This window comes from Triturus cristatus, chromosome 7, assembly GCF_964204655.1.
Source record: "Triturus cristatus chromosome 7, aTriCri1.1, whole genome shotgun sequence".
In the NCBI taxonomy this organism is placed as follows: domain Eukaryota; kingdom Metazoa; phylum Chordata; class Amphibia; order Caudata; family Salamandridae; genus Triturus; species Triturus cristatus.
In genome coordinates this window covers 398,237,720-399,391,152 of record NC_140590.1, presented here as the reverse complement: position 1 = coordinate 399,391,152, position 1,153,433 = coordinate 398,237,720, and the positions used below count along the sequence as shown (strand labels likewise).

General features: G+C 46.6%; 3 protein-coding genes across 9 annotated transcripts in view; all 3 read right to left on the bottom strand.

Moving 5' to 3' along the window:
- LOC146809784 (uncharacterized protein ZSWIM9-like) overlaps nt 1-138,255 on the bottom strand; it is a 323,831-nt gene extending 185,576 nt beyond the window's left edge. The window contains exons 1-3 of one of the 2 annotated variants that reach the window (XM_085616631.1): nt 138,120-138,255; nt 107,726-107,814; nt 1,394-1,602 (exon numbers count right to left, since the gene is read on the bottom strand). In XM_085616631.1, the coding sequence (XP_085472757.1) occupies nt 1,394-1,593 (200 nt within the window). In that variant the 5' untranslated portion in view covers nt 1,594-1,602; nt 107,726-107,814; nt 138,120-138,255. Of the gene's footprint in view, nt 1-1,393; nt 1,603-107,725; nt 107,815-137,969; nt 137,989-138,119 lie in introns of those variants that run through there. The other variant, XM_085616632.1, reaches the window with a different exon arrangement.
- Nucleotides 138,256-234,726: 96,471 nt separating this feature from the next.
- On the bottom strand, nt 234,727-962,841 carry LOC146809783 (uncharacterized). Of its 3 annotated transcripts, none has more exons than XM_085616628.1 (23): nt 962,463-962,841; nt 948,485-948,739; nt 940,843-941,905; nt 929,177-929,326; nt 928,512-928,732; nt 912,334-914,197; nt 887,680-887,894; nt 850,811-851,930; nt 840,402-840,506; nt 786,295-786,387; nt 755,831-755,923; nt 697,432-697,658; nt 640,434-641,547; nt 625,705-625,782; nt 586,249-586,475; nt 539,423-540,536; nt 379,219-379,448; nt 377,367-378,456; nt 364,381-364,467; nt 334,225-334,311; nt 331,027-331,146; nt 307,379-307,626; nt 234,727-236,367 (listed from the first exon to the last, which is right to left on the bottom strand). In XM_085616628.1, the coding sequence occupies exons 2-23, from the start codon at nt 948,682-948,684 to the stop codon at nt 235,032-235,034; spliced, it is 11,082 nt and encodes a 3,693-aa protein (XP_085472754.1). In that variant the 5' UTR covers nt 948,685-948,739; nt 962,463-962,841; the 3' UTR covers nt 234,727-235,031. The 3 variants fall into 3 exon arrangements, with proteins under 3 accessions (XP_085472754.1, XP_085472755.1, XP_085472756.1); XM_085616629.1 differs by having other exon boundaries at nt 377,367-378,453; XM_085616630.1 differs by lacking the exon at nt 334,225-334,311.
- Nucleotides 962,842-1,051,805: 88,964 nt separating this feature from the next.
- Nucleotides 1,051,806-1,088,228, bottom strand: LOC146809782 (uncharacterized). 4 transcript variants are annotated; one of them, XM_085616625.1, is made up of 3 exons: nt 1,088,048-1,088,185; nt 1,071,356-1,071,437; nt 1,051,806-1,054,081 (listed from the first exon to the last, which is right to left on the bottom strand). In XM_085616625.1, the coding sequence occupies exon 3, from the start codon at nt 1,053,870-1,053,872 to the stop codon at nt 1,052,472-1,052,474; it is 1,401 nt and encodes a 466-aa protein (XP_085472751.1). In that variant the 5' UTR covers nt 1,053,873-1,054,081; nt 1,071,356-1,071,437; nt 1,088,048-1,088,185; the 3' UTR covers nt 1,051,806-1,052,471. The 4 variants fall into 4 exon arrangements, with proteins under 4 accessions (XP_085472751.1, XP_085472750.1, XP_085472752.1 ...); XM_085616624.1 differs by lacking the exon at nt 1,071,356-1,071,437 and having other exon boundaries at nt 1,088,048-1,088,228; XM_085616626.1 differs by lacking the exon at nt 1,071,356-1,071,437 and having other exon boundaries at nt 1,087,426-1,088,185.
- Nucleotides 1,088,229-1,153,433: the final 65,205 nt, after the last annotated feature.

The following is a 1,153,433-nucleotide window of genomic DNA, read 5'->3' as shown; positions in this document are numbered from 1 at the left end:
AAAAAAGTGTATAATTTCTAACTGGACGGATTGATGTCTGACCCAGTGAAAGGTGCGTATACCTGATGAATAGATCATGCATGAGCCTGTACTAAGATCAAGTCAGTGTCTAGAAACCATAATGTAACTTGCATTATGTAAATGTGATCACTGGTAACAGAATGACCTATGAGATTCTGCTTTGCTGCCTAAAGCTAAATTGACCGTCAATTCTGTAACCTGGGTGACGGCTCCATCCCCAAAGTCTAAGACATCTACAGATAGCCCAACAAACTCTAATACAAACTATTCACCCCAAGTCACAGATATGGGTTGAACCCATTGTTTTTTTGCATGCCACGCCATTCCAGATTAGACCCAACCATAGGCAAGTCATCCTTGATCCTGCTCCCCATGGGAGCAGTCCAGCTCGAACTGCCAGTCCTCGTCCTCCCTGGACCAGAAACAAGCACCCTGGGACCGGTTTGGGTTAACACTTCTCATCAGCCAGGCTAGCTTGAATCTGGAGGCCTAGTGAGCACAGGACCCACGTTCGGGCATACCCTTCCCACTTAGGGCGACAAATGCAAAAAACAGATGATAGACGGATTGCTGAATTAATCAAACCTTCACCCCCAGTCACAGATCTGGGTTAAATCCATTGTTTTTTTTTTTGGTTTTTTTAACGCCATACTATTCCATGAGTGTCTGAAAAGTTTCAGCACTCCGGCCATCATCTTATTGTGTTTGCTATGTTCACCTTAAGTGGCCAGGGTTTGCCCAGACGTCGGTCCCTTCCTCACTTTGCCATTGGATTCAAGCTAGCCTGGCTGTTGAGGGGTGAAACCCCGAAACCAGTCCCTGGATGCTGTTTTCCGATCCAGGGAGGCCTGGCAGTTTGGGCTGGACGATTTCCATGAAGAAAAGGATCAAGACTGATTTGCAAATGGCTGGAGTGTCTTAGTGAGCAGAAGAACGATGATGGATTAAACCCAGATCTGTGACTGGGGGTGAGTGTCTGAAAAGTTTCAGCACTCCGTTCATCACCTTATTGTGTTTGCCAACTTAGGTATAGAAAGCCTTAAACAGCGAGTCAATCTCCCTAAAATGAATACATTTTCTCATAATTTCTCTTAAATGCTGCCAAGTAACCTTAGATTAGAGAACACATCCTTACATCTTCCTACAAATTCTCAGAATGCTAGAAGATCTGGTTTGTAGTTATTATTTAGGTAGCACCCACTCAGTTTGATGTCTGACTGACTGAGATCTAATCGAGAAATGAGAGCTTAGTACGTACTGTCATACAGTCAACTACCGAAATGCACACCAGTGGTCCCAGTTCAATAGAGTATGTGGCCACTGAGGCCTGATCAGCTCAGTCCCCAACCTCTACCAATAGCAGGGCACATACCAATATAACTGCAGGAGAAAGATGGCTAGGTCCTTGTCCCTGCGGAGGTTGTTCTCAGCCTTCACCTCTCTCCAGTGCCGCAAGGCAGAACCGATATAGATCCTGCCCTTTTGGTACTCTGATCCTTTCCATTGTCGGACGTTTTCTTCCTCTAACGTACAGATGGAAGCCAACTTTTTCCTTTTCGCCCTGCCGTTCATTTCTACCACCTAAATAGAAGAAACAACATTTAAAGAATGAACAATGACATCTTAGTTACCACTGATAAATGCTTTCTGGAGCCTGTACAAATTCTCTCTCAACTAAATACCACATTCCATCAAATTCGGTTTGATGTAAGCATTACATGGTCACACAACAAAAATATATGAGAAGTTCAAATGTCCCACATATTTACATTCATTTATTTTTCATCACATTTTTCAAATATAATAACAACATTACAAAAGAGTTTAAAAACTCTTAAAGTTGTTTGTCGCAGTCAGCACAAGTATGAGGCAAATAAATAGGAAAAACTATCACTCACTGCCCTAGCATCTGAATCCCATCATTCATGCAGAGTGGTAATCTCCGTGATAAACAGGGAGCAAAACGCCTGATTGATATCCTCTATTACATTGTGTCACAGGAAATAAAGAGTCTCCTCTTCAGGGATCCCAACCAGACATTCTCAAAAGATTTTAATATGGAGAGCCCCTGTTCTCAAATTATGGAAAGAAATGATGTACCTTAGCATCCACTACCTTAGGTAATATTTAAGTCTAATTATCAATCTCCACTGTCTCACAGTCTGGTTTTAAACAATTTAACATCTTATTCACCGATGAGTTACATTTCAAAGTAAATCTCTTACCTAAATTGGCTAATACTTCTTTTCCCACCAAATTATGAATACTTCCTTCCTAGCATTCTTTGGGTGAAACCAAACTTTTACAAAGAAACCTAGAGCCTTACTCAAAATCCCTACTATTACAAATTCAAGATATAGGGACACTATTAAGCAGATTTGTGAGGACTTTAATCTCCATTCACATCTTTCCCTGTATAACAGCATAATGTTTCAACTGCAAGACAGGAACACACTTCACTCTGGGTAGAACAACAAATAGGCATAAAATGCTTTTTCCAGTCTCTCTCTAAAGCCTAGTCTATACCAAGCCATACACGCCTTCCTTCCATGTAGTAGTCGGACTAAACAAATATAGATAGTTTCCAATTTCTACTTAGCAGTTGAGAAAAGACTCAATATGTCTAGTACTGAAGCAGACATACTCACTCTACTTTTATTTATTTTTAGACAACTTTCCTAAAAGTATCATCATAGCATGCAAACTATTTTGTAAGCCCTATTATAGAGGTCAGTTCCATAATAATTTTTTTCCCCCAGAGTTTTATATAGCACTAACTTGACCCGAATCGGATATCAGAGCGCTTTACATAGCACCAGTTATTTTTGCACACATTCATTTTTGTTAGGCACGGGGAGATTAAGTTATTTGCCCAGAATCACAAGATGTTCAGCGTCATTGCCGAGATTCGAACCCAGTTCCTCAGATTCAAGGTCGACCACCCTAGCCTTTGGGCCAACTACTCTCCCCAATAATTGGACTGCATATTGCAGCACTTAGATTGGTTAACCCCTAATGCTAGGAAGGTTTATTCTCGTCTCCTTCATAATCTGGGGAGAAATCAGCCAAATATAAGGAAACTAGGAAGGAGGCCATTATGCACCCCAGTCGCAGCCCATCTTCTCTTCCCACCGGCATTGATCTTGATGAAACAACTTGTATAAACTAGCCATGAGATATTTATACAAATTTTAAATCATTCTCTGGCAACCGGATTAATACCGGATGCATGGAAAACAGCTATAGTGAAGCCTCGTCTGACAAATGCACATTGGATTTGGAGGCACAAAGCAAATATTGATCACAAAATGTAGATAAATTCTGAAACCCACATGTGGCGTGCCTCAAGGTTATCACCTAGTCCATTCAACATATATATGCAAACCCTAGGAAAGATGCTTTCCACTCTTGGAATTCCTTCTGACATGTATGCAAATGACATGCAATTGTTTTTTTTTTTTTTTTCGCTCTGAATGAGTAATGCTGAAATGCCCTTTCAACATTCCCCAGAGCAGAAAATAACCCTGTGAAATTTAAGAATAGCTTAAAACACATTTTCTAAACGTCCATCTTCACGGCCAGGTAGTGTGAGCAATTTTCTGTGGTGTGTAGAGCCAGGACGCTTTGGCAAATGTGCGCTTAGCAAATGCTGCCCACAGACCATCTCCATCCATCAATAATAGGACTCTAGTAATGGTGTGAAACAAAACTACTAATGATAAAATTCCTTCTGGTACTTAGATTGTTTTTCATTTTACCTCAAAGAGGTACATACATAAGCAAACCTATCAACTGCATTTGAATAGTCAGTATCGGCCACATGTAATGCGCCCCATTTTATTATACTTCGGAAGTATTACATTTATGGTTGAACTGTTTTTGCTCTGTACTTTCATGTTACACAGTAATTCCACCTCCCCTGCAGAAAACAGGGCAGTGGTGCAGCTTGAAACTCAGAACTGAACCCCCCCCCCCCCCCCCCCCCCCTCAAAAAAAAAAAAGATCGCAGAACCAATAACCCATTTTTTAACCCCATCCAGCCCCTTTCCTTCCATCAAAGAAAACTTTAGATCGGGTACTAGCCTAGACCAGACAAGCGTTGAGTTTCGAGGTTGTATAATTAGCGCCCTCGCTCTCCATCAGAGAAGTCAGAACAGAAGCTAAGAAATTTGTCTGGAAACTGTAACCATTCACGTGAAATGATCTGTGCCATGTTTGAGTGCCTAAAGGTAAAGCAACTCTATAAACTTCAAAGCCAGAAATCTGAAAGGGGGTGCTTGGTCAAAATGCAAGATGTTCCCTTTAGCTCAAGATTAAATTCTCAGGTTCTCCATTACTAGGAGTTCCCACACCTTGGGCAAAAAGTTGGTTTCAGTGGGAAACAAGTCTGTGCCCCATTGAGAAGCTATGGCTTGAGGGGCTCCCAGTAGGGCCTGTGCCATATATCTTCCAATGAGTAAAATGAGAACACCCGGGAATGAGATTCCTAACTAAGCCACCCCTGGAGTCCTGTATTTGAATGTTTCATATCCTGCCCATTTCTGCTATTACTATTCCCATTAATGTTGCAACTTGGCATATGCCCATAGCAGATGTACCAAAGTCTCCACACCCTCTCCAATACCAATCAAGCCTATGGCTGTCCGAATGCAAGTCCAGCAAGATAGGAGATTAAATAGGAACCCTCCTTTTAGCATTCCTCCACATGTTGTGTACCCTATGCACACATGTTCCAACCTCTCGGCTGACAGCTGTCTGCCAAAAGTCTCTTTCCCAAAGCTTCTGTCCAGTCAATTTACCAATCTAAACTCTATGTAATCCGAATGTATTGATAGTGTAGATAAATGCCTCTTCTAATGGTCACTACTTTCTCTCCATTCACATCACCATATACAGTGGACACCTAGCAATGGCATTAATCGATGAAACACCACTGTTTCCTCGTGTCCTCTCTTTACCACTCAACCAAAATGCAATGCTGCACCACCTGGAAACGTGTATATAGTTGCAGAGCTGCCAAGTGAAAAGCATCTCCTCTCCATCCTAGAATTCTCCCCATCACTAAACTTAAAATCATCCATCAACCTTTGGAATGCCTTGATTTTCACTGGGGCATTTGGAACAGCTGGAAATAAATACAGGTATGGTAGTGCTTCTATGCCATGTCTAAAAGTCCTTTTGAAGGTCTTTAAGCAACACTGTAATTTTTTTTAATTTATTTATTTATAAAGTTTTATATAGCGCGAAAAATATCACGAAGGATATCCGAGTGCTTTACAAAGGAAGGTAGGACGGACATAAATCCAGTATTGACAACAAGTAAGAATACACAACAGGAATAATTGCATAGATCCCAGACAAATAATCGCATAATTTCCAGGCATCTGAATCAAGGAGAGTAGTACAATAAACAAGTATGTAACAGTCTAAGAAAGGGGGTATACGATGATGAAAAGAAGAGCATAGATCCAGTACCGGCATCAAGTATGAATACATAACAGGAATAGTCGCATGTTTCCCAGACAAGTGAAACACGGAGAGTGATATGAAAAATCTGAATATAACAGGCTACAAAGGAGGTCACAGAATGCAGTAAAGACGAGCAGCATCCCATGAGGGTACAATGGTTGTAGGAACCGTGATTTCAAGCAAAAGTTAAGGTAAAAATGTGTTCATTAGGAATCTTTTGGCTTCCAGTTTGGAAGCAGTAGTTGAAGAGATTCTGTGTACTTCCGGTGGAAGAGAGTTCCAAATCCTTGGGGAGGCGCCGGAGAAGGCTCGGAGAGCGCTTCTCTTTTTCCTAAGGATCGGTGGTTTCAGGAGGAGAGTGATAGCGCTTCTTGATTCTCTCCCACCACAGGATAATTCAAGCTTTTGCGCAAGGTACCTGGGAGTTTTGAAATGCAGGGCTTTGTGTGCTAGAACTGCAATCTTTAACTGAATTTGAGATTCATAAGGCAACCCTTTAAGAGAATTTAGGATTGGGGATATGTGCTCACTTCATTTGGTACCTGTGACCAGACTGGCCGCAGCGTTCAGTGATGCCCTTAGTAGTGCCAGGGTGTATTTGGGCAGGCCGCAGAGCATCACGTTGCCATAGTCCAGCCTTGGCAGGAGCAGAGCTTGCACCACCTGCTTGAATTCCTTTTTTGGAAGGAATGGTTTGATGTTTCCGAGTGTCCTCATCAAGTGATTAGCTTCCTTTAAACACATTGCTAATATGATTTTTCATATTCAGGTGTTTGTCCAGGGTGATTCAGAGAAATTTGGCTGAATCTATGATGAGAGCGGTGCACTTGAAGGCAGTAAGGTGATTCATCCAAGGGACTGGTTTAGGGACCTGGTTCAGAGGAGAGATGAAAAGAAATTCAGATTTGGAGATGTTGAGCAGTAGATGGTTCTCCGTTAACCAGTTTTGCATAGTGTTTAGGGTAGTGTTGAGTGAGATGATGTTGTCCTGGGATGATATTTTCAAATAAAGTTGCGTGTCATCCACGTACATATGGAAGAGAATGTTCGTGGAATTTAAAGAATTAGCTAGTGGCTCCAAGAAAAGGTTGAAGAGAATAGAAGATAGGGCGGAATCTTGGGGGCCACCCATGAGTACAGGAGAGGGCCGGGAGAGGGAGTGGTATGCCTTGATTCTTTGTGATCTATGGTGAAGGAAGGACGAGAACCATTGTAACACCCGACCTGAGAAGCCCATCCTTTTCTTCAGAATGGATAGTTTAGCTTCAAAGTTTTGGGGGTAGACCATCAATTGATGGCTATATATGTGAGACATTTGAGCCCAATAGAATGAGAGCAAATGTTTGCAACTAGAATACTTGGGCATGTGAAACAGCTACATTCAGTGGTTCAAATTACAAAAGTTTACTTTGAACATCCATACACATGGTTAGCTTTCTAGCTCACATATGATGGAAGATAACAAGTGCAATGGCTCCGAGAAGACACCAGGACATCAGCCTCATGCATGGTTAAATGAAGTTGTGCTAGCCAATCTTCACCCCTTTAATCTTTCCATTTTGTTGCACTCCATTGAAAAAGGACTGCATTGTGAAGGCCAAAAGCAGTGAGGATAGAGGATAGCCCTACTATGTTCCCTGGCCTACATGAATTGAGTGAAGGTTGCCATTATTGACTCTAATAGATGTCTTTATTGCGTTATAGTTGTCCATGACCAAGGTGTGATATTGAATGCCCAGTCCCACTGCCTCCAGCACCCGTTCCATGAAGGTTTGTTTCCAGTAAACATTTTTACATTGAGTTTGAGCAAAGAAATAGGCCTCTGAACTACCCAGGGATAGGTCCTTCACCTGCCTCGGAAGTACTGAAGTCTTTGCTTCTTGCATAGTATTGTTAACAGTCCCATTCCTAAGAAAAGAGTTATAGAGGTTGACAAGAAGATGGACCAAGAGTTCAAACAGGTGTTTATAGAACAGAGCTGTGAATATGTCTGGATCTGGGGCTTTATCTATCTGGGCCTGGGTCAATTTAGTCAACACTAGAGTCTCCGGCTAATCACTTTTGCTTCATCATCCAGAGCCTCTGCAGTGTAGAGTGCTAGAGAGTAGATAATGTTCCACCTCCGGAATAATCCAACTTCCCTTACCAGACTTTTTGCATGAATATTCTAGTACTAATGTCCTTGTCCTTCAATGTAGATGCAAGTAACCTCCCTGCCTTGCCCCTACGCACACCTTCACGCCCCAATGATATTTCTGCTTACCCGGATTAACACAAACTCAGCCTTGTCCATGTCAAAATGCCTGACTTAGTCTCTCAAAGCCAGAATGTTCTTTCACATCTGCAGCAAAAGTATCTATTTATGACCACCTACTAACTGGGCCACTTTGCCTGTAATTCTATTATCTATTTTAGTTTACTCATAATGAGGCCTCTATGAGGGGACCCTGATGAGCAAACTATGCGGTGGACCTGGCACTTCAGAAGGTTACTAGGTCAGCCCCACTACTAGGTAATTTACTTGTATTTCTTCAGGTCAGTCAGGAACCTTGGAGCCGTAAAGACATTGTTATTCAGCGTCCATGATCTCTGTTGTTACCGGGTAAGTCAAAAGGTCATCTCCATATATGGATATGGCTATAAACCCATATGGCAATATGACCGATGGATGTCCATAGGGCCCTGAGCACCAAGGCATTCTTTGTCATGAAGTGATCAAGCCTAATATAGGCCACGAACCATAGAAAAATATGCAAGCTGTACTCCTTTCAGGTTATTATGCAAGCTGTACTCCTTTCAGGTTACCTCCAGATATCCTTCATATGCGTGGACCTCAACCACTAATATCCAGAGAGACAGAAGAAGCCCACGGACCTGTCTGTCAATCATCCTGTCTCGGTCACTCATCAGCACAAAATTAAGGTCACTTTAACTGCTCATCACCGCTTCTGCCACGTAGAATTTACTTTGCTACAAAAGAGTTTTTGGTTTAAGCAGGGGCATAGACAGTTGCCAGGATGAGTTTAAAGACTTGTGATTTAAACACCATCGATAGGAAGCTTTCCAGGTTGTCGATAAGAACCCTCACAAACGGTCCTTGGAAACCCACTGACAGGAAAAGCAGTACTCCCCATTTTTAGCTGGTCCAGAGGACACATTCTTTGTCAGGTACTATTTGGCACAAAGTTTAACCCATTATCTAGAGGCAGACATCTCCCTTCAGCCTCCCAATGTCTCTGAACTGGAGAACAGCCGAATGTTTCACCAGGCTACTAAGTTCTCTAACAAAACAATTTTAACCAGCTAGGGCATCCACTTACCTAATAATTGGCGTTCCAAGAGCTTTCAACCCTTATCTCAGTGTTACCACCTTCTCAACTATTAGATGGCCATCTGGCTAAAGTTCCAACTGTCAGGTGGGCAAAAACTGGAGGCAAATTTTTCTCCTTTCTGGACCCCCAAGCCTGGAAAAACATGCCTGTCTGAATACGACAAATTGAAAGCGAAAGACCTTTCCGACAGCAACTTAAGACCTGGCTTTTCACTCTAAGTTCCACATTCTATGCTGTCTTGCATTCCACTCAGCACCGGGACACTCCTCGGAGTAGCCGGGCGCTCTAGAAATCGCTATTTATTCATTCATTGTCAGTCTAATACACTGACCTCTTTTCACTTCTACTCCACATTCATTGTTAATAATCCACTCCTCCAACCATATTAAAGAATAAACATTACTTTAAAAAAAAAAAAAAAAAAAAAAGTGTAAACCAGTGTGTCCCCGCCCTCCCTCTCCCCACTCTTAGGTCCAGTAATGATTTTCCCAGCGATCCCTAAAAAGAAACTGTGCCGTAAGCCATTTTCATGATGCACAACAAGACATTCTCCAGAAGCATCATAAGATCTAGTGTGCTTTGTTGCCATTGTTGGAACCTGATCCTGGCCCTTTCCTTGTGTTGACTTTCTTCAGGTGTTGGAGAACAGTAGCTCTGCCTGAGGCCCTGTCCTCCTTGGAAGGGGCCAGCTGCCATTTCTTGTAAGACTGTGCTCCACTGCAGCACTACTGGAGAGTTTAAGACACTTAAACTTTCAAGTAAACACAGAAGAAATTACCCCACTTGGGATATCATGTTGGGGAAGAAAATCCATGACTGGCCTTGAAAGCACACGGCTTGCAACGTGGTAAAACAGAGGTCTTCAAAGAGTTATAAACTTTCCTGCATGCACAACTTCTTTGTTTGAGCAGACAAGCCTCATAATTTCCACTTTCTTCTGATACAAAATGAACCGAAAGACTGTCTGGTGTTAAATCTTTCTGGATGTTACTCTATTAGTGCAGTCAAGACAATACCATAGGTTGCGTTTGTGATGGCCTGTTGTAGACCATACAGAAAGCCAGAGATCATGTAGCCCACGGTCCCTCGTTAGATATTGTTGCGACTTGATCTGCTCTACAAATCTTCTTGATGGGACTGGCGGTCTATGTTGCTGCTCCTCTAGTTCCTGGACCTTTTGCCATATCAGTTCTTCATCCTTAGTATTCAACCACAGTTTTGAATTCTCTCTTCTACACTCCAACACCCCCCCCCCCCCCAACCATGCCACTGGCATCAGGTTCACATCATTCACCCATTCTTTGGTCTTACATTTAGTGACAATCAACCACCTCTTTTGATGCCTCGATATCACCACCTCCTTGCTCATGCTTTGGATTGACTTGGCTACCAGGGCTTATGATGTTTAAGGGTACACCTTTCCACAGAGTGTTAAAGTCTGTTCACTCCCAGGGAAGTATTTAGGGGAGGAGCACAGGCTCACCGTACTTCACAATGTTGCCACCTCCACCTCCACAGCACCAATGTTCCTAGGCTTCAGCCCAGCTTGAGAGACATCACCATTCTATGCTCATGCTGACTTCAAGCCAGTCAGATCAGCAGCAGGGCTCCAAGCATTCACCTGTCCCCTTGTGGCTGCAGGCATTCGTCTATCTCCTGGTGCAACTCTCCAGTGTTCACACACCCTCCCTGTGAGCTGTTGCCACTTCTGCTGCTGGACCAACTACCAACCACCACTGCAGTCAATGCACACATCCTCAGGCTCTACGGACAAAATGCAAGATGGTAGGCACCAACTGAACCCAAGGACCACCAAGCCAGGTACTCCAGTTCTGTTGCAGTTCTCCTTTCCAGGGCCAACCAATGTCTGCCAATGCACCATTGTATTCCCTAGATCATCCCAGCAGATTCCTCCTGCTGGTCTCCAGAGCCAAGATACCCTTTGCCAGAGACCACCACCACACAGCCAAGATACAAGATAGTATGTGGATTCCATGTCCAAGGGTAGCTGTGTCCGTCTCTCATATGGTGAGGACACTCCTCCCAACTCAAGTGGATGGTTGTGACATTTCCCCTACTTGCCTCCTGGTGAGGGGCTACAGCTGTACTGTGATGTGGCATAAGTAGATAGATACGCCTTACTGGACCAGAGTGATAGCACACCATTGCCCACTCCATGCTAGACAGGTCCCCTTCCCCACTCCAACAACATATTTACTATCAGTAACTGAACAATTTATTTTAAGAAACCCTGTTTGTTCTACTGGAATTATTCAGTTTTCCTCTGCCAACTTACCAAATGAGATTTGAATAGGTTTGGCACATAGTACACTTGTTGAGTTGCTTTGGGATTATAGCCTACGGTTATGAGGCACCTTAATATTTCCCTTAGGAGGTAGCAGCAAGATCATGCTACCATTCCAAGAGTTACTTTCTATTTGTTTTTTGTGTAAAGGGAATTTTCACCCCTACTAGGGTATCATGGAAATTATCAGATTTTTAACAATTTTATGAATTTTAGTAAATCGGGTTCTGAGGAAAGATACAGGGAAATCAAATTCCACTGGGCCACGGCCACAGCACAAAGGGCCATAGTTTTTAAGGAAGATTTTGTTATCACACCAAGCCATACGTTTGTGGACCTCAGATAACAAGAGTGGAGGTGCTATTTAAAAATATGCTATTAAGGTAATACATCAGGAGCCTATATCACTTTACGAACCAGAGTGATTTTGGAAGGATACACTCCTTCTGTGGACAAGAAAAATTTGACTCTTACAATTCACACCACACACTGGTCTGGCTGCATAAATCTGGCTCACTAAAATGTACAATTCAGAGAGGAAGACAACCCCAGATAGTTGGTATTACAATAATCTAGGCATGAGAATACAAAAGCATTTAGGATTTGAACCTTTTGCAAAGTACAAAAAAAAGGTACTGCAAATGACAAGATTTAACCATAGTGGAGATTTGACCAGATAGACTTAGTGCTGAATCAATTTTTACTCCCAAATTCCTCACAACATTCACTGGAGGAGGGACTGGGCCGAATGAAGAGGGAAAATAGGAATGTTCTGGAACTCAGGGGATTTAGGAGAGCATAAAATCTATGTCTAGCTTTAATTATGTTTCAGATAATTTTTGCCCCATCAGCAATGAATATTAAAAAGACAATACTGCAGTTAAGCTGCAACAGTCAGAGGGTCACCTTGAGGATCAACCATGATGTGTGTAGCCCCCCCCCCCCCCCCGAGTATATACAAATAATTTAACCCAAACAATTAATTGGGCCAAAGGAATAATAGAGATTAAAAAGAACTGAGATAAAATGGAGTCTTGGAGTATCCGGAGGTCTTTCTTGAGACTCAAAAGATGCCCAAGCCACCTGCTTTAAAGCCAGAGTAAAGCCCAAGCAATGATGGCAAGTTCAGAGAACTAGGTTAAAAAACAAAACAGCATGATTGACCATATCAAAAGATGCTGTCAAATCCAAAAAGATCATTGCATTAAGTAGGAATGCATTAATCAGCAGCATGCAAATTGTCAAGAACTGGGACAATGGTTAGTCCTGTATTTTTTTTACCAATGTAAGACAGTCACAAAAAAGGGTTAATAAATTACCCCCCCCCCCCTCCCTCCAAAAAGGCTCCTCTTTAAGGGCCATTATCAGATATAATTTTGTCTTTATGCATTAAATTTTTCATGCCCTTTATGAAATGCACTACATTATCTACAGTAGATAAAATATTCTATCGACTTAAGTCTTATCCATTTACCTTTCTCTATGGCTGACCTTAACAGGATTTGCCAAGCCATTAGAAAGCAAAAGTCAGCGAAATACAGCGTTCCTAGTAAACAAAGAATGCTAGCTGTGTAAAATAGTAATGGTTTCATTTAATAATTCAGGCTGTAAGGAACTGGAGGATCTCTTTAGGATAGTGAGCTTTTGTCCTCAAAATCGAAGGTTCAATGGGAGCTCGATGGCAATGTATCAGGCTACAGAGTATCCACTGCAGTATATGCAACCTAGCCTGCCCTGCTGGACAATTTTGAAGATCATATTTAGTGCCAAAGTCTCAATATAACAAACTTTAACTGATGTTTCCCACTAGGCTTACCCAATCCCCACTCAGTCATGGTAGGCCTGAAAGTGCTCCTAGAGCCTTGTTAACTGCAACCATTCATTTGGAATGACATTTTGCCAATCTTGGTGTTTTACATTAAAACTTTAAAAATCCAAGTCTCTAGCTTCGCCAATTACGTTTTAAATCATTTAGGTCATTAATCCTACTACATTTTTCTTGCATTTTCTGAATATGTTAGGTAATGTTATTGTGTTGCATTCTTAACATTCCTATTGTTGGCAAAGCTGGACTTCTGCCTACATTTCTCTAGAGAAATGCATGCTGCTCAAGCCATACCTACCAGAGGTTCACATAGGTCTGTGTCAAGTCATCATCACTCTGTGTTTATTAACTTGATAGCAGCACTTCCTCCTAGATCCATTACCCAATTTTTGACAACTACAAAGGACAGGTTTTAAAATGTCTCCAACCATGGGTTACCTCATCTTTCTTTTAAGCACAAACCAGTCTTTATAAAAGAAGGCACCCAATGCTCAGTTACAGTATTCAAAAAGTCCAAGAAGGTAAAATTGTTCTCATTCCACAACTAATCTGTGCCCTTGTGCAGGCGCATAGTGTATCAGTGGTTTGGCTTCGGCTAAAATTAGATTTTTTCATAACTCTTAACATATCAGGTTTTCATTTTGCTTAGGTGTGACATTGTAATGTTTTCAGTGAGCCTATCTGTGCCACTTGGAAAGAAAATACCAGTTTTGTTCGCATTAGAGAAAACAGAAACAAATGATCACTTTGTGGGCAATGTAGTGGCACAGAAATTGCACTAGAACTACAATACTTCTATGTATTAGCATTTTTCTTTAGTGTGGACTATTTCCTTGTCTTGTTAGAACATTTACAGAAGTACACACAATTAATTCTGCACCATAAATCTACAAATTAACCTGAAGATAGGATATAGGCTAAATATAATAAAAATTATACTTAAGTACAAATTAGACAAATTGTGTGCTGCAAAGGAAGGACATCCGTACCGTATACAACTGGGAGAAAGAGTTGGTTTTTAACAGGACTTCAAAGAGAAGACAGCCTTGTAAATTCAGCACTTATTTTAAGGAACCATAGTTGTTTCTAGGACAGACTCCAAGCCTTCCCATCAATCAAAGAAGCTTATCCAATATTTTTCAGAATGCATGACTGGTCAACAAATCACACCAAGAATTCCAACATGTAGTCCGTTAAGCAAAACAAATTCTTGAAATTCACCAAAAATCCCGACAAAGATTTATTGTGCAGGTCCGGTGTGCCCGAAAGTTGGCTGGGTATTGTGCCATCAGAAGGATGTCACCCAGATATATTAAAATATAGATTTTCCATACAAAGGTAGTCTACCACAACCTGAAGAAGTTTTGCGATGAATTACTAGAACTTTAGCGAAGGCAACTGAATTGACACGTATTACCCCATCTAGAGAATCCGGAGAAGCAGCTGGTTTACTGGGATTGAAAAATGGATACTTAAGTCAGACCATCAAGTCCACAGGAGTGAAGCTATCCATGAAAAGGCGGATTTCCTCTGATGTTGGTATTGGACTTATTTGCTGAGCTTAGGTTTATCACTGGATAAGAAACACTTGAATTTATCACGCATCAGGGAAGGAATGAGGAGATTTGTGTTATTGGACCCAGGATTACGAATGGAAGCAAAGCTTGGGAACAGCAAATAGACTGACCTACATCCCTTTGAAGCAAAAAAAGGAGGTACAAAAAATTGTGAAGTTTTCGTTTACTTTTGTTTCTTCGTTTTTATAAATGAGAACACATTCCTAAAGTTTACACAACCAAAATTGAACATCACGGATCGACCCCACACACCAACCCCAGCTTTACATGGCTGACAAGCTTTCACTTCGGTGGCAGGAGAGAAAATATTACACCTTCCTGCAGCAGTATCTGAACTCCTACACCCCATCAGGGTTCTCCAGTTTTCTGTCCACATCCAATTCCCCATTTGTTTTCATATCTGTCCTATATTCCTCCATGCACGGATCTGCAGTTCTACCAACCCTTCATACGTGTAAAATGTCTGTTCCATCTTGTGGGCAAAAGAATACTAAAGGGGTGGACCATACTGCTGCGGGTGTATGTACCTATCCAGCATCTCCGCCCAGTGGGCATGATCCTCCATGGGGTCCTGTCTTGTCACTCTCATATGGACCTCCTCTGTCGGGACCTATTCAATGAAATCTCTCTCCCGTTCCACTATTGTTGTACCCTACCAACGTAGCCATCCCATGGCAATGCGGCACCTTGCGTAGACCACTCCCAAACTTATAAACCTGCTCCTTAGTTTCCATTTCTGAGCAATGAGCATTATGTTAAGGATGCACTTTGTGTGCGATAATGCTAACCAGTGATCCTACTGAGGCTGTCAACCACTTTCCCTCAACACTCCACTATCACTGCACATGTTCAAGTAATATGACTAAATGAGTCCCACATCTAGAACAATCCGAGGATCTCCCAGGGTATATTTTACTCTGCTTCTGTGGTGCCATGTAGGTGCGGTGTAGATAATAATAACATTGAGTTACCTTAAATCCTGCTTTGCAGATACGACTTTAAACTGCGTGCATGCCATGGCCCAATCCTTTCTCCGAGGTGGGATCACTTGTATCCTCCTGCCATCTGTACCTAACCTTGGGGAGTGTTCGCCATTTGTCTTCTTCCAACACCCTGTGCAATTGGGATTCTTTTCTTCGTCCCCTCTTCCAGGGTCAGCAATGCCTGCAGCGTCAAGGGTGGATCAGGTGCCACAGGCAACCTAGTCTAAATCTTCCTGGAAGTGTTAGCCAGCTTTACATATTGCAGGAACTGCCTGGGGCCGATCCCAAAGGCGTCCTGTGCAAATGTAATAAAGGAGCCCTCAGTGTATAGATCCTCAGGCGCCCCCCAACACCAGCCCCCATCAAGAGGTAGGTGGAGTTTGTGGAGTTGCACTATGCAGAATTCCACAGAGTTGCATAAAACCTCAGTGGAATTCCGCGGAGTTCAGTTCCGCACTACTAAGAACAACAAAAGAAGTAAAAGGTTGTAGATATTACAGTTGGAGCCCGGCAATAACCTCACCCTGGATCCTCCAAACATTCCTACAGCCACCTTTACCTGAAAAAATGTAAAATCCCAGCCATACCTGTACGTTGCAGCACCCAGCTATGTCTGCAGAGCGGTGTGATGAGGTTGCCTCTTCCTTAGCTGCAGAAGTACAGGTGGTGCACTAATCAGGTATTTTTGCAGGGATTCTGCTCATGCACAGACCTTACGCGCAGGAAACCAGGACCTCGGTGTATTGTTGTGTACCAAAAGAGCCACCTCAGTGCCCAGAAGCCCAATCCGACTAACATTAGTGTTTCATTCGTTCTCCGTACTACAGCGAAGCTACCAATGATTAGACAACCTAGAATATGCGACTTAGTAAACTCTCAGGATTAGTGGGAAACAAGAACACTCTTTCGATCACACTCATACTTGTCCACAACATGAGTAAATCAGAGACACTGTATAGTTAAAAATGTTTATTTTTAACTAAGGTGCAGTACTCTAGCCAATACGAGCAGCATAATGCATAAAAACAATATAATTAGCATTGTTACGATTCCCTAAAGCACAAAAGAGGAAATCATATTAAAATGACAGTGGAAACAGGACTATAGCTCCTTTTACCACCTTCCCCGTGCTCATGAGCTAGTTTAGAATAATTATATAAGACCTCTGGGCTTTGTCAGCGAGACCCCATACCTACGAGATGAGTTGCAGTGAATTACATCTCAGGATCAGCACAGCTCTTCATGTTGGAAAGGTTTCCTCCAAGTGCCTTCTCATGCATGTAGTGCCATATTAAAAGCCCCCGAGTTTCAGTTGGGCCGCTGTGCTTCATGTTATGTCTATGTGCGTGGGACTGACCAAAGTGAATCAACCGTATACAGTGTTATTCGACCTTGAACAGGCTGTGCAGACAGAGCGCGGTGCACCGCTGGATATGTGAAAGGTAGACAGTTTTTATGTGAAGCAGCGCCAGCAAAGTATTTCCCGAGAACAGAGCCATGTAGTGTTGTGTGCAAAAGCAGCAGAATGGCAGCCAAGCATATACTACTTATGCTAACTTAGCAATGTCTGCAGTTAACCCCATTTCCGCACTAAGGAATATGCTACTTACCAGTATGCATCTGTTCTTGGCATGTAGAGCTGCAGAGTCACACACTGAGGATGAGATCGCCATCTGGTGTTGGGCTCGGATGATTGCAGGTTGTTGTTGTCTTCGGAAGAAGCCTTTGGTCACGAGGTTGGTGACTCCTCCCCTGGACAACAGTGCGCATGGGCATCCACTCCATCGTCAGATTGTTTTTCGCCATGATGGGAAAAGATAGAGTGTATAGAAATGAAAGAAAGGATGTCCATGTGTAATGTCTAAGTAAGACGGATGCTGGAACAGATACAGGTCCCGGGGAGGCGGGCGGGCGTGTGTGACTCTGCAGCTCTACATGCCAAGAACAGATGCATACTGGTAAGTAGCATATTCCGTTCGAGGCATATGAGCTGCAGATCACACACTGAGGATAGATTATACAGCAGTGCTTCCCCTTAGCGGTGGTCGCCTGTATCCGTTGCAGCAGCTTGAAATAAAGTTTTTAGGACAGCCTGGCCCACGGAGGCCTGTTGTTTGGCCTGCACATCAACACAATAGTGTTTAGTGAAGGTATGCGTGGTAGACCACGTGGCTGCCTTGCAAATGTCTTCTAAGGGAATGTTACCTAAGAAGGCCATAGAAGCCCCTATTTTACGCGTGGAGTGCGCCCTAGGGGGAACTGTAAGTGTACGTTTAGCCTTGAGGTAGCATATTTGGATGCATTTAACTATCCACCGGGCTATACCTGATTTGGAGATTGGGTTGCCTTTATGTGGTGGTGCGAAAGCAACAAAGAGTTGTTTTGTCTTTCGAAAGGGTTTTGTCCTGTCGATGTAATAAAGCAAGGCTCTTTTGACATCTAAGGTATGTAGGGCCCTTTCAGCTACGGAGTCTGGGTTTGGGAAAAAGACCGGTAGCTCTACTGATTGGTTAAGGTGGAAAGGGGAAATCACTTTTGGAAGAAATTTAGGGTTTGTCCTAAGAACCACTTTGTTACGGTGTAGTTGTAAGAAAGGTTCCTCTAGTGTAAGGGCTTGTATTTCACTTACTCTGCGTAGGGAAGTGATTGCGATAAGGAAAGCTACCTTCCATGTTAGGAATTGTAACTCACATTTGTGCATAGGTTCAAATGGGGGACCCATGAGTCTTGTTAGAACCACATTGAGATTCCACACTGGTGCAGGTGGCAATCTTGGGGGAAGGATTCTTTTGAGACCTTCCATAAACGCTTTGATGGCTGGTACCTTAAAAAGGGACAGGTGTTGCCTATTTTGCAAGTAGGCTGCCAAGGCTGCTAAGTGTAAACGTATAGAGGAATACGCTAGATTGCATCTTTGCAAGTGTAGTAGATAGCAAATGATGTTTTGGATGGAAGCGTCCAATGGATGTATGTCATTATTAGCGCAGTAGATGGCAAATCGTTTCCATTTAGCGGCATAACACGCTCTAGTAGTAGGGTGTCTGGCTTCCTTTATGATATTCATACAGTCTGGAGGGAGATTGAGGTAACCGAACTCTAAGACCTCAGGAGCCAGATCGCTAGGTTCAGTGTTTGAGGATCTGGGTGTCTGATTTCTCCATGGTTCTGGGTTAATAGATCCGGGGAGAGGCGTAGCCTTTGATGTGGAACTAAGGATAGTTCTAGAAGCGTGGTGAACCACGGTTGACGTGCCCAAGTGGGAGCCACTAGTATTAGTGTTAGTGACTGTTGTTTCAGTTTGCGTACCACAAATGGAACTAGTGGGAGAGGCGGAAAGGCGTACGCAAATCTGCCTGACCAGTTCATCCATAGGGCATTGCCCTTGGACTGTGGGTGTGGAAACCTGGCGGCGAAGGTTGGGCATTTTGTGTTTTCGGGAGTGGCGAACAGGTCTATGTCTGGTTGTCCCCACTTTTGGAAGAAGGGGAGTAGAACCTTGGGGTGTAGTTCCCATTCGTGGATCTGCTGTGTGTGGCGACTTAGGAGGTCGGCCACTTGATTGTGGATCCCTGGGAGATGTTCTGCTAACAGATAGATGTTTTGGGGAATTGCCCATCTCCAGATTTGCTGTGCCAGTTGGGACAGTTGGAGAGAGTGTGTCCCTCCCTGTTTCTGTATGTAATACATTGTCGTCATGTTGTCTGTGCGTATGAGGACAGTTTTGTTCTTTAGGTGAACTTGAAAGGATTTTAGTGCTAGGAACACTGCTAAGAGTTCCAGGTGGTTGATGTGGAGCAGTTTTTGTTGACTGGTCCATCTGCCCTGAGTGGTATGGTGAAGGAGGTGGGCTCCCCACCCCGTGAGAGATGCGTCGGTAGTTAGCACAACTTGTGGAAGAGGCTCTAAGAACGGTCGCCCTTTGGACAGGTTGATGGTGTTCCACCATTTGAGTGAGCGAAGTGAGCGACTGTCCACCAACACCAGATCGGTAAGTTGTCCGTGAGCTTGGTTCCACTGTTGTGCTAAACATTCCTGTAAGGGACGCATTTGAAGTCGTGCGTGTGGGACTATGGAGATGCATGACGCCATCATGCCTAGGAGTTGCATGAACACTCTTGCTGGAAGAGATGGATGAGTTTGAAACTGAGAGATGAGATTTTGTATACTGGCTATCCTGGCAGTGCTGGGATAAGCAATGGCCTTGGATGTATCTATGGTTGCTCCTAGATACTGATGTAAGTGGGAGGGTTGTAGGTGGGATTTGGGGTAGTTGATAGTGAATCCCAAATCGTGGAGAGTTTGAATCGTGCGATGAGTGTGGAGAACGCATTTTTGGTATGTATTGGCTTTTATGAGCCAATCGTCCAGATAGGGGAAGACATGGATCTGTTGTCTTCTGAGATGCGCTGCCACGAATGCTAAGCACTTGGTGAACACGCTGGGTGCTGTTGTTACTCCGAATGGGAGAACTGTAAATTGATAGTGTTGCCCATCTACCACAAATCGTAGATATTTTCTGTGAGCGGGATGCATAGGGATGTGAAAGTATGCGTCCTTGAGGTCTAATGTGGCAAGGAAGTCTCCCTGTTGTAGGAGTGGGAGGACTTGTTGGAGAGTGGTCATATGAAAATGATCCGAATGTATATACTGGTTTAGTAGTCTGAGGTCCAGTATGGGCCTTAGTGTTTTGTCCTTCTTGGGAATGAGGAAGTATAGAGAATATACCCCTTTTCCCTGATGTTGAAGGGGGACTGGTTCTATCGCCTGTTTTTGTAACAGGGATTGAACTTCTTGTTTGAGGAGAGAGAGATGATGTGAGGACATTGGGCGTTGTTTGGGTGGTATGTTTGGGGGGGATTGTATGAGTTCGAGGCAGTAGCCAGACTGGATAATTTGTCTTACCCATTTGTCTGTGGTGATGGAAGTCCAGACAGGTAGGAATTGTTGGAGTCGCCCCCCGACCGGAGTGGAATGGTCCGGGGGGAGTGGTGGCAAGTCACTGTTTGGTGGCTGTGGAGGTGCGGGTGTTGTTGTTATTGCCCCGCCCTCGGCCTTTGTTATTGGTTCCCCTATAACCTCCCCGGAAATAACCTCTGTTAGGGGATGTTTGTCCAGAATTTTTAAAGGTGGACGTGGTCTCAGTTGATGTGTTTTTGGAGCCTCCTCTATAAAAGGAGCGACGAAAGGAACCCCGGTTTTGAGGAGACTGCAGTGCTCCCATAGACTTGGCAGTTTCATTATCCTTTTTCATTTTTTCTAATGCAGTATCTACTGCAGGGCCAAATAACTGCTCTTGGTTGAAAGGTTGAGCCAGAATTGCGGTTTGAACTTCCGGTTTAAAACCGGAAATACGGAGCCAGGCATGTCGTCTGAGTAAGACGCTAGTATTGACCGCCCTAGAAGCGGTGTCTGCTGCATCTAAGGCGCATTTAATGGAGGCATTAGATATTAATTTGCCTTCTTGAATGAGGTCAGTGGCCTGGGACTTAAAGGGTTCAGGCAGATGTTGCATAAGGTCCTCAAGTTGGTCATAATGTGCCCTGTCATACCGAGCTAACAGGGCCTGGGTATTGGCAATACGCCAGTGGTTCGCCGCCTGTGCGGCGACTCGTTTGCCTGAGGCCTCTAAAAGCTTAGACTCCTTGTCTGGGGGGGGCGTTTCTCCAGTTGTCTGTGAGTTAACGCGCTTCCTGGCATTTGATACGACCAAGGAGTCTAAAGGGAGCTGGGCTTTAATGTATGCAGGGTCCTGCGGGGCTGGTCGGTACTTTTTTTCGATGCGGGGGTTGAGAACCCTCGCTCGAACAGGGTCTTTAAAGACGTCAGTGGCATGCTTTATAACCCCTTTAATCATGGGAAGTATATGAACAGTTTTTTGTGACTGCTCAAAGGTATCGAGGAGAAAATCCTCCTCAAGGGGGTCCGTGTGCATAGTGACACCATGGAACGTTGCTGCCCTATTTATTAGTTGGCCAAACCCTAGGTGGTCATCAGGAGGGGAGGGCTTGGAGGGGTAGGTAGTGGGGTCAGGCATGTCAGGCATTGGATAAGACCAGTCATCTACCGGTGCTGTGTCTGGAAAGGTAAACGGGTCGGTTGGATCAACAGGATCATTAAATAAATCAGGGTCCACCCCTCCCCCTAAGTCATCATTATCATCCTGTGGAGGAGGTGAATGATAGGGAGGTGGTAAAGGTAAAGGTAAAGGAGAAGCAGGAGGAGGAGGAGGAGGGGGGGACGGGTTAGAAGGTAAAACAGGAGAAGAAGGACGAAGTGGTGAAGTGGCACAGTCCTTTTTTCGTATGGGAGCTGGGGGAGGTGTAGTGTCCAGCTTCCGTTTTTTATATGGGATGGCAGTCACATGTCCAGTGTTAGGATTGATGTAGATCCGCTTTTGAGTAGGATCTGGTCGAAAAAGTTCATCTGGCTCCGAAGGTGGTGGCGGCGACGCCCGCTTCGGGTCTTTATGAGCTGTTTTTGGTGTGGACGTAGTTTTCGGTGCCGATGATGTTTTCGGTGCCGAAGAATGTTTCAGTTCCGATGGATTTTTCGGAGTCGATGGATTTTTCGGTGCCGATGTATGTTTCGGTGCCGAGAGACTTTTAGGCATCGATGTCGAAGAACGTTTCGGCGCCGGTGGAGACTTCGGTGCCGAGGAACGTTTCAGTGCCGAAGGAGATTTCGGTCTCGAAGCCTGTTTCGGTGCCAATAGTGGGTGTTTCGGTGCCGAGGGTGTTAAAGGCACAATCACATGAGGTTTGCTCGAGCCCGAGCCACCTACAGGCTTAGATGTCTTCGGAGCCGGGCCCGAGGGCGGGGCTTCTGAAGAGGATTTCCGGTCGCGACTGGGCCCAGCTGGCGGAGTCTTGACCACTGTCTTTTTGGATGGGGCAGGGGCAGGGGGGGTGGTACTCACACGCTGCCCTGGAGTGATGAGGTCATCGGAATCGTCGGCCTCGGACACGATCTCGAGATCTTCGGTGTCGTCTTCGGGAACATCTTGAGCAAAGATGTCCTCCGGTTCTGGAGCTGGTTTGGCCATAATATGGCGTCGAGCTCTTCGGTCCCGGAGGGTCTTCTTCGAACGGAAAGCGGCACAAGCTGGACAGGTGGACTCGTTGTGTTCCGGCGACAGGCAGAGGTTACAAACCTCGTGGTGGTCACTGTGGGGGAACTTCGCTCCACACTGGGGGCATTTTTTTGATTGCTAGAAGTTTTCTGCTGGAGCGGAAAAAAGTTCATCCGAACCCAATGGCGGAAAAAAACAATCTGACGATGGAGTGGATGCCCATGCGCACTGTTGTCCAGGGGAGGAGTCACCAACCTCGTGACCAAAGGCTTCTTCCGAAGACAACAACAACCTGCAATCATCCGAGCCCAACACCAGATGGCGATCTTATCCTCAGTGTGTGATCTGCAGCTCATATGCCTCGAACATATAGTTCCCCACCAGGCTCCACTGCGGAATCTATGTCTCAGAGTCAGGAGGTGGATGGACAGATTACTGGTGTCAAACTCTCCCTCGTTGTGCGAGGGAGCGTCCTACCTAGGGGGCATCGGGTCTGGGCACTGCTGTTGCAGACAAGGTCTCCCCATCTCTGCACGATCCTCCTCAGCTTCAACATCCACTCTGCAGGAGCCCGATGGAGATGGGGGTGACTATGCATGGCGGGCCCTTTGATCTTGCTTCGAGGGAGAAAACACTGTGGATGCCCAGTCAAGACCCGTGCTTTGGGACACTGCATATTCACTCCTCGGCAAACCACCTCGGGAAAACTCAGCCACAGGTCTGTGCACAAGTCATTGAGCCCAGCTCCCCTACTCCGCATCCGTACTGCTGTCCCGCATTCCGCAGTGAAAGCGTGAAAGCGTTAACGCTCAGTGGTGGAGCAGAGGCTTGTGAGATGGTATTGCTGCGGCCGACACTCCCCCACAGTTGGAGCAGTGCTTTGTGAGAGCACAGGGGCTACATGAGGTTTAGCATGTTGAGCGGGGAGTTTGGTGAAAGCGGGAGCTGAGTTCCCTGCCCACCCAAAGCAGAGCTTCATCTAAAAACAAAACTCTTATATGACAGTGCAAAACATGTGTGAGCGCTGCCTCCTGCCCCTGGGACTCCCTCCTACCTTAAGTTACGAATATGCACATAAATATCGGACACAATAAACTGAACTGTCTTTTTGCTCCTAAATAAAAGTACAATTATTTTCAAAGCGGTAGTGTTACACCTGGCACTTCTTGGCGTGATTACCCCAGACTTTTTGCTTCTACCTCCGCTATTTTTGACTGACTTAGATGCTTTGGGCACTTTGCCACTGCTGATCAGTGTCAAAGTGCTCCCTGTATAAAGTGAAATGGTAATTGGTTGTCCATGATTGGTATGTTTGCCTTACTAAGTAAAGCCCCTAGTAAAGTGCACTATGTGTGCCAGGGCTGGTAATGCAAATGCTACTAGTGGGCCTGCAGCACTATTTGTGCCACCCACACAAGCAGCCTTAAAAAGGGAACTCAGGCCTGCTATTGCAGAGCCTGCCCACAGTTTGTTAAACTGCCATGTTGTTCTGTCAAGTGCACTCACTTGCCAGACCTCACCCTTCCCTTTCTATGCACATCAGATGCCCCTATGGTAGGTCTAGGGTACCCCCTGGATAGGGTGTAGTGCATGCGAAAGGTAGGACATGTACTAAGGTGTGTGTCATGTCCTGACAGTGAAATAATCTCCATTTCGTTTTTCACTTTTGAAAGGCCATCTTGCCCATAGGACAGAATGGGAAGGCTGTGTAATATGTTTTGCAGCCTATCTTCCCAAAGGCTTAAGATGGAAAGGTGAAGTTTAGTATGCCTGAACTCACAGTGTAGTAAGACATCTTTTATGTAGGTGGTTTTTGCATTGTGCGTTTAGAAGCCACTCTTTTAGAAGTGGCTGAGTTTTTGTGCTCTGACATTTGTGTGCGTCTTTGCCTGGCTGTGGATTGACTGTCTGGATTTGAAAGCAATAGGATCTGGGGAATGTCTTGACCCAGGGGAGGAGGTAAGACAGCCACCGGCTGACCTGCATCTGGAGTGTAGGGGGAGGAGAAGCCCCTAGAGGTGAAGAGGCCTGGGTTGCTATTATAAAACAATTGGCTCATCTGCTGAGTGATTGAGAATCCAGACCCCCACTAATCAAAGAATTAAAGGTGTCACTGGCAGGGAGTGCGTGTGCTTTGTGCAGCCTGAACCCCTTTGTGAGGATTGTCCAGTGATCGTGTGCACCGGAATCTAAGTGAGTCTCATCGACGCTGGGTGCGTTGTGCACCGTGAGACCTTCGTGAGGATTTGCCTTGTTATCATGTGCACCGAAATCCAAGTGAGTCTCATCGACGCTGTGTGCGGGTGCACCATGAGATCTTTGTGAGGGTTTGCCTTGTTATGGTGTGCCCAGGAGTAAAGTGAGTCTCAGCGACGCTGTGCACGTGATCTTCATGCAGCCTGAGACCCGTGTGTGGAGTGCCCAGTGATCGTGCACCCGAAGCGTAAGGAAGACTCAGCGACGCTGTGCGAGTGTGCTTTGTGGCAGTCTGAGATCTTCGTAAGTGAAGTGGCCTGGTCCGGCAGTCCCGGAGGAGCTGCGTTGTGGACCCGAGCTGCCGTTGCCAATTCACAAAGCTGCATTGGAGGCCCAGCCGCTGGACGAAGAGAGGAGAGTGAGTTTGCGCCCCACAGGTAACGCGTGTCGACTCCTGGGGCGGGGCACGGGCTCGGAGGGAGACGCTCTCGGCCTCTCTCTCGTGTTGGCAGCACGAGCTTCTGCTTCGGCTCGTATCACGCCCCGTATTGCCAAGAGTGGAGGTACAGGGCCCGGAGTGCGAAGTTGCACTTTTTGATTACATCATACCATGTTGGGGTCAACTGTGAGAGGCTGACTGCAAGTCAGAAGGAGAGGCGGAGAGACCGCCTAAGGCCCGGTGATCGGGGCCTGAGTGTATTACGCATTATTCCATTTCTGCAGAACAGAGTACCGGACTGTCGTATTACGCATTGCATTATTCCTGCATAACGAACTACCTGATTAGTGTATGACGTAAGGCATTTTTATCTGCGTAACAAACTACCTGATTGTCGTATGATGTATTGCCTTGTTTCTGCATAACGTACTACCTGATTAGCATATTGCGCATTGCATTATTCCTGCATAACAAATTACCTGATTAGTGTATTACGCATTGCCTTATTTTTGCATAACGACATTTCTGGTGGTTGTATTACGCATTGCATTATTTTGCCTTGCAAATTGCCCGATTGTTGTGTTGCGCATTGCATTCTTTTCACTGCAGAGCATCCGATTGCCACGTTATGCATTACAGTATTTTTACATTGCCTGATTCTAGCATTACGAGCTGTATGACATGATATTAGGAGTACAGGAGAATGTTTAGAAGTGCTGATTAATTTAGCCAGAACTTACAAGGGGTGGCTGGCCTAACAACCAGCCAGGAGAAATATTACACAACCTCATATGTAGGATTAATATCATGTGGTGTTTTCGTATATATTTTTACATAAAGTTTATGCTCATTTTTATAAAACTCGTGGGGAGTCTATTTGTGGTGTCATCATTGGATTATTGTGAGCGTGGTTGCAAATACTTCACACATTTGCCTTGAAGATAAGCCTGGCTGCTCGTGCCAAGCTACGGAGGGGGTGAGCAGGGCTATCTAGGAAGGTGACCTTCCTTTCCCGGACGTTGGAACGCGGGTCCCTACCTGGCCTAAAGTACATACCTCAGCCAACCAGGGATCCAGGGTCTAACAGGTAGCATTATATTTATGGGCTTCGGAAGAGATAAAAAGTCGAGCTGGCCCTGCCTAGTTCCTGATTTTTAGGTTTAGCCTGAGCCAGCGTGCAATCGCTGCTCTGGTGATCTGTTGTAGTAGAGTACTGTCATAGTACTCTGTAATAGAGTACTTTTTTTTATTTTATTTTTTTAATTAAATTTATTTATACTTTTTCAAAAAAAATACAAAGCAGGCAGACTAGAGCACAGACATAGCATCAGGGCAGGTATACAAACGAAACGGACACAGTAGACCAAGAATTGTGAAGAAAACACGATGAGCGAATAATCCATGCAATGGGGCATTAGAGACAACTTAATAAGAGAAACCACACACTACACATTGTAGCAGCATTCAATCATAAAGCGCTTGCAGAAAAGAGGAGGATTAAGGGGGAGCCTAGGGGGGGACGCATGTCAAAGTGTCAAGAATCTGGGGGGCACAAGCAGTTGTCACAATGTCGGGCTGTGCATCATCAGCAACAGGAACTGGATGAGTAAGTAAATATGTTGTGAGGGTTCCCCAGTCATCGCGGGGCCGGGAAGAAAGCGGGAGTAATTCAGCAAGTGTATACATTTGGTCCTGCCAGAATACCATATCTTGGATCCATTCCTTAAACTTAGGCGCCCGACCTCGACCCCAACGGCATGCAAGAAGACGTTTGGCGAGGAGAAGGCTGAAGGAGACGAACTTCCTGTGCTTCCTTTGCTATGGGTGCGGTATAGCCAAGAAGGGCGAAGAGGGGAGTGCGTGGAAGGTGTAACAACATCATTTGTTGCAAGGCTTCCAAAACCCGGAGGCAGTACCTCTGCACGGCAGCGCAGTCCCATGCCAAATGGAGAAAGTCAGCCCCTGCAGCCCCACATCGATTGCATCTATCATCGTCACGCAACCGAAAGCGATGGAGTTTAACAGGTGTATAATATGTACGATGGATGTACTTATAGTGGAGTATCCGGAGGCGGCTTGTAGTAGAGTACTTTAAAGTAGAGTACACCCATATTTTTCAATGGCCTGTGTCTTTGTCCTTCATAAATGCTGGTCTTCCCATTCCTAAATAGGCTTGTTAGTCCCTCCTTAGTACGACCATGTCTTCATTTGTAACCTCCAATGGCTACTGGCCCCTTTACTTGGTTGTTACACGGTACATGTACTATTTTCTTTATTAAGTTTCTCCTACGTTAGACACAACGACGTGCTTTGCTTACATTCGCTTTCAAAGCAGCCGGGACAATGCGGTTGTTTTGTTTGCAATGCCATGTCTAGCATTTAAATGAGAGATCGATGAAATTGCAAATATTTTCTTTTATTACCAAGGACCACCATGTGTATAAGTTTTACATGCACAGGCTCTGCCCTTTATATGTTAGCACGGCGCATGTGTATGTGCAATATGGGGGCAGCTACTTTCGCAAGTAGTTTCATTTGCGAAGCGAGTATAGCGAGTGGTTACACATTAATAACGTTAGTTTGGCTCAGCTGCTGTGGCAATGCGCTGCAGCTCACACCATGGGTGCGGTCTATTCTCTAGAAAAATTATCCCGTGCCGTGACCCGCCCCAACCCGTTACTCACCAGCTCACTGAACCCCTAACCATGTTGGCTGCCGGCCGTCTGAGTGGTTCCTCACCCAGCTGCAGCAGCCCAGAACAAACCAGAGTCCTCCACCACACTGCAGCCTAGTTGAGCCACAAAGTGATGCTCAAAAACATTCAGCTTTGACGCCGTGGGAGAATGACGATTCTCCAATTATTATGCTGAGAGAATCTTGATTTCATTAAAGACATACGGAGGTTAACATTCCTTATGCATATTAGGTAATGCAAACGCCAACCTTATTATAGAAAGACGTAAAGCCGTCTTGATGAGAATAAATCCAAAGCTGCCGACCTATTTTCAAAGGAAGATGCGCATCACACTAATGAACTATTTGGAGAGAACTTTGTTAGAACACTGGGTACATAGGTTTCAACCTTCACAGCCTTAAGTAGAGCGCAATACAATATGTGCAAGGTTTTTGGCTCACACTCACTTTTTGGATGGGCTGACAGAAGGGGACTACCTTCCACGCCGTGGATCCTTCAGGTCCCAGTTCTACCAACAGGAATACCGAAACCCACAGTACTTCGGGAGTGGTTATCGTCAATACTCAAACTTTCACCCTCAGTGAAGCAGAAGCCCAAGAAACCGCGGAGGAAGACAAAAACCCTCCACCCAAGGATATCAAGGTGAGCACCATTACTCCTTCAACCTCAAAAGTAGGGTGCAGACTAAGACTTTTTACCCAAAATTGGGAAATGATAACTCCCGACCCTTGGGGTTTAGAAACAGTTACAGGTTTCAAAATGTTTTTTTGGGAAACCCCGTATCAACTCAAGAAACCCAAGCAATTACTTTTAGAAAAAGAGAAAATGACCCTTCTAGACATAGAAGTAACACAGATGCTAAGCAAAGGAGCTTTAACAATAGTGAGCAACCACAAGATTATACAAGGTTTTATAAGTACAATATTCCTGGTAAAGAAAAAGGACAAAGGGTGGCGTCCAGTGATAAACCGGAGATACCTGAACAGATTCTTAACTTATAGGCATTTCAAAATGGAAGGTATTCACCTCTTGACAGATATTCTACAGACAGGAGAGTGGTTAGTAAAACTAGACCTCAAAGACGCCTACTTTACTATTCCCATGGACAAGGACAGCCAGAAATATCTCCGTTTTACATGGAAGGGCGTACTTCACCAATTCCTTTGGATTCCCTTTGGTATGTCCTCGGCCCCTTGGTGTTTCAAGAAAAGAACTTCGTACAGTGGTCACTTACCTCAGGGAGAGAGGCGTAAGATTAATCATATATCTAGACAACATCCTCATTATGCCTCAGGACAGAATAGAGGTGCAAAATCATTTACTTCTGACTATGAAACTCCTGGAAAGCCCGAGTTTCATTATAAACACGAAAAAGTCGGTTCTGACTCCCACTCAAAAGATAGATTTTCTGGGTTTTCAAGTAGATTCAGTCTTATCCCACCTAATTTTGTCACACAAAAAAGATGTAAAGATAAAAAGACTGCTCTCATCCTCAAACCAGGCCATATCTCCCGGTACCCTAAACTACAGAGGTTTACAGAGACTAAAGGCCTCAGGTCTAAGGAAGGGGCTATGGTACGGAGACTCGATATTCCTATCACCAGATGCACAAGAGGATCTAAATTGGTGGCTAAGCAACCTCAGTGCATGGAATGGCAGGGCCATTTTCGGGAATGTACCAGACGTTATAACAGATTCCGATGTAAGCAACACAGGATGGGGAGCCCGCTTAGGGAAGATAGAGATAGGGGGAAGATGGTCCCTAGTGGAACAGTCTCTTCATATAAATTGTTTGGAAATGCTGGCAGCCCTGGACTTAGTTATGAGCTTCAAAGACCTTCCAAAGAATTTAAACACACTGATTCACTTAGACAACTTCACGGCAGTTTCTTATATAAACAGATTGGAAGGTGCGAGATCCAAGGTACTCCCAGACTTAGCAAGATAAATATGGTATTTTTGTTGGGAACACAAAATAACCCTAAGAGCAGAATTTATTTTAGGAGTTCAGCATGTAAGAGCAGACTGGAACTTGAGATTCCTGAGGGACTCCAGCGATTGGTAGTTACATCTAGAAGTCTTCTCTCTGATTCAGGACCTATGGGGTCCAACTCGGATAGATCTCTTTGCAAGCAGATTAAGCTTTCAGGTTCCAACCTACTTCAGCTGGACACCAGACCCAGGGGCTGCGGCAACAGACTCCTTTCTTCAACCTTGGGGCAAGAACATAGCCTACGCCTTTCCCACCTTTTCCTTAATTTAGAGAGTTCTGTGGAAAGTGAGAGTAGAATCCAGAAGTATCATCCTTGTGACTTCCTTCTGGAGATCCCAGGTGTGGTTCACGGGAGTGATCGAGTTAGCTATAGATATACCTAGTCTAATTCCAGCATCCCTAGGCCTGCTTCAGGACCCAGATGTTATGTTATGTTATGTTAATAACTTTTATTAGGCGCACAGCTGCCCCAGCAAAGGGGCGTCCTGGCGCCTGATCAGGTACACAACACAACAGGTCAAGGCTAAGAAAGAGAAAGATCAAATAGCAGAGGCAAACAGATGTGTTTTAATGGCGCGTCTAAAAAGAGTCAAACTATTTAGGGCGCGAATGTGTAAAGGAAGGGAATTCCATAGATCAGCCGCCAGGACACGAAAAGAGCGACCTCCCATCCTACTCAGCCTGAACCTAGGCTTGGTCGCCAGATGGTAAGATTCAGACCTGAGAGACCGCGTGGGGACGTATGGAGAAATAAGGCCCGCCAAAGCAGGGGGGAGAGGAAAGCTTCAGGATCTTGAATGTCAGACAGAGAGCCTTAAATTTGATTCTCTGTCTGACCGGAAGCCAGTGCAGGGAGGTCAGAACAGCAGAGACAGAGCCTCGACTTGGAAGGCCAACAATGGCCCGTGCAGCAGCGTTCTGCACCCTCTGAAGCCTAGTCGCCTCAGCCTGGTTGACTCCAAGTAGCAAGGCACTCCCGTAATCCAGCCGGGAAAGAATAGAGGCCTGAACCACCAGGTGCCGAGTGGGGGGGGTCAAAGAATTTGAGGACTGGCCTCAGCCCTCGCAGAATACCAAAACAGGTAGCTGCTATCTTCTTTGTATGGCTGGTATAAGAAAGATTGGATTCCAGCCAAACCCCCAGATTTTTAACTTCGGCCGCTGGAATGGGGGACACCCCCAGATCAGAAGGCCACCACTGGTCTCCCCAAAGTTCCGCCTGCTTCCCCACAACCAGGACCTCAGTTTTCTTAGAATTAAGCTGTAGGCAGTTGCTACGCATCCAACTAGCCACAGCTAGAAGTCCTGCACGGAACCTGGGCGCAGTCACCTCAGGGTCCCCACTGAGTGTCACCGCCAGCTGCGTGTCGTCGGCATACGATGTCATAGTAAGGCCACATTGCCTGACGACAGCGGCCAACGGTTTCACATACAAGTTGAACAATGTGGGGCTTAAAGCAGAGCCCTGAGGGACTCCCAGTTCCAAAGAATGGAAAGAGGACTGGCCAGGTGGAATGGCTACTTTGAAAAACCGGTCCGAGAGGAAGGAGCGGAACCACTGAAGAGCCTTCCCCTCAATACCCACTTCCTCCAAACGCCGCATCAAAATGTCATGTGACACCGTGTCAAACGCGGCGCTCAGGTCTAATAGTAGGAGCGCCGCAGTCTGCCCCGCATCCAGCACTGACCGCAAATGCTCGGTCATGAAGAGCAAAGCAGTTTCGGTGCTGTGTTGGGCGCGGAAACCATTTTGGCTCTCGTCAAGAATGTTATTACGAGAGAGATGGGCAGACAGGATGGAATTCACGTGTGCCTCAGTGACCTTGGCGGTCCAAGGCAGGAGGGAGATGGGCCGGTAATTCTCCGGGAGCAAGGGGTCAGAGTTGGGTTTCTTCAGAATGGGGCTGACCACAGCTTGCTTCCAGGATGGCGGGACCACGCCCTCACTGAGGGAAAGATTAATCACGTCCAGAATGGGTTCACGACAGAGAGGCGGGAGACGAATAAGGAACTCCGGCTTCAGTGGGTCTAAGGGGGAGCCAGATTTAATTTTAAGGCTCAGAGTGTCAAATGCCTCGTTAGACATGGCCGGCAGGATGGACAGAGTTTCGGACACCGAGACCTTCATATCACTAAGAGCATCCCCGGAAACAGAAGGTATAAATCCTCGATAGATTGTCTGCACCTTCCCCACGAAAAAGGATGCCAGACTTTCACAGTGAGAGTCCGTGCAGATTTCTTGCGAGGTGGCCCGTTTCCCCATCAGGTGTTTGAGTACCTTGAAGATTAACTTAGAAGGGTTAGGGCTGTTGGAAAACTCAGCTGCATAATAGGCAGCCCGGGTTTGACAGATAGCTCTGTGATAGGTCTTAAGCTGGGCAAAGTACAGTGATTTTAACGTGGGATCAAAGGATTTTCGCCAGGCCCTCTCAGCTTGCATGCAAGTTCTCTTGAGTTCGGCAAGAGTCTCATTATACCAAGGGCTGCGATTTTTAACGTGACATTTAGCCCAGCGCAGAGGTATAAGAGAGTCGAGGGCAGTAAGGACCCAGTTACAATACTGTTCATATCCCTGATCCACATTCTGCAGTTTGCCCAGAGGTTGTGCCTCCAATATCCTGACAAACTCCTCCAACTTGAGTTTACGCCAGTTGCGCTTTAAGATCTGTTTATCCACAGGTTTAAATTGCGGATTTTCTAGGGGACATGACACCTTAACCAACAGATGGTCAGTCCAACCCACCACCATCGGGTCAGATGAGCTAGCCCGAACTAAGGTGGTAAAAAAGGGGTCAAGTATATGACCTCCTATATGGGTGGGGGAGGTGACTAGTTGGTTAAATTGCATCGCTTCCAGGTCCGCTAACAAGGAGCTGATGGATGGAGATGACGTCTGATCAAGATGTATATTTAAGTCACCTACTATGCTAAAGTTAGCACACCTAGGAGCCAGCGAGCCAACCACATCCACAAGGGCGGCCTTAAAAACAGTGTCGTTCCCAGGTGGACGATAGATAAGCACACCACTGAAGGTAAATTGATGACTGATCCTTACCTTAAACAAGGCGCTCTCACACATTGGAAGATCCAAAGCCTTCCACTCAGCTGGGAAGCAGGATTTAGTCGCCATAGCTATACCACCTCCCCTAGTCGAGCGGTTCAAAGTAAACACCGTGTAGGTAGAGGGGAAAGCCAGATTTATAATGGCAGTGTCAGCGTCCTGTAACCAAGTTTCAGTAAGTAAGATGATGTCAGGAAGGTCCATATCTATCACGTCCCGTAATGACTGATAGTGCTTGACCAAAGATCTAACATTCAAGCTCCATATGTTGAGTTTCTGCTCGGTGCAATCCATGTGAATGCTACGGGCAGTCCCTTCAGCAGATCGTACCCCAATGGGAGTGGCCAGGGAAAAACAACCGCAAGAGCAATCATAAGGTCCCGATAGAGGAGGTACAGGGACAGGGTTACACGCCAAAAGGCTGTCTCTTATGGAAAAGAGATCAGCACGATCGTACTTGAATGTCGCTATATTACACATGATGGTGCGATGGCAGGAGGCCAGAGTCCATAGCCCGCACCCGCTACCTCGACGCGGACGAGCGCAGACGGGCAGGACTCTGGCACGACTCCGGCTACGCGACGGCGTCCCACTGCGCGTTCCCGCTGCGCGGGAGAGGACGACTATAAATAGGCGTCTCCCAAACCAGCTCGAGCGTCGGGACGCTCCAAGATGGCGCCCGCGCAAGGACACACTCACCCAAAACCAAGATGGCCCCCACAGCTATCCAGCCCCAGGACCCGGACCCGCCAATGGCGGTGCGTTTTCAACAAATTAAATGCGGGTGAGGGGACAGAAGCCCAGCAGAACGGTGGATAAAATCAGGGGATAACAAAAGAAAAGCAAACAAGATAAGCTAAAGGTATTTAAAAATATCACAGCCCGCTGGCAGCGCGACCTGCGCTAGTGCAGCAATGAGGAACATCCTTTGGTTTTAGAGGGGAAAATGAACCTTCTTGTCTGGAGGATCTCCGGGGACCCAACAGATATTCAGACCTTTCATCAGCAGCTAAAGACTTAGTGGATGAATCCTGGGCTCCAGGAACCAGAAAAAGATATAGGTTGGGTGGAGGAAATGGTTGGTGCCTGGAGAGAAATGTGGATCCCATGGAGGTCCTTGTTCAACAAATACCAAATTATTTAGCGACCCTCTTTAACTCTGGTCTCTCTTATAGGACAATTAATTTTTATAGATCCGCAATTCCATCTGGGCATGCCTTGATAAATAATCTAGCAATAGGTAGTAACTCTCTAATCAAACAAAAAATGAAGGGTGCTAGACTTAAAAGACCCCCCCAAAGCACATTATGATTCCTTATGGAATGTTAGTTTAATTTTCAAAGTTTTCATATCTTGGCAAGATAATACTTTCTTATCTCTTAAACAGATTTCCATGAAATTGGCCACTTTACTTTGCTTAATTTCTTTCAAAAGAGTTTCAGATATAAAGGTTCTTGAGTTAACAAACAGATTTTATTCCAATGAAGGCGTACATTTTGACATTTGGAAAAGGACAAAGACTATGTCTGATTTTGTATTCTATCCCTTTTTCAATGACTGTGAAAAATGATGTCTGGTAAGATGTATGAAGGTTTATGATAACCAAATTGTAGAAGTTAGAGAGTGGAGTCAATCAACTGCTTTTATCCTATGTCAGACCCCATAAACGAGTCTCATCAGCAACTCTAGCTAGATGGATAGGTACCATAATGAGCGAGACTGGCATAGACCGGTCAAGATTTGGAGCTCACTCTTCTAGAGGGGCCATGTCTAGCAAGATTTTTGGTTAGGAGGATCCCTTGCGGAGTGTTGTATTCTACATTCTCTTATGTGTATGTCATCGATGTGCTCGTGGCAGCTGTGTCCTAGCAACTCAGGTTCCACTACGAGAAGCCAGTCTGTTGGCGTCTCGGAGACGGAGGCAGGAGTGGGCGGATGGGAGCCGTCGGGGGCTGCTGTCACCTTTCTTATTAAAGTCTCTCTTCAATTATACCCTTGTCCTCTCATCAAAAATGGCGACGAGGATGGGATATCCCTTTTGAAGGAAGACTGGACATTGTATGGCAATTTCTAATTCGCCCCGCATGTCAGAAGAGAAGTGAAGAAGATAGTGTGTGCACACTTCACCCTACTTCGAAGAAGTACCGAAGACCCTCGGCAGCAAGGAGCAATAGCAGCAATTAACCCATCGGTAGCGAGAATTTCCGATTAATATACATAGCAACTTGGAGGAATTTGGTCTACGTGCTTGGCAACAACAACGACGTAACCTGTGCCTAAGAGTCTCCTTGTTTATGAGACTGATCTTGGCAAGATATTCTGCGCCGTGCCAGTGGGTGAGGCATTTTCGTTTTATGAGACACAGTGACATATATGATTTTTAGCATCAACATACTATCGTAAGGCTTACTAGTAACTGTCGCTCTCGTGATGTTACGCGCTCGTTGGTGATTTGAGCCATCACACTGCACACGAGCGCGTCTCTGAGCGCGTCTTCAGGAAGTTCATTGTTCTGTGGTTCTACCACTTCTGTCCCGGAACTTCCTTTTGTTTCACCCTGCGTGCGTGCCGCCATCTTGACTGTTACTGTCTGCACAGTTTGACTTGCGATATACACACATTGCCCAGATTTGCATCATACGCTGTGATAAGCTGACCCACTATGTTGCTGTGCTGTGATAAAGAAGGAATCGCAATACAAGGAGGCAGCGCTTGACGTGTTAACCGACTGAATGCTCTGAAAGACCTGGTTATACAATGAGGCAGCACTTGACGAGGTAACCTACTGTTATTCAAGGGTGCTTGATATGGTACCCGACTAGGTGTTATTGACCTATTAAGTGCTATTGAAGGACAATATTTGACGAGGTGACTGACTAACTTTATTGAGAGACACCTAACTTGGTTTAGTCCTTTTGAGACCTACACGAAGGTGAGATCTAGTGCCATAATCGAATACAAGTTTTGACTGAACTTTGGAGCAAGGAGTTTAAATTCTTCGAGTTTGGATTAATCTTGAAGAGCATCATTATTCATCTCCTGTCATTTGGAACGTTGTTAGTGAACATTTCCTTGTACTGTTTATATATTAGTATTGGTTATTTCTTTTATTGTTCCTTCTCTTTGAATGGTCATGTCCAACTAAGTTATTATTCCCTCTCCTACATTCTTGCAAAATCCAGGTCCCACATGTATGAACTGGGAAGATTGGAAGGAATCTTTCACTACATATTTAAAAGCTATAAGTGGGGAAGCTTATATATCTTATAAAAAATTGGCAATTCTTAAACACCATTTAGGTGTAGAGGGAAGACATTTTTAAAAACTCTTCCTAAACCTGCACTTCCTCCTAGGAATTCTGGCAATAGTTCTGATTCAGATGAGGAAGATGTATATGAGATAGCCATGGCTATGTTAGAAGAAAACTATGGAAAGAAATTGAGTATTGTAGTTGAAAGGCATACATTTTTTTCTCGGAAACAGTTACAAGGTGAAAAAGTAGAACAATATGTTGCAGCTTTAAGGAGATTGGCCATCACATGTAAGTTTAGGGATTTAAGAGACAAAATCATTAGGGATCAAATAATTAATGCTACCAACAACAAAAAGGTCCAAGAAAAATTACTAGATTTGATTGATCCTACATTAAATAAAGCCATACGCAGTGAGAATACGTCTCAATATGTCAAAGAATTAACAAACACAGGATCTTCCAGTGAATCAGTTACTTCTAAAGTATGCGAAATAAATGTTGTTAATGAGAAAAAAGGAAGCAAAATTGAAGGCAACAAATCTGATAAAAAAAAAAACCTTACATGAGTACTAACAAAATATGTTATAGATGTGGAGGCAACAGACACTCGTCTGATGCTATACATTGTCCTGCAGCAAAAAGCAGATGTTATAAGTGCAAAAGAATTGGACACTTTTCAAGAGTATGAAAGGCGTCTTGTGTATCTCAATCTAAACCTGTTGTAAATGCAATAAGTAATGAATCCGCTACCAATTCCAATGAGAGTGATAACGAGATATTAGTAAATCTAGGAGGTCAACGATGTAGGTGCTGATGTTAGCATCCATTACAAACCTCCAAAGTGCGATATTAGCGTGAATGGCAAAACCATTTCAATGTGGGCAGATTCATGTTCTCCATTACCTTAATTGATAAACAAAATTGGGTGGATTTGGGTTCAAAAGCTTTACATATTCCAGATGTGAATCCCGTAGGGTACTATGGGCAAAAATTACCTGTTGTTGGTGGAGAAGTGTGGCTCAATGGTCAGAGCGGCAGACCCTGATGCAGAGGTCTGGCCCGGGACCAGGGTTCAATTCCCGCCTCCGCGGGTCTTGGGCTCAATTTCCTCGGACCTGTTAATTCTCGCCTCGGTGCCTATTCTAATCATGGGTCCCACTCTGCAACTCTGGGCAATAGCTTGCTTAATCTCCACAACGGCCCCAACAGCGCTGGGATGCCTGGCTTCACCTTGGGGGTGCCCAGGAGTGGACATTTCACAGGGAAAAGCCAGGAAGGGTTCCACTGCGGTATGAGTACAGCGCCAGGACACCCTAGGGTAACAGTGCACTATACAACACATTTACATTTACATTTTTATCCAATATCAGATTTCAGGACAGAGAAGCGGTAGGCAAGATACATGTTGTGGAGAAGGGTAGGTCCTTACTTGGGTGGAGGGAACAGAAATCTTTAAATATTATGCTTAATCCCAACCATCCTTCCCAAGTATTGTTAACTGATTTTCATGAAGATAATGAATGGGTGTCAAAATTCCCCAATTTGTTTAAAAAAAGAACTAGGGTGTTTAAAAACATTTAGACATCGCATGATCTTAAAAAAGGGAACAATCCCTAAGGTACACAAAGTACGTAAGGTACCATTAGCTTTGAGCAGTCCTCTTAAAGAGGAATTAAATAGATTGTGTAGGGAGGGGATTATAGAACCAATAGGGGCATCAGAGTGGTTAAGTCCCATCGTTATCACACGCAAACCTAACAGCTGTATCTGCATTTGTGTGGATTTGAGAGACCTGAACGAATTTATTTGGATTGATCGCAATCGCTTGCCCCACATCAATGAGATGTTATCTGGTGTCGACAATGTTAAAAAATCAATCAACGCTGGATCTATCAAGTGCGTACCATCAAATCCTTTTGCAGCCTGAATCAAAATATTTAACATCTTTTATCACACCAGAAGGTGCATTTCAGTTTGTCAGAATGCCCTTTGGTCTGGCTTCTGCTTCGGCAGTTTTTCAAAGGGTTATGCAGGGAGTGCTGAAAGACATCCCTAATGTGCTTGTTTTCCAGGATGACGTTTTGGTGTGGGGAAAGCATAGATCGGAGCACAACTGCTTAATGGAGAGGGATTTAAACAAATTAGAACAGGCAGGTCTAACTATAAGCCAACAAAAGTGTAAATTTTGCCGAACGGAAGTGGACTACCTAGGTCATACCTTATCACGAGAAGGTATTAAACCTAAATTTAAACTAGTAGAAGATTTAGAAAATGCACCAATTCCAGAAAATAAGGACCAGTTAAGGTCATTTCTTGGGCTGTGGCTGAATATTATTCAAGGTTTATCTATAATTTTTCCACCTGTGTGTTTCCTCTTCACGAATTGATGAAGAAAAATGTGTCCTACGTGTGGTCTGAGAGTTGTCATTTGAAGAAGTGAAGAAGGCTAGGGTTAATGCCGCCACTTTGAAACCATTCAATCCCATGGATAAGTGTATTATTGTTACCGATGCCAGTGGTTATGGTTTAGGAGCTGCGCTGATGCACATCCATGAGGGCAAGGAACGAGTGGTGGCCTTTGCATCATGCACACTCAAGGGTGCTGAGAGCACACACTCTACCATCGAGAAAGAGGCACTGGCATGTTGGTGGGGTGTTCAACACTTACGAAATGTTGTCTGGTGTACGAACTTTGAGGGGCACACAGATCACAAACCGCTCACTGACATTTTCTACTACAGGTGCAGGTAGGGTCACACCTCACATTTCTAAATGGATATACAGGTTACAAGAGTTCAATTTCACCTTGAAGTATGTGCCAGGTGTAAAGAACGTGAACGCTGATTGTCTGTCACGCCTACCTGTAACTAAATCTGACAGTGAAGAAATCAATTTGGAAGCAGATGATTGGATTGTGGCTAATTTGGTGAATGTATGTCAAGCCATAGAGGAGGTAGATTGGAAACTGGCAATTTCTAATGATGTCATTATGAAAAAAGTCAGAGTGCTTGCCTATGAATGAAGGATGGAAGCACCATGAGGACAGGTTACAATACAAGGAAGTTTGGTATGAATTGTTAATGGTATTTTGTGGGGAAATGACAGGTTAGTGGTTCCTGTTTCTATGAGGCCCAGGTTGATCGAGCTATTGCACAAGGGCCATGGCGGTATCTCTGCCATGAAGAGGAAGGCAAGGGAAGATTTTTGGTTGCCAGGGATGGACAGGCAAATAGAGAGATTTGTAAGAGATTGTGTGCCGTGTGTGTGTAGTGACAAGGCGCATGTAGTTCAGGAGACTTCTATCTGCCATACGGATTGGCCTGAACATGCTTGGGAAAAAGTGGCCATTGACATTTGTGGTCCCTTTGAGATTTTAGGTTTTGGTTGCAGGTTTGCCATTGTTTTGATGGATTACTTTTCAAAGTGGCCTGAGATAACCTTTGTGCACGAAGCAAAATTGATTATTGTGAAGAAGTTTTTCGGAGAGAAGGATGTCCTGCTGAAATGTTGACAACGGTCCTCAATTCTTGTCAAAGGAATTTGGTGATTTTCTTAAGGAATGGGGCATTAAGCATTGCAAGACACCTACATATCATCCCTGGGGAAACTGTTTAATTGAGCGCATTAACCGTGTTCTTGGGGAGTGTATACAGATGGCAGTACAAAGTCATAGTTGCTGGAAGAGTTTTGTGAGAAATATGTTGTGGAATTACAGACTAACCCCACATTCAGCAACGGGAGAAACACCTTTTTGTTTGTTGAAGGGAAGGGTTCCATGTTCAATAGCTGTACCGGCCTGGATGGGAAGGAATAGGAGAAAATGGGTGAATGAAAACGTCATAAGATCTAAGGTCGAAAGGTATTAAAGTACTTATGAGCGGAAACATAACGAGAAATTACTCAAAAGACCAAGGGTTTTTGACTTCGGTATGTATGCGAGAGTGAAATTGAGCACTCCTTTTTGCAAAGGGAGTTCCAAATTATCCGATCCCAATAAGATATTGATGATCAAGGGTAACTTTCTAAAACTTTCTGATGGAAAATGGTGGAATGCCAATCGTGTAACCAAATGCAATGAAACTGAGGTGCAGGAGTGGTTAAGGTTGAATTCAAATTCCTGTCATGATGGTGAGTCAGGTGTGATTTCCAGCAAAGACTTCAAAATGAGCTCTAATGCTGGAAAAAGGGATCATCGTGTACGTAGTGCGCGATTCAGAATTCCACCAATAAAATTGCAAGACTATGTTTGTAATTAGTTACTATTTTTTTAATTTGTTAAAGAAAGAGGATATGTTGTATTCTTACCTTCTCTTATGTGTATGCCATCGATGTGCTCGTGGCAGCTGTGTCCTAGCAACTCAGGTTCCACTACGAGAAGCCAGTCTGTTGGCGTCTCAGAGACGGAGGCAGGAGTGCGCGGATGGGAGCTATCGGGGGTTGCTGTCACCTTTCTTATTAAAGTCTCTCTTCAAGTATACCCTTGTCCTCTCTTCAAAACGGAGATTCTTAGAACAGCTATGAACATTAATAATAATGGTAGCCTCCGGTCTTAAAATGAAATCACGATTCTCCGAGAGAATCTTGATTTCATTAAAGACATATCGAGGCTAACATTATCCCATCCCCCTCGCACTATGAGGGGAGAAAATGTACTGAAATTTAAGATTTAACATTTCCCTTTACTTTACAAACTTATTTTTTCTTATTTTAGATAATTTCACCTAGGATTGAGATGTGTAACAAGATGGTTTGCCGAACTTCTGTTTTTTCGTATTACCAGAAATGGATAGCTGTCATCCTTGTATGTTTTGCAGCTTAAAGAAGAAGATAGCCCTGTGCACTGGATAGTTATACTACTTCATGAACATTCTATATGTTTATGATGTATTGTTGTTCTTTAAAGTGCTGCATGTTGGGCCAGCAAATAAAAGTATATGCATTATGGTAGCCTCCGGTCTTGTAATGAAATCAGAGTCCTTGCTTCCTTTGTTCCTCGCCTTATTTTACTGTTGGGTAGAGTGTTTGTGGGGACTAACGTTTGGGGCATTTGTAGTTACTTGCGTTGGGTTGCCATGACGCCTCCTTGCACTCGCTCTTAATTCGCAAGTAGAGCAGGAGGGTGTCTTCCACCTTTGGCCACGCCCCCCTGACACGACCGGCCGCTATTTGTACGACCGGATTCAAGCGCGCGGGCGCACCGACCGGCGCGCCAGAGGCAAGCCTGTCTGCGCCCGTCCGCGCCCCGGAGCGCCCAGCGCCTAGTTATAATGTCCTTGATGGGCGGGATAGGAGTTCACGTCGTGAATATTCTGCCAGTGATTTGTATCAGCTACGGGGTAAGGTATGCGCTTGTACACCCCTTAATAGATTCCCGGTTAAGTGCACAGGTTGCGATTTTACCTTTAGTTGCTTTAGAGGCAAGACTCAACCTGAATCCTCCGCTCAAAAAGCCTCACCTGTGTTAGTAAGTTCCATTTTTAAATTTTGGAGTATTAATTGTAGGTCCCTCCCTAAGAATAAGGAACATATATTTGATCTTTTAAGCACTGCACACCCGGATGCATTATTTCTCACAGAAACTTGGCTCCATTCTAGCTCCAGTTCGGATGTGGCCAGTGCTCTTCTGCCTGGCTATGTAATAGTGAGAAGAGATCGAAGTTCTGGGAAAGGTGGCGGGATCGCAATCATATTTAAAGACACCTATACATGCCGGTTAGAGGCTTTGCAACTCCCCGACTGTGAAGCAGAGTTGTTTAAATTAGCACTTTCACCTCACCTGACTCTATCGGGTATTCTTCTTTATCGCCCACCAGATAAACCTACCCATTGGCTCTCCTCATTCTCAGAGCGGATAGCTCCTTATGTTTTGAAGGCTGCAAATTTCATCATCGTAGGAGATCTTAATCTTCATTTAGAAGATGCTCATAACAACTTGAGCAAAATGTTTCTTGCTGACTGTGAGGCAATCAATCTAGTTTTATGTAATCAAGGACCTACCTATCAGGCTGGACACCTACTTGACCCTATTCTATCTAACATTTTGCTTGATTGTAGTATCTCGCCCCTTCCCCTTGTCTGGTCGGATCACTTTGCCATTCAATTCAGCTTAACCTCAGATAGCGTTGCCACACCAGTTCTGCCCCTTAACGCTGCTAGGTATAGAGCATGGTCTAAACTGAACTTGGATAAGTTCAATGCTGAGCTGATATCTACATGCCCTGATACCTCTCTTCCTTTGTCCTCTCTGAACTTGAAGGTGTCACAGTGGTTGTCATCTACTATCGATCATCATCTTCCTTTATGCACTAGGCGTCCCCTTGTGCACATGCCCCCAGCCCCTTGGTTCACGCAGGATCTTAAAATAATGAAGTCTAAGTGTAAACACCTGGAAAGGCGTTGGAGGAAAACCTATTCATCGGATAGTAAATTAACTTATAGGTTAGCTTTAAAGCACTATCACCTGGCCTGCAAGAAAACGAAAGGGATTTTTATTTCTGACTCTATCTCTAAGGCCAGTAATCGTCCTAAGGCTCTTTTCTCCATGATAAAGAAGCTGGCAGGGGCCGATACCTCCCCGGCCCCTCCGACATTTGGGGAATCCCTTTGTAATGAGATCGCTGACTTTTTTACCACCAAAGTCGAAACTATCCATAATTACCTGGCAGCTGGCTTGCCGTTGCCCAGGGGTGAGCCTTCTCATATTATTCATGGTGAGTGTTCTCCTCCCAAGGAAGTGATCTCTGACTGGCCTCTGTTGGATCGAGAGTCCTTCCACCATTGCCTCTCTAAGGTGAAATCTGGCTCCCCTCTAGATCCTATGCCTATTGCCATTCTTAGCCAGCTCTCATCCGCTCCCCTCTTGGTTGTCCAAGAATTGCTTAATGCCTCTCTTCGGGAATCTACAGTTCCCGTAGAATGGAAGAGGGCTATGGTGATCCCTCTTCTGAAAAAACCTGGGGCTGATCCTAAAACCTTAGCTAATTTCCGTCCTATTTCTTTGCTACCCATGTTCTCAAAAATCCTTGAGAAACATGTAAACACTCATCTGACTGCCCATGTAGAGGCAGTGGGCGATCGCCATTCTTCTCAGTCAGGCTTCTGCACTCATTTCTCCACAGAAACTGCCCTACTGGGGGTTACAGAGACTCTACGTGCTCGTTTGGATCAAGGCGAAACCACGGCGCTGATCCTGCTTGATTTGAGCGCCGCATTTGATACGGTGTCCCATTCTATTCTTCTCACCGCACTAAAAAATGCTGGGGTGGCCGGGTCCGCCCTGACCTGGTTAGCCTCGTTTCTGTGTCAGCGCTCATTTCAGGTTTGTTCATCTAGTTGCTCCTCCTCTATTCGTGCATCTGCTGATGGGGTTCCCCAGGGGTCCACGCTAAGCCCTATGCTTTTTAATCAATTTTATTTATTATGTTTTGGCACACCGAAGAGGGCCACATAAACAAAATACAAAGTACACAAATATAGATACATATTCCCAAATAAAAATAACAATTACAACGCTCTCCACTGAAAAAGACAGATTACGACACAAACCTCCATATTTCATCAATAAATAGCTAAAAAACCTTTAAAAAAGTTAAAAATATTGAAGCAAAACATTTCATTTGGAGGAGTATATAAAGCCTGCAGAAATGAGTTCATATCCAAAATACCCAATTGCAAACATATTGATCTTAACCACTTTAAGCGAAGTGGACGCAATACTGGGCATATAAACAATACATGATTACGATCCTGTACAGACATATTACATAAGTTACATAAAGGAGAGGACCCATACCATTTTGCCAAAAGAGTATTAAGTGGCAATAGGTCCTGCCTCAAGAGGAACCAAAATCTCCGAATACCATGAGGTAAATTCCAAATGACATAAGGTTGGACAAACTTCCTTAGATATGTATTAGTCAGAAGAACACCTCCCTTCTTAGCTACCATGGACTTCTTGTCCAACATAAAACAAAGAGTCCAGGAAGCCTGTTTCAGAAGAGATTTTAGCTGGAAGGGAGAAATAATAAAAATAGTGCTCTCATCTAATTCCAGAAGAGCCACAGCCTTTCTGAAGTTTTTAACAATTTGGGAGAACTCTTTAAAACTTCCCAACAATTCCCCCTTGAGAAGGGCTCTCAGAGTCCCCATTTCACCTCTAGCGAGGCTGGCGACCCATCGTATTAAGGCAGATAGGCCCTGCACCCAACTGCTACGAAGACCGAACTCAAGTCTACAGGAAGCTACAGAACAAGCAGAATTAAGAGGTTATAGACCTTAATAATTTTCCTTCGACCGTCTGTAGAAAACCCCAATGCTTTAAATCGACCACTTCTATTCCATACAGGAGAGTTGATGGAATTTTTGCCCTATAAACCTCAAGTAAACATGCAAAGTGTCTTCTCCCTGTGGCGGAATAAAGAGCACTCACGACTTTTACCTTGGGACAGGGCTTTACGAGAATTATTATCGATATGAGGTTTCTCACTCAGGTTTGAAGAAATTATTTTTCCCAAAAAGGTATATGTTTTAACCACCTCCAATTTCTGACCACCGACTGACCAGCCAAAATTATCAGATTTAGATTTTTTTCTCCCTGTAATGCACATAATTTTACTTTTTGTGGCATTTATCCTCATGAAGTGGGTCTCTGCAAAATGATGTAAAGCCTGCAGACGATTAGCTAAACCTTTAGGAGTTAAATCTAGGATAAGAATATCGTCTGCATATAAAAGGCAGGAGATAGAAGAGCCCCCCACTACCGGGGCTATGCCAACACAAGATGCAAGTGAAGCTGGAAGCTCAGCAATATACAGGGAGAACAGTAATGGTGCCAGAAGACAGCCCTGTTTTAATCCATTAATAGATGGTATAGCCCGTGATAAGCCCCTTTCTCCACCCTGTAGCACTCGACACCAAGTGTCTGTATGTAAGGATCGAACTAGGTCTAATAGAAGTGGGGGCATACCCAAAACTGCTAACTTTCTCCACAGCAAAAGACGATCTACTTTGTCGAATGCTGTGGAGAAATTAATAAAAGCCGCATACACTCCTCCTCCCCGAACTCTTACGTATTTATCCAAAATAACCTGCAGGGCTGTAAGGTTATCCAAAGTACCATGCTTTTTAACATCTACGTGCGACCCCTGGCCTCGATTGTGGAGGATGCTGGACTATCTCTCTATTCTTATGTGGATGACACGCAGATCATTTTCCCTTTATCCTCAAACAAGGAGTGTTCCTTTTCTATTTTACAGGCGGGACTTGGTCGCGTGGCAGGATGGATGCAGGCGAATCTACTAAAGCTCAACGGTGACAAAACTGAGGTAGTTATATTGGGCAAGGATAAACATCACTGGGGCCCGAAACACTGGCCCCTGGTAATGGGCCCGCTACCCCAACCGGTTACGCATCTGCGCAATCTGGGCTTCTTGTTGGATGATTCTCTATCCATGCGTCAACAAGCGGTCAGTATTGCAGCCACCTGTTTTACCATCTTAAGGTGGCTTCGGAAAATCCTCTGGCTGCTTCCCGCTTCGACTAGACGTACCGTGGTCCAGGCACTTGTCACCTCCCGCCTTGACTATGGTAATGTACTTTATCTGGGTAGTAGCCAGGAGGTACAAAAGAAGCTCCAGTTTGTTGAAAATTCTGCCGCCCGGCTCCTATGTAATGTCCCTAGGAGATCTTCCATCTCTCCTTTTCTGCGGGACTTACATTGGCTGTGTATAGAGAGCCACATTAAATTCAAGGCGCTCTGCTTTATGTTCAAAATCAAACAGGGCCTGGCACCTCTGTATCTGCGATCACTTGTTTATCCTTATGTCCCTTCCCGGTCCCTCAGATCAGCATCTCAGGGTAACTATGTGATCCCTAGATTTAGATTGGTTAGAATGGGCGGTCGCTCCTTCTCCCATCTCGCTCCTAAGCTCTGGAACTCTCTTCCTGTCTCTTTGAAATTGGAACCTACTTTCATAAAGTTCCGTAGGGACCTGAAAACCTGGCTCTTCTCTCAATGAATAGCTATCTCAGTTTTTGGCCATTACCATCCTTGGCGCCGGGAGACCCCATGGTGGGTAGCTGTGCGCCGTTATAAATTCAAATACAATACAATAAAGACCCGTACCAAATTGCCCCTCACAAAGTAAGTGCCTACCCATTAGGCTACATCGAGATTGAGCGAGAAGTGGGACATTTATGTAAACGAAAGACAGCCGAGAAATTAAAGAGGAACCATACCCATGGACGCTAAAAAGGCAAACGACAGTCAAAATCACAATACAAGAAAGGGACAGAGAGAGATTGGCAGGGGAAAGAGAGTGAGAGAAACAAAGTCAGAGCGAGGTGGGAGTAAAGAGTGGAAGTACCAGAGCAAGAAAAAAGGGACGGGAGAGAAGTGGTGAGCTCTGTAGCGTATTGTAATATTTATATAGCGCGCACTACCGACTCGGAGGCTCTTAAGTGCTTGTTCGCGCTGGTTTTAAATACAATACACGTATATATCCGAGTATAATTGCAATGTCATGTCCCGACCACATTATTGTGTGTTTTTCTCGCACCTGGCGATGAAAACAATCGGCAGAGAACTGCGCAACGCCCGTTTCTGCTGAGAAGACAGACACCTTCAGACTGGTAGAACTGCTTGAAAATGCTATGTCCTAAACTGGGGGTGAACGTGAGCGAGGTGTGCCTTTGGTAAACACGCCCAGACTGTAGCACCCCCTCTCTTCCTTCTAACCCAGCACTTGAGGCCACCACGCTCCTTATTTCCCAGCCGGGCAGCCTCCAGAGCTGTGGTGCAGTGTCACCAGGCCTCTCTGTTTTGTTCCGTCTCTGCTCTGCCTGGCTTGTTTTGGACTTCTGATTTCTGCTGTTGATGGAGCAGGGAAAAATACAAACATGTTTGTACCCTCTTCGAAGTTAATGACTTCATAACCTTCATTTTACTAATTATTTGAATGAATGTACTAATCAATCAATGCACCTTTAATTGGACACTACACGCGGGAAAACTAACTGGCATATGCAAAATCTAATTTAGTTACAGATGTGAAATTAAACTAACATAGAAGTAAAATCGCATGTATTTCATATGTAGTTAAATATATTGTGGCAAAGAATGCAGATGGTAAGTAAAATGGCTTTAAATGTCGCTTATGCTAGCTAACACCTAACACGGGTCATTCGAATGGTGGGTGGTATACAGAAGGGCTTATTTTCTATGTCTAATTTCTGCTATGTTGTTTTCACATTAGTTCCGTTCAGGCCTGCTAGGCCTCGCTGAGAAAATGGCCGCTGCCGAGAGATGTGATCAAGATGGCCCCTGCACATGAGCAGAATGGAAGTTACAGTCACAAGTGTCGCCTAAGCATGGAGTGAGAGATGTCAAGGTCACACTGGCCTAGGACAAGAGTGGATGCCAAGATTCTTTATACAAGAGCCTGGGAACGGATGGGAAAACTCGGACTACAGAAGAGGATTGCATTTATTAATAAAAGCAGTGGTTACAATTGTTGGAACTTGACAAGTCACGAGGACGTGTATGAATATGCAATTTACAGAACTGGTTAAGGCAAGGAGGACAATGAGGTGACCATCAGCACCCCTCCAATGGACCAATGGAAATTAATCACAGCCCCTAAAAAGTTTCAATTCTGGGTATAGCAAGTTAGTGAAAGGGTATACATATTTGGTGCTTATGATGACGTTGTGGCACTTGCTTATTTTCTATTCAACACGACACGCTGTCTGTTGAGACAATTTCTCTCCCTGATGCTGAAAAGACTGACAGATTCTGAACTTCGAACTCTGATGGGAGAAAGGAACGAGACCGTTGCGGGATTCAATCCTGGGAGGGAATACGTCTGAGGAGGTTAGAGGGACAGTCAGTCAGTTTGGGAACCTATCCCATGATCTACGGTTCATGCTCCGGTGAACCATTCTCGTCATCGCCCTAGGGCCAAGGGTAATGAGTATTTTCTGTTTCTTTCTGAAGCTTTACTTGAAACACTTATGAAATTAATGATTATAAATTGTCTCATAAATTTTAGTTATTCAATGAATATAGATAAAATGTCATGCTAACTCAAACAGAGTCTGTGGTTATCAGAATTAAAGTTATGATCTGTAAAAGTTAAAGGTTAAATTGTGATTGAGCTAGACTTAATCGTTTTCAACTGACTCCTACATCGACCCAAAATAACGGAGTACCTTGATTTTTTAAACCAGAAAACTCTAGAGTTAAATGTATATAGATATAATTTAGGGAAATAATAGTTAATAAAGTACCCCGTGTTGTCTTGCAGTTCGCCAGTTTGTTACTTATCCGGAAAACTGAGTCAATGTGTGTGTTACAGTGTTATGGGCCCACCGATGAATAAGTGGTGTGCGAGTTTTCCTGGGTTGGGTGACGTTTATAAAGGGTTTGTTTTAGTCGAGCTGCATCAGTTTTCTTGGTAGCAGAGTTATGGTTTCTATAGGTCAGTTAAGCGGATCATTGATTATGGATTATTAATCTCTATGTTTAACACTCCATGTTGAGTCCGTGTCACGTTATATTTAATCGGAATTTGGAGCTTCCGGGAAGTAGGAAGTGGATTTGTGTGACAAGAGAAGTCAAATAGAATTGTGCATTGTCTGATTTCAATTTGGTGAGAACACAGGATTGTGTTGTGATAGGGAAATTCATGTGTGAATAACGTTGAATGGAATAGCAACAGGTGTTCTTGTGAAACTCTGGCCTTAATTCTCAGGAGAAGTGTAGTCTCCACATGTGTTTTATCTCCAGAGAAACGGGTTTACTTCTTGCTTGAGAGAAGGGTAAGGTAGAGGGAATTGCTACTTTATCAGTGAAACGAAATTCTGTGGTAGGGTAGAGGTAAGCGCTGCCTACTGGATAAAGAGAATTCTTGAATGTTTGGGAAACTATCACTTTTGTTTAGCGAAACGGACAATGGAAAACTTGTTTATGTCGTAACTAACCGACTCTGTAAATTAAACGAGTTATAAAATTGTGCCGATAATTTGTAAAGGAGGGGTCAGCAGAAGCAGGAGTAGAGCTGATGTCAACAAGAACCGCGCTGGGATTGGTCAGTTGCGGAAATACAAAAAGCTTTCCGATTGGTACGTAGGTGTGAGTCGCGCTGAGATTGGTCAGTGTGAGGGTGATGTAAAAGCTTTCGGATTGGTGCGTTAGTGTGGTTCACGAAGGGATAGGACAGAATAGTTAAGCATATTAGAGAAGAGTTGTGTGAATTGTTTCGACAAATAATTGTAAAATATGGCTTATCATGATGTATGAGAGATAGAGAATCCTTCATGGTTTAAGAAATTCAAGAGTTTTTTTTAAGAAAGATAAAAGAATTGTGACGAGAGAAGGAGAAGTGCTTCCTCCACCAAAAACACCCGCATCTTACATGATGACGACAAAATATGGTTATCATACTTGTTTTTGGTTGGAAAATTGGGCAAAATATACTCGAAATGATGGAGTATTGGCATTTCCAGAAACTGGTTCATTTAGCACAGCTATAATACGAAATGTAAGAAATAAAATGATGAAGCTTGAACCGAGACCGACACAGTTTGAAGCCTTAGGTGAATGGGAAGATGAGATGTATGAAAGAGAGAGAGACAGAGGTACAAGGGATGATGGTTTTGTTCCTGGAAGAGTATGGGGTTGGAATCATGAGGCCAGGATGAGACGATGGCCGTACGCTAATATGATGGATGGTAGGTTTCCTGCTAGAACAGTTGAAGAGGGAACAGGGGAAAAAGTGTTCGGAGGAAAGGAAGCATACAATAACAGAAAGATGTGGATATGGAGACAGTGATACAGATGATGAGTTGCTGGAAGACATATTTAATAAAAGACCCCCTCCATATCAACAGGTTTCTGCGGTGACACCAAATGCACTGCCAATGGAAACTGGGATAAATCAAAATCTAGAACGATTTTCTGAAGTAAATAATTCAATTAATAGACAGAAAATACCACAGACTGTAGAAGCTGATAATCATAATGCATCTGAACTGGCAAAAACAACAAAAGAATTTGCTGAAAAGATAAAAGAATTGACAAAGAATGTAGAAGCTGTAACTGTGCCAGTAACTATAGGCCCAGTGATAACTGTATTTGAAAATCAGAAGATAGATGAACATTCCTGTGAGAAAGTGCCCTCTTTCTTGCATGGTATGCCCCCACTTTTTGCTGAATTGCTGATGTACTTTGACTGAGTGTTCCCTGGGCTCCTGCCAATCAAGTACCCAGTGCCTGTGTTCCTTCCCTAAAACTGCATTGAAGCCTAAACCCAATTGGCATCTCTGGCCACATGTCAGCCCCTGGTAAACGGTACCATAGGTACCCAGGGCACTGTGACAAGAGAAGGCCCCTAAGGGCAGCAGCACTTACTGTGCCACCCTTAGAGTCCCTGTACCCTGACACACACATCCTGCCTTTGCAGGCTGAGTGTCTAGGTACAGAACAGAACACAGAGACAACATGGCACACATCCCTGTGTGCCATGCCCACAAACCACTGCCCTGGCATACATCAGTCACCCCTCTAGCTGGGTGCCCTATGCCAGTGGTGAGGGTACAGGTGCATGCGCCCTGTACCCCTACAGTGTCTAAGTCCATTCTTAGACATTGTAAGTGCAGTGCTTACATTAAGAGTATATGGTGCTGGGAGGTTGTCACTACGAACTCCACAGCACCATAATGGCTGCACTGAAGACTGGGAAGTTTGGTATCAAACTTCTCAGCACATTAAACCCACACTGCCAGTGTGGGATTTAATGTAAAATGCACGACAGAGGGCATCTTAGAGATGCGCCCTGAAACTCGACCAACTCCCAGTGACCTAATTGAGTGGCTGCGCAGGCTGCCACCACCAGACATGTTTCTGGACCCCTGGGTCGAGAGCTTGCTGCTCTCAGGGGGCCTGAAACAATGCACATCCTGGGACGAGGTGCCAAGCCTCCTCCCCCAGGATGGGCAGGGTTCACAAAGGAGAAGCTTCAAAGGCATGCCGCCTTTGTGAGCTTCTCCAGACCACTTGCTGTACTCAGCAACTGGTCCCCACTGGTTCTACCCCCCACTTTGGGCGGGAGACCCGGCGGGAAAAACAAAGTGAGGAAGAGAGGTCTGCCCACCTCTGCCAACTCCACCCCTAAGGTGGGGGAGGCGAGGTGAAGCACAGCCTCGAGTCCCCATCATCTTGAGGATGTGGAGACCCAGCCAACCAGGGACCGGCTCCTGCTCCCCTCCCACTGGAGAGTGGCAGAATAGGGGGTGTACCTGCCCCAGGGAAGGGACCCATTGGTCCCTGCCCTTTACCTACCTGCAACGCCCCTAAATTTTGTATTTAGGGGCACCCTGAACCTTCCGTCCTCAGATCCAGCCACCGCAAGAAAAGAAGTACGAGAAGCCGTGCAGAGCTAACAAGACGACACCCACTGACTTGGCCCCAGCCCTCTCTACCCTTGAACCTGCTCCTGCAAAACCCCGGCATGTCCAGCGGCCATCAACCTCAAAAACCCCGGAGGAGCTGCCTGCATTCACTCTCCAAGCTGTTTCTCCCGTGAACATCGGACGTGTTTGAACTGCCGGTTCTGGTGCCAGCCAGAAACCGCAAATCCAGCACACTCTGCACCCGCCGAGCCCGGCCTGTGTTTGAGTGAACAAACACCACGAGGAGGTTCCCCCGGCGATCCTGGCCCGAGATCCGGCAACCCCTGACCTGCCTCAAGCCTCCAGACGACGCCTGCAGCCTCAATCCAGGAGACCTCCCCCTACCGCGACCAGAGCGGGTAAGAAAAATCCAACGTCTAAAGGCACCCCTGCACCCGACGCCCCACGGCCTTGTGTGCCCAACCCAGTGGTGCCTAACCATCCCTCTACATCCCAACTTACCCCTCGAAGTGGTGGTCACTCCTGGAAGATCTTCGTTCCCTAGCCTGCAGTGTTTCTTTGTCCCGGAGAATCACCGTTGAATTCAACAGGGCACCGACCTCAAAACTGCACCCTGCCCTCGCGCCGCTGAGGGTGCCCCTTTGGTGCTAACTTGGTCCCCAATGTGCCCTGAGCTTAACTCCAGGAGCTTTGCTCCCACAACACTGTGGCCTGCCTGCCAGCAGCCACCAACCGGAGCCCCCCTATCTCCCATAGGATAACATTGGGCCTCAACACTCTGCACCCAGCCGCCCGAGTGCCGCTGAAGGTGCAACAACAGTGCATCACTGACCCTGGGAGACTCCCCGAGTCTAACCCCAGAACCCTAACTCAAAAGACCGATTACTTACCTTGAAATCGATAACTAATTTTTCCTCATAGGATAACAATTAGACTTTTTCCCTCAAAAAGTTTCTAAGTGTCGACTTTTGAAAACTGCAAATATTCCTTAAAAATCAGCCGATTAACCAAAACACATTTTCTCAACTGTTTGCAGGAAATATCCCAGTGCTGAATCCAGGATCCAGCACGAGTAAGGAAAAGTAAAGATAACCTAACTTACCTGCTAAGTGAACTTCCTCCCATAGGATCACATTGATGATTCTATGGGAAAAAGTTTCAACTTTTGAAATACAATAATATTCCTTAAAAATCATACCTTTCAACAAAACGCATTTACTCAGCTGTTTTCAGGAAATGTCCCAGGGCTGAATCTAGGATCCAGTCCTGTGGTTAGAAAAGTAATCTGAAAAGTAATTAACTGCATTTTACTTTAAAAACCCATTCAATTAAATGTACTATACCTGCAAAGAGTTGCAAACTGCTTTCTTAAACCTGTAATCAAAACCAGTACCAGTTATACTGCAATTCTGAACTGTGTTAAAACAAGTCAATTACTACTGCAAAGTATTTATATGCTTACCTGTACCAGGCTTGCTTGGTTCTAGAAATTTAACAGTATATTTTTGTATACAAAACAATTGGCCTAGAGTTCAGTTCTTGAGTGTGTAAGACCATTTGCTGACTGAGTGGGTGGGTATATCAAATTCTTTACACGGTCCTCTAATACTGCCTTACTGCTCGACCAAGCTACCACTTTAGAGAGTAAGGTTCTATCTAACCTTAACCTCTGCCAAACCTCTGGAGACTCTGGGACTCTATACACACACTGTACTTCACTTTGGTGCAGTATATATAGAGCCAGTTTCTTACAATTCCTTAACAATTCCCTTAAATTCCAGTATGCAAAAAGTACGAGAAAAAATTTATCCTGAAATTAGGGAAACAAAAGATTCGGTCAGATTAACTCCACCTATGGATTTGACAATAAATCAGAGTCCGATAAATAAAATTCCTATGGGAACCTAATCAGCAACAGAAACACCAGAGAAAAGTGTGAATAGGGTAGATTTAAATACGACCCCTGTGGGTCCAACGGCAGAAGAATTAAGTGATTGGGTCAGGAATTTGCAGAGAAAGGATACAGAACCACAACCTTTGGATGTAGTGAGATTAAAAATAGACATGGAAGAACTGATTATAGGAACTACTAGTACAGATCGGTTAAAAACATACCAAGATGAAGAATTGATGTTCATGTGCAAAAGTAGAACGTGGAGAGCTAGGAATTTTCACGAAAAATTGGAAGAAACAGCAATTGGGTTGGGAGCAGATTTAGCAAAAGTTGGGGGGTTATAGAAACCTTATAGAGTAGATTTTAGTGAAAAAGATATAGAGCATTTGAACACTTCAGGACGGTTAACTCAGATAAAAGAACTAATTGTGTTACTGAGAAAAGGGGGAGATGTAGATAAAGGGAGAAGTAGATGGACAAACAAAAAAGAAGATATGACTGATAAAATGACGTTAGCTTTCCCAGTAAAGGAAAAGGAACCGATAGCGGCAGAATGTCCAATGACAGAAATTCCAGGAGGAGGTTATGTACATGGCCCATGGTCCAGACAGGATATATTGTCATTTACAAATGATTTTCCGAGATTGAGAGAAAAGCCTGCAGACTGGTACAGACAAGTGGAAAGATTTGTAAAGGTTTCGAAGGTGTTGTGGGAAGATTTGGATGGACTGTTTGAGATTGTTGAACCTGCTGATTTATGGACGAAATGAAAAATTACAATTGATTGGCCAAAGGAAGAATATCCTAGAGACGCCAAAACAGGAGCTCCAGGTCCAGAAGTAATGAGAAAATATGAGCAAGTAATCACATTTTTGAAAAATAAGATTCCTCCAAAAGAAACAGATTGGGTAAAGATAGATAGAACGACACAGGAAGCAAAAGAGTCTGTGCATGCTTACTATGAAAGGTTGCTTCTAGTTTTTAAGCAGTACAGTGGATACGAGAGCTTGAGTGAAAGACATGAGTCACTTTGTATATCGATTTGTATATGGTCTGAGACCCGAGATAAGTGAAATGATTAAACAACACGTTATGTTGGCAGTCTAGAACAATGGATGAGGTGTTAAGGTATGCAAAATATTGTAGTTATGACATAGAAGCTAGACAACGTAGAAAAAGCAATGTGGGCATAGGTGAAGGTCGCAGAACAGCAAGAAGCTCAAATACTTAACCAGGTTAATGACGCAGGGCAGACAAAGATGAAACCCAACATTGGTAAGGGAAAAGGTCAGATGAATATAGAAGAAGCTAAAAAGAAATGGCCATGTCATAACTGCGGAAAATTAGGTCATTGGAAAAACTAGTGTAAATTACCTCCAAAAGTTAATACCGAAAATAAAGAATTAAATCCACAGGTGCAGAATGAGGTGGGTTATCAACAACCGCCACAGAAACAGGTAGTTACTCTACAGAGTCAGGTGCCACAGCCACCTCTCCCAAAGAGTGTAAATCTTCAAAGATACAGTGCAGAGACAGGATTCTACGGTGGAGAGCAGGTAACGAAATTGCCGCGCACAGCTGCTGTTTCACAGTATTGCTCAGAAACAACGGGAGAGGAAGGGAACACAACACGACTACTCCCCTTGAGGAATTAATCTCAAAAACAACAAAGTCCGTGTGAATTCAACAGAACCTCTTTGGGTCAAAGGAGCACGTGTGAGCTGACTCAAAGCAACCCTATATATTGTATAGGGAGAAAGGAAAAGCAACCTACATCGGTTCTATAGGTTTGATATAAAGCCCTCACTCGCCAACCTGGTTGGTGACATGCTTCATCATCGGGCTCCACTGGGTATGGCCGAATGCCATCCCAGTGTGCTACAACGCCAGGTTACTGCGGAGCGGGGTTCGTGTGCGTTGTAGCACACTGGGATGGCATTCGGCCATACCCAGTGGAGCCCAGATTCTGAAGTCGATGCTATTCTAGCACGTCCCTCACTGTTTGCAGATCCCACAATCTCGCAGGCGGTCACGCACACCAGTGAATGGGAACAACTCTCCGAATTGAAGAAGAATCGTATACGCACGATACTCCACGGAACTATCCTTACCGAATATCTAAGGACGAACACAGCCCCCAGGGGTTTATTAGTCACCAATGCCCCTCGCATTTTTTTGGAGGATGCTACCTTCAGAAAAGAATGGGCAATGATCGCATGGCATTGCACTCGAGACTGGCTGGTCTTGATTATAAAAACTGCCGTCCGATTGTCAGAAACCATCATGATAGAAATCACCCAAACCGAGACACAATTTAAGACTACCCTAATGGGTTTTAAGAAACGGCTTGACGAGCTTAATAAAGATATCAATGAATATAAAGAAAATTTGACTCAAAATAAGATTACCCAATTTCAAAAGATTTGAAGAAATTTGAGTTCAACAAAATCTATCCCTATGCAGACCCTACCTTTGTTGCACCACGTAGATCTGACACCAATACCTATGGCACAGACGATGATTCATCCAACAGCAGTGGTTCAAGCAACAACAGCTTTAGACAAGCTAGGAGAGGGAAACAAAGGGGAAGATCACGCCCCCCTTTTAACCAACCAACATGGACAAATCTCCCTCCACAACAGGGCGGCCCTGGCACATACCCGATGCAGTTCCACTACCCATTCAATCCACAGATGGACTGGAACCCTGGCTTTGCGGCCCCAATGTACCCCCAAAATCACTTCGCACAGAACCCTTTTTTAGAGAGAGGCCAAAGGGGCAAAGGCAGGCGGAGAGGGCCCCACCAAAGGGTCCAGTGGGCACAAGACGTTCCAGTGGCCAATCACACTCGGAGCAAGCAGCAACAGGACCAACTGGTTGCAGGGACCAGTACCTCGATAGTCTGATAGTCAATCTGTCTAACAAAATATTAACCCCAAATGAGACCACTATTCTAGAAAAGGGCCTGGGTTTCGTTCCGACAGCACGTCCTGACAAATTCCGCCTTCATTGCGAACTCTGCTTTCTTTAGAAAGCTTAAGCTCAAGGCTTTCTTTGAAGAACGCACCCTGGAGCTAGCAGAATCCGATAAGGGCGATACATCTCTGCGACCAATATCCACGTTCATCCCACCCCCACATACTATCCCAGTGGAGTTCGCTACCTTTGAGCGTGCAGTTTTTGCAGAGATAGAGAATTTGGACATTCCCTCCACTTTCAAAAATCTTAGTGCAGAGGAGTTCAAAGCTATTGACTCTCTGCGCCAGAACACTAACATTACCATCAAACCAGCTGACAAGGGGGGCGCAGTAGTTCTGTTAAATACCACCGATTACGACCAAGAATGCCAACGGCTCCTTAGTGACCGTAAGAACTATACGCCGCTCCATCATGATCCCTCTCATGATTTGAGAGATCAGATCAAGAGAATAGTGGAAGAAGCTTAGACCAAAGGGGTTATCACCAGCTCAGAAGCACGGTTCCTTACAGAAAGTCAGGGAACCATTCCGTACTTCTATACCCTCCCAAAAATTCACAAGAACAGACTCCCTCCCCCTGGCCGCCCCATAGTCTCGGGGATTGGCTCTTTGTTAGAACCATTATCACGTTTTTGTGATCACTTTCTTAAACCATTGGTTCAACAATCATCGACATACCTCAAGGACACAAAGGATTTACTGAAGCTGCTGAACAACATGACATGCTCTGATGAGACCATTTTGGTGACGATGGACATCGAAAGCCTATACACAAGCATCCCCCAGGATGAGACTATCAGAGTCCTAGAGGAGTCCTTGAATTCCCATCCATGGGGATATAGAACCTCAAAGGATTTTATCATTCAATGTGCCACTCTGGCTCTAAAAGAAAACTTTTTTGAATACCAGGGACACCTGTATTTACAATCTACAGGTACTTCCATGGGGAGTACCTTCGCCCCAAGCGTGGCAGGACTGTACGTATATGATTTTGAACGGAAATACATCCTTCCAAGCACTAACCCATATATATCTTCCATAGGCTTATGGAGAAGATATATAGATGACGTGCTACTAATCTGGCAGGGGAGCCAAACTGCCCTGGTCGCCTTCTTCGAATGGGTCAATACTTTGGATCCTAACTTGAGATTCACCTACACCCATGATGACTCAGAAGTAGTATTCCTGGATGTCATAATCATGAAAAAGCAGGGAGCACTTCATACCAAGACATATTATAAACCCACCTCCAGAAACAATCTACTGGAGTTTATGAGTTTCCACCCCCGTACATTGAAGGAGAACTTACCGTACGGCCAATTCCTCCGTCTCCGGCGGAATTGTACCGCATTGGGCGATTTCAGAAACCAATCTGACGAGCTCACTTGCAAACTGGTAGCGAGAGGGTATCCTCATCCCTTACTCTCCAAAAGCTACAAACGTGCTAGGAACCAACCTAGGGAAGTATTGTTGGAGGATCACATCATTGATGAGAGACCTACACCACTAACTTGCTTAACAACTTACAGCACCTTATCCAACAAAATGAAGAAAATCATCAACAAACACTGGAGGATTATTAACATCAACAACCGCAAGTGGGAGAAACCTCTCTTCTCGTTCAAACGGACTCAGAGCTTGCGTTACAGTCTGGTACACACACGCCCGACCGTACAACCCAACACCACTCAAAGGACCATCACAGAGGCCTGGGGCCTACCTAAGATCACAGGACATTTTCCCTGTTCCGATTGCAGCATATGCCATCTGACCTCGCACACAACAACCTTGAATCTGGAACCAGGCAAGACCTGGACGCAAAGAGGTCACACTAATTGCAACACACCTAATGTGATCTATTTAATCACATGTCCGTGTGGTCTACGCTACGTAGGAATGACTACCAGAAAAGTGAAGCTCAGAATATGCGAGCACCGGAGTAACATCAGGTGCAAACGCATTACAACTAAACTGAGTGACCATTTCCTGTCTTCCAACCTTACCACCAATGATTTAACATGGACCATCATTGAGGAGGTCACCGCACGTCGGAACATTCAAAAAATTATTTTTGAAAAGGAACAGAGATGGGTCCACCGATTGGGGACAAATCACTGTGGGCTCAATGAGAACATACCCTGGACCACAGTATTATAAATCCCTAACACTCCTTATTCACCATTACTCCTATGAGGAGTCTAATTACTGGCAGCCTCATTGCCCATCTCTTTTTGCATACGGCTACTTGTAAGAACACGTACATTCTTCACTCACTCACTTCATATTATTTTACTCACTCACTTCATATTATTTCCTGTTGATGAACAACCCTTGTTGGCGGGTTTTTTTTACCTTCGTTGTGAGCAACACGATATTATACAATTACTGCCCGGCACATGCGCCATGTCCTACTGCTCTATATAGCGTTGGTTAACGTTGTGAGCTCCATTTTCACAGACAGTCCCAATTATCTACTTGGGCCCTGTCATTTACCAAACGAAGCTCCATATTAACCACTCACAACAGACAAATTAAAGCCCCTCTTACTAAATCAGTAGAGGTGGAAATTGGTCCCTTCAAAGACATGCAACGTTTTGTAGTGTGCGATTGCAGTCCCGTAAATTAACTTGGACGCGATATCCTTTGTAAAATGAACTGTGCTATCTATTGTACCCCCGATGGTATTGCATTTCAGACATCAGATGACGATGTTCTGTAGAAAGTGAATATGGCAGCACTTGAACCAGAAAATTGTGATACATTTCCTGTGTTTGATGCAGAGAAAATCCCTACTGAACTGAAAGGAACAGTGAAGATTGATGTATGGGATTTTACGGGTGAAGACATAGGTCTAATGAAAAAGGTGTTGACCCTGTAAAAATTACTGTAAAGGAAGAAGCAATTTACCTGAAAACGCCACAGTACAAATTAACACGAGAAATTATCGAAGGAATAACACCAGTGATTGATAAAATGATTGAACAAGGAATTTTGAGAGAAATTATGAGTAGCTCATGTAATTCACCTATAATAGGATTGAAAAAGCCTAATGGAACCTATAGAATAGTGCAAGACATACGAAAAATAAATAAAATTGTTGTTCCCTGTTGTCCAATTGTACCAAACCCTGCTGTAATACTGTATCATATTCCACATGATGCAGAATGGTACACAGTAATTGACTTGTGCCATTAATTATTTTCAATTCCATTGCACCCTGATAGCCAACCATTATTTGCTTCCCGGTTTGGTGAGCGTATTTTGGCATGGTGCCGAATTCCTCAAGGGTATCCTGAAAGTACTTCCATTTTTAATCAGCTTTTGAAGAAATCTTTAGAAAGTTTGAGAATGCCAGAGAAATCAGTTATGGTCCAGTATATTGATGACCTGTTGGTGGCATCAAAGACCAAAGAGGCATATATTACCGACACCATTGCACTGTTGAATCATTTGGCAGAAGGAGGACATATAGTGTCTCCATCCAAACGGCACTTCTGTCAACAAGAAGTACAATATTTAGGTCATAAGATTGAAAAAGGGATGAGAAAAGTAATAACAGAGAGAATCAGGATTATCAAAGGAATGAGAGCCCCAATGACACAGAGGTGAGAATGTTTCTTGGCATGGTTGGTTACTGTCGACAGTGGATAAATGGATTTTCATCGATTGCCAAGCCTTTACAGCGGTTAACAAAAAGTGATGTAAAAGATCCAATTGTGTTGAATGAGCAAGAGATGGAAGCTTTTGAGCAACTGAGAAACAGGTTGTGTGAAGCTCCAGCGTTGGGAATGCCTGATTATGAGAAAGAATTTGAGTTGTACTGTAGTGAAAGAGATGGATGTGCACTTTCAGTACTAGTACAAAGGCATGGAAGAATGAGACTGCCCATAGCATACTTTTCAGCTGTTTTAGACCCAGTAGCAAAGGCATTGCCTGGATGTTGTCTAAAAGCAGTAGCAGCCACTTGTGTGAGTTTGGAACAGAGTGAAGGTATAGTGATGGGATATCCGTTAAAGGTGTATGTCCCACATTCAGTAGAAATCCTTTTGACCAGAACAAAAACCCAATTCCTGACACAGTCGTTTAACCAGATATGAGAAGGTGATTTTGGGAGCAGATAATGTAACGATTGTGAGATGCATAAGTGTGAATCCTTCCACTTTATTACCTGATGCAGTAAATGCAGAGGTCAAAGATGACATTGCTCACAATTGTCTGGATGCACTTGAATTCTGTACAAAGCCTCGCCTTGACATCAAAGATGAACCACTGGAAGAATCAGATTATGTGATGTTTGTGGATGGATCATGCTTGAGAACGAAAGAGGGAATTTTGAGTGCCGCATATGCTGTATGTACGGTGGCAGACATCATGGAAGCTTCTTGTTTGAGAGGAATACGTTCAGCCCAAGCTGCCGAGCTGATTGCTCTGATTCGAGCTTATGAACTGGGAAGAAATTTCCGATTCACTGTAATCACGGATAGCCAGTATGGCTTTGGAGTGGTGCATGATTTCAGACAGATCTGGTCGCAGAGGGGATTCATGAGTTTTTCGGGATCTCCAATTAGAAATGGTGAATTTGTGAAATTGTTGCTTGAGGCAATACAGCTGCCTAAACGGATTGCAGTCGTGAAGTGTGCGGCACACAAGAATAGTGATGACTACATTACAGAAGGCAATAGGTTCGCTTACGAAATAGCTCAATATTGTGCCAGACATACATACCTCAATGAATCGGAGAAGGGGAATAGAACATGTTTCATGTCCTATAATGTTTACTAACACAGTTGAAACGTGGGAAGACGCGAGACAATTGCAGGAAGAAGCAGGTGATGAGGAGAAAGAGATATGGATAAAATCAGGCTGCAGACAAAGAGAATAAGATGGAGTTTGGGTTTACAGGGATGAAAGACCAGTTATGCCTGATAGCATGATCTCTAACATGGCAAGGATGTACCATGGACAGTCACACATAGGTAGAGATGCAACGATCAGACTCTTTAAACAGACTTGGTACAACACAAAATTTACAGTCATAGCTGAAAGCTTTTGTCAAAGATGTCTTATATGTCAACAATTGAATCCAGGAAGGAAAACAGTAGTGAGTCTGGGAACAATAGGACTAGAGGGAGGTCCTTTCACTAGAAATGCCCCAGAGTAACAGATTGAGATATGTCTTGGTAGTTGTCTGTTTGTTTTCTCGTTGGGTGGAGGCATATCAGACAAGAAGGAATGATGGAGGTACTGTAGATAAAACTCCTGCTGAGAGAATTCATCCCTAGATATGGTTTTCCAGTCACGATAGAAACAGAAGAAGTCCTTTTCAAAATGAGATCATCCAGCTAATATGTGAAGCATTAGACATTCAATAAAAGCTGCATTGTGCCTACAGACCAGAGGCTTCTGGGCTGGTTGAGCAAGTAAATAGCACAATCAAGAATAGGCTAGGAAAAATGTGCCTCGCCACAGGACTCAATGGCCAGCTACCGCTTGTGCTTATGAGCATAAGAAGCGTACCAGACAGAAAAACAGGTTTGAGTCCTCATGAAATCATAATGGGACGAGTAATGAGACAAGCATTCGTACCGGTCAACAAACTGCTGACTATAGCTGATGATCTTATTCTGGACTATTGCAAAGGATTGGCTGATGTAGTGCATTCGGTGTTTCATCGGGATGGACTGGATGCAATCACACTTGAAAGAAACCCAGCTCATGATCTGAGTCCGGGAGATTGGGTCCGCATAAAAGTCCACCGAAGAAGAAATTGCCTGGTTCCTCGCTGGGACAGACCACAACAAGTGATCCTAGTGACTAACACAGCAGTAAAGTGTGCAGGTATGAAAAATTGGATTCATGCCAGTCATACGATCAAAGTTCTAGATCCTGAAGATCGACCTGTAAGTCGACATCTGGAAATATCAGATACCAGTTCAACATCTGAAACAGAACAATCTGAAGAAAACCAAACTGAGGACATTGAAAAGCAAACTGAGGACATTGAAAAACAGACAATTGATATTGAAACCGGAGAAACCGAAATAATTCACAGTGATGTCGAACAACCAAGTCCAAGTTTTGAGGAAATCCCTTAAAAAGTGAATCGAAAGAAAGCAAAATTCAGATGGTGAATTAGAGATCATAAAGTTCAAAATTAAGGAGACCGAAGTAAGGTCTGAAACAGAATCAGAAGAAAGTGAAGGCGAACTAAGACAAAGGAGAGGACCCAGAAAGAGAGCTTGGAAAGTGGAACGAGAGGAAACAGAAGGTGGACTAAAAAGGCCACGAAAAGGAGATAATTGGCCCAACGAATATAAAGGACAGATACAAGATAATAAATCTGAACAAGGAACAGGAAGAACAAGTGAATGAAATAACAAGTCAAAGGAATCAAATAAATTTAGATAAGGACAATTGCAGAGACCGAAAAGAGTAAAAAGACCTAATTTGAAATATAAATCACCTGAATGGACTTACATAGCACTGCCTGACATTGAAGAGGTGGATAGCAGTCAAGAGAACTCAAAAGAAAATTGTAAACAGGAGGGTGAAAGTGAATTGTGTCCATCCTGAAGAGACTGAAGAAGCCAGAATAAGGACAAACTGATGACCTTGAAAAAGATTTGAAAGGACCAAACAGTGCGCCAAGGGCAATTCGTTCAAAGGCCATATACTTTCCGAGTGTGGAGAGATACATTTTTCTGTTCATATCTTAGATTATAGTTTATCATGGCAGAAATTGAAAATAGAAGATCTAGGTGTAGTTTTCTACACAGATGGTGTAGAATGTGTTTTTACTGTACAGGTTTACCAGGGCTCGACAAATCTTAAAAATCTTACTTGACCTGTAGGTCTAGTAACTAGAATTTTCTACTTTACCGAACATCAATGCACTTGACCCACAAATTGGTTGCATACAAATTTTCTTTAAAATATTTGCAGCGCCGTTGATTTATGACCATTAAGACATGATCGAATTTTTTAGCCTCATTACTATTCTCACTGAAATGTTTTTAAAGTTACGAGCACGGCCTTGGATAAACACACTCAGCAGTACTCGAGTACACTACCGTACATTAAACATACTAGAGCGTGGCCCCGGATGAATACTCTTAGCAGTACTCAGGGTTAACGCTGTACCTTAACATACTAGATTACGGCCCCGGCGGCTCAACATCCTGTCATTCTGCGCAGATCACTTAATCTCCCCGTGCCTAACAAAAATGAGTGTGTCCTTGTGTACCATAACTGGTGCTCATGTTAAGCACTCCAATACCTTCGGGTCGAGTAAGCGCTATATAAATCTGCAAAAAAAGACACTTAGTAGTACTCTGGTACAACGCTGTACCTTAAACATATTAGAGTACGGCCCGAGATAAACACATGCTCAAGGGTCCTGTGACCTCAGTGACAGAGTCACTGTCACTCTATGGTGTGCTGCTTCATAGGCCTGCCTTAAAGACTGGAGGTGAACTTCAGAATTAATTGTGGTGGACAGGCCTTCAAGGTTAACCTACACTTGACACTGCTAGGGTCCACCTGCTGGTGCTAAGACACCAGGGCTTTTAAGATCTTGTGGGGCCTTCTAAGGTTTAGCATGGGAATGTGCTCCCTCAGGGAGAGTGGTCTGGTGGACTGGTCATGAAGGCTGAACCTGGTTCCCCAGTTCCAAATTCAGCAGCTCTGACCATAGTGCCACATCCTCTCCTCCAATGAACACCATACTGCCCCATTGAGAGAAACTTGCACTGCACTGACCCGCTATAAACACCTGGATGGGACTCAATTCAAATTACGCACTAATTAGGAGCAATATGCTGCCTAAAAAAAAATTAACATCATCCTAGAAAAAGCAAACACTCATAGAGAATTGAATATTAAGTAAAGCATATGAAATATAACTAGGAACAACATGGTTACCTTTTTCTTTTTACACTCATTATTCAGAAATTAGTGAGTGCTTTTGCCTGAAAAGTTAAGTCCATGACTACAGGGTCCAGAAGGGGCCCGCTTCAATGCCCATTGTTTATATCTTTACAAAACGTAACCAGTGTGGTTTAAAAAGACCGCGTTTGTGAATACAGAGCCACAGTATGCATTTTGTTTTCCAATTCACCCATCAAGCAGGTATTTCATTACCTCCAGGAATAGTGCACTTTCCCACCGAGGAAAAACAATGTTGTTCAAAGAGCTATGAGAAAACAAAAGTAGCGCTTCACTGGCAAACACTTTAAAGTGGCGCTAATGTGTTTAGGGGTGAATAACTCAATCTGGATTATCTGGCCACCTTGCAACCACTCTGTCTTGCTTTAGTTAGTTAGTTGCTTTTTTTCATATTTTGAATGTTTTATTTCTCTCCACCCCAGGCTGCACTTGAAATTGAAAAATGTCGGAAAAAGCCGACGTATCCAGCAAGTCTTTTTCTTTTTTGGATCCATTTCACAAGGGAACAAATAAACAAAAGGAGGAAAGAGAAGGTAATACGAGTTTCTTGAAGTCTCGGTTTTACTAAATGAGCATGAGGGCGACAGTAAGAGAGGGAAGAGAGAGAGGGAACAAAATGGGTGGGGGGCAGCTGCCAGCGGCAGGGGAACTAGACAATGTCTTTGTCTTCTTTGGGCACGAAGGAAAAGGCAGAGTCCTTTTCCTTCTCTGCCCGTTTCGCCCGTACGGAGATCGCTTAGCAGGTTAATGTGTGTATGTATTCGGCCGGCTGGCTGGGAATTAAGAGCTCACTCGCCAGGCCGGTCAAGTAGGCCTGAAAACTGTCTCGCCCTGAAAGAAACTGACTCGCATTTGTGAGCGGGCGAGTACATTTTTCGAGCCCTGTTTACTGATGCTTATTTGGTTCATTTTAGCAATAGTCATCCCACTTAGATTAACTGCAGAAAATACATCTGGAATTAACAATAAAACAAATAATGATAAGGCACATAACGCAAAGGATACTGCAACACTGATAGATAATACTGAGACACATAGAGACAAGTCAATAAAAGATTTTTCTATGAATGTTTTTACAAAGCTTTTATATGAATATGTAGAAACAATGGATGTTAGGGATTGTTATGTCTGTATGCAGTTACCTGTGTCTGTGACAGAGGGTGTGACATATCACCTTCCCTTGACGTATGGAATAACTTACAGTGTGTTGGCTAGTTTATTTTATAAGACAGGCAAACTAGAGTATTACTATACTGATATGGATGCTGTTTTTGCTAAAGTTTCTGTAGCTTCTGAACTAAACAAGGTGAAGCTTGGTAAAGTATTTGGAGAATTTTTCCTAGAAACAAAAGAACTAACATCAGAATATGCATTTAGTCATAACCTCACTTGTAGATGGAGAAAAGAAAAAAATGTATTTTTAGACATGGTAGAGGATAGAAGGGTTAAGTTTCAAAGAAAAGTGGCAGGAGAAAAGATGGAAACACCACCTTGGGGTTTTGAGGAAGGAAGTTATGATAAGAGCGATACTCATGTAGCAATAGGGCTGGATTTGCCTCAAAAAGGGAAATTATGTATTAGTAGAGATAACACTATGTATGATAACTATGTCGTGGGTGCTAGTGAATGTCGAGATACATACAGAATTATAGGGGGATGGGGATTCAAAGGCGGTAAAGATCCAGCATTTCCAGGGATCTATTTTATTTGTGGCAACAAAGCTTATTATGGGTTGCCGGACCATTGGTACAGAACATGTTATCGAGATCTGGTCTTTCCAAATATATTTCATGTAAATAGGGGGAACTAGAGGAACTCATGAAATAGGTAAACCACTAACACGTAGAAGAAGGTAAAGTTTCTCGGAGATAAGAGGTGACATTTTTGGAGCATTGATACCAGCAGTGGGTGTATCTTTAAATGCATATAAGATTCGGAAATGGTCAACAATAGTAGATCGTTTATCAACGAATACTGCTGGAGGGTTCTTGATGGTAAAAACCGAGATGGTTGCCATGAGAGCTATGGTGATGCAAAAGCAACTTGCCCTTGATATTCTTTTGGCAAAAGAGGGAGGAGTCTATGGAATGCTGAAGGTACAACATTGTTGCACTTACATTCCCGATAAAAGTCAAAATATACAAAAGTATATAAAGAATATTACTGAATTGCATAAAGAAATTACCACACTGGAGGTTGATGGTGCTTGGGAGAAACTTGGTAAGAGTTTTTCCTCAGTAAAGAAATGGTTCACAGAAGTAGGTAGTTCATTAGTTGGGAAAATATTAATACCAGTGACAATAGTTATAATAACGACATTAATATTGAAATTAGCATGTGTATGTATTAGAAAAAGAAAAGGAGAAAATAGGGTAAAAAGACAAAATGAGAAAAATAAACATAGAACGAGAAATTGAACTAGAAGAATTTAAAGAGAAAATGTACAACAAATCTAAGAGACAGAATGTGAAGAAAACAATTGTTTGAACTAACAAAATAAAAAGGGCAAGAAACATGACTTATGATAAATTGATAGAGATGGTTTTTGTGGTGGTATTAAAAAAAAAAAAAAAAATCACCAAAGGGGGGAATTGATGGATCAGGGGAAAATACAAAAAATGTTGTACCCCCTTCGAAGTTAATGACTTCATAAGCTTAATTTTACTAATTGTTTTAATGAAGGTACTAATCAATCAATGCACCTTTAATTAGACACTACACGCGGGAAAACTAACAGGCATATGCAAAATCTAATTTACTTACAGATGTGAAATTAAACTAACAGTTTTGTGCTTTGTGTAGAAATTAGAAGTAAAATTGCATGTATTTCATATGTAGTTAAATATATTGTGGCAAAGAATGCAGATGGTAAGTAAAATGGCTTTAAATGTCCCTTATGCTGGTTGGCGCTAGGGGGCGCCGGACCAACATGGCCGCTTAGCGGTGCGGCTCCGGGCGCCCGGTCCCGTTCCTCCTTGACTGCTCTGTCCCGAGCTGCCCTGGCCGAATTCCAGTGAGCGCATTGGGGCACAGAGCGGACCCACGTCCCAGGGTCCAAGTGTGGAGGGATCCGGTCCTCTCCGGGCACCGCCAGACGACAGAGACGGGCCCGAGCTGAGGACGCAGCGAGCCCGGAGCAGAGAACCGGGAGGGCAGCTACTCGAGCCCGTGGCGCCCACGAGGTGCCTGGGCCCTGGGACTCCGGTGGCAGAGGAAAGGCGTTTTGCAGCTGCGATCGCGGGATCTCCCCCCCACGAGGCGAGAGCTACCCCTGCCTGGGGTGCCCGGAGGAGCTTGAGGGGGCGTGGAGCTGGTCCCGGGGGGCAACTTGGTACCAGAAGGTAGCCATGAGTGCGGCGCTGTGGAGGCAGGCAGCGGGGCCATCGGAGCTGTGCGGGGGGGTCTGGAGGTGGCCCTGGGGGGGACCGGCGTTCCTTATCTTAGCCCCCCCCCCCCCCTGCTGGTGCTGCCTCTTGTGGAGGTGCTTGTCCCGGTCCGTGGGGGGCCGTTGAGCGGCGTGAGGCTGTCTCCGACGGTCGGGCCACGGGTCGGCGGTCAGGAGATCCGGCTCCATTTCCCTCCTCCGCTCGCGCCCCTGGGGCCGCCCCGCAACGCATGGACGTCTGGGGTGAGGGGGCACGGAGGCTCTACTGAGGACGGCGGTACTGGCCACGGGCTGCGGCGTGCCACCCTGGGCTGACGGGCCGCGGATCGGCGGCGGTCCCTGGGGGCTGATCGGCTGTCGTGTCGGGCAGCGCCCCGGGAGGTGATTTGCGGGGCTTGCGGCGACAGGCTGCCCAGGCGAGTGGAGGCCCCGACTGCACGCTCTCCCTCCTGCTGTCCATTTCCCCGGCTCTGGTGGGTTCGCCGAGATCTACTGCGGGGCCCACCGGCGGGCACGGCCGTCCCCCATGGGCAAGGACAGGGCCTCCAAACCGACACCTGCGGCCACCCAAACCAGGATTGATCAGTTGACGACCTCCGAGAGGGGGACCGGCCCGACCGGGGAGGCGGCATCGGCCCCTGCTACGGATCTGGCCGCCATCTTGCAGGCCATCAACACGTCCCGCTCCTCCCTGGAGGGTATGGTAGGGGAGGTTAAGGTGGATGTGGCCCTCCGACAGGACTTGCGCAATGCCACCACCCGCATCTCTGAGGCCGAATCGAGAATAATCGACTGCCGAGGACGACATCCGCCAGCTACAGGATCAGTTACGGGAGCTCACCACCCACTCTAGGGAGCTGCATCGCAGGGCTGAGGATGCAGAAAACCGGGCGCGGCGCGGCAACCTCCGCCTGGTACGATTTCCGGAGGGAGCTGAGTCGGGTCGGGCAGATGACTTTCTGGAGCGCTGGTTTAAATCCTGGATGCCTGCGGACAGCCTGTCAGCCTGGTTTGTTGTGGAGAGGGCCCACCGCTCCCTGGCTCCTAGGCCTCCGGTGCGCCCCCCCGCCCCTTCATCCTAAAGATCCTTAACTTCAGAGACAGGGACGCGATTCTCTGTGAGGCCAGGCGCGCTGAAACTCTTACATATCAGAATCACAATATCATGATCTTCCCGGACTACACTCGGGAGGTCCAGGAGCTGCGGCGGTCATACACGGAGGTGAAGCAGAAGATGCGGGCTCTGGGCCTCCAATACCAACTTCAGTTCCCGGCCCGCCTCCGGGTCATCTTTCAGCACAAAGCCATATTTTTTGATACGCCTCGAGCAGCTTGGACTTGGCTGACGGAAGAACATCCACTGCATCGTTCTGGACAGGGCTCACCGACGATGGGTCGCAAGGGACAGGCAGTGTCCAGAACGTCAAGACCCCGTCGCCGGCGGCGCACAGTACCCCGGGGGCGCGCAGAGGGAGAGGTGGTGGCCACGCGCTCCATGGGACGGCCGCGTCGGGCGTCTGGAGCTTCACCTGCCTTTTCGGTCGCTCCTGCCAGTCCCGCTGCTGGTGGACGCCGGGCCGGGTCCCCCCTACGGGTGGGCTCTGCCTGCTGCACCAACGGACACCTCAGACCTCTCCCGCAGTCCAGTTATTTGACTCTCTGTTGCTAAGTGTGGTTTGTCGGGGGAGCTGGGAGTGGCCTACCGGGCTGCCAGGGCTAGCATTTGGACTTCCGTGCTCCTCTTTAGTTACAGCTCTCGGCCAGGGCAGGGGATTTAGTCGTGATCCGATCTACTGAGGGGTCCACTACGCGCTCAAGCCCGAGCGTTCTAGCTTGGTAGTTGTTCCACAGAGTTAGGGCGACAGATGCTTCAGTTTTTGAAGTATAGTGTGGGGGGTTGGGGTTGTTTTGGGGTGGTTTCTTCCTCCTATGGGGGATTATGTTGGTTGGGGATATCATCCTCACGGTTGCTGTCCTAAGGCATCATGACATTCCTGACCTGCCCTCTGACCCGCTTTCCCAGTGTCTCCCCCCTTGGGGAGGCCCTGCGCCTGCGTCCCCCTTGGTTTCACTGTTAGGGCTTCGCTCTATGGGTGCCCCCTTTCCCCGCACCCTGTGTGGCCCTGATTGGGGATATGGCTGACACTCCCATTCCTAAGGCCGCCATGCGTATCTTGTCTTGGAATGTCAATGGCCTTCTGGACCGTTTCAAACGCATGGCGGTCCTCAAGTATGCGCAGCGCATGGGGGTTGATGTCCTTCTCTTGCAGGAGACCCATCTTCTTGGCAAGAACTGTCCCTTTCTTGCCCGTTACGGGTATGATAGGGTGTGGCACTCAGGCTTTGCTAGGGGCTCCCGGGGAGTGGCTATCCTGCTCAGGCGGACTTTTCCCTTTGTTCTAGCCCAGGTGCATTTCGACCCCCAAGGTATGGCTGTTGCTGTGTGTGGTACTCTCGAGGGGTGGCCACTCACCCTATTATCCTTGTATGCGGCGCCGTCCCTGTTGCAAGCCGCCCTCTCCTACACCGCAGACTTACTTCCAACACTCCCGGTGGGCGCGCTCGTCTTAGGGGGGACTTTAACGCTGTTTACACGCCTTGCATGGATGCGAAGGGCCCGATCTCCCTCGCCAGAGCCGCTTGCGCGAAGCAGCTGTCGAGCTGGGCCGAGGCCCAGGGCCTGTGCGATGTGTGGAGGATCTGGCACCCGCAGGCCCGCCAGTACACCAACACCTCGGCGGCGCACCATTCGCATGCCCGGATTGACTTAATCTTCGTCCCATCTACCGAATGCGCGGGGGTTCAAGATGCCCGCATTCTTCCTAGGGGCCTCTCGGACCACTCTCCACTGCTTCTGGCCCTTGGCCCATCTCCCTTTTCCGCCCGGTGTGGCGCTTGAACGCTTGGTTCCTTCAGGACAAAGACTTTCGGAAGCCGGTAGGAGAGGAGATTTCTAGCTACTATCACCACAATGTGGGTTCTGTTTCTTCCTCGGCCGTCCTTTGGGAGGCCGGTAAGGCGACTATTCGGGCAGCTGCCAAGGGGCTTGTGCAGCAACAGCGCCGGAGACACCTCCAGCAGCTCACGGAGTGTGAAGCACAGGCCTTGGAGCTTGAGCGTGACCAGGAGGCGTTGAGTGATGCTGGGCGGGCGCGGCGGTTGTCCTTTCTGCGGGACGAGATTCGTATGCACTCCATGGAGGCGGCGAAAACTCTATGGCGCTCCTCAGTGGCTCGGGTATACGGCTGGGGGGGATAAGAACGGTACACTTCTCCACCGGCTGGCCACGTACCCCCGGGTAAACCGGATTATCCCTGCCATTGTGGGCCCTACCGGCGAGACTCACACAGTCTCCGTGGCGGTGGCTCAGTCCTTTGCCGATTATTACTCCACACTATACCGGGCTCGGGTGCCGGGGATCCCCCTTACGGAGCTGCTGGGGACGAGTGGAGCAGGCCTGAAGTGCTTGGGACGGGAGGCTGGTGAGGCCCTTGACTCACCCGTCACATTGCAAGAAATTGACTAAGCAATCAGCCACCTGGCTCCCGGGAAAACTCCGGGTCCGGACGGCTTCCCACAGGAATATTATGCCCACTACTGTGAATCCCTCACTCCGCAGCTTTTGGGCCTCTATGCAGAGGTGAGAGAAAGGTTCGTTCCCATCGGAGACCGACACGGCGACGATAGTCGTTCTCCCCAAGACACAGCCCCCATCACAGTCCTGCTCTGATTATCGGCCGATATCTCTCATCAATACTGAGATTAAGATATACGCTACCATCCTGGCGCAACGGTTGCGCCCGCATCTTACTTCATTGGTTCATCCGGACCAATGCGGATTTATGCCGAACCGAGGGACTCGGCACTGCCTGCGGCGCCTGCATCTCGCCATGGCACACTGGGGGCGCCTCTCTCCTTACCTGGCCCTGTTGCTGGTCGACTTTGAGAAGGCCTTTGACTCGGTGGGGTGGGTTTACCTTGGAGAGGTATTGGAGAGGATGGGGTTCGGTCCCCAGTTTCGCGCCATGGTCCGGGTTTTGTATGCGGCTCCACGGGCCAGAGTATTAGTGAATGGGGCTTTATCCCGCCCGTTTCCCATTGGGCGGGGGACGCGTCAGGGTTGCCCGCTCTCGCACCTCCTCTTCGCCTTGGCAATGGAACCCCTGGCTGTTCTGGTCCGGTCGGACCCTGCTCTTCGTGGGTGGGACTGGCCGGGGATGGCTCCTGATAAGATAGCTCTGTATGCGGATGATGTCCTCCTTTACCTCACAGATCCAGCTGTCTCCGGTCCTCTTGTTCGTCGGATTCTTCGCCGGTTCGGTCAGGCGTCGGGTCTCCTTCTCAACCCCAGAAAATAGGTCTTAGTTCCGCTGCACCTGTCTAGAGATTGCTTCGACTGGCAGTCCGATATTCCCCTCCGGAGACTCTCCTTTAAGTACCTGGGGATCTGGGTCACCCTTCTACCGGAGCTCTGCTGGGCCCTCAATTTGGCCCCCGTGGTCAATAAAGCCAGATCAGACCTGGTGAGGTGGCAATCGCTCCCATTGAACCCACTGGGGAGGATTGCACTCTACAAGATGATGATCCTCCCCAAGTTCCTTTACATGTTGCAGAACACGCCCTGTTCCTTTTCTCGCCCTTGGTTCCGGGAGTTGGACAAGATGGCGACCAAGTTTCTCTGGGGAGGTGGTAGAGCCCGTCTGGCCCTGGGCCGGTGCCGGATTCCGTCATATGACGTAGGTCTGCGCATGACTAATCTTTATTTGTATCATCTTGCAACTCGGCTCCTGGTGGTCCATGATTGGTTTTCGGGCGGGTGGGATGACCCAGCCTACAGGCTGGAGGTACAGCTGATGGGGTTCCCCTCCATTCAAAATATGCTCTACGGGGCGACGGTTCCTCGGTCGCTCCCAGACGTTGTACGGGCCCCTTTCTTGGCATGGCGTGCCGCTCTACGACATACCCGGTGGTCAGGGAAACTGACTCTAGTTACACCACTCTGGCATGGCACTTGGTTGCGGGAGGTTGCGGGTTTGGGAGGGTTTCAAGCGTGGGATCTCCTTGGGATCTCTTGTTTAGGCGACGTGTGGCAGGGGAGTCACATGTGCTCCTTCCAGGAGCTCCGGGATCGGTTCTCGCTGTGCCCCTCGCAGTTCTATAAATATCTCCAGCTGCGCCACGCGTTTCAGTCTCACGGCCCTCTGGATTCAAGGATCCCTGCCCATAGCCCACCCGAAGCTCAGGTGATGTTGGGGTATCTGGGGAAGGGGGGAATCTCCCATATTTATCGGACCCTGGTCAATAACACCCCGGCGGACTGGGACGACATGAAGCGGCGCTGGGAGGCCTGGGTGGGACCATTGGACGAGGCTGATTGGAGGGACGCCCTTATGGCACCCAGGACGATTACCTCATCAGCCAGGTTGCGGCTCATCCAGCTTTATTACCTGCACACCGCCTATCTGACCCCGGAACGCCTCTTCCATGCGGGCCTTTCTCTAGATGCCTCATGTGCATGTTGTGGGGCAGACCCGGCGGACTTCTGCCACATGGTGTGGACTTGCCCGCGTCTGGGCACCTTCTGGGGCGAGATTGAGCTTGAATTAACTGAGACACTGGGGTGGGAGGTTCCCCATGATCCCAAACTGGCCTTGCTGGGGTTAACGGACGGATTGGACGGATCCCGCAATGAGAAATTCTTCCTAACTACTGCTCTGGTAGTGGCTAAAAGAGATATCGCTGCCGCCTGGAAGCAGACCGACCCACCCACATGCGCTACATGGAGAAGGGGGGTGGACTGGTGCGCGGCGCAGGAGCGCATGATGTATTCGGCGCGGGGTTGCCCCAAAAAGTTTAATAGAATATGGGGAAAGTGGCTGGGGGGTCTAATCTAGGGGTGTCGGTGCGGGTGGAGGGAGTGAGGGGTTCGGGGAGGGGGCGGGAGATCTCGCTATTGAGTGTCAATGAATCCGGGAGATGTCATTTTGATGCCAGTTCATTTGGACTGTTGTATGTGTATTTATGTGTGTTCTTTTGCAAAATAAAAATTTGCTTATAAAAAAAAAATGTCACTTATGCTAGGTAACACCTAACACAGGTAATTAGAATGGTGGGTGGTAAACGGAAGGGCTTATTTTCTCTCTCCAATTTCTGCTATGTTGTTTTCACATTAGTTCCGTTCAGGCCTGCTAGGCCTCGCTGAGAAAACGGCCGCTGCCGAGAGATGTGATCACGTGCGATCAAGATGGCCCCTGTGCATCAGCAGAATGGAAGTTACAGTCAGCAGTGTAGCCTATGCCTGGAGTGATAGATGTCAAGGTCGCACTGGCCTAGGACAAGAGTGGATGCCAAGATTCTTTATACAAGAGCCTGGGAACGGATGGGAAAACTCGAACTACAGAAGAGGATTCCATTTATTAATAAAAGCAGTGGTTACAATTGTTGGAACTTGACAAGTCACAAGGACGTGTATGAATATGCAATTTACAGAACTGGTTTAGGCAAGGAGGACAATGAGGTGACCATCACCACCCCTCCAACGGACCAATGGAAATTAATCACAGCCCCTAAAAAGTTTCAATTCTAGGTATAGCAAGTTAGTGAAAGGGTATAAAAATGTGGTGCTTATGATGACGTTGTGGCACTTGCTTATTTTCTATTCAACACAACACACTGTCTGTTGAAACGATTTCGGTTTGTCGGGGGAGCTGGGAGTGGCCTACCGGGCTGCCAGGGCTAGCATTTGGACTTCCGTGCTCCTCTTTAGTTACAGCTCTCGGCCAGGGCAGGGGATTTAGTCGTGATCCGATCTACTGAGGGGTCCACTACGCGCTCAAGCCCGAGCGTTCTAGCTTGGTAGTTGTTCCACAGAGTTAGGGCGACAGATGCTTCAGTTTTTGAAGTATAGTGTGGGGGGTTGGGGTTGTTTTGGGGTGGTTTCTTCCTCCTATGGGGGATTATGTTGGTTGGGGATATCATCCTCACGGTTGCTGTCCTAAGGCATCATGACATTCCTGACCTGCCCTCTGACCCGCTTTCCCAGTGTCTCCCCCCTTGGGGAGGCCCTGCGCCTGCGTCCCCCTTGGTTTCACTGTTAGGGCTTCGCTCTATGGGTGCCCCCTTTCCCCGCACCCTGTGTGGCCCTGATTGGGGATATGGCTGACACTCCCATTCCTAAGGCCGCCATGCGTATCTTGTCTTGGAATGTCAATGGCCTTCTGGACCGTTTCAAACGCATGGCGGTCCTCAAGTATGCGCAGCGCATGGGGGTTGATGTCCTTCTCTTGCAGGAGACCCATCTTCTTGGCAAGAACTGTCCCTTTCTTGCCCGTTACGGGTATGATAGGGTGTGGCACTCAGGCTTTGCTAGGGGCTCCCGGGGAGTGGCTATCCTGCTCAGGCGGACTTTTCCCTTTGTTCTAGCCCAGGTGCATTTCGACCCCCAAGGTATGGCTGTTGCTGTGTGTGGTACTCTCGAGGGGTGGCCACTCACCCTATTATCCTTGTATGCGGCGCCGTCCCTGTTGCAAGCCGCCCTCTCCTACACCGCAGACTTACTTCCAACACTCCCGGTGGGCGCGCTCGTCTTAGGGGGGACTTTAACGCTGTTTACACGCCTTGCATGGATGCGAAGGGCCCGATCTCCCTCGCCAGAGCCGCTTGCGCGAAGCAGCTGTCGAGCTGGGCCGAGGCCCAGGGCCTGTGCGATGTGTGGAGGATCTGGCACCCGCAGGCCCGCCAGTACACCAACACCTCGGCGGCGCACCATTCGCATGCCCGGATTGACTTAATCTTCGTCCCATCTACCGAATGCGCGGGGGTTCAAGATGCCCGCATTCTTCCTAGGGGCCTCTCGGACCACTCTCCACTGCTTCTGGCCCTTGGCCCATCTCCCTTTTCCGCCCGGTGTGGCGCTTGAACGCTTGGTTCCTTCAGGACAAAGACTTTCGGAAGCCGGTAGGAGAGGAGATTTCTAGCTACTATCACCACAATGTGGGTTCTGTTTCTTCCTCGGCCGTCCTTTGGGAGGCCGGTAAGGCGACTATTCGGGCAGCTGCCAAGGGGCTTGTGCAGCAACAGCGCCGGAGACACCTCCAGCAGCTCACGGAGTGTGAAGCACAGGCCTTGGAGCTTGAGCGTGACCAGGAGGCGTTGAGTGATGCTGGGCGGGCGCGGCGGTTGTCCTTTCTGCGGGACGAGATTCGTATGCACTCCATGGAGGCGGCGAAAACTCTATGGCGCTCCTCAGTGGCTCGGGTATACGGCTGGGGGGGATAAGAACGGTACACTTCTCCACCGGCTGGCCACGTACCCCCGGGTAAACCGGATTATCCCTGCCATTGTGGGCCCTACCGGCGAGACTCACACAGTCTCCGTGGCGGTGGCTCAGTCCTTTGCCGATTATTACTCCACACTATACCGGGCTCGGGTGCCGGGGATCCCCCTTACGGAGCTGCTGGGGACGAGTGGAGCAGGCCTGAAGTGCTTGGGACGGGAGGCTGGTGAGGCCCTTGACTCACCCGTCACGTTGCAAGAAATTGACTAAGCAATCAGCCACCTGGCTCCCGGGAAAACTCCGGGTCCGGACGGCTTCCCACAGGAATATTATGCCCACTACTGTGAATCCCTCACTCCGCAGCTTTTGGGCCTCTATGCAGAGGTGAGAGAAAGGTTCGTTCCCATCGGAGACCGACACGGCGACGATAGTCGTTCTCCCCAAGACACAGCCCCCATCACAGTCCTGCTCTGATTATCGGCCGATATCTCTCATCAATACTGAGATTAAGATATACGCTACCATCCTGGCGCAACGGTTGCGCCCGCATCTTACTTCATTGGTTCATCCGGACCAATGCGGATTTATGCCGAACCGAGGGACTCGGCACTGCCTGCGGCGCCTGCATCTCGCCATGGCACACTGGGGGCGCCTCTCTCCTTACCTGGCCCTGTTGCTGGTCGACTTTGAGAAGGCCTTTGACTCGGTGGGGTGGGTTTACCTTGGAGAGGTATTGGAGAGGATGGGGTTCGGTCCCCAGTTTCGCGCCATGGTCCGGGTTTTGTATGCGGCTCCACGGGCCAGAGTATTAGTGAATGGGGCTTTATCCCGCCCGTTTCCCATTGGGCGGGGGACGCGTCAGGGTTGCCCGCTCTCGCACCTCCTCTTCGCCTTGGCAATGGAACCCCTGGCTGTTCTGGTCCGGTCGGACCCTGCTCTTCGTGGGTGGGACTGGCCGGGGATGGCTCCTGATAAGATAGCTCTGTATGCGGATGATGTCCTCCTTTACCTCACAGATCCAGCTGTCTCCGGTCCTCTTGTTCGTCGGATTCTTCGCCGGTTCGGTCAGGCGTCGGGTCTCCTTCTCAACCCCAGAAAATAGGTCTTAGTTCCGCTGCACCTGTCTAGAGATTGCTTCGACTGGCAGTCCGATATTCCCCTCCGGAGACTCTCCTTTAAGTACCTGGGGATCTGGGTCACCCTTCTACCGGAGCTCTGCTGGGCCCTCAATTTGGCCCCCGTGGTCAATAAAGCCAGATCAGACCTGGTGAGGTGGCAATCGCTCCCATTGAACCCACTGGGGAGGATTGCACTCTACAAGATGATGATCCTCCCCAAGTTCCTTTACATGTTGCAGAACACGCCCTGTTCCTTTTCTCGCCCTTGGTTCCGGGAGTTGGACAAGATGGCGACCAAGTTTCTCTGGGGAGGTGGTAGAGCCCGTCTGGCCCTGGGCCGGTGCCGGATTCCGTCATATGACGTAGGTCTGCGCATGACTAATCTTTATTTGTATCATCTTGCAACTCGGCTCCTGGTGGTCCATGATTGGTTTTCGGGCGGGTGGGATGACCCAGCCTACAGGCTGGAGGTACAGCTGATGGGGTTCCCCTCCATTCAAAATATGCTCTACGGGGCGACGGTTCCTCGGTCGCTCCCAGACGTTGTACGGGCCCCTTTCTTGGCATGGCGTGCCGCTCTACGACATACCCGGTGGTCAGGGAAACTGACTCTAGTTACACCACTCTGGCATGGCACTTGGTTGCGGGAGGTTGCGGGTTTGGGAGGGTTTCAAGCGTGGGATCTCCTTGGGATCTCTTGTTTAGGCGACGTGTGGCAGGGGAGTCACATGTGCTCCTTCCAGGAGCTCCGGGATCGGTTCTCGCTGTGCCCCTCGCAGTTCTATAAATATCTCCAGCTGCGCCACGCGTTTCAGTCTCACGGCCCTCTGGATTCAAGGATCCCTGCCCATAGCCCACCCGAAGCTCAGGTGATGTTGGGGTATCTGGGGAAGGGGGGAATCTCCCATATTTATCGGACCCTGGTCAATAACACCCCGGCGGACTGGGACGACATGAAGCGGCGCTGGGAGGCCTGGGTGGGACCATTGGACGAGGCTGATTGGAGGGACGCCCTTATGGCACCCAGGACGATTACCTCATCAGCCAGGTTGCGGCTCATCCAGCTTTATTACCTGCACACCGCCTATCTGACCCCGGAACGCCTCTTCCATGCGGGCCTTTCTCTAGATGCCTCATGTGCATGTTGTGGGGCAGACCCGGCGGACTTCTGCCACATGGTGTGGACTTGCCCGCGTCTGGGCACCTTCTGGGGCGAGATTGAGCTTGAATTAACTGAGACACTGGGGTGGGAGGTTCCCCATGATCCCAAACTGGCCTTGCTGGGGTTAACGGACGGATTGGACGGATCCCGCAATGAGAAATTCTTCCTAACTACTGCTCTGGTAGTGGCTAAAAGAGATATCGCTGCCGCCTGGAAGCAGACCGACCCACCCACATGCGCTACATGGAGAAGGGGGGTGGACTGGTGCGCGGCGCAGGAGCGCATGATGTATTCGGCGCGGGGTTGCCCCAAAAAGTTTAATAGAATATGGGGAAAGTGGCTGGGGGGTCTAATCTAGGGGTGTCGGTGCGGGTGGAGGGAGTGAGGGGTTCGGGGAGGGGGCGGGAGATCTCGCTATTGAGTGTCAATGAATCCGGGAGATGTCATTTTGATGCCAGTTCATTTGGACTGTTGTATGTGTATTTATGTGTGTTCTTTTGCAAAATAAAAATTTGCTTATAAAAAAAAAATGTCACTTATGCTAGGTAACACCTAACACAGGTAATTAGAATGGTGGGTGGTAAACGGAAGGGCTTATTTTCTCTCTCCAATTTCTGCTATGTTGTTTTCACATTAGTTCCGTTCAGGCCTGCTAGGCCTCGCTGAGAAAACGGCCGCTGCCGAGAGATGCGATCACGTGCGATCAAGATGGCCCCTGTGCATCAGCAGAATGGAAGTTACAGTCAGCAGTGTAGCCTATGCCTGGAGTGATAGATGTCAAGGTCGCACTGGCCTAGGACAAGAGTGGATGCCAAGATTCTTTATACAAGAGCCTGGGAACGGATGGGAAAACTCGAACTACAGAAGAGGATTCCATTTATTAATAAAAGCAGTGGTTACAATTGTTGGAACTTGACAAGTCACAAGGACGTGTATGAATATGCAATTTACAGAACTGGTTTAGGCAAGGAGGACAATGAGGTGACCATCACCACCCCTCCAACGGACCAATGGAAATTAATCACAGCCCCTAAAAAGTTTCAATTCTAGGTATAGCAAGTTAGTGAAAGGGTATAAAAATGTGGTGCTTATGATGACGTTGTGGCACTTGCTTATTTTCTATTCAACACAACACACTGTCTGTTGAAATGATTTATCTCCCTGATACTGAAAAGATTCTGAACTTTGAACTCTGATGGGAGAAAGGAACGAGACCGTCGCCGGATTCAATCCTGGGAGGGAATACGTCCGAGGAGGTTAGAGGGACAGTCAGTCAGTTTGGGAACCTATCCTATGATCTGCGGTTCATGCTCCGGTGAACCATTCTCGTCATCACCCTAAGGCCAAGGGTAAGGAGTATTTTCTGTTTCTTTCTGAAGCTTTACTTGAAACACTTATGAAATTAATGATTATAGATGGTCTAATACATTTTAATTATTCAATTTATTCAATGAATCTAGATAAAATGTCATGCTAACTCAAACTGAGTCTGTGGTTATTAGCGATTTAAAGTTATGATCTATAAAAGTTAAAGGTTTAATTGTGATTGAGCTGGACTTAATTGTTTTCAACTGACTCCTACTAGTTGGTCCATCGACCTTGATTTTTTAAACCAGAAAACTCTAGAGTTAAATGTATATAGATATAATTTAGGGAAATAATAGTAATAAGGTACCCCGTGTTGTCTTGCAGCTCGCCAGTTTGTCACTTATCCTGTAAACTGAGTGAATGTGTGTGTGTTTCGGTGATATGGGCCCCACCGATGAATAAGTGGTGTGTGAGTTTTCCTGGGTTGGGTGACGTTTATAAAGGGTTTGTGTTAGCCATGCTGCATCACTGTCCAAGGCCCCTCTTCCTCTGGGGAGAAGGTTGAATGGTGAAAGCGTCCTTGCCCCACCTGCTGTCAGTGTGATGGATGCCCCAGGGTCAGCTATGCCTTTCCAGAAATGTGGGCTGGGTTAAGACAAAGATCAGACAGTGCCACGCAACAAACACCTTCTGCTCGCCCTGCTTCTCTGAGGGATATATGAATGTGTGTCTAATCCTCCAGTGCTTTCAAGCATTCTGTGTCTCAGTCCGAAATCTGATAGGTGACAGTACTTGCTGTCTGCGATGTTGCAATAGGTCTCGCATTTTGAAGAGTTTCAGCCATTATAAATAACGATGCCTTTTATTTGGGTTTTTTAAAACATACAGGTTTATAACACAAATAAAAGGCATTATCATTTGCAATTCCAATAGCTCGAAGTCTCGCAAATGCTTTTTTTTTCTACTGCAACTGGGGAGATGACTTCCGATTTGATTTCTTCCAGAGTGAATTTTTTGTTTTCCAGCTTCCGGCAGTCAATAGAAACGAGATTTCCCTACAATCAGTGTTTAAAGTTGCTCAGTGCCAGAAGCTAGAAGAATCATACTCAGTGTAGCAGCATTTCGTAGGTAGCCCTGAACAAAAGACTGCCATTCCCTCAGATGTGGATATAACAATGACTACTTGGCTAAAAAAAAAAAAAAAAAGCCATCCGTGTCACAGTGCACTGAAGATGGAGTACCAGGAGATGCTGAGTTAGGGGGAAAACCAGCGGGGGCGCGAGGTGGGCAGGCAAGGAGAAGCCGGAGAAGGGGAGAAACAGGAAGAGGAGCCCAATGTAGAGAAAACAATGAGCCACAGAGCACTGCCTCCGCCAGCAGGACACAGCCACTCCACTCCACTCGGGCTACTGCTTGACAGCGGCCCAGGCCTGCGATGCCGTGCCATGCCGCAGCTCGTCACCAGAGTGGAGAGCGTGCTCTGGTCCTAGGACCAGTTCAAATCGTAAAAAAGTGCTTACCGACTACATGAAGGAGACAGGATAACGCCACAAGCAAACAATCCAGTAGGGATGGGCGGGCGCAAAAGGAGACCAGGAGGGCACAAACAAGCCTCAATTCAAATCGAAAGCAAGCGCTTAGCATAAAGTGGGACGCGCGGCAATCAAAAGAATGGGCAGAGCTTCCACTCCATTTCCGAAATCGCCTTGCCAACAATAGATCTCGCAGAGCGAGCAGGGCATGCGCTGCAACGCTAGGCGAGACCCAAAAACCAAGAGAACAATACTATCAAATTTCCGGTTTTATTTAAGATTTTAGTTTTATTTCTGAAGAAAGAGGTACATTTCCTTGGTTTAGTTTTAGCAAGAGGTTATAACCATGCTTGTCTGTTATCTTTTCTTTTGTCCTCTTCATTTCCAGTCTTCAATACTACACAAACATCCCGAAACTATAGGGTTTACTAATAGCCGCAAACTGCGGGTACGTTCCGGATTATGTTCCTGTAATTCCAACGAAGTTCACATCATGTTGTAGGTCACCCCTGAGGTTTAAGTGTACCGGACATGCAATAGATGTCACATTTGTGAGAGCTTAAGCTATTAGTATTGTAATGGACAATACTTTTTATTCAAGTTTTAAAACTCAAAACATAAATAAAAGGCATTGTCAATTACAATGCCAATAGCTCAAACTCGTGGAATGCGAGACCTATTGGATTGCAAATGCTAGTCAGGAAGTTACACGCAGACCTTTAACCCAATGAGTTATCTTAGTGTTGCATGGGGGTGCATTTAGAGAGTAATGAATATGCTACTTACCAGTATGCATCTGTTCTTGGCATGTAGGGCTGCTGACATTCATATCTGTGCATAGATCGCCGCCTAGTGTTGGGTCCGGATGTTTGCACGTTGTTGTCCTGGAAGAGTCTTCGAAGTATCCTTGGATAGGTGACTCCTCCCCTGGACTACAGTGCGCATGGGCATCCTCTCCATCCTCAGATTGTTTTTCGCCATTGTGGCAGTGATGGAGTAGATACAGAAAGTGATGACCATGCTTGCAGTAATTCTGAGAGCTGCAGCTGCGACAGGCGCCGGGGAGGAGGGAGGGCGATATGAATGTCAGCAGCCCTACATGCCAAGAACAGATGCATACTGGTAAGTAGCATATTCAGTTCGAGGCATGTGGGCTGCTGAATTCATATCTGTGCATAGAATACATAGCAGTGCCCTCTATTAGCGGCGGCTACCCGTGCCAGCTGCAGCGGTCTGAAAAAGCGTCTTGAGAACAGCCTGACCTACAGCTGCCTGCTGTTTTGACTGCACATCTACACAATAGTGTTTTGTAAATGTGTGTGTAGTGGACCATCTGGCTGCTCTGCATATATCATGCAGGGGAATATTTCCTAGGAAGGCCATGGAAGCCCCCAACTTACGTGTTGAGTGGGCTCGTGGTGGAATAGTTAATGTGCGTTTTGCCTTTTGATAACAGATTTGAATACACTTAACTATCCATCTGGCTATCCCTGCTTTGGAGATGGCGTTACCTTTGTGGTGTGGGGCAAAGGCAACGAACAGTTGTTTTGTCTTCCTGAATGGTTTAGTCCTGTCGATGTAGTACATGAGGGCCCTCCGTACATCTAGTGTATGTAGTGCCCTTTCTGCAACAGTTTGTGGGTTTTGGAAGAAAACGGGCAGTTCAATAGTCTGATTCATGTGGAACTGCGATATTACCTTGGGCATGAATTTGGGGTTGGTACGTAGTACGACCCTGTTGGCGTGAACCTGAATAAATGGCTCTTGAACGGTTAGTGCCTGGAGTTCACTAACTCTTCTGATGGAAGTGATCGCTACTAGGAAGGCCACTTTCCAGGTAAGGAATTGAATCTCGCAAGAGTGTAGAGGTTCAAAGGGTGGACCCATCAGGCGTGTGAGGACCAAGTTGAGGTTCCACATTGGGGCCGGTGGGTGACTAGGTGGAATGACTCGTTTGAGCCCTTCCAAGAATGCTTTGATGGCAGGCACTCTGAATAGAGAGAGGTGCTGCCTGGTTTGCAGATAGGCTGATATTGCGGTCAAATGGACACGTATAGAGGTGTACGCCAGATTGCATCGGTATAGGTGTAAGAGGTAACAGATGATGTTTTGGATGGATGCGTCCAGCGGGTTGATGTCATTATTACCGCAATAAATGACGAACCTTTTCCATTTGGCTGCATAGCAAGCCCTGGTAGTGGGTCTCCTGGCCTCCTTGATGATGTCCATACAGTCAGGTGGCAGGTTGAGATAGCCAAACTCTAGGACTTCAGGAGCCAGATCGCCAGGTTCAGCTGTTGCGGATCTGGGTGCTGAACCTCTCCATGGTTCTGCGTCAAATGCGCGGGTTTGATCCGCAGCCTTTGATGCGGCACCACGGAAAGTTCGAGGAAGGTGGTGTACCACGGCTGGCGTGCCCACGTGGGAGCAACTAGGACGAGTGTCAGGGAGTGTTGTCGTAGTTTGCGAGCTACCAGCGGTATCAACGGCGCTGGGGGAAAAGCGTACGCAAATCTGCCGGACCAGTTCATCCATATCGCATTGCCCTGCGACTGCGGATGTGGGAATCTGGCGGCGAAGCTTTGGCATTTTGCGTTTTCGCTTGTCGCGAACAGGTCTATCTCTGGATGACCCCACTGCTGGAAGTACGGTTGGAGTACTGATGGGTGTAACTCCCACTCGTGCATCTGTTGGCTGTGTCTGCTGAGCAGATCCGCCATCTGGTTGTCCTTGCCAGGGAGGTGTTCCGCCATGAGGAACATGTTCCTTTGAATGGCCCACTTCCACATGCTCTGAGCCAGATGAGACAACTGTGGGGAGTGTGTTCCTCCCTGCTTCTGTATGTAGTACATGGCAGTCATGTTGTCCGTCCGGATCAATACGACTTTGTTGCACAGGTGTACTTTGAATGCCTTCATGGCCAGGAAGATTGCCATCAGTTCCAGAAGGTTGATGTGCATCTTCTTTTGTTGTGTAGTCCATAGTCCCTGCACTGTGTAGTGGAGTACATGAGCTCCCCATCCCTGGAGAGACGCGTCCGCTGTCAGTACTATTTGTGGAACAGGCTCTTGGAACGGTCGGCCCTTGCAAAGGTTTTGTGGATTCCACCAATGCAGAGAGTTGTATGCCCGACCGCTCACCAACACTAGGTCTTTCAACTGTCCTTGAGCCTGATTCCACTGACGTGCTAGGCACTCCTGAAGTGGGCGCATATGTAACCTCGCGTGCGGGACTATGAAGATGCAGGAGGCCATCATGCCTATCAACTGCATAAACACTCGCGCTGGAAGCGAGTGATTGGGTTTGAACTTGGAGATCAGCAGTTGTATGCTGTTGATCCTCACTAAATTTGGCTGAGCTGTGGCCGCCAGAGTGTCTATAGTCGCACCTAGGTACTGTTGTACGTGTGCGGGCTGGAGATGGGACTTTGGGTAATTTAGTGAGAATCCCAGACTGTGAAGAAGGTGAATGGTGCGGGACATGTGGCTTGCACATTGCTGGGCTGACTTCGCTTGAACGAGCCAGTCGTCTAGGTAGGGGTAGACGTGTATATGCTGCCTCCGTAAGTGTGCTGCCACCGTAGCTAGGCACTTCGTGAAAACCCTGGGCGCTGTTGTCACGCCGAAGGGAAGGACTTTGAACTGATAGTGCTGCCCCTGAACAGTGAACCTGAGGTATTTTTTGTGTGAGGGGTGGATGGGTATGTGAAAGTACGCATCCTTGAGGTCCAGTGAGGCTAGGAAGTCTCCCTGCTTGAGAAGCGGAAGGACTTGCTGTAGGGTGAGCATGTGAAAGTGCTCTGAAAGAATGTACTGGTTCAGGGGTCTCAGGTCTAATATAGGCCTGAGCGACCCGTCCTTCTTTGGAATTAAAAAGTAGAGGGAGTAAACCCCCGTACCCTGCTCGTGGACGGGTACGACCTCTATGGCGCCTTTTAGAAGCATACTTTGCACCTCTTGCTGTAAGAGCGTTAAGTGCTCTGAGGACATAGGACGGTTTCTTGGTGGTATTGTGGGTGGAGTGGAGGTTAACTCCAGACAGTAACCGTATTTTACAATATCTTTGACCCACCTGTCCGTGGTGATGGAGTTCCACGTGGACAGGAACCTTTGTAGTCTTCCCCCGACAGGTGTTGTGTGGTCGGGAGGAAGGGAGAGGGCGTCACTGCTTGTTCTTGGGGGAGGACCTGGTGTTGCCGTAGCCACGTCCTCTGCCCTTTGTACTGGAGCCACGATATCCACCTCGGGTGTTTTTATCGTAGGTGGTCTGTGTATTGCCTTTGTTATACGTCTGTTGTGACCCCTGTCCTCTACCTGCCCCCTTGTTTCCGGGGCGACGAAAGGAGCCGCTCCGAAAGGACTGAGTTTGGAGGGCGCCCATGGACTTTGCAGTGTCCGTGTCCTTTTTTATCTTTTCGAGGGTGGTGTCAACCTCTGGGCCGAATAAATAGTCGGTGTTGACGGGCTGGTTCAGTATGTTGTTTTGTACCTCAGGCTTGAATCCTGAGATTCGTAGCCAGGCATGTCGTCGCAGCATGACGCTTGTGTTTATGGCCCTGGCAGCCGTGTCTGCAGCATCTAGTGCACATTTGATGGAAGCATTTGTGAGTAGCTGTCCCTCTCTGATAAGAATTTCTGCACCTTCTTTGAACTGGTCAGGGAGATGTTGGAGTAGTTGCTCCAAGGTGTCATAGTGCGCTCTATCGTAGCGAGCGAGGAGCGCTTGAGTGTTGGCTATGCGCCATATGTTGGCAGCCTGGGCGGCAACCCGCTTGCCGGAGGTCTCTAGCACCTTGGACTCTTTGTCCGGGGGAGGAGCGTCACCTGTCGTTTGCGAGTGTGCCCTCTTGCGAGCATTCGCTACGACGATGGAGTCGAGTGGCAATTGTCCTTTGATGTAAGTAGGATCCCCAGGTGCTGATCTGTATTTTTTATCAATCCTGGGGTTTATCACTCGTGCCCTGGTGGGTTCCTTGAAAATGTCCTTAGCTGGCTTGAGGACCCCCTTCAGCATTGGCAGAGTTTTTACATGTCTTTCTGAGGATGCAAAAGTGTCCATTAGAAAGTCATCCTCGATGGTATCTGAGTGAAGCTGTACCCCATGGTTATTTGCAGCACGTTCAATAAGAGCGTTGAACGCCGCAGTATCCTCCGTGGGAGATGTTTTTGCCCCATAGAGTTGTGGGTCCTGTGTATCGAGAGGTGCACTGGGGTCTGCAGGGTCGCCCCAAGTTTGATCAGGGTCCTGCTGATCATCAGGGTCTGTGTCTACATGGTAGGGTGCTTGGTCATCCATGTAGTCCTCCAATGCATCCGTGTCGGAGCGTGTGGGGGAGAACCGGTGTGGATCCTGGTAGGAGGAATGGAACGGTTCATAAAGGAGAGGTTCTGATTCCACAGGCAGCTTCCTTTTTAGTGGGATCCTGAAAGGGTCCAATGGCGGTTCCGAAGTTATTCTTCGGTCGTGGAGAATCATCCTGCCAGTGTCGGCGTCGATGACACGTGACGGAGACGTCTCGTCCGGTGGGACCGGAGTCTGGGTAACCCGTGTCCTGAGTTGGAACATCTTCGGGATTGTTGACGGAGGCAAGCCGAAGGTAATGTTGGCTGGCCCCGTAGAGGTTGCTGGAGCTCCGATCGGGCCGGAACCCGACGGGTCTTTGAGGGCCGCCGTGGTTTTGTTGCTTTGCGTCGCAGCAGGCCGCACTTGGGGCGTCTTTGAGGCTTTGGCCCCGGGCAGATTAGTAGAGCCGGGCGTGGATTTTTTCGGTGCCGGCGGGTCCTCGAGTCGAGGTGTGGAGATCACCGTCGACGTCCTCGATACGTGAGGCTTCGGCGTCGTCGAGGGAGCGACGCGAGGCGAAGCAGGCGGTATTGCCCTCGGTGTAGTTGGCGTCGGTAGCCGAGTAGGTTTCTCGGTGCCGATGGCCTTTTTCCGTTTGTCGACTCCGATGTCGCCCGATTCCAGTTCGGCACCGAAGTCCCTCTTGGTGCGGTCGGTGCCGACGCGTTGCGCTGGCGTCGAAGGCGTGGAAGGCCTCGATCCGACCAGCGCCACTTTCAGTTTCGGTTTCGTATGAACCGGAGCAGCTTTCGGTTTCGGTTTCGTGGTAGGGAAACCAGCTGGCTTATGCAGCAATGGCTGCCGCTGAACGTCCGAGGCCGGGCCCGAGGGCGGGGCCGAAGAACTACGGGATGGGTCTCGGGTAAGGCCCGAAGGCGATCCCTCGACCGGAGCCAAAGGCTGTGGCGCTGGTGTTTCTTCGGTTTGAACAGGTAGGCCTTGTTCATCATTGGAGCTACTCTCTTCGGCCCCTAAGGCCTCCTCGTCGTCTCCTACCTCGGTGTCGTCTTCACCTCTGTGGAAGAATGACTCGTCGCCCTCGTCCGATCCGGGGTCGTGTTCGGAAACGGGACTGGGGGGTATGACTTCTAATTCCTCGACGTCGGCCTCGTCGAAGATGTCTGTTGGGGCCGGTGCCGCGTGCTGCGCCTCGAGTCTCGCCGCTCTTCGGTTCCTTAGAGTCTTCTTGGAACGGAACCGGGCACAGGCCATGCATGTCGATTCGTCGTGGTCCGGCGAAAGGCATTTGTTGCACACCGGATGGACGTCGATGTGTGGGTACTTCGCATTGCATACCGGACACCTTTTGAATGGCGTCCTGGATTCCATCGTCGAAGTAGTCGATGGACAGGTAAATGCGAAAGAAGTCGGTGCTGAAAGTTAGTAAACTAACAAAATTCTATCGAAACCCGATCGATAAACAGTACCGACGCGAACTAAAGGCCTTTTGGCCTCGACCAAATATTTTCCTAACTTGAGCTAAGATAGCACATCCGAACCCAATGGCGGAAAAAAACAATCTGAGGATGGAGAGGATGCCCATGCGCACTGTAGTCCAGGGGAGGAGTCCCCTATCCAAGGATACTTCGAAGACTCTTCCAGGACAACAACGTGCAAACATCCGGACCCAACACTAGGCGGCGATCTATGCACAGATATGAATTCAGCATCCCACATGCCTCGAACTCGCCCAGCTAAATCGCAGACCGTGATAAGCATGAGAGAGCGAAGGGGTGGGTGGTCAAAGTGGAAACTTTGAGTTTGGATGATTGAGAGTTGCATGCTACCAGTGAGAGAAAAGTGGATGACACAAAGGGAAGAAATGACCAGACAAAGGAGTGCCAAACTGTGGTGTGTTAGCAGGGGAAGCCTTTTAGTGCTCACTGGGTAGGAAGAAGTGGAAAAGGATGTTAAACTGATCCATACAACAACGGGCATTAGGAAACAACACTTAACCATCTGACATGGTACTGGTCTATAAATGTAAAATGGCAAAAACTTAGTAAGACATGAAGTGAAACATGGATAGAACTGATAGATGGACGTTAAACAGAGTTCATCTGGAAACTCATACACTCATTTGAGATTCGCCTACCGTGATTGAGTGCAGTAAAGTGAACTATAAATATTGTGGCTGCTGCATCTCTTAGGACATGAACAGTAGTCACTCGTCCATCAAATAAGAAATGGCCACACTGATATTCTGGTCAGGGTGGCAACAGACATTATTTGATGCATAATCAAACTGTGGATTCGGCGGAACCAAATCCCACCTTGCTAGGGTGCACCGTTCTATTTGTCTTGTTAAAAGCAATAAAAACTTTACAAAAATTGACAAAGATTGGGATATTATCACTAAAGCAAACATGGCATTCAGAATGGAGGGATCAAAGTGTCTAGGTGACAGAATGTGGGTAATCACTCCAGTAAGGATACAGGCAGTTAAGAAGGCACACTAATTCTTAAGGTGGTTAATACTGAACATGTCAAACTGGAGGAGTCCGTTTTTATGTTGTTAGCAGACATTTCTAAAGGATCTCTTTCTCTCGTCTATTCAGAATTTACAATTATCAGCCTACTTGAGTATTCTTCTAAAGTTTCTGCTATAAATTTGAGCAAACTAGGAGCATGCACCCTGAAAAAACAGAATATATAAAAAATGTGTAAGTAGGGCCAGATTCTCTCACTCTTAATGCATGTTTTGGAACTCTGCTACATAACTGCTATGTCTGTAATCAAAACTTTGTGCGACGTTATTAGAAGCAGCAGGCTTTCTCAACTTTGTGATCCATAGCACATCAAGCATGGAAAGCTTTTAGTCCTAGTGTATCACAGGAGGTAAGATCAGCAACCAGGCACTAGAGAGCTTCTGATTTTACTTTTCACAGCACTCAGTCTCTCGCGACGTGGTGGGAAGGTCTCAGAAGCTGCAAACTGTGCCCCCGGGTTACATGCAACAGATGAAAAGACTGGCAATGCACAAAGCTGGATCTGGGAGAAGAAGTCTAAACTGAACACCCTGGGTTTCTTAGGTGCAAAGCGCTGTAAGGTACTTACGATCAGCCCTCCTGGCTACAAGTGCATTCACTTACCAATATAGTGCTATGAGAGAGGTCAAAAAAGTTGATCTTGGCAATACCAGAAGCCAGAGGGTGTCTGCTGCAATATCTGTGACCAATCTCCCAACTATCCGACTGGAGCTTGATGGCGAAGCAGTCTTTGGGCCCAGATAAGAAACAAATTCTTAGAAAGCACTCTTGAGTTTAGCTCATATGCATGATCAACAAGGTGTTTGCAGTGATGTGGTACATTTTTCAAAAATGCCAAACTTGACCACGTTTGCTGACTCCTGTTACCTACCTGTGTGGCCCTTTGACTCCTGGGGCTACCGGCTCTCTTGTTGTCTTCCGCGTCTCCCTCCCGCCGCCGCCCGACATCGCGACCGCTGTGTGGGGGGAGCGCTCGACTGGACTACAATACCCAGGATTCCCTGGGACCCGGAAGCGGGACCAACGCTTTTTGCGCGCCCGGAGGCGCTACTTAACTGTCCCCACCCCCGGCAGAGCGGGGGCTGTTTCCTGAAACTTTGACCACGTTTGCTGACTCCTGTTACCTACCTGTGTGGCCCTTTGACTCCTGGGGCTACCGGCTCTCTTGTTGTCTTCCGCGTCTCCCTCCCGCCGTCGCCCGACATCGCGACCGCTGTGTGGGGGGAGCGCTCGACTGGACTACAATACCCAGGATTCCCTGGGACCCGGAAGCGGGACCAACGCTTTTTGCGCGCCCGGAGGCGCTACTTAACTGTCCCCGCCCCCCGCGTCGCGGGACCGCGCGCGGGCTAAGCACGGGCAAAGGGCGGGCCGTTGTGTGGCCGTTAGGGGGCCGGGGGAGGTCGGGTCGGGCCACCCCACTAAGTACTGGCCGCCCAGGAGTGTGATTATCGAGGAGGACTGGTGTTGTAATCAGAGAGCCTACAGAAGGCTTGTCTTAATGTAGTATGTTTATTGTGTAATACCTTTTTCCACTTTTTCTTTTCATTTAAATTATTGTGAGTATTGTCTGTTTTTTATTGCAGAAGGGTGAAGTGACTTGTGAAGGTTTTATACTTTGTGTTAGGATAGCAATTATTGCTAGTTAACCCCTGAGGCGTCCCAGCTATTCCTTGAGGGTTAGCCATTTTAGACTCTAGATCTCTTCTGTAGATTATGGCAAAAAGCAAGTCCACCATGGATAACTATTTAGTTAAAATGGTGAGCAAAATTAACAACGATAGAAGGAAATCATTGGGCAAAGATATATCCCCAGAATCATTGCTCCCACCTATAGATGATAACAATAGTACTGCTATGGCTGATTTTTCTATTATTGATTCCCCACTTATGGAGACTCTAGCAAGTCCAGTTCTGGCTCCAAATGTTCTAGATCAGGATCCTTCATCTGACCTCGAAGAGTTTACTAAACAACACTCTCCTGTTAAACGTGCAGTAAGGAAATGTAGGAAAACACAGATTAAGGATAAGAATGCGCGCTCTGAGCCAATATTGGCACTAGAACAGAGAAGCACTAAGACTACTAAGGAGACCCAGTCCAATGCCATAGACATGAACTCTGCTTTCCTGGGCCATATTGCGGAGATGTTTGAAACAAAATTAAATGCTATTGCTAAGCCATTAGTGGAAAAAATAGATTTTCTAACTGCTGAAGTATCTAGGTTAGGTGGCCTTTTAGCTGACCTTAATAAAGTACAGAGCATATCCCATATAGAGACACTAGAATCTACCCATTCTGCACATTTGTGTGTACCTGGGGGAGCAAAACCCCTAGAATCTATTCCTGTGCCAGGGGAGCTACCTCAGAGGGCAAACAGTACTATTGTGGGGGAAGATAAAATACCATCCAGTGCTGTGATGCCCAATATTCCAGTGGGTTTAACTCGCTCTGTGAATCTTCCACCAGACTGCAAACCTTATGTAGTAGTTCTTTCAAATGTTCCTCCTTTAAATTCTATTGCACCTAACCCTCGGGATGAGCCCCACGACTCACTTAAACGGAAAACAGTTGCGTGGCTGAACAAAAATTGTGGTTTTCCTATACATCGGTCTCATCAAATATTGTCTACTAGGCGGGTCCCCTGGATTGGTAACTCAAAGAAAAGGGATATGGGGGATTGTGTGATTATAAACTTTAGATACCCCCAACATGTTAAGTCCGTTTTGCTAAGAGCAGCTTCCCTGGCCCCGGGGGAGAAAGATGTGACCATGCACTCGTTGGGTTTTTTCTATAGTCACCTTGATAGAATATCTAAACCCGGTATTGTTAAAAATGGACCCCAAAATATTAATAGTAGGCTAGTTTTTCAAATCCCCACTGCAAATAGATTTTTGCCATTGAGTACATTGGACCACAATGACTGACTTTCACAGGATGGGATATCCACTATAGGAAAAATTTCTGCAACCCAGGTATGGGGGCAAACTATATGTAGTGAAAATCTCGTTCTTACCCATTTATTGGAACCTACTCTTAAAGCTGTGGTGTCAAACGAGCTGTTGTACAGCAACGGTCTCCATAAAACCAACTCTGAAGAAGCAGTTAAGATGGTCGAGGTGACTGGGGAGGGTGAGGCCATTAGTGCTTATGCTATAAATCCAGAGTTAATACCAAAAGGGAACATTATGGACGACACCCAAGCTGAAGATGTAAACACCGCTACTCTTCTTGCGAGAGATACAATATCAGGTATACTCCCAGCAAGTGTAGAAGATAACCCAAGATTAAGATTGGTATCATGGAACATAGTAGGGTTAGCCAGGAATTTAAGGGATGTGGGTTGGTGCTCATACATTGAGGATTACGACATCATTTTATTACAGGAGACTTGGTCTGTAGAAACTCCCCATAGACTAGGGTATAAAGCCTATAGTGTTGACGCAACTCCATCAGTAAGAGGAAGAGCATCAGGGGGGTTGGTCATATGGGTCAAAGTCACCTTGGAAATAGTTGTTACTCAACTACCTATCCCCTCCTTGGATTTACTAGGGTTAAAAATTGTGACGAAAGGAAAAGAAGTTATACATTTGATAAATATATACAATAGACCATATCCATTAAATAAAGAATCGAAGGTGGTCGAACTTCTGGATTCCTTTTTAGATACATTGGGCCCTAGTGCACAAGTAATAGTTGGTGGGGATTTCAATTGTAAGTATGAGCCAGTCTTAGGGTTGGAAACCCTATTTGAAGAGCAAGATGCTGCTAATGATATCTTGATCCTAGAGTCCACGGGGTCGGTTAAATCTACAATAGCAGCTACACAGATTTTACAGCTGACCGTGTCTCACGATTTAAGGGCATGCAATGGTCGTTTTCGTTCTGATAGACCACCGGCTCCAACTTTCTCGAAGGGAAACTGTAGGTCACATATTGATTTTGTATTGGTCTCAATGACACTTTGGTATCTAATTACTGACTTTAAGATAGATTCTAGGTCAGAGAGTGACCATATTCCACTCCGACTATGGCTAGTGCCACAACCTTTCACTTCTAGACTAGTTGGTGAAGCTATATTATCTAGCATTGATGAGGAGCCAACGATAACAAATAATAGGCGTGCCCTAAGATGGCCTCATATCTTGGGGAACGAGGAGCTACTGACAAATATTTATAATGCATTTTCAGAGACAGTAGGTAATTCTCAGAAGCCCTTATTGGGCTCTGAGGGCGTCCTTGATCTACACATTAAATTGGTAGATGCGTTAACTCCCCTTATGAGTAAATTGTATAAAAAAGGTGAAAATCCAACAGGGACTGACTACGAACTAACGAACCCATGGTATAACAAGGATTGTCGTTCAGCCAAATCCAGTTTGATTCAGGCAGTAAAATCTAAGAACCAACTGGATATAAAAAATGGTAGACTGGCTTACAAGAAAGCTTTGGCACAAGCGAAAAAGAATTGGGATGGAACCCTATGGGATGATCTCTTAAGTGCGGCAAAGTTAAGAGATCAGAGTACATTTTGGAATTTAATTTCTAAAGGAAATAAAAGAGGTAGATCACCAAAGGATGTATATTTGGATGAGAAATCTTGGTGTGACCACTTTTCAAAGCTTTATTCTGATGACTCTGAGGGATTGACCCAAGGGCTCCAAGACATTAATCTAGATCTGAATATTGCTCCCTTGAGATTTAGCCTAGAAGAAACTACTCAGGCACTTCAGGCTGTTAAAATGGGTAAAGCTCCTGGTCCTGACAAAATCCCCGGTGATTTACTTAAGCATGACGGGGAAGTATGGGGGCCATATATAAATTTCCTGTGTAATTCAATTGTCGCAGGAACACTAATCCCTGAATCATGGAAAGGGGCGGAAATTGTAACTATCTTTAAAAAAGGTGATCGTTATGACCCGAGTAATTACCGCCCAATAAGTTTAATTGATATTTTACAAAAAAATTTCGCCAGACATATTTTAAATAGGCTTTTAAATTGGATTGAGGAGATGAAGATTTTAACCAAATACCAAGCAGGATTTAGGTCAAAAATGAGTACGATTGACCAGGTATTTAGGTTCTTGTGCATCTGTTGGAAGTAGATTAATTTAAGGAAAGGTAGCCTGTACATAGCGTTTGTTGATTTGAGAGCCGCCTTTGACCTTGTTCCTCGAAATCTGCTGTGGACTATTCTCAGGGATATGGCGGTCCCAGGCGAGCTTCTTAAAGAATTTATTAAATTACACACTGGGAATTACGCTAAAATTAGATGGGGGAAGAGTGGAGAAATTTCAAGGCCCATTTCTGTGGACCGTGGCGTACGACAAGGATGTGTGTTAGCACCTACACTCTTTTCGCTATATGTTAACGATATCCCTAGCCATCTAAGGAACTGTGACCATGATTCCCCGAAGTTAGGTGGTGAGGCGATTACGTCCTTACTTTTTGCTGATGATACAATCCTAATTTCACAGACCCCGAAGGGGTTACAAAAATTGGTGGATTCCTTTCAAAGTTATTGTGTGAGGAAGGGGTTAGAGATCAACCCATCCAAAACTAAATATATGTCCATAAAACCCCAAAAGTCCTTTAGGAAAAATTTGTTTTTAGAAAATTTAAAATTGGAACATGTGGGGAGTTTTAACTATTTAGGATTATTGCTGGATAATAATCTTACATGGAAAGGGCAGTTGGAAAAAAGCAACTTATCCCTTAAACAAAATTCATTACCTATTTTATAAAGCTAAAGCCCAATCAGCAGCACTTTATGGTGCTGAGCTTTGGGGATGTTGCTGTAAACGCAAAACAGTACGAAATCTTGGGTTCAATAAGCAAATTTGAACGGAACTTAGAAATAAGGGTAGGTGTCAACCTTACAAAGCTGAACCAAATGACTACACCTCACAGTATAGAGCTGTGGGCATATCCCTTTACAGGACGAATTCCCTCACTCACCATAGGTGACATGCTTCATCATATGGGAATCTCCTCCCTGGGGAAAACCTAGTTCCTCAGGGGGCTACAACCTCCTCTCTACGAGGAAGGAGCTCAGGGATGTTTTATTTACACACCTAGAAGGGATTTACTAAATCCACAAATGATGAGTGAATGGTATAAGTGAGGAGGGACGCAGCGCAAAAGAAAATTAGGCAAAATGTGCTGGAAAAGTGATTAAAACTAGTTAGAGTGTGTGAAACACAAATTTTATTCTAGTACACGCCCTACTAGGATTAAAAATGACAGTGCACCAGCAGTATAGATTTAAACCACTTCGGTGAGGTGGAGAATAGTGGTCGACATGTTTCAGCCTACAGCCCCATTGTGGGCAAGGCTTTCATCAGGACCATTGGTGATGCTGCTGCATAAAAATGTGGTGTGTTGTTAACAGAAAAGGATATTTGAACAGGATCTTCAATCATTCATCCGTTCTTCTAAAAACCATTACCTATAAAGAAAAACACACAACGCTATACTTAAATCTTCACATTCAATTGTTAAAGGTCCAGATATTGCAGGTAACACCCAAAAATAAAGAAAATGAAAACAATATGGCTTACCCGCAGTCTGCTGGGTAACCAATTCACCTCAACCTGGCAACAGCTCAGGATGGGGCACCGCTCTGAAAAGATGACGCAAATATCAATATTAGATCTAGAATCACAAAGGCCTTAGGAAGACATGGTTCATTTGGCAGACCTCGTGTGTATGGTAGAGTTAAAAGAGGGGAGACAAATGTAATTACAAGGGTAGGAGCACAAGTATTAAATAGTGCCTCCATGTTTAATCAGGAATAAAAGACCAACGGAAAGGCCAAAAAACTATGGCATATATTAACCATCTTTATCGTTTACAAGAACAAAATGCCCTGTTTCACCTTCCGTTTGTACAAGAAACAAATCTGCGCTATTATGTACAAGGCGTGCTAATACGAGGATCTTATCTTCTCATCTAATCTGCACGCTTCGTTACGAGTAATGGAGCAACCAAGAGAGAGCCCCATCTATAGCATTGGTATTCTAAAAACACATTGCGCGCTCGACATCGTAAATTACGAATATTTCTTCTGGGGGCACTCACCTCTCCGTCGGTACTCCGGGCCCGAATTGAGCCTGTGACCGTAGGTGAATGACCCTCCAGGATTACAGTATATATAGTAGAGGAAGGTCCGTTAGTTCAAAGCCGGTGTGTCGTGTTCAATACCGGAAGGCTTACTGCGCATGTGCGAGGCCAAGCTGTCTATCAATCGCGCATGCGTGAGGCATAGAACGATGTGTCTACCTCTGCGCATGTGTGAATAGTAACAAGGAAGCCACAGCTCCTGCCAGTAACAGAATACGGAAAGCAATGTGAAAGACCAATTTAGCCTCGAAGGAGAGCAAGAGCAGATACGACCTCATCGTTGTCAAACATACACGTGGGAAAGATGTAAGAACCCTGACATATAGAGGTTGTAGGCTCCTTAGAAAGAGAGATAAAGAGCTAATAATGAAGACTCTATACAATAAACCCTATTTAAGCCAAAAGGGGATAACAGTCATTTAAAGTGATGAACAAGGACTGCCCGTGTGTCAAAAACTCCACTGTTACTGGCAACCAATGTCTGTTTCAGGAGAAATGTGCCTAAACTCCAGGTTGAAAAATGGGGTCTATGATCATTGAAGTATTAGATGACTCATAACGAGACCCATGGGATATCATCATTTAAACCTCGCAGGTCAGTCTTAAGTTTATGTACCCACCATTGTTCCAGTCTAAAAAGAAAGGTGGATATATCGACAATGTGTCTGGGGATAAAAGGTTTTTCTAAGACTGTCCATCTCAGGTCTTGTGGGTCATGTTGGGCTGATAGAAAATGATTAGTCAGCCTTGTTGCTGTCTTTTTACATCTAATCGTGCTCTTGTGCTCCAATATGCGAGTCTTGACCTTGCGTGTGGTCATCCCCACATACCGGAGAGAACAAGGGCACGTGATTAGATAAATCAAATGTTCACTGTTGCAGTTCATGTGAGTCTGAAGCACCCAAGGGGTGGGGGTGCCTATCTCAATTTCAGAAGTATGTGACGTTTGGGGGCAAACCGAACAGGAGCCACAAGGAAAATGAGCCCGTACAGGTGGTAAGTCCCAAAGCGTGCCTTGTGTGTTATCCCTTTTATCATGTGGACGGGTATGCACTAAACGGTCCTTGATGTTTGAACTGCGCTTAAATGCAAAAAGAGGACGAGGGAGAGGTGTCGTGTCGATGTTCAGAATTTTCCAATTCGACAAAATGCTCTTCTTTATCTTGTGTGAAAAGCTGGAGAATGTGCTGACACAAGTGATCCTATCTGAAGTTTCTTTGGAGTTAAAGGACTCCAATAGTGCAGCCCTATTGTTGTTAGCTGCACGTTTCATTGAATTCTTAATGAGTCTTTTAGGATACTGCCTGATTTCAAGTTGAGCTGACAAATTCTCAGCATGTTCCTTGTATTTACTCAAAGTGGAACAGTTTCTTTTTACTCTGAGAAATTGCCCGAACGGTAAGTTCGCCTTGAGCGCTTGAGGGTGGAAACTGTCATAAGCTAGCAAGGAATTTCTTGCCATGGGTTTCCTATAAAGTTCAGTGCTCAAACCTCCCTCCAGAGGGGAAATCAAAACATCCAGGAATGGTAAACTGGTCTTGCTATATTCACAGGTAAACCTCAAGTAAGTGTTCCTCCCATTGAGCCACTCTTTAAACTCTATTATGGAGGAAAGGTCCCCTCTCCAAATCACCAGAACATCGTCAATGTAACGTCTCCACAGACGGATGTGATCTTTATAGGGATTATTCAAGTTAAGTATGTGTTCCTGCTCAAACATGTGCACATAAAGATTAGCAAAACTAGGAGCGAAAACGCTCCCCATTGAAGTTCCAGATACTTGCAAAAAGAATTGATCTTCGAACTTAAAGAAGTTCTCTTTCATAGCTAAACGGGCACAGGTAATGATAAAAGAAACAGGGGTAATAGAATTCAGTTCCTTCTCACGTAGTAAAGTTTCAATGACAGCAAGAGTCTCATCCTGAGGGATGCAAGTATAAAGAGATTCTACGTCAAAGGAGACGAGAAAATCCTTATCTGGGTCAAAATCGATATTGTCAACAAGGAGCAGCACATCTTTGGTATCTTTCAGATAAGTGGGCATTTCTGATACCAGAGGTCTAAGAAAGTGATCAACAAATGTAGAGAGTGGTTCTAACAAAGATCCCAGTCCCGAAACAATGGGACGACCCGGTGGAGGCCTCTGATTTTTATGCACTTTAGGCAAGGTGTAAAAGTAAGGTGCAACTGGAAATGACTTGATCAAAAAAGTCGATTCATGAGAGGTGATCCACCCATTGGCGTGTGCTTCCTCTACAGCCATTTTGATTTCCAATTCAAGCCTCTTAGTAGGATCTTCATTCAATTTCTTATAGAAACGGGTGTCACCCAATGGTCTCAGACATTCACTGCAATACGCTGAAGTGTCCATCAGCACAATAGCTCCCCCCTTGTCCGCGGGTTTGATTAGGATTGTGTCATCTAGAGCAAGATTGTGCATCGCTATCCTTTCGTTTTTGTTGAGGTTCTGAAATTGACTTTCGTTTTTTGCACAGATCACCTCGATCTGTGCACTTACCGCCTTTTCAAAGGTCAGTACCTGTGGAGGAACTTGACCTGAAAGAGGAAAGAAAGTGGATTTATTCCTTAAACCTGCGCTTGTGTCAGGTAGTTCCTGGATGTCTTGGATCCCCTCCCTAAAGAAAAAGTTAAGACGAACTTTCCGAAAGAACTGAGCAAGTTCCTGCTTGATTTTAAAGGTATCTCCACGATAAGAGGGTACAAACCCTAGTCCCTTGTTAAGTAGAGATCTTTCATCTGCACTTAGTACCCTATTGCTCAAGTTGATCACTAGGTCATCTGGTTGCTTGGACCTGCTTGTGCATCTGTTGTACTCCGAGTGGAGCGTGCCGGTGGATTGTCCCCCCAGTGGAGATACCTTTAAAATCAAGAAGGAACTTGCTCAGTTCTTTCGGTAAGTTCGTCTTAACTTTTTCTTTAGGGAGGGGATCCAAGACATCCAGGAACTACCTGACACAAACACAGGTTTAAGGAATAAATCCACTTTCTTTCCTCTTTCAGGTCAAGTTCCTCCACAGGTACTGACCTTTGAAAAGGCGGTAAGTGCACAGATCGAGGTGATCTGTGCAAAAAACGAAAGACAATTTCAGAACCTCAACAAAAACGAAAGGATAGCGATGCACAATCTTGCTCTAGATGACACGATCACAATCAAACCCGCGGACAAGGGGGGAGCTATTGTGCTGATGGACACTTCAGCGTATCGCAGTGAATGTCTGAGACAATTGGGTGACACCCGTTTCTATAAGAAATTGAATGAAGATCCTACTAAGAGGCTTGAATTGGAAATCAAAATGGCTGTAGAGGAAGCACACGCCAATGGGTGGATCACCTCTCATGAATAGACTTTTTTGATCAAGTCATTTCCAGTTGCACCTTACTTTTACACCTTGCCTAAAGTGCATAAAAATCAGAGGCCTCCACCGGGTCGTCCCATTGTTTCGGGACTGGGATCTTTGTTAAAACCACTCTCTACATTTGTTGATCACTTTCTTAGACCTCTGGTATCAGAAATGCCCACTTATCTGAAAGATACCAAAGATGTGCTGCTCCTTGTTGACAATATCGATTTTGACCCAGATAAGGATTTTCTCGTCTCCTTTGACGTAGAATCTCTTTATACTTGCATCCCTCAGGATGAGACTCTTGCTGTCATTGAAACTTTACTACGTGAGAAGGAACTGAATTCTATTACCCCTGTTTCTTTTATCATTACCTGTGCCCGTTTAGCTATGAAAGAGAACTTCTTTAAGTTCGAAGATCAATTCTTTTTGCAAGTATCTGGAACTTCAATGGGGAGCGTTTTCGCTCCTAGTTTAGCTAATCTTTATGTGCACATGTTTGAGCAGGAACACATACTTAACTTGAATAATCCCTATAAAGATCACATCCGTCTGTGGAGACGTTACATTGACTATGTTCTGGTGATTTGGAGAGGGGACCTTTCCTCCATAATAGAGTTTAAAGAGTGGCTCAATGGGAGGAACACTTACTTGAGGTTTACCTGTGAATATAGCAAGACCAGTTTACCATTCCTGGATGTTTTGATTTCCCCTCTGGAGGGAGGTTTGAGCACTGAACTTTATAGGAAACCCATGGCAAGAAATTCCTTGCTAGCTTATGACAGTTTCCACCCTCAAGCGCTCAAGGCGAACTTACCGTTCGGGCAATTTCTCAGAGTAAAAAGAAACTGTTCCACTTTGAGTAAATACAAGGAACATGCTGAGAATTTGTCAGCTCAACTTGAAATCAGGCAGTATCCTAAAAGACTCATTAAGAATTCAATGAAACGTGCAGCTAACAACAATAGGGCTGCACTATTGGAGTCCTTTAACTCCAAAGAAACTTCAGATAGGATCACTTGTGTCAGCACATTCTCCAGCTTTTCACACAAGATAAAGAAGAGCATTTTGTCGAATTGGAAAATTCTGAACATCGACACGACACCTCTCCCTCGTCCACTTTTTGCATTTAAGCGCAGTTCAAACATCAAGGACCGTTTAGTGCATACCCGTCCACGTGATAAAAGGGATAACACACAAGGCACGCTTTGGGACTTACCACCTGTACGGGCTCATTTTCCTTGTGGCTCCTGTTCGGTTTGCCCCCAAACGTCACATACTTCTGAAATTGAGATAGGCACCCCCACCCCTTGGGTGCTTCAGACTCACACGAACTGCAACAGTGAACATTTGATTTATCTAATCACGTGCCCTTGTTCTCTCCAGTATGTGGGGATGACCACACGCAAGGTCAAGACCCGCATATTGGAGCACAAGAGCACGATTAGATGTAAAAAGACAGCAACAAGGCTGACTAATCATTTTCTATCAGCCCAACATGACCCACAAGACCTGAGATGGACAGTCTTAGAAAAACCTTTTATCCCCAGACACATTGTCGATATATCCACCTTTCTTTTTAGACGGGAACAATGGTGGGTACATAAACTTAAGACTGACCTGCTAGGTTTAAATGATGATATCCCATGGGTCTCGTTATGAGTCATCTAATACTTCAATGATCATAGACCCCATTTTTCAACCTGGAGTTTAGGCACATTTCTCCTGAAACAGACATTGGTTGCCAGTAACAGTGGAGTTTTTGACACACGGGCAGTCCTTGTTCATCACTTTAAATGACTGTTATCCCCTTTTGGCTTAAAGAGGGCTTATTGTATAGAGTCTTCATTATTAGCTCTTTATCTCTCTTTCTAAGGAGCCTACAACCTCTATATGTCAGGGTTCTTACATCTTTCCCACGTGTATGTTTGACAACGATGAGGTCGTATCTGCTCTTGCTCTCCTTCGAGGCTAAATTGGTCTTTCACATTGCTTTCCGTATTCTGTTACTGGCAGGAGCTGTGGCTTCCTTGTTACTATTCACACATGCGCAGAGGTAGACACATCGTTCTATGCCTCACGCATGCGCGATTGATAGACAGCTTGGCCTCGCACATGCGCAGTAAGCCTTCCGGTATTGAACACGACACACCGGCTTTCAACTAACGGACCTTCCTCTACTATATATACTGTAATCCTGGAGGGTCATTCACCTCCGGTCACAGGCTCAATTCGGGCCCGGAGTACCGACGGAGAGGTGAGTGCCCCAAGAAGAAATATACGTAATTTACAATGTCGAGCGCGCAATGTGTTTTTAGAATACCAATGCTATAGATGGGGCTCTCTCTTGGTTGCTCCATTACTCGTAACGAAGCGTGCAGATTAGATGAGAAGATAAGATCCTCGTATTAGCACGCCTTGTACATAATAGCGCAGATTTGTTTCTTGTACAAACGGAAGGTGAAACAGGGCATTTTGTTCTTGTAAACGATAAAGATGGTTAATATATGCCATAGTTTTTTGGCCTTTCCGTTGGTCTTTTATTCCTGATTAAACATGGAGGCACTATTTAATACTTGTGCTCCTACCCTTGTAATTACATTTGTCTCCCCTCTTTTAACTCTACCATACACACGAGGTCTGCCAAATGAACCATGTCTTCCTAAGGCCTTTGTGATTCTAGATCTAATATTGATATTTGCGTCATCTTTTCAGAGCGGTGCCCTTATCCTGAGCTGTTGCCAGGTTGAGGTGAATTGGTTACCCAGCAGACTGCGGGTAAGCCATATTGTTTTCATTTTCTTTATTTTTGGGTGTTACCTGCAATATCTGGACCTTTAACAATTGAATGTGAAGATTTAAGTATAGCGTTGTGTGTTTTTCTTTATAGGTAATGGTTTTTAGAAGAACGGATGAATGATTGAAGATCCTGTTCAAATATCCTTTTCTGTTAACAACACACCACATTTTTATGCAGCAGCATCACCAATGGTCCTGATGAAAGCCTTGCCCACAATGGGGCTGTAGGCTGAAACATGTCGACCACTATTCTCCACCTCACCGAAGCGGTTTAAATCTATACTGCTGGTGCACTGTCATTTTTAATCCTAGTAGGGCGTGTACTAGAATAAAATTTGTGTTTCACACACTCTAACTAGTTTTAATCACTTTTCCAGCACATTTTGCCTAATTTTCTTTTGCGCTGCGTCCCTCCTCACTTATACCATTCACTCATCATTTGTGGATTTAGTAAATCCCTTTTAGGTGTGTAAATAAAACATCCCTGAGCTCCTTCCTCGTAGAGAGGAGGTTGTAGCCCCCTGAGGAACTAGGTTTTCCCTAGGGAGGAGATTCCCATATGATGAAGCATGTCACCTATGGTGAGTGAGGGAATTCGTCCTGTAAAGGGATATGCCCACAGCTCTATACTGTGAGGTGTAGTCATTTGGTTCAGCTTTGTAAGGTTGACACCCACCCTTATTTCTAAGTTCCGTTCAAATTTGCTTATTGACCCCAAGATTTCGTACTGTTTTGCGATTACTGTTATGGGGAATAAATCTTGTTGTGGTCATTAAAAGTTCCCTGAGACCCCCCCTTTCGAACTGTTTTGTAGATTAGTTTGATGTTGCTGTAAAGACAACTTCGATAAAGTAGAAAATCACTTTGTTCGTAGACTGCTCAAAATCCCAATTAGAACCCCCTTATTACCAGTGTTCCTTGATATCAATCTTAAAAGGACTAATTACCTAGCTATATTAAGACCATTATTGTATTGGGCTCGGTTGTGGACAACTTTGGAGCTGGATGACTATAAGAACGGGTTGATTGAAAAAATCCAGATCAATGGGCATATGAAAATACCTTGGCTAAAGCACATTTCTATGTGGTATGAGAGGTTAGGGCTTTCCCCATCTTTGGGAGGTTCCCCAGAATTTGACTTCATCCTCAAAAAAGCTTATAAAGGATACTTTCTGGTTTTATGTCAACCATGAACTAAAATGTAGTACATTGATTGGCACATTGACCCAGAGATTTTTTAATACAAAAGATAGCCCTTCCTTTGAACAATTTATGGACGAGATAGAGCCACCATTAGCAAAAACGTTATTCTTGCAATATAGATACGGGGTCTTACAGATTTCTGCAACTACATGCAGGTGGGGGATAAAAATGGTACGGACTTATGCACTCTTTGCTCTCAAGGAGCAAAGGAAGATGATGCCCATCTACTCTTCTTCTGCCCGGCTTATAAAAAACCGAGAGATCGTTGGATCAAACCCCTATGTAAAAACCTGGGAGTTAGATCCTACAAAGAGGCAGAGCGCATATTTAAGTCCAATACTTTGCAACTTATGGTATTTGGTATAAGTAGATTCCTATTTAGTGTGTACCTTATTAGGAAACGGTCTGGTCATAAACTGTAATGTATAGATGTGTCCTAATATTTACTTCTAAATTGTTTAGAATTACTAATGCACTGATTCTCGCAGTCCTAACTGTTTTTAGTATCTGGCTTTTAGTTAAATTAATGATTATATTTATGTTTTTAACCGCGGTAGCTCATTAATGGTCATAACCTATTGATTATTTTTTCTGTTATGCCTAAATTTTAAACTTTTTCTTGCTGATTATGGTTATGTAAGTATTTATGCCTTGTCTTATCCTTCTATAATTCTGCTTTTAAGGCTACAAAAGCCGAAATAAAGTTAAACAAACAAAAACAAACAAACTATAAAATTCTTTGGTCTTTAGAACCATAGATGTCAGCATATCAGCGCAGGCCATCAAGCATCATACTGAATAGTTTTGTTCAAAAGCATTGCTTCGTACTAAAGAATTGTTGGAAATGAGCTCTCGTACGATTTATGGTCATTCTGCAACAGTTGCAATGCAACTTTCATTTATTGGAACATAAATGATTGGTTCCCTGAATGAAACTTTACAATCCACAGAAAGCAGATTTTGCAAAGCACTGTTGCAAAAATGTATCATTAAAATCCACTATACTTAAAGATAATTAAGTGTTCCAAAAAAAAAAAAAAAAAAAAGCTGAAGGTTTGCATTAAATTCACATTACCCTGCTTTAATGTGAAAGATGTTCAAGAACTTCTAACTTACCGGCAACATCAGCAGCAGATATGTGCAGATTTAAACACTGATTTGTCAGCAGTAGCTGGGGTTAAGATCTTGTAAGAATAAAATAATTAGACCACATACAGAGAGAACTTGAGGCATGACAGCAGGCCACATGATGAGGAGGCATTGGCGAGGGGATTCACTGACAAGGAGGTCATCCTCTTTCAGCACTTACGCCAGAAGCATATTCTCCAGCTTGAGGGTGATGCTTCACTTCCGGCTGGATATTGGTATCCATCTTTGCTTACTCCATCGGATCAGTACTTTCAATATTGCGTGCAGCAATGAGGTAATGCTGCAAATAGTAGTGAAAATCTTTAGCTTTCTAAGCACTTTTGGGGGCATCTCAGCCATCACTTTGAAGGTTCAATCCTTTAGAATGTGGCTGCTGAGATGAGCAGCAAAGCAAAGAATATCAAAAACATGAGATAATGGAATGGCTTATAAAATCACTATAAGAGGACACCGGATTTCAACTTTAGTTTGTTCCCAACCTCAATGGTAAAATCAACAAAACATGCCTAGTGTCTATCCAGCAAAATAGGAACGTGAACCACTTTTAAGTCCTATGAAATGCCAAGTATAATGCTAACAACACTGTAGACTTTGGAAGTACACAAGACTAGCTGTCTCTACTAGAAGGTGTACATGTATTCTTCTTATCTAGTGGAGCATAGCGACCTAGTAGGATCTAGTGAAACCACTAAAGGTGCACTGTACTTTCAGTTTCATCATCAGGTCATGAAAAGTACACAGTAGAGTTACTTTCATCACAGGGAACGGCTACAGAAGTGTGACCCATGTACTCAAAGAGCAGAAACTTGAATATTACACTTTGTTAATGACAGACAAAAACAAAACATTTGTTAAGAGTGGACTGCAAGTGAAAAAAGAAAACGGAGATTCCCTTTGTTAATAATAACTATTTTAGAAAGCCAAAAGCAGTTACAACACTGAGGAGCACCATGAATAAAGTAGCATAAAGCAGAATATGAAGATCTATCATGTCAAGCAACGGTCAATACCTGACATGTAGCAACATTTGGTCATCAGCAACCATGCTGGGGGGCAGTGTAAGAAGAATCATATTTCGTCTCATAACAGACAGTGAAACAGTAACCGAGTGAACAGTGTTGGAAAACACCTTTCAAGCTATCACAGCTGTCCTTACCTACGAAAAGGCAAAACAGATAAGCACACAAAATAGATATTGTGAACCACTCACAATCTAACAATAGGCAGTAGAGCGGACATCAAATGGCCAGAGGACTAAAGTAACGATGGAGCCATTCCGAACCCTCAGCAAGGAACCAGAACAAGCCGATCAGAAGTGGACAAAAACAACAAAGATGTAAGAAGAAGAAAGCAAAAAATCCACCAACAATGACCACATTAGTTTTCCCCCTGCAGAAATACTTCTGGGGTAAAATGGCAGGACAATGAAGATTACAAACCTTGTGCCTGAAGTTGATATACTCCCCTAGTGACAACAGTTGCAAAAGCTAACTTCCATCAATCCAATGACAAAGAAACTAATGAACACAACAGTCATGACTAAACACAACCCAACATAGAAATAGAATGCCATGAAAACGAATTAACATTTTCACCTGACGAACTTAGAGAACAATTGTCAAGTAGGGCTATTGTGGCACTGAGTGACGTGTAGGATTGTAGGTTAAATATTTGTGATGTGGAGGCGTTGCCAGCTCCACAATGCCCCTGACGGATGGTGAGCTCCAGCCAAAAAATGTTTTTGTCCGGGTTTGACTGCATTTTCCCCAGTACCACACTGCTACCAGCACCAGTCAAAAAAATTTGGGGCAACTTTAAAGTGAGCAGCAGTGGCAGAAATTAGAGTGAACACATGTGAGTTGGAGTACAACCACCCCACCACTCTCTGATTGAAGGCAGAATCCATCACGTTATCTTACCCAGCCAGCGAAGTCACTAATTGAAGCAGCACAAACTAAAAATATAATGTTGAGCCAGCACAGGATAAGTAAGCTAGGAGGTGTGAGGGGTTCATAGGCCTGTCATTGATGTTGCAGTCCACAGATTTGTGTACCTGAAGTGGAGGCCTTCTGAAATCGACAGAGGGCAGATATGGGGCAAGGACAGCCCCAGTGTTGTGATGGAGCAGATATTGAGGATAAACGGCCAGGCAAGACAGATGGGCCATGAAACTCCCATATACTGTACCAGTGACTTCCCATATACTGACGGTGCTGATCAGCTGGGAGAATCCCATACATCACTAAAGGACTCTGGGAGAGCAGTTAGAAAGGTGTAAGAAAGGTGCAACGCAAGGGGTCTTCCAAGATCCACCGCCCTGATGGTCTCAACAGCAAGATAGACATTACAAAAGCTGGAAAGAAACAAACCTGTTACGTTGTACATGGTTCTTTGTGATGCTGTTAATGGGCCAACTGTGAGGTCTTAAAACACAGCATTGTTGACTATGTGTCTGTGATATCCAGAGTGCCACAAGCCTATCCGGACAACCCGCTACCACTGTTGGTGCCACTGTGTGATGTATACTTGACCTGACACTACCATTCCAGATGGGCATATATCTCCCAAAGTCATGTTCTGCACCATGAAGAAGCTAGACAAAGGGAGACAAGACGATGACCCCTGCTTATGCAGGGAGAAGAATGATAGCAGAAAGAACAGGGAGGAACTGACCAATAGGGCTTCTCTGAATCCTGTCATGGCTGGACGAGACCATTATTTTAAGGGCCAACTTGTAGCCAATTTTTCTTTATGGAGAGCTCCTATCCACCCTCCTCTTGCCACAAATATGCAGTAGGGAGCATTGGCAGCAGCAGTCTGTGGTTGAGCTGCTTTTACTGGTCTCAAGTGATCAGAAGAATTGAGGAACCAAAATCTCACAACGGCAGAAAAATCACAGCAGCCATTTTTTAACCGAGTGGCATAAATCACACACCAAGTCTCTATGACTATTGCTGAGCAATTTAGGGCCAGTGTAAAAAGAGCCAAGCTCCTTCCTGCTATGACAGCAAGGATGTCACAAAAGCCTACAGTCTTACCTGATACCTGCCAGCGTCTCTGCAGCTTTCCAGAGCAGATCACTCATTCCAGGCAGTTATCGTTTGTATTCTTTCTTTGAATTAAAAACCTGTAACCAGATGGAAAAAGAGTCAGTTACATGTCACCATGTTGCAGTGACCATCGCTAGACACATATAGTAACTCATTTAACCATCCCCTTAAAGAACAGCACTCATATAAGGAACACTGACATCAAGTTTGAAAGACAAAAGCTAATACAACTTATTGACGAGATGCGCAAAACTGGTAGGAATAACCGCTTACAAATGAGATAGTAAGGAGTACAAAACGAATACTTGCTTATTTCTATTTCTGAAACATTTTTTGGCGCAACTACTTCGTACTGAAGCAGGTCAACTTACATACACTACAAAAGAAAGTAAATGCACTGCGTAGTAATACAGTAAATTACGTAAGGACTATACACTGTAGAGAAAACAAATCCACTGGGCAACTCTATATAATTGTATTTAATTCTCTTGCGTTTAATACACAATAGGAGTTAGAGATTACGCAGGGGGTCCATCACTGCTTTAAAAATTAAATAATGGTAAAAGATTAAGAAGGTGCAACTAAGAGGTTTGGTCGTAGGCTAGAAGAGCTGTGGAGCGTTTTGAATGATGGCTGCTCACCTAGATTTTTATTTTATTTTGAATTTGGAAAAAAGAAAGAATATATGTCCTTAGTAGTCTTTGGGAAACATGTAGGAGAAGCACTGACATGAGCAGAAATGCGAGTCTTAAATCCTTCATTTTCAGTGTAATGCTTGGTTTCGGAGGACTAAATTGGTAATGGTTTCTTCTAAGGTTTATCAGTGAGAACCAGGGTAGAAGCATGGAGCTATACACAACCAAGGAAGAAGTAAAATAGAAATGGAGAAGAAAATAAAGTGACTAAATTAGCAAAATTAATAGCATTACTAAGCATGACAACAGAAAACACAAAGACAATGACAAGCGAAACAACCAAGAAAATAGCTTCAATATATTTCAAATCGCATAATTTGGAAAATACATTTTACACTTGTCTAGATCGCCCTTTTGTTTGTTTGGGGGCAGTTTGACTATTACTAATTCGGTATTTGACACCCAGTTTAAATTCTCCACACCAATGGCGAAAGGTTGGAGATTTTGATCTTTTCCAGTTTGACTAACCTATTATACATTTAAGGCAGACATGAAAGGGACATATGTGCATGGTCTACATTGGTTTCATCACATAATGGGAATGGGTATGTTCCCCAACAGATTTTTTAAAATTCTGTGGTGTATGATTAATATGATGATTCATTAACAGTGCCAGTCGACGATAGCAAGAGTTGAGGTCTTTATTGTTTCAACGCAAGTCATAACATCAATAGTTACAGCACCTCAACAACCCAGACTTAAGCCACATTACTGCTTTCTCTAGGCGAGTCACACAGCCCAACTAATTAACTTTTTCACCTGAAAAGGACTTCGAGAACAATCATCAAGCAGGGCGTCTGTGGCACTGAGTGTAGGGTGTATGATAGAAGATTGAATATCAGTGGTGTGGGGGCATAGCCAGCTCAACAATGCCCCTGACGGAGGGTGAGCTCCAGCCAAAAACCCTTTTTGTCCCCATTTTCGACTGCAGTTCCCCCATGTATATTATGGAATTATCTTTTGTGTAGCAGAGTGCCAATGTATCAGGAGACAATGTTATAAAGATTGACTAAAAGTATAAGAATTAGCCACTCACAAGAACAACTTTAATATAAGAATTAGCCACTCGCTCCGCATAATCATAGTCTTTATGCAAAAAAGTATAAAGTGCATTCATTACGTGTCACATCTCCAATGCTCACTATTACAAAACTGACTGCTCACAGGGTCTCTACTGAACTTTGACGGAGAAGCTACAGTAAGGAGAGTTCCTTATCTGAATCTGACATGGAGAATGGTGATTTTTCTGAGGCCTCAACCATCCTCATACTTATACGAACAATATCCTTTTGTGACTTATTTAGCAATATCAGAACCAATAGTCACAAGATTTTTCCAAAAGTGATCAAACCCTAAATGCATTATATACTTATTTTAAATATACTGCCCATTGATTATTGTAGACCTTGGCCTGGAGAAATACTTTCATTACTGCTTTCAAGGCACATTTCCCCATGGTGATTTCTATTAAAATATAAACAGTACAGCCCAGGACTTAGTGCAATAATGGCAGAAATGGGTCAAATACACATTTCCAAATACAAGGTGACTAGTGGTTTACCAGGGCCCAGCTTTATTAAAGACCTTGAAAATTTTAATTTCAATTATCTGCGATTAACTGGCCTTAGTATTATCTTATAGTTTGGCTCTGTGGACTGCTGTGCTTTCTGCCTATACACATGCATTATTATGTTCGGGGAACAAATACCAATTTTATGTTAAGGGTACAATACAGCATTAAAGGTTCGCCTTAATATGAGTTCAGCCTTTTTTTTATAGGATGTTGCCAATCTAGTTTGTAATTGAAGTTTATACCCAAGTAATCTAATGTGGATACGCTCTCAAGATCTTGGCCATTAACTAAGAGTTACTTCCTTAGGGAAGGTGAAGGCTTCATTGCGGTTATCTTAGCCTTAGTAGAATTAATCTGTAGCTCTTTACCCGTACAATATTCCTTAAAATCAGATAGCAACCTGTGCATATCCTTTTGTGTCAGATAGATCACCACTGCATCATCAGCAAAAAGGATTGTTACCTATGTGTTGCACAATTTCGGTATGTCAGTGTTAACTTTGTCTAGGTGTGTTCCAACAGCCTTAAGATAAGACTAAATAAAAGTGGTGCTAGAACACAGCCATGGCACAAACCCGTGGGACAAAAAATGTTTTACTACACTACCCAGATGCTCCATATCGAACACATGCATTAATTTGTGCAAGCCTTAGATTGCCTGTGCAAATGCGATTTCTAAAATTTTAAGGCCTTGCCACAATTTAGGTCTGTTAAATAGGTCAAACGCTGATTTCAAGTCTATAAAAGTATTTTTGTCATCCCAGCTCTGCAATCTGAAAGCGAGGGTTAGCAAAAGTGTATTTATTTGATGCCAGTGTAGGCCATATTCATCCACAGCCCTACATTTTATGTTTTCCATCAAACAGTCAAAGGAGAGTTCCATTTGGACTTGTCAGTTAACAATTCAAATAATACAGAGGTACGATTACCAAAGGGCACTCTTATGCGTAAACTGCTTTTACAAAATAAATATTTGGTTGGATGAGAGAAGCTCAAGTATGATTCCGATTTACAGCTTGTTTGAATTGCTAACATTGCAAAAAGGAGGTCTGCCATGCCGTCTTTCAAATGGTGATATGATACCCTTTGAAAAACACTGTGCAGCTATGATCTTACCAGGTTGTGGGATGAAACTGAAAAGGTGAGAAAGAATAGCCTTCTGAGGGGGAAATTTGCAATTTTCCCAAATGGTGGTAAAAACTATATTTGGATGACAGTTGAAACGTAAGCATATCAGGCCAAAAAAGGGCTGTGGCTTGTATGACCTGTCGTTTATGTTTCTTAATATTTAGGGTTGATAATTTTTTTTTTTAACCCAAAAAAATAAAACAAAAACAATCCAGTCATGTGCAACATGCACACGGTATTGCCGAGTAGATCGAACCACAACCATACACAGAATCGATGAAGGAGAGTCATAGATTGCCCGGTGGAGTATCTTAAGTGGATTCAGGCGCAAGCACGATTAATTAGTTACTCTGCAAGGGTACATTAGTACCGCCTCCCAGTCTATGGCTTAGAGGTCACCCACATCACGTACTTATCTTCCCCTTAACTTGTCCAGCGTGTCTGGCACGTTGCAATTGTTCATCCTGTATGTGGCAGAGATTGCACCTTTTCTGAACTCTTGCATCAGCACCCATCCCTCTGGTGGGACATAGTCTGGGATCTCAGCCCCCTCCAGCCCCTCTGCCTGCCATGTAAGGCGTAGTTGAGCATATTTAAAAAACTGGTAAGGTGTAGATTATATTCCTGTTGCGCCAAAGAGAAGGGCATGATATTCCAGTTCGAGGATGTTTCCCACTGTCGTGATGCCTATAGTACCAGGCCCCAAAGCCATGCAGTTTCATCAATCAGTGACACTTATAAAGCGCGCTACATACCCGTAGGGTCTCAAGGCGCTGGGGGGGGGGGGGGGGGGGGGGCGCTACTGCTCGAACAGCCAGGTCTTCAGCTTCTTCCTTAGTCGCTCTTCGGATGCGGGGGACGGCGGCGAGGGCGTGGTTGGCTGATCGGAGGTGGCGTTTGGGAGCGTAGAAGTTGACTCGGCTGTTGAGGTAGCTCGGGCCTTGGTCGTGTAGGGCTTTGTGTGCGTGGGTGAGGAGGCGGAAGGTGATTCTTTTGTTGACGGGGAGCCAGTGAAGGTCTCTCAGATGTCCGGAGATGTGGCTGGTTCGTGGGATGTCGAGGATGAGTCTGGCTGAGGCGTTCTGGATCCGCTGGAGTCTCTTCTGGAGCTTGGCGGTGGTACCGGCGTAGAGGGCGTTGCCGTAGTCCAGTCGGCTGGTGACGAGGGCCTGGGTGACGGTCTTCCTGGTCTCGGTGGGGATCCACCAGAAGATCTTCCGTAGCATGCGTAGGATGTTGAAGCACGCCGAGGAGACGTTGTTGACTTGCCTGGTCATGGAGAGGGAGGAGTCCAGGATGAAGCCCAGGTTGCGTGCATGGTCTGTCGGTTTGGGTGCGGTGCCCAGGGCGGGAGGCCACCAGGAGTCGTCCCAGGCGGAGGGTGAGGAGCCCAGGATGAGGACCTCCGTCTTGTCCGAGTTCAGTTTCAGGCGGCTGGTCGTCATCCACTCGGCTACCACTTTCATCCCTTCGTGCAGGTTGGCTCTGGCGGCGGCGGGGTCGTTGGTCAGGGAGAGGATCAGCTGGGTGTCGTCGGCGTAGGAGATTATGCTGAGGTTGTGTTTGCGTACGATGGCCGCGAGGGGGCTCATGTAGACGTTGAAGAGGGTGGGGCTCAGAGATGATCCTTGAGGGACGCCGCAGATGACTTCGGAGGCCTCTGACTTGTACGGTGGTAGGCGGACTCTCTGTGTTCTTCCGTCGAGGAAGGAGATGATCCATTCCAGCGCCTTGTCCTGGATTCCGATGTTGCTGAGGCGCCGTGCTAGGGTGCGGTGGCAGACCGTGTCGAATGCCGCGGAGAGGTCTAGGAGGATGAGGGCCGCTGTTTCTCCATTGTCCATCAGGGCTCGGTTGTCATCGGTGGCGGCGATGAGGGCGGTCTCGGTGCTGTGATTGGCTCGGAAGCCGGACTGTGAGGGGTCGAGGGATCCGTTCGTCTCGAGGAAGGCGGCCATCTGCTTGTTGACGGTCTTCTCGATGACTTTGGCTGGAAACGGGAGGAGCGAGATGGGGCGGTAGTTCTTGAGGTCGGTGGGGTCCGCTGTTGGTTTCTTGAGTAGAGCGCTGAGTTCGGCGTGTTTCCAGCTCTCAGGGAAGATGGTGGTGTCGAAGGATGTGTTGATGATGTCTCGCAAGTGGGGTGCGATGACAGCGTCGGCCTTGTTGAAGACGTGGTGAGGGCAGGGGTCGGTCGGTGATCCGGAGTGGATGGAGTTCATCGTGCGGATGGTGTCTTCGGTGCTGATCGGGGTCCAGGCGTGGAGGGTGGTGGTGGGGGGTGGTTGTTCGGTCATGGTGTGCGTTGGTTGGTTGTTGAAGCTGTTGTGTATGTCCGCGATCTTGTTGTGGAAGTATGAAGCGAGGGAGTTGCAGAGGTCTTGCGATGGGGTGATGTCGTTGTTTCCTGCGCTGGGGTTGGAAAGCTCTTTCACGATGTTGAAGAGTTCCTTGCAGTTGTGTGCGTTGTTGTCCAACCGGTCCTTGAATGCTGTTTTCTTGGCGGCGCGGATCAGCTGGTGGTGTTTCCGGGTGGCAAGTTTGAAGGAGGTCCTGTTGTCCGGTGTCGGTTCCCTTCTCCAGACTTTCTCGAGGGCTCGGCAGTTCTTCTTGGAGCTCGAGTTCGTCGGTGAACCATGGGGCCTTCTTGCTGCCGGGTCTGCTAGGCGGGGTCCTCAGTGGGGCGAGTTTGTCCGCGCAGTTGCTGATCCACTTCGTGAGGTTGTCGACGGCCTGGCTGGGGTTCGCTGAGCTGGCAGGAGGGTGCTGGCTCAGGGAGGTGGCGAGCTGGTCTGCTGTGATCTTGTTCCAGCTTCTGCGGGCGGCCTGTTGCTGGTGTTGGTGGGTCGTCGTTCTCTTGAAGGTGAAGTGGACGCAGCTGTGGTCCGTCCATTGAAGCTCTGTGGCGTGGCTGAAGTCGATGTCTGTGCTGGAAGAGAAGACTGCGTCGAGTGTGTGTCCGGCGAGGTGGGTGGGGGTGGACACCAGTTGCTTGAGTCCAAGGTTGGCGAGGTTGTCGAGCAGGGTGCTGGTGTTGCGGTCGTTGTTGTTCTCCAGATGGAAGTTGAGGTCTCCCAGGAGGATGTAGTCAGCGGAGGGGAGGGCATGCGGGCTGACGAAGTCGGCGATGTCCTCGCTGAATTGTGTGCGTGGTCCAGGGGGTCGGTAGATCAGGGTGCCTCTGAGGGTGGTGTTCGGGTTGGTGTGGATCTGGAAATGCAGGTGTTCGGCGCTGGTCAGGGTGTTGTCGGTGCTGGTCGTGAGACGGATGGTGTTCCTGTGGATGATGGCGATGCCTCCTCCCATCTGGTTGGCGTTTCGGTCCCTCCGGACGATCTTGTAGCCCTCTGGGATAGCGATGGCGATGTCGGGAGCTGAAGAGGCGTTCATCCAGGTCTCCGTGAGGAAGGCAACGTCAGGGGCTGTGGCGTCTAGAAGGTTCCAGAGTTCGATGGCGTGTCTGTGGACGGAGCAGGTGTTGAGCAGGATGCACTTGAGGTGGGTGCTGCTGGTGTTCGACTTGGCGGGTGCTGGTGCGAGGCTGGTCCGGATGCAGGAGAACTTGCAGGCGTGGCAGCTGAAAGGTCCGTGGGTACGTCGTGGAGTGGCTTGATGGCATTCTGGGAGTCGGCAGGTGTTGAGTGCGGTGAGGGTGGCGGCGGAGTACGTCAGGCGGGTCGGTTGGGGTCCTCGTGGGCCAGGGGTCCTGGCACTGGGCGCGGTCCAGGCGCGGACGGGCGCAGACGGGCTTACCTTTGGCGCACCATCGGCGCGCCCGCTGCGCGTGACCGCTGCGCGTTCGCACGGTCGCCATTTAAGGCGAAGTGCGCGGGTGGGCGGAGCAGCTGGGAGCGGGGAGGGTACAGAATAGAAAAAGGGGCGGGGAAAAGCAGCGGTGGCGGGAAGGGAGAGCGGAGGGCGGCGAGGTAGGCGGACAACAAGGAAGGAAAACCAAAACACAGGCACAACGAAATAAATAAAAACAGGCACAAATTACAGTAAAAACAAGGCAAAAACAACAACAGCGGAGGCAGCCGGCAGCCGGCAACGAGGCAGGCAGCGAGGCAGAGGGCAGGCAAGGGGCACACGCAGCAGCTGGTGGCCGTGCGGCGCGGGGGTGTCCCACAAGTGGGTCACACTCACCTGCGTCGCACGGTCGCCATTTAAGGCCAAGTGCGCGGGTGGGCGGAGCAGCTGGGAGGCGGGAGCGGGGAGGGTACACAATAGAAAAAGGGGCGGGGAAAAGCGGCGGTGGCGGGAAGGGAGAGCGGAGGGCGGCGAGGTAGGCAGACAACAAGGAAGGAAAACCAAAACACAGGCACAACGAAATAAATAAAAACAGGCACAAATTACAGTAAAAACAAGGCAAAAACAACAACAGCGGAGGCAGCCGGCAGCCGGCAACGAGGCAGGCAGCGAGGCAGAGGGCAGGCAAGGGGCACACGCAGCAGCTGGTGGCCGTGCGGCGCGGGGGTGTCCCACAAGTGGGTCACACTCACCTGCGTCGCACGGTCGCCATTTAAGGCCAAGTGCGCGGGTGGGCGGAGCAGCTGGGAGGCGGGGAGGGTACAGAATAGAAAAAGGGGCGGGGAAAAGCGGCGGTGGCGGGAAGGGAGAGCGGAGGGCGGCGAGGTAGGCGGACAACAAGGAAGGAAAACCAAAACACAGGCACAACGAAATAAATAAAAACAGGCACAAATTACAGTAAAAACAAGGCAAAAACAACAACAGCGGATCACCTCTTTCAGCCATATCTCTTTTCAGAGAGTGGTTTCTCTGGTAAACTTGTGTTCCCACTGAAGCCTCCTGGCGGCCCTATCTCAGGCTGTCAGAGCTACCTGTGTTGCAGGCGGCAGTCTTCGGGAACACTTCCTGCCGCACACACTGTGGTTGGGAACATCGCCACAGCATCGCACGCTCGAGACGAAACGTTTTGTGATCGTGTGGGACAAAAATTCAATCATTGTTGTTGATCAAGTGTGCTGCCCAGAAGTAACCTTCAATATCCGGGAGTGTGGGCCCTCTGTTGCAAGGATTACGCTGCAGTGGTCTGAGCTACACTCTAAGGTATCTGCCGTCCCATAAGAGGGTCCTCAACTCCCCATTAATTTTAGTGAACATTGTCTGGGAGACCAGGTAATATGTATTCTGAAGCACATATAGCAGTTTTGGGGGGGGAAGAGTAACCATTTTGAAAAGGGCTGCCCGTCCCATCAAGGAAAGGGAAAGCCCCCTCCGGTTCCCGACGTCAGTCTGGAAGTTAGACAGTACTCTGCCAACATTGCCACTGGAGCAGAGATCCTTCTGCGCCATTACGAAGATCACCAAATATGTGAGCCCTATGTATGTGGCGTTCTATACCCTGAATGAACTGCGTCCATATGTAGAATTTGAAAGCGCACCGGCACAGTGTTTGCAGGGTTTGTTATATAGAGGAGTCTGTTATATAGAGGATCACGTTGTCAGCGTAAAGTGATAGTTTTGTCTCTTATTCATCTGCTTTCGATATTCCGGAGTGTTGCTTCACCACATGAGCTAGAGATTCCAATGTGAGGGCAAACAGAAGCAGGCACATACCTATCTGGTACCCCTTCGATCGGGAATTGGGCAGACATCTGCCCATTTACCATGACAGCTGCGACGGGAATGCAGTTTAGCTCCACCACCCATTTACAGAATTGATGTCCAAAACCGAATTTCTGCAACGTCTGGTCCAGAATTGGCCAGTGAACCGCGTTTAATGCCTTTTCAGCAACCAGGAGGTTTGATCATTTTAGTCCAAACAGTAATGGGGGAATTGGGTGATTCAAGAAGTCTAAATCACTGAAATTATATAATGGGGCAGTGATTAGAAGCAAGCAAAGCCTGGATGACATGAATTCTTATAGCCCAATACTTTTTAAAGTGAGGTGTGAAAGGGTGGCTGCCTCCAGTATGGAAATGTATTGTTCCTGATGAAGTAGGGAAGGCTTAATTCCAATAAATTATTTAGGATGCACGTAGGGAGCTTTAAAAACAAAAACAAAGTTGCACTAAATTAGTCATTTAACCAACCAACTAAAGAAATAGAAAGGTTTTGATTTTGATGAAGCAAATCTTTGATCTCAGCCCCATTACTGTTGTAATTGTAATGAAAAAGGTCTCTGCTATCTTTATTAACAGCCACCCCCAAATATTTTTACTTTCAACCAGGTTAAAGGTGCACAAGTAATCCCCGCCTGGCACTTGCATGGTTATAATTTTAGTCTTCATTGCATCAAATTGATACCTAGAGGTAGAGGCAAAAGCCCCATTATTCGTAGAACAGCAGAAGGGCTGTAAGCCAGAAAAAAGTGATCCAAATTCAACTTACATTTTTGGATAGCAGTAACTGTCCGAACACCTTTTATTGACGACTTCATCCAAAGTGTTGCTGCCAGCAGTTGAATGAATGAAAAAGACTTGTTGCGCACAGCAGTTGCCCGAAGGCGTCAAGGCGCTAGTAGCAGTTACTCTTGGGAGGGGAGAAGAAGGAGCAACAAGATTATCTCCCTGCCTGCCCGTTAAAGAGTAAAAAGCCACGTTTTCAGGGCCTAGTGGAATGTAACGCTAGATTGGAGACTGGGAACTGAGTGAAGGAGCGAGTTCCACAGCTTGGATGCAACCACCAAGAAGGCTTTACCTCCCAATCTCGATTATCGATACTTAAAACAGTTAGGAGGTTTCTGTCAGAGGATCGAATGGGTCTAGGTGAGAGTGTGTCCTTTGAACAAGTTCCCATATTCTCCAGGGCCAGTGTTATGCAGGTCCTTGTGAACGATGCAAAAAGCCTTAAAGATAATACATGTAGCCAGTGAAGTTTCAGAATCCCCTCAGAAACTGACTGAAATTTGGGAACATCAAGAATCAATGCGGCAACAGTATTCTGAACCAGCTGCAATTTGACAAGTACAGTCTTATTATAGCCAGGTTGGATTACTGTAATGCTCTTTACCTGGATATTTAATAAGTGCCAGAGCCACTTGTTTACATACTGGAAAAGGGATGAAAGGAAACACTTTCCTAAAGGAGTTAATAATCCAAAAACAGGTCAAAACCGTTTTATCGACCAGTACTCTGAAATTCTTAGAAAAGTCCGTTGGAGTAGGTAAGGCCCCCAGCCTATCTAGCCACCACAGATTAGATCACACGGATGTTTGACTACCAAAGATCAAGACCTCCATCTTGTTCCAATTGAGTCTTATGTAGTTTTTTTTCATCCATGTGGCCACAGCCTGTATACAGTTTTTTAAGTTGGTGGCAGTCGCCTTCATGTTCCTAGAGATGGACATGAGGATTTGGGTGTCATCAGTATAGAACAGAGCTTGGAGTCCAAATGATCCAATGAGTTTCGCCAGCAGGGAAACATACAAGTTGAATAATGAAGGGCTCAGGGAGGAAGCCTGAGGTACCCCACAAGGCAACGTTATGGACTCAAGCAGCACTGATCCATCATAACCATCTGTGACCTGTCATTCAGAAGAGATCTCGTAAGTTTGAGTGCTAAGTCTGTAACCGCCAGTTCCTGGAGCCACGCAACAAGCCAGATGGGGGAGATGGTATTGGAGGCTGTAGTAATGTCCAAAAGTGCCAGTGATGCAGCCTCCCCAGCATCCAGCATGGAACGGATGCAGATACTAGCGCAGTCTCAGTCCTAGTGTTGCTCCTGAACCCAAACTGAGCACATCCAGAAGTTGAAATAGTTCTAGATAGTTCATCACCAGGACATTGAGATGTTTCTCAAGGATTTTGGTGGGTACAGGTAACAAGGAGTTGGCCGATCGTTTTTTTTAGTTCTGCAGGGTCCAAATTAGACTTTTTAAGCAGAGGTTTGACCACCACCCTTTTCCAAGATCGAAGAAACACCCAGATGTAATGTCTTTGTTCAAAGTTTCAGTGAGATGGGGAACTATAGTCTTAGCTTCTAATTGCAAAACATTGGGTGAGCAAGGTTCAAGTATGGAGCCTGATTTGACACGGAGGAGATAATGTTCCAGCTGTTTTTGTGTCAAGAGAGTAAAACACTATAGACGGGCAGTAGGGCGGTCTTTAGTGGACATAGTTTTAGCAGCCCTAACTCAGCCCAAGAATCCAATTAAAAGGAATAGAAGACTCAGTTACGATGTTCAAGATCTTTAAATAGATCAACAACTTTAGAGTAGAATAATTTGGCCATTCGGTCACAAATGTCCAGAGAGCTCTCTATATTGGAAGGTACTAAGGGGGCAGATAATAGGTTGATCAACTTAAAAAGATCTCTGGAGGATTTGGTTGAGGCAAGCTCATTACTGTAGTAAAGAGACTTTTCCTCCTTATTGGCCACTTTTTATTCAGCCAAAATAGCCTTAAAGGCAATTTTTTCAGGAGGGTGGTAACATTTCAATAAGAATGGTGAAAAGCACTAACAGGTATCCTTTGCGATACTGGACGTGAGGCTTCGAAGGCCATTAAGTATGATTGAAGCTTTGGGGTCTTGAAAAGGACTTTGAACTCCTAAGATAAAGTTTCAGAATGCCATAGTGCCTCATAAATATGCAGAGGTACTCCAACGAGACAAAAGACCCAATTTAGATTTTGGTGGACAAGTTACTCCGTCACAATGGTGTCAGCTATCCCATCCGCTGACATCTAAATGCCATTATTGCCTATGGGATTTTGATTTTGGCAGATGGGATATCCGTCAACGTTGCGACGGAGAAACCCGTCCATCAAAATCTAAATCAGGCCCGAAGTAAAAAATACAACAGTGCATGCCAAAAATTCTCAAATCTTTTTCATTATTGCCTTTCAATATCTACTCATCGTCATCAAACGATATATTTGAATAGTGCTACACCAATTATTAGACTCCCCTCCTCCCAAGCATATTTACCCAAGTGAAAAGGGAGTAAACAGCCCCCCTTCACAAACAAAGGTAAAAATACAAATACGCCCCCCCCCCCCCCCCCCTTTCACTCCAATTTGCCCAGAAGGACTGTAGTCATAAACATCAGAGTAGGGTCAAAAAAGGAATGTCTACTCATATAAAATAAATATAATAAAACATATGGAAATACAAAATATTTAATGAATCACTTATTTTTTCATTTAGATGGCAGGCGCTTCTCAGCTTCCAAACCAGAAAATATGAATTGTAAGGCTCTGTAGACCGTGACTGCAAGCATAGATGAGTGCTGTAAAAAGGCACTACTTCAAAAGAGCCAAAAAGTTACAGATGAAATGTGAAAGTTCCATTGCCTTAGATCAGTCCACTACGAGATATCTGGGTGGAGGAATATTGTGTAGCTCTTACAGGTACTGGATTTCTCACAGCTTTGCAATATTACCTCCACCAAAGAGGAAGCATGTTGATAAACATTTGACAAGTTTGTGGCGATTAATCCTATACCCTTCAAAGAAATGTTCTCTAAGAATGCGTTGAATCTCTTTACCAGGATCAATTGAATCGAAGTCCTTTTGTAAGTGGCACAATAAATGGTTTCAATGTGGAATTTATGTGCGGCTCTCAGGAACCCCAATAATTCTGATACTGTTTCTCCTGTTGTTCCAAACTAACTTTCAAACGTTCACTCTTATACTGCATAGTTGAAAGAAATGGGATGAGAGATAGTGTAGTCAGTGAACTTCAAATCGGTTTCATGGGAAATAATGTTTTCCACTAAGATTTGGATTGCAGATGCTGGAGCTTCTTGTCCTTGGAAACTTGAATGTTAGGTTTTGTCTATACGCAAGAAACGTCTAGCATCTGTGACTTATGAATTCAATCTTTGATTAGAAGTAGTTATCATAATCGGACATATTACAACCCCAGAGTTCTTATAGGCATTATACAAGCTGCACCTCCATTTATATCACTGAAGATGTTGATGTTGATGTTGTGCTGCCAGTATTTATAAGGCAAGTAGCACGGAAATTGGCATGCATAGATTGGCATGTGTTTTATTATTTTTCAGCAATGGCTGGGATAGTTTTTTATTCAAATACATTGAACGATTTTCCCTTTCAAAATAATACAGGTTAGTTGCACATTTACAGTTGTCTACCACACAGTTAAACTAATTTTGATCCATACGGAGTTTAACAATCATTGTTGTTGAAAACTACATCAAGTCCATACTGTATGCAAGGAGGGTAAGTAAAGAGGTGGGTTAGTTTGGTCTATTGCGGGACATATGCTTAGGAGTTTAACAGTTCAGCACTGGAATTTTAGATTGTCCACCTAGTTCTTGACCTTGTACATCTGCATAGATCTGTAACAGTTAATAATAATGGTTCTACAACTGGAACTGTGGCAAGTATTGTTGCTAGTATTCTAATTGTTACTGGGGTGGAGCTTGTCCCCGGTTTCCCACCTGAAGAAACTTCAACAGTGAAAGTAAATACATTAAGCTGAAAATGGTGATTCTGATCTCTCCAAGGGAGGGTGTCTCTGTAGAATGGATCACAACGAGAAGTCTGGATTTATCTGGAGATCTCATACTGGCATTATTACCAAAGATTAAGTCATTTTGAGCAATAGCTGCTGCTTCCAATTAAGGTCTGTCATTTGATATGTCTGAAGCACCAAGTAAGTTCGGCCTACTTGGAAAGAAAAATAAATTGCGCAGGACCAGATAGGTTTCCTTGGTTGCTGGTATCAAGACTGTAGAGGGATTGGGCTGTTTCCTCTTCCTCAGTATTGGTTTTGAGTAGTCAGCCTTCCATTCCACTAACAATATTCCAGTAGCCCTTCGACATTATCTTGCCAACTTTACTGTTGTGTCATGGAGCAGGAGAAATAAATGCGCTCCCAGCACCGGTTTCAGGTAGAGAATGAGCCTCTAAATAGAGGCTTTTCTGCCGTTTAGTCAGATATTTTCTCATTTCTAAAGTGCCAATATGTCCTTCAGTCCTAGCAAAGCCTTAAACAGAGTTTGTCTAATGGCTTCCTTCCTTACTGCAGTCAAGCCACAGCCTGGTGGAATGGAGTGCTCTCTCGAGTTTCTCCAGACCAGGGATGATAAAAAAAAAGTCCAGATAAAAAGCAGACAATCCTTCTCTTGGCAATGTAGATCCTCTAACTCAGAGTCAAAGGAAGCAGGGACCTATGAAAACTGAATCAGAAACGTAAATAAGTCATGGAATAATCGTGATACTCTGCCATTGACCTTTTTTAATCTGTGTCTGATCCATTAAATGTGATCCAAAATAGCAGGTGCCACAAGCAATCCAAAGCCCGAGCAACAGGCCTATTAAGCCAGTCACCATTTTCCCCTAGAAACCACCACTGGTCACTTATTCTTAACAAGCAGTTTGCACCAAAGCAAGATATTACCTTTTATTGGATGAAGGTGTTGTTACTACTCTATAACTATGATAAGTTCACAGTGATTTGGAAAGCTTTGACAAATCATTTGAAAGTTGAATCATTGCACTATATTAGCTCGGGAACCTGTGGCCCTGCACACATATTAGAACGTATGAATAAAACTGGAAGGCAATAACTCTTGATCAGCATGCAGAAAAGAAACAAAACTTGCAGGTCTCTAATACCTGTGGTATGATTCAATGACGTCCCAGATTCACCATAAATAATCAAGGATCTGTTATATGCACCTGTGAGGGAAAGATGTGCTATTCGGGGCCCACACCCCAATGCCTGAAACAACATCTAGTGCCCCCCCCCGACCTTGGAAACCCACCCACGCCCACAGACCACGCACGCAGCATCGGAATCATCCTGGACTCCGAACTCAAAATGGACCGCCAGATCAAAAACCATCACATCCACCTGCTTCCACACCCTCTGCCTCCTACGCATGACTTTCAAATGGATCCCTCCTCACCCCTCCCCCGAGCACAGAAAGACCGTCCGTCACGCACTTGTCACCGGCAGACTTGACTACGGCAATGCACTCTATGCTGGAATAAACAAAAAGCTCACACGCAAGCTACAAAACATCCAGAACGCCGCCGCAAGACTGGTCCTCAACCTGCCAAGACACTGCCACATCTCCCAGCACTTGCGCACACTCCATTGGCTCCCCATCGAGGCTAGAATCACCTTCAAGATTCTCACCCACGCACATAATGCCCTCTATACCGGACCTGCATACCTGAACAGCCGACTCAAATTCCACGCACACCAAATGACCGACGATCAGCCAAGCTCTCCTACGCTGTGGTCCCCCGCACCAGGAAGTCCAGATCGGGAGGCCGCTCCTTCTCCTTCCTCGCGGCCAGAGCCTGGAACACCCTACCGCTCCACCTCAGACAGACATCACTCCCCATCTTCATGAAAAACCTCAAAACATGGCTCTTCGACAGACCTCCTCCTTGATGGACTGGAACCTGCACCTCACCTCCCCAGCGCCATGAGTCCCTCACGGGTGAGTCGTCATGCTCAACAAACCCATGATTGATTATTCAGACTTATCAATTTCGTTCCCATCATTCTCTGACTGGGCTTGGTATTCAGTTAGCATTGGACATTATTGGTGTTTGTGAGTGCAGTGGGTCTTACAGTGAGGTTGCCTCTACACACTCCAAAACCTCAAGCAGCAGTTCCCTAGAAATTCTTGGTGTGAATATGCTGCATGTTGGAAAAATAAAGTGTCATCTTGGTGACGGGTGAGGTGAGAGAAACAAGGGTAATGCATCTATTACTGTTGTGGATATGAAAGAGCTATGCATGGCAGCCAGAATGTAGGAACCATGGAAGATGGATGCACTTTTTATGCCTGTATAACAAATAACAGCGAGGGGGGGGGGGGGGGGGGGGGAGTGTAGCGGTGTAGGATAGCGAAGGGTCTGAGAAGGATGTGGTCTTGACAGTGAGTAGGAAACCCACTGCCATGCTGTTCATCTACCCAGATTTGTGTCACCTGCATGCTTTCATTACATCTATGGGTGGGTGTTTCAGTACAGACATCTGTCTGGAGAATTCTATCTGAGGTACTCAATCCAAGATAAAGTAATCTTTTCCTGAGATTTCAGTTCCTGTTTGAATCATACATAAGGAGGTATTTAGAAGTGATGGATGTAGACCGTATCGGTGTTCAGTGCTGGACAAAAATGAAGGTTCATTAAGTAACAAGAAGGCATTCGAACCAGCACAAGCTTGGTCAGTAGTTCTGTAGCCACACAAGAAGGTGAATCAATCTGTATTCAGATTATACAAATTAATGTGAAAGTTAAGCAAATCATCCTCCATGTAGAGTATAATAATCTATGGGGGGTGACCAACATTATGTCTATTCACAATGGTCAGAGACAGTTGAGTTTTTCACAAATATGTAGAAAAACACGCACATCTTTGCTCTGTTTTTGTTATAGAAAACAAAGATTTAATTTTATAGCCCTCAAAAATTATAAGTGGGCAAAACGAATTAGCTGTTGCGCTTAAGCAAATGGAGAAAGAGCAAAAAAAATGAAACCAAGGAGGCAGTATTGCGCTCAAAACATACCACTAACATACTTCGTGCCCTCATACGTTTGCTCGTGTTGAACTGGTATACCGTTCTTCCATCTAGACATATAAAAAGGCATCAAATTACAAACCGCTGATAAAAACACATTTATTCAGCAATGGGAGAGGCATCCCACAATTGACATCCTGAAGAAGTAAAACGTGCTCACAAAAGTTGCTCCCTGAACAGGAAGATGCGGTCACTGATAAAATTAAGGAATCTGAAAACCCTGCGCGAAGCATGATCTGACAGGCCACAACCATTTAGTCAGCATGCCGCTTTTTGGCTCAGACACCCTCAACCTCATCTGCGGAATCCCTAAAAGCTAATCACTCAGCCCTACCCAGACCAAAAATGACACGATCCCTCGGACCAGCAACATCTATGCCCACGGAATCAATGACACCCAAGCTCATACTCTCCCTTCCTAATAAAACACAGAACCCCTGACCCAACTTCTCCGCCTGCATGACGGAAGTCGCCGGATAAATGAAAACCAACTGCCTCAAACTAAACACTGACAAGGCGAAAGTTGTGATCATCGGCAGACACACCTCGCAGTGGAACTCGATCTGGTAGCCTGCAGAACTCAGACCCACCCCACCCTGTTTCCCTATAACCCACGCCAATAACCTTAGGATAGATAGACAACCAGCTCACCATGACCATCTACGTAAATGCTGTCTCCATCTTATTCTTCCAAACACTAAAGATCCCACTCATCACAACTGCAAACACATCACCTCGCACCTCAAAAGAACTCCACTGACTCCTCATCCAGAAACGAGCTTTCCTCAAGCATACTTTCAAAGCCTTACACAACATAGGACCCGCATAACTCAACAGCACAGCACCAACTTGCACAAATCTACCAGACACCTCCACTCAGCCAGGCTCTTACTCACACACATCCCCACATAAATGGAACCAGTACCTGCAGTTGTGACTTCTCCTTACTTGCTCCTAAGGCATGGAACAACCTGTGCCTCGCCATCAGAGTTGAATCCTATGTGCTTGAACCTCGCAAAAAGCTTAAGACCTGGCTTCTCAACTAGGCCAGGCCTAGGGTCGGCTCACACTAATACTGCATCAGCACCAGGAAACCCTCCTGGGTCATCATGCGCTCTACAAATATACTTAACATAACCTCATGTTTGCTTCACAAACAAAGGCAAACTCATCAACACAATTTAACTTTTAGAATGTTTAGTTGTAGAACAAAACCTTAAATTCTCACTCAAATGAGCCCTTAAATATTGGCCTCTCTGAACAGGCTGAGCACAATTACCAAAGGGTGAAACAAAGGAGGTTGGACCGTATCAGTGTTAGGTGTTATGCTTCTGGAAAGAGCGATTTAGAATCAGTTAGTTTCCCAAATACTATGCAAAGTTATTAAGTTAAACTATTTATTGTCTGATTGTTGCCAAAGGTTGAAGCAAGGGGGGAGGGCAAAAACAACCACAAAAATTAAATATGAAACTCTTTCACAATGACAATTTATTATAACTCATCAACGTTTAGTTTTACGTATACATGCCAATAAGTCTGGAATCACACTGAAAAAAGCAACAGACATTATGAATACGTTCAAGATCATTATCCTCTCAGAATTCTTCATGATGAACCAAGGCAGCAGAAATAGAGCATGTAGTTACTAACCACCTTTTGGAGTACTCTACTGAAATTGAAGCATCAAATATTAAGAACTGCATAAGAGCTCAAGTACTTTGCAAAATCAAAAGGCAACACGAATTGATGAAGTAACCAACCTGGCAATCAAGATACCCTGCCCCACTCATAATGACAGAATGCTTTCCTGAGATCTTCAAAGCAGTCACGATGCATCAGTGCTTCCAAGATCTGGAAAGGTGCTAGTCATGATGCTTCTTAAACAAGATAGGAATGGGTGATTTATCAGGCAATGGCGCTCAGGGACAAGTCCACTAGAAGTATTTACCTGGTTTCTTTGTCACCGGTCTTTACAAGCAGTGCTCAAAGAGGAGGAAGTAATTCACCCTACTCCCCCAAAGCCGATTAAACTAATCGGGTAATGACCACACCTATCTCTAGCACACACTGATTCTTTCTTTTCTTTATTCCCTTCGTCTCTTGTCTTGTTTCTGTAGCCAACACGCGTTTCGTCTTATAGGGAATACCCCAAGACTTCTCTTCAGAACTACAAAACAATAACAGTTCACCCTCATCACATAGTCATCGACTGAGATATTTTTAACAACATTGTTTTCTCTTTGTTGTAGAGTTAAAATCAGGCCCGAGGAAAGTTACATAGAACGGTGAGCATGCGTCAACACTATTCATAGGTAGCAAAAAACCCACATGAGCCAGTCTTTCAATTCAGAACACCTAAAAGAGGACTACATGTGTCGATCTAATCATTATACAATTAAATAGTCACCAGTTGGTGTAACAACTGCCCAAAAGTGCATCTTTATCCCAGGTGGCGTGAGCAAAAAAGTCAGCCCCAAGTACCTGTAAGCTTTACACCAATTATCGAACCTACGCTGACAACAACTTCATAGTGTGGAGTATCAACCACATATATCGTAAACAACCTGAATGATCAGGTAAAAAGAACCTAACCTAAGGGTGTCAGAAATCAATTGGATTCCGAAGGCCACCCGACAATGAAGAAAGGGGCAAGACTTTTCCTTTCTTGAGTCCCCTCACTCACCAGGGTTTCCCCACGGTGACATGCTTCATCATTGGGGTCCTCTCAGTCCTCTACGGGCTGCAACTTGCGGATTACGTAGGAGCACTCAAAAGGTACAGATTATGTGTAGTGCAAGTGCGAGTGTAGTGGAATGGAGTGGGATAAAGTGAATTAAAATAATCAACTAGTGGGCCAAATACATTTTATTCTTGCTCCTATTGTCGTCGCATAAGTTTCTGTGATAGATCCTTTGCTTGGATGTTATAATCATGTCGTGTGGTACAATTGCGTCTCAGGCGCAAAAATTGTCCGAAAGGAAGATTGTCTTTCAAACTTCTGGGATGGAAACTGTCATACACTAAGAGGCAGTTTCTTGCCGTGGGCTTGAAATGTGTGGTGGTGATCAGATGACCTTCGTGCGCTGTTATGTTGAGGTCAAGAAAAACCAGATTTGACCTACTTAGAGAAAAGAGTGTACCAACACTGGTGTATAGTGTGATCACTATTGATTCGATAACATTGCTAATGACCTTTTGTTCTTTTAATATAAGTGTTCTTGTACCCTACAGATATTGCCTGACGTATACTTACGTATGTATTAATTATAACGCATGCCTATTAGTTGCAGCGTCTCACTTTTGCACCTTAATTAGGTCGACTAGGAGTGGTTTTTTTCACACTGGGCTGGACCCGGTGGAGTCCTGAAGAAGAGCTGGGGGAAGCTCGAAACTAGTTGACCATATGCTAGGTACACCTATCCATTATAGTTAGGGCCTTTAGCATATTACCCCTTTTTTAACCAATTAGCTAGGAGCAAGAATAAAATGTATTTGGCCCACTAGTTGATTATTTTAATTCACTTTATCCCATTCCATTCCACTACACTTGCACTACACATAATCTGTACCTTTTGAGTGCTCCTACGTAATCCGCAAGTTGCAGCACACCTCAGCCCGTAGAGGACTGAGAGGACCCCAATGATGAAGCATGTCACCGTGGGGAAACCCTGGTGAGTGAGGGGACTCAAGAAAGGAAAAGTCTTGCCCCTTTCTTCATTGTCGGGTGGCCTTCGGAATCCAATTGATTTCTGACACCCTTAGGTTAGTTTTTTTTTACCTGATCATTCAGGTTGTTTATGATATATGTACTGCTGGAGGGTGAACCTAACCTCTAATTCCCCCCTTTTTTTGACAACGAGTATCAACCACAGTCAGCTTTGAAAAAAGTCAAAACAAGATAAAATAGCAACACATTTTACGTATTTAAATGGGAATGACAGACTACACACATGCATAGGTGTTCAGATGTTGGACAAAGGTTCTCAGATCTCAATACAAACTCTACAATGAACTGCATCAGAAAGAAAACTCAATCAGCAGAAACCTTGCTAACACTTCTGCAAACTCTTTTGGCCATCAACCTGGCCTGTCACAATGTGAAGCAACTCAAATGTAAATAATTGTCAAGTCATTAATTAAGCAGAACAGCATGCGGAGCTCAATTTGAGGAGAGTAAAGAAAGAATGTCAGAATACACAAACTTATTTTTAGCAACCATGATCAGTGATTTAGCATCTTATATCAAAAGATATGAAAGATATACTAAGCAGATTGTTGGAGTTGCCATGAAAGGACTCTTACTACTTGGCCTCTAAGGATGTCAAACGTTTGTATACTGTGATCAAGCATGAGGGTGTTATTACTGCTTTAAGATTTGTTTTCATCAAAAACAGCAAGTCTTTTAAAATATGTACAAATGTTGTTGGAAATGACAAACTGTATTACAGATAACTATTTTCTCTATCAGGGAGTACTATATCATCAGGTAAGGGGGGGGACGGCTACGAGGGCCAGTTTTTGGGCTAAAACCATGTAGTAACATGGTATAGATATATTGCGGAAATCTTTTTAATATGGAATAGCACTGAAGCGGAGTTGCAAGATTATCATGCTTGTTTTTTTTTAATTGTAAAACTTTAAATGTCGAATTATATTTTGAATATGATTGATGTAGACTGACATTATAAGATTTGGAATTACATGTGAAAAATCAGGTGCTACATAGTAGATCATACAGAATACCAACATCCAGTGACAGTACCCTACACTTTGCACCTGGACATCCATATTAACAAAAAACAAATAAATATCCCATATGGTGAATTATTAAGACACAAACAGAACGTAGCGAGTCAGATAAATATCACGTACAGGAGCTGGAGACGGTCTCTGGATTTTTGAAATGTGGGTACCCTCAAACAACTCTAAATATGGTGGTTTCTAAGGTTCAGATAACAAACCGTTAACATTACTATTGGATGGAAGGAAGTAGAAGAGAAAATACACTAAAGACAATGTGGTTAGGTTTATAACCAGGTTTTGAGCAGAAAATCACTTGGAAGTGGGGCGTAACCATAGTAGTGCCCCATTCTACCTCATGAGACATTGCTGAACTTGCGTCTATGTGTGTGACCGGAGCTGCCTGGTCCGACCAATATTGACGTCTACCAGACGTGCGCCTTATTTCCTGGGAGGCACCGAATTTGCAACTCTTCATAGTGTGTGTGACTGGAGCTGCCTAGTAAGGACAAAATCAACACGCACTGGACGCTGTGCCTCATTTCAAGGGAGGTACAAAATCTGCAACTCTTTGTTGTGCGTGACCGAAACGGTCTGGTGCAACTTGAATCATCGCACACCCTGCCTGGATTGCCTGGGTGCGACTCTGATCAACGCTTACTTGACAGGGTGCCTCCTCCATCTGAGATCCTCCCACCCGCTTCATTATCCACTTACCGAATGTTCACTTACTTGGCCCTCAGCGCAGCGGACCAACTGCCCTCTCCTCTCCTCATCCGGCCTTCCCCAATGACACTGTGCTGCCCAGTAGTATTGCCTAGTTCGGGCCTGGGCGATGAAAGTGACTGACTGGGATGGAGGAGCGCTTCCGAGAATGAGCGGAAGAGGGTCAAGTGACTGCATGACCCCTTTGTGCTTCGCAGAACTGGGCTAGTGCCGAAGGTCCTTGGGGACCCCTTTGGTGTGACTGTCTATTATTGCCCTCGGCCTGTCTCTGCTCTGCATCCTGTGTGTGAACTCCTCGAGAGGCTGTCAAACCCCTTTTGCCAACTGCCTCTTAATTGACCTTGCTGGCTACCCCACCTTCTTCCTTGGGACTTTGGCAAAGAATGACTTCAGCCGCGTGAGGCCTAGTGCCTGCGGGGAGGACAGAGTGTATTCAATACTCGGGTGAAAAATAGTCAAGATAAGTTGTAGGGCAGAGGGAGGCGTGGGATCTGCTGTGTGTTACCATTTGACCAGCTGGGTATCAGCTGCACCGCATTAGGGTGCTTAGTGCATTTGTGTGCATGCGCTTCATAAGGACTTGCCTGAGAGTGTGTATGTGACAGTGGGGAACTGCACAGGATTCATGACACTGAATCCATAGCTGCTAACTTACAAATTAATGCCACCGTGTGAGGAGGGGTCAGGCCTCGTGCAGTATTGGATTGTAAGAATTGCTAGGGTTGGCCTGGAGTGGATAACATGTTGCACCGAATAAGGGTGCTTGGGGGGTAAGAATGGGATCTTTTTCCAAGTGTGCGTATTGCTGATATCATTTGAAAACGGTTGGGATTAGTACTGCTAGTAATAATTCCGAATGTGATTTATACCCAGAAATACAGGATGTTCATGTTGTATTGACTATGTGTTGAATACAAACGTTATATACATACATCACGTGTGAAGTCGCTTATGTGAATCTTACGGGATTTATTGTGAGCGAGTGCTGATCCAATGCTTTACACATTGCCTCTGTGATAAGTCTGACCACAGGTTATACAGGGCATGTAATCACCCGCCCATGACGGGAGAGGTAGGTTCTACCTGGCTGGGGTACTGCCTCAGCCAACCAGAAAGTGCCAGTTCCAACACACACATGTGGCTATATCTCAATATTGGGTAAAGGAAGTCTCTCCGCTTTTGTTTCACTCTAGTTACATTTCTGTTTAATTGTACCTGCTGCTTAAGACTATTTAGCAGTATCTGAAGAGAAAGTGAACAATAGAATTCATGCATCTTACATCCATTTACCTCTTATGGGGTAGATAGGTTTCTGCATTCTGAAAAACACCTTGCGACCTTACGTCAACTCCAGGACTTTACGCTCCAACTCTTTATTCTTCCTGGACACCCCACGATTCAAACGTACTCGAGCAGGTGGGAAAACCTTTGAGGTCTGTGCCACTCAGTGTTGGAACAAGCTTCCGCTTCGCACCTGCCATACTGAATCTGTATTCCGTAAACACCTGAAAACTCATCTCTTTTCCCCTTAAATCAGGCCTGCTATCTTCCTTTGCTCTCCGGTTTCTGAGTTTTCTAGCGCCGGGACGCCCCGTTGGGGCAGCTGTGTGCTTTATAAAATACACAAATAATAATAAAATGACAACTTACATCCCATCGTATCCCTCACTAGAAATTGGGAATCGAGTCTTACACAGTATTGATTTTGTAACAGACTGTTAGACTGAATTATACTGTAGAAATGGCAAGAACAGCAAATCATAAGTTGGCTGTTTCACTCTAAGACTAAGAAGTGTGTACAACAGATTTGTTTTGAGAAGGAAGTTGTAGTTTGTGAAAACAAGCTCAAGCACTGGAAGCATCATGGACTGCGGATTGTGAAGCCTTACCTTTGCAATACGGGAATCATCAGGTTCAATGAACACAAAAAAGTTTTGAATTGATGAGCATGTTTATTTATTGCTAAATTTTATACTGGATAATCCATTTGTGGTGCTGTGAATGGCCTAATTACTCTGTATATGGATGATGTTCTCTCCACGCTGTATTATTATTTACCTACCAATATTATGAGGCCTTGAAAAAAATCATTAAAAGGTTACTAGACCTGTAGGTCTTGTAACTTGAACAATCTACTCGACCTAACTAATGTACCTTATCCATTAACTAGTCTCATTATGTCATCCTAGGCAGAGCCACCTTTTTCTTCAATATCACATAAGAGAGCACCTTGCAAGATGCAAGTCTGCTGTACAAAAAACCTATTTAGGTTGGTTTAATAGACTAAATGTTTGCTCCATGCATAATGAGAATCCAGCCCACATACAGAGTAGAAATGACCCCTGACTTGCCTCTTAGTTTACTATTAGTATTGCCATCAGGGCAGTTCAGAAATATTTCCCTGTTTGGGTTTAGAAACTCACTTTTAGTAAATATATTTCTAAATTATGAGGTGGCAGTGCACTGTCATTTACAGACAGATTTTCCAAAAGTGTCCAAAACGTTACCAGTAACACACAGTTTTACTTATAAAACTATGTAAAGTATAAACAATCTTTGGAAATAGGGTTACAAAAAACATTTATCAAGTAAAATGTTCTGATTTTTTTATCCTATTAAAACAAGCATTGGCATAGCCAATAGGTCTCGCTTTTAAGACCGTATAAGTGGTTATTCATGCTGCACATTATCCTGGGTGCTCTGCAGAAATAGCAAGAAGAAATGCCTTTAAGCAGAACATAAAATGGTCGCCTGTGCTGGAGGAAGAAGTTTTTTTTGAGAGATTTTATTCACCTGGCCTCGTTTTCTTACAAAAAGATGCATTGTATTATGTTCTGCTGATGCTTTCATGTGAAAAATGTGCTTTAATTAAAAGGTAGAAACAATTAACAGGTTGGTGCGTTTGCACATATTTTATTTAAAGACTGGCTAAAAATGCACTTTCTAGTTTTGGTGGCGTTACCGTGATTACTACTGCACCAGCTGTAACAAGCAACACGAGGGAGGGGGAAGGAATGTTGGTGGGAATTAAAGGTGGACGGGGTGGGCTGGGAAAGCAATCGGAAACAGCTGGGATGAGGCCAGGGGAAACCAACAAACACCAGAGCAACAACGGCAGGGGTAAATTAGGGATTGCAGAGACATGCTAAAAGTAAAATAACATGAACATGTCTCTTCAACGAAGCATAATTTTAAATGGTTTTGGCCACTGCAAAACATAAACCACTGGTGTAGGTATTTACCAAATGTACTGGAAAGCCTTATTAACCGTTTCCTATGGGATGTAAATGGTCACGGAGCCCACAGTAGTGAAACGGTAGGAGGAGGGGGCGTGTTTGTGAAACTGCATCAGCTAGGATGAGGCACACGTGGGGGCTGCTAAAGCCTGCCGTGGGGACATATCATACTCCCAAAATGACATCAAGACAACAAACAGCCGGAGATGGGAGTGTGTGACAGGCACTGCACCCCCTGCATTTTCACAGCTAAAGTTTAGCGTGTCAGTACCATCATATTGTGCTGCCGGAAAACCTCTGGTAAATAATGAGACTTGTGGTTTGAGTTCGTATTTACTGAGGATTTTGGTGCTGTCACATACAATATCTGGTGTGATAAGTGTAACACACTTTCCACCACGGCCACAGCTAGGGTCTCATAATTTGTATGTTTTCCAAAGTGCATTACACACGAGTTGTGAACCTTCTATTTGGGACGATCGTCTGCCTGTGATTGTATAGCAGGACTTTAGCAAATATATGATAAACATACGTTTCATTTTCAACTAAAATAACACAGTTTAGTGTCAGAAAATCATAGCATCCGTGAACCGTTCTAAAAAGCTCTTTACTGATGCGTTAGACATCTTCAGGTGCACACTTGTGCAAAAATGGCCTGTGGTCCACAAACACCAACTTGTTAAAGGCACATATATTATTACTTTTCTGTCACTAAATTAATGGCAATCCGAGCTCTGACCCAGCCTGTAGCCCTCCGCCCCCGTCGATATTATTAATTTTGCCAAGAGCTCAGCTCTGAACAGACTTTAACGAACTAAGCACAGATTGACTTTCCACGCCGATCACATTTGCTAATGTCTCATCACCAAATATTAAGAAAATCAGCCATGGCTTACACGAAAGCTTGAAAAATGCAAAAACTATCGCTGTGAATAAGTGGGTCCATGCAACATGTTTAACATATCCGAGGCCATAGTGGGAGGAAAGTCCTTATCTCATCTTTCTTTCACTTGTTTCATTAGACATAAAGGCATCCTTTTACATACTTGGGGATTAAGCACAGACATCTGCGAGCGCTGTGAGGGGCGGTTCTAACACTACCTCTTCATGGCATGCAATAGCAATGCGTGGAGAGCGCCAAAACCTTTACCAGCATGATGAAAGACGCCTAAGTCCAGTATCACAGCAGACAGTCCAGCATCACTAGCAGGTTAAATGTTACCTCTGTAGCAGGCAGACTTCACAACCAAGGGCTCTGGTGACACTTCCCCCACAAAACTGAAACAAGCCCGGGAGTGGTGCGCATGCGCGCGCTTGTGACCGCCTCTGCACACGAAGAAACAGCTGGCACACTGCGCGTAACTGCATGCCGTAGGCCTTTTCAAACGCACGAGCATGTGAAAAGTCCAGAGCGATTCCAAGAGGTTGTTTTCCTAGTGCAGCGCATGCGCTGCACTAGGCTTGACCAAAAAAATGTATCACAAAGATTTACAAAACAAGGGTTTTCAGAACCACTGAAATGTATTTTGAAATGTTTGTACAGTTCACTCTTTAGCTATTTAAATGTGTGTTAAAATAAACATGACAATCTATACGGCCTTTAATTTCACACTATTTGTAAAGCTCGTATACCTGACAGTTCAGTTTACAAAATACTCGAACTTTGCAGTCAGAGAAAGAAAAGTAGATGTAAACGTAAACTGACTTTTGACCTCTGTCTCTGAACACAGAATAAATGTGATAAGATAAAAACAAGATTTAAAAGCATCTTTAAAGCTCCTTCACTATGTGAGTGAACTGAACACCTGTTTGTCAGCACGTCAGAAAGGACGAGTAGGCCCTAAATATAGCTCACACTAATAACATCTGACTTGCCAAAGCGAGTGGGCAAGTAGATTGGTCGAGGCCAGATTATTGTTGCAATAGTGACCACATCATACTAGATTACATTAGTGGCCACGTTACCAGCACTGAATACCTCAATGTACCAGGCACAGTTGTCAGCAGTAACATAAAAGAGGCCTTGTCAATGTGCAATTCCTCTACATTAGTAATACATAACAGCCATAGTTGCAATGTCCCTGGCACTGGAGTAATAATAGTGGCAATAAGTCTACCAAACACTGCATGATTTATTAATGAAATATAAGCTTTAAATATATTTTGGAAATTGAAACATTTTTCTCCAAACACCAGTTTAGGAGTACTGAAAACGCACACATTTAAATGTCATGAGCATGCATTTCAATTTTGGCATGCATACATTAATTCAAGCAAGTAAAAGCTTCTAAATTAGTAGGCTTGGTTGCACACAGGTGAGCTACTTAAAGATAGCCAGAGAGCTCTACTAGTAGATCACGAGCTTACTAGCCTGGGATAGGGAGTAATGAGGCTTAATCCTCTGTATTCAAAAGCATTGATGCCACATTAAAGCCGTCAGCAAAAAAGACATAGCCCCTGATTACGAACGAGTTTTGCAGATAGAGTCACTGTCACATACATGACGGATATCCTGTCCACCATATTACAATTCCATTATATCCTATGGATCTTGTAATACGGCGGACGGGATATCCGTCACGTTTGTGACAGAATCTCTCATCCACCAAACTTGTATTCAGGCCCATAGTCAAGTTCGCTGAACAGACTACGACACTGTTCTGTGACGAGTCACTCAACTAGTTAAAAAATAAAAAAAATGTAAATCACAGCTTCCTGGCTAATGCTATCAACTATCCATGGGAAAAATATAGACAAATATTACACTAACAAAGTGAACAGTATTGACACAAACATGTGGCATGAACAATGTTAAAGTATCCAGTTGTCTTTCTTTTGGGGTGGGGGTGCACTAGAAATCGCTCCAAAAGACTATTTAACTCTGACTCATGAATAAAGGTATATGAGCTGTACTACTGGTTGGTGAGTCTCAAATTAAAGTTCATGCTCAATCATAAAATTAATCTCACATGTTTTCTGCACTGCAACTGGCAAGACAATCCAATTATTGTCTTGTCAGTTGCTGTACAGTCTCTTACTGGGTATGAATCTCTCCTTTGAGCGCAACATTCTTTGCAGGATTTATTGGTCCTACTTATTTAAGTATTGCAATAAAGAATGATAATTGTTGTTTTGATAAAAAAAACTCCACATGGCACGAAGGTTAATTATTGCCTAACATTTCCAAACATAACAGTTTTTTCTTAAAATATTGGACTTAAAAAGCATTGCGTTCAGTCTCAGTTATTGGTCAGTCTTACTCAATGTCTGAGAGTTTCATAAATTGGACAGTCACACCCATTAGGCGTGAATCTCAAACCTTGGATTAGTGTCACTTTGAGACCCATGTGGAGGTCAGTCTCAAATTTTGCAGGAGTCTCACAAATAGATATCTGTCAAGTAGCTCCTATATCATGATGATTACTTTCGGTCAGTCCTAGTTTTCGGCCAGCAGCACTAAACACGCTGAAATTAGTAGTTTGATTTTAATGAACAGTTATGGAACTATAAATCCAAGCATTCTTTTTAATTATGGCTGCAAAACAATGCTAAACACACAAGATGATGGACGGAATGTTGCCCAATGGCAAAACATTCACCCCCAGTCACAGATCTGGGTTTAATCCATCGTTATTTTGCTCACCACGCCACCCCAGTTCAGACATGGCCATATGCAAATCAGTCTTAACCCTGTGCCTCATGGGAACAGTCCAGCCCAAACTGCCAAGCCATGTCTTCCTTGGATCGGAATCAAGCATCCTAGGACTGGTTTCTGGCTATCAGCCGTCATCAGCAAAACAATGCTATACAGCAACTGATGGAAACGCCATTTGCCAAGAATCTCACTCTGCAGGGCCTACCACCGTATTACCTAGGTGGTAGTATGAGGTGCGATGTGTCACACATATGTATCGCGATTTAACTGTTCCAATTGTAAATAATGTTTCACAACCTTCAAATTTCTCTAAGTAGGGGAGAGCCAAATGTGTTGTCTCTTAGGGACTACTGTTAAACTCAAATAGAGCTCAACCCAAGCAATACTCGTCTGGCTCTTTATAAGAAAAAAAACGTTAAACGTAAGACAGCCGAGCACTGTCATATTCAAAACGGTGCTTTTCATTTTGGAATGTTTCTACACAACCTAGAGATCAAAGCAGTGGCTGAACATATCCGTCTACGGCTACGCTTTGATGCACTTCGCAGGTGTTTCCTTGAAGCGTAGGTACCCACGGAGAAACTTTGTGAGGGCTCCAAAAACGTTTGGATTAGAGTCCTACGGCTATAGTGATATTACCTCCAAAACTGTTACTGTCACTCAGTGCAATGCTATAAAAGTATGTAATTAATTGCCACGCTATTGAAAAAAAAAATTCGCCTTAATTTTAAAGAATCTTCATAATATCTCTTCATGTCAATAGTTTCCCGAGTAACATGTTAACTCTTTGGCTGGTTCGACTCGTGATCTGGCTCTTTGGGCCAAGCCAGAATCCTGGCCTGACTCTGGCTCGATCCTCTTTGAAATTGCCAGATCGCCCACCTCGACTCTCACGTGAGCCCTTAAACATCGAGATCAGACACGATTACGGAAAAACGAAACAAAGCAGCTTTAACGAATGTAAGCATACAGAAAGTGTGCTACGCTACAATGTCTGACACCTACCACAGGAGCAGGTGTCGTACATAACATGTTCATTCGTAAAATATGCTGACGGTACAAATGTATTGGGAACTCCGAAATGCGCCCTGTGTGTCTCTGTAATATTTTAAGCCGCCCGAAGCGGTAGACCCTCCTGCCAGCTCCAACACTCACCCACACTATGCGCAGAGGATCCGGTGCTCACACCTCTCTGCTCCCAACATGCGCTTCGAGTTTAGAGCCAGCCCACAAGTGCAGTATAGCGCCAACGTCGCGAGTCCTTCAAACCATACACGCACTAAGACCCGACGCCGGCCCAGAATGCACTGCGTTCGAACTAGAATCCAGTACTGGACCGCCGACTTACCCAAAGAAATGGATCAGTGCTGGGCGCCATGCTGCTGAGCTGATTAACTCCAGAATCATTCAATTTCGTATCATTCAACGTTTGTGAGCGAAACTGTTTCTTGTCGGGCAGCTTCAGATGGTGAAGTTACAAGTACCTCGTTATCACGGTTAGCTCGAATCTCGGAAAACCGGAGTCAGCATATATTTAATCTTTCCGTGGTCGGTTAATTTTTTGGCAGGACCAGAGACTCCAATCCAATCTTAGTCTTTACCATGCTTAACAAACAGCAGCCAATCAACAAGCATTTGCAATGCAATAGGTCTCGCATTTATGCGAGTTTGAGCTAATCACGTTACAAATAACAATGCCTTTTATTTTTGTTTTCGTTTTTAAAACTTAAATAAAAAAGCATTGTCATTTAATGTTGTTAATGTTAATGAAATTTGTAAAAGCACACGAATACCCGGAGGTTTCTTGGCGCTAGCGACAACAGTAAGCATGCTCAGCGCCTAGTCCTGAAACAGCCAGGTCTTTAATTTTCTCCTAAAGTCTGTTAAGGAGCTGGCATTCCTAAGTTCCATTCGTAGAGAGTTCCAAAGTTTAGAGGTGCCGTAGTGAAAGCTACGGCCACCCCAGTGTGCAGTACGAATTCTGGGCACTAAAAGTAGTCTTGCCCCCGCCGATCGTAGATGTCTGGTCGGTTGGTACCATACAAAAAGGTTCTGGAGAAAAGTGGGGCCTGTGTGATTCAAGGCCTTATAGGCGAGACACAATGCCTTGAATTTAATGCGCTGAGGTACAGGGAGCCAGTGCAGATTGCCGACTTCATTAGATACCTCTTTGTGCCTGGGGATATTGAACAGTAAACGTGCCACAGAGTTTTGGACCATCTGAAGCTTCTTTAGGCACTGCTTCTGTACATTCAGATATAGCCCATTACAGTGGTCTAATTTGGACTGGACAAGAGATGTAACTAACGTTTTTCGAGTATCCGCCGGGATGTATGGAAGTATCTTCCTTATATTTTTTAATAAGAAAATATGAAGCAGAGACAATAGTATTGGTCTGTTGAAAGAGTGTTAATTTATTGTCAATCCATACACCTAAGTTCTTGACTTTGGCTGTTGGTTTGGGAGGTATGCCCATCTCTGCCGGCCACCACAGATTGCCCCAGGTTGGCTGCATGTTACCAAAAATCAGAACTTCAGTTTTTTTGGAATTAAGTTTGAGGCAATGTGCACTCATCCATATGTTAATTGTACCAATACAATTTTGAAACTGCTGGAAGGAGAGGTTTGATGTTTATATGCAGCTACCACAATCTGGGTGTCGTCAGCGTATGACGTCAGACTAAACCCAAATTCCCGGATCAGTGGGGCCAGTTCGGAAACGTAGATGTTGAACAAAGAAGGGCTTAATGAACTGCCCTGTGGGACTCCACACGGCAGAATGTAAGGAGCAGAGTCAAATCCGTCAAGTGACACCGTTGATCTCCGATCCTTTAGGAGGGAGGACAGCAGCGCCAAGGCCGTTTCACCTACTCCCAACTTCTCCAACCGCTGCCGCAAAAGAACGTGATCAACCGTGTCAAAAACGGCGGATAGATCGAGGAGCACAAGAGCGGCTGTGCCTCCTCCATCCATCGCCGCTCTGATCTCTTCGGTAGCCTTGATAAGCGCCATTTCCGTGCTATGTTCCTTGCGAAATCCGAACTGGGAGTGATACAGCAAGTTGTTCTCACTGATGAATTGTGATAATTGAATATTCATGATTTTATCTACTATTTTAGCTGGTGTTGGTAGTCTGGCTATAGGTCGATAGTTATTAGGGTTGGTGGCATCTGAGGTGGGTTTTTTTAAATAAGGGGAGAATGGACATTTCTTTCCAGCTAACGGGAAAGATACCAGAGTTAAACATCAAGTTGAAAATGTCAGCAAGCCCAAGACTCACCAGATCTACTATTTCTTTAAGAAGTACTGGTGGGCATGGGCCCAAAGGAGATCTTGACCTGGCTTCATTTATGTACTTTTCTACTACTTCCGAAGAGACAGGGGAGAATTTAAGCAGGGTGCTTTTATCAAGGTCTGGACTGTTCGTTTGGGCCGAAAGGCAGGGCCCTGTTCTATCCTTAAAAGCTTTAAAAATGTCCAGAACTTTAGATTTGAATGTTGCAGCAATATCATTGCAAAACTTTTGGTTGCCCTTTTTCCTGTCTTATTGGGTAAGGTAAGTTTATTTATTACCGAAAATAATTCCTTTGGGGAGTTATTAGCTGTCTCAATGTGTTGAGTGAAGTAGATCTTTTTTTCCAATAAAAGTACATTTTTGTAATTCATTAAGGCCATCCTATACACTTGCTTTTCTGACTCGTGATAGTTTGTTCACCAACGATGTTCCATTCGGCGACAGTTTTGCTTTTCTTTCCGAAGTGTTTCAGAAAATCAGGGGGCAGAAGGGGAAATCCTATTTCCGGACAATATTTTTGTGGGTACCGAGGCATTAACTGCATCAGAAACCCAATTGGTGTATTTGGTGACCGCTGAGTCCACGTGGCCCTGAAGTTGAGGTGGTGAAACTTCCAGATGGGTGCGAAGGATTAATTTATCCACTTTAATCCATGCTTTACAGGAAGAGGCAGGCGGATTAGTGATGCTAGCCTGTCCAGCAATAGTGCATGGAAGACTAAACTTAATAAGTGAATGGTCAGACAATGTCAGTGGAAGGATTTCTTTCACTGTAAGCCTGTGAGCTGAGGTAAAAACACCATCCAGCGTATGACCGGCCTCATGGGTGGGGAATTGTACTAGTTGGGTTAACCCTACGGCTCCTAGGGTGTCTGAAATCACCGCCGTCTCTCTATTATCTTTATCCTCCAGATAGAAATTAAAATCTCCAAGGATAGTAAAGTCCTTATTTAAAAGAGTGGGTTCGAGGAGGGTATCAAGGTTTGTTAAAAAAACATTTCTAGTGCCTGGTGGTCGATACAATAAAATGCCTCTGAAGGTCAACTTAGAATTAAGTTCAAAATGTGAAGTGGAGGGCCTCATAGGAAGGAGTGGAAACAGGATAATAGGTGACTCAAGAGTGTTCTCTAAAAATAATAGCCACTCCACCGCCTCTTTTTAGTGGTCTGTCTACTCTAATTGCTCGATATCCCGCAGGAGTAGCGGTAATAAAATCAGGATCTGAGGCAGCCATCTGCCCAGGTTTCTGTTATAAATAGGATGTCCAAACCCACATTTTCTATTGTGTATGCTACTTCATATTTGTGCTTTGCCAATGATCTAGCATTGATGAGGCCACCATAGAGCATAGATCTCTTATAAGATTTGTTAGAGTTATAGCTCTGGAAGTTTCGGGGAGATTACAAAGCAGTGATCCCTTGTGCTTGCGAAGGTGAGAATCCGCATACACAACTAGCGGTGCCATCCCCAGGACCTACCAAACAGCAGCTCTCCTCCATCATGTTAAAAGAGTGTAACTCTCTTGCGGAGTAACTAACGGTTTGGGAGGGCATTAGACCAGAGGTTCCAGCACTGGGCGCGATCCAGGCGCGGACGGGTGCAGACGGGCTTGCCTTAAGCCCGCTCACTGCGCACGTCCGCTGCGCGCCTGCACCATCAGGTGTTTAAATAATGCTTTCCGGAGGACGACTAGACCGCATCCTCCCCAGAAGTGTATGCTAGACTGAGCTGGAGTGAAGGGTCCGCCCTCCGCACAATCGGCACGTCAGCCGCGGCAGAACGGGGTCGGCCCTGATGTGCAACTAGGCAGCAGAGGAGTGCAAAAACGAAAAGCAGCAATACAGGTATTTAAAAGATCAGTGCAGTAAATTCATTAATATTAAAACATATGAGCAATAAAAACGCGGTCCTACAGACAGTATCACAATTTAAGAACAGGCATAAGCCAAGACAATAATGGTGCTGGGCGCTAGCAGGGCTTACTTGAGTCCACTGCGTGCCCGCACCATCAGGTGTTTAAATAATGCTTTCCGGAGGAAGACTAGTCCACATCCTCCCTGGAAGTGTATGCAAGACTGAGCTGGAGTCAACGGTCCGCCCTCCACACAATCGGCACGTCAGCCGCGGCGGAACGGGGTCAGCCCTGATGTGCAACTAGGCAGCAGAGGAGTGCAAAAACGAAAAGCAGCAATACAGGTATTTAAAAGATCAGTGCAGTAAATTCATTAATATTAAAACATATGAGCAATAAAAACGCGGTCCTACAGACAGTATCACAATTTAAGAACTGGCATAAGCGAAGACAATAATGGTGCTAGGCGCTAGCAGGGCTTACTTGAGTCCGCTGCGCGCCCGCACCATCAGGTGTTTAAATACTGCTTTCCGGAGGACGACTAGACCGCGTCCTCCCCGGAAGTGTATGCTAGACTGAGCTGGAGTGAAGGGTCCGCCCTCCGCAGAATCGGCACGTCAGCTGCGGCGGAACGGGGTCGGCCCTAGTGTGCAACTAGGCAACAGAAGAGTGCAAAAACGAAAAGCAGCAATACAGGTATTTAAAAGATCAGTGCAGTAAATTCATTAATATTAAAACATATGAGCAATAAAAACGCGGTCCTACAGACAGTATCACAATTTAAGAACTGGCATAAGCAAAGACAATAAGGGTGCTGGGCGCTAGCATGGCTTACTTGAGTCATTTTACAATGCCAAAAGCTTAAACTCACGTAAATGCGAGACCTATTGCATTGCAAATGCTTGTTTTGTTCTTCCTGTAGCTGTGTACAAGTGCACATGTTCAGGCAGTGCAAGGGGGTCCAAAGCATCATCAGTCATGGGCCCCCACCCGCTCCAAGGCCCTGCCCCCTTTTCAATGTACTATCACATAGTGAAAGTGAATCTAAGGCTGGTAAGTCTGATTACATGACCATAATTGTGTTACTTGCGAAGCTTGCACGAGCCCTCACGTTCGCTTTTTATTAGGTTGGTGACATCACACGAGACAAACCGAATCGCAAAAACGCAGGGGAGATTAAGCCAGATAATGACCACTACCAGCCACAGACACAAGACTCACCGTCAATTTATTAACATCCGTTAAAAACAAAAAAATACCACTTTCATAGAAAACTATGCCACAAACGCAAAGGGTGCCAGGACAGAGCTTCAATAGTGTTCCATTAAAGGCTTGGCGGAGGGGTGCGAGGGGAAACCCCTAAGAATAGACCGGTAATAGCTGACAAGAAGCAAAGAAAGATTTTTGCAGGCACATGGAGATATGAAATACGTACAGACAGGAAACAGATGTTCCAAGTGCTCTCCTGATAAACAGTAAAAAAAAACAAGTTAGGCTTACCTCTTCTTGTTTCTTCTTAACTCACGCCAAGACACCCTTGAACCCTCAGGTGAGCGCAAATACGTCACGCACGCACCCATCGCAAGACGTTACTGCTATTTGCTACTATTCCCCCCTAAATGTATATAGCACCTATTCTTTGAAATGCGGGATCCCCCATTGTCGTCCGTTTACTATGTAGTGGAACGAGTCCCTACGTATGTGCCACCCTCACTGCCAGCCATTGACCGCAAGGGTCTTTGACGTCCGTCCCAGCCTGGAGCTGTTTGGCTGGGCAGTGTCCTTTTCGCACCAGGCCCTGTACGGCAGCACCTAACTTCTAGGTTGTGTTTGATGGAGCAGGGGAAATACAAACATTTTTGTACCCCTTCAAAATTAATGACCTCATAACTTTAAAAATACTAACAGTTTGAATGTATGTATTAATCAACAAATGCACCTTTAATTAGACACTACACGCGGGAAACTAAATGGCATTGCAAAAATCTAACTTATTTACAAATGTGAAATTAAATTAACATAGGTTTGTGATTCGTGTAGAAAGTAGAAGTAAATTGCATGTATTTCGTTTGTAGCAAAATCATATTGTGGCAAAGAATGCAGATGGTAAGTAAAATGGCTTTAAATGTCGCTTATGCTAGGTAACACCTAACACGGGTCATTAGAATGGTGGGTGGGAAACAGAAGGGCTTATTTTCTATGTCTAATGTCTGCTATGTTGTTTTCATATTAGTTCCGTTCGGGCCTGCTAGGCCTCGCCTGAAAATGGCTGCTGCAGAGAGACGTGATGGCCCCCGCGCATGAGCAGAGCGGAAGTTCCAGTCACGAGTGTGTGGCCTATGCCCGGAGTGAGAGATGTCAAGGCCAGTCTGATCTAAAACAAAAGTTCTGCCAAGAGATCAGCATGAATGCATCGGAACGGATGGGAGTCTCGAACTCCAGAAGATGAACTAATTCATGACTGTCGAATAACGTTGCAAATATATTAACAAAGTTAAAGTACATTTGGACTTGATGAATCACAAGAACTATTGAATGTATTGATTGTTTGCGGAACCGGTTCGAGCAAGGACGACGATGAGGTGACCATCACCACCCCTCCAATGGACCAATCAGAATGAATGTAGCCCCTAAAAGGTTTCAATTTGGGTATAGCAAGTTAGTGTAAAGAGTATAAAAAAGGTTGTGCTTACAATGATGTGTTCGTGAGCGCTTATTCTACATCGATTTATTCAACTCGACATGCTGTCTGTTGCGACGATTTTCTTTCTGATGCTGAAAAAGACTTTGTCAATTTTGGACTTCGAACGTTGATGGGGAAAAGGAACGAGACCGTCGCGGGATTCTATCCTGGGAGGGAATACGTCCGAGGAGGTTAGAGGGAGGGTCAGTCAGAATTGGGAACCTATCCTGTGATCTTCGGTTCATGTTCTGGTGAACCATTCTCGTCATCGCCCTAAGGCCAAGGGTAATGAGTATTTTCTGTTTTTCTATTCAATCTTTACTTAAATACATATGTGATAATGTTTAGAATATTTGTCTAATAAAACTTTACTTATTCAATTTATTCACTGAATCTAGATAAAGATTTCATGCCAACTCAAAACTGAGTCTGTGGTTATTAGAATTAAAGTTATGATCAAAATTTGTTAAAAGGTTTTAATTGTGATTGAGCTGGACTTAATCGCCATCAACTGTTTCCTACTAGTTGGTCCATCGACCGAAATAGCGGTATATAATGTATATATAATTATTATTTAGGTAAAAACATTAACAAGGTACCGTGTATGTCTTGCAGCTCGACTACTTATCACTGATTCAGAAAACTGAGTGAATGTGTGTTTCGGTGTCATGGGCCCCACAGATGAACAAATGGTGTAAGGGTTTTCTGGATTATTGTCATAAGGAAAGACTTTATGATAGCCCCGCTGCATCAGTTTTCTTGGTAGCAGAGTTATGGTTTCTTTAGGTCAGTTCAGGGGATTATTGATTATTAATTTATATGTTTAACACTCCATCTTGAGTTTGTGTTACATTATATGTAGTCGGAATTTTGAAGCTTCCGGGAAGTAGGAAGTGGATATGTGTGACAAGAGAAGTCACATGGAATTGTGCATTGTCTGATTTCAAATTGGTGATAACACAGGACTGTGTTATGATAGGGAAATTCATGTATGAATTGAGTTGAGTGAAATAGCAACAGGTTTCCTATTGAAACTTTGGCCTTAATTCTCAGGAGCAGTATAGCCTCCACATGTGTTTTATCCCCAAAGAAACGGGTTTACCTCTTGCTTGAGAGAAGGGTAAGGTAGAGGGAAGTTCTACACGTATCGAATAAAACAGTATTCTTGAATGTTTGAATAAAATATCTCTTTTGTTTAGAGAAACAGACAATGGTAATGTGTTTGTGTCGTAATTAACCGATTTTGTCAAATCAACGAGTTATAAAACTGCCGATAATTTTGTAAAGGAGGGGTCAACAGAAGTAGAAGTAGGGCTGACGTTAACAAGAAATGCGCTGGGATTGGTAAGTTGCGGAAGTACGAAGAGTTTTCTGATTGGTACGTTGGTGTGAGTCGCGCTGGAATTGGACAGTCGCGGATGTACGAGGAGCTTTCTGATTGGTGCATTAGTGTGATTCGCGCTGGGATAGGACAGAATAGTCAAACAGGTTAAAGGAGAGTTGTGTGAATTCGCTATGGCAAATAATTGTGAAATCTGGCTTATTACGATGGTCGAGAGATAGAGAAACCTTCATGGTTTACGAAATTCAAGAACCTTTTTAAGAAAGATAAAAGGATTGTAACGAGAGAGGGGGAAGTGCTTCCTCCACCGAAAACACCAGCATCTTACATGATAACGAAATATGGTTATCATACTTGTATTTGGTTGGAAAATTGGGCAAAATATACTCAAAATGATGGAGTATTGACGTTTCCAGAAACTGGTTCATTTAGCACAGCTGTACTACGAAATTTGATAAACAAAATGATGAAACTTGAACCGAGACCTAGACCGACTCAGTATGAAGCCCTAGGTGAATGGGAAGATGAGATGTATGAAAGAGAGAGACACAGAGGTACAAGGGATGATAGTTATGTTCATGGAAGAGTATGGGGTTTGAGTCATGAAGACAGGATGAGACGATGGTGGTACGCTAATATGAAAGATGGTATGTTTCCCGCTAGAACAGCTGAAGAAGTAGTAGGGAAAAAGTGTACATAGAAAAAGAAGCACCAAGTACCAGAAAGGTGTGGAGACGGAGCCAGTGATACAGATGACGAGTTGCTGGAGGACATATTAAATAAAAGACCGCCTCCATATCAACAGGTTTCTGCGGTGGTGACACCAAATGCACCGCCAATGGAAACTGTGATGAATCAAAATCCAGAACGATTTTCTGAAATAAATAGTCCATTTAATAGACAGCAAAAAACCACAGACTGTAGAACCTGATATTCATAATACGTCTGAACTAGCAAGAACAACAAAAGAACTGGCAGAAAAGATAAAAGAATTGACAAAGAATGTAGAAGCGGTAACTGTACCAGTAACCAAAGGTCCAGTGATACCAGTATTTGAAAATCAAAAGATAGATGAACATTCCTTAACGATACCCTTAAATTCCAGTATGCAAAAAGTACGAGAAAAGATTTATCCTGAAGTTAGGGAGACAAAAGATTTGGTCAGATTAACTCCACCTATGGATTTGACAATAAATCAGAGTCCAATAAATACAATTCCTATGGGAGCTGAATCAGCAACTGAAACACCAGAGAAAAGTGTGAATAGAGTAGATTTAAATACGACCCCTGTTGTTCCAACTGCAGAAGAATTAAATGAGTTAGATTAAAAATAGACATGGAAGAACTGATTTTAGGGACTATTGGTACAGATCAGTTAAAAATATATCAAGATGATGAATTAATGTTTGTGTAAAAGTATTACTTGGAGAGCTATGAATTTGCATGAAAAATTGGAAGAAACAGAAAATGAATTGGGAGTAGATTTCAAAAGTTACAGGATTACAGAAACCTTATAGAGTAGATTTTAGTGGGAAAGATATAGAAAATCTGAACACTTCAGGACGGTTAACACAGATAAAAGAACTAATTGTGTTACATAGAAAATGGGGAGATGTAGACAGATGGAGAAGTAGGTGGATAAGGAGAAAAGAAGGTACGGCTGATAAAGCAACATTAGCTTTCCCAGTAAAAGAAAAAGAACCAACAGTAGTAGAATGTCCGATGAGAGAAATTCCAGGAGGAGGTTATGTACATGTCCCATGTTCCAGACAGGATATATTGTCTTTAACAAATGATTTTCCAAGATTGAGAGAACAGCCTGTAGAATGGTACAGACAAGTGGAATGGTTTGTAAAGGTTTCAAAGGTATTGTGTGAAGAATTGGATGGATTGTTTGAGATTGTTGTACCTGCTGATTTTTGGACAGAATGTAAAATCACAATTGATTGGTCAAAGGAAGAATATCCTACAGATGCAAAAACTGGTTTCCCATGATCTGCTCGACCCCTCTCAGCACGGTTTTCGCGCTCAGCATTCCACGGAGTCAGCACTCCTGGTGGCAGCGGAGAAAATTCGTGGCATTGTGGACGGGGGAGGCAGGGCAGTGCTGGTGATGTTAGATCTGTCAGCGGCCTTCGACACTGTCAATCATACGGTGTTGAAGCGGAGACTTCAGAAGATTGGTGTGCAGGGTACCGCTCTGTCCCTCCTCTCCTCTTTTCTTGAAGGTAGGGAGCAGAGTCTGCTATGGGATGGTCTGCAGTCTAGCACTTTCCATCTACCCTGTGGGGTACCGCAGGGTTCTGCCTTATCGCCAACGCTTTTTAACATCTATGTAGCCCCCCTGGCCAAGCTCATTAGGAAATATGGTTTTACCATTATCTCCTATGCCGACGATTCCCAGCTCATAGTCTCGACTGTGGAACAATCAAACAATGTGGCTTTTAAGTTCCATAGCTGCCTGTCTGAGATTATGAGCTGGATGCGGGAGAGCTTCCTGAAAATTAATACAGAGAAGACGGAGATCATAGAGTTTGGCCAGGGCAGCCCCCGTGTGGAACGGATCTTGGTGGCCTGTGGAGGCGGGGGAATGCCCTTGTCCTGTCTATAAAGTCAGGAATCTGGGTATCCTTTTTGACAATCAACTTAATTTCTCAGCACATGTTAGCAACCTTGCTTCAGCATGCTCCTTTTTAATAAGGACTCTGCGGAAGACCCTTCATTTCATCGAACCTGTCCTCCGCAAGACGGTGGTGGTGGCTCTTGTATTATCGAGACTTGACCACTGCAACGCCGTGCTGCTAGGCATAAATAAGACTCAGATGAAGAGGTTGCAGACTCTGCAAAATGCTGCTGCTAGACTCCTGATAGATGTCCCCACAGACCAATCTATCTCTGGTGGCATTAAAACATTACATTGGCTCCCGATCCAGCAACGTATAGGGCTATATGTTTAGTACATAAGGCTATATTTGGAGGAGGAGACAAGGATGTTCAGAAGCTTTTCATTCCTTATGTGCCTGGCCGGGTCTTAAGGTCTACTACACAAAGCCTCATCAAGATAAATCGGATACGCAAAGTTAGATGGGGTGGCAGAGCCTTCTCTTTCATTGCCGCTAGTCTTTGGAATAAGCTTCCTTGCTCTTTGAAATCATTAGGCAATCATCAATTTTTCAGAAAACAGTTAAAAACATGGCTCTTCAAGGAGACTCACTGATGAAGAATATGTTTCTCCCTCCCTCTCCACCAACGCCAAGACGCTCCGGCATTCGTTGCGCTATATAAATGACTATCCTATCCTATCCTACAAAAGATTTGGTCAGATTAACTCCACCTATGCATTTGACAATAAATCAGAGTCCAATAAATAAAATTCCTATGGGAGCTGAATCAGCAACTGAAACACCAGAGAAAAGTGTGAATAGAGTAGATTTAAATACGACCCCTGTTGTTCCAACTGCAGAAGCATTAAATGAGTGGGTCAAGAATATGCAGAAGAGAGATACAGAACTACAACCTTTGGGTGTGGTTAGATTAAAAATAGACATGGAAGAACGGACTCTAGGGACTATTGGTACAGATCAGTTAAAAATATATCAAGATGATGAATTAATGTTTGTGTAAAAGTATTACTTGGAGAGCTAAGAATTTGCATGAAAACAGAAAATGAATTGGGAGTAGATTTTCAAAAGTTAGAGGATTACAGAAACCTGATAGAGTAGATTTTAGTGGGAAAGATATAGAAAATCTGAACACTTCAGGACGGTTAACACAGATAAAAGAACTAATTGTGTTACATAGAAAATGGGGAGATGTAGACAGATGGAGAAGTAGGTGAATAAGGAGAAAAGAAGGTACGGCTGATAAAGCAACATTAGCTTTCACAGTAAAAGAAAAAGAACCAACAGTAGTAGAATGTCCGATGAGAGAAATTCCAGGAGGAGGTTATGTACATGCCCCATGTTCCAGACAGGATATATTGTCTTTAACAAATGATTTTCCAAGATTGAGAGAAAAGCCTGTAGAATGGTACAGACAAGTGGAACGGTTTGTAAAGGTTTCAAAGGTATTGTCGGAAGAATTGGATGGATTATTTGAGATTGTTGTACCTGCTGATTTTTGGACAGAATGTAAAATCACAATTGATTGGCCAAAGGAAGAATATCCTAGAGATGCAAAAACTGGAGCCCCAGGTCCAGAAGTAATGAAAAAACATGAGCAGGCAATCACATTTTTGAAAAATAAGATTCCTCCGAAAGAAACAGATTGGGTAAAGATTGATAGAACAACTCAGGAACTTAAAGAGTCTGTGCACGCTTATTATGAAAGGTTTCTTCTAGTTTTTAAACAGTACAGTGGATATGAGAATTTGAGTGAAAGACATGAGTCACTTTGTATATCGATTTGTGTATGGTCTGAGACCAGAGATAAGTGAAATGATTAAGCAGCATATTGTTTCGAATCTGCTTTTCACAAGAAGGACAGATCCTAACTGCAACATCCCCCTTAGGCTGAGGCAAGACCCAGCACTCACCCAAGGCGGGTTACTTTTTACCACTGCACCCTTAAATAATATCACTTTTGAGCATGTCTTACCACCCCTGGCACAGCAAGACTTCAACACAAAACAAACCACCTTTTGAAAAGGGGTTTTATTTAACAAAATGCAAAGACTCTATCACTTTTAGAATAAGGCTTGGGGTTTATTACATAATACTCTCTTAAAAAAGGCTATCTCAGATACCAAATGCATAAGATTCAAATATATGTAGCAAACGTATAATCTAAAGGCATGAATCAATAACTGAGCAAGCTATAATACTGATTAATAAAAAAGTAGTAGCTGATATAAGATAAGACATACTGGACGTCCTGCAAGAGATCAGAAAGATATTATATGTATGTATATATATATATTTATACACAGTAGAGGATCACTCTGGATGTGCACCTCCCACACCACAAAGAAAACACCTCACAATGGCAATAGCCAAAAACTCAACACATCACCTGATGCATACACTGCCCACTTGTGGCCGGGGGAAGTCTTCACACAGCTGGGAATCAGAGCTCAGCAATCAAGTTCAATCTGAGATAGATACGTCTGCCCTCGCTTGGAATCCACACTCCCACCAGACCAGTGGAGGCTCCCCTTTTTAATACAAATCCAAACATAACGAAGCTTCTAGCAAGCCTCGCCCCTCGTTCTCATGATAGCCTGTACCAGTCTGCTCCAAGGCCACGGCATCGGTTGATCAGGCATTTGCTATGGCTTCGAGACGGAACATGTACATTCCTCTGATAAGAACCGGTTTTCTCTAGTCAGTAAAGTGGGAAAAACAGGAGGAAGAGCAGAACATGCCCTCCCCACTTTGCAGCTACGTGCAAGCACAGAAAATAGCTTAAAATGGAGTTAGTTAGGCCATGCACACAGAAAGGCCCTAAGCAAGATGACAGGAAAGCATGTCAAAGCTAATAAATAGTAAGCACTGCCATAAAGCAAGGTAAAGTCAGAAAACAGAATGACATTAAACCATGTCAAAGCCAATAGTAAGAACTCATAATTCTCACAAGTGCACAATACAATACACATTCCTGCACAACTGCACGCCTTCAAATGCACATCCCACACGCTCTGCTCTTGGCAAGACTGTTCCACTCCGTAACAGCTCCCACTGAAAGACAGCAAGATTACAGGACAGAAGAGAAGCAAGCATATGCACAACCATCCTTCATTAAGGCTAGGATAAAATAACACACTAAAATCAATTAAAATGGTGGTAGTTGGAGGTCATCATGGGGTGCCAGACTACAAAAGTGACTCTTTCACTACACATATGTTGTATTGGCAGTCTAGTATAGTGGGTGAATTACTAAGATATGCAAAATATTGTGGTAATGACAATGAGGCTAGACAACGTAAGCTCAAAGAAAAGGCAATGTGGGCACAGGTGTAGGTTGCAGAACAACAAGAAGCCCAGATAATTAACCAGATTAATGAAACAGGGCAGACTAAAATGAAACCAAACATTGGTAAAGGAAAAGGTCAGATAAATATAGAAGAATCTAAAAAGAAATGGCCATGTCATAATTGCGAAAAACTAGGGCTTTTAAAAAAAAGTGTAAATTACCTCCAAAAGTTAATACAAAGAATAAATCATTAAATACACAAGTGCAGAATGAGGTGGGTTATCAACAACTGCCACAGCAACAGGTAGTTACTCAACAGAGTCAGGTGCCGCAGCAACCTCTCCCAAAGAGTGTAAATCTTCAACGATACAGTGCAGAGGCAGGATTCTACGGTGGAGAGCAGGTAGCGAAATTGCCGCATGCAGCTGCTGTTTCACAGTATTGGCTACGACCGGATGGAAATTAATTGGATGAAAGCTTATGACGGTGCCTAGGAGAGGAAGAGGAGTCCGTGCTTGGCGCAACTCTAGAGGTAGGTCAGTCAGGTCCATTTGTGGATGGAAAGGTGAATGGTGTAAATGTTACTTTCCTTGTGGACACTGGTGCTACCCGTTCTACTGTAAGATCAGTTGAGATTCCAAACCTTCCTCTCTCGGGAGAATTCATCCAAGTTGTAGGTGTCTCCAACAGACAAATTAAAACCCATCTTACAAAACCAGTAGAGGTGGAAATTGGTCCCTTTAAAGATATGCACCGTTTTGTAGTGTGCAATTGCAGGCCCGTAAATTTACTTGGACGCGATATACTTTGTAAAATGAACTGCACCATCTACTGTACCCCAGATAGTATTGCTTTTCAGTCATCAGATGATGACGTTCTGTATAAAATGACCATGTCAGCACTTGAACCAGAAAAATGTGATACATTCCCTGTGTTTGATGCAGAGAACATCCCTACTGAATTGAAAGGAATAGTGAAGACTGATGTATGGGATTTTACGGGTGGAGATATAGGTCTGATAAAAGGAATTGATCCTGTAAAAATTACTGTAAAAGAAGAAGCAATTTACCCGAATACTCCACGGTACAAATTAACGCCAGAAATTATTGAATGAATAACACCAGTGATTGATAAAATTATTGAACAAGGGATTCTGAGAGAAATAATGAGTAGCCCATGTAATTCACCTATAATGGGATTGAAAAAGCCTAATGGAATCTATAGGATAGTACAGGATCTGAGAAAGGTGAATACAATTGTTGTTCCCTGTTGTCCAATTGTACCAAAGCCTGCTGTAATATTGTATCAAATTCCTCATGATGCAGAATGGTACACAGTTATTGATTTGTGCCATGCATTTTTCTCCATTCCATTACACCCTGACAGCTAGCCATTATTTTCCTTCCGGTTTGGTGAGCGTATTTTGGCATGATGCCGAATTCCTCAAGGGTATACTGAAAGTCCTCCCATTTTTAATCAGATTCTGAAGAAACCTCTAGAGTTTGAAAATGCCTGAGAAATCTGTTATGGTCCAGTATACTGATGACCTATTGGTGGCATCAAGGACAAAAGAGGCATGTATTACAGACACGATTGCATTATTGAATCATTTGGAAGAAGGAGGACATAAGGTGTCCCCATCTAAGCTGCAGTTTTGTCAACAAGAAGTACAGTATTTAGGTCATAAGATTGAAAAAGGGATGAGAAAAGTAACAACAGAAAGAATCAGGATTATTAAAGGAATGAGAGCCCCAATGACACAGAGAGAGGTGAGAATGTTTCTCGGAATGGTTGGTTATTGCCGACAGTGGATAAATGGATTTCCATTGATTGCAAAACTTTTACAGCGATTAACAAAAAGTGATGTAAAAGATCCAATTGCATTGAATGAGGAAGAAATGGAAGCTTTTGAGCAACTGAGAAACAGGTGTGTGAAGCCACGGCATTGGGAATGCCAGATTATGAGAAATAATTTGAATTGTACTGTAGTGAAAGAGACGGGTGTGCACTTTCAGTACTAGTACAAAGGCATGGAAAAATGAGACGGCCAATAGCATATTTTTCAGCTGTTTTGGACCCAGTATCAAAATCATTGCCTGGATGTCTAAAAGCAGTAGCTGCTACTTGTGTGAGTCTGGAACAGATTGAAGGCATTGTGATGGGATATCCTTTAAAGTTATATGTGCCACATTCAGTTGAAATCCTTCTGACCAGAACAAAGACCCAATTCATGACACATTGCCGATTAACCAGATATGAGAAGGTGATTTTGGGTGCAGACAATATAACGATTGTGAGATGCATAAGTGTGAATCCTTCCACTTTATTGCCTGATGCAGTAAATGCAGAGGTCAAATATGACGTTGATCACAATTGCTTGGATGTACTTGAATTCTGCACAAAGTCCCGCCCTGATATCAAAGATGAATCTCTAAAAGAGTCAGATTATGTGATGTTTGTGGATGGATCATGCTTGAGAACGAAAGAAGGAATTTTAAGTGCTGCGTATGCTGTATGTACGGTGGCATACATAATGGAAGCATCTTGTTTGAGAGGAATACGTTCAGCCCAAGTTGCTGAGCTGATTGCTCTGATTCGAGCTTGCAAATTGGGAAGAAATTTCTGAATCACTGTGATCACGGATAGCCAGTATGGCTTCGGAGTGGTACATGATTTCGGACAGATCTGGTCCCAGAGGGGATTCATGACTTCTTCGGGATCTCCAATTAGAAATGGTGAGTTTGTGAAAATGTTGCTTGAGGCAATACAGCTGCCTAATCAGATTGCGGTAGTGAAATGTGCTGCACACAAGAATGGAGATGACTACATTACAGAGGGCAACAAATTTGCTGATGAAATAGCTCAATATTGTGCCAGACATATGACCTCAATGAATCGGAGGAGGGAAAAAGAACATGTTTCATGTCCTTTGATGTTTAATAACACAATTGAAACATGGGAAGAGGTGAGGCAATTGCAGGAAGAAGCAAGTGATGAGGAAAAAGATATATGGATAAAATCAGGCTGTAGACGAAGAGAGGAATATGAAGTTTGGGTTTACAGGGATGAAAGACCAGTTATGCCTGATAGCATGATCTTTAACATGGCACGGATGTACCATGGACAGGCACACATAGGTAGAGATACAATGATCAGACTTTTTAAACAGACTTGGTGCAACCCAAAATTTAGGGCTATAGCTGAAAGCCTTTGTCCAAGATGTCTTATATGTCAACAGTTGAATCCTGGAAGGAAAAAAGTAGTGAGTTTGGGAACAATAGGACGAGAAGGAGGTCCTTTTACCAGAATGCAACTAGATTTCATTGAAATGTCCCCAAGTAACAGACTGAGGTATGTCCTGGTGGTTGTTTGTTTGTTTTCTCGTTGGGTAGAACCATATCCGACAAGAAGGAATGATGGAGTTACTGTAGCAAAACTCCTGCTGAGAGAATTGATTCCTAGATATGGTTTTCCTGTAACAATAGAAACCGATAGAGGAAGTCATTTCCAAAATGAACTTATCCAGCTGATATGTGAAGCATTAGACATTTAGACATTCAACAAAAGCTGCATTGTGCCTATAGACTAGAGGCGTCTGGGGTGGTTGAGCAAGTAAATGGCACAATTAAGAATAGGCTAGGTAAAATGTGTCTAGCCACAGGACTCAAATGGCCAGATGCCCTACCGCTTGTGCTCATGAGCATGAGGAGCGTACCAGACAGAAAAACAGGTTTGAGTCCTTATGAAATAATAATGGGACGAGTAATGAGACAAGCATTCGTACCTGTCAACAAACTGCTGACTATAACTAATGATCTTATTCTGAACTATTGCAAAGGATTGGCTGATGTGGTGCATTCTGTGTTTCATCAGGTTGGACCGGATGCTATCACTCTTGAGAGAAACCCAGCTCATGATCTGAGTCCGGAAGACTAGGTTCGCATAAAAGTCCACAGAAAAAGAAATTGCCTGGTTCCTCGCTGGGATAAACCACGTCAGGTGATCTTGGTGACTACCACAGCAGTAAAGTGTGCAGGTGTGAAAAATTGGATTCATGCCAGCCATACAATGTGCAGGTGTGAATAATTGGATTCATGCCAGCCATACAATCAAAGTTCCAGATCCTGGAGACCGACCTGTAAGTCGACATCTGGAAATATCAGACACCAGTTCGGCATCCGAAACAGAAACTGAAGCAGTCAGAGTTTCAGATCCTGAAGATCGACCTGTAAGGCGACATCTGGAAATATCAGACACCAGTTCGACATCTGAAGCAGAACAATCTGAAACTGGGGACATTGAAAAGCAAACAGAAGACTTTGAAAGACAGACAATTGATATTGAAACAGGAGAGACAGAAGTAATTCACAGTGATGTTGAACAGCCAAGTACAAGTTTGGGGGAAATCCCTTCAGAAGTAATTGAAACAACAGAAGAAAATCTAAAATCATAAAGATCATAAAGTTCAAAGTTCAAAGTTAAAGAAGGTGAATTGAGATCGGAAACAGAATCGGAAGAAAGTGAAGAAGATATAAGACAAAGGAGAGGACCAAGAAAGAGAGCTTGGAAAGTGGAACGAAAAGAAACAGAGACCGAACTAAAAAGGCCAAGAAAGGGAGACAATAGGCCAAACAAGAGTAAAAGACTGAGATATAAAATAATACATTTGTTGGTGGTGGTATTGGTAGTGGTGGTATTGGTGGCGGTGGTATTGGTGGTGGAATACGCTGAGGACACTGAAGAACATGGTCCGTCATCGGGTCCAGTAAAGCATCAACATCCGGTGGTGCAATTATTGAAAGTGTTAGACAGAGATCCAACACGCATTCTTGTCCGCAGAACAGGCATCGAAGGACAGGCAGAACACAGTCAATCCAGACTGGTCTAAATGACAAGAACCAAGACTCGCTCAGTTCTCAAAGATGAGGTATGCCCAGATGGATTACCATGCGATCACGGTATTGACACTCCAAGAGGTTGCGTTCCATCTCCTTTGTGACTGGGACATCCATTGTGTAGCAGAAAAAGGACAATCAGGATACCTGCTATTAGAAACAGGTTCAGCGGAAATCCTCCAAAAATGCTTTAGAATATGGACTGTATAAAGTTGGGAACAACTCCAAGGATTGTCTGAAAGTTGCTTAACAGTACAGAACCTATGGTCTTAAATAGGTGGACAATACCCGTCGTATCAGACATGTTAAAGATACGTTTTACCATTACTGTAAAATGGAAAGGGTAGTTTGTTCGTACAGTGCCTGTATCTCAGCTGAGGACCTTGCAACCTGGCGATCATAAGTTTCTCGGGCAGAGGTTAAGGGCACGGTTTGTTGTAAAAGCATGGCTTTCATTCGGCTTAGAGTATCAAACCGTATAAAGGAAACATTCAACGAAGGCCATAACGGCGCCTCCCTGACTAAGCCTGGAGCTTACAGAGACAAAATATGCGATACCTGGGAGCATCCCACAACAACCTTGATCATTCAGCATCAAGTAACTCCCATTGGAAAGTAACTTGAATGCCAGATTAATCACGGCAGCTGGTGAACCTTTCAAGTGGCAGGATAGGTTAGCAAGTGAACCATTACAGGCCCCATGAAGCATGATATCCTGGCATATAAGAGATCCACTTAAGGAATTCTCGCAGTTGGTACCACTAAGGAACACTTCCATGTCCCCATTCCTACATCGAAATCTGTACGGCAATTCCCAAATTTCCTTGATGAATTCCCTACCCATTGCTTCATATCTGCCCGCCTGGTGTTTTTCTAGGCAATAATGAAACTGGAAAGTAGTGACCACTAGTGTTATATGGTCATGGATTAACCATTCCGTGGATGGTGACTCTGCCACAGTAAAAGGTCATTTGTCCAGTTTTTCAATACGCAGCTTTGTATATTTTGCCCCCTTTGTGCCATTGTTATCTGTTTTTCTGTCAGATTATATGCAGAAAAGAGTGACGTACTGTTGATAAATCACAAAGGCACATAACCAGAGCACAATGATTGCAGCGTCCAGCTTAATAACATAATAGAATGTAGTTGAGATTGTCCGTGTTGTAGTATGGACAAGTCCTGTTCTACTATATCAATAGCAGAACATATAATATTGCCCAGTGAATAAATCCTGGATGTTAATGTAGTCATACCATTGTCAACTACAGCTAACACCTTTTCTAGGTTAATTCCATCTATCTCACAGAGTCTCTCTGCGGCTTCTTGTTGAGAGATTTTCCATATTTCATTATAGACAGCATAATAGAAATGCTTCTGACGTGGCTTTCGGGGACGTAGTGAAAAAACCCTTAAAGCCACTTCATCTGAGAGTAAGGATAAGTGCTGTTTCATCTGATACAGTGTCGAGGTTTTTAGCCAATCGACTTACAACATCCCAACACTGTATGATATCACTACCGCCGGATGTTCTCTTTGTACATATCATGGGTCTGGCCTATGGATACTAAACCCTTTGGTTGTACTCCTGAATCTTGATTGACATCTGTGTGTGTCTGTGGGCCAAACTAACCATCCCTTCCTATTGGGGTCTGATGCATTGTACTGCATGATGTCATCTATTGTATCCCCTCTACGTGATGTGAAATTGTTGAGTGAAGGTGTGGGAAACCGTGGTGTGTTCAAATCTTTGTTCTTGGCTCGTCCAAGACAGGAAGTCTGTTGCACAGTTTCATTCAGAAATATCAGTTGTTAGGGAATGAAGCACGCTCTAAATAGTGCTTCTGTTCCCTGAACTTGCCATTCCTTAGAACCCCAGACCGATTTTGTGTCTGTAGTGTCCTTCCATAAGTCGAAACCCTGTTCAGACAGATAGGAAATAAAGGATGCAGAATATATCTGTTTGGTGTTAGTCTTAATATATTTCTGTGCAGGTGTGTGTGCAACCTTATAGTAAAATGAGGTTGGGTCAGAAGTGTTAAACCCTATAAAATATGAACATTTCTGTGCAGTAGTTTTCGAACTAACTTTCGGTTGGTGACGGGCAATATTCCCATTGGTGGTATGTGAAAACATTACGTGGGATACTGGATTTGTGTAAAAAGTGATGACCATAATGATGGTAACAGTACATACTATCAAAGTCAGATGTGTCTTCTAACATTTCTATGCTTGAAAATGCAGCAGACTTTGCTAAATCAGACAACATATTATTTACAGTTTCAAAATCCCATCATCAGAAAATGTACTGGAGGTAATGATGTAATTTAGAGAAATTTCTGTGGGGCCAAATACATCATAATCAACTTTGTCTCAAACGATACCATCAGGAATTGGAAAGGCTGTAATGTTCACAGAAAACAATTCTCTTTCTTCACAATGAGATGATGTATGAGGTTTCAGGACCAAGTTCACTTTAGATACTGCAGAGCGTTCTGGGAGATATTTTCCATTCACAAGTAAGCAAAAGACAGTTACCAGGCCAACCCAGAACAGAAAAATAATATTGCAGATATTATCCAGAGCTGGAGCCAGGTGAGACTAAGTAAGTCTTTGTTAGAAAAGTGTAAAATTCACACATCTGTTGCTTACGAGAAACTGGAGCTGGCGTTGTCTTGTGTTCACTGGCATCAAGAGGGAAGGTATCAAAATCAATGAAGTTGCCAGATGCAGTTCGATCAATCTTTGGTAGCTCGAAAGTTTGTGTTGAACCGGCAGGTATCTCTTGTCAAGGCATATTGATGTAGACGTTGGTGTTTGGCTGAATTGATATTTGTCTTTGATTTTTTCTTGAAGTTCTGTTTCCAGAGGAACGAGTTCTATTTCATTGTTGGAAATTTCATTATTACAAAATGGTGACTCCTCGAATCTTATGAGTCTTTCTGTCTGTATTTCCTTTATGGTAGCGAGAAGAGAGCGTTGGCTATCTGGGAGCCACCACAATCCTTTCCAGCCGCCATTATGTGACTCACAAAAGTCTTGTGTAGTTTTGTATGTCAAATCATTATTTGTAATCGGTCTAATATGCCTCAGTATATGTTTCTTTACTGGACAGATTGTACTTCCAATGAACCATTTAAGGTAAGGACATAGGATAACATATGCAACATAACCGATTTTGCACATGATTTGTTTGTTTATACCATATCTCTGTTTGTTCAGTGGCAATTCACATTCCTTAAAATTGGGAGTGAACTTGCAGGCCTAACAATGCCCACATACAAAACAGCCCTTCTATGGATTCAATCAGGCATGGGACTGGTTCGATCTTTCAATACATCACCATTTCTGATGATTTCCCAGTGTTTCTTGAGGACACATCTCAGGGAATTAGATTATGTACTACATGTAATAGAGTGGACTGGCCCGATATTATCTTTGGGTTCCTTCACCAAGACCTCGTTGTTATATAACAGGGAATCTCTGTCCAGGTCGTCAGTTCGATTGGATGACTGTTTCAGCATTTTTTCCCCTCTGTTTCAATTTCTCTCCATCATCTCATTCCGTGTTTTAAAGTTTTCCTTTGAACTGCAGTTCTGTTTAGCTCTCAAGAGTTCGCTGTAGGGGATACTCCAGCAAAATGTGGATGATGGTTGCTGAGGGCATGCAGTATCAAATTCCCCACTATGGGTATCCTAAAGATATACCTTTCTATGGCAGAATTTACTTCTGAAAAGACGCCTGTGGCCAAGCCCTGCTCCCAATGACCCCGTGGTCTTGCATGGCTGGCTATGTGATGTAAAGAGTCAGAACACCAAAATATAAAGAGGGGGCCAATTGGATCTATCAAGTGGACAGCAACACAACATATATAAACCAGACCTATTATCTCAGTCAAAAAGTCACCAATAACTATAATCAACTGCATATTTTATAAATTCACACATTGCAATGTTTAAGAAAAGTGATTGTGACATTTTTTATCCCAATAATGCCTTTTAAAAAGAACAAACATTTTTGTGAGTCTTTTTAGAACATTTTTCAAACAACAAAATGTAACCATAGTACCGACCAAAATGGGTCGCTGAACTCCAGCTGAAGAGCGCATAGCTCCAGCTCAGAGTGCTTAAGAAACATAAATGGTAAGCCTTCCTTTTTTTTTTTTTTTTTTAGAGTTTTATATAGCGCAAACTAGACCCGAAGATATCAGGTATCAGAGCGCTTTACATGAGCACCAGTTTTGTTACAGAGGGGCACATTATTTTTTTTGCTAGGCATGGGGCGATTAAGTGATTTGCCCAGAATCACAGGATGTTGAGCATCGTTGCTGACACTAGAACCTGGTTACCCAGCTTCGAGGTCGACCGCTCTAGCCCTCAGGCTACATCCACTCCCCATTGGGTCTTCCTTGGGTCATGGATTTAGTGATCCAGGAGACTTACTGTGTTTTTTTTAAATGTTGCTGTGTGCTTCCAACAGTCCTCCACAACATTAAAACATGATTGGTGGTGCCTCTGGCCCTTCAAAGGGCACCCGCCAGGTTCAAAAGAATTAAACTAAAAAGCCCCTGCGGGGCATTATGGGGCACTCGTTGCTAGAGCAGTAGATAATAAATGAGTGGCTTCTGCCTCTCAATTCTTCGTGTGTATGTGTGGGTTTTTGGGTGGCTGGACCCCTCTCAACTTTGGGGTTGTGGGGGGAAGCTCTACAGCCCCTGCAGCTCCTGATGGCTCCCCAGCTAGCACCCATAGTGGGATTCGGCAAGAGCTGGATTTTATTTTTCATCACCCACAATATAAACAATTGTTGGGGCCCACAAGGGGAGTCCCAAGGCCCCCATGGCCCTAGCCAAATCACCAACCAGCATCCCTAGCAAGGATCTAGACATTATTTTTACGTGAGTTCCCTAGTGCTGACCCGGCGCCCCTACAATATAATTGCTGGCGGCTGTGGGGGGAGCCCCAAGGACGCCACGGTTCCACTGCCATCAACCATTTTGGGTGTCGGCTGGAGCTGACTCCATTACTTAGCTCCTTCCCGGGAGGGAGCAGCTTATTTCTTTGCTCCCACCAGAATGGGAACAAAGTTGTGTTCCCTGCCCTGGAGAGTACAGACAGGAAAAGTTTGTATTTCCTGCCAGCATGATCCTGGGTTGGAAACAGCAGTGTCCCAGGGAATGGAGTACCTGGGGCACTGCTACCATATAGCCCTGTGGGGTTGGGTCCCCGGGGCCATAGTATGGCTTGGGATGGGTGTAGGAAGCTGGGTTTTTGTTGCAGTACCCCTCCACATTTTGCCAGACTACTGATGCACTTTGACTTGGTGTGCCCTGGGTCCCTGCCAATCAGGTTCCCAGGGCCTGTGTTCTTTTCCAAAACTGTACCGTGTACTCCCAATTGGCACCTGTCTAGCCACATGTCAGTCCATTGTAAAGGGTACCATGGGCACCAAGGGCACTGTGGCCTGGGAAGGGCTCTAAGGGCTGCAGCACTAATTGTGCCACCCTTAGAGGCCCTGTACCTTAACATACACATACTGCCATTGCAGACTGCTGGTTTTGATGCAATACAAAGCAAAGAATCAACATGGCACACATCCCTATGTGCCATGCCTTCAACCCACTGCCCTAGCATAGGTAAGCCACCCCTCTAGCTGGGTGCACTATACCAGTGGTAAGGGTACAGGTGCATGAGCCCTGTACCTCTACAGTGTCTAGACCAATTCTTAGACATTGTAAGTGCAGTAATGCCATTAAGAGTATATGGTGCTGGGAGTTTGCCATTACGAACTCCACAGCAGCATAGTGGCTTTACTGAAAACTGGGAAGTTTGGTATCAAACTTCTCAGACCCATTAAACCCTCACTGATGCCAGTGTGGGATCTAATGAAAACTACACTCAGAGGGCATCTTAGAGGTGCACCCTGAAAAACGACCAGCCTCTAGTGAGTTACCTGACTGGTGCACACCAGCCTGCCACCAGGAGACATGTTTCTGGACCCCTGGGGTGGGAGCCTTCACTCCCTAAGCCTAGAAACAAAGCCTTTCCTGGGCGGAGGTAGTCACACCGCCCCCAGGTCAGAAAAAGCCATCTGTGGCAGGGGAGCTTCAAAGGCCTTACTGCCTTTGTAATACAACCCTCAGTCTCTCCTGCTATCAGGAGCAGGCCCCCTTCCTGTCTCTCCTCCTTTTTGGCAGGAAGACAGGCGGGAGAATTAGCCAGCCCAGAAGGTGTGCCCACTCTTCAGTTCCCGTCATCTTGCAGATGGCAGGCACTCACGAATCAGGATTAGGGATGGTGCCCACTCCCACGTGTGGGGTGAGCACATGAAGGGTGTAATCACCCTAAGGTCAGCAGCCCATTGGCTACTAACCTAGAGACCCCTAACACACCCCCTAAATACAGTATTTAGGGGGTAGCCCTGAACCAAGAAGACAGATTCCCGCAACCTACGAAGAAGAAGGATGAAAGAAAACACCCAGCTGGAGCCAGGTGAGACTAAGTAAGTCTTTGTTAGAAAAGTGTAAAATTCACACATCTGTTGCTTACGAGAAACTGGAGCTGGCGTTGTCTTGTGTTCACTGGCATCAAGAGGGAAGGTATCAAAATCAATGAAGTTGCCAGATGCAGTTCGATCAATCTTTGGTAGCTCGAAAGTTTGTGTTGAACCGGCAGGTATCTCTTGTCAAGGCATATTGATGTAGACGTTGGTGTTTGGCTGAATTGATATTTGTCTTTGATTTTTTCTTGAAGTTCTGTTTCCAGAGGAACGAGTTCTATTTCATTGTTGGAAATTTCATTATTACAAAATGGTGACTCCTCGAATCTTATGAGTCTTTCTGTCTGTATTTCCTTTATGGTAGCGAGAAGAGAGCGTTGGCTATCTGGGAGCCACCACAATCCTTTCCAGCCGCCATTATGTGACTCACAAAAGTCTTGTGTAGTTTTGTATGTCAAATCATTATTTGTAATCGGTCTAATATGCCTCAGTATATGTTTCTTTACTGGACAGATTGTACTTCCAATGAACCATTTAAGGTAAGGACATAGGATAACATATGCAACATAACCGATTTTGCACATGATTTGTTTGTTTATACCATATCTCTGTTTGTTCAGTGGCAATTCACATTCCTTAAAATTGGGAGTGAACTTGCAGGCCTAACAATGCCCACATACAAAACAGCCCTTCTATGGATTCAATCAGGCATGGGACTGGTTCGATCTTTCAATACATCACCATTTCTGATGATTTCCCAGTGTTTCTTGAGGACACATCTCAGGGAATTAGATTATGTACTACATGTAATAGAGTGGACTGGCCCGATATTATCTTTGGGTTCCTTCACCAAGACCTCGTTGTTATATAACAGGGAATCTCTGTCCAGGTCGTCAGTTCGATTGAATGACTGTTTCAGCATTTTTTCCCCTCTGTTTCAATTTCTCTCCATCATCTCATTCCGTGTTTTAAAGTTTTCCTTTGAACTGCAGTTCTGTTTAGCTCTCAAGAGTTCGCTGTAGGGGATACTCCAGCAAAATGTGGATGATGGTTGCTGAGGGCATGCAGTATCAAATTCCCCACTATGGGTATCCTAAAGATATACCTTTCTATGGCAGAATTTACTTCTGAAAAGACGCCTGTGGCCAAGCCCTGCTCCCAATGACCCCGTGGTCTTGCATGGCTGGCTATGTGATGTAAAGAGTCAGAACACCAAAATATAAAGAGGGGGCCAATTGGATCTATCAAGTGGACAGCAACACAACATATATAAACCAGACCTATTATCTCAGTCAAAAAGTCACCAATAACTATAATCAACTGCATATTTTATAAATTCACACATTGCAATGTTTAAGAAAAGTGATTGTGACATTTTTTATCCCAATAATGCCTTTTAAAAAGAACAAACATTTTTGTGGGTCTTTTTAGAACATTTTTCAAACAACAAAATGTAACCATAGTACCGACCAAAATGGGTCGCTGAACTCCAGCTGAAGAGCGCATAGCTCCAGCTCAGAGTGCTTAAGAAACATAAATGGTAAGCCTTCCTTTTTTTTTTTTTTTTTAGAGTTTTATATAGCGCAAACTAGACCCGAAGATATCAGGTATCAGAGCGCTTTACATGAGCACCAGTTTTGTTACAGAGGGGCACATTATTTTTTTTGCTAGGCATGGGGCGATTAAGTGATTTGCCCAGAATCACAGGATGTTGAGCATCGTTGCTGACACTAGAACCTGGTTACCCAGCTTCGAGGTCGACCGCTCTAGCCCTCAGGCTACATCCACTCCCCATTGGGTCTTCCTTGGGTCATGGATTTAGTGATCCAGGAGACTTACTGTGTTTTTTTTAAATGTTGCTGTGTGCTTCCAACAGTCCTCCACAACATTAAAACATGATTGGTGGTGCCTCTGACCCTTCAAAGGGCACCCGCCAGGTTCAAAAGAATTAAACTAAAAAGCCCCTGCGGGGCATTATGGGGCACTCGTTGCTAGAGCAGTAGATAATAAATGAGTGGCTTCTGCCTCTCAATTCTTCGTGTGTATGTGTGGGTTTTTGGGTGGCTGGACCCCTCTCAACTTTGGGGTTGTGGGGGGAAGCTCTACAGCCCCTGCAGCTCCTGATGGCTCCCCAGCTAGCACCCATAGTGGGATTCGGCAAGAGCTGGATTTTATTTTTCATCACCCACAATATAAACAATTGTTGGGGCCCACAAGGGGAGTCCCAAGGCCCCCATGGCCCTAGCCAAATCACCAACCAGCATCCCTAGCAAGGATCTAGACATTATTTTTACGTGAGTTCCCTAGTGCTGACCCGGCGCCCCTACAATATAATTGCTGGCGGCTGTGGGGGGAGCCCCAAGGACGCCACGGTTCCACTGCCATCAACCATTTTGGGTGTCGGCTGGAGCTGACTCCATTACTTAGCTCCTTCCCGGGAGGGAGCAGCTTATTTCTTTGCTCCCACCAGAATGGGAACAAAGTTGTGTTCCCTGCCCTGGAGAGTACAGACAGGAAAAGTTTGTATTTCCTGCCAGCATGATCCTGGGTTGGAAACAGCAGTGTCCCAGGGAATGGAGTACCTGGGGCACTGCTACCATATAGCCCTGTGGGGTTGGGTCCCCGGGGCCATAGTATGGCTTGGGATGGGTGTAGGAAGCTGGGTTTTTGTTGCAGTACCCCTCCACATTTTGCCAGACTACTGATGCACTTTGACTTGGTGTGCCCTGGGTCCCTGCCAATCAGGTTCCCAGGGCCTGTGTTCTTTTCCAAAACTGTACCGTGTACTCCCAATTGGCACCTGTCTAGCCACATGTCAGTCCATTGTAAAGGGTACCATGGGCACCAAGGGCACTGTGGCCTGGGAAGGGCTCTAAGGGCTGCAGCACTAATTGTGCCACCCTTAGAGGCCCTGTACCTTAACATACACATACTGCCATTGCAGACTGCTGGTTTTGATGCAATACAAAGCAAAGAATCAACATGGCACACATCCCTATGTGCCATGCCTTCAACCCACTGCCCTAGCATAGGTAAGCCACCCCTCTAGCTGGGTGCACTATACCAGTGGTAAGGGTACAGGTGCATGAGCCCTGTACCTCTACAGTGTCTAGACCAATTCTTAGACATTGTAAGTGCAGTAATGCCATTAAGAGTATATGGTGCTGGGAGTTTGCCATTACGAACTCCACAGCAGCATAGTGGCTTTACTGAAAACTGGGAAGTTTGGTATCAAACTTCTCAGACCCATTAAACCCTCACTGATGCCAGTGTGGGATCTAATGAAAACTACACTCAGAGGGCATCTTAGAGGTGCACCCTGAAAAACGACCAGCCTCTAGTGAGTTACCTGACTGGTGCACACCAGCCTGCCACCAGGAGACATGTTTCTGGACCCCTGGGGTGGGAGCCTTCACTCCCTAAGCCTAGAAACAAAGCCTTTCCTGGGCGGAGGTAGTCACACCGCCCCCAGGTCAGAAAAAGCCATCTGTGGCAGGGGAGCTTCAAAGGCCTTACTGCCTTTGTAATACAACCCTCAGTCTCTCCTGCTATCAGGAGCAGGCCCCCTTCCTGTCTCTCCTCCTTTTTGGCAGGAAGACAGGCGGGAGAATTAGCCAGCCCAGAAGGTGTGCCCACTCTTCAGTTCCCGTCATCTTGCAGATGGCAGGCACTCACGAATCAGGATTAGGGATGGTGCCCACTCCCACGTGTGGGGTGAGCACATGAAGGGTGTAATCACCCTAAGGTCAGCAGCCCATTGGCTACTAACCTAGAGACCCCTAACACACCCCCTAAATACAGTATTTAGGGGGTAGCCCTGAACCAAGAAGACAGATTCCCGCAACCTACGAAGAAGAAGGATGAAAGAAAACACCCAGCAGAGGAGACTGTAGAGAAGAACTGACATGGCCCCAACCCTACCGGCCCGTCTGCAGTATTCAGAGATCCTGCACCAAAAGTCGCCTTGTCCTGCAGCCAGCGACCTCCAGAACCCCGGGAAGGACTGACTCCAAGCCTTCTGAGGACAAAGAAACCCGACGCCTGGAACCACCACTACACCGTGGGTTGACTCCTCCAGGACTCCCCGATGTCGCCTGCAGCATCTGCAAGGAGACCCCCAACCACAAGTGGCCCGGTAAGGTGAAATCCGACCTCCAAAGACATCCCTGCTGTATCCAGCCACCCTGCGTCCTGTCAGGACCCCACAGGTCTTACCTTCTGCTTGTAGAGCATTCTCGCAGGGATGACATCAACAACCTCCACCGTCTCCCACTTCCTAGTATACAGCTTGACCGGGGTGATGGTGGATGCCAGGGGAAGGAATCCTAATAAGTGGTTGTTTGTTTCTGGAGCGCAGGCCCGGTTGGATATGCGCAATGGAGATGAAGGAACCCCTCTTGGAATTACTGCCTGCACAAACCATAAGGTAATCAATACCGCCCTCACAAGCACACATACATACACACTTGTAGGAAATGCAGTCAGGGGAAACATCTCTAGTCACCTGGGATGTGGCACTCTGATAGGTTGTGGCGTATGACCTCACACACGGAACATAAACGGAGGTGCACCTGCGTCTGTGTAGGAGGTAACAGGGTTTGTGGATTCCAACTAAAAGAAATGATGTATCAAGCACTCATTCACGGAAAACAATAATAAGATGAGACGATGCACCCTTGTGCGTGTTCTTTATAAGGATAAAGAAGAGCTCCTGCGCTGTGATCAAAAAGGTGCCGTAAGGCAACGCGCTCCTGCGTGTGCCACTATACAGCGAATCCTGAAAGCACCTCTGTACATTCACTGTAGACAAGATGCTGAAAATAGCCAAAAGCCAAAGCGCTCCTGCGCTTGCCTCTGCACAACCTGGTCTGAAAGCGCTTCTGCGCATCTTCAGAACTGAGTTGCTGGTCTTATGGCCATGTGCTCCTGCGCTAGCCATGCTGACGAATACTGCACTAGTGCTCCTGCGCCGATGCGGACGTGGAAGGTCAGTGCCTTCCATGAAGGCTGACGTAGTTATTGGTAACGCACTCCTGCACATAGCGTCGTACAAACTATGCCTGAATGTACAATTGAGGAAAGTAAAGGCAACAATGCTGAAAGTGCTTCTGCGCTTTTGTTAAGCAATAGACGCTGGTCTTGCAACAACGTGCTCCGGCGCGAGTCACATAAGGAATTCTGCACCAGCACTCCTGTGCTGGTGCGAACACTGTATTACCTGTCTCTTTGGCGGAATCCAGGGGAAGATAAATATCTGCGGACTCCGACTTCCGCCGTTGTCATAATCAGGATCAAAAGCAACCCGGGTTGAGCATTGCTGGTTCTTATGTGGTCTCACCCGGAATTGCTCTAGTGGTGACCTCTGGTTTGGCTTCCTGTTCAGGAAGCTAAACTGACAACCCCACATAGAAGTGCATCACGCACACGCAGACACATGGACCAGATCCATGACACTACATTCCGAGCCCTCCAACTTACCTGCACAGCTGTTGGTACCTCCCGGACGTCTTGCTGGACCGAGCCTGCAGCTAAAAACCAAAACTGGCAATCCCCATTGAAAACAACAGGGCACCTGACACCAAAACAGCACCTTACACCCAGCTGCCGCTGTGGGTGCACCTTGTGTGCTAACTCGGATCCCCCTTTGCCCTGAGCCTAACTCCAGGAGCTTTGCTCCCACAACCTTGTGGCCTGCTCGTGAGCAGCCACCAACCAGAGGCTCCCTGTCCCCCAATGGATAACATTGGGCCTCGTCTTAGTGCCACTGAGGGTGTTTCAAGAGTGCATCCTTGACCCTGGAGGAACCCTGGTTCTAACCCCAGAATACCAACTCCCACAAAAACGTACTTACCTGCAAAACCTTAACTTCAGTTCCGTCCATAGAATTGCATTGACTGCTTTTCTTGAAAATTGTTTTAAGTGTGGAGTAGGTTTGTATGGAACATAGAAAAACTGCATATGTACTAAAAGTGAATTACTTACCTTTTGTCTAGAAGATGTCTCAGTGTGATATCCAGACATATCAGACTGATTAGCAAATGTAATCTGAAAAGTAATCTAAAAAGTAACATACATAGTAATCTGAAAAGTAACTGAAAAGTAATTTCGAACTGTTGACTTACCTGTAATTCAACCAACTACATTCGAACCTGCATTCAACTGTAAATCATTGCATACAAATTTGCAAATTATTATTTCACTTAACTGCACCAGGCTTGGCTTCGTTCTTAGAAATAAAATAACAAATAATATTTTTGATACGAACAAATTGGTCTGAGTTCAGTCTTCGAGCGTATGATATTATTTGCTGACTGAGTGTGTACAACAAATGCATAACATTGTCCTCTGATAAAGTCTTACTGCTCGCCCACACTACCACAAATGGAGAGTAAGGTGCTATCTACATTTACCTGAGTTTGTTTAGTTGGCCTTAGGAATCTGTGCACTTTACCACTGCTAACCAGTGCTAACTTGCATGTGCCTCTCCCCTAAAACATGTTGACATTGGTATATACCCGATTGGCAATTTATTTTATTTATAAGTCACTTGTAAAGTGGTATATCAGGCCTGCCATTGCCGGGCCTGTGTGTGCAGTTTACCACTGCCAGTTTGACTTGGCATTTAAAAGGACTTGCCAAGCCTTAAACATCTCTTTTATTACACATAAATCTCCACTAAGGTAGGCCCTAAGTGACCCTAAGGGAAGGGTGCTGTATAACTAAAAGGCAGGACATGCACCCATATGTCCTGGCAGTGACAAGCAGCTAAATTAGTTTTTCACTGCTATGATGCCTACTCCGGCCATAGGCTATTTGGGGATTCCTTAAAACATCCTTTTAAGCTGTACTTCATGATTGGAAAGGAGTAGCTACTTCATGTTTTAAGATCTTTGGAGTGGTGGTGATGAATCATCTTTAGTGGTAATGTTGTATTTGAGATTACTATTTTAGAAATGCCACTTTTAGAAAGTGGACATTTTGCTGCTCTTAACTTTGCTCTATGTGCCTGCAGCCTGTCTCCAATACACAACAGGGCTGGGTGACAGCTACACTTTGTGCATTCCCTCTAGATAGGAAGGGTTGGGTATGACGGAATACATATGTGTTCATCTGCATGCTGATAGCCTTCCTGGGCAGGAAGGGAGAGAGGTAGCTCACACTTACATCTGAATAGGTTGTGTCTGGCCCTCACACAGAGGGCTGTTTTACCCCCTACTGGCAGTCTGGAGCCAGGACTGGGTTAAAAGGTATGCTAATGCACTTCAGAGAACTCTTTTAAACACCTCTTCATCAAAGGCCCTTTAGACTATGGCCCAATCAAATCAGTACACTACTGGACCTGGGAAGAACTCTCTGGAATAAACACTGCTGTGCTGAAAGGATTGCCACCTTGCTGTGATTAACTGTTCTGAGGAACTGCTTCTCTGCTTAGCAGAGCTGCCCTGCTACCTGGTATTTGAGGCCCTACTGAGGACAAGGACTGGAACCATCTCTCTTGAACCCAGAGTTACTCCAAGAGCTTACTGGCTTGCCTCCTGCTCTTTTGAAGTCTCTGAGACACAAAAGATTTCCTGCAGTCCTGCTGGACTCTGTCAACTGTGAGTCCTACCGTTGCCTGAGATTCCGCCTCCAGTTCTGGGCCTTAGAAGTGGGTTCTGCAGCTGATTTCTACTAAAACCGGCACATTGCGTCGACTGCGGGAGAATTTCCAGTGTATTGGCCGCCGACGCAGAAGGTGCTTTAAGATAAAGCTTTCCATTGATTTAAATGGAGCCGACAACGACACAGAACCCTCATTGCGTGGCTCGACGACGATGTAATGAACTTTCAACATCGACGAAATCTCCATTAAAGGTATTTCTTCAGCGTGACCTGTCTGGGTCCTGTATCCGGCCTGCCCTCCATCGTGCTCGGCCCAAATTTTTACTTTGCACCAGTCCTCAAGTAACCTTTTGACCGCAAGTGACTTCTAAGCACTGTTTTCACATTTAATCTTTAAAAATTCAGATCTGGAATTCTACTTATTGGGGTTTTGCCGTTTTGGTCTTGTTTTACTCAGGTAAGTATTCTCCATTGTTCTAAACCTGCGTGGAGTCTTTTGGTGGTGACTTTCATTGAGTTACTGTATTTAAGCATTACACAAATAGTTTACACATTGCCTCTTATGTTAAGCCTTACTGCTCTGTGGGGGTGAATTCGCAGGACTGAGGGGTCCACTGAGCTTTCACAAAGCATCCATGTTCTCATCTGAAGCATGTCAAGGAATTTCAGTGGTGACACTTTCAAAGCTCTTTTAACAATTCTTTTAGTCCATATCACTTAAATATATCTAAATATATAAAAAGTATATTTGACACATTTTTAGTTCCATTTTCTGCAGATATCAGTATATGATTGTTTGTATTATACAGCAAATTGATCTTAGCTTCTATTCATCCCCTTCTTTAGCTCAAATATTCATTTGTACCTGCTATAGTTAAAAGTCACCAGAAACAGGAGATAGACGTTTCTGTTCATAGACCGAATACAGACTGTTAGATCTAGCATCCTTGGCGTAGTTTCTCCTTGCCCCTACATCCTGTATTTTTGACTGTATGTTCGACTTCTTTTTGGCTGTTATTTGTACTCTGTATTACCACTGCTGATCGGTGCTAAAGTGCAAGTGCTCCCTGTGTAAATTGTTATTATAATTGGTTAGCCAGGATTAGCATATTTGCGTTACTGGTAAGTCCCCAGTAAAGTGCACTGTGTGTGCCCAGGGACTGTATATGAAATGCTACTAGTGGGCCTGCCACACTAGTTGTGCCACCCACAGTAGTAGCCCTGTAAACTGGTCTCAGGCCTACCATTGCAGTGTCTTCAAATGCAGTTTCAAAACCGCTATGGCGACCTGGCATGCCCAACCCTTCCCCTTTTCTACATGTTAGGCACTCCTAAGGTAGGCCCAAGGTAGTTCCATGGGCAGGGTTCTGTGTATGTGAAAGGTAGGACATGTGCTGGTGAATTTTACATGTCCTTATAGTGAAAAACATCTCTTCCATGGGTTATCATTGGAGCTGCCATGTAACATCTTACAAGTGTAACTTTCAATTGGAAAGATAGAGAGATTTTGAGTTTGGTTTCCCTGAACTCAGGATTTAAAAACACCTCTTTCTGTGAAGGTGGTTTTTAAATTGTGTGTTTGAAAATGCCACTTTCAGAAAGTTTGCTTTATCATCCTGTGGCTCTGCCTGCCTGTGGAATCAATGTCTGGTTTAGACTGCCAGTTGGGCTATTTGTGCATTCTCTCTAGACAGTCACACAAAGGGAGCTGCGGTGTGCGCTGCATATCCTGATTGCCCATCACCAGGCTGATGGGCTTTTCTGAGCTAGAGTGGTGGGAGGAGTTCTGACAACTGATTAGGGCTGTGTTGGTTGTCTCACAATGTTGTTTCCACCACCCCCTGTAGAGTATCTTAAGCCAGGAAAGGGCAAGAAAAGATCTGTGCACTAGAAAGACTATCCTTTGAAGTATGCCTACTTCAGAGGCCAAAAGGGGTATACGTATTGGATCTATAACCCTACGTTTTTAGAACACTTCTGCACTAAGAGGAGATTCTGCCAAGAAGAAGAGGTGGAGAAGCTGTTGGAGGGAAACTGCCACTCTGCCTTTTGCTGTGTTGTCTTGGCCTACTGCTTGCTGCTTCTATCTTGCAGAAGTACAGGGACTGGACTTTGCTTTTTTATCCTGCTTATCAAGGTTCTACAAGGACTTGTGTGCCTTTGCCTCCTGTTGGAAGTCTTAGGGCCATCAAAGACTTCACCAGCAGCCCTGGACTTCTCTACTGGGAGTTCTGACCTGCAAGGAGGTGCCAATTTCCATCCTGGGCCCTTGGAAGTGGCTTTGCTGCAGAAAGAAGAGGAAAATCCATGCAGCAACCTTCTATACCTGTTTTTCCCTCCACAAGCTTGCTGTGCAGTGTAAAAACCAACGCATCGCCGCACTGAAACTGAAAGATCGATGCATTGCCTGCTCATGGCTAGGAGAATCAACGGTTTCAGCACCACTGCATCGACCCCAGCGCGCTCGGATTTTCCACACATCGTACCAGTGAGTAAAGTCAACATCGACGCTGTGCTTCAGAAAGGAACTGAGGCAGAGTGTCCGGAGAAACGAAGCATCACCTCTCCGCACAGTAAGAAACCAACGAATGACCTCCCTGTGCAGTAAGAAACGGATGCATCAGCTACTCTCCAAGTAAGAAACCGATGCATCACCTTCACTGTGTCGCAGTAAGGAACCGACACATGTAAGGAACCGATGCACCACCTTCCCTTTGTGTAATAAACTGATGCATCGCTTTGCCTTCCGGCACCCCACTCCCCTGGAGCCTGTTTTCGTCTTTGATTTTAATGCATCCTAGGTACTTTGTGCTAAAAGTGACACATTCATAATTTAATCTGGACAGATTTGTTTTAAACCTTTTAAAAGTGATATCTTGATTTCTGTATGTTGGATTTTGTCATTTTGGTCTTGTTTGGTTTAGATAACAATTGGATATTTTTCTAAACTGGTGTGGTCGGGGCGACAACTAATGCTCATGGGTAGAAGTGAGGATGGGCTCTGCAAGAGAAATTGCGGGAAGGAAGGCACCTTCTTACACATTCTCTGGGAGTGTCCGCTAATTCAGCATTTTGGGCGGAAAATTCTAGGGTGTATGAGTACGGTCTGGGGGGTGATCCTACGGCCTGAAGCTAAGAGATGCCTTTTGAACATCTGGGAGCCAACAGACTTAAATGTGAAGGGGCGGCTCTGGGTTACACTAGGGCAGATGATCGCCAAACGCAACATAGCGCGGTTATGGGGGGCTGCGGCACCGCCAACAGTGAGAGGATGGAGGGAAGACATGGATTGGTGTATGATGAGAGAAAAAACAGTGTACGTTGCCCGGGGATGCCCCAGGAAATGGATGACAATCTGGACTAAATGGAATATATACCGGGGAGGTATATGTGAACCTCCTATTATACCCTCCCTTGACGACCACTTGATGAACTGAAACCAATTGCATGTACTGTTGATGTAACTCTTATAGCGAAATGAAACTCACCAACGCCTGGGCAGATTCTGTTCCCTGTAAATGTGCAAACCGAATATTTGTATCGCATGACCTTTGTGTTTTTTTTTTTTTTTCATGTTTAATAAACAGAATTGATAAACTGGTGTGGTGTCTATTTGTAGTGTTTGCACTGTGTTACTGTGTGTTTGGGAACAAATACTTTACACATTGCCTCTGAGATGAGCCTGACTGCTCATGCCAAGCTACCAAGGGTGTGAGTAGGGGTTATCTTGGGTGTCTAACTCCCTTACCCTGACTAAAAGGAAGGGTCCCTACTTGGACAGGGTGCAAGCCACTGCCAACTAGAGACCCTAATTTCTAACACAGACCAACAAAGACAAGACCACAGCAGTGTTACTGTCAGGGCAGAGAGGGTACAGGTTCACCACCAGAGCAGATGCAGAGCTGGGCCACTGCATAAGTTGCCACAGGATCAATCTCTGAATGCAGAGCTGCTGCTCAACCCTACTACATCCACCAAGAGCAGGATTGCTACTGATTTATGCTAGATGCTTTACACAGTCCCACTTTTTATATCAAGTCTACGCCAAGTCCTAAGCAGACAGAGTTATACGGCCAGATGCACTAAACCCTTTTTACGGTCACAGTCCAAATCCTGCTTTGGGACCACAAACGCATCTTCTTTGTGAATGAAAAGGGGTGTGTTGGGGAATAGGCAGTAGTGTAGAGACTGCTAACAACTCTCAAACTTGAAAAAGTAAGCTTTTATTTGAAAACACAATGCCATTTCCATTATGAAAAATGGACTGCTTTGTAAAATCATGGTGGTTCATAGACGGTCAGCATAACTGTGATGACAACCAATCGGAGTTGCAAGATATGTTGAAGGCTGAGGAGATATTGAGGGTAGATATGCAAGGAACACCCTCATTGACAATGAAAAGGCATCTTCTTTGACCTAAATTGTTGCTGTCTTGGTACTATATCATGTCCATGCAGGAGATAATAATGTTCATTAAGTTGGGTCTGTAGCTGAATGGAGACAGCCTGCTTGCTTATATTTCCAGAATTTTTTTTTTAGTGCATTTGGGACTAACCCCTGAGTTGAGAAGGTTCAGAAGAAGCATAAGTGCTTCTCCAGAACAATTAAGGGCAGTAAACCATCCTCGTAAGGACCGGACTAAGAGTTGTGTGGTGCACAGGGGTCGGAATTATTGATTCCAGCTGTTAAATTTATTGGTAAACTTTCCAGTTATGGACCTGGGTAAACATCCACATGTAACTTTCCACTACATGCAAAATAAATGGGTAATTTCCCCTCACATGTACCAACTGCATTGAGTAGGGGGTTAATGGGTTTAGTCAGGAGAGAAGGATGACTAGAGACAGGGAGACTTCTCAGCTGCCACGTGGCACAGGAAAGGGGAGGTCTGTGCGTGTGCCCAAAGCCTCTGCCCAATCAGCACTTGCTGGCTAATAAAATTGTATTGATGTTACTGCAGCCGGTACATTGGGGTGCAAGAACATGCAATCTTTTGTGTAGAGGAGGACTTACAAACCGCTCCGCTTGGCCCATAATTGGGCCCCTGACTGGTAACGTTAGGAGCCCTGAGGATGTTGGAGAGTTCTGTGTTAATTGCTGAATTGAAGATAGGCCACTTGTGGTTATTTTGTGGTGGGAAAGGAGATTGAGTGCTATATTCTACAGTGAAGTCTGACTTGTTTATCTTCTCTATGAAGAACTAAGTGTTTGCATTGCGTTTATTCATCCAGTGAGGCATTCTAGCATTGTAATAGACTGCTATAATTTTTGCTGGCCTTAAAGTAGATTTTTGCATTTTCTTTCATGCTTGTGGATTGTCCTTCCATTTTCTTGGACCTATTCACCGGAACACTCACCGACTGAATATCAAAGCTTGCCCAACCCTACAGCACTTTAAAACACCACAACAAATTCAAACCTTAAATAAAGGCTGCAGAAGATAAATATCTGCAGAGTGGCCAAACATTGTTAATGTCAACCTTGTACATAGATCTAAAGCTAGGATGCATTTATCCATTTCTTGATTTGTAGTATATATTTTGCCTTGTTCTGTATTCAAATGTCTTCGTTCTTCCACTCTTTAAAGGGCATCTTTAACACAACATTTATAATCACGTTCGTTTTATGGTTTGCTTGAGAATGCCGCTGTCCGCAGGATCTATTGTTTCAAATATAGAGTGGTCAGCCCCCTTCAGGAATATACTTGTTTAGATCAGCCTCCTTCAGCCAGTTCTTTGAGACTGTCATTTTCATCTTAGATTATCCCAGGGGGGTATTCATTTATCTCTTCATGCTATTGGCTTTCTGGTGTAATCATTCCACTTCCTTTGAAGTGGCTCCATTCCAATAAATGAGAGACTATCTTAAATCTGAAAAGTATACTTAGTCATCAAATATTCAATTAGTTATGGCATACATTTATTGCATTCAAAAAGCAACATTTTATTATTTTCACAGCAGCAATTGGTTATATTGCTTTTTGTCACGACTTGACCTTATGATAGCCTTCTAAGTGTTTTTTTTTCTTTACACATGTGGATGGTCTACCTCGCACTTCTTATAGTGTCTCAGGGCGGTACCAGCTTCTATTTTTCCCATCATCTTTGCCACTGTCTCGATACAGCTCAGTGATTCCTGCTCTTGCTGCCCCTTGACCTACTTATTACCATGGCTTATGTCAGTCCTGGCAGCTGCTCTGCCCCCCGTGTAAGGCCCCCTGAGTGGTAATGTGTATTAAATGATTATGCAATACCAATGCATACCTTTTGAGATCTTCACAATGTAATGCCTCACTGTAGGAAGCTGGCTCTGTATATACTAAACCAAAATGCGGTATAGTGTGAACAGAGTCCAGTGGAACCCCAAAGGTAGGCAGAGGTAAAAGTAGATAGCAGCTTACATTCTATTTGTGGTAGTGTGGGCAAGCAGTAAGGGTTTGTCAGAGGGTAGTGTTAAGCATTTAAGGCACAGGTAAGTGTATATGATAATTTTCAAGGCAGGTTGAACAATACAAGTAAGCTGAATGAAAATGACTTTGTTACAGGTTTGTAATTGCTTTCAATACAGTGGAAATTACTGTTAGATCACTTTGGATTGCTTTACATATTACTTTCTGGATTCCTTTTTCTACTCAGAGTCGATATACCTAGATATCACACTGGGACATTTCCTAGAGAAAAGGTAAACAAGCGGTTTTTAGTTATTTGCAATTTTTCAAGGTTTCATACAAAACAAACTCAACACTTAGAACAATCTTTAGGAAAAAGCAGTCAATGCAATCCTATGGAAGGAAATTGAGTTATCGGTTTAAAGGTAAATACAAGTTTGTGGGAGTTAGTATTCTGGGGTAAGAACCAGGGTTCCTCCAGGGTCAAGGATGCACTCTCAAAGCACCCTCAGCGGCACTAGGGCGTCCGGGTGCAGAATACTGAAGCCCCATGTTATTCAATGGGGGATAGGGGGCTTCCGGTTGTTGGTAGCTCACAAGCAAGCCACAAGATTGTGGGAGCAAAGCTCCTGGTGTTACGCTTAGAACAACGGGGATCCGAGTTAGCATACAAGGTGGCGGCCGGGTGCAGGGTGCTGTTTTGGCATTGGGTGCCCTGTTGTTTTCAATGGGGATTCTTGCTTTTGGATTTTAGCTGCAGGCTCGGTCCAGGAAGACTTCCGGAAGGAACCAACAGCTGGGCAGGTAAGTTGGAGGGCTCGGGGATGTAGGTGCACCTCGGAGTCTCTTCTCCAGGGCGGCTGGATGCAGGGGTGTCTTTTGAGGTCAGATTTCACCTTACTGGGACACTGGCGGTTGGGGGGTCTCCGTGCAGAGGCTGCAGGGGTCAATCCACGGTGGGTTCGGACTCTGGAGCACTGGGGGACCTTGCTGGGACCAGTGGGCCACTTAAACTCGGGCCGTAGGCGACTGGTGAAGTAGTGGTTCCAGGCGTCGGGTTTCTTTGTCCTCAGCAGGCTCAAAGTCTGTTTCTTTTGAACAGAGCTGCTGTTCACAGGAGATTAGGTCTTTGTTGAAGGCAGTCAGTCCTCCCAGGGTTCTGGAGGTCGCTGGTTGCTGGACAAGGCAACGTTTGGCAGAGGATCTTTCGAAACTGCAGATGGGCCGGTAGGGCTGGGGCCAAGTCAGTTCTTCTCTGCAGTCTCCTCTGCTGGGCGTCTTCTTTCGTCCTTCTTCTTCATAGCTTGTGGGCCTCTGTATTCTTGGTTCAGGGCTGCCCCCTAAATACTGTATTTAGGGAGCGTTTAAGGGGTCTCGAGGTCAGTAGCCAACAGGCCAGTGACCTTAGGGCGACTACACCCTTGGTGTGCTCACCCCATGTGGGGGAGTGGGCACAATCCCTATTCTTGATTGGAGAGTGCCTGCCATCTGCAAGATGGGGAGCACTGAAGAGTGTGCTTCACCTCGCCTCGCCCACCTGAGGGGTGGGGTTAGCAGAGGTGGACACACCTACTGGGCTGTGCTAATTTTTCCTGCCTGTCTTCCCGCTAAAAAGGAGGGAAGACAGAAAGGGGGCCTGCTCCTGATAGCAGGAGAAGCGGGGGGTTAATTGCATGCACACAATCTCTTGCATCCATAGTATCTACATATTCCTAGAGCGGTTTTGTTAGAACATTTAACAAAAAGTAATTAATAGAATTATCTTCATGTAAACCATTCCCTGTTAGCTTTTTAATATTAGTCTCTGGATCTTTTTAGAATTTTCTTCTCATCAGTTAATACACTCACATAATTATTAGTAGAATTTACATTAGTAGGGTACATAAAATAAGGTACTACTAAAATGAGTATTAACCAAACAAACAACATTATAAGAACACATATATAGCAAGCGTTAAAACACCTTCACATAAATAGACCTTGGGTTTGATTACCAGTCTCAGTTTTATCCATTTTAAATTTCAGGAAAAAAAAAAAAAGTCAAAAATCACAGCAATAAGTTTAGCAAGGCAAGATCTGTGTACCACACACTTTCTGAGCCTAGTCTCTGGTCATGGCCCTGTTTTCAAATCTCCTCTCTTTTTTCTTCACCCCTTTTCTTATGCACAGTTCATTTAGGGTGGCTCATATGATAAGTTGCCTTTGAAACAAAACTCGATTAATTCTTTTTCCCAATTATTTGTTGCAGAAGCCAAATATGTCCATTCAGGTGCTGTGTGTTTCTTATTTGGGATTCTTGCTCTTTTTGTTCCCCACACTGTATTTTCGTCTTCTTCAGTTTCACTTTGTTCAGGTTGGCTAGAGATTTAAATCACAGACTCTGAAATTTTATTATTCAAGGTATATTTCACTTTCTTTACTCCTCTAGGCTATTTATCACCATTTCTTGTTCTCTTTCCTGAAACAGTGTCTTTCATTTGATTCAAGACTTCGTTTATCTGATTCCCTTCTTTCCATTTCTGGGTCTCTTTCAGGGATTGACTGTCTTTCAGCATCAGCAATGACAGCGTTACGAGACCCAGAGGCTTGTGCGCACTCTACTTGATTCTCAGTCTGTTCAGGTTCTCTTCTTTCTCTTTGCTCACCTTCAACTGACTTTGTGCTTTCAAGTTAACATGGGACTCGACGAGTGTGGCTTGCGTGGATCCAGTTAGGCAGGCCACCACATTTGACTGCTGTTGTTGTCACAAGGATGACTTGATATGGCCCACGCCAACAAGGTTCCAAACAAGACTTCCTCACATGCTTCTTGATGAGCACCCACTCGCCAGGGCTCAAATCATGTACTTGTTCTTGTTAAACTGCAGTTGCAACTTCTCCAACCTGGTGAGATACAGAATGCACCACATCAGCCAATCCTTTGCAATAATCAAGCACTAAATCATCAGTTATATTCACAAGTTGATTTGCTGAGACTGTTGGCTGTCTCATAGTCCTACCGATCACAATCCCGTGTGGGAACAGTCCAGTTCTTCTGTCTGGAATACTTCTCAGACTCATTAATACCAAAGGTAATGCATCATGCCATTTTAGTGTTGTGGATGCTCAGACCCTAGTCAGTCTTGATTTTATTGTGCCGTTGACCTGCTCAACCACTCCAAATGCTTCAGGTCGATAAGCACAGTGCAATTTCTGCTCAATTTGTAATGCTGTACAAATCATCCAAATTATTTCATTATTGAAATGAGTTCCTCTGACAGATTCTAACGAGTCTGGAAATCCAAACCTTGGTATAATTTCTGTAAGAAGCAGTTTAGCAACAGTTAGACTGTCATTACGTCTTGTTGGATATGCCTCGACCCAACGTGAAAACAGACACACAAGTACGTTTTAATTCATGGCAAGGAGGCATGTCAATAAAGTCAACCAGCATACAACTAAATGAAACTGCTGCTTTTCCAATTCGACCCAAACTGACAACTGTTTTCCTCCCTGCATTCTGTTGTTGACAAATTATACATCTTTGACAGAGACTTTCTGCAATGACTCTAAACTTGGGATTATTCCAAGTTTGTTTAAAAAGTCTAATCATAGCATCTCTATCCACATGTGTAGGACCATGATAAACTCGCGCCATTTGAGACAACAGACTATCTGGCAATATTGGTCTTCCATCAGATTAAATCCACACCTCATCATCTGCCCTTCGTGTACATCCTGCTTTAATCCATCCTTCTCTTTCTGCATCACTAGCTGCATCTTGTAATTCTCTAACCTCTTTTCATGTTTCAACAGATAAGAACATTAATTTGCATTCAGCTTGATCAGATCGTTCTTTCAAATGTTCCCCATTGATTGTATGTGAATTTAGAGCACAAAATCGTGCAATTTCATCTGCATAGCTGTTGGCCACAGTGACATAGTCACATCCAGATTTGTGTGCTGAACATTTCACCACCCCAATTTGTGCTGGCAATTGTAGTGCCATCAATAGATCTTTTACACACTCTCCGTTTCATATCGGTGAACCGGACGAGGTCAAAAATCCACGCTGAGACCACAACTGCCCAAAATCATGGACAACCCCAAAACCATATTGACTATCAGTAAAAATGGTTACTCAGATTTGCTCTGTAAGGCAACATGCAACCAATTCTGCTTCCTGAGTTGAATTCACTCCTTTCAACCATGATGCTTCAATGACACTTGCCACTGTACAAATTGCATATGCAGCTCGCAAGGTACCTTCTGTATCTCTCAAGCATGATACATCCACAAACAAAACAAGATTAGATTCAGGTAATGGTATATCTTGTATGTCAGGTCTTGGTTTTGTACACAACTCAGTAACATCCAGACAATCATGATCTGCTCCACCCACACCTACTACTTCAAAGCTTTGAATCGGCAACAGAGTAGCTGGATGTAGATTAATTCATCTTGTCACTGTCACGTTTTCAGCTCCCAATATCACTCGTTCATATTTTGTTAACCGACTGCTTGTAAGATGCTGTGTGCAAGTTCGTGTTGTTAAAATCTCAAATGAATGTGGCGCATAAACTTTTAACGGATGTCGCATTACAATCGTTTCACTCTGTTCTAAACTCATACAAGTAGCAGAAACCACATTCAAACAACCTGGTAAAGCTGCAGCCACGGGGTAAAGAGTAGCCGAAAAATATGCCACTGGACAGTGTGCTGTTCCATGCATTGCGTTAGAACTGAAAGTGCACATCCGTCATGCTCACTGCAAAATAATGCAAAGTCCTTATTGAAATCTGGCATTCCCAATGCGGGTGCTTGACACAAACTGTCTTGCAACTCAAGAAATGCTTTCATTCATTCATCGTCAAGATGTATCGGATCTGATACGTCTTTATGCGCCAGTCTTTGTAATGGCTTGGCCATCAGTGAAAAACCAATGATCCACTGCCTGCTTCACAAGGAATTTGATAAAGGTTCACAGCTGGGTTTGGCACTATTGGACAACAAGGTATTCCTATCTTGTTAACTTTGCGTAAAATTATCCTGTATTTATCGTTAGGTTTGCGAATTCCCAAAATAGGTGAATTGCATGGACTTCCTAGAACCTCTCTTAGGATACACTGTTTAATCAACATTTCAATCACAGGTGTTACTCCTGCAATTATTTCTGGACTCATTTTGTAAGCTGATGTTCTTGGAAATTCTGCATTTCGTTTTTACTGTAATCTGAATTGGAGCTACTCATTTCATCTTTCCCTGATAAATCCCACACATCAGTCAACACTGTATCTCTCAACAGGCAAATCATTCGCTATAAATAGAGTATAGAAATCATTTACCTCTGTTCCCTACCTCGTCATTTTAAGGACTAAGTCTTCATCTTTTGTATGGAATGCTATTCCATCTAGTGTACAATAAATTGAACAGTTCATCTTACACAACAAGTCCCTTCCCAATAGATTAACTGGACTTGTGTCACACACCACAAATCGGTGTAAATCTTGAAATTCCCTAATTTGCACTTTCATTGGTTTAGTCACTGGGGTCTTAATCAATTTGTTCGAAACTCCTACAACTTGGATACTTTCTCCCGAGAGGTGTAGGTTGGGAATTTCCACAGTTCTCACAGTAGAACAGGTAGCACCAGTATCTACAAGGAACCTAATTGAATTTCCGTCAACCTCGCCATCCACATAAGGACCATGCTGATCTACCTCTAAGGATGCACCAAGTACTCATTCTTCCTCCCCCTCAGGCACCGTCATTGAGATGTATCGGAATCATTTTCGTCCCACTGCATCAAATATGGTGAAGACACCTGCACATTTGAAGTCACTTGATCATTTGTATGGAAACCCACATTTGCATTGTATTTCTGTATTTGACCATTCACATTCTGATTTGGCATAGGAGCTTGAGGAATCTGCAAATTCTGTCCTCTGCCAATTGCCATTTGCTGATTCTGTTGATTCACCTGCATCCGATTCATTCCAGCTACTTCTGTCTCATCTCTGTTTACCTGCAGACTTCTACAGTCGTGCTTTCAATGCCCCAATTTTGCGCACGCATGACAAGGAAACTTCCTTTTCTATTCATCTCTATTACCTCTACGTCTCCCTTGTGGAATAGGTATCATTTGAGTCACAGTATTTCCATTTTACACTACACCTCTCATACCAGTAGTAGTCTGACCATTTCCTTGGTAAGCTTCTGTAAAATCTGTATTTAAAAATCCTCCTTTAGTGCGCGCTTTCATCAGAGCTAACATTAATTTCTCTTATAACTTTTTGTGTCTTGTTTCAATGTCATCACCACAATACTTCGCATAACTGAAGAATTTTGTTGATCGTCTTGCTTTGCCAACTAATTAAATGCTGCTGAATCATAGCACTAATTTCTGGTCTCAATCCATACACAAATCTATACGCAAAGTGTCCCATATCTTTCTCAGTTATGATTTAAATTCCACTGTACTGTTTAAACACCTATAGAAGACTATCATAATAAGCATGTACTGATTCTTTTAACTCCTGAGTATTCCTGTCTAATCTTACCCAGTCGGTTTCTTTTGGTAAAATGTTCCCTTTCAAATAGGTGATAACCTGATTATATTTTTTCATAACTTCTTCTGATGGTGCTCCTGTTTTTGGATCGCTTGGATATTCTTCTTTCGGCCAATCTACTGCAATTTTACATTCAACCTACAAGTCAGCTGGAACTCCAATATCAAACAAGCCATCCAAATACTTACAAAACCTTCACAAACCTTTCTACTTGTTTGTACCATTCAACTGGGTTTTCTCTCAATCTTGGAAAATCATTTGTAAATTATAATATATCCTGTCTTTACCAAGGAACATGAACATGCCCACCTCCTGGTACTTCTCGCATAGGATATATCATAGCGTCAGCAGTCTCTGTCTCCCTCACAGGATACAACGGTAAAGCCATCAAAGTCTCTGTTGTATCTTCCTTCTTTTTAGCCCATCTTACTTTCCTTCGATCTAACTCACCCCATCATTTCAGTGTGCCAATTAACTCTTTCATTTGCAAACGTTTTCCTGAAACATTCAAACTCTCCAAATCTTTGTCACTGAAATCTAATCTATATGTTTTTTGTAAGGCTTTAGACTTTTCTATATCAACTCCATACATTTGTGCAATTTCAGCAAACTTTTCATGTAGGTTTCTCGCTTTCCTTGTAATATCTTTACACATAAAAAGCAATTCTTCATCCTGATATTTACCTAATCTATCTGGGCAGATTGTACCAAGAATCATTTCTTCCAAATCTGCTTTCAACCTACTTACATCTAGGTCTGAATTATTAACCTGGACACTTCAAGGAGGTACTATTTCATTTATCCGCTCATCTAATTCTTCAGGAGAAGGACCTAACAAATTCCATCTCTTTTCACTTCTTGAGCCTCCTGATGTAGGTGTCACTTTTTTCTCAATCTGTAACAATCTCTTTGGATTTATGTATATACCTTGCTTTGGGGTTCCAACAAATCTTTCGGAAATGTTAATCAACTGTTCTGATTCTCCTATACTCACACTTACATTCGTTCCACTATTTTCAATCAATCCTTGATTAGTCTTGTTAATTTTCCTGTAAACTGTCTGAATTCCATTCATTGGGTATCGTTAGAGCATGCACTCGAGAAATTCCTTGTCCATCATTATATAATGGAACAAATGGACCAATAGTCACTGGAACTGACAAAACAGCTGGGTTCATTGGTGTCATCATTCTTGGCAATTCTTCTTTAACTACATTTTGATTTTGACTCACGCTTATTGAAGTTTCCTCTTGAGGCACTCCTATTTGAATTAATGGAGCACTTGATAATGTATTTGTCTCTATTCTATTCTGTTCCTCTTGATAAGGTGGAGGTTTATTCATCAATAATTCATTTAAAAATTCATCATCTATGTTATCAAATTCTTCAGTATTTCTAGATCTTTGTTCCTCAATATTCTTTTTTTTCTCCTTACATTTTTCTCCTTCTTTAGTCTATGCTATGTCCCTTCTCCATATTTTCTTTTGGGCATCCCATGTTGTTTCTGAATATCTACTCATAGTATTCTTATATCTATTCTGGTACCCATCTCTTTTTCTCTTGTATGCCTTATGCTCCCATTCTTCAAGAGCTTCATACTGCATAGGTCTAGGATTACGTCTCAAATTATTAATTTGTCTCCTTAAATTCTATAAAATGATGGTATTAGAAGTACCATTCTCTGGAAATGCTAAAGTACCATCTTGCAGTTTTCTAACCATGTACACGTCTGATAACCCCTTTCTAATGACATTTAACCAGCCGTTGTTCCTTCAGGAGCTACAGGAATTCCTTCTCTAATGGGTATCAGCTCATCTTTACAAAATAAAGTTTTCAACAATTTTAGTAACTTCATGACTATTCTACGCTAATAATAATCTATATAAGTAAATCTTCAAAAACTCTTCCTCCGTATTGTTTCTCTGGTACCAATCAAAATTTATCACGCTGTCCAATTCCAGCGTGACTCACAGCAACCAAGCTATCCAGGCGCGTCACTGTTTGTGGCGTTTCACCCAAACTAACCAATACAAGCGTGGCACTTTGTGACGTCAGTTTAATTCCTGCAACTGACCCTCCCTTTACAAATCAGAGTCTTTTTTTAAGTCTTTAACAAAACTACATAAAACAGCTTGTTGATATAGCTTAAGCAACATCACCAGCCAATGATAAGATAATCAGGATAGTCCCACTCAGAATTTGCAAGGATAATAGCCAACCAGAGTAGCATAGAGAGTACAGCAGCTTAGGCTCTCTTCTCATAGAAACAGCTTCTGCCAAGTTATTTTCTCACGGTAATAATTATACCCAAATGCAAAAAAGTTCTATCCCCCTAAAGTTGTAATTTTACAGCTCCATGCGATTCCATTGGTCCAATTTATAAGGTGGTCATCGTCTCAGTCAGTTCATCCGGATTTTGTCTGTTAAAGTTCTTTGTTAAAATGAATGTCATCATCGCTCTTATGGAAGCAGGAAGAAAATTAGATATCTTCATGTCTTCGCGCTCGCTTCCACATCAGCTTGCAACATTAGTTGACACAATTATTCATTGAAAGAAATACTCTACACATAGAGAGGAGATCCTAGTGATACACTAAGCAAACTAAACAAATACATTAGCTTTTTATAAATAGTCAAGGGCAAGATACATTCTTCTGTGACCTATGTTTGGGGAAAGGAAAATTACTCTAGCAGGGTTTTGAGGCCTTCATAGAGAAAACATAATTTGTAATTTTCTGAGGATAAAAACACACACATTAATATAATATTTTAGCAAATGAAAGAAACACAAAGAATAGGAAATAAGGATTCATTATCCTAATTAAATCCATAAGTATAATCTACTTTTTAATAATCAAACTATTAATAGGATTTGTTTTTCTTGTTATGAAAATAGGATAAATATTTCACGAAATATTTTCTATAAGCGTTTGATATTATTACTATTTCATATTTTTAAGTGCATGATTCTAAATGTATATTTACTCTAGTCTCTCTCTTATAACGTGTAAAATCACTTCATAGAATGTTCATGCTTTTAGCATGTTGAGTTGCAGATAATCAATTTATTTTTATTAAACATGTTGTGCCATTCTTGCACAACTTCACGTCGTACCTTCAAATATCTCCGTGTACGTAAATGTTAAAAAGTCACACCATTAGTCATTGTTTTGTTAATAACATAGTTATGAGCAGATTTGATCAAGCAAGATTATTTCGCAAACATCATGCTTCATCACTGCCAACGTCCTTACGCGGTGGCAGGCAGTACCTGTGGCTTCTGTGTCCTTCTGGCACCTGTACTGCCTTGATGGCAGAATTAAAAGTCCTACTGGTTTGGCCTGACCAAAGCGGTCTTCCTCACTACTACCTGTACATCGAATCGGCTTGACTTCTACTATGTGTTATTAGAGAAGCGCAGCAGGTACTGTTCATGGACACTTGAGTGCATCTTTAAATGGGTGAAAAGTACTTCGGGAGATATTCTCTTTTCTCCTTGATGAAAGGTAGGGAATCATCTCTCTGTTTACTGAGCAGCTCTAGAAGACTCAAAGGACTGCAGCTGACTCCTTGCAAAATTTGTTCACTTTGCAATCCATTATCATTTTCGGCAAGTGCCCGCAATTTCAACATCCTTTGTTTCTCTTAGATTTATGGAGCAAAATCATACCAAAATATCTTGTTCTGTTGCTTCACTGACATACACTCCCTCATGTGATTCTATGTTGCAGAGAAATATGGGTTGGATCCTCTAAGGACTGGATCACTCGTAACTTTCCACTTGCTCACCATCTCTGAGGCTTTCTCTGCTAACACCCTCTATGCGGGAAACTGCCTTTGCAACGCAGTAATTACCATGCGTTATCTTTATCACGCATCCTGAACAATGCATAAGTCCTTACCAAGCATGTCTTTACCACGTAAAAGTTTACCATGGATGCCTTTACAAAACAAATTATATATATATATACATACATATATATATTTCTATATTCACTGAAAAAAACATCCGTTTCAGGGATGTTATAGTTAGAAATTAGCATTTAAAAAAAACCTTAGAAATTCACAGAAAAAAACACATATTTCAGGTATGTTATAGTTAGTTGGACATTTTACTCGTACAAAACCGGAGAAATTCGGCCGTTATAGTTAGTTAAGCTAACTATAACTGCGCCCCTGCAATGCATTGCTGATGACGTCACATATTACATCACTCATGACAGTGTCAGTGACATCACTGATGGCATCACTGATGACATCATCCACTTAATATCTGATGCACCTCCTCATACCTTAATATAACCTTTCATACACCTACTCAAAAATAAAGGCTAGCATACTTGAAACCATAGACACACCAATACCAGTTACTACATACCCACTCACTGATTCATAGTTCTACACACATCCACTCACTCACCCATACAGTCACTCATACACGCAGTCACTGATAAATACAGCCAGATATATGCACCCATACACCTATACAGATACTCACACACCGCCACTCGCACAGAGTTACTCACACACCTAGTCAGTCACCCAAAGACTCAATCACACTGCCATTTACTCCGCTATACTGTTATACACACACCACCTCACTTATTCATACAGATACTAACACATACTTATTCTCTTATACAATCACTGACACAAGTATACATTCATCCATACAGCCACTCTCACAATAACTCACTCACACATATACTCACCTATATACTCCAACACTCACATATACTGCCTTTCACATATGTAGTTACTCATAAATGTACCATTGAGCCATCCATTCACTCACCAACACAGCTATACACACACTCACCTACCCATACATCCCCTCACAGATGTACTGATGAACCCATACACACAGTGAATTACCCTACATCTATGTAGGGAATCACCCCCCCCCACTCACACAGACACTCAGGCACCCATACAGGTACTCAGAAAACCAATCATTAACCCATATATACACTCATGTAGCTACTCACCAACCCATGCAACCACTTACATCCCAACTGACAGACTTATAGACATTCACCCATGCATTCACTAAGACACGTTTAATCATTCACTTGTACAGTCAGTCACGCACGTACTAAATCATCCATTCAGACACTTATACACCCACTCATCCCGACCCTTTTTAACGTCTACATGGCACCGCTCGCCAACGTCGTCCGATCACACGACCTCAACATCGTCTCGTACGCCGACAACACCCAGCTGTTCCTCTCCCTCACCAAGGACCCCGTCACCGTCAAAACCAACCTTCACGAAGGAATGAAGGCTGTCGCCGAATGGATGAAGAACAGTCACCTGAAACTGAACTCAGACAAGATAGAGGTCCTCATCCTCAGCCCCACCCCATCCGCCTGGGACGACTCCTAGTGGCCGGCCACGCTGGGAGCTGCACCGACACCCACCAACCACGCATGCAACCTGGGGTTCATCCTGGACTCATCACTATCAATGAACCAGCAAGTCAACGCCGTCTCCTCCTCCTACTTCAACACCCTCTGCATGCTCCACAAGATCTACAGATAGATCCCCACCGGAACCAGAAGGACAGTCACCCAGGCCCTAGTCAGCAGCAGGCTGGACTACAGCAACGCCCTCTATGCAGGAACCAGGGCCAAACTCCAGAAAAGACTTCCAACGCATACAGAACACCACCGCACGCCTCATCCTCAACATCCCCTGCCACAGCCACATCACTACCCACCTGAGAGACCTGCACTGGCTCCCCGTCGACAAGAGGATCACCTTTAAGCTCCTCATCCATACACACAAAGCACTCCACAATGGCAGACCAGCATACCTTAACAAACGACTCACCTTCTACACCCCGATCCACCAGCTTCACTCTGCCGACCTCGCCCTCGCCACCGGTCCACGCATCCACCGAACGACCACCGGCAGCAGATCATTCTCCCACCTCGCCTCCAAGACATGGAACACCCTCCCCATCCATCTGCGACAGACCCAGGACCTGCTGACCTTCTGAAGACTTCTCAAAACCTGGCTGTTCGAGCAGTAGCAGCACTCCCCCCCCTTCCCCTAGCGCCTTGAGACCCTCAGGGGTGAGTAGTGCGCTCTACAAATGCAATGATTGATTCAATACACCATGGCGTGTATATATAGATAACATTCCTAAACTTTTCAGTCACTGGATGATGTCATCAGTGATGTTATTTGAGATGTCATGAGTGATGTTATTGACCATGTCATGAGTGATGTTACTGACCATGTCATGAGTGATGTAATATGTGACATCATCAGCAGTGGGGGTGCGAGTTATAGTTAGCTCAACTAACTATAGCGGCCGAATTTCTCTCACACTGCCACTTCCATCGGTATAAGAACAAGGGGGCATTAGCCAGTCTCTGTCTCAAGGTGTCAGGGAGAGGATTGCTGGGTCTAATACTACCTGGGGAAGTAGCGAGGGGTGTTTGGGTCCATCACTGGCCCCGAGGACAGCTTAATAGATCCTGAAATTAGTATTACTGCCCAAGGGCACATGAAGAGGTGATTTTAGCCTAGGTTTGGCACTGCTCAAATAGCCAGTGAAGGAAGCCACCGTCAGTCACTGAACCAATAGATGGGTGGTCTGAACCGGTGTCAGTCATTGGCCCCCAGAACACAGAGGGAACCTGTGTGTGACACTGCACTTGGAGACAGAGGCGAAGAGGGGGTGTGTATGTAGCCTGGGTATGTCTCTGGCCCACTGCAGAAGCGTCAAGGAGCCTAACATATTTCTGTTGCCGCAGGAGGAAAAGATGTGTTTAGGTTGTCACTCTTGCACCTGCACTTGATAAGAAGAGGAGACAGGCAGCTGCTCCCAGGACAGACACTGTGTTTGGGTCTCATGTGCTGCCTCTACCGTGTAACAGAGGAAGGGAAGAGCTTGTGAAGTGTAGAGTTCAGCCCCTGCTGTGTCATGGGGTAGGAGAGAGGCATGCAGGCTCAGGTAATGCCTCTGCACTGTGATAAGAGAGAGGGAGGAGAAGTGTTCAGGGCTGATGTATGACAGGCACGGGGAGAGGGATGAGTGTGCCCCTTCTGCTGTGACAGGCGAGAGAGCGAACGAGGTGGGCCTTATTATCTTCCCTAGAAATGCGACAGGAGGGAGACATCTGTCCTGGATGACTTCTAACAGGGTGATCAGGGAGCAGGTGGTTGTTCTTTAGTCATTGGCTTGCCCCGTGATTCTCATGGTCAGTGGGATATTGACTGAGACGGCACTGTGAAAGCCTCCCTCGACTGGCAGCAGCCCGTCGAGCAGCGAATTCCGTTGTTAGGTCCACCATCATGCTTCACAGGGCGTTCAGCCTTTTGGTAAGTGGCATCTTTCTACCCTTGCGCTGCACGCTTATTGATGCAAGATTCCTTTTGTTGTAGCACCACTGATAACTTTATCTCTGCTAATAGTTGTCTTTTATTGCGGCGCTTTCAATGACTTCCTGTTTCCTCCTCTCCCTAGGGCCCTGCCTGCAGGCCTTCTTTTGGTGACCCCGTCAGGCTTGCAGAGAGGAATGTGAGGCGTGGAGCATGCTCCTCAGCCCGCAGGGCACACATGGGCTCCTTGCACGCAGCGCGAGGGGCAGGCTCTGTGCTTTCCCACATGGGTTCCTTTGTCTCTGTTGTGCTACGAACAGGCACTGATGCCACAGCAGTTCCAAGTTGTCAGAGGTTGACCTGGGACACAGCCTCGCGCAGTTTGTTTTGTTTTCTTAGCAGCTGAGAAGAGGCTTTGCGTATACTTCCATTGTCTTAGAAACAGTAGAAGGACCACTGACCAATCACAGCACATTGAATACTCCCCGGGTAGTAGACCATTGCTGAACAGAGTTAACCTGTGCTACAAATAAGATAGTATTATCAAAAGAAGCCAAAATATGGCCCGCCTCATAATTAAACATTGCCCCCGGGACTTGGCCCACCTGGGGGCTCATTAAACCGAAGCGTGGAAACCCGCGCTTCGTTTAAAAAATATATAAATTCGCCAGATTCGTACTGGCTTACAGGCTTAGGGGGACAGGGTGTTTCTAGCCTGCCCTTTTTTCTTTTCTTTTATCGTTTTCTTCACCTTTTTTCTTGGTGACTTGGTTTTACTGAGTCACAAGATGACTGCCAAAACTTCTAGATTTGAAGTGTTGGCAGCCAATCAGAACGAAGCTTGTGATCGGGAGGGTTTATAGATCCTCCTCGGCCACCGGATGTCGATATTTTTTATTTTAAAATTTCTAAGGAACTACTGAACGGATTTACACCATTTCAAGCAAAGAGTGCACTCTGGACCAAGAGCTACCTCTCTGCCAAATTTGCTGTAATTCTATTCAGCAGTTAGGGCTGTAGCCGCGACCAGAGTTTGACGAATCACCCGGAAACTCTCAAGACAGGAGCTGACCGGAGCGCCTGATAAGTTTTGAAAATTTCGCGAAGATTGTCAAACGGCGCCAAAAATATTGGCAAATCAAAAAAAAAAAATTCTTATGGAAACTAGTTTGAACTATAACTACCTACTGGCATATATATGATCAAGTCCATCTTGTGGCCGAAAACGCGTAATGGCGTGCTGTGTGGGTGCGAACGCTCATTAAAATCCTTGAAGCACGAGCTGGTGTCCGTGTGCTTTCTTCCTCGCCGTTTGGAAGTGGGAGACAGCGTTTGGATTTAATATATATATATATATTATCTACTGGCGGTCGCCAGTAGATAGTTATAGTTAGGACCGTGTTTCCATAGGAAATCCGCAACATTCTATATGGAATAACTTTGGCGCCGGTCGACGAATCCTCGCGAAATTTTCAAAACTAATGGGGCGCTACGCTACGCTCCTACCCTGAAAGTCTCGGGGGGATTCGTCAAGCGGGGGCTGAGAAAAAAGGGGGGTCCCAAAACGCGTTTTCCCCATGCATTTTTCCATAGGACCTTTAGACACAGCTACAGCACGAACGGCTGAACAGAATTACTTGAAATTTGGCAGAGAGGTCAAGGAAGTGCCTTTTGTAGGTCTGGTGTAAATCTGTTCAGTAGGTCCTGAGAAAATAGCATTTAAATCAATATATATATCTGTAAGCGCGCTCCGTGCGCTTACCGTAAGCTTACCGTACGCGTACGGTGCCGTGCACGAGCTCAATTCTGATTGGTGGTTACATGACTGTAAACATTTGAATCGGTCGAAATCAGGAAGTGTCGGCCGCCATTTTCTGTCTCTCGCACTGAGAAACAAAGGTGGGGAACGTGAAACGGGGGCAACGAAGAGAGTTGCAGACCCCCTAGTGTTTGTCAGGGGGTCCAAGAAGGACCCAAAAGTACGAAAAATAAATGTAATAATTTAAAAAAAAAATCGCGGGGTACGCGTACGGTAAGCTTACCGTACGCGCACGGCAAAAAAAAATAAAAAAAAAAATAAAGAAGTAACAATCACATTTATTAAATAAATTAAAGGACTCACAAGAGAGAAAAAAACTAATGTTACTGCGTAAAAAAAGGCGAGGCGCGCACGGCATGGACTGCACGGCCCACAGCGGCCCACAGCGCGCGCAGGGTGTGCGCATAGTGAAAAACCAGAAAAAAAAATAAAAAATAAATACATAACTTAGCATTTGAAAAACCGTACAAATTCACTGAAAAAACCATAGGTTTCACACACGTTATAGTTAGGAATTATCATTTACAAACCTTGCAAATTCACTTAAAAAACCATAGGTTTCACACATGTTATAGTTAGCTGTACATTTCACTCGTAAAAAACCAATGAAATTCCACGTTATAGTTAGATCAGGTAACTATAACTTGCGCGACCGCAATCCACAATGTGTAATTTCAGATGTCATCATTGATGTCATGAGTGATGTCACTGACCATGTCATGAGTGATGTACTATGTGACGTCATCAGCAGTTTATTGTGGGCGCGCAAGTTATAGTTACCTGATCTAACTATAACGTGGAATTTCATTGGTTTTTTACGTGAATATATATATACTTGTATCTAGACACATATATATATATACATAGCAGGACTTTCAGTTCTTTTTGCCCATCGGAGGGCTGCTCACTTCATAAAATATTACAGTTCACAGGAACCCATTTGAGGGTAATAATTGTAAGGACCACAAGTACCGCAATGCCTTGCAGTGACACACCAGAGGCTTAATTAATTACAACTGTTTGAAAGCCCTGCAAGAGCGTATTGAAGCGTGATTAAATGAGCGGGATGGCGGCGTGAAAATGACTGGGATTGCAAGTGCCTTTGAGAAAGGAAATATGAATCTTTGAAACGCGTCAGGCAGCTGCAGAGCGAACGTGAATTAAAATGCCAGTTTTATTAGAAAATAAAGGTTGATGTTCAACTTACCTGTTCTGTGATATATATATATTCGGTCAAAGGCAGGTTTAGGGTAGTTAATGGTATTTGGGTGGTTAGGGTATTTTTAGGGTTTAAGGTTGGTAAGAGTATTTGGGTGGCAGGGGTATTTTTAGGGTTTTGGGGTACTTGGGTGGCAAGGGCATTTTTAGCGTTTAGGGTGGGATAGAGTATTTGGGCAGCAAGGGTATTTTTAGGGTGGGTAAGGGTATTTTTAGGGTAGGGAAGGAGATTTGGGTGCCAATGGTATTTTTAGTGTTTAAGGTTTTTTGGCGGCAAGGGTATTTTTAGGGTGGGTAGCTATATTAGGGTGGGAAGCACATTTCTAGGGTTTATGGTGGGTAAGGGCATTTGGGTGCCAAGGGTATTTTAGGGTGTTTAAGGGTATTTGGGTGGCTAGGGTATTTTTAGGGTTTTGGGTGGGCAGTAGTATTTGGGTGGTAAAGGTATTTTTATGGTTTAGGGTGGGTAGGGTTTAAGTTGTTGGGGCTCGATAAGGTAATATATATATAGTTAAATGCATTATATATGTGTATATATGTATAAATAGGTGTATATATAAAACACATACACACACATATATATATATATATATATACAGGCAGTCTGGCACAAACGTGCTAGATTACAGACTGTGACTTCTAGTGGCTAGGCTAATTTTTTAACTATTATCTAATTTTAACAACATTTATTTTATACAAAACAAAAGGATAAAATATATGTGTCTCTATGTTTTAACTGCTTGATTTTCACTTAGCCCTGTTCGACCTTTGCACCTGCTTTGCTTGTAAGCAATGATAATAGGAAAGGACTTTTGAAAAGTATTTGTTTTTTAATGAGCTTGAGTCGTGTGATGTTTTAGAATGTACTTCGATGTATTTCTTGTATGGCTTTGTTTATACACTCTTTGATGGTACTTGGCTACTGAATAAAGTTTTTTCTACTAATATATATATATATATATATATATATATATATATATATATATATATATATACACACACACACACATGATAAAACCTATTGTGGTAAAGACTAATAACTGTGATGACTAACAATGGTGAGAAAACCAATACAAGTTAATTCTCCACAGTTTGAGTTGTTACGTTTGTGTACGTTAAGTCAACCTTGTTTGGTAACTCACTAGCATTTATTTACTGCCTTCTGTAACAAAATGGATACCCCCATGACAGTTTCGCAGTTGACAGTACAAGTTAGGCAAAACATCCATAGAATTCAGGGCTTCTACCATTATACATCAGAGCAGCAATTCCTTTCACTTAGAGCTATTTCTACGGCAATAGGAATACTCAATTAAGATGGCAATATATTACCGAATGACTTTAGAAAATAAGTAAGCTCTAGAAAGAAAAATACTAATGATGAGAAGAATTGATGTTTATAGGTCTGAATTTGGTTGACCAACAGAGGATAAATACTTTTCAGAGTTACAACGAGGGTTGATATCCTGTGATGACATCATCTTCATGATGAACTTGACAAAACCATTCACAGAACTAGACAACTTAAGGGCAAGAAGTGATGGGTGGGTGCATGAGTGGCTGTGTGGGTGAGTGTGTGTGTGTTGATCTATGAATCCGAGTGACTGCGTAAGTTCTGGTGTGGGTGTGAGAATGGGTTTGAGAATGGTAGTGTGGAAGTTGGAGTGGGTGTATGAAAGGTTATTTGGTGTATGAGTGGGTGCATCAGAGATTCTATGGATGATGTCATCAGTCATGTCATTTGAGATATTATCAGTGATGTCACTGAACATGTCATGAGTGATGTAATATGTGAGGTCATGATCAGTGCATTGCAGGGGCGCAAGTTATAGTTAGCTCACTTACAGCTGAATTTCTCTGGTTTTGTATGATAGAAATGTCTGCCTAACTAGAAGGTCCCTTTTATCTTTGTTTTTTTCAGGGAATTTCAAAGTTTTTTTAAATTCCATTTCCTAACTATAACGTCCCTGTAACCTTTGCTTTTTTCAGTGAATTTCTATGGTGTTTTTAAGTAATACTTGCGTTTACAGAGTAGTGGAGAAAGGGGGCGGGACCTCTGACTACCTCTCAGGAATCCAGCTGTGTAGGACTTACAAGAGGTACCAGGATGGATTATTTACCGTCAAGGTCCCTCAGGAGTAAAGTAGACTCCCCCCCCCAACCAGTATTGCGCCAGGATCCGCATTTGCAGTAGTTGTGGCCGCCAAGGACTTGGGCGCGGCGTACAAAGTCCTCTTAGCAATCCTGCTGTGTGGGACTTACTCGAGTTAACAGGAGGGGTAGTTGGCCCACAAGGACTCTGACAGGAGATTTTTGGTGGCCATGCCCCTTTCTCCACCACTTTGCAAACCCGCCTCCTGGCGCACTACTAGTTGGGGCATGAAGTCCCCTTGGCGGTCCTTGGGGCCCAACTAACCCACCTGTTACCTCCTGTAACACATACACAGCTGTGTTGCTGGGAACTGGGAAGTCATAAGAAGCCACAGCCCCTTTCTCCACTACTCTGCAAAGGCGCCTCTTGGCGCACTGTTGCTTGGGGTAAGTAGTCCACTTTAGTCCTGAGGCCCTCAAGAGGAAAGGGGACCTCATCCCGCCCCACCAGCAGTGCACCATGAGGTGCGCCAAAAGGGGGCATGGCCTCAGACCACCTGTCAGAAATCCCACTGTGTGGGGCTTACTGGAGGTAACAGTAAGTCTTGTTGGCCCCTAAGGATCCTCAGCAGCCAAGGGGACTTCATTCACCAACCAGCAGTGCGCTAGGATGCACATTTGCAGAGTGGTGAGCCATTTTTGGCCCCAGGGGGACTCATTCTCCCAGGGCCTGTCCACCCAAGGAACCCACATGTAAAACATTGGGGCCCGCGGGGCGAGCCTCAAGCCCCCATTGTCCCTGCCAGCTCCCCACCCCTGCGACACCTGGCATTGCTTTGAGGTCCAGGGAGCTGCTAACATACAGCCCCCTTGATCTCATAGTGATGTCTGTTTCTCTGCTCGCTTCACAGGGGCAGGGAAACAGACATATGCTCTGTTTTCAGGAAGCAAGAGCATTTTGTGCTCTCGCTTGCTGAAAGCAGAGTACTTGTTCTAGAGCCTGGCGGGAGCACTGCTCCCGCTAAGACATAGCAAACTGCAATGTCCCGGGATGGGCCCCAGAGAAGTTGTTGTCCCCAGGGCTGCAGGGGAGCCGTTGGGCCTCCCCCGCATTGTTTTTTTAATTAATGTTTGTGCCCTGGGGAGGTGGCGGTCCCCAGGGGAGGAGAGGGCCCCACTGCATTTGTAAACCACATGTTCTTACTGCCCTGGGGAGGTGGCAGTCCTCAGGGCTGCATTGGAGGCCTAGGGCCTCCCCCACAGTTTTTTAAAATTAATTAATATACGTGCCCTGGGAAGGTGGAGGCCCCGGGCAGTCCCATGCAATAATAGTATTCATTGCCCCGGGAAGGTGGTGGTCCCTGGAGCTTAACAAAAGTCTGGAGAGGCCCTGAGACCCACTCCTTCAATAACTTCATGCCCCAGGACTTGGCCCACACAGGTTATTCTAAAGCAAGGAAGTCCACGCTTGCTTTTTAAAAAAAAACAAATTATGCAGCAGATTTGCAGATCCACCTGGTAAATGCTTTTTACCCCCGGTGGAATCCCTGATGGACCCCCCCATACCTTGGGGGTTAGGGTATTCCTACCCTGGCCACTTTTCTTTTGTTTTTACTTTTTTCTGGGACTCGGCTTCAAGCCAAGTCCCAAGATGGGTGCCAACACTTCCTGGTTGAAGTGTTGGCAGCCTATCAAATTTTAGTAGGATCGGAGAGTCCGCTGCAAGGACTAGTATCCCCAGATAGATATTTTTTTAAGTTAGATATCTCAAAAACTACTGAGCGGATTTACACCACATCACAAAAAGCACACTTTCTGGCCCAACATCTAGCTTTCTGCTAAATTTCGTGTAATTCCGTTCAGCTATAGTCGTGATCAAACAATAAAAAGTCCCATAGACTTTTTTTGCCCAGCCCCCGTCTGACAGATCACCCCAAAACTTGCAATACAGCAGCTAAACCAAAAAGGGGATGTTTTGTGAAAATTTCGTAGGGATCAGTCAAGCTGGTATAGAACAGGGCCTATATGGATTCCTAGAACATCACTGCGCAGTCTGCAGGACCACCCAATCTGGCTGCTGGTGTCCTATAAGGCAGACTGGTGAACTGTCTGGGGACTTATATTTTTCTTGTATAGACATGTTCCTCATTTGTTTCAACCCCTCTGCCCATTTACAGTTCACAATCAGTATGGCCATCACTGCTTTTTGGGCCACTCTTAATTGTCCCAAGGGAAGCAGCCCGACAGCTTTATTAGTACAGGGAGGGCAAATCTCTTTGAAGTTCTCTCCATAAATAAGCATTAAATCCTTCAATGTCAGGAGAGGAGCTAGCTGCAGTAGGTGGGCAGATAATAGTGTCATATAGTCAGCCCATTCTGATCCAGCATCAGGAGGTTCGTCTTGAGTTCTCATCCTCCTCTGGTTCGGCATCATATAATCGGCATCATGAATAGTAGTGGGTGGAAGCTTTCTGTGCAGTGGCGCTTGCCCTGCATGTGAACTAGGACTTCCCAAAATGTGAACCAATAGAGTATATGATAAAACAGTATGGATGGACTGGTTCCTTTCTGCAGGGTCATCCCCACAGTTTTTGCTTTCTCCCTCCTGTTTTCTGAACCTGTTTTTGTTGGCTTTTAGGATTCTGTGCAATTACTATTGGTAATCAATGCTAAAGAGCTTGTGCTTTCGCCCTAAAACATGGTAAAATTAGGTTACACCCAATTGGCACATTTAATTTACTTGCAAGTCCCTAGTAAAGTAGTACTCCATGTACCCAGGCCCTGTAAAATAAATGCTACTAGTGGGTCTACATCACTGATTGTGACACCCACTTAAGTAGTCTTTTAAACATGTCTCAGGCCTTCCATTGCAGCAATTTTTGCCAGGCCTAAACCTTCCTTTTTTAATACATATAAACCAGCCTTAGGTAATGCTCTACATAGCCCATAGTGCAGGGTAAAGTGTATTTAAAAAATAGGACATGTACTTTCAAGTTTTACATGTACCCGGTAGTGAAAACTCTTAAATTAGTTAACATTGATAACATTGAGTTACCATTTTACATTTAATAAGTAATAACCTTCAGTTGTAAGCAGATAGAAATGTCGAGTTTGCGGTCTAAAGAATTATAATTTGAATCCCTCTTTTTTTTTTTTTGCAAATCTGTTTGTATTGCTTTTTAGGTACAGTAAAGAAAAGTACATGGTTCGGCAGGATACATTACACACAGAAGTACATGAACATACGCAGGTTGCTGATCCGTGCCCGGCCTAGCCAGCTGAATATCCCCTGCAGTTAAGTAATGTGCCAACCACCACCCGCCCGGGAGCCGGCTGGATTTACCTCATCAGTTCTGGTGTTGTCTCTTAAAGAGGGGCAGCAGCCACCATATACCAGCCACTTAGCCGTACATGCAAATGTGTGTCATCCATACAACTTAGGCGTTCAGAACAGATAAGTCACGAACAAGTCAAAAGAAAAACTCAGAACAGTGGCAGCGTGAACAGTTGTACACAGAGTGCTCCCCCCCCTGTCCTACCCACGACCCCCCCACTTCTTTGTTCATCCCCGGGATCGCCTCCCCAACCCCCATGATTGCAACCGTTCCCATGTGTTCGCAGACGCCCCTATCTGCGGGTCAGAGGCAGCAGGGACTATGCTATCCCGTCTACGGGGCAGCCGGTAGCACGCCGTCGCTAGCGCAGGCATTCCCAACCATCACCACGTGGCCCGTGTGACCCTTCCCCTCCAAGCGTCAGAGCTCAGCAAGCAACTGCTCCCAGCGATCCGCCATAGGTTCCTTCCGCAGCCCCAGGGTTTCCTCCCTGCGGATGGCCGTCCCCTCCGCCCTAGCCCATGCCTGGAATGAGGAGCTCCATGCCCGTGTGTGTGGTGAGTCATGTGCCTTCCATCTCCTGGTGATGAGGCGCTTTGCTACTACGAGCCCCAGGTCCATGAATCGGGACGTTACCTTGTCTTTGGGCGATCTTTTGAAGTGGTGTAAAATGTGTTCGGGCCAGTCAAATGGGATGTTGCGACCCACACTCCCCTGCAGCAGCCCATTGACCTCTCTCCAAAAAGCGCTCAACCCAGGGCAGCTCCACAGCATGTGTAAAAACTCCGCCCCCAGTTCTCCGCACCTGGGGCAGAGTGCATCATCGCGGTGAAAGTACCTGTTAATCAACTCAGGTGTGAGGTAGGCCCTGTGTACTATGAACAGCTGGATTCGGCGGAACCGCATTTTTCTGGGGATACGCACTGGGCCTTTAAGAACCCTCTCCCACTCTTTGTCTGCAAATGGCCTCCCTAGGTCCTGCTCCCACTTGACGCGGAGCGGGCTCAGACTAACCGCCGTGTGCTCCCGCAACGAAGCCGCGAACCAGCGGACCAGATGCCCGCCCCTCCCCATGATGTGAGGGTATTGCATGGTTAGGTGCTGGCGAGGCTCCGTAGTCATGTTCCCCCATTTGGCGGTCAATCTCGCCAGGAGTGAGCGGTGTGTAAGGAACCCGCCGGGCGGGAGCCCTTCCTCCGACACTAAGGTCTCATACGGTATAAGCTCACCGTCTCTGTATAGGTCCCCCAGCGTGTGCACATCTGCCTCCCACCAGCCCGTCAGTGCAGGGGCCGCAAGCACGCCTCCGGGGGAGACCTCCAGGGGTATTGTCGGCGCATATGGAACAACCGCGCGAGTGAGGTACAGAGCCCTCCAGAAGCACCTATGTGCCACAGCTAGGAGGTGCGGCAGCGGTCCCGTGACCGTAGCTAGGGGGTGAAAGAGTCCGGTCACACGTTCCAGCGAATAGGGTGCCTCTGCCATGGCTGTGTCGTCCCTGCCTCTATCAGCCAACCGGCGGGCTACCCATTGTAGCTGAGCGGCCAGGTAGTAGTGTTCAAAACAAGGAGCCGCCAGACCACCCCTATAATTTGAAACCCTCTTTAATGGCAAATTTGGATTTAAAGTCCCAATTCTGAAAATGGCACTTTTAGAAAGTTGCCATATTTTTGCCCCAACCAATTGGTGTCAGCAGCCTGTATCATGGGTCACATAACGAGGTGTAGCTTGCAGTTGGTCTTTGTATATTACTCCCAGACAGTGAAACACAGGGGAAATAGTTGTTAGCAGGATGGCCTATCTCTGACTTGATTAGGGGGAGGAGCAGTCACCTACCACACTTACACATCACAAGGGCTCTGCCTGAGCACACTCATAAAGGGTTTGACACTACTCTTTTGTGACCAGACAAGTTGGGGACAGGAAGGCAGGACATTACAAGCACCTCTGCAGGTGGAAGCCTCTAGAAACTTCTCAACCTTTAAAGTTAGCACCACGTAGGGGCGTGGCCGAGCAGCAAGATGGCCGCACAGTGAGGTGGCTCTGCCGGCAGAGCACACAATCCGACTAACATCCGAGGCCTGGCAAAAGATCTGAGGTATATAAGCAGTGATATCGAATGACTTACCCCCGTGCTGTCATTTGCGGGGCCCCTGGAATTGCAATCCTGCTGCGACCGCAGGTCCTGTCACTAACGGGTGCGGCCTGCCACGGGTCGGAAACAACAGCGGAGACTCGTGGCGGGAGCTGCAGGCGGTGAATAGCTTAGAGATCAAGGAGACCGTAGTGAAGTCACCGACTTGGCCGCCCACATCGGGGGTGCTGATCGGAAGAAGTGTGCACCCCGGACGATAACCAACGAGAGTCTGACTGCAGGAGACAGTGACTCAAAATGGCAGCCCGCTGATACCTGGTGCCCGTGGCGGGTCGTGGAGCTGACGTGCATAGGGGTGCATGCACTATCCGCGGTGAGCCTCATTGAAAAGTGTCCCCACCCCCCCCAGACAACGTGTAGAAGCTGTGGAGGAGGCGCGCAGAAAACAGGGAGCAGAACCGACTCAACCAGAGGGGGCGGGCGGACAGAGTACTGTAAGGCCCCGAGACTGATGCGAACAAGCCGCCGCAGAGAACTGTGATCCCTGGCGCAGGACCGTAAGGAGGCCTACAAGATTACCAGACCCGTACTTTGCCCCAACTACCCCCGCGACTCGGGCATGTTAGAGCGACAGACTGCGGCCCATTAAAGTAGATGCCCGCTGTGATATCGGGGGTTATCCTGGGGCACGCAAAGGAGACTCGGACGGGGATCCAGCACATAGCAGGTGCACCGAGGGCCAGTGGGCGACATCGAGTGGTGCGGGAGAAGTGCACGGCCCCCGAATGGTGAGAAGCAGCCGTTCAGCAGGAATAGGCCCATAAGAGATGCGCTGAGTACGGCGCCATCTGTGGACAACTCGGAGACGGGAGCCACACGCAAAGAGCTAGAGATCGCGATCCCCCCCTGTAGGGAATAATAACGGAGGCGACTGTTTGAGGACTGGCCCAAACATTCCGATACCCGCTGCTTAAGAACCCCAAGCAGAAACGAACAGGAGACTGGCAGATATGACCAATCTGGTGAGTGAAGCCATGACAGGTGGGACCAACTGTGCAGGCCTCAATGGTTGCTCATTTGGGGCAGTCTGTGGTGAACGTATAGCTGACCCCTGTGGAGAATTACAGATAACGAGCAGTGAATGAGCTGTGCGATCCGTAATCGGACGGATCTTCAAGTGACTGTATGGGGTCAATGTAGTCTGCCCGGATTCCAGAGGACAACACACCAGAAATCCCATCTAGATACGGGCCGAGGAGTACTACTTGAATACAGTTGGGAGGCTGACGCCAAGAAAACAGTGACACTCAACACGTAAGAAGGGGACTACTCGAGCTCAGTACTGAACACAGACACAATACAATCCATCCGGGCTGGTTATCCAACCTCACCACAGCAGCAGGAACAGACCACTACGCACGCTGCATGGAAGCACTGTGTGGCCAGGAGGATAAACCACTGCCATGGGGAAGGCTGACAATAAGCAAGCTAAAATCTCCTTTGAAAGAAGAACAACACGTCTCCAAGACCCCACTACCATACGGATTACCGTAGTCCCAGAGACACAAATGGAGTCTGACCACGATGATGACATCAGAGCAATGATGCGTGAGGTACGGGGCAGCCTTAGAGCAATCGATACGAAATTAGACAATATGGCGGCCCGCATGGACAACATGTCCCAAAGAATAGATAGTTTAAGAGTATGTAAAAAGGTGCACACCTATTGAATCAATTGATAGAAAGCCTATGGTAAGTTTATAATGGGTGCTGTGGTACTAAATCCGTTGTCACAACGGATACAGAAACAAAGAAAATGATGTAGTGGGAAGGCCCACTATGTACCACGCACTGTTAACTGGTTTGTAAAAAACACAACAAACCGTAGTTTAACAGGTAAATAAACACAACTGTAGACCAGGAAAGTTAAGAAAAACGTTCTACATTAATATTTAAGCATAATTTTCATAGGAGATTTCCAAGTGTACAATAGTGATGGACTCTTCGTTTTTTCTTGAAAATAATGCCCGATGCATTTCGGGATAATGAATCCCTTCGTCAGGGGCAAACCTAAGGTAAATATTACAGGAATTATCCATTTAGGCAATTATACAGTAAATACAAAGATGCTATGGTGGAAGATGTTATCACAACAACCAGTTTCATAAGAGCAGATTCATAAGAGGATAGAGTGAAAAAGGCGAAAAAAATGTGAATAAGTGAGGGGAAACAACGAAGTGGCGTGAAAAAACGCTCACCATGCCTGTAGCGGTGATTCAGTTCTAAGGGGAATAACGCTGTTGGAGACAGACAAGCAGAAAATGTAGGCTGAAAGATGCAGTAATCAGTTGGACAAATGAGGAGAAAAAATATGGATAACATCGCTCACCTCAGTGGCGTGGGAAAAAAGCTTGATGGGTGACACGGTACAAGACAGAAAAGAAGTCTTTTGGGTGACCTGTACGAATAAACGTAAAAGCTCAATACAAAGTGGCTTATTACCGGTGAACGTGCTGCGCAGATAAAAGTTAATGTGCTTACCAAATACAATAATCGAAAAGTCCCCGCTTATGCACTGGAATGGAATTGGAGACAGAGGATATCCATATTTTTTCTCCTCATTTGTCCAACTGATTACTGCATCTTTCAGCCTACATTTTCTGCTTTTGAGCTCATCATTTCCAAAGAATAGACAAGCATGAAAGCAGGATAGACACACTGGAACAGCGAGTGTCGGACTCGGAGAATCGGCAGGAAACATCACAGGGCACCATGCTACATATGGAGAGGGTGCTTGAGGTAATCAAGGCTCGCAACGAAGACCTGGAAGCGAGGTCCAGAAGGAACAACGTCCGTATCACGGGGGTACCGGAGTCGACCGACATCCCAAACATGGAACGATATGTGGAAGAAATGCTCCGAGATCTGTGTGCGGAGGAACTCACCTCGATGTTCCTGGTGGAGCGTGCACATCGTAACCTGGGCCCTAGACCGGCTCCGGGCGCCCCCCCCCCCCCCCAAGGCCGATCCTAGCTCGCCTACTCAATTACAGAGACAGATACACAGGGTTGAGAATTGCCAGGGAAAAGGGGGGACACCCAATATCAGGTGAACACAATAGCGCTGTACCCGTACTTTACCCAAGCTGTAAAGGCAGCAAGAAGAGAATTTATACTTCAGCAAGCAGGCACAAAATACGCAATGATGTATCCGGCCAAGTTACGAGTCCACACCGGAGGGAAACCCCTATTCTTCACCAATGCTAGTGCTGCCCTCAAGTATGCCACACAGACTATCAGAAAACACCGCAATCAGGATAGGGGGTCATCGCCTGCCTCCAGTAACCAGATGAGTGATAATGACTGATGATATGAATGAAGGGGGCCATGTACTCTGCATTTCCGGTGACTCCAACTGCTATTATGCTTTTGAGCCAGAGACGCCCATATACGCTCTGCCACCCTGTCCAAAAGTGACAGGGCAGTAAGCTGGCAACCCCACACCCCTCTGGGATGATTCCCTGTTCTACTGTGTTAAATGGGTTCCCTCACAAGGGGGATTGTTCAGCAAGGGATCCACAACTTAATTGGGGGTTGGAGTGGGGGAATGTTAATGTTTATTGTTGTTGGACATAAGGCAACTTAGCCATCGGATTATGTTATCTCAATCGCAGACAGTCATATCCAGCTAACGCACAGTGCACACATACGCTCAAAGAGCAGCGGTGGCTCTATCCGAAGCAGTGGTTTGGACAAAGGGGGAAGGTAAGCAGTGACACAACACATTCAGACCTGAAGCAAATGCGACAGCCAACTGTCTAAACTTACTTGTCTCACTTGGAACGTACAAGGTCTAAACGACCACTGCAAGTCCTGGCTTGTACAATCATACCTGAGCAGGCACGGGGTAGATATCTGCCTACAGGAAACGCACCTCCTGGAGATAGCCAGTGCAAGGCTGTCAGCGGCTCGCTGGAGTGAGGTCCACACTGCAGGGTACTCAAGCTACTCATGCGGCTAGCAACTCATCCGTAAAGGGATCCCCGGGCATACACACCAGTCACTAAGAGATCCAGAGGTGCGGAATCTCCTCCTAAAGGGTACACTATAGCAGAGACCACTAATTGCAGTAAATGTCTATGGTCCTAACACAGACGGTCCCACATTCTTTCGCCACCTCTGGCACTTGATCCAATCCATGGGGGACTGCAATACTTTGGGGCGGAGATTTCAACATCGTACTAGTGCCACACGTAGACAGGGAGAGTGCATCCCGTGTTCACCACCCGCAAGCGACAGCAACACTACATAGTATGATACAGGACTACAGCTTAACTGACCCCTGGCGCGTGCTCCACTCCGCGGCACGTGAAGGTACTTGTATTACACACCACCACCAAGCATGGTCCAGAATAGACTTCTGGCTCTTGACCAAAGACCTACAGGTATGGGTACGGGAAGCCACCCACCAAGCAAGGACACTATCGGAACATGCACCGGTAGCCCTGGCCCTGCAGATCCCACAACCTTATCGACAGCCATTCTCATGGCACCCCCCCCCCCCACGCCTTACTAGATACAGCTTTCTGTGAAAGCATTCGAACACATGTCCAAGAATACTTTGCACAAAACACTGGTTCGGTGTCAACTTAGGGCGCTTTGTGGGAGGCGTTTAAAGTAGTAATCCGGGGGCATTGCATAGCAGGGCAGTCCGGTGTTCTCCGTGACATACAGAACAGTTTAAGTAGATTAGAAAAAGAATTACAAGGCCTAGAGGCACAGTACTGCAGAACACCAACACCCTCCACCTTGGCTACTATACGCACCACGATCACAACATATCAGGAAGAAGCAGAGCTAGAAATCAAATTCATGCACAAACAGGCTGCGGCACGAAAGTACGGAGAGTGGGAAAGGCCGGGTAAAATGCTGGCTAATCTCCTGCGTAAGCCCAGAGGCTCCCCTTTCATTACAGAACTGACCACCACGGATGGTGAAATAGTACACTCCCCACTGGACATCTTATCCACTATGCGCAGTTTTTACGCACAACTATATGAGTCCATCTCCGAACCGGCAGAGGACTTACTGCGAGACTACTTTGATTCCATTGCACTAGTATGGTTTAACAGAGCCCATCGGGAATACATGGAGATGTCCTTCACGGTGGAGGACATCAAGCAGACCATAGGTAGCCTCCCAGCAGATAAGCCCCCTGGGCCGGACGGCCTGACAGCCAAATTCTATAAGGAGTACGCGGACATCCTAGCGCCTCGCCTCCTTCTATCAAGAAGCCATGGAGATAGGCCACCTGCCTCAATGCGCAAAGCTATTATCATCACAGTTTTAAAACCTGACAAGGACCCCCTTAATTGTGACTCTTATCGCCTACTTTCACTAATAAATATTGATGCAAAAATCTTTGCAAAACTTTTAGCTACCCGAATGCAACCACTGCTCACACGGATAATATTACCGGACCAATCTGGTTTTATACCAGGCAGCTAGAAATCAAATTCATGCACAAACAGGCTGCGGCACGAAAGTACGGAGAGTGGGAATGGCCGGGTAAAATGCTGGCTAATCTCCTGCGTAAGCCCAGAGGCTCCCCTTTCATTACAGAACTGACCACCACGGATGGTGAAATAGTACACTCCCCACTGGCCATCTTATCCACTATGCGCAGTTTTTACGCACAACTATATGAGTCCATCTCCGAACCGGCAGAGGACTTACTGCGAGACTACTTTGATTCCATTGCACTAGTATGGTTTAACAGAGCCCATCGGGAATACATGGAGATGTCCTTCACGGTGGAGGACATCAAGCAGCACAGTTTTAAAACCTGACAAGGACCCCCTTAATTGTGACTCTTATCGCCTACTTTCACTAATAAATATTGATGCAAAAATCTTTGCAAAACTTTTAGCTACCCGAATGCAACCACTGCTCACACGGATAATATTACCGGACCAATCTGGTTTTATACCAGGCAGATCCACGTCCCACAACCTCTGGACGCTGTTTGCCCTAATGCACTACTTAGCACCACACGTCCCGGCGATCGCGGCCTTGCTCAATGCTACCAAGGCATTCAACTCCTTGGAGTGGGGTTTTCTTTTCCCGTTGCTCCAACGGATAGGTCTCAGCCCCATTTTTATCCAACAGATAAAGCTGCTTTACACTATGCCCACAGGGCGCTTGAGGGTGAATGGCCTGGTCTCTGAACCCTTTGCTATCACCAGAGGAACAAGACAAGGGTGCCCCTTATCACCCCTACTTTTTGCCATTGCAACTAAGTTACTGACAGCGCGCATAAGACAGCATCACACACACCGCAGCATTGGGTTCACGACACGGGGTCTGACAATATCATTATAAGCGGACGATATCATGCTATATATGACTGACCCTAAAGATAGCCTAGCACCCATGACACGAGAATTGATTCGTTATGGGGAACTCTCAGGGGTACGAATAAACTGGAGTAAATCTGTTATCATCCCCTTGACTTCTGGTACGTGGCCCTTCGACACAGAGTACCCGATCACATGGACGGCAGGACCAACACGCTATTCGGGGATATGGATAAGCAACGACCTTAACAAACTGTAGTCCGAAAACTACGGTAGAGTGGTGGACTGGATCACAGAGAGGGTACGCCATTGGAAAACACTGCCCCAGTCTTTGGTGGCACGAGTCTCGCTGGCTAAAATGATCATCTTGCCCAAGCTGCTGTACCTCTTTGTTAATATCCCCATTCCTCTAACAACACACTTCTTCAAAACATTGCGCTCCCTCATGATTGAACTGGTGTGGGCGGGGCGACAACCCAGAATAACATGGGTGGTACTCACTCTACCCCAGTCCCAGGGAGGCCGGGCCGCACCGACTGTGCGCTATATGCCTACAGCGCACAGGCGCACTTCCTACACTACTGGGTATACCCTACCCCATTTCAACCGCACGTGCCCGTTGAAACAGACAGGGCGGCGCATATAAGAGGCCACGTGATGAAGTGAACACAGTGGAAGCGCTGAGATGGGCATGGACAGGGTTACGCAGGGGAGCAAAGCTGGATATACTCTATGCCCCCTCTATACAACTGGCGAACAACCCACAGATACCCCCACTAGGAGACCGTAGGGCATGGGAGAGGGAGGCAGAACTCAAGATACACAAGGGTAAGGACCTATTCCCAGCAGACACTTTCCTAACATTACAACAAATGTGCGGACAGGCACCCCCTTCAGCTGCAGACATGCTACTTCATTATCAGCTGCGTTCCTCCTGCAGAAGCCGATATGACACGTTTCCCAAACCCCCCCCTGCTTTACCAGCATTAGAAAATGTGCTCGCGATCGACCACGGCCGTAAGCTGATTACCCATATATACAACACTACACAGCGGGAATTCCCTATCCTCATCCCTAGAGCTAGAGAGTTATGGGTGACGGACATAGGGGTAGACATCTCGGACGACCAATGGAAGATAATCTGTGGTCAGTTGCAGCTGCTGTCCTCAAACTACCAGTTGAGATTAATCCATTTCAAATACATACACCATCTTTATAGGACGCCAATGCAACTGCACCCAATGGGATTGCGCTCTGACGATTGTTGCTGGAGATGTGGGAGAACACAGGCTGATTTCTTACACGTGGCGTGGCAGTGCTGTCCGGTGGCCAATTTCTGGGTACATACACTGCAACACATACATGACATAACAGGACATGAACTGCCCTGCAGGCCGCTGGCTGCGTTGCTGGGACACAACACTGCAGTTCCGCCCAAAAGAAAGAAATGAATCACTATGCTGTTATTTATGGCCAAACGCCAGGTGGCCCTTCACTGGAGGGCAGTCCTACCACCGACCAGCAAGAACTGGATCAACAGTGTAACATACTGTAAAATGCAACTGGAGATGTACTGGGAATTGATGCCAGCACGGGCTCGCCCACGGGATATTTGGGAGCCGTTTGTAAACTGGTTGAATACAGTCAAAGCAGACGACATTTAACGTGCCTACAGGGTAACAATAGCTAACTGATACCTAGGGACAAGGTTTTACTGCCCCTACTCACTGTCTAGGCCGGACACTGCAACAATAATGGGATGTACCGCTACTGTTCATATATGTTATATGATGTATAAGAGCTTGGAGAAAATAACACCAATGTCATGATGGCGCCGAGCGATGTCCGTTGATTATTTGTTGTTAAATTGGGATTGTTGTCTTTATAAATGCCAATAAAAACAATTTAAAAAAAGTTAGTACCACATATAAGTATTACACCCTGAGACACAACTCTTCAGTACGCCTCTGGACCTGTGGAAGACTCTGAAGTACTGCTGTGCTGCTCTGCAATGCGGACTCCTACTCTGCGTCCCTGCTGCCCGAGTGAAAGGACTCGACCTGCATCTTAAACTCGGGACCACCAGAGTGACTCCAAGGGCTAGTTGGCTGGCCTCCTGATCCGAGCCTCAGTGAAAAAAAAGGCTCCAACCACCATGAACCCAACACCTGGACTCTGTCTGCCGTGAGTCCTACCCCTCAAGTTGGGCCACTCCAGTCCTGGACCCTTGTGAGTGGGCCTGAAGGTGCTCTGCCAGTCCAGCTGCGGTCCTGTGGGCAGAACCAACACAGCGCAATGCATCTCCTCAGTGCTCCGCTTCAGAACCACCACAGCACAGTGCATCCTCCACGCTGAACCTCGCATCGCAGCCTCCAGGGAACTGCAGCAACGCAATTCATCCTCTATGCAGGCCTTCGCATCGCAAGCCCCTCATCAATGGTATCCTTCACAATGATGCAAAACTCCATACTGCAGCCCGGCAGCTTCTTCTGAACCGCTGCCACATGACGTATCATTGATGCCCGACTTTGCACTGCAAGCCCCTTATCGACAGCATCCTAAACAACCTAGGACTCTGCATCGCATCCCTGCAGCTTCCTTGGAACTGCCGCTGCGCATTCTTGATGCAGGATTGCCCAATGCTCTGCAAACCAGGATCTAAGAAATTTTGTTCACTGGGGCTAACTTCGTCCCTACATCTGGCCGGCACCCCCTCACAGTCGGCCTGAACTTGTGACTTTGTCCCAGTCCCGCACAATCAGATAACCACAGTTGGAGCTTTGTGCCTCCACGTGCTATTTTTATTATTGACCTTTTGTCATTTTGGGCTCAAATAATTTATGATTTTTTCTAAATTGATGAGGGATGTTGCTTGTGTTGTGTTTTCACTTTATTGCTGTCTGAAGTGCTGCCTAAATACTGTACACATTGCTTCTTAGTTACGCCGGACTGCTTTTGTGCCAAGCTACCAAAGGGTTAAGAACAGGTTCATTTGGAGTTTGCTTGTGTTTCACCTTGACAAAGATTGTGGTTCATGTGAGTAGGGATTTACCCCTTCAACCAGTAACCCAGTTTCTTACAAATATGTTTAGGAGTAGGAGTTGGTTGTGGAGGTACTGGAGGGTTGCCAAACTCTGGGAAAAGTTTAGAAAAAAGCCATTACCAGAGCAGTGGGCACTTGCATCTTTTGCTCCTGGGATTGATATTGGTCACTGTATATTTTGTAAGCATTCTGCTCTGCAAAAGCCTCTATTAAGCTGGATTTTTCAGGAAGGTTCTTTTAAGAGAATTCACCCTGCAAATATAAGTCTTCATTATCAACAACTCGGCATTTGACAAGGAGTTGAGTGGAACTATATGCAAGTCCAGAAGGGCTGTTATTATCAGATTCCTCAACATTCAGTAAGTGTGCGGATGGTGGAGGAGAGACTTTACTGAGTGGGGTTCGCTCTGGAATAAAAGGGACTGGTATACGCATTTCAGTGAAGAAAATGACATCTACGAAGCTGCAGAGGACTCTGCCGGTGATGTGGTTTTTGTCATCATCTCTACCCCTTCACTAGACTCAATGTTCATCAACAGTGTCACTACTGCCACAGTCATCATCAATGTCTTTGACAACAATACTGTTGCCGATGTAGATACTGGGGTTGTCGTCAGCGGTCCTGGCTATGGGTTCGTCAACAATGTCTGCATCCCCGATGAAGGGTCCTTTGAATGCCCTTTTTAATTCAGACATTAATAGTACCTTAAGTGTAGAAGGCTCTGACCTGGTCTTTTCTGGACTTACAGATGTAGAACAGCCTTTCTTTCCCTGTTTTCCCACTCCTGAGGCAGGGCTCTTATCTGATCTGATGTTGGCAAATCTTTTTCAGGGGCTCCTAAATGATTCTCTTTCTATGGATCGCTCCTTTTGACTAGAAATCCCTGGCCTTTATAATCGGATGCAGAATATGTAATTACAAAAAGGAGTCTCTGCTACATTTATTCTGCTGGTGCCCCGGCTTTCAACAACAATGTCAGAAGCTCCTAAAACCGATGTGTCTATCTGAAGAGGTGTGGACATGCAAAGAAGTGGTAACAGTCCTGTTCACCTGCACAGCGCCAACAGACCTGGCTAAATTTGGGAAATATATGGCTGAGTTGCGTGTTCAGTTATCTGAGAAATGAGGTTTGGTCGACACCTGAAGAGCTTGTATAGCAGCAAAGTAAATTAACAGGAAACAGACTTGCTTTTCAATATCAAACTTTCACATGACATTAGGCACTCAGTCTTCTCAAATCTAGCGGTGCCTAGACACACAGTTGTTGACACAGATGTCACTTCTGTTTCACACTTCTGCCTCCCAATGGCTTAAGAAATTGAAATGTACATTCATTCTACAATTGCTGCTAAAACAATTCTTTTTGCTTTTTAAAATGAACACTTATTTTAAAATAGTTTTTTATTATGGCATTCGGCTGAATATTACTCATGTTTCCCATCTACAAATGTAAGAAATACTGCAAATGGTTTTAATTATTGGTGCAATAAAAAAAGTTTTCATTCATTCCTTCTTTTGAGCCTTCCTTTGTGGAGATGAAGTTCCCCCACCTTTGTCTCCTGAAGCTGGATATCATCTAGAAACTCTCTTTTGGAACCTGCATTCCTTATATTTAAGAGTCTTTACAGAGAAGGTACAACAGTATTTTCTGTCCTTAGGAACATGGCGAGGATGAAGGCAATAAAGACATTCCTTGCGTTGGCCCTCAGAATACATTTAGCCTACCACAAGATCCGAAAATACCTTTTTTTAGAGGTGTCGGACATGTTTTCCTGTCAGAATTTGCACCCGCTAGAACAGGTCAAAAGCTGACAAATAATTGGTGCAAAGCAGAAAAACAGAGCACAGCTCAGGGAGACTCGTTTCACACAATGAGTAGTTAGAAATCTGAGGCACGGTGGCGCTTGAGGGGTAAAGAGTGCTTCAGGAATGGTTTCCTGATCGGCTGGAGTTTGGTTCTTATTTAAATGATGTGAATTGGTTAACAATAATAGTTGTTAAGCTATGCTGTACCATGCTTTTCTTTATACTGCGTGTTATTACTGTGGGACTCTCACCTCAATGATGGGGAAGATTCAAACATGTATATCTATGAAAGATTCAATATTGGAAAAATGATGTTTCTTCCTCTGCGGCAACTGGAACAACAGAACTGTTCCAGAGTAGCTCTATGATCTTGAAGCAAGTGTTGCGATGATTTGGATTCTCTAGCACGAGAGCCTCCACAAATGTTTCCTGCTGACTTGTATGAACTAGACTTAGTACTTGTGAGGTATTCTCTGAAGTCCTGGTGCAGTCATTGTTTTTTGGCCATATGTCTAATGTGCCAAGCATCATGTATTATTTGTTGAGAACTCTTTTTATTGATTTTTCACTTTAATAAACATAATTAACTAGAGACACTTAGTTATTGTCAGTTGTTATACATCTTAGGCAGATTCCAGAATACAAAATCATGAAATCAATTATGCGCATTCATTCTTACAACCAACACATATTTCAGTGCTTCAGTTCTGAAGTCCTTTCTCCTATTCCCCCAGCGTCCGATTTCACCCTATAACTTTCCTCCTCCCCTTCCCTGTATGAGACCCACACTCCTATAACATCTTTTGTGTTTGTGATGGTTCCTCTGGCCTCATACACTGGGATGTCAAGAGTTCGACATGAGTTCAATCCCCTTTTCCACCTAGTGATTGAGGGACTCTGATTTAGGGCTGTATCCCTCTTATCCAGGACAAATCCCAGTCCAAAGAGGGGTTTTTCAGATTGTGTGAAACCCTCATATTCCAGGATTTTCAGCACTGCTATCTTAGGGTTAAGAGGAATTGGGCGCCCAAGGACTGACTGGAATGCAAGAGAGAGATCCCCTGGCAGAATGGTTTATTGTGGAGAGGTGTGGCTCACTGGTTAGAGGCGGCAGACCCGTAAGCAGAGAATCGGCCAGGGACCAGGGTTCAATTCCCGACGCGGCAGGGTCATGGACCAGGTCAAAAACGGTACCTACTCTAACCAGGAACACACTCGGCAACTCTGGGCATTAAGCTTGCCTCATCTCTACAACGGCCCCCCACAGACACAGGGGATGCCTGGTTTCACCTTGGAGATACCCAGAAAGGGACCTTCTCACAGGGAAAACTAGGACGGGTTCCCCAGCGGTCTTCAGCGCCAGGATACTCCATGGAGTCACAGTGCGCTTTACAAGTACACCCACATTTACATTTAATGTCCTCACAGGACCATGCTGTGCGAAATACATCTCCAATCTCAGTTTGGCACAAATACATTTGAGATTGGAGCTCCGCTGCATATGCCAAAGTGTTTCATAGGTACGGTATATTAAATGGAGATACTTAAATTGGATGAGACAGTATCTGCTAGAAATTGCTAACTGTTGGTGGGCTGGCAGAGGGAATATCCATTCATCAGTCTCCAATAACATGATGTCTTTTTCACAGGTTTCTCTAAATTGGGCAAACATCTGGTGTATTGATTATGAGAAATTTGTGAATTCAGGCGATTTGGCCCTTTTTAGCATTACGTGACATTAGAATTTTAGTCTTCAGTGGGTTGAAGTCTGGGATCTCGTCGTCCACCAAATTACTCCTGTAGATCTGTGAAGGACTTCACAGTTCCAGAGGAAACTACATATCCCAGTAGAGAAGTAATCCCATCTTTCATCGTCCTCATGGGAAGCTACATCTGGCAGGCCCGCACCGATTCATAGAGGCGTCTGACCCCTTCTCTTCCAAACCGTAAAATCTGTTTAAGTGCAGCCCTCTAGGTTTGCAAAACAATTATAGTTGCTGGTGACATTTCAACTGGGATTTTGCCACAATAAAGGAAATGAGCAAGGGGGAGGGTGGATGAGGTTCACGATTGTCCAGAGTTAATCAGTATATGAAGAATCTGCCTGAGCTCCAATGTGTCCCATATATCTACTCACTGTTATCAGTAAGTTGGCTGCTTTGTAATAAGAAGCTGGATTTGTCATGCCTAAACCGCCATCATAAGTGGATTTACAACATTTGGTGAATGATATTCGAGGGTGTTCATTATTCCATAAAAATCATCTCCTTTAGGAAGTTAAGTTTTGGAAGAACTTTCTGGAGAAACTTGAGGCATATTTTTGTAGGGCAATGATAATTTTGGAACGGGATTTCATCTTTATTGGAGCGAATCTGCCCAACATGGATATGAGTAGGGGCTACCATGGGTCTCTCTCTGGAGTCATTCTAGCAATGGTATAATGTTCTTCTTCCAGGCCGTACTCCTAAATAGTAAATACTGTTTGTATTAACACATAGCTCAATAAGGTCTGTTCATCCACTGAATATAGAAAGAAGAGTCAGGAATTACTTCCAGTTAATGTTGAACTCAGAATACCTTCCAAATTCATTAAAAAGTTAATCAAACAACCTATGGGTCCCTTACGTCAGGGGGTTACTCAGGTATAGGAGCACAATTTTTCCATATATTGAGATTTTGTCTTCAGATAGGTACTCAAGGCATGAAGAGAAGTTCTTATAATGTTGGACACATCTAATTTTGGTACTAAAATACGATCGATACATGAAAATGATTTGTGTGCCCATGAAAAAAAGTGTATCCTCCAATCTACAGATGGTAATGTTTCCATATGTCGCTTAAACATAGAGAATGAGTAAATTAGGCCAATATGGATGTTTTAGGTTGTAATGTAATGGTGGACCACATCGGTCTACTGAGTATTCCAGGAGCCCATTGACATGCTCCCAATAATTGGGAGACCACTGGGCACTTCCAGCAAAACGCAGCAAACTAGATCTGAAAAGAACTTAGACATAAAGAGCACAGCATACACTGTCATCAGTTATTTGCATACCATAGTTTGTGCCTTTCACCATGGCATATCTCTCATATCAGTCTAACATTGTATGGCCTATCTGCGAGGAAAGCCATATACGTATTAGAATCACCCAATCTACCCACTGGAGTGTGGGCCACCGTCACAAATCTGTCAGGAATCAGGTCGGGTAGCGCCTTCCTAGTGGTTTAGCACAGAATCTACATCTCCCAGGAGGCCGTTGTCAATGGGAGGAGCGGGTATTTAATGGCCTAACACACGATGGCTAGCGTGCGTAATTCTTGCATCAAACTCCTTCCCTCGGCTGTGAGGGTTTCAGGTATCGAGGAAGCACCCTGGCGTTGCTTCACTTTTGGAATTTGTACGGTTCTTCTGGATTCCGACAATGGCGGTTAGGTTACTGCTTGGCTGATCTCGTCGATATGGTAGGACTGGATTCTGGAATCCTCCGGTCTGCTAATCTTGATGCTGTCCTTTGAGTGTCCAGCGGCTAAGCATTTTCCCGCTGTGACATCGTGTTTTGAAGTCCAGTGCTGCCTTTATCACTTTGAGGTGAAGAGCGAGTCGAGGGCAGTTATGGGGTGTAGGGATGAACTGTAACCATGCATTTGACGGTCCGGTGAGGTAGGAATTATTTGCCTCAAATTTTCATTACAACATTGTTCTTGCACGGGGGGGGCGTGGCTTGGCGCTCACAGAGTATGGCAGCGTCCGGGTGAGGCTCTCCGGCGCGACTCGGGGATTTCGCGCTGCCCAGCTTTCTTCCATGGAACGAAGGTCAGCAGAAGATGTCTGAAGGTGCGCTGATGGATTTGTGACCCTTGCCGGCCCTGCACACAACTGGAATGTAATGTTTTTGTTCAAGTAAGCCCCTTTTGGCAGAGACACGATATCGCGGCTGCCATTTTGTAATTCACCCAACTGGCGGTGCTCTTCATTTGTGGGGAGTTGCCGGTCTGCAGCGACTCAAAGATTTCCTGAAGAACATTTCGGCCGTACTCAGACCAATGCATTTTCTCTGCTACCTGCTTGGTTTCTTGGGTAAAGGTATGTTGCTCTGACTTCTATTATCCTGCTCTTCTGACTGGGAAGAAACTACGATAGCAGCTATTTTGTGATTCTTCTTTCTCCTTGCGGCGTAGATTACATTTCACCTCACTGGAAATGCCAATGTTCTCTATAATAGTGGCTAGTCTGTTTTCTCTGTTTGAGAGAGGCAATTTGTTACAATTAAATGAAGGATACGTAGTTCAGAGATGTATATTAGGATCACAGCTTTATTCTTCAGATAGGATCCAAGTTATGTCTCATGCTATGCCTCATACTATGCCCCAACAGGAGCAGCCTCCTTGCCACACCAACTGATTCCTTCTTCCACTCAAACATTCTCAACATTTTGATGACATCACATAGACTGAGCAGAATGGCAAAGGGCAGCAACAGAGAGGATGCATTAATCACTTACTAGATTATAACACATCCCCCCTCATCAGAATTGTAAAAATACAAGCATGCAAGATCAATGTACATACATGCAATAAGACTAATTATAAATAAAATGTGCGGTGATGGACATACACACATACAAAAAGTCAATGAGCTTCAAGAATAACACAAAGCTTGAAGACGTAAAACACTAAAGGGTAATTTTGCAACCCCTAACAACAGGATGATACAAATACTTCAACTAAAACAAGAGTAAAGAAACTAAAAAGCATTCTCTTCTTCCACAACAAGGGCAAATCCAGAGAAACTAAAGAGCATTCTCATCTTTCCAAAACAAAGGTAAATCCAGAGAAGCTGAAAAGGAAATAGTCTTCTCTTGTGCTAACCCGTAACGCACAGTCCAACACCTCACACGAGGTAACAAGCAATTCAGAGGGTAAAACCAAACAGGGAAATCAGAGAAGCTATTCAAAAGGTAGACCTCTCATGTGCGCACCCGTAACGCACAATCCAACATCTCACACGAGGTAACAACCAATTAAGAGGGTAAAACCAAACAGGCAAGTCAGAGAAGCTTCAAAAGAAGGAGTCTTTTCATGTGCGCACCCACATGCACAGTCCAAACACCACACAATAGACAAAATTTACTCAAAGGCATAGACTAACATGACCAAAGACACTACACCCTCTCTCACTCTGTTCATACAGATACAAAACAAGGACACTACACTCTCTCACCTCCTCTCATACAAATACAGGATCCAGGTACCAGCGAATGGTACAGTCATTACATAAGAAACACACATGACAACAATATTTTGAAAAATGCAGTGTCCCAAAAAAAAAAAGCTAACCAGCTAAAATAAAGAAGATAGTCACCTTTGTCAGTAAGCAGCCAAAGTCTGGAACATGTGAGCCACAAACCAAGAAAACAGTACCTTTGTTCCTTTAAGATGTTGTAAGCAGCATTGCACCAGAGTCTCACCAGAAGATAAGAGAGAACTGCATAAAGTATTCCAGTGAAAAAAAATGAGCAGATAAACAGGTCGACATTGCTGCAGACGAGGAACACTTGATATGACTTCATAAACAAACATGGAGGCAGAAACAACATGCGGGAGGCACAGGAACCAGACGACCAAAAGAGTAACACCACGGAGGCAGATGCGGGAAGGGCTGGTGAACGACGAGGCTGTAATATACTTTGTTGTTCGCCGAAGTGAGAAGAAAAAAAAAACATGTGGTTGGCAAAACGGGAGTGCAGGCAATAACCAAAGGAAAAGATGGGTGCCAGCCACAAGATGGCGGCACGTTTTCAGCGTCGTGCCGGGTGGCTTCGGAATCCACAACGCACAGTCCAGAATTTCGGAGAGGATCCATGGAGACATCACAGCTCTCCGAGAAGCGCGCCTCATTTTTAAACTGCCACACCACGGTTAAACTGTCACAACCATGATGTGACAGGTATTGTCTGTATATAAGACCAATGATAAGACAACAAAGTACAGTCTGCAATTTTCAGTAAGTATGGGGGGGAAAACTCTGCAGCGCACACGATGCCCTTCATCCAGGGAGTAAAGGAAATCCATCCTTTTTGACCAAATTGTCCCAAAAGGTGTAGAATGAAGTAGCTCAACGCAAACACCGCTCTCAAAGGCAGGCACCGGTCACTCAAAGCCAGGGTGTTCTTTTACCAGCTGCAGCACAGAAAAGTACAAAATGTCGCAAAACTCTCAACAGGCAAGAGAGTGGTAGTCAGCAACACAGCAGAGTGGTACAGAGTTCACACCAGGGAAACTCCTCTTCAGCCAAGGGTAACAGACTCTCCCTAAACAACAGAGCAGGAAGAGATAAAGTCCAACAGGGAGCAGTGCAGACAGGTAGATAAGGAACAGCTCTCCAAAGACAGGCATGTAGGAAATGGCACCTTTGTTCAGTGGTAAAACGGCAGTAGGAACAAACACTAATCCAAATGTACAGTACACTCTAGTACAGGCAAATCCCAGTTTTTTTGCTAATTTGGTGTCTTCAACACTTCCATTTCCTCTTGTATTCTCATGTTTATTTCTTTACTCATCATTGTGCATTCACGTTTTTCTACCTTTCCATTTCTCCACTACTTACCTATTACATTTATACTCCTTTGTATTACTATGTTCGGCTCACATTTCTGGATCCAAGCATCTGTTTTTTCTATCCTTTTTTGCTTAACCACTTATCTTTTTATCTTCTCTCCTTTCACACTTTAGTTTACCTTTAAAGAATTGGACTTTTGCTTCATATTCCTATTTCATTCTTTTTCTGATGCCTTATGCCTTTATAATTGATCTCTTGGAACGTTAGGGGATTACATTCTATCAAAAGACAGAGTCGTAACCCACCTAGCTAAATTAGATGCTGATATAGTATTTTTGCAGGAAACACATCTCACGGAAGTAGAATCCCTAAAATTAAAAAGGGGCTGGGTGGCAGAGGTTTTCTTTTCTCAAGGAGATGGTAAACGCAATGGAGTTATGATACTTTGTTGTACATCATTTCCAGTTAAACTCATATCGCAAGAATCAGATGATGATGATGATCGATGGCTGAATGCTAAATTGCGGTTAAATGATGTCTCAGTTTCTCTCCTTAATGTATATGCTCCTACTGGAGGTGACGCATCGTTCTGGCATGCATTGGCCAAGCAAATTACTCATTGCATTGAGGACAATTTTATACTAGCTGGTGACTAATCAGATCTTTGATCCATTCTTGGACAGAAACTCCAAAGTCACTTTTATTCCAAATAAGCCCCAAAAATCTGTTGTCCATACTATTACTCAACAGAAACTTCTTGATGCATGGCGTTTATGCAATCCGACTATTAGAGAGTACACTTTTTATTCTCCAACTCATCAAACTAAATCTAGAATAGACTATATTTTTGTTTCTCACAACTTTTCGCAAACTCTCACAAACGCAGAAATTGGGCCCATTCTATTAGCCCACCATGCCACTGTTTCAATTGGCCTTGACTTATTGCCTAAAGTTAATGCCCCTAGAAGATGGCATTTTAATAACTTTCTTCTTCTGGATCCATTGTTCACAGCTTCCTTCACCACCTTCTGCAATGAGTATTTTGCCATGATCCAATGTAAATCCATGTCATTTTCAACTATATGGGATGCTTTCAAAGCTTCAACTAGAGACTTCACTATTGGCTTTACTGCTAAAAAACGAAACAATGCACGCAAGATTGCCAATGATCTCCTCCATGACATTAAAAGATTAGAAACCTCATATTATACTTCCCATTCAAAAGAATGCTTAACTGCTCTTATTGATGCCAAAATGAAATTTAATAAAATAATCCACAGAAAATGCTTCCTTATACCTATTGAGAGCCAGCACAAAATTCTATGGAGGCAAAAATAAAGCAGGGAAAATTTTGGCTAATTAGACACAACAGGTTAAATATTGAATCCATCTACGATGAACATGCTGATTTAAAATTTAAAGATGTAGACATATTGAAAGAGTTTTCCCTATTTTATAAATCATTGTATGCATCCGAAACACATTCCACAGAACATTCACTGTCACAATTCTTTTCCACAAATCAGAAACCCCAACAAACCCCTCTTGATCTATCTTCTCTGGAATTAGATTTAACACAGCAAGAACTTCTGAAAGATCTCCAATGCCGTAAAAGGACAAAGCTCCAGGTCCTGACAGTTTTACAGTTGAATTTTAGCTCCACTTTTCTAAACTCTTATTACCCAAATTGCACGCCTTGATAAATTCTTTTTGCTCCATCAACAGTTCTAATGGCTCTTTTTCAGAAGCTCACATATGTCTCACTCCTAAGGAGGGCAAAGACTCTAAATATTGTAAAAATTACAGGCCTATATCTTTGGTAGTTATAGAAAAGTATAAACCCAAAATCACTGGGACCTGGGTGTATAACAGTATAGAACGAGGTGGTCCCAGTACTAATACATCAAATAGTGCAAAAGAACACGATGAAATTAAATCAAAACTCTAAATCAAAAGAGAATTAAATAGGTGCTAGAATGTTATTTAATCACACTCTTGCACCTATTTAATTCTCTTCTGATTTATTGTTTTGATTTAATTTCATCGTGTTCTTTTGCACTATTTGATGTATTAGTACTGGGACCACCTAGTTCTATACTATATCTTTGGTAAACATCGACTACAAATGTTTTTCCAAAGCGTTAGCCCTTCGCTTAGATTTCTACTTACTGAACTTATTGGGTAAAGAACAATCTGGTTTTGTTAAAGGGAGACTTATAACTGACAACACACAATTTTTTTTCAACGTTTTGTCAAAATCTTCGCACCTAAAACAACCCTTTGCAGCTATAGCATTAGACGCGGAAAAAGCATTTGATAGAGTTGAGTGGAATTATTTGTTTTATACTCTTAAGTGGTTTGGATTTGGCCCCAATTTTATATCTTTAATATCCCTCCTTTACTCTAATCCACGAGCTGCACTAACGGCCTGATTTCCCCATTCTTTGATTTAGGTAGAGGAGTACGACATGGATGCCCTCTCTCTCCCTTCCTTTTCAATTTGGCTTTGTAACCATTTCTTTCTAAATTACGTCAAAACCCAAATCTACATGGTTTCCAAACATCAAATTTTCACATCAAACTCGCAGCATATACTGACGATATTTTACTTTTCATGTCACAACCAGATAACTCAATTCCTGCTTTCTTAGAAGAGGTAAGATTATTCTCCCTTGTCTCTGGTTACAAACTGAATAAGTGTGAGATTCTGCCCTTAACTAAATATACTTTTAAATCGGATTTTAGTACTTCTAATTTCACAGGGAGTCCTAAATCCATTAAATATTTGGGCTTACACTTCACTTCTTCAATTACGGACACAGTAGCTTTATGTATGAATAAATGCATTCATAAAATCTCAGATTTAACCACTAAATGGCATCCTCTCTATTTATCATGGTGGGGGCGCTTAGACACTATAAACATAATGTTATCTTCTATAGTTTTATATACTATGTCCAATATTCCAGTTCCTATCCCTGCTAAATTGTTTAAGACAGTTAATTCTATCCTCTCCTCCTTTGTATGGAATAACAAGAAATCCCGAATGTCTCTATTAAAATTGACTCGCCCTAAAACAGAGGGTGGAGTTAATTTTCCCGATTTTCCGACATACCAGAAGGCATTCCTTTCAAGTCAAGCTTCTTTTTGGTTGCCTGAGTCTACAGAATACTGTCCTCTCTGGACCTTAATAGAACGTCAATTTTTATCTCCCTTCTCCTTTCATGAATATCTTTCCTTCTCACGTAAACCAAAGTCCCTTTCCACCCCATAATAAAACTCACCTCCAAACTTCTAGAATCAATCTCTTCCCCCTATGATACAACAACTATAGCCTCCTTCCTCAACTCACCAATTTGGCACAACAAAAATTTGCTAATTCGAAATAAACCCTTCTATTGGAAATCCTGGATGCAAAAAGGATTATTATGGATACATCAATTATTTTCAGGTTCAGATTTCCTACCTTTTTCCTCACTCAGTTATTCATTCAATTTGCCTGCCTCCTTTTGTCATAAATATAGCTTACTTAAGGACGCTGTGATGAACACATACACCACACTTATCAATACACCTGATATCTCTAATACTCCAGACACCTCTCCACAACTTCATACCTTGCTACCCACCAAGTCTAGCACCTCTAATATATATAGTTACTTACAAGGTAAACATATCGCTAGACAGAAGACCAAAACAGAGGAGGCATGGGAGGCTGACTTCAAGACATCTTGGCCATTATCACTCTGGCAAAACATATGGACTAAAATACGCAAGTCTTCCAGGGCAGCAAGCACAACGCAAACCTTGCTTTTTGTATATAACAGGCTTTTACTAGCACCGATTACATCACCTAAAAGGTTTCCGACTTTGTCAGACACTTGCTGGACTTGTTCTTCCCCAAATGCAGATTTATTTCATATGTTATTCTCTTGTCCAAGGGTACATTCTTTCTGGAAACAAGCATGGAACCAAATTCATTTAATTTTTTGTATTAAATTTTCTTTTGCCTTTATACATATATTCTTAGGAAGTCTCTCCTCTATTTGGGAAAGTACTATGATTAATGTCAAGATTATTGATTTGTTGTTAGCAGTCCCTTTTCAGCAAATCACCATAAACTGGAAAGATTCTACAAAATTATTTTACATGGCCTGGTGGTACGCTGTTTGTCATAATCATAGGTTGAACACCTCCTTTTTCTACCCTTTACAATTGGCATCTAAACGGCTAAACTTATGGTCACCTGTTACAACTTACATTGACGCAAGTGCTAAAAGAAATTCCCAGCTACAACCATCTCATCAAGAAGTTCTTAAACCACCTTGATTCCCCCAATTGTTCCTAAACAATTTTATATTCTAATGATGTTAAGATTGCACCTATATTGTTTTGCTTCCTCTAATTTTATTTATCAGTCCAATTCATGTAATTTTGATTGTAATGATTTTATTTTGTATTGTTATGAGTTGTTATTATGTATTGCATGCGGACACCTCTATTCTTCTTAATAAATTTTTTCTAAAACTTAAAACATTGTTCTTGCACCATTTTTCTTTGTCCTTTATACGATTCCAGGCTGGAGGCAAATCATGTACTGGACGTAGACCAAGAAGTCAGAATACTTTGGAACAGCATTCAGCCGAGCTATGAGACAATAGCTACAGTAGAGTTCCTTTTCTGATAGTGTCTAAGAAGATTGAAGTCACTATTCTTTTACTCAATAGTTTTCTACATGGGAATATTGCTTTTGAGCAAAACCAAAGGGAATGATGAAAGGAGTGTTGAACAATGCAAGCACTCACCCCCAGTCAACTGATCTGGGTTTAATCCATCATCATTCTTTCGCTCACTCCGCCACCCCAGTTCAGACATGGCCAAATCCAAATCAGTCTGACCCTGTGCCTCATGGGAACAGTCCAGCCCGAACTGCCAAGCCATGTCTTCCCTGGACCGGAAACAAGCATCCTGGGACCAGTTTCTGGCTAATCAGCCGTCATCAGCCAGGCTAGCTTGAATACAGTGGCAAAGTGAGCAAGGGACCCACGTCTGGGCATACCCTGCCAACTTAGGGCGAACAAAGCAAAACCAAAGGGGATGATGGACGGAGTGTTGAACAATGCAAGCACTCACCCCCAGTCAACTGATCTGGGTTTAATCCATCATTCTTTAGCTCACTCCCCCACCCCAGTGCAGACATGGCCATATGCAAATCAGTCTGACCCTGTGCCTCATGGGAACAGTCCAGCCCAACTGCCAAGCCACGTCTTCCCTGGACCGGAAACAAGCATCCTTGACAGCAACCTTGGATTGAGTCTTTGATTCATTTTTGGCCATTATATTTTCATTGGACGTCTTCTCTTCTTAATATTATTTTTTTATAGGAACCAGTATGTATTTGGTTCGCATGATGAGTTGAAGTGTTAATCGTATGGCAATAGGTTTCTGTTTAACCATGTGTTTTGTGCCTTATAGAATTATGAATCATGACTTCCAGTTGAATGAAGATTGATTGTGTCTTTGGTCATTTTGCTCAAGGTATAGTGGGAATATCTAGTGAGACCGTATGAGAGGAGTCATTGTGTTTGCATTTAATTCATGCTATTGTTCTTTGTTTTTTAGGTTATTTTCCCCGCTTTTCCTTACCTACCCTTCCCTCACTTAACCACCCTAACACTCTGTAAACTAGAAATTCGGAGTTGGGGATGACAAGCGGTGGAGCACTTGTTGCATCATCTGGATTCTGAGGAGTATCATCTCATGTGTATGAGATCCTGGCAAAATCCATATCTACAAAGGCATCTACCATTGTCGCCCATGAGGTGGTTATCCTGCAACAAGTCTGTAGTTTAGAAGCTTTTACCAGTGCTCCACTCAATCTTATTGAGATCACTGACATTCCATGAGATGCACCTCACATGTGTCTGGGAAATGGACATTTCGATATCACATTTCATAGCAAGTCTCTAAGGTGGGGTAATCAGCCCCCAGGAACCAGTGTGTGCGCTTCAGATGCATTGTACTTTGGATCTGAAGAACAGTTAAAACATCCATCTATTCCTTCTCTACATTTCCAACCTTGAAGCATCTGTCGATCATCGCTGATCTAAACAATAGCTAGGAACGAGCCTTGCGCATAGCTAGGGTTCAGTCCTGTAGTTCCCTAGAAGTCAATAACTAGTAACTAACTAGGAAATCAAACATATAGACAAACCTTAGGGAGCAGTGTATGTCCCTCCAAGCAGGTCTTTTCTCTTTGGGTCTGGCAGCACTACCAGCAATTGTTCCATTCCCATTCTCTGCAGCAGGTCACTTTACATTCGGAGGATTATCTAAAAAGACCATGGGGTTCTGGAAGATGACTAAGTCTGACAGTGCACATAAGCATGTACTGAATGTTCATTGCTTCAATTTTCATTTTCTCAAAGGATTTATACTTGTGCTGAACATTTGTGGTGTTATCTGGGAAAATCAATATCTATACAACTTCATATTGCAAGGAATCTTTTTCTCGGGCTGCAATCATGATCTCATCCTATCCCTATAATTAAAGAATCACAGCCAGATGATCCTGCTCAATGACTAAGCAGAATGGCTTCTCAGGTACCCAATTTATTATCCACCGCTTTAACAAATGGATGAGGCCTACATTATCAATGGATTCAGGAGATCCTATGAAGCAGACGTTATTACATCTCGCACTTCCCTGAGTACTGTAGATGCAATGGAAAGTGTGACACCTTCTCGTGAAGCAACTTGACTGTGTTCTCAACATCCCAGAGCCACCCCTGTTTTGGTAACGGTTTCAACTGCATTTCATAACTATTGCATTAGCAGTTACACATTAAATCTTAACTCCTCTATTTTGGCTTCATGCACCTCTTTCAAATAATGTATTGTCTCCAACATTATGTCCATGACATGCAGCGTTTTGGAGAGCTCTTCTGGAGTGGCTGATGAGCCAGCTGAGGCACCCAGTTACGACTATGTATGGGATTTGATTGAGCAAATTTATCCAAAGTATTCTGCTGTGAGGTATTGGTATTCTTTTCTTTAACCATGGAAGGACCAGGTGGTGGCTGAGTTCACCTCGAGGCCATACACTAAAGTCCGACTTGTGTGAAACTTATTCTTTCTGGAAAATGAGGACTTGCAGTCTCTAGATTGGACGGTGGACCTGCATACACTATGGCTCTTAAGTCTAAATCCCCAGTCCAGAAGTTGTCCACCTCTACACTACCCTGTTGCCTGGAGGACTTCTCATTTTGTTTTGCCCCCAGGCCATGCTCCAGATAGGCTACATACAGTCACTTCTTAAAGATATTATAAATTCCCATTGTCCAGTTATATCAGCTATTTGGGGGCATCAATGCTCAGTCCATGCGGGACGAACTTCACATTTTCTCATTATTCCCTACACATGGGTATTTCTCCAGTCCCAGCCTCCCAATTCCCACTGAGAGCCCTAGTCCCAGGGCCCATGGGGCATCCTATTTTTTTAATGTGAAGATGGGGAAATGCAGGTGGGGGAGGGCATTCAAGGCTAAACCCAGAAGACAGCAGTTTGAAACACAGATACAGCACTATCACTTAAACTTACATTACTGTAATATTGTTTATAAGAAGTTTTCAATGTAAGAAGTATAACACAGAACAATTTAGAAGGTTCTAGCACCTTCTCCGTTTTAGGTAGGACCATTCCATTATTTCGTAGTGCTTACTTAGGAAGGCACTATAATTCAAATTGAACTGCCTTCTGTAGGTATTGTTGACCTTAGCAATAGCAATTCGTCACTACTCGGGTCCTTGGTATTTATTGTATATTGTTTTTAAGTCATGCTCAATTAAACTAAAGATGCAAGTTAACTAGGTTATGTCTGCCCTTTGTATAGTTTCCAAGTACATTTGGTGGAACAGGGGGAGGCGGCAACTAATCTGGGTCGACATTAGCTGAAAATTAGCTAAAGGCCAAAAATATTCTAAACATTCAAAACTACAGAACCCAGCGGTGAAGTGCGATTCTCAATCCCCCACATAATGACAGTTTCTGGATGGTCCAAAAGACTTGGGAGAAGAGTCCTCACTCCGTTTCAAAATGCTTAGCCATATGCGTACACATAATAGTTGATCAAGTCTGCAAGAATAAGAGTGACCCCTGAGAGATGAGCCCCATTCAGAGACAACCATATTTAGTTAATCTGCCATCGTCAAGGGCACTTTTTTAGGCCAACATCATACGTGGTTAAAAAATATCTTCTAAGGTACAAAGCTCTTCTTGCTTAAATGCGTTTGGGGATACTTTTCCTTCTGAAAACCTAATGTATGAATTTGATCACTGACAGCGGGAAGCAATTCTAATGCTTTTATTTTAGGTTGTTAGCAACTACCCTCACATAGAACACATTCACCCCAACTATTCTCTCTCCTCAACAACATACTTTGCATCAAACACTTACATAATCACCACTTTACACCTCCGCCAACTGCAGTTCTATCTGTCCCAGGTGTCAGTGTTGAGAATTACTTCAAATTTGATGATTTCCAGTGTGGAGCAGGATCCATAGAGCAATCAGGGCCCTACAACTCCACTATGGAGAGTACCTTGACCTAACTTTACTACAGAACATGTGTTATCATGTACTAGAAAAGTAATCATTGCAATTATAAATCGTCTATTTCTGTACTATTTTTGCATTTTGTAATCATGTTCCCAGAAGAAAAAAAAAAACACTCGCACCACATTAAGAGTTTGGAACAAGAGACTGTCTATTTCACTAGAAAAAAAGGGCAGGGGTGAGTAAACACACAACGGAAAGAGGACCATCATACCTAGGGTATACAAGTGGATACTACATTTGGCCCAATCCAAAAAGAGCTTTGTAGATAAATGCAGAGGGGTCCTCAGGGTCATTCAGCTAGATCCTTTTGCACAGCACATTCTTCATCATTGCAGTAGTACTTATCTAATATGAGGGCATAGCTTATTTATAGCAGAAGTCCAGACCCTGTACAGTACAAAAGGAATATGCTACTTACCAGTATGCATCTGTTCTTGGCATGTAGAGCTGCAGAGTTGTACACTTTGCATAGATCGCCATCTGGTGTTGGGCCCGGATGTTTGCAGTTTGTTTTTCTTCTTGGACAGTCTTTGGAAGTCACGAGTTCGGTGACTCCTCCTTCGGTCCGTACTGCGCATGGGCTTCGGCTCCATCCTCAGATTGTTTTTCGCCAGCAGGGAAATGATGGAGCGTAGTGATAACAGTAAGAAACCCATGTGTGTTGTATCTATATAAGATGGACTGGAACGGATACAGGTAGCCGGGGAGGCGGGTGGGCGTGTACAACTCTGCAGCTCTACATGCCAAGAACAGATGCATACTGGTAAGTAGCATATTCCGTTCGAGGCATATGAGCTGCAGATTGTACACTTTGCATAGATTATATGGCATGACCCAGCCCTAGCGGCGACCACCGGTATCCGTTGCAGCGGTTTGAAATAGTGTCTTTAGTACAGCCAGGCCCACACTAGCTTGTTGCTTGGAATGCACGTCAACACAGTAATATTTTGTGAAGGTGTGCGGAGTTGACCATGTGGCTGCTTTGCAGATGTCATCTAAGGGTATGTTCCCTAGAAAAGCCATAGAAGCCCCTATCTTTCTTGTAGAGTGGGCTTTAGGTGGAACAGATAGTGTTCTTTTTGCTTTGTGATAGCAAATTTGTATGCACTTTACAATCCACCTAGCTATCCCTGATTTAGAGATGGGGTTGCCTTTATGCGGTGGAGAGAAGGAGACAAAATTGTTTGGTCTTCCTGAAAGGTTGCGTTCTTTGTATGTAGTACAGTAAAGCCCTCTTAACATCAAGTGTATGTTGAGCCCTTTCCGCAACAGATTGAGGTTGCGAGAAAAAGACAGGTAATTCCACCGATTGATTAAGATGGAAGGGGGAAATGACCTTGGGCAGAAATTTTGGATTTGTACGAAGTATCACCTTGCAGTGATGTATCTGTAAAAAGGGTTCCTGTATAGTGAACGCTTGTATTTCACTAACCCTTCTAAGGGAAGTGATAGCTACGAGGAAAGCTGTTTTCCAGGTGAGGAACTGTAGCTCACATTTATGCATTGGTTCGAAGGGCGGACCCATTAGCCTTGTAAGAACTACATTTAGATTCCATACAGGGGAAGGTGGTGCCCTGGGCGGAATTACTCGTTTAAGGCCTTCCATAAAGGCTTTAATAGCGGGCACTCTGAACAGTGATAAATGCTGCCTGTTTTGCAGGTAAGCAGCAATCGCTGCTAGGTGTAGGCGTATGGAGGAATATGCCAGGTTACTCCTTTGAAGATGGAGTAGATAGCATATAATGTGTTGTATGGATGCATCTAAAGGGTTGATTGTATTGTTACGGCAGTAAACAACAAATCTCTTCCACTTTGCGGCATAGCATGCTCGAGTGGTAGGACGTCTGTCTGGCTTCCTTGATAATGTTCATGCAATCAGGGGGAAGGTTAAGGTACCCGAATTCTAAGATTTCAGGAGCCAGATCGCAAGGTTGAGCTGAGCTGGGTCCGGGTGCCTGATTTCTCCATGGTTCTGAGTTAGGAGGCATGGGGACAGGTGCAGTTTTTGATGTGGTACCACTGATAGCTGTAATAGTGTGGTGTACCACGGCTGCCTGGCCCATGTTGGGGCTACCAGAATGAGTGTGAGGGAGTGCTGTTGTAGCTTCCTGACCACTAATGGAATTAGTGGGAGAGGTGGAAAGGCGTATGCAAATTTGCCTGACCAGTTCATCCATATCGCATTGCCTTTGGACAATGGGTGTGGGTATCTGGCGGTGAAGCTTGGGCATTTTTTGTTTTCGTGGGTGGCGAAGAGGTCTATCTGAGGATGCCCCACTTGCGGAAGAATGGGCGAAGAACTCGTGGATGCAGTTCCCATTCGTGTATTTGTTGCGTTTGTCTGCTGAGCAGATCTGCCATGGTGTTTTGTATGCCTGGGACGTGTTGTGCCAGGAGAAAGATTTTTTGTGGAATTGCCCATCTCCATATGCTCTGTGCTAAGCGGGAGAGCTGGGGAGAGTGTATCCCCCCCTGTTTTTGAATATAATACATTGCAGTCATATTGTCTGTGCGAATGAGGACTGCTTTGGCTGAAATCTGTTTCTGAAAGGATTTTAGGGCTAGAAAGATCGCCAATAGCTCCAGATGGTTGATGTGGAGCGACTTTTGCTGTGGTGTCCATAGACCTTGCATTGTGAGGTGTAGGAGGTGCGCTCCCCAGCCGGAGAGCGATGCGTCCGCTGTTAGAATCACCTGAGGAACTGGGTCCAGGAACGGCCGCCCTTTGGAAAGGTTTGTGGTGTTCCACCACTGCAGAGAGTGATGGGTGTGGCCGTCCACCAACACCAGATCCGTCAGCTGTCCCTGGGCCTGGTTCCACTGCCGTGCTAGGCACTCTTGGAGTGGACGCATGTGGAGTCTTGCATGGGGCACTATGAAGATGCAAGATGCCATCATCCCTATTAGCTTCATGAACACTCTTGCTGGGAGAGAGTGTTGAGCAATGAATGTTTGGCGCAAGGCTTGTATACTTGCGATTCTGGCTGAATTGGGATAGGCTATACCCTTGGAGGTGTCTATAGTGGCCCCGAGATATTGCTTTGTGTGAGACGGTATGAGGTGGGACTTTTGGTAGTTCACCGTGAAGCCTAGCTGGTGGAGCAGTTGGATGGTGCTGTTTGTATGTTGCACACATTGGTCGTAGGACGCGGCTTTTATCAGCCAGTCGTCTAAGTAAGGGAAGACGTGAATGTGTTGGCGTCTGAGGTGTGCTGCTACTACCGCTAGGCATTTGGTAAACACCCGTGGTGCGGTTGTGACCCCGAAGGGGAGAACCGTGAATTGGTAATGTTGACCGTCCACCACAAACCTGAGGTACTTCCTGTGAGAAGGGTGTATTGGAATATGAAAGTATGCGTCTTTCAAGTCCAAGGTAGTGAGAAAGTCTCCCTGACAGAGGAGTGGGAGGACTTGTTGGAGAGTGACCATGTGGAAATGGTCCGAATGTATGTGTGCATTTAGAGGCCGGAGGTCCAGAATGGGCCGCAGGGTCCCGTCTTTTTTTGGTATTAGAAAATACAGAGAGTAGACCCCTAAATTTTGCTGATTGACGGGGACTTGCTCTATAGCGTGTTTTTGTAGGAGGGAGAGCACCTCCTGTTTGAGCAGTGTGGAATGTTCCTGTGACATTGTACGGTGCCTTGGTGGAATATTGGGTGGGGTAGATGTTAGTTCGAGACAGTACGCTGACCGAATAATTTGGGTCACCCATTTGTCCGATGTTATGGACTCCCAGGTGTGAATAAAGTTTTGTAGTCTGCCCCCGACCGGAGTGGGATGGTCTGGGGGGAGCGAGGGGAAGTCATTGTGAGGGCGGTGTGGCAGAACGGGTGGTGTTGGTTTTGCCCCTACCCTTATTGTTGTTGCCCCTGTATCCACCTCTTTGGTAGCCCTTTGAGAAGTTAGTTTGAGGAGGTGACTTGTAGGAGGTAGAGGCACTATCGGTGGAGTAACCTCTGCCTGTGCTACGAAAGGACGAACGCCGAAAGGAGCGTCTAGGGGTTTGGGATTGTAATGCCCCCATAGACTTTGCTGTGTCCGTGTCCTTTTTCATTTTTTCGAATGCTTCGTCCACCTTTGGCTCAAATAGGTGTTGTTGGTCAAAGGGGTGATTTAGTATGGATGCCTGGACTTCTGGCTTAAACCCGGAGATCCTGAGCCAGGCATGACGGCGAAGCAGGACACTAGTATTTATAGCTCTAGAAGCAGTGTCCGCTGCGTCGAGGGCACATTTAATGGAGGTGTTAGTAATGAGCTTACCCTCCTGTATTAGGTCATGAGCTTTACGTTTGTGTTTCTCTGGGAGGTGTTGCATAAGAGCCTCAAGCTCATCGTAGTGTGCTCTGTCATAACGCGCAAGCAGCGCCTGTGTATTCGCAATGCGCCAAATGTTTGCCGCTTGCGAGGCAGTGCGTTTACCAGACGCATCTAAGAGTTTTGATTCCTTATCTGGCGGTGGAGCCTCACCTGAGGACTGGGAGTTGGACCGCTTTCTAGCTGTGGACACAACCAGTGAATCTAAAGGAGCAGGTCCTTTAATGTATGCAGGATCTGTGGGGGCTGCTTTATACTTTTTTTCTATTCTGGGGTTTAAGACCCTGGCCCTGACTGGGTCCTTGAACACCTCTGCTGCATGTTTGGTAACACCCTTAAGCATGGGCAAGATGGCTGTAGATTTATCCTGAATATCAAACGTATGCAGTAGGAAATCTTCCACAACTGGTTCGCTATGTAGTTCTACCCCATGATAGTGTGCTGCTTGCTGCACTAAGTGGTGAAACCCTAGTGAGTCCTCCGGGGGAGATGGCCTGGATGGGTAGAGGTCATTCTGAGGCACATCTGGTATGTCAGGGTTTTGGTAATCCTCCCATGGGTCTGGGGTCCCTGGGGGTGTGGGGTCCATCGGGGCGTCCGCTGGATCATAATCTGGATCCCCGTAATCTGGTTCTGGAGACGGGGTTGGGGAGTGATGAGGCAAGGGTGGTGGAGACCTGGGAGGGAGAGGAGGTGGAAGAGGTGGAGGAGGTGTAGGAGGTGGTGGGGAGGGCACTCTGAGAGGAGATGTGGCAGAGTCCTTCCGTTTTGGCGGTGGAGGAGGAGCTGGTGTGTCAAGACGTCTTTTCTTGATAGACAAAATCAAGAGCCCAGTCTTTGGATCCTTTGTTAAGGTTTTTTGAGAAGGATCAGGTGTAAATAGTTCCGTTGGCACCGAATCGTCTGCTGACGCCGATGTTTTCGGAGCCGAGGACTTGGGTGGTTTCTCTGCGCCATGCTTTTTTGGAACCTCCGGTTTTTTCGGTGTCGAGGTAGGCTTCGGCGCGGGAGCGGCGGTGCCGAGGGATTTATGCTTGTGTTTTGTCGGCACCGAGAGTCCAGGCTTCGGCACCGGTGGCTTCGGAGCCGAGCCGGGTGTCACTTTCTTTGGTGCCGAACGGTGTTTGTCGGCACCAGGAGTGGGCTGGCTCGAGCCCGAGCTGCCGTGAGACTTGTGATGCTTCGACACCGGGCCCGAAGGCGGGGTGATAGAAGCTGCATGTTTGGTTTTCCCTAGGCCCGGAGGCGAAGGTGTAACCGGAGTCTCTTTGGATATGGGCGCGGGGGTGGGATGGGGTAGAGTACTCACGACCGTCTGCGCCAGTGTGATGTCCTCCAGGTCGGAGTCGTCGGCCTCGGAAGCGCTGACGATATCTTCCTCCTGCTCGGTGTGTTGTTGCCCCGAAGCTCCGGTGTCATCTCCGAAGATGTCCGGTGGAGCCGAGGTCGATGAGTGCGCCATGGTGCGTCGAGCTCTTCGATCCCGGATGGTCTTTTCCGATCGAAAAGACTTGCAGGCGGGGCAGTCTCGGGCCTCGTGTTCGGGAGAGAGGCAAAGGTTACACACCTGATGGAGGTCGGTGTGGGGAAATTTAGACCCACATTTTGGGCACTTTTTGAACGGAGTCCTTTCCATCGGCCGGGACCGGAGTCGAGGAGGGCCCGAAGGCCGGTGCCGATGTGTGGAATCGAGAAAGTGCCTCTAAGAGAGATGAAGAAGATGATTGATGAAGAATCTCGAAGGATTTTCCGTCGAGGCTGGAACTGGAAAAGTTCGAAGCCGGAGCACGAAGTATCACATCCGAGCCCGATGTTGGAAAAAAACAATCTGAGGATGGAGCCGAAGCCCATGCGCAGTATGGACCGAAGGAGGAGTCACCGAACTCGTGACTTCCAAAGACTGTCCAAGAAGAAAAACAAACTGCAAACATCCGGGCCCAACACCAGATGGCGATCTATGCAAAGTGTACAATCTGCAGCTCATATGCCTCGAACATCAATTTACCAAATTAATGGCCACTGCAATCCTGTACAACAGTGATCAGCCACTAATGTTTTATCATACTTCCACTCTTGCCACAGAACCAGATATCTCTCCAGCTTGCCCATAAGCTTACCAACTGAGAATCTAAAAACATTGCCAAGAGATCAGGACGACACTGCGTTTTACATAATTTAGAAGATTTTTTATAAAATGCATTATCTGAGTAACCTTTTCACAGCAGCCATTGCCGATTTCACAAGAATGTGAGGGGGATCCACCTAACCACATTGTTTTTTCCGGGGAATGGATATTAAAGTGATACCATAACTTAGGAATTCCATACACAATTGAGTTTCGGTCTCAGAAAGACAAATTTGTCAAGTTTGCTGCGGTAATGAAGACTGGCTCCGATAGCCAGTAGCGATTTTTTCCTGCTCCCCATAAAAGTCAAAACGTTAACGATCAGAATGATGTTCTCTGACCCCTTACTTCTGCCCCTGGATCAGTTTGAGGTCAAAGACAGGTTCACCAGCCCAAAGTCTGGCAGCAAATAGGTGCCGACAGGGAAGGTGACTATGCGTGTATATGGAGCAGCTGCAGCTGGTTAGTTCCTCGTCTATGTGGAAGTCTGATGTGCCATCATTCAACACAAAACCTTGCTCCAGCTCAGTCACTTCATAGCAACCCTGTTTGGTTAGGCTGATTTCCTCTTGCACTAACTTGAGTCCAAAGGGTGGGCAGGCTGATTGATAGAGGGCATAAAGTTTTTCTTCATTCAGTGTTGCAGTTAACACAGAGAGGCTCTGTTGTCGCATTATCCCTCTCACACATTCAGCTGGTGTCATGGGGGGACTCAGGGCTGACCTTAGCATTACCTGATGATGAAGCAGCAGCTCAGAGAACCGTGCACGCTCAGATTTCTTGAGTCCCCAGCAGGCCACCCACATCTCCTTGCGATGGTGCCAGTTCTCCAGGAAATATGTAAAAAATCCAGAAAGAGAGACAGCTGCCAGCTCTTTCAAATGAAACTCATAATCCTCAGGTGTATGGGAGAATATTAGCTTTTGGATGATGTTCTTCAAGGTCTGGCGGACAGATGGGTCTTCTTGATCCACCTGGCTGTAAAGGGCCTCCAGAGCATAGGCTTGGCTCATTACAACCGTGCTATTTGGAAGCAGTGGACTGATAAGATCCAGCTCCGCCAAATCTGTGTGAAGGACAACACTCTTTATATGAGGCTTTAATGTACCGGGAATGCTCTGCATCAAGGACACCACCATGAACCTCACAGGTGTTTGACTGTCCTTGTGAGTAAGGAAATAGGCACATTCACGGCCCCTACCATCTGCATCCTCACACAGTACTGTGTACAGGTTGAAGTTCTTATTCACACACAAGGACTGTTCCAAGAAGAGGACTGAGGGGAAACGTTGGAGCAAGCTCCTCATGCGAGAGGTCATCAGGAAGACACATTCCAGTGCCACTTCATCAGGGCAGAAAACCAGCTTCACTTTTGCCTTACTGTCTACCTCAAATAAGGATAACAGTTCTGCCACGAGATGTTGAAGATCTGCTTGTTCATCACAACTTCGCTCCATCAGCTTTTGGAGGTCACTGGCCATCACAAACTGTTTAGAGATGCTGTTGGTCAACTCCAGTAAAAAGTGGGGGTTGGCCTTCAGCCTGCACTGTGGGTAATGAATGGCAAACTCCTCTTCACTGACATCATGGTTATGCTCCAACATCGCCTGCTTGATAGATAGACAGTCAAAGTTCGGTCCCACTCTTAAAATGATGTTTGATGGGCAGGCGAAGGTATCCCTGGAGAAGAAGGAAAGATATTTCTGAATAAACATGGAAAAAGTTCCACAATGATTCGTGTTCATACAGAATGTTAGCCACGCTACCTCATACCCAAGCCAGAAGCACCCAACGGGATACAAAGAAGAAAATGGGTACTTACTTGTAACTTTGGTGCCCACATACCAAGAAATCTAACATTAGCAGCTCATGTAGGCGCAGAAAGCATGATGTGACTCTGTTCTTCCCAGTCCATAATCCTAATCCATAAATCTATTCCAAGCCTCCAGATAATCCGCCACTTAAAGGAGTGTTGGAAATTGCCCCTTAAATCTGTTCGGGCCAGCTAAAAAAAGAGTAATTTTAAAGACTGAAGTCTGCAGTAAAGGTAGAACTGCTGTGAGTTTGGTAATGTGCTCTTTGTTAACAGCTACTATATCATAGGGAACTAAGACACCAGTGGGACTTACCCAGAAAAATGTTCCATACGTCTCAATAATTGAGGCTTTTAGGGTGCACTCATTAATTGCAATTCATGAGTCTGCCCTTTTTAATCCTTTAACAGCATGTTTTTTTCATACTCTCGCTCTTTTCTTTTTTTTAACAAAAAAGCTGTTTACAGAGGTCTTGCCATTAATTCTATTTTTATTGGATGAGCCCATACATTCATTTCATTACGTGCACATGTACAGATTAAAGTAAAAGTCAGACACACTTTGTTTTGTCCTACAGCAATTATATCCATGAGCTACACGAAGGCAACAATAATACAAGTAAAATATAAAGCATAGTATACACTGCTTAAATTACTGTACAGTATTGAAGGATTCAATGTTGTTTATATGAACACAATAAAATCCAGTGTTTTCTTTGATTAAAAGAGATGTTTTGTTCCAGATAAATCCTGATGTGTTCACACAAGTGGAAACTGTTGCCCATCTGGAATTGGCGTCACTTTATAGATGACAACTTTACAAGACCTAATTGTATTTTTATTTGTGCAAATAAATGTGAATTGGAGTTATAAAAAACAGAAAGTGTGATCCAAAAAGGAAGGGAGAAACAAATTAATTTATATAAATACTTAGTTGTTAGGCCTGCCATTCTTGACATAGTTCTCCCCTAACCTTTTGCCTTCAATCCTCCTGTTTTGCTGACTTCGTTTTAACTGGCTTTAGGACTCTGTACTATCTACCACTGCTAACCAGTAATAAAGCGCTTAGGCGCTCTCCTTAAAAATTGGTAGATTTGGCTTACACCCAATTGGCACATATAATTTACCTGGAAGTCCCAGGGCCTGTAAATTAAATGCTACTAGTGGGCCGGCAGCATTGATTATGCCACCAATTTAGGTAGACCTTTAAAATGTTCTCAGGCCTGCTATTGAAGCCTGTGTGTGCAGTTTTATATACATATAGTTGGCATTTGTATTATGTGAACTTTGCCACTGGATTCACTCTAGCCAGGCAGATGACGCGTGTTACCCCGAAACCGGTCCCAGGATGCTTGTTTCCGCTTCAGGGAATACCTGGCTTGGCAGTTAGAGCTGGACTGCTCCCATGAGGCACAGGGTCAAGACTGATTTGCATATAGCTGGGTCTGAACTGAGGTGGCGAAGTGAGCTAAAGAACAATGGTGAATTCAACCCAGATCTGTGATGGGGGTGAGTGTCTGAAAAGTTGCAACGCTCCGTCCATCATCTCCTTGTGTTTGCTTATGTGAACCTAGCCAAAAGGCAGCAGAGTAGGCAACAGGGTCAAAGGCAACTATAAAGTCAATGAATGATTTTAGGGATGGCAGGGTTCTCAAAGGGAAAAAGAACTGTGACTGCATCATGAACTATGGCAGCCATTTCTACTTATTACGTACAGCCTGGATGATATTTTTTGAGATATTGGAAATCCATCAACTCTGAATAGAGATATAAGCACTGTTTTGGTGATCCACGGGTTGGGACCGTAGACGTTAGCAAGAATTATCATCATGTTTTGTACAATATTAATCAATAGAAAATTACTACCATTAGTTTTTCCACATGTATCTAGTACAGACAAAATTATATTGTATGTTAATTTTGCATTGTGTGCAATGGGTTAGAAAGGAAAATGCTACTTACCGGTATGCATCTGTTCTTGGCATGTAGAGCTGCAGAGATTCACACTCTGTGCATAGATCACCATCTGGTGTTGGGCTCGGATGATTGCACCTTGTTGTTGTCCTGGAAGAAGTCTTTTGTAGTCACGAGATAGGTGACTCCTCCCTTGGACGATAGTGCGCATGGGCAACGACTCCATCCTCAGATTGTTTTGCGCCATGATGGGAAATGATGGAGTTTGTAGAAACAGAAAAGATGTCCATGTGAATGTATCTAAGTAAGATAACATTGGAACAGATACAGGTTCCGGGGAGGTGGGTGGGCGTGTGAATCTCTGCAGTTCTACATGCCAATAACAGATGCATACTGATAAGTTGCATTTTCCGTTCGAGGCATATGAACTGCAGAAGTCACACTCTGTGCATAGACTGTACAGCAGTGTCTCCCCTAGCGGTGGTCACCTGTATTAGTTGCAGTGGTTTGAAAAAGTGTCTTAAGAACAGCCTGGCCTACACAAGCTTGTTGCTTTGCCTGCACATCTGCACAATAGTGTTTGGTGAAGGTGTGTGTGGTCGACCATGTCGCTGCCTTACAAATGTCTTTTAGGGGAATGTTCCCTAAAAATGCCATGGAAGCCCCTAGTTTGCGTGTTGAATGCTCTCTTGGGGGAATTGTTACTTTGCTTTTTGCTTTCTGGTAGCATATCTGAATGCATTGGACTATCCACCTGACAATTCCAGCTTTGGAGATAGGGTTGCCTTTATGAGGTGGAGAGAAAGCTACAAACAGTTGTTTTGTCTTTCTAAAGGCTTTCGTCCTGTCTATGTAATAAAGTAATGCTCTTTTGACGTCGAGCGTGTGAAGAGCTCTTTCCGCTACCGAATCAGGGTTTTGGAAAAACACTGGTAAATACTGGTTGATTAAGATGAAAAGCAGAGATTACTTTAGGAAGAAATTTTGGATTTACCCTAAGAACCACTTTGTTACGATGTATTTGTAAGAATGGTTCTTGTATGGTTAAAGCCTGGATCTCACTTACTCTTCTGAGAGAGGTGATTGCGACAAGAAAAGCTACTTTCCATGTAAGGAATTGTAATTCACATTTGTGTAAAGACTCAAATGGGAGACCCATGAGTCTAGTAAGAACAATGTTTAGGTTCCACACTGGAGAGGGTGGCAGTCTGGGTGGAATCATCCTTTTAAGGCCTTCCATAAAAGCTTTGATAGCGGGTACTCTTAACAATGACAAATGCGGTCTGTTTTTTAGGTAGGCGGTAAGGACAGCCAGATGTAATCTTATAGATGAATATGCCAGATTGCATCTTTGTAGATGTAGCAAGTAACAAATAATGTTTTGAATTGAAGCATCTAATGGGTCAATTTTGTTGTTATTGTAGTAAATGGCGAATCATTTCCATTTAGCTGCATAGCACGCTCTAGTAGTAGGGCGTCTGGCTTCTTTAATAATGTTCATACAGTCGGGTGGGAGGTTGAGGTAACTGAACTCTAGGATTTCAGGAGCCAGATCAATAGATTCAGTTGTGCTGGATCTGGGTGCCTTATCTCTCCATGGTTCTGCGTGAGCAGCTTTGAGGAGAGCCGTAATTTTTGATGTGGAACTACTGAGAGTTCGAGTAGTGTTGTGAACCATGGTTGCTGTGCTCATGTGGGATCAACCAGGATCATCTTGAGAGACTGTTGTTTGAGCTTGCTTACTACTAGCAGAATGAGCAGGAGTCGCGGAAAAGCGCACGCAAATCTGCCTGACCAGTACATCCATATCGCATTGACCTTGGACAACGGCTGTGGGAACCTGGAGTCGTAGGTTGGGCATTTTGCGTTTGCGGCGAACAGATCTGTGTCTGGTTATCCCCACATTTGGAAAAAGGGTTGAAGAACTTCCGGATTAAGTTCCCATTTGTGATTCTGTTGAGTTTGATGACTTAACAGATCCGCAATCTGATTGTTCACGCCTGGCAGATGTTCCGCCAGAAGATATATGTTTTGTGGAATGGCCAATCTCCATATGCTTTGCGTTAGGTGAGATAACTGCAAAGAGCGAGTCCCTCCTTGTTTTTGTATGTAATACATGGCTGTCATATTGTCCGTGCGGACTAGGACAGTCTTGTTGAGGACATGTGTTTGGAATGACTTTAACGCTAGAAATATTGCCAGTAGTTCTAGTTGAGGAGTGCGCTTTGTTGGGTGGTCCACCTGCCCTGAATTGTGTGGTTTAGGAGATGGGCTCCCCAGCCGGTGAGTGTTGTGTCTGCTGTTAGCACTATCTGTGGAACTGGCTCTAGGAACGGCCGCCCTCTGGAAAGATGTTGTGTATTCCACCACTGCAGAGAGCGATAGGTGCGGCTGTCCACCAACACCAGGTCTGTAAGTTGACCTTGAGCCTGGTTCCACTGACGTGCTAAGCATTCTTGTAAAGGGCGCATCTGAAGTCTTGCGTGAGGTACAATGAAAATGCAAGAGGCCATCATCCCTATGAGCTGCATAAACACTTGTGCTGGAAGAGAGTGTTGGGGTTGAAACTTGGTGATGAGAGTTTGCATATTGGCTATCCTGGCTGGATTGGGGTATGCTAGGGCTTTGGAAGTGTCTATTGTGGCTCCTAGATACTGATGTAGGTAGGAGGGCTGAAGGTGTGACTTGGTATGGTTTACTGTAAACCCCAAGTTGTGTAGCAGTTGAATGGTTTAATAAGCATGGCGAACACATTGGTTGTGTGACTCGGCTTTTATCAGCCAGTCGTCCAGGTATAGAAATACATGGATTTGCTGCCTTCGCAAGTGCGCCGCTACTACCGCAAGGCACTTTGTGAATACCCTGGGTGGTGTGGTCACCCCGAATGGGAGAACTTTGAATTGATAGTGTTGGCCGTCCACTGTGAACCTTAGATATTTCCTGTGAGCAGGGTGTATGGGAATATGGAAGTAGGCGTCCTTGAGATCTAGTGTAGCAAGGAAGTCGCCTTGTTGAGGCAGTGGAAGGACTTGTTGAAGAGTGATCATGTAAAAATGATCTGATTGTATGCAGAGATTGAGAGGTCTGAGGTCCAGTATTGGCCATAGAGTACCGTCCTATTTGGGGATTAGGGAATACATGGAGTCTACTCCGGTCCCTTGATTCTGTATGTGGACTGGTTCTATGGCATGCTTTTGAAGCAGTGAGAGAACTTCCTGTTTTAGGAGTGTCAGATGTTCTGTGGACATCGGACGCTGCTTGGGTGGTATGGTGGGGGGATTTGCAGTAAGTTCCAGGCAGTAACCATACTGGATAATATGTCTTACCCACTTGTCTGTAGTGATGGAATTCCAGACAGGTAGGAACTGTGAGAGTCTCCCTTCGACCGGAGTGGAATGGTCTGGAGGGAGTGGAGGGAAGTCACTGTTTATTAGTGGGAGAGGCGCGAGTGTGGTTGTTACCTCGGCCTTTACCCTTGTTGTTATTTCCTCTGGACCCACCTCTAAAATATCCCTTATGTTTGTTTGTGTGGTGTTTTTATATGAGGAAGCAACCGTGTCTGTACTGATGTTTTTCAATGCTCCTCTATAGAAGGAGCGTCGAAAGGAACCTCGTGTGGATGGAGACTGTAATGCTCCCATGGATTTAGCAGTCTCTGTGTCCTTTTTCATTTTTTCTAAAGCTGTATCTACAGCTGGACCAAAAAGCTGTTCCTGATTGAACGGCTGATTGAGGATAGTCGTTTGTACCTCCTGTTTGAAACCAGAAATGTGCAGCCAGGCATGTCTTCTTAGTAACACACTAGTGTTGACGGATCTAGATGTGGTATCTGCTGCATCGAGGGCACATTTAGTTGAGGCATTTGTTATTATTTTGCCTTCTTGAATCAAAACATTGGCATTGGTTTTGTACTGATCAGGCAAATGCTGCATTAGGGATTCAGGCTCGTCGTAATGAGCCCTATTGTACCTGGCAAGTAATGCCTGCGCATTGGCTAACCTCCAGTGATTAGCTGCCTGGGCAGCAACTCGCTTGCCCGAAACGTCTAATAATTTAGACTCCTTATCTGGAGGTGGAGTATCACCGGGGGTCTGAGAGTTGGCACACTTTCTAGCGTTGGTCACTACTAGGAAATCTAAGGGAAGTTGACCTTTGATGTAGGTGGGATCATTTGGGGCGGGTTTATATTTTTGATCAATTCTAGGATTCAGAATTCTAGCCCTTACAGGGTCTCTGAGTATGTCTAGGGCATGTTTAATGACACCTTTTAACATGGCTAAAGTTTGTACTGTCGTTTGTGACTGTGCAAACGTGTCTAGTAGGAAGTCTTCCTCTGTGGGGTCCGAATGCATTTGAACACCAAGGTACTGGGCAGCCCTATAAATGAGCTGACTAAAGCCAATATTGTCATCTGGGGTGATGGCTTTGTCGGGTATGCATTGGGATCAGGAAGGTCTCGAAGACCTACTGGGTCATCATAGTCATCCCATGGGTCCTGTGGCACGTCTGTGTCATCAGGGTCAGTGAAAGGGTCATTATTTCCTCCACCACCCCCTAAATCATCATCATCCTGTGGTGGTGGTGAGTAGGGAGGAAGTATGGGAGACTTTGGAGGAGAGAAAGGCTTAGTAGGAAGAACAGGAGAAGAGGGTCTTAAAGGTGAAGTGGCACAGTCTCTTTTTTTTACAGGCACATCAGGGATGTGTGGGGTGTCCAATTTCCTCTTCGTGTGTGGAACGTTGACAATACGGCCTGTCTTGGGGTCCACTTGGAGAGTTTTCTGTTTCGGATCGATGGGATCCGGCCGAAAAAGTTCTTCCTCTTCGGTAACCGCGTTCGGTGCCGATTTTTACCGGTCCCGAGCGAGGTTTGGATTTCTGCTCTGGAGTCTTTGATGGGGTTTTTGGATCCTTCGGCTTCGGTGTTGAGTCGGAAATCTTCTTCGGTTCCGAATGTTTTGGTTTTGGATCCGAGGCCTTTTGCGCCTTCGCTACCGAGGTGTTCGGAGCCGATGTCTTTTTGGAAATTGCGGGAGTAGGATGAGCTCCCGGCTTCGGTGCCGCGGGGTCTGTGGTGCACTGATATGCGGCTTCCTTGGTCTTGAGCTGCCGGAAGGCTTTTCTTTTGTCTTCGGAGCCGAGCTCGAGGGCGGGCTTATAAAGCTTTGTTTCGGTTGCGACTGGGGCCTGCAGGCGAAGTTTTGACCGGTGCCTTCTTTTTCTCGGGTAGGGTCAGGGCAGGGGCACTTGTACTCAATCGTTGACCTGGAGTGATGTGGTCATCAGAGTCGGAGTCGTCTGCCTCGGAACCGATGACCAGATCCTCTGAATCTTCTGCCACCGGAACATCATGGGCCTTCATCGAAGATGTCTTCTGGCACCGGTGCAGCTTGTTGCGCCCGGTGATCACGGATAGTCTTCTTGGAGCAGAAGGAGGCGCAGGCTTGGCAGTTTTCCTCCTTGTGCCCGGGCGAGAGACAGAGGTTGCAGACCTTGTGTTGGTCGCTGTGTGGAAATTTAGCTCCACACTGGGGGCATTTTTTGAGTGGAGTCCTTTTCATTAGCCGTAGGCCCGAATGTCACCGATAGGCCCAGCGGCCCGCGTGGACGACCGGAATAGAGTATTTGAGTAGCGCGTCTAAAAGTACGCCATCAAAGACAATACCGTCAAATTTGATATGCTTTGCGCGTCGAAAAGGTTTGGATAACACGGTACCGAACCGGAGCGCTGACATCTGAACCCGATGGCAGAAAAAATTATCTGAGAATGGAGTCGATGCCCATGCACACTATTGTCAAGGGAGGAGTCACCTATCTTGTGACTACAAAATACTTCTTCCTAGACAACAAGGTGCAAGCATCCAAGCCCAACACCAGATGGCGATCTATGCACAGTGTGTGAATTCTGCAGCTCATATGCCTCGAACATATGTTTACACATTAGTTTATGAAATCACCATTTTTAACCTCAAGAACTATTTATGTGTGAACATATGATATGTAATGCCCCGCTTCGTTGCTTCACCTAAGGACGCTGTTTTTTTGCCTGCAGCTTGTCGCCCCAGGAGGGGCCCATATCCCCGCCATTGGAGAGCGAGTAGAGAGGGGAAAGGAAAGGAAAGCCTTACGGGACACAGTCACCCACCAGCCCCTGCGGCGCAACACCTGTGCTTCCCCGCCCATCTACTGCTTATAACAGCTCGCGGAACCCGCTGCCGCGGGTCGCGCTTCGTTGCTTCACCTAAGGACGCTGTTTTTTTGCCTGCAGCTTGTCGCCCCAGGAGGGGCCCATATCGCCGCCATTGGAGAGCGAGTAGAGAGGGGAAAGGAAAGGAAAGCCTTACGGGACTCAGTCACCCACCAGCCCCTGCGGCGCAACACCTGTGCTTCCCCGCCCATCTACTGCTTATAACAGCTCGCGGAACCCGCTGCCGCGGGTCCCGATTCGTTGCATCACCTAAGGACGCTGTTTTTTTGCCTGCAGCTTGTCGCCCCAGGAGGGGCCCATATCGCCGCCATTGGAGAGCGAGTAGAGAGGGGAAAGGAAAGGAAAGCCTTACGGGACTCAGTCACCCACCAGCCCCTGCAGCGCAACACCTGTGCTTCCCCGCCCATCTACTGCTTATAACAGCTCGCGGAACCCGCTGCCGCGGGTCCCGCTTCGTTGCTTCACCTAAGGACGCTGTTTTTTTGCCTGCAGCTTGTCGCCCCAGGAGGGGCCCATATCGCCGCCATTGGAGAGCGAGTAGAGAGGGGAAAGGAAAGGAAAGCCTTACGGGACTCAGTCACCCACCAGCCCCTGCGGCGTAACACCTGTGCTTCCACGCCCACTCATCTTATTTAAGTCTCACCGATAACCGCTACGCGGTACGCGTGCGGGACGCGCCGGACGAAGCCCGGACAAAGGGCGGACAGTCTGAGACAGTCCGGGACAGGAGGGGGAAGGAGGGGGCAGCATACTGGTCTATTGTAAGTTAATATTTCGTTTAGTTAGCTGTTGGACCCGATCAGACAGTTCTGTTTTCAGGATCGGTCAATAAGGTGCTTGGCAGTCCCATGTGATTAATTAATTGGGATAGGCAGCTACATTTAGAGTAAGTCAATATTTTCCCGCTTCCTGCGGTATCAGTCTGCTGTGAGGATTTGTTATAGGCCAGGCCCAGTCACAATGTCTAAAGCTAAACCTGCTGCTGTGTCCACCACCCTGGATAATTATTTGGTCAAGATGGTTGACAAAATCAACCATGAACGTAGGAAGTCCCTAGGACGCTCAGGGCCACCATGCACGAGTCCCCCCCCGCTCAACCAACTGGTCCTCCAGTCTAGTACCAACCAAGATGTTATTATTTCTCCAGATCTTATAGATTGTTCGATACTGGGTGTTCCAAAGGATATCACAAGCGTGGTTAGTGATACCCCTGGCCCTTCTAATGATACGGATTCTGGCCAAGCTGTCTCACCTACTCCTTGCTTGACGGCCCCAAGGCCACAAAGATTATTACGCTCATGCAGGAACTATAGTAAAATTACACAGCCTAAACGAGGGGGGAACCGCTCCACTAAGAGAACTGACCCCATAATATCCAATATTCAACGAGATCAATCAGCATCATTGGATGGTACTAAGATCACTCTAGATAATGAGCAACTTGACTTTCTGATTAACGCCATAGATGTCAAGCTTGACTTATTGGTTAGACCCATTTTGACTAAACTCGCTACACTTACAGATGAAGTAGTCAGACTGGGAGGTTTATTGGACTCACTTATTAAGGCTGGTACTGAGGCAAAAACAAATGAACAAGGACTGGCAGAGGTAATTCCTATTACTTCTAACTCAATTCCTTTAACGGCAGGTAGCAGAAATTCTAATTTTTGTACTGGGAATGTTTGTGAAGTACCATCCGCTGTCCCCAATACTCCCCCTCAGCGGCCGGGTCCCTTTAATCCACCCTTTGATCCAGTAATAGGGAAGCAGTTGGGCCCCAATGTAAACGCTAACAGTCTTAGTAGCCCTCAACCGGATTTGCCACCGACTTGTGCACCTTTCATGGCAGTCTTGACAAACGTTCCCCCAGTTAGAGAGTCCGGTAGTAACTATGGCTTTGGTGAATCCCACTCGTCATTAAAGAATAAGACTGTGGACTGGCTTCATCGACGGTGTGGCTTCCCTGTAGCCCTATCAAAGGATATCCTAAGCACTAGAAGAACCAATTGGGTTGGCAAATCCCGTAAGACTTGTGAGGGAGACTGTATTGTCATTAATTTCCGGAACCCACAACTTACCTCCACTGTATTGATTAAAGCCGCATCTCTCCCTACAAGTGACCAAGGTATCTCTCTACGCCCTTTTGGGTATTTTTATAGAGATCTTGTTACTCAATCTGATGCTGAGTGTCACCGGTGGAGGCCAAGCGACCGGAACTTGTGTGCCGGCCCTACTTTCCCTATGTTCAATAGATTCGAGCCCCTGAGCGGGCTTGATTGTAACGACTGACTGGTACCCCTTTTAGCTGATATTGGATTCGAGGACGCTTCCCTGGGAAAGGGGAGGCGTAGTCTGGTCCCTGGGGTTCCTGATCCTGTCGACCCTATTAATATTATTGGTGCTTGTGGTAGTCCTATTGATTCCCCAGTGGATTGTGAGTCCGAAAGTCAGGTCTCCGATGATAGGGATTGGACAGTACTGAATAAGCTCACCCCTCCAGCCAACTGTGGCCCGTGCTCAATTGCCTGCTGGAATGTTGCGGGACTCTTACATAAGGACGCTTGTTTAGGTTGGTTTGATTTTATCAATCTTTTTAACATTATATGTTTTCAGGAAACCTGGAGTGTGGACCCCATCAATTATAATGGTTTTGTTTCTTACCAACTGCCGGCCGTGGCTTCCAACTCGGGAAGAGCCAAGGGGGGGCTCTTGACACTGATCTCAGTGGAAGTACCACTTACTGTAAAGAAATATGTTTTGATTGGGGCCCATTCCCAGATCCTATGGCTTTGTCAGGAGCCGGATAGAAATATCCTTTTAATCAATTTTTATAATAATGTATTTGATAATACTAGGCAACAGGTAGTGTTCGCCTTAGAGTCTGCTCTGGCAAACATTGTCTCGGGAAATGATATTGTCTTTGATTTTATCTGGCTAGGGGATTTTAATACTCCTGCTTGTCCATTTTCTGCAAATAGGGTCTGTGGTTTTGTAAACTGTTGGGGGGAGGGCGTCCCTCATTTTCCCCATAATCCCTATGGTGAATCATTAAATAAAATTCTGATGACCTATGACATGGAGATGTTGGGTAATAAGAAAGGCGCTATTGGCGAAACCCTCCCTACCTTCACGGGCCGAAATGCTAACACTGTTATTGACTTCATTTGTATTTCTTCTAGCCTTAACCCATGGTGTACAGTCCCCCTGGTAGTTGATAATCTAATTAGTGATCACAACTGCCTGACTATGGAGGCCGTCCTCTGGAAGGCAAAATATGGCCCTAAACCTAATATAGTAGCTAATATCGAACCACATCGACCCAATGGACCCAGAATCAGGTGGAAGGGGGATAAGGCGGATATCCTGTCCAACTCCATTATTACCAATTGTGTTAACGAAATTGTTTTTATTATAGAGAGCAGAGATTTAACTGATGCAATCATGCACAAGTTTATTAACATTAATCTCAGTATAGAAGCTAAACTTACCAAGCCTCTTAAGGGTAAGTCATGTCGGCAAAGGGGGTGGTTCGATCATGCTAGCACCATCGCCCTCAAGGGCCTAAAAGAGGCTCTGGCAGCCAAACCAAGGGACAAAATCCTGATCAGGGAGCTTAGAGCCACCTACCAGGCTGCAGTTACCAACAGATAGGTTGAACTACGACAAGAGGCATGGGACAAGCTAGATCAGGCTGCTGAAACATCAGATTCCTCTCTATTTTGGGCGACAGTCAATTGTCCCTTCTTAAAGAACGAGGAGATACCTGTATTGACGGCAAACGTCAGCGCGGAAAGTTGGGTCTCTCACTTTTCTCTGATTTTTGATTCAGCTACATCTTTGGAGGCAGGGGGAGGTGTCTGGCCAATCATTCCCTTAGATATATCTTTATCTGAAGTTCAGGATTGCATCTCTGCTAGTAAAGGAGGGAAGGCCCAGGGACCTGATGGGGTGCCCATAGATGTCTATAAAAAAGAACCTGAGATATGGGGCCCGCTACTAACCAAAGTATTTAATGCAGCTGTCTGTTACGGTGTCCCGCATACCTGGGAGAAATCTATTATTATTCCTATTTATAAGAAGGGGGAGAGAAGGGATGCTAAGAATTACCGTCCGATCTCCCTCCTAGATTCCTCCGTGAAAATTATGAGCCGGGTGCTTCTTGTCAGATTAGAAGAATGGGCCGAATCGAACAACATTTTGGCAAATTCCCAATACGGTTTCAGGAAGGGACGAGGGACAGTAGAACAGTGCCTCAACCTAGAACTTCTCATAGGGAAATATACGAAGGCCAAGAAAGGCTCCCTTTTTCTCTGCTTTGCAGATTTAAGCAGTGCCTTCGATATGGTAAACCACAAGATCCTATGGGAGAAATTACTTGAAATGGGGGCACCGGAGGGCATTGTTTATTTTCTGGCAAGGTTATATGCTAACCTTAGCTCAAGTGTTCGATACGGCCCTGGAGGGGAGCGCACCCCAAAGTTTCTCATTAGGCGTGGTATCAGACAGGGGTGTGTGCTCGCCCCCCTACTTTTTACACTTTTTATTAATGAGGTTGACTCTGTTTTAAAGACTGTTGTGGCAGACGCACCAAAAATTCTTGATTTTCATGCTCCAGTTTTACTTTATGCGGACGATGCCGTTCTTCTTTCTAGGACCCCCATCGGCCTACAACGCCTAATGGACAGGTTTTCTCTGTTCATTAAGGAAAGGAAGCTGATGATTAACAAATCAAAAACCTTCGTTATGGAATGTGGGAAGGGCCGCAAAAAAACGCATTCTTATTTTATCGAAGGGCATAAGGTCCAAACGGTCGACACTTTTAACTACCTAGGTATAACCTTTTCCAAGACAGGTAGTTGGTCCAGTGAAATCACCCATGTTAGGGCTAGAATGGCGAAATGTGCCCACGGGGTGTTTACGTTCGCTTCAAAAATTGGGGATAAGCGGCTTAGAGATATGTTGAAAATCTACCAGATGAGGTGTCTTTCAATTGCCCTTTATGGAGCGGGTGTTTGGGGGCACGTTTTGACCGGGAGTCTACAGGTGGAGGAAAATCTCTTCCTAAAAAGATTATTATGTTTACCCATTTCAGTTTCTACGGATTTGGTGCACCGGGAGTTCGGAATCCAACATCTCTCAGATTCTGCTGCCCTTAGACAACTTCTGTTGTGGCGTGCAATTTGGATAAAGGAAGAGACCTCCTTAAACAGAGATATTATTAAGGATTGTTTTACGATTGATAACCATCTAAAGATTCCATGGGTTAATTTTGTCACGAGTAGTTTCATGGAGATTTATGGTTTTAAACTATCTGAGGATAGTCATGCCGCCTCTAGTTTGACCAAAAGCGAGATGTAATCTGTTTTTATGACCCAAAAGTCTGAGCGACGTGAGAGGGCCAGTAGTAACCTTACTACTTGTATGCTCTACGGAAGTTGTTGCGATTCAATAGGTTACAAACCGTATTTGAGCTTTGTAACCAGACCCTCCCATCGGTTCGTTCTGACCAGATTACGTTTTGGGATCGTCCACCATTTGGTGGCGTTCCCAAGTATCAAAAAGCACCCGATTGGCCCTTGCCCTTGTGATTATACTACTGCACAAAGCACTTTGCACCTTCTATTGTTCTGCTCATTCTATGGCAACTTTCGTATAGCCTTTTTAAAACCAGTTTTTAAGAAATATGGAGTTAGGACAGTTAAAGACACCATGAAATTGTTATTTAACCCCTCACCTGATGTCTGCTTTTTTACTGCTACATTTCTTCTCCAAGCCATTAAGGCAAGGCCTAGTATTATTTTTTAATTGTTATTCAACTGTATTTTAATTGCTTGTTTGACCATTTGCATAGAGGATGTTTTTTAGGGTCTATCTTTTTTGTTTGTATTTAAAAGATGTTTTTTTTTAAATGTAATGTATGTGCTTTTATGGACTTTGTGTTAAGCTCCGAATAAAGCCTTATGAACTGAACTGAATGCATATGTTTTGAAATGTAGCTCTCAGACTAGAGCTACTATTTTTTTTTTTTAAACTTATTTTTATTGCCATTTTCATATTTCAGACATTATCCATCATACACAACCATCAGATAGTCATAGCAGATTATACATCCAGTAGTGGGACAGAGCAGCTGTGTATATCGCTGGTACATAAACAGGGAGCATAAACAATGTAAAAAGGGAGCATGATGTTTACATCCTGTTGTCTCGGGCTCCAGATATGGCATAGAAACTGGGGCACAAACTAAGGAATGGGTATGGAAGAATATATCCAGTTACATTAGTGGTGGTATACAGCGTTGTGTGGGCAGGACACCTCTGCGACGTATGTGTGCTTATCCTAGTGGGTGCGACCAAGGGCTGCGACCGCATACCAGACGCCAGGGCTTGTGATGAGCTTGCGTGGGTGGGGTTCCGAGAGATCAGTTGGGTGGGGCCTGTGACTGTGTGCGCGGGACTGACGACGCAGGGGGGCTGCCACTCGGGTCAGCGCCCGGGGAAAGCTGCCGAAATTGAAACAATAGCATGGCTCATTCCATCGATATAGGGTGTTTGCGGGTCCCCTTTACCTCCTCCTCCCGCAATGTCTCCTCCTCAGCCGTCGCCCATTTGTGTGTAGCTCCCACCCACGCCGCCAACGGTGGACCGGTGGGAGAACGCCAATGCATGGCGATGCTGCGCTTAGCTAAGAGTACCGCTAGGGAGAGGAAACGAGTCTGCACCTTGTGTTGTTTACCTGCGCGAAAGATGCCTATGGCGCTGGCCTCCCAAGTGTTCATACAGGTTAGCCCAGTGAGAGTACCCAGAGCAGTGTGAATGTGGTGCCAGAAAATTTGTATGACGGAGCAGCTCCAGAACATGTGTTGGAAGTCTGCATTCCGCGCTTGACATCTGGAGCACAGGAACTGAGTGTCAGGATAGAATCGTTGGAGGCGTGCGGGGGTTAGATAGGCCCTGTGGAGGATGTGATATTGAATGTTTTTAAAGCGTGCGTTCCTAGAGACCTTCTTAGGGTATTTCAGAGCTTTCCCCCATTCCCCTTCATGAAGTGCCCGCCCGATTTCAGCTTCCCAGGCGGCTCGCAGGGTGTCTAGTGGCTTGCTAGTCAGTTCCCGTATGGCTTTATAAAGCCATGTAGTGAGATGGCGTCCTGCTCCCATGTGTAGAATCGTGTGGATAACTGGGTGCGTGCGTGGTTCCCCTTTACTTAGGTCTTGATATGGTCGGTAGCTATCTAGGAGTTGGCGGTGCAGCAGAAATTGTCCCGGGGGGAGATCGTACTCCTCTACCAGGCTATGGAATGGTCTTAGTTGCCCATCCTCGAAAAAGGACTCCACCTCCGTTAAGCCGCACGACGTCCATATGCGGAGCGCATTATTTGTAAAGTAGCGTTCCTGTTTGGGCCACCCCACTAGGGTGAGCAGGGGAGAATACAACGGGGTCCCCGGGGACATGCGGTGTATCCGTAGCATGCACTTACGTGCCACTGACACCTGTAGAGGGTATGTGCGTTTTGGCTGAGTGCCAGGGAGGAGCAGGCGACGGATCTCCAGAATCGATATCCGTCCTGCAGCAGTACAAGTTTCCACATTGTACCTGTCTGCCGTCCAATGGGACAGCCATTGCAGCTGTGCTGCCAGGAAGTAGGCTTCAAATGAGGGGGCTCCCAAGCCACCCTGCGTAGTGGGCAGTCGCAGTTTTGTCAGGGCTATTCTGTGCCTGGCAGACCCCCAAATGAGCACACTGAGGAGGGAGTCGAGGTCCCGGAAGAAAGCCCTGGGCGGGATTACTGGCAGATTGGTAAAGAAATACAGCAGTCTTGGAACCATGATCATCTTGGCCAATGCCACTCTCCCAATGGGAGCCAGTGGGAGGCTCTTCCAGAATCCGACCGAGGCCCTAAGATTCTCTAACGCCCTGCCGTGGTTGCCCTCGAACAAACTTCCTGTGGGGGTAGTTCCGGATGCAGCGGATATATCGTGGATTTATCCCAGTTCACCCGTAGCCCCGAGGCCACGGCAAATTCCGTCAAAGTTTCCCAGAGGGGGGTCAGATCGTCTGTAATGTCTCGTACATAGATCAGCAGGTCATCAGCGTACAAGGATACACTATGCACTGTGCCCGCTATCGGGATACCCCAGCTCTCCCCCTCCCGTTGGAGTCGGATGGCGAGGAGCTCCACCGCCAGAGCAAAAAGCAGAGGGGATAACGGGCAGCCCTGTCGCGTGCCCCTCTGAACCGCAAACTCCGTCGAGATGTACCGGCCCAGGCGCACCCGCGAGGTCTGCCCGGTGTACAGTAGGCGCGTATAAGCTAGGAGGGTGGGCCCAACGCCAGCTCGCTGCAGCACCGAAAACAAGAACTGCCATGTGAGGGAGTCAAAGGCCTTTTCAAGGTCTAGGATGAGACAGGCCGCTCGAGGGTATATCCCCCGTACCTGATCCTGGATGTGGAAGACCCGACGTATGTTCTGGGAGGTGCATCTGCCAGGTATAAAACCGCATTGATCCGGGTGGATCAGGGAGCGTATGATTTGTACGTATCTATCCGCAAGGGTCTTCCCGAGGAGTTTGCAATCGGCGGACAGCAGCGATATGGGACGATAGGAGGCCATTTGTTGTGGGTCCCTGTGCGGTTTCAGGAACGTCACAATTACGGATTCTCGCATGGATCTCGGCAGCTCTTGTGCTTCATTTCCCTGTATCCTCATAGGCATCACATACTGTGTATTCTTTTGAGTAGCACCATGGTGATGGAACCTGGTGCTCTCAGATCTGAGTGTGAATAAGTTCAGTTGAGCTGACCCAGCCTGCTGGATGGATGGGACCCCTTTACCTCTGGAATAAACGTTTTTCTTCTTCAACCCTGGATCTTCCATTACTCCTCATTACTTGAATTTACAATGGGGCATGGAGGTCAGGTGTCCAAAGGCTACCGAGGATCCGGTCAGTGCCTGGAGGCCCCAGCTCTTTCCACAGAATCACCGTGCGCGGTTGTCGCAAGACGATCACTACCCCTCTAAACCACTCATTGCCATCCTACAAAACCGGTGGTGTGGAGCAGAGGTAAAGCAACATTGTGTAATGTAACTGGTGCTCATGTAAAGCGCTCCAATATCTTTGGGTCGAGTTTGCGCTATATAAATCTGCAATAAAAAAAACAAAAAAAAACATTACAGGAGGGTAGTCAGGGAACCCTCGGGCACTTCTCTGCTGTTGAATTAATAGCCTTCTGTCCTAGCCTGTGGCAACTCAGCAAGCCTTTTCTGCAGCGAGCTGCTCACGCGATGCCTTTATCGCGAGATGGGGGTTCAAATCTTGAAAGCGAGACTCCGCAGTTACTTCTCTTGGCAGAAACTATGCACTAGACATTGAGAGCAGTTGCCTGTATGCTCTCTCCCGGAGCTTGACTTGCTTTGAATAAAGCAATTTCTCCACTCTACCTGCTTTGTATGGGTCTTTGACGCAGCACTTTCCTCTATGTTCTTGGCTTGGTCCCACCCATGAGCATTTCAGCCTTTCTTTCAGCACTTCATGGGTTTGTGTGCGTTTTCTTGTATGCTACTTCCAAGGCACATTCCCCCATCCCTTCCACAATCTTGTACGTTGCTTCCTCCTTATTTATTTAAAAATATATAGTTCCTCCATTCCCTCCTCTCCACTCTCAGTAGTGTATATTTTTCCCACCCGTTCAATTATTCCTTCCTTACACAATGCCCATCTCTGTCCTAATTTCTTTAAAGGTTTCTTTTTTTTAGGGTCCAGCAGCTGCAATTTACTCCAGTGCTGCTTCTTTCTCAAAAGGCACTTTTGTACACATTTAATTATTTATTTTTGAATCTACCACTCCAAGATCGACGTCCACCAACTTGAGACAGTTAATATATAAAAAAGAAATATAAGGAAAAATGGCGGCCTTTTCATAAGGCAGGTGCAAGCGTGCATCGTGATAAGCACATGCCTATGACAGACACCTTGGAATTGGTGGGACTATGTCTTAACCGATATGTTTGTATACCAGCGCAAGGAAGCATTGATAAAGCCAGAAACGCGGCTATTTAAAGCCAACACATATTGGCTATCCTAATGCTTGTTTAAGACAGTTGTCCATATAGCATTTACACTTTAGAATCATTAGATTTTCTGATTTGCATGATCTGAGCTTCACCAGTGTCTTAGAGGTTGAGGGGACTATATTATGTTTTAGTTTTATAAATAAATCCATTTGTTAAATCTCAGTCATTGACTGGTCTGCTGGACACCATTAAATAACTTAAAGGCAACTTGTAACCTGGCTACGGTGCGGAATAGTTCAATATTCACTATGAAATGGTCCAATGTGTTTTTTAAAAATAATTATTTTGTAGATGCCAAATACATACAGATATCAAAATCGTAATTTCAGTCGCGTACAACAGAGCCACCAATGATAGCACCCCAACATTCCCGTTGTACCTTGTTGAAGTTAATAAATAATGTTGATATTCCATAAAAACCTATCTTCACTTCCGTGCCCTGAAGCAAAGACATCACATTATGCTCCCGACTAAGGCGGACCCGTCAACATCACTGGTGGTCATTGGTGTTGATTCATGTGCAGTGTCCCAGAGATCCAACCCATAGTAACGCCTCCATGGACCCAGACTTTATAGAATTTTCTGGGGCAGCCCCTGCTTACATATGTAGCACGTTCAGCAGCCATATAGAGGTCCATCCCCCTTGTCCATTTCTGTATCGTGGGATTTTCCCCTCCACTCCCCATCTTCTAGCTACGTCTCACTTGGACACAGCCAGACCCAGAGTGGTGAATAGTAATTGGGCCCTATTAATGTCAGCCTCGCTCTGGATACCCATGAGGACAAAACCAGAGTCCACCGGTAGCGATACCCCCAGAATTGCCCTTAACACTCTATAGCCTACCAATAGACTTGTATAACGGGGCAAGCCCATATTGTGTGCTAGAAATCGCCCTTAACGTCAGTTAAGACAGTATGGTGTCTCTGACCTGCCTATCTTGTGTAATTTCTCCCTGTCATAGTATATTCTGTGTAGAATTTTATATTGAAAAAGGCGCAGCCTAGGTTTGATGGCTATCTCCCTGGGTTGCATACCCAGGTTGTTGGGCATGTTGTTACTTATGGTTTTGTATGTAAAAGAGACAGCCTTCTCTACAGGCTCCTCCTGCAGCCGTCGCCCCTCTAGTGGAGCATATTCAGGTAAGTCCATGCACGGTACGCCCTCTGCCTGCCATGCATGACGCAGCTGTGCATACTTAATAAATTGGGATCTATGTAGCCCGTATTCCTGACTAATTATGGGCCAAGGTTCAAGTGTGTCCAGTTCCAGAATGTCACCTTTCGTAGAAATGCCCAAGAGGTCCCAGACTTCGAATCCCTTTAATTTGTGTAGTTCCTTAAATCACCCACTGTCTCAAAGCGGTATAGCCTTTGTAACCCGGTGTGTCCACCCTATTGCTTTTATTACTCTATCCCATGCTTCCAGGGTAACTTGTGTTGCAGTCAATAATTGAGAAGTTCCCTTACCACCATAGAGGAAGCGTATAGGGCACTATCGATTCCCTTTCCAGTCAGTACGTAGCGTTGTCCCTTGCCCGGTGCAATCATTCATTTATGGGAACAAGATAATCAGCCCAATAGTAGGCCTCTACATCCGGTAAGGCGATCTCGCCATTGCAGGGGTTTGGCTACAACGTTTTTTGTGTAATTCTGGAGTGACCTCTCTGCCACGGTAGGGACCGGATGTCGTTCTCCAGTCTGGTGAGCACCTTCTGAGCGAGTGGGTGGCACATGTTTTGAAAGTGTATAGCAGTTTGGGCAGGGTAATCATTTTGAAAATAGCTGCTCTCCCAAGCAAAGAGAGAGGAAGGTCCCTCCATCTCTCTGTGTCTTGTTTAAAATTTTGTAGGTCCTTCCTGAGATTATGGAGCCTACACATCTCTGTGTGGGATGATAAAAATTGCGAGATATTGAAAGCCTTCAGGAACCACCTTTAAGTCACCAGGTAGTGGCAACTGTGTGAGGGTTTCGCCAGGGCAGTAAAGCGTTGCCTTGGTCCAATTTATCCTGTACCCGGAGTGACTTCCATACTCCTCTATAGTGTTGAATAGGAGAGAAATAGTGGCACTGGGGTAGTTGACATAGAGGAGAACATCATTGGCATAGAGGGAGATCTTGATCTTTTCTTCCTCTTCGTAAGTTAGAGCTATCCTGAAACCCCGGATTTGCGGATAGCACTGGATGCCAAAGTGTGAATGCAAAGAGAAGTGGCGAAAGGGGGCATCCCTGTCTCATCCCCTGGCCGATAGGGAAGGCTGCAGATACCACCCCATTTACTCTAACCGTGGCAGTGGGCATATTATATAGTAGTGCTATCCAGCTCTGGAATGTAGGGCCTATACTGAATTTGCCCAGCGTAGATTCTAGAAATGGCCAATGCACAGCGTCGACTTTTACCACATCTAGCGATAAAAATACGTGTGGTGAGTCTTGGTCCTTCACCTTTATCAACCAATAATGAGTCCTGGCACGGTCTAGTCTGGTGGCGTGTCCAAGCATAGAGTCTGATTGGTCTCCATGAACAAGATATGTAATATGTTTAAGGCGGCAGGTCGTTAAAATCGTTGCTAATATCTTTACCTCCATGTACAGTAGGGAGATAGGATGGTATGAGTCGCATCTATTGTGTGGTTTACCGTCTTTATGTATTACCACTATCATTGCTGACCGTAGATCAGGGGGTAAGATGCCTTCTGTATGTGCATCTTGGAAAAGACGCAGCAGGTAAGGGCCCAGGAGATCTATACCTCGTTTATACTCTGCCGGTAGCCTATTGGGGCCAGGGGTCTTCCTGCTTCCCAGTCTTGTCATTTCCTCTTGTATTTCTATCAGAGTCAGGTCAGCCTCTAGCTCTCACGTTTCTTCATCTCCCACCACCAGGGTCTGGACTGCTGCTAGATAATTCTCTATCTCAGTATTTGAGCATAGGGGGCGGGCTGTATAGAATTCCCGGTAGTAATAGCGAATGCCCTGGCGATATGGGTGTCTGTAGTGTGGGTGACATCATGACTATCTATAATGTCCTGCACCCATCTGGCCTGTTGTTTCTTCTTACTTATCCAGGCCAGCAATTTCTCCGCCTCATTTCCAATCTCAAAGGCAATGGAGCATCGCCAGGCTCTGCTTCCTTGCGTTATCCATGGCCACATCCCTATATTCCTGTGTCAGGGTATCGAGTTGCCGGGCTAGCCTTGAATCATTTTCGAGGCTTGCCTTTCTTTCGAGGCGCAATATCTGTTGTTCTAATTCTTCTAGTGAGTTGGCCCTTTCTTTCTTTTCCCATGCGATGCAGTTTAGGGCCCTATCTCGCAGCACTGTCTTCGAGGCCTCCCACACAGTCAACCCAGAAGGGACCGAATTCTCATTCTCAAGAAAGTATGTTTCTGTGTCCACCCGTATTTCCCTCAGCACCTTACCATCTCGCAAGTCACAAACATTGAGGCGCCACCCCGTGTTACAGTCATGACCCTGGGTTCCTATTCTCACCAGGAAAAAAGAGTGGTCAGAGAGACCCATTGCCAGATAATCAGCATGTCCAATCGCACTTATTTCATCCCCGTGGACAAAGACGTCTAACTTGGAGTACACGTTGTGCGCTACAGAAGAGTAGGAGAATTGCCTATCTTGGGGCTGTTTGCGTCACCACAAGCCAGCCAGCCCGAGGGTAGTAGCGAATCGTGACAAAGGGGTGATAGCTAATGAACCTCCATCACCCCTGGAACAGTCCAGCAAATTGATTCATTACGTCATTGAAGTCACCCTCTATCACATGAAAAGTTGAAGGCGTTTCAAGCAGAACATCTAAAATCTTACTCAGGATGGGCGCCTGGAGTCTGGGCTGCACATATCAGGGTCATATCTTTCCTACCCCCTTACTCCCACATATCTTCCCATGGGATCTTGCCAAAGACGTGACGTCCTAGAAAGGGGGGAGGGGTCTCTTAATCAGTATAGCCACTCCCATTGACCCAACAGAGTAACCTGCACGTGCCAACAACATGTAGGGGCCCCGGCCCAGAAATCTACACTGTGTACCCTCCAAATGAGAGTCTTGAAGCATCACTATGTCTGGGTGTAGCCTCCTAATAATTTGCATCTCCAGTCCCCTTTGAATTTTGTCAGCCAGCCCATTGACGATCCACGTCAACCCAGAGTCTAAGCTAGGGTAGATGCGGCCATGGGATATGATCGTTCCCCACCCCATTAAGGTGGGATATGCTCTTAGCACCTCCGTGTTTCCTGTGGGGACTCCATCCCCTAGAGACCCATGCGACTGGCAAACAATGAATACAAAAACTCAACCGTAACCCATCTACTCCCCAACCAAACCCCCTTCCTATGCCACCCAACTCCTCCCCAGCATCAAGCCCAGTCATCCAAGAGAAACATCAATTCGCCAGAGAAGATGGAGAGGTCTGTCGTCTACCCCGGTGAAATTACACAATGTTCAACCCTGAAGCGCTTCGAACATTTAAACCAGTCAACAATTTAATAAAAAAAAGAATCCCCAGCCACTGGCTAGGTGCGCTTGGGGCATGTGTTATGCATGCAGAGCCCCAGCGTACAAGTTACTTACCTTCGGTAACGATGTGTCTGTTAGAGACGATTCTAGCCGCAGAATCCTTAACGTAGAATTATCCCCAGGCGTGAGACTGGACCCGGAAAACTTTCTTGCCCAGCATCTCTGCATGGCGGGGGGCAGTACCACGCGACTCCGCCCGACGTCCTCCCCGGACGTGACGTCAGCGAGGTCACATAAGCCCCACCCCGGCGTGCTGACGTCAGTTTGATTCGGACAACTTTTCCGCGCCACAAAGCGGAGCCATCACAACAAAACTGAGGAGAGCATGGGAACAGTGTGCGAAAAAACGAGAGAAACAAAATAGAGAGAAACAAAAGGTGAGAAACAGCACCAGGTGGCACTAAGGCACCAGACGGCGACAACAGTAGGCTAGAGCAGGAAAAGAGCAGGAACAACTGTGCAAGCCAAGGCGAAAGCACTAGGTGGCAGTAAAGTACCAGAAGGCCAGAGCAGCGAAGCCATAGCAAGAAAAGCGCAAGCACCACTCCGTGGAACCACCTTGCAAGCCAAGGCACGAGCCCTCCTGGAGGCACGAGCATGTGAAAGCACCGTGACAGAAAGAGAAAGAGAGAGAGCCTGCAACCACAACCACAACCACAAGGGGAAGGGACACAAGCCCGGAACAGAGGAGCAACAGCAATCCATCCCCAGACCACACCGCCAAGGATGGCCATACCTCCTGAAAGGAGTAGGAGGTCAAAGAACAGGTAAGCCATCCGCAGACTACAGTGCCAAGGAGGGCCATAACCTCTGAAAGGAGTAGGAAGTCAAAGGCCAGGTAAAAGAACTCCTAACAAAGAAGACCGGTGGAAATCAGAGACTCCGACAACAGAGGGAAAGAGCAAAAGGAGGCCCTCACGCTGGAGAGAAACCAGCTGGAGGGATGCGTGACCGGAAAAAAACGAAGAGGACACCCACAGAGGACAAGTCACCCAGAGGGAGGCGACTGCAGAAACCCAAGTAGAGGGTCCTCGCAGAACGGGAGGGAAGGGTGAGTCGTGAATTAATCTGCGGCTAGAATCGTCTCTACCAGATACATAGTTACCGAAGGTAAGTAACTTGTACATCTGATAAGAGACTACTAGCCGCAGATTCCTTAATGTAGAATAGATACCCTCGCCATACCCAGAAGGGAGGAGGGCCTGCGAGAGAGCCTCCCCACCAGGAGAGACACAGGGCCCCCACAGGGGACATGTCACAGGGACAAGAAGGGAAAGGCCAGGAAAACCGAAGCCCAACCAACGGAGAACTGCCCAACACCACGCAGGGGCAGCCAGTGCCCTAAAAGCCTCAAGGAACACAAGGACCACCTCAACCCTTAGGGAGAAGAGGTAGACCCGGAGACAGGGCCCACTTGAAGAAACACATACACAGTGACAGAAAGAGCTGTACACACACCGGCCGCAAGCAGCGGACAAGGCAGGGACGGTTTCACCGCCAAAAGTGCAGACGGAAGAAGAACAGCACAAGAGAATGCATCAAAGGCTCCAACGGTGTAGCAGAACAAGCGGCCAGCACTGGTATGCACAGCCAGCAGCAAACACCATGGAACGGTGCACCCAGGACAAGCTAGGCGCCAGCCGAAGGCAGAGGCCAGGAAGGGCCAAGAAGGGCCAGGACACGCCCCAAGGGAGGGGCCGGCACACACTGACCCACGAATGAAGTAGAACCAGGAATATAGAAAGAGAGAGGAGCGACAGACCAAGCCGCCCACCAGAACACAAAAACCAGGGAAACCAGTCCCCCCCGGAACACCAGTGCAAAACCGCTACAACCCAATGCCGCAGACAGCAACGCAAGCCACTCCGTAACCATCAGCAAGAAGATCGCACCTGCGACATACCGAGACGCCACGGAGAGCAGAAGCCCGAAGGACGACCACACCTCCCCAGCACATGAGACAGCTATATAATAGCTACCATTACCCCACATAGGGCATGTTACGTCCCAGAACATGGGAACCCTCTTAGGAAAAAGTGTCCACAGCAGAGGACAATCAGAAAGACCTGCGGAGAAAAACCGCAGACAGCTTGCCAATCAGCCAATAAAGAATACACAGAAGGCCTAATCTCAGGGCCTACACGGCTTACCAACAGCCAAAACCACAAGGCAAAAAAGGGCGGGGCAGACCAGCAGCCATCAGCACCAACGTTCCAACCAAAGGACCTGAAGGCACATCAACCACACAGAACACACAACCGGGGCTACTCGCTACAAGGCCCCAGGAAAACAACGGAAGAACACCTCCCAAAACACAGACCAACTCCCAGGTCACTGAGGGGGAGGAGGAAGAGGAGGAGGAAGAGGAGGAGGAAGCCCCGCAAGAAACCTCTGAATGGCCGAATCCGCAGGGACGTGAAACAAAAGAGTGCCATCAAAGGGAAGGTCCCCCAGCCGTTCCCTAACGTTCTCCGGGAACACAATATACCGTAGCCAGGTATGTCGACGAAGGGCCACTGAAGAAGCCATGGTACGGCCAAGCACCTCCGAAATGTCCAGAGCTGAGTGAAGAATAAAACCCGCCAGCTCCAGACCATCCAACACATGGTGCCTCAGAGCAACACAGTTACCCTCCTGAGAAGAGGCAGACATAAGGGACTCCGCTGAATCCCACAAGCAAGGAGTGGCACTAGTCAATACACAAAGAGTTTTAAGGGCCTGCAAAGCCGCACTGGTGGAGGTGAAGCTATTGCGCCCCCAGGAATCTAACCAGCAGGCCTCCCGTGATGGGGGAGACAACACCGATGGCAGGGAGGGAAAGGCACTCTTTAAAGAAAAAAGGGCCCCTGGTACAAGGGTTGAGGGAAAGACAGACAGGATCATGTGGCGCAGGACGGTGGTGGTGCAGAAGTTGCTGGGGCACCGGGTCCCCCGTGGCGGGCCGCCCCAAGCCCCCAGAAGAGAAGTGTGGAGCGAAGCCTCTAAGGGAAGAAGCAGCTCCCGACCACCAGACCCCTGATGGAGGACTTCCAGAAGATGATCCGTGGGAAAATGGGCAGCTGGATCGCCCATGCACAATATTCCCGCAGCACTCGCCTCCGTAGGGCCCCGTGGCGGGGAAAGCAGTTCCTCTGTGGGCGACAGCTGCAAGCTAAGGCGGCCGTCCCCCAGGCCAACCGGAGGAAGGAAAAGCCAAGCCCGGAAAGGGGGACCGAGGAATGGGGAACCTGAGGTGCCTCGGGCGAAGACTGCGGGCGCGGCGACGGCAAAGAGCCGTACTTAGAAGACGCCGGGGAAAAAGCCACTATGCGGCGACCCGTCTCCGGAGAAGATGAAACCAACAACCGCCGAACCTTTGTTTTGCTCTTGGTGTCTCTCCGTTGTGGATTCTTTTGAGGGTTGGAGGACCAGTATCTCCTGTACCCAGGACCATGCATCCTCAGGGGTTTGAAAGAAGTGTGATTTCCCCAATAGATTGCCTTTAACTTTGCAGGAAAGAGGACCATGTATTGGATGCGGAGGACTCCAAGTGTAGCTTTGACAGAATCAAAGGTCAGACGCTAACACTGGACATCACGGCTGTGGTCCGGGAACACCATGATTTTAGAATTTTCATGTCTGACCTCTCCTTTGTGAAGCATTTCTCGCAGGATCACATCTCTGTCTAAAAAGTTAAGAAACTTTGCAATGATCCGTCTGGGAGAGGCCCCCCGGTGGTGGGCGTGCACTCAGTGTGCAATGTGCCTGCTCTATGACGAAGTATGAGGAGAACTGGTCTGATGGGATTATACCCTGGAACCAGGTTGCAAAGACCGCAGGCACATTAGACCCTTCTGCTCCGTCAAGAAGCTCACAAAGTGGAAATTGTTTCACCGGGCCTTGTTTTCTGTGTCCTCCAGCTGCAATAGTAAATCTGAGATGGTGCTGCGGAGGTCTGTCACCCCTTGCTGGAGGTCCTTCACCACATCCTCCACCTCCGAGACTCAAGTCTTTGCTTCTTTCACCCGTTCCAACACCTTGCGCAGGTCTTGACGTGTTAGTGCAACTTCAGAGCAGACCTCCCGTATTTTACCTTCAAGTGCCTCTCTATAGCTTTGTATTATGACCTGGAGCAACACAGGAGTGTCTGGCAGGGTCTGGGTGGCCTCCGCGATCTCAGTCTGGGGGCGTTAGTACTTTCGTAAAGTGGTCCATCTTCCCCTATCTAGGGTACTTGGGATCCTTGTCTTTAACCATTATCGTGGTCAGGTATTGTTTTCGCCGGTCGCCGGGCATGATCACTTGCAAGGCTATTCTGTCAGGCAGCCGAGAAACAGGTGGGGGATAAAGTAACCCAACAGTTCAAAGGGAAAAAGCAAGCAAGGGCCAGAAGGTCAGGCCCTTCTGTTTCGGGCGCCCGGCGCCAGTATCCACTGCCGGGGGCGGATTCGTGCAGACTGTCGCTTTGGTATTGCCTTTGGTACTCTGCCTGTTCCTGGCTGTCCTCCTGGTTCCCCCCCACGGCTCCGTTCAAGCTGGCCGCACAAGGGAAATGAATGGGAAATCATCTTGGGGGATCTCAATAGATCCAGTCTAGTCTCCACACCAGACCCTGGCCCAAAGGTCTTCCCTGCCTGTAGGCTAGGACAGCCCGCCTTGGCCACTTGAGTAGAGATCATTTACTTATATCTGCAGTATCATCGGCTCGGGCTGTGGTCAACAGCAAGCAGATATCCTCACACTTTGTGTACTGGGGGCCCGGGGCAGTCCTATAAAGCCCCCACAGCAACACAGCAGTTCAGCTTTATTGTTGGGATTGACCCCTCTCCTTGCCGCCTCCAATTGCCTCCACTCCACCACACTCCACAGTACCTGGGCCCTTACCTCAGGATGCCAAAGAGTGTAAAGGTTGAACGTGGGGGGGGTGTCACCCATTGCAGTTGCAGGGTTGATCCCCTCACCAATCGCAGGGCTCTTCACCGATATCAAAGCAATTTTCTTGTCGGCCTTCCTGGGGCTGCAGCTAGCACCTCAGGCCACCAGCCACCACCTCGGATTGGCGCCACACCTCCATCATCGAGTCCGTATCAGTAGCGCTCACGGCACATCAACTTTTTCATCGCTCTTCATACGGGGCTGGTCCCGGTCCTGCGTAGCACTTCGCAGCTCACCCGTCTGTGCTTGGTCACTGTTTTGGAGCCCCTCCTACATGCACGGCCTTGTAGACTCTCTTCAATGGTAAGAGAGAGAGACTGCACCAAGGGTCTTTCGAGCCCAGCTTCCTCCGGCGGGACACAAAGCGGGTGATCCCGATCCCGTGCAGACCACTCTCCTCCCAGACGGGAAGCTGTCCACGGAGCTCCAGAGAAGGCCAGGCGGGGTGCCATCTTGGAAAGCGTCCGTTGGTTCGGCTCTGTGACGTTTGCTAGTGCCTCAGCGGGTTCGAAAGCTCCGGAGCATTCGGTTCTTGGCCAGTGACACACAGCCGTCCAGGCTGCACCGCCACACTTTCTGGGTGGTAGGATTTCTGACAGATTTAGTGCTCCGGCGGGAGCTCAATGGAAACGTGGCTTACACGGCCATGCTTCAGGCCACATACCGGCCAAAATAGTCCAGTGTTGAGCGAGAAGCCCCTGCAAACCAGACAGACATCCCTGTAATAGCTCTCTCAACTGATCTATTATAAATTTGCAATAAATCTCCTGCAGCAAATTAGGGAAATATGACCTCTCTTCTTGGCTTTTTTCATTAGCATCCTGCGTTCTGTGTATTTTACCCCAAAAATCCTCAGCATTATCATTATGTTGGCATATCCAAGCTTCTATCACCTTTACACTGAAATCTTCGACTATTACAATATTAATCTTCTCTTCTTTGTAGAAATCCTTCTATCTGCTGTAGTGTCAGTTGTAGAGACTTATGAGCAGCACCTAACTGTATAAACAGATTAAAGAGAAATCTGAAATAGGTACAGTCTTCTAAAGGCACCCTCAACTTGACACCAAGTGAATGGAGGTTATCTATAATTCAAGCCAAATAGTTCCACCACTTACTGTTTTCAACAAGATTGCTAGACCTTTTGCATGTCCAGGAGAGAACTGTATGATGTAGCATAAGGGACTACTCCAGAACAAAGAGGGACTCTCGCCTGGTTTCTGTGGTCAAATAATGCTCTTTGATGTGAATAAATCTTTAGCATGTTAATTACAGGTGATCGAGTATCAATATATAGATAGTTCCTTGGACTGTCTTACTGTCTTTCATAGATTATGCTGGTTAGAAGCAATTATCTGTAGTGCTTTTGTCAGCGGGTTAGGTACTTTGTCCAAACTAGTCTCTGCTCTTTCTAACAAACAACGTACATAGCCCTCACCATCTCTGAAATACACCATAGCCTCTTTGTAATACGTTGTAAAGCTGGGTTATTAGAAAGGAGTGATTTTCTGGTGTCTTACAGGGAATGATTCTGCCTTTTTCTAGTGCAGTTCTAACCTGATTAGTTATATTAGTGGGAAATAATTCCTAAATTCGAATCTTTCCAGATTAAAATATCCCCTCCTTACTTGAACTGCAACCGATCAGCAAATAGCTGGTTTCAGTGGTTCCTGTGATGTTACGTCCAGCAGAATGCGCTCATTAATTCACACCGGGTTAACTACTGGGTTAAAATACCAAGCAATCTTTTAGTGGACGGTTTCTAAAATGTTTTTCAGCATATGAAATGATGATAGCTATGTGTTTTTACTGATAAATAGACAAAGGCCTAGAAGTGCACTGAAAAGTAATGATTTACTATACTTACAACACATTTGATTAAGATTAAAATAAGTATGATATGAACTCAGAACGAAACTACTTCTGCATTAAAAAGGAAACCTCTAGGAGATAATTATGGGGCATTAACCAGTCGGATAGACAACTAGCTATTTTAGAAACAAAAGTATGCAAATCACTTTGCAATAAGCTTCTAACTAGTGACACTGGCCTGCAGTGCCACAAAAGGAAATGATCATTAACCAAACAACTTAACATTTTGTGGACAAAGCACGAACTGAGCCCAAAGCAGGGGGAAATATGCAAGACTTTCCAACGGAGTTAGAAATACTTAAATCGATCTTCCACTCCTCCACTTCCCAGTTTCTTCACAAATTCCCCAAAAGAATACAGTTTCCCTGGATAGCACAGGTTGTCTCTGGTTTGGCGAGAAGCAAACCAGAAGGACACATTGATTTGTTAAGTCTGCTCTCACTGTTGGACGACAGAGGAAATCTGAAGCGGGCTGTGCTCGATTGTCAGACCCACTGAACTGCAAAAGGAACAAACACAAGAACCTTAAGGGAGCGAGCATCTGTGGTTAGGACGTACTTGTATTTCTCATGGAAGATGACAACCCTCATCCATTACAGGCACAGCTCACAGGTGACCAGCACAGCGGCAGGACACTATAGCCCTTAGGCACACTCCAAACATTTTTCAGAGACTTGGAAATAGCTATCTCGGTTCCTGCACCAGCTTGAGCTCAAAATGGAGCAAAAGCTTCGACGGGTGAACTGAAACAGCCACCAAAGCATAGACGCTCTCATTCCGAGTTAGAGTTGAATTGACAGTGTATGAAGTACTATTGTTAAGACTGAAAAAAATGTTTTTATTAGTATGTATTTCCTTTGCCTCCATGGTACCAGCGCCACATGAGTCTCTGCCCAGTTACCTCGGCGTCTTGAGGGGAGTTCCATTAACAGGCAGCTCAGGTGGGATCGAGTTGGCTCCCAGGTTATAAACATCTACTGGAGCGATCACACTGAATTAGGGAGCAAAATGTGATTCAGTGCCATGAGCACTGGTACCAGGACAGGACCCGCTGGCATCAGAATAATTTCTGTACATACTGACATCACGAAGGTGATGCGACATCTTGAAGAGGAAATATTGCATCTCCATGTAGCAAACATGGGGTTGATGCTAATGCAGGTTTGGAAGCGGTGGTCAGGGGAGAGAGAGGGTGGAAGTAAGATGTCCTCTGGGTGACACCATTGTGGAGTACCTGGGAGGCTGCAGAATAAGGTTTATAAAAGCAACAGCCCTTTCGGTATACAAGTAATATAGAAAACAAGGGTGCCACAATATGTGAACCTGGGGTGGTAAGCTGTTTAGGAAAACAATGGTTCTGGTGTGGCCTAAAGGTCCATTCAGAAGTGACCCAGTGGGACGCACTATGATTTAGAGTAGGAAGTAAAATCTTAAAAGGGAGCGGTAAGTAATATGCAGCGGGACATGTAGGCCAATTTATGACAGGTGTTTATTCCAAAACAATTGTATTCAGGTGCTCACACAATAAGTGACAATAAGCGTGACGTGAGAAGTGAGGGTGATATTAAAATAAAGACATCGCATTGACAACAGTAATAGGAACTCCTTAGAAACTTTTAACAGAGTGAAAGGACTTTATGTTGTAGGTGGTCGACAGCGTTTCGAACTCAATTGTTTGAGTTAATCATCAGGACATACATAGGTAAGCAAGCTGAATTGGGTTAGAATGCTGTTAATTAAACATCCGTGGTGGCCAGTGCCTGTGAAACATTGCGTGAGCGGGGGAGACTGTAGTGCGGAATTTAATTTGCCCGATTCTAGATGGGAAGCTGGGCACTGCAAGGCATCGTTCAGGGCCAAATATTTATTTTGAAGAGGCCAGGGCACTTAATGAAAGCCTGGAGACGAAGACCGGGACGTGTCCTTCTGCTGCGGTTGCCTGCGCTGAGTGCGAGCTACGTTCGAAACGCCATCGACCCCCTACAACATCAACTCCTTTCAATGTGATGTCTTTATTTAATATCACCCTCACTTCACGCATATTGTCACTTATTGTGTGAGCATCTGAATACTATTGTTTTGGAATAAACACCTGTCATAAATTGCCCTACATGTCCCTCTATATATTACTTACCACTCCCTTTTAAGATTTAACAACCTTTCGGTATACAGGATCATATGTAGTAGAAGGGTGTGTATATGCAGATCTCCTGGGCAAAGGGAGTGGAGGGGCAGAAGAGAATTTGGCAGGCTAATAGCAAGAGGGGCAAGAAGGGAATAGTACAGGGGATAGATGTGAAGGCAGTATGAGATAGTACAGGGCTGAGAGTATGTATGCTGTAACAACAAAGTGATGCCATTTCATTTAAGTCACTACGGGGAAGTTTAAATAGGAGCCCCAAATGTGGTCGAAGAATGGTAATTAGTCGAGTAGTTTATATTGCTGGACCACCAATGTCTGGGAATACATATACTGGCAGTAGACTGGTAGTTGGTTATCCTTCGCTACCAATGTGAGGTCGTAAACTCCACTTTCCTTTTTTTTTCCTTCTTTTTTTTAACACCACCATATTGGCTTTATGCAAGGCACAGAGCAACACACAATGCTGATCCACACAGGGGATCACTTATACATCCTCAGACAGAGCCCACATTTAGCTACCTCATCCCCTGGAATAAATACAGACCCAATGCCTAACGCATAGTACAACCACCATTTCCCCCATATCTTTGAATGATTCCAAGGGCATCCTCGGGCCCAGTATATCGGTTCCTCCAACTTTGCAGAACGGTCCATGCCAGCCCTCCACTCCTTCAGCATCTGGGCCACTGGTGACCTCCAATATGTGGCAATGTCTCTTTTAGCCAGCAGTGTGCCTATCCCTACTAACTAGCAAGTCCCCCTAGAGCCCCCCAGGTCGTCCACGATACCCTCCGGTGTCTCTGGTGATGTCTTCAGGGAGGTTCCACTCTCTCCTTTGGCTTCCATGGGTTACTACATCTTCCCAATGGCCCCTGGCCTCTCCCGTCCATTGTATACATCCATCAGAGTCTGTATTCATTACCGGTATTTGTGGATAATGGAGCATTCCGAAAATACATGTGATAGAAATCCCCCAAGTCCACTCCTCTAATGGGTCCAGCCACCGCTCCGAACACTCCCTCCAAGGGACAGTGTACACAAGTGATTGACCAAGGTTTTGTAGATGTGGAAGATACCCCCCTTAGCTAAGAGCCCTTAAAGAGCCTGACCTCTAAGCTGTGGTATTCATGGGGTCCTGCCAGTGTCTCCCAGAATCCAGAGAGTGCATGACGGAGTTGGAGGTAACAAAAGATTTGTGCAGGGAGAACTCAGTTTGGAGGTCTTGAAAGGACTTCATGTGGTTTCCCTCCCAGATGTTCTACAGTCCGGAGATGCCAATTTTGTCCCATACCTTAAACCCTTTCAGTCGCATTACCCGTTCCAGCTATTGGGCCGTCTATAGTGGAGTCTCCAGGGTCACCCGCCTGGTACCCTTCACTTTCATGTTGTTGGGCAATATACCTTAGCTGACCGAAGACTTGAATGTACATGACATGGTAATCCATAGGAAACAGCATGTTTAAGCAATACTGATCCAATGCATAGAATGTGTAATAGGTTACAGTTCAAATTCCTGCATCTCCAGTATTTATTCAAGGACCTGAAATATACCAGTACGAGTCTGACTTCATGTAATTCCCGGTTGTAAGAATATGTGAACAATTAGGTTGTTGGTTGACTGGGGTGTCATCCCTGGCCAAGCAACAACAATCACTGGCAGGGTGAACCAAAAAAAGTTACCAAATTAACCTGTGCTTAACACTGGGTAGTTTGGCACAAAAAACAGTCAAGCTTCAAATAGAGGCAATTTGTAAAGTGTTTATGCAACACACAGAGGAAAAAAGTAAAAACACAAGAAAAACCCTTCACCAATTTAGAAAAACAGAGTACATTTTAATAGATTGACACCATAACGACATACATCCAATCAGTAGAGTTATGGATTTTCAAAGTTTTTAGCAAAGACTAGCAATGAAAAGGTAGGTTGGCAGTTTGGGCTGGACTGTTCCCAATGGAGCAGGGTCAAGACTGATTTGCATATAGCTGGGTCCAACTGTGTGCAAAATAATGATAGATTGGGATGCCGCTAGAGTGATACTAATGGCTCAGGTTAATTCAAGCATTCCATCCATCACTGTTTTGAAGACTTATTGTGTTGTCCTATGTGCCTTTGATGCAACTTCAAAGAGACTCGTATGTTAGTATTATATAGCGCAAATATGTCCTGGTAACTGGTGCTCATGTAAAGCGCTCCAAGTTTATGCTATACACAACTGAAAAACGAGTCTCTTTGAAGTTACATCCAAGGCAGTGGTAGGTGTACTGTACAAGCCGTCATCACGCAAACTTGAAGCGCTTTACATGAGCACCAGTTACCAGAACATATAATATGTCGTGGTAACTGGTGCTCATGTAAGGCGCTCCAAGTTCACGCTATATAAAACTGAAAACAGAGTCTCTCTACACATTAGTCGGTCTGATCCGTCTGAATCCTGATGAGGCCTAACATCGGCTCCGGGAAGGGGCCACCACGACACGAGGTCAGGCCAGGAGCTCTCTTCTCGACTTTCTCTCTCCACGCTCCCTGTTGTGTAATGGCGTATACCTTCGCATGAAGAGGGAAGGCGGAGAGGGAGAGAGAGAGAGAGCGAGAGCGAGAGCGAGAGCGAGAGCGAGAGCGAGAGCGAGAGAGAGAGCGAGAGAGAGAGAGACTAAGGGCTAGGACAGATTGACCAATCACTGCACGGCTTCACAATAAAGCTGTGCAGTGATTGGTGAATATGCTCCCTAGACATGCCCAGTCACAGGCTCTGCGTTCTCTGCCTAGAGAAGATAAAGCAGGCAAAGGATTGGCCAGGTTAGGACAACTCGCTGCTCATCAGGAGACTGGGGGCTGCAGCTTCGACCCCCACAGCTCTTTCATTCTAGAGGCGAGAGTGCTGAAAACTGTGCATGTCGGGCTGGCCAGGGAATGGCACTGACCAACCCAACATGCGCAGTTGTTGTTGAAGCAGACGTGCATCATCATCACACACGTGACATAGAAAGGAACCGGCCCGCGACAGACTACTGACTGCCCCAGGTGGGCTGAGTTAAGTGTAAGAAAACACTACACTTAATAAAGTTATGTATTAATATATTACATACATTTACAGTTTTATAAAACACTGCTCACAGCTGCCTGCGGCAAAATAATGAGGGGGGCAACGCCCAAACGCCCTCACGGAGGAACCGCCTGCGAAGGAATGAGGTTTGGATTCTAGAAGTGGATTAGGTCTGTTCGGTTCTTACCTTTTGACTTAGAAGAATTTTCACGAAAAATGTTCTGAGAATGTGAAGCTCAGTGGGGCAAGGCTGCAGGCAGTGTCCCAGTAGGGAGTGTCGCCATCTGAGAGCCTAGGGTCGAAACCGTGGTGAAGATTTCTGCGTTCGGCTTTATCTCTTTTCTATAAGTCACAAATCTCCTGTGGTATGAAGCAGGAGGTTGTAGCAGAAGACGTTTCCGATTACTCGGATACCCCTTTGGTGAAGAACTGCTGAACAGGAGTTTCTGCTGCAGGGAAGAAAGTAGCAGAAGCAGCAGCAAAGTCAGGCCGACCGGCAATGCACCTTAGGTGGATTGACGAGAAGGTTGGCCCTGGTCTTCCCTTGGTTCGCAGAGAAGTTAGTAGCCAAAAACCTTTATGTTCCAAGTTTTGGATTTTAGCTATTAGGTCAACTTCAGCACCACAACCAAGAGTCCAGGACTGGTGGGGCACCACTTGGGGGTTCAGGATTCCACAAGGCTAGGTGCAGGTGTGGGTTCAAGATGGTGGGAGCCTTTTATGTCCTGTGGCTCTGAACAGGAGGCCAGCAAACTAGTCCTTGGAGTCATTTTGGTAGTCCTAGGTTCAAGTGAAGATTCAGGGCTCAAACAGCAGAGCTGGCCTCTGAGGGTTTAAGGCAGGCTCCAGACAGCAAAGCAGTCCTTCCAGGTACAGCAAAGCAGTAATGGAGCATGCACAGCAAGTAGAAGGTAGTCGTCTGAGAGTCCTCCTGCAGGTCCAGGAGAAAACTGAAGAGCATGACAAAGGTTCCTACATTTGTCCCTAATGCCTCCTTCGAAGTTGAGAGAAGTTTCTAGAGGATTCTCTTTGACGTGCTTAGAATTTGGAGACTCCCCTGCCCTGGCTCCAAGCTGGCTGCAGTGACAATGTGGAGGTGATGAGCCCTTTGTGTGAAGGCAGAGCACAGCTTATTCAGTTGCAAGTGGGGCTGTTCCCAGCTCTGCCCTCCATCCTGCCAGCATATAGCCCATTTAGGCATTACTCATCCCTCTATTCTGTGACTGTCTGGAAGAGATTCACAAAATGTAACTGCTAGTTACACTTAGCCATGTGATCTAAGAAAGGCTGCAGGCACCACAAGGCTATGGGCAGAAAAATGCCCATCTAACGTAGCAAATCCTGACTCATAGAAGAACAGGATTGGAAGCATTCTTAACAGATAATTATATTGTGGTGCCAGAACCATTTTGATTAGCTGTACTGGTCCCTACAATGACTTAGTGAGCAATGTCTATCATGCAAAGGTGTCTGTTTATGCAATTAACAGTTGTTGCTGACCTTGTCTACCAGGTCTCTTTTGCTAGTAACTCCCAAGTATTTTAGATTGGAGGGCTCCATGTACAACTAGTACCTGTTGCCATGCTTCTGGCAGATATGTTAACGGTAGCAAAATATAATCGGCATAAAGTATAATTTTGTAGATTCCAAACATTATATCTGTTCATCTGAGGTTCTGCCTGACGTATAGCTGTTGCCAACAGCTCAAATGTAAACAATATTAGTAGCAGGGAATAGTGGCAACCCTGCCTTCTGCTCCTACTGATACTGAAGATGCTACAAAGAACACCTCTGCAATAAAGTTGGGTCGGTGTACAGCCATTTCACTTTGGAGAGAGCAGGATTAGAACCAGACTTTATTTCCAATGTTCTGAAAAGTAAGCCCTGCATGAGGCGGCCAAATGCCTTCTCTGTGTTGAGGGAGTCCATCAGTTTCTGCCACGTCAACTTTCACTTGCCAGAGTAAAATGGTCAGAGAGTGAAGGTGGTTTCTTGATGTCCTACTCTGTACAAATCCCACCTATGAGTCGTGTGAGACTAGGCATGACTTGCTGCAGATGGTTACTCCATATCTTAGCTAGTATTTTACATCAGTATTGATGAAAGAAACAGGCCTGTAACTGGACCAAATTAGGGATAGTTGATCGGGTTTTGGAAGGAGGCTTATTGTAGCTTTATTCAATTCTAGTTGAGGCTTGTAGCCTCTGCTTCTTTGTAAACAGCACACAAGACAGGGACAAGCAGAGATTTACTGATCGTGTATAGTCCTCAAGTAAACCATCGTCCCCTGGGGCTTTGGTCTGCACAAATTCTGTTAGGCCTGCTGACATCTCTTCTACAGAGATTTTTCCTGCTAGGAGTCGTCTACCATCATAAGATAGAGTTGGTAGGTTGTGCGCCTATGAGAAATATTTATCAAAGCATTATTGAGTTAGTGGCATCAGAATGGTAAAGTGGCACCAGAATGGTAAAGTTGGTGGAAAAAGGAGGCAAAAGCCTTTGCTATGTCAGTCAGATGTTTGACAAGGTGTCAGTCATCCATGACAGCAGAATAGCAGACATAGATTCTTATTGTGGAAGTTGTGCTGCTTATAAGTGAACAGCATCCTCCTCTTTTTCATGATGGCATCACTGAAGGCAGGAAAATTGTATTCCACTTTGGAGATGAAGACTACATTGAGGTCAAACTTGTTGCGTTCTAGCACCCTATCAGTTGTTGGTCATGCATTGTACCAAGCAGGTTATGAATTCCCCTTTTGGAAGAGCTTCTTCAGTATGAATTTACTAAGGGCAGAGATTTCTCAATCATTGGTCCCATAACGTTGCCAGTAACCCTAAGGGTTTCAGCTGTAGACAGATGTTTTGTTTTGTTCTAAGTAAAGACAAACATGATCACTTAGAGTCTACTTCACATCGGGGGTGGAGGCAGGGGCTGTATTTAAATACATTTCTTCTCCGCCTCTTGGATATGGAGATTACAATGCCTATATCTAGACATAGCAGTATTGAGGAAAGATCAGTTTATCCCCCCTCTAATACTGAACTGTAAATCAATTATTAAGACAGGAAACAATATGAGAAATATATTCTTGAGCATCATTTGTGAACACATGTGGCCAGAGAAGGCCTCTAAGGACTGCAGCACTTATTGTGCCACCCTTGGAGTCCACCAACAGCTACTTGCAGAGCTCAGTGTTGTCAGAGGCATTGCTGTCTCTGCTCCAGTTACGATGGTAGGCTTATGATGCTTCTGAATCCAGCATCTCCTCCTCGCCACACATCACATTGGTGCACCGGAGCAAACACCAGTACACAGTACCATTATGGTAGCTCTGACAGATGTAAAAGCTGCTGGTATATCTTCAAGGTAACGAGGAATGGGCAGGGTGCGGTTAAACACTAGCAAGTGGGACATCTTAGCTCAGATCCAGCCCGCCCCCATGCCAGGTGCATTAAGTGCAACCATGTCCAGAGTGATACAGATGTAAACAGAAACACTGGTTCAATTCCATGATGTAACGAATAACAGAAAGCGCCACACAGAAAGAAGAAAGTCTCAATCCAAAAGTGCAAAAGAGTCTACGGAGCAAATGAAGCTGTCCTTCAGCCACTGGGTGATGAACTCTCCTTTCCCTAAACCTTGATTGTTGGATCTGGCTAGAACAAATTGGCTGGTACCATGAAAATGATGGCCTTGCAGCTAATGATTTCAACCTTCCCTCACATGTTGCATTTGGCAAAGTGCAAGTGGGTGCACTGCTTCTACTCTGACTGAAGAGGTACCTGGTGCCAACACTCAGTTTGCAAGCCAGCAAAGTTAAAGAATCGTGTGGTAGGGGGTATCTCTTATGTTGCTTGCAAACCAGGTAGTTCTTCTAACAATCTTGCCTTTCGTGCAACAACAGTACAAACACAGGCATGCACTTAATGATTGTTCCTGTATCAAAACACAAAGAAAAACAGTTACATATCATGTACTGGAGTAATTTCTGGCTCTTTCCAGGGAACAATCCTAACTTTTCTGCTGCATTTAACACATATATTCAAGTTACTAAATTTAAATCTGTACACACTGTTGGGAGACTTTTGGAAGTTTGAAGCAAACTGAACACATTCGTCAGATTGCAGCTAGTCAGTAGTCAATGCCTGCACTTCTTTAGAAAATACAAGACCTACAAAAGCTGATCTCTGAAATTGACTCGATCTATAATGAACTTGTTTTCATAGTTAAAAATCATGATCTCAATGCGTTAAACACACCCCTTGGGCTACGAGTGGCTAACTGAGGTTGCAGATTATACGACATAATTTCTACTGCTGACAGAAGGTCTAGCATTATAAGTGGATTTAAGGAGACTTCAGAGAATGAATGGTTCTAGGCAATATAAAGAAAATTGTAAGTGATGTAAAAGGTTTCTGAACTCCGCAGCATGACTGGAGCCTGCATAAGATGGTGGCAGGGAGTCACAAGAATGGAGAGGTTTTCAGAGCTAACAGTGAGTAACCTCCTTGCACCACAACCCTGAAACTACTCCGGAAGGCTCAGAAATTGGTCTTGACTCAGTGTCCTGCAGTTTATTCAAATTAGTGCCTACTCACATGTGCTGCCAACCCTAATGCAGGCACCTGCCTCACTCAGACCTACATGCTGAGTGATGGCTAGCGAAGCATTCTACACAACAGTAAGAGGGCAGGTTGCCAGCTGTCCCTTTGCTTACAGTGACTTGGCAACTTTATTAAGTCCTGGTACCACAACGGCATGAGATGCTTACGCACTTCATCTATCTCCCTCAGCTACCTGCGCTGTTAAGTCCAGTGCTGTCACCTGCCTAGCTTGAACTGAGACAGAAAGGCTAAGTAAATAATAGTTACTAACAGTAGACCCCTCCAGTCAATGAGACTCAGCAACGTACATTTCCTCTTTGTCTGTAGCAACACCCTCCTCTCAACCAGCGCATACACATTCAGTAATCAGCCACCTGGCACATCTCTAAGCAAAAAATTTAAACACCACCGAAACAATTGTGTTTGCCAAGTTACCAGAAGCTACCACATATAAAGTGCCACTGGAATGATTTACAAGGAAAATGGTTAGCTAACTTCATTGGTCTGCTACAGCCAACTGACTTCTGGGTGCGACCACCACTTCGAAAGGTACGTTGGGAAGTTAAGGGTTGGTTAGGCTTCGTTGGTTTGGGCACACAAGGCCGTGGGGCGTCGGGTGCAGGGGTGCCTTTTGAGGTCAGATCATCTTATCAGCTCCTGGTCACGGTTAGGGGGGCCTTCTGGATTTAGGCTGCAGGCGTCGGCTGGAGGCTTGATGCAGGTCAGGGGTCGCAGGATCTTGGGACAGGATCGCTGGGGTGACCTCCTTGTGGTGTTTTTCCACTCCAGATCGGGCCGGATTCGGCAGGTGCAGAGTGGGCTGGATTCGCGGTCCATGGCTACTGCCGGAGGTTGCTGTTTGCATAAATCCGGTGTACACGGGAGAAGCATTCTTTGGAAGTGAAAGCAGGCAGGTCCTCCGGGGTTTTAGAGGTTGTGTAACGCCCTGATCGTCTCAGGATCGTTTAACAGACACGATAATGAGAACGCAACCACTTGTGAAGGTTTAGTTATTTTAATGAAGGCAAAAATAATACAAGGAATAAACAAAGGTTATAGTCACTGGAATCCTCCAGGCTACGTACGTTACCAGCCCACAGCACGGATGGTCCTAACCGTCCTCTGCATATACACCGATCCCGGCGTATGCCAACAGAGGGCAGAAATGAAATGGCCGACAATGCCAATCGGTAGGCTGTGAGGGGCACGAAGAGTGTTGGGGAGAATCGAGGAGTCAGGGAAACACCCAGCCGGGGTCTCTACCTGAAGGGAGCAGCCGCTCAACCTCTTCCTCAGACTGCACCGGGACGCGGAGTCACCTCCTGGTGATGCGTCACCGATACACCAATCACAAGCAAAGAAGACTGAACCGAGAGCAGCCGCTCGATCGATCCTGTGGACTTCCGAGTCTGTAACGCGGCAAACACCTCCTGGTGTGCGTTACAGCTGGCAGTCCCTGTATCTCTGGTCGGGCTGGGAGTTACGACTCCAACCAGCAAAAGCGCCACTGCGCTTTGACTCAGCCGAGTCAAAAAGCGAAGCTCAATGGTTATCCGGTAGAGCTTCCGGGTCCTTCACAGGTGACGATGGGGCAAGACACGGCCCAGGGAGTAACGACTCGACCTACCTCCGTTCTTGCCTTACTGGAGCACCACTCCGGAACACTGCTTCTTCACTAAGCAGGTACGTCGGTGTAAACACAATATCCGACAGCGTTGTACCTCCCGGTTCCTCCCTTTATAGGGCGTGTTTTCCTTGAGTTATGTAACAGCTCTCCTGTTTACATAAGGGCGTGTTTTCCTTGAGTTATGTAACAGCTCTCCTGTTTACATAAGGGCGTGTTTTCCTTGAGTTATGTAACAGCTCTCCTGTTTACATAAGGGCGTGTTTTCCTTGAGTTATGTAACAGCTCTCCTGTTTACATAACCTCTCAACCGCTAAGCATCCTGGGAGATGTAGTCCGTTTTCGCTGGTTACCGTTTTCCTCCCCTCGCATGACAGGAATTCTTGACAGTACATCCTCCCTCTCAGCGGCTCCCCACGGGTCCAGCGCTGGCAGGAAAACGCCGATGGAACAAGGAGACCAAGCGCGGAGCATGAACCCCTTCAGCCGGTTCCCATGACTGCTCCTCCGGGCCATAGCCTTTCCACGCAACCAGGTACCACAGCTTCCCCCTGCGCCATTTGGACGCCCGTATGCCCGACACTTCATACTCCACCTCCGACTCCACGCATACCGGCCTAGGTGTCCCAGACGGCTTGGAGGGTGCTGGTTTGAGCAATGATACATGAAAGACAGGGTGTATCCGCAATGACTGGGGCAAGCACACCTTCACGTTCACGGGACCCATACACTTGGTAATTCGATAGGGGCCCATGTACTTGGGATGGAACACACTGTTCTTTCGAAACCTCATGTTTCTTGTGGATATCCAGACGTAGTCTCCAGTGCGGTACAGTGGCCCGGGCCTTCTCTTCCTGTCTGCCGCAGCCTTGTATCTTCTCTTGGCCTCTATTAGGACAGCCCTTGAGCGCATCAACGTGTCTTTTATGTGTGCCACCCTGTCCGCTGTGGCGGGAATCCTGTCCTCTCTGAACGGATGTAGAAATGGCAAGAACCTGGGATGTTGGCCATAGTTGCTATAGAACGGAGATGACTGTGTGGAGCTGTGAGTGGCGTTGTTATAGGCTATCTCTGCAACCCATAGCAAGTCGACCCATTCTTCCCTGCCCTGGTCCACAAAACATCGCAGATACTGTTTGAGCGTTTGGTTCAGGCGCTCGGTTTGGCCGTCCGTTTGAGGGTGGTAGCTGGTGGACAGGGCGGTCTTAACATGCAGCGCAGTGCACCAAGTCTTCCAGAATTGCGCAGTAAACTGCGACCCCCGGTCCGACACGATCACCCCAGGTAATCCATGCAGTCGTACCACATTCTTTAGGAGTAGTGACGCCAATTCCCCGGCCGTAGGGACTCTCTTGCAGGGGATGAAGTGCCCCATTTTCGTCAAGTAATCCACCACCACCAGAATTGCCGTCATCCCCTGGTCTACCGGTAGGCCCACCACGAAGTCCAGTGATATGCTATCCCATGGTCTATCCGGGGTCGGAAGTGGATGTAAGAGCCCTTGGGTTCGGCCATGGTCGGCCTTCATGGTAGCACACGTAGGACACTCCTGTCCCCACCTCCTGACATCCACTCTCATGGTTGGCCACCAGAAATGCCGTCCCATGCTAGCCACCGTTTTTTCAAAGCCCAAATGACCTGCGCATGGAGAGTCATGGCACCAGATGAATGCTTGTTTCCTTAGCCTAGGCGTGGGTATCAATAGGCACCTGCCCTTCAGGGGTATCCCTTCCTTCAGCTGCCATTCTCTGTGACTGAGGAGCCACCTCCGCCATGCGAATGACCTGATCCCTCTCTTTATTCCCCTCAGGAAAGTATCCGGTTGGATAACCCCCAATACCATCCTCGGGGAAATGATGGAATGCTCGGTCGCAGGCAATGGTTCCTTAACTGCAGATTGACGGGACAGGGCGTCCGCCTTCCGGTTTTCCGTCCCCGGCCGATATGTGATGCGGAAGTTGAACCCCGCAAAGAAGATCATCCACCGCAGCTGTCTGGGAGAAAGGTGTCTTGTGGCCGTCATGAACTGTAGGTTCCGATGGTCCGTGTACACCGATACCACATGTCTTGCCCCCATCAACCAATGCCTCCATTCGGTGAAGGCGTCCTTGATTGCGAGAAGCTCCTTCTCCGCAATATGGTAGTTGCGTTCGGCGTCGTTGAGTTTGCGGGACATGTACGCAACGGGATGAAGCACCCCTGTGTCGTGGTTGCGTTGGGACAAGATAGCCCCCAGCGCCACATCCGATGCGTCCGCTTCCACCACGTAGGGGAGATCCGGATCGGGGTGAGCCAACACCGGCACCTTACCAAAGGCGCTTTTCAGGGCCTCAAAGGCTTTGTTCGCTTCAGGGGACCAGACAAACTCCTTGGACTTCCTCAGTAGCTGTGTGATTGGGGCCACCAATCCTGAAAATCCATCTATAAACCGCCTGTAAAAGTTGGCGAAGCCAATGAAACTTTGGACGTCCTTCACGCTTTGGGGCACCGGCCATTCTTTCACCGCCTTGATCTTTCGTTCTGCCATCTCCTGTCCCTCTGGACTCAGCATCACTCCGAGGAATTCCACGGATGTGACGTGGAAGTCACACTTGCTGAGTTTACAAAACAGCATGTTTTCCCTCAGCTTTAGGAGCACAGCTTTGACGTGGTGTACGTGCTCCTCCACACTGGACGAATAGATGAGGATGTCGTCGATATATACGACCACGTAGATATCCAACTCCTCTCTGAACACCTCATTCAAAAAGTACTGAAAGGCTGCCGGGGCGTTGCACAGACCGAACGGCATGACGAGGTACTCAAAAAGGCCGAACCTGGTCTTAAAGGCGGTCTTCCACTCGTCTCCGTCCCTCATGCGCACCAGATGGTATGCCCCTTTCAAATCCAACTTGGTGTAGATACGAGCTTTCTTGACCTGTTCCAGAAGTACACTGATGAGAGGCAAGGGGTACCGATTCTTTACGGTTATCGCATTCAATGCCCTAAAGTCCACACAGGCTCTCAGCTCCCCATTAGCCTTCGGGATGAAGAAGAGTGGCGAGGCGGCCGGAGACTTGGACGGGCGGATGAATCCTAGCTTGAGGAGTTTATCCAGGTACCCCCGGAGATGCACGTTTTCAGGCTCCGTCAGGGCATACAGCCTGCCGCTGGGAACGCTGGCCCCTGGCACCAGGTCGATCTGGCAGTCAAACTGTCTATGTGGTGGTAGCACTTCCGCCTTCACCTCATCAAATACATCCTCAAAACTGTGATAAGCCTGGGGGAGAGCCACATCTTTTTCTGCCGCTGTAGCCACCGTCTGACTCCCGCTCTCATCTGCTTCAAGGGATTCCGTTCTTATTCCACAATGCAGGATGCAATACGGTGACGTCAGTTCGATGCGATGTGTTGGCCAATCCACAGAGGGGTTGTGTTTCTGTAGCCACGGCAATCCCAATATGACGCCATATTGGGGCGCTCGGATGATGTTAAAATCGATTTGTTCCAAATGGTTCCTCCCACATCTCATCGGAAGGACCCCCGTGTGCTGCCCGATGGGCCCCGTCACCAATCGCCTTCCGTCTACAGCATAGACGTCTTCGGGTACAGCTTTGGGAAGAAGCACTAGCCCTAGACTGCATGCCTCGTTGTGGTCCATAAACATGCCAGTGGCCCCTGAATCCACCATGGCCACAACGGGTATCCACTGGTCATGCACTCCCACGTGCACCGTGAGAAACAGGTGTCGTTGTCCCTTAGTGACCGAGTCGGAAAGTGAAGGGATGGATGAGTGACTCCGAGATGCCCCTTCTTTGGTCTGGGAGTCCTCTAGTTTTCCGCCGGTACGTCCACCACGGCTGTTACCGACCGGTTGGCCCGATAACGTGACGTCTTCGGTTTGGCAGGGCATTCACGTACGTAGTGGCCTTTTTTGCCACAATATAGGCACAATCCTTGTTTACGGCGTGACTCTTTCTCCGTGGCTGTGAGGCTCGCTCGTATTGCGCCGATGTCCATGGGTTCTCCCTTGGATGCGGTGGAAGTTTCAGGACTTCCCACTGTCACCTAGGATGGAAGGGATTTTCCTTTTCTCCCATGATCCCCCTTTCTTTCACTTAGCCTATGTTCCAGCCGTAATACCAGGTTGATAAGGCCCTCACATGTCTTGGGTTGTGGGTCAATATGAGCCACGGCGTCCTTGAGCTCATCGCACAGCCCGTGATGGAAGAGCGCCGTCTGTTTAGCAACAGGCCACTTGGTTTCCGCAACCAGCCTTCGGAACGCGTTGAGATACTGCACCAGGTCGTTGGATCCCTGTCTCAACTCAAGCATTTCACGGTCCGCCGTGTACGAGTCAGCCCTTCTGTCGAAGACTTTCAGGAATTCCTCGCGAAAAGCACCCCAATCACATAAGATGGGGTCGTCCCTGCTCACCAGAGGTACGGCCCATTGTGCCGCGTTTCCAGCCAAATAGGATATAAGGAAAGCCACACGAGCCTGACTCGTGGGGAACGCCCTTGGTTTGCACGATAAATGTAGCGCCACTTGTGTGAGGAATACCTGCACTGTGTTAGGATCCCCACTGTACCTCTCTGGTGTTGCCAAGGGGACGGCTACCGGCATTTCCACTACTACCGCAGGGGTCTGGTTCGTGAGGGAGGTGCTGGGCGTGAGCGGGTCCAATTGGATAGCATCCAGTCTGGCTTTTACATCGGCTGTTTCTTGCCTGGAGGCAGCCAATTCAATTTGCACGGTCGCTAAAGCAGCCAGCACATCATCAAGTGTTGCCATGTCTGTTATTGACCGGGAGACAGTTAGTGTTATTAAGGTCGGATATTTTGTAACGCCCTGAACGTCTCAGGATCATTTAACAGACACGATAATGAGAACGCAACCACTTGTGAAGGTTTAGTTATTTTAATGAAGGCAAAAATAATACAAGGAATAAACAAAGGTTATAGTCACTGGAATCCTCCAGGCTACGTACGTTACCAGCCCACAGCACGGATGGTCCTAACCGTCCTCTGCATATACGCCGATCCCGGCGTATGCCAACAGAGGGCAGAAATGAAATGGCCGACAATGCCAATCGGTAGGCTGTGAGGGGCACGAAGAGTGTTGGGGAGAATCGAGGAGTCAGGGAAACACCCAGCCGGGGTCTCTACCTGAAGGGAGCAGCCGCTCAACCTCTTCCTCAGACTGCACCGGGACGCGGAGTCACCTCCTGGTGATGCGTCACCGATACCCCAATCACAAGCAAAGAAGACTGAACCGAGAGCAGCCGCTCGATCGGTCCTGTGGACTTCCGAGTCTGTAACGCGGCAAACACCTCCTGGTGTGCGTTACAGCTGGCAGTCCCTGTATCTCTGGTCGGGCTGGGAGTTACGACTCCAACCAGCAAAAGCGCCACTGCGCTTTGACTCAGCCGAGTCAAAAAGCGAAGCTCAATGGTTATCCGGTAGAGCTTCCGGGTCCTTCACAGGTGACGATGGGGCAAGACACGGCCCAGGGAGTAACGACTCGACCTACCTCCGTTCTTGTCTTACTGGAGCACCACTCCGGAACACTGCTTCTTCACTAAGCAGGTACGTCGGTGTAAACACAATATCCAACAGCGTTGTACCTCCCGGTTCCTCCCTTTATAGGGCGTGTTTTCCTTGAGTTATGTAACAGCTCTCCTGTTTACATAAGGGCGTGTTTTCCTTGAGTTATGTAACAGCTCTCCTGTTTACATAAGGGCGTGTTTTCCTTGAGTTATGTAACAGCTCTCCTGTTTACATAAGGGCGTGTTTTCCTTGAGTTATGTAACAGCTCTCCTGTTTACATAACCTCTCAACCGCTAAGCATCCTGGGAGATGTAGTCCGTTTTCGCTGGTTACCGTTTTCCTCCCCTCGCATGACAGGAATTCTTGACAGGTTGCTGGCTGCAGGACACACCGGGATTTCGCAGGAGCAGGTTCGAGGGGAGATAGGGCTGGGGTCAAGTCAGTGGGCGTCGTCCTCTTGTTAGCTGGCTGCACAGCTGTTCGGCCCTTCTTCTTCTTTTCTATTTGTCGTTTCTGGATCTGAAGAAGCAAGGTTCAGGGTGCCCCCTAAATACTAGATTTAATGGTGTTACAGGTAGGGAAAATGTACACCCCCAATCGTGCCACCCTCCAGTGGGAGGGGGGCAGGAGCCTGTCCCTGGTTGGTTGGGTCCCCCCACCTCAAGATGGCGGGGACTTAGAGTTGTGCTTCACCTCGCCTCCCCCACCTGAGGGGAGGAGTTGGCAGAGGTGGGCACACCTCTTTCCCTCACTTGTTTTTCCCGCCGGCTCTCCCGCCCAAAGTGGGGAGTAGAACCAGTGGGGACCAGTTGCTGGAAGCAGCAAATGGTCTGGGGAGGCTCAGAAAGGCGGCAGGCCTTCGAGGTTTGCCCTTCGTGAACCCTGCCCATCCTGGGGGAGGAGGCTTGGCACCTCGTCCCAGGATGTGCATTGTTTCAGGCCCCCAAGAGCAGCAAGCTCTCAACCCAGGGGCCCAGAAACATGTCTGTTGGCGGCAGCCTAAGCAGGCACTCAGTCTGGTCACTAGAAGTTGGTCGAGTTTTAGGGAGCATCTCTAAGATGCCCTCTGTTGTTCATTTTACATTTAATCCCACACTGGCATCAGTGTGGGTTTAATGTACTGAGAAGTTTGATACCAAACTTCCCAGTTTTCAGTGTAGCCATTATAGTGTTGTGGAGTTCGTAATGACAAACTCACAGCACATATACTCTTAATGGCAGTACTGCACTTACAGTGCCCAGGAATGGACTTGGGCACTGTAGGGGTACAGGTCTTATGCACCTGTACCCTCACCACTGGCATACGGCACCCAGTTAGAGGGGAGACTGATCTATGCCAGGGCAGTGGTTTGTGGGCATGGCACACAGGATGTGTTCCATGTCGACTCTTCACTTTGTTCTGTAATTGTAATTTTAATAGTTCTTATATAGCGCTGCTGTCACCCTACGGGTATCCTGGCGCTCAGATAGAGGAACACACAGCCATCATGGTGAGGAATCAGAAAGAGAGAGCATGGAGGATCAAGCTTTCGGGAAGAGCCAAGTTTTTAGGCTCTTTCTGAATTCAGTTAGAGAGTCAATCTGTCTAATCCTCTGTGGTAACTCATTCCACAGCTGAGCACCGACCACACTGAAGGCCCTCCCCCCCCAGCCTGGAGCGTCTAAATCTCGGAATTACCAGCAGACTGACGCCAGAGGCACGAAGCTGTCTCTGAGGGAGATACCAGGCAAACCTTTCCTGTAATGGGACTGGACCCAACTCGTGTATTGCTCTGTACACCAAACAGAGGGATTTAAAAAGGACCCTTTCCTTGATAGGTAACCAGTGGAGCTCTCTCAGGGCATGAGTAGAAGACGAATTATGCCGCAGGTTCAGCACCAAGACACGCAGCCTGCAAAGGCAGTGTGTGTGTGTCAGGGTACAAGACCTCCAAGGGTGGCACAAAAGTGCTGCAGCCCTTAGAGGCCTTCTCTGGCCACAGTGCCCTGGGTACCATTTACCAGGGGTTGAGATGTGGCCAGAGATGCCAATTGGGTTTAGGCTTCAATGCAATTTTAGGGACTCAGTCAAAGAACATAACCAATTCAGCAAAAAGTGGGGGCATGCCATGCAGAAAGAGGGCACTTTCTCACACAGACCACTTCTCAAAAAACCCTCCGCCGAACCCAACAAACAAACAAAAAACTACCGCCCAACCTCCCTGCTCCAATTCCCAGCCAAGGTACTGAAAAAGATCATCAACAACCAACAAACCTGGAGCAGAACCAGTAACTCGACGCCTCCCAATCTGGCTTCCGCAGCAATCATAGCACCGAAACCACCCTGATCGTGTAGTAAGGAATCCCTTAATACGTACATACATTGTTAAGTTAGCATAACCACGTTAGATGTTAGAAAGCCATCTTGCTGCTTTTGCGCACGACACTGCATCTACATGTTATTGTTTAAACAAACTGCTGGCTCGCGCTTTTGCCTCACACGAGAGCAATCTGTTGTTACCATCCTGAGCTCTGCGCAGCGACCTTGGTCTGTACATGGTGTAACAAGAACAGTCTGGGTCGTTAGACAATGCATGTTTTCCACTCTAGGTTGATCGACCCACTATTTAGCCATAACACACAGGCAGCTGCGAATACCTGAAAGTTGGTGCTTTTAATATTGCAGACATCATGTTTAATATTCAGACCGAAGACAAGCCTTCCTGCGAGAAGACTTCTGATGCTCCTGTGATGTGATTTCACTAAGCTGATCTTTGAGGTATGGGGTCCCCTGTTCAAGCCTAAGAGACCTTTTATTAGCATAATAATATTATTAGCTTCTTAGTTAAAGGAAGGTGGTAGTATCCACTGTCATTTATAACATGATCTCTCCCTTTATATTCTATGGTATTGTAACGATGCTGATGGTTTTGATTATAATCATTTGTCTGCTTGTATTAGCCAAAGTACTGCATCTTAGGACACGTGGTCTATAAAAATAAACTCTTTTTATTTTCACCGTGTCTCTGTTTATTCTTGTTGTGGACTGATGTGAGAATAATATACGAACAGGTATTTCCGATTCCCACCATTCCTGAGAGTACACTGTGTCGCTTGTTCTGGGTTGTCTTTTCATTGGGAACGCCGAGCTAAATCTCGGATAACGAATGGGACACTTATGCTAGCCGGATACTGGGTTCTGGGTTCTGAGGTGAGTTTCTGGTACACCACAATTCACTGAGGTCCTGGGGTTCTACGCATAGTTCTGTGTATAAGCAGAATCCCTGCAACATGGCGCACCTAACGTTTGGTCTATGAGTTGAAACGCCTTAGTAGTGCTTATATTAGTCCACAACACCCTCATTCTTGTTTCCGGATAACAAGTCTGACGGATTTAAACCTACCTATTTCTGTTGATATAGGTTTCTTCAAGCTTGATCATTAAAAAGGTTATTGAACCCTTGTGCTACTGATTACTTCGAGTGTAGCTTGTCCTTATGGCGGTCGATATAGCAGCGCACAGCCGTGCAGCTCTGAAACGTCATTTGACGCAGTATGGGGTGCCGGACACTGGTATGAACGTAATCTTTGTGGTAGGAGCCGATGCGGCTCATCCTTATGAGTTGTTCTACTCTTGGGTAACGCTTCCGGCAGTGAGTGAGGACGATAACTCTTTTCATACTTACACTGCCACAGCCGTGCCAGCGAACTATACGCCGTATAGGACACAAGAAATACCAATATCTGCTTGGCAGCATCTTATTTGGTTTAATGGCGCCCTTCCCCATGCGGTTAAACCGCCGAGAATGGGCCCTTTGTCAATTGCAGGGGCCACTTGGCCGGTACTAGCCGGATATACGCCTCATCCCCGTTACCTAACGGTGCCGGTGGCTGATTTGCGTGTACTGCACACTGCCCTTATTACAGTACATAGGGCTTTGGTACAGTACGTGTCACGCAATGTGCAGGCGGGGGCACCTGCTGTTGCGGGGCAGCCTACTGACCACCACGCGGTGGTCATTAGTCCTGTTATGGTTAATTCTGTTATGGGCAAGCGCCCCCAAAATAGGGATGATTTCCCTTTTTGGCTTGCTGAAAAATTCGACCAAATAGAAGCGGTTTACCCGAATACAACTCCTGTGGAGAAACACAGGATCCTTACCATTAGTTTGCCTAAAGACTTGGTCCCCGACATTGATGATTGTGTAAACTGGGGCAAGGTCTTTGCGGCGACGTACTCGCAGTGCTTTGGCACTCCGTCTATGTCGGTGCTGCCCTCCGTTATTAAACGTGTTCAAGATAACCACGGTGTGGAGTCTGCGATAGAATTAGGCATGCGGCTCCTCGGACAGTTTGACCTGGTGGCTACCATGGTAATGTGTAACCTTAAGGGTGATGCTATGCAGTTCCAAGTTCGTAATGAACTGAAGAAAGTTGCTGATGAGGATAAGCCGCGGGAGTTTGCGAAAATAATCTCGACGGCATACAGAGATTTGGGTCGTAGCTCTTTAGGAGTTAAACCTGTGATCAAAACTCCCGAAATTAAGCAGCAGGGTAAGGCGGAAACCTCTGGTAAGGATGACCGTCCAAACTTTCCGAAACAGAGTTGGCGGTCAAAACAACAGGGAAAGCAGCAGCAGAAACAGGGGTCTCGGCCTGCCTCTACCGTTCAGTCAGGTAGTGAGCGCACTTATGATCTGCGTGATCGTGCTACTATTAAGTCTCCTGATAGGTTTCAGGTTTCTGAACAACGTTCTCCTCGTTCTTCACAGGAAACATCGGCTTCACAGTCCGGTAGCGGAGGCGGTGGCAAAGGTCGGGGTGCACCACAAACACGTGACCAACCCCGACAGACTGAGCGTAAAGGCAAGCAGGACGAATTCGCACGACAAAGACCCCCGTTTCAGAAGAAGAAAGTGGCTGCTCTGACGGCAAGGTATGCCTCAGATAGTGCGGACACAGCTTCGGAACCGGACATGGGCGCTGACGCTACTGGACAGCGCAGCGGAAATTACCATAGTCCGTCAAGCTCTGCGTCCATTTCTGGCGGCGACGGCAACTGATATATTGGTTACTGTTGAAACAGCTGACACCAGACTCCCCCTGACAGACTTTACGAAATAGTCTTACTAATTGAGGGTGACATACAACGTACAATAAAGGGGATTTTTTGGGATAATCTGACTACCACCTATGATATCCTCCTAGCGGAGGCAGATTGGCCCCCAGCTTTCATTTTAGAAGCTCCTAGAGGGGAGGAGGTAATCCTCCCGTCCTTTGCGCACACAGTGCCTAAGGACCAGGCTGAAGTGTACGCTGAGGAGTGGGCACTGGCGCTTGCGCCGGCGGTGTATCATACTCAGGTGGGATGGGACCGGCTGTCCCCCTGCCATGAGATTCCATTGCGGTCTATGCCCCAGCCTCAGCCCCAATATCCCATGCGTCGTGAAGCTAGACCGCACGTCGCTGCAATCCTTGAACAATTGGAATATCAGGGTGTTATTGAAACTTGTGTGTCCCCTATGAATAACCCTTTATTCACTGTGACGAAGCCTGACGGGTCGTACCGTTTAGTTTTGGATTACCGGCACTTAAATTCGCATTGCCGGACCTGCGCGGTACAAAATATTCACAGCTCAACTCTTGTCGACAGTCTCGTGCGTAAGAGATTTAAAACGACACTTGACATCTCTAATGGCTTTTTTAGCCATAACCTGTCCACACTGAGTAGCCAGTGGACGGCGTTTACCTCGGGCGGCAAACAAAAACAGTTCACAAGATTGGCCATGGGCTATAAAAACAGCCCTGGCGTCTTTGCCGCTCGCGTGGTCTCTCTCTTAGAAAGAATAGACCCCGACGCATACTCCTATGTTGACGATATCTACCTCACGGATGATGAGCTGATGCCACATCTGTCTCGAGTCGACAATATTATTGTGAGTTTTGCAGATTATGGCTACAAATTTAATTTTGCGAAGTCTCACATCGCGGAATATACAGTGTTGTTTTTGGGCTACGAGCTCAACAATGAAGGTAAGGGATTGGCTCCTCACTTTCTGGAGAAGTGCGCATGCCTGCGTGCTCCTACAACACTGAAAAAATTACAGTCTTTGCTGGGCTTTCTGAATTTCGGACGTACGTATATTCCTGATTATGCCCAGCGTATCAAGCCGCTTTACGCCTTGGTACAACCTTCTTTTTCGAAGTCTAGCTGGCAGCTAGAACATACTGCTATTCTCCAGTCTTTACAGGCTGATCTTCTTGCTTCACAATACTTATTGACGCGTGATAATCGCACTAACCTGGTAATAAGAATTGTCCCAGGCGCAGTGGGTTTCACGTACTTGACGTTCAATGAGGGCGATACAGTCCCCATTGCGTATAAATCACACTTGTACACCTCTGCTGAGTTGCGTTTTTCCACTGTCGAGAAAGTTCTGACAGCAGTACAGATGGCGATCCTTAAAGAACGCGCACTGTCACATGGAAAACAGATACTGGTTGTAACACCGTATCCTGCCCTAGAGGCAGTGACAAAAGCAAGTGTACCAAATTCTAAAGCTTTGCATCCACAGTGGATACAATGGGCCACGACTCTGACATCACCAGATGTCACATATCTTTGACGCTTCTTTACAGACTCAGGAGTACTTACAGTATGAATTTGTTCATCCAGCTCCTCTGTCTTTGCGCCCGCTCGAAGAATACCATTGTGTCATATACACTGACGGCTCGGCGCAGCCGGCGATTGGATCGAAGCATGCTTATTCTGCGGCTTGCGCAATTGTCGTAGGTACATTCGTAAATGGTGAATTCCAATCTGATGCAGTGCATACGCAGTCATTGGGTGATTGTACCGCGCAATTGGCGGAGCTCCGGGATCTGGTGCTTGCACTGGAGTTTGCTGATCCCCGAGTCACTACTCTTATAGTGAGTGACTCCTTTTATTGTGTCCAGTCCTACAATGACAATTTACACTTCTGGTCTCAAAACGAATATCGTGATACCAAAGGTAGCACAATTAAGCATAAATTGCTTTGGGTTCGAGTGGCAGACTTTAAAGAACGTCTCCCTCTTGTGAATGTTATTCACACTCTTGGTCACCAACGACTTGGTGTCCATGCTGTCGGTAACAGCTTGGCTGACGAGGCAGCAAAAACCGCAGTGGCTACATACTTAGTGGCAGCAGTTACACGATCTAAAAGTAAGATTGATGATGACATCTTGGCAGCTATTGCTGCTAAAGAGAAGGGAAGTGATTACCCGAAGGGTTTTCCTTCTCGTTATTTTTATCACTTAAGTCCTGATAACGTCCCGTTAGTGAGGATTAACGACGTTGGTGACAGAATTATTCCCAACGCGGACTGCAGACCATCTCTGATACTAGCAGCGCACGAGGGGTTGGCATCAGCCCACGCCGGCGTGTCCGCTACTATATCTCTGTTACAACAACGTTATTGGTGGTTTGGTTTATACAAACAGGCGCGCGCTTATGTTCTTGATTGTGACGTTTGCCAACAGATTAAACCTTCCACTGTTGCGCGCCCACCACAAACACAGTTGTACATATCTAATAAACCATTTGGTTGAGTTTATCTAGATCACTGCGGTCCTTTTTCTTCTGATACTGCGTACAAGTATATCTTGGTTGCAGTAGATTCGTGCACACGTTTTCTTTGGGTATGGCCACAAAGGAGTGCTGATTCACGGACTGTCATCAGGGATTTGCGTGTCTTTGTGGGAACTTTTGCGTGTGGTACCTTCCATTCTGATCAGGGCCCTGCGTTCGCCTCTAAGGCTTACAAGGAGGCTTTGAGAAATTTGGGGGTCCAAGTCAAATTTTCGTCCCCCTACCGACCTGAGGGTAAAGGTGTGGTGGAGCGAATGAACCGTGACTTAAAGCAATCTTTGACAGCATGGGTTTTAAGCACAGGCCGGAATTGGCTAGCCCACTTGTATAACGTCCAACGTGCACTTAATAATCTCCCTAGAAGGTCTCTGGGTGGGCGGACCCCATACATGATGCTCTTCAGAATCAGAATGTTTGTCCCAGACCTTGATGGTCTAGACATGGCGGCGTCGACCGCACCCTTTGACGTAGATGATCACTGTGCTGTTTTGCAGACCCTACAAGAAGCCAGAGACACTCTATTGAAGGAACACTTGCCCTCCACGTCTGATGCTGAGCTTCAGATTCCGGTAGTCGGCTGGCTACCCCGAGTTGGAGACATGGTCCGTGAGAAGGTGGAGAACAAGAAGGAGTTCGGGCCCTCTTATCGTGCACCAGTTCCAGTGCTTGGAGTGCAGGGTACAAGAACAGTCATTTTACCTCCACTTCCTGGTCGCAAAGAAAACAGGTACATCTCTATTGACAATGTCAAACTTCAGCGAGTGGCCGATACTTCTTAGTCTGACTCCAGCAGTTTCATGCCAGACGATGCAAAGAAATTCAGTGTTGGTTCCTGTTTCTACCACCGTGTCTGATGTTGCCATCGAGATGCAGTCAGTTACTGATCCCTTGTTAATACCGCCGGCTGGTGGTCTGCCCGAAGAGACTGAGTATGCTTATCCTACAAATGGTCACTCGCCTGTTTTACAATCTACGGCGGTTAACCAGTCACGTTTCTCCTTTGACACTAACTCATTGCCTTCTACTTCCCCTTCGAACTTTGCTATTTTTGTTAGTTGGTTCAAAAGACATTTTTTGATTCCCCCTTGGACATACATCTGGCTGGTGCTTATCAGTATTTTTTTGTTTATGTCCATTGGATTTATAATAGTGTTTTTCCGTCTGGTGAATGGCCACTATCTCAAAGAGAGATCTACAATTAGACTTATCAATGGAACTTTGGCCCCCCCACTCCTCGTCCCACATCATGAAAAGGGACCAGACTTTTGTGAATATTACTGCCTGGCCCGTTTTGGATGGAATTGCGTGGGATGCTGTTAAATTCCAAATTCATGGTCCTACAGAGGTCATCAATGTACCTAATGTATTTCGTGTTTCTATGGGTGATGTGGTTAAGCAGAACATACGTTCTGATGATTGGGATGTTCATGCCATTGAATCACTGTTTTCTGATTTGAAATATTATGCCGCTTTTGATGCAGAAGATTTATATGAAAATGCGGCTAACTATGCAGAACAGTATTGTTTTCAGCATTATGGCAATCACTTCCTGCATAAAGCAAATACATTTCGAAATTTTGTAAATTTTACCCAATGGGAACACTGTCCCACCCCATCTTTAGGCAGTTCACCTACATTAGTTGATAAATATACTTATTTTACGGATTTCAGTGTTTCCAGCCCAGCATCTTTTTATTTTAAAGTGATGTCTGAGTCTGCCTCGAAGGTTAGACTGACACACACCAAATTGCTATATTCTAAGTCCTTTATGGATGAGTTGTCAATCAAAGGTTATGATCTGTGGAAGGCTACTATTGATCTTAAATCGGTTTGGGGTTCCAAACCATGGCAGGTTCAGGGAACTGAAGCTTTACATTGTGCCTGTCTTGTACCAAATCATATGTTGTTTTTAAATTCAACCATCTTCCAGACCACCTGTTTGGGATTGGCCACTTCTAAAAAAAACTAAATTTCCCTTCTGTTCCAGATCTGGGCGCTTACCCAAATTGGGATAATCACACAGATCTGTCCCTTCCTGCTTTGCAGTCATTAGTCTCTAATGCATCTTTCAATATTTCGAAATTTAGTAGTGAGGGATGGTTAATTTGGCAAAGCAGTTCGGATGCCTGTCAACGTCGTTTTCTAGGTCTGACACCGGGGTTTACGCGGCAGCGCGTGGACCCTCGGTTTGAGTCCTCTCATACAGTAACTACATACTCTGTAGGGAAATTATGTCAATCCTGGCTGCGACATTCCACCTTGGCATCTGTCAAAGTTCATTTATCAAAATTACATGACAAAATAGATTTGAATGATTTTGTTAAGGGTCCTGTGGGTGGCAGATCTAAGAGGTGGGCGTATGCTATTTACAACGAAGTATGGAAATTGTCGCAAATTGAGGCGGCTTCAAGATTGAGGGCCATTGATCAAGCAAATATGGAAAAGGTCTTGGCCGTTATAGATAACAGCATTAACACACTTTCTTCCAGAATTTATACATTAGACAATATTGTTTCTTCAATTGTTGATATTGTACATGATGATATGTCTGTATTGTATCATGGTCAAAACCAGTTGCGTTCTGTTATGCAGTTTGCATGGACATTACAAACGTTAAAGGCAGGAAAGGTACCCTGGGACTATCTGAATACGACATCATTATTCCTTCCCTTTAACCTTACTGTAAAGCAGCAGTTCATGTCCATGAAAGATGCAACATATTCATTGTTACACATTGAAAAATTGGAGCCGTTACCTTTCTCTGTGGCGGAATTGAATTCAGCCGTGTGGTTAGTACATGGGTTGATCACGCTCCCTTTCGCGCTTTTTAAGTTTACGTCATGCATGAAACACTATGCTCTGGGTAGATATGAACAGCTGGGTACCGCGTTCCTACATGAGGTTTGGTCTCTCCCTTTTACGTATAGATGTACAAGAGACGGTACAGAGGTTTACCTAAAAGGTGAGGAGTGTACCTCGACACCTGATCATTCTGTAGTATGTAGGCACATTCAGTTACACGGTGCATGCAATGTACACGCCCCGAATTTGGCCTGCGTCCTCAAAGGTGTCCCAGTGCCAGTGATTACACCATCATTCCTGCTGCTTGCAAACGGTAGTTATTCAATTTTAAATAATGAAGCTTGCTGCGGGATGTTAGTGGGAATCTCATATATAGTAACTGTATCGCAGAGAGTAGTCTGCTGCAATAATGTTCTATTTCCTCCCCCGCATGGGCGGCTGGATGTTTCCATCTGGCCTTCGATTCCGACCTTGAAAGCAGAGTTCAACAAGATGAGCAGAATAAGAGCTCTATTGTCCCAAAAGGAGGTGCCATTGACTTCCTCCCGAGAAACATTTGTCCTTCACGTGGCAAATACGCGCACTGAGGTACAGGCGCTTTTGAATACTGACCTCCCCCTGCATTTTGGAGCTTTGATCCAAACCATCTTCAATGCAACTGGCCTGGCTCATTTTTTTAAACTTGTAGGCTCAGGCCTCGTGACCTCCTTCCAAACTATTTTTGGTGTGATTCCGGCATTTTTTCATTCTATTTTTTCGAGCGTCTTTGGCGGTGTCCCGCTGATTCTGGCGCTGGTGGCAGGTGTGCTACTTTTACTTTTCATACTACGAAATGGCTGCAATTTCTGTGCCTCACGACAACCTGCCCCGTCTGCATCTTCTTCGTGACAGGATGCTTGAATATTATGGTATCCTGCCATTGGCGACTTTGAGCCTGGCATATGGATTATCCTTCCGGTATTCCTACTTTACCTGCGTGCAACCTGTCTTTCACTGCCTAGATTGTCCCTTTGAATGGCCTCTGGATTTGTGCTTAACCAACACGGTGTCTCCGGTGCCGGATTATGATCGACTGATGAGGCCCTTAGTGTCTCACGAGTTTGCCTGTTCTGGTGTTCGGATTATGGCCTGTGGTGCGGCGCATGGTATCCTGGGTAATTGGGACATCGCAAGGGCTGCCTATGACTTCTTGGATATGAGTTATCTGGAGGAACACGTCGGTTGCCCTCTGATGGTGCTAGAGGCTCCGCTTATTGAAGAACATGTATGTTCCTTTTCTTTGATCAACTGGATGGCTGAAACTTTTAGTGGCTGTGCCAACGATTTCCTGTTGGAAGCAGTTGCTACGTATGCTGCATACACGTTCATGGATTGAGTGAACTGTCGTCCACTATGTTTTTTCTCCCATGTCTTGAACATTACCTGTGACTTTGGATTGCTGGCCAAAGCAGTATTTTTCATTTTTTTCCTTTCCCTTTTTGAGGTTTTTTTTCTCTCTCCCTTTTCTTTTTTCATTATCGAACTTTTTCTGAACTGATATTTGGTTTCCAATTGAATACGCCTTGTTCTTCTCTGTCGAATTTGAACTCTGCGTTCTCTCATTTCTTCCCTACTGGTTAGTGCTTCGATCAAGGGGGCATGTAGTAAGGAATCCCTTAATACGTACATACATTGTTAAGTTAGCATAACCACGTTAGATGTTAGAAAGCCATCTTGCTGCTTTTGCGCACGACACTGCATCTACATGTTATTGTTTAAACAAACTGCTGGCTCGCGCTTTTGCCTCACACGAGAGCAATCTGTTACCATCCCGAGCTCTGCGCAGCGACCTTGGTCTGTACATGGTGTAACAAGAACAGTCTGGGTCATTAGACAATGCATGTTTTCCACTCTAGGTTGATCGACCCACTATTTAGCCATAACACACAGGCAGCTGCGAATACCTGAAAGTTGGTGCTTTTAATATTGCAGACATCATGATTAATATTCAGACCGAAGACGAGCCTTCCTGCGAGAAGACTTCTGATGCTCCTGTGATGTGATTTCACTAAGCTGATCTTTGAGGTATGGGGTCCCCTGTTCAAGCCTAAGAGACCTTTTATTAGCATAATAATAATATTAGCTTCTTAGTTAAAGGAAGGTGGTAGTATCCACTGTCATTTATAACATGATCACTCCCTTTATATTCTATGGTATTGTAACGATGCTGATGGTTTTGATTATAATCATTTGTCTGCTTGTATTAGCCAAAGTACTGCATCTTAGGACACGTGGTCTATAAAAATAAACTCTTTTTATTTTCACCGTGTCTCTGTTTATTCTTGTTGTGGACTGATGTGAGAATAATATACGAACAGGTATTTCCGATTCCCACCATTCCTGAGAGTACACTGAGTCGCTTGTTCTGGGTTGTCTTTTCATTGGGAACGCCGAGCTAAATCTCGGATAACGAATGGGACACTTATGCTAGCCGGATACTGGGTTCTGGGTTCTGAGGTGAGTTTCTGGTACACCACAATTCACTGAGGTCCTGGGGTTCTACGCATAGTTCTGTGTATAAGCAGAATCCCTGCAACAATCGGAGCCACCAATGACATCCACACCCACCTGGATTGAGGAGAAATAGCTGTGATCTCCTTGGCTGCAGCTTTCACCCTTGCTCAGACTCTCTTGTCCAAACTGTTGAGGTTCATCAACCTTTTGTCTGGAGGCTTCTGTGGGAAAGAAATCACACAGAACCCTTTCTACTACATGGCAGATGAAACTACTACTAACGGATGACTGAACACAGACCATCTTATCTACAGGAATTCTGAACTTTGTTTCAATAGTATTATATATCACATGGACTATATCACGGGTATGAATCCTTTTCTGTAGCAAAAGCCACTTGTGTACAATTTATTTTATCCCAAGCTACTAATATCATTAGTGTTGTAACGGTGATTATGTCAAACATAGTTACAGACATTGCCTCCCCATGCAAGGCTGTCAGCAGTACTGACCTCAGTGCACCATACAGGGTTGCTAACAACAGTGTACAAATCAATTAGGAATGCCTCTAAAGGGGTAAATTAAAAAAGAGTCACAGCTACAGTGCACCTGGGACCAAGGTAATATGACTGATAAGCCTCCCTGACACCACATGATTTATGAATTATATCACCTTTCTATATATATATTTTGACAAAAAGCATCAATTTGTCTCCAAAAACCAGGTTCTGATTTTTTTTCTCTCGGAAAATTCACACATTTATATCTTGAATACATGCTTTTCAACTTTTGCATAGATATATTAATTAGACGAAGCAAACGCTTTTACTTTAATTGGCTTGGCTGCACACATGAGAGCTAGTTACAGGAAGCTAGAGAGATACCAGCAGCTCATAAGCTACTAGATGGAGGAGCACGGTTTATCTTGTGTTTCTTTCCCATCATTTGTGGAAGTCAGTGTGAATTTTTAAACTCTCTCATTCATTTACTCAACTTACTAACCAACCATGTTGGGATGATGTGGTCTATTCCAGGTTACAGGGCTAACCTCTGAAAGGTAATAGATCTGAATAAGTCTTTACAACTAATGTGTAATTTTTTGTATTGTGGAGATAATCTTTTTAAAGAATTCAGACTCCGTATTCTTGGCAAAGAGTCCCCTATCAATTAAATAGACTGCGAGAAAGAAGACCATTCCATTGGCATCATTCATCACAGGACATTTACAGAGCAGACTAAAGTTGCAGACACAGATTTGAGAAGCCACCAGCTGCAGTGTTCAGACTGGCGAATAGGCTTGAAGGTTTATCGAGAAGAATGCAGCAGCATTTACTTGTTGACACATTTGGCTATTTATATTTTCTACTTTGAGCCCCAAGCACAACTGAGAAAATATCCCAAGGTTAACCCCCTGTAAACTAGACAGACAACTGCAGATGTGTTTCAAATTATCAAAAATATATTACAAAATTCATCAATATGATGTAGTATTTAGAAATGAAAAATACAGCTATACAATGTGTGCTGTTGAGCCCAATTTGCTCAACTTAGTACCCATCTTTGACTTTACTAATTCAGTCACAGACGAGTTACAAACATATAATGCTAAACTAAACCTACTGACCACGAGCATAACCAAGGAAAGAGCAGTAAAACAATTGCTGGTTGGCTGGATGGCTGGATGAAGAAACTTATTTTTAGTATCTAGTATCTAGTATTTAGTCGAACACCAGCAGCACCCACCTCAAGTGCATCCTGCTCAACACCCGCTCCGTCCACAGACACGCCATCGAACTCTGGAACCTTCTAGACGCCACAGCCCCTGACGTCGCCTTCCTCACGGAGACCTGGATGAACGCCTCTTCAGCTCCCGACATCGCCATCGCTATCCCAGAGGGCTACAAGGTCGTCCGGAGGGACCGAAACGCCAACCAGATGGGAGGAGGCATCGCCATCATCCACAGGAACACCATCCGTCTCACGACCAGCACCGACAACACCCTGACCAGCGCCGAACACCTGCATTTCCAGATCCACACCAACCCGAACACCACCCTCAGAGGCACCCTGATCTACCGACCCCCTGGACCACGCACACAATTCAGCGAGGACATCGCCGACTTCGTCAGCCCGCATGCCCTCCCCTCCGCCGACTACATCCTCCTGGGAGACCTCAACTTCCATCTGGAGAACAACAACGACCGCAACACCAGCACCCTGCTCGACAACCTCGCCAACCTGGGACTCAAGCAACTGGTGTCCACCCCCACCCACCTCGCCGGACACACACTCGACGCAGTCTTCTCATCCAGCACAGACATAGACTTCAGCCACGCCACAGAGCTTCAATGGACGGACCACAGCTGCGTCCACTTCACCTTCAAGAGAACGACGACCCACCAACACCAGCAACAGGCAGCCCGCAGAAGCTGGAACAAGATCACAGCAGACCAGCTCGCCACCTCCCTGAACCAGCACCCTCCTGCCAGCTCAGCGAACCCCAGCCAAGCCGCCGACAACCTCACGAAGTGGATCAGCAACTGCGCGGACGAACTCGCCCCACTGAGGACCCCGCCTAGCAGACCCGGCAGCAAGAAGGCCCCATGGTTCACCGACGAACTCAAGAGCTCCAAGAAGAACTGCCGAGCCCTCGAGAAAGTCTGGAGAAGGGAACCGACACCAGACAACAGGACCTCCTTCAAACTTGCCACCCGGAAACACCACCAGCTGATCCGCGCCGCCAAGAAAACAGCATTCAAAGACCGGTTGGACAACAACGCACACAACTGCAAGGAACTCTTCAACATCGTGAAAGAGCTTTCCAACCCCAGCGCAGGAAACAACGACATCACCCCATCGCAAGACCTCTGCAACTCCCTCGCTTCATACTTCCACAACAAGATCGCGGACATACATAACAGCTTCAACAACCAACCAACGCACACCATGACCGAACAACCACCCCCCACCACCACCCTCCACGCCTGGACCCCGATCAGCACCGAAGACACCATCCGCACGATGAACTCCATCCACTCCGGATCACCGACCGACCCCTGCCCTCACCACGTCTTCAACAAGGCCGACTCTGTCATCGCACCCCACCTGCGAGACATCATCAACACTTCCTTCGACACCACCATCTTCCCTGAGAGCTGGAAGCACGCCGAACTCAGCGCCCTACTAAAGAAACCTACAGCGGACCCCACCGACCTCAAGAATTACCGCCCCATCTCGCTCCTCCCGTTTCCAGCCAAAGTCATCGAGAAGACCGTCAACAAGCAGATGGCCGCCTTCCTCGAGACAAACGGATCCCTCGACCCCTCACAGTCCGGCTTCCGAGCCAATCACAGCACCGAGACCGCCCTCATCGCCGCCACCGATGACATCCGAGCCCTGATGGACAATGGAGAAACAGCGGTCCTCATCCTCCTAGACCTCTCTGCGGCATTCGACACGGTCTGCCACCGCACCCTAGTACGGCGCCTCAGCAACATCGGAATCCAGGACAAGACGCTGGACTGGATCATCTCCTTCCTCGACGGAAGAACACAGAGAGTCCGCCTACCACCGTACAAGTCAGAGGCCTCCGAAGTCACCTGCGGCGTCCCTCAAGGATCATCTCTGAGCCCCACCCTCTTCAACGTCTACATGAGCCCCCTCGCGGCCATCGTACGCAAACACAACCTCAGCATAATCTCCTACGCCGACGACACCCAACTGATCCTCTCCCTGACCAACGACCCCGCCGCCGCCAGATCCAACCTGCACGAAGGGATGAAAGAGGTAGCCGAGTGGATGACGACCAGCCGCCTGAAACTGAACTCGGACAAGACGGAGGTCCTCATCCTGGGCTCCTCACCCTCCGCCTGGGACGACTCCTGGTGGCCTCCCGCCCTGGGCACCGCACCCAAACCGACAGACCATGCACGCAACCTGGGCTTCCTCCTGGACTCCTCCCTCTCCATGACCAGGCAAGTCAACAACGTCTCCTCGGCGTGCTTCAACATCCTACGCATGCTACGGAAGATCTTCTGGTGGATCCCCACCGAGACCAGGAAGACCGTCACCCAGGCCCTCGTCACCAGCCGACTGGACTACGGCAACGCCCTCTACGCCGGTACCACCGCCAAGCTCCAGAAGAGACTCCAGCGGATCCAGAACGCCTCAGCCAGACTCATCCTCGACATCCCACGAACCAGCCACATCTCCGGACATCTGAGAGACCTTCACTGGCTCCCCGTCAACAAAAGAATCACCTTCCGCCTCCTCACCCACGCACACAAAGCCCTACACGACCAAGGCCCGAGCTACCTCAACAGCCGAGTCAACTTCCACGCTCCCAAACGCCACCTCCGATCAGCCAACCACGCCCTCGCCGCCGTCCCCCGCATCCGAAGAGCGACTACAGGAGGAAGGTCCTTCTCCTACCTGGCCGCCAAGACCTGGAACTCCCTCCCGACCGACCTGCGCCTGACCCAAGACCACCTCTCCTTCAGGAAGAAGCTGAAGACCTGGCTGTTCGAGCAGTAGCGGCACCCCCCCCTCCCCCCCCCCCCAGCGCCTTGAGACCCTACAGGTATGTAGCGCGCTTTACAAGTGTCACTGATTGATTGATTGATCCAAAGACTGACTGGTTAGCCATTTTTGGCATCATACAAAAGGTAAAAAAACAAGCATTTACAATGCAGTAGGTCTCGCAATGACATTATTTTGAGCTATTGACATTGTAAATGGCAATGCCTTTAAAAAAACATAAAATGGATTGTTATTTACAATACCAAAAGCAACACTTATTGCATTGCATAGCGCGGTGTCTGTGAAGTGTGTTGGGGGGGGGGGGGCAGAGAGAGAAGAAGACCTATAAAGAGTGCCACAGATCGGCATATAAAAGGCATTTTTCTCGTGGCTTGGAACACACAATGTAAAAGTGCCTAACTTAAACAGTTCAGTGGAGATATCACATAATATAGACACACTCACGACAACAAACGCTATATTTGTGTACCAGAGTGTGTGTAGTTTAGAAATACAATCAAGATTTACATTTGGGTACACAAGTGGCAATTCACATGCATACACAAAAATTACTTACTGCTCTCACACACTAAACGTATACACACGTACACAATCCTGGCAACACATCGTACCCTGGCCTCAATCAACATACTTTATGGCTCTTGGCACTATCCTGGGTAGTTCAATTATAGCTTAATTCCTGAATATGTATAAGGCTATATCAAGCCCAAATTGTATCCACTTATAGAAAAAGAAAATAAACTGCACACAAAATAAAAAGTGCATGCCAAATTGCCGGCAAATGACATGTGAAGCAAAGAAAACAAGTGACATTTGTTTGCTAAGAAGAGCGAAACCACAATCTACCTTAACACAATGCAGTTACTCATGCGGCAATCCTGTCTATCTACGCACATGCATCCTCCATTCAGCTGACGGTCGAAGTTTACGCTGCTCCTAAAAGCCTGAAAAGGTTGTAGTACTGGCTCCAGAAAGCACTAAACACAACTGGACGTCTGCGCTGTGTACTTGTGTATGAGTGTTTTTAGTTACATTGTTGGTACGTGTATTTAAATGTATATTATCTACCAAATATAGTGCATGCATGTTACTTCTCTTTAATACCCATTAGGTACATATCTATATTTGCATATAATACACCTGCATGGGAAATAGATGGACTGAGGGAGGTGGGTGTTGGAAAGATAGTGGGTGGGTAAATGGATGGATGAATGTAGATGGTTGTTGGAAGGAGATTGCGTGGGTGAACTAATGTAGGGAGTTAGGTGTTTGAAGGACAGTGGGAGGGTGCATGAACAGACGGATGGAGGTATTTGTTGGAAGCGCGAGTGGGCAGACGGACGGGCAGAGGTGGCTGTTGGAAGGACAGAGGGTGGGTGGATGGATGGATGGATAAGTGGGCGAAAGTGTGTGCACTATATACATAAGATGCTGGGAGAAGGCACTTATGACGTATTGATCCAATCAGTACCACTTGCTCCTCTAACATCTGAGGGATCCACCACCGGTGTGCTGGCTCTGTGGGCTCCTTGCTGCAGGGAGTGGAGATGTATGCTGTGTGTGCACATTTGCACATTGAAATGCCGGTCAGTCTTTAGGCCCCTCGGACCCATGACGTGAGCCTTGTCAACCACTGCAGAATCCTGTCTGCTGTATTGTTCCTTGCTAAGCATCTATGTGCATTGTACCAAAGTGCTCAAGGACAAGACAGCATAACTTCACAAATGTATAGAAAAAGGTACGGGGGTGTGAGGAGGCTGACAGTTGGAGTGTCAGAAAAAAGTCAAGTAAAGTTGAAAAGAAAGAAGGCTTGCACATAGAAAATGGGAAAAGATGGGCAGAGGGGTAGAACGGTAAAAGGGGCAGAGTGCTCAAGTGCCACAAAAGGCGGGCAGAAAAGATTTAGTCATATAATAAATGAGAAAAGACTGACAGAAAGCACCGGTAACAAGGAAGACACACACATAAAACTAAAAACAAATTAAATACAGAAAAAACTCTGTCACAAAATACGCTGCACGTTTTACTGCAACTGACTGGCAGGAAAAAATATGTTTGTACGTGGGAAGAATGAAAATATGTAAACTAGAGAAACAACACAGAAAAGTTAGCTGCAGGCTGAAATGTTTATGGAGTGGCCGTCCTAGCAAGCATGAGCGCCGACAATTAGGATACGTGCATGGGGTGAAGGAGGGAAACCGTTTGCAGCCTCAGGCCCTTGTTGGAGTTCACTCGCAGGGAGTTCGTACGTTTGCAGCAGGCAAGCGTGTAGCTGACACGGCCGGTCCTCACGAACTGCTTCCATAAGGCTTCTTTATTGCAGGGTTACAGGCTTCAGTGCGCGCTCGGCTTATGAAGAACGGGGAGGGGAGAGAAGGGTTGGCTCAAAAGCACCAAAACGGCACTTTAAAACGGCCAATTCGCAAAGCCCAAACAGTTTTTTTCCCGAGTCAGCTGAGTGATCAGATGGCGCTTAGCTCACTGCATGGACTTCAAAAATCAAGATTTTACTTCAAAGGGTGAACGCACTCAAAGGCAGTGGTATATGTGCGTACGTTCACATGCGCCGGCTGCTAGAATCAAGTCCTACAAGCGGGGGATTAATAAAAGCACAGGAGGGAATGAAATACGTTTTGTCAAACCCATAATCAGGAGGGCCCTAATCGATAGGCTCGCAACGAGAGGGAGAGTGGGAAGGAGGGAGAGAGAGAGAGAGTGGGAAGGAGGGAGAGAGAGATCAAGAGGCCCCTAACCGAACCGTGCGTGTTGGGTGGGTGGGGAGGGGGGGGTTCTCTAGCATATACAGTATATTGGGAAAAAAGACATGGGCATTATGGAGCATCGTGCGAGAAGTTTACTCTTGCATGACGTCATAAATTAATAAATACCGCTAAGAAAACATTCTTTGCACAATAGAGTGGATCATGAAGTTGTATTTTTTAGGCGGGTCATGCATAGGAGGAGACTGCCATCCGCGCAGCGCCGAACACCAGACATGTTTAAGGAGAGACCGAGACTCCGATCAGGGCACTCCGACTTCACTCCATACAAAGGAAGCGTATTCAGAACAATTGCTGCCTTTCGCTAGGAAACAACAAGCGCTCGCCATTGCGGGAAGGCAGACGCTTGTTTATCTTTGCATCACACTTTCACTTTAAGTGAAAGCGCGATGCAAAAATAAACAAGCAGCTGAAGTAACCCGATACTGCTAATTCAAAACAGATGGCACCCCCTAAAGATAAGGAATTGCTTCGCAACAGCCGCAAAGCAGACGAGACAATCCAGATGGGCCGGATAAAAAGGCGAAAGGGCGGCAACAAAAAAACCTCACCTCCAATGGCAGGCCACCATTTAGCATAAACGGTGACGCCAGCCAGTGAAAATGAGGGGCGGGGCTTCAAGTCCCCTTCTGAAATGTCCTCATCCACAATATATCTCGCCGAGCGAGCAGCACCTGTGTGCTGCAATGCTAGGCGAGACTTAATGACTAATACCTGCCGCCAATCCATTTTTTTAGCTTTGGATGCCTAGTCTGACTTGTCACACTAGTAGGATGTGATGGTTAGTCGGTGTATTGGTACCGTCACTGGCAGTGATGGCAGGGGCAATGGATGGTGCAAACTGCAGTGGCCTCCTGATGAGGGCCCTGGCACTTTTAAAAAAATATAAATTAAGCACTAGGTACAAGCAGCATGTGTAAGCACCTGTGTGCGGTGCACCCCGACCAGATGGCTCGGGCCGTGATTGAAAAAGACATCAGGACGCAGAAGAAGCTTTAAACTGCAGCACCCGAAGTACGACAGCAAAACAAGAAGAGGAAGAGAATGAAAACATCCAGTGCTTTGCAAAATACTGCAAACAATATCTGCAGGGCGGGCAGTACATGTGCCAGTAATGCTCCACATACCATACCCCTTCAATTCATACCCAGTAAACATGGAGCTAACCTATGCTGTCTTCTGAACTAGGGCTGACAAAATAAACTTCTTGAAAGGTTTGTTGTTACGCCCCTGCGGCCGCTGGTTTTGCTGGTTTATTCCCAACCACTGCACATTGCACACCTTCGGTCAATTCCTGTCTAATGATAACTATGAATATGTAGGGTCTCAGGCCTGATATACAGATATAGCCCACTCTAGCCAAGAAGATGTCAGTGAGTTAGACTCTCATCACTAACATATGTGGTTATCTGTAAATTCCAACAGATTCACACAGCCTTCCATCCTTCTGAGGTCAGTAAATTAATAAGCATTTTATTTGTTATTGTGTTTTTTTTTTACTTTAAACTGAAGGTTTTGTTATTATCATGCCCCTTATTGCACAACTAGCAGCAATAGGTGGCCCCTGCTGCTGAGGGCCTATAGCGTGATCCCTTACAGGCTCTCCCTGGCTCCAGCAGTACAGTACTCACAGAGGACCAGTAGCCCAGGATATGTGACCCTGACTGCTGAGGAGGCTCTCCTCACCTCAACATCCTTCTTATATGTGCCCTCTGCTGCTGCTGAGGGCTGTAGAATGTAACCCCGTGGCTCCCTTTAACCCCACAATCAGGGTAGTATGTGCCCTCTCCTACTGCTGAGGGCTGTAGACAGCACCCCTCTCTCAGATGCACCCCTCACCTCCACATTCAGGGTAATAATACGTGTCCCCTGCTGCTGAGGGCTGTAGACAGCACCCCTATCTCAGATGCACCCCCACCTCCACATTCAGGGTAATACGTGCCCCCTGCTGCTGAGGGCTGCAGACTGCATCCTATCAGACTCCCCGGCATACACCGCAGCCCAGTAGTTCGTGGGGCCAAGATCTCGGGGCCATGTGTACATGCTTTGGGAGGAGGGAGTGGGGGGCTGCAGTTCAATCCGCCCTCGTCCAGCAGACTGCTTGTTAATTAAGCGCCGCTGCTTGTTTACCGCCCTCCTCCCGGGGAGGTCTTGACATCCACATTTTCGCTGGTGAAGACGTGTCCCTCGGCTGAAGAGTTGTCATAAGAAGAGATAAGGCCGTGGAATAGCCGCCAGCGCGCGCTCTGCTTAGTGTCACCCACAGACCCCCCTCCTGGTGTTTTGAGCTGGCCCCCCTGGCATGGCAGTAATGTGTGATCAACCAATCCAAGCATGTATCTTGACATGTGACTGATGACCCATCCTGTCAGTCACTGGACTGTTCCCAGTCCCACCAGCCTCCTAAAGGCACCATCTTGACAGGCGACTGACTCCGTTCAAGCCCCACCGGCCTCTCGTGTCACTTAGACTGGCGTGTCTGTCCTCACCTTGCTTTCACATCGCTATCCCGACGGGTTCTGCTGTCATTTCAGGGGACTCCGCTGTATATTTGACTGACTCTTCCCCAGCCCTTCTGGGCTGCCACGGTACCGCCCTGGCGTGACTGGTTGTGGACGAACACAACAGGGCGCCGCTGTACATGCTCAACTATTATGGACTCTGCAGGAATCCACCGGCACCGACCAGACACTTGACTGACCCCACGGCGCCGCCACCATCCTTTAGTTTAAAGGGAGCTGTCCTAGGGTCTGACTGACTCCTCCCCAGCCTAACCCGTCTTTTAATGTACCGTCCTGTCCATAAACTGCCCATTCCCTCGCCTCACTAATACTTTTCACTTCATGCTGACTGGCATAACTTGCGAAACTGCTTCTGCTGCACTTTGTGGCGTCCTCAAACACGTCACTTGATAGCTTCAGCCTTTAAATGCGAAAATCAGAATTTCCAGAGCCCTTGCGGTTTTCAGAGAGGCCTCACTGGGGATGGGCAGGAAACAGCAGAGGCTCAGTGTCTGAGGAGGCACTTGCTTGTGGGCGGTGCCCGTCCTGCTGCTTGCAATGCTGAACAGTCGTATGGGAGGGTGTGAGGGGGGGGGCTGTAGTTGAGGTAACAGCGACGGACAGAACCACGGACCGCCATCACCAGGCGGGACCATGTCGTTAAGACACCCTACATTGCCTGCCCTTTTCTCTGCAATGACTGACTGTGGTTACTCAAATGCTGGGGCTCCAGGCAGGCAGATCCCAGGAGACTCCGTCTGCAGAGCCGCCCTGCACGCTCCAGGGCCGTGCGAGCCAACATATCAACAGGGAGAGCCGAGCCGAGGGTCGGTCCTCGGAGCCCGTGCAGGATCCGAGCTGTGGAAATAGCTCACATGTCAATCACGTCGCAGGGCATTGGGTTAGAGTGTGAACAGGTGCCTCCAAATAAAAAAAAGCATTTGCAATGCAACAGGTCTCGCATTTACGTGAATTTGAGCTATTGACGTAAATGACAATGCCTTCCTAAATAAAACGCAGTCATTTACAATGCCAATAGCTCCAACTCGCATAAATGCGAGACCTATTGCATTGCAAATGCTTGTTAGCCTTTTGGAAGGTGAGGGAGGTTCTCGTCCGCAGTCCCGTCCCATCTCTCTTTAGCTCCGCGCGCTCCCGCACAACAGACGCTGCAGAGCACAGGCCGCACGTGCAGCTCCACCAGCACACTGACCCCACGACACCCGGGAACCCGCGGCTACCCAACGCCATCATGGTGAAGTTAGTGTAAAGCAAAGGTGAGCGGTGGCGGCTTTCGCCGAAAGCAGGGTTAATTTGTGTTTACTCCTGAGAAAAGTCTTACTTCACACCGGCGGCCTGTTTGTTATCCAGGCCCCTGGCGGGGGTGTTTGGGTGTGTCCGGTTTAAGGTTGGCTAGTCTCTGGCTGTCCTACTATAATAGGTATATTTGTCCTAATCGGTGAGGGGGTTTCCGTTAAAGGGCTCAGTTCGAGCTGACCTGGGAAGGTGAGGAGAGGTTCTTTATTTACTGTAAGACAGGAAGCTGCGGGGTGTGTGCGCGCGCGTGTGTCTGCGTGTGCGTCTACGCAAGCGCGACGCAGACGCGCGTCCACAGACCCCGATCGCTGCGAGCAAATTGAATACAGTCTAGTCAAACCAACTTAGCAGTTATATTTGGCTGCTTTAAATGATTTAAGCCATACATACCCGTAAGACTTTTTCCTAGACCAATTGGCACAGATGGAACTCTTGCAGATGAGTCGTACATAGCTATATCTCAGCTGTACTATGGTGCTTGCATTGATTTGGTTTGATTTTTTAACTTTGTCGAGAGTGGTATAACTCTTGATTTTATATAGCACACGTTTTTGTTCACACCATCCATCAAAGAAGTCGCAGAATTCTGTCCAGCTAAGAAACTCACGACCCTTCAGGTCCTTGGACCGGTGTGAAACCTGAGAACAAGAAAGAACAGACAGAATGTGCTTTTACTAGGTGAATTCAAGGTACACAAAATAAAACAACCAATTGCTCAAGTCCCTGTGTAATCTAAAAATACTTTTATAATTATTTTGTATATTGGTTTTTAAGAAAAAACAACTGCTATATACATTATATTATATTAGCCTTGTCACAGAAAGTGATACACTATGTGGCATTCAGACTACAACAATACTGAGCATATGTACAGCATTATGAAAAAGATTAACAGTGAGTTCACTATATACTCAACACAATGTAAATCTGTCAGCTGAAGGTGGCGAAAAAGCCTCTAGCATCACATGTTTCTTGATCCAATCCCACTTTTTAGGTAGTTTACTTCAGTGATTCAGCGCAAGGATGAATGTGAGAGCTATATGTTTGGTCTACTCTATGTTAAATGTTTATGGGGGGATTATCATATGACTTGTGGTCTACTTTTAGTAAGATGATCAACAGGTCTGACATTTTACTTGGTGATGCACAAATATTATATATTGACAAACTCGATTTCCACACGTTAACAATTGTGTGCAATATAGTTTAATCAGTAAAACTGAAAGTCTGTGAAAATGTAATGACCATTTCAAAGGAAAATGTGCTGTCTGTAAATAACTATTGGTTGCGAAAGTTTGTCGAACCAAAAATTGGGTTGTGGTACTAAAAAACGTCTAGGAAGCACTGACCTAGATATTACACATATCTTAAAAAGATTCCAACATTTCCGCTGGTAACCATTGCACTACTATTACAGCATCAGTTGACTTCACCATATCAACTGATCAACAAATACAATGGCGATCAGGAATGTGACTCTTTTCAGATGCTTTGCGGGATCTATGGGTCTGGTTTCAAGGCATCTCTGGTCATGCACAATGTCCCTGTAGGGTGAACATGGGCTGGTGATCGTGGTAATACCAGAGACCATGATGATGCCTGGGTGGAGCTTTATATTTTCTTTGAAGACAGGTTATCTGCACCTATTCGAGTGAGACACGTTTCAAGGTGGAGACCGGGTTTTTGTTTTATTGCACACCTCCAAAGCTGTATATGCGCGGGTGCAAGGATAAATCAATTCTATTGTGTGGTTTTGCCAAAATGTACGACACCTAGAAACATTGTCAGATTCAGTCACCTCTTGCACTGCAGGATTCCAGAGGTAAAGCGTCCTCCACACATTCTGTCACGCTGAAATTTCTGTTACTGACTAATGTTCATTCAAGCATGCCCTAGATGCAAATGTGAATCATGTATATATTGCTTTCTTGCTTGTTTTGGGGTATAATTGCTCATATTTTGACAGGGCACTCTGAAGAACTGCTGATCATCTTACTAAGCATACCGGATCCGATACGCCATTCATTTCTCCTAAGCACCCATATTTTTCATTTTTTCAAGATATGCTAGCTACTGATCAGTCAATAATGTAAATGTATGGGTGAGGCAGTCTGCCTGGGTTGTAACCACTTTCCTCAGATTCTGGCAGAAACCTGAGATGGCGAAGAATGCACCTTCAGCAGTGGGTATACGTTCCGTGAGCAGGTGAACGTGTTACAACAGACCAATCACTGCAGACAGTGATGTTACATGCACGTTTTTCCAATACACCAGCACAGCTTGCTCCTGCTATACCAACATTGTGCTACTCAGAAAGACAGCCCTAGACATAGAAAAGGGGTTCAATGGAAAGATTGTACAGTTTCTAATAAATGATCACCTTTCAGAAATGGCAAAGCCTTCATCGGCATAAAAAAGGATCGCTCAGCCTTTATGCTAACCTCGGCGTACACATTGCCATGCATGAACAGCAATGGAACAGCTATCCCGCCTGGTGCCAATGCACCACTAAGCCAAAGTGTAAACAGGGCCCAAATGGGCGGGACAGCATGGACCAACCATCAGTTCGCCTTGTTCCCAACATGCATTTCAACTTGTACTTACCCATCTCAATTATAATAGCTTGAGGGAGACTTCTTGCTTTTAATATGATCATCATTAAGCTCTTCCTCTACTAAGAGCCCAGGCCGTGGAGGTAATAACACAAAAGGTGCTGTTTTTGTTGTGGCAAACTGCATCTACTACATACAGTAGTGTTAGTGGTTTGTCACACTCGAACCTTGCTGCACCACTCACAGTCTCGGAAGCTTCAGGCCCTTGTGCTCATGGTCTGTGAGGAATAAACGGAATCAGGAAAGGAAAATGTTACTTTCCCACTAAGCATCTGTTTGTAGCGTATAGTGCTCTAGCTTCTCATGCTTTGAACACTCTTCCCATCTAGTTTTGGGTTCAGAAATTACACACTGTTTTTCTTCAAAGAAGCTTTGAGTCACTGGATGCTGTAGGATGCCTCCCTTAATCCACAATGCGCATGGGCATCTTAGATTATTTCTCGCTCAGTGGATAAAAGGTGAAAGAGTTTAGAGTAAGACAGAATATGAGGACATGATTTAAAAGAAGAGAATATGGTGTAACATGTGCATTGGAAGTTGTCAAAAAATGCGTAATTAAGAAAACATTTGCTATCACTGCTGGCTTCCAGGGAGGAATGATGTGAATCTACAGCACTACACGCTAGGAACATATAATTACACAGTACCGTTTTCTGTCTGTAGTATGTGTGGCTGTAGATACAGATGCTTTGCAATGACTGTAATGCAGTTTCCTCCCAGCGTTGGCTAGTAGGCAGATGCAAATGTTTGAAACATGGGCCTTAACACAGTGCAGTATTGCATTATCTCATCCTGTTGTAATGACTTCCTCATGCCAGGCCATGCTTATTGCTTGTTGTGGAATTTCATTAGTTGTTGTGGAATTTCACTATGTCACACACCTTGGCATCTCATTTAGAATGTTATATTTTGAAATCAGCTGTTGATTGTCAACCTGCTATAAATCTTATGTGCGCCTACGGTTGGCTCGCCAGCTCTATGGAGATAAGCATACTTAAACTGAACTTACCGGTCTTCATTATTGGACGCTACCACAAACTGGTGACAAGTTTGTGAGCCCACCACCATCTACAGGTAGTATCTCAAGTGGGTACAATCTTGCTGGCTCCCATCCACAGTGCCGAGTAATGCTTGCCATCAGAGGGATCAGTCCATAGCGCTATCTCTGGTGGCTTAACTTTAGCGCCTTCATAATGTGCATGCCAGAGATATGCGCATCGGAGTTTCAACCCTACTCGAGTGTCTAGGCAACACCCTACCTTGTCTACAGTCCTGTGGAATGCAAGGTGCATCACAACACTTCCCTTGGAATGCAACAAGAACCTTGACACAGAGGGCTTATCTGACCCTCGTTTAAGCACCTGCTGGAACACAACACTCACAAATATGCAGAGGCCAGAACGACTCACGTTCTGATTTTTGAGGAGCGGATCTGTGCAAAACGAAATGCCCACAAAGTGACTATGTTCAAGCTTCACTTGGGTATCTGTGTGTTTCTGGCTGGAGTGGACTTCTTCAATTTCGGACAACACATTAAAGAAAGTATTTACAATTTTTGTTTGACTCGAGCGGTGCACCCTGGCATTTTGACTGGCATCACATATTGTGTGCACACAGGTACATTCGTATTCTTTGAAAGTGTTCAATCACACTTTGATGCATACTGGTGATACACACCAAAAGGTTTCTACAAGACAAATTCAAGAAGTGTTAAATGGTTTTACGAACACCATATAAGGTGTTCGTCAATCTTCTCTTCTACCAGCTTACAATGCTGATACACACCACATTATTGCTTAATACTGCGCATGTTACCATTTATTCTAATCAGACAATTTGGTTAAAATTAGTTTTTTTGCCCTCTATTATACTATTTCTCCTCAGTCTGATTAACACATCTAGGTTTTTAATGCTATAAGTTTAACAGTTCTTTACATCATAACTGTTGATATTTAATCTACCCTTATTTGCACTGACTTGTCAAACTATTTGTTTCTCATACGTACTAGCTTAAATGTAATTAATACATTTGCCTACACCATTTTTAGATTCATCTCAAGAACCACCAATTCCATGGAGGAATTGGTTTGGATTTCCAAAAGAATTAACACAGCTCAATTTTCCATATTTTTCTATCAAATACAAATTGTGTAGCGTTCCTTTCTGTACAAGGGAAGACCTTGAAAACAAATTGCTGTATTTCTGTGAAAACAGGATCATTGAGCAGACTGAATCCTCTCTATGGCTTTCACCCATGGTTGTGATGTGCAAGCGCAGTTGGGATTTCAATGTGCCCGTTGACCTATGCAGCCTTAAAAAGGCGATATGGATCAACTCACATCCTCTGCCCAAGACCACATAATTGCTAGCCACGGCAGGAGTTCAAAATGGTTTATAAAATTGGATTTGGCGGCTGTAGTGTCATGAGTCTATGTGCGCTAGGACCACTGCGGTTCTGGGCAGATTCCACAGAGGAATTGCGTAACTTGCTGGGAGGTGTTAAGGTGTGGTTATTAATGGTTATGATGTAATGAGAATGTAGTGTGTTATCGTATGCTGTAGAATAAAGACATTGTTATAGAGCTCCATATGTGGTGTGCTCATTTGCATGCTTCTGGGCTGAGGAGGATGCAGCAACTGGCTACGAGTAGGGCATTTGTGCCCCGGTGAAAAGAGACTGCTCTGCCTGAGAGTTTGCAAAGATACAGAAAACGGCTCAAACCGATGAGAAGCAGTTCGAAGTTGGAATGTGTGGAGCTGAAGCCCAGCCCAGACATGGCTGTTGCTGAAATTGAAGGCCCAATGAAGGAGCATATATCCGAAAGCACGCCAGAAACCCACAGGTAAGGCCAAAAAATGAGGTACTGTGCCACTTCATAAAACAGAGCCATCATCGATACAAAGCGAAATGCTAAAGGCAGTGACAACCAGGTATGATGCAAAAAGCTAAATGCAACAATGACCAAGTGCGAGAAACTGAACCATTCCTCACAGTCAAGAAGGAAGACTACCTCAGATCGGACGTGATGACCCTAGTGCAAACACACAGCCAGTGATTGCAGAAGTTACAGGTCTCTGTAAACAGCGGCAATCGTCTGAACAACATATGCTCGAAACGGTAGCAGAAAAGAATGCAAAGTAGTATGCAGCTGTGTACTGACATTCGACATCACCAAGAAGCAGAATACTGATGCCAGGTGAACTGCGTAGATCGAGACGTTCGATGAGTTCACAGATGCCCTAGAATAAGTAGATAAGAAAATCAATAAATATTTACAGAAACTTGCCGTTGACAGAGTAAAAGAGGGGCTGAAGTAAATCTCTCAGAATGTTGCAATATTGTGCTTTCAGATCAAAGAAATATTGGGAACAAAATTCAATCCGATGTCGACTATGAAAGGTACATTTTCAATCAAGCAAGACAGCAAGCTGGTGAAATGATGGATGAGTTTGTTCAGAGACTTGATGTGCTTAGCAAACACTAAGTTTAGTGAAATTAATGATGAATAAGCCATACACCTCAGAGGCATTGATGGCTGTCTTTCAGAAGATGCATGTTGAGAGAGACACTCAGTTTAGAGAAAGTGCTAATGGCTGCAAGGTCCGATGAAAGAGCAGATCGACAAGCTGCAGATATGACAGAACAGCGAAAAATGAATTAGAGTTAGTCATGCAAAGCAATTACAAGGTAGATGCACGCAAGAAGATGGTTCTAAAGAAGAAATAGTTGTGTTTCCAATGTGGGTTTTCATTTCCCCATGGAGGTAAATGTCCAGCCATTGGACAGACGTGCAAAGGTTGCAGGAAAGAAAAACTGTTGCAAAGTCATCCTGTCCCCTGGGCACCCCCCAACATTTTGCTGACTGGTACTGGTGGTAACTGACTGACCCTGGGCTCTGCCTAACCAGGTCCAGGGTAAGTGCTATGCTGAAAAAACTTAGAATACAGTGAAAACACCTACATACACTCAGGTACACTAAGGGTTGGTGTACCCCTGTGATTGGCATGACCTACCCCATAGGGCTCTAGTACATATTAGGGCAGGGGGATTGAAACTACCTATCAGTCCCTGGTATATAATAGGACATGGCAGTTTAGAGGCCAGCAGACCTTTCTGTACTGACATGTGTGCACTGCTGAAGCCTGAGGTCATTTTAAAAGTGGCTCAGTGTGGCAGGAATGCTTTTAAAAACTAAATTGTGCCCAAACTCGACTTTTGTATTTGGGCACTTAAAAATGATTAACCTACAATGTTTGGGTATATTAGGTTCCTCCTAGGTGTCCCAGGGGTAGGGAGTCTGGTATCTATAGGGTGGACCCTTATAAAATGAGTTTTATATGACCTGGGTAAAGTGAAATTGCGCATTTCACTCCCCACATTATGATAAAGTGCTGCCCAAAATCGACTTTGGTGGTAGGAGCACTGTGGCGGGAGGATCTGCTGCTTGAAACTTAAGAAAGCAAGATGGGCCATGATGGAAGTTTGATGTGCATTTCCAAAGGACTGCATCATCTGCAATTACCGCATGTGGATTACTTTGCTGTAAAAGGACTAAAGAGTGGACTCCCTGCAAGCTACAAGTTACCAGAGCTCACCTGGACATGTTAATGTTATGTTAAGATAGCTTGTAAAGCGCCCAGCTACCCCAGCAACGGGGCGTCCCGGCGCTAAGCAAAATAGGACCTAAACAGCGAGTATCCCTCCTGAAAAGAGACAGGAAGGGCCAGAAAACACAGATGGATCAAAGGCGGAAAACTTAGTGCGGAAACAAACGGGTCTTTAACACTTTTCGGAAAGTCAAATAGTTGTCCATGCTCCGGATAGGAAACGGAAGATCGTTCCAGAGCTTGGCAGCCAGAACACAGAACCAGCGACCACCAGCACAGGCCCTCTTTACACGTGGTATAGAAATCAAATAATTGCCCGCAGAGCGCAAATGGCGCAGGGGAGTGTAAAACGAAAGCAGGCCAGATATATCAGAGGTGGGAGATTTCAGGATCTTAAACGCAAAACAAAGATTTAAACTCCACCCGCCTCTCCACTGGCAGCCAGTGTAACCGCCGAATGGTACTAGAGGTGGGGCAGTGACTAGGCATGGCAAGAAGCGTTCTGGCGGCGACATTCTGGAGTCTTGAGATCTCAGTCTTATTAACCCCAAGATAAAGCACACTGGCGTAGTCCAGTCTAGATAGAACAGAAGCCTGCACAATGGTCTGCCTGATAGAAGGGACAAAGAAAGCCAGCATGGGTCTGAGACTACGCAGAATGCCAAGACATGTCGCCACCACCCTCTTAGTTTGAGTGTGGAAGCTCAACGCTGAGTCAACCAAACACCCACATTTTTCACCACCTTTTTTGAAGTAGGGAGGGGTCCCAGGGAGGAGGGCCACCAATGCCCGCTCCACAGCTCATGATCCTTCCCAACCAACAGGACCTCGGTCTTGCTGACGTTGAGCTGTAGGCAATTGGCAGTCAGCCACTCTGCTACATCCGCCAAACCACTTTGAAACTTGGCCGCAACATATTGGCAGTCGTTGGAGAGGGTGACTACAAGTTGAGTGTCATCTGCGTTTGACACAATCGTCAACCCTCTCCTTTTAGCTAGTAAGGCCAGCGGCTGAACTTACAAGTTAAAAAGTGTAGGGCTTAGCGCAGAGCCCTGTGGTACCACCTGTTTGATGGAATACATCCTAGATGAAAAGGGGGGAACCAACACTTGGAAAAACCTATCTGAGAGGAAAGAGGTAAACCAGGTCAGGGCAGTGCCCGTAATGCCGGCCTCCTGCAGTCTATAGATCAGGATCTGATGCAAAACCGTATCAAAGGTGGCACTGAGATCCAATAGGATCAGTGCCGAGGACCGCCCCTCATCCAGGGCTGCTCTCAGATATTCAGATGCGGCTAGGAGGGCTGATTCAGTACTCCGGCCGCGACGGAAGCCACACTGAAAGGAATCCAAGATGTGATTTTCCTCCAGGTAGTCGGATAGGATCGAGTTGACATGAGCTTCGGTAATTTTAGCAATCCAAGGCAACAAGGAGATGGGGCGAAAATTCTCCAATTTAGTAGGATCTAGCGTGGGCTTTTTTAGGAGTGGCATGACAACAGCCTGCTTCCATGACCTAGGGACAACAGCCTTGGCAGGTTGTTGATCTGGCCCAACGGTGTAAGTAAGACCGATGATAATTGCTTCAGATGTTCCGACTTCAGGGGGTCAGTAGGGGAACCAGATTTGACCTTCCTGCAAAGTGTAATAAGTACCTCTTCAGTGATGGGTGGGAAGGTGGCTAAAATATGGGCAGAGGGGGAAGGGTCCTCGGAATCACTACCCACAGCCGTCGAGGGGAAGGTTTTGTAGATGTTTTCCACCTTATTTATGAAAAAGATGGCTAGGTCCTCGCAATGCACGCTAGACCTAACTGTGGGAACCTTAGGTGCCCCCGCATTTTTCAGATTAGTGATGATGGAGAAAACCTTCTTGATGGGATTCTGACTATTTCTGATCTCCTCCGAGAAGTAAGAGGCCCGTGCTTTTTGAACAGCCCTGTGGTATTTTTTTAATAGCGGATTGGTAGTGACCTTTCCGGATGATATCAAACTCTCGCCTCCACTCCCTTTCCAGTCATTTACACGCTTTGCGCATGGTAGAAAGGATACCATTGTACCAAGGGTTAGACTTGGTACTACGTCCCTTCGACCATTTGGCCGGGACCATAGCATCCACCATCACCATAAAGAATCCCCAGCCTGGAGTACTACAAGTGAATTTGTAAGAGTTTTGTTCAAGTGGATTGTGGGAATTGAAGTCTCACACTTTCAAGGACCCTCTTGGAGATTCCAGAACCTTGGATTGTGTGCTGGATACATTGGGACCCGCAAGACGAACTTCAGAAAGGAGTTCCAACTGGACCCAGCCTGCTGGAGGGGGCTGCAGAAGAGTGGTGAGAGATCCTCCATAACAATTGCTAAAGGTGAATGTGTCCCTGCCACAAAATGACTAAAAGGGGCACTGTTGGTTTCTAAGCACTAAAAAGTGACAAATCTTTAAACATTCATATCTCTGGTTCCCTACGGTGGATTTCATACGTTTTGGTGTCACTTAGAAGATAAAAATATTTCCTATTTTCATAAATTGGTGTTGGATTTTTATTTTGTGTTGTGTCTTAATTATTTACTGAATTGGTGTTTTTGAATGCTTTACATACCCGTCTTTAAAGTAAAATCTGCCTGCTCACAGCTACGTTACCAAGGGTTGAGCAAAGGAATCATTTTCTAAGACCTATTTTTCAGCCCTATAGTGGCCTTATTGCCAGTGGCAGACCTACATTTGCCCCTACCAATAATCCACATTCCAACAAAACCACTTCATAACGATTTGCAAAGCTAAAGTGAAACCAAAAACGTAACTACGAGAAGAGCAAATGGACGCCAGAGGGTTCCATAAGCATTCTCACCACGCCCACAAGGCCAAAAAGCAACACAAGTTACGACAATTAGAAAACAGGCAAAGTCAATCAATGTTATATTCATACTACAAAGGCTCTTCCAGATCATTATCAAGTGAAGAAGATGGATTTGCGATGATGGTATCGACCAAGGATCAACATGCACATGTAGGTTTGGCTGCCTGCAACGAAGAACGAAAGACAAAGGCAAACCACCAAATGAAACAAAGAAATGTATTTGGACACTGCCCCAAGATTACAATAAATGTCAACAGTTGCCCCATAACCTTTAAATAGACAGTGGACCGTCGAGTAACATCATGGCAGTTGAAAAGTTCAATAGGCTGTCTCTTGTGCCATGCCTCAACCCATTAAACACAAAGGTACACATGTGAGCTGCTTCTAAACTGTTCCAGAATAAAGGGTCATTCATAGCAACAATGCGACATAAACCAGTATCAGTGCAAGTCACAATTCACATTCTTCAAGGAATTTTGTCCAGTGCATGCCTACTCAATTTTGCCACTACTGCTAAAATGGGACTGACATCTCTCAATTACAACCTCCACACTTAATTATAAATTATGCGTCAGTTTCCATCTTTGTTTCATGGCCTAGAAAGGCTCAAGGCAATGAAAGTGCAACTTTATATTAATGAAGACATTCACCCTGTTGCCCAGAGGCACTGCAGAGTCACAATTCACTTGCAAGAAGCAGTTGAGAAAGAACTAGAAACACTGTTGAAGCATGACATCATTGAGCGTTCCATCAGTCCTACACCATGGGTTTCGCCCATAGTGGTGGTGCCAAAAAAGGACAGAGGAGGTGCATACACATCTGTGTTGATATGCGCCTGGTCAACAAGGCAATCGAGAGAGAAATGCAAAAACAACAGAGAAAGACATCCTGGTCTACACATAGTGGACGTGATAATGCAACTGAACGGTGCCAAAGTCTTCTCCCGTCTTGACCTGAACAAGGGATACCGTCAACTTGAGTTGAAAGAGAACTGTAGGTACATCACTACTTTTTCTACTCATGTTGGTCTGTTCAGCTACAAAAGGTTGAGTTTTGGAGTGTTGTCAGCTGCAGCAATATTTCAGGATGTTATGCGTCTAATAATTCAACCTGTCACGCAAACTTTTAATTACAGTGATGACATACTGGGCAACGCAAAAGGAGAGTGACAAGGATCTTACACAAGTGTGCCAGTTACTTGCTGATGCAGGTCTCACTCTGAATGCAGCAAAGTGTGAGTTTCACAAGACCAAACTTAAATTCTTTGGGCACATATTCTCTGATAGGGAATGACTCCTGACCCAGATAAAGTGCAGGCACTGTCAGCTACTTTGCCCCCACAAGATGTGACCATGCAGCAATCCTTCTTAGGCATGGCCAGTTATTGCTCAAGGTCTATTTGTGACTTTCCTACTGTGAGTGCCCCATTAAGAGACTTGACAAAACGAAATGTCATTTTCCAATGGTCTACTGAAGTGATCAAAGCTTAAAAAAATGTAAAACATGCGATTAAGAATGCAACCGTGATGGCCTATTTTGATACCAAATTACATACTGAGATCACATTAGATGCAAAGCCGGTGGGGAAGGGCGCATTCCTTGCTCAACTTAATGGTCATCCGAATGCTCAGACACACATTGTGGCCTTTGCCAGTAGAAGCCTGTCTGACACAAAATGTGCCTATTCTCAGCCAGAGAAGGAGAGTCTGGCTGAAGTGTGGGCCTGCAAACATGCTCATGTGTTTATATACAGAAAACATCTCACTATCATTACAGACCACAGAGCGCTGCTCACTATTTTTGGAAACCCGAAAGCCAAGATGCCCCCTTGCATCGAGAGGGGGAGGTTACGACTGCAAGAGGACGACTATGCAATTGTACACAAGCTGGGTAAAGATCAGAACCCTGCAGATTACTTTTCACAAAGTACCGCTATATCGTCACAGCTCATTAAAAACAGGTGAGGAGTACCCCGATCCTACCACTGCTGGGGACACCACGAGGGAGGCTGGGTACCACAGGGGCGGCTCTCACGGCTTGGCAAGCGGCAGGGCTCGAGACACTGGGCGACTTATATAGAGACGGAGCACTACTAACATTCGAGACGCTAGTCGCAGACAATGAACTCCCAGCGGGTCAATTCCTGATGCACAACTCCCTCCTGAAAGCTCTGTCAACTGCCTGGGGGGAAATAGTTAGTGAGCCATCGACGCACCTGCTGGTGCAATATTTACATGTAATGGGTGCATGGTCACATGTGGTACACTGGCTGGTAGAAGCGCTTCTCACACACACACTGAAGCTGATGACATGGCCTAAAGTCAGATGGGAGGCTGACAGAGGCCGGCCTTGGACAGACAAGGAATGGGATGCTATATTGGAGAGTGCTAGGAACATACCCAGAAATTCGAGGTTCAAGCTCATTCAAACATACGTTATACAAAGGGCGTATCTCTCGCCTGACATGATTAATAGATACTTCCACATCACCACCTCCGCCGCATGTCCCCGTTGTCAGCATGTGGATGCAGATTTGCTTCACATGCTGTGGACTTGTGCATCTCTTCAGCATTATTGGCGTGTGGTAGTTACAACCCTAGCTTCATGCACAAACACAGATATGCCACTATCATGGGAGGTATGCCTTTTGGGGCTGTATGTCAGATCTAAGAAAAATAGTTACTTCGAAATTTCGAGACCTAGGTCTCATCACTGCAAAGCGTCTCATAACCAAGAAATGGAAAGATGCAGTCCCCCTGGAGGTAATTAGATGGAGGTGTTCATTCACAGTGTGGGCTCAGGCTGAAAGCGCAGCCCTGCATAGAGAGGAGATAGCTGGGCTTCGTAAATTTCGCATTGCACAAGACTGGGACGAATTGGTAGTCGCCTTCCAGACTGATAATTTGACAGCACCAGGTGCCACCCTGTTAGCCAATCCTTGACTGCCTTACCTAGCCCCTCACTACTCAGAATGGGGAGTTGCATGCCTCTGAGCCTATAAAGTAGATTTATGCCGCTTACCCTAGTCTGTCACGGATGACTCCTCATATGCCCCCCCTCAGTTCCCAGACACACAGACCCTCCTCATCAATGACGGCTCTGTCCTGCTATAAGTATTGTGTCTACTATTCATTGGGTGTACGGATGCGTGGAAGTGCACTGATAATGCGCATTAATGTACGGTCCTGTGTGGTTAAAGCTAACTGAGATTAGTGGGCGGCATAGGTTTCTTTAGATGTTTTAAGTTTTAGTTATGTTTAGAATATTTGGGGGGAAATATGCTTTTTTGGAATTCACTAGTGATCGATATGTGCGTTTTACAATCATTTAAGGTCTTTATCCTATTAAAAAGTGACTTGCCGGTACGATCTAACCGGTTACGTACTGGATGTACCTGGTGCATTCACGTAAGATCCTGTTAAGACTGTATCGCTATGATGTGCTTTTGGAGTATGCAGTAGATAGCAATGACATTAATTGGTATTCTATGATGTAGCTCGATCGTGGGCAATAGCACACAGAGGTACTCCTGGATATGCTCAAATATGATCTACATGTCAGCATTCATGAATAGCATAAATGTGTTGTTTCTAAACTGTTATGACAGTCAATGCTATTCGGCATCTGAGATTCGCAATTATATTTTTCATAGCAGAAAATAACCAAATGTTTTTCCCTGTATAGATTTGAACCGTCAGTCATGATAAATATGTAAAATACCAATAAAAATATTTAAACAAAAAAAACAGGTGAGGAGTACATTAACTTAATTGCGAGATCCAGCACCCCTAACCATTGAATAGATTACTGTTGCTGCTAATGCCGATAATAACATGCTGATTCTCAAAGACATCATTTCACCTCAGTCTGTAGAAGAAGAATGCTCGACCTTTTGCGGACGATGTTGAATTTCAAAAATTAAAAATGGACAGGATGAACAGTCTGTTACCATGGAAGGTGTTGTATTGAGAGGCTCTATAATCATCAGACCTGAAATCCTAAGACAGCAAATCATTGAACTAGCACATGAAGGACATGTTGTGGCCCTGTAGCCATCAAAAGAGCCCTAAGAGCCGGAGTGTGGCTGCCATGCCTAAATGAGCGAGTTAAGCGGGAACTAAAACAGTTCCATCTTTGCAATTGTATTTCCTCCAAACAGACCATGTCTGACCTTTTGGCACATGCTTGGGAAAGAGTTGCAGTTGATTTCTTTGGGCGATTAGATAATGGACATCAGCTCATGGTAGTCATTGATGAGTATTCTCGCTTTCCTTTCAACAACCCATGACAAGATCCTCGAGCGGCTGCATGACATCTTTGCAGTGCAGGGTATCCCCGTCATTCTCAAATCTGACAGTGGTCTTCTGCTCAATACCAAAGAATTCAAGGAGTTTCTAGTCAGATTGAATGCCAAGCATCAAGAGAACACCTCTGTGGCCCCAAGCCAATGGTGTTGTGGAATGCTTCATGGGAACCCTCAAAAGGGAAATTCAACAAGCATCAATAAAGGAAATAGAGTTAAACAAGGTCCTGTGTCAACCCCTCCATGCTTATCTTTCAAGGTCCCACTCCACAATGGGTGAGAGTCCTGCCACCTTGCTATTTGTTAGAGCCATCGGAACCAAACTGATAAGGTTCCCGTCACAGACACTTCGCGAAAGTGCAAAATGAAAACATATGCCAATCGGCATCTGTTGAGCTCAGGAAACAGTTTTCAAAGAAAGTGACTGGATCCTGGTCAAGTAGAAACAAAACTGGAAAACAGGCACTCCATTTGCTGTCGATCCTCTGAGGGTTGTGAAGTGCAAAGGAAACAGTGACTGTAAATCGTCCCAGAAAATCCATCATAGGGGACTCGCCACACTTTAAGCACCAACCTTGACGTTTGTCAGCTCCTGCAATTATGAATGAAGCGATCCTGCCTAACAGTCCAGGGCACCAGAACCTGTGCCATCAGTGCTCAATCAAAGTGTAACTCCACCACCTCATACCACTTATTCTGGACGACTAGGGTGAGCTCCTTGAGGATTTATTGAAGAATTATAATGTGACTGCAGTTTAGACTTTTTATTTAACAAAGTGGGAGATGTAGTGTTGTGAGACTGTGTGCTAGGACCCTTGCGGTTCTGGAAGGACTCCACAAAGGAATTACATATCTTACTGTGAGGTGGTAAAGTATGGTTATTGGTTATGAAGTAATGAAAGTGAAGTGTGTGATAGCATGCTGAGGGATAAAGCCGCCTGTTACAGAGCTCAGTGTGTGGCAGGTTAATTAGCATGGTCCTGGGCTAGGGAGGATGCTACACACACCACCAGGTCGTATTCGAACTGAAGTCAAAACTGCATCATATCTTCGATTGGTATATGCCCATACTGCCGTATGCCACTTGGACTGGCCACAGTCGCCTCTGTTTTTCTACGAATTATGTTTCAGATGCTCAAAGACATGAATGGTGTAGCAGTTTTCCAAGACTCTGTCCTTGTGCATGCCACAACAAGAGTGGAATATACTCCAGAAGGCCTTTTTGACCATGCGTTGAAGTGATTCTGAAGGCTGAAAATGTGACATTTGTCGAGGACATGTTGGCTCTGGTGATGGAGTGAAGCCCAGAGTTTAGTCTCCTAGACCTTTTTAAAAATTCCCTATCCCTGCCCTTTGCCATCAAACCGGTCCAAGGCACCCACCTGACCCCCAGCTCTTATTAAAAATACCTATTCCCTGCCATGAACACTAAAGCCATACACCTGTGTGAAATACCAATGGACCTCAAGACCCTTAAAAAAAACTATTCCTTGTCTAAAGCCCTGAAACTATAACCCCCCCCACCCCCGCCCCAGGCCCAATCTCCCTTACCTGACCACGACGACGAGGCAGATCTTCTGAGGTGGTAAAGAGGAAGCGGAAGGGTTTCTCCGTTTCCACTAACGATGCTGATAGCCTTTACCATGCTGGTGCCTTTACCACCATGCATATGCCCTTACCACCAGTCCCACGCATATGCCCTTACCATTCAGACCTTTACAACGTTAATTCGTTGTAAATGCATGTGTGGTAAAGGCATATGTGTTGTAAAAATAAATGTGTGGTAAAGGCTAAGCGTGGTAACAGTACATGCATTGTAATGCATCCATGGGAAATGCACTGCGTGGTAACAGTTGCATTGTAATGGCTGTTTTCCAATACAAGGACCTCAGTTAACATCACAGCACTTTCCTTTACTGAATGACTGCTAAGACAAACAACTACCCGGTTCACTAAGGCTTTATAGATTATAAGTCAGCATTTGACAGGGTCGACCAAGGGAGGCTCTGGAGAAAAGTCGCCAAACGGAATATTCCAGACGGCGTGTTACGGGCCCTGGAATTACTGCATATGGATACAGTGGTCAGAATTAAACTTGGGGATGGTTCCCACTTATCTAGGCCAAACAAAACAACACAAGGCCTGAAGCAGTGCGCAGTGTCCTTGCTCCAACTCTGCTTAATCAGCTTTTATCAGATCATACTCCCATATTAAATGCAGTCAACTCCAACCCTCCCAACTTTCAAACCTTCTGTATGCAGATGATCTAGTCCTCATTAGCAAAACCAAGGTTGGCCTGCAGCGCCTTTTTGATGCAACCTTGGCCTACTCTGTAAGGAATGGAATATCAATAGAAAAAATACAAAAATACTAATAGTTCAAGGCAAAAGGTAACAGAAGCACACCTGGTCCTTGGTAAGTGAAAAAATTGGATTCGTAAAAAACTTCAAGTAGCTCAGAGTTTACTTCAATGAGAATGAAAGGTATGGTTATCAACTTGAAGAAATAAGACAGAGAGGCAACGCCTTGGTCTTTATATAACAATTTGAAGGCCCAACTCTTATACCGATCTTGCAGGAGGCCCAACCAAAGGTCCCACCAACCTTGACCTATGGAAGTGAGGCTCTCCAGGGACGCGATAGTGCCATCCTGGATAAACTGATACTCAAAGTATATAGGTCAATCTTCCAATTACCTTCTTATACATCTCAGGCCCAAATTAGGCTGGAGTTTGGCATTGCCAAACAATCACTGGTTCAGAAGGCGGCCTCCATGACAGTTGTGACATACTAAAACTGCCAACTGAGAGTTCCCTGGGTTATCATCTTTGGTCTGAACTGAAAGAAAGGCCGAGCTCCCCAGCACTGATTTAGCTGCATCAGACCCTGTGCACCCTTGGTCTAACCAGTGCTTGGGGCTCATCCCTAAGGTACATGGAGTTTAGAAAACGTACTAAATGTATTACACAGCTGCTTTCAGTGCTTGAGGATAAAGACAGCCTGTCCAAACATAGACATGAACAGCTGACACTTCGTCGTTACACCAGACTGAAATTACAGTGTTACTTAAGTGAATCCTACAGGAATCAGGTTAAGGAACAGTGTACTGTTGACCATATACTCTGGTTGTGCAGATCTGTTATGGGAGATCGGCGGGTGCTCCTGTGCAGAAAATGGAAACATCTAGGAATAAGGTCCTGTAGGGAGGCCGTAATGGCCTGCTTTGAACCAACAGATAACGGGCTAACTGTGCAACAGTGACATTCCTTCAGAGGTTTGGGAAGAAGGCTGTGGCCAAGGCTTCCGTGAAAGTAGGGGAGGAGGGAACAGCTTAAAAAATTTACTTGGCACTTCAGAGTGACCTGCAGCATCATTGAGGTTGTACCTTCTCTAACGCAAACGAGTCCCTCCAGCCTAATTTCAGTCAGCACAAGGGGAGCTGAAGAGGCATAAATAACACTAAAGCCACTTGCTTTTGACCCTTGAAGACCCACTAAAAGCTGCCCAGTACCTGCCCTATATTTTACAATGAGCGTTTTCCCTTTAACCCTCATAAAGCACTGTGCGTTTTAACTTCTTCATCAGCATTTTAATACCTATAATGTTCAACACCCACACGGACTAAAAAGGACTATAAAATATATATTTTTTAAAAACCCTAGGCGAGATTGGTGCGTGTCTTCTTGGGGAAGGTTGGGTGTCTTCAGGCAAGCCTGCACTAGCTTTTAGGAATTTTAAATTGTTTGTATCCGTCGCCAAGCCTTAAGTCAAATTTACTCAGGGGGGCCAACAATCTTTTTTTTGTTTTTTTTTGTAATGTCCTCATTTGCCATTAGATAAACCCAGAGCAATTCAGATATCTCCCCCCCACGCCCCCACTTAATTGGCACCGACTGGAGAGCTCTGTATCTAAACGGATGCACTCTACACAGAACCTCCCTTTTGGTCTGTTCTGTTTCTCTCTGGGCACCTCGCACAACAACCAGAGGGGTGAAGTAGCTCAGTGTAGAGGCATAATCATTTGACTGATTCCCCCTGATAAGAAGTACCCAGCCTTTCCTCACATGGCGCCCAAAAATCTTTTTTCTTGTTCTTCTTTTCTAATAAGGCTCTATCAAGCTTCATCGTGTATTTAATAGAGAGTAACCGCTCTAGAAGAGTCAGAGATGTACATTTAACCCAAAAGTTACAAATTTTTCTCAGTGCAAGTAAAATTAAATTAAAAAATAACTTGTTTTCCTCCAGGGACATTGACTCATAATATGGAGATAACCCAAAAAATACCTAAATTGTGCTCACCTGGATACCAGGCCCAAACATAGCTTCCATACCTCTACTTACAGTGACCCAAAACTGGTGTAGCATTGGACACGTTATAACCATATATGGTCATCATCTGCTTTAGCCTGGAAACATTTCGGACATTTTGGAGTAGGACCCTTCGTGAATTTGGGAGAAGTGGAAGGGCTAGAGTATAAAATCCAAAAGGCAGAGCAAAACCTTATTACTCATGGGAGTAATCTGTCGGACAAAGACATTTCAGCAAATCTCCAGTCTCTTAAATTAGATCTGACTCGGGTGATCGATTCTAGGCTGAAAAAGAGGTGGTAAACTAGCTCACTTCGAGTATGGGGAGGGCTGCGGGAAGCTTCTGGCGTGGAAGACCAAACAAAATATTGCCAGAGGAACTATCAAAGAAGTAAACTCTGATATCTCAGGGATTTTACTTAAGAGCCCTGTAGAAATTGAAGAGGCTTTTCAAAAACATTTTGAAGAGGTATATCAAGAGGATCTGATTGTCCAGGAGGAAGCAATTAGGGTCTGGCTGGGCCAAGATCTCCCGAATAAAATCAGAGAGGATGAATCTCATAACATGAATAGCCCGATAACATGAAATGAGATCAAGAAAGAATTAGCAGCTGGAAAATCTGGTAAAGCTGCAGGACAAGATGGCCTGCCTGTGGAACTATATAAAGCGTTATTGGAAGTCCTTATTCCAGTTATGGTGAAGCTATTTTCCCATATTTTTGAAAATGGCGGGAATATGCTGCTATCTTGGAATGAAGCTGCGCTTTGATTCTTAAACCTTCAAATTTGACTCGCTCATGTGATTCATACTGACCCATCTCTCTGCTAAATCTTGATTATGAGATCTTTGCCACGATTTTGGCAGAGAGGTTGAATGAAGTAATAGAGGGTCTACTGCATAGGGATGAAAAAGGCTTTGTTCGGGGGAGAGGAATTCGAGATCTTACTTATAATTTGATTGGGGCAATTGATTTAGCAACACTTTATAAAACACCACTGGCCATTACTACGTGGGATGCCACAAAGGCTTTTGACAGAGTTAACTGAGCCTACTTGAAGTATATACTGAGATTACGTAATCTGGGGGAAAACTTTTGTAGGACAGTTACTCCGATCTATCAAACTCCTATAGCCACAATCCTAGTGAACGGGAACCTGTCTGCTCCAGTTAGAATTCGAAGGGGCACAAGGCAGGGTTGCCCGTTATCTCAGTTGCTTTTTAAACTATATATATTGAGCCCTTAGCTGAAAAGATTAGAAGACATCCTGGAATACTTCCATTTAAATATAAGACCTGGGAAAGGAAGGTGGCTCTATACGCCGATGATCTGATGGCATTTAAATCAGATTTAAACTCTGCAATACCAATAATTTATAAGGAGGCACAACAGTTTGGTCAGGTTTCTGGTTATGAAACCAATGCGTCAAAGACTAAGTGTATTGCCTGGAACCTAGACAGAAACTTCCTTCCAATGAAAAAAGTGATAAGGTATCTGGGCATAATGATTACACACAACATTGAAGATATTACTGATACAAATTTCTACAAAATTAGCAATGAAGTACATAATTCCTTAACAAGCTGGGCTTACCTACCTTTAACATTAATAGATAGAGTTAATTTAGTAAAAATGATGGCTCTACCTAAACTTATTTTTTATTAAAAAACACCCCCCTGGCATTTAAAGAAGAGGGACTGAAAAAACTCCAGGAAAAAATAAAAAGTTTTATATGGGCCTCGAAAGGTATTTTCTTTTGGTAGAATTGGCAGAGGGCGTATTTAAACTTCCATCGGAGCTGTGGGGAGAGTGCTTGCTTGGCGCCTATACAGAAGACTTATGGCAAGTATCATATAACACCTTATATACCTAAGGAGAAACCACATCTTTTGTCTCCACAGGGTGTACTGGTCTCCCTTAAAGCTATCCAAATTCATGAAGGGGGGCCAACAATCTTGAGACGTAGGGTAAGTAGAGGGCCCTCTCCCTCAAATGTCCTTAATTAAGGCTTGGTCAAGAGGGTTTTAAGATTTTTAAGTGCTGATTTAAATGGACTTACAGATGACAAACTCCTTTATATACTTTTTATGCAGACGGTTTGATGTGTGCGTTTTATGTGTTTTTTATAATGTGTTTTATTGTGCACTATATTGCAACAGTTTTTATTCATCAAGCAATAAAGATTAACTACTACTTTGAGTACTTGGAGAAAAGGTCTTGAATAGTAAGAGTTTATAATTCGCTGATGCCCATGAGCGAAGTTAAAGCTACAAAAAGGCAACCTTCAAGTAAGGGAACTATAGATTACATGAGGGGAGGGGTTCAAAGTCAGCCCCAGAAGCGTTGTGAGAACCACATTAAGATTCGAAACTGGTGCTGGAGTTATTCCTGGGGATATCACTCTTTTGAGTCCCTCCAGAAATGCCCTGACCACAGGAATCCTAAAGGGGTATGAGGGCTATTTGTACATAATGTATGCAGCTACAGCAGTTAAATGGAGGCATAGAGAAGTGTATGCTAGACTTGCTTTCTGAACACATACAAGGCAGTAAATTATCAACTTTTGCTTTGAAGGGGTCAAATTGCTTGGAGATGCAGAATGGACAAATATTTTCTGCTTAGCAGCATAGCATAGCATAGCATGCAGATGTAGTGGGCCAACTAATACTATACACAAAAGGTGCGAAATCCTCTGGGAATGGGTCCAGACCAAATTTCCATAAAAGTTCTGAAAAAGGATCCTGCGATAAGTGGAAAATATCTGCTACCACTTTTTGAATATTGCTATCAAATAGGTCAAATCTCCTCCCCTTAGAAGGGAGTATCATAATACCTCTCCATAAGAAAGGCTCTGGTACGGCTACAGACAGTTATTGTCAGTTGGCTGTGCTCTGTGCATTAGAAATTATTTTTGCTGCTAGTATATTAGAACACTTGCAGGATTGCACTTTCTAAAGGAATTATTCCACAAGAACAGGCTGGCTTTAAACCCAACCACTCTGTGAAGGCCAGCAGTGCAATTGTTTCTACCTTAATAGATAAATATATGGTAATGAAATGGCAAATCCTTTACAGTACCTTTATTGACTTTTCAACAGCATTCGATGAAGTGGACAGGCCAATCTTTTGGAGAAAACTACTTGTACAGGAGATTCATCCGAACTTATGAAGACTACTTATAGCATTACATTTTTCTACATGATGTAGAGTTTTAATGGACAGAAACAAGGTCCTAGCACCCACAAATACAAACAAAGAACAGTCTACGACTGGGCTGACTGTTGGCCCCTCTTCCTTACTTTATATGCCTTTATGGTCTTTCTGCTCAATTCGTAAATACTTTCTTGAACGTGTTGCATCTTATGATTTACATGTTTTAATGTATTCAGACACTGTGGTTTTATTTGATCTTACTCCATTTTATTTACAAAGTAATTTGAAAGCCTTGAATTTGTATGCAGAATAAAAAAAAGCAACACCTATTGGACAAAAATAATGGTTTTTAAAGTAAGAAAACACTGTTGTCCCTTTAGTTGGTATCTAGGTGGAACACCAATGGAAATGATAAAACCTTATACATATTTTTGAAAAGTGTTCTCATAATCTCAATAACAAACCTCACAAGATGCATCTAAGAAATAATGCCTCAAGGCATGTGGGTGTCTTAAATCAGTTTTACAAATCTTCGGGAGGTGACACTTTAAATATGTATTAGAAAATTACAGAGTAAAAATATCACCGACTTTCACATACGCACTTGAGTATTACACCTTTCAGCAATTATCATTTTTTAATCAATATGAAGGAAAGATCCTATGAAAACTGGCCACAGTAAGAATTATTCTCTGTGCAGTCACTGCAGTTAGAATTTTCACTTATAAGCTCATTTGCCACTTCAATGACAAATATAGTGGACTGAACTTATTGCTTATTTAATGCAAAAGAGGGTACACTTAGAGATATTTTGAAGCAGGACTCACTTGTTATATTAAAGAAAGACTATACTTTTTTTGAAATTCTAAAATTGGTTCTAAATAAATTGGAATGCAAGATGGAATTCTTATACGCTTGGACTTCTGCACAAAGAAAGCTTTTTTTTAAAACAATTTTATTTCAAGATTAGATCACATATGTGACATTAATCATTGTATGAATTTAACGTTATATAAATCATTGCCAGCTATTTTAGATGATACAGACATAAATCCCTCAATTTAGATCATGGCAGTAGGTGGGTAATATTGTTACTTAGGTTGTGGGTGTTACTACTTAATGCTAACAAAAGTGATTGGTGTAATTCTACACGCTTGTGTGAACTGTGTAATGAAGATATTCAAGTTTTAAGACATGCACTTTTCATCTGCCCGGCAGTCTCAGAAGTACATCGTTGAAATTTACTACCCTTATATTTACATTTTAGCAAAACAAGAACAGTTGAATTGATTAAATATTGTTCCCGTCGAATGAATATGTATGCTATATTGTTTTTAAATTTTAAGTCATTTTTGATACTGTTTCAAATATTTCATGTATGTGCAGTAATGGATTTATGTTATGATTGTGGTAATATTGTTGATCCCTGTCAGGGTCATCATCAATAAAACATTTAGACTTTATTTACTTTAGTGGGCCTATGTGACTCCCACAAGATTGCCATATACTCCTCAGGGAGGTTTCGGTACCCGCAGACCTCATGCACCAAATCGTTTGCTTGAGTTGTTTGGTGTGAGGGTGCTTAACCTGGCCACGCTGCTGTGTAAAACGGCCCTGCCTTGTTTGAAGTTTCTCGTTGGGCACTGATCAACTTTATGGAGCACTGAGTACCAGGGTGCCTGGTCCTAAATGGAGTATTGAGTACCAGGGATGTCTGGTACAAAATGGGGCAACCATTGCACACTTTTCCTGTGTAGCTAGTGGTGCTTTAAAGCATGTTAGAACATTGGAATCTTGGGAGCTCCATTGTAGACAATGGAGTGCTCCATGTTTCTACGCGCCGGTAAGGCCCCGCAGAGCAACATTCCATTGTCTTACAAAGGCCTCTCGGAACTCGATGGGATTTAAATCCCCTCGAGCTGCGAGAGGCCTTTGTTTTATTTGTTAAAACATTCTGCCCTCTAGTGGCAGAATGTTCTAATAGCCTTATAGCACTTCGTAGCGGGACTATACCGGCTATTAAAGTCCTGCTACCTTGATAAAGGCCCACGCCTTCGGCACGGGCCTTTAACCCGGTAGCGGACCTTTAATAGACGGTATAGCCTGCTACAGCGGGCTATAAGCCGATAATAACGTTGCTTCAGCTATGCAGTGTCTGTATTAGGAATGGAGAGAGAGAGGCACGCACATAGGTATTTACCTGGCGTACAGTTGTTTCTGGTGTCACAGAAGCAGCAAGAGATCCTGGAGAAGCCGAATTATCAATGTTAGCAGTCCTCCTTGTGTCAGCAAGCTCTTCAGTATGGCTGCATTCTTGACCCTGAACAGATGGGAATAAGTTCAATGACAAAGAAGAGAACATTACTAGTTCACTGTTTAGGATATCTTCAATAAATTCATAAACATTTAATGGTCTCGCCCACGCCTGGGATTCCAGAAAACCTTTAAAAGCACAAAGAAAAAAACATCCAACACAATAAAATAATAACATGCCTACCAACAGGCAACATTTGTTGTACATTTTGTGAACCTTTTAAAAAAAAACTAAGGAGAAAAATCATCAAAAACACAATATGAACCTAAAATTGGATTACTAAAACACATATTAGATATATTGCTCATAATAATGTCATCCTTCCCCCTTATAAAAAGCAAGGAAAATGAAAAGTATTGTATTAGACATACAGCCTAGCACAGAGAAAAATCTGTGGGGGGCACCTAAAGTCTGCTATTGCACCACCATAATTCCAATACAGTGGGTTAGTCCCCCAGATCATGTTGACAGTCTGATGATAAAACCATAAGGTCTTATGACCAAACTCCTGCTCCTATTCCTGTGAAATCTCTAGGTTAAGAGCGTAGGTAGTTTATGAATTTAAAATATAAATGTAATGAAGATACCTTTCACAGAAAACTAGTGCTACAGGCAAGTAATATTTTCGTTTCGGTCAAGTGATCTTCATTAATATTCATAAACACTGAATAACAAGGTGATCCCTTCCTAAAGGTAATAAAAAAGCCACAAGGAATGGGCGCTAACAACTTACATCCTCATGGCAATGAGGCCTACTGGTGTGCATACATTCAGAACGTTAAACAGTTCTGAGGAAATTCACAGAATACAATAGGTTATAGAATACCTTGCCTCCCTATGTTTCTAATATTAAGTCTTTTATGGGTTCACAAGATGCTTCAGTTCACTAACTGTATGACTACAACAACACAACAGAAAATGTGCAAAAATAGTCTTTCTTCAAGATGTCATTTGGGAATGTCTGTAGTCTTTTTGCTATAACAACTTCCAATCTCCACTTTCTCCCTGCCAAAAGATGTGAGAAGACTTCTAACACACAGAATAAAAATAAAATAGTGCAAGCTCCCTACCACGTTCTTTTTTTTTTTTTTTTTTTAACAGGACACAAATTAAACAAGGAGGTTTTGATTGGAAAAAAACAGCTACATTAAACTCATGGAGTAACAACAATCTAATATTGGTAATGTCCCGAAATTCAATAGATGTGAGCATTAACCAGCAATCTACTATAAAAAAAACTGTTACTTCATAAAATTCATTTAGCTTGCACATTTAAGTCCGAGTGGTAAAAGAAAATAAGCCCTTCAGCAGTTCTGGCTGCTATGAAATTGCAGACAAAACTGGGCTTTCAGATCAGTTGACCAGTCAACCTTGAAAAACGTTGCAAGAAATTAAAGAAGGTACAGATAATTTCCCATTTTGAGATTTTAAACATGGCAGTGGATTCACTGCATTTTTTTATGTATAGTTTTTCGTTTCCAGTGATCAGTTAATGAAATAGTCTCCCAATTTGGACAAGCCAGAAGCAATAGTTATGTAGATAATTATACAGGACTAATTAGTGCCGTTTTGAATCCTACAAAGAGCAAAAGAGATATGACTTTGTAAGAATTCAGTTGTTCGGAAACAAAGGCAGCATGATCTTTTAAATCTAATTAGATGTTGAAGGCAAAGCTTACACATGCTCAATAAAAATATTTTGCTTCAATTGTCGTGACTCCTGTATAATGAATATACTAGGACCTAAATATACTAGGACCTACAAACATAATACATACTTCTTTAAATGGCTGTAGCGACTAAGAAGTATGAATGACATATCTACTGGAGAAAACAATTCCAGTACAGTCTTTATGTATCAAATAGTCTATAGTTATATTATTTAAAAAGTAACCTCTTAGAAAATAGTTTCAAAACACTGAGAAGAGGCCAAAAAAGAGAAAAGAAAACTTTAAACTCTGAATTAGTTCCAGTTGCTCATAAGACAGTCAAAACATATCAGCCAAAACATTCTCAATTAACACAAGAAAAGAAAATGACTTATTTGTGTTGAAAGGATACCACCACTAAAATAATGTCATAAAAGAACATACATAGGACACTGCATTAGTAAACTGCCATGTGCAAGGGTCATGCTTAATTTGACTTTATCATTATTCATTAAGATCATTGTTGCTGAAGGAGGGACCTCAGAGATTTGCCAATAAAACCTGTGTGAATATAAACATATATTATGAAAGCCCCAACTTGGACATTAATGTTGTTTGAAACAAAAAAGGATGATTTCATCTGATAACTTTGATCTCCATGTGTTAACTAAAAAGTTAGGCAACTGTCCTAAAATCTATGAATAAAGATAATGGGATAACCTAGGAAGCAAAATTAAACTGCTAAGGGTTTAGAGACCGAAAAAACCCTTTAGAGTGGAAAATAGAGTGATGCCAGAGGCTATCTAGGAATATCTCATAGTTGTCCACTGTATACCCTGAAGCTGAAAAACTAAGGAAGCAGGCGTTACATTTTCAAGGCATCAAGGCCCATTCATCTTTGATGGATTACCCCACTTAATGAGAAGGAATGTGTTGCCATTTTTGGTAACAGCCAGGACTATCCCATGCCCTGAATAAATACAAACATGAATCTTTAATAGTATGCAGAACGACTAAACAGTTAAGTTTAATTCTTAAACAACTTATGAATTATGTGCAATAAGATTTTTACAAAGCCCTTTAAAAAGAAAAAGTGACAAATGAGGAATGTACTTCTAGATTTGACTTATGGTGAGGAAGCAGAAATTGATTTACTCCTGGCAGGTGAAAGATGGATATTAAATGTATAGCATTGACATGACTGAGGAAGATACTAGGAAACCATGGGACGATATCAGTTTAAAGAGTAGTACAGCCAAGTGGAGTATGCAGAAGGAGTAATACAGAAAGGAGGAAAGAATTTTGGTGCATAATAAGATCTTGTCTGAACAATTATATTAAGGTATTATCACACTAATAGAAAATGAAATGTTACCTAGCTGTCTGATGTAGGTGTGCTTTTGTTTTGTAAGTGATGAAGGGAAAGTGTACATACCTCCTCTTTGATGAGTTCACAAGTTAACAAATTGGTCGGTAGCAGGCTGTCAAAATCGTTTGTTGCTGCTGTACACTGAACTGCTTCCTAGACAAGTCACATTACACCAGTTATTTTTAAGGCTAAATAATTACAATAATGTTACAGCATAATCCTTTTACTTTTGAAACTATGGTGACCTATCATGATGGACCCCACACACCCAAGTAAGGATTGTGCCTCTCCGTTTCTGACTTGTTCGGTCTAAAGAGCATACAGCAACAGGGAGAAATTCAGAGTGATATGTTTGAGCTTAAGAAACCGAGGATGCAAAAATACAGCTGCATCATGATTATGGCCTAGGTCTTTTAATTTCTATGAAAGTAACCAGCACTATATATTTATTAACACATAACAAGCATTATCAGCACGGAGACAGAGGCAGCCACCGTGTGGTTCTTAGCATAGGGACTGCAGGCATATCCTATTTACATGAGCTGACATAAATATTGTTTTAAAGTAAGGATTTCAAGTGACAACATACACATATACATTAGGCTAGAAATTATTATTTCAAACACTGATATGTATAAATATTTACAAAAATGTAGATGAAGTAAAATAAAGGAAACAAATTGTACCAACACAACTCACATGACTCACAGAAAAGGAAAATGCTACTTACCAGTATGCATCTGTTCTTGGCATGTAGAGCTGTAGATCCGTATACTTGTGTACAGATCGCGATCTGGTGTTGGGCTTGGATTTTAGCACTTTGTTTTCGTCTTGGAAGAAGTTCTTTGGAGTCATGAGATAGGTGACTCCTCCTTAAGACCATAGTGTGCATGGGCATCGTCTTAACCCTCAGATTGTTTTTCGCCATTAGCGGGTGATGGTGGAGTGTGTGAGAAACAGAAAGATGTCCATGTGTAATGTATGTAAGTAAGATGGTACTGGAACAGTTAGAGGTATCCGGGAAGGCTGGTGGGCCTTTAAGGATCTACAGCTCTACATGCCAAGAACAGATGCATACTGGTAAGTAGCATTTTCCGTTCGAGGTATATGAGCTGTAGATCGTGTACTTGTGCATAGACTTTACAGAAGTTAACTCCCTAGCGGTGGCTACCTGTATCTGTTGCAGTGGTTTGAAAAATTGTTCTTAATATAGCCTGGCCCACCTAGCTTGTTGTTTCGCTTGCACATCTACACAGTAGTGTTTTGTGAAAGTGTGTGGTGTAGCCCAAGTTGCTGCTTTGCAGATGTCATCTAGGGGAATGATTCCTAAAAATGCCATAGAGGCTCATAGTTTGCGAGTAGAATGCGCTATAGGGGGAATTGTTAATGTGCACTTTGCTTTTTGGTAGCATATCTGAATGCATTTAACGATCCACCTGGCAATTCCAGCTTTTTATATAGGATTGCCTTTATGTAGTGCTGAGAAAGATACAAAAAGTTGTTTAGTTTTTCTAAAAGTTTTGGCCTTGCAATGTAGTAAAGGATAGCTCTTTTGACGTCAAGTGTATGAAGAGCCCGTTCTGCTACTAAGTCTGGTTGAGGGAAAAAGACTGGCAGCTTAACAGATTGGTTAAGGTGGAAAGTAGAAACTACTTTTGGTAAGAATTTGGGGTTTGTCCTAAGAACCACTTAATTGTGATGTATTTGCAAAAATGGTTCTTGTATGGTTAATGCCTGGAGCTCACTAACTCTCCTGAGAGATGTGATTGCAATGAGATAGGCTACTTTCCATGTGAGAAATTGTAACTCAAATTTATGCACAGGTTCAAAAGGGGGACCCATGAGCTTGGTAAGGACAATGTTGAGGTTCCACTGAGGAGAAGGTGGAATTCTAGGAGGAATTATCCTTTTAAGACCTTCCATGAATGCTTTGATGGCAGGTACCCTAAAAAGTGACAAGTTGTCTGTTTCGTAGGTAAGCGGCTATGGCGGCAAGATGTAATCATATAGATGTTTAGGCCAGATTACATTTTTGTAGATGCAGGAGGTAACAAATGTTTTGGATTGAGGCATCTAGTGGATTGATTATGTTATTATTACAGTAAATAACAAACCTTTTCCATTTATCCGCATAGCACGCTCTAGTGGTAGGGCGCCTAGCTTCTTTAATGATATTCAAGCAGTCTGGTGGGAGGTTGAGGTAACTGAACTCTAAGATTTCAGGAGCCAGATCGCTAGGTTCAGTTGAGCTGAATCTGGATGTCTTATTTCTCCATGGTTCTGTGTGAGGAGCTTTGGTTTAACTTTGTTTTATAAAATTTTGGCGTCAAAACAAATACATTACAAGGCTCATCTGTTCCTCTGCTGATACATTGCGGATGAACACCAGATACCCTCCACCCTTCCACAACCACTAGTTATAGCAGTAATTCATTAAAGTCTCGAATGTCCATGGGTGTAAGCGGGGTCGAGGTTCCCACTGCCCATGCGCTCATCCCCCCCCAAAACATCAACCATAACAGCAACCCCACCCCACGTGGGAGCCCCCCCTCACCCAACCGGTGTGCCATGTCATGCCGCTTGAGGTCTTCACATGAGAGCACCGCCCTCTATCGATTGTCATAAGTGTCTCTGGAGGCTAGTGTGTCGGTAAGGCGTAAAAGACAGAGATATTTGGGACAAGCGACTTCATTAAATTCCGTTGATAGGAGGGATAGGATAGGTTGCCAGACTGCGTGAAAGGATGCCGTGGACTGTGCGAGGGTTGCTTGTGTGCGTTCCATACCCACTGTATACCATAATCTATGCAACCAGCCAATGTGGGTAGGCCGGGTTCGTGTTCCCCAGAGTGAAATAATGTGCTGGACAGCCGCTCCCATGGGCGCCCATCTGATGCTCCCATCTGACGCCCCTGGAGAGACTTCAAAGGGAAAGTGAGTGCGTTGGGCAGCCCTATAAGCAGGGCAACAAGGAATTTCAGTTTCAAAGTGCTTATCAATGTCATTAAGAACTGCTGACCAGTAACCCGTCACCTCACTACATTCCCATAGTAAATGGGTTAAGGTGCCCTCCTCATCGCATCCCCTCCAGCATGTGGAACTCCGGCTAGGGTTGCCCTTATGTAACCTAAGTCAGATACCAGAAAGTAACAACCTTCACAGCGGTTTCTTTGCTGGCAGTGTTCCTGGCTGTATGGTTGGCCCTGTAATATATAGCCTGCCAATCCTTTAATATGAAGCTTCTCCCCAACTCCCGTTCCCAGCGCTTTTGACCGGCCGATGGGCATGAAGTGACCATCGGGCAGATCATCTTGTATAAGTCAGTGATCAGCTTGCGGTCCGAATCTCTAGTAAGAAGCCATTTTTCAAAAGTGGTCAGCCTTCTACCGACTAGAGGGCGTATTTTGGGCTGAGTCAACCAATGGCGAATTTGAAAATATTGATATCGGTGTGGAGCTGTGATGCCGTGATACCTTGAAAGATCACTAAACTGAATGAAGCCCTCAAGGTCGAACAGATGGGCCGCGGATCTTTATGGGGACGACCGCCACCACTGAAAGGAATATGCTACTTACCAGTATGCATCTGTTCTTGGCATGTAGAGCTGCAGATCTACACACTTTTGCAAGGATCGCCATCTGGTGTTGGGCCCGGATGTTTGCAGTTTGTTTTTCCTCTTGGAAAGTCTTTGGAAGTCACGAGGTCGGTGACTCCTCCTTTGGATGGTATTGCGCACGGGCTTCGGCTCCATCCTCAGATTGTTTTTCGCCAGCAGGGAAAGATGGAGCGTAGTAATAACAGTGAAGAAACCCATGTGTGTATCTAAATAAGATAAACTGGAACAGATACAGGTAGCCAGGGAGGCGGGTGGGCGTGTGTAGATCTGCAGCTCTACATGCCAACAACAGAAGCATACTGGTAAGTAGCATATTCCGTTTGAGGCATATGAGCTGCAGATTACACACTTTTGCATAGACTATATAGCAGTTCCCAACCTTAGCGGCGACCACCGGTATCTGTTGCAGTGGTTTGAAATAACGTTTTGAGTACAGCCTGGCCCACACTAGCTTGTTGCTTAGTTTGCACATCTACACAATATTGTTTAGTGAAAGTGTGCGGTGTAGACCATGTAGCTGCTTTGCATATATCATCTAATGGGATGTTCCCTAAAAATGCCATGGAAGCCCCTATCTTTCGTGTAGAATGGGCTTTAGGGGGAATGGATAGCGTTTGTTTTGCTTTGTGGTAGCAAATCTGAATGCATTTTACAATCCACCTAGCTATCCCTGATTTTGAGATGGGGTTGCCCTTGTGTGGTGGAGAGAAAGAGACAAACAGTTGTTTGGTCTTGCGGAAAGGTTGTGTTCTCTCGATGTAGTAGAGTAAGGCTCGTTTGACATCTAACGTGTGCAGAGCCCTTTCTGCAACAGTCTGTGGTTGCGAGAAAAATACTGTGTAGTTCTACAGATTGGTTTAGGTGAAAAGGGGAAATGACTTTAGGTAGAAATTTTGGGTTGGTACGGAGAACAACCTTGTTATGGTGCATTTGAAGAAAAGGTTCTTGTATGGTAAGTGCTTGTATCTCACTGGCCCTTCTAAGGGAAGTCATGGCTACAAGGAAAGCTGTTTTCCATGTTAGGAATTGTATTTCGCATTTGTGTAAAGGTTCGAAGGGAGGCCCCATTAGCCTTGCGAGAACAATATTTAAGTTCCACACAGGTGAGGGTGGTACTCTGGGGGGAATTATTCTTTTTAGGCCTTCCATGAAGGCTTTAATGGCAGGTACTCTAAAGAGTGAAAGATGTTGCCTGTTTGGTAAGTAAGCTGAAATTGCTGCGAGGTGTAGTCAAATGGACGCATAGTCTAGATTACACCTTTGTAGGTGGAGTAAGTAACCTATGATGTGTTGAATGGACACGTCCAGGGGATTGATGGTGTTGTTATGGCAATAAACAACAAATCGTTTCCACTTGGCAGCATTGCACGCTCTAGTGGTAGGTCGTCTAGCTTCTCTGATGACGTTCATACAGTCAGGGGGAAGATTTAGGTACCCAAATTCTAGGATTTCAGGAGCCAGATCGCAAGGTTGAGCTGAGCTGGGTCCGGGTGTCTGCTCTCTCCATGGTTCTGGGTTAGGAGGCATGGTGAGAGGTGTAGTTTTTGGTGTGGTACTACAGAGAGTTCCAGCAGCGTGGTGTACCACGGTTGTCTGGCCCACGTTGGAGCTACTAGGATTAGTGTGAGGGAGTGTTGTTGTAGTTTGCGCACCACTAATGGAATGAGTGGGAGAGGCGGAAAAGCATACGTAAATTTGCCTGACCAGTTCATCCATATCGCATTTCCTTTGGACAATGGGTGTAGTAATCTGGCGGCGAAGCTTGGGCATTTTGTGTTTTCGTGGGTGGCAAAGAGGTCTATCTGTGGATGCCCCCACATTTGAAAGAACGGATGAAGAACCTGTGGGTGAAGTTCCCACTCGTGGATTTGTTGTGTCTGTCTGCTGAGCAGATCTGCCACGGTGTTTTGGACTCCTGGGACATGTTGAGCTAGGAGAAAGATTTTGTGGGGAATTGCCCATCTCCATATGCTCTGTGCTAATTGAGAGAGCTGTGGAGAGTGTGTGCCGCCTTGTTTTTGTATATAATACATGGCCGTCATGTTGTCTGTGCGAATGAGGACTGCCTTGCCTGAAATCTGTGTTTGAGAAGATTTTAGGGCTAAAAAGATTGCTAGTAACTCCAGATGGTTGATAAGGAGTAACTTTTGTTGAGGCGTCCATGTGCCCTGCACGGTGAGATGTAATAGGTGAGCTCCCCAGCCGGAGAGCGATGCGTCCGTTGTTAGAATTATCTGGGGAACCGAGTCCAGGAACGGTCGACCTTTGGAAAGGTTTGTGGTGTTCCACCACTGCAGAGAGCGATGGGTGCGACCGTCTACCAACACCAGATCTGTCAGTTGACCTTGGGCTGGTTCCACTGGTGCGCTAAGCACTCTTGGAGGGGACGCATCTGGAGTCTTGCGTGGGGCGCTATGAAAATGCAAGAGGCCATCATCCCTATTAGTTGCATGAACACTCGTGCTGGAAGGGAGTGTTGAGGTATGAATTTTTGTCGCAAAGCCTGAATGCTTGCAATCCTGGCCGGATTGGGGTAGGCTATCGCTTTTGAGGTGTCTATGGTGGCACTGAGGTATTGTTTTATGTGGGATGGTTGTAGCTGGGACTTTTGGTGGTTCACCGTGAAGCCTAGTTGGTGAAGTAGTTCGATTGTGGTGGAGGTGTGTTGTACACACTGATTGTATGAAGTGGCTTTTATCAGCCAATCGTCTAGGTATGGGAAGACGTGAATGTGCTGTCTTCTCAAGTGTGCCGCCACCACTGCCAGGCACTTGGTGAATTCCCGTGGTGCTGTTGTGACTCCGAACGGGAGCACTTTGAATTGGTAGTGTTGTCCGTCCACTACCAATCTGAGGTACTTTCTGTGAGCATGGTGCACTGGAATGTGGAAGTATGCGTCTTTCAAGTCCAGAGTGGTGAGGAAGTCGTTTTGGGAGAGGAGCGGAAGTACCTGCTGAAGCGTTACCATATGAAAATGGTCTGAGTGTATGTATGTGTTTAGGGGCCGGAGATCTAGGTCGTAGCGTCTCGTCCCTTTTTGGTATGAGAAAATATAGGGAGTAGACCCCCATAATTTGTTGATTGACAGGAACGTGTTCTATTGCCTGTTTTTGTAGGAGGGAGATTACCTCCTGCTTTAGTAATTTTGAATATTCTTGTGACATTGGGCGTTGCCTGGGTGGAATGTTTGGGGGCGTAGGTATTAGTTCTAGGCAGTAGCCTGACCGAATTATTTGGGTCACCCATTTGTCTGAGGTGATGGTCGCCCAGACATGAAGGAAATTTTGGAGTCTGCCCCCGACCGGAGTGGAATGGTCTGGGGGGAGCGGGGGGGGAAGTCATTTGGCAGGAGGTGTGGCAGAACGGGCGTTGTTTGTTTTGCCTCTGCCCTTGTTGTTGTTACCCCTGTAGCCGCCTCTTTGGTAACCTTTAGTAAAGGTGGTCTGAGTAGGGGATTTGTATGATGTGGACGCTGTGTCTGAGGAGTAGCCTCTGGATGTACTCCGAAAGGAGGAGCGGCGAAAGGAGCGTCTGGGCGGGTGAGACTGTAAGGCCCCCATGGATTTTGCGGTATCCGTGTCTTTTTTCATTTTTTCTAAGGCCTCATCCACCTTTGGCCCAAATAGATGTTCCTGGTCAAAGGGATGGTTAAGGATGGAGGCTTTTACTTCTGTTTTAAAACCAGATACCCTTAACCAAGCATGGCGACGGAGAAGGACGCTGGTGTTGATGGCCCTGGAGGCTGTGTCTGCTGTATCTAGGGCACAACGTATGGAGGTATTCGTGATTGTTTTACCCTCTTGAATTAACTCGTTGGCCCTAGCTTTATATTTTTCAGGGAGATGGTGCATTATGCTTTCTAATTCGTCATAATGAGCCCTGTCATATCTGGCCAGTAGTGCCTGAGTATTTGCTATATGCCATATGTTGGCCGCCTGGGATGCTGTGCGTTTGCCTGTTGCATCTAGTAGTTTTGATTCCTTGTCAGGTGGTGGTGCATCACCTGACACTTGCGAATTTGCCCTTTTACGTGCCGTAGATACTACTAAAGAATCTAGTGGCGCTGGTCCGCTGATGAGGGAGGGATCTGAGGGAGCAGGTTTGTATTGTTTTTCAATACGTGGGTTAATGACCCTGGCTCTAACTGGGCAGGAGGTGTGGCAGAACGGGCGTTGTTTGTTTTGCCTCTGCCCTTGTTGTTGTTACCCCTGTAGCCGCCTCTTTGGTAACCTTTAGTAAAGGTGGTCTGAGTAGGGGATTTGTATGATGTGGACGCTGTGTCTGAGGAGTAGCCTCTGGATGTACTCCGAAAGGAGGAGCGGCGAAAGGAGCGTCTGGGCGGGTGAGACTGTAAGGCCCCCATGGATTTTGCGGTATCCGTGTCTTTTTTCATTTTTTCTAAGGCCTCATCCACCTTTGGCCCAAATAGATGTTCCTGGTCAAAGGGATGGTTAAGGATGGAGGCTTTTACTTCTGTTTTAAAACCAGATACCCTTAACCAAGCATGGCGACGGAGAAGGACGCTGGTGTTGATGGCCCTGGAGGCTGTGTCTGCTGTATCTAGGGCACAACGTATGGAGGTATTCGTGATTGTTTTACCCTCTTGAATTAACTCGTTGGCCCTAGCTTTATATTTTTCAGGGAGATGGTGCATTATGCTTTCTAATTCGTCATAATGAGCCCTGTCATATCTGGCCAGTAGTGCCTGAGTATTTGCTATATGCCATATGTTGGCCGCCTGGGATGCTGTGCGTTTGCCTGTTGCATCTAGTAGTTTTGATTCCTTGTCAGGTGGTGGTGCATCACCTGACACTTGCGAATTTGCCCTTTTACGTGCCGTAGATACTACTAAAGAATCTAGTGGCGCTGGTCCGCTGATGAGGGAGGGATCTGAGGGAGCAGGTTTGTATTGTTTTTCAATACGTGGGTTAACGACCCTGGCTCTAACTGGGTCCTTAAAAACTTCTGCTGCATGCTTTACCACCCCTTTGAGCATGGGCAGTATGGAGGTGGACCTGTGTGAGGTATCAAATGTGTCTAGGAGGAAATCTTCCTCCACGGGGTCGGTATGCAAGTCCACCCCGTGATAATGTGCCGCCCTTTGCAGAAGATGGTTGAACCCTAATGAATCTTCTGGTGGAGATGGTTTAGAAGGGTAAAGATCGTCTTGTGGGACGTTGGGGATATTTGGAATATTGTAATCGTCCCATGGATCTGGGGATCCTGTAGGGGTGGGGTCCTGTGGCACATCCCCTACATCATGATATGGGTCCCCCTGATCATCATCGTCTGGAGACGGGGTTGGAGAACGATGAGGTGGGGGTGGAGAGGGGAGAGGTGGGGAAGGAGGAGGAGGTGGAGGGGGAGGGGAAGGTATTCTGAACTGAGAGGTAGCAGAGTCCTTCTTCTTTGGAGGTGGAGGCGGAGCAGGCTTCTCCAAATGTCTCTTTTTGGTAGAGAGTGTCAAATGTCCAGTTTTTGGATCCTTGGTGAGAGTTTTTTGCCCGGGATCCGGTGTAAATAGCTCTGGTGAGGTTATTTGGTCCGTCGGGGCCGATGTCTTTTTAGGTTTTTCTGTGCCGGTTTGTTGCTTAGAACCCGGCTTGGGACCCTCCGGTCTCTTGGTCGGCGCCGAGATGGGCTTCGTCTTGGAAGTGTCGGTGGCCTTGTGTGGTTTGGTCGGTACCGAAGAGCTGGGTTTCGACCATGAGGGCTTCGGTGCAGAGCTCGGTGTCGAGGTGGAGGCCGGTTTCTTTTTCGGTGGCGAAGTGTGTTTCTCGGCACCGCTGGTAGGCTGGCTCGAGCCCAAGCCGCCGGAAGACTTACTTGGCTTCCTCACCGGGTGGGGTGTGTGAAGCAGTGTCTCTGGTCTTGCTTAGGCCCGGAGGCGAAGGCGTGACCGAAGCCTTTTTGGGTGACGGCGCAGGTGTGGGGGGGAGGTGGGGTGGGGGGGGTAGATTGGTACTCACGACCCTCTGCGCCGGAGTGATGTCTTCCACATCTGACTCGTCGGCCTCGGAAGCGCTGACGAGGTCCTCTTCGGTGCGATGATGTTGCGGATCGTCGATGTCGTCTCCGAAGATGTCGACTGGAATGGACGTCAAGGAGTGTGCCATGTTCCTTCTGGCTATTCGGTCCCGAATAGTCTTTTTGGATCGGAAAGACAGGCCGGACAGTCTTGAGCCTCGTGTTCAGGGGAGACGCAGAGGTTGCATACCTCATGAAGATCGGTGTGGGGAAATTTGGACCCACATCGAGGGCACTTTTTAAATGGAGTTCTTTCCATGAGCCGGGACCGGAGCTTGGGTAGGCCCGAAGGCCGCCGTCGATGACTGGAACCGAAGGTTTGTGCCGATGAGAAGGCGCGTTGATTGAAGAGATCGCGATCGAAACAATACCGCAAATTGGGGTGAGGATTGCGCGTCGATCGTCGAACTGGAAGCTGTTCGGAACCGAAGCGCGAAGATTACATCCGAGCCCGATGGTGGAAAAAAACAATCTGAGGATGGAGCCGAAGCCCATGCGCAATACCATCTAAAGGAGGAGTCACCGACCTCGTGACTTCCAAAGACTTTCCAAGAGGAAAAACAAACTGCAAACATCCGGGCCCAACACCGGATGGCGATCTATGCAAAAGTGTTTAATCTGCAGCTCATATGCCTCAAACAGCCCCCTTCTCTAATCCCGGGGTAAACTCAGGGTTATCGAATAGAGGTGTAAGTGGTGAAGGAAAAGTGGTGATCCCCCTCCGAATCGCTGTGTCCAACACTCGCAATACTGTACGAGTTATGTGGGACTTCTGGAGGTAGGTCGGCCTATCGGGATGCTTAGGAAGGGTAACTTCCAAAGCGATGTTTGCACCATTGCCCTGTCCAGAAATAGCCATCTCTTCTCCGACTCTGGTCGGCTCCACTCTACCAGGTATTGCGCTGCCTTAAAGTAGTACAGTAGGTTCGGGATCCCCAGGCCTCCCTCATCCGGAGGTCGGTAGGAGAGGTCTCTGCGCATACGCGGCCGTTTCCTTGCCCATATGAAGTGCTGCACTGGGTCTTGTAACTATTGTATGGTGCCCAGGGGCGGAAGCACCGGGATGGTCTGAAAAATATAGAGAAGTTTGGGTAATATAGACATCTTCACTGCAGCGACACGACCAAGCAAGGATAGGGGTTGCTTCTGCCATCGCCTGAGGTCACCCTGAATGTGGGAGGTAATATTCATGTAGTTTAGACTGACTATCCGCTCGGTGGATGGGGTAAGAACTATCCCCAAGTACGGGATGGAGTCCTGGAGTTGCAGACCCCCATAATCCGAAGATGCCTCACGGACTGCGTGCATGTTACTGCCCAAAGGGAGGAGCATTGACTTCGCTCTGTTCATTTTAAACCCAGATACCCTCCCAAAGGTCTCCAGCTCCCTCAAGAAGGCAGGCACTGACTTTTTCAGATCTTCTAGCGCAGCCAGGATATCATCTGCGTATAAACTAAGGGTATGCTGTTCCCCCCTAAAAGCGACACCGGTAATGTCAGGGTTGTCGCGGATCCTCTGTGCCAAGGGTTCGACATAGGGCGTAAAGAGGAGGGGAGAAAGCGGACACCCCTGTCGGGTGCCTCTCCTGATGTCGAAGGGCTTAGAGCCGATACCATTGACACGGATCGTCGCTCTCGGTTTGTCATAACAGCTAGCAACCCATGCCCGGAAGAGGTCCCCGATTCCAAAGTGGGCCATTGTTTTATCCAAAAAACCCCAGTCCACTCTGTCGGACGCCTTCTCGGAGTCTATAGACAGGAGCATGGCATCCAACCCCTGAAAATGAGCTTTATCTATTAGGTGCAGAAGGCGTTAGGTGTTGTCGCTGCATTGTCTGCTGGGGATGAAGCAAGATAAGTCTGGCTCAATGATGCCAGGTAGCCGTGGGCCAAGTCTGGAAGCTAGTAACCCCGTAAATTTTTTAAGGTCCAGGTTAAGTAGGGAAATAGGCCTATAAGCGGCGCATTGGGTAGTGTCTTTTCCTGGTTTGGGTAATACAATGACATCGGCTGCCAACCTATCAGGAGGGATCGAGCCAGGCCCCTGGAATTAGTTAAAAAGTCTCGTCAGAAGAGGTGCGAGCACAGGGCAAAACGTTTTATAGAAGCCCGCGGAGAAGTCATCCGTCCCAGGTGACTTTAAGGGCTTGAGGCGTGAAATCGCCCCCACCACCTCCTCTAATCTAATAGGCGCATCCAACGCGGCGGCCCGAGTGTATGGAGCGCCGTCGTTGCCGCCACCTTCAGGTACGCCTCTCCGTCAATGTCAAGGGACCGATCAGCACTATACAACGAGGCATAAAATTCTCTAAAGGCTTCAGCAATCTGGTCATCGCTGTCCACTTTCTCTCCTTGGGTGTTACAAAGAGTTGTGATTTTCGACCGCTGTACCCGAGCTCTCAGCGCGCTGGCAAGGAGACGTCCTGTTTTATCGCCCCCCACATAGTAGGCATGACGCAGCCGCAAGGTGGCATACTCTGCGCGATCAAGATCGAGGCCAGCGAGTTGCGCCCTGGCAGTCTTCAGTTGCCGCCACACCCTGGGAGCCCCGATACGACTGTGCTACCGCTAGAGTTCGACCACTTGAGCCGTCAAGGATTCTTGCTTCTCCCTACGCTCTTTGGCTTCTGACGCTGAAATGGCTATCAGTTCCCCCCTTATGACCGCCTTTAGCGCCCCCCAAACTGCTGTCAAGGGTGTGTCCTGCGTATCGTTAAGTGCGAGGTAGTCTGCGATGCGTTTGTGCAGCTGTTGGGCCACCCCCTTCCGCTGTAGAAGGGCCTCCCGCAGGCGCCATCTATCCCCCGCTGTCTTAGACCGGGGGACAGCAATAGTCACTACCACTGCGTCATGGTCCAATACGGCGGCAGGGATAATATCTATGTCCCTTACGAGCGGTTGTACCTCCAAGGAACCTATAAGGTGGTCTAGCCGAGCATAAGTGTGGTGCACATGTGAATAGAATGTGTAGTGCGTGCTGTAAGGGTGCGCCTCCCTCCACAAATCTACCAGTTCCCTTTGGGCCATCCACTCCTTCCCCTTCGGGGAAAGCGCTCCCGTTGAACTGAAGCCGCGGCGTGATCTATCGGACTCCCCATCCATGACTAGATTGACATCGCCTCCCACCAGACGTAGAAGACTTTGCCCTGGTGGAGTGAGCCCTTATACCCTATGGAGGTTCCTTACCGGCCAAAGAGTAACAGATCTTGATGCACAAGATAATCCATCTGGAAAGGGTGCGCTTGTGAACCGCTCCGCCTTTCCTGCAGCCAATAAAGCCCACGAAGAGCTGGTCATCCACTCAAAAATCTTTAGTTCTATTGAGGTAAAAACTCACCGCCCTTTTAGGGTCCAAGCGGTGAAGCTGCTCCTCCTCCTTGGAAGGGTGAGGAGGAAGATAGAAGGATGGAAAGGAGTTACCACCTTAGGCAGAAATGCAGCCCTGGTCCTGAGTACCATTCTTTCAGCATGAATGGTCAAGAACGGGGGTTTCGAACTCAGAGCTTGAAGCTCACTTACCCTTATTGCCGAGGTAATGGCAATGAGAAAAACTGTTTTAAAAGACAATAGCCTTAAGGGACACTTGTGCAAGGGTTCAAAGGGAGAACCCATCAAATAAGTTAAGACAAAATTTAAGTCCCATTGAGGCACAAAAAATGGAGTGGGCGGAAATTTGTTGGTAAGGCCCTTAATGAACCGTAACACAATAGGTGATTTAAACAAGGACGGCTGATCCAGCAAGCAAAGCAATGCTGACAAAGCCGATAAATAACCATTCACAGTAGCTACAGCAAAACCTTGCTGAGCTAGAGGGAGAGCAAACTGAAATATGTTGGATAAACGAGCCCTCAAAGGGTCAATAGACTTCTCTCCACACCAATGGACAAATTTGGACTACCTATAGGAATAGATAGACTTGGTGGAGAGACGCCTGGCAGACAAAATCACGTCCACCACATCAGGCGGGAGAGAAAAAGAATTCAGGTTGTCCCGTGCAATCTCCAGGCATGAAGGTGTAAGCTCTGGAGGTGGGGGTGTAGAACCTGCGACTGCGAGAGGAGGTCTGCCCTGAGAGGGAGACGGAGCGGAGGACACGAGGAGAGGTGGAGAAGATCTGTGTACCACACCCTTCTTGGCCAATCTGGGGTGATCAATATTACTTGGGCCCATTCTTGGCGAATCTTCCTCAGAACCCGAGGAATCAAGGGTATGGGAGGAAAAGCATAAAGGAGATGCGAGTCCCATCTCAACTGAAACGCGTCCCCCAAAGCTCCCTGCATCGGATACTGAAGACTGCAGAATGACGGGCAGTGAGCGTTCTCGTGAGTGGCAAACAGGTCCACCCGAGGAGTTCCCCACGTCTGAAAGACGTGACGAACCACCTCCGGATGGAGCCTCCACTCGTGGTCGGCAGAGAACTGCCGACTGAGACTGTCTGCACGCACGTTGAGAACTCCGGCCAGATGATTTGCCATCAGACAAATCTGATGATCCTGAACCCAGGACCAGAGACGCAGAGCCTCTCTGCAGAGACAATGCCACCCCACTCCTGCTTGTTGACATACCACATCGCGGTAGTGTTGTCCGTCAGGAGTTGAACCGAGTGACCGCGAAGGTAAGGGAAGAAGGCCTTGAGTGCCAAACGTATCGCCCGCAACTCCAAAAGGTTGATGTGAAGCAACCTTTCCTCTGGAGACCAAAGACCCTTGATCTCCAGATCCCCCAGATGCGCAGCATCCGTTATCACCGTGGCCACCGATGGAGGTAGATGGAATGGCTTTCCTTGAGACAGATTGCCCTCCACGCTCCACCAAGACAGATCCGCTGCAGCTTCTCTGGAGATCCTCACAGACTCTGAGATCTCCGTTGTGCTGATACCACTGCCTGCGGAGGCACCACTGGAGCGCCCTCATGTGCCAGCGTTCATGGTTGACCAACACAATGCAGGAAGCAAAGAGACCGAGCAGACGAAGGACCTTCAGGACTGGAACGACCGCTCCATTGTAAAACAAGGGAATCATTTCCTGTATGTCGAGAATCCTTTGTGGAGGAGGGAATGCTCGACACACGGTAGTGTCCAGTACCGCCCCTATGAACAGGTTGCGCTGAGAGGGCACCAGGTGAGATTTGGGCACATTTATCGAGAAACCCAATTTGTACAATAGGTGAGTTGTAACCTGCAGATGATGAAGCACCTTGTCTGGCGACTCCGCTTTGATCAGCCAGTCGACCAGATAGGGGAAAACTGCAATCCCCAACTTTCTGAGATGGGCTGCCATCACCTTGGTGAAGACTCGAGGTGCAGTAGTAAGACCAAACGGGAGAACCGCAAACTGATAATGTTGCGACCCTGCCGTAAAACGGAGATACTTCCTGTGCAACTTCAGGATCGGAATATGAAAATATGCATCCTGCAAGTCGATCGACACCATCCAGTCCTCCTGTTACAGCGCTTGAAGAACCTGCGCAAGGGTGAGCATCTTGAACTTCTCCTGCTTCAAAAAAAGGTTCAAGATCCTGAGACCCTGGATTGGACGTAACCTGCCATCCTTCTTGGGTATCAGGAAATACCGGGAGTAGCATCCCTGACCCCTTTCCCGCTCTGGAACCACCTCTATTGCACCTTTTTTCAGTAATGTCCTGCAGGAGAAGGTGGTTCTCCGAGCAAGCACCTTGGCAAGGAGGGTAATTTGGAGGGAATTCCTCAAAGGGAAGAGTATACCCATTTTCCACAAGATTTAGAACCCAAAGGTCTGTAGTGACCGATTCCCAATCTTGCAGAAAATGGGTAAGCCGACCCCCCACAGGACCAACATGATCCAGAATGGTGGATGTAGGGCTGCTTTGCTGTGGGAAGAGGGAGGGAGGAAGAGGAGGAGAAGGAGAAGGAGGAGGAGGAGGACGACCTCGTGGACGAACTCTGTTCTTGCCCCTGTAGGTCTTATACAGGGTATTTTGCTGCTGCTGCGGCTGCCTGTAAGTCCGAAAGGACGACCTCCCAAAACCTCTGTACCTTCTGTAAGAGGAACCTCTAGGCTGCGCCTGCAGACCCAGAGAATTAGCTGTGGCTTTGCTGTCCTTGAACCTTTCCAAGGCTGCATCTGCTTTCTTCCCAAACAGTTCAGAACCATCAAAGGGCAGGTCTAGAAGTGTTGCCTGTACATCTGGAGAGAACTCCGACGACTTAAGCCAAGCACTTCTTCTTATGGCAACCGAGGAGCCCATGATCCTGTCAACAGAGTCCGCAGTGTCAAAACCACTCTGAATAACTTGACGTGCAGCTGCTTGAGTATCCGACAAGACCTCATTAAAATTCTGCCTGTCCTCCTCAGACAATTTAGGAGCCAGCTGTTTTGCAGAATCCATTAGGGCGTGGATGTAACGGCCCAAAAGACAGGTGGCATTTGTGGACTTCAAGGCCATACTTGCCGAGGAGAACACCTTCTTGGCTGACTGGTCAAGCCTTTTTGACTTTCTATCACCAGGAACTTGAGGAAAAGCTCCAGAAGACTTCTTTGAACATGCAGCTTGAACCACCAGACTCTCAGGAGAAGGATGGGATGTTAGGAAGTCCAGATCTCCTGGAGCCGCCCTGTACCTCCTAGCAACAGATTTTGACACCGCCGGAGCCGAAAAGGGCTTACGCCAAACCTCCATAACTGGCTCAGTGATGGCATCATTGAAAGGAAGCACAGGTTCTACTACAGTGGAGGGAGAATGAAGAACCTCCGTCAGGATATTAGACTTAAATTCAGCCTTTGGGAGCTGCAAGTCTAAGAGATCCACTGCCTTCCTTATGACTGTGTGGTAAGGAACCACATCCTTAGAGGGCGCATCTGAAGGAGGAGAAAGCTCCCATTCTGGGGACATGTCAAGGCCACTTGCCTCCCTTAAGTCTTCAAACAAGGCATCTGACTCTTGAAGCTCACCTTCCTCCCATTCTTCTGCCCGATACCTCTGCTCTACCAAAATCCTCTGAGCCTCCCGCCTGGATCTTATCCTCAGAACCGATACCGGCACACACGACTCCGACTGAGCCGGCATCGAACACGGATCCGGAGGCACAGCCTGAGTCGAACGAGGTCGAGCTGGCGGAGCCGGAGATGAAGGGAACGGCGTCGACGTCTTCGGCGTCGGGAAATGCCAGGACAGCGCCGCAGGAAGGAATGGAATAAAGGGAGCCTGAGCATAGGCCTGAGGGACCCCCAAATTAAAGGCCATTGGACCCAAGGGACCCGAAGGTGCTCCAGAGGGGTACATTGCTCTCGTAAAGACACCATACATGGCATTCAAGTAATGCGATGGGTCTTGGCCCGGGACAGGGAAAGATGGGTAAGGGCCCAATGCAGGCTCAGGCTGAGGCATTACTGGACTCGGGCCAATCGGCGCAGACGGTGGAGCCAATGGAGTCGACGACTCATCAGGAACCGGAGCCTCTTCCACCGGAGCCGGAGAATGCGTCGGAGATGGAGCTGGAGCGCGCTCCGGAGAGGCTGCAGGCGAAGCCGGACGAACAGGTGAAGCCGGATTCGAAGGAGAAGGAGAAACATAGTCCTTATGACGCCGAGGAACTGGAGAAGTCGATTTCGGAGATGTCTCCTTATCTGAACGGTGCCAAGAGCCGTGCCTCCTCTTCTTTTTTTGCTTCTTTGATCTTGAAGCATGACCCGACGTCGACTTCGAACCCGACCTCGACCGCCTTCGACCTCTCTTCTCCTTCCTCATCTTCGCGATGAACAGCTTGGCCTCTCTCTCCTTTAAAGCCTTCGGGTTCATCTTACGGCAAGAGCACCCCTCGACGTCGTGATCCGACGACAGGCACCAGACACAATCTTCGTGCGGATCCGTGATGGACATACGTCCTCTGCACTCTCTACAGGGCTTGAACCCTGACTTCCTCGACAACATCTTCAGGAAAGAAGCAAGAGAAGACCAGAAACACAATCCAAAAATACAAAGCAACTACAGAGAGTCCCAGAAAACCGTTAGCATCGACAGCGCGGAAAAAAGGGAACTGACGTCATCACGCCGACGAGGCTCTCTTATGGCTCCAGTGACGTCAGCGGAGCCGCGTGCGGAGCCACGCTATTGTGACGTCCGTCCTCGTCGGCGTGGAGAGCTACAAAAAATTTCCGAATGTTGCTGGCGCAGGGGATATTCACAAGGTGAGGAATCCACTGGGAGATGTATCCATCAGAAAAATGCTTTACACTGTCCTCTGATACTGCCTTACTGCTCGACCAAGCTACCTCTTTAAAGATTAAGGTTGTATCTAACTTTAGCCTCTGCCAAACCTCTGGGGACTGTGGACTCTGTACACACTGTACCTATTTGAGAACAGTATAAACTTGCATTTGTTGGACTACTTTGTTACCATCTGATCACACGACAGAACTCTTAAAATTGCCTTTAGAATTCTGATTGGTCTTTTCCAAAATACTAAAAGTCTTGTCAGGGCCTTGCTTAAGTCCCATTAGAATTTTAGAAAAATAAAAGTCACTATAGTCAAGGGTAGAGGGTTAGAACTGTTTGGTTAGAATGTCTCAAAGAAACCCAGCTATTAGTGAAAATAATACCATGCAGGACCTGGTGGAGGAGCTCGACCTCACACCTTACTTACACTTGTCTTTCACGGAATTGAGGTCCCTATGCAAACATAAAAATCTACCAATGGGCCTGCATCCAACCAAACTAGGGCTCCCGGAGCTCTTGGCTGAGTATGCTGAGGACCACCCATCGGAACATGGTGATGACCAGTCAGATGAGGGAGGAGGATAATGACCCCCCCTCCAGTAATCCCTAGGGAGGAAAGGGCCCTCATACCCTTGAATCCAAGAATCAGCAACTGGGAACCTAGAGATCACACAGGTGAACCAGGTACCAGAGAGTTCACTGGGGGACCCACCAGTGAAGAGGACAGCTTTTTAGCAAAGCTGGCCAAAAGGTTGGATCTAGAGTCCAGGCTCCTGGCTCTAGAGAAAGAAATGAGAGAGATGGGTTTAGCACCCATCAATGGTGGAAGCAATAATAAAAATAAGGATAGGGAGGAAACTTCTGATCCTAAAATCCCCAAAGGGATTGTCCCTAAATTTGAGGAAGGTGATGACATCACCAAATGGTTCACAGTCTTTGAGAGGTCTTGTGAAATAAGAGTAAAGTACCCACCCCAGGGCAGGGACCCATTGGTCCCTGCCCTTTACCTACCTGTAACGCCCCTAAATCTAGTATTTAGGGGCACTCTGAACCTTCCTTCCTTAGATCCAGATTCCGAAACAGCAAAGAAGATCAAGAAGCCCCGCCGTGCAGCTGCTAACAAGAGGAAGACACCAACTGCTTTGGCCCCAGCCCTACCGACCTGTCGACCCTCGAACCTGCTCCTGCTAAACCCCGGCATCTCCAGTGGCCAGCAACCTCACAAACCCCAGAGGACCTGGCTACCTTGTGACTCTGAGCAACTGGCACTCCCACGAGCATTGGTACTGCTCAAAGCAAGTAACTGACCCCTGGCATCAGACAGGAACTGCAAACCCTGCACACTCTGCACCCGCCAAGCCTGGCCTGTGCCAGAGTGGACCAAGACCATGAGGACGTCCCCCCGGCGACTGTGACCCCGAATTCAGCACCCAAGGACCCACCTCGACACTTCTGATGACGCCTGAAGCCTCAGAACCAGGGACCCCTCCAACCGTGACCAGCAGAGGGTAAGATTTTCCGACGCCAAATGGCACCCCTGCACCCGGCCCCCTGCGGCCACCTGTGCCCAACTCTTGGGTGCCTACCTAACCTCCAACTACCCAACTTACCTCTCGAAGTGGTGCTCGCACCTGAAGAATCTTCGTCCCCGAGCTTGCAGCCTTTGTTCGTTCTTGAGCTTCTCCATTGCAATCCATTGAGCGCCCGACAGCTCAAAAGCACCCTGCACCCAGCCGCCCAAGTGGCCCTGGCAGTGCAACTTCTACTCTAGCCTACTTCCCCATTTGCCCTGAGCAAGTGACCAGGAGCCCAGCTCCCACAGCCGCGTGGCCTGCTAGCCAGCAGCCACCAACCACAGGCCCCCTACCTCCCATAGGATAACATTGGGCCTACCTCACTCTGCACCCGGCTGCCCCTGTGCCGCTGAGGGTGTAACAACTGTACTTACCTGACCCTGGGAGACCCCTGAGTCTATGCCTAGAACCTTAACTCTGCCAGTCGAGTACTTACATTGACTGGTTTCACTTGAAAATTCTTCTAAGTGTGGAGTTTCTAAACTTTAAAATATTCACCTAAAATCAACCGAGTAACGAAAATGAAAATACTCACCTGCTATCAGGAGAGATCTCAGTGCTGGATCTTGGTGCCCAGCCCTGACCCTGAAAAGTAATTACAACCATACTTACAGCTAACTCAATTTTCTTCCATAGGAAACCATTGACTGTTTTTCTGTGAAATTTCGATTTTTGCAAACTACAAATATTCTTTAAAAATCGCACCAACTGTGAAAACGTAATTACTTACCTGTTTTAGATAGATGTTCCAGTGCTGAACCGAGGAGCCCAGCACTGGATTACAAAAGTAACGAGAACATACTTTACCTGTAACTTGAATTTTCTTCCATAGGAAACCATCGACTGTTTTTCTGTGAAATTTCTTCTAAGTGTCGATTTTGCAAACTTACAAATATTCGTTATAAATCGCCTGTATAACCTAAACGCATTCTCTCAACTGCTTACAGGTGGTTCACTAGTGCTGGATCCAGGATCCAACACTGAACTAGAAAAAGTAACAATAACCCCACTTACCTGCTAAATGAATTCCCTCCCATAGGATAACATTGGTGATTTTATTAGAAAAAGTTTTCAAGTGTCAACTTTTAAAATACCAAAATATTGCTTAAAAATCACAACAGTAACTAAATCATAATTACTCACCTGTTTCGAAGAACTGTCCCAGGACTGAATCTAGGATCCAGTCCTGGAGTTAGAAAAGTAATCCTTAAAGTAACTAATTTGAAATTCCCATTGAGCTCAATGTATTATTGTGTTTGAAATTGTGTTGCCTATTGCAACCACTGTAATTATTATATTCAAGTCTACTGCCTATTGAAAAGTATTTATCTAAAGTATCAAAATCTGAGAAAGTATATTTTGATACCTATTGTTGGTTCTAAAATAAAACAACTACCTATTGTTATACAAAAACCATTGGCCTAGAGTTCAGTTCTTGAGTGTGTGAGACCATTTGCTGACTGAGTGTGTACAACAAATGCTTTAAACTGTCCTCTGATACTGCCTTATTGCTCGACCAAGCTACCTCTTTCCTACAATACCTAGCTAGTTAAGCTTGGGCGTTAGCAATACGCCAGTAATTTGCTGCCTGTGACGCAACTCGTTTACCAAATGCGTCCAGTAATTTAGATTCTTTATCTAGCGGAGGGGCATCACCTGTTGTCGGGGAGTTGGCATTTGAAACCACTAGAGAGTCTAGAGGGAGCTGCCCCTTGATATAAGCTGGATCGTTTTGAGCTACTTTATATTTTTTATCAAGCCTGGGGTTGAGAACCATAGCCCCGACAGGGTCTTTAAATATATCAGGGGCATATTTAATCATGCCCTTGAGCATGGGTAAAGTACTTGCTGCCCTTTGTGTCTGTGTAAAAGTCTCTATCAGAAAATCTTTGTCGGAAGGGGGTGAGTGTAATTCTACCCCATGGTATTTGGCTGATCTGTCTATGAGTTGCGCAAAACCTATGTTGTCGTCTGGAGGGGATGGCTTAGATGGGTATAAGTCTGGCTCAGGTATATCTGGAGCCTCATCATAATACACCCAGCGGTCAGGTGGTGGAATACTGTGGGTGTCATCATGGTCGTCATCCCTTTGTGGGTCTCCCTCCCACTCTCCATCCCCGAAGTCATCCTCATCATCCTGTGGTGGTGGTGAAGCAGGAGGTAGTGGAGAGTGAGCTGGATAAAGTGGCACCATTGGAAGTGGTGGAGGGGGAAAGGAGGGTCTAAGAGGTGAAGTTTGTCATGTCGTTTCTTTTTAAAGGCAGCTCAGGTGCTTCTGAAGTGTCCAGTTTTCTTTTCCTAGGTGGCAATGCTGTCACCTGACCTGTAACAGGGTCAATGTGGAGAGTTTTTTGTTTTGGACCCGGCGGATCTGGGTGAAACAGTTCTTCGGAGCCCTTATCTTTTTTCGGCATCGAGGATTTTATTTCCGAGTGGCGCTTTGACTTAGTCTCTGTAGCTTTAAGAGGAGTCTTGGTCTCCTTATGCTTCGGTGGAGTTTACGAGTCCGAACTTTTCTTCGGTTCTGAAGTTTTATGGCATTTCTTGGGGTCCGGGGCTTGTTCTCGGTGAGTTTCGGTGCCGAACGGCTCGGCTTCGAAGTGGTCTTTGGTGCAGACGTGCCAGAGCGTGGCAATGTATCTATTTTGGACCTTTATTTAGGTGCCGGGGCTTGTTTATCACTACCGGTAAGCGTCGGAAGGCTTTACTTTGGGCTTCGGAGCCGAGGGCGGGGCATCGGAAGCATTATACCGGTGTGAACCTGAACCCAAAGGTGAAGATGTTACCGGAGCCTTATGTTGAGTTTTAGTGGGGGCAGGGGCGTCGAGGTCAGTACTCACGGTCCGTTGCCCTGGAGTAATGGTTTGATCCTCGGCATCTGAGTCGTCTTCTTTGGAGACACTGATGTCCTCATCTTCCGGTTGCTGCTGTTGTGGAGCCTCAGGACCTGCATCAAAGATGTCATCCGGCGCCAAAGCTGTTGGTCGAGACATTACGTGGCTTCGAGCCCGGCGATCCCGTATAGTCTTTTTCGATTGGAAGGAGGCACATGCCTCGCAGTCTTTGTCCTCGTGTTCTAGGGAGAGGCAAAGGTGAGACCTCGTGGAGATCAGTGTGTGGGGATTTGGCACCACACAGGGGGAATTTTTTAAATGGAGTTCTTTCCAAAGACTGCAGGGCCTGATGGCATCGATGGGCCCAACAGCCCCCGTATACGTCTGCAATCGAAGTTGATGAATACTTTGGATGTGCGTCGAAAGGTAACGCGATCGAATCAATACCGTCGAGCGGTGAGGGAATGCGCGTCGAAAGGGAATAGAGTACGACACGGACCCAAGCGCAGCAGTGTACATCCGAACCCGATGGCGGAAAAAACAATGTGAGGGTGGAGTCGATGCCCATGCGCAATATGGTCCTATGGAGGAGTCACCTATCTCGTGACTACAAAGAACTTCTTCCAAGACAAAAACAAAGTGCTAACATCCGAGCCCAACACCAGATGGCGATCTATGCACAAGTATACGATCTACAGCTCATATGCCTCGAACACACAGTTACAAAGTCTCTTACAAGTCTAACAGCTCCCAACTCTGGCCATAGTAAAACCTGGCAAACCAGCAATATTTAAAAGGCCAGCTACCTCCTGAGGCTCTGTAGCATCAACTGGTTCTAATTTATCCATGGAATTTATCCAAGTCTCAAAAGAGCATCCATCTCTTCAAAAGTCTTTGTACAGTTCCCCAGGTTCCAAAATTACACCCTGTGCTTGTACAGCCTTTAGGTTTACACTTGTAAACCTTTACACCTAAACTACAAGGCTAGAACTCACAACTGTACACGTGGCTTTTTGAACATATGGTGAACGTTGAAAGGGCATAGGAGTCAGGGTTCCAGAGGACAAATGTTCCCCCTTCCTACTTCATTTTTTGTGCCCTTGTTTCCTGAGGTGGCTCACAGTAACATTTCCCTGCTAAGAACAGGTCACTTAAAGATATCACTGGCTCTACAGTGCTCTGCCCATTTATTCAAGGATACTACATCTTTAGTCTTACGTTGCTACTAGTGCATCTTCATCTGCATCAAAAGCAATGCTGTGGCTGTATTGTCTTCTGTAGCTAATCTATGATCCCATAATACATTGAGCTGGTTTGATTTGGTCTCATTTCCCCACATCTTTCTTTATTCCCCTATCACAGTTTGCCCTTCGTTGTCCCAAAAGAGGTTGTTCAGTTTTCTGAACTGTAATATAAAAGATCCAGATTTAGTTGCTCTTCAGATAATAAGTGGTCCTCCAAATTTCATTTTTATATGTTTTACTCCCCTCTTGATTTAGCAGCCCATGAGATGGCATTTCAGTCTGCACAGAGGGCACTTTCTTCAATTTTTATTTATGAAGTGGGTATCTAGATTAAAAGACATTTTAAATCAAAATCAAAATGTCCAAGTAATAAACAGAAGATAGTCCGCCCTCTTGAGTGTCACAGTATGAGCAACATTTACGAGTTCTCCAATGTCATGTATGGTAATTATCACACAAGATAACATCAAATATCAAGGTGTTGAGAAGTTACTGGGGATGATAATTAGATTTTGAGTTTTCCCCTCAAAATAAGTAAAGCATGTTTTATCATTGTGGTTATGTGTCAGCAGTGAATAGTTAGAACATTTGGATAATATAGAACGTGTTACAACAGATAATGAAGTAGGATGAGCCATAAATTTCTGTTTTTGTATGCTTACATCATTAAGAACTAGGCTTTATATCTCTTCTTAAGTGTGCAAATTAAGTGCTGGAAGAAAAGAAGAGGTGCAGATCAACAAAAGAAAACTGACTGACAGAATGCTAAAGGCTCTGATGGGACATCCAGAGACCGATTAAATGTTAGTTTTCTGAAACCTCTATTTCAGCTGCAGAAAGCAATACAACTCTAGTGAGAAACAGGTTATAAGTTAGAGGTTTTGCCTAGTTACCTGTAAAGAATATATTAGGCAGACTGCCTTGAAGATGGGATCCTCCTTCAAGTTGGAGAGTTGGAGTCAAAAACAAATCTTTGTGGCCAAGCAGGCTATTAGAGAGTCCCTGTAGTTGATCTTGGTCAGTGTGGAGGACATTTAATTAAACCATTTGGCAACATATCGGGTAAAGGAACCGGAATTGGGTCACCTTTACTGGTGCAGACAAGAATGTCCAGGCAACCCGTGGTGTCTAACAAGAAGCACTCGAACTAAGATGGCGGGTTTAGCAAGGTGGTGAGAAACGTCTGTATTTTTTTTTTTTACTTTTAATTATCATTTTGCAATATTAAGTATACATTACAATACCGGCAGTTCATGAGTGTATGCACGTTAGCAAGGTCAAAAGTACAGTGCGCGTTTATATATCTTTACATTGTTTATCAATCTTGAGCTCTACATCCAGTCTTTGACAGATTAACATCATTGATATCATGTCCCCAACCCAAATCCCTTAGTCACTAACATCTGACACTGAATCGACTTGTGGAGGTTCACAGATGTTTCCCCGATATGCGTTCCATTTTCCCCACACCCGTACCCATTTCTGGGGGCACCCGCTGTGGACATAGACCGCTTTTTCAGCTATCATTGCGCAGTCCATATCACAGCACCATTGATGATAGGTGGGAATCAGCCTCGTTCCCCAGTATTGGGCAGTGTTTCGCTTCACAATCATCATACATAGTGTCGCCCAGTCCTGTTCTCTATGGTTCAGATCTGTAGGCTCCCAGATATTTAGGAGACATCTCCTAGGCTCCGGCTGCACACTGGCTCCACCAACCGGCGAAATTACTCGCATGATCGACCTCCAACATGTTGTGATCCCTGGGCACTCCCATAGTATGTGATAAAATGTACCTAGCTGTCCACACTGTCTCAAACAAAGCGGTGTGTCTGCCCGGCCCAGTCTGTGCATTAATGTACGTGTGTAATATATTTGATGGAGGATTTCAATTGCACTCATTTTAGTTTAGAGGATATCGCTACCTCTCGTGGGGATGCTAGGGCGTCTTGTCAGTCTGTTTCGTCGAGTTCCCCAATATCAATCTGCCAACGTTCCCTGAGGGCTCCAATGGGGTCTGGTTGGTTATTTATAATGCTTTTTTAGTCATGTGATCTGTTAAAAGCCTATTCTCTAACGGTGAGGCCTCTGGTAAAGTCGTTCCAGGTGAGAGTACCCCCAGAAGTGCATGTTTGAGAAACAAAACTGAAATATATAGTGTTTTCCTGATTAATATGCCCACTCTGCCAACCTAGACTTCCACAGGCTTCATTTACAACAATATGAAGAGCACTGTGAAGAGAGCTTTATATTCAGCATTGTGCTTGGTAATGATACAGAACTGAACTTCCCAATTTTTACCACGTGGTGGAGGCATGGCAGGCAAGAGAGAGAACCAAGCATGCTTTGTGAATCTTCAGCTGTAAAAACCAGTGTACAGGCATCAATATTATGAGTGGAACATATTAGAATTAAAGAGAATGACTGAGGGCAATATATAGGGTTTGGGTGCGCTATGCAGGGTGATGCTGGGATCAAAGTGTAAAATCAAAATGATATACACAAGATGCATGCAGGCGGAAAGTCAGAGAGGTGTCAAATATATTATCTATTTAACAGTGGTGGCTGGTCCATAGGGGCGCCGGAGCGGCGCCCCACTAGTTACGCATCAACACAAAAGAAACTGCTCACTGCAGTTTGGGCAACAGGAATATAAGCAGACGAATTGACAGCTTTCACAATTTGTCTGTTTACATTTCCGGCCTGTGCTTCACACAAGTGAAAGTGCGCATGTCAACACACAGCGCACACAGGCGACAGCAGGAGTCCAGAAGATGGACTGCGCATGTGAGAGAGGAGCGCTCTTCATTTCAGCTCACGACTCACATTCACAAATCATTAGCTATGCTGTGCATGCCTAGTGTAGTGCAGCATGTCTGAAGATAGCATCCTGCTCGGGCGGTGACGTGTTTTTGACACAGTCGCCCCATGCCCAGTCAAATGCCAGGATACAGCTGAGTAAACAAGGGTCAGCCGCCCCCAGGCGCATCCAGTCTTATGATTTGGCAGTCAAAGTAGGTCTGATGCGTCATGCGTGCTACCTTCAATGGAATACGTCGGGCTACTGACAGAGAATGACACTGTTTCAGAATATTAATAACACCATCAAATTTACTTAATCACAGAAGAGAAGGAATTACTGGTCATTCTGTCAGGAATGAGGATAACATGCAGGCCTGATTTCACCAGGTAAAACTCTGCACGTAGATCCTAATTCTGTGTTGAATCGAAAGCTCTTTTACGCAACCATTAGCAGGTGGTAAATGGGGGCGGTGGGCTGTTGTGCATTGGGATTATGTGGGTGTCTGGTATTGCAGCGGGGGCAGGAGAGGCTGATGCAGACGGGTGTGGGGTTTGGGGTCTGCCTCCATGCCCTCTCACACCATACGTCGGGGTTGGATGGTGTCTGGGCTGCACTTCAGCCCCTCCCGACTTTACCCCTTGTCTTGTCTCAAATCTGTCTCGTGATTTGGACATGTAGGGGAACTGAGCCCCTCCCGAGGACACCACTACACCGACTCATAATCAAGTGACACTAATGAGGGTTTTGGGGTTCTCTTTCAAGTGACGGCTCTTCGCTTCTCTTCTTCATTTGCGGTTTCCAGCACGGGTTGCATTTTTATACTCAATTTCCCATTCATTTCTACCAGATGCGGAGAAACCACTCCATCCAAGCTCCATCGAGGAGGCACCTGGGTCAGCTCGAGGGCCTCTTGTGCCATCGACCAACACACAAAGTAAACCATCATGTGGCTTCTGCCCCACCCTCTTACCGCAGCTCCTAGCAGCTCCCCACCCTGTTACCACAGCGCCCCACCCTCTTACCACAGTGCCTAGCAATGCCTTCCACACAGAAAAAAATTACACAGGGCGGAGTAGTGTGTACAATGGGAAAGGATGTGGCGCAAGGAGAGAGGATGCAGTGTAACGGCCGGAGCGTCTGACCTTGCAGCTGGTGCACCGTGTTCCAATCTCGGCGTCGGCTCAACATCCTGTGATTCTGGGCAAATCGCTTAATGTTTCCCTTCATTACAAGCACATTATATGAGAAACGGGATAAGAGAGGGGGCTTAAGGGGAAGATTGTTAGGGGTACATAAAAACATTATTTTTCAAACGAATCAACATTTTTTAAGGCTTTCAAAAGAGAGAGATGGAGTGTGTGTATTTTTCTCAAGGTGGGTATGTAAAAATCCCAGTGTAATCCAGACACTTCACCTTACCCACCTGAAAGCACTTGTATCCAACTATTACTACAGAATGCCTGATTAGGCGGTGTAACACGGCACCCCAAGCCACCCACCCCCGAGCTACGCCCCTGCACACACAGTAGATATCCCACTCACTGCTTCCTTTCCAAGGCTCTTATCTAACATGAATAATTATAGCTATTACAGCACAACCATAAATAGTATAAATGAAGTAAAACTGAATAACCAATAATATACTCATGCGTTACTCAGAAGTTGAAACAGATATACATATATATCTCAGAAAGTTCATATGTGGAAATCATCTGTTGAGAAAAATTAGGATGAAAGGTCCAAGTTCTTTATGATGCAAAACTTGCTTTTATTTGATAGTAGTGTTAGAATAAAAACTCCAAAGGCGAAACAGTTTTCGCCTTTGGAGTTTTTATTCTAACACTACTATCAAATAAAAGCAAGTTTTGCATCATAAAGAACTTGGACCTTTCATCCTAATTTTTCTCAACAGATGATTTCCACATATGAACTTTCTGAGATATATATGTATATCTGTTTCAACTTCTGAGTAACGCATGAGTATATTATTGGTTATTCAGTTTTACTTCATTTATACTATTTATGGTTGTGCTGTAATAGCTATAAAGAACTTGGACCTTTCATCCTAATTTTTCTCAACAGATGATTTCCACATATGAACTTTCTGAGATATATATGTATATCTGTTTCAACTTCTGAGTAACGCATGAGTATATTATTGGTTATTCAGTTTTACTTCATTTATACTATTTATGGTTGTGCTGTAATAGCTATAATTATTCATATTATATAGGTTGATTTTCTATCCACCTTACTGGCACTTTTGGGTAGTGAGTGCCCATAGCTAGCCAAGCACCCAAATCTATTTTTCATATTATCAAACGTTATACGCCTTTTTGACTGATTTATATATATTTGTGTGTTCTTTGATGTGCAGGTTTTTTCCTTTTAGGAACACCACTACCCTCCTAGTTTGTTCTCTTATCTAACATGACAAGTATATGGTAGACCATCCAGGAACAGACGCGTGAGATTAGCCCATCACATCCATTAGGTAGAGGTAACTGAAATAAATGTATTGCAGTGTTAATCAGGTAGCACCATTTGATAGGAACAAAACAGGTCTTTAATTCCTTTATGTATTTCAGATGGTTTTAAATGCTCTTCTTTGCTAGGAGTTCCATAGTTTTGCCATTTGCAAAGTGAATGTGGTTCCATCAATGCTCTTCTAGGATAAGGTGAATTGATGAGGTGATAGTCTACAGCAGAGGGCTCTGTTCGGGGAGTATCTTTATTACTACAATTTAACTTGGATAACCAATGGTCTCTTGATGATGCAGAGTGTATTCTAATCCTAAAAATGCATCTCGTCCAGCCTGCCTTTGCGCCAGGTCAAACTTTCATTAGACCACCACAATCTCACATCCTGCTTCCTGGCTTTTTTTTTAGTCTGCTGGCTTTTGTCAAAACTCCGTGTAATGAACTATTGCAGGATAGCTTTGTATATCTATGACTCTGAACTTAAGTATTTGGCATGCAATCACTTGGACTATTCCTAGATTAGCTTCAGGCTGTACCAGTTTTATGTTTGTCTTCTATAGGGATTGCCTTCCCCCTGCCGCTCTGACTGCGTGGTTTTTGTTCAGTGCAGCACCTGGCACAATCATTAAATAAATTACGGAAAAGAATTTGCAGCGGAACACAAAGCACACAATCAAAGTGGTATAAGTATTAGTAAGAATGTGCATTAAGCCACTCGATGTGTGAGTGGGCAACAGGAGCCCATTCTTTTAAGTCTGTATTGAAGATCTGTGGTTATATTGATAAGCAGCAACCTACGTTATATTATCATACAAAATCTATATATTGATGTAATTACTACACTTTCCCAATTTCTTTATTAACATTCTTGCTTTCTGAAATGTCCTTGAAAATGCACCATTTGGCCGCTCTTTTTTCAAATGTTTCTCGGGGGGAGAATCACCCCAAAACCCCCTTCATACGTTCGGGCTCGCTTGCTATGCTTGGTCGCCACTGGGCGCTGCCCGCAACTTTTACACCTTTCAAATGTCACCAGCCGCCACTGCTATTTAACTACATCTAGCTTTTCTGTAAACAAACAGGAATAGTGTATGGCATCCGGACCCATTCAACCTTGCAAACCCTTTTCTTATGGGTGTGTCTTTAATGAGAATAGCATTATTATGGCTACTATGATGTAATAGAAAATCTTTTCCTTCTTTCATGTCACAAAAGGTCATCCTAATGACGCATGTGTTCTGGCAATCATTGTGAATAAAGACTCTCCCAACTCGCTGACATCACAGGGATCCATTTGTTTGGATATCGATATAGGCATAGTTTCAATTTAAATCTTCTTTGCCTTTCAATTTATATGGCAGTATACAGGGTCCACTGAAATGACAGACACACACAAACACACACACGAATACACACACACACACACACACGATTGCTTTTAAATGAACTTACCTCGTGCTGGCTGGTCTTGTATGGAATGAACTTGTCTGGCGTAAGGCATGGGACTGATTTCTCTGGCTCAGTAGACAAGTCCATACCCTATAGAGAAAGGCAAACACAAGTGTGTCACAAATGAGATTAGTGCTGCTGACATGAGGTACCAGGACCTGAATGAACATTGAGGACCTGCAGAAATATCCACCTATCTTTGTTTTATCAACCCTCTCAAAGACGGGCCTGAGCATCTTTAAAGTGATCAAGAGTGAACCAATCGAACAACCTGAACCTTATTTTGAACACTGTAGAGTGCGAGGCTCTTCCATGTGGAATTTGTCACAGCATGCAGGAAAAATAAAGAAAAATTACTTGTTCACTAATGGCATTTCTACCATGAATCACTGCACATTTCTCCCATTTTGGCCAAGACTTTGCTTGTTCGTCCACCAGCACTATGCCAATAATGGCCATTTTGACTTAGATGATAAAATAACCACATCTCAGCAAGATAAATGTCCAACTATGCAACAGTTTTCTGACATTCTCTTGTTTGTCATAGAAGATACATCCGTGGAAGGGTTTTGTTTGCTGTCAAATCATAGAATAATCACTGGTGTGCCAGTAATTGCAAAACTAATCAAACAAATGGTAGTAGGACATCTTCGATAACGCGTCACAAAAACCATCAATCCCTCAGTTTCAACAAGGATTGCAACTAAAATAATCAGAGAAGGTAGAACTCACAAAAACCATCACTCCCTCAGTTTCAACAAGGATTGCAACTGAAATCATCAGTAAAGGTACACCTTACAAAAACCATCACTCCCTCAGTTCCAACAAAGATTGCAACTAAAATCCTCAGAGAAGGTATCATTAAAACAGTGGATAATACTGTGCCTTCCTAGCAAACGGGTCACGGTTTCACTTGTCCAATACACAGCAAACCCTATTCTACTCTATGCTGCATGACTCGCCTACGTTCATCCATTTTATTTAACAATGATCTCATACTGCCATCAGCTATTATCACATTTTCAGGACTCCATTGGCAAATGGTAAACTGATGATATCCTAGTATATTTCACTTTGGACGGATTTGTGATGATTTCACGATGCAGCGAGATACCCATTCTAAACTGATGAAAATTAGGATAGCTTCAGCTGAACTTCTAAAAAAAATTGCGTTAATCCTGTTAAACTCTCTAAGATTAAGACCAGGAAGCCAATGTGTCCTAAATCCGCCTTTATCTAACGTGATATTAAAAGGATTTAATTTTTTGCTTGTTAGACCATCGGCCATAATTCCAGAGTGGGAGTCACAGCTGTATCTTGTAAGTTAGAAGTAAAAATACGGCCCAGATATACATACTCTTTAACTGTCTCGATCGGTTCACCTCCTAAAGACCATGTATAAGGTAAAGCCTTCCTTCTGCCACAGAAAGGGAGTGCTTTAGTTTTAGTAATGTTTGGCACAAGAAATTGCGTAATGATTTAATTCATTCAGGGTTCTTTGCAAGCCTATCGGGGTATGGTCAAGTATAACGATATCATCGGCATACATTAAACACAGTATGTCACCTTGTGCTAATTTAGGAGGGTAATTTTCAATTAGAGAAAGACGCCCTGGTAGATCGCTAATATAGATGGAGAATAATAGGGGAGCTAATAAGCATCCCTGTGTTAGCCCGTTCCGTGAAGGGATAGGTTTGGTTAGACTTTTTTCTACCCCCATTTGGATTCTGCACCATGTTGATGTGTGAAGGGAGATTATTATTGTTAAGAGCTCTTTAGGAATCCCCATATTCGCCAATTTTCTCCATAGAGTCAGTCAGTCTACGCTATTGAAGGCAGTCGAAAAGTCAATAAAAGCACAATATAGAATTTGAGCATTTAACGTAACAAACTTATCAAGCACTGTTTGGAACACAGCAATGTTGTCCAATGTAGAATGCTGTGGGCGAAACCCAGCCTGATACATATTGATCACTTTTCATGAAAAAGCCCAGTCTTAAGTATTCCAAAACGCAAGCAGCGAAGATCTTACCGGTGGCGTCGAGGAGGGATATTTGACTATAGTTTGCAGGATTCGTTCTTGCGCCTTTTTTTAGAAGAGCAACCACCACACTCCCCCGCCAAGATTTTGGTATTTTCCCACTTTTCAGGCAATATTGAAAGAGTGGGGCTAAGAATTTACCCCAGTCGTCAGCGTTTTTTTGTAGAACTTTATTCGGGTTCTTATCTGGTCCCATCGCTGCTGATGACCTGGCAGAGGATATCAGAATAGAAATGTGTGCGGCAGAAATTTTCATTGGTTCCTGTTAATTTTGGTTCTTCAATGCTTGATCTAGTCTGGGGAAGATGGGATGCTGATGATTAGATTTATAAAGCCTTAAAATATACTTTTCCCAGTCAGATGATGATACTGGAGTCGCTTGAGCAGTTTTTCGTATCCCCATCTGTGCAGAGATTATGATCCAGAAAGATTTATTATTTTTGTGTTTTACTGCTAATTGGATGTCGACCCAGACACGAGCTCTTAGAGCTTGTCTTTCTTTTTCCTTTTTCCGTTGGTGCAGTTTTTTCAGTTTCCTTATTTCTCCTTGTATTATCGCACAGAAAGAGCAAAATTTAATTCCAGTCAATTTATCTAGCTGTCCAAAATTATTATCCTCATGTTTTCCCATTTTGCATGTTTTAACATTTTCGCATCTCGCAGTGTTTCCTTGGAGAGAGGCAACTACCGACTGTATAGTAGCTTCAAATCTGTTTATAGGATTGCCTACTTTACTCAGAGATGTTAACAGATCTTGGGAGATTGCATGATTTATTTTACTTATTGTTCTGGAATTCCAATGAATCCTTCCAGTTTTGTGATCTACGACTTCCCGCCCTTCATAAGAACGGAGTGACCATGGAGAAGTATGCTGAGTATAGACGTCAATTTCTACGGAAAGTGATGCGTGATCCCTTTCGTGGGTATATTGAGTAGAAAGCGATTGGACCTTCGGCAATAGGCCTAAACTACAGATAAAATAATCTTTGATTGAGGACTTAGTTGGACCCAGTCTGGTGTATGCTGCCGGAATATCACCCTCTATTCTCCCGTTTATTATAACTCCATTAATTGCTTCAATAGATGACAAAAGCTTTTATTTTATCGGGGAAGACGGGAGTTGGTATTGAACAGGCTACTTCATGTGGAGGTATCCCCCTATTATTAATTAGTGTATTAGAAATCTTTCCATTGAAGTCCCCAGCCATTATCATCATAGGATATCCCCTTACATCTAGAATTGATTCGATTTTCTTGAATGCTTTGGTCAAGTTAATATCTTTTGTGGTTCCTGGTGGGAAATATATATTAAGAAGTAAGAGATTAGATGAAGGCTCCATTCTTTCTTTCCGGCACTTAATGCTAATACATTGGACATTTGGCAGAGAAAGCTCAATTTCTTCCGGGTCCCAATCCATCTCTTCTCTCAGTAGGATTGCTAGGCCTCCTTTTGCATGGCCTCTTCTAGTGGCCTCTGCTGCTTTAACAAACACAAAGTATTCTTTTTGAGAGAAAGTCGTCAAGGACCATGTTTCTTGCAGTAGCACAATAGAGGGTGAATATTCCAGAATAGAAAGCATTTTGTCAGTAGTCTTTACCGCGATGTTCCATGATAATATTGAATGTCTATCGCTAAAACGGCAATTTCAAATCCTTGCCCAGCTTATTCCTGTTCAGAGATCCCACTATCCAGGCCCAGGAATTTTCATCCGGTAGCTGCTTTTGCCTTGAGTTGGATCCATTCCAGAATCGCCATACTCCATCTTTTATAGAGATCTGCAGAAGGATGTCTTGCGCATTCTTCTTTTCTTTACTTTCCGTGCTCTGCTGGTTAAGATTATTGTTAGTGATATCCATTATTTCTTTAGCATCCCTCATCTGGTCACATGCGGAGCTGGCCTTTTTAACCATGGCGATATCAAAACCGTTTTTATGAAGAATGTCTTGTTCTTTAATTATAATAGCTGGAACTACATTTGACCAGAACTCTACGCAAGCCACTGAGCAGATCATTTTGTCAGGGAATGAGCCTAATTTTATTTCTCCTGTAGTTAAAGATTGGAGTAGTCTAATCTTACGTAACAGTTAGACTATTCTCCCTCGGTTTAATGGGCAATTGCCGCTAGGAAATATATCTGTAAATTCTAAAAGGTTTGAGATTGGGCTTTCGGAGTCATCCTGGAGGTCCTGATAGATGCATTTATCTTCTGTAAAATGTTCATTTGATTTAAAAAAAAAAAAAAAATATGAGTAATTTGGTGCTAGCAGATCTAAGACTTTTCTGTCTTTTTTTTCAAATAGAGGAATTTTTGGCGGTGACTGCTGACCGATATTAAGGGTTCCGTTACTCCCGTCCTTGACTTGGTTGATTTCTTCCCCTAGTTGTTCAGTTGGGCTCGCTTGGAGAAATTTTACTTTTCGAGGAGCTCTTTTCGATATTCTCCGTTTAGCTCTTTTCTTTGTTGGCTTCTTATTATTATTTTGCCCGATCTTATATTTCTCCTTTTTATGAGGCGTTCTTGCGGGTTCCGATTGAGACGATTGGTTGCAGATTGGGGCTTCCCCTGAGCCTCACCCGTCAATTATCGAGAAGGGAGAGACCAGTTTTTTGTTCTTTTACATGAAAAATTGGAAATAAGGATTTGGGGTTTTGAATGGCTTTCCCCTTAACACTTCCTGGGCAAGGATCTTTGAATGATTTGAGTTTCCTTATGCTTTGCTCTGTTTTCTTGCAGTGGGGAAATGCTGGGGACTGAGGATTTTAAGAGACACTTCTCTTTTCTGCCTGCATCATACTGTAGAATATAAGATTGCAAGTGTGTCGATTGAACAGGTTGATTAGGTTGAGTCAATTGTTTTTTCCCTTTTTTAGTCTACAAGATATTGAAGGATTCCAGTTTGAGTTTCCAGAATCTGATCTGAATTATCCAAGTTCTTTTCCAATAGTGTTAATATAGAGTCCATGATTCTCTGCAGTGACTGAATAGTGCTTGATACAGGGTCTTGTCTGTTTGCTGATTGCGGCATAATAAACTACGGGAACTCTGAAGATTGTGAGAAGTTATGTTCTGGCTCTAGCAAGTTGCTCGGTGTGCCAGATAATATAAGGACTGGCTGTTTTGAGCATCTTTTATATCAAGATGAGTAGGTGAACTAAAATTAAAGTCTGGAAGAGTGAAATCTGTTGCTGCAATTTGTCCCAGGCCTTCCTGGATTTCTGTTTTAGCAAATATCCCTGGGAGTTCTTTCATAGGCGGAAGATTCACAGTCTGTTTAGACTCTTGGGACGTTGTTAAATCATGGATTTTTAAGGGGTGCAACAGTTTAGCATTTTGGAGCGCTACCTCCTTGAGAAGAAGGGAGTTGGAGACTAAGCCCTCTATTCTTGCACCAACTTTTTCTTTAACTGTGGTTACGAGTTGCTCTAGCTGATCCTCTTGAGGAGACTTTTTAGGGGTATCTGTGGTTATTGTAGTTATAGGTGTTGTTGTAGGCAAGAAGAAATTTGTTATGAAAGATTTCTCTGTTTGTACCGGTGCTCCGTGTTGAGACATTATACAGGTGCTCTAATAGTTAACTGGTGCTTGTGCTGTGCCCACTTTTTTCATATGTATAGTGTAGGACCATAATCTTTTATAGACCATACTGCTTTGCCATTGAGTGGAGACCGAAGATTAGAATCAACTAAGAATTTCGCCCCCCCTGTTGGAGCTTGACAGAGGATAGATAAATAAAAAGAAGAAAGCAAGTCTAGCCTTCTCCTATTATATTTCAATGGTGTTGATGTAGTTTTTACTAGTGCAATGATCCGGCGGTCCGCTGGACTGGAGATTCAGATGGGTGAAAGGAAATCTTGGCGGGAGCACTAAGAAGGCCACACGACATTGCACCCGACGTTTGTTAGGTGCTTATTTTAATGGATCACCTGAGTAGTTCAATAGTGCCTTCTCAGAGATCCCTACTTGCCTCCTAACCTAAGATATCCGTGGTAGAGGGGAACATTCTCCTCAGCTGAGTAGGTCACCCCTATGTTTTAGCTGTAGGCTGTTCAAGCTTTAACTCTAAAAGGATCTACTTTCCACTGTGCATACTCACTCTATAATTCATTTCATATTAAGACTGAGGACGAAGGTCCTCGGGCATTAAACTACATGATACTGTGCTCACCCTCTGGTAGATTGGCATTGAGCAGGCAGGCCAAACTTAAGAGGCAATGTTTAAAACTATTTGTGCAATATAACACACAGTAACACAATGTAAACACCACAAAAAGACTCCACACCTGGTTAGAAAAATAGACAAATAATTTTGGAAATAAATCAAGATCAGAAGGGCAAAAAATCCAATAAGTAGAAGTTGAGATATGAATTTTTCAAGAATAAAAATGCCTGTAGCACTTAGAAGCAATAAAAGATAATGGGGGCGGTGACAGCCATTGCATCGCAGCTGTTACCCCGCATGCCATTACAACGCAAGAGTTACTACGCATGTTCATCACAACACAATTTGTTACAATGCATAGGCCTTTTGTTGTAAATGCATGAATGGTAAAGGGATATGCTTTTCAAATGTAAGTATTAGGTAAGTATGGGTTTTGGGGTGTTATGGGTAAATTAAGGGTTTAGGGTGGGTATGGATTTTGGGGTGGCATGGGCAATTTTAGGGTTTAGGGTGGGTATGGGTTTTGAGGTGGCATGGTAGCTTTAGGGTGGGTAGGGCTTTTAGAGTGGCATTGGTAGTTTTAAGTTTTAGGGTGGGTATGGGTTTTGGAGGGACATGGGTAATTTTAGGTTTTAGGGTGAATAGGTGTTTTGGGGTGGCATGGGTAAATTTTAGGGTTTAAGGTGGGTATGGGTTTTGGGGTGGCACGGGTAATTTTAGGGTTTAGGATGGGTATGGGTTTTGGGGAGGTATTGTTAATTTTACGGTTTAGTGAGGGAATGGGTTTTGGGCTGGCATGGATAATTTTAGGGTGGGTATGGGTTTTGGGTTGTCGTGTAATTTTAGGGGTTAGAGTGGGTATGGGTTTTGGAGTGGCATGGGTCATTTTAGGGTTTAGGGTGGGTATGGGTTTTGGGGTGGCAAGGGTAGTTTAAGGGTTTTAGGGTGGGAAGGGGCTTTGGGGTGGCATGGGTAAGTTTAGGGTGGGTAGGGGTTGAGGGGTTGTTGGATTTATATATATGGTTTTATATATCTCAACAGACATCATTGTGTGACATATATAAATACATACATAAAAGTAAGTACATTATTTTTGTTTTACTGTATTTTTCATGCATTACAATGCATGCCATTACTAAGAAATTATAAGTATTATACAGGGAAATATAAAGCTATAATGTATACATAAATAGCGTTTACATTTACCTGTAAAATATTTATATTTTCAAGCACAACTTTAACCACAAATATGCTTTTACAAAACATTCTTTTACAACGAAATTCGCTATAATGGCATGCGTTGTAAAGGTATATGCAAGATTGAAGTTTGCATTGCAATGGTACCGCGTTGTAACACTTGCGCTGTTACAACCACATTGTAAAGTCATGAAATGTAAAGGCATACGCTGTGGAGTCATACAACCAATGGGGGTTATCTGGTCACGCTGAGCTTGGACAAAGTCAAGAGTTCAGGCCAACCGTGATGTAGCGCATGCTGGATACAGGAGTCATGGAGGCCCACTGAACACAGTACCTTGATACTGGTTGCAACAGCAGAATGCAGACAAGCGAAGTCGCGGTGTCGATCCGGTCATCGAGGTGATGTTGCAATTTTTTTCACGCAGTAGTGCCGATCCTTCAGTTCCGATGAGGGTGCGCCGAGCCAAGGGGGTGCTGGTTCCGTAGCAGATGTGCCTGGCTTCTCAAAGCAGTCAAGGGAACGCATCGATAAACAGCAGCGATGAGTCAGTTCTTCGAGGCGGTGCACTGGTTCCGAGTACGATGGCAAGATTACGCTCCCGAAACAGGGTCAATGAGCTGGTTGTGCAACACGCACACTGGATATGCGTCAATTTCTCTGGAGCACTTATCTGGGTCCACTTCTAATGGACCAAGCACAGAAGCAGGTGTAGAGACTTTGATATCCCTGAGTCTCAAGGAAAATGAGGTGAGCCAACAAGCCCTTGGAGATCACTTTCGGTTCAAAGTCCAGCTCTCCCTCAGTCAGAGAGCAGCAGGTAGCAGGGTACACAGCAAAATAGCAGGTCTTCAAGATAAGCAATCAAGCAGAGAAACAGTCCTTGAGCAGCACAGTACTTCTTCTGACAGGGGTTCTTTGCAGATCCAGCAGTATCTGACTTGGTGTGGGTAGAGACCCAGTAACTTCTAACCAGATGTGCCTTTGAAGAGGGGTGACTTCAATGAAGAGTTTTGAAGTGCAGAGAGGTCCTTTCTTTCCAGTCCTGGCACTGCTTATTAAGGTGTACGTGTCGGCTCTCCCTTCTCATCCTGCTCAGGATAAGCTATCAGAATGCAGATGGTCACTCAGACACATCTAATCTTACTTTGTGTGGGGCTGTCTAGAGGGAATGCACATAGTCAAGCTGTCACCCACCCCAGAAATGTACTGGAGACAGGCTGCAGGCACACAGAGCTGTAAGAGCAGAGAACTGTCCACTTTCTAAAAGTGGCATTTCTAAAATAGTAATGTTAAATCCAACTTTACCAGAGTAAAGACCATTTATTATTACCATTCCAAAGATATAAAACATGACAGAGCTACTCCTTTCCAATCAGAAATTACAGCTTAAAAGTGTAATAAGGAATTCCCAATGTTAACCTACGAGAGGAGTAGACCTCACAGCAGTGAAAAACAAACGTGGGTATTTTTCACTACCAGGACATGCAAAACTTAAAAGTACATGTCCTACATTTTACTTACACAGCACCCTGCCCAATGGGATTGTTTTGAGTTACCTTTAGGGCCCACTTAGTTCTCGTTGCACTCAGCACATTTATTTTTGTGCCACAATTTTATTTTTCACAAAACATTAAATGCTTTTGTTATTGGTTCTCCTCTTTGGGACTATGTCTGAACGTCTCGTACAAGATCAAACAAAACTGTGCCCTGTCGTCTGTGCTCGTTTAGCAATGTAGCTTGGCATTTAGACACAGCATACATTCACATCTGCTTTTTTCAAAAAGACATTTCATATTGTATACACCGAGACGAAAACAGAGAGGGGAGTTCCTGCAGAGGAGAGTTCCTGAGACGAATGCGCCAGCCTTGCCCAACCTGAGATGCAGATTACCTAACAATAATACAAGGTATGGGGTTTGGTATGAATCCCAAAGATCTATGATACATCACTGTGCCCATGTAGTGAGGCGAGGCTGAGGCAGATATATCTTTAAACATTGTAGGGCTTCTCATTGTATAATGTTGAGGAAGAGGTGTGGTGCCGCGGCCAGGGTGACTGCCTCCGGAATCTGGGGATCACGGTTCGATCCCCGGCGCCAGATTAGCCCAGCACCATGTGACTCTGGGCAATAGCTTGCTTAATCTTCCCGACGGCCCCCAGCGCCTAGAGACCCTCACGGGTAATTGTTCGCGCTTTACAAATGTTGGTTATAAGGTTTACTTGTGATTTTACTTGTTTTGCTAGCATGCATATGTTTTATAGTTGCACTGCAGTTGTTTTGTAATATAGCACAGTAGTTTAAAAAAAATACATTGTTTTCATGTCTTTGTTTTGTTTTTATGGACATGCATGAGTGAGAAAACAAAAGGTGACAATCTGTTTCAGCGGTTCCCTGAGAGGACTAGAGTGTTGTGTTCTGGGGTGCTAATTTACCTGTCACTCTGGGTTGGTTACAGGGGCAGGTAAGGCACTATGTGCTGGTCAGGATTGGGTTTCATAGGAAATGATGTGTTATGGAGACTCGTTTCCTACGTAATGACGTTCTGTAATCCCAGGCATAGTTTTGCTTACACAGAATCACTGCAACAGGATACCTAGAGCTTACCTTAGGGGTGACTCATAGTAGTAAAAGGGGGATTTAAGGCCTAGCAAAGGTTTTAAATGCAAAGTCGATGTGGCAGCAAAACTGCACACACAAGGTCTGCAGTGGCAGGCCTGAACGTTTAAAGGGTTACTTATGGGCACAATCAGTGCTGCAGACCCACTATTAGCATTTAGTTTACAGGCCCTGGACACAGGCAGTGCATTCTACTAGGGACTTACAGATAAATTAAATATCCCAGTTGTGGATATATCCATGTAACCATGTTTAGGAGAGAAGCACATGCACTGTAGCAGTGGAAAGGGCTAGGGCCACCAACCAGCAAAAAGAGGAGGTAAGCAGACAAAATATTTGGGGGAAGTCCACCCTAAGGTTGACAGAACTAAGAAGGACTCACACAACTCTTCAAAATAATAATTTTCTTTCTTGAACCCAGTGGTTAGAAGTGACGCAGCAGCAGTGATGTGTTGCAACAAAACAGAGCTACATTGATAATGAGATCTGAATACTGAGCGAGTAAAGACATTACTGCCTCTAACCACTACTACAATGCTTCCCTTTGAAAACTTCACTCTATTAAGGGAAGTTTGTGTCTTGGCGGACAGATGTCTTAATGGTCAATCTTACAGAATATTCCCCTAAATTTTTTTTTTTTTTTTAAACCTCTAAACTGTACACGTCACTCTCACAACTTTAATGTTAAGTTTCCAAACTGTTCCCTAAGCTTTCATACATACTCTGTGAGTTTGTGTCGCCTGTGTTGGTTATGTTCCATACACATAAACTTACATTGTTTGCAAAGATCAAGTAGGTCCAGTTCTCTGATGTTCATTCTACTGGTGTCTTAAGGGTTCAAGACGTGCCGGTTCAGGTACATCTTAAAAAACACTAAATCTTGGTTGCTCAATTTAACCAGTTTTGTGTCAGTTATGTGAATCCCCAATTGAAGCCAATGCTGCAGTCACCTTACCATACTTTCTGCTAAGTAATGAGATTTCTCTACAGGGGAATTCTCTACAGCTTAACACCTGCTGTGGGTTTATGGATGGCCAGTGCTAAATTAGAGATAGCATAGGGAGTAGCATCCTCACTGTGAGGAGGCATATTAGGTAGACTAATGGGTGCACTTAGGGTCTCTTGCCAAGGGGATGAATATATAAAACAGTTACAATTTTGCGACAAGGTAAATACAGTTCCCTTTATTTAATGATGGGAGTTCCTGGGCTAGGAGCACAGAGGTTTTATTGCACATAACATTTCCTAGATGAGATGAGGTCTCTCTCTCTGCTATCTCACTCATTTAAGAATTGCCCTGACCTTGGAACCTTTCACAATCACAGTAGCCCTAGAAGGACGGAGGAGCTAACTATATGCAACTAGACTGTGCAGTTTCCCTCCATAGAGAGACTCAGTTAGCCAGAATCAGAGTGTACCTTCAGGTATGGGGATTTTTTTTTATATCAGAACAAGAGTGGATTCTAGTTGAAATGATGCTGTAATTGTTCTTTATCTGTCCGAACACTGCCGGTCGCACAGGAGCTGTCCTACCACATGTATAATACCATAGTAACAAGTAAAAAGCAGCTGTGCTGTAAGGAACAGTAGTACAGGGAGCACCACATCACACAGACCCGTGTAAGCTGGACAGGTCAGAGCCAAGAAACCAACATTGTAGAGAGATCTAGATTTTATTTGTGAGCGAGACCTAGATACAGCACAGTTGTTGGTTTTCCTCCTGTAGCAGTCCCAAAAGGCTCATCTTTTTTCATCTTCTTGACTATACTACACAAAAATGTATTTACTAATATTGTAATTCAAGACCAAAAGAGACTACATATTGGTGATTAGGACCTGCTTATCAAGTAAACAAAACTCCACTTTGAGCCAGAGATACTTCCAATATGCCAATATTTACGCAATAAAGATGTAAAGAACATGCAGAACAGACAGACTGAACTCATAGGCAATAATAAACAGAAAAAAGAATCCCACGCTCTTTGAAGAGCATCAAAGAGCAAACAGACTTCTCATTACTGCTACATAAGAGAAAAATAAGAAAACCAAGATGGACCAGTGCCCTGCACGATGATATACTGGGAAGTGCTACCACTACAAAAACACTTTATAAATCCACTGTTCTTTTACACATAGTTTAAGGGAACATGCACTGGAAGTGAGAAGGTTGAACAGTGGAGATAATAGGGGAAAACTGGCAGGGAGTCAGTGGCAATGGTGGGGGAAGATTTCCAACCTCTCCTCTAAAGATCTTAAGAACAGACATCAGTTTTGTTGACCTAAAATCTTCTGCTTTAAGCAGGCATCAAATCACAGCCACTCACAAAAAAGCACTGCTCGTCACCACATGTTGATATAGTCCATCTAAGCCCAAACTACAAGCTTCTTTTAGTATATCAAAATCGTTGTTTAAGTGGAAATTACTTCCCAAGCTATAACAATACAAGGAATATGCTGAAGTGAACATGTACCCTGGGTTAGCTTTACTTGTTGGATCCAACTCTAAGCCCCCACTTGCAGTATGGTAGCCTTAGAATGACTGGCTGAATCCCATATTTCTAAAGCACACTAGTTGCTGCCCAGCGGCGTCCTGGTGTCTAATGATATTATAGGTCAAACAACACATGCCACTCACAAGCAGGCCACAGGAGCTACAAAGACGAAACAGACAGCTGTTCTACCCCTGAATGTGGATGGCCTTTTCCAGCTTAACTAGTTACACCAGAACTATTCAGCCTTCCCAAATCCTAGTGCATTGGGTTGTACACCTCCATGAAGAGAAAGTCATACTGTCTCTGACACTGTTTTCTTGATCCTCCAGAGGGGCCACGCTTCTAATATTACAATATGTTATTCTATGGCTCTTCCTGAATTATAACTCAAATGCATGAACGTGGACTAACTAGCAAGTGTGAAATTATGCAACTATCCAACATAAATGTTACTACTCTCGGATTCAAGTATTTACCTCTTGAAGGCAGAATTGGTGATTAGTGACAGCCTGCTTTGCAGTTGTCAACCAGCTGTTGTCCTCTGCGCTCTGGAGTGCCGTTACAGTCACAAGTGTACTGATGCATGAAGAAAGCGGGCAGGGAAAGCTCCCCGTTGAGCGCAGCTCACAAGGCTCCCAAGCTGCAAACTCAAGGAAGTGTCCATCACGCATCTTATGACCCCAGCTCTCTACCCAGTCCTCCCTGCGGCCATGCCAGGCCTGGATGAAGTAGCGTAAGAAGGCAGGGGGAGAAGTGGCCTCTAGCTGTCTGAAGCAGGAGCGGTATATGGCTGGTGTGCGGGCATGAACCACACTGTAGACTAGCTTTTTAAGTTTTTCCTGTATGGTGGGCTCCTCCAAGCTTGCCCTGCGGTACAAGGCGCCAAGGGCATGAGTCTGGCTCATACGTACACAGCAGGAGGGCATCAAGTCCCGGATTAGATCCAACTCTTTTAAATTTACCTGCAGGATGAGCCCCTCTATCTGTGCCTGAATCTCAGGCACACCCCGTAGCAGCCACACCAACATGAACCGGATAGGGGTCCGACTCTTGACCCGGGTAAGGAAGTACGCACACTCTCGTCCTCTGCCAACAGCATCTTCACACAGCACAGTGTAAAGGTCAAACGTCTCATTAATGGCCAGAGAGTGCCCCAGGAAAAGGACGGTAGGGAAGCTCTTCAGCAAGTTCATGGTGTGTGATGTCATGAGAAAGATGCTCCCCAACGTTAAGTCTGGCAGGAAGGTCATTTTCACTTTGGCTCCAGGATCCAAGGAAAAGAGAGACCCCAGTTCCACCAAACACTCACACAGAGCTGGATTCAGGACTCGGTTGCTAGCAAGCAGTTCTTGGACATTGTTTGGTGTAAGGAACGTGCAACAGAGTCTACTTATCTGGGTTGAGAGGCCAGGATTAGTGGCTAAGTGAAGCTGGTTAAATTGCTGGTCAAATTCCACAGTATTTGTGTTGTGGTCATGGTCTGTTCGAGACTGGATGACAACCAGGCACTTTTTTTCCTTTGATGCCCTTAAAGTGATGGCTGCTGGACAGGATGACGAGGTACTGCTTCAGAGGATATATATAAAGACAAAAAGAAAACATTCAGGGAAAGATAAACAAACAGCAAAATTTACTGAAACACACAACAAGGATTTACACTGCTGCGTCATTATGCCCAAGGCAGCAGTCGGAATAGTTATATCTGGGTTTGCACAGCAGAATAGAAAGGATTGGAGATCCTGGAGGTAGGAGGATTGGAAGCACTTGTGACCTGTGTAAAGGCCGGGATGTGGGTGTCCCGCATAAATATCATAATGGCAATTGCAAAACAAAGGAAAGGAATGCTATTCAGTGGAATAACCAGTGGTTAATTATGAAATTGCTTTTCTTTTTATCGGCATAACATGATATTGTATATTTCAATCCTTAAAATGTACTACATATTCATATATAATATATATATATATATATACACACACATAATAACATATATGTTATATATATATATATATATATATATATATATACACATCAGTTTTAGAAGTGCAAACTCAACCTAAAGGTAATGGATTGTTCTACATGATATATCTCTGGCTGTGTGTGTATTTATACCCCCCCCCCCAAACCCCCTTCCCCAGCAATATCATGTAAAGCGCTCCAATACCTTTAGGTTGATTTTGCACTTATAAATCTGAGAAAACAAATAGAGCTATGAATCAAGTAGGACAATCAAATACTCAAAAAACATCGATAAACGATGACAGCAGGGGTAGCGCAATGCACCCTAGGGCTGTACATATTTGTCTACAGGCGCAGCAATGCTCTTACCCCGGTGAAGATCTCCCAAGGTGGGAGCCAGAAGATGGCTTGCACACTAGCTGCACATATCTGTATTTTAAGTTTGATGCTAGGTCATTCACTGCCCCTTTCTTTAAAAGCTGTGCTGTGTTAATGCAGTACAGTTCTTTCCTTTCCTCACACCAGTGATCAAAGAACTCGCAGAAATTATTCCAACTTGGAAACTCCATTCTGTCAAGAAGAACTGTGCCGATGTTTGCCTAAAGAAGAATAAAGAGGATAACAGGTATCAGACAAATCCCAACTTGGCAAGGCACTCTACATAGTCAACTATTCCAAAAGATGCTCTAATGCAACAGCTCTTAACTTTTTGCCTTTTGTAGAATCCTACTGAATCACTACTATAAGCTGTGGACCCCACGTAAGTAATTCCTATCTTTTGTATCTCAAAACATTATATAAACCAATGGAAATCAAACAAATAACACACATAATGAAATACGTTACTTAGTTCACAAACAAAAAATCTAAATTTTTATGGAAAGATTGGAGCTTTTCAAAATGTATTTTTATTTCTAAAAGATGAAGCAATATGTTAGACTATCATACTACTTTTTGCTCCTAACGCATGGTCTCTTTTTGAGGTAAAACATCAGTGCTTTTAATGGAGGCCACCAATTGTCCATGCTGATTTCTGTTGGCTGTTCTTACGCTGCTTCCTCAAATCAAGATAAGAATGCCAACTTACTTGTTAGCCTTCAATTTTGCATTCCTGCAAATTTACAAAGCACTTTAAAATGTTCCAATTTAGCATTTTTAAGAATATACATTTTATTAATCTGCTAATAATAATTGCATTTCTGCAGAACCTAAACCAAGAACCGATGCTCTACAATAAGTTCTTGAGCGAGATTCAGATTGCTGATGTCGTTCAATGCAGAGGAATCCAATCTGTAACTTCAAATCAAAGGTATCATACTATCTCTGTATTCTGGCAAAATATTGAGCAAAAAATATCGAGAGGCAGAAATATCGAGTTTTTAATATCGTGATCCACAAACATCATGATACAGGAATATTGTTGACAATATAGATTTTATTAGGTAAGATCGATGTCAAAAATATCTGTTAATTTTGTTTACGAAAATATCTGTTAATATCGATATTAAAAATATCTAAGGAGTAAATATAGTTTACAAAAATACTGTTAATATTTTTTAATTATCTTTATGTATTTTAGTATATGTTTTAAATGTATGTTATAAAGTGTTTGTATAATTATTGTTAATGTTTAATATATTTTGTAAATTTGTAGATTTAAAATTTGTTTATTGGAATTTTTAGTGTTACAGCACGGTGTGGGGTATGTAAGGGTACAGGGAGGGAAGTAAATGAATTATAATAAATTAATCATTTTTAATTATAATTTAATTGACAATTATGTAAATTGTGGAATTAATGTATTTTTTAAGTTGTGTCTTAGGTGCGGGATGTGGGATTTGTAGGGGTACATGATGGGAAGAAAATGTATTATAATTAATCTTGACTATTATTTAATTGATAATTACATAAATTGTGTAATTAATTATTTTTTTTAATTATGTTTAAGGTACGGGTTGTAGGGCTTATAGGTGTTCAGGGTGGGAAGCAAATGAATTATAATTACTTAATTCGCTATTCCTCCCACCTGCCTGCCCCAGTGATCCAGCCCGCAGCTTTGTGACGACCGCGAGCCGACTGCGAGCCACCGCTGACTGTGTGCTGACTGTGTGCGCGAGGAGGACATGAGGACGCGAGGAGGACGCTGAGCCCGGCGCTTCCTGTTGTCCTGTTGTCCGTTGCCGCGCAGGATACCAGCGGACGCTCCATGCCTCTCTTCTGTGGTAAACAAGCTACCCGGGAGTAGTCCGGTGTTATGGCGGCGGCAAGAAGCTGCAGGCAGCCGCGGGAGCAACCCGGCAGCTGCATGAGCCGTGACGGACCCCCGCAGATTCCATCCATGAAAAGCCTCCCCGCAAACTGTAGGAGCCGCCACTTTCACTTTGCAGCGGTGAGAGGCCGGCAGCATTGGTAAGGGTCTTTTCATTCTCCGCAGTAGCTGTGAGCCTCAGCGTGGGGGCGACAGAGACGCTGTGAGAGGCTTTCTGAGGGCCTCTGTGTAGTAGCTAGTAAGGTTTATCCAACAGAAGTCAAAACCGCTACCCCAGTAGCAGCCAGAGCTGCGGGAGCAGCCCAAAGCAGCCCAATTGCGGCAGGAGCCGTGATTACTAGCCCCTTGAAAGAATGACACTGACAGTAATAACTCCTGGCAGCCTCTAGACCCAGATCCAGCACGTCGGGTCTGTTTGGGGGTCCCGGGACCTGATCAAATTTAGAAATGCAGGAGCTGCTCCATTGGGCGTGAACACACACCTCTGTATCATCGCATTCATTGCAACCATTTGCAACCCTCTTCGACAGCGGGAGCACAGGAGGACTGGTGAGACTCGTAAAGGCAGACAGCAAGTAGCATATTGCAAGCAGCAAAAGTAGTGACTGTGGTAAAAGTGATTTTGCGTATGCTGAGTGCCTCGTGAGCTCTGCCCACCTTACTTGCTCCCCATTTTTCATGTTACTTGACTGGAAATAACCCTGGAATAACATTCCCTGAGAGCCCTGCGAACCTCCCTCCGTCCGTGCACAAAGGTCCGCTGGGAAAGGTGAGCGTGGCTGCCATTAGAGGCAGCTGCTAAGTGCGTGCCCAGTGATCCCATGGAAGCGGCCCAACTAGGTTGGGTGCGGCCAACGGGTCACCAGTGTGCCCTGCTCACAGCCTACACACGTCTGTCTATGCTTATCTAGCAATTATTCCAACTTTCCAGTTTACTATCTTATTTCGTCCCAGGATTAATCAACACATCACGCTGCACATTCATTTTGTCCTAAGATGTCAAAAAGGATTCCTGTTACCAGGTCAATGTCACCAGTCGACGCCAATGGAGGTGCAGCCCTAGCAGGGACACCGACTAATGATTCTAGCACAATATGCATAAATGCACAGAACCCAGGGGCCCCCAAGATACAGAATAGCCAAAAAACCACCAATACTGGTTTGATAACTAAATATTTGCTTCCAAAGCCCTCAATTGGAGTTTGACCTAACCACAGGACAGACCATCTAAGAAACAACTCAAGCGTTAAGGAAGATTTATTTTATTCCGCAACAAACTCCCAGGGCCCCTGCCCTATGAAAACAAAACGCCGCTCTCTTTCTTGCTCAAACATGGATACTGTCAATAGTCTCACACAATTGTCCTTGGGGCCAGACTCCGTCCCCAATTTTAACATAAGCTTTGCTTCAATGGATCTTCACTCATTGTCTCCCATTGGCAGTTCTAAATTAGCCTCACGCACGCCAAGAAGACCCATAACAACTGAGGCACAAATACATCAATCTCACTCATCCATTAGGCAAGATCCTCCTTTGATCACTGCCCCAGGCTCACCTGTTGTCTTAAAAAAACAAGACTTAGGAGAACTTTCAGCATTATTTTTACAGCAACTTGAAACCAAAACCGTGCAAACCTTGGAGTCTACTCCACAGCTGCACAGACTATCTAGTGGAACAAATCATCACCACTGCACTTCTCAAAACATAGAAAATCCATGCTTCATGGTTGCTTCCGAATCGCCAAAACTCACTAATCCACAATGTATAACAGCCAAAGCCTTACTTTGGCAATCTTCCAAGATGGATTTGCAAATGGATCTCTTGCAGACAATAGCTACATGTCTGGCAGACTTGAAAGGAAGAATGGATCAAATTACAAACTTGATATCCACCTCACAAACAACCTGTTCATGTTCATGTGCGGCCATTGTGGACCAGTGGGCAAATCTTCCTGCAGTTTTGACCACCTTAGCAGACTCAGTTCGGGTTTCAAGATCCCCTCTCGGTCCATCCTAACAACTGACTCCAATTAAACTAAACACAGAACCTTTCAATAACCCAGCCAACTCACTTAAAGACCCGCTTGCAAGTTCAATTAAAACATCACACTTGCCTTCACCCACTGCCTTAAGTTTACCTCCCTCAATGAGGCCTACAACCGTTGTGCCCTGCCTTTCAACTAGCTACCAAACAATTGAAGAACTAGATGGTGCCCCAGAGATCAAACAGAAGGAAGGTTTGCTTTCTAGAAAAGCAAAGAAAAAATTGAGGAAAGCCCAAAAAAGGGAAAAATCTAAAAATCGAGCAGCGTCCCTTCTTACTCGTACACATACAATCAAGCCAAATATTGCCCCTGTTAAGCTCTATCCAATTTTTTCAGTAAAGTTATCAGGAAAGAAAGACAAAGAAGCGCTACCAAATCACCTACAATCCATCAATCAACCACTCACTAAGAGTTTAGCTGACTATTCCGCTCGAGGGGCAATTATCTCCAACGTCCCCTCCACTTCTTTTCCTGATAATATGAAAGGGAAGGCTCTTATAACATCAACTCACCCTAAGTCCACGGAAGGACCAGATGCGAGGATTAGCCTCGCTCCCGGACCGACACTTCCACGTACAACTTCAGGGCCACAGGTGGAGGTTTGCATACAACCACTGTTTAGTGCCGTACACAGCACTAACATGCTGCATCAACAGGCGGTAAAATCCTCTCCAGCACCAATGGTATACAGCACCCCCCCAATACATCAACCAACACTTGTACCTGACAATCAAGTCATTCCGGGAACCTCAATGAGCAGTAGTCATTTAAAACCAGGAGTGGTGGAGATCGCACTTACACCAAGATACCATGCCAAAGGCAACTATGATGTTTTGAACAGAGGCAACATCCTGCGCTTATTTACTCATATATCATCACTGGAGCATATAGGCTCGGCAGATGTTGCCTGGGTTAAATTTCAAAGCCTTCCAGGCGACTCTCACGATGAATCCACAGTGATCGGGCTATACCAACAGTGACACCTAACGGCAATGCTGTGTGAAACCAACCAATTGGCTGACTGGGGTATTGAGATTAGGCATTCACCTCAAGATAGATACCCTCACGTTTTAGCCAATAAATCTCTAAATACCTATTCTATCCTAAAATGCGCTACCGATATCCGTCACGGTTATAATCCTACCAGTATCTTTTCCTAACATGAACCACTGAGGATTACTTGCTCCACCAATCAGAGAAGAGTCTTTACTAGCATACAGGACACAAATAATCAATTTGGACATCGCGCCGAATGTGGTCCTCACTCGCCCCGACGGCACCTTTAAGTCCCATAAAGGCAAAACAGATAATATATTGAAAGAGCTAAATAACCGCTTAACAATCATTTCTTGGAATGTGGCTGGTCTTCAGAAATTGCAAAAAAATTATTCAGTCCTAGACTACTTTCAAAGCAGTGATATAATTTGTCTCCAGGAGACATGGGCAACATCCACTACAGCTCTCTCCGGGTATTTTGAAATCCATGTCCCGGCTTTAAGACGCAATATTTTTGGGCGGCCAATGGGCGGTCTCCCTGTTTACATCAAGCATTCCCGAAGGCTGGGTGTAATTTCACTTGCACCTCCCTCACCTGGAATTCAAGTATTACTTATCAATGGAGTAAAAAATCATTATAATCCGCTCAGATTGCTAATATTCAACTATTATGTTAATTCAGCTTTGCATCAGAGAAACCAAGCACTCGATGACCAGGCAGCCATCATTGGAGATTTTCTCATCAAATATCCCCATCATAATCCACTTATAGTCGGGGACTTCAACAACAGATCTCTCGACAAAACAGGAAATGGAATTAAATACCCTAAAGAGGTTGCGCCACTTCAAGCCTTATTTGATGCCTGTTCTGTATTATACGCTCACAATCTCAAGAAAGCAAAGGATCAAACATGGGCCCCGCTCCTAACATACAGGAATATTTCTACAATTGATTACCTATTCATTGGTAGCACATTAGCTTTGTACCTGAATGATTTTGACATCGACAACCGAGTAGAGAGTGACCACAGGCCTCTTAGTGCATCTTTTAGTCTTTCCACTGCTGTATCTTGCAAATCTACGTCTGCAGGCGAATCTACGGACGAGGAACGAGATAAAATCCCATGTAGGATAAAGTTGACCACCAATCTCGGTACAAAACTGTCTACATGGATAATTAAAAATGAATTAAATACTGCTCTCGGCTCGCAAGCCCTCTTAGATTAATGGCCTATTCTCCTTACAGACCTGCATCGGGCGCTGGGGGGGAACATTGGATACTCAAAAAAACACATGCGCCAAATGATCTAAACCAGCACCCAAATGAGGAAATATCGGAAAGCAAATGGAAGCATCAAAATCCCCCCAAATGCAGGACAAAAAGGGAAAAAAGCACCGTGGTGTGCCATAAATGGATCACTTTGTGCTGCCAAAAAGAAACGCGCATGGGAGCAACGCACTAAACGAATAGAGGAAGCCTGGCTTAAAATCTTCTCTCTTCTTAAAGAAAAAAATCCAGCCCCATTTTGGAGATATATCAACCAAGTCAGTAATAGCGGCCTGTCTAAAGAGAACGGAGTACCTGAGAATGTCTGGGTGAACCACATCATTCAGCTCTACGGCAGTGGGATAGGGGAGTCGTCAGTTCTCTCTCCGCCTCAAGCACCAAATAATAAAAATACCCAGGGCTTAGGCATCTCGGTAGCCGAAGTAACAAAGATCATTAGTCGTATGAGGAATGATGGTGCACCACGGCCAAATGGAATACCCGCTACAGTTTTTAAATCAAACCGTTCATTGTGGGCAGACATCCTTACACCTCTCTTTAAACAAGCTTTTCTCATAGCTACAATTCCATCCACCTGGCAGGGCTCAATATTACACCCACTTCATAAAAAGGGTAACCGCTCAGATCCGGCAAATTATAGGCTAATAGCTCTCCTGGATATCGAAGCTAAGGCCTATGCTCGGGTCCTTCTGGTAGAACTTGAGAACTGGGTCACAGAAAATAGCATTCTTCTTCATACTCAGTCCGGCTTTAGATCAGGCTGCTCCACGACGGATAATATAATAGCGCTGTCCTATTTATCGTGGAGAGCCACTCTGGCCAATCATCTACCAATATTTTGCTATTTTGTGGACTTCAGCGCAGCTTTCGACAGAGTCAACCGAGGGACGCTATGGAACAAACTAAACTCCTGGGGACACCATCTGCACTTCTATCTGCCTTGATATCTCTGCACCAGAAAACCTGGGTGAGGATTAAAACAAGTGCCACAACAGTATCTGCAAAAATCGCAACTAAAAATGGTCTAAAGCAAGGCTGCATATTAGCCCCATTACTATTTAATCTTTACACTGCTGATCTGCCTAAAGAACTGGCAAGCGCAACTTTGGTCGCCCAAAATTGGGTGGCACACGACTACAGATTATGCAATACGCTGATGACATTATCATCATGAACCATACAAAAATAGGTCTACAAAGAGCGCTCACTGCCCTTAACACATATAAAATAAAAAAACAATCTTCTGATGAACGAATCAAAAACCAAAGTCATGATCTTTGGGAAATACAAAAAAAAGAAAAATCTGTCCTGGCGAGCAGGTGGTCTACATATAGCAACCTGTACCAGCTATAATTACCTAGGAGTCTGGTTCAACGAAAAGGCTAATCAAGTATCCCATCTTAAACATCTTCGGCCTAATGGAGCAGGGGTTATATACAGTTTGAGGCGCTTGAACCGGCACTTGCACAGCCCCACAATTTTAAGGGTTCTACGCACCAAACTGCTCCCGGCAGTGTCCTATGGCCACCTGGCTTTCCCTGGCAAAATGGATATATTTTTAGCAAAATATCAAATAATGGCTTACAAACAAATATTTTCGGCTCCCCAGCATGCTAGGAGGATGAGACTGAGACTCGAGCTGGGTCTGGAAAGCGCAGATCTTCACTGCCTGGGAGATTTAATTAAATTCTACATCCACACTCTACGTGCACCTGCTCAATCCATGAAAGAACAATTGCAATCAGTATTCACTGACAAACTCTCTCCTTGGTACAGACAGCTGCACGTGGCCATCTCCACATTAAAGATTGAAATCATCAACTTTACTAATCCAATAATTTCCCTGTCAGTGTGAAAAAAAACGATAAAAAACCAAATCACTTTAGTGTCATTTGAGAGGGATGTGAATGACTCGTATATTAAGGGGAAACCTCAACCATATTTTAGCTACTCTCTTCAATCACTGACTCGCAATAAAATCATTTATATGAGGCTGTTAGCACTTCCAATTCATGACTTCAACCCGCTGTGGGCTCGGAAGAATGGCCAGCTAACATGTAGGCACTGCAACTATCCACATGAGTCCTGGTTACATCTGTTATGTTGTTGCCCTCACCTTGCCAATGATCGTCGACGCCTACTGGTCCCATTTTATCGGGAAAAGTTACTGAGACATTGCAGGGAAGCATCCGATTTATGCTTCAGTAATAACTCAGCCCAAGTCTTAGCAAGAGCTGGTAAGTTTGTTAATATTATCTTAACTGCACAATGCTCAACATTAAGAAACTGATAAAACTCTATTCTTATTTGCACATATGAACGTCGATGAAAGCTAATCCCTTTATGATAAGCACTGTGACATTTATTTTTGCATTCACCTGATTTACAAATGTATATATAATTTTTTTGCTTTTATTAATTCTTATATTTTAATCCTTGAATTTTGTTACGGTTTTAATTAACTGTATAATAAAGTAAGAAAGTAATTACATAATTTTAAATTAATCATTTAATTGATAGTTATGTAAATTTCGTATTTAATTTTTTTAATCATGTTTTAGGTACGGTTTGTAGGGGTACATGGTGGGAAGTAAACTAATTATAAGTAATTCATTTTGAATATCAATTATTTAATTGATAATTCAGTATGTAAATTGTGTAATTAAGATACATTTTAAATTATATTTCTGGTGTGGTTTGTAGGGGTAAAAGATGGGAAGTTGAATAATTATAATCAATTAGTTTTCTATTATTATTTAATCCATAAATAATTGTATAATTATAATTTTTAATATATATTTTAGGTGTCGGTTGTGGCGTTTTTTAGGGTCACAGGATGGAAAGGTAATCGAGAATTAATTTATTAATACTTATTACTTTATTATTAATTATTTAATTGATAATTGTGATAATTGAGAAATTAGCATATTTGATAAGCTTTATTTTTTATGTTTTATTTTAACTGCCTTTCATTGTACCAACTGACTCAATCAGCTGCAGCCTTCTCCTGTCTTCTGCTTCATTTCAAAATGCGTAGAGTATGGATTGTGGGACACCGCTATGTCTATTGGGCTGGTGAGTCTGCAAGAAAGAGAAGCATTGACAGGGACTTGGGTTGGGCTAATGAGGACATTACTTGGATTTGGCAGAGAGGATTAAAGTCTCATCAATTGATGCCTTTGGTTAAAAGCATTGAGGATTTACCAGCCCCTGACCTCATGATTGTGTATAATGTGGTGGCAATGACCTAGGCACATTGACTTAGGTAGGACTGGAAATCCTAATCGAGGATACCTTTACGGAATTGATGTTTTCCCCTCACACTGTCTTGGTGTACTCTAACATACGCCAAAAGTAAACATGGAAGTGGTCTAATCACTTCTGTTCACAGATTGGCAAAGCCAGGGAACATGGTAATAAAACGGTTTCTGAATTCCTCAGAGACCATATCAGTGGCTCAATCTATAACAAACTACATTTTGACATGCATGGAATTTATAGAAATGGAGTGCACTTTACAGATGAAGGCACCAGGGTGTTTCTAAATAACCTGAAACTCTGCATCCAGTCTTATGTGTATCTGTCATATACACACAATCAGCACAAAGGATCTTGTCAGAGCTACCTTAGTACCCCAAATATTGTTAATTTTCTTTGTAAAAATACTTTTTCTTTTAGTTTTTTGGGAATCTTCGCGATGCCGAGAAATCAGAAAACAACAGCAGAAAATCAAGGACCACAAGCACATTCAAAAATTATATTACACACACTACTATCTAAATGTCTATAAAACGTATGTTTAAAATCATGTTTTTGTAGTAAGTTTCTTTAAAAACCATCTTTTAAGGATTATGTTACTTACCCAGTAAGCATCTGTTCATGGTATGCAGCGCTGTAGATTCACATGCTTTGCATACTCCTGCCATCTAGAATTGGGTCCGGATGTTTGCAAGTTGTTTTTCTTCGAAGAAGTCTTTCCTAGTCACGGGGTAAGGTAACTCCTCCTTTTGGTGATAGTGCGCATGAGCACCGACTCCAATGTTAGATTGTTTTCCCCCACGAGGGTGAGAATAGAGTAAGTAAGTATAGTATAGAGATGTCCATGGTTATGAATTTATAATCAAGAACTTCAAAAACTATAGGTGCCTGGGATGGTGGGTGGGTGCATGTGAATCTACAGCTCTGTATGCCAAGAATAGATGCTTACTGGGTAAGTAACAATCGTTTGAGGCATGTGTGCTGTAGCTACACATGCTTTGCATAGACCACAGAGCAGTATACTCCCAAAGTGGTGGCTAACCTGTATATGTTGCAGTTGTTTGAAACAGCGTTTTAAGTACTGCTTGGCCTACATTAGCTTGTTGGCATGCTAACACATCTACATAATAGTGTTTGGTAAATGTGTGTGGTGTAGACCATGTAGCTGTTTTACATATGTCAGCTAGACGAATGTTACTAAAAAAAGGCCATAGTAGCTCCTTTTTTGTGGAATGCGCTCTAGGGGGTATGGATAACGCTTTTAGCTTTTGCATAGCATGTTTGAATGCATTTAACAATCCATCTTGGAATACCAGATTTAGAGTTGGAATTGCCTTTGTAAGGTGGAGCAAATGCAACAAACAGTTGTTCTGTTTTGCAAAAATCCTTGGTCCTTTGTATGTAGTACAATAAAGCTCTTTTGACATCAAGCGAGTGAAGAGCCTGTTCTGCTACAGAATCAGGTTGACAAAAAAACACTGGTAACTCAACTGATTGGTTTATTTGAAAAGCAGAAACCACTCCGGGAAGGAATTTAGGGTTGGTGCAAAGAACTAACCTGACTTTGTGGAGCTGAAAGAAGGTTTCTTCCATGGCTGATGCCTGTAGCTCACCAACTCGCCTTAATTAAGTGATTGCAATGAGGAAAACAATTTTCCATGAAAGAAACTGCAAAGGGCAATTGTGTAATGGTTCAAAAGGTGGACCCATAAACCTTGTAAGGACAATGTTAAGATTCCATACTGGTGCAGGGGGAATTATTGGTGGTATTGCCCTTTTCAAGCCTTCCATGAAGGTTTTGATCACTGGAACTTTAAATAGTGATAAATGCTGCCTGTTCTGCAGCTTACGCTGCAAGGTGCAAACGTATAGATGTATAAGCCAGTCCAGTTTGCTACAAGTGCAACAGGCAACAGATAATATTTTGTATAGAAGCATCTAATGGATTGATTTTGTTGTTATTACAATAGACAACAAGTCTGGTGGTAGATTTAAATAACCAAACTCTATGACTTCAGGAGCAAAATCGCTATTTTTAGTTCTTTGGGATTCGGATGTCTGATTTCTCCATGTTTTCTGCGTAAGGAGCCTGGAGGTGAGATGCAGCTTTTGATGTGTAACTACTGACAGCTCCAACAAGGTGGTATACCATGGTTGAAGGGCCCATGTGGGAGCTACTAGAATTAGTGTGAAGCCTGAGCTTCCGAACCAGACACGGAATGAGTGGGAGAGGCGGAAAAGCGTAGCCAAATATCCCTGACCAGTTCATCCATAGGGCATTGCCCTTTGTGAGCGGATGTGGGAACCTGGAGCCGAAGTTGGGGCATTTTGCGCTGACGACTGTGGCGAACAAGTCTATTTGTGGAAATCCCCATTGTTGGAAGTATGGAAGGAGAACTCGGGGATGAAGTTCCCACCCGTGAGTTTGCTGCCCCTTTCTGCTGAGGAGGTCGGCAATCTGATTGTTTATCCCTGGAAGGTGTTCTGCCAGAATATAAACCCTGTGATGGAGTGCCCAATTCCAAACGGCTTGAGAGAGGAGTGACAGTTGGAGAGTGTGTCTCTCCTCCTCCCCCGTTTTTGTACATAGTACATTGCTGTCATGTTGTCTATCCGGACTAGGACAGCTTTGCCTATCAGGTGAGTTTAAAAAGCTCTGAGCGCTCGAAACATTGCTAGAAGCTCTAGCTAGTTGTTGTGGAGGCTTTTGTGTTTGTTGCTCCACAGTACTTGTATTGTGTTATTTTGGAGATGGGCACCCCAACCTGAAAGAGATGCGTCTGCTGTGAGCACGATCTGTGGAATAGGGGCGATGAAAGGCTGTCCGGCACTGCAGCAAGCGATGGGTCTGGCCTTCTACCAACACTAGATTGCTTAATTGACCCTGCGACTGAGCACTCTTGTAAAAGATGCATGTGGAGTCTTGCACAGAGTAGAATTGCGATGCAAGACGCCATCATTCCTAGCAGTTGCACGAACACTCTAGCTGGTAATGTTTGGTTGGATAGAAACTGTAGTATGATAGACTGAACATTGTGAATTCTGACTACATTGAGAGAGGCTAGAGTTTTGATAGTGTCAGGAGTGGCCCCCAGGTAAGATTATATCTGTGAAGGATGCAGGTGAGATTTCTGTGCATTGACCATAAAGCCCAGTTGATGAAGTAGGTCTTTTGTGGTCCGATTGTGTTTTGGTAAGTGCTGGCTTTGATGAGTTTGTCGTCTAGGTAGGGGAAGATGTGAATATGTTGTCTTCTGAGATGAGCTGCAACTACTGACAGGCATTTGGTAAATACTCTGTGAGCAGTAGTCACTACAAACGGGAGTACTTTGAATTGGTAATGTTTGCCTGCTATCACAAATCTGAGGTATCTGCGATGAGCTGGATGAATTGGAACATGAAAATATGTGTTTTTAAGTCAAGAATTTACATAAAATATCCCTTCTGTAAAAGATCCAGAATAGGTCTTAAGGAACCCTCTTTTGGGGGACTCAGAAACTTGAGTGTAAACCCCTGAACCTTGGTACTTTACTGGAACTGGTTCAATGGCTTCTTATAATAAGAGAGATTGCGCTTTTGTCGTGTAGTTCCTATAAACCTATATAGGATCTGCGCATTTAGACAACCTAGACTGTGGGATTGGTGTCCAGACTGATTCCAGACACCCCAACCGGGTATATTCGACTGTATACCAGCTAGCTCACAGTGCTACTGTAAACTCCTCTTACCAAGGAGAGAATAGTTCATGACAACTTTCAAACATGAAAACTATGTCCCATCAGGGATCGTAGAAACAGTACAGTTCTTTTCGCTCAGTCACTCGTGCTCACTTTGTCTCAGAGGGATACACAGAATAAACAGTGGGGACGTTTTCAATAAGCATTTATTGAACCAGCGTCATTCTAGTGTAAAATAGGTGTGCTGTAACAACTATAAGACAAAAACAGATAGAAATGAGTATAAGCACCAACTGAGTAAATGGATCGTAGATATCTACCATAGTGCTAAAAACAATGAATATATGCAAGCATATAAATGCATAACAGTAACAATGCGTACTCCTATGATGCAACCCTAACTAGATGTACCCAAGTGTAACCAGAATGTATGTAGGTGTAGATCCAAGAATCCCCCAGACTGAAGTCAACCCCATTCCCTGAAGTGAGAGACTGTGGGACCTCGTCTTAGTCTTGAGATGGACGCCCCGTGAGGGGTGTCAGACCACTGCAAGCTGGAGTGTCTGCGTGCAAGAACCTCAGCATCTCGCGTCAGCGTGTCAGCATGGAAGTCTTTCTCCTCTGGCTGCCTTGGCAAAGATATGGTGCATATATACCCAAAAGGTACCCATTGGGGATTATACCTTGCTGTGTCTTGTCGGTCGAGGATGACGGTAGGGATGACCCTTATACATAGTTATTATGCAGAAGATGGTAATCCTGCTGTGATTCTGAGAATCTTCATGCATAATTAATGAGGCTAGTTTTCGGGGGGAAACACACAACAGTTTATGCAGTGCTTAACTAGGTAAAAGGTCAATACCAAAACCTGTTATGTAGTGTAATGGTGCGGTAAATGTAGGTGAAGGGTCAGGAGACTACTCAGGCCTATATTGGGGTACCCTATGAAACATAACACTTCCTGTTTGAGCAACTGCTAGTAGTCTGGAGACAAAATATGAGAGGAAGGTGGAATGTTTGGAGGACTGGTGGTAAGCTCCAGGCAATAACCATGTTGGATAATTCTGATCAACCATTTGTCGGTTGTTATAGATTGCCAAATGGGGAGACACTGTTGAAGCCTTCCTCAGACAGGTGTGGTATGGTCGGAGGGAAGTCACTGCTTATTAGGGGAAGGGGTGGTACAGAGTGGGGTGCCCTTAGCGTTACTTCCTCTATATCCTCCTAAAAAAAAGCCTCTTGAGAAAGAGGACTGGTTATTACCTTTGTAAGAGGAAGTGTTCTGGTCTGAGGGTGTGGTTTTGGACCCTGCTCGGTAAGATAAGCGACAAAAGGGGCCTCTGTTTGAAGGAGACTGGAGCGCTCCTATGGACTTAGCGACTCCAGTGTCCTTTTTCATTTTCTCCAGCACCTGATCGACCTCAGGACCAAAGAGATGTTTTTAATCAAATGGCGTATTTAAAATACATTTTTGGACTTCAGGCTTAAACCCAGAAATCCTTACCCAAGCATGTCTTCTGAATAAGATGCTAGTGTTGACCTCTCTAGCTGCGGTATCAGCAGCATCTAGAGCACATCTTATTGACGAATTGTAAATTATATTTCCTTCATTTACCAAATCTTGCGCTTTTGCTTTGTGCTGATCTGGGAGATATTGGAGCAATTGCTCCATTTCATCTCAGTGTGCCCTGTCATGTCTGGCCAAAAGACCCTGCGTGTTTGCAATGCACCAGTGATTGGCAGCTATGCATTTGCCAGAAGCGTCTATTAGCTTGAATTCTTTGTCTGGGGAGGAGCGTCCCCTGAGGTTTGGGAATTAGCAGCTCGTTTGCAAGCATTGGACACAAACCAGTGAGTCTAGTGGCAACTGGCCATTAATAAATATTGGATCTGCTGGGGAGGCATTATTTTTTTTGTCGACTCTAGGAGTCAAGATGGGTGCACGCACAGGATCTTTAAACATTTCGTCAGCGTGTACCTTTAAGCATAGGGATTGTTTGTGATCCTAATGTCTCAAACAAAAATCCTCTTTGAAGGATTCTTTGTGTAGTGCCATCCCATGGTATTCTGCAGCCCTGGCAAGGAGTTCCTGATAAGATACATTGTCATCAGGTGGAGATGGCTTGGCCGGGTAAAGGTCTAGATCGGTGTCTAATGGAGGGTCAATTGTGTAATCCTTCCACGGATCTACTGGTGAATGCGAGTCCGTCATCTATATCGACCCTGTCATGCTGTGATTGTGGAGACTCCTGAGGTGTGATGTGCGAAGGATGTAAAGTCGACGAAGAGGGTGGTGGAGGGGATGCTGGTGGTGGATGAAGTGGGCTGGTACCAATCAATCAATCGGGGAATTGTGAAGCGCGCTACTCACCCGTGAGGTTCTTAATGCGCGGGAGCGAGAGATTTGCAGCTCCGAGTCAGCTGAAGAGCCAGGTCTTGAGGCTCTTCCTGAAGGTGTGCAGGGTGGGGAGCGTCTGTTGTTGACCGGGAGCTCATTCCAGGCCTTTGTCACGACGTAGGAGAAGGCTCTTTCACCAGCTCTGGTTCTGCAGAAGCGTGGGGTTTCTGCTAGGGCGAGGTCGACGGAGTGGAGGTTTCTCTTGGGCACGTGGAAGTAGACTTTCGTTGAGGTATTTGGGTCCAGTGTTGTGGAGGGATTTGTAGGTGTGGGTGAGTAGCTTGAAAGTTACTTTCTTCTCAACGGGGAGCCAGTGGAGGTCCCGTAGGTGTTGGGTGATGAGATCATGTCGTGGGATGCCGAGGACGAGTCTGGCCGTGGTGTTCTGGATGGTCTGGAGTTTGTGTAGCAGGGATTTGTCAATTCCAGGGTAGAGGGCATTTCCGTAGTCCAGTCTGCTTGTTATGAGTGCGTGGGTGACGTTTTTTCTGGATTTGGGGGGGGAGCCATTTGAAGGTCTTGCGAAGTATGCGCAGGGTGTTGAAGCAGGTGGAGGCGACGCCGTTGATCAGCAGGTCATGGTGAGGGAGGAGTGGAGTATGATGCTGAGGTTGTGGTGGGGTTGCCGACGGCAGTGGGCCACCAGGTGTTGTCCCAAGCTGAGGGGTGGGACCGAGGACGAGGACTTCTGTCTTCTCAGAGCTGAGCTTCAGACAGCTGCTGCTCATCCAGAATGCAACATCTTTCATTCCTTCCTGGAAGCTGAGTCTGGTGGCGACGGGTTCCTTTGTGAGGGAGAGGATGAGCTGGGTGTGGTCAGCGTAGGATACTATGCTGAGTCCATACTGTCTGATGAGGGCGGTGAGGGGGGCCATATAGATGTTGGAGCGTGGGACTGAGCGAAGATCCTTGGGGTACTCTGTAGTTGATCTCTGTGGGTTTGGAGAGGAAGGGTGAGAGTCTGATCCTTTGGGTTCTGCTGGCGAAGAAGAAGCGGAGCCAATCAAGGGTGTTTTTTGTATGCCGGCGTTGTGAAGTCTGGCTGTGAGAGTGCGGTGGGAGATGATGTCGAAGGCTACAGAGAGGGGTCTAGTAGGATGAGGGCCGAGGTGTGGCCTTGGTCAAGGAGCGTGCGGTTGTCTGTGGCGGCGAGGAGGGCAGTCTTGGTGATGTGGTTGCTGCGGAATCCAGATTGTGAAGGGTCGAGGATGGCGTTCTCTTAGATGAAGTTAGGTAACTGGGCGTTGACTATCTTCTCGGTGACTTTGGCCCCGAAGGGGAGGCGAGAGATGGGCTAATCGTTTTTCAGGTCCGTTGGGTCTGCAGAGTGTTTCTTGAGGAGGGGCTTGACTTCTGCGTGTTTCCAGTCATCTAGGAATGTGCCGGATTCGAAAGTGGGCTTGATGGTGCGTCGTAGCTCGGGTGGTATGGCGGCGGCGGCTCTGTGGAAGATGTGCGGCAGGCAGGGGTCTGTGGGGGTTCCTGAGAGTGCACTTCGTGGCTGTGGCGGTATCTTCAGGGGTGACAGGAGTGCAGGCAGCCATGGTAGGCTGGCTGTCGTCGCTGGAAGAAAGAATGTTTTCTGGTTTTCAGATGGAAGTAGGAGCCGAGTTTGTTGCAACGTTCCTGGGAGGGTGTGATGTCCGTGGATTCACTAGGGGGTTTGGTGAATTGTTGGATGATGCTGAAGAGTTCCTTGAGAAGCTGGAGTTGGCAATTATTTTGTTCCGGATGAAGGTCCTTTTGGAGGAGTAGGTGGTTCATGGCGTTCTTGTGTTTTACGAGACGTCTGCAGGAGCGCCTGGATTCTTGGAGGTCAGAGGTGAACCAGGTGGCCTTCATGGAGCGCTGTCTGTCGGAGTTGCAGAGGGGGACGAGCTTGTCTGCGCAGTTGGTGATCCATCTGTGAAGGTCATTGGCTGCTGAGTTGGCGTCGGTGGAGGGGCTTCGCGGTTGAGGGTGGAGATGAGGGGCTCCTCCGTGACCTTGCTCCAGTTCCTTCGGGGAGGGCAGGGTGCAGGTTTGGCTGCGGTGGGTTTGTCGACATGGAAGTGTACGCAGTGGTGGTCGGTCCAGGTGGGTTGCGTGGTGTGGCTGAAGTGGATGTTGTTATCTCCGGCAAAGATAGGGTCGAGGGTGTGTCCTGCCTTGTGGGTGGGGGTGGTGACGAGTTGTTTCAGACCGAGGTTGGCGAGGTTGTCCAGGAGGGTGGCGGAGTTGGGGTCGCCGAGGTTGTCGAGGGGGAAGTTGAGGTCTTTGATGAGTAAGTTGTCCATGGAGGCGATGGCGTGGGGCGCAATGAGGTCGTGATGGTAGTGGTGAACGCGGTTCGGGAGGTCTGTAGGCAGGGATGCGTCGTAGGGTTGTTCTGGGGCTGGTCTGGATCTGGAAAAGGAGGTGTTTAGTGGTGGACGGGGAGTCGCTTGTGCTGGAGGGAGCTCTTGTGCGTGATGGCTAGTCCTCCTCCTGGGTTGTTGGGGCGGTCCTTCCTCTTGTATCCATCGGGGATCGCTGTGTCGGGGGCAGATGTGGGGTAGGCCGACGTGTCCGTGAAGAAGGCGACGTCTGGCGTGAAGGTGTCGAGGAGGTCCCAGATCTCCATAGCATGTCTGTGCAGTGAGCGCACGTTGAGGAGGATGCACCTCAGACCGTCGGTGGTGCTGGCATCCAGCCTGGGTGCAGCGGGTGCGGAGAATAGTGAAGGATTGTTGTCAGCATCGGCAGGAGAACTGGCCGTGGGGGGTGTTCGGAGTAGACAGCTGTCAGTAGTTGTTCCTTCTGGGGTTGAGTGCGAGGAGGGTAGCTGAGCCGTATCGGTGGGTGGTTTAAGAGCCAAGGTCCCTGGCGCTGGGCGTGGACAGGCGCAGACGAGCTTGCCTTTGGCGCGCACGCCATTAAACAGGGAAGCGGCAGGGGGGAGTGGCCGTGGGGGCAGCAGCGGCAGGAAAGGGCGATGAAACGGGCACGGAGGACACAACAATGGCACAGGTACAGTAATACAAAACAACAAGCAACAAGACAGCAAATAACACTTACAATGCACAAAAACAATTACAAGGCACAAAAACAAGTACACAAGACGTAGGACAGAAAACCAAGAAATTACAAGGCACGGAAACAAGTAGGCATGACGAAGGACAGAAAAACAGGCACAGACACAAAGAAGACAACAGCAGACCAGCAGAAGAGCAAGGATCTCCCATTGGACCACCAGGGATGAGGCCCAGCAGAAGTCTGCGGGTGGTGGACGACCTCTAAAACCTACCTACTTGGAGAGGTGTAGGGGGCACAACAGCGGAGCTGCTGGGGCGGTGGGAAGAGTCGCTGACCAGGAGGTCAGAGGTCTTGCTCCAACAGTCTTCTTTTTTAAAGGGATCTTGTAATGACTGTCCTCATCAGCAAGCTTGTGTTTACGAGGCAGCTTGGTATGAATATGACCCGTTTTCCGGGATAATATAAAGTCTCTTCTGTTTGGGATCCATTTTCGGTGGAACAATGTCTATATTTGGATCCAAAGGGACAACTTTCAGTTTTGGCGCCGGCATTTTCGGTGCAGATATCGCCTGGCCTTTGGGTGCAGAAAGTTTTTAATCTCCGAAGCTGGCTGATTTTTTGGCATGGACGATTTTGGCTCAGAGCTGGATTTCGACTTGGAACCGGAGGGTTTTGGTTCCGAATAGGGTTTGTGTCGATTTGGTCCCAAGCTGGATGGCTTGACTGGGTGTTTCTGAGCCGAGCCGGAGGGTGGGGCATTAGAAACTTTGTTTCGGTGCTGACCTTGTCCAGAAGGGAGAGGTGGTGCAGAAGCCTGAGGTTTATTGTGAGTGAGTTGATGGGGCACGGGGTCTTCTGTACTCACGTCACCGTGTCCCTGTGGAAGTTCTTCGGCGTTGAGGTCTATTTGGAGCTCCAAATCGGACACGGAGAAGGCCCCTTCTTTCTCCGCTGATACCAATATCTTCTTGACCAGACTCTTAACTGCAGATATCCGGCGTGTCTTCAATGCTCTGACATGCATCTCTCGATGTCGAGCCCAACGATTGCGAAGGGTTTTCTTTGACCAAAATAATCTGCAAGCCTCGCAGTCTTCTTCTTTGTGCTCCGGAGACAAGCACAAGTTACACACCTGGTGTGAGTCAGTGTGTGGATACTTTGCATGGCACTGAGGACAGAATTTGAACGGTGTCTGTTCCAACGACAGAGAACTGGACCAACGCGGTTAGGCCAAAGGCTGTCCACAAAGCTTTTCAATCGAAAAATAGATTTTGTTGACCGAAATGATACGAGGAGAGGTTGGAAATGCATACGGAACAATACCGTCGAGGGTAGAGAGTATTGTGCACCGGGAGGAACCCGAAGAACGGTTTTGAACCGGAAAAAAACAATCTAGCAATGGAGTCGATGCCCATGCACACTATCACCTTACCTCCTGACTAGTAAATACTTCTTTGAAGAAAAACAACTTGCAAACATCCGGACCCAACACTAGATGGCAGGGGTATGTAAAGCATGTGTATCTACAGCACACAAATGCCTCGAACACCTATTTTCCGTGTTTGGGATTATTCAGGGCATTGTGACGACGACGTTATCTATCTGTAACGATCGCACTTTTTTTTTATAAAGTGTAAAACACATATATGCACACATATTACAGTATTTTACACACTAGGGCTTTATTACTATACTGTTTGTTAAAATGCATGTGTGGTGGTGATTTAAAAAATGTTTTTGATGGTTTCAGGGGATATGCAGGTGAATAAAAGTAGGTGACGTTTGGAAATGATTAGTATATAGATGATTTAAGCTTTACGGTATGTGCAGTAAACTACACCTACTGTAGCTCACTTTGTAAGTATTATGACTTTTCTTTCAATTTATTTATTAGGGTTTTGCATGCATTTCATTACAGTAAACTTTCGCTTATATATGCTCCAATCATTACGTTACATCATCAGCAACCGTTGCATGAGCTATAGTGAGTGGGTGCTGTAGTTCGTTAGTTGCCGAAGGTATCTATTATAAGCGGTAAGGCTGGTCGCCCCCTAGTGCGCTCTGCTCAGTCCCCGTGTATGTCTGCACAGTAATGTCGCCAGCGTCCGTCTCTATCGGGGTCAGCACTACCTCCCCAATGTAGTGTATGCAGCATTCCCTTCTTTCCCAGGTTCACTGTCGGGTCGTGTATCTAGGACCACGGCGTGTAAGCCATCAACCGGGGCAACTACCGCCTACGGGGCGGTTTGGAACGGGCCCTAGGGAGGGGGGGGGGATCCTTAAACTTGGAAAAAGAAGGGGTGGGGAAGGAAGGGAGTAGGAGGTGGAAAATGGAAGGGGGGGTGGGAGTGCGGGACTGGCGGGGGCGAGGTTCACGTGCCAGATTGTGGGAGGACTGATAGCTAGTGCGAGCGATCCATCCTGAGATCTACTTAGGGGAGGGGGGGGGTCGAGTCTGTCGGTCATCGCTTATCGCGACACAGGGGGCCGGGTCCGCGCTCGCTCTCGCACCTAGGTGCTCTGTCTACCTGCGGAGTCGTCTGCGCCCTCCGCCAGGTTGGGGCGGCCAGGGGATGTCGGAGAGGCGTGAGGGGTGAGCTGTGACACGGCCGGGGCGTCCCTCGGCTCGTAGTTTTGCTTAAAAAGGATGAGGAGGAGCGCCCATTCCATAGATATCGGGTGTTTACGGGCGCCCTTCGCCTCCTCCTCCCTTAACAGTTCCTCCTCGGCTGCTCCCCATTTGAGCACTGCGCCTGCCCACGCCGGTATGGACGGTCCTTCTGGGGCCCTCCAATGCATCGCGATGTTCCTCTTCGCGAGGAGCACGGCTAGGGACATAAACTTCCACTGTACCTTCGCGGTTTTCTTCTTCGGGGACAACCCCAGTGCACACTCCTCCCAGGTGGCAGCAGCCGGGATTTCAGTTGTAGCGCTGACGGTTTGGTACACCTCCTCCCAAAAACGGTGTATGGAGGGGCAGGCCCAGAACATATGCTTGAAATCGGCGTCTGTCAGGTGACATCGGGGACAGTCAAATCGCGTCTCAGGGTAAAACCGGTGGAGTTTGTCTGGAGTAAGATACGCCCGGTGGAGAATGTTGAATTGGATATTTTTAAATTGCGCGTTCCTGGACACCTTTTTGGGGGACTCCAGGGCTTTGCGCCACTCCGCGTCGTTGAATACGCGGCCTGCATCGTCCTCCCACGTTTCCCGGAGTTTGTCCAGGGAAACGTCCGCCAACTCCCTAATCGCTTTATAATGCCAGGTGACCAGGTGACTGCCCGCTCCCATGCGCAGCACTGTATGCAACACCGGATGCGTCGGGGGTTCCCCATCGCGTGGGTTCCAAAAGCGGCCACTACTTTCCAGCAGCTGCCTGTGTCTCAGGAATTGTCCCTGGGGGAGGTCATACCACTCCACCATCTGTGCGTACGTCCTCAACTGCCCCTCCTGAAACAGCGCCTCCATCTCTGTGACGCCGTGGTCCGTCCACACCTGGAGGGCCCTCGCGGTGTAGTGTCCGTTCCGTCGCGGGAACCCCACCAGAGGGAGCAGGGGGGAGTACAGCGGCCGTCCCCTGGACATGCGGTGTATCCGCATCATGCATCGGCGGGCTACGACGACCTGAAGCGGATGTGTGCGTATCGGCTTTGAGCCCGGTAACAGCATACGTCGGATCGCGGGCTGTGGTAGTCTACCCGCATCCGTGACTGTCTCCTCCATATGTCGCTCCGCCGTCCACTGGGATAACCACTGGAGCTGTGCAGCGAGGAAGTATGATTCGAAGGATGGGGCCCCCAGGCCTCCGGCCGTCGTAGGTAGATACAATGTACGCAGCGCTACTCGGTGCCGACCGCCCCCCCAGATCAAGGTTGCTAGCAGTGTGTCTAGTTCCCGGAAAAAAGCACGGGGTGGGATTATTGGAAGGTTTGCGAAGTAGTAGAGCATTCGCGGCACCATGATCATCTTCGCGATTGCGACGCGTCCTATAGGTGCTAATGGAAGAGTCTTCCAGAACTCCACAGCCGAGCGCAGGCTGATCAGTGCCCTCCGATGGTTTCCCTCGAAGAGGTCTCTGGGGGAGTGGTATAGGCGCACCCCCAGGTATCTGGGGGGAGTCCCTTCCCATTTCAACGTCTGCGCACCTAGCGTTATCGTCAGAGATTCTGCGCGCGCGCCCAAAGGGAAAACGGACGATTTTTCCCAGTTGACCCGGAGTCCCGAAGTGTCCCCGTACTCCTGTAGTGTCGTCCAAATGGATGTAAGGTCAGCCGATATGTCACGGACGTAGATCAGTAGATCGTCCGCGTATAGAGACACGCAGTGGGTGACACCCGCTATGGGGATCCCCCAAGTCTCCCCCTCCCGTCGCAGCCTAATGGCCAGGGGCTCCATCGCCAGAGCGAAGAGGAGAGGAGAGAGGGGGCAACCCTGCCTGGTCCCGCTGGTCACCGGGAACGGAACCGACACTAGTCTGCCGATTCTCACCCTGGAGGAGAAGCTCCCGTACAGCAGCTGTGTGTAGGCCAGCAGCACAGGCCCGACGCCCATACGACTCAAGACCTCGAACAGGTAAGGCCACGACAGGGTATCGAACGCCTTTTCTAGGTCCAGGACCAAGCACGCCGCCCGGGGATACCGTCCCTTCGTCTGGTCCTGGACATGAAAGAAGCGGCGCAGATTGTGTGAGGTGTTACGTCGGGGAACGAACCCACACTGGTCTGGATGCACCAGCGTTGGGAGAATTCGACTGTATCGCTCTGCTAAAATTTTCCCGAGGATCTTGCAGTCCGTGTTCAGGAGCGTTATTGGTCGGTAGGAGGCCGGGAGTACGGGGTCTCTATGCTGCTTCAGGAAGGTCACCACGACCGACGTCCGCATCGAGTCTGGGAGCAGTTTACGAGTTACCGCCTCCTCGTATATGGAGACCAGGCGTGGCGCCAGCAGCGTCACGAATGCGTGGTAGAACTCGATCGGGAGTCCGTCCGTACCCGGCGTCTTCCCGCGGGCAAGTGCCTTAATCGCCTGTTTCACATCAACCGCAAGAATCCGTTTGTCTAAGTCCTTGCCGATGTCGGGGGGGATCCCAGGCAGGGGCGACTCGCCTAGGAAGCCGGCGCGATCTCTCGAGGGTCCGGCCCGTGGGGCGCGGTATAGGGTCGCGTAGTACCCGTGAAAGATGCGCAAGATATCTGTCTGTGAGTATTTCAGTTGCCCGTCTGGGGCCATGAGTTCTGTGATAGGACGCGGTGTTGTGTCTTGTTTGGCCAACCAGGCCAGGAGCGATCCCGTCTTATTCCCCTCTCGGTGCGCTCGAGCCGCGTATGCGCGAAAGTTGTATTTACGCAGATCGCGCAACGTAACCGCGTGGGAGGTTTTGGCCTCTGAGAGTTGTGTCACTGTGGCGGCCCCCTGATCCGCCCTTTTCGAGAGTTCCATGAGCTGGGACTCCGCCCTTTGCAAGGCCTTGTCCAGCACTCTCCTTACCCCGACTACTTGCTGGATGCAGTGGCCTCTGGCGCACACCTTAAATGCGTCCCACTCCACCGAACGTGTGGACGCCGTATTGTCATTCTGGCGGAAGTGGCCCTGCATAAACTCCTCAAGTGTGTGACGGAACACCGGGTCTGTGAGGCATTCTCGAGGCATCCTCCAAGTCGGAATCGGGGGGTGAGGCGGTTTCCAACGGAGGACCATAGTGTGCGCGTCGTGGTCCGACACTATCCTGCCGAGATAGTCAGAGTCCTGTACCAAGGGCACGAGTGACATGGAGCCGAGGAACCTGTCTAAACGGACCCTCAGATTATGTGGGATCGAATGGAAGGAGTAGAGTTTCGCAGTGGGGTAGCGGGTCCTCCAGATGTCTGCCAACCCCCATTTGGCCACCCATCTGCGGAGGTCCGCGGCTTGCTTGTGTGCAGGGGAGTGGGCCTGTGGGGGATGTGAGCGATCCAGGCGTGGGTCCAGAGTGCAGTTGTAATCCCCTCCTAGGAGCCATGGGACTGAAGTGTGTTGTGCCAATGTGCGTGTGAGTGTGCCCCAGAATCCCTCCTGTTCCGAGTTGGGGGCATATATACTCCCTATCAGTAGTTGTTGACCCTCTAATAAACCCGTCAGCACCGCGTATCGACCTTCTCTGTCTACGAGTCTGTGTTGCTCTTTAAATGGCACCCCCGGCCTGATCCATACTAGGGCGCCTCTGGCGAACGCGGAGTAGGTCGTGGCGCATATTATGCCTCGCCACTTTTTTTGTAGCCGGTCCACTTCCCCTACCGTCAGGTGCGTCTCTTGTAAGAGTGCAACTTGGGCCTGTTGTCGCTTAATGTAGGCATAGATAGAGTATCGTTTTCGTGCGGTGTGCATGCCTCGGACATTCAGTGTCAGGAACTTTATGTCTGTGTTAGGGGAGTTGTGAGGTGTGATGTGGGAAGGCATCTGTATGTGTGCTCATCGTGTGGCGAACCCCACGGTCGTCGCTTCCAGCCCCACGCCCGCCGCCTATCGTCCGTCCATGCACTGTGTCGTCTATGGCGGTCACCTCGCCCGCTGCAGGAATGGTAGGGAAAAGGTATGCAGGGAGGGGGGTGAACAATAACAACGGTGGGAAACAGTCCCAATACTGGGGGCGCACCGCACAAGGCGGTGTGCCCAAACTAGTGATCATAGTGAAACTTTAGTTCGTAGTTGTGGGGGTGGTGGTTCTAGGTGGCTGCCGACTCTCGCTCTGGCGGTAGTCCGTATATTGTCAATGTCCATAGGTGTCCTGCCCTCTGTCGGGCTCTGTGGCGTAGTTCGTTCCCATCGATTAGCCGGGTTGTGCGTGCTCGTGTCCCGCCTGTTCTGGTCTGGGGGCTGCTTGTTAGATGAGAGTGTCTGCGGTCTGAGGGGTCACCACCGGGGGTGTCACCGAGCCCTCTCGTGACCTCGGCGTGGCACTCCTTTCGTCGTCAGAGCTGAAGATGTGGGGGCCCCGCTCGGAATCTGTGTCTCTGTCCTGTGGGCTCATAGTGGCCACCGCCTGGAGTGCCTTCCGGCGTTCCGCCATGATCTGCGCGAGGTCCGGAGAGCTGGTGGAGGTAGTGTCGGTCCGTGCACTGATCTGCGTGGAAGAAGCCCCTCGGTGTCGGCGGTCCGGGCGCCCGGATGTCCTCCTCGGGCGCGGGCTGGAGCTGTCCCCGGGGTGTCGTGCGTGTTGTTCCGCCCATGTCGCCGCCTCTCCTGGGTCTGTGAAGAAGTGTGTCTCGCCTCCATAAATGATCTTGAGGCGGGCCGGGAAAAGGAGCACGTACTGCATGCCTCGCAGGCGCAGGGTGCGTTTCACTGCTTGGAAGGTGGCGCGTTGCTGTTGGACCGCACGGGAGTAGTCCGGGAACAACATGACCTGTTTGTTCTCTATCTGCAGTTGTCCCTGTTGCCTGGCCGCTCTGAGGATAGTGTCTCGGTCCCTATAATGAAGGAGCTTGAGTAAGAACGGGCGAGGAGGCATGCCCGGTTGCGGCCTGCGTGCCGGCACTCTGTGGGCCCTCTCCACGGAGAAGAACGCTGTAAGGGCGTCCGCAGGAGTGAAGGAGGCTATCCACTCAGTGATGTATTTGACCGGGTTAGGCTCTTCGATTCCTTCCGGCAAATTGACGATGCGAATATTACTCCGTCTGGAACGCCCCTCCAAGTCGTCCGTCTTGTTCTCCAGTGTCTTTATACGGGTTTGGAGGTCCCGGAGTGCATTCCCATGTTGTTGCACCTGCGGTTCCAGCGTCTGGATCGTGCTGGCGTTGTGCGCGACTTTGTCCGCCAGTTTCCTGTGGTCGTCTCGGAGGAGGCCCAGGTCCGACGCCAACTCACCGAACTTCCCCTCCATCGCCACTCTAGAGTGTTCTATGGCCGCCAGGGCCTGATCTAGTTTCCTGGACGTATGGTCGTCGGTGACGGGTTCAGTGGTATGCGGGGGTCCCCTGGACGTGGATGCGGCCACTCGAGACGGGTGCGAGGTTGACGGCGCCCCCGCCGTCTTTTGACGACCCATGGTTGGGGATGGGCCCTCCCCACGGTGGCGGGTGCGCCCGTCCGCTGGGGTCCGCACTCGGGTTGGCTCAGCAGGGCCGTTCTCGTGGCAGATAGGTCACCCAGGGAGGAGTCCGCTTCTGGGCCCTGTCTCGTCGCTCCGGGCGCGAGTGCTCCGCCTGCGCTCCTTCTGGTCGCCGGCCTGCCAATACAGGATGTCTGCGGGCCCCCTGCGGTCACGAGCCCGGACCGTACTCCGTATGGGGATGCGCACTCCTCCGTCTCCGATCTGCAGGGGGGGGGGGTAAGGACGATCCCGTCTCCCTGGCTTAGGAAGAGTCCCCCCACGAAGCCTCACCGACCAGTCCCCTGCAACTTGGCCGATCCCACTGCATCCGCTGTGCGGGCTCTGCCTTCTCCTCGTGTTCCACGTCCAACCCGGCTCTCAGGCACGACGCGGCGCCAGTCAGAGTTCCCTGCCTCCTCGCTGTTCCCTCCCCAGAGCGAGGTCAGCGACCGCACGCAGCCCGGGTCCTTCCGTGTGACCTCTTCGATGGCCTGGCTCTGTGCTGGTCTATGTCCCCAGGTGTCCGCCCAGGCGGCGATCAGGGTTCTCCGTTCCGGGGGCAGCGGCCGCGCTCCCCCCCCCCCGCCGGGCGATCCGCCCCACAGCGCCTCCGGACAGTGCACCGGGTCTGGGGCCCCTCGGTGTCGCCCAGGTCGGGTCTCACCTGTGTGATGAGGCTGGCCGCCGGGTCGTCAGCAGCTTCTGGAGGGTGCAGTACAGTGTTCGCCGCCGTCACCCAGCCACTCGGTCTCACTCAGCCATGGGGGGGGGGGGAGGGGAGCAGCGCCCCCCCGTCACTTCGCCGCCGCAGCCGCCACCATTCGGGGCTGCGCTCCAGGTCCGGATCTGCTCTCCAGTGATGTGGCGCCAAGGTGGGCGATCGCGACCGCCGACCAGGTCAGTCCCGCCGCGGGAGCCCCCGCGGCGCCTCAGGCTCGCCGCTTCTCTACCAGGCTAGGCGTCCGTCCGCCATCTTGTCCGCAGGGCGGCCAGCGGCCGCGCGATGTCTCCGGCTGCGCCACAGCCGTCCCCGCTGAGATCCGACGCCTGTCGGAGGTGCCGCTATTGTCACCGGGCACGGTCCGATACTTTCCCGGGAAGATGGAAGCCCGGGGCAGGTATATCTGTCCGTTACACGGGCCGCCGAGCGGGAGCCTCAAGGAGAGGAGTCCGCCATCTTGGCTGGCTCGGCCACGCCCCCGTAAGTATTATGACTTCACTCTAGAATGCAATATATACTTCTGACCTATTGGTTCTAGTGGGTTTCTATGGAGAATGTGCAGAGGGTACATTGGGGAAGGGTGTTAAAGAGACAGCTATCAGTTTTTACAAATTGGAGAGTGTAGGAGGCTGGCTTAGTAGATGGTGCACACTTATGTAAGTAGGCACCCTGCCCTAATCCAGACAACCCTAATGGTGATTTTAGTGGTCTTAGACAAACTTAGAAAGCTCTCTAAGTGGTAGCTGTGGAGAGCCGCCTTCAGGCTTAGTCCCGAAGGAGTGTAAAGCAGCTTGTTTTACCAGTGCTTAATCTTATGGTATGCTTAAGCGAGAAAGAACCAGACAGTGTAGTTATAAAAAATATGTATTTATTATTAACACTCACTAACACAATTAAATATCTCCTACCCAGAGATATAACCATAATACTTTGTCAATAGAATACGTAAGTATCACAAATACACAGTGGTCTCCAGGGGGAGGCCAAACCAAATACTAAAATAGTGGCATGCAAACCACGACCAAAGTTGAGAATGGCCCCAAAAGATGTATAAGAGCCAGAGACCCAAGGAACCACCCACGGTGAGTATCTAGGATCCCTGTGGAGTTCGTTTGCAGAGTGGGAACACAACTGCATGCTCAATTCAAGTCAATGGGTAAGTTGCGGTTGCAATTTTAAAGAATGACCCTTCCAGGTGTACCCTGAATAAACCCCATGAAAGACAGAAGGTTGGAGAGCCACCCCAACTGTGGATACCCCTGGAACCAGGATACCTACACCAGGGAAGCCGAGGGCATAGCTGTGAAGTGGTGTCAGAAACCGCTGTCGAACTCAACGGAGACCTTCAGGAAGATGCAGTTGCTGGTGAGTGTGTCTAGTGGGACCCACATGTGGATTCAAGATGAGAAGCACCTGCAAGCAGAGGGGACAGAGTCTATGTTACTCAGGAGTGACCAGGAAGCATGGAAGACGAATGCCCACCCATGTCGGGTGTTGCAGGAGAGTTGAAGGTAACCTTGTAGCTGCAGCTGTGTGGACCCAGCGACGCTGTGGAAGACCAGGAGCTGTTTACAAGCTGTCCCACGTCAGATGTTGAGAGTTGAGGGGTCAGTGTCTGTCGGGAGCACCAACAACCGCAACCAACGTGGATGGCAAAAAGGGTATGGTGTCGGAAGAAGCAAGGTCCAAGTGGCTCACCACAAACAGGGGAGTCAGAGTAGGCCCCGAGCAATCAGGGAAGCCCACTGAAATCAAAGAACGACCCTCACAAGGAGTCACAGCTCGGATGAACTGGAGACGCAAGAGGACCTCGAGCAGCTCACCAAAGATGCATGCCCACGGTGCAAGCAATGAGGTGAGGACGAAGATCTTGGTCACAGGAGATGCTTGAAGTTGGGGCTACTTAAAGCCCGAAGATCTTGGCGGAAGGAAGCCAACAAGCCTTTGCAACGGCAAGTCGACTAGGTGTACAGGGGTTCTGTTCCAGCAGTTCCAACTAGGGATACTGGCCTCAAACTCGGTGAGAGGACAGGGCAGGTCTCGAGGGAGTTGCAGAACCACCACCTGTATTGCTGAGCCTTTCAGAGTCCGTGGGAGCCCAGGATCAGCAGACAGGTCAGCTGCATTGCGGTGCCTGCAGATGCATGGAAGTGACTCCTTCACTTCAAGGGAGATTCCTTCAGATGTCTTGGATCGTGCACAGGCCTTGGAAGGATCCTGTATGGAGCACGGGAACAGATGTTCCAGAGACTTGCAGGATCATGAGACAAGGAGCAGCAAGAGTCTTCCCAGTTGCAGTCTCGGAGCCCAGAGCAAAGTCCAGCAAAGTCCAGAGTGCCCAGATGGTCAAACATAAAGTGGTGTCTAATATGAATCTTGTCCCACGACGAATCTAGGGACCCACCAACAGGTAATCCCTTAAGTACCCTAAAGAAAGCATTGGGATGGTTCAGGGTTCCCTTCCAGGGGAAAGGTCGGACAGTGGGAGCATACTCCCATGTCCCTTGTCGAGTTTTACGCCAGAGCGGGAGCCAATGGCTCCCTGAACTGGTTTGAACTGGACTATGTAAGGAGGGCACCAAATGTGCCCTGCAAGAAGTCTCAGTAGCACTGGAAAGAGCCCCCACCCTGCCCCAATACAAGAGAAACATGTCTCTGGTTGGCAGCAGCCCTAGTGTTGTGTAGTCCCTATAAATCTATATAGGATCTGCGCTTTTAGACAACAACCTGTGGGATCGGTGTCCAGACTGATTCCAGACACCCTCCCAGGATATGTTCACCTGTATACCAGCCAGCTCAAAGTGCCACTATGAACTCCTCTTACCAAGGAGCAAATAGTTTCTGGCAACTATCGAACAGGATAACCCTGATCCCTCAGGGATTGTGGAAACAGTACAGTACTTTTCGCTCAGTCACTCATGCTTACTTTGTCTCAGAGAAATACACAGAATGAACGAGGGGGACGTTTTCAAAAAGCATTTATTGAACCAGCGTCATTCTAGTGTAAAATACGTGTGCTGCAACAACCATATGACAGAAACGGATGTATACTGGTATAAGCACCAACAGAGTAAATAGATGGTAGAATTCTACCATAATGCTAAAGCAAAGGATATCTGCTGGCATATACATGACAGTAATAATGGGTACTCCAACGATGCTAACCCTAACTAGATTTACCCAAGAATACTTAGCATGTATGTCGGTGTATATCCAAGAATCCCCCTATGATAGAGCCAACCCCATTACCTGATGTGAGAGAGCGAAGGACCCTGTCTTGGTCTCGAGATGGACACCCTGCAAGGGATGGCAGACCACTGCGTGCTGGAGTGTCTGCGTGCAGGGACTTCAGCATTTCATGTCAGCATGGAAGTCTTTTCTCCTCTGCCAGCCCCACCAAATATATAGTGCTTATATACCCAAAAAGGTACCTTCAGGGGTTCTACCTTGCTGTGACATGTCTGCCGAGGACGACGATGGGGATGAACCTTATACACAGTTATTATCCAGAGATAGTAGTCCTGCTGTGATTCTGAGAATCCTCATGCATAATAAATGATCACAGTTTTCGCGGAAAACCACACAACATTTATGCAGAACATAAGTAGGTAAAAGGTTAGCACTAAAAACTGTTATGTAGTACAATGGCAGGGTACATTTAGGTAAAAGGTTAGGAGACTATCCAACTTTATATTGGGGTACATTGCGATTCATCTGACTTAACGATATACTACAAAAAACATTGTTAAAAAGTTCAAAATAAAAATTTCTAAAAATATTAAAAATGCTTAAAAAACGTTAGAAGACCGTTCTATATGTAAAAAAGCTCTATAAGTCTTGTAAAATATGTGCATATATAGATTGAGCAACTGAGCATTCCTGAAAGCCATAGTGCTCAGTAAGAGCGAGAAAAGAAAAATATTTTTTTCAAATTCTAATTTTCTGTTGTTCTGGAAAGAGGCTGAACTGTGCCCAGCACACGGAGAGCCAAATGTTTATGTATCCTGTGTGAGAGACGCAACATCACTGCTGCTTGCCTTTGCAAACAACGGTCCCTGTAACACCTCACAGATCAGGTCAATCGAGCAAAGGTGATCTTCAGTTCCCAGAGCCGATGCTGAGGAAGCATTTGAAACATCCAAAGCCTGTGTACCTGCAATGGAGCCACTAAACAATACAACAGGAGCTGAAGCCTCCCATGGTGGCTCTAAGAATGTCGACATCAACATGGCAATACGCTGAGGATACTGCACTACGTGGGCCTTTAACAGGTCTAGTAATACATCCACGCCCTGAGGCACAACCGATGGAAGTGTTAGACAGAGGTCTAACACGCATTCTTGTCCGCAGAACAAGCAGTGGAGGACAGGCAGAACACAGTCAATCCAGACTGGTTGGAATGATAGGAACCAAGACTTGCTTAGCTCCCGATGTTGAGGTGTGCCTAGAATGAGTACAATGCTGTCATAGTAACGTCACTCCAAGAGCGTTTTTAACATTTCCTTGGTGACTGGGACAGCCATTGCGTAGCAAATAAGTTTTAATCAGGATACCCAGTAGCAGGATTAGCGGAAGCCCTCCAAAAACGCTTCCCAATACGGAATGTATAAAGGCTGGAATCACTCCGAAGACTGTCTGAAAGGTGCTTAATAGTCCTGAACCTATGGTCTTAAATAGGTGTACTATACCCTTTGTATCAGACATGTTAAAGATACACTGTACCATTTCTCCGAACTAGAAAGGACAATTTGTTCGTACCAGTGCCTGTATCACAGCTGAGGACCATGCAAACTGAAGATTAAAAGTCTCTCGGCCTGAGGTTAAGGGCACATTCTTCTGTAAGAGCATGGCTTTTCAGTCGGCTCAGAGAATCAAACCGTATAAAGGAAACATTCAACGAAGGTCATAACGGCATCTCCCCGACTGTGTGGGTCAGTGGAAACAATACTTGCATACAACAATTAACCCTGGAACTTACTGTGACTATATATACGAAGCCTGGAAGCATCCGACAACAACCTTGATCATTCAGCATTAAGTAACTGCCGTTCGAGAGCAGCCTGAACGCTGGATTAACCACGGCAGCTAAGATACCTTTATTGACAGGATAAGTTCGCAACTGAACCATTACATGCCCCGTGAAGCATAATATTCTGGCAAATTAGAGACCCGCTTAATGAAGTCTCGCAGTCTGTACCACTGATAAACACTTCCGTGTCCCCATTCCTGCATCTAAATCTATACTGTAATTCCCAAGATTCAAGGATGAGGTCCTTACCCATTGATTCATAACAGCCGACCTGGTGTTTTTCAAGGCTATACTGGAATTGGAAAATTTTTACAGGCAATGTTAAATGTCCATGAATTAACCATTCAGTGGATGGTGATCCTGCAAGGGTGAAAGGTAATTGGTCCAATTTTTCAGTGTGCAGCATTGTATATTTTGCATCTCTTTGTGCCATTGTTGTCTGCCTTCTGTTAGATTATAAGCAGAAAACAGAGACAAACTGTTAATATATCTCCAGAGGGCGTGACCTAAGTGCAAGGATTGTAGTGTCCAGCTTAATAACAGAATTGATCATAACTGTGATTGCCCATGTTGTAGTATGGGCAGATCCTGTTCCATTATATCTATAGTAAAAGACACAATGTTGCCCAGTGAATAAATCTTGGATGTTAGTGTGGTCATTCCATTGTCAACCACTGCTAAAGCCTTTTCTAGGTTAACACTATCAATTTCACGCATCCTCTTCTACTCCGGCATACATGACCTTCATGTGCGATTGGATGCCTTCCTATGCTCTCCGTCGGTTTTGCCCGCGGCAGCCAAGACGGAATACTTGACGCGCACCATTTCCGACCATAACCCCCTGCTCCTAACGCTGAGTTGGATGAACGTAATCTCTCAGAACCCGACGTGGCGACTGCGGCCGGACACGCTAGATGACCCGCCCTTTCGTGCGGCGCTCAATGAACGGATTGGGCACTACTTTGCAGAGAATGACGGTACCGCAACCTCTAGGGCGACGGAATGGGATGCCTTTAAGATCGTGGTGAGGGGTCATTGTATAGGGAAATACGCGGGGGTACGAAAGACCCTGCTGGACGACTTAGACAGTGCCGAACGCGCGTTGCGGGAGACCGAGGTGGCGCGCCCTGACCGACCCGAGCTGCAGGATAGATTATGCGAAGAGCGGGAGGCGGTTGCGGTGGCGGTAGAGCGCCTACGTAGCTTTGACTACAGAACGTACTTAACTAAAACGCACGCCGAAGGGGATAAGGCCGGGACGCTACTGGCCTGGTTGGATAAGGCCGGGACGCTACTGGCCTGGTTGGCAAACCCCACTAGAAACAGTCAGCCCGTCCTGGCCTTACGGGACGAGGGGGGCCGCTTAGCCATTACGCAGCCGGCCATTTTGGACGGTTTTCGAACTTATTATGTGCGCTTGTACAAGAGTGCACTGCTGGCACAGGGTGACGAAGTGGAGACCTACCTTGACGAGCTGCAGCTACCGCGGCTGGAACAAGAGCATGCGGATGCCCTGGGTGGTCTAATAGACCTGGCGGAAATTAAGGGGGCCGTGAAGCGGATGGCCCGCAACAAAACCCCGGGTATGGACGGCCTGCCCATAGAATTTTATGGGCAATACTTGGAGCGGTTGGCCCCCCGGCTCCAAATTGTGTATAATGAGGCCAGGACCAGAGGACGGCTCCCGCGCTCCATGCGTGAGGCCATAATGATCCCATTGCTAAAGCCACGCAGAGACAGCACTGACCCTGCGTCCTACCGGCCCCTATCAATGCTAACTACCGATTACAAAATCCTAAGCACCATATTGGCGACCAGGCTACTGCGTCATATGCAGGAGCTGATCCACACGGATCAGTCTGGGTTTATTCCCACCCGCAACATTCGGCGGTTGATCAGGCTCGTGAATGACCCGCCTCCCGAGGCGCGGGCCCCCCTGGTGTTATCGGTCAACATCGAAAAAGCGTTCGAGCCACGCATTCTGCGGGATTGGGTGAGGTGTGTTCCATGCTTTGTTTTCCCGCTGCCCCCCGCTTCCACTTCCTGTCAAGAACTGCTTTTGACACTGTCCGTTGTCCCCCGTCCTGGGAAGCGCACGCTGCTATTTTGGACTCTCATTGCCTTGAGTGTGTTTTGTATTTAATTAAAAATGAAACTGTTTTTGATTGCTCTTGGCCTATGGCCACGGCCTGTTGCATCTACCTACGGACTGCCGGGAGCCTCGCCTCTGGTTCATTTGACTGTGTGGCGTTGCATTGCGGGCCCTCGGGCTCTGTAGCGGCCGGCCTTGGTGGTTGTAGGCCCTTGTATGTATCTTATTGTATAATAAAGGTTTCTTTAAAAAGAAAAAAAAAAAAAGAAGAAAAAGCGTTCGATAGCCTGGAGTGGGACTACCTGTTCAGGGTGATGCGGAGATTCGGCCTGGGTGACAACTATATCCACTGGACAAAAGTGCTATATTCTTCGGCGACGGCTCGAGTGAAAGTGGGCACGTTGGTGTCATGGCAATTCGAGGTGTGTCGCGGCACCAGGCAGGGGTGTGCACTCTCCCCCCTGCTATTTGCGTTGGCGATAGAACCGCTGGCGGCCATGGCCAGAATGGGCAATCACTGCGACGGGCTGGACTTCCGAGGGCACCGCCACTTTATATCACTATATGCGGACGACCTCCTCCTCTTTTTAGAGAATTCCGACAGTGCGGTAGAGGGGGCGGAGGGACTCCTGGAGCGATTCGGCAGGGTGTCGGGCCTCAGGGTTAATTGGACTAAGACGTGTCTGTTTCCCCTGCGGAAAGAGGAGGTGCAGCCCCCCGCCTGCCACTCGATTAGGTGGGAGCCTCGCTGCCTAGACTACCTGGGGGTGCACATATATCACGACGCCTCGGACCTGCTGGAGGGCAACATAGGGCGTTGCGTCTGCGCCCTACAGGGAAGCATGTCTTTCTGGGCCACCCTGCCACTATCAGTAACGGGCCGCATATCGCTACTGAAGATGATCGCCTTGCCCCGACTCTTATACTTCTTCCGCGCACTCCCAGTGTGGGTCCCCGGAACGATCTTTAAGCACCTCAAGTCGTTAATAACATCATTCCTGTGGGGCTCGGGCAGACGCAGAATAGCGCTAACGACACTGACTTGCCCGAAGGACGAGGGGGGACTGGCGGTCCCGAGCTTCGAGCTCTATTACCTCGCTGCACAACTGCAGTCATTCACGCAGGAAATAGCGAGAGTCTACCGAGGCCCGGAGGGGGAGCGGGACGCTGGTACCCCCCGCCATGTTTTGGCTTACATCACCCTCCAGCAGAGGTTAACATTAGGGGACCTGACCCAGGAGGAGCGCACGTTCCGCCTATGTTGGAACAGCTCGCAGAGACGAGCAGGAGTCAGACACCCGTTTGCACCTGAAATCCCACTGGGCATGGTGACAGCACTCCCTCATGGGGGAGACTGGTCGAGGCTGCAGTTGTGGGAGGAGGCAGGCCTGCAGGTGTTGGGGGACCTGTACGAGGACGGCGCCCTGTCCCCGTTTCAATCGCTGCGTGATCGATACGACCTCCCAAGAGGGGACTACCTCTTACATGCGGCGGTGGTGCGCGCCGTGCAGGCACACTAGGGTGAGGGTTTAGTTGAGCCCGCGACAACACAGGTGTGCCAATACACAATGATGTCAGCCGGCACCTTTAAAGCAGTGACGTGCCTTTACTCACGGATGGTGAGGGAGACCATTCAGCCCCTGACTGCGCTAAAAAACAAGTGGAAGCTGGACCTACAGGTGGACATCCCTGACACCCCCTGGGCGCAATTGGTGCGTAGAGCCAGAAAAAGTACGAGAAATGCGAGATTTCAATTGATTCACTTCTACGTGCTCCATAGAGCATACCTCACCCCAGACAAAATCAGGAAATACTTCGGGGCAGCGGAAGCTGCATGCCCTAGATGTAACAGGGTGGGAGCAGACCTGATTCATATGTTGCGGACCTGCCCAAACCTGCAGGAGTACTGGGAGGGGGTCGGCAGCACGTTGACTGACGTAGCGGACAGAGCATTACAATACGACGCGGCCGTTTGCATACTCCACTGGTTTCCGCACACGCCCAAGAATAAAATATCCAGTAAGTTTATAGACATGGGCCTAGTCCTTGGAAAGAGGGGAGGTGACGAAGGGGTGGAAATCGAGGGTGGGCCCCACACACCGACGCTGGCTGAATGAGTTCCTCAAGTGGGCGGCTAGCGAGAGCACACTCAGGTACCAGCTGGTTCACCGCAGACCGAGTGACAGGGCACAGGCGGCGGCAATGGAGTGGGAACTATTAGTGCAGGCCCTGCGGGATAGCCTGATCAGCGGGGAGGAGGACGAGACCCCTGACGCGACAGACGGAGTGGTGTCACCGGCCCCCCTGCCGAGCACACACGAGTAGGGGTTACTGAATTTCTCCTGCTGCCTACTGCACACGTGGATTGTTCCTAACTGGGCGCAATGGGGGGGGGCACTGGGGAGGGTGGGGGATAGACTGGCAAGGTTTAGGCTTAATGGAAGTAGGATACCAGCCCACACATACCTGGGGGCGCGTGAGTGCAACATTTAAAAGCGGGCAGCGGGTTTCCCCGCCGGCAGTTCGTCCTTTCTAGTAATTGTTTCACTGTACCATACGAATGAGTGATGCCGCCCGGCCTCCGGGATGTGGGCAGTACGGCTGTGTGCGTTGCACTACATACTGGTCAAAGGGAAGGCGGGAAACCCGCTTTACAAATATGTGCCCTGATGGTTGAATTATACATTTGGTCCTGCAATAAAAACGGTTTGACAAAAAAAAAAAAAATCAATTTCACGCATCCTCTCTACAGCGTCCTGTTGAGAGATTTTCGAAACTTCGTTGTAAATGGTGAATAAGAAGTGTTTATGATGTGGCTTTCGGGGACCTAGCAAAAAATCCCTAAGATCCATGTGAAATGAGAGTAAGGACAAGTGTTGTTTCACCAGGGACAGTGTTGAGGTTCTCAGCCAATCTAGGCATAACTTCCCAACAATGTAGGATGTCACTACCCCCGGATGTTCTCGTTGTACATAGCGTAAGTCGGGCCTAAAGCCTATTATACGGCTATTGCACAGGCTAAAAGTCATTACTATGGGAATAGAATTGACGCAGCCAAGAATAACTCTAAGGAAATCTTTTCTAAAGTTCAAAGCTTCCTGGCCCCAAAAGCTCAAGCTAGTACGATCCCATCCTCTGACGTTTGGTGTGAAGTTCTCTACATTTTCTTTATGGAGAAAGTCCATACTATACAGGCGTCCTTTTCCACCAGTAATAAAGTCCGAGATGCCCCATGGCCAGAGGCACCCCATTGGCCCCTCCCTCTCATTCGCTGGCCGTGTTCTCCCCCACAGACCTTCCCAGTTCCCTTAAAATTTTAAAGGGCCTGAAATCAGGATAGGCTTCGGACCAGTGCGCAGCTAGACTTCTGGCTGACGTGGCGGAGACGGTTAATCCTGATGTGAACAGACTTATTACTGAAGCTCTTGTCCCGGCCACGTGGAAGCAGGCCAAGATCCTCCCTCTTTTGAAAAAACCCTCACTTGATACCCGATGCCTGTCGAATTACAGACCGATCTCCCTTTTGCCCAGTTTGGCCAAGGTTTGTGGGGAAGTGGTCACTAGACAGCTGACTGACAACGTTGACATCTCACCCGGCTGCACCCGGCTCAGTCAGGCTTTAGGGCTCCATTTAGCACTGAATCGGCCCTGGTGGAAATCTCCGAAGCCATCAGAGATTGCCTGGATGCCGGCGGGAGGGCCGCTTTGGTGTTGCTAGACCCCATGGCGGCATTTGACACGGTTTCCCACGCTCTGCTGCTCTCCCGACTGTCGGAGATAGGTGTATCAGGCAGCGCCTGGGGCTGGCTCCAATCCTTTTTGGAGGATCAGACACAGGAGGTATGGCTCCCACCGTTTTTCTGATCACCGAAGAAAGTTACCACAGGGGTTCCACAAGGCTCTTCTCTGAGTCCTCTTTTTAATATTTACGTCATCCCTCTGGTTCAGTTGGCAGAGGACTTGGGACGAAGATAATTGCTTATGCCGACGACACACAGCTCCTGTTCACTTGGAGGAAAAACAAAGTCTCTACTTCGGCCGCCAAACACTGCCTCTCCACAGTTTTTCGTTGGCTGGCGGAGGCTGAATTGAAATGCAATAAGGAATAATCGGAAATTCTCTTATCCTGCAACCTTCCCGCCCGGTTTAGGGAATCATTCTGGCCCTCCGACTCTGCATTGCCTTCCTCCTCAGGGAACCCAGTTAAGAGCTTAGGGGTCTTGTTCAAGGAGAATCTCCGATTCTCAACCCAGGTCAAGAAGCTAGCAGGGACTTGCTTCGGTCTCCTAAAGTCCCTCAGGAAGTTTCTTCCCCCTTCTTCCCTAGGCGGCTAAGGAGTCAGTGATTCGAGCCCTTATTCTTTCTCAGCTAGATTATGCCAATTCTCTATATGCTGGCATTCCAAGCTACCTATTAAATAAATTGCAAAAGGTGCAGAACGCGGCGGCCAGGCTGCTCGTGAACGTTTCCACCAGATGTAGCGTGAGACAACACCTTTGCGCTTTACACTAGTTGCCCATGGCAGAGAGGGTCAGATTTAAGATCCTTGTTACCGCCCACCGTGCTCTTATTGCCCCTGGGCCTGGCTATCTTCAGAAACGGTTTTTCTTTTACACCTCTGCAAGAGAACTGCGTTCCTCTACTCAACTCCTGGTCCAAATCCCACGTTTCCGCTTGCAAAGGTCAGGCGGCAGCACGCTAGCTGTGACGGCCGCTTTGGCCTGGAACAATCTGCCCTTGGCGCTTCGGGGCATTCATGACCCGATTTACTTCAAGAAGAAGCTGAAAACTCATCTATTGCGCTAATCTTGGCTCTTGGCGCTTATTCACTCTCTCAAGGTTCACGCAGGGACACTCTTGCAGTATCTGTGCGCGTTAGAAATACTAAATACCATAACTATGAGTACTAAACCTTTCGGCGATACCTTTGAATCTTGACTGACACATATTTGTGTCGATAGGCCAAACTAACCATCCCTTCCAATTTGGGTCTTTTGAATTGTATTAAAGGCCTTGCAATATGTCATTTAGTGCACCTTTACTATTTTCTGTATAGTTTTACCTGCCTTCAAAGTGTGAAAGCGAGGGAATACGAGGTGAGTTCAAGTCCTTAATCTTGGGTAACCCGCGACAGGAAATCTGTTGCAGTGTTGTTCAGGAAGATAATCTGCTGTGGTATGAGGCATGCTCTAAATAATACCTCAGTTCCCGGAACCTGCCATTACTTAGTCCCCTAGTCTGATTTTATGTCCATAGTGTCTTTCCATAAATCGAAACCCTGTTCAGACAGTTGGGAAATAAAGGATGCACAGTATATCTATTTTGTGTTAGTAAACATATTTTTCTTTGCCGATATAGGTGCAAGCTTATAATATGAGCGTGGATCTGATCTGTTAAACCCAGAAAAATAAGCAAACTTTTGTGAACTACCTTTCGGTGGTGTTGGGCAATGTTCCCATTGGTGTTATGTGAAAACATTACGTGGTGTACTTTTGTTGTGTGTAGATTTAGATTCCGTATGTAGGTTTCCCGATTTATGCCCTTATATAGGTACAATTCATATTGTCCTTATTTAGGCGTAGAAAATCCACCCCTTTACATAGGCATTGTCCATGCTAACCAAATACGGGCATGGTCGCCTACATCCGTCAATCCACGTCACAACGAGTTCTTGGAAAACCAGACTCTTAAGCATTTAGGAATTTCCCTTGCTTGGATATTGATTTCTCCAAGAACTAATTTAGTATGCATTAACATCTATTCCTTAGGGGTTCATTCATGACTTTCCGATGCCCGACTTCTAGGTCAATACAGGCATTCCTAAACAGCTTCAAGGTATAAATATACCTGCACTTGCCTTGGCAAACAACGGTTCCGGTACGGTCCAGTTGGACTGCCTACTTGCAGTTCGCCACAGCAAGTTCGGAAGGAGATTGAGTTCCTGCCTGATGCACTGACCAGATGCTGTCATCTTCCACGCAGAGAATCCAGCTCCAGTGTTTCTGACTCCCCTTGCGGGCAGACTAGAACTTAGAGAAACTTTTGGCAACTCTTGGCAAAACTAAACTATAGCTAGCTATACTTTAGAAAACAGCACCTACTTCTTACCTCGTACTACACTTAGGTTAGATACACTGGGATAGAACTATTTAGAAGCATCAAATGAGTATTCACATTTCAGCCTGTGTTATTTATGTATGTATTTTATGAATTTATGTCATAGCTACAAACCATGCAATTGCAGTATTATTTTATCTTACTGCTAACTCTGTACGTATTGTACTTCACATCCTGTCTTACGATTGTAGCAGTTCATATCTCTTGCATGAGAAATATGACTGTTCAATAAACCCCTTTTTATTGTAACGCCCGTCTCTCTATTTCTGTGCAACTCAGTAGAAACGAAGCATGCACAATTGACTGAGTGAAACTGTTATCTATTGTTTCCACGGTTCTGAGATTGTTCCGACTAAGGTAAACAAAGTTGTCATGTTTAAGCGGTTGTCAGAAACTAATCCCTTCTTGTATATTCGAGAAGTTTCTAGTGACCTCTGAGTTAGCTGGCACACACAAGTAATTAAGTTTAATGTGCTCGATAGAGACATACTGACCTCAGTCCTATGTCAAAACTATAGTGTATATTATTCCAATGTGCAGAGCCTATCACGGATATAGGAACTACACTACATGGTGCCCAACGGTTTGGTAAGGCACTAATTTAACGCTAGATACTGAAGTAACTCCGTCATGATTTTCTCAGAGACCCCTACTCATAATACTTCATAAGACGCCTGGAGTGGGTAGGGATAATATCTGCCATAGTGGAGTAGGACAAAAATCCCATGTATTAGCTGTTTGGTTTGTTCAACGTTGAAGAATACAGTGTTCCAAAATAGTGTGCACCTGATCTTTGTTCCCTTGAAACTTGCTCTGAAACTTTCATTAAACAATGACCGAAAACGGCACAAACACCGATAGTGGTGGAGCTGTACCTAACGAAGTCGCAATAGCTTTTGATAATACAGGTTTTGATGAAACCGATGAAAATACGAATATCATCGCTCCAAATTTAAGAAGAGCCATCACTCTAAAACTTATAAAACATGGCCTAACACCAAGAGGTGGTAGAGCAGTTTTTGTGATAGAGGCACATGAATCTCACTAGACAGAGGTATTCTAATCATGAATAGTATTCCCAGAATCAAATCCAGTAACTAAAACGTTTCACTTCTAAAAAGAAGATGAACCACCTGAGGAATATATTCCTTTCGAGGATATTGAAATTCCACTCAAATACCAGGAGCATGATCTCTGGTATAAAGGCGCCCTAAAACATTACAATCACATTACCAGGCTCGGTCCACTAGGTAGATCAGGAGCAACATGGCCGATTTTAGCCGGCTACACACCTCATCCGGACATTGAAGAAATGCAGACTGCACCACTTGTGGCACAGTCTTTGCTGCAATCTACACAAAAATACAATCAATCAATCAGTCTTTATTCGATTTAAAAATACAATCATAAAAGACACAAACATAGTACCTAAAACATACATTTCAATAAATACATTAAAATACCTTATTAAAAGAGCCTTGTTAAAAAAATATTAAACACTTCAACAGACTGAGATTTAGTAATAAAAGGTTTTTTGTTTTTTTTTTTTTTTTTTTTAAATTGTCCCTGGTACAGCTTAAAAGTGGGGAAGACCCGAACACTGAATTCATTAGGGACCATCAAGGGAGCGCTTAATTGATTTTCTCCGCAATGCCCATGCCCAGCCCAGGTATTTTGCCAATGCAACAGAGACAAATGTCAAAGAGCTAGTGCGCAGAATGCGTAAAGCTACAGTGCTGCTCCTTGTGCCGAGCAATCTACACATTGGTGTGAGCCAAACACGCCTTGGAATGGTAAATGCCGGGCAGGCAAACAGAAAGTGGGGAGATGTTTCAATCGCAGCCCCACATGCAGGGCACTGCAGTTCCGAGTTCGTGGCCCACCTTCCAGTCAAAGATCTAAGGGGCAAAGAACCAGCTCTAAACTGGAAATAAAGTTTCCTGTCACCCACATTAGTCACCACATCCCAGTATTGTTCCAAATAGGGGGAATCTTTGAACTCCAAAAATTTCCCAGACATCCCAGTTGCTTTATTCAGTACCTGGGAATCTATTCTTTCCCAGTATGCTATTTTAAGAGAACTTTTTGATGGAAACTGGGCAGAAGCTGGGTCGGTCCACAACCCTTCCATACCCATGTCCTTTAAAGACGCATGCAAGTTCTTCAGCCACTCAATTATGTGAAAAACATCAGATTTTATAATGTCATTCAGGCCCTTGGCATAGTGGGAAAGTTCAGGAGTAGTCCAAAGCCTCCGCCAGTATAGAACCGGACGGAGTCTTGCAATATCCTTAATGGACCTCCTGCCCAGATCATACCTAAGTGGGATCAGAGGGGTGCTCTGAGGAAGACCAGTTATTTTACGCAGGAATTTATGCTCCACATTTACCAAAGTCGCTAGCTGTTCAAAGCCCCAAAGTTCCGCCCCATAAAGGACAGAGTTTAGGGCCTTTGCTTCGTATACTTGCAAAACCGGGCTTATTGGTTTCGTAAATGACCTACTAAATTCCCTGGTCAAAGCACCAGTTATCTGCTTAAATCTTAGGGAGGCCATTTCCAGATGTCTGCGCCAATTATTATTATTTGAGATTTGCAATCCAAGATATGTAAAATTGGTCACTAATTCTAAGGGTTGCCCATTCATAAACACTCTTTTCCCTTGAAAGCTGCTATGAGGGTTAAAGGCCATAAACTTCGTTTTTGCCACATTAACCTCTAAACCATGATCAAGGCAAAACTCATCAAACAGGCGAAGGGCTTTTTGCAGACCATTAGATGTTCTGGATACGATAAGCGTATCATCTGCAAACAATAATATGGGGATGGAAACACCAGCCAACCTTGGAGCGTCGGTATTAGCAGAGAGCATGAGTTCGACTATCCCGTTGATATAAAGTGAGAAGAGCGTGGGTGCCATAGTACAACCTTGTCTCACACCACGCTCAACCGGGAACTCAGATGTATCCTCTCCCGCCCCTCCCCACTGAATCCTAGCATAGTTAGACTCATGCAGACGCATCACCATAGTCAGAATTTCTTTGGGAAGACCTAGCCTCTCTAGAACTGCCCACAGCCGGTGTCGTGGTACAAGATCGAAGGCAGCCCTTAAGTCAACAAAAGCTACATAAAGACTGCCGTTCCCCAATGTCACCACCTTCCAGAGGAGCTGGACAAAGTAAAAGACTTGGTCCACCGTGCTGGTTAGTTTCCGAAAACCAGCTTGGAAGGGTGACAAAATGTTATTATCATCCATCCATTCTTGTATTTGGTTCAAGACCATCCTCCCTACCACCTTCTGAATGGAATCGATGAGGCTAATTGGCCTATAGTTTCCCGGGAGCGTCCTGTCGCCTTTCTTGAATACAGGTATAATAACTGCCCCCCTCCAGGATTTTGGGACTGGCGTGCCTACAGCCACAGCGTTAGCCAATAGGGTTATATACTTGCTCCAGTTACCCTTATTGTGGAGAAAGACGTCCGAAGGAACCCTGTCCTGGCCGGGGGCACGTCCACTGGTAACTGAGCACTAAGCCCTACTGGCGTCTTGGATACAAAAGGGACCCTGGGAATAGAAAACATGATTTGGCACCCATGCAAAGTTAAACAAAATGTTACAAGCATATTGAGGTTTGAAATATTGTACCCACTCTGCCTGTGAAACATAGTTGGAGGGGCTATCAGGGCGCCCACCATGGCCCCACTTGAGAATGTTCCAAAATAGCCGGGAATCTCGGGTATGGCATGCGCTTTTTAAATCCAGCCAGTGTTGCTCGTCCCAGTTTTTTTTGGCCATCCTTACAGCTTTTTTATATGCTAGTCTGGCGGAGCGGATACCCTCCAGTCCACCATTAGACAGGGCTTTCACTAGGGTGGACCTGGATTCCCTACAAACACCGTCGTACCATCTATTTTTCTTAGTTGGAGCCTTATTCGTGTTCCTCAAGGGCTTCGTAAAATAGGAACCTATTTCAGCAAACAACTTCTCATGGCATGCAGTGACTTTATTATTGCCTGGATCTTGGAATAGCAAACCCTCAAGCTCAACAATAGAATCAACTAATTTGTTATCTATATCGGCAATGGCCAAGGTGTTATGCTCGAGCTCCCCCCACTTAAGTCTACGCATGTTATTTGTTAGAGTTACCTCAGGCAGGCACGGAACCATTCCACCAGCTATTAAGCGATTACTAGACCACCATCTATGCGCAACACAGATAGGGTTATGGTCACTCTCAACTCTAACCTCAACAACCATATCTAAAGCTGGTTGCCATAATTGCAAGCTACATAGGACGTAATCAATCCTACTAGAATGTCGACCATTGTCAAAAGTCTTCGCCCCTTGTTTATCACCTGGCGTCCTCCCATTCAGGGCCCTCAGACCATGCTCAAAACAGAGAGCGTTGGTCTGAACAATAATCTCAGTCCACCTTTTAATTGGGCTGAGGTCAAGCGCAGGTACCCCCCACAATTGGTCTTCCACAGCTTCATTGCCCCACCCAGAATCAGGGTCTAGGAGCGGTTCAAAGGTGATATTAAAATCCCCAGCTACCACTATTCGCCTCCCACCTGAGTGCTGGTCGATAATGGAGACCAAGAGAGCCAAAACCTGGGAGCCTGTCCTATTAATACATGGTGTTCCCTCTATGGCGGTAATACCTGATGTCCTGAAACTGATTCAAAACGAATACGGGGCAGAGCCTGCTCTGAATTTAGGTATGAAGTTACTTAAAAATTTCGACCAGGTCTCAACAATAATATTATCTAATATTAAAGGAGAAGCAGCATCAGTGGCAATCCGACAGAAATTAAGGGAATTTGATGTAACAGAAAAACGACAAGAACTAGCCAGAATAATTGAAATATCCTATGAAGAATTAGGCTGAGACAGTTTGGGAGGGAAACCAGTTAAACCACAACTGTCTGAAAGTCCTGAAAAGGCCTTTACTAAAAACAATCCTACCTCTTCTAAAAAGAAGTGGGAAAATAACCAACATTCAAAAGAAAAAGATTCTCAATACCGAGGTAGGTCTCCTCAAAAGGAGCCCTCTGAAAAGAGGTATAACCTTAGGAATAGCAATAATTTGAGAAAACCTGACAGGTATCAAGATACTGATACACGTTCCTCTTGTACCTTTCAGATATCGTCACAGACATCCGAAAGAAGAGGACGGTTAGTTAGAGAACAAAGAAGAACGCATGAAGTCCAAAGACTATCAACACGTTCAGAAAAACAAACTAAAGCCTCAATTCTCCAAAAAGAAGGTAGCAGGTCTGAAGATCAGACATGCCGAGGACTCTGAGAACACAACTAAAGAACGGAGAATGGGCTCAGACAATGTTGGACAGCGCAGCAGAAGTTACAGTAGCTCGCCAGAACCTGAAGGGGCTTCTGGTGACAGTGGACTTGAATGAGGACATTCAAGTTGAAATTGCAGATACCAGGGTTAGTTCTCCGCATAGGTTATTTGAAATAACGCTCCGGATGGATGGAGACATACCAAGAAAAGTGAAAGCACTCTTTTGGGAGGGACTTTCAAAGGGTTATGATATACTTCTAGCAGAACAAGACTGGTCACCAGAATTTGTCAGGGAGTGCCCGCATGGTGAAGACATCATTATGCCAGCTTTCTCTAACCATGTTCCAATACACTTAAAATATACTTATGCCAGGAAATGGGCAGTGGCCCAAGCCCCAGCATTATATAAGAATCATGTAGGATGGGATGAGGAATCACCTCACCACAAAATCCAGTTAAAAAAATCAACCAACTGCACAAAGGCAGTACACGGTTAAGCAAGAAGCTAAAAAAACAAGTCCGGGAGATCTTAGATCAACTTGAATATCAGGGGGTGATTGAAACATGCACCTCATCAATGAACAATCCTTTGTTTCCTGTCTCTAAACCAGACAATACATATCGTCTAGTTTTGGATTACAGACACCTAAACTCTTGTTGTAAAAGATTTGCAGTGCAAAATGCACACAGTACAGCATTAATGAACAACATTGTGTGTAAAAAGTACAAAACCACATTAGACATTTCAAATGGGTTCTTTTGTCAAAATATTGCACCTGAAAGTAGATATTTGACCGCTTTCTCAATAATGGGAACACAAATTCAATTTTGTCGACTCCCACAGGGGTTCAAAAACAGCCCGGGGTTATTCTCAGCAAGGGTATCAGAGTTACTACAAATTTATGATGACGAGGCATTGTCATATGTCGATGATATATATCTGACAGACGATGAACTGGACAGAAACTTGAACAGGGTGAATACCATTATATTGGGCTTCGCCTCCAAGGGTGACAAATTCAACTTTAAAAAGTCCAGAATTGCCCATCTCAACGTCCTTTTCCTTGGATATGAACTATCAAGTGAAGGAAAAAGCCTGGCAGCCAACTTTTTAGAAAAGTGTGCGCTGCTCCAACCTCAAAAAACGCTGAAAAACTTAGTCGATTCTAGGTTTCCTGAATTTTGGAAGAACATACATTCTAAACTACGCAGAGAGGGTTAAACCTCTCTACGAATTAATCAAACCTGACTTCAAAGTCACAACTTGGACACACAGAAATTCTGCGTTCACTTCAAACAGACATGTTAGCAACAAAATACTTACAAACACGCGTAAACGTACGCAACTTAGTGATCCGAATCATTACGGGTCAATGTGGATTCACCTACTTAACTTTTAACGAAGGTGAAAAAGTACCAATTGCATACAAATCACACTTGTATACACAAGTAGAAATGAAATTCACTTCTACAGAAAAGATTCTGACAGCAGTTCAAACCGCTGCAGCAAAAGAAAGAGCCCTAGCACAGGGGAAACGCATTATGGTCGTGACTCCTGTACCAGCCTTAGAAGCAGTTACTAAAGCTAGCATTCCGAATGCAAAAGCTTTACATCCAAGATGGATACAATGGGTTAATTCTCTTGCTGCAACTGATGTTGAATATGTTTTTGATCCTTATTTGAAAACACAAGCATTCCTGCAATACGAACACGAGTGTCCTCTGCCTACTGAAATTCTCCCTCTTGATCAGTACAAATTTATAATTTATACTGACGGATCTGCACAACCCGCGACGGGGAGTAAACAAGCTCACAGTGCAGCATGCGCGATCGTTAAAGGTCGTATGCGGATGGCAAACTCAGACAAATGGTCACAAAAACGCAGTCTCTTGGAGATTGTACAGCTCAGCGAGCTGAACTACAAACATTCAAGATGGCACTTGAAAACACGGATCGCGAATTCCCCACACTCATAGTGTGCGATTCTTTTTACTGTGTTCAATCCTACAATGAATATTTACAGAATTGGCTTCAAAATGGTTTCAAAGATGCAAAAGGTGGGACAATCAAGCATAAAACGCTTTGGGAACAAGTAGTTCTGTTGCGAAACGGACTACAAAACACTCACGTGATACACATGCTGAGTCATCAACGTGATGGCGTTCCCGTTGAAGGGAATTCATTGGCTGATGAAGCAGCGAAAGGGGCTGTGCAAATGGCTTCCGTAGCTGCAATCACTCGTTCAAAAACGAAAATAGACAGTGAAATAATGCTGGCTGTCAATGCTTCAAGCAAAGGCAGCGGTGCAGCGTTACCTAAAAAATTTGCAATCAAATACTCATATATAATTGATGTGAACAATGTTCCGTTTGCTCGAATCCCTGGAGTGGGGGATAGGGCAATACCAAACATGGAACAAAGAGCAGCTTTGATTTACGAAGCACATCTGAGAGAGGGTCTGACATCAGGGGATCTCTAAAACAATTTTAGAACTAAAAGGGATGTACTGGTGGCCAGGAATGAATACACTGATTCATATCTTCATCAATAACTGCATAGACTGCAATAGAGAGTGCAGTACAGAACGCCACCAGATACCTGACTACTACATAGCCAGCCCAGTTCAGACGCCATTATTACACAGCATTAGACTATCTACGTGCAGGTGTCCTCTTGGACAAATGCAGTCCCACAAACACTAAATCAAGGTTCCTATGGATGTGGCCTCAGCGCTCGGCTGACGCTTGAACTGTTATAAAAGATTTGCGAGTCTTTATCGGCACATACGCAACTGGCACACTACATTCTGACCAGGGTCCTGCGTTTAGCTCTCGAGCTTATAAAGAAGCCATGGCCAGTTTGGGTGTAGCATTGCGGTATTCTTCTCCATTCCATCCTGAGGGAAATTCTGTTGTGGAAAGAAATAACCGGGACATGAAGCAGGTATTAGTTTTGGGTGATGGGTGGGTCCAACACCTTTATGGGGTCCAGCGCATACATAACTTGCCAAGAAGTTCTCTAGGGGGGTCACTCCATTTGAAGTTCTATTTGGAACTAGAATGTTGGTACCGGACCTTGATATGCAAGGAACAGTGATGGAAAACAAAACGTTTGATATCAAAGGTCGTTTGGCTGTTTTACAGGACTTAAAGGAACTAAGAACGAAACAAAGCAACGTGCTCTTGAAGCCAACCATCACTGGGGAAAAACCGTCCGTCCCTGCAAGGCCTGTCTGGATCCCAAAGCTTGGTGATCTAGTCAGAGAAAAGATCGCGGAGAAGAAGGAATTTGGGCCTTCTTACAGACAACCAGTACCTGTCCTAGCAATCCACGGATCAGGAACAGTACTTTTGCAGCCCCTTGCTTGTAAAAAGGAGAAAAGATTTGTGCTCATCGACCTGATCAAACCACACTATGTGGCCGATACTAAGCAGTAGGCCAAGTGGACTCCGCCAATGTAGCAGACGCACTCCTCTAGCTACAATCCAAGAGGTTCAAACTGAAAGACTCACCTTTGAAGATTCTACAGTGAGAAATGAAGGACTAAGCAACAAAGCTATGGAACTCGTCCCCTCTTGAAACCCAAATAACAGCTCTTCCTGATACACCTGTCTACAACGAAGTAACAAGTGATCAACTGGTTCCAGCAAATTCAACAAATACTGATGCAATTCCAACCATTGACAGAACTGCCTCTGGCTATTTCATTAACTTTGATACGTTTTCTGAGGATCTCAGCGAACCTGAAACAACGCCAGCACAAAGAACTTTTAAAGAACAAGCAAAAGACTTATCTGGTTTCACCATGGATTGAACTATGGATTGTTTTGGGAATATTCTTCTTTCTACTTTGGTTAGCTCTGGTAATAACTCTGGGTATGCTGATAAATGGAAGATATATTCAAATGGACACAGCAAGTAAAAGAGTGAACTTACTTCTCCAGCCACACAAATCATCCCATCGTGAAGCAAGAGAATTGTCAGCAGTGAACATCACAGCCGTTCCTATACCAGAGGGTATAGTTTGGGACAGAACTGAATATGACATTTTTGGCCCGTCTGAGCTTTTGAAGATTCCACATTTATTTAAGGTTTCATTAAGTGACTTTATTACCTCTAGTACCTTTTCTGATGATTGGGACTTCGAGACTGTTAATAACATGATGTCTGAACTAGAGATGTCTGCAGTATTCATAAATCATGAATATTTAGAAGGTTCATCAGACTATGAGCAAATGTATTGTTATAACCACTATGGTCATCATTTATTGCATAAATCTGCAACACCTAGAAATGTATTTATGTATAACCAACTGGGAACATTGTCTTACACCTCCAAAGGGTAGTTCGAAAACTTTTGCAATTAAATTTCCATATTTTTCAGGCTACAATTTGTCTAATCCAGAATCATTTTACTTTAAAAATGTGAACAAGACAGGAACGAAAAATATGTTAACCAATACGAAACAGATTTATTCTGCAGCCTTTATTGCCCAACTGTCTAGACAGGGTTTCGACTTTTGGAAAGACAACATTGAGACAAAATCGATCTGGGGTACAAAAGATTGGCAAGTGCAGGGGGTAGAAGCTTTGTTTAGAGCCTGTATCATCCCTGAGAAAATTATGTTTTTGAATGACACTGTCCAACAAACCTCTTGCCTTGGATTAGCCAAGATCAGAGACATGAACACACTGACCATACCTGTACCTGCAAGTAATAGCACTACACGGGGGTAGGTCGACGTACATAATATTTTGCATCACAACAGATCAGATCCAGAATGGAAACAATGGTTGCTCTGGCCCACAGACACGAATAACTGTCACGATCGATTGCTGAACAAAACACAGGGTTTCACTATCAATAGGCCAGACCCACGCTATGTTCAAAGACAGCATCCAGGGGTAGTAACAACATACAGTGTAGGGAAACTTTGCCTTGATTGGCTACAGAAAGCTACACTTAAGGATGTAAAACAACACTTAACTTTACTTCAAGAAGGCGCAGACCTTAGGGAATTCTTGCTAGGACCAAGAAAACCGCGTCAAAAACGTTTCATATATGCCGGTATCTACGCTGCTTATAATGAAGCATGGAAGGTTACCCCAGCAGAGACTGCAGAACGAATACGAGAAACTGATCGTATTCATTTAGAGAAAACTCTCTCTGTAGTAGACAATGGGTTAACGACCCTGTCGTCCAGAATATATTCATTGGACAGAATTGTGTCTTCTGTCATAGACATCATGGAACAGGACTTGGTCATGTTGCAACATGGTCAGTCTCAGCTACGCTCTATCATGCTATTGGGCTGGAAGCTACAAAACTTGTGTGCAGGCTATGTGCCTTGGCGTTTAATCAACACTACGTCACTGTTTTCAGAATTCAATCTCACTGATAAACAGATCAGACTGGCAAAAAGGGGAGCAGACTACACTATGCTGAGCATTGAAAGACTGGAAATATTACCATTCACAGTGGCAGAAAAACCAGCTACTGAGTGGATCATACATGGTAAAATTACTCTGCCTGTTATAACTTTCCATTTTCAGTATTGCCTAAAACATATACCAGTGGGCAAATATGAAAGGTTGGGTAAAGAATACATCAAGACATCCTGGGATTTACCTTACACACATAGATGTTGGAGAGGGGAACGTGAAGTGTTTCTTAGCGGTGAAAACTGTGAACACGCACCAAGCGGTTCTCTCCTCTGTCAAGGTATTAACTTACACGGGGCCTGTGATGGTTCCACTACAAACGTATCCTGTAACCGGCAAGGTTCACCGGCTGCAGTGATCAATCCAATTTTTGGCCAACTTTCTAACGGGAGTTACACTATGTTGAATGATCACAGCTGCTGTGGCATCTTGCCAGGTATTCCATATCTAGTTACGGTTACATCCAGGGTCACTTGCTGTATGCAAGTCTTGTTTCCACAAATAGACACAGTCAGGGAGTCGCCTTTATGGCCTTCACTGAACATCTCTTCTATACGAATTGATACTCTAAGCAGAATGAAAGCCATTCTTTTACAGAAAACAGTGCCACTGACCTCGGCCAGAGAAACCCATGATCTCCAAGTTGCAAGGACTTCTGCCGAGATACATACCCTTTTGTATACAAACTGCCTCGTACATTTCTTAAAAATGTTAGGTCGTATCTTAAACATGTTTGATACGAGCGGTATTATACATGTATTTAAGAACGTATGTGCAGGACTGTTAGCACCTTTTCAAGCAGTCCTCAGCATATCTCCAAAATTCGTGCACTCTGTGTTTGGCGGACTGCCGCTCCTTTTAGCACTCGTTGCAGGGATCCTATTTTTGCTTTTACTGCTACAATATGGCAAGCCAAATCACCAGCGTCACTCCAGGCACCATAGAGAGAGCTCTATTTATTAGAGAGGAAGTGTCGTGAGTGCATCGTCCAAATTTTGGGTTTACCTCGTCTAAGAGAATTAAACACCACATGGTTTCTGTCATTCGGACCAATCTGGCAAGATTGCATCTTACCTGTTCTACGCTGCCTGCTCTGCGGTGAAGAATGCATGCTAGACATCTGTCTAACACTCCCATCAGTCATGCCTATGGATATCGATAACCTGCTGGACCTGGTGACGGCCGATGCTCTGTGTTGTCCCCAGCGGCTACCAATCCTGATGACGGCATTCATTGAGATCTCACTGACGCAAATTGCTACTGCTGAGGTACGAGAAGAAACATCGGGCACGCAGGTAACATCCGATTCGAACATTGCTGATGCAACCAATGCCTAAGGTGATAGTTCACATCTATGTGCAGATAATCTTCTAAACGAGGTATTCCAACTTTCACCTTCAACGGTAGATGACTTTTTGTCTACAGGATTAGAAGATTTCATGTTTTCTCTAGGCCCACACACTGACTTTTGATTCAGGCACACACTGTTCCGATGAGACTCTGAATTTGGCCTTCATTCTTTTCAGACAAGGGACTAACTTTGAAACTTTTTTCCAATGATTAATTTTTTTTTCTCCAAATTTGTATTTTTTTCATTTTTTGGCACAGTAATCTGCTTATAGTAGAAATATTCATAGAGAACAGAATTCTTTGAAAATCTTCCAGGGACATTATGCCACCTTGTCACATCAACAATTGATTTGTGTTAACCTGATATGAAATGGTTTCGGCCCTTTTTTTCTGTATTAACGAGCCATTTCATCATGTGTATATATTTCTGGTTCATTCTTTTTAGCATTTCCAATGCGCACACATGCTTAGAATGAAATATTGCTTTTAATATGTACAACACCTTATGTATAGCAATGGTTTTGTAATGCTTTTTTAGGACATATGTTTTTAGATATGTTTTAGCATGTTTCAGCTAATCATCTGTTTGGGATTTAGTAATGTCGAAACTGGAGTGGGTGTTGTGTGCAGATTTAGATTCCGTATATAGGTTTCCTGATTTATGCCCTTATATAGGTACAATTCATATTGCCCTTATTTAGGCATAGAAACTCCAGCCCTTATTTAGGCATTGTCCATGCTAACCAAATACAGGCATGGTCTCCTACATCCGTCAATCCACGTCACAACAAGTTCTTGGAAAACCAGACTCTTAAGCATTTAGGAATTTCCCTTGTTTGGATATTGATTTCTCCAAGAACTCATTTAGTATGCATGAACATGTATTCCTTAGGGGTTCATTCATGACTTTCCGATGCCCGAATTTTACGTCAATACAGGCATTTCTAAACACCTTCAAGGTATAAATTTACCTGCACTTGCCCTGGCAAACCACGGTTCCGGTACGGTCCAGTTCGACTGCCTACTTACGGTTCGCCACAGCAAGTTCGGAAGGAGATCGAGTTCCCGCCTGATGCACTGACCAGATGCTGTCATCCTCCTCGCAGAGAATCCAGCTCCAGTGTTTCTGACTCCCCTTGCAGGGTATTAGATATCGAGTCCCGGAAAGAGATTCCAACCTCACACATTCTAAGGTATGGAGCATACTAGAACTTAGAGAAACTTTTGGCAACTCTTGGCAAAACTAAAACTATAGCCAGCTATACTTTAGAAAAAGCACCTAGATAGATAGATAATGACTTTATTTCGGATATTTTTCAATCCATAAAAGTACACAACAATAGACAATTCATATTAAAAACATCACATTAATTACAAAATCAATCACAATAACATACAACACATAAGTTCCTTAAAAGAGTGCAAAGGCAAAACAGTGCAAAAAAAGTGCTTTAGTGCAATGGGCTACTGATAATTCATAGTAAATTACAGTTACTCATCTAAACATTTTCTAAATCTCAAGGTCAATTTTAAGAATTCTAGCACCTGGAGGACACTATCCGAGTGCAGCAGCTGTAGATACATAAAGGCAGGTCTAATTTGTTTAAAATTTAATTTCTTTAAAAGAGTAACAAGATATCGCCTACGGGGATATTCATAAAATGTACATAAAAACATAAAATGCAGCATATCCTGTGGAGACTTCCCGTCGCAACCACAGGGAGCTGCAGGTTTCTTAAAAATATCCGACGTGGGTCTAATTAAAAGATGATGAAAGATGTTAAACCTAAATCGGGTCAGCAAAAAATTCTCGTGGGAGGTAAAGGAGCATGTTAGATACTTTTCCATGGAATCACAAGTACTCAACATGATATACTTTCTAACATTAGGTTTCAAAAGCTCAACTTCATCTCTTAGAGCAGTACAGTTCAAGGAAAAAACTTTCTTAATTGCTGCAACATCACCTTTAACTATATCCCTCGGTTTATCAAACAGATTCAGGCGGCCAAGCTTCAAAAATTGGGACTTCAAATATTTAAGCCAAGGTACACACATGGCATGATCAAGTGATATAAGATCTTCCACTATCAAATGTGTTAAAGGAATTTCATCACTTAACCATAGTTTTACCCAGCATAGCAGTGGTTTTAAACCAACAATGTCGGATAAATACAGGCAACCAAGTTCTTCATGTACAATTAAATTCGAGGTGCTACCTGGGACACATAACAGACGCTTTAAGAAATTATTTTCAACTATTTGTAGTTGTTCGCCATTTATGTAGCCCCATATCTCGCTACCATATACTACAGTGGCTATGGATTTAGAGTTATATAATTTCATCATAGCCACATTTGGCTTATTCCCCAATTTAGAGGCAATATTGAAGATGGAGGCATTGACTCTGGTCATTTCCCCCTTTTTCTTGGCCAAATGTGGGGCCCAACTGAGTTTCGTATCAAATAAGACACCCAGATATGAGAATGTCTGGGTGATGGGGATCAAAACATCATTCAATTTAAAATTGAACTTCTTTTTTGGTTGGCGGCCAACATGCATTATATAAGATTTCGAATTGTTGACCATAAGGTCCCTATCAGACATAAAATTATTAAAAGCATTCAAAAGTGCCTGAAGACCTAATTCTGTTCGGGAAATTAAAACCGCATCGTCGGCATATAAAAGTAAAGGAATACCCCTCGCACCAGCTCTAGGACAGTCTGATTTTACCTCTTGTAGAACAGCCTCTAGATCATTTATATAAAAATTAAAAAGAAAAGGGGCCAGGATACACCCCTGACGTACTCCTTTATTAATACTAAAACTTCCTGTAGTTTCCCCGGTCGATGAAAACCTCACATTAGCTCTTGTGTCATTATGCAGATCCGCTAGGAACTCCACAATCCCCTTATCAATACCTTTATCCATCATGGTCTGCCACAGCCTCCCTCTGTTGACACAGTCGAAGGCTGAAGACAGATCCATGAAGGCAAGGTGAATTGTTCCTTTATGCACAACAGTATATTTATTCAGTATAAGAAACAGGTTAAGATATTGAGTTATAGTAGAACGCCCCTCACAAAATCCATATTGAGAGGTCGACAAGATGTTATTTTCATTCGTCCAGCTTGTTAGGCGTTGGAGTATAACTCTCCCCATGATCTTCACCATCGAGTCGATTAGGGATATTGGTCGATAGCAAAGAGCACTTCCCCTGTCTCCCTTCTTAAAGACAGGAACTATTGTTGAGAGACCCCATGTCCCCGGACAACCCAATATGGCCGCAGCATTAAAAACACCAGCCAGAATGGGAGCCCAGAAATCTGGATCAGATTTATAAAGATCCGGCGGTATTCCGTCAGGGCCTGGCGCTTTGTTGGCAGTAAGACCCATTATAGCGACCGAGACTTCATTTTTATCAAAAATAATAGCAGTACTGTCCCTATCAAAGGGGACAGTGACCATGGTTCCATCGGCCTCTGAATAGTACAGACTTTTGAAATGAATCTCCCATTCCTCTTTGGTTATACAACAAACCAGTCCATCTCCCGGGTCCTCAGTCAGAAAAGGTTTCTTTACCAGGGCCCAAAATTTGGTGCTGCTATTCAAGGTGGAGGGATCAAGCAGTTCCTCCCAGGCCTCTTTCCTCAGAAACTCCTTGCGGGCAACAGTAATAGCCTTATATTCCTTTCTACAGAGTTTTACAACCTCCCTGTTCCTCGGGGATGCTGACAAGGCGACCCTCAAATTACGGGCAGCTAGAGTGCAGTCATGACTGAACCATCTCGGACCTATATTGGGTCGGGGTTTATTAGGGACCGATAAAAACGCTGAAACCTTCTCCGAAATATTTTGGTAAGCTTCTAGAACCAGCCTAGGTTCACCCCCCCCCCATTCGTACAGACTTTAATATCCTCTGCACACCCTGCAGAGATATTCTTGTAGAGGACATCCGCAGAAACCATAGACCATTTTAACCGCCTCTTCCCATCTGTTGTACCCAATCTGCCTTGCTTAATGATCGTATTTCCTTTTTTAAATCAAGGACATTTTAAACAGATTATAAGAGGGTTATGGTCACTAAATTCACTAAAAACAATGCAAAAGGAATCCACAAAAATTTGCATCGTCCGCGAAACAAGTATATGGTCTATAAAGGTACCCCTTCCATGCCCTTTAAAAGTAGGGGTATCAAAACGAAATAGCGGGTCTTTTAATGACATAGCCAAAGAGAGGTCATAGTCATTCAAAAAGTCATTACACAATTCCCCCTCCTTTGTATGCTCTATATGGAGACAATCTGCACGATCACACACCATTTCTGGTAAACACTTGTGCAATGGGTCTATACAAGGATGCAGATTAAAGTCCCCCATAATCAAGAGGTTATGGCCCACATTTTCCATAAAATTAGAAACAAAGGAATTTAAAAAATAAATATGATTCCTGCCTACACTATCATAAACAGCATTATAGAAATTCACAAGCCCTACACTGACATTACCTCCAGTTAGAGTTAAGCCCATTACACCTGTATGGTGTGCTCCAATTCTTCGAACTTCACAGGGTATTAATATAGATACAAAAATTACAAGACCCCCCTTGGGCCTACCCCGCACAGATGGCAAGGCTGGCACAAAGAAGGCCTTATACCCTTCTAAGAAGAGGTTACAGCCCAATTCCCAGGTCTCTTGTAAACAGATAATCGAAAATTGCTTAATGTAGGTCACCCAGTTTACATCAGACATTTTAGCAGCAAGACCCGCAATATTCCAGGAGACAGCAAGACATCCTGGCATTTTGCCTACCTGGTTATCTGGATTAATAGGTTCACCTGATGCCCTGATATCCTGAGCTGCAGGTGCCCTCCCGTCAATCGCACAGCTCAAGACCGGATAACACTTCATACCTATTCTGTGTGTATAGGTTCGACCCATATTGATAGTGTCCAGCACTGACGCTCCTATTAAACGCACCAATGGGTCCACCTACACCACAGAGATTAGTAATATTATGAAGAGGTTGAGTCTCTTGCACAGGAGTATAAGGTTCAAGCCCCCACCTGGTTAAACTCTGTTGCGGTCGTGATTTGCACAAATGTGCATAAAAGTAACCCAAGGGGCGTACACAGATACTATTCGTATTATATACCAGTGCAGAAGCTCTCAAAAGTACAGTTGCTACATGCTGGGGGTGTTTAAAATTTACGACTATACAATCCCCAGACCCAGACTTTTTGGACGGCCCCACCCAATTTACACGCCTTACTGTCAATATCTGGTCAAAATATGAAATCGGAAAACCGCAGTTTTTGTTAAGCCAAGACACTGTCTTATTTTTCAGAGAGATAGGAGATTCATCATAAGGAGATGCAGGGTGGGTACCACAAGGGGGCACATTAGTCAGTACTACCACAAACGGAGCACAGTCTGGTGGTAAATTAAGATGGCAGTTGTGCCTCGCAGATCTGGGAGCTCTACTGCTATGGGGGTTTATAGATAATTGTTGCTGCGAAACAGTTTCCACAGGAATATCCGAATGAATAGATGTTACAAATCCTGGGACAACTGCAACAGCAGAATCCCCCCTCCCCTTGTTCTGTATATCATTAAGTTGAGCAATATCTCTCCTTTTCCCGCCAGAGTGTACAATGCCACTAGGCAGAGCAATCTCCCGAGATAATAACAGACCACCCAGCCTTGTCACTTCCTTGGCTAGATTATCAATCTTAATGGTTAATGGTTTAATGAGCTCCTCCATTTTTACTTGATAGTGCCCAGAGCAGAGCCCTGCTGGGCCAAAGAAAGAAGGAACAAAAGGACTTCTGAAAAAGGGGCTGAAAGGGGATCCACAGCCTTTGCTGTGCACCATGCCACAAATTAGTTCAACCTGCAGGCGTATACCACGTTAGTGGAGGACCGCCTGGCCGCCAGAATGACATTAAAAACTTCAGGAGGCAAGTCAAAAGGAATCAACTGCCGCCGCTCAATCTCCACGCAAGGAGGTGGAGACTGGACAGGTTTGGGTGGAGGACCGTCCCCTGCTGCTGTGACAGAAGATCCTCCCGAAGAGGCAGTCGGATCGGGGGATCGATGGTCATACTGAGTAGCACGGGATACCATACTCTTCGAGCCCAGTCCGGAGCCACAAGAATGACTTGGACCCGGTCGCGCCTGATCTTCTTCAGCACTCTGGGAAGAAGTGGTACAGGCAGAAAGGCGTACAACAGACTGCAACTCCACTCGCGACGAAAAGCGTCGCCGAGCGAATGCTGCCTTGGAAATTCCAACGCGCTGAACTGCTGACATTGCGCGTTCTCTTCGGTGGCCAATATATCTAACCAAGGCTCTCCCCACTGTTGAAAGAGACCTTGTGCCACGTCCAAGTGAAGACGCCATTCGTGATCCATCATGCACCTGCGTCGGAGTTCGTCCGCCCTGGCGTTCAGTGAAGCTGCCTCGTGTTGAACCACCAGGGAAATGCCATGATGTTCCAGCCATGTCCAGAGGCGCAGAGCCTTCTGACATAGGGTCCACGACCCCATCCCGCCCTCTCTGTTGCAGTACCACACATGGCGGTGGTGTTGTCTGTGAACACCTGCACTACTCTCCCCTCGACAGAGGGAAGGAATGTCTTCAGTGCAAGTTGGATCGCCCAAAGCGCCAGAAGGTTGGTATGGAGCCGGGACTCCGCCAGAGACCAGAGGCCTCTGATCTCCGCTTCTCTCATGTGACTATCCCATCCCAGGAGGGACGCATCCGTCACCACTGTGTGCTCCGGTTGGGGAAGGGAGAGGGATCTGCCATTGACCCAATGCCAGTGTGTGAGCCACCACTGCAACTGTCTAGCAGTGCCCTCCGAGATCTGGACGGACTCGGACAGGTTCCCCCGATGCTGCGCCCACTGGAACTTCAGGTCCCACTGCAGAGCCCACATATGCCATCTGGCATGATCAGCCAGCAGGATGCAGGAGGCCATGAGGCCCAGCAGCCTCAGGGTCAGCCTGACTGTTACCCAGGATAGAGACCGAAAGATCGGAATCAGTGCCTGAATATCCTGGACTCACCGTTCGGGAGGATAGACCCGAAAGAGCATCGTATCCAGAACTGCTCTGATGAAGAGGAGCTTCTGAGAGGGAATCAGGTGCGACTTCGGCACATTGATGGAGAATCCCAGCAAATGCAGGAGGTCGTCCGTAGTCTGGAGGTGGGAGACGACTGTCTGGGGCGATCCCGCCTTCAACAGCCAGTCGTCGAGATAGGGGAAGACTGGAACCCCTCATCTGAGCAGATGAACTACGACCACTGCCCTCACTTTCGTGAACACCCGAGGGGGGTGGTAAGGCCAAAGGGCAGCACAGTAAACTGAAAGTGCTCGTGGCCTACCGTAAACCACAGGTAACGCCGGTGAGCCGGCAGAACGGGAATATGGAAATATGCGTCCTGCAGATCTAATGCTACCATCCAGTCTCCAGGGTCGAGGGCAGACAAGACCTGAGCCAGAGTTAACATCTTGAACATCTCCTTCCGGAGGAAGCGATTGATGTTCCGGAGGTCTAAGAAAGGACGCAGGCCCTTGTCCTTCTTGGGCACCAGAAAGTATTGGGAACAACAACCACAACCTACTTCTGGCGCAGGAACACACTCAATGGCCCCCTTGGCCAAGAGGGCCACAACTTCCTGTTGAAGAAGTGCCAAGTGATCCCCCGACATGCAGTGGTACTGGGGTGGCATGGCTGGAGGGGTAGTCTTGAAGGGAAGGGAGTAGCCCCTTCAGACTATTTGTAAAACCCACCTAGCCGTAGTGTTGGTGCGCCAGTAGGGGAGGTGATGGCAAATCCTGCCGCCCACTGGCGTTTGATGGGCCTGACAAACCAGACTAGGAAGGTTTGGAGGCATTGGTGGCCGGGTGGAGGTGGACTGACCCGCTCGCTGGCCCGCCTCGGCTAGTCCCACATCCGCAGCTGCACTGGGACTGTTGCTGCGCAGGCCTGTGGCTCTGAAGCGAACATGTCGGGGCGCCCCTTCCGTGGCCACGAAATGAGCGAAAGGCAGAAGGCGGAGGAGGGCGAGTGGCCGAAAGGCCCAAGGACTTGGCTGTAGCCCGTGAGTCCTTAAAACGCTCCAATGCATCATTCGCCTTGTTGCCAAAAAGGCGGATGCCATCAAAGGACATGTCCATGAGAGTGTTCTGGACATCCCCCGAGAAGCCAGTAGGCATCAGCCAGGTGTGGCGACGGAGCGCCACTGTCGTGGAAATCGCTCTGCCCAGCGAGTCAGTGGTGTCAAGGCCACATCAAATTGTGAACTTGGCTGCATCTCTCCCTTCAGCAATAGCCTGAGAGAGCACTGTCTGGGCCTCATCCGTACACTGAGGCAGCACTTTCGCCACCGTATCCCACACAGAGTGGGAATAACGGCCCAAGAGGCATGCGGTGTGCACAGACCGCAGCCCTGAACTGGCGGAAGAAAAATATTATTCCCAAACTGTTCCAGTCTCTTGGATTCCCTATCCGGGAGTGCGGTAGGGAAGGTGCCTTGGGACGTGGAGGTTTGGACAACCAAGCTCTCAGGGTTGGGGTGTTGGGAGATGAAAAGGGGGTCGCCTGGGGCCGGGCCATGGTATCGGCCATGTTCCTATCCAAAGGAGCCCCTGTGTTGGGCCTATAACAGGTGCCCAAAAGAGCGTCAGAAAGTGACTCATTAAAAGGCAGCAGTGGCTCCACAGAGGTAGCCGCCGGCTGAAGCACTTATGTGAGGAGGTTAGTCCTGACGGCCACTGTAGGGAGCTGGAGGTGGAGAGCCTCGGCCGCCCTACGCAACACCACTGAGTAACTAGCACCCTCCTCAATAGCCACAGTAGGAGTTAGCATGCCAAGGTCATGAGAGGTGTCAAGACCACTGGCATCCCCCAGCTCCTCTGTCCAGTCCGGGTCATACTCGCACTGAGCTGCGAGAGGGTCCTCAGACCCCTCCTAGTCCTCCCCTTCCTCCGAAGGCTGATGAACAGTAGCCTAAAATAAAGAGGCTGGACATAGGGATAAAAATCCCCCATCGGCGTCGAGCGACGCCGTACTGGCTCTGTGTCCACATCGGGGCTGAGACAGGGGCGGACGACGTCCGGTGCAATGGGCGATGTCTGAGGTGGTGCCAGTGAGGTCGACATCGGTTGAGGTGTCACGAGGTCAACAGACATCGACCATGATCCAGGCCTGGATCCCTGGGGGCCCTGCGGTGCCGGGGCCGAAGCCGACAGCGATGCTGGAGGTGCCGACAGTAAAGGGCGAGGAGCCCCAGTCGGGCCTGTGGGGCCCAAAAGCGCGCCGGTGGGGCCCAAAGGCGCGCCGGCCGTGCCCGACGGCCCGAAAATGTGGCCCATGGCTGCCAGAAATTCCTGCAGCTGTGCCGGAGTCGCCGACTGCCCCGGGAAGGGCGAGCAGGCCGACGGCGACATCGTAGGCTCCGCCGGAGTTGCGGGGGAGACTCCACCTGCACCCTCAGCCGCGACGGGCGAGGGAAGTCGGTGAGCGTTGATGCTTCTTCGACTTGTGATGCTTCGTCTTACCTGACCCCGAGTGCGAAGACTTCGATCCTGACGAACGATGGTGATGGCTCCGCGACTAGTCCCTCGACCTCCCACGGGACCGGGACCTTGAGCAGCGCGGAGCCAACTACCAGACTTCAAGCTACTTTCGGGACTGCTCCCGCAAAGTCTTCGGCGCCATGGCCCGGCAGTCGGGGCACGACTTGGGGTCGCACTCCAGGCAGTAGAGACACACGTGGGGGAGGGTCCGTCACCGACATCTTACAAGGACAGTCCCTGCAAGACTTGAAGCCAGGCCTCCCTATGGCACCAGGAGTTGATCGACTCGAAAAGAAGAGACAAAAAGGCCTCGAAAACTTAGTCAAAAAGTGACTGGGGTACCGCTCTCTCCGGATCTGCGCTTGCTGGCGCGGAAAAAGAAAGAACTGACGTCAGCGCACGAGGGCGGTGTCTAAGTAGCTGTTGCGACGTTATCTCAGCGACCACAACATCAATGACGGACGCGGAGTCGCACGACGCCCCCTTCCGACGCGCAGGGGTACTGCGGACGAAAACTTTCCGGATCCAGTCTGACGCCTGGGGGTAATTCTAAGGTAAGGAATCTATCACTATGTGTATCATTCAGATTTGTTTTTTCGCGTCATGTTTTATTGGGTTCTGTCTTTGTGGAGTTAGAGTAGTTTTTACTGGGATTACATGGTGATATGACTCACCATCCCACCCTAAATGATTGCGGTACAATGCAGGAGCAAGTGCTACTGCTCACTCCTGCAAATATGAAGGTTTCAGTGATTCTGGAACAAGGCCGAGAAGGCTGGTAAAATTAATGTTTCTCCTTTTGGGCAATCCATAACAAACTCAGGTGGCCAATCGTTTTTCTGCTAAAAGAATCATGTATCCAAAAGTCAGGTTCTCTCAAAAGAGACCTTTTACTTTCATAGGTATGTCCCCCTCCATGTGGAGTGTTATTTCATATAACTGGTGTGGAACACTTACACTAGTATCAGGTGTTTCCACCGTGATATGTTCATCCAACACCACTGTCACCAGAAATTCCATCAGGTTCTGGCAAGCTATTGTTACTTCTGCTGCGCGGTCTAGCATCGTCAGAGCTCATTCCCCGTTCATAGTCCTCAGTAGCCTGGGCATTTCTTATTTTAAGTCCTGCTACTTTCTTCTTCTTAAGTTGAGGTTTTGATTTTGGTTTATCTTCTTTTTTGATATTAAAGTCTGAACTGCGATAAGTGTCTCTTTACTTTGTTCGCTCTTCTGAGCTGTATTCTGACCGTCCTTCCCCCTCTGAGTTTTTTGATGAACACTGAAAGGAACAAGAGGAACATGTATCAGTATCCTGATAAATGTCAGGTTTTTAATATCACGATTTCTGAGGTTATACCTCCTTCCGGAAGGCTCCTGCTGAGGAGACCCACCCCTTGATTGTGATCTATTCTATCTACTTTTTTGTTTTTATTTTCCCCATTTCTTCTTTTAAGAATCAGGTGCTTGCTTCGTATTATCCTTTTCAGGACTACCAATTACTTGTGGTTTTGTAGCTCTAGCTCCCAAATTATCTCTACCTAATTCGGCGTATGTATCCTTGATACTTTTTGGTAATTCTGGTTTCTGCTGTGCAGGAGTGCATTCCCTCAAGCGTTGGCTTATAGCCACCGCTGCTGCCTCCCCTTTTATGTTTGCTAACATAATCATCGATACCTGGAAAAAGTGCCTAGTAATTTCATCCCCATGTTCAGAGCAGGTTCTTCTCCATGCTCATTTTGTATTGGTCTTAATACTTTTGGTATCACTGCTATTAAAGGGATACCACGAGTTCTGGTATAGATGGCAGCAAAGACTACTCCAAGAGGTACAATCATCTATCGGGGGAGCTATCCTCGTTGGCAAGCATATTATCAATATTCTGTGTTTTTCTTGTGGGCCTGTGTGTGGAAATACTGCCTCTAATTGCGTATTTTTCAGTGCTATCCAGAATGGCATTTGGTCACGTTTAGAGGGCATTTTTCCCATAACTTCGTTCAGTGTTTGTGAAGTAATTTTAGTTGCAGTTCCTTGTAGTTGACCTGCTGGTGTAACCCTTGTAGGTTAAAGTGTTTGTGTTCTCATAACGAACTGTGTAAGATTTCTGTAAAGTTTTATAATTTCTTTGTGAAGTGAACGCAGGGCTGCTATTGGCAATGTGTCAATTCCTGGATGCGGTGTATAAGCCGCTAGGACCGGCCAAGTCACTTTATCTCTGTTGAGCAGACCGAGTGTCACTTTTTATGTGGTGTGTGGGAGGGCACCTTTAAACCAGTTTATATACTCCTTATAACTGAGCGGAACTTCAATGTCCTCATATGGGCAGTAAGGGTCTCTGAGAAAGCATGACTGAACTACTCAGATGTGACCATTAAATAAGAACCAAACCGACGTTGGTGGCGACATGTCGCGTAGTTCCTATAAATCTATATAGGATCTGCACATTTAGACAACAAACTGTGGGATTGGTGTCCACACTGATTCCAGACACCCCCCACAGGATATGTTCGCCTGTATACCAGCTAGCCCAAACTGCCACTATGAACTCCTCTTACCAAGGAGTGAATAATTTCTGGCAACTATCGAACATAACAACCCTAACCCCTGAGGGATAGTGGAAACAGTACAGTACTTTTCGCTCAGTCACTCATGCTCACTTTGTCACAGAGAAATACATAGCATAAACGATGGGGAGGTTTTCAATAAGCATTTATTGAACCAGCGTCATTCTAATGTAAAATACTTGTGCTGCAACAACCATATGACAGACACAGATGTATACTGGTATAAGCAGAAACGGAGTAAATAGATGGTAAAATTCTACCATAATACTAAAACAATGGATATATACTGGCATATGAATACATGACAGTAATAATGTGTACTCCTACGATGCTAACCCTAACTAGATGTACCTAAGTGTACCTAGCATGCATGCAGGTGTATAGCCAAGAATCCCCTTAGGATAGAGCCAACCCCATTACCTGATGTGAGAGAGCGAAGGACCCCATCTTGGTCTTGAGAGGGACACCCCGCACGGGATGTCAGACCACTGCGTGCTGGAGTGTCTGCCTGCAGGGACTTCAGCGTCTTGTTTCAGCATGTAAGTCTTTTCTCCTCTGCCTGCTCCAGCAAAGATATGGTGCTTATATACCCAAAAAGGTACCCTCAGGTGTTCTAACTTGCGTGTCATGTCGACCGAGGATGACAATGGTGATGAACCTTATACACAGATGGCAGTCCTGCTGTAATTCTGAGAATCCTCATGCATAATAAATCAAGCTAGTTTTCGGGTAAAGCCACACAATATTTATGCAGACCCTAACTAGGTAAAAGATCAGCATTAAAAACCGCTATGTAGTACAATGGCAAGGTAAATGAAAAGGTTAGAAGAATACCCAAGCCTATATTGGGGTACATTGCGATTCACAACACTAGCTTGCTGTCTGGTTCTAGAAGACTGAACCAGGAGCACTGAGGGTATCCTGAAGGAGCTTTACACCATTTCCGGTGTGGTGGGTATGATTCCAACATGTTTTATACCAAACATGACAGGGTTTGTTACAGCCAGTTTAAAGATGGTCATCGCATAATGATGCATGGCCACTATATATATGGCTGATGGACTTGCAATCAGGCAGAATGGACTTCGAAGGTTGTAGGGTGGTTCCGCTCATGCAGGGGCACCCTCACACTTGGAACCGAGCATGCCTTCAGGATTGAAAAGGCCTGCTTTAGGGGTGACTTTTAGTTTTTAAGTGCTGAGGTTCTGAAATTTGTCGTTTCTCGATCGCACCCAGACTCCATCTTGTGTTTTCTGCCATCTTAGGTTGCCCTCACTCAGGCAGCTGGTAAACGAGATGTTTTTGTCATTTCTGCCCTTGCGTGTCAGGTAGCCTTTCGTCCCGTGTTTATTAACTAGTGTCAGGGTCTGGTCGAATACACTAATTCATGTCTGAGCTGGATAACCCCCGCCCGAACTATTTGTTAGCTCACACCATTCTTTCCTCTCGCTTATCTTATCTACTGCCCTTCGCTACACATCTCATGCATTCTCTGGACTCACGACTATCCTTCTAGAACATACAACCATGTTTTCTCTCCTTGTAAACTGTATCATGTGGATTCTCTTTGCAATTTGCTTAAAGGGGCCAGCAACAAACATCACCTGGAACTCGAGTCAGTTTTTAGCTTAAACCATTGTTGGTGACATTTGTCGATGTCTCAAATTCTATATGTTTTTGGTTATCCATTGTATCCATTGTATTTCACTGTATACAAGCTTGTGCGCCACGGAGGTCGAGGAGCAGTCTCTTGTGAACCCATCCCTGTGTGACTTCACGGACAACTGTCCTAGCTGCAGCTAATAAAACTCGATCTTTTACGCCAGACGGAGTGTCCAGTGTCTCTGTATTGCAAGGCAGGAGAACTAGAGGATTTCAGGCGCACTCTGCGCCGCTTGGCCCTTAATGGTCAGGTTCCTCAAATGGCGACCACGAAGGGAAGGCTCCAGTGGTAGCGGTGCAGCCAGAGGATCGTGAGGGGCCCCTCAAGGAAAATCCGGAGGAGGCGCCCCACGTGATTGACCCCTGTATGTCGGAAGTGGACCGAAGGATTTTGCGGCGTGGCTTCTCCTTTCAGACGGCTGCTGCGACTGCTGCCCTGACTGCCGTCCTGCCTTGGCCTCGGTTTTTGTGACGATTTGGTAGAGCGAGACGATAGACGGACCTCCGGTTGGCGTAAGAAGATACTTAGTTAAGTATTTGATTGGTGGGTTGCTCCCACAAATTTTGTTTTTTGGGTCTTTGAGTTTCCTTTTTGTATTTCAATTGTTGCAATAATTGAAGCCAAGGGGTGAGTACGTTTGTGCTGTTTTTGTTAAGAATTGACACACCCCCCCTTTTTGAAGTTTGTAGAATAGTCCAGAGAAATAACGATTCCTGGTCTAAGTAAGTTTCGTCGATTTTGTTGCTTAGGTTGTACTAGGGACTCCCAGCTCGAGGACTCTTGTCCGATTCCTCCGGTTGGAACTCCCACTTATGAGCTCTATTCAAAACATGGTATTGGCCCCATTACTTTTAACAAAACATGGGTCCGATATACCAGAAGAGACGGTGTTTTACAGTGGCCGTAAAATGGCAGTTTTGAGCCCAATATATTAGACAATTTAGAAACCACTTTGTTTAGAAGAAAAGCCCGGCCGGCAATGTTTGACTCGTTCCGCCTTAGGCAAAAGGAAGCCAAACAGAAAGAAATGAAACAAGCAAGAAGAGATCAAAAGGATAAAAATATGTCGATTTTACAGGCTGCCCAGCAGTTCAGAAATAACAAAGTAGACTCTGCTAGGGAGGTATCAGAAAGACAACATCGCATGGCAGTAGATAGATGCTATCCGGTGTTGCCTACTTCCACTTCAGAGAAGAGTAAAGATATAGAGGAAGACCCTTTAATGTCTTGTTTGTTGAATTCTCCTCCACCCTATGTGCAAACTCCTAATGCACCTCCTATGGCTCAGCCAGCAGCTGCTCAGCGACCTGCTCAGCCAAATAATACTTCACTTCTTCCTCAGCCTTTGTTTTCTCCTCCTCCTGTTATTCCATCTCCTTTAAATTCCTCTCTATCCCCTGCTCTGGTGAGAAACTCTCCACGTACACCGTAACAAATGCTGTCACAAGTTTCTTTTCTCCCTTAATTGGAGCCCTGAATCTGTCTCCGTCTTTTTCTAGACGACAATCTCGTTGTCAGCTTCCTATTACGGAAGAAAAAGCAGTATTAGGTTCCCTCGCCCGTAAATGGATTGAGAAAGGTCCAATATATAGTGCACGGGATATTTTGAGCACCTTCTATCAATGGACAGAGCCCATTCCAAGATATGTTTTTGACGTAATGTGCGACACTCTCATTAAGGGTTTGGACGATATGGAATTTGACACGGCTCCTATGGAACTGATGAAGCTCCAAGCCGATTTTGATAAAGGTTTTATAGTAGAAGCAGATGTTGAGAAAGCGGTGATTATGCTGATTGAATTTAGGACTTCATTTCTCTCTCTAAAACTCCCCGAAACTGATCTTATTGACAAAACTAAACACTATCCAATGCGTGAAGTCCCCCCAGTATGGAGAGAGGCGGTAGGTGGTGCTCAGCCGGTGGCTGCTCATTTCCAGCGTATATGGGTACATGAACCTTGGAAAAGAGCCGAAGTTTTAGCCCTTAAACAAAGACTTCCAGACCCACGTAAAAATCCTGCTGGCTATTATAAGGAGCTATCCCAGACAGTTGAGGCTTGCGTTATGAACTTAGCTGACATTGATATGTTATTTGGGAATGTTGTTCCACCAGCAATATGGGCGAAAATTCGTAGGGAAGATCATGCTGCTGAACTAGGTGGTGTTTGGGCAGCATTTAGAGCTGCTGACACAGCACAAGTTGGCGGCGCAAAGCCTGACGATCTGATTACAGCACTTCCTGGTAGAATCATTGATTTAATGAAGACTCTTATGCCTGCAGTACGAGTAAATTGGGATAAGTTAACCGCCTGTAAGCAAAAGAAGGACGAGAGCGTCTCCGATTTCTTCACTCGTTTTGAGGAGACCTTTCTGGATCATAGTGGCCAGGATATGAGCACGGAAGGTGGACAACGCTCATTTGTGGACAAGTTTGTATTTAACTTGCTTCCCGAATTATCGAATACATTAAAAAGCTCCGAGAGTGCATGGGTTGTTTCTTCTTTTTTTAATTTTTTATTTATTGAAGTTCCACATGTACATTATACATATCCGAAGAAGACATACAATACAATTAGCTTTTTCAGCAACAGAGGTCCGAGAGAAAACAAAGAAAAAAAAAAAAAAAAAATTTACTCAGAGAGATAATCTGATAACGGTTGCCAAATAGCCATGCCCAGTTTCTTTTTACGCGTCTTTTTCAACAAATACATGCTAATTTCTAAATTATAGATATTAAATAATTTAGCTCGCCATAAATCAAAGCTCGGTGCCTCTGGTTGAAGCCAGGCAGTGGCAATAGAGAGTCGCGTAATAGCCGCAATAATGAACAAAAAGTAACGAGATTTACAAAAAGGCTGACTAATAGATGAAGCGCCATCAATTCCTAATAAAATCATACTTGAAGAAACTATGATTGATTTCCCTAGAATATGAGACAAAAAACTTTCAATTTGATTAAAAAAAGAGCGTAAGGAAGGGCAGGAAAAGAAGATATGGACTATATCAGCATTACAAGCTTGACACCGAAAGCATTCCCCAGACTTTGAAACTTGCGAAGAGTTACCCCATTTCATAATAACCGCAGGTGTGTAATATAAGTTAAATAAAGTTTTAAAGTGCTGAGTTTTTAATGAAGCAGAATAAAAAATCTTATGAGCCAGATCGATGGAATCTTCGATGTGAATAGAGGGCGAAGAAAGCCAAGTCCTCCACTTCTCATTAGTTTTATCGAGTTCATCTGACCTAGAATCCAGTAATATCTGATAGATAGAACCTATTCGTAGTTGCACTCTCACAGCATCAATAATACGGATAGGAACAAGATGAGAAGTATATTTCTGAAGAAAATCCCGAATCTGTAGAAATTTAAAAAATTGAGTGTTGGCTAGATCATATTTGTTTTTAAGTTCATCAAAAGAACAATAGTCGCCATCTAAGGAAACAAAAGCCCCTAATCGAGAGATCCCTTTAGAATGCCATTGGCGCGCTATAGAGTAAAAAAAAATTGGAGGTAACAGATGAGGTGCAACAAGAGGAGTATAAACTGTGTACTTAGAAATATGGAACATCTTTATAAGACTTTTCCAAACAGAAAAAGCAGAAGCAATAATTTTAAAGCGAGTACGTTTATAATAGCTACCATCGACCTCAGTTAGCAAGCAATTCTTAGCACAACAGCCTAGAGCCATCTGATATATAGTAGGGGCTTCTGAGGGATTACCAGCTTCTTCACCTATTATAAGAATACGCATCTTCAAAAGTAAGCATGAGATTTGGTATAGCCCGAAGTCAGGGATAGCCCAACCACCACGAGCAAGAGGTAACATCATCAGGCGGGAGGCTCTACGGATCTTGCCAGGAGCCCACAAATATTTTTCACAAAGTGACTGAAGCTGCCGAATCTGTGGCTTTTGGACTAACAAAGGAACAGCGCGAAAAAAATAAAGTACTCTTGGTAAGATAACCATTTTTAGCAAATTAGATCGGCCTACAAGAGTAAGGTGGAGACTCTGCCAAGAATCCAGAGTGGACTTAGTTTTATCCAAAATATCATTCCAATTAGATGAGATCATATCATTTAAATTGGATCTAATCTTGATACCAAGGTACACCACTTCCTCCACTACCCTGGGATTGCTTGCTGTAGCCGGATTTGTACAAAGACATTGAGTTTTGGTAGCGTTTAACTTATAGCCTGAATATCTACCAAAGGAATTAGCAAGCTGTTCAATGACCGGCAGGGCAGTGTCGAGGTTAGAGGTGACCACAGTAATATCATCCGCATACGCGAAAACAATATAGGGCTGATTCTGAACAATAAAAGGGGGAATCTGCATGTTTAATTCCAACATCTTCACAAAAGGATTGATATAAAAAGCAAAAAGAAGGGGAGAACAGGGACAGCCCTGACGGGTCCCCCTACAGATCTGGACCACTTCCGATTTAATTCCCATTGCGCAAATCTTCGCAGTAGGAGCCTGATAAAAAACCCGAAGTGCACGGATAAAACCATTCCCAAACCCCATGCGCGCCATTATCTTCCAAAGAAAGTTCCATGAAACCCGGTCAAAAGCCTTCTCGGCGTCGAGCAGGACGAGGCCCAGAGATCTGGACTCCACCTGCGCAACGTCGAGAAGAGCAACAACCCGGCTAACATGGTCAACCGTACCGCGACCAGGAACAAACCCATGTTGCTGTGATGAAAATAGACCTGCAACAAATGGGGCCATACGATTAGCAAGGAGTTTAGCATACAGCTTGCCATCACAATTAACCAAGGAGATGGGGCGGTAGGATCCGGGCTGATCAGGGGCCTTCCCCTTTTTAGGGAATATGACAATATGCGCATCATCCCAGGATTGAGGTGGGGATCCCTGCCTAGCCTCCTCAAAGGTCTTCAACATATCCTCTCGGAGTTTGTGAAAGAATACCTTATAAACCTCCATAGGGAGAGTGTCTGGGCCAGCAGCCTTGCCTGAAGGCATTTTAAATTCTGCCAGACCGATTTCCTCAGAGGTAAAAGGCATGTCCATTTCCTCTGCTGCAGACTGGTCTAATTGTTCCCAAGTTAATGCAGGAACCCCAAGATCCATAGGGAGATCCCCAACATTCGGTTGACTATATAATTCAGAGTAAAACAGGTGAAACACCTTCATAATAGACTGAGGATCATAAACCAATGAACCCTGAGCGTCATGCATAGCTTTAATCTTTGAGACCTGACTCTTGGTGCGTATTCTTTGAGCCAAGAATCTGCCTGAGGATTCACCGAACTCATAAAGCTGTCTCCGATAGAGATGATGTTTGAGAGCTATCTCCTGGGCCCATATGAGATTAATATTGGTTTTGCACTGGGCAAGCTTAATTAGAGTTTCTTTGGTATCTACTGCTGCGCGAAGCTGGGCAGCAAGGTCCAGTTCAGCATTCCGAAGAAGAGAAAGAAGCTCTGACATTTTGTGTTTGAGTGATTTTTGAGCAAATAATCCATAGCGGAGGACTTCACCACGGAAACAGGCCTTAAAAGTATCCCACACACAGGCTGGAGAAGCAGAGCCACGATTGGACAAAAAGAAATTGTGAGTCCACTTTTTCATATGATCTACGAAAAGAGGATCATATAACAATTTTCTATCAAACGAAAAAGTCTTAATACCTCTAAAGATAGCAATATTATAAACGGAAATAACTAAAGGAGCATGGTCGGATATTAATCTAGGATAAATCTGAGTTTGAGTGTTATGAGCCCAGATCCTGGACACAAAAAAGTAATCTAAACGAAATAATTTGCTATGAGGTGAAGAAAAAAAAGTATACCCAGGATCCTGTGGGTATATTATATTCCAAACATCTGCCAGCCCGTGGTCATTTATTAAGTTATATAGGGCTCGGAAAACTTTAGGTTTACGACCCGTATAATCAAACAAAGGGGAACAAGCCCAGTCACCAGGTAGGTGAATGTTCAAGTCACCACACAAAATTAATGGGGTAGGCCACAGAGCAAGTTCCCCATTTAGATAATTAAAAATATCAGGTTCATCTGCATTGGAACCATAAACCGTACAGAGAGTAAATTTAGTCTCCCCCACTAAACATTTGAGGATAGCCCACCGACCATGGTTATCCACCAAAGATCGCCCTGGAAGGACTAAAGAGGGTCTAGCTAAAATAGCCACCCCTCGCGTCGTATCAGCTTGTTTACAGAAAGTAAGAATAGTATATCCCAAGTTCGCTAATCTCTGGCAATGGGACAAGGAAATATGAGTCTCCTGCAAGCAGATGATATCTGGATTAATAATTTTAAATTCCGCCTGAATCTTCTTGCGCTTGTCATAATTATTAAGGCCACAAACATTGTATGTGACTATTCTTATCCCCTTATTAGCCATAGGCTAGAATATAATGAGTTATCTCTGAGTACAGACCTTTCCATAAGAAGAAGCTGAAACAAGGCAATAAAGAAAGCTGAAAATCTAAAAAAAAGTACAGTGGAACAATTTTTATTAAAGACCCCCCCCACCTACCCCCACCCCACACAACCTTCCCTCGAACACCCACCCCCCCGCCGCACCCTCCCTTACCGGAGGCAATGAGACCTAAGCCTCTGTAATGGGAAGCTGGAAACGCTCCCTGTGGTGCCCCCCCTAACCCGCCCACATCTTAGCAAAAAAGAAAGAAAGGAAAAGAAAGAAGCTTACTGAAAGGACCTATTTATATACCCAGCTGGTGCAGCTCCTAACTCAGGGGCCAGACTTAAGAGAGTGTAAATACTCTTTAGCCTGAATTTCAGAAAGAAAAAACGTACTCTGGCCCTGATACACAATTTTGAGCTTTGCAGGGTTAAGAAGGAATGCTTGACACCCCTTAGCTTGGAAGAGAGGGATCAGTTGACGGAGCTGCCACCTCCGAACAACTGTCTCATGACAAAAATCAGGCCTAACAAAGAAATGAAACCCCTTGGCAGATCTCTTCTGGTTAGGTATAGCGAGGTCGTAAACAGCTTCCCGTGCCAGAAAATTATTTATAGAGATTAAAATAGCACGGGAGTGAGGAGTCTCTAGTCCAGGACGGACAGCTTGTGGTTTACTGTGGAAAGGAAAGCGATGGGCTATCTGAATCTCGACCGCCCAATCCCAGTGAGTGAGTTCAGGAAAAGCTTCACCAAACAGTTGAATAACAAATTGTCTCGTATCGGCCCCTTCCACACCTTCCGGAATGCCCAAGACCCGTAGGTTATTCCGTCTTAGGCGGTTTTCCAACTCAGTTAACTTCCAAGAGACATCCTCTTTTTGACTCTTTAAATCATTGACCACTCCTTTCTGAGTAGCCACTTCGTCCTCAAGAACCGAAATACGAGATTCTGTCTCCCCTACTCTAGCGCTGATCTCAGAGCATGACTTATTTATGTGCCTGATTGAGTTTTGAAGTTTGCGGCAGGCCCCCTGCATTCTAGCATTCTCAAGTCTGGACTCAGCCCTGTGGGAAAGGATTGTATCATAGATTATTTCAAGAGTAATCGGCTTATCAAGATCAGCAGCGCTAGCCATGGCTGAGGGCTCTTCACAACCGACATGGCCAACTGTAGGTGGATGCGTAGTTGAAAACGAGTAGTCCCAGGCCAGATTCTCCAGCGGAGGGTCAGAGATGGTATCAGTTAACGTGGAAGTTTCGGACAGGACCTGTGTGCAGGAAGGCTTAGCTTTCCGAACTGTGCCTTCAAGTGGAGGCATGTCCCTATAGCCATCCGTCAAACAGTCATCAATCTCTCCCTGGCTGATAGATCCAGCATCAAACTCTGCCCAGTCTCCGCCAGTAACATCATCGTCCTCTGAAGTAGATGACCCATCGGAGAGAGAAAAGAATTTGTCCAGCACATCGTTGTCGTGGGTAAGCTCAGCCCCTCCTATAGCCTTAATCTTGACCACTGAGTCCCTCCCACTGGCAAGCAGAGGCTCGATCTCATGAGTATCACATATAACAGTCTTACCGGTAGGAGGAGAATTAACAGGAATAGTAGGGACTATAAGTCCCATAATGCACCCTGCCGGTTGGCTATCGATCTTATGTTCAGAAGCTGTGGTGTCCCGGGGATTTTGGACTCCCCCACACTCTTGGCCCAAGGAGTCACTCGGCTGAGAGCTGAGGGGGGGCTCATTACTAACGCCTTTTAATATATTTTGTTTCTGGGAGCGTTTAGTGAACAAGGGGGCAGTAGCCTTGACAGGAGCAGGTACAGTAGCAGAGGCAGGAGGCATCTTACTGGCAAAAGTCTTTACTGAGTCCTGCTGCCCATTTACGGTAGGAGGATTCTGGATCTTCAACAAACCACCGGAGTTTCCTGGAGTTACCGTGCCGGTAACAGGCTGTATGCCGCGGGGCTTGTTGCATCTAGCAGAGGACTTGTTGATTGATTTAGGTGGCATCTCTTCACGAGCCCTCTTGGAGCCGCCAAACGCCGCAATAGCAGGAGCGGTAGAAGAATTGTGCTCAAAAAAGCGAAAAACGCTGAAAGCTCCGAAAAATCGGCTGCCTCTGTGCAGAGCCCGCCAGGAAGCAGCTGCCAGCCAGATCATTATCGGGAAGCCGCAGAGATCACCATTTTTAAGCGTAGGTACACAGGCACACAAGCCTCTCGCACCGGGGTTTTCAAAATTGCGATCCTTTCGGTGGCGGCATCAGCGGGGGAGCACCAGCGGGAGGGAGAGTTTAGTCCAGCTTACTCGGCCGGTGAACGGCCGCCATCTTGCCCCGGGTTGTTTCTTCTACTGCTAAAATATTGGCTACAGCACAATATTATGAAAACAGGGACAAGGAAGAGAAAGATAAGCAGGAGAAGAAAAATAAAGATTTAAAAACAAAGGTTCTTTTACAGCAGGCTTATCCTCCACGTCCTGCTCAGCACCAGTCTTCTCAGCCCCCACAGTTTCAGAAAGTGTTTCAGAAGCCCGAACATTATGTACCCCGATCTATGCTAGGTCCAAACCAATGCGCTTACTGTAAGGAAGAGGGACACTTTAAGAGTAATTGTCCAGTTTTGCTCCAACGTAATAATGGAGTGTTTGTCCCACGAGGCCGTGGTAATTTCCAGTCAGTCTCCAGGGGTAGAGGTAGAGGTTCGTCCCTCCAAGAGAAGCGTTCCATTCCCTCCCCTAACGCTGTGAATTCTTTTGACCAACAGAGAGTCCAGTCTACACAATATTATAATGACTATTATGTTGAAGGTGGCGACGAAAGTTTCCAAAATGAATAGGCCAGCCATGGACAAAGTAAGGGAGTAGTATCAATTCTAGTAGATCAGAATGGTCCTTATGTCATTGTCAATGCAATGGGTATTTCAGATCCATTCCTTTTAGATACTGGTGCAATGAGAAGTTCTATTATTCATTCTAAACTCCCTGGGGCACCTTTGTCTGGCTTAATAAACACGTCTGTAGGATTTTCCGGCGCCCCAGTTCGTAACCCAGTCTCTTGCCCTTTACCTGCTTCGATTGGTCCATATGACCTGGAAGCATCACTTATCCTTACAACTGGTTGTGGTGAGAATCTATTGGGTTTGGATCTGTTAAAAAAGTTACATGCCACGTTACACTGCTTCCCTTCTGGTGTGTATCTTACACTAGGTAAGAAACTAACATCGTCAATGCATCTAGAGATAAGTTTCCACCTGAATTACTATCTCTTCCTGAAAGTCTATGGGCTACGGGTCCGAATGATGTGGGTCGTCTTGCGATTCCACCATATGTTGTCACTCTCAAGCCTAATGTTAAACTGCCACGTATAGCTCAGTATAAGATTTCCAATGAAGGTGAAAAAGCATTATTGGCTATTGTTCAAGATTTGGTCCAGAAATGTGTGGTGGAAGAATCGAGAGGAAATGTGTGTAACAGCCCTATTCTTCCGATTCTTAAGCGAACTGATCCTTCTCAACCACCAGTCTATAGATTTGTGATTGATCTTCGAGAGGTGAACAAAATTGTTTCACCACAGTTCCCTGTTGTCCCAGACATTACAGCCTTACTGACGATGATACCAGCTTCAGCAGCCTGGTTCACCGTGATTGACTTAAAGAACGCTTTCTTCAGCTTTCCTATTGCTAAAGAGAGCAGAGATATTTTTGGATTTTGTTTAGGAGGCCGAAGCTTCCGATTCAAGAGAGCACCACAAGGCTATTGTGAAAGTCCATCCATTTATAGTCAAGCTCTTAAATCACAGCTTGATACATTTCCTTTGCCTCCAGGAGCCACTCTTATTCAGTATGTGGATGATTTGTTGATCGAGACTGATTCAAAGGATGTGTGTAAAGATGTGACTGTGGCATTGTTGCGGCATTTGTCTGATCTCAATCATAAGGTATCACCTTCTACATTACAGTATGTGTGCCAAGAAGTTACACACTTAGGTCATCTCTTATCAAAGGAGGGAAGGCGACTAACCCCCGAACGCATTGAAGCAATCACGCACATGTCGGTACCATCGACGCAGAGAGAAGTACGTGCTTTCTTGGGCATTACTTCCTACTGCAGACAATGGATACCTAATTTCTCTTTATTGGCCAAACCTTTATTAGCACTTACACAGAAAGACACGCCCCATCCACTCCCATGGACTGATGAATGTCAGAAGAGTTTTTCTGACTTACAATCAGCCCTGTGTTCTGCTCCTGTGTTAGGTACCCCTGATTACAGTAAATGTTTCACGCTCTATGTCCATGAGAGAGAAGGTTGTGCATTATCAGTTTTGACACAACAATTTGGAGACAAACAGAGGCCATGTGCCTACTTTTCTGCTACGTTAGACCCGGTAGCTAAAGCGTTACCTAGCTGTCTCAGAGCTACGGCGGCAACAGCAATCTCTATTCGTCAATCAGCTGGAGTAGTATTGGACCACACTCACTGTCATGGTACCACATGCTGTGGACACTTTATTGAATAGAACTAAAACACAACATCTCACGAGTGCTCGGTTGTCTGGTTACGAGTTGACTCTCTTAGCAAGCCACATACGTATAAAGCGATGTAACACCTTGAATCCAGCTACTTTGTTACCACTCCCAGATGAAAGAGATCCTCAGGATCATCATGACTGCTTTCTTCGCACAGAAGAAGAAACAAAAGGAAGAATAGATTTAAAGGATACTGCGCTCGAGGATCCGGATGGAACCTTGTGGGTTGACGGTTCCTGTTTCAAATTACCCAATGGCGAGACTACCTCAGCTTATGCAGTCACCACATTACATACAGTAGTGGAGACAGCATGTATCCAATACAATTCAGTCCAGGCTGCAGAATTGATAGCTTTGACTAGAGCATGTGTGCTGTCGAAAGGGAAAAGAGTGAATGTCTACACAGACAGCCAATATGCTTTTGGCGTGACACACAGTTTTGGTCGTTTATGGAAGGAAAGAGGATTCTTTACTTCCCATGGAACGAAGATTCAGCATGGCCAGTTGGTCACCGATCTTCTTGACTCTCTCACATTACCTACCCAAATTGCCATCATCAAGTGTAGTGCACATAAAAGAGTCACAGATGACATTGGTCGCGGGAATGCTTTCGCAGACGAGGTAGCGAAAAACACAGCTAGGGACATCACAAGTCACATGTATGTTGCAGGCCCTGCAAATCAGATCCCAGAAAGAGGAATGTGTGAGGACACAATTGAGAGCGTAAGAACGATTCAGGAAGAGGCTACAGAGAAAGAATTGAGTAAGTGGAAAGAAAGTACGGGAATGTTGGATTCGAATGGATGTTGGACAGAATTGTCAGAGCATCAGCGATGGATGTTGCCAGATGCATCTGTATTACCTGTAGTGACTATGGCTCATGGACCAGCTCCCATTAGTGCTAAAGGCATATGCAAACTCCTGGCTCCAGTTTGGCAAAATGAAGGTATTCCGAAATGTGCAGACAATGTGGTAAAACATTGCATCATATGCTTAATGCATAACCCAGGGAAGGGTACTCCAACTCCTGCAGGCCATTTCTCTCCCCCTACGTACCCCTTTGAAGTATTACAGATTGATTATATACACATGGATTGATGCAACAATCTCAAGTATGTTCTGGTGGTAGTATGTGCATTCTCTAGGTGGATAGAGACTTACCCCTTAAAAGATAACACAGCTGTATCAACTGCTAAAGTATTACTGAAAGAGTTTTTTCCTAGATTCGGTTTGCCGCGAATTGTCTGGAATGACAATGGAAGTGAATTTGTAGGCAAAATCATGCAGAAAGTATGTACGGGTCTTGGTATTAGGCAGAAATTCCACGCGGCAAACCATCCACAGTCAGCGGGTTTGGTAGAGTGCTACAATGGCACTCTCAAACTAAAATTGGCAAAGATTCAGGCCAGCACAGGTCTTGCCTGGCCTGACGCTTTACCATTGGCCTTACTATCCACCAGAACTACTGTACACTCTCGTATGGGACTTAGCCCATATGAAGTGATATTCGGACGCCCCGCCAATATTTGGGGAGTTCCTCGTCCTAGGAAGTACTCAGACATACCGTACCCTATGCTTATTGATTACCTTCATGACTTGACTGCTAAATTAAGTGTTCTTCGCCAACAGGATCAAAGTGCTCTGCCAGAGGCCTCAACAGACCCAGGTCACTCTATCAAACCGGGAGATTGGGTCTGCACCAAGAACTTTCAACGAAGGAAAAATCTTGATCCTCGGTGGTCGCCTCCTCGCCAGGTTCTACTGGCTACGCGGACACGCTGGGTCCACACCGTGCATTGCAAAAAGGTACCCTTGCCCTTGCCTTTTGAACAGTGGGTCCGCGGGGGCATAGGTGAATCTGAAGGAGATAAGACTCCCCGGTTCGTACCATTTAGTAACGCACGGCTGGAAGACACCCAGACTGAGGAAGAAAGTGATGACACTCTTCGAAGAACCATCCCAATACATCTACAAGTGAACACAACTAATCCGGAAATAATCTTTCAGGACCAAACGACTCCAACAAAGAAACGATACAACCTGAGGATCAGACCTGAAGCAAAGACTTGAACATTTGTTACTTTTGCCACCAATGAACTATTTTTTCCTTTTTAGATAGTATTTGTGCCATCTGTCCCCGTCGCAGGGTCTCGGTAGGAGTCTTGGACTGAACCTGGTTTATGGTCAAGATCCGCTAGGTTTAGGATTATCAAATAGCCAAGTGATTGAGGAAGATTGCCGCGAGCGACAAATTTTTCTAGCCAGGAGGGATGGTACATCACGTCAGGTAGATAGGAGACAGAATATGCCAACCAAATATCTTAAATCATTACGTAGTCGTTTTGGCGTAACCTTGTGTGTGTTGCTGAGTCTATGTGTTTTGCTAGCATGTATAGGTTAGATTGTCCATGTGTTACAACTAAAAACTGTTCCTTTATCTACTTCTGTACCTTCTCGTCCCACTAAAATTCAACACAAGATAAGTGCCCTTTCCTCACATGAACAAATAAGAAGGATGGAGTATTATAATAATTCGTTTATCCAGCTGTTACACCAACACCAGTTAATTGTCAACATATCTGACTGTTGGGTATGTGGAATCATGCCTCACACTGCCCATAAAGGGATGCCCTATTTAGTATTGCCTTTCTCATATAAAGGTTCAGCATGGGCTTACCTGGCCATGTTTTCGGCTGCCTACCACAACAGACTTCGATATCCGATAGGTACATTTGAGAAAGGAATGGATTTTAGCCACGGTACTTTGATAAAGGGTATAGTGGCCATGGCTAAAATTCTAGGGAAGAGTAAGATTCCTTTGGATGAAAAGAAAGCCTACGAAGGTTGGAATGTAACTCATTACAAACAAGAGAAGTCTTCCCCAGCATGGACTGTACCCCACCAAGGCAACTTTTGCCTCCGAATCAATAGCAAGGAGAATGGCACTGAACAAAACTGTTCCCAGATATATGTATTCATGTCTCAAAATAACCCTCCATTGATCCCATCACAAGGAACCTATTTTGTCTGCTATGACAAAGCATATACATGGCTCCCCTCGGGAACATGTTACATAGCATTCTTGCTTCCCCCAACGTATACTGCACCCTCAGACCATCGCAGACACAGATATGGTAGAGGCGTATTTGATGCCAAAGACACAGCTGGCCAGGAGGGAGGAGATTTCTTCAAAGGATTCATTCCCTTCTGGGGACCAATGATTAACAGTGGAAACATTAGGCGATTAGTTCGTGTGGTTGAGACAACCATCGATGTTACTGCAGGTGCCTTAAGTAACATCACTGCAGAACTCCGAGCGGACCGTCTCATGACGTTACAAAACAGAATTGTGCTAGATGTGATCCTAGCAGACCGAGGAGGAGTCTGTAAATTAATTGGATCAAGCTGCTGTATATACATTCCTGATGACGCCCCGACTGTATATCAGGCCATTTCAAAATTACATACCATCTCCGCATCGATCCATCAGGACGAAGGAGATTGGTCCCTCATGGGATGGTTATGGGGATTGTTATCTACCTGGGCATGGAAGATACTATTCCGGCCATCATATTCTCTTGTTGCTTGTGCATACACTGTGGTCCTGCTATCTGTGGTCTGTTCGCTACCTTATGTGTATCAAAGCCTGTAACCCAACAAACAGAGAATAGTAAGATGATGGTCCAGCAACAGTTAAACAACCTTATGGCAATTGATATCGACTCTGACTCAGACTAACATGAGCCCAGTCATTGTGTTATTGCCTGAGTAATGGCAAAAGGAGGGTCTGAGGTTCTGAAATTTGTCGTTTCTCGATCACACCCAGACTCCATCTTGTGTTTTCCGCCATCTTAGGTTGCCCTCACTCAGGCAGCTGGTAAACTAGATGTTTTTGTCATTTCTGCCCTTGCGTGTCAGGTAGCCTTTCGTCCCGTGTTTATTAACTAGTGTCAGGGTCTGGCCGAATACACTAATTCATGTCTGAGTTGGATAACCCCCGCCCGAACTATCTGTTAGCTCACACCATTCTTTCCTCTCGCTTATCTTATCTACTGCCCTTCGCTACACATCTCATGCATTCTCTGGCCTCACGACTATCCTTCTAGAACATACAACCATGTTTTCTCTCCTTGTAAACTGTATCATGTGGATTCTCTTTGCAATTTGCTTAAAGGGGCCAGCAACAAACATCACCTGGAACCCGAGTCAGTTTTTAGCTTAAACCATTGTTGGTGACATTTGTCGATGTCTCAAATTCTATATGTTTTTGGTTATCCATTGTATCCATTGTATTTCACTGTATAAAAGCTTGTGCGCCACGGAGGTCGAGGAGCAGTCTCTTGTGAACCCATCCCTGTGTGACTTCACGGACAACTGTCCTAGCTGCAGCTAATAAAACTCGATCTTTTACGCCAGACGGAGTGTCCAGTGTCTCTGTATTGCAAGGCAGGAGAACTAGAGGATTTCAGGCGTACTCTGCGCCGCTTGGCCCTTAATGGTCAGGTTCCTCAGTGCAGTGACCTCAGATATAGGGAAACTTATATCTGTCGTAAGTGGTGTTAGCACCAGCTTACATAGGCTGCAATGGCAGGCCTGTTGTGACAGTTTGAGTGGTCTCCCATGGGTGGCGTAATACATGTTTCAGCCCATGGGGGACCCATGGTATACCTGTGCCCTGGGTACCTTGGTACCATATACTAGGGATCAATATTCCCTCTAATTATTTTCCTCTGTGTGCGGCAGTGTAAGGTCTATGTGCGCTGCAACCAAGCTATATGCGCCATTAACCAGACCGCGCTTGTGGGTGCAGCACCAACTATCACTCCAAACTTTTGCTTAAAAAAGTAAAAAGACTGTGCATTTTCACACATACCGCACAACGTGAACAGTGTTAAGGCAGGTTTGAAACAGTCCCACATAGCAATTTGAAACCTTGGCAGCTATGTTGCTGCATTGATTTTCTGGGCTGCGGGGTGATTGTGTACATTTGTTAAAACTTCATGTTAATTGCAGCTCATGACGGGCTCTGCGATTAACATGAAAACTTTAACAAATGCTCTCTTTGAGTAGGAAAAATTAAATTATAATAACTTTATTATAATTTTATTTTTTGCAGGTTCAGGGCTGGGTTAGGGTAAGGCCGCATCAGGCGTTAAACTAACGCATTTTAATGCTGGTGTCCGTATCACCGCATTAAAATGCATTAGTCACGCATTCTAGCGCCCCTCTGACAATACTGCAATTGAGGCGCCCTGCCAATGAGGCAGCACCAGGACGCTAAAATTGTCTATCATATATGAGCATGCAACTGCGCCTTCAAATTTAAAATGCTATGTGTCACTCCACACATAAAAAAACAATGTTTTTTCCTCCAAACTCAGAATGTTACTCAAAGACTTCTGTTGTAGCACAAGTGCAACGCCATCCAACATGGGTCCCAGACCACTTCCTTCATGAAACCCAACACAAAACATTGTGAGCCCATCAGAAGAACCTTTGTCATGATCCCCTATTTTAACATCGATGACACTAGATGCTTTATTACGAGCAATAGATGCATTAATTGCACACCTGCTGCTGACAAAAAGTTAAAATTTGACACTCATCAGTAAAACATATCCTATATCTTCAAGTGCGCCACCAAACTCTTCATTATGCTCACAGCTTTTCAGTGTCTGCATGTTACCCCTGGAACACCTAATTGTGCAGTATGTAGTGCAATTCAAATGTATGAGGACTAAACTACAAATCGGAAAACACAAATGATCAAAGCAAGATCAAGGGGTGTCTCAGAAACAACTTGTGGCTAAGTGAGAGCTGCTTAGGTCTCAACAGATCCTAAGTTACTGATCAGGACAGCTTCAGCTTAACCCTAGCCTTTGATGGCTGTAGGAGCTTGGACAAACTGCAGTTCCTATTCTAGAATAATGGAACACAGACACCTGCTTTGACACAACTTTTCTTGCTACATTTCAATGATCATATAAATCAGCAAACAGCAACTCGTGATGCTTATAAAGTATCTCCTTTACTACAAGAAAAGCAAGATAGGCAGTTAAAAAGAATTTTCATTCTATCAAAAACTTGACTACTGCAATGTAGTCTATGCCGGAGCCCACACAAAATTAGACACAAACTCTAGAGAATCCAGAAGCAGGACAATCAGATTTGCCTCAATTGGATTAAATCTGCTCACATCACAGACTTCTAAAGATCACCACTGGCTCCCAGTAGAACAAAATAAAATTAAGTAAAAAAAATATATCTGCACTTCACTCCAACCATACTATCCAATTAGGAAGCTCAAATCTTATCGCACCGCTCATGCTTCAAAATGAAGAAAGATGGAGGGAAAACGGTTTGAGGGCAAAGATCCAACTGCTGGCCTATTCAAGGAAGCCTTGCTTTAGCTCTCTAGAAGCTCTGTAATGACCTTTGTCCGCCTAGGGTTAATAGAGGATAGAGCCACGATGCACGGAATATTAATACGCCACTGAATCTTCAAGTCCCAACCACCCCTCGAAGGTGGTGGTAGAATCTCACAAATGTACAATCTCAGTGCTGCCAAGTGGCTTGCGAGTGCTGCACAAAAACACATAGGGGCTTATTTACAAGCCCCTTGTGCCCCTTTTGCGTCATTTTTAACACGGGAAAGTGACGTACAGGTGGCGCAAGGGGCATGTAAATAAGCTCCACAGATGGCACAAGACTAGCCCCCATGGCAATGATGCGCAACACTTCTTTTAGCAAACCTGGCAGTTCAACTTTACTACAGCTGAAGTGCCAATTTTTCTGGCATCAGAGTGCTTGTTAAGAATGTTAAACATTAAGGAAAAAGTCTGTATAAACGGTAGCAGCACAGCAGAATTGTATTTTGCAGGTTTTACGTGTCATACAGTGGAAATTTATAAAAATGCACAGGTTAGCTATAAAGCTCACACAGTTCAAAACAATTCTCATTGGCTCTTTACTCTGAGTTAAGGTGCATTGCAAGGAATGTGCTGAAAACGTCCCTTCAAAACTGGTGCAAATTAATTGGAAACAACTGCAAATCTCGGCCACTAGGCCCATCTAGTCATGTTGTTCCCGAGCATGCCCAGAAGTATATGTACGCTGCTTGGTCTCCAGTCTTGCCTTGGTGTTTGCTCTCCATTGGCCTCACCAGTTATGAACTGGACTTTACTCCAGCAATCACCGCTGGAAGGAGGTGCTTCTTTCTTCACACCTGTCCTGTTGCAAACTCTAGTGACAGCGATGAGTAACAACAAAAGAAGCCGTTCGACTGCAGAAACAACCTGGACACAAATGGGACAGAGCAAACGTGACTGTGGCCTATATTCGGTGAGTATTTCACCGTGAAGTGAATATCAATATGTAGACCCCGAGACAGAGTGAGGAAAGACATCACAAACGGGAAAGGAGACACATAAAACACACAAAAAAAACACATACACAAATACCTCACTGGTGGCACTTTAAAACAGAAACTAAAACGCATGGTAAAATTGAATTGCAAACGATGTGTCAATAGACAAATGTACATCGAGTTGCAACGAAAAAAAAGAGTTAGCTTCGGAGCTGGCCTGCTGTAAGAACACAACACTCCCAAACAAGTCCAACAACAGAGCCAGAAATGAACATTAAGCAAAAGGGTAACGCATCGTTTCCAACCACGTGAGATACTCTCACGAGTGCAGCACCTCATGGTCACCCTACATTAGGCACATTAATTGCCTTATTCTGAGCCTTGACAGTGGGTATTCGTTTATTAATTACGGATTTTTAATACAGCACAGGCCGCATGACATCGAGTTTCGATACCACAGCGCTGAATAACTAACTGGTGGTCGACTTGTCCGCGAGGCATCTCTCGACGCATGCTGAGGCAATGAGATGTCTATATGACGTCCTGCGCACCCCGGGTTTCTTCAAGTGCTAACCAGGACACCCTCTAACGAAAGCTTGGAATGAACGCACGCAGGAGCAAGGTGATAAGCAGGAAATCAACAGGAAGAGGGCCTCATCAATTGACCGGAAGCCACAAGCACATAACTGAAATACTACTGTATCCCAATTCTTTACCCGAAAGCAATGTTTTTGTATACGAGTGCCCCCTATATCGCTAGCATGCAACTTCAGAGCACTTCGAAACACTAAGCAGAAACTAGTTCCACAAAAAAGTTATGCTTTGTGAACTTTGGAGAGGCGCAGCCAGCGGGGCCTGGCCTGTGCACAGCAGGCAGCAGACTTTAGCCGTGTTTGTAGACTTGCTGCATTTCTTTTGTTTTGTAGAGTGCGGCTGTGGGGAACATTGTGTGCTTTTGTGAAAGTATTCATGTTAATCGCAGCTCTGACGGCTCTGCAACTAACATGAAAACTTAAAAACAAAAGCACACAATGTGCCCCACAGCCTCACTCTACAAAACAAAAGAAATAAAGCAAGTGCTCCCTTCTTGATCCCACAAGCTGCCTCTCCGCAACCAGGAAATGCCCATTTTTCGTGCCGCTCGCCTTTTAGAGGCGGTGGCGTGAACGTCCTGGGGATCTGTGTGCGCACCACACACACAGCACTGTGCGCTCAGGGGCACATAGGTGCGCACACCTTAAAGGGAACAGTGCTAGGTGCTTATAAAGGTACACCAGTTCCAATCTGGGATGTACCCAAGTACTCACCATAACCAATTTAGGGGAGAAAGCATAGAGACTGATGTCCTGATTAGCAGGATCCCAGTCAGACTAGTCAGAAACAGCATAACACTAGGCACAAAGTGGCGGTAAACATGAAAGCAGATCCTACTTTCCTACAGAGAGGTTTAGGTTGATTGTTTTACAAGCTAGGTAAGATTCCCTAGTTAAGATTTTGCAATAAAGTTTAGTATAGTGATCAAAATATCAAAGTATAAAGGAAAGTAGGTTTTGCCACCCCCTTTTTTTCGCGAATTCATCGCGAGTATTGACACAAACGCATGCATTTTGTACTACCTGTAAAAAGGAGTGAAAGGGTTAACAGACAGTAACTATTCCGAAATGCAGTTACAACAATGAAATGTTAAAGGGATATTTTTAATCGCTGACTTTTACAGTATCAGGCAATGCAAAGTTCAGATGGTTGACATTTAAGGTTGCTTTGCATGAGAGTGGTGTGCCATTCTTGTGCTAAGTTTTTACAAAACTTGAGAGTATTGCATCTATCTAATAAGAGAAAAAAAGTGATTTTACCAACTAACTCAATCTTCTGGTACATAAATTACTTTTTTTTCTAAATAAGAAAAATTGATTAAGAAGGTATATTTCTATAAAATATGAAAAAGCAATTTGCATAATTATGTATAAGATTACCCATTAGTGTATACTAATGGGTAATCTTATAAATAATTATGTAGTATAAGAAGTGATAGTTTAACATGTGTATACATGATGTACTGCTTACAAGCAATGTTTTCATTTGAGTTGTGGGAGTTGTAGTCCTATTTGGTCCATTATAAAAGAGGACTAGAACAGTTACAATTGAATATGGAAATCATGCACTGTGGGTATATGAATTATGAATCTGTCAAAGGTGACCGCTATCTTCACATACTCTTTAGTGTAGGTGTTGAATAATTTCAGGGCAGATCTGTATGTGCGGGGGAGGAGCCTAGCGCGCAACCAAGATGGCCGCGTAGGTGCGAGGCTCCCGAGGACCTCCGCGACCTCCTATGACTATCCTGAACATATCCTGTCCCAGATGAGGGGACTGTGTTGGTGAGCCCGAGCTGAGGTGGCGCCCGTTTTCCGCTTCCAAATCGGACCTCGGACACCGACTTTAGCACGGATTGAGGTTTGCGGCCTTCTCCTAGCCGAACCCCGGATTTGCGTTGTGGGGCGATCCAGTGACGAAGTGAATAACAGCGGCGGACAGGGCTTGGTGGCTCGCGTAACCCGCACTTTCGCTTTCGCACCCTCCTTGCTGTCTATGCGAGGTTGGGTCGCGGGGCTTTGTGTGTTGGTGTGGCCTCGCTGGGGGACCCTGCCTGCCCGCCGGCTGTGATCCGCCCCGCAGATCTGGGGTGGCACCCCCCCGGAGCCCGTGGACCGGCTTGCCCGCCCTTCACGACGTGGCTGGTGCGATCGGGAGACTGGGACCATGGCCACGAAACAAGATGGCGATCGGGCAAAGGTAAAATCGACCCGGCGTGGCGCAGCCCATCAGTCCAACAGCATGGATCGCTATACCCTCCAGAAGGGATCTCCTGAGGTGCCACACAGGTCCCCTGAGGGTCCTACTGATGCCCCCGATCTGCCCACGGATCTGACTCTGCGGGATGTCATGGGCGCCATCGCCGAGATGAAGGCCTCTGTGGGCCAGCGTTTTGACACACTGGCGCAGAAGATCGACTCAGTCCTCGTAGATGTTGGCCTGATAAGGGCTGATCTCTCCAAGACCAACGACCGAGTCGATTCTTTGGCCCACACCGCATCGGGCCTTACGACAGATGTGGCGGCCCTGCAAACGGAGGTGCGCCGGCTTGCTCGGGCGAGTGCGCTGATGGATCGTCGCCTGGAGGACTCCGAGAGTCGGGCCCGGAGGAACAACATCCGTATCATCGGGGTGCCTGAGGGACGTGAGGAAGCGGCGGCGGACCTTTTCGTGGAAGACCTGATTGTTACCCATCTCCAGCCACGGGGGCTGAGTAAATTCTTTGCTGTGGAGAGGGCCCACAGGGTTCCCGGGGGAAGGCCTAAGGTCGGAGCCGCTCCGAGACCTCTCATCGCCCGGATTTTTAATTTTCGGGACAGAGACGCTATCCTGCAATCCTCCAGACTACAGGGACCGATTAGACTTGACAATATGGACATTAATTTCTATCCTGATTTCACCCCTGCGGTCCAGAAGCAGAGACTGAGCTTCCTTGGTGTCAAGCGCCGTCTTCGGGACCTAAATCTCAAATACGCCATGCTTTTCCCAGCTAAGCTGCGAGTGGAGGTGGAAGGTCGCACACACTTTTTTGATCGTCCCGAAGCGGCCGGGGACTGGCTGGATACTCTGTCTGGAAATCGGGATCGGGGTGGCGGGGGGGGGGAGCGGCCGGGGGAGAGGGCTCGCCGGATCAAGACTGAGGGACTAATATTAGGCCTCGCTCGGGACAAAAATGATACCACTTTTGACTATACGTCGGATTGCTCAAGTTCCCCTCCTATGGAGGTTGTGTGGGGTCTCTTGGGGGTTCTCCCTCCTCCTCTGGGGGTCTAGTTAGTTTAACTATCTATGGGGCGACAGGCACACTGCACGTTGGGGGGGCTGTCTGGGCTCATGCAGGGGTGCAGGGAGGGGGGAGTTTTGTTGGGGTGGGTGGGCAGGGGTGGGGTGTTGTTCGTTATTATCACAAGGCAACCCTTTTTTTGTGTTGGTTCTACTGTGCTCTCGGGGGGACGAATGATGGTTTCTGTGTATGATGGGGGGTAGGGAATTAACTTTGTTGTCCTGGAACGTCAATGGACTGGGGGACAGGATCAAACGAGGTGTGGTCCTACAGTATCTGAAGCGACTCTCGCCTGATGTGGTCTTCCTGCAGGAGACACACCTTATTGGCAATTCCTTCTGCGCCATGAATCGGCGTGGCTACCGCCTCGTGGCCCACTCGGGCTTCACGTCAGGCTCGAGGGGTGAGGGTATCATGGTAAAGAACTCGCTCCCGTTAGAAATTGATGAGGTGCTCCACGATGACAGGGGACGTTACACTGTCTTGGTGGGGAGAATGGAGGGCAAAGTGGTTGTCTTTGTGTCAGTGTACGTCCCACCAGGGTTGCAGTCGACCACCTTTGCAGATCTGGGGCGCCTCCTCCTTGGCCTTCCGGGGGGGCTTCTGGTGGTGGGGGGGGATTTCAACGTGGTGGTTTCCGGGACTGTGGATCGTCACCCCCCTAGGGACCTCCCCCGGGCACAGGCGTGGCTATCCGGCCTCTTGGATACACTGGGATTGGTGGACTGCTGGCGCTTAAAACATCCCACGCAGCTGCAATACACTTTCCACTCGGGGGCCCATGGTAGTCTCTCACGGCTTGATTATGTCCTTGTCCCGGCGGCCCATGTCGGGAGGGTGGGGGAGGTGCGCCATTTGGCACGGGGTATCTCGGACCACTCCCCGCTATTGTTGCATTTTGATGTCTTTCCGAGGGCTGAGAGCAGGGTGGTCCCAATCAATTCCTGGTACCTGCGCGACCCCACTATTCGCGCTGACTTGATTAAATCCCTCCAGCGCTATTTTGAGGAGAATGTGGGGTCAGTGCCTTCAGCTATCTCCCTGTGGGAGGCCTTCAAAACAGTACTTAGAGGGGAGGCCCTATCCCTTATTTCCCACGCCCGGAGGCGCGAGCGGGAGGAGGTGACCCGGGTGGAGGCTGAAATAGCTGAGCTGGAGGGTAATCTAGAAGATGGGGTGACGGATGCTGCACTACATGTCCTCCAGCTCAAACAGGCGGCTTATAGGGCCCTCGTTACGGAGGCGGCCAGGGGCCTTAGTAGAGAGCAACAGGGGCGACTGTATGATGTGGGTGATAAGGCTGGTAAACTGATAGCGTGGTTGGATAAAAAGGAGAGAGCGAATCGTGTGGTCCCGCTGATTGAGAAAACGAATGGTGTGTGTGTAACTGAGCCAGAAGAAATTGTCTCCTGTTTCGCGGAGTATTTCCGCGAGGTGTATTCCCCGGTCTCTTCTTGCTCGGAAGAGGATTCCCGTGCCCTGCTCAGGGATATCGCGTTGCCTTCCCTGTCCGGGGAGGACAGGGTGTCGCTGGACGCCGCTCCCACCTCCGACGAAATCGCCCTCGCCATACGCTCGGTCGCTTCTGGCAAGGCCATGGGCCCGAACGGTATCCCTATCGAGCTGTATAAGCTGCGACCGGATACATTGGCGCCTCACCTTCGCGCAATGTTCCTCGCGGCCCACTCGCTGGGCTCCCTCCCGCTTGACCAGCGTCTGGCTACAATCGTGGTGATCCACAAGGAGGGGAGACCCCGGGATCGGGTTACTTCTTATCGGCCTATCTCATTACTGAATGCGGAGCCCAAAATTCTCGCTAAGGTACTCGCCAATCGGCTGGTCGGTGTGGTGGGAGATCTGGTTCATCAGGACCAGTCTGGCTTTATTCCCCATCGCAATACAGCCCTTAATCTGCGGCGTTTGCATGGGGTGCTTGCGCGTGTCCCATTTATACGGGAACCGGCCATTTTGGCGTCCTTAGACGCCACCATGGCGTTTGACACGCTTGAGTGGCCATACATCTGGGCGATGCTTGCGAAGTTCGGATTTGGCCCAGGATTCATCAGTTGGGTCAAATTGTTGTATGCGGGCCCATTGGCGCAGGTGGTCGTGAACGGAAGAGTATCGGCCCCGTTTGAGCTGGGCCGGGGCACGCGACAGGGCTGTCCCTTGTCGCCGCTTCTTTTTGCGCTTGCCTTGGAGCCCCTGGCGGAGTGGCTGCGGTGGGAGCCTTCCATCCGTGGTCTCCGTTGGACCCCCGAGTATGAGGACCGCGTATCCCTATACGCTGATGACATCCTTCTGTACCTAGCCTCCCCACGTAAATCACTTATAGTGCTAGTTGATGTTTTACACTCGTTTGGTCGTAACTCCGGTCTCGTCATCAACTGGGCTAAATCGTGTGTGTATGTTCTCTCTGGGGAGGCTCCTATTCTCCCGCGGGGCTGTCCGATCCAGATCGCCCCGCAGGGATTTCGGTACCTGGGTGTCTTCATTACTCTGGACCCGGAGGCCCGGTATGAACGGAATCTGCTTCCCCCCCTCCAGCGTCTGCGGGTAGATGTCGCACGCTGGCGGCGCCTGCCGCTTTCGCCGCTCGGCCGGGCGGCATTGTTCAAGATGATGTCTCTGCCGCGTTTTTTGTACGCTTTGCAGAGCACTATGGACTTGGTCCCGGCGCGCTACTTCCGTGAGGTGGAGAGTCTGCAACGCCGCCTGTTCTGGGACGGGAGGCCGCGCATTGCTCTGGCCAAGCTGACGCTCCCATGGTTTGACGGGGGATTGCCCTCCCGGATATTAAACGGTACTATTGGGCCTCCCAGCTCGCTGCCATTAACCATGGCCTCTACGGGCCCGCCTTAAACCCGGCATTTGAAATGGACAAGATGCTCCTGCCAGGTGGCGACTACAATCGAGCGCTCTACTCTAGCGCGCCCAACGCTCGTCTGACGGGCCCCACGCGTGTCATGGTGCAAGTCTGGCATGCGGCCAATGCAGCTATGGGGTGGAAGGACCGTTTGACCCGGGCATCACCACTATACGCGTCTGAGCGGTTAGGTTCCCTGTGGACCTCTAAGGGCTTCGAGAAGTGGGACATAATAGGTATCAGTAAAGTGGGGGATCTTTGGACGAGGGGAGGATTTAAAACGTTCGATATGCTGCAGACGGAATTTCAGTTGCAGGGCAGTGAATACTTTCGGTATTTGCAGGTCCGTCATGCGCTGGGCTCCGTCTTCTCGGACGTTGCCTCCATCCCGGAATATTCCCCCCTGGAGGATAGAATGCTGGATGGGCATGTCCCGGACAGCACGATCTCACTTATATACAAAAAGCTCATAAACGACCGCTCGGGCCTGTTGACCGCCTTTCGTGCGGCTTGGGTTGCCGACGGGCTGGAGTTGGACGACGAGGATTGGACCTCCGCGGTGGCCTCCCCGAAGGAGGTGGCCATACCGGCTCCCCTTCGCTTCGTCCAGCTCAAGATACTCCACCGGGTCTACATGACGGGGCCAAAGCTTCTGCGTATGGGCTATGCTGGAGATGGGTTGTGTAAGCGTGGGTGTGGTGCTTTGGGGACCTTTATGCATATTTTGTGGGAGTGCCCGGAGGTAGAGGGGTTCTGGCGTGGTGTACATGAGGTGCTGCGACTGGTTACGCACGTGGCGCTGTTGCCTGAAGCGAGGAGATGCCTGTTGAATGTGTGGGAACCGACTGATTACTCGGCGCCGCAGACGTGGTGGGTGACTCTGGGATATATGATAGCCAAGCGTGATATTGCTCAACTGTGGGGATCCCAGAGGCCCCCGACGGTCTCGGCCTGGAAAGAACACATGGACTGGTGCATGTTTCGCGAAAAGGTGGTGTATGTGGCGAGGGGTAAGCCTGGGACATGGGTGAAAGTATGGGGCCCCTGGAACGCCTACCGAGGGGGTATCTGCGCACCACCGCTGCTGCCTGATGCCTCGCCAGCCCCATCCCCTTAGCCGACTCATCCCCCCGCAGCCGGGCATTGGGTTCCCCCAGTCCTCGCTTTGTTCTCTTCCCCCTCCTCACACTTCTGTGTATAGTTGGGATCCCCCCTCTTGGGGAGCACGTGCTGCTATTTTTGATTGTGGGTTGCCTTGTGGGTGTGGTTTTAATTTTTGTTGTTCTTAATTTAAAATGAAACCGCATAATGGGGCCTGGATGATGTGGCTTTTGACACTGTTACCTACTGAGAAATGCTCCTCCTGTAATACCACGTGTTCCATAAATGTATGTCGTATGTTCCTACCATTGCTAGCGGCCGGCCGGAAGGTTGTGGGCCCATACTTGTATACTTTTAAGACTTGTAATAAACGGTTTCAAAAAAAAAAAAAAAAAAGATCTGTATGTGCATAGATGGTGAGATATATTCTTTAATTATTATTCCAAGTGAGTTGAGCCAGGCACTACCCTTGCAGTCATACAATCACCCAGGCACTATCCATGCACTCATCTAATCGCCCTGGCATAACCCATATGCTCATCCAAGCACCCAGGCACTACCCATGCACGTATGCAACCCACCATGCACTCATCCAGTCACCTAGCACTACCCATACACTCATCCAATCACCCAGGCATTACCCATGCAATGACCCAGATACTACCCATGCACACGTGCAATCACCCAGGCACTACCCTTGCACTTATCCAATCACTAAGGCACTAGCCATACATTCATCCACTCACCCAGGCACTCCCCATGCACTCATGAAATCACCCAGGAACTACATATGCACTCATCCAATCAGCCAAGCACTACCCATGGACTCATCGAATTACACAGGCACTACCCATTCACTCATCCAATCACCCATGCACTCATCCAAACACCCATGTACTCATCCAATCACCCAGGCACTACCCATCTACTCATCCAGGCACTACCATGCACTCATGCAATCACGCAGGCACTACACACACACTCATGCAATCGCCCAGGAACTCCCCATGCACTCATCCATTTACCCAGGCACTACACATCTAATCCCCCAGGCACTACACAGGCACTCATCCAATCACTACCCATGCACTCATACAATTATCCAGGCACTACCCATACACTCATCCAATCACTCAGGCACTGCCCATGCACTCATCCAATCACCCTCGCACTACTCATACACTTATCCAAGCACTACTCATACACTCATTCAAGCACTACCCATGCACTCATGCAATCACACATGCATTCATGCAATCATGCAGGAACTTCCCATGCACTCATGCAATCACCCAAGCACTACCCATGCACTCATCCAATCACCCAGCCTCTACCCACACTATCATCCAATCACACAGGCACTACCCATGCACTCACAGAATCGCCCATGCACCACTCATGCACTCATTCTAACATCCATGTACCACTTATGAACTCATTAATTCAGTAATCCTTTTCTTTTTAACCAGAAAAGGTGGTTCTGAAAAGAACCATTTTTTTTCTTTTTTCGGAACAGACTTCATTGTTGCGGTTTGGAAACCGCCCGACCGTAGGTCAGCTATTCCGACCGCAGGATTAAGATGCAAGCGCCCATAGGGTGCTTGCAAACATCCATTTTTCAATGGAAGATTGTGCGGTGGGTGGAAAACGCCCGCAGCACAAGCTTCCACAGAAAAATAGATATTTGTAAACATCTCTGCACCGTTAGGCAAGCACCAGCAGGCAACCTGCGGTGCCTGCCACATGGTGCCGGGATGTTTTAGTGGGGCACAATAGGTGCCCCCCCAGTACCCCTAGTGGAGGGCCAGGGGGGATTGGGGCTCTGTTGGGGCCCTCAAAGTCACTTTCCGACAGCCTTTCCATGTCAGAAAGGCTGACATGGAAAGGCTGTCGAAATCTGGCATTGAAATCCCGACGGCGGAGCCGAGGCTGCCTCCGCCATCATTCATTATAATTGTAACCTTAAATGACATCACTGATGACATCACCAACAGAAACACCGACACACCCACTTACACCCACATAAAAAATATCATAAACCGACTCCCACAAAATCGCTAACAAACTCATTCACAGAACCCATACAAACACAAATCTTGCCACTCATCCATACAGCCAGTAACGAACGAGTTACTTACCTTCGGTAACGATGTATCTGGTAGAGACAGTCTAGCCGCAGATACCTTAACTTAGAATATCCTCAGGCGTCAGGCTGGATCCAGAGAATTATTCTCAACAGCACCCCTGCGCGCCAGGGGATGGAGCCGCATGGCTCCGCCCTGACGTCGTCCACGGACGAGCCATGTAAGTCCCTCCCCGTGCGCTGACGTCCGTTATCTTCGGTGAAACATTTCTGCACCACAACGTGGAGCTACTACTGAAACTGTGAGAGTGTGGGAACAGTGTGCCAAAAAAGATGAAACAACATTGAAACAATGACAGAAAGAATAGAATGGTGAGAAAATCCCCATAATTGACAGTGAAAGAGCACTTTATACTGAAAGGAAATGAAGGAAAAGAGCAGAGTACCCGCTCTTAGAAAAGCGAAAACTATGCCCTCTTATGGGGCAAAAAGGCATTCGAAATTAATGTCATGGCAAACGACAGGAAGTCTGCAACCAAAGGATGCAACTGTGAAGGGCAACAAGATCGGAACAACATGACTCACGATAATCGATCACAGGTCAGCAACAACAGGGAATGCGCCACTATACCCGCTATAAGATGCCTATGGACTGAGGCACAGTCAAATAGACCCCAAACCAATAGACTGTAGCAGAGTCAAGAGACCCCATGCAATGGAGAAAAGACAGGGGATGGTGGGAGGGAGGTAAGGAGGACATGAGTAAGCCCCAAACTGGAAGGACCAGGGTGTAGGAGCGTAGAAAGACATGAACCTACCACCCAATCACGATAATGGATGGAGAAATAACAGATAAAACAGAATGAGCCATCCTGCCCAGGAGGGAGGTGAAAGAGGCCACCACACAAAGCCCCCAGAATGGAGACGAGTGAGTAAAACCCAACCTGAAAAGGACCTCGCAGAGCGGAGAGGGTGGGTGGGCGTTAAGGAATCTGCGGCTAGACTGTGTCTCTACCAGATACATTGTTACCGAAGGTAAGTAACTTGTTCGCTAGAGACATCTAGCCGCAGATTCCTTAACTTAGAATACCCACCAAGTTCCAAAGAGACCTTAGTCATCAACAAGTTGACCAAAACACGGTGGGGACAGCAATGCCAGCGTGGCCGACACCAGACCAGTAAGCTCTGTAAGGAGCAGAAAACCAAGGGGAGGCAAAGGCACCACAATCCGTCAAGGGACAGTATGAAACCTCTATCGTCCAAACCGGGATGAAAGGAAGCACAGAACCAGAATGGTAGTGCTGAACGTGAGTCCAGAAACAAACTGATCACAGGATACGCAAGAGATAAAGAACCAGAGAAGGGACAAGACGGTATGATAGTCTGAGCATACAGGCTGAGCATGCACAACAGTGGATACACAAAAAATGACATGTGAGTGGACAGATTTCACCATGCAGATGAAGGGACAGATGTCACCATGCAGAGTATATATCGAAGCATGTCTACCAGGAGATACCTGTATGTGGAGGACAGGAGTACACAGGAGCAGACAGTGTGTACTGTGAAAACCGCACCACATATATGTAATGCCCAATGTAATGAAGCGTTAACAGCAAGGATGCGTCAGCAGAGATAGAGCGAGAGAGGCGCATCACCAGGTAGTTAACCAGCCAACCGGCGAAGGGGACCTGGCAAGCCGGACACACACAGAAGGCTTGTTCCCATGAGAAAGCGATAGAGAGAGAAAGTGGTTGGGGCAATATACCTCAGATACAGCAGCAAGGAAAACCCTTGTATGCATGACCTCTCATTGTGTATAGATTGCAATACAAATATACAGATAGACATGTACACAGCTATGAACAAATTGAAAAGGGCTCAAAGAGCATGCCCGAGAGAAAGAAGGCCACACGATAGGTACCAACAGTACCGGTAAGAAGCACAGCAGGACAGGACAATGTCCAGACCCTTAAGGCAACATCAGCTACCTGTCGGAGAGGAACCCTGGTTCCCCGAGTGACAGAGAATGAGTTAGTACTACACATACATAGAGTAACAGGAAATTGTATACAGATCCATATACAAAGATCGTACAATGACAGTGAGTATCCTGAAGAGAGCACTTTCCCTGCCAACAGTAGCAGAAGCCCGGAGCAGAAAGTATCTGAACTCCTGCGCGGCAATGAGCAGAGGAACTTGAACACCTGCCTGGGAAGTGCACAGGAAAGTAGGGCACAAGGCAACGTACAGCATTGACATGTCTGGCGGGGACTCCACCGCCCATAGACAAAGACCAGACAGGGTCTGGGCCACGAGAAAAGACCAAGCACTTCCCCACCCCAAAGGGTGGAGAGTAGAAACAGCAAATTCAGAGGCGCAAGGGATATCGCAGGCACCCCCTGACAGTGAACATACTTAGGTGTACCCACATGACGCGTCCGTATAGAACACGGAAGAACTGTGCCGGAACGGAACAGAACAACATGCCCTCAAGGGACACTTGCTGACGGCAATGGCAGCCAACGTAGACAAAAAGAGCACAACGAAGCTGAAAGAACATGTCGGGGTGAGCCAGTCATGGCAGAAACCAATCATCACCTCAAAGAAGTCAGCATCCACAGATGCAGTGTAGTGCTAAGGACCAATGCATAAGCACTAGAAGAGAGCGACACCAACCTGGGGGCTGCACCAGGGGGAGGGAAGAAAGAGGGGGAGGGTCCCACAATAGCACAAAAACACCACAGTCTGATCCGTAGGGCAACCCCGCCGAAGAAGACTCCGCAGGAGCCTACAAAACTTCCCGGCAAGGAAGGACAGCTATACAATAGCCAACGGATACCCCACATAGGTTAAGTCTCATCCCCGTAAGCAAGGGGGGCACCTCTTGAGACAAACTCATAGGCAGAGGACGCGAAAGGAAAAGCAGAACCAGCTGCACCAAATAAGGGCAAAAACAGCGGAATAGCCGCACAGATGGCATGGAAATTAACATCATGAACCCATGGACGGATACCAGAACAAACAGAGACAACCCTACATATGAAAGTAAAATTCCGCAGATGGAATAGAAAATACAAAGTTATGGAAGCTCAGACGTGAGACGGGGGACCGCTGAGTCAGCATGACTGTCAAAAAGGGCAACCCCATCAAAGGGCAGATACCCAAGACACTCCTGAACATTTTCAGGAAAACTGCCATCACACAGCCGAGCAACTGACCTGGCCATCGCCCGACCCACAGAGTCAGTGGTGTCTATGGCTGATCTAATGGAAAACTGTGCCATTTCCCGGCCATCATGCAACAGACGATCCAGGTCAGCACAGGGACCCTCTGGAAGAGATGGAAGAAGACGCTCAACTGAGTCCCAAAGAGCAAAAGTAGCCCGTGCAAACACGCAAGACGTATTTAGAGCATGGAGGCCCAAACTGGTGGACGCAAAGACATGACGGCCACACGACTCCAACCAGCGAGACTCCCTAGTGGGAGGAAGCAGCGGGGGAGGAAAGGAAGATAGTGAGGCTGAAGCCGCCTGGACTAGTAGTCCTTGAGCCCTAGGATGGAGGAACAAACAGACAGGGTCATCTGGAGCCGGGCAATGACTATGTGCTATAGCCCCATCCACTGGGTTCCTGGATGAGGGCCGCGCCCAAGTCCACGTCCCAAGAAGGGTGTCAAATAACGACCCACCAAAAGGCAGCAAGGGCTCCACCTTAACGGCATCCTGGTGGAGTAGATTCAAGAAAGGATCAGAGGGCAGAGACTGAGGGAGGATGCATGTGTAAAATATCTGCAGCCCTGCAAACAGCCCTCGCAAACACCACACTAGCCTCTAGGTGGCGACAATAAACCATCTGTAGGGGATGGTTGGAGGCTGACCCGTCCACCAGAAGGTAGAGGCGCAGTAGCCCGAGGTCGATCAAAGGACCATTGTCCTATGGGCACTCGCTCCGAAGAGCACCGCAACAACCCTGGGTGCGGAAACCCACAGGGGCTCATCATCTCCTAACAGAGGAACAGCAGGGGCCGGCACTGGCGGCGACCGACATCAAGACGGCGTCATATTGACGTCTATGACCACCGAAGGTGACTCGTCTACACGGCATCGACTCGACCTCCACCGAGATGGGGAACTGCAGAGAAGAACACTGTCGACTTGGAGTCAAGCACCGTGCTGCAGCTGCATCCGGTGTCTGCGCAGGGAGCCTCACAGGGCTATGCGGAGACGTCACAGGAGGGCTCGACGTCACACCTGAATGGCCCTCCGGGCCATGTCCCAATGTCGCAGAGACTTTGGAACCAGAGTCAGGGCACTCGATCGGTGCTGAGGGCGAACCCACCGGCGAAGAACCAACCTGAGTCCCTACCCCCTCTGTGGGGCCTGAAGGCACGCTAGGGAGAGGGGGTGACCCAAAGATGGACTGAAGAGCCTCAGAATAGGCTTCCATCTGGGCTCGAGTCGTCCCAACACCAGGAAATGGTGGGTAGGAGGGGGCCGAATCCTGGGCGCCCGTGTCCGGTAAAGACCGGGAGCAGCGGGCCACGCCGTCACGTTTATGCGAGGTCAACGACCTCCGTGAATTGTGCTTACCTGCGTCAGGTGAATGACGTCCGCGGAAACGACATCGTGACCGGACCCGAACAGGAGCCCCAGTTCGAGATAGAGACCGGCGACGTGCAGACTCATCCGACGCTCCCACAGACTTCGGCTTCAGCTGCAGCAGGCATCGCACTCCTCAGAGTCGTGGTGCTCTCCCAGGCACCACATACAGATCGCATGCGGATCCGTTGCTGACATCTGCCGCGTACAGGTCTCACACCACTTGAAGCCCGAAGGCATTGCACACTGTTCCCGGATGCTGAAGGCGTCGAGAAGGCATGAAAAGAAAAAAGGCCAGAGGAACCGCTACTCCTGGATTCGCGTTGGGACGTGGAAAATAAGGAACCCGGCGTCAGCGCGCCGGGAGGGACTTATATGGCTCCATTGACATCACGTCCGTGGACGACGTCAGGGCGGAGCAGGGGTGCTGCTGAGAAAAATTCTCCGGATCCAGCCTAACACCTGAGGATATTCTAAGTTGAGGAATCTGCGGCTACATGTCTATCAGATATATCAACTCACCCATAGAGCCACTAAAGAAACCACTAACTCACATACAGTCACTCATGCACCTACTAACTTACCAATAAGGAGGTAGAGCATTCTCGACCTTAATTCCCCAACTGTGGAACAAGCTGCCGGCGAATGTTCGTAAGGAACCCGCCCTCCTCCCATTTAGGAAGAAGCTAAAAACACTCCTCTTTGTAGAAGCCTGGGGCACAACTTAATCATAACCATACCATGTGCTACGGTAGGGCTCTCTCTCATAGAGCTTAGAGACCTGGTGGTGATTATGCACTCTAGAAGTCACAATTACAATAAAGCTACTCACAGATCCAGTCAGACACAGACAAACTTACATACCCACTCACACCCGTACAGCTACTGACACAGTAAATTAGTTATCCATACAGTCACCCACACACCAACTCACTCACGCACAGTCACTCGCACAGCCACTCAGTTACTTAAACATATACTAATGCATGTACTCATTCATCTATACAGAGACTGAAAGAACCACATACACTCCCATACAACCTCTGACACTCACTTAGCCCTTCAACTACTCAAACACCCATTCAGTCAACCATACAGCAAAGTATACACCCACTCACTCACCCATACACCCACTTACATACCCATTGATATATCGAGACAGCCACTCATGTGTCTGGTCACTCGCCCATACATACACTTATGTACCTGCTCAAACACCCATTCAACAACTCATGAAACTCGTTGGCGGCATCACATGGCGTCGTCAGTGAGACCAGGGTCGCAGTGCGAAGTGAATGCGGTGCTCGTCGCGGTGCTGGCGGGTTACGGTGCAAGCAGCAACATCGTCATTGCCGAAGTGCTGTCGTCAGCTGACGAACTGGGGGCGATGGCGCTGGCGTTGGTAGGCCAAGGCTGCGGTGCGGGATTAGGGCGGTGCGTCCGGTAACTTTACGAGCGGTGCCCTCGAACCACGGTGGAAGCAGCGGCGTAGATTTCGGCGTTGACCGTCGTCGTCAGGGATACCAAGGCGTCGTCGTGAAGCGAGGCGGTGCGGAGCCCACAGGTCGTGGTTTGAGCAGCGGCTCGGTGGCGGCGTCAGCAGGCGTCGTCGGTGAGACCAGGGTCGTGGAGCGGCATTGTGGCGGTGTCGTCTGCGGTGACTTCAGGACACGGAGTCGGCAGCTGCATCGTAGACTAAGTTGGGTTGCTTTTCTTCTGTTGCAGCACAAAACACACAGTCCCCAGTCCTGAGGGCAGAAGAGCTTGAAGCCTTTGCTGTTCCTGAGACTTCTTGAACAGGGGGCAAGCTCTACCTCGAGCCCTTGGAGAAACTCACAAAGTAGATTGCAGAAAGTTCAGTCCAGTCCTTTCACTGCCCAAGACAGAAGCAGCCACTGCAGGCCAACACAGCAAAGAACACAGCAAAGTGGTAGTTCCTCCTCACAGCTTCTCCGGCTCTTCTTCTTGGCAGTCTTCTTGGTCCAAAATAGTTCTAAAGTTCAAAGGTCTGGGCCCCAATACTTATATCCCCAAATCCTCTGACCTCTTAGGCAGAGTGTGTCTGTGCCCAGACAGAACCAGTTATGCCTTCTCTGGTGTGACTTCCTAGCAGGAGGTGAAGTCGGCATGGTCAGAGGCAGACCAGGCCCTTTGAGGTGCAAGAAAATCTCTTTGCCCTTCCCCACTCCTGCTCCCCAGCCTTCTGTCATCTAAATCCCAGACAGGCAATCCACATTCCAGCAGAGGCACACGGGATGACTGAGCAAGAAAATTCCTACTTTCTAAAAGTTCAGGCATACTAAACTTTATTTTCCTACCTAATTTCCCGGGCCAGTTATGTTTATAAGATGTTATAAACAAACTCCCCATTCTGTCCCATGGGGAACAGGTAGCCTTGCAATAGCGAAAAACGAAATGTGCCGTAATTCGCTACCAGGACATGCAACACATACACCAGGACATGTCCTACTTTTCACATGCACCCGGCCCACAGGGGTACCTTGGGCCTACCTTAGAGGTGGCGGACACGTAAGAAAAGAGAAGGTGAGGGACTAGCAAGTGTGGAAACTTGCCAGTCTACATGGCGGTACCAGACCGCACGCGGTCTCGACGATGGCAGGCCCGAGTTACCATTTACGGCCCGTTCGTGTGGATGGCACAATCCAGTGCTGCTGCCCACCAACGGCATTTGATTTACAGGCCCTGGCTCACGCAGTGTACTTTACTAGGGACTGACACATAAATCAAACGGGCCAATCATGGAAACACCAATCCATAACACAATTTACCACAGGAGCACTTGCACTTTACCACTGATCAGTATTGAGAAAAGTGTGCACAAACACCACACCACCAAAAACAGAGTCAAAACCGGGAGGTCAGAAAGCAAAAACTCAGGGGAAACTAGCCAAAAGATCCCAAGTCTAACACATGTCACCTCCAGTTGGAAGTAGGGAGAACTACCCACCCTCCTGGGAGTTCTCTTCACTAAGGCGGAAGAACCTGGACAGACCATTTGCATTGGTGTGTTCTCTGGCAGGACGTCTTCCACCGTAAAGTCCTTTCCCTGTAGGGATATGGGCCACCTCAGCAAATTTGGATTCTCACCCCTCATTTGCATCAACCATCTGAGGGGCCTGTGGTCTGTCTTAAGTGAGTCCCAAACATGTATGGTCTCAGCTTCTTCAGTGCCCAGACCACAGTGAAAGCTTCCCTTTCTATGGCACTCCACCTCTGTTCCCTGGGGAGTAGTCTCCGGCTAAGTTAGACTACAGGCTGGTCTAGGCCCTCTTCGTTCTGTTATGAGAGTACCGCTCCCACTCCATGCTCTGAAGCGTCAGTCTGCATGACAAATTCCTTGGAGAAGTCTGGTGCCTTGAGCACGGGCCTTCAGGGCATCAAAAGCCTTCTGGCAGGAAAGTCCATATCACCTTCTTGGGCTGCTTCCTGGAAGTCAGCTCTATTAAGGGGGCAACAATGATGCCATACCCCTAAACAAACCTCCTGTAGTACCCGGTGAGTCCTAAGAAGGCTCTCACCTCTGTCTGGGTCTTGGGGGGCTCCCAAGCCAGAATGGTGTCAATCTTGAGTTGTAGGGGTGCCACCTGGCCGCTTCCTACCTGATGTCCCAAGTACACCACCGAACCCTGCCCGCGAACCCTGCCCGATCTGACACTTACTGGCCTTGATCGGGAGTCCTGCCCTCTGCAGCGCCTTCAACACTTCACCAAGGTGCTGCAAGTGTTCTTCTCAACTGGAACTGTACACTGCGATGTCATCCAGGTAGGTGGCACTGAAATCCTCCAGCCCAGCCAACACCTGGTTGACCAACCTCTGGAAGGTGGCAGGGGCATTCTTCAACCCAAAGGGCATCACCAGGAACTGGTAATGTCCTTCTGGGGTTGAAAATGCGGACCTCTCCTTGGCCCCATTGGTTAAGGCAATCTGCCAGTACCCAGACGTTAAATCAAAATTGCTGAGGAACATGGTAGCTCCCAACCGATCAATGAGCTCATCAGCTCTGGGGATGGGGTGTGCGTCAGTCCTGGTGACGGTATTGAGCCCACGGTAGTCCACACAAAACCGCAGATCTGGAGTGGCACTGGGTGCAGCAGCCTTTGGGACCAAGACCACGGGGCTGGCCCAGGGGCTGTTGGAAGGCTCAATCACCCTAACGCCAACATCTTAGAGTCCTCCTCTTTAATGCTGGCCTTGACCCGGTCAGTCGACCTGTAAATCTTGTTCTTCACAGGAGGGCTGTCACCAGTGTCCACGTCATGGGTACACCAGTGAGTAACACCTGGGGTCAGAGAGAACAGTGGGGAAAAACGTCCAAACAACTGTTGACAATCGCTCTGCTGTTCTGGGCTCAGTATAGGGGAGAGGATCACACCTTCCACTGACCCATCGTGCTCCTTGGTAGACAGGAGGTCAGGGAGAGGTTCACTCTCCTCTTCCGTCCCGTCATCTGTTGCCAAGAGCATGCTCATTTTGGACCTCTTGAAGTGGGGTTTAAGGCGGTTCACGTGGAGGACTCTCAAAGGGTTCCTGGGAGCCCGCAAATCCACCAGGTAGGTGACATCACTTTTGCGCTCCACCACCTCAAACGGCCTAGTCCACATGTCCTGCAAGGGACAAGGTTCCACTGGGGCCATGACCCACACTTTTTGTCCAGGTTGGAATTCGACCAGCGTGGCATTCTGGTCATACCACTTCTTCATTTCTTCCTGGCTTACTTCCAGGTTTCCCTGAGAGAGTTTCCTGAAGCGGGCAGTTTGGTTTCTGAAGGCCAGCATGTAACTTAACACGTCCTGGGGAGTTTTCCTGGGAGCTGCCTCTCAGCCTTCCTTCACCAAACTCAGAGGTCCTCTCACAGGGTGACCATACAGAAGCTCAAAGGGACTGAACCCAAGAGGCTTCTGTGGTACCTCCCTGTACTCAAAGAAAAGGCACGGCAAGAGGACGTCCCACTTAGCCTCATGGGTTCTGTTAGACCCTTAATCCTGCCCTTCAAGGTCTGGTTGAATCTCTCCACCAGACCGTTACCGTGTGGGTGGTAAGGGGTGGTGAACTTGTGGGTTACGCCACTCTCCTTCCACAGGGATGTCATATAGTTGGATATGAAATTGGTCCCCCCTGTCAGAAACCACCTCTCTGGAGAACCCCACTCAGGAAAATATCCCCATTAACATCCGGCCCACCACTGGCACTGTCACCCTGAGAGGGATGGCCTCTAGGTACCGGGTGGCATTGTCCACCAAGACCAGGATGTACCAGTTGCCCCCGGCTGTCTTGGGATCCAGTGGCCCCACAATGTCCATCCCTACTCTTTCAAAGGGCGTTCCAACCACTGGAAAAGGTTGGAGAGGAGCTTTGACCTTCCTCCGACTCTTACCACTTCCCTGGCAAGTTGGGCAAGTCTTGCAATGTCCATCTGACTGCCTTTGCATTTGGGGCCAGCAGAAGTGGGTGACAAGCCTGTCAAAGGTCTTGTTCTGCTCCAAATGTCCTGCCAAAGGCACGTCATGAGCCAGACCCAGTAGGAAGGTCCTGAAGCGCTGGGGTACGACCAGCACACAGGCTGACCCAGGCTCAGCGACCTTAGGCTCACTGTACAGGAGATCATTCTCCTAGTAGATCCAATGTGATCCGGACTGATCACCAGCTGCCTGGGCTGCAGCCTGGTGCCGCAGACCCTCCAGAGAAGGGCATTCCTATTCCTTGCAGAATTCCTCCCTGGTGGGACCCCCTTCTTGCTGCCAATGGGTCAGCTCAGAGATGTCCCCCAGTTCAGCTACCTGCTCCCCTGTAGGCACCGGGGCATCCCCCTTGAGGTCAGCTTCCTCCTGGTCCGTGGGAACTTCAGGGTCCGGTTTCCAGCGCCCGTTGCCCTGTCTCTTGGCAGGGACTGGGGCCACTGTTTCAGGCTCCAAGTCCCGTTGATCACCCTCTCTGGCTGCCATTGACCGAGTGGACATGTATTCCCACTCAGGCAACCAAAACATCTCCAAGTGAGACCTGAGCTCAACATCCTTCCATAAGGACTGCTCCAGGTCGTTACCAAGCAGACAATCTACAGGCATGGAAGGGCTCACAACCACCCTCAAAGGACCTGAGACCCCCCCACTCGGAGGGAACCTTCACCACCTGACACTGGCGCTCTGAATTGTCCAGCGCAATTACTTGGTGGAATGCCCTTTGGACTACCTGCTTCTCAGAGACCAGGTGACACTGGACTGAGGTCACACTGGCTCCAATATCTCTGAGAGCCTCTCCCCTTTTCGACTGTGTTAGGGGGCACCTGGTTCCCTGGGACCATCTCACTGTCCCCTAGTGAGACGTAGGTTATTTCTGCAGATCCCCACCCTCCTGTGGGTACTCCTCCTCCCCAAGCGCTACAATAGCCAACACCTTGGACTGCCCATCGGTGGGTGGCTGTGCCCTCTTAGGGCACCCGGGGTCCCCCTTCATGTTACCCACCTGGTCACATGAAAAACACTTGCAGGGGCCGGTCTCAGCAGGCTTTCCTGACGAGACCCCTTGTTTCTTATCTCGGGGGGGATGGGAACCTTTACTCTGGGTGTTAGTTTGGGGACCTTTAGAGAACTCTTGTGCTTCACCCTTGTCCCCCCCACTTTTCTGCTGGAGACCTCACCTACCTTTGGCTGAGTCTTCCCCAAACGCTTTCTTGTGGACCCTGGTACTCACCCAGCGGTCCGCCTCCATAGTAAGCTTACCGGGGACAGTCGGCTTACTATCAACTAGGTGCTGGCGCAGATCTGCGAAACATACACTAGACAAGTGCTACCATGTAATCAAATTGTAGAGCCCCTCAAAATCTGTCACATTACTGCCCTTCACCCAGCCATACAGTGACCGGTAAAACACATCCACACATTCCAACCAAATGTTAGAATCAGACTTCTTACTGGACCTGAACTGATACCTGTACTTTTCAGGAGTAAGACCATACTTAGTGAGAAGGGCGTCCTTCATGTCATGATAGGTGAGGTGATCCCCCTTACCCAAAGCTATTAAAGTATCCCGGGCTTCTTCCGGAAAGAGAGGCCACAATGCTGCTCCCCAATTCTCCTCAGAGACCCCATTCATGTGTATCGCTGCCTCGTAACCCTGAAACCACCTTTGTATGTCGTCCCCCTTCTTGAATTCCTTGCCTACATTCTCATGGATGTGTACATTTCTGTCTGCCCTTTCTTGACGAGTTGCTGCCACCATCTGAGCTGGCTCTATCCCTTAGATCCAGCTCCTTAAAACTTTCCTCATGATGTAAGATCATCTTCCTTTCCTCCATGGCTTTTCATTTTTCTTCCCTTTCACTTTCTATCCTGAGTTTCTCCAACTAGAACTTCCTTGCTTCCTGCCTGTCTTCCAGCTCCTCTGGGGACAGGCCACTGCTGCCTGGCCTGGAGGGTTCCCCCTCACAAAGGGAAATCTACCCTAGGAGTAGGCTCCTCCGCCTCTCCACAGAGATCACCAGACTGCTCGCTGACATGTCTGGCTGCTACCCAGGCCCTCAGCGCCTTTTGCAGCTCCTCCTTCCTAGTGAGGCCTCTGACTTGGACTTTTAGGTTTTTGCAAATCGCTTTTAATTCCTTCACTTTTTAGGATTCCAACCTATCCTCCTCAAAGGCAACTTCCAAGGATGCAACAGATGATGCTCTTGATTCCGGCATGATGAAGTAGCAAGTTCAACTGGCAAGATTAAAAATAGGCCAAAAAAGAGAAAAGAACCAGTATGTGGCACATATTGGTCTGCGATATGGTAGCAGTGCACACCAATCACTGTAAGTCAAGTGCAAACACAAGTCCTATCCTCACCGCTGACAACCAATGTTAGAAATTGAATTTTTGGTCAGCTAGGGCATGTGCCAAAGTCGGGCAGAAACCACCACTCTAGTCAGGATAAGGGAGTTACACTCCTAAAATAACCCCTGCTCACCCCCTTGGTAGCTTGGCACGAGCAGTCAGGCTTATCTTAGAGGCAGTGTGTCAAGCATTCGCAAGCAACAGTAATACAGTGTAAGCACTACAAAAGGACACCACACCAGTTTAGAAAAATATCCAATATTTTTATATACTTAAGAAAAGACCAAAAACGATAAAAATCCACAATACTGTCATTAAAAATCTTCGTTTATCAAAATATGCTTGAAAAATAGTTCCTTGATATCAATAGCTCCATCCGGGGCTATCACGGTGTCGTGAGCAAACAAATCCAAACAGTTCTGGCTGACCGCGGCGTCGCGGGCCAGCTATGGTGTCAGGAGGACCCGCAAACAGTACCTTTTAGAAGTGCAGGGCGTCGGCGAGCTCTCGTTGAGCTTCCAAAAGCACAGCATCCGTAGGCGGCGGTTCCGGAAAGGTGCAGAAGTCGTCAGGGCCCTCGAAGTCGCGCGTTGCTGATTGATCTCCTCTCTGTTGGAGTCAGGAGCGCTGGCGTCGGCAGGCATCGGGTGCTGCGGTGCGAAGTGCAGTGGTGTGGTGCCCTCTGGTCACGGTGCGAGCAGCGGCTCAGTGGTGGCGTCATCGGTGAGACCAGGGTAGCGGTGCGAAGTGAATGCGGTGCTCGCAGGTCGCGGTGCAAGCAGCAGCATCGTCATTGCTGGAGCGCTGTCGTCAGCTGATGAACTGAAGTCGATGGCGGCGGCGGCAGGCCAAGGCTTCGAGACGAGGGCGGTGCATCGTGTAACTTTACGAGCGGTGCCTCAAACCACGGTGCAAGCAGCGGCGTAGATTTCGGCGTGGAGCGGTATCGTCGAGGTTACTAAGGCGTCGTTGTGAAGCGAGGCAGTGCGGTGCCCACAGGTCTGGGTGCGAGCAGCAGATCGGTGGCGGCGGTGAGACTAGGGTAGGGTCGCGGTGCGGTGTTGTGGCGGTGCCTTCATGAAACGGAGTCAGCAGCGGCGTCGTCGATTTCGTCAGGTTGTTTTTCTTCTGGTGCAGCACAAAACCCACAGTCCCCAGTGCAGAAGAGCTTCTAGTCTTTGCTGTTCCTGAGACTTCTTAAACAGGGGGCAAGCTCTACCTCGAGCCCTTGGAGAAACTCACAAAGTAGATTGCAGAAGTTCAGTCTAGTCCTTTCACTGCCCACGACAGAAGCAACCACTGCAGGCCAACACAGTAAAGCACACAGCAAAGTGGTAGTTCCTCCTCACAGCTTCTCCGGCTCTTCTTCTTGGTCCAAAAGAGTTCTAAAGTTCAGGGGTCTGGGCCCCAATATTTATATCCCAAAAACCTTTGATCTTTCAGGCAGAGTGTCTGTGCCCAGCCAGAACCAGTTCTGCCTTTTCTGGTGTGACTTCCTGGCAGGAGGTAGAGACGGCATGGTCAGAGGCAGACCAGGCCCTTTGAGGTGCAGGAAATCTCCTCCCCTTCCCCGATAGCAGCCCAGGTCTATTCAGCCCTATCCTGACCCACCTAGACTATCTGAGCCACTCCAGCTCCCCAGCCTTCTGCCATCCAAAAAGCAGCCATCTGTCCATTTGATTCCGGGATCCCCACAGGGGCCTATAAATGCATTGGTTAATTGCTGTTAGCTGTGCAGCCCAGTAGTATCGCTTAATATCGGGGAGCGCAATCCCTCCATCGTACCACCCATAAGTGAGTTTTCTAATAGATATCCTGGGTGGCTTCCCCACCCCACAGGAGCTTTCTACGAGCACTTTTTATGGATATATATAGTCTGCCCCAACCAGGCAAGGCAAATTTTGTAGTACATATAAAAAACGCAGCAGGGCCATCATCTTGAACAAAGCTGCGCGCCCCAACAGGGACAACGAAAGAGATGCCCAATGTTTAACATCAGATCTTAGTCTTTGTAACGGGGACAGGAGATTTTGTTCATAGAAGAGGGTTAGATCCTACGAAACATGGATCCCCAGGTACTTAAAACCTAATTCGGCTTCACTGATATTGATCACCGGCGGCAGTGTAGGTATTTTGCCACACAGAACATAGATGACCGATTAGGACCAATTTATGCTATAGCCACAGCACTTCCCAAAAGCTATAAAGATATGCATTGCTCTATTCAGGGAGGCAGTGGGTGACGCCAGGTATAACAGTATATCATCAGCGTATAACGAAATACGATCCTCCCACTACTCAGCCTATTTTAGTCTTTTGATAACAGGATCCTTCCTTATCCACTTTGCTAACAGCTCCAACATAATGGCAAAAAGCAGAGGAAGAAAGGGGACAACCCTGCCTGGTTCCTCTCGAGTGCGAACATTGGGGACCTTCGGGTTATTGACCACCACTTGAGCCAGCGGGTTTTCATACAGTAGGTGTACCCAGCTGAGAAAACTCGGGCCAAATCCCAATTTCTTCAAAACTGAAAACATATAGGGCCATTCAACCGTGTCGAACGCCAGGGCAGCGCCCAAAGACACCACCACCGCGTCTTCACGTATTGTATTCACTCGATCTATCACCCCATAAAGCCGCCGTAAATTAAGAGAAGTGTTTCTGGCTGGCATAAAGCCTGACTGGTCCAGATACACTAATTTAGTGATAACTGGTAGCAAGCAGGTGGCCAGTACTTTAGCAAGGATGTGGCTTCTGCATTAAACAGTGATATTGGTCTAAATGAGGAGCTTTTGTTTTTAGGTTTTCAGTTTTTGTGAATAACCACTATGGTTGCTGATCTCCGATCTAGTGGGAGTGTTCCCACCTCTCGGCTCTCATGAAACATAGCTGTCAGGTAAGGCGCGAGTCTGCTGGGGGCGTGTTTGTACAGTTTAATAGGCAAGCCATTTGGGCCCATTGCCTTGCCTGAACTCAAATCTTGTATTGCTTTTTCGACCTCTGTTGCGGCCAGCTCCTGTTCTAGTTTGTTTAATCTTCATCAGAGAGCACAGGTAGGGAGATATCTTGGCGGTCGTACTCTAAGAGTGCTCCTGGACCCCTCCGTCATCCACCCAAGATCCACCTGTTTCTGCAGTCATCTACCCTTCTATCCCGCTGCCAGCACATCACTATAATTGCGAGCACACATTTGCAGCCGCAGGGCTTCTAGTGACCCCGCATTTCTGGACCAGCCGCGCCAGCAGGGCACCCACGCTTCTAAAGATGGCAGCCCCCGTGCCTTGACTCGGGGCATAATAACTCACCGGAGTGCAGCCTGCATCCATACAGCTGTGGCTGTGACTTCAGAGGAGGCTTGTGGAGGCACAGTGAGGCATCAGAAGGTGGTGGATCGCCGGCCTCCCCTGGACAACCCGATGGACTGGCCGTCGCATGGCACCCGGCCGAGGCTTGGCCGGCTGGCCGGGACTGAAGATCCCACGGCCTGCCGCCAGTGCTTCCCTGCCCCACTCCTTGCTCGAGACCCAGCCTCCCTGGGGCGAGGTACGTGCTGACGCTGCCGGCCTGAGGCGGCCTGGGGTAGCAGGGGCTGGGCCGTTGGCTCTGTCACAGCGGAACTGTGGTGCCGGCCGCCATTTCGGGCGGTACAGATGTAGACTGTGTTCAACCGGGGGGCTGCTGACGTCCTCTCCCATGGGTGTTGCCGGACCTGGATGGGACTGAGGACCTGCGGTGCCCATACCTTCCAGCGGGGCCACCTGTGATCCACCACGCTTTGGGCTGCTTGCTGAGAGGGTGGAACCGGCTGCTTGTTCGGGCAGCGCGGGGTCTGAGGCCCCCTCCACCACTCCCCCTCATCTGACCTGATCCTGCGGTGCCCGGTTTGGGCCCCGCTGGGCCCAATAGTCCGAGTCCACACTGTTGACCTTGTGGCCCTGGCTGGTGCTGTGCGTCCGACGTGGGAGGTCGCCTGCTGGGGGTGGAACCGGCCGCGTCCATCGAGCGGCACAGGGTCCTGGGAGAGGGCCCCCTCCACCACTCCCTCACCTTTGACTTATCCTCTGCTATGCCCTGATAACTCGCTGTCAGCTTTGGTTGCCGGGGCCATCGACGACGGCTGCATCCACTGAGCGGCGTAGGGTCCTTGGTGCCGGGTTCCCACGCCTCTTTCTTGTACCTGCTCTGCTCCTTGGGTGCCCGGCCCACACACCGTCCCCACTACTGCAGTCCACCTATGGGGGGCTGCATACACTACCTGAACATCGTGGTGGCCTGCTGACGGGACGAGACACGCGGAGGGGTGGAGCGGTTGTCTGGCTGGGCAATGGGAGTCTTGGTGCACCTGGGAGACTACGTCTGGACCACACACTGGTGCGTAGTCCTCCCTCCCCCCACTCGGACCTGCTGCAGCCCTCTCCGGGGCCCACCGCAGACTGCGCTTCCGGGCACGAACTCCCGACTACACCCAACACTGGGGTTTTGTCGCTCGGCGTCAACAGAGTTCAGGTTTCACGCCTGGGGCGCTCTTCTGGTCCATACCTGCTGGACCCCTGCCAGCCCTGCTCTGACCTTGAACTTACGCGGTCCTGCTGTTCCTCAGCCGCCATGGGGAAGGACCGCCACCCCAAGTCCGCGGCTTCCCATACCCAAACTAAGATGGACCAGTTCACCACAGCAGATCTCAAGCCTGCAGGGCAGAGTGAGGGCGGCCTCCCTCTCCAGGGTAAAGAATTAGCGGCTATCCTGCAGGCGATCAGCACATCACAGGCCTCGGTGGAGGGTAAGATCGGGGAAGTCAAGGTGGATGTGTCCCTCATCCGGCAGGACCTCCGCAACACCACTGACCGCCTCACGGAGCTGAATCTTGCCTCTCTACGGCGGAGCATGACATCTGCTGACTAAAAGACCAGGTGTCCAGCCTACAGTCTCACACCAAGGAGCTTCACCGGCGTGCGAAGGATGCCGAAAATCGCTCACGCTGCAACAACTTCCGCCTGGTGGGTTTTCCTGAAGGGGCGAGACAGCACAGATGTGCAACTTCATCGTAACCTGGCTTACCTTTTGGATGCCTAAAGAAGCCCTCTCCACATGGTTCGCGGTGGAGACAGCCGATTGTTCTCTGGCACCCGAGCCTCTGCCCGGGCCCCACATCACCCATCATAGCCCGAATCCTCAACTTTAAAGATCGAGATGCCATCCTGCGTGAAGCTCGCTCCCTCGGACCTCTCAAATTCCAAAACCACACCGTCCTGATCTTACTTGATTATACCAGGGAGGTCGAAGATCAACGCCGCTCTTACACCGAAGTCAAGAAAAAGCTGCGGACCCTTGGCCTTCAATACCGCCTCCTATTCCCGGCCCACCTCCGTGTCATCTTTCAAGGCAAAACGCTGTTCTTCAAATCACCTCAGGCCGCCTGGACATGGCTGACGGAGGAGCGCCCCCTTGGAACCCAACGGAACCTGTCCCCCACACACCCGGGCCTCCGGTCCGCACAGCCGCCGTCACCTAAGCAGTAGGGCTGGTGGCGCCCACAGTCTCACAGGTGGCGCCAGTCCCACAAGGACGTCCCTAGATCCTCCAGTCTGGCGGCTGGCGGTGCTGGTGGCTCTCTCAGCCCATCGGGCTCCCCATCTCGCTGCACACACCAATCGGCCGGCGGCTCAGCCGTATAATCACCTCCACAGGGTCAACAGGAATCGATGGCTGAGGAATCGGACTTATCCAGTAGTCCAGACCTGTGAATGCCCGTGGAGAAGGGATCATGAGATGGGGGGCTGGTGTCGGCTCCCAGTTTGATGCAAATCGGTGAGACACATACAGCGGAGGGGAGTACAGTTAGGTGTCTTCAATGGTTGCGGCGGGCGAGGCCACACCTGGGTTGCAATACACTGCGACCAGGGATGGCGCACACTCCCCACGACGACACGTTCCCACAAACCATATGATGCTGATGCAGAGATTCCCTGAGACCCGTCTGGTGGGCCCCTGCAGAACCTTCGACTTCAGTGCCCCACCTGGGGGGTGTGCCCTCACCGGCATATAGACAAGACACAACAGCAGAATTCTTGCTCTACTACATTTGTCTGTCTGCCGAGACACTGTTTTATCCGCATATAAGGAGGGGTCTCCACGTCACCGAACCGGAGCGTTTTAGTTTGGTTCTTATTGTTGATGCATTTGGGATGACAGATGCTTCTGTTTTCAAAGTATAGGGTGGGGGGAGGGACTAGGGGAAGAGGATGGGACCGTTGTCCAATTGCTGTAATTACTATTTTGACGTTTCATTCACCAGCCTTACTGATGCACACTCTGAACATACCACTGCGCACTACGATGCTCCTTCGCACCACTCGCATATCACAGTTACAGCCACTGGCCCGTGCTAGGCCCGCCTGCACCCACTGCTGACCGTGGTGTGGGTGGCCCCCTTTCACACCTACGACCACTGTGACCACTACTACCACCTTTAATACTCCGTACAGTGTCCTGGAACGTTAAAGGGCTATTAGACCGGGTTAAACGAGCCGCTGTCATGCGCTATGCCCAACGCCTAGTCGTTGATATACTCCTATTGCAAGAGACCCACCTGGTGGGGAACCACTGCCCCTTCCTGGCACGGTATGGGTACGATAGAGTGTGGCACTCGGGGTTTTCCCGGGGGGGGGGGGGGGGGGGGGGGGTGGCCATTCTTTTAAAACGTAACCTCCCATTTGTCCTCACCCAGGCTACTTCCGATCCCCAGGGCAAGTACGTGGCTCTCTGCGGGACTCTGGGTGGGCAACCCATCAACCTCATGTCCATTTACTCACCCCGTCCATGCTCACACCGATGCTGGCGCATACCTCCGACCTCCTCCTTTCCCTACCTTTGGGCACCACGATAGTTGGAGGCGACTTTAATGTGGTCCCCAGTCCTCACAATGATACCACCAGCACTCCCACCTCTTCCAGAATTACCCGGGCCAAACAACTAACGAATTGGGCTGGTTCCCTGAGCCTGTGCAACAAATGGCGAATCTAGCACCCTCGTGACAGACAATTCACTCACACGTCGGCGGCGCACCACACTCAAGCACGAATAGATGCCATATTTGTTCCTTCCACTGACTGCCAAATGATTAAGGACATATGTATACTTCCCTGGGGTATCTCCGATCACTAACCGGTTCTTCTCAGCACTGGGGATCCTTCCTCATCGGCTCCTGCAAGACAAGGACTTTAAAAAAGCGATTGGAACGGAACTAAAACAGTACTTCCTCACCAATACAGGCTCCGTACCCTCTCCCGGCACCCTTTGGGAATCTGGCAAAGCCATCATCCGAGGCTTTGCCCAGGTCAGCTCAAACTCCATCGACAAGCTCAAACCCACCAGATCACTGCGGGAAGCTCAAGCGTTGCTTCTCGAGCAATCTCCCACCGAGGACCGTGACACCACCCATGAGAGGCAACTGACGTGTCTTCAGACCGAAATCAAACAACTATCCATGGAAGCCGCCAAGCTCCTCTGGAGGTCCTCCATAGCCAGGGTATATGGATGGGGCACAAATTAACACAAAAGATTCTGCTGTACCTATATGTTTTGACACCACGCAATTAAGTCGATAGTTGAAAAAGACCACTCTTGCTAGACCATGCAATAAAATTATAACACAAATCTGGTTATCACCTTATATACCAAATAAATAACAAATAAAAATTCAGAGAGATAAGAGAAATATATACTATAAAGACAACTTATAGGAGTCTGAGAGTTCTCACACATCTTTAAAGAGCTGATGGTTTCTAAGATTCCTAATGATAATGTTCAACAGTTGCCGTGTGTATAACTAATAAGTCAAAAATGTGAAAATCATTATAAACCAAGAATCAAAATAACTTCAATCAGTTTTCAAGAGGAACAGTTAGAACAAATATTCAGGCTAACAGAGGGTATCTATTCACACTTGAAACATATGGAATATCGTATTCCGCCCCTGGGGCGTAAGAATAGAAATTTAGCTAAGTTAATAGTTCATTATGAAGCTCATCGTAAGGAGAAGGATGTTGATGGGCCGTGTTAACAAACTGTTACAGGCTAGATGAATAAGGCAGGCAATGATAATACTTCTGTACACTAGAGGGGGATGTTGGTCGGAATCTAAGGACAAAAGCGATAGTAACTCTGACTTGCTGCCTAACAAATATATATGGGCCTGAGTAGCACCGAAAGGCAAAAAAAAAAGAATTCCCCAATGCAAGAGTTGATATCTACCTTTGGTGCAATGATTAGACGATCTCTTTGGAGAGGATTTTCCAAACAGTAATAATAGAGAAAAAGAATCTGCAAGGAACACGTGAAAATCAGTGAGTCTTAAGTCACAAGTTTTTCTAGGACAAACAGTTTACGCTACTTAGACAGTGATCAAAAAAAGGAGGCAGAATCGAAAAGACACCTACTTCATAGATCGATGTTTATAGAAATCAGCTCTAATCCAATGAAGGATGGGCTCCAGGTATTGCGCAGATCTAATAATCGGTCATTCGATCCTAAAGGTCTAAGATGAAAATAAAAATAAATATAAAATCAGCGATTGCAGAACACGCATCAAGCCAGATTGGCTCAAATTTCAGAGGTTTCGAACGCTGCTAGAACTCACCGTTGGAGTAGCCTGACGCCAAAGTGGAGAACCACCTCTTCTTCCGACTTGACTTTCCCGAATGCAAGGAAGCTTAGGAACAAACAGCCAGAGTGCATTCCGCTGTTTAAATACTGCTTGTATGACGAGCTACGGACGTCACGGTGGTGAGTTAAAAAAGGCGGTAATGGATCGGGTAGGATAGACTGAAGCTATTTGGATTAGAAAATGGTTCACAATGTTTAACAGCGAAAACGGCTCAGATATATAAATCTACACGTTATGTGCTGTAGAAACAAGAACAAATCAGAGAGGTTTCCCATAAGACCTGCTTGGAATAGGCATAAGAATGTTAAAAAAAGGGGGGGGGAAGAAAAGAAGGGATGATCATGGTCAAGTCGAGCATTAGAAGTCCGAATGCTAAGGGACACTGGTAAAACACAAAATATATTTGTTAAATGATCGCGTTGGCCCATGGTAAATCCTCATTTAAACCCTTCGTCTTAGAGTTCAAAAAGAAAATCCAAAAAACTTCCAGTTTTTTACGGATAATGTTACTGTCAGTCCCTTTACGTGTCCGGATTTTTTCTAGTATGGTCCAGCGCAAGTCCTTCTCAGTGTGTTTAGCCTCCATCCAGTGTGTCACCAATGGGGCTGACAGGTTATTGCGCCTAATGTTGGATTTGTGTTCCCCTATGCGGATCTTACATTCCCTAGCAGTCTCTCCCACATAGGGGATATTGCAGGGACATAAAATTACATACGCGCAATTGGATGTTTTACAATTTGTCATTTCAACCAGATTGATAGTCCGGTTGTTGATTGTGATGATATCGTCTTCAATGGTATTGGGGCATGCCTGGCATCCCCCACATTTATGATGTCCCCGGACAGGAACATTTCCTGTGATGGATCTCTGTACAGCGATGTTGTGTTCTGACAATTTGGTCCTGCCCAGCAGATTTTTCAAGTTCTTGTTTCTCCGAAACGCAAAAAGGGGTTTAGGAATTCTGGGTATCTGATTATCTGGATTGAGTAAATGCCATTGTGAATTGACAATTTGTCGAATTTTATGATTAATGGATGAATGTTTGATGACACATACCAATTTTTCAGTCTTTTCCTTTGGGGTGAATAATGCATCACGATTGTAATATCGTGCTCTTTTGAGAGCATCCCTAACAAGCCTGTTCGGGTACCCTCTCTGGATGAATTTTTGTTTCATCACCTCAGAGTGGAAGAGGTAATCTTTAACAGATGTACAGTTCCTGCGCAAGCGCAGAAACTGACTGAATGGTATGCTGCTTTTCTGGCTATTCGGATGAAAGCTCTCAAAATGGAGCAACGTGTTTCTGGAAGTGGGTTTCGTAAAGAGTGATACCTTCCATATATGGATGGGGCGACAAGATGGGAAGATCCTCCACAGGCTGGCCACCTATCCAAGGGTCAACCTCATCATTACCGAAATCATGGACCTGGATGGCCTAGCACACCGATCTTCCCTGGCAATGGCCCGAGCATTTGCCTCATACTATCACACATTATACTCGGCCCGACTGTCTGAAATTTCCCTAGCTGACTTGCTCGACATGGGCCCCGTCAACATCCCTCGCCTCAGCGCTACCGAAACAGCCGCCCTGGACCTTCCTATCACCCACGAGTAAATTAACGACGCAATCAGGCAAGACTCCAGGTCCAGACGGGCTTCCACAGGAATTCTACACAGCGTACCGTGACACTCTTGTCCCCCACCTCGCCGACCTCTTCGAAGAGGCTCTCGAAAAAGTCTCCTTCCCACCGGAGACAGACCTGGCCACGATGGTCGTTCCCCCTAAAGCGCAAACCGATGTGCGGATTACCGCCCAATTTCTCTTTATCACCACCGAGATTAAATTGTTTGCTACTATCCTTGTCCAACGGATGAAGCCTCACCTTCCTAAGCTCGCCCACCCTGACCAATGCGGGTTTATGCCTATGCGGGGGACTAGACATTGCCTACGTCGTCTACATCAGGGCTTGGCACATCGTCATTTGCTCACCCCTTATTTGGCACCACTTCTTGTCGATTTCGAGAAGGCGTTCGATTCGGTGGACTGGCACTAAATGGAAGACGTGTTGGTGGAGATGGAGTTTGGCCCACAGTTTCGTAACATGGTGAGGGTTCTATATACCCGGCCCCAAATGCGGGTACTGGTTAATGGGGTGTTATCGGAGGTATTCCTCGTTTGCAGAGGTACGAGGCAGGGATGCCCCCTCTCACCCCTTCTCTTCGCCTTAGCGATGGAGCCCCTGGCGACTCTGATTCACTCAAAGAACCGCATCCAAGGCTGGAAATGGCCCAACTCGGACACAGATAAAATAGTACTGTAGGCAGACTACGTCTTAATTTTCCTTGCGGAGAAGGCTCTGTCTGGCCCTCGCTGTCTCCGGGTCCTACAGTCCTTCGGGCAGGCCTCCGGTCTTCAGCTCAATCCCAGCAAATCCATCCTGGTCCTCCTGCATTTAGCAAGGGACTGCTATGATTGGCAATCCACAATACCCCTAAGGAGCCAATCATTCCAATACTTGGGGATTTGGGTTGCCCTGCTCCCTTATTATTTCTAAATTTCTAAAGCGCGAACAAATACCATAAATGGTGTCTCGGCGCTGGGCAGACAAGGAGGCACGTCCTGTGCATTATTGAGTGAATAGCCATGTCTTCACTTGCCTTCTGAAGAGCAATAGTGAGGGGCTGGTTTTTATGTGATGGGGCAAGGAGTTCCAGAGCCTCGAGGCGGCCACCATGAAGCGTCTGTCTCCCCAGGTGACTGTTCTCACTCGTTGAATGCATAGTGAAGCGGATGAGGCTGATCTTAGCGCTCTTTTGGGAACGTACAGCTGCAGTGATTCCCTAAAGAAGTCGGGTCCTTGGCTGTTCAGTGCTCTGTATATAATGCACAGAGCCTTGAATTTGGTTCTCTTTTTTATTGGGAGCCAGTGAAGTTGGTAAATGACTGATGAAATCGGTGCAAACTTGGGTGTTCTGGTCAGGATTCGCGCCGCGGCGTTCTGCACCATTTGTAGCTCCCTGACCTCACCTGGTCCCTCAACATCACTCCCTTAGAGAAGAAAGCAAAAGAGGACCTTGGCCGATGGCAGACGCTACCACTCAACCCCCTGGGGAGGGTCGCCTTATTTAAAATGATGATTCTCCCCAGATTCTTTCTGTTCTTCAAAATACCCCCTTTTGCTTCCCGTGGTCCTGGTTCCGGGTGCTAGATGGCATGGCCACCAAGTTCCTCTGGGGGGATGGAGGCCCCGTATAGCTCTGACCCACTGCCGGATCCCGCGTTTGATGGAGGCATGGGAATGACCGACCTCTATTCGTACTACTTGGCGACCCGCCTTCTTACTCTACATGATTGGTTTAATGGGGGATGGTCCGACCCGGACTACAGGCTGGAACTGAGTGAATTAGGCCTACCTCGTATCCAAGCCATGATGTACGGAGGCCCCATACCAGCGGTCACTTACGCTCCTTCAAAGATTTACAATCCAGATACTCCCTGCATCCTTCACAATTCTACAAGTACCTACAATTGCGTCATGCCCTTCACTCGCACATATCAGATGGCACAATGATCCTGGAATACAAGCCACCCGAGGCCCAGATTATGCTAGGGAACCTAGGGAAAGGGGGCATCTCCCGTATTTACTGCACACTAACCAACAATATCCCAACTGCACTCGACCGGCTCAGAAGCCAATGGGAAGAATGGGTGGGCCCACTAGAGGATGAGCATTGGAGGGATGCGCTGATGGCGCCTCAGACGGTCACCGCTTAGGCCAGACTCCGCCTGATCCAGCTATATTATTTACATGCCGCCTACTTAACCCCAATAAAAAACGAAATGCCAATACCGATTGCTTACTAGACTTTAAATTTAAGTATAAGTCATATTGAACCAAACAAAATGATCACTCACCTTTTTCATCTCAGTTTTTGAATCTATCAAAATGTATTAAACCACAAAATCATTTAAATGGATATATTCAAAATCATTCCAATAATTTTACATACAAAATGAATCTCAAACATATTAATATTCTCAGGAAGCAGCTGCCCGGTTTCGGTATTGTGTTATGGGGCTCTGCCTTACCGATTGAGAGCCCAAACCCTGTGCGCCTACTTAACCCCAGCGCACCTTCATAGAGCAGGCCTCTGCCCGTCCCCCACCTGCACGCACTGCGGTCACGAGCCAGCGGATTACTTTCACATGGTATGGGCATGTCCACACTTGGCCCGCTTCTGGAAGCGCCTTGAAGAGGAACTCACCAACATCTTGGGGTGTGAGGTCCCTCATGACCCACGACATACACTTCTGGGGATCACAGACGGGTTGGATGGGTCCCGCAATGAGAAACTATTTCAACACGGCAATGGTGGTGGCCAAACGGGACATAGCGACCGCCTGGTAACGGCCCACTCCGCCCAACATCAGGTCTTGGCGGAAGGGGGTGGACTGGTGTGCAACGCAATAGAAACGCATGTATGAGGCGCGGGGATGCCCAAAGAAATATCAAAGGGTTTGGGGCAAATGGCTGGGTACCGCGGTTTAACTTATGTGTCCCGCCTAATGTCCTTATTGTTTGTACTTTCAACGATCGCGCACAGTGTGATGAATCAAACAAATGATTGTAAAGTTATCATCCTCCTGTAGTGTGCTCTATCACTGGCTTTGTTCTCATGTTTGAAAATCAATAAAATGGTTTATCAAAAAAAATATGGTCATAGTAAATACCAAATGTGTTCGCAATTTCTTGGGGCTCCGTGTATATATTGTTAAGTTCATCACTGAGTTCCACCACCACTGTATTAGCTTTCTCTCTGAGGTCCAATCATGCTAATAATTTCCTGGCCTTATCCCTCACCTCATAAATTCTACTAAGAGTTGCCCTGTGTTGTGCTTTGGCAGCATCTGAGGCTTGGGACACATTCGTTTGTCTTTAATTTCAGGGAGTGTCTGACTTCATCTGCGTTAGTTTCTCTTAATTGACTTTCCAATACTGGTATCTCTGCTTCAAGACTTGCCATTACTATCGGCTTTTCTTTTATGGTACCTGCAATCAGGGAGACAGCATAGCCTCTGATAACAGTTTTAAAGGCCTCCCATAGTGTCTGAGAAGACTCTACAGAATCTTCATTTTCGCTGAAATAAAGATAGATTTTTCTCACTAGCTTTTCTTTTATCAAGGGAACCTTAAGATACCATGGTTTTATTGGGGCCACCCTTCCAATCTGTGGCTCCCCCACTTCTATCAGGGCCCAGATAGGAGAGTGATCTGATATTCCCCAAGCTAGATGTCTTACTTCAGCGAACTGTTCTAGCTGATATGCTGGTGTGATAATATAGTCTATTCTAGACATACTGCGATGGGCACCTGAGTAAAATGCATATTGCTGCTCTATGAGGTGACGCGCCCTCCAAGTATCGATGCGTCCCATTGCTTCCATGAAATTATGAATCTGTGTACAGGAAGGCGGCAAGTTTTTAGGGGGCCAACGATCGAGACTATCGGAGACAATTGAATTTGAATTGAAATCTCCCCCCACAAGGAGTCTCCCCTCCTGCAGAGCAAGCAGAAGATCTCCCAGGTCTCTAAAGGCTGAGGCATGGAGGCCGGGTGGAATATACACTGACACAAAGTTCAATATGCGGCCTTCCCATCTCTCAGAGATCGCGACAAATCTACCCAGGTTATCCGTCCAAGTGTGGTGAATCGCCAACTGGAAGCTTTTACGCACCATTATGCCCACTCCCCGAGATCCAGTTCCGAACGCAGAATGTGCCACAAGTCGAAAGCCCCATCTGGTCAATGCCTTGCAGGCGTTCCCCAACAAGTGTCTCCTGGAGTAGAACTACATCGGGCGAATGTCACTTGACATATTGCAACACTATACCTCTCTTTAATTTATCACCCAAGCCGTTTACATTCCAAGATAACAATTTAAGTCCCTGCTTTAAAAGTGGTCCAATTGCCAACTACAATAATAGTGTGTTTTATCCATTGAGTCTATTCAGGCCTCTTGCAATCCAAATAGAATGCATCCAAACAACGAGCACTCCATTTCTCTTGTCTCTCAGTGTAAAGTGTGTGAGCCCTATTGGTCCGGGTCTGTCGTACCAAGTCATCAGTATTCACACTAAACAAAAAACACAACAAACTTCCCTTATCTCCCTTACTGTCAGAACTTATATCTGAATGCATCTTATTATGTTTTTTATCGACAGTGTCAAGAGTTGCTTGCTGACAGAAATCCCACCCCCCAACATCTTCCCGTACCCCCACCCCCTCCCTGCATGGCAGTATTAGAACCTCCCGCCTCCCCAAATCTGCGGAGCGCCTATCGCCCACCCTTGAAACTAGTGGTGCGTGGACCAGCCGCCTACCCGTTCCGCATCAACTGTCCGAGAGAAAACCTTGTCAAAGTAGAACTCCTTTGGAGATCCGATCTGTCCTTTATTATTTCCACTCCCCATTCTCTGCTAGGAAATAAACCATGCATTATTCAACACCTTACTGTCCATTAGAGGAGGTGAGGTCCACTTAGGCCAGAAAGGGGCAGGTGAGATTGCATCTCATTTTTAAATAACAACCCAAAGTATTGAGCAGCTATTTTGGAGTGTCCTCAGCCAGAGGATTCAGTCCCTGCATCATGCTCAGTGCGGGATTCCCCCAGTTTGTCCCGTTGACTTTGATGATTCCTCTTTCCCATAGTTCGCCGTCCTTGGAACCAGTCCCAAGCTTCATCAGGGGTAGCAAAGAACCAAACTTTCTCTTCTGCTTCCAGATGCAGTTTGGCTGGGAAGAGCATTGCGTATTTGACTCCCCTTTCTCGCATGGCCTTCTTTATCTAGAAGAAACTGCAACGTTGGTGCTGGACTTTGAGCATAAAATCCGGAAAAAAGGTCACATTGCTATTCTCAAATGCAACAGGTGGCGCAATCTGAGCCGTCTATAGTTGAAAATCCTCACCACAATTGGTCTTGGAGGTGCTCTGGGTTTGGGTCTGCCTCCTGGCACTCTAGTGTGCCCGTTGGACCGTGAAGAACTGTGATAGCCTGGTAGACTGCAAGCGAGTAGTAACCAGCTCCTCGATAAACAGGTCCGTCGCTTGCCCCTCTGCACATTCCGGCACTCCGAGAGTTCGTATGTTATTATGTCTAGCCCTTCCTTCCTAATCATCCAATTGTTCAGCCAGCTTTTCGTTACAAGCCTGCAAGTCAGCCATTCGCTTTTCGAGCGTGGATGTGTCCTTGGCTAGGGAGCTGGTAGTAGATTCCACTTATTTAATTCTAGTGTTCATGTTTCGCATATCAGCCTGTATTAGAGAAGTCTCAGTGGAAACAGCGTCAATTCTAGTTTCAAGCGATGTTCTTACTGTTGTGATGTCGGTCATTATGTCTTGCAGGGTCAGTTCTGGTGAGCCATCTGTCACCTGTAGTTTTTCTTATAGGTCCTCCCCTTTCTCTTTCAGGTCCAATCCCTTTTGCCAGGCATATTTATCTAGCTTCGCCTGCATGGCTGTTTTACCGCTTCTCCTACCAGCCATATCGGGCCCTGATAGGCTTTGGCATCTTTAATAGGGGAACACACAGCACACTACCCCTCGCTGTTTATCCAAAATATATAAATTGTCTCTGCCACTGAGATGCTTCTGACTTTTTCCATTAACACACGGAAAGGCCGTTCTCACATCTCCTCTGTAACGCTGCGTTTAACATGGTTAATTTACAGTGTTTGCAGTCCCCCGTTATCCTACCAATGTTACTGGGCCACCGTCAACTCTCCGGTATATAGGCCGCTTATCTCAAAATATTTCACAGCACAAAGTGCGCTTTCGCAGCATTGGAACCTTCACCTCCTGGATCTCTTGTGGTTACATGCAAAAATAGGGGGTTGGGGGAACCAGCAATTACGTCTAGTAATCGCCCCGCAGTGACTTGAGAAGTAAAGTTATGCCCCACCTACCAAAACATCACATTAGAGAGTTGGATGGAGGCCACTTAGAAAATCTGGGTGGTATCTGAGATGCGCTGGATCACTGCTCCCCCAGCCCTCGTCTCTGCACCGCTGCCATAACGTGGAGAGACCGTCGATGCACACTCGTGGCGCAAGGTCTCTCCAGGGGCAGCAGCGTCCAACGATGGCTGTGGATGACGCGGTCACACAGGGTTCGATCTGCTCAGACAGGTCAGGGAGGCGGAAATCGAACTATATTTCCCTGGCGCAGCCGCACCCTGGTGTCTCCGCACGTCACTGCGGTTACCTTTGGGCCACTTGCACCCCCGCTGAATCTGTGCGTGGGTGCCAGGTCAGTTCATAGACATTCTGGATCACTACGAAGCAGATCGCAGCTGGGGCCGCCGCCAGGATGTACGCTTCGACGGTCACAACTGTACAGCACTCCCTGCTGCCGCGATCACCACGACACCCCTCCTCCTCTCGCAGACTGCGCAGTGAGGCCTATGCTGTATGGAGTCGAGCCGATCTCGGCTCCCCCTCACTCGATTCCTTTGATTTCGGACACAGGTTACTCCATGCAGGTTCCGGTGCGAATATTTACCAATTATGACGGTTCTCCTTGCGACTAACTGTTTGTGAGGATTTTGGCTCGAACGGGCGCGTTTGGCCTGAGCTGGTCTGCTACACGGCCATCTTGTTCGTCGGCTAGCCACGCCCCCCAAATATCCCACTCTTAAATATGCCATTGACATTAGAAAAGTTATTGAGGGATCAGAGTAGTGTATGAAAGAATTGGGAAAAGGAGATAGAGAGCACGAGGAGTAAAGTAACTGTTGAAGAAGCGTGGAGTTATAAAGAGAATACTGATCTGGAGGCTGTATTGAAATCTAGCAACAAAGTGGTCAGATCTTAGATTCCCAAAACCTTTTGGGACAAACAAGTGAAGAATGAACAGAATGGCACTTAATGCATGCATCACAATTCTAATACATCCAAATGGCATACTTGTTCCTCAATGGCCCTCAATTAAGTCCTTTCTACAGTCAGTTCATATTGCACACAGACAATGACTACATTCTTTTTTTTGTAAATTTATTTTTTGTTCATTATACACTCAACCAAATGTATAGAGCAGGTGGACAAAATGATGCATATGTGAGTACATAAGAGACGTTACCTCCAGGTTAGCCCGAAGGGCCGCAGGAGGGCCGGTGAGGGGAAAGGGGCAAGGAGTGGGGGAGGGAGAAAGGCCAATGCTAGTGTCCAATCTCTGGCCCTGGGTGTGTCGGATCCAAGTCCAGGGCTTCAGCCTGGGTCGCCAGAGGATCTTCTGATCTAAGACCATAATGCAACCTTCATTGACCCCAAATCTTTTAAAATTTCTAAGGACAGCCTCTGACAGCACACATCTCCGTTTCTGCCTCTATGTACGTGTCCATCCCAGTTATCCACTGAGCTAAAGTAGGCAGTGTAAGTACCCCTTCACCCTCCCCCCCAAACCTGCACTATCTCTCTCTTAGCAACCACTAGGCCCAGAGTTTCAGTTTCCTGCAAGGTAAGTCAATATTCCCAGGGACCCACTGGAGATAAAGTGCCCATTTAGTGGGATCTCTTCCTCTAATATGCTTCCTAGTTGCCCATGAATTCCTGCGCGGATGACCGGGCACTCCCGGAGCGTATGGAAAAAGATCCCAATGTCTGAGTTGGGATGGGTATATTGGTAATGTGTGTCTGCTAGTTCATAGTGCTCCCATAGATGCATGAAGGATTTCACTGTCCCTCCCTCAAATCATATCTCCAAGGGTGAGATGCCTGTCAGATCCCAGCAGGCGAAGTCCTGGAACCTTCAGACTTTTTGTAACATGCCACCCTCACATAGAGGTGTGGTCTTTGTCTCTCGAGCCTTCCATCCCACATGTGCCTTAATCCAGTCCAAGGCCATCAGCACCACGCACGCCAAACCCCATAAATCAGACCTGCCATGGTAGAAGAGGTATCAGCAAGAAGGCCTCTCCATGAAGGATCTGCCAAGTTGCACCATAGGGGCATCCCTCAAGGCATGAGCCCAATCATTGATTACTTGGAACTGAGAGGCACAATTGTATGCCAAAAAAGGGGGAGGGCGATCTCACCATTGTACACTGAGTGGCATAGAGTCCCCATCGTGACCCTGGGGGTCTCCCCATTCCAAAGTAGCCAGCGCAGCTCCCTGTCTAGCCGAACAAAGGATTCCGGTGTCAGGGAGGGAGTATTTTGCATCACATACAGCATCTTGGAGATGGTTATCATTTTACGGATAGCCGCCTTGCCTAAAATCGTCAGGTCCTACTTCCTATACCTGGCCACGTCTCCCTGAAAGGCCATCATCTGAGGGTTTCGTTTTCGCTCCCGGAAGAGTTCAGGGTCTAACATCACAAAGATACCTAGGTACTTGAAGCCTGCCATAGAGACTTGTATTGATTCAGGGACACAGATCCTCTGGTACTATCATCCACTAGTACACAGTAGGGATTTTCCCCAGTTCACCCTGTAGCTACAGTAGTTCCCAAATGCCACCACCATTTCGAGTAGGGGCCCCAGGGTCACAGTGGTATCAGTGGTGTAGAGTAGGACATCAACCACATATAAGGAGATTTTGATTTTGTTCTTTCGCCACTACTGTGATCCCGCTTCATCTTCTGTTGCCCTAATCCAACTCACCAGGGGCTCCACAGACAGAAATAGTAGGGGGGGAAAGTGGGCACCCCTGAGTGGTTCACAAGCGCAGAGGGACCGGACTGAAAATGCCCCTTTCAAGCACACCGAAGTAGTAGGTTCAGTGTAGAGAAGGGTTACCCTGCTGCAGAAGAACGGGCCAAAGATGCACCACCTCAAGATGACAAATAAATGGGGCCACTAGATTAAGCTGAAAGCCTTCTCTGCATCAGTTGAGAGAAGCCCCAGTGGTTGAAGGGCGTTTCTTACTGCATCTAGCCAGTTTTGTAGGCACCGGAGATTTAGTTGTGCCGATGAGCCATGCATAAAGGCTCTCTAATCCCGGTGGATCAATAAGGTTATCCATTCTGTGAACCAGCGGGCTAGAATTGTGGCCAGCACTTTAGTCTAAACGTTCAGCAGGGGGAATGGGCGGTATGACACAGTCGTCCTTCAGCTTGCCCTTTTTATGAATTACTGCAATCAATGCATGTCGAAGGTTGGGGAAAGGGATCCCCTTTCATAAAAGGTGTGACTCTACTAGGTTCCAGTCTATTAGGTTTACATTTGTTTACTGGAACCAAGGGTCAGGCATTACATACAGATTAAAGCACATCTTTATGCATATATATCAGACCACTTGATCAATTTTTAAATATAACTCCCCTTCCCCCACCCACTTTCCCTCCCACCTTCGGTGCCTAAACAAAAATCTATTAGTCATAACGAAAAGGAAAAGGTCTGGGGTAGTAATTTAACTCACTGTGCCCCCTCATCAGGGTCACGTCTGAGCCGTAAAGTGGAGCAGCCGCAGATACCTAGGAGAGGTGAAATCTGTGAATTCCCATAACAGGAGTCAGAGGAACGTCTTCCATAGCTCCAGATTTGCATGCCGCTTTGTGTCAAAGTCGATGAAAGTCTCTCCATCCCCAAAATATGCCACAACCTATGCACCCCATTTAATTGTGTCGGAGCTCTCTCCGTCCTGTATGTAGCCAATATGGATTGATGTGCCGCACCCAGTGCCAGAGCTATGTAGCTACCTCGTCTAGAACGCAGCGGGAACGTTAGCGGGTTAGGGAGGCCGAGCACTATATAAGAGGGAGACCTAGGCAACTGGGTATTGAAGTGTGTCTCAATATCAAGCAATACCTCCTCCCAAAATTGTTTCAACTTTGGGCACTCCCAAAATATGTGTAGCAGTGTTCCCCGTGAATCACATCCCCTCCAGCACCTATCGCTTCGTTCTGGGTTCATTCGGTGCCATCTAGCAGGAGTCAGGTACCAGTTTGAAACGATTTTCGTCTTTGTCTCTATACTAGCAGTGTTATATGCAGTGTGTTGTGCTCGGTACAAGTTATCTAACCATTCTTTTGTGGATAACTGTCTACCCACCTCTCGCTCCCACCGAAGCTGTGAGGGTGATCTCAGGTCAGCCTCCCCTTCTCGTCATTGCCCATATAATTTTTTGATTAGGCCCCTGTCTGTATCCTTGCGTAGCAGCCATTTCTCAAAATGCATTAGTGGGCGTTGTGCCACCTCACTCACCATGGGTTGCATTAGCCATTGCCTTATCTGGGTGTACTGATATCTCCCCCCTTCAGGAATTGCTAATTCTACCCGCATGTAATCATGTAGGGGGCTTTCCTCATCAAAGAAGTGACCCACTGAACGACAATCCGACCTCTGCCAGACTTTCAACAAACTGACGTCCAGGCCTGGGGTAAAATCCCCATTCACCACCACAGGGGGAGGGGGGAAGGGAAGGATGTCAGACCTTTTCGACTTGCTACTGTATCCCAAGCCTGCAGAGTGGGTGATGTTACCTGTGATAGATAAAGATTTGTTGGGTGATGGGAGCGTGCTAGGAAGGGAACCTTCCACAGGTCTATTCCTGCTAGAGCCTTGTCCATAAATACCCACCATTTTTTGGAATCCGGTCACAACCACTCCACCAAGTACCGAAGCTGAGCAGCCTGGTAACAATGGAGCAAACACGGAACCCCCACACCACCCCTCAAAGGTGAACACCAGCTACGGTCAAGGCTCATCCTAGGGCACTTATTGGCCCATACGAATTGTTGCAGTTTCCCTTGCAACCGACGGAGCATCCCCCTTGGGGGCTGCAGTGGGAGGGTCTGGAACAGATACAGAATTTTGGGTACTATTGTAATTTTTAAGGAAGCTATCCATCACTACCAGGACAACAGTTATAGCCTCCAACGTGCTATATCCGCCTTCACTCTCTGCAACAGCTCATAATAGTTCAATGCGGACACCTCCTCTATTGTCAGGGCGATCTCCAGGCCCAAATATGAGATGGATCGCAAAGCCCATTTAATGGAGAACGTTCCTGAGAGACCTTCACGAGTCCCAGGGGCCACTGTGAAGTCTAGAGCCTGGGATTTAGAAATGATAATGTGAAACCTGAGACCTCCCCAAACTGCTGTGCCTCCTGCAAGAAGCCCGGAAGTGTCCTCTTCGGATCTTCGAACATGACCAACACGTCATCAGCGTATAGGGTGATAAGGTGTTCCTCTCCCCCAAAGCTCACTTCCGTCACTCATGAGCGGTCTCTCACACTCTGCACGAATGGCTCCATGTAGAGGGCTAAGAGGAGGGGAGACATGGGGAATTCCTGCCGGGTACCTCGTTGAAACGGGAAGCATTTTGAACTGTGCCCATTAACAACAAGTGTCCACGGAATGTGGGATGGGCCCAAAGTTCCAACCCCAGTCCAGTGGAAAGGTGTAGCAGGGGAACGTGGCCATCCTCCACTCTTCCCAGCCCCCTCCCAAGCTGCCCGACCTCCCCCCCAATAAAGGATTCATGCCTTTATGCGGGGTCTTGGAAACCTGAGTCTTCAGATCGCTTTTCCAACAAGTCTCTCCTCTCCAATGATCTTGGAGTCTGGCCTGGAGCCTCCCCGCCTGGGAGCCACCAGTCCACACCTCAGATGTCCACCTGCTCGACTCCTTCATCTCTCCACTTCTGTGTTCTCTAGGACTTGGGTGTCGATCTGTAGTAGGGCCCATGCCTTCTTCAAGGATAGTAGGTGATGGCATTGGTCTTGCCCGCGAAATGTCAGCCAAAAGGGGTGGCCCCAAGAGTAGGGACTCTTATGGTCCCGAAGGAAAGACGTGACCAGACAAAACTCCCTCAGTTTCTGGAGTGTGGAAGCAGCAAGGTCCCGGAACAGCATTATAGGATGACCTCGGAAGGTTATTTGCGGCGATGCTCTGGCTACTCGTAGAATCCGTTTCTTCAAAGGAAAGCTATGTACACAGGTTACAATGTCCACTGGCTGCGTTTGCCCTGGCCACGACCCACTCTATGTGTTCTATCCAGGTGGATCTCAGTTGGTGTCCCCCAAGACCTGAGCGAAAAGTTCAGATACGTAAGCTTCCACATCTCCATTTTCCGCATCACGAGGGACCTCCCTGATCCGGATATTATTTCTTCTTGAGCGATTCTCAAGATCATCCGCATGGGCGTGCAAGTCCAATAGCTGGTCTGTGAGTCGAATTATCTCTTGTTGTGCCTGTTCGAGCTCCTCGTCGCGAGTGCTTTCATGTCCTTCCAGGACATCCACCACTGGGGTGCCATATCCGCTTAACACCCAGGCCCGGAACCTTTTATGCAAGCCAAAGTGCAGAGTGTCTCTGCCAAGTAGGGCCTGTGCACTCGGTTGAAGGCCTTCTATGCATCAAAAGAGAATAGCATAGCCTACATACGCGTGCGGGTGACCTTATCTATCAGGTGCAAGACCCTCTTCGTGTTATCCGCACACTGTCTAATTGGAATAAACCCCGCCTGATCGGGTTCGACTAGCTCCAGCATGAATGTAGCCAGGCGAGCTGCCAAGATGCCCGTCAGTAGCTTCAAATACACTTTCAATAGGGAGATGGGTCGATAAGACCCACAAGGATGTTTATCCTTCCCCACCTTGCAAAGACTAATTGAAAAAGGGGTGGTGTTTGGGACCGCAATGGAGTTAAGGACCCTAGTAAGTAGCTGAGCCAGTTTCCTGCAAAAGGTCTTGTCGAAAGCTGCTGGGAAGCCGTCCGTACCCAGTGACTTGCGCGTTTTTAACCCGGAAATGGCTGAGATCACCTCCTCGACCCTGATCGGTGCATGAAGGCTAGAGGGCTGGTCAGTCGTGAGACGTGTAACTTTTGCCCCGTCAGGTAGCTCTTAATGTCTGAAACAGGTCACTCTTGTGAGTCGTATAGAGCTGCAAGCTTTAAACCTCCCCGCTACCTGCTCATCTCCTGATACCAGAGTATCATCCTCCTCCCGCAGGGATTCTACCACTGTGGATTTCCTCTGTCCCTTAAGCTTGTTCGCCAGTAACCTGGTGCACTTCTTACTCAGACACAGAAAGAGTGTTTTAGACGTAGGAGATCATATTCAGCATAATCCAAGTCTAGTCCCGCTAGTTGTTTCCTGACTGCCTCTAATTGCTGCCATACTCTAGGCGCGTCTGTGCGGTGAGGGATACATTCCAGCTCTCTCACCAGTTGTTGAGCCGAGAGCGCTCTTCCCGTCTTATCTTATCCTCTGCCAAAATGGCGATAAACTCCCCTTACCACCACTTTCATTGCCTCCCAAACCATTTAGGTTTTTACCTCTGGCGTATCATTTGTTTAAAAGTAATTCTCTATTGCTACTTTTATCTGTTCGACCACTTCCTGTCTGGCAAGAAGAGTCTTGTAGTCTCCATGTATGCGTCCGGGGTCCCACCTTTGGTAGAGATAGCTCCATGCAACCCGCAGAGTGGTCCGATAAGGCACGCGGATCAATCTCTATCGACTACAGGGCTTCTTGTACTTCCGGGGACCCTAAAAAGTAGTCTGGTCTAGCATGGGATTTGTGCGCATGGGAGTAAAAGGTGTAGTCTTGCGTGTATCCCTCCAGAGATCTCTAAATCCCAACCCCAGTCCAGTGGAAAGGTGTAGCAGGGGAACGTGACCATCCTCCACTCTTCCCAGCCCCCTCCCAAGCTGCCCGACCTCCCCCCCAATAAAGGATTCATGCCTTTATGCGGGGTCTTGGAAACCTGAGTCTTCAGATCGCTTTCCCAACAAGTCTCTCCTCTCCGATGATCTTGGAGTCTGGCCTGGAGCCTCCCCGCCTGGGAGCCACTAGTCCCCACCTCAGATGTCCACCTGCTCGACCCCTTCATCTCTCCACTTCTGTGTTCTCTAGGACTTGGGTGTCGATCTGCAATAGGGCCTATGCCTTATTCAAGGATAGTAGGTGATGGCATTGGTCTTGCCCGCGAAATGTCAGCCAAAAGGGGTGGCCCCAAGAGTAGGGACTCTTATGGTCCCGAAGGAAAGACGTGACCAGACAAAACTCCCTCAGTTTCTGGAGTGTGGAAGCAGCAAGGTCCCGGAACAGCACTATAGGATGACCTCGGAAGGTTATTTGCGGCGATGCTCTGGCTACTCGTAGAATCCGTTTCTTCAAAGGAAAGCTATGTACACAGGTTAAAATGTCCACTGGCTGCGTTTGCCCTGGACTGCCACGACCCACTCTGTGTTCTATCCAGGTGGATCTCAGTTGGAGTGTCCCCCAAGACCTGAGCAAAAAGTTCAGATACGTAAGCTTCCACATCTCCATTTTCCGCATCACGAGGGACTCCCCTGATCCGGATATTATTTCTTCTTGAGTGATTCTCAAGATCATCCGCATGGGCGTGCAAGTCCAATAGCTGGTCTGTGAGTCGAATTATCTCTTGTTGTGCCTGTTCGAGCTCCTCGTCGCGAGTGCTTTCATGTACTTCCAGGACATCCACCAATCCCCAATGTCTGTCACCTCCCTCCTGATAGACTGCAGATAGGGTTGCAGGTCATCTCTCAAAGAGGAGAACAAAGACTTCAAGTAGGAGCGAGTTACCAGAGCTTCCGTGTCTTCCCCAGAGGGTGAGGCTGCCCTGCCTGCCGTTTTCTGCACCTCCCTGACCTGCAAGGCCGCTTGTTTTGTGACCATATCCTTAAGTGTGCCCCTTTTTTTGCTCGGACACTGCCATTAGGGCTATGTCTCCACTCCTGCTAAAAACCTGATTCTCCAAGTTCACTCATTTCCTGCAGATCTTGGTGGGGATTCCCTCTATATAGGAGATATTCTTCGATCTCCTGCGGTGGCATTGCCTTCTGCTTTCTCTTATGCTCAGGCCTCCCCGGCTCACCGACCTCGATGAGGTCGCAGTACCCCAGTGTCTACCTCTTTGATCTGGGCCATGGCTAGCTCCGGTGTGCTGCTTCTCTACTCTTCCCAAATCCTTCTCCAATCGGAAGTGTGGCCTCAGGTCTTCCTGCTGCCAGTCCTCCCGTATGGGAGGTTTGCCAAAGTCACCTATGGGTGGTTCCCTTGCACTCACCGTCTGTGCTCAGGAGGCTGGGACTTTTCCTCACTTCAGCCTCTGCTCCTCTCAGATCGCTTGGCACTCTTGTGCTTGGGCCTCCCCGGTTCACCGACCTTGCTGAGGTCGCAGCGCCCCGGTATCCACTTCTTCGTTCTGGGCCATGGCTAGCTCTGATACACACCTTCCTTCCTCTTCCCAAGTCCTACTCCAATCGGGAGAGTGGCCCCAGGCCTTCCTGTTGACGGCCAGCCATAGGTGGGATTTACCACAGTCACATAGGTCCAGGGGGTCCCTCGCACTTACTGTATGTCACCTGGAGGCTGACAATTTTCTCTTGTGGGCCTCTGTTCCTCTCGACCAGCTCCGCTCCCATCAGGGTCACCAGAGTGGGCCAGGCACACCGCTCCAGTCTGAGCCTAACTTCCCAGTCCGTGGCCGCTCAATGGGCGTGGCCACTCTCCGCGCCCCCTGCTTAGGTCGTCTCAGCCCCTGGGTCCCTCCAAGCTTAAGGACGGCCTCCAGGGACGAGGCGCCACCTTGCCCAGACTCTGTGCTTCTCGGCCGCCTCCTCACATCCCAAGGACCGAAACAGGCCCTTTGCATCCCTCCAGCCCAGCCTTCACTGCTGCCTCCCCCACTGCGGTCCGAGGATCGGCTGCTCATCGCGTCTCCTCCAGATCGAGTCACCGGGTCGCTTCCTCCACCTGCCGTCTCTGTCAGCACCCAGCAGGCAGGGGCCAGCGCTACGCCTCTCCTGGCATCTCCCGTGGCCCGTCACAGGAGAGAATCAATCTCTCACCCTCCACGCGGGCCGCTTGTGCCATACTGCAATTCACAGGGCCTACCCCCGCAGGGCACCACCGTTGTCTTTTTGTTGGGGAGGAAAATGCCTCCCCAAGTCAGCACTTAACTGTCTCTCGACCGCTCCGGGTACTCCGCTCTATGTCCCCGCCATCGCTAGACAGGCTGGTGGGGATGCCGGGCAGCACCGAGGATGGAGAGACCGCGTTCCACGTACTACTCGCCCGCCATCTTGGCCACACCCCCCCCTCCACAGTCTTTTAAAGAATTTGGCCAGCAATCTGTTAGGGCCTGGGCTCTTCCCACTGCGCATGGATTACAATGCCTCCGAGAGCTTGTGGAAGGTAAGTTCACCCTCCAGCTCTTCAACTGTCATTTGCTCTTGGCTGGGGAGATTTAGAGAGGGTAGTTAGCACTATATATCCACCTCTGTTCTCTGTGGTCTGGGGTTTTACAAAGTGTTTTAATAGCGGGCAAATGCCTGTGCAATGTCAGGACCCTGAGCTAAATTTTCCCTTGTGTCAGCAGGTACTTACCCTACCCATCTTGCCTCCTCCTCGGTTCGACTCAGCCATTCTAGCAGGTGCCTGGCCTTGTCCCCCACATCATATAGTTTCCACTGTGTTGCAAGGTAGTTTTGTTGGGCAATCCCCTCTGCTCTATCTCTCAAGTGGCGCAAAGTCTCCTATCCTTGCTGTTGGATCAGTTCGTGCCCCAGGTCCAGAACCTGGCGTTCCAAGGCCTGAAGTTGCGTAGCTATGGTTTGTTTTTCCTTTTCTAACGAGCTATCAGAGACTATAGTCTATCACGCATGACTGCCTTGTATGCTCACCCACACCACCCTTGGGGAGACCACCGTTTGTTTGTTATCTTCAATATAGACCGTAGAGTCTGCCCTCACCTGCATCACAGTATCAGAGTCCTGCAGTGCCCAGACATTGAGGCGCCATTAGAGTTACCTTGCCTCCTTCCTTCCCCCAAGACCAAAGTTAGCGAGTAGTGGAGAGTGAGCAAGAGATTCTATTTGCCTTATACTCTGCTTCCTCTATTGTCAGTGCTTACTCAGTAGGCGAAAAGAAATAAGCTGCGAAAATTATCTTTGGGAGCCTGAGTAAAAAAATAGTATGCCACTTCCGTCAGGTGTTTCAGTCTACAAATGTCCACCAGTCACAATGCTGTGGTACATTGTGGTAGCCAAGTAGGGTGGTCAATCCACTCCCCTCTCAGTCCCAGGACATTGTTTCAGTCTCTCCACAGCAGGGAGACTGAATCCCCAGCTTCCAGCAGTATTGGACCCACTTTTTACAGTGCCTCCTTTTGTAGGCAGGGAGAGACAAAGACATTAATTAGCACGAAAGCCTGGGTTCCCCGAGACGCCAGTATCCTGATCACCATGCTTTCTGGGTCCAGCCATTTCCTTGTGACCCTGAAAGGAGGTTCATTTTCAATAGTATCATCACTCCCTGGAACCCTTTGGAAAACCCGGCATGGCCCAACGATTCATACTGCCTAGAAATGTACAGTCTGGGGGCAGAGCTTAGCTCGCGAGGAGAATGGCTGCCTGAGCCTAGAGCTCCGCTGCGCAGCGACAATATCCGATAATAATCCTGCCCTTCTACCGCCGGGAACCTGAAATAAACGCTGGGGCCTGAGAGAGGATGACAGTACGTGTCCCGATTCCAAAAAACGGGACTCCGGAGGACGCCGGGACTGCGACTTGCCGGACAGCGGAGCGGTGGGCGGAAGCAGGTCGCTGATCCCCGGGCTTGGGTGAAAGAAGCTGCCGGGCGACGTGACTGTGCGTGCAGCGGAGCGGGGTGCGGAGTCCCGGCCCCCCGCATCGCCCTCGCCGTAACGAGCGGAGGGTTGTGCAGCAGCAGAGACGCGGCGGAGGCATTGAGGAGGCTGCGGTGACGCTACCGTAAGTAGCGTATGAGGAGCGATTTGGCGGCGAGCTGGGCAGCTGAAGTTCCGAGTGAAGGCCCACCACTGTGGTGCTCTGATTGAGAGGCGCTGCGGATTTCGACGCGGTGGCGGAATGAATGATGGTGTCCGCCGCCAGAGGTGATTGGGGACCTCGTAGTGGAGCCAACGAACCGACCAGTTGAAGACCCTCCCCCCCTCCCCCCGCACGACGCGGATGGTTGGTGGAGACTAGGCGAGCCCGAGCGACGCCATTCGAAACACGGGGGGACGCCTTGAAGCTGGCGGGGGATGCGCTGCGGTTGGCGCGGGGGGGGGGCCCTGGGGGCGGTGACCCTGCGGATGTCATCTTAGTTCTTGCCAGGGTGCAGTCGACTGTTGGCCAGCGGAGGAGAGATCGGAGTGGCTATGCGGACTGCCATTGGTGCACGGCTGGGTCACAACTGAGAGGCTCTGGCCAGTAAGTGGTGGAAGCCTGCCAACGGCTGCAATTTTGTGGCGACGCATACTTCCTAGGATATAACGCGGCAGCTGCGAGTAGGAGTGCCGTGGTGTGGCGAGGCGCAAGATGGGCAAAACTGACAAGACACAGCCGAAACTAACTTTTGACCAGAAGCGCCCCAAGACCCAGACTGCTATAGAGGGGGCGACCAGCAACGCGCCGGAGGAAGAACAGGATATAAGGAGCCTGTTGCTATCCATGGAAAAGGGGCTGCAGTCTGGCATAAACTCCTTGGGGTCCAAGATAGATGCCCTTTCTAACCGCATGGATCGCATGGCGGAGCGTTTAGACAAACACGCGGAGCGACTGGACCAAACGGAGCAGCGGCTGGTCGACGTGGAGGAGGTGCAGACTGCGTCGGAAGCGGATCGCGTTAAGATGGGGCGACTCATGCAGGTTCCAAGACCCCGGTCGGATGAAGTGCTACGTGGAGAAGTTGCTGGTCGAGCTGTTGGGTCAGGGGATATTCTCCAACATGTTTGTGGTGGAACGAGCGCACAGGTCTTTGAGGCCTAGACCTCCACCGGGCGCACCACCGTGCCCGATTATAGCGAAACTGCTGAACTATCACGACAGGGATGCAGCCCTGCGCGCGGCCAGGGAAAAGAAGACGCTGTCCTACGAGGGGTCGACCATTGCACTCTATCCGGATTTCACGGCACGTGTCCAGGAATCTAGGCGGCAGTTCATCCCGGCCAAAAAGCAAATGCGGGATATTGGACTGGACTATGCGATGCTTTACCCTGCCAAGCTGAGAGTTAATCGGCAGGGGAAGACCCATATTTTCCTTGATCCCAGGACACTGCAAAAGGCGCTAAATGAATGGAGCAAGGAGAGGCGAAAAAGTCCAGATAAGCAGCCGCAGGGAGACGAGGCGGAGAGCACGCTTGATCACCAGGACTAATGTTGGTCACGGAAAGCATTCTGAGGTTGGGTTTCGGGGAGGCTGGGCTCCATTGAAGGGGTGATGACAGTAGGAAATTATGTGATTCTTTGGGATGCGCAGTGAGGTGTGCGTTGGGCTCCGTGATAGTTGTGACATGGAACGTCAGAGGCCTTAACGATCACCGGAAGCTGCGCAAGGTGCTGCACTACCTTAATAGGCATAGTATAGATGTGGCCTTCCTGCAGGAGACGCATCTCCCTAACCAGAGTCCCATGCTGCGCGCGAAGGGGGTCCTGGGGAACGCATTGGCGGCTGGCTTCACAACACATGCTAGGGGTGTAATGATTTGGACAAACCCTAAATCGGCTTATAAGCTGCAGTTGGTGTCGGCGGATGGGGGGGGGCAGGTTTGTAATAACGCGCTGTCAGGGCAGAGGCCTCGATCTATTGCTAGTTAATGTCTATGGACCAAACTATGACTGTCCGGAATTTAATGAATCCCTAGTCAACGTCATAAGGGGCGGTGGGGTACCTCATATCTTGTGGGGCGGAAACTTTAACATGGTCCGGCAGCCGGGTCTGGATAGATCGGGGGGCCGGAGCAGAGGCCTGGCAGCTGCAGTCAAGGTCGTTGATAGAGCTCTGATGAGTTTGGCATTGGCAGATGTCTGGAGAACGCTTAACCCGGCTGAGGGGGGCTATACGCACTATTCGGCATATCATGACCTACACACGCGGATTGACTACTGGCTGGTATCAGTGTCTCTTTTGCCGCAGATACATGCCTGCCAGGTACTGCCGTGTACTCTATCCGACCACTCCCCCATACTGCTGACCATCTCTCTACCGAAGAAGACTATTCCGCCCTTTACGTGGCGGTTCCCCCCGTACTCGCTGCTTGACCCCCGCTTTAGGGAGGAAATAGCGGAGGCGATAACAGAATATTTTGACATCAACACTGGTACAGTGGATAGTTTCCAAACGGTCTGGGAAGCCTTCAAGGTTTGCATCAGAGGGGTGGCCATGGCAAAGCACACTGGGGTGGTTCGTGATATCCGGCGATGGCTGACGACCCTAGAGAGTAGACTGGGGGACTTGGAGGTTATCAAAAAGAAGGGGGAAAGAGAGGTTTTTAACGGTTAGGTTCACCCTCCCATTGTATGTATAATTAAATAAATAATCTGAGTCGTCAGATTATGAGAACCTAACCAAAGGGTGTGAGGAAAGCACTTGTTTCCTGAAAAACCCAGGCAAAAGAAAGAAAGGGCAATTCCTTTCTTTAGTCCCCTCACTCACCAGGGTTTCCCCACGGTGACATGCTTCATCATTGGGGTCCTCTCAGTCCTCTACGGGCTGAGGCGTGCTGCGACTTGCGGATTTACGTAGGAGCACTGAACAAGACTATGTGTTGTGCAAGTGTTGTGGTGTGGAGTGGTTTAAAGTGAGTTAAAATAATTAACTAGTGGGCCAATCTAATTTTATTGTTGCTCCTAGCTAATTAATTAAAAAAGTGGGTAATGTGCTAGAGATAACTACTATAATGGGTAAGTGTACCTAGCATCCGTTGTCGACTAGTTTCAAGCTTCCCAAGCTCTTCATCAGGACTACACTGGGACCAGCCCAGTGTGAATACCACTCCTAGAAGACCTAAATTGGTGCATGAAATAAGTGAAAAAAAACGAAAAACGCTGTGCAAATTTAGCATGCGTTACTCAAAATACATACGTAATGTACGTCTCATGGAATTATTTTAAAAGGCAAAACTGTGCCTCATGGTCGACTGAGGGGGGGTTGGACACTCGTACACTTGTACTCGTCAGGCCACCCGCCGGAAACACCTACTAGTGCACTGCCTCGCCGACCGCATACTATGCGGTCGGCGAGGCAGTGCACTAGTAGGTGTTTCCGGCGGGTGGCCTGACGAGTACAAGTGTACGAGTGTCCAACCCCCCCTCAGTCGACCATGAGGCACAGTTTTGCCTTTTAAAATAATTCCATGAGACGTACATTACGTATGTATTTTGAGTAACGCATGCTAAATTTGCACAGCGTTTTTCGTTTTTTTTCACTTATTTCATGCACCAATTTAGGTCTTCTAGGAGTGGTATTCACACTGGGCTGGTCCCAGTGTAGTCCTGATGAAGAGCTTGGGAAGCTTGAAACTAGTCGACAACGGATGCTAGGTACACTTACCCATTATAGTAGTTATCTCTAGCACATTACCCACTTTTTTAATTAATTAGCTAGGAGCAACAATAAAATTAGATTGGCCCACTAGTTAATTATTTTAACTCACTTTAAACCACTCCACACCACAACACTTGCACAACACATAGTCTTGTTCAGTGCTCCTACGTAAATCCGCAAGTCGCAGCACGCCTCAGCCCGTAGAGGACTGAGAGGACCCCAATGATGAAGCATGTCACCGTGGGGAAACCCTGGTGAGTGAGGGGACTAAAGAAAGGAATTGCCCTTTCTTTCTTTTGCCTGGGTTTTTCAGGAAACAAGTGCTTTCCTCACACCCTTTGGTTAGGACTTGGAGGTTAGGCAGCAAAGAGAGGTGAGGGGTGATGCTGCAGAGGAGTTGAAGGCAGCTTTGGCAGATTATCATGAGGCGGCAGATGCGGAGGTGAAGCATTTGGGGAAGTATGCTTCTGCCAGGGTGTTTGGAGAGGGGGAGAGACCCAGTTCTGTTCTTGCTAACATGTTGAAGGTTCGTAGAAGTAAGGCCAACGTCACTAAGATTAGATCGGAAAGAGGGGAATTGCTCACTGACGAAATGGAAATAGTTGAGCGCTTTAAGACGTACTACGCGGCGCTCTATGCCTCGAGACAGACGGACATGGACGATAGTATACGAGACTACTTGGATCATATAAAGCTGCCCTTCCTGACCGACTCGCACAGGGCATTCCTGGCCCTTCCAATAGACAAGGACGAGATACTAGAAGCTCTAGCGGGCATGAAGGCGAACGGCGCGCCGGGAGCGGATGGCCTCACGGTCACGTTCTACAAAACCTTTATAGACTTGCTGCTACCGCATATTTCGACTCTGTTCGATGACATCTGTGTCAAGGGCCAGATGCCGCGCTCTATGTGTGAGGCTATCCTTGTGGCTATCCCCAAACCGGGGAAGCCTCCAGAAGAGTGCAGCTCATACCGGCCGCTCTCCCTGCTTAATGTAGATGCCAAGCTGTTTGCAAAGGTATTGGCCACACGTCTGGCGCTGCTCACCCCGGAGCTGGTAGCCCCGGAGCAGGTGGGGTTTGTACCGGGTAGGAACCTTACTTACAATCTGCGCACAGTGTTTGGCACTATTCAACATGTTCGGCCGGATTCTAAGGCGCTCGCGGTCTTCCTAGACATGGAGAAGGCATTCGACTCTGTTGAGTGGGCCTTCATGAGCCAGGTATTGACCAGAATGGGACTGGGGCCGGTCTTTTTGCAGATGATTGGGGCGCTCTACAGGAGCCCTACCGCAAGAATACGACTTGGCAACAGGATCTCCGAAGCGATCCCGATTACTAGAGGGACGCGACAGGGGTGTCCATTGTCGCCCATCTTATACGCTATAGTTGCGGATCCACTGGTATGCGCATTACGTGAGTATCACACGTTGCGGGGGGTGAGCTTCCCTACCTATAAGATTGTGGTCTCGACGTACGCAGACGATACACTGCTGTATGTTCGCGATCCGGAGAATAATTTGTCATCGGTGCTGCGTGAGGTGGTGCACTATGGAGCGCTGTCTGGTTTACGTTTTAATTGGTCCAAGTCTCTAGCTTTCCCATTGACTCCGTCTACCACAATCTTTGAAATGGATTATCCGCTCCAGTGGTCTGACGGCCCAGTCAGATACCTGGGTATACAGTTGCATGTAGACTCTGAAATAGTACTGCGGGAAAGTTATGGTAGGGCAATTGATAAGCTGGAAGATGATGTGGAGAATTGGATCGGGCTGCCCTTGTCGTTGGTAGGCAGGATATCAATCATGAAGATGGTGATATTATCCCGATTCCTATTTCTGTTTGCTAATATCCCTATTGTGCTGCCACGATCCTTCTTCGCTAGGCTTAATAAGTCCTTGTTGCGGTTGGCGTGGGCGTGCAAACAGGCGCGGGCTAGCTGGCGCGTGCTGACATTGCCTTATTGTATGAGCGGGCTGGGAGTGCCAGACATGGAGCTGTACTATAGGGTGGCGCAGGGAGCACAGGCGCATAGCTGGATACACGGGGAGGAGTCGGTCCCATAACTAAAGCTGGAGAGACTGTTTGCTGACCCGCTACCCCTCCCAGCGATAATATGTGAGCCGATGGACCGCAGGGTGGGCTTCCTGGACTCCCTCAACTCCACTAGACATGCTTGGCATTGTATACTGCAACAAACGGCAGGGGCTTTACTATATTCACCATCAATGCCCCTGGAATGGGTGGGTTGGCTTCCTCCTTGCAGGGAAACAGGAGTGACGTGAGCCCTTCAGGAGCTTGGAGTCAAAACGACGGGAGAGTTGTTTGTAGATGGCACGGCTAAGACTTGGGACGATGTGGCTGCGGCGGTGGAGGCCCCTTCTCAGCTACAACGCTTCCAGTTCCGTAGAGTGAGGGGGGCATTGAGACAGCAATTGGGAGATGACATGGCTGAACCCCCTGAGGTCCCGGAGCTAACTTACCTCATTAAGCACAAAAGCCTTCGTAAGTTGATATCTCATCTATACAACATTGCGTTGTCCCAGAGGGCCCAGCAATACACCAAGGCTAGATTGGCGTGGCAAAGGGACTTAGACACTGTCATAGATGACGCCATGTGGTCGTACTGCTGCGTTGGCACTCGTAGGATCTCGCTACATGGCAAGCATAAATTGGTACACTTCAAATACATAAATAGAACATATTACACGCCGGAGAGGATGCATCGGTATAGCCTGAGAGAGGAGGCGTCATGCGATAGATGTAGCCATTCAGTAGCAGACTTCTACCACTTAGCATGGGATTGCCAGGGCATCTACAAATTTTGGGAAGCTATTTTTCAGGAGATAGGTAGAATAGCCACGTTGGAGCTCACCCCTGACCCTGCTGTTGCACTTTTGGGCTACTCTAAGGGACTGCCTAAGGCGGCGCAGAGGCTTGTGGACATGGGATTGCTAGTAGCAAAGCGCAGGGTGGCGATGTGTTGGATGCGGGGGCCCCTCCCAACAGTTAATCAGTGGGAGCGAGATGTACTTTATTGTTGCACGCAATCAGATACTTATAGTGAACTACTCTCGCCAAGAAGCAGGCCGAAAATTGTTTGGGGCCTGTACGCGGAATACTTGGGAAGGGACCGCACGGCAGTGGACGCCGAGCTCGGGGCTGAAGGCGAGGGGGATGCAGGGGAAGCTGTAGTCTAGTTAATTTTTGCGATACAAGTCATACACAGGAAATGGCACTGGTGTTGGGGTGCGGTTGTACCGTCTTCACAGAGGGGGCGTAGAGTCTTGAGATCTTAACACGGTCATTGTGGGCATACAGACGAGTGTAAGGTGTTCTGTAGCGGGGTAGCGGCTTTCTGTGGGGAGCCATAACTCTGGATGGTGTATGGAAGTGGGCAGCACGGGTGGGGTACGGTTCGGATGATACTACAGGCTCGGGTTAGGGTGGGGAGGGAGTTGGGTGTTTTGTATAAGGTAAGCTAACTGAGAAAACTGTGGACTTTAGTGGAGAATACCACTACGGCAATGATGTACTGTGCTGAACTATCGGACGCTCATGGCACATTGCAGATTAGACAACTGTACTGTCAGGATGCAGGGAGGCGGGATGAGTGGTGCCGCGATATTTCTCATGAAATTTTTGTCAGCAGGCCTCAGGGTTGTAGGCATGAAGCAATGTACATCACTGTGAGCTTATCATTTAATAAAAATAAATATAAAAAAGAAAGAAATGTACAGTCTGTACCCAAGAGATGAGTCTTCTGGAAGACGAAATCAGGGATGATGCGCTGGATGTATTGTGAGACCACCCTGCTTAATTTTATTGCCTAAGCCATTGACATTCCAAGACAGAAATTTGAGGTGGTCTGTCCTACTTACTCCTGTTGCGATAGTGTATCTGAAACATTCCCCAACAACTCCCCCCATTCACTCCCCATCTCTGGACCGGATAGTGCTACGTCTCCTCATGCGTTTGCTATACAAACCAAATACCCAAATTCACTTTCAATTCCCTCACCCCACATTTCCTAATACATAACACAAACATGCTTTTCCCCAACAGAGCAAAGGTCTGCCACCCACCCAAAATATGTCCGGACCCCGTGCCCACTCCAGTTTGTTCAAGTATGAGGTAATTCTGCATCCCCGATCATAGTCCATGTATGTTCTGGTGTTAATCCCCTGCCGCCTGCACTCTACATGCTTCAACAGTAGGCAGAGCGACTCAATCCATCAAATCCGCCCCTCCGAAGTCATAGAAGTCACTTTCGGCCCAAAGGGATCCAGTGTAGAGTCTGCCTCAGACTTTGAAGCGATGCGGGAGGACCGCTCGTCTTTCCCCCAATCTTGGGTTGCACAAATTCACCATCCCCACCACCTTGACCCTCTCTGATCTTACCTGTGATGATGTTGGGTGGCTACCCATTAGCAAGGCCACCCGTCGTCGCTGATGTCTCCTCCCGACAGCCTGTTGCCAGGTGTTGTCACCATCTACAGCCACCATAACTCTCAGAACTAACCCCCCACAACTATTACATTTCAGTACAGGCTAAGGACCGGGGGAAAAAGAATAATGAACAATCAAGAAATAGGCCCTCCAAGCCCAAGAATAATGTCACACATGATTGAATCTTACTAGAACAGACCCAGATCACACTCTATCCTTTATTTGACATACTTCCAATGTAATTTATTTTTGTTATGTGCACCATACATTCTTCTAAACTCGACACAGAGCGGTCAGTACCTGGCACAGTACCTCTTAAGTTGGAGGCAATGTGTAAGTATTACAATAATAAAGTGAAAAACACCACATAAAAAGAACCCCCCCCCCCTCCCCCCAAGAGCTGCGATTTTAGTCTTTTGCGACAGGTCCAATCCACGCAGAAGCAGAGATGCATCAGTTCTGCCTTGGTTTATCCAGCAGAGGTTATGCGTTGGTTCCGCTGGCAGAGCATCTTCAGCTCACTTACTGGGGTCCCAAACTGGGGTGACACCACTTGGCAGGGTAGACTCACAAATGGCAGAGTCCTGGTGCAGATTAAAAGGTTGTTAGAAGCCTGTTGTGGCCCTGAGGCTTCAGATCAGAAGGCCAGTCAACTAGCACTCGGAGTCACTCTGGGTTCTGGATTCAAGTGATGCAGTCCCAGTTCTTCTCACTCAAGCAAGAGGGCAGCAGTCCAGCAGAGTGCCTTTATTCTTGGGTGGCATTGGGCTGAAAGCCCTTGACATCTGTTTAGGAAGTCGTGATGCCCTACCATTGGAGGAGATTACCCTCTGGATTTTTTCTGGTGCGCGCATGTCAGCCCACTGGAGGTGCTTCTTCTATTTTTTGGTTCCTGATGATGTACAAGCAGTGCTGTCATATCAAAAGGATACCCAACACAAAACTACTTGAAGTTCGAAAGGTATAAATTGATGTGTCACAGTTCTAACTTTGTATGAGAGGGGATCATCAGAAGATTTTTGAGAGGTCGTTTCACTCTTAACATATTATGGCATGCTTCATCATTTGATGACCTTTCTCAATGGGGTGGAAGCAATGCCACTCCAGCGGACTCAACTGAGGGCAGCTAATCTGAACCCTAGGAGTTCTTAGAAATCTGTTGTCAGGACAATGTCTTGGGTCCTGATATTTAGACAAAAAGGGAAATCAAAATTAAAATTCCTAGCGGTATATTCCAACATTAGTTTATTCGAGAGGACCTCTGGTATAGTTAAAATACTCAAATATCGACCACAATGTGTAATTAATTAAAAACTTGACCTTGGGGAACATAATTACCAACATGTTTCGACCCTTCAAGTAGCCTAGAACAGGTCTTGGGTCTTCTTCAGGGTAATACATAGATCAACTGTGGTTTATTAAGGCAGCATGTGAAAAAAAATTGTAAAAGGGAGGCACTCTACCATTCCCTTGTATTCATTCTACCACCCGAGTTAAAATGTAGTACAGGCGTCACCTTCATTGTCACATGTTCATCAGAAGGATGACGCTATGGTAGCACCTAGTCATGCCCCCTCCACTCCTGTATGTTGGGAACATAGGTCTTTTTACCTGAAGTGCTGTGGAGTGACTACATATTGGTTCTTCCCAGTAAAGATCTTTCTAGTTCCCTTACCTGGGGTCTACCGCATTTATTCCGCCTTGGGCACATATGAAAAGATTGCCTGGATAGGTGTTGAATGCACATGTGTCTCTTCTTTACTTTTAAGCTGTTGATATCCATCAGGGCTGAGGGAGGGTTTGGTGCCCAAGGGGGCAAAAGATTCCCAGTGGCACCAGTCCAAATTATTTAATTAGCTTGTGAAATTAAGCAAATATATGTATATACAGGTTAAAGTGGAATTTTAAATGAGGAAGGTAGTAAGATGTTAACTTTAAATTCACTGAAAAAGCACTACTGTTTAAAAACAAAAAAAACAGGGAAATTCACCAGTTATACGTGACTGACATACGTATAACTTGCATGGAATTAATATTTGAACGGAATGTGTGAAAAATTAATTAATTCCTTAACTCTAGTCAAAGAATGACAGAAAACGTGGTGCTCTAAGGTATTTTGAAACAGCAGCCCAGTGGACTCTAATACAGGAGTGTTTGAGACCTGATTCTGCTAAGTGAGTAAGGTAAGGTAAGGTTTCGTGAGGATGCATAGTAAACGGGTAAATGTATATTACAACTTCCCAGATGCAGAATCATTTCCTGTTCAGACAGTAGGCTTTGATGGTTTTTTTTTATTTATTTTTTTTTTATTAGCATTTTCAAAAACATACAATGCCAGACATGTAATTAACAAACCGGCCGCAGTACAACAACATCCGTCTTCCAGTTCTGTAGCGCTGCAATGTTACCTGAAAACACATTGTCGATAGTGCAGCTGTTACACTCAATCAGTCTACTTGATACACTTGTAAATATTGAGTCAAGTATTTCCAATAGTCTCTAGGCTTTGACCCAGTTGGTAATTCTTCCTCATACGTTTGCAGGGTATCCTTACAATACGTTAAATCGTGGATCCAATGCTTAACTTTGGGAGCCTGTCTGCTGCTCCAGCACAATGATATTCTCCTTTTGGCCAGAAGTAATGCAATTACACAAAACTTACGCTTCTGGGCGCGTACCTCAGGTATCAGGCCCAACAGACATGTGCGAACAGTGCATTCGATGTTAATGCCCACCATAGTACCCAACATCTGCGTTACTTTTAACCAATACTCTGCAACTGCACCACAAGACCATGCCAGATGTACGAAATCTGCCATTTCTGCATTACAGCGACAACATCTAGAGTCAGTTCGCAGACCATATCTATTAAGCCGGGCCGGCGTATAGTAAGTCTGGTGAAGGTACTTGTAGAGCAGCATACGCATATTTCCATTAGGCGTTAACAAACCAGTTAGTGAGCAGGTCATAGCCCATTCTTCCATCGTCAATGGATCGTCTAGGCTACTGTTCCATTTCCCCAGTGCTTTATGTGTAGTGTCCTCTATATCTTCTTGCAGTTTAACAAAGTTACGACACCATATGTTTAGCAGTAGGAAAGGTGATCAGCAGCTGTAAAGTGGACAATGTCGGGTAAGATGGATACAACTTCTTCAGGGCACCTTGTAATCTGTGATAAGTAAATCTAAATATTAACGTTTGATTGCTAATGAATGAAAGCTCATCCAGTGTTCTAAAAAACCCATTACTGTATAAATCCCCCATAGTATCAAGGCCCACTTGCCTTCTTGGGTGACAGAAAGCTCCGGATGCCAATGCAGCAGTAGTGCAGGAGCATATAATGGCAGTTTATGTGCCTTTCTACCCATGGTTCGCCACGCCCTATTTGTCGTGCCTATAGTGTTTATATCGCGGTTATGAAGTGGATACGCATCGCCTTCTTCAATTATAACATGTGTGAGGTAAGGGACCTTGTGATTCCAGAAATGCACATATTGTGCTTGCACACATAGATAATAAAGCAAAAAATCCGGGACCTTGAACCCTCCCTGAGAATAAGGCAGCGTGAGAGCTCGTAGTTCAATCCTAGCTTGTTTACCCGCCCATATTAGCTGAAGGACCATGGAGGAAATCCGACGAAACACCTCGGCTGGGGGTTGGATCGGTATGTTATTAAAAAGATACAGTAATTTAGGTAAGATGACCATCTTTACAATGGCTAGGCGATCCGCCAATGATAGTGGTAACTGAATCCAGCGCCTTATTTTCCCTTCCAGCTCATCAATTGTCCTACCATAATTAGTACGGATTACAATTTCTGGGTCACGATGGTACCAAATACCTAGATATTTTACTGGCTTGGATTGCCATTCTAGTGGATTGTCCATGAAGTGCAGGTGAGTAGTGTCCGTTAAGGGTATAATTAAGGATTTAGACCAGTTTATTTTGATGCCTGAATGTTGTTCAAACTTAATATATTCCCTCAGTAAAGGATTCAAATATTTCTCAGGGTCTCGAACATACAGCATCATATCATCTGCATATAACGATATATGTAACGGTCTCTGTGGAAATTGAAGCGCCGAATAGTGATGTCCCTGCCGAATTTTACATGCCAACGGCTCAAGTGCTATCGCAAACAACAATGGGGACATTGGGCAGCCTTGCCTTGTCCCCCTCTCAATAGCTATGGGTTCAGATATGTATTTGTTAACTCGTATACGCGCCGTTGGCGCAGTATACAGTATTTGTATCCATTGGAGAAAAATAGGAGGAAATCCCATTCTCCGCAACACCGTGTGGAGATATGACCATTCAATAGAGTCAAATGCTTTACAGTACTGCAGCCGCTTTAGTCGTAGGAGTCAAATAATACGATAACGCAAAGAGCGTCCTTGTGTTATGAGCCGTTGACCTTGAGGGGATAAAACCTGATTGGTCAGGTAACCTTAAATTGGTCATTAATGGTTGTAATCGAGTGGCAAGAAGTTTGGCTAAAATCTTAGAATCCACATTGATTAGGGACAAAGGCCGGTATGAATCACAATATTCTGGATCTTTGTTTGGCTTTAGTAGAGCAATTAACCCCTCCCCTGCTCATGACGGAGCCATTCCGTCATGAGCCACGGTTGCCGTGTGCTCATGACGGAGTGGTTCCGTCATGCCGCGGCCGTTGGCGGCCGCTCCGCCCACGCGGCGCTAATTCCCCGCCTGTGCGGGCGATTAGCGCCGTGGGCGGAGTCATGACGGAACCACTCCGTCATGAGCACAGCTCAACCGTGGCTCATGACGGAGTGGCTCCGTCATGAGCACAGCGCCACCGCGCTGCCCCCCCACCCCACCCCAGCGCTGCGGCGGAATTCCCGCCGCAGCGAAGGGGTTAATAGAGCTTCTCTCAATGTTGGCGGCAACATCTGTTTTTCATGGGCACTCCCATACATCTCAACCAGATGAGGCGCCAATTGGTCAACAAAAGCTTTATAAAATGTGCACGTGAACCCATCTGGGCCTGGTGCTTTCCCATTGGGCAGGGATTTAACAACTTCTGTTACCTCTTCCACTGTAATGGGCAAGGACAGGTATTCCCGTTGCGTGTCAGACAGCCATCTCGCTATCTGTCGCTTTGCTATATATTTGAGTTCGTCTTCAGCATATGTTTGATATTTGGATAGAACAGCCCTAATGTCCCCCAATATTTTGGTATTTTGTGTACGCTCATATTCACGCTTCAGAGTACGTAGCTTGTCTTCACGCATAACCAGTTGCTGCCGTATATCCCTAAGCATGCCAGCATTAGTACTTATGCAGATTCCTCGAATTGTAGCTTTAAAAGCTTCACACAGCAGTCCAGGATCTTCCGTTGTGGGTTTATTTTGATCAAAGTACTCCTTGACAGCCTGACCTATGACAGTTACATACACTGGATCCAGTAAAGCTTTCACATTGAACCTCCAACTGAAAGGGGGGGGCACATAGAGTGGCAGATATAAGGAAAGTAACACTGGGTTGTGGTCAGACAATGTCCTGGGCAGATGACTCACAGACCGTGACCATAGTACTATGTCATCAGAGACTAACCAATAGTCTATTCGGGACCAACTACTGTGTGCAGCTGATGCATGCATGGCCTCCCTACTCTCCGTGTTTCGGAGTCTCCAAATATCATTAAGACCCTTGTCAATCATAATATCTCTCAATTTACCCAAAGCCCTTTTGTGAGGTTCAACCGTTTTACCCAACCTATCAAGGTCATCACGTAGTGCGATATTAAAATCACCTCCCCAAATCAAAGGGATGTCTGTCAGATCCCTAAGTTTACACCATAAAGTATGATAGAATTCAGGATCATCAACATTCAGGCCATATGTATTAAGGATAGCGAGTCTCTGTCCCCGTAACGTACCTGATATAAGAACAAAGCGCCCCATATCATCCGTGGCAGAAGTATCCATATCAAACTGCAAACCCTTTTTAATCAGGATAATGACCCCTCTGGAATATGAGGAGTATGACGAGTGGTGTATTGCCTCCGCCCATCTGCGCCCAATATGACTATGAGATGTCGGCGCAAAATGTGTTTTCTGCAGAAGGGCAATGTCTATGTGCAGCCTATCCAGATACGCAAGTGTTTGCCTAATTTTTTTAGGGTTATTAAGCCCCCAAACATTCCACGTTAACAAGTTTAAGTGCTTAGAACGCAACTTTACATCCGCCATCCCCAGCTAGTGACACCCATGCCAGCATAATATAATGTGCACAGTCTGCACCACTTCCAGGTTTTAGGAACGGATTAACGGTAGTATGCATCTTAACATAACACTGGATTTCAGCGTTGTTTCTCATGTACTTTGGCCAACAAAACAATTCCCAACCCCAACCCTTCCACCCACCTCAGCATCCCAACCTTGCCAAAGACAGATCCCAGAATACGAAAACAACATAATTTAACTTAGTTTGGGGTGTACCCGCGCAGGGGGTCCACCAAGAACATACAACTCCATCCAACCAAATGGATGTGGTCAGGTATACATTAGTGCTTCGAACTGGTCATTGCCTGCAACATGAAGGTTAGCATATTGGCTGCCGGTCAGCCCCACCTTATCCGCACAGCACACTATCACAAACAGCCCAGCTTTTCCACGTGTATCCCCTTCAGTGCACAGCGGTTCCCAATTTAGTGAGTCTGACAGCTAATAGAACTAGAGTTTCTGCATCAGCGTGCATGCCACAATCTGAATGCCACCCCCCACCATAGTCACCCCCGATGCTCCACTTACAATTGTCATTTTGGCTGTCAAATATAGCTCAGTAGGGGCAGCCAACGAGGCCATGCACGCACAACCTCATCATCCAGTCACACTGCCCAAGGCGGAACCATGCTATAGTGCACCAATGCCCCCATCTGGAAGCAGCAGTATCCCCAGCCGCAGCCTTCCTGCCATCAGTAGGGAATGAGACGCATCATCAGTTCTGAGCTCAGAAATAAAGCAGGCCTGGTTATTTATAATTTCAGTCTCCTCTGCTCATTATAGCCCCCGGCCCGCTCTAGCTACTTGAGTCTGCCTACTCACCCAATATAGCTGTGAGTCAATCTTTACCTCAGCACAGACATCAGCCATATCAGTCCATGATGCCCGTGGTCCAAGTCCGAGCCCACCCCATGACTTCACTCAATCCGAATCCCGGCTCTGCTCCGCTCGTTTTTGTTCTTTGCGTTTAGTGCTGATTTTCTTAATGAAGTCTTGCGTTGCTTTCGGCATCTGGAGAAGCATAACGCGACCTTCATAGGTCACCCGCAGTCGCGCGGGATAGAGCATAGCATATTCTATTCCAAGTTCACGCAACTTCTTTTTTGCCGGGTTGAATTCTTTCCGCGCCAGTTGGACTGACACAGGGAAATCTGGGTAAAACTCCAATGCATTGCCCTGGTGGCTTATCTGCCGGTTTTCTCGGGCCAGTCTCAATATGACATCCTGGTCCCTGTAATTGAGGACCCTGGCAACTATAGGTCTGGGAGGCGTGCCAGGCTTCGGCCGCGGGGCCAGAGATCTGTGCGCGCGTTCAATCAAAAATATCGATGAAAGATGTTCGGCTCCAAAACGCTACGAATCAGCTCCTCCACATAAGTTTCCATCCGCCCAGTATTGGTAGATTCCGGAACTCCCATAATTCTGACGTTATTGCGTCTAGACCTCGCTTCTAAGTGGTCCGCATTATTTTTGATAACTTCCAGTAGCTTTTCCATTTCCGTACATTTTTGGGCCGTGACTTGCGATTCATCCTCCACCGCAGTGATACGAGTCTCAGCCTCCACCAATCGCTCTCCATGCCTATCCAGCTTAGCTGCCATATTGTCGACACGCAACGTGATAGTATCCAATTTCCCGTTTATGTCCTGCAGACTTTGTTGTATGTCCTGCAGAACACCTTCCATTCCAGTAGATCCCGCAGTTGCAGTGTCAGACTCGGTGTCCGAAAACGCTGTTGCGCCTTCTGTTTGCCGTTTTGCCTCAAAGGGGAGTTTTGACTGGTGCTTATCTGGTTTCCCCATTATCACTCACCCAGACACTGCGAGGCCAATACAGAAGGAGTCCGTGAATGACTTGGTACAGAGGAACCAACTTGCAGCCAACAGCCCCAACAGCGATGGGCGTCCTAATGCATGAGCTTTCCCACCATCAGTCAATCACTCCTCCTCCACATATTGCATAACCCCTCCCGGGGCAGAGCAATGCGCCCCAGGAACAGATGTACCTCTCTATGACCGGTTCACCGCGTCTGATCGATGGGTCAGGTGGTCAGCTGAGCTCGGCACACAGCCACTTCGCAGCATTAAAATACACCTTCCAAGCCCATGGTGTAATCAGCATCGGTCGTCACTCCCAGCATCCACAGGTCGCCGTCCTCATAACACATGGGAAAGCGGACTATAGAAACACTAGCCGACCCAATTCATCCTCCACAACATTTCCACACCTGATGTCACCAAGACAAGATGGGGGCCGTCTGCAACTGAGTCAATCGCATCAAGCGCTGCTGGGGGTCGCACTCAGAAGTACAGCCGTCATATAAGCCGCTTCTCCATTCACCACCCCGGGTCGCATGTTATGTTGTACAAACCAGGCAGACGCTGCCCTCTCAGGAGCTGGTAGCATCACTTCGCGCCCGCAGGGAGTATGTATGTCCTCTCATCACAGCTGGGCAATGCGCATGATGATCTAACTTAGGGGCTCCGCATAATCGAGACTACGCCATGCCGATCACCAGTTCGCGCTTACCCCATCGAGGGCCACCGCCGTTAGTGGCAGCTGCCATTTTGCGCCATCACTCGGGACCCAGCAGTCTCCCGTGTTCAATTCAACGTGAATTGCGCGCAGCTATAGCGCGGAGGAGTCCCGGTCCTCACCTCCACAGCGTGCGCAGGACACCTTCTTACTCCGACCAGGAACTCCTCCGCTCGTCGCTCCGTACCCTCTCCAATACTGTGAGTCTTCAGGGCGCCGCCATCTTGTCCCCGGCAGGCCGCGCCGCGCACCCAGCCTTCTGGCACGATTTAACGATAGTGTAGGCTCGTTACCTGCCCCACACTCCAATCGCTGCATGGACAATTTATTCCAACCTCATGTTCAGCCGTTTACAGCCAGTTTCCAGCCCGCATTTCATTCTTGTCACCACATTTTGAGCCTGTCCGGCAGAGCTGTCTTAGATGGCAGCCATTCCGCTATGCGCCCTCTAGCGCCCCCATAGAGATTGTACTTTAGGTCTATAGATGCCAGATAGTTAGGTGCGCAGAAGCTGGATTGCAATGAGGAAATTGCCCCTAGTTCTTGGACAGGAGAGGGAGGTCTGCATTGAATCTGACTGGAGTCTTTACGGACAAGTCCCAAAGCTTCGTGTCCCAAAACTGCCTGGCCCATGCTGCAATGATGGGTATGTTTTTGCATTTTTCTATCGTCATCTTCTAAAGGCACCTTGCGAACCAGAGGAAAGGTGCAATCAAATATTTTTGACCGAGGAAAGAAAGGGCTTCTCCAAACACTTCCAACCCCAAAAAACTACAACCTGTTTGCATACATATAGCATTTTGCATTTTCTGGTGCTGCCCATAAATCAATCGGGGTGTGGCCCACTTTGAGATGCCACTTGTATTTGCCAGCTCCCATTCAGGGCAGTGTTTGTATTTTTCTGTTTAAGGCGCCTGCCATGCAGTTCTGAAAGCCTGATTAATGCTGTATTTATAGAGCAAATCTGTGTTTCAACACCCACTTCCAAAGACGTAGAGAATCCTGCCATATCGGTTATGATTGTGTTCCTTATTGTTTTCTCATGTAGTCAATGGCGCAATGAAACTTGGGGGGGGGGGGGGGCGCTCTGGATTTAATCAGGAGCTCTCAGACCAGAGTACTGTGCTGAGGGGGCCCCTGCAGCTCGGGCATCCTCGCACCGCGGGGGCCCGTGCTACGCCACTGTGCGTAATAGAGTAGTCACGATGTCTGCCCTTATTAAGCTGTGTTGATGAACAATCCGCTGTAAGAATCTAGCCTGACTGCCCTGAGCTCCAGCATGGTTATGTGAAGTTTTTGCTTCTGAGGATATAAAACACCACCCCTAAAGCGCTCTAAGTGATCACCGGCACTCTTAATGAAGCATCTGTTAAATACTGCCAGTCCACTGTGTACTGGTTGTCACCTTGTAAATATCGTTTTCACTTTCCCACCATCTGAAAGCACTTTTGGTTTTTGCTATCATCTGTATCTAATCATTCCATTGTCCTGAAATGTGCTTACACTGCAAATCTAACTGTTACTGTAGAGGTCTCTACAGTGTTTAGACAAAGCAGTGGAATGTTATAGAGGGGTTTATACTGACCCTAACGTGCATGAAGCCATGTTTGCTGATGCTAATAGTTGGAGAGCTATAAACTCTGATGAAGGCTTGACAAATTATTCTAACTCCCAAATCAGATAGAGTGGGATAAAGCGACATCTACACTTCATTCTAGTAATGTACCATAGAAACTGGTCCCAATCTGTAATTTAGTAGCCTGATATGAAGCTGAATTCTATATCCTGAAATATTGCAGGCCTTCATAAGTGGTGGTGCTAATATCTGTTTCCAGAAAACTTTTCCAAACTATGTTAACATTTCAATAGATTTTAATATTTATAATAATCATCCTGCAAAGTCTCGGATCATGCCAGGAGCTGGACTGTGGGAGGGAGCCTGGTGATATCGCTTGGCAAAAGTACCAACTGGAATTGTGTGCAAATTGATTATAATGCAAACACTCAGCTTGCTTTCAAAGATGTCTTTAGCTTGTTCCCCTGATTCCATGCCGCTACTCAATATGCATATCTCCAATGTCTCCCACCTAACACAAATTGCCAGCCTATATCAAATGTGGGAAAGCCTATTTATTACCTTATGGCGGTCGCCAGTTGGTAGTTATAGTTAGGTCTGCTTTTCCATAGACGGAGCGTTTTTTGGTTTGCTACTAACTTTAGTCCCGTTTTATGCATCTTCATGAAACATTCCCAAAAAAAAGTTCATCCACCTCAGCTCCTTCCCGGAATGTTTCGGAGTGACCTGTCAAGCGGGGGCCGGGCAAAAAGGGGGGGTCCCAAAACGTAAAATCTATGTATTTGTCATAGACTTTTTCAGCTACAGCAAAAACGGCTAAACGGAATTGCACCAAATTCATCAGGAAGCTAAATCCTGGTCTGCAGATTGTGCTTCTTGTGATTTGGTGTCAATCGTTTAAGTAGTATTTGAGAAATTAAGGGGGAAAACTAATTGTATATTTTGGCAGTTGGGCTCACGGGGGTCCAGCGAGAGTGCAGTATCACAAATGGAGCCCTGTGATTGGTTGGGGCTCGTTTTTACCATGGCAAGAGGCTCGCACAAGTCTTGCGTGAGTGAAAACTCTGATAGGCTAGCTATTGCAATACTAGAAATTAAATGGCCGCCAATACTGTTTACTGTGAAAAATTGGAAGTGTAGAAAGAAGTAAGGCATGGTGTCCCCCTAGATTTAGAGAGGAGGTGTCTGAAGGAATAAATACTGTGGAGAAAATAAATGTATATTGTTTTAAACTAATTGTTATGATCTTGCAGGACTCTCATGGGATCACGAACAGTAACAAGCATTGAAAATGCAATAGGTCTCGCCTTTGATTAAGTTAAAGCCATTTGCTTTGCTAATGGTATTCTATTCTAGCTTTGCATTATTTAGTATATATTTGTGATATGTGCATATATTTGCATATATTTGATCTCCCCTTGTCCCTTTCGTCTGCCTCATGCTATTGTAATCCTCACTATACGAAATTAACACACATACTATTCTTCTATTCATTCACCTCCCAAATCTGAAACACTGCTCTTTTCCTACTAACGCTATGCTTTAAACTACTACACAGCTTACAAAACAATTCTAACTACATACAAGTACAACATATCACAAATAGCGAGCGTGTTTAGATTTAGCCAAAATAGAAAAGGAGGAGTCAGTCTGTCGGGACACTCATTCATTTGCCACAAGTTCGAAGGAGCCAGGGTAATAAATCAGCCCCAGGATTGCAGACATGGGCGAGGAACAAAGCACACATCTGGTCAGTGGCTCAAATATACCCCCAAAACCACGAGCTGGGTGAGCGGGGAGGGGCTCATAGGGAGGCGGAGACCTTTCATCTTTCTGTTTTCTTTAATATAAACAGCACCTTTCTGCAGGAGTCGGGGTCTGGGGTGTTTACAAATGTGAGCATTCACTATCTATAACACTGAAAAATAATAATACTTTATTTTTTCAGGCTGTAAAACAAGCCTCAGCCACGTGTTATAAATTAGTGAAAGACTTTTTAAAGTTAATATTATCTCACTCATTCCAGGCAAGTGTGAAAATACATCCGCATTAATTTTAAGGAGAGTGGGGCCTTTCATGTGATTACAATTTCTGTCGCCCCTCTGTTCTAGGGAAATCACTGTAGATAGGGCGGCAGGGAGCTGCGCACTGAATAGACATTTTACAAATGGTTAAACGGCACAGTATTAATAAAAGCACACTGGAGGAAGAGGAAAGGGTATAGTGGCGGGGGAGAAAAGCACTCAACGGAGACGATGGAAACACATGCACTCTCATGCAGTGTCTCACAAAAATGAGAGTGCACTAAAGTCCTGAAGTGCTTGTTTTCATTGTTGACCAAGGCTCGGGCCACCGCGCATCATGTTTGACATAAATCTCATCTCCCCGTGGCATCCCCCACCACCTCCCACAAGTCGCTGTTGCTCCGACAGAACAAATACAATTGTATGTTTTAGCGCGCTTTCATTTTTAAAGCATCCGTGACAATGGCTGCACGTTTTGGAACCTAACGCACAGCCCACACGGAAATAATAAGAAAAAAGTGCCGACAGTCATTATCAAACCCACGTGGGCGGGGCCAAAAGTGGACAGGGTGGTAACCAGGGGGGACTAAAAAGCCTCCTGGACAATCATTACACCCTGTTTAGCATAATTGGTGAAAGCAAATGAAGCACACCAATGGAAAATACGGGCGGAGCCGAAAGTGAACTTCTCAAACTGGATTGATTTCAAGAAGCCCTCGCAGAACAAGCAGCGCATGCGCGCTGCAACGCCAGGCGAGACCTAAAAAGAACAGATAAGTTCTCCATACACTCCATTTGTAGGAAGACATATTGGGGTGGTTGTTTTTTAAAGGAAGTGTGTAAGATAATTACTGTAATATTAGATGTTTAATTCTTATTTTTTTTTTTAAGTTATGATCTTACGGATCGTGAACAGTAGAAAGGAGTAGGTGATCCTCGAATATGCTCTGCTATGCACACTTGTTACTGTATGAAGGAATCTTACTGGAGTAATGGTGTTTATCAGACTACTACTTATGCTCATTGCTTTGAGAATAGTTGCGAGAAGAGTAAAGGCTCATCCAAACACCCTACTAGGCACCCCCATCATCTGAGATAGAGGTCCGAAAGGAGAGCCCAGTACCTCCCACACCCTACTATACACACTAGTTATATGAGAAAAAGGTCTGAAAGGAGAGGAACGTCCATCCGCACACCCTCCATTGCACACCCATCATTACAGAGAGAGGTCTCAGCAGAGAGGCCAGTCCTTAAACACACACCCTTCTACGCACACCTGCCATCTAAGGGAGAGGTCTAAAAGGAGAGGGCAATCCCTCCCCACACCTTACTATGCATACCCACCATCTGAAAGAGAGGTCTAAAAGGAGAGGCCACTCCATATCCACACCCTACCATGTACACCCATCATTACAGAGAGAGGTCACAGCAGAGAGGCAAGCCCCTCTACACACCCTACTTCGCACACCCGTCATCTGAGAGAGTAATGACACCTCAAAAAAAGATTGCTGGTGATATGTCTTGATATTAGAGTAACAATAACTGAGCAAATTAAAAATTTCTGTTGAATATTTATCTGTTTAATACACACATTTTATAAAGACGTTCCAGAGAATTCAAACAGCAGTGGGTGGGGCATAAGGCAGGTGGTCCAGGTAAAACTAAATTAACGAATGCTTCATGGCCCAGAGAAAAGATTAAGCTGTCTTGCCATCCTTCTGCCTCCAAACAATTCATCATAAAAATATATCGGATATATGTATTTATATGTAGGACTTTATGGTTACAAAAGAAAACCTACAAACCACTGTTCAGTTACAGCCACAATCCATAACTTGCACAACAGCCATGTGAAGCCTAACAGCAAATGCAATGCTCGTGACCTCAACCTTCAAGGGACAGCCACAATTACCAATGTTATAAATAATCCTAAATGTCAGATTACATGTAACATCGCCATTGATAACTATAGTTTGCACTGCTGCTGTACATTAACATGTGTTAAGGTGTTATGCCCAAAGATAATCATAACTTCACTTTATTCTTGTTTTTCCAATGAATTTCTGTTTTATTTTTTTAAATCATACACTCCATCCACCTTCTGAGAAAGTATATCTATTGCTAAATGCAGTCCGCAGTGGGTGATGGCTACAGGGTCTGGTCTAGGCCGGGCCAAGCTTTGTATCCGAACTGCTGTAGGCAGCCAACCCCCATTGCACACAGGTTTCAGCCATATAATAATAATAATTTCTAATTGCTAAGCGTGAACATATCACCCCCTTAAGGGTTTTAAGGCGCTGGGGGCCATCAGGGAGATTAAGTGAGCTACTCCCCAGAGTCACAGGATGCTGAGCTGGCGCCGGGGATCGAACCGCTAACCCCGTGCTACGGAGTCAACCGCTCTGCCCGCTACACCACACCTCTCCGCTGCAGGCCCCATCCTGAAGTGGGCAGTCAGCACCTGTTGCACACCTGCAAACGGCCCTATTCTGCTACAGTAACAACACTCACTGTACATGGGTTTGGCCGTGCACAGCAAGCAGAAGACGCCACGCATGTGGGTTGTCCCATGCCCAAGCACTGCAGCAAACCTGGCACGGCCTTAGGCAGTGTGTAGTAGGGGTTGGCCTCATGGTCCACACCAGCCATTGGAAGTCAAGACCCCCCCCTGTACATGGGCAAAGGGCAACATTCTGATTCAGGCAGCCTTCCCTTAATAGGCATGGCATTCGGCAGTGCACAGCGGGAGTTGAGAGAAGATCCTGGTCTGCCACCAGACCATGAAACTAACACGGCAGGGAATGAAGGGTGGAGGGCAAGCCCCCCTACGCATGACTGACTGGCCAACCCCGATGCAGATGGACTTTGTCAAGCAGAGGCTTTACTCATTTTATAAATGCTTGAAGACCACAGTTTGTGTTTATGAAACCACACAGACTCATGGGCACTTGTTTAACCTCCCACAGACCTGCATCTGGTTTGCAAATCCTCCAGAACCCAAGGAACCACAAAAGACCATGTCGTTCACAGGCCACAAGGGTTCTCAAGCCCCACGTCCTGTAATGGCTGCCGCAACAGATTTTACTCTGTTACAGCCAGCCAATAAAACACTTAAGATCTTCCAGACCCAAAAGTGATGACACGAAAAAAAAGTTTCCTCATCCAATAGGATTCAGTTTTTTTTTAGTCCATGGATGGTCTGCAAACCTGAGTTCCTACACCAGAAGCGGAATAACGGTCCAGATATCTATAACCCCTTCAAGCTCACCCTTAAACATTTTTAAACGCTAATTTTGCAAAAGTAACTGAACACATTTACTCGCAATCAAGCAGAGGAAATGCCCTCATGTCAAGTTTGATTCAATTCCATTCAGTCATTTTTGAATAGCAGAGAGTCATATGTAAGCAAAAATATGGGTGCTAAAATTCACTTTTTTGATGTCCTCTTTCCCCTGCTCCATCCCAACAGATCTTCATGAAGCTTGCCTTACTGGTCCCACATCAGTTGATTTGTTGGGGGGAAATGTTCTGCGGATTGTTGAAAGGGTGTCAAAGTCCTTACAAACAAAAAAAACGTCTTTCCAATAGAAACATTCAAGGCAGTCAGCACTATTCATAAATCTCATGGGTATGGAGATTGAGATTATGGGGCAGCGTCTAGGACCTCTAATGGGAGTCTTAGGGCTTGCTCGGGTGCATAAAACACTTGTATCTGGCTTGAGAGAGATATCTAGAAACACCTTGTGCTACTGCAGCTTTGTGCAATGTAAGACATAGTGGGTTTGCCATCGCTTGTTTAATTGCTAGATTTGCTTTGAAATTGCAACCCTGAGTCTACAGCTCACACTGCAGCATATGTAGGAACATGTTGTGTCAACGTGCTATGCCCACTTTACCTTAGAAGAACATTCACCAGCTGTGGTGACGTCACCTCAAGATCCGACTACATTGAATAAACCACTAACTTAAAGCACTCGACGATGCTAGGGTGCTCCTGTTTTCAGGAAAACATTTTAAACTGACAGCTCAAATAGCAGCAGAATGCGGAAAAGTGTGTTAGCAATATGCTCCTCTCAAAATTGCTAGACCATGTTTTGTGTGTCCTCGTGAAATAAAATTAAGAGAGCAAATAATTGGCAGACATGCACCATTAAAACACGTAACATAATAAAACAATTATGACTACTTTGTTTATTCTATGACATTTTTCGTATGAATACCACTGATAAGGAGCATTCCAACATACCTCTGATATGATCTCAGATGCTGGGCTTTCTGATGCATGTGTGTGTGCAACATGTGTCCCTTCAGGGGTCTCCAGGAGCTGCACAGATTCTCCATATTCCAGATCCTTGAATTCCTTGCTGAGAATGAGATGAAGGCAGTGCTGAAGAGAGGATATGGGGCCTGCTTTGTTCACCAGCTTTCGCTGTAGGTCCCTCAGAGTATTACAGATGCGGTCCTCTGTATTGCACTTACTGCTTCCCTCTTGCACCCAGTGTTTCCTCCGTGAATGCCAGACATCGTAGTAATACTGAAAAATGTCCACAGGGCAGACGGCCACCAGGTCGTTCAAACACTGACTGGAAAGGGATGTAGGCTGGGTATGAGCTAGGGTTAACAGAGAGTCCTTAATCTGATCTTGCACACTGGAGTCAAGGTGAGATACCTTCTGGTAAAGCATGTTCAAGACGGACTTGGTGCAGTAGCTAACGTTGGCATGGGGCACCAGTTTGCCCAAGTCAAGACCATCCTGGATGTCAGGGCTCACAGTTATCTGCTTCACCTGCATGTTTATCTTAGGGATGCTTTGCATGATTGAGACCAAAGTGAAGCGCAAGGCATCGGACACGCCCTTCTTTGAGATACAAAAAGCACACACTTTCCACTGTGAGCAGTCATCACACAGAACTGTGTACAAATCAAAACCGGACATGAAATTGGATAAAACCTCTACATAGAGGTGACCAGGCACCTTTTGTGCGATGTCTTGCATGGGAGAGGTCATTATAAAGATATCCTTCACTGTCCCTTCGTCTTCCACAAACACCAACTTGATTTTCACCAAAGGGTCAGCCTCTAGGAGTGACCTCAGCTCTAATACAATTTTTGAGATATCGTCAAATGCTTCCAACCTGTAACGCAAGAGTTTCTTGACATCATTTAGTTCCAGAAACTTCCGGGAGATGTCATTGGCGACTCTGATGGAAAGTTCTACAGGGCGCACCCCCTTACTCTTCTTCACTTTCCATTGGAGGGGCACACACTTAGACTCATGGTTATGCTGAAGAACTGTTTTGATGACTATTAGTCTGTCTTGCTGGGGACCAAGACTCAGCCTTATGAATGCTGGGCAATTCCTTCAGAAAAAGAAAAACAATATCAGTCTGTATCCTCATGGAGTGATGCTAAACGGAGCTGTTAAGAAATAAATGAATCAAAATTCAAAACTCTAAACAGTATGTTCAGCATGTTCTCCCAAAAGTTCAGGAGAGTATTTTCTCGTTAACTATGTATGAAAAATATAAGAACAGTGTATTCCAAATTGACCACACACAAAACACAGACTGGAATAAGGTCATTGTCTTGCAGAAAGAAAACGTCAAGCATGTTGTGCGGTTCAACCCAAGTCATTAAAAGACCTCCACATCATAAAGATCTCAGTAATGCAAGGTGTCACTAAAGTGACTGTGATACTTCCGGCACAGAGCTTCTACTGTATCCCATGTTCCCTCTGTAGTTCTTAGGTCTTCAGATGCAGTCGAACATTTTAACTTCTAACCCCTCCCTAATCATTTGTTATATTTTATCACTGTGAAGAAAGCATTGCCCACCTTCAAGCTTAGTAAATTCCCTCCACACATAAACATTCCGAGCGAGCTTTAGAATGGTATCACAGCTACCCACTGTTTCATTGATATTTATTTCTTCTCATCTTTTAATTTTTTTGAAGATAATGCAAGACCGATTCCTTTTTATTGGGATGTGGAGTGGGGCACACCTCTGCGCACTGATCCCATGATCCTTCAAATCTATTGATCACGCATGTCTCCAAGACAAGAAGAGGATGAAGAATTGCACAGACTGTGAGTATCGGTTGGACAGAAGTTTTGCGTTTCAGAGGGACTCGCTGTTCTAGACACCCGAGTTAAGCTGAGAAGGACTACATGTCCCAATGTAGACAGAAGCCTCTCGCAATACTTGCAGATCGTGGCAGCCATCTTTAACACTTAGAGTATAATTTCCTCGTGGGCCATAGCATTCTTGCTATAAAATCATGATACATAATTGCTGCAGCCAGGAATTGCTATGTAGAGGTTGGGAGTCCTCCTAAGCAGTATTTCTCATAGGATGATAAATATCATCTTACAATCAGAGACCCCATTCGTATATGGATATAGACTTACATTTTTTAGGTCTCACTCTTCTTTTCTGCCATCTAATTGGGCAGTGCTTGCTGTACATCACTTCCTTTTCTATCAGTGGTGCATGGACCAAGCACAGATTATTTACATTCAATTAATGTCCCTCTGCAGCTTGCACTGATTCAGGTACTATTTTTTTGTTTAAAAAAACAAAAAAAACATGCTATGATGCAGTCAACGCTGGCTGTGGCACAGCGCCTTTTTAGGTCTCGCCTGTGTTGCAGCGCATGCGCTGCTTGCTGGCGAGAAATGTTGTGTGAGGGGAATTTCAGAAAAGGGCTTTAAGCCCCGCCCCTCATTTCCATTGGCTGGCATCACCGTTTATGCTAAACGGTGGACTGCCATTGGAAATGCGGGTTTTTTGTGGACGCCCTTTCGCCTCCGATCCGACTGGGTCGCTTGCTTTGCTGCTGTCGCAAAGCACTTTCTTATCTTTATGGGGCCATGTGTTTCTAATTAGAAACACATGCCCCATGAAGACAAGAGATCGATGCTTGTTTTATATTATCGCGTATTTCTGTGCATCACAGTGTTCTCATCACTGCACAAAATAAATGGTATAAGTAACGGTATTTCGTCACCTACTGGCTTGTTTAAACTCATTTCACTTTTCTCTGCGATTTCTTTTTTTTTTTATCAAGCTAATAAATTTCTCTGTGATTCTTAAAGCGCGATGCAAAAATATACAAGCGTCTGCCGAGTGCTTGTTGTTGTATCTAACAAGGGTTTCAACAAAAGAAACAAGTCTTTTGAGCTGCTTTGAGGTTCATCATGGGCCAGGAAGCTGGTGCTGAGGACTGAATGTTGGATTTTACAGAAGCAAACATTGCAGCATGGAAACGCTTCCCAGCCAAAGGAAGGTTATTTACCCAAGTTCTGCACTTGTGTTTTTACAGTTATTTGATCGCATTTGTAGCACTCAGGTTTATTAAAAGCGGGCTGCCGTTGCTGCTACTTTTCTGGGCATCCATGCGGCATGCAGAGTAACAAAAGAACCGCAATCCGCGAGCTTTAAAAGAGCATTCACAAGGGGTAGGAAATGAGATTACCGATAGAAAACGTGATCAAAGTCTTACACAAATTTGCTTTGCATGCATTTTTTCAAGGCGGGCTCCGCAGACACCTGTACAGAAATGCACACAATTCTTTTTCCTCAATAAATACACCTCAAGTCCTCCTCTAAATTATTAGATGTAGCTTGTCATCCTGTTGAAGAAGAGAAAACACTGCAGTAGATCTCGGGCGATCCTAATGTTTTACACGGCGATAACGTCCGCGTATGTATTTTAAACTACAAGGACAAGCACTGGCATGGAGAGTAGTTCGTGAGCTCAAGGGTTTGCAAGAACCGTGCACATTGTGAACCGGACTCGCTCATTTCCAGTCTTGACTTCCAACTGTAGACCATGGGAGCAGGCGTGGAGGTGTGGTATGGTAAGGATTCACAGTTACCTTCATGATGCCGAGGCATTAGGATTCTAGTCCGGCATTGTTTTTTTACAAAACAATGCATTCTGGAAACCGTAGTCTCTATCAGCCGCAATTTATAACTGCAGTAACGCCTAATAATAACTGAGCTCCTACGTTTCCTAGGTCCGTACGCATGTAGCGCATTGGACTTAATGAGCTACTCCTACCTGGGATTTATGTACTAATACATTTTAAAAGGTAAGGCCTGCACAATACAAGTTGTTCCCTGATGATATGAAGCTTCTCTGTTTTTTATTAATCAATTTTGTGATTTCACACAACAGGAGCGCTGGTGAAAGGGAGCACATGCAACATTTTAGTGGCGGAATGCAAGCCCAATCGATCCTCTGCAAAAAACAGAATGTGTATTTAACGTGGCCAAAGGTGCGTTGGGACACAGGGAGAGATCACAAAAGGTTTGGATTTTCCCAGCCAGTCCAGCATGTGTAGACTCCCTGCACTTATCAGACGAAGCCTTCTGGTTGCACTAACATTGGAGCTCAGGCGTAGTTTGCTGAAGGGTCTATCTGAGATTTTCCAACATAGAAAGCTGTACCTATGCACCAGCCAGAGCCTAGGAACTTCTTGGGGGTTTACAGATCACAAGATCGCCTCAAGCTGCAGGCATATCAACAGTGTTTTGTTTGTAAACGGCAGAGTCTCAGCTGCAGGAATGATTATTCAGCAAGGAGAGGCGAGCGTGAGACTGCAATCCAGCGCCTACAGGTCGGGAAGTCTGCTTCAAAGTGGGTAGATGTGAGGGAGGAAGGAACACTCCGACCTTACATTTACTGAAGGGCGAACCCCCTTTGTGCTCACGCATCTTGCTCTGGAGTTACTCATTAAATAAGAGCATTGCTTAAATGCACATCTTAATCAGGCGTGCAACGCCAATTAGGCTCAAAGGGCTTCAGCCCCCCCTCCTCCCACTCCTTGTGTGTGGCAGCCCGGGCTGAGACAGCTTCCTGGGCGCACACACACAGCCGCACCCGAGGACTTCACAGGTCTTTAAAAGACCATTTGCGTGTTAATGAGGCTTTGTCGTTTTTTCATCCCTTCTCAGAGCCCCTGCAACTCCACACTTCCTACTGCTGGAAGAAATAACCCCCCCCCGCAATGTTTTCTTCTCCTCCCCCGAAATTTGGCTCTATTTGCGCCTCTGATCTTAATTCATCCATAGCAGGGAGCTGGGGGAAGGGTCACTATTGTGAGGGGGCGGGGCAAGGGGGTGCAACTGGTGTCTTTTTTGACATGTTGCTACTTTGCCTTTCAGTAAGGCTATTCCCTATACTACATACAGTGAGAGGCTACAATGTCCCTGAAATTGCAAGCTGCGTGCCTCCCACCCCTGCAGTGCTGCGGTCAGCACCCTTTCAAATAATAGGTTAAAGCAGACCCGCATGCCGCAGCCCTTTACCTCATACGGACCAGCCTCAGTGAGCTGATCTCGCTAATGGGTTGCTGAACTGCACAGTCTGCCATTGTGTTTTTTTAAAGTCACCCAGTGAGCTGATCTCGCTAATGGGTTGCTGAACTGCACAGTCTGCCATTGTGTTTTTTTAAAGTCACCCAAACTCTTTCTGTCCCCTTAATATCCATTTCCTGCCTCTGACCACACTACCCTTTGATTCTGAGACCCAGTGACTCACAGCGAGAGCGGATTTGCAACCCTGCCCGTCCCCCTCCTTGCTCCCCGGCCAAGGAGAAACGTGCAACTAAAACAGAACAAGCATTTGCAATGCAATAGGTCTCGCATTTACGCAAGTTTGAGCTATTGACATTGCAAATTACAATGCCTTTTATATTTGTTTTCGTTTTAAAAACATAAATAAAAGGCATTGTCATTTACAATGCCAATAGCTTCAACTTGTGTAACTGCGAATGCAGTGGAAATGCATGTTTTTTTTTACCTTCCTCACCTGCCCCATCCTTTTTCTTCTACCCCTCCCCCGCCTGATTGCCAAGGCCATTAGCTCGCCCAGAGGCGCAACTAATTGGCTTCGCCAATACTTTTTGCATATGCTCACCTGCTCTCAGAGCTGTGCTTCCCCCCCACCCCAAAAAATGAGGTTAGAGAGTGTTTTAATAGGTAGCTGAATGACAACGCTAATGCGAATCAGCGCGGGTCTGGCAGAATCTCAGACCGCATTTGAAAACGGTCATTTGAGTCGCATTGTTCACTGTAGCATTCACAAAGTATTTTTTGCATTATCTGTACCATCTGTTGATGTATAACAACAACTGCCCTGGAACGTTCCTTTGTGTACACATATTTGTTTGTATAGCTCTTGCTTGCTGCTTTTGAGACACTTCACTACCCTTCATAGTTGTAAGTTGTGTGGCCGGATGGGACCCCGTTGTCCGTGGTTGAAAACTTCGATCGTCAGCAACAGGGATATATCACACTTGATTTACGAATTGCAGCGTCCAAAATGCAAAACTTTCACCCCAGATCCTAACATTTTTCATACGAAAAATCTAGCTGCCCCACTGGTTGGGCTGAGGAATGATGTTAAACCCTGGAGAACTCTGCCCCTCTCCCTATTGTGCCAGGCTGCCCTTTTCAAAATGCTTGCGCTTCCCCGGTCCCTATATATACTTCAGAACTGTCCGATTGAAATACCAGAGTCCTATTTTAGGAGCGTTGAGAGCGAAGTGAGAGCCTGCTGTGGGATGGGAGGGCGCCCCGCATAGCTCTGCATAAACGGACTAGGCGTCAGTACAATGGGCATCGCTCTCCCAGATGTACGCCTCTACTACTGGGCTTCACAGTTGGTGGTCGTGAACCACTGGATGTATTGCCCCCCCGACAGACCTGGCTGATCTTCTGGACAAATAGAGAGGGATATCTAGGGGCTCTCTATTCTAAGGCTCAAACTATAGCTATCTGGAGGCAAGCCAACAGGAATCTTGGTTGGCTGGATACCCTAACTCAGGCCACCCCGATGTGGTCGACCCAAAAACTTGGGACACTATGTCATCAACCGGAGTTTGACAGATGGGACACTATCGGTATTTCTACCATCGGTCACCTCTGGAAAAAAGGGAAAATTGTGTCATTTGCACAACTGGAAAAAGACTATGACCTGGCTGGAGGGGAGGCTTTCCGTTACCTGCAAATCCGCCATGCACTTACATCTGCACTCTCCGAGATTGGGGAGATACTGGAGTCCTCCCCCCTGGAGGATAGGTTACTCTATGAACCCCTGCCGAAAAAAGCGATATCACTGATCTATCGTAAGTTAGGCAATAATCTTCCAGACCCACTTCGGAGCCTTCGCGAAAAATGGCAGGCTGACATATGCCCATTAGAGGACGAGGATTGGCAATCTGCACTTTAGTCTCCGAGAGAGGCAGCCATTCCTCTTCAGTTCCGACTTATCCAATTGAAGGTACTGCACGGATTGTATTTCACCGGGGCCACACTTATGAAGATTGGGAGCAGGGAAGATGCACTTTGCCTGTGCCTTGAGGAGGACACCCTGTACCACACACTATGGGATTGCTCACCCATTAAGTTTCTGTGGGATGGAGCCATATGACACATGCACAGGGCTACAGGAAGGATATCCAACTTGACACCGAGATTGGGGCTTCTGAACATCTGGGAGGCAACAGACCTCAATGTTGTGGAACAGCAATGGGTCACTCTGGGTTATACAATGGTGAAACGTGCAATTGCTATGCATTGGGGTGCAGCTGAGGTGCCGACTGCGGGGGATGGGCTAAGGAGCTGGATAAATGCATGACTGCTGAAAAAGAAGTATTTAAATCCAGAGGATGCCCCAAGAAGAGGGACAAAAAATGGGCCAAATGGACCACTTACCGGGGGGAGATAGATGCGAGAACAACGACGGAAAGGACATTTATGAGCAAGTGTATGGGGATGTACCAATATAAGAAAATTGTAATTGCTCCATTTGTAAAGGCGTTTTATATGATATGGATACTGTAGCAACGGTGATCGCTCAGTTCTATCAAATAAAAAAAATCTTTAAAACAAAAAATGCTAAATTTTGAGGGTTGCATGTACAGCAGCAGGCAAAGATTTCTCTTGACACACACAATAAAACAAATGCCTATTTCTATCTATGCAGCCAAAAGCCTGGACTCGCTTTCCCTTCTCTTAAAGGGTCAGGGGTCACAACGCCAGCATACTGCAGAATTGTACTTCCTAATAGAAGGGTGTAGGTCAGAATAAGAGCACAAATGTTGCTTTATTGTACATCATGTGGCAGGGGGCTACCTCTGGGAAATTCTGTGGCAAAAACGAAAATGTAGGATCATCAATTTAGCACGCTCCGACATAACTAGGACAAACTGCAAATATTGTAAACAAAAGGAGAACATGTAGGGATTATGAAGCTTCTAGCCCTCCTAAGGAGTAGACGGCGATGCCTTTAGGCATCGTAATTGTTTAAAATCCTTTGAAAAATTATACAGAGACTTTGCTTTAGGAGAAAAAGAACAGCATAAACATACTCAGATTAGACATTGGGTTCTGCAGAACTAGATCAATGAGGCAGCTGCCCATCCACAAACAGGCTTTGAAAAGCTACTAACGAGAGTAACTGAAGATACTCATGTGATGTCACGGATATGGAAACTACTTGTAAAGGGCCTGTGGGAGAAGGAAACGGGTAGAGTTTTCAATTGGATACCATCTTCAGCAATGCTTATAGAGAAATCACATGTTCGGATCAGGGAAGCGACTAGTAAGTTAATGATTTATTGCAATCTTACCCACATCTGCTTTATTTGATCAATGTAATCACTTCAAATGTTTACTGGGGGCCCAGGCCAGGAGGATATTTGAAATTCTAAACATCTCCCAGTGACACCTTAGAGTACAAACACCAGCAGGCACTGACTGCAGGCTGCAACTGCCTGATCGCACACTGCCATTCATAGTGTTAAACACAGAGGCTGGTACTTACATGGGCCACAGCTGTTGAGTCTGGAGGAGATTGGCGGTGGCGCTTCAATAACTGCTGAGACAGCGACTCAGCAAGGCAGTGATTGCAGGCTCACTCAGGCCCCGAACCACAGCGGAACGTGATAATTCGGGTTTACCTGCTCGACTCAGTGATAGTCACCCTACAGGCCGTCCAGTGACATGCAGACTCTGTCCTGGCAGCTACTGCAACCAGGTAACTCACTCCTCTCCGACTCCCTCGGCTGCGCTCCGGTATTATTGAATTGGGGGTAAACGGCTGACAGCACACGGCGGCCCGGGCAGGACTAGTGCGAGCTTCCTGCAGCAGGCAGCGCAACACTGCATGTGCCATATTTAAATACAGTTGAGGTGTCACCCGCAAACCACTAGCCAGCTTCCGCTTTCCTCCACAAACTTCCCGCTTTAGCAGCAGGATGTAACGTTCCCCCGCGGCACTGGCCTACAGCAATACTTGACTGAGCTGTCAGTCAGTGAGAGCTACACCACAGGGAATCCCGATAATACATTGTAGCAGTGTGAGTGTAAACCTGCCAGCACCATATGCCTGCAAGAGCAGCGCGTGCCAGCTGCCACACTTAACATATTTTACAGCCAGGCAGCTCTTTGGGGACTATGCGTTATGCATGACAATGCATTTCGGTGCGGTAATGCGGAGTACCACACTGAAATGCGTTAGTTTAACGTCTGATGCGTGGTACTTTGCAGGAATGCTGCAAATGTTGATGCAAAAAACGAGGTCTGACTTCCGTCCCAACATTTATTGCTCATAATGAGATGCTAAGCAGATTCCGACTAAACTAAAATGAAGGAGTCTGGAGACTGTGATGGTGCTACCCAGCATAGCAGGGGTACCCAGCAGAGTGCGGCCTAGTCGCTGTTGCCAAATAACACATACACTCAGAAAGGTGCGGGCAGAAGACCACATGTGGTCTTCGCCCCTTTATTACATAGCCTGGTTACGGATTCATATGGTACGTGGCTCACTACAACCTCCCCAACTTGGCGTTGAACTTTGCCATTGGACTAAACATGCAAAGTCTTTGAGCCGCTGGCTCAGCGGCGGGTTGGGTTTGAGGTTATACAGCTGGTGGCGTGAGCGACCTGTCCTTACATCAGTGCTCAGGCTGTTGCAATGGTCAGAGTCACTGCTTAATCCCGCACCATTCTGTTCGTGGGTCTTGCTACCGGAGGAGACGCCTCGTGGATTCACATGTCCAGGTGAGCTTTCCATCAAGATGTCACTATCCTGTACTTCAGGGTCTGGTCAACTGGGGAGATCTATCTTCCGAAACTACGAGATGTTCCTGGTGACTGTCTTACTGTTTTTGCAGGCTGTGACCATGCTACCATCTACACAGATCACTGTCCATACCGCTGGTTCAAACAGTGTCCTGAACTTCCACCTGGCCCTTTGGTATCACTTTGTCACCCGGAGATATCATTCGAGGTGCAGCTTGTCGTTTCACACTTGCCCGCACATTGTTCTGTGTGATCGGCCTTGGGTGCCTCCAGGGTCATAAATAGATGCAGTCCATTCTGTGTTAACAGGGGTGGTGTCTCGACTGGGTCCTTTGAGAATCCGAGACAAAGGAAGGCTCTGTGTGGTGTTTCTCTGTATTCTCTCAGGAACCTTTGGGTTGACTTGTTCCACCGTGGCGATTCTGAGGGCTTTGCTGAGTGTATGCAGGAAGTGTTCAGTCTCTCCATGGGCCAGCGGCCACTGTGGCGTGATGCAGTGGAGTAGTATCCCCAAGTGCTCAAGCAGTTCTTTGAACTCCGACCCCTTGAAGGATAGCCCATTGTCTGTTTTAATTTTCTCAGGTAGGGCGAACAGTGCAAAGACTTTCTCTAGCACTGTTGCAACATTGATGAAGGCTGTTGAGTCGACCACATCAATGAAAGGGTATTTCGAATAAATATCCAGGGTTCCCCAGTAATTACAGTTGCAGGTGCTTTTTGGGAGCTGGTGAGTTGACACGAGGGGCATTGCCTTTCCATCTAGTCTACAGGGGCCTGGAGATCTGGAGACCATACCTTCTTTCTCATGTGCGATTTCATCCCGACTATTCCTTGGTGTCCCCCATGGTCCAGTGTTGTTAGCCGGTGTTGTAGGCTCTCGTTTATAAATAACCGTCGGCCTCTCAATATAAGGCTTTCCTGGGTGGCGCTGAGCTCATTGTACATCCTCCACATCTTTGTGAGACTCTCTCCGGGCCTTGTCAGTTGTTTGCATTACATAGGAAGTTCTGCCTTGAGCCGCTTTGTAAGGCATCCATTACCTTCATGAGCACTGTGTCTTTCTTCGTGGCCACTTTGATCTTGCATAGGCTGGGATCCTGTGGTCAGGCTCTTTGGGACACCATGATGACATACTCCTCTGTAGCCTCTAAATTATCATCACTTTTGTCTGCAGGGTGGGGTGGATGAAGCGCAAGGAGTCAGCTAGGTTCTTCAACCCCTGCCAGTAGACCACTTCCATGTGGTAGTTTTGTAGCTGTATAGCCTAGCGCTCTATACCCAGTGGTGGGTGGGTTGCTGTACCCAAGAACAATGAGAAGAGTGGCTGACGGTCAGTAACCACAATGAACGGTCTCCCACAGAGTTACAAGTGGAAGTGTCCGCAAGCCCATTTGATGGCTAATACCTCCCTTTCTATTTGCAAAAAGAACAATTGATGGACAGAATGCTGAACAATGTTATACATTCACCCCAGTACAGAGATCTGGGCCTAAATCCATCGTTTTTCTGCTCACCATGCCATTCCAGGTTGAACCCAGCCATATGCAAATCAGTCTTGACCCTGTGCCCAATGGAAACAGTTCAGCCAAAACTGCCAGGCCAGGTCCTCCCTGGACTGGAACCAAGCATCCTAGGACCGGTTTCGGGGTTTCACTCCTCATCAGCAAGGATAGCTTGACTCCAGAAGCATGGAGTCTATTTGAGCATATCATGCTTCATTCTGCGCGAGTGCTTTCCTGATGAACGCCAGTGGTGGCCATCTTTCTGATCCCACTTCCTGAGTGCACGGCGCCAAAGCCTATGGGCTTGCATCAACGAGTAGCTCAGTTTGCTTCTTCGGGTCGAAGTAGATCATCATCGTCTTGCTCAGTAGGGCCTCCTTTATTTTATAGAACACCTTCTGATGGATGGGGTCCAATGTCCAGGCAGCATCGACCTTGGTCAGGGCTCGCAGATGGTTGCAAGGTTAGTAATAAATCTGCCACAGTAAGTAGCCTTGCCGAGGAAACTGCGTACCCTGGAGACTGTGGTTGGAGCTAGAGCTGGCTTAATGGCCTGCGACTTTCGGAGGTTGACCTGCACGCTATCCTGATTGAACACGTATCCGAAAAACTCTATGGAGGTGTCAAAAGCAGAAAACATTTCTCTGTGCAGGGTGAAACCGTGATCCCACAGATGTTTCAGTGTGGCTCAGAGGTGTTTATGGTGTTCCACGGTGGATGTGGAGTGGATTAGGATGTCGTCACACATTCATGATGCCGTGGAGTCAAGACAATGTCTCTCTTATTGCACCCTGAAATAACTATGCTGCTGAGTAGATGCCGCGGTTCAGCCGTTTGTAACGGCTTAGACCAAGGTGCGTTGAGAACGTCATTATGTATCTGATCTCTTCCAAGAGTAGCAGCTGGTGGTTTCCGGGGTTCAAGTCTAGCTTAGAGAACCACCTTGATCCATTTAGATCAAGGATAATACCGTCCATTGTGGGTGTGATAGGTCTCTCCCACCTGATGGCCTGATTATCCTGCTTGCTTATCTCTTTTGGCTGTGCATGTGCTAGCTAGCTCACACAGGCGTGCATAAAAGGCATATATGGACTCCACTTCACGTTGGCGGGCTTGGCGGAGCTTGAAACGCTCAAAGTCGGGTTTAATTGAGGATCAAAGTGCGCATTGAGGGCTCTCATCGCTGCATCGTAGTGGGTCGCCACACCAGTGTTGAGGAGGTGCTCGAACAGCTTTTACATCTCTTCCCCTGCGTAACGGAGGAGGGAATGCTTCATGGCACCATCATTTTCATGGTGGCAATGAAATAGTTGTCCAGCCTCCCTACCCTGTTTTCCAGTGGGGCAAGGATGTCGCTGCATCAGTGAGCTCACTAAATTGTTGCAGCACTCCTACAGGTGCATGTTATGGTGGAAAGTCTCTCAGTGGGGACCTTTGCAGGGGCGCAGCATTGTCATAATCAGCGATGGATGTGTACTCGCTTTCTCTCAATTGTATGGTTTACTGCTGGGCGCCAAGACTGCTGGAGTGCAGTCACTTGTGGTGCCACATGCTTGACCTCTCTGCTTCACAGTTTGATTGTGGGTTCGGGTGTAAGCACGACTCCTCGTGGCTGCTGAGTAGCCTTGTTCACTCCTAGGTTCTTTATTGAGGTGTCAGATTGCCTGTGGTGCCTCCTTGCATGTGTATTGTTGCTCTGTATTCCTTTGTCTTCTCATTTAGGTCTTCTTTCTTTCCACTCTCAAAATGTTTTTGCAGATGGCCGGCACAATGTTCTCTTCAAACTGTCACCTATCGTACTTTGCTATTTTTCTTGTATCTTGTTTTTCTCTTTCAATTCCACTTCCTCAGTTTGATGTTCATGGAAAAACACCACTGTCCGCACTGACATTGTGGTTTGCTCTTGAAAATCCTCAGGGGCTGTCGACTGCACTCTCGCAGTGGCACTGCGTGGGCTGGGAGCTCCGAGATCGCTCAAGTGGGCAGAGGGGGGGCGGCGAGAGGAGGCAGGAATGGTGGATGCGCAGAACTCGACTGCCGCAATGCAGTGCAGAGACACGCCATAGGCAAGACGGGGCATGTGGCAGTGCCGTAACAAAACTTGAGGGGGCCCCCCTGCAAAGCACACGGAGGGGCCCCACCTCCCCCGGCGGCGCGGCCCACCATCTACCACTTTGCTCTAGCGTATTTTGATTTGCAACCTCCAACATTTAAATGAAATGCCTCTATATTGTCTTTCTCTAAGTTCTAATGAGAAAGTGGGAAACACTCTTAACATACAAGCTATGCCATTTGTAACAATACTGTCAAAAGAAGATTATTTAACTGAGGCAGCAATCAGAACAATGCCAAGGAGCGATCCTATTGTCTCAGGAACTGCCTATGGCTGAAGAACAAAGAACAACTATGAAGGGTCTGGAATAGAATTGACAATACCTTGAAACTTTGAAAGGTCAACCCAAACCTGCAATTCCATAAAAACTCGACTGACAATATACATGAGAAGTACACGCGCTATAACTCAGTATCCTGTGAAAGTCAAGAGAAATAGACTGGTGAATTATATGCATGCCACACAGTAGCGACTGCCAAGGGTTGTGCATGATAATAACGTGAACTGAGGAAGCTTCAATTTCTACCATCAATGTCTTTATTAGTAAGCACTGCAAAACAGGCAGGCAAACAAGGCTGAGGAAGAAAACTGTTTGGATGCTTCAGAACATTGATGCAGATGTTTGTCTGTTTTAATTTATCATTTCTGTAGTGTAAACAATGCTAAATACAAGATTTAAGGTACACGTATTACAGACAAGTGCAAGCAACACCATAAATAACACTGCATGTAGAATAAACACAAACCATATCAGCAAGTACCTAATGACAATTTTACAATTTACAATTTACTAAGAGTATAGACACGCCTGCTAAATTACAGATTCACCATTGCCTCCAAATGGCTCTATCGTCACGTGTGACACCGCCAGCCAGGCCTGGATTTTAAGCCAACAGCGCCTTGCATTCGGGGAGTTGTGCTGTGACCATCTAAGTAAGGGGTTAAACATTCCAGCATGCAAAGTGTTGTTGGATAAAAGCTACGAATGGATACGACATGGTGCCAATGTCACTTGGCAGCTATGTTTTATACAAGCACAAGGGTATGTTTAATTTCCTCAACACAAGCTGCAGGAGTCTGGTATCAAATAGCAAACACGTTGTGCTGAGAACCCAGAAACGTGCTTTGTTTAGCCCATGTGTATGGACCTGAGGTGTCATTCTCTAAGAGACCCAGTGGTAAAAGCCCACAGTTGTGTCTAATGCATGTTAGTGCCAGGCAGTGGTCGAAGTGGGGGAAAAAAAGTAGGGGAACTGTGGGAGGAGAATCAGAGGGCGGGAATAACCAATGGATTGGGTCAGTGGGCGGAGTGAGAGGTGTGGCAGAAAGAGCAAAATATCCCAATTTTTAGTATTCCTTTCCATTTCACTAACCAGTTACAGCTTATTACTTTATTTAATTTAACCAATAGATACACATGTTTATTTAAGGTTAAATATGTGTTATTGACATTAAAATACATTCACAAAGTGGGATACGTTTCCAATCACAGAATGTCCCAAATATCCTTAAAAGTGGAATCGCAAGCCATTTGTCTCCCAGCCATGGAGTTTCTATCATCAGCCTTTCTCCTCCCTTTTTCCACAAGAGCAGTTCAAACATGAATGGCAAAATATCCTGGTTTGCAAATGTTTTTCACATAACTATGGCTTTGCCATATTTGCCACATAATACATCATCTGCTGCATAATCTGACGATTTTAACTAATAAATTGTTTATAGCTCAAACACATCAAAAGTTACTAAAAAATGTGACTTGTGCTGCTGTGAAGTGGAGGGCCCTTTGCAAAGGTTGACTGGTCACTTTTCTCATTGCTGCAGTTGTATGTTCAACTAGTACTAATAAGGAAAAATCTTTGCAGAGACTGTTAGCATGTGTAAAAATTTAAAAATAATAAAGTATCAGAAAATTTACAGCACCACTAATACCAGTGTAGGGTGTCAGAGCACTTTACATCACACATATTACACAGTGTCAATCATTCATATGTGTGTAAATCACTGTGTAGGAAATGTTACATAAGACAAAGGACTACAAGGTGTAGGAGTCACATGACAACCATACTAGTAGGCAGCATAGTTTAATAGTGATTGGTCTGCAGAAACACAAACTCAGAATTAAAAACATAATACCATGGTTGGGGGTTCTCTTTAATAATCAGAATTGATTTCTACCCAAATGAACCTTTTTTTGCAACATTAGGATAATCGAAGACTGGGGGAAAAAATATAAAGCTCTTATTTATACCATGGAGTTTGCATGCAGCTCTTATACGACAGTTAATATCTCACGGTTCTATGTCAGGATTTTAACTTATTAACTGCAAGTAACAAAAGGGTCTCTCTGACAAAAGCAGTAACCAACTGACCTATTTACATTATGTGCACTTTGTGATCTGCATGGCACATGTTCTTAGCAGCATGCACATTACACCTCTGCCATTCCTTTTCGTGAGTCAAACCTTCCACTAGACAAACCACCACCTCTCTCTACTAAGAACATTAATCACTGGAATTATCATGACATTTTTATTTTTGCCCCAAAATGTTGGAGGCCAGGAAGGAGGCAGCAAGTGCTTTTAAAACCATATTATACTTACAAACACGACGTCCCCACCTGTAGTTAGCACCCGGTGCGGTCGCGCTGCCCAGGAGCCACCCAGTTCAAGGGTCCTGTGACCTCAGTGACAGAGTTACTGCCACTCTATGGTGTGCTGCTTCATAGGTCTGTCCCCAAGACTGGAGGTGAACTTCATGGATAGTGGTGGACAGGCCTTCAAGGTTAATCAACACTTGCCACCCCTAGGGTCCACCTGCTGGTGCTAAGACACCAGGGCTTTTAAGATTTTGCGGCACCTTGTAAGGTCTAGCACGGGAATGTGCTCCCTCAGGAGAGTGGTCTGGGAGCCTGGTCATTAAGGCTGAACCTGGTTCACCAGTTCCACTTCAGCAGCTCTGGCCACATCCTCTCCCCCACTGAACACCATACTGCCCCACTGAGAGAAACTTGCACTGCACTGATCCGCTGTAAACACCTGGATGTGACTCAATTCTAATTACGCACTTGACAAGAGCAATATGCTGCCTAAAAAAAATTAACATCCTAGAAAAAGCAAACACTCATAGGGAATGCAAGATAAAGTAAAGCATGTGAAATGTAAGCAGTGAGTGCTTTCGCATGAAAAGGTAAGGCCATGAATACAAGGCCCGGAAAGGACCCATTTCAGTGCCCATTGCTTATATCCTTTCAAAACATAGGCAGTATGGTTTAAAAAGACCACATTCGTAAAAACACATTTTGTTTTCCAATTCACCCATCCGGCAGGTATTTCAGTATCTCCAGGCAAGGTGCACTTTCCCACACAGGGAAAACAATGTTGTTCAAAGAGGGGAGAAAACAAAAGTATCACTTCACTGGCAAACATTGTAAAGTGGCGGTAATGTGTTTAGGTGTAAATAAATCAATATGCACACCTTGCAACCACTCTGTCTTGCTTTAATTAGTTATTTATTTTTTACATTTGGATGTTTTATTTCTCTCCACCCGAGGCTGCACAGGTGTCAGAAACAGACAACGTTTCCAACAAACATGTTTTTTTTTGGATCCATTTCACAGGGGAGCAAATAAACGAAAGGAGGAATTAGAAGGTAATACCTGTTTCCTGAAGTCCTGGTTTTCACTAACTGAGGAGCGAGACAGAAAGAGAGGGAAGACTCAGAGGCTGTCACCGGGGCATGCGCTCACAGTTTAATTTATGGGGACTTGGGGAGGCCGTGCGCGCAGGCGCACCATTTTATAAGAGGTTTGCTTGCAGGCGCAGCCGCCCTCCGCTGAGAGTGAGGGGTGCCCAGTGTCTCTATTCATCTCTCCTGTTCAATTCTCCTTTCTCTAGGTCTCCTTTCAACCTTCATGTTGTTATTGTGAGGGTGACTATAGGTTTGGAGAAGTGTGGAAGACCACATTGTTCCTCTGGATTTGGATGGCAAGATTAGTGAATCGGGATATCTTCCCTCCTACCCCATACATTGGAGAGATACGATTATGTGCACCAGAAACATTAGACTTCTTAAGCCACCCAAACCTTTCATTGAATAATAAGCATTGGCAGACCAATAGGACGGGCTTTAATGTGTTTAAGCATACAAAGCCCGTTTGTACGTTCCTGCGTTTGTATGTTAACGCAGTATAGCTAGATATGCTGGCTCCGAGAATACTTGTTTGCATGACTTGCACTTACATCTTATTCCAAAATAATTTGTTCCATCGAAGAGGGTGATTAGTTTGTTTCAAAAAGAAGTATGTTCTACAATTAAATGGTGCGCAAAGTTTATTTCAAAAGTGTGTTCTCGAACAGTGGATGTTCAACCTTCACTCTAAAGCATGTCTAGGGATCTCCGATGGCTTCATGTCGCAAGAACACAGGTTTTACAGTCCTGGACATTCAATTTACAAATAACTGTTTTCAGGTTTGTCAATCTAAGCAGTTCAGTTGATGACACCCAAGGCACCAACTCCTAGAATTCATTGATTAAATAAAAAGACTGAAACAAGGTGTCTCTAGGAAACAGCCCTTTTTGAATGCCACTCCAACAGAGACACACACTCACACTCTTTGCCCCAATGCTGATGGTTATGACTAAGCGCACTATAGCTTGCTGACCAGGCCCCAGAGCCAGTGTTCTCTTCAAAAAACGGATACATTTGAACTGGTAAATCCAATTGACAAGGACTTTAACCCCCCCCCCCCCCCTCTTATAATCCCCTGGCAAATGGTACCAGTGGTACACAGCGCATTGGATTGAAAGGGGTCACCCAGGGCCTGAAGCTCTGTTGGTGCCACCCTGAGTGACCCAAGTAAGCAGATGACAGCAGTCCTGCCATTGCAGACTGCAAGAGCAGTGCAAACTGTTCGAACTCTACTTTGCCCTCACCATGTATGGCAAGCTCAAAGCACTACGTTTAATATACGCCAGCCACCCCTAAGGAAAGCCTTCTTAGCCCAGGAGACAGGGTGCATTATACTAAAAGTGTGGATATTTACGTGCAAGCCTATATATCCCTATTGTAGCCTCTTTCCATTAAGGCTACTATAAGTGATCAGCAGTCCATAGGATACCATGGGCTGGCACCCGGGCACCCCAAGGTTGCCAGCACCATTATGGTACCACCGAAATATGTCATCTTTGGTATCAAATAACTTGCCTTATGACCCTTGGCATGATTCCCATGTCAGAGTCGAAGTGGCATGCACCCAGGTGGCAACCTTAGAGGTTGCTTCAGCCTTTCATGTGAGGTGGCTGTCAGCCCGCAGCTGCTGCCACCAAGACAGGAATCTGACCCCCTGCCAGGAGGTGTGAACTCTATCAGGAGTCAGAAACAATGGCCTAGATGGGAAGGAGGTGACACCTCTCTTCCCGACAGGATGGATAATAAAGCGGCACTTCAGGGTGGTGAGCTTCAAAGCTTACACCGCCCCTAATATACAACTAGGCTGACTCCTAAAGGAGTAAACAGTCATTTCCCTGCTCCCCGTCAGATTTGCACCTAAGCGGGTACTCCCTCATTAGGCTAGCCACACCGCTAGGGTGGGCTACCTGGTCTGTAAAGCTAAGGTCGTTTTCTGCCATTTTCTAAAGTGGCAGAATAGAGGGTACAGGGTAGAAAAGGTGACCCTCTCCATCCCCCCGGCCTGGATGTGGTCTCTTCAGGGGCAGATTAGCCGCTGGATCTAGTAGCTCATTGGGCACATGTTCCCACACTCCTAACACCCCTAAATCGAGGATTTATGGGGTACCCTTGGCACCAGAACTTCACTTCTGATTCGAATTGCAACAGAGAAATCAGAGACCTGCACAAAACAAAGGCGAGATACTCTGCAGCTGTGGCAACCATCATGATACAGCACGACTGTGACTTGTCCAGGACCAAAACCAGTTCCCCTAGACAGAGGGACCTGTTTGAGCGCCAAAGGCAACTCCAGACTCACTTGTAATAGTGGCACTAGTCACCTGCTGTCCGCAGGTAAAACATCCAGGAACCAAAGGATCACCCAAAAGTAGATGGTCCAGTGCATTGCGGGAAAAGTAGTCCTGACCTCCAGCAAGTTTCAGACAGCTACCATTTTCCATCAGACCTACGGAAGTTGAAACAACTTCTTGCTGACCTTACCGCTGCCAAGGCTTGTTGGTGACCAGTCCGGCTACCACTACCTTTACTCGATGCTGAAACCCAAGGGAACTCCACAGCACCTTCAACTGACCACAACAGTGGCTTCCATTGTCAACGTTTTGCACTCGTTTCCTCACCAGCACCGTGTAAGTTGTAAAACCAGTTCCCCTGAGGGTCCCGCTTCAAAACCAAAGACAGCCAGGACAACTCTGTACCTGGGCTTAGGAAGTAAAATCGAACTGACTTTTGTGGCTTGGTCCTGGGACTCATCACCTTAACCCCCAGTGGGTTCCACGCAGCTCGGTCTGCAAGTGACTGATTGTCACTAGTGCTTTTTACCATTGACCGCAAAGCTAACCTTCTGCAATATTGAATTGCACTGATTAATTTTTCATTCTAAAATCAATAACTCCGGTTATACTTATCTGATTATGTTCGTTTTGGTGACAACATTTATATCATTTTGTTTTTTTAATTGGTCTCAGATTTCTTTTGAGTCATGCCAAATACTTATCATCCATGTTGGTATTCTGAAATGCTTAATATGTTCCTCTAGAAAAGGCTGACTGCTCTTTGCCACAAAACCAGGACTGAGCTAAGAATTTATTATTGTGAATCCAAGGACCATCTTTTGGGTAGTGTGAGAGTATTTCATAGTGAAGCCAAACCAGCATCACCACATAAAACTCCACCTTCCTACAGTGTCCAAGTGGCATGCAGTCACCTGATAACCATAATCAAATGCCACAAACAAAGAGTATCTGTTTTTCATTACAACTTAATCTATCCTTTCGATACTTAGTAAACATAAAAAAGGCATTCCCTAAACCAGACAAATTATAAACAGAAAACTAAATACGACAATCAAAATAATACATCAAAGGTCACCATTCTATTTGTATAGAACCGTTTTATTTAGCGTGGCGTACTTGCCCAAAATAAAATGACTTGTTATTTATTGCAAGACTATCTCTAAAGGTTTACAAATTAGAATTTAAGATAAGGGCCTGAAATGAGAGAAGATATATCTTAAACACTGCAAAAACAGGTAACTTTGGGTGATACAGCTAAAGAGTACTGTGTTTTAAAGGAGGTGGATGTGGCTTTAATAAGAGCTATGCACCACTGATTTAAAAATAGTGCTACAGTGTAAGTGATTGGGCTTCAAAATCACACCTGCACAAGAAACCAAAATGGAGGTAAGGAGTTAAGGTATGCCTAGGAACCAGTAAAGCGATGTAAAAGCCTCCCACCCTTCAGCTGCTCTGAGCCCGCTGCTGTACTGATGCAATATCCTGGACCTGGTACCCGATGTCATCTTTAAGGGATATGCCCCATGCCAGAAAAGGCTCTTTAGCATGGGCGCACAGTTCAGACTAGCTGCCTTCTGAGTAACTTAAAATAAATAGTCATGTATACGAGGTGGGGGGTGTTCCATGCTGGGGAGCGCAGTGTGCCAGTGGCCTGCAACTCAGGTGGAGCTGCGATCTAGGAAAGGAACTACCTTTTTTCCTAGTCACCCGTGGAGAATGTATATGCAAAATTAAACCACCCGTGAATTACTGTGTTCTGACACCCACTGAACAAAAGGCTAAAGGGGGCTCATGAAGATAAGCTGAACAAAGCTGATCTGAAGCCCCCTCAGTAGTTTGACGATGCCAACCTTTCTGGCCAGCTAATCGCCCTTATCAGCAGCACAGGCTTTTCACCTTTGCAGCCATTGACATTCTATCCCACGTGTTAACCCTGTGGAAGGTCACTTTAATTTTAAGTGTTCAAAATAAACATTTCACATAATAGTAAGACGGAAGGGTCAATATGACAAAAGGAGTTTAAAAAAAACTTAGATGACTAAAAAATGTGATGCAGAATTATTTATTGTAATTAAATTCACATGGAAAGAAGAAAGGGGAGAAGATTCAGGATTGCAATAAGGACTATGCAAAGACAGCCAGGATAAAAGGGGGACCTATTAAAAGAAGTAGATTTACAGCAACTCAGCGGCGGAGCACATACACGAGGCTGTAGTTGGCCTTTTCAGCTTGCAAGGGACCTTAATACTGGCTTCATAGCTTCTCCTTATTGAAGATGGGGGATTTCTTTCTAATTTGTTTAAAAAGTCCATCAGTGTTGACCACACAAAATTCAGGCTAGATCGTGATGGCACATTGCCTGATATTTGGGTTTAAATCCTACTGGTGTGGCACGCCCAATTCCACTAATGAGTAAAGATGGTTGTTCAGAGTTTTTACGGCTAACTGTAATTAAAAAATGAGCCAATACTGTTACAAAATCAAGCCTTTTAAATTTGGATCTGGTATGCGAAAATCAGCGTACAGGAGGGGTTCTTCTAGAGAATGAATATATATCCACAGTCAAAGAAATTGATAATCGCTGATAAGCTGTAGAGGATGGATGACCACATGGCAGTATAGTGATTTGTGTCAGGTTGTAGCTGGAGTTATTGGCAAAGGTTAAGGTGATTAATTTAGAGCCTATAACTAGGAAATATTAAATAAGTCCACTCTTTTCACAATCGAAACTAGTGAAAAAGCTGCCAATGTTATGTGACCAAGGACGTTTTTTGACACTGTCAAACCAGCATCTGCGCTTAGTTGCAACACCACCCATGTTGGAGAATTTCTGTAATCACCTGTGAGACTTATTTGTAACTAAAACTGGTAATATACCAGCCTCCTCTGATCATTTTACTCAGGCGACCGAGGGGAACGCTGTGTGGTAGGACATTTGTGCAGGCACAGTGATCTAACACAAAAATGTGTGGAAAAAGTGATTTTTATCAACTAAATTTGAGGATTGCAGGGGATTCTGGGTAGGGAAAACGTTGGGGATCCACGCAAGCCATATCTCCCTGGACTCCCCAGGGTGTCTAATTTTCAGAAATGTGTGGGTTTGGTTGGGCTCCCTAAATGGCTGCCGAGCCCTGGGCCAAAAACAAAGGTTTCCCCCTCCTTGCAAATCCAGGCCGTTTTGTGATAGGTAATTTTGATCTCACCACAATACGTTTTGGGCCCTTGATTGTCGCGGGTACTTGGCTCACCCACACAAGTGAGATACTGTTGGAGATGGCCCTTTTTGCAGGGTTATCCCTAAACATTTTGCTTCTTCCCCCTATTTTGTCCTTACCTGTTTGTGTTGGTTTTAGGACTCTGGGCAATTTCCCACTGCCGATCAGTGCTAAAGTGCATATGCTCTCCCTTTGGTAAAATGTGTTATAGATCGGTGTTTCCATGATTGGCCTTTTTGATTTATGTGTCAGTCCCTAGTAAAGTGCACTGCGAGTGCCAGGGCCCATAAATCAAATGCTGTTGGTGGGCTGCAACACTGGATTGTGCCACCCACGCAAACAGCCCGTAAAGTGTAACTCTGGCCTGCCATTGCAGAGCCTGTGTGCAGCCTGGGGCTGCCATGTTGACTTGGCAAGTGCACACACTTTCCAGTCCCTAAACCTTCCCTTTTCTACATGTTAGTCACCCCTAAGGTAGGCCCAAGGTACCCCTGTGGACAGGGTGCATTGTATGTGAAAGGTAGGACATGCCCTGGTGTGTGTGTGGCACTATTGCAAGGCTACCTGTTCCCCATAAGCCAGAATGGGCAGTTTGATTATAACATCCTATAATCCTAACTGACCCAGGGAACATGGTAGAAATTCGAGTTTAGTATGCCAGAACTCAGAATGATAAAATACATATTTTAGTGAAGATGGTTTTAACATTCTGTGTTTGAAAATACTACTTTTAGAAAGTAGATATTTTCTTACCTAACCATCCATTCTGCCTCTGCTAGCTTGTGTATTGTCTGTCAGGTTTGTGAGTGACAGGGGCTGGTGGAGACTCCAGGAGACAGGGTGAGTCAGCACAGGGCTGAATAGACCTATCTGCATGTAGATGGGTGGGAGGAGTAGCACCTGGGTCTGAATAGGGCTGTGCCTGCCTTCCACAATGCTGGCTCCACCTCCTGTGGTGCATCTGAGGACCCTGGCCCCCAATGACAAAGGAAGAAGGTGCACACTGGCAGAATGCACCCAGAACTGGTTTGAACTAGGTACAGGACCCTCTGCCTGCAGAGGACAAAGGATTTGCTAGTATAAATAATGGTACCCAGACCCCAAGATTTCATAAATCTTTTGGATCAAGAAGACTGCCAAGAAGAAGAGCTGGAGAAACTGTGAGGAGAAACTACCACTTTTCTGTCTGCTTTGCTGTGTTGGCCTGCAGTGGCTGCTTCTGTCTTAGGCAGTGAAAGGACTGGACTGAACTTTCTGCAATCTACTTTTGTGAGTTTCTCCAAAGGGCTTGAGGTAGAACTTGCCCCCTGTTCAAGAAGTCTCAGGAACAGCAAAGACTTCAAGCTCGACGCCGTCTACGACGCCACTGCCGACGCCGTGTCCTTAATGCACCGCCGCAATGCGACCCTGGTCTCACCGATGCCGCCTGATGACGCCACCACCGAGCCGCTGCTCGCACCGTGACCTGTGGGCACCGCACTCTGCACTGCCTCGCTTCAAGACGACGCCTTGGTATCCACGCCGCTGCTTGCACTTTGGTTCGAGGGCACTGCTCGTAAAGTTATACGACGCACCGCCCTCATCCCGCACTGCAGCCTTGGCCTACCGACGCCGGTGCCATCGACTCCAGTACGTCAGCCCACGACAGCGCTTCAGCAACACCGCCGCCGCTGCTTGCACCGTGACCTGCCAGCACCGTGACGAGCACCACCTTCATCTCACACCGCGACCCTGGTCTCACCGACGCCATCTGACGCCGCCACTGAGCCGCTGCTTGCACCGTGACCTGAGGGCACCGCACGCCGCTGCACTTCGCACCGCAGCACCTGACGCCGGCCGACGCCACCGCTCCTGACTTCAACAAAGAGGAGTTCGATCTGCAACGCGTGGGACTTCGAGGGCCCCCCCAACGACTCCTGCACCGACCTCCAGAACCGACGCCTGCGGACGCCGTGTGTTCGGAAGCTCAACGAGAGGTCATCGACGCCCTGCATTTCTGAAAGGTACTGTTTAAGGGTCTTCCCGATGCCGAAGCTGGCCCGCGATGCCGCAGTCAGCCAGAACTGTTTGGATTTGTTTGCGCACGACGCCGTGATAGCCCCGGACGGAGCTATCGACATCAAGGAACTGTTTTACAAGGTTATTTTGATAACTGAAGATTTTTTAAGTACTGTATTGTGGATTTTTATCGTTTTGGTCTTGTCTTAAGTATATAAAAATATTGGATATTTTTCTAAACTGGTGTGGTGTCCTTTTGTAGTGCTTACACTGTATTACTGTTGGTTATGTGCAAATGCTTTACACACTGCATCTAAGATAAGCCTGACTGCTCGTGCCAAGCTACCAAGGCGGTGAGCAGGGGTTATTTTAGGAGTGTTACTCCCTTACCCTGACTAGGAAGAAGGGTCCCTATTTGGACTAAGGTGCAAGCCCTTGCCAACTAGATACCCCCATTTCTAACAGATACCATTTTTATCAGGAGACCAGGGGAAATGCTGGGTGGTAGGAAATTTGTGTAAGCCCAGTGATCCCACAACTTTCCCACACAGAAATATGAGAAAAATTTGATTTCTTTCGGCTAAATTTGAGGTTTGCAGTGGATTCTGGGTAGGAAAACGTTGGTAGGTCCACACAAGCCATACCTCCCTGGACTCCCCTGTGTGTCTAGTATTCAGAAATGTGTGGGTTTGGTAGGTTTCCTTACATGGCCGCAGAGCCCGGCACCAAAAACGCAGGTGACCCACTTGAAAAACCAGGCAGTTTTGTGATAGATAGGTGGGCATCTGTGTTTTTGTTCCCAAGTTTACAGACATCTAGGGGAACCTAAAAAACCCAGACATTTCTGAAAACTAGACACCCGTAGGAGTCCAGGGAGTTGTGGCTGGCGTTGATCCCCCAACATTTTCCTTCCCAAGATTTGCTGGAAACCTCAAATTTAGCTAAAAAGTCACATTTTCCTATAATATCTGTGTGGGAAGGTTGTGGGATCACCGCACGGCACACATTTTCTACTATCCAGCATTTCCCTCAGTCTCCCAATAACAATGATACCCTACTTGTGTGGATGGATCAAGTGCCTATGACATGGAAGGGCCAAAAAGGTGTAGAAATTGAAGGGGGCCCAAAGCGGGTCTAAATGGGCAGTTAGTTTATACGTTTTTCGGCTGCGCTACTTTGGGCATCCACACAAGTGAGGTATCATTTTTCTAAGGAAACTAAGGGGGAATGCTGGGTAGTAGGAAATGTGTGCCTGCACGGTGATCCTACAACGTACCCACACAGAAATGTAAGGAAAATGTGACTTTGTAAGTAAATTTGAAGTTTGTGGGGGATTCTGGGTAAGAAAACGCTGGGGGATCCTTGCAAATCACATCACCAGTAAGTAAACGCACACAACCACCCACACACACCACCAGCCAAGCGCCATCCACGTACACCGCCAGCCAAGCGCCATCCACACACACTGCCAGCCAAGAACCCCTACCTTTAAAAAAAATTAATAAATCCCTGGCTCCTTAGTGGAATTGCAGATTCGGGAAAAGTTTTTGGGGGGGGGTGTGGATGCATTGGCATGCCTATTTTGGGCAGCCCCCACCTCTATGTATAAAAAAAACCAATCCCTGGGGCCTAGTGGGCTTTCTGCCCCCCAGGGGGCAAATCAGGGTTTATTGCCCCATCTGCCTCCGGGGGGTGGGGGGATGAGTAGGACTGTGAGATTCCGGGGGGCAGAAATGGGGAAGTAAAGGCCTTAGCCAAGGGGCCGCTCCCAACTCCCTGGTGCCTAATGGGTGGAACCCTGCTTGGGAATTGCCCTCCTGGGAGACTCTCCCCTTTCCAAGGATACCTCTCCTGACTTTCTACATGCTCAGGGGGCTCAGATAGCCCTCTGAGCACGTAGAATGCGAAACTAAAATGACGCCAGCGCAATGTGTGCCCTGATCGTCATTTCAGGGAAACCAAACAAACAGCCTCAGGAGCTGGGGAAGCTCTTCCCCAGCTTCCGAGGCTGTGGGGGAGGGAGGGGTCAGAAATCCCTCTGGTGCACGCAGCAGAGGGATTAGAAATGCCATGTGCGAGGACGGCCGGGAGCCGTCCTGCGCACACGAGCACCATGGCACTGGACGGCTCCCGGCCTACCTGCGCATGGAAAGGGTTAAACAATGGATGTGACCACAGTAATCGTCACACCACCACCATTTCTGATGTTGCTGGGTGAACCCCCAATTGAATTGGAAGATTGAGAGGATTGCTTTGAAAATTATATTTTGGCTCTGGATTGTGCCTGGTTTCCGGCTGTTAGAAAAAAAGCTCCATTACTGGGATCTCTGGGAAATGAGGGTCAGCATGTGTTTAAGTACTTACCCCCTGTTTGGGATGCTCAGGGTGAAGCTATTGGTGATGTCTACAATGGAGGCCATGCTATGCTTGCAAACAAGATTTGCGAAACGAGTAAATGTAGTAATGCAACGCCACCAATTTTACACACAATCTCAGTGGTCTACGGAGACTATTGACAATTTTGTAGCAAGATTAAGAGAGTTGTCTGCTAAGTGCCAATTTGGACAGATGACGGAAGAGATGATTAGGGACCAATTGATCGTCCAGTGCAACAGTACAAATATTCAGGAGAGACTGGGCAGCCAGTAATTCCACTTTGAAGGCTATTGCAAAGGTGGTGGAGGAATCCAAAATATGCATGCGGGAAATGAGATTTTCCAATTCAGACAATAAAGAGACTGAACTTGCAGCTTTGGTGGAAGATGGTGATCAAGGTAATGCAGTAAGCAAATCCCAACTAGCCAGTGGAAGTACCAGTAAGAGTGGGAGTTGGAAAAACTCTTCACCCGTGAATGTGCAAGAAAAATCATCTCGAGTCTGTTTTAGATGTGGCAGCAATTATCATTTGGCAGACTCGAAACAATGCTTTACAGTGGGAAAGGATTGTCGCAAATGGAAAAAGTGGACACTTAGCACACATGTGCAAGTTGGCAGAGAAAAGGGTTGCTATGGTGGAGGATGAGCATTCGGATTACAAAGTACTCATGGTACAAGTTGGCTAGGTGTTGGGAAGCCCTGACCAGGAGAGGACACTGTTTCGTCCGATTGCCGATTTTGAAGTCAATGGCACAATTGTACCTTTAGTAGTGGACACTGGTTCTCTTTACACCATAGTTCCTAAAAAATTATTTGATGTTACTTGGCCTGGGAAACTTTAGTCACTTTGGATGTCGTTCTCAAAGGTTATCAGGAGGCAGACATTGGAGTCTTAGGGTTCATGGGTGCGAACATCAAATTTGCAGATCTCGAGAAAAAAGGGATAGTTATGTGGCTCCTGAGGGTCCCCCAAGTTGAGGATGAATACACCAGTATGCCCTTGGCATCAGTCAACCCCAGGCCCAATAATCAAGTCATGGTGGTGGATGCATATGACTTCAATTACCTGCTGTCTCGCCATGGTGAGGTTTTTGAGAACAGGTTGGGGGAGTTCAAGAACTATGTGCACAAGATCAAAATGAAGGATAATGTTGTTGCCATCAAACATCCAGCTAGACAGATACCTATGGCTGCGAGGGCGAAAACAAGGAAGATTATCTAGCAGCTCTTGGAGGATGGGTAATAGAAATGGTAGAGGCAACCGAGTGGTTGTCTCCAGTGGCTATTACAAAAACCCCGATGGGTCCCTTAGGTTTTGTGTGGACCTCCGCAACCTCAACCAAAATGTGGTCATGGATAATTTTCCATTGCCCAATATTAATGAACTAATTTTTATGTTGCCTGGGCGGATGTTTTTTTCAAAGATAGATTTGCAGAGTGCATATCATCAGGTCAGTCCACACTCTAAACATCTTATATCATTCATTACTCCGGAGGGCACCTTCCAATTCCACAGACTTCCATTTGGGCTATGTTCAGCTGTGAGCATGTTCGAGCGGTTGATGTCAGGAATTTTGCCTGGTTTGGGTAAAATCACTGTATTTCAGGATGGCATCCTGGTGTTTAGAAAGGATGAGGTGGAACACAACTGTATATTGAATGAAGTGTTAACTCGCACTAGAGAAGCGGGCTTAACCCTATGCACGGAGAAGTGTGTTGTCCAGGTGGAAGAAGTGGAGTATTTGGGCTACATGATTACTAGAAATAGAGTATAGCCCAAGGTGAAATTGGCGAGTAAGATTGTTCATGTGGAAGTTCTGGGTGACAGGGATGCCCTCTGATCTTTCATGGGATTAGTGGAGTTCTACTCCAAGTTCATGCAAGATTTCATACTGAAAACTGAACTCCTCAGGGAGTTACTGAGGAAGGGTAGGACGTTTTTTTTTGGGGGGGGGGGGGGCACAACTAAAGGCCTACCTGGCTATAAAAAACTAAATTGAACAGGCTGGTGTTCTTGCACCGTATCAAAGTACTTTGAAGACCATTGTCACGGTGGATGCCAGTGCAGTAGGGATAAGGGCAGCAGAGGAATGAAAATGTTGTGCCTCCTAGGTCACGCTTAATCATCATGCCTCATGAGGTGCACTTGCACAGATCTTGACCACCAAGAGGGTCAGAGAAAGATTTTGGTGGCCGCTCATGGACAGTGAGATTAAGGAATGGATCGTGAGTTGCGGTGGGTGCAAGGTTTCTGGGATTGAGTATTGGAAAATTGCAAGTGCATGAAGCTAAGGAAGTGTGGGAGAAAGTATGTTTGGACTTCATTGGGCTGTTCTCCTTTCTACTTGAGCAGGATAGGTTTGCAGCTGTTCTGGTGGATGCCAAGTCAAAGTGGGTAGAGGTTGCATTCATGAGGAATATTACCACAAATTCTACGGTTGATTTTCTTAGTGATGTTTTTAGGAGGGAGGGAATACCTTCTGTAATTCACTCGGATAATGCCACACAGTTGAGGTCAGAGGAGACTAGAATGTTTTTGAACACTTTGGGTGTGAGACATGCTTATTCATCTTTGTACAATCCTCAGGGTAATGGTCTCTTGGAGAGTCAGCAGGCAGGTGAAAGGGACCATGCAATTAGCATGCAGTGCTGTTTTGTCTGTTGAGAGGGCTATCAAGGACATGCTACGGGCATATTGCACTGCTGTCAATTTGGCTTCAGGGAAAAGCTCCTTTGAGATGATGCGCGGCAGGTGCCCTGGGACTAAACTGGTACCATCATGGATGCAGGAGTGTGTAACAAGGGGTCAAGTGAGGTTGAATAAAACTGTGGAAAAAAGCTTTATTTCAGCTGGAGATAAGGTCAAGGTCAAGTAGGGTGGTTCTAGTGTACAGGACTTAACTAAATTCTGTGGTCCTTAAAAAGTTCAAGAGGTGGGTGGAACTTGGGTCAAATCGGAAAACGTCCAAACCTGGAACCTCAGATGGGTGGCTTTGTACCAGAGACAGGGAGAGGTGTTGAGGAGTTCCGTTAGTGCTGAAGATGCATTGGGTCGTGTTCTCCTTGGTTGTTCATCAAAGATGGTTAATACAAAAGTGATTTAGGAGTTGGTGGGTCACAAGATGCTGCTCCCAATGTATCGGGAGAAGATGGGGCTGTTCTCAAAGACAGTGTGACAGTCTTACCACAAAAACAAGTGGTTCCATTTGGTAGTGGGATTATGAGCATTCACAAGGTCAGGAACGAGACAAGAGTGAGAAAGCCTCCCGGCTATTAGGGGGAATATGCTTGCAATTGATTGGTGCATAACCTCGTGGTGTATGTTTCCATGTGGTGTGTGAGGGTCGTGCCATGTGCTCAAACCTTCCATGTTACTTTTTGTGGGTATTTGTTTATTTGCGTGTTTTGTTCTTTGTCTACCTGGCATCTGTTGGGGGTTGTGTTTGTTTGGTGTGATGGTTCTCTTTGTTTCCCAAGATAGGGAGATGTGTTGTAATATGCTTAAGCAGCCTCAGCCAGGCTGACTCTGCACTCCCACCTGTTACAAGGTAACATTCCACCTCTGTGTCACGAGTAGAATGTGGGGGATTAGCACATTATGAGTCTGTTGCTAAGCTGTGCCTGACAGGACTGTGGTGTTGTGTCTTTAATTATTCAATAAAAAAAACCTGCTTCATTGGACTTGTGAGTTGATTCTTTAAGCATTAGTTCTCTTATTAAAAAAGGCAATTTACACCGCCGCACTCACACCAGGGAGCTCCACAGACGGGCCGAGGATGCGGAAAACCGGGCTAGTCGAAGCAATCTCCGCTTGGTGGGGTTTCCCGAGGGGGCGGAGGCGGGTCAAGCCGCCACCTTCGTTGAAACTGGGTTCAAGGCATGGATGCCGGGAGGAACCCGGTCGCCTTGGTTCGTGGTTGAAAGGGCACATAGGGGCTTGTTTTCCAGACCCCCTCCCGGGGCCGCACCCCATCCTATAATTCTTAAAGTTCTCAACTTTCGGGACAGGGGCGCCATCTTGCGGGAGGCTCGTGTGGCTGGGCCACTCAAGTACCAAAATCACGTCATCATGATTTTCCCGGATTACACCAGGGAAGTTCAGGATCTCCGGCGTTCGTATGTGGATGTCAAGAAGAAGTTGCGATCCCTGGGCCTCCAATACCAACTTCAGTTCCCGGCGCGCCTTCGAGTTGTCTTCCAGGGCGCGACCCACTTCTTTGACTCACCACAGGCGGCCTGGACATGGTTGACTGAAGAGCGCTCGCTACGTCAGCAGCGCGCCTCCTCCCCGGAGAGCCGGGAGCCGCGGCTCGAGAGCAAGAGCACCAGGACACCAATGCAGGCGTCGGACAATGTCCCGGAGGGGGCGCCAATCGGGATCTTCGGTGCTCCAGGTCCTCGGGCGCGGTGGTTGCGGGCCCTAGGGGGTCCTCCAGCCGGTCGGGCTCTCCGCCCTGCAGCAGACATCGTTCCTCTGAGCCCTCACCGGGCGGGTCCCCATTGAGGGCCCAGGCAGACTCCGACCTTTCCCGCACGCCTACTCTTTAATGGCACCACTGTTCGCACTTAGCATATCTCCACCGGGAGGGGGGTAGCGGTTACTAGATCCCTGGGGTGTCCCGGTGGGTGTCCGCAATGTTCACGAGGATGTACTGCTTATCCGTCTTCAGGAGGGGTCCACCACGCAACCTATACGAGCGTTCAAGTTTGGTTTTTGTTCCAGAGGGGTCGACAGATGCTTCAGTTTCCGAAGTGTAGGGTGGGGGATGGGTTGGGTTGGGGGCTGTTTCTTTGTTGTTGACGGGAGTCAGTAATCTACACTCCCACGGTTTTATGTTGCTTTCTGCTGTTTTTATGCGCCACCGCTCACTCGACATTTGGTCTCCTTGGCACGTGAGTTCACTGCTCAGGGTCCGTCCAACCAGTGCACCCTCACGTTTGCTCCAGGTCTCGCCCAGGCCACTGGCATTCCCCGGCCCCCAGAGTTTCTGTAGCAGTCTTTGGCCCCATGAGTGATATACCCTCCCCGAAAGCAGCCCTTCATATTTTATCCTGGAACGTTAATGGCCTGTTAGACCGTCATAAGCGGGCGGCCGTATTACGTTACGCTCAGCGTAGATGCGCTTCTGCTCCAAGAACCTCACCTTCTGGGGAATCATTGTCCATTCCTGGCGCGTTACGGTTATGATAGGGTGTGGCACTCGGGATTTACTCGCGGCTCGAGAGGCGTGGCTATAATACTGAAGCGTACCCTTCCCTTCGTGCTGACGCAAGTCCTTCACGACCCACAAGGCACGTATGTGATAGTATGCGGTACCTATGGGGGCACCCCCCTTAATCTTGTGTCTCTGTACTCACCCCCATCGATGCTTGCAGCGACTCTCCGACAATCATCCACCCTGCTACCCACCCTCCCCCTGGAGCCCACAGTCATTGGGGGGATTTTAATGCGGTTTCTGCCCCGCTTGTTGACACGACGGGGACCCCGTCCATTTCCAGGATGGCCCAGGCGAGACAACTCATGAGCTGGGCTGAAGCCCATGGACTCTGTGACGCGTGGCGGATCTGGCATCCGCGCGCTACGCATTTCACGCACACGTCCGCGGCACATCACACGCAAGCACGCATAGACTCCATTTTTATCCCATCCACAGATTGCTCCAAGATCCAAGACATCCGTATACTTCCGAGAGGTATTTCCGACCACTCCCCGGTGATCCTCCTGACGGGGACTCCTCCCCCCCACTCCCGCCCCATGTGGCGGTTGAACGCCTGGTTTCTTCAAGATAAGGACTTCCAAAAGGCGGTGGGAGTGGAGGTGCGGGGCTACACCGTTACTAACGAGGGTTCTGTTTCATCTCCGGGTACATTGTGGGAAGCGGGCAAGGCCACTATTCGGGGCTTCGCCAAGGGTCATGTCCAGCGGCAGCGTCGGGAGAAATTGTCAACGATTACTTCATTGGAGGCACAGGCCTTGCGCCTTGAATGCTCCCCCTCCACGGTGGGTGACGCGACTCTGGAGAGGCGCCTCGCGGGTGTTCGGAGCAAAATCAAACACGTCTCGTTGGAAGCGGCCAAGCTCCTGTGGAGGTCGTCCGTGGCCAGGGTATATGGCTGGGGCGATAAAAATGGCACAATCCTGCACAGGCTTGCCACTTATCCCAGAGCGAGCCGTATCATTCCTGAGATATTGGACCAAAGGGGGTCGACGCAGCAGTCCCCGATGGCTATGGCCAATGTGTTCGCCGCCTTTTACCGCCAGCTCTACGCCAAAAGGATCCCGAGTCTGAAGCTGCGCGACGTGATGGGCCAGACACTTGCCACTCTCCCTCACCTTGACCAGTGATGATCTTGACCGCTCTATCTCCCAAGAAGAGATTAGCAAAGCCATCGCGTCCACATCACCGAGCAAGACCCCCGGTCCTGACTGTCTTCCCCAGGAATACTATGCAGCCTACCGTGAGCTCCTTGTGCCCCGCCTCGCAGACTTATATGCCGAGGCCCTGGAGAGAGGATCTTCTACACCCGAAACCGATATGGCCACTATTGTGGTCCTCCCAAAATCCCGACCACCATCTCCACACTGCTCTGACTACCGTCCTATCTCCCTTATCAACACGGATGTCAAAGTGTTTGCTGCGATCCTCGCACAACGGCTGAAGCCCTACCTCACCACGTTGGTTCATTCGGACCAATGTGGTTTCATGCCCCAACGCGGCACCAGACACTGTCTTCGACGCCTGCACTTGGCCCTGGCCAACCGACATGTCCTTTCTCCGTATCTGGCACTCCTTTTCATTGACTTCGAGAAGGCGTTCGATTCGGTGGACTGGACGTACCTTATTGATGTGTTGGAGGCGATGGGCTTCGGCCCGCGCTTCTGTCAGCTGGTTAGGGTTTTGTACACCCGGCCTCGGGCGCGTGTCCTGGTCAACGGGGTTCTCTCAGACGCCTTCCCCATCCAACGGGGGACGCGGCAGGGTTGCCCTCTTTCACCCCTTCTCTTCGCTCTGGCGATGGAGCCCCTAGCAGCTCTGATTCGGTATGAAAGGCTTGTTCGGGGGTGGGAGTGGCCTGACTCTACAGTGGACAAGATCGCTCTTTATGCAGACGACGTCTTGCTTTTCTTAACCGACCCTGCACAGTCGGGTCCCCGTTGTCTCCAGATTCTGCAGTCCTTTGGGCAAACCTCTGGCCTCCGTATGAATGCCAATAAGTCGCTTCTTGTCCCGCTCCATCTCTCTACAGAATGCTTCGACTGGCAATCTACGATACCACTTCGGCGTCAGTCCTTCAAATATCTCGGGATATGGGTCACGCTCCTTCCAGAATTGGGACGGTCCCTCAACGTCACCCCGCTTGTGAAGAAGGCTAAGGCGGACCTCCACAAATGGCAGACGTTGCCGCTGAACCCTCTGGGGAGGGTCGCTTTGTTTAAAATGCTGATTCTCCCCAGATTTCTTTATGTGCTGCAGAACACCCCCTTTTGCTTCCCGAGGGTGTGGTTTCAGGAGATTGACACTTTGGCTGTTAAATTCCTGTTGGGGGGGGGGGTGGGAGGGCTCGGATGGCGTTGCGTACCTGTCAGATTCCAACCTTCGAAGGGGGCATGGGGATGACGCACCTGTATCTCTAATACTTGGCTACTCGGCTGTTGTGTCTTCACGACTGGTTCAATGGGGGGTGGTCAGACCCCGCGTATAGGCGTGAGCTGAGTGAACTCGGCCTGCCTCGAATTCAATCCCTTATGTACAGGGATTCCCTCCCGGCCTCCCTGCCCGACGTCACACGTTCCGTGCTTTTGGCCTGGCGGGCTGCTTTAAGGCACACCAAGTGGACGCGCAAACTCACTCAGCACACGCCTATATGGCGTGGCACCTGGCTCCGGGAGGTCAGTGGTCTGCAGGGGTTCTGCCAGTGGGATCTTATCGGGATCTCCAAGCTCGGTGATGTGTGGGCAAGCAGTCACGTGAAATCCTTCAAAGACCTCCAATCCACGTATTCTCTCCACCCCTCACAATTTTAGTACTTACAGTTGCGGCACGCCCTCCATGTGCACTTGCCAATAGGCACTCGGATTCCCGAGTTCAGTCCCCTTGAAGCGCAGACGATGTTGGGCGATCTGGGGAGGGGGGGTGTAATCCGTATCTACAAGACATTGGTCTACAACACCCCGACCACGCTCAACCGACTTCGGGTCCAATGGGAGGAATGGGTGGGCCCCTTGGATGAAGTGGACTGGCGGGACGTTCTTATGTCACCCAGGACAGTAACTGCCTCCGCCAAGCTCCATCTGATCCAATTATATTACATACACGCGGCCTACCTAACTCCACAGCGCCTGTATCGCGTCGGCCTCTCTCTATCCGCTTCATGCGCACGCTGCGGCCGAGATCCGGCCGATTTTTTCCACATGGTATGGGCTTGCCCCCGATTGGCGCAGTTCTGGGGCGAGATTGAAACGGAGCTGTCCGAGTTCCTGGGGTGGGAGGTTCCGCACGATCCACGACACTCCATCTTAGGTATTACGGACGGCCTTGATGGGTCCAGGAATGAGAAGGTTTTTTATAACACAGCCATGGTAGTGGCAAAGCGGGACATAGCCGCCTCATGGAACTGTCCTTCACCTCCCAGCTGATGTTGATGCTTTGGTGGTTGCCTTTTCTCAAAACAATAAAATTTGCTTATCAAAAAAAAAAAAAGGCAATTTACAAGCTCTTACTTTTGCCAGTAGTAGTACTCTCAGTTCCTTGAAGACCATGTCATTTTAGATCCTGCCAAACCAGGTCCTGGTATTCACACAAAACAGAGTCAGTTCTGGGGTCTGCCTAGGGTGCGCTCACTATCACATGTCATCACATGCAGCAGAAGACGGATTCTCTTTCTCTTAGACCTTCTGCCTCGGTCAACACTGTATCAGATACCATTCCCCTGGAGATAGGTGATGGGAGGCATAGTTTTCAAATGGTTTACATATTTCCTTAAATCACGTCCAGTGAGTGTAGATCTTACCTTTCTGTTACAGTGTATATACCGTTGACGCTGGGTGCGCCTTGGGTATCTTCACTAACAATAATATTTTTAATGTTCATGCTACCCCCTTGGCAAACCTGGTTTGATTCTTTGGGTTCCCTTCTATTCATTCACGGAGAATATCCACTAGAAGTGGAAACCTCTGAAAAGCCAGGCACAGCTTCAGGTTTCCTCAAATTGAAAGGGAGCACGAGAAAGGTGATTGTTGGTGGAGGGTTCCATGATCTTTGCTCCGGTGGCTGGTGGCTGTCCAGTATAGGTCTGATGGCCACAACATCTAACCTTTTATATAGCCATCTCCTTGAAACCATGTCAGCAAATTCACATCTTTTTATTCTGGCTAAACAAATGTCATGTCCTTTATGCTAGTCCTGTCATGTATAACCCTTTTTACGTACATTTGTCCCATACAAACGACAATAACGATTCTAAGCAGGTGACTTTTAACCGAGTAGCTTGCTCCTGTCTCTTCGACACCAGTCTCTCGGCATGCTATCATAATCCTATACCTGACGTACATAAACATGTCCTCAGGCACAGTATAATTATTCTGTATAAGAGTCACCACTTTTTTCATTCTTGGCCAACAGCCAGCTTTGCATGATTGCATTTGTTTGGGAAAACATTTACGATTGTTTTCAAAACATTTATGATTGTTTTCAAAACATATCGATTCTACAAGAAACCCTGGAGTGACCACTCTAGTATACAAGACCCTTATTCCTCCCTGCAAATCAGAGGAGAATTCCTTCCAAGCTGACACGGGGTCCTGCATGCTGAATCGTTGACACGCAACAGTCTGACATCCCTTGCGCGGTGACATCCTCGAAGCAGAGACGGGGTCCTACATTCTCTACCATCAGGTGAAGGGGATGGTTCTTCCCTAGAGGTTTCTTTGCTACATACATATACATGCTACACATACAGATCAAGGCTAGGTACATTTAGACAAATTACTTAGGGTGCACATTTTAGGAATATGCAAGTGCTACTGTTTTTATCTGAACCGCTTATGTTCATCTTATTAGCACTATGGTAGAAATGTATCTAATATTTACTATATTGGTATTAGCAATCTCTTTTGTATGCTTCTGTCTCCTGATTGCCGCAACAAATATGTTCTAAACAAGACTGACGCTGGACCAATAAATACTTATTGAAACGTCCAAATCGCCATCCTTTGTATTTTCAGAGAGAAGGTGAGCACGAGTGACTGTGCGAAAAGTACTGTACAGTTTTCCAAGATCCCGGAGGAATCAGGGTTGTCATGTTCAGTGGTTGCCAGAGACTACCTATACCACTGTAAGATACAGGGGGTGGTAGAGGCACTGTAGAGCTATTTTGTCTAACGGCTGACATATCCTGTGGTCGTGTCCGGAAGCGGTTGGGACACCAAGCCCTTAGTTTAGCTCATCCAAAACGCACAGGTCTTGGGGATTCCTAGGAACTACACAACACAAAGACTATTGAAAACATTTATGCTTAGACATCAAGTGCACTAACCTTGTAAAGCTTCACTGGCTTTACGTTTCCAAAGTAATGCTTAACACCTTAATATATGGAAGGATGACAACTGGCCCGGTAGAGGAACATCTACTTAGATGCAATTCTCATTCCAGACTGTTTCCAGTGATGAGAATACATCAGTAGAACTTAAAGCTTGCCCTGGAAAGGAAGGAAGATCTATCAGCTCGCATAAGAACTGTACCTGACAGAAATAATGACAAGCTGCGAACAAAGATAGCATGAAGCCCATCAAGTGGAGGGACCACCATGAGAAAATCTTAAGGACCAAAGTCAGCCATAAGGTTGCCCAGACTTGCGAGCCAGGAGAAGCAACAGAAACATCTGCATCAATAATCTGCTCCATTGCCTTCAAGAGCTGAAAAGAGAAACTTCCTGTAGTGAGTCGGACAGAAAAATGGTGAGCTTTTGCGCTCTGGTGCTTTAGATCTGTCTTCTCAGTGACCTCTGTTTCACAAAGTTCTAACACAACTGCAAAAGTAGATAGTAAGGTGGTGCAGACCTTTCACTCTAGCTGCTTATCTGGGGCTGGCATGATGCAGATGCTTTGCACTGAGCAGCTTACAGCAGACCACCAGTGCTCACCATGTGCCCCCGAAGACATGGGGCTCCATGGGCGGCACTGTGGCTGATCCTGGGACATGGATCTCTAGGACCAAGAAAGCTTACAAGACAAGATTACACATATGGATGAACCACCAATGCACTGACTGTACCAAGTTATCCACTGCAACAGGTGTGAGCTCCCTACACATAATAGGAATATTGACCTCTCCTGTGTAAACACACTCCAGGGATCCACAGTGCAGTCCCCTATGTCTTGTGTTTACTCAAATAGAAATGTTCTCATATTTATGGGTCTAGGTAGCCTGGTGACCACTCAGCCCCAAGGCATTCTAAGGCACCATAAGCACACAGAGCCCTGTGGGCCAGCATTCTTATTTATGCACTGCCTGAGCGACAGACACGCTGCAGGGAGATCAGGGGCACATTTGTTAAAGGAATAGACTTTTTTTGTTGTCATACCTACTGCCATGAAAGTGATCTCGAGGAGGACTGCATATATTTTGGCTTCCCTGCTGCCACAATACAGGCTTCTCTTACCCACTGTCCTGACTGCCAGAGAATAGCAGTGGAGAACATGGAGTGAGTGGCTTTTACTTGTACATTCTGTTACAGCTGTTTCAACCGGGTGTGCCATGGAAAAAGTAAACAGCGTATAATGCAATGCCTGTGCACAATGAATGGTAGCTGTATTTTCTGGTGCTGAAGCTACACCTTGTTGCCGCGTGACTGCCCTGATTTATGCCTGTCTTGCATAAATTGATTTAATATAATTGTTTTTGGAATGATGCTGTAGTTCATGTTTCATTTTTAGGTTGTGCAAGAGCAGCGCATGCGCTGCTCTGCGAGCCATGCTGTATTGGAGTATGTACTTGAATTCCCGCCCATATTTGTCATTGGCTTGTGTCATTGTCCTTTGTAAATGCTGGCTTCTGATTCGTTATTAGGCTTGTAAGTCCCTCCTAGTCTTCATTTGTAACCTCCCATAAAGACTGGCCCTTTTACTTCGCTGTTACACAATACTTCTTCTTTAGTCTGTAAGCACTTTTTTCTTTAATGAGTTTCTCTTACTGCAGGAGGGTCTTTCATGCACAGTTGCGACCACTGGCTTGTTTATTTAACTCGGGGAGCTCTTCAGGGGCCATGGGAGACAGAAGGGGCAACTCAGCGATGCCTTTAGGGAGGTCAAAGGTGCGTGATGTAAATTCCGCTAGATCTGGCGAGTTTATTTTCTGAATGAACATCCATGTTAAAGATGAATATGCTTTAGGCCTGATCCCTCCCCCCTAGCTAAAAACCATGACTTCAACTCTTATCCTCTTTTCTCAATTTGTTCCCCTGTTAAATGGATCCAAAAAAGAAAAGCTCTTTGGCTGCAAATGCCTTTTATTTATGTTTTAAAAAACAAAACAAAAAAAGTGCATTTTCATTTACAATGCCAATAGCTCAAACTCGTGTAAATGCGAGACCTATTGCATTGCAGATGCTAGTTGTGTCATAGTCCCTGGGAGCTGTCCTTATTACACATGCACTGCAGCTAACGTGGCGGATTTATGTACAAAAAGTAGTACAGGTGCACATGGTAGTGTTACGCGCAGGGTATAGGTAGCTGAAGGGCTATGCACAGCGGTTCTGTCCTGAGACGCGCCTCCATTGTTTACGAATTGCTTTGTGTGAATCTGTTCCTTCACTCAGGCTTTTGGAGCTCCTCTGCCACTTCAAAACCAAACCTGAATCATACTGACAAGCTGAACTGCTAACCTTCAGTTACCTCTGTCTTCTGACCTAAACCTTTTTTAGCACTATTATCAACAACCACTGATTATTTTGACTTTTCGTCTCTTAAAATTGTTTTTGTTGGCTCTTGGAATCTTTGATATTGAATTTTCATCTCTGGATTTGGATGAAATCTTCTTTCTGATTAACGGGCCTTTCTTTATTGACTTGGAAACGGCTCTACCCCAGACAATAACATTCTTAGCCAGTGTGTAATCATTAACTTAGTGTTCTACAAAGTTTTAGGCTTGAACAATTTGCAGCAGTGAAAGCATAACATACACGAGGGGAAACGGCCTTTACAACGCGGGATGAGCCACATGCCCTTTATGCTGAAAGCGGAACCACGCTTACCTTAACCACGCATATGAGCGGTTAGGGCAGTGCACTGTCTAGATGGGCGGGCACAGGAAGAGGAAGGATAGGAGAGGACGTCGTCAGGTAAGTGGGGCTGGGGCCTGGTTTGGGGGGTAGTTAATAGGGGTGGGGTAGTTTTTAGGGCTTGGGGTTGGGGTTGTTGTTAAAGGGGAGGGGGCCAGGTTTTAGGGCTAAGGGTGAAAGGCCTGGGGTCTGGATAGTTTTTAGGACATGGGGATCACTTTTTAGAGCACGGGCCAGGGAAGTGACAGTTTTCAGGGCATGGGGCAATTTTAGGCCTCAAGGAGGGGGGGGGGGGGGGGGGGGCAGGGCCGGTACATTTTAAGGATTGGTGGGGAGGGGGGACAAGTTTTAGTGCTCGGGGAAGGGCAGTTTTAGGGCTTAAGGACTGTTCTGGGGTCAGGGTAGTTTTCAGTATGTGTGGTTAAGGCAGTGCGTGGTCTAGATGCGCGGATGGGCAGGCACAGGAAGGATCGAAAGAGGATGAGGTCTGGTAAGTGGGGCTGGGGCTTATAGGGGTGGGGGGATAGTTTATAGGGCTCAGGGTGGGGGGGAAGGATAGTTGTCAGGGCTGGGGCAGTTTCAGGGCTCGTCGGGGAAGTTTTTAGGACATGGAGGTGAGTTTTAGGGCTCACGGCAGGAAGAGGGAAAGGGCAGTTTTCAGGTCTGTGGGCAATTTTAGGGCTCAAGGATGTGTCTAGGGTCAGATTAGTATTAAGTACGTGGGGCAGGTTTCAGGGCTCAGGGCGAAGGGGCTGGGATGTGATCTTTACCACACATATCCCTTTACCAATCATGATTTTACCACAAAATTGTGTGGTAAAGGCATGCGTGGTAAAAGAATGATTTGTCAAGACGGATCCGTTGTTCGTACAGCGTTGTAGAGGCACGTGTGGTTTAGCCATGTCTGCCTCCGTCACACAACCCACAAAGGGTTTTCGCCCAAGGAAGTCATTTTCCTGTTCAATCAGGACAGAATTTTAATTCTACCCCATCTGAATTATGTGGAACAGAATCAAAGTAAAGAAATCCCAAAATAAATATTCTCTGTCCTGGCCGAAGACCAACCAAACAAATCTGTTCTCTTTGTCCCTGGGATGCCATCGGTTGTGGTTTATCTGTAACTCCAACTCATCTGCAACTCTTGCACAAAAAATTGTACTCCCTTGGCAGCTCTTTAAAAACATTCCCTACCTCACCAATCGCAACACATTATCTAGAATTGAAGTCACCAACAGGGAAATTGAGGGTTTAAGGTCACTGGCAAAATGAGCCATATGGTCAGCGCACAAATGTAAAATGTTACTGATATACATACATCTCTGGATTCAACCACTTGATGGTAGAATAATGCACCATATATGAACCAAAACTAGAGCCATGCTGCAAATAAGCAGGTTTTAGAGACAGTTTTCAGTAAGAGTTCATACAGTTATACAACACTCAAGCACATTACCAGCCAACAACTGCTGGTTATTCCTCATCAGCAGAAAGGAAATTCATTACTCACTCATAAGGATTATTAATGTAGTATAACACACGTTTGGTGGAGTAGATGCGCAGTTGTTCACATTTTCCTGACAGGAACATTATGCACATCCGAATAGGAACGTGGAATCGAGAGGGATGTAGCTCGCATGACGGAGATGGTTCCTCTCTGTTTACTGAAGCAGCAACTATGTCATGTGACCACCTCAGAGTAGGCGTAGTCCACTTCTGAGAATATTCAGGAATGAAGGTGATGCCACTGATCATGATACGATAGAGAGAAGGTTGTTACCATTTTGGCATCATTATGAGCCACAAGGACTTAAGAGGGTGATGTACAGGATACACGCTTGTATGTGCCATGTGTGAATGTATTGCACACTGTTGTCTGGAAAGCCATGGCTGTTCTCAGTTAAATTCATCCTGCTGTGATAGAGACTTGTAAATAAACTTTCCAAAGTTTGGTACCCAGCTTGTTTTGTATGTGTGACTGTGTTTAAAGCAGGGGTCTCAAACCTTTTCATTAATGAGAGCTACTTTTGTTTCACAAAAATCATCCTGAGCTTCCAAAATTATTACTGTTGTACACTTAAGATAAGAGTATATTAGTGGCCACCCTATGTAAGATTACCCGCCATGATCACCTCCGTAAAGGATTGCCAGCAGTAATGTAAAAAAAAGGCTTATTCCATTTGAATACTTCTACAAAGCTAATACATAACAGCCACAGCTGCAATGCCCCTTAGAACAAAGGTAATACTGTTAGTAATTAGTCTCCCAGTGCAGCATGATTTATGATTCAAACATCTTTACATACATTTTTGAAATTATGGGTTCTCAAAATCCACACATTTTCATCTCATGTACACACTTCTCGAATTTGGCATACGCATATTAATTCAACGAAGCAAATGTTTCTTTTTGGCATGCTGGGCTACACACAGGAGAGCTACTCACAGGTAGTTGGAGAGCTACCAGTAGCCCATGAGCTACTAGCTAGAGAAGCCTGGTTAAAAGGAATACATTAATGCGTCTTTTCTGAACCAGCAACCAGGATGGAGGTACCATAATTGATTACACAATTATTATTTATTATTTAGCATTTATAAAGCGCACTATCACCTATCAGGCATCCTGGCGCTAGCATATAAGTGCACAGAGAGACTAATGTTTCGGAGAGATGTCAGAATAACCATATTATGCACTAGGGAAGAGCCAGGTTTTTAGTCTCGTCCTAAATGGAAGGAGATCCACCAGTTGTCTCACTTCCAACGGGAGTTTATTCCATAATCGGGCGGCAGAGATACTAAAGGCTCTGCCTCCCGATTTTATTTTTTTAAATCTTGGCACCTTCACCAATCTGGCTGACGAGGAGTGGAGACTTCTCAGGTACTTACCAAGCACATTTCCTCTGCATAAGTTCTGGTCCAGATCCATGCAAGGCCTTAAAAACTATACAGAGGGACTTAAACTGGATTCTCTGCAATATCGGGAGCCAATGCAGCTCTGCCAAGGCCGAGGAGGTAGAGAACCGTCTTGACTTCTCCCACGGCCAGTTTAGCTGCAATTGCTTGGATCCTTTGGAGCCTATCTATTAGATATCTCGGGGAGTCCAACAGCAAAGCATTACAATAATCTAATCGACTTAAGATGGTGCTTTGAACTACCAATGCTCGAGCATGAATTGGCAAGAGCGGGAGAATTTTGCGGGGGACTCTAATAATAGCAAAACAGCTCCCCGCGGTTTTATTAACCTGTGATTCGAGGGTCAGCTTATTATTAAACATGATACCCAAATTCCGAACCTTGTCGACAGGCATCGGTGGACGTGCTGTAGATAATGGCCAAAAGTTCGAGGGCAGCGTGGGAGGTACCTTCCCTACTAGGCAATAGAGAACTTCAGTTTTGTCAGCATTAAATTGCAATGCATTTTCCTTTAGCTAATAAACTGTATCTCGCATGCACTCATGAAACACTTCAAGGGATGTAGACTGTTCTCCCTCTAAAGAGAGGATCAATTGAGTGTCGTCCGCATAATTAACAATGTTAATATTATGCACCCTTATGACGGCGATCAGAGGTTTCATATATATGATAAATAAGATCGGGCTGATCGCAGAGCCCTGAGGAACACCATGCGAAGTGTTAATAAATTCAGATTGATAGAGAGGAATCGCCACTGCCTGACTCCTACCAGAGAAGAAAGATTGAAGCCACTTCAAGGCGATGGCTGCAATTCCCACCTCCCTCAATCTCGTCAGAAGAATGGCATGGTTGACCGTGTTGAACGCGGCAGAGAGGTTAAGCAGGATAAGAACCACCGCTTGACCTCTATCTGCCCGCATACGAAGCTCATCCATTACTGTCACCAGGGCAGTCTCTGTGCCATGGGCAGGATGAAACCCGAATTGCACATCTTCTAAGATCCTATTAGTTTCCAAATAGTTTGATAATGATCTACTAGCTATCCGTTCTACGATTTTTGCTGGATAGGGCAGCAGGGAGATCGGCCTATAGGTTTTAGGACAGGCAGGGTCCAGAGTTGCCTTTTTTAAAAGAGGTGTCACCAGTGCCTGTTTCCAGCTAGTCGGTACTACTCCACTACGAAGAGATTGATTGCATATAAGGTGGAGTATAGGGAACAATTCTGTTCCCAACTCCTTCCAAATTTTATGTGGCAAAGGGTCCAGCGGTGAACCCGAGGAAATACCTAAAGCCACATTACCGAATTCCTCCGCAGTAGGCATCTCAAAATCCACTAGTGTATTCATGCTCTCTATCTCTTCTCCTCCAGCCTTTTGATCTTTTCTTATGCGGATAGAATCCCTCCTCGTCTGATGATGTAACTCTGGGCCTTCTCCTTCCTCTTGCAAAGTATCCCTACCAAGGCCATCAATGATGGTTTTAATTTTATCATTGAAAAACCTAGCAAGGTTATCGCAGAGGTCTTGGGTAGGAGTTATCTGATTCTTGGCACAGTCAGGGCTGATCAAATTATTCACTATTTTGAAAATGCTTCTGGTATTATTAGGAGCATTTAAAATAGAATTGGAGAAGTACTCCGCTTTTGCAATATTTATTTATTTTTTATAGCTAATAATTAATGTTTTCCATGCAAACTTATCCTTATCTTCATACATGCTTCTCCACTTCGTCTCTGCCTGTTTACATTCAAGTTTCAAATCTTTTAATCTATCATTAAACAATGGGGCAGAAGGTCTACCCACTCTCCTATGATTTTTTAGTGGAGCAACCTGGTCCAATGTGGATGTGATCTGTGTACACAGAGTCGCATAGTTCTTCTCCACATGTCTGTCCGTCAAAACACAACCATCCAGATCAAACACCGGAGGAATACAACCCTTTCTTAGAAAGGACTTACAATCTCTACTAACATAGTTTTTTGTTTCTCTGGTTACGCGACTGTTACACTTCAGGTTGTATGCCTGGAATTAAATCAAATAATGGTCGGACCAGACCACACGCGAGATATCCAAAATTCCTAGTACGTGTTCCTCTGAGAAAATTAGATCAAGGGTGTGTCCTCCATTATGTGTTGGTTCAGAGACCCGCTGATGTAGGTTGAAACCTTCACACGACTAAAGTAAATTGCTATAACCAGAGTCTAGTGATCCATTTAACCAAAGATTGAAATCACCCAAAATCACCAACCTGGCGTGTGTAGCCGCCATATTGCTGATAGTCTCAATCAGTGACTGCCGTTGCTACACACTAATAACCCCAGGAGGTCTATAACAAACAATCACAGTCACTACATGACCACTATAATCCTTTATAGCAAATCCAAGCATTTCAAGCACCTCTATCACATCAATATCTATAGTAACCAAATTCCATGATTCTTTAAAGATCACACCTACTCCTCCTCCCCTCCCACTCGTTCTGGGTTTATGACAAACTTTATACCCCGGTGGACATGCCAGTCCTAGTTCTAAATCACTTTCTAAATGTGTCCATGTTTCTGTCATGAATAGGATATCCAATTCGTGGAATTCCATCATCAGCTGAATCTCCACACAATGCTTTTAACATTTAAACATTTAATAGCAACACATAAGCCCACATAAGAGATGATCTTGTTTTACGAAATCTGAAATAGGGCCCGCAGTCTCCTCAATTTTAAATTTCCCCCTCCCCTTTCCAACGCACCTATCTTACACAGTTCAATACCTGTATAACTAATACAGCAGACTGCATCATTAACCTGCTGCGGTCTCAAATGGGCAGCCTGGCTGGCGCTGTGCACGTTCGGTGTGTGGACGGGCACAGACGGGCTTGCGCACCCACGCCAGCTTGTCCCTTTATAGTTGTGGGCCCAAAAAGACTAGACCGCACACCTCCCAAAATGGCGGGTCCGCTCTGACAGACGGACACCGCTAGCTAAATTCAGGGCACACTCTAAGTCTGGTGATAAGTGGCACACTGATGACAATAAAAATAACAATTTTAAAAAGCTCTGATTTTAAAAATGATTTTCAATTAAATGTGCAAAAACGTAATTCGTTAGCAGCTCCCCGTGCAACATACATCTAACAATGCAGCATATATTATCTCTTTCACGCTGCGCGCCTACGCCAGCGTGTCCCTTTATAGTTGTGGGCCCAAAAAGACTAGACCGCACACCTGCCATAATGGCGGGTCCGCTCTGACAGACGGACACCGCTAGCTAAATTCAGGGCACACTCGAAGTCTGGTGATAAGTGGCACACGGATAACAATAAAAATAACAATTTTAAAAAACTCAGATTTTAAAAATGATTTTCAATTAAATGTGCAAAAACGCAATTCGTTAGAAGCTCCCCGTGCAACATACATCTAACAATGCAGCATATATTATCTCTTTCACAATGTACAGTACATCCCTATTGCTTACTTTCCATGATTATTATCAAACTGACTACTCTGTAAGGGTTAGCACCAACCAGTTCCACTCTATAGTAGTGCTACATGAGGGATGTATAAAGTACATGAAAAGGGAAATGGACAACTCGAACAATATAAACAAGTTTACCTGGTACCGGTCATGCATCCTAAACGCACACTTTTGTATTGTAGGGACCTGGCGATCTCAGGCCCAAGAGGGTACTGGTTGATTTCATGTTCACTGAAGGCAGTGGAACAGCGAATGACAAAAACCACATTCCGCTCCTTGGACCAGTTGTCCAGGAAGGACATGAAGTCCTGCCAGCTATGGAACTCACTCCTGTCAAGACGTTCCTCGTCAGCTCCCGTGAATACCTGAAAAGGAATCACATATATGGTGAAAGGCCAGTGGAAATGGGAACGCATCAAGTCCCATATGTCACAGCACCAAGCACAGAGCGAAGGTGGCAAGACAAATAAGATCTCTAACATACAAAGAAAGGGTATGAATATTCCATTAGACCATAAAGTAGCAGGGTTGAATTCAGAAGAAACATGAAGTACTGTTATTGACTTGGTAAGTGTATTTGTAAGGCTCAGTCCAAGGCGCATGTGTGAAAGAGCAACATACACAATAAGGGGAAAGCGAAACAGTTGAAAGAAGCGGATATTGACGAGTAATCAATTTAACAGAGACAGCATGCATGCAAATCTTTGAGTAGGTTACATAAACACTAGATCAGTTATTAATTTTAAAAAACGTAAGTGCCGGGTCCCTCGTCAGGAGGCAGCTAGCAGCAGCCCATTTCTCCTTTTAGCGCAGCCTAAAACAGAACCAACTACTAACCATGAAAGCTGGGAGAGTATGTGGCATAACGCCCAGAGCTGCAGACTTCGGAACTGGGGAACCAGGTGCGAGTCTGGTGTTGGCTCAACATCTTGTGATTTTGGGCAAATCACTTAATCTCCCGTAAATGAATGTGTCCTTAACTGGTGCTCATGACAAGCGCCGTGCTGAGCACCAGAAACGACCAGCTCAAATTATGCACTGCACCAAAGGCATATTTCTAATGAAACAAATAGCTAATCACTCAAAAGTAAAATGCCAACTGTTTCCAGGAAAGTTCCTTGATAGGCAGAGTATTTGGCAGTAGCTAAGATTCATTCAATTATTCAACGCAACACTTTTGTTAGAGTTCTGCAGTCAAATAGTGAAGAAGGATGTTCCTGTACAAACTACCTGTATAAATACGCCTTGAGTGTTGATTACGTGTAAATCATCTTGTTTAATTAGTTTAGAGAGATTAAAAAGATGATTGGATAGCAAATATCATACATAATATGGAAAATGTTACCTAAAGCTGTAAGCATCTATTTGTGGCATGTAGTGATGTAGATTCACATGCTGTGCATACTTGCGCCATCTAGTGGTGGGTTCAGACTTGTACAACTTGTTTTCCTTTTTAGGAAGTCTTTTTGAGTCACAGGACCTAGTGGCTTCACCTGTTAGTGGTAATACACATGGGCATCAGCTCCATCCTTAGATTGTTTTTTCCTGCACAGAGGTAGAAGTATTAAAGATATGAAAGAAAAGAATATCTACAAAACTACAGGTGACAGGGAAAGAGGGAGGGCGCATGTGAATCTATAGCACTACATGCCACGAACAGATGCTTACAGGGTATGTAACATTTTCAGTTTGTGGCATGTATATCTGTAGATGTACATGCTGTGCATAGACTGTAAAGCAGTCCTCCAAAGGTGGTGGCCTAGCCTGAGGATGTTGCAGCAGACTGGAAAAGAGTACGTAGGACAGCCTGGGCATAACACACATTAGTGTCTTGTAAAGGTATGAGGGGAGGACCAAATAGCTGATCTACAGATGTCAGCTAATGGTATATGTTACCTATAAAAGCCATAGATGCCCATTTCTTTCGAGTGGAATGAGGTCTGGTAGGGACAGGCAGGGTTATTTTAGCTCTAGTATAACAAGTCTGTATGCAATTGACCAGCCAACGTGCAACACCTGTCTTGGAAATGGCATGCCCATGTGTTGCCTTGGAGTGGTACAAAAATAGCTGTTGTGACTTATAGAAAGGTTTTGTCCGGTCAATATAGTACATTAGCGCTCTTTTGACATCTAGAGTGTGCAGAGTGCATTTCGCTACAGTCTCTAGGTCCGGAATGAAGAATGGGAGCTTGACTGTCTGATTAAGGTGAAAACTAAAGACTACCTTAGGGAGGAGTTTTGGATTGCCTCTGATAACCACCCTCTCATGATCGACTTTGAAGTAAGGCTCTTCCAAATTAAGACCGTGTTTCTCACCGACTCACCTTAGGGAAATGATAACTACAAGAAAGGCCACCTTCCAGAAAAGGAACTGCAGTGGACAAGTGTGTAGTGGTTCAAAAGAAGGGCCCATGAGTCTTGTGAGAACTATATTAAGATTCCACAAAGGAGCAGGTGGTGTCCGGGTGGGATAATCTGTTTGAGGCCTTCCATGAAAGCTGGTATTCTGAACAATGAAGTACGTTGTCTATTCTGTAAGTTGGCGGCTACCGCAGTCAGATGTAATGGGACAGAAGTGTGGCAAGGCCTCAACTTTGCAGGTAAAGGAAGTAACAGACAATGCCCTGTACAGATGCTGTGAGTGGATTAATAGGTTTAGAAATATAGTAGTGTACACACCGTTAACATTTGGCTGCATAGCAGGCTCTGGTAGTGGGCCTGCGGGCCTCCTTGAGAATAGACATGCATTCTTGAGGTAACCAAAAGACCTCTGGAACCAAATCTCAAGGCTAAGCTGGTGAGGGTTAGGGTGCCTGAGAGTAATGTGGAGTTATGTGAGAAGATCCGGTCTGTTATGGAGCGTCTTGTGGAGAGCAAGGTGGTGATGTGCCCACGTTGGTGTCACTAAGATAAGAGTGTGGGATGTTCACCTCAGCCTCCCGACCACAAACAGGAGTAGGAGAGGCGGAAAAGCGTAGGCAAATATCTGACCAGTTCAATTATAGTGCATTGCCCATGGATTATGGGTGTGGTAGGCTGGCGCTTAAGTTTAGTCACTTTTCATTTTCCGGGGTGATGAACAGGTCCATTTGCGGAAACCCCCAATACTGGAAGTACCGGAGTAGGACTTTGGGGTGGAGTTCCCATTTGTGGACTTGTTGATGCATCCTGCTTAGCAGTTTTACCAGATTGTTGTCCACCCTGGGAATGTGTTGGATGAGCAGATGTACTGTGTGATGTATCCCCCACTGCCAGATGCTCTTGGCTACAGTTGACAATTGGTTAGTGTCCCCCCCCCCCTTATTTTTGGAAGTAAAACATGGCAGTTGTTTTGTATGTCTGGAAAATTATTGTCCTGTGAAAGGACGGAAGGCCAGGAGAGTGAGCATGGTTGCCAGCAACTCCTGTTGATCAATGTGAAGTGATTGCTGGGCAGATGACTACTTCCCGGAGCGGTAAGGTGACTGAGATGCAAGCTCCAGCTCGTGAGTGAGGCGTCCGTGGTGATGGTCTCTTAGGGGGATCAGGTCTAGGAAGGGCCGCCTCTGCAACTGGTTGGGTTTCTACCACTGTAGAGAGCGATGTGTGTGGCCCCAAACCAACACTACATCCTCTAGATGACACCCGCTTGAGACCATTGTGTCGCTAGCCACTCTTGCAATGGCCGTATGTCCAGTTTGCGTGAGGACTATGGCTATGCAAGATGCCAGGATTCCTAGCAAGAGCATCACAGTTCTGACTGTTACTTAGTGATCAGGCTGAAAAAAGAGGCAGCAGGTTTTGAAATTCCTTCACTCTTGCTGGACTGGAGTAAGCCTTCCCCACTAGTGAGTCTAGGATGGCCCCAAGGAAGGGCTGTACTTGATGAGGCTGGAGGTGGGATTTGGTCAAACTGATCGTAAAGCCTAGACTGTGAAAGGTCTGAATGGTGGTATGCGTGTGCGCTAGATCAGCCAGTCATCCAGGTAAAGAAAGATGTGGATGCTGATCCTCTGGAAGTGAGTTGCCACCACAGCCAGACATTTGGTAAAGGCCCTTGGGGATGGCAACCCCAAACTGAACCACTTTGAACTATGTAATGTTGGCTACTCACCACAAACCACAGATATCTTCGATGAACAAAGTTGATGGGTATGTGGAAGTAGGCTTCCTTTAGATCGAGGGCAGTCGCTAAGTCACCTTGGTGCAGTAGTGTATGACGCCTTGTAGAGCCACCATATGTAAGTGCTCAGACAGAATATAATTGTAGCGATGCAGGATGCCACGGATGGTTCTGAGAGAACCGTTCTTTTTTGGAATAATGAAGTACAGAGAATACACACCCTGTCCACGGTGTTTTGTGGTGGAAGCAGCTCGATGGCCCCCTTGGCCTATATCTCCTCCTGAAGGAAGCACAAATGTTCTGAGGACAGTTTGAGTTGGTGGACATGCTTGGTGGAGTATCTATGAGTTCTAGACCGTACCCCTCCTGTATGATATCCAGTACCCATCGGTCTGAGGTGCTTTCTGTCCAACTGGGCAGAAATGCCTGCAACCTTCCCCAGACAGGTATTGTGGGGCCGGGGTTAAGGAGAACAGAGTCAGTGTTTTGGAGGGAAATCTCTTTTGGGGACTGTGCCCGTTCCTCTGTCATTGTTCTCCCTGTATCCACCCCTTCAGTAGACCCTTGAATGTGACTGCAGCGTGGACCTTGAAAAGGTGGAAGAGGTTTCGAGGTGGGAGTTTTGGCTGCACTGTGATATTGGGAGCGGTGAAAGGAAAAGCGAGGAATGGGTGTCTGTAGGGGGCCCAGAGCTTTGGCAGTGTAGGTATCTTTCTTTACCTTTTCTAGCAACTTATTGGCCGTAGGGCAGAAGAGATGTTGGCAATAAAAGGAAAGGTTAAGAAAGCGCAACTGGACCTCTGGCTTTAAGCCAGACTTCCGCAGCCACTCATGGTGGCACAAAAGGGAGCTTGTGTCTATGCTGTGAGCAGCTGAGTCTGTGGCATCCGGTGTGCAACGGATGTTGGAGATGATCTTGCCCTCTGTCACCAAGTCCTGTCCCTTTTTATGGTATTGTTCTGGGAGATGCTGGACAAGGTCCGCCATCTGATTCCAGTGGGTGCAGTCATACCTGGAGAGTAGGTCTACAGAGTTAGCAACAGGCCATAGAGTAGCAGACTGTGCCACTACCCACCCTTTTATCCCAGGCATTGATTTCCGTACATTCCTGGTTCGGACGGGTGGTTCCCCTGGGAGTTAGTTCGCTTTATGGACGACTAAGAAGTCAGGGGTTAACTGACCCAGTAAGTGTGGTGGATCAGTGGGAGAAACCTTGAATTTCTTGTTGACCTTAGGTGCAACAACCCTCATTTTGAATGGCTCTCTAAATATTTCAGCGGCTAGTCTAAGGACTCTTGAGCATAGGGAGGCACGGTACGGAGCGTTGAGTGGAGGAGAGGGTCTCCAATAGGAAATAATCCTGCTTGTGTTGCACATGCATCTCTACCTTGTGAAAGGTGACTGCCCTATGCAGGACTTCAGGGTGAGAGGTGAAATTGTGAGGGGGTGAGGGCTTTGTGCGATACAGGTCTGGGTCGGTTTCCACTTGAGACTCTGAATCATACTCATCCTAGGGGCCTGGGGCCTGTGGGCGATGTGGAGGGTGCCCACCCCCCCCTTCTTCCCCACAGGTATGAGGATCCCTGTAGTGAGTGTTGAGGAGAATCAAGCAGAAAGGAGTTTGGGAGAAGGGTGAGTAGGAGACAGTGGAGAGGAGGTCATGTTTATCTTATGCTCCTTTGGAGTGGGTGCCACAGGGGGGTTGAGGACTTTCTCAAAAGGCAACTTCCTCTTGTGAGGAACAGAGTTTATTGGCACCCGCAGAGCCTTTGACAGGATCCGACCAGTGCCCAGCTGGATATGGATCCGTTGCTACTTAGCATCAAGGTGTTCTCGTAGCCGCTGAAGGATCGGTTGTTGAAACTCCTTAGAAGCGGTCGAGGACGGAGCTGCAGATGGCAGTCTAGATGGAGCCGAAGAGGTACGACGTACAGATGGTACCGAGGTCGATCTCTACTCTAAATGCCTCGGCTCTGAATGCTTCGGGTCCACCCTTATCAGGTTCATGGATGGCTGAGCCTACGTCTTCAGATCCGGCACCGAAGCGACAGTCAACATCAATGCTTGAAGGAGGACTTCGGCACAGAGTGCAGTATGGGCATTGGGTCCAGTTTGAAATAGCGGTGTCGACCATGGCAATTGTGCACAGGAGGCTTCAGATGTAGCCCAGTAGGTCGAGGCTGGTGCCCCTCTTTGGTGAGTAGGAGAGGTTATGGTACTCACCGTGGTCTTCGGCTGACGCTGGGCCAGACAGTGGCTCTTCTGAATCAGCATTTGTAGTGAAGACAGGCTTCTGCCTGCGCACATTGCTATGTTAGCATAAGCGTTTTAGAAGTTAAACGCCATCTTGCCACTTTGCCGCTTTTGCACACGATTCTAAAGGTAACTGTTATTGTAAGTAAAACTGCTTGCTTGCTTTTTCTTCACATGAGAACGGTCTGTTTTTCATATCCCTAGACTTACACCGCGACCTTAGTCTGAACACTGTGTGCAGGAGCCTTCAAGGTCAAATAACAATGTATGCTGTTGAATTCAGGTTGATCAGCCCACGCTCTAGACACAAGCACACAGCTGCAAATATCTGAAACTCGGGTGCCTTTAATATTGCATACATGATGCTGGCACTTGGAGAAAAACCTTTCCAGACACGGAGAGCAGTGCGGATCCTGTGATGTGATTCACCTAAGTTGATCTTGGATGTATGGGGTTCCCCATTCAAACCTAGAGACCTTCTATTATTATAAAACTAGCTTATATCCAGGGGAGGGTGGTACACAAGGCGTTATAAGACCTGTTTCCGCTATCATTATAATATGATTTCTCCCTTTGTGTTTTATGGAATTGTAACAATGCTGATGGTTTTATTTCTAATCATTTGTCTGCTTATGTTAGCCAAAATACTGCATCTTAGAGCACGTAGTTAAAATTAAACATTTTAAACTTTTCCGTGTCTCTGATTACTCACGTTGAGGACTGATATGAGAATAAAGACGAAAGAGTGTTCTTGATTCCCACCATTCCTGAGAGTATCCTAAGTCGCTTGTTCTGGGTTGTCTAATCATTGGTAGCATCGCTGAAGTACGGAGAACGAATGAGACACTGATGCTAGTCAGATAAGGGTTCTGGGTACTGAGGTGAGTTTCTGGTCCACCACAATTCACTGAGGTCCTGGTTTCCTGCGCATAGTTCTGTGCATGAGCAGAATCCCCGCAAAACGTTCACCTCTGAGTCCATGCTTTCTAGTGAAAAATGCTGCCTCAACTTCGGCGGATGGAACTTTCAATACCATTCAACATCCGACTCCTCACTCCCTTAAGAGGTCCAGGGTGTGGTCCACCTCCCTTCTATGCACCATGGAAGCCGAAGTGATGCACCAAGCTCTTCAGATCTGAAGGGACGTTTCGTTCCAGGACTCAAGACACGCCAAACAGTAGCCTTCATGGTGTTTGGGGGATAAAAACCTATTGTAGACTTTGGGGAGATCTGTCCTCAGATGTCTTACATGTGCAAGTAGGGCAGAATCAAAATGGAATCTCTTCAACCACTGGGATATCCTCAACCCCAAAGTAATGGTATTCCAAGAGACCATCAACCAGAACAGAATCGAAGAGTGAGTAATGGTGGAGATTGAGGAATAAGCATGAATGTTTCCACGACAGCTGAGGAACGGATCCGAAGGCCTGGCGAGAACACCACACAGTGCTGAACCGAAGCTTACATCAATACATCTGAACCAGATGGCAGAGGAAAAACAATCTGATAATGGAACTGATACCCATGCGCATTACCAGTAATAGTGTAGTCACTAGGTCCTGTGACTCAAAAAGACTTCCTTCGAAGAAAGACAAATTGTACACATCCGAGCGCAACACTAGATGGTGGAAGTATGCACAGCATGTGTATCTACAGCAAACCATGCCATGAATATTTACCTCTCTAACTCAGCAGAAATAGAAAACAAGCATTTGCAATGCAATAGGTCTCGCATTTGTGGAAGCTAGAGCTATTGACGTTGTAAATGTCATTGTTTTTTACTTATTTATTTTTGGTAGCAGAGTGCGATATAAAGTAAATCGGCTAATTTTTTTGTTTATAAATATACATATATATATGTATCACAAGAGGAGTTCCCAGACTCCAGTACATAGCTGGAACAGGTACAGACCACCACACGCTGAAGATTGTAATCCGAAAAGGTTTATTCGTTAGAGTCAGTAGGCATGACGCGTTTCGGCCGTGTTGCCACGGCCTTGATCACATGACATCATAAAAACCATACACAACAATTATAGTAAAATGTAGACTCCTCCCTTATATATGAGCCAATAGGATTGCGACATACAGAACAGCAAACTTCCACATTACATCAAGGGTAGACTACAAGAGATAGAAGAAATACTAGAACTGTGCAAAATTCTGCAACATGTTGGATAGCCATATCAGTGTAAATCAAACCATAGTGGTTACACAGTAAAAAAGTACCCTGAAGTAAAACAATGTGCTCACATATCCTTAAAATTTGCCATATATGAGACAGCCAGAAGGAGTCAGAGTCTCAAAATTATAAATATTCTGTAGAAAAAAGATCGCTACATGCGGATGAACCTCTTCAGTATAACCTTATACAGCCCCATAAAGTACACGATATAAAGTTGATGTAGATCAATATTAGATAAGTCCCCTCTGGATAAATACTGTATTAATAGATTGTTCCTTTATACAAAATTAGCAGCGAACTACAAAATGACATAAATCTACACATGAACATCCCTGCATATATAAATATTGCTTGATCATTGCACACAACTTATAAAACCAGTTAAGAATTACAACATGCAAATAAACTGTAATGGATAATGCATTAATACTGCTGCGTCCTAGATAAAGTGCTCGTGCATTAGCGCTAGTAAAAACATGTATGACACAAATCGTTGAATGTGCAAATACACAGAATAAACATTGCGCGTACCGGACCGATATAAGGGATAAATCCTAGAATGGACAAATGGCCCTGCTAAAAACATTGTCTCCTAGAAACAACAGTACTGGAAATAAAGTGCAAGTGCATCAGTGCAAAATAGGCAACAGATGTGCAATTAGCAGAGTAGTGTAGCAGCACAAAAAAGTTATTAAGAACCAGAGAATGGAACTAAACTAGACAGGTCAAATTAACACAGAGTAAAATCTACAAGTATATAGGGGCTGCAGAACTAGAAAACCTACGAAGTTGCCTTTCATTTCTTATACATATCCATTCAAAACATTAGCAAGCCCAAGGCGAAAAATTAAACTGTACCCCAAAAGGTACCCCAAGGGTAAATGTGATAACAGGAGTGCTCTTCATACAGCAGTTACTAATGTAGACTGAATAGACTATACTCATCTAAAAGCTGATGTGATTATTTCAGTATAGTGGAGTTTGCAATAGAGTATTTACAGTAGATTAATTTGTTAGTTAGTACACACAGGGAATGTAATATCCTAGATTAGATTTCACAGAAAAGTATGCATATCTTCCCCTGTGTTAAGGCCATTAGGCATCTTAGTGTCTAATAAAAGAATATATTGGGTTTCCAATTGCCTAAGGCGCTTCTCTCTATTGCCACCTCTGATCTGTTTAGGTACTGCATCGATCACAAAATATTTTAAGTCATTCAGGTTGTTCATGTGAACTAATTTAAAATGTCGGGCAACAGGGTAGCTTGAATCAGAATTAACAATGGCCCTTAAATGTGGTAAAATTCTGACTGATGCCTGTAATTTCGTACTCCCAACATACTTTAAATTACACGAACATTCAAGAACATAAACTGCATGGTCAGTTTTGCACGTGAAAAAACCTTTAAGAGCAGTAGGGGGTTAAATCAAAAGCGCCCATAAATTCATGAGTGTTGGTGCCAAACTTACACGCTCGGCACGAGCTACATTTGAAAAAACCTTTACGGTTAGAGAGCCAAGTGCTCGTGTTGGTAGTCTCTGGGCTCGTCCTAACTAGGGCATCCCTCATAGAGGGTGCTCTCCTAAACGTGATTTGCGGTAGATCAGGTACTAATTGGGACATAGTCCGGTCGGTTTTCACTATGGACCAGTTTTCTCACCTCCTTGTCCTGATTACTGAAAGTAGTGATAAATCGAACACAGCCCGTTCGCTACACTCACTCTCATTTTTAGGGGTGGATTTAGTAGTGGTAGTCCTGATTACCGATTTCAGATATTCATCACGATTAGTGCTGTTGGCTTTCTCAAGTGCTGTCTCCAAATCAACTCTAGCATAGCCGCGGGCTAAAAACCTCTGAAATGAGTCTTTTTGGCAATTAATGCAATCTGAATCAGTACTACAAATGCGTTTAATGCGTAGAAACTCACCATATGGTATACTTTTAAGTAGATGATATGGATGGGAGCTCTGCGCATGAAGTACTGAATTGCCCGCTGTACTTTTACGGTGTATTCTAGTCTGAATATTACTGTCATGAATATAGAGTTCAACATCAAGGAATTCAACACGCTCAGCACTAATATGGGCAGTGAACTCAAGATTCAAGTTGTTAATATTGATCAGCTTTATGAATTCATTAGCCGATTCAATTGACCCTTTCCAAATTATACAGATGTCGTCGATGAATCTCCACCAACGAACGACATGAACCTGATACAATTCGTCATGCATGCTTCTGAGGACATGTTCCTCCACCAGCCCACGTGTAAACACGCGTAACTAGGGGAGAAACATGCCCCCATCGCTACACCTTGCATTTGCTGAAACACTTCTTGGTTGAACAAAAAATAGCTATTGCATAAGCATAATTCAATCATGCGTAACAACATACTGTTGTGTTGATGGAAAATGATGTCTCTCTTCTCTAGATAATATATATATGTATGTATGTATATTAATGTTCAGTTTGAGGTGAACCTTTTTTGACAGAATAAATGGAGTTGTGAACTTCTTCAATGCAATTCGATAAAATTACTTTATTGGCATTGAGAAGTGTAGGCAAACATAAAACAAATACAATTACACAAAAATAAAACATAGGCGAACAGGGTAGTTTATGTTTTGCATAAAGGTTAAATATGAAATCATTGTTTCGGTACAAATAATAGTTGCACCAACGGCCACACTTCCTCAAAATACACAAAAGGAATGTTTGCAACTATATGAGAAAGCTTGTGTATAAAAATAGTTTTAATGAACTCCGTAATGTGTTTATGAACGTATGACTTGTTCTGGGTTGTCTAATCATTGATAGCTTCGCTGAAGTACGGAGAATGAATGAGACACTGATGCTAGAAGGATAGGGGTTCTGGGTACTGAGGTGAGTTTCTGGTCCCGGGGAGGAGTGCGGTACACTGCTAGGTGATCCCGTGGAGAACGCACCTTGATGAAAGGTTGACTACAGGGGTTCTCCTTTACTCCCCCTCCCATGGAGTATTTGGAGTTTAGGCTGTAGGGTACTTTTCTGACCCATACATATACAGCAGAGAGTGACCACGGTCCCTCCACCGCTGTTTCCATTTAACCATAATTTTGGTAAGAGTGGAGCCCGTTTCTTGGTAACAAACTAAGGTCCTGATGAATGCCGAGTTCCTCTGTTGACATTAGGCAGAAACATGTCGACCCATTTTTAGACCAATGATTATACGGCGTGGGGATAATAATTTTCCCAATTGCGCCGTACACTTGTTTTTATAAACCATATAGTCTCCTAAATCATTAACTATAGAATGAGGTTACTATAATGGCTTTTAATCTCACTTATCCACTTTGGGCCCCACTTAGTTAGAAGTGCATCCCTGTCGTCAGGTGCATGCCCGCCCTCTATCAAACCAAGTTTTTAGAGGGCGAGGACTGGCCGATGATGAAGCATGACACCAGGTGGTGTGTGAGGCCAGTCCGTAATTTTTAGTGAGATGTCTACACTCACAGTCACTTAACACTACTCAGTTGTTTCCTGGTCATTCTAATAGGAGCGGCCCCATTTGTGTGTATAGAGTTTCTGGTCCACCACAATTCACTGAGGTCCTGGTTTCATGCGCATAGTTCTGTGCATGAGCAGAATCCCAGCAACATGGCGCACCTAACGTGTGGTCTTTTATTCGAGACGCTTTAGTAGTGCTTTATTTGTCCACGACACCCTCACTCCTGTTTCCGGTTGACAGAAGTGACGGATTAACCTACCTATATGAATGTATTATAGGTTCATTCAACCTTGATAATTTAAAAGATTTCATTTTGAATTACAGCCCCTTTTGGTGCTACAGTTTAATATAGATTGTTTTTCTTCTTAACGTCCATATGCCTGAAGTTGCAATTGCAGCGCATAGCCGTGCACCGCTCCAACGTCATCTGACGCAGTTTGGGGTGCCCGACGATGGGAATAGCAGTGATCTTTGTAGTGAGTACCGATGCTTCGTTCCCCTTTGAGCTTTTCTACTCTTGGGTTACGTTTCCTGAAGTGGATGCGGATGATAACACGTTCCACTCTTACACTACTACGGCGGTTCCAGCGAATTACACACCATACAGGACACAGGAAATTCCGATTTCCGCATGACAGCATCGTATTTGGTTCAATGGCGCCGGCCCCCACACCGTACCTCCGGTTCGGTTAGGTTCCTTGTCCATTCCTGGGGCCACTTGGGCAGTCTTGGCCGGGTTCCCAACTCATCGGCATTATTTGCTAGCCCCTGTGGATGACTTACGTCAGCTACATACTGCCTTGATAGCAGTGTATAGGGCTTTGGTGCAATACGTCTCTCGCAATCTCCAGGTGGGAGCACCTCGGGTTACGATGCAGCCAGTTGGACCAGCCGGGATTACTATTAGTCCCATCATGGTTAATTTGGTAATGGGCAAGCGCCCCCAGAATAAGGACGATATGCCTTATTGGCTTGCTGAGAAATTTGACCAACTGGAAGCGGTATTTCCTAATACAACTCCTGTGGAGAAACACAGGATTCTTACAATTAGTTTGCAGAAAACTTAGTCCCAGAGGTGAAAGATTGTGAGAACTGGGGTAAAGTATTTGCAGGAGTCTACGCAAAGTGCTTCGGCACACCGTCTATGACTGTGCTGCCCTCCATGATTAAGCGTGTTCAGGATGAGCACGGTCCGGAGGCGGCGGTCGAGCTGGGAATGAGGCTTGTCGGCGTGTTGGACGTAGTTGCTGATCTCATCCTTGCTAACGTCAAGGGAGATGTGGTTAACTTTCAAGTGTCGAATGACCTGCGCCTCGTCGCCGACGCCGATAAACTCCGGCAGTTACCGAGAATTATTACGGAGGCTGATAAGACCATTGGCTGCAATAGTTTGGGTGTTAAGCCTTTTGCCAAAATAACAGCACAAGCGCAAGCTCAGACGGTTAAGTCTACTAAAGACGACGTCCTGTTTTTCCTAAACAAAATTGGAAGAGTAAAAAACAGGGGAAGCAGCAACAGAAACACGGGTCACGTCCCACGTCACCAATACCAGTGGCTACTGAACGCACATATGAATTACGCGATCGTACAAGAATTAGGTCTCCTGATAGATTTCAGGTTCCTGATCAATGTTCTCCTCGTTCTTCACAGGAAACATCGGTCTCACAAGCCAGTGGAGGTGAACGTGGCAGAGGTCGGGGTGCCCCTCAAGGTCGTGAGCAGCCCTGCCCGGCTGATAGTAAAGGCAAGCAGGACGACTTTACACGTCAACGGCCTGAATGCGACAGCAACTGAAACGTTTATTACTGTAGAAACTGCTGAAACTAGAGTGGCTCCCCCTAACAGACTATATGATATAGTACTTTTAATTGAAGGTGACATACAACGTACAATAAAAGGTATTTTTTGGGAAAATCTGACCTATGACATTTTGTTAGCGGAGGCGGACTGGCCCCCTTCTTTCGTTTTGACGGCTCAGAGAGGGGGGAAGGTAATCCTCTCATCGTTCGCGCACACTGTGTCGAAGGAGCCGGCGCAGAACTTTCCAGAGGAATGGGCACAGGTGCTTGCACCGGCGTTGTACTGTACTCCGGTTGGGTGGGATAAATTATCGCCGTGCCATGAGATTCCATTGCGGTCGCTGCCACAGCCACAACCCCAATATCCCATGCGCCAAGTAGGCTAGAGCTCACATCGCAGAAATCCTTGACCAACTGGAATATCAAGGCGTAATTGAAATGTGTGTCACCCATGAATAATCCTATTTTCACTGTAACCAAACCTGATGGGTCGTACCGCCTAGTTTTGGATTCTAGGCATTTGAACTCTCATTGTCGGACGTGCGCGGTACAGAATACCCACAGTTCAGCCCTGGTTGATAGTCTCGTGAGAAAACGGTTTAAGACCACACTTGACATTTCGAATGGATTTTATAGTCATAACCTGTCCTCTATTAGTAGTCAATGGACAGCCTTTACTTCTGGCGGCAAACAAAAGCAATTTAAAAGATTAGCCATGGGCTACAAAAACAGTCCAGGCGTCTTTGCCGCACGTGTTGTCTCTCTGTTGGAAAGCATTGACCTTGATGCGTACTCGTATGTTGATGATATTTATCTCACAGACAACAAATTATGGCCGCATCTGTGTCACATTGACCGCATCATTGATATGTTTGCGGACTTTGGTTACAAATTTAACTTTGCAAAATCGCTCATTGCAGAGTACACTGTTGTTTTTGGGCTATGAACTCAACAACGAAGGACAAGGTTTAGCACCTCACTTCCTGGAGAAATGCGCATGTTTGCACGCTCTGACGACTCTGAAAAAACTACAACCCTTGCTGGGTTTTTTTAACTTCGGACATACTTACATTACCGATTATGCCCAGCGTATCAGGCCGCTATATGCCTTGGTACAATCTACTTTTACCAAATCTTGCTGGCTGCCAGAACATACAGCTATCCTTCCTTTGGACTCGGAATGAATATTGAGATTCCAAAGGTAGCACAATCAAACATAAAATGCTTTGGGTCCGAGTCGCAGAACTTAAAGAACGTCTGCCTCTCGTGAATGTAATTCATACTCTTGGTCACCAGCGCATAGGGGTACACGCTGTTGGCAACAGTTTAGCTGATGAGGCAGCAAAAACAGCAGTGGCAACATATCTAGTACCAGCAGTTACAAGATCCAAAAGTAAGATTGATGATGACATCTTGGCAGCAATTGCTGCGACAGAGAAGGGAGATGATTACCCTAGAGGTTTCGCTTCTAAATACTCTTATCTTTTAAGTCCTGATAAAGTTCCCTATGTGAGAATTACCGACGCTGGTGACAGGTTGATTCCCAACGCGGACCGCAGACTTTACTTGATACCATCCGCTCACGAAGGCATGGCCTCAGCCCATGCAGACGTCTCAGCGACTGTCACTATCTTGCAACAACGTTACTGGTGGCGCGAATTGTATAAACAGACTCGTGATTATGTCCTTACTTGTGACATTTGGCAGCAGATTAAACCTTTGACTGCTGTGCGTCTGCCTCAAACACAGTTGTACATATCTAATAAACCACTTAGGTGTGTTTATTTAGATCACTGCAGTCCTTTCTCTTCTGATACTGCGTATAAGTTCATCTTAGTTGCAGTGGATTCGTGCACACGTTTTCTATGGGTTTGGCCACAAAGGAGTGCTGATGCTCGAACTGTCATCAGAGATTTGCGTGTCTTTTTGGGAATTTTTCCCATGTGGTACCCTCCATTCGGACCGGGGTCCAGCGTTCGCCTATAAGGCGAACAAGGATGCCATGAGGTCTTTGGGGGTCCAAGTAAAATTTTCGTCTCCATACCGGCCTGAGAGCAATTCTGTTGTGGAATGAATGAACCGTGACTTAAAGCAATCCTTGACAGCTAGGGTTTTAGGTACTGGCAGAAACTGGTCGGCCCATTTGTATTGCGTACAACGTGCACTTAATCTCCCAAGAAGGTCTCTGGTTGGGCAGACCGCATACGAAATGCTTTTTGGCATAAAAATGTTTGTCCCGGACCTTGATGGTCTAGACATGGCGGCGTCGGCCGCACCCTTTGACGTAGATGATCATTCTGCTGTGTTACAGAATCTACAAGAGGCTCGAGACAGTCTTGCAAAGGAACACTTGCCTTCCACAACTGATGCTGCACTTCAGATTCCGGTAGTTGGCTGGCTACCTCGAGTCGGTGACCTGGTCCGTGAGAAGATGGAGAACAAGAAGGAGTTCGGCCCCTCTTATCGTGCACCTGTTCCAGTGCTTGGCGTGCAGGGTACAAGAACAGTCATTTTACCTCCACTTCCTGGTCGCAAGGATAACAGGTACATCTCCATTGACAATATCAAACTACAACGAGTGGCCGATTCTTCTTAGTATGACTCCAGCGGTCTCTTGTCCAGCAATGCTGAGAAATTCTGTTTTGGCTCCGGCAAATACGAACAGGCCTGGCATTGCCATCGAGATGCATACAGTTACTAATCCTTTATTGACTCCAGCAACTGGTGGTCCCCATGAAGATACTGAGTATACCTATCCCACAGATGTGTCGTTGCCTGGTGTGCAATCAAGTGCAGTTACCAGTCACGTTTTTCATTTGACACTAACTCTACAACATCAAATGACCTTATCAAAAATTTCTATTTTTGCTGTTTGGTTTAAAAGAAATTTTTTAATTCCCCCTTGGACTTACATTTGGCTGGTGCTCATAGCTATTTTATGTCGATTGGATTTGTGGTTGTCTTTTTTGTCTAGTGAATGGACATTATCTTACCGAAAGATCTGCAATTAGATTAATTGATGGAACTTTGGCACCCCACTCCTCATCACAAATCATGAAGAGGGACCAGACTTTTGTTATTACTGCCTGGCCTGTGTTAGATGCGATTGTATGGGATGCTGTAAAATTTCAAATTCATGGCCCTACAGAGGTGATTAATGTCCCCAATGTACTTCGTGTTTCTATGGGGGATGTTGTGAAACAAAACATACGCTCTGATGATTGGTATGTCCAAGCCGTTCAGGCTTTTTTTCTGATTTGAAATATTATGCTGCTTTTGATGCTGAAGATTTGTACTTAGACCCAGCAAATTATGGAAAGTTATTTTGCTACCAACATTATGGCAATCATTTCCTGCATAAAGCAAATACATTTAGAAATGGCGTTAATAATACACAATGGGAACATTGCCCAGCTCCCATTGAAGGTAGTTCGAAAACTCTATTGAAAAGATTTACAGATTTTAGTGAATCCAAGCCTGAAGCCTTTTATTTCACTTCCAAAGTTAGACTTACATATACTAAATTACTGTATTCAAAGTCCTTTATGTATGAATTGGCTATAGGGGCCAATGAGCTGTGGAAAGATACCATTGATCTTAAATCTGTTTGGGGTTCTAAAGCCTGGCAAGTCCAAGGCACAGAAGCGCTGGATCGTGCATGCCTTATCCCCAACCACATGTTGTTTTTGAATGCTACTATTTTTCAAACCACCTGCTTTGGATTGGCTACTTCTAAAAAGATGAATGCCCCAACTATTCCAGACCTGGATGCTTATCCAACCAGGGATAATCACACAGATATGTCCCTTGATGAATTGCAGCCACTGATTACTAATACATCCTTTAATATTTCCAACCTGAATCCTCAAGGATGGTTATTGTGACGCAAAGGTTCAGATTCATGTCAACATCGTTTTCTGGGTCTGATCCCCGGATATACACAGGTTAGAGTAGACCCCCGATGTGAATCTTCCCATTCTGTTACTACCTATTCAGTAGGCAAATTATATCATAACTGGCTTAAACATTCCACCTTAGCGTCAGTCAAACTTAATTTGTCCCAATTGACTGACGATGTTGATCTGAACGATTTTGTTAAAGGCCCTTTGGGAGGCAGGTCCAAAAGATGGGTATATGCTATTTAAAATGAAGTTTGGAAATTATCTCAAATTGAAGCTGCTTCTAGATTGAGAGCTATTGATCAAGCTAATTTGTATAAAGTGCTTGCTGTCATTGATAATAGCATTAACACTCTTTCTTCCAGAATTTACACATTAGAACATATTGTTTCATCTGTTGTGGATATTGTACAGGATGGCATGCCTGTTTTATACCATGGTCAAAATCAATTGCGTTCTATAATGCAGTTTGCATGGACATTACAAACATTGAAGGCTGGGAAAGTTCCCTGGGACTACATGAATATGTCATCTTTGTTTTTACCGTTTATTCTGACTGATAAACAACAATTCATGTCCATGAAGGATGCTACATTTTCGCTTTTGCATATTGAAAAGTTGGAACATTAACCATTTTCTGTGGCCGAATCAAACTTAGCTGTGTGGCTTATTCATGGGTTAATCACACTACCTTTTCCGTTATTTAAATTCAGTTCATGTATGAAACACTATGCCTTAGGCAGATATGAACCATTGGGTAGCGCTTTCTCCATGAAGTTTGGTCACTCCCATTCACATACAGGTGCCTGAGAGAGGGTAAAGAGGTTTATATAAAAGGAGAGGAGTGTATTTCTGCACCTGATCACTCGTTGGTTTGCAAGAATTTACAATTGTATGGCGCTTGCAACGTTCAAGCACCGAATTTAGCTTGCATTTTAAAGGGAAGTCCTGTGCCAGCTATTACACCTACTTTCACATTATAAGCTAACGGTAGTTATTTGCTTTTAAATAATGAAGCGTTTTGCAGGATGCTAGCAGGGATTCCGTACATTGTAACTGTCTCCCAACGTGTAGTTTGTTGTAAAAACATGCTTTTCCCGCCCCCGCATGGGAGACCTGACATATCCATCTGGCCTTCCATACCATCCTTGAAAGCAGAGTTCAACAAGATGAGCAGAATAAGAGCTCTATTGTCTCAAAAAGAAGTCGCCCTAACTTCCTCCCATGAAATATTTGTCCTTCACGTGGCTAACACCCGCACTGAGGTGCATGCCCTTTTAAATACTGATCTCCCACTTCATTTCGGCGCTCTGATTCACACAATATTCAATGCCTCGTCAACAACTGGCTTGGCGCATTTTTTTAAAGTAGTGGGCTCCGGCCTTGTGACCTTGTTCCAAACTATATTTGGTGTGATACCGGCATTTTTTCATTCTATTTTTTCCAGCGTCTTTGGCGGGCTTCCATTAATCCTCGCCTTGGCTGCTGGTGTGCAGCTGTTGGTGGGGTTTGCTCCGCAATGGCTGCACAATCGTTGTCACACGTCTGCCTGTCCCGGCTGCTCCGACTTCGCACCCGGATGCTTCAATACTATGGAACACTACCTTTGGCCACCTTAAGTGTAGCCTATGGATTGTCCTTCCGGTTCTCATACTTTACTTGCGTGCAACCTGTTTTACATTGCCTAGAATGTTAATTTGAATGGACTCTGGATTTGTGCCTCTCAAACACTGCGTCTCCTGCCCCGGATTATGATCGACTAATGAGTCCCTTAGTGGCTCATGAGTTGGACTGTTCTGGCATCGGGATTATGGCCTGTGCGGCTGCTCATGGAGTCCTGGGAAATTGGGATATATGTGCAGCAGCCCATGACTTCCTGGCACGAAGTTATCTCGAAGAACACGCAAGTTGTCCTCTGATGGTGCTAGAGACTCCGGCTATCGAAGAACATGTATGTTCATTTACTTTAATAAATTGGATGGCTGACTCCTTTACTGATGATTACAATGACTTCCTCTTAGAGGCTGTTGCAACATACTGTGCCAAAACGTTGATGGACTATATTGGACATCGTCCATCTTCGCCGCGTACTGACTCAAATTTTTATTTTTATTTTTACTCCAGAATGGCCTGTATACCGCCCCTACTTGATTTCGCTTTTTTTGCTTTTTTACGTGTTTCGCCAACCAATTGTCCGGTTTGGCTTAATATGAACTTGATTCGGTCTCGTTCGAACTTGAATTCTGCGTTCCTACTTTGCTAACCTGTTTTGTTTATGATCAGATCAAGGGAGGGTGTAGTGAAGACAGGGTTCTGCCTGCACACATTGCTATGTTAGCATAAGCATTTTAGAAGTTGAACGCCATCTTGCCACTTTGCCACTTTTGCACCCGATACTAAAGGTAACTGTTATTATAAGTAAAACTGCTTGCTTGCTTTTTCTTCACATGAGAACGGTCTGTTTTTCACGTCCCTAGACTTACACCGTGTCCTTAGTCTGAACACTGTGTGCAGGAGCCTTCAAGGTCAAACAACAATGTATGCTGTTGAATTCAGGTTGATCGGCCCACGCTCTAGACACAACAAGCACACAGCTGTAAATATCTGAAACTAGGGTGCCTTTAAAATAGCATTGAATGCATGATGCTGGCACTTGGAGAAAAACCTTTCCAGACACGGAGAGCAGTGCGGATCCTGTGATGTGATGTGATTCACCTAAGCTGATCTTGGAGGTATGGGCTTCCCCATTCCAACCTAGAGACCTTCTATTATTATAAAACTAGCTTATAGCCAAGGGAGGGTGGTACACAAGGCACTATAAGACCTGTTTCCGCTATAATTATGATATGATTTTTACCTTTGTGTTTTATGGAATTGTAACAATGCTGATAGTTTTATTTCTAATCATTTGTCTTCTTATGATTGCCAAAATACTGCATCTTAGAGCACGTAGTTAAAAATAAACATTTTTTACTTTTCTGTGTCTCTGATTACTCACGTTGTGGACTGATATGAGAATAAAGACAAAAGAGTGTTCTTGATTCCCACCATTCCTGAAAGTATCCTAAGTCGCTTGTTCTGGGTTTTCTAATCATTGGTAGCTTCGCTGAAGTACGGAGAACGAATGAGACACTGATGCTAGTCGGATAGGGGTTCTGGGTACTGAGGTGAGTTTCTGGTCCACCACAAGTCACTGAGGTCCTGGTTTCCTGCGCACAGTTCTGGGCTTCAGCAGAATCCCCGCAACACGTTCACCTCTGAATCCATGCTTTCCAGTGAAAAAGCTGCCTCAACTTCGGCGGATGGAGCTTTCAACACCGTTAAACATCCGACTCCTCACTCCCTTAAGAGGTCCAGGGTGTCTTCCACCTCCCTTCTATGCACCATGAAAGCCGAAGAGATGCACCAAGCTCTTCAGTTCTAAAGGGACGTTTCGTTCCAGGACTCAAGACATGCCAAACAGTAGTCTTCATGGTGTTTGGGGGATAAACACCTATTGCAGACTTCGTGGAGATCTGTCCTCAGATGCCTTGCATGTGCAAGTAGGGCAGAATCAAAATGGAATCTGTTCCACCACTGGAATATCCTCAACCCCAAAGTAATGTTATTCCAAGAGACCATCAACCAGAACAGAATCGAAGAGTGACCAATGGTGGAGACCGAGGAATAAGCATGATTGTTTCCACGACAGCTGAGGAACGGATCCGAAGGCCTGGCGAGAACACCACACGGTGCTGAACCGAAGCTTACATCAGTACATCTGAACCAGATGGCGGAGGAAAAACAATCTGATAATGGAACTGATACCCATTCGCATTACCACTAATAGTGTAGTCACTAGGTCCCGTGACTCAAAAAGCCTTCCTTCGAAGACAAATTGTACACATCCGAGTGCAACACTAGATGGTGGAAGTATGCACAGCATGTTTATCTACAGCTAACCATGCCATGAATATTTACTTCTATAACTCAGCAGAAATAGAAAACAAGCATTTGCAATGCAATAGGTATCGCATTTGTGGAAGCTAGAGCTATTGGCGTTGTAAATGTCATTGTTTTTTACTTATTTATTTTTGGTAGCAGAGTGCGATATAAAGTAAATTGGCTGATTTTTATATATATATATATATATATATATATATATATATATATATATATATATAATCTACTGGCCGTCGCCAGTAGATAGTTATAGTTAGGACCGTGTTTCCATAGGAAATCTCAAAATTCTATTTTTGAATAACTTTGGCGCCGGTTGACGAATCTTCGCGAAATTTTCAAAACTAATGGGGCGCTCCGCTCAGCTCCTCCCCTGAAAGTCTCGGGGGGATTCGTCAAGCGGGGGCCGAGAAAAAAAGGGGGTCCCAAAACGCGTTTTTCCCATGCATTTTCCCATAGGACCTTTAGTCGAAGGTACAGCCCGAACGGCTGAACAGAATTACTTGAAATTTGGCAGAGAGGTAGTCCTCAGGGCAGGGATGTGCCTTTTGCATATATGGAGTCAATCTGTTCAGTAGTTCCTGAGAAAATTGCAGTTAAAAGCACATGCATATCTATAGCCACGCACCGTGCGCGCACTGTGCGTGCACCGTGCGCGCACCTTAACGTGCGCGAGCGTAATTCTGATTGGTTGTTACATGTCAGTCAACGTTCGAATCGGTCGAAATCAGGAAGTGTCGGCCGCCATTTTGTTTGTTTTCAGTGCGAGAGTGGAAAAGGAAGGTGGCGAACGTGAAAAGGGGGCAGGGTAGAGAGTTCCTGACCCACTAGCCTTTGTCAGGGGGTCCCTGAAGGACCCCGAAGGCAGAAAAAAACATTTAAATTTTTTTTTTTAAAATCACGGGGGTGCGCGCATGTTGAAAAACCATAAAAAAAAATTTTTTTTAAATTTAATACGTCGTTTATTGTAAAATAAATATATTAAGAAAAAATACAAACATAACTTAGCATTTAAAAAAACGTAGAAATTCACTGAAAAAACCATAGGTTTCACACACGTTATAGTTAGGAATTAGCATTTAAAAATCCTTGCAAATTCACTTAAAAAACCATAGGTTTCACACATGTTATAGTTAGGTGGATATTTCACTCGTAAAAAACCAATGAAATTCCCCCGTTATAGTTACTTCAGATAACTATAACTCGCGCGACCGCCACTCTATCACAAGGATGATGTCAAGAGTGATGCCACTGACCATGTCATGAGTGATGTAATATGTGACGTCATGAGCAGAGGATTGCGGGCGCGCGAGATATAGTTATCTGAAGTAACTATAACGGGGGAATTCCATTGGTTTTTTACGAGTGAAATATCCACCTAACTATAACATGTGTGAAACCTATGGTTTTTTAAGTGAATATATATATACATATATATATGTATGTATGTATGTATGTATATTAATGTTCAGTTCGAGGTGAACCTTGTTTGACAGAATAAATGGAGTTGTGAACTTCTTCAATGCAATTCGATAAAATTACTTTATTGGCATTGAGAAGTGTAGCCAATCATAAAACAATTCAAAATACAGAAGGAAAACCCCTATTAGAAGGATAACCTCTCCAATGCCACAGAAATAATCAAAATTTTATGACTTTTTTTCATTTTTTATTATAAAAATATAAAGTTATTAATCAATTTTTCTGTTTTCAAATACATGATTCAAAATATTTCGTTCAAAAATATTCATGTGTAGCCAGCTATTCATCAGGCTACAGTCAACGAGGCAATACAAATTACAAACAGACAACAAGGCATATAAGCAGTGACAATCAGTGCAATATATCAAACAAAGTACCATACAAATGTGTAGACAATACAATAAATAAACAAAAAAGAAACAAACAGGCAGATTCGCCAATCAACAGGTACGCCGACGCGCGTTTCGGAGCCTTCCTTCCTCAGGGCGTTGATGGCATTTCAAAAGACAGAGAAAAATTCAACTTATAATAACAGATAGAAGATAATTCAATGGTGACTAGAAAGAATAAACTTTCAATACCTCGTGAGTCTTATCTGTGGGAGAAGAGATAACTATGTTATCCTTTTAAACAATAAAATATAAAATATACAATACCAAAATATATATATAGGAAGCCAGTATACAACGGAGAGTTAGAAAACAGATCAATTAGAAAGATGAAAGGAGAATGAGGAGATATCATTTTATAAACAAATAATCAAGGAAAAGAAGTGAAGCAGTCTGGAGCCATGAGAGGGTGACAAAAGAGGATGTAGAAACACCTGAACGTGTGACCCTAGTGAAGACGAATGATGTAAACACAATACACACTTGTTAATCTCAGGAGACATGTCGCAATCAGAATGACCAAGAAATGGAGTAGGCGAGGAGTAAATCGGAATCACGATAAACTCGAGGGCTAATAGATCCCAGAGTAGTTTCCAGTTTGACAGTATATGTCCAAAGGCTAAGGAGAAAAAATATCTAGATGAATCTGAGAAAACCTTCGTAGCTATTTGGCCTGTGAAGGATGTAACAGATTGAGACTAGCCAATTTATGCGGGCCATATAATAAAAGTTCGAAACAAATCCCTGGAACTTACATAGAACAATATAATGGTTCAAAAGATGGTAAGGCCACTGGTCATCAAGTCCAGATCTAACTGACATCAATTGAAGCCGTCTAGCTCTAGTTGGAATCGAGGGTCAACCTTAATTCGAAGTAATCTATAGAAAAAAACACGATAATAATCATGAGAAAGATAACTAGAGGCAAGGTAGTAAAGTACTAGGTAGATTATATACGCGCAATGGCTAATAGCAATCTGGCTAATAGTAGTTAGTGAAATAGCACATGATCAAGTAAGGCAGATTAAAAAGGTAGGCCCTAAGGTGCTACGGGAATATAAAACATCTCTATGGCCAATAGTCAATATACCGCTATATAAACAAACCAAGTTAAAGCCCAACCCTTTTACCTCAACACAAACTAAAGGAAGGTACTCTGTCGTATAATTAGTATAATGGAGGGCGAGACTAGTGCTGTGGAGGGTACTACGTAGAAAAGCCAAGATAAATAAGCACTACGATAACAGAGGGGAAAGGGGGTAGAGTTAACCCGTTACAGGGCATCACGAATACTGAAGCAAACTTACATATTAAAAATGGATCGCGTATGACGGGTTCCAGGGCAACGGCCTCTCGATATCCACAACGGTTGATCTAGCGAGTCTCAAATGAAGATACCTCTTAAATACTAAAGGTAAGGCTTAAATGTGGGAGGGAGGAGCAGGATAGTTCTCACCTGATAGTAATTAGCGAGCTCTGTGGTAACGGGGTTGAAGAGTTTTCTCCCTCGAAAAACGAGCTTACTGCGGCCGCCATCATGGAGCAGGAAATATAACTATGAACCACCAAGACTAAATGAATAATTCAAAATGTCGAAGGACCTAGTCACACTAAAACTAATAATCAAAGAGCGGTATTAAACTAATAATAATTAGAAAATTACGTGATTTCGATATTGTAAAAATTTTTGCTTGAAAAGGCGAGCTGGAGGCAGCCGCCATCTTGGAACGGGCCAGTGGCCACAGAAACTAGATAGATAAACGCCGGTAGCGAAAGACAAAGAGACAATAAACAACAAAGTCAAAGTAGGGCGACATGTAATATAGAACAAAAGAATGGTACCACGGTACCAGCAATAGATAGATAAGGCCTAAAAATAGACCCGATAATGAGTTCATCAAAGGCAAAAATAAATATAATCAACAATGGATCATCAGAGAAAAAAACTCTATTGGAATGATAGAGTCTATAAAGAAAAAAAGATTAATTATGTAATGGAAAAGTACTGCATGTGCTAAGATTAATAGCACCCCACTGTCAAAGTGGAAATAAGAGGTCTACCGCAAGAATACAGATAGAAGCTGAGTAGATATAATACTGGATGTCAAGGGATATCTAAATATCAATAGATCGCCTTTTCCCAAGGAAGACATTCATTAAGACCATTGTCAAACGTCTGAAGAGTGAAAATCCACAAGACTTCTCGTTTTTTTCTGTGTGCTTCAGTGTTATGGTCATTGGGTATTTTTACGCGTTCCAAAATAAGCCATTGGAGATCTTTAATCAGATGCTGTTTCTCAAGCCAGTGTTTGACAAGGGGAGCTCCAGAACGTTTGGTATTAATGGAAGATTTATGTTCGCAAAAGCGAACACGCATCTCTCTACTGGTCTCCCCCACATAGCCTTTACCACAGGGACACATGATCAAATAAATAACGTTGGTCGTCCTGCAGTTAGTCATTTCAGTGAAAGAGAAGGTCTTTTTGCCCCATTTAAGAAGCGAAGTAGTTTTAAAAAAAAGGGCATGCCTGGCATCCACCACACTTGTGAGTGCCCAGGACAGCTCGAGAACCCGTGATGGAACGTTGGACCATAGGATTTTCACTGGGCATAATGAATTTGACCAAGATGTTTCTCAAATTCCTGTTCCTTCGGAAGGCAAAAATCGGTTTGGGAAGATCTTTCTGTTGGTTGCCAGAGTTAAGAATGTGCCATGACGAGTTGATTGCATGGCGCAGTTTGTTGTTGAAAGTCGAGTGCTTGGTGACACAAACCAGTTTCTCTTGTGAATTTTTACTTTTAGGAGTAAAAAGGGTGTCACGATTATAGTATTTCGCCCTTTTGTAGGAATCCTTGATTATCCTGTGAGGATATCCTCTGTTCTTCAATTTCGTTTTGAGGGTCTCCGCATGGTCTTCAAAGGATCGCATACAGGTACAGTTCCTGCGAAGACGCAGGAACTGACTAAAAGGGATATTATCTTTTTGGCTGCGCGGATGGAAGCTATGGTATTGTAAAAGGGTATTACAGGCCGTTGGTTGGTTTAGTGTATAAAGATACTTCAATATGATTATTGATGGCCTCTATCCAAATATCCAAGAACTCAATTTTTTCATGGCTAGTTTTGGATGTAAACTTCAAGTGCGGATCACAGAGGTTAATCCAAAGAATTAATTCAGTGAGTTGCTCCTCCATCCCTCTCCAGATAAAAAAGATGTCATCTATAAATCTACAGTAATGAGTTGGTTGGCCAATCATGAAACAAAACAGTTACACAAAAATAAAACATAGGCGAACAGGGTAGTTTATGTTTTGCATAAAGGTTAAATATGAAATCATTGTGTCGGTACAAATAATAGTTGCACCAACGGTCACACTTCCTCAAAATACACAAAAGGAATGTTTACAACTCTATGAATAAGCTTGTGTTGTAAAAATAGTTTTAATGAACTCCGCAACCTGTTTATGAACGTATGACTGTTCCCTATATAGTGAAAGCAAAAAAAAATCCACCAGAATTATTAATTTGCACGTTGGTTTTTGATGGGTGTTTTCTGCGTGCTGTTTTGTTGCTACGTTTGAACTTTTGTTCCTCTTCTGTTTCTTTCCACGATCCGAATGCAAGGCGTAACTGGGGACTCGGAGGACAACTGATCTCTTGCATGTCAACAGTGCCGAGTACACAGTAGGCGCGGTCCATTTGTTTTCTTTTCACAGTTCCAAATGTGCATGTAATCGTATTGTGTACGCCGTCTAGATGTGTCAACTGGCGCCATGTCACAAGGGTGGCTTCCAGTCCTGATTTTTCAGTCAACTGCGCTAAGTATTCTGGGAAATGTAGGCCTTCAGACCAATAATTGGGAAACAGGGCAGGGCTGGAAATCATAAGCAGCCCTGTCAAAAAATTGTAAGCAAGCCCGGCTACCTTTATTTATTTTTCTCCCTCTCTACCCCAACAAACCGCCCCGCCCCAATGTCCCTACAGTGCCTGTTGCAATAAACCCCCTTGGAGGTTGAGAGTGATATTGAACGCCCAGGCGCAGGCTTGGGCCTTCCAAAACATGCCTCGAATGACTCCAGCCCCCGGGGGAAATGCCCGATGGTTAAATAGGCAATCAAGCAACTGTTGTGACATAAAGCTGCAAGTCCCAGCATGCCTAAAGCTAAGATTAATGAAAAAACACACGACTGGCTAAACTTCACTTGTGGCGTGAAGTTGACAGCAATGCAAACATCGTAACCCCTCCCGCTCCCACCATTCAACCTGGCTGATACATTCAAGGCAAATGTTAAACTGGGCGACAGTTACTTCCTCACAGCTTCACGCAGTTGACCGCTTCAAATTACCTCAAATAACGGAACACCAAGGCTTTAAGTGAGCCGGGTCTCAGCAGTGATGAGCACCGACAGTTTTTTAAAAGGGGGAATCGAAACGGGTCCCTATCGGGCTCTGTTTTGTGCCATGACACAGGAGGTCAGTTTATTCCGGACTGCAGTGACAGCAGGCACATCGATTTGCGCTGCTCACACTTCTCAGTAGTGGAGAAGTTACGGCACAAGGTCATATCAGGTGAGCGTTGTAGGGGAAGGGAAATCCTTTAAAGAGAGTCAATTTCTCTCTGGATTTCCCTTCTCTTTTTGAAACTCAGGAGCAGCGAAATTGTTGTGGTGTCACCAGGGCTTTAAGTAGAAGCTTTTTCAATATTATATACAAGCCATAGTTGCTGCTTATTTATCTTATGCAACTAACAACCATTGACAAAGCCAATAGTCCTGACTTGTAGGTGTGATGCTACTTGTATCATATCTGGATGCAATGACAAAAGCAGCAAAATACAAGTCGGGCGGTGCACTATGCTAAGCACAGATTTTTAGCTCACATGGTTTTAAGCCACACCCTTAATTACATTGTCCATGCCCTTTTGAGAGACCCCCCCAGATTTTTCATCCTATTTAAAGCCCTGTGGAATACCATGCCTGTTGCAGTGTCAGAGCATATAAACTTTCAAATAAGTAATATTTTAAGATGCCACATTGGTGATAAACAAGTAATCCAATGTTTTCTGGGCTGTTTCTTGTACAGAGGAGAAATGTGCGAGTACAGGAAATAGACCAAGTGAGAAATTGCATGATATTACCAAGCAACTAACTTCAGCCCTTGTTCACCATTAACAACAAGCTGCGTTATGTCTCGGAAGCCCTACACACCAAAGACAAACTCACTACAGCAATCATGACAGCGCTACACACCATGCGATTCCCAGCCCACTGTCTGCCGGTTACGTCCCGCCCACGCCCCCTGGACACTTGGCATGTAAACACGGCCCGGTGAGTGTCACTGGCTGCTGCGGGTCCAAACACAGTCGAACGACAGCTGGTGAGAATATCAACACTGCTCCTCTCAAACTCTGTAGTGCCAAGCACATGGCATCTCGCTTCACCCACCATATGGGTACAGAGATTCCGTACGTCCTCATGAGTGACTGCGCCGTGTCAGATGCAAGATCGTCACCCCGCGTGAATAAAAATAAACACGCGATTTCGCTAAGTTGGAATTGCCAGATAGCCATTTTCTTCTTCAGGAATTTGAAATATACAGTGACATAATTTGTTGTGCTGTAAAATGTGCCTACGTAACATAAGCCTCTGGGTTGCCATGAATGCTTAAATCAAATATTCGCCAACAGTTCCAATTTGTCGTTGCAAAGTCAAATGTAATTGCGTTGTTATGCTGTAATTCCCACAAGGCATCGAAAACCACTGGGAGGAAGCAGTTTAAAACCAGTTGCGTGGCGACAGGGTGCTTCACGGGCAAGGTACATGTCCATAAAAATGTCTTCGGCAAAAGAGAGAAATACACTTTTGTTGCTTCTGAGGAACAAGCATTGATCTTTTGTCTTTATGGGGCCATGTGTTTCTAACTAGAAACACATGGTCCCATAAAGATAAGAAAGTGCTTTGCGACAGCAGCAAAGCAGGCGACCCAGTCCGGATCGGAGGCAAAAGGGCGTCAACATAAAACCCTAATTTACAATGGCAGGTCACTGTTTAGCATAAACGGTGCCACCAGCCAATGAAAATGAGGGGCGAGGCTTCAAGTCCCCTTCTCAAATCTACTCTCCTACAATATCTCTCGCCCAGCGAGCAACGCTTTGCGCTGCAATGCCAGGCGAGACCTAAAAATAACACATGGGTAAGAGGAACTAGAAAAAGTATCGCATGGCAGAGGTTTCTCTTCTTTCTTTGGTTGCACTTGGACAGATACATTGTGTTTCCTCTCATCTCTCTGTTTTTTTTCTCAGGTTTCTGTTTTTCTATATCACTGTTTTGTGACCCGTCTAACAAGTCTCCCAGCAGACCAGCTAGTGTTTTTGTTCCTGTCTGGAAGCATTTTTTTGTTTTGAGCCCTTCTGTTTGTTCCACACACATTTGTCATATTTTTTAATACCTGGCTTTTGCAACTTTAGCCATTTGTTGATGGGAGCATCAGCCATTACAAATCACAACTGAAAGATGATGCTGCTGTATCCAATTTAGTGAGTGTCTGAGAAAGTAGATTTTTAGTTGGGTTGGATGGCCGTTCAGTGCTCCTGTTAGGCCCAATAAATCTTTCAGTAGTTTTAACCAGAGCTCAACCCCTGGTAGCTATGGCACCGAACAGGCAGGCTTAACTTAAGAATGTGTGTAAAGCATTTAGAAGTACCAAACATTTAAAAAGTTAACGCTGTAGCCGAGAAGGGTTCAACGTCGTCGGGTCCTGGTTCGCATCGGTCCCATCGAAACAAATCTGCTGCTGCTGAGAAGAACGTAGCAGGAGCTGCAGCAAAGTCAGGTTCACAGGCGCTGCACCATAAGCAGATCTAGTGGCCGATTGACCCCTGTCCCTCAACAATCCTGCATTCAAAAAGTGAACACAAATGTTTTAAGTCCAAGGTTTGTAGGAGGCAGGAGGCATCCAACCTGAAACCAGCCAAGTGTTCCAGAACCTCAGGAAGAGCACTTGGTGGTCAGAATTTTCTTCAACCGAAGTCATCAGCAGGGTCCAGAGGAGATCTGTTTGAAACTGTTCAGCTGGGCTCTTGCAGGAAAGTAGGCTTCTTGCTTTGTGTGTCCCTGTAGCTGAAAAGAAGGTCAGCCAATGGAAACTATAAATCCACTGCTTTGTCCTGGGTACAAGTGGGAGCAGGTTCAGACTTTCAGTTCTTCTCACAGGTCTCAAGAGCAGGTGCAATCCTTCTGTTTTCCACCACATTTATGCCTGGTGCTAGCTTATGTGTGCGGTGACTCCTGCCCCCTCCCTATCCAATAGCAAAACAAATCCCTAGGGACACTGACTTTTGCAGCAGTTCCTCTTTGCCCTACTGCAAACAATCCCACAGTGCCCTGCTTTACCTAAATCCAACATGGTAGAACATTTCTTCCCCTATGCAGAGATCACGTGCCCACGCTAGAGGTGTGGCCAAGGAAATGAGCAACCCTCCTCTTTGATCATTCAAAACCAATTCTGTGGCAGCTAATCTCCCACTGGGATTGGTGCTTGGCAGACCACAGAAAGGAATAGAAGCCAAACCCAGATGTTACATCTGCCTTTGACAGGGCAGGCCCCTTTGAAGGCATCCTGTCAGAGAAACAGAATACCTCCCTGCACCCCAGTCCTTTGGCTCAGCTCTGGAAGCAAGTTCACACCTCATCAAAGGGGTTATTCAGCTCCTGGGTGAGATTTGGAAGCTCATTCAAATGGGCTTCTAGAGGCTTTAGGCAAGCACACAGTGACTTTTTAAAGGTGCCTTTTGTAAGGTATCTAGTACAAATCTGACTTTACCAGTGAGTTGAACTTGTAATAAATAGTTTAAAAAGTTTAAAAATGATCTTTGTATTTGTTTCCTAAAAGGAGAACATTTAATTTGAATGATGTTTTCTAATGCTTTTCTATGGAACAGCTAACCCTGCTACAGTGAAAACCAGTTTTTTGGGGCCTTGTCATTGTAAATACATGTTTTACATTAAACATTAACATGTCCTACTTTTTAATACAATGCAACCAGGCTTATTGGGCATTAAGGTTTACTTAAGGGGGGCATAATATTTGTAAGGAAGGATTAGGCCTGTCAAAAGATATTTAGTTTAGGTTGAATTTGCAATTTTAAAAATGCACAGGCAAGCTACAGTAGTATGCCTACAGTTATATGTTGAATTGTCACTCTAGGGGTAAAACAATGTGCACTGCATTCTGCTAGTGACATTTAACTTGCATGCCCTGGATAAACTTTTTTCATATATTAGGGCTTACAGAGGAGTTTAATATGCCACTTAGGAGCACAGACAATGTCAACATATTTTAGGGGTCAGAGAACACACACTGGGGTTGGTTAGCAGAGTCCTAGTCAAAACAGCAGCAGCATCGGTCCAAAAAATGAGGGTGATCATGCAAAAACATTTTCCTACAGGGTGTGAGGCTGAAGTAGGGCTTGTTGGTCAACAGGATAACATTCTGCAGGGAAGTTGATCAGGGTGAGAAAGAAGGTAAAAACAGCATCATTAACCACTTGCCAGGTAGTGCTCTCCATACTAAACTTTGGCCTGAACCTGGCCTGGTAATGGGGTGGTGAATAGCTACCATGCTGTGGGCAGCTTTGTAGTCGTACAGAGGCTGTGGAGCTTGCCTGTGCTGTGCCTGTGTCGGGTAGAGATCGCACAATCGACCGCAGCACCCTTGGTGATGCTCCCAGCAGGGAGGATTCTCCCTCACCTTTGCATCTCGGTGATTGGCCTGGTGGTAGGGGCCCTGATTGCTCCTTGGTTTTTACAGTGTGGGACTGGAGTAGATTACAGACGTCTACAGTCATCTAAAAGGTGCAGTGTAAGTCATGGAGGAGGTTCTTAACTGTGGTGCAGGGGACAAGGACATTGAGTTCTTGAGGAGTGATTTCAATGGGAACTTATTGGTAGTTCTGGCTGCTGTCTTTACAATTTCTGGTTTATATAGTTTGTGGGAGAATAGAATGCATGGATGAGGTTTTTGCATCACACATTACCATATTTAGAATAATTTGTACTGGTTACATATGTGTATTGGACTTGGTGGAAGTAGCATGCAATAAAAGTATGTGTATTGCTCAGGGTGGGGGTAATATATGTCCTAATGCTTATGAATAGGTAGAGGGGTGATTATGCTTTATACATCTTTATTTTATGTAAGGAATATGCTACTTACCAGTATGCATCTGTTCTTGGCATGTAGAGCTGCAGATCTATACACTGTGCATAGATGGCCATCTGGTGTTGGGCCCGGATGTTTGCAGTTTGTTTTTCCTCTTGGAAAGTCTTTGGAAGTCATGAGGTCGGTGACTCCTCCCTTTTTCGTATTGCGCATGGGCTTCGGCTCCATCCTCAGATTGTTTTTCGCCAGCAGGGAAAGATGGAGCGTAGTAGTAACAGTAAAGAAACCCATGTGTGTTGTATCTAAATAAGATAAGACTGGAACGGATACAGGTAGCCAGGGAGGCGGGTGGGCGTGTATAGATCTGCAGCTCTACATGCCAAGAACAGATGCATACTGGTAAGTAGCATATTCCGTTCGAGGCATATGAGCTGCAGATTATACACTGTGCATAGATTATATAGCAGTACCCAACCCTAGCGGCGACCACCGGCATCCGTTGCAGTTGTTTCGAACAGTGTTTTTAGTACAGCCTGGCCCACACTAGCTTGTTGCTTGGTTTGCACATCTACACAGTAATGTTTTGTGAAAGTGTGCCATGTCGCTGCTTTGCAGATGTCATCTAGTGGTATGTTTCCTAGAAAATCCATAGAAGCCCCTATCTTCCTTGTAGAGTGGGCTTTAGGGGGAACAGATAGCGTTCGTTTTGCTTTGTGGTAGCAAATCTGTATGCATTTTACAATCCACCTAGCTATCCCTGATTTAGAAATAGGGTTGCCTTTATGTGGTGGAGAGAAGGAGACAAATAGCTGTTTGGTTTTCCTGAAAGGTTGTGTCTGTTGGATGTAGTAAAGTAAAGCCCTTTTAATATCCAGTGTGTGTAAAGCCCTTTCAGCAATGGTTTGAGGTTGTGAGAAAAGACTGGTAATTCTACCGACTGGTTTAGATGGAATGGAGAAATGACTTTGGGTAGAAATTTTGGGTTGGTGCGGAGTACAACCTTGTTCTGATGCATTTGGAGAAAAGGTTCCTGTATAGTGGTGCTTGTATTTCACTAACCCTTCTGAGGGAAGTGATGGCCACTAGAAAAGCTGTTTTCCATGTGAGAAATTGGAGCTCACATTTATGTAATGGTTCGAAAGGGGGTCCCATTAACCGTGTGAGAACTATATTCAAGTTCCAGACAGGTGAGGGTGGTACTCTGGGTGGAATTACTCTTTTGAGGCCTTCCATGAAGGCCTTGATGGCAGGCACTCTGAAAAGTGATAGGTGCTGCCTGTTCTGTAAGTAAGCAGCAATTGCAGCTAGGTGTAACCTAATGGAAGTATATGCTAGCTTACACCTTTGTAGATGGAGTAAGTAACATATGATGTGCTGTATGGACACATTTAGAGGATTGATTGGTTGTTGTGGCAGTAAACAACAAATCTTTTCCACTTTGCAGCCTAGCATACCCTAGTAGTAGGGCGTCTAGCTTCCCTGATAATGTTCATGCAATCAGGGGGAAGGTTAAGGTATCCGAATTCTAGGACCTCAGGAGCCAGATCGCAAGGTTGAGCTGAGCTGGGTCCGGGTGCCTGATCTCTCTATGGTTCTGGGTTAGGAGGCATGGTGAGAGGTGTAGCTTTTGGTGTGGTACTACTGAGAGTTCCAGCAGTGTGGTGTACCACGGTTGTCTGGCCCATGTTGGAGCTACTAGGATCAGTGTTAGGGAATGCTATTGTAGCTTTCGCACCACTAATGGAATTAGTGGGAGAGGTGGAAAAGCGTATGCAAATTTGTTTGACCAGTTCATCCATATCGCATTGCCTTTGGACACTGGGTGTGGATATCTGGCAGCGAAGCTTGGGCATTTTTTGTTTTCGTGGGTGGCGAATAGGTCTATGTGTGGATGCCCCCACTTCTGAAAGAACGGGTGAAGAACTTGTGGGTGAAGTTCCCACTTGTGGATCTGCTGCGTCTGTCTGCTGAGCAGATCTGCCACGGTGTTTTGGACTCCTGAGACGTGTTGGGCCAGGAGAATGATTTTTTGTGGAATTGCCCATCTCCATATGCTCTGTGCTAATTGAGAGAGCTGTGGAGAGTGTGTGCCCCCTGCTTTTGAATGTAGTACATGGCAGTCATGTTGTCTGTGCGAATGAGGACTGCCTTGCCTGAAATCTGCGTCTGGAAGGATTTTAGGGCGAGGAAGATTGCCAGTAACTCCAGATGGTTGATGTGGAGTAACTTCTGTTGTGGCGTCCATGTGCCCTGTGCTGTGAGATGTAACAGATGAGCTCCCCAGCCGGAGAGCGATGTGTCTGTTGTTAGGATTATTTGTGGGACCGGGTCCAGGAACGGTCAACCTCTGGAAAGGTTTGTGGTGTTCCACCACTGCAGAGAGCGATGGGTGCGACCGTCTACCAACACCAGATCTGTCAGTTGTCCCTGGGCCTGGTTCCACTGGCGCGCTAAGCACTCTTGGAGTGGACGCATCTGGAGTCTTGCATGGGGCACTATGAAGATGCAAGAGGCCATCATCCCTATCAGTTGCATAAACACTCTTGCTGGGAGAGAGTGTTGACATATGAATTCTTGACGCAGAGCCTGTATTTTTGCAATCCTGACAGGATTGGGATAGGCTATGGCTTTTGAGGTGTCTATGGTGGCACCGAGGTATTGTTTTGTGTGTGATGGTACCAGGTGGGATTTTTGATGGTTCACCGTGAAACCTAGCTGGTGGAGTAGTTGGACTGTAGCGGCGGTATGTTGCACACATTGTTCGTAGGACGTGGCTTTTATTATCCAGTCGTCCAGATACGGGAAGACGTGAATGTGCTGTCTTCTGAGGTGTGCAGCCACTACTGCTAGGCACTTGGTGAATACCCTTGGTGCTGTTGTTACCCCGAACGGGAGCACCTTGAATTGGTAGTGTTGCCCGTCCACCACAAATCTGAGGTACTTTCTGTGAGACTGGTGTACTGGGATGTGAAAGTATGCGTCTTTCAAGTCCAGAGTGGTGAGAAAATCGTTCTGGGAGAGGAGTGGAAGAACCTGTTGAAGGGTTACCATGTGAAAATGGTCTGTATGTATGTAAGTTTAGAGGTCTGAGATCTAGGATAGGTCGTAGAGTCTCGTCTGTCTATGGAATCAGAAAGAACAGGGAGTAGACCCCTAAATTTTGTTGATTTATGGGGACCTGCTCCATGGCTCCTTTTTGCAGGAGGGAGAACACCTCCTGTTTTAGTAGCGCAGTATGTTCTTGAGACATAAGGCGGTGCCTGGGTAGAATGTTTGGGGGGGTAGATGTTAGTTCTAGGCAATACCCTGACTGAATAATTTGTGTCACCCATCTGCCTGAGGTGATTGTCTCCCAGACGTGAAGGAAATGTTGTATTCTGCCCCCGACCGGAGTGGAATGGTCTGGAGGGAGCGGGGGAAAGTCATTGGGTAGTAGGTGTGGCAGAGCGGCCGGTATTTGTTTTGCCTCTGCCCTTATTATTATTGCCTCTGTATCCGCCTCTTTGATAACCCTTTGTGAAGGTAGATTGAGGAGGGGATTTGTAGGACGTGGATGCACTATCCGAGGAGTAGCCTCTGCCCGTGCTTCGAAAGGAAGAGCGGCGAAAGGAGCGCCTAGGAGTGTGTGACTGTAGGGCTCCCATGGATTTCGCCGTTTCAGTATCTTTTTTTATCTTTTCGAGGGCTACATCAACTTTTGGGCCAAATAGATGATCTTGGTCGAATGGGTGGTTCAATATAGAGGCTTGTACCTCAGGTTTAAAACCTGAAACTCTGAGCCAGGCATGGCGACGGAGAAGGACACTGGTGTTTATGGCCCTGGAGGCTGTATCTGCTGCATCTAGGGCACAGCGAATAGAGGTATTAGTTATTATTTTTCCCTCTTGGATCAATTAGTTGGCCCTGTTCTTGTATTTTTCAGGGAGATGGTGCATGATGGCCTCTAACTCATCATAATGCGCCCTGTCGTATCTGGCCAATAGCGCTTGCGTGTTGGCGATACGCCATATGTTGGCGGCTTGTGACGCAGTGCGCTTCCCTGACGCGTCTAGGAGCTTGGACTCTTTGTCAGGTGGTGGTGCTTCGCCTGACGCCTGAGAATTTGAGCACATCCTAGCTGTAGATACCACTAGGGAATCCAATGGTGCAGGGCCTTTAATGTATGAAGAGTCTGTGGGGGCGGCTTTGTATTTTTTCTCTATACGGGGGTTTAGGACCCTGGCCCTGACTGGGTCTTTAAAGACCTCCGGTGCATGTTTAATCACTCCCTTTAACATGGGTAGGATGGCAGTAGACCTATGTGCGTTGTCAAAGGTGTCTAGGAGAAAATCTTCCTCCACTGGGTCAGTATGTAACTCCAACCCGTGGTAGTGTGCCGCCCTTTGTAATAGGTGGTGAAAACCTAAGGAATTTTCCGGCGGGGATGGCCTAGATGGGTAAAGGTCATCCTGTGGGACATCTGGGATGTCCGGATTATTATAGTCGTCCCATGGGTCTGGAGATCCAGTAGGGGTGGGGTCTTGTGGCACATCTGCTGGATCATAATATGGGTGTCCTAAATCGTCTGGGACAGGAGACAAGGTTGGGGAACGATGAGGCGGGGGTGGAGAGGGTGGAGGTGGGGAGGGTGGAGGAGGTGGAGGAGGAGGGGAAGGCACTCTGAAAGGGGAGGTAGCAGTGTCTTTCCTCTTTGGAGGTGGAGGTGGAGCTGGTTTGTCCAAGTGTCTCTTTTTTGTAGACAATGTCAAATGTCCAGTTTTTGGATCCTTGGTGAGTGTCTTTTGGAGAGGATCTGGTGTGAAAAGTTCTTGCGACACTGGTTGTTCGGTCGGCGCCGAAGTTTTCGGGGCCGATGGCTTTTTAGGCTTGTCTAAGCCGTGCTTCTTTGGGACCTCCGATTTTTTGGTCGGTGCCGAAGAAGGCTTCGGCACGGGAGTGTCGGTGCCGAGGGCCTTGTGATGTTTGGTCGGCACAGGAAGGGCAGGTTTCGACACCGAAGGCTTTGGTACTGGGTTCAGTGTGGAGATGGAGGCTGATCTTTCTTCGGAGCTGAAGAGTGTTTTTCGGTACCGGTGGTAGGCTGGCTCGAGCCCGAGCTGCCGGAAGGCTTAATAGGCCTCTTCACCGGGCCAGAAGGTGGGGTGTGAGAAGCAGTATCCTTGGTCTTGCCTGGGCCCGAAGGCGAAGGTGTGCCCGAAGCCTTTTTGGGTATCGGCGTGGGTGTGGGAGGGGGTATTGTACTCACGACCCTCTGCGCCGGGGTGATGTCCTCCACATCGGAGTCGTCGGCCTCGGAAGCACTGACGAGGTCGTCGTCCTCTTCTTCGATGTTCTGCTGTCCCGGAGCTTCGCCGTCGTCCCCGAAGATGTCGACTGGAGCGGAGGTCGAGGAGTGCGCCATGTTGCGTCTAGCCCGTCGATCTCGAATAGTCTTTTTAGAGCGAAAAGACTTGCAGGCGGGACAGTCTCGAGCCTCGTGTTCAGGGGAGAGGCAGAGGTTGCACACCTCTTGGAGATCGGTGTGGGGAAACTTGGACCCACATCGATGGCACTTCTTGAAAGGAGTTCTTTCCATCAGCCGAGACCGGAGCCGGAATAGGCCCGAAGGCCGCCGTTGACGACCGGAATCGAAGAAGTGCCGAAGAGAAGGTGATTAAGATGATTTATTATCTGAAGGAGCTCGATAAGCGAGGATTTTTGCGTCGATCGTTGAACTGGGAAAGTTCGGAACCGGAGCGCGAAGTATCACATCCGAGCCCGATGGCGGAAAAAAACAATCTGAGGATGGAGCCGAAGCCCATGCGCAATACGAACCAAGGGAGGAGTCACCGAACTCGTGACTTCCAAAGACTTTCCAAGAGGAAAAACAAACTGCAAACATCCGGGCCCAACACCAGATGGCGATCTATGCACAGTGTATAATCTGCAGCTCATATGCCTCAAATATTATCTTTTTGTTTATTTCATGTGCATTTCCTTGGGAAGTGCAATATGCTCATATCATGCATAGCATCTAAAGAAGGCATTACAAGCGCTGGATGAGTATGTGCATTTGCTTGTGAAAAAAAAATGCCCTGGGCATATAAGGTTCCCTGGAGATTGTCATAAACCCTGGATGGGCAGAACTCTTAGACTGATGAATAAAATGGAAATAAGCAAGCACTTGTTGGTGGGACTAGATAGAATATACTGCTGTGGTTTAATCTATTATGCGTACTATGGAGGGTGCATACAACTTTATATGAAACTAAAGTGTGTCCCACGTCCAATGGTGTAGACTATTGTCACTAAATGCTGCACAATACGGAGATCTGTCAGCAAAATCTTGGTGGACACTTTAGGGGAATTATGGTATTGTCCAAGTAGAGCATATGTCACAAGATACAGCCTAACCTTATTAAGGAGACTTTATTTGGTCACTCCTATTAAGTAGATAAGAAAAGGAGGCAGGGTATCTATTAGGTCTACACCCCAGGGACATTATGAGGCAACGCTCTAGCATTACTTAAAAACATTTTCGATGCATTGTATAAAAGGTGATGGAGAACATCTGTACTACCTTTGCAGCAGAGAAGTGTGAGAGGTGGCAGGTATGGCTGTTCAGTCAAATTCCCAAGTACAATACATGGTCCCTAATAGAGAGCATTCATGAGTGACGGGGCTCCGTGGATCCTCACCAGTGTCTGGATGATATTTTTAAAAAACATGTATAGCATCTATAAAGAAAAGTAGTACTTTGGAGAGTAACAATGAATAAGCAGAATTACAAACGCTGTTTCCTATAGTTGTGTGTACCTATGCACCATTCTCTACGAACAAACATTTCCATGCATGATACTGAAATTTGGAACATGCTCACTGAATGGCAGGAAGTGGCTGGGTATTCTATTGTCCGCTTTACCTCATTTACAAAGATGCCAGACTCAATCGAGGTCTCATAGGAATCATCATCGGTGTCCTCTTCATCGGTGTCTTCTGTCTGATGAATAAAACAATTAATCTGAGAAAGCGGAGATCGCATGATCAAAACAAGCACATTAATTGATCGTTGGTTATTATGAATTATATGTCTTTTTGAATCTACAATGAAACACTTCTGACGGCCATAAAAGCAGTTTGATACCTACAGCTCGCCATGCAAAGGTGCATAGTTTTTTTCAAGTACAACTAATTCAGTACTCTAATGGGAGCTCTAGGTACATTGTATTGACCAATAATCCAGAATATAAAAAAAGGTTAAAGTGGATAACTAAGAACATCTCTCCAAGCAGAAGAGTCTCTGTGATTCAAGTTACTGAATTTATATACGAGGATACATTAAACTTTGCACCAACTTTAGTACAAAAGCCACTGCAGAAACAACCAGTCTAGAGTTCAGTAGACAGCTCACTATATCGGCAAAACTCTACCTTCTTTCATATTCTGCTTTCTTTCGGGAGCCCATGGGCCTCTCTAGTTGTAGACAATTTGTTGAAGATTGCTCACACCTTCTCAGGCATCTATATAGCAGTTAGCACAATTGAATACCCTTTAACTGGCTTGTATAATTCCAGACAATCCAACAAAGAAGGTAAACAATTTCTTATGCTACCTGGATTTTGCACTGGGGAACACAGAAGGGACAAAGCGCCTCAACACATTCACTGCCTATCTATGAACAATATGGTTTCACCGGGCTTTATGAATCTCATTCGCTAGATTCCTGTGTAAGAGCCCTGTCTAGCACATTTCATAGGACTAGTTTAACAGTGGAATTATAGTCATGTCTAGACTAGCTGTTTTCTAAAATGTGAGAATTTATAGGCTTGTTATTTTCTAAAATGTTGAATTTTGAAGAGAATTACTTTAGGTACTCATTCCATCAAAATGACCACTCACTAGAAGATACTTTTGAATTCGGTGTAACCAGGCAGAGAGAACTTACTAAGCCGATTTACTATAGAAGAGATCTGTAATTCCATACATCTCAGATAAACGTACAAGTTACTTACCTTCGGTAACGATGTATCTGGTAGAGACGATTCTAGCAGCATATTCCTTAATGTAGAATTATCCCCAGGCGTGAGACTGGACCCGGAAAACTTTCTTTGCCCCAGCATCCCTGAGCGCCGGGGGGGGGGGGGGGCGGTACCACGCGACTCCACCCTGACGTCATCCGCGGATGTGACATCAGCGAGGTCACATAAGCCCCACCCCGGCGCGCTGACACCAGTTTTCTTCTGAGAACTTTTCTGCGCCACAACGCGGAGCCATCACAAACAAAATTGTGGAGAGTATGGGAACAGTGTGCGAAAAAGCAGTGAAACAGAAAAGAGAAAAAACGAAAGGTGAAGAACAGAACCAGTTGGAAAAGTGCCAAGCACTTAAGGTACAAAAAGCCGTAGCGGTGAAAGCCATAGCAGTGAAAGAGCAGAGCACCGCTCCGAGGAACACCCTTGCAAGCTAAGGCGGCAACCTCCCTGGAGGCAGAAAGCATGTGAAAAACACCATAGCAGAAGAGAGAGAGAGACTGCAATCACAATCCACAACTGTGAAGGGCAACAAGCCCGGGACAGAGGAGTAACAGCAATTCACCCCTAGACGACACCATCAAGGAGGGCCGTATCCCCTGAAAGGAGCAAAAAGGCCGAGGTACAGGCAAAAAAAAAAAAACAACGTAGAGGACTGCAAAGGAGTCAGAAACCCCAAGAAAGTAAAAGGGAGAAGAGTAAAGTAGGCCCCCACACTGGAGAAAAAACCAGGGTGGAGGGATGCAGAAGCACACATGAACCAACCGACCATGTATCATAAGGGAAGGGGTGGAACAATCAAGCAGAACGAAGCATCCTGTCCGGGAGGAAGCAAATTGAACACCCACAGAAGAGAAGCCACCCGAAGTGAGGCAAGGGTAGAAAAACCAAACTGAAGGACCTCGCAGGACGGGGAGGAAGGGCAGGCCGTGAAGGAATCTGCGGCTAGATTCGTCTCTACCAGATACATCGTTACCGAAGTACATCTGATAGAGACTACTAGCTGCAGATTCCTTAACGTAGAATAGATACCCTGGCCACACCCAGAGGGGAGGAGGGCCTGCAAGAGAACTTCCCCAGTAGGAAGAAACACAGGGCCCCAGAAGGGGACGTGTCACGGGGATAAGAAGGGTGGCCCAGCACCTACCAAGCAGAAGTAAGCAAGAACAAGGCGAAGGGAAGACTAGGAGACCCCAAGCCCATCCAAGGTACAACTGCCACAAACCCTCGTAGAGACAGACAGCTGCAGAGGAGCACCCAGGAGGAAAAGAACCACCTCAACTCCAGGGAGAAGAGGTAGAACCGGAGGCAGAGCCCGTTGTAGAAAAACACACAGCGATAAAGGACAGCTGAACAGGCATCAACCGCAAGGAAGCAGACAAGGCAGGAACGGCCCCACAGCCAAGAAGCGCAGGCATAAGAAGAAAGGCACAGGTGCGCAAAGCCCCAGCATCCCTGAGCGCTGGGGGGGCGGTACCACGCGACTCCACCCTGACATAATCCGCGGATGTGACATCAACGAGGTCACATAAGCCCCACCCCGGCGCGCTGACACCAGTTTTCTTCTGAGAACTTTTCCGCGCCACAACGCGGAGCCATCACAAACAAAATTGTGGAGAGTATGGGAACAGTGTGCGAAAAAGCAGTGAAACAGAAAAGAGAAAAAACGGAAGGTGAAGAACAGAACCAGTTGGAAAAGTGCCAAGCAGTTAAGGTACAAAAAGCCATAGCGGTGAAAGCCATAGCAGTGAAAGAGCAGAGCACCGCTCCGAGGAACACCCTTGCAAGCTAAGGCGACAACCTCCCTGGAGGCAGAAAGCATGTGAAAAACACCATAGCAGAAGAGAGAGAGAGACTGTAATCACAATCCACAACTGTGAAGGGCAACAAGCCCGGGACAGAGGAGTAACAGCAATACACCCCTAGACGACACCATCAAGGAGGGCCGTATCCCCTGAAAGGAGCGAAAAGGCCGAGGTACAGGCAAAAAAAAAAAAAAACAACGTAGAGGACTGCAAAGGAGTCAGAAACCCCAAGAAAGTAAAAGGGAGAAGAGTAAAGTAGGCCCCCACACTGGAGAAAAAACCAGGGTGGAGGGATGCAGAAGCACACATGAACCAACCGACCATGTATCATAAGGGAAAGGGTGGAACAATCAAGCAGAACGAAGCATCCTGTCCGGGAGGAAGCAAATTGAACACCCACAGAAGAGAAGCCACCCGAAGGGAGGCAAGGGTAGAAAAACCAAACTGAAGGACCTCGCAGAACGGGGAGGAAGGGCAGGCCGTGAAGGAATCTGCGGCTAGATTCGTCTCTACCAGATACATCGTTACCGAAGTACATCTGATAGAGACTACTAGCCGCAGATTCCTTAACGTAGAATAGATACCCTGGCCATACCCAGAGGGGAGGAGGGCCTGCAAGAGAACTTCCCCAGTAGGAAGAAACACAGGGCCCCAGAAGGGGACGTGTCACGGGGATAAGAAGGGTGGCCCAGCACCTACCAAGCAGAAGTAAGCAAGAACAAGGCGAAGGGAAGACTAGGAGACCCCAAGCCCATCCAAGGTACAACTGCCACAAACCCTCGTAGAGACAGACAGCCGCAGAGGAGCACCCAGGAGGAAAAGAACCACCTCAACTCCAGGGAGAAGAGGTAGAACCGGAGGCAGAGCCCGTTGTAGAAAAACACACAGCGATAGAGGACAGCTGAACAGGCATCAACCGCAAGGAAGCAGACAAGGCAGGAACGGCCCCACAGCCAAGAAGCGCAGGCATAAGAAGAAAGGCACAGGTGCACAAAGCCCCAGCAGAACAAGAGGCAGGGGCACAAGGAAACACACTAAGGGCCACGGCGGTGGACCAGAATGAGCAGGCAGGCGCAGCTGACAGTACCATAGAGCAGTGCACCCAGAACAAGCCAGGCGCAAGACGAGGGCAGAGGCCAGGGCAATTCAGAACAATCCCAAAAGGAGGATCGTTCAATACACACACACACAAACCCACGAAGAGAAGTGGGACCAGCCAGAAGAGAAAGAGGAGAGACACGGAGGACGGACCCAAGCCGTCAACCAGAACACAGGAAAGCCAGGAGAAACCTAGCCCCCCTGGAACACAGAGGACCAGGCCGAAACACCGGACAGGAAGGCGGAAACACCACAACACAACACCTTAGACAGCATGCCAGACTGGTCAAGCGATGTAGCGAACACTGAGAATGACAGAACCTGGAGCAGCACAAGCTGCGCCCGGACAAGACAGAAGAGACCGCACCAGCAGTATACAGTGATGCCAGGAAAGGCAGGTAAACCAAAAGAAAGGGCGACCATACCTTCCCAGCGCAGTACAGAGCTATGCAATAGTTACAAGTACCCCACATAGGGTATGATACGTCGCAAGAAAACATGGGAACACCTCTTAGGGAAAAATCCCGCAGCAGAGGACAAGAACATAAAGGACCTGCAGATAGAACCACAGACGGCTTGCCAATCAGCCTAACAGAAAACATTCGGAAGGCCCAACCTGAGGACACATACGGGTGTACGAACAACCAAAGAACCACAAAAGTCAAAGGGGCTGTACCAGAAGCCAACAGTACAAAGGGGTCGACCTAAGGACCCAGAAGGCACGCCAACTCACACAGAATACAGTTGGTCCAACCGAATCACTAGACCCCCGAAAAAAGGTGGGATAACGCCTCCCATAAAACAGCAGAGGACCGACAAGCCAAGTTTATGGAAGGGGAGGAGGACGGAGCCCCGCAAGGAGCCGCTGAATGGCAACAACCGCATGGGTGTTAAACAAAAGCACCCCATCAAAGGGCAGGTCAACCAGACGCTCCCTAACATTCTCAGGGAAAACGCTATCCCTCAACCAAGCATGGCGACGGAGAGCTACTGAACTTGCCATAGTGCGGCCGAGAGCATCAGAAACATCCAGGGCCAAACGAAGAATAAACGTGGCCAACTCCCGGCCCTCCATCACATGGCGCTGCAGATCAGTGCAGACACCTTCTTGAGAGGCACAAGACAGAAGGGACTCCATGGAATCCCACAAGCTGGAAGAAGCCCTGGCCAACACACAAAGCGTGTTGAGCGCTCGCAAAGCAGCATTAGAGGAAGCGAAGATGTTACGCCCCCATGAATCCAACCACCGGGCCTCCTTTGACGGAGGAAACAACACCAAGGGTAAGGAAGGAAAAGCAGTCTGCAGAAGAGGGCCCTGGGTAGAAGAGTGGAAAGAAAGGATCGTGCAGAGCAGGACGGTGGCAGAGCAACTGCGGCACCGGATCCCCCGTGGCAGGATGCCCCCAGAAGAGAATTATGGAGCGAAGCTTCGAATGGAAGAAGCAGCTCCCGTCCACCAGAGCCCTGATGGAGAACCTCAAGCAAATGCTCCGTAGGGAATGGGGTGGTGGGGTCGCCCATGTGCAAAATGCCAGCGGCCGTGGAAATGGCCTGGGCAAAGGCTGCACTCGCCTCTGTAGGGCGGCGCGGGGGGGGGAGAGCAATTCCTCCATGGGTGACGGCTATCCAGCTGGGGGAAGAAATAGCCAGCCCCAGAATGGTGGAAGATTCACGGACGAGTGGGGGACCTGAGGTGCCTCTGGGGAAGGCTGTGGCCGCTGGGGAAAAAGCCACAACGCGGCGTCCCGTCTCCGGGGAAGAAGAGACAAAAAGTTGACGAACCACCGGAGAGGAGGGGGCCTCTGGAGGCAAGTCGACGACCCGATGCCGGCACGGCGCCATGGAGTCTGCCACAGGAGCCTGCGTGACGTCGACCTGCGCCGGAGGGGACGCCGAGACGACCTCCACCACCACTTGCGCCCTAGGAGAAGGGGGCGTGGCCGGCGACCTCCGATGATGCAGCAGCCTGCATGGAGAGGCGAGAGGGACCTGGGGATGCGCCCCGGCCCCTAGCCAGCACCCGCGGCGCTGCCAGCCATCGGAGCGTGAGCGGCATCAGCTCGGCCTCTGGCAAGGCCTCCGCCTGCCCAGAAGACCGAGAAGGACTCGGGGACGAGCCGCGAGTCCCGGCGACCTCCCGCGACACCACAGGGACCCCCTCAGGGGTTTTCGGCAAGGCAGAGGCGCCGTGGGCCGAAGAGGGGAACCCCGTAGGGCCGCACCCCGACGACACCACACCTCCAAAACCTGAAGCCGAACCCGTCGGCGCCGGAGCCACCGGCGACTTCGCGGAAGGCCCCTCACGTGGCAAGGGAACCGTGGACGTCCCAGGAAGAGGAGGAAGGGCCAAGGAAGCTTGCAGAGCCGCAGCATAGGCCTCCATTTGGGCCTTGGTCGGGCAATGCCGGGAAACGGCGGGTAGGGTGGCGACGAATGAGGCCGCATGTCCAGCGGAGAACCCGCGCCCTCCGCAGAGCGGGGACCAGGCCCCGGGGACAAGCTATAAGACTTACTGATGGGCGAGCGATGCCCTTAGGGCTTCGGTGACAGGCGATGTCGGAGTCTGAATCGGCGATTCTTGGACCCTTCCGCGGGAGACGGTCGCAAAGACGACACCGATCTGGACAAGCGGGCCAAAAGGAGTTTCATCCAGCGCGCCCGCCGGGACTTAGGCTTTAGCTGCTGGCAAGCGTCGCAGTCCGCGGAATCATGGTGCTCGCTCAAACACCACATGCAAATAGGATAAGGGTCTGTCGCCAACATCTGACGCGCGCAGGACGAGCACGTCTTAAAGCCCAAAGGCATTCGCACACTGTCCCACAATGCAATGAGTGAAAAGAAGGCATGAAAACAGGTCAGGGACACGATCCAGATCCGCGTTGCATGCGGAAAAGAAGGAAACTGATGTCAGCGCGCCGGGGTGGGGTTTATGTGACCTCGCTGACGTCACGCCCGCGGACGTCAGGGCGGAGTTGTGTGGTACCGCCCCCCGGCGCGCAGGGATGCTGGGGCAAAGAAAGTTTTCCGAGTCCAGTCTCACGCCTGGGGATAAATCTACGTTAAGGAATCTGCGGCTAGTAGCCTCAATCAGATACTGTAGGCAAGGGCCCCTTTTTGACATGGAGACTCCCACTGTTAGCCTTCTACATGATGAGATTTCAACCGGATGTGCACTGGGTTACTGCTAACCAGGTCCCCAGTGCCAGATCTCTTTCTCCAAAACTAACTGTACAATTGCTCCCCAATTAGCAATACTTGTAGCACCTTCTGTATGTCCCTAGTATATGGTACCCCTGGTACTTAGGGCCTGGGGTACTAAAGAGGGTCCCTCAAGGGTTGCAGCACAAATTGTGCCACCCTAAGAGACACCTCACCAAACAAATGCAAGACTGCCACTGCAGGATGCATGTTTTGGTGCAGACAAAAGTGAAAATAGAACATCAAACGCATCCCTGTGTGCCATGTCCCCTACAGCAGGTCTGACAGCCTTAAAGGCAGGGTGGTTAGTACTGCATGTGAGGACGTACCTGCATGAGCAGATATGTCCTTGTGCTGGTCAGTGTCCTTACTGCCAGTGCAAGTGAACAGGGAAACCATTTTGAACATGTGGTGGACACTGATGAAAACGAGTTTCCCAGCTACATGTTATTAAACATCTTGTCTTAATATACCCACACTGATTCTAGTGTTGGATTTATTAATACATGCACCCAGAGGGCAACTTAGAGGTGCCCCCTGAAAACCGACCAGCTTCTTGGGTGGTGCCTGACTGGTCTCTGCTAGCCTTGTTCCAGAGACAGATTTCTGAGCTCCTAGGGTGAGGGCCTTTGCTCTCAGAAGGTCAGAAACCAAGCCTGCACAGGAAGAGGGTGTCCACAACCCCTCCCTCAGGATGACCTGTTTATTAGAACTCCTAGACCAGCAAGCTTCAAAGAAAATGCCTCCTTTGAAATGCGAGTCTGGCTCCCCTTACAGGGAAGGAGGCTGCTCCCACTTTGTCCAGAGCCCTTTGGCACCCGGACAGACAGGAAATTAGCTAGTCAGGTGGCCACCCCACCCCCAGGCTAGACCCACCCCAAGGTGACCTAATCTGATGTGGTTAGGACTTTCGAGAAGTGGCTATTTGTTTGGTCGGCACACTTAGGAACGCCAGGGGCTCACCCTACAATCCCCTAAAATCTCTAAATTCAGAAGTTAGGGGAGCCACTGACACCAGAAAAGCAGATCCTGCTGACCTGAAAGAAGAAGGATGTGAAGAGTCGCATCTTGAAAGAACAGAGGATCCAGCAAATGACTTGGCGCCAACACTGCTGGCCTGCCTGCTGCCTTCATCAATTGCACCAAACCTTGACTTGTTCTGCAGTTGCTGAGTCTCCAAAGCCCAGGAGACCTGCTAGCACTTCACCCAGTAACCAAGACCTCCAGAGAAGTAGCAGACCTGCTTCACTGCATCCTGCAGGCATCCAAAGACTCCTGGAAGGACCGCTGAAACCAGATGCCAAAAGCTACCACTTCACCCGTCGCTCAAAGTCCAAGTTGAAGTGGGTCAACGGTGTCAGCATGGTCCCTCTGCCCTACAGAGACGGAGTCCAGTGTGGTGACACCTCTCTTGGAGTTCTCAACGTCACCTGCAGCCTCTGCAGGCATGCCCCTTCTACCGCAACTATTTCGGGTAAGGAAAACCCGACGCCTGAGGATACCTCCGCACCCGTAGCCCCTTGCCCGTGGAAAAGAGGACCAACTGTGTCCCTACATCCCTGAGCACCATGAGGAATGAGCTTCCCTGGTGGTTCAGCCCGCTTGGCCTCCAAGTCCGATCCTGCACGAAGACCGATTCGCACAGAGTAACATTGAGCACACAACACTGTTTGGCACCTCTGCACCTGGCCGTCCTAGTGCCGCCAGTGGTGTTCTGCTGGTGCCGCCTTGGACCTTGCCCACCACTCACCTTAACTCCTGGAGAATGGTCCTGTCAGTCGCTGTACGGTTATCAAATGCCGCATTGACTTTTCCGGCTTTCCTCAGTTTCCAATACATTTTATAGCCAGATCTTGTATTATGTGCCAAGGAATAGGGGGAATGCAGTTTGGCCTGTCTCCCCACTCATATCTTCGGGGACCTTACTCTGTGTTTCACGCTCTCTTTCTCATGATGTCGACCTAACTCTCTCCTGAATTCTTGATGGTACTCCAAATACAACCTCCCTTTCGGAATGTGATTGAGGATCTTAGTTTACCTTGATGTATCTATCACGAAATTCCCCAATCAAACTGAGGCATCCAGAAGAACTCTACCTTATATTCTGGTGAGAGAAGGAGGACTTTGGCCAGAGGATCAAGCAGGTTTTACATGAGAGACATGTACAAATTTGCCACTTCTCTAGTTATTTCAGTCTCACAGCCACAGACACAAACTCCAGAACCTAAAAGTAATCTTGGGTCAATGCATGGTATTAACAGGAGTTTAGTGGAGAGCCAAACCATGTCCCACGGTTTATATTAAAGATTAGGGGGCCTATGGATATTTGCTGACCGCCACTATTTGATGTGCAATTGGACCTATTTCTCAATATCTTTTTGTGTAATCACTTGTACAGTATTGGTTCACCTTGTTACATAACATACAAATCCTGTCACTTTGTCACTTCACTCACCATGTTACTACAATCTCGCCCACATGCACCGCCTTTTGAATTGAGTTATCCGACTACCCCTATGTCTTGATAATTCTTGACTTTATTCAAACATTTGAAAATTTGAAGTAAAATACCTTTTTCTTTATGCATGGGATGAATTGCTTTATTCTCTTTTGTGTTCAAGTTTTTCGCTTTTATTCAATCACTTTGTTTTCATTGAATATTGAATATTTCAAAGAAATTGTTTGACCGGACAGAACCGATTGTTACTTGTATCATTTCACATTCCCAGGCACATTCTTACACGTTGATTCTAGGACGCATGCCGGCGCCCAATTAACATTTTGTCTCCCCGCCGTGGCTCTATTAATTAGTACCACGGTTCTAGATTACGAGGTGAGGTACTTGAGATCTTCACGCATTCTCATTGGCAAGTTTTCTGCTGCCTTACACTTGAATTGTTTTCCCTTAGTTGTAGGGTGACCAGAATGTCAAAATAAAAAAACCCTGTCTGTTTGGCAAGGTACTCGAGTGGCCTAAACACACGGCGCAGTAAATCACAGACACTCAATTCTCATAGGTATGGGCAGAAAGACCCCGAGCTGTCTTCCCCCCTTTATTATATATCCTTTGGCCATGCATGGCCAGAGGTTGGTACAATGTGTGGGGACCCTTCCGGGTCAGGCTCATGGTCCCACTCTCGCGGTATTAGGATCATTACATAACATACCACAGCATGGGTGAGCAAGTCTTTCTTTTTCATGCTTTAAGGTGTACACACACACACACACACCTCTGTAGCATGAAAATTAAAAACTTCCTTGGCAAAGCTGGGGCATGTTGCAAGGGGAGCTTTGTAATCCTGGCCCCGGGTGCTCTGCAGGGGCTGATTCACCCCTCATTAAATCCTGCTGTGCTGTCTGAGTTAAGTCAGGCAGTATAGTAGGGGACTCTTTCAAACACTCTCTCCCTGCTGATGTGAGAGGGACGGTGTCAACGTGAGACTTCACAGCTCAGTGGTATACATGTGTGTGTTCACCTGACCCTCTCTCAAAACCGGGACATTTATTTGTTTTTGTAAAAAGTGTCAGGATGCCAGGACAGTCATGGAAAAACCGGGACTGTCCAGGCAAATCCGGGACACCTGGTCACCCTACCTAGTTATATACTGAAATTTCAGAGTTTATACTCCGGCGCACACGCACAACACTCCTAACTAGTTGCTACATTCCTGGCTGCTCTCATACCTGTGGATGCAAGGACTCACTCGGACTCCCAGTCCATTTTTGTCTCACTCCTGCGGCTCATTTTAATTGTTATCTTGATACCAAGGGGAGTTATTTAACCAGTTCATGCATACTCATTGAACAGTGTTCAACTGCCTTACATTTATTTTGTTTTACCCCAGCCATACACCAAGATCTATGGGGTTTCAATCTGGTGCAAGCGCATATTAACCAATCAGGTTTTAGACGGTTCCTCCATCACTTGGTCAGTATCACTGACCCAGGCACTCATGGCCTTTTTATTCAGTCTAAGTACTGCAATTACATCGTTACATTAAGTCTGCTGGTCTCCTTTTCACAGGGACCCTTAGACTGGCAACACGTTAGGACCAGTTAGTGGCTGCTACAGTCTTTCTCCACTAGCCGGCTGCCCGCGTGGAACATGCACAGATTTGTTCTGCATTTTATTTAACCGGGTGGCAATTATCGTTCCCCCACTGGTGATTATTCACTCATACGCTGGAAAAGTATGATTCATGCTTACTTTCTTGCATTGTCACTGTGTTTTTTCTGCCTATGGCTGTATTGCTCATCCTGTTTCCTCATTCATTGGTGGATCCCCACACCTGATTTACTCCCACTACTACCAGGCAAGTTCTGATTACGCACAGTATCCAAACAAGCTAGATTGTGTTCTGGGCACGTTTTTTATATAGACATTTCCTATTTAAATTCAAGGACAGGTGCTCTCGCTTCCGTCCTGATGACCTCACAGTTATAGAGGTCGAAACGCCGTCGACACCAGACTTATATAGACTCCAATAACAGTGGAATATTTTTATAAATAAGTCATATGTCTTTTTAGTAGTGACGCACGTTGTTTTATTTCATCAAGCACCTTTTCACTTATAGCATGAGCACCAGATCTTTCTTTGATAAGTACATTGTTTATAAAATGCAAAGAGAATTGTACTCTTTTCGCCTGTTGATTATGTGCCTTGGTAAAATTAAGTTGTTTATGTTTGTTGTCTTTAAACTACGGAAGACTCTTTTACTTTGTTATGGAGATTTATATTCCAGTGAACCATTGTTTCTTTAAAAGGGTGACATTTGGAGCATCACTATTACAGAACTGAATCTTATCAAAATGCCCTGTCTGTATGATAATAACCAATGGTGCAGATTCTCATTTGACTAAGCCAGGAATTAATTGTGCACCATCAATACCCTTTATTTCTTTGGGTTTCTCTTTTCTCATCACAACAAATGCATGCTTCTTTAGAAAAATCTGATTCATAAAGCATCTGAAAGCACCTGAATCAACGATGTCCAACATATTCACAAGGCTTTGTATTAGAGGCATGGTTAGATATAAACAAATGTGAGCTTTACAGGTAAAAGATGTAGAGAGGTTAGACTGGCTCATACTAGGTCTTTCAGCTATGAAGGAGCCTCTGTATTTCCTGACTTCTTTTATCTATCCCATACAGTAGCGGTTGCTACCTGTTAGAGGTGATGGGATGGGATCAGGGATGCATTAAAAAAACATAAGGCCTTACGTTCAACGGCCGTCCCGCCACCTCTCCTCCGTCCTAATCCTTTTAAGCTTCCTGTCCCGGCTTGCGGCAGGAAGCACCCGGACAGACAGGCTCCCCAGAGCCGATCACAACGCTGCAATGCAGCGATGTGTGGTCTGAGCACCATGGATTGGAGCTTAGACTGGAACAGGGAGCCTGTGCATTTTCTTGACCAGGTTGTGTAATGTACCCTGGTAGGAACATGCAAAGTGCACATGAAATGTTTGGTCGGCCCAAGAGCGCCGCCAAACAGTTCATACCGACTTAGGGAGTGCACACCACTCCTCCCCTGCTCTGGCCACTCCCACCCTCCGCTGACTGCAACAGGGAAAAAACATGATAATAACAATAGGTTATTATCATTTTTTCCCCCTTTTGAGCAGTGGGGTGACGCTGCTCCACCTTAGCAGGGGAGCCACAGCTTATCCCATAAAAAACATCCGGCTTGCACATAAGAAACTTCACCCATCATTCATTGTGACTATAGATAACAGTCCTTTAAATTCTCCTATCAACAAGGGTTCTTCCTGATGAGGAAGATTCGGTTTCTCTTGAGATTGTAGAACTGCACCCGCCTTATAAGTGGGGGTCCTTTTGCCCTTTTGAAGACCTTCAATTGGTAAAGTGAGCTCAATTAGAGAACTTACAGAAGTAGGTCTATTAAAAACCAGAGCTTCAACTCTGCTCCTAGGCAGTGACAGAAGGCAACAGCAGCTGATTCATACTCAGGCTGCTTCAGCCGCTTGGGTCTTGTTGCAAGTACATCTGAACGAGTTGTTTGTGTGTTTTGCCTGTTGCCAAAAATGGCCTTGAATTGAGTGATAAACTGCAAGTAGTTATATAGACAGAGTCTTAGAATCATATACATGGCTGTAGCCCAAACTAAAGCTATCTTTGCTGAATAAATGGGAAAGTGCTGTGGTTGATGTTTGAAATGCAACTGGGACTGTGACAAAAAGGTCTGAAACAATAGGGTTCCCATGCATTCTCATCAGCCGGGCTGACAGGAATGACTCCATAAACATTGAAAACTCCTCACAGATACTGAGCAACTAATCGAAAAGGAAGTTGTAGTAGATGAGGAAAGGCATATGGTTACTTTGGTATTAATTGGTTAAGAGGCGATAATAAATTAACCCTTTCTTTTCTAGCTGTGTCAAGGCCTTCTTAAATCTTGGTTATAGTTTGAGCAATAACCTTAAATGGATTCTCGGCAATTTGCAGAGCCCTATAATATTGGCCTGTCAAATTGTCAATCAAGGATATAAGAGATAGGATGCTGGAGAAAATCCCAAACTTCTAGCACAGACCTTGTCAATGAGACGCCATGCAAAACAATGTGAGACAATGAGGGGAAAAATGGGAGGGAAGGAAGATACAGGTACCACTCTTATGCTTCTTTGGCTCATCACGAGGATAGACTGGTTCAGCAGGTATTGGGGTTTTGATGGCGAAAGAAAAGCGAGTAAAATATATGGCAGAAAGTATTCAATCACAGTCAACCAATAATTCTCATTGTTTAATGAACTCATTAGTGGGTGAGCTGTTATGAACCCTATGTCAACCTACAATCGTAAAGCCCCTATACTCCAAGGAGAAACAACACTGTGAAAGGAGGAGGAAATACAGACAAGCATGAAGAATAGAACCTGCTTAGTCCCACTAACCCGTGAGAATAGGAAAAGAAGGACAAAGTTGAGGGAAAGGAGAATACCGTACCAAACTAGCTGGAAAATAAAGCCATACAACAAAAGTAAAGTTGTCAGGAAGTGGCAGCATAATTTTATCAGGATCAGATTGACCTGTAGTTTAGGCTGCACCAGACATGAACTTCCTAACGCCAAAGTCAGTATAGAGGGGAGTTAGTAGTCTAACTCTGATCAATTTCCACAACCCATTCTTCTAAAGTTTCCAATACATCTTATAACCAGATCTTCTATTACATGGGAAGGAATGTAGGAAAAGTAGCCCGACCTGTCTCCTCTCCCTTGACTTTAATGACAGTACCGAGCGTTTAACACTTCCTACGCTTTGACCCAACACTCTCCTGAACTCCAGACAGTAAGCAGCTGAACTCTATCTCATCCTGAAATTCAGTTGTCTCCTTATAAGTTATAATATTATATCACACAGCTAAAAGGCGAAAGCAAATTGCAGCAGAAAGGGTCTCTATCCAGGCATAAAACAGCCAAGGTCCCCCAATATCTCTATTTCTCTCATTGTTCTGAGATTTTAGTGACAGTCATTCTACACACACATATGCAGATTCACACAATGTACCTTTTTTTTCAAAGCTTGGGGGTTATCAATTGTGTCCACTTTCTGAAGGTGCGAACAATCTGCTGCTTGTGAAACCTGGAGGGGGGATGATCTGGGATTGTTAATTTCTGAAGTTGTGTGCCATTCGTTAAGGATCACGTGCAGAGCGCGATGCAAGCTGGGTGAAGGACCAACTTGGGCCACAAGTGCTGAGTGCTCGGAGTGTACAAAGTCCCGCAAGCTGTGCTCTTCATCCTCATTCCTGCCATCCTGTTTAACCCACAACTTCCATCTTGGGTGCCAAACATCCATATAGTAATGGAAAATCTCATCTGGGCAAATATCTATAAGGCTATCCAGGTATTTGTAATATAGTTTGGTTGTGCAGGTATTAGCAAGTCTATACAGAACGCTCATAATTTGTGCTACTGTTTTCTCATCCAGATGAGCTATTTTCTGGTACAAGAGATCCAACACCAATGGCAAACAGTACCGTGTGACAACACGGGGCACAATAGACTTCAGATCAAGTGGGTCCTGAATCTCAGGACTTATTGTTAAGTACTTGACCATGATTTTCAGCTTGGGTATACTCTGCATGACAGAGAGGATGACGAACCGTAGTGTATTAGGTGTGCATGTCCTTGCAATGCAGCAAGCACATACCCTCCAAGGCATGGCAGTGTTTTTACAGAGGACCCTATATAAGTCAAAGCCTGGGCTGAAGAGAGGTAGAATGTCTACATAGAGATGTTCAGGGCAATGCTGAACAATGTCTTGCATGTGTGATGTCATTATGAAAATATTCTTCACTAGAGCTTTGCCTTCTGCATACACTAGCTTCACTTTAGCTGACGGATCTGAAATGAAGAGGGAGTCCAGCTCTCCCAGAACTTCCAAACAGTCTTTGAATGTGCTGGAGTCAAGGCGCAGGAGTCTCTTGAGGTCCATTGGTTCCAAGAACTTCATGGAGATATCATCTGCAAGCCTAACTTTCTCTGCACAGCTCCTTGTGATTCTTCTTGTTGCAGGTAGGCAGGCAACATTTGGCAGTTCATGGTTGTGTTGGAGGGTTTTGGTGACAACAAGTTTGTCCTTGAAGGTACTCAGTCTCAGTTCAATGGCCGCTGGGCAGCTGTAGGTGGACAACAATTTACATTATATGTAATTATTCTGAAGTACAGGGCCACGATGATTAACAAAGTGCGATACAATCATAAAAAGATTCTTAAAGTGCCAACATAACCAAACTCAATGGACCTCTTGCTCTCAACTATCATTTGTTGCTTACAAAATTTTAGTAGCAGTAATAGCTCACTTCCAGTTCTTGTCATTACTAACCCCTTCAAATCAAATACAGAGCACATGAAACAGTTTAAAAGAACTGTCACATAAAAACGACAGGAGCAGCACATTTAGCGCCATTATTAATCTGTTTTCTCTGTAAAGCTGTCAATTAAATCCCCGTCAGCATTATAAACAGTCCCGCTCAGATGCAGCAAAGTGGCCGAAGTTTGATATGTATCCCTGAATCTATGCTAAATTAAAAGAAAAATGGTCTCCCAATTCCTATATTCACTCTCCGGTGTAATATTTCTTGTCCTATAATTTTTTTTACACAAGTCTTCACAGCATCCATACATATATTTCCTATTGGTGCAGTATTCTAGTCCCTTTCAAATGCACAGGGTCATAGAGCAACAATTTTTGTTTTGCATATTTATCCTCACTTAAATATGCCTACACTTGTACATAACAGTCATAATCTATACATCAGGCATTTCGAAATTAATCCCTCTGTGGTAAAAGTAATTCGGGCAGTCAATATTAAGGTATACCATAATTAGTGTAAAACATTTAGAGATACATGGAGGAAGAAGATTGTAAGGACGTATCTCAGTGGGAAAGAAGTGGACCACCAGCACCTCACCGTATAATACATTCTTGCTCTTTCTCCCCAACACCCCTCCCCAAACTTCTTCACCACAACCCTCGAGACCTAGAACCCCCCAAATCTTCCCCCTTTAAAGAAATGAAAACATTATTTCCATCCACTTGTACAACAATCAAAACTATATACAGCAATAAAAATAAAGTTAAAGATACATATAATGAATAAGCAAAGACAAATGTGATGACATACACAAAATAAAGAAAATATATAGGAAAAATCAAAGCATGACATAATTCAAATATGCAGGAACACCGTTTCCTTGGACAATGGCCACGTGTCGCACTCCTGACAGGAGAATTATCTTAAACACCACATTGCATTTGCTGTCCCACAAAATCCAATTGTCCCTCCGGTACAACCACCAATCTCTCCTTATTCCAGACTCTACCATTGCTCATGTGCACATCAATCAGCCAGAACCTGAACAGGGAAAGTAAACTTAGACCCCCTAGAAATTACATGACCAGGTTTTTGCACACACACCCAAAACGCTTTCTGGAATTTGTCCTGCACTGCTATCCCATCTTCAGCAACGCCCTGCATCTTGGTCTGAATGCCCCTCCTCACATCCTCAACGCCATGCTATAACTTGGGGTGTATAGGGCGAGAACCCATCCATTCTCTCCTGAGTTTGGTGCCAGGCAAATGCCCTCTCAACAAAACAAATGGGGAAACACCTGTGATGTCATTGGGAGTGGTTCTCATGGCCCAAATCATGTCGCCAATTCAGTTTTTTCACCAAAGCCAACTGCAAACGTCCTTTCAAAGTACATAAAGCAAGAGGTGCACCACAGATCGTTCGACTAATCCTTTGCTCCTGGGATGATACAGAGCAGTCTATGTGCTTAATGCCTACCTCTTATAAATTCTATAATTTCAATAGAGAGTAACTGTGTTCTATTATCGGTCACCAATTCACTCAGGTAGCCTTCCCTTCCAAATACCTCCTGCATAAATCGTATAATAACCAGTGTACTAATTATGCTCACAAATTTAACCTCAGGCCACTTAGTCAAATAATCAATTAAAACTAAAATCTACTTAAATGTTTCTCCTAAAACATTATATGGACCTGAAATGTCCAATGCCAATTTATACCATGATGACATGGGTTTAACTAAAAACGGATGCACCACTTGTGCTTTATAACTTATTGCACATGCGTTACAATTCCTCACATAATTCTCTACTGTCTTATCCACACCTGGCCTCCAAAACTCCTCCCTGACTCTCCGCTTCATGGCTCGGATACCAACATGTCCTTCATGGCCCAATTCTAATACACGCCCTGGCGACTACCATGGCACAACCAAATGTTGCACATGTCGTAGCAAATTATCATCCAAGGGCAATTTCTCTGCTACTTGGATAAATGATTAAAACTCCGTCCAAACCATCTTAGCATCTGCCCACCTGGACATAATCCAAGCCCTCACCGGAGTCAAAGCCTTGTCCTTTTCCAAAGCGTTTCTCCACTCTTCCTCACGTTAAAAACTCCTGCCACGCACTCCATAGTACACACCATATCAATGTCCTCCCCCAGTTCTTATCCCTCTTTTTATCTGCAACAGGCAGACGAGACAAGCAATCATCCACAACATGTTCCTTGCCTGGGAAATACTCAAAATCAAATTCTTGCAAACTGCACAGCCAACATTCTTTGTAGTGAATTGATTCACCAATGGTTTGTGGTTTGTACAGATGGTGAAATGTCTCCCCCACACATAGGTTTGGAAATGCGGTGCGCCCACCAAAATGTCAACGCTTCTTTCTAAATGGTAGAGTAGGAAGCCTCTGTTCCTCGAAGTGCTCCTTTGACAAAAGCTATCACCTACTCCCTTCCATCCACCCTTTACTGCATGAGAACAGCGCCTAAACCTTCATTACTAGCATCCATTATCACACTCCTGTCCTGCGTTTCAAAAGGTTTAGGAGGGTTTCCATTGATGTGCGCTCAAACACCAGCAGCAGCCGCCATAAACGAAGGGTGGGGCAGGTGTGGTTACGTATTGGGTAGGTGGTGGGGAGATACAATAGAATATTTTTTGTAACTTACCTTTTGCAGACGGCCGCTCCAGTATCTCGTTTCGTTAGCGCCACCTCTCCTCTTCCTGCCTGCTGGTCCCAGCAGCCCCTGGGACAGACTCCCTGTCCAATCCACACGCTGCAGAGCAGCGCAGGAATTGGTCTGAGCAGGCAGGAACAACCTCCTGCTCAGACCAGGGAGTCTGTGGAGTTTCTCCAGCCCGGCTGCTACATGCAGCTGGGCTGGAGAAAACCTAAGGGCGCATGTGTGTTTTGGTCAGCCTGAGAAGGCCGGCCTAAACACATGCGCACTTAGGGAGTGGAGTCCACGTAGCACTCCTCCTCCCCCTCCCATGCCTCGGCCACGCCCCGCCCAACACCGCTGGCTGAAAGCAGCAAATGTTAATTAAAACGATGCAAGAACATTGTTTTAATTTACAATTGCTGGCTCTGAGCTAGGCAGTGGGGTGATACTCCTCCGCCATTGCGGAGGAGCGGCCACTGCCAAACACACTTTAAAGCAGACGGACACTACCAAGCCCATACTGTTGCAGGAGTTCTGCTTGGAAACAGAACTGTGGCCTTGGGAGAACAGGACATCGGAATGTAGAGACAGAGTCTCACTACCACATCAGTACCTGTAGTCCCAAATCAGACTAGCTCGAAGGTCCTCACATGAACTCCTAACCTTTCCAGAGTAGCAAGTAATTTCAGCAAACCTAGAACATGAACCTCTTGTCCCCAAGGGAACCATTGAAACAGATCATCACCTTTAGTTTTCACTCATGCATGTCCATTGTAAACAAAGATTGACACAAAGGAAGTTTACAATATATTTATGGAAACTACCGCAGTCTATTTTCAAACAAGTGTGCTTCGATTAATAAACAAATACAACTGAGCAACGTAATCAACATTACTAACAGGATGTAAACAATGACCAACCCAACAATGGCAACCAATACATCTATCTAGGCTGACCATCACTATGTGAGCACAGGGATACATATTAGTGATCTCTGGGATACGCACTAGACTGCAAACCTGGTGTGTGCAGTTAGGTGGTCCGCGTCAAAGGCATAAACTCAGTTTATGCCAGGCTGCTGCCTCCATTCCAAGACCGGTTTCTCTGCTGGCATTCTCCTCTCTTCCGTGAAAGGGGGTGAGACACATTTATATCAGAACTATTGTATTATAAAATTGCAGCTGTGCTACTGTGTTGTGTCTAAAAACGTTAGGAGATGTTGCTGACAGGGCACAAGAAAACAGTACATCATGCCGTTCGACCTTGTATGAAATGTTCAGACTGAAACCCAAGAAGAGTCACTGAATATTAAATAATCTATACAGTGTACTTCTAAAATAATTACATGTTGCAAAAACAAATGTATTACGTGTGGCTGTACAAAGCATAGACAGCTTAAAGCAGCTAATAAGTGCAACCAAGGGAGAACCAAAGTGGGCCCAGAAGGGAAAATACTACAACACATACTTTTCCCGTTTCTTCATCAACTTCCTTAAAGAGAATATCTTCTTGGCCAAGTGTGGCACAAACTTAGAATAGTATTCAACTAAACCCAGAAACGATATCAGTTGGTCTGGGTCACTGGGTGCAGGAATTTTCTCAATTGCCTCCAAAATGGTCATTTTAGGTTGCACCTCTTGCTGAGAAATATGATGGCCTAAATAGTCCACACAATCTTTGCATTTGTCAACACGCAATGTGAGACCATGGTCCCTAAGCTTGATCAAAACTCGCCTCAACCAATCATGCCTCTTGACATTATCTCCATACACCAACATGTTGTTTTGAAAACACAAAACGCCTTCTTCCTCCATAAACATGAGCCTCATCACCCTCTGGAATACTGAAGATGCAAAGGCTAAGCCAAATGGCATACGTTTGTATCTATATGCACCATCTGGCATTACAAAAGAAGTAAGGTGTCTGCAATCCTCAGTCAACTGCACCTGATGGTAAGCGGCAGACATATCAAGATCCACTCCATCCTTCAATGTGCTCAACGTTTCTGATATGTTAGGTAATGACTCACGATCCACCTTTATACTACTGTTAAGATCGCGGAGATCAACACAAACGTAATGAGTTATCACTTTCGAGTACCAAGACCACTGGGAAAAGCCATTCAGAACTCTCGATTGGTTCAATGATATCCAATTTACATAGCTTATCCAGTTCTCCGGCTAACTCCTGCCTCAGACATGGCATATGGCAAACCTTATGCACCACTGCAAAAGCTCTGCCACACAAAACTATCTTGTGAAGGAAACCCTTTGGTTTTCCTAAAGATTTGTAAAATACCTACAAGAATTCTTCAACTGATGAACTTATTTAATCCATACTTACATCATAAACTGATCCACTTTCAATCATTTCTTTCCGAGAAATAACCTGATCTGGGTGGTTGGGATCAAGAATAATATCTAACTCTCCTTGATCGCTCCAACCTAGCAAGTTTGACCCTTCCTTAGGCCCAAAAACTTTGCATAACACACACTTGTCTTCAAATTTCAAAGGGGACTGGAACTCCCCAAACAATTAAATGTGTTTACCTTCCTTACTGACGGTTTACCTAGGGTCAATGGCTGCAAACCCTTAAATGTATCAGGGCCAATTAGGGTAAAAGGTGAACCTGAATCAGCCATTCTGCTCCATGAATTAGAGCTTTACACTTTGGTAGCTTCTTCTTCTTAACTTTGTATAATGAATATGCTTTTTGAGCATCACAGTCATTCATACATTATTCAATGCGCAAAATTACATCACCACCCCCATCCTGGTCATACTGTTCAGAGGTTGGCTACAGCTGTACTTCTGTATAGCCACACCACGGCAGACCTTGGCAAAAGGACCTTTGTGATTGAATATGAAACACGTAAAATTAATAGCTGCATAACTCTTTGCTGAACCAATGTGGCTGTGACTGACGTGCCAAAAACAGACTACACTATTAAGATCTTTCCTAATGTCTTGACAGTTTTCGATTTTGGGCTGATATGTTCTAATAATGATCTTGTGGGAATCCTTCCCACGTTTAACTTTTACCTCCTTGCACTGCAAGGTGTCCAACGATCCTGACAATTCTTTAAAATACTTGTCAGTGTTTTCAATGCTCAGTGCAATGGTCAATGCATATTCTAAATCTGGATTGTCAGTTGACAACAATTTATCCTGGATTTTGCACATCCTAGTTCGCTCAATTAATTGCTCACAAAATATCTCAACTCGAAGATCATGATAGTTACATGTGACCACCAACTTTCTCAAAGAAGACACAAAATCATCAATTGACTCTCCAGGCAATAGTGGTCTTTGTAGGAATTTATGTCTCTAAGACATGACGTTTTTTCCTTGGGGAAACCTATTAGCCAATGTTTTTAAAATGGTGGCATATTAATCCATGGCTTCCACGTCTATTGTTTCTCCTGCAGCGCTCTCATGGGTAACCTGTACTTTTACTTCTTATATTAGAAGTGTTTTAAGAATTGACCATTCCTCAGGACCGAAAGCGTAAACTAACAGCCCTTCTCTTTCTTTTTATTCATAAAATATTCTCCATTTTCTACCTCAAGATATGCTAAAAAGGTTTCTTTCCACCTTTGCCATTCTGAAAGGGGAATCCCAGGCCCTGGCAAGAATGGAGTTGGAGCCACTATACCTTACATTATTTTAGGAAAAATGAAGCAGTCGCTCACCCCCAATGAGTCAACAACGCAATATCCAGGAAATAAGTAGGTATATTCCAATTCGATTCTTGGGGCGCAGAAAGAAGCAAAAGCATAACAAAGTCAGGCAAAATGGCCATTAAACATTGGGACAATTGTCTGGACTGAACAGTGATCACACAGCGTTGGGTGAGAGGCGCGCGCACAGTCTATTGACAGTTTTAATGAAGAGGTGTGGTCACATGCCTTGCATGGGCTGGAAATGCCAGGCGAGCAATAGATCGGCCCCCAAAGTCCACCCAAATGACACTTGCGAGCTCAGAAGGAACTCACTAACCAGTCCCGTGCTGATTCGGCATCATTAATCCACTAGAAAGCTGAGGGACATGCTGCTGTTGCATTGCGCCCAACGAGCCACTCCGCTCAGCTGACAGCCTCAATGGGACATCACTGGAAGGTGGAAAGCTGGCGGTCGCGTTCATGATAGTCGCCAATTGATGAGGACAGATCTCAAAAGACAAGGAATATTTATTCAGTTCCGTTATTCAGTGGGAATGAAACGGAGCACGATATGTTCTTACTCTTTTTCCCCAACCGTCACTCCACAACTTTTCTCCCCACAATGTTCCACCGAAAACCCTTGGACCTAGAACCCCACAGAGATCTAATGGAAATACTAAAGTACTTAGTGCGATGGGAAATATTACAGCCATCCAACTGCATTTAATCATATGTAATGCATTGAGTGCCTGTAGCGTCTATATTATCAATATAATTCCTACGAGGACATATAGGTGGTGAAATTAGGCAGTGGAGTTTTACAGTCAAATTTCATGTCTGGGAAGATACTGATGAAGTGTGAGAGCAGCCGCAGCAGATTTAGATAGCTTCAGCTTTACAATGTATACAGATATACTTCACTTTGAAGTGTAACTGCAGGAGCTTTTCATGTAAAAATATTTTGCCAGCTAATAAAGATTGAAAGATGTGGGGCCTAAAAATCTGCTCATAAATCCAGTGAGTGAGCAAGCAATGTAAGTGAGTCCGACTTCCTCCAAAGTGGTTAATGATGAAATAGTGCTTTGATTGTGCTTTTTTCAATAATGGCACTAGAGGAACAACATTTGTTTTTAGCACTGAAACCAGCCAAAGCCCCATAATGAGAAGGTTTTAAAGAAATTCCAGCTTTAGGAAAACATCTTCTGTCCACAGACTGACTCACTTCCAGAGACTATTTATACTCAAAAAGACTAGTTCATTTACTTAATTGCTTTTGTTCTATTTCCTGGCCAGTCTATTTTGCAAACACACTAGATCGGGCAGATATGACAAATTAGCTACTTGGAAAAGAACTCCAGCAAAGAGCTCCCTTGTGGGACCCATCACGAATTGCAGATGAACAGACCAATGATGAAGGACCATTTGGTGGGTGAGGGCTTCTGCTCCGCAACTGAGTGGTCTCTGATGACCTTATTAGTTTTACCAAAATAATAATTATATAGTTTGGAAGACTCTCTTGGAACTGTACACACATTATTGGTTTCATCCCAGACTACCTCCATGAAGTTGTCCTTTGGTGTACCTGGTTAGCAGGCATGTGGCATTCATGGATGGTATTAGGAAATGGCTATTTACAGGTTCACCCCAACTTTCTTGTACTATTAGGAACTGGTGTAGAGACCCTGTAGTGCACTGGGTCCTGCTGTTTGGAACTCAGTGCATGTGCTCTAACCCTTAAAACTGTAGGTTTATATGCTTTACTACTAGTTTGTAAAAGTGACCTTACTTATAAGGCCCTAGTAAATGGTACCAGAGTTACACATGGCCTGTAAGTTACGTGTCCCTCATAGACTGCAGCTCTGATTGTGACACCACGAGTGTGACAAAATAAAGCATGACTCCCCCACCTGCAATTGCTGATTGGCAGAACAGTTTTTACTGTGCACTTGAATTTGCCATTTAAGTAATGGCAAAGCCCAAGCCTTCCATTTTAATATATATTATATATATATATATACACGTCACCCCTAAGGCAGGGTGCTGTATATTAAAAAGTATGACGTGCTTTTAAATGTCCTGACAGACAAAAATTCCATGTTGTTTTTATTGTAGAAAGATTAGTAGCCAATGGACAAATATAGGCTATCACGCTGACAACTCAGCAGGGCTAATTTCTCAATAAGACAACCATACTTGTTGCTCCAGTAACACTTAATAAAACCTTTACACAAATGGCAACTTGAAAAAGTTGCCACTTTGTTGCCCAAAGTTTTCCAGTGACCATTTATGGTTTCACACAAACTGCTGTCCTTCTGCCCTCCTGGGGGAAGGTGAAAACGGCTCGCAGGAAGGAACACAAAGAGTATGTCAAGGGAAGAGATGTATCCTACGCCAGGCAGGAGGGGCTAACAGTGTGAGCCCAAAAGACAGGCTTCAAAGGGGAGCCGCCTTCGAAGGGCAAATGATAGTCACACACATGAAGGGCTGCTCTTTTGTTTTAGCATACAGGCTGGTATCTTAAAGAAGAAAAAGCTGTTGCCAAACTATTTTTTCAAGAAATGTGTCTAGCACCCAGGTAGCCACATTTTTGGTATGGGTTAAGTAGCTCCACACACCAAGAGAAGAGTTCTGCCATGTTGAGAGTGGGCAGAATGGTGTATTCTGGGCTAGCTTGATACGACTCTTCACGGGAAGTAGTCACTAGGCGGGAGGGGACCTGGTAGCCCAATGGCTAGTAGTCACCACAACCCCTGAGAGCAAGAAACAGGCATAAAAGTAGCACCCCTTGCCCACAGACCTAAGATCACATCTGTACTGTAGAGAGGATCGATGAAGGGCTGCCCTGCTGATCACTGGATCCAGCAAAGAGGGGCTGTACCATAGACTGGACTGCACTTTGGGCTAGCAAAGAAAAAACTGTGCCTGTGGTGTCCTGCTTGATGAAAAGTTGGCCCTGTCCCTCACACAGAAAAATCTACTCCAGGAGTCAATTGGCTGACTTCCTGTTACAGTCACAGGCCCAGAAGAGCAAAAGACTGCCGTGGTGAGTTGCTAGCCAAGAATGCCTGACCACGGAGGGAGGAGCCTAGCGCGCAACCAAGATGGCCGCGTAGGTGCGAGGCTCCCGAGGACCTCCGCAACCTCCTACGTTTATCCTGTCTTCATCCTGCATCGGTTGAGGGGACTGTGTCGGTGAGCCTGAGCCGAGGTGGTACCCGTTTCCCGTTTTCAAATCGGACCTCGGGTGCCGGAGTGAGCACCGATTGAAGTTTGCGGCCTACTTCTCTCCTGACCCCGGATTCGCGTTTGGGGGTGACCCGGAGGCAAAGTGAACAACAACGGCGGGCTGGGCCTGGCGAGTCGCGTACCCCGCACTTTCACTTTCGCGCCCCCTTGCTGTCTTTGCAAGTGGGATCGCGGCGCTCTTTGTGTTGGGGTGGCCTCGCTGGGAGACCCTGCCTGCCTGCCTGCTGTGGCCCGCTCCGCCATCCTGGGGTGGCCCCCCGGAGCTCGTGCCCTTGATTGCTTGCTTTTTACTGCGTGGCTGGTGAGGGTGTGAGACCCACGACGATGGCCACGAAACAAGATGGAGATCGGTTGAAGGCCAAGTCGACCCGGCGTGGCGCCGCACATCAGGCCAACATCATGGACCGCTACACCCTCCCGAAGGGATCTCCCGGTGGACCGCACAAGTCCTCTGAGTGCCCCCCGGATGCCAGGATTTGCACACAGATCTGACTCTGCAAGACGTCATGGGCGCCATTGCTGAGATGAAGGCCTCGGTGGGCCAGCGGTTTGACACTTTAGCGCATAAAATCGACGCGGTCCTCGTTGATGTCAACCTGGTGAGAGCTGATCTCTCGAAAACTAACGACCGGGTCGATTCTTTGGCCCACACCGCGTCGGGCCTCACGACTGAGGTGGCGGCCCTTCAAGCGGAGGTACACCGGCTTCGTCAGGCGAGTGCGCTCATGGATCGGCGCCTGGAGGATTCCGAGAGCCGGGCCCGGAGGAATAATATCCGCATCATCGGAGTACCTGAGGGACGGGAGGAGTCGGCGGCGGATCTTTTTGTGGAGGACCTGATCACTACCCATCTCCAGCCTCGGGGACTGAGTAAATTCTTTGCCGTGGAGAGGGCTCATAGAGTTCCTGGGGGAAGGCCGAAGGTCGGAGCCCCTCCGCGGCCTCTTATTGCCCGTATTTTTAATTTTCGGGACAGGGATGCGATTCTGCAAGCCTCCAGACTGCAAGGGCCGATTAGGCTGGAGAACATGGAGGTGAACTTTTATCCTGACTTCACCCAAGCGGTCCAGAAGCAGAGACTGAGCTTCTTGGGCGTCAAGCGGCGGCTTCGGGACATGAACTTAAAATACGCCATGCTCTTCCCGGCCAGGCTGCGGGTGGAGGTGGATGGTCGCACTCACTTTTTTGACCGTCCTGAAACGGCCGGGGACTGGCTGGACACTTTGTCTGGGGGTCGGGATCGGGATGGCGGGGGGGGGGGGGTGGCTGCGGGAGGAGAAGGCCCACTGGACCGGGACTGAGGTGCTGATACTGGGACTCACTCTGGACGAAGATGCTGCCGCTTTCGGCCAAGCTTAGGGTCTCTCGTTTTTTGTACTCGCTCTCCCTCCTTTGTAGGTGGTGCGGGGTCTCGAAGGGGTACTCTTTCCTCCTCTAGGGGGTTTACCTAGTTTCAACTATATAGGGGCGACAGGCACACTGCAAGTAGGGGGGGCTGTTTGGGCTCATGCAGGGGTGCAGGGAGGGGGGAGTTTTGTTGGGGCGGTTGGGTTGGGGTGGGGTGTTGTTCATTTGTACCACAAGGCAAAAGTATCGTCGTGCTATTCCCATAGTGCTCTCGGGGGGACGAGTGATTGCTTTCGTTTATGATGGGGGGTAGGGGACTGAGTCTTTTGTCCTGGAACGTTAATGGACTGGGGGACAGGATAAAACGAGGTGTGGTCCTGCAGTTCCTGAAACGAATTTCACCTGACATAGTTTTTCTGCAGGAGACGCACCTCATTGGCAACTCCTTTCGTGCTATGAACCGACGGGGCTACCGCCTTCTGGCCCATTCGGGCTTCACGTCTGGTTCAAGGGGTGTGGGCATCATGGCCAAGACCTCGCTCCCGTTGGAAGTTGATGAGGTGCTCCATGATGACAGGGGACGTTACACGGTTCTGGTGGGTAGAATGGAGGGCAGAGTGGTTATTTTTGTTTCTGTCTATGTCCCGCCAGGGTTGCAGACGACCACCTTTGCGGATCTGGGGCGCCTCCTCCTTGGCCTTCCGGAGGGGATTCTGGTGGTTGGGGGGGATTTTAACGCTGTGGTTTCCGGAACTGAGGGCCGTCACCCCCTAGGGATCTCCCCCGTGCCCAAGCGTGGTTGTCTGGCCTCTTGGATACCTTGGGGCTGGTGGATTGTTGGCGTTTGAAACATCCTACGCAGAAACAGTACACCTTTCATTCCGGGGCCCATGGCAGTCTCTCAAGGCTAGACTATGTCCTGGTGCCGGCGGCGCATGCGGGGAGGATCGGGGAGGTGCGCCATTTGGCGCGGGGTATTTCAGACCACTCCCCGCTCTTATTGCACTTCGATATTCTCCCGAGGGGAGAGGGTAGGGTGGTCCCGATTAATCCCTGGTACCTGCGTGACCCCACCATTCGCGCAGAGTTGGTTAAGTCCCTTAAGCGATATTTTGACGATAATGTGGGGTCGGTGTCATCGGCGGTCTCGCTATGGGAGGCATTTAAGACGGTGATTCGGGGGGATGCCCTGTCCCTTATTTCCCATTCCCGGAGGCGCGAGCGGGAGGAGGTGACCCGTGTTGAAACTGAAATAACTGAGTTGGAGGGCGACCTCGAATGTGGGGTGACGGATGACAAATTACATGTTCTCCGACTCAAGCAGGCGGCCTATAAGGCCCTCGTCACGGAGGCGGCCATGGGCCTCAGTAGAGAGCAACAGGGGAGACTGTATGATGTGGGTGATAAGGCTGGGAAATTGATTGCGTGGCTGGATAAAAAGGAGAAAGCGAGTCGAGTTGTCCCGTCGATTGAGAAACTGGATGGTGTGTGTGTCACTGAACCGGAAGAAATTGTCGATTGCTTTGCAGAATATTTCCGTGGGGTGTATTCCCCGGTGTCCTCCCGCTCGGAAGAGGATTCCCATGCCCTGCTTAGGGATATCGCGCTGCCTTCCCTTTCGGAGGAGGACAGAGTGTTGTTGGACGCCGCCCCAACCTCTGAGGAAATTGCCCTCGCCATACGCTCGGTCGCTTCCGGCAAGGCCATGGGTCCTAATGGTCTTCCCATCGAATTGTACAAGCTGCGACCGGATACGCTGGCGCCGCATCTCCGTGCGATGTTCCTCGCGGCCCGTTCGGCGGGTTCCCTCCCGCTAGACCAGCGTCTGGCTACTATCGTGGTTATTCACAAGGAGGGGAGGCCGCGGGACCGGGTCACGTCCTACCGGCCTATTTCGCTGCTGAATGCGGAGCCCAAAATTCTCGCCAAGGTGTTGGCTAATCGGCTGGTTGGCGTGGTGTGCGATTTGATTCACCAGGATCAGTCCGGCTTTATCCCTCATCGCAACACTGCGCTTAACCTGCGGCGCTTGCATGGGGTGCTCGCGCGTGTCCCGTTTATACGGGAACCGGCCATTTTGGCATCCCTGGACGCCACTATGGCGTTTGACACACTTGAGTGGCCATATATTTGGGCGACACTGGCGAAGTTTGGGTTTGGCCCGGGATTCATCGGTTGGGTGAAATTGTTGTACTCTGGACCGCTGGCGCAGGTGGTTGTGAACGGTAGAGTGTCGGCTCCGTTTGAGCTGGGCAGGGGCACGCGGCAGGGCTGCCCATTATCACCGCTCCTCTTCGCGCTTGCCTTGGAGCCCCTGGCGGAGTGGCTGCGGTGGCATCCTTCTATTCGTGGTCTCCGATGGACCCCCGAGTATGAGGACCGCGTATCTCTTTACGCTGATGATATTCTTCTGTACCTGGCTTCCCCACGTAAATCACGGATAGTACTGGTTGATGTATTGCACTCATTTGGCCTCAACTCCGGCCTGGTCATCAACTGGGCTAAATCGTGTGTGTATGTCCTCTCTGGGGAGGATCCTATCCTTCCGCGGGGTTGTCCTATCCAGATCGCCCCGCGGGGATTTAGGTACCTGGGTGTCTTCATTACCCTGGACGCGGAGGCCCGATATAAACAGAACTTGCTTCCCCCCCTCCAGCGCCTGAAGGAGGACGTCGCGCGTTGGAGGCGCTTGCCGCTCTCGCCGCTCGGCCGGGCGGCATTGTTTAAGATGATGTCGCTGCCACGTTTCCTGTACGCTTTGCAGAATACAATGGACGTTGTCCCGGCGCGCTACTTTCGCGAGGTGGAGAGTTTGCAGCGCCGACTGTTCTGGGAGGGTAGGCCGCGTATCGCCCTGGCGAAGCTGACGCTCCCGTGGTACGACGGGGGGTTGCCCTCCCAGATATCAAGCGATATTACTGGGCCTCCCAGCTGGCTGCGATCAATCACGGCCTTTACGGGCCCGCCCTAAACCCGGCCTTTGAGATGGATAAAATGTTACTGCCGGGTGGTGACTATAATCGGGCGCTTTATTCTAGCTCGCATGACGCGCGGCTGACGGGCCCCACGGAGGTCATGGTACGGGTGTGGCACACGGCTAACGTGGCGATTGGGGGGGAAGGATCGCTTGACCCGGGCGACGCCACTATACGCATCTGAGCGGCTGGGCTCCCTGTGGACCTCGAAGGGCTTTGAGAAGTGGGACATGATAGGCATCAGCAGGGTGGGCGATCTCTGGACGAGGGGGGGATTCAAAACGTTCGATGTGCTGCAGACAGAATTCCAGCTGCAGGACAGGGAGTACTTTCGATATATGCAGATCCGTCATGCGTTGTGCTCCGTATTTCCGGACGTTACCTCCATCCCGGAGTACTCCCCTCTGGAGGATAGAGTGCTAGATGGGCATGTCCCGGACGGCACGATTTCATTAATTTACAAAAAGCTCATCAATGACCGTTCGGGACTGCTGACCGGCCTTCGTGAGGCGTGGGGGGCTGATGGATTGGAGCTGGATGACGAGGACTGGGTGTCTGCGGTGGCCTCCCCGAAAGAGGTGGCCATACCGGCCCGCCTTCGCTTCGTCCAGCTCAAGATACTCCATAGGGTCTATGTTACGGGGCCGAGGCTGATGCGTATGGGCTATGCTGTGGACGGGTTGTGTAAGCGTGGGTGTGGTTCTTTGGGGACCTTTCTCCATATTTTGTGGGAATGCCCGGAGGTGGTGCGATTCTGGCGTGGTGTGCATGAGGTTTTGCAGGTAGTTACGCATGTGCCGCTGTTGCCTGAGGCGAGGAGATGTCTTTTGAATGTATGGGAGCCAACCGACTACTCAGTGCCGCAGACGTGGTGGGCGACTCTGGGATATATGGTGGCCAAACGTGACATTGCGCAACTGTGGGGTTCCCAGAGGTCGCCGACTGTCTCGGCGTGGAAGGACAACATGGATTGGTGTATGTTTCGGGAAAAGGTGGTGTATGTTGCGAGAGGTAAGCCTGGGACATGGGTGAAAGTATGGGGCCCCTGGAACGCCTACCGTGGGGGAATCTGTACCCCGCCGCTACTGCCTGATCCGTCACCGGCCCCGTCTCCTTAGCCTGTTTGTCTTCCCGGTTCTGGGCAATGAGTCTACTTAGTCCCCGTCCTGACCTATTCTCCCCCTCGATATTCCTATGGATCGGTGGGGTCCCCCCCCTAGGGGAGCACATGCTGTTGTTTCCAACTGTGGGTTGCCTTGTGGACTTGTTTTTTGTTGTTATTTATATAAAAATGAAACCGTTGTGTGGAGTCCGGATGGTGTGGCTGCCAACGCCTCTTTCAACTCCTGTGAATTCTCTTCTGCCGCAGCGTGCGTTCTACTGTCTGTATTATATGCTCCTTCTGTTTGCTAGCGGCCGGCCTGAAGGTTGTAGGCCCATCTTTGTATATTTTTTGGATTCTGTAATAAACGGTTTCAAAAAAAAAAAAAAAAAAAAGAATGCCTGACCACCGAAGTGCAGCCTGTAAGACCGAGTCCCGAACCTCAAAAGTTGCATCTGAGTCTGCTGGACTGGACAGAGTTGTTGAAGTGCAGTTTGGTCGCCTTGCAAGGGAGTTACTGCTAGTTAAATAGAACCTCTGTTTCGCTGAAACCGGAATCCAGTAGACCGTGGCGACTAGTTTTGGGCTGAACCTCATCCAGATTTTGAGAGACATCAATCACTGAGGCCAAAGTCTCTCCACTACGTTCATGGACCGGGAAAGTTGCACCGTTTAACCCCCCCTCTCCCATCGCCACCCCCTCCCCCCCCCGATACTGGCTCCGCACCATCAGCATCTGAGCATCTTCAGCATCCTGCATACTCAGCATCAGGACCACTTCATTAATTCTAATGGTATTTCACTCATAGACCCTGGAATTGGACTATAGACTGGTTTAACTGTGAGGTAACTGTTCCACAGGTCCTTATTGGTCCATGTGAATGGATATCTGCCAAAATTGGCTGCCGAAGTGTGCAGAGTACAGTGAACTGGTGCAGTGTACAGTGAAGTTATTCCAATGTACCCTGTAATCCCTGATGGGTGTAGTCAGTAGCCTAACTGATAGAATGTTCTTTAATGCACACTTTCCAATTGCCACTCTCAAGTATGGTTGGCATAGAGAGGCTTCATGGGATGTTACAAGCTCCTCCGCGCTTCTAATGCTTCTTGCCTTGTTTAAGTCCAGATCCCTTGAGGCCTTCTTAGCTTGTGCCTTTACTGTGCTTTTTAGTTGTACTTTGCTGATTTGCATGGCTGGCAAAGGTGCTAGATTCAAATTTAATGTTGAAGCAGCTAGTTCCAGGTACTTTGGCCAGGCGCTTTTCTTTTCCAAGAACATTGCCATAAAGGCACCCCGCAGGGATTCAGGGTCAGCCCAGCTCACATGAAGATAGTAATTGATTATGTATTTTTTGCATGCTACGTTCATGCTTACAAGGTTGAATTCCATAAGTATTAAAGTGCGCTGAGTGTACCTTGGCTTGCCAAATATCTTCTTGTACAACAATGTGTGGTTCCGCTCTAGTGCCTCAGTTACCCTTCCAGCATAGACAAGGTGGCCGTAACTTAGTGTTGGTACAAGTTTAGCCAAGATGACTCTTCAAATTGCCCCAGTTTGTGGTGGAGGGAAGATAGAGCGTACGTGGTCTTTGCTGTTTTGGCTCCTATTGCCTTTCTCTGCAGTGTTTGTTTCCCTGTGTCCATCAGCCAAACCCCAAGATAGTTGTACTTGGAGTCCATGTCAACCTTTAGTGGACCGAGATGCCACTTGAGTTGACGATTTAGAGGGCATCAGCCAAAAATCAGGGGTTTTGTTTTACCGGTATTTGCATGGAGAGAGTTACATTTGTTGTACTTGTGTAATAGTGCAGGGCCCCCCTCATTCCAATACAGGTCTGGTCCATCAAGACCAAGTCGTCCATGTACTGTATTATTGGTAATTTTTTCCGTCCTAGCAATGGTGGAAAGAATCTGCCTTTCGATAACTCTTCCCCAAGATCCGCTGTATATAGTTTAAATAAAGTTGGGGCGAGTACGCACCCCTGCTTTAAATCTCTGTTGGTGAGGATCCGTCCGGTGGCGTGTGATTGTGTTAGCTTGATCCTCACCCATGTGTCCGTATATAAGGCTGCGAGCAGTTGTTTTGGGATGCCCCATCCAAACAGTTTTTTCCACAGGATGTTGTGGTCAATGTCGTCAAAGGCCCCACTATAGTCAACAAAGCAGGCATGTAGTGGTGGAGTATTTGTTTCACGCGCCTTTGAGTCCAGATAGGTGAGGGCGACAATGTTGTCTAGAGTCAATGCGTTAGATCTGAACCATGTCTGGTAGGGCAGTATGATTTTGTTGCCTGTTATCCATTGCTTTCGTTTTTTTAGGAGGACTTTGGCAAAAATGTTGCCATCTATGGCAAGGAGGGCATTTAACCCATAATTTTACGGCTGAGTTGGAGCTCCTTTTTTATGAATTGGGTAGAGGACTGAGCCCTTCCATGCTTTCGGGATGGCAGATGTGGCAAGGCATTCGTTGAACAGATTGACCATCACGGGAGCCCAGAAAGTTCGGTCAACATTAAAAAAATCACCGGTATGCCATTTGGTGCTGAAGCGGTCACTCCGGCAATTTGTTTGTATCTTTAATACCTCTACCCTGGTTACTGTTAAAGTGCTGTCCTCCAAGTCTCCTAAGAGATTCTTCCGCTGATCTTTATGTAAGGTCTACGGTTTGTCCGAGTCTACATATAGGTTCTCCGTGTGCTGCTCCCACTTGGTTGCCGGTTTGACGTTCTCCCTGCTAGAAGACGTAGTTGCTAAGCTGTTTACGTATTAAAAAAATTCTTTGGATTTGCTGGGCGTAAGCAAGGAGTATATGTGTTTCCACTGTTCCTGACTATCTTGATGTTTTTGGCCCACGCAATTTTTTGTTTTGATTTCTGGCCTCTTTCAGATTGCTTTCTGTGGCTATGGTGCTTTCCTTTTCTTGTTGTTGAGCAGAGCATCAGTAATTTTTGTGCTCTCTGGAATATTTCGAGTTCCGGGAAATCGGGCCACGACCTACTTTCGGCATAGTTTGGCATTTTTTTTTTAAGTTAATGATGCATGGAGCTTATCTAACAGTGAGGACCACTGCCCTGTCTTTGTTACCTCGTGGTTCCATTGGCCAGTTATAATTGTGTGTTTCCAGCCTTCTTAGTTGTTCATTGTGACTGGCCCCCATTTAATTCTTTTTGTGAGTGGGCCCGCTTTGTTTCGGACTCATGGCCGGCTGGATTAAAAGATTTATGGACCTTTACACTCATACTAATATCTATGGTAATTGAATTGTGGTCACTTTCGTTCCTCCGGTGTACTTGGTAGACTGTGCACCTCTTTAGTAGCTCCATGCTTAGAAGGATGTAATCCAAGGTCGAGATGTCTCTCTAAGTATAGGTCATAATCCCCCCTGTGGACACCACTAGCACTGCCGAACCGAGATCGAATTCACAGATGTATGCTACGAAGATTGTTCTTTCTCGACCTCCTTGAGATATTTCAAGTTGGTCTAAATTGCGGATATTGAAGTCGCCAGCCATGATAAACTGATCTCTTGGATGTTCATATATGAATGCCTTTATATGTTTGGTTATGTTAACTATGGCCAGTTGTGTCTCTTTGTGGATTTTTGTACAAGTTTATCAAAGATATTGACTTAGGCATTTTGTGTAGTGCTATGCCATTTATCTAGGCTTGGCAGTTCGGGCTGGACTGGTTCCCTTAGGCACAGGGTCAAGACTGATTTGCATATGGCTGGGTCTGAACCTAGGTGGCGAAGTGAGCTAAAGAACGATGATGGATTCAACCCAGATCTGTGACTGGGGTGTGTCTGAAAAGTTGCAGTGCTCCGTCCATCATCTCCTTGTGTTTGCTTTATCTGCCCTAAGTTCGAAGGGTATGCCCAGATGCGAGTCCCTTGCTCACTTTGCCACTGGATTACCTGAAACTGGTCCCAGGATGCTTGTTTCCGGTTCAGGGAAGCCTGACGAGGCAGTTCGGGCTGGAATGTTCCCATGAGGCACAGGGTCAAGACTGATTTGCATTAAGCTGGGTCTGAACTGAAGTGGCGAAACGAGCTAAAGAATGATGATGGATTCAACCAAGATCTGTGACTGGGGGTGGTTGTCTAAAAAGTTGCAGCGCTCCGTCCATCATCCCCTTTGGGTTTGCATTTATTTACCCTGCCTGTAAATTCCAGACGTTGTTTGGCCATTCTCTAATTTTCACTTGTAGGTCTAATTTCCCATAGATTGCGAGGTCGCCCATTGGTCTTTTGAACAGTTTTTTTGTTTGCTGGTATGTAGCGGATTTGAAACCTTGGAATAGAAATGGGGGAAGTCGACCACATTTCTTGCATGAATATTAGGTCTCCCGTGTTTAGAAAAAACAATGTTTTTTCGTCTGTCGTAAGGGAGTATAGGCCTGCCACGTTCCAGTTAATTATCCATAGTGCACTTCTTTTGGGGATTATTTGATTGTTTTTCATTTTCATTCCTAGGAATTTGACCGCCCTCTAGTTGTAAGGACTGTGGGGAGCCAGACCCAGTCAAGTTGTTCCAGATGTGTGTATTATTTGTTCCTCTGTGTTAAGGTTTTTGCTCCTGCTATTTCACAGGTGAATTTTGATCGTGCCCCACTACCCCAAAAGAGCAGAGCAACGGATTTTTTTGGGTTCCCCCTAGGATTCTATTTGGTCCTTCGGGGGTATTGGTGTGTGCTTGCCTCCCTGACAGCACGTGTGGGTATTTTTCTATGGCTGGTTTATTGATAAATATGCCTCTATCCTTGAAGGGTTCGCTCTCAAGTAGAATGTTCTGGACATCGGAGTCACTTTGCTATTCGGTTAGTGTAGATTATTTTCGGCTGTTGAAGTTGCATTGGCATTTGACTGAGATTAGGTGCACTGTAGTGAGGTAGAATAGAGAGGGTATATATTATGTGTTAGATGTAAAATGTTAGATCTGTTTAATATATCTCATGCCCCTTTCGTGTTGAATTCAGGAGTGAATATTAAGGTTGAGAAAGCCAATGTCATATGATGTTCCACGTTTGCGCCCTTCCCTGATGGGGTGTCTAACTGAGTGACAGGCCTTTCGTTTATTTCAGGACTTGGGAGTTCAGGGCAATCGGCTTTTGATGCGGATGGGATTGCCCTGTTCCTTTGTGTGTAGGTTTTGTTGGCCAGGACTTGCTTGTTCTCTTCATTCGTATACTGTGTAAGTATTTGGAGTATCCCTGTTTCTGGCAGTTGCCTGGTTGATGATTTTGGCCATCCCTTGGTTTGCACGTTTGGCCAATACGAGATGTTCGGCTGGTTTGTTTGCGTTATTTTCCTTCTTGTATGCATCCCTCTCTCGAGCTCTGCAGCTTGTTGTATGTTTGAATGTTTCTGTGTGCAAGAGCTTGTTTGTATAGTGGCTTCACTGTTAAGCCTATCTATGGCTGTTTGTGTCAGTGGAATGGTCTGCTGAAAACTCTGAGGTGCTGTCTGGGTATAGTTCTCTCTTTTTCCCGATGGTCCTGGCTGCATTTGTGGTTCAAGGATGTTGGTGGTTTGGATGTTTCTGTTCTTGCCCAGGCGTGTCAGTGTTGTGCAACTTCATCAAATGCTTGTACAGTCTGTGACCTTGGGAGGAAAATGGAGTAAGGCTTTGGAGCGTCTAAGTTGGTTGCTTCTATGGTGTCCTCTTGGTTTACCAGTGTGCTCTATTCTTCCATTTGTAGACCTTTTTGCGCAGTTCTGTGAGCTTTGATTGTTCTTTTGTTGGATTTGAAATAAACGCAGCCCAAGCCAACTTTTTTGAGGAAAAGATTGTGTCAGCCGATAATTCCGCCAGAGAAACCTTCATCATTGCCAAAAAGCTACTCAAAGTCCCGGGCCCTCATGTGGTATCTGACCCCTCAGGTTCTCGCTGCAATGAACTCACGGAATACTTTGCCAATAAAGTTCAAAACATCCTTAAGCATCTCCCCCAAAAAGGCAGCGATATTTCATCTGAGGAAATTAATGAGGGCGAGCATATAACTAATCATCAAATGGATAACTTTATCCCAATGACACAGGAATCATTCCTAGCCATCTTGTCATCAGTAAAAAGTGGATGGCCATTAGACCCGGCGCCTCCAAGTATTCTGAAACTGGCTGCACCCATAATTGCCCCCATCGCCACTTGCCTGATTAATGCTTCGTTGTCTACAGATTCAGTCCCTCCTGATTGGAAAAGGGCTATGATTAAGGCGCTGCTAAAAAGAAAACTTGGACCCAGCTGATCTGGGCAATTATAGCCCCATCTCGCTCCTTCCGGGAATCCGCACGATGGCGGAGAAGCAAGTCAACCATACGCTCTCCGTGTTCCTAGAATCCAATGACTGGCTCCACCCCTCTCAAATGGGTTTTCGCCCCCGTCAAGGTACCGAAACCACTATACTAGCAGTGGTGGAAGAATCTAGGAAGATTCTGGATTCAGAAGGGTCAGCAGCTATAATCCTACTTGATTTGAGCACGGCCTTCGATACGGTGAACCATCGTATCTTGGTTCACCGCCTCAGGAGGGCAGGAGTGAATGGCACAGCCCTACTATGGCTACAATCCATTTATCAGGAAAGATGCCCGTTTCCAGAGAGGAGTTCCATATATGAAGTAGCCCGCCCATCAAGGAAAGGGATAACATTTTCCACAGTTTGGGAGGGCATGGATCATCTGGAGCGCCTGAGCGGCATTTATGAATTTCAGCTAGAGCATCCTGAGGCGATATTGGTGTGAAGTTGGTAAGCATAGGTGCCTCCGCCGCAACCGGGGATATATCCACTTCCACAGTTGCCTCAGATGTCACAAAGGAGTCATAGACCTGTAGAATTTTATTATCAAAATGGCTAGCAATTTTTTCGCACAAGGCTAGGGATGGTGTCACTTCAGTCTCTATCGCCTTGGGTTAAAAAAAGGTTTGGACTACTTTAAAAACCTCACTACTGGAATGGTCTGCGTTTTGGATGCGTGAAACAATATAGTCCCGCCTGGCTGCTTTTATAGCCTTATGAAAATCTTTTAATGCTTTTTTGTAAGTTACCTTGGCTATATCACAGTAGCACAGCCTCCACTGGCGTTCCAATTTTTTTGCACCTGCTTTTTGTTTCTTTGAGGGTATTAGAAAACCAGGGAGCAGTAGGGGACAGTCTAGTAGATTTCACTACTCTGACCGGGGCAACTGACTCCACAGCAGTAGCAATCCATTGGTGTATAGAGGCTGCATCTGCATTGGGGTCAGAGGATAGGCAAGGATAATTGTCCTGCAGATTAGAACTTAATACTGCTTCGGTCAGCTTATTCCAATTTCTCTTTTGAATAAAACGAGATCCCTTAGCTTGCCCCCGGTTGGGCAGAGTAATTAAAAAAGGGATCAGGTAATGATCTGACCAGATCCGAGGGGACGGAGTCTCCATTTCGATGGCAGAGAAGTTGGAGAAAACTAAATCCAAGGTATGCCCCGCTATGTGCGTTGGGGAGGACACCCGTTGTATGAGATTGGCACCTGCTAAGGACGAAACCAGTTGCACTGCTTGTGAGCAGTTCGAATCGTTTACATGCAGATTAAAATCTCCCAGGGCCATAAAATCTGTCTCGTATTGGGAGTCTTAACCTGATTCAGAAACTGGCCGCATGCTCAGCAGCTATGTTGTAGTGGGTAAACAGCTAAATCAATCTGGTGTGGCCTAGCACAGATTGAACCTTGAAGGCACATTAAATCGTCCCGCGACCAGCATATGGGCTCGCCGCTCCTACTGCCGGTAGCATTGCCGGCGCCGGCCGCAATCCAGCCGTGGACAGATGCAGACGGGCTTGCCTTTGGTGCGCCTTAGGCGCGCCGGCGGTACATCCGCTGCGCGCGGCCAGCAAGCCATCCGCTTCATATACCCAGGGGCAGGAAGTGAGGCTCAAAGTGGGCGGAGTCACGTCTGTCCCTCCGTTCAATCGGCACTGTTTGCCGTGACGGACCGGGGACCGCGATGAGCAAGGACAATATCCCACAAGTGAACAACAGATTTATTAAAATACAAAATTTTACAAGTTTTAAAAACAAAGGTGCAAAATGCAATCAATGTGCAAACAGAGCAAAGCAGCTTAATTGTAAATCGTGGCTTAGCCTCACAGCACGTAATTACCTAATACAGAGGAAAGGCATACGATGGAGGAACATTGTAGAGTACAGTGGAATAGAGTGGAGTGGTGTATTCTGCATTGGAGTTGTGTAGAGTACAATAGTGTTCAAGTTTAGTGTTGTGGAGTGGTGCCTGGTTAACTGGCATACAGAGGAGTGGCGTGGCATAGACTGGAGTGGCATAGAGTGAAATTGCGTACAGTAGAATAGTGTAGAGTGGAAGGGAATATAGTGGAGTGTTGTAGAATTGATTGGCGCAGAATGAAGTGGCATAGAGTTTAAAGGGGTACAATAGAATGGAGTATAGTGGTGTTTACTGGATTGGCGTAGAGAGGAATGGCGTAGAGAGGAATGGCGTATAGTGGAGTGATAGAGTAGAGTTGAGTGATGTTGAGTAATGTAGAGTGGAGTGCCGTGGAGTGTGGTAGCTTAAAAAGATGTAGCATGAAAGTGGGTGAACAGATTTAGGTGTAATGTGGCAGGAATATAAATTATGGGTTGTAAATGGTAATTTTTGGTAGTATTTGTAAGCAGTACAAGTAGTGTTAAAGTTATAATTCTCAAAATACATATTGTACCACAGTGTACCATGGTAACTTTGCCATATAGTGCAGTAATGCTGACCACAAGGCAGTATCTGATTGGCTAATGGCTGTCTTTATAAAACGTAAAAGGCAGCTATGTCGTTTTTAGCACACTTTGGCTGAGTTCTGGATTAGGGCCATAGCTATAGGTAAGTACTAGGTTTTATTGTTATCTACCAATAACCACTTTATCAAAGTGGTGATAGAAAGTGAAATTAATTGATATATTTCTATATATTTTTTTTAAAAAAGGCTTACGGCGATTTGCGCTAGTACCTACAAGGTACTGTGTTAGTTGCAGAAAAAAATGCATCTAAAAAACAAAAATACACTGTATCAGGGAAATATTGTTTAGTACAGTGTATTTATAATTTCTCAACACTTATTTATTTATTGTTTTAAGTAGCAAAGTAATTTGTGGGTATTACTACGGTACTTCATAGACTTTTTGTAAAGAAATATGTAAAAAATTGAAAATACACTGTAGTTACTATATTTCCAAGGAAGTACTGTGGTACATTGTACCTTTTTTTTATACATAGCAAATTGTAAATAATTTTACCTACCTATTACCACTTTTGTAGGGAAAAATCTAAAACCTATTTCTAAGGCTTTAAACCAGAACCTAGCCAGAGTGTACCTAAAACAACATGGCTGATTTTAACTTTTGTAAGAAGTCATTAGCCAATCATATAATGCATAGTCATTGGCATGCACTGTGGTAGTTTTGCGAAACTATGGTGGCCTCAGGTATCACTAAGTTGAAATGCCTTTTAACTTTAAAAATACTTATCATATTTGCCTGTACTATCAAAAAGGATCATCAGCACACCATAATCTATAATCCTGACAAATTTAATGGAGAACCCCTTTTTAGGTCTCGCCTGACCCAGCGCATGCGCTGGTCTGGCGAGACATTTTGTGAGGGCTCCAAAAAGTGCTACCAGGCCAGCCTAGAGCTACAGTGCGCGGGCGCGCGCGGCGCGCTTTACCGCGATTACTTCCACTTTTGCGTCCGCTTTGATGTTTGATTGCTATCACTTTCGCGGCCGTACGGCCGCTTTGATGTTCTCCGTGAGGCTTCAATAGATTGCAGCAGTTAAAACAAGCATTGGCATAGCCAATAGGTCTCGCTTTTGAGACCTTATAAGTGTTTAGTTATGCAACTGTTGCATGGCTAAACACTTATACGGTCCTTAAGGCGAGACCTATTGGCTATGCCAATGCTTGTTTTGTTTGTACCCTCTTGACCAAACACTGCAAAACTTGCATCATCCTGGTCTGTAAAGTTTTGGGTAGATTTGTCAAACGGGCACTAAGCTAACAGTGAAAAATTCGAGGAATTCCTATCTCTGGGATATAAATAACCAAATATATATATTGTTGCAGGGATTCTGCTTATGCACAGAACTATGCACAGGAAACCAGGACCTCAGTGAATTGTGGTGTACCAAAAACTCACCTCAGAACCCAGAACCCAGAACCCCTTATCCGACCAGCATCAGTGTCCCATTCGTTATCAGAGTTTTATCTCGGCGGTCCCAATGTATAGACAACCCAGAACAAGCGACTTAGTGTATTCTCAGGAATGGTGGGAATCAGAAATACCTGTTCGTAATTATTCTCATATCAGTCCACAACAAGAGTACACAGAGACGCGGCAAAGTTTAAAGAGTTTATTTTATAAACCTCGTGTCCTAAGATGCAGTACTTTGGCTAACATAAGCAGACAAATGATTAAGATCAAAACCATCAGCATAGTTACAATACCATAGAAAATGAAAGGAGAAATCATATTAAAATGACAGTGGATTACAGCCACCTTCCTTTCGCTAGTAAACTAATATTATTATTATTAGACTAATAGAGGGTCTCTAGGCTTGAATGGGGAACCCCATACTGTAAAGATCAGCTTAGTGGAATCACATCACAGGGTCAGGTACACTCTGCTCCTGGGAAAGCTCTTCTTCCGAATGTGTATAAAGCAGGGAGGTGGAATTCCTATAGCCCAACGCCCGGGACACATTGTTTGGGGTCAAGGGCAACAAGTTTTAATGTCTATTTTGTCCTTGGAACAAGTAGGCCCAACCCCCTACAGCACAAACCCCTTAGCTGCCAGTTTACAATACCACATTATGGATCAAAGCAGGGCATTGTCTACAGTTAAGGTAATTTGTGTGTCTATGTGTTAACACTGTTCAAACTTGTATTTATGGTTCATTAATGCAAAGCCTTTATTATTAGGGTGAGCACTAAAAGTAAATGTTGTCAACTCTCCCTGCACTACTGACGGTGGTTCCAGTATAAACGTGTACAGACGTTTTCAAAGTTTAGTAATATGAGGCTTTGTATAATGCTCCCAGAATGCTGATTATATGCAAATATTTGGATATGCTTGAAAGCAACAGTGATGATTCTTTGCTTTCAAAATAAAATGTTCACAAAAAAATGCAAGTAGTAAAAAAATATTTTGCTAAACTACTGTAAGATTTTAGGTACCATATCTTTGAAGCATCATTTAGTAACATGCTTGTATTTCCCAAAAATATTCATAATGGAAAATCAGTGTAACCAGTTAAAATATGATTGTGGGAAACAAAAATAGACAAGCATTGGCAAAGCCAGTAGGTCTGAAATTGGTGGTCAGGCTTTTGGTTTTTGTCAATGCGTGACTTGTTTAGGCATGGTTTTTGTAAAACCTTATCTGAGTGGGAGCTGCAGGGCCATCGGCATTCTAACAAGTATTGGCAAAAGCAAAAAACAGTTTTTGGTCTCAACAAGCACACATTGCCACAGCAGTTCCAGGCACTGAACAAAACTACTTTGTGTGCCAACATGCTCCTTGTAATAGAGCAGAATACTGTCACTCACAGTGAAGCCAGCTGATAGACCGAGAGAAGGAGAGAGAGAGAGACATAATTTTACTAAACACAAAAGGTCATGGTTTACCACAGGCCTAATTAGAGGCCCAATTATTAAGGAAAGTCTCAAAAGTGCATCCATGGTATATATTCATGCATTAAAGTGCTTATATACAGTCTCCGTGAATTCACAAGAATTTACAGAAGTAGGCCAAGAAATAGTACTCCGAGAAAATATTTGTGGACTGCATTTTTGCATGAGCAAATGTGCTTATGTAGATTTGTTCATGTGAAAATCTGAATGTTTCAAGTTCACTTTTCCTCCAACCACTTTTTCCCCCCAACCCTGAAGAAGTTTTACGTCCACCACTGCCAGGAGTAAATTTCCAACCTTTTTCAGTATGGGAAAAGATTAGAAAAGAGTTGGTGAAAACCCTTAAAACATGCAAGTTAGTAGGTTTGCACAGACTCAAAAGGGCATTCCAACCCTTGAACTATTGCTTACCACTACCTTCAGCCCCAGTATGTAGACCTGCAGAAGCGTAGCAACATAAAGGAATTGCTAGTATTCAAACCCTACTATGGTACAAGCCCTGGCATAATTAGAGAGGCTTTATCAGAACTCTTGCATAGTGAGATTGCTGCTGTAATTTGTCGCCACATTACAGGGCACAAATGGGACAAGTGGAGTTTTTTACGGGACAAGTGGATTTTTTTTACGGGACAAGTAGATTTAAGACGCAAACTGCCCCACGGACAAGTAGATATTTTATTAAATTCCACACCCCTGTCTTGTGCGTCACGTATGAAAGGTGTGTGAATGGCCTATAAAGAGGTTGGTGCCTTGTCGTGGCTTCACAGCTCACGAGCTGTGAATCATTGGTTCAGGTTGTTAACCTTTTAATTAACAGTGCATTTCCTTTTTGTGAAATCTCGTTAATATACATTTTGAACTTTTCAATCACCCTTGTGCCAAATCTTACCAGTATATGTGTGTATTTGAGGAACAGATGGATAGGCAGTCATATTGGTCTCATCTGTTTTTCTGTACTGAGGAAAGTCTGTCTCTAGCGAAAATGTATCAACTTTAGATATTTTTGTAAACCAAAAATAATAGGGAGCTCTAGGTGGTGTGCCTCTCATGGATCCCAACAACTTTGTGTACTCACAATGTCATGCAAACCTCAAAATGTGACTATAGTCACACATTTTTCTTGCATTACTGTGTCAAATATTCTGATATCAGAAAACCAAAATGTTCCAACTATCCAGCACTCCCCCAGGTCTCCTGATATAAATGGTACCTCACTCGTGTGGGTGGGCTAAATACCCACGACAGACAAGGGCCCAAAACGTATTGTGGAGACATCAAAATTACCCATCACAAAACCACCTGTTTTTGCAATGGGGGGTCACCTGGGTTTTTGGCCCCGGGCTCGGTGGCCATCTAGGGGAACCTACCAAACCCACATATTTTGGAAAAATGAAGACCCAGGGGAGTCTAGGGAGGTATGGCTTGCATGGATCCCCCAAAGTTTTCCTACCCAGAATCCCCTGCAAACCTCAAATTCAGCTGGAAAACAAAATTCACATTTTCCTCACTTTTCTGTGTGGGAAAGTTGTGGGATCACCGGGCAGACAACTTTTTTTTTTTCTTTTTCCCAACTAGACCTTTATTGTCTGTTTCCCAAGTTGACACAGCAAAATGCCTACATCCAGCGGGCCGGCATTGCGTTTCGTATGAATTCAGATCAGAGGGAGTAGGGGAGGAATCACAGCAAGCCGCCTACAACCCATCGGGCCGGCTGCGTAAGGAGGACAGGCAATACAGTCAGTTGACGCCTCAGGTCTCTAGTAAACATCAATTATGCAATGCTAAAGTAAACCCCAAAGAAGAAAAAAGGAAAAAACCCCCATGAAACAAACCAAGGCCACAGATCCCACGCCACTAGTCATCATCTGAAATCGCTATCTCTGCCACAGACCTCTCCATGTACCCCCGTCTCCTCCCCCCGCCGCTCCTAAGTCCACAATTGGCACAGCATCCACCAAACCATCCCCTCCCACCCATCAGATGCCAGCTTCTACTCTGAGTTCCTCCCCTCCCGGTCTCCCCCCCTCAACAGCGGTTGGGCCAGGTTGGGGTCGTCCATAGCAGTATACTTCAGGAGATAAGTTTGCAGAGGGGCCCAGATGTCTTGCGGTCGAGTTGTGGGTGGCATAAGTTCCGCATAAGTATGAAGTTGATCTTGGAAAAGTATGAGATCATTTATCCACTCCTTAAATTTTGGAGCCCGCCCTCGCCCCCATCGGCAAGCAATCCGTCTTTTTGCTAATAGAAGGGCCAATGATGGATTTGCGGATCTTAACTGGCAATTTCTCAGTGTACCCTAAGAGTGCCACCAGGGGGGTATCCGGAACGTGCGCCCCAGTCATCTCGCCCAATGCGCTAAATACCTCCCCCAGTACCGCTGGATCAGTGGGCAATCCCAGGTCAAGTGTCCAAGTCCTGCCCAGTCTGCTCCGCATCGGTCACAGCGGTCATTATCACGCAGTCGAAAACGATACAATCGGGCAGGTGTGTAGTAGAGTTGGTGTAAATATCTATAATGTATGAGTCGCAGTCTGCTGTCAGCCAAAATGTCGCCAGTCTGCCGACAGCAGAAGGACCACTCTTCTTCCGTGAGGGGGTGTCCCAAGTCTGCCTCCCATCTGGCCTTGGCCTGGACTGGGTCCCAGTCCCTTTCCTTCTGAGTGGTGGTATACAGCTTTGAAACTACATGCTCTGGGGGGTCTTGCTGCATTAAGACATGCAGGGGGGCCATGATAGGCAGTTTGAGGGGAAAGCAGGACACAAGAGCCCAGACATCTTGGTGTAACCTCACATAGTAGAACCGCTCTAGCGGACTGGGGGAAGAGGTTCCAAAAAACTCGTCTCAAGTGCAAAAGGTCCCGCGAGTATATAGCTGACCCCAAGTGAGCCGCGACAACTTGCGCAACATCCGACATTATCCTCCCTCCAGTGTAACTGGTATATCCTGTCTTCCTCGCAAGGGTGTTAGAGGTGAATATAAAAGGGTGGTTTGCATTCTCTGCGCCAAGTCCCACCAAGCCCGAACAGTGCATTGGATGGTAGTCGAGGCCAGATGTCTGGGTACAGTGGGGGCACTTAAATAGGCCGAATCAGGAGTGGGAGCCATATATCCATCCTCCACTGCTAAATGAGGCATGTATGGGGGGGATGGAGCCAGTAGGCTGCAAAATGGGCCTGTGCGCATATGTAATATAATTCGATGTCAGGGACCTCAAGTCCTCCGTCGACAAAGGGACGCGTGAGAATCTCCCAAGCCAGTCTGGGCTTCTTCCCATCCCATGTCAGTCTGATCAGCTGTGATTTAATGCTGCTAAAGAAGTGGCGGCTCGGAGCGTAGGGTATATTAGTGAACAGGTAGAGAACTTTAGGTAAAATCACCATCTTAACCAAAGACACCCGGGCGGCCATGGATAGGGGCATCGCAATCCATCTAGTTATTTTATCCGTCAATTGATCCAATGCCTGGCCATAATTATCTCTCATCAGCTCTTCCCGGCAGCGGGAGACCTGGATGCCCAGATACGTGACAGATTCAGCGCACCAAGTCAAGGGATAGTCAGGCTCAAATCTCGGGGGTGGAGGCAGTCAAGGGGAATATCTGGGATTTACCCCAATTCACTTTTACTCCCGAAAGGCTACCAAACAGTATCAACACACGGAGGATCGGACTGAGACTAACGACGGGATCCCGCAGATATAGTGTCAAGTCATCCGCATAAAGGGATATTAAGATTTGTCGGTTCGGATATACGAGGGCATGTACCCGATGATGTTGGCGAATTTTGGCTGCCAGTGGTTCAATGGCGATAGCAAAGAGAAGAGGCGACAGGGGGAAACCCTGTCGAGTGCCTCTGGTTATCGTGAAGGGAGTCGAACGTGCCCCATTAATAAGGATCCGGGCCTGTAAACCTGAATACAGCAGATTAATTCAGGCCAAAAAAGGGGGGGGGGGGGAAATCCTATTCTCTGCAGCACGAAGGCGAGGTAATCCTACTCCAGGGAATCAAACGCCTTTGTGGCGTCTAGAAAAATTGCTGCGGCGTTGGCCGCCGGTTCCACGTCCTGCAATAGCGCAAACAGCGTGCGCAAGTTGTGGGAGGTTCCCCTAGTAGGGACAAAGCCGGACTGGTCCGGGAGGACCAGGGCGGTCATCAGGGGGCTGATGCGCTTGGCAATTAATTTAGCGAGGATTTTCGCATCTACGTTTATTAAAGATAGGGGCCTGTACGAATCGCAATATTTGGCGTCTTTCCCTGGTTTGGGTATGGAGATAATATGAGCTTCTCTCATAGAAGGGGGAGAACCCCAGACTCCCTGGCCTCCTCATATACATGTCGCAGAACCGGGATGAGCAGGTGATGGAAGGTTTTATAGAACTCCACCGGAAGGCCATACGGCCTCGGCGCCTTTCCAGAGGAGAGCTGCATAATTGCGGTTATTATCTCCTCATCCTCTTGATGACGTAGCAAGAATTCTTGTTGGCCATCCCCCAACCACGCAATCGCAGAATCATCAAAAAAGGAGTCAAATTCAGTTGAATGATCCCTTCGAGTCTTATACAGACACCTGTAAAAGTTTCGGAAGGTAGCCACTATATCCGCTGTATCTTTATGGATCAGGCCATCTGAGTCCTCAATCTCAAGGACCGTATTTGAGAACCGCGGGGGTCGGACAAGGGATGCCAGGCCCCTGCCCGGCCTGTCGCCCTCTCCATACTGACGTGCCCTAAAATACTTCCCCCTGAATCTGCACTCTTGTTCTGCTGTGTCTTGATTATCATTTAGCAGACTCCTAAACTGCGCCCGTAATTCAGGCGTCGGCTCTGTTTGAAGTTGCAGGTCAACATGGCAGAGCTCACCCTCGAGTCTCCGCAGTCTTGTTTTGATATCTTTCAGAATTCCCCCGCTCTTGGCGATACACAGGCCTCGTATAGTTACTTTAAATGCCTCCCAAACAGTGGAGTAAGTCTCCACCGGACTTTCATTGCACGGGAAAAAGTCTGTGATCTCCTGCTCAACCTCTTGCTTAAAAACTGGGTCCAGCAAGGAGCGTGGATTCACGTGCCAATTCAAGAAAGGGGAGCTTTCATGTGGAGGGGTAAGACCAATTAGCACCGGGGAATGATCAGAGTAGGTGCGAGGGAGATGGAGGGCGTGTGACAGCCATGGAAGAAGCCCCTTAGTAATCAGCCACACATCAATTCTGGACCAGGAAGCCCGTGCCGTGGTAAAGCAAGTCCCTTCCCTCTCCTCTATGACGGGTGCATATGCCGCCATGCATCGACCAATTCGTGATCAGCTACGATCATTTTTAAAGTGGATTGGGATGTGGACCAATGGCGGGGTTGAGTGTGTGACCGGTCTAACTCAGGCTCAAAAGTGACGTTTAGCTCCCCTCCCCATAGCAAGTGCGTGGATCCTCTCTCCAGTATTTTACCCCAGAGTACTCTAAAGAATTCAGGGTTATCCAAATTAGGCTCATAACATGAGACAAATGTAAAGGTCTGCGCAGCTAATCTTCCCCAGATCATGGAATACCGTCCCAGCTTGTCCGTCAGAGACCCAATAGGAGTGTATGGAAGAGTTTTCTTCATGAGGATACACGTGCCTCGAGCATACGAGGAGTAGGAAGAAAAGCTGGTATAACTGGCCCACCGAAAAGCAAATGTAGGCGTCGTACTAGGACTAAAGTGGGTTTCTTGCAGCATTGCGCATTGGATATTGTGCCGGTCCAAATACGCCAATATATGGCGGCGCTTACGCGGGTCCCCTAGGCCCCGTATGTTCCATGTGAGGAAACGGTATGTAGGGTGAGCCGGAGGGTCCGTTACATCGGCTGACATGAGATCACAGAAGCGTCCTGTGTGTGTGGCGAGTGGCATGCGTCGAGGGGTCTCCTTCTAGGGTTTGCGGACCAGTGTCTCGTGGCAAATCACAACTCCATACGATTCTATGGCCATAAGGAAACTCCCCCCCCTCAGCAGCCCAATTCTGCTGTGGTCCCCTTCCCTCCCCCTTCCCCACATCCCCGTGCCCCAAGAGACCCCCTCCCTTCCATCGGAACAACAAAACTGAGGGAGAAGATCCCACAACCTCATCCAAAATGTACAAACAATAAGTAGGGTTCACCTAATAGGTGGGTTCCAGAGGGCTTCCAATTCCTCCTCGCATTAGCGAGGGTGTTCGGGCAACATGTGAAATACATCTCGAGCCAGTACATATAGTAATTCTATAGCTTAATGGGTGACCAATGCGGAAATCTCGGTTTCCAGCAGCTTAAAGTCATTCCTAGTGTGCGGGTCACAATACTGGGACAAAAGACTTCCCAAACCCATTCCAACCAATACAGCACCCTCTCAGGTACGGTGAGCAGGGGGGGGGGGCACCCCCCCCTCAGGTTGGCATGCATTCCATCCCGTTCAGTGTCCGTGCCGCAGTTCTGCCCCTCCGCACCCAGCTGCAATGTCATAAGGGGTGAGTCCAGGATAGAGCACATCTTGATGGTAGGCTTCTGTCCACTGTGTAAAGGTAAATGTAGGGCCGGTGCAGCAGTACATCATTCTATGTCGGAGGCCCCGCCATGCTCCTCCAGGGGGCGGGAGGGGGAGGCGCAGGCTGGCGGCTCTTTAGGCAAGCTTTTAAGAAAGTCCTGTGCCTGCTGGGGGGTATTGAAAAACAGCTGTTTCCCCAAATGCGTTGTTTTAAGCCATGCCGGGAAAAGCATAGCATATGGTAAGTTGAGCTGCTGCAGTTTCTTTTTGATTGGGATACATTTTCGCCGTTGCTCTTGCACCGCCATGGTAAAATCGGGGTAGAGTGAGATTTCCATGCCTTCAAATCGGAGCTGCCCACGCTCCCTGGACAGGCGGAGGGCGGCGTCGCGATCCCGATAGGTTAGTATCCGGGCTATTATCGGATGGGGGTGGCCCCGGGGACCGGTCGCACAGACAGGGCACGGTGCGCCCGCTCAATCACCAAAACCGGTGAGAAGGCCTCCCTCCCAAACAGCGTAACCAGGAGACGCTCCACGAAGTCCTCCATGCGCCCCGCGGCCGTCGTCTCGGACACCCTAAGGATTCAGAGGTTATTACGGCGAGAGCGGGATTCCAAATCCTCATTCTTGGCCGCCAGGGCCTTGAGGGCCCTCTCCATGTCCGAAGTCCGGGAAGTGGTGGCAGTGGCAGTGTCCTCGAGATCCGGCGTTCCGCCTCCGTCAGCCGGTCATCATGCCTGTCTACCCTCTGCGTGACTCCGTCCAACCGAGCATTCATGGAGTCCATCTTAGATTCGATGGAGGTCAAACTGGACTGCATGACGAGCAGGAGCTCCTTAAGGTCTGCAGTGGAAGGAGGCTGAGGTTCCATGCATTCATCCTCCCGCTCCGCCTGTGAGCGCGCGGCCTTCCGCGCTTCAAAATTCAGCTTTGGTTGGCGGTCGTCCGGCTTCCCCATCCCCAAAGACCAGGAGGCGATAGAGGGACCTTCTGCGAACGTCACAATCCCAGGCGCAGGCCGCTCGTCCACTGACCGCCCGGATCCTCAGCAGATTTCCCAGGGCACCAGAAAAGGAGCGCACCACCGGATCTCCCCGCCGAAGAAGAGTGTCTCCGTAATCAGTTCAATAACAAGCTGCAGTCGATATCGGCGCACTCCCTCCCGCAGTGCCGCCTCAATCAGCTTCCAGTGTACTTGCAGCGCTAGATAAGAGCCAAGCAGATGGGGGGAGGTGGGGGAATCTGCGTACCCCCCTGCAGCAACACTGCAACTCTGGTCCCCCCCCCCCCCCCCCCCCCCTCCCCACTGCAGCAGGGAGAAATCAGACGCCACCCGATGGGGGTCGGTCGGAGCCCGTATTCACTTCACCAAGTGCAGCTCAGGCAGGTTCGTCGTATTTCCAGGCCCCCGAGTATGAGAACTACATTGCACAAGGCCCTGACGGTGCGCACCATCAATTCCCAGCGCTCGTCGCGCCACCTTCCCAGATAGGCAGCAGCGAATCGTTCCAGGTCCCGGAGGGTGGGGGTGGGGGGATGGGTAGAGGCGCCGTGGCCGTCACCACAGTATTCGGCCTCCGCGTCCAACCCTCGCTCTGCACCCCCCAAAGGCAATCGCGGTCCCGCACACCTCCCACCGGGGGCTCCTTCCTCCCCGGTATCGCGCACGTCGGCACCGCGCGATGTATCGGGCAGTGCTCTCTGCAGGATCCGATGTCAGCGCAGACGTCGCTCAGAGCCCGACATCGGGCCGAGAATCCAAACGACTCCAGCTTCCGCCTGACACCACCAACCTCCCGCCCGTCGGAACGGCCTGACTATGCTCGTCCTCTCCGGAGCTCAGCTGCTCTCCACGGTGGCCGCCATCTTGTGGATTATACCCCCGGGTCCAGGTAGGGAATCTCCAGCCTACCGCTGCACATATTTTCTCATTTATCGATGTCTGACCGCTGCCGCCGTACCCTTCCAGCCTTCGCTATGCTCAGATGTGTGTTTCCGCAGGAGATGCCACGGATACCTGACGGATAGCAGCCCGAACAGCAAGAGCCTCACGCGAGTGCGGCCATCTTGCTCGGCGCCCTCTAGCGCCCCCCACCGGGCTGACAACTTTCCTACCACCCAGCGCCCAAAAAAAGACAGGTATCCCCCCCATGCAAGACCAGGTTGTCTTGCCCTTGCGTGTCACATGTACTTAACCCACGCATATGAGTGAGGTACCACTTTTATAGGAAGACTTTGGGGAATGCAGGGTGGGTGGATTTTTGTGAATCCATGCAAATTCGGAACTTTTCCATCACAGAAATGTGCGGAAAATGTGGGTTTTTTTGGACGAAGTTTGAGGTTCGCAAGGGATTCTGGGTAACAGAACCTGGTGAGAGCCACACAAGACACCCCATCCTGTATTCCCCTGGGTGTCTAGTTTTAAAAAATGTATAGGTTTGCTATGTTTTGATAGGTGCCGGCAGAGCTAGGGTTCAAAATCCACAGCTAGGCACTTTGAAAAAAAGGGTCCGTTTACACTGTAAAAATGTGGTGCGTCCACGTTTCCGTTTGCGGGCACTAGTCCGTCCCACACAAGTGAGGTACCATTTTTGTCGGGAGACTTAGGGGGAACACAGAATTGTACAGCAGCTGTTATTACCTATTGGCTTTTCAAATTTTAGACAATGTGTAAAAAAGAAGTCACTATGAAAAATGTCCTATAATTCACATGCTAGTATTGGTACCCACAATTTCAGAGATGTGAAAATGGCTACTGTTTCTAAACTCTCTATTTTGTTCCTATTTCGGAAATACATAGGTGTCTTTGATACTGATTTTTCAATCTTTATATTTTACAAAATGAATTGCTATATACCTGGTACACAATGAAAAACCATTGCAAGACGCTGCTCCGTTATTGGCTCTGGACTGCGCAAGATCCTTGCCGAACACCACTCATGGGCAATTCTCGTGCAGACACTGCCTCAGGGCATTCACCATCGACATATCTCCCACAACCGCCGAAGGCTTGCCTGATACACGCACCACCGAAACCCTGACTTGCATCTTTCTCAACGTGCACTCCCTGCACACCCAATAAATCTGGGACCTGATCGACACCCTCTCGCCTGATGTCGCTTTCTTCATAGAAACCTGGTCCAACGCCACCTCTGGCCCCGACATCACCACGGCCATCCCGACGGCTACAAGATCCAGATAAAGGACCGCCCGCACCGCCCTGGAGGAGGACTCGCCATCGCACACAAGACCCCCCCTCCGACTCTCCACATTCAGCACAAGTGACCCCCACTCCAACACAAAACACCTCCACTTGCAGATCCAGACCAGCCCCAGGACCAAGTTACACGGCACCCTCATCTACAGACCACCAAGACCTTGCACCCAGCCCGCAACTACCATCGCCGTGCTCGCCGCACCCCACACCATCTCCTCCATGGTCATTCTACTCGGGGACCTGAACTTCCACCTCGACAACAGCAACGACCCCGACTCCACCACGGTCCTCGCCTACCTAGGACTAAAGCAGCTCGTGAACACGCCCACCCACAGAGCGGGTCACACCCTCGACTCCATCTTCGCGGGAGGAACAAACATCCGTTTCAGCCACATCACCCAGCCTCTGGACGGACCACTCCTGCGTCCACTTCACCTTCATCACCACCACTGCACATGCGCCCGTCCCGTGCCCGCCATGACTGAACTGGAGCAAGCTCACAGAGGAACACCTCAACACCACCCTCCGTCAAAACCCTCCCAGCGCCACAACCGACAGCAACTCCGCAGCCAGGGAATTTCACCGCAGGGTCTCCTGCTGCGCCGACAAGCTAGCACCCCTCCACCACCCCGCCAAACAACGCCCCCTGAAGCCACCCGGTTCACCACAGAACTTCAAGAAGCCAGACGCTCCTGCAGACGCCTAGAAAAAACCTGGCGAAACCAGAAAACCATGGAAGCAAGGAACAACCACAAGAGCACCCTGAAGGAATACCTCCAGCGCATAAGAGACACCAAACGGACCTTCATAAGAGACAAAGTCCAGACCAACGCAACCAACATCAAGGAACTGTTCAACATCATACAGCAGTTTGCAAAACCCACCTGCGAAGCCACGGACGTCACACCTTCCCAGGAACTCTGCGACAAGCTCAGTGAACCAGCAACAGACCCCCTACCCACCGCCGCTGACAAGCCAACCATCACGTCCTGGGATCCCACGACCGTCTAACTCATCACCGCGACCATGAAGAAAACTCACTCAGGAGCCCTACGGACCCCTGCCCACCGCACATCTTCCACAGGGCCGCCGCTGACATCGCACCCGAACTAGGACAGACAATCAACGCCTCCAAATCCGGCATATGCCCAGACGACTGGAAACGGGCGGCGGTGAAACCCTTCCTCAATAAACCAACGGCCGACCCAACGGACCTGAAAAACTACCGGCCCATCTCTCTCATCCCCTTTGCGGCCAAAGTCACTGAGAGACTCGTGAACGCCCAGCTGACCGCTTTCTTCGAAGAGAACTCCATCCTAGACACCTCCCAGTCTGGATTCCACAGCAACCACAGCACCGAGACCGCCCTCCTCGCCGCAACTGACGACATCCGCATGCTACTAGACCAGGGACACACTGTGGCCCTCATCCTTCTAGACCTCTCCGCAGCCTTCGACGCCATCTCATATTGCACGCTCGCAACCAGACTGCGGACGCGGGGATACAAGGAGCTGCCCTCGACTGGATCCAATCCTTCCTCTCCAGCAGAACCCAGAGGATTTGACTCCCTCCCTTCCTCTCCGAACCCACGTAAATCAACTGTGGAGTACCCCAGGGATCATCACTCTGCCCCACGCTCTTCAACATCTACATGACCCCCTCTCCCCCATCGCCAGACAGCATGGGCTCAGCATTGTATCCTACGCCGACGACACCCAGCTCATCCTCTACCTCACGAAGAATCCCGAAGACACCAGACTTTGCTTCCAGGAAGGAATGAAGAACGTGGCAGCCTGGATGAAAGACAAGTGCTAGAAGCTCAACTCAGAGAAAACAGAGGTCCTCATCCTCGGACCCTGCACCTCCACCTGGGACAACACCTGGTGGCCCTCCGCCCTCGGGAACCCACCCATCCCTACAGACCACGCTCGGAACCTCGGCATCATCCTGGACTCCTCCCTCTCCATGAACCGCCAGATCAACGCCGTCGCTTCCACTAGTTTCAACTGCCTTCGCATCCTCCGTAAGACCTTCAACTGGATCCCCCCTGACTACAGAAGGACGGTCACCCACGCACTCATAAATAACCAGAAGACTGGACTACAGCAACGCCCTCTACGCCGGAATCAAAAGAACTCTTCCACACAAACTCCAAACCATCCAGGACACCGCAGCCAGACTGGTTGTCCGGACAACGTGTCACGAGCACATGACCCAACACCTACGAGGCCTCCACTGGCTCCCCGTCGAAAAGAGGGTCACCTTCAAACTCCTCACCCACGCCTACAAATCCCTTAATATCGGACCCAAATACATCAACGAGAGGGTATCATTCCACGTACCGAAGAGGAACCTCTGCTCCGCCAACCTCGCCCTGGCAGAGGTCTCCCGCATCCGCAGAAACAGAACCGGCGGGAGAGCTTTCTCCTACATCACAGTCAAGACCTGGAACGAGCTCCCTGTGAACATCAGATGCTCCCCAACCCTGCACATGTTCAGGAAGGATCTCAAGACCTGGCTCATCGACTAATCCGGAGCCCCCCCCCAGCACTTTAAGACACTCACGGGTGAGTAGCGCGCTATACAAACTCCTGATTGATTGATTGATTGATTGATTGATTGATTGGGTTCCTCTGGTTCTTGGTGAACCTACAAGTCCTATATATCCCCACAACCTGAAGGGTGCAGCAGATGTAACGGTATATTGTTTTAGAAAATCTGTTATACTTAGAGGAAGTTACAGATGAAAACGTTAGCACAAATGGTTGGTTTTTTTCCAACTCATTTTCAATTTTTCTTATTTTCAACTGTGGTAGTGTGGGCGAGCAGTAAGGCTTTATCGGAGGGTAGTAGTAAGCATTTGTTGTGCACACTCAATCAGCAAATAACATCACACACTCAAAGACTGAACTCAGAACAATTTTGCTTGTATTAAAAATAGTATGAATGTATTTTATTTTTAGAACCAAGCCCAGCCTGGCACAGGTAAGCAAAATAAATGCTTTTCAAAATATTATGCAGTTTTTACAAGTGAATGCAAGTACAAATGCAGTTGTTTGAAATACAGATAAGTTAAGGTACTGAATTTACTGTACAGATTACCTTTTAGTTACTTTTCAGATTACTTCTTAGAATACTTTTCTACTCAGTGCGATATGCCTAGATATCACACTGGGACATGTCCTAGAGAAGAGCTAAGTAGAAACAGTTTTGCACAATTGTACTTTTTTAGGTTTCCATACAAATCAACTCCACACTTAAAACATTTTTCCAGAGAAATACAGTCAATAGGTTCCTATGGAGAGAAATTAAGTTAACGAATTACCAGGTAAGTAATCGATCTTTCAGGTTGAGCTTCTGGGATTAGAACAAGGGTTGAGCTTCTGGGATTAGAATGAACATGCTACTTACCAGTATGCATCTGTTCTTGGCATGTAGGGCTGCTGACATTCATATCTGTGCATAGATCGCCGCCTAGTGTTGGGTCCGGATGTTTGCACGTTGTTGTCCTGGAAGAGTCTTCGAAGTATCCTGGGATAGGTGACTCCTCCCCTGGACTACAGTGCGCATGGGCATCCTCTCCATCCTCAGATTGTTTTTCGCCATTGTGGCAGTGATGGAGTAGATACAGAAAGTGATGACCATGCTTACAGTAATTCTGAGAGCTGCAGCTGCTACAGGCGCCGGGAGGGCGATATGAAGGTCAGCAGCCCTACATGCCAAGAACAGATGCTTACTGGTAAGTAGCATATTCAGTTCGAGGCATGTGGGCTGCTGAATTCATATCTGTGCATAGAATACATAGCAGTGCCCTCTATTAGCGGCGGCTACCAGTGCCAGCTGCAGCGGTCTGAAAAAGAGTTTTGAGAACAGCCTGTCCTACAGCTGCCTGCTGTTTTGATTGCACATCTACACAATAGTGTTTGGTAAATGTATGTGTAGTGGACCAGGTGGCTGCTCTACATATATCATGCAAAGTAATGTTTCCTAGGAAACCCATGGAGGCCCCTAACTTACGTGTTGAGTGGGCTCGTGGGGGAATCGTTAATGTGCGTTTAGCCTTTTGATAGCAAATTTGAATACATTTAACGATCCATCTGGCTATACCTGCTTTGGAGATAGCGTTACCTTTGTGGTGTGGGGCAAAGGCAACGAAAAGTTGTTTTGTTTTCCTAAAGACTTTAGTCCTGTCCATATAGTACATGAGGGCCCTCTTTACATCTAGTGTATGGAGTGCTCTTTCTGTGACAGTTTGTGGGTTTTGAAAGAAAACAGGCAGTTCAATAGTTTGGTTCATGTGGAACTGCGATATCACCTTGGGCATGAATTTCGGGTTGGTACGTAGTAAGACCCTGTTTGTGTGAACCTGTATGAATGGTTCTTGAACGGTTAGTGCCTGGAGTTCACTAACTCTTCTTAAAGAAGTGATTGCTACTAGGAAAGCTACTTTCCAGGTGAGGAATTGAATCTCGCATGAGTGCAGAGGTTCGAAGGGTGGACCCATCAGGCGCGTGAGGACCAAGTTGAGGTTCCACATTGGAGCCGGTGGGTGGCTTGGAGGAATTACTCGTTTGAGTCCTTTCAAGAATGCTTTTATGGCCGGCACTCTGAATAAAGAGAGGTGCTGCCTGTTCTGGAGATAGGCTGATATTGCGGTCAAATGGACACGAATAGAGGTGTATGCCAGATTGCATCGGTATAGGTGTAAGAGGTAACAGATTATGTTTTGGATGGATGCGTCTAGCGGGTTAATGTCATTATTGTTGCAATAAATCACAAATCTTTTCCATTTGGCTGCATAGCAAGCTCTGGTAGTGGGTCTCCTGGCCTCCTTAATGATGTCCATACAGTCAGGTGGCAGGTTAAGGTAGCCAAATTCTAGGACTTCAGGAGCCAGATTGCCAGGTTCAGCTGTTGCGGATCTGGGTGCTGAATCTCTCCATGGTTCTGCGTCAAATGCGCGGGTTTGATCCGCAGCCTTTGATGCGGCACCACGGAAAGTTCGAGAAAGGTGGTGTACCATGGCTGGCGTGCCCACGTTGGAGCAACCAGGACGAGTGTCAGTGAGTGTTGTCTGAGTTTGCGTGCCACCAGCGGTATCAATGGTGCTGGGGGAAAAGCGTACGCAAATCTGCCGGACCAGTTCATCCATATCGCATTGCCCTGCGACTGCGGATGTGGGAACCTGGCGGCAAAGCTTTGGCATTTTGCGTTTTTGCTTGTGGCGAAGAGGTCTATCTCTGGATGACCCCACCGCTGGAAGTACGGTTGGAGTACTGATGGGTGCAACTCCCACTCGTGCATCTGGTGGCTGTGTCTGCTGAGCAGATCCGCCATCTGGTTGTCCTTGCCGGGGAGGTGTTCCGCCATGAGGAACATGTTCCTCTGAATGGCCCACTTCCACATGCTCTGAGCCAGATGAGACAACTGTGGAGAGTGTGTTCCTCCCTGTTTCTGTATGTAGTACATGGCGGTCATGTTGTCCGTCCGGATCAACACGACTTTGTTGCACAAGTGTACTTTGAATGCTTTCATAGCCAGGAAGATTGCCATCAGTTCTAGAAGGTTGATGTGCATCTTCTTTTGTTGTATTGTCCATAGTCCCTGCACTGTGTAGTTGAGTACATGAGCTCCCCATCCCTGGAGAGACGCGTCCGCTGTCAGTATTATTTGTGGAACTGGCTCTTGGAACGGTCGGCCCTTGCAAAGGTTTTGTGGATTCCACCAATGCAGAGAGTTGTATGCCCGACCGCTCACCAACACTAGGTCTTTTAGTTGCCCTTGAGCCTGATTCCATTGACGTGCTAAGCACTCCTGAAGCGGGCGCATATGTAGTCTCGCGTGTGGGACTATGAAAATGCAGGAGGCCATCATGCCTATCAACTGCATAAACACTCGCGCGGGAAGGGAGTGTTGGGGTTTGAACTTGGAAATCAGCATTTGCATGCTGTTGATTCTCACTAAATTTGGCTGAGCTGTGGCCGCCAGAGTGTCTATGGTCGCACCTAGGTACTGTTGTACGTGTGCGGGTTGGAGATGTGATTTTGGGTAATTTAGTGAGAACCCCAGACTGTGAAGAAGGTGAATGGTGCGGGACATGTGGTTGGCACATTGCTGGGCTGACTTTGCCTGAACAAGCCAGTCGTCCAGGTAGGGGTAGACATTAATGTGTTGCCTCCGTAGATGTGCAGCCACAGTAGCTAGGCACTTTGTGAAAACCTGGGCGCCGTCGTCACGCCGAAGGGAAGAACCTTGAATTGGTAGTGCTGACCTTGAATAGTGAACCTGAGATATTTCCTGTGTGATGGGTGAATGGGTATGTGGAAATACGCATCTTTGAGGTCTAGTGTGGCCAGGAAGTCTCCCTGTTTGAGCAGTGGGAGGACTTGTTGCAGGGTGAGCATGTGGAAATGATCCGAAAGAATATAGCGGTTGAGGGGTCTCAGGTCTAGTATAGGTCTGAGTGACCCGTCCTTTTTTGGTATTAAAAAGTACAGGGAGTACACCCCTATACCTTGCTCGTGGACGGGTACGACCTCTATTGCGCCTTTTTGCAGCATACTTAGCACTTCCTGCTGTAATAGCGCTAAGTGCTCTGAGGACATAGGATGGTGTTTTGGGGGTATTGTGGGTGGAGTCGAGGTTAATTCTAGGCAGTAACCGTGTTTGATAATATCTTTGACCCACCTGTCCGTGGTGATGGAGTTCCACGTGGACAGGAACCTGTGCAACCTTCCCCCGACAGGTGTTGTGTGGTCGGGAGGAAGGGAGAGGGCGTCACTGTTTGTTCTTGGGAGAGGATCTGGTATTGCTGTATCCGCGTCCTCTGCCCTTTGTGCTTGAACCACGATATCCACCCCTGGTGTTTTTATCGTAGGTACTTTGGGTGTTGCCCTTGTTGTAGGTTTGCTGTGACCCCTATCCTCTACCTGCTCCTCTATTGCCGGGGCGACGAAAGGAGCCACTCCGAAAGGTCTGCGTTTGGAGAGCCCCCATGGACTTTGCAGTGTGTGTGTCCTTTTTTATTTTTTCTAGTGTGGTGTCAACCTCTGGCCCGAATAAGTAGTCTGGGTTGACCGGCTAGTTGAGGATGTTATTTTGCACCTTAGGTTTGAATTCGGAGATTCGTAACCAGGCGTGTCGTCGTAACATGACGCTAGTGTTTATGGCTCTGGCAGCTGTATCTGCGGCATCTAGTGCACACTTGATGGATGCGTTTGTGAGGAGTTGTCCCTCTCTGATGAGGATCTCTGCTCCCTCTTTGTATTGGTCAGGGAGATGTTGTACTAAGGTTTCTAGTGTGTCATAATGCGCTCGGTCGTAGCGAGCCAGGAGCGCCTGAGTATTGGCAATACGCCATATGTTAGCTGCTTGTGCTGCAACCCGTTTGCCGGAGGTCTCTAACACCTTGGACTCTTTGTCCGGGGGAGGAGCATCCCCAGTCGTCTGCGAGTGCGCCCGTTTACGAGCATTCGCGACTACTATAGAATCCAGAGGCAACTGTCCTGTAATATAGGTAGGATCCCCAGGCGCTGACCTATATTTTTTGTCGATTCTGGGGTTTATTACTCTTGCCCTGGTGGGTTCTTTGAAAATGTCCTTTGCTGGTTTGAGGACACCTTTCAACATGGGTAGAGTTTTAATATGTCTTTCTGAGGATGCAAAAGTATCCATGAGAAAATCGTCCTCGATGGTGTCAGAGTGGAGTTGAACACCATGATTGGCCGCAGCACGTTCAATGAGGGCGTTGAATGCGGCAGTGTCCTCTGTGGGAGACGTTTTTGCACCATATAGCTGCGTGTCCTGCGTATCCATAGGTGCGTTTGAGTCTACAGGGTCATCCCAAGCTTGGTCAGGGTCCTGTTGGCCTTCAGGGTCCATTTCTCCGGGGTAGGGGACGTGGTCACCTATGTAGTCCTCCAAAATGTCGGTTTCGGAGTGTGTCGGAGAGAAGGACTGTGGATCTTGGTGAGAGGTATGGAGAGGCTCGTAAAGAATTGGTCCCGAATCCACTGGCAGCTTTTTCTTTAGTGGGATCCGGTAGGAGTCCAAAGCTGGCTCGGAAGTTATCTTCCTCTTGTGAAGCATCATTCTGCCTGCTGCGGCATCGATGATGTGTGATGGCGACGTCTCCGTAGGAGAGTGTTCTGCAGGTGTGATCCTGGTGTGGGTGACACGTGTTCTGATTTTGAACAGTTTTGGCGCCGTGGATGGTGGCAGGCCAAAAGTGATGTTGGCCGGTGCCGGAGAAGCTTTTTGAGCCTTTTTCGGCTCGGAGCTTGATGTGTCCTGGAGGGCCGCCTTATCTTTGATGCGTTGCAAGGATGCTGAAACTTGCCGCACCTGGAACGCCGATGGTTCTTTGGCGCCGACCGGTTCCGTTGAGGCAGGCGTGGACTTCTTCGGTGCCACGGGGTCATCGAGTCGAGGAGAGGTAGTAGCTGTCGACGGCGTCGATGATTGTGCCTTAGGTGCTGCTTTCGAAGTGGTGTGAGATCCAGCAGCCATTTTGACCTTTGTGGTCGGAGCCGATTGTTTCGGTGCCGGGAGCCGAGGCGGTTTGGCGGTACCGATGGTCTTTTTCCGTGCGTCGGCGCCGACGTCGGCTGCTGCAAGCTCGGCACCGAAGTCCCGTTTGGTGCGGTCGGTGCCGACGGGTTTGGCTGGCGTCGAAGGTGTGGTGGGCTTCGATCCGACCAGTGTGACTTTCAGTTTCGGTTTCTGCTGAACCGATACGGCTTTCGGTTTCGGTTTCGATGAAGGGAAACCAACCGTTTTGGGTAGAAAAGGCTGCCGCTGAATGTCCGAGGCCGGGCCAGAGGGCGGGGCCGAATGGATGCGGGATAGGTCTTGGGTAAGGCCCGAAGGCGATCCCTGGACCGGAGCCATAGACTGACGCACTGGGATATCCACAGTCTGTACGGGTAGGCCTTGCTCGTCACCGGAGCTACTCTCTTCGGCCCCTAAGGCCTCATTGTAGTCTCCTACCTCGGTGTCGGCTTCGTCTCTGTGAAAAAGTTGTTCTTCGACGTCTTCCGATCCGGAGTCGTGTTCGGAAGTGGGGCTGGAGGGTAGGTTCTCCACGTCTTCCACATCTTCGTCCTCGGCGTTGAAGATGTCGGTCGGGGCCGGTGCCGCTTGCTGCGCTTCGAGCCTCGCTGCTCGACGATTCCGAGAGTCTTCTTGGATCGGAATCGGGCACAGGCCATACATGTGGACTCGTCGTGATCCGGTGAAAAGCATTTGTTGCACACCGGGTGCACGTCGACATGGGGATATTTCGCATTGCATACAGGGCACCGCTTGAATGGCGTCCTCGATTCCATCGTCGATGTCGGGTCGATGGTCGGGTATGATGCGAAAAAGTTGGTCTGGAAGTTAGTAAACTAACAAATAACTATCGATACCGATCGAAAACAGTACCGACGCGAACTAAAGGCCTTTTGGCCTGTAAAAAGTTTTTCCTAACTTGAGTCAAGATAAGCACATCCGAACCCAATGGCGGAAAAAAACAATCTGAGGATGGAGAGGATGCCCATGCGCACTGTAGTCCAGGGGAGGAGTCACCTATCCCAGGATACTTCGAAGACTCTTCCAGGACAACAACGTGCAAACATCTGGACCCAACACTAGGCGGCGATCTATGCACAGATATGAATTCAGCAGCCCACATGCCTCGAACCAAGGGTTCCCCCAGGCTCATGGAAGCACTCTTGTAACACCCTTAGCGGCACTAGAGCAGCAGGGTGCAGATTGCTGAAGCCCAATGTTATCCAATGGGGAATAGGGGGCCTACGGTTGGCGGCCACTGGGTTCTCGGAGCAAAGCTCCTGGTGTTAGGCTCAGGGCAAAGGGGGATTCTGTTTAGCACAAAAAATGCACCGCAGCGGCGGCTTGGATCAGCATGCTGTTTTAGCGTTGGGTGCCCTATTGGTTTCAACGGGGATTCCCCGGTTTCAACATAGACTGCAGGTTCGGGGACGAAGGTCTTCTGGAGGTGGCCACTGGTTGGAGAGGTAAGTTGGGATACCTGGGGATGCTGGGACACCGTCAGTCGGACCACCCAAGGCCGTGGGACTTTGGGTGCAGTGGTGTCTTTAAGCGTCGGGTTTCTCTTACCAGCTCCGGTCGCGGTGAGCCTCCAGAAAGAGGCTGCAGGCTTCGCTGGGAGAATCTAGGCAGGTCGGAGATGACCGGATCTCGGGTCAGAATCACCGGGGAGACCTCCTTGGGGTGTTGGGCTACTCAAACTCGGGCCGTGGGCGAAGGGTACAGGCTCACGGATTTTGCCAGAGCTGGAATCTGGTTGAACAACTCCGGTGTTCACGGGAGACAAAGTCTTTTCTTTGGAAGGCAGGGCAGGTACTCGGGGTTCTTGAGGTTGCTGGCTGCAGGACACACCAGAGTTTTGCTTCTGCAGGTTCAAGGTGGGGACAGGCCAGTAGGGCTGGGGCCAAGTCATTGGGCGTCGTCGTCTTCTTGCCTTCGGCACGGCTGTTCGGGCCTTTGTTTCTTCTCGGTTGTTGCTTGTCTGAGGAAGCAAGGTTCAGGAGTTCCCCTAATTACTAGATTTAGGTGTGTTACAGGTTAATAAAAGGTTGGGACCAATGTGTCCCTTCCTTGGGGTGGGTACATCCCCTATTATACCACCTTCCCGTGGGAGGGGGGCATATACCTCACTCTGGTTGGCTGGGTCCCCCTCATCTGCATCATGACGGGGCCTGAGAGGTGTGCTTCACCTCGCCTCCTCCACCAACTCAGGGGTGGGGTTGTCAAAGGTGGGCACACTTCCCTTCCTCACTTGTTTTTCCTGCCGGTTCTCCCGCCCAAAGTGGAGGTCAGACCCGGGAATGGTTGCTAGAAGCAACAAAAGGTCTGGGAAAGCTCACAAAGGCGGCAAGCCTTTGAAGCGTCCCCTTCGTGGACCCTGCCTATCCTGGGGGAGGAGGCTTGGCACCTCTTCCCAGGATGTGCATTGTTTCAGGCCTACGAGAGCAGAAGGGTCTCGACCCAGGGGTCCGCAAACATGTCTGGTGGTGGCAGCTGGGGAGCAGCCAATCAGCCTGGACACTAGTGGTAGGTCATTTTTCATTAAATCCCACCCTGGCATCAGTGTGGGTTTAATGTGCTGAGAAGTTTGATACCAAACATCTCAGTTTTCAGTAAAGCCATTATGGTACTGTGGAGTTCACAATGACAAACTCCCAGCACCATGTACTCTTAATAGCATTACTGCACTTACAATTTCTAAGAATTGGCTTAAACACTGTAGGGGTACTGGGCTTGTGCACCCGTACCCTCACCACTGGTATAGTGCACCCAGCTAGAGGGGTGGCTGATCTATGCCAGGGCAGTGGGTTGTAGGCATGGCACACAGGGATGTTCTGAACCAAAACACACAGCCTGCAAAGGCAGTGTGAAAGTGTAAAGGTACAGGGCGTCTAAGGTTAGCACAATAAGTGCTGCAGCCCATAGAGGCCTACCCTGATCACAGTGCCCTGGGTACCTGTGTTACCAATTACCAGGGACTGACTTGTGGCCAGAGTGCCAATTGGGTTTTGTCTTCAATGCAGTTTAGGGAAACAATATAGGCCTGGGTACCTGATTGGCAGGAGCCCAGGGCACACTCAGTCAAAGTACATCAGCAGTTCAGCAGAAAGTGGGGGCAACCATGCAGAAAGAGGGCACTTTCTCACAAGGTTGAAAGCACAAAAAATGGCAAAGATAGACTATGTCCCAATAAAATAGCAAAAATGTGTAAAAAATGTTTGGTTTTCTGACAAACGTCTGTCAGTCCCTGAAAGCTGGGAAGATGGTGATTTCAGCACCACAAACCCTTTGTTGATACCTTTGCAAAGAAAAAAACGGACACATTTAAAAAAAAAATGTAGCTGTATTTAGGATAATTTCTGGGTCTCCTGCAGGGGAATCAAAAGGATGCAAATTTGGCGTGGATACCTTATGTGGTCAAAATGTTACAGGGGCCTAAGCGTGAACGATCCCAAAACACCAAAAAAAGACTTTGAACAGGTAGGGGGCGCTAACAGCGAAGGGGTTAAAACAAAATGATCCCAAATAGAGCTGGCAGGTTAGACTATTTATTTCCCCAAACTGAGTTCTGTTTAATTGGTTTCTCCTTTCTCAGCTGGACTATGGAACTTTGGACAGTTTGAAAGGATTCTGTGTAGTGGCTCTTCTGATTCATGGAGATGCTATTAATCAACTGCTTGAATGTTCACAACCCTTGGTCAAAAGGAATCAAATGACAAAATAATACCACAAACGTTTCATTACAATCTAATAAGTGTAGAATATAAGATTCAGCCCATAGAAGACAACAGACTCAATCCTTGCCATGTCTATTGTTATGTTAGATAGTTTTATATAGCGCGCAGCTGCCTCAGTGAAGAAGTGTCCCGGCGCTTGTGGCAGTGTCAGTAGGAAGCTAGGGCTAGACCGTAGGGAAAAGGTAGGTTTTAATAGCCTTACGGAATGAACGCAGGCAGTCTAGCCGCCGGATCTGGACAGGGAGTTAGTTCCATAGTTTAGCGGCAAGAAACCGGAATGACCGGCCCCCGCTCTGAGGCGCTTCACTCGGGGAATCGTAGCTAGGAATTGCTCAGCAGAGCGTAACTGGCGTGTAGGTATGTATGGGACTAGCAGATTAGATAGATGTGAGTAAGTGCCATCTTTCTTGCATGGTATGCCCCCACTTTTTGCTGAATGTACTTTGACTGAGTGTGCCCTGGACTCCTGCCAATCAGGTGCCCAGGGCCTATGTTCCTTCCCTAAAACACAAAACACAAATTGGCAAACCCTGGCCACGTCAGCCCCTGGTAAATGGTACCCTATGTACCCAGGGCCTTGTGACCAGGGAAGGCCTCTAAGGGCTGCAGCACCCATTGTGCCACCCTTGGAGGCCCTGTACCCTTACACACACACACTGCCCTTGCAGGCTGAGTGTCTGGGTACAAGCCAAAACAAAGAGTCGACATGGCACACATCCCTGTGTGCCATGCCCACCGCCTACACTGTCATGGCATACATCAGCCACCCCTCTAGCTGGGTGCCCTATGCCAATGGTGTGGGCACAGGAGCAGGAGCCCTGTGCCCACAGGTATCAAACTTCTCAGCACATTAAACCCACACTGATGCCAGTGTGGGATTTAATGTACCAACACTCCAGAGGGCATCTTAGAGAAGCCCCCTGAAACCTAACCTACAATCCACGTCTGTTCTGAGGCTGCCACACAGCAGACATGTTGCTGGACCCCTGGGTAGAAGAGCCCCGGCTCTCCTGGGCCTGCAACAATGCACATCCTGAGCGAGGTGCTAAATTTCCTCCCCCAGGATGGGTAGGGGGGAAGCTTCAAAGGCATGCCGCCTCTGTGAGCTTCCCCAGGTCACTGCAACCCCCTACTCTGGTGGGAAGCTTGGCCGGAAACCCCAAATAAGGTGGGGGAGGCGAGGTGAAGCACATCTCCGGGCTCTCGCCATCTCGAAGATGGGAAGCCCGGCCCAATCAGGACTAGGCTACTGCCCCCCTCCCACAGGAGAGAGGCAGGATAGGGGGTGTACCCACCCCAGGACAGGGACACATTGGTCCCTGCCCTTCACCTACCTGTAATGCCCCTAAATCTAGTATTTAGGGGCACCCTGAACCTTCTTTCCCCAGATTCCAATATCCGAAGAAGAGCTAGAAGAAAGAAGACCTGCACTGCAGCTGCTAAGAAGAGGAAGACGCCAACTGCTTTGGCCCCAGCCGTACCGGCCTGTCGACCCTCGAACCTGCTCCTCCTCCAACCCGGCATCTCTTGTGGCCAGCAACCTCACAAACCCCGGAGGACCTGGCTACCTTTGGACTCTAAACCCCTGGGACTACCATGAGTAGAGGCTCTACTCAAAATCTACTTCTAATCCCTGGCAGCAGCCTGGAACCGCGAACCCAGCACACTCTGCACCAGCCAAGCCTGGCCTGGCCTGTGCCGGAGTGAACCAAGACCACGAGGACGACCCCACGGCGACTGTGACCCCGAGTCCAGCACCCAAGGACCTCCCTCGACACTACTGAAGAAGCCTGCAGCGTCAGAACCAGGTGCCACCCCAACCGCGATCAACAGAGGGTAAGATTTCCCGACACCAAAAGGCACCCCTGCTGCCGGCGCCCTGCGGCCCCATGTGCCCAATCCCGGGGTACCTACCTATCCTCCAACTACCCAACTTACCTCTCGAAGTGGTGGTGGCACCTGCAGAATCTTCGTCCCCGAGCTTGCAGTCTTTTTCTAAACCGGAGTTTCCCATTGAAATCAATTGAGCGCCCGAAGGCTCAAAAGTACCCTGCACCCAGCCGCCCGAGTGGCCCTGGCAGTGTAACCTCTACACCTATCCACTTCCCCTGAGTAAGTGACCAGGAGCCCAGCTCCCACAGCCGCGTGGCCTGCTAGTCAGCAGCCACCAACCAAGGCCCCCCTACCTCTCATAGGATAACATTGGGCCTAACTCTCTCTGCACCCGGCCGCCCTTGTGCCGCTGAGGGTGAACCAACTGTACCTACCTGACCCTGGGAGACCCCTGAGTCTATGCCCAGAACCTTAACTTTGCTAGTCGAGTACTTACCTTTAAACCGATAACTCAATTTTCTCCATAGGGTAACATTGACTGGCTTTTCCTGAAATTTCTTCTAAGTGTGGACTTTTCAAAACTTAAAATATTCACCAAAAATCAGCCGAGTAACGAAAACAAAAATACTCACCTGCTCTTGGGTGAGCTCCCAGTGCTGGATCTTGGTGCCCAGCACTGACTCTGAAAAATACTTACAACTGTACTTACCAGTAACCCAATTTTCTCCCATAGGAAATCATTGACTGTTTTTTTGTGAAATTTCTTCTGTCAATTTCTGCAAACTTTAAATATTCTTTAAAAATCGTATAATTTCTGAAAACGTTATTACTTACCTGTTTTGGATAAAGGTCCCAGTACTGAGTCTAGGTACCCAGTACTGGATTACAAAAGTAACGAGAACATACTATACCTGCAACTTGAATTTTCTGCCATAGGGAATCATTGACTGTTTTCTATGAAATATTTTCTAAGTGTCAACTTTTAAAATAGTAAAATATTGTCTAAAAATCAACACAGTAATTAAGTTGACTTTTCTCACTTGATTCCAAGTACTGACCCAGGGCTGAATCTAGGATCCAGTCCTGGAATTCCAAAAGTAATCCTAAAAGTAATCTGTTGCAAATAACTTGAACTTCCATTGAACTCAATGCATTATTGTGTTTAAAATGGTGTTGCCTATTGCAACCACTTGTAACTTTCTACAAAAGTCAATTGCATATTGCAAAAGTATTTTTTATAAAGCCTCTCATTATGAGAAAGTATATTTGAATACCTATTGTTGGTTCTAAAATAAAACAAGCATATATTTTTTAAATATAAACCATTGGCCTAGAGTTCAGTTATTGAGTGTGTGAGACCATTTGCTGGCTGAGTGTGTACAAAAAATGCTTTACACTGTCCTCTGATACTGACTTACTGCTCGACCAAGCTACCACTTTAGAGAGTAAGGTTATATCTAGCTTTAACCTCTGCCAAACCTCTGGGGACTGTGGACTCTGTACACCCTGTACCTATTGGGGAACAGTATATACAGAGCCACTTTCTCACAATAGAATCTCGGGGGAGGAGAGTTTTAATGTTTTAAAGGTCAGGCATAATGCTTTGAATTGGATCCTTTGAGGAATGGGTAGCCATGTAGGCGTCGCAAGGCTCCTGACGCTGGTTTTGGGGAGCCTCAATAATACTCAGGCGGCAGCGTTCTGTACTCGCAGAAGGCGAGTGACATCGGCATTGTTGGCGCCTAGCATGAGAGAATTAGCATAATCTAATCTAGATAGGATAGTCGCCTGGACTATCAACTTTCGGGTTAGAGGATCAAAGAAGCCCAGCATGGGCCTCAAGCCCCGAAGGAGTCCAAAGCACATACCAATGGTCTTCTTGGTATGTTCCTGAAACCCAAGGGTGGAATCAAACTAGATCCCTAGGTTTTTTACTGCCGATTTAGGAGTAGGTGCAGTGCCCAGGGACTCCGGCCACCAGTGTTTGCTCCAGAGCCCCTTGTCCTTCCCCACCAGTAGCACTTCTGATTTGCTGGCATTAAGTTGTAGGCAGTTAGCGGTCATCCAGTGCGCGACTGCCGCTAGGCCCCTCTGAAATCGCATGGCGCCCTGGGAATGATCATCGGAGAGGGGATGTATGACGTTACAACGCATGCTTTTACAACGCATGCCGTTACAACGCATTTTTTACAACGCAAAATCTGTTACAACGCAAGTCTTTACAACGCAAGTCTTTACATCGACTTGCAGTAGATGGCGTGCTAACATTAAAAAAGGGTAATTTACTATTCTAACTCCAGTCCACGTTGCAGTAGGGAAGGTGTTTGGATAGTAAACTACACTATTTTTAATGTTAGCATGCCATCTAGTGCAAGTCGATGTAAAGACTTGCGTTGTAATGGCATGCGTTGTAACAGATTTTGCGTTGTAATAGTTTCGTTGTAATGGTAGTGCGTTGTAAAAGTTGCGTTGTAAAGGTTGTTCCCCTCGGAGAGGGCCACGACTAACTGCGTAGCATCGGCGTACGAGACCGTGGTCAAGCCATGATCCCTTGCCACCGCCGCCAGACATAAAGATTGAACAGCACGGGGCTTAAAGCCGACCCCTGGGGAACCCCCTGTTTGATGGCATGGGCGTGTGAGAGGAAGGGGGGGGCTGACACCTGGAATGATCTGTCAGAAAGAAAGGAACAGAACCACTCCAAGGCCAGACCTACCACCCCCGCCTCTTCAAGCCGACGCAGGAGGATCTGATGGGATACCGTGTCAAACGCGGCACTAAGATCGAGCAATATGAGCGCCGCAGTTTGGCCCTCATCCAGGATGGTACGTAGATGTTCACTCACTGCTAGAAGCGCGGTCTTGGTACTATGACCCGGGCGGAAGCCATTCTGGGAGCGATCCAGGGCACCAATGTTGTTCAGATAGCCTGAAAGAATGGTATTGGTGTGGGCCTCCTAAATTTTAGCGACCCAGGGCAGGATATGGGTCGAAAATGTTCAGGTTTAGTGGGATCAAGTGTCGGTTTTTTCAGGAAGGGGACCACCCCAGCTTGTTTCCATGACAGAGGTACCACCAATGTGGAAAAGGAGGCATTGATAATCTGACGCAGAGGCGTCATAGGAGCAGGTAGTGTATCCATGAATTGGGTCGGCCTCATGGGATCTATAGGGCAGCCTGATTTGACTTTTTTGCTCAGAGTGAGGAACTCATCCTGGGAGATAGGGGGAATTGGTGAACTTAGGATCTGATGGAACCATGGGGTCCAGAGGGCAGGTAGAGAAGGATTTATAAATGGCTTCAACTTTCTGGACGAAGAAAGTGGCCAGATCAATGCATTGCTGCTCAGACGTAATCCACGGAGTGGAGGGGTCCTTCCTAGTTTTAAAATTGTTGAGGATTTTAAAAATGCTTTTTACCGGATTTTTACTTGTCTTAATCTCATTAGTGAGATAAGCTGATCGGGCCCGATGTATGGCCTTGTGGTAGCGTTTAATTGCATCCTGGTACGTCTTTTTGGCCCGAAGGTCATATGCCCTTCTCCAGACCCGTTCTAGCTTCTTACAAATGCTGCGCAGGGCTGCCAAAGAGTCATCATACCAGGGGTTGGAGTTTGAGCAGCGACCCTTAGACCATTTGGCAGGGATCAAAATGTCCAAGGCCTGTAATATCCAATCACAGAATGATTTATAAGCATGCTCAGGATCTGTGTCTAAGTTGGGGGAGAGGAAGCCAGAGTGGAGAGCAAATCCTCTATTTCAAGTTTGTGCCAGCAACGTCTAAGAGTGGCTTTGGGGTAGGTTCTAGGAATAGGCTCAGAGAGCAGAAAGAAGATAGTAACTAAAAAGCGGTCTGACCAACACACTGGGCTAGGTGTCTTGACCAGGAGAGAAGGGATGTTAGAGAAGACCGGGTCAAGCAAATGCCCTGCAGAGTGGGTGGGGCCCACTACCAACTGGCTCAACTGACAGGCATCTAAGTCAGCAAGCAAGCTGCTGACTTCGGGGTCATTAGGGCAGTCAAAGTGCAGAAATTCGTAGCTGTCAGGGCCAAGGAACTCACGGCCTCAATGATGGCTGACTTGAATTCCAAGGAGGAGTGGGCATTGAAAGAAATCGAAAAACGGGTGCATTCGCACCCTGCTAGATTCTCCTTGACAAGGAGCAGCGGTAACAGGTTTTAAAAATAACAGCTATGCCCCCGCCTCTAGTTTCTCTATTAGGTGTCAGGATACTCAACCCTGGAGGAAGAGCAAGGCCAGGTTCAGCCACCGTGGCATCAGTCAACCAGGATTCAGTTATGAAAAACACATCTGGTGATTCATCCTCAATGAGGTCATGGATCTCCATATAGTGTTTAACCAAGGACCGGACATTGAGATGGAGGATTTTCATAGTGGGTCTGGAGGGAGTCGGGGGCAATACGGGGCAGGATTTATAGCCACAATTGGAACTGCAAAAAGGTCCTTTCATCGTGTCCCCCTGATACTGTCCACAAGGGCTGACCTGCTGGCCAATAGACATCAGCTGATCCCTGGTGTATATTAGCACCCCAGATTTCAAATAGCCAGCATGTCTGGCGTCGTCCAGGCGCGGACGGGCTTGCCTTTGGCACGCCCGCTGCGCTCCCGCGCCATGGGCCTCCTAAATAGTGTGTCCAGGTGCAGGGTGAGGCAAAAGACTATACAGCCTTCCTAGCAAGATGGCAGCCGTGGGATGGCAACCGGAAGTGGGTAAAAGATCACACCGGCCGGACGTGAGCAGTGCTCCCTCCACATCAATCAGCCCTCTAATGGCTGCGGTGGACCGGGGAGGTGCAGAGGCCACACAACACACCATGGTACCAGGTAAATGCAAGAACAAAGAGCGCTATTTAGTAAGTTCGCGCAGTATTTAAAAGCTTTCCTTAATTTTTTTTCAAATGCGCAACAGAGACTCAGCAATAGCAATAGTTTCAAACACAATTAAAATACAAGGGTAGCATTCAGGCAGCACGCGAAGCCTATGAACCTCAGTTCGCTTCTACCAGCAACTGCCGATTAATTAAGTGTGCCAATTATAGGCCAATGAAAACAGCAGTAAAGACAATAAAAAATACATTCAAGCCAAATTACAGATGTTACTGAATTTAGTCACACTTGCCGCATGCCCTTTGTTGCTGAAATTAAGATGTCTCATTCTGAACGTACCTGGGGTAGTAGCTGCAGCCCAACTGCACTTCTTTGTATCTCAAGGATTGTGCAATCTCAGATCCAAGCATATACTGGTTGATTTCTTTTTCAGTGAAGGCCACAGAGTGAATATTGGCAAATTCCACTTTCCTGTCCTCACACCAAGCATCAAGGAAGGAACGGAACTCATTCCAGCTGTGGAACTCACTTCCTTCCAGCTCATCTTTGTCTGCTTGTCTGGGGGCCTGTCAAAACCCAAAAGATCATGCATGGATTGTGTTAAGTCAATTATCGTGCAGACAGTTTTAATAATAGACAGCACCAAATGCACATTATTTATTAACCTGCATACAAATCTTAATTTCAGAGGTCAAATTTCATTCCTCTCCATAGGATCAATGGCCAATCATTCAGCATTTTGAAAACAAATACATTCTCAGATACCAGGCTTGAGACAATTGTTCTTGGTCAACATATTTCCTGATTGTTATTGGGACCATTTCTGCTTTGTTCTTTTGGGGTAGACTCAGCAGGTAGGTCTTTGTAGTCACCCTTGAACGGAACCCTTCCAAAACTCACTTCGGTGGAGTGAGGGTCCAGCCACTAGTCCCTTTAAGGTGCAGTAGCAGTGCTCTCTCACTTGAGGAACTAGCAGAGGATCTCTTCTATGCAGTACCACCAGGCCCACACTCTGGTCAACGTACCTCAAGCTCCCTAAATCTCTGTGCCAGGTTGGTTTTTGAGGATAATCCTTGCAGCACCTGAATTTCACAGGGAAATCTGAAGTTTATCATCTAGGTTTCCTACTTCTTGAAACAAGACTTCTCCAGTATGAGTAACACCCCAAACAAGGGCGCAGTAAATTCAGCATAGGAGAGCACTAGCAGAACAAGACAGGAGTTGGTTCAGCAAAGCTCCAGGCTGTACGCTCCATGAACAACATTGATCTTAGGGCTTTGTGCTGCTTTATCTTTTTCCATACTTCTCTTTATTCATCCAGCAAACTCCTTCCTTCAAGACTCCTCCCAAGCAGCCCTTATGGTGGGCTTACTGAATGTCTTTAGGTCTGTTCGTGACCTGAGAATGTGGCTAGCTGCTAAAGGAACCAGCCCTGGAACACAGGCACTCATCATCTTGAGGCTGAGCATCACATGAACACCAGCCAATGAAGTCCATTGAACACTGATCTATTAAGGCATAAAAATGAGGGAGATTCCCTAGAAGCCTAAACCTAGAAAACAGAGTTCTGTTCTGGAGTGTCTCTGATGCCGCAGGGATGATATTCCTTACCAGTAACTGGTTATCCATAAAACGTTTGATGTGGGGGTCTGGCAGGAATAAACAAAATATACCGGTATGAGCTCTCACTTGAATATAAAGATAAAATGCCCATACGAGACCCTTCACTACCTGGTACTACCAATTTCTAGGTACATCCCACTTCTGAAAGAAAAGGGAAGCCGACGTGGCAGGAGCTATCTTGCACATGAAAAAACTAGTTGATCCCTTCCTATATTTCAGTGGAGCCTAGTCCACTTCAAAGTTACCTGAGGATCATTCTGGGTGGTTCCATTTAGTTCACACACATGCCAGGCAAGGGTCAGCTATGACCTACATCTTGTTGTCCACTTGCAGAGAGTAGTTCCGAAATAGATTCCGGTCTCCATAAAGTCGACCACACATACAAACTCAATGTTCATCTTACTGCATACATGAAGACTGCACACACACACATACACCATCCAGTTCCAGATGTTCAGCACAAAGCTGTTATGAAAAGCCACCAGCAGATCAATTTAAACAGGCGGGTCAGTACATGCTCTCCCAATGAATGTAACAGGAAAAAGGCCTGCCCTTTCCATAATGATCAAAGCTGCTGCCACCAATGCGAGCCCTTCCCAGCCAGGGGAGCTTACAAGTGATCACTATCCAGAAAGGAAGGGAGCACTTTGAGTGGCTCTATGGAACACATGGCTCCACTCTGCGTCTCAAGCCAGGTTGCACACAATGACCAAAGGAAGCATGCATGATTGCTGCGGGCGTGGCAGTGAACCTATATATTTGTTCTGTTAGAAATTCTTCTCTGATCTGAAATTCTTGGCATGATCTACAGGCATCACTGAACATCTTTCTTCTACTTTTACTACCCACAATGGGAGAACGTTTTTCACAGTCAAAGTAAAAGAAAGATCAGAGAAAGAGAACGGCCTAATAGTGACATTAAATTTCTTGTGGGCCCGCTAGAAGATCATCACCCTAATAAGACCACCAATTGTCCAAAAAAAGCCTGGTATTCACTTGGTATTGAGATGCAATCGGTGATCTAAACTGATTGCTCCGCTGTGCCATGAGCTCCGTCACAAACCTGCTAGAACCGGGCAATTTCAACAATGCTGGGGAGATTTTTGCTGCTTCTGTATTTTAGCTGGCCTTATCGGCAGGTAGCAGAGACCAGGTGGTGAAGTATTCTCTTATTTTTGTTTTTATTTTGGAGCAGTAAGGCTCCCTAGAAGTGTTCCTTTTACTTTCCTCACGCAGCGATCCGCCTTTTATGAGGAGGGAGGTTTGCAGCCTACCTCTTCTATCTGCCTACTCCTCCTTAAAGGGATTGCTTCATATGAACATTGCTATTCATATCCATTGAAAACCGGAATTGTTGAACTTGGGCACATACAAATGTTTTCTCCTAAGATGGACTGCTGCCTTCACTCTCATACAGCCTCATTAGAAGAGTGAATAACTGATTTACCACCAATCCCAGCTTGTTAAACCTGTTCACTATCCACCTAATTAATTTTATTTTCCCTTTGTACACCGCAACACTTGCTGTTTGCCTCAATTGTCCAGCTTCCTCTAACTGGTGTTGCATACACACACTAGCTTGCATCACCAATGCTAAATACTATATTAATAATTTTTCTTTTATAAGCACCACAATGGAAACAAAAGTTATCAGCGCCCAGCAGCGGAGGGGTTGAAACAAAATGATTCCAATTAGAGCTGGCAAGTTGGAAAAAAAATTTAAACTGAGTTCTGTTTAATTAGTTTCTTCTTTCTCAGATGGACTATGGATCTTTGGACAGTTTGAAAGGATTCTGTGTAGTGGCTCTTCTGATTCATGGAGGTACTATTAATCAACTGCTTGAATGTTCACAACCCTCGGTCAATGGGAATCAAATGACAAAATGATTTTCTTTCCATGAAATCCCGGATAATGAGATCGAGAGCAATAGCAGCTATAACAATTGTTAAATCACAACAAATACTCAGGTAGCAGATTTGTGTATGCACAAATTATAGTCGATACATATGTTCTTAACTAACATTTATGCTCCCACCCTAGATGACCCTTCGTTCAATAAAACTCTTACTACAGACATTGTTAAACTAGATGGTACCCCTCTGATTCTGGGAGGAGACTTTAACCGGATTTGTGATCCTTTACTGGACCGTTCATCTACTTTCAATTTAGACCCAATAAATCTTTTCGCATTTTGATGTCCTTTTTCTCTACTACTAAATTGGTTAATTGTTTGGAGACTAGCACACTCCACCACTAAGGATGTTACCTCTTAGTCAAACACACATTCCACTTTTTCCAGGATTGACTACCTTTTGGCTTCTAGACACAGTTCAACCATTAACCCTATTACGATTTCAGACCATGCATTAATCTCCTTTTCCCTCGTATTGAGTGAGACCAAACGCCAGACATTACTCTAAATCCAACAAATTACACTAAATTATCACCGGCCATCAAGGGCAATTTTATTTACACAATTGTCCAGATGAAACCTTTAAAATAATTTATTGGGATGCATTCAAAGCATATGCAAGTGGAGTCACAATATTCTTTATGGCTCCTAAAAATAAATATTTTTATGCTACCATCTCTATGTTAGACAAACAATTAGCTGATTTAAGAACGTTTTATCTCTTCACGTGATATCAATGTAATACTCTACAAACTAAAAATACTGGGTTGCTTGCATCTAAAGAGAAATCAATTTACCATTTTAACACTAATAAATCTGAAAGGCTCTTAGCCAATTCCTTACTTTAAAAAAAGATAAGAATCAAATACAATGTATTGAAAAACCTGATGGTAATTGGCTCTTTACAACAGAATAGCATTAGACCCTGCTACACAAGCTCCAAACTATCCAGAACGCAGCGGCAAGGCACCCCATGACACGAGCGCATGACGCAACACCTTCGAGACCTACACTGGCTCCTGGTCGAGAAGAGAATAACCTACAAGCTTCTCACCCACACCTACAAATCCCTCCACAACATCGGACCCAAAAACCTCAACGATAGAGTCGGTTTCCACGCACCCAAAAGATCTCTCCGATCCGCCGACCTCGCACTAGCGTAGACACCCCGCATCCGCAGAACAGGAGGAAGGGCCTTCTCCTACCTCGCAGCCAAAACCCGGAACGAACTCCCGGTCAGCATCAGACGATCCCCTAACCTGCACATCTTCAGGAAGGACCTCAAGACCTTGCTCTTCGACTGATCCGGAGCTGCCTACCACCCCTCCCCCACCCCCAGCGCCTTGAGACCCTCACGGGTGAGTAGCGCGCTTTATAATCCCCTGATTGATTGATTGAGAATTCTATCCTTTCACTCTTAGCTTTATAATAAGCCTACAGACAGCCCCAGTTATATCATTGATAATTCTCCACAAAAATGCAATTTACCCCAAATTTCTGCTGGTGATGGAATCAAACTTGACAAACCCATTGATATTCAAGAAATGTATTTAGCAATAAAGGAATTGAATTCTAACAAAACTCCTGGACCAAATGGCAACCCTGCAAAACTTTATAAATGTTTTCACTTACAACGTTCTCCCATTCTGCTTTCATTAGTTACGGACTTTCAGGTAACTTATAAAAATGAAAGGCTCTTTTAAAGAAGCCATTATTGTTGTTCACCTAAAACCTAACAAAGATCCCACTTTAGTTTCCAATTATCGGTCCATTTCCCTTATTAACGAAGACTAAGATTTACGTCAAAATTAGAGCAAACAAGTTAACACCTTTTTAGGTCGAGCCTTCAAGACCTCTTGTATATACTTTAGCATATATTTATATGTGTATGTACTTTGTGGGCTCTGAAGATCACCTATAGGACTTGTCTGCTACTGCTTAGGGACTTTTTTTCAGTTCAACTGCCCCTATTTAACGGTCTTGATAGAAAACGACCAGTAGAGGTCAGTAAAATATAAGAATTGCTTTCTACTGAGGGACTTTCTTTAATTTTTTGGGCAACTGCTTCTATTTAACTTTCTTGATAGTAAACAACCAGCAGAGATCAGTAAAATACCAGAATCAGTTTAGCATTCTCTAGATTCCAGTCCATAGAAATAGTCTTCCACGAGCACCCGTAGACAATATTTTTTTTAAATCTTGTATTTTCAGTGATATGACCAACGAAGGCCCTGATTTTATATTAAAAACAGAGCTTTGGACTTTACCATTTACTACTGAAAGGCAATATTTCTCACCATGTGTCCCCATACGTGGCGTGTCACGCAGTTTTGTGCTTACTTTCCCTTCATGCTAAACAGTAGTTGTTTCAGCACCAAGGCTAATGTGTAGGCCTGGGCGGTGAACTTCGCTCCGTTCGCTGAGTTTTTTGCACTCTGCGGAGCTTGCGGAGTGGTCAACCTTTTTTTGTTAAAGTCTTCTAAAAAAATATTGCTGGGCTCCCCCACATAGTCCTGGGGGACAGGGTGTTCTCACCCTGCCGTCTTACATACCTGTTGGCTCAGTGGACTAAAGCAGCCACTGCAGGGGCCTGTGTTCGACCTCATGGTCACAGGTTCAAATCCGGTGGGTCCATTTAGCCTTTCATCCATCTGAGGTCGATAAAATGAGTACCATTGAGTTGGGTAACAATAAACATCTGTTATTCAGCGCTAGGACACCTACGGGTAATCGTCTGCTTTACAAATACACCTGTTATGTTATGTTATTTCTCTCTAATTCAGATTGAGTTTGTGAGTCCTGCAATGGCAGCTGCAACATTTTCTTCAATGTTGATACCAGTCAACAGATAATTTCTGTTCCACGGTACCAAAATGGCTGACAGGAGAAAAGGCTCCCTCAACTAATCACGTTCCAGTATTCATGTGTTATTTTTTTATTTAAGTTCACGCTTTCTGACTAAATTCCTAACTTTGGGGCAAATTTAGTGTGAATCTGTTTGGCCGTTTTTTTCTGCATCAGAGAGCAAACTTTCTTATGAGAATTAAAATGGAAAATTGTACTTCTGAGGCCCCTCCCCCTTTTCTTCACTCACATTTGACGGATCAGTGCACAACTTTCAATAAAGGAGCCAAAGTGGATGTGCTGTTTTTTTGGAAAACGTTGTGCAAATATGTCATACAACGCCAAAGTTATTAAGAAAACACAAATGCCATTTCTACTGCCTAACTATAAATACTTAGCGGTGTACGGGTCCAAGCACGCCATTGAGTCCCCAGGGTAGAGAGGATTTAGCTCAACGTTCTCCTTCAGCAGGAAGGCATTTAGAGGCTGAAGGTCCAGAATAGGCCTTAAGACTCAATCCTACAGAACAAGAAAGTAGGTAGAGTAACCGTATCCTTCTCTTTCCGGGTATGGACCCCTCTCAATAGCACCATTGGAGAGCAACAACTGCACTGCCTGTAACAGAACAGACAGGTGCTCATCTGAAATTGCTGATGTGTGGGAGGATGGGGGCTGGGCCGAAAGAAAAGGCAAGAGATAGTCATTATGAACAATCTGTAACCAACATCTGTTGGACATGGTGGAAAGTCAACCTGGGAGGAAATGGTGAAACCGAGCTGGAATAACTAAAGTTGCTTGGTGGCCACTGTAGAAATGAAAGGATTTGGAGGACTGATGTCCCTGCTGGCCTGCATATTGCCCGTCAGACCAACATTCAGGTCCATGAAAGGACTGAGGTGTCTGCTGCATCACTGGTTTGGAAGGCTGTTTTTGTCCATACACCAGTTCTCTGGAAAAGTGAGTAAACTTTCTAAAATCATACAGGAATTGTTTTGCAGTCGGTAACAACCCAAGGGAGCATGCTGTAGCTCTACTGTCCTTAAAGTGCTCCACTGCAGACTCTACATTCTCAGCAAAAAGACAAGAACCATCAAAAGGCCTATTAATGAGGTAGGCCTGGACATCATCAGAGACCCCCGCCCCCTATACTTGGTAACAAAGGACAACACCAATACCTAATACCCTCCCAGGTAGTCAGTAGTAACATGATCTGCTTGGATAACAAATTTGGCCATTTCCTGTCCATCAATGGGTATCTCAGCCAATGAGGCTTTAATGTCTTCCAGAACCAAGGGTAAGGTTGGTAGTTTCCTAAAGGGCATACGTGTAGTGGCCAAGCAAACAAACAGCATTTATAGAGTGCAGTAATGAACAAACAGAAGAAAAATGGTGCTTGCCCAAAGCATCAGTCTTCCTGGATTCCCTATGAAGAGTGGTAGTAAATGAGTTCACCTTACAATCGAGGTCTGTGTAATAAGACTAGGCACTAGTCTATGATCACTGGCCACCTGTATCTTCACAGGTGGACAATAACAAGGCTTCAACCAAGGGCTAACAAAGTATCAGTTAAGACATTGTTAATAGGAAGAAAGGGCTAAGTCGTCGCTGGCATTGGCTGCAATATCTTGGTTCGAACATTTGTTTTGGCCTCAACTGAGGGTAGCTGCAATTCTAGTGCCTCAGCTGCCCTCTGGGCCACCAGTAAATGAGGCACTTTCTTCCAATTGTGGCCCCAGTAGTGAGTCAAGCTCGGTCTCAATTGAGGTGTAATACCCACCAGCATTTTGAAAATCAATTCTAAATGAATCATAGTATAGTGAAATGGGAGCAAAGCATCCTTATTACCATCGTAGACATCCATATCTTTTGGTGTCCCTTGCTCTGGTACAGGATCAGAGTCAGAACCAATGGATATAATTGAGCCTCTGTGGCAGAGGCACTGGGTTAGAGTCAGGTCACATGACAACCGGTTGCGATATTATTTTGTGGTGCATCATTGGTCGGGCACAAGCTGAAGGTGGTTTGGAGTGCATGTTAGGGCCAGTTGAGGAATCATCCATGGGCAGAAACCATGAAGGGGTGCTACTGACATTGCAACACACTTGAGCCTTCTCTTTGGAGTCAGACTGCAAGATGAGGCAGAGTCTGATTCACTTACTTATGCTTGCACTTAGACATGGACTTCGAGCACAAATTTCAGTGGTGTCGGGACGTCTCTAGGGCCAGGACTGAGACTGCACCCAAGACTTATGACCTATACACAGGCAGCCACTTGTGTTCGGCGACATACAGCTTTGCCTCCCAGTTTCTGATAGCCTTCGGATGCATGAGGATGCACTTATCACATGACACAGCCGCTTCCCGAGCCCAGACATCGGAAACACACATTTTGTAGGTTTGTGACAGATATCAGCTTTCTGGAGAAGCAGCATAGTTTGAAAACGGTCATTTTGGGCGGGGACATTGTTCCCTAGCACACTAATGAAATCATTTAGGACGTCGTTGGAAAACTGACTAAGTTGGGTCTGGGTCACATCCACGTCAGAAGGCGTTTAAAGAAGGGAACTGCGGTCACCATGCAGGTGTGGCACTTATAGGCGACTGCTTCGCCACTTTCAGTATAGTGTGAAGTCACCTCGAAGCCACATGGCGCCACCTAGCTAAGTGCAGGAGCATTGGTATGGAAAGGTTTCCTTGATCAAGTATTCTATGATGATCAGTCTGAGTTTAGAAGTATCCATCAGAAATAAAAAACAAACTGCAACATTGAAGAATAGTGAAGCCCATTATACTGGTGTTACCTATATATCGAATGACAACATGTTCCAACCATCCCTTCACATGGAGTAGAAGGTCAAGGGAATCCTCCAAATGAGTCTCTTCTTTGTTGCTGTTAGGGCAAGCTAGGGCCTTTTAACAGAACCCTTAAACGTCCACCCTTCTAGCCCTCTTCACTCGATTCTGGGTGAACACCAGTCAATACACCTTTTCCGGTTTAATGCCTTCAATGGGTTGCTGTTCTGCTGCTTTTTTGTCTTTCCTGGGGGAAAATCATATAATACTCTTTAGTGGTTTAACAAGGACTCCAATGGGTTGCTTCTGGGCAGAACTCTAATTTAATACTGCATGCCGATTTATACAGTGCTTTCAGTGGCTTATCATGATATGGCTGTTGTGTGCAATACGGGTGGAAAACAAAGAAATTTTGACCATAGTTTTTGAGGTACATGTTTCTTTAAAAGTTTCTTTATTCGCTACCAGTGTTGCACATGACAGGCCCATCTTGAAGTTTCTGTTGTGTGCCGATTCCTCATCTTGTATTTCAGTGTTTATTATTCAGTCTGCATACTTCCAGTCCTGCCCTTGATTATGCGTAGATTTCTTGTCTTGCTTTTTCAGTTTTCCTTGATCTACACAGTAGAGTCCATTCCTGTTCATGTTTCTTAGACTCAGGCCCTGCATCTTCTTGAGTTTCTCTTATTCCATCCCCTTTGCTCTTGCTATGCTTAGGCTAAAAGCTTATTTAAAAATATAGATTTATTATCTTTTTCCAACATTTTTAGAAAATTGTAGTTTGAGTCAAAGGAGTAGCCATATATCTCCTTCTCTACAAATGCACAATTATACCTCCATATGTTCAGTAAGCATTGCCTATTCCATATCAGCATACCCTTTCCCTGGAAGACTAGGAACAGTTTGCCCCATTTCTTATCAATCAGATGTAGTGCTACGAGTGTCCTCAGTCAAATCTCTAGGCATAGCGGGTATCCTATCAATTATCGACTCCCAGCTCAGCAGGTCCAACGCAGATTTTTCATCACTAAGGATATGATTTATATGTTCTTCGTGGGCATACGCCCATTCTGGCATGTCCGTAGCATAATAGGGTTCCGGGGCTCTACTCGCCACCCAATGTATCGATATCGCCAATACCAGTCCCAGGGCTACCATTCTCATCTGCATTTTGAGAGTGTCCAATGCGGTGTCAGCACTAGTACGTATAGGTTGACTGAGCTAACCAGCCCCAGTCTCATTATAGTTGATCCGGTCCATCACCTCCTTTCAGAAATCTGGCAACTTAGGGCACTCCCAGGTAATGTGTAATGCCCATTTAAAATACCTGGTGCTGCCACATTTTCTGAAATTAAGCGCATAATTTTTTTTTCCTTTTGACACTCAGCAACTCTCTCTCTGACGTATCGCTTCATGATTCTCAGTCATAACAATTTTGTCCCAAATGGATCTAACTAATTAGGTGGGATACAGCACTTACATGGGTCGACGACCCCCAAGTAACATAAATGGAGTGTTACAGATGTGTTAAAACCCCAACATGGATTTTATGGCTTGCTCAACGTTGTAATAGTTGTTGCTTTCCCACTTGATGCAGTCCACTGCCACTCTTCTCATTCAGTCTACCAGGTCATTTGTTTGGGGGTGATAGAACTTTTGAGATGCTTGACCCCTGCTACCTTAAACATTTGCCACAGTAACATATTGCACCCCATTGCCAGAAGAAAACAAGTTACTTACCTGTAACTTTATTTCTCCAGTATTGGAAACTTTCATAGATTCACATGCTTGAATCATTCCCCGTCGTCGAGATGAGAGTCCCCGGGACTCTATGAACGTAAATCTATGAACGTTCCAATACTGGAGTAAATGAGATGTTCTGGGAACCCATCTCAAGAGAAAATGTCTCCCAAAAATAACACAGCATTAAATGCTGTGGGCATGAAAAGAAACATACCTCTGGCCACTTACTATAGTAGTCCATCAGAACAAATGCACAGTGTTGAATTGTCCACACATATCAATTCCTATTTTGATCCAAGGGTTGTCTGGGTATTGAATGGGCTGAACCCATGGAGCCTCTACCTTAAAACCACTCTGCCTTGCAGCTCACTATACATTCCTTCACAATAGCATCAATGTCTTTGACCACTGTAGGGCAACAATAATGGGACCCAGCTCTCCTTTATGTCATGGTGGACCACAAATGCCCCTCATGGGCCATATGTGTATCAGCTTAGAACGAATCACCCTAGGGGGAACTCACTTATCAGCCCTTACAATGACTCCAACTTACATGGAAAGCTCATCTGCAATCTTGCAAAAGGGTTTCAATTCCAGACACACAAACCTTTCTTTAGGCCGCCCATTCACTATGTACTCCCGTATTTGCTTCATTACGGCATCCTCTCCACAACAAATTTTCCAATATGTTTCAGAACAAGCTTAATTAGCAGACACATCCACCAAAGCAATTTTCATTTTAGTCTTCATCATCTGCCTCTTCTTGGTCACATACCAGCAGCCTGGAGAACAAGTCTACAGTTACACTATCCCTATGGAATGTGTGTAATATCAAACTCGTTCTGTAACAATTTTGGGTGAGAAGAGCTATTTGTGGCGGGGTATAGTTGTCTCTTTTACCTCTCAGGATGTACAAAAGAGGCTTGTGGTCTGTCTCAACTTAAAACTTATAACCCCATATATATGAACTGAACTTTTCAATGGCCTAGTAACAGGCTAATAACATTTTTTTTTTTTTTTAAATTACTGAATAGTTTAGTTCCAGCTCAGGTAGTTCTCTGGTTGCATAGCTTATGGTAACTAAGCCATGCATCGTATTCTGAGCTAACACTGCCCCTAGCACATATTCGCTAGAATCCACAGTAATGGTACAAGAGAATTCTGGATCATATGGATGCAAAGCTCTAGCACTCTTCATCTCTGATTTAACCACTTCAAAAGTCTCTTGACCCTTCTAATCCCACACAAACTGTAAGGAATATGCTACTTACCTGTATGCATCTGTTCTTGGCATGTAGAGCTGCAGATCTACACACTTGTGCATAGATCGCCATCTGGTGTTGGGCCCGGATGTTTGCAGTTTGTTTTTCCTCTTGGAAAGTCTTTGGAAGTCATGAGTTCGGTGACTCCTCCCTTGGATTGTATTGCGCATGGGCTTCGGCTCCATCCTCAGATTGTTTTTCGCCAGCAGGGAAAGATGGAGCGTAGTAATAACAGTGAAGATGCCCGTGTGTGTGCGTTATCTAAATAAGATAAGCTGGAACAGATACAGGTAGCCGGGGAGGCGGGTGGGCGTGTGTAGATCTGCAGCTCTACATGCCAAGAACAGATGCATACTGGTAAGTAGCATATTCCGTTCGAGGCATTTGAGCTGCAGATTACACACTTGTACATAGATTATATAGCAGTACCCACCGTTAGCAGCGACCACCCGTATCTGTTGCAGTGGTTTGAAATAATGTTTTGAGTACAGCCTGGCCCACACTAGCTTGTTGCTTGGTTTGCACATCTACACAATAGTGTTTGGTGAAAGTGTACGGTGTTGACCATGTAGCTGCTTTACAGATATCATCTAATGGGATGTTCCCCAGAAAAGCCATTGAAGCCCCTATTTTACGTGTAGAATGGGCTTTAGGGGGAACTGATAGCGTTCGTTTTGCTCTGTTGTAGCAAATTTGAATACATTTGACAATCCACCTAGCTATCCCTGATTTGGAGATGGGGTTGCCTTTGTGTGGTGGGGAGAAAGAGACAAATTGTTTGGTCTTACGGAAAGGTTGTGTTCTCTCGATGTAGTAGAGTAAAGCTCGTTTGACATCTAGTGTGTGAAGAGCTCTTTCTGCAACAGTTTGTGGTTGCGAGAAGAATACTGGTAGTTCTACCGATTGGTTTAGGTGGAAAGGAGAAATGACTTTGGGAAAGAATGTTGGGTTGGTACGAAGAACCACCTTATTATGGTGCATTTGTAGAAAAGGTTCTTGAATAGTAAATGCTTGTATCTCACTGACCCTTCTGAGGGAAGTGATGGCTACAAGAAAAGCGGTTTTCCATGTTAAGAATTGAAGTTCACATTTGTGTAGGGGTTCAAAAGGAGGTCCCATTAGTCTGGTAAGAACGATATTTAGGTTCCACACAGGTGAGGGTGGTACTCTGGGGGGAATTATTCTTTTAAGGCCTTCCATGAAGGCTTTAATGGCAGGTACTCTAAAGAGTGAGAGATGTTGCCTGTTTTGTAGGTAAGCTGCTATGGCTGCTAGGTGTAGTCGAATGGACGTATAGGCCAGATTGCACCTTTGTAGGTGGAGCAAGTAGCCTATGATGTGTTGAATGGACACATCTAGTGGATTGATGGTGTTTTTATGACAATAGATAACAAAACGTTTCCACTTGACGGCGTAGCACGCTCTAGTGGTAGGTCGCCTAGCTTCTTTGATGATGTTCATACAGTCAGGGGGAAGATTTAGGTACCCAAATTCTAGGATTTCAGGAGCCAGATCGCAAGGTTGAGCTGTGCTGGGTCCGGGTGCCTGATCGCTCCATGGTTCTGGGTTAAGAGGTGTGGAGAGAGGCTTAATTTTTGATGTGGTACTACCGATAGTTCCAGTAGTGTGGTGTACTACGGTTGTCTGGCCCAAGTTGGCACTACTAATATTAGTGTGAGGGAGTGCTGTTGTAGTTTGCGCACTACTAATGGAATTAGTGGGAGAGGCGGAAAAGCGTACGCAAATCTGCCTGACCAGTTCATCCATATCGCAATGACTTTGGACAATGGGTGTGGGTATCTGGCGGCGAAGCTTGGGCATTTTTTGTTTTCGTGGGTGGCGAAGAGGTCTATCTGTGGATGCCCCCACATTTGAAAGTACGGGTGAAGAACTTGCGGGTGAAGTTCCCACTCGTGGAGTTGTTGTGTTTGTCTGCTGAGTAGATCTGCTATAGTGTTTTGTACTCCTGGGACATGCTGGGCTAGGAGAAAGATTTTCCGGGGTATGGCCCATCTCCATATGCTCTGTGCTAATTGAGAGAGCTGTGGAGAGTGTGTCCCGCCTTGTTTTTGAATATAATACATGGCTGTCATGTTGTCTGTGCGGATTAGGACTGCTTTGCCCAAAATTTGTGTCTGAAAGGATTTTAGGGCTAGGAAGATCGCTAGTAACTCCAGATGACTGATATGGAGTACCTTCTGTTGAGGTGACCACTTACCTTGCATGCTGAGATGTAATAGATGAGCTCCCCAGCCGGAGAGCGATGTGTCTGTTGTTAGTACTATCTGTGGAACCGGGTCCAGGAACGGTCGACCTTTGGAAAGGTTTGTGGTAGTCCACCACTGCAGAGAGCGATGGGTACGACCGTCTACCAACACCAGATCTGTTAATTGACCCTGGGCCTGGTTCCATTGGTGCGCTAAGCACTCTTGGAGAGGACGAATCTGGAGTCTTGCGTTTGGTACTATGAACGGGAGCACTTTGAATTGGTAGTGTTGGCCGTCCACTACAAATCTGAGGTACTTCCTGTGAGCCTTGTGCACTCGAATGTGGAAGTAAGCATCTTTTAGGTCCAAAGTGGTGAGGAATTCGTTTTGGGAAAGTAGCGGAAGTACCTGCTGAAGCGTCACCATATGAGAGTGTCTTTATGTGTTTAGGGGCCGAAGGTCTAGGATGGGCCGTAGAGTTTCGTCCCTTTTTGGTATGAGAAAATACAGGGAGTAGACCCCCATATTTTGTTGGTTGGTTGGAACATGTTCTATTGCCTCCTTGTCCAGGAGGGAGATTACCTCCTGCTTGAGTAGCATTAGATGTTCTGATGACATTGGGCGTTGTCTGGGTGGAATGTTTGGGGGGGGGGGTGTAGATGTTAGTTCTAGGCAGTATCCTGACCAAATTATTTGTGTTACCCATTTGTCTGAGGTGATGGCAGTCTGCCCCCGACCGGAGTGTGATGGTCTGGGGGAAGTCACTGGGGAGGCACGGTGGCAGAGCAGGCGGTATGTGTTTTGCCTCTGCCTTTGTTATTGTTGCCCCTGTAGCCGCCTCTTTGGTAACCCCTTGTAAACGTGGACCGAGTAGGGGATTTGTATGCAGTGGAAGCGGAGTCTGAGGAGTAGCCTCTGGATGTGCTCCGAAAGGAAGAGCGCGAACGGAGCGTCTGGGAGGGTTAGATTGAAAGGCTCCCATGGATTTTGCCGTGTCCGTGTCCTTTTTCATTTTCTCCAGGGCGTCATCCACTTTGGGGCCAAACAGATGTTCCTGGTCAAAGGGATGGTTGAGGATGGAGGCTTGTACCTCCGGTTTAAAACCGGATATCCTTAGCCAGGCATGGCGACGAAGGACACTAGTATTGATAGCCCTAGTGGCTGTGTCTGCTGCGTCTAAGGCACAACATATGGAGGTATTAGTAATCGTTTTGCCCTCCTGAATTAGCTCATTGGCCCTAGCTTTGTATTTATCAGGGAGATGGTGCATTATGGCTTCTAGCTCGTCATAATGGGCCCTGTCATACCTCGCTAGTAGCGCTTGTGTATTGGCAATTCGCTATATATTGGCCGCTTGAGCTGCAGTGCGTTTGCCGGATGCGTCCAGGAGTTTAGACTCTTTGTCAGGTGGTGGTGCATCACCTGACGCCTGAGAGTTGGCCCTCTTTCGTGCTGTGGATACCACCAAAGAATCTAGTGGAGCAGGCCCTCTGATGTAGGAGGGGTCTGTTGGGGCGGCTTTGTATTTTTTCTCAATGCGCGGGTTAATGACCCTGGCCCTGACTGGGTCCTTAAAGACCTCCGGCGCATGTTTTATAACACCTTTTAGCATAGGCAATATGGAGGTGGTCCTATGTGTGGTGTCAAACGTGTCTAGGAGGAAATCCTCCTCCACTGGGTCGGTATGTAAATCTACCCCGTGGTAGTGTGCCGCCCTTTGCAATAGGTGATTGAACCCCAAGGAGTCTTCTGGTGGAGAAGGCCTGGAAGGGTAAAGGTCGTCTTGTGGGACGTTAGGGACATCAGGGATGTTATAATCGTCCCATGGGTCTGGGGATCCTGTGGGAGTGGGGTCCCCTGTAGGTATATCTTGGGGTACATCCCCTATATCGTCGTATGGATCCTCTTGATCATCATCATCCAGGAATGGAGTGGGGGAATGATGAGGTGGGGGTGGCGAAGGAGGAGGAGGTGGAGGAGGGGAAGGAGGTGGGGAAGGTAATCTGAAAGGGGAGGTAGCAGAGTCCTTCCTTTTTGGAGGTGGTGGCGGAGCAGGCTTGTCTAATTGTCTCTTTTTGATAGAGAGCATTAAATGTCCAGTTTTGGGATCCTTAGTTAATGTTTTTTGTAAGGGATCCGGTGTAAACAGTCCTGGAGAGGTTGGTCGGTCCGTTGGCGCCGAAGGCGTTGGGCCGTTGATCTTTTAGGCTTATCGGTACTGGTTCGTTGTTTGGAACCATGCTTGGGAAGCTCCGGTTGTTTCGTCGGCGCCGAGATGGATTTCGGCTTCGAAATGTCGGTGGCCTTGTGGACTTTTGTCGGTACAGAGGATAGGGTCAGTGCCGAGGAGCTGGGTCTCGACCCCGGTGTGGGACTCGGTGTCGAGATGGAGGCCGGGTTCTTTTTCGGTGCCGAAGGGTGTTTATCGGCTCCGTCGGTGGGCTGGCTCGAGCCCGAGCCGCCTGAAGGCTTAATTGGCTTCTTTACCAGCCCGAAGGTGCGGTGTGGAAAGTAGTGTCTTTGGTCTTGCTTAGGCGCGAAGGCGTGACCGAAGCCTTTTTCGGTGCCGGCGAGGGTGTGGGGGGGAGGGGATAGTAGTACTCACGACCCTCTGTGCCACATCTGAATCGTCGGCTTCGGAGGCGCTAACGAGTCCCTGGTCGGTGTGGTGTTCTTCCGGAGCGTCAACGCCTTCCCCGAAGATGTCGTCTGGGATCGCCGAAGTGTGTGCCATGGTTCTTCTGGCACTTCGGTCCTGAATCGTTTTCTTGGACCGGAAGGATTTACACGCCGGACAATGTCTCGAGCCTCGTGTTCAGGGGAGAGGCAGAGGTTGCACACCTCGTGGAGATCGGTGTGGGGGAATTTTGACCCACATCGAGGACACTTCTTAAATGGAGTCCTTTCCATTAGCCAGGACCGGAGCTTAGGTAGGACCGAAGGCCGCCGTCGATGACTGGAACCGAAGGTCTTGCCGATGAGAGGCGCGTCGAGTGGGGAGATCGCGATCGAAAACAATACCGCGAATTGGGGTGAGGATTGCGCGTCGACCATCGAACTGGAAGCTGTTCGGAACCGGAGCGCGAAGATTACTTCTGAGCCCGATGGCGGAAAGAAACTATCTGAGGATGGAGCCAAAGCCCATGCGCAATACGATCCAAGGGAGAAGTCACCGAACTCGTGACTTCCAAAGACTTTCCAAGACGAAAAACAAACTGCAAACATCCGGGCCCAACACCAGATGGCGATCTATGCACAAGTGTGTAATCTGCAGCTCATATGCCTCGAACACTCATTTTAAGCATATTCGTACGATTTTACATTTTAGATGCATATACAGAGATGAGTCTTGAGTACAACTCGCATAGCCCAATAAAACAGCATAACTCATCTCTGTTCTTGGGTAATGCAAATATCTGAAAAACCCATCAAATCATCATCTGATCATTTGGCATGTATCAGATCATCATCCTGAAACACTACGACCCCACCAATGCTTCCTAACAACTGATGCATTGAAATACAGAGGCCACCAAAGACAGTTCAAACGGCATGCAACAGAACTGGTATGTGCCAAATTGTAAATTGAATGCTGTGTAATGCCTGTAAGATTCCTCCAAAACCACCTGATCGGCTGAGGCTAAATAGATTTTAATAAACTATTCAGCCTGACTCAAGACTCCTAATTGATCGTTGACCTTAGGTAACTTATGGGAGATCACCCATATTTTCTTGTTAAGTCTACACAAACAAGCATGTCCCCATTACATTTTCTAGCCACCACTAAAGGAGATAACCCCAAACTGGATTCAGCAGGTCTTATTACCCCTTTACTTTGTAAATTGGCCAACTCCTTTTCTAAATCAGACTTCATCATGGGAGCCAATCCGGTTATGTGGCACCTCTGCTCTAGCGGGGGAAGTCAAAAAAGTTATAGGGGTTATGGAGCCTTGGGCCTGCTTGTCCAACAGACCTTAATCTATCAAATTAATGCCACCAAACGCCACAAGAAACCATCTTGCATGTCCTGGCACATTTAAGCCAATCAATCCAGGCCATGTCCCTGGTAGGTCACTCCTGGGGTGGACTGTCCATCGTTGGGCGGGACAAGTACCTTGGCCATACTTTCTGGCTGGTCTGCTGATTTACCTAGCTCATCGGATGAGGAGTCCTCCTTGGGCAATGTGCCATCCCCCTGGAACAGGCTTCTCCCACCCTCCCAGTCTACGGCGCTGCAGTCAGCAAACCTCGGTCCTGCCCTGGCTTTGCTGTTGAGAACGAGCAGCTTCCAGCACTCTATAGCTCGCTTTGTTCCATATTTCCAGTCAAGCGCACATCTCCTCAGGATGGTCAAATACGACAGTCTTTCCCTGGGCAGTCACTTTTAGGTTTGCCAGGAATAACCGCATGTAACGAAGATCTAGCACCCGCAGTTTGTTTCACCTCCATATATGATTCATGTTGAGATTGGACTTTCCTGATGCAGTCAGGGTAGATTGCTATATTATGATTTTCAAAGGAGCACTGTGGGACTGCCCTGGTGTAGGAAACTGGCTCTATATATACTACACCAAAATGAGGTATAGTGTGTGTGTAGGGTCCAGGTGACCCCAGAGGTAGGCAGAGGATAAAGTTAGATAGAACCTTACTCTCTACTTGTGGTAGAGTGGTCGAGCAGTAAGACAGTATCAGAGGACAGTGTTAAGCATTTGATGTACACACTCAGATACCAAATGATTTCACACACTCAATAACTGGACTCTAGGCCAATTGTTTTTGTATAAAGAAATTTACTGTTTTATTTTTAGAACCAAGCAAGCCTGGCACAGGTAAGCATTAAATAATTTACAGTAATAAGTTGCTGAATATAGAACAGTTTGAATATGCAATAGAACTTGTACTTTGTTTGATTTACAGGGTATGCAGTAGGTTGCAACACTTAGCAACTACAGTACATTGAAATGAATAGGCTTTTTCAGTAAATTACTTTTTACGTTACTTTTCTAACTCAGTGCTGGATACCTAGATTCAGCACTGGGACATTTCCTGCACACAGGTAAGTAAATACGTTTTGGTTATTCGTGCGATTTTTAAAGAATATTTTTACATTTCAAAACTCCACACTTTTTGGAAGAAAATAGTCAATGTTATCCTATGGAGGAATAACAGGTTATCGGTTCACAGGTAAGTTATCGACTGTGGGAGTTAAGGTTCTGGAGTTGGACTCAGGGGTTCCCCAGGGTCAGTGATGCACTCTTGTTACACCCTCAACAGCACTAGGGCAGCCGGTTGCAGTGTTGAGGCCCAATGTTATCCAATGGGGGATAGGGGGCCACTGGTCGGTGGCTGCTGGCAAGCAGGCAACTGGGTTGTGGGAGCAAAGCTCCTAGGGTTTAGGTCAGGGCAAATGGAGAAACAAAGTAGCACAAAAGGTGCACCCTCAGCGGCACTGGGGCAGCCGGGTGCAGGGTGCTATTTTGAGGTCAGGTGCCCCGTTTACAATAGAGAACCTCCGGTTTGCAAAAGCACTGCAGGCAGGGAGACAAGGGACTTCTGGGTGCGACCACCACTTCAAGAGGTAAGTTGGGAAGTTAAGGGTTGGTTAGGCACCGTTGGTTTGTGCACACAAGGCCATGGGACGTCGGGTGCAGGGGTGCCTTTTTGGGCTCGGATCTTCTTACCAACTCCGGGTCGTGGTCAGGGGGGCCTTCTGGATTTAGGCTGCAGGCGTCGGCTGGAGGCTTGAGGCAGGTCAGGGGGTCGCTGGATCTCGGGTCTGGAGAGGCTCACAAAGGCGGCAGGCCTTTGAAGCTTCCCCCTTCGTGAACCCTGTCCATCCTGGGGGAGGAGGCTTGGCACCTCGTCCCAGGATGTGCATTGTTTCAGGCCCCCTGTGCGTGCGTGTGCGTGTGTGTGTGTGTGTGTCAGCGTGTGTGTGTGTCAGAGTACAGGACCTCTAAGGGTCGCACAATAAGTGCTGCAGCCCTTCTCTAGTCACAGTGCCCTGGGTACCATTTACCAGGGGCTGATATGTGGCCAGAGATGGGTTTAGGCTTCAATGCAATTTTAGGGAAGGAACATCGTCCATGGGTACCTGATTAGCAGGAGTCCAGGGCACACTCTGTCAAAGAACATCAGCAATTCAGCACAAAGTGGAGGCATACCATGCAAGGAAGAGGGCACTTTGTCACACCTGGCGGGCGCAAGTATACAGATTACAGTCCCCATCTCTGTAATGTAGAATTTGATCTATCAACGCTCTCGGAGGTGCTCCTGGCAGAGGAAGAGCTGCAAGGGCTCTGTGAGCTCGCTTCACCGCGAATATCAAGGTTAAGCCCTCTCAACACAACTGTGCCCATATCCAGTTCTCCAGGAAAGACCACGCATTGGAGCCGTCAGCCCTCCCCAGGAAGCCCAGAAACCGCAGGTTGTTGCGGAATAAGCAGTTCTCTGTGTCCTCTGCTCTGTCTTTCAGGCTTTTTGCCTGCATGGTGACTTTTGCCATTTGGGTTTTTATACTCCGACTGCTCTCTCCACTGCCTGGACTTTAGCTCCCATCTTGTGTAGGTCCATAAACAACAAGTGGACGTCTATAGAGACAGGCTAAATTTTACTTTCAATGACAGTGCGTGACCCATGAATTGCTACCAGGAGCTCCACTCTGGAGGGCTCCTCATTGCACACCTCTGGCCCAGGTGCACTCTGGGTGACTCGGAGAGCGGATGTATATTGAGAAATGGTGTTACTATGGGCAGGTTTGGGCGCTTTGTCCTTGCCAATCTTGCAGATCAGATGCTCCCCTCCAGGCCCGCAGCTGTGCTGATCAAAGGGGCAACAAAATCAAAAAGAATGGAGGGGGCCTCAGAGCCCAGAGAGGCTCTGTCACCGACAGTCAGTCAATTCCGTGTAACAGGTTCGTCTTTGTACTTCTTGTGTCCTCCGGTGCAGCTAGACCCCTAAACTGCTAGCACCAGTAAGGAAAGTGGGGGCTTACTGCTCCTGGCTAAGCTTAAAGGGCTGCAACCACAGGCTAGGCCATGGGACTCTCCTGCAGGCTGTCCCTGCTTGGGCCCTCCAATCCACAAGGAGAGGGTAGCAGCTGCAGTCCAGCTAGAGGCCGCATATCATGTGCCGCCACCTTCACCTCTCAAGGCCAGCATTACATCTGCTACTTTACTCGTGGGCGACCTCATTGCTGTGGGAAGCAGCAGGTGTTCAAAACTGTTAGGCTGCCCCCACCATGGCCTCTCGCAATCCGATGTCTGTCCCTTGACTGACCTTACCGTAATCACCGCGGAGCGCCACCCATGCAACAATAGCTCTCTCCTCACGTGGGGCAGGTGTGGCAGTCCCGTAGTCATTGCCGCCACGGCCATCTGAAGTCTTTTTCTCCAGGCCGTACTTAATACTGTCGGACCCCATCTAGCACCCGCGCTAACTCTGCAGACACCGTTCCAGCAAGTTGGGGGCAGTGCAGTCAAATGGGTGCCGCCTCAACAGCCACCAGAAGGGCCTGCACTCTGAAGCTCATACGAACGGCTGCTCCACCAATATGGATACCGGAGAAGCCCTTGTCAAAACCTCTCATCTGCGGCTCCGATGTCAGGCCACAGGCACTACTAAATAAGTCTTGAGAGAAAGCACCACCAATATCATTGCAATAGGCACTTGCGCGTGTCAAGGATCAGGTAGAATGACTCCCGGGCAAACTTACTGTTGAAATGGCCAAACTGTATACAGCCAACACAGGGAATAACTGGGCCAGGTTCAACTAAAGAGATTGGGAAACTTTGCTAGAAAGCTCTCATCCCAAATTGACGGGACATCTGGAATACAGGAAGTCACCTCGACCAGGAGGTAAATGTCCCTGGTTCCTCCCAGAACTCCTGGAATTAAAGAAGGAAACCAAGAGACTAGAAAGAGACTGGAGAAAAAAATATGAATGGTCCAAGAAACTGACTTTTAAAGCCCCAGTCAGAAAATATCATTATGCCATTAGGGCTGCGAGAATCAATTATTTTAGAATAAAGAGAGAGACTGCTTCTAATTCCTCCAAAGAACTATATCAAATAGTAAACACTCTAATGACTATCCCCATGAACAGAAACAAGCCTATAACCTCAGAAGAACGCTGCAATGACTTAGCATGTTTTTTCAGGGAAAAGGTAGAAAACATCATACACACTGTTTGTGGAGTCATAGAAAACCCGTTCACAGATAATTTAACACAGGGCAAATCGAATACTTTTGCAGAAATTACGATTGAGAAAATCACTGAGATTCTCTCCTCCCTTTCTCTCCTCCCTTAAGTTAGGGTCTCCTTCTGATCCAGCCATCCCCTGACATACTAGCAAAGGGAGGCAATATACTCCTAAGGACAGTAATCAACATCTTTAACTACAACCTCAACTCGGCAATTTACAGCAGCATGGGAAGACACTATAGTGAAACCACTCTTGAAAAAGGCCCAGGTCAACCCTTTGATAAATGAAAACTATTGCACTATTTCTTTGCTGCCAGGACTAAGTCCTGGAAAAATATGCTAATTCCATTCTTACCTCTTTTCTTGAGGAAAATATTTTACACCTATAACAAACCGGCTTCAGAAAAGGTAGTAGCACTGAAACCGCATTCCTTGAAGCTACAGAAGAGCTTAAGGCCACCCTAGATAATGGAGGAACAGCTGCCCTTATCTTCCTTGACCTGAGTGCCGCTTTTGACACGGTCTCTCACCCAATCCTTATTAACAGACTAGGACAAATAGGGCTATCCAGAACCGTGCTGAAGTGGTTTGAGGCCTTCCTTAATAATAGAACATTCCAAGTAAAGGACGAGAATAAATACTCCAACACTCTTTCCTTGAAACGCAGAGTTCCACAGGGATCCTCCCTCTGTACTGCACTTTTCAATGTATATATTAGTCCATTAGCCGAGGGTATAAAGGAACATGGCCTCACAGCCTTTCCTATGCAGATGATACACAAATCATCTTAAGTCATCTGAAACCATGCAGAACTCTCTTTTGCACTTCTAGGCAATTGCCTAAATCAAGTTGTCACCTCGATGGCAGCGATAAGTCTTGAGTTTAACGGAAATAAAACCGAAGTACAGGTACAAGACAAAATCTCTTCGCTTTGGGGAGAACTGAATTGGCATCTATCTATGGAAACCAAACCCTAGCCCCAAGGAAGTGGTAATAAGCCTTGGTGTTAGCCTTGACCAGTAACTCACCATGGATGTTCAAAGAAAAAAACTGGCGGACACTTATTTTAGCCTCCTTCGCTCCCTTAGGAGAGTAATGCGGTGGCTGCCTAGATCCACTCGCTGAACCATAGTTCAGGGTCTAATATTGTCCTTTCTTGACTGTGATAACTCTCTTTATCTAGGCAGCCCCAAATGTGTCATAGACAGGCTACAGAGGATACAAAATGCTGCAGTCCGCATGGTGCATAATATCCTGAAGTTCCAGTCAGTCAATGCAGCAAGAATATCATTACATTGGCTCCCAGTACATACGAGGATACAATTTAAAGTGCTCTTCCTAGCATACAAGTAATACATAACAAAAAGTTCAAAACATATTCAAATGGGGAAGGGACATGGATATGGCTATGCTGGCCGAGCGATCAGTGTTCATCAAGCAGGGGTATCCTCAAAAATGGACTAAAGTGTGGGGGGCATGGAATAAATACAGAGGGGACATATGTGAACCACCACCAACGCTTGATGATGAAACTCCTGATGTGGACTGAGGGGAGGGACTTTATGGCGAACGTGTGGGGTGTGGATGTCGGAGCTGGAAAACTGTGCAGAAATGTTATTGGAGGGTTGGAGGTTGGGTCACGTGCGATACGGTTATATGCTGGAAAACAAATATGTAATCAACAACTAATGCAAAGTACTGTTTTGAAAGAAAACAATAAAAATCTTTTTTTTTTTAAAAACATTCAAAACCTTTCAAAAATCCATCAGCCTACAAGACATCTGTGATCCGACTCCCAGCAAAGTCTAAGTATCCCCAGGTTTAAAAAAGCGAGAGCTGGAGGAAGACCCTGTGCTGTTCTAGTACCCAGGCTATGGAATACCCTTCCTCTTCAAGTTAGGAAAGCAGACACTGACCTTTCTTTTAGGAAACATTTAAAGACCTTTAATTACCTTTAAAGACCTCTTTGAATAGGTAGGCTCTCTCTCTCCTCCTCTGCCTGGCGCTGGGAAGCCTTATGTGGGTAGCCATGCACTTTACAAATCAATGAGTATAGAACTCAATCAATAAGAATAGAATCTTGCCAAGTCATGCCCCCAAGGCTGAAAAAGTACTAATTGTTATTGATGGTGCCAGTGAGGCTAGAGACTTGGTGACTCTTGCACAGAGACTCAGTTAGCATTCTTCTTCCGTAAGAGCTGTGGAGTGTCTTCCAAGACTCTGTTAACTGCTCCTTGCCTTATTAGCAGAATGTTTCTGTTATAGACATAATACTTTTCCCAAATCACAGAAACTATAATTTATGGTAATCTGCCTATTGTTTTTCGGACTTGTACTTTCCAATTGCCTTCCTAATGTTTATTGCATTGTGTTTGTATTGTCTTTTAATCTTTTGAGCATTACAACAAACACATGATGGACGGAATGCTGACAATGCAGACATTCTCCCCCAGTCAAGAGATCTGGGTTAAATCCATCGTTTTTTTGCCCACTACACCACCCCAGTTTAGACATGGCCATATGCAAATCAGTCTTGACCCTGTGCCTCATGGGAACAGTCCAGCCCGAACTGCCAAGCCATGTCTTCCCTGGACCGGAATCAAGCATCCTAGGACCGGTTTCTGGCTATCAGCCAGGATAGCTTGACTCCAGTGGCGTAGTGAGCACGGGTCCCACGTCTGGGAATACCCATCCCACTTAGGGCGAAAAGCATTACAACAAACAAATGATGGACGGAATGCTGACAATGCAGACATTCTCCCCCAGTCAAGAGATCTGGGTTAAATCCATCGTTTTTTTGCCCACTACACCACCCCAGTTTAGACATGGCCATATGCAAATCAGTCTTGACCCTGTGCCTCATGGGAACAGTCCAGCCCGAACTGCCAAGCCATGTCTTCCCTGGACCGGAATCAAGCATCCTAGGACCGGTTTCTGGCTATCAGCCGTCATCAGCCAGGATAGCTTGACTCCAGTGGCGTAGTGAGCACGGGTCCCACGTCTGGGAATACCCATCCCACTTAGGGCGAAAAGCATTACAACAAACAAATGATGGACGGAATGCTGACAATGCAGACATTCTCCCCCAGTCAAGAGATCTGGGTTAAATCCATCGTTTTTTTGCCCACTACACCACCCCAGTTTAGACATGGCCATATGCAAATCAGTCTTGACCCTGTGCCTCATAGGAACAGTCCAGCCCGAACTGCCAAGCCATGTCTTCCCTGGACCGGAATCAAGCATCCTAGGACCGGTTTCTGGCTATCAGCCGTCATCAGCCAGGATAGCTTGACTCCAGTGGCGTAGTGAGCACGGGTCCCACGATGGATTTAACCCAGATCTCTTGACTGGGGGAGAATGTCTGCATTGTCAGCATTCCGTCCATCATTTGTTTGTTGTAACGCTTTTCGCCCTAAGTGGGATGGGTATTCCCATGCTGCATATTCTAACACGGTCTGTCGCGACGTACATCCCCTAATACACACTTCAATGATGGTGGTTTCCCTTCCACAGTTCTTTCTCAGTTATATAATGGTTTTAAAAAGGAAAAAAATAAAAAAATAAAAAAACGAGATCTAAGTCACCTTGAGTTGTCACCGCTGCCCCCCCCCTGACGCGGCCGGCCCCTCATGGGGTTGTAGGCGGCTTGCTGTGTATTCTACCTCCTCCCACATACCACCCAGCACTGGTACTTTAGCCCTGCCGGCCCGACGGGATGTAGGCAGTGGATGAGTTGTATGGCCCGCGATACTAATAAAGATCTTGTTTGTTTAAAAAAAAAAAAAAAAAAAAGTGGGATGGGTATTCCCAGACGTGGGACCCGTGCTCACTACGCCACTGGAGTCAAGCTATCCTGGCTGATGACAGCTGATAGCCAGAAACCGGTCCTAGGATGCTTGATTCCGGTCCAGGGAAGACATGGCTTGGCAGTTCGGGCTGGACTGTTCCCATGAGGCACAGGGTCAAGACTGATTTGCATATGGCCATGTCTAAACTGGGGTGGTGTAGTGGGCAAAAGAACAATGGATTTAACCCAGATCTCTTGACTGGGGGAGAATGTCTGCATTGTCAGCATTCCGTCCATCATTTGTTTGTTGTAACGCTTTTAATCTTTTGAGGCCAATACCCACTTTCAGCCCAGTGTCCAATCCCAGTCAAGCTAGTCTTCAACTTCAATCCTGTCCTTCTCGGTTGATGATACTCCTTTGTATATGCTAAACCGCCTGCTTTTCAATTTTCTTGGCCCTGCAGAGAGCCAGCTTTCCTAATTAGTAAGTCTAGTGCTGTTCTCAGCAGGGATGTACACCACAAACCGTGATATTTTTAAATGAAAGTACACAATATTAGAAGAGGGGAATTGTGCAGTCCCCTAAATGCAAAATATTTACCCCCTCATTCAGATGCAAAATTATTGAGACACATGCAGGTCAATTATCAAATTGCCTGGATATATTTATTTCATATGTGGTGAACACTATTATGCTTTATTGTTTGGACATCCTTTACACCCCAGTGAACACTTACCCCACCTCATGGCTAAGCTCTGTGGATTGCTGGCAAACAATCATGCGCCTCAGTGTATGTGAAAGCAAAATAAAAACGTACTTCTTGGAGTGCCGCACACACTAGTAAAGTTGTTTGTCGTTTTACAGTAAGTTGGTTACAGAACTAGTGCCTTATATTGTCTTATGGAAGTGTTAGCCATGACGTAAGGTGCCCCGGAGAGGCACTGAGGATTATTAACCGCAACAACAACACAAAGAGTGTACTGTTGCAAGTTGAACATGTTCCAGGGCACACTATCAATGTTCAAAATGATGCATACGTATCTACAAAATATCATTAATAATGCAAGTGTGTCCTTTTGCTGTGTCTTTACACAGTTAATTTGCCCAGGTTTACAACTTTCAAATATTTATCAAGGAAGTCACTGTCTCCAGCTGTGTCATTTGTTGAGTGCACCTACACTTAATACAGTTTCTAATTTCAATTGTTTGTATTGTCATAAATATACCTTTCAAATCAATGCTGGTTATTTGAAAAATAGTTACATTTTTCCAGCTTCCCAATAAAGTTTGTGTAAGTCAGTGGAGTCTGCTTACATTGAAATCCCCAAGATGCCCAACGTTTGGGATCATAAAGTGAGGATACATAGTCCCCCACCGAACGTAAATAGGTGCAAGTCTTTCAGCAGGCCAGATCCCATCCTTAGACTTACTATGTCTCTGAGCTTGACCAGGAGAACGTTCCCTCTGCCACCTCTGTGTCAGTAAAGTATTAGTTTTTTTTTTTACCGAAACCTTACAAGAGGTGACATTGAGGATATAGTCTCAACATCCACTTGAAGATTTTGAAGTCCGCCAGAAAACTGAGTTTGGGGTTATGAGGATAGCAATGGGATTCCTACTAGAACCTCCACTGCCCGCTCTGTAGAGGGAGAGCGGCACAGTTGATAAACCTTCCTATTAGTTCTGTCACAGATTGACTTCGGTATGTTAAATATGGATTAGTTACTTACCTGTAATCCTAGTTCTCTTCCAGGGGTATCCTCATCAAAGTCATAAGCATTAGAATATTCCCGCCCATGCGCGGGATCCCGGAAACAGTATATTATATGTGCCCCACATATATATATCCATACATATATACCTATATGTATACACAAGCAACTGCAGCCAATAAACCCTAGAGCTGAACCATGCTGTAAGGAATTTCCACTATACATAAAAAAAAAAGCATTATAAACACGAGAAACAACATTATAACTTGTTTAGAAACTGTTTTAATGCTCAGAAAACAGCAGAAATTCTTATAAAACACTGAAAGCATAGGAAGCTCCCAGGCTGCATTGCAAATACCCAGTCTAAAAAGACTGAAAAGCTAACTAATAGCTGCATAGCAAAAAACTGACACCGTGCCTTTAAGGCACACCTGACCCCCACCTTTCCATCATGCCTCAGGGGTGGCAGTTAGGTCAGTTGTTCTTTGCGGAGACTGAAAAGTCATGGCACAAAGAAATAATAACCTCTGAAAAAGATAGCACACCTTTGCCCGGGGAGGCGGGAGGGTTGCTTATGACTTTGATGAGGATACCCCTGGAAGAGAACTAGGATTACAGGTAAGTAACTAATCCTTCTCTTCCAGGGGATCCTCATCAATAGTCGTAAGCATTAGAATAGAATAGCGAGCCTCACCTCATCCCCCTGCGGGCAAACGAAAGAAACAGAGAAGGAACAGTATGCTTAGATAGACCCAGCTACCCAAAAAGGTTCCTCAAGGAGGCTTGGCCTACTTGGGCATCCGCCCTGGAATCGGATTCTAGGCAGTAGTGCCTGGTAAAGGTGTGAACCGATTTCCAGGTGGCCGCCTTGTAAATCTCTGCCATTGGAACGTCATGCAAGAAAGCTACTGTGGCCGCTTTCCCCCTAGTAGAATGAGCCTTAGGGGCCAAAGGTAAGGGCCTTTTCGCCAGCTGGTAGGCTAGGGTAATGCAGGAAACGATCCATCTGGAAATGGATCTCTTAGCTGCTGGGAAGCCTGTTCTCATGGCGGCATAGTTGACAAATAGTTGATCCGTCTTCCTAATACCTTTGGTACTTTCCAGGTAGAATTTAAGTACCCTCTTGAGGTCTAAGGAGTGAAGCGACCGCTCAGCCGGGGTCGCTGGATTCGGGAAGAAGGATGGAAGAGAAATGGACTGATTAATATGAAAATCAGCCACCACCTTAGGGAGAAAAGATGGATGTGCCCTCAAGACCACTTTGTGCTGGTGAAAAACTGTGTACGGCTCTTTAGTACACAGCGCCTGGATTTCGCTTACTCTGCGTGCCGATGTAATGGCTACCAGAAAAGCGGCCTTCCAAGACAGATGCTGCAAGGAAGCTCTGTGGATTGGCTCAAAAGGTGGGCCCATCAATTTGGACAACACTAAGTTCAACTCCCACGGAGGAGAAGGGTTTCGAACAGGGGGGTAAACTTTCTTCAACCCCTGTAAGAAGTCCTTGACCACCTGCATCTGGAAAAAGGAAGGTTGATTGGGAGACCTCCTGTACGCTGTAATGGCAGACAAGTGGACCCTGATTGATGCATACTTTAAGCCTGATCTCGCTAAGTGCAGAAGGTAATGGAGAATGACATCCTCCTGCCCCTTCGTAGGATCAAGGTGATTCTCTCTACACCAAATGAAGAACCTCTTCCACTTAAACGCATAAGAAGCTGTGGAAATATGGATTTTTCTGATCAGTTATGTCCCCTATCTTGGACCCCAACGGTTCCATGTATGAATCACAAGTACATGTATGTTCCCTCCAGTTCCAGTTATGAAGACGCAAACACATGTGCGTCCACCGTCAACATGTCCTCTGTCAGATCCGCCATGAATAGGCCGGATATTCTATTCCTAAGTATGAAAGGCCACCGGCTTTATATGGTTCACTTATGCCATTTTACAGTCCAGGCAAGTAGGCCCTGATTCTGTCATCGAACTCTTCTTGCCTTCTGCCTCTGAAAGCTCCAGTCTGAGCCTGCATCTGTAACCATGAACTTTGTCTCATTTCCCTGCGCGGCTCACGAAAGCCTGACATCAGCCTGCTGCCTGCCAAAAACTGTATTTCACCTTCGAAATTATCTGCTCCGTTCCCTGCCCGATGCATTCCTGTCTAGCAGTTTAAGTAAACATTCTTCCAGCTACCGAGCAAAGGCCCGGCTTCTCTGTCTTTATGAAAAGTAATTCATAGCCCTATTGCTATGGAAGATTTCCGCCCTCGCATCTAGTATAGACACTTAGACGCTTGTACACGCACTAGCAGTCAGTATAGTCAGTATAGAATAAGATTCTACTCTAAGAAGACCTCTCTTTTGGATAACTTAGTTCTTTAAACATAGGATGTTAGATATGATTTGGGATTAGGTTGACTTGACCCTCCAGACTTCTGTCGCCACATGTAGAGCTAAATGTCAAGTCCCCTTCACCCCCTAGTTGCACGTCAATTACACGTCATGCTGCTGCGCGCGCATTTCTGCCAAGTATTTCTGCTGACATTGTGAAATTCTTTCATAGAACCACCCTAATATGACATCACATCTAATGACGTTCTTTCATCACTCCCAGTTACGCCTATTTTTGCTACGCACGAATATATTATCCATACTATCAATTGTTACGCCTCTTGTATTTGCTTCACTGTAATGCCTATTGTATAAAAGTAATTGATTGTCAATAATGTAGGTACTTCACTTCCTGAACCTTCGTGGTGATGGAACTTGGAGCAACCGATTATAATCGACCATTGGAATAAAGCCCATTCCGAACCTCTAATACCACGGATTCTGCCTCTTATTTACTGAGCTATTTTATTATGTTTCTGTATCAAATTAAGTCCCGGTAATTAAATTATTTACCACATGAATGGCGCCCGAACAGGGACACTTTCTCATCTCACGCGCCGGCGGTGCGTTGCAGGCCCGGTCTCCTGCCACAGCTGGACGGACAACAACGCGTACCAGCAGGATTTCCTGTATCTCCCTCCGGTCAAGCGGGGGCGACTGAGGCTGCGATCAACACCCAGACGAGGCGGTGAGAAGTGCGAAGTATCCCGACCAGAGCCTAGCTGAGAGAGCAAGATCCGAGGTATACAGAGGCCCACCAGTTCCCGAAGTCCTGAGTCGAGTCCAGTTTCCGAAGTGTTCGAGTCGAGTCCAGTCCAGTCCGGTTCAAGTTCAGTTCAGTTTCCGAGGCCTTCCGTTTCCGAGCTACCCGGTGAGTACCATTACTGGGGAGGCGTTCTGACGTGCACATAGGTTGTGCCGGTCAAGACGGGTTTGGGTACACAAATCCGGTCTGCACTGTTTCAGCAGTGTATCTGTACTGTTTAGCAGTATATCTAGTATATCAAGTATATAAATTCAGAATAATTCAGTTAAAGTCGAGTATTATGTTTTAGTGATTATGTTTCCCTTAGATCGTCATCATCATCGTTGCTCAGTTAAATGTTAAATGTTAAATGTTTTAAGTACGTTCTGCATATTGTGGTATGAATGACTGTTCATTATCGTGTTTACTGTATTAAGTTTGTTCAAAATCAAGTATCAGATCAGTTTTCAATATGCCGCTCTTTTCGAAATTAAGACAGATCACAACAAGAAAAGGGGTACTCGAAGAAGCCGTTCCTATTCCTCCTAGGGACACTCCAGGGTACTTCATGTATCATAAACATGGCTTAGACGCTATATTATTTCTTGATTTATGGGTAGACTACACCAAGGAATTACCAGAAGGTCAGAGGTGGCCCACAGCGGGAACCTGGGATGCAGAGTGCATCATGAAAGTAGAGGAAGAGTTATGGAAAAGGAAAGTCAGACAGTCACAGAAAGACGCCGTTGAGTTATGGCGTAAAGAATCTCATAGACGTACAGAAAAAGCCCTCCGACAGGAAGAGAGAAATAGAGAGAATTCAAATAAAGTCCAAGAAAACCTATTAATTGAAGAAGGTACAAGAGTGAAATCAGAACAAATAGACAGACAAAGAAATGCCCTTATGAATGGTATGTATCCCCTCCTGGCCGAAGGATTACCTAAGGCTACTCCAGAGATACCAAAAGACTTGCCACCCCCATTATTTCCAATAAAGGTACATCCTAAGGGGCATCCTAGAACCGCAGAAGATGTTTTTCTTTCCTCATATTTAGATGGCGCAGCTCCCGAGTATGCTAATTCCGTCCCACATAGACCGCCTGCCAGGGAGGTTCAACGCCAAGATCCAGCACCCGTATCTCTACAGCAACAAGTCCTGACACAAGTTCCGGCAAGCACATCTGTTTCTACCTCTGCTCCTACAGCTACTCCTATAGCTGTGTCCACACCTATAGTTGCTGTATCGCGTTCAACGAATCCTTTCACGCCCGATACCCCAGACGGGGCTACGGGAGGTGCTACCAACATTTTTTCTACGCCACCCAGAATAAATAAACTTACCTTTCAAGAGTCAGCACATTCACGTACCCCCAAACTCATAAATGCCCGTACGCTTAAGGAACTTCTTGTAGATTGTAGATATGACCCTGTGCCCGGCAAAGAGGACGAAATGATCCTGGCATCATTACGTATCAGACGAGCCGCAGTGTATTTAGGGAAGTTACCAGGAATGACTACGCATCTCGACAATATATATCATTTTGTTCAAACAGGGCGAGATTCAGAATGTATTAACAGAGCTATGGAATACCAGAAAGTGGAGATACAGGGGGAACTGTTACGTTTCCTCATAAATTGTGTGATCAGAAATCAAGACCGACCGGGGGTAGACCCGGAAGCAATGCAAATTCTTACCAGATGGAGCCAGAATATATCAGAAGGAAGACATGATAAGCAAAATTGTATAATAGCCATGTGCCGAAAGATCCGTAAAGAAATAGAACGTTTACATGAAGAGAGATTAGCGGTAGACGAGTTCGAACAAGGCGAGGAAGAAGGATCAGGACTGCCCACGGGACAGTCAGACACCATAGCCTATGTAGGTAGAGGAAGATCTTGTAATAGTAATAGATGTTTTATTGACCCGATACGTCCGATATGTCCAGATAATAACAGAAATTTCCAAACACCTATAGTTCATATAAGGTCTAACGAGCATTCGTTCCAAGCCGCTGACAAATTACTCCGAGAACGAAGGGGTTATCATTTTCTCGATTCTATGGATGAACAAGAATTAGCCAGGTCAGCTGTTCATTGGGTTGACAGTCCCGGAAAGTACAGTGATGATACAGTAGCACACACGTTTTTGAATCTCACCCCAGATGAACAGCGTTTAGCTGGGATTTATATGATTCAACAACTCCTTATACTATATCAGAGTCAGCATTCGGACCCTGGTCCCTTACCTGACATATTGACTGAATTACTCATGAATAGATGGAGAGGTTCAGGTACTAAATTAATTAAACAAATACTAGAATCAAGAAAGCAGTATATTCTTTTTGTATGTTCAGAACATGTCTCACTGCCCATCAAGGAAAGAACCACGTATTACATGGACAGACAGAATCCCTTACGAGAAGTACACCCAATAAAGGGCGAGGACAATGAGTTTAAACGCGTATTTGTATATACGCCCATATCGAAAATAGAATTGTTAGAAATGAAGAAAGTGGTACCCAGTCATGACAAAGACCCAGCGGGTTTTCACCGAGAAATTAAAGACATGTTACTCATGGGAGAGTATACCTATCCCGACATTACGACAATATTAAAGGTATTGATGCCTGCTGGCATTTATGAAAAACTCAGGGAAAAAGAGTGGGAGGTAGGAGACCAAAAGATAGAATGGTCAGCATTAGAAGCAGAAGAAAAGGCCCGAACTGCAGGAGCAGGACTTGGGGATAAAACTAAAGCACTACCAGGTTTACTAGTACAGGTACTGCCACGTTTATTAACTACGAAAAAGGAAGATTGGTGTACAATTTCAGCCTGTAAACAGAAGCAAGATGAAGACACTAGTGATTACTATGCCCGATTTGAAAAATGTTTTGGTATAAATAGTGGCATAAAAGCAAGTAGCGAATCATACCCACACCTGTTTGTGACAAAATTAGTAGAAAATGCCTTGCCTCAAGTGAAGAATAGAGTATTAAAATTCGAGAGTACATGGCAAGGTAACACTCCATCACAAATGTTACAAATGTTACAGTACCATCACAATAGAATTAGAGAGGAACAAGAACATGAACACAGACGTATGAAAGACACGAAAATGAAAATGCTAGTCTCCCAGACAGTTCCAGCTGAAGGACATAAAAAGGGTATGACACATTCCGGTGATTCAACAGGACCTGTAAAAGGGACATGCAATTATTGTAAAAAGCCAGGTCATTACGTACACGATTGTCCAGTTTTGAAACATAATATCGCCATAGGTAATACAAAAGAAAGACCACGGCCACTTAGACAGGATCAGAATGAACAAGGAGCCACGCAGCATGCACAGTCCATGCCAGCTCCACCACAGTCTATACAGTTTGTGCCGGCTGCACCAGCGCTGCCTGTTGCTGCCACACAAACCACGACACGACAGCTGTACCAGACCGCACAGTACGACTATCCTGATTATCAACGATACGCATGAACCAGCCTAGAGAGGGAAGTTGACTTACCCCTTATCGAGATCCCTGTAGATCAAGAAGGACCTTATATACATAGTGAATTATTAGGCCAAGATAGAAAATTTTTACTCGATACAGGGGCAAGTCGAACAACCATAAAACGTAGTGAAGTTCCAGGGGCACCCCTCTCAGGCTCACAGAATATTTCCCTTGGTTTTTCAGGAAAACCTATTGTTAATGAAGTGTCACAACCTCTTCCACTTACGATAGGACCTTTGACCCGAACTACAGATTTATTGCTTACTAAATCATGTCCAGAAAATTTGTTAGGAATAAAAACACTGAAAGCTCTAGGAGCTATAATATGTTGTTCTCCGGAAGGAGTAAGATTGTTTTTACGTGATTTTAAAGGTCACTATGTGTCTAGAGACATGGATCCCCGACTGCAGACTTTACCTACACATCTATGGGCACAAGGCCCTACTGATGTTGGTTGCATGAATATTACACCATATCGAGTAACACTAAAGGCAGGAGTGGTACTACCACGAATGCGACAATACAAGTTACCACCAGATGCTGTAGTGGCTTTACTGCAAATCATTGACGAGCTTATTGCCCAAGGAGTGGTTGTGGAAACAGACTCCAATGTATGTAATTCACCGATAATTCCGATTCTTAAACGAACAGATCCGAAGGCCCCGCCAGTATATCGATTGGTTATTGACCTGCGCGAATTAAACAAATGCATTGTGCCACAATTCCCTGTGGTCCCAGATATCTCGTCATTACTGACAGCTATTGATTCCGAAGCAACATTCTTTACTGTAATTGATCTCAAGAATGCCTTTTTCAGCGTCCCAATAGATCCGGAAAGCCAATATTTGTTCGGATTTAGTTTAAATGGACGTAGCTTTAAATTCTCCCGCGCACCTCAAGGATTTACAGAAAGCCCCAGCATCTATAGCCAAGCACTGAAACGAGAACTCGACAGTATCCACATGCCAGTTAACACTGCTCTGCTTCAATATGTCGATGATCTGCTGATCACCGCGAGAAGCGAACCGGAATGTGAGAAAGCATCATTGACAGTTTTACAATTTCTAGCCGAAAAGGGGCACAAGGTGTCCCCTTCTAAGCTGCAATTCTGTGTCCAGCGAGTTGTTTATCTTGGACACTCGCTGTCCAAGGAGGGAAGGCAGCTTACACCCGACCGCATTCAGTTAATAGCTAACATGCCAATACCCAAGACACAAAAGGAGGTACGGGCTTTCATAGGCCTCACTTCATATTGTAGGCAGTGGATCCCTCAGTATGCATTTCTAGCAAAACCACTCATTCAGTTGACAACACAGGAGGCAGCCACATCGACTGTTCTCCCTTGGACTCAGGAACATACACAAGCTTTTGAAAGCCTAAAGAAAGCTTTATGTCAAGCACCTGTTTTAGCAACGCCATGTTACAGTAAACAGTTTACTCTTTGTTACAGAACGCGAAGGTACTGCCTTGTCAGTACTCACACAGGAACAAGCAGGAGCACACAAACCATGTGCTTATTTTTCTAGTACATTAGATCCCGTAGCTCAGGCTTTACCTGCATGCCTAAAATCAGTGGCAGCGACAGCTTTAGCAATCAGACAAAGCGATGCCATAGTGTTAGGACATCCATTGACAGTTCAAGTACCACATGCAGTAGAGGTTCTTGTGAATATTACACAAACACAACACTTGACTATAGCGCGACTTACAGGGTACGAGTTAACATTGTTTCAACCACATATAGAAATCAGACGTTGTAACACATTGAATCCTGCCACACTTTTACCTGTAATCGGAACAGACCCACTAGCCCATGACTGTATTGAGGTTATTACAATAACGACGAAACCCAGACAAGACTTAACCGATGTCCCATTGTCAGACCCAGACCGGACGTTGTATGTAGATGGTTCATGTATGAGAATAAGTACAGGAGACTTAGTGGCTGCTTACGCAGTCACAACAGATACTGAAGTCATTGAAACAAATCGCATAAATACCTTGTCAGCTCAAGCCGCAGAGCTCATCGCTCTGACCCAAGCCTGTATTCAAGCCACAAATAAAAAAGTCAACATATACACTGATTCACGTTATGCATTCGGAGTTGTACATGACTTCGGCGTGCTGTGGCGAGAGAGAGGTTATTTAACTTCTCACGGTGCCCACATTCAGCACGGACCCCTCATCCATGCCTTATTAGATGCAATACATCTACCCACTGCAATATCAATTATGAAATGTAAAGCTCATACGAAAGTTACTGATATCATTTCTCAAGGCAATGATCTAGCCGACAGAACAGCTAAACAGACTGCTCAAACTCAAACATCCGACATGACAAAGACAATAGTCCCGATGCCGACACATTGTATGACGGTTAAAGATCCTACTCTTGATGTAATTGACATACAGACACATGCTACACCAGACGAAATAAAGAAATGGACCGAATTAGGAGGGATTCAAACGGATCAAGGATGGATGATGAAGGAAAAATCTGTGTGGTTCCTTCCTGATTCAATGGTCCAAGTTATAATTAACACTATACATAGTCCAGCACATCTAGGAGAAAAAGCTATGCTAGATAGCATTCAACACATTTGGTTCAATAAACATTTACGAGCAGCAGCTAAACAAAAAGTTCGTACCTGTATGATCTGTTGCCAGTTCAACCCAGGAAAAAGCGTTCCCGTAGAACAGGGTGGATTTCAGCCTCCTGATCACCCTTTTGAAGTCCTCCAGATGGATTATATCCAGATGGAACGATGTCGAGGATTCAAATATGTTCTCGTAGTTTGTGCTCTTTCCCGTTGGACGGAGGCATACCCGGTTTCAGATTACACTGCCCCGACTACTGCCAAACAGTTGGTTCGAGAATTCTTCCCACGATACGGTTTACCACGTGTTGTTCACTCAGATAACGGCCAGCCGTTCTCATCCGAATTAATGAAACACGTTTCACTTTTGTTAGGCTATCAGTGGAAATTCCACTGTGTCCGACACCCCGAGGCAGCAGGTCTCGTAGAAAGACATAATCAGACCCTGAAAATTAGATTGTCCAAAATATGCCGAGAGAAAAGTGTCGACTGGGTAGTAGCATTACCAGTTGCACTCTTTTACACAAGAATGGTAGCACACTCTCGAACAGGGCTATCCCCGTATGAAGTGATCTTCGGCAGACCACCAAATATGTGGGGGACGCCCATACCACGCAAAATAACTGATATTGACTGTAATATGCTGACAGATTACTTGGCTTCCTTGATGTCTGCACTACAATCTTGTCGTTCACAGGTAGCTGCAGCTTTTCCTGACAACACTGAGGTGAAACCCCATGACGTAGTCCCGGGGGACTTGGTCCTGGTGAGGAACTTTGATCGAAAGACTCAGCTGGAACCTAGGTGGAAGTCGCCTCAGCTGGTCTTGCTCACCACGAGGACAGCCGTGAAGATCGAAGGCAGAAAAGGTTGGATTCATTCAAGTCATATCAAGAAATTCCATGGACTACAATCAGATGTGAATACCACCCCTTGTGTGTCTTCACCCATTGACTCAAAACTTCCTTTTGTTGAAAAGAGTAAATCCGAACTGTATAAACTAAAACTCAGGCCCAATCAGTCAAGCAATTTGATTGTTTAAGTCCTCTCCAAGGTGAAGCGGTTGAATTGTCTCTGACATGTATCCCTTGGACCTGAATAGAGAAAACACCCGAAAAATGTTGAAACGACAGGCGTACTGTAAATCACTGCGTAGTCATTGCATAGTGACGTTATTAATTTTGTTTTTTTTAAGTCTTTTAATAATTACTGCAAGTATATTGTTGCACATATATTATCCTATTTCTAGACATGTTTACAATGTTACTGCTGAACATTCTTTTAGTGAATTACCTCCGCTTGAGTTGTCTTATAGATTTGCGCTGCGCAATAACACGTTTATTAGTATGTTACATCATTCCCATCAGGTTAGCAATGCTACAAATTGTTGGATATGTGGCCGACTCCCTCCCTATCAGAATTATAAAGGAATTTTACCTCTCTTTCCATACCCGTTCACACACAACGGCTCCTGTGGAGCATGGTTTAGTTTAATTAATTCTCTAGATTCGAATTCTGCAGTTTATCAAGATAACTGGGTATGGGGAAATTTGAACTTAGTTTTGCTTAAGGTCTGCTACCCTAACAAGGAGGGACTTCCCCAGAGAACAGGAACTGATCTAGAAAATGAAGTGTATGGATTAGGTAATTTTACACTTAATCTTATGATCCTAAATGTCGAATCCGAAGCTACTCCAATTTTGCCCGCCATGTCAATATTTCCAGTAAAGGGTGAACTATGTGTAAGAAAGAATGGTTCCATACATATGGGCCACAGTAGATGCACCACTGTAGTAGAATTTAGTGATCAAGGCAAGTCTACATTTAGAGCTTCCCGCCATTCCTATTTCATATGTGGTCAGACGGCATATGTACGTTTGCCTCTAGATTGGGATGGTACTTGCTACATTGGATTCCTTTTGCCACCTGTTTTCCTAGCTCCTCCTGATTATCACAGAAACACTCATTTAGTAAATAATAGAGTAAGGAGAGATCTCCCAATAGTCGATTACACTGAAACAGCATGGGAAAAATACACAGATTTCAATAAAGGTCTCTTTCCCTATATAGGTACTGTTACTAATAGTAAGCTGATACGTAGATTAACTAGAACCCTTGAAGCAGTAGTGAACGAAACTATTTCCGCCTTAGGCAATTTAACAGAAGAGCAGTCTGCTATGCGGATTGTTGTGCTTCAAAATCGTCTTGTCCTTGACGTCATCCTGGCCGATAGGGGCGGAGCTTGTAGGGTCATCGGATCAAGCTGTTGCATTTTCATACCAGAAAATTCGCCATCTGTATATAAAGCCATAACTCGCCTTCATAAGATTGTAAGCCAGATACACCAGAACCCAGGCACCTGGACTTGGTCCGGTTGGTTTTGGAGTGTATTATCTACCTTTGGATGGAAGGTCCTATCCTTCCTAGGTATTGGCCTCCTCATACTATTCAGTTGCTGTCTATGTCTACAATGTGGACCAGCGATCTGTGGTCTGTGTGCCACATCGTGTATTCCACCACCAGGATTTCATTCATCACGGAAGAAGAAAGAAGAACAAATGATGCTATATGAACAGATCAATGGATTGATGAAGATTGATATCTCTTAACGGGCAAGTAGGGGACAAGGAGGGAATGTGGAAATATGGATTTTTCTGATCAGTTATGTCCCCTATCTTGGACCCCAACGGTTCCATGTATGAATCACAAGTACATGTATGTTCCCTCCAGTTCCAGTTATGAAGACGCAAACACATGTGCGTCCACCGTCAACATGTCCTCTGTCAGATCCGCCATGAATAGGCCGGATATTCTATTCCTAAGTATGAAAGGCCACCGGCTTTATATGGTTCACTTATGCCATTTTACAGTCCAGGCAAGTAGGCCCTGATTCTGTCATCGAACTCTTCTTGCCTTCTGCCTCTGAAAGCTCCAGTCTGAGCCTGCATCTGTAACCATGAACTTTGTCTCATTTCCCTGCGCGGCTCACGAAAGCCTGACATCAGCCTGCTGCCTGCCAAAAACTGTATTTCACCTTCGAAATTATCTGCTCCGTTCCCTGCCCGATGCATTCCTGTCTAGCAGTTTAAGTAAACATTCTTCCAGCTACCGAGCAAAGGCCCGGCTTCTCTGTCTTTATGAAAAGTAATTCATAGCCCTATTGCTATGGAAGATTTCCGCCCTCGCATCTAGTATAGACACTTAGACGCTTGTACACGCACTAGCAGTCAGTATAGTCAGTATAGAATAAGATTCTACTCTAAGAAGACCTCTCTTTTGGATAACTTAGTTCTTTAAACATAGGATGTTAGATATGATTTGGGATTAGGTTGACTTGACCCTCCAGACTTCTGTCGCCACATGTAGAGCTAAATGTCAAGTCCCCTTCACCCCCTAGTTGCACGTCAATTACACGTCATGCTGCTGCGCGCGCATTTCTGCCAAGTATTTCTGCTGACATTGTGAAATTCTTTCATAGAACCACCCTAATATGACATCACATCTAATGACGTTCTTTCATCACTCCCAGTTACGCCTATTTTTGCTACGCACGAATATATTATCCATACTATCAATTGTTACGCCTCTTGTATTTGCTTCACTGTAATGCCTATTGTATAAAAGTAATTGATTGTCAATAATGTAGGTACTTCACTTCCTGAACCTTCGTGGTGATGGAACTTGGAGCAACCGATTATAATCGACCATTGGAATAAAGCCCATTCCGAACCTCTAATACCACGGATTCTGCCTCTTATTTACTGAGCTATTTTATTATGTTTCTGTATCAAATTAAGTCCCGGTAATTAAATTATTTACCACAAAGCTCTCGTGAAGGGTCGCTTCGCTTCTTTCAGAATATGCATGCAATCAGGCGGCAGACCTAAATGTCCGTATTGCAGGACCTCAGGAGCCATGCTGTTAAGTTCAGTGAGGGAAGGTTGGGATGCAGAATCCTCCCGCCCATCTTGGACAGCAGGTCCGGCCTGCAAGGCAGTCGCCTGTGAGGCCGCACTGAGAGATGGAGAAGGTCCGGGTACCACCACTGGCGCGGCCAGTCCGGAGCTATGAGGATCATTTTCATGTCGGATCTGAGCAGCTTGGATACCACCTTCGGAATCAGAGGCAGGGGCGGAAAGGCGTAGGCAAATGTCCCTGACCAGTCCCTCAAAAGAGCATTCCCCCTGGTCCCTGGACGGTGGAATCTGGACGCGAAGGCGTGGCATTTTGAATTTTCGTCGTCTGCAAACAGATCTATTTCTGGACGACCCCAACAATGGAACAGGTCTGCCACCACTTCGTCGTGTAGCACCCAGTCTGGCTGATCTTCGAAGTGCCTGCTGAGTGCGTCTGCCTTGAGATTCAACTCCCCCGGAAGGTGCACTGCCACTACCGAGAGGTTCCGGGCGAGCAGCCAGTGCCAGATCGCCTGTGCCTCCAGGGAAAGGGGGCGTGACCGAGTCCCGCCCTGTTTGTTCAGGTAGAACATGGTCGTGGTGTTGTCGGTCTGCACCAGGACTGAATCGGCCTTGATTGCAGGGAGGAACGCCTTTAGAGCAAGGTGGACTGCCCGGAGTTCCAGCATATTTATGTGGTAGCCCTGCTCTTTTGTAGACCACCGACCCTGTATTTGGAGGCACCCCATGTGGGCCCCCCAACCTTGCAGCGACGCATCTGTCACCACCGATTGCACCGGAAGTGGCTGGTGAAACGGGACTCCCACCATCAGATTGTCCTGACGAGTCCACCATGCAAGGGAAGATTTCGCCACCTGGGAGAGAGAGATTTGATCTCCCCAACGGCCTGTGGACTGATCCCATTGGTCCTCTAGAGCTTGCTGCAAAGGTCTCATTCGCAGTCTGGCGTTGGGAATGAGAAAAATGCAGGACGCCATGGATCCCAGCAGAGATGCTACCTGCCGGGCTGACGGCCTCTGCATCTGCTGCATAAGCCTGCATTTCCGCTTCATTGAAGACCGTCTCTCCCCCGAAGGATACGCTTTTCCCACGCTTGTGTCCAGAACGGATCCAAGGTAGTGGATGGACTGAGTGGGCTGCTGCACGGACTTTGCCATGTTGACGTGAAGGCAGAGAGCGTGAAATTGTCTCAGACAGGTCTGGAAGTCTTTCTTCACCTGCTGCTGGGATGGAGCCTTCAGCAACCAGTCGTCTAAGTAAGGGTAGACGAATAGACTCTGCTTGTGGAGGCAAGCCGCCACCACTGCCATACATTTGGTGAAGACTCGCGGAGCCGACTTGAGCCCGAATGGAAGGACTTTGTACTGATAATGCTTGCTTCCGACCACAAACCGCAGGTACCTGCGGTGATGTTTCGCAATTGAAATGTGGAAGTACGCATCTTGGAGGTCCACCGAACACATCCAATCCCCTACTTGCAGATGTGGACATATTTGATGAAGCGCCAACATACGGAACTTCTCCTTGACGATGACTTTGTTTAGGAGACGAAGGTCCAGAATCGGCCGAAACTTGTGCTCTTGATCTTTTTTGGGCACAAGGAAGTACCGGGAGTACACTCCTTTTCCGACTTGCGAAGGAGGAACTTTTTCTATGGCCTGTTTTAGCAGAAGGGCCCTCACCTCCTTTTGGAGCAGCTTTAAGTGGTGAGGACGGGACTTTTTTGGCGGGATGTCTTTTGGATGCGCTCGAAAACGTAGCGCATATCCATTTCGCAGTATATTCAGCACCCAGCGATCTTTTGTGATGCTGTCCCACTCTGCCAGATGTTGTGACGCACTTCCCCCCACTGGAGTGGGCAACGGTCGTAGAGGAAGGCACAGCTCATGACTTTCCTCCTCTTGTGGTGGTGGAGGACTGTTGCTGGTGTCCACCTCTGCCCCTGCCGGATTTTCCGCCTCGAAACTGCGATTTTCCTTGGGTTTTACTCTGAGACCACTGAGGGGTTTGAACCCTCTGTTGAGGCCCCTTGCGTTGGGAGGGTCTAAAACGGCGCTTGAATTCCTTTTTCTTCTCCAACCCCACAGCTTTGAGGGTGTCCAGTTCAGTTTTCATGCGCCCCATCTCCTCATCCATGTGAACGCTGAAGAGGGAGGTGCCAGAGAACGGGAGGTTTAAAATCCGTTGCTGCGCATCCGGCTTGAGCCCTGTCAGCCGCAACCAGGACGACCTCTTGGCGCACACGCCGTGTGTGTAAGAATGGGCTGAGAGGAGCGCACCATCCGCCGCCGTGCTAATCGACTGATTAGCCACCAGAGACCCTTCAGTGACTATTTCTTCGAAGTCCTTTTGGTCCTCCTTCGGGAGCTTGGACTTGAACCGCTCCATAGAGTCCCAGAGAGCCCTATTGTATCTGCCCACCAGCGCCGCCGCGCTGGAGATCTTGAGGGAAGCCGCTACGGACTCGCAGGCCCTGCGCCCCCAGGAGTCCTGGGTTCTGCTCTCCTTATCCAGAGGAACGGAAGAGGACGCCGATACCGTCTGACCCTTTCTTGCAGCTGCCACTATTACTGAGTCTGCAGGAGGGTCCATCTTCACAAAGACAGGATCAGAGGTAGCCGGCTTATATTTTTTGAGGATACGAGCCGGAACCGCTTTGACGGTCGCCGGGGTGAGGAAGGTGTCCATGACGGGTTCCATGATCCCTGGGACCAAAGGCAGCAGTGGACGAGAGGCAGACTTCTGGTGAAGTGTTTCGAAAATCACCAACGTGGTGACTTGGGGGACTGACATCTCAATACCCAACTTCTGCGCCCCCCTCTGCAGCACCTCCTGGTAGGTGTTGATGTCGTCTATGGGCGAGACCCTGGACACTGGGCTGCCCGATAGCGTGGGTGAATAGTCCCTTATTGAGGACCTGGTGGACGAGGAAGATGACGTTGATGGTGACCTCCGCTCCCGGCAACGATCACGAGCCCGTGATCCGGCTGAACGCCCCTCCCGCCTGGGGGAGCGCGATCTGCATCGCCGGCTCATAGGCGACTTCTCACGTGCTGGTTTGGGAGGACTTGCTCTGTCCACAGCCTCCACCAGCCGTTGCAGCGGAGAGTCATGCACTTGACTGACATAGTCCCGCAGTCTCCTTGTAGCCCCTGTGTCCTGCCAATGATGTGCTGGCAGCAGCCATCTGGGCGACAGTCGTACCGCAGAAATGGTCCCTTGAGTCTGAGGGGAAGACCTACGTGGTTGTCTGGCAGGCTCTCGTGGAATTGCCGGTCGTGGAGATGCCCCTGAGCGTGAGGAGGAATGGCGCGAAGCCGACTCCGTCACCAGGACCACCGACCTGTCCGAGGCCTGTCTCGATGTCGAGCGTGGTCTGGATGTCGAACCGTGGCTTCGCCTTCTTTCTCGCCGGGACTCTCCCCTTCTCGACGTCGAACGACGCCTCGATGTGGACCATGGCCATGTTCAGCGGGCGAAGAATGCCGCCTCGACGTCGAACGGCGGTGTGAAGCCGACGACGGAGGCCCTCTCTCCCTCGACGCCGAACGCCGTCTTGACGCCGGCGGAGATGCTGGTACCCTCGACGCCGAACGCCGCCTGTATGACGACGGCGGAGGACTCTGCCCTCTCGACGTCGATCGCTGATGGAGTTGCGACGACGGAGGGGATCGTGCCCTCGACGACGAAGGGGTGACACTCCTCGACGCCGATCATCGCCTGGTTGACGACGGCGGAGGGTCCCTGCTCCTCGACGCAGATCGTCGAGATGACGACGGCGGAGGTTCCCTGCTCCTCGACGCCGATCGCCGTCGGGTTGACGACGGCGGAGGTTCTCTGCTCCTCGACGCCGATAGTCGCCTGGTTGACGACGACGGAGGTTCCCTGCTCCTCGACGCCGATCGTCGCCGGGTTGACGACGGCGGAGGGGTGGTGTCTCTCGACGCCGATCGTCGCCGGGTTGACGACGGCGGAGAGGCTCTGGTTCTTGACGCCGATCGCCGCCGAGTTGACGATGGCGGTCTGGACTTCGACGTCGACGACGTACCTGCTCTCGACGGCGAGCCCGCTGTCGAAGGTCTCTTCTTTGAAACATGACCTACCGGAAGATCTTTCCTCAGAGCCGGTCCCGACGCTGAGGCGGAAGGACGAGAGGACTTGCTTCTAGATGTATCTCTAGGCCTCTTGAAGCCCTTCCTCACCGGAGATCGCTCTCTGGATGGTTGTGCCAGGCCATAAATGCGAATTCGCTCTCTGTCCTTCAAAGTTCTCTTGGACAGGCTCTGGCAGTGAGGACATGTCTTGGAATCATGATCCTCCGGTAGACACAGGATACAGACCCTATTAGAGTCAGTCCTGGCCTCCTTCTTGCCACAAGCAGGTCAAGGATCGAAAAGAGATGGCATTTTAAGGTAGAAAAAATGCCCAAAACTGCCTAAAAAAAGACAGCCTCTTACTTCCTTAGATGTAAAACGTCGAAGTAAGGGAAAAAACAGTTGAAAAACAGACAATATTTTCTGACAAACTCAGAAAAAAGTGGAGCTCTGTTGCCAGGATCCTTCCAGAAGGAGCCGGAAAGAACAACTGACCTAACTGCCACCCCTGAGGCATGATGGGAAGGTGGGGGTCAGGTGTGCCTTAAAGGCACGGTGTCAGTTTTTTGCTATGCAGCTATTAGTTAGCTTTTCAGTCTTTTTAGACTGGGTATTTGCAATGCAGCCTGGGAGCTTCCTATGCTTTCAGTGTTTTATAAGAATTTCTGCTGTTTTCTGAGCATTAAAACAGTTTCTAAACAAGTTATAATGTTGTTTCTCGTGTTTATAATGCTATTTTTTTATGTATAGTGGAAATTCCTTACAGCATGGTTCAGCTCTAGGGTTTATTGGCTGCAGTTGCTTGTGTATACATATAGGTATATATGTATGGATATTTATATGTGGGGCACATATAATATACTGTTTCCGGGATCCCGCGCATGGGCGGGAATATTCTAATGCTTATGACTATTGATGAGGATCCCCTGGAAGAGAACCTTTTCTTATTTCACTTACCTGCTTTAATGGAACATCCGAATGCATTTCTGAAAAGTCTTGAGACATTTCTGCATCACTCTCCTCCTCCTTCTTGACCACTGGAATTTTATTATCAATGCACTGAAGGAAATTTAAATGGATTTAAAATCATATCTCGACCTCACTGGGTAATGCTATACCTAGTGGTTTTTCTAAGCCTGGCTTAAAACAAGAGAATATTCACAGCTAGGTACTTTATAATTACATTCACACAGTCGAAAACCCTTCTCGCAATGGAACACATACAATAAAATGATAGGCACCATCACCAGTGGCTTATACTGCTTCCAGAGGCTGGGATTTCTGTACCTAGGAAGCCGCAATACCTATGAGCATGGACTATATTGTTAGACATCAATTATGTTTTTTATAAAGCGCGACTACTCACCCTTAAGGGTCTCAAGGTGCCTAGTTTGGTGGGGATGGGTGGTCATTCTACGGTTCAGTCGAAGAGCCAGGTCTCGAGGTCCTTTCTGAACTGCGGCAGTGATGGTTATTGCCTGAGGTGCACTGGCAAACATTTCCAGGTTTTTGCAGCAAGGTAGGAGAAGGATGACTTCATACCCCGTTGTCGAAGTAGGCGTTGGCAGCTGTGGCCTGGTCTGAGAAGGAGGGAATTAGCTGCTGAGTGTCGTAGAAGGCTATGTTGAGTCCATGGCTTCTGACAATGGCTGCAAGTGGGGCCATGTGTGAGAACGTGCCCTCTTTCTTGCATGGTATGCCCCCACTTTTTGCTGATGGTCTTTGACTAAGTGTCCCCTGGGCTCCTGCGAATCAGGTACTCAGGGCCTATGTTCTTTCCCTAAAACTACATTGAAGCCTAAACCCAATTGGCATCTCTGGCCACGTCAGCCCCTGGTAAATGGTACCACGGTACCCAGGGCAGTGTGACCAGAGAAGGCCTCTAAGGGCTGCAGCACTTATTGCGCCACCCTTAGAGGCCCTGTAACCTGACACTCACACACTGCCTTTGCAGGCTGCGTAACTTGGTGCAGAACAAAGAGAAGAGTCAACATGGCACACATCCCTGTGTGCCATGCCCACAAACCACTTCCCTGGCATACATCAGTCACCCATTTAGTTGGGTGCCCTTTGCCAATGTGGGGTACAGGTGCATGAGACCTGTACCCCTACAGTGCCCAAGTCCATCACTGGGCACTGTAAGTGCAGTGCTGCCATTAAGAGTATATGGTGCTGGGAGTTTGTCATTACGAACTCCACAACACCATGATGGCTACACTGAAGACTGGGAAGCTTGGTATCAAACTTCTCAGCACATTAAACCCACACTGATGCCAGTGTGGGATTTAATGTAAAATGCACAAAAAAGGGCATCTTAGAGATGCCCCTTGAAACTCGACCAACTTCTAGTGACCTGATTGAGTGGCTGCCTAGGCTGCCACCACCAGACATGTTTCTGGACCCCTGGGTCGAGAGCTGCGGCTCTCGGGGGCCTGAAACAATGAACATCCTGGGACGAGGTGCCAAGCCTCCTCCCCCAGGATGGGCAGTGTAGGAAAGTAGGATCTGCTTCTTATGGTTATCCCCACTTTTTGCTGATGTGTCACTGTTTTTTTTACTTTAGTCTGGATGGGGCCCTGCTATTCAGGACCCCAGCCTAGCTGCTTCCTCTCTAAATTGATTCCATGTACCTTAGGTACACCACAGATAGGATTCTGGGGTGCCCTTATAAGTCCCTAGTATATGCTATAAAATGTACCCAGGGCATAGGTACCCCAGAGGCCTACCAGGGGCTGCAGCATGTATTATGCCACCCCTGGGAAGCCCTCCAAAATGACACCACAGGTCTGCTACTGCAGCCTGGGTAAGGTGGTGCATGCACCACTTACTGAGATATAGGTTCACTATATCTCACCTATCACTGCAAATATAAACCTATCAGTCACCGCTATGGCAGGCCTTATCAATCCTGAAGGCAGGGTGCTTGGTTTTATGTGAGAGGTTGCCCACGCATGAGCAGAGCCCCTCTGCAGCCTTCGGAATCTATTCTCCGGGGTTGTCTGTGATGCAGCCTGACCATATACTCAAGTGCATTATAACCTCGCGGTAAATGCTAACTTTGGGATGGCTGCACGGAAACATGTCGTGTTTGGTGTTAAACACCTTGGAAACATAACCCCACACCAGCAACTGGTGTGGGAGTATGATCCCACCCTTCTAGAGGGAGAGACATGACAGCACCGGTATACCCGGTACCAGCTAACCCTGGCATCACACAATGGATGCTGCCAATCACAGACACGGGTCGGGCCTCCTACTGCTGACCGAAACTCCGGCAGGGGAGGTCGTGACAATAGGTTTCCTGTCACAGGGAGGTGTTATCACCTCCCAGACAGGCCTTAGTGGATTAGGGCTGGGTGGGTGCACTCCAGGAGTGCTTTGAAGTCTGCACTGGGGGCACATTTGGTGTCCCTGTGCATAGTCCAGCTCAAACCAGTTGCAGGGGCTACCAGCCCATGGTCTGGCGCGAACCTGGACAAAGGAAATGGGTGTAGCCACCCCTCTTTCCTGACCCTCCCATAGGTGGGTCCCCAGAGTATGTCCAACCCCTTCCTTGGGTATAAGAAAGGAACCCCTGGCTACAGGACTTTAGATTACACCTGGACGAAACTCTGCTACAGAAATCCCGGAACTTCGACGATCTACACGACTAGATGACTGAAAAATCACCCTTGGAGTAAAGGAGTTACTCCCCTGCTTGGCAGGTACCAAAGACGCATCTGCCCAGTTTGCATCACCGAAGCTCCCGCCGGACTCCGAAGTATTTGCAACACAAGAGGTGGGTTTCCAGACTTCACAGAGGCTGACCCGAGTCCCCAGCAAAGCTGAGACCCGTAGCCCTCGTGGGTACCTTGGTACTGGAACCCCTGGACACCGTGCACATTTGCAAGTGCATCAGCTTCTCGACGTCCTTTCAGGCTGTGCATTGGGTTACCTGTAGCCCAGACCCCAAGCACCTTTTACACTGAAGATTGCTGGCCTACACTCCACGAGTGTTCCGTGAGCCCGCCCTTTGTGTTTTCGCTCGAGGCTCCTTCGCGATCCCTGATCCGTTGACTGGTAGGTCCCTGTGAAGGCAACTCTTACTTTAATTGGGATTCCCTGGTTGCTCCAGACGTGCCCTGACTCTCCATCGCTTGGGGAGTCCCCAGGAACTTGCTGGTCCGCACCAAAGCATCTTTTCTCTTCTTGCGTGGGTTGCTGTTGCCAAGGCTTGTTGTGTCCAATCCGGGCACCGACGCTGCAGCACTCGACATCCTTCGTGGGACAGCTCGAATCCAGCTCCTGGTCGTCCTCGACGCCTCCTGGTCGTCGTGGCTGAAGAGTCAAGCTTCCCCTCTTGGCACCTGAAGCACCCGACATCGGTGGGCATTCGCCTATCGTTCCCCTGGTCACTGGCAAGTGACCCAGACTCTGTCCCCTCTGCTTTCAGGTTCTTCACATCTTCGATCCAGGCCTAGATCTCTTCGGACGCTTCTCTTCCCGGCATCAGCACTTTTCAGTTTCCTGCCATTGAAAACGCCAACGCGACCCGACACCATTCGACACCTATGCACCCGGCTTCCCTGGGTGTGGTAACACGAGTACTCCGGTGCTCCCGTGGGTGTTGGCCCTAGAACCATCTAAGTCCTAAAGGGTTTGTTCCTAGTCCACTCCTAAGTGTCCTTAAACTTTAAAAATCTAACCGCGACTTACCCCATAGAAGCGAACGGGAGCTCGCGGCTGTGTTCTCACACTGCACACAGCCCCCGTGGGTCCCCTGTTTCCCTACCTTGGGTGGTTCCTTGGGGTCCCAGCGATTCTACAGGCTCTAGGCCTTGTTTTTAGTCAAGTTGTGGTTCTTATACCACTTTCTTAGTATATGGTTTGGTTCGCCCCTAAGGCCTATCTTATATTGTGCTAATTTACTGTGATATTTGAAGTGTAACATATGTGCTTTGACCTTTAGCCTCATAAAGAGCCTAGTAAGGTGTGTTTAGAATTAAATACATATATTTTATATAAATACCTGGTGTGGTTCTCTTTCATTTACCCATATAAGAGATTATAGACTGGTAAAACAAGCTGATTTACATTCCTTCAAGACGTAGCCCGAAGGCTGCTCTCCATAGCTACCACTAGGATAGCCTTCAAATAAGGTTGTCTTTAACCTATCACCTCTAAGGCGTTGTTTGGACTGGTGCAAGGTGCCCACTATAACTAATGGACAGCATATACCAGGCCAACTTCTCAAGGCAGGGCTCACGAAGGAGAAGCTTCAAAGGCATGCCGCCTTTGTGAGCCTCTCCAGACCAGTCGCTGCTTTCAGCAACTGGTCCCCACTGGTTCTACCGCCCAATATGGGCGCAAGAACCGGTGGGAAAAACTAGTGAGGAAGAGAGGTGTACCCACCTCTGCCAACTCCTCAGGTGGGGGAGGCGAGGTGAAGCACAACCTCGAGTCCCTGCCATCTTGAGGATGGGGGGACTCAGCCAACCAGGGACAGGCTCCTGGCCCCCTCCCACTGGAGAGTGGCAGAATAGGGGGTGTACCCACCCCAGGGAAGGGACCCATTGGTCCCTGCCCTTTATCCACCTGCAACACCCCAAAATTTAGTATTTAGGGGCACCCTGAACCATGCTTCCTCAGATCCAGAAACAACAAGAAAAGAAGATAAGAAGAAGGACAGAAGAGCCGTGCAGAGCTAACAAGAGGACGACGCCCACAGACTTGGCCCTAGCCGGACAGGCCTGTCTCCCCTCGAACCTGCTCCTGCGAAATCCCGGTGTGTCTGGCAGCCAGCAACCTCAAGAAACCTGGAGGACCTGCCTGCCTTTACTTCTAAAGACTGCATCTCCCGTGAATACCGGATTTGTTCAAACTGCAGCTTCGGGTGCCAGCCAGAGACCGCGAATCCAGCCCACTCAGCACCCGCCGAACCCGGCCCGAGCGGAAAAACACCACGAGGAGGTCCCCCCAGCGATCCTGACCCTAGATCCGGCAACCCCAGACCTGCCTCCAGCCCACACCTGCAGCCTAAATCCAGAAGGTTCCCCTAACCGCGATCAGGAGCTGGTAAGAAGATCCGACTCCAAAAGGCACCCCTGCACCCGACGTCGCAAGGCCTTGTTTGCCCAAACCGACGGTACCTAGCCAACCCTTAACTTCCCAACTTACCTCTCCAAGCGCTGGCCTGCCTGCAGTGCTTTTGCAAACCGGAGATTCTCCATAGAAAACAGGGCGCCCGACGTCAAAACAGCACTCTGCACCCGGCCGCCCCAGTGCCGCTGAGGGTGCACCTTTTGTGCTTCTTTGTTTCTCCATTTGCCCTGACCTTAACCCTAGGAGCTTTACTCCCACAACCCAGTGGCCTACTTGCCAGCAGCCACCAACCGGAGGCCCCCTGTTAGAAATGGGATTTCTGGTTAGGCTAGGGCTTGCGCCAAAGCCAGACAGAAACCACCACTCTAGTCAGGGCTGGGGAGTTACACGCCAAAGATAACCCCTGCTCACCCCCTTGGTAGCTTGGCACGAGCAGACAGGCTTATCCCTGGGGCGATGTGTAAAGCGTTTGCGCGCGCACCCAGCAACAACACCCAAGGCCCACCACAAAGGAAACTCCACACAAGGTATTCTATAAAAATAGCCTTTGTATTATACACAACACATTAGATAAAAACACACACTCTACAATGTGCCAACAGGCACGGGCAGAATTTACAAGGGATTATATCTACAGGGGACAGGGCCACATGGACCACTGTCAGGAATTAGCACTTAGAACATAGCACAAATCACCAATAGTAAACGTAGAACATAACACAAAGTAACTGTAGAGCACAACCAGTCTCTACTGGCGCACTAATGACCTCAGCGTCATCACACTAGCATCAGGTATAAAACCTATCCTGCATCTATCACAGGGGCATAAATCACATTATGCAATTCTCATTGGTCTAACGCATTAGACCTAACCACCTAAGTATAACTATACTAGGGGCGCACATCTCACAGGGAAGTACATTCTCCCTACCATCAACCTACGCAGGTAAAACAACCTCCTAGGCAGAAAAGACCACATTTAGAGGTATAAGACACAGGGTGCGCAAGACATGCTATATACAGTACATTTCCTAGCACCCAAATCACATCAGAGTCCAGGTTGCGCCAGAACCTAAACGTAGCAGCTGCCCACTACTTGCTGGGCAGCTGGGGACAGGGCAGGGCCTAAACGCTGCAGCTGGCACTAAGTGCTGCGCAGCTGGGGAAGGCAAATAGGAGGCATGGGCTCTCACTAGCCCCTGAATCATTATCCACAACGTTGGAGCCACCTAGGCTCGGAAATAACATGTCCCCAAGTCCCCCTTCGTTGGAGCCTCAGGGCTCTGGAACAATAATGCCCCCTTCGTTGGAGCCTGTGGGGCTCTAAAACAAATATGCCCCCAAAGCGAGGGAGCGCACTCGCGCTCGGAACCACCTGTGCCCCGCAACATTGGAGCCTTACAGACTCGAGAAACAATCGTGCCCTCAGGGGGGCGGGGGGGGGGCGCCTAAACACAACATGCCCATGTGGGAGCCTCTCTGGCTCTAGAGATAACAGGCGCCACGAACTAATGGCCCGCTTTGGCGGCGCCACTGGCAAAACTGGCCCCCTCTGGGGCTCTAGGCATAATGATGCCCAGGTCGTTGGAGCGGCCCGCTGCACACACGGGGCCGCTCTGACTCGGTGCCTCACACCAACACCAAGCCTGCTCCCTTGGGGGAGCGCGAGCACTGTGCCGCCCTGTCCCCTGCCCAGCCCTTACTCACCGGGCTCCGGCGCAGGGGACTCCACTTCTTGCAGGCGGCAGCACTTCTCCGGCGGCGCGGGGCTTCCCTTGCAGATGGGAGCCTCGCGCTGTTCTCCGATTTCACCCGGGCCCGCAACTCTCGCGCTGCTTCCGCTCCAGCCGCTGGCCCCGCCCCCGTCACAGGCAGTCTTGCCTGACTTCCGGGCGGCCGCGGTTGGCAGCGGCGGCGATTTCCTCGCTTCGAATGAGGGGTAGGCTCCCTCGAGCGTGACAATAACTGCAGCAGCGGGGTGGACACCCGTAGTATGTAGAACATGAGACGAAGACGCAGGGTGGGCACCTGCGCACTAAAGCAACAAAATAAGCGGGGTGGGCTCCCGCCAGGCACACGTCATGGGGGAATCCCTAGTCTGGGGATTCCTTCTCCATCGCAGCGTGATGCTGCACCGCCCCCAGCGCCTTTCTCTGGGGAAATAAAAGCGCTCTCCAGGCGCTATGTTCAGGACCAGTAGAAAGTCCTTGAGAGATCCAGGAAACAGAAGCAAACGGTCCCACACAGTCCATTAGGCATCCAGGGGCTGGGCAGGGCCCAGGGAGGCAAACCTTCCCCTGGGCCCCAGCAGCAGCACGCCCCTGGCAGATTCAGGTACAGAACGAGAACATTTTGTAAGGGGACACAGCCCCTTTTTATACACCAAATCCCTTTGTTCTGGGTTCAGGGTTTAGGGGAAAACCAGTCGCAGCTGGTTGGGGAGCACCCTTGATGTGCTCAGCCCCTCACTCTATTCATTGGCAGGGCTAGGGTCGTCAGTCGCACCGCAGGGGGCGGGGCCAGCATTGTGTGTGGAAAACCCTGTCCTATTCAGGACCCAGGTGTACTCCTCCCACCCATCTAGCTGCTGATCTCCCCATTCACCACTGGGTGACTCATCCTGACTCTGGGGAATCCCTAGCCCGTCACATGACATGACCAGCCAATCACGCGACAGACACACTGCACACAGAAGTGCCCACTTCTAGAAGTGGCACTTCCACACTAGGTACATGCACGCCGCACACATCATCGCGCAGCATTCACTCCCACGAGTCCGCACATACCAAACTCGGGCCTGCACACCCCACGCATCAGGAACTACTAGGGACACATACATTCCCCATGCATTCCTATGGGAGGGCAGGCCTATCTCACCATACACTCAGAGCGCGCACGCACTTTACCCTGGGACACAGGGAAAGTGCGCAGAAACCAAAAATCACCACACCAAGTCACCAATAAAAAGCAAAAAGTTCAGGGGTGAACCTGCCAGAAGGGCCAAGTCCAACACCCCCTATCCCCCATTGGATAACATTGGGCCTCAGCACTCTGCACCCGGCCGCCCTAGTGCTTCTGAGGGTGTAACAACAGAGCATCACTGACCCTGAGTATAACCCCAGAACCTTAACTCCCACAGTCGATAACTTACCTGTGAACCGATAACCTATTATTCCTCCATAGGAAAACATTGACAATTTTCTTACAAAAAGTTTCCAAGTGTGGAGTTTAGAAATCTAAAAATATTTTTAAAAATCACACGAATAACCAAAACATATTTACTTACCTGTTTGCAGGAAATGTCCCAGTGCTGAATCTAGGTAACCAGCACCGAGTTAGAAAAGTAACGTAAAAAGTAACTTACCTGTAATTTACTGGTAAAGCCTATTCATTTCAATGTACTGCTTTTGCTAAGTGCTGCATACTACTGCTCCCCTGTAAATCAAACAAAGTAAACGTTTTATTGCATTTTCAAACTGTTCTACATTCAGCAACTTATTACTGTAAAGTATTTAATGCTTACCGTTGCCAGGCTTGCTTTTTTCTAAAAATAAAACAGTACATTTCTTTATACAAAAACAATTGGCCTAGAGTCCAGTTCTTGAGTGTGTGAATTCATTTGATGACTGAGTGGGTACATCGAATGCTTAACACTGTCCTCTGATACTGCCTTACTGCTCGACCAAGCTACAACTATTAGAGAGTAAGGTTCTATCTAACTTTAACCTCTGCCTACCTTTGGGGACACTTGGACTCTATACACACTATACCTCATTTTGGTGTAATATATATAGAGCCAGTTTCTTACACCATGTAGATGTTGAAGAGGGTGAGGCTCGGGAAGGATCCCTGAGGCACTCTGCAGCTGATCTCTGCCAGTTGAAAGGTGGAAGTCCGATTCTCGTTATCTTTGTTCGGCTGGTGAGGAAGGAGTGGATCCATTCTAAGGCTTTGTCACTGATACTGGCGTCGTGGAGTCTTGCGCAGAGGGTGTGGTGTGAGACTGTCTAAGGTGGCTGAGAGGTCCAGGAGGATGAGGGCAGCACTTTTGCCTTGGTAAATGAGGGTGCGGATGTCGTCTGCAGCCGTGAGGAAAGCTGTCTTGGTGCATGGTTGCTTCTGAAGCCCGACTGAGAAAGGTCCAGGATGTGGTTCATGTCAATGAACTCAGAGTTGGGCGTTGATGGCTTTCTCAATGACTTTGGCAGGAAGTGGAGCAGAAAGATGGGTTTGTAGTTCTTGAGGTCCGTCGGGTTGGCAGAGGGTTTCTTCAGTGAACTTGGCCGACTCAACGGAACAGTTGATGGTGCAGCAGATTTAGGGTACAATAGAGGAGTGAGCTCTGTTGAAGATGTGGTGAAGGGGCTCCGGAATGGATGCTTTTCATGTTCCTGAGGGTGTCGTCAGAGGTGAGGGTGGTCCAGTTGGGCATGGTCTGATGGGGTCTGGAGTCATTGAGCACGGTGGTTGCTGGTGGGGTGGGTGAGTCTTTGGTTGCAAAGCTGTTGTAGATCTCCTTGATCTTGCAGTGGAAGAAGGTGACTAGGTTGTCACAGAGGTCTTGAGAGGGGTGGAATGTCTGCTGTCTCTGTGCTGGGTTTGACAAATGATTTGGCCATGGCTAAGAGTTCTTTGCTGTTGTGTGTGCTGGCGTTGATTCGTTCCCGAATGGCTGCTTTCTTTGCTGCTCTGATGAGGTGGTGGTGTGCGGTTTTTAAGGCTGTGTGGTCTGCCACGATCTTTCCACTACTCCATCTTTTCTCGTACCGTCTGCAGGTGTGCCTGGAGTGAGGGGAAATCAGCTGGCTTTCTTGGCGGGCTGCTTGCCTGAGGGTTTCCTGAGGGGAGCCAGTGTGTTGGTGCAGTCTGAGATCCAACGGTGGAGCTTGCGTGCTGAGGTGTTGGCGTCTGTGGATGTCAGTGGGGGAGTTTTCCTGAGGGAGGTGCTGAACTTGTCCTCGGTGACCTTGTTCCAGCTTCTGCAAGGATCGCGGTGGGCATGGTGGCGTATGGCGGGTTTTGTGAAGGAGAAGTGGATGCAGTGATGGTTGGTCCATTGTGGCTCGGAGGAGTGGCTGACAGATGTCGTTGCTTGCGGAGAAGATGGGGTTGAGCGTGTGTCCTGTTGAGTGGGTTGGCGATGTGACCAGTTGTTTGGCTATGATGGTGGCAAGGTTCTCCAGCAGGGATGAGGTGTTGTGGTCGTCGAGGTAGTCCAGGAAGAAATTGAGGTCGCCAAGGAGGATATAATCCATTGAGGCGAGAGCACGGTGAGCGATGAAGTCGGCTATGGCTTCATTGAAGAGGGGTGGGGTCCTGGAGGTCTGTAGACGAGGATGCCACGGAGGATGGCGTTTGGGCTGGTCTGGATGTGGAGGTCTTCCATGACGGGTGAGTGGTAGTCAGAGCTGGTTGTGAGACGGCGGGTGTTACTATGTAGATGTCTCCTTCCAGATGGTTGACGCGGTCCTTGCGGAGATTGCAATGTCTGGGGCTGAGATGGGGCTCATCCAGGTTCCTGTGAAGGCAACGTGGGATAGATGGAGTTGAGCAGGTCCCAGATCTAAACAGCGTGTTTTTGAGGGAGCGGGTGTTGAGTAGGATACATCTGAAATGATCGGTACAGTTCTTGAGGGTCATGCGGTCAGTGGGTCCGGTGTGCAGAGGCAGGAGAAGGCACAGTTGCGGGAGGTGAACGAACCTTGGGTGCTCTTCGGTGATGCGAGGTGACAGGCAGTAGACCATCCGGAGTGGAGTGCAGGGAAGGTGCTGGAGTTGTAGCGGTGGATGGTCAAAGGATCAGGGTCTGCAGCGCAGGGCACGGTCTAAGCACAGATGGGCGCAGATGGGCTTGCCTTTGGTGCACCAGCGGCATGCCCGCTGCACGCAGCAGTCGCCACTAAGTAGTGTTTGGGGAGGGCTGGACAGCTGGGAGGCGGGAAGCAGGAAAACTGCACTGGAGGGGTGAGGGCCACGGGGGATGAGTAGTGACAACGGCACAGAAAGTGAAAAAAGGCGCAAAAAAAGGAGACATACGAACTAGTGAAAAAAAGAAAAAAAAAGAGCCGAGGAGCAAAAAGGTAGAATGCAGAAAAACAGAGGGCAGAGAGAAGCAGCAGAGCAGAGTTGCTCACCACTGGACCACCAGGAATGAGGCGCAGGTGGGTGGAGGAGGGCCTCGAACTAGGGTGCTGAAAGGGTCAGAGAGCAACAGTTACAAGGCGGAGCTGTGCGGCGAGGGAAGCAATTTACTGATATCACCATGACGACATGCCAGAAGGATGACAAAACATGACTTGGCAGTGATGAGACTTTTGCCTTCATATGTGTATGGTATGTATTGCTTAGTGCTACTTTGTAAAGAACCACAAGAGGGAGTCTTTTTTGGCAGTAGCCAATCAAATTCGGAAACCATGAATGTGAAGCACCTTTTAAGATTGTGAGAAGAGAGATGCCTTCAAAAAAGGTTCTGAAGGAACAGCTCTCCAAAAACTTGGAGCATATCGGAAAGATGTTCCCTGCTCCCACAGGCACAAACCACAAATGGGGTAGATTAAGTAGGTGGTGAGACAAGAGTAGGGGATTTAATGAGGGCCCCAAAGGCGTGGGCCAGACCTCAAGAGAGTTTGTGACGAGTATCCCATCAATGTGACAAGTGCCATGACTGAGTGCCCTTTTCAGATGTAAAATAGGCCCTGACAGGAGAAGTGATACAACAATTATCCATTAGCATGAGATGCAAAAAAAAAAAGCTCTGTGTGTGTAGCTAAGGCCCTCTCTGCGTATTTTCATAACATGCCTAACTGCTACCAAGTCAGCCTGACCTAACTAACTCTTGAACACAGTGGAGCATGCAGAGACCCTGTATGACGTGGTAAACAACCATAGCAAGAACATTTTGAAACGTTACCTCATACGGAATAGTAAAACACAGAGAACACATTCCAGACATAAATTGGTGCACCGAGCAGACACCTTTTTCTAGCAGCTTGCAATTGTCCTACCAGTCTTCAGCTACAAGCATCCCAAGAGAGAAAACTTCTGCATACACCTTAAATGTTAGTGCCATGACCTGCGCAAACTACCCACACACCACCATCTCCTCCGCCCTTCTCATTCATTAGCCTTGATCATACATCTAACCAACATAAATATTGGATTGGAAATTTCAGAGGATGCATTCTACTGCAAGGAGTAAAAAACCTCCGCCTGAGGTGTGTGGAAGTAAACAGGACACATCCTTTGACAGAAGCAGCAGGAACTAACCCTACGGCTTTTGAACAATTCCATGATTGATCCAGGAGGATCTTTTAATTGTCTCAATACCTGCTGTATCCAGTGATCCGAAACGCTAGTTGAAGCATCTACAGAGGTCCGCACATCATGTTCCTCCTTCACTAGTGGAATTCTCTCACCAGTCTGTTGGAAGATTAAAAAGAGGACTCATTTAAATCTGTGCCGGGCAGCATAATACTACACTTAAAATAGATGCATACCAAGTGTATCGTTGCCAAAGTAGCCTCCGTGTTCAAATGCGTAGTGCATCATTTGCAAATCCATACTTGTAAATCCCTGACAACAATGAGCATCATGTATAATTAGTCGATAAGCAGCTCTACTCAACAGACCAGCCTGCATTTTCCACATCACGAAGGCGTCAGAGTTCTGCCCAGATGGAGCATCTATTTAGTGACTGCTGAATGCTGCAAACTGTGGGCTCTCACTTCGAAACAGCCAACGTGCTCTCCCAAATTATAGGTCCATCCAGCCCTTAATTGGGGAACCCTGCGATCAAAATGCGTGGGGCATGTCAAAAGGGAGTGTGTGTGTGTGTGTGTGTGTGGTTTACAGATGACATGATGGGGTACTTATGGTGTACAAAATTACGAAAATTGTTTTGGGTAGGCTGATTATCTCAACAAAGGAAATACAATCCATTTCACCACTCCAAAAACATGTTGTACCTGGTGGAGAGGAGGAGACAAGCACATTGTGCTGGAGGTACCCCCCTTGCCTGAGTAAACCTGCTTGACCCCAGTTCCTGTGGGGTTGTGGGCTCTGCAGGTAACATGAACATTCGTAGGGCTTTGTCCGATACTAGATTTGGGGCTGTATCCTAGCGGGAGAAAAACACATACAGAGTACTAGAATCCTGAGTATCTGGAAGTTCCCTGAGATGATGCTTTCACAGTCAGATAGGATAAAATTGGTCACCAGGCCAATGTTTTGGAAATGTGCCACAAATGGCCTCAAGAAGGTGAAAGCTTTCTGTTTTTTTATCTGTATCATATGTTTAGCTTCTCTGTCTACTTACCCGTGAATAAAATCCCTTTGGCATTAAAACATAAAGCAATAACTGGACATTTAGGTTATAGAATGTTACTAGCTGAATCGAGCGCTATCTGAGTTTCAAACACCTTGCCTCGTAGACGAAGCCTTTTGCGTTTGTCTTGGTAGGAATGTGTTCACAAAAGCAGACAAACTGCTGTTTCCAAAAATTAAAGTCAGGGTGTTATGGGATATTTGGTTATAATATAGTGTGGGATGGGAGAGGAAGTAAAGCATGTCTATAGTAAGTAAACTAGTGCAAAACTAGCAAATGATACCTCAACGGTATCCTGTCTTGGATAAAAGATGGAGCCAAAACCTGAAATTGGTGTGGCTATCGTAACAGCAATACACCACAAATTTACATATCAATACAAGTTATCTTTATATACTGTAGAAAAGTGCCGCTTTTTCCATGGTTCCCCCGAACATTTCGCTTGATGTTGATGCTCTTTGACCAAGTATGCCCCGGGTTCCTGCCAACCAGGTACCATGTTCTTTACCTAAAATTGTACTGTTGCAAACCCAATTGGCAACTCTCTGGCCACGTGCAAGTCCTTTGTGAAAGGTACCATGGGTACCAAGGGCACTGTGACTAGGGAAGGTCTCTAAGGACTGCAGCACATATTGTGCCACCCCTAGAAGCCCTGTACCTCAACACACGCACATACACACAACCACCCAAATTGCACGCTATGTGTTTTGGTGTGGAGCAAAGTGAAGCGTCGACATGGCACATATCGTATAGTTTCTTACCTGTCGATGTAGTTTTGCAGCTTGAAGAATTTTCTGGATTTACATGCTGTGCATTATTCCGCCATCTAGTGGTTGGTTCCGAAATTGTTGTATTTGTCTTTTTTTTCTGTCTGTGGGCTTCGACATACCACCATTTGGTTTCCTTCTGTGACGTCGAAGTGCTTCCTCTGGAAACTCCCATGCCTACAATCCACTGCCATGGCATAGGAAAGCCACCCCTCGAAGCTGGGTGCACTATACCACTGGTTAGTGTACAGGTGCATGAGCACTGTACCCCTACAGTGCCAAAGTCCATTCTTAGACATCGTAATGGCAGTAAAGTCATAAAAGAGTATATGGTCAGGGGGTTTGCCATTACGAACTCCACAGCACAGTAATGGCTTTACTGAAATCTGGGAAGTTTGATATCAAACTTATTAGCACATTAAACTCACACTGACACCAGTGTGAAATTTAATGCCAAATGCACTCAGGGGGCATCTTAGAGATGCCGCCTAAAAAACGACCTAACTAGTGTCCTGGCTGACTGGCTGCTCGCCAGCTGCGACCCCCAGACATGTTTCTGGACCCATGGGTCGAGAGACTCCCACTCTCGGGGTCCTGAAACAAAGCACATCCTGGGCAGAGGTACCCAGACTCCATCCCCAGGATGGGCAAGGTCCACGAAGGGGAGGCTTCTAAAGCTTGTCGCCTTTGTGAGCTGACCCAGCCATTTGCTGTTCCCAACAACTGGCCCCCACCGATTCCGACTCAGACTTTGGGAGGGAGAATCAGCGTGAAAACTAAGACAGGAGGAGATGTATTTCCACCCTTGGCAACCCCACCCCTCAAGTGGGGGAGGCGAGGCACAACTCTCAGTACCCGCCATCTTGAAGATGGGGGGACGCATCCAACCAGAGTGAAGCTTATGCCCCCCTCCCAATGTAGAGTGGCATAATAGGGGATGTACCCACCTCAAGGAAGGGACCCATTGGTCTCGACCTGTAATCACCTACAGCGCCCCTAAATTTAATATATAGGGGCAACCCTGAACAGTGCTTCCTCAGACAAGCAAGAAGAAGAGAAGAAGTACCGAAGAGCCGTGCTGAAAGAAAGAGGACACAAACTGACTTGGCCCCAGCCCTACCGGTCTGTCCGGACCTCTACGTGCTCCAGCAAAAACCCAGAGTGTCCAGCAGTCAGCAGCCCCCCAGAGGACCTGCCCTGCCTTCACTAAAAAGACCTCGTCTCTTGTGAGCAACAGATTTGCTCACCAACAAACACAGTCTCTGGCCAAATCAATGAGTCTGCACCAGATGCCCATGGCCTGAGTTCGAGTGGACTCAACACCACGACGAGGTCGCCTCAGCGATCCTGACCTGTGATCCCTGACCTGCCTCAAGCCTCCAGAGGATCCAGCCAGACGACGACAGGAGTCGGGAAGGAAAACCAGATGCCTCAAAACACCCCTGCACCAGACTCCCACGGCCTTGGGTGGCCCTACTGACTGTGTCCAGGCAACCCGCAGTCTCCCAATTTACCTCTCCAACCAGTGGTCGCCTCCATGAGATCTTCGTGCCCCAGCCTGCTAAGATTGTTGTGACTGGAGAATCTCCCCTGAAACCAACAGGACACCCAATGCCAATCTAGCACCGTGCACCCAGCCGTCCTTCTGCCGCTGGGGGTGCCCCTTGTGCGCTAACTCGGATCCCCTTTTGCCCTAAGCTAAACTCTAGGAGCTTTGCTCCCACATCCATGTGGCGTGCCCGTGAACAGCCACCAACCAGAGGCTCCCTATCCCCCACTGGATAACACTGGGACTCAGCACTCTGCATTCACCCACCCTATTGAGCTGAGGGTGCTCTTTGAGTGAATCCTTGACCCTGGGGGAAACCTGGTTCTAACCCCAGAAACTCCACTCCCACGACCGACTACTTACCTGCAAACTGATAACCTAATTTTTCTCCCATAGGACTGCATTAACTATTTATCTGTGGAAAAAGTTCTGTGTGGAGTTGAAAATTGTATGAAAATCTAAACAAGGGTGTTTTGATAACACATTGAATTACTTACCTCCGTCTAGAAAATCTCCCAGTGTGGTATTTAGGCATACACACGGAGTAGAAAAAGTAATCTGAAAAGTAATCTAAGCAAAGTAATCACAAAGTAACTGCATAGTAATTTAATCTGCTTCTGAACGTTTGACCTACCAGTAACAAGGTTAACTGCATTCAACTGCAGTATTCTTGAAAAGGAAAATGCTACTTACCAGTATGCATCTGTTCTTGGCATGTAGAGCTGCAGAATATTATACTTTTACATAGATCGCCATCTGGTGTTGGGCTCGGATGATTGCAGTTTGCTGTTGTCTTGGAGGAAGTCTTTGTAGTCACGAGATAGGCGACTCCTCCCTTGGATGATAGTGCGCATGGGCATCGACTCCATCCTCAGATTGTTTTTCGCCATGATGGGAAATTATGGAGTTTGTATGAAACAGAAAAGATGTCCATGTGGTGTATCTAAGTAAGATAGAGGTTCCGTGGAGGCGGGTGAGCGTATGATATTCTGCAGCTCTACATGCAAAGAACAGATGCATACTGGTAAGTAGCATTTTCCATTCCAGGCATATGAGCTGCAGAATTCATACTTTTGCATAGACTGTATAGCAGTGGTCTCCCTTAGCGGTGGTCAGTTATATCCGTTGCAGTGGTCTGAAAAAGTGTTTTAAGAACAACCTGGCCTACAGAAGCCTGTTGTTTTGCCTGCACGTCTACACAATAGTGTTTGGTAAAGGTGTGTGGCGTAGACCATGTTGCTGCCTTACAAATGTCATCTAAGGGAATGTTCCCTAAGAATGCCATGGAAGCCCCTAGTTTGCGTGTTGAGTGCGCTCTAGGGGGAATTGGTAATGTGCGTTTTGTCTTCTGGTAGCATATTTGAATGCATTTGACTATCCACCTGGCAATTCCAACTTTGGAGATGGGGTTTCCTTTATGGGGTGGAGAGAAAGCTACAAACAGTTGGTTTGTCTTTCTAAAAGGTTTAGTTCTGTCAATGTAATAAAGTATAGCTCTTTTAACAAAGTGTGTGAAGAGCTCTCTCTGCTACTGAATCTGGGTTTGGGAAAAACACAGATAACTCTACAGATTAATCTCTGCTTTTCATCTTAATCACTTTGGGAAGGAATTTTGGATTTGTTCTAAGAACCACCTTGTTACGATGTATTTGTAAGAAATGGTTCTTCTATGGTTAAAGCCTGGATCTCACTTACTATCCTAAGAGGTGATTGCGACAAGGAAAGCTACTTTCCATGTAAGGAACTGCAGTTCGCATTTGTGTAGAGGTTCAAATGGAGGACCCATGAGCCTAGTAAGGACAATGTTTAAATTCCACACCGGAGAGGGTGGTATTGTGGGAAGAATTATTCTTTTGAGACCTTCCATGAACGCTTTGATAGCGGGTACCCTAAACAATGACAAATGTCTATTTTGCAGGTAAGTGGCAAGGGCAGCAAGATGTAATCATATGAATGTGTATGCTAGATTACATCTTTGTAGATGCAGCAAATAGCAAATAATGTTCTGAATTGAAGCATCTAGCGGGGCAATTTTGTTGTTATTGCAGTAAATGACAAATCTTTTCCATTTGGCTGCATAGCAAGCTCTAGTAGTAGGGCGTCTGGCTTCTTTATCATGTTCATACAGTCCGGTGGGAGGTTGAGGTAACCGAACTCTAGGACTTTAGGAGCCAGATTGCTAGATTCAGTTGAGTTGGATCTGGATGTTGTATCTCTCCATGGTTCTGCGTAAGCAGCTTTAGGGAGAGCCGTAGTTTTTGGTGTGGTACTACTGAGAGTCCCAGGAGTGTTGTGGACCATGGTTGCCGGGTCCATGTTGGAGCAACTAGGATCATCTTAATAGACTGTTTGAGCTTGCGTACTACTAGCAGAATGAGTGGGAGTGGCGGAAAAGCGTACGCAAATTCGCCGGACCAGTTCATCCATATTGCATTGCCCTTGGACAACGGAAGTGGAAACCTGGCGGCGAAGGTTGGGCATTTTGCATTTGCGTATGTGGCAAACAGATCTATGTGTGGGTGGCCCCACATTTAGAAAAATGGTTGAAGAACTTGAGGATGAAGTTCCCATTTGTGTATCTGCTGTGTCTGACGATTTGGCAGATTCGCAATTTGATTGTGTACTCCTGGGAGATGTTCTGCCAGAAGATATATGTTTTGCGGAATGGCCCATCTCCATATGCTTTGCGCTAGTTGATAAAGTTGCAAAGAATGAGTTCCTCCTTGTTTCTGTATATAATACATTGCTGTCATATTGTCCGTGCGGACAAGGACAGTCTTGTTGATGAGATGTAGTTGAAATGATTTTAATGCTAGAAAAATTGCCGGTGATTGATGTGGAGCATTTTTTGTTGAGTGGTCCACCTGCCCTGAATTGTGTGGTTTAGGAGATGGGCTCCCCAGCCGGTGAGTGATGCGTCGCACTATCTTTGGAACTGGGTCTAGGAACGGTCACCCTCTGGAAAGGTTTTGTGTGTTCCGCCACTGCAAAGAGCGATGTGTGCGGTTGTCCTCCAACAACAGATCTGAAAGCTGACCTTGAGCCTGGTACAACTGACGTGCTAAGCAATCCTGTAAAGGGCGCATCTGAAGTCTTGCATGAGGTACTATGAAAATGCAAGAGGCCATCATTCCTATGAGCTGCATAAACACTCGAGCTGGTAGGGAGTGTTGGGGTTGGAATTTTGTGATAAGGGTCTTCATACTGGCTATCCTGTCTGGATTGGGGTATGCAAGAGCTTTGGAAGTGTCTATTGTGGCCCCTAGATACTGATGTAGGTAGGAGGGCTAGAGATGTGACTTGGTGAGGTTTATTCTGAACCCCAAGTCATGGAGCAGCTGAATTGTTTGGTAAGCGCGGTGAACACACTGGCCGTGTGACTTGGCTTTTATCAGCCAGTCGTCCAGGTATGGAAACACATGAATGTGTTGTCTCCGCAAGTGTGCGGCTAATACCACAAGACACTTTGGGAAGACCCTGGGTGCTATGGTTACTCCGAATGGGAGAACCTTGAACTGATAGTGTTGGCTGTCCACTGTAAACGAATAGCTTCTTACCGGTCGGTGTAGTTTTGCAGCTTGAAGATCTTTCTGGATTCACTATGCTGTGCATTATTCCGCGGTCTGGTGGTTGGGTCCGGAATCGTAGTCTTTCTTTTGTCTCTTTTTTTTTTTGTAGCCCAGGTGGGCGTCGACGTCCCACCATTTGGTGCACTTCTCATGACGTCGTCCTGCTTCCTGAGGAAGTCCCACCTCGGGGCGCCATCTTCGGATTCTTTTTTTTTTTTTTTTTTTTTAACCCTAGGCAATTTTCAGTATTTCTTCTGAATCATATCCTCTCTCACATTTCTTTTCAAGTCTCTTTTTGTTCTCCATTCTCTGTCTTTCCCCCCCTCGTCTCCAGCCTCATCTTTCTGGCGGAGGTGGGTGGGTTCGCTAGTGAATCCAGAAAGATCTTCAAGCTGCAAAACTACACCGACAGGTAAGAAACTGTTCGTTTTGCACCGTGAATCTTTCTGGATTCACTATGCTGTGCATCGATTTTGTAGCGGTTTGTCATCTTTGTGGCGGCTGGGTGGAAGATGAGCATTGGTCGTTGAATACATGTTGAAGCACCTTCTGTCCTACTTGTGCTTCCTTGTTCATTTGTACATCCACGCAGTAGTGCTTCGAGAACGTGTGCACCGAAGCCCATGTTGCCGCTTGGCATATGTCTTGAATGGGTGTGTTTGCCAGAAAGGCAATTGTTGCTCCTTTCTTCCTTGTGGAGTGGGCCCGTGCCCCTTCCGATAGTTCTTGCCCTGCCTGTTTGTGGCAGAATTGTATTGTTAGCGCGATCCATCGCGCGATGGTGCCTTTCGTTACTGGTCTACCCAGGAAGCTGGTTGTGAAGGACACAAAAACTGCTTAGTTTTCCTGTGCTCCTTGGTTTTATCGATGTAGTGCATCACCGCCCTTCTAGCGTCTAGAGTGTGCAGTGCCCTTTCTGCGCATGTGGTAGGGTTCTGAAAGAAGCTTGGTATTTGTATTGTCTGGTTCATATGGAATGCCGACACCACCTTCGGCATGAAGTGTGGGTCAGTTCTCATTACGACTCGGTCCTTGTGTATCTGGATGTAAGGCTCTTGCAGCGTTAGCGCTTGCAGCTCGCTTACTCTGCGCAGTGAGGTTATTGCCACCAGAAAGGCTGTCTTCATTGTTAGCATTTGAAGGGAGGCCTTGTGGATGGGCTCAAAGGGCGCCTTCATGAGTTCCGTTAGGACTAAGTTGAGGTGCCACGCCGGCGGCGGCATCCTCTTTGGTGGCGCTATCCTTTTTGCCCCCTCCAGGAACCTCTTTACAACTCTTGATGCAAAGAAACTTTTACCCGTCTCACCTCGTGTGTAGGCAACAATCGCTGCGAGGTGTACCCTTAGTGAGGATGAACATAGTTTAGCCTTTAGTAGGTGCGTGAGGTATCTCAGCACCGTCGATTCCTTTGTCAACTTATTTTGCAGTTTATTTTTCCTGCACCAATGTGTGTACCTCTTCCATTTTTACCCATAGCATTTTCGTGTCGTCGGTCTCCTTGCCTCCCGGAGCACTCACATAGTGCTTTGAGGTAGCTTAAGGTGTGCAAACTCTATGTCTTCAGGAGCCATGCCGCTAGGCCGAGGCTCTCTGGCTCTGGGTGTAGAACCTCTCCGTCCTGCATGGAGAGTAAGTCCTTTCTTTTGGTGAACTTGTGTGGTGGTCCCTGTGCCCTCTCCACTATTTGTGAGTACCAGGTCTGTTTTGCCCACTGTGGTGCCACTAGGATCAGCGTCATGTTGCTGGTCCTGCACTTGTTGAGTACCCTGTGTATCAGTGGTATTGGTGGAAAAGCGTAGGCAAATGTTTTTGACCAGCTTATCCATAGGGCATTCCCCTTGGATTGTTTTTCTGGTTGTCTGGATGCGAAGTTTTGGCATTTTGCATTCTGGAGTGTTGCAAACAGGTCTATTGTGGGTGTACCCCACCTTCTGAATAGCCTTTGCGTTACCTGTCCATTGAGCTCCCACTCGTGGGATGCTGAAGTCTGCCTGCTGAGCCAGTCTGCTTCCACATTGTCCTTCCCTGGTAGGTGAATGGCCAGCAGGTCTATTTTGAGTGTGATGGCCCATCTCCAAATCTCCTGCGCCAGGTTGGATAGGGGGAATGATTGTGTTCCTCCCTGCTTGTTGATGTAGAACATCGTTGTTGTATTGTCTGTTTGTATCAACACCTTCTGGCTGTACAGTTTTATCTGGAAGGCTTTCAGGGCTAGGAATACGGTCTTCAATTCCAGGTAGTTGATGTGTCTGACCGCATCTGCTGGAGTCCACAGACCCCTCACTCTGAGCTTGTCCATATGTGCTCCCCATCTTATCTGGGATGCGTCTGTGGTGATGGTCACCTTTGGGCTTGGTGGTGTCAAGGGCTTCTCTATAGTTATCTTCTCCCTGTTCCACCATGCTATCTCTTCTTGCACAGCGTGCGTTACAACCACTAGATCCTCCCAACTTCCGCTTGCTTGTGACCATTGCTGTTGCAGCCATTCCTGCAAAGGCCTCATGTGTAGGCGTACATTGGGAACTAGGAGAATGCATGACGCCATCATCCCCATGAATTTGCTCGCTGTTCTCACTGTCAGAGCTTGCCCCTTCTGGTAGAGGTGCGTCTCCTTCAGCAGGGTCAGTGTTCTCTTGTCGCTGGGCATCACTGTTTTCTGTAAGGTGTTGATCTGTGCCCCCAGGAAGATCTTCACCTGTTCTGGTTCCATTGAGGATTTCCCCCAGTGTATTGAGAATCCCAGCTTCGTTAGTGACCTCGTGACCCGCTGTGCGTGTTCCTCGCATCTTTCGCGTGAACTTGCCTTTATTAGCCAGTTGTCGAGATAAGGGTACACATGAATCCCTTCCCTCCGCAAGTACGCTGCCACTGCCACCAGGCATTTTGTGAAAACCCTTGGTGCGGACTTTAGCCCGTATGCCAAGGTTGTGAATTGGTAGTGTTCCTTGTCGATGGTGAACCTTAACAGATTTTTGTGCTGCCTCTTCATTGGGATGTGCAGGTAGGCATCTTTGAGATCCATGGTGGACATGAAGTCTTCGTCTCTCATTTGCGGGAGTACCTCTTGTAGGGATGTCATTTTGAATTTCTGCGTCCTTACGTACTTGTTTAGGAACCGTAGATCCAGGATGGGTCCTAAGTGTTCCGTCCACCTTTGGTACCAGGAAGTAGTTTGAGTACACTCCCTTGTTCCTTTCTTTGAATGGTACTGGCTCTATGGCATCCTTTAGGAGTAGCTCTTGTGCTTCTTCTACGAGTTGCACTAGCTCCTGTCCTGAGTGTTCCCTCCTCTTTGGTTTTCTGTTTGGTGATGTTGAGTATCCATTTGTCTGTTGTTATGTTTTGCCATTCCTGAAGGAAATGTCTCAGTCTGCCACCTACTGGTGTTGCATGCTCGTTGGCGTTTGGTCTGTGTAACCCTCTCGTCTTGGATCTTTTGTGCTCTACCCTCGGAGGGATCTTGTGGGTGAGCACTCTTTCCCGTGTGAAGTCACTTCGAGGAGGGTTGGTCTCCCCCTCTTCGTCTTTGGTCTCGTCTGTTCCCCCTACTTCGAAAGGACTGGCCCCGAGGCTGGTACTGCCAGTTTTGTTTCTGCTGGCCCTGCTGCCCGTGATTGTCGCATTGATCGCCCTGCTGGGATGTTTGGGGTGACGTTCCCGCTGGTTTCCTCCCCTTCCGTAAGGTCTCCGTGTCGGGGTACCTCTTCTCATCCCTCCGAATTGCAGGGCCCCCATGAACCTTGATGTTTCGTTCTCCTTTTTGAGCTGGGTGAGTTTTTCATCCACTGGTGCCCCAAACAGCGTTTCTCCGTTGAAAGGGGTGTTCAGGATGTTGTTCTGGACTTCTTGCTTGAAGCCCGAAATCCTGAGCCAGGCTTGCCTTGTTTCTGTTATTCCTATTGCCATCAGCCTGCTTGATGTTTCTGCTCCATCCAACGCCGTTTTAAGGCAAGAGTTTGCTATATTCGTTCCTTCCTCCACTAGATGCGCAGCTCTTTGTTGGTATTGCTCGGGGAGGTGCTTGATTAGTTCCCCCATTTCGTCCCAATGTGGGTATCGGTGCCTGTTCAGTAGGGCATTGGAGTTCACCATGCGCCAGTGCATTGCCGCGTTTCTCTCAATTTTTCTCCCAGTCAAGTCCATCCTCCTGCTTTCCTTGTGTGGAGGTGGTCCAGAGGTTGCTGGGACATTTGCCCTTTTTCTGGCAGTAGATGCAATCTGCTGTGACGGATCCTTTGATGTATGGAGGGTCCTGGGAGGAGTGTTTATATTTTTTGTCCGTCCTAGGTGTGATGGACCTGCATGTTGCTGGGTCCTTGAACGCCTCCTTCCCCTGGTTCATGACACTCTGGAGCATGGGGAGGAACTGGCTCCTAGTTTGGATGGGGAGCAGTGTCTCCAGTAAAAAGTCTGCTTTCGGCTTTTCTTCCTCCAGCTTAACACCAAAAGCTGCAGCCGCGCTTTTGACTACCATATTGTAAGCCCCAATGTCATCTGGCGGCGAAGGCCTCGAAGGGTAAGTCTCCACAGGCTCTTCTGGATTTTCGGCGTCGAGGTCCTGCCACTCCATTTCCTTTGTCGTCGACGGCGCCGAGCCGTAGTTCGATTGTTGTTCCTCATATTCTTCTCCCTCATAGTAAAGGTCCTCTTCTTCCTCTCCGGGAGCCTTCGACAGTTCTTCTGCGTCGAAACCCTCCTGTTCCCCGACTTCTACGATGATCGACGGAGGTTTCGTTGGAATAGTGAATTTTTTCATCTTCTCGTCGAACTCCCTTTTCCTTTGAAGGATGCTCTCTATTTCTGCCTCGAGCCTCCTCTTTTTCTTCTCCATTTCGGAGGCGTGTTCGGCATCGAGCGCTGGCCTTTTCGACAGAGCCTGCGTCGACGCGACCTTATCTTTCGAAGTCGAACGCCCACTTTCTTGGCCTTGCTTTGACGACCTTTGCTTTTTGGCGGTCTTCGGCACCTGGGAGTCCTCCTCGAAGGATCCGCCGGGCCTTTCGTCCTTGGATCCACTCGCGGTCGTCGAAATGTTCGGCACCGGTGTTCCTTTTGTGGACTTTGACTCTGTTTTTCGAGAGTCTGACTCTGTTTTTCGGGGCCCTGTCGAGGGTTTAGTGCTCGACGTCTCTCCTACCTTGTCAGACGTTTTCTTATCGGTCTCTGCGGCCGTGAAGTCATCAGGTCCCTCTGCGACGTTGTCTTCATAGTCGGTGGAGAGGCCCAGTTCGTACAGTGACAGGGCCTTTCCCTTGCCCTCCATGTTGTAGTTGGCTCTCCTCTGTCTCTCTCTCACCCAGAGCGTCTTCGGTGTGAAGGCCGAACAGGCGTTGCAGTCCTTGCTCTCGTGGTCAACTGGCAGGCAAAGGTTGCAGACCGGATGTTGGTCCTTCTGCGCGTATTTATGGTGGCAGTTACGGCAGAATTTAAAAGGTGTCTTGTCCATTCCTGCGCTCAGTGTCCCTGAGTGCGCATTCTCCGTTGGACATCGAAGATCTCGAGGTTCTCCTCCTTCTTCGTCGTCCCGGCTTGTTGGTCTTCCTTTCTGTAGTCTTCCTCAACTTCTTCTTCGATGAAACTCGTGCTTTTTCTTCTTTTCTTCGCAAAAAACTCTAGAGCTTCACGGTGACGATCCAGACCCAACGGCGGAAAAATGAATCTGAAGATAGTGCCCCGAGGTGGGACTTCCCCAGGAAGCAGGACGACGTCACGAGAAGTGCACCAAATGGTGGGACGTCGACGCCCACCTGGGCTACCAAAAAAAAAGACAAAAGAAAGACTACGATTCCGGACCCAACCACGAGACTGCGGAATAATGCACAGCATAGTGAATTCAGAAAGATTCACGCTGCAAACCCATAGATATTTCCTGTGAGCAGGGTGTATAGGAATATGGAAGTAGGCATCCTTGAGTGATCATGTGAAAGTGAGCTGACTGTTTGTAGAAATTGTTGATCGAGAGTGTAATGCTCCCATAGATTTTGCAGGGTCAGAGTCTTTTTTCATTTTTTCTAAAGCTTTGTCTACAGCTGGGCCAAACAGGTGTTCTTAGTCGAACGGCTGATTCAAGATAGTAGTTTGCACTTCTTGTTTAAAACCAGAAATGCGCAACCATGCATGTCTGCGTAGTAAGACACTGGTGTTGACAGATCTAGATGCGGTGTCTGCTGCATCGAGGGCACATTTAATGGATGCATTTGTAATTAACTTGCCCGCCTGGACCAGATCATGGGCTTTGGCCTTGTATTAGTCAGGCAAATGCTGAATTAGGTCCTAAAGCTCATCTAGTGAGCCCGATCATACCTGGCAAGCAGTGCTTGTGCATTAGCTATCCTCCAGTGATTAGCAGCTTGGGAGGCAACTCGTTTGCCCGAAGCGTCTATAGTTTAGACTCTCTGGCAGTGGAGCATCACCGGAAGTTTGAGAATTGGCACGTTTCCTTGCACTGGACACTACCAAAGAATCTAGAGGGAGTTGTCCCTTAATGTACGTGGGATCATTGGGGGCAGGTTTATATTTTTTATCAATGCGAGGTTGAGAATTCTGGTCCTGACAGGGTCTTTGAAGATGTCTGGTGCGTGTTTAATGACACCTTTGAGCATGGGCAGTGTTTGTATTGTCCTTTGTGACTGGGCAAAAGTATCTACCAGGAAGTCTTCCTCCATGGGGTCTGAATGCATTTGTACGCCACGATATTGAGCAGTCCAATCAATAAGCTGTCTAAACCCTATGTTGTCATCTGTGGGAGATGGCCGTGTTGGGTATGCCTCTGGATCAGGAGGATCTGCAGGATCATTGTAATCTGCCCATGTGTCCTGTGGTATAGCAGTGTTATCACCAGGGTCTTCTCCAGGGTCATTATGTCCACCCCCATCCCCTAGGTCATCATCATCCTGTGGTGGTGCTGAGTGTGGAGAGAGTCTAGGAGAGTGTATGGGAGACTTTGCAGGAGACAAAGGATTAGTCGGAAGAACAGGAGAAGAGTTTTGTAGGGGTGAAGTTGCAAAGTCTCTTTTCTTCACAGGCACCTCAGGAGAGTATGAGGTGTCTAATTTCCTCTTCTTTGCTGGGAGACTGACAATATGGCCTGTTTCAGTATCCACATGCAATGTCTTGTTTCGGATAGATAGGATCTGGTTGAAACAGTTCTTCCTGGTTGGCGTCTCCTTTCGGTGCCGATTTTTTCAGTTCCGAACGTGAACGTGGTTTTGATTTCTGCTCTGGAGCCTTAGAAGGTTTTATTTGCTCCTTCGGGTTCGATGTCGAGTCGGTAATCTTTTTCAGATCCAAAGGTTTTCGAGGTTTGTTTGGATCCGAGGCCTTTTGGTCTTTCGATTCCGAAGAGCTCGATGCCGAGGCCTTTTTGGAGGTAATGGGAGTAAGCTGTATTCCCGATTTCGGTACCAACTGTTTTTTGGGCACCGATATGCGGCTTGCTTGGTCCCGAACCGCCAGAAGGCTTTTCCTTTGTCTTCGGAGCCGGGCCTGGAGGTAGGGTTTCTGAAGTTTTTTCGGTCGCGACTAAGGCCTTCAGGTGAAGTTTTGACCGGAGTCGTCTTTTTCTTGGGTGGGTATGGGCAGTCGCAGTTGTACTCACTTGTTGACCTGGAGTGATGTGGTCATTGGAGTCGTAGTCATCATCTTCGGATAAGATGTCAAGCTCCTACGAATCCTCTTCCTCTGGAACATCAGGGGCCTTCATCGAAGATGTCTTCTGGCACCGGTGCACCATACCGTGTCGTCGAGCCCGGCGATCACGGAGTCTTTTTGGATCGAAAGGAGGCGCAGGCTTGGCCATCTTTTTCTTCGTGTTCTGGTGAGAAACAAAGGTTGCAGACCTTGTGGTGGTCGCTGTGTGGAAATATAGCTCCACACTGGGGGAATTTTTTAAATGAAGTCTTTTCCATTAGCCGTAGGCCCGAATGGCGTTGATAAGCCCAGCAGCCCGCGTCGACGACCGGAATCGAGTATTTTTGAGTTAGCTCGTCGAAGGGCACGCAAACTAAAACAATACTGTCTAGTTGTGATGGTTTGTGCGTCAAAAAGGTTTGGAAACACGGTACCGAACCAGGGCCGAAGTTACATCCGAACCAGATGGCGGAAAAAGCAATCTGAGGATGGAGTCGATGCCCATGCGCACTATCGTCCAAGGAAGGAGTCACCTATCTCGTGACTACAAAGACTTCTTCCGAGACAACAACAAACTGCAATAATACGAGCCCAACACCAGATCGCGATCTATGCAAAAGCATGAATTCTGCAGCTCATATGCCTTGAACATACTATTTCACTTGCCTGTACTAAGTTCTGTTTGGCTCTAAAATGAAATACAACCAAGAAATAGTTTTTTAGACAAACAATTGGTCTGAGTTCAGTCTTTGAGTGTGCAACATCATTTGTTGCCCGAGTGTGAAAATAAATGTGTAACACTACCCTCTGATAAAGCCTTACTGCTCACCCACACTACCACAAATAGAGAGTAAGGTATTGTCTACTTTTACCTCTGTAAGCCTTTGGGGAGCCACTGACTCTGCACACTATACCTTACTGTGGAATAGTATACACAGAGCCAGCTTCCTATATACACAATAAAACTATGCAAGCAAATAAAGAACGATTCATTATTGGACATTGCCAGCATTTGCAAGGGTAATCTCTAAACATATTGAGTGTAACCTCCAATAAATGTTACGGAGTTCCTTCTGACTATCTCAATCCCGTACAGGATTTTGAATAAAAACCAATGAATTCCGTTTAACACCTTTCTTAAATCAAGTTCTTAATTGTTCACTCATTTATCCTTCTTTGGGTTGGATTTGAGATTAAGTGCCTTATTACCATGGCAGTCGGACGAGAGTCAGACCGCCATCGTTTTGGGCATGGGACCGTCCGACAGGGAATCAGTGGTCCCGACAGCCCAAATACAATGCGACCGCTGTGGAGATGGTTGTAAAATGCTTTTTATCATTGTAGCTGGAGCAGCGGCCGAGGAAAAGAGCCGCTGCACAAGCCGCAATAGTAAGGAGCATTTTTTAACATCCATAAACCGTGTGCTAGGCACCATGTTGTGCCTGGCACACGGATATTTGTGGTGGCACCACAGGTACGCCCAGGGCAACATAGCTGAGGCCCACAGGGGACAGGGCCCCTGCTAGGGCACCTCAAAGTTCCTTTCCATGGCGGTCAGACCGTGTCGAAAAAGGACATCATAATCCCTACAGCGATGCCTGCGCAGGCATCGACTCCATTATAGTGATTTTGATCCGACCCACTCCCCAACGGGCTCCTTGAGACTGTCAGAAGAGTTGGTCGGTCTTTCCGACCGCTGCAGTCGGACCAACCGCATCGTAAAGCGGTGGTCAGACCGCTAAGCTGGATGTTGGTTGGACCGTAACAATCAGGCCCCAAGTGAAAATAAGTCTCACATGTTTAAACATTTTCCGGCATGCAAGCCTAAGGCTTTTTCAAGGCTAAAAATACAAATAAGAGCAATATATCCATCTATAAGAGTAATTCTAAAAACCTATATATCAAATTCTTTAGGTGAATGGGACCCATTTTACGTTGGCACCGTTTCACATGATTTTGTGGTGAATTGAAAAGAAGTACAAGCGCTTTGAATTTTCTTTTATAAAGAAGACAAGAAGAAAGAACCCCTGTGATTATAAGTATAATAGAGGATTGAAGAACACATTGGGAGATATATAACAGTGCAGGCCTTCTTAATGAAGAAGTCACATCAATGATAGAAAGCTCTAAAAGCACTGGTAGAGACTGAACTAGTCTACGTTACCTGTGTGTAACCCAGAACAGAATGTTCCAAATTAATCTATATTTCTTCCATCACTGTAAAGAATGATCCATAATAGGGATTCTGAAAGAAATATATAAAATCCCAAGGCGGAAAGAGGTGGCTGGCAAAAAAAAAAACGATATCCGTATTTACAAAATGGAACCCTTGATACTGTTGTACCTGAGTCCACAGATTCGGCCTATGTATTCTACTAGTAATCAAGGTACCTTGACAGGTAATTCGTACCATATTCATAAACCGGAATCTGCACAACTGTTTACTGCTCAAGCACAGTTCAGGAACAAGAGCTTGCGCAAGGTCAAAAATTAGGTGGACACAATGTTCAATATGGATATACGTTGTGGCAATGAAGTCAGAATGACGCAAGGACTGAAACATTTATAAGAAATGTGGCCATCGTAAAAGTCGTTGAAAACTATAAACAGTCGTAACCTGCTCATAAATCATGCTCATTATCAAAACAGAGTCAGGGTTTTGGGTTCAGTCTTATCAGCCGAGCTCCTCATGGGCAAATGTATGTATTAAACTAGACAAGGCTTTGGTCAGCATCTACTATGTTAAACACAAAGCACAATAAAAACCTTCCGTAAGTGTTGGTGGTTCCATTCTTACAGACACAGTCAAAGCCGCTTGCTGGAGTAGCAAGCCTTGTGCTCCTGTGAGGTAAATATTTACATTAGGGTAAAAAAGGAATGAGGCAGTGTCTACATAATTCACCACCTGATAAATTGGAACAGAAAAACGTTCAGTATGGGCGTACGACTACATTAAACAGACAATGTCACAATCGATTACCGGAGTTGCGAGTTTTATGCTTTAAGTCACTGCGGTCCACCTCACTCATTATACGGCAATTTAGATACGGGTAACATTTTGAAAAGAGAGGCTAAGGTGTTAGTCCTTCTTCGGTTTAGTGTGTCGGGCAGGTGATAGCCTTAGCATCAAGGGGTCTCATTCAAGATACCCGGGAATTCTTTTTTGGCCTTTCCAAACCTGTAAAGGTTTGTTTCTTTTGATGTTTGGTTAAAAATGATCTACCAGAGGGAATTAAGTATCAAACTTTTGGCTAATTCTGTAATGTTCCTGGATCCTCTGTTTTTCGCAGACACAGATAATCGCATATATGACGCAAGTACTCTCACCGTTAAACAATTCTTTCGTCTTATGTTTATTAATGATTTATTTTGTGTTTTGTTCTTTGCTAATTTACAAATCTAGCAATTATGACGTGAAAAAAACTTTTTGGTTTGTCCAGGACGGTTGTTTTTTTGGTCCTGTCATCTTCAAAAAGGGATCTGCAGATGTTATGCTGTAGATTTGGTGTTCTTTTGAAACTCACTTGTGGATACGATTAATTATTTTACAATTTGTGGATTGTTTAAGTAAAGGGCTAGGATTTACGTAGAATTTTTCTCATTATATGTTGATGTAGGAAGCTGGCTCTGTATATAAGTGAGGTATAGTGTGCACAGAGTCCAGTGGATCCCCAAAGGTAGGCAGAGATAAAGTTAGATAGCACCTCACTCTCTATTTGTGGTAGTGTGGGCGAGCAGGAAGGCAGTATCAGAGGACAGTGTTAAGCATTTGTTGTAGCCACTCAATCAGCAAGTGATTTCACACACTGAAAAGACTGAACCTCAGACCAATTGGTTTTGTATAAAAATATTCTTTGCTATTTTATTTTCTAGAACCAAGCAAGCCTGGCACAGGTAAGTTGATAAATACTTTGCAGTAAATATAGTTTGAAATGCAATTGTAAATGTACTTTAAAATGGTTACAGTTTGAATTACTGGTAATGCGATACTGCAAAATGCTGTACATATATTTTGTATCGACTTTGCAATGAAAATTACAGGCATGTTACTTTTACGTTACTTTTGAGATTACTTTTTCTACTCAGTGTGATATGCCTAGATATCACACTGGCACATTTCCCAGAGAAAAGGTAAGTAAAATCAGTTTTGCACAATTCTTATTTTTCAGGTTTCCATACAAATCAACTCAACTCCACACTTAGAGCATTTTTCAGAGAAAAAACAGTCAATGGGTTCCTATGGAGAGAAAGGAAGGTAACGGTTACCAGGTAAGTAATCGGTCTTTGGAGTTGAGCTACTGGGGTTGGAACAAGGGTTCCTCCAGGGTCAACAATGCACTCTAGTTACACCCTCAGCGGCACTGGGGCGGCTGGGTGCAGAGTGCTGAGGCCCAATTTTATCCAATGAGAGATTAGGGGCCTCCGCTTGGTGGCAGCTGGTGAGCAGGCCACAAGGTTGTGGGAGCCAAGCTCCTGGTGTTAGGCTCAGGGTAAAGGGGGATCTGGTTTAGCATACAAAGTGCACCCACAGCGGCAGCTGGGTGCAGGGTGCTGTTTTGGCGTCGGGTGCCCTGTTTTCAAGGGAGATTTTCGGTTTTGGTTTTTAGCTGCAGGTTCAGTCCAGGAACAGCTGGGCAGCTAAGTTGGAGGGCTCTGGGACGTAGGTTCACCTCGGGTTCCTTTCTTCAGGGCGGCTGTATGCAAGGGTGTCTTGAGATCGAATTTCACCTTACCGGGCCACTCGCGGTTGGGGGGTCTGTGCATAGGCAGCAGGCAACGTTGGGGAGTCCTGGAGGGGTCAACCCACAGTGGACTCTGGAGCGCTGGGGACCTCGCTGGGACCAGTGGGCCACTTGAACTCTGGTTATACGCGACGGGTGCAGTGGTGGTTCCAGGCGTCAGGTTTCTTTTTCCTCAGCAGGCTCAGAGTCTGTTTTCCAAGTTTCTTTTGAACAGGGCTGCTGTTCACAGGAGATCGGGTCTTTGTTGAAGGCAGTCAGTCCTCCTAGGGGTTCTGGAGGTCGCCGGCTGCAGGACAAGACAATTTTTGGAGCAGGATCTCCAGAAACTGCAGACGGTAGTGCTGGGGCCAAGTCAGTTCTCTGCAGTCTCCTCTGCTGGGTGTCTTCTTTCGTCCTTTTCCTTCTTAGGTTGCCGGAATCCGCTTTCTTGGTTCAGGGCTGTCCCTAAAAACTGTATTTAGGGGTCTTTTTAGGGATCTTGAGGTCAGTAGCCAATGGGCTACTGACCTTAGGGTGACTACACCCTTGGTGTGCTCACCCCACGTGGGGGAGTGAGCACAATCCCTAATCCCGATTGGGGAGTGCCTGCCATCTGCAAGATGGCGAGCACTGAAGCGAGGGCTTCACCTCACCTCCCCCATCTGAGAGGTGGAGTTGGCAGAGGTGGGCACACTGTAAGAAAGTGGCTCTGTATATACTGTTCCCAAATAGGTACAGTGTGTAAAGAGTCAACAGTCCCCAGGGGTTTGGCAGAGGCTACAGTTAGATATAACCTTACTCTCTAAAGTGGTAGCTTTTTCGAGCAGCAAGGCAGTATCAGAGGAGAGTGTAAAGCATTTATTGTACACACTCAGTCAGCAAATGGTCTCACACACTCAAGAACTGAACTCTAGGCCAATGGTTTGTATAAAAAATATATAGTTTTATTTTAGAACCAACAATAGGTATCAAGATATACTTTCTCAGAATGAGATGCTTTTAATACTTTGCAATAGGCAATTGACTTTTACAGGTAATAGTTACAGTTTGTTGCAAGGCAACACAATTTCAAACACAATAATACATTGAGCTCAATGGGAATTTTTTAGTTATATGCAATTGATTACTTTCAGGATTACTTTTCTAACTCCAGGACTGGATCCTAGATTCAATCCTGGGACAGTTCTTGAAAACAAGTGAGTAAATTCGTTTTAGTTACTGCTGTGATTTTTATGCAATATTTTGCTATTTTAAAAGTTGACATTTAGAAACTTTTTCTAATCAAATTACCAATGTTATCCTACGGAAGGAAATTCACTTAGCAGGTAAGTGGGGTTATAGTTACTTTTTCTAGGTAAGTGTTGGATCCTAGATCCAGCACTAGTGTACCACCTGTAAGCAGTTGAGAAACTGCGTTTAAGTTATACAGGCGATTTTTAAGGAATATTTATAAGTTCGCAAAATCGACACTTAGAAGAAAAGTCACAGAAAAACAGTCAATGTTTCCTATGGGAGAAAATTCAAGTTACGGGTAAAGTATGTTCTTGTTGCTTTTGTAATCCAGTGCTGGGCTCCTGGGCTCAGTATTGGGACATCTATCTAAAACAGGTAAGTAATTACGTTTTCATAGTTGGTACGATTTTTAAAGAATATTTGTAGTTTGCAAAAATCGACACTTAGAAGAAATTTCACAGAAAAACAGTCAATGATTTCCTATGGGAGAAAATTGGGTTAGTGGGGAGTACGGCTGTGAGTACTTTTCAGGGTCAGTGCTGGGCACCAAGATCCAGCACTGGGATCTCTCCTAATAGCAGGTGAGTATTTCCGTTTTCGTTACTCGGTTGATTTTAGGTGAATATTTTAAGTTTTAGAAACTCCACACTTAGAATAAATTTCAGAAGAAACCAGTCAACGTTACCCTATGGAAGAAAAGTGAGTTATCGGCTTTTGGGTAAGTACTTGACTGGCAGAGTTAAGGTTCTGGGTACAGACTCAGGGTCTCCCAGGGTCAGGTAAGTACAGTTGTTACACCCTCAGAGGCAGTGGGGCGTCTGGGTGCAGAGTGAGTTAGGCCCAATGTTATCCTATGGGAGGCAGGGGGCCCTTGGTTGGTGGCTGCTGACTAGCAGGCAACACGGCTGTTGGAGCTGGGCTCCTGGTCACTTGCTCAGGGCAAATGGGGAAGTAGGTAGGAGTAGAAGTTACACTGCCAGGGCCACTCGGGCGGCTGGGTGCAGGGTGCTTTTGAGCTTTCGGGCGCTCAATGGATTTCAATGGGAAAGCTCAAGGACGAACAAAGGCTGCAAGCTCGGGGAAGAAGATTCTTCAGGTGCCACCACAACTTCGAGAGGTAAGTTGGGTAGTTGGAGGATAGGTAGGAGTCGGGCACATGGGGCCGCAGGGCACCTGTTGCAGGGGTGCCTTTTGGTGTCGGGAAATCTTACCCTCTGTTGATCGCAGTTGAGGGGGGGGTCCCTGGTTCTGAGGCTGCAGGCGTCGTCAGGAGCGTCGAGGTGGGTCCTTCAGTGCCGGATTTGGGGTCACAGTTGCCGGAGGGACGTCCTCGTTGTCTTTGTCCACTCCAGCACGGGCCAGGCTTGGCGGGTGCAGAGTGTGCAGGGTTCGCAGTTCCGGGGTGATGCCAGGGGTTGGATGCTTGCTTTAAGCAGAGCCACTGCTTGTGGGAATCCCAGATGCTCAGAGTCACAAGCTAGCCAGGTCCTTCGGGGTTTGTGAGGTTGCTGGCCACAGGAGGTGCCGGGATTTAGCAGGAGCAGGTTCGAGGGTCGACAGGCCGGTAGGGCTGGGACCAAAGCAGTTGGTGTCTTCCTCTTCTTAGCAGCTGCACGGCAGGTCTTCTTTCTTTTTGATCTTCTTTGCTGTGTTAGAATCTGGAATCTAAGGAGGGAAGGCTCAGGGTGGCCCAAAATAGTAAATTTAGGGGCGTTACAGGTAGGTATAGGGCAGGGACCACTGGGTCCCTGTCCTGGGGTGGGTACCCCCCCTATCCTGCCACTCTCCTGTGGGAGGGGGGCAGTGGCCTAGTCCTGATTGGGTAGGGCTCCCCATCTTCAAGATGGCAAGGGCCCGGAGATGTGCTTGACCTCGCCTCCCCCACCTGAGGGGTGGGGTTGGTAGGGCTGGCACATCCCCCGTCCTTACTTGGAGTTTCCGGAGAGCCTTCCCACCAGAGTGGGGGTCAGAACCGGTGGGGGCCAGTTGCTAAGTACAGCAAGTGGCCTGGAGAAGCTCACAAAGGTGGCATGCCTTTGAAGCTTCCCCCTGCCCATCCTGGGGAGGAGACCTAGCCCAGGATGTGCATTGTTGCAGGCCCAGGAGAGCGAGGGCCCAGCAACATGACTGCTGTGTGGCAGCCTAGACAAGACGTGGAATGTAGATTAGGTTTCAGGGGGCATCTCGAAGATGCCCTCTGTAGTGCTTTGTACATTAAATCCCACACTGGCATCAGTGCGGGTTTAATGTGCTGATAAGTTTGATACCAAACTTCTCAGTCTTCAGTGTTACCATCATGGTGCTGTGGAGTTCGTGTTTGATGAGCTCCCAGCACCATATACTCTTAAATGGCAGCACTGCACTTAGAGTGCCCAGGAATGGACCTGGGTACTGTAGGGGCACAGGGCTCATGCTCCTGCGCCCACACCACTGGCATGGGGCACCCAGCTAGAGGGGGGCCTGATGTATGCCAGGGCAGTGTAGGTTGTGGGCATGGCAAACAGGGATGTGTGCCATGTCGACTCTCTGTTTTGTCTTGTACCCAGACACTCAGCCTGCAAGAGCAGTGTGTTTGTGTTAGGGTACAGGGCCCCTAAGTGTGGCACAATAAGTGCTGCAGCCCTTAGAGGCTTTCGCTGGTCACAAGGCCCTGGGTACCTAGGGTACCATTTACCAGGGGCTGACATGTGGCCAGGGTTTGCCAATTTGGGTTTTAGGTTTTAGGGAAGCAACATAGGCCCTGGGCCCCCGATTGGCAGGAGTCCAGGGCACACTCAGTCAAAGTACATTCAGCAATTCAACAAAAAGTGGGGGCATACCATGCAAGAAAGATGGCACTTTCTCACGCACACCTTCTCGGCTGGCTAGTTTTTACCACCTGTCTTCCTGCCGAAAAGGAGAGGAGACAGGAAGGGGGCCTGCTCCTGCTAAGGAATCTATCACTAATTAATGTCTCTTACAGACATATCTTGTAACTTGTGAATCTGAAAGAGACACGTTAGTGATAGATTCCTTACTTTAGAATAGATACCCCAGAAATACCAACCCCGGTGGTGGGTCTGCGAACCAAGATCACACCAGAAAGTCACGGAGAACAGAACGGCCAAAGAAGCCGTCTCTCCGGACTTGACTGTCAAGGCAATAATAGTTACTAAAATTGTGCAGCGAGGCCCACGTGGCTGCCTGACAGATGTCTTGCAGGGGGATGCCCCGTCTCAATGCAGTAGTAGCTGCTGTCGCCCTGGTAGAATGGGCGCGCAACCCTGCCGTGGGGTCCTTTTTAGCCAGAGAATAACAGGCTTTGATACACAAGACGACCCAGCGGGAGATAGTCCTCTTGTGTACAGTCCGGCCTTTCTTGGCGCCTACATAGCCAACAAAGAGCTGGTCATCCACCCGGAACTGTTGTGTGCGATTCAAATAAAATGAAAGCGCACGTTTTAGGTCCAGACGTGGAGCCTCTCTTCCTCTCTGGAAGGGTGCGGAGAAAGAAAGAAAGTGGGCAAGGTGAAAGGTTGCCCAGTGTGGAAGGCAGTGACAACCTTTGGCAAGAAGGAAGGACGAGTGCAAAGCACAACCTTGTCTGGATGAATCGATAGAAAAGGAGGCTTACAGGAAAGAGCCTGGAGCTCACTCACGCGCCTAGTGGAGGTGATGGCACCCAGGAAAGCAGTCTTCAAAGTTAATAAACAAAGAGGACAATTGTGAAGCGGCTCAAAAGGAGCGCACATCAGAAAAGTAAGAACCAGATTTAAGTCCCTCTGAGGCATCACAAACGGAATGGGAGGGAACAGGTGAGTAATGCCTTTGAGGAATCTATTTACAACAGGGGACTTGAAGAGAGAGGGATAATCAGGGAGCCTGAGAAAGGCCGAAATAGCAGAAAGGTAGCCCTTGATAGTGCCCAGAGCTGAGCCCTGCTGGGCCAGAGAAAGAAGGAACAAAAGGACCTCCGAAAGAGGGAGAGAAAGGGGATCCACAGCCTTTGCTGTGCACCATGCCACAAATTTGTTCCACCTGCAGGCATATACCGATTTAGTGGAGGGACGCCTGGCTGCCAGAATGACATTACAGACTTCAGGAGGCAAGTTAAACGTAATAAACTGCCACCGCTCCATCTCCACGCATGTAGGTGGAGGCTGGACAGGTCCGGGTGGAGGACCGTGCCCTGTTGTTGATACAGAAGATCCTCCCGAAGAGGCAGCCGGATCGGGGGATCCATGCTCATACTGAGAAGCTCAGGATACCCAACTCTTCGAGCCCTGTCTGGGGCCACAAGAATGACTTGGGCCCGGTCGTGTCTGATCTTCTTCAGCACTCTGGGTAGAAGTGGTATAGGCGGAAAGGCGTACAATAGACCGCAGCTCCACTCGTGACGAAAAGCGTCTCCGAGCGAGTGCGCCTTGGAAACGCCAACGCGCAGAATTGATGACAATGCGCGTTTTCTTCGGTGGCGAATAGATCTAACCAAGGCTCTCCCCACTGTTGAAACAGAGCTTGCGCCACCTCAGGGTGAAGACGCCATTCGTAATTCATCAGGCACCGGCGGCTGAGTTTGTCCGCCCTGGCGTTCATAGAACCTGCAGGTGTTGAACCGTCAAGGAAGTGCCTTGACGTTCCAGCCATGTCCAGAGGTGCAGAGCCTTCTGACATATGGTGCACGACCCCACCCCGCCTTGTTTGTTGCAATACCATATGGCGGCGGTGTTGTCTGTGAACACCTGCACCACCCTCCCCTTGACAGAGGGAAAGAATGCCTTCAGTGCAAAAAGGATTGCTCGAAGCTCCAGAAGGTTGCAATGGAGCCGGGACGCCGCCAGAGACCAGAGGCCTCTGATCACCGCCTCGCCCATGTGGCCACCCCATCCCAGGAGGGACGCATCCGTCACCACTGTGTGGTCCGGCTGGGAAAGAGAGAGGGATCTGCCACTGACCCAATGCTGATTCGTGAGCCACCACTGCAATTGTTGTGCGGTGCCCTCCGAGATCTGGACGTAGCCGGACAGGTTCCCCTGATGCTGCGCCCACTGGAACTTCAAGTCCCACTGCAGAGCCCGCATATGCCATCTGGCATGGTTGGTGAGCAGGATGCAGGAAGCCATGATGCCCAGCAGCCTCAAGGTCATCCTGACCGAAACCCATGACAAGGGCTGAAAGATAACCCGAATGTCCCGGACTCGATGTTCGGGAGGATAAACCCGAAACTGCGCCATGTCCAGAACCGCACCGATTAAGAGGAGATTCCGAGAGGGAATCAGGTGTGACTTCGGCACGTTGATGAAGAACCCCAGCAAATGCAGAAGGTCGGAGAGGACTGTTTGGGGTGAGCCCACCTTCAACAACCAGTCGTCGAGATAGGGGAAGACTGAAAACACTGATCTGCGCAGATGAGCTGCGACCACCACCATCACTTTGGTCAACAGCCGAAGGGCGCTGGTAAGGCCAAAGGGCAGCACGGTGAACTGAAGATGCTCCTGCCCTACCGTGAATCGGAGGTATCGCCGGTGGGCCGGCAGGACGGAGATATGAAAATACGCGTCCTCCAGGTCCAACGCTACCATCCAGTCTTGCAAGTCGAGGGCAGACAAGACCTGAGCAAGTGTGAGCATCTTAAACTTCTCCTTCCGGAAGAAGCGATTGACGGTCCGAAGGTCTAAGATGGGACGCAGGCCTTTGTCCTTCTTTGGAACCAATAAGTAGTGGGAGTAACAACCACAACCTACTTCTGGCATCGGAACACGCTCGATGGCCCCCTTGGCCAAGAGGGCCGTAACTTCCTGCTGGAGAAGAGCTAAGTGATCCCCCGACATGCGGTGATACTGTGGTGGCATGGCTAGGGGGGGTTGTCTCAAAGGGGAGGGAGTAACCCCTTCGGACAATTTGCAAAACCCACCTGTCCGATGTGATGGTGTGATGGTGCGACAGTGGTGGAGGTGATGGCGAATCCTGACACCCACTGGTGCCTGGTGGGCCTGAAACACCGGACTAGGAAGGTTTGGAGGCATGGGCAGCGGGGGGGAGGGGGGGGGAGGGGGGGGAAATGTACTGATCTGCACGCTGGCCCCGTGACCTGCCTTTGCGGGTCCCATGTCCGCGGCCGCGCTGAGACTGTTGCTGCGCAGGCCTGTGGCTCTGAAACGAACATGCTTGGGCGCCCCTTCCTTGACCACGAAAGGAGCGAAGGAGTGTGTGTGGCCAAAAGGCCTAAAGACTTGGCTGTAGCCCGCGAGACCTTAAAAGCTCCAACGCGCATTCCGCCTTAACGCCAAACAGGCGAGTGCCATCAACGGGAATGTCCATCAATGTGTTCTGGACATCCCCAGAAAAAAAAGTAGTTTGCAGCCAGGTGTGACGACGTAGCGCCACTGTTGTGGAATTCGCCCTGCCCAGCGAATCAGCAGTGTCAAGACCACAACGGATCGTGAACTTGGCTGCGTCTCTCCCCTCAGCAATAGTTTGGGAGAGTACTGTCCGAGCCTCCACCGGACACTGAGGCAGCACTTGCGCAACCGTATCCCACACAGTATGGGAATAATAGCCCAATAGACATGCGGTATTCAGGACTGCGGTCTGTGAACTGGCGGAAGAAAAAATCTTCTTCCCGAACTGCTCCAGTTTCTTGGATTCCCTGTCCGGTGGTGCAGAAGGGAACGCGCTCGGGCACCCAGAGGCCTGGACAACCAATCTCTCAGGGGTAGTGTGTTGGGAGAGGAAAACGGGGTCGCCTGGGGCCGGGCGATGGCGTCGAGCTACGTTCTTATCCACAGGAGCCCCTGTGTTGGGCCTGGACCAGGTGCCCAAAAGAACGTCCGAGAGTGCATAATTAAAGGGCAGCAGCGGCTCGGTAGAAGAAGACGCCGGCCGAAGCACCTCTGTCAGGAGATTAGTCCTGACTGCCACAGTAGGAAGCTCGAGGTGGAGAGCCTCGGCCGCCTTACCCAACACCATAGAGTAGGAAACACCCTCCTCCGTAGCCACGGTAGAAGGAGACAGTGAGCCAGGTTCAGGAGTATAATCCTGGTAACCTGTATCCCCCAGATCATCATCCCAGTCCAGGTCTAACTCGCATTGTGCTGCGAGAGGGTCCTCAGATCCCTCCCAGTGCTCCCCGTCCTCCACAGCCTGCCGAACAGGTGGAACATAAGGAGTTTGGTGAAGAAAGGGACAGAAATTCCCAAACAGCATCGAAATCTGCGTCGGTCGACACCCCTCCGGCACCGTCTCCACGTTGGGGAGGCAGCCACGGACAGCGTCGGCCGATGCCAGTGGCGGCACCTTCGACCTCTAGGTCGGTGGAGGTCGTACTGGCCCAACCAACATGGACGGGGATCCATGCGTGGATCCATGGGGTCTCTCGGTGCCGAGACAGAAGTCGTCCGGGCCAGAGCCGGCGACGTCAAAGAACGAGGACCCCGAGTTGGGCCCGCGGGCCCAACGGTCCGAAGACACGTGCCATGGCTGACAGGAACCCCTGCAGCTGTGCTGGAGTGGCCGATGGACCCGGAAAGGGCGGGTAGGCCATTGGCAACTGCGGAGGCTCTGCCAGAGCCGCAGGGGCGGCGCCACTTGCACCCTCAGCCGCATCGCGCGACCGGCTAGGTGAAGAGCGATGGCGCTTCTTCGACCTCTTGTGCTTGTTGACTCCGGGTGCGAAGACTTCGAATGGTGGTGATGGCTCCGGGGCCGGTCCCTTGACCTCCCACGGGAACGGCACGGAGCAGACTCCTGGGCCTCTAGCCACTTTCGGGACCGCTCCCGCAAAGTTTTCGGAGCCATGGCCAGGCAGTGGGAGCATGACTCGGAGTCGTGGGCGCGCCCCAGGCAGTAGAAACACTCACGGTGCGGATCCATCACCGACATCGTGCGGGGACAGGTCGCGCAAGACTTGAAACCAGGCATCCCTATGCACCTGAAGTGTAAGTATTAAAAAAACAGAGACAAGTCCCCAAAAACTCAGTCAAAAAATGACTGGGGGTACCGCTCTCTCCGGATCTGCGCTTGCTAGCCTGGAAAAAGAAAGAACTGATGTCCGCACATGTGGGCACGTCTAAGTAGCTCCAGCGACGTTATCTCGGCGACTACGATGCCAACGACGTACGCGGAGCCGTACGACGACACCTACCGACGCGCAGGGGTACTGCTGACGAAAAATTTCCGGATCCAGTCTGACACCTGGGGATATTCTAAGATAAGGAATCTATCACGAACGTGTCTCTTTCAGATCTTAATTTTAGCTTTGAAAAAGCGCTAGACTTGCATGTCAGAAGAGGGTGAACCAAGTGGTTCAAATTCGTTCAGATGCAATTTCAGAAGCAAAAATTATTAGAAATTAAGCATCAACCCCGAATGTGTATGGGCTGTAAATTTGTGAACGTATTTGCAAGGGTAATGGCTGGAATTGAGCAAAAGACGATATAGAGGCATTGGTGCAAGCAAGCAAGGGCCAACATTATGGCCCTGTATCGGTCTTTACAACACCTGTTTTCTGACAATCCAACTTGTGATCAGTCAAAAAGCTCATTAAAGTGAGACAGTGCATGTTTCCTATCCTTACTATCAAATTATCAATGTATGTCATCCTAGACATGTGAGCAGATGCATAATGTATTTACGATGGGACCAGGAAGGAGCACTACTGACAGGATCAAGTAACTATTGCCATTAGTTCGATCTACTAACCACCTCTTAAACAGAGGGGGTAGACACAGACATCCCATCTGTTGATATTTGATAAAGAGCCAAGCAATGACCCCCCTGGGTGAAACAATCCGTACACAAAATATTTAAAAAAAAATGTGTGCCAGTGGTCATTAGGGGCTGAACAGGAAATGGGAGCACTACAAAACCTCATCAGTGGTAGCAAGCGCTATATAAATGCAAACCTTTTTCCCTCTTCTATCCCTCCACTATCCTTCTCAATCTAAATAACTGATTAACATATCCACCACTCCATTCAGGTGTGGAGTGGTTGTACCTCCCGCCTCCCCTGTGCCATCTTGGTTTCTCATTTATCTAATACTCCCCTAATGCGGCGCTGTTCCGACGTCTTCCTTCCCCTGCCGTGTGCGTGGGATGTGTTTTCCTTCCCCTCTTCTCTTCCCACCCCTCCCTTGATTGGGGAGGGGGGGGGGGGGGGTTCCCCCCCTTTCCCAAGGGGGAGTGCCTAGCGACACTCAGACTGAATTTTTATTTGCGGCATGGTTTGGTATGGTGGGTGGGTTTCGGGTGGGATTGGGAGTTTCGGAAGTTGTGGGAATTTTGGGCGGGCACTGCCCCCCATGAGTACGATATCTTGAAGGATGGGTACGTAATACAAAGCAATGTACATGATTGGTGGACCTCAGGTTATCCTGAGGCGTAGTATGAATGCAATCTCGCACTTTCTACATTTGTTTACAGGTTGGCACTTGTCACCTGCATTGTCTCCTCTACCATATATATGTTAAATGCGATTCATGCAATTTGTAACCCATTGCATCCTTCTCATGAAAAACTTAATAAAGTGTTTTAAAAAAAAAAAAACATATCCATCACTCAAATTACTTTCATATTTCAGTACACTAATTCACCACTAATTCTTCACGGGTTCCGCAGTAGTGTGCTCCTCGACGAAAAAGCGCTTTGACGCCTCGTCAGGGGTAGTAAGCACTATAGATTTGCAATTGAGCCCCTTTTGGTGTGTTTACCAACACAGATCCTATACAGTTCTCAAGAAGCACGACCTCATCCAATCACTCTACTTACTGTTGGGTAAACCGTCAGAGAGAGAACACACACACAACACACCCTTATCCCTATCTCCACCTCCTCCCAAAACCCAAATGTTCATCAAGGTAAGCGTGAGAAACACAGGGTAAGTCTTCTGCAGAAACACTGGAGGCAACCCCAAAATCTTCAAAAGCAATATTAAGAGAGGCCCTGGCGCACCATTTTTAGGAAAAGTAGCTTTATTTTACTGTATTTTCTTCCACTAAATTAAAAAAAAAAAAATCTTCTTACCTGTGGTATTGGAACATTGTCAATTGTTGAAATGTCCATAAACATCCCCAGGTCATTCTCGTGCTTCAAGGGCAGAAACTTTGTCCATTTTGTCTAGTGGAAAATTGAAAAGAGTTAGCGATATCTCCATCGCAAACTGCGAAACAGTAGATAATTAGTGTCTCTTTAGGAATGGAGCGAGGACAATGTAGTAACAAGCATTGGTAAAGCCAATAGCTCTGTGTAAGAAAGTGCTCTCTTTTTTGCATGGTTGTTCCCACTTTTTGCTGAACTGCTGATGTACTTTGACTGAGTGTGCCCTGGGCTCCTGCCAAACGGGTAGCTAGGGCCTATATCCTTTCCCTAAAACTGCATTAATAACAATCTCAGTTGACACTTTCTGGCCACTGGTAAATGGTACCCAGGGAACTGTGACCAGGCAAGGCTTCTAAGGGCTGCAGAACCTATTGTACCACCCTCAGAGGCCATGTAACCACAACCCCCCCCCCCCACACACACACACACACACACACACACACACACACACACACACACACACACACACACACAACCACACACACACACACAACCACACACCCACACACACACCCACACCCACACACACACAACCACACACACACAACCACACACACACACCCACCCCCTTTGCAGGCTACATTTTTTGCTGCAGAACAAAGTGAAGTGTCGACATGGCACACATCCCTCTGTGCCATGCCTACAACCCACTGCCCTGGCCTGGATCAGCCACACATCTAGCTGGGTGCACTATACCAGTGGTGAGGGTACAGGTGCAGGAGCCCTGTACCCCTACAGTGTCTAAGCTACTTCTTAGAGATTGTAAGTGCAGTAATGCTATTAAGAATGTATGGTGCTGGCAGTTTGTCGTTACGAACTCCACAGTACCATAATGGCTTTACTGAAAACTGGGAAGTTTGGTATCAAACTTCTCAGCACTTTAAACCCACACTGATGCCAGTGTGGTACTTAATGAAAAATGCGCACAGAGGGCATCTTAAAGATGCCTCAGGGCATCTTAAAGATGCCTCCTGAATAATTACCCAACGCTAGTGTCCAGGCTGAGTGGCTACTCAAGCCAGCTGCCACCACCAGACATGTTTCTAGACCCCTGGGTCGAGAGCCTGCTGCTCTTGGGGGTCTGAAACAATGCACATCCTGGGACGAGGTGCCAAGCCTCCTCCCCCAGGATGGGCAGGGTCCATGAAGGGAAAGCTTCAAAGGCTTGCCGCCTTTGTGAGCTTCCCCAGGACTTTTGCTGCTTCCAGCAACTGGTCCCCACAGGTTCGGACCCCCACTTTGGGTGGGAGAACTGGGGGGAAAACCAAGTGAGAAAGGGAGGTGTGCCCGCCTTTGCCAACCCCACCCCTCCGGTGGGTGAGGCAAGGTGAATCACAACTCTCAGTCCCTGCCATCTTGCAGATGGGGGGACACAGCCAACAAGAGTGAGGCATATGTGCACCTATAGGGGGTGTACCCACACCAAGGAAGGGACCCATTGGTCGTAAACTTTACTTACCTGTAACGCCCCTAAATCTAGTATTTAGGGGAACCCCTAAACTTTGCCCCCTCAGACAAGAAACGACCAAGAAGAAAAGGAGAAGGACCAAACAGCTGTGCTGAAGCTATGAAAAAGAAGACACCCACCAACTTTTCCCCAGCCCTACCGGCCTGTCCCCACATCTAACCTGCAGAAGTGAAACTCCGGTGTGTCCTGCAGCCAGCAACCTCAAGAACCCCAAAGACCTGCCCTGCCTTCAAAAGAAAAGACTTTGTCTCCCGTGAACACCGGATTTGTTCACCCACAGACTCTGGCTCCGGCAAAATCCACGAGTCTGCACCACTCTGCATCAGTCACCCACAGCCAGAGTTTGAGTGGCCCAACACCACAAGGAGGTCTCCCCGGTGATCCTGACCCGAGATCTGGTGATCTCTGAGCTGCCTTGAATCTCCCAGTGAAGCCTGCAGCCTCTTTCTAGAGGATCCCCCGACCGAAGCTGGTAAGAGAAACCATACACCTAAAGACACCCCTGCACCCGAAGCCCCACGGCCTTGAGTGGCCCACCGACTGTGTCCCAGCATCTCCAGGCATCCCAACTTACCTCTCCAACAGGTGGTCACCTCCAGAAGATCGGACCGAGCCTGCAGTCATTGTTGAAACCAGAGACTACCCATTGAAACCAACAGGGCACCCGACACCAAAACAGGACCCTGCACCCAACCACCACTGCAAGTGTACTTTGGGTGCTAACTCCTATCCCCTTCTGCCCTGAGCCTAAAACCAGGAGCTTTGCTCCCACAACCCAGTGGCCTGCCCGCAAGCAGCCACCAACCGGAACCCCCTACCCCACATTGGATAACATTGGGCCTCAGCCTTCTGCCCCCAGCCAACCCTAGTAACACTGAGGGTGTTTTGAGAGTTCATCCTCATCCCTGGGGAAACCCTTGTTCTCCCCCGAGAAACTCAACCCCAAAGACCGAGTACTTACCTGGCAACCGATAACTTAGTCTCCATAGGAAATCTATTGAGTGTTTCTCTGAAAAATGTTTTACGTGTGGAGTTGATTTGTATGGACACCTGAAAATGTACAATTGTGCAAAACTGATTTTACTTGCCTTTACTATAGAAAATGTCCCAGTGTGATATCTAGGCATATCACACTAAGCAGAAAAAGTAATTTAAAAAATAATCTAAAAAGTAATCTGTACAGTAATTTCAATACCTTGATTTACCTGTATTTCAAACAACTGCATTTGAACTTGCATTCACTTGTAAACAGTGCCTAATATTTTGCAAAGTATTTATTTCACTTACCTGTACCAGGCTTGGCTTGGCTTGATTCTAGAAATAAAATAACTTTTTTTATACAAACAAAATTGGTCGGAGTTCAGTCTTTGAGTGTATGACATAATTTGCTTATAGAGTGGGTACAACAAATGCTTAACATTACCCTCGGATAAAGCCTTACTGCTTACCCACACTACTACAAATAGAGAGTAAGGCACTATCTACATACCTCTGCCTACCATTGTACTCTGCGCAAACTATACCTCATTTTGCTATAGTATATACAGAACCAGCTTCCTACAGTCTGACGTTGGCGGCCAGCCTTCTTGCAATTCTTTTTTTAATCATGGTTTTTGCAACAATTTATTGTTTGGGTATGTGCTGGGGCCTCCTCAATCTAAAAAAGAAAGCATTTTCTACAGGTATAAGTTTTTTGAGCCTTCAAAAACCCTCACAACCATAGTACTCCTCGGCACTGAAGGGAGTGCGAGCAAGACTTCTGATCTCCTGGTCAGAGACCTGCTCTCTCCCACAGCAGCTCCGCTGTTGTGCCACTGACCCTGCTCACCTGGTTGCTGGTAGGTGTTCGAGGCCTGCCCTGTGTTGTGCCCGTCTTTTAGCTGTCTTTGTTAAATTGTTTTAAATTGTGCCCGTCATTTGTCTCTTCTGTCTTTTTTGTATTCTGGTGTTTTTTACTGTTGGTACGGTCTCTTCGCACCTGTGCCGTTGTTGTGCCTGTGTTCGCCGCCTTTCACGCCTCTGCTGCCCCGGCGGCCCCTCCGCATGCCGGTTCCCACCTCCGCTTTCCTCCCCACTTCCCTATTTAATGGCAGCCGCTGCGAGGGGGCACAAGTAAGACCTCGGACCTCCTGGTCAGAGACCTGCTCTCTCCCCCTAGCAGCTCCGCTGTTGTGCCGCTGACCCCGCTTACCTGGTTGCTGGTAGGTGTTCGAGGCCTAACCTGTGTTGTGCAAATTTTTTAGCTGTCTTTGTTTATATGTTTAAAATTGTTTCAATTGTGCCTGTAAGTTGTCTCCTCTGTCTTTTTTTGTATTCTGATGTATTTTGCCTGTGTTTTTACTGTTGGTACTGTCTCTTCGTATCTGTGCCGCTGTGCCCCTTTTCGGCGCCCTTTCTGCCGCTTCTTCTCCCGCTCCTGGTTCCCAGTTCCCGCTCCCCCCTCCCAGCTGCGCTTCGCTCCCCCCTTCCCGATTTAATGGCAGCCGCAGAGTTGCCACTGGCGTGCCAAAGGCAAGCCCGTTTGCATCCCGTCCGCGACGCGACCAGCGCCAGGGACCTACGACCACCGACCGCTACGACAGAGCTGCCCTCCTCGCACTCAACCCTGGAAGGAATAACTGCCAGCTGTCCACACCGAAAGCTCCCATGGCCATTTCCCCTGCCATCACTGCCGCCCGACCTTCACCACCATCTGCAATCCAATGGCCAGCGCCCCCACGCCAACACCACTGAAGCCCTGAGGTGCATCCTCCTCAACATGCGCTCCATGTACAGACACGCCGTAGAGATCTGGCACCTCCTCGACACCCTCTCACCAGATGTCGCCTTCTTCACATAAACTTGGACCAACTCCACCACCGCACCCGACATCGCCACCCCCGATGGATACAAGATCCAGAGGAAGGACTGACCCAACCGCCCAGGAAGAGAACTTGCCATTGCACACAAGAGCTCGCTCCGACTCACGACCTCTAGCTCGAGCCACCACCGAGCACCTCCATTTCCAGATCCAGACCAGCCCCAGAACGACCCTGAGAGGCACCCCGGCCTACAGACCTCCCGGACCTTGAACTACGTTCACCACCACCATCGCCGACCTCATTGGAGACCCCAACTTCCACCTCAACAACATCATCGACCCCAACTCTGCCACCCTCCTGGACAGCCTCAGATTTAAACAAAAAAATTCCCACCCACAAGGGAAGATACACCCTCGATCCCATCTTAGCAGGAGGTAACATCCACTTCAGCCACACCACGCAACCCCCATGGACGGACCGCCACTGCGTACACTTCCACTTCAACAACAAACCCACGGCACCCAAACCTGCTCCCCGCCCTCCACGAAGAAACTGGACCAGGGTGTGCAAAACTGGCTCTATATATACTAACTATGCCAAAATGACGTATAGTGTGTATAGAGTCCAGGCGAACCCAGAGGTAGGCAGAGGTTAAAGTTAGATTGAACCTTACTCTCCATTTGTGGTAGAGTGGTCGGGCACTGAACTCTAGGCCAATTGTTTTTGTATAAAAAATATACTGTTTTAGTTTTAGAACCAAGCAAGCCTGGCTCAGGTAAGCATTAAATACTTTACAGTAATAAGTTGCTGATTGTAGAACAGTTTGAAAATGCAATATGAATTGTACTTTGTTTGATTAACAGGGAATGCAGTAGGTTGCAATATTTAGCAAACACAGTATATTGAAATGAATAGGCTTTTCCAGTAAATTACAGGTAAGTTACTTTTTAGGTTACTTTTCTAACTCAGTTTATATTTCAATACTCCACACTTCGAAACTTTTTGGAAGAAAACTGTCAATGTTATCCTATGGAGGAAAAATATTGTCAATATTGTGTCTTTGTGTCAAGCATAGATGACAGAGAATGTTTATCTGCATCTATTTATGAATGTCATGACCTGCCATATGTGCATCTGCCAGATATTTGGCTGGAAAGGTTAAAATTATTCATAACATACACTACCTTTCCATCCCACATCACTATCACAAATCCTTTGTATGCACTTGTCACCTCACCCTTCATGCACCAAATTTTGAAAAATGCATTATATCTCCTGACTTGATTTATTCATGCATTTGTGATTAAATAAAATCACATTCATTTTTTAAAATCTACATGGTGATGTTCTATTGTGATCAAATAATTAAGATTAAGTCTATGTCTTTATGTTTATGTTGTGCAACTATTTACCACTAAGCAGCCACTCAGTCAGGTCACTAGAAGTTGTTCGAGTCTCAGGGGGCATGTCTAAGATGCCCTCTGGGGTGCATTTTAGTGTGGGTTTAATGTGGTGAGAAGTTTGATACCAAACTTCCTAGTCTTCAGTGTAGCCATTATGGTGTTGTGGAGTTCGTAATGAAAAACTCCCAGCACCAAATACTCTTAACGGCAGCACTGCACTTACAATTCCCAAGAATGGACTTGGGCACTGTAGGGGTACAGGGTTCATACACCTGTACCCTCACCACTAGTATAGTGCACCCTGCCAGAGGGGTCACTGGTCTATGCCAGGGCAATGGTTTGTGGGCATGGCACACAGATGTGTGCCATGACAACTCCTAACTTTGTTCTGCACCAAGACATGCAGCCTGCAAAGGCAGTGCGTGTGTCAGGGTACAGGCCATCTAAGGGTGGCACAATAAGTGCTGCAGCCCTTAGAGGCCTTCTCTGGTCACAGTGCCCTGGGTACTTGTGGTACCATTTACTAGGGGCTGACATGTGGCCAGAGATGCCAATTGGGTTTAGGCTTCAATGCCATTTTAGGGAAGGGACATAGGCCCTGGGTACCTGATTAGCAGGAAGCCAGGCAACACTCAGGCAAAGAACATCAGCAATTCAGCAAAAAGTGGGGGCATACCATGCAAGAAAGAGGGCACTTTCTCACACAGGGTCACTGAGGAGCAGCTCAACTCAACCCTCAACCACGGTGCCCCCGCCACCTCGACCGATGCCAACCTCACAGCCAAAGAACTCCACACATGGATCTCCAACTGCGCAGACGAGCTCGCACCCCTACGTAACCCCGACAGACATCGCCCCAGGAAGGCCATCTGGTTTACCACCTACCTCCAAGAATCTAGACGCGCCTGCAGACCTTGAGAAGAACTGGAGAAACAGCAGCTCCTTGGAAGACCGCACCACCTACAAAAAACACCATGACAGAATACTACCAACAGGACCTTCATCCAGAACAAGATACTCGCCAACTCCAGCAACTCCAAGGAACACTCCAGCATCATGCAGGAATTCACAAAACCCCCCAGCGAAACCATGGACATAACCCCTTCCTAGGACCTCTGCAACAAGCTCGGCTTCTACTTCCATCTGAAAATCAAGGGCATCGACGACGACTTCAACGACCAGACACCTGACTCCAAAGCCAATCCCTCCTCCAGCAATGCCAGCCAGCCCACCATCTCCTCCTGGAACCAAGTCACCACCAAAACACAGCATCGACCATAAAAGGCATCCACTCAGGAGCCTCCATGGACCCCCGCACATTTTCCACAAAGCCGCCATCTCTCCGGAACTATGATGCACAATCAACACCACCTTCGAAACCGGTATCTTTCCCGACGACTGGAAACGCGCAGAAGTCAGACCCCTACTCAAGAAGCCCTCAGCAGATCCCACGGACCTCAAAACCTACCGACTCATCTCCCTCCTCCCCTTTATGGCAAAAGTCACTGAGAAGACAGTCAACATCCAACTAACGAAATTCATCGAAGAAAACTCCATCCTTGACCCCTCCCAATCCGGATTCCGCAACAACCACAGTACTGAGACCGCTCTACTCGCCGCTACAGACTACATCTGCACCCTCCTCGACCAAGGACATAACGCATCCATGATCCTACACGACCTCTACACAACCTTCGACACCGTCTCCCAGCGCACACTCACCGCCAGACTCCGCGAAGCCGGAATACAGGCAACCGCCCTCGACTGGCTCCCCTCCTTCCTCACCGGCAGAACCCAAAGAATCAGACTTCCACCCTTCCTCTCCGACACCCAACTCCTCCTTTCCCTCACCAAGGACCCAGTCACCGCCAGACTCAACTTCCAGGAAGGAATGAAGGATGTCGCATCCTGGATAAGCAGCAGCTGCCTCAAGCTCAACTCGGAGAAAACACAGGTCCTCATCCTTGGCCCCCTTCCACTCTGCATTGGACAACGCCTGGTGGCTCGCCACCCTCGGCAGCCCCCCCTCACTCCTACGGACCATGTCCAAAACCTCGGCATCGCACTAGACTCTCCCTCTCAAAAGACCCAACAGGTCAATGCCATCGCCTCGACCTTCTTCAACACCCTCCCATCCTCCAAAAGACCTTCAAATGGATCCCCCCCCCCCCCAATCAAGGAAGACCGTCACCCACGCACTCCTAACCAGCAGACTGGACTACGGAAACGTCCTCCACGGCGGGATCAACAAGTCTCTGCTCTGCAAACTCCAGACCATACAGAACACTGCACCAGACTCGTCCTCGGCATCCCTCAACATGAACACATCACCCAACACCTGCGTAACCGCCACTGGCTCCCGGTCGAGGAAAGAGTAGCTTTCAAGATACTCACCCACATCTACAAATGCCTCCACAAGACCGGACCCCAATATCTCAACGACAGAATCTCCTTCCACATACCCAAGAGGTACCTCCGATCCGCTGCCCTCGCCCTCGTCAAACCCCCGCACATCAGCAGAGCAAGAACAGGGGGTGGAGGAGGGGGGAGAGAATCTTCTCCTACATCGCAGCCACGACCTGGAATAAGCTGCAAATCAACATCGGACGTGCATCTACCCTGCACATCTTCAGGAAGACTCATGACCTGGCTCTGCGACTGACCGGAGTTGCTCCCCTCTCCCCCCTAGCGTCTTGAGACCCTCACAGGTGAGTAGCGCGCTTTAAACTTCCCTGATTGATTGACTGAATATGTTCCTTGTGAAAGGGCAACATTCCATAACTCTTCGTGAAGTCACACAATGGCTGTAGTAGGCTGATACATCGCCACTTAATGCGTTCTGGAGTGTGTGGAAGAAAAATTTGAATAACACTAACCACAGACTAATGGAGAACGTCTGGCTTAAACCCCTGTAAGTAACTATCTTGTACACATAATTTTAGTAAAATCAAAAGTTCATGGCTAACACAAATCAAAAAAAGTAAATCAGTCTGGTATGGACTGCAAGCCTCTAGCCTCTGAGAAGAAAGCATTTGCAATGCAATAGGTCTCGCATTTACGAGAGTTTGAGCTATTGGCATTGTAAGTGACAATGCCAATAGTTTAAACTCTAGCAAATGCGAGACTTATTGCATTCCAAATACAATTTTTGGAAAAACGCCCCATGCCGCGCTTTAACGTTAATGTTGGCCATGCCCCTTTCTTTAGGCGAGCCGGGTCTAAAGCGAGGTCCGCGGCTGTCAAGAAAGCATAGGTTTGTCAACTTGACACACAAATGCTTTTTTTTTTGTATAAGTACCCCATGCAGCACTTTCACTGTAATAGCGGACACACACCTTTCTTTAGCTGTACCTCATCTAAAGAAAGGGGCATGGCAGACATCAACTTTAAAGCATGGCATGGGGCGCTTGTACACAAAAGAAAAGTGCAAAAAGAATAAAAAACATGCAGCCGTGTTTGGGCCACAAACAACAAACTGAAGGCACGGCCACCACTGCATCAGTGTGGCGTGTCGTGCTATGAAATATGGGAAGGGAAGAGCATGTCCAGTAAAACATTTAAGCAAATAGTGCTCGGAGACTGAAATTAAAGCCTATAGAGTAACAACACATGCAGCAGGGGGTGTCCTGACGTGAGGTTACAAAATGAGAAAAGGCGGCACTAAGGAGGGACTACTAAGCATATTGACCAATGAAAAGCCATAGTTTCCACTGGACAATGACACAAACCAATGAAAAATATGGGCAGAGAGTGGGCGGAACTTAATGTCCATACTTGAATACAGCATGCATCGCAGAGCAGCGCATGCCGAGGCTCGACCTAAAAGGGAGGAAGAAAGGCAGGGAAAAAAAGAAAAGGAAAGAGAAAGAAAGAAGGAATGAGATGAAAAAAGGAAAGAAGAAAAGAGAAGAAAAGGAGGGATGAAAGCCTGCAATAATGGAAGAAAGTGAATGAAAGAGGATAAGAAAAGAAAAAAGAAAAAGAAAGAAGGCAAGAATGAAAGATGTCAAGAATGAAAGGATGCAAGAAACAAAAAATCCAAAGAAAGGAAGAAACAGAACAAAGGAAAGAAACTAGGACAGAGAACAGAAACAAAGTAGAAAGAGGCTAAAAAAGCAGAACAGTTTTAAATGGACATAATCTATTCTGTAACACTGTGAAATATCAGCAGTCAGAAAAGCTTAACGCTCCGAAAGGAATTTACAGTAGCATTGGCAGGAGATCAAGTACAGGGAGTACACGCCTTTCCCTTGATATTGTAACGGCACAGGTTCAATGGCTCCTTTGGACAGGAGAGACTGGACCTCTTGCTGAGGTAGATGTAAATGTTCTGGTGAAATTTTGTGAGAGCGTGGTGGAATATTCGGAGGATTGTTGGTAAGCTCCAGGCAATAACCATGTTGGATAATTCCTAACACCCATTTGTCTGTGGTGATAGATTGCTAAATGGGGAGGAATTGTAGAAGACGTCCCCCAACAGGTGTTAAATGATCGGGGGAAGTGTAGGCAAGTCACTGCTTGTTGGGGGAGGGGGAATTATTTTGTGTGGAAACCCTGTCTCGACCTCGGTTGTTGCCTCTGTATCCTCCTCTAAAGAAGCCCCTTGTAGCGGAAGATTGACTGTTGCCTTTGTAGGAGGCTGCATCATTGTGTGAGAACATGCTTTTTGACCCACCAGGGTAGAAGGGGCGATTAGAGGGATACTGCAGAGCTCCCATAGACTTGGCTATTTATGTGCCTTTTTTCCGAACGACTTATCAACTTCGGGCCCAAAGAGATGTTCCTTGTCAAATGCAGTATTTAAAATAGACTGTTGTACTTCCAGTTTCAAACCTTAAATCGTAAACCATGAATGTCTCCTTAACCCTCAAGTGTTATCTCTCACTGCGGTGTCTGCAGCATCTAAAACGCATCTAATTGAGGAATGAAATATGAGCTTCCCTTCTTGGACTAAATCCTGGGCTTTTGCTTTGTGCTCATCTGGGAGGTGTTGTAGCAACTGCTAATTTTCATCCCAGTGTGCCCTATAAGATCTGGCTAGCAGGGCCTGGGCGTTCGCAATGTACCAATGATTTGCTGCTTTGGCAGCTACTCGTTTACCTGAGGCATCTAATATCTTTGACTCTTTGTCTGGAGGGGGAGAATCCCCTGTAGTCTGTGAATTGGCCCGTTTACGGGCATTAGAGACCACCAAGGAGTCTAGTGGTAACTGTCCTTTAATAAAGACTGAATCTGAGGGAGCAGGCTTATTTTATCATCAATTCTGGGGGTGTGAGTGCAAGCACGCACTGGATCTTTCAAGATATCATCGGCATGTCTCATCATACCTTTAAGCATAGGTAGAGTGTGGATAGCCCTTTGTGTGCATCCGAGCGTTTCAAATAGTAAATCTTCCTCTAGAGATTCCTTGTGTAACTGTACCCCATGAAATTCTGCAGCACTAGTAAGTAATTCTAGATATCCTACATTGTCGTCAGGAGGAGAAGGCTTTACAGTGTAAAGATCTGGGTCGTAATATGTAGGTGAATCCGTGTTGTAATCCTTCCAGGAGTCTATCAGTAAAATATTGTCCCCCCCCATCCCCATCATCATCAGGTGGTGGTGGGTTAGTTGGTATGATCAGTGAATGATGCAAAAGTTGAGAAGTCGGTGTAGGGGAACATGGTGGAGGAGGGGAGGGGTTAGTACCTACATCCTTCCTATTCACAGGAATATAGTAAAGGGTGTCCTCTGACTCAGGTTTGCGTTTCTGAGGTGATCTAGTTAGAACACGTCCTGTATCTGGATTTATGTAACGTTCCTTTTGTTTTGGTTCCCATTTGGGTGTTGGGACTTCGAAAATCGGATCCCGCAGCTTCGGAGGAACAGTTTTAGGTTTCGGCATAGAAGATTTCGGTGCCAGGGTAGAATGACTTTTTGGCACAGAAGGTTTCGGCGCGGAAGGATGCTTCGTTCTCGGTGTCAATGAAGAGGTTTTCGGCTTCGAGCCTGAGGGTTTCGGCTCAGTGCCAGACATTGTACGACTGTATCCCGACCCGGAAGGCTTAGTGACGTGTTTCGGTGCTGAGCCTGAGGGCGGGGCATCAAACATCTTGTTGGTGCCAACCGTGGCAGGAAGGCTGGGGTGGGACTGAACCCTTTTGTTTCGGGTGAGTTGTGGGTTAAGGGGCGTTCGGCACTCATGGGACACTGACCTTGTGGCAAGTCTTCTTCCATCTCAGTCAGATTCTAAAACGGAGACAAGTTCTTGTTCTTCCTTATCCCCTTGTGCATCAAATTCATGCTCTGCTCCTTCGCCGACGATGTCCGGCGTGTATTCGACCTTTTGACTCTGCATCTCGCGTCATCGTGCCTGACGATCACATAGTGTTTTCTTCGATCTGAACAATCTGCACACATAGCAGTCCTGTTTGTTGCGCTCAGGAGACTAGCACAAGTTGCACACTTCGTGCGAGTCAGTGCGCAGATACTTGGCATGGCACCGAAGCCAGAATTTGAATTGAGTCCATTCCATCGACTGCAAAGTGGACCGACGCAGTTAGGCCAGATGGCCTTCCCTAAGATCTTCAAGCAAAACAGAGGTTTTCCTCGACTGATACGATACGCGGAGAAGTGAGATACGATGGCAAAAAAAATAAAATATATACAACAATGGATGTGGTGCCCATGCGCACTATCACCGAAAGGAGGAGTCAGCTACCGCATGACTGGCAAGAATTCTTCGGAGGAAAACAACTTGAAAACATCCAGACCCAACACTAGATGGCAGGAGTATGCAAAGCATGTGATCTACAGCTCACATGCCTTGAACATACAGTTAGGATTATGGTCGCTGTCTGGAGTACACTATTTTAACCTCTGATATTTGAGAGTGGCAAAACAAAGATGAAGTCTGTAAATGAGGCACAACCTCTACCAGAAAAGGTCAGCATCAATTCACCCCAAACAGAGTGGGCACATTTATCTAAAGCGAAGACTAAATCATACTTGTCAAGTATATAATTTAAAATGTTTCCTTGAGGAGAGTGATCCAAATGCAGACCTTCAGCTGATAAACAACTGAGAGGCTTAAGCTGGAGGGAGATAGGGTCCTCATATAGGTGGCAGTTAAAATCATCCGCTTGCTTGATGTCTGTGGCTTCCCATTTGGACCCCTCCTGTTGACCAAGAAAGGAATGCAAAATGTGTACATTTTTAGGATCCTGGGAGACGTTTTAGCTTTATAAACATTTAACAAGGTTTTGGGTGCCCTTACAATAGAAAGTAGGAGAGCTTGTAGGTTGGAGGAGCCAGTATCTAAGATCTTAACAACCCCTTGGACACCAAGTGACATAAGAACCTTAACTCGCATGATATGAGTTGCGGGACTGGGACGAATCCCGTGTGGCTTTTTTATGCTGCTTCTTACCGGAAGACTTGTACCACAGTGAGGAACCTGTAGCTGGAACAGCATTGAGATCGGGAATGGGTCCGTGTATCTATTTCAAGTGGGACTTCTGAGACTTCTTCTAGTATTAGGCATTCGAGAATGGGCCGGCTTGGTAAAGAAACAAAGTGGAAGTTTATGTTCCAAGGTTCAAAATAAAGCAAAGTATTGATTTGGAAGACCCATTGAAGAATTTGGGAATCGAAGAAGTTGTGATCCAGGATCACCATTGGGTTGAAAAGGATGCACTTTTTTGCAGGACTCAGAGTCACGCCCTGAATACATACTTCCTGCTGATCTCTCACAGACATTTGTTTGAGACAGTCCCTACAAGCCTTAACCCCAGTAATTTAAGGAGGGGGTACAGTTGCCTTGCACAGAGGAAAAAAATATCAACTGGTGAGGAAAAGTAAGGAACTATCTATGGATCAATATATCAAGGTGTTGAAAGAAAGGAAGGAAGGAATTGATGCCGACATGTAGGGTGATGCTTATAATTAGCTCTACAGAACTTCTGGGGTGGAACAAAGCCTTCGCGGAACTGCCACAGAAACACACTGGCACACAGTAGCAATCCGGTTGAAATCTTCTGTATCAATGGTGGAGCATGGGGATATTCTAAAGGCAAGGAATATGAAATTAGAAGTACCCATCAGAAAAAGGAACTTCGAAATTGAGGTTTATATGACATGTCTGTGTCTCTAGACCCTCCAGGTCCAGCAGTTCGACACTTAGTGTCTTGAGTCGTTGGGACTGCGTACCAGCAAACCTAGTCCCAAAAGTACAGCAAACCCCCCCCCTCCAATATCTATCAACCAAACTGGAACAGGAATGCCTAAGAAGTGCTTGAGGTGCTCAAAGGCAAGTTCAAATCTCTGCTCTGGTTAATGGATAGAATTTATCTGGGTGAATTAGTCCATGTCCAGCACAATACAGTTAATGTCTAATTCAGGTTAGGACTTAACTGATCTCACAGACATTTTCAAGCAGTGGAGCAGCTGGAATGGGTTAGGCCTCAACAAGAAGGCATAAAGGAGACCCAAATTCGAAGGCCATATCTTACAAGATTCGGATCTCTGAAATGGGGCGACATCTGAAAGCACAGCCTGGACTTTGCTCACAGTGTTAGGTGAAAGGTCGCTACTGCCTCCACATACAATACTCTGAGGCTGCTGAGGTGTCTGAGTTCCCTCACAGGAGTGAGGCAGACTCCTTGAGTTACTCTTCCTCCATAACAGATGAAACTCACAGGTAGTCATTTTTTAATCCTCACCGCCGAGTCTTGCCTAGCTTATGGAAAGTTGTTATTTGCAAAGTCTCTCAGAATCTCAGAGCCTTATTCTAAGCCTCTGAAGTAGTTTCAAAAGACATGGAGGCAATTTCACAGGGACTCAGCATAGTTAATCCACTAAAAAACTAACAGGATTACTACTGGGATCCTTCTCTTAGGATGGGAGATTATTCTGATGCGTCAAGATGGAACCTGTATAGCTCAAAGTTTTTCGCAACAGGGACCTACTTTGAACACTCTTATAAAGGTTCTACACCGTATTGTATGCAAGGGTGTATGTAGACTACCCATTAGACAATTTTGGCTTAGCTGCTTATCTACAGCCTGTGCACAAGTGCTAAAGTTGTTTGGGCCATATTTGAATAAATAATTGACACAAGATCATTTGTAAGCTATCTGCAAAACATGGTGATCGCTAATCATTAGGAAAGGAAGGAAGTCTTCTATTGATCAGTTATAGAAGAGACACAAAAGTGGCTTGCAAGCCCTGAAGATATTGACTGAGTATTGTGAACGAACTAATATGATGGATTCAAAACATGAGCCTCAGTAAGGCTATAAGGGAAATGGTAGTTGGTGTACAGTCAGGACACAGTTCCGATGAAGACCATTTAAGAACCAGACAGTGATCTTGAAGTTTTGGACATTACTTGATGTAGCAATGGGTCAGCACCTACTGTGACTTCTCAAGTGCCATCTACGTACGGTCCCCACAGTGTCAAAAGGGCTGGTTGTAAAAGTTATTTTTTGGTGGCACGAAAAACAGTAGATGGCCAGTCCATATAGGAATTTGGGATTGAAAATAGGGTTAATCTCTAAAAGTGTGACAGCTACACAACAAAGATAGAAGTATGGCTCAAATTGTTCCAGAATAAGGACGAACAGCCCGATCCAACGGAGCACAGCCCCAATGCACGGCTGATGAAGAAATATTGTTTTTTATTTCAGGGTAAAATAGAACAGATATGTGCACTCAAAAGGGTATAAGTAGGCAATGCATGACACAGATTAAACACAGAAAGGCAGAAAAATATGGATACAGCTCAAAGAGGGAAGCAATGCCCTCTAATTGCGTTGGTCACTCCTGCCAACTCACCTGTAGCTCCAGGATTGCTCAGCCAGTTTGAGATGGCTTCCTGGCAGATCTTCAGGTGGCTGGGCCCTGTGGCAAGTCTGTTTGACAGTCAGACAAAAGCATCTACCTATGCTGGACAGTTGACCTGCCATTCTCTATCATAGTAGACAGAATTCTTAACGTTCTAAGGTTTATGACCAGCCTTACAGGTAAACATCCTGCAGCACACGTTCCGTGCCTGTAAAATGTCTCTTCTAACAATGCTGATCCTCAAAGCGCAGACAAAGAAGGAGTTACTGACCCAAGGCGGCGAGAACTGGTCTTACTTTGGTGGCACACACAAGAACCCTGAGCCATCCAAGGTCTATTTAAAGGTTTGAAACAACATTCAATGGTGGTAACATCCATCCTTTAATTATTGTGCCATGTCATGGAAGGCTTTATGAAGCAGGGATCACAAGACAGACACTTTAGAACTTGTGAGTGTTAGGATGGCCACCTAAACCAGAAAGCTTGGGTTTCTAAGTGACTGCTAGCCAAATAGGCAAAGGGAGTGACATGTTTTACTGATCTAAAGGGAACCTTATGATCAAAATAGAAAGATGGATATTTCCTCCCACCTACATAACTCTAATGTGAGGAATGGAGATGAGCAGTACACAAGGTTAAAATGGTGTAGGAAGCTGGCTCTGTATATACTATACCAAAGTAAGGTACAGTGTACATAGAATCCAGAGAATCCCCAAAGGCGCACAGAAGTAAAGTGGATAATACCTTACTATTTGTGGTAGTGTGGGCGAGCAGTGAGGCTTTATCAGAAGGTAGTGTTAAGCATTTATTGTACACACTCAGGCAAGAAATGATTTCACACAAAGACTGAACTCAGACCAAGTGTTTTGGACAAAAATATGTTAGTTGTATTTTATTTTTAGAATCAATCAGGACTTGATGCAGGTAAGAAAAGTAGTACTTTTCAACAATAATGCAGTTGAATGTAGTTGGCTTTATTACAGGTAGGTCAAATGTTCAGAAACAGTTGAAGTTACTTTGTAATTACTTTTCAGATTACTTTTTCTACTCAGTGTGATATGTCTAGATATCATACTAGGACATTTCCTAGACAAAAGGTAGGTAAAACAGTTTTCACAAAAGCAGTTTCCTATGTATCCATACAAACACCCTCAACACCTTTTCAGAGGAAAACAGTAAATGCAATCCTATGGAAGAAAATTAGGTTATTGGTTTGCAGGTAAGTAAACAGTCTGTGCGGTTGAGTTTCTGGGTTAGAACAAGGGTTCTCCCAGAGTCAAAGATGCACTCAAAAAGCACCCTTAGTTGGCACTATGTGGCCGGGTGCAGATTGCTGAGGCCCAATGTTATCCAAAGGGGACAGGAGACCTCCGGTTGGTGGCTGCTCATGGGCACGTCATTTGGATGTGGGCACAAAGCTTCTAGGGTTTAGCTCATGGCAAAGGGGAATCCAAGATAGCACACAAAGTGCACCCACATGGCACTGGGGCAGCCAGGTGCAGGATTGATGTCAGGAGCCCTGTGGATCTCAATGGGGAAGCTCCAGCCAGAACAAACACTATAGGCTCAGGCACGAAGATCTTCTGGAGGCGACAACGGGTTGGAGAGGTAAGTAGGGATGTCGTGGGATGCTGGGACTCCATTGGTTCCGCCCCCCAAGGCAGTGGGGTGTCAGGTGCATTGGGTTTTCCTTACCAGCTCGGGTTGTGGTCGGAGGATCCTCCAAATAGGGACTACAGGCATCGTCAGAAGACTTGAGGTAGGTCAAGGATCACCAGATCCCAGGTCAGGATCGCCAGGGAGACCTCCTCGTGGTGTTGGGCCACTCTAACTCAGTCAGTGTGTGTCTGGTCCAGAGTGGTGCAGACTCGCGGATTTGGCCAGGGCCATAGTCTGTTGGTGAGCAAATCCGGTGCTCATGAAGACAAGGTCTTTTTAGTGAAGGCAGGGCAGGTCCTTCGGGTTCTGGGGGGCTGCTGGCTGCAGCAGGATTCCGCTGGAGGAGCTCTCGAGGTCGGGACAGGCTGGTAGGGCTTTGGCCAAGTCAGTTGGCGTCCTCCTTTTCTTCCTTTAGCAAGGCTCTTCAGTCCTTCTTGTGTGAAGAGGAAAGGTTTGGGTTGCCCTTAAATACTAAATTTAGGGGCATTTCAGGTAGATACAGGTTGGGACCAATGGGTCTGTTCCTTAGGGTGGCTACAACCCCAGTGGGAGGGGGGCATAAGCCTCAGTCTGGGTGGCTGGGTCCCCCTCATCTTCAAGATGGCAGGGATAGAGTTGTTCTTCGCCCCGCCTCCCCTACCTGAGGGGTGGGGTTGGGTTGGCAAAGGTGGGCACACCTCTCCTATCTTGGTTTTCCTGCTGATTCTCCCGCCCAAAGTGAAGGTTAGAACTGGTGGGGGAAGATTTGCTGGGAGCAGCAAATGACTGGGTCAGCTCACAAAGGCGGCAAACCTTTGAAGCTTCCCCTTTGTGGTCCATGTCCATCCAGGGGGAGGAGGCCTGGCACCTGTGCACATCATGTGCTTCGTTTCAGGACACAGAGAGTGGGAGGCTCTCGACCGAGGGGTTCAGAAACATGTCTGGGGGTGGAAGCTGACAAGCAGCCAGGACACTAGGCTTAGGTCGTTTTTCAGGGGGAATCTCCAAGATGCCCTCTGAGTGCATTTTGCATTAAATCTCACACTGGCATCAGTGTGGATTTAATGTGCTGAGGAGTTTGATATAAAACTTCCCAGATTTCAGTAAAGCCATTATGGTGCTGTGGAGCTCGTAATGATAAATCCCCAGATCATATACTCTTTATGGCTTTACTGCACTTACAATGTCTAAGAATGGACTTAGACACTGTTGGGGGACAGGGCTCATGTACCCGGACCCTCCCCAGTGGTATAGTGCACCCAGCTAAAGGGGTAGCTTACATATGCCACAGGCAGCGGATTGTAGGCATGGCACATAGGGATGTGTGCCATGTCGACTCTTCACTTAGATCTGCACCAACACATGCAGCATGCAATGGCAGGGTGTGTGTGTGTGTTAGGGTACAGGGCCTATAAGGGTGGCACAATATGTACTGCAGTCCTTAGATGCCTTCCCTGGTCAAAGGGCCCTTGGTAGCCATGGTACCTTTCACATGGGACTTACATGTGGCCAGAGAGTTGCCAATTGGGTGTGCAACAGTATAGTTTTAGGAAAAGAACATAGGTCCTGGGTACCTGGTTGCTAGGTACCCAGGACACACAGTCAAACAGCTAAAAATGAGGGCCAACCATGCAAAAAGGGGCCCTTTTCTACAACTGGTAAAGGCCCTGAGAAGTAAACAATGTTGTTCTCTTCTGGAGCTTTGGGGCTGTATGGATTGGCAGTGATCATTGATCAAATCAAAATTAGGAAGGTACTTTGATGCACTCAACATGTGCCTTAGCTCACCAGTTTGAGGGAAATGGACACCAATCTGTGTAATAGCATTTAGAGAGCATTAGTCTATGCAGAAGCACAAATCCATTGATTATTGCTTGGGTGCCAGCACCACTAGGCTGACCCATGGACTACAGTAGTGTTTAATACTCCAAGGCCCAGAATCGTGACCACTTCTGCTCCAATGTACTGTTGGAAATTATCAAGCCTTATAAGAGTATTGCATATGTAAATCAGACTCAATGGGCAAGGCAACCCAATATCACACTGCATTGTCTATTGTTTATGTGTTCATGGAGCAATGTTTTGCTGCTCCATGCAGTAGGTCAAGTAAAGGCACTTATTCCTCCTCAGTTGAGTCTGTGGTTAACAGAAGAGATGCCACTTCCTCTTGAGTTAGGGCTACAAGGCTGAAATGTTAGACCGCTCTGGTACATACAAGTGGTTCCAAAGTCAAAAAATTAGTTAATAATTATGCTTCTTTAAGACAGTGTAGGGCCACACCACCTGTCATCCATTGAGAACAGATTAGCTATAGTATCAGGGTGTTCTGGACACTCCTCATTACAAGTAAGGTTTAGGTTCTATGCAAATTATTCATTTGTGGGTGTAGTTTATGGTCACGGCTCACAAGCAGGTTGTCAACAGCCATGTTAATAAAGATATGCCATCTTTCTCCTGAGGTACTGAACAAAGTCCAACACATTATGAGAGCGGGCCTCGCTTCCCATCCTTGCACTCTAGCCAAAGCAATTGGATATTGAAGAGGTGTCCATAAAGAAGAGCAAAGAGGCTGAACCCTAACTCATGTGTGAGGAGACACCACAAGAGGGTAGTCTATGTTTTCCAAAGGCACAATGTCCATCATGCTCTTCAAGGTTTTATCAAACTTCATCTCCATCCAATTGAATTGGGGATGTGAAGGTGTGGAAAGTAGTAGTTCACATCACACTCATCTTACATGATTACTCCCTCTGCTGGAAGCAACAGTACTGGGAAAGCGGGCGTGTGTGAAGCAGCCAGTAACTCCTGCAGCTCTGGAAAGGACTCACACTAAAATATCTTAAATATCTCAAATATCTTTTTACCCGTGGGGTGTGTAAACCTTTGCCACTCTAGAGCAAGTAAATTAAGAATTCTGCCCAGAGCACCAATGAAGTTTCAATTAGGTGGTGATCAAGACACTCATACTCATATCTGAGAGAACTGCACATAAGGAATCTCTTTCAATTTGGTGTGCTGGAAGGAGACAGTCAAAAATGGTACCAGGATGACTCCCACAATTTAATTTCACATGATCCTTATCTCTTAGGCAATACAAGCCAAAAACGACCATCACTCCCATCACCAGCTTTTCCATTTGGCATCTTACCTGCATCAAAACCAGTATCATTTAGGTAGCGACTTCGTTGGTATCCATCCTTGATTGATCTCTGCGTTACATAAGGTCTTTCTAGGGGTTACCTACCTTCTTTGACAACTGTCATAGTGTCCCTGGAACTCCATAGGCAAGTAATTTTATGCCCCTTCCACATAGCTATTGTTAAGGTTCAGTGAGTGTTTAGAGGCAATGTTTAGATAATCTCGTAGTCCACCCTCCCAACATATCTAGACCGCATTCCTCTTTCACAAGTGCTTACTCCTCAGAATAAAAACACTGGAAAGCTATGGACTGGAAATGGGGCCTTAAGCTGCAATTCGTCCATCACAGACAAACTGGTAACGCTGGCAATGGCAAAGCATTCCTTCCATTCCCTGAAAGAGAATTTAGTGCCACTGCAAATGTTATGCCTAGTGGCACTGCTGAAAGGATCCATAACTTTTTGGCTACTGTCCCAGCAAACAACCTTGAAAGATCTCCTTGTAATTCTTCTCGGGCTTCTGCCTTTGCTGCTGGTGTGGTATCGCAGAGTCTAGCTTTGTCAACTGTTACTCTTGATATTTCTGGCCTACAACATTAGTTGTCCACTTTGAAGCTAATGCTAGCTGCTTGCGATTAAACATGAGTGTCTGTGCTATACCGCCAGAACTCTAGTGAACACACCTCTGTGACTCTTTCAGCCAAGAAGACATTATACAATTACTTGGTCTGTTGCTTTCCTCACTTTCAACTGGCCAACATAGTTTCTGAACCATGCGAACCAGGTTTCAAATCTGACCTCATTTTACCCTGCTGTATTTTTTATTTCTTTGTGATATCAGTCATTAGACAACCCAAAAGGTCTCAAGGAAGCATTCCCGGGGGGGCGTGGCCTAGCTTCGAGGCATGATGGACGTGTAGTGCATCGGCTCCGCCGACAACCTCCTCCCTAATCATTATACTGCCATTTATCCTGCATCTAGAGCTGAAATTGGACTCACCACGGCTAGCGGTCCCTGTCCCTGCATCGTGGAGCCCTGGTGCTGCCCTCCAGCCCGAGAAACGGGTCCCGTCATTTTTGGCCCGGAGGTGTCCTCACAGCCTGGGGCTAAAGTGCGCCTGGGCGTGGGCGCGGCGCGGCTGGGAAGGCAGCCGCGCTCCACCGGAAGTCGCCGGTCTGTGGGGCAGAACCTCAACGCGGACGGCGCTGTGACGTCTGCCCTGGGATCTCCTGCTGAGGGTGCGAGACGCCACCTACATCGCTCCTGGTCTCCGTTTCCACCCCCCCCCCGCGGCGGGGTGCTTCGACGGCGAACTATCCTGTGAGAGAGCCCCCCCCCCTTCTGGAGCTGCCTCTTCGTCTTGTGGTGGGGTGCCTCCTTAGATTCCCATTTCTGCCGCCGGAGGATCGGCGACGCGCCACTGGAGCAGAGAGCTCCCCCCTCCCGCATGCTGGCGGAGGGCGCCGACCTGGAGTGGACTAGATATTGCTGGGGCGGAGTGTACACCTACGTGAAGAAAGTGGTGCGCCGAACGTTAAGGTACGGCGGTGAAACGCGCCGCGGCGAAAAAGTGACTTTGGACGCTCCCTTCCCTGCTGCCCGGATGGCTATGGCGCTGTGCATGGGCACTATAAACTGACAATATTGCGACGAACCTTTATTGGCTGCGCCGCAGGTGTCCTCGGCTGTGGGCTTTGGGCGGTGCCGCACTCTGGGGGAATCGCCGCTGCGACGCTCTTCGGCTCCCCTGCAGGCCCCGGGGCTCACGCAGCGAAGGAGAGGCGGCTGGGCGGTGGGCACGCTCTCAGGGGCTGGCCGTTGTCTATCGGACTCCTGGTGTCGCAGTTGGTGTGCCTGGGGCCTCCTTTGCCGGAGGTGGCCCGAAGAGGACCCGCCTGTCCCTCGAGACGTGTAGATTGTGGAAGGACGCCAATTTGCGGAGACATACCTGTGCGCGTTGTGTCCAAGGCAACCTATCTGGACTACTCCTTGCCGCGATCGCTCTGCCCTAGTGCCTTGCCTGTTTACAAACTGGTTCGGTACCTCCACTGGCTTGATTCAGGGCCCCGCCATGTCCAACGTTAAAGGAACCAGGGCTTCCCAGCAAAGTAAACTTGACCACTACACCTGCGCGAAGTCGGACCTACCTGATAGAAGGGCACTGGGAGACGTCTCCCAGCATGGCGCAGAGCAGGAGCCTCCTGAGCCCACTATGAAGGACCTAATGGCAGCCATTACGGGGGTCCGAACCTCCATCGACACCCTCTCCTCTGAAATGACGCTAATCAGGGCCGACCTCGCCAACTACCGTGAAAAAGTGCAACAGCTCGAGACCACCGCGGCAGGCCTAGTGGGCGATATATCGCAAGTTCAAACTGATGTTGCGGAACTGCAGACCTTCCGCAAAACTGCTGAGGACAAGCTTGATGATTATGAAGGACGACTGCGGCGTAACAACATACGCGTCCTGGGGGTGCCAGAAAAAATGGAAGGTCCTACTGTGGACCTATTCATCGAGAACTTAATCATAACCAAACTGCAGCCGAAGGGTCTCTCCAAACTCTTTGTCGTTGAGAGGGCACATAGAGTGCCTGGGGGTCGCCCTAGGCCGGGAGCTCCACCTCGCCCAATCCTGGCCCGTCTGTTAAACTACAGAGATAGAGAGACGATCCTCCAGACCGCCAGGGTCGCCCCCCCGCTGCAGCTAGATAACGCAACCATTACCTTTTTCCCTGACTTTACCCGTGGGGTACAGATGCGTAGGCGCACATTCCAAGAAGTCAAGAAACTGCTGCGTGCCAGAGAACTAAAGTACGCCATGCTCTTCCCTGCGAGGTTGCGTGTTGAGGCAGATGGGAAAACTTATTTTTTCGATCATCCGGAGGCCGCGTCGGACTGGCTGGACAGTCGGAGAGACCTCCACGGGGGGGCCTATCGGACAGTTGAGCTGCTGGGGGTAGTTGCATTGTAAACCACTGGATGACACCGAGGCCAATGTCTCCCATCATGGGCACTTGCTACGATGTGACAGGCTGTTGCTCAATCTGACCTTTTCATATGCAGTTTTAGATGTCCTAACCATAGGGAGTGAGGCTCGGGGGAATGCTACAGCCTCCCCCCACGTTCTTCCTTTAGCTGGTTTTTCTTTTTTCTTTTCTTCTTTCTTTGATGGGCGACAGGCACTCTGCATTTTTTGTTCAGATGGGCAGTTTGAGGCCCAGAGTGCAGGGAAGCAGGGAGGGGGGGAGTTGGGAGGCTATGTTGTTTTTGTTGAATTTTTCTTAGGATTGTTTATTCGACGGCATAGTCTCTAACTGTAAACCACAATTTCACTCCTTACTGATACACATATGGGTACGCAGCGCAACAGGGAGCTTAAAATCTTGAGTTGGAATGTTAACAGGTTAGGAGACAAAATCAAACGTAGTGTGGTGACCCAGCACATAAAAAGACTTTCACCAGACATAGTCCTGCTCCAGGAAACGCATCTAATAGGTAACAAGTGTGGGGCAATGTGCAGGTGGGGATACTCGATGGTGGCACATGCGGGATTCACATCTAACTCAAGAGGAGTGGGTATCATTGTTAAAAAAATAATTCCCGCTGTCGGTTGTATCCACTTTCATAGACGACCGTGGGCGATATGTGGGTATAGCTGGCACATGGGAGGACCATAACATAACCTTTTTATCAGTTTACGCACCCCCTGGATTGCAATCAACCACATTTGCCGACCTTAGTGCTTTGTTACTTAAACTGCCAACGGGGCACCTCATCATTGGTGGGGACTTTAACTCCGTCGTATCGGGTGAATTGGACAGGCACCCGCCGCGTCTCCTACCTCCAACGGCACACTCCTTCTCAAATTTTTTGGATGCAATGGGTTTAGTAGATATATGGTGAAACTATAACCCAGACAAAGTACAACACACTTTCTATTCTAACGCACGCCACAGTCTCTCCCGCTTAGGCTACATGCTCGCCCCCGCCTCCCAAGTCGCCAACTTTCACGAGATCAGGCACCTTCCCAGGGGTATATCTGACCACTCCCCCCTATGGGCCCATATAGTATTAGATTACAGGCAAGTAGGGCGCATTGCCCCCATAAATCCCTGGCACTTTAAAAACCCCAAAATACGTGGGGATCTGATAAAGTCCATTGATGACTACTTTACTGACAATGAACACACGGTTGAGTCCCCACAAACACTTTGGGAAGCCTTTAAAACGGTGGTCCGAGGCCAGGCCCTGTCCCTCATAGCGGGAGCCAAAAAGGAGAGACTGAAAGACATCTCAGACGCTGAACACAAGCTTCACCAACTCGAGCATACTGTTAACTCCAATCCCACACCCGAAGCACTGCACGAACTCCGACTCTGCCAGGACGAATATAGGGCTCTTGTAACTGATCGCGCCAAAATAATGGGACAAGAAAAACTGGGCCGTATCTATGATTGGGGAGATAAGGCAGGGAAACTGATCGCCTGGCTTGATAGGCGGGAGCGCGCTAGCCGCCTAGTCCCTGTCCCCCAAGATATTGCTACTCAATTTGCAGCCCACTATCACACAGTGTACAAATCCGGTGGCCTCCTCTACAGTTGAGGACTCCCTTGACCTACTAAAGGACACTTCTCTTCCTACCCTCTCAGAAGCCGATCGCCTATTCATGGATAGTTCCCTCTCCACTGAAGAAATCGCATTAGCAATACAAGCGCTACGTCCCGGTAAAGCTCTTGGCCCCAATAGTATCCCTATCGAGCTGTACAAGCTTCGCCCTGACAAATTAGGCCACTATCTAAAATCCATGTTCATCTGCAGCCTAAATATGGGGATGCTGCCCCTAGACCAGCGTCTGGCCACTATCGTTACAATACATAAAGACGGTAAGCCCAAAACTGATTGTTCCTCCTATCGACCCATCTCCCTGCTCAACGCTGAGCCTAAAATCCTTGCTAAAGTAATTGCTAACAGGCTGATTAAGGTTATAGGGGACCTAGTACATCCCAATCAATCAGGTTTCATGCCTCGGATGAATACTGCCCTTAACCTGCGTAGGGTGCACGGGGTGCTGGGCAGGGCCCCGACCATACGTGAGGACGCAATTATAGCATCCCTAGATGCCACCATGGCATTCGACTTGAATGGCCCTATCTATTCGCAGTTCTAGCGAAACTTGGATTTGGCCCGGTCTTTATCAGTTGGGTGAAGCTTCTATATGCCGCGCCCCCGGCGCAGGTGGTCGTGAACAATAAAAAATCCGACCCCTTTACACTTAGTCGTGGCACCCGCCAGGGCTGCCCCCTCTCTCCCCTGCTGTTCGCTCTGGCCCTCGAGCCCCTTGCAGCGTGGATCCGTAACGATGTGGCCATTCGTGGGCTGCAGTGGGCACCAGGCTGGGAGGACCGTATCTCCCTCTACGCAGACTATGTTCTCCTCTACCTCGCCTCCCCTAAGGGATCCCTTGTTGTACTATTTGACATCCTAGACATCTTTGGGAGATACTCTGGATTCCGAGTAAATTGGCAGAAGTCACTCATCTACGTTCTTAGTGGTAACTCCCCACAGCTGCCCCGACATTGCCCAATATCTATTGTCACCGACGGCTTCAAATATCTGGGCATATTTATCTCTCTCACTTCGATATGCCCGTAACTTGGCAGCACAAAAGAGAGGGTAGAGGCTGTTCGATTCCGCACCCAACAAATTACCTGTGTCTGTGGTCTACAAGATAGCGCAAAGAACCAAGGAGTACTCCCCTCTATACTCCTTATTTAGGAACAAGTCTTACATAAACATTTGATGCACAATGGTTCAGCACTATTATAGAATATATATATAAAGTAAGAAATCACAATGATTTTGCAAATGAATAAAGCATCCAAGATATGTTATTCTTGAGGTAGTTCTTCTTTAATTTCCTTTAAAATGTTTTCTTTATTTTCCAGAGATCAAGAGATCCTAGCCATAGCCAATGCGTTTCGTCTCTTGGAGAGACTTCTTCAGGGCTATTTAAAAATACAATACAAGACTTTTGTCGCCTAAAGAAGAGTGTGTTTTGAGTAAAGGTCTCAATTATTGTCCAACAAGCAAATGTGACTTTGTAAATGTACACACAGATTTATTCAAATTTATCCGCAAACTAAAAATAAAAACATATTTTGAAGATCATCCTGTTGTTCAACGTGTTCCTTTATCTGTCACCAATTCCAATTCAAATATCATCAATTGCAGATATACATAATACACACTTGCTTGCCTCCCTGTATGACGAGGATGAAATAGGAGATGCTATGCAGTTGGCAACTAATTTAGGTATATCTCAAGACCACACAATTGATAGTGGTTTGCGCTGTACCTCAATATTTATGCCACCATCAATACAGGAATCTGCCATAGATGCCTTTTACAAAAAAGTCACAACTGATATACATGACTTAGAGGATCAACATTATAAAAGACGTGGCTGTATGCACAATAAGAATCTTAGTGAAGAAGACTGCAATTTATTGCAAATGTTAAAAGAGGATGCAAATTTGGTTATTAAGGAGGCCGACAAAGGCGGAAACATCGTTCTTATGAATTTAAATGATTATCTGCAAGAGATTGATAGGCAATTAAATGATACTCAATGTTATGAGAAATTGGTATACAATCCCACTCCCAAGATAGAGGAAAACATCAATTCTAAACTTTGGGACTGGCATGAGTCCGGTCTATTGTCAGATCATGAGCACAACTTTTTACAGGCCCACCATTCCCGATCACCATGTATCTATATCTTACCGAAAATTCATAAAGGGGGCCTTTTTCCACCAGGGCGCCCCATTTTTCTGGGAATGGTGGGCCCACAGAACATATTGCTCAATATGTGGACAACTTTCGCCAGCCCATTGTGAAGAACCTGCCATCATATCTCAGGGACAGCTCTGATCTGTTATGCAAACTGGAGGACTTTACTTGGGATCATGAAAATGTACTTTTTGTGTCAATGGATGTGGAAAGCTTATATACTTGTATCCACATTCAAGATGGAATAAGAGCTCTTAAATATTTTCTCTTTAAACGGGGAGCACAACACCTGGAACACACTGATATGCTAATTTCCATGGCTGAGATGATCTTGATACAAAACGCATTCTTGCATAACACCACATGGTTCTTACAGAAACAGGGCACTGCCATGGGCTCCAGATTTGCTCCATCATATGCAAACCTCTTCATGGGGCTGTATGAGGTGGAGCATGTCTGGGGCCCGGGAGCACATTCTTGGAGTGATAATGTAATTTTCTACAGACGTTACATTGATGATATTATTATGATTTGGCATGGAACAGTCGAACTACTAAATTCTTATCATCAATATCTAAACAGGAATAGCTTCAATGTGAAATTGACAATTCAACACTCTGAGAAGAGTATAGAATTCCTTGATTTGAAATTATTTATAAGAGACCATAGTATACATAGTGACATATACAGAAAAAAGACTTCATGTAATAGCTACTTACATGCCACCAGTGCACACCCACAATCGACCATTGCTGCCATTTCATATGGCGAAATGGTCCATGCAAGACGTAATTGCAACCTAGATGAAGATTTTATTAAAAATATCAAAAAGATCAAAACTAATTTCTCTAGGAGGGAACACAATCAGACCTGCTTGAATAGTGCTGAAAAGAGAGCTTGGTCCCTCAAGAGGAAGGAGATATTGATATCAAAATCCGAAAGCAAGCTAAACGTTAAGAAACAGGACTCTATGGTTCTGTTTATTACAGAATATAATGTATTCAGTAATCACATCTATAATATTCTAAGAAAAAACTGGCATTATCTAGAGAAGAAAGATTCCCTGTGTAATGTAACATCTAAAAAACCTAAAGTAGTATACCGGAAAAGTAAGACGCTAAAAGATATACTAAGTCCCAGTTATGTTAAAAGTGCCTTAATCCCTTCCACAACTTGGCTACCCAATAAGCCTTTGGGTTTTCACATATGTGGGAGCTGCTGTATTTGCAAATTTGGTGTGAACAAGGCTAAGACGTTTAGCGGTAGTCAATCAAGAGAGTTTTCAGTAAATTGCTTCATAAATTGCAATACGACATTTACGGTATATATGGTTATATGTGCCTGTAAAAGCAAATATATTGGCAGCAGTATCCGCAGTCTTAAACTGCGGATACAGTAACATGCTCGAGCCATAAAAAATGGCGATACAAAATATCCGATTGCCATGCATATATACAGTGAACATCCAAATGATAAGAACTTCACCTTTCTTGGCATTGATCATGTCAAGATATCTGAAAGAGGAGGAGATAGGGAGTTAACTCTCCGGCAACGAGAGGCATCATGGATATGCCGTCTCAAAACTGTAAAGTTTGGGCTCAATGTTAATGACGAGCTACATTATTTTCTATGAGATAACCAGTTTTCCTCCTGTTTACTACTGGTAACTTATTTTCTTGCTTGGACTGCATGTCTTTGAGATATCTGTTCACTTTGCCTGAGTCATGAACATATATGAGTGCCATATAAAGTAATGATTTCTCTAGTAAATGAAATATGATTCACAATATAAGAAAGAGTAAACTGTATACTCACTGACAGGGATTAATATCATAAAATGTCACCTGCACAATGAGACATCTAATGTGAGAATATAATATAGTTACATATGTATCTTGATGTTTGGGGAGGGTTGTTGTGTTCAGAAACACTTTTTGATGTTTAAATCTTTATTGCCTAACATACAACATTTCGCATGATTATGAGCCATTATTGCAGTTATTCCCGACATATCATTTGCAAGTTTACACTGTTTTGATATAATGGATGTTGTGTCGCTGTATGATGACTGCTGTGTCTAATGTGGTAAACATTATTGAAAAGACTCACTCATCTATATATCTGTATACTTTTAAGATGGCCGCCACTTGTGAACAATCTCGGGGCTTTGTCCTGGAGTCTTTTGATTACATCCAACATTTGAGGTGTGTTTTGCAACATTATCTCCGATGAGTTGCTATGTTACATTGACGAGTTAAATGACAATGAGCAAGAAATTATATCTATTGCACTAAATAATATGAAATATATCGCGAGAGCACAAAATATAATATATCTTTTCAATACATATAAACCTAAAACAAAAATATAGATACCGCTCCTCACTAATGGATGGTCCGTTAGATAAAGATAACTTGCCCCAAGATATGTAAAATCGTGTATATGTACACTTAGAGACGGTTGCCGCTCCATTTAATTGTGGTTACGGTTCAAATAATGTGTTCTCAGGCACGTGGAATTCTGTATTTGTCAAGCGATATACACGTCACCTTTTGGCACGTTAATAATTAAAACATAAATTTTCTCATTTACAAAACGCTGGTCCTCTTTGGGACGAACAGATAATGTATATAATCAAATGGACAAATCCAAATCACAATACATTTGCCTATACATGCTCATGGCTTAAAGATGGCCGGCACGTTCGTGCAAGTATGACGTTGCCTTGACGATTCTAACTTGCCATCAAATATATGTCACTTCCGGGCGGGGAGTTTAAATAAACCCGTTCTGTGAGTGTTCGGTTTCAACTCGGAATGAAGGGAGCAGAAACGCTACGGGTTATCATGCCACCACGCGAATTAACAACGCGGAAGAAAACACACGTTTTACGAGTAAGAATGTTTGCGCATGTTTCGGGTCTCTCCTTTTAGAATTGTATTCTTTCTCCTCTAGAATAAAGATTTGGAATTTTTTTAATGGAACCAATGTTAAATAAATGGAGCTATGAAGCTTGTGATATAATATGCTTTAAAACTATAGAAACGTTTAGGTTTATAGCAATGAGTATGTATCGTGGCATGCCCAAGATGACCGCCGCATTTGTCCAGCACTGTCATAGAATGACGCTTGCTCTGTTTGTTTGCGCTATAAATTTGATACGGACTGTACTTTTACCGTCATACGTGTGCACTATAAAGTCTATGACACAACATGCCCTGAAAAATCGTAGCAGTGCCTAGGCTCTTATTAATGAGCGTTAGAGACGAAGAACCGCGATACGCCTAAGAGGCTGCCGTAGTTGTCTAGAATTCTCACAGAATTATGTTCTTTCCTTCTGTTTGGGCTATAAACCCAATTTTGTTTGCATTTTAAAACGTTGAACGTGCATAATATAACCATTACTAGACTGCATGATTTGTGGATTCTTCCATCATGCACAGTGATCAAGTTATATTGCGATGTGTTGATTGCGGCTCTAATATATAACCGCTCGTGATATGAACATGCATCTTGCATAATTTTACTCAGTTTGCATCGTCTTGAGTGTCCCTGAGAAAAAGAGAAAAGCGCTTTGAGGAGTTGTGCTTTCTTCTATGTTATCATTTAACTGGCGATATTAGGGGACACCAGTATAAAATATGGAACTAGCAATTTTAGAAATGGTCTCTTGGGTTATCTGCTTTTTCCCATAAGAGATCGTGATTCTAAACGAGAATATATGATAATAACTGTGAAAAAATGATTTCCTTGATCTGTGTTGGCTATAAGAATTTGACATGAAACTTAATTAAGAATAGCACTTGTTGAAGCTATACAATAATGGATATAGATAGGAATGAAGCTTGTTTTTAATGTATGCACAATAATATGATAAGAATTTTTTCATATTGTAAATATCTGTTATTCTAGAAACTGTACACTGCATAGAAGCTTTGGAACTTTGAAAATTCTTGAAACCTGAACTGTAAAAACAATATATGAAATCACGTTTTGTCGTACTGTGAAGGTATGAAGTAAACTATATATATACTTTTTAGTTCCCTGTCAATAATTGGATGATGTTTTATTATAATCTCTGATCTATAAGAAAAAAATGCTCATAAGGATATGGTTTTCCATATTAACTTTGTCTTTAAACACATGGATACTTAAGATACGTATGTTCAAATATAATAACTATATCAGAATGAATAACAAATGTATTCCTCATACGTTATAGACCCTCATGTTAAAAAATATATGTTTTTTTTGTTTAATGTATTGTATTTGTTATTGTATTTTGAAACACAAAGAAATGTCTGAATTTTCTTTTAAAACAATTTATTTGTATTGTATTTTTAAATAGCCCTGAAGAAGTCTCTCCAAGAGACGAAACGCGTTGGCTATGGCTAGGATCTCTTGATCTCTGGAAAATAAAGAAAACATTTTAAAGGAAAATAAAGAAGAACTACCTCAAGAATAACATATCTTGGATGCTTTATTCATTTGCAAAATCATTGTGATTTCTTACTTTATATATATTCTATAATAGTGCTGAACCATTGTGCATCAAATGCCCGTAACTTGGTCCCACCCCTGCAGCGCCTCAAAAGCGACATCATACACTGGAAATCGCTCCCTCTCTCATTACTGGGCAAGGCTGCATTATTTAAAATGATGTCCCTGCCACGTTTCCTCTATGCACTGCAAAATGCCGCAGACCCCGTCCCCAATTCATAATTTGGGGAAATAGAGGGCCTTCAAAGAGACCTCCTTTGGGGCGGAAGGCCACGCATAGCCCTATCCAAACTCACGCTTGGTTGGTACGATGGTGGCATTGGACTGCCAGACATCAAAAAATACTATTGGGCCGCTCATCTTATCGCAATAAACCATGGCACTTATGGCCGCCCGACGCCCCGGGATTCCGTATGGACCGCTGGCTTCTTCCTATTGGGGCGTACGGCCGGGCACTGTACTCCGCACCTGGCAAATTCCAACTAACAGGGCCCACCAAACACACAATTAAGATATGGCACGCTGCGACGCAGTCCTTGGGCTGGGCCAACAGACTGACACTCGCCACCCCGCTTTGGGACTCACAAAAGCTAGGATACCTGGGCAATTCAAAGGGGTTTGATAAGTGGGACCTGATTGGGATCTCCACTATTGGTGATCTTTGGGAGGCGGAGGGAGTAAAACCATTCAGCACACTGAAGACTCAGTACTCACTTGCTGACTCTGAGCTATTCAGATATCTCCAAGTCCGACACGCACTACAGACCGCACTACCAAGGGATGCCCCCTTACCACGGGCACTTGCCTGAGCAGGCTATATCCCGGACGTATAGGAAACTAATTAACAACATGCGTGATCCCCTGACCCTACTGCGGGAGAAATGGACCGCAGACTGTATAGAATTGGATGACGAAGGGTGGCAGACGGCGATTTCATCCCCTAAAACAGTCACAATATCTGCACGGCTCCGACTGGTCCAACTCAAAATCCTGCACAGAATATATATAATGGGGCCTCAACTGGTGCACATGGGGGGTCGTGCGGATGGGTCTTGCAGGCGGGGGTGCTCCCAACCAGGTATTTTCATACACATCATATGGCATTGGAGATTAATTCAGGAGTACTGGCATAAGATACATTCAATTATGAGTCAAACTTTAGAGGCTGAAATCCGGCCTGAAACTCCCAGGTGCCTCCTCAATATCTGGGAACCTACGGACCTCAACCCTTACGCCATACACTGTGTCACACTTGGTTGCATGATAGCCAAAAGGAATATTGCACAGCACTGGGGGGCCTCACATGCACCCAAAGTCGCGGACTGGAAAAAGGACCTTGATTGGTGCATGCAACGAGAAAAATCTGTGTATATTGCGAGGGGATGCCCCCGGAAATGGTCCAAGATATGGACCCCCTGGAATGTATACCGAGGTGGAATATGTACCCCCCCCCTCCCCCGAGTAAATGATGTAGATGTCTCCCCTTCCCCGTAACTCCAACTGCAAAAATATACTGTGTAATGATGAGCCCTTGTTTCCGCCACTACCTATGTCATTATATTGTACTGCTATGCCTTGTTGTCGAAGTATTTCTAATTAGAAGAGTTTAAAAAAAAAAAAAAAGGAAGCATTCCCATTTTCATACTCATTCTCACCTAATTTGAAAATGGATGTGTTCACATAGTGGGGATTGTGTGTCATCTGAGCAGTCCCATTCTCCTTAGAATTCAACCTCTACATAAGGCAAGTTAACTAAAGTTTTGTCAGGCATGCAAACAAATCTGCAACAATGTGGTAGCTCTATGCCATTCCTTTGGGAACTGCAAGACTAGAGGGGGGTGGGTGGTTGAGTAGCAATAAAGGAAGTGGCGGGGTTGCTCTGTGTGTTTTCTTTTTCATGCACCCAGTCCTTTTGAATTCACTCTTCTCTCTGTCGTCATTCTCTCTCCATAATGTGTTGCTGACTGCTGTACTTCCACAGATCAGTTCCCTGGCCTATGATTACGTTTGAATTTGGGAAGATGTTCATCAAAGGATGGTATACACGGATATATGATCCTGCACACGCGCAGACGTGTGGAGAATTGTTAAGAGTAGAGGCGTGTGACACACTTGGGTTATTACTGCTCCCTATCTCCGAATAGTCAAGGTTACCAAAGTTCAGCTACATAACAGGTGTCTTCTCCAGGATGGCGACACTCAACAAATTCTTATTTGCACGAGTCAAGTTAACTCCCTTCAATGCTGCTACCTTCAGGCTGTCCAGGATGGATTCCTCCAATGTTTGTATCAAGCATTTAACTGCACTCTTCAGGAAAGCGTCCAGGGGTTTGCTGAAAGTGATTTTTTTTTAGCGTTTTATGAAATCCAGAACATATTTCTGCTACTGCTTGTCCAAAAAGGTGAGGCCTATTATTGGGGCTCCAGTGAAAGGCGGGGTTAAGTATCCTGTAGGGGACTGCCTCAAGACCTCTGCGAAATGGCCTCAAATTCAACAAAAGTGAGTTAAGCCTAGAGTTTCCTTTCTACCTCTACTACACATGACTTCTTAACGCTTGGTTTCTGTTCTTTCAAATAAAACAAATTAATTCAGGTATCAATCCCTTTTAAGACATATCTTATTAAGCAATCAATATTCTTACTAGTAATTTTATCTTTAGTGAAAACAAATATGATCCAGAATAACATTGTATTTTTGTATGTTGCTGTGCAAGACAAATATCGGTGTGAAGAACAAAACATATAAATTATGCATTTGCACAATAAATGTGTGATCACTATTTAAAGACAGTTAAAATATTGTTGGCACTAAGGCCTCAGTTATTTACTTAATCTAACTATTCAGATATAAACTGATTCGGTCATGGAAAATGAGGATGATGGAAAGGAAAATGCTACTTACCCAGTAGGCATCTAGTCTTCTTGGCATGTAGAGCTGTAGAGTCACATGTGCATAGCCCTAGTGTTGGGTTGGGAGGTTTGCACTTTGTTTTTGTTAGAAAAAGTATTTTCCAGTCACGAGGTCGGTGACTCCTCCTTTCGGTGATAGTGCGCATGGGCATCGACTCCATTGTTATATTGTTTGCCGCAGAGGGTGATGATGGCGTTAGTAAGAGTAGTAAGAGATGTCCATGTATGTATGTATCTAAGATGTAACTGCAACAGGTATAGGTACCCAGGGAGGAGGGTGGGCGCATGCGCCTCTACAGATCTACATGCCAAGAACAGATGCCTACTGAGTAAGGAATATGCTACTTACCAGTATGCATCTGTTCTTGGCATGTAGAGCTGCAGATCTATACACTGTGCATAGATCGCCATCTGGTGTTGGGCCCGGATGTTTGCAGTTTGTTTTTCCTCTTTGAAAGTCTTTGGGTGTCACGAGGTTGGTGACTCCTCCTCTGGTTAGCATTGCGCATGGGCTTCGGCTCCATCCTCAGATTGTTTTTCGCCAGCAGGGAAAGATGGAGCGTAGTAGTAACAGTAAAGAAACCCATGTGTATTGTATCTAAATAAGATAAGACTGGAATGGATACAGGTAGCCGGGGAGGCGGGTGGGCGTGTATAGATCTGCAGCTCTACATGCCAAGAACAGATGCATACTGGTAAGTAACATATTCCGTTCGAGGCATATGAGCTGCAGATTATACACTGTGCATAGATTATATAGCAGTACCCAACCCTAGCGGCGACCACCGGCATGCGCTGCAGTCGTTTGAAACAGTGTTTTTAGTACAGCTTGGCCCACACTAGCTTGTTGCTTGGTTTGCACATCTACACAGTAATGTTTTGTGAAGGTGTGCGGTGTTGACCATGTCGCTGCCTTGCCGATGTCATCTAGTGGTATGTTCCCTAGGAAAGCCATAGAAGCCCCTATCTGTGGAAATATGGATTTTTATGATCAGTTATGTCCCCTATCTTGGACCCCAACGGTTTCATGTATAGATCATAAGTACATGTATGTTTCCTCCAGTTCCAGTTATGAAGACGCAAACACATGTGCGTCCACCGTCAACATGTCCTCTTTCAGACCCGCCATGAATGGGCCGGATACTCTATTCCTAAGTATGAAAGGCCACCGGCTTTATATGGTTCACTTCCCACATTTCTTACAGTCCAGGCGAGTAGGCCCTGATTCTGCCATCAAGCCTTTTCTGCCTTCTGCCTCTGAAAGCTCCAGTCTGAGCTCGCATCTGTATCCATGAACTTTGTCCTACTCCCTGTGCGGCTAACGGTGCCTGACTCGACCTGTCTGCTTGCCAAAAACTGTATTTCACCTTCAAGATTATCTGCGCTGCTCCGCTCTTCACCCAATGCATTCCTGTCTAGTAGTTTAAGTAAACATTCTTCCAGCTACCGAGCAAAAGGCCCGGCTTCTCTGTCTTTATGCAAGTAATTCATAGCCCTGTTACCATGGAATATTCCTACCCCCTCGCATCTAGTGTAGACACTTAGACGCTTGTACACGCACTAACAGTCAGTATAGTCAGTATAGTCAGTATAGAATAAGATTCTATCCTAAGAGACCTTTCTTTTTTGGATAACACAGTTCTTTAAACATAGGATGTTAGATATGATTTGGGATTAGGTTGACATAACCCCAGACTTCTGTCTCCACATGTAGAGCTAAATGTCAAGTCCCCTTCACCCCCTAGTTGCACGTCAATCACACGTCATGCTGCTGCGCGCGCATCTCTGCCGGGTATTTCTGCTGACATTGCGAAATTCTTCCGTGGAACCACCCATTTATGACATCATATCCAATGACGTTCTTTAAGTTACGCCCAGTTACACCCATTTTAGTTACGCATGTATGTTCTTATCTTTGTGATCAACTGTTACGCCTCCTGCACCTGTTTCACTGTAATGCCTATTGTATAAAAATGATTACTTGTCAATAAAGTTGGTTCTTCACTTCCTGAACCTTCGTGGTGATGGAATATGGAGTCCATCAATTCGAATTGATTTTGGAATAAAGCCCGTTCCGAACCTCTAATACCACGGATTCTGCCTCTTATTTTACTGAGCTATTATTATTATAGATTTTCCGCATCAAATTAAGTTCCGGTAATTAAATTATTTACCACATATCTTCCTTGTAGAGTGGGCTTTAGGGGGAACCGATAGCGTTAGTTTTGCTTTGTGGTAGCTAATCTGGATGCATTTTACAATCTACCTAGCCATCCCTGATTTGGAAATAGGGTTGCCTTTGTGTGGTGGGGAGAAGGAAACAAATAGCTGTATGGTTTTTCTGAAAGGTTGTGTTCTCTGGATGTAGTAAAGTAAAGCCCTTTTAACATCCAGTGTGTGTAAGGCTCTTTCCGCAACTGTTTGGGGTTGCGAGAAAAAGACTGGTAATTCTACTGACTGGTTTAGATGGAATGGAGAAATGACTTTGGGTAGAAATTTGGGATTGGTGCGGAGTACAACCTTGTTGTAATGCATCTGAAGAAAAGGTTCCTGTATAGTGAGTGCCTGTATTTCACTAACTCTTCTGAGGGAAGTGATGGCCACTAGAAAAGCTGTTTTCCATGTGAGAAATTGCAGCTCGCACTTATGTAATGGTTCGAAAGGGGGTCCCATTAAGCGTGTGAGGACTATATTCAAGTTCCAAACAGGTGAGGGTGGCACTCTGGGTGGAATTACTCCTTTGAGGCCTTCCATAAAGGCCTTGATGGCAGGCACTTTGAAAAGTGAAAGGTGCTGCCTATTTTGTAAATAGGCAGCAATTGCAGCGAGGTGTAACCAAATGGAAGTATATGCTAGGTTACACCTTTGTAAATGGAGTAAATAACATATAATGTGCTGTATGGATACATTTAAAGGATTGATTGCCTTGTTGTGGCAGTAAACAACAAATCTTTTCCACTTTGCTGCATAGCACGCCCTAGTAGTAGGGCGTCTAGCTTCCCTGATAGTGTTTATGCAATCAGGGGGAAGGTTAAGGTATCCAAATTCTAGGACCTCAGGAGCCAGATCGCAAGGTTGAGTTGAGCTGGGTCCGGGTGCCTGATCTCTCCATGTTTCTGGGTTAGGAGGCATGGCGAGAGGCATAGCTTTTGGTGTGGTACTACTGAGAGTTCCAGCAGTGTGGTGTACCACGGTTGTCTGGCCCATGTTGGAGCTACTAGGATCAGAGTTAGGGAATGCTGCTGTAGCTTTCGCACCACTAATGGAATTAGTGGGAGAGGTGGTAAAGCGTATGCAAATTTGTTTGACCAGTTCATCCATATCGCATTGCCTTCGGACAATGGGTGTGGTTAACTGGCGGCGAAGCTTGGGCATTTTTTGTTTTCGTGGGTGGCGAATAGGTCTATGTGTGGATGCCCCCACTTCTGAAAGAACGGGTGAAGAACCTGTGGGTGAAGTTCCCACTCGTGGATCTGCTGCGTCTGTCTGCTTAGCAGATCTGCCACGGTGTTTGGTGCTCCTGGGACGTGTTGGGCTAGGAGAAAAATCTTTTGTGGAATTGCCCATCTCCATATGCTCTGTGCTAACAGAGAGCTGTGGAGAGTGTGTGCCCCCTTGTTTTTGAATGTAGTACATGGCAGTCATGTTGTCTGTGCAAATGAGGACTGCCTTGCCTGAAATCTGCGCCTGGAAGGATTTTAGGGCGAGGAAGATCGCCAGTAACTCCAGATGGTTTATGTGGAGTAACTTCTGTTGCGGCGTCCATGTGCCCTGTGCTGTGAGATGTAACAGATGAGCTCCCCAGCCGGAGAGCGATGCATCTGCCGTTAGGATTATTTGTGGGACCGGGTCCAGGAACGGTCGACCTCTGGAAAGGTTTGTGGTGTTCCACCACTGCAGAGAGCGATGGGTGCGACCGTCTACCAACACCAGATCTGTCAGTTGTCCCTGGGCCTGGTTCCACTGGCGCGCCAAGCACTCTTGGACTGGACGCATTTGGAGTCTTGCATGGGGCACTATAAAGATGCAAGAGGCCATCATCCCTATGAGCTGCATAAACACTCTTGCTGGGAGAGACTGTTGACATAGGAATTTTTGACGCAGCGCCTGTATTTTTGCAATCCTGGCAGTATTGGGATAGGCTATGGCTTTTGAGGTGTCTATGGTGGCACCGAGATATTGTTTTGTGTGTGATGGTACCAGGTGGGATTTTTGATGGTTCACCGGGAAACCTAGCTGGTGAAGTAGTTGGACCGTAGCAGCGGTATGTTTCACACATTGTTGGTAGGACGTGGCTTTTATCAGCCAATCATCCAGATAGGGGAAGACGTGAATGTGCTGTCTTCTGAGGTGTGCAGCCACTACTGCCAGGCACTTGGTGAAAACCCTTGGTGCTGTTACCCCGAACGGGAGCACTTTGAACTGGTAGTGTTGTCTGTCTACCACAAACCTGAGGTATTTTCTGTGAGACTGGTGTAATGGGATGTGAAAGTACGCGTCTTTCAAGTCCAGAGTGGTGAGAAAATCGTTCTGGGAGAGGAGTGGAAGAACCTGTTGTAGGGTTACCATGTGAAAATGGTCTGAATGAATGTAGGTTTTTAGAGGTCTGAGATCTAAGATAGGTCGTAGGGTCCCGTCCGTCTTTGGAATTAGAAAGTACAGGGAGTAAACCCCTAAATTTTGTTGATTTATGGGGACCTGCTCTATTGCTCCTTTTTGCAGGAGGGAGATCACCTCTTGTGTTAGTAGCGCAGTATGTTCTTGCGACATAGGGCGGTGCCTGGGTGGAATGTTGGGGGGTGTAGATGTTAATTCTAGGCAATACCCTGACTGAATAATTTGTGTCACCCATCTGTCTGAGGTGATTGTCTCCCAGACGTGAAGGAAATGTTGTAGTCTGCCTCCGACCGGAGTGGAATGGTCTGGAGGGAGCGGGGGAAAGTCATTGGGCAGGAGGTGTGGCAGAGCGGGCGGTATTTGTTTTGCCTCTGCCCTTATTATTATTGCCTCTGTATCCGCCTCTTTGATAACCCTTTGTGAAGGTAGATTGAGGAGGGGATTTGTAGGACGTGGATGCACTATCCGAGGAGTAGCCTCTGCCCGTGCTTCGAAAGGAAGAGCGGCGAAAGGAGCGCCTAGGAGTGTGTGACTGTAGGGCTCCCATGGATTTCGCCGTTTCAGTATCTTTTTTTATCTTTTCGAGGGCTACATCAACTTTTGGGCCAAATAGATGATCTTCGTCGAATGGGCGATTTAATATAGAGGCTTGAACCTCTGGTTTAAACCCTGAAACCCTGAGCCAGGCATGGCGACGGAGAAGGACACTGGTGTTTATGGCCCTGGAGGCTGTATCTGCTGCATCTAGGGCACATCGTATCGAGGTATTGGTTATTGCCTTTCCCTCTTGAATAAGTTCATTAGCCCTAGTCTTGTACTTTTCAGGGAGATGGTGTATGATGGTCTCTAACTCATCATAATGCGCCCTGTCGTATCGGGCCAACAGTGATTGCGTATTGGCAATACGCCATATATTGGCCGCTTGTGTCGCAGTGCGCTTCCCTGACGCATCTAGGAGCTTGGACTCTTTGTCAGGTGGAGGCGCCTCGCCTGACGCCTGAGAATTTGAGCGCTTCCTAGCTGTAGATACCACTAGGGAATCTAATGGTGCAGGGCCTTTAATGCAAGAAGGGTCTGTGGGGGCCGCTTTGTATTTCTTCTCTATCCGAGGGTTTAGGACCCTGGCCCTGACTGGGTCTTTAAAAACCTCAGGGGCATGTTTAATTACGCCTTTTAACATAGGTAGAATGGCAGTGGACCTATGTGTATCGTCAAAGGTGTCTAGGAGAAAATACTCCTCCACTGGGTCGGTATGTAACTCCACCCCGTGGTAGTGTGCCGCCCGTTGTAACAAATGGTGAAAACTCAAGGAATATTCAGGAGGGGATGGCCTAGATGGATAAAGGTCATCCTGTGGGAAATCTGGGATGTCCGGATTGTTATAATCATCCCATGGGTCTGGAGATCCAGTAGGGGTGGGATCTTGTGGCACATCTGCTGGATCATAGTAAGGGTCCCCCAAATCGTCTGGGACAGGAGACAAGGTGTGGGAACGATGAGGTGGAGGGGGTGGAGGTGGAGAGGGTGGAGGAGGTGGGGAAGGCACCCTGAAAGGAGAGGTAGCAATGTCCTTTCTCTTTGGAGGTGGAGGTGGAGCTGGCTTGTCCAAGTGCCTCTTTTTTTAATACAATGTCAAGTGTCCAGTCTTTGGATCCTTTGTGAGGGTTTTTTGCAAAGGATCCGGTGTGAAAAGCTCTTGTGACACTGGTTGTTCGGTCGGCGCCGAAGGTTTCGGGGCCGACGGCTTTTTAGGTTTGTCGAAGCCGTGCTTCCTTGGAACCTCCGTTTTTTTGGTCGGCGCCGAAGAAGGTCTCGGCACGGGAGTGTCGGTGCCGAGGGTCTTGTGATGTTTGGTCGGCGCCGGAGGAGCAGGTTTCAACACCGAAGACTTCGGTGCCGGGTTCGGTGTGGAGGTGGAGGCCGATTTTTTCTTCGGTGCCGAAGGGTGTTTCTCGGCACCGGTGGTCGGCTGGCTCGAGCCCGAGCTGCCGGAAGGCTTAATAAGCTTCTTTACCGGGCTCGAAGGTGGGGTGTGAGAAGCAGTGTCCTTGGTCTTGCCTAGGCCCGGAGGCGAAGGTGTGACCGAAGCCTTTTTTGGTATCGGCGTGGGCAGGGGAATTGTACTCACGACCCGCTGCGCCGGGGTGATGTCCTCCACATCTGAGTCGTCGGCCTCGGAAGCGCTGACGAATAGTCGTCCTCCTGTTCGATGTCCTGCTGTCGCAGAGCTTCGACGTCGTCGCCCCCGAAGATGTCGACTGGAGCAGAGGTCGAGGAGTGCGCCATGTTGCGTCTAGCCCGTCGATCTCGAATGCTCTTTTTTTGAGCGGAAAGACTTGCAGGCGGGACAGTCTAGGGCCTCGTGTTCTGGGGAGAGGCAGAGGTTGCACACCTCATGGAGATCGGTGTGGGGAAACTTGGACCCACATCGAGGGCACTTCTTGAAGGGAGTTCTTTCCATCAGTCGAGACCGGAGCCGGGATAGGCCCGAAGGCTGCCGTCGACCACCGGAATCGAAGAAGTGCCGAAGAGAAGATGAGTAAGATGATTTATATCTTTGAAGAAGCTCGATGAGCGAGGATTTGTGCGTCGATCGGTGAACTGGGAAATTCGGAACCGGAGCGCGAAGTATTACATCCGAGCCCGATGGCGGAATAAAACAATCTGAGGATGGAGCCGAAGCCCATGCGCAATGCTAACCAGAGGAGGAGTCACCAACCTCGTGACTCCCAAAGACTTTCCAAGAGGAAAAACAAACTGCAAACATCCGGGCCCAACACCAGATGGCACAGTGTATAATCTGCAGCTCATATGCCTCGAACGTAGCATTTTCCGTTTGATGCATGTGAACTGTAGATCACATGCTGTGCACAGACTACAAAGCAGCTCTCCCCCAAAGCAGTGGCTAACTTGTAGCTGTTGTAGTGGTTTGAAATAGTGTACGTAAAACTGTTTTGTCCATACTAGCTTGCCAACACATCTACACAATAGTGTTTTGTGAATGTGTGAGGTGTATACCATGTTGCAGCGTTGCAGATATCATCTATGGGTATGTTTCCTAAAGAATGCCATTGAAATCCCTAGTTTGCGAGTGGAGTGTGCTTTAGGGGCAATTGTTAAAGTTATTTTTGCTTTTGAATAGCACATCTGAATGCATTTGACTATCCACCTTGCAATTTCGGACTTTGATATTGGATTGCTTTTATGTGGTGGAGCAAAAGCGAAAAATAGTTTTGTTTTGCGGAAAGGTTTTGTTCTTTCTATATAGTAAAGAATAGCTAATTTCACATCTAAGATGTGTAAAGCACAGCACAGCCACAGAATCTGGTTGAGGGAAGAATACAGGCAACTCAATAGATTGGTTGATATGAAAGGCAGTAATGGCTTTTGGTAGAAATTTAGGGTTGGTCCGCAGAACCACTTTGTTTTGATGTATTTGTAAGAAGAGATGTGAGGAGCAGGTGGAAGTCTTGGAGGAATTATTCTTTTAAGTCCCTCCATGCTTTGATGACAGGCACTCTAAAAAAAAACAAAAAGACAGATGTTGTCTGTTCTGTAGTTATGCAGCTATTGCAGCAAGATGTAAGCATATGAAGAGTACGCTAAATTGGAACGCTGCAGATATAGTAAATAGCAAAGGATGTTTTGAACTGAAGCGGTGGATCCATTAGATTGTTATTGCAGTATATCACAAATTGCTTCCACTTTGCTGTATAGCATGCGCTTGTGGTAGGACGTCTAGCCTCTTTGATAATATTCATGCAGTCTGGCGGAAGATTAAGGTAGCCAAATTTCAGGTGCCAGATCGCAAGGTTGAGATGGCTGGGATCTGGATGTCTCATCTCACCATGGTTCTGAGTGAGAAGTTTGGGAGTGAGGTGTAGTTTTTGGTGAGAAACTACTGAGAGATCCAACAGGGTTGTCCAGCCCATGTGGGAGCAACTAGGATTAATGTCAGGGACGCCTGTCTGAGCTTCCGAACCACTAGTGGAATGAGTGGGAGAGGCGTAAAAGCATAGGCAAATATCCCTGATCAATTCATCTACAGTGCATTGCCCTTGGGCAATGGGTGTGGATGTCTAGATGCGAAGCTTGGGCATTTTGTGTTTAGGTTTGTGGCAAACAGAATCTATGTCCGGAAAACCCCACATTTGGAAGAATGGGAGGAGAACTTGAGGATGGAGTTCCCATTCGTGGATCTGTTGTCTTTGACGACTTAGCAGATCTGCAATCTGATTGTTTACTCCTGAAAGGTGTTCTGCAAGGAGAAACATTTTGTGACGTATGGCCCATCTCCAGATGGTCTGTGCTAGTTGTGACAGCTGGAGAGAGTGTGTCCTTCCCTGATTTTGTATGTAGTCCATTGTTGTCATGTTGTCTGTACGGATCAGGACAGCTTTACCTACTAGATAACTTGAAACGCTTTGAGCGCTAGAAAAATCGCTAGCAGCTCTAGATGGTTTATGTGAAGCTGCTTTTGCTGCCTCCTCCACATGCCCTGAAATATATGCGCCTGGAGATGAGCTGCCCAACCAGGGAGCGATGCGTCTGCTATTAGTACTATCTGTGGAACTGGGTCTATGAAGGGCCACCCTTCTGAAAGGTTTTGTGTATTCCACCACTGCAGAGAGCGCTGGGTGCGGCGGTCCACCAAAACTAGATCTGATAACAGACCCTGAGCCTGGTTCCACTAACGTGCTAAGCACTCCTGAAGGGGACGCATGTGAAGTCTTGTGTAAGGAACTATCAGTATGCAAGATGCCATCATCCCTAGTAACTGCATGAACCCTTAAGCTGGCAAGGAGTGTTGAGGCTGAAACGGGCAGAGTAGAGTCTGCATGTTGCGGATTCTTGTCGGACTGGGGTAGGCCAAAGCTTTTTGTGTATCTATTGTGCCTCCCAAATATGCCTGTGTGTTGGATGGCTGCAGATGGGACTTGGACAGGTTTACTGTAAATCCAAGATCGTGGAGCAACTGCACTGTTTTGTGAGTGAGACAGACAGATTTCTTGAGAGCTGGATTTTATGAGCCAGTCGTCCACATATGGGAAGATGTGAAAGTGTTGTCTTCGAAGGTAAGCTGTGACTACTGCCAAGCACTTGGTGAAAACTCTGGGGGCGGTAGTTACTCCGAATGGGAGTACCTTGAACTCATAGTGCTGGCCTGCTACCACGAACCTGAGGTATTTGCGGTGAGCAGGATGTATTGGGATATGGAAATAGGTGTCCTTTAAGTCCAGAGTGGACAGGAAGTCGCGGGAGCACTTGCTGGAGAGTCACCATGTGAAAGTGGTCCGACAAAGTATAGATTTAGTTCTCTGAGGCCTAGTAGAGGCCCGAGAGAGACGTCCTTTTTGGGAATTAGGAAGTAAAGGGAGTATACCCCGGTCTCTTGATGTTTTAATGGGACTGGTTCTATCACTCCTTTCTCCAACAGAGAGAATTTTTTTTTTTTTTTTAGAAGGGTAAGATGTTCCTGTGACATTGCATGTGATGTTGGAAGAATATTTGGGGGAGTGTCTAAGTTCCAGGCAGTAACCATATTAGAAAACTTGTAAAATCCCATTTGTCTGAGGTGATGGTGTTCCAGACAGGGAGAAATTCAGAGAGAAGTCCCACTACAGGAGTGGAATGATCGGGGGTAGAAGAAGTCACGGTTTGTTATTTGCGGGGGATGTGCGTGTTGAGTTGCCTCTGCCTCTTCCCTTACCATGGTTTCCTCTAAAACCTCCTCTAAAATATCCTCATGATGAGGGCGATTGGTTGTTGCTCTTGTAAGAGCAGGAGGGATTTTCTGGAGCCACCCCTGTAAAAGGAGCGCCGAAAGGAACCCCTAATCGCAGGTAACTGTGAAGCTCCCATGGACTTTGCAACCTCAGTATCTTTCTTCATTTTTTCCAGCGAGATCTTAACTGCTGGACCAAAGAGGTGTTCCTTATCAAAAGGCTGATTGAGAATGGAGGCCTGTATCTCAGGTTTGAAATGTAAAATTCTCAACCATGCGTGTCTAAGTAGCAGTACGCTGGTGTTTACTGCACGCGCTACTGTGTATGCTGCATCTAATGCGCACTTGGAGGTATGGGTAATAAATTTGCCCTCCTGGATGAGATCATTTGCCTTAGATTTGCGCTGATCAGGCAGAAATTGCATACGTTTTTCTAGCTCATCGTAATGAGCCCTATCATATCTGGCTAGGAAAGCCTGAGCATTAGCAATGCGTCAGTGATTAGCTGCTTGTGAGACTACCCTTCTGCCAGAGGCATCAATTAACTTGGACTCCTTATCAAGAGGAGGGACCTCACCTGTGGTCTGCGAGTTAGCTCTCTTGCGAGCATTAGACACTACAAGAGAGTCTAAGGGCAACTGACCCTTGATGTAGGCAGGGTCAGTAGGTGCTGGCTTATATTTCTTCTCAACCCTGGGCGTGATGATTCTTGCCCTTACAGGTTTTTTAAAAAAACTCATCTGTATGCTTAAGCATTCCCTTAAGCATTGGTAGTGCATGTGTAGTTTTCTGAGTGGAGCTTAAGGTCTCAAAAAAAAGTCTTCCTCTAAAGCCTCCTTATGTAGTTCCACTCTATGGTAATGAGCAGCCCTATTAAGAAGCTCACTGTAGCCTATTTTGTCGTCAAATAGTGATGGCCCGGACAGGTATAAGTCAGGGTCAGTATTTGTGTGTTGATCAGTATCATAATCCTCCCATGTGTCAACATGTTGTGGCCTATCCTCATATCAATCCCTTCATCCGGTGGGTAAGGTGAAAGTGTTGGTGGTGAATTAGTGGGTGTGATGAGTAACTGAGGATTAATAGGTGAAGGAGGTGGCACATAAGGTCGTGAAGGGTTTGTACCCACATTCCTTTTCTTCAGGGGCATGTGGTGCTCATCCTGTTGGTTCAATTTCTTTTTTTAAGGCAATTTGGCATGAATATGTCTAGTATCTGGGTTAATACCCAGTTATTTTTGTTTCAGATTCGAAGGCGGAACATCAGAGCAAGGCTCTTTTGTCGGAGTCTGTTTATCTTTACTTGCAGTTTTTGGCGTTGAAAGTTTCAGGTCTGAACTCCCTTTGTACCGAAGATTAAGGCTTCGACAAAGATGGAACATGGACCAGTACGTGCTTGGATTTCGTCGCTGAAGATTGACTCTGCGCCGGCATTGGGCCTACTCGAGCCCGAGCCGAAAGGCTTTTATTTGCGTTTCAGCACCGGACCCGCGGGCGGGGTGCTCAAAACGTTTTCTCGGTGCCGGCCTTAGCCCGCAGGCAGAGGAAGGACAAGAGCATTTTTTTCCTCTTTGGTTGTTAGGGCAAGGGGGTTTCGGTACACTCAGTACGCTGACCCGGTGTAACTTTCTCCTCTTCTTCCATGTCCTAATCGGCTTTGGACACGGAGACAAGTTCTTCTCCCTCGGCTCCTTGAGCGTGTTCTTGTTCGGAATCTTCTCCAAAGGTGTCCGGTATGGAGCCACCTTGTTGTTGCATTTTGTGACATCGAGCCCAATGGTTAGGGAGCGATCGTCATGCGTCGCAGTCTCTTGTCGGGTTCTGGGGACAAACAGATATTGCACTTTGTGCAGGTCGGCGTGCAAAAACTTGGCGTGACACCCGGGACTTAAATGTAGTCCATTCCATCGAATGCTAGCGAGCCCGGCGCCGGTAGGCCCAACGGCCCGCCACGATTTTCCGATCGAAGATTTTTGGTTTGAAACGATACACAGAGAATAAGAAATGCGAACGAGAAACAATACGGTTGAGCGTAGTGGATTGAGCGTCAAAGAGAACCAGAGAAATGGTGCCAAAGCAGAGCACAGCAATTCACATCCAAACCCGATGGAGGAAAAAAACTATCTAAGAATGGAGTCGATGCCCATGCCCATGCCCATGATCACCCAGAGGAGAAGTCGCCTATCTCGTGACTGGAAAAGACTTCTTCGAACAAAAACCAAATGCAAACATCCAGACCAAACACTAGATGGCGGGCTATGCACAGCATGTGATCTACAGCTCACATGCCTCGCACATTCTGTTATCAAAATTTGTGAGATCAGTATGATTTATACAAGCAACCACTCTACACTGAGAGAAAGCATTAACTCAGTTGAGAATGGATAAATGTGTAGATCTACACTTAACAACATTCTACTTTATACTGTTAAGAATAAAGAGTCGTTCCCGATGTGAATTGCCAGTTATCACGTTGGCAATGATTAGATGTGCAAAAAACCTATTCTACAGGCATCACTGCTAGCATAATAAACCTTTCTCGCAATAATGAGATCCTAATTGAAAAATACGAATAAATAATATTTAGGGCAAAATATTACAGGTTCTTGTGATCCCTCTTAAAAAGTAGTTTTTAGAAATAACTAAAAAACATATGTGCCATTTTTAGATCTACGAATCATAACACATGAAAGAAGCAAAAGGATAATGTTACTTACCCAGTAAGCATCTGTTCTTGGCATGTAGAGCTGTAGATTCACATGCTTTGCATACTCCTGACATTCAGTGTTGGGTAAAGATTTTGCAAGTTGTTTTTCTTCAAAGAAGTCTTTCCAGTCACAAGGTAGGTGACTCCTCTTTTCTGTGATAGTGCGCATGGGCATCGACTCCATTGTTAGATTGTTTTTCCGCAGAGGGTGAGAATGGAGTTACTGAGAGTAGAATAGAGATGTTCATGGGGATGTATATAAAGTAAGAGAGAAACTGAAACAGGTATAGGTACCCGGGGAAGCAGGTGGGTGCATGTGAATCAACAACTCTACATGCCAAGAACAGATGCTTGCTTGGTAAGTAACATTATCCGTTTGAGGCATGTGAGCTGTAGATCACATGCTTTGCATAGACTATACAGCAGTATTCTCCCGAAGCGATGGCTAACCTGTAGCTGTTGCAGTTGTCTAAAAGAGTGTTCTAAGTATTGCCTGGCCTACATTAGTTTGTTGTCTTGTTAACACATACACAATAGTGCTTGGTGAATGTGTGTTATCTAGACCATGTTGCAGCCTTACAAATGTCAACTATGCGAATGTTTCCTAAGAGAGCCATAGTAGCCCCTATTTTGCGAGTGAAATGCGTTCTAGGGGGTATTGTTAAAGTTCTCTTTGCTTTTGCATAACAAGTCTGAATACATTTAACAATCCACCAGGCAATACCCGATTTGGAAATAGGATTGCTATTGTGAGGTGGAGCAAAGGCAACAAAAAGTTGTTTAGTCTTACAGAATGACTTTGTTCTTCATATGTAGTATAAGGGGGCTCTTCTGACATCTAAAGTGTGTAGAGCTCGTTCTTCTAATGAATCCAGTTAAGGAAAGAACACGGGTAACTCAGATTGCTTGATATGAAAGCCAAAAAGTACTTTAGGTAGAAATTTAGGGTTGTTACGCAGAACCACTTTGTCTTTGTGAAGCTGGAAAAAAGGTTCTTGTATGGTTAGTGCCTATAGCTCACCAACTCGACTCAGTGAAGTAATTGCAATGGGGAACAAGACTTTCCAGGAAAGAAATTGCAGTTCACATTTATGCATGGGTTCAAACGGTGGGCCCATTAATCGTCTGAGGACCATGTTAAGATTCCACACTGGTGCAGGTTGAAGTTTTGGTGGTATAAGTCTTTTTAGTCACTACATAAAAGCTTTAATAACAGGTACTATAAAGAAAGATAAGTGGTGCCTATTTTGTAAATACGCAGCTATTGCAGCAAGATGTAAGCAGATAGAAGTAAAAGATAATTCTGACCGCTGCCAGTGTAACAAATCACAAATTATATTTTTATAGAAGCATCAAGAAGATTGATGTGGTTATTATTACAACAGATAGCAAAACGCTTCCATTTAGCTGCATAACAAGCTCTTGTAGTAGGCCTTCTGGCCTCTCTAATAATGTTCATACAGTCTGGTGGAAGATGAAGATAACCAAACTCTATGACTTCAGGAGCCAGATCACAAGGTTGAATTCTTTGGGGTCTAGGTGTCTGATTTCTCTATAGGCTCTGTGTGAGGAGACTGGATGTGAGATGCAGTTTTTAATGCGAAACTACTGATAGCTCCAACAGGGTCGTGAACCAAGGTTGATGGGCCCATGTGGGAGCTACTAGAATCACTGTGAGGGATGTTTGCCTGAGTTTACGAACCACTAATGGAATGAGTGGGATAGGCAGAAAAGCGTAGGCAAATATACCTGACCAGTTCATCCATAGTGCATTGCCTTGGGAGAGGGTGTGTGGATATCTGGAGGCAAAGTTTGGGCATTTTGATGTGTGGCGAAAAGATCTATTTGAGGAAACCCCCAACTTTAAAAATGTGGGAGGAGAACTTGAGGTTGAAGTTCCCACTTGTGAATGTGCTGCCTCTGTCTGCTGGGAAGGTCGGCAATCTGTTACTCCTGGGAGGTGTTCTGCTAGGAGATAGATTTTGTGGTGAATGGCCCACTTCCAAATGTCTTGAGCCAGGTGTGACAGTTGGGGAGAGTGTGCCCCCCTTGTTTTTGTATATAATACATAGCTGTCATGTTGGTGTGAACTAGGACAGCCTTGCCATACAAGGTGAACTTGAAAGGCTTTGAGCGCTAGAAACACTGCTAGCAGCTCCAGATGATTTATGTGGAGAGCTCTTTGCTTTGAACTCCACAAGCGTTGAATTGTGTGATTTTAGAGATGAGCCTGCCCCCAACCAGTGAGCGACACGTCTGCTGTTAGCATTGTCTGTGGAACCGGGTTTATGAAATACCGTCTTTTGACAAATTTTGTGTGCTCCACCACTGAAGAGAGCAATGAGTACAGCCGTTTACCAACACTAGAATCAGTTAAGAGACCCTGTGACTGGTTCCACTGATTTGCTAAGCAATTCTGAAGGGGACACATGTGAAGCCTGGCATGGGGAACAATCATGATACAAGAGGCCATCATTTCCGAGTAGCTGCATAAACACTCGAGCTGGTAGTGAGTGAGAGGGCTGAAACTGAAGTTAGTGCCTGAATATTGCGAAATCTGGCTGCATTGTGGAAGGCTAGAGTTCTTTGAGTATGTAAAGTGGCTCCTAGATAGTTTTGAGTGTTGGAAGGCTGAGGATGCGATTTCAACACATTGACTGTGAACCCCAGTTGGTGCAGTAACTGCAGTGTTATGCAAGTGTGCTGGAGACACTTTGTGGAGAAGTGTGGCTCAATGATTAGAGCGGCAGACCCTGATGCAGAGGTCTAGCCCGGGACCAGGGTTCAATTCCCCGCCTCGGCGGGTCTTGGGCTCAAAAATTCCACGGACCTGATAATTCTCGCCTCGGTGCCATTCCAATCATGGAGTCCCACTCTGCAACTCTGGGCAATAGCTTGCTTAATCTCCACAACGGCCCCCACAACGCTAAGGACGCCTGGCCTCCACCTTGGGGGTGCCCAGGAGTGGACGCCTCACAGGGAAAGCCAGGATGGGTTCCACAGCGGTATTCGTACAAGTGCCTTGAGACCCTTGCGGGTGAGTAGTGCGCTATACAAGTATCAATTTACATTACACTTTGGGTACGTAGTGGCTTTGATAAGTCAGTCGTCCAAGTACAGGAAGACATGAATAGTTGGTCTTCGTAGGTGAGCAGCGACTACTGCCAGACATTTCATAGAGACTCTGGGAGCAGTGGGTACTCCGAATAGGAGTACCCTGAACTGGCAATGCTGCCCCGCTACTACAAATCTGAGAAAATTGCGATGAGCGGGATGTATTGGAATGTGGAAATAAGCGTCCTTTAAGTCTATAGTAGACAAAGTCGCCCTGATGTAGCAGTGGGAACACTTGTTGAAGCGTTACCATGTGAAAGTGATTTGATTGTATGTAAAGGTTTAATTCTCTGAGGCCCAAAATAGGTCTGAAGAGAACCGTCCTTTTTGGGTATGAGAAAGTACAGGGAGTATACACCCGACCCAATATTGTAGTCATACGGGCTCTAAGGCTCCTTTCAAAAGGAGAGATCGAACCTCTTGTTTGAGGAGGTGTACATGGTCTGCTGACATTGTGTGTCAACATGGAGGAATGTTTGGAGGATTGCTGGTAAGCTCCAGGCAATAACCAGAACGGATAATTCGTAGTACCCATTTGTCTGTGGTTATCGATTGCCAGACGGGTAGGAATTGTGAAAGACGCTCCCCACACCCTCTTGACAGGTGTTAAATGATCGGAGGGAGGGGGTTTGGGAAAGTCACTGCTTGGTATTGGAGGGGGAGGTGCGTATGTAGGTACCTCTACCTTTGCCATCGTTGCCTCTGTAGACCCCTCCTCTGAAAAATCCCTTGAAAGCAGAGGGCCAATTGTTGCTTTTGTACGGTGTAGAGGCGGTGTCTGAAGAGGTATTCTTGAACCCCCCACGATAGGAGCACCGAAAGGAACCACGGCCAGAAGGGGACTGTAGGGCTCCCATAGATTCTGCCACATCTGTCCTTTTTCATCTTTTCCAAGGAAGTGTCTACAACAGGACCAAAGAGGTGTTGTTTGTCAAACGGCGTGTTGAGAATAGAAGTTTGAACTTCTGGTTTAAACCCACAAATTCTTAACCATGCACGCCTTCTTAGTAGCACGCTGGTGTTAACTGCTCTAGCCACAGTGTCAGCCGCATCTAACCCGCACCTATTGGAAAGCTCATCTCTAACAATTCCTTCTTGCACTATGGCTTGAGCTTTGGACTTGTGCTCATCAGGCAGGACTTGGAGCAATTGCTTCATTTCGTCCCAATGCACCCAATCGTACCTGGCTAAAACGGCTTGGGTGTTAGAAATGCACCAGATATTTGCAGCTTGGGACGCTACTCTTTGCCCAGAGGAGTCTATCACCTTGAACTATTTGTCCGGAAGTGGAGCATCTCCTGACGTTTGAGAATTAGCCCGTTTACGGGCATTAGAAACTACTAGTAAATCTAAGGGTTACTGGCCCTTGAAGTAAACTGGGTCTGATGGTGCAGATTTATACTTTTGGTCTATCCTGGGAGTGAGAATATGGGCCCAAATAGGATCCTTAAAATGTCATCCACATGTCTTAGCATACCTTTGAGCATGGGGAGTGTGTGAGTGGATCTTTGGGAACCGCTAAGTGTTTCAAAAAGGAAATCCTCCTCTAGAGATTCTTTATGTAATTAAAATTGTGATAATCAGAAGCTCTGCTTAATAGTTCTATGTGGCCTACGTTGTCATATGGTGGAGAAGGCTTGGTAGGGTAGAGATGATCGTTACACGTGGGAGAATCTGTATTGTAATCCTTCCAGGGGTCTACAGGTGCAGGATCATTGTCCCCATCCCAGTCATCCTGATCATCAGGTGTGTATGGTGGTGATGAATTAGAAGGGTAATTAACAAGTGTTGTGTTTATGGGGAAGGAGGTGATGGAGGAGGAGATGGGTTAGTGCCCACGTGTTTCCTCTTTAAAGGAATGTGATGGGCTATCTCTGAGTCAGATTTGCATGAGTGGCAATTTAGTCGGGGGTGGGATTGGGGAGCAGTAGAAACATGTTCTCGGATCCGACCATGGCCCGAAGGCAGAGGTGAGACTGGAGCCTTTTTTTTGGCTAAGTTGGACTTTGGGGCAAAGGAGGATCAGTACTCACGATACGCTGACCTTGCGGGATGACTTCATCTACATTGGAGCCGGACTCTGAGACGGAGATATGCTCTTCTTGTTCTTCCTTGGCTCGTAATCTTCTTTGAAGAGGTCCAGAATGTAGCCGTTTTATTTGAGCGGAAACATATTCACGCGTCGCAGTCTTGTTCATTGGGCTCTGAAGTTAAGCTCAGGTTGCACACTTGGTGCTAGACGGTACGCGGGAACTTCACGTGGCACAGAGGGCAGAATTTGAATGGAGTCCATTCCATCGACTGTGAGGCAGACAAACGCAGGTAGGCCAGACAGCCTTCAACGAATTTCCCTGATCGGAAATAGTTTTTGTATTAAATACGATACGCAGAGTTGGCGCCTCGCGGTTGCCTGAACGGACTAATCAGAGTACTGTATCATTTGGTAAACAGAGTATTACAATCCAACCTACTGTATCCAAATGTACTTTGTCACTGTAACCTTTAAATGCCAATAAAAATATGTTTAAAAAAAAATTAAAATACGATACGCAGAGAAGGGAAATACGCGATCGAAAAACAATACTGTCGAGGGTAAGTGGATTGCACACCAAGGGGTACCGGAGAGCAGCAATTCACGTCCAAACCCGATGGCATAAAAAAACAATCTAACAATGGAGCCCATGCCCACTACCACCGAAAGGAGGAGTTACCTACCTCATGACTGGAAAGACTTCTGCGAAGAAAAACAACTTGCAAACATCCGGACACAACACTAGATGGCAGAAGTATGCAAAGCATGTGATTTACAGCTCACATGCCTCGAACCTGCCAGCACCTCAATAAACAAGGATGTAATAAAGCCAGCAATCATTTAATTCAAAACACCCATCTTAAAGACAACGGGTGGCATGGAGATCCCATCTGAGATTTGCACAAGAACCCAAGCCAAAAATACCTAAAAGCAACAGTTTGCATGTAACATGTTTGCATCAATAGTCCTTTGGTGTTTAATGGGGGGAAAAAAAGAGGTAAATCACAATGCCAGTCTTCATATGCATGTTTCATTTAGCCAGTGCTGTTGTGGCAATGGTAAACAAAACACTGATTTTATTAAAATGATGTGCACCGTTCAAACAATTCTCTAGCAACTTGACATCACTCTACCTCTTTACTTCTGAGATGGACAGATAATATCAATCTCTCTCGTCACTTTTTTGTCATTAAGAAAAGACATGTTAGACCAATGTAACGTTGTGAATAAGTTAAACTAGGATACAGGATTTGGAAGGAACAGTATGTGAAACCTTGAAAAAACATTACACAATAACACCAGTGGGCCAAGAAGACAACCTGCAGTAAGAGAGGCTTTCGTTTTTGAAGTCTTTTCGTTTTCTTCTTACCTGTGTTATCAGAACACCAGAATCATTTGCTGAAAAGGCAAGAGACATCTCCACATCCCTCTCCATTTGTTCCTCCTTCACAAGCGGAATCTTAGTACCACCGGTCTGATGGAAAATTGAAAGGAGGTCAAATTATACTTGCACAGCAAAGGGTGATATTAATTGATTCTTTCTGGTCCTGCTTAGGAGTCAATCGATGACATGGTTGGTCAAGTAAAAACTTGCAATTTTCACCTTTTGTAAATCCCTTTATTCCAAGACTCCCTCCCGCAGTAGGCAAAGGCAAATTCAACAAACAGATCTAGACAACAGATTGAATGACATTTTCTACAACTTTGACGAGAAGTTAAAGAGTTCTGAACAGAACTGTACCTAAAATGGTACACTGCTGACTACTGAGAGACTATGAACTTTAAAAACCTATAGGCCCTAGTTTTGCTTATGGCAAGTGATGTTTACCGAAACTGAGGTGACTGTGCGTAAGGAGATGATGTGGCTATGACAGTGGCCCTTGCTCAGCCACATCTATTACGGGGTATTTCAGAAAGGATATTAATCACCCAGTACAACACTCATACTTTCACATCTGGGTATCAGAAAGGCTAGCCATGTAGCATTCCACTCCTGGGGTCTTGGTTGGGAGTACAAACAAGTTCAGCATGCACATAAAAGCAACATACACACTCACATGCAAAAGCAAACATCAATACAAACAGCTCCTTAATTCCCATGTTCTACTTTGCGATGCATTTGATCAAAGGGACCCTGGAGCACTCAATCCAAAAGAGTCAATATTGCTTAGAAATCTGTGCTTGGAACTGGTTGATGTTGAAAATCCAGCTTTGTTGGACACTCGCTACTTTCAACAGGACTTGATCATTTTATTTTGTGAAAGAAGGGAATTTACATGCAAAAAAAGATTACATTGCTTACTAAAACAGTTTGCCACAATTAACCATATATAGGAAACTAACAGCCTATTAATCATTATGTCAAAACAGCTTTTCATGTACTCACAATGTGTAAAATTGGAAGGTGTGTGATACTTCTGCCTGACTTGATCTAAGTGAGGTTGCTAAAGCTTTAAGTGATGGGCAGGTGATGAGCAGCAGAGAGCAACAAGTCTGGGCTTCAACCTTACCTATATTCTTCAGAGACGCAAAAGTCATTTCACAGCCGACCCCTAAATAGTTCATTTTTTTATTCTGAAGCATTTCACCACTACAGGGCCCAGTGGCGTTGATGTAAAGCAACACAATCAAGCCAATGTCAATACACCAGACAATTATAACAAAACAAGGCTTTCAAATTTTAGCCATGAACCCAAAAAACCTGGCTTATACCACCGAGCTGATCGTTTGCCTAATTAGTATAAGAAAGGTATGCCATTATAGTAAAGCCAGGTAATCATGTGATTAAGGTTATGCTTTGACCCTTTCCACCAACTCCTCCTGGATTTCAGAAGTCTTGGAAGTGAGTAAATTTATACAGTTGATTTTATTTAGAAGACATTTTTCCAGGTCATTTCATTGTGCAGCATTATGTGTATATGTAACTAAAAAGTAAGTGCCTTGAGGGCCGAAGGCTTCAGTTCCCTTACAATGGAGTCATGTTTGTGCTAATAAGTATTTGCATTTGTCAACTGAGCTTTCAAATGTCTTAGATAACAGGAATACCTTTTTTGCAGTGCGGTTGATGAACTGTTTATAAATGTTAATAGGCTCTAATGTTCATTATGCCTTGGAAACATAGGTGCTTATTTGCTTCAAGGTTTAATTTGCCACCTGTATTCTGCAATAGTTGTAATTTTATATAATTTTTTAAACCTACATTATAGCTTAGTCAGTCTTAGGTTCTTTACTAGCCGACTCAGAAGAAACCAGAGTAAATAACTAAACAGATGCATTTCCCCGGAAATCACACTTAGAAAAATGACAGTCCCATATTGAACACATCCTATATTAGTTTACTATTGATCGAGAATCTTGAATTATCTTTAATGGCGACTCATTAAAAAGACACCTTGGGAAAGTACTGGAAAGCAGAAAAAGAATGCCTTTTGCCAAATAATCAAGTTATTCTATTTTTTATGTTTGAGGGGGCAAAGATAGATTTTGTGCCAGTTATGCCTGCAGCTTTGATGATTCATCACCTTTATTCAGTTCGGATTGCAAAATTCTATAAATACATGTAAGGCTATAAGGTACAAATGCAGCGATCTTGCATTTTAATTGCAGCTACCACTTCGCTTCTCGCGTGGCACACAAGAGGGCTTTCTTACAACAGATAACTGTTTTCAAGTGCAAGCTATGTACTAAAAAAGCGATTCCAGGAGCATCTTAATGCTTGTATTTTCGGTGAATTTATCAACATCCATGGGTTGTGGGTCAATATTTAGGGAGTTGGATGGGTGTGATCTTACCAGAATTATAATGCTAAGTCACCCCTCAACTTCAAATAGGTACGGCTCCACTGACCTTCTAAAGGTCTCGCCTGGGGATGGTACTTTGGAAAATTGGCCTGTGTGTTGATTAGCATACCGCTACTGACAATTAAGCTCCAGCGTCCCCGGTTTCAGCAATACTTTTGCAAAGAAGTCACCATTCAGCTGGGGTAGTGCCTCAAGCACACCGGTTTCTTATATATTGCCCACATTGGTCCGCTTTAGGACTTTATAAGAGCCATGTATAAGGATTCTAATGGCAACAAATTATGTTGGGTAGGTCAGCTGCCTCTAAAAATAATTTTGGGTGCTGCATCAGTCTCAGGGTCTAAGGCTTCTCACAGGGCTGTGGTAGACTGCTCGAGGGCTTCTCTTCCATCTTGTATGACCCGACCTGATGACAGGACGTAGACGTTTTCCTTGTCACATCTATAGGCTATGATAAATAGGGAAAGCCAAAGTCTGTTTTGTTGCTTTAGCTGTTAAATGTCTATGGTAAGCTTCCAGCTAAAATCATCCAGAAGCATCTATTAAGGCATCTTCACTAAATAGAGAACACAACGACAAACAACTATCCTTAGGGTTTCTGTGGCTGCAGTTTTCAGCCAGAGTGCTCAACTGAGATGGTCACTTGGATAACAAAAGTGGTTAAAGCTGAAACTAAACCTAACCTACAAGAGGATCACCAGATCTGAGAACTTACTGAAGATAGGGAATGACCATCAGTTAAGTGGGTTTACCATCTTTCTTGCCCTTCGATTACAGCTACTGCATGACAACAGTCAAACATGAGTTCTGCAAGCCAAGGGTTCTTTCTAACAGTCCAGGGCTTGAAATGGTCATCATAAAGGCAGGATTTGTACAATAAAAGAACAGTGCTACATGCCCAGTTATAGAATTGGAAGGCACACATCTGCTTAACACTGCGTGAGTAAGAAATTAACACATGTATATGAGTATTTTCACACTATTTTCACAGCTCTATGTAAACAAGCATTTGCAATGCAATAGGTCTCGCATTTGCAAGAGTTTAAGCAATTGGCATTGTAAATGACAATGCCTTTTATTTATCTGTTTTGATAATTAAAACATAAATAAAAGGCATTGTCATTTATAATGCCAATAGCTCAAACTCTGGTAAATGCTAGACCTCGATCGCCACGGACAGGCTGCTTGGAACGTGAAAACACGCTTAGCGCGCTGAATGTTGCAGGAAAGCATGTTGTGCCTGCAGTAGGGGAAAAAGCATTGAAGAAAATAGTGTTTAAAGACCTAAAAAGAGGCTGCATTCCGCTCTTTTATTTTTTGCTCAGTGTCATTACAGACCAGGAGCAACCGTGCACAAATCAGTCTTGAGGCTACCACCAAAGGGAGAGGGGGACAATCCAGTGCACACAACTCGGTAAAACTGCTATGACGCTGTTGTGGTGGCTGAGTGGTGCATAGAAGATAAAGGCCTTTAACCTGCATACCAGATTTGAGGATTTCTTCTTAGTGTATCTGAACAATTTGTCTTGACTGAGGCCACGCTTCCTGCATATCAAGAAATGTGTGCAGCGTGTTACTAGGAACAGGTGGTAAAAAAGACGGGCTGCCATGTTGAACAGTACAGACATTTGTGTACTTGTCTCACTTTGTCCCCACACATTTATTTGCTCTGTTCCTTCTCCCTACACACGTTGGTTCCTTCAGCACCAACAAAATGACGCAGAGCACCACGCTGTGGGCTTATTTCTTCCTATTTAGCCATCTGCAAGCATCGGAGATGCTGCACAACAGAGTTTAAAATCCCGTGACCAAACTAACAGATCCAAAAGTGGAGACCCACTGGCTTTGTCAGTGCTTGTTATGATTCTCGCTGCACCATCTCTGGATGCTCACTGCACTATACCCCTGCTAAGGCCCTGCGAGAGACGCACTCTCACGTTATGTATGTTAAACTCACCCAACCACGTAAACTGCACTCTTTTTACAGGTGCATAAAATACTTCTGCAGTTGGCAATCACAGGAGTCTGGGAGAGAAACCGTGAGAGACCTTCAACTGAACGAGGGCAGCAAGCAGGAGTTCACAGGATAGCCGCACCGCCACTGAGTCACTAAATGTACGGTCCATTTCTGTCCTTCGGGTCTCATCAGTGTAGCCTTTAGTGCAAGATTGTCTCATACACCGGTGCTTTCAGGGTCCGTTTCTGGTACACATGCTTGTACTGTCTCTAGTGCAGTACTGAGTGTCTCTTGCTAAGGCTGCATCATGTGGCTGTCACTAACGCACACTTCTACATAGATTTTTCTTTGGGACGGCTGCTCAGATGCCTCTACGTGGCACGGATTTGGTGCGGTCTGTGTGTGGGTGTCTTCACTGCGGTCTATGGTTTTCTCAGCTCCACGGTCATGCCACTGGTGTTTCTGATGCGTTGCACTAGTGCTGCCCAAGGACAAGTGTAGCATAGGTGGCTCCTCTAACTAGTGATGTTTGGAGATCAGCGTACTTTGGGATTTCCAAACAGTAAGGACCCCCCTCCGCCCCCTTCAGCGCGCCGATCTACAGGCGCACTGCAACAATCTCCCCACGAATTCGGCCATAAGAAAAGTGCGCTTAAGCACTTATTCTGAAGGCTGTTTGAGCCCATGTCGGCCCTTTGTGTGTGCCTTTCCTTTAATGTTGCTTCCATATTTTTCCCCCTTCACCTACTCCCTGCTTGTCGAAACTTTCAATGCATAGACAATTAAAGAGGGCGATTGGGAGGGGGCCAAATATGGTTTTGTTCAGGGCTCTCCAAGCAAAGGCCAGCTCTTGATATGAGAAAAAGAACTAGACACCTGCGCAGTGAAAGCGATCGCTATTTTGAGGGGAAAAAACATGCGAGTGGTGCGCGCGCGCGCCACAGCGAAATATGTGTTTTCAATTATCACGCCCGTGGCTGGGCACGATAATTGAAACCACATGGGCTTTGGTGCGCGTAACAGACACCACTAGGCCATGGGCGGAGCAATGCGCCTGCCTTTGGCCTATTGCGTGCTCGGTTTAAAAAAATTTAAAAAACATGCAATCAAAGCCCAATAGCGGAAGCCAAAAGGAAAAGCACACGCACAAGCGTGTGCGATTCCAGGCTCCGTTTTGAAACCCCGGTCAAAAGGACTCTCGCTGCGCACAGCATCGCTAGGCGCGAGACATAAAAAGAACAATTTCCTCTATGGACACCATTCTGGTCACCACCTCCTGATACATGCAGGCAGACAGAGAAACGAAAAGAGGGAAAGAGGGAGAGAGCGAGAGGGAGAGAGAAAGGGAGGGAGGGAGAGGGAGGGAGAGGGAGGGAGAACACAAAAAAAGAGTAAATGCAATAAACAAAAATAAAAGAAACTAGAAAATAAGAGAGACAGATGTTTAACAAAGAGGGAGAAGATAAGAGCACAAATAAGAAAAGTACCGGAATAGAGATGTGTGAAATGTGACATGATTGAGAAAGAAGGAAGAGTAAGGAAAATGATGAGGTAAAGGAGGACAGTAGGTAGCGAAAAAAACTTATACAGACTTCAAAGGAATACAATGCAACCCAATAAGTAATCAGTCAACATTTTGAAGTTTAAAAATCAAAATGATGTGAAAGTAAAACAATAACATTGAAAAGGATTACATTTATTTATATCAAGGTCCTGAATTCGGGGTGTAACCCTTAACAAAACCTCAAAAATGTAAAATAAGTCAAACTATATTACAATTGACAGTAGATGTCGCACATCACTTTAAAAAATAGATTTTTTAATGTTGGAACAATGTTTTTCAGTGTTTCAAAGAGGTGATTGTGACTACCCCTTACTTATGGTTGTTTTAACAGCAAAGGTGTTTTGCTACCTGCTTTCAGGGTGCTGGGTGTGAAAACAGATACCAGAGGATTATAGACAATACAAAAAATGCTTAGTCTTGTGGAAGATTCAGGATATGGAAGACAGTCAATCTTTCATTAACATTTTGTGAGTAGTGAATTGCATCCTGAGGCAAGTATTTTTCATGGTGTTGGAAGAAGTGAATCAGCAAGGAAGATAAACAATGGATATCAGGTAGAATGGGATGGCTGGAGATAGAGAGGTATAAGGGTGAGATTTCCCCTTTGTAAAAAGAGATGGGAAAACCTGAATTCAATTTCTTCCTTGTTTCAGTATCAATGATTTTAGTAGGTTGCCAGATGTGTCATCGATTTGCTCTCATTATGGAACCATTACATACCCCTAAAGGAGGATAATAGGATAACATGGCTGCTATTAAGATTAGGCGTGTTAAAGGTTCAGCTTCATCCCGATCACCTACTAACTGTGAAAGATTCAGTAGAATCTTACCCACGTTTTACACAACTGCACAGCTTTTGGGCCTTTTAGATACAAGATTCATAATACTGAAACTCACTGGAACATACAGAAACCAGAACAAGGGTGAAGTTCGTATTTTATAAAATGAAAACACAAAGTTGGAGGTAACTAACTGTGAAAAAAATAGATATCTTTATATTAAATTACGTAACAAGGTGACTAGGGATAACTAAGCTAAGCGTCTAGTATCCCACCTCCCCAAAAAGTAAGCTGGCTGGTGTTTGCAGAACTTTCCGGTCAGGGAATTTAGCCATTATTTTGGGCTGCCAGGTACTCAACTGTACTCAGAGGTGTCAATTCCACACCTTGTATGGTGGAGGCCTTAATCATGCCTAATGAACCTAATAACTAGCTCACTGACTTTATTTTTACTAGAAGTCACTCTGAAATAGATGCCATGCTAGCTGGGTTAATCAGAGGCACATTCTCAATCCAAGACAAGGCCATCGTATGGCAATATGGGCAAATACGGATTTCTGTGCTCTTAAAATCCATTAAAGTTCACCAGTTTTTAAAACAATTTAAAAAGATTTCACAGGGTAAGCAATGTTAAGCCCAAATACGATAGCCATCTTCGTTTTTACTGTGTTACAAGCAACTTTTCCTCCCGATACAATACACTAAAACGAAAGAAAGCTTTTTTTTGCCAATATACGCTGAAGTACATATAAAAGCCCCTGCATCATTTCTTTGATCCCTTAAATAATACGGAATTTGCCTCCTCGGTCTGGTCTAAGTTGCACTCTAATGAGAAGGATTGGCATTCAGAACTGATAAATAGTATAGATGTCACTACTGGGTCAGAACTATATTCTGATTCTCTTCCCCTTATTCTTCTTAGTCATGCTACTTTTGTAAGTGTGAAATATCATAATACATGTTTTCTCATATTACACATTAAATATCATATCCCTGTTTCCCCAGAATTTCAAGGTGTATTATACACCACTGTTCGAGGTACAGCACAATTAAGGCAGACCATATCCATATATGCACATGTGTACCAGATCAGTAAGATTTGGCATGAAAAACTAGGGTTAAGCAATTGCAACTGTTAAATCTTGATGCTAATGTAGTTGTGTGCGACTTTAGCCAACTAGCTGCTACTCTGTCTCTCATAATTCAGCATCTGTGTCATGAAGGCTACAGGTGCATTAAATTTAATGGTAGAGAGCCAAGGGAAACTGCTGAACACCCTTGCAGGCAAGTGCTCACAATTAATCTAATAACAGCTAATTCCTTGAATCCTAAAAATGATGTGGGAAAACATATGGGATAGTTTAGTTATTTCATCATTCATCCATTTCCTTTCTGTATTTATTGTACTATGCTCATTTGATTAGGGACAGCTAGTGATTCAAATCAGTGTTCGTGTTTAATACTATACCTAGCTTACTGGGCTGGTGTTGGTGTTATTCATAATTTGGGTTTTTTAAGACAATTCATTCTGTATGCACGGAAGGGTGCCTTGTTAGGTTTATTTTTTTTTTGCTTGGAGCCAAGGATTATGATTAGTGCTCCCGGTTTTATAGGTGTTTTTTTTTTTTTTTTTACATTTCTGTCTGTATTTATCCATATTTATTTTTGGGCCATCTTAGTATTTAACTATATTTATTTTGTGGTTTACAAATAAGTGGAGTCAAAAATGTTACATTTCAACATGTATTTAACTGATAAACATTCACTCACACTTTGATGCCTATCGCGTTTTAGCAAATTCAGTGGCCAAATACATCAAAACACTACGCCCACAGGGAAATATTAGCAATTTATTACAAATATAGTTTAACATGTGCCATATTTAAAGATATCTTTACCTATTTTCTAACTCGCCATGCTATCTATATGCTCATCTGTTCACTTGGAATTCACAAAAGACAACATGGCAAGTCACTCATCAGGATCACAATTTTCATTATTTTTCCACTTTTAAAAATAAATACAGACAGGAAACACATTGCTTTCAGTCTGTATTTATTTGTAAAAATCAGTAAAAACAGAAAACTGAGAGCCTTAATTATGATAAAACTACTGGGTTAAGAACTATGGCTGATAGCTGGGCTACTCATCCCAGACACAATTTGCTGATGCCAATATGAGTATTCCAGGAAAACTAATTGAAAAAAGGAGAAAGGACCCAGTCAGCATAATCCTTCACCACTCATATCAACTCAGGGCCAGAGAAGTGCTAAACAGAGACTAGGAATTTCTCCTTTAAAATAGACCATGATGATTCGCAGTCCATGGAATTCAAATACAACCTCTAATCGAGAATTAGTAGCCCTTACCTTTCGAATTAGTTTATGTCCTCTATACCCTTGTAAATCATATCAGAATTATCCTTCATGTTGCTTAATTGTGCTCTACAAATATCCAAATTATAATGACAGTAAAATAAGCACTATATACTTCTAAAAAAGGTTTCAGCTGGGCAGAACAGCTGTTTCTCTGTTCGGATCTGAAAGAAAAGTACATCAGTGAAATGTCATAAATACTGCCAGCATGGGAGAATTGGGGTTAAGTAAAAGATAACTTTGACTATTTCTGAAGCACGGTCAGGATTAGGCAGTTAACTGCTAAACTAATTCACAAACTGGTCCAGAGTTCATTTTCCCTGGACCGTAGAAATGTCCCCAATACCACCCTTATTAACTTCCCATTCAAAAGTGATGTCACGAATTTTCCATATTTGATAACAAATCTCTTCAACCAAACCCTACGGTAACAGTCTTGATATCGACCACCTAAGAAGCAGCAAATGTGATCGGAAAGCAATTTTAGTTTAAAACATTACTGACTGTATACTTCATTCGAGTCCTCACTCGCTACACCCCTTTCCAGTTTCTAGCCATTTTGACAAAAAATGCCAATCCTGACCTACCTGAACTTCAGCACACTATTTCAACAGTTAAAACATCCACAAAGATTGGGCAAAGCACTTAAATCGTGATGTTCTTTTCAAATATTTATTCAAATTACTAAAACCACCATATAGTGCATATGCTGCGCATCTAATCAGATCATGATCTGAGTTTGAGTAATCAAATCTTGATGAAATGGCAACATTTTGTCTTTGCTCGTGTCTCTGCTCATTAAGCATATGGACAATGAAATACAATCTAGTTTTAGCAACAGATGGAATTGGAATTTAGGAGCAATACTTTGTGGACTAATTGCTGCATCTAGACTTATGGGTCACAGTATGGACTCCCAGTAGAAACAACTTAAGCATCCACTGAACAGAGAACAATGATAGAAGTACTAATAGGAAATGTAATTAAGACAGTTATAAGTGAAGCTCCTGAAAATGATCAGTTTGTGGTACATATCACGCAAGGTCACTATTATTAAAATAGTCAACGGTTTCACAATATTCCCACATTCTTGAATCGTAGGACACAACATGAAAACAACCTCAACATTACAAAATTAAAAGTCCAATTCAGCTCAAAATTCACTGTTGTAGCAAGACAGGTCATCTGCTACCATTGTACTGTATCCAATAAACGAGGAATGGCATTGATATAAGGTAACCTGGGAAAAATGACTCAACAGTTTCTTGGGAGAAAGAAGCTAAGGAGGACCATGCATGTTCACCTTTTGATGTTTAACATGCTCAGCTGTATCCATCTCTTTTCTGTAGTAAGAATCCACAGTATCCGTCTTCTCTGGTTGAAGAGGGTCATTCATGCTCTTTTGCATTTTATGTTCATAGTTCAGGACAACGTGAAGGCACTGGTGTAGTGAGGGCGCAGGGCCCATCTGTGCTATGAATGCTTGGTGCTTGAACTTCACAAAGGCACAGATGTATTTCTCTGCCTCCTCAGTAATCTCACCTCGCTGGAGCCACTGGTTTCTGAGTGGGTGCCATGTCTCTGTGTAATACTGGATCACCTCTGCTGGACAAAGGACCTTTAGGTCACTCAAGCATTTCTCATAGACATCTGCCAATTTTGTATGCGTGAGAACAGTAAGGCAGCTTTTAACCTGGGCTTCTAGGGCGACATCGCAAGCGGTGATTTTGAGTTGAAGAAATTCCAAGAGGGAAGGCACGCAGTAATGGATTACAGCACGGGGCAGAAGAGCCTCCAGACACCCTGGCACCTGAATCCCTGGATGCACAGTTACACGTTCCACCATGCTACTCATGCACGGTATTGTCTGAAAAATGGACACCATAATAAATCTTAAAATATCCAACAGGTTTTTCTTTGCAATGCAGTGGCCACATACATGCCACCCAGAACTTTCTCCATCACAAAAGACAGTGTACAGATCAAAGCCAGGGCTAAAATCAGGGAAAAAGTCTACATAGAGGTGACCAGAAAAGATACGGGCAATGTCCTGCATGCCAGATGTCATTACGAAGATGCTCTTCACCAGAAACTTGTCTTCCACGAACACTAGCTTGATCCTTGCCTTCGGGTCTGAAATGAAGAGCGATTGTAATTCAGAGAGGACTTGTGTGCGGTCTTCAAAAGCGCTGGAACGAAAACGTAAAAGACGCTCTAAATCTGCAGGCTCCAAAAACTTCCTGGAGATGTTGTTTGCAATATATGCGGGCAGGCCAACATGAGCAGATAGCCTGCTCCTCTTCGGGGCGGGAGAATCATCTGTATTTAAAGAATCATGGCTGTGCTGGAAGCTGCTTTCGGCAACCACAAGCCTGTCTTTCTGTCGACCCAATTTCAACTTGATGAAAGCCGGACAATTCTTCCTGGATGAAAATCAAAAAACAAATCAGTTACTAAGTTATCTTTCTTGCTGACAAAAACGCATTATGACCAGGAACGTCTTTAACCAATTACAGCTCAATAACATAAGCCACAGTAAGACCATTAAAAACCTCATCAAGAGTGTTAGCTTAATCATTAGTGACCGAGTCAGCTTGAAACTTTTAAATGAATGCAATGATCGGGCTACATATAAATCTCACATTCCTTGCAATATAAGAATACTCAACTAGTTCCATATTTAAATGGGATTTATTTTTTAAACACAGACAACACCTCAGTGTTTGCAATTACAGAACATAAGGTTAATTATAATGCTCCACAAAAAAAAAAATGTACAATATTTATATATTAGATATTAGAGTGAATTTATCACTTGTTTATTGTGGAGTTTCACAATGTTATGTTGTGAGAAGCTGGGTTTCTGTTGCAGTACCCCCCCACCACACTGTTTGCCAGACTACATTTTTTTTTTTAAAACAGATTTTTATTGATTTGCACAAAAACAGTCAGAGGTCCGGGGACACCTCTCAGTGGAAGACAAAGCTACAGGCATGACATTGAAATCAGATGGCAAACTTAAGTGTCCAAGCCATCCCATCAGTCAAATTATGCAAACTGCTCAGTGAATAAGGAATATGCTACTTACCGGTATGCATCTGTTCTTGGCATGTAGAGCTGCAGAGCCACACACTTAGGATAGTAGATCGCCATCTGGTGTTGGGCTCGGATGCTTGCAGGTTGTTGTAGTCTTCGGGAGAAGTCTTTGGTCACGAGATAGGTGACTCCTCCCTTGGACTACAGTGTGCATGGGCATCCACTCCATCCTCAGATAGTTTTTCGCCATGATGGGAAATGATGGAGTTTGTAAAAAGAGAGAGATGTCCATGTGTAATGTCTAAGTAAGACGATGCTGGAACAGATACAGGTCCCAGGGAGGTGGGCGGGCGTGTGTGGCTCTGCAGCTCTACATGCCAAGAACAGATGCATACTGGTAAGTAGCATATTCCGTTCGAGGCATATGAGCTGCAGATCACACACTTAGGATAGACTATATAGCAGTGTCTCCCCTAGCGGTGGTCACCTGTATCGGTTGCAGCAGTTTGGAATAAGGTTTTAAGGACAGCCTGACCTACAGAAGCATGTTGTTTTGCTTGCACGTCAACACAGTAGTGTTTAGTGAAGGTGTGTGTTGTAGACCATGTGGCTGCCTTACAAATATCTTCTAAGGGAATGTTTCCTAAGAATGCCATGACAGCCCCTATTTTGCGTGTGGAATGCGCTCTAGGGGGAACTGATAGTGTGCATTTAGCCTTGTGGTAGCATATTTGGATACATTTAACTATCCACCTGGCTATCCCGGATTTGGAAATGGGGTTGCCTTTATGTGGTGGAGAGAAAGCAACAAACAATTGTTTGGTTTTGCGGAATGATTTGGTTTGGTCAATGTAGTAAAGCAGGGCTCCTTTAACGTCGAAGGTATGAAGAGCTCTTTCAGCTACTGAGTCCGGATTTGGGAAGAACACTGGTAGCTCAACTAATTGGTTAAAATGGAACGGAGATATAACTTTTGGCAGGAATTTCGGATTTGTTGTAAGAACCACTTTGTTGCGGTGTAATTGTAGGAATGGTTCTTGTATGGTTAAAGTCTGGATTTCACTTACCCTTTTAAGGGATGTGATAGCAATAAGGAAAGCCACTTTCCATGTGAGGAACTGCAGTTCGCATTTATGCATAGGTTCAAATGGGGGTCCCATGAGCCTTGTAAGAACAATGTTTAGATTCCACACTGGAGAGGGTGGTAATCTGGGCGGAATAATTCTCTTAAGGTGTTCCATGAAGGCTTTAATCGCAGGTACTCTAAATAGTGAAAAGTGTTGTCAATTTTGTAAGTAGGCTGCTAATGCTGCTAGGTGGAGACGTATGGATGAGTACGCTAAATTACATCTTTGCAAGTGTAGTAAGTAGCAAATGATGTTCTGGATGGATGCATCCAGTGGGCGTATATCATTGTTAGTGCAGTAAATGGCAAATCTTTTCCATTTTGCAGTGTAGCAGGCTCTAGTGGTAGGTCGTCTGGCATCTTTTATAATATTTATGCAGTCTGGTGGTAGGTTGAGGTAACCGAACTCTAGGACTTCAGGAGCCAGATCGCTAGATTCAGTTGTCCTGGATCTGGGTGTCTGATTTCTCCATGGTTCTGGGTTAATAAGGACGGGGAGAGGCGAGGTTTTTGGTGTGGAACTAGAGAGAGTTCTAGCAGTGTTGTGAACCAGGGCTGGCGTGTCCATGTGGGAGCTACTAGGATCAGTTTGAGAGACTGTTGCTGGAGCTTGCGTACCACGAATGGAATGAGTGAGAGAGGCGGAAAAGCATACGCAAATCTGCCTGACCAGTTCATCCATATCGCATTGCCCTTCGACTGTGGGTGGGGAAACCTGGCGGCGAAGGTTGGGCATTTTGCGTTTTTGCGTGTGGCGAACAGATCTATGTCTGGTTGGCCCCATTGTTGGAAGAAGGGGGGTAGGACTTGTGGATGTAATTCCCATTCGTGGATCTGTTTAGTCTGACGACTTAACAGGTCGGCAATCTGATTGTGAACCCCTGGAAGGTGTTCTGCCAGTAGGTATATGTTCTGGGGAACGGCCCATCTCCAAATGTTCTGTGCGAGCTGGGACAGCTGGAGAGAATGTGTGCCTCCTTGTTTTTGTATATAATACATGGCTGTCATGTTGTCCGTACGGATGAGGACAGTTTTGTTCTGGAGATGTATTTGGAATGATTTTAGTGCTAGGAATATTGCCAGTATTTCCTGGTAATTGATATGGAGCACTTTCTGTTGAGTGGTCCATTTGCCCTGAGTGGTGTGTCCTAGGAGATGGGCTCCCCATCCTGTGAGTGATGCGTCCGTTGTTAGCACTATTTGTGGAAGAGGCTCGAGGAACGGCCGCCCTTTAGACAGGTTTATGGAGTTCCACCATTTTAGAGAGCGATGTGAGCGGCTGTCCACCAACACCAGATCAGTTAGTTGTCCGTGAGCCTGATTCTACTGACGTGCTAGACACTCTTGCAAGGGACGCATTTGTAGTCTTGCATAAGGCACAATGAAGATGCATGACGCCATCATGCCTATGAGTTGCATGAACACTCTTGCTGGAAGAGAGTGTTGGGTTTGAAATTTTGCGAACAGAGCTTGTATATTGGCTGGGCTGGGATATGCTAGGGCTTTGGAGGTATTTATGGTGGCTCCCAGATATTGATGTATGTGGGAGGGTTGGAGATGAGATTTGGGGTAGTTTATTGTGAATCCCAAGCTGTGTAAGAGTTGAATAGTTTGGTGAGTGTGTAGAACGCATTTGTTGAATGAGTTGGCTTTTATTAGCCAGTCGTCTAGATACGGGAAGACATGAATTTGTTGTCTTCTGAGATGCGCTGCTACAACTGCTAGACATTTGGTGAATACTCTGGGCGCAGTTGTCACCCCGAATGGAAGGACTGTAAACTGATAGTGTTGTCCGTCCACCATAAACCTTAGGTACTTCCTGTGAGCAGGATGTATGGGAATGTGAAAATAAGCGTCCTTGAGATCTAGTGTGGCAAGGAAATCGCCTTGTTGCAGTAGTGGGAGCACTTGTGGAAGAGTGATCATATGGAAATGATCTGAGTTTATATACAGATTTAGGGGTCTGAGGTCGAGTATTGGTCTTAGAGTCCCGTCCTTTTTGGGGATTAGGAAGTACAGTGAGTATACCCCTGTACCCTGATGTTGTAAGGGAAATGGTTCTATTACGTGTTTTTGAAGCAATGAGAGACCCTCTTGTTTGAGGAGCGTAAGATGGTCTGGTGACATGGAACGCTGCTTGGGTGGTATGTGTGTGTGTGTGGGGGGGGGGGGGGGGGGGGGGGGGAAGGGGGGGGGTAGTGGTGAGTTCCAGGCAGTAACCATACTGGATAATTTGTCTTATCCACTTGTCTGTTGTGATGGAGTTCCAGACAGGTAGGAACTGTTTGAGTCTTCCCCCGACTGGAGTGGAATGGTCTGGGGAGAGTGGAGGAAAGTCACTGTTTTGTGGCGGGGGAGGTACGAGTGTTGGTATTGCCTCGACCTCGTCCCTTGATGTTGTTTCCTCTATATCCTCCTCTAAAATATCCTCTGCTGGGGGATGTTTGTTGAGAGGTTTTGAAGGTAGAGGAGGTGACTGCTCCCATAGTCTTGGAGGCTCCTCTGTAGAAGGAGCGCTGAAAGGAGCCGCGTGGTTGTGGAGACTGCAATGCTCCCATGGACTTAGCAGTCTCGGTGTCTTTTTTCATTTTTTCGAGTGCAGTGTCTACTGCTTGCCCAAATAACTGTTCTTGGTTAAATGGTTGGCTGAGTATTGGAAATGACCAAAGAATCTAGAGGGAGATTTGATGCAACAAGGATCTTCTGGGGCAGGTCTATATTTTTTCTCAATTCTTGGGTTAAGCACCCTGGCACGGACGGGGTCTTTAAATACTTCTGTGGTGTGTTTTGTGACCCCTTTAATCATAGGTAGAATTTGTACTGTTTTCTGAGACTGTTCAAATGTGTCTAAGAGAAAATCTTCCCCGGGTGCATCGGAGTGCATGGTGACGCCATGGTAAAGTGCTGCCCTGTTTACTAGTTGTCCAAACCCCAGGTGGTCATCTGGAGGTGATGGTTTGGAGGGATATGGTGTAGGGTCAGGCATATCTGGTAGAGGGTATGCCCAATCATCCAATGGTGCGGTATCTGGATCCGTGAACGGATCATTAGGATCACCAGGATCACCCCCTCCCCCTAGGTCATCATCATCAGCCTGTGGAGGTGATGTATGTGATGGAGATGGTAGGGGTAAGGGTGGTATAGGCGGAGGGGGTGGGGTAGAAGGTCGTATGGGAGAGGAAGGAGGAATAGGTGATGTTGCCGAGTCTTTTCTTATAGGAACTGGGGCAGGTGTTGTGTCCAGTTTCCGTTTCTTATATGGCACTGCAGTGACATATCCAGTCTTTGGATTAATATAGGTCCTTTATTGTGTTGGATCTGGATGGAAAAGTTCTCGTTCTTCAGGAACAGATTTTGGCGCCGATTATTTCGGTGCCGATCGAGGTTTCGGTTGATCGGTCGAGTCTTTGGCTTTAGGAGGTGTATTATAGTCCTTAGCCGGTGGTTTTGGTGCCGATGAAGGTTTCGGTGCAGATGAAGGTTTCGGTGCCGAAGTTAAGTCTTTCGGCTTGAGAAGTTTCGGTGCCGGTTTATCTATGGGCCTCGATGTTTTCGGTGCAGAGGGTGTCGGATCTGATTTCAGTGCCGAGGGGTCTTTTGTCTTCGATGCTGAAGGTGCCGGGGGTACCATTACATGCGGCTTGCTCGGGCCCGAGCCACCGGAAGGCTTATGTTACTTCGGAGCCGAGCCCGGAGGTGGGGCTTCTGAAGGGTGTTTTCAGTCTCGACTGAGGCCAGCTGGCGAAGTCTTGACCAATGCCTTTGGTTTTGGAGGGGTTGGGGCAGGGGCAGTGGTACTCACGCGTTGCCCAGGAGTAATGGGGTCGTCTGCTTCTGAGAAGATTTGAAGTTCCTCGGAATCTTCTTCCGGGACATCGGGACTCTCATCAAAGATGTTTTCTGGTTCCGGGGCTGGTTTGTGTGCCATGATATGGCGTTGAGCTCTTCGATCCCGAATGGTCTTTTTGGATCGAAACGCTGCGCAGGCTGGACAGCTGGCTTCGTCGTGTTCCGGTGATAGGCACAGGTTGCAGACTTTGTGATGGTCACTGTGCGGAAATTTTGCTTCACACTGGAGCCATTTTTTAAACGCCGTCCTTTCCATGAGCCGTAGGCCTCACGGCGTGGATAGGCCCAACCGCCCGCGTCGACGTCCGGAATCGAGCCGATGAATTCGATGTCAAGTGAAGGTGCTTCGATGTAGTTGCTAGAAGTTTTTTCGCTTCGCTAAGCTTGTATTTGAGATTTTCAACCGGAGTGGAAAAGTTTCATCCGAACCAAATGGCGGAAAAAAACAATCTGAGGATGGAGTGGATGCCCATGAGCACTGTAGTCCAAGGGAGGAGTCACCTATCTCGTGACTAAAGACTTCTTCCGAAGACAACAACAACCTGCAAGCATCCGAGCCCAACACCAGATGGCGATCTACTATCCCAAGTGTGTGATCTGCAGCTCATATGCCTCGAACATGCATTTATTACAAAACCTTATCCCAAACTAAACCCCGCCCTCCCCAATCTTCCCACCCCCCAGGCGTGTCACTAAGTTGAGGTAGCAAAAGGGGCCAATGGGTCGAAGCCCATGTCAATTGGACGTGTCGGAATGGGGGCATGGCTTCGGGTGTGGTGATCCAACGACGTTGTCTAGGACCATACCCGTATCCAAGGTGGCAGGTCGTGGGGATCAGAGGACAATTCGCATGTTATACTGCATCCTCGCCAGGGGCGTCTATGGGGTCACTATCATCTATCTCTTCAGGAGCTATGAGTGCAGCAACCAGCGCTTCCCATACTCTCGCCCCTTCCAGAGCCTTATCACTCCCGGCCTGATGCGCTAACTGCAGCCGGATCACTCCCTCACATTCAGCCCAATTTATGAATTCTGCTTTCCACCTTCCTATAGTGGGACCTTGTGTAGCTTTCCAGTGTGGTGACGTTTTGCTTGGCTAGTAATAGGCCCAAGTCGATGAATTTGCTAGTAATTTTGTTCTTGGATATGTGTGGAAACCAGTGCAAGATGCATTGTGCCATGGTCGGGTTGATTCCCCTGTCAGTGAGGTTTGAAAGAATTGACGCAATCTCCTCCCAGTAACTATCAAGTAACGAGCAGTCCCGTAACATATGCTTGAAGTCTGCATTATCTGCGTTGCATCTCGGGCAGGTCGCTGTCTGGGTCAGGAAATATTTGTGGAACTTTTCCGGGGTGAGATACGCCCTGTGCAATATATGGAAGTGTACTAGTTGGAACTGTGCATTTCTAGTGCTCTTCCAGGCTCTCTCCACTTTCATCCCCCATGCCTTGTCTGGGATGTCTTTCCCAATGACAGTCTCCCACTTGGTCTTGAGGTCAGTAAGGGGGAGCAAAGTTTCTAGCGTCATGCGCCAACGCCTTAAATGTGCCAGCCGCCATCACCACATACTGACATCCCAGGGAAGTCTGCGGCTCAGTCAGCCCTTCACCCCAGTGTTTTCTAATAGCTGCAGTGAGGGCCGTATATTGTAGAAAATCCCCTCCAGATATACCATACAGGGCTTGTAGCTCATGAAACGGGATCATGGCACCCTCCTCATAAACGTATCCCATGCAAGTGAGCCCCTGCTCTGCCCACAACCCCAATCGTCACCAGTTACCTCCATGTGGCAAAGTTCTACACAGAACAATACGGAACAGCAATGATGGGGATCCTAATGTCCTCTCTGTGCTTGTCATCCCCCCTCCTGGTGGCGTCTGCCACCCACTGCTGTGTGAACCACTGGAATTGCGCTGCCAGGTAGTAGGTCTCAAAATCTGGGACCGCCAGCCCACTCTCCGTTGTCAGTCGCATGAGCGTACTGAGCGCCACCTGTCTTCTGCCTGTTCCTCAGATGTAGGCCGAAATCATGGAACAGAGTTGTTTGAAGAATTTTGTCGGGATCCAGATCAGCAAGGTTTCAAAATAATATGGGGGGGGGGTGGGGGAAGAGCCTTGAGCTTCGTACCATCGTTGCACTCTTCATCAGGAATCTGACAGTTTCCCAGTGCCCTATACTGCCAAAGCAGAGTTCTGAACGTCGGATCGGGCGGGATGACTGGACTCCGGCTCTGATCGCTACAAGCGGAGATAGCCGATCCGCACGTCACAGGCCTCGTTAGGCCAGGATCCCCGAGCTGTGGTGCGTTGCAGCGGCTGTGGCGGGTACACGACGAGCGACTTGAGTGGTGCGCAGGATCGCGGTCTCGCCCTCCAGGGCAGTGTCCGTGAATTGAGCCCCCCCCCCAACCCGTCTTCAACGCGTCGACGCCGAGGTGCGTCTTGTCGCTTGAAAAGAGTAAGGAGTGCGGCGGGGGAGGAACGAGATGCCGGGACTGGCTGTCCGATCCCTGGCGGGAAGCAGAAGGCGACATGCGCACTTCAACTGGGAATCCACGCTTCCTCCTCCCTCGGAGCCCAGGAGGTTGCCCCAGAGCCAACGGGGTGTGCTGCCTTCGACTGGAGCCCTGAGCAGTTTAAGGTGCGGACTTAGGGGGTCGGGAGACTTGTCCCCCCCTGTCCCCCAGTAACTGCTAGCCTGCTGTCCGTGTGTGTTTCGTGCGCAGCGCTCCGGCAGAGCGCTGCTGCAGGCGGCGGACAGGACCCATGAACACTGGCCCAGAGCGTGGATGCCTGCGTGGACCCCCCTCTAGGGAAAGTCAGACGGGGTGAGACCAGCGGGGCTTGCCACGGAGGCTCGGCATAGATCTGACTGCCCAGGAGCGGCTGCGCTGGAGCATGGACCCTGCGCTGGTGTGCTGGGGCTGAGAAAGTGCAGAGTGCCTCACGGAACTTAGTGGTGGCGGTTGTACTCCGCTTCTGCCCCTGGGTGTGGTCCATCGTGGTCCCTTGTGACCTTCTGCAGTGTTGAGGCCTACAGTGGAGTGAAGTTCAGCTGGGCTTCCTGTAATACCGCAGCGCCGAACTGGATGGTTGCTAAAGGCTGGGACACTTTCAGATAGTTCTTCATCTGCTGCCTGGATCGAGGAGCAACTTTGTGCCCTGTTATACTGACGTGCAGGCTGACAGCCGCAGGGGGGCGCAAGAAACCAGTATCACTCTGTAGGGGGCACCGCCTTGGACTGCGCCCGCCTGTGATACGGCTCGGTGGATTTGGGGGGGGTGTTAGGGGGAGGAGGGGAGGGGGGAAGAGTCCTTCAGCAGCACCTGGATTGAGAGATCTTGGGCCTGCTGTGTTGTGGTACCCTGCTTGGTAAGTCCCACTGAAAGGCAGCATGGGTAAGGTGGACAGGGCACAGTCCAAGCACTTTCGAACAGAAACAGTTGAAATCGCAGGACGCCTCTACGGAGGGTGCGGAGCAGATGCAGAGTAGCACCACGCCAGAAGACCTCAGTCCAGATATACGCAAGATGCTGGCAGCAATGGAGAAAAGCTTGCAAAGTGGAATCAACTCTTTGGGCACTAAGATAAATGCCCTAGCCTACCACATGGACAGAAGGGCGGAGCCCTTAGACAAACATGTGGAACGATTGGACATGTCCGAGCGGAGACTAACGGAGGTGGAGGAAGCGCATACCAAATTAGACACAGAGCAAAAGCAACTGGGGAGAGTCCTGCGAATTCTCCAAGACAAAACACAGGACTTGGAAGCACGTTCCCGTCGCTGTAACCTCAGAATCATTGGTCTGCCTGAGACCACACCCACTGGAAACATGGAACACTTTGTTGAAAAACTGCTTTTCAAGCTGCTGGGTGAAGGGGTTTTTTCTACCATGTTCGTGGTAGAGAGAGCGCACCACTTTCTAGGGCCACGCCCATCTCCGGGAGCACCGCCTCGTCCGATCAGCGCATAACTACTCAACTACCAGGACAGGGATACAGCACTGAGATTGGCGAGGGAGAAACGCTCTTTGCAGTACGAAGGCTCTGAAATATTTTTGTTCCCAGATTTCACTATTCGGGTGCAAGAAGCTCGTCACCAGTTTGTTCCCATGAAAAAGCAACTTTGCGACTTGGGCATTGACTACGCTATGCTGTACCCTGCGAAACTCCGGGTCAATAGACAGGGTCGTTCCCATATCTTCACAGATCCTAAAGCCTTACAAAAGGCCCTAAAAGGCTGGACCAAGGAGCGGCGCCATAGTCCGGAGCGACAACTGGTAACTGAGGCGTCTGGGGGTTCACTTGACGATCAGGACTGCTGGAGCTCACTGCAAATAGATGATAAGTATGGACTTCCGGCATGCAGGATGTGGTTATGCGGGTGGACAAGTGACTGATCAGGATGATGTCGGTAAGGGGGTATGGCTCCTTGAATTGTCTGGTGGGGAAGAGGGGGGGGGGGGGGGGGGAATTCTGGAGCACTAAACCAAGCGCCTCATGACGCGGAAGAGGGTCCACCGGGTTGGTTGCTGCTCAATGTTAGGGGAAGCCGGGGGGAGGCGGGTGGGGGGGGAGTGCGCAGGCTTGGTAACGAGCATGATGGAATTTCTATCAGTCGTAGACATGGTTTTGCAAACTTATGTGACTTGAGCGAAGGGGATCTATGGCCTGGCTTGTGGAGTTTGAAAGTTAAGGTCTACATTTATTTGGTCTGTGAGACTGTACATTCCTTCAGAGAGGATGCGAGGGGGTGAACTATTTACAGTGCTTTTACAGTTGTATATTGAAGAGCGAGCAACATCCGCTCTCGGGTGCAGCACACAAGGGAGTGAACATTTGGTTTTTGGGTGGGTGGAGGGTGGTGGGTTCGATTGTTTAAAGGGATGAACCACGACCATGTTGGGGAGGTCTGTTGTGGGTGGGGGGTGGACTGCTGAAGGGGAAATTGTTAAAGTTATATGTAGCTTTGCGTCTAAATGTGCAAGATGTGAGTTCCAGTTTTTTGTGGTGTGGGTCGGGATACATAATGCGCTACATTCCACATGGTGGCGGGACACGGTGAGGAACACACATTAGAGACCCTAGGTACATTGCAAGCTCTTACATGTAATGAACGGGGGCTTAACGACCACCGGAAGTTACCCAAGGTGCTGAATTATCTACACGGGCATAATATTGATGTAGCCCTGCTACAGGAAACGCATCTGCCCCTGTCCAGTTCATTGCTGCGTAGCAGAGGTCTGCTAGGCAACATTAACGCATCAGGATTCACTACGCATGCTAGAGGGGTGCTGACATGGGTAAACCCCAGGTAGGCTATTACAATGGTACAAATAGAATCAGACGGCGATGGTCGTTTTGTACTCTCCAGGTGTCAAGGGAAAGGAGCGGATTTAATTGTTGTAAATAACTATGGCCCTAATTATGATTGCCCGGAGCTTTATAATAAGCTTGCTAGCACTCTCTATAGGTACCCGGATTCGCGCTTCCTGGGGGGTGAGGGGAGGGGGCGGGGGGTGGAATTTAACCTGGTTAGAAACCCGGATTTAGACAGATCGGGGGGGACTGTCGAGGCGCCCTTCGGCGGCAGCCAAGGCACTGGAGTGTGTTGTTGGGCATGGATCTGTGTGATGTTTGGAGAACAAGGTACCCGGACAAACGGGGTTTCACGCATTTCTCAGCTTATCATAATTTGCACACTCGTATAGATTATTGGTTGATTTCTTCCCCTCTTTTGTGTTACACTCGGGAATGCAAGATACTCCCTCGTACACTATCAGATCATTCTCCCTGACTGCTGGTACTGAACGTACCAAGGAAGACTGTTCCGCCGTTCACCTGGCGGTTTCCACCCTATTCCCTATTGGACCCTGTCTTTAAAGAAGGCATAGCTGAAGCCATTGACACTTTCTTTATGGTAAATGTGGGCTCCGTGGATAGCTTTCAGGTGGTCTGGGAGACCATTAAGGTCTACATCCGTGGGGTGGCCATGGCAAAACTCGGGTGTACTGCGCTTTATCCAACAGAGAATGGTGGATCTTGAGCGTAAACTGGTCACCCTAGAACTGCGCCAGTTGGAGAGTAATGATGAGGCTATCATGTGTGAAATAAGAGAGCTACTGGGCGAATATCAGGACGCAGCGGACAGTGAAGTTAAACATTTAGGTAAATACGCCACGGCCCGAGTGTACGGTGAAGGGGATTGGCTGGGTTCTGTCTTAGCACGAATATTGAAGACCAAACGTGGTAGAACGCAGGTCTCAGAACTTAAGTCGGCCGAAGGTGAGATTTTAACGGAAGAGGTGGAAATGGCAGACAGGTTCAGGCAATTCTAGTCGGAATTGTACTCGGCACGATCATCCGGATCGGAGGCAGAAATACTTCACCATCTAGAGCATATTCAATGACCATTTCTCACTATTTCTCACCATGAATTTCTTATGCGACCCATTGAACACTTTTTGATGATGTGTGTGTCGGGCACCGTGCCACCGACGATGAGAGAGCCGATAATCGTAGCTATTCCTAAGCCGGGTAAGCCATTGGACGAGTGTGGCTCATATCGTCCTCTATCCCTGCTAAAGGGGATACTAAGTTGTTTGCTAAGATTCTTGCTAACCGGCTCGTACCTCTGGCGCCAGTATGGATAGCCCCTGAACAGGCGGGATTTATTCCGGATAGGAACCTTACCTACAATCTCCGCACGGTGTTTGGTGCCATTCAACATACCAATCCAGACTCTAGGGCGATCGCGGTTTTCCTCGACATGGAGAAGGCCTTCGATTCTGTAAAATGGCCCTTCATGCGACATGTCTTAACCAGGATGGGACTGGGCTCCGTCTTCCTTCAATTGATTGGGGTATTATATAACTCTCCTGCGGCTCGTATCAAAATAGGCGACTTAGTAACCGAATCTATCACGATCAATAGAGGGACGAGGCAGGGCTGTCCGCTGTCCCCAATCTTATACGCCTTGGTGGCTGAACCCCTTGCGTGCACTTTAAGGGAATACCACAGCCACAAAGGTGTCTGCGACCCAACTTATAAGATCATTGTTTCTACCTACGCTGATCACACTTTATTATATGTCCGCGAGCCAGAAAACAACCTCTTCTCAGTACTACGGGAAGTTGTACAATTACGGTGCACTTTCGGGCCTGCGTGTCAATTGGTCCAAATCAATAATTTTCCCGCTTACCCCAGTTGTAGTGTGGGTTAACCGCGCCCTATGTACAACGCTAAGTTAGCATAACCTCGATGGCTGTTAGAAAGCCAGCTTGCTGCTTCTGCTGCTTTTGCACGCAACACTGTTGTTACATGTTATTCATTCGAGAACTGCTGACTCGACTTTGCTTCACATGAGAACCGTCTGTTGTTTAACATCTTTAACAGCGAGCAGTGACCTTGGTCTGTACACCGTGTAAGGAACGAGTCTGGGTCACTAGACGGGGCAGGTTGTTGTGTTCAGGTTGATCGTTCCACTTTTTAGACATAACATACATACAGCTGCCAATACCTGAAAGACGAGCCCTTTAATATTACAGAGTAGCATGTTTTCTGTTACATTCGAAACGAAGAGCTGAAGCAGGAAGAGCCTAGCTGATCCTGTGATGTGATTCCATTAAGCTGATCTATAAGGTATGGGGTTCCCCATGCAAGCCTAAGAGACCTTCTATTAGTCTAATAATACCTTATTAAATGCTAGAGAAAGGAGGGTGGTTGTGTTCCACGGTCATTATTATTATGATTGCTCCTTTCATTTTCTATGGTATTGTAACAATGCTGATGGTGCTGATCCTAACCATTTGTCTGCTTGTGTTAGCCAAAGTACTGCATCTTAGGACGCGAGGTTTATAAAATAAACTCTAAACTTTTACCGTGTCTTTGTTATTCTGTTGTGGACTGATATATAGCTACCAACGGGTATTTTGGGTTCCCACCACTCCTGAGAGTATCTAAGTCGCTTGTTCTGGGTTGTCTATACATTGGGACCGCCGAGCCAAATCTCGGATAACGAATGTGACACTAAGCTAGTCGGATAGGGGTTCTTAGTTCTGAGGGGAGTTTCTGGTACACCACAATTCTCCGAGGTCCTGGTTTCCTGCGCATAGTTCTGTGCATAAGCAGAATCCCTGCAACACAGTCACACACCCCTTTGAGCCAGATTACCCTCTGCAATGGTTCACTGAAGCGATTAGATATCTTGGTATCCGTATTCACACGTACCCGGAGACTGTGTTCAGAAAAAACTATGGCACCACAGTCAGCAGACTAGAGGATGACGTTGAAACTTGGATCAGATTGCCACTGTCCTTACTTGGTAGAATATCAATCATGAAGATGGTAGTTCTGCCGCGTTTTTTGTTTCTTTTTACCAACATACCCTTGGTTTTACCCTGCTCTTTCTTTCAGAGAGTCAACACATTACTAATCAAATTGGCCTGGGCCAGCAAGCAGGAGAGGGTGAGTTGGCAGACCCTTACACAACCATATCATTTGGGGGGGTTAGGTGCATCAGATTTAAATTTGTATTATAGAGTGGCGCAGGGGGTTCTAGCAAACTATTGGATGCATGGCTCACCTGAAATTCCATTTATTCGTATGGAGAAACTTTTTGCGGAACCCCTCCCTCTCCCAGCCACACTTTTTGAACCTGTGGATCGTAGGACGGGGATATTGGACTGTCAACTCAACCCGACATGCATGGCATACCATGTTGCAATTACAGGCTGGGGCGTTGCTATATTCCCCGGCCATGCCCATTGAATGGACTCTCTGGCTGGCCCCGTGTAGAGATAAAAGGGGTAGTTCGCGGGTTACAATCATTGAACATACTGAGAGCAGGAGATTTATTTATAGATGGCACAGCTAGGTCTTGGGAGGAGGTAGAGGACCCAGCGGTTTCTAGCAATATGTTACAATGGTTTCAATTCCATAGAGTGCAGAGGGCGATGGGGGGCATCCTAGGAGACGAACTTCAAGAACCTCCTGATGTATTGGAATTGTTGTATATAATTAGAGCTAAATTGCCCCGCAAAATGGTTACTAATATATATAAATTAGCAATGTCCCATAGAGCGCACCAGTTCACTAGTGCTCAGTTAGCCTGGCAACGGGATTTGCAACAAACTATTGATGACGCCACGTGGACTTACTGTTGCACCAGAACTCAACATATTTGCCTGCACAGCAGACACAGATTAATACACTTCAAGTTTGTTAATAGAGTGTATTACACCCCAGAGAGATTACAAAGATATGGGTTAAGGGATACCTCAGCTTGTGAGAGATGTAGAGCGCAACCAGCGGATTTTATCCATCTTGCGTGGCAATGCCCAGGGGTGTGCAAATTCTGGGAGTCTATTTTTCGGGAATTGGGGAAATTGTAGAGACAGTGCTAACTCCAGACCCACTCTTGGCTCTGTTAGGCTATTCTAAACAACTGCCTAAGCCAATACGTAGATAAGTGGATATGGGACTACTCATAGCTAAGCGGCGTGTTGCAATGTGTTGGTCGAGAGGACTCTTGCCCACAATGGCACAACGGTCGCACGATATGCTTTATTGTAGCACACAAACAGACTTTTAGCGTACTCCTTCCCCCCCAGGAATAGACCAAAGAATTTCTGGGAGCTTAACATGTCATTTCTGCTTGCCAGAGCGGAGGACACCAATACTGAGTCGTCTGTGGACTTGGAAGGCACTGTGAATACGGGTGGTAATTAAGGGTGGGCGCAGTGCTCCCCTCCGCCCGCGGAGTGTGCGTAGTGCTGCCTACTTCGCGCTTCGCAAAGTAGGCGTAGCAGGCAGACTACGTACACGCCACGGCGGAGCAGAGTTGCCCGCCACCTGCCTCCCTCCCGCCCTCATTTTAAAATTACTTAGAAAGTTAAAAATAAAGAAAATTACTTACCTTAGCTGCCGCGTCCCTGGGCTCCATCTTCCCGATTCCTCGCTAGCTTCTTCCTCACAAATGCGCATGCACGGTATTCGCTGCACTGAATCCCCTCATGAACAGCAGGCAAACTTAAAATGGCGTCTAGTCTGACATGCAACTCGTGAAGGGCAGAAAAGTATGAGTAATCGCGGGTGTCAGGGTGTTGCGCCCGCCAAGTGTATATTAAGCTCCATTTCTGTTGCCAACTACGGCGGGCCTCTGCCAATTTGTGTGTGGGTGCATTAGGAAGGGCGGGGGGGTGTGAGTGGTCCAATGTGATGTCGGAAGTGCAGTTGAAGTCGCCCCCCAGTATATTCGAGCCTGTGAGGACGGTCACCAATTTCCCAGATAAATGAGCAAAGAAGGCTGGCTGGTCTGTGTTTGGTGCTTAAATACTTCCTAGGGTAAGGTCTTGACCGTCTAGCCTCCCCGACACCACCACATATCTACCGTCCGGGTCAGTCAGCTGTGATGTACACTGGAATGGAACACCGGCACTAACCCATATCAGAACTCCTCTCGCAAAAGCGGAGTAGGTAGTGTAATATGCCTGACCCCTCCATCGACCTTGTTATGCCTTCCCTTCTTGTGCCAGCAAGTGTTTCCTGAAGGAATGCAATTTAGATGCCTCTGCGTACTAAGTAGGAGTGTATTTTATGACGTCGGGTCATGGAGTGCATTCCCCTCACATTCCAGCATAGACAAGCAAATCCTAATGGGGGTCCCATTGGCGAAACCAACATGTGTGACCTCTAAAACACCTCCCCCCCCCATGGCATCTGTTAAAAAATTGTCGACCCGTGACATGCCTGGATCCCCTTAAAAACCCCCAACTGTAGTAACAATCCCAACTCCCCCTCCCCGGGGCAGGTATCCAAACGAGAATCCCCGTCCAAATTTAATGAGAGCAAACCATCATTAAGTGACAGTTGTACAGGTGGTCACCTGACTAGTGCCTTGAGGACGGTCCCATTGCGCCGCCACCTCAGTATCTGATCTAGGCAACTAGCCCCAGGTCAAATAAATGTTCCTCAGAGTTCGTAGTGGGGGAGCCATAAGGTCTCAGAAACTAGGCAGAGGTGATGGCAACCAGGAAAGCAGTCTTCAAGGTCAGCAGACAAAGAGGACATTTGTGCAGAGGCACAAAGGGAGAACACATTAGATATGTAAGAACTAGATTCAAGTTCCACTGAGGTATTACGTAAGGAATAGGAGGGAAAAGATGAGTAATGCCTTTGAGAAATCTATTAACAATAGGGGACTTGAAAAGAGAGGGCTGATCGGGGAGCCTGAGAACGGCTGTAAATGCAGTAAGGTAGCCCCTGATGGTGCCCAGAGCTGAGCCCTGCTGGGCCTAAGAAAGAAGAAACAGAAGAACTTCTGAAAGAGGGTCAGAAAAAGGATCTACAGCCTTTGCTGTTCACCATGCTACAAATTTGTTCCACCTGCAGGTATATACCAACATAGTGGAGGGACGCCTGGCTGCAAAAGGACATCACAGATTTCAGGAGGCAAGTCAAAAGGAATCAAGTGCCGCCACGCAAAGAGGTGGAGGCTGGACAGGTTCGGGGAGGACCGTTCCCTGCTGCTGAGTAGCTCGGGATATCATACTCTTCGAGCCCAGTCCAGGGCCACAAGAATGTCTTGGGCCCGGTCCCACCTGATCTTCAGCACTAGGTAGAAGTGGTATAGGCAGAAAGGCGTACAACAGACCGCAACTCCACTAGCGACAAAAAGCGTTGCCTATCGAGTGCCACCTTGGAAATTCCAACACGCAGAACTGCTGACATTGTGGGTTCTCTTCGGTGGCGAACAGATCTGACCAAGGCTCTCCCCACTGTTGAAAGAGACCTTGCGCCACATCCAAGTGAAGACGCCATCCGTGATCCATCATGCACCTGCGGCTGAGTTTGTCCACCCTGGCGTTCAGTGAACCTGCCAGGTGTCGAACCACCAGGGAAATGCCCTGCTGTTTCAGCCATGTCCAGAGGCGCAGAGCCTCCTGACATAGGGTCCACGACCCCACCCCGCCCTGTTTGTTGCAGTACCACATGGCGGTGGTCTTGTCCGTGAACACCTGCACCATTTTCCCTTTGACAGAGGGAAGGAATGCCTTCAGTGTAAGTCGGATCGCCCAAAGCTCCAGAAGGTGGATATGGAGCCTCTGATCTTCACCTCTCCCATGTGGCCCCCGCATCCCAGGAGGTACGCATCCGTCACCACTGAGTGCTCCGGTTGGGGAAGGGAGAGGGATTTGCCCTGGACCCATAGTCGGTTCATGTGCCACCACTGCAACTGCTGTGCAGTGCCCTCCAAGATCTGGACGTAATCGGACAGGTTCCCCTGATGCTGCGCCCACTGGAACTTCAGGTCCCACTGCAGAGCCCGCATATGCCATCTGGCATGAGTGACCAGCAGGAGGCCATGAGACCCAGAAGCCTCAGGGTCATCCTGACCGAAACACAGAATAAGGCCGAAAGATCGGAATCATAGCCTGAACATCCTGGACTCGCTGTTCAGGAGGATAGGTCAGAAACTGCGTCATGTCCAGAACCGCTCCGATGAAGAGGAGCTTCTGAGAGGGAATCAGGTGCGACTTCAGCACATTGATGGGCGAACCCCAGTAAATGCAGGTCGGCGGCCGTAGTCTGGAGGTGGGAAACGACTGCCTGGGGCGAGCCTGCCTTCTACAACCAGTCGTCGAGATAGGGAAAGACTCGAATCCCTGATCTGCGCAGATGAGCTGCAACACCAGAGGGGCGGTGGTAAGGTCAAAGGGGAGCAAGATAAACTGAAAGTGCTCATGGCCTACCGTGAACCGCAGGTAACGCCGGCAGGAAGGGAATGTGGAAATATGCGTCCTTCTAAGTCCAACGCCACCATCCAGTCTCCAGGGTCGAGAGCAGACAAGACCTGAGCCAGAGTTAGCATCTTAAACTTCTCCTTCCGGAGGAAGCGACTGACGTCCCTGAGGTCCATGATAGGACGCAGGCCCTTGTCCTTCTTGGGCACCAGAAAGTAGTGGGAATAACAACCACGTCCTACTTCTGGCGCAGGAACGCGCTCTATGTCCCCCTTGGCCAAGAAGGCCGCGACTTCCTGTTGAAGTGCCAAGTGATCCCCCGACATGCTGGAGTGGCATGGCTGGAGGGGTAGTCTCTAAGGGGAGGGGGTAGCCCCTCTGGACTATGCCTAATACCCACCTGTTCGAAGTGATGGTTCGCCAATGGGGGAGGTAATGGCGAATCCTGCCACCCACTGGCATTTGATGGGCCTGAAAGACCGAACTAGGAAGGTTTTGGGGCAGTAGTGGCCGGCGTGGAAGTGGACTGTCCCGCCCGCTGGCCCCCTGAACCGCCTCTGCGGTTCCCGCGTCCGCGGCCATGCTGAGACTGTTGTTGCTGTAGCCTGTGGCTCTGAAGCTAACGTGCTGGGGCGCCCCTTCCGTGGCCACGAAAGGAGCGAAAAGCAGAGGTCGAGTGGCCGACAGACCCAAGGACTTGGCTGTAGTCCGTGAGTTCTTAAAACACTCCAACGCGCTATCTGCCTTGTTGCCAAAAAGGCGAACGCCATCAGAGGGCATGTCTATCAGGGTGGACATCCCCCGAGAAGCCAGTAGTCCTCAGCCAGGTGTGGTGGCGGAGTGCCACCGTCGTGAAAATCGCTCTGCCCAGCGAGTCGGCGGTGTCAAGGCCACATCGTATTGTGAACTTGGCTGCATCTCTCCCCTCAGCAATACCCTTCGAGAACACTGTCCGCGCCTCCTTCGGACACTGAGGCAGCACTTGCGCCACCGTATCCCACACAGAGTGGGAGTAACGGCCCAAGAGGCATGCAGTGTTCACAGACCGCAGCCCTGAACTGGCAGAAGAAAAAATCTTCTTCCCAAATTGTTCCAGTCTCTTGGATTCCCTATCCGGGAGTGCGGTAGAGAATACACTCTGGGTCGTTGAGGCTTGGACAACCAAGTTCTATGGGGTGGGGTGTTGGGAGAGGAAAATGGGGTCGCCTGGGGCCGGGCGATGGCGTCGGGCCATGTTCTTATCCACAGGAGCTCCTGTGTTGGGCTTGGACCAAGTGCCCAAAAGAACACCAGAAAGTGCCTCACTGAAAGGCAGCAGTGGATAACTTGCACCCTCCTCCGTAGCCACGGTAGGAGGGGTGAGCATGCCAAGGTCAGGAGAGGTGTCAAAACCGCTGGCATCCCCCAGATCCTCTACCCAGTCTGGGTCATGCTCACACTTAGCTGTGAGGGGGTCTGAGGACCCCTCCCAGTCCTCCCCTTCCTCCTCAGGCTGATGTACAGGCTGAAAATAAGGAGGCTGGACAAAGGGGTAGAAAGGCCACACCGGCGTCGGAATCTGCGTCGAGCAACGCTGTTCGGGCTTAGTGTCCATGTTGGGGCTGAAACCGGGGGTGACGTCATACGGTGCCACAGGCGACGTCGGAGGTGGTGCCGGTGGGGTCGGTGGAGGTGTAACGAGGTCAACCGGGATCCAGACCTGGATCCTTGGGGGCTCTGTGGGGCCGGAGCCAACAGTGATGCCACAGCCACCGACAGTGAAGATCGAGGACCCCCAGTCGGGCCCGCGGGGCCCGACGGCCCAAAGAGGCGGCCATGGCTGACAGAAAGTCCTGCAGCTGGGCCGGAGTCGCCGACAGACCCGGGAAGGGCGGGTAGGCCGACGGCGACACAGTAGGATCTCCCGGTGCTGTAAGGGAGGCACCACCCGCACCATCAGCCGCGATGATGGTCGAGGGGAAGTCATCGAGCAATGACGCTTCTTAGACCTCTTGTGCTTTGCCTTACCTGACCCAGAGTGCGAAGACTGCGATCCAGAAGAATGAGGATGATAACTCCACGACCGGTCCCTCGACCTCCCACAGGACTAGGACGCTGAGCGGCGTGGAGCTGACTGCCAGACTTCCAGCAACTTTCGGGATCGCTTCCGCAAAGTCTTCGGCGCCATGGCCCGGCAGTCGGGGCACGACTTGGGGTCGTGGTCGTGCCCCAGGCAGTAGAGACACACGCAGTGCGGGTCCGTCACCATCATTCGATGACAGTCCCTGCAAGACTTGAAATCGGACATCCCTACGACACCAGGAGTCGGTCGACTCGAAAAAACCGAGACAAAAAGCCTCAAAAAGACAGTCAAAAAATGACTTGGGGTACTACTCTCTCCAGAACTGCGCTTGCTGGCGTGGAAAAAGAAAGAACTGATGTCAGCACGCGAGGGCGGCGTCAAAGTAGCTGCCGAGATGTCATCTCGGCAACCACGATGCCAACGAAGGACTCGGAGCAGCACGACACCACCTTATAATGGGTACTGCTGACGAAAACTTTCCAGATCCAGTCTGACGCCTGGGAGTAATTCTAAGGTAAGGAATCTATCACTATGTGTTTCTTTCAGATTGTGTGAGCACTGTATTCAGACTCCATGTGGGTACTGGAGCTGCTCTAGGTGGGGCAATTCTTTTTTATCCTTCTAAAAACCTTTTAACAAGTCTTATAAAAAAGCTTTTGCATACTTTCCCTCTTGTGTATGCTATGATGGCAGTGAGGTGCACCTTTATGCTTCAGTAGTTGATGTTGTCCAGGAGGTAAGTTAGATATGTGATTACTGTCTCCTGTGTGTTGATTGAACTCATTTGATTGTTAGCAGGGCACCAGTTGGTATATCACTTCCCCTTTGCTGCATAGCATTTTCTTTTTGACCGTTTACTCGCCTCCTTTAGAATTTCCATTGTTCGTAGAGGCAGATTGAGGTGACCAAACACGAAGTATTCAGGTGCCATGCTGCTAGATGTACCGTTGATGGTTCCGGGTGAAAGATCTGGCCTTGTTGCATTTTTAACAGATCCTTGTCTGCTTCGAGTTTGACCATTTCGCCTCTGGATAGTTCCAGTAGGGTTGAGTACAATGTTTGCTTTGGCCATTGAGGGGCAATGAGAATCAGGTTTGTCCCTGGTTGTTTTGCCTTTTTTAATACCTTTTGTATTAGGGGTATTGGTGGAAAGGCGTAAGCAAAGGTCTCTGACCAGTTGAATGAAAGTGCATTCCCCCTTAACAGATGGTGTGAAAACCTCGAGGAAAAGACTTGGCATTTTTTGTTCTGAACTGTTGCAAACAGATCTATCACTGGTGTTCCCCGTAGATTGTCAAAGTACTTAACTGTTCTCTATTTCAATTCCCATTCTTGGGAGCAGTTCTGTCTGCTCAGCTGATCCGCTGTAACGTTATCTACTCCTGGTAGATGCACTGCTTTTGATTCTTTGAGGTACTGCCCAATGCCTGATATTCTGCGCAAGTTTGCTCAGTGGGAAAGACTTCTTATCTCCTTGTTTGTTGAGGTAGAACATGGTTGTGGTATTGTCCGTGTGGATCAGGACGGTCCTACCCTGAATGTGTTTCTGGAATGCTTTCAGTGCAAGGACTGTTTTCATCTCCAGGTAGTTGATGTGCTTTTTGGAATTCTGTTCATTCCATTGACCACGCACTTTCAGCTGGTTGAAGTATGCTCCCCAAACTTTGAGGGCTACGTCTGTGGTGACTGTCACAGATGGAGTTGGGTTCCTGAAAGGTCTGCCCTGTGTTATGTTGTTGGATGCCCACCATTGTATCTCTGCTTGCAACCTTTGTGTAACAACCACTAGATCCTCCCAACTTCCTGAGCTGTTGGCAAGCTATTTCTAGAATGGGCGCATATGTAGGCGGGCGTGAGGGATGAGTGCGATGCATGATGCCATCATGCCCATTAGTTTCATGACTCTCCACACTGTCAGAGATTGTCTCCTCTGGTAGAGAGTCACTTCTTGATGGATAGCTGGTATCCTCTCGCATTCCTTGAGTTTAATCTTTCTTCTAAGGTTCTCTCTTTTTCTGGCTTTTTGGAAGTTTTTTGCGGTTTACTGATAAACCCAGTTCTTGTAACGTGGGGATAGCTGCTTGAACATGATCGTGGGATTTTTGCTTGGAGCCTGCCCTTATGAGCCAGTCGTCTAGATAGGGATAGACGTGGATTCCTTCCCTTCTTAAGTATGCCACCACTGCGGCTAGGCACTTTGTGAAGACACGTGGTGCTGATTTTATCCCGAAGGGAAGTACCTTGAATTGATAATGTGTTCCATTGTGTAGGAACCGTAGGCATTTTCTGTGTTTTTTGTTCATAGGGATGTGCAAGTAGGCGTCTTTGAGGTCTATTGTTGCCATGTAATCTACCTTTTGAATTTGGGGAATTATTTCCTGACTAGTACCATTTTGAACCATTGTGTCAGTATGAACTTGTTTATGAACCTTAGGTCCAGGATTGGCCTTAGTGACAGATCCTGTTTGGGTACTAGGAAGTATGGGAGTAGTTTCCTTTGAACCATTCCTGTTTTGGTACCAATTCTATTGCGTGTTTTTGGAGTAGTTCCTTGATCTCCGAATTTAACTGTTTGTTACGATTTCTGGAATTTTCTTGTTTTTGGTGGATTCGCAGGTGGTGTTTGTCAGCTCTATGCAATACCCGTACTTTATTAAATTTAATATCCATGTGTCTGTTGTGATATTTTGTCACTGTTTGAGGAAGTGGGATATTCTTCCCCCCACTGGTGTCTTGTGTGGGTCCTTTCCTGTGTGCTTGTAAATTTGAGGGGTTTCCTCTTCCTCTAGGTGTTTCGCCTCTGCCACTCCCTTGAAAGGGCTGCTTCTGTTGTTGTTGCCAACCTTGGTAACTTGTTTGCTGACTTTTTTGTTGTTCACTGCCTTGGCCTTGTGGTTGCTGTGACATTTGCTGCCCTTGGCCAAATGTCCCTCTTTCTGTGGGCTGTTGTCGAAACCACCTCTTTTGAAAGAACCCCTTTGCTGTAGGGCTCCCATTGCTCTAGCAGTTTTGTTGTCTTTTTTAATTTGCTGAAGGTATTCACCTACTTCTTTTCCAAAAAGTGTGACCCCAGTAATCAACCTTGCCCCACAGTATACCATCAGGTATAGGAACTGCTCTAATGTTCACAAGTCTTTGTTCACAATGTGATAATAGGTAAGGTTTCGGAATCAGATTCACTTTTTGTGCTGCAGAGCATTGTCGAAGGTAAGTTCCATTTATAAGCATGCTAAAAACAATTTGCCTATTCAGCAAAAAAATGAAAAGATCCCGATAGTTACACAGAGTTCTACCCAGGGTGATACCAGGTAAGTCTTTTTAAGAAAGTACAGAAAGTCTTTAATTTGCTGATTGCGTGTTTTTTGGGCTGGCATTGTTTCAGGTTCACTTGGATAAAATGAAAAGGTATCAAAGTCGATGAAATAGCCAGATGCAGTTCGATCAAGTCGGTATTTCCGTAGGTCTTGTGGAAACTGTAGCTGGCTCTTGCTGAGGCATGTTGATGTAGATATCTGTGTTTGGTCGAGATGAAATGTGTCTTACTTTGATTCTGATTATGAACTTCAGTTTTGAGAGGAATGAGTTCCATGGCATTATTGCATAGTACATCATTCCGTACAGGGAACTCTTCAAACGTGATGAGTCTTTCTGTTTGAACTTCTTGTATGGTATCGAAGGAGGGCGTCGTTTACTCTGGAGTCCACGAGGCCTACTATTCAGTATCGGCCACATTGTGTGGTTTGATTAAGTCGATTGAGACAAATCTTTCCCCTTTTCCCGGCAAGACGCGGTATAAGTACAGTTCTTGTTCCTTTAACGGCAAGGACTGATACAGGTTTTCTGTATGATGGCCCAAATTTTTCCTTGTCCACAATTTTCTCTCGGACCAGATCCTCAACTTAAGGGACCCAGACAGGTCTTGCCGAAACAGACTGGACTTCCCCAGTGGCTGTCCGCTTTATCTGGACATTGCTTTGTAGTGCCCTGGATACATCCAGATCCTAAAAAACAGCCAAACGTTTAAGGATGTCAAAATGTTTATCATCCACCACTGTGCCTTCATAATCAAGATCAGGTACCCACATTCTCCTTCCAAATAGGACCTCATAAGGAGGGACACCCCCAAGAGAACTTCTTGGCATGTTATTCAATGCTTGTTGAACTCCATTCAAATGCTTCACCCAACTCTAAACTGAGCGTAATACTCTAGCTGTTAACGACTGCTTTAAGTCTTGGTTTTTCCTTTCCCCTACCGAATTCCCCTCAGGATGGTACAGAGAGGAGTTCCACAATGATACACCCAAATCTCCCATGGCTTCCTAGTAAGCCCTAGAGCTTAACGTGGGGCCATGGTTAGAAGCTAATGTGCCAATTGCGTATGTCCCTATAAAGACTCGCAAATCTTTTATAACAGCACTGGAGCCACACCCAAAAGAATTTAGAGCAGCAATCCACTGCAGCCGTGATATACCTGCAAGCCCCATCTGTTTGTAAGGGGCAGCAGTGAGCCAAATAAACACACGTGAGTGGTTTGTCGGATATTTGTAATGGTGTCTGCGCTGGACGTGTTACGGTGGAGATTTCATCTGCTGACAGATGTCGCATTTTAAGACACAGTCCTTAGTCTTTGTTAATCCTGGCCACCGATAGCGTTGTTTCAGTAAGGAAACAGTCCCCGTAACTCCTGCGTGTGCAGAACCTATACCCTTGTGTGCTGCTAGAATTAAACCTAATTTGCGATCCATATTTGGTATCACTAGCTCCCACTACAGGAATCTGAGCAAATGGAACGTTATTTGCATCTAACTTGAAGGAGTACTTGAGTGGAAATCTTTTCGGTGGTGCTGTTTTATTGCATGTAGCAATAATTGCAACCATAATCTAAGTCTATTCTCGTTTTTGAACGAGTGATTGCAGCTACGGAAGCCGTGCGTACAGCCCCCTTTTCGGCTTCATCAGCCAATGAGTTCCCTTCAAGGTGAACGCCATCATGTTGATGACTCAGTGTGTGTATCAGGTGAGCCCTTGGTAGTTGTTTTCCAACTTCACTGCCTGTTCCCATAGTGTGTTGTGCTTAATTGTGCCACCTTTTGCATCTTTGAACCCATCTTGTCCCCAGTGGTGTAAGTATTCATTGTATGACTGTACACAGTAAAAGGAATCACACACGATTAGTGTGGGGAATTCTCGATCCATATTTGCCAGTGCCAGTAACAGAGCTCTTAATTCTGCTAGCTGCGCCGAGCACTCTCCTAGAGACTGGGTTTTTGTACAACTCGGACGAAACTTTCCATCCTGCATGCAAGCTTTAACGATTGCGCATGCGGCGTATTGCTGTTTACTCCCAATGGCAGGCTGAGCAGATCCGTCAGTGTAAATTATATATTCATACTTATCTAGAGGCAAGATTTCATTAGGGAGAGGATATTCAGGTTTGTATTGCAGGAATGCTTGTGTTTTTAGACCTTTGTTCGTACCTGTAGTCTACTTCTGTTGCAGTAAGCAAATTAGCCCATTGTATCCATCTCGGATGTAAGCCTTTAGCGCTCGGAACGCTAGCCTTTGTAGCCGCTTCTAAGGGCAATACTGGGGAAGCGACTATTATTCGCATTCCCTGAGCCAGTGTTCTCTCTCTTACTACAGCAGTCTGTACTGCTGTAAGAATCTTTTCTGTTGATGCAAAGCACATCTCAGCATTCGTGTACAAATGTGATTTGTATGCTGTTGATACTTTCACCTTCATTATATGTTAGATAGGTGTATCCTGATTGACCTGCAACTATATGGATCACTAAGTTGCAAACATTTACGCGTGTCTGTAAGGAGTCCTTTCCATTGACAGCAGGCACGGTCGGCGCGGATAGGCCCAACGGCCCGCGTCGAAAATCAAGGTCGAGGAGTCTGTTTTTAAAGATGTGCGTCGAAAGGGAAACGCGATCAAGACAATACAGTAGAGTGTAGAAGGATTGTGCGTCGAAGGGGGGTTCGAAAAAGACACTGACCCAGAGCGCAGCAAATCACATCCGAACCCGATGGCAGAAAAAAACAATCTGGAGATGGAGTCGATGTCCATGAGCAATATCGTCCTAAGGAGGCGTCACCTACCTCGTGACTCCAAAAGACTTCTTCCAAGACAAAAACAAAGTGCAAACATCCGAGCCCAACACCAGATGGCGATCGATGCACAAGTATACGATCTATAGCTCATATGCCTCGAACTGAATATGCTACTTACCAGTATGCATCTGTTCTTGGCATGTAGGGCTGCTGACATTCATATCTGTGCATAGATCGCCGCCTAGTGTTGGGTCAGGATGATTGCACATTGTTGTCCTGGAAGAGTCTTCGAAGTATCACGAGCTAGGTGGCTCCTCCCCTGGACTACAGTGCGCATGGGCATCCTCTCCATCCTTAGATTGTTTTTCGCCATTGTGGCAGTGATGGAGTAGATACAGTAAGTGATGACCATGCTATACAGTAATTCTGAGTGCTGCAGCCGCTACAGGCGCCGTGGAGGAGGGTGGGCGATATGAATGTCAGCAGCCCTACATACCAACAACAGATGCATACTGGTAAGTAGCATATTCAGTTCGAGGCATGTGGGCTGCTGAATTCATATCTGTGCATAGATTATATAGCAGTCCCTCCATTAGCGGCGGCTACCCGTGCCAGCTGCAGCAGTCTGAAAAATAGTTTTGAGAACAGCCTGTCATACAGCTGCCTGCTGTTTTGAGTGTACATCTACACAGTAGTGTTTGGTAAATGTATGTATAGTGGACCATGTGGCTGCTCTACATATTTCCTGTAAAGGAATGTTTCCTAGGAAAGCCATGGACGCCCCTAACTTTCGTGTTGAGTGGGCTCGTGGGGGAATCGTTAATGTGCGTTTAGCTTTTTGATAGCAAATTTGAATACATTCAACGATCCATCTGGCTATCCCTGCTTTGGAAATGGTGTTGCCCTTGTGTTGTGGAGAAAAGGCAACGAAAAGTGGTTTTGTTTTCCTAAAATCCTTTGTTCTGTCTATATAGTACATGAGGGCCCTCTTTAAATCTAGTGTATGGAGCATTCTCTCTGCGACATTTTGTGGACTTGGAAAGAAAACAGGCAGTTCAATAGTCTGATTCATGTGGAACTGCGATATCACTTTAGGCATGAATTTGGGGTTGGTACGTAGTACAACTCTGTTTGCGTGAACCTGTATGAATGGCTCTTGAATGGTTAGTGCCTGGAGTTCACTAACTCTTCTTAACGAAGTGATTGCCACTAAGAAAGCTACTTTCCAGGTGAGGAATTGAATCTCACATGAATGGAGAGGTTCAAAAGGTGGACCCATTAATCTGGTGAGGACCACATTGAGGTTCCATACTGGTGCCGGTGGGTGTCTTGGGGGAATTACTTGTTTGAGTCCCTCTAAGAAGGCTTTGATGGCAGGCACTCTGAATAAAGAGAGGTGCTGCCTGTTTTGAAGATAGGCTGCTATCGCGGTTAAATGTATACGTATGGAGTTGTATGCCAGATTGCATCGGTATAAGTGTAAGAGGTAACAGATGAGGTTTTGAATGGATGCGTCCAGCGGGTTAATGTCATTGTTGTTGCAGTAAATGACAAACCTTTTCCATTTAGCCGCATAGCAAGCTCTGGTTGTGGGTCTTCTGGCCTCCTTGATGATATCCATACAGTCAGGTGGCAGGTTTGGTTTAGGTAGCCAAACTCTAAGACTTCAGGAGCCAGATTGCCAGGTTCAGCTGTTGCGGATCTGGGTGCTGAATTTCACCATGGTTCTGCGTTAAAAGTGCGGGTTTGATCCGCAGCCTTTGATGCGGCACCACGGAAAGTTCTAGAAAGGTGGTGTACTATGGTTGGCGTGCCCATGTGGGAGCAACTAGGATGAGGGGCAGTGAGTGTTGTCGCAGTTTGCGTGCAACTAGCGGTATTAATGGCGCTGGGGGAAAAGCGTACGCAAATCTGCCGGACCAGTTCATCCATATCGCATTGCCCTGTGACTGCGGATGTGGGAACCTTGCGGCAAAGCTTTGGCATTTTGCGTTTTCGTTTGTGGCGAATAGGTCTATCTCTGGATGACCCCACTGTTGGAAGTACGGTTGGAGTACTGACGGATGTAGCTCCCACTCGTGCATCTGGTGGCTGTGTCTGCTGAGCAGATCCGCCATCTGGTTGTCCTTGCCCGGGAGGTGTTCCGCCATGAGGAATATGTTCCTCTGAATGGCCCACTTCCACATGCTCGGAGCCAGATGAGACAACTGTGGAGAGTGTGTTCCTCCCTGCTTCTGTATGTAGTACATGGCAGTCATGTTGTCCGTCAGGATCAACACGACTTTGTTGCACAAGTGTACTTTGAATGCCTTCATGGCTAGGAAGATTGCCATCAGTTCCAGAAGGTTGATGTGCATCTTCTTTTGCTGTGTCGTCCATAGTCCCTGCACTGTGTAATTGAGTACATGAGCTCCCCATCCCTGGAGAGAGGCGTCCGCTGTCAGTATTATTTGCGGGACAGGCTCTTGGAACGGTCGGCCCTTGCAAAGGTTTTGTGGATTCCACCAATGCAGAGTTGTATGCCCGACCGCTCACCAACACTAGGTCTTTTAATTGTCCGTGAGCCTGATTCCATTGACGTGCTAAGCACTCCTGAAGCGGGCGCATATGTAGTCTCGCGTGCAGGACTATGAAAATGCAGGAGGCCATCATGCCTATCAACTGCATGAACACTCGCGCAGGAAGGGAGTGTTGAGGTTTGAACTTTGAGATCAGCAGTTGCATGCTGTTGATCCTCACTAAATTTGGCTGAGCTGTGGCTGCCAGAGTGTTTATGGTCGCGCCCAGGTACTGTCGTACGCGTGCGGGTTGAAGATGTGATTTTGGGTAATTTAGTGAGAATCCCAGACTGTGAAGAAGGTGAATGGTGAGGGACATGTGGCTGGCACATTGCTGGGCTGACTTTGCCTGAACAAGCCAGTCGTCCAGGTAAGGGAAGACGTGAATGTGCGGTCTCCGTAGATGTGCAGCCACTGTTGCTAGGCACTTGGTAAAGACCCTGGGTGCCGTCGTTACTCCGAAGGGGAGAACTTTGAACTGATAGTGATGCCCCTGAATAGTGAACCTGAGATATTTTCTGTGCGATGGGTGTATGGGTATGTGGAAATACGCATCGTTCAAGTCCAGTGTGGCTAGGAAGTCTCCCTGACTGAGTAGCGGTAGAACCTGCTGTAGGGTGAGCATATGGAAATGCTCTGACAGAATGTAGTGGTTGAGGGGTCTCAGGTCTAGTATAGGTCTGAGAGATCCGTCCTTTTTTGGGATTAAGTAGTACAGAGAGTACACCCCTGTTGGTTGACGGGCACGACCTCTATTGCACCTTTTTGCAGCATACTTAGTACCTCCTGCTGCAATAATGCCAAGTGCTCTACGGACATAGGACGGTGCTTTGGCGGTATGTTGGGTGGAGTGGACGTTAATTCTAGACAGTAACCGTACTGGATAATGTCCCTGACCCACCTGTCTGTGGTGATGGTTTTCCAGACTGACAGGAACTGCTGGAGTCTCCCCCCGACAGGTGTTATGTGGTCGGGGGGCAGGGAGAAGGCGTCACTGTTTGTTTTTGGGGGAGGACCTGGTGTTGCCGTACCCACGTCCTCTGCCTTTGGTGCTGGATCCACGATATCCACCTCTGGTGGTTTTATCATGGTTACTTTGTGTGCCCCCTTTATTGTACTGCTGCTGGGACCCCTGACCTCTAGCTGCTCCTCTATTCCCAGGGCGACAAAAGGAGCCACTACGAAACTGCTGCGACTGCAGAGCCCCCATTGATTTTGCAGTTTCAGTGTCTTTCTTAATTTTTTCGAGGGTAGTGTCAACTTCAGGGCCAAATAAATAGTCTGGGTTGACCGGTTGATTTAAGATATTGTTCTGAATCTCAGGCTTGAAGCCTGAGATTCTCAACCATGCGTGCCTCCTCAACAGGACGCTTGTGTTGATCGCCCTTGCTGCAGTGTCGGCTGCATCCAGTGCGCATTTGATGGACGGATTGGTAAGGAGTTGTCCCTCTCTGATAAGGAGCTCCGCTGCCTCTTTGTATTCATCTGGCAAATGTTGTAGCAGTGATTCTAGTGTGTCGTAGTGGGACCTATCATAACGGGCCAGGAGTGCCTGTGTGTTGGCAATGCGCCAGATGTTTGCCGCTTGCGCTGCTATCCTTTTGCCTGATGTCTCCAGCACTTTGGACTCCTTGTCGGGGGGAGGAGCATCACCCGTTGTTTGTGAATGGGCTCGTTTGCGAGCATTAGCAACAACCATGGAGTCTAAAGGTAACTGACCCCTAATGTACATAGGGCCTCCGGGTGCAGGCTTGTATTTTTTTTTCGATTCTGGGGTTCAGCACCCGTGCCCTGGTTGTTTCTTTAAAAATGTCCTTTGCAGGTTGTAGAACTCCCTTCAACATTGGCAGAGTTTTGACGGTTTTCTCAGAGGAGGCGAAAGTGTCCACTAAGAAGTCTTCTTCTACAGTGTCAGAATGGAGTTCCACTCCATGATTGGCAGCAGCCCGTTCTATGAGGGCATTAAAGGCAGCAGTGTCCTCTGTGGGAGATGTCTTTATATTGTAGAGCTGCATGTCAGGAGTATCTGGTGCGTTACCCTGGTCGGTGGGGTCATCCCATGCCTTATCTGGGTCTTGCAAGTGATCATCAGGATCGATATCCCCAGGGTAGGTGGTATCATCCCCTATATAGTCCTCTCCTGCGTCTGCCTCTGAATGCGTAGGAGAAAAGGACGGCGGATCCTGATGGAAGGGTTGAAAGTGTTCATGAAGCACTGGTGCGGAACCTGCCGGCAATTTGTGTTTCAGAGGAATTTTGTATGAGTCCAAGCCCTTCTCTGGCGTGATTTTCCGCTTGCGGAGCATCAACCTACCAGTATCGGCGTCGATAAAGTGGGCCTGTGAAGGCTCGATATCGGTTTGTCCAGTGGATAGGGGCTGTGTTTGGCGGACACGTGTCTGAATTTCTAACATTTTCGGTGCCGTGGGTGGCGGCAATCCAAATGTGATGTGCGCCGGCGCCGAGTGTGATTTTGCGGCCTTGTGCGTTTCGGGACCCGACGTAGAGTGGAGGGTTGCCCGGTCTCTGATGCGTTGCAACGATGCTGAGACCTGTTGCAAGGTGAACGCAGATGGCGCCTTGGAACCGATCGGCACCTTGGAGGTAGGCGTCGAAGCGGCATCCGACTTATTTCCAGTCTTTGGGTCGTCGATCCGAAGGGAGGTATCGACGCTCGTCGGAGTCGATGATTTGGCAGGCGCCGCCGTCTTCGACGTCGACGCAGACGGGTCGACCACCTTGACCTTGGTGGGTTGGGCCGTAATCTTCGGTGCCATAGGCCGAGGCGCCTTGTGGAGACCGAGGGCCTTCTTCTTTGGCTCGGCGCCCGGACCCGTCGCGGTGAGCTCGGCACCGAAATCTCTTTTGGCGCGTTCGGTGCCGATGACCTGTGCCGGCGTCGAAGGAGTGGAGGGCTTCGAGGCCTTCGATCCGATCGCAACCTGTTTCACTTTCCGTTTCGATGTAACCGGTGCGACGGACGGTTTCGGTTTCACTGAAGGGAATCCAGTCGTCTTCGATAATAATGGCTCCTGCGAAACGTTCGAGGCCGGGCCTTGAGGCGGGGCCGAAGAACCGTGTGACTGATCTTGGGTAAGGCCCGCAGGCGATCCCTCGACCTGAGCCTTATGACGACTTAGTCTCTCGGCCTCCGTATCGACGGGTTGGCCTAGCTCTTCGCTGGAGCTATCTTCCTCGGCCCCAAGGTCCTCATTGTAGTCTCCTACCTCTTCGACGACGTCTTCGCCCTCAAAGATCACCTCATCGTCGTCTTCCGATCGGGAGTCGTGTTCGGAAGCGTGGCTGGAGTCTACGTCTTCTATGCTCTCGGCGTCTTCGTCCTCGGTGCTAAAGATGTTGGCCGGGGCAGGCGCCGATTGCTGTGCCTCCAATCTCGCTGCCCGTCGATTCCGGAGAGTCTTCTTCGAGCGGAACCGGGCGCAGGCCATACATTTCGACTCATCGTGATCCGGTGAGAGACATTTGTTGCATACCGGATGGACGTCGATGTGTGGGTATTTCGCGTGGCATAAAGGACATCTTTTGAAGGGAGTCCTCGATTCCATCGTCGATCGAAGTTCGATGTTCGGACCAAAGCGGATCCGAAAAGCGTGAAGAAGGTGCTAAAACACAAAAGAAACTGGTCGATACCGAACGGGAACAGTACCGACGAGATCTAAAGGCCTTTTGGCCTTAAACTAAAGTTTCCTAACTTGAGCTAAGATAAGCACATCCGAACCCAATGGCGGAAAAAAACAATTTAAGGATGGAGAGGATGCCCATGCGCACTGTAGTCCAGGGGAGGAGCCACCTATCTCGTGATACTTCGAAGACTCTTCCAGGACAACAATGTGCAATCATCCGGACCCAAAACTAGGCGGCGATCTATGCACAGATATGAATTCAGCAGCCCACATGCCTCGAACATAGTGTTATTGGTTCAAAGGTAGTACTTTGTTGTGCAAGTTGGTATTCTGGGGTTAGGCTCGGGGGTCCACCAGGGTCAAGAATTGGCTCTTGTTACATCCTCAGCAGCACTAGGGCAGCCGGGTGCAGAGTGCTGAGGCCCAATGTTAACCGTTGGGGGAAAGGGGGCCTCCGTTTGGTGGCTGCTGCCGAGCAGGCCACTGGGTTCTGGGAGCAAAGCTCCTGGACTTAAGCTCAGGGCAAATGGAGGTTTAGGCCAGCACAAAAGGTGCAGTCTCAGCGGCACTGGGGCAGCCAGATGCAGAGTGCTGTTTTGACGTTGGGTGCCCTGTAGCTTTCAATGGGGAGTCTCCAGTTTGCAAACACACTGCAGGGTCGGGACAAAGGTCTTCTGGGTGCGACCACCACTTGGAGAGGTAAGTTGGGGTGCTGAGGGCTGGTTAGGCACTGTCGGTTGTGCCACCCAAGGCTGTGGGGCATCAGGTGCAGGGGTGCCTTTTAGGGTCGGATCTACTTACCAGCTCCTGGTTGCGGATGGGGGGATCCTTCTGGTTTGAAGCTGCAGGCGTCAGCTGGAGGCAGGTCAGGGATCACCGGTCAGGATTGCCAGGGAGACCTCCTCGTGGTGGTAGGCCACTCGAACTTGAGCCGTGGGCATCGGGTGCGGACCCGCAGATCCTTGCGGAGCTGGAGTCTGTTGATGAACAAATCCGGTGTTCACGGGAGACAAGAGTCTTTGGAATGGAAGGCAGGCAGGTCCTTCATGTTTCTCGAGGTTGCTGGCTGCAGGACACACCGGGATTTCGCTGGAGCCGGATCACGGTAGGGACAGGCCCGTAGGGTTGGGGCCAAGTCAGTGGGTGTCCTCCTCTTGTTAGCTTTGGCACAGCTGTTCAGTCCTTTCCTCCTTCTGGTTTCTTGTCTAAGGAAGCAAGATTCAGGGGTGCCCCTAAATACTAGATTTAGGGGCGTTAAAGGTATGCAAAATTGTGAGACCAATTGATCCCTTACCTGGAGGTACACCCCCTATTATGCCACCCTCCAGTGGGAGGGGGGCAGAAGCCTTTCCCTGGTTGGCTGGGTCCCCCATCTGCAAGATGGCGGGGACTGAGTTGTGCTTCACTTCGCCTTCCCCACCGGAGGGGTGGAGTTGACAGAGGTGGGCACACCTCTCTTCACTTGTTTTCCCCGCTGATTCTCCCACACAAAGTCAGGGTCAGAACCAGCGGGGACCAGTTGCTGAAAGCAGCAAGTGGCCTGGGGAAGCTCACAAAGGCGGCAAGCCTTCTAAGCTTCCCCTTCGTGGACCCTGCCCGTCCTGAGGGAGGAGGCTTGGAACCTCGTCCCAGGATGTGCATTGTTTCAGGCACCCGAGAGCAGCAGGCACTCGACCCAGGGGTCCAGAAACATGTCCTGTGTTGGCAGCTGAAAGCAGCCACTCAGCCTGGACACTCGTGGTAGGTCGTTTTTCAGGACACTAGTGGTAGGTCGTTTTTCAGGGGGCATCTCTAAGATACCCTCTGTGTGCATTTTTCATTAAATCCCACACTGGCATCAGTGTGGGTTTAATGCGCTGAGATGTTTGATACCAAACTGCTCAGTTTTCAGTGTAGCCAGTTTGGTGCTCTGGAGTTCGCAATGACAACCTCCCAGCATATACTCTTAATGGCAGCACTGTACTTACAATGTTTAAGAATGGACTTAGACACTGTAGGGGTACAAGGCTCATGCAACTATGCCCTCACCACTGGTATAGTGCACCCAGCTAGAGGGGTGACTGATCTAATCCAGGGCAGTGGGTTGTAGGCATGGCACACAGGGATGTGTGCCATGTCGACTCTTCACTTTGCTCTGCACCAACACACGCAGCCTGCAAGGGTAACACAATAAGTGCTGCAGTCCTTAGAGGACTTCCCTGGTCACAGTACCCTAGGTACCTGTGGTACCATTTACCAGGGATTGACCTGTCGTCAGTGTGTGCCAATTGGGTTTGGTCTTCAATGCAGTTTAGGGAAAGAACATAGGCCCTGGGTACCTGATCAAAGTACATCAGCAGTTCAGCAAAACGTGGGGGCAACCATGCAGAAAGAGGGCTCTTTCTCGCAGCCTGTTAGACAAAATTCCTGAAATTATGCCACAGGGCATTGTTATGCTGCATTCACACCAACATTTTAAAACAAGAGCAAGGGGACAATGAGAACATAAGCAGCTGCTCCCCGCCCCCTTTTTAAGCACAAAACGAGTCACTGCATCCATAATGGCCATGAGGATGCACTGAGTGCTAAAATATAGCACTGAATACAGGTTCTGCCGTTTGCCTAATTTTCACATGATTTGGCAGAGTTACACAAAAGCTAAGTGCACAAACTTCACACACACCTTATCAGAGCGGTGCCTGCAATCAGGAATTTAAGTCTGGTGCTTCCATAAGACATCAAGATAGGAAGAGGAGAACGGTGCTGTGAAACAACTGCAGGCAGAAATGAAGTGTATACTTCCTCTTAACATTAACATTGTCACTATTTATTTCAAAACAAAGCTTGCAATGCAGCATATCTTGACACAGTACATCAAGCATTTGTTTTCAGAAGTGACTGAAGCGGAGGACAGCAAAACTCTACTTTGGCAGACATCCCAAATAAAGCATTTGCCAAAGGACTTCCGTCTGTCAAGGCAGCTCACCATTTTTTTAAAATACATTTTTCTAATTATCCAACTAAAACACAAGAAAACTTTTTAATTGAGAGAATTTTGTTCCCTTCTCGTTGAAATTAATTGGAAAAGATTACTTGGGTAGTAAAAAGGTACAAACCTGCAGCAGGAGAGCTCCGCACTGCTGTACTTCAGAGATTGTGCCAACTCTGAATTATGTTGCATCTGGTTAAGGTCTTCTTCACTGAGGTCCTCAGACAGTCGAACAATGAACTTTTCCTCACAGCAGTTGTCGAGAAAGGAGCAGAAAACATCCCAGCTGTGGAACTCCCTCCCATTTAAACGTGTCTCAGATGTTACAGCATAAACATGACACTGAAAAATGTAAAAGATTTTTTTTATTACAATTTTTTTATTTTTATTTTATTACTAAAAGTACTTATAGAATGTGAACAAGCCAACTAGGGAACATATATGTACGTCAAATACTAGAAGTAATTTACACTGAGCAGCCGTTCAACATTAAATATAGTGCTAGGTTTACAGTATGAAGTGAGGGCAGGAGGAAAGTGGAGTCGACAGAAAAAATGAAAGTAATCAGTATTTACACAATAGTTATTCCCTTCGCATGTAGATTGAAAGAACAAGTAATTTACCTTCCGTAACCGTCTTTCTGGTGGCTAGTCAATCTAACCGCAAATTCCTAATTATGAATGCCGCCAGGCTCCACTCTGAATCCAGAGATTTTTCTCAGCATTGCTCCTGTGTGCGAGCAGGTGGCGTCGTGTGGCTCTGTGTCCAGTTCGTACCTCCCTGAAGTGGCACCGGAGCCATATACATGTACCGCATATGCATGCTGAAAGTCCGTTTCTTTCATGATTCTGTGCGCTTGGACACAAAGCTCACCAGCTGATTAGACGTGACGGGGTGCAGATCTCTGAATTGGGATCATTTCATAAAAGGTGAAAAGAGTGCATTGGACAAAAAGGGGTACGGAAAAGAAAAGTAAGAACCAAATTAAGGTCCCACTGTAGCATTGCAAAAGGTTTCGATGTAAACATATGGGCCTGGCCTTTAAGAAAACTCATTACAAGAGGTGATTTAATTAAGGACGGTTGGTGTGGTAAATTCAAATGGGCTGTCAAATAACCTTTAAAAGTGCCCACCGCACTTTAGTTGCTGCCGTACTAAATGGTAGCGGTGGTGTTCATGAGAACCTGGACCAGCCTCCCTTTGATTGACGGTAGGAAGGCCAACAAAGCCAAGTGAATGGCACACAACTCTGCATCAGTCACGACTGTCTGCTCTGGGTGATGGGTGTGGGGAAGCGGGTAGGGGTCTTCTACTGAACCAAGTAGGGGAACAGTCACCATTGCAGGTCTTTAGCAATCTCCTCCGAAACCTGGATGGAATTGGACAGATGCCTTAGGTGCTTAGCCCACTGAGACTTCAGATCCCACTAAAGAGCCTATATTTGCCATCTGGCATATTAGACCAGAAGGACGCAGGAGGCCAAGAAGTTTCAGAAGCACTCTTACTGAGACCCATGACAAAAGCTGAAACATCAGGACATACCTGAATTTTCTGGACTTGTTCAGCTGGAGGAAACTCAAAACTGCACCAATGAATGGGAGCTTCTGCAAAGGAGTCAAGTGTGAATCTGACAAGTTAACCAAGAACCCCAAAGATGTTAAGAGGTCTGCTATTGTCTGAATGTGGTCTACGACTGGATGTGGTGAGCACCCTTTCAACAGCCAGCTGTCGAGGAAGACTGGTATATCCTCAGTCTTCAAAATGTGTACTGCAAGCACCGCCATCACTTTCTTGAACACCTGAGGGGCACTGGTGAAGCGGAAGGGGAGCACGTAGAACTCAACATGTCTAGCCCAATCTCGAACCACAGGGTATTAATTTGGGACTGCAGGTAAGGAAATTGAAAATAGGTGCCCTGCAGGTGCAATGCTACCATCCAGTCTTAATGATCCAGAACATATAGACCTTGGGTCAATGTCCGCATCTTCAATTTGTTCTCTAAGGAAGAAATTGTGAGGGTGAAGATCGATAATTGGACAAAAGGCCTCTGCCCTTATTTGGCACCAGGAAATAAGTAACATCCTGTCCCTAGTTCCGATGCCAGCATCCCCTCTATGGCTCCTTTGTTCGAAATAGGCTTGGCCTTCTCCCACAAAATGCACAAACAGTCCTCCTACACCAACTCTGATGTGGGTAGAATATGCAGATCTGAGAGGAATGGTAGGGCAGATTGTTGCTGGACTATTTGAAATAACCATCTTCCCTCTGTTGCATCTGATGCCCTGCTACCTATGGAAGGCCCTCTTCCAATACAGTGACCATGTGCTACTGAGAGCAAGTTAAAGTGGCTTGCTGGCGGTTGATAGTGGGGCAGATGATCGAGCAGTACATTGCCACTGGGGGCCAGACCAATGTGTGGATCCCGGACCATGGCCTTGAAAGAGCTGGCGAAGGTGTGAGAAAGTGCCATCTTTCTTGCATGGTATGCCCCCACTTTTTGCTGAATTGCTGAATGTACTTTGACTGAGTGTGCCCTGGACTCCTGCCGATCGGGTGCCCAGTGCCGATGTTCCTTCCCTAAAACCTAAAACCCAAATTGGCAAACCCTGGCCACGTCAGCCCCTGGTAAATGGTACCCTAGGTACCCAGGGCCTTGTGACCAGGGAAGGCCTCTAAGGGCTGCAGCACTTATTGTACCACCCTTAGAGGCCCTGTACCCTAACACAAACACACTGCCCTTGCAGGCTGAGTGTCTGGGTACAAGACAAAACAGAGTCTCGACATGGCACACATCCCTGTGTGCCATGCCCACAACCTGCAAAGCCCTGGCATACATCAGCCACCCCTCTAGCTGGCTGCCCCCTATGCCAGTGGTGTGGGCACAGGAGCATGAGCCCTGTGCCCCTACAGTACCCAGGTCCATTCCTGAGCACTGTAAGTGCAGTGCTGCCATTTAAGAGTATATGGTGCTGGGAGCTTGTCAAACACAAACGCCACAGCACCATGATGGCAACACTGAAGACAGTGAAGTTTGGTATCAAACTTCTCAGCACATTAAACCCGCACTGATGCCAGTGTGGGATTTAATGTACAATGCACGACAGAGAGCATCTTAGAGATGCCCCCTGAACCTAACCTACAATCCACGTCTTGTCTGAGGGGCTGCCTAGGCTGCCACACAGCAGACATGTTGCTGGACCCCTGGGTAGGAGAGCCCCTGCTCTCCTGGGCCTGCAACAATGCACATCCTGGGCGAGGTGCTAGGTCTCCTCCCCCCGGATGGGCAAGGGCAGCTTCAAAGGCATGCCGCCTTTGTGAACTTCTCCTGGCCACTTGCTGTACTCAGCAACTGGCCCCTACCGGTTCTAAACCCCCACTCTGGTGGGAAGACTGGCCGGAAACTACAAGTAAGGACAGGGGATGTGCCAGCCCTGCCAATCCCACCCCTCAGGTGGGGGAGGCGAGGTGAAGCACATCTCCGGTCCCTCGCCATCTTGAAGATGGGGAGTCCTACCCAATCAGGACTAGGCCACTGCCCCCCTCCCACTGGAGAGTGGCAGGATAGGGGGTGTACCCACTCCAGGACAGGGACCCAGTGGTCCCTGTCCTTTACCTACCTGTCATGCCCCTAAATTTAGTATTTAGGGGCACCCTGAACCTTCCTTCCTTAGATTTCAGATTCCGAAACAGCAAACAAGATCAAGAAGAAAGAAGACCTGCCGTGCAGCTGCTAAGAAGAGGAAGACACCAACTGCTTTGGCCCCAGCCCAACCGGCCTGTCGACCCTCGGACCTGCTCCAGCTAAATCCCGGCACCTCCTGTGGCCAGCAACCTCACAAACCTGCTAAGTGAATTTCCTTTCATAGGATAACATTGGTAATTTGATCAGAAGAGGTTTTTAACCCGTTCCGTGCTCATGACGGAACCACTCCGTCATGAGCCACGGGCGCCGTGTGCTCATGACCGAGTGGTTCCGTCATGCTGCGGCCGTTGGCGGCCGCTCCGCCCACGCGGCGCTAATTCCCCGCCTGTGCAGGCGATTAGCGCCGTGGGCGGAGTCATGACGGAACCACTCCGTCATGAGCACAGCTCGCCCGTGACTCATGACGGAGTGGTTCCGTCATGAGCACGGCGCTGCCGCTGTGCCCCCAAACCCCCCCCCAGCGCCGCGGCGGAATTCCTGCCGCAGCGAAGGGGTTAAGTGTCAACTTTTAAAATACAAAATATTGCTTAAAAATCACAACAGTAACTAAAATGTTTCCAAGAACTGTCCCACGACTAAATCTAGGATCCAGTCCTGGAGTTAGAAAAGTAATCCTGAAAGTAATCAATTGCATACAACTTAAAATTCCCATTGAGCTCAATCTATTATTGTGTTTGAAATTGTGTTGCCTATTGCAACCAACTGTAACTATTGCATTCCAAGCCAATTGTCTTTTGCAAAGTATTTAACTAAAGCATCTCCTTCTGAGAAAGTATATTTTGATACCTCTTGTTGGTTCTAAAATAAAACAACCATTTATTTTTATATATAAACCATTGGCCTAGAGTTCAGTTATTGAGTGTGTGAGACCATTTGCTGACTGAGTGTGTACAACAAATGCTTTACACTGTCCTCTGATATTGTCTTACTGCTCGACCAAGCTACCACTTTAGAGAGTACGGTTATATCCAACTTTAGCCTTTGCCAAACCTCTGGGGACTGTGGACTTTATACACACTGCTCCTATTTAGGAACAGTATATATAGAGCCACTTTCCTACATTTATATACAAAGGAATATGCTGTAAATTTATTTTTTGCATATGGTGCTTATGTGGGAAACAGCCAATTCTTGAGTAGTTTTCTGAAGATAAGGTGGTTGTCGGTGGATCATATGTTGGGGGTAAAGAGTTCCATAGTTTGGCTGCTTGAACAGAGAAGGATGTGCCACCCATGGTTTTTTCTTGTATCTTGGGATTTTGAGGCGAGATCCCCCTTTAGAGCGTAGGTTCCTTTGTTGAATGTGTTTGGTGATTTTATTCCTGATGAAGAGCGGTCCCATTCCATGTATTGCTTTGTGGGTGATACAAAGTAGCTTGAACGTGGATCTTCTGGCAACCGGTAACCAATGCAGGGCTTTCAAGGCAGGTGAGATGTGGTCTTGCGGTTTGATATGCAAGAGTAGTCTGGCATCCGAGTTCTAAATCCGTTGTAGTCTTTTCATGGTTGTTAAAGGTGATCCGTGGTAGGGGCTATTGGTGTAATAGAGTTTGGACAGAACAAGGGAGACGGTGGCTTGGACCTTGTGTGGAAATCCCAAATGAGGGAAAATGTGTCCAGCGTTTTATAGTGAAAGCTTGATCTTGCTAGTTTGTCCACTTGGGCATTCATCGACAACTTGGAGTCCATGGTCATTCCGAGGTTTCTTACTTTCTTCGATACTTTAGGTGGTGATCCCAGTTCATCAGGCCAGGCGGCAAGCGGGTTGTAATGTTACCAATCGCCACACGTGAGTATTTCCTTTTTTGAAGCATTCAATTTGAGATGACTCCAAGTCATCCACTGATCCACGGCTCTGAGAACTGAAAATTGGGGATTTTCCAATGTCTTTGTGGCATTCCAGTTGAAGGAGTATTTGCGTGTCATCTGCATTGTTATAGCAAGTGAGGTGAAACTGATTGATCAGTACCGGTAATGACTTCATGTAGATGTTGAAAAGCATGGGCGAGATGATATAACCTTGAGGGACCCCTGTTTTTGTGGAGTATGGTTTGGACGAGAAAGGTGGGGGATGGATGACATTAGTTCTGTTTTGAAGGTAGGGCGCGATCCAGTCTAGAGCAGTTCCCTCTATGCCGGCTTCCTAGAGTCTTTGTTTCAGAGTGTCATGGTCGACCGTGTCAACGGCAACTGAGAGGTCCAAGAGGAGTAGCGCAGCAACCCCGCTGCAGTCAACTGTATTCTTCAGGTCATCCCAGATGGCAAGGAGGGCAGATTCAGTGCCTCTTCCCGGACGGAATCCTGTTTTGAAGTCTGAGACTATGTCATTCTTTTCAATGAATTGTGACATCTGGGTGAACGCTGCTCTTTCAATCAGTTTGCCCAGGAAAGGTCCATTTGTAATGGGTCTGTGGTTGTCAGGGTTCAGCGGGTTCAAGTTTGTTTTCTTCAGTAAAGGGCGTATTTGTGATTTTTTTATTTCTTCTGGAAATATTCCAGAAGTTAAGGAATCATTGATGATTCTTCTTACTGGAGTGGCAGCAGAGGTTGTTAAAAGAATTGTCTTGAAAGTTTGTGGTGGACAAGGGTCAGAAGGGCTGCCGGCAGGCCTGGTTGCTTTGACCAGGTCCATAAATTCATCATGCGAGATGTGTTAGAAAAAACGGAGAGGCTGGGTTAGAGTAATCTTGGATTGTTGTTTTGAACAGGGGTTAGTGCTGGTGCTTTGTTTCTGTTTTAAGTACGAGTCCAATGTGTCTGCTTTGTCTGTGTGAGGAATTGCCAGTTTGTCTGTGAAAATCTTGAGTGACAGGATGAGTGCCTTCTAGGCAATTTGGTTTGCGAAATTCATTGAGTAATATATATTATCTACTGGCGGTCGCCAGTAGATAGTTATAGTTACAACCTAGTTTCCATAGGAAATCTCAAAATTCTATTTTGAATAACTTTGGCGCCGGTTGACGAATCCTCGCGAAATTTTCAAAACTAATGGGGCGCTCCGCTCAGCTCCTACCCTGAAAGTCTCGGGGTGATTCGTCAAGCGGGGGCAGAGAAAAAAGGGGGGTCCCAAAACGCGTTTTCCCCATGCATTTTTCCATAGGACCTTTAGACACAGCTACAGCCCGAACGGCTGAACAGAATTACTTGAAATTTGGCAGAGAGGTAGCCATAAGGTCAAGGAAGTGCCTTTTGCAGGTCTGGTGTAAATCTGTTCAGTATTTCCTGAGAAAACAGCATTTAAAAGCATATCAATACCTATACGCGCGCACCGTGCGCGCACGGTGCGCGCACCCTGCCATGCGCGAGCGCAATTCTGATTGATTGTTAGATGTTGGTAAACATTCGAATCGGTCGAAACCAGGAAGTGTTGGCCGCCATTTTGTCTCTCGCAGTCTGAGGGGGTGAAAAAAAAAAAGGTGGAGAACGTGAAAAGGGGGCAAAGTGGACAGTTCCTGACCCCCTAGCCTTGGTCAGGGGGTCACAGAAGGACCCCCAAGGGAGAAAAAAACAAATTTTTTTTTTTCTTTTAAATCGAGAGGTGCGCGAACCCTGCGCGCACGGCACGCACTGCGAACCGTGGGTGCTCGGAGCACGAAGCGCACCGAGCGCCCACAGCGCGCGCACCTCGCGATTTTTACTCTGCTGATGACGTCAGATATTACATCACTGATGACATATGTGTCTTTATGAAAAATAAATATTTGTAATATATGTATAGCTAAAGATTAATGGAAAAAGACATGGGTGAATAAGTGTCTAAATACAGTGATGTAATATCTGACGTCATCAGCAGAGGATTGCGGTCGCGTGAGTTATAGTTGCCTGCAGTAACTATAACGGGGGAATTTCATTGGTTTTTTACGAGAGAAATGTCCAGCTAACTATAACGTGTGAAACCTATGGTTTTTTAAGTGAATATATATATATATATATATATATATATATATATATATATATATATATATATATATATATATATATATATATATATATATATATATATATATATATCATTAATTTTTTGTTTATTTGCACATTTAGCATTTTGAATTCTGTCTGAATAGTACCTTCTTAGCTTTTTTGATAGCTGACTTGTATAATCTGTTTTTTTGTAGGTGAAGTTTGTCTTGTTTGGCTAGAGCCAGGTACGTTGCAGTTTTCTAATTTGTTGTTTTATGTCTTTTATTCCTATGTTTCTCCAAGGCGCTTTTTTTTCTTTTGTGCTGTTGTGTGGTTTTGAGTGGTATCAGGATGTCAAAAGCTTCCTGTAGCCACTCGTATAGATTTTGAACAGAAGTTATTGTTTCCAGATTTGTACTTGATGTTAGTTGTGTTTCTAAGTGTTCCAAAATGAGTTTGTTCCACGACTGATAGGTGGATGGATGTATGGTAGTTTTAGGTGAGTCCCTTAGTGGTGTTTTATGTTGGAAAGCAAGCAAGTGGTGGTCTGACCATGTGACTGGAGTTCTAGTTTGAAAGGTAACTAGTTCAGTATTACCAAAAATGACATCTAGGATATGTCCTGCGATGTGTGTGGGTTTGTGGACAATCTGATGCAGGTTCAGTGCGTCTAGGCCAGTGATTGTTTTTGGATGGGTCATATTGGGTTTGTCAAACCAAATGTTGAGGTCACCCAGAATGCATAAGTTGTAGTGTATTGTTATCAGGTTTGAAACTGTGTCTAGAAGTGCGTCTGGGAATGTTGCCTTGCTAGGTGGAGGTCTGTAAAGGAGCAGAAATTTACAGGATGAAGACGGTGTAATATTGCATCTTGTTAGAAGAGCCTCACAATTCTTTATGGAGATGTCGTCAACTTTAGTGATATGTAATGCTTGCCTGAACACAACAGCTAGACCACCTCCTTTTTTGCCTATACGATTTTGGGTGATCGTTTGATAGCCTAGAGGAATGGCTTTGTGCAGGACTGGGGCCATATCATCTCCCAATCATGATTCAGTCATGAATAGTATGTCTGGTTGTGCATCGGTGAGAAGATCGTAGATGCAATGTTTGTCTTTAGATTAAATTATGGAATTGTAACTTGCATGTAACTAACTGTTTGTAGTTTGAGTTGTTGATCACATGATGCACACAATCCCGTTATCTAGTGTTGGGTTTGGCATATTACACGTGGTCTAATTCTAAAATGTTACCTTTGATTTTATGAATGACTTGTGAACTTAAGCCAAAACACCAAAGCATCAGCGCGCAAGCACTACCTTTGGGTATTGTTTTTTTTTCACCCATCAGAAGAGGTATGTTAACGTGTGTGCTAAGTGTGAAATGCTTAGTAACGCCAACTATCAACTTATGTACTTTCCATCCAGGGGATGGTGGGCAATGATGCAAGAAAGAACCCTCTTTTTGCATAGTTGCCTCCACTTATTTCTAAACTGCTGATATACTTTGACTCAGTTGGCCCTGGGCTCCTGCCAAACAGGTACCCAGGGCCTATGTTCTTTCCCTGAACTGTATTGAAGACAAAACCCAAGTAGCACTCTTTGGCCACAGGGCTGTCCCTTGTAAATGGTACCACAGGTACCAAGGGCACTGTGGCCTTGAAAGGCCCCTAAGGGCTGCAGCACGTATTGTGCCACCTTTTGAGGCCCTGTACCTACATACCTACACACAGTGACACATACATACGCACACCCACCCCTTTGCAGGGTCCATCTTTTGGTGCAGAACATAGTAAAGAGTCGACATTGCACACATCCCTATACCGAGTTGTTCCCAGTACACTCCGAGGTAAACATGGTACTTCTTTCAACAAGATAGAGTAATTAAACGCCATTGCACCACAATACAGCGTTTTTTCCACATGACATTGTAATTCTTTGTACATAGGCGATTGCAAGGATCCGAAGTAAACCTCAGCATTGCTACGCATTTTTTCCTTCTGATTGCATTTGGAGAAGCTTGAATCCATTCATTTCGAAATGCTTAATTCGACAGTTTTCACGTAAGGGTTCTCCTATATGTATTTTTCATTGGGCTTCAGGTGGTCTTCATGTTTCACTGGTATTATGACCATTAACAGTGACGTGTAGTGGTCAATTTTTGGCATACGTTATGTTGTAGGGGTTTATTTTAGGAATCCATTACGTTGCTTTATATTTGGCTTCAAGCTAACACACCCACGCATAGGTTTATCTCTCCACCTTAACTTCACTTTCGGTGTATGTGTAGGACAAGTACAGGCACGATCAGACCTCTCTGGATTGTCAGACGATGTTATCATAATATTTTTTTGCAATAGAAATGAAAATGCAAGAAGATATTTGTTTAAATCATTACATGTTGCAAAACATATCCAATTTTTTCTTTTATATACAGGCCCCTGAAGAAGGGATTGCTGTAAATCCCGAAATGCATTGGGCTATTTTCAACATCTACTGTTATGATGCATAACATTATGGAACTTTGTATCATCATTGTTTAATGTGTATTTACAAGGAATTTACAATCATTGTTTATTTACAATGTTTATTTAGCATATTATTGACAAAGACTTTTTTTGTATTCTGTGGGTTTGGAGGCTCATGAATTAAATGAGCTGAAACCAATATAATAATTGTTTACATTCATGGTGTACTTTATTTATTAACAACAAGCACAGGTTCAGTGGAGTACATACAGAGGTACTTTCTAGCAGTGCAATCGGTATACAGTTGCTCCGGCACCTGTTACTTTCACACATCCCTGTGTGCCATGCCTACAACCCACAGCCCTGGCATAGGTCGGCCACCCCTCTAGCTGGGTGTACTATACCAGTGGTGAGGGTACAGGTGCAGGAGCCCTGTACCCCTACAGTGTCTAAGCCAATTCTTAGCCACTGTAAGTGCAGTAATGCCAAGAGTATATGGTGCTGGGAGTTTGTCATAACTCAACAGTCCCAGAATGGCTTTACTGAAAACTGGGAAGTTTGGTATCAAACTAATCAGCACATTAAACCCACACTGATGCCAGTGTGAGATTTAATGAAAAATGCACACAGAGGGCATCTTAGAGATGGCCCCTGAAAAACGACCTAACACTAGTGTCCAGGCTGAGTGGCTGCTCACCAGCTGCCACCACCAGACATGTTTCTGGACCCCTAGGTCGAAAGCCTGCTGTTCTAGGGGGGTTTCAAACAATGCACATCCCAGGACGAGGTGCCAAGCCACCTCCCCCTGGATGGGCAGGGTCCACCAAGGGAAAGCTTCAAAGGCTTGCCACCTTTGTGAGCTTCCCCAGGCCTTTTGCTGCTTCCAGCAACTGGCCCCCACCAGTTCTGACTCCCACTTTGGGCGGAAGAACTAGCGGGACAACCAAGCGAGGTGTGTCCACCTTTGCCAACCCCACCCCTCAGGTGGGGGACGAGAGGTGAAGCACAACTCTCAGACCCCTTCATCTTGCAGATTGGGGGACCCAGCCAACCAGAGTGAGTCATATGCCCCACTCCCACTAGAGGGTGGCATAATAGGGGGTGTACCCACCCCAAGGAAGGAACCCATTGGTCACAACTTTTACTTACCTGTAACCCCCTAAATTTAGTACTTGAGGGCAACCCTGAACCTTGCCTCCTCAGGCAAACTACCACGAAGAAAAGAAGAAGGACCGAACAGCCGTGCTGGAGCTAAGAACCTTGGCCCCAGCCCTACCAGCCGGTCCCAACCTCGAACCTGCAGAATCGAAACTTCGTTGAGTCCTGTAGCCAGCAACATCAAGAACCCCGAGGACCTGCCCTGCCTTCCACAGAAAAGACTGTCTCCCGTGAATACCGGAGAGTCTCTGGCACTGGCCAAATCCGCGAGTCTGCACCACCCCTCGCCCGCCGGCCATGGCCCGAGTTAGAGTGGTCCAACACCACGAGGAGGTCTCCCTGGCGATCCAGGAACTGAGATCTGGTGATCTCTGACCTGCCTCTTATCTCCCAGCGAAGCCTGAAAGCCTTTTTCTGAAGGATCCCCACCCGACCGGAGCTGGTAAGGAAAACCAAACACCTAAAGACACTTCTGCACCCTAAGTACCACGGCCTTGGGTGGCCCAAATAACAGTGTCCCAGCATTCCCAAGCATCCCAAGTTACCTCTCCAAACGGTGGTCACCTCCAGAAGTTTTTCATCCCGACCCTGCAGTCTTTGTTGAAACCAGAGAATCCCCATTGAAATAAACAGGGCACCCGACCCCCAAACAAGCATCCTGCACCCAGCCGCCGCTGCAGGTGCACTTTGTGTGCTAAACAGGATCCCCCCTTTGCCCTGAGCCTAACACCAGGAGCTTTGCTCCCACAACCCAGTGGCCTGCTCGCAAGCAGCTAACAACCGGAGGCCCTCTATCCCCCATTGGATAACATTGGGCCTCAGCACTCTGCACCCGGCTGCCCTAGTGCAGCTAAGGGTGTTTTGAGAGTGCATCCTTGACCCGGGGGGGGGGGGGGGGGGGGGGGGACCCTTGTTCTAACCCCAGAAACTCAACCCCAAATACCAAGTACTTACCTGGTAACCAATAACTTCATTTCTCTCCATAGGAATATATTGACTGTTTCCCTGAAAAAGTGTGGGGTTGATTTGTATGGAAACCTGAACAAGCATTAGCATAGCCAATGGGTCTCGCCTTTGGAACCTTATAAGTAAAAAAACAAAACTGAAGTATAAGACTTCACGTTTACATTTACTTCGTATTTAGGATGCAGTAAATGTAAAGGTCCCACAGGCGAGACCTATTGGCTATGCCAATATTTTTGTAGTTTTTTTTAGGGTTCCATGCAAACCTAGTTAATTTTCTTTGTGAGAAAAGGGAGGTAAACTGATCAATGTGGAAAGAAACCTCTAAAAGAGGTACAGACAGTGTGCAGTGCAACTGAAGTGATTAAAGGCTGCAAGTGAAGCGAGATGGAAATAGAGTTGAAAGATGTATACTTTTTCTTTCTAGTATGCCAAGTGATGTGTAGGTTGTATTTTTTTCCTGTGGAGGGGTGTGCATTTTGTCGGTAGTAGAGGCGTGTATTTTGTATAAGGTCTAATGAAATAGCTTATTTTCTTTCTAGTAGTGTAAGAGCTGTTTATTTTGTCTCTGCATGGGGGAGGTAGGTCTATCTGATATGAGTTATATTTTGTCTAAGCTGTGGGCAGATTTGTGCATTTGGCTTCTGTGCATGGTGTCATGTGTATTCCGTCTCTGCATGGAGTGAGAGATGTGCATTTCGTGTGGGGTTGGGGGTTGTTTCTAGCCTGTGGTGTGTGTTCTTTGCAAAGAAAGGGAGGCGGGCGCGTAATTGTCCATAGGCTCTTTACTATGCATGGACAGTCTCGCAGCTTGTGACCTTTGGCATCTGGCAGTAACCTTTGGCCCTTTGCTATGGAGCAGGGATTTATGTATTCTTAGGCCATAACTTCAGAGGCTCAGAGTCTGTTTAAAATCTTCGCTTAGGGCAGGTTTCAGTCATTGTTCCCCAGTAAGGTGAGAGGTTACATTGGGGCAGACGTCTCCAGCGTTCCCAGTACACGTACGTCTGTCAGTCTGCACTAGCACTTTTTTTTACCCCATGACATCTGTCGTGCATCTAGGTTCCTTGTGGAAAAGCGCCTCTGAGCATTATTAATGACACTGGTTTCATAATTTCTGCCCAAGATCTTTGGGCACCACAGTTGGCAAACCTTGTGACCCCAATCTGTTTCTCTTTTCCCCATCCCATGTTCTACCGCCTGCCCATGTGGCTGCGAGCAAGGACAGGAATCCGAATCTATATTAAGGGCCAATAGCAGAGACAGATATGTGCCGTAAAAGTAGCATCTCGAAGACTCAAAACAGCGACTGTCAGACCAGCGACACTGGTGTAACGAAAGTTGAGGGGGGCCCCCTAAAAGGTACATGCAGGGGCCCCTTCTCCGGATTGAATCCGGAGCTCTCAGACCAGACTTCTGTGCTGAGGGGGCCCCCTAAAGCTCGGGGGCCCCCCCGCACTGCGGGAGATGCGGGGGCCTGTGTTACGCCACTGACCAGCGACCCTGATAAAGGATCGGGAGAACGTATGGAGTGCCCTTGAGATGGGTACAACTCATTCCACTTACTGAGGGTGGAACCAGATGCGAATAGGAGTCATGCTGCATAAACATGTTTTTCCTGCAGTGCCCAGCAGATGGCGAAAATATATTTTTTTAAAAATAATCTGAAACGTATTCTTTTCAAACGCAAATGTTATTGTTTTCTTTGGAAATCGGTGTTTCGCCGATGGAAACACTGGCGTTTTTTGGCACTAAGTGACCCAACCCCACCATGGCGTCTTCACAATATTGAATTAAATCACGTACACCCCTACACAGCGCATGCTTATGGCATGACTTAACAAGGAATGCAGAGTCCCACGAGTGGTGCTTGAGCGAGCACTAGGCCATATGTTTTGAATTATCGCGCCAGTGTCTGGGCACGATAATTCATAACATATGGCGCCTGTGCGGGTAACCGCAAGCAATAGCCCACACACGCACGAGAGTGTGGTCAGCTTTTTGAAGCCCCCTTACAATAAGTCTCGCAGAGCAGCGCATGCGCGCTGCTCAGGCGAGACCTAAAAACTACAACTGTGCAAAACTAATTTTACTTACCTTTTCTCTAGGAAATGTCCCAGTGTGATATCTAGGCACAGACAGGGTCAGACTGATTTGCATATGGCCATGTCTGAACTGGGGTGGCAGAGTGGGCTAAAGAACGGTGATGGATTAAACCCAGATCAGTTGACTGAGTGCTTGCAATGTTCAACACTCCATCCATCATTTCCTTTGGTTTTTGCCATATCTAGGCATATCACACAGAAAAGTAACTAAAAAAGTAATCCGAACAGTAATTTAGATATTTTGACTTGCGTGTATTTAAATCAAACTACATTTAACCTGCATTCAATTGTAAACACTGCATAAGATTTTGCAAAGCATTTATTTCACTTATCTGTGCCAGGCTTGAATTGGTTCTAGAAATAAAATAAATTAATATTTTTATACAAACAAAATTGGTCTGAGTTCAGTCTTTGAGTGTGTGACATCATTTGCTGATTGAGTGGGTACAACAAAAGCGTAACACTACCCTCTGATAAAGACTTACTGCTCGCCCACACTACCTCTGCCTACCTTAGGGGTTCCACTGGACTCTGTGCACACTACACCTCTATTTGGTATAGTATTCACAGAGCTAGCTTTCTACAAATGATCCCTCTAATAATTTTTTCTATGCGCAGCAACAGTCTGCACATGTGCACACTTTTCTTCAACTGTGTGTGAAACTGTGAGCAGTGTAAGTCACTATTCTAATGAGTGTAGTGACCGTCTAAATCGGATGGGTATTGGCAGAGGATGGAGCTCGATGACGGGAGGCTGCTGGGAGAAATATAAATTATGCTAGCGTAATCTGCATAATTGAAGGAATTTCATGTTACGCTTCTTTTGCATAATTCCCAAACGTATTCTATTATGTGTACTTGCATGCCATTTCTGGTTAAAACTGTGAGTGTGCAAATTGCAGCAAAAATGTATTCTGAATGCATAGGAACAGACCGTAAGTTGATGTTTGTGGTGCTTTTGATTAAATGCATCCTCACGCCAAAAATTGCCAAATTTGCAATGTGTTTAATTTTGCCTACATTTTAATTAATACGTGAAAGCAGCCCGCTTTTCCTAATAAAAAAAAGCGAGAAAAAAGTGGTCCCTGGAAAGTGGGGTCCCCCGAGCCAGGCCCTGAGGCCCAGTGGCCCACCCCCATGGACATGCGCAGCTACAGGGTCTGGGATTGGATTTTACATATCATAATTAAATATTACTTTCCGTTAAAAGAAAAAAACCTATAAGTTCACTGAAAACAGCAAAGGTTAAAAGAACGTTATAGTTGCCTGTGGAAAAAAAATCCCTTTTTGTTAAAAAAATAAATAAATAAGGCCGATTTCAGTTGTGCTTTTTGAATTGGTTTGAAAGATGATCTCATTAGCTAAGTGTGCACTACATTCAGATTCCAGGTGGGCATGGGCGTGCTCCTTGGGGACGATATCTTTTTTGCATCCTCTTGAAACCATTGTATTCACTTATTTAACAAGCATGTCAGGTATCTTGTGACAGTGGCATCCTGTGGTCAGCCACTGTTGCCTCCTCCTTTGCTGTGCCAATTTATAAATCTCCTCCACTTTTTGCTGTAACATTTTTTAATTGTTGGTCGCCTAGCTTTCTTTAGGATTTCTATGGCTGTCCTTGGTAAGTTCTGGTGGCCTAACTATGCCTTCAGTGGGAAGTGTTCTTGTGTGCACTTGTGGCTCACCTGCATTATCACTGGGATGGGGGGGAAAGCATAAGCAAATCTTCCCTGACCACTTTATTGACAGGGCATTGCCCAGTGAGATTGGATGGAAGAACCTGGATGCAACATTGTGGCATTTCACATTTTTGTTAATGGCAAATAGGTCCATTTGTGGTGTTACTCATCAATGGAAGATTTGCATCAGTACTTCTTGCTTTAGTTCCTACTTGAGTGTGGTGTTTGCTTGTCTACTTAGTCCTTTCACTTCTCTCAAGTTCTCCAGGTAAATGTATTGCTACCAACGATATCCTGTTCTCTATCACCCATCTCCATCTCACCTGGGTCGATGTTGATAGTGGGTGAGACCGTATCCCTCCCGGTTTGTTCATGTCTAACATTGTTGTTGCGCTGTCCGGCCGAAATAGAATTATCCTTCCCGCTAGATGTTTCTGAAATGTGTTCAGTGCTAGGAAGATGGTCTTTAGCTCCAGCACATTTATGTGTTGTGCAATTTCTTCGGTGTTCCATTAGCCCCTGATGTTTAGTTTGTTCATGTGAGCACCCCATCCTGAGTGGGATGAGTCTGCTGTAATGGTCACCGAGCGAGTTGGTGGTTTGAATGATTTCCCCCACTGCAACGTTTTGTAGGTTCCACCATCACATTTTCTTCACAACCTTGTCTGTCACAACCACTAGATCATCCCAAACCCTGGCAGTCTGACCATTGTTGTTGAAGACATTTTTGTATTGGTCACATGTACTATTGCGTGCAGTATCGGGGGAATACAGGAGGCCCTCATGACTATTATTTTCCCTACCACCCTCACTGCAAGATGTTGCCCCTTGTGGTAGAGTTGACTCTGCTCTACAATTGCCTTAACCGTCTTGTCCACGGATACCGCAGTTGTAGTCTGCAAGTCTGGGATAGTTACCAGAAATGTTTTTCTCCTTTCCAGATTTCGTGATAGTGATGTAGAATCCAGTTTGTGTAGTGTCTGCATGACCCTGTTGATGCTGTGTTTGTACTGGGTGAATGTACTTACTTTTAGTAGCCAGTCATCCAGGTATGGACAGATGTGCATTCCCCTTCATCCGAGAAGTGGTGCTACCATGGATAGACATTGAACACCCATGGAGCGGATTTTATTTCAAAGGGTAGAAATGGTAGTGTCTATTGCCCACTACATACCTAAGAAATTGTTTGTATTGCTTGCTCATTGGTATGTGGACGCGTGCTGATGGGTAAAGGATACACTAAAGGGGCCAGAGAGTGGAGACTGGTAGGCTGTGGAGCAGAGAACTCTCACTGTCTAGATGCAAGAGCATAAGGGCTTGAATAGCAGTTCTGAAGGTAATTTCTGGGAGGAACAGAATCACTTTCTTTAGTAGAGACAACTGGTACCACGCCATATTAGGTTTTTCTGGTGAGCATTGTACAGGGTAAATCCAAGAGCCTTGGCACTGTGTATAAGATTTTGGGAGGGGTGGGGGGGAGGGGATTGGCAAATCCATCCAGGTCTAGGTCGTTGAGCCAGATTAGTACTAGTTACTATTTGTTGAACAGCAGGAATTCGGTTTTGGTGAAGTTAAGCTTAAGGACGACGCTGGGCATTCAGGTCTAAGTGGGGTGCAAGAGGTGTTTGAGGCATTGGATGTCTGGAGCAGAGAAGACCGTAACCCACAGTTGTGTGTCATGAGAGTATTTGAGACTTTTGGTGATGTTATCAATCAGTAGAGTCCCAATGGAGACCTATATAGATGTTAAAGATAATGGAGACAAGACAGCACCCTGGGGTGCAAGTGATTGTGATCTTCGTGACCTGGATGTGCCAATCTGAATGAACTGGAAACAGTGGCCCTCACCCTGCTCGCCTATCCGCTGCCTCACTGGCTCCCATAACACCCTCATCAGAAGAATCCACGAGAATAGCATATTAGGATCTGCTCAAAAATTGATTTATTAGTTCCTCATGGGCAGAACCCAAAGGGATGGATATGCGGAGTCCCACAGGGATCGTTACTCAGCCCCACCCTTTTCAACATATACATGAAACCGCTTTCCAACATCATTTATCACAAGACAACACGGTCATCTTCTACGCCGATGACACCCAGCTCATCCTCTTCCTGAGAGACAAGATAACCACCACTAGAACCAAATTCACCACCAGCATGACCACGGTAGCAGACTGGATGCAAACCAACTGTCTGCAGCTCAACCCTGACGAGGCGGAAGTACTGCTCTTTGGCAACAAGATCGCCCCATAAGACACCACCTGGTGGCCGTCGGAGATAGAACCAACACCCACAGACCACACAGGAAATCAAGGGATCATCCTAGTCGACAAGCTCAACATGATGGCAATGCGGTGTGCACCTACTGCTTCCACTTCCTATGCATGCTACAAAACATCTTCAAATGGTTGCCTCAGAACACCACGCGGACCATCAAGCGAGCATTCATCAACAGCAGGCTGGACAATGGCAACACTCTACACCGGAATATCCAGACAACTCCAACACAGACTCCAGACCATCCAGGAATACTGCTGCAAGGCTCATAATCGACCTCACAAGCTGCACCTACACAACACCGTACCTCAAGAAGCTTCACTGGCTCCCCATTCACAAGCACAGCCAATTCAAACCTCTCACACACATATACAAAGCCCTACACAACACAGGTTCAGAATACCTGAACAGCTGCATACACTTTCACCAACCCACCAGACATCTACACTCTGCCTCACTCTCACATTCCCCACATCATCAAAATCAAAACTGGAGATCGCTCATTCTCCTACATAGCACCAAAGACATGGAACGACCTTCCGCAACACATCAGAGATTCCTCCTCACTCCTTGTGTAGTGCAAGAAGCTGAAACCCTGGCTCTTCATATAAGCAGCTTGCAGACCACACACCTACACACCTGCCCAAGCACCTGAATACCCTCTCGGGTAATTAGTGACATATACAAATAAATATAACATAACACTCAGTCATAGTTAGTTCTCCCACAGTGACTGAGCGTTCAGTACTATTACAAACTACTGAAAGTGAACACAGCTGCAACCAACACCTTTGTTTGATTTCTGCATCATACAGCAAGTCATTGAGATCAGTTGGTTTGCCTCTTGTATCCTACACTGAAAGCAATATAAAATGTTTGTGCAACATCCGTTAAAATATCTGTTTGGTTCGATATACATGGTAGGATTTACATGTTTCATAACGGATCATGAGACAGCCTCTATAATTCAGGAATTGGTAACCTGGGACCCCATTTACTCCTGCAGCATCACTGTATTTAACGAAACAAAGAAATTGGGCTACATCATTTTTAATTGTTTGCTAGACTCTCTCCATTGTGGCCCCCAGTTTTCCACTCCTATGCATACTGGAAGAACTACCACCCACGGCCTAACGGTATTGATCCATCAACTGCACAATCCACTTACAAGCCACACTGGCGTTTAAGACACATGAGATCTCGACCAGCAGTGCTCTCCTTACAGGTAAACTGGAAGTCTGAAACACCCGATATGAGCATTTTCACTTGGGACACCTCAAAATCACATAAGAAACCCCTCAGACAGATTAGCTAACCTAGATTCATTAGCTGATACAGGGTTTCTGGCCTTTGTGCCTGGTGTCAGCGTGTTTTGACTAATTCACTGGTATCCTGCTAAACAGGACCCCGGTGACAGTGCCCTCTCCTCTTAATCCATCGATTCCTGCAGACTCCTGCGTGCTGAGGGCTAGCCCTGACCTACCCCAGCTGGGTTAGTCCCACAGATCTTGCTGGTCTGCAACACAGCACATTCTCCTGCAAAAGGTATTTTGTGTTTGCCAAGGCTTGTTGGTGGTCCTGCCAGCCACAGACCTTCCTGCATTCGTCAACCAGAATTGGGCTACTTGTAGACAGCTTCTGTGCTCCTGCATTGTCGCCTGGGCTCCACAGCTGCTGCTACAACCTCACAGTGCTACAGCAAGATCCTCCAACCAGGACTGGTACTGTGCTTCTGTGCCTTCTGGTCACCTGAGTGGTTAGGACTCTGTCCCCTCTGCTGTTAGGTTCTGCATGCCTGGATTCTATGTCCTTGTTCCAGTGTACCTGGCCTACAAGATGCTGTTGCTGCTGAACATCCACAAACCCCCATTGGGGTCTACTGGCGGTTCCGACACCACTTAATCTCTATGAACCTGGGCTCCCTAGGCTAGGTATCCTGGTTCCTTAGGTATCCACGGGTGAGGTGGGTCTCCAAACTTCTTTGATCCAAGTGGTTCCTTTCGGGGTCCTTTTGGAAGGGTCCTAGAACGCTAAAATTCCAATCGACGTACCCTGTGTCATCATATTGAGGTTTGACCCGGTGCAAGCACACTGCACCCGGGCGCCTTAGGGTTCCCTGGGTACTTACCTTGGGTGGTTCCGCGTTTCACATGGGGTCTTTCATCCTTGGGTACTAGTCCCGTTTTGGTACTTACTTTCCATCCCACTATTTCCGGTTGGGCCCTATGCTTTTTTCTATGCTACTTACCTCTTTCTAAAGTACTTCTGAGTGCGATTGAGATCTGCAGGTATGGGATATACCAAGTTAGTGTCTTCAGTGCAGTAATAAAGACAAAGCATTTCACCTGGTGTGGTTCCTTCGTGTGAAAGGCTTACTGACTGACTAAAGTGGTAAATGCAATTGCTTTACACCCTCCTGGATAAACCTTAGATGCTCTCCACAGCTACCTATTGAGAGCTCTGCTTTTCAGGGACACTATATACTGAGTAAGCCTCCTAAATTTGTGGTGCAGCGTTTGGGATAAAGACTTTCATTTGATTTACCACTGTGATAAGTAACGTTTCCATAGGAGACCACTACTACCTTTGGTTATTAACCAATACTTGTTAGGTAAGACTTTTTTGAAATTTTAAGTTAGGTGTCAAGGGTCTAGCATAGCCCTTTCTCCTACCTGGTTATGAAGTTTAGATTGCTAGAGTAGGGTACACTATACTACACTAGCACCATGTCCACTGCTGGGGAATCTAGTCAGACTCAGGAGTCTAGGTACAGTGCCCTTAGGTTCCAGGAACGTAGGACTCTGTGCAAAGCTAGAGGACTAAAAACAGGTAGTAGCCCCACTAGGTATTTTTCTGTTAGAATTACTCCAAGATGACATCCAAAACCATGGAAGGTCACTGGAGGAGGAAGGCCTTGGTGAGGGGGGATGACCTTGATGAGCAGGAGATATGCAGCACCACTAGCTCTGTCAATGGACATGCCCTTGAGGAATATAACAAGGTTCCCCTGGAGGACCTTATACCTGTAAAGCGAAGTACTGATGGTATTGGAGGGAGTCATATCAGTAGGCCCATTTTCATTCGCCCTTGGTTGGTTCACAGGGTTCATAGGTGGTGGTGGTGGTCTTAGTCTTCCTTTTCCTTATCCTCCCTTTCCTCAGCATCAGTTGCTGGGTCAAGTCACTAATTTAGACTGAGGCCATCCTAGATAGAGGGTAGAATCTGCTCAAGCTTGAGAAGGCGAAACTCCAGCTGAAGAGGGAGCAGCTGGGCCTTGTAAGGGAAGTACTGAAAGTGAATAAGAAGAGGAAGAATTTGAGGTTAGACCCCAATGGTGGCAGCAATAAAGAGACTAGTCAGGGTGTAACACTGATTCTAGGAATCTTTCCAGGAGAATACCCCTTTTTAGGTCTCGCCTGACCCAGCGCATGCGCTGGTCTGGCGAGACTTATTGAGAGGGCTCCAAAAAGTGCTACCAGGCCAGCCTAGAGCTACAGTGCATGTGCGCGGGTGCGCGCACCGCGCTTTACCGCGATTACTTTCACGGCCGCATGGCCGCTTTGATGTTTGATTGCGATAGCGATCACTTTCACTTTCGCGGCCGCACGGCCGCTTGGCATAGCCAATAGGTCTTGCTTTTGGGGCCTTAGAAGTATTTAGTTATGCAACTGTTGCATGGCTAAACACTTATAAGGTCCCAAATGCGAGACCTATTGGCTATGCCAATGCTTGTTAAAACTGGGGATGATACTCACAAGTGGATCACTCCTATGGAGAGGGCCTGTAAAGTCCTGTATGTCCCCCTGAAGCAATGGGCAGATATCATGTGGCTCTCTTTTGCAGGCAAAGGTAGAGAAACTCCTGGCAGTAAAAGACGAGGATGTAAACAACTATTAGGTTTTGAAAGAGACACTTGTTGAGGGGTTAGGACTTACTTGTGAAGAATACAGAAGTTAAGGGATACCCAGAAAGCCTCATTACAAGATTAGGTTGATTTCATAGACTGCGGTTAAGGCTCTGGAAGGCTGGTTGCAGGGTAATTATGAACATGACTATAATGGCCTGCATTATTCGATCATGAGAGAGCACATCCTTAACTATGTGTTTGAGAAACTGCACCAATACCTGGTGGACTCGGATCTGACCTCTGCCCAAGAAAAGTTGATCAATTGTATTGCATATCACTTCATTCATTGGAAACAATACAAATGTGTGCTCCTCTTGTGAAGAATGGATAAACAATCCAATAAACAAAGGCCTTAAAAACTGCAGACAAACATTTCGTAACACAGGACACAAACATTAAATGTGGTTAATATCTTGAAAATATAACTGGTACAGCTCACATAATCTTTTTCGCATAAGGGGGGCAAATCCAGTCTCAGCAATAAAAGCAACCTTCTGATTCCATGGGGCAGAATCCAATTTAAACCAGGCTTGTTCTCCAGATTGCTCTCCTGTTCCACCAAATTATGCAACTTTGACTGGCTTAGGGCAATATCTTTAGCCAGACGTATGAACAGTGAGCCCTTTATTAGGCTCTTCAATGCGGACTTTGAGAAAACAAAAAAAAGGAAGAGAGTCTAAATTCAGATTGAGCCTAAAACTTTGCATAAGCTTGCTCAAACGTCCTGAAAATGGGCTCAATTCTTTATGAAGAGAGAAAATCTGACACTTTAGGGCTGCCCGCAATGTTCCCTCATCACCACATAGGAGTACATTTACCCACCTCAACACCGCTGCCAGGGAAAAAGAATAAAATATAACAAGCCAAACTCCAGGTGCAGGACATGTGGGGCTGCAAGTGTATTCAAGTTACATAACTGACAAAAGATTCGGCATTCAGTCTCCTCAAAAGAGTGCTAGTAACTAATATCTTAACACTTCACATGTATAACACAAAGGTGGGTGGTGGGGATTTTGGCCTAAAGACTGAAAGTACATGCCCAAAATGACGTCTCCCACAAGATTTTGAGGCAGGTGTTAGCCTTAGAAAGGGCCCTGCTCTAACACAGCTTCATGTGGTCAGTATCCAACCCAGTCTTGGAAAAAACCTTCCCAGGATAAAGATAAGAGGTCACTATTTCCAATCTGTCAGTACCCAAATACCAATTAAAATTCCTTTTTTTTTTTATCTTGTTCTATTCTTATGAAAGATCAAGACTTTACTTTTGGAGCCGTTGATCTTCAGAAAATGGGCTTCGGCGTACTTGGATGATGCTTTAAGACTGCGCTGCAAGTTAATAAGAAGGCCACATAAGAGTGATTAACACAAATAGAGAAAGGAAACGTAAGTCTGTAAAAGTATGTTCTGTTGCTTTTTGCCACATTTCACATGAACTTAAAGCAGACGTCTCAAACGTTTTCTATAACAAGAGCTACTTAGGTTCAACGAACATTATTCCAAACTACTATTATAGGGACCACCGTCGGACAAGACAGCAGTGATCACCTCAGTGCATCAGGCAGGGTGCCATCAATAACGTCAAAAAGGCTTTTTCAATTCGGAAGCCTTAAGATAGGCAACAAAAGCCACAGATGCAAAGCTCACGACACTAAGGTAATAATATCAGCAGTAAGTCTTTACCACTCAAATATCAGATTAAAATAGGTTTTGGAAATTGAGCCATTTTCCACCTATCACCACCATACGAGTTCCGAAAATACACATTTTTATCTCAAATACACAATCTTGGTATAAATATGTTAATTTAACCAAGCAAAAGCTTCTAATGTGGTAGGCTAGGGTCCATACAGGAGAGCTACTCAAAGGCAGCTGAGAGCTACCAGTAGCCCAGGAGCTACTTGTTGGATAAGCCAGAGGTAGAGAAAGAGTTCCTAGAACAATGCATTAGAATCAGGACCTGCAATATTTTCCTTTTCGGTATGACAACACTCCTAGCTCTGCAAATGTCCCCCTAAATCCTGAAATAAAATAAATCACTCTGTTATTCCACTAATACAATTCCCATCCTGCTCTGCCAATAAAATTAGTTTATTGCCCTTCAGTACTACCTGAGGCAGAGAGCCCCCAGACTAACTAGTCAATAAAGTACAGTTTCAAACCTATAGCAATCTTACTATTCCAGCCTCAACTACCCTTCACAGATTGAGGTTCCACCTAACTGAACTGAGGTGCGATAGCAGATGCACCATACTAAGGCACATGCCAAAGTGCAATAAGATTCTAGAAACAGTAATATGGTTTATTTATGATGGCAGAAATGGGATGGCCTAGAGGCTTTCACATTTCAGTCCCTTTAGCTCTTTAAGGTAACATCGTCGACACAGAGAAAGGAGACAAGATTAATATTATGCTTGGTAGTTTTAAGTGGCTTTATATCAGAATTCGAGTAAAAATATAAGGTACCAGAAATATAGGGAAAAGAAGAACTACAATAACTTTAAGGGATACTGAAAGGAGCATCCCTTTAAAGGACAACGTTTATTCCTGTTAAAGCAGTCAAATGGTTAGTCTTTCCACTTAAGCTTTATAATAATCAATTGAAAATAGGAAAAAGTAAGAGTACCTGATTTGCATTTGTTGGGGCCATGCTGGGCACAGAAGGAGGTTCCTCCTGAGGAGTATGTTGAGAAGAAGGGGAATGAGTTTCCAGGAGAGACCTAGGTTCCTGTTCATAGCTTCCACGTGTCTTTTGTTCCTGTAGAAGAAGCGGATGAGGCTCTTGGCAAGGTAAAACCTGAGAATTCTGGCAAAGAGGTGACTCGTCAAGAGGAACGAGTGGCGACTTCTCTTGTGGCAGAAACATGTGTTCTTTATTGGGAAAGTTTTGAGACACCTCATGAGAAAGTAGCAAATGATCATTATCAGACCGAAGCACCTGTTCAGGATCAATAGAGGGCTCATGGTTAGGAGGAGGCAATGTAGCAGTGTTAGAAGGTGGCAATGGAGCAATGTCTTGAGGAGGTAAAGGTTCAATACCAGAAGGGGGTAAGGGTTCATGGTCAGAAGGAGGCAAGGACTCGTGGCATGGTTGAGGCAATGGCTGATGAAATGAAAGTGACAAACTCCCGTGATCAGGAAGAGGCAATGGTTGACGTGTAGGATGAGGCAAGGGTTCAATGTCAATGTGAGGCAAGGACTCAAGGGCTGGATGAGGCAAGGTTTCTTGACAAGGTATAAACGGAGAGTCTATAGAAGCAAGAGGCAGAAACTGTTGCTGAGACTCCAGATTACGAAGCTCATAGGATTCCTCCAGAAGAGGTTGACAACCATCATTATTGGATTCTTTAGAGGCAATCGATTCTTGCAAGTGGTCTTTATCCATCACATTTAAATGTGCAGGTTCAACAGAACTGTCCATGTCCGACTTTATATGTGAAGCATTAATCAAGTTTGTTTCTGGAAGGTACAAAAAACTAAGTGCACCACAGTCATGAAGTATCATTTGAAGGCAATAATGCAGAGAAGGGTTTGAGTGAGCAGTTAATCGTTCATGCATAGCCTTAACAAATTCGCATATCCTACTTTCGGACTCTTGGCTACCGTTGTCTGCTCTGGACCACATCTTCCAACAAGGGTGCCATGTGGAATAGTAATAATTGAAAATGTCAACAGGGCAAACAGCTTTTAGGTCATTAAGGTATCGGTTATAAATACTGAGTGTGCGGGTTTGGGATAAATTGATGACACACTTCTTGATCTTGACACCAGTTATGGAATCCACATGGGCAATGCTCTGGTACAGCCGATCCAGAACCAGTGGTATGCAATACTTAACCGAGGCATTAGGAACAAGTGTCTCCAATACCTGAGGATCCCTAACTTCAGGACCCACAGTGACATATTTCACCTGGGTGCTCATCTTGGGGATGCTTTGCATGATGGATACCATGCTGAATCGCAAACTGTCTGATGTTTCCTTCCTTGAAATGCAGTATGCGCACACTACCCAATGAGAGTTCTCTTCTTCACCGAGGACAGTGTACAGATCAAAGTTTGGGTGAAGATTTGGCAGAAAATCCACATAAAGGTGTTCAGGAAATGCCCGTGCCACTTCCTGCATTTTGGAAGTCATAATGAAGATGTTCTTCACCAGTAGTTGTTCCTCAAGGAAAACTAACTTTACCTTGATTCCTGGGTCCGACACAAAAAGGGAGTCCAACTCCTTCAAAATTTGGGAATGCTCTTCAAAGGGAATCGAGTGAAATCGCAAGAGTCTGCTCAAATCGCTCCACTCCAGGAATTTCCTAGAGATGTCGAGAGCCAGCCTTGTTGTATGTCTGGCATGGGTCATCAACTTCTGTGCTGCTCCCAGCGTAGAAATGTTTGTTTCCTTCAAGTCATGGTTGTGCCAGAGATATGTTTTGCTAACGATGAGTTTGTCACTCTGGGGGCCCAGTTCCAGGTGAATAGTAGCTGGACATTTCTTCCTAGACAAAAATTAAGACTGTATTAATTGAAGTTCTCCTCTAAGCAATTGTAAATACAGCAGAGAACCTAAATAGTTACAACAGATGTCCTCAAACATGTGGAATGAGTACAGTCCAGAATTCCAACAAGTCAAATGACAAACATCCTGTTACTAGTGTACAAACAAAATTGAAAAGAATCACATTTGGCAAAGTACAGCCTAAACCTAGACTGCCCTTTATGCATAAAAGAAGAGAAACGTGCAACAGTATTGCAACAAGTTTAGACAATAGCTGTACAAGCCATACATCAAACGCTGTATACTCATTTAAATAAAAGTAAAATTATGAAGAGCGACACAAACAGTAGACATACACTGAGCAGTACAAAATATGGAAGTTGGCCTTGTTACGGCATAGTATTCACACAAAAACATTGTAAGGTATCAACCCAAATACCATTTCCATCTTCTTTAAATACCCCATTTGTAAGTAATTACAGGTGATACACTTTCTTCTAAGAAATTATATAAAGTACTGTAGGGTTGTTGCTGGAAGTGCTATGCAACCTCATAATGCTATGAGGTCAGGGAACCCAATATAAAGAAGGTTGCTGTAATTTGTATTTGAATGAGCAGTTGCTGGAAACCTAGAAAAGAGTGAAGACGCATCACAGGCTTGCTCATAAACCTTAACTTTTCTTAAGAAGCTTTGTGAAATCCTTTATTTACCACCACGAAGAGACCAGGGGCGGAAGTGATGCCTGGAATTAGCACTGCCCTCCACACAAACAGCACTGTAACCACAGCGGAACAGGGCGAGCAGCAATCACAGAGATGAATGCACAAAAGTAGGCATTGATTAAGAACACTAAGAATTCATTTTTAAAAGGACTCCCCACCAGAGAAAAGTTTGGCTTAGCAGAGCAGTGAAACTCTTGCCACCCCACCTAGCCCTGCTAACACTAGGAACAATTATGTTTCCATGTTCAGCAAATCTAAGGCATCTTGCCGGAATATATGGCTTAAACAATTTTGCCAGTTGCATTGACCCTAGGTTTCTAAGTGATTTAAAGGCAATGCATAGTGATTTAAACTGGATCCTTTTGGCTCCCGGCAGCCAGTGACGATGGAGTAAAGCTGTGGAGACTAATTTAGAAATACCTATGAGTAATCTTGCTGCTGCATTCGGAGTAGTCCGTAGCTTTTGAATGCTGCGCTTGGTAGCACTGGTAACACGCATTGGCATAGCCAATAGGTCTCGCCTTTGGAACATTATAAGTGGTCAGCCAGAGATATTGACTTTGCCTATGTTTTAAAGCTGTGCTGTACATCAGTTTGCAGGATGCTGAAAAGTTATAATGAAGTGTTCAAAGCATTTTTGTTACCTTATATATGACCAAGAAAGCAAGACGTACAAGTGAAAGACCATATTAAAAAAGTATTACCCATAAATAATGTCTCGATTTAATTTTGTCCTTTGAATGCTGGCAACTTGTTTCTGCATGTGCTTATGCTTGCTTGTTATGTTTTTTTTGTTATGGGGGTATAAATAACAAGAGGCTAAATCTTGGGAAATAGTACTTGTGTAACAGTTTGTGAGCTAGTTAGTGAGTTAGTTAATCAGTTAGTTAATGAGAGAGTTAGTCAGATAGTGAGTGAGTGAGAGAGAGAGTTATTTAGTGATAGAGAGAGATAGTTCGAGTTAGTTATTGAGAGAGAGAGAGTCCATGAGAGAGAGAGAGAGAGAGAGAGAGAGAGAGAGAGTCCATGAGAGAGAGAGAGAGAGAGAGAGAGAGAGAGAGAGAGAGAGAGAGAGAGAGAGAGTTAGAACTATTTACTCCTTGGAAGAAAAACAGAAGGAAAAAGTCAATGTGCAAATGTACTTTTGCTATACATAGGCAAACTATCCACCTAATGAAAAAGAAAAAACCAGAGTACGGACAAGGAAGACAACTACTAGATTGCACTGTACTCTTTCAACAGCAGATTCAACACATGCATGAAACTACTGCATGACCCTCTCTACGGACTATAGAGACATGCTTCCAAGCAAATACCTTAATGCTCAGATCTTTTTCAATGTCAGAAAAAGATCTGAGCGTTTAGGTATCTGCTTGAGACTGAGAGACTCAACAACCACATCGAGATAACCACACTGACTGGTCAGGATCATCAAGCACTGGACAGAAACCAAAACCAATAAAATTGAATTACTTACAGTAGGCTCTACACAAAGCACTGCTAAATGATTCCCAGTCTCCTCCTGTGATACTAGATGGCACATAACTCTCACCTAGGGTTGCCACGTTTTCAAAAGAAAAATACTGGCCATATGTTGTTGTTTTGAGAGCCTGCAAAGGCCCAAACTTGACATTAAGTACAACTTTAAACAAAATAATATGCATTCATTTCTAACATGTATTTGTTTACTTTAATAATTAGTCAGGGATCATTAACGCAGCTCTTGAACACAGTTTAAAAGTGTTTTCTGTTTATATTTGCCGTTTAAAGTATGTACAGATAAGAGCTGAAAAAATACCTGCATAAGGCGATATAGCCTATTTTCGGGCAGGCCCAGACATTAAAATACTACTAGTGCCAGCAGAAAACTGGTCAGGTGACAACCCTAATATGACCACAGTCGTATGCCAAAAAACTGCCATGCAATTCAAGTCCAAACTGACAAACAAACCAAGTCACTCTAAGCAGCCACTGCCAAAATAAAATAGACAAGAATCCGGAAAACATATTAGAACTCCCACTCTCAGGATGAAATTCAAAGTAGCAAAGATCAGCAACATCGGGTCTCTGAGGCAGCCAAACAACTGCATCACGGGACTACAGAAAGCACAAAGTGCTGTGGCAATAGTGGTAAACACCTCCAAATAATTAATCATAGGCCCCAGAATGTGGAATCCTATCCACTTCACAGTGATGTTAAAACCAGCCTTCCGGACTTTAAAGAAAGGGCGTTTTTTAACAAGCAAAGTCATGACTGTCACAGAAATTACAGCACAGCAGCATCAGACAAAAAAACAATTGAGCGTCAGATGCCCAAATGCACTCCTCACCAGTTCCTTCCAGGCTCCACTTTATTTCGAATGAACTATGTGACCTTTTCAATCATCATAAATAGGCCAATTAAAATTCTGGCCTTGTGACTGTGCATTACTTTGGCTTTCTCCAGTGACTGATAAGTGTAATTTAGCAGTCTTAGAGTGGTGCTTTTTTAGGTCTCGCTGAGTCAGCGCGCATGCGCTGCTCGGAGAGACTTTAGTAAGTGAAGGCTTCAAAAAATGCTACCGCCGGCTACAGCTTGCGGTGCATGTGCGCGGGCAAGCTGTGTCTGGCGGTAGCATTTTCCCCCCCAGCTTTTTAGCCAGCTTGCTAGAACGCGCAACAAGCACGCGCGCTTGCGTGCGCATCCCTTGCGTGTTTTTTCGCGCGTCATCGCGATCCCTTTCGCTTTCACAGCGATCGCGATGACTTTCATGGCCAATGCTTGTTCATGTATGCAACCAGGATCTGGAACAACATCAACGTATATATTAGGACCGTCCCAACCCTGCTTCGATTCTGTAAAGAGTTGAAAATGCACATTCTTAAAGATTACTACATCACAATATAATAAAAGTCCACAAACTAACTAATCCTAAAACCGCTTTTGTTATTTTATCTTTTACAGAGCCCCGGTAGTGCTCAGCTGCCTCTAGCAAGATTTACAGTGCATAAATACCACATGCATGAACCCAGATGAAATTACCTCTCTCTACCCAAGTGTGATCTTGTAGTAGCATTAGCACCTGAAGTTCCCCTGATAACAGATGTCATTTAAAACATTGCCTCGCTTTAAAAAAAAAAAAAAAAATGTATTGTATATCAATCGGTACGGTTTAAATAAACAATATGTTAGTCTCCATAACAGCAAAGCTATTACCCACATACGCATTCTAAAGGAAGTTTATCGTCCCTGAATATTTTGTACAAACGGCTCCAAATGAAAATTGAGGTTACATATCTACCGCTTAGACATGGGCTGACATGTCTAACACACACTTAACGTTATAAAAAACACTTAACACGACAAGCAGTCCACACAAACTGCAGAGAAGCTCGGATTAGCTATATGAAGGTCATTAAAGAGATCATTGATGCAAAAATTGCATTATGAAATACAGTTATTATTCCTCTGTTGCTGCAATAGTCAGTGTAGTTTGTTGCTCCCGAATTACACCTCTGCAACTGCCCCCTCCCAAGTGCTCCCTTCCACGTTTTTTAAAATCAGTCCCATAGTCTAGGGCTAAGGTTACCAAACTGTGGGTCACCAGCCGATTTCTGGTGGGTCGCAAAAGAGTTATAAAGATGCCTTTACATTTTGGACTTCTCTTGTCATTGTGCTTTAGAGACAGGTCAACTGTCAGACTTTGTATTCTGCAAATTGCTGCTTATGTTAACATGGGAATGGTGTTTACTTTTCTTTCTCTGCAAAAAAAAAAAGAGGGGTTTTTAAAGTGAGCTATGTGACAATCCTGCTGATGTGAAAGGAAAGGTTAGAAGAAGATGTTTTTGTATCACAACAAAATATAACAAGCATTGGCATAGCCAATAGGTCTCGCCTTTGGGACCTTATAAGTGTTTAGCCATGCAACAGTTGATGTTGTTGCACCAAGGATATTGTGCTGCATAACCAAATACTTACAAGGTCCCAAAAGCGAGACCTATTGGCTATGCCAATGCTTGTTTAGTCTGTCTTGAATGAAATGGCCCAAGATATCAGGTATCAGAGCGCTTTACATAGCACCAGTTGCGTTACATGAGGACACACATGTTCAGTGTCATTGCCGTGACTCGAACCCTGTTCCCCAGATTCGAGGTTGGCCGCCCTAGCCATTAGCCAACTCCTCTCCCCATGGACAGTGATGGAGCACATGGGGTCTAGGCCAACTTTCCTTGCATGATTGTTATACGCACATGGGTGATTGGGTGTCGAGCTAATGGCGCCGAGGGTGGCATGCTAGGGATGCCCTTTATCACAGTTATGATTTGCCACCGCAATTGATTTCCTGGCATGTATACTGCACATGTTTATGGCATGATCCAGCATGTGTGTTGGATTAACTACCCATGTTGTTTCTCTCTATGCAGGTAATGCACTGCTCTATTTACAAAATCTTTTACAATCTACATTAATCCTACTTGCTGACCCGGAAAAGTTCAGCAAAATTGCTGGACAAATTTAATTAGAAGCAGCAACGACTTTTCAAATTCAAAAATAGCAGGCTTTTGTAGCCAGTCAGTCAAGAAGGCTTTATTTCGATATAAATATATCTTAAAAAGCAGGAATGCAATAATACACAATAAGATATTAAAAAGGAACCAGTGCATGGAGAGGTAAACAAACATTTCAGGGATGCTACTGGTGCCAATAAATTAAGTTAAAACCAATGTGTTTTTGAATAAAAACAAATTAAACAAGATACAAAAGCCTAGCTGATCTGATACGCCAAGCCCAGCCTAGGAACTTGGCTAAACCACAAGCAAAGAGGGGACGTGGATCATTTTTTAGTATTCGCAGGGCCTCTGCGTGGAGTCTAGTTTCAAGTTCTCTACAAAGAGGCTTGAGCCATCTACTCCGGGGGGCTGCATAGGCCGGGCATTCAAACAGAAAATGGGGGACAGACTCGGGCCTTTTTTCACAAAAAGGGCAAGAAGAAATTGTCTGGATTGGAGCCTTCCACCTGGAGGTCAATTCTCCAACGGGGAGTAAGCCTATTCTGAATTGGAAGTATAGTGCCCTGTCCTTACGGTTTGAGATGACATCCAGGTAAGGTTCACAGAAATGCACTTCCTTAATCAGGAGAAAATCCATAGAGGACCTACACAGATTGGCATTGCTACTTCTAGTGCCAGCTACCCAGCTCCAATAAATCTTTTTCAGCTCTGGCTTAGGAGGTGCAGTTCTGTTATTCCAGTCTTCGCCAAGGCCAAGGCTGAAGAGAAGACGCTTGACTTCCCTCAACCAAGGAATCTTGGCCCAGTCTGATGACCCCAACACATCGATTAGGCCATCCGCATAACTGGATAATTCTGGTGTTCTCCATATTCTCGCCCATAAAAGAAGAGGGCGGAGCCTAGCCTGGTCGCTAAATGGCCGAGTGCCTGTATCTAGAAGCAGTGGGAGGGTTGGGGTGCTATAGGGGAGCCCCATTAGATCTTTGAGGAATTTGCTTTCCGAGCGGGATAGATGATCCACCTTATGGACCCCCCAGAGTTCAGCCCCATATAGAGCAGCGCCAACACCCCTTGCCCTGTAGATGTCTAAAACAGCAGCGATGGGTTTCAGGGATGAAGCACGATGTTCCTTGAGCAGGGCACCCACCACCCTCTTGTGAGTCAGCAGCATCTTTTGGAGGTGGCAATTCCAGCTCATGGAGTCGCAGAGCCGAATACCGAGGTAGTCGAACTCTGAGACTCTCTCGAGGGCAACAAAATCTAGAGTCGGTGGTTTAGCCAACCTTTTCGGGGGGTTAAGGACCAAATACTTGGTCTTCGCAGTGTTGATGACTAACCCTCTCGCATCACAGAAGGACTTAAAGTTGGCTAAAAGACTCTGCAAACCTGCCGGGGTTTTAGAGATCAGGAGGGTATCATCTGCAAATAGGAGGGTAGGTATTCTTCTGCCTGCCTGGGATGGTGCATCTGCAGGGTGATGAAGCAGGTGCTCCACCACTCCATTGACATACAGGGAGAACAAGGTGGGAGGGAGGACACATCCCTGGCGTACCCCTCTATTTACAGGTATGCATGCTGTTTTTTGCCCCTGATTACCCCACCTGATCTGTGCAAAATTGTCGGCATGGAGATTTATCAACAGGTTTAACAAATAGGGTGGAATACCCTGTTCGTCAAGTACTCTCCAAAGTTGGCTACGGGGAACTAGGTCAAAGGCAGTCCGTAAATCTATAAAAGCAAGATACAGACTGCCCTTGGCCAATAGAACAACCTTCCAGTAAAGCATCATAAGTCGAAAGGATTGCTCTATTGTCCCCGTGCCTGATCTGAAGCCAGCCTGAAAGTCTGAGAGAATGCCCTTTTCCTCTACCCACTGCAATATCCTGGTCAAAACCACCTTTCCAGCCACCTTTTGTGAAGTATCTAGGAGACTTATTGGGCGGTAGTTGGCTGGGTCGTTCCAACAGCCTTTCTTAAAAATTGGGACGACCTCAGCACCCTTCCATGAAGTCGGGAAGATTGCCCCTTCAAAACTGGAATTCAATAGGGCAGAGATAAGTTTTCCCCAGTCTTCCGGATTGGTGCGTAGCAAGTCTCCGGGAAAGCCATCCGGACCTGCTGCTTTGTTGGGCACAAGACTATTAATCGCCCCCAACACACCCTTAGATGTAAACAGAAGCACGTCCTTAGACTGGGAAGATACAAGAGGGTGTTGTGCACTCAAACTATTCCCCTCTTCCCGAGCCATTGAATAAAGTTGGGAGAAGTGGTCAACCCACGCACTCTCAGGAACGTTACATGTAATCATTGTGTCCACAGGTTTCTCCCTAGATCTCAATAGGTGCCAAAAACCCTTTGCATCCTTCCTTAAGCTTGCTTCCTGCCATCTCTCATATTGGCCCCCTTTCCCGCGTTCTTGACTATAAATAACTCACCTATAGCCTTTGTGGTTTGAACAAAAACTGCGGATACCTCCGGCGCACTGATAGAGGGGGAAACTAAGCGAGGTAGAATGTTAGCCATTATAGATTGTGCCTCCCACATCTTGGCCTCATTGCCGATAAAATTCTTCCATTTCAGGCGCCTGCCACAGTTAGAGGGACATACTTCGTGTGTTGATTTCCACACATGGGGGAATGAGAGAGGGGAGCTACCCTTCCACAAAGGGGACAAAGATAGAGATAGAGGGTTATGGTCACTGTCGATGGATGGACGGACCTCCATATCCACCAGGAAAGACCACAAACGAAAGTTCAGCATAATGTAGTCAATCCTGGAGGAATGTCCTATTCTATTGAATGTATGTGCCCCCATTTGGTCTGACTTTGATCTGCCATTGGTAGCTCTAAGCCCATGCTCCAGACAAAGGGCATTGAGGTCAATTGCGTTTTGGGTCCATCTTTTTATTGGAGCGATTGACAACGGCGGGATGCCTCTCCTTGCATCGTCGTCGCTGAAGCCCAGCACATCGTCCACTGCAAGAGGTTCAAATGTGCAGTTAAAATCCCCAGCTAATAAAACAAGGGAGTCTGGACCACAGCTCTTAAGTTCCTCATCAATGCCCGACGGGGAGAGGATAGGTAAACCACCCCTAGTGCCTCTAACATAAATATTGAGTATTTCGAGTGCCCCTCCTCCGCACGGGCCTCTTACTGAGAGTCTCTGTAAGTCCGGAGAAGTAGTGGCAATACATTTAATAGAATACCGCAGGGAAATGCTTACCCAAATTAACAAACCTCCGGAAGGGCGCCCCTTACCTTCCTTCGGTCGAACAGCTGGAACAAAGTAGGTGGTAAAACCCAGCTTGTGCTGTGGTTCCAGGCACCAGGTTTCCTGGAACAAGCAGATCCCAAAAGGTTTCAATAAATGTGTTCCAATCTGGGATACTTATGTTTCAAGCTAGACCAGCAATGTTCCAGCTAGCTACCTTCAGGGGCGTAATGGGGTCCCCTCCCTGCCCTAAAGCTTGTGCTCTTGTAGTGGGAATAGTGTTGATGGTAGTGTCCATTTCACCAACAAGTGGTGCCACGTCATAAGGGGTTTGGAGGCCTTCAACGGGCGAATTCCTACTGGACTGGGGCTCAGCCTGTGGGTGTCCCCTAGGGGTAGGTAAGAAAGAGAGTGTAGAGGTGGAAAGGCTCACCAATTGCTCTCCAGGAGGAGAGCTGTCGGTGTGTGATTCCCCAGAAGCTTCAATATGCCGCTCCTGTCTAAGGCAGATTGCCTGTCAATAACCTTGCCAAGGTCGACCCTGCGACTGGGTGAGGTTATTATTAAATAAGCTGAATTTAGAAATGTAACCACGAGAATAACAGCTGTCCCAACCCTCCCGCATGTGGAGTCCAGCTTGTCTCACGGGCAGGATTGGGGGATTGAAATAACTGAGGTCGCAAGTACCAATTGGGCCCGTACTGCCTACTGAGCTATGTTCCTTCCAAGGTCCCCTGCATATGTAGCTGACAATCCTTGGGTCTTCAAAATTCACTATGATACAATCCCCATTGATGGATTTTTTCCTGTTGCCAATCCATCCAACTCTACGTACATGGATTATCCGGCCCTCCCAAGACTCGGGCAAGGGTCTATTCTCTTTAAGCCAGAATAGAGTCTTGTTAAACAGATCAATATAAGGCTCGCTCTTGCCCGAACTAAGCGCCGGTACCCCGGTCAACACAACTACATAAGGCTGGCAATCAGGGGGAAGATGTATATTAAGATCCCGCCTACAAGTAGGGCCCTCATCTGGCTGCACCACGTTGGCCTTTACAGTTTCAACTGAGTTGGGATCTCAAGTATGCTATGTGCTACTGGCGAGGTAGGTATGGTGGTAGAATTTACGTCGCCTGAACAAACCGGGGCTAAGGAGCATATCGTCTTTTTGCCTGGAAAATGATTGGGAACCTTAGGGGTCTTAATTTTCTCCACGGGCTTGGGGAAGGGGTGGCCTGGATTACTGGAAGTGTCCGCCGCCAACACAGTGGGGTACAAGTTATGGTTTGTTACTTCTAACCCGACTGGTGAGTTGTCAACGGTGGTAACTGATCTATGTTGAGCGGTAGACAGTACCTTTCCATCCAGTCCCCCCCCCCCCCAGTCCATCATCCCTTGTCCTTAACTGCAATTTTATAAATGATTTTAATGAGAAAAAGTTGTCTAAGGTTGTCTGCTCCATTTTGTCCACTCGCTCCATTAACCCTCTAATTTTATCTACTACTGGAAGGAGTAAAGATTTCATTATATCCTCCATTTTTTTAGTGAGGGAAGAATCTAGGGAAAGAGACACTGCGCTACATGCAGTCTGATTATTGGGCACAGAATTTGCAGACCCCTCAGTAGTGCCCTCTTCTTCCTCTTCCTGAAATGGACCAATAACCCCCCCCACTACTTTATTGGAATCACCCCTCCTGATACCCGCCCGCCTCTTGTTCTTGCAATTTTTGGACAGTCTGGTTTTCCGGGAGGTGACAGATCTGGTCTTCTTCGGGGAGGCAGGATGGATTTCTGCCTGTACCCCGATAGCCGCCGTGGGGGGTGATGTTAGGAGGGTAGTGGGGTCGGCCGAATATGGCAAAGAAATGGCTGACTTGGTTACTGCTAAGATGGGGGCCACATGATTTTGGGTGTTAAATGCCGTAGCCGTCAAGTTTTCGAGCCCTACTATATTAGCTCTCAAGGCCGCCACTCGAGGGTGGTCCAAGGAATGGGGGACATAAGGCAGCGAGTCCGAAGTTCGGTCCGGGGAGGGTGTCTGGGCTAACTGGCCAATCGAAGATCGTCTATCGCCAAACGGGCTTTGAGATAGCTGCCGTTCGGCTATATTAATTTCTTTGTCGATAACGTTGGCCACACGGGTGATAAACTGGTCCATGGTGCCCGCCATACCCCCCATGCTCCCCCTCAAACTTTTCCCAGAACGAGTTGACATTGCTGCTACTAAGCCGAGCTTTACATAAAATCACAACAAAGCCCTGGCACAAAATTAGGCAATGAGTTGCAACGGGGAGTAAGTGGTGACAACAGACAAATATCGAGGCAGGGGGTCCCGAACTCTGTCAAGCCTACAACGAGTAGGGAGGTTACCATAGATGAAGTCCAGTAGACACAACCCTAGTCCACATCCACAGCATTGGGCGAATGACCACACAAATCGGTAACAGTACCTGGATGGGGACAGATGCGGTAATACCAACGTTTAGAGGGAGGGCCCAGCCGGCCTCTTCCGGCCCCGGACGGCCACAGACGGTCTGCCCTTTGTCCGGGCTTCGTCCGGCGCGTCCCGCTCGCGTACCGCGATGATGCTGCGACTTTAATAGGGCGTCCTGAAGAAAAGGCTGATGGGCGGGGAAAAGCACAGGTGCTACTCCACACGGGCTCCTGGGATACGGAGTCCCGTGTAGTGCCTTTACCCCGCAGTGACTCCTCCAGACGCGGTAATTAAGGCAGATGGCCCCTCCTGGGGCGACGACAAAAGGAATCAACAGCTCGGCTCCAGGCAAGGTGAGCAGCGAAGCGGGCTTTTGTAGCAACACTCTGAGATGAAGGGATAAAATGGGCTGCAGAACATTGTTATTTGGGAATATGGATGCCCACAGATAAAGTAAAATACACTCAGCATGGGTATGGTATTTACAGGCCTTAGTAAATCAGTTGAGTTCAGGAAGACATTACCACTGTTAATTATGGGTCGAGCAGCAAGGTAAAAATGTTTTGCTGCCATGTCGTTAGTATATACTGCAAATCACAAAGTTCACACTGCCGTCTAAACTCTGTCGCACACTTGCTAGACTACGGAGGTCCCAGATTTGGATAGTTGTAGACTCCCAGACCTTGTTCTTTATTATGCTGCTGCACAGCTCCAACATGTGGTGAATTAATTTGACCGAAATGAAGCGAATGTGACCGGGAAATATACCTCTAACTTTCCCGTAGTTTTTTGGGAGCGGGTGATCAAGGTAACTTGCATAAAACCACTGTATGAAGCAGACAGACCGCTATAGATACTGAAACCATACAAAGATTTTGGACAATAAACGTCTATGATAAAGTGGGAAGAAGAAAGTTGGCACACTGTGGGAGACCTCTACTTGTATAAAGCGTTCCTTACATATGCTCAAGCTCAGAACACTTTATCTAACAATGGGATAATTTCTACCATGCACGGTTAGAAGAGGTAACGAGAGGATTTTGGACCATGTTTTCAGAACAGCCTCCTGTAACTGAAATAAAGACTGCTCATCTTGGCATGGTGTAAATGTAAATGTCCAGTATTTGTAAAGCGCGAACAGTAACCCGAGGGAAAGATTAAGCAAGCTATTGCCCAGAGACACATGGTGCTGGGCTGATCTGCCGCCGGCACCGGGGATTGAATTTGAGCCCCCAGGTTCCGGAGTCAGTCCCCCTGGCCGCTGCGCCACACCTCTTCCTTGGTGGGATGCAGAAGATCAATTACTAATTCATACAGTGCCTCAGTAAATGACAGGGGTGGTGACACAGAGCTAGCAAGCACAAGCGAAGGTCTTGGGAATACTTAGGGCCCCTAACTGACAAAGACCGGGATAAAGACAGTTCACAGGTTAAAGGTATCTCGCCAAATGCAAGATTTAAGTCAATCCAATTTCAGTATCTGCATAAAACATATCTTACAACTCACAAACTGGCACAGGTTTATTTCAGCAGGTCATCAGCTTGTCAACGATGTGGCTTAATGGATGCAGACTTTCTTCATATGGTCAGGGTACATTCCTGGATAGACAGACACTGGACAAAGATAGTGTTGACTTACCAAATATATATGTATTATATATACACACACACACACACACACACACAATCAATCAATCAATCAATGCATTTATAAAGCGCAATGCATACCGGTGAGGTTCTCAAGGCGCTGCAGGGGTGTGGGGGGGAGGAGGGGGGAGAACACTGCTATTGTTCGAAGAGCCAGGTCTTGAGAAGTCTCCTGAAGGTTAGGAGGTCTTCGGTCTGCCGCAGGCGGATGGGGAGGGTGTTCCATGTCTTGGCGGCGAGGTGGGAGAATGATCTGCCGCCGGCGGTCACTCTTCGGATGCGGGGAATGGTGGCAAGGGTGTGGTCTGCGGAGCTGGCGGGTGGGGGTGTAGAGGCTGAGTCGGCTGTTGAGGTACGCTGGTCTGGTGTCGCGGAGTGCCTTGTGTGCGTGGGTGAGGAGCTTGAAGGTTATCCTCTTGTTGATGGGGAGCCAGTGCAGGTCTCTCAGGTGGGGTGTGATGTGGCTGCGGTGAGGGATGTCAAGGATCAGGCATGCGGAGGCGTTCTGGATGCGTTGGAGCTGTTTCAGGAGTTTGGCCGGGGCTCCTGCGTAGAGTGCGTTGCCGTAGTCCAGTTTACTGCTGACGAGGGCCTGGGTGACCGTCCTTCTAGTTTCGTTGGGGATATACTTGTAGATCCTGCGAAGCATGCAGAGGGTGTTGAAGCAGGTGGAGGAGACGGCGTTGACCTCCTTCGTCATGGAGAGGGTGGAGTCGAGGATGACCCCTAGGTTGTGTGCGGGGTCGGTGGGTGTAGGGGGTGCTCCTAGTGCAGTCGGCCACCAGGAGTCGTCCCAGGCCGAGGGGGTGGATCCGAGGATGAAGACCTCCGTCTTGTCCGAGTTTAGCTTCAGTCGGCTGTTTCTCATCCATTCGGCGACTTCCTTGATTCCTTCGTGGAGGTTGGTTTTGGCAGTGTGGGGGTCTTTGGTGAGGGAGAGGATTAGCTGGGTGTCATCGGCGTTGGAGATGATGTTGAGGTTGTGCCGTCGTGCGACGTGGGCGAGCGGTGCCATGTAGACGTTGAACAACGTTGGGATGAGCCTTGGGGTACGCCGCAGATATTGGTGGCTTTGGAGCGGAAGGTGGGGTAGGCGGACGCTCGGAGTTCTGCCGGAGAGGAAGGAGGTGGTCCAGTCCAGGGCCTTCTCTTGGATTCCAGCGTCGTGGAGGCGTGTTCGTAGTGTGCGGTGGCAGACCGTGTCGAAGGCGGCTGACAGGTCCAGGAGGATGAGGGCCGCGGTTTCTCCGTTGTCAAGCAGGGTCCTGATGTCGTCGGTGGCGGCGATGAGGGCAGTTTCGGTGCTGTGGTTGCTGCGGAACCTGGACTGGGACGGGTCCAGGATGCTGTTCTCCTCGAGGAAACTGGTCAGTTGTTTGTTGACGGCATTTTCGATTACCTTCGCCGGGAACGGGAGCAGGGAGATGGGTCAGAAGTTCTTGAGGTCCTTGGGGTCCGCCCAAGGACACACATACATATGCATACACGTTACCAACTAAATCGACTGAAGTGCATATTGGATATTTCTCCTAGAGGAAGAACTACAAGATGAAATAGTCTACCATAAATACAAAAAATAGATATTGCCCTATCATAATTTAATGCTGTTGAAAAATTAACAACTGAATGTACCGAAATGTGGAAAACCTTGTATATGACTGAATAAGTTGCAATAAAGTTCCTTTCCAAAAACATTGTTGGCCTTTTCTGCACGTTTGAACCAACTTCCTAACCAAGCGAGGTCGACGAGAAAAAATACAGAAATGGTAACATTAAAGATAAATGGTAACATTAAAGGTTTTTTAATGTACCTGGTGTTCAAGTTGCTTCCTTGGCAGCCCATGCTCACAGTCTCATACTTTAGGGAATGGGCCACCACTGCTCCAGCCTTCTCCACACTGAGGGGTACAGATTGCCGGATAGCAAATCTTGTGCTCCTCTCAAGGCACCAGGCATCCAAGAAAGAGCAGAAGTCAACCCAGCTGTAGAATTCGCTCTGCTCCAACTGTTCCTCTGAAGCGCCTGTACTAGCCTGTTGAGAAAGTCCCAGAAAGGAAATCACTGCAGAGTCGGTGCACTAAAGAGACACAGAAGCATGACAATAGAGCCCCAATGACATATTTATAAGGCACAAAGAATATCTAGCTTCCTGGGCTCCGATTTCAAGGGGTTAGAGAGGGGAATCACAGCTTAATAAAAGAAAGAATAATTACTAGAGGAATATGATACATTCAGGGCTACAAACTAGCAAAACATGAGAACAAATGGGCTAAATTCATGATGCCAGACAAAATCTTGCTGAACAAGCCAATGGAGACTGAATGCGACGATATGAACATCTATTAAGTAAAATTTCCCATCATACTAGCAATAGCCACCAGAAATATAAAATGCTTTGGGAGATCGATATTGCGAATTTATACTAATGGAAAGTGCCCAATATCAAAATCAAATAACCTAGGTTTCTCCAGAATACCTGTCCTACATCTACATTCATCTCTTCATTCATCAGTGTTAAAGCCTCCTCTTTTTGCTCTTCAACCTTCTCATTCTCCGCTTTATCCATCTCCTTCTTCAGGTCTCCATTTTGGTCATCTTTATGTTCAACAATTTCTGCCAAACCATCCTAAAAGGTAAATCATGCTGTAATGAGACAGTACAATGACGAAGCTTACGTGCTCATATGCAATTTCAGTAAACATCAGCAAAACATGTCTAGTGACGACTACTCAACGTAAGAAACTGCAGCTGTAACAGTATATGTGAATTGTCAGAAGGTAAAGACATTGTTATGCTTTATGGCTAAAATTGTATTCCACCAGTCGTTAAGAAAACAAAAGTTTGTCCGACAAAACTTGAAGGTATGACACATGGACGCCAGAGATTGAAGTGCCATACAAATGGAGCAGCCAAGCAGATTACGGCAGTCTTCTGGAAGAAGAAAGATCCCCCTGTCCCTGCACTATGGTTTAATCATCTCTGGCACACATTAACAATGGAAAATATTTCACACAGACTAGCACACACTGCCAAAAACATCTAGCTGCCTTGCAGCCACTCATTGGTTACAGATTAAGGATGGAAATTCTCTAATTCTCGCCCACTAGACTAAGATTATTTTTTTTAAACACATTCTATTGTGTCAAGCAACAAATACTCTGCAGAGCCCTGAAACCCACAGAACTTCTGCCACATATGATACAATAAAAGCATTGACGTTTATGACTTACAAATTATAAGACAACATGTAATAACAAAAGAAAAGTAATAACCCCCACACCCCCTGAAGCACTGTCAATATGCCCCCCCCCCCCCGCATCAGTTGATGCTCAGCCCTCACATTAAGAAACAAAAGCACAAGGAAGAAGAGAAGAAGGCCCCGACCAAGCAGAGGCACTCCCAAACTACACTGTAACATACCATCTTCAGTGCACTTCCATACCAAATGAGGCGGGTTCTAACAAAAGTCCTCTATATTCGGCCCACCGCCTCCAGATATTTGTGTACTTACGCAGACATCCCCTGGCCTTGAAAATCGGAAGCTCCAGGCCCATATTGAAGTCTAAGCCATTCTTCCATGTTGCTAAGGGGGGTGAGGCGGCTGCCTTCCAATGGCGTGTAATGTCGCGTTTAGCTAGCGTAAAACCCAAAGACATTAGGTGGCGTTTGTATATGTTGCCTCCAATCCCTTCCATAACATGCAGGAGTGCAAGCTTAGGTGAGTAGGGAAGGTCCCATCCCAGTACCTCCGACAGGCATGCCAACACTCTTTGCCAGAATCGCTCAATCACCCCACACTGCCATACCGTATGAAAAAAGGTACCATCCTCGCGCCCACAGCGTGGGCAAAGCAGAGAGGCTATCAGGCCGGCCCTATATAGACGAACACGGGTATAGTACAGCCGGTGTAGATAGCTAAATTGAATTAAGCGAAGCCGCATAGCGATAGTAGCCTCTCTAGGGGAATAAAGAGCCTCTGTCCAGTCTTCACATTCCAATGGGCCTAAATCCTCCTCCCAGGACTACCGGAGTCTCCCCACGGTGGTGAACCTATTAGTCACCAAGGACTGGTATATTTTGGAGATTTTGTGATCCTGGAGATACCCCATGAACAGTTTGGCTTCAATAGAACTGAAGTCGGGAAGGGACTCCAGTTTAGAGACACTAGGGAGAAGAGCATGGCGGAGCTGCAAATATTTGTAGAATAGGGTCTTGGACATAATAAAGTCCTGTTGAAGTTGCGCAAAAGATTTAAGGGTCGTACCCTGCTTCACTTCTCCAAGGACATCCCAGTCTCGGAAGCCTGCCAGACCCGACAGTTGGGGCAGCAATCCATTTGACCACAATGGGGTCTCCTTAGTAAGTCTACCCCACCATCCAATTTTACGCAAGGATTGCCTCCAAACCCGAAACACCACAATAGTATTAGAGGGGAGGACCCGACGCATCGGCGTCGAGTAGAGTATGGTATGTAAGGAGTGGGTTCCCATGAGTGTCCGCTCCAACAAGTAGGCCGGGTCAGTGCGATCCCCATACCACCAATCGTTCAGGACAAGCAGGTGGGGGGCCATATAATAGGACAAGATATCGGATGTGGCCTAGCCACCGCAATAGGTAGATTGGAAACACGTGCGTAGAGCCACCCTAGAGGACTTCCCGGCCCATAGGAATAGCCCCAGCACCGAGTTAACCTGGCGAAACCATGACGGAGGGATACAAAAAGGATAATTTTGTAGTTGATATAATAAGCGTGGCAGGGAGACCATCTTGAAAATAGCCGAGTGGCCCGGTAAAGAGAGGGGCATACGGGACCATGTTTTCAATTCATCCCACAACCATATCGATTGGATGTTGCGTTCCCATGAAGTTTCAGCAGAAGATGACAAAAAGACCCCCAGATATTTCATGCCAAGCGTGGTTGTCTGTCTCATAGAGGCCCAGTGACCAAGAGCTGGCTGAGGGCCAAGAACCCAAAGGGTGGACTTATAAGGGTTCATATATAGCCCAGAGGTCTCTCCAAAGATCTCCAGGATCCGGAGCAATCTAGGACCGGTCCTATTAACATTGGTCAGGAAGAGAAGGACATCATCCACGTATAAGGCAATCTGATCAGACACCCCATATACCCACTCAAAGCCTGCCACCTGCGCATCAATGCGTACCCATGCCGCCAGGGGCTCCATGGCCAGGGCAAAGAGGAACGGCGACAGCGGGCATCCCTGTCTGGTTTCCCTGCCCATCGATAACGTTGACGAGACGGATCCTGCAATACGGACTGAGGCTGTAATATTCGTATACAAGAGTCTTAAATAGGATAGAAACCGTGGGCCTAAGTTCAGTCGGTCAAGTAGGGCAAACAGATACGTCCAGCTGAGTGAATCGAATGCCCGGTCCATGTCCGCGAGGAAGAGGGCCCCTGAGAGATCTAGTCGTTGGATAGTATCGACTGCGACCTGGGCGCGATGTATATTATGCCGTGACGCCCGATGGGGCATAAACCCGGCATGATCTGGATGAACAACCGAGGTAATATAAGGTACGAGCCTATTGGCCAAGGCCTTGGCCAATATCTTGGCTTCGATGTTGAGTTACGAGATAGGCCGATATGAGGCATGGCAATCAGGGGGTCGACCTGGTTTATGGAAGACCACTATTTCGGCATGTCGCCAATCTAGTGGCAGACAACCAATCTCCCTCGTCTCCTCAGTAGTGTTTAAAAGATGGGGTCCTAATTTAGTAGAGTATCGTTTATAGAATTCACAGGGATACCCATTAGGGCCCGGTGCCTTACCTGAGTTTAGGCCGGCCAATGCTACCCCCAATTCATCCACCGCAAGCGGACAATCCAGGCTATTGCGAGCCACATCAGAGAAGTGCTGGGGCGGGATGGCATCCAGGAACTGATGAATCTGCATCTCGGATACCTTCTCCCGAGGGGTATATAACGTTGCATAATATTGCGCAAAGTTTTCGGCAAATTGCATGGGGATTGTCCAGGGGTCCACCACCCGGCCCCACTATAGCGGGGAGGGTTAGGGGACAAACCGCTCCCTGACAGACGGTGTAATAATTTACTCGATTTGTCTCCCCATTGATATATTCGCCAACGGGTAGCCAGCCACACCAACCTGGCCTCCTGCATCAGTAAATCTGCATGGGTTTGGCGCGCACGGACCAGCTGACGGCGGGCCAGCGCACTGCTTTCCTCTGTGCTCGATCGCTCCAAAGTAAGCAAGCGAGCCACCGATTTCAGCAACTCCTCCTTTCGGGTCCGGCGGGCTGCAGCACAATAAGAGATCTACCCCGCGTATCGTGGACTTCATGGCCTCCCAAAGGGGTTCTGCCGCCTCCACAGATCCGATATTTATCTCCAAGTATTGATCTATGGCCTTATCCACATGTGCACAATATTGCTCGTCCTGTAGGCTCCATGTAGAAGGACGTCATTGGAAAGGTGGTCATGCCGGGCCGAGTTGCAATGCTAAGGCTACCGGGGAGTGATCAGAAAGGCCCCACGGGAGAATGTCTACCCCCTGTACCCAATGGATAGCACCACTTGGGACAAATAAATAATCTAGGCGGGAGAAGGACTCATGAACAGCGGAAAAATAAGTGTAGCCCCGGTCCAGGCCGTGTAATGCACGCCAGGTATCTTTCCACCCCATACCAGTCGCAAGGGAGCACAATTTAGTTGGGAGGCAAGCCATGGGCAAGCCGACCAGTCTCCAGCGGTGTCTGGACACATCCATCACATCATTCCAGTCGCAACCAATAACAGCCATACCGGGGGGGATTTCCTCCCAGAGTGTCAAAGGGCGCTCTACTAGGGTCCAAGACAGGGGGAGAGGGGCGTAGACAGAACCTAGTGTTACTTGTTCCCCCTAGATGGAGCCCTGTAGTATAATGTACCTGCCCTGTGGATTCACCCATGCTCTGGAGTGTAGATATGGAACCAGTTGGTGGATAAGAATGGCCACCCCCCTGGACAAGCCAGAGTGGAAAACCTTTGCAAAACCATAGCGTAGAAGACAGGGGGCTTTGGTACCCAGCAGGTGTGTTTCCTGGAGCATCAGGACATTAGCATTATCGCATTTGGCCTGTCGGAGGATCGCGCCCCTTTTGATTTTGTCAAGAGCCCCCCGCACATTCCAGCTAATTACATGGAGACCTACAGTATTAGACTGCCGAACCATAATAGGAGAAGACATTTACAGTTATCATTGCGGAGGTAATTGAACTATGGACCAGGACTCTTGGAGACAGCACATTAAGAATACAATAACATATACAGTGTATAATAGATGAATGCAATCACTTGGTGGATGAGCAGTATCAATCGAGGTACATATATCAATGACAGAAGAGAAGAGACAGTGCATAAGGAACCCCCCCAATGACCCCCCCATACCTCATAACCATTGAAGCATCTGTCGCGGTCAAGACGGCCTGAGGGCCCAACCGGGAGCGCTCCAGTCATCCTGCCAATGGATCCCAAAGAGCCCATTTGATATTTGAGCCCTGTCCCCTGGACCTCGGACGGTCAAACAGGGGAGAGGCCCTATGGAGCCCCATCGGTCAGGTGATGCAATTGTTGAGCAACCGCCCCAAAAGAATTATACGAATGCCACGTTGGCGATGTAGGCCAGAAATCACTTGTAACCCTGATACAGCAACACAGGCCCAGGCCCCGACCCAGGGGAGGCCCACGGACCCACCAACAGACACCAGAAGGTGGCCACCATAGTTAGACAGCGAACAGCAGGCACAGTGTCATTCCTCCATTAGGAGCATTCGAAAGTACTCACGAAGCAGAGTGTCCCAGCCCAGATGACGAAACTGATCTGCTGACAACACTGTGGGACTATGAGCGGCAACGAGAGCGGGATCTCCTAGTTAGCTTGTCCTTAGGCTTGGGATGTTGACGAGCAGGACCTCCAGTCGACGAGTCTGAATCCAGAGGAGGCGGCGTGTGGGGGTGCACCTTTACTGTCTCATCAGTCCAGGTGAACACTTCTTCGGGTGATTCGAAAAACCATGTGCGGGACTGGTATACATCCCGTAAGCGAGCCGGGAAGAGCAGAGCAGATATCTGTAGACTGCGGAGGTGGGCCTTGGCCGCCAGGAATGATTGCCGCCGCTGCTGCTGGACCAGTCTGGTGTAATCCTGGAAGATCAATATCCGAGAATTATTATAATGGAGAGTCTCCTTGAGGCGGGCTTGCTTCAGGAAAGTGTCTGTCATTGTAATTTAGGAGCTTTGCAATGGTTGGGCATGGTTTAACCCCCGGGGGTGGCTTCTGCAGGAGAGCTCTCTGGGCGCGTTCAATGATAAAACAGAGAGACATAACGTCCGGTGGGAGCCAGCTGGTCAGCCATGTGGTCAGGAACTGTTCCGTTGCACTGGATTCGCAGCACTCCGGGAAGACCACTAAACGAAGATTGCACCTCCAAGCCCTTACTTCTCCGTCCTCAACTCGTGAGGCCAATGATTTAGAGATTGTTTCCAGGGACGCAACTTTTTTTCTGGAAAGCCGCTACGGTGTATTCCACCTCGGAGACTCTGATCTCAAACACTGTGATCCATTCAGACGCATTTCTTGGCGGAGAAGCATAACCTCAGAGCCCACCTCTCCTATCTTGGTCTCAAGAGTTGTCCTGCTCTGTGTGATAGCGGCCATGAGAGCTGCGTTATCTGGAACCCCACCCTGGGCACCCCCGGGGTCAGGCGCGGAGGGTTCGGGTGCAGTGTAGCGATCAATCATGTTGTGCTTTGCCAACCCTCCCTGGAGTTTGCCTCTGGTCATGGTGTCGGTAGGGGCCACCAAGCAGATAGATGGAGAGGATCGGGGTAAGGTTGAATATGTGGCCAACAAAGTCAATGGATGACCACCCGGACACCCAAAGCAGATGAGAGTTGGTGCGGTAATACCTCTGTGACACTGGACCCGGGTGGAATCCTCACTGGGCACACACCCGTCTGCCGCAGGCAGTCCGCACCCTCCTATCTCTAGGAAGCGCCCAAGAGCACACCGGCAGGACCAAACCAGCGCAGTCAGAAAGAAGAAAGAAAGTCAGGCGTACCTCCTGGAAGGACCGCTGTCGTCGCACGCCGCTTCTCCAGGGCAGGGGCACCCCTCTGGACTCAGCAGGCCGCAGATCGCCAAATCACCCAGCTTGCAGCCCAGGCACAGTCAGGAATGAGAGCAAATGAATGTGAGGAAGATCAGGGCATACCCCACGCAGCCCAGATCAGGGCATACCCCACGCAGCCCACTGCTGCGGCCACGCTGTCGGCCATGTAGAAGTCGGCGGGTCCCCCAGTTTCTGCCACAGGACCCCTCTCCGCGGCCAGAAATGACCGCCGACAGAGGCTCGGGGGGGGGGGGGGGGGAGAGACTGGTGTCGTGTGGATCAGCAATCCCACCGAGGACACTTTAGCACCAGGAAGTCTGCTATGGCTGTGAGGCAGGGGGGACCAGATACCTTCACAGCAGGCCCTTCAATCGGGCCCTCCGCATGTGGTAGGCGAGATCATGCAACAGGTGCGCCGAGCCCAGCCGGCGCGATCCACCGCACGCGACGGCCGCCATTGTAGCAGACCCAGGCGCCCCCACTGCCAAAGATGCAGGGCCCAGGAGGAGGCGAACTGCGGCAATGGAGGTCGCCGAGCCATGCAGACCCAGGCGCCCCAGCGCCAACAATGCAGGGGTCAGAAGGAGGCAAATTAAGTTACCGACGATCCGTGTGGGCTCCGACCCCGATGAGCTCAGCCACTCCGCTCTGCAGAAGAGAGTGGCAAAGGCAATGTGTGAGTTACTGGCTCCCAGTCGCCGGCGTCAGCGTACCAAGGGCCGCAATAAACAGGCCCACCCTGGCAAGATAAGCTGAGGCCTGGCGTAGAAGCTGGCCGGACGCCAGCCCAGTGGACGTCACCAGAGCCCAGTCCCCTCAGGCACAGCCAGGCCCGTCGGCCGCGCGTCTGCCCGATGCGAGTGCCGCGTAGGTGGTGGCCAGTCGCCGGCGATGTCGTCGCGTCCCCCAGATGTTCGGGGGGCTCCGCAGGCGTCGCGTTGGAGAGTGTAGACCGATGAGGCAGGATAAGTGTAGGATAATGCAGACTGGCTCAGCGGAGCTCGCCTAAGCTGCAGCCGCCATGTTGGCACGCTAGGCCACGCCCCCCCACTAGACTAAGATTTTTGATTAACATCTGTGATGGGGTCCCCTGTGACCCCACAGCACTACATATATGTTTCATGATGACATTAACCCCCTTGGTGACACCAATTTCCACTGAAGTATAAGCTGTCCTCATTAGATAGCATTTGATGTCGACTAACAACACTATCAGCTCTCCTAGGTCCATTTTATAAGCCCTACTCTCTCCTTTAGAACTTCAATTGGCTTTTTTTAACTTCTTAGGTTTTTATGTTGATTTGTATATGGCGGCGGGGTGATAATTCCACTCCACGGAACGAGGTGGTGGCTTTGACTAATCTGTGGGTATACAGAGTATCCATCAGAGTGTTACTAAAGGTACATTACTCACTCTTCTGAGGGATACTTCAACATGCAGATTCCGCAACTTTTGAAGCACTACCAGAGCTTTCCCCTCTAAAGAGGAAGTTTCAGGAGTGGACATACACCAGAAAGTCATGAAGGACTGAACAAGCAAAACGGCTCTTGCTGGGTAGCTTACTGGAGATACAACAGTGCCTGATGAAAGTGTAGTAATATCAATCTGAAGGTGGTCTGAGACTAGCAGAGGACAAGCCAGCCTTCTATACACAAACCTAAGAAAATGAGCAACGACCACCAACATGACCTTCATAATGGTCCGACACACTAACGTATGGCCAAGAGGAGGAGACCAAGAATTCAATTGAGTGGAACCCAGCACAAAATCCAGTCCTCATAGTCCACGGTCAGCATAACTTGCACAGGATTCTTAGTTTTGAATCTTTCCTTCTGCAGGAATGCATTCAATGCTAAGAACTAGAATCAGCCGTAGGCTTCTTTTGGGGAGCATGAAATATTAAGAGTACCACATAAGCCCTTGATCCGCTTTGGGCATTATCTTGATTGTGCCATTTGTGAGCAACATCAACACTCCCGTGGATAGCAACTGTGCATGATCCATCGAAACTAGTATTAAAGTTGGGAATATGTGGGAGAGTACCCAGAAAAAGCAAGGCATAGTCAACTTGGACAATATGCAGAACCCACTAGTCCGAAATTAGACTTAAATGGTAAATTGGGTCCCCTATTGGTGCCCACAATTTGCCACACTGCAAACTAAAAGGCTTCTGTTATGGTGCTGGGTGAGGAGGAAGACTACTGCTGCTCACATTAGCACCACGCCTGAAGAGTCGAAAAATCAGCTGTTGAATAGGCTACAAAGGAAGGAGCAGACAATGGAGTAACGTTGAAATTTCGGTATTGCTGGTGGAGCGGACACTGAAGAGGAGCTGACACTGAGGAGGCCAGATCCAGAAAGCAAAATGCTGCTCTGCTGTTAAATTTCTTCAGAGCAGAGTCAGTTTTCTCACCACAGTTAGGTGCTATTAAAGGGCAAATCCATTCAGGAAGTCTGGACATCTCCTGAAAATCTCTGAGAGCACATACCGTCATGTTTGTGGATCAGAACACTGGTTCTCCAAGAACGGGCAACATATTTAGGGTAAGCCAGGCCAGAATACAAGACTTGCTTGCCAGTGGCATACCCATCCTGCACAAAGAACATGCTGAACTCCTCTGAATAAAGGAGAACTTCACATGTTATCTTTCTGAGGTGTGGTAATAGACGGTTAGAAGACAATGGAGATTTACAGAATGCAGGACCAAACTGCCCAAAGAAGTACTTTTTACCCACAGCATTAATGAACTCCAACTCCCTGTCCATAGGAGAATTAAGGGAAGGAATTAGGATTAACCATCCAAGTAGAAGCCTCCACTACTAAATTTTCAGGAGTAAGATCTTGCCTTAGAAGTCCTATTGCAAAGTGTCACAGCCTGGCAACTCGGGCCCAAAGATTCTAACAGCTGAGGCAGCAAAGTACTCAGACCAAGCTGCCAAGTGAGATCTACTGATGCTTCAATGAAGGGTAACTGACTCAGAAACAGGACACATACGGAATGATTTCAAAAACTAAAATAGTTGTTGCCTCCTCTGATAGGAGAGGTAGCTCCAACAATTCTGCAGTTCAACAAATGACCACTGCAAATGATGCACTATCCTCAGTAAGAGGACCATATGGAGAAACAAGAGCAGTCTCAGGGAAGATGCTATGACCACCGACATTCCACACATCCAGGCAAAGGCCAGCATTACTTTAATGAAGCTAAAGTAGGTTGGCTGCTTCCCAATCATCATCTCCACTATGAAGGACTACTTCAAGCATCTGAACTGCATCAGAATAAGCAAAGAAGAGGTCCTTTTGTCTGGCAAAATGCAGAGATTGGAAACATTTCGTCACTTTGGATCAATCTTCAACAGGGGGTCGAACTTTAGTAAAGGAACCAAATGCAAAGCTGCTAGATTTAGGTATGGACATCGCTAGAGCAGATGGCAGTGCTGGTCAGACGACAATTGAAGAGGCTTTCTTCTTCTTGATAAGCAAGAAATGAGTTTCTTAACTAACTAAAATATGACCCCCTAGAATCATTGCAGAAACCGGTGCATGTGCTGCTAACTCTTGAGATGGTGTTGACCCATCTCCCCTCCAAGGATCCGTTCTGCTCCTCTACCTCCCAAGATCAGAAAGTAAGGTGAGAAAAAAAGTGCCCAGAAAGGGACCCAGTCCTCAACAAAAATAAGAAAACTAATGGGGATTCAGAAAATTGTTAACGGGTGAGACTAACTCTTAATTGCATACCGCCACAGATGTCAAACCCCTTCAGATTCAACAAAAGCAGAAAGGAGATGAGACAACTCCAGGGATGACTTAAGAAGACAACCCAGGAGAGGACAGTAGGAAATCCTGGTTTAAACTTAAACATTCCAGCAAGCAACAGATTGGTGGGCAAATGGATCAATGATTAACTGAAGAAAGAAAACTAGTAACTTTATGAAGGACTCAAGTCTTGTGGCAATTCATCACATTTCAAGCCCAACATCCCAGTGGATGCAAGTCCAGCCAGTAAAAACACAAAATGATATTAACGAGTGGCCCAAAAAAACAAAAAAAAAACAGTTAAGAGATTACAATCAAAGGTTTCAGCAGAAGCCATGGTCACAGCTCCATTAGAGAACTAAATCTCCACCAAACGTCCACATAGAATTATAATTGTGAATTATGACATTCTTTGCTATCTGATGCTAGAATGGGCATACTAAAATGTGTGCTTGTTTTTCTTAAGGACACATCAGGCACCTCTTCAGGAATACACAGTGACTATAGTTAGTATACAAGCAGAAACACTATGTATTGATACTTATCACTGCTATTGAGTTTGGGATGCTGCCATGAATCACAAGAGGTGAAACCTCAAGTAAGTTGTGCTGCTCGTCCCGCCTTCCTTGCAAAAAACAGAAAGTAAACAGCATGTAAAATTCGCATATGCAGTCAATGCCATGCCCTTCTCTCAAACGTACTAGTTTTAAAACACGTATTTAAAGAGCCCCAGACTTTCTGAATAGGAACAAAGAATGAAGCAGTAACGATCGACAACCATGATTCAGAAGGCTCTCCGGTGCACTGTGGTAATAACATGGGATGTGACCTTTACACTGTAGTGATAAATGTCCAAATATGCTTTCACACTTGCTCCAGATACCATTATTCAGTACCTCCTTGGGTACAGCTGCTTGAAGAAACCCCACACACAAAAAGTGAAAAAAACTTTTTCCCCCCCAACTGGCATTTCTTTTTGGGAGAAAGCAACAAATAGCCACAGTGAACTGTGACCACTCAAATTCACAATAACATGAGGGTACTGCCTCTCAAAGGGGCAAGACTGCAGCCCTACCCATTCAGATTAATTGGTCAATGGAGACAGACAGGGGGAAGTAGGGGGATGAGAGGGCTTTCAAGTAAGAAGCACAGAGAGGCTGGACCTCATGCCTTGGCACCAATGTGCATAGTTGATGCCAGTGCTGGTACCAGAAACCCCAAACATTGAGATATTCATTGGAAGGAGAAATACCTGCTGGGTTAGCATCTCTTCAGACTGTGGAACTTGGCAAAACTCAACCAAATAAAACATGGTGTCACCATCACGGAGAACCACTTGGAGGCACTGATCCAAAGTGGGAGAATCACACAGCTGGGACTTCACTGCTTGGTGCTTCCATCTTGCAAGGGCATGAATGTTAGCCTCCTTGACCTGAGTCCTAACATCTTCTTTAACCCACATTTGTCTGCGGGGATGCCAGGTGTCATAGTAGAACTGGTACAACTCTGGTGGACAGATGGTCTTTAGGTCATTCAAGTATTGATAGTAGACTTCAAGTGAGTCCGTGTTCAACAAGACATGCAAAATCGCCTTAGTTTCATCTTCTGTTGTGGTGTCTGGGTGAGCCATTTTCTGGTGCAGCACATCTATAACCAGAGGCATACAGTACCTGATGGAAGCATGAGGCAATAGTGCTGCAAGATCAAGAGGATCCAAGATCTCAGGACTCAATGTTATGTGCTTGACTTGGGTGTTCATTTTAGGAATGCTCTGCATGATGGAGACCAGAATGAACCGCAGGATTCCCGGTGTTCCTTTCCTTGCAATGCAGTAAGCACATATTTTCCAGCTCGAGAGATCTTCTTCACAGAATGCAGTGTACAAATCAAATTCTTTGCAGAAGTTTGGCAGGAGGTCTACATAGAGAGACGCAGGAAAATGTTGAGCAACTTCTTGCATGTATGACACCATAACAAATATGCTTTTCACTAGTAATTTGTCCTCTATAAAAACAAGTTTGACTTTGGCCTTTGGGTCGGATGCAAAGAGAGAATTTAAGTCTTTCAAGACCTGTATTCCATCCCCAAATGCCTCCGGGGGCGAACGAAGAAGTCTTTTCAGGTCATGGGTATCAAGGAACTTTTTGGAGATATCATTTGCAAGCGATGCAGGATGCAGAAGCCTGTTTCTCTTCATCTCTTGTTCAGGAACAGCTTCTGCTGTTCTGTGGTTATGCTGGAGGTTGGCAGCGATAACAATTAGTCGATCCTTTCGAAGGCCCAGTCTTAGCTTAATGACTGCAGGACAACTTTTCCTAAAGAAAGAAGAATCAATTAGCTGCAAGCTTCTTGCACCATTTTAAAAAAACTACCTACTCATCAAACATTCAGATCTTGAAGTAACAGTTCAGTGAACAAAAACAGCAAATTCAAGCCTTCTTTCAAGGTCTCTCAAAGTAAATTAACTATTGATTTTGTTTCGGATTCAAAATTGCTGTTTATCAAACCTACACATCCTGTATGTTCAAATGCATCTTCTGGAGTTGCAGCACACAATTAGCCCTTGAAAACAGGCACATGGTTATGGAAAGGACTGGAAAGAGTGATGTGGGTAAAGGAGAAGGGGATATGGATCCAAAGATACAATTCCACCCAGGACGGTGGGGACTAAGAAGGGATGCTGGCGAAAGCAGTAGGAGCTGCCATGTTCTAGATGAGAAAATCGACACAAAAAACAGAGGGTATTACAAGTGGGCAGTGCATCCTGCTTCAGCCAGATACAACTGAACCAGACATGGCCATGGTACTGGAGGTCCAATCCTGCAACCCAGACGGCGAAGGAATGGTCACTGGTAGGTAAGATGTCTCAGATTAAGAGATGTTTCTAGCTGCTGCGGTGGTTGAAGGTGCTGGCCAAGGTTAGTGACTGGATGTAGGAAAATGCCCCTTTTTGACATGGTCAACCCCACTTTTTGCCTGGTATCTGAAGCAATTTTGATAGAAGCGCATTGGGTTCCTGCTTTCCAAGCCCCCAGTGCCAGATCTCTTTCCCTAAAACTGTAAATTGTTCCCTCTAACGGCAAAACCTTTAGCATCCTCTGTAAGTCCCTAGTAAATGGTACCCTTGGTACCTAGGGTACGGAGCCTAAAGGTGGTCCCCAAGAGATGCAGCATGTATAGTGCCACCCTAAGGGACCCCTCAGTAACCAGCCCGCGTACCATGGTGCAGAGAAAATTAAAGACATGATATGGCACACCTCCTGTATGACATGCCTGCAGACACTGTATTCAGTATACATAAGACACCCCTACAGCAGGCCTTACAGCTCTAAAGCAGGGTGCACTATACTACATGTGCAGAAATATCTGCATAAGCAGATATGCCCCCGTGATGTCCAAGTTGATTCTTAGATATTACACGTAAACAGGGAAGCCATGATGGCTTCACTGAAACTAGAGATGTTTGGTATCTAACATATCGTATTGATGAACCCACACTGATTCCAGTGATGGATTTATTAATACATGCACCCAGAGAGCACCTTAGAGGTGGCCCCTAAAAACCTATGGACTACTAACGTGCTGGCTGACTGGTGTAGACCAACCTGCCACCTGAGAACAGTTTCTGACTCCCTGCAGACAGGGGCCCATGCTCGATAAGGGCAGAGACAATGTCTGCTCTGGCCAGAGGTGTCGTCACTTCTTCCAAGCAGGCTGGGTAAGTGATAAGCATATCAAGGTAGGTGGCTTCAAAGGCCTTTGCCGCGTTTGACAATACGGCCCAAAGCTTTACCTAAACAGAGGAAATACCACCCCCTTCCCAGAGCCCATTTGGCACCAGGACGGGCAGGAAAATTAGTTGGACAGGAGGAGTGTTCCCCTCTCAGGCTAGTTACACCCTTAAGATGAGCTGCCCGAGGTGGACACAACTTTTAGTTTTGGCAAAATTAGGCTCTCTGGGCCAGGGTTATGCCCACTTCCCACAGGAAGTGATCATATAGATGGTGAAGACACTCTAAAGGCAAGTAGCATATTGGCTACTACCTTTCACTCCCCTTAACACTCCTAAACAGAGTATTTAGATGGCAGTCCTGATACCAGGAACTTAGATTTGATGGAGTCAGAGGAAGAGGACAAAGAACCGCAAGAAAAGTGAGAACTGAAGACTGATGAAGATTTTTTAGCACCAAACCCTCCCTGCACCAATCTCAACAATAGTGACTAGCGACTTGTCTTGCAGCTGAACCCAGAGAGCCTGTCAGCCCTTCGCAAATTGCCAGCAATCTCCCCTGTAGCAGAGAAGCTACTCCCCTGTAGTCCACAAGCACAGAAAACAGAAAGTTCAGTTCACTGAGTAGCTGCTACCCTGCCAGCCCAAAGCAGCTGCCCTCCAGGGAGAGGTACACGTGCTCCTGAAGGTCAGAACTGTCCCCCCACCATGTGAGAGGACACCTTGCAGTAAACAGAGCCCATGAGAGTCCAATCTGGACTCCAACAAGACTGAGCAGCTGTTGAAGGATGTCAGCATCGCAGAGACCCACCTACAGAGTGGTCCAGCTGTCCTGATCTTGCACGCTTAACCGGTGAGACTGACAACCGCAAGGTCCTAAGATGCAGAGCCCAGCCTGCCTTTCCACTCTCCACCCGAGTGTCCCAGCCCAGGTACTGATGAACCAGCTGTGCCCCCTTGTTCCCAGGACCCTTGCGACTCTAGCCCCCGGTGAGAGCTCCCGGACTTGTCCCCAAGACCCAGATTAAGAGATGTTTCTAGCTGCTGCGGTGGTTGAAGGTGCTGGCCAAGGTTAGTGACTGGATGTAGGAAAATGCCCCTTTTTGACATGGTCAACCCCACTTTTTGCCTGGTATCTGAAGCAATTTTGATAGAAGCGCATTGGGTTCCTGCTTTCCAAGCCCCCAGTGCCAGATCTCTTTCCCTAAAACTGTAAATTGTTCCCTCTAACGGCAAAACCTTTAGCATCCTCTGTAAGTCCCTAGTAAATGGTACCCTTGGTACCTAGGGTACGGAGCCTAAAGGTGGTCCCCAAGAGATGCAGCATGTATAGTGCCACCCTAAGGGACCCCTCAGTAACCAGCCCGCGTACCATGGTGCAGAGAAAATTAAAGACATGATATGGCACACCTCCTGTATGACATGCCTGCAGACACTGTATTCAGTATACATAAGACACCCCTACAGCAGGCCTTACAGCTCTAAAGCAGGGTGCACTATACTACATGTGCAGAAATATCTGCATAAGCAGATATGCCCCCGTGATGTCCAAGTTGATTCTTAGATATTACACGTAAACAGGGAAGCCATGATGGCTTCACTGAAACTAGAGATGTTTGGTATCTAACATATCGTATTGATGAACCCACACTGATTCCAGTGATGGATTTATTAATACATGCACCCAGAGAGCACCTTAGAGGTGGCCCCTAAAAACCTATGGACTACTAACGTGCTGGCTGACTGGTGTAGACCAACCTGCCACCTGAGAACAGTTTCTGACTCCCTGCAGACAGGGGCCCATGCTCGATAAGGGCAGAGACAATGTCTGCTCTGGCCAGAGGTGTCGTCACTTCTTCCAAGCAGGCTGGGTAAGTGATAAGCATATCAAGGTAGGTGGCTTCAAAGGCCTTTGCCGCGTTTGACAATACGGCCCAAAGCTTTACCTAAACAGAGGAAATACCACCCCCTTCCCAGAGCCCATTTGGCACCAGGACGGGCAGGAAAATTAGTTGGACAGGAGGAGTGTTCCCCTCTCAGGCTAGTTACACCCTTAAGATGAGCTGCCCGAGGTGGACACAACTTTTAGTTTTGGCAAAATTAGGCTCTCTGGGCCAGGGTTATGCCCACTTCCCACAGGAAGTGATCATATAGATGGTGAAGACACTCTAAAGGCAAGTAGCATATTGGCTACTACCTTTCACTCCCCTTAACACTCCTAAACAGAGTATTTAGATGGCAGTCCTGATACCAGGAACTTAGATTTGATGGAGTCAGAGGAAGAGGACAAAGAACCGCAAGAAAAGTGAGAACTGAAGACTGATGAAGATTTTTTAGCACCAAACCCTCCCTGCACCAATCTCAACAATAGTGACTAGCGACTTGTCTTGCAGCTGAACCCAGAGAGCCTGTCAGCCCTTCGCAAATTGCCAGCAATCTCCCCTGTAGCAGAGAAGCTACTCCCCTGTAGTCCACAAGCACAGAAAACAGAAAGTTCAGTTCACTGAGTAGCTGCTACCCTGCCAGCCCAAAGCATCTGCCCTCCAGGGAGAGGTACACGTGCTCCTGAAGGTCAGAACTGTCCCCCCACCATGTGAGAGGACACCTTGCAGTAAACAGAGCCCATGAGAGTCCAATCTGGACTCCAACAAGACTGAGCAGCTGTTGAAGGATGTCAGCATCGCAGAGACCCACCTACAGAGTGGTCCAGCTGTCCTGATCTTGCACGCTTAACCGGTGAGACTGACAACCGCAAGGTCCTAAGATGCAGAGCCCAGCCTGCCTTTCCACTCTCCACCCGAGTGTCCCAGCCCAGGTACTGATGAACCAGCTGTGCCCCCTTGTTCCCAGGACCCTTGCGACTCTAGCCCCCGGTGAGAGCTCCCGGACTTGTCCCCAAGACCCCCTCTGCAGCCTGTTTCTAGGTGGCCCTCCTTTCCACTGGCATAGTGCGCCTAGCTATCAACTCGACCAGCACCTCTCCACCTGGATGCCCCAGGGCAGGTAACAAGCAACTGCTGGTGCTACTTTGGAACTTGGCCCCCTATGGCCCTATGTCCCGAAGGAGACCCCCCCCCCCCCCCCCCAACCCCAGAAGCCAACCATACAGTACATACGTTAAGTTGTGAGAAGAATCAGGAATTGTTATCCACAGAAGTTAAACCTGGTGAACAAGATCAATTTAAGTGGTATGCTGTGCATTAGTATGATTCAGAAATAAAAATGCAGTAGGTAATGGTAAAAACCAGTTTGCGTGAAGACACAAGAGAGACGTGGACATGTGGACCGTGATGCAAGACCCATTGAGGACAGAACTGGATAGGTAACTGAAGAATGGAAGTCATTAAAAAGGGTCTACTGAATGGGTGTCCCCAGTGGTCTTTGCAGAAGCGTAGAGTGCAGGGATTTAAATGAGAACATATAGGTGTGCCTCCATCCCCTTCAAAACATCGCTGAAGAGTTCTCCTTTAAGTGTTTAGTGTTATGTAGCTCACGTCTAACTATTAAGTTAAAAAAAGTATTTTAACCCATGTATAACAACCCTGGGAGTTTTCCGATTTGCTTGCATGCAGTTTGTGCTAACCTCACAGGCAGTAGTGTTTCAGAGAATATTATGCTTTTGTAGCATGCCATATTAGTTTACAGATGTGACATAGAAGCCATGACTGGCCCATGGAAAATGCTTAGCTGGTTAAAGAAAAATGGGTCATGTGCTAGATGGAGACGAGATCAAGCCTATATTTGAACTGGTAGAAGAGATTGTAAAGGCACAAGAACCAAAGGAAAAGTAGGATGTTTAATAATTTATGGGCCTAGCAGAATATGGTTTAGTCAAAAGTTTTTACAGGGTTGTTTTTCCTTTGATGTAGAAAGAGGAGGTGATTGCATCAACCCAGAAAAGTGGGGAGACTTTTGAGACGATCAAACATAAAATTGCAATAGCTACGTTAGAGTAATTTTAATCCCAAGAGGAAGAAGTTTGTTAGCGGACGATGGAGGTAACAGGTTTTTTGAGGCAAAGTTATCCTAAATGGGTAACGCACAAATGGTTTTAGCAATTTCTTTCAGGGTGATAAAATTAACAGAAGTACTCTAACTGAAAATAAAGCTGTGTGTCAGGCGGGAACACATTTCAAATTATTTTTGTGGAGAGATCATAAACCTTTGAGGTTTGTCTGTTTATAGGCTTAGGAAGGGCAACACTGACTCTCCGTGGGTGGCTGGTTTGCTAAAGTTTAACTTACTGATTATTTGCCTGAGCTGAGAAACAGGGCAACTATTTATTGTACCAACTCATTGTTAGGGATTGCGATGCCTTGAAGGTTCCTGAATCATTGGGGATATGGATTTGGGAGGAGGCTATTTGTCAAGGTTAGTGGAATTCGGTCACAAATAATAATGAATACTTAAAGAGGTTAGCAAGTATGTTGTAGATGGTGGCCCACTAAAACATGTGTACAGGTGGTATCGGTATTTAGGGAGATGAGTTGAATGGAAGACGATGAGCAGGATGAAAGGGATACCCCCAAAGGGGTTAAGAGACAAATTGACATGGCGCACGGAGGTAGACTGGCCAGGAATTTGAAGAAGGGGGGAGAGCTAGAGAGATGTACTGGTGTCCTGGTATGGACCATCGTGTAGAAGAAGTGGTGCGGAAATTATTCCATTGTACAGCCAGTGATAAATCCAGACCATTAATAAAGCACCTTTATTGTCTGCTAGTGTTTTGGAGAGCCGATGGTCAGAGCTCATACTTGACATAATAGCTCCTTCTGAGATGCTGTCTGTGGGTGAAAATCACTTTATAGGTGATGGATTACTTATCTCAGTAGGTGTTGTTCAAATGTGTCAGTGCTAGGAACACAAGGTTAGTGACTGAATTTAACCCTGTCACATGTACATCACCTTTTCAATGGTTGAGAGGAAGGAATTATCCACAAAGAGTGCATAATCATTAGAAGTGCACTCTACAAATAAACAAAATTATAAGTATATATGATATTGACACAATCTTAAAGAGAGGTGGTGCTAACAAGTCACATAATTCTAACGTCAAGCTGCTCTAATTGAGATCACAACATACAGTTGAAGTTAATGACCACTTACAACAAAACAACCTGGATATCACCACGCCATCTGCAAACAGTTGGGAAGGATAGCTTACCTCAAAGGACAATTGCCACATTCCAAGTCCACACTGCTGTACTTCAAGGCTTGAGCCACCTCCCTGCAGACTCCATCATCATTAAGCAGAACGCAGCGTCGGACGGTGAACACTACCTTTCGCACCTCACACCATGCATCAAGGAAGGTGCGGAAATCTTGCCAGCTGAAGAACTCATTCTTTCCGAGCCGGTCCTCCATTTGCCAGCCTGCAGTCTTGGATGATAACTTTCTCCTTTGCACACAAAAAAGTGCGCTATCATAAAAGAGAATATAAGTGCCAAAAGAAAGGTATGGTTTAAAAAACTGCATAAATACATCACTAATACAGTCAACAAGGCTGGGGCTCAGGCTTGATTGTAAAGATTGGTGCAGGCTGTTTAATCTTTTTTATTCCAAAGCTTGTTATCGTGGGTTTTTTTGCACTTCAACAGATATGGCTTATACACAGTGTGTACATCATATACAAAGAAAGACACTGGAAGTAACAAAAGATGCATTTACCCCAAAGGCATGGTAGAACAGAACTCACTACAGTAGATGTCAACTTGGCTATATAGGTATCAAGAAAGCTTGAAGCCAACATCTAGGATGCACAGACATACAGCTTTAATAATTGGCTAACATGTGGATTACATTGAGCCCGTCCATGGCCCCCAATCTATTTTGTTCAGTTGGACATCCTGGTGCCCTATAGAACGTCCTTCCTAGGGTGCAACAGTGATCCACACCAGTTCGCCATTCCCTCAAAGTGAGGTGGTGTTGAGCCCTCAATGTTTTGCTGTGTCAGCGTGCAGTAAATTTGTGCAATGTGTTTCTTAGCCAGGGTTTCCATGGGTAATCTGAGTACTAATGAGCTATATTCTGGCAGGCATAGTAAGCGGTAGAGTAGGGAGTCCAGTGTGTACCGAAGTAGGAGGGGAAGAAAACAGATTTGTGCAACTGAAAGTCCATTTGCAGTTCCTTGAAGGATTCCATATGTCTCCTAGCCGGACGTCTCCTAGTTTGGAGACCTCAATGTTGTCCCATTGCCTATGGTCTGGAGCCATACTGCTTGCTACAAGGGAGCCAGTCTCCCAACCAAAAGGGGATTTCCCGTCTCAGATTGTCAACATTGTAACAGCCACCGTGGGATAAGTGTAGAGGAGTTTAGTATGACGGAGATGGTTTACTGGATTTGGGTTGTAAAAAATGTCAAATTCTAGTCTATTGCCGGGGCATTTCTGTCCCTAAATTTCCACTTGTTGACGGATACAAATTGGGTCGCCCAATAGCAAACCTGTGCATCAGACATGCAAAGATCACCTTCATATGTGAGTTGTGTACACTTAGCCATGGAAATCCATGGCTGCCTAACATCCCCCCCCCTAACCCCCCAGAAAAAAAGAGCAGCTTACATGTAAAATTAACTGGATTGCAAACTAAGCTGTAGCTCCGTATTATAATCACAGTTCACTTGACACATTAAGGCAATGGAGCTTAAAGATAGATATGGTAACAACCCTGTATCTAACAATATTGTCTCTCTCCTGCTCTGTACCAGATATTCTCTCTCTTTCATGTTCCAGCCTTCTCACTTCAATCAACCATTACTCCAACACATCACCATAAAAAAGGTAGAGTAGTTACAATATTTCTGAGGGGGAGCAGGTCGGACGTCTTGTTGTATCTGGTTTATGGTATGATGCATCTTTCCTTCTTCTCTGACCTTGCTGCTCAGCCAGTGTGCATGTGCTGTGGAATGTTGGTGTGCATGGTGATGTAATGGAAACGTGTGGATGCCTGGATGTGGAGTGTCAGTGGAGTATGGGCTGAGCAGCAAGGAGGTTGCTCCTGGTGGGGCTGAATATTTATCTACTACAAGACCATCTAAGAACTATTATCAATAAATCTTTATTCTACACCTCGCCTACTGGCCTTATTACAACATAAGTTGGCGACAATTTGGGATTAATTTACAGAAACTACATGTGAGGATTTACTTCAAGCAAAGGTAAAAGTAACTGAAGAAACTTTTGTTGAACTTCTGATAAGAGCCTGCTTAAGAATTTTACACCCTACTGCCCCACCAGTGTTCAGCTACATTCGGACAGCCCATAAGCCTGATTTTAAATTTTCAAGCTTCAAAATACATCCACTTCAAGTGAGGAGGCAGCTCTTACTTTAAGCAGCATTGTTTACTTTTTATTTACAAATGAGGAGAGATCTGTCACTTCTAGCAGTATTTATTCAGTAGAGAAGACTTTGGCAGTCTGTGCGGTGATGCACTTATTTCTACAACTTTGTTTTATTGTTATTCCTTTAAAAATGAGGAGCTCAAGACTTATGCTTCACCATCAGGTCAAGGCCGAAAGACTTTACATTACTTCATGCCACGATCCTGTTTCGGCATTGTTCTTCGGACAGAGCTGTTTGATCGTTGCGGTCATGCTGATTTTGAATCAGACGCGTGACAAAGACAGCTCACGCACCCTTACCTTGCCCTTTGGGTTTGCGTAAAGCGCCGTGGAGAGCTGGATGTGTGGTTCCTTTCAACATTCAAGGAATTTCAGTGTGTGATGTCTTCTGTATGCTGCACATGTTGGTTTTCGTCTTTGTGTGCACGTTTGTGCCCGGAGCCACTCGGCACTCATTTCAGTACGTGCCGCCATTTTGCAAGTGTGAATCTTTACTTGCGGTCTGGTCTGTATGGCTGGTTCCCAGTGAGCCTTTGGACAATGTTATTTTCTGGCACAGCTTCTCTAAAGACACGACACACCCTGTAAGAAGGGCCCTGGCGATATGGCACACAGTCACAGTAGCATGTAATATCTTTCTGCTTGAATACTTTGCTGCTTCTAAAAGAGGAGTCAAGTTTACCAGCGTTGTGTACTCTGTCTTGTTTCTGGACTTTCAGATTCTTTTGGGTACTATTTTTTTTTTCTTGAGCATACTCTGCAAAACATCATAAAGTACCTGGGAGTTGAGAGGGCCTTCGAATGAGTCGCTCACCAAAGTGAAGTACCAGTTTCTTTAAAATCATTATGTTTTCTAATGTCCAATGCTTTACTGTTTCTTTTGCCATGATTTTCTTCAGGCATGTTTCACAGAGTGCTTCTCCTCAAGGAGATGATGGCCGGAGCGCTGAAACTTTTCTGACACTCACCCACAGTCACAGATCTGGGTTGAATCCATCATCATTCTTTAGCTCACTTCGCCACCCCAGTTCAGACACAGCTATATGCAAATCAGTCTTGACCCTGTGCCTCATGGGAACAGTCCAACCCGAACTGCCAAGCCATGTCTTCCCTGGACCAGAAACAAGCATCATGGGACCGGTTTCGGGCTAACAGCCATCATCATCTAGGTTAGCTTGAATCCAGTGGCAAAGTGAGCAAGGGACCCACATCTGGGCGTACCCTGCCAACTTAGGGCAAACAAAGCAAACACAAGGAGATGATGGACGGAGCACTGAAACTTTTCAGACACTCACCCCCAGTCCTTTTCATTAGTACTTATTTTATTTGTATGTCATTAGCGCATGTCTATTTTAAAAAGGTTCTTTGTGATTGTGTATTTCTACCTGTGCACAAATTCTTGTGCATGGAGTTTTCTCTTTTACTACTGTCAAGTGAGTTTGCTTTGTAGTTAGTGCACTTGTTTCCTGTGCGACGGAATTGGAATGTTTTATTTTCTTTCATAGGTCTTCTCAATTTAGTGTGATGTTCCACCTGTGCGCAAATCCTTGTGCGTGGACTTGTTTATCTAGGTTTTTCCTTCAGTTTTATTTACTTTATAGTACTTTGTATGCATGTTCCCATATGTGGGAATTATTACTGATAGTGGTTTGTATTGAGATTGCTTTTTGCAGTGTGATTTTCCACCTGTGCACAAATTTCTTGTGCGTGGATTGGTCACCTATATTTTTCCTTCATGATATTTCAGTTCGGTACTTAGTTTGCAAGTTTCCTGTGTGTGGGATTTATTGCTGTGATTTTGCTACGTTAAGGTTTTTCTGTTAGGGTATATTCTTACCTGTGCGCAAAGGTCTTGTGCGTGGAATAGTCATTCATATTTCTGGCATGTGGATTTGATTTTATTCCTATTACTGGTGCACAAGTTTTCTGTTGACGATTTCTACTACTTTCTTTTTCTTCATACGAAAGTGTGCGTGTCCACCTGTGCGCCTGGTTTCTCTGCGTGGATTCCGCACTTATTGTCATGTTAGTTCTACCTTTTCATTTAGTTTATACTCTAGTGGGGTGCAGTTCCTTCACTCTTCTTTTGCTCTTCCCCACCTATCCTTCAAGGACTGTGTGTGGGTTTTTGCCTACCTTTTCCTTCTTTTCAGGTTACATGTCCTTTGCTCTGTTTGTAAGGTTGGGAGTACCTTCTCTTGTCTTTCTGGTTGTTGCTCTTACTTTTCATTGGTTGGCATTCTCTGTTTTCTCTTCTCCACGCTAGTCTGGCGAGCTGGTGTGTTTTGGTGGTAACTCGGAACGTCAGGTTTTATATGTGTCTGTTTGGTTTGCGTTAGTATTGAGACGCATGTGGAGGGAAATATTTTTTCCTTATTTGGATGTATTTCTTTGCTCCATCTTTGCTTCTTTTTTAGCCCTTTAGCATGCAAGATTTTCCTTCTTTAGAGATCATTGTTGTCATCCTGCATTTTCTTGTTATTCATTTGTTATGTATAAAGGGGAAGATGTGTTTATTTGTTAATTAATGCAATGTCCTCATCTGACATATTGTAGTGTTTCATTTGAATCTTATTTATTTAAATGCACGTCTTCTCATGAAATGCTTTGTGTTCCATCTTGTGCAAGTTTCCATTATGTGATTACAGCATTTTCACATGCAAGTTACTTTATGCTATTGCTATGCTTCCTGCTTGCTTTATCCAATTTCTTGTGTGTTATATAAAGGGGAAGCTGTGTTGTATCTGGTTTATGGTATGATGCATCTTTCCTGCTTCTCTGCCCTTGCTGCTCAGCCAGTGTGCATGTGCTGTGGAATGTTGGTGTGCATAGTGATGTAATGGAATGTGAGGATGCCTGGATATGGAGTGTCAGTCGGAGTATGGGCTGAGCAGCAAGGAGGTTGCTCCTGGTGGGGCTGAATACTTATATACTACAAGTCCATCAAAGAACTATTATCAATAAGCCTTTATCTTTATTCTACACCCCGGCTACTGGACTTATCAAATAACACGTCTGTATTATGTAAATGATGTGGAAAAGTACCGGACAAATTTGCAGAAGATCCCAACCGATATCGCTGCAACTGACAGATCTAGATAGGGAGAACAACTAGACTCAAGGCAGGAAACATTAGAAAGAATGCCTGGCATGCATCCAGCGCAGTGCAGATACATTAGATAGGTGAACACTGATGTGCTCACAAAAGCACTCACATCTGGCAACACTCAACACAACACATTAGACAGCACCCTGCACAACAATTAATCACAGCGGATATATTCCACATGATTGGATAACAAACAACATACTGGCAAGCTTATTTAATACCACAACACGGTACAAGTACTGGAGTGCAGAACCAAGCAGAAATACCTAGTACTTTGAAGTAACTGTGCACACAATAGTAAATTCAAGAAAGCTACTGCATCAAACAGAACAAATCAGACACACTACTGTGCACAAACCACTGAGCACACTTACAACACAGCTCAGATATTTCCTGTAGTTGGGTGTCAAAAAGATCACAACAGTATCAATCATAACCACAAACATGTTAATATTAAAAAATACGATGTTGATATCCAACTTGATATCTGTACGTATAACGTAATTGCATCTCCGTTGCTGGATCCACCTGATATGACCTCCCCCTCAACCCTGAGTCAGAACTAAGTGGTCAGGCAGGCCCTGTAACCTAGGCCTGACACACGTTCCCAAAAACACCATTAAGTCACATGCCACACTAAGTTAGGAACACATTGCCAATCAGAACACAGCATGCACACTACACGCTGGGATCACGGACTCCCAAAGCCAGACATCTGGATACATACCCACTGCTCTGCATTGTGCCCTCGCAAGACTGAATGACCAAACTTATGTCATCTTGACTAGGGCCACATTTCGGTCTCCAAAGGAAGTATAAGCACTTTGTGATGCTTCATATAATGTATATGATGACAGCCGAAAATAATGTGCTTTGAGACAGTCTTCAGACCCTCTGTTGCCTGCCCTACCGGCCGCTGGGTTTAATCAAACCAACTGTTCCGGATTTATTATTAAAACACTAACAATGGAGAAAAATCAAAGCGGAAATGGATGATTTAATCCTGCAGTGCCACTGTGGCAGTAAGAAGCTATGAGGTGGCACTTTAGTGAATGTGTGGAAGGATGAGTATTTCCTAGCAGCCCTGCCAAGTGTCACGCATAAGGCGTGATACTAACGCATTTCAGTGTGGTGATACGCGTCACGCATTTGCCTCAGCTGTCTGCAGTGGCACTATTTGGCACCTCCAGTCTCCACTGACTGCCAAAGGTCTTAGCTTGGGGGCTGACTCAGCTCATAGCTGGCTACAATGTGATGCTTCACCGCATACCGCGCATCCACGGAGGTAACGTCATGAGTCTGTCCCATGATTACATTAGCACAATCATCATACGCGCCATGGGCGGCTTGGCTTCGCGAATGTCCCATAATTAAATTTGCCCAATCACCATAGGTGCCATGGGCGAGCGCGGCTGCGCGGTATAGTTTCACTTCTTTCACAGCCATGCCTGCTGTTGCAGCTCTTAAAATGTGGCTGCCGGCCCGGGTAATGATTCGACCGCGCTGGTGCATGAGCATGATGACTACTGCCTCAGCTGCTGCCTTAAGTCCACTCGGTCGGAGACTCAGGAGTCAGTGCCTGATCCAGACTGCTGCCGCAATACTGTCCGGGACTAGTCTGTGGTGCCAGGGCAATCGTCGCACTTGTACCATCAATGGGGTCGGCGCTGACAGAGTAAGTTAAGTGTTTCCTTTTGTCTTCTGGACCGGCAGGCATTTTGGCAACTTGCACCCTGCACGCGGCGCCCCCTTTAAACTATGAATCCTTCTTCACCCCAACCCGCCTTCCTTCTCTTTTGAAATCGCTGGCACGGCACTTTGAAATTGCAGTGCAAAGTTGTTATGATGTGCATCAGTCAGTGCGGCATTGTTGACAGAAGAGTAAACCTTCCTAACTCTGGGAGGGAGTAAATAAAGTATGCTTCCGACCCGACTGCCCCCACACAACAGAAGCAGCACGGACAGCAGCAGTGCAAAACTGTGTGTGGGAAACGCATTTACCTTTCCTACCACCCACACGCTGTCCCTTGTTTATTAAGTCGATTTTATACTCACTAGCCTGTCAAAATGATTGGCGCCACCCTCTCTTGTTCTAATACCGGCATCATGATCCCACAGCGTAGCACAGCAAAAACACGGTCTTAAATCAGGAATGGATGCAATTTAATAATGAAGTGATGTGATATAGTCCAAAAGACACAATCACATACTGTTATGCAAGCATGCTTATTGTTGACGTTTTCTTGAGTCCACGGAGCATGGTTTTCGGCTGCTGGATGTACTGTTTTGTGCAGGCCACGTCTGCCCTTTCTCCTCTGTGTACCCGCGCGGATTCATTGTCGATTCTTGCAGTAATTGCTGCTTGCCCCACTTTTGTTTTCATTTCTGATCTTTACTGTAGTATACTGTTTGTAGTGCTCACTGTCACTTTAAGTTGGTGCATTCTCTCTTCAGAATGGTAGTATGTCATGTTAGGTTCTGGCCACTTTGTCAGTTACTGCCTAGCTTTTGCTATCGTTGACAGCTGTGTCCGTGGGCTCTTCGTTTGTTACTTATTTACTGCTTTGTTCAAGCATAATTAAAATACCAGGATTATTTCCAGGAGTTCCTGTTTCATGTCCTACCCACTACAATTTGGTACCAGGAGTGGGGTTGTTGATTTCATCAGCGAACATTTCTACATGAAGGAGCCCACCGGAGCGATTTTCGTCAACCTGATATCAAGCTTGATGCTTTCATCGGTCATATTTTCAAGGGACTAATCCACTCAGGTCAGTGGTATCAAGTTTCAACTTTATTTATTAACGGATCGACTTTTGAGGCGCGAGGCTAGCGAATTCAAAAAACGCTTACTTGTCAGCCAGTCGTCTCGTTCCACAACCAAACCTGCAGCTGCCATTGTCTTTTCTCTGATGCCGATCGCGCACTCGGGAGAACGTCATCGCGTCACACGTTTTGGCGGCCATCTTCGTTTGGGAAGATATTTCGAGTAGGAGATTCCTTCATCGGTGACTCGCACACCGTGTTCACTATACGCGAGGTGGGTCATTTCTTCAGAATCTCTTCGTCGGTGACTCGCACACTGTAATTTCTCCAAAGCGAGTCATTTCATCGTACTTCAGCAGCGGATTGTGTGGGTAATACATCGGAGTTGCACACCCTCGTTCCAGGTTTTATACATTTGCTTGGGCTATTACGTATTTAGTTTTGCATTTTGTTGTGGCATTTTATTGGGAAAAAAAGGAGGAAATTTACTACAGCGTTTGACATTCCGACATACGAATTTTGACATCTCAAGCTTCCATGGCATCTGTTCAAGGGGTAATCCAGCCAGCACCTTTTCTCACCAAACCTGGCATGCCGGATTTAAAATGGTCCGAATGGCTAAGGGAATTTGAGAATTATCTAACTGCCATTGATGCTGACAAATATGCACCCGTGAGGAAATTAGCGCTATTAGTAAATCACCTTGGTACAGCTGGTCGCAGGGTTTTCGACAATATTCCACACATTCCTGCTCCCACTTCAGAAGACACCGTATGGAATGTCTTCATTGAAGCCAAGTTGCGTATGGGCAAGCAATATACTGATACCACGAGCGTTCTATTAGAAAGGTTTAATTTTGCTATGTACAAGCAGTCCCCTGAGGAGTCGGTTGAAGATTTTGTCGCAACCTTGAGAGTGTTGGCAGAGAAATGTGATTTTGGACCTAACGTAGATATATACATATGGGATCAATTTGTATTTTGGTGCTATTCTAAGAAGGTCCAACAGCGTCTTCTCACATTCCTAAACCCTACTTTGGGAGAAACAATTGATGTGGCAAAGTCCATTGAGAGATCAATTGTTACATCCAAAGCTTTATCTACTCACACCACTCAGAGCTTGTGTCACTTCCCCAATCTACAGAGACTTCAAATGTAAATGTAATTTCTGACGATAACTTAGTTTGTGCAATGAATTCGAAACAAGTATCGCAAGAAACAATTGGGGAATCAACCACCTAGGACTCAATTAATATGTTTTCGTTGTGGTTCTAGGAGCCATATTGGTAATAGTCCTGCCTGTCCTGCTTTGGGGGAAAAAATGTACCAGATGCCAAATGTTTGGGCACTTCCAGGGTGTATTATGCAGGAGCACTATGTACAATTCTCAAGCTAACAAAATGAAAATTTAAAGTGTTTCGTTAGATGCAACAGAGACACAAGATTATAATTCACAATATACTAATGTAGTTGTGACTATTGAGATTCCTGAATCGTTTAATAAGCCTATTAAACGGTCCACTAGTTGACATTTGCATTGATAAAAAGACCATTTTAGCAATGGCCGATTCGGGTGCACCTGTCACCATATTAGCTGACACTACATTTTACAAGTTTTGGCCTAACCAAACTACTACACTAATCAATCCGGATATAAATCCCAAAGCATTTGGTCACGACATCGATCTTGTAGGTTTCTTTTGGGACATCTTAGAATGTCTTGGTAGATCAATCAAAACCAAGATTTACGTTGCCATAAAAGGTAGGGATATCATTGGCTGGAAAGATCTTGCACTATTGTGCATTATTTTACGCCCTGGCCAAGATCCTCCCATTGTCCTAGGAGATTTACCGACAAATCTCTCTCTAATTAGCCATCCGAATACAATAGTTGAGGAGTTACAAAGTAAATTCCCAGAAGTTTTTAAAAATTCAGTAGGTACAGTCAAGGGATATGAACATAACATAATTCTTTAAAAAAAAAATGCTATACCTATCATACATAAAGTGAGGCCTGTACCTCTAAGCATAAGAGATGGTCCTAAATCTCTACTTGATAGTCTACAAGCCGAAGGTATTATATTCCCCATTGATTCTTCAGAATGGATTTCTCCGATTGTTATTCGGAAGAAAAGGACCGGTGATTTGAGGCTATGTGTGGACCTGAGATCTCTAAATCGGAACATATTAGTTGACTGCCACCCACTACCACTTATACATGAGATGTTGGCTAATATTGGTAAGTCAAAAATATTTTCAACTATTGATTTACACTCGGCTTACCACCAAATTGAATTAACACCTACTTGCCAAGATCTTACTGCATTCGTGACACCTTTTGGGGTTTTTAAATATCTGAGATTACCTTTTGGGCTTGCTTCTGCTGCAAACGTATTTCAAAAACTAATGGACAATTTATTCAGCAACATCCCTCAGGTACAAGCATTCCAGGATGATATTCTAATACACACAGAAACAGAGGAAGAACACTTAAAGACACTCAATGAAGTTAGCATTTTACGAGATAAAGGCATGACCATTAAAGCTAGTAAGTGTAAACTGCTTGTAAATGAGGTAGAATATTTAGGTCATACCGTTTCATGCGATGGTATTAAACCGAAATTTTGTAACAGAGGCAATACGCAATGCACCTTCTCCATATGAAAAAGATTCACTACGCTCATTTCTAGGCCTATGTGAATATTATGCCAGATTTGTGCCTGGATATGCACAAATAGTACAACCACTAAGAAACCTCCTAAAGAAAGGGACAAAGTTTGAATGGTCTGACATCCTTAAGGAAACATTCGAAAACACAAAAATGTTAGTTATGAATGCCCCGGCTTTACAACCTTTTGTTTCGAATTCTAAATCATTCATTTCTGTAGATGCCAGTCAGAGAGGACTGGGTGCAGTATTCGGACAGTGGGTTGATGGCAGAGAGAACACTTGCTTTCGCTTCACGTGCATTGACATCGACTGAGTGCAATTATAGCACCATCGAACGCGAAGCTTTAGCTATTGTATGGGCAGTTCAGAAATTTAAAACTTATGTTTGGGGTTCTGAAACTGAAATTTTCACAGATCACAAACCGTTGGTTTCATTACTTTCTGGCAATGGGTTAGGGAAATCTTCAGCGAGATCGGTCAGGTTACTGTCCAAATTACAAGAATACAATCTAAAAATAAAATACACTCAAGGAGGGAAAAACATCAGGGCAGATTGCCTCTCTCGCATTCCTTTGTCGAACTGCAGTGAAGGTGAAAATGATGACCATAAAGATTGTGTTGTGGGTCTTATTGATGCCATTTCTTCATGCAACGGTAGCAGAACACAAACTGAATGGTCATCTGCCATGGCATCTGATGAGACATTCAAAAAAGTAGAAATATTCATTAAAAGCAAATGGCCTTGTAGCAAGGATCTAAGTAATGACCTAAGACACTTTGCACAGATCAGTGTAGAGTTGTCTTTTGAGAATGGTATCTGTACTAGAAATGGGTTATTTGTTCCACCTGCATCCCTCAGAGAGAAGATCATATCTATTGCTCATGAAGGTCATCTAGGAGTTTCTGCTACTTGCAAAAAATTAAGGGATATTTATTGGTGGCCAGGTTTAGATAAACAAGTTTCTATTTTCATTGATAATTGCCCAAACTGCATTGTACCCGACAAACACTGGAAAACTTTGCAAAAAAACGTTGATTACAGTTCCATTCCCAGATTCTCCATGGGAAAAGATTGCCTTGGACTTCTCAGGTCCCTTCAATGTTTTACCACCTGAGAATAGGTACTGTGTGGTTGCTATAGACTATCATTCTAAGTGGATCTACTACTCATTCACACATACCCCTAACTCAGCAACCGTCATCTCTTTTCTTCAAAGACTGTTTAAAGTTGAGAGTGCCCCTAATTGTGTGGTCACTGATAATGGACAACCTTTTCTCACATCAAGTTGCTGAGTTTTTAAAACAAACAATTTGAAGTCAAACATTGTCAAGTGGCATTATACAGCCCTTCTTCTAATGGCCTAGTTGAGAGAGCTAATAGGTTCTTAAAGGAAGGGGTACAGACAGCTATTGCATCCAATATTGATGTAAAGGATTTCTTGCAAGAAAAAATTTTGAGTTACCTCACAACACCCCATACCACTACTGGGGTTACACCTTTCAAAGCATTAAGAGGTAGGGAGGCTAAATCTAAATTAATGCCAAACTGGTTCACCAATTTGGATGCAGGTTTAGCATTAAAGATTAAAAGGAACACTTTACCTAATCCTCAAACTGTTAGAAATAGAGTGTTTGACAAGCAATTACAACAAAGGGAACATTATAATAGCACTTCTACGGTATGTGGCCCTGAGTTCAAGAACAATGATTGGGTGTTGATTAAAAAAAACGCATAAAGTTAGCAAAGGCCAATCTAAATTCTCTGTTCCTGTCCGTGTCATTAGGGTTACCAAATCTTCTGTTCTCCTGGAAGACAAAGGTTGGTGGAACAGAAACAATGTTGTGAAACTCACTGAAAATCAGGATAACATTTTTGACAAGGTTTATGAGAACAGGTTGGATGCTGATGATGCACAATTTTCTTTTGGGACAGATTTTGAGGTTCCTAAAATATCAGCCAATGGAAATGTTGATTCTCGCTTGAATTGTGCTGCCCGTTCTTCCAATTTTGTTCCTACTGTTAACACTTGTGATTCATCTATATTGTCATCACGTGATCAACGAGTATGTAGAGTACCTGCTAAATTTCATGATTATGTTTTATATTAGTGTATGATTTTGTGATTTATTTTATTGTATGGGGGTATGTAGTATACTGTTTGTAGTGTTCACTGTCACTTTAAGTTGGTGCATTCTCTCTTCAGAATGGTAGTATGTCATGTTAGGTTCTGGCCACTTTGTCAGTTACTGCCTAGCTTTTGCTATCGTTGACATCTGTGTCCGTGGGCTCTTCGTTTGTTACTTATTTACTGCTTTGTTCAAGCGTAATTAAAATACCAGGATTATTTCCAGGAGTTCCTGTTTCATGTCTTTCCTACCCACTACATTTACCGTGAGCTATATTGTATCCTGCTACTTATTGAAACGCGGTCTGTAGTGGCATTGCTGCCAAGGTTTCAGATTGATGTGTGTGACAGCATTACTGCCAAGGTTTCAGATTGATGTGTGTCACAGTTTTGTAATTTCATTTTAATTATTGAGTCAGCAACCACATTCGTTTGCACCAGTTTGAAGGTCTTTTAGAGTTTTTTCGTTGCTCAAATGGGCCTTGTTTCTGATATTTTGATGTTTCCCTCATCTTCATTGCTTGATTTTTTTTCCTCGCAAGAAAGTGTCACTCATAGTCGTCCATATGTCACTCATAATTACATTGAAATTATGAAAATGTCACACATAGCAATCTGAAACCTTGGCAGCTATGTCCTAGAGAAGAATTTTCATTTACCTTGCGGATTTTCCAAATGCCCCAAGACAACTCAAGTTCTAGGCTAGGACAACGAGGACACCAAGGGGAAGGGATGTGCAGTTGTGCAGCCGAAAATCCACGCACCTGACCCGCTGAGGGTTGGGTTTATAGGCAGGCACTTTAAAGGTTCGGTTTGAGGCGGAAGTACATTTTGGAAAGAAGTTAACTATTACTACCATAGGTAAATGCTCGACAGCCAGAAGTTCGCCACAGGGAAAATCTCCTCCTAGTTGTTTTAGGACGTGGCAATGCATGAGGCTTGCACAATGGATGCAAGACACTCGGCGCGTACATAACTACATCTCGACCTTAAACGGCAAAACACTGGAGTCGTCGGTATAAAGTGTATGAATAACTTGTGAACAATTAACTTAGTGAATGGAATTGGGCAACTGAGCTGAAATGAATGCAGTCTATGCAAGTAGCCTGAAAATGTAAACTTAATACATTACCATATCTAGGTCTAAGGCAGATGCAGTAACGGCTGTTGTCGCTCCTGGACTGTCTTCGAATCGTGTTGCGGTTCGTTTGAAACAAAAGCAGAAAGTTTGGGGGCGGAGAGAGCTGCTGCGTGTGTGATAAATCTAACAGGAAGCTGGCGTCCTTTTACGGGCAGGTAATCAAGTTCCGCCTTAACAATTTGAGATAACGCCCGAGACTCCTGCAAACAAGTAGCCACCATTGCTGGCGTTCCGCAAGTGCTGTGTGGGTGGGGGGGTAGCCACAGTGAAGGGGCACATGGCGCGCTGCTAATACATAGAAGCTGACGCCATAGCCGGCCGTCGGTTGCAGCTCTCCATCTGTATGTGCTCCCTCCTCGCGTGTGCGCATGCGTGTCATCATACGCATGCGCACTATGCACTAGCTCCCGTCCATGGTTCACTCTTCGCGTGTGCGCATGCGTGTTATCGTGTGCATGCGCACTATCCACTTCGTCATAAAACGTATTTTTAAGCTCCCCGGTGTTCTGCAGTTTTAGTGCGCAGGCGTGCCATTGTACGCATCCACAGTATGTAATTTGTCATTTATTTTGAAGTTCTCTCCGGCAGTGATACCTGTGGTCGTGAAGTGCGTTAAATAGGTAATGGAACGCTAGCCCCGTGAGAAGAGTGTGGCAGGACGGAGGTGAGGATTATGCATATCTTCCTTCACTTTATTTTGCATAGCAGGTTAAAAGAACATCGTATAAAACAACACAATCACACAGAAAACTACACATCCCATGAACCAAGTGGAATAGTCTCTATGGTAATAACAGTCCAATCCTGTGACAGTCCACCATATATATATCTTCCAACGACCTCCCTTCCGCTTCCTCTTTCTTCACTGCTCGTCAGTTTAAGTGACATTCTTTTCAATCAATCAATCAATCAATAGTCTTTATTCGGTAATTTACAACCATAAAAGACACAGTACAAACATAAAAGTGTCATAAAATATTATTAAAGAAAAACACTAACACATTAAAAACTTTGAATCCATAAAAAAGAATTAAATAACAACTATATCAAATTCCTGACATTATAGACGAGGTAAAAAAAAATACAAATGCATCCATGGTACTAATTCCTACACTTTTTAACCGGAGGATGCCTACATGCCAATAAGATAATCAAATAGCTTGCACAGATAGTACACCGACCTCCAGATTTTTCCTTCTCAGTGCCCAAAACCAGCTAAGAAACTTCGCCGTCGCGATCACAATATCTGGTCTTGTATTTGTTTCCAGGATACGCAGGGGTGCCATACACGATCTGGTACCTAAATTGGAGCATAGTGGCTTAAGCCACCTTCAACGTGGGCCATCATAGGCCGGGCACACAAACAACACGTGGATTATCGACTCAGCCTGGGATGGGCACGAGGGGCAATTGGTAACATAAGCCTTATTCCATTTTGCAGTGAATGATCTTATAGGAAGAGTGCCCACTCTGAATTGGTGATATAGTTTCCTATCACCGCGTTTTGTAAGCAGATTCCAGTAAGCTTCTACCTCCATCACAGGCTTATGCTCCAAAAAAATACCTATGAGCGAGCTGCTGCTCCCCCCTGACAGTGTCTTTTTAGTAGTCATAACCCAGTAGAGTTCTTTGTACTCATTTTTATTGGGAAATGAATTCCCTATTGGATCTTCCCACAAATGGCAGAGCCCCATGTCGAACAAGTTACCCTTAAGTTTTTTGAGCCATTTGATTTTAGAGGACAGATCGGTGTGGTACTGTAAAAATCGGAACCGTGTAGGTGGCATGGTCCCACCATGCCAAGTTTGGTATCAGCGAACCGCACATGAGCAACGCGGTATGTATGAGTGTTTTCGTCATGTTTCACTGATGAATTCACCGTGTATACGATACTACATATTGTATCCATGGGTTCCATTTTACAGTAGTAGCCATTTTGTGGTTGCCCTCACATGCCTAGGCTTAAAGGACACGTACACCCTCTGTGACTTCTCTCTGACCTGTGCAAGCCGACTCCGCTGCCCGAGGTCAATCCTGTCCGGCCGGTTCCTTTCTCGCGGCCTAACGTGATTAGCATCAGGGCTCGACCCATCATAAAGCCCCTGTTCGCACACGATCCCTGACTATGCTGTTTTCACACCTGACTCTGTTTCCTACTTTATGGCTTGTTTTACGAGCAGGAGGTGCCCGTTTTATTGGGGTCTGCTGTTATCTGATGAGGGTTCTGAGCCTTGCTGGGTACAATAACTGCATGCTTAATGAACTGAAATGTGGGATTGTCATTATGGCTCTGCTGTTCCTTTGAAACCAAAATATGTGAATAACCACTTGTAAAACAGGGGCAGTGTTGCCCCCAAAGCGTAATTTTGTGTATATAAGTAAAGACTGGTTTTTGGTTCGGGAGCAGTCTCCTGAGAACATACATCGTGTTGTACTTCTCGGATATCTGTGATTGGTCTGCAGCCAATAAAGAAGTTCTTTGAATTCACCTAGAAGACTCTGTGTTTCTGTGGGTCTGAAACAGGAAGAATCCAAAGTCTTAGGGTGTGTTCCCCTGCACCGCTGGGTTCTAAAAACCCGGTACTTCAGTTGGCGCCCAACTCGGGGCGATTTCATTGGTACCGGTCCAAGCCAGAGGTTCGTGAGGAGCTTCGTGTGGAAATTATGGAGGAAGGCCGCCACTTCATCGACCCCTGCATGTCGACGTGGTCCGAAAGTCTTTTCTGCGAGGTTCTCCGCGTCCCGACGGCTACTAAGGACTGCTGCCCTGATTTATTGCCCTGTTTTGGACCCTTGACGATTTGGTAGAGCGAAACAATTGAGAGAGTCTTCTGGTGAAGTCATCGATACCTCAGTTAAGTATAAGTGGAGCGTCTCCCAGTTTGTTTGGTATCCTTCGGGATTTTGGTATCCTTCGGGATCGCTTTGATTTGGGTCTTGCAAGTGCCAAAGCCAGAGGACTCGTGTATTCACGAGACTATCGTATTCGATAATCCTTTGAAGTTTGAAACTAGACTAGTGAGCAAAGATGCCTGGTTCTAGTATATTTGGAAATTTGTTTTGTTTTGGTTGTAAACGGGACTCCCGATTGGAGGATTCGTGTCCGGTTCCTCCAATTGGAACTCCAACTTATGAGCTTTATGTGAAACATGGCGTGGGCCCCATTACGTATAATGAAGTATGAGTCCGATACACCAGAAAGGATGGTGTTTTAAAATGGCCACAAAATGGTAGTTTTGACACAGAGATCCTAGATAATTTAGAAGTTAAATTGTTCAAGAAGAAAGCCCGGCCGGCGATGTTTGATTCCTTCCGCCTATGGCGAAAGGAAGCCAAACAAAAAGAAATTAAATTAGCAAAGAAACATAAAAGAGAGAGAGGTATGTCGATCATGCAAGCAGCTTTGCAGTTCAAGGATAATGAAGAGGACCGAATGGATGAGCAGTTGCATAGGCAACGCAAACTAGTCATTGATAAATGTTACCCAGTTTTGCCACCCCTTCAACAAGATGAGTCAAAAGAGAAAGAGAAAGATTCCCTAATGTCCCATTTACTAAGTTCGCCACCCCCTTATGCGCAAAATGCTACAGCGCCTCCACAGCCCGTCAATGTGCAGCCTCCAGCTAATGCGCAGCAAGCTTTCCCGCAGCCGCCAGCTCCTCCTCAGCCGGCTCCTGTCCCGGTAGCACAGCCTTCCCAAGGGCCGCCGATTTTGCTACCTACCACTTCTGCGCCCCTTGCGACTTTTCCTAGTACATCAGCTGCCTCTCTTGGTGCTCTACCTACTGCTACCGCTGTATCTGTATCTGCACCCGTTTTCCTTCTCTCTGTTTTTCCCCCGGTTCTTGCCTCGACTTCTCCTTCTGCACGACAGCGAATAGCTAGTGCAGTTACTAGTCTTATATCACCTCCCTTTGGGTCGTCTACTACGACCCCTGGTCCACAGCGTAAGCAGTTACGTAGTCAAATACCTGGTTCTAGAGAGAAAGAAGAACTGGACCGCATGGCACGTAGATGGATTGTTTATCCTTCTAGATATGATGTAGAATCTGTTGTTAATGTTTTTCATCAGTGGGAAGCGCCACAACAGCGGTACGTTTTTGAGAAAATGTGTGAAATTCTATGTGAGGAATTGGAAGATAATGATGTAGACTCCAGTCCGCAAGAGTTGTGTCAAGTGCGATTTGAATTTGGAAAAGGTACGATTGTGGGTTCTGATGTTGAGAAGGCAGTTGCGACACTGCTGTCTTTCAGGAATGGGGATTGTCAGCAATCGTTGTTTGGACAGGAATTCCCTGAAGGGAAACAAGTATAAGCGCGACAATATCCGATGCGTGAGGTTCCTCCACTTTGGAGACCTGGTGATGCGAATGCTAATCCACCTGTTCTGGCACATTTTCAGCGTGTTTGGGTACATGTTCCCTGGAAACGATCTGAAGTTTTAGCCCTTAAGCAGACATTGCCTGACCCCCGTAAGAATCCTGCAGGATATTATAAGGAGTTATCGCAGACTGCAGAATCATGTGTCATGAACCTGGCAGACATAGATATGTTGTTCGGGAATGTTGTTCCACAGCCTTTGTGGGGATTGATTCGCAATGCAGATCATGCTGCAGACCTAGGTGACACATGGGCTAATATCATTAATGCAGACAATAGACAGGTTGGTGGTGCCAAGCCTGATCCCGTGGTAGCCGAACTCCCTGGTAGAATAATTAATTACATGAAAACTTTAATGCCCGCAATACGTGTAAATTGGGATAAATTATCCGCGTGCAAACAGAAGAAAGATGAAACAGTGTCCGATTTCTTCACTAGGTTTGAAGAAACATTTATCGACCACAGTGGTCAGGACATGAGTACAGAAGGTGGCCAACGGTTATTTGTTGATAAATTTGTGCATAATTTGCTTCCAGAGTTGTGTAAGAAATTAAAAGATTCGGAGAGTTCTTGGGCCGTTTCCTCTTCAGCACAAATACTGGCTACTGCACAGTATTATGAAAATAGGGATAAAGATGAGAAGGATAGAACAGACAAGAAAACGAAAGAGTTGAAAACGAAGGTTCTTTTACAGCAGGCTTATCCGCCACGTGCAGGTCAGAATAATTATAGGCAAACCCAGGGTATCTATCAGCAACCCCAACAGTTTCAGAATAATCAGCAAATGTATGGGTATTATCAACCACGTGTCCCTATCGGTCCCAATCAATGTTCGTATTGCAAGGAGGAGGGTCACTTTAAAAACAATTGTCTCAGATTGTTGCAACGCACAAATAATGCTTATGGCGCAAGAGGTAGAGGTGGCCAGCAAGCCCCAAGAGGTAGAGGGCGTGGGAATGTTCCCCAGAACGCGCGTCCTCTTCCGCCTCAAAATACGATGAATAGTTTTGATCAGCAAGCCAATGCGACTGGCAAGACAGCGCAGTACTATAATAATGACTACTATGCAGAAGATGATGATACGGAAGGGAATGATTGCTAGGACAGCCGTAGACAGAGAAAGGGAGTTGTTTCAGTGCCAGTGGACCAGAGCGGGCCGTATGTTAAGGTGACTACAGCGGGTATAACAGAGCCCTTTCTGCTGGACACTGGTGCTGCAAAGAGTTCTATTATGCGCTCCAAACTCCCTGGCGCGCCTTTGTCTGGCGAAGTGAATGTTTCCGTAGGTTTTTCTGGCGCCCCGGTTAGGAACCCGATCTCAAGTCCTATGGCCCTTTCTGTTGGACCTTGTGAGCTGAAAGCACCCCTCATCCTAACGACAGGATGTAATGAAAACTTGTTAGGATTGGACCTGTTGAAGAGATTACATGCAACATTATATTGTTCTCCCTCAGGAGTACAACTTACGCTGGGTAAGGAAGTGATTTCTCCCATGTATTTGTCAAAGACTGAACTACCAGCTGAATTGTCGTCTCTTCCTGATGCCCTTTGGGCCACTGGCCCTAATGATGTGGGCCTTTTGGAAATACCGCCTTATGTTGTCACTTTAAAAGCCAATGTTAAATTGCCCCACATTCCCCAGTATAAAATCTCTAAGGAAGGTGAAAAAGCGTTGTTAGCAATTATCTATGATTTAATTGAGAAGGATGTCATTGAAGAGACAAGAGGCAACGTTTGCAATAGTCCGGTTCTGCCTGTTTTGAAACGTACTGACCCTTCGCAGCCACCTGTTTACAGATTTGTGATCGATCTTAGAGAGGTCAATAAGGTTGTTGTGCCACAGTTTCCAGTGGTCCCTGATATAACCGCCTTGTTGACCATGATCCCAGCTTCCGCTGCTTGGTTCTCAGTAATTGATTTGAAGAATGCTTTCTTTAGTATCCCGATTGCAGAGGAGAGCAGAGATATTTTTGGCTTTTGTTTAGGAGGTCGAAGCTTCCGTTTTAAACGTGCTCCAGAGGGCTACTGTGAAACCCCATCAATATACAGTCAGGCTTTAAAAGCACAGCTTGATGCCCTTGTTGTACCTAAAGGTGCTACCCTTATCCAGTATGTTGACGATTTACTAATCGCCGCAGATACTGAGGAGATTTGTAAACAAGCTACATCATCATTGTTGCGTCATTTGTCTACCTTCCACCACAAGGTGTCTCTCTCTAAGCTGCAATATTGTCGACAAGAGGTGACCTATTTAGGTCATCTCTTCTCGAAGGAGGGAAGGAAGCTGACCCCAGAAAGAATCCAAGCCATTGCACAATTAAGCGTGCCAAAGACAAAGAGAGAAGTGCGTGCTTTCCTGGGCATCACTTCATATTGTAGGCACTGGATCCAGAGTTTTTCTTTATTGGCAAAACCATTGCTAGCATTAACATATAAAGATATACCAAATCCTGTCCCATGGTCTGAAGAGTGTCAGAAAAGTTTTGTGGAATTACGAGAGGCATTATGTTCAGCTCCTGTGTTGGGTACTCCCGACTATAGTAAGCCTTTTACCCTGTATGTTTATGAAAGGGACGGTTGTGCATTGTCAGTACTGACACAGCCTTTTGGAAACAGACCGCGCCCATGCGCGTATTTTTCGTCGACTTTGGACCCTGTAGCGAGGGCATTGCCAAGTTGTTTAAGAGCTACAGCGGCAGCAGCTGCGTCTATTCGACAGTCTGCTGGATTAGTGATGAATAACACATTGATCGTAATGGTTCCTCATGCAGTGGACACATTGTTGAATAGGACCAAGACACAGCATTTAACTAATGCTCGATTGTCAAGTTACGAGTTGACACTGCTAGCAAGTCATGTACACATAAAGAGGTGCAATACGCTGAATCCAGCCACATTACTGCCAATTTCAGCAGACACAGATGAGGTTGAACAGCATGATTGTCTGTTCAGAACAGAAGAAGAAACAAAAGGGAGAGTGGATCTTAAAGATACTCCCCTGGTTGAATGTGATGGTACCTTGTGGGTGGATGGTTCATGCTTTAAGCTTCCGAATGGTGATACGACTGCTGCATATGCTGTCACGACTCTGCACACGATTGTTGAAACTGCACGCATACCACATAATTCGGCTCAAGCAGCAGAATTAATTGCACTCACAAGAGCATGCGTGTTGTCGAAAGGAATGAAAGTGAACATATATACTGACAGTCAGTACGCTTTTGGTGTGGCCCATAGTTTTGGGCGTTTGTGGAAAGAACGTGGGTTCCTGACTTCGCATGGAGCTAAGATTCAGAATGGTCAGTTAGTGAATGATCTCCTTGAGTCGCTGACCTTGCCATTACAAGTTGCGATTGTGAAATGCAGTGCACACAAGAAGGTTACCGATGATGTTGGGCGTGGTAATGCATTTGCTGACGAAACTGCGAAAGAAACAGCAAAAGATGTGACAACCCGAATGTATGTTGCAGGCCCTGCAAGATGGGTTGGTGATGTTGGAATGTGTGAAGACACGATAGAGAGTGTGAAGTCCCTTCAAGCTGAAGCCACAGAAAAAAAGAATAAAGTATGTGGAAAGAGAGTAAGGGTAAATTAGATGAAAACGGTTGTTGGATTGATTTGTCAGAACACCGGCGTTGGTTGTTACCTGATGCGTATGTGCTTCCAGTGGTTACGATGGCGCATGGAATGGCACATATCAGTGTGAAAGGGATTTGTAAGTTGTTGGCTCCAGTATGGCAGAATGCTGGAATCCCTAAATGTGCAGAGAATGTAGTCAAAAATTGCATGGTATGTCTGAAATACAATCCTGGTAGGGGAACCCCAACTCCACCTGGTCATTTTGCGCCTCCATCATATCCTTTTGAAGTTCTACAACTAGACTTCATCCACATGGAAAGATGCAACAATTTGAAATATGTACTGGTTGTTGTTTGTGCCTTTTCAAAATGGATAGAAGCATATCCCCTAAAAGACAATACTGCCTTATCCACAGCTAAAGCCCTAGTTAAAGAATTTTTTCCTAGGTTCGGAATGCCAAGGATGGTATGGAGTGATAATGGGAGTGAATTTGTAGGCCGAGTGATGAAGAATGTGTGTGAGGGACTCGGCATTAAGCAAAAGTTTCACGCTGCAAATCACCCCCAATCAGCTGGATTAGTAGAGTGCTACAATGGCACCTTGAAGCTTAAGTTGGCCAAAATTCAGGCGAGCTCCGGTCTTAAATGGCCTGACGCTCTGCCCTTAGCACTCCTGTCAACAAGAATGACTGTGCATTCGCGAGTGGGACTTAGTCCATATGAGATAGTGTTTGGCCGTCCGGCCAATGTGTGGGGAGTGCCAAGGCCGACAAAGTTCAGTGAAATCGAATATCCAGTACTGCTTGATTACTTGTATGAATTGACGGCTAAATTGCGTGTCTTACACCAACAGGTTCACGATACTTTGCCCCAGGCCTCTGAAGCTCCAGGACACCCTATTAATCCTGGAACGTGGGTGCTAGTTAAAAATTTTCAACGTGCAAAGAATGATGAGCCACGTTGGATCGGCCCCTACCTAGTACTGCTATCGACACGATCAGCAGTTCGAGTGAAAGGGAAAAATAATTGGATTCACGGCATACACTGTAAGAGGATCCCTTTACCCCTACCGTATGACCGGTGGGTCAAGGAGGGGATCGCTGACTCCGAGGCTGAGACTGTGCCTCGCTTTGTGCCTTTTAGCAATGCACGTGTAAAGGGGACAAATACAGAGCGAGAAAGTGACGACATTCTGCAGGAAGCTATATCGCCATCAATTCGATTGGATACCACAGAGCCTGAACTCTTGTTTCAAGACCAGACAGTGCCTGGCAGAAATAGGTATAATTTGAGGCCAAGAACTATGGACAAAAAAAATTATTTTCCTTTGATATTTTCAAAAGTGCAGCTCTCTCATCTGAGAAACTTTTTGACTTTTTGTTTTTCGAACCACCATCCGGGTTCAGCTGCAGGGTCGCGGTGCCAAGACTTTGGGGTACAAGCCGAAGACGTTAGGTCAACGGTTCTGGTTGGTCTAGGGCGTTCCCTGAACTGACAGGTGTACTCCTTAGCAGAAGATACTCATCCGCCGCGAGCAGCACGATTAGAGGATGGAGTTTTTCAGGATGAAGAAGCCCACCGAGGAAATTAATTTCAAGAGCAGAATATGTAAAATAATGAATAGCAAATGTTTTGTAGTATTATGTCTGTTTGTACTCTCTAGCATAATGATGTTTTCTGTAGGTTGCGTATTATTGTCTTTCCAAGTGTCATTTGCACCCACTGTACAGCCCACACCTCTTCCTACTGTTTCCCAACACTCTTTCCACCCTCTGCCAGAACACGAACAAGCTAGACATGCTGAATTTGTAAACAATTCGTTCATTCAACTCCTGCACCATCACCAACTAGTTATGAATACAACAAACTGCTGGGTGTGTGGTTTGATGCCGCACACCATTAATAAGGGCATCCCATATCTAGTACTGCCATTCAGCTATAATGGTTCATCATGGGCATTTCAGACCATGTTTCTTTTTGCGCTTGAAACCTACTCCCAGCGACCACCGCTCTCCATTAGACCTAACTCGAATAATAAAGCCTTGATGAAAGGAGTTGCAGATATGAGTAGAGATATCGATGCATATACATCTATTCCCAAGGATGAATTGCGAGCTTATGTAGGTTGGAACGCGACTGGGTATAGCATCAGTTTGGGTGAAAAACAGCGCAAAAGTTCATCTCCGATTTGGGTCGTACCCCACATAGGTCGGTTCTGTCTACAAGGTAATGGTCAGAATCCAAGAGCTCAACTAGGGAAGAGTAACTGTACTGAAACATACACTTTTCCATCACAGTTTTCCCCTGCGTTTTTGGCTGCCAAGGGCACATACTTTGTCTGCAATGATCGAGCATATACATGGTTGCCCCCTGATTTCTCGGGCACATGCTATGTTGCGAATTTGCTACCGCCAACATTTACTGCCGCCTCTGATTATCACAAGACCAGAGTTGTGAGAGGCGTCATTAGTAAGGAAGATACTGCCGGTCAGGAAGCGGGAGACTTTTTCCTGGGTTTCCTGCCGTTTTGGGGACCAATGGTCAATAGTCGGAACCTGAGACAACTGACCCGTGTAGTTGAATCCACTGTTAATGTAACGGCCGGTGCCCTTGGTAACTTGACAGCTGAGCTTCAAGCAGATCGCCTGATGACGTTGCAGAACCGTATGGTTCTAGACGTCATACTTGCAGACCGTGGTGGGGTATGCAAGGTCATCCAATCAAGCTGTTGTATTTTCATACTGGATAACGCTCCGACAGTCTACCAGGCCATTTCCAAACTGCATACGATTTCCGAATCCATTCACGTAGAATCGTAGATAAAGGAGATTGGTCGCTGATGGGGTGGTTCTGGGGACTGATATCAGCTTGGGGATGGAAGATTTTAATAGTCATTGGAATGATCTTAGCCATTCTTTTCCTGTTCTGTTTATGTATACAATGTGCCCCTGTAATGTGTAGCCTCTGTGTTACATCATGTGTAAGGAAACCTATATCGAAGGATGAGCTAAGCAATAGGATGATGCTACAGCAACATCTCCATGACTTTATGAATATAGACTTGGACTCAGATTAGTATAGTTCTTGCCTATGTAAGGGCAAAAGGAGGGTCTGTGGTACTGTAAAAATCGGAACCGTGTAGGTGGCATGGTCCCACCATGCCAAGTTTGGTATCAGCGAACCGCACATGAGCAACGCGGTATGTATGAGTGTTTTCGTCATGTTTCACTGATGAATTCACCGTGTATACGATACTACATATTATATCCATGGGTTCCATTTTACAGTAGTAGCCATTTTGTGGTTGCCCTCACATAGGCTGCGCACTAAGGCCATGCCTAGGCTTAAAGGACACGTACACCCTCTGTGACTTCTCTCTGACCTGTGCAAGCCGACTCCGCTGCCCGAGGTCAATCCTGTCCGGCCGGTTCCTTTCTCGCGGCCTAACGTGATTAGCATCAGGGCTCGACCCATCATAAAGCCCCTGTTCGCACACGATCCCTGGCTAAGCTGTTTTCACACCTGACTTGGTTTCCTACTTTATGGCTTGTTTTACGAGCAGGAGGTGCCCGTTTTATTGGGGTCTGCTGTTATCTGATGAGGGTTCTGAGCCTTGCTGGGTACAATAACTGCATGCTTAATGAACTGAAATGTGGGATTGTCATAATGGCTCTGCTGTTCCTTTGAAACCAAAATATGTGAATGACCACTTGTAAAACAGGGGCGGTGTTGCCCCCAAAGCTTAATTTTGTGTATATAAGTAAAGACTGGTTTTTGGTTCAAGAGCAGTCTCCTGAGAACATACATCGTGTTGTACTTCTCGGATATCTGTGATTGGTCTGCAGCCAATAAAGACGTTCTTTGAATTCACCTAGAAGACTCAGTGTTTCTGTGGGTCTGAAACAGGAAGAATCCGAAGTCTTAGGGTGTGTTCCCCTGCACCGCTGGGTTCTAAAAACCCGGTACTTCAGTGGCGTTCCTGATATGCATTAGTGCGTTGGCATAGGACGACAATTCAGGAGTAGTCCACAGCCTCCTCCAGTATGCTAGGGGTCTAAAACCTGCAACCTCATCAAAGGAGGAACATCCCAGATCAGACAGCAGGGGCTTGATGGGAGTTGATTGGGGAAGGGCAGTCAATGTTCTCAAGAACTTATTTTGTGCAAGAACTAGGGGTGATAAGTTTTCAAAACCCCATAGTTCTGCTCCATATATTATAGAAGCTCTAATTTTTCCATTGTAAATCGATAGAGCGGGCCCCACCAGTTTAGTGTTTGAAAGTCGGTGTTCTTTAAGTAGGGCGCCTGCTAGCTGATTATGCCTCAGGACTAGAACATCTAGCTGGGGGGGGGGGGGGGGGGGGTCCAGCTCATCTTCCTGCCCATAGTCACTCCTAAATAGGTGAACGTATTGGTTTGTTCCAATGGTGCTTGATTCATTTCAACTCGCCCTTTAATATGTTTATATTTATGCAGCACCATGAACTTGGTTTTGTCAACATTTACTACAAGATCGTGGTCGTTGCAAAACTCTGTAAATCTGTCAAGGGCTCGTTGCAGACCACATTGAGTTTTTGATAAAATTAGAGTGTCATCTGCGAACATTAAAAGCGGGACCCTTGAGCCGGCAAGAGTTGGAGTATCAGTTGGAAAATTAGTATAGTACTTAATATCCTTGTTTATAAACAGGGAGAATAGGGTGGGAGCAAGGACACACCCTTGTTGCACTCCCTTATTGACTGGGAAGCCGTCAGTTAGTTCCCCCTGCTGTCCCCACCTAACCTGTGCATAATTGGCCTCATGCAGTTTAATGATAAAACTTCAAATTTCTATGGGCATCCGGCTTCCTTTAGTGTATCCCATAGCTTGTAGCAGGGGACTAGTTCAAACGCTGATTTTAAATCAACAAATGCTGCATATAATGTTCCTCCTGCTAAAATCACTGTACTCCAATATGTCATCATAAATCTGAAAACCTGGTACTGACGTGGAGTCAAAAACCCACTTGGTAGGTAGATAGTACAGTCTGATCTAATATCCAATCATTATCTCTGCCTAACACAAGTCTGGCAACTATTTTCTGTAGGGTATCAATTAGGCTTATCGGCCTATAATTCCCTGGTCTAGCACAGTCACCCTTTTTATATATGGGAATGATTTCGGCCCCACGCCAAGTTTCTGAAATCGGCGCACCTCTAGCAATGGCATTTATGATGATGAAAATATATTCAATCCAGTCTTTTTTATCTTTTTTATAGATATCTGCCGGGATACAGTCCGGTCCTGGTGCCCTCCCAGCTGGGACCCCATCCAGGACCCTTTCTATCTCCCCTTTATCAAAGGTTAAGACAACATTAGAGTTCACCACAGGGTAGTCAGTACCAATACTCGATGGGAGGGCAAATTGTGCTTGGTAATGTTCCACCCACAATTCAGGAGGCACGTTATTCGTCGGAGTGGGTCCTGTCGCACCACTGCCCCATTTGACTAGTTGCCAGAATTTTGTCCAATTTTTCATATTGCAAGCATTAGTTAGGCTCGCCCATCTGTCCTCATCATAGTCTTTCTTTGCCTTAATTTGTGCCTTTTTGTATTTTGGTCTAGCTAGTTTGACCTCCTGAGGAGCCCCTTTCTTAATGGTTTTTGAGAGGTGCTTAAATGCAGCTCCGCAAGCCTCATTGTACCAGTTGGCCGATTTTACTAAATGGTGCCTAATAGGTTTCTTATGTATTGTAAGCAGGGTTTTCAGTTTAGCAAATAGATCCTCATGAGCCTCCTTAAAGTCTAGGAAGGGTTTTCCGGGAGAATCTAGTGAGCGGAGCCTTGATAGGGTTCCTTCCACCGCTGCCTTAATCTGCATCAGGATACCTTCATCTTCTATAACCATGGCCCATTTCAGCCGACGGCAGTCTAAAGTCATGATTACTTCACCTGTTACAGTTTCCATGCCTGCCAGTGTAGGCTCCACCCCCATCCTAGCTAAAGTTAATACTAGTGGATCGTGGTCACTCTCTGGTCTATGGTGTACCAACATATCCACAAGTCTAGGCCAAAGCTCTAGACTAATGAGGATATAATCTATTCTGCTTCTTCTGGACCCAGTAGAAAACGTATAGGCACCAGCTATGTCCGAGGGGGATCTCCCATTGACAGTCCTTAATCCCCTCCCGAGGGAAAGACTTTTTAATTGTAACACCGCCTCTGTCCACTTGGTGATTGGTGGCAATGATAGTGACGGTATTCCCCAGTTCTGGTCTTCCTCTATGCTGAGGCTATGGTCATCTAGGCCCAAGGGCTCAAATGTACAGTTAAAGTCACCTACAATCACCAAGGGATTGAGGCCAGCTAAATCATTAATGGTTTCTTCCAAGAGGGCAATTGTTGGTGACACTTTCCCACCCGCAATCCCTCTTGCATATACATTAAATAAAATGAAATCTGGCTCACCCTCAGCACAGATCTTAATAACAAGGATATCTGGGCAATCTGCTGTTACTTTCACTATTTGAAACGATGTCTGTTGCTTTACCCATATAATCAATCCCCCGCTTGATCTTCCCTTGCTATTTCGGACGGCCGCTTTACCAAAAGCTAGATAACCCGGACGGTAGATCTTGTCAACTGACCAAGTCTCTTGAAAAGCAATAATATCATATCCCTGGTTAAATCCTGCGCAAGGTATGCTAGGAATAGGTAGATGAGATAGAGGTAGGACCAGCTAGACAAGATTGGGATCCAACAGAAGATAAGAGCTGTAGTCTGTGGCACTACTGTGAGAGATGACTGTGACAGGGCAGTGTCATTGAGCGTGGATAGGTGTTAATGTGCAGAAGTCAATGGAGCATGGAACTGACCTGTGGCTGTAACAAGGACACAGTGAGACAAGGTTAAACGTGTCATTTGTAACAAAGTGGATAAGTGTATGTCAAGGGTATACACCAGTTATGTATTTTAGGGTGCTGTATGGGGAAATGTGAGGTGTTGTTCAGTTGATGTTGGTTGTTTTTGAATCTGTAGATGCATTTGTTTTTTAAATGACTATCTGTAGATCTTAAGCAGAGTAGGGTGGGTGAATGGTGAGATGTGAATGACTGAGGACATATTCATTGAGCACTGCAAGTGTCTTGTTAAGAGATGTAGTGAGGTGTTAAGTGTGATTGTCAGAGTTGGCTGTGATGCTGCACATTGTGATATGAGTTCAGGCCAAGACATTACTGAGGGTAAAACTGGTGGTGAGAGTTGTCCATGCGACATGTTACGTTTAACGTCTGCTGAGGAGGTCATGAATACAGTTCATTGTGTACATGTCAAGTATGTGAGTGGTATTGTGTACATAGTGATGAAGAGTGGTGCTGTGAATGTGGGTGTGGATGTAAGAAGGGCAGCGCCAGTATGAGATTGTCAGATTCGGGTTGGAAGAGTTCAAGTACAAGGGTGGAGCTTGTGGGGCAGACATGCTTTTCCAGATAGCTCCACCAGAGGGGGGGTTATGATGTGCTTATGTATGTATGATAGTTCTGAGAGATGAGCATGTACTTTGAGGTGGATGTGAGAGGGGTCATACCCGCACAAGTAGAGATTATGCAGGCTAAGAGGTAATATTGAAATGTACATATGCATAGATTAGGTGAATGTAAGTAGGCAAAATCAGTTACCAGATGAAAATGAGGATGTAGTATGTGTTTGCTGCAGCTTGCCACTGAATGTTCATGACTGATTGTTGGAATGGCCTCTTTGAGTACACTGGCATATACAAAACCTATTGCCATCACAGGACAAATAGCCTCTACCTTATATTGCCTTGTCTGAGTTGTGTGTGGGCATACGTGGCAAGTTACCCTTTGTAGGTAGATGTTGTCACTGATTGATCATTCTTCCCCTTGATTGCTGCCCTGGGATGGAGTTGTTGATTGCTTATATCGAACTGTCATGATGCAGAAACATTGGATGGCAGTCCATTGCTTAGAGGGCTATAGACCCAAGTGAAAAGTCACGGATGTGTGTTGTTGGGCTACCTGGGGTTAGACTACTCCAGAAATGCATCCCCACACTTCCCAGTAGACTACACACACATGGGTACTAATGGCATTATGACTTTGAATGTCAGAGGTATGGAGACACCAAGGGAGATGGACTCATTGTAAAGATATCTCTGGTTATGCTGATAAAGAAACATTGCACTGTTACAAAACACACATATGACACCAGGAACATTACACCCAGTTCTAAGTATTTGCATTGTCAAAATTTGCTCCCTCTCTAATCTGGTTTGCCACGGTTAGCCCTTGTGAGGGTCCATATGAGGTTACATTTGCGGCATTGAAAAGTGCCACAGATCCTGGGGGCAATATGTCTTTGTTAAGGGTCTCCTTGAGGTTGTCAAAGATTAGGGTGTAGTGTTTTATTACCAAATGTGGACAAAGCAAGCTTCATTCTGCACATATCCTTCATCCTCACAAGGTGTACCCATATCCCCTGGCTTGAGGATGGCCATGCCAATAATGTTCGAGAGCCACAGGTTAAGCCCCCCGCACCCTCCCCAGCATCCTCTCCAGTGGTGGCAGCTTAGCTTACACAATGTGCTGCACACTGGTCACTCCAACACTGTCAGTGGATTATACGTAGGCTGTCCGGTTTTAGGTTTAAACCTATAATAACTGATTAAACCCCACTGAAAGAGAAATAGCCATCACCAGTGAAAACATATAAACACTGAAAAAACACCTGCACAACCACTAACTAAATGCCATTCAAAGAGAGAAAAAAGAGAGCGAAAGAGTAATTTTTTTCATCGGCCAATACAATGAACCATTGTTATACAAGCTAGCGGCAAGAAAGACTGGACTAACATTATTCTGCTTGAGTTTTTTTGTTTAGGGATGCTGAAGAACCAGAACCTTTTGGACCTGGCGGCGCAGGGTACGCCCTCCATCTTCTGGGTTCACCTGCTTCGTTACACAGAGACACGGGACACTCTGTCGGCGTTAGAAGATTGGATTTATTTAGCTGCAGCTAGTAGAGTTATCCTAGAAGTACACAAAGTAGGTTCTCAGGAGACTGCCACTTCACTCTGTGGCGCATCAGATTAAATACTATACAATACAGAATTATTAACGAAACACACGCCCCAAGCAAAGAAGAAAAGAGCCAATAGGGTAAGTGGAAATCAAAGCGGAACCAGTAAGAAGGGTTCGAAAACAAAAAGATCAGATGACTCGAAGAGACCTCTCCTCCAACTGTGTTTGTCATCCCACCCCCGAACTAATTCATTAACAGATTACAACTGACTTGCAGGTGGTGAGATACGTTTGTGTGTATTGGAGGACAGGCATGATACAAGAGAATGCTAGCAGGAGACAGTGAAGGCCAGTCGATAAGATATGATCAGGATAGAATGGTGTGAGCCTACAGATAGTTGGAACAGGGATTAGGAAAGCCAGACACGGATTAGCGTACTCGGCTAGTCCAAACATCAGCTTCACAAACAAGGCCGAGGACGTATTTTGACACCAAGCTACGGGAAAAGCAGAATAGACTTCGTTCGCCGTGCCGCCTGAGTGATGGCAACACAAAATGGCGGCGGGTTACAAAATGGCGGGTCGATTCGATTGTGATCGAAAATCGAAGTTCCTCAGACCATCCTTTTGCCAGAACTCAGGCAAGATAGACTCACGTTAATCTGAGTCCACATCAATAGCCATGAGATCATCGAGCTTTGTTGTAGCATCATCCTTATGTTTTCTGTCACTTGAGGTTTGGGTTTTGGGATGCATATAGTAGCACAAAGATCACAGATAGCGGGACCACAGTGCATACAAAGGCAACAGGAAAATATGATTGTCAAGATTACTCCAAGGAATGTCAATACTTTCCAACCCCATTTGGACAGTAGTCCCCAAAACCATTCCGTTAAGGACCAATCTCCTTCGTCCTGATGAATAGACTCGGAGATTATATGCAACTTGGAAATAGCTTGGTATACTGTCGGAGGGTCATTAGGAATGAAAATACAACAGCTTGACCCGATCAATTTACATACTCCGCCACGATCGGCAAGAATAAAGTCTAAGGCAACTCGATTTTGCAAGGTCATAAGACGATCCGCCTGTAGTTCCGCCGTGATATTATTTAAGGCTCCTACAGTGATGTCTATTGTAGTCTCTACGACACGGACCAGTTGCCTTATATTTCTGCTGTTGGCCATTGGACCCCAGAAGGGAAGAAAACCTTTAAGGAAATCTCCTCCTTCTTGTCCCGTGGTGTCTTTGGAGTCAATAATTCCTCGGCTGAGACGGGTTCGGTGATAATTGGCAGAAGCAGTGTAAGAAGGAGGAAGAAGGAAGGCTATGTAGCAGGTACCATAGAAACCCGTAGGCAACCAGGTATAAGCTCTATTATAACAAATGAAATAGGTGCCTTGAGACGGTACTAGAGGAGGTGAGTTCAGAGAGGAATAAATGTATGTGTGGGAACAGTTACTCTTTGGTGCAGTGTCAGAAGAGCGATCGTTTATTTTTAAACAGAAGTTACCTTGATGCGGTATAGTCCAGATTGGTGAGGAGTTCTCCTTTCCCATTTTATTATTAAGACTCGACATGTATTGGGTGACGTTCCAATTGGTGTATGCTTTTCTTTCATCGATAGAAATCTTGCTATTCTCCATGATTTTAGCCATAACCACCATACCCTTAATCAAAGAACTATGACTAAAATCCGGATAATTAATTTGTGAAGCAACAGACCGTCTGAATTTACTTTGATATGCATTTGAAAAAATAACAAAGAACGCCCAAGCAGAACCCTCATAGGAGAAAGGGAGAACTAAATATGGTATTCCTTTCTCAGTAGTATGCGGCATAAGACCACATACCCAACAATCAGTTGTGTTAACCACTAATTGATGCTGGTGTAATAGCTGGACAAAGGAATTGTTGTAATACTCGGTTCTTCTGACAAGTTCATGTGAAGGGAAAGTATGAAAGAGGTGTGGAGAGATAGTAGAAGAAGGCAGAGAGGAGGAAGGGGAGGTGTTTCTTGGCTGCAAAACATAAACTATCCAACCGATTATTGCCAAAGCAATACATAAGGATATCAAAACACATAGAGTTACACTGTAACGACTGTACATTATTTTACAAGATGCTTTCTTCATTTTATTTCTTCTCTCTTTATTACTGGGTGTAGTTTCCATTTTCACTAGTGGATGCTCACAGCAATCTTCCTCAATCACTGAAGTCACGATGCTCAACCGTCCTATGACACTGAAAATCCTGCAGACCTATTGTCACTACTCAGGTCGTGACCTAGACTCCTACCGTGACCCTGCAACCTAAACAGAACACTACACAAGGGAGAAGAAAGTTCAATTGTTCTTTGGTCTGGGCCTGAGGTTGTGGCACTCCTTCCCCAGAACACTCTGATCTCGAAACAATGTTCGTGGTTCAGTCGTATTCAAGCGACGATGCAATGGAATCGCTTCTTGCAAAATGTCGTTGTCCTCTTTTTCAGACAATGTCCCATTCAGGTGTGCATCGCTAAAGGGAACAAATCGTGGAACTGTTTCGCTTTCACAGTCAGCAACCCCTCTAAGGACCCACTGATCAAAAGGCAAGGGCAAAGGTACTTTCTTGCAGTGCACACCGTGAATCCAATTTTTCTTTCCTTCAACTTTAACTGCTGTCCTTGTCGTTAGTAGGACCATTCGGGGCTCCCGCCATCTGGGCTCCAAATTCTTCTTCTTCTGAAAATTTCGGGTGCAGACCCAGTCACCTGGACGGATGGAGTGACCTAGATCTGTGGAAGCCTCCGGCAAAGCACTCTGAACCTGTCGATGAAGGACATGCAATTTAGTTGTAAGGTCATGCAGATAGTCAATCAACATTGGGTAGGGCAAATCTGAGAACTTTTTAGGACGAGGTATTCCCCATACGTTGGCCGGACGGCCAAACACCACTTCGTAAGGGCTAAGTCCCAGACAAGAGTGTACTGCAGTTCTGGTGGATAGCAGAGCTAACGGCAAAGCATCAGGCCAATTAAGTCCCGTACTTGCTTGAATCTTCGCTAACTTCAATTTCAAGGTCCCATTATAACATTCTACTAAACCCGCTGACTGTGGATGATTTGCCGCATGGAATTTTTGCTTGAATCCAAGACCTGCACAAACTTTCTGCATGACTTGGCCAACAAATTCGCTCCCATTGTCACTCCAGACAATGCGCGGCAAACCGAACCTGGGAAAGAACGCTTTTAGTAGGATTAAAGCTGTGTTGTCTTTTAAAAGGTATGCTTCTATCCATCTCGAAAAGGCACATACTACCACCAGAACATATTTGAGGTTGTTGCATCGATCCATGTGAATGTAATCGATTTGCAACACTTCAAATGGGTATGTCGGAGGAGCAAAGTGACCTGCTGGAGTGGGGGGTCCCTTTCCTGGATTATACATCAGGCAAACAATACAATGCTTTACTACGTTGTCTGCACATTTCGGGATATTTTCATTCTGCCAAACTGGAGCTAGAAGTTTACAAATGCCTTTTGCACTAAGGTGAGCTGGACCATGAGCCATAGTAACCACTGGGAGTACATAAGCATCCGGTAACAACCAACGTTGATGTTCGGATAATTCTACCCAACAACTCATTTCATCTAACATTCCCGTACTTTCTCTCCACTTGCTTAACTCTCTATCTGTAGCCTCTTTCTGAATCGTTTTCACGCTTTCCACTGTATTCTCACACATTCCTCTCTCTCTGACCGAATTCGCAGGACCTGCTATATACATTCGACTCATTAAATCTTTCGCTGTCTTCTTTGCTGTTTCATCAGCAAATGCATTCCCTCGTCCAACATCATCCGTAATCTTCTTGTGTGCACTACACTTCACTATCGCTATTTGAACAGGTAAAGCAAGTGACTCAAGGAGATCAGTCACTAACTGACCATGCTGTATCTTAGTGCCATGTGAAGTTAGGAAACCCCTCTCTCTCCAGAGACGCCCAAAATTGAACGCGACACCAAAGGCATACTGACTGTCAGTGTACACGTTCACTCTCTTCCCTTTTGATAATACACAGGCTCTCGTCAGTGCTATCAACTCTGCTGCTTGCGCTGAATTGTGTCTAACACGTGCAGTTTCCACAACCGTATGTAAGGTAGTTACAGCATAGGCTGAAACCGTATCTCCATTAGGCATCTTAAAACAAGAACCATCTACCCATAGAATCCCATCTGGATTCTCTAACGGCGTGTCTCTCAAATCAATTCTTCCTTTTGTCTCTTCCTCAGTACGGAAAAAACAATCATGCTGATCCTCAACACTCTCCTCATTTGGAAGGGGCAACAAAGTAGCTGGATTCAGAGTGTTGCATCGTTTGATGTGTACGTGAATAGCCAATAGCGTCCGCTCGTAACCAGTTAAACGTGCACTCGTGAGATGCTGTGTCTTCGTTCTGTTTAGCAAAGTATCTACTGCATGCGGCACCATGACAATGAGAGTGTTATCTAACACCATCCCAGCAGACTGTCGGATAGAGATTGCTGCGGCTGCTGTGGCTTTGAGACAACTAGGCAATGCTTTAGCTACGGGATCTAACGTAGCCGAAAAATAAGCACATGGCCGCTGTCTATCTCCAAATTGCAGTGTCAAGACTGATAATGCACAACCTTCTTTCTCGTGAACATACAGCGTAAAAGGCTTAGTGTAATCTGGGGTACCCAGTACAGGAGCAGAGCACAGAGCAGTGCGTAAATCAGTGAAACTCTTTTGGCACTCTTCAGTCCAAGGAAGGGGCTGAGGCGTATCTTTTAAAGTGAGTGCCAACAAAGGTTTGGCGATCAAAGAGAAGTTAGGGATCCACTGTCTACAATAAGAAGTGATACCAGAAAAGCACGTACTTCCCTTTGTGACCGCTCAGCCCTCCACAGGGCTTGGTCGCCCCACTCACTGCTGCCGCTCCTGCCTGCCTTTGCCGCCTCCTGCCTGCAGATTCCTTCGCTCGCTGCCCGCTGCTCCTGGGAATTTCCCGCTGCTCCTGGGAATTTCCCGCTGCTTCTTGGAATTTCCCGCCGCTGCCTCCCTGCAGCCCCGCCCCCCTGTGATTCCATTCGCCGCCCCGCTCCCGCCACCCAGCTGCTCCTCCCTCCCGGCTCCTTACTTATGACGCCCCCAGAGCGACCGCGCAGCGGACGCGCGCAGCGGGAGCGCCGAAGGTGTGCCAAAGGTAAGCCCGTCTGCGCCCGTCCGCGCCTGGACCGCGCCCAGCGCCAGACCCCCTGGTCCTCGCCCTCGCCAGCACACCCTGCACATCTACGACGCCAAAACCCTCCACGCATTCAACGCCGGCCGAAACACCGCCTGCTAACGAGCTACCCCGAGACGCACCCACGGACCCTTCACCTGCCTGACCTGCCGCTTCACCGGCCTCCGACCCAACACCGCACCTGCTAAACCGAGCCCCAGCAACAAACACCTGATGTGCATCCTGCTCAACACCCGCTCCGTTCACAGGCATGCCGTCGAACTCTGGAACCTCCTCGAATCGACAGCACCAGACATTGCCTTCCTGACGGAAACCTGGATGAACGCCTCCTCAGCGCCCGACGTCGCAATCGCCGTCCCAGAAGGCTACAAAATCACCAGGAAGGACCGCGTCAACCAGACAGGAGGAGGCATCGCCATCATCCACAAGAACACCATCCGCATCACGACCAACTCCGATGACACCTTCACTTCCGCCGAACACCTCCACTTCCAGATACACACCGACCCCAAGACCACGCTCAGAGGCACCCTCGTCTACAGACCACCGGGACCACGCACACAGTTCAGCGAAGACATCACAGACTTCGTCAGCCCGCACGCCATCAATTCCACCGACTACATCCTCCTGGGGGACCTCAACTTCCACCTGGAGGACAACAAGGACCGCAACACCACTGCTCTGCTGGACAACCTGGCCAACCTCGGACTCAAGCAACTGGTAACCAACCCTACCCACTACGCCGGCCACACGCTTGACCCAGTCTTCTCATCCAGCAAATACGTCACCTTCAGCCACTCCACCAATCTCCAGTGGACTGACCACAGCTGCGTCCACTTCAGCTTCAGTAAAACGACGACCCACCACCACCCTCAACAAGCCCCCCGCAGGAGCTGGAACAAGATCACCGGCGACCAGCTCACCACCTTCCTCAGCCAGAACCCCCCCACCAGCTCAACGGATCCCAACGAAGCCGCCAACAACCTCACACTGTGGATCACCAACCGCGCAGACGCCCTCGCACCACTGAAGAAGAACCCCCCCAGCAGACACGGCAGCAAGAAAGCCTCCTGGTTCACCGACGAGCTCATCACCTCCAAGAAGAACTGCCGCTCCCTGGAGAACACCTGGCGCACCAACCAGACCACAGACAACATGACGGCCCTCAAACACGCCACCCGCAAACACCACCAACTGATCCGCGCCACAAAGAAGACAGCCTTCAAGGAACGACTGGACAACAACACCCACAACAGCAGGGAACTCTTCAGCATCGTCAAAGAGCTCTCCAACCCCGACGCCGGAAACAATGACATCACTCCCTCGCAAGACCTCTGCGACTCCCTCGCAGCCTTCTTCCACGACAAGATCGCCAACATTCACAACAGCTTCGGCCCACCAACCACGAACCCCACCACCGAACCGATGCCCCCCACCGCCACCCTCCGCACCTGGACCCCAGTCAGCACCGAAGACACAACACGCACAATGAACACCATCCACTCCGGATCCCCTACGGACGCCTGCCCACACCACATCTTCAACACGGCCGACCACATCATCGCACCCCACCTCCGCGACATCATCAATGCCTCCTTCAACACCGCCACCTTCCCGGAGTGCTGGAAACACGCCGAGATCAGTGCCCTGCTGAAGAAACCAACTGCAGACCCCTCCCACCTCAAGAACTACCGCCCCATCTCGCTCCTCCCGTTTCCTGCCAAAGTCATCGAGAAGACCGTCAACAGACAGCTAGCCGCCTTCCTCGAGACCAACGGATCCCTCGACCACTCGCAATCCGGCTTCCGAGCCAACCACAGCACGGAGACCACCCTCATCGCAGCCACAGACGACATCAGATTCCTAATGGACAACTGTGAAACTGCGGCCCTCATCCTCCTGGACCTCTCCGCAGCGTTTGACACTGTCTGCCACTGCACCCTGGTACAGCGCCTGAACAACACCGGCATCCAGGAGAAGGCCCTGGAGTGGCTCACCTCATTCCCCGCCGGAAGAACCCAGAGAGTCCGCCTCCCCCCGTTCCGGTCAGCGGCCACCAAAGTTATCTGCGGCGTTCCACAAGGGTCATCGCTCAGCCCCACCCTCTTCAACGTCTACATGAGCACCCTCGCAACCATTGCACGTCAACACAACCTCAAGATCATCACCTACGCCGACGACACCCAGCTGATCCTCTCCCTCACCAGCGACCCGGACGCCGCCAGAGCCAGCCTACACGAAGGGATGAAAGACGTCGCCGAATGGATGAAGAACAGCTGCCTGAAACTGAACTCAGACAAGACGGAGGTCCTCATCCTGGGATCATCACCCTCCGCCTGGGACGACTCCTGGTGGCCCCCCGCCCTGGGAGCCACCCCCAAGCCAACGGACCACACACGCAACCTAGGCTTCATCCTGGACTCCTCCCTCTCGATGACCAGACAAGTCAACACCGTCTCGTCTTCATGCTTCAACACCCTGCGCATGCTTCGAAAGATCTTCCGGTGGATCCCCACCGAGACCAGGAAGACGGTCACCCAGGCGCTCGTCACCAGTCGGCTGGACTACGGGAACGCCCTCTACGCCGGCACCGCCGCCAAACTCCAGAAGAAACTCCAACGGATCCAGAACGCCTCAGCACGACTCATCCTGGACATCCCCCGACACAGCCACATCTCCGGACACCTGAGAGACCTGCACTGGCTCCCCGTCAACAAAAGAATCACGTTCCGACTCCTCACCCACGCACACAAGGCCCTCCACGACCTGGGCCCCAAGTTCCTCAACAGCCGCCTGACCTTCCACAAGCCCACCCGCCAGCTCCGCTCCACCAGCCTCGCTCTCGCCACCGTCCCCCGCATCCGCAGAGCCACCGCCGGAGGAAGATCCTTCTCCTACCTGGCAGCCAAGACATGGAACTCCCTCCCCATCCACCTCCGGACAACGCAAGACCATCTCGCCTTCAGGAAGCAACTCAAGACCTGGCTGTTCGAGCAGTAGCGTTCCCCCCCCCCAGCGCCTTGAGACCCTCCGGGTGAGCAGTGCGCTATAAAAATGCCTATGATTGATTGATTGATTGATGGCACAGACATTCGCGCAATCGCCTGAACTCGTTCTGGTGTCAATCGTCGTCCCTCCTTTGATAGGAGATGACCCAAGTAGGTAACCTCTCGACAAACATATTGTAGTTTGGAAGGTGAAACCTTGTGATTCAGCTTAAACAAGTGATGCAACAGTGCAACAGTGACATCCTTGCAGATATCTTCTGAATCAGCGGCGACTAACAAGTTGTCCATTTATTGGATAAGGGCGGCACCAGACGGCAAATGAAAAGTGTCAAGATGACATTTCAAAGCTTGGCTGTACATGGGGGGACTTTCACAGTACCCTTGGGGTGAGCGCTTAAATCGGAAGCTTCGGCCTCCAAGAGAAAAACCAAAAATGTCCCTACTCTCTTCTGCAATGGGAATACTGAAGAAGGCATTATTTAGATCAATAACAGAAAACCAAGTCGCTGTGGAAGGTATCATGGTCAACAAGGCAGTGATGTCTGGAACAACGGGAAATTGTGGAATCACAATTTTGTTTACTTCTCGCAGATCAATTACAAACCGGTACACAGGAGGCTGAGAAGGATCAGTACGTTTAAGAACAGGAAGAATAGGACTGTTGCATGTGTTACCTCTCGTTTCTTCGACCACACCCTTCCGAATAAGATCATGAATGATTTCCAAAAGCGCCTTTTCACCTTCAGCAGAAAGTCTATATTGTGGGATACGTGGTAATTCAACATTGGGCTTGAGAGTAACAACATAAGGCGGTATCTCAAGACAACCCACATCATTCGGACCCGTGGCCCAAAGTGCTGTCGGAAGAGTAAGCAACTCGGGAGGAAACTGATCTCTGGACAGATACATTGGGGAGATCAACTTCTGACCTAGAGTGAGATGTACGCCTGAAGGAGAACAATATATTGTAGCATGCATTCTTTATAATATGTCTAGACCCAACAGATTCTCGCCACAACCATTCGTCAACACAAGTGGAGCTTCCAAATCATAAGGACCAACTGAAATAGGCAAAGGACAAGACACCGGATTGCGAACAGGGGCGCCAGAGAATCCTACAGAAACATTCGTTAAGCCAGACAAAGGTGCCCCAGGGAGTTTAGTATGAATAATAGAACTTCTCATTGCTCCAGTATCTAGAAGAAATGGCTCTGATACACCCATTGTAGTAACGTTAACATAAGGGCCATTTTGATCTACTGGGATTGGCACAACTCCTCTACTTTGTCCATGGCTGTCCTAGTTGGCATGAAGACTCTCATTTTCGCCTTCAACATAATGGTCCTCATTATAATATTGAGTGGATCTCACATTCTGCTGATCAAAGTAGTTCATGGAATTAGGAGAAGGAAGGGCACGCTGTTCTTGAGTCAGCACACCTCGACCTCTACCTCTGTTTGCTGACTGGAGGCCAGCACGACCTCGTGGAGCAGATAACGCTCCATTGCGCTGCAATAAAATTGGACAACTGCTCTTAAAATGACCTTCCTCTCTACAATAAGCACATTGATTAGGACCTAACAAAGGTCGCGGAATGTATGGCTCAGGTTTCTGATACAATCTCTGAAACTGCGGTGGCTGTTGAGTTTGAGGCTGAACATAACGTGGCGGATAAGCTTGCTGCAAGAGAACCTTCGTTTTTAAATCTTTCGTCTTTTTCTCTTGCTTTTCTTTTTCTTCTTTGTCTCTATTCTCGTAATATTGTGCAGTAGCCAATATCTGGGCAGAAGAAGAAACAGCCCAAGAACTTTCTGAATCCTTTAATTTGTGTGACAGCTCGGGAAGCAAATTGAATACAAATTTGTCCACGAATAGTCGCTGTCCACCTTCGGTAGCCATGTCCTGACCACTATGATCGATGATCGAGAAATCAGAGACACTTTCATCTTTCTTTTGTTTACATGCTGCTAGCTTATCCCAATTCACTCTCAATGCAGGCATCATAGTTTTCATTAACGTAATGATTCTACCAGGATGCTCCGAGATCAAAGCGTCAGGTTTTGCACCACCCACTTGGTCACTATCTGTATCAGCTATGACATTCCAAGTGGCACCCAGTTCCTGTGCGTGATCCTCTCTACGAATCTTAGCCCATATTGTCTGTGGGACTACATTACCCATTAGCATATCAATATCTACCAGATTCATAATACAAGCGTCGATTGTCTGCGATAATTCTTTGTAATAACCTGCAGGGTTCTTACGAGATCTGGTAGAGTCTGCTTAAGGGCCAAAACTTCAGATCTCTTCCATGGTACATGTACCCATATACGCTGAAAGTGAGCTGGAATAGCTGGATTAGCACCTACTCCCGCGACCTCTTCCTTCCATACTGGAGGAACCTCTCTCATAGGGTAATCTTTCGACGTCAGTTTAACCATCGGATCGGAATCAAGAAAAATCTGAGAGAACAATAAGGTTCTAAAAGAGATGAGTGTCCTTACAGCTTCCTCGATTTTGGAACCTACAATAAGTCCTTTTTCAAAATCGGCTTGGACATCTAACAAATCTTGTGAGATCGGACTCGAACTCACATCTTCCCATTCTTTAATGAGAATATTGCACATTACATTAAAAACATACCTTTGCGTAGGTGCATTCCATTGCAAAAAGGTAGGCATAATATCAGACACACTATATTGTGGACCCTTCTTGATCCATCTTCGTGCAAGAGAATCTAGCTTCTCTCGTTCCTCGAAGTCTGGAAACTGACTACGAGATTGTCTTCGAGCAAAAGCCGGAGACGCATTAAGAGCTTTAAAAGAAAGGAGATAGAATAGTAGTGACAGAATCTGTGAGACGCTTACGCATAGACGGTGAATTAGACATCAGAACTGGAGACAGAATATTAGGAGAATTATCTAGAGAAGGAGAACTAGAAATTACAGGCGGAGCAGAAGGCAAAGGAGAGCTAGGATCAGGCAGTGAAGGCGTAGAAGTTGAGACTAATGGTAAAACCGGCAAGGGTGGTAATACTGGAGGAGGCACATGCTGAAGAGCCGGAACCGGCGGAGGTACTACTAACGGCTGAGCAGGCTGTAACGGCTGAGGCACATTGGCATTTTGCACATAGGGCGGAGGTAACCTCAATAAATGGGACATTAGGGGATCTTCTTCTATATCTTTCTTATTATCAGAAGGAGAAACAGGCAACACCGGATAGCATTTATCTATTGCCATACGATGTTGTCTTTCTGAAATTTCAGTCGCATTGTCAATTTCATCATTCTTGAACTGTTGGGCAGCCTGTATAATCGTCATACCCTGTGCTTTCCTAGCTCGTTTTGCTTGTTTAATTTCTTTCTGTTTGGCTTCCTTACGCCAAAGGGGGAGAGAGTCAAACATTGCCGGCCGGGCTTTTCTTTTGAACCATACTGTTTCTAAATTATCTAGTACATCAGGATCAAAACTACCGTTTTCTGGCCATTTAAGAACACCATCTTTCTTCGTGTATCGAGTCCATGTCTCGTTAAAGGCAATTGGGCCGATACCATGTTTCGAGTAGAGCTCATATGTGGGAGTTCCAACCGAAGGAATCGGACAAGAGTCCTCAAGTCGGGAGTCCTTATTACAACCAAGACAACAAATTCTTCCAAACTTAGTCAGACCAGGCATTTCGCAATGTCTCTGGACTGTTCACAAACTTCAAGGGAGTAAAACTCAGTTTACGCAGCACAAATGCACTTACCCTCGGCTTTAGTCTTTGCAATGACTAAATCTAAGTAACCTAAGGACATCAAACAAAGAACCAAAGTTGTGGGCGCGACCCACGAAAATACTTAACTTAACTAAGGACGTCTTCTTCCACCAACAGAGGCCCGTCTATCGTCTCGCTTTACCATACATCACCAAAGGAATGGGCCAAAGCAGGGCAGCAGTCAGGGCAGCGGTCACCAGTAGCCGTCAGGAAGGAGTAACCGCGCTGCAAAAGACCTTCGGACCACTTTCGACATACAGGGGTCGCTTAGTGTGGCTCGCGAACCCTCCGGAATTTTCTTGCGAGGTTCCTCACGACCTTCGAGCAGAACCGGTACCACTGAAGCTGCCCAACGTTGGGCGCCAATTGAAGAACCAGAACCTTTTGGACCTGGCGGCGTAGGGTACGCCCTCCGTCTTCTGGGTTCACCTGCTTCGTTACACAGAGACACGGGACATTCTGTCGGCGTTAGAAGATTGGATTTATTTAGCTGCAGCTAGTACAGTTATCCTAGAAGTACACAAAGTAGGTTCTCAGGAGACTGCCACTTCACTCTGTGGCGCATCAGATTATATACTATACAATACATAATTATTAACAAAACACACGCCCCAAGCAAAGAAGAAAAGAGCCAATAGGGTAAGTGGAAAACAAAGCGGAACCAGTAAGAAGGGTTCGAAAACAAAAAGATCAGATGACTCGAAGAGACCTCTCCTCCAACTGTGTTTGTCATCCCACCCCCGAACTAATTCATTAACCGATTACAACTGACTTGCAGGTGGTGAGATACGTTTGTGTGTATTGGAGGACAGGCATGATACAAGAGAATGCTAGCAGGAGACAGTGAAGGCCAGTCGATAAGATATGATCAGGAAAGAATGGTGTGAGCCTACAGATAGTTGGAACAGGGATTAGGAAAGCCAGACACGGATTAGCGTACTCGGCTAGTCCAAACATCAGCTTCACAAACAAGGCCGAGGACGTATTTTGACACCAAGCTACGGGAAAAGCAGAATAGACTTCGTTCGCCGTGCCGCCTGAGTGATGGCAACACAAAATGGCGGCGGGTTACAAAATGGCGGGTCGATTCGATCGTGATCGAAAATCGAAGTTCCTCAATGCCACTAAAATACTGTTTCTTCTTCCTTTCGTTTTTTCAGTTTTGTGGTCTTTGGTCTAAAGATGCAGGGTTTAGAAGCATGTTTTAGGTCTTGTTGAATTATTTTATAAACTGTAGAGAATCAGGAAATATCAAAATCATATTTGATATTTTGGCTCCGTTTGATTCTTTCACTGATTGGTATAATGGCTTGGAATCTTTCCCAATATGTGTCATCACATTTACCCACAGAGAATGCGTAAAAATCATTGATGCATCAGCCCCCAGTTACTAGTGAGTTAGTATTGATAGTAGGTAAATTGCCAACACCTCAGGCTTTAAACATTCAATGCAAGGTATAGTGACAAGTTTATGTGAAAAGAGTGTTATCACTAAGCATCTGGGATAGGAGTGAAAACATGGCACTAGACTTTTGGAAAACATGGAATACAGTGTCACTTGGAATGCTCTGCAAAAAGGTTCTTTCCAAGTTCAACAAAGACTGGAGTGATATTGTTTGTATTTGCAGTGATTCAGCTACATATATGAAAAAGTTGTGTGATGACCTGTCAAAATCGAAACCTGAGCTGAAGATCTTCCCTGTAAGAGATCCTTGCCACTTGTTAGATGGTATACTGAAAACATATTCACAATCTTCAGAGTTGATGAAGAAAGCTATTACCTTTTTAGTCTATTCTTGTGCACTGTTTTGTTATGCACAGGAATTAAAACACAAATATTTCACATTTTGTGCTTTGTGTGGCATCAATGAAAGTCATCCCAACTGTGTCACTTAGATGATGGTTCTCGGTCCAATGCTTTATTATCCATTTGGCAACCGTTTGCAGAATTTCTTTGAGTGATGATGCCAAAGGCAAGAAATGTGAGGATCTTTGGTCACATACTGATAGTGATGTGAAAAAAGTACACTTTACTGCATTCTTAGATTTTTACACGAAAACATAACTGCTGTAGCGGACATAACAAAAACATTTGAGTCTGAAAACACCCTTGTCTGCCAAGTGTTCAGCATAATTGGTGTAGATGTGAAACATCTCCTTGAGAATAGGCTGGGTGACACCTTTAGTGATTTTGGCACTGCAACATGTTCCATGTTAGAGTGCTTGCCACTTGGTAAGCACAGCAATGTTGAAGAGCAATTCAAGAACTTTTATTTAACAATGTATGAGAAATGGCTTGCAATGATGCATAGAAATGTCCCTTCACCAACCGTGGCATTTGAAGTCAATGAAACCTCACTGTGTTACTCTGTACAAGTTCTAGATCCCTTCCAGAGAGGGGAATTTCCTCCGTAGTTTCAAAAGTGCTGCCACATTTTTGAGCTCTTCAATAACTCTGAGGGCATGAGCGCCCAGTACAACGCAAATGTTGTAGAACCTACCCTGAGAATCGCAATCTTCAAGTGCACCAGTATTGGCATGGAAAGCTATGTAAATAGCCAGAGTTAAAAAAAATTGTGTACTGGTTGTTTTGGTATTGCCCATCTCAAGTGCCAATGTTGAGAGGGCCTTTTCACAGAAAAAAAGTTGACATGGGAATGACCAAAGACTCACTGAAGAAGTATTCTATGGTTTACTTTTATAATTAAATTGCAAACATTTATTTGGACCTCATATACACTATATGTACACTGTCTATATACCATGCGCTATCAGTGCAGCAAGCAAGCAATACTAAAAGCAAAATGTTCCATAAACACCGGAAAAACACTATTTATGTTGTTTTTAATGGCGTGAAAATGTGTAAGTACTGATAACCACTGTTTTTTTGAGGTATTGAAATCACTTGAAAACACTGAAAAAACCCCACCAGAATTTACCAAAAATAGAAACTGAAAACAGGAAAGCCTATATACGTCCTGAAACTCATGAGTACTCCTACTACTCTTCAGTACACAATCTGCACATTCAGAATGGAATTATTTGTTAGCAGCACATACTACAGCCTGAGGAGCTAGATGCTGTGAATTACATTCTCAGAATATGACACTATACATATACAGATTGGGAGTCAAGTGCAGCGCACCCAGTCCACACATGGTGACTGTATTCTACATTGTTGTTGGCCCTTGCATTTATCTCATTCCTGAGGGATTTTGTCTCCAAATATTTCACTGACGACTGGGACACAACATCTTCATGGTTGTTGGAGTGGGAAGCACTGAAATCAGTACAGAGTGGCTGGGCCTGGGGACTTTGATGTTGTCTGGGCCAATATCCTCCGGGCTTTGCTGTACACAGAGGTATCACTATGTCATCAATTGACTGCAGTTCAGTTGCAGGCTGTGATGTTAGCCATGCTGACAGATACTCAAACACACCTCAACCATCTGATCGAACAACTGTGTTGCTTTTACTTTGCAACATGACAAGCTGAGAAGCACACAGAGTGGGATAAGTCAGGGCAACTCTTGTCCTGCCTCCTCTGTTGCTTAACAACAACCCAGCAAATGTTGCTGATTATGGATCATCTGCCACAGATGCACACTAGTCAGGCAACCATCAATGAATCCTTCACAGTGTATTGTTGTGGCCTATTCATTCCCCCCTATTCTGAACGCAAGGGAGATGTTTCCAGATTCCTGACTCGATTGAATCTACCTGAACTTGATCTGGTAGCACGTGCAGTAATCAACACTCTGTTGGCTGTCAAGTGATTCTGTGCACCTCAATGTTGACCACTCATGCATCGGACAGCCTCCTGCCCAGTCTTGACGATGCCTATGAGCTTGTACTTGAACACAAGTGACTGTATCTCTCTTGGGCCACCTTGCGAGATTGTAGACACCCACAATCCATGTGGCAATTTCAGCAGTGTAAATTGTTAAAACACAACAGTGACCTAGTTGAGCCTATGACCGCACACTCCTTTAACCATGCTTTCCAAGAACTGTTAATCCTCAGTACAGTAGTGGCGCCTCACCTGCTGGTATACCAACTGCATCTAGTGCATTGTTTCCAAAAGGATTCTATCCATGAGAGATCTACAATGCTTAACATTCTTATGCAAAATAGTGTGCTGTAGCTGGTCCATGTGAGGTGTCCCTATGTAGCCTGGTTGGTGCTAGAATTGGTAAAAGCATACAATACTGTTGATTGTGTTCACCTGTTTGCCTCTCTGTCAAACGTGGATACGGCAGGGCGGCTGCAACAACGCATATATGTTTTCGATGGCAAGCCAACTGCCAAAGTCAAGTGTCAACCTCTTTTAGATTGTGCAGGGTAACTCGTGGGGCTGTCCCCTTTCCCTACTTCTCTTTGCCCTGACAATGTAGCCGGTAGCACAGCAACTTTTTCAGGGGTGTTAATCATGATGAGTTCCACTGGGCGATGAGGTACATGTAGTATCCTTTGATGCAGACGACATGCTGCTCTATATTCAGTCTATCTGCAGGGACATTCCAGATATTTGTGTGAGACAATCAGATTTGATGGCTGTGTCAAGTTTGTGTTAACTGGTCCAAGTATTTAGTTTTTGCCCTCTGTGTGGATTATCCTCCACAAGAGCTGAGGGTGGATGAGCAGAGTGTGATGCGTGACCTTGATCTTTTTTGGTACTTATGTATCTGTAACTGTGATGACGCAAAGTATCTCATTGTGTGAATCTTAGCAGGGCCATATCCTCTTTACATCAACAGATGGTTTTTATGATCAATCTTCCAGTTACAGGCATGGCTGTATTTCACTTCCTGAGGAGATAATGCTCTCCTGCATCTTATGTTTTTGCCATCACCATACAATGGCTGTGCCTGGTGCCACCTCCAGGGAGTTTGACACCATGCTGTGAGTGTTGATCTGCAATAGTTGCATGATAAGTGTGGCTCTGTGTAGGCTGCATCTGCCAAAGCAAAGGCTGTCATGGCTGTGCATTTTAATAGGAATGTTATGTAGCAGGACCACTGCAATGGCCAGTGTTAAGTTGGTATGGTAGGCAGTTGTACAAAGTGAGCATGTTCTCAAAATGCTGGGCACATGAGATTGCGGGATCAATGTTGCTTCCCGAAGCACAGCTTCCCTGTGGAGCTGAAAGCCTGGTGGAAGTATGTGTTTGGGGTTGAGGGCCAGTGGCTACTGAGGGACATGATCACGTACTCTCCATCTCTTATTCTGCATGTCTTGGCTCATTTACATAGAAGAATTGTTGGGAAGGACTGACCGCATGGAGAGATACAGGATTGAGTTCATTGGGAAACCTAATCAGGGTCCGGGAGCACATTACCTTTGTTCAGTTGCAGGAAGATCCTGACATTGCAGAGGTCCCTTTCTTGGCACATGGTACACTGATGGTTGAGATGGGACACGTGGAGAGTGACAAACACTGATTCGGCGCATCGGCCCCTAACCCACAGCCTGCATGTCATGGGTGGAGTTTGGAGACTGGTGATCTTATTTATTGATGTGTTTGGACACATGAAGAATGTCCCATTGTCACCTGCTCGCTAGCTATGGGGCACAGATATATTAGGAGTCCTCCAAAGGTGAGGAGTGAGAACAGACCAGGCACTACCGATGTACAGGATGTCATGATGCTAAACTCGTTTCCATTAAATTTGACATGTGACACAGGGCATGTCTTACCTCAGATGTCAAGCACGAACATTTGTGTCCTGCCATCTGTGGACACAACATAATGCACACATTTTGTAATTGATACATAGTTTCTGGACATGACTGTATGCTGCAAACCTGTGTTGCTGTGTTACAGATGTATTTGGACCAGTGAGGGGTTGGTTCAACCTCCTTGCATTGGAGTGGATGGAGAGAGGGATATTCCTGGTGATGATGTTTTTTAAGTTATCCAATGAAGGATGGATTTGTAAATACTAATCAGACGCCAGGCCATTTGCATGCATTGTTAGGCAACTTGTTAATGGTGTAGGGCTGAGGCTTCTGCACAGAGCAGGGAGTGAGTTGTGTGCATCCAAAGGATTGCAGTAGCTAAGCTGTGGGTCAATTTGTTACATGAAGAGCCACTGGATGGGTAGGGTTAGGTTCAAAGACACATGTCAATGGCACTATGAGAGGTGTTCCGGGCATGGCTAGATGAGGCAGCTGCTCTGTCATGTGAGGCAGACTGTGCATGATATTTCTTCCTTTGTTCATGTGTAGGGGTGTCTTTTGGAGTGCACATATGCTACAATGTCAACTGTTGTCAATTGCTATTTTCCTAGAGGCCTCAGTCTCACCCCCCATGTGTGGCCTGTGAGTTATGTGTGTTGCTGACCTTCTAAATGCACATGATCCTTCTGTGCTGTTCTAGCTTGTTATGTTTATCGTGTTGTTTGATTTAGTTCTACATGCTCCTGTTGTGGTATGCTTGATTCCATGCTGAATGTTTGTTCTGCCCATCTGACCAGATCTGCATTTCCTGATTAATAAAGATGATTTACTATACATCCTACATTATGTCCAGGACATGATAATGAGCTGATAATGAGGTTTTGGTGTTGATGTGGAGATGTCTTGTGACTTGTGTGCAGGGACATTCATTGTACCATATGCCAGCAAACTCATTTCCCTGTCTCTGTCTTTTGTATGTGAGAAATTGTCTTAGTTTGGAGATGTGAGTCTTCTTTCATCCAAGGTTTTGGATGATGAACCATCCTTTGTGTACTTGCAGATCTGTGGGCTGCTCCGTGTGGACTGTTATCACTTTATTATTTGAGTGCTGTGACTCCAAGTGGGACATTTTGATACCTTGTCCTCCCTGTATAGGTAGGTATCCTATCCCATGCTGTGTCCCTATGTATTTGCGTGCAGTGTGCATGCTATCTGACCTGTGTGCATGGTAGGGATTGTATGTAAGGGATTCATCTGAGTCCTGCTCTGGATCTGTGCTGGGTCCTTCCCATGGTGTTATTCCTGACACATCCAACATCCCATTCTGGTTGTTTCTCCCTATTATGACCTGCTCTGATACTGCTGTACTCATCAGGACACATTATGTGGGACTGTGTGTGATTGGTCTGATGGGGGAGTGGAGGTCTAGGTTGGACTGTAGTAGTCAATCTTTTGTTTATAGACATGTATTGCTCTGTCAACAAATTGTAAGGGAAAAGCTCTTTCAGGACCTATATAATTTTATTTGAGACTACAAAGAGTTCTCACCTGCCATCATCAAAAAGGTAAAATTAAACAAAAAGAAACATGTATTTATTAACAGTTTTTATTTATATTTTTTTGAATTTTATGAATATTCATTAAAAAAAATTTCCTATTATTATCATTGCTTAATCACATATATATTTTCATTTAACGATATCCAAAACACCCTAACACATGATCTCGTGACTAATCATATAAAAATACAAATCATACTCTCACATATACATCAGTCATACTCATATTAAAATATAGCACTAATCATTTGGTTGTTTGACATAGTCTCCAGGACAATATAACAGCAAAACAGTTATATCAGATATTATCGGGTCTCTGGGGACCTCTCCTCTGGATGAAAAGGGGCCTACGCGCGTTTCGGTGACAAGACACCTTCTTCAGGGCCACCAACAGGAGGGGCAACAAGCCCTAAATGATGTAGGGAAATCTGTAAGGGGTTAGATATAATAATTATAATTTTAATTAAGGCAGGTAATATATTTTGAAACAATATTTCTTAAGACTTCATACTATAATTTAAAGTCAAGGATAACTCAACGATTTTAACAAAAACCAGCAAATAATAGTTCTGTATATATATAGCTTACATCTTTAGAGTGGGTAAAAGAATAGCCCCTTCACCAAAAACATGACTAGAATTCAATAGTAATCAGAAAAAGGAAAAAGAAAAAGATTTGTAGACAACAAAGTACCTTAATAATTTGATTTCAGAAAAATGTACTTTGACAAAGCCAATCTTGCTCGGTTACTATTTTTCAGGAACTTCTGTGTCTGTACTGAAAAAATGTTTGTAGTTGATGTTCTGACTTACTCTGGGTAATTGCAATGTTATACATACTCTACGTAAAAGGAAAATGCTCACCTTTACATATATACTCTTTGTTTCATTATTGTAGAAACCATGTGGAAATGCAAATAAATTGCTACCACTTCTATCTTAGCGCAGCATCCAAATGGATCCGAGATGTAGATATGATTTGATGCGTTCTATGGAGAATGTCAGAAAGTAGAATGAAATCGATTGCACCATATAGATGGTCAGTCTAAGGTCTAGCTTAGTTGTACAGCATTTACACAAACGTGTCTGGTCTCTTACCCTTAAAGGGGCTTCAAGCGTCCCAGAATGGAAATTTATGGTGGGTCCTTAAGGTGTGAGTTGCAGTGCTCTTAGTTCTGTACGATCGGTTTACTCTTACTGGTAATCTCGATGTCTCTAGAAAGAAGACATGCATGTTTGTACCCTTTTAAGTTCTATAGTTTACTGCTTGCGGAAATCATTTGGTAGGCTATACTTCTATATCGAGAACACACATCTGTTTTTTACTACCCAAGTCCTTTCTTTTCTGATTGTAAAAGAAATGAGTCCTTTATTTGATTTGTGCTGCTAGCGGTTAGCTTCTACGCACATTCCAAAACTCACAACCACTATAGGGACAGATCTTGCGGTGGCTGATATTGGAGAAGATCACTCCAAAAGCGGGACGAGACACAGAGAAGATAAGGAAAGAACGAGAATCCTTTTGGATTTTCTATTTTGACACAGTACGACATGGGCTTAATGAGGAAATTATATGGCTAGTTACTTAATATGCCTTTTAGACATATGGCTGAGCCACTAGCCTAATCTTCATTTACGTCTTTGTATTTAACCTAACCTTATCGCATTTATATACTCTCTGAACAGTCCCTTGGTCCATGCTATACTAGCGGATGATCAATACAGTATAATGATCACACCTGTGTGTGGCCGTCTATATATAATGCCTATGTGGTGAGCAAAAATATCGATACTGAGACACTTACCCTCTTTCTAACAAGCCTGAGGCTCGTGTTGCTTTAGCACCTATATCTAAACTTAGTAAATATGAAATGTCTTACCAACCAATATCATCTGCTTGGCTGGCACACATATGTCTACAAAAACGGGATTCTCGTTACTTGACATCTGTGAGGACTATATAATGACCATACTCGCTAATAGTAATCCATGATGCAGCCAATCTATAGCTATTAACACACTACAAAATGGCTGCGCTGATAGATTAGATTGTGTATCAGATTGCCAGTATCTATGTTGTGATCGCGTAGCATACCGCGTGACCACTCAATAGACCAATCACCCTTAGCTCCAATCGTAAAGCCCACGTGACTCATTGTCTGGCCAATCATCCGCCGAGTATTCCGTTTAAAACTGGTGTTAACACCTATATTTAAAACTTAGTAAATACGAAATATCTTACCAACCAATATCATCTGCTTGGTTGGCACACATATGTCTATAAAAACGGGACTCCCGTTACTCGACATCTGTGAGGACTATATAATGACTATACTCGCTAATAGTAGTCCATGATGCAGCCAATCTATAGCTATTTACACACTACAAAATGGCTGCGCTGATAGATTAGATTGTTTATCAGATTGCCAGTATATATGTTGTGATCGCGTAACATACCACGTGACCACTCAATAGACCAATCACCCTTAGCTCCAATCGTAAAGTCCACGTGACTCATTGTCTGGCCAATCATCCGCTGAGTATTCCGTTTAAAACTGGTGTCAACACCATACACGCTGATTGCTCTTCGGAAATAGACGTACCAGTGAGGTCCACACTCTGCGGAAGTCAGGTAAGCCTTAGGATATATTCCGTCACTAAGACTGAATAGTTTGTAGGTTTGTTACCTTGTAATTATCGAACAAGTGCTGGTAATTACTGCTATGGTTTGACGCTGGGTGTTCGCCGACGCCAGATCGCATTTATCTGTTAAAATCCGGGTACTTTAAATAGGAACGAGTGTTGTCGCTTGTAAAGATCTGTCCCTATAGTGGTTGTGAGTTTTGGAATGTGCGTAGAAGCTAACCGCTAGCAGCACAAATCAAATAAAGGACTCATTTCTTTTACAATCAGAAAAGAAAGGACTTGGGTAGTAAAAAACAGATGTGTGTTCTCGATATAGAAGTATAGCCTACCAAATGATTTCCGCAAGCAGTAAACTATAGAACTTAAAAGGGTACAAACATGCATGTCTTCTTTCTAGAGACATCGAGATTACCAGTAAGAGTAAACCGATCGTACAGAACTAAGAGCACTGCAACTCACACCTTAAGGACCCACCATAAATTTCCATTCTGGGACGCTTGAAGCCCCTTTAAGGGTAAGAGACCAGACACGTTTGTGTAAATGCTGTACAACTAAGCTAGACCTTAGACTGACCATCTATATGGTGCAATCGATTTCATTCTACTTTCTGACATTCTCCATAGAACGCATCAAATCATATCTACATCTCGGATCCATTTGGATGCTGCGCTAAGATAGAAGTGGTAGCAATTTATTTGCATTTCCACATGGTTTCTACAATAATGAAACAAAGAGTATATATGTAAAGGTGAGCATTTTCCTTTTACGTAGAGTATGTATAACATTGCAATTACCCAGAGTAAGTCAGAACATCAACTACAAACATTTTTTCAGTACAGACACAGAAGTTCCTGAAAAATAGTAACCGAGCAAGATTGGCTTTGTCAAAGTACATTTTTCTGAAATCAAATTATTAAGGTACTTTGTTGTCTACAAATCTTTTTCTTTTTCCTTTTTCTGATTACTATTGAATTCTAGTCATGTTTTTGGTGAAGGGGCTATTCTTTTACCCACTCTAAAGATGTAAGCTATATATATACAGAACTATTATTTGCTGGTTTTTGTTAAAATCGTTGAGTTATCCTTGACTTTAAATTATAGTATGAAGTCTTAAGAAATATTGTTTCAAAATATATTACCTGCCTTAATTAAAATTATAATTATTATATCTAACCCCTTACAGATTTCCCTACATCATTTAGGGCTTGTTGCCCCTCCTGTTGGTGGCCCTGAAGAAGGTGTCTTGTCACCGAAACGCGCGTAGGCCCCTTTTCATCCAGAGGAGAGGTCCCCAGAGACCCGATAATATCTGATATAACTGTTTTGCTGTTATATTGTCCTGGAGACTATGTCAAACAACCAAATGATTAGTGCTATATTTTAATATGAGTATGACTGATGTATGTGTGAGAGTATGATTTGTATTTTTATATGATTAGTCACGAGATCATGTGTTAGGGTGTTTTGGATATCGTTAAATGAAAATATATATGTGATTAAGCAATGATAATAATAGGAAATTTTTTTTTAATGAATATTCATAAAATTCAAAAAAATATAAATAAAAACTGTTAATAAATACATGTTTCTTTTTGTTTAATTTTACCTTTTTGATGATGGCAGGTGAGAACTCTTTGTAGTCTCAAATAAAATTATATAGGTCCTGAAAGAGCTTTTCCCTTACTGTCTAGTTCTTCCCCCTTTCTCTTGGACCTCAAAGTATGTGCTAAGGGGGGCCTTGTGCTTAGATTTATTTCTGTCAACAAATTGTGCATCAGGTAAAGTGAGGTGTGAGATAGTAAAGAAGCTAGGCCTAGGTTATCCATCTCATTAGGTGGATGTATTGTCTTGCTACTTGGTAGATCAGCTATAGATTTTGACTTCACTTTCCTGTGTGATTTATACATGTTGTATTTTCTTTGGAAGCTATCCAGAGTAGACAATGTACGTCTCCTATGGTGTTTGAAAAATGGCAAGGTAATTAAGATAAATGATGTTACTTCCTGCAATGTGACTTCCTATGACATAAGACGTTGTGGTCTTTGTATGCGTTTCAGATATTAGGATTTGGCCTGTGGAACAGACGCATGTAAGTGCTCATTGGTGCCAGTGAATATGTCTATGTGGACATACTTTTGTGAGTACATTGGAGTTCTGTTGCCCTGCGATTTCTCTTTGTGTCTGTTGGTGGACTCATGCATTCACTTTGTGATACATACCTTTATGTGGCTGTGGACAATGTGTGTTTCTCCTTGTATTTAGCAGTTGGACTGTACCTACCTGAGGATGATATTCCCTCATTTGACATACACAACATGCTACAGAACCTAGGTCGGATTGGGATCACAATGAGGCACTCTAAAAGTAAGTGGACCACATTCCGTGATCATCCCTTTCATTATAGCCTCCGGGCATTTTGCCTGGCAAGGGAGGGGTCAAAAAGCACACTGCTGCTGATCAAGTGGGTGGGGGGTAGGTTAGAATGGCCAAATGAAACTTGCCTTCCTGCGAGGCCCCTACATACAATGCAACCTCCCTGCACCTGCTATGACCTAAAAGTGATAGGCTGGTGGGGAATATAACACTGCTTCTGGCAGGGTACGTGAGGCAGGGCGCCAAGGTGAGTATGCCCTAAAGGCTGGCCCCCAGCCTCAATTTGCAGCACAGTTGGGGATTGGACAAGATACTTGCGCCACATTGCAGTGGCCTGGTGGGGACTGGGGAAGTAAGTTAATCTCTTGAGGTTGTTTACAGAGGCCCCAAAAAACAGGCCCACAGATGACCCTGGGGCACTGGCCCATCGACCAATGCCTGATTGCCCACCTTCCCAATCAGAGCCTGTACAGAGCACTTCTGGTAGAACGCTACGCCCATAGGGCTCAATGGGCTTCAGCCCCCTCCCCATTGTGTGTGACAGCCCGGGCTGAGAAGGCTTCCCCACACACACAGACAGTTCTTGAGCTGCTGTGGGTGGCTGGTCTGTCGTCTTATCACAACAGCACCCGAGTATTTCGCAGGTCTTTAAGGGACCATTTACTTGATGACAGGGCTTTGTTGGTTTTTTAACAGTCCCTAGAGCATCTGCATCTCCACTCTACCCATTCCTTCAAGTTGCCAATTACTTTTGCTGCCACAGTGTGAGAATGCATTAACTGACAAGTAACCTTAGGCTTCGTCTTTTTTGCAGTTTTCTGCAGCTTGTACTCCACCCGAAAGTATTGAGGCACTTTGCATGAGCACCAATTACATTATTCAAGGACACATTACTGGGGGTATTAGCCCCCACCCATATAATGTGGCTCTATATTGCTGGAAGTAGCATCCCTGCCTCATTTGGCTCTACATTGCTGGAAGCAGTAGCCCCCCAATTTGACTCTACATTGCTGGAAGTATTAGCGACCCAATATGGCTTTTCATTGCTGGAAGTATTAGCCACCCACCAAATTTGACTCTACATTGCTGGAAGCAGTAGCCCCCCCAATTTAGCTCTACATTGCTGGAAGTATTAGCCCTCCCCACCAATTTGGTTCTACATTGCTGGAAGTATTACACCCCCCCAATTTGGCTCTACATTGCTGGCAGTTTTTGCCCCCCATTTGGCTCTACATTGCTGGAAGTATTAGCCCCCCCCAATTTTGCTTCCCCCCCAAAAATGTGGCTCTACATTCCTGGAAGTATTACCCCCACCCCCAAAATGTGTCTCTAGTTGCAGCCCTGGTTTCTACTGTATTGTCTTTCGTTGGGTAGTTATGTTATTCTGTAGGTGTAGGTATCTAACTTACTGTCTGCGACGACCGCATCGGTTGGGGTTGTAATAATAATTGTAGCTGTACAGTAGAGCGATGACATGCGTGATGGAATGCATAGCTGCACAGACTCAGTCACAGGAATCGTGTTGTGATGAGATTCGGAATAGAAATACTCCTCTTCCGACTGCTCTAACGAGGTGGTTGTTTCGATCGATTTGGCGCATTGGAAGTATGCCTTGTAATAGGGTGGGCGGATTTGGGCTTGGAAGTGGCTTCGAACTGCTCCATTCGGCGTTCCGAAGACTTCTCGGTTGTAATATCCAGTCGGATTTGGAGTTACTGAGTTGGTCAGTAAGTAATGGGTTTCGTGCATCGTAATGTGTCAAGCTAGAAAACCGATTCTGAGCACGAGATGGTCGGAAAGTCCGACTCCGAAAGGCTCTCCGATGCCCTTCCGACCGACATCGTAATCGGCCCCTTAATGTTTATTGGTGGATTACTATTATTTGTGCAACTCTGATATATGATGATATATCATCCTCCACTTACGAAATACTGGGTCTGATGCAGGTGGTTGTGGAGAATCTTTGCAAAATTAAAGCACTGCTGATTTGTTGTTGCTCACAGTGGGAACTGGCAAAATGACCTTGTACAGCTTGTGACTGGCTTTGAGTGCACCCTTTGTTAAATGATTTCCGGATTAATCAGGAAATTGATGCTTACCACGAAAAAGAATTTAATGTTTGAAACCAAGTATTCACCTGGAGGACATACTTTTGTGAGTACATTGGAGTTCTGTTGCCCTGCGATTTTTCGTAGTCTGTGTTGGTGGACTCATGTATTCACTTTGTGATACATACCTTTATGTGGCTGTGGAAATTCCTGTCCTTGGAAACAGAAGGAAGAAGGTATGTTTTATGAAGTAGTGGACCAAGTTACCTAGTAGTTCAAAAATGCATAATGGCTTGAGTAGTTTGACTTTCAATGAAAAGTCTTTCAAACAATTATGACTACTTAAAATGCAGTGGCACATAATTGCATATAAGTTCTATATAGATACTATTGACAAAGTAACACACCTCCAAATTATAAAACATGTAAGATTACAGATTGCAATATAAGAGAAAGTTATCAAAAGCTCAGCCTAATTTTTTAGATCTGGCTTGAATTTGCTGTGCTTGAAATATTATTTAAGAACTCTACATACAGTAGGCTTCTGAGACATGAATATCTCTCACCTTATGGTATTGGCTGGCTGTAGTACAATTTCACCCCCTACAAAGCATTTCAACTGCAATGCATAAAGTACAATGTTTTCTGCATGAGGCAGAGACTGAATGGTATACACAGAAACTGCCTTGAAAATAATGCTTTCTCTCTAAAAGCAACTTGTTATGCGTAATAAGAAAACGATACTCTAAATATGATCTAAGAACAAAGTATGTAAATGATCTACATTAATTGTCATGATATTTTTGAAAAACATAATTTCTTGGTGTCGGAAAAGTATTTTTCTTTAAAAGTAACACCTGACAAATATTTTCCAGTAGTTGCATACTTTTGTTGATGAGCTTTAATCAGTGTTCCTTTGGTCAGATTAACCAGTTTTTGTAGCGAATGCCCTTCTCACAAACATTGTATGTGGTACTGTGGTCATATCTGAGGCAGTGCCGTTATAGTCTTTCTTCAAAGATGTTGACTGAATGTGCCTATATAATCCTTCTTCTATGTCATAAATTATATCTACATTGTGGTCATTTATCAATGCCACTCATGCCACTCTGGTCCTTCTATATCTTTGGCAATATGTGGTATTGCAGACAGGCTGCTATGTCACTTGTATGTGCCACTGTAATCCTTCTTCTAGGCTATTGTGGTCCTTCTTAAATCTAGTCCTTTTATAAAAACAATCAATCCAGTCCCACTAATTTAAATACTGCCTGATTTATTAAATATTTTCAAAATTATACAGCAGTTCGTTTTCAGCGCCATTTGACACCTAATAAAAGTGATGCAGTCTCACTCTCTAGACCGTAGTAACTGCCTCTAGTAATGAAGGTTCGTACTTTTCACCTCCAGACATCTAGTAACAGCTCCTGGTATTGCAGTCTTGTGCTGCTCATTCTCAGACACGTAGTAACACCTGTGCTAGCGCAGGCTTGTGCTGTTCACTCTTGGGACATATAGCAGTAGCCTCTTGTATTGCTGTTTTGTGCTGCTCACTCCTGATTTACCTAGGATTAGCGGATCATCAAAGGCTTGATCCAGGGTAAGCGGTATAAATATTTTTTGATTTAACTATTAAATCCTACTTACTCATCATTTCCTCTAACTGTACTGGACCACCTACAGCTAGACAGATTTCAATATTACAAAACTATGATTGGGTAGTGATGGTATCATTCGGTCACACCACTTATAAGTATGTGCCGCTATATTTAGAAAGAATTTATACACAGATTTGTTGTTTGATTGTGGTGCTACGGTGTACAGATGCATCAAACTAACCAACATGCATCATCTACGTTGGTGAAACACCTCCGTTCATATGGCAAATTCATCTACCAGAGCACTCAACATTAAGTAGATCAATGGTATTATAACCAATTGCAGTAATATCCAAACATATCAAATTAGACAACAGGAATCTTAAATTTGCTGTAAAAGCTTGTATTGTAGTCCAAAGTACAGCCGACACGTGTTTTGTCACACAAGTGACTTCTTCAAGGCTGTAATAACATATAAACCATTGCATAAATTAAACATATGGTGCACATACATATTCATAATAATCCACATGTAGTTGTTTTAAACATAACAACATGATGTGAGTCTGTTATAAATAATTGATTGTGGGGAATCAAAAGCAACGCCACCGCTTGTGGAGTCGAGTAATCTTAATGCAAATGTGTGCCAAAAGAGCCACCGAGCTAGAGCAGTTTTTTGGTGAAAGTGATATACGAAAAAGGATGAAGCAATGTGATTTAGCCTCAGAGATTCAAAAAGAGTGATACAAAAAAATATTGTTCGTGAGGAAATGATGAGTTGTGTTCCTGGCCACCAAAAGTAAGAGAGTGATAAGGATAGTAAAAAAATTATTTAATATAAGGAGAACTGACCTAAACGAATTGAGACTGTTGCCGTAATTCAACAAGCGTAGACGTAGTTCCTTGACTAATCAGGAGTGAAATATGGAGGTTAAGAGTTGTATTATCCCCGATGCTGTTAATCTCAGTATTTAGATACAAAAGATTTGTGAGGTTCCAGTTTTAAACTTACAGATAAGGTCTAGAATGGAAAGGACATCCCAGGTCCTTCGAATAGTGTTCCGTTGTTCCTTAGCATATAAATTGTCTTTTGGACGATCTATATAGTATTGGCATTATATAAAACAATCGTAAATTAATAAAATTTGCAATTCAAGCCCATGTTCCAGAACGACCCCTTACACAGTGTAATCTTGTCCTACAGGTGTTATGAATTTACGAGAGAAGTGAAGAAAATTTCAATTAGTCCGAGTAGATTCACTAGATAGGTCCTTCAAAAACAAAGAAGTGTCCACTGGTATTCAAAGCTTGGTGAAGCAGTATTTTGTGATTCCGTAGGATGCTCAGTTTTATCCGTGAATTTTTTTTTACCATGAGTCAAAGAGGACGTTTAAACCCAAGCAGACATTATGTTCAATAATATATGCTATAAAAGTTTTCCCACCTGATAGCGCTAGTTAAGTATCTATTTGATTAGTATATGGTAATAGATCCCATCAAGGAGCACCATGATAAGCCTCCTATATTGGAAAAAAATATAAACACAGATAAATAAGCAAATGAGTGGAAATAAGGGAAACTGATATCCTATATCTATCCTGTGATTCCGCAAAACCTCGCAAATATATAACCCATAGTTTGTTAGACTAAGCTTAATGAGTCCCTTTAAAAGTTGAGTTCACCTGTCCCACGTACAAAAATAAATAAAAAAGCTGGATAAGATAACACAATGTGTTGTCCTATGTCTTTTCATGTGTGGGTAGCGTATGCCATAGGTATCTTATGGCAAAAACGTTCTGCGTCAGTGTCCCAAAGAGGAGAGATTATGTCCTCAGATATATGGACTAATGTCATGACATTCATTCCTGTACTGCAACGTTCACCTGTATTCACTGTGCTGTGTCCCAATGCTCCTCACCTAGGACAAGGAGGAAGTAGAGGTTGTTTCGGCCAACGGGACCACGTTAAAAAAAAACTGCATGGTGTGTGAAAAAATAGTAAAGGGACTAAATAAGGAAACACCGTATTGTATGTGTCAACAGTCGCCATCTTATCTGTTTCTGTGATCCGGGTAATGTATCATGTTAGATCACTCAGGCAATTCAAAATTCCACACTTAAGTTCTTGTGAAATTTACTTCCAGACAGAGCTTTCATAATTATTGGAAAGAGAGAGGCATAGGAGAGTGGAAAACAGATTTCTTGTTAAATGGGTAAGAAGAGTTGTATGCAAGAGAGGTCGCCACCTTATAATGTTTCACATGGTTTCTAGATTGGTGAATAAAACAGGTTTTGGGCATCCCTAATGTACATTATCCTTGGCATATAACAGTAATTGGTCCAATTTTGTTTTTAAAAGTGCATCTCCATAGACACAGAAACCATAAATTTAGTGCCGCACAGTTTATGCTTAATTTAAGTGAAGCATGTATATTAAGGCGATCCAGTATATAGCGCCAACAGAGATAGTTTGATGATTTTGTCATCTTCATCAATAATAGCATTTTCTTGTATTTGAAACCATGCGTAATTCTTTTAACATATACGTGATACCTATATTATTACAATGATTTTGTCATCTATGTCAGTAATAGAATTTCCTTGTACTACAAACCGTTTATAATTCTTTTGTCATATTAGTAATACATATGTTATTACACATAAAAAACTACCTGTTACAATCTGGCTCCCACGGGGGAGTGACATGTGTAGTAGTCTAATCAAGCTGGTGATTTCCTTTTCTGTGATTATATATATTGCAAATGCTACAGGTTAACCCCTTGTTGTTTTCAGACCAACACCAGTTTAAACGTTTTTTAATCGATAATCTAATTTCGTACTGGCCTCTTATCAGAGTCATCCCTCAGGAATACATGTAGTTTCTTATCAATATTGAGCCCCATTTCCACTGCCCTTAGCTTGGTTATCCACTTTATCTCTTTCTTCCTAAGGGACAGGGTCCCATCCCTGCCCCTTGGGTGATTTGCTATGTGGGCTTGTCCATGAAATTTGATCCTCAGTCTCTCTGATCCTGCATGCATCATGTTGTAATTTGTTGCCAGAGGATAATTAGAGTTATTGTTTTTGATGGCCCTGATGTGTTCCTGTATGCGTTCCTTCAATGGGCTAATAGTACTACCTACATATATTTGTTGGCATATGCATTCAATACAGTATACTACAAATTTTGTGTTGCAGTTGATGAATTGATCTATTTAGTGCTTGGATTTGGTATTGTACTGAAACCATGTCGTTTTGTCAGTTGCATATTGGTACACATTGCATCTTGTGCATTTAAAAAAAAAAACACATTTGTGTTTTTTTGGCAGACTAAAACCTGTCACATCATGAGGAGTGCATGTGATGGAGCTGGGGCAGAGTAGATTCCTGAGTGTCACACCTCTACTATAGGTTAACATGGGTTTCCTGGATATGTACTTATTAATACTTGGATCTAGTTTCAAGATGTGCCAGTGCTTGTTAAGTATCCTGTATATGTTTTGACTTTGAGCACAGTATTTGGTTAGTCCTCTGTTTTTTATGTTTTGATTTTAGTAATGAGTCTTGTTTGGTGTTTGCAATCTTGTTACTTGCCTTGGCTAGAGTTTTGTCTGTGTAGCCTCTGTTTCTAAACCTAGACTCGAGAAGTTTCTGCGTATGCGTGTCATTTCACCCAATGGGATACATTTGTTTTGGGCAGATGGATGTGCGCTACCTGCATGTAAAATGGAGTTGCATGCCGTGAACTTCCTAAATAGTTTGGAAGCAATTCGAGAGCCTTCCTCATATAAGGTGACGTCCAAAAATTCAATGTGCCTTGGATGGACATTATGTGTGAATGTGAGTTTGTAGGTGTTGGTATTTAGGTATTCAAAAAAATCAGCTACAAGTTTTAAGTCTCCTGTCCAGATCAAAAATATATAATCTTTGTATCTTTCATACTATAGTATACATTCTTGCAAGGTAGAAGGGCAGATGGTCCAAATGTGTACTTTTATCAAAGTGTCCTATATTGAGGTTTGCGTACGTGGGGGAAAATATCGACCCCATGACTACTCCTTGTGTTTGTCTATACTAATCACTGTCATGTAAGAATACATTGTTTTCTAGAATTAGTCTAGTTAGATCCATGATCATCTCTGTGTGCTCATCTAGAGCTGCATCTCTTGCCGAGAGGGTAGAGGCAAGTGCCATTAGGCCCTTTTTCTAGTGGAATGCTTGTATACAGAGATTTAACGTCCAATGTCACCAAGTGAAAGGTGTCATCCCATCGGAGATCTTCCAATTTGCTGAGAAGATCTCCGGTGTCACATACGTATAAAGGGAGTCTGTGTACAAAGGGTTGCAAAAACACTTCCATGTATTCTGAAATTCTCTCTGTAGGCGACCCAATGCCTGATATTATTGATCTGCCTAGTGGAAAGGCTCCACTTTTGTGGATTTTGAGCCGAATATATATACATGGAGGCCGTGGTTGCGTGTTATAAATGTATTTATACTCTAAGTAATTGATCAGACACTGACCCCGCCAATGTTGAGTCTCTCCTCAATTTTGTTAATTACCTCCCTTAGTGGGATGTGAAGCAGTTTAACATATGCTTCTGTGTCCGAAGCTGTTTGTTAATCTCCTCATGTAGTCCGTATTGTTCATGACCACTACATTTCCCCCTTTGTCAGCTTCTCTAATGACAACAGTTGTTATTTTTTTCAGAGTTTCTAATGCTTCATATTCCTGTCTGTTGAGATTTTTTTCATGAAATCCTGATTTCATGTGTGTCTTATCATAGATATCATTAATGATCGCTTTATGGAAAGTGCCAATTAAATTGTCGCATTTTAGGTTGGGCATAAAGATTGATTTTGGCTTTAGCCCGCTGTCTACATTAAGATTGGAGGATAAATCCAAGTCAGTCAAAATATCTTTTGATAGATTACAGCATTACCCTCACTCCCGAGGTGAATTGTCCTCTGATGGATCTTTCTCCACCGATAGGAGGTGGGAATTAGGATGTGCAAAACACAATGTTAGCCACCCAATGGGGACCATTAAGTAGTGACTAACTCATATGTTTGAAATAAGGTTCAAACACACTACTGTCAGGACCATACTGTAAAAATAAAGTATCGCAATGGGGAAACCCAGTCTCCTAAAGAACTTAAGTCTAACTAAAATGATGCACACCAGAAGCTCTGCTATTGCAACACGGAATAAAAGAAGCAGAACTTGATATTCTGAAAACATTAGCTGATTCTTCCTGCAATGCATATAGATCAAAAGAGTAATTTTTTTAGCTCAGTTTCTAATAAAGAACATCATGACACAATAATAAATTCAGACAATTTAGATAGTTATTGTATTAATGTTCCAAAATGGGATACAAATAAGCAATTTCTTAAGCATTTCAGTCAAGAATATTAAAGAATGTAATGCAAGACTGCACATTTAGTCAGAGGTTCAAATTCAAAGAGGATGGTTTAAAACAAGCATCAGATACAAGATTACAGATTCCTACCACCATTAAAGGCAGAAGCATAGGTCAATTCTCTTTAACAGCATCTAAAGATTTAAAGCAAAGGTGTAAAAGGAATCAAATTTAAAATCCTCTAAGGGCGAGTCCATGAACATGGGCAAACAGAAATATGAAGCAAAGAAGGATTCCAAGTTAACTGCATAAAAGCTGCAGCCTCAGCAAAAAGGCAGTCCTAGATAGAAATTTGAAGGATGATTATAAAATCATAGGAAAAGAGTTCTGTTCACTCCCAAGGAAAGGAATAATAAAGCGGTGTGTTACATCAAAGAGGGAAAAAAGGATATCGTTGAGTGGATGTGTGTCCCAAAGAAGAATAACAGCGTTGCCCCTCCTTTGGGGTTTCATCTTTTATAGTCCTTATGACACCTTAATGGCGTGGTGTCACTCCGCTAGTCAGTCCATCGGATGATTACTTTAAGTATGTAGTCACCAAATGCATTTAGTTACTCCTGCATTCCTACCCAAGCTCTTCATATGAACGACTTGGCTTTCCGGACCTCACAAGTTTGTCAACGCTAAGAAATATACAATGTAACAGACTATGGCATTGGGTTAAAGTTGATTTTCCCACCAAGCCATCTCACAGTGAACTTCAAAAGAATGTCCTTTGTATGTAATGAAACATGTACAGAACAAATAATGCAGCATTTACCAATTCGTTATTTGGCTTGCTAAAAGGGAAATTGCAGCTCAAGAATGAACATGTCTAATGCTTAAAGTGCAAACAACAGCTTTAAATTAATTAAACTTAATTAGAATCAAATATATTGCATCAAATCATAATTTCATAATAAGTGAAGAATAATAAATGTTTCACCAATGAATTATTACACAAAATTGATTAGCATTATCTATGTCCTACTGCCACAAGTGTAAAATTCCATACATGAAAATTATTCTTAAAAGCCATTTTACTAAAATTGTTTCCTAATTTTTATAATAATTAGAGTCTCTAATATCACATCTGTAAGTTTCAATTCCCTAACTAATTTAGTCATAATACATTTGCAATGAAAAACAATAGCACTATTAGGCCTCTTCATTAGTTTTCATCAGTACGTGAATAGTAAAACATAATTTCATGTGTAATCTTGGTATTAAAATCTATTAATTAGTGTTATAACTGTTTAGCAATGTATTTTCTCCTTTTCTACTACTTTGAAGCACGCTTTTACAGTGCTGTCACTTCACTTGTCTCTATTGCTCTATCACTTCGTTCATATTGTGCAATGTGCACATTCAGGTTTTTGTGTCTAAATTGGCAAAAGTGTCATGTAAAGTGTTTTTGAAAATTTTGCTCTATCAGGCTTCAATGTGCTAACACAAACAAATAGCATTTGTGCATGTCTCTGTTTATATGAATTAGCACATCAAAGCGAGATCTACTGGCTTTGCAGATGCTTGTTTGCTTTTTTAGATTGGGGAACCTAATTTCCTTAAAACTGCTCTAAAGCTGATATACAAATTATCTCCAAAGCTTTGAAGGAAGCTACGATTTTTAATAAAGCTGGACAGCAAGAGGCAGGTACATATTGTTTAACTTAATTTCTCTATGAAAACATACGTCTTGGCTTAATTACTTTGCTGGTCCTAAGTAAGATGTTGCAGCTTTTAGGTCACTGTCTGTCTCTTCTTTATTGGTGGGAAAGACCTATGGAAACTCAGAAGTAATATGCTAAACACATGGTCTAGAGTTCTACTTATCTCTGCTTGGGTACAACAATTTCTATGCAATTGTGTACATTTATAAAAAGCACTGCTAAAGCTATTAGGTCTGACCTGTAACAGGTGTAACCACGTTAGCTCACTTCATCCCAGAGAGACATTGCACACAATGATAAATCCAACTGCACTGACAGGATCATGTTGAAGGTTGGGGAGATGCCATTAGTTTGAAGGTGGTGGAGTACCATACAAGACTGGAGGTGGTGAGTGAAGTAATGTATTGCTGAGATATGATGGTCGTGGCAGTGGTAGGGTGGTAGTGGTGAATAGGCGAAGCAATGTAACAGAGGATGAGGGACAGACAACAACAATATCAGAGAACAACAAGATAGAACCAGAGCGGAGGGTAAGAGATGGAGGCAATGCTTGAGATTACTGTGGCCTCTTGGGGATACTCAGGATGATTGCCTGAGGTCTGACACCTGTAGCTCTAAGGCAGTGGTGTTGGTGGTGTTGGGGAACATAGTTGCCGGTTGGTATGCAAGGCAGGCTCAGTGACTTCTGAACTATGCGGGGGTAGATAGCAGGAGCAGTTAGTGAAAAAACAGTGCCATGAAGAAGGGTCGTCAGGACCGGCTTCCTAGTTGACCGTGCATGCATCACTGGTGCTCACAACCTGTTCCTGCAAAGCATTCGGTACAGTAAGTGCTGTATTGAAGAACAGCAGGAAGAGGAGGTCTATAGCATCGTAAAGTCACACATGCCTTTGATAAGTGAATAGAAGGAAAGACTAAAAAAGTGACGTACCATGTTTACTTTGAAGAAAATAGAAAGTAGTGGCCATCTAAGAACTGAACTGTGAGCATTAAAATTATTCACAGTGAGAGTGGTGGGAGGATGAGGTTGCCAGCCCGTGGGAATAGGGGAAGTACTGGTAGAAAATACGCTGGGCAGTGAGGGAAAAGAAGTGGATTCTGCAAGTGAAGACAAAGAATAGGGTGACCAGATTTTGAAAAGCAAAAACCAGGACAGGTCAGGCATAAAAGTAGGACTAATGCCTTTAGTCTTACTTCTATATCTGGCCTGTCAAGGTTTTTACGCAACCTTTTAAATGTGTGTATATATGTGTTATTTGAGTTCAATATCCTTTAAAAAGTAAATATGTGTGTGTATATGTGTTATTTCAGTTCGAAATCCTTTAAAAACAGGAGACAAGAGGCATTTGACAAAACAGGAACAGTTGGTTCAATTAAACATTACGGCCGGGAGAATAGTTCAAGGCCCGACATCTGAGGACTGTCTCAATGTACAATCAGTATGTGTCCTTCTTTTAAACAAAACATGATGGGTTATAAAAGTTTATGGTGTATCATATATGATGATGAATGTTGGTTGCTGCCTTTGAAGTCATAAATTGTATGATGGTTACAACAGGTGGGTCGCGTGGACATTTAGGGGCCTATTTCGATGTCGGAGGCTTTCCGACCGACATCGACGGGTTCAATTACGGCTGCCCAATCTCAATCTCAGAATTGAAACCGGCCGGTCATTCCGCCTGGCTTCTGATGGGCTCATGGAGCCAGTTGGCCAGTCAGAGATCGGCATGTAATCCCAAAGGATGGTGTTTATGACATTGGGATTACGATGCTCAGTTTCTGGCAGGCTTTCCATGCCAGGCTTTATGACATAGAATGCCTGTCGGAAAGCAGATTTGGGACCCCCTAGCAGGGCTCCCTTTGCCCTGTGGCCTCCGGTTAGGGGTAAATGGAGCACCTGGGGTGCCCCCATGTTAATCCCTGCACCGCATGGCAAGCACATGTGAGGTGCCTGCCACGCGTTGCAGGGATTAACAGAATCTCCCATTTCTCTATTGGAGCTTGTGCTAAGGGCCATTTTATGGCCTGATTAGCTATATATTCCTAACTCATGTGGCATCCATGCCATTCCCTGGGATGAACATGCAGCAGGCTGATCCGATCTGGGCACAACCCCTCCCTCCATTGCGGTCATTAAGTCCAGTACATATCTGTGCTGCATTACCATGAGGCGGATTGCTCACATTTCTTCTTTGATAGAATTGAGGCTGAGCTCAGTGCTGTTCATCATTTTGAGCATCTCCCACCGGGGTATTTGTATCCAAAGGGCCTTAGCTTTTGTTTGCAGGATGAAGAAGGGTATTGACCCCCTACCACCCCCAAATGTGCTTCTGTGAACAGTCTAAATTATTCGGGATTGTCTTTGAATAGTGCCCAGCCAAAATAGTCTGCAGCTCTCCTTTCACAAGCTTGGTGAAGCAAGGTTGTCTTAAAGGGTGCTGGTACAAGCCTGATAGTTCTTCTCCAGGAACGACCAGGGTAGGGTGTGCATGGTTACCAGGAAACACAGTTCCCTAAATTCGGGAACAAGCTGAGTGTAGGCGTGTTCGCCGCATTGCCAGTAGTAATTCATCAGCATGGTTGTGCCCAATTGCATATACAGGATATATAATATCACTCCGCAGTTAGCATTTGTGCCCATCGGAAGCGTTCCTTTTCCTCTGAAACATAAGGAATACAATATAAGTGACCGTACAATCAGGGGTTGTCCTTTCCCTTCTAACCAAGTGTATCCACTCACCTCGGTGTCCCAAATTTCCTGACATGGCAAAGTCATACTCTAATTCAACCCTCCCCATGCAGCCCATTCCCCTTTTTATCCCCGCGTTGGATGGCCCAATGTAAGAATTTCATGTCGGGAGACCATTTATTGTTTAAGAAGACTGCCCCAATTACAGTAAGAGCCTCTCTTGGTCCACAGATGGATGCTAGATCAGACGTTTTTGTGCACTGAATTAAGGTTTTTGCCACATGTGATATCTTCCCCAATGTGGCCCTTCCTATGTATCCTGTCCAGCTTGGCTTGGATATCTGTGGGTTCAATTAGGATGTATAGTGCTGTTGGGTTGGTGTCATATTAGAATATGTTTACAACTACTCTGTGTGATTATATCTTGTTGAGTTGGATCTTGGCGCTTATTCTACATAGGTAGCGGCGCATAAGGAATTTTACTTTTTGGAGGGCTATTTCTTGGGCCTGTCTGCGCCTACCACATGTGGGAATAACGAAGAAATAACATGCCCTGGCTGATGCTTGGGAGCCGACTGTGGTCATGTGCTGGTACCATATGTTATGCAAAAGGGCGCTGTGCAGGGCATGTGGTATTGTGTTTGGTGTAATTGTAGGTAATGTATGAGAGGTCCCTACGCAGGCACTGTAGTTCCCTTTAAGTGAACTTCTTTTGACTCAGCAGTTACTCTGTAGTACTCAAGTGTGGGACTATCCATAGTAGGCAGATTGTACATAACTATATAAAAATACATAACTTGTGTCGCAACACTGACGTCCTAGGTATGGGCCTCCTGGCAGTCATCTTTTTTATTCTCTGGTGGCTGTGTTCTTTCTGACCAGTTTATGAATGTTCGCCATTTTTAGTTCTAGGGTGATATCGCCATGAAAGGGCTCCTTCCATTTGTGCAAGTTCAATAATGTTATATTTACCTTTGGGTCATGGGGATTGATGACAAGTCAGCATTGGTGCACTTCATGTTTTTAGGAGCACGCATACTCCCTCTGGCTATGTGTGCTTTATTGGGGCAATCTTCCTTGGCCATCGTAATGTTGCTACACCTATCCGTGGAATTGATCAAGAGTTTCCTGCCCGAGTGTTTGAATCGAAGCTACGCACCCTCCCACCTGTGACCTATCAATCAGCAATTTCGGGCCCAGGTCTCCGGGCCTGTTTGACTACATATTAGCAAGTCGAGGTTGATGTGGAGTTCTCAATGGGCAATTCTGTTAATAAGGATGAGATTTCATTTTCATCGATGACTCATTGATTTCCATATTAACATACACACACACATTTATATGGCTATATTTACATTACCTTAGCACTGGAAGAACCTCCATTCTGCGCCCCCGCCTCATCCTCCCCACTCTCTGCTGAGAGCAGACAGCACCCTCCTCCTGTGCAGCCAGGCAAAAACCAATAAATTATTATAGACTTCAGAGGGGTCCGAGAAAGATGAGCATACCTTTCAAATCTGCTTCACAGGATGATCTGACCTTTGCCCCAAAAACTGGGACATGTATTTAAAATTAACAAAAGTGCCAGGACACCGGGCCACAGTCCTCTGAGAACCGGGACTGTCTGGAGATATCTGAGAGGTCTGATCACCCTACAAAGAAGTGAATGATGTGTAAACCACTGCCAGGTCGATATTTGTTCATGCTACTCCTGGATATATGAAAATCATAAAGACAAAACATAGGAAGGGTGAAGACCGGTACAAGGCCTTCACCTCTAGAAGCTGTTCTTTTGTATCCATTCAAATTTTCAACTGACTAGGCGACAACAGATTGGGAAGCACAGAAAATGTGATTAAATATAAAGCTGTGAAACCATACTGGTTTACAGTACACCAGACATAAAAAATGGTGGCTCTACTTACATTGAGTATTTTTTTTTTATACAAGTAAAACAAGGCGGTAGGGCACCACATTATTCAGGGGAGGGGACTTGACATATTTTGTACAAATAGTGTAATTAAAGCAGTCCTCTGTGCTAAAGAACTCGGAGAAATGTTCTGTTGCTCAATGTAGGATTGTTAGTTGCCCTTGTACATATATTTACCTTCATCCAGCATTGTTAATTAATTTAAGATAGCCTGAGGGGTCCTTCATTTAAGACAACATGGGAGAATCATGTCAATAAAATCATCCTTTTATCAGGCAGCTATTTACGGAAATACCAACATTCTGTGGGATCTCTAATTCATATACAGATCTGGGAGTCTGATACTCCGAATAACTCATGTGCAAGTAAATTGTGAGAATGTTTCCTATAGGAAAACCCGATGACACTGACTGGGTATTTCGCAGGGTATAACACCCTACCCTCCCACCCCCACAACGGAAATGTTTGTTTCTATGTTGGGTCATCATAAATACATTTTACCTTTGTGGATTTACCATTATGGGGATGGTGATGAGATACAAAACGATATTGACAGTTCACAGGGAAATCTGTTGTTGACTGAACTACTCGTTGAGGTCCAAGCCTACTTTCCTATAATGTTATTGCCTATGCCTGGTTTAGGTGATTTTTAGGAGTGAATTAATCTAAATATAATTGATAAAATAAAATCAGTTGACCAAAGGAAAGTAATATTTATTACGAATGCCCTTGAGAGCATAACCGTTAAAGGGTTTATTTTCGTTCAAGGCAATTTATATTGTTTTTTCACAATTATTATTATTATTGACTATGTCTGAGAGAAAGATAATCAACTGTTTAAAGATAATTTAAAGTCCTTTATCAAGGATTCTGTCCAGCAGGCTGTCTCTATGCTCGATGTCTCAAAAATATAGAAGCGTCTATGTCTCAATTTACCATAGAGAGCATATGCACTTTAGCACTGATCAGCAGTGGTAAAGTGCCCAGAGTCAGAAAACAGCCAACAACAGGTCAGAACAAAATACAGGAGGCAGGCGAAAAGTTCAGGGATGACCCTGAAAAAGGGCCAAGTCCAACACAACCCCCTTCCAGCCAAAACACAGGGTAGACCATGCACTACCTTGATGGGCTTCCCTGCTTTGGGTGATAGAACCTGGACCCAGGCCCGCAACAGCAGGGGCATATTCCAGTTCTACGCCAATCTGAACCCATTTGGATCCCTCTGTCCATACTCTCAGGGCCCACCAAGCTAATCCATGGGGAACCCTTACACCACCTGTGCAGCACCTAACCTTAGCTTGCTCACAGGTGTGTCCCAACAGACAGACAGCAAGCCACAGTGGCCACTGACAGTAGTCAGTGATGAGACCCAGGCCTTATGCCTCTCAGGGCTCTCAAACCTCTGTGGCACAGGAGAGCATGGGGCAGGAGCCCCAGGTGCTTGGCACCCTTTGTCCACTCTCCCTCCTGTCAGGTCAGGTATGACATCCTGACACTGACCCACCAGCCCCTGGCCTGTACCCGGTGGCTGGACAGGAGACTGGAGTGGGCTTTCCCACACCCGGTCCTCCTCCTCCTTGGGGCTCTGTACCCTCCCACTTGGAGTGGTACCCCTTCCAGAATTGTCAGGGTGCCTGTAGCATATGTGTTAGACTTGGGGGTCTCTAGTTGGCACAGTAATGCACTTGTGACAAATAGGGACCCTCTCCTCTAGTCAGGGTAAGGGGGTGCACTCCTAAAATAACCCCTGCTCACCCCCTTGGCAGCTTGGCACGAGCAGACAGGCGTATCTCAGAGGCAGTGTGTAAAGCATTTGTGACAACACTACAGATGGACACCACACAGGTTTTATATTAAAAATAAGTATTCTTTATATAGATTTACCACAAGACCATTAAACGACAAAAACACACAATACTGTTACTTTAGATGGTAGAAGTTTGCTTAGTTCTCTTAAGTTGTTAAATGCGACACTTTAAGTCAATGTACCTTTTAGATGCGACACGCAGGGCAACGAAAGTGTTGCAACGATGTTGATGCGATGAAGTTTTGGGTGCAAACAAATAAAGACGTGAAGATCTTCCAGATGTGTTACGCTTCTCCGATGTTGCGAGAAGACTCGACTCGATGCGTCAGCTGCAGCGGCGACACCCTTTACGCGATGCAACGACAGCGGCCTTGGCAGCGGCACTCTTCTGCGACGTTTGCGAGACGCTTCTGCTCGATGCGATGTTGCAGCGGCGACATCCCTTTACGCGATGCGACGACAGCAGCTCCGACGGCGACACGCTTTTCCGTGGATGCGAGGCGCTTTTCTTTATGCGGTGCAATGCGACAACTACGATGGCTGCGATGGCGACACGCTTCCTCGGCGTTGTGAGACACTTCCTGGATGATGCGAGACGCTTTTGCTCGATGCGAGGCTGCAGCGGCGACACACTTTACGAGATGCGACGACAACAGCTCCGATGGCGGCACGCTTCTCCTTCTTGAGTCGCGCTTCCAGCTGCTTGCGACACGCAGTCCCTCAGAAGGCCCAACAACAGCAGCAGGCACTTCCAAAGAACTCTGGGGAGCTGGGGGGTGAAGTCTGTTGTTCCTGAGACTTCAGCAGGAGGCAAGCTCTTTTCCAAGCCCTTGGAGATCCTTCACAAGTTGAGCAAAAGTACACACAAAGTTCCTTTCTCCTCTCTTTGGCAGTAAGGCAACCACTGCAGGCCAATCCCCCAGGTTCAGGGATAGTTTCCTCCTCAGCTTATTCTGGTTCCTCCCTCAGCAGAGGTTCTTCTTGTTTTCCCAAAGTGATCTAAATTCTTGGGATCAGGGTCCCAATATTTATACCCAGAAATCCTTTGTCCTCTGAAGGCAGAGGGGCCTTTGCCCAGTCCAAACCAGTTCCTGAGCACTCTGTTTACCAGACTTCTCCTTTCCTTTCACAGTGCAGGGCAGAGACATCAGACGCCCCACAGGGGTGGAGCCAGCATTGTGGAAGGCAAGTACAGCACTGGAGCAGTTTGTTGACAGGATTCCTTCTCTTCATTTACTGTGCAGGGCAGAGACATCAGCCTCTCCCCAGGAGGTGGAGCCAGCATTGTGGAAGGCAGGCACAGCCCTATTCAGATCCCAGGTGCAACTCCTCCCACCCATCTGGATGCAGATCTCTCTATTCACCACTGGGACACCTCACCCTGTCTCCTGGAATTCCCCAGCCCTGTCACTCAAACTCCAGACAAAGGAATACCCACAGCCTAGCAGAGGCAGGTTTGAATGGTTAGACAAGAAAATGCCTACTTTCTAAAAGTGGCATTTTCAAACACAGAATGTTAAAACCATCTTCACTAAAATATGTATTTTCTCATCCTGAGTTCAGGCATACTAAATTCGAATTTCTACCATGTTCCCTGAGTCAGTTAGGATTATAAAATGTAATAACCAAACTGCCCATTCTGGCCTATGGAGAACAGATAGCCTTGCAATAGTGAAAAACGAAAATGGCTGTAATTCACTATTAGAACATGCCACACACACCAGGGCATGTCCTACCTTATCTTTACAATGCACCCTGCCCTTGGGCCTACCATAGGGGTGTCTGATATGAAGAAAAGGGAAGGTGTAGGGACTGGCAAGTGGGTGCATTTGCCCAGTCAGCATGACAGTACCAGACTGCACGCAGGCTCTGCATTGGCAGACCTTAGACACATGCTTACAGGCTGCTTCTGTGGGTGGCACAACCAGTGCTGCAAGCCCACCAGCAGTATTTGGATTACAAGCCCTGGGCACTCCTGGTGCACTGTGCTAGGGTCTGACAGGTAAACCAAACCAACCAATCATGGAATCACAAATCATACATTAATTTACAAAAGGGAGCACTTGCACTGTGGCACTGGACAGCAGTGGCACAGTGCCCTGAGCAAATAACACCAGCAAAAAATACATGAGGCACAGCGAAATATGGAAGGGAGACTCACGCCAATGTGCCAGATCTAACAAGGTGTCTTGCACAATTCGCCCACCAGTTATGGGGTTGTATCCTGCAACTGGGCTTCCAGGTCAGAGGGGACACCCTGAACCTGGTCCTCCAAACTAGGGTCTAAACCCTCTAGTTGAACCGGGGTCAGAGGCGAGGACTCCCTTGCTCTGCACCATCTTCCAGAGTACTTCACCCTCCCATCAGGAGCGGTACCCCCAGAAGACAACCTGGTCAGGACACTCAGTGGCGTCACTAGGGGACTGCGGGGGGTGCGGACCGCACCGGGTGACACCATCACAAGGGGTGACACCACACCATCGGGGGACTGGGGGCGTACTTTCGAAATGGAGCCATTGACTTCCTATTGGCCATTATGTGTCCCTGCTTACTTCCCTGCGAGCGGCGGGGTCCGTGGCTGCGTCACTGACTCCCTCCCTCGCGAAAAAATAACTCTCAGATGTCCGGGCGCGCCAAGAGCTCGAGGTGAGCCCAGCTCTCGCTATGCCTGCGTAAAATGTTCTCTGCATTAGGGGCCACGTGGAGAGTCTGCTCATCGGGGCAGTTTTCCAGCATCCCCTGCAACTCGTCCACCGAGTCACTGGCAAGAAGTTTCCTCCAGGAGCCAGCAGCCTCCGCCCGCCTGTCTCTGCGCCACCTCCCCTGAACGACGGCCGAAATGCAGGACGTCAAGGTAGGGGGAACGTGCTCGTATGCTTTTAGATTTAATATTCTATAGGAAATGGCAAGGCGGTGTGTGGTGGAACAGGTGTTTACAGTAAGGTGGTAGGATAGAGAATGCTGCAACAGTCCTAACAATGCTACCAATATACCTTTTCTTCAGGATTTGAACAACGCTGCACACACGCGGGCGGTCCCTCTAACCCCCAGGGTATCATATGAAATAGACACGAACGTTAAAACAGAACCACACTTGTGTCGACTTAAACAATAACATTACTAAGAGGATTGCTCACAGAGCACGAGCGCAGCATGAGATATGCCGCGCATGTGCATATAACAGGTTGAATGGAAGCAGCATGACAACAAAATCCAGAATCCATTGGGCTGTCGCAAAACTCTCAAGTATTAGAAACAGTTTCTTTAATGACCCGTCCTAGATGAAGGCAGTCACTGCTGCGTGAAAAACCCGCCTACTGTTGGTGGGCTTTGGGGCGTCACTGTAGGTAGGGCGTTGCCTTTAGGCAAGTTACCGGAACACGCAATTCAAGTGACGTCACATATTCTCTTTCAGTCTGATGGAGCCAATCCAGGCTGGAGTGCGCTGACAATGAAAGTTCCATAATCTCCGATTCGATCTCCCACCTCCCCTGGGATAACCTTTCCCTTCCTTCTCAGTACAAATGTTTTGCTTTGTCTCGAAGGGCCGATGCCGAGCGCTCACACCAACTGTCCACCTCTCTGCTCTTTTCCCAGAGCAATTTCAATAAAATGTGCAAAGGTTAATTGTGGTTCGGTGCAGACGAAATCGTCATTATGAGCGGTAGAAACACTGTGAATACAGAATAAAGACTGGCTGATGAGGAGGCTGTGTGGCCCAACAAAAAATGGGACAGTTTCAAAACCTAATCAGATACAACAAAGACAGTGTTCTGTTGTAGGGCAAATTAGTAGACATGCTAATTCCTATTGAATTTCACTAGTAACTGAAAAAAAGCGATGGCTGTAGTGTGTATATTTTCTGGTAGAATTGGGTACATAATGATTACAGTATATGTAGAGTGGACAATGTTTCTCTAAACATAAGTATTAAACATATGTGTAAGTCTACAACAAGAAGTTGTTCACACACCTTACATGGACTGTATTATTTAGATATTAGCTATTTCTATATCATTGTAACTATAAATAGGTGCCATATTTGCATATTTTTTTCATATTTTAATCTTACTTTGACACTATTGGAGTTAATGTGCCCAATATTTTTCTCTCCCATCCCGATTTCCTTCCCCTTATCCAGGATAAAAAAAATATTTTTATAGTTATGTGTAGCGTGGCAGTGGTGTCACCAGAGGGGTGCGGGGGGGGTGGCGGACCGCACGGGTGACACCATAAGTTACCGCACTGGGTGACACCAACCCTAGTGACGCCACTGAGGACACTGTTTACAGTTGTCCCACCCTCCAGGTCAGACAACACCTGAACCTGGCTTCCCAACCCAGGGACCAACCCCTGCAGTTGAACACTCGCCCAGCGCACCAGGACTTCCTTGGGAGAACATATGCCTCTCCCGAAGGTGACACATAACTCATGTGTCGTGTGACAGTCTGCCTGGTGCAGATCTCCCGACCTCTGTCCCTCTGACAGTGCGTGAAGATCCCACAGGACAGAAGGGGTGTCACCATGGTCATTCACCGGTGACTCAGCCCTTCTGGCTGGCCCCTGACCCACTGGTTCTTCCACTGGGGACTCTTTCCCCCTCTCACCCCTCAATCAGGACCTCTGCATCCTCCACTTAGGAGTGGCACTGAGAGACACCAGAACTGATGGAGGCCTGCTTAGAGACACTCCCAGTTCACCAGACACTAGGGGATCCCCCACAACGGGCAGCCCCTTAGGACAGACTAGGCTCCCCACCTGGTGTTCCCTTAAAGAACCATCCAAGCTCTGAGACTGGGTTTCGGGCACCTTGGCACACGCAGCCCCACACTCATTCCTTCTCAACTGAGACAGGACGTTAGTCCCTACACCCCTCCCACTACACTGGGACCTAGCTGGGTTACTCTGAACCTCTTCCCCCACCTCACTTGGTTGGGAGAAGCCTGAGCCACCTTCTTTAGGATCACCCCCAGATACCTCTTCAGATCCGCTAACATACAGCCAGAGGTCTGTCTCCTTGGTGAGCTCCCTGGGGTCAGAGAACTCACTTTCCAACAGGTGTTGGCATAGCTCTGGAAAACAGGGACTTACAATATGCTCTTCCACAATTGGATCACACAGACCCCACAGGGGTTAACCAAACTATCCTTCACCTCCCCATCCAGTGCCTCGCACACGTACTCCACACCACTCTCCTGAGATTGGCAAGACAGTATCTGACTGTCTCTGTCACACAACCCACACTCTTCTGGGCGGTCTTCACACTCACACACCAGGACTTCAACCCTTGGGGAACCCCTCTCCCTGCACTTCTCACCTAGAGTCAGTAGTGTGTCCCTCCCACCACTAGGACCATGAACCCCTGGGCCAGTTCCCCAATCTATCTCAGGGACACTGTGCACCACTGGAGCTACCTCACGTCCTTGAACCTCCTGGCATTAGTCAACCCCCTCCAAGTCAGGCGCCACATCTCTGGGTGTGTGAACTACTCCCTCAGCACTAGATAACTCAATATTGCTGCCACCATCTGTGCTGGATTCCACCTCCAACTCAGCAAAGCTCACTTCCTGAGCTACACAACTTTCCTTTTCAGCTAAGGCTCGCTCCATCTCCTGAACTCCCGGTCTAGCTGCCTCAGCCTCCGGTCACGAGCACGAATCCGATTCCTCTCTTCACGAGCCAATCGTTCTCAAAATGTTTCCTCCTCAGGGCCACTGCCCTCTTGGTATTCTGGCTGGGGATCCTCCCCCTCAGATTCCTCCTCAGAGTCATCTGCTAGTGTTGCTTCCCAGCCTAGCACCTCATAGCTATGCAGGGCTGCTTCAAGATCCCACCTTGTGGATCTTCTCTTCATAGGTAGCCCCCTCTCCTTGCAAAATGCTTTTAGCTCCCTTATCTTGTGGATGTACAGGTGAGAAAAGTTGACTTCCATTTTGACAATGTCCAACAGGTGCAACAACTAACCAGAGTTCCAACAACAAAATTCCAAAGGAAAACAGGGAAGGGAAAAATAGTATGTGGTTGTGTTTGGTCTGCACTCACTAGTATTGTAAACCAATTACTGTATATGAGTCATAAATGCAAGTCCAAATCCCACCGCTGACCACCAATGTTAGATTTGGGTGTCTCTAGTTGGCAAAGGTAGGTACCTTTGACCACATAGGGACCCTTGTGTCTAGTCAGGGTAAGGGGGTACACTCCTAAAATAACCCCTGCTCACCCCCTTGGTAGCTTGGCACAAGCAGACAGGCTTATCTCAGAGGCAGTGTGTAAAACATTTGTGAACACATACAGTAATATAGTGACAACACTACAAAGGGCCACCACACAGGTTGTATTATAAAAATAGGTATCTTTTATATAGATTTAACACAAGACCATAAACACCTTGCATCTAGTCAGGGTAAGGGGTACACTCCTAAAATAACCCCTGCTCACCCCCTTGGTATCTTGGCACCAACAGTAATATAGTGACAACACTACAAAGGGACGCCACACAGGTTGTATTATAAAAATAGGTGTCTTTTATATAGACACAAGACCATAAACCGCAAAAATCCACCATACTGTACTTTAAAAATGGTAGAAATAGCTTAGTTCTCTTAAGATGGTAAATGTGACACTTTATGTTCAATGTACCTTTGGATGCATAATGCTATACAACCAAAGAGTTGCAGGGAAGGTGATGCGTCGGTCCCTTACACGCAAGAACAGGGATGCGTTGGTTCCTTACTCCGGGGGAGGTGATGCGTCTGTTCCCTACTGCTGCGTAGGGGACGGTGATGCGTCGGTTTCTTACTGCGCTTCTGTGGCGATGCGGCTAGCAACGCTGTGATGCGTTGAAGATCCGGTGCAATGTAACAAAGATGGCATATTCTTGATGTTGCGACAACGAAGGGGTGATGCGTGCACGCCCGACGGCCGTGCGGCAATCGGTTAATCTTCTTGAGCCGTGACAGGCCCTGCGACACGCTTCTCTGGCGATGCGGCGGCGTCTGCTGAGACACTCTTCTCCAGGGATGCAGAGCACCTCGGTGATGCGATGCGACAGTGGCGGCATGCTTCCTCAGCGATGCGACAACAGCGGCGCGACACGCTTCTTCATCTTGAGTCACGCATCCAGCGCCCAGCGACACGCAGTCTCTCAGAAGGCCCAGCTCAACAGCATGCACTTCAATTCCCAGCAAGGGAAGGCAGGGAAAAGCTTGTGGGTGAAGTCTGTTGTCCCTGAGACTTCAGCAGGAGGCAAGCTCTAGTTCAAGCCCTTGGAGATCTTCTTACAAGTTGATGAAAGTAGCACAAAGTCATTTCTCCTTTCTTTGGCAATCAGGTAACCACTGCAGGCCAATCCTCAAACAGCACACGGCATAGGGATAGTCTCCTCCTGCAGTCTTTCTCTCTGGTTCCTTTCCTCAGCAAAGGTTCTTCTTATTTTTCCAGAAGTGATCTAAAAGTCTTGGGGTCTGGGCCCCAGTATTTATACTCATATTTCCTTTGTTCTCTTAAGGCAGAGAGGCCTTTGCCTAGTCCAAACCAGTTCTGCTCAGTCTTGGAGCACTTTGTTTACAGGACTCCTTCTTTCCTTTGACAGAGTGGGCCAGGGACATCGGATGCACCACAGGAGGTGGAGCCATCATTGTGGAAGGCAGGCACAGCCCTATTCAGGTCCCAGGTGCAGCTCCTCCCACCACTCCATGCAGATCTCACTATTCAGCCTTGTGCTGACTCACCTTGTCTCCGGGAATCCCCCAGCCCCTGTCACTCAAACTCCAGACAAGGAATACACAACCTAGCTGAGGCAGGCTTGGATAGTTAGGCAAAAAAATACCTACTTTCTAAAAGTGGTATTTTCAAACGCAGAATGTTAAAACCAACTTCACTAAAAGATGTATTTTATCATTCTGAGTTCAGGGAAACTAAACTCGAATTTCTACCATGTTCCCTGGGTCAGTTAGGATTATAAGGTGTTAAAATCAAACTGCCCATTCTGGCCATTGGGAAACCAGAAGCCTTGCAATAGTGAAAAACTAAAATGGCTGTAATTCACTATTAGGACATGCCACACACATCAGGGCATCTCCTACCTTTTACTTACAATGCACCCTGCCCTTGGGCCTACCATAAGGGTGTCTGATATGAAGAAAAGGGAAGGTTTAGGTACTGGCAAGGGGGTGCACTTGCCCAGTCAACATGGCAGTCACAGACTGCACACAGGCTCTGCAATGGCAGGCCAGAGACACACTTTACAAGCTGCTTCTGTGGGTGGCACAACCAGTGCTGCAACCCCACCAGCAGCATTTGATTAACAAGCCCTGGGCACACGCAGTGCACTGTACTAGGGTCTGACAAGTAAAACAAATAACCATGGAGTCACTAATCCATACATCAATTTACCATAGAGAGCATATGTACTTAAGCACTGATCAGCAGTGGTAAAGTGCCCAGAGTCATAAAACAGCCAACAACAGGTCAGAAAAATATACAGAAGGCAAAACGTTCAGGGATGACCCTGAAAAAAGGGCCAAGTCCAACATTCCTACACTCACATATCCTATTTAAGAAACCCTGGTGATGATGGTGTATTGTATGACAGATAATTTGGATGGATCTGCGGATCCTAATTATTATGGGCCTCCGGAGAAAAGGCAAAAAATTCTCTTCCTGATGGTGGTGTTTTTCCCCCAGTTTCTAAGGAACTAGTGGCTCAACTTGGTTAACCTATGTTTGAACCCTCTTTCATGCGCCATCCCAGTTCTACAGAATTGCTCCCAATAGATTATACAGCGGAATAGGTTTCCTTTTATTTGTGCAATGCTCTAGACAAGACCACTAGGAACAAATTAAAATCTGAGCGTCCCTGTCCTTCCCTACCCGATAATATCACCTCTACCCCTGTAATTGACACCAATATGCTTATGTTCTTCATTAAATTTGGCAAAGACCCTAAGAAAGGAGTGGACAGGGCCTAGTCCAACAGTCAGGACCGGCTGTTGTATCTGGTGGGTCCTCTCATCAGAATTTTGGATTTGGAAGAGGCCAAAATGGAAGGCACTCTGATAGACCCTGAAACGCTCTCCAATTGGGCCCAACGGGCTGTTTGTAATTTGGGCAATGCAAATGCTCACATTTCTTAGGACACTTTTGCTAAAAATTGACCCTAAACGTGGCTCTCTTGCTTCAAAAGATGAATGTCCCTTGGCTAAGCGATTATCGTTTGAAGGCTCTTTCATCATAGAGTTAGAGAAATATGCGTCTACTTTCACTACAGCAATTATTCCCAATCTCAGCGAGGAGGTCTGGCTCGCCCATTTCCAACCCCTCTTCTCGGTCACTAACCCCCCGGGTGGCACCGATGCAGGCTTGCCACGGACTGATATTGCCACGGACCTGTTGTGTCAGGAAGAAATTGAGACTAGTCTCTTTTCTATACCAGAAATAGAATTGGCCCTCAATTCCCTATCAGTAGGGAAAGCTCCGGGGCTTGACAAGATCCCCGGTGATCTCTACAGAAGTGATGTAAAAATCTGGGCCCCTTATATATGTGTATATTTTAATGCTATTCTGCAGGGCCTTAGAATTCCGGACACTTGGCTGGGTGCAGAAATTATACCCATCCACAAAAAATCTTCCCCACTGGATCCAGCCAACTACCGCCCCATATGCCTGATTGATGTTTTACAGAAGCTGTTCGCCCGAGTCCTCTTATCCAGACTGCAGTTCTGGATGGAGGATCAACAAATCCTAACCTCCCTCCAGGCGGGGTTCCGAGCCAAGGTTTCTACTATTGATCAATTATTTAGATTACTTTTGATTTATTGGAAAACAGTCAGCATGGGTGCTGGTAATTTGTTTCTGATCTTTGTGGACCTCCGGTCCGCTTTTGATATGGTGCAAAGGGAAAAACTCTGGGCCCTCTTGCTAGAGATGGGTGCCCCTCCCTACCTTTGCCATTTATTCAAACGCCTCCACCTAGGCACCTACGCAAGGGTGAGATTCGGGAGATGCGGGGAAATCTCTGGGCCATTTCCGGTAGAGAAGGGTGTGAGGCAGGGCTGTGTCCTGGCCCCCACCCTTTTCTCCCTTTTCATCAATGGGCTGATCGAGTATCTACTGCGCTCCGCTAACTTGGACTCCCCTGTACTGGCAGGGCGTAAGGTCCCGGCCCTAATGTTCGCTGATGATACGCTCCTGCTATCCCAATCCTATATGGGCATCCAGCGTACATTAGAGGCCTTTTGCTCCTTTTGTAAAATCAGGGACCTGGAATTGAACCTTTCGAAGACCAAGTTTATGGTTTTCGGTTCTAATTCATCTAATTGCCCCCATCCTAAACTGGGAGAGGTTGAGTTGGATAGGGTTGCCACGTTTGAGTATTTGGGGGTGACCCTTAATGATAAAATGAATTGGGGGTCCCATTTGGCGAAGGTAAATTTGAGATTAGCCCAATCAGTGGGGGGAATCCTGAAGGTGTTTAATAACTCCTCTTTTAAACCTTTGGCCCCCCCCATGGAAATCTATAAATCCCAAGCGAGAGGAGGAGCACTTTACGGTGCTGAATTATGGGGATACTCCCCCCCCGCTTCCCTCTCATCTATTGAGAATTCTTTCATCAGGAGATTGTTGAAACTACCTGTCAGCACCCCATTAATTCCTCTAAGATGGGATCTGGGTCTGGTTCCCATAGAGGAGATTGCCCGGAACCGTCCTCTTCAGTTCTGGAGGCGTCTTTGGTCAACGCCCGAGTTGGTAAGCTACAGGTATGATCTTGGTGACATTATGGCAAGGGGAAAATCGGATAAGATCCCTTGGCTTGCTTACATAAAGAACCTTCGTAACCTAATTGGGATGAGGAATTTATGGTCCGCCCCGGAAGCGACCTGCCGTTCACTCTCGAAGAATTCATTGCGGGAGGTTTTAAAATCTTATAGGAAGGGTATCCTACTCCATTCCTCCCTGGGTAGGCTTACTGACACCTTTCTGGATATTAAGTGTAGTCCCCAGTTTGAAGTTTTCCTGGACGTCATCCAACCACCTTTGGCAAAGAAACTTTACACCCAGTTCAGACACGGTTCGCTACCGTTGAGAGATCTCACTCACAGATGGTGCAATGTCGTAGATCCCATTAGCTCGTGTCCCTTATGCTCTGCTATCTGTGAAACAGAGCTACATGTTGTTCTCTTTTGCCCTTTATATACTATTGCAAGGAAAAAGTGGATTATCCAGTTATGTAAGTCTAGGGGTCTCAGGGACTACAAGGAGGTGTTCAGAATTCTGAAATATGATACCACCCCTTTGATAGTGTTTGTAATGGCTAAATTCCTTCTCTCAATGTGGTTTGCAAGGTCCAAATTTTTGTCTTCTGTCGCTCATCTTTCTGATTCAGTATTATCTTTACCATCATCATAGTACTTTAAGGTATAATGTGTATATCTTTGGCCCTGGATTAATTTTAACATTTTTCTCTTCGTGGAAAAGTTCACGTTTTTACTGTGTATGTTTTATGGAAATTGTCTTAATGTCTTAATGGATTACACTACGCAATGCTATTTAATCATGTTTTAAATGTATATATGTATTTATGTCTTTTTATGGTATTTTTACCGAAATAAAAGCTTTGACTGACTGACTTTCACTACCATAGACAAAGCCCAGCTTTCCCTAAAGTTGAGGTCTATTCCGGATAGAAGTCTCAATTCTATCCCTGTCACTCCAGAGGTTACTGGTCCAGGGGATATAGAAACAAAGGACAACAATACTCAGGTAACAGTTTTCAGTACTGGCCTTCCTCCCGTCAGAGGCAGATTAGCTTTGTTTCTAAATAAATGGTTTTATCTCACCACAGATCCCTGGGCAATCCAGTCGATCTAAGGGTATCTCATAGAGCTTTACCAACCTCCAGTTCAATTTCAACTTCCTCATCCTCTTCTTTTTTCTCAAGATCAACATCATCTCATCTACAACGAGATTCAATCTCATTTCTCCAAACAAGTTATAGAATCAATCCATTTCGATCCCTAAGGGTTCATCAGCACCATTTTTCTAGTTAAAAAAACAAAACATGTTGTGCTGTTTTGAACCTCAAAAATTTCAACAATTTTGTGGAATATTACCATTTCAAAATGGAGACTACTCTCCATTTTAGGGATATTCTGCTTCAAAATTAGTGGTTGGTCAGATTAGACCATCAGGATGCTTAACTTATGATTCTAATTCATCTCACAGGAAATTTCTCCAGTTTCAATGGGGGGATTTTCTTATCATTACAAAACTCTTTCCTTCAGTCTGTCTTCAGCTCCTTGATGTTTCACCAAGATTCTCATACTGTTTGTGGCCTTTCTCAGAGTGGCCCAAGACAAGAATCTTTTTCTTTCTTATTTGGCACTTTGCCAAGAACAGTTGGAATTTCTGGGTTTTCTGATAGACACTTCTTGTTCTATCCTTCAACTTCCTCACCACAAGGACGCACTCATAAAAAAGGAGATCCATCACTCTTTAACTTAGAGGAGTGCGAGTTACAAAAGATCTGGAGCACATGGCATTGGCCAATTACACTCTACTTATGCAAGAGACTAAAAAACGTTTTCAAAGCTGGGATTCTGGTAAAACATGCTGGGGGAAGAATACCATATCTCTGCTGTTTACTTTAATGGCTATTGCGCACAGGGAAATTTGTGTAAAATGGGTCTCTGAGCTCTCCCCTACATGTGCGAGTTGGTTAAAGTTTTCAAGGCATATAGCTAGGGTAGACTGTCAGATGGGTTCACTCGGCTCTTGATATCTTCATGCACAATATACTTTTCCAGCAGGGTCAGAAGCTACATTTTGGTGGGTTGCTCTGTCGGCCTAGTCTAAGGATTAAGACAAGCTCAATGAGTTGACAAGATTAGTGGTGGTTACCATTAGACCTCTCATCTACTGCGAGTTGGAAAAGCCTTGCTTTCGTTGGCTCAGATCTTGGAAGGTGTGTGGTGCTCAGATCCTCCAGATAGATCTTGCTCTTTGAGGTCTAGAAAAATGTTAAGAATATATTAAAAAGGGAACTTTTTAAATAAAAAATAAAAGCATAAACATACACACTGCCTGACTCTTCCCCTGCACTGTATAGTGCCTGAACCTTTGCTATTCTGTGTCCATTTTATACTGTGCTACTTCGTCCAGTAACCACCTTCCACCCAAACCTATATTATCTCACGCTATAAATTGCTTGCCAGTATCCATCCCCCCCAACCATGCCTCCCTCATAGACTGGCTTCAGCACACCTGCTACCACAATCAGTACCTTGAGACCCTCACAGGTGAGTAGCCGCGCTATACAAGACACTGATTGATTGAGGATGCTTTACTGTCACTTTTATATGAATTTTCAAACAAGAGATGTAAAATAAACATGAAACATTTTATTTCTTTTTAGGTGTATCTTTGAACGTTGATTATAAAGAAAAAGTACTTTTCACTGAATACTAAATGTACAATTTTGGGAGCCCTTGGTTTTTTCTCCTGAATATAGCAGTACAGTTCCCTTTAAATGTGTTTCAGATTGTTGTTTAGGTATTGACTGTGCCCACAATAGAAATACAACACACTTCTGTTGTAGACATTTATGGCCTTGAATTCTTAAAGCCAGCACTCCACAATTTGTAATGATCTGTAAAATATATATTTTTTATAGTTAATTTTATTGGTTTTGCGAACAAGAAAAAACCCCAGCATTAAACAATACAGCATAGTATAGCAGTTAAAAGGCGCCTTCATGCCACAAATACAAAGGAGGGTGGATGTGTAACATGATTCTGCAGAATCCCACACAGCCCCCAATGCAAAATGTTCTTATTCCATCTGTCCCAACCATTTGCCCCAGACCTTGCGGTGTTTAGCCGGGCACCCTCTGGCCTCAAACATCGGTCTCTCCTGTGCCGGGCACCAGTCCACCCCTCTGCGCCATTTCGTTATGCTAGGTGGGACAGGACTTATCCAGTTAGCAGCAATGTTTCTCTTGGCCACCACCATGGCTGTGGTGAGGAATTGTTTGTCGGATCTTGATCCATCTAGGCCATCTGTGATCTCCAGGAGCATATTTAATGGAGCTTTTGGAACCTCCCAGCCCAGGATCTCTATAAGCTCCTTTTCTATGGAATCCTAATATCACGCAATGACGGGGCAGGCCCATACCATGTGAAAAAAATCTGCTTGGTCGTGTGCGCAGCGTGTACATGATGCCGTTGGTTTCAGACTTGCGCCATAAAGGCTCTTTGGTGTTAGGTAGGCAGTGTGTAGATAGTACAGCTGAACCAGATGGAGTCTGGTTGATGTGGTGGCTGTTTTGGATATCATCAGTTCGTCCCTCCAGTCTTCCTCTTCAAGAGGCCCAATCCAACCCTCCCATTGGTCTCTAAGCTGGTCTAGCGTGTTCGGAGTGTTGTTGGTTAGGGAGTGGTATATAAGAGATTCCTGCCTCGCCCAGGTTGCCAGTCATAGTTTGCGCCTCAGGGGGACTATAGTCCGGTAGTGAGGTGCTATTTGGTATGTGTATGTGGAGGGCATGGCATAGATGCAGGTACTTATAAAACTGTGGAGTGTAGGGAGTATTGGGTCTGGAGAGCCTGAAAAGTGCGTATGTGGTCTCCTGTCCACACATCGCCGAGTTGTGAAATACCCATAAGGTCCCAGGCTCGGAAGCCCCTCAGGTTGCTGACCTCTTGGAGCTAGGCACCCTGCCAAAGTGGTGAATGTTGGACCAGTTTGCTCATCCATTGGGTATGGCGCAGTGAAGCTCGCCCAGACAAAAGGACTACCTGTGTCACCGTTGGTAGAGTTTTGGGGATACATCATCACTTGAATCATGGATAGGCCCAGGCTGCTCAACTCTGCTCTGTACGCTGGGTCAGACAAGCCTCGTTAAACCAGTCGTACAATGTGAGTAGGTGAGTTGCCAGGTAGTACAAGTACAGATTGGTCATGCCCATGCCCCCATCGAAGGATGGAATCCGGCATTGGGACAGGGCCACATGATTCCTCCGCCCACCCAAAAGAAATTTAGTTGTCAGACTATTGAGTTCTCTAAACCATGTCCCTGGGGTGTTTTGGATCACATAAAGGAACCTGGGGAGTATCATCATTTTGAAGAGAGCGACTCTTCCTAGGGGGTTAAGGGGTAGTGTTTGCCACTTGTGAAGATCGTCTCGGGCTCTTTTCACCAGCAGGGTAACATTAAGTGACCAGGCGAGATCAGGAAGCAGGGCCACCCCTATTCCTCGATATTTGAAAGATTGTCTTCTGATAGGTATCATGGATTGCCAATCAAAGCAGTCTCTTGACATATGGAGAGGGACCAAGACGGACTTACTGGGGTTTAGTTGTAGACCAGAGACTTGTCCGAAGAGGTGCTATGCTTAAAGGCAGTGGGGGCAGGACTGGGACGGTTCAGCTAAAAAGAGCAAGACATCGTCTGCATAGAGGGCGATTTTGTCTTCATCAGAGCCCAACCATCTCCAGCCGTGAATACAGTTATTAGATTGTATAATGCATGCAAATGATTCCATTGCCAAGGTGAACCGGAGTGGTGAGAGTGGGCAACCCTGTCTCGTTCCCTGTTTAATGGTGACTAGCTCCGAAAGTGCCATGTTGATCAGTACCCGCACTTGCGGTCGGTAATATAATATTTTTGCCAGGTTGCGGAAGTGTTGGCCTATGCCCATCTCCACCAGTACGTCTTCCAGGTAGCACCAGTCTACGGAATCAAAGGCCTTCTCGAAATCGATGAGGAGAAGCGCTAGGTAGGGAGTTAGTGATTGGCAGTTTGCTAAGGCCAGGTGGACACGTCTGAGGCAGTGTCTGGTTCCCCTAGATGGCATAAATCCACATTGGTCGGGATGGACCAATTTCATAAGATAGGGCCTCAATCACTTCGCGAGAATCGAGGCAAATATTTTAACCTCTGTGTTTATGAGGGAGATTGGGCGGTAATCGGAGCAGTTTGGTGTTGGAAGCTGTGTTTTGGGGATCACCACAATGGTGGCAACAGCTTTCTCTGATGGAAAAGAGCCGTTCTCGACCGCTTCTGAGTATACATCCGAGAGAAGCAGAACTAGTATGTCAAGGTATGCAGCGTAGTATTCCTGCGGGAGTCCATCGGGGCCCGGGGTTTGCCAGCTGTGGTGCACGATAGTACGGTCAAGGTCAAGGTTAGCTGTTTTTGCTTGGTTGAGGCGGGGGAGATGAAGGTGTTCCTGGCTGATCAGCTGTGAGAGGGAGATTTTGAGGCGTCGTTCTGAGTAGAGTCTAGAATAAGAAGTGGCAAAGATCTGAGCCATCGCAGGGGGTGAGCGATTAATTGTACCCTCTAAGTCCTTGATCTCCAGGATTATGCGATTAGCCATCGGGTAAGTGGCTAGTCTGTGTAGGACTTTCCCATTTTTGTTCCCCATCCATACAACCTAGCTTCAGAGGATCTCCATAGGAGTGCAGCAGCCTCCCTGGAGATCTGCTTGATTTAGTCTGTTAAGTGCCCGAGTTGTCCGTCCTGTGTGCTTCCCTGTTGTTCAGGCATTCGGCTCTCGAGAAGGGCTGCCCGGGCTTCCAAAAGAGTGATTGGAGCATCCTGGGCTAGGCGTTTGATTTTGAGCTGGCCTTTAGCAAAGTCGCAAATAGTGGCCTTGCCTGCCTCCCATAAGGTACCTGAGGAGGAGATAGAGTCCTGGTTGGTGAGGAAATATTGTCCTAGCTCTGTTCCCACAGCTTTTTTGAAATCTTTGTGTTGGAGGAACCATGCATTTATCCTCCACTTCGGGCAAAGAACGCCTGGGGATTCTCCCATCCTCAAAAAGATGTGCGAGTGATCAGACAAGCCTCTGGGAAGGATAGCAATACTTACGATTCTTTGACAGTCTATTGCAGGCATAAAAATGTGGTCAATCATGGGTATGGTGGGCTGCAGAGATAGGAGTGTATTGTTTACTTTGGGGATGCCATGTTTTCCAGGTGTCGCAGATGCCTAGGGTGCTTGCCCAGTTTGTGAGGAGCTTAGCGTGGGTGGATCTTGAAGTGGATGGGGTGCTGGTGGTGTCAAGGTCCGGGTGCAAAACCACATTAAATTCGCACCCAACTACTATCAAACCTGGAGGTAAAAAGGAGATACGGTCTGTGGTGCGTTTTAGGGTTGAGGCAACCAGTGATGGGGGGGAAAAGGGGGAGTATATGGAGATTAAACTACGAGCGTTTCCTGCTATCGATCCTCTTAGGGCCAAAAAGCATCCCTGGGGGGTCATTTGTGGCCAGTGTGAGTACAAATGGAAGGTTGCGCCACATAAGGATTGCTACACCTCTTGATCCCCAGGTGAACCCTGAGTGCCAAACCCTGTCATAGCCATGCCTTGCCAGGAAGGGACAGTTGTTACCCATAAGATGGGATTCTTGAAGCAATAGAATGTCAGCTACCTGGAGTTGGGCATATCAGAGAACTGCGGACCTTTTAATTCGATCTAGTAGTCCATCGACATTCCAACAGAGTATGCGGTGCGAGTACCCATCGTTACCTATGTTTGTCATGGTGAATAGGGGTGTAGACGGAAATTAGTAAAAATGAGCGGGGTGCGAGGGCCACTACGCTGTGCGCAAGCCACAGGGCCACGGGTACAATCCCGAGTGGCGGGTAATGTGTAAGATTGTCTTGCTGTTTAGTGATGTCGCTGATATGGTGAACAAAACTCGGCAACTGAAACTCGGGACAACCCCCTGCCGTCCCCATTCCCCCCACACAATACTTCAAGAACAGAAGCATCTGTCGGCTTGAAGAAACCAAACTAGAACACTTGGGTAAGGAATTGCGTTGAGGACCCCTCCTATACAAGGATACTTCAATGCGATGGAACCATCAATTGCTTTGAGAATTGTCAATTTGAAGATAGCCCCTGGGGTGCGTCTCTGGGCGATCTGCAGTAAGCCGAAGAGTTCATTTCAAAAGTGCTGGACTTCGAGAAAGGTCTGAGTCCACTGAGTCTGCGTGGGGAGTTTTGGGCGAGGTGTTTCCCAACTCCAAGTGGGTCATGGAGCCAGATCGCTGGAGAGGGTCGGAGCAGGTCAGCTGTGCTTGATCTGGAGGACGCAGTCCCAGGCTTGCAGGCAAATACGATCTGGTGCGACGCATTCCCCGTCCCTTGCGGGAGCGTGTGCGCCTTCCACCTGGTCTGGGCGATCACTCCTGAGCTCCCCCTGCCCGAGCCCCGGTGGATGGAGCCTGGGCCTTTGCTCGTTCTTCAGCTATGTCCAGGCTGTCTCCGGGGAATCAAAGAAAAGAGTTTTGTTTTGGAACACCACAAAGAGGGGAGCCGGGAAAAGCAATCTGTTTTGGAGACCCAGATCACAAAGCTTTTGCTTGACTTCAATTAACGACAGTCTTTGGGTCTGGACCTCTCATGTGTAGTCGGGGAAGATCAGTATTGGTTGTCCTTCGTATGAAAGACTTTTGGTTGCTGGCTTTGTTTAGTATGGAGTCTCTATCTTTAAAATTAAGGATCTTGGCGATGATGGGTCTATGTGGCGCTCCAGGCGGGGGTCTTGGGGCCAGGTAGGGGTGGGCCCGCTCAATCTCAAACCATGCGGAGAGAGAGTCTTTAGTCATCCAGGATTTTATCCACTGTTCAATAAAGTTGCTTATGCTGCCTTGCTCTGAACCCTCCGGGAATCCCACTAGGCGGAGGTTATTATGCCTCGATCTGTTTTTGGCATCCTCTGGCCTCTTGTGCAACTCTTTGATGTGGGTTTGCAGACGAGGAACCTGCTCCTTTAGTTGGTGAACGTCTTCGACTGTAGAAATGCGGGATTCTGCCTCCGTAATCCAGGACTTCGCGTTCCGTAGGTCTTGGCCATATCGACCCGGACCTCACCAATTTTGTTTTCCACAGAGGCCTGTGAGGGTCTGATTGCTTGCAGAATTGTGTTGAGGTCTGCTCCAGAGGAGTAGGATTTTTCTGTGGGTCCACCCATAGCCTCTGCGTCGTTTGTCGTATATTGGTTAATTTTTGTCTGTGTTGGGGAGGCTTGGGTCCTCTATCTTTCCCCATGGTAGCGGCGGATTACCCATTCCAACTGTGTCAGTATCTGATACCTCAAGGTGTGGCTTGGGTCGGCTAGATAGGAGAGGAAAGGCACATTCATACTTTGAGCAGAAAAGGGTAGTGGCAGGCCCGCCGATCAGAGGTCTGCCCCGCTGGGCCCATCAGGTGGTGGCACCGAGGCACGGTGGTTAATGATTATCCAGGCTCGGTTCAATTCGGGGTCCAGCCCACCTAGGGCCTCCGGGGGTTCTTCCTCCCTCAGTTTGGTCAGTGGATCGAGTACCAGGCATCACAGAGGCACGGTGTCAAAGGCGGGCTGGGCCTGATGCGGGATCCAATGCCGGTATGCTATGAGGCTTCCAGCTGGTTGTATGCTTTCTCGAGTCAAATCAGCCCTGCTGCACAGACCTGGATTGGGGGGGAAGAAGGATCACGGCTCCTCAGCACCAACCCCGTTCAACCACTTACTGGGTGTCTGAGATGACGATGGAAACTCAGGCGTCCAGCACCAGAACACTGCGGCGGTCTCCTCCCTTCCTCAGATTGGGCATCCGGTCTCCGTCCGCTAGGACGCAATCAACTCCTCAGCTGCATCCGATACCTGGGGCCCACTCTTTAAAGTTTACCCTCCAGCCCCTCGTCCTGCCCCAGCACAGCAGGCACGGCGGAGGAGCCGTAGGGCCATTCAGTTAATAACAGTGCCGTCGGCGCTCGGATTGTACGGGCTAGGCTCTAGGCCTCTGGGGTCACTTCGGATCTTTATTTCCGTCAGGTCTTCCGACTGCAGGGCGCCCCCGGGTCTCCAGCAGATTTCGGGCTTGTGTCACTCACCACCAGGTCTGCTCAGGAGGCGGAGGTCGGGCTGTATCGGGCCACCCACGCAGCTCTCGACCCACGCCAACGTAGACCGCAGCCAGGATTCCAAGTCGGCCTTGGGCTCTCGCCAGTGCCGTGCTACAGGGACGCCGTGGAGCGCCTCGGGTCGCTCCTCAGCTACCGCAGTGCATACCTCCGGCTTCGATCACGTCGGAGCAGGTCTCATCTCTGCGCCCAAAGCACAGGTCCCGCGCGGGTCAGGAGGCTACAGTCCCAGTGGGTCCGGCATCTGTGCACCTCAGGCAGCCACCTCACACGCCACCAGTCAGGCTCTGGGATCCCAGCCAGTGGGCCCCGCCGCCATCTTAAACAGGCAGCTGGGTCTGGACTTCAGCAGAAAGGATCCCCGTCTCCTCAGCGGCCTCACGTTCAGCTGGAATGTCAGGCACCGGCTCTGCAGGGTATTCCCAGTATTAGGGTCACAGTAGGTGCAGCGATGGTTAAGGATAGCTGAGCGGATGATGGAGGGCTCCAGAGCACTGTCGGTGTGACTGCCATCTTGACGCTACAAACCACGCCCCTTTTTTTTATAATGCGTGGCTTGATAAAGTGAGTTAAGAAGTGGAACATAGGAGCATGACCTAAATAAAACACTATGAACCCATATGAAGAAGAGCAACATGAGTACCTTTGGACCCTTACAAGTACCTTATACAGTGAAATTCCATCAATGGTGTTTAATGTCAACACTTTTTTTTTGTAGCCCAGTTTTGTAAATAGCATGAGATTTTGCAGGGCTGTCTGGGTCACATACCTCCACACCTTGGAATCTGAAATTATATCAGGTTGGAGTTTGTTTTCTGCTTAAGTAGGATCATCAGCATGTGGGTAAAGATGATGATATGTGGTTATATTTAGTTTTAAGAGTGTTTGGGTATGTGCAGTGACAAATCTTTACCATTTCCATTTTGTGAAGAATTGGTATGTGCATTTCACACCTGATGCATGTCTATGAGGTGTTGTTAGGCTACTTAATATCCTTTTAAATTCGGCAGGCTATTTGTTTGGTGTTGTTCTATTGCATTATTAATTGCCTTAGAGAGGTAGATTGTTTAGTATTAACAGCGGAATGCTGTTTTGAGCTCAATAACAAAATCCAACAAGATGGTGTCTATGAGGTGTCGTGAGCATGTGTTTTGTTGTAGGTTGGGAATGTTTGTTGCTTGAATATGAATGTACCTTGAAAGAGGAACAGTTGGTTTAATTAAATGCCATTTTATACATTGCATGAAGCATCATAAAAAGATGTATGCATGCCTTCGAACATAAAAAATTGTGCCTTGTCACAGGGCCATAAATCTGGTTGTTGATGAGAAGCACAGGTGTTCCTCGACCTTGCAGCGACACAATGCAGGTCCAGTGGGTACATGGCCATATGTTCGGTTTGGGGAGTGCAGGATCACTGTGTGTAGCGTGCATGTTGCAGCATCTGACTTTATGGTGTTTTTGGAAAAGCACGGCCCTCCAGCCTAACATGTTTTATAGTGGGCAGTCTCCTGAAACCATTGTGGTATCGCTGCCTATCTGTGGGATCAATCTGGAGTTTCCTGTTCACGCGTTTGTCTAAGGATTATGTGTCGTGTCCCCTCTGTCAATCAGTTGCTTCAGGCTTAGTCAGCCTGCCGGACCACGTATTCCTGACTCAGGGTAGAGGGGAAGGTCATATCAAGGGAATTCAACACAGAGATGCGAGTTTGTTATTATACGTACAGATATCATGGTGTACATCGACATTGTATTGTTCAATATTAACATTCCCCCTCTAGTTGAACTCACAACTACATCCTTTACACCATACTTCATGACAGTCACATTAGTTGAGGTTTGGTGTGTATCTGTTGAGTCAATTACTAATTCCCTAGTTACTTTCATTCTATTTAACTTGAGGACTGCATTTTTACAGCAGGAAACACCCACTTGTACGAAACCACACAAAAACAACACAACGAGAATCTAGAGCAACAACAGGCACATTCTGGTCACCCATCGGGGAACCAGGAAAACAAATCAAAAAGCCAGTCCTGCACAGGGGCACCTCACTCCTCCTTCATGCCAGCTTGTAGATGATGCAGTGCTTGGATGGCAAGAGCTAGCGTCTCATTATCAATGTTGTTTCTAGGGATAAATGCACAGCAGGACACACCGATCTTGGCGCGCACACACCTCAACCTTTATCAGTGTCATTAAGTCCAACTCATACCGATGTTACATCACCACCCTTCTAGACTCATTTCGACCTTGTATCATCAACGTGAATAGTCCTGTACAGGATCTCTATGTCTGGGGTCAACTGGTTATTAAACAAATACTGCCTCAGATGCGCCCAGGGCCAAAATGGGACCACATATAGAGGCGGGAGTGGACATGTTGGTACACTGGTGCGACTTCCAAGAACATCTCTGCTACAAACAATGTCCTCCCTTTTGGCACCCTGCCTGCGCATCCTGTATAGTTCAGTTTGAATGTCGCAAAGCTCTGTGAAAAGGTGTAACGCTGTGGGGTTGGTTTCATACCGGGTGATGTTTAACACTACTCTCTGTCGTAGTACTTTACTGGGTTGCATCTTGGCCCTAATCTTTCATAGGTACAGGTGGATGAGACATTTTTCTTTTTAGGGTGCTATTTCTTCCAATAGGTAAAGTCTGTATCATGGGGTAGCAGACATAGCATGACCTAGCCAACGTCTGGGCACCCACAGCGGTCATGTGTTGGTACCATGTGTTGTGCAGGAGTGCGTTGTGCAGTACGTACGGAGTACAAGTGTTTGGTTCAGTATAAGTGAGGTGGGAGAGGTCCCTACACAAGGGCTGTAGAAATGTTGAGGTAGGCTCCATGTGACTATGCACATTTCTTGCTGAGGACACACCCATGCCAAGCAGATGTTTATACAAAGGTGCAATAATACATAACTATTAGAACATTGCAGGTCTTAGAATGGTGTCTGGAGGAGTCTTCTGCAGCTTTCTGGTGTCCGGGAGTGTCTTTGATTGGCACAGTGTAAAGTCTGTTAAAAAATAGTCCGTAAATAAATTAGATAGTGGTCTTTTTGGCTTGAACCCTCAGTACTTGTTGGAATTTCAGATGTTGCTACTGAAGAGATGGCGGACCTCAGAAGAACCCTCCCCTGCTGCTGCAACAGAAGATCCTCCCGAAGAGGTAGTCTGATCAGAGAATCGATGCTAATTCTCAGAAGCTCTGGATACCAGACTCTACTCGCCCAATCCTGAGCCACAAGGATGACTTGGGCCCGGTTGCTTCTGATCTTCTTCAGAACCCTGGTCAGGAGTGGTATGGGTTGAAAGGCATACAGCAGGCCTGAGCCCCATTCGTGACCAAAGGCGTCACCAAGCTATAGCCGCATTGGAAACTCCAGCACACTGTACTGCTGACACTGCGTGTTCTCTTCGGAAGCGATCAAATCTAACCAAGGTTCTACCCACTGCTGAAAGAGACCTTGCACCACCTTCGACCAGAGACGCCATTCCTGATCTGCTAGCCATCAACCAGGGTTCCAGCCATGTCCAGAGACGCAGGGCCTCTCGACAAAGGGTCCGTGATCCCACCACACCCTGTTGCAGTACTACCTGGCAGTGGTGTTGTCCGCGAATACTTGCACCAGCTTTCCCTTGAGAGAGGGAAGAAATGTCTTCAATGCCAATCAAATCGCTCAGAGTTGCAACCAATTTATGTGGAGCCCCGTCTCTGCCAGAGACCAGTGTACCCTGATCTCCACCTCTCCCAGATGGCCTCCTTATCCAAGAAGTGACACATCAGTCACATCTGTTTAATCTGGATGGGGAGGGGAGAGGGGTCTTCCATTTTCCCTATCGTGGTTCGTCAACCACCACTGCAGCTCTCTCGCAGTTCCTTCCAAGATCTGGACCAAGTCGGTGAGATTTTCTTGATGCTGTGCCCATTGGAACTTCAGGCCCCACTGCAGAGCCCACATATGCCACCTGGCATGCTTTAGCAACAGGATGCAGGCGACCACGAGACCCAACAGCGCCAGAGTCAATCTCACCAAAATCAAGGATAGAGGCTGAAAACTTTGGAATCATAACCCAAATATCCTGGACTCGCTGCTCGGGAGGATAGGCCTGAAACTGCACTGTGTCCAGAACAGCTCCAATGAAAGGAAGCGTCTGAGGAGGAGACAGGGTGTGGCTTCAGCACGTTTATAGAGAGAGGTCCACCGTAGACTGAAGGTGGGAGATGACTGCCTGGGGTGAGGACGCCTTAAACAGCCAGTCATTGTGGTAAGGGGAAGACTGACAGCCTTAACCTGCGCAGATGAGCTGCGACCACTGCCATCATCTTGGTGAACACCCAAGAGATACTGGTAAGGCCGAAGGGGAGCATGGTAAACTGAAAGTGTTTGCGGCCTACCTTAAACCACAGGTAACTTTTGCGGTCCGGCAGGATGGGGATATGAAAATCCACATCCTGCAAGTCCAACGCTACCATCCAGTCTTCTTGGTAGGGGACAGACAAGACTTGAGCCAGAGTGAGCATCTTGAACATCTTCTTCTTGAGGAAGAGATTGACAATTCAAAGGTCCAAAATGGGCTGCAAACCTTTGTTCTTCTTCGCAATCAGAAAGTTGCGGGAAGAAGAGCCACTGTCTACTTCTGAAACTGGGACCCTTTCTATAGCTCCCTTGGCAAATAGAGCTGTAACATCCTCTTGGAGCAACCTTAAATGATTCTCCGTCAGCCGTTCCTGATTTGGCAGAATGAGCGGAAAAGAAAGGAAAGGCAGAGAACAGCCCTCCTGGACGGTCTGCAAGGCCCACTTGTCCAATGTTATGAATCTCCAGTGGGGGAGATGATGACAAATTCTCCCACCAACTGGAGTAGTGTGGTCCTGCAGAGTCAGCCTATGAGTGCTAAGAGGCTGCGGCTGCTGGAGGCAGTGTGGCCGACGACTTCTGGCCTCCATTACTGGATCAGAATGCTGCGTGTCTTCGCACAGCTTGGGCAGTCTGTGCAGGAAGGTGGATGGGATAGGGCTGACACGGCTGGAAATCCCTTCCGTTGTCACGAAAGTAAGATTGGTCAAGAGGAGTGGAGGAGAGGTCTAAAGATCTGTCCGCATCTCGAGTGTCTGTGAACCTGACCAGGGCCGAGTCTGCCTTTTCTCCAAAAAGACGGGTCCCATCAAAGGGTTTGTCCATCGGATTAGCTTGGAAAGCTAGTTGTTCTAAGCCAGGCCACCGTCGTTGAAATCTGCCCAGTGAATCCGTCGTATCGGGCCACACTGTATGGTGAATTTTGCTGCATCTCTCCCATCCTTGACTGCTTGGGAGAGCACAGCCCGGGCCTTCTTTGGGACCTGTGGCAGCAATTGAGCAACTGTCTCCCAAAGGGAATGGTAGAAACCGCACAATAAGCATGCGGTATTCACCAACGGCAATGCCAGGCTGTAGGAAGAAAGCAACTTCTTTCCAAATGAGTCCAGCCTCTTGGATTCCCTATCCGGAGGGGTGGAAGGGAACACGCCCTGGGACATAGAGGCCTGCACCACCAAACTTTCTTGGGTGGGGTGTTGGCTGAGAAACTTTGGGTCGCCCGGAGCTGGGCGATGGCTGCGTGCAATTGTCCTATTCACAGGTGCCCCTGTGCTAGGCTTGGACCATGTGCCTCATTAAAGGGCAAAAGGGGTTCGGAAGAGGAAGCCCCTGGTTAAAGCACCTCGGTCAGGAGGTTAGTCCTGACCTGCACGGAGGGTACTTTAGTCCAAGGACCTCAGTTGCCCTTTTTACCACCACCATGGCATAGGCTGTCCCCTTCTCCGCAGCCACTGTTGGGCGAAGAAAGCATGCCAGTATCTGGGGAAGTATCCAGTCCATGGGCCTCCCCTAGTTCCCCATACCAGTCTAAGTTCTCCACAGAGAGATCCTGTTTTCCAGAGGGTCTATAGACCCCTTCCCATTCCTCTCCTTCAAAGTGCTCAGGCGACAACATAGAACTCCTGGGTTCAATCAACGTTGAAATCAGCATCGAGCAACGACTTCGGGTCTGTCGCCGGGGGAGTTTGCGACGGCACAACCGGCGTCGGCCTGGATCCGGGATCAGATACTTGAGGCCCCAACGGCGTCATGGTCAGAGCGAACCACGTCAAACCCGATGGGGCTTTTCCAACTCCACGGGGACGGAGGGCTTACCATCAGGGTTGCTCTGGCTCCCGGAAAGGGAGGGAGGCGCGTAGTCTGCTCTGGCTACGCAGAATCGTGCCGAGAATGTAGGTGCTCATTACCTCTCTCTACGACAGATGTCAGCCGAGATGAAGTCCTCTTGGACTTCTTCTTCATATGCCTCTTTCCAGAGTGTCCCAAGGACCTCTAGTGGGAAAAAGAGGACTGGGGGCTCCGGAAGCGGTCCCGCAACCGTCTCGTCTTCGACATGGACCGGGACCTAAGGGGAGTCTCTCTGGATGGTGTAAACTGCCGGACCGCGAGGAGCTTCCTCGCTCGCTCCCGCAAGGCCTTCGGAGCCATGGCCCTGCAGTCAGAGCGCGACTGACTTGTGGTCACGCTCGAGACTCCAGAGACAGTTGAGGTGGGGGATCGGTGACAGTCATCATGCGGTGGCAGGTACCGCACACCTTGAAACCTGTCTTCCTTGAAGGCATCCCTCACAGCCGAATGAAGCCACCGGACGCCATGTGCAAGAGGTATTGCTCAGCAAACGTTTCCGGATACAGGCGGATGCCTGGGAAATTCAAAGGTAAGGAATCTGCAGCTAGAAGTCTCTATCAGATTACCTGGCTTACGGCACCGGAACGTTACCTCGTTGGAACTGAAAGAAGGCCTCCACTAACTGGAGGACTAAAATGTTTGAGGAATGGGGTCCTTCCTACCTAGTCATAGGAACCCGTCCAAATTGGACTTTGGTGAAGAGACCTTGGTGCCTGTTTTTATGCGCTGGTCGGGGGCCACCCTGCCCCCTCATCAGACTGCCCTCCTGCTGTTTTTTCTGTAGCACAGTCAAAAGCTTCCTGTGGAATTTAAAAATATCAGTTCTTTTGCCCCACACACTGCCAGCTTGACAAACTGGCATCAACTAAAAAGGTGCTATAGTTGCCTCTGTAAAACAGAGGAGCAGAGAATGAGAGAGTTAAGATTGTTTGATGTACTTAAAACTGAATTCCTGACAGTATGGAGCAGTGCTACTTAAAGACAGTGTGCTTGTGTTTTATATATTTGCATTACACAGTTGTTGACCACTTGAAACCCTTATTTACATACTTTCACATGATGCTTCAAATCACTAAAGTGCCTTTGCTTCTTTTGTTTAGCAGGTGTAATGTTAAAAATATTGAGAGGACTAAGAAGTCCATGCTGCTATGTGACCGTGCCTTCTCCAAAGCTCGTTATTTGATCAACCCTACTCATATTTATCATGATGTGGTGTGTATGAGAAAATGCATGTACATGCTCCATTGACAGTGCAAGTGTAAAGAGTAGAAGGAGAACAATTCAGATAGTTGTAAATAAAATACATACACTTTCACGTAAAGGGTTTTTTCCTCCTATAGGTTAGTTCTCCTGGCTACTATAATCTCAAGTGTCATGAAACCCCTAATGTTGGGGGTATGAACAACAGCCATCCTCTGGCCATCATTTAGTGGCCTTCAGTAAGACCAGAGATGACGCAGAACAAATACATAAAGTCAAAGAAGATAACAATGCATTATTCTGCAGCAGACGCAAAGAGCCCCGAAGGACAAGCTAATCATGAGAGCAAGCAAACATCAGCATTCTACAGGTGTCCACATTTTCTGGCTTTTCATAAGCTAGCAACAAATAGCAGAGAGAGACAGTGATATGACCACAATAGCTCTGATGGTCAAGAGCCAGGCAAAGATTCTCCCTATGCTTTTAACCAGGGATGTATTCTTTGTTACTTAAGGAATGGGGAGGTTTGTAGTACATTGATTTTCATAGAAAGTGCGTTTACAGTCAGAGGTGTCTCACCCTTAACACTTGCATTTTTCTAGCTACTAAACTGGAGAGTGAACAGCCATGTATTTAAGTTCCAACAGAGGGATGGGGACAGATTTGTCAAATGTCATTGGGAAAACTATACCATAGTTAGAAAGCTGAAGGGAGCAGAGGTATCGAAACAAACTGGGTTCTCACCAACACAGCAGTGGTCAGTCTGAGCTGTGCAAATGGTACATATGTTTATATTTTTATGCCACAAGAAGGAAGGTCCTGAATTATGGAAGTCTCTCCAAAGAAGAGATCACAAGATATGTGTAATGTGTGAGCTTCTAAAGGCACCTGCAACTACCCTGGCTGCAACATTCTTTAGTATTGTTGGCTTGTCTGGAAAACAGCTGTCAGTCATTGGCACAATCAAAGCTAGATATTACTTGGACCCTAATGACCAAGATATACTGAAGCTCATTGACACATGGAAATATTGCAGTCTTTGTAGAAAAAGATTTTGACCATGAGAGTGGCTTTTCCAGCATAATAACTGTGTGTCAGTTGGGGACACCCAAGGGCCTGATTTAGATTTTTGGCAGATGAGGGCTCGCTCCATCACAAATGTGACAAATTTGCCGTTCACCTTGTTACAAGTTAGTTATGTCCTAATGCACTTTGTAAAAAGAAGGGTGGGAAATCTGTCACATTTGTGAAGAGTCCCCTTTGCCTAACTCTAAATCAGGACCCAAGTTCTTCATCACCATACTGTGGTGCTGGAAAACCTAGAGGAAATGGCCAAGTATGTTGTACACTCACTAACAGACTTTCAATCACTGGGATTTCAGTTATGTTGCAGCTGAATTCAAACTATGTCCCATTCATTTTTCAAGGACCATAATGCACTTTTCACAGGAAATGGTGTTGCTATCCCTTTTTAACCTTAATTATAGAACTGTCTGAGCCAAAACCAGCCGCATATACTTGTGCAGGTACCTTATCAGGGACTAAGCAGCGCCAGGGGTACAGAAGTAAAAGAAAATCTTTTGTAAGTTGAAACTAAACTTAAATTATCAATTAGCTGCTGCAAATGTTCATCTGCATTGGTCAATGCTGTTGTATCGAATAGCTCTGAAAGCCTGAAGATTCTACACTAGTAATCTTTCTGGGCAGTTCCAACCTTTGAATAGTACAGCGTAAGAAGTTCAATATAAAAGTTCAATGTTTCCAGATTATAGCTTGAGTGACACTGTGAATGTCTATGTATATCAACCTCCTATTATATAGCGCTAAAGCAAGATCAGCTGTTTTTAGGTTGACAATGTTTACTGACACACCAATAGCTAGCCAGTTGGTTACCTGTAATAGAAGCTAGAACACTATCAGTGTCTAATGTATGCATCCTTCGACACTGGAGAGCAGTCAAAGTGCCGACTAATGCGACTCTCCAGACTAACTTCATACAAATACATTCCGTATATAAAAAGGGCCAGGAATCTATATTTAAAAAGCTATGGGGACCTAGCTTGGGAGTTGCTGAGTATTTTGTTGGGGGATCATAGTCGTAGTATCCTTTTTGAAACATGTGTTACATGTTGACCTCTTCTTTACATACTTATTGTCCCTCACCCGACCCTAATTCCCACAAAAACAACCAACCCCTCCACACACTTCATCACACTCCCCCCCCCCCCCCCACTTGCTTCCTATTCAAAGCCCTGTCTGAATGACTATGAGAGATTGAAATTCATGTTTACTGTAAAGACCGATAGGAGGTGTAGTCCTTATCATTTTTAAGTGGTCATTTGCTTCCATTCATTAGTTTAGATTTCTTTTTTTTCTCAGCTATCTCAGGTGTGTATTCTTTGATTGCAAGTGCTGGGTTTAACATCAACCCTCAACAGACCCCTGGTTCAGCTGTTCTTTGGAATAATACATACCTGCTAGGTCTGAAAATCAAATGAAGAAATAATATTAAATAGCATCTGCATTAGAAGAAATACTCAGTGAACATCGACAAGTGGGCTAATTCACACTGTAAATATAAGAGGCATGAAAACAATGATTCCCGGGCTACAATAAATATGTGATGTAATTCTATAGAGAGTAAAGACTAATCCATTGAGGTGGCCTTTGGTGCTAGCAACAGAATATAAACCTAACTCTGAGGTGAGTCTGAACCGTTATGATGTGCTAAGCCTTTCCTAACTAACCCGCAGAAATGAAAGTGTTCATCAGTTTCTGTGCTGGACTGGTATAGTGTCCCACTTTGGCAGAGCATATTTTACAATGAACTGATCTGAGGATTTGAATGGGCATACAATGTTAACTTCATTTAAGAAAAGGAAGGGGGACTATACTAGAGCCTGGTCAATACACAGTAAGAGACATTTTATAGTGATATCAAGCTATGAATGTTTTCTTTCAAATTATTCATTATTACACACAGACAACGGGGACAAAAGTAGAATATGGTGGCATTTCAACTGCTTTGAGCAGGAAAGATCAGAAATTAGGATATACACTCACAATTATGAGGTGGTCATAAATGGTACTAGAAACCATCAAAGCCAGGGACTAGAGAGCAATGTGTCTATAATGGGACATTAATTCTATATGGTGACGACACTCATCGAGTTGGCAACATGGCTTTTGAACCTGATTTTTAATTTGACAGAAGGATGCAAAGCCGAGATGGTAAGTGGGAAAAGTTGAACTGAAGTTCTGCTGCTTTTGGACTACAGAGGAGTTAGAGGGAGGAAGCGTTAGTGTATTCCTGGTGAATCATATTGCTTTTAAGGTCATCTTGTGATAGTGACTTTCGACTTAGTCTATTTCCTAAAGGCGTTCTATCAGTTAAAGATACGAGAAGAATCAAGAAACAAGATTATAAAGAGTACCAGCCAGTTATCCTTTATCCCCGAGTAACTTATGGAAAAAAAATAAAAAGAAAAAAAATGAATTTTCTAAAATCAAATTTAAAAATATTAAAACAATCAAATAAGCCCAGGCAATGACATATTTATCAACTTATAACCTCCTGATACAATCATGCATCTGTCTGGATTCTGTGCTTTGCTCTCTAACAAAATTCAACTTCTTCATGAACTAATAATAATATTTATTGACTATGATGCATTGATAAAACTGGAAAAGATGAAGAGGAAAAGACAGAAAGATTGAAACAGTATTTCAGAGTCAACATGTTGATTATGTTTTGTTTGAATGTCCTAGAGTGATAACTGACATCTCTTCTAAATACAAGTCAATGTGTGCCTACATAGTATCTTTTCCATTCCAAGTACTCACAAAGAACTTCAAATAGGTCTCCTAAAGTGAAGGAGCCCAAATCACTGGGGCAACATGTTGACTAAGACTTTGAAGAGATATCAGGTGGCCAGCCTAAGTAAAATTTCAGGTGCCCTTTGGCGAACTATCAGGGAGCACTGGAATTAAACAACTGTTGCTCGTTCACATTTTTGCTTTGTTGCTCAAACTGGTAGATCCAGTGTCCTAGTGTTAACAACTTTAGGAGGTCCATCAACTGTGTCTCAGGGACATAAAGTGGCAAGCCCAAGGAAACAATCTGTGGCAATGGAGAGCAGAGGTTGGAAACAATTCCCGTCTGGTTCTAAACCAAGAGCCATATGCACCGGGCACCACTTTATTCCCACCCCCATTTTAAAAAGGTACAAAGAGTCCAACTCTGATCAAAGTCTTTGGATCCCTTCAACCAGCAAATGATAGCAGTAACCATCCCCCATCAGTCACTTACATACTCTGTAAAACTCTCTAACAGAGGCTGTTTCTGGTGCTTGCGCTGCACATGGCGGAGAAGAGTGTTCCGTTCACCAAAGCGCATATGGCACATCTCACACTGAAAGGGCCTTTCACCGGTGTGCACCCGGTGGTGGTGAGCCAGCTCACCTGTATCGCGGAAGCTACGCTGACAGATCTGGCACTCATATGGTTTCCCAACAGTGTGAGTGTACTTGTGGCGCTCTAGGTGGGAGGTGCGCTTAAAAGCTTTGCCACATGCGTCACAGACATAAGGCTTCTGTTGCGAATGAGTTATGCTGTGCCGCTGCAAGTAGGAGAGATATTCAAACACCCTTGAGCAGATGGGGCATCTGTACATCTTGCGGGGTGCTGAGGAAACGTCTGTGCTGCCGCTGGAACTGCTGGTGCCAACGGCACCTGGCAAGGCACCCAGATCCTTTTCGCTGCCTGGCTTGGGCTCCTCAACTAACACAGTGTAGGGCATACCTTTGTTATCAATAAGTAGGAACCTACGGTACTTTGAGGGTTCCATAATCTCAACCTTTGTAGCGCATTGGGCAGCAGATTTTCCTGGTTCTGTGACTTCCATGCCAGTTCCTTTCCCATGATACTGAGAATCCTTTGGATCTCTTGTCCTACATAAATTTATAGGCTTCAGATCTCCCACTGTACTACTGTTGAAGCTGTGCTGCTCCCCCCTACCAAAATTAACAGTTTCAGAGGACGTCCTTTGTGACTCAAGGGAATTGATAGAAAGTGTATGACGTTCATCTAAGACAGACCTGTGAAGAATATTGTCTTTTTTCACTGAAGGTGTAATCCTGTTGACCAGGTGGCTCTGGAAAGTCTCACTGGAAAAACAGGGTTTCTCCAAAATATTAACATGACATCCATAGTCTGAAATTAGGTTTGGAGAACTAGAATCACGCCCATTAAGGTTTTTCGGCGAAGCAGTATGGCGTAGGAGGGGTGGAGGGCTTTTGGTAGTGATGCTGCAGTTTCGCAGTTTCTGAGCACTGGATGTCAATGTTGAACCTGGCATTGAGGTGGGGGTGGGAAGTCGATGCACTGGTGTTTTCATCTGAGCTGGCCACTTCAGACCTAAATGCTGGGCTCTTTCAAAGATTTCGGAGCCAGGGTCATATCTGTTATGCTCCATCTTCCTTCTAGGCTTCTGGTGTTCTGATCTCACGGACGGCCACACCCTCAAACCAGTTGTATCTCTTCCCCTTGAAATTTCAGTTGTAGATGGGCGTATCCCATTTTGAGCCAGCCCTTGCTTCTGAGAAGTCAGCCACTTAGTGACTGAGCGATGATGAATCATTGTTCCACATGTTCTGGCTTGTACAAGGGAGCCATTTTGATTCCCTGTTGACTCTTCCATACTCCAACTCCTTCTTAATTATTCTACAGTTGTTCATTTCTCAACATGAATATCTGCTGCAGTTTCAATTCTAGTCTCAGTTGTCCAACTGGCTTGTAAGGTATGTATTTATCCCTCCTGCACTGGGTGGCTCTCTGGTTTCTAGAAGCGAGGGCATTGTTATTAGCATCCATTGAAAGGGTCTGGAAAATACTGTTGATGTATGACACCTAGTAAGAAAAAAAGATCAGTATTAGGCCAAGTGACAAGCTATCACAAACGTGGGTGTTTAGTAACTAGTGAGCCAATGTTTCTTCAGAAGTAGTTACCAATAAAATTGTGGCCAACAGTTATCTACAAACATGGATAAAAGCAACAATCATATATATATGCCTGAGCTTTAGTGATGTATGATCATCTCTAGCCAGAAACTGTAAGTTATGTGAGAAGTAGCCTTGTGTTCCAATAAAATTTGCGTTTGTTCATTCATCTGCATATTACCAATCAACACTGTTTGGCCTTTGTATACAAAAAAACAAAACTTTAAATCCGAAATAAAAAAGGGAAAATAAAAGTGACATGCCTATGAGATAGACGCATTATACTTGGTCAATCAGGGGGGGCTTCTTTCGGTTAGGTTAATCAGTAATATATACAACTTAACAAGAATTTACTAAAGTTGATAGGGGTACTGTAGATTGATAATTCATGTGTTATGTGCGGAAATCAAGGGTTTACTTACTCAAAGGAATATAACAGAGTTCTTAAAAAGTAGACAATCAAATATACAGCAGACCATTCATATCAATCATACAAAAAACCCATAAACCTATATTTGCAATGCTGCAAGACAACCACTGACTAATAATGGAATGCCACCTATATTTTATTAAAGAAATATTGAAGCCATTAAAAAATGTTCATTATACAGAATTCATAAAGCGAATGCAGACAGTGGCAGGGTCTGCAATAACCTGTGCACGCGGTATCGCTAGAGGCACAAGAATAGGTGCATCTTAAGTTACCAAATCATGATGGGAGACTAGCTGCAGCACGGGGACATACCTGGTATTATAACCAGGCGCTTTAGAAACTCATTTATTATTATTATTAAGTCTTCATATCACCGTGCTCTGCACTGAGGAACAACCACAAGGGCAAACAGGCAAATTCTTTAAAAAAGAAAATGTGCATTGTTCAACATCAACCTTATCAATAAAAGTCTATGGTTCTTGTTAGTAACGCAAATAAGGTATGGTTTAATACCAGGAGATGTACATATCATAATTTGAGAATGTGGATTTCCCAGATAGACAGACTCACAGCAGTACACTTAGACAATGACAATATCAATCAATCAATCAATCAATATTTGTCTACTGCATTCAGAGCTTTAGAATAACTAGGAGAAAGTCTCTGGTTTGGTGGCAAAAAAATTTAAAATTCCGGAAAGTTCAAAGTACGGCTAATTTTAGTAATATGAATGGAATTTCTAAGACTTAGTCAGATTTTAGACAGTCAGTTGAAACTAAGAGGTTTAAAAAAGTTTCCTTTTTACTCCATACCTTTAAACATAATAGCAATAGCTGGAATTTGATCAAATTGCTGATGTAGTCAAGCCCCACTTCAGTATGACAGATATAAGTAACAGTTGTAGTCGGAACAACCAACACTCTTTTTATGAAGCCATTCTCAGCCCTCTGTATATGTGGATAGTCCTTAATGTCCCACAGGCTGGCCCAATAACTAGTAATTTAATGGCATTTTACGTTATTTACCGTCAGAAGCGCACTAGCTGGTTTTCTACTGAGTGTGGAAGCAAAACTGAAAACAGACTCAGCATTGCTTGCTAAGGCCCCAGCTTTGGCAATACTCAATGTACTCCAACTGAAACGGTCATCAAATAAAGCTCCCAAATATGGGAATGAAGAGATAGCACTGATTTTCTTATTGTTTACATTTGAAGAAAAAGCGACTTTCTGCTTGTTGGAGCCATCAATCATGATGTGCGTCTTATCCTGATTAACATTCAGGTCTAAATTAGCCATAAATGAACAGAATTGGTTTAGTAGTCGCCGAAGTCCAATTGCGGTCCTGGCAAGAAAGACTGTGTATTTGGTGTATAACAATGCCAGAACAGGACACACTCTTACCTGTGGAAAATTGTAATGATAACTAAGCAAATATTGCTCCTAAAATGTATATACAGACTAAAAAGAAAAGGTGCCAGTACACAGCATTGGCACACACTTCTTTGTAATATACCGCTGGTGTGGTCTCCCCGCCTGGCCCATATCTGACACTGCCGGATACCTCAGAATAAAGTTCCCTCAAAAACCTGACTATATTTGATTCCACCCATACTTCGGTCATAATATTCCAAAGTTTAGATCGATTTACAGAATCGAACACTGAACAGAGATCCATAAAGGTGAAGTATAGCATCCCCATTATTTTTGCTGTGCAATTAATTAAAGATATTGGCCGATAACATTGGGATACTCTCAACATACCTTCTTAAAGATGCTACAATGATTGTATGTGACCACACTTTGGGAGGGCCGGAACTCTCAATGGCCTTCAGTACATTAGTAAGATGATGGGCCCACAAAGGCATATTTCTTCAAAAGGTTCCACAAGGGCACCATCTGTCCCTGGGGCCTTACCACCAAGGCATCTGTAAATTGATCCTACAATATCTTCTATCACTATTTTAAGGCCAGGGGAAGAAGAGACACCTAAGGGAGAAGGGTCGCCATAGCACGACTTACTATCGTCAATCTCCTCTTGTTGGACTGTGTCAGAATAACCCTGGTAAAATGTCTAATACAATCGTCAGGACTGATCATGTTGTCTAGGCTTATGTCGAGAGAGACATTAAATATCACTGATTAACAATCTGCCAAAGCATTGTGTTCTTTTTTAGACTACTTGCCATAACTAGAGCTTGATAAGCAGCATCATGCCTCCCTTCTCTAGCCATTAAAGCTCCCTTGTACTCCTACCTACACCCTCGAACAATATCAGGGTCTCTAGGAACAGTTTTCAATGCTCTAAATAAATTGCTATGTGCCTTTGAACAGTTTGTATCATACCATCTGGCATAGTTCTTCTTGTATAGCCTAAACAGGATGGTGTACAGACTTCTAGCTCTATCACAAATTGTACCAAAGCTAGCAACTATATCTCCAGGGTCCCCGTTCTGAAATAGACACATTAAGAAGTCAGTGTAGCCGGCACCGACAAGGTCACAGAGATATGTATCCTTGTCAGTTTTGTCCCAACTCACTACTACATCCCTATTTCAGGTACAGACCAACTGTACGGGATTCTTCTCAACTTGCATCTTAAACAGAGAGCTATCAACAGTAATTGCTAAGGAATTGTTGTCGCTATGAGCATTTTCTGTGACTATGTAGTAATTTATCCAGCTCTGGAGATCATATGACAACAATATAAAATGAATTGGACTCGAGCAGCCTCTGCCGATATAAGTGGGGCTTAACATTGGGCCACAGACCAAGAATCAAAAGAAAAATGGCTGTGAGATTTCTGTGACAAAAATGTGTGAGGGCATCCCCTTCAGGGCCTATTAACCCACCTGATCCAGTGGCAGACAACTGGCAGTGACGTAAATTGAATTTACCCATCCAAATAAGAGAAAGAATTTCCATTGTGGCTATTAAAACAGCGTTCAAGATCCTCATATAGAGTACTGACAATGTCAATATTGTTTGAATTAAAATTATTATAAAAATGTATTAATAATAATTTACACGGACAACAATATAAAACTTCCTAGCTATCGTGAAGGAAAGTTTCACATCTATTAAGGACGCGGAAGTGGGGATTATGCTTAACTCTCATTTTATTACTCAGCAGCCTTAAACTAACATTATACTCAAAGACTACGATCCCATGAGTCTTTGCAACAATCAACAGAACTACCATGAAAAATATCCCATATAAGCTGCATCAAGAAACAGCACTTCCTCTTTCTTTGTGCGAAACATCCTGATCCAGGCATTTCTTTTAGAAGTCTTGCTTTTGCTCTGATCCAATGAAAAAGAAAACAGAAAAATAAGCTCTACTAATATGATAACATAATCTAAAACATGGCATAGATATAATACTAATGCACAAGACGTTTATCAGGTCAAGCAAACATCAATAGGCAAACCGTGACATCAATTATTCAACAATATTTCATCCATAGGGATCAAATTATACTCATCCCAAAGTCCGTAATCTTCATCTGACAAAGGGAGGGTCATAGTACAACTCTGTTTGGGTGGGATAGGCAAGGATTATACCACCCTTAATAGAATTTGAATTTTCCTTCACGTAGCTAGGAAATGTTATATTTTATGTCAGGACCAGAGGCTCAGATTATGCTACTTTAAAGCTGGTTGACAACCAGTGCAGCCATGCCTGGAATGGGCTTAAAAGTAGAAAGTCTTAAATGTGGAGTCCGATGACCAATCCGCCGCTTGGAGAATGTGTTCCAGATGCCCCCCGCCCCCAGGAAGAAGGACTCCAAAGCCATTGCCCCCCCTGGTGGAGTGTACCCCAAACGTTGACGTATCCACTCCATCTTCCTGTAAAACCTATCTCACTCAACGGGCAATAGTGATTGCTGAAACCACTTTGAAAGGCTTCTTGAGCGATATAAAAAGTTGGCCTGTTCCCTTAGGACTCTTATACGCTATCAAGCAGCGCACAATATACAATTTGGGGTGATCCGGAAAAGCAGAGTAGTAAACCACTCTGGTATTGGACTTAGTGCATCTAGAGATGGTGAAAGAGGCCCCATCCAGAGTAAACATACATGTTGTAATATCTAGTACGCAGGCATTTGATACCCTCTTACAAGAGATGAGGCCTAACAATATTGCTAACTTACCTGTTTATTCCTTACATGACGGGTATTGATTATTCTGCCAAGACTGAAGCATTCTTAGTACTATGTTAACGTCCCATAGGGAAGAGGATTTCAGAACCGGAGGAAAGGACAGACTAATGCCCCCCAAAAGACAGCAGACCAGGGGATGTTCCACCTCTGGAATGTCATGTGGCTGGAATTGTTGGCGTCTTCAGCCAGGTCCAAAAGTTTTTTTAAGTGGACCCATGACGCCCAATACCTTATCCTGATAGGATCGGAAGGATTGGTCAAGGCCCTTCTTCGGGTCCTTGATGAACTGCGTGATAAATCTCACCATCTTTGGGTTGATGTCGGAGGTGCAGGCCACCTTACTGGCCAAGAAGGGTCTTGGGCATTCTGTTTGTAGACGTCCCCTCACTTCTTGGTCCAAGGGCTTCTTTATGCGGATGGCCACATAGTGTGCTACCTTATTGGCCAGGACCCAATCCGCAGACCTGGGGTGGTAAATGTCTTCCAGGCTCGGCATACCCTGTACCCCCTGGGAGTCTTGGTCACCCTATCCTCCAACCTGGGTCTTTTGGTGGTGCCTTCTGGTCACCAGGGTCTGCTCTGGACTGGTGTGTCACCCAAATCCCCATCAGGGGTGTCTGAATCATCTCCCTCATTCTCATCTGTTCCTGGATGGGAACTGGAATCGTCTTCCCAGGCTGGGAATCTTGTTGCGCACCCAGGGTGTTTAGACTCCTCTTCACAAAGGCTTGGTGAAGCCTTTTAAAGGTGTCTGAGGGGGGAGAGGCTGCTCTAGTCCTGGCGGCATGGCTGGTCTGGTCTTTGTTCCTGGGCGCTTCCGGAGCGTTGCTAGGAGGCTCAAGCCTAAGTCATTCCCCATAAGGGGTTAACAGACTACATTGGACAGTCAACTCTATGATTCTCTGAATCAGGGGAGGTAGAGCTGATGAAACTGCCCTCTCCAAAGATGCATCAATGGCATTTACCAACTCCTCATGGATGAGGAGAAGCATCTGCTCCTCCTCCAGCAACTCCCACATATCCGCAAACGTACCTGCCATGGATGCTCGGGAGATAAGGAGGACAATTATAAGGAACAACACTTCGTTTTCATAGGGCTTATATATCAGCAATGTATTGCTGGGGCCAATGCTTGTTGGGAAATATATATATAACAGCAAAGTGCTGCTAGGGCAAATGCTCATTGGGAAATATGTGTGTGACAGGCAGCTTATTCGCCCTTCAGTATATACGCTATTTAGACTCTCTGCAATAAGCTACGAACATAGGGATGGTGGCCTGCAATGAACAGCAGATCTCTATTCCGGAGTTCTGGTTCTCAAATTGGAACCATCCCTCTGACACCCCGTAAACCCTCTAATCCTGAAATTACACTTGTCTAAGAAAGGTAGCTTCCACATTATGAATCCGATGCCATTTAATTAGGGTGGTGGCATCGGATCAATGCAGCGACCGCTACTGCCATTTATACATGACGTTGCAAATCGTAATTAGGAGGGGACACCCATTTCATGACTCAATCCTAATTCCAATTTGAAATGAGTCACAGAACCCTTTTTGCAGAAACACTTCTTCAACTTTCAAAAGGGGTCTTGTACTTCATAAAAAGGAATTTTAGAGTGATAAATCTGGTATTACTGCAAGTTGCAGGCCAACAGGCAGCAGCCTCCTTTTGTACAGGAAACCCATATTATTGTGTTGGTTATGGTTGCTGCTGTTCCTATTCACACCTGGCTATTGCGCCTCCCCAACGTTATTATTTCCTTCCACCCTAGTTCCACTGTAGTTTTGTTTCATTCTATCCCTTGAAGCATTCTGAAGTTCTTTTATTTTGTTCTTTTCTTCTTTTGCAGTTGGCTACAGTTTTCTCCTTAATACCCTCGATTCAGAGGATGTGTTTTGGGAATATTGCTGCACTCATCAAGGAGTCATCTGTAAGGGAGTCTGTAAGCTACACATTACTCACTCTATAGTACCACATAGGAATTTGGGTATCTTTGCCTTAAATTAAATATCTTGTTGTACTACCCCAAACTCTAGTTGCATCTGTGACCTGCCTGTGCACTGAGGAAGATGAAAAATTATTCTTAATAGTTTACATTGAGGAAAATAAAAAATAAGTGCCATTCTACCCCTGAAAACAAACTGACTACACGTGATTGCTGTTAAAAGCTTTATCCTGATAACCCTTCTGTACATCTTCTGCTGAGGGGCTAACCATTTTGTGTTCAGTCAGCACAAAGCAAAAGTTCATATCGTAGAATTATTTTTTAAAGTACATAAGTTGTAGCTGTGAGCAAGCATATCCATCAACTAGCCTCCTAGGTAATTGTATGTGGCTGTTAAAGATAAAAACGATGTGCCTAAAAACCATTTTTTTCCAAATTTTGTTTTTACTGTCAGGGATGTGGAATTCCTATAGCCCGACGCCCAGGACATATTGTTTGGGGTCAAGGACAACAAGGTTTCAAGTGTATTTTAACCTTGGGGTCAAGTAGGTCCAACCTCCTGCAGCACAAATCCTTTGGCTGCCAGTTTGCAGTAAACATTATGGATCAGAGAAGGGCACAGTCTGCAGTTAAGGTAATATTTTTGTCCATATGTAAATGCTATTCAAACTTGTATTTATGGTTCATTAATTTAAAGGCTTTAGTATTAGGGTGAGCGATCTAAGTAAATGTTCTAAGCTCTGACTTTACTGACAGTGGTTCCGGTATAAAAATGTGTACACACGTTTTCAAAGTTTAGCAATATGAGGCTATGTATAATGCTCCCAAAATGCACTCTGATTTGATGCAAATATTTGCAGAAGCTTGAAAGTAAAGTTGATGATTCTTTGCTTTCAAAATAAAATGTTCCTTAAAAAAAATGAAAGCAGGAAAAATACATTTTGCTAAACTACTGAAAATTTCCAGGTACCATTTCTTTGCAGCATCATTTAGTAACATGTGTTGATGCATGCTAGTATTTCCCAAAAATATTCATGGAAAATCAGTGTAACCAGTTTCAATAAAAATAAACAAGCACTGGCAAAGCCAATAGGTCTGAAATTGGTGGTCAGCTTTTTAGTTTTGTTAATGTGTGAATTGTTTTGGCATGGTTTGTTAAAAATCTTATTGGTGTGGGAGATGCTGAGCCCTCATCGCTATAACAAACATTGGCAAAAGCAAAAATTGTTTTTGGTCTCAAAAGCACACACTGCCGCAGTAGTTACTGGCACTGAACAAAACGACTTTGTGTGCCGATATGCTCCTAGAGAAAGAGCAGAATGCTATCACTCACAGTGAAGCCAGCCAATACAGAGAGAGAGAGAGAGAGAGAGAGAGAGAGAGAATTTTAATAAACGCAAAAGGTCATGGTCAATGCAAGACCAAATTTAGGGCCCAATTATTAAAGAAAGTCTAAAAAATGCACCAATGGTATGTGCCCTTGCATTAAGTGCAGCTAGCTATACGGCTTTCGAGAATTCCCAAGAATTTACAGAAGTAGGACAAGAAATAGTACTCCTAGAAAATATTTGTGAACTGCATTTTAGCATGAGCAAATATGCATGTGTAGATTTGCTCATGTGAAAATCTGAGTGTTTGCAAGTTCACTTTCCCTCCAACCACTTTTTTCCCAATTCTGGAAGAAGGTTTACGTCTGCCATTGTCAGGAGTAAATTTCCAACATTTCTCAGTATGGGAAAAGATTGGAGAAGAATAGTTGAAAACCCTTAAAACATGCAAGTTAGTAGGTTTGCACAGACTCAAAAGGGCATTCGAACCCTGGAACTATTGCCTACCACTACCTTCAGCCCCAGTATGTAGATCTGCGGAAACGTGGCAACATAAGGGGATTGCAAGTATTCAAACACTGCTATGTTATGAGCCATGGCATAATCAGAGAGGCTTACATAACGAGAATGCTGCCAGAATTTGTCGCCACACTACATGGCACCAAAGGGACAAGTGGATTTTGTTACAGGATAAGTAGATTTATAAAGCAACCTGCCCCATGGACAAGTAGATATTTTATTAAATTCCACACCCCTGGGGTATAGAAGAGGATCGCGGACTGCGCTGCTTCAGGTCCAGCCCCGGATCCCAGGAGCCCGTCTGGTGAAGAGGTCAGACCAACCTGCAGAGAACTAGTAGGGGCCTCTTCCACACTTGTGGGGCCCAAAGGCACACCAGAGGGGTTGGGTCACCCAAGTACGAGGTGCACGGCCTAATAAAACTCAAGTTGGACAGGGCTCGCTCTAGCTCCAGGAAGCGGATCCTGGAACAGGCTCCACTGCGGAACGAAGCACAGAGTGACAATGCTACTGTGCCTGGTCTGATGACTTTGACCAATGCAGGGAAGTCGAAGACAGATTTGACTTACGCTTTTGAGATTTACGACAACAGAGATGTGGAATTCCTATGGCCCGACCCCCGGGACATATTGTTTGGAGTCAAGGGCAGCAAGTTTTCATGTGTATTTTGCCCTTGGGACAAGTAGGCCCAACCCCCTAGAGCACAAACCCTTTGGCTGCCAGTTTACAGTACCACATTATGGATCCGGGAAAGGCATTGCCTGCAGTTAAGGTAATATTTGTGTCCATGTGTTAATGCTGTTCAAACTTGTATTCATGGTTCACTAATGCAAAGCCTTTACTATTAAGGTGAGAGCGCTCTAAGTAATGTTGTAAACTCAGACTGCACTACTGACAGTTGTTCCAGAACAAAAATGTGTACATGCGTTTTCAATGTTTAGCAATATGTAGAAGGCTCCCAGAACGCTCTCTGAGTTGATGCAAATATTTGAAATATTTATGATGCTTTGCTTTCAAAATAAAATGTTCACAAAAAAAATGCAAAAACATTTCGCTAAACTACTTTAAAAAATGTAGGTGCCATATCTTTGCAGCATCATTTAGTAAAATGTGTTGGTGTATGCTAGTATTTCCCCAAAATATTCATAATGGAAAATCAACCAGTTTTAATGAGATTATGGGAAAGATAAAAATAAGCAAGGATTGGTAAAATCAGTGGGTCTGAAATTGTTGGTCAGCCTTTTTGTTTTGTCAACGAGTCACTTGTTTTGGCATGATTTTAGTAAAACCTTATCGTGTGGGAGCTGCTGGGCCCTCACCATTATAACAAACGTTGGCAAAAGCAAAAATTGTTTTGGTCTCAAAAAGCACACACTGCCACAGTAGTTCCTAGCACTGAACTAAACGACTGTGTTGATACGCTCCTTGTGAAAGAACAGAATGCTGTCACTCACAGTGAAGTTAGCCCATAGACACAGAGAGAGAGAATTTTAATAAAAACAAAAGTCCATAATTAACGCCAGACATAAGTAGAGGCCCAATTATTAATTAAAGTCTCAAAAGTGCATCCATGTGCTTGCATTAAGTGCAGATATATGGCTTTCATGAATTCACAAGACTTTCCAGAAGTAGGCCAAAAAAATAGTACTCCTAGAAAATATTTGTGAACTGCATTTTAGCATGAGCAAATCTGCAGGTGTAGATTTGCTCATGTGAAAATCTGAATATTTGCAAGTTCATTTTGTCTCCAACCACTTTTTCCCCCCAACCCTGGAAGAAGCTTTATGTCTGCCATTGTCATGAGTAAATTTCCAATCTTTCTCAGTATAGGAAAAGATTAGAGAAGAGTTGATGAAAACCATTAAAACATGCAAGTTAGTAGGTTTGCACAGACTCGAAAGGGCATTCCAACCATAGAACTGTTGCTTACCACTACCTTCAGCCCAGTTTGCAGATCTGCGAAAACGTGGCAACATAAGGGAATTACTAATATTCAAATCCATCTGTGGAAGGAGCCCTGGCATAATCAGAGAAACTATTTCAGAGCTCTTACATAATGATATTGCTGCCATAATTTGTCACCACATTACATGGCACAAAAAGGACAAGTGGATTTTGTTACAGGACAAGTACATTTATGAAGCTACCTGCCCCATGGACAAGTAGATATATTATTAAATTCCACACCCCTGTACTGTTATCAAATATCATGGTTTTGGTTTTAACTTGATTGGCTATTAATTTGCTATTCAAATTATAGTTGTGCAATTAATATTTTTGTAGACCTGGCGAACTTTGATCCAGGACAAAGTCGTCCGCATACTCCAGAATCTGTATTTTATGTGTGCTGATTCTCGATGGAAATGCTCCTGCAAACAGAAAGCAGACACAGGAAAGCCACAACTCTGCCTAATCAGGAGGCTCAACAAACTAAACATGCAGATCAGAAAGGAAAGGGGGAGCTTAGCCCCCAACAGGACCGCACCCCTGAGCCTGGACCAACCCAAGGTGAAAATGGCGCCAGATCACATACCATGGAAGACATGCAAATATATGGTGGTTCTAAACTGATCTGTAGTATATGTGGGGAGGACCTAGAACTGAGGACAGTACATCATGTGGTGACATCAAATACTCAAAGGGGGGCAGGATGGGGCACACAAGATCAGGACACAAGCTTACCCAGTAATATCTCTGAGAGTATTACGTCCTCTGCTGCTTATACAGGGCCAAAGGCAAGCATACTGTGGATTCCTGAACACAGATCTAGAGGATACCACAATATTCTAAATCCCTCTAACATATTAAAACTGATAAAGGGCTTGCCGGATCTGGCCAAACTCGAATCCCAAAACATCTTCTCCATTACGTTCTTGGCACCCCGCAGAAAGCAAGTATCTGTAACTGCGCAGGACATGATCAACTGCCCGCAGATCCAAGCCAAAGTCATGGCCTGTAAAGGATTGGAGCATACAATTAGTGCATTTTCAGGAGGGGTGCTACCCTCATTTGCCCCAGCCTTCAAACCAACTATCAAGAGACACCGAAAGTCATATGTCACCCCTCATGAGGCTATACAAGGGTTGGAATGAACAGGTACCCTCAGTTTTGAAAGGTGCAGCAGGAGGGTCCCTAGCTACCAGAATTTTGGAGCAAAAGATTCAAGCAGCAGATTTGCAACAGGGGAACGCTTTGACTCTAGACGAGTCTCCAAAAAGGGTGATTCGGACAACTGGAGCTGGCTACCACTTGTTATAACGAGGGGCGGTGGGGGGGCAGCTTGGAGATTGAAGCCAGAATCCTTCGAGACATTGCACAAAAAAATATGATAAGTTTCACATCTGTGCCTGGAACCTGGGTGGTCTTGCCACAAGAATTGAAGATGCGATAATGGTGGAATACCTCAAGAAGTTTGACATAATTGCAGTACAGAAGAGCTGGGACACACACAATACGTGCAATATGTAAATGTCAAATCTGCATTACTGTTTTAATGGTCCTATTAGACACTTAAGCCTACGTGGCACATAGGTGCAGTTTATTCTTTGTTGCACAAATGACGTTAATGCACTGGTAAGTTTTAATAAGCGCCAAGCTTGCACTAAGCCTTATGTGGGAGCTACTGTTCAGTTCCATAATGTTTACACTGCCTATGCTTCTTTGCACAGTAACTTGTGATTTCGTTGCACGTTCCACAGGTTGTACAATTTTGTAATGTACTCTTAGTGATTTGCCCTTTTTGAACAACTAGCGTCAATGTACTGTTTGCCCTTTGCAGTTACCTGCATATCTTTGCTTACTTCACAGACTGCATGATCCTGGTTAGTTTAGGATCATATATAATGTACTGTTAAGCCTCGATAATACCTCTTTTGCACCGTAGCATCATGTTTGCATTAAGCATCAGAAACAAATGTGGTCATGTATTGATTTGATTTGGAATTTGTTTAGCGCTCGAATACCTGGAGGAGTCTTGGTGCTGGTGCAGACTGGTGTGGTGCTGCATGGAAAGATAGTTGCTACTAATTAACGGCGTTTGAACCGCCAAGTTTTGACATGCTTCCGAAAACTCAGCAAGTCGGAACAATTCTTAATAGGCAGGGGTAGGGCATTCCAGAGCATAGCTGCCTTCAGTAAAAAAAACTCCTACATCCACACGCAGTCAGCTTTGCTCTAGGGGTGGAAAGTAACATTGCATCAGAAGATCTGAGCTTTCTGCCTGGGGAGTACCAGGCCAACTTCACGAAAATAGCTTGGTCCAAAGTTATGCAATGCTTTAAATATTTTGCATAATGTCTTAAACTCTAGATGTTTTGCTAGGGGTAGCCAGTGCAGATTGACCAGTGTTTGGACTGCTGACTTAGGTTTGGTATTCTGGCAAGAAGTCAGGCTTCCGAGTTTTGTAGTTTTTGTAATTACTTCTTTGGGATACCGATACAGAGAGCATTTCCTTAGTCCAGCTTGGTCGGAATAAGGGAGGTAACAACTGTTTTTTGGAGTTCATGTGGGATGAAAGGACCGATTTTCTTTATTAGTTTTAGTGTATAAAATACAGAAAAAATTGTGTTTTTACTTGGTGGTCAAAGTGGAGCTTATCATCAAATAGAACTCCCAGGTTCCTTCCTTACTGAACAGGTGCCGGTAAGAGTCCCATGTTCTGGGGCCACCAGGTTGGCGACCAAACAGACCGGTTGTTCCCAAACAGCAGCACCTCTGTTTTGCCAGAATTTTATTTTAGCCTATTTGTTTTTGTGCCAGTGATCGGTTTGAGCCATACGGGAGCTGAATCTATGGCCCACTTCTTCCTGATCTTTGGAGATTGACTCCACAGTTTGGCTCACATCGGTGTTAGACACAATTGAGAAGCCTAAGGACCATCAGTTCGACTTGGGGGGTGGGGGGGGGGTGAATTTAAGGGGGATGTACAAATTGAAAAAGGGTGGGGCTTAGTCAAGAGCCCAAGGCAACATGATTTCTTCTATTTGTTAAAAAGCCTAAGAGTAAAGTCAAGGTAAGGCCTCTTATTCCCAGCTCCCTTGATTGGTTAATCAAGATAGCATGGTCCATCTGATCTTTTGAGTAGCGGCAAGCAAGGCAGTTTCTGTGCTATGAGCCTTTCTGAAACCGTACTGGGAGGGGTCCAGCAGATTACTGCTGTCAATACACGACATCAATTTGTTATTTAATGCTTTTTCACGTAGTCTGGCTGGGTAAGGAAGTCTGGAGAAGGTCCTATAGCTACTCGGTTCCTGGGAGTCCAGGCTGCTTTTTTCCCAATATGGGTAGGATGGATGCCACCTTTCCTTCAGTGGGAATATGTCCTGTGCTTAGCACTTTATTGAGGATTTGTGCAAGTTGTTTTTCAAAAATCCTTGGAGCTAAATGTATGATTTTAGCGGCAAGGGTCTAATGGAGATCCTGATTTGCATGCCGTTATGAATTTCAAAACCTGCTCTCTGTCAAGGGGAGAGAACCTGTCAAGAATTGTAGGAAAGTCGTTCCAGAGAGGTATGGAATCTTTCTTGTGGTTTAGTACAAAGGAATCAAAGACCTCAGAGACTTTACTTTGAAAGAAGTTGGCAAGCTTTCATTTGCTGTGCTATCCATTTAAAAAAAAAAAAACATTTTTGATAATTTAGTTATCGTATTAAAAAGTTCCTTGGCTGAGTTTTCAGCATGAAGAATTTTTTCAGTGAAGTATTTTGTTTTCTCCCTATGTATCAAAGTTTTATATTCGGCGATGACTTTTTTGTAAGTCACTCTATCTAGAAGATCATATTCGGATCTCCAGATTCGCTCTAGCCTCCTACATGTTTGTTTCTGTGACCATAGGCTCTCGGAGAACTAGGGTTCAGACAGGGTGCTGCGCCGATGTTTCTGCACTTTTTCAGGTGCTAAAAAGTCCATGGCCTTTTTTACCCAAGTAGTGCATCTCTGAGCAGCTATCACCACATTGTCATCAGTTACACTTATTGAAGGAAGTGTATCGAACAGGGTTCTTTCAAGCTTGTGTGTATATTTTGCTCCAGGACCTAGAATGTAGGGTCCCTGAGGGTGAAGCTCTGGCTACTTTTTGTGAATAGGGTGGGCTGATAGAAAAAACAGGGTACTTGAGCGGTCATTCTGTCCCAAAACGTTTATACTGCTTTTGCCTTTAGCAAAATTACCTGTAGATCTCGGCACTCTCCTTGTTAGTTCAGGATCATATATAATGTACTGTTAAGCCTTGATAATGCCTCTATTGCACAGTAGCATCAAGTTTGCATTAATCATCAGGAACAAATGTCATGCATTTAACCTTAGCAGGTGATACGAGCTGCTGGTCTGTCAAAATATTTACATTGGTTTTAATAGCTTGCCCGGCTACCTGTGGATCTTTGCACACTCGACAGGTCACACGATCCTTGTTAGTTCAGGATCATGTATTGAGTTATGAGTTCCATTGTGTTCTCTTAGTGATTTCTCAGTCCTCATACACAAAAAAGGGGAAAGCCAATGGTTTTAAACTAATACGAATACCCATATTTTTATCCCTTTGGATGTATGATTTTTAGATTTGGCTCAGTACGACTGTGATTGGGACATCGGTGCTTAGATTGGCTGAAGTACAGATTGATTGATTTTATATGTACGGTATTGGTGATCGTGTTGCATATTTGATCATGTTTATGGTTTCTACTAACTAATAAACTAAACTTTTTGTATTGAATATCTTGCCACGTAACAGATTTCTCTTCCGATGTATACCTCTTTATCTACCAAAAGCCTTTTACAAACAGGTAGAGGCCTCATGGAAAAAATGTATATGGGGGTATTAGAAGCCCAGTGCCAGTATACAATTGTTCCAGAAGCCATGGGTGGAGGGAGGGTTCTCACTACCAGACTTAACGAGTATATTATTTACCTGCATTTATGGCTTGACTTTGTTTATGGGTGTGAACCATGGGTGTCTGTTTCTCAAATACCTTCCCTAGGGGGATATTGTGCCAAACAGTGGAATTATGGACACAGTATACTTCAGGAGGACTTGGTTTAAGAATCTGCGGGTCTTCCATTCCATATGGGCCTACCTGGAAATGTGATCTCTGGGCAACACTCTTTACAATACATGCTCTTATTAGGTTACTACGCTAACTTTCCTCGGCAAGTACATGTGCTTGATTGAATGTTGATAGACATCCCATTGGAGATTTTTTCTCACAACTTTTCTCTTCCCCATTATAGCTTTTTTCGCTAACTTCAGCGTCGGAAGATTTTTATTGCTCCAAGAATGCCTTCTTGGAATACCAAAAATCGCAAAAAAGAAAGGGAATCCGGCCAACTTATTTTGATAACCTGCTGTTTATTCAAGCAGGAAAAAGAACCAATATTAGTATATTTTCTTTCTGGCTCAATTGCTTTGTTACTATTCAAAAACATACAATCATAATTTCATTATTTGGATGCAAGCTTGTACAAAAATGATACCTAGTACATTAAGCATTAAGTAACATAAGTGAAGAAATAATCATAGGTTACAAAAGTGAAAAAGACAAGCAAACAGTGCAAATACAGTCACATTAATAAATAAACATGTTACAACAGTCTTTGGTTTAGCTGAGAAATAACCTCACAGTACTCTCATAACAAAGCTATTCCTTTTTAGGTCTCACCTGAGACAGCGCTTTAGCGCTGCTCTCGCGAGAGCTATTGTAAAAGGGGGATCTGGAAGTGCAAACAGTGCTTTTCAGGCCTCCAAATACAGTGCATGTGCGCCGGGCGCGCGCACCATTTGGCAGCCTGAAAAGCACTGCGTGATCATTTTCACGGCCGCTTTGATGTCCTCAGTGAGCCGCACGGCCACTAAGGACATCAAAGCGGCCGCGAAGGTGCACCCCATCTGCCACCCCCTTCCTGCTTGTTTGAATTGATTAACCCGATTTCGCGTGCTTCTTTAAAACTGACTTCTTGTTTGTTTTATACCTCGCTATCTCCATCCCCGCCGTGGCGCACTCCTAGCTTTTTATGGACATTATGATATACTTTGAAGTGCTTGAGCCACTTTACGACAGTTTAAAAAAAACTTTTTGATAAGCGTGTAGAGCGCTTGTTTACAATAGCTTTCAGTGCCGCTTGTTCATTTAAGCTGTGCCTTATTTCATATGTAGTTGCCTGAAGGTGAAAGACAGAAAACGTTTTAGAATATTGCTTTTAAACACACCTTTTACATCGTTCCATGCTCATTCACCCCGCTCGCATTGCGCACAGCATCACAGTTCCCATGCGTTTTTTAATGCACTTCGACCACTACTTAAGGTAAACACAAAAAGGTGCTACGACAAGGGGGCGGCGCTTTGTTTTTAATTACGTTGAGCCATACTGTACAACGGCCCGCGCTGATGTGCAAGTGCTACATTCTAAAAACGGCAACGCCGATAAGATCCCGCATAGATGAAACTTATTGGCTTTGCAAATGCTTGTTTAGCACTTATAGCCTGCAAACGAAACAACACCCAACCACATGCATGAAAATACTGGACAACAACGACCACTGCAAGATCCTACACCGTCACCTCCCCTGCCTCCCGGATGTTGCTTTCGGTTTCATTCTCTGCTAGGTTCCATGTCAGCGAACAAAACACCCTTAAACGCGACAGCAACGGGCACCCTGACCCACTGAGCAATGTTAGTAGTGCCAAGTGACCCCAACTCTCCTGCTGTGTCTAGCGACCTCAACTCTCCTGCTGTGTAACTAAGCAAGAATCTGAGGCTCGCTTGTATCCGCGACAGAACAGACAGTTACTTAAGGGGGCTCACCTAGTTTATTTTCCTTTAGAAGCACTTTTCATGAGCACTGTTTTACCTCGCACTCTTACTGCTCATGTCGCCTCCCATGGACCTATGTGAGAAAAAGCGAAAGTAAGTGGCACTGCGTCAGTTGAACAAAGTGCTGCACCCCCTGGTAATAATTAGGTGCGTGCTGGACCTCCCTGTTATCCTGCTGAAAGGAATACGCAGTGAAAAAAAGTGCAAAATCATTTATTGAACATTAATAAACAAGTTATTAATGGGGCGTTCCGTCTCTGTCTACTGTGACGCTCCATTTCTCTCTCCGCTTTTAATCGCTAGAGCCTGATATTCTTGAATCAAGCCACATAAACATTGAATGCCGACTGAGACACGGAACTGCACAAACCCCAGAACACCACAACATTTGGGAATATAACACATCCGTGGGTGTTCCTTCTTCCTTCCCTGACCCCCATCTTGTGACAGTTGCCCCCCCTCCCCCCTTCTCTCGGTCTCATTCTCTCAGAGAAGCACAGCATTGAAAGGTCTCTGTCACAGCTCTGGTTGCCCGAATCCCTGTTCTGCTCTGTTACAATGAAGCTTTTGATCTTGTGACACATTCGGTGGTGCGATGCAGCCTCGTCTGGTGCTGCCTGTAGCTATGTTATTGCTTGTGTGGTCTTGATTCCAGTGGGACTACAATGGCAGTTTACTCCTTTGTTTTGCAGTTGCATTTCTACAGCGCTACTTCCTCTTGACAATTCTGATGCACTAAAAAGCTTAGAGTTTCTACCACCGGACAAAGCTATTCTGTAAAACTGTTTGGATGGCAAATGAGTTTGGTATCGGAACAGGTGTGCATCTGCGTTTCAAACACATCAGCACCGGCAGCCAAGAAGCCGGACTGAACTCCTTGCAGCTTGCGCTTGAGAGACATCTGTTTAAAACAAGCATTTACAATGCAACGGGCTCGCATTATTGAAAGTTTGAGATATTGGCGCTGCATTATTATTTGCAACGTCAATAGCTCAAACTTTCAATAATGCCAGCCTTACTGCATTGCAAATGCTTCTTTAATTTGTAGTCCTGCATTGCCCACACTGAATACATTCCAGTGAAACGTACCTTCGGAATAACGGCTTGCTTTTTAAATAGCGCTTCATACTGAGCCTGCCATTTTTAAGGTCTGTAAAAACGAGGAGGCAATTTTACCAGGCAATTTTACCAATTTAAATGTATCCATTTCTGTCATTTCGAACAACTAGAGGCAGAGTTGGTCTTGGTCTTGCTGGGATTCGAGCTAGTGACATATGGATAAGTGTTCCATTGTCATATGTCATAAGCCCGGCCTGGCTAACGCCGTGACCTTTGCTCCCGGCAGCAGGGCTGGATGTACAGAGAGAGGGGAGGAGAGAATATTCCGTTCTGTCACAATGCAAATGCATGACCTATTGCTGCATCAAATGTAAAGAAATAGAAAATGTCTTTGCTTTTGATGCAATCGCGGCACCCGCGTGGGTGCCGAGATTGCAACAAGAGTAAAGTAATAGGAAAGAAATGTCAGGACGGACGCATTTAGCATGCAACTTGCCCCTCTGCTTAAAAAAAACAAAGCATTTGCAATGCAATAGGTCTCACATTTGCGAGAGTTTAACCTATTGGCATTGTAAATGACAATGCCTTTTTATTTATGTTTTAAAAACCAACACATAAATAAAAGGCATTGCCATTTACAATGCCAATAGCTCAAACTCTAACAACTGCGAGACCGATTGCATTGCAAATGCTTGTTCTTATAAGAGATGTACTGGCCATGGGGATAGAGCTTTAAGTCAACGGGGATAACAGCCTTAACAACTGTCTCTTTTTGTGACTTTTGGGCATTACTTCAATAAATTCCCTCATGGATTTCTTGTAGGAAAGTGCCAACGCGTTTCAAATCCCTGTATTAATTAAGGGATTTTCATCAGGGCAGTGACAAAGAGTAATCTGGAAATAACAAAGAAATTGGGTATCAGTGTTTTGAGAAACCTTCTCTTATTATTGTAGCCCTAATTACTGCTGGGAGTAATGAATTGTACCTGCACTATGTGCTGTTTTCTGCGTGTTCGTTTTTATTTTCAACAATAAGGCAGCTATTTAAATTTTTAATCCTATGAATGTGAAGGAGAAGTATTTGTAAATTATCACTTGGCACATAGATATTAACTGGTAAAATCTATACTAATAATCTGCTTACTCCATTCAGACTTGAGCCATATTTACTACCAGAGTCCAGCATTAAGTTTTAAAAACGATCCACGGTGTGGTTTCACATCTGAAAACAGAAGTTACAATGAAGGTTTTGCATTTTTGGTTTTTGTCTCTACAAAATGCAGTTTGTGTGCTTGTGAAAAGAACATTGTTGCTTTGACTTACTTTGATGAATGGAAACAATCTTGGCAGGGGGCCGGAAATTTTTTCTCACTCAGGAATTTAATGCTGAGACTTTGTTGTCTAGTTTATTTAAAACGTAAAAGTGACCATGTTCACGATTTCACATCCAGAACATAAAGTTGTGTGTATTTTAGAAAGGGAAACATTGTAGCTTTTAAACTTACTTATTCACGATTGGAGCGATGATTCTTGCGTGCGTTTGGGCTGCGGGCCAATTTCTTTGGATTTTCTTAAAGGAGTTAACACTTGCCCGTGCTCTGTGGTTTGAAAACAAATATAACTTTATTGACTTACAGGGCTCGGGCGTGCTGCTCTCAACTAACGATCGCTTCTGTTTGGGATGTGTTGCGCTCGGTGCGTTGATGATTTTAAGACTTTCACTGGGTTACTTGAGGCTATGGTGCCTTTGGCCTTGCAACTTACTTTGCGGTTGACTCGATCATGGAGGACGCGACTCTCGTGGCTGTGTTCGTTACCATTCAGTCAATGCTTCCGGTCTTCATGATAAATTTAAAGGAAACGATGCATGGCTTCCTTGCAGGAAATGTTGCCTAAGGATTCTGGTTGTTGTAGTTTTGCGCTAGTGTTGCAAGGATTCTTATAACATGAATGGTTTATCATGCAAATGTTCTAGACAGTTCTGTCATTTCATTTAGTCCTTTCTGGACACTATTGAATATGCCTCTTTTTGAATTAATTGTGTTTCAATGTTTCCTCCTCGGGGTGATGGTTTAAGTGTGGCTAGCACTGTCCAGGCAAAGTTTTTCTCCCCATAAAGTGAGAAACCATTGGGGCTGTCAATACTTGTTTTTTAATCCTTGAACAGTGTTGCACAATCCTTTGGTTAATTGTTGATTTGTTTTTCCTATATAGATTTTGAGGCATGGACACCGAATGGCATACATTGTGTTTTTTTGTCCGACAATTCGAAAATTCTTTATGTATCCACTTTGTTCTATCATGAATAAATTCAGAGTCTTCAATGGTGCGATCACAGGCCGAGCACTTGCCACATTTATGATGGCCTTCTATAGGTTGCATATTCCATTGGGCTATTAAATCTTTCTTTTGTTTTTTGGGTGTCAGATCAGCTCTTATGATTTGTTGTCCAATACTTCTGCCTTTTTTCATTGCGAATAAAGGACGCTCCAATTGACATTCGAGTTGAGAAAGGAGATGCCAGTTTCTTAATATTATCTGGCGAAAATGGTGAGTATGTGGGCCAAAAGTGGTCACACAGACTAGTTTCTCAAGCGGTTTCTTAGTTGTTTTCGTGAGTAGTTCTTCCCTTGGCATCTACCAGGCCCTTTTTTGGCATGCTTCAAAACTTTTTTGGGGTAACCTCGTTCCTGGAGTTGATCAAAGAGTACTGCTGCGTGAATCATGAAGTCCTCCTTTCTTGCGCAATTTCTTCTGATGCGTAACAGCTGTCCAGACGGAAGGTTATCGCGTAGGCCCCTCGGGTGGGAGCTTTAGTAGTGTAGGATTGTATTCCTATCTGTCGGCTTACGATACAGGGTGGTCACTAACTTTTTCTCATGAGGTATTACTTCCACATGAAGGAACATTAAGTTGGTTTTGCTTTTGTTGATGCTGAATTTTATATCTGGATGTCTTGCACTGAGCCAATCATAAAATGATTAGAGTTCTGTGCCATTCCAGATGCACCAAACATCGTCTATATATATATATATATATATATATATATGTAACATTGTTGGATATGGCCCACAAATGGATTATGTATGCACTTGTCCTCATAGCAAGCCATAAAAAAGTACCACCATTTCCAGAGCGAAGGGACATCCCATCGCGGTCCCTTTTGTTAGGTCTCGTCTGAGCTAGCGCATGCGCTAGCTCAAGTGAGACCTTTAGTAAGCGGGTTTTTAAAGTGCCACCAGAGAGACTTTTGCTGGTCTCAAGCTTGCGTGCATGTGCGCGTGAACGTGCACAGGCCAGCTGGCTTTTGTAATGGCTCATTAAGCCTCACAATGCTCCTCCACCCACTCTGTCTCTCTGCTCTCACTACCCCTTCCTTCCCCCCCCCCACAGGTCCAGGCATCCAAGGAGGGGCCCTGGTGTCGCGCCTCCTCCCTTAAACAGTTGACGAAAGCCGGTTTATTATTGGTCTTCCAGGCGCCGTGAATACATCTCTCGCGGTCCAAGGTTGGTGTGAACCATTATTTTAAACTTATTTTTCTTTAATTTGTCAAGTAAGATAACAGTTCCGGTCATCACAAAGTCTTTTTCTTCTAATCTTGCTATTTTGACAGTTTGCTTTCAATCACCCCCTCGCAGGTTTAGGATTTCTTCCTCTGCCCACCCTTGGCTCAAGGTCTACTGGCTCAGTGGACGAAGGCATCACCAGTAGGCATTGGTTTTAGAAGGCATGGTCACAGATGTGAACCCCGGAGAGTCCACTCTGTCTTTCATACTGCTGAGGTCGATAAAAATAGCACCACTGGGCAGGGTAACAATACCCAACACATAACCCATGGGCATGGCTTGGTACTCCCTCAAAGTGAGGTCACGCTCTCCTGCTTCAAACAGTGACTGTCAGCTGGTGCATCACGCCCCCTCCCCGCCCCTCAACCCAAACAACATGTCAGGCCCCACAAAACGGATTCATGGCCCTCCCCCTTTAAAACGAAAACGTCTGCAAAACAAACTGTGTTTGACATCAAAAGAACCAACGCCACGAGTCGTACGTAGACTGACAAACACTGCAGGGGGTCTTCGCTTTGCAGGAAAAACGCCGAAAAGTTCTACACCAGCCCTTTAAATTCAGTTGCAGAGGAACCGCAACACCAGCAGACAACAATATTTTTTGTAGCATTTGCTCAGTTCTACTTTACAATAATTGTTAGACTCCTTTAACTTAACTATAACATTTTATTTATAGCGCCAAAATATCACTTTTAAACCTCTAAAATATGCACAGCTTCGTTGCCCTTGTGCCTAGCTGTGCCTCGTACAGATACTGACTATATATTTATCTCCCGACAGCTCTTTTGCGGACCGGTGAAACATATTGATGGCATCCGTACCAAGTGTGCAGATCCCTAAAAAGCGGTGTTATGTTTTGAAAAAAACGCTGCCCCTTTTCATGTGCTGCGAATCATCGACAATCTCCTGCTTACAACTCCTCCTCGAAGGAAGTGAACCGTATCTTCACAGACGGATGTCTCTGGGTAGAGCTCGACTGCTCCGCTTCCAACTCTACTGAAGGTAAAGCGTTCCTTCTCACTTCGATCTTTTAGTTAACTTACTCTATTGCTTTATAGCGTCAACTTCACCCAGCAAGGTTTCAGAGCGCTGCACATACAATCCTAAACTTTCTCCTGCTCAAACCGCTTATAGGTCCCAAAGATTGCACTGATATGTTATGCTTCCTTTCTTGCTTGAGGCTGAAGCTGCCCCTCCATCTCCTCCTGATCATCAGTACAAGCACCGGTGCTCTCACATCTGGACAGTGGTAGAGCACAACGCTGGTCACGTGACCTTCCTAAACTTGCAAGGTCACTTGACACAGCCGCGTGGGGTCATCACAGGAGCAAAGGCATCACACCTCATCTCCCCATTCTAAAAGAATGTCAGCACCATCCCCTTTAGCTAGAATTACCATTAACATGGCTTGGATCCTACACGAAACAAGTATTTGCATAGCCAATTGGTTTCGCCTTTGGGTCCTTATAAGTGTTTAGCCATGCAACACTTGATGTTGTTGCACCAAGGATATTGTACTGGATAACTAAACACTTATAAGGTCCCAAAGGCGAGACCTATTGGCTATGCCAATGCTTGTCTGCATATACAAAGTATCGTCAAATTTAAAGTAGTTTTTCTTTAGCGCTATTTCTGCTAGCTTCAGAATGAACTCTGTTGGCACTCTGTGTGGTCGATTCCTTGTTTTAAGATAATGTTCCATTGTTTGTAATGCTTCCTCTTGCGGCATCTGGGTATACAATGAGACAACATCTAGTGTGACTAACCATTTATATACTGGATCAAAAGGCTGGTGTTCAATTTTTGTTATAAAGTCCATTGTGTCTCTTATATATGAGGGTACTTGTTTAATAAATAGTTTTAGGAAGACATCCACATACTTTGCTATGGGTTCCCATCACTGAGTTGCACCCAGAGACGATTGGTCTCCCTGGTGGTTGTTCAAGGCACTTATGTATTTTTCATACAACATAAAACGGGTATCCTTGGGTGGCTTTTGTTAGGATATTTGAATTCCTTGGGGCCTAAAATACCCTGTTCCAGTCCTGCTTTTTGTATAAACAAAGTTTCGCCCTCTATTTGACGTGTGGGGTCTTCCTTCAATTGCCTGTACCATTCCTTGTTCAAAATTTGACTTCTAGCTTCCGTCACATACTTTTCTTTTGGCCAGATGACTAAGGCTCCGCCCTTATCTGCGGGCTTTATGATATGGACTTGTCCTTTTGTAATTTAGCTATTGCTTTCTGTTGATGCGGAGTGATATTTCGTTTGATGTATTGTTTTTTGTTTTCAAGCTGGATAATTGAGGACAACACTGCCTGGTCAAAGGCGATAACTTGTTTGGGAATTCTTTGTGTTGGAGGGACAAAAATTGATTTTTTAGTAAGTCCTGAAGGTTCCATATTACCCTTGTTTTCTTTGCCGTGGAAGAACACCTTGAGTCTTATCTTACAACAAAATTCAAGAGCTTCTATCTTCAAACTGGTAAAGTCAGTGTAGTGGTTGAGTACAAATTTGCCTTACTGAAGGTAGCGTTAAAATCCCAGGAAATGCAGCTTGTTTCCAGTCACATGCACAAAGAACCGCACTCGTCTCTAAAGTCTCGCTGATTTGAACATGTTTATTCAAATGAGGCACTCGTCTCTTAATCCTTGCTGACTTGAACATGTCTATGTAAATGAGGCACTTGTTTTTTCTATGCCGTGCAACATGCCTACGTAAATGATGTACTCGTCTCTAAAGCCTTGCCGATTTGATTAGGTTTATGTAAATTACGCACTAGTAGAAAAAACTGTGGACTCCACCTATGAAATCATAAATGTCTCTTGTGGGCAGGCCGTTGTCAAAAGGTGGCCGTGTTCTTACCAGGCCAAATTTGAAAATTACCAATTGAAAGTACAAAGCAGAGCTCAATACTAATGGTACAATACTTAGCGTTTCTCCTGGAAGCAATGTGGCAGCCATTCAAGACACTGCCTGCTCGTTGTGTAGCCACTGATGCGCAGACCAACGTCTACATTGTTTTATGGTGGACACTATCCTCCTCCACTGACCTGAACACTTTTTATAAATGTCCATAAACACTGCCCCCAATAATTGTACTACGATAGTGACTAGGTGCAACCAGTTTCGGAAATCGGAATCATTTGCACTTTACTGGCGAATGACGCAAGGTGAAGCACTCACTGACATGCCAGTAATATTTGAGCTGGAGGTGAAAAGGTAGCCGAAGTAGGGTGTGCCGCTTTCATTCTCGATGGGTAAGTCTAATTGGTTACGGCAGCATTAGTACCGTGGCAATGCAGAGGAGGTTTTTTTTTTTTTTTCGAGGCGGCCTTCAACATTTAACAGGTGCAACTTCGCGGCTGAGATTTGAGTCTAGTGCGTGAGCATTCGAAACATTATTGTTTGGCGAGGATGCTCAAAAAGTACTTGTTAGGTAACTGTTAGCTGCTTCTCAATAAACTGCACTCTATTGGATCCACACAAACAGCTGACCCACTGCTGGGGAGCGGGACATGACCACAAGTCCCAGGTTCCTTTGCAGTACGCCACTAATGCCCATACCACTGGCCTGGAGGCGCTTTCAAAAGCTCCTGAGGGCTCCCGCAGCGCGAGACATCTGTGAATTTACCACCACCACAGCTAGGGAGCGGGACAGTACCACAGACCCAGGTGCCTTTGCGGCACGCGACCGCCACAACGCCCGTACCACGCGCCTGGAGGCACTTTCAAAAGCTCCTAAGGGCTCCTGGCGCAGGCATGCCCGGGCCTAGGGCGAGCCCGTCTGCGCCCGTCAGAGACTGGGCTGGGCCACCCCTTTTGACTTTGACAGCAGATTCACCAGGGGGTATTAACTCTATCGGACAGTTCACAAAAGGTGAGTGCTATTATCAATAAAATTGTGTTTGCCACCATTAGAAGCTTTAGGGAGTATTTTCCTTTCTGTGCCCACTATTCGTCCAGCCTGTTATAGGCCTAAAAAACATTCTAATTCCTGGGCAGACATCTTAATACGAACTACTGGGAAGCAATATTTTGGGCAAAATCCTTTTCTTAATAATTTCGAGCTACTGCCACCGCCATCAGTAGTCACGGGTAAACGCACATGCACATTGAGAAATCCTGCCGCCCTGCAATCTGCACCTCCCTCACAACCAACTTAAATTGATAAAATGCTACAAAGGGCAATTGGAGCTGTTGCTACGGAAATTGAGCGGACGGGAAGGCGTCTTTCACTAACGCCGGATATAGCCCCATGTTCCACCACTCATGATTCCGACAGTCCCTCCACGTCCTTAATCCTAACTCTGGATCCACCATCAAAAAATCCAAGGACACGTGCAAAGGCCTGTGCAACACACACTGCTGAAAAAAAGGGAAACACAAACTCATTACAAACTTGGGTCCTAAGCGGAAAAAACAAACGGTGAAGAAAGCAATGAACAGTGACAAGGGGGTAACCGGGTCAAGGGATTTACCGCAGGTGAACCTTGAGCAGCCACCCTGGGTGACCAGCCTGGTGGTGGACCTCCAAGCACAATTTAGGTCCATTGTAAAGGACGAACTCAATATTTTAATGGACCGGGTTGACAAATTAACAACATTGGTTGACCATTGGGTGGGTAAGGCAGAGTCAATTCTTAAAGGGGTTGAGTCAACAAAAAAATTAGTTTTAAAATCAGCCACTTTTTCTACTAAGCCAGTATCCCCAGTACTTAATACCTTGACTATCTCTACTAGGCCTAATTTAAACAAAAGGAGGCGGTAGACCCATGCTCGAGAATCCCACTGCCTCAGAGATCAGACTCAAGTACCCATCACCAGGGGCCTTCCCAAGGGCCAGTAACAGAAATCACATCTAAGCCACCACTAGTGAGACCGCGAGTTCCAGATATCCAGCAACAAGGTTCAACTTATAGGGATAGCGCAAGGACAGTACCCCGTGAAGAACCCCCAGAAATAGGGACTGCCCTGCCATGTATTAATCTCCCCCCCGGCCTCAACTCCTTATGTTATTGTGTTAACAGGAGTACCAGAGTTGAATAGGGGGTGTAGGGAATCCCATTCTGAGCTTAATAATAATCCACATTTGTAAAGCACGAGCAATCACCCGTAAGGGTCTATAGGCGCTGGGGGCCGTTGGGAAGATTAAGAAAGCTATTGCCCAGAGTCACATGGTGCTGGGCTAATCTGCCTCTGGCGATCGAACCGTGATCCCCAGATTCCGGAGTCAGTCGCCCTGGGGGCGGCGCCACACCTCTTCCTCAAAAACAAATGTATTTTTTGGTTGGTCAACCACAGGCAATTTTCCCACAAAGACGCAAATGAAATCATATTCACGCGCCTGGTAGGCTGGGTGGGATTGAGATCAAAAGATGTCCCCGGGGATTGTATAGTGATACATTTTAGAGAGATACACAGGTTGTGCAAACCCTTTTAGATTGTGGCAACCAGAGGGAAAATTGGGGTATAGCTTCACGCCCCTTGGGATATTTCCCCCCAGGGACTATGCCCCATAACACGGTAACGATTGGGGGATGAGGAATCAGAATAAGCCATCTCTTAGAATGAATTAGGACCTCCCTAGACCTCTTTTATAAAACCTCCCCGTTTCAAATAGATACAGCTCACTAGAATCAATTGACTGACTAATGCGTACCGGGCCCCTATATCTAAGCCCCAGTCGTCAATTGGAGACTAGAGTGGGACCACTGCAGCAGGATGAGTTTGTACAGCAGGGAGGCCGTAGGAAGCAGAAAGGAGATCAGGAGGTGGGTATTGTGGGAAGAGCGAGAGATGTAAATAGTAAAAATCAGGAGCGGGCCCCTACTGGCTATGAATTGCCCCATCTATCCAGACAGGATTCACAGGCAATTACGACCATCTTACCATCAATGGCAAAGGTCCCCTCCTGCTTCAGTTAACAAAAGTAATTTGGGTAATGATCAAAGTCTGACAGGCGTGTGGGGACCAACGACTCACAACAGGTCTATCCAAGGGCTTGTTCCCCTCTTTCAACTGCTATAGCCAAGGAAGTGGACCCACCAGGCCTGCGGCTATTATCCTAGAACATAGCAGGAATCACCTCCAAACTGAATATTCCAGATTGGGAGCTATTTATAGAGCAACATGAGCTATGCATGTTCCAAGAAACCTGGGCAAGGGCGGACACACACAGATTGGGCTATGCGTTATACAGTATTCTAGCCACCCAGGGGGGTAGCGGAAGACCATTTGGGGAACAATGCATTTGGATTGGCGTGCACCTTGGATGTGAGGTTAAACAGATAGAGACTTCATCACGAGACATACTCAGTATTTTTCTGTCTTTTACTCCAAAAATTAGAATTGCTCTGATCAACGTCTACTCATGGCCGTTCTGTTATGGCCAAGTTTCCCCCATCCTTGACCGATTGACCACCTTTCGTTTAACAATCCTGGAACTACTGGGTAATTATAGGTAGGGATTTTAACCACCAGTTTGAACCTCTGAACGGCCTGGCCACAAGTATCTCAAGTGGGGAGGATTCACTCTGGGCTATTTCAGAGCCCAACATTTTGCCCATTCAGGCTTGGACTCTGCTGGACCTACAGATGCATGCACTTACATTGAGTTTCTCATTCAGGGCATGTAATGGCCGTCTAGCATCTGATAGCCCCGGGAAGCCCACCTTTAATAGACTAGGGCAGGCATCGACTATAGATTTAATCTTGGTTGACATTAAATCATGGCATAGGGTGCTTGACTTTAAGATCACCCCTTGCCACGAGAGCGACCATAACGCTCGTGTTAGATGTAACTCCACCGCATGTTGGTGGTATTCGAAATACACCATCACAACTTGACTCTAGTCTAATATTGGCCAACATAGGGAGCAGAGTCCGCGGAGGTGTGGGGGAGGGGGAATTCTCCTAATCACAGGATAAGCTGGCTTCCTTATACCAACAAATTATTTCTTTTCTTGCTGTTGCATTTCAATTTTCTGCGACTAATGGTACTCCAACTTCCCAAATTAAATTGTCTAACAACCATCAAGACTTGCTTTCCATCTTGGCATCTTTTCTCTACACTAGCAAAAGGACTAGGCTGACCAGAAAAACATGCCATCCATGGTATAATTAAAACTGTAGGGCAGCCAAGTCAGCCCTTTTAATCGCCATTAAAACAAATGACAGGCCACAAATTAAGGAAACTAGGGCAACTTACAAAACTGCCATAGTTAAGGCAAAAAGTAGCTGGGAATGCGAAAAATGGGATTCACACAGAACTGAGTTGGATAACCATGATAGGAGGGCATTCTGGAACCTGATTAATACAGGATCCCCTGAAGGCAAATCGGCCATATCTTCAAATATAGGGGAGGATGTCTGTAGAGCCCATTTTAAATCTTTATATTCAATGGCAGAGGAGGAAGTTGGGCTGTTGGCAATGACCCCCTCTACCCAGACTCAACCCATCGAGACACGTCCCTGTACACCCTAAAGGAGATCACAGAAGCACTGGGCAAGATATTACCAGCTAAGGCGCCAGGGTTGGACAAGATTCCTGGCGACCTTTTCCGCTCCTTCTGTCTGGGCCCCTCATTTGTAGTCCCTGTTTAATGCCATCCTTCAGGGTATGACGATTCCCACCACTTGGGCTGGGACAGAAATTATTCCAATATTTACAAAGGGTCACCGCTTAATCCTATCAATTATCGCCCCATCAGCCTCCTAGACGTAAGCCATAAAATATTTGCACGTGCGCTTTTGGGGCGACTTCAGTCTTGGATAGAAGAGTGTAATGTACTCGCACCCCTCCAAGCTGGGTTTAGGGCTAAGATCTCCACTGCTGATCACATTTTAGATTACAGCTCCTATATTGGAAAACTGTGACCATAGAGGGTGGCAGCCTCTATTATATATTCTTGGACCCAACATCCCCATTCGATCCAGTCTCGAGGGATAAATTGTGGGGAATATTATTGGATATGGGAGCTCCAGAGTACCTTTGCCATCAGATGAAACGCCTACTCAAGATAATTTGCACAAATAAGGTATGGCAAAAATAAAGAACTCTTAGCTCCATTCCCAGTAGCGAAAGGTGAACGCCAAGGCTGCGTCTTGGCTCAGACTCTTTTTCCCCCTTTTTATTAATGGCTTAGTTGAGTAATTGCTGGCTGGAAAACATATTAATGCCCCATGGCTAGCGGACCGCAAAATACCTGCCTTGATGTTCGCAGAGGACACCCTCTTGCTCTCAAAATCTCTTATGGGCATGCAAAGGGTCCTTGATGCATTTAGTGTATTTTGTAGAAACAGGGGTCTGGAGAGCAACCATCAAAAACTAAATATATGGTTTCTAATGCGAATAACAGCACTTGCCCAAACCCATCTAGATGGAAGGGCCCTAGAGAAGATCTCTATTTTTGAGTACTTGGGGATCACACTAACTGAGAAAATTGAATGGGGGGCTCAAATAAAGAAAGCTAGCTTAAAGCTGGCTCAGTCCATGGGGGGGGGGGTGGTATCTCAAAGGCATACAAGAGCTGCACACACAAAGTGATAGGCCCTGCGGCTGAACTCTACAAGGTACAGGCAAGGGATGCTGCCTTGTATGGAGCAGAATTATGGGGTAATTGTCCAACTACCCCCTTATTGTTTATAGAGAACTCCTTTGCTAGGCAACTCTTGGGTCTCCCCTCTAATTCCCCTTTAATACCCCTTAGAATGGACCTCAGGATTAGTTCCATCGCAGATTAAGTATCTTTAAGACCCCTTCTATTTTGGCGGCGCCTTTGGAGTACTCCCGAACTAGCCTCATACAGGGATGAGTTGAGAGAATTGATGAGCCTCAAAGGTGTGGGAAAACTCCCATGATTGGCACGTATTAGGAACACCTGCCAGGACCTCGGGAGGGCAAATCTATGGAGCTCTGCCGAAGAAACTTGCCTTGTGACTCCTTGAGACCTATAGAGAATATAAATTGGCCCAGTTATGGAGGGGGAAATACGCCTGGGCGTTTAACTCTTAGGTTTATGGAAGTAAAAGCGGGATATAGGCTAGAACCGGTGCTAGATGACATCCATCCGCTTCTTGCGAAGAAGCTATTCCTCCAATTCAGACATGGAGTGCTCCCGCTCTGATCTTTTTCCAACAAGTGGTCGGGTGCCCACAGTCTGGATTGTCCAGCATACGAGAATGTAGAGGAAACTGAAATGCATGTACTTTTTTTCTGCCCTGCTTACAGGAGGCCAATGTCTCGCTGGCTGTTACAGTTGTGCAGGAACCTGGGGTCTAGACACTGCTCCGAGGTCTTTAGGCTACTCAAGTATGACACAAATATGCCCACTAGGTTTTCCATCTCGCACTTCTTGTATTCTATGTGTTGTACCCGTAGAGCCATCCTAAAGAAGAGCACACAGGCCAATTCCAGTCCAACATTATCTATTACACCTTTTTGGATATGCACTCTTAAATTGAATGAATTTAACCATTGCCTTCCTGGTGTACTAACACTTTGCAAATAATTAGTCTCTATAGAAGTTTTAATTTTTTATCCCTATATTTTATCTTGATATTGTTACGGTTTTTTTTCTAAATGAAATTGCTACTTTTATTTTACATTTGGATATTTTGCTATACAATGCATTATCTACGTGTCTCCTATAGATATCATATTTGAATGAAATTGATTTTTCACCTAAAATATTAGCTTCCTGCTAATGCATATGCACTTTATTGTGGTTTACCTCGTGGCTAATGTAGAGGCCATATATTGCATGTATATTGCACAACCTTTGTCCGAGGACATCTAGAAGGGTTGTCTTTGCTAATTTAAGATCCCAGATAGGAATGCACATTTCCCCAAAAAAGTACTATCCAATCATAGATATCTCAAAAGATGCTGCTATAATTTGTATATAATGTATTGTTTTTATTATATGTGCTTTCATGGCCCTAGCAACCGAAATAAAGATTTTTGACTGACTGACTGATAAATGTCCACGGAGTGAATCTGTTATAAATTGTACAAATGTATGAAATCGGTCTTATTCAAGCTTTAAACTAGATTTTTAAAATATTTGTATAAAAGAATTTTATGTAAAGAGATGGAATTATGTGCAATTGTTGATCTGGTAAGAGATCTATCTAATCAATAAAATGCTATTGAAAATTGAAATTGGTGAACGCGGTCTAGCGATAATGGATGGCAACCCAGTGTCTATTTCACTAGAAGGGGCATGAAGGCGTTGCATCTCTGGTCGCATTTAATTTTGTTTTCGGACTAGTAGCACTTATTTATGTTGTTGCTGTTTTGGCTCGTCACTCCGACAGGCCTCTTCTCGTTGCCCGGAGGTGACATTTTCTTTGATTCTGTTATTCAGTTTCTTGGCCTGATCTCCTTCGTCCTGTGGTTGGTGCAGACATTGCAGGCCCATTATTTGATGGGTCACCCAAATCATATGGGGGGGGGAGGAGGGGGGGGGGGGGAGGGCACTGCTCTGCTTGGCCAAGCCTCGCTCCTAACCAGGAAACCGCATACTAGCTAAAAAACAAAGATAGTGTTGTGAGCTGGGCAACATTAAATGATTTGTCTGATTGCTGACAGGAGCTGCTATTCCACTCGCCTGTTCCCCTCCCCTTGAAGCTCTCATAATTCACTAGGTCAGTGAGCACAGGTTTTGTGTAGCACACACTTTGAACTGTAATTTCTAGCAGTTAGAGATCACAAGGGATTAAAGCGATTAGCATTATTTAAGAGCAGCTTTGGGTAGCAGTTATTATCCCTACATTATCTCACTGTTGCTGCTTACAACATATTTTGGCACGGTTAGAAATGGGGCTTCTGGTTGGCTAGGGTATACAACCAAGCCAGGCAGAACCCACCACTCTAGTCAGGGTAAGGGTGTTACACACACAAAATAACCCCTGCTCATCCCCATGGTACCTTGGTAGAGCAGTCAGGCTTATCCCAGAGGCAATGTGTAAAGCGTTTGCGTAACACACACACCACAAAAGAGACTCCACACAAGGGTATAAAAAAAAATATCCTTTGTATTATAAAAACACTTTAGCAACATAGACCACATAAATCACTGCGCCACAAGGCACTTGTCCTACAAATGCAAATAAGACCCAGACCACAGTTATATAAATCACTTTGCAGTATGTAAAGAATGTTATACCACAAATCATATAAATCACTTTGCCACTAGGCCACGCTCATTACATTACTCCTAAGTGGCACAAGTAATAACTCACTATGCCGTAAGGCAACAGTCATACACATAACATAGATCATCAATCTATTTGCCACTAAGCAGTTGTCATAACCATAACATAATAGGTAGGGCGATAATATAAAAACATATATATGGCCCCTGTCACAAGAACATCATTACTGTGCATCCTCACTGTACATATGGTTCAGGCTCTATGAATAACAGTACCTGTTATCCGGACCATGCAGGACACCACAGTAGGGCATACGATGCAATAGTTAGGGAACACATTAAACACGAATTACACCAGGGCGGGAGATGTAGGTGAATGTCATAATTCACATGCATTACCCGTGTGCCCGCTAAAAAAAGGCCACAGAGGTCCTGCGCTGTTTCTACAGAGTATAAGGTAAGAACATGTTTTTTTTTTTTAATAGTAGCCCGAGCATGTACGGGACTGCTTGAGGATAACCACCCACCCGTCCTGCTCTTTAATGCCCACCCCGCAATGGCCACAAGAATAGAGCAATTCCCCCAAGGTAGGTGATCCAGCAGCTGCCCGCGATTGCACTGGGGGCACCTGCAGCAGGACTACACGTCGGAGACCTGTCCACGTCTCGTGCGGTCAACTGGGGAGGGGGCCGCACCTTGATTTCTCCCCGCCGCACTGAGATAGGAACAACAATCCCCCCGCGCCCCCCCTCCCCCCAAGGTTGGGGTCACGACGCGAGGGGCAGACACGCCCTGCCGCCGTCGGTGGGCAGAATGGCCCCCAATTGCAGGTGCCCGCGAGTGCGGGACTGCTGCGACGTGCAGAGGGTACTTGCTCGGTCCAGCCCGGGACTCTTACCGGTCGGGCCGCACGCAGAGCTCTCCCCGCTGTCTCGGGGGCGGGACGGGAGGCGCTGCTTCTTTATACGATGCGAGGCCCGTCTACTTCCTGGCAGTGACGTCAGGAACTCCGGGCGGCCGCGTTGGTCGACAGGCCTCGTCCAACACTAACCGTTTGCGCAACCCTGTTTCTTTGTGCCTCCGCGACGTCAGAGGGAGGCTTAGAACTATCACTGCTGCCTGTTTGTGCCTGCCCATCTGTCTATGCCTCCTTAGAAGAACCGCAGCTGCCTGCCTACGCCTCACCGAAGTCTGTTACTGAATGCTTGAAGAGTATAATATATGCAGATGTGAAAGGAAAATGTTTTCACGAATTCCTTGGGTTTAAAGTACTGTTTAAATTTGGACACAAAAAGTTAAAAAATAATAACACATTTGTTATATAAAATATAATACATCTTTTATAATAATTTGAACAATGTGAAAGATGTATGACAAATTCAAATCCTGCAAGGCACAATCAGCAATCCATTTTTCAAAGGTTAATAAACTGAGTACCATTAATTTCAGCTATAGAAACTTCTTTCTAGAAGCACTTTATAAGTGTAGTATGAAGCACTATGTAAAGATCCAAGCAGTTGAATTTTATGGGCCAAAGTCCTTTACTTTGTAATCTTGGAACAAAGTTTCAACTAACTTAATCTCCATGAACCCAAAAACTCTAATAAACAAGCATTTGCAATGCAGTAGGTCTCGCATTTGCGAGAGTTTCAGCTACTAGCATTGCAAATAACAATGCCTTTTATTTGTTTTAAAAACCAAAACATAAATAAACGACATTGTAATTTACAATGCGAATAGCTCAAACTCGCGTAAATGCGAGACCTATTGCATTGCAAATGCTTGTTCAGTCCGTGTTATCTGGTTTGGAGCCTCCAAAGAATTGCACATTTACATTTTTTTATATAGCTGTTTCATTTCTCTCTGGCTCGTTAAGAACATTAATGCGCAATGGTCTGCCGGTTTCTTTTACACCTGCAATGACTTCAGCCTTGATTTTCTAGATTACTGGGGTTTAATACGACCCCTCCCCCCACCCGACTTCCCCACTGCTGCCTTTCAGTGTCCTCTCTCACGCATTTCCATCCTTTCCTCACCCCAAAAAGAAAATAACTTGACTCAACCACTCACACAGCTAACTTGGCGAAGCCCACCCTCTCCCTTGAAATACAGTTCTCTGCTGCATTGTAGAATGTACAGTCTGGCACAATATTACGTTGGAGAACACATCACACTGTATAATGAAGCACACATTTATAAACCAGGCAATCCTATAATTTTGCACTCTGACTGGGTCATTATAGAAATCATCATAACTAAACCTCACATTTGAGAAACAAATTCTTTTTTTCCAGCTTCTTTGCTTCTCAGACAGCAATGACACAGATCCGACACATAGTTGGCTTGGACCACAACGCATAACAGTCTAACAACATCCCTTAATGGATGGAATCAGAAGGTCGCTCTTCTAATAACCTGTAGTGTCATCCACTGGACTAAAAAAAACACGAAAGATGGGCCAACCGTTTCAACGGATGAGGACCCTAAATAACAAGAAACTTTCACTAGCAGATGTCCTCTAGGCAACAAAATCATCATATTTAACAAAAATCTCATCTGCCGATGAGAACCCTCTCTCCAGTAGAAATCCTGCATCATCAAGAATTGCCACCAACTCACTCTTATCAGCGAGCAAATGTCCTCCTGTCCCCTTGCTGACAAATAACTGTGCCCGACAAGACGGATTCCTCTTTCCACCAGCCCAACCAATGGCATGAAACCCCGTACCTCAACTTGACCCACCATTCACACTAAATATAACCCATGGCCACCAACAGGACCCTGCCAGCAAATATCCCCTGCAGAAAGGACGTATCCTCAAAGAATCTGAGTAAACTAAACGGTGTGAAATAAATGCAGAGAGATGACGCCCTCAAAGCAAATGAAAAAAAACTAGCTAACTGGGCGAGAAAAAAAATCAGCAGGTTTGTACACAGTTACTGTAACGTTGTGTTATATTAACCAATATTTGTGTAGGGAACGTATGCCTTTACGGTTCTGGGAATCTCTTTAAACGGCATCAAGGTGCTATGTTGTCAATAATTTCGCCATGACTGGCCGTTTTGCCGTGACATAATTAGCACACGTGTATGGTCTCTTGGCAGTCTCAGCAGAGAGGCCAAGGAATGAATGGGCATGGCAGTTCAGAGAGAGGCTTATTATATTGCACTGGCTGACAGTTTGAGTAAATGGCACTGTTGTGGGGCACTTTTCGTTTCAATGCTCACATACTAGTGCCTTCATTGGTGTAAGTGCCCTGAGGCACTTTGTTTCTCAATATTTGCTGAGTTGTCTACTAAAGCGTAATCATTTAGACGTGCATGAATAATAGTCTGTTCCCACGGCCCCTCCCAATCTTACTTTCCTCTTCAGCTGTGTCGGTTCCCCTTCTCTCTCAACCTTGATGGCCACATTTGACGTCACTCCTCTCAGACAGCTGCGCCTACATCTGCATTCCTCCTCTCGTCACAGCGCGCCAAGAGGGTCCTAAACGAGGACCATCCGTGGGGGCAAAAAACAGCGACTGTGTTTAATTTTGAGTATGACAGATTTGAAAGAAAAAACGCTCGTACTTTTTCCATTATGTGCATCAACTTTCAAGGAACTGTCTGCGAAAAATTCCATTACGACAATAGACAATCACAAACTGAAGTTAACAATCTGTCTCCGTGGAGCCAATAGGCCCGATGACGAAGGCATTAATCAGAACTGCTGCGGCCAGCTTCTTCGACTAGTTATGGATTTTAGACGGCTAATGGGAAGCTTACTAGATGCATGATTATGCAGTAAGCGCGAACTGCGCGGTGTGCAGGGTTGTCTCGAGCTTGAAACATCAACACATGCAGCTGCTTGAGGATTTAGACTCTGCATGCTTCCTGACAGCGTTTCTGAAATGCTCCTGGATTGCCGCAGATATTCTGCTGGTGTCTCGGTTTACAGAGAAAAACACATTTGAGACTTTACCCCAAAACGTTGAAGCTGAGCGCGGCGCCACTTCACGGACACCGCGCTCAGTGTTAAAGAAATATATAAATAATCCGGGCGCGGTGTCCGTGAAGCGGTGCCGCACTAGCTTTCAAAGTTAAACAAACAAGATGAAAGACACACCGTGCGCATGCCCATGTGCTGTCCGGGCCCAAGCTGATGCAGACGCCGTGAGCGTGCACACCGGCTGTCCGGGCGCGCACTTTTTGTCTCCCTTCGCGAAGGAAAGCGACGACAATAGAGTCTCGCCAAGCGAAGCAGCGCATGCGCTGCATTCGCTAGCGAGACCTAAAAATGAAACAGACTTTTTTAAATGTAATCTGAGACTCATGTAAAGCATTCTAGTGTCCTGGTGTCAATTTAGTACAACGTAAAACTACAAAATTAATATAAATAACTTAGACGTCATATGTATAAATCAGCATTCTGTTAAATATTCACACATGGTACCACTGAGCGGTAGGAACATTGATGATCTCTGCAAATTCTGTAACTTTCCCTCACACATATATGTAAAAAGGTGTAATTTACCCCTGCTTGCCATGTAGCTGCTGTATGCTTCAGTGGTGCCAAAACAATCTATGGTCTTTAGGAGTGTATGTGCGTCCTGTGCGTCACGTCCTGATGTCTTAATGAGCCAACCGCCCCACTTTTACGTCTTCTGTGCCGACATCACTTTTGCTGTCCCTGCAATATATATTGTTTACCATGCCGGGGTTGTACCCTGTCCATCACTTACAGTTGGACTGGATGCAAAAACAACAATGTGATGGATGAAATGCTTGAATTAATCTCAGCCATAGGAAAACATTTGGGTCTCATTCCAATCCACGGTTACTGACATGGTCATAAAGTTAGCAAATTCCAAAATACAATGTCAAGCGCTCCTGCAGTTTAAATTGTAATTTATTTCATTTATATATTTAAGGCAACTGCAGTCCTACATACAACACAATGGTAAACAAGCAGATCTTTACAAACACACTTGGCAAGTATTGATACAAATGTCTATCTTGCAACTGCATTAGGTGTCCTTCTAGCCCAAGACTAGTTAAGGGGTGTTCAACACACGTCCAGGTAAACCAAATCCATTGCAGAATTTCTAGACTCTTAATATACATAAAGCTAACAGGTACACACAATTAATCTAAATGGAACTCACTTACACAGTCTATAGTTATTCTGAAAAGTATGCAGCTTTTCAACCCTCTAGGATGTGTATTTCCCTTTACAGTTCAACCATTATTAGAAGACTGGCGAAATGAGAGGACATTTTTAACCCCGTCTGCGCGGCGTGTATTACCGCGCTGTGCTGAAGGTTCTATTGCGCGGGCGGGGCCATGACGGAGCGGTTCCGTCATACGCACAGCGCAACCGACGTGCATGACGGAACCGCTCCGTCACTTGCATCAATGTGGTTAATGAGCAACCAAGTACTACCTCCCTATTACTGCTAATACCTTAGAAAGAGATCAGGTTGCTTGTGCAGGGAAATAATCTATCTACTTTGGGGCAGATTCCGGCTGCAAAACGAACCGACTGACACGGACCCGGACCGAATACCGACCTACACGGACCAGCGGCGTACGACCCGTGCAGTACGATGCAACGCGTGTGAATTACAACCGACACGTACGGAATACAAGCCGTACGACCGAGCCATAGGGAAAATAGTGATCCGGCTGGAAAACCGACGCGATTATCACCGACCGACACAAACCCGGAATGAACCCGACCGACCCGTACCAGCGATGTACGATTCGCGCAGTATGATGCAATGCGTGTAAAACCAGACCGACTCGCACGGAGACCAAGCCACACGACCGACACGCACAGACAACCCGGCACACAAGCAATAGAGACCGCCGCGACCGCCACGTACCAAACACAGAAGATAGGCAGCGTGAACGAGGCGGAGAAGCCAGCACGAGACAACAGCAGCGTCCGTTTCCGTCACATGAACGTCTCCTTCATGCCTACAAAACCCAAAGGAAAAAAGACAAAAAAAGGACCAAACAAGCAATGACAAAGCCAATAAATACCAAAGAAAAAAACATGGGACAAAGACACACCCACAACTCCAACTATATAAAGGACTACAAACACTAACATCATCCCTTGCAAACAGGCGACACAGCCAGCAGCAAACACCAGTACACAGCAACCACAGACACACTCCCAACTCCCCATCACACAACTCACACACCATCAGCACCTCATATAAAAGCACACCCACATACACCCAGCAAAACCAACACCAAACCACCCTCACTTGCACCCTCACACACACATCCCTCACCACCACCACCCATCACCATGCCCCCAAAGAAGAATCCAAAGTGCACAGATAGTGAGTTAGAAGTGCTGGTAGACGAGATCATCAGAGTAGAGCCACATTTGTTTGGTACATTGGTCCAAAGGACCCCCATCTCACAGAAAACCAAGATGTGGGCGAGGATTGTGGACAAGGTGAACGCCCAAGCACCAGCAAGGCGCACAAAGGACGATATCCAGAACAGGTGGTATGACGTGCGCAGGAGGGTCAAGAAACTCATCGAAAAAGATCACGCCCTGTGTCAGTGCACCGGCAGTAGCCCTCCTGCCAAACCAGTCTACTTCATGACCTGGAAGGAGAAGGTGCGGGACATCCTACCACCAGAGAGCGTCCATGGCCTAACAGACATCCCAGAGCCTGGTGAGTACACAAACAACATACCCAAGATTGTGTGGCAAGGGGACAGTGAAACCATGCACTGCAAGCAAAGCTACACTAACCAATAGATAATCAGCCCAAGATGTCTATACCAGTCAGACAAATACAATACCTGCCATCTCATAGTGACTGGGAACTGTGTGATGACATGCACCAACCTACAAACAAATAGAGCAAGCCAGTGGCACAAAGCCAAATAGACCCTGCCAGACAGTTTGCCGCCACAAACACACCACCTCACAGTGCAGCTGACTGTCAGGAAGGAATAGTGGGGATGCAGGTGATGTGAGTGTATCCAAAAGCATGATGGGGCCTGTAGTCACAGATAATGCTCCCCCTCCTTATTGGCCCATCAAGACGTCTCTGAAGCATGCCCATATCACAGGGAGTGGAAAATGACTGACAAGATGGCTGACACTGGGTCCTGCTGTGGGGAGCACAAGGCCCTGCTAGGGGTTGTGTGCAAATCAGAAGCAGGACACCACTGACTGACATCCTGAAAGACAACTTGCACACCCTACAATGGAAGCACGTTTCATGATGGGAAGGAGGACTGACAGCCCTGACCATACTTACCATTATGGGGAGACACCCCCCCTCAACACAAACTCCACACAACTCACCAGGTACAATGCATTGACACACACCTCATTGAAATATCAGCAAAAGATACCCCGAACTGGGTGCTGCTGTGTGAAGCACAGGGGCTCACTTTGGACTTATAGCCAAACAAACACCGGGATGTCACAGTCAGCCATCTTGCCACTGCTGTCACACCCCCTCACAGGGAAGCAGAGTCAAGAGGGAGGAAGTATGGGCATGCTGGGAAGGGGTGTAGCCAAGAGTATGATGGGAGTCGCAGTCACAGACAATCTACACCCACCCACATGGCCCAGCAAGCTCACACTGAACCATACTCGCCTCACAAGGAGTGGGAAGGGACTGACAAGATATCTGACACTGGGCTCTGTCGTGGGGTGCACAAGGCCATGCTGGGAAATGGCCAACAACAATATCAAACTCTGTCCGTGACAAGCAGGGAAAAGCAGCGTACATGCAGGCATCTGTTCGAAAAGTAGAAAATGTCATGTTTGTGAACCATCGATGCATGTAGAAACATAACTCACATTGTGTGTCTCTTCCAAACACAGGTGGTGCTGGGCACCCAGCACCAAATGATGAGGATAACCAGTCCCGGACTCTGGCGGACACTGAGCTCTCTGGTCTGACTCTCTCTCTCTGTCCTCTTCGGATGACTATGACCAACCTGGCCCCTCCGGTGTGAGCCATCATGCAGCACCAGCAGTATCAACATCTGCACCCCCTGCACCCACGCCTCCAGCATCTGGACACCGACAGGGCACCCCCACTAACACGGCCAGACCAAGGCCAATCAACACCCACAGCACAGGGACACAGGACCCCCGGAAGCTACAGCAAACACCACCAGCAACACCACCCAAGGGGTCCCAGTGTCACCTGTGCGTCCCGCCGCTGGTCCTTCCCGTGTGGAGAGGGGTGCTGGGAGGGGTGGAAGGCACAGGGCGCGCCTTGCAGAGGGGTCTGGACTGCATGATGATCCACACCTGGCACGCATCTTAGATGCGTACCGGGAGAGCACCGGAGGATTTGGCCAGGTAGTGGGGATCCTCAAGGACATGCAACACGAGCAGGTCGCCCACCATGCCCGCATGGAGGCCAAGTGGGATGACATTACTGCGGTGCATCGGGACATACTCCAATGCCTCCGCCAGATCAACACCAACCTGTCCACACCCCCCTGTGTGGCCACAACATCATTCACAACACCATCTGCCAGCGCCACAGGGAGGGAGGAGGACTGTGGCGGAGAGTCCCCTGCACCGCAGAGGCCTGCACATGAGGATCCCCCCCCCCCCCCCCCGGAAGAAGAGGGGTCGTCCGAAGAAGGACATGTGAGAGGCAGATTGTGAGAAGTTGGCCTGATATATGATGTCACTAATTCTAGTGTACACCTTGTATCAGTCCAAACAACCCTTATGGTGATTGGTTGTAAAGTCAACCTTATAGACCAGCTATCCTAGTGGTAGCATGGACAAGAGCAGTCTTAGGCTAAACTCTGAATGGCATGTGAAGCCAGCTGTTATACCATATATAATCCCTTGAATACCAAATGAAAGGACATCAAAACAGATATATATAAAAATAGAATGTATTTATTCTAGTCAAACCCTCAGCACTCTTTATGAGATTCGAGGTAAGTACAACACAGTCTTATTTAAGCATACATTAAGTCACACAGGTAAGTAATACAGTTAGGCCCTAGGGGCCACGCAAACCATATACTAAGTAAGTGGTATAAGGACCACTGTCACGAACACAGGTTAGGCCTAGGCCTAGGGAATCGCTGGGGCTACACTAAACTACCGAAGGCTAGGAAGTGGGAGGCCCACAGGATTCAGGTGCAGAGTGGAAACACTCACGCGTAATGCGTAAAAGTCGATAGAATTACTAGCAGTTAGAAATTAACAGTTTTAGGACACTTCTGGTATAGCTAGAAAGTCGAGACTCGGAAACTAGACCCTAGGATAGTCAATACCCTTGTGAGCACCGAAGTACTCAAGTTACCTAGCCCACGGGCTGCGGGTGCATAGGTGTGAACTTGCGTCGGGTTTCGTCGTTGACTTCTATGGATGCCTGAAGGAAAGTTGCTGACAGGCGGTCAGTGAAGAGTGTCCGGTGGATCCCAAGGAGGGGATCAAGAAGGAAGGAACCTGCAAGCAGAAGGGACAGAGTCTAGGTCACCAGCCAGGAGCCGGGAAGGAACCAGGCGATGTCGTGAAGATGCAGGTGACGAGGTGAAGCTTGTCGCAGCAGCCACGGGTACCAGGAGATGTCGAGGACGACCAGGACCAGGAGGTGAGCTGTCCCACGAAGGCTGGAGGACTTGCTTCTGGTGCAGACCAGGAAGGTCTGGGGTGCTTCTCTTTCACAGAGGAGTGGGTGCCAGTCTGGAGGAGCCGGACCAGCAAGATGAAAGTAAAGGTTCGTCGTCGCAGAGGCTACTAGCCAACGGGCCAGCAACCGGACAACACGTCGAGCAACACAGGTGCAGAAGGGCCCCACGCAGAACATGTGAAGTGTGGGGAGCTGGTCTTCTTTGCAGATGGTGTTCGGGAGTGGGGCTTCTCAATTCCCCAAGCACAGCCTCGAGGGAGCCTCGGAAGTCGCGCTAGTCAGTTACTAGCCACTTTTCCCAAGTCGCCGGTCCCACGTCCCTTGTCGCCTCCACGGGTCTCAGCTTCGCTGGAGATGTGGATCTGGTTCAGAGGTGTCTGGAAGTCTCAGCGCTGGTCAGTCTCTGCAGTCGTCCCTCGTAGGATTCAGTCGCAAAACAAGCAGCGGTCGCTGGATGGTGCCTGGTTGCCCAGGGTGGTCACTCCTTGGCCACAAGGGAGATTTCTTCAGTCTTCTTCCCGAGGTCGAATGTCGAAGGTCCAGAGTTTCTGTTCAAGTTGCAGATTCAGGTTAATCTAATTTAGCAGGGCTCAGCTAGCTACTGATATACTGGGCTAGTGGGCTGGGCTACCTGCAAGGTCCCTCCTATGAGTGGGACCAGGAAGGGGAGTGGCTACACCCCCTTTACCTTGTCCAGTTTCACGCCAGAGCTGGGGCTGGAGTGCCCCAGCGCCGGTTTGAACTGGAATATGCATGGGACACCTTGTGTGCCCCAGGCAGTGTCTAGTTTCTTTCATCCCTCCCTGCCCCAATACACTAAGTCCTGTCTGGGGTGGTGCTCGAACCTCCCAAGGCAGGAAACCTATTGTCCAAGCCTCCCTCGCCTTGAAGGACTCCCAGCAGCAGGAGGTCAGACTTGTGTCTGTGGCAGCAGCATCCATTTTGTGATGCTGGGGCTCTGGTTAACTGTAACCGGGTAAGTAGGTTTCAACATGTCTTCCCCCTCTAGAAGGGAGGAATAATATACTCATGGCCAGAAATGGTATGGGGGTATTATTCCAAAGTATTAGACACCTTACACGACATGTTTTGATAAAGCCAAACCATAGTTACCATAACCGTTTAAGATTATAAGGTACTTTAAGAGTATATGGTAGGCTATATCATAGAACAGCTATAAGGACAAGGTTCCGAAAGCTGCAGACAGGCTCAGCTCATGCTAGAGCACCATCTCACATGTTACCAAGCACTCTGCCTCCAGGATTGTTAAGGCCTGCCATAGGAGTGGCTGATAGGTACACATGTGTCTATATATAAGGTAGGTATAGGAATACTACACCTAAGCAATCGGTGATTACACGACCTTGCCCCAGCTGAGTGATCAGCCAGTTGTGTCATAATGGAAGGCCAGGCCAGGGGTGGCATAATACATGCTGCAGCCCCTGGTAGGCCTAGGGTACACCTATGCCCTGGGTACCTAAGGTACACTGTACAGGGGCCAATAAGGTGATCCTATCCAATTGGGTTATGCACCTAAAGTACATAGTATTAGTTTAGAGAGAGAGCAGCTGGGCTGTGGGTCTGATTAGCAGGCCCACAGCCACATCTAAGTCGAAAACCAGTGAAGCAAAAGCAAAAAGTGGGGGTGAACATAGAAAGCAGACCCTACTCTCCTACACAACCCCTCCCCCCCCAAACTTAGGGACATTAAACTAACCTTGACCAGTTGAGTCTTCATGTTCTAAGTGGAAATATCTGGAGAGTCCATCTGCATTGACATGGTCAGTCCCAGGTCTATGTTCCACTGTGAAGTCCATCCCCTGAAGGGAAATGGACCACCTAAGAAGTTTGGGATTTTCACCCTTCATCTGATTTAGCCACAAGAGGGGCTTATGGTCTGTCTGAAACTTGAAGTGAGTGCCAAACAAGTATGGCCTCAGCTTCTTCAGGGCCCAAACCACAGCAAAGGCCTCCCTCTCAATAGCTGACCAACGTTTCTCTCTAGGGGTCAGCCTTCTACTAATAAAAGCAATGGGCTGGTCTTGACCATCTACATTCAGTTGTGAAAGAACAGCTCCCACACCCAACTCAGAAGCATCTGTCTGGACTATGAACTCTTTAGAGTAGTCTGGACTTTTCAGAATAGGTGCACTGCACATGGCCTGCTTCAGGTCATCAAATGCTTTTTGACAGCTCACTGTCCACTGAACTTTCTTTGGCATCTTCTTAGAGGTCAAGTCATTAAATGGTGTCACAATGGACCCATAATTCTTAACAAACTTTCTGTAGTACCCAGTCAGGCCCAAGAAAGCTCTGACCTGAGTCTGGGTAGTTGGAGGAGTCCAGTCCTTTATGGTCTGGATCTTGCTCTCCAGTGGTTGAACCTGACCCCCACCGACTAGGTGGCCCAGGTATACAACCTTGCTCTGCCCTATCTGGCACTTAGTGGCCTTGATAGTGAGACCTGCCTTTTGCAGGGCCTCCAAAACATTCCTCAGGTGGACCAGGTGATCCTCCCAGGTGGAGCTAAAGACAGCAATATCAAGATAAGCTGCACAGTAGTCATCCAGGCCTGTAAGGACTTGATTCACCAACCTTTGGAAAGTGGCAGGTGCATTCTTCAAACCAAAGGGCATTACCACAAATTGATAATGTCCTCCTGGGGTCGAGAAAGCAGTTTTGGCCTTTGCATTCTCAGCTAGTCTGATTTGCCAGTAGCCTGCTGTCAGGTCAAATGTGCTCAAAAACTTAGCAGCTGCCAATCTGTCAATGAGCTCATCTGCCCTAGGTATTGGGTGGGCATCTGTCCTAGTGACAGCATTGAGACCTCTGTAATCCACGCAAAACCTCATCTCTCTCTTACCATCTTGGGTGTGAGGTTTTGGCACAAGAACTACAGGACTAGCCCAAGGGCTCTCTGAAGGTTCAATGACTCCCAGCTCCAACATCTTTTGTACCTCAACTTTTATGCAGTCCCTGACATGGTCAGGTTGCCTGTAGATTTTACCCTTCACAGGCAGACTGTCACCAGTGTCCACCTCATGGGTGCACCAGTTTGTCTGACTTGGTGTCAGAGAGAACATATGTCTGTAGGATTGCAGAACTTGTCTGCAGTCCTGTTGCTGATGGACAGTGAGGCTGTCAGAAAAGACCACACCATCAACTGAGCCATCATCAGGGTTCTGAGTCAACAGGTCTGGGAGAGGGTCACTCTCTTCCTCCTGCCCCTCATCTGTAGCCATGAGTAAGCCCATGTCTGCCCTGTCAACATATGCCTTCAATCTGTTGACATGAAGCACCCTGTGGGGGCTTCTGGGAGTCCCAAGGTCCAACAAGTAGGTGACTTCTCCCTTTTGCTCAACAATAGTGTGGGGTCCTAGTGTGGGGTCCAGACCATTTATCTTGGAGTGCTGCTGGGGCCACTGGCTCCAACACCCACACTTTCTGCCCTGGCTGGTACACAGTCAGCACAGCCTTTTGGTCATGCCAAGCATTTTGGAGTTCTTGGCTTGCCTCAAGGTTTTTAGAAGCCTTCTTCATATACTCTGCCATCCTGGAGCGGAGACCAAGTACATAATCCACTATATCAAGTTTGGGTTGTCTGAGAGGTCTCTCCCATCCTTCCCTTACTAAACATAGGGGTCCTCTTACAGGATGCCCAAACAAAAGCTCAAAAGGGCTGTAGCCAACCCCTTTTGTGGGACCTCTCTGTAAGCAAACAGAAGGCAGGGTAAAAGGATGTCCCATCTTCGCCTAAGCTTGTCTGGTAAACCTTTTATCCTCCCTTGTAGGGTCTTGTTGAATCTTTCCACAAGCCCATTGCACTGTGGGTGATAGAGTGTAGTGAATTTGTAGTTCACACCATACTCCTTCCACATTGCAGTCAAATATCCTGACATGAAGTTGGCACCTCTGTCAGACACAACCTCCTTTGGAAAACCCACTCTGGAGAAGACTCCAAGTAGGGCTCTTGCCACAACAGGTGCTGTTGTGGTCCTCAGGGGTATAGCTTCTGGATACCTGGTGGCATGGTCCACTATCACCAGTATAAATCTGTGCCCAGATGCTGTAGGGGGGTCCATTGGTCCTACAATGTCTATCCCCACTCTCTCAAAGGGAACCCCCACCACAGGTAGTGGTATGAGGGGGGCCTTTGTGGTGCCACCTGATTTGCCACTGGCTTGGCAGGTGACACAGGAGCGACAAAACTCCTTGGTATCTTCTGACATATGAGGCCAGTGAAAGTGAGGGACAAGCCTGTCCCAAGTCTTATTCTGGCCTAAGTGTCCTGCAAGGGGAATATCATGGGCCAAGGTAAGAAGGAAGCCTCTGAAACTCAAGGGTATGACCAATCTCCTGGACGAACCAGGCTTGGGGTCTCTAGCCTCTGAGTACAGCAGCCCTTCATCCCAATACACTCTATGGGTACCTTGAGCATTCCCTGCAGCCTCAGCAGCAGCCTGCTGTCCGAGGGGTTCAAGAGAGGGGCAGTCTAATTGAGCCTGCCTCAGATCTGCCCTTGAAGGTCCCCCTGTCCCAAGAAACTCAACCTGATCAGGTTCCAGTTCTTCTAGGACAGTTCCTTTAGGGCTCTCAGAATCATCCTCCTGGGAGGGCAGATCCACCACCTGAGGCAGGGGGGAAGGCACAGCCTTTACCCTACTGCTCTTTCTCTTGGATTGTGTCTGGTCCATTGTCCCAGGATCCAGCACTTGTTCAGTGTTACACTTTTTGGCCTGTGACCTGGTCACAGCAAGGACATGTGCATCTATCCCAAGCATTTCTGCATGGGTCCTATACTCCACTTCAGACCAAACGGAAGTTTCAAGGTCATTTCCCAACAGACACTCTACAGGAAGGTCCGAACTTACCACAACTTTCTTGAGGCCAGTTACCCCTCCCCAGGAGAAGTTAACAATTGCCACACTATGGGAGGTAGTGGCATTGCTAGCGTTGGCCACTAGGTAATTCTCACCTAGCATGATCTGTCCAGGGTCCACAAAGGCAGGTGTCACCATTGTGACACTAGCCCCAGTGTCCCTGTAGGCCTGAGCCATTCTATTATTGATAAAAGGAGTCTGTCTGTACTTGCCCAGGTTACTGGGGCCTACAGTAGAGGACAAAGCTATGTCCCCATCACAGATCAGAGCAGCCTGAGTAGGTATCCTGACTAGGCCAGGACCCTCCTCAGTTCCCAGGGTTAACCCTACTACACCCTTTTGCTGGGAACCACCACTTACAGCTGGACTAGGGGGTACAGTTGCCTTAGGGGCAATGGTGGCTGGGGGCTTATCCTTTTTGGTGCACTCACTAAACCAATGTGAGTTTGACTTACAATAGTTGCACCATGGTTTCTTTTGGCCATCTTTCTTCTTATCCTTTTTGGAACTACCCTCCCCCTGAGCCTTTTGGGGGCCTGGTGAAAACTTCTGGTCTTTTTGTTTCTGATCATTACCCTTCTGGTCTGCCTTTTTCTGATCACCGCCCTGGTTCTGGTTTTTCTGTTTAACTCTAGTCCTGACCCACCTATCTGCCTTCTTTCCCAATTCCTGGGGAGAAGTTAGGTCAGAGTCAATCAAGTGTTGATGCAACAGCTGGTTTTGACAGTTATTAAGGATTTGTTCTCTCATGATCAAATTATACAATCCTGTATAGTCCTTAACCTTACTACCCAATAACCAGCCGTCCAGAGCCTTAGTGGCACAATCTACAAAGTCAGTCCAGTCCTGAGTCTGTGTCTTCTGGGTATCCCTGAACAACAACCTGTATTGTTCAGTGGTTAGGCCAAACCCATCAATCAGAGCACTCTTCAGGACAGTGTAATTGTCAGCATCCTCATCACTAACTGTGAGGAGCTTGTCTCTACCTTTCTCAGAGAAGGAGAGCCACGAGATAGCTGCCCACTGACTTTGGGGTACCTGCTGTACTTTGCAAGCCCTCTCCAAAGCAGTTATCCATTTGTGGATGTCATCCCCACACTTGTAGGGAGGGACAATCTTGCTCAGGTTTCTATTATCATAGGTCCTGTCTCTATCCTTAGGGATATTGCTGCCACCAGTGGGTTCTAACCCACTTAACTTCTGCTCTGTGGCCAGAGCAAGCTTCTCCTTGGCAAGGGCAAGTTCTTCCCTCTTAATCCTCAGATTAGCTTCCCTCATTCTGGCCTCATGCTCTTTTCTCTGTGGGGAAGTCATTCCCCTGTGAGAAGAGGCATTGGAGCTGTTAGAGACATGGGAGTGGATGGATTCCCTTGAAGGGGATCTGTCTCTCCTGCTTCTCTGGTTAAGCCCACTTGAGGGTCTGAATGGGGGGGCCCCATTCAGACTCCCATGCAGGCTTAAGTTAGCCTGGCTAAGTCTCCCAACTTTGACCTGGCTGTCTACCTCCTCGTCTGAAGTCCCATCTGACTCATCTGTAGTGGGTAGACCCTCACCTGTACCTAGGGTACTAGCCTGGGAGGCCCTATGAGCATCATACTCCTCTAGGATCTCTACTAGCTGAATGAGGGTTAGGGTTTGAACCCTGTTTTAACTTTCTGGAGGTACACAATTGTCTAATCTCCTGAAAAGTTAGGGCATCATATCTAGAGGGGATCTTTCTAGGACCTACCCCTCCTGAGAGAGAATCAGCTTGATCTCTTCTCAGAGACATGATCTAGTGAGGGTGTGGTGTGTGCACCTACCTACACTAGTTGTATCTACTAAACCTTTCTAGTAGTTGTAGTCAGGGTGTGCTAGGCCCTTCAACCTACAACAACTAAGTCCAGTAGAAGTATTTATAATCTATGTTATATGTACCTAAACAATATCTATGTGATCTTTCAATTTAGTATCTCAAGATTACAATGGCATTACAACAGCAAGCTCAGATCCCAACCGCTGCTCACCAATGTGAGAAGTTGGCCTGATATATGATGTCACTAATTCTAGTGTACACCTTGTATCAGTCCAAACAACCCTTATGGTGATTGGTTGTAAAGTCAACCTTATAGACCAGCTATCCTAGTGGTAGCATGGACAAGAGCAGTCTTAGGCTAAACTCTGAAAGGCATGTGAAGCCAGCTGTTATACCATATATAATCCCTTGAATACCCAATGAAAGGACACCACAACAGATATATATAAAAACAGAATGTATTTATTCTAGTCAAACCCTCAGCACTCTTTATGAGATTCGAGGTAAGTACAACACAGTCTTATTTAAGCATATATTAAGTCACACAGGTAAGTAATACAGTTAAGCCCTAGGGGCCACGCAAACCATATACTAAGTAAGTGGTATAAGGACCACTGTCACGAACACAGGTTAGGCCTAGGGAATCGCTGGGGCTACACTAAACTACCAAAGGTTAGGAAGTGGGAGGCCCACGGGATTCAGGTGCAGAGTGGAAACACTCACGCGTAATGCGTAAAAGTCGATAGAATTACTAGCAGTTAGAAATTAACAGTTTTAGGACACTTCTGGTATAGCTAGAAAGTCGAGACTCGGAAACTAGACCCTAGGATAGTCAATACCCTTGTGAGCACCGAAGTACTCAAGTTACCTAGCCCACGGGCTGCGGGTGCATAGGTGTGAACTTGCGTCGGGTTTCGTCGTTGACGTCTATGGATGCCTGAAGGAAAGTTGCTGACAGGCGGTCAGTGAAGAGTGTCCGGTGGATCCCAAGGAGGGGATCAAGAAGGAAGGAACCTGCAAGCAGAAGGGACAGAGTCTAGGTCACCAGCCAGGAGCCGGGAAGGAACCAGGAAGGAACCAGGCGATGTCGTGAAGATGCAGGTGAAGAGGTGAAGCTTGTCGCAGCAGCCACGGGTACCAGGAGACGTCGAGGACGACCAGGACCAGGAGGTGAGCTGTCCCACGAAGGCTCTAGCTGTCGGCGGCGTCGAAGTCGAGTCAGGACCCAACAAGCCTTGGCAAGCGGAACCCACGCAGGATGGAGGACTTGCTTCTGGTGCAGACCAGGAAGGTCTGGGGTGCTTCTCTTTTACAGAGGAGCAAGTGCCAGTCTGGAGGAGCCGGACCAGCAAGATGAAAGTAAAGGTTCGTCGTCGCAGAGGCTACTAGCCAACGGGCCAGCAACTGGACAACACGTCGAGCAACACAGGTGCAGAAGGGCCCCACGCAGAACACGTGAAGTGTGAGGAGCTGGTCTTCTTTGCAGATAGTGCTCGGGAGTGGGGCTTCTCAATTCCCCAAGCACAGCCTCGAGGGAGCCTCGGAAGTTGCGCTAGTCAGTTACTAGCCACTTTTCCCACGTCGCCGGTCCCACGTCCCTCGTCGCCTCCACGGGTCTCAGCTTCGCTGGAGATGTGGATCTGGTTCAGAGGTGTCTGGAAGTCTCGGCGCTGGTCAGTCTCTGCAGTCGTCCCTCGTAGGATTCAGTCGCAAAGCAAGCAGCGGTCGCTGGATGGTGCCTGGTTGCCCAGGGTGGTCACTCCTTGGCCACAAGGGAGATTTCTTCAGTCTTCTTCCTGAGGTCGAATGTCGAAGGTCCAGAGTTTCTGTTCAAGTTGCAGATTCAGGTTAATCTAATTTAGCAGGGCTCAGCTAGCTACTGATATACTGGGCTAGTGGGCTGGGCTACCTGCAAGGTCCCTCCTATGGGTGGGACCAGGAAGGGGAGTGGCTACACCCCCTTTCCTTTGTCCAGTTTCACGCCAGAGCTGGGGCTGGAGTTTGAACTGGACTATGCATGGGACACCTTGTGTGCCCCAGCCAGTATATAGTTTCTTTCATCCCTCCCTGCCCCAATACACTAAGTCCTGTCTGGGGTGGTGCTCGCACCTCCCAAGGCAGGAAACCTATTGTCCAAGCCTCCCTCGCTGGAAGGACTCCCAGCAGCAGGAGGTCAGACTTGTGTCTGTGGCAGCAGCATCCATTTTGTGATGCTGGGGCTCTGGTTAACTTTAACCGGGTAAGTAGGTTTCAACATGTCTTCCCCCTCTAGAAGGGAGGAATAATATCCTCATGGCCAGAAATGGTATGGGGGTAATATTCCAAAGTGTTAGACACCTTACACGACATGTTTTGATAAAGCCAAACCATAGTTACCATAACCGTTTAAGATTATAAGGTACTTTAAGAGTATATGGTAGGCTAAATCATAGAACAGCTATAAGGACAAGGTTCCGAAAGCTGCAGACAGGCTCAGCTCATGCTAGAGCACCATCTCACATGTTACCAAGCACTCTGCCTCCAGGATTGTTAAGGCCTGCCATAGGAGTGGCTGATAGGTACACATGTGTCTATATATAAGGTAGGTATAGGAATACTACACCTAAGCAAGGGGTGATTACACGACCTTGCCCCAGCTGAGTGATCAGCCAGTTGTGTCATAATGGAAGGCCAGGCCAGGGGTGGCATAATACATGCTGCAGCCCCTGGTAGGCCTAGGGTACACCTATGCCCTGGGTACCTAAGGTACACTGTACAGGGGCCAATAAGGTGATCCTATCCAATTGGGTTATGCACCTAAAGTACATAGTATTAGTTTAAAAAGAGAACAGCTGGGCTGTGGGTCTGATTAGCAGGCCCACAGCCACATCTAAGTCGAAAACCAGTGAAGCAAAAGCAAAAAGTGGGGGTGAACATAGGAAGCAGACCCTACTCTCCTACACAGATGTCCCAGCACATCCCCCAGGGCCTCTAAACCTGTTCTGGACAATGTCCTTTGTGCGCAACCCGTTGACCTTGTCCAATCGCACACAACTCGCCCACATGACATGGAGGGTTCATGTTGGGCCAATGTATCAAATGACTGTGGACTTTACTCTGGACATTTCATCTACCAGCACTTCCAACTCCAATGTGAACTTTGGATTCCCAAACCAATGTACAGCATCCACCATCCTTTGCACTTCCCTCACACATGTTTGTAAATAAACTCACCAGTACACCATACTTGCCTCTGTTGTGATTCCAACTTGTCATGTTCATGGAGATGTGGATCTGCTACACAACACAGTGCATGCCAAATACTGCAACAATGTGACCAAAGTAAGGTGAGTCATGGGGATGTGACACATGTGAGGGAGACACGCCACTACAGCAACACAAAACATACTCACCATGGCCATGTTACTCATCACACACAATGATGTTGACCTGAAACGCATTGGCATGCACAGACACAACACCAACCCCAGTCAGTGGTAACAAGTCCACAGGTGAGGTAAGCAGATGTCACTCAGATGTGGGAAGATAGACAATGCACATAACAAAGCGTTGCACAGGTTCATTACACATCAGCAACACGTTTATTCCACAATAGTTGCACGGTAATTCTACGTAACAGTGGACATATGCTCTCAATGTGTTGGAGAATGGAAGTCCAGGGATGTGCGGTACATCAGTTGATGGGAATTGTCAACTTCCACACTGGTGTTGGCTTCTGGGTGTTGGGGGTCAGTGTTGACCACACAACAGGCAAAGTACCCTGGGAAGGACAGACAAGATACAATCAAAAGCACAGAAGAACAGGACAGGAGAGAAATGCAATACACATGCACAAAACATGTTGCAAGACACCTACACAAACACTAGTTAGCAGTACTACCCTATTGTGGAGTACACACCACCTGAATGGACACATCACAGCATGCCTCCAGTCAAATGGCACAGGCCGGGATCCTCCACAGGTGCCGGAGGTTGGTCGTCGTCATCGTCATCCTGGATGAGAGGCACCTCCTTCCGCACTGCCATGTTGTGTAGCATGCAGCAGACAAGGATTATTTTGCACACCTTTGCAGGCTCATATGGGAGGGCCCCTCCGGTCTTGTCCAGGCAGCGAAAGTGGCTTTTCAGGAGGCCGAATGTCCACTCAATCACCCTTGTGCTCCGACCATGTGCCTCATTGTAGCGCAGCTGGGCTGGTGTCACAGGGATCTTGAGGGGTGTCAGCAACCACAGCATGTTGGGGTACCCGGAGTCACCTACACACACAAAAATGAACAAGTAGCTGAGTTTTGTAGGAGTGCGGAATACAACATTGACAAACACACACAATGAGAAACAATCAGCACACACCGACAATCCAGGCATGCTGAGCTGGCATCTGTGACATCAGCGTTGCAATGCGACTACTCCTCATAATCTAGGCATCGTGTGCAGAACCAGAAAACCGTGCACACACGTGTGATCGACATGTCAGCAAGACAGACCACCAGAGCATTGATCAAATGGTAGTGCTTCCTGTTACGGTATGCCTGCTCATGTGCCTGTGGTGGTATGAGGGCAACATGTGTCTTAGCAATAGATCCGATGACGTTCGGCATCCTCCCCAGTGTATAAAAGGCATCCTTTATTTCAGGGAGTTAAGCTGGGCTCGGGAACTTGATATACAGGTCTAGGAAATGCAACATCCCCTCCAAGACATCGCATAGCACCCGACTAAACATCGTTTGCGACATACCACCAGCAGTAGCCACAGTGTACTGGAAGGTACCAGTAGCAAAGAAGTGCAGGGCTACCATCACCTTCACCTCTGGGGTCAGTGCTATAGGGTATGTCCGGCCAGGTAGCAGATGTGGTGCCAACTGCTCCGCCAACTCCGCAATCAGTGGCCTGGTGAAGCGGTATCGTCTGATGCAGTCGCGTTCCTGCATGGTTTTAAGGTCTGGGAACGGCCGATATACAGCTGGTGCCCTGCTGTACAGAGATGCACAAAGGAAGATTGTCAGTTCATCCATGTGGCCATGACCACGATCAATATCACATGCTAGATCATGCGTACGCATTGCACGGGTCATGTCCAAACCGTGCGTACGCTTTGTCATTGAATGCAATGAGGTCCGACGCGGGTGACAATGCGTACGCATTGCACGGGTCATGTCGGAGCCGTGCGTACGCTTTGTCATTGAATGCAATGAGGTCCGACGCGGGTGACAATGCGTACGCATTGCATGGGTCATGTCCGAGCCTTGGAGACGGGTGCATGTGTATATTCAAAATACGCGTTGTACAGTCAGTTGAACGAGCCGGGCGCACCCATTGGCTCCGGACTGTCAAGGAGACGGATGCGGATTCAAAACCGGTACGAGTTGTGCACTGGAAATTCAGTTGGATGCCTACAACAATGTTGCAGTTTCAAGTGTTCCATGAAGGTGAAGATTTGAACGATGCAGAAGGCGTGTACGAATCGTACATTTAAATGGATTGGCCAGATTCATAGAATGCAACCGTGTTGGACCTATCACTTGGGACACATGGCACAGAGTCTGCCTCTGCAGCACAGATATAAGGCTGGCTAGCCCCCAGGGAGCTCACTTGCCTGCACTACATGCTACTGGACTACATCCCTGCTACCACTACTGCTGTCTCTGCATCCTCTGGCTCCTGCTATGGCACGTACTCTGGAGAGGGCCCCAGCCTTCACTGAGGAGGAGAACCAGGCCCTTCTGGACGGTCTCCTTCCACAGTACAGCAAGCTCTATGGGAAACCAGGGGAGCAGGTGAGTCTGCAGTCCACTGCCTTCCTAATTATGCATGTTGTCTGACTAGCAGTACTAGCAGTGTGTACACCAGTGGCAAGCATTCTCACTGACTACTTTCACCCCCCAAAGTGTGTAGGTACATGTAATGAACAGGTGTCCTGCTGCTAAAGTGCATTAGTGCAAGCTTAAACTATCCAGGCATTGATAACATGTCAGACATGCAGGTGATTTGTCCTTCCCCATAGTTGCACTACCTGTGTAATTCATTTCCCTTTGTAATGATGACATGTATATCCAAATGTGTGCTGCACAAATATGGGGCATGTGTGTTAATGTACATTTCACTTTGTCATCCTCACAGGTTGATGCCCACCAGAAACAGGAAATATGGCTGACCATCGCCTGGGCTGTTCGTTCGGTAGGGGTCTACAAGCGCCGGATCCGCAACTGCCACAAGAGGTGGCAGGACCTTCGGGCTGGACCCGGAGGATAGCTAGAGTCCAGCTGAAGCTGTCACCTCCACGCAGGAGGGGCGGACACCGGACCCTGACTCCCCACATGCTCCGGATACTGGCGTGGTCTTCCCGGACCTGAATAGGCAGCTGAAGGCCAGACAGCAGCAAGAAGGGGGTAGGTCCATGCATGATCTGTGTACTATGTCTGACATGCTAATAGCAGTCTTTTGGCCTGGTCACACTTCCACATTACATAGGTCTTGTAGTCCAATACTCATGTCCCTCAATTATGTGATGCACCCTCCTCATCTGTTCCACAGGTGTGGCCCCTACAGTCTGTTGCTTGTGTCACTAGGGCACTGTGTCCCTGCAGTCAGCTATGCTTCAGCTACCGGACAGCATCTGTTCACGTGACTCTGTTGTGTGTTTCATGGGTGGGTCAAATGTTTACACAATGCCTGAGATCTGACATGTGATATGTGTGTGCCCTTGAGCTGGGTTCCAATTGCTGGTCCGACTCGCAAAATGTGGCTGGGGTATTCCAAACAAACCCATGCAGCAGGGGACTCCAATCTTTGGGCTTCAGGAGCATGGATATCGAGTATGTCACACTTGCTTAGCCACCTGACTACTGTCCAGGGCTAAACACTGTTTCACATAGCATAGACCTTGCCAGTCATGCCTCCTCAAGGGCATTTAGAAACACTCTGTAATCCCACTCCTGTGTATGAAATTGCAGGTTGTGCTTAGTGACATGTGCCTTCAGGTGTCTGCCTCTGTGTCATTAGGGTGTGGCTTGTTGTTACGTACAACTGGGGGTCCAGGATTCTGAGCGTTAGCATGACATCTGAGATGTGACTGTTAGAGACAAGACCTGTGTAAAATATAGGTGTGTGATCATCTGACAGCGCACAATGGTGTATGCAACTGTGTCCTTCAGGCAGCTGGGTTACATGCATGGCAGACTGTGACGTGTTAATGTACAGGGATTTGTGTTTGCAGAGACTCAGATGTCTGATTTGCATGATGTGGGGTCTTCTGGCTCCTGGACATGTTGTTTGCATGGGATGGGCAAGTGCGCCGGTCATCGGCAGAGTTAGCTTCACCCCTGAGCTAGGATTGTGAGTCAGTGCATATTGTTGTTGTCTGGATGCCCTGCCCCTGTGACAGGAGACAGCGTTGACGGACTTTCAGGGCATCCTAGTGCCATGGCATTTAACTTGCTATGAGTGATCCTGCATTGTGTTCAAGTGTGCACCATGCACACCATTGTGGCATTGCCCATCATGACATGAGAACATCATAGTGTGTGTTGCTGGCATGCATCACAAGCATGTGAAATGAGTCTCTGCCCATCCCTTCATCCGGACACCTGTACTGAGTCAGTAGCAAGAGATGTGCTGTGTGTATAGTGACATACTCCTACATGTTCACTTGCATGTCCAACTAATGTGTGGGTGGTGCATGTTGGCACATTGGGGTGTTAGCATCCAACATGCAACAGACATATGTGTGAAAGTCAAGGAGGGATATGTGTGCCAAGGTTTTTTTTTTTTTTTTTTTTTTTTTTTTTTTTGAAACCGTTTATTGCAGTTCGTAAAAGTTACAGGTATGGGCCTACAACCATCCGGCCGGCCGCTAGAATGACAAAAACATATTGCACACATACAGTAAAAGTCTCTAGGCAGTGCAGAGCAGTGAAACAGGAGTAATCAATGGTGCAGGCCACACAGCTCCAAGCCCACAGTACGGTTCCCTTTTCTTGAAACAAAACAACACCAAAAAACCACACCCGCAAGGCAACCCGCGATCCAAAATAACAGCACGTGCTCCATAAGTGGGGGATCCAAACCAGCAGCAGAACTCCGGAGAGGGGAATGGGAATAGATCAGGGACTGGGGGACCGCGCGCCCGCGGCTGAGGGAGGGGGGCCGTCTAGGGAGACGGAGCAGGCGAGGCAGCCGGTAGCAGTGGTGGCTCACAAATACCCCCGCGGTAGGCGTTCCAGGGGCCCCAGAGTTTCACCCACGCCCCAGGCTTACCTCTCGCCACATACACCACCTTTTCACGAAACATACACCAATCCATATGCTCTTTCCAGGCCGACACCGCAGGGGGCCTCTGGGATCCCCACAATTGAGCAATGTCGCGCTTGGCTATCATGTATCCCAGAGTCACCCACCGCGTCTGCGGGACCGAATAGTCATTCGGTTCCCATACATTCAGCAAGCATCTCCTCGCTTCAGGCAGCAGCGCAACACGCGTCACCACACGCAGGACCTCATGCACACCACGCCAGAATCGCTCCACCTTCGGGCACTCCCACAGTATATGCATGAAAGTCGCCAACGCACCACAGCCACGCTTACACATTCCGTCACCAGCAAAACCCATACGCAGAAGCCTTGGCCCCGTCACGTAAACCCGGTGAAGGATCTTGAGCTGGACGAAACGAAGGCGAGCCGGGATGGCCACCTCTTTCGGAGAGGCCACCGCGGAAATCCAATCCTCATCGTCCAGCTCCAGCCCGTCGGCAACCCAAGCCTCGCGGAGACTAGTCAGCAGGCACGATCTATCGTTGATCAGTTTTTTGTATATGAGGGAGATCGTGCTGTCCGGGACATGGCCATCTAGGACTCTGTCCTCCAGGGGGGAAGACTCCGGAATGGATGCGACATCCGGGAAGACGGAGCCCAGCGCATGGCGGACCTGTAGGTACCGAAAGTACTCACTGCCCTGCAGCTGGAACTCCGCCTGCAGCGTCTCAAAAGTTTTGAATCCCCCCCTCGTCCAGAGATCTCCCACCGTGCTGATTCCGATCGTGTCCCACTTCTCGAAGCCCTTCGACGTCCACAGGGAGCCCAACCTCTCAGACGCATACAGCGGTGACGCCCGGGTCAAACGGTCCTTCCACCCCATAGCTGCATTAGCCGCGTGCCAGACACGCACCATGACACGCGTCGGTCCCGTCAAACGGGAGTCGGGCGCGCCAGCGTAGAGCGCTCGATTGTAATCGCCACCGGGCAGGAGCATCTTATCCATCTCAAATGCCGGGTTCAAGGCGGGCCCGTAAAGGCCATGATTAATTGCAGCTAGTTGGGAGGCCCAGTAATACCGTTTAATGTCAGGGAGGGCGACCCCCCCATCGTACCACGGGAGCGTCAATTTAGCCAGAGCAATGCGTGGCCTCCCGTCCCAGAACAGGCGCCGCTGGAGGCCCTCCACCTCACGGAAATAGCGTGCCGGGACCAAGTCCATAGTATTCTGGAGGGCGTAGAGGAAGCGTGGCAGGGACATCATTTTAAACAAGGCCGCTCGGCCGAGCGGCGAGAGCGGCAGACGCCGCCAGCGCACCACGTCCTCCCTCAAACGCCGGAGGGGGGGTAACAAATTCCGCTCATAGCGGGCCTCCGGGTCAAGAGTGATATAGATACCCAGGTACCGAAAACCTTGGGAGGCAATCTGGATCGGACAGTCCCGTGGTAGGGCCGGAGCCTCCCCGGAAAGCACATATACACAGGATTTCGCCCAGTTGATGACCAGGCCTGAGTTGCGACCGAATGAACGCAAAACATCAACCAGGACGATCAGTGATTTACGCGGGGAGGCGAGATACAGAAGGATATCGTCAGCATAGAGGGACACACGGTCCTCATGCTCGGGGGTCCAGCGGAGACCACGGATAGAAGGGTGCCACCGCAGCCACTCCGCCAGGGGCTCCAGGGCCAGGGCAAACAGGAGAGGCGACAGGGGGCAGCCCTGTCGCGTACCCCTCCCCAGCGCGAATGGGGCCGAGACTCGCCCATTCACTACCACCTGCGCCAATGGGCCCGAATATAGCAATTTGACCCAGCTAATGAAACCCGGGCCAAACCCGAATTTTGCCAGCATCGCCCAGATGTATGGCCATTCAAGCGTATCAAACGCCATGGTGGCGTCCAAGGACGCCAAGATGGCCGGCTCCCGCACAAATGGGACACGCGCGAGCACCCCGTGCAAGCGCCGCAGATTGAGCGCCGTGTTGCGGTGCGGTATAAAGCCAGATTGGTCTTGGTGGACCAAATCGCCCACCACGCCAACCAACCTGTTGGCCAACACCTTGGCGAGGATTTTGGGCTCCGCGTTCAAAAGCGAAATCGGCCTATAGGATGTGACCCGTTCACGGGGCCTCCCCTCCTTGTGGATCACCACAATTGTGGCTAGACGCTGGTCCGGCGGGAGGGAACCCCGCGAGTGGGCCGCCAGGAACATCGCGCGCAGGTGGGGCGCCAACACATCCGGGCGTAGCTTGTAGAGCTCGATGGGAATACCATTGGGGCCCATGGCCTTGCCGGATGCAACCGAGCGAATAGCCAAGGCAATTTCGTCCGAGGTGGGAGGGGCGTCCAGCGAATCCCTGTCCTCCACCGTTAGGGAGGGCAGTGCGATGTCCCGAAGCAGGGCATGGGAGTCTGCCTCCGAGCAGGGGGAAACCGGGGAGTAGACTTCGCGGAAATAATCCGCGAAGCAGGAGACAATGGCTTCCGGCTCAGTGACACACGCACCATCAACACTCTCAATCAAAGGCACCACACGGCTCGCTCTCTCCCTCTTATCCAACCACGCAATCAATTTGCCAGCCTTATCACCCACATCATACAATCGCCCCTGCTGCTCTCTACTGAGGCCCCTGGCCGCCTCCGTGACGAGGGCCCGATAGGCCGCCTGCTTTAGGTGTAGAACATGCAACTTGTCGTCTGTTACCCCGCTTCCCAGGTCACCCTCCAGTTCTGCAATCTCGGCCTCTACCCGGGTCACCTCCTCCCGCTCGCGCCGCCGGGCATGGGAGATAAAGGAGAGGGCCTCCCCTCTAAGGACTACCTTGAAAGCCTCCCACAGGGAGATGGCCGAAGAGACCGACCCCACATTCTCATCGAAATATCGCTGTAGGGATTTGATCAAATCAGCACGAATGGTGGGGTCGCGCAAATACCATGCATTGATTGGGGCCACCCTGCCATCCCCCCTCGTGAAGACATCGAGATGCAACAACAATGGGGAGTGGTCTGAGATACCCCGCGCCAGATGGCGCACCTCCCCCACCCTCCCTGCGTGGGCCGCCGGGACAAGGATGTAATCAAGCCGCGAGAGGCTACCATGGGCACCCGAGTGGAAGGTGTACTGTCGCAATGCAGGATGCTTTAATCGCCAGCAATCCACCAGGCCCAGCGTGTCCAGAAGGCCGGGCAGCCACGCCTGTGCCCGGGGGAGGTCCCTAGGGGGATGGCGATCCATAGACCCAGAGGCTACCGCATTAAAATCCCCTCCAACCACCAGCAGGCCACTCGGAAGGTCCAGAAGGAGGCGCCCCAGGTCCGCAAATGTGGTGGCTTGTAACCCAGGCGGGACGTACACTGATATAAAGATAAACACTCTACCCTCCATTCTTCCCACCAGAACCGTGTAGCGTCCCCTCTCATCATGGCGCACCTCATCAATCTCCAACGGGAGCGAGTTCTTGATCATAATACCCACCCCCCGCGAGCCCGAGGTGAAGCCAGAATGGGCCGCCAAACGATATCCCCGCCGGTTCATTGCATGAAAGGAGTTACCTATAAGGTGCGTCTCCTGCAGGAAGACAACATCTGGTGAAATACGTTTTAAGTACTGCAGGACCACACCACGCTTAATCCTATCCCCCAGGCCGTTAACATTCCATGACAACACAGCCAAATCCCTACCCCCCATCATACGTCGAAACAATCGGTCGTCCCCCATCGAGCATCCTAAAAACAACAACATAGTAGCGGGTTTGCCCCGCGGTGCTAACAAACAACACACCCCCCCCACCCCCCGGTCCCAACAAAACTCCCCCCTCCCTGCACCCCTGCATGAGCCCAGACAGCCCCCCCAAAGTGCAGTGTGCCTGTCGCCCCATAGCTGAAATACTAACTAGTCCCCCAGAGGAGGAGGGAAGCCCCCAACAGACCCCGCACAACCTCCATAGGAGGGGAAAAATACGCAATCAATAAATGGTGAAGGAACAACGTCCAGAGCAAGGCCTATGCAGTCACCCCTCAACTCTGCTCCGGCGGGCCCTCCTCGCCAGCCGCGCCCCCCCCGCCCCCCCGGCCCCGATCTCCAGGCAGAGTGTCCAGCCAGTCCCCAGCCGCCTCGGGCCGGTCGAAGAAGTGCGTGCGACCATCCACCTCTACCCTCAGCTTAGCTGGAAAGAGCATTGAGTACTTGAGGTTCAGGTCCCTTAGGCGACGTTTAACACCAAGAAAGCTCTGCCGCTGCTTCTGAACCGCCGGGGTAAAGTCTGGGTAGAAATGTACCTCCATGTTGTCAAGCTTGACCGGTCCCTGTTGTCTGGAGGTCTGGAGGATAGCATCTCTGTCCCGGAAATTAAAAATCCGGGCAATGAGAGGCCGCGGCGGGGCACCAGTCTTAGGTCTGCCCCCGGGGACCCGGTGAGCACGCTCCACCGCAAAAAGCTTACTCAGCCCCCGGGGCTGGAGGTGGGTCAGGATCAACTCTTCCACGAAAAGATCCGCCGCCTCCGCCTCTCGTCCCTCCGGCACCCCCACAATACGGACATTATTCCTCCGGGCCCGACCCTCGGAGTCCTCCAGTCGCCGGTCCATCAGGGCGCTCGCCTGGCCAAGCCGGCGCACCTCCTTCTGGAGGGCCACCACGTCTGTCGTGAGGCTCGTTGTGGTGTGGGCCAGGGAGTCGACTCGGTCGTTTGTTTTGGACAAGTCTGCCCTCACAAGGCTCACATCCACCAGGACCGAGTCTATTTTTTGCGCTAAGGTGTCGAAACGCTGGTCCACCGAGGCCTTCATCTCTGCGATGGCGCCCATGACGTCCCGGAGGGTCAGATCCACCGGATGAGCGGATGCCTCCGTCGGGCCCACCGGGGATGCACGCGATGTCTCCGGAGAACCCTTCTGGAGCGTGTAGCGGTCCATACTGTTGGCCTGGTGCGCCGTGCCACGGCGGGTCGTCTTCACCTTCGCCCGGTCGCCATCTTGTTTGGTGGACATGCTGGCTCTTCCACCGTCGTGCCAAGCACCCCAAACGGGCCGCTATACCAAGTCACGGGTGCCAGGGGGGGGGCAGGGGCGACCACCGAACCGCGGGTCAACCCACCGCCGGCGGGTCAGCCGGGCTCCTGGACAAGGCCACACCACCACACCCCGCTCCGCAGTCCGACCCCGCCTGAGAGCTAGGAGGGCGCAAAAGCGAAAGTGAAAGTGCGGGGTACGCCAGTCGCCCAGCCCCGTTCGCCGCTGTTATTCACTTTGTCCCCGGATCGCCCCACTACTCCAATCCGGGGGGGTCGGCGAGGAGAAGGCCACAACCTTCGATCGATGCTCCCACCGGCGTCCGGGGTCCGATTCGAGCCCAAAAAACGGGTGGCGCCTCAGCTCCGGTTCCCCAACACAGTCCCCTCAACAAGGACAGGATATCGCCAGGATTAATTCAGGAGGTCGCGGAGGTCCCCGGGAGCCTCGCACCTACGCGGCCATCTTGGTTGCGCGCTAGGCTCCTCCCTCCATGTGTGCCAAGGTTGATGTTGAGAATGACAATTGGCTTATCCTAAACAGTGTTGGCACTTTGAGCTGTGTTCAGCTGATGATGCCCGGGCTTGCCCTGTGATGTGATGTACTCACTGTGGTGTGTGCAGTCGGTGCAGGTGACTGATGTTGTTCTCTTACTTCCTATTCCTATCCAGATACATCCACGGCCTCAGGAGGGGACAGCTCCATGGACCAGGAGGAGCCACAGTGCCTTAAGGGGAGAGAAGGAGAGGAGTCGGGTGGACCCATTGGCACGGATGGCGAGTGGAGCCACACGGAGGAGTCGTCAGCACCATCCCCCCCAGCTGAGGGCCACAGCAGCTCTGAGGATGACTCCCTTGTGGAGGCGGGTGTCAGCAGCCACCAAATCCCAGCTAGTGAGGCAGTCCCCACCACCGCCACCGCCACCACCACCACCACCCTCCCATCGGCTCCCATTCCAGAGGTCCGTGTGGGTACCCGTGTTCGTGAGCATGTGTCCTTCGTGCCTGGCACCGCACCCCCTGCCCCTGTGTCCCCTGCTGCCCTGAGTGAGGAGTCTGTGGACTTACTTCGACAGATCCATGTTGGGCAGGCGTCAATGCTGAAGGTCCTCTATGCACACACGGGTCTGTTGACACAACTGGTGTCATTCATGGAGGGCATTTCCTCGGGCATGTCTGCCCTACAGAGGACCAATCAGTCCGTGGCCTCCTCCCTGACGGCAGCAGTGTCCCTCCTCCAACAGTCCCGCACCCTCCTACCCCTGCAACACCCACGATTCCTAGCAGCCTACCGGTCCCAAGCACAGAAACACCCAAACCAAGGTCTAGACGTGCACACAAGCAAGCGCAGGGGACTGATGACACACTCACAGGGGCTGGTTTGCAGATACACACACAGTCATCCACAACCACTCCGCAGTCCTCCGAGACCTCTCCCTCCCAGCCCCCTTCCCTTGCATCACCTGCAACCCCATCTCCCAAGAAGCTCTTCCTCTGTGACCTTGGCCTCTTCCCCAACGACCCAGCAGATCCTGATTACAAGGGGAAGAGGAAGTCCCCACACACAGAGGGGAGTGCCCCTAACACCCGGACACCCTCCCCCAGGTGCAGTCAGACAGAGACTCACACCTGCAAGTCCCCCCGGCACAAGACGAGCAAGACCCCCCCGCCACCACGCAGCTCCAAGACAAAGTCTCCGTTTTCCATCCCCGAGGCCACCACTCTAGAGGTTCCCCTGCCACTCCCTGCCCCGGGTTCCCCAACCCACAGATACACCATCCCCAAAATGCTAAGGCCCTCCCCCCTTGGCACTTGCTCCTCCACACCTGGTCAGACGGCTAGTGCCACTGATGTGGGGACCGTATCCCCCCCTGCCCTGCCGACCTCACCTGCCCCCCATTCCGCTCCCATGGATGTAGGCACTACATTGGAGTCCACAACCACCCCGTCTGACTTGGGCACTGCAGTGGTGACCCAATCCACTCCATCTGACCTGCCCACTGGAGTTGTGCCAGCACCCACCCCATCTGACTTGTGCCCCACAGTTGTGACAGCACCCACCACTTCAGTCAGCTCCACTGCAGTTGCAAGTGTCTCGCCTGCATGCACCACCCCTTCACTGCCTCCTTCTGCTGCCCCCTGATCCTGTCCCTGCGGTGCTTGGCCTGCCCCATGTATGCCCTGCCGAGGGGATGACCCCGGTCCTTAGCAGTGCAGGCAAGCAAGGTGTGACAGTTGTCACTCTACTTCACTCCTTGGCATTTGGACATGTACTGGCCATTGGCCTTTTGTTTGAATAGACGTTTAACTTTTAATATGCTGAATAAAGCTTTTTTCTTTATCCCTGTGAACTTGATTTAGCTGTACATTATGTTGATGATGTTTAACATGCCCTTGCACCTGTGATGTTTGGTTTCCAATGTTGAATACTGATGTGTTGCTGTGAGATACTCCCTGTGGACCATGAGATATGTATCCTATTCTGGTGGGTATCCACGTCATCCTTTGCAGCTACCTGGGTGTGTCAGGATCAACTATTTGTGGACATCTCTGTGAACATTTCATTTGCATGGTTACATCTGTGGCTTGCACCCCTGCACATATGACGTGCTTCCCTTTGTCCAATTTGTCACTTCAACAGACTTTTTGCTCCTCAACACTGGACCTACAGGTGTGGGCATCATTGGTATGGGAGCAACTGGGTCCTCTGTGCAACTTGCTAGACATATGTTGTGGGTATGTGCAGATGACTTAGGGGAGACTCACGTAACCAGGCTGTTGTGACCAGAGCCTTCATTGTGTGGTAACTGATTGCTGACTGACCAAGTGAGATGTTCGGGGAATATGTTTGGCACAGCTGGGCTTCCACAGGAGCTGGGTCCAGTGACATGGCCGCCTGGGCCCATGGTGTGTGTTGTATGAGCATGTGTGTGTGTGTCCACATCCCTGTTCATACACAGACAGTGTTCCCTTGATATGTTTCTGTTGTTGATGCTTGCTGAGTGGTAGTGGGTTCATCCCACTACTTTTCCAATGGGCTACCAGATGTGTGGGTGCATGACACACTACTGTTAATTGGTGTATCATTATTGGTATTTGTCAGTTCTGAGTGGTGATGATGTCAGACACAGATGGGGCACAGTCAGGGTTCCCCAAGGCACCTGTTTATTTGCTAAATCATGTAGTTGTCCCTAGGTGGTATCTTTCAGTGATTGAGACATTTGTATGTGTGTGTGACTGCTCCCACTTGTCGGGTTCATGGCTGCGATGCTGGCAGGTGTCAGCATGTGTGCCTTGTGGTTCTCCTTGGCTTCTGCATTGTCCTGGGACTGTGGCAGGGATTCTGAAAGTTACGTGAGCTTTGAGGTCATGGCCATGTACCACATACTGTGCAGTATGTCTGTCATTCCCCAGGGTTGTAAACGGTCCTTGTGTGATGTGTCTGTGCACCTTAGTTCCTCCCAACATTCCTGTGTTTGTCATGGGTGCATGTGCAATGTCACCTGTCCATGTGGGCTTCACAGATGCACATTGTTGCAGTTCAGGGTGTGTAGTGTTGAGGGTGGACTGATGTAAATGTTTGCATGTATGGTCCCCTAGCTCCCGTTTGTCCATGGCTGAGGGGCCATGCTGAGTGATTTATGTTTGTGTATGTGTGATGTACGCTTGTGGCACAGGACACATGTCTGGGTTTCCCAGTTTGTACGACATCTGCCTTTGTCATCACAGTGGAGGTGTCATGCATGCTTGTGTCACCCCAATGTCTGGTCCCTGGGGGTAGTGGTGTTGTGTGTCATTCTCTTGCTGTGTAAGTTTGTGTTCATTCCAGCTTGTGTGACATGTGTCTGTTATGCTCCCTCTCATCTCCCAATGCCTGATTGCCCACTGAGGGTGTCCGAATGATGGTTTACTTTTGTGTGTCACTGTGTCCACATCTGTGTCACTGTGGTTCAGGCCCCCTCATGTGTTGTGTTGTGTTGTGTTGTTGCCTGGGGATACTGTGACACACACACACATGCTGTGTCAGATGTGCAGTGTGAGGTTGCCTGTTTGTGTTTGTGCATATGCACCAGTGCATTGGTATTGCTGTTGTGGGCCTTTGTCTGGATGATGTTTCTGTGATTTTGCCTGCTGTCCCTGTGAGTGATATCACATCATTGTGCACATTCATCCGGGTTGTTAGGTGCCATTGCTGGCATGGAATGTCTGTTTGTGAGCTGACACCTACAGTCTACACATGTTGTTTTGATTGGTGTGTCTATTTTCGAGATGTGTGCATGCTTGGTGATGGTCACAACCACTAGTTTGCCCCAGAAATGATTAATGTGTTGGGAGCAGGGATCATACATGTTGTTTGTTATTTTCAGCTTTGACCATGATGACACTTACCTTTTGGTCACTGTGATGAGGGGGGGTTTGGTCCCCATCACCACAATGCTCAACATCTGCTGCATTTTGGAAGCCCACACTTAACTTCTGTTCTACACAGTGAGGGGGTGTTCTTTTTACATTGCCACAGTGCTATGGTGATGCTTGCCTTGTGTATGTCACACTCATGTGTTGGTCACACATGTGCTGTTACTTACATTGTATGTTCGTAGTCATAATCACTGTTGTGGGCATTTGTCACAGACTACACACTGTTGTCATGATGTTAGGGGGGTTGTATTTTGCTGACATACCTGATGTTGGAGTATGCTGGATGTGTTGCACATCACCCATCTTATGGCTGGGGGTGGCAGTAGTGATGGGCAACATAAGCCCTATGGCTGGGGGTGGCAGGGGTGATGGGCAACATAAGCCCTATGGCTGGGGGTGGCAGTAGTGATGGGCAACAGGTCCCCTATGGCTGGGGGTGGCAGGGGGGATGGGCAACAGGTCCCCTATGGGTGTGGGTGGCAGGGGTGATGGGCAACAAAAGCCCTATGGCTGGGGGTGGCAGTAGTGATGGGCAACATAAGCCCTATCGCTGGAGGTGGCAGGGGTGATGGGCAACATAGTCCCTATGGCTGGGGGTGGCAGTAGTGATGGGCAACAGGTCCCCTATGGCTAGGGGTGGCAGGGGTGGTGGGCAACTGGTCCGATATGGGTGTGGGTGGCAGGGGTGATGGGCAACTTAAGCCCTATGGCTGGGGCTGGCAGTAGTGATGGGCAACATAAGCCCTATGGCTGGGGGTGGCAGGGGTGATGGGCAACATAGTCCCTATGGCTGGGTGTGGCAGTAGTGATGGGCAACAGGTCCCCTATGGGTGTGGGTGGCAGTAGTGATGGGCAACATAAGCCCTATGGCTGGGGGTGGCAGTAGTGATGGGCAACAGGTCCCCTATGGGTGTGGGTGGCAGGGGTGATGGGCAATATAAGCCCTATGGCTGGGGGTGGCAGGGGTGATGGGCAACATAAGCCCTATGGCTGGGGGTGGCAGTAGTGATGGGCAACAGGTCCCCTATGGCTGGGGGTGGCAGGGGGGATGGGCAACAGGTCCCCTATGGGTGTGGGTGGCAGGGGTGATGGGCAACAAAAGCCCTATGGCTGGGGGTGGCAGTAGTGATGGGCAACATAAGCCCTATCGCTGGAGGTGGCAGGGGTGATGGGCAACATAGTCCCTATGGCTGGGGGTGGCAGTAGTGATGGGCAACAGGTCCCCTATGGCTAGGGGTGGCAGGGGTGGTGGGCAACTGGTCCGCTATGGGTGTGGGTGGCAGGGGTGATGGGCAACTTAAGCCCTATGGCTGGGGCTGGCAGTAGTGATGGGCAACATAAGCCCTATGGCTGGGGGTGGCAGGGGTGATGGGCAACATAGTCCCTATGGCTGGGTGTGGCAGTAGTGATGGGCAACAGGTCCCCTATGGGTGTGGGTGGCAGTAGTGATGGGCAACATAAGCCCTATGGCTGGGGGTGGCAGTAGTGATGGGCAACAGGTCCCCTATGGGTGTGGGTGGCAGGGGTGATGGGCAACATAAGCCCTATGGCTGGGGGTGGCAGTAGTGATGGGCAACAGGTCCCCTATGGCTGGGGGTGGCAGGGGTGATGGGCAACAGGTCCGCTATGGGTGTGGGTGGCAGGGGTGATGGGCAACTTAAGCCCTATGGCCTGGGGCTGGCAGTAGTGATGGGCAACATAAGCCCTATGGCTGGGGGTGGCACGGGTGATGGGCAACATAGACCCTATGGCTGGGTGTGGCAGTAGTGATGGGCAACAGGTCCCCTATGGGTGTGGGTGGCAGTAGTGATGGGCAACATAAGCCCTATGGCTGGGGGTGGCAGTAGTGATGGGCAACAGGTCCCCTATGGTTGGGGGTGGTAGGGGTGATGGGCAACCGGTCCCCTATGGGTGTGGGTGGCAGGGGTGATGGGCAACATAAGTCCTATGGCTGGGGGTGGCAGTAGTGATGGACAACACACCCCCTATGGGTGGGGGTGGCAGTAGTGATGGGCAACATAAGCCCTATGGCTGGGGGTGGCAGTAGTGATGGGCAACAGGTCCCCTATGGCTGGGGGTGGCAGTAGTGATGGGCAACATAAGCCCTATGGCTGGGTGTGGCAGTAGTGATGGGCAACAGGTCCCCTATGGCTGGGGGTGGCAGTAGTGATGGGCAACAGGTTCCCTATGGGTGTGGGTGGCAGTAGTGATGGGCAACATAAGCCCTATGGCTGGGGTGGCAGGGGTGATGGGCAACATAAGCCCTATGGCTGGGGGTGGCAGTAGTGATGGGCAACAGGTCCCCTATGGTTGGGGGTGGCAGGGGTGATGGGCAACCGGTCCCCTATGGGTGTGGGTGGCAGGGGTGATGGGCAACATAAGTCCTATGGCTGGGGCTGGCAGTAGTGATGGGCAACATAAGCCCTATGGCTGGGGGTGGCAGGGGTGATGGGCAATATAGTCCCTATGGCTGGGGCTGGCAGTAGTGATGGGCAACAGGTCCCCTATGGGTGTGGGTGGCAGGGGTGATGGGCAACATAAGCCCTATGGCTGGGGGTGGCAGTAGTGATGGACAACACACCCCCTATGGGTGGCGGTGGCAGTAGTGATGGGCAACATAAGCCCTATGGCTGGGGGTGGCAGGGGTGATGGGCAACATAAGCCCTATGGCTGGGGGTGGCAGTAGTGATGGGCAACAGGTCCCCTATGGTTGGGGGTGGCAGGGGTGATGGGCAACTGGTCCCCTATGGGTGTGGGTGGCAGGGGTGATGGGCAACATAAGCCCTATGGCTGGGGGTGGCAGTAGTGATGGGCAACACACCCCCTATGGGTGGGGGTGGCAGTAGTGATGGGCAACAGGTCCCCTATGGCTGGGGGTGGCAGTAGTGATGGGCAACAGGTCCCCTATTGGTGTGGGTGGCAGGGGTGATGGGCAACATAAGCCCTATGGCTGGGGCTGGCAGTAGTGATGGGCAACAGGTCCCCTATGGCTGGGGGTGGCAGGGGTGATGGGCAACATAAGCCCTATGGCTGGGGGTGGCAGTAGTGATGGGCAACAGGTCCCTTATGGTTGGGGGTGGCAGGGGTGATGGGCAACCGGTCCCCTATGGCTGTGGGTGGCAGTAGTGATGGGCAACATAAGCCCTATCGCTGGAGGTGGCAGGGGTGATGAGCAACATAGTCCCTATGGCTGGGGGTGGCAGTAGTGATGGGCAACAGGTCCCCTATGGCTAGGGGTGGCAGGGGTGGTGGGCAACTGGTCCGCTATGGGTGTGGGTGGCAGGGGTGATGGGCAACTTAAGCCCTATGGCTGGGGCTGGCAGTAGTGATGGGCAACATAAGCCCTATGGCTGGGGGTGGCAGGGGTGATGGGCAACATAGTCCCTATGGCTGGGTGTGGCAGTAGCGATGGGCAACAGGTCCCCTATGGGTGTGGGTGGCAGTAGTGATGGGCAACATAAGCCCTATGGCTGGGGGTGGCAGTAGTGATGGGCAACAGGTCCCCTATGGGTGTGGGTGGCAGGGGTGATGGGTAACATAAGCCTTATGACTGGGGGTGGCAGTAGTGATGGGCAACAGGTCCCCTATGACTGGGGGTGGCAGGGGTGATGGGCAACAGGTCCGCTATGGGTGTGGGTGGCAGGGGTGATGGGCAACTTAAGCCCTATGGCTGGGGCTGGCAGTAGTGATGGGCAACATAAGCCCTATGGCTGGGGGTGGCAGGGGTGATGGGAAACATAGTCCCTATGGCTGGGTGTGGCAGTAGTGATGGGCAACAGGTCCCCTATGGGTGTGGGTGGCAGTAGTGATGGGCAACATAAGCCCTATGGCTGGGGGTGGCAGTAGTGATGGGCAACAGGTCTCCTATGGTTGGGGGTGGCAGGGGTGATGGGCAACCGGTCCCCTATGGGTGTGGGTGGCAGGGGTGACGGGCAACATAAGTCCTATGGCTGGGGGTGGCAGTAGTGATGGGCAGCACACCCCCTATGGGTGGGGGTGGCAGTAGTGATGGGCAACATAAGCCCTATGGCTGGGGGTGGCAGTAGTGATGGGCAACAGGTCCCCTATGGCTGGGGGTGGCAGTAGTGATGGGCAACATAAGCCCTATGGCTGGGTGTGGCAGTAGTGATGGGCAACAGGTCCCCTATGGCTGGGGGTGGCAGTAGTGATGGGCAACATAAGCCCTATGGCTGGGGTGGCAGGGGTGATGGGCAACATAAGCTGTATGGCTGGGGGTGGAAGTAGTGATGGGCAACAGGTCCCCTATGGTTGGGGGTGGCAGGGGTGATGGGCAACCGGTCCCCTATGGGTGTGGGTGGCAGGGGTGATGGGCAACATAAGTCCTATGGCTGGGGGTGGCAGTAGTGATGGGCAACACACCCCCTATGGGTGGGGGTGGCAGTAGTGATGGGCAACATAAGCCCTATGGCTGGGGGTGGCAGTAGTGATGGGCAACAGGTCCCCTGTGGCTGGGGGTGGCAGTAGTGATCGGCAACATAAGCCCTATGGCTGGGTGTGGCAGTAGTGATGGGCAACAGGTCCCCTATGGCTGGGGGTGGCAGTAGTGATGGGCAACAGGTCCCCTATGGGTGTGGGTGGCAGGGGTGATGGGCAACATAAGCCCTATGGCTGGGGCTGGCAGTAGTGATGGGCAACATAAGCCCTATGGCTGCGGGTGGCAGGGGTGATGGGCAACAGGTCCCCTATGGTTGGGGGTGGCAGGGGTGATGGGCAACATAAGCCCTATGGCTGGGGGTGGCAGTAGTGATGGGCAACACACCCCCTATGGGTGGGGGTGGCAGTAGTGATGGGCAACATACGCCCTATGGCTGGGGGTGGCAGGGGTGATGGGCAACATAAGCCCTATGGCTGGGGGTGGCAGTAGTGATGGGCAACAGGTCCCCCATGGTTGGGGGTGGCAGGGGTGATGGGCAACCGGTCCCCTATGGGTGTGGGTGGCAGGGGTGATGGGCAACATAAGCCCTATGGCTGGGGGTGGCAGTAGTGATGGGCAACACACCCCCTATGGGTGGGAGTGGCAGTAGTGATGGGCAACATAAGCCCTATGGCTGGGGGTGGCAGTAGTGATGGTCAACAGGTCTCCTATGGCTGGGGGTGGCAGTAGTGATGGGCAACAGGTCCCCTATTGGTGTGGGTGGCAGGGGTGATGGGCAACATAAGCCCTATGGCTGGGGCTGGCAGTAGTGATGGGCAACAGGTCCCCTATGGCTGCGGGTGGCAGGGGTGATGGGCAACAGGTCCCCTATGGTTGGGGGTGGCAGGGGTGATGGGCAACACAAGCCCTATGGCTGGGGGTGGCAGTAGTGATGGGCAACACACCCCCTATGGGTGGGGGTGGCAGTAGTGATGGGCAACATAAGCCCTATGGCTGGGGGTGGCAGGGGTGATGGGCAACATAAGCCCTATGGCTGGGGGTGGCAGTAGTGATGGGCAACAGGTCCCCTATGGTTGGGGGTGGCAGGGGTGATGGGCAACCGGTCCCCTATGGGTGTGGGTGGCAGGGGTGATGGGCAACATAAGCCCTATGGCTGGGGGTGGCAGTAGTGATGGGCAACACACCCCCTATGGGTGGGAGTGGCAGTAGTGATGGGCAACATAAGCCCTATGGCTGGGGGTGGCAGTAGTGATGGTCAACAGGTCCCCTATGGCTGGGGGTGGCAGTAGTGATGGGCAACAGGTCCCCTATTGGTGTGGGTGGCAGGGGTGATGGGCAACATAAGCCCTATGGCTGGGGCTGGCAGTAGTGATGGGCAACAGGTCCCCTATGGCTGCGGGTGGCAGGGGTGATGGGCAACATAAGCCCTATGGCTGGGGGTGGCAGTAGTGATGGGCAACAGGTCCCTTATGGTTGGGGGTGGCAGGGGTGATGGGCAACTGGTCCCCTATGGGTGTGGGTGGCAGGGGTGATGGGCAACATAAGCCCTATGGCTGGGGGTGGCAGTAGTGATGGGCAACACACCCCCTATGGGTGGGGGTGGCAGTAGTGATGGGCAACATAAGCCCTATGGCTGAGGGTGGCAGTAGTGATCGGCAACAGGTCCCCTATGGCTGGGGGTGGCAGTAGTGATGGGCAACCTAAGCCCTATGGGTGGGGGTGGCAGTAGTGATGGGCAACATAAGCCCTATGGCTGGGGGTGTCAGTGGTGCTGGCCATGCAACTCCTATGGTGGCCTGTTGTTTGTGGCCAGGATGTGGATCCCCTGAGTGTGTGTGCCATTTTGCGGGTACGTGTCGTTTGTTTATGTGGTAGGTGTCTGACTTACCGCCTGCGCCGTCGGAATCGGTTCCTGAGCCGGTCATAGATGTAGAGTACTGCTATGACCTGTGCGATGGGATTCATGATGTGTTCGTGTCGTACACGCTGCTTGTTGCTCCGTCTGTTTCCCACTGCAAGCTGGTCTGTCTCGTAGCCATGTATTGAGTTGTGGCGCGAATCGCAGCTGATATGCTTGTTTTCCGGATGCTGTGATGTCCCATACGTGGTGACCCGTCCGGCGCGTAGGAAGTACGCATCGTACTTGTCTTGCCGGAAACTGGTATGGATAGTGCTTCCAGGCGACCTGGTTCAGCGTTAGGAGTTACGGCTCGGACGGAGAATGGAGCTTCAATCACAGCCTATGTGTCGGTCGTGTTTTTGGCAGTTATGTGCATCGTACTTACTCTACAAGACGGACCGGCACCGGGTACGTGTCGGTCGCACAGTAAGGCTACGGACAGCTGTCCGACCAGGTATTGGAATCGGCCCCTTTATAGGCCTTTGGGTTAATCAAATTTCAATATCTCCGAATAGATGTTTTTATAAAATAGGACGCATCCCTTCGCTCACCCTATTGGCATGGTTCATCATAGGAGTGCTACTTCGCCAGCAGATAATGTTGTAAGGTTGGCTCTTCCCAGAGTTCTCAATAAAAATTGTATTAAGAAAAGAAGAAGATTTTCTTTATTTAGTATGCCTCCCTTTTATACCTGATGAAAACAGTCAGAATGGAGAATGAGTGATTTGGGACACCATCATCTTGCCTAATCTTGACTTTTTCTGCTGTTTTATTGTTTTTATTCCCCATATTACAGGCCTTTCATTATAATCTACGTAGCTTTTTCTCCAGCTATTTTCAACCTGTCCTAACTTGCTCTATGCTCATTATGCTGTCTCCCTCTTCCGCTACACACCTCAAAACTAATAATTTGCACCAAAAAGATTCACTTTGCCGGAGTTCAGCATTACTTGGTTTGTGAAGGCCTTAAGATACCCATCCACACAAGAAATCTGCATTCACTTCCAAATTAATTTCCGAACACAACAGGAGGTTTAATTTCTAGTGTTGCAGCAGAACAAGAAAGTGAGACAGTGATTTCACATTGAGCATGAAAGTGTATAAGATTACTAGGAATTCAGGAAGGACGTAAAGACCTAGCGCCTCCCACAGGTTGCAGAATCACACTGACAAATGCACAAATTATTTTGTCCACAGTCATCACGGACAAAACCACAACACTTCCTACATAGGCCACACTGCATGTATGCAGGTTGTTTCCTTTCTATGACAGAGACCTGGAAGCGCTCAGAGGAGGCCGAGCCTGCGGGAAGCGCTATTTAGAGCAGGTATGAGTGAAGTGCTCCGCGCCTGTCAGCCACACTCCACAGCGCCCCCTCCGCTGGTGTGGCCCCTCTGATGGAAGGGCACAGGGAGGGACTCCTATGGGGACGGGGGACCCCCTAGACTCCTAGGATAAAATGAGCTGCATTAGAACTGGCGCGCCTGTACCCTCTCACTCACCGAAGTAGACTGGCGCCTGGCAGTGTGGGCACGGCGAGCTGATCCTGGAGGGCGCAAGCGGGGCCCGTTGGCTCTGGCGCGAAGACACCTGCGGCACGAGACAGAAAGCACTCCAAGGCAAGGTAAACAAGCCTGAAGTAGACTGGCGCCTGGCAGCGCGGGCACGGCGAGCTCATCCTGGAGGGCACGAGCAGGGCCCGTTGGCTCCGGCGCGAAGACACCTGAGGCACGAGACTCCTTACGGGATTCCCTTATCCTGCCGCTTTACAAGTTAACCGGTCCAATATGCTGCCAACGGGAACCAGGAGGCCTGACGCCCGGCGACAGAAGCAGACTTGAAATCGGAAAAAAAAGTAACGAAAGCTGTAAACTCATTAGTAACAGGATACTGGATGCCTGTAGACGCTGAGGGCATGTACAGCGTTTACCTTGTGGAAGGGAGCAGCGGCAGGCGCAATAATTGCAAAAAGATGGCGCCGCTGCTCGCCCCCGCAAGGTAAACGCCGTACATGCACGAGGGCTGGTTTCCACAAAAGCCCAGAGTGATTCCAAGAGGTCACTCCAAAGCAGCGCTGCGTAGGCGAGACCTAAACAAACATGTGGTGGATGGAATGCTTGAATGAATATCAGCCACTGGCATTCGCTTGGGGCCACATCCCAATTCATAATTTTTTCCCCACCATGCTACCTCAGTTTGGACCCAGCCATATGCAAATCAGTCTTGACCCTGCTCCCCATGGGAACAATTCAGCCCGAATTGCCAGGCCAGGTCCTCCCTGGACTGGAAGCTAGCATTCTGGGACTGGTATCAGGGTATTACCTCTCATCAGCCAAGCTAACTTGAATTGAGTGGCACAGTGTGTACGGGACCCATGTCTGCCCATACCCTTCCCACTTAATACGACACTATGCGACTCCACTTTACCCTACTCCTCTCTACAACACTCTACACCACTTCACTGTACAACATTCTGCTCCACTCTATGTCCTTCTACTCTATATCATCCCACTCCAAGATGCTCCAGTGTAAGACTTTGTACGACACGGGTCGTCACTCCATACCCCTCCACTCCATTCTAAACCACTCCATTCTATCCCACTCCACTCCAATATACCCCAACCCAATTTATCCCACTCCACTTCAATATACCCCTACTCCACTTCACTGCAATTTACTGCACTCCACTCCAAACTACCATACTGTAATCCACCCAATCTACTCCACTCCCCCTTATTGTACCCCACTCTACTCCAGTATAATCTATCCCTTCTATCCCCTTCTACTATGCTGCACTCTACCCCAAACTACCCCACTCCAGTTCACTCCAATCAATCCCACTAAAATTCTACCATGCTCCACTCCAATCAAACCCACTCCACCCTAATCTACCCCACTCCAGTCTAGCCCAATCTACTCCACAACAATCTACTTCACTCCACTATACCCCACTCCACTCCAACCTGCCCTATTCCACTCAATTCTACCCCACTCCAATTTACCCAGTATACCCCACTCTACTGTACCCCAATCTACCCCACTCCTTTTCAATCTACCCAACTCTAATCCATCTGGTCTACCACACTTCAATCTGCCCCACTTCACCCCATCCCACTAAATTATACCCCAATCCACTCCACTTCTCCCCAATTTACCCCATTCCAGTCTACCTCCGTTCACTCTACCCCAATCTAGCCTGGTCTATTGAACTCCTATCTACCGCAATCCACCCAAATGTACTCCTTTGAGACCTGTAACAGCTGGTAGTTTTATTCACTTGCAGCTATCATTACTCATCTAGCCGAGATGTTGTCTCTACTTATCAATGCTCCCACTGTATGACAGTTCATTCCCACTGCATGTTCATATATTTCTTTCTTGTGCAGCTCACCCTTTCGGTGATGTATTTCTTGCAGTTCCCCTGTTGGGGTTTTTGTATTTAGCAAGTGTTTCTCTGCTTCTGGGTTTAGTTTATGCAATAGCCTTAACACAGGGAGAGAGCCTTTTTTCTCCTTGGTTGCGTGACCTTGGCTGTTCTTGCTGGTCGAGTTGAGGTCTTGTTATTTGTTGTTTAGTAGGGCTCTTTTTTTCCCCCTCTGTATTCTAGCACTGTTTATTGGCAGCAGTTGCCCTTTTCATTGCTCAACTCGGCCCCTTGACATCGTCACTTGACGCTTTTTGTCAGTAATGTCTTGGGTATGTGTGTGTGTCTTTCACACTCTTCAGCTTCACCTTGTGTTACCACCAACAGTGCAAAATAAGAGCAGTAGGGCGTGAGAAGAGGTCATCCGTTAGGGCTGCGTACAAACCCAACATAGTGTCCCTAAAATATTTCCAGGTCAGAAAATACTGCAACGTGATCAGGTACTATATTGCAGGGGGGCACCCAAAGCATGCTGAAGGCTGTGTGTGTGCTGTCGATACTGCCGGTATTGCAATTGAGGTATCCTATGTTCGCTTCTGAAATCCGTGAAGGGCAACAATACACCGTCCCGAACCAGGTCATTCACATGACAAATTCCCTTGTTCCTCCACTGCGACCAGTCATCTTCTTAACCAAAATATAAATATTCCTGTTCTGCCATAGTGGCGGCTTGCACAGCAAGCAAAGCAGATGATGGGCACAACACCATGCATAGTGTGTAACATGTATAATCGGGTTGCCCAGTTGGATGGAAAAAACATGGCCCATAGAAAGAACTTGTAAGATCCCCTTTTGAATGATGCAGCTAGCACTCCAGAAAAACCTACATAGGTGTCTTGTTAGCCAGCTTCAGCATCTGAACTACATGTGACAACTCTGAAGCCAACCAGTAAGACTCTTTGTGGGGAAGTTGTAGCCCCCCTGCAGTACGTTTAGCTTGTAGTTCAGTGGCCTTGTGATGAGGCTTGCGCCTCCCACACCTCTCCAGGATGGTACCCGCTCTTCCTCTGTGCCATGGGGGTAGTCGGGTGGGGGGGACTTGGTGTCTCATTGACTTGTATCACCACACCCACCCAATCCCGTCTAAGGGCTCCATAATGATGGTGGGCAGACAAAGGTGCGGCAGTCCCGCCAAACCCATTAGGATGCGACCGCCACCCTGGCGGTCGCATCCCGCATATTTTGCATTGCGGCAGGCGGTGCTATAGGCAGCACCTGCCTCAATGCAAAAGATGCATGTTGTGCATTGGCATGCACAACATGATAGGCGCCGCATAGTGCCCGCCACCTTGTGTATGCCAATGGTACCCCCCAAGTGCAGCCCCCACCCCACGGGGGCCAGCAACAGGCCCCCAAAGTGAACACCGCATGCCTTTCCATGGCAGAGTCTCTGCCATGGAATGGCATCCCAACGCCGGCATAGTAATATGGATGGTGGTGCCTGCAAGGCACCACCACCATATTGAATGTCTTTTCCGCCTGGCCGGTAATTCAACCGGCGGAAAAAGCGGTGGACGGTCTTTCCGTCCGCCGCGGTGCCCCTCACCATACTAATATGGCTGGGGGTGCAACAGGGGTATTTGGCGGGGGCGGATCGCTACTGCCGGGCCGGTAACCAGTAACTATTCCAGATGCGTGCACCAAGTCTCCTGACTGGGAGGAGTATGACTAAGCTACAACCTAGAGATGTGTGTGCCCACTGCCGTCTCTACCTCTATCTCTGGGGAGTGTAGACCAGGACGCTGCTCTCGCCCTGCGCCACTCACCATCCACCGAAGCGTCACTGGGGTGACCATCGCTCTGGGAGGCACACTCAGACCAGGTCTTACTGCCAATCCAATCTTCAAGGCCTTTAGGGCAAAACAACTCATGGGGGCAAAAGGGAGTGGAACCCTAGTCCTGCAGCCCAGCTCCGGTTCGTGTCAGAGGGGGATGGGCGTCAAAAGGCCAAGTGGCTCCAGCTGAGGTCTCCAATTGTCTTCAGAGCCCCTCCGTGCTCCACCTGTTGTCAAGACACAACAGCTGGGGCCCCTGAGCAAAGGTTATCACATCATCAGGGGGCCCCATGCAGCAAACAAAAGTTATCTGCACGGTGGAGGGCAGCCGGTCCAAACCACTCCCAAGGCTGTCAAGGAAACAGTTCGCAAAGCAGACTTTGGGTGTCAGAGGCTGGGCAGGACCCTGCTGCCCTCAGCAGATGTGGGCTCAGCATGCTGTGGCCTCAGCCCTCGCCCAGCATCCAGGTCACCTAGCGCCTTACGTTATTCCCTTATGAGTGGACAAATGCTTGCTGTGGCAATCCCAAGGAGCTCTTCTAGGAGCTAGTGTGGTCGAACACTCCTAGGCTCATCAGAGAGGAGTGTTAGACATCTGCAAATACACACGATAGTCAATAAATGATGCACACGACTCAAGGAGAGCCACACCAATGTATAAAAAGAACACATATCTTTATATATATTTTGGCCCCAGAATCAATTTAGGTAAGTACGTTTTGCCAAAGAAATATTTTTACGTTTAAAAAGTCGACAGTGGAAGGAGGAGCCTAGCGCGCAACCAAGATGGCCGCGTAGGTGCGAGGCTCCCGAGGACCTCCGCGACCTCCTGAATTAATCCTGGCGATATCCTGTCCTTGTTGAGGGGACTGTGTTGGGGAACCGGAGCTGAGGCGCCACCCGTTTTTTGGGCTCGAATCGGACCCCGAACGCCGGTGGGAGCATCGATCGAAGGTTGCGGCCTTCTCCTCGCCGGCCCCCCGGATTGGAGTAGTGGGGCGATCCGGGGACAAAGTGAATAACAGCGGCGAGAGGGGCTGGGCGACTGGCGTACCCCGCACTTTCGCTTTCGCTTTTGCGCCCTCCTAGCTCTCAAGCCGGGTCGGGCTGCGGAGCGGGGTGCGGTGGCCTTGTCCGGGAGCCCGGCTGACCCGCCGGTGGTGGGTTGACCCGCGGTTCGGTGGTCGCCCCTGCCCCCCCCCGGCACCCGTGTCTTGGTATAGCGGCCCGTTTGGGGAGCTTGGCACGACGGTGGAAGAGCCAGCATGTCCACCAAACAAGATGGCGACCGGGCGAAGGTGAAGACGACCCGCCGTGGCACGGCGCACCAGGCCAACAGTATGGACCGCTACACGCTTCAGAAGGGTTCTCCGGAGACATCGCGTGCATCCCCGGTGGGCCCGACGGAGGCATCTGCTCATCCGGTGGATCTGACCCTCCGGGACGTCATGGGCGCCATCGCAGAGATGAAGGCCTCGGTGGACCAGCGTTTCGACACCTTAGCGCAAAAAATAGACTCGGTCCTTGTGGATGTGAGCCTTGTGAGGGCAGACTTGTCCAAAACAAACGACCGAGTCGACTCCCTGGCCCACACCACAACGAGCCTCACGACAGACGTGGTGGCCCTCCAGAAGGAGGTGCGCCGGCTTGGCCAGGCGAGCGCCCTGATGGACCGGCGACTGGAGGACTCCGAGGGTCGGGCCCGGAGGAATAATGTCCGTATTGTGGGGGTCCCGGAGGGACGAGAGGCGGAGGCGGCGGATCTTTTCGTGGAAGATCTGATCCTGACCCATCTCCAGCCCCGGGGGCTGAGTAAGCTTTTTGCGGTGGAGCGTGCTCATCGGGTCCCCGGGGGCAGACCTAAGACTGGTGGCCCGCCGCGGCCGCTCATCGCCCGGATTTTTTATTTTCGGGACAGAGATGCTATCCTCCAGGCCTCCAGGCAACAGGGACCGGTCAAGCTTGACAACATGGAGATACATTTCTACCCAGACTTTACTCCGGCGGTCCAGAAGCAGCGACAGAGCTTTCTTGGGGTTAAACGTCGCCTAAGGGACCTGAACCTCAAGTACTCAATGCTCTTTCCAGCCAAGCTGAGGGTAGAGGTGGATGGTCGCACGCACTTCTTCGACCGGCCCGAGGCGGCTGGGGACTGGCTGGACACTCTGCCTGGAGATCGGGGCCGGGGGGGCGGGGGGGGCGCGGCTGGCGAGGAGGGCCCGCCGGATCAGAATTGAGGGGTGACTGAATAGGCCTTGCTCTGGACGTTGTTCCTTCACCATTTATTGATTGCGTATGTTCCCCTCCTATGGAGGTTGCGTGGGGTCTGATGGGGGCTTCCCTCCTCCTCTGGGGGACTAGTTAGTATTTTAGCTATGGGGCGACAGGCACACTGCACTTTGGGGGGGCTGTCTGGGCTCATGCAGGGGTGCAGGGAGGGGGGAGTTCTGTTGGGACCGGGGGGTGGGGGGGGTGTGTTGTTTGTTAGCACCGCAGGGCAAACCCGCTACTATGTTGTTGTTATTAGGATGCTCGATGGGGGACGACCGATTGATTCGACGTATGATGGGGGGTAGGGATTTGACTGTGTTGTCATGGAATGTTAACGGCCTGGGGGATAGGATTAAGCGTGGTGTGGTCCTGCAGTATTTAAAACGTATTTCACCAGATGTTGTCTTCCTGCAGGAGACGCACCTTATAGGTAACTCCTTTCATGCAATGAATCGGCGGGGATATCGTTTGGTGGCACATTCCGGCTTCACCTCGGGCTCGCGGGGGGTGGGTATTATGATCAAGAACTCGCTCCCGTTGGAGATTGATGAGGTGCGCCATGATGAGAGGGGACGCTACACGGTTCTGGTGGGAAGAATGGAGGGTAGAGTGTTTATCTTTATATCAGTGTATGTCCCGCCTGGGTTACAAGCCACCACATTCGCGGACCTGGGGCGCCTCCTTCTGGACCTTCCGAGTGGCCTGCTGGTGGTTGGAGGGGACTTTAATGCGGTAGCCTCTGGGTCTATGGATCGCCATCCCCCTAGGGACCTCCCCCAGGCACGGGCGTGGCTGCCCGGCCTTCTGGACACGCTGGGCCTGGTGGATTGCTGGCGATTAAAGCATCCCGCATTGCGACAGTACACCTTCCACTCGGGGGCCCATGGTAGCCTCTCGCGGCTTGATTACATCCTTGTCCCGGCGGCCCATGCAGGGAGGGTGGGGGAGGTGCGCCATCTAGCGCGGGGTATCTCAGACCACTCCCCATTGTTGTTGCATTTCGATGTCTTCCCGAGGGGGGATGGCAGGGTGGCCCCAATCAATGCATGGTATTTGCGCGACCCCACCATTCGTGCCGATTTGATCAAATCCTTACAGCGATATTTCGACGAGAATGTGGGGTCGGTCTCTTCCGCCATCTCCCTGTGGGAGGCTTTCAAGGTAGTCCTTAGAGGGGAGGCCCTCTCCTTTATCTCCCATGCCCGGCGGCTCGAGCGGGAGGAGGTGACCCGGGTAGAGGCCGAGATTGCAGAACTGGAGGGTGACCTGGGGAGCGGGGTAACAGACGCCAAGTTGCATGTTCTACACCTAAAGCAGGCGGCCTATCGGGCCCTCGTCACGGAGGCGGCCAGGGGCCTCAGTAGAGAGCAGCAGGGGCGATTGTATGATGTGGGTGATAAGGCTGGCAAATTGATTGCGTGGTTGGATAAGAGGGAGAGAGCGAGCCGCGTGGTGCCTTTGATTGAGAGTGTTGATGGTGCGTGTGTCACCGAGCCGGAAGCCATTGTCTCCTGCTTCGCGGATTATTTCCGCGAAGTCTACTCCCCGGTTTCCCCCTGCTCGGAGGAAGATTCTCATGCCCTGCTTCGGGACATCGCACTGCCCTCCCTAACGGTGGAGGACAGGGATTCGCTGGACGCCCCTCCCACCTCGGACGAAATTGCCTTGGCTATTCGCTCGGTTGCATCCGGCAAGGCCATGGGCCCCAATGGTATTCCCATCGAGCTCTACAAGCTACGCCCGGATGTGTTGGCGCCCCACCTGCGCGCGATGTTCCTGGCGGCCCACTCGCAGGGTTCCCTCCCGCCGGACCAGCGCCTGGCCACAATTGTGGTGATCCACAAGGAGGGGAGGCCCCGTGAACGGGTCACATCCTATAGGCCGATTTCGCTTTTGAACGCGGAGCCCAAAATCCTGGCCAAGGTGTTGGCCAACCGGTTGGTTGGCGTGGTGGGCGACCTGGTCCACCAAGACCAATCTGGCTTTATACCGCACCGCAACACGGCGCTCAATCTGCGGCGCTTGCACGGGGTGCTCGCGCGTGTTCCGTTTGTGCGGGAGCCGGCCATCTTGGCGTCCTTGGACGCCACCATGGCGTTTGATACGCTTGAATGGCCATACATCTGGGCGATGCTGGCGAAATTCGGGTTCGGCCCGGGTTTCATTAGCTGGGTCAAATTGCTATATTCGGGCCCATTGGCGCAGGTGGTAGTGAATGGGCGAGTCTCGGCCCCATTCGCGTTGGGGAGGGGTACGCGACAGGGTTGCCCCCTGTCGCCTCTCCTGTTTGCCCTGGCCCTGGAGCCCCTGGCGGAGTGGCTGCGGTGGCACCCTTCTATCCGTGGTCTCCGCTGGACCCCCGAGCATGAGGACCGTGTGTCCCTCTACGCTGACGACATCCTTCTGTATCTCGCCTCCCCGCGTAAATCACTGATCGTCCTGGTTGATGTTTTGCGCTCATTCGGTCGCAACTCAGGCCTGGTCATCAACTGGGCGAAATCCTGTGTCTATGTGCTTTCCGGGGAGGCTCCGGCCCTACCACGGGACTGTCCGATCCAGATTGCCTCCCAAGGTTTTCGGTACCTGGGTATCTATATCACACTTGACCCGGAGGCCCGCTATGAGCGGAATTTGCTGCCCCCCCTCCAGCGCTTGAGGGAGGACGTGGTGCGCTGGCGGCGTCTGCCGCTCTCGCCGCTCGGCCGAGCGGCTTTGTTCAAAATGATGTCCCTGCCGCGATTCCTCTACGCCCTCCAGAATACTATGGATTTGGTCCCGGCACGCTATTTCCGTGAGGTGGAGGGCCTCCAGCGGCGCCTGTTCTGGGACGGGAGGCCGCGTATCGCTCTGGCTAAATTGACGCTCCCGTGGTACGATGGGGGGGTCGCCCTCCCGGACATTAAACGGTATTACTGGGCCTCCCAACTAGCTGCAATTAATCATGGCCTTTATGGGCCCGCCTTGAACCCGGCATTTGAGATGGATAAAATGCTCCTACCCGGTGGCGATTACAATCGCGCGCTCTACTCTGGCGCGCCCGACTCCCGCTTGACGGGACCGACGCGTGTTATGGTGCGTGTCTGGCACGCGGCTAATGCAGCTATGGGGTGGAAGGACCGTTTGACCCGGGCGTCACCGCTGTATGCGTCTGAGAGGTTGGGCTCCCTATGGACGTCGAAGGGCTTCGAGAAGTGGGACACGATCGGAATCAGCACGGTGGGAGATCTCTGGACGAGGGGGGGATTCAAAACTTTTGAGACGCTGCAGGCGGAGTTTCAGCTGCAGGGCAGTGAGTACTTTCGGTACCTACAAGTCCGCCATGCGCTGGGCTCCGTCTTCCCGGACGTCGCATCCATTCCGGAGTCTTCCCCCCTGGAGGACAGAGTGCTGGACGGCCATGTACCGGACAGCACGATCTCCCTCATATACAAAAAACTGATCAACGATAGATCGTGCCTGCTGACTAGTCTCCGCGAGGCCTGGGTTGCCGACGGGCTGGAGCTGGACGACGAGGATTGGATCTCCGCGGTGGCCTCTCCGAAAGAGGTGGCCATCCCGGCTCGCCTTCGTTTCGTCCAGCTCAAGATCCTTCACCGGGTTTACGTGACGGGGCCAAGGCTTCTGCGTATGGGTTTTGCTGGTGACGGACTGTGTAAGCGTGGCTGTGGTGCGCTGGCGACTTTCATGCATATACTGTGGGAGTGCCCGGAGGTGGAGCGATTCTGGCGTGGTGTGCATGAGGTCCTGCGTGTGGTTACGCGTGTCGCGCTGCTGCCTGAAGCGAGGAGATGCTTGCTGAATGTATGGGAACCGAATGACTATTCGGTCCCGCAGACGCGGTGGGTGACTCTGGGATACATGATAGCTAAGCGTGACATTGCTCAATTGTGGGGATCCCAGAGGCCCCCTGCGGTGTCGGCCTGGAAAGAGCATATGGATTGGTGTATGTTTCGTGAAAAGGTGGTGTATGTGGCAAGGGGTAAGCCTGGGGCGTGGGTGAAACTCTGGGGCCCCTGGAACGCCTACCGCGGGGGTATTTGTGAGCCACCTCTGCTACCGGCTGCCTCGCCTGCTCCGTCTCCCTAGACGGCCCCCCTCCCTCGGCCGCGGGCGCGCGGTCCCCCAGTCCCTGGCCTACTCCCATTCCCCTCCTCAGAGTTCTGCTGCTGGTTTGGATCCCCCACTTATGGAGCACGTGCTGTCACTTTGGATCGCGGGTTGCCTTGCGGGTGTGGTTTTTTGGTGTTGTTTTGTTTCAAGAAAAGGGAACCGTACTGTGGGCTTGGAGCTGTGTGGCCTGCACCATTGATTACTCCTGTTTCACTGCTCTGCCGAGAGACTTTTACTGTATGTATGCAATATGCTTTTGTCATTCTAGCGGCCGGCCGGGTGGTTGTAGGCCCATACCTGTAACTTTTGCAACCTGCAATAAACGGTTTAAAAAAAAAAAAAAAAAAAAAAAAAATAAAGTCGACAGTGTAGTTTTCAGAGGCTGCAATGTTGTCCTATGTGAAGAGAAACAAATACAGCATACAAGTTCTTTGCTGCGACTTACGAGACCCACATTCTGGAATTAAGGCGAGTATGGGACAAGGTCCAAGGCAGCACTAGCAGGTTACCTCCAGCTGCACTATGGCACCCAGGTTCAAATGGTACAAACCAAAATTGGGTGCCCAATGCAAGTCAATGGTGATCAGTCTTCGTCAACAAAAGCTGCAGGTTAAGGACTGTGAGGCCAGTAGGTTTAAACTAACAGGGGGGCTCAGACTTCATGATGCTTAGAGATTTGAGGGCACTTTTGGTCCTCCTCTCCGTGGGCCAGAGGTGATGGGTGCAAAGGTGTCCTTAGGCGTCAGGTTTTTGTCACCGGGAACGGTCACAGTAGAGGGGACCCTGCAAACAGAGGTTGCAGACGGCGTCGAGAAGTCCACAGCAGGGAAACCCAAGGTGAGCTTCGAGTTGGTCCAAAATATTGGAAAAAATATTGTGTGACAGAAATATCGTGTTTAAAATACCTTAATGTTAAAATATCATGGTATGTAATATTGAAGTCAAAAATATCGAAATTTTATGTTGTGTAAAATATTGCAGTTAAAAATATTGATGTTAAAAATACTATACAATGTCGATTTCTTTAGTTAAAAATAGTTTGTATTAATATTTTTTTATGTATTGTTATAGTAAAATATTATAAATATATATAAATGTTGTTGTGTAAATTTATATGTTGTAAATAATTTAAATGATAGAATTATTTCATTTTTGTGTTTATTAATATTTGTTAGGAGTTGGGTTTATAGGGGATAAGGGTGGGGAGTAATTAAAACAAAAAAAATTAATTTTGCAATAATTTCACATTGTTTCATAAAATGTATTACATTTATATAGAATTTGTAGAAGTGGTATTTCAGTGGATAATGGTGAAAAGTTATTTTTTAATTAAATAAAATTTAATTTAATTTTTTTACATTTTGATTTTTTAAACTTTTTTAAAATATGAATTAATTTAGGAGTGGAATGTTGGTGTTATAGGATAAATTGGCGGTTAATAATTAAAAAAAAATTGAAAAAATTTTGTATTATAATTTAATTTGAAAAAAGTTTACAATTTTTTTTAAATATGATATTTTGAAATTTAGAAACTGATGTTGGTTAATAGTGGTAGGGGGTGTGAAATATTTAAATATTAGATATTAAATTATGTTTTTATTTTTTTGACATAATATAAAACGTGTGGGAAAATTAAGTTGTGGGATGTGGGATTATAGGGTAAATGGTAAGGTGTAATTATAATATTTAAATTTATATAAAAAAAGAATATTCATTTTTTTAATGTGGGATATATATTTTAAGTGGGCAAATGTGGGGTATACTTTAAAAAAAATAGCTATGATTGTTTTTAAAGAGATTTATAATATATTTGTTTAAAACAGGTAAGTCCCCATTTCGATGTCAGACGGACCGGTGTCCGTCCGACATCGGTATGGAACTGGAACCAAATGACCTCCAGTCCTCGGTTTCAGCCCAGGAAGTAGGATGTGACCGAACCCTTTTCGGTCACAAGCCTATTCTTTACAGTGGGAGCATGCATTCCTAACGGAATGCATGCACTCATTGTAAAGAGCAAAGGTGCAGTTCATCCCTGCACCCGGTGGCAGGCACCTTGAGGTGCCTGCCACCGGGTGCAGGAATCAACAGGGGGCTCCAAAGGGGCCCCCTGGGCCACCATTCGGCAGACTTGCACACATGGGGGCCCTGCTGGGGGCCCCTAAAGACCGATTCCCAATGTCTTTCTGTGTCAGAAAGGCCTGCACAGAAAGACAGTGGAAAGCTGCCATTGTAATCCCTTGGCTGGAAAGAGACGGCCAAGGGATTACTGCAAGCTTTCTGAATGGCGGAAGGCTTATTGGAGGCCTTTCAGAAATGGGTCGGTCGGAAAGGAATTCGATGATCGGAGCCGTTCCCAACCGCATCGGAATCGGGCCCAAAGTAGTGAAATGTATTCTTTTAATGGAAAATGTTGAAGTATATTAAATTATAAATATTTTTACATGTTCATAAACTTTTGTAATTTTTTTGGGTTACTTGAGTAGGTTAATTTATGTTTTTAGTTGTAAATTATAATTACATTTTATAATGTAATTTTTGAAAAAATTGCAAAGTAGATTTTGTATGTGGGTGTTATGTTTATAGGTAAGAATTGTTGGTATAATTAATAATTTTTCTGAATTGTTTGTACATTTTTAATTGAAAAAAGAATTAAGGTAAAATACATTTGGTTGTTTTTTGTTCAAATGTAAGAATTTTTCATATTCTTTTTTAAATGATTGTATTATGTTTTTTATACAAATTCTATATTTTTTGAGTTATTTTTGTTTTATTGTTTTGTACATATATATAGATTCTATAATTAAATAATTTTGTTTGATATTTTTAATTATGTGTTGAATGAACTATTTCTCAAAATGTTATGATTGATTAGTTCTATGTACTTTATATATAAAAACTAGATGATTATAATGAATTATGTTTTAATATTTAATTGTTAAAATTTTTAATTATTTATTTGTTTCATTTATAATAATGCTTTAGTTTTTGTTCATAAGGTGTATAATACATGTATATAATTGAGGGCCTCATTATGATGTCGGTCAGTTTTGCCTCTGACTCACATAACTGCAGATGCGGAACTGAGCATCCTCCATTCGGCATTCCCGACACTGCAATTAGGATGTGACAGCACATGTACTCCTATTACGATGTTGGGGGAGGAAACTCATTAGACCAATCGACACCCCGTCGGTCCCAACCTACTAATTATGATGTGACCGAACACTGTTCGGTGGCATTCCTATACTTTACAATAGGACCTTGTATACCAGCCGAAATACAAGCACCCATTGTGAAATAGGAGGTGCAGTTGAACCCTGCACCCCGTGGCAGGCACCACAGGGTGCAGGGATTAACAGGAAGGCACCATAGGTGCTCCTCGGACTCCAACCGAAGGCCGTGCACCCATGGGGGCCTGCCTGGAGGTTCCTAAAGTCGAGTTCCAACATCCTTTGTGTGTCGGAAAGAGCCGCCCTTGGGATTACTGCCAGCATTCCGACTGGCAGACAGGCTCTCCGAGCCTGTCGGATGCCTGTCGTAATGACCGTTCGGATTCCTTTCCAACCACCTCCATAGAAATGAGGCGGTCGGAAAGGAATCCGACCAGCATATTACGATGCAGTCAGAATGGCTGCGACCGAGGGCAAGAGCCATTTCTGACCGCATTGTAGTAGGGCTCATGGTGCAGTCGCAAACTTCCATTTTACAATGGAAGCTTGTGCGGCGGTCCAGAAACGCCGGCAACAGAAGCTTCCATTGTACAATGGAAGTTTTTGCACATCCCTCCACCGAGTGGCATGTGCAGGGACAGGGTCTCAAACGGATGGCCAGGGGTGAAGGGTGCCCTGCCTGGGGCCCCCAAAGTCACTCTCTGATATCCTTTCCATGTAGGTCTTTCCGACATGGAAAGGCTGTCAAAAACTGACATCATAATCCTGATGGTTGAAACGCCGTCCTTAAGGGATTATGAGTGGTTTCCAACTGGCTGACGGGATCTTTGAGCCCGTCAGAAACCAGTCTATGTCCCCGGCTCGTTTACACTCTGACCGCCGACATTATAATTTGGCGGTCGGTATGTAAACCTTCCATGTCGGTTAGAAAGCCTCGGACCAATTTCGAAATGAGGTCCATAGTAAAAAATAGGTAATAAATATACATGTTTTTGTTATAAATACATTTTTCAGTTAATTCGTTTTTATTTAAATACAATATTTTTGTTAAATTATTTTACATTTATTTTAATTTTATAATATTTCTGAACTGGTGTGTAGTTTTTATTTAAGTTATGTTGTATTTTATTTATAACATTTAGGTGCCGATTCCGATCCTGTAAAACCCGGGTACGAATGGTCGTACGGAGCGAATTCTCCGTACGACTCGTACCCAGGAAATGCACCTTACAAACCAGCAAGTACGATTCGTACAGAAATATAATTTCCGTACGAATCGTAAAAAACTACGTGCGACGAAAAAATACCCACAATTCCGATCCGGGACATCGCGTACGTGATGTCCGGACAGAGTCAGGCAGCGTTCTACGGACCAGCAAGTACGATTCGTGCCTACGTCACTCCGCACGGATCATTTTTTACGGCAGCCAAAAACTCCCGGGAAATTGAGGACGAAGCGAAGAAGGAGCTGTGGGACGCGACGGACAGCCATGGACCCCATCCTACGTGTCCTCCCGGCCCTCCTAGCCTACGACCTGGTGCACCGAAACCGCCGCGCACACCGCAGAAGGTCAGCACAACACCCAGGGGCAAAGGGGGGGGGCGAGGGGCAGGAAACATAACCTCCACCAAATTTGTTAAATACCATATACTGTCCTTACATTACCTCCAGGGTCTGGTCACTTCGGGGGGCGTGTCCACCAATCCCCGCATACGCGTACCCGTCACCACTACAATGGTGGTACGGGCCGTAACCACGCCCTCAGAGCGTGGGTACGGCCCGTACCACGCGTACCCCTACATCACCACTCCAATGGTGGTACGGGCCGTACCCACGCTCTGAGGGCGTGGGTACAGCCCGTACCACCATTGGAGTGGTGATGTAGGGGTACGCGTGGTACGGGCCGTACCCACGCTCTGAGGGCATGGGTACGGCACGTACCCCTACATCACCACTCCAATGGTGGTACGGGTCGTACCCACACCCTCAGAGTTTGGGTACGGCCCGTTCCACGCGTACACCTACTTCACCACTCCAATGGTGGTACGGGCCGTACCCACGCCCTCAGAGCGTGGGTACGGCCCGTACCACGCGTACCCCTACATCGCCACTCCAATGGTGGTACGGGCCGTACCCACGCCCTCAGAGCGGGGGTACGGACTGCATCACCCGTACCTCTAGGGCACCAGTACATTAGTTATACAAGGTGTACACACGCCACGAATGTTGGCTTAGGGCCTGGTGCAGCATATAACCAGTATATTGGGGTGTGTACATGGCCAGGCCAGCAGTGTACAGCACCAAGGGTGGGTGTGTGTCTGCCAAGGAGTCCCAGCAGTGGACATAGACATGTGAGGGGTGGGTGCATATCACTCCCAGCAGTCGACTGAGACATGTGAGGGGTGTGTGCCTATCACTCCCAGCAGTGGACAGAGACATGTGAGGGGTGGGTGCAGAGGACTCCGAGCAGTGCCCAGACATATGAGGGGTGGGTGCATATCACTCCCAGCAGTGGACAGACATGTGAGGGGTGGGTGCAGAGGACTCCCAGCAGTGGACAGACATATGAGGGGTGGGTGCATATCACTCCCAGCAGTGGACAGAGACATGTGAGGGGTGGGTGCAGAGGACTCCCAGCAGTGGACAGACATATGAGGGGTGGGTGCATATCACTCCCAGCAGTGGAGAGAGACATGTGAGGGGTGGTGCAGAGGACTCCCAGCAGTGCCCAGACATATGAGGGGTGGGTGCATATCACTCCCAGCAGTGCACAGAGACATGTGAGGGGTGGGTGCAGAGGACTCCCAGCAGTGGCCAGAGACATGTGAGGGGTGGGTGCAGATCACTCCCAGCAGTGGACAGAGACATGTGAGGGGTGGGTGCAGAGGACTCCCAGCAGTGGACAGAGACATGTGAGGGGTGGGTGCAGAGGACTCTCAGCAGTTGACAGACATATGAGGGGTGGGTGCATATCACTCCCAGCAGTTGACAGACATGTGAGGGGTGGGTGCAGAGGACTCCCAGCAGTAGACAGACATATGAGGGGTGGGTGCATATCACTCCCAGCAGTGGACAGACATGTGAGGGGTGGGTGCAGATCACTCCCAGCAGTGGACAGACATGTGAGGGGTGGGTGTATATGACTCCCAGCAGTGGACAGACATATGTGTGTGGGTGCATATCACTCCCAGCAGTGGACAGACATGTGAGGGGTGGGTGTATATGACTCCCAGCAGTGGCCAGAGACATGTGAGTGGTGGGTGTATATGACTCCCAGCAGTGGCCAGAGACATGTGAGGGGTGGGTGCAGAGGACTCCCAGCAGTAGACAGAGACATGTGAGGGGTGGGTGCAGAGGACTCCCAGCAGTGGACAGACATATGAGGGGTGGGTGCATATCACTCCCAGCAGTGGCCAGAGACATGTGAGGGGTGGGTGCAGAGGACTCCCAGCAGTGGCCAGACATATGAGGGGTGGGTGCATATCACTCCCAGCAGTGGACAGAGACATGTGAGGGGTGGGTGCAGAGGACTCCCAGCAGTGGCCAGACATATGAGGGGTGGGTGTATATGACTCCCAGAAGTGGACAGAGTCATGGGTGTGTGTACATCATGATCAGATGAGCACAACTCCATGGGTGTATGTACGCATCCCTAATGTTTGACTATGTTGATAGTTTCATAACAATACATCACTGACAGCAGTGTCCCACTCCCATGAGGATGGATGTCCTTCCCCCACTGCATGACACAACACATGTGGGTGTGAGGACAAATGACAGATGCATACCCACCCCTGGTGGATGCAGCACAATACACACACAGAGATCATGCCACAAGACTGTATACTCATGTCAATGGCCACTACACTAAGAGAGCCAAAGGGAACACACACTGTCACGCACATCCCAGGACTGATAGGAATGTACAGGTGCCAGGACAGCCACCAAGATGTTGCCTCTCATGGAAGGAATAGGGTGGACTTCCCACAGATACAATGCCCACAATTGTCAGTCAGGTGCTCAAATACCCTGCAGAACAAGTACTAAATGTGTGCTAGGCTGGGATAACACACATGCATAGTGTGGAAAATGATGATTGTCGCCATTAAGGCATGACAACATACTCAATACACAAGTACAGTGACTAGCAAGGATGGCACAGAGGATGTAGCCGGAGACATTCCTGAGCAGGCATGGCCATAGTTGAAGGGATCCGTCACCAACAAAGGAAATGTAGACACAGGTCAGCACTACAAAAGTGCAACTCCCTGCAGGGTAGATGTCAGGTGCCACAGAGGAAGGAACAGTCCTTGGGACAATGTCTCCAAACACAAATAGCACATACCTTGCAGAGACATTGTGATGGCAGGCAGATAGCATGGTCCACCCCATTAGCATCAGACGACAACTTTCTCCTGACACATAACACATTACCACCACCCCAACTCCGGGACCATCAGCACCCACATCAATACCTGAAATGCAAATGTGTTCAAACGGAAAACAAAATGCTTTATTCAGCATTAAATGAAAAAGTAGTTAACGACACTATTAACAAAGGCACATGGCCAGTCCAGATCTGAAGTCCTTGGGGAGGACACATGGCCACGCGTCTCCCCTAGCTTGCCTGCACATTAGAACCCTCAGGTTCCTCGACTGGGGGGGGGGGGGCATCATGGCAGGCACCGCAGGGACAGGAGGTGGAAGGGTACGTGTGGTGGGTGCAGGGACGGACCCCTCCACCACAGGGGGTGGGGCAGCGCCAAAGGTGGGGGTCAGCTCGGCGCTGCACACTGCTGCCAGGTCAAGCGTCTCCCTTTCACCCGAAGACAACACAGCCTCAAAGGAGGGGGGGGTCGGAGTGATGGGGTGCAGCGCTACTGGGGGAGGGGGGCCGTGGGGGGGCTCAACTCCCCTACCCGTGGAGTGCCGTTCCCGTTTGCGGGCTGGAGAGACAGAGGGGCTGAGGCCCAGCACAGCCAAGTAGGCCTCTTTCTCTGGATGTGTGGTAGGGGAGCCGAGGGGAGGGCCTTTGGAGGGACTGGTTAGTGCGCTATGCGGCCTCGGACTGTGGCTGCGTGTATGCCTGTGTGCCCCAGACCCAGTGGGTGTGCCCTCATCCCCCTGAGTGTGCGTGCCAGGAGGAGTGCGCTTGCCCTTACGTGGTGGTGTGCTGGCTGTGTCTGGTGGGGTGCGTGCTTGTGAATGTCTGTGTGTGCTTGGGACAGGTATGGGAGTGGGAAGTGTGGATGGTGCAGGGGTAGGGGGGGACGAAGCGCTGCAGGAGACTCACTGCTGCCATCAGTGAAGAGTCCATGGACCTCAGCAACATCCGTTGGTCAGACATTGCTGATGACATGCCCTCTATGTACGACACCATCTGTGTCATCATTCGGGTCTGGCCATGGAGGACATTCAGCTGCGATGTCTGTCCAACCTGCAACTGACGCAGTATGTCTACAGACTCTGCAGTGAGGGCAGCAGGGGAGACAGGGGCAGGGGGTGCGGTGCCTGGCACGAAGGAGACACGGTGTTGCCTAGCACAGACAGAAGGGACCGGAGCAACTGGGAGGGCGGTGATTCGAATGGAGGGGGCGGTGACAGGTGTAGTGCTGCTGCCAGGTGTCGTAGCAGCCTCCGCCCCCTGGAGGAGTTCAGCATCGGACCCGTCTGCGTCGTAGTCAGTGTTGTCACTAGACAGGTCCTCCGCCTGACTCCCCTCGCCCTCCGTGCCACTTGCTCCCGCAGACTCCGCAGCAGTGGTGGCAGCGGTGCTGGATCCCTCCTCCACGTCCGTGTAGGTGTCTCCCTCGGTGTCCTCCGATGATGCTGTGGGCAAGGTGAAGAGCCAGAAAGTAATCAGTCACCTGTATACAACAGACACATGAGTCCCAATTAAAATGTCACAGTGCATATCAGGAAATGTATCATGAGTAACATCTAGAATAGTCCGCACATATGTAACCCTGCACTCCCCAGTTGGTTGACCCACCATGACACATGGAAACAATGGAGATCATGACACAACAGCAAATAACTTGATATCGATTTATACTGAGAAGCTAGTGTCTGGGGACAGTTGAGCACAGCAAGAATATTAATCCATGCCACCTCTTGTTCACTGTGAACGAAACAGTATTGGTGCACCCAAGGCCAAATAACACACCTCAATACTGAAGGTGTCCCCACACTCTAAGACGTGCGAGTACTTAGGAAACCATAGCCAAAAACATTGCAATACCTTGGTCTCACAACACTTTACACAATGTACATGTTTAGAATGTGTGAATGTGCCACTTTGTGAACAGAAGACACATCTGCCTGCATGACAGAAGTCACACAATGATGTGCACACAAAAATACTTTTACACAGTCATTATATGAGCTGGCAGCCGAATTCTAAAAAGCCACTGTAAATACGAAATGGGGTATCAGTAAGTACATATACATGGCACCACGGTGGTCTGGATGACTTGACACTCGTAAGTTCGTATCAGCAACAACCAAGGACTTACACACATGCAAACACACTGTGTGAACATGGATATGTATATTCAGAAGACAAGTGGTAATCAAACTGTGCCTTCCAGTGAAATGTGCCTGCATGTCCATGGAAAGTGTAAAAGTACTTTCTTTTGCACTTCCCTGGGAGACATCTGTCATGCAGGCACATTATTGTCCTTCACAACCAACTAGCAAAAAGAAGCATAGGAAGAATGCAGACATGTTGACAAGTGTAGTGAGTGCCAAGGTACAATACTTATTGACTGAAAACTTGAATCATGCCACCTGTCACATGGTCATCCGTACCATGATGACACAGTTGGCAACACATCTGACCCACTGCCTGTCATGTGGAGTGGCACACATGTCCAAACACAGGACAATGCATTAGCGAATGGGCCTGCAATGTGTCTGGATAAGGAGCACCTGCACTGAGGAGACACCCTCATGGCAAGAAAGAATGTCCACACAGATGTCAGCACACACAGACCAAATTACATAGCATCTCGCCCACACACTGGTGGCAAAAATGGATGAGCATGAGCCTTGTATTTCCATTTTTGACACATGCTGCAATTCACAAACATTAAACCCAGCCAAACCTGACTGGGTCACTGCATGTTGAGTGTCTGTCCAGACAATTATCACACACAGGTCAGACACAGCAAGGAGACATAAGGTTTGGACATGTAGGCCTTGCCCGCACAAACCACCCATACCTGAGACAATGTGATTGAGACAGATCAAGAAGTGACACCTCTTAATCTGGGTTTACTCCAATGTGCATCACGAATTCCTAAATGTACTCCACATCACCTTGTGAGGCTGCCAACACATATTTGTGACCAACAACCATCAACAGATAGTTGTACATAGACACACAGGCACTGCCCAGTGTGAGGATGCACAAGCAAAATGGGGTCAGCATGTAAAATGGGCACATGTAGCACACTTCAGAGAAATACAAATGAGGGCAGAGAACTATGCCACAGAGGCCAAACTATGCTGAACACACAGAGAATGGGCACAGTGATGGATGACACACATGATTCAGAGGCAAGGGTGTCTTAGGGGACTGTATTGGGAACACAGCTCCATTGTCCTGGAATTATCTGACTGTAACCTGAGCTACCGTCCCTGCACTATGCATATCTCCCACTCATGCACATCATGTCTGAGGCCACAACATTGTTAATGCATGCTGCAAGTCTGTTCATTTGAAAACTCACACTCCTAGGTTGAGACTCAGCATCAGTGCCAACTAACATGGACACCCAAATGACTGTACAGGACAGGGCACAGGCAAGGTAACAACACATGTCTCAAACCCACCCCCCCCACATGATGCAGAAAGCAATGTGCACTTGGATTAACTGGCAGCCTAGATGACCATGTGCAATAGTGATTACACACAGACCAGGGAACATATGTCATTTAGGGGAAGGGAGGAGGAACAGCCCCGTTTGACTTTGGGGAACATGATATGCACTGCACAAATTAACCCTCGCTGTGTATCCAGGCAACTGAGCACTTCCAAAAGCTGGTGACACACAACAAACACACATGTACCTACCCCCTTCCTGCTGCTGCAACTCCTGTAACCGCCTATCCAACTCAGGGAAGGCCACCGCCAGGACACGCTTTATCTGTTGGGTCAGTTGTCGGCTCCCGCCGTGTTTGTGAGGAGGTGAGTCTTTGAGCTGCCACCGGGCGATCCTCCAGGTCCAGCACTGGATGTCCTGCCAGCGTTTCCTCACCTGGGCGAGGCGCCGACTGCGACCCTCCACAGATCTCACGGCCCTGACGGCCTGCTTCATAGCTCCCCCTTGGCGTAGGCGGTTACCTGTGAGGATGACAAAGTGAGACATCACTACACCTGCTCCATGTCACAGAGACACACATTTGAACATCTTTGATATTTAGAACAGGGCATATTATGCTGGCAACCAATTGCACCTTTCTCATAGGGACATTAGCCTATGCGGAAGCCCCAAAGCAGTACATGGCATTGAAAGTACCCAGGTGGCATGAGGGGTGCAACACACTCCATGATCATGGCACACGCTGTGAATCACATGCAACACCAGGCTGATGGACAGCACCTCCAAGCAGTCACATGCCTCAGGCCACTGACGCAACCTCAGCAGAGTACACAGACACACACAGGCACAGATCAATCACCTGCCATTGGCAACAGCGGATACAAACCTCACTCTGCACATGTGCCACTTGCCTGTGGGGTGTCACAGGTGTGGTGCTAGCTCAGCAAGTCAGACACTCTGCACGGCTTACTTAAACTCCTCAGATGGGTGGAGCTGTTGCCTCCTCCATGCAGCTGGGCTGCAACACTCCACATAAACACTCACCCACTTGACAAGGAACATTCACACACATCAATGTCCAGGGGGCGTACACATCATTTGGACACTCTCACCACAGCTCCACTCAACTCACACACATCTGTGGGTACAGTCACCTGTCACACCGTGGGGGGGGGCAGGGAATCACCTCTGGACAATAGGACAAAAATCGGCATAAGGATTGGGTAGGCTGAATGTGTCATGCACTATGCAGTGAATGTCACAGTAAGCACAATGCAAGTGAGGAGTGCACAAAGGAACTACATCATGCTCTGCATGGGAGACATAAGCCATTCCCCCCCCTGGGACCCACGCTAAACAACATTGCATGTCTGTCACACCTGGACACAATGCCAGAAGTGACAGTCACAAAAAAGGGGCACAGTCAAAGCTAGTGGAGTCAGCACTCACCTGCTCCCCTGGTCTCCCATACAGGCTGGGGTACTGTGGGAGGGTTACATCAAGCAATGCCTCATTCTCCTCATGGCTGAAAGACTGGGCCCTCTCCACAGTCCCTGACATGGTGCCAGAGGAATCACAAGCAGCAGCAGTGTAAGGTAGTGCAGGCAAGTGCCCTCTCATGGGTTCTGGCTGACTTATATCTGCCATGCTGGGCTGTTTCATTTACAGGAGTACAGAGTGATTGGTCAGTCTCATTTGCATCCTACGTTTCCTCCAATCCCTTTAAACATACCCCAGTGAGGGCCTTTGCATGGTTCAAAATTGATGTGAAGTCAACAACCACTTTGCAACATTGTATTTAGTTGCCAACTGCCTATTCCAGGCCACATGATAGAAAATTTGAACTTGAAAATCGGTATCCATGACAATCAGCATGCATTTAGGCCCCAATACTTGTCCCTATGTAATTTAGCTATCCACACACAGGTACGGTGCGTTTCACACGTACTCCTACCGCACCAGTTTCACATTGCGTTAGCCACGTACGTGTACGACCAGTGTGTATACCTACGTGTACGACCAGTGTGTACACGTACGTGGACTACCAGGGCGTACACGTACGTGTACGACCAGTGTGAACACGTACGTGGACTACCAGTGTGAACATGTACGTGGACTACCAGGGCGTAAACGTACATGTACGACCAGTGTGTACACGTAGGTGTACACACTGGTCGTACACGTACGTGTACACACTGGTAGTCCACGTACGTGTTCACACTGGTAGTCCACGTACGTGTACGCCCTGGTAGTCCACGTACGTGTACACACTGGCCGTTCATGTACGTGTACGCCCTGGTAGTCCACGTACGTGTTCACACTGGTAGTCCACGTACATGTACGCCCTGGTAGTCCACGTACGTGTACACACTGGTCGTACGCGTACATGTATGCCCTGGTAGTCCACGTACGTGTTCACACTGGTAGTCCACATACGTGTACGCCCTGGTAGTCCACGTACGTGTACACACTGGTCGTACACGTATGTGTACGCCCTGGTAGTCCACGTATGTGTTCACACTGGTCGTACACGTACGTGTACACCCTGGTAGTCCACGTACGTGTTCACACTGGTAGTCCACGTACGTGTACGCCATGGTAGTCCACGTACGTGTACGCACTGGTAGTCCACGTACGTGTACGACCAGTGTGTACACATACGTGGACTACCACTGTGTACACGCACGTGGACTACCAGGGGGTACACGTACGTGTACTACCACGGCGTACACGTACGTGTACGACCAGTGTGAACACGTACGTGGACTACCAGTGTGAACACGTACGTGGACTACCAGTGCATACACGTACGTGGACTACCAGGGCGTACATGTACGTGGACTACCAGTGCGTACACGTACGTGGACTACCAGGGCGTACACGTACATGGACTACCAGTGTGTACACGTACGTGGACTACCAGTGTGTACATGTAGGTGTACACACTGGTCGTACACGTACGTGTACACACTGGTCGTACACGTACGTGTGTACGGTCCGGACACATACCCGTACTCCGGCGGGAACAACAGTGTGATGATACGGACCGTTCACACGCCCTCAGAGCATGTGTACGGTGCGCTTCACAGGTTACACAGGTGATAGGCGCACACAAATGGAATGGAGGTGTCAGACTCGTGCACGGCTGTACATCAAGTCATAGTCATTCAATTCCTACATGTGCAGGGCCTAAGTGTGCCAGGCAGTGATGTGGCACATGTCTCCTCATGTTTTAGCACAATAGATGTGTGATGACCTGTGTACACATGTCATGTGTGATGGGGCAGTATGTGGCACACTTCCCCTTCCCACAATGCACATGTGTGAATGTAGTACAAACGTGTCAAGCACTGCATCACTGGTATGGACAGTCACCAACACCCACAAATGTCCCCTGATGCCAGGGACAGGGACACTAACACC

Coding starts and splice junctions, on each gene's coding strand:
- LOC146809783 (XM_085616628.1), bottom strand. CDS start 948,684: ATGGAGGACCGGCTCGGAAAGAATGAGTTCTTCAGCTGGCAAGATTTC. Junction 840,507..850,810: donor AGCATGTTAAACATCAAAAG/GTGAACATGCAT, acceptor ATTTTCCATCAG/ACCGGTGGTACTAAGATTCC. Junction 334,312..364,380: donor ACAAGACCAGCCAGCACGAG/GTAAGTTCATTT, acceptor TGACTTGTCTAG/GAAGCAGTTCAGTGTACAGC.
- LOC146809782 (XM_085616624.1), bottom strand. CDS start 1,053,872: ATGGAAGAGTCAACAGGGAATCAAAATGGCTCCCTTGTACAAGCCAGA.